Source organism: Loxodonta africana, chromosome 16, assembly GCF_030014295.1.
Source record: "Loxodonta africana isolate mLoxAfr1 chromosome 16, mLoxAfr1.hap2, whole genome shotgun sequence".
Classification (NCBI taxonomy): Eukaryota; Metazoa; Chordata; class Mammalia; order Proboscidea; family Elephantidae; genus Loxodonta; species Loxodonta africana.
The window spans coordinates 26,942,749-28,096,181 of NC_087357.1; the positions used below are offsets into that span (position 1 = coordinate 26,942,749).

Here is a 1,153,433-nt window from a genome sequence, read left to right on the forward strand (position 1 = left end):
AAAAACTCTCACCAAAATAGGAATTGAAGGAAAATTCCTCAGCATAATAAAGGGCATCTATGCAAAGCCAACAGCCAACATCACTCTAAATGGAGAGAAACTGAAAGCATTTCCCTTAAGAACGGGAACCAGACAAGGATGCCCTTTATCACCGCTCTTATTCAACATTGTGCTAGAGGTCCTAGCCAGAACAATTAGGCTAGACAAAGAAATAAAACGAAATCCGGATTGGCAAAGAAGAAGTAAAATTATCTCTATTTGCCGATGACATGATCTTATACACAGAAAATCCGAAGGAATCCTCCAGAAAAGCACTGAAACTAATAGAAGAGTTTGGCAGAGTCTCAGGTTATGAGATAAACATACAAAAATCACTTGGATTCCTCTACATCAACAAAAAGAACATCGAAGAGGAAATAACCAAATCAATACCATTCACAGTAGCCACCAAGAAGATAAAATACTTAGGAATAAATCTTACCAAAGAAGTAAAAGACCTATACAAAGAAAACTACAAAGTACTACTACAAGAAACTAAAAAGGACCTACTTAAGTGGAAAAAACATACCTTGCTCATGGATAGGAAGACTTGACATAGTAAAAATGTCTATTCTACCAAAAGCCATCTATACATACAATGCACTTCTGATTCAAAGTCCAATGACATTCTTTAATGTGATGGAGAAACAAATCACCAGCTTCATATGGAAGGGAAAGAAGCCCCGGATAAGTAAAGCATTACTGAAAAAGAAGAAGAAAGTGGGAGGCCTCACTCTACCTGATTTCAGAACCTATTATACAGCCACAGTAGTCAAAACAGCCTGGTACTGGTACAACAACAGGCACATAGACCAATGAAACAGAATTGAGAACCCAGATATAAATCTATCCACATATGAGTAGCTGATATTTGACAAAGGCCCAGTGTCAGTTAATTGGGGAAAAGATAGTCTTTTTAACAAATGGTGCTGGCATAACTGGATATCCATTTGCAAAAAAATGAAACAGGACCCATACCTCACACCATGCATAAAAACTAACTCCAAGTGGATCAAAGACCTAAACATAAAGACTAAAACAATAAAGATCATGGAAGAAAAAATAGGGACAACATTAGGAGCCCTAATACAAGGCATAAACAGAATACAAAACTACCAAAAATGACGAAGAGAAACCAGGTAACTGGGAGCTCCTAAAAATCAAATACCTATGCTCATCTAAAGACTTCACCAAAAGAATAAAAAGACCACCTACAGACTGGGAAAGAATTTTCAGCTGTGACATCTCCGACCAGCACCTGATCTCTAAAATCTATATGATTCTGTTAAAACTCAACCACAAAAAGACAAACAACCCAATCAAAAAGTGGGCAAAAGATATGAACACACACTTCACTAAAGAAGATATTCAGGCAGCTAACAGATACATGAGAAAATGCTCTTGATCATTAGCCATTAGAGAAATGCAAATTAAAACTACGATGAGATTCCATCTCACTCCAACAAGGCTGGCATTAATCCAAAAAACACAAAATAATAAATGTTGGAGAGGCTGCGGAGAGATTGGAACTCTTATACACTGCTGGTGGGAATGTAAAATGGTACAACCACTTTAGAAATCTATCTGGCATTATCTTAAAAAGTTAGAAATAGAACTACCATACAACCCAGAAATCCCACTCCTCAGAATATACCCTAGAGAAATAAGAGCCTTCACACAAACAGATATATGCACGCCCATGTTTATTGCAGCTCTGTTTACAATAGCAAAAACCTGGAAGCAACCAAGGTGTCCATCAATGGGTGAATGGGTAAATAAATTGTGGTATATTCACACAATGGAATACTACGCATCGATAAAGAACAGTGACGAATCTGTGGAACGTTTCATAACATGGAGGAACCTGGAAGGCATTATGCTGAGCGAAATTAGTCAGAGGCAAAAGGACAAATATTGTATAAGACCACTATTATAAGATCTTGAGAAATAGTAAAAACTGAGAAGAACACATACTTTTGTGGTTAAGGGGGGGCGGTGGGAGAGGGTTTTTTTAGTGATTATTTAGTAGATAAGAACTGCTTTAGGTGAAAGGAAGGACAATACTCAATACATGGAAGGTCAGCTCAACTGGACTGGACTAAAAGCAAAGAAGTTTCCGGGATAAACTGAATGCTTCAAAGGTCAGCGGAGCAAGAGTGGGGGTTTGGGGGCCATGGTTTAAGGGGACTTCTAAGTCAATTGGCAAAATAATTCTATTATGAAAACATTCTGCATCCCACTCTGAAATGTGGCATCTGGGGTCTTAAATGCTAACAAGTGGCCATCTAAGATGCAACAATTGCTTTCAACCCACCTGGATCAAAGGAGAATGAAGAACACCAAGATCACATGATAACTATGACCCCAAGAGACAGAAAGGGCCACATGAACCAGAGACTACATCAGCCTGAGACCAGAAGAACTAGTTGGTGCCCGGCCACAACTGATGACTGTCCTGACAGGGAGCACAACAGAGAACCCCCGAGGGAGCAGGAGATCAGTGGGATGCAGACCCCAAATTCTCACAAAAAGACCATACTTAATGGTCTGACTGAGACTAGAGGAATCCCAGCGGTCATGGTCCCCAAACCTTCTGTTGGCCCAGGACAGGAACCAGTCCCGAAGACAACTCATCAGACATGGAAGGGACTGGACAGTGGGTAGGAGAGAGATGCTGATGAAGAGTGAGCTATTTGTATCAGGTGGACACTTGAGACTGTGTTGGCATCTCCTGTCTGGAGGGGGGATGGGAGGCTAGAGAGAGAGGGAAGCTGGCAAAATTGTCATGAAAGGAGAGACTGGAAGGGCTGACTCATTAGGGGGAGAGCAAGTGGGAGTATGTAGTAAGGTGTATATAAACTTATATGTGACAGTCTGACCTGATTTGTAAACGTTCACTTGAAGCTCAATAAAAGTTAAAAACAAAACAAAAAAAAGCCTAGACACATTTTTTAAACATGCAGTTTAACATGTAACATTTATTAATTTACTTTTACATTTATATTTCTACTTTATTATTTTGCTTTATCATTTTTCTCCTTTTTTCCCCTTCCTTCCTTACTTCTGTATTCTGGTTTTAAAACGTTTTTCCTGAACTTTTTTCTAGAGGCATATATTTCACTTTCTTGTTATCAATATTTATCCTTTAGTTTTTACATAGTTTCTTGACAACAAATCTAAAGATGATCAGTGTAGCTATCCATTATTGAACTGGCAACAATGATATTTCCACACATGGCTAATAATAATCAAATATCTTTCAAATATGTAAATCTAGTCATTCCTATTCAATTTCTTATTGTTGCCCACCATTTTTGTCTTGTTTCTAATGCTCCTTAAATTAGTCTTTTGTATGTGTCAATGCTTATTTACATTTAACTAAATTATTACGTATTTGTCATTACTTTTTCAACTCTTACCTTCTGGGTCCAATTCTACTTTTGAAGTATTTCCTTCATTAGATTTTTCTGTGGGTTATGGAATAATAAAGTCACACAGTCTGTCTGAAGAAACAGTCTTTGGTTTGCTTTCATTATTGATTGATAGTATATTTGGGTGAAGAATTCTAAAGACCCTCTATGAGATGGATTCACACTGTGGCTGCTACAATAGGCTCAAACATACAAAAATTGTGACGATAGCACAGGACTGGGCAGTGTTTCTTTCTGTTGTACATAGGGACATTATGAGTTGGAATCAACTTGATGGCAGTGGGCTTTAAATTAACTGAGTTTTTTTTTTTTAATTTTATTTCATAATCTGGAGCCCTGGGGGTACAGTGGTTAAAAGCTTGGTTGCTAACTAAAAGGTCAGCAGTTCACATCTATTAGCTGCTCCTTGAAAATCCTATAGGGCAGTTCTACTCTGTCCTATAAGGTTGCCATGAGTCAGAGTCGGCTTGACATCCATTTTTTGTTGTTGTTATTTATTATCTAATAAGAGAATTTAAGTGTTGTATATATTGGCTTTAGTTGTTTCATTGTTTTTACATATCTGTATTGTGGAACTCATGGCATAAGTAGTAGCACAGACTTACATATGGGAAAGGATGAAAATAAAAATAGTTATCTTCTGTTAATTCTTTACTTACCAAACTGAAATTTTAATTTAAATATATGTTTTATACCTTTTCATCAAAAAATGCCACCCTAGTAACTTACTCTAAGGATATAATTGGAGAGTTGTGCAAATATATAAATAGAGGAACGCTCATCACATTGTTTATCATATGGGAAAATTTGCAACATCAGCGTCCAACAATAAATAATTGTTTTAAAAAATTGTAATGTATGTATACAATGGAATACCATACAGCTACTAACATGGTATGCATTTCACGTGTAGAAATATGTTTATAGTAAATTGCTGTAGAAAGTTTAAAATATTATTATGCAAGTTCATTTTTGAAAAAAAATTTAGAGATAGAAAGATATGTAGAGGGATACATATCAAATTTCTCAGAGGTTATTTTTAGGTAATATTGATGAATAATTTTTATTTTCTTCTTCATGCTTACCTTAAACACTTGATTTTCCCTTAATGAATACATAATTTTATATAAGAAAATAATTTAAAAAGATATAAGTACATATTAATAAAGATTTTGAACATGTAAGATATTTTTCTTAGGTTTTACTGCAATTGTTGATAATCGACTAAAGAATATAAAATTCAGGATTTAGCAATTCTTTTTTCCAACTGAGAGCCAATTAGTCAAGGTAATATCCAGCTTTGGGAATTAAAATGTGATCATCTGAATAATTCATAAATCTATTTTTTGTGTTTCCCTGCTAGGGTCATGTACCCACCCATGGGCTGACCAAAATTGGAGAGAAAACAGTGTGTTCTCTTGGATCTGAGCTGGACTGTCATCTTCATTCTCATCATGAGTCATTCTGCACCCACTCAAGACTCTCTCCAGCCACAAGCAAACACTAAATTGCTCCTGCTGTGAGGATCTGATTGCAAAAAGTATTCTCCTTTATGTCTGCTCCTCTATCAAGTATGACCTGGTCATATGGAGTAGGAAATATGGCCCTGTAAGCAACTTATCTCTCAGAGAAAATCTCCTTGCCAAAATGGAGACTATGTGGCCTCAGAGCTCTGTGAATAACTCTGTTTCACTCTTAGCATCACTGTGAGTGAAGACTTGACTAAGAGCCATAACCCCACTTACAGTGATCTAAGGCATGCTAAATGCCATGAATAAGGCAATGGGTTAACTCAAAGTGATTCATTCAATAATGGTGAGAAGGCTGGGACCTTAAGGCACTCTTACCCCTCACCCCAATCTTCCTTTTTTACCTTCTATCTCATAATTCCCCATCCCAATTAGACACTACATGTCTCACGGCATTTATTTCTTCTATCCTTGAGCTTTTACTTATGCAATTTATTCTACTTGGATTGCCTTCCCTTTCCATATTGATTACTTATACCTCATTCTAGTTCAAACATTGCCTCCTAAAAACCAGGGCTTTGAACTGGATTTGTTATGATTCGAACCCCTGCTAAGAATTTGCATTTCTAACGAGTTCCCAGGAAGTTATACAAAAGAATGACTCAGGGATCTTATTAAAATGTAGTTTCTGATTTAGTCTATCTGGGGTGGAAATGGAAACTCTAGTGGTGTAGTGGTTAAGTGCTACAGCTGCTAACCAAAAGGTTGGCAGTTCCAGTCCACCAGGTGCTCCTTGGAAACTATGGGGCAGTTCTACTCTGTTCAATAGGGTCACTATGAGTCAGAGTCAACTGGACAGCAATGGGTTGAGTCGGGGTTTGGGGTGGAAATGCAAATTATCAGCAGGGGTTTGAACTGGAAAGAAACCATTCAAAGCCCTACTAAAAACATTGCTTGATTATCTTGCCTCCGACATGTCAGCAAGAACGGTTTTTCTTCAAATGAGCATGTCTTAGTGCCTGTCTCACACATACCCAATGTAAAAAAAACCAAAAACACAGTTGCTGCTGAGTTGATTCCAACTCATAGCAACCCTATAGGAAAGATTAGAACTGCCCCACAGGTTTTTCCAAAGAGCGACTTGTCCAAAGAACTGTCCACCTTTTGGTTAGCAGCTGAGCTCTTAACCACTGCTCCACCAGGGCTCCATCCAGTGTAAGGTGGGACCTAATTGATACTGGTTGAATCAATGAAACAATGGTTAAATTCTAGCATATAACTCATATGCTTTCCATGTCTTATTGTTTATTTGAGGTACACATTTTCTTTCTTACTTGATGCTAATTCATTTGAGGCCAGGGACTGTGTCCTTGATATCTCTGTACTTTGCTTCTTTCTCTAACAGCAGACGGCAAGTTCTTTTCGTAGATTAGGAATTCAATGCAAATTGATTAAATGCAAGATTTTATAAGTTACTGAATAAACCTATTGCCGGAATGCATGTTTTACACTACTCATGTGGCAATGCTCCAATGATGCTATGCACTATTTGTCAGTCTTTTCCCTTGTCTTGAACAATAAATCAACTGAAGAAAGTGTATCTTCTGTGTATTTATACATGTGTTGCCTTTTCACACTTTTTTCTAAAGCTGTGGAGCTAGCAGCATCCACTCATTGTTTATTTGTTGAAAAAAAAATAAATATTGGCATAAAAAGACTCTTGCACATTCTTCCAGTCATTCATTTATTCTCTCCTTCACTCTTGTTGAGTCATCCCCTCTGTGCCAGATACTACCTTATTCTCTGTGTTGTGTATCCCAAGCACTCAGCACAGCCCTGCTCAATGTGTATGTGTGTATGTACTCATAGAGATTCTCATTATTCGGAGAGGATGAGAGTAGGTGGATGTTGTGTTCGTATTTAAGGAAGAAAAGAGCTCGCAGTCTGCCTTCCTGCTGTGCAACTGCTGCTGATTGAACATATGAAGAGAATGTGGCTAGAACCTGGGATTCCTGCAAGATAGGCTGGGATGCTTTAAACCAAACCCAGACTTTGGGTTCTTAACACACACCTAGATGAAAGGATTGAGAATTCGGCCTCGAGGTCTGGAAAAGCTAGAGAACTAGAAGGTTATGGTCTAGGCAAGCTGTCTACTTGGAAGATTCTGGTAGCAAAGAGAAATCTGGAAATGGCACCACTCAAGAAGTAAAGTCTTGGCATCATGGAAATATGTTACTAGGCCATGGCCTGGGGCTAGCCTCAGGGTAGGATTCCAGGCCCTGGGAAGGATCCTTGAAAAAAACAGCAAGTAAAACTCAAGTCCTCAATTTTATAGTTAACAAGTAGTGGACAAATTAGCAGAAAGGATTTCAAGCACTGGGGACATAGATTATGTCCTGTCGAGAGAACAGGGCCTCAGGTTCAAGCTGGCTCATCAGCAAATATATTGAGTCCCTGATTGTGGGCTAATCCTGTTGCTGTCAAGTCAATTCCGACTGATAGCGATCCTAGAGGACAGACTAGAACTGCCCCATTGGGTTTCCAAAGAGCGGTTTGGTGGATTTGAACTGCCGAACTTTTGGTTAGCAGCCAAGTTCTTAACCACTTCACCACCAGGTCTCCGATTATGGGCTAAAACCAAAAAAAAAAAAAAAAAAACCAAACCCAGTGCCGTCGAGTCGATTCCGACTCATAGCGATTCTATAGGACAGAGTAGAACTGCCCCATAGAGTTTCCATGGAGTGACTGGCGGATTTGAACTGTCAACCTCTTGGTTAGCAGCCATAGCACTTAACCACTATGCCACCAGGGTTTCCCGATTGTGGGCTAGAGCTGCTAAAATCCTTTCTGTCGGAGGTTGGTCCCCAAGAGGGAGACAGGCTAACTTTGCAGATGGTGTTGAGGGAGGAGTCCGAATGCCACAGCCAGGCAGAGTTTGCCAGACACATCTGCCATAACAATCACCCTCACCTTACAAAAGTCTCATGCCGTAAGCCTGACCTTCTCTTTGTATGATACCAGAACAGTGAGGAGATGAAAGACTTCTGAAAAGACTCCTTAGTAATACAGACCAGCAGGTTCCACCCCTTCTGAGAAGTTCTTAAGAGACTATGGTGAACAGGGTCTATGTGCCACAAAAATAGCTCCTCTTTCTCAGGTGTGCTAGGTCAAAAGGGAGCAGCTGCTTGGCCTTAAACTAATTTGACTGTCAGTCACAATACAGGAGAGGTCAGCACAACTGGACTAAACCAAAAGCAAAGAAGTTTCCTGAATAAACTGAATGCTTTGAAGGCCAGCATAGCAGGGACGGGGGTTTGGGGACCATGGTTCTAGGGGATATCTAAGTCAATTGGCATAATAAAATCTATTAATAACACATTCTGCATCCCACTTTGAAGAGTGACATGTGGGGTCTTAAACGCTAGCAAGTGGCCATCTAAGTTGCATCAATTGGTCTCAACCCACCTGGATCAAAGGAGAATGAAGAACACCAAAGACACAAGGTAATTAGGAGCCCAGGAGACAGAAAGAGCCACATAAACCAGAGACTACATCAGTCTGAGACCAGAAGAACTAGTTGGTGCCTGGCTACAACCAATGACTGCCCTGACAGGGAACATAGCAGAGAACCCCTGAGGGAGCAGGAAAGCAAGGGGAAGCAGACCCCAAATTCTCATAAAAAACTAGACTTAATGGTCTGAATGAGACTAGAAGAACCCTGGTAGTCATGGCCCCCAGACCTTCTGTTGGCCCAGGACAGGAACTATTCCCAAAGCCAACTCTTCAGACAGGGATTGGACTGGACAATGGGATAGAAAATTATATTGGTGAAGAGTGAGCTTCTTGCATCAAGAAGACAATTGAGACTATGTTGGGATCTCCTATCTGGAGGGAAGATGAGAGGGTAGAGGGGGTCAGAAGCTGGCAGAATAGACACGAAAAGAGGGAGTGGAGGGAAGGAGTGTGCTGTCTCACTGGGGGGAAGCAATTAGGAGTATATAGCAAGGTGTATATAAATTTTTGTATGAGAGACTGACTTGATTTGTAATCTTTCACTTAATGCACAATAAAAACTAAAAAAAATCTTTCTGTCGCTGTGATGATGTCTCTCAATCTCTTGCAGTGCCTCAGAATGGGAAAAAAACAAAAACTAAATGTGTTACAGAGATGAAATCATGCTCTCTATGGCCTGTAATTAGATTTTTAATGTCTATCTTCTTTACTAGACTGTAATCCTTGTGAGGGCAGCAAGACTAGTGTCTGCCTTATTCACTTGTTTTTCCCTATAGTTTGGCATGTGCCCTGGCAGAGACAGTAGTGTCCTATGGGAGTGATGTGAGACACAGGGTGTCATTGTTAATGCTGGGCTAGACAGGCAGACCTCAAGTGAAATTAACTGCTGGGAAGATTGGAAGTAAGTTAGAAGGTAGATGCTGGCAGCCTGAAGTGATAGGAAGGAAGACAGGAAAAGTGAATTTTTAAGACATAGGAAGAAGATGTGGTATTTGAGACAGACAAAGACAGGGCCTTAGATCTGTGTTGGGTTAATTTCCAGATAAGCACAAAGGACAATGAAGTCAGTGATAACTGAAAATGTGTTCTAAAAAAATTCTTTTTTTCTACAGTAGGTATGTATATCTCTATTGTAACAAGGTCCTGGAAGAGTTTGTGCTACAGTAATCCATTTTCTGCTTTCTTACAAAAGAATATGTCCTCACCTTGAAGTGTTTATTGGTTGTATACGTATATGTGTGTGTGGGGAGAACCCCACTTCTGAAATGTTCAGAGACTGCTTTTACATTAAGACAACTAATTCTAAGGTGTGATGAGTCAATGAATCTGACATATATTTGTGGATCCAGGTGTCCTAGAGATGAATTTTCCAGGACCTGTTGGGTGAGGCGAGCAGAAGGAGATGACTTGAACAGTTACTACCAGAAAAAGAACTGAAACTTGTAAACTTGTAATCATGTTGTAGCCACTTGACTATAATGTCAAGGAAAAGTCATCCAATCCATTTTCTACATCCTTTGTAGGATTCATTTTGCATTTTTCCATGGAAGGCAACCCTTTCAATACACATACATAAACTCGTGATTGCCTGGGCTTTTCACAACCTAAGTGTCACTAATTTCAGAATGTTCATACATTTTTTTTTAAATAATTTTTATTGTGCTTTAAGTGAAAGTTTACAAGTCAAGTCAGTCTGTCACATATAAGCTTATATATACCTTAATCCATACTCCCACTTACTCTCCCCCTAATGAGTCAGCCCGCTCCCTCCTTCCAGTCTCTCCTTTCATGACGTTTTGCAGTTTCTAACCCTCTCTACCGTCCTATCTCCCCTCCACACAGGAGACGCCAACACAGTCTCAAGTGTCCACCTGATACAAGTAGCTCACTCTTCGTCAGCAACTCTCTCCAACCCATTGTCCAGTCCCATCCATGTCTGATGAGTTGTCTTTGGGAATGGTTCCTATCCTGCACCAACAGAAGGTTTGGGGACCATGACCGCCGGGATTCTTCTAGTCTCAGTCAGACAATTAAGTCTGTTTTTTTTTAATAAGAATTTGGGGTCTGCATCCCACTGTTCTCCTGCTCCCTCAGGGGTTCTCTGTTGTGCTCCCTGTCAGGGCAGTTATCAGTTGTGGCCGGGCACTATCTAGTTCTTCTGGTCTCAGAATGATGTAACTCTGGTTCATGTGGCCCTTTCTGTCTCCTGGGCTCATAGTTATCGTGTGACCTTGGTGTTCTTCATTCTCCTTTGATCCAGGTGGGTTGAGACCAATTGATGCATCTTAGATGGCTGCTTGTTAGCATTTAAGACCCCAGATGCCACACTTCAAAGTGGGATGCACAATGTTTTCATAATAGAATTACTTTGCCAATTGACTTAGAAGTCCCCTTAAGCTATAGTCCCCAAACCCCCACCCTTGCTCCGCTGATCTTTGAAGTATTCAGTTTATTCCGGAAACTTCTTTGCTTTTGGTCCAGTCCAGTTGAGCTGACCTTCCCTGTATTGAGTATTGTCCTTCCCTTCACCTAAAGTAGTTCTTATCTACTAACTATTCAGTAAATAACCCTCGTCCACCCTCCCTCCCTCCCCCTCCTCGTAACCACAAAAGAGTATGTTCTCAGTTTATACTATTTCTCAAGATCTTATAATAGTGGTCTTATATAATATTTGTCCTTTTGCCTCTGACTAATTTCACTCAGCATAATGCCTTCCAGGTTCCTCCATGTTATGAAATGTTTCACAGATTCGTCACTGTTCTTTATCGATGCGCAGTATTCCATTGTGTGAATATACCATAATTTATTTAAACATTCATCCGTTGATGGACACCTTGGTTGCTTCCAGCTTTTTGCTATTGTAAACGGTGCTGCAATAAACATGGGGGTGCATATATCTGTTCCTGTAAAGGCTCTTATTTCTCTAGGGTATATTCCGAGTAGTGGGATTTCTGGGTTGTATGGTAGTTCTATTTCTAACTTCTTAAGATAATGCCAGATAGATTTCCAAAGTGGTTGTACCATTTTACATTCCCACCAGCAGTGTATAAGAGTTCCAATCTTTCCGCAGCCTCTCTAACATTTATTATTTTGTGTTTTTTGGATTAATGCCAGCCTTGTTGGAGTGAGATGGAATCTCATCGTAGTTTTAATTTGCATTTCTCTAATGGCTAATGATTGGGAGCATTTTCTCATGTATCTGTTAGCTGCCTGAATATCTTCTTTAGTGAAGTGTGTGTTCATATCTTTTGCCCACTTTTTGATTGGGTTGTTTGTCTTTTTGTGGTTGAGTTTTAACAGAATCATATAGATTTTAGAGATCAGGCGCTGGTCAGAGATGTCATAGCAGAAAATTTTTTTTCCAATCTGTAGGTGAAGTCTTTAGATGAGCATAGGTGTTTGATTTTTAGGAGCTCCCAGCTATCTGGTTTCTCTTCGTCATTTTTGGTAATGTTTTGTATTCTGTTTATGCCTTGTATTAGGGCTCCTAACGTTGTCCCTATTTTTTCTACCATGATTTTTATCATTTTAGTCTTTATGTTTATGTCTTTGATCCACTTGGAGTTAGTTTTTGTGCATGGTGTGAGGTATGGGTCCTGTTTCATTTTTTTGCAAATGGATATCCAGTTATGCCAGCACCATTTGTTAAAAAGACTATCTTTTCCCCAGTTAACTGACACTGGGCCTTTGTCAAATATCAGCTGCTCATATGTGGATGGATTTATATCTGGGTTCTCAATTCTGTTCCACTGGTCTATGTGCCTGTTGTTGTACCAGTACCAGGCTGTTTTGACTACTATGGCTGTATAATAGGTTCTAAAATCAGGTAGAGTGAGGCCTCCCACTTTCTTCTTCTTTTTCAGCAATGCTTTACTTATCCGGGGCTTCTTTCCTTTCCATATGAAGCTGGTGATTTGTTTCTCCATCACATTAAAAAATGTCATTGGAATTTGGATCGGAAGTGCATTGTATGTATAGATGGCTTTTGGTAGAATAGACATTTTTACTATGTCAAGTCTTCCTATCCATGAGCAAGGTATGTTTTTCCACTTAAGTAGGTCCTTTTTAGATTCTTGCACTAGTACTTTGTAGTTTTCTTTGTATAGGTCTTTTACATCCTTGGTAAGATTTATTCCTAAGTGTTTTATCTTCTTGGGGGCTACTGTGAATGGTAGTGATTTGGTGATTTCCTCTTCGATGTTCTTTTTGTTGATATAGAGGAATCCAAGTGATTTTTGTGTTTTTATCTTATAACCTGAGACTCTGTCAAACTCTTCTATTAGTTTCAGTAGTTTTCTGGAGGATTCCTTAGGGTTTTCTGTGTATAAGATCATGTCATCAGCAAATAGAGATAATTTTACTTCTTCCTTGCCAATCCGGATGCCCTTTATTTCTTTCTCTAGCTTCATTGCTCTGGCTAGGACCTCTAGCACAATGTTGAATAAGAGCGGTGATAAAGGGCGTCCTTGTCTGGTTCCCGTTCTTAAGGGAAATGCTTTCAGGTTCTCTCCATTTAGAGTGATGTTGGCTGTTGGCTTTGTATAGATGCCCTTTATTATGTTGAGGAATTTTCCTTCAATTCCTATTTTGCTGAGAGTTTTTATCATGAATAGGTGTTGGGCATTCTCAAATGCCTTTTCTGCACCAATTGATAAGATCATGTGGTTTTTGACTTTTGTTTTATTTATATGGTGGATTACATTACTGGTTTTTCTAATATTCAACCAGCCTTGCATACCTGGTATAAATCCCACTTGGTCGTGGTAGATTATTTTTTTGATGTGTTGTTGAATTTTGTTGAGGATTTTTGCATCTATGTTCATGAGGGATATAGGTCTATAATTTTCTTTTTTTGTAATGTCTTTACCTGGTTTTGGTATCAGGGGTATGTTGGCTTCATACAATGAGTTAGGTAGTATTTCGTCATTTTCTATGCTTTGAAATACCTTTAGTAGTAGTGGTGTTAACTCTTCTCTGAAAGTTTGGTAGAACTCTGCAGTGAATCTGTCCAGGCCAGGGCTTTTTTTTGTTGGTAGTTTTTTGATTACCTTTTCAATCTCTTTTTTTTGTTATGGGTCTATTTAGTTGTTCTGCTTCTGATTGTGTTAGTTTAAGTAGGTAGTGTTTTTCTAGGAATTCATCCATTTCTTCCAGGTTTGCAAATTTGTTAGAGTACAATTTTTCATAATAATCTGATTTGATTCTTTTAATTTCAGTTGGGTCTATTGTGATGTGGCCCATCTCATTTCTTATTCGGGTTATTTGTTTCCTTTCCTGTATTTCTTTAGTCAGTCTGGCCAATGGTTTATCAATTTTGTTAATTTTTCCAAAGAACCAGCTTTTGGCTTTGTTAATTCTTTCAATTGTTTTTCTGTTCTCTATTTCATTTAATTCAGCTCTAATTTTTATTATTTGTCTTCTTCTGGTGCCTGATGGATTCTTTTTTTGCTCACTTTCTATTTGTTCAAGTTGTAGGGACAGTTCTCTGATTTTGGCTCTTTCTTCTTTTTGTATGTGTGCATTTGTCGATATAAATGGACCTCAGCACTGCTTTTGCTGTGTCCCAGAGGTTTGGATAGGAAGTATTTTCATTCTCGTTGCATTCTATGAATTTCTTTATTCCCTCCTTAACATCTTCTATAACCCAGTCTTTTTTGAGCAGGATATTTTCAGTTTCCAAGTATTTGATTTCTTTTCCCTAATTTTTCTGTTATTGATTTCCTCTTTTACGGCCTTGTGGTCTGAGAAGATGCTTTGTAATATTCCGATGTTTTGGATTCTGCAAAGGTTTGTTTTATGACCTAATATGTGGTCTATTCTAGAGAATGTTCCATGTGAGCTAGAAAAAAAAAGTATACTTTCCAGCTCTTGGGTGGAGTGTTCTGTATAAGCCTATGAGGTCAAGTTGGTTGACTGTAGCAATTAGGTCTTCCGTGTCTCTATTGAGCTTCTTACTGGAAGTCCTGTCCTTCTCTGAAAGTGGTATGTTGAAGTCTCCTACCATAATTGTGGAGGTGTCTATCTCACTTTTCAGTTCTGTTAAAGTTTGTTTTATGCATCTTGCAGCCCTGTCATTGGGTGCACAAATATTTAATATGGTTATATCTTCCTGGTCTGTTGTCCCTTTAATCATTACGTAGTGTCCTTCTTTATCCTTTGTGGTGGATTTAACTTTAAAGTCTATTTTGTCAGAAATTAATATAGCTACTCCTCTTCTTTTTCGCTTGTTGTTCTCTTGATAAATTTTTTCCCATCCTTTGAGTTTAGTTTGTTTGTGTCTCTAAGTGTAAGGTGTGTCTCTTGTAGGCAGCATATAGATGGATCGTGTTTCTTTATCCAGTCTGAGACTCTCTGTCTCTTTATTGGTGCATTTAGTACCAATGAATGCATTTACATTCAGGGTAATTATAGATAAGTATGTGTTTAGTGGTGTCATTTTGATGCCTTTTTCATGTGTTGTTGACAATTTCATTTTTCCATTTACTTTTTTGTGCTGAGACGTTTTTCTTTGTAAATTGTGTGTTCCTCATTTTCATAGTAGTTGACTTTATGTTTGCTGAGCCGTTATGTTTTTCTTGGTTTTTATTTTGAGTTATGCAATTGTTAGACCTCTTTGTGGTTACCTTGATATTTACCCCTATTTTTCTAAGTACAAACCTAAGTTGTATTGTCCTATATCGCCTTGTTTTCCTCTCCATATGGCAGTTCTATGCCTCCTGTATTTAGTCCCTCTTTTTGATTCTTGTGATCTTTTACATATTGACTTCAATGATTCCCTGTTTTACGTGGTTTTTTTCTCTTTAAAATTAATCTTATTTTGTTTTTGTGATTTCCCTATTTGAGTTGGTATCAGAATGTTCTGTTCTGTGACCTTGTGTTGTGCTGGTATCTGATATTATTGATTTTCTGACCAATTTCCTTTAGTATTTCTTGTAGCTTTGGTTTGGTTTTTGCAAATTCTCTAAGCTTATGTTTATCTGTAAATGTTTTAATTTAACCTTCATATTTGAGAGAGAGTTTTGCTGGATATATGATCCTTGGCTGGCATTTTTTCTCCTTCATTGCTCTGTATATGTCATCCCATTGCCTTCTTGGTTTCTGCTGAGCAGTCTGAACTTATTCTTATCGATTCTCCCTTGTAGGAGACCTTTCTTTTATCCCTGGCTGCTTTTAAAATTTTCTCTTTATCTTTGGTTTTGGCATGTTTGATGATAATATGTCTTGGTGTTTTTCTTTTTGGATCAATCTTAAATGGGGTTTGATGAGGATCTTGGATAGATATCCTTTCATCTTTCATGATGTCAGGGAAGTTTTCTGCCAACAGATCTTCAAATATTCTCTCTGTATTTTCTGTTATCCCTCCCTGTTCTGGAACTCCAATCACACGCAAGATATTCTTCTTGATAGAGTCTCACGTGATTCTTAGGGATTCTTCATTTTTTAAAATTCTTTTATCTGATTTTTTTTCAGTTATATTGGTGTCAATTCCCTTATCCTCCAGGTCCCCCACTCTGTATTCCAATTGCTCGATTCTGCTCCTCTGACTTCCTATTGCGTTGTCTAATTCTGTAATTTTATTTTTAATCTTTTGGATTTCTGAATGCTGTCTCTCTATGGATTCTTGCAACTTATTAATTTTTCCACTATGTTCTTGAATAATCTTTTTGATTTCTTCAACTGCTTTATCAGTGTGTTCCTTGGCTTTTTCTGTAGATTGCCTTATTTCATTTCTGCGGTCATCCCTGATATCTTGAAGCATTCTGTGTATTAGTTTTTTATATTCTGCATCTGGCAATTCCAGGATTGCATCTTCATTTGGGAAAGATTTTGATTCTTTAATTTGGGGAGTTGTAGAAGCAATCATGGTCTGCTTCTTTATGTGGTTTGATATCGACTGCTGTCTCCGAGCCATCTATAAGATATTGTAATGATTGATTTTATATTTGCTTACTGAGTGTTATCTTGTTTTGTTTTCTTTCAATATATGTAGATGGGCTACTAGATTGTGCTGTCTTGATTATTGTAGCCCTTGAATCACTTATGTCCTATTACCAGCTGGTTTGGGCTGTTATCAGATTTATAAGCCTAAGAGTCCATTCACTATTCTTGAGTAGAATCTGATTTTGGGTCACCAAGTGTGTGGTGCAGACTGTCACCTATCCACCTAGCGGAGTAGTGGTGATAACTGTGTGCACCAGATTCTAGTAGCAGCAGGGGATCACACTCCAGGGGGGGCAGGATGCTGACAGGCTTCCCCCAAGTGCCAGTGAGGTAGGTGTGCCTCTATTCCTAAAGCACATTGGTGGGTGGGCTCTGCAGCTGTACCTTAGGCACCCAATGCATATAGCTCTACAGATTGGTAGGTGTAACCATCCTCAGACCCCTAAGGCAGGAGGCTAGGTGGTCAGGGGGAGCTTCAGCCCTCAGTTCACCTTTGTGGGTCAGTGAGGGCTCTGTTGGATAAGCAGAGATATCAGACCTGGGAATCTTTTCTTTCCAGTAATCTGCTAAAACAATTATAGTCAGATCACTATCAGAATTGCCTTTGCATTATAATAGCCACCTTGTTCCATGTAGGGATGAAAGCCCAAGACAGTGGATCTCATAGGCTTGGCTGGAGCTGGTTCTGTATTTTTATTCCAATTTCGGGAAGTCAGGGAAGGATTTTTGGTCCCTGGGTTTTTTGTAGCTGCTTTTCTCTGGCCAGGAGAATGGGTTAGGAAAAGACCCCCCAAAAAAACAAAAATCGCAGAGGACTTCACTCTCTGGCTCAGGAAATTCCAATGTTAATGAAGCCGCCTGGGAAGGGGAGGGGTGGGTTCAGATAGCTAGGAGAGAGCAAAGTAGCACCCCGGAATATAGACAAAGTTACTTATGTTGCTTGGAGATGACTGTTTTATCTGAGACTCCCGAGGGGTGTGTAGCCTGTGTGCATTGGCTGGGTCAAGATTGCCCCCAAGGGTCAGGCCCACGTTGTGTGCTTGTGCTGTCTCAGAAGCTGTGGTCAGTTCCTCCGCTCCCAGTCCAAAGCCCAGTGCCAAGGTTCCTCCACTGGGATGCCACACTCCAGGCTTCAAAACCAGTCGCTGCCTCCCGGTGACTTCTCCTCCTGTCAGCCACATCACTGCACTGCCTGCGTGCACTGGCTAGGCTTCTCCCGAGGTCACTTCTGGGGACTAGAGTTGCGTCTCATGTTTGTGCCATGCTCAGCTCCCCTGAACCCAGTCCAAAGCCCGGCGCCAAGGTTTTCTGACTGGGACACTGGCTCCAGGCTCTGAAAACAGTTGTTGCTTCCCCGTAGTTTCTCATTCTCAGTCTCTGTCACTCAGGTCAACTCTTTAGATCTGTGTTTTATGGTCAGGGTTCGTAGATTGTCATGTATGTAACTGATTCACTTGTTTTTCCAAGTCTTTGTTGCAAGAGGGATCCAAGGTAGCTTCTGCCTAGTCAGCCATCTTGGCCCCCGAGAATGTTCATACATTTTAAGGAGATAATGGAAGGATTGAGGTTAGTCCTTCAGTTTGGTTTTATTTTCCATATAAAGATGTTTTTAACAGATACATACTTACCTTGGATTCATGGTTGAACTGTATGCTGTAAAGGCCCAGGACACTGTATAAATGTGCGATAACCAAATACATATTTGCACCTCAGTGTGGCCACCTGTAAAAGGGTGAAAATGAAAAGGAGTCCAAGCTACTATTATTATGAGTATTCAGTAAAATCATGTATGTAAATTATCTAGCACATTGTAAAGCTCAATGCACCGTACCATGGTAATCAGATTAATGTGTAACCAAAAATCCAGGTTTTTGTCCTAACTCATAAAGTTCTTGAAGTTCCTAGCACCTGACAGTGAAACTCAAACTATAGAATTCAAAATAACTAGGAAGAACTCAGTAAAATAGTGAGATAGAGCAAGGTGGCATTGGAGAACCGTAGACTTGGGCTAGCTATAAGTTTCATCATTTTTGAGAAGTAGCTAGATGTACAGTTTTGCTTCTAGTAGCATAGAGGCTGCTACTCCAGAAGACTACTCAAAACCATGGGCCGCAAGCTCTGATCCATGGGGAGAGTGTCTCCTGACCTTGCCAAGGTGCTTAGTTTCTTTGTACTTTATCTGTATAGTAAGTAGACAAATGGCATACCATCCACTTTTGCTTTAGAGGCTGTTGTGAAGATGAAGTAGGGTATCAGCACTCTATCTTATTCTCTTAGTTTTAGTTGAGAAACTTTTGTGAATGGCACAAAAAATAAAATAAACATAAACAGACTCTAACTTAAATCATCCAAATAAAGTAGTTGGATGATCATTAACTCATAGGTGGTCAGACTTTTTTTTTCCTGATTCCTTCTTTGAAAAATCTCTAAGGCTTTGTAGATAGCTACTCTTCCCTTTTTCTGCTTTTGTTGTGTTTTGTTTTCCTTTCTCTGTCTCTGTTTTTCCTTTTCTTGCTCACCCACCCTCTAAGTAACTAAAGTTTTGTTTAGAAGGAGTAAAAATAAAATTGCTTCAAGGCTCAGACCATGTAGGCCAAACTTTGCCTGGAGGCAATATTTACAGCTGAGTGATAAAATGGTATTGTTATCAAGGGGTTGACAGGCTGTTAACTAAAACAGGGCTGGAACTATTGCCATAAAAGTGGCTAAACATGGGAAAGTAAATGCTTAATTGCTCCTGCAGTAAAAATAAGTTGGTAAACAATGATCAACACAGTAAGAGTTACTCTGGTCAGTTTGGGGATGGAGTCTGTTAGAACAGACTTTCACCTGACCTAAAGATATGACCACCATGATGGACTAGGACTGGGTAGGAGTCCAAACTGACAGCAGCATGGTGGTCTGAGAGCTGATCCCTAGACAGGTGGTGACTAGGGGATTTTTCTGAAGCTATAAGAATTTCCTGTCTTCATGTACCATAATAAAGACTTGGACTCAGACACAAAGAACAAGGAAAGAAACTCATTTCTTGGATTGGAATATAGATTTTTTTTTTTCCTGGAAATGAAGATGAAGTCAGTTACTAGATTCAATGAATGATGCACAAGTTCATTCTGATTCTAGAGATCAACTATATTTTCCAGTCTCCTTTGCAGTTAGGTTCAGCCATCCACCTGTGTTCTGACCAATGAATGTAAGTGGAAGTCATATATGCACAACCAGGTCAGTCCCACAAAACTCACCCTTGCATATTCCATCCTCCATACACTCTCCTATCTGTGGTTATTGGGATTAAACTTTGAGATGGGGACTTTCAAAATAGAAGAAAGTTACTTCTTGAAGGAAAGTCATTCAAGGAAGAAAAAAAACCCCAACAATTGCAAGCACACACACAAACCTAATCACGAGCACCAGGAAAACCTGTCAGGCTGTAGATTAAGAAAGAAACTCTCATTTTACAAACACACTAAACAATGGGTTACTTGTTACAGCACTTTGTCTACCACAACAAATATAAGATCATAGAGAAGTTGGCAGAAAGGTTGACCAGGATGCACTTGAGTTGATTTTGACCTCCCAGTCTTACTATTATCCATTTTTCTGATAAAACCCCCTAGATAGTTCTAGAAAACAAATCCCAATCTCCTAGTTTGGGTTAGTTGGCCCACACTAGTCAGGTCTAGATAATCAGAATATTCAGTATCCCAGCTTCACAGTTATATCTGGATTCACAATCCAAAATTGTCCAATCAAAACAAATCTCGAGATGGAGTCCACAAAAAGAAGCTTCTTTTTCTAATGAGCTTGTAGTTCCAAGAGCTTCTGGGTCTTCCATGAGGTGAAGACCTCTTGAAAATGAAGTCAACATGGTAGAAAGGAGAATTGAGAGGTAGAAACAGTTTCTTGGTGACATTAATTGGACACCTCAATCTAGCTATTTCTGAAGTGAGGTGGCTTTGAACTTTTGATTTGTATAGGCAGCAAATCCCACTGTGATGGTTAAGGTTATGTGTTAACTTGGCTGGGCCATGATTCTCAGTGGTTGGCAGTTATGTAATAATATAGTTTGGCAGTTATATAATGATATAATTCAGCAGTTATGTAATGATGTAGTTATCTTCCATTTTGTGATATAATGTAATCACCTCCCTGATAAGATCTGATGTAATCAGCCAACCAAGTGTAAGGGGAGTGTCCTTGGGGATGTGGCCTGCATCCAATATACACAGACGTTCTAGCAAAGCTCTTGCTTTTCCTTGCTCTGGATCCTGCATCCGACTCATCATCATCAGACTTCCGGTTCTTGGGACCTGAGACAATGGCTTGCCTTATTGCCTGCTGATCTTGGGATTCATCAGCCTCTGCAGCCTGTGAGCCAGCAACCTGCTATCTTATCTGCCAATCTTGGATTCATCAATCTCACAGCCTGTGAGCCAGCAGGCTGCCATCTGATCTGCTGATTTTGGGATCATCAGCCCCTGCAGCTGTGTGAATCAGAAAATGCCTCCAGCCTGATGCCTGACCCACAGACTTGGAACTTTCCAGCCTCTACAACTTTGTGAGCAATTTTTTTTTTTTTAGATAAATCTATCTATATGGAGCCCTTGTTTTTATGGAGCCCTTGTGGTGCAGTAGTTAAGAACTCAACTACTAACCAAAAAGTTAGTAGTTAGAATCCACCAGCTGTTCCTTGGAAACTGTATAGGACAGTTCTACTATGCCCTGTGGATTGCTATGAGTTGGAATCTACTTCATGGCAACAGATTTGGTTTTGGTTTGCCATATGTATGTGTATATATTAATATGTATATACAGTTCACTGGTTTTGCTTCTCTAGAGAGCCTAGCTAAGGCACCCACTTTGCATTAAGAAGTTCAATTCCTGAGAGTTAGAGCCAAAATAATTATTTGGAGCTCTTTAATCTGAGCTCCTATGACACTGGATCTACAGGTTGGATAAAGTGGCCCCAGATGAAGGAAGAAGTGGGAAGAGAAAGTGCATGGGGCAAGAAGATAATCAGATCATTATGCAGAAGTATATACCCAAAGCCTAGCAACAGATGACACACAATAAATGTATTTGATCACTAAACTACATACTCTATACCATATGTCTTAGGCTAGAGAATCTAGAGGAGCAAAACTAGTGAAGCCTATATATAAACATATGGAGAGAGATTTATTTCAAGGAAACAGCTCATGCAGTTGTGGAGGTTAGCAAGGCCCAAATCTGAGTCAGGCAGCAGGCTGGAGGCTTCTCCTGACTCACTGGGTTGCAAAAGCTGACAAACCCGAAATTGGCAAGTCGGGCATCAGGCTACTGGCTCACAGGTTTGCAGCAGCCAGTGAATCCAAATCTACAGGTTAGGCAGCAAGCTGAGGCTTTTTATGTCCCAAGAACCAGAGGTCGGAGGATGAAAACGCAAATGCAGGATAGAGAGAGAGAGTGCCAGCTTTGCCAAAACACATATACCAGATGCAGGCCACACTCCAAAGAAACTCCCTCCCATATGATTGGCTGTTCACATCAGATCACAAAATGGTGGATGATTGCGGATGATTACATAATACCTGCCAAGCCACTAAAATCATAGCCTAACCAGGTTGACACATAACGTTAACCATCACACCATGTAAATAATATTATATTGTGATTCTTTGATTACTTACACAACCTTAAACATAAAACTTCCTTACAGCTTGGATGACAATATGATTTATCATCCATACTGGTATACTTCTGAGAGTCAAAAAGGGAGCTATGAATAATCAAGCTAGAATAACAGGCATATAAACTAGGACTTTCTTGCACAAAGCTGGATATATATTTTTCCTATATATAAGTAAGAATTTTTGATAAACTTATGTCTAAATTTATTTAAGTCATAGAAAGGGTAGCTAATTCTAAGTTCTTCTCTCTATAAAATAAAAATACAGGGAAGTATAAACATAAAAATATAATAGAAATAAATATTATCCACTGATTCTTTTCCTTATGACATGAAAAATCATTTGTGAGTGTATATAAAACTTTGAATCTTCATGATAAATATGGATATGAGGAAATATTCAGCCACGGTGGTCTTCTAGGAAAAAAATATTGCTCAATGCACAAACTCTTAAAGCTGGCAGATTTCATTCATTCATGCTTTTATTCATTAAGGACATGTTTTTTGAACATGTAAAGTTGCAGTCATTGAGCTGAGACAAAAATTAATCATAGGCAAATATGGGCAATAACAGAGATGAAGTCAGAAACTTGGAAGAAAAAGAAAAAAAACTGAGAAAATGAAGGGATTCAATTAACGGGATTTAAAGGACGTGACATGTTTGAAGAAGAGGAATGTGCATTATGACTCAAATGGCGAGGGGGTATTTAGAGTACAGGAATAGGTTAAGTTCAGATCTTGAAAGGCTAAAGATTTGGGATGTTGCCTTTGTATCTGTAGCCAGTTGGGAAGGCTTCAAGTATGTGAGTAACATGGTTTTGAAGACTATGGGATTGGGATACCACAAGGTTACAGTTCATGATGAAAATACTGATAATGATAGTTAGCATTTCCTGGACTCTTACTGTTAGCTGAGTGCTATTTCAGGTATGGTACATGTTTTAATTCACATAATCCTCACATAGTTCCCATAAGTTAGTTCTTATTAGTAACCCCAATTTACATCCTATGAAAAGAAGACACTAAGATATTAAGAAACTATTCAAGGTCATAGAAATAGCAAGTAGTGTTGGTGGGATTCAAATCCAGGCTCATTTTCTTGACCTGTACCACTAAACTTTAAGATTCATTAAATGAATCAGGCCTCAGATAAAAGGAATAACCTTAGGAAATATGCAGAGAAACAGATTTAGAACCTAACTCTAGAGTGGCAGGGTTTTGATTTTCTCATCACACTACAAAGTAGTTGCAAACCCAAGAAGATGAAAGAGTTAGGAATAATTTTAAGGTTTAAGTCTTGGGATATTTGATGGATGGTGTCAGAGAACAACCCCAATCTCATAGAGCAAGGAATAGCAAGATTCTAAGGAGATGATTAAGCAAACAAGCTGGTTGGCCTGTAACTACTTCATAGGTACAAAAAACAGACAATGAGACACAATGGATGAGAACAGCAGACATATCAGTGTGGTAGCACCAGTTCTCCTGTCTTCAGGGCTCACAGAGTTGATGAGATGAGCCCAACTGGCAACTACATACTCAGTGGGTTGTGCTGCAGCTGAAGAACCTAAAGTTAAGGGCTTAGTATCTTCTATAGCAAGCAGGCCAGTCCTTAGTCCCTGGAGAGTGAGTAGTCATATTGTAATCACACTGCAGTCATCCTGACCTGCTTGATTGGCTGCATGACTAACAGAAGTCACAGGGCCAGAGAAGAGATTGGCCTTGAGGTATGATATGCCCAGCAAAAAAATACAGGGACATTGAAGGCCATGAAAGATAGCCTCTCCCAACAGAAAGTGATGACCTTTGTCAAGGTAGGAACTATAGATAGTGTCCACTTTTTGAGGAAAAGTAATACTCTAAATAGGTGTAAGAGTGTGTTAACTTTGACATATTATTAAACCAAAAAATCAAACCCGTTGCCTCCAAGCCGATTCTGATTTGTAGTGACCCTATAGGACAGGGCAGAACTGCCCCATAGGGTTTCCAAGGAGTGCCAGGTGGATTCAAGCTGCCAACTTTTTGGTTAGCAGCCATAGCTCTTAACCACTATGCCACCAGGGTTTCCAATATATTATTAAAAAAAAAAAAAAAAATTTTTTTTTTTTTTTTAATTAGTACATAAAGAAAGAGATACTCCCCCACAGCCAATGAGAGAAGTTAGGAGTACAGACAGACAGATAGGACTTACCAGTAGTTAATGCCACAGGTAAGGAAAAATTTGATATTTGTTTTGTCTCTTTGCCCAATTAAATACATGAATATATCAGTGGCGTAGTGGTTAAGTGCTACGGCTGTTAACCAAAAGGTTGGTGGTTTGAATCCCCCAGGCGCTCCTTGGAAACTCTATGGGGCAGTTCTACTCTGTCCTATAGGGTCACTGTGAGTCGGAATCGACTCGAAGGCAGTGGTTTGGTATCAGTCCTATTTTCTCCTCAGTCTCCATGTATTTCCTATCTGAGTCAGAGCTGGAACTGCTCTAGGGGAAGTTCTATCATTCCTCTTTCCAGTATATCATAATGCAGCCATACATTCCCAAAAGTTCTGTATTGTAAGTGCTTCTTTTCTGGCAATGGAAATAAGACATGCTTGTGTGACTTTTTAAAGGAACACATGGCTGACTGAGAAGGGAGGGGAGAAGGTGCTTAGGGGACACAGGGGTAAACCAGGGAGATGGCGGTAGTGGGCATCTCTGGGTACCATGAAGCTCAGGTCTCAAGGGGATGTGTGCAAGGGGCAGGCCTTGACTGTACAGCCTCTGGGGTGTAGTCATAGAAGCCCTGCAGCAAAATGGTTAAAGGGTAGCCTTTGGCATTTGGTAGAGTTGGATTAGGTTCAAATCCTGGCTCTGCCCATTAAAGATGTATTACCTTGGCTGTTTATCTGCCTTATGTTCAGCATCACTACCTTCATCTAGAAAATGGGGAAACAATAATGCCTACTTCATGGAGATGTTGGGCAAAGGGGACTAGATGACATAATGCATGTCAGTCCCATGTGTACTGTCTGCCACTAAAGAGAAGGAAATGAAATGGGGCCCATGTACAAATGCACGTGGGGATGGGTGTGAAGGCTGGTATGAAAAGGAACTGTAGGGGAGTTGGAAGTCTAGCTTTGTCTACTCCGTTGTTCCCAAAGCTGATTGTGAGTTGAAGATATCAGATTTAGTCTACTTTTCTTACTCTTCCATTGAAATAACCCATGACAATTCATCAGGCACTTTCATAGAAATAAGGAGCTCTGGTGGTGCAGTGGTTTAAGCACTCAGCTGCTAACCAAAAGTTCGGCTGTTCAAACCCACCAGCTACTCTGCGGGAAAAAGATGTAGCAATCTGCTTCCGTAAAGATTTATAGCCTTGGAAACCCTATGGGACAGTTCTACTCTGTCCTATAGGTCACTATGAGTTGGAGTCAACTCAGCGGCAGTGGGTTTGGTTTTTGTTTTCATAGAAATTAGTTCGTTGAATCTTCATAGCTAGTCAAGTGAGAGAGAGGCTGGAGAGGGAACACAGCAGCCTTACTCCCCTAGTCATGTTGTATGCTCCATGTATACCCCACTAGACAGAGCAAGGCTCATCCCCATGGTTATCTGGTGAATGAGTGGGAGGACACAACCCAGAAATCATTCTTTTCAGCCTGTTCACCCCATATTGTCAGAATCCAAGCTTTATAAAAATGTCAGAAGTCATCCACCTATCTTCCACCCTAGTCAAGGCTTCACTGTGATGGTTTTGGCATTGGGGATCTCCCTGAAATCTTAGGCCCATTTTTTTGCTAAAAAATTCTTTCTCAGCTGTGCTCAGACTTGTCTTCAGGCCCAAATTCCACCATTCAGTCATAATTCTAGCCTTATTCACTTCTCTATTCATGGAAATAAGAGGAATCTGCTGTGGCCAAGAGGATTTACTCACTGCCACTTAGATGAGCCGACCCTTTTCAAATGTTGTATCTTTGCTCAGTTTGTTCCTGAATTTGGAATGCCCTTTCCTTTCCTCTTCTTCAGGGCAAGTGTATTCATCCTGTAAAATCTAACTTAAGCGTTTCCCTGTAAATGACTCTCCCTACACTCCCATAACTCACACCAATATCTCTCTCCTTTGAACTTTAAGCATGTATTGTTTATACACTTTTTCTAACAACTGATCATTTAACAATCTTCTGGCATTAGTAACATGTATTCATGCCTCATGCCCTACCCATGCTGTCTGCTCTTTGCAGGACAGAAGAGTTATTTTTTTCACCAACATTGTTTAGACCAGTGCCTAGCACATATTAAGAATTCAATAAATATTTTGGACAGTACACTTAAATTAAAAAAGAGAATAATATCTCTCATCTCATGTGCTTGATTTAGCCCAGAGAGAACTGAAGAAAAAATTCAAGCCTCGAGTTGCAATATTGAAGGATTCTATGGGCAAAGTATTAAATGACACAGAAAGCATCAAAAGAAGATAGAAGGAATACAGAGTCACTGTACCAAAAAGAACTGGTCGCCATTCAACCATTTCAGGAGGCAACATATGATCAAGAACCAATGGTATTGAAGGAAGAAACCCAAGCTGCACTGAGACATTGGCGAAAAACAAGGCTCCAGGAATTGACAGACTGCCAATTGAGAAGTTTCAACAAATGGATGGAGCACTGGAGGTGCTCACTCTTCTCTGCCAAGAAATTTGGAAGACAGCTATCTGTCCAACCAGCTGCTCATTCCAAAGAAAGGTTATCCAACAGGATGCAGAAATTTTTGAACAATATCATTAATATTACCTGCAAGTAAGATTTTGCTGAAGATAATTTAAATGCACTTGCAGCAGTACATCAACAGGGAATTGCCAGAAATTCAAGCCAGATTCAGAAGAGGACTTGAAATGATATGATTGCAGACGTCAGATAGATCTTGGCTGAAAGCAGGAATTACCAGCAAGATGTTTACCTGTGTTTTATTGACTATGCAAAAGGCATTTGACTGTATGGATCATAACAAATTATGGATAAAATTGTGAGGAATGAGAATTCAAGAGTGCTTAAATGTGCTCTTGCAGAAACTGTCCATAGACCAAGAGGCAGTCATTCAAACAGAACAAGAGGCTATTCCATGGTTTAAAATCTGGAAAGGTGTGTGTCCAGTTTGTATGTTTTCACCACACTTATTCAATCTGTATGCTGAGCAAATATCAGAGAAGGTAGATTATATGAAGAAGAACGTGGCATCAGGATTGGAGAAAAAATAATTAACAACCTCCAACATGCAGATGACACAACACTGCTTGCAGAAAGTGAAGAGGATTTTAAGAGCTTACTGATGGAGATCAAAGACCACAGCCTTCCATACGGATTACACCTCAACATAAAGAAAACGAAAATTCTCACAAATGAACCAATAAGCAACATCATGATAAATGGAGAAAAAATCGAGGTTGTTAAGGATTTCATTTTACTTGGATCCACAGTCAACATTCGTGGAAACAACAGTCAAGGAATCAAATGATGTCTTGTATTGGGCAAATCTGCTGCAAAAGACCTCTTTAAAATGTTCAAAAGCAAAGATGTCACTTTGAGGACTAAGGTGCACCTGACTCAATCCATGGTATTTTCAGTCACCTCATATGCATGTGAAAGCTGGACAGCGATTAAGGAATACGGAAGAATTGATGCCTTTGAATTACGCTGTTGGTAAAGAATATTGACTATACCACGGACTGCCAGAATAAGGAATAGTTCTGTCTTGGAAGAAGCATAGCCAGGATGCTCCTTAGAAGCATGGGTGGCATGATTTTGTCTCGTGTACTTTGGACATGCTATCGTATATCCTTCTGGAGAAGGACATCATGGTAAAGTAGACAGAGGGTCAGCAAAAGAGAAGAAGACCCTCAATGAGGTGGATTGACACAGTGGCTGCAACAATGGGCTCAAGCATAGCGAGTATTTTGAGAATGGCACAGGACCAGGCCCTGTTTTGTTCTCTTGTACATAGGGTCACTATGAGTAGGAACCAACTCAAAGGTACCACACAACAACGATAACATACTTAATAATGACAGTGTGGCCATTGATTGGGCCTTCATTGTTTGACAAGCACTGATCTATGTTTTCTGCATGGGTTATCTGATATTATAGTTGCAATAATTCAATATATGACAAAATGAAGGAAGAGAGAAGTTAAGTCAGTTGTCCAAAAATACACATCTAGCAAGATGGTGGAACTGAACTTTGATCTCAGGCAGTCCGACGTCAGAGCACATGTTTTTAACTACTACCTTATATTGCTCTTCAGTACTTGGTTGATCCTGTGTTTCCTTACACAAAATTGGTATTCAGTAAGAGGGTTTTGTTGTTGGTAGTAATGCTGACTGATAAAATGCATTGTAGTTGTTGTTAGTTGCTGTTGAGTTGATTCCAACTCATGGCAACCCCATGTGTGCAGCGAAGAACTGCTCTGTTGGGTTTTCAAGGCTGTGACCTTTGGAAAGCAGATTACCAGACCTGTCTTCCAAGGCACCTCTGGGTGGGTTCAAAATGCCAACCTTCGGATAGTAGTCAAATGCTTAACTGTTTGCACCACCCAGGGACTCCTTCAAAATGCCATGGAGGAAAGCTTTTCTCACCTCAGATTGCTGGGATGTGACTATAACTGAATAGAGGGTTTCTAACTCCATTTAGATGCAGTCATATTTACAAAGAAAGAACAAATGATTTCAAAACACATCTACTGTTATACCCGCTCCCACCAGTTCAGCCCAAAATCCCCTTTCCCTAATTATGCACACTTCTTCCTTGCAAAATATGCAGATACTCAAATAACATTAGTGGGATTTCATTTCCCATGCCAGTTTCCTTCTCGCCATGATAGGCCAACTGGCAAATTTCTCCAGAGCACACTTAAAACATATATTTCTATCTGTAATAGAAATGCCACTTGTCCTATAATCCCTTTAAGCAGCGGAAGAGAGAATGCGCAGTACTACTTTAAGTCTAGTTCATGCTTCCTGGGGCTTGTGGGGGGGAGTAAGTGAGAGAAATTCTTCTATTTAGAGTGAATTTAGCTTTTAGAATGCGTGGCACTTTTTCCCCCTCCAAACAAATGTGTCAAACTCTGAGGAGGTTTTGGGTTCTGAGCCCATGAATTTTTTTTTTTTTTAAACACTTGCAAATTTTTCTCTAAAACAAAAAAAAATTTTCTCTAGTCTTGGCTTATTCTGAATTCAAAATTCTATGTTTAAAAAAGAAAGAAGGGGGAAGAAATACACTTTTGGCATGGTTTGCTATGGAAGGTCAAAGGCTGCTCCTTCTGTTAATTAATGTAGCTCTGAGGACCCCAGAGGAGCAGTGTTGTAATCCAGCTCCCTCATTGGAAGTGGCACTGGCAAGGACAGGTTCACGAACTTACCAAAGCCGCAGAGCAAGAACAAACTTGGAAGAGCTGTTCCCATGTGTTTTGTGTCAATCCACTGGAAATAAATGATCAATTACAGCCTTGAAATTGATACCTGAGGAAATCATTATGATTCTAAAGAATGACAAGGTGAGAGAAAGGAAGGACTAAAGAAAGCTGGATTTCTCTGAAGTTACTATGGAATGTGCCAGTGCCTTAACTGTACTGTCCCCTTGCTCTGAACCAAGCAGCCTGTGTCTCCTTCTTTTGGGTCTCTATTCTCTCTAAAATTTATTTCACTGAACTTCAGAAATATCTGAATAATTTCTACTCATCCTTCAGATCTCATCTCAGCCATTGCTTTATCCATCCATTCATTCCTTCAGGATATTTTTCATCTACTCCTCTGTGTCAGACACTGTCCTGGATACCTATGGATACAGCATGAAACAGAACTAAATGTGTGACCTCATGGAGCTTATATTACATTGTAGGGTAAAGAAAGTTGGTAATCAGATAAACAAATATACTATTTCCGGGGTTGAGAAGTTCAAGAAAAACGAAGTAAGGTAAGGCAAAAAATGTAGGGCAGGATAGAAGGCAGCTATTAGGTTGCTAAGGGAAGGTTTGTCCGATAAAGTGAGATTAGAGCTGAGTCCTTAAGAAAATGAGAACAGGAGCCAGGCTGATATACTTGGAAGTAAAGCGTTCTAGGCAAAGGGAGCAGCAATTATAAAGACCTTGGGGCAAGAGCATATTTGGTGGGTTTGAGAACTGCGAGGAGGACAGTGTGGCTGGAAGGAAGGGGGTAATGGGGGGAGGCATCAGGTAAGTCAGAGCAATAATTGTGGCCAGATTATAAAGAGACTTAAGGACTATGATAAGAACTTTGCATGTTATTCTGACTGAAATGGAAAGTAACTGCAGTTTATGAGGAGAGATGTGGTATGTTGTGACCTGTGGATTAATGGGATACTATGAGGCTTTTTTTTTTTTTATGAGGCAAACAGATGGACCGCGGAGTGCAGAGGTGCAAGGAAATCAGTGTGACACTATTGGAATAACACAGGTGAGAGATGCAGTTAAAATAATCCAGGGTGGTAGAGGTGGAGTTATTATGAAATGATCATATTTTGTAATATATTTTGAAGTTAATTTCTGCAATAATCATCATCTACATGTTATATAAGCAAAGAGGGAGAAATAAGAGTGATTTAATGTTTATGACTTGAGTAAATTAAATATGAAAAACTAAAATTGCTATTTATTGAGGTGGGAAAGAGTATCAGTGGAGATGGTTTGGAGTGAAAAACCACAATTTCAAATTTGAAACTATAAAGTTTGTGATGCCTATTAGCTAAGTGTAGAACATCCCCATTAGCTGCTCATACTATTAAAATTCCACTATTAAATACGTTTATTGAACAAAGACAAGTTTGGAGCAAATGATAATCTCCCCATGATCTCTAAACTACATGGTTTTCTCCAGAAATTTCCAAACCTGGCTGTTTATATCAGAAGACATTTTTATATTACTGTGTTAACAATTCTGACACTACTCGTTTCAACAGCCCCATGCCCACCCACCCATTTGGTGCTTCACTAGAAGGACTAATAAATTCAGTATAGAGTTGTACTTATGGCCAAGATTTATCAGAGTGATGCAGTAATGATACACAGCCAAATAAGTAAGTAAAAAAGATACATCACCAGAGCCTGGAGGAACCCATGTATAGGCTTCCTACACTCTCCCCGAAGGGGGCACACAGAGCACATTCTCCATCCAGCAGTGAAGTGCAGTAACACATGGTCTGTTATTCTGCCCATGGAAGTCCATTTGAGACTCAGTGTCCAGGGTTTTTATTGGGGACTAGTCACATAGGGACAATGACCAGCCATAATGATTCAAACCCTAGACTCCCAGAAGGAAAAAAGATGCTTCGTGCCCTAGGAGGGCAAAGTAATTTTATTACTTAGAGAATTTTTCAAATCCAAGTTCCCAGACACCAGTCAGCCAGCTCTGCAAATAAACCTTTCTAAAGAGCAGATCTGCTATGTTTCCTGCCCAGTTACAGATTCTAAGACACTGGCACGGGTTCAGATGTCATAGGTATGCGGTGGAACTTAGCGATATGTACGCTCTTAAAAGATTTACAGGTGAGTTTGATGACCACCTAGATTTGGGAACCAATGATCTAAGCCGCTTACAGGTCATCACAGCCTAGCCCCATGTAGCAGCCTTTCCAAGCAGCAATGCACAGGAGGGGTGGTTGGAGAACCAGTTTTGCTCCTGGCTCTGTCAATAACTGAGGTCATAGGCACATCACCTCACCACTATTTCGTCATTTGTAAAAGGATGGTGAAATGAATTAGATAATCCCCAATATCCCTCCCAGCCCTGTTATCTTTGATCTAGGCAGGAGAAAGCAGTACAAAATGAAAACATATAGGCATCTTGGTCAATTCCCTTCCCCACTCCCTCCTTCCACATGCCTTAAATTCCAGAAAGCAAAGCCTATTCTCTCCCCCTCTACCTCCGTCTACACTTGAGAAGTGCCTGAGCTAAGGAATGCTTCAAGATCAAGAGAAGCAAAGGCTGTTTTTAACAGATTTTCTCTCTACATTAATGTCACAGGTGACAAGACAATTTTACAGTGGAAGGAGAAAATGTACCTTTTTTTTTTTTTTTTTGTGGGAATGAAAGATTAAAACTTGAAGATCCACCAGAGCCTTTTGGGGAATTTTAATGACAAGTCTACCCCAAGATAATTTTACTGATAAGTCTTGAATTTCCAGGGGGAGCTCTTTAGCCTATTTTCAGTCTGTAAACTTTTATGGTCCTTACGAGAAAACTGTGACTGCAGGTTATAGAACAGAACTAAGATGAAATAAGAAACTAGGGTTTGTAATGCTTTCGTATATATAAGAGATCTGAATGCGAAGACTTTTCCTTTACATTTAGGGTTTACAGAGAAGTTGACTGGGCCAAGATCCCCCAACCACAAAGGGATAGATTAGGATTAATAAAAATTATAACAACGCCTGATAGTCTTTATTAATGGAGCAGATTCCCACTCATAATATAATATAAAGACAAGTTCTCTAAAAATTTTCAGTTCTCTGAAAATGCTTGTCCTCCATTTACCCTCCTCTTCTGCCATCTCAGATTCTTTATCAGTATACAAAAATATGTTAATATATGTAATCTTTAAAAAAAAAAAAAAACCTCTTCTGAATTAACTTTCATCACACTCCATTTCTCTGTTATTCTTAGAAGTCAACGTTTTTGAGAGAGTCGTTTAAACATGAAGTTGCCTCAACTTGCTCACTTCCCATTCACTGTTAAATATACTCCTAAATGGAATTTCTGTGCTATAAATTTGGCGAAAAGTTCCCTTATCAAGTAAATATATGAGCTCCATGCTTTTCGATGAGTACACAGTTACGGTTTTCATCTTACACCATTTTTTTTTTAACTTCATTCAACATAATTGGCCATTATTATCACTAGCTGCTGTGATACTATAGTCTCCCAACTTTTCTTACCTCTCATAGACCATTCCGCCTCAGTTATGTGTATGGCTGCACACAAACATATGAGTATGTACAGAGAGGGATAACGTGTAAGTATACAAACTTAATTTTTCAGCTCAATGAATTTTTACATAAACATACTCCCGTGTAACTGCCACTCAGATAAAGATATAGAACATTTCCAGAAGGCTCCCCCATGTCTCTTTCCAGTCAGTACATTGTGGTCCAAAGAAGTAAAAGCTATATTAACTAATGTAAACATATACCTCAGGGTTCCTGATAGCAGCAAGAGATGCCACATTGACAAGGAGTATGCATGCCTCTGTGTAAGACATATTTTTCTAATATACATTGGCCAAATCAAGTAACAGGGACAAGCCTAGATAAAAAGGGTAGAAGAAGAGACTCAACTTCTTGATGAGAGAAGCTACAAAATCACATTATAAAGGGTTGTTCCCATTTTTGCTAGAGACATGGATGGATGGATGGATGGATGGATGGATGGATGGATGGATGGATGGATGGATGGATGGATGGATGGATGGATGGATGGATGGATGAGTCCTATATGTAGGGAAACCAAATACCCTACAACCATCCATTTTGTGGATGGATGGGTGGAGGGATGGATGAAAGAGTAGATGGATGCATAGATGGATAGATAGATATGTGCTTATATATCATCTCCTCATTTACTATCACTTGAACTGTGAGACATAATACAGCATGGCAGGGACCAAGCTCACTTTGTTCACCAATTGGTCTCTAGTTCCCAGCCCACTGACAGCAACATGTTGTTGTTCGATGCTGTTGAATTGATTCTGACTCATAGCAACTGTATGTACAACAGAATAAAATGCTGCCTGGTCCTGCATCATCCTCAACTGCAACATAAAAAAAAAAAAAAAGTATGTACTAAATAAAATGTTATGGATCGAATTCTCTCACCCCAAAATATGTGTTGTAAATCCTAACTCCTATACCTGTGGTTACAATCCCATTTGGAAATGGATTTTCTTTGTTAAGATACTGAGGCAGTATTAGTGTGGGATGTACATTGAGTCTAAAAATTCAAAACAAATATATTAGTGAAAGCCAGAATGGGATCGTGTTTGTTATGGTTTGAATTTCATCCCCCAAAAAAGTGCATCAACTTGGCTAGGCCATAATTGCCGGTATTGTGTAGTTGTCCTCCATTTTGTGATATGATGTATTGTAAATCCTACCTCTATGGTGTTAATGAGGCAGGATTAGAGGCAGTTATGTTAAAAAAAAATCCTCTCCAAAATATGAAGCATAAGAAATAAATGGCTGACTGGGTTCCCACCCCAACACATCCTTACACATCCTCACTTGGGAAGGAATGGGACCCTCTTACATAGCCAAGCTGAGGTGTGTCTAGTGTCTAGTGCCATCGAGGTAAAGGGCAATAAAGGTACAGGTTAAGGCATTGGGGGTGCAGGTAAAAGAGGTGTTATTTCCTTAGATAAGTGTTGTTTCATATCTGTTTCACAGAACATTAGTTCCTATGGTTGGTCCCTGAAGAAAAGGCTTTACTTTTTTTCTCTTTGGGAGGAGAAAACTGGGGAATGCAGTTATCCTCTTGTTTGGAAATCTGTAAAATCCATTAGCATATCAAAGGATATAGCAAGTCTAACATTTGCCACAAAGCAAACATTGTTTAAACACAACTATCAATAACCCATTTCCCCACATGAAACCTACTAAAATTCTATGGAACTAGTGTCTGAGAAAACACAGGCTACCACTTAACGTTGTTCAAGTTGTACACCCCACAACTCCAGAGGTACCTTTGTCCTTGTAGCTCTCATAGATTTGTGTAGCTTTTATTCCAGTTCCCTGGCAGATGGCAATACAGATTCTTGAAGAAGGGATGTCATTTTCTTTTTTTTTTCCTTTAACACACTCACCCTTTGCAGATGCTAGGGAAATAGCACCATGCATTTCAGAATCCATGCTCTTCACCGGCACTGGGGGAAATTCTGCAAACCCTGACATGGTTCTTGTAAGGTAATAAGCTGAATTGCATTCCTTCAGGGTTTTTACAGGACGTAAAATTGGTGTTCCAAGAAACGTTAAATTCAATTGCCCTCAGATACCCCCTTTATCTTCAACTGGAGACACACTTTTATTTGTTTTCTTCCCCCCTTCTTCGGAACTTAATAAAACCAGTCAGCAAACAAATAGGTTTTGTCCCTGACCTGGGACAATGAGCCATGCCAAACAACCACAGTTATTTTCCCCAAGGCAGTGGGATTCATGGACTTTATTAGTCTGAAGAGTCAGTTACCTATGGATTTATAGAAGTAGCCTGATGCATTGATTAGACAATGGGCTGGTGGACAGGATCTGTTGGCTCTCGCTCTGACTCTGTGGGCCATGTGATGTGGGCACATCAATAGCCTTCTCTTTACCTTAGTTTCCTCATATAGTAAATGGAGATAATCTTATCTACCATCACTGCCTTTCATGATCATGGAGTTCAAATGCACTGATTTGACCAGAAAAAAAAAAAATGTGAAATAATGTTACAGTCCATAACATATTATTAAAAATATACTTTCTTAAATATCATTTCAATTTTATCTTTAAGGCAGCGCTCACAAACTCTGCTTTTTAAAGGACCTGTTAGGTAGCTGTGGCAGTTATTAAGCTATTGACTCTCAGCTTCAAACCTACCTTTTTTGTGTGATGTTGGAGCTTGAACTCTGAAAACAGCGTTTCTGCTTAGTCAACTTCTCTCTATTAGGCTCTGCCATAGGGGGCGCTAGAGAGATCCTAGAAGGCTGGAGGAGGATTAAAGACATCCCTCCTTTCTGTTGCTTCCGATTCCTGTTTTGCTTCAGTTTCTGTTTCCCTTCTGTTCCTATTTTTGGCTTTCTGTTCCTATCAGTGTTCCCATAGCAACATTCCTTCATCCCAGTAACAGCAGTACATTCCAGAACCAGCAGTTGATTTCTGTTATCAGTTTGCCCAACTTTTGCAGAGTAAGACTCATCATGACTGCTCAAAGACATCTGCACCAGCCGGCACCCCTTTCTATAAAGGTCTGGGTTGTAGCCTTTCAGGTCCCCTCCTCAGAGGTTGATTTCTGCTTTGCAGGGGCCCTCCCACACCTTCAAATTTTTACAAGTATGACCTTTCTCCCAGCCCCAAAAGGCAACAGCTTTTACCTCCATCTCACCTTAGTGTTCCTTTTTATATATCTTCCGTTCTTCAATATCCAGTTAACAATGCTTCGTATTAAATTCTTTCTGTTAAAATAACTAATGCAGTTTTTATCTTTTCACTGACCGATACAGAAATATAAATTAGTGAAGCAGTCTTGGTATATTTTTCCCTACATAAATATTGCGGGATTGGTGCAGGACTGGTCAGTGTTTCATTTTGTTATACAAAAGGTCGCAATCTTAAGCTCGGTTCTCTAGAGAAGCAAAATCAGTGAAGCGTTTATATACAAAGCATATATATGGCTCATATATATATATATACACATGAGAGAGAGAGTTTTATATCAAGGAAATGGCTCACATGGTTGGAAAGGTTGGAAAGTTCCAAGTCAGTGAGTCAGGCTGGAGGCTCCTCCTGACTCACATAACTACAAGGGCTGACGAACCCAAGATAGGCAGGTTGGACAGCAGGGTTTTGGCTCACAGCCTGCAGACGTTGATAAATCCCAAGATTAGGAGGCTAGTTCAAGTCCCAAGAACTGGAGTTTGGATGTGGAGACAGCTGCAGGATCCAGAGATAGCAAAGCCAGTGAGCTTTGCCATAAAGGCCACATATATTGGATGCAGTCCCCACCCCCCAAGGAATCTCCCTTTCAGCTGATTGGCTGCTCACAGCAGATCTCATCATGGAGGTGATTACATTATATTAGATCTCATTAGGGAGGTGATTACATCATTACATAACTGCAAACTACATCCTAACTGCCAAAATTTAAGTACAATTTCAATGAAAAAAGACAGTCCTTACTAGCCCTGGTACTGAGGAAAATGGAGTGGTGGGAAAAATAAAAAACTGGAGAATAAACACTAAAGAGGGAGCCTGACTCAATTGTACCTGATTGTTACAAGGGAGGCAGGTGAACCCAGTTTTGCCAGTGCCCAAATTTTTCAAAAAAAAAAAAAAATTCACATTTTTGTACTGTGAATTTAGATGTTGCTAACTAACTGGATAAAAATATAAAATATTGTGCCAGCTAACATTTTGCAGACCAAACAAAATTCATCAGTGGGTCACATGTGGCCCAGTAGTGGGTAACTTTGCTTTACAGCATCCAAACCCTGTTTCCATCAGCCTGGTTTCCATGCATATCCTCATAATCAGGGATAATCAAGTTACAGCAGAAGGAGAGCAAACCCTCTACAACCAAGAAGAAAACCTAGTTATTAGTAGAAGCAATTGACCACAGACTCACGATTTCAGAAAGATCTATTAAGTAGTAAGAGCTCCCTATCGTGGAAACTATTTAGGAAAAAGTTGCTGTTGAAAGATTTTAAGGAATAGAAGCAGGATTGGAAAGAGAACCTGCTAAATTACTATTTTAAAATCACTTGAGTATAATTGGCACATCCTTCCAAATATAAACCTCAGAACAGTAACAGCAAGTTCCAGACCTAGAATGGTATAGGAGTTGTAAAATACAAAGTCACTGCTGTTCAGCGGGGGACCTCTGACAAGTTTTGGTAGATGCTGATGGCAGGTCATCTTTTCTCGGTAGCGGTAATTTTTATACTGTCTGCCTCAAAGTATTTGGAGTATGTAATATGTAATTAACCAGCACAAATTAATTTATAGGATTATGAGTTTACATATATAAAACTGCACTCTCACTTATCAAAGGAATGGAGATTAAAATGAAGCCCAAATAGGATTTTTGCTATTAAAATGGAAAATATTTTAAACTTACAAATGCCCCAATGTTGATGGGTTTGCAGCAAAATGAGCATTTTCAAACCAAGCTTTCATTGGTTAAACATTACTGGAAGGCAATTTGTCAGTGTGTATCAAAGAGTCTTAAAATGTTTTATACCCTTTGACATAATAATTCCCTAAAGAAAGGACTGTTGTTGGGTGACATCGAGTTGATTCTGATTCACAGTGACCTTATAGGACAGAGTAGAACTATAGGGTTTCCTAGGCCGTAATTTTTTTTTTTAATAATTTTTATTAAGCTTTAAGTGAACGTTTACAAATCCAGTCTGTCACGTATAAGCTTATATACACCTTACTCCATACTTCCACTTACTCTCCCCCTAATGAGTCAGCCCTTCCAGTCTCTCCTTTTGTGACAATTGTGCCAGTTTCTAATCCTCTCTACTCTCCTATCTCTCCTCCAGAAAGGAGATGCCAACACAGTCTCAAGTGTCCACCTGATACAAGTAGCTCACTCTTCAGCATCTCTCCCCTACCCATTGTCCAGTCCCTTTCATGTCTGATGAGTTTTCTTCGGGAATGGTTCCAGTCCTGGGCCAACAGAAGGTTTGGGGACCATGATCGCCAGGATTCCTCTAGTCTCAGTCAGACCATTAAGTCTGGTCTTTTTATGAGAATTTGGGGTCTGCATCCCACTGATCTCCTGCTCCCTCAGGGGTTCTCTGTTGTGCTCCCTGTCAGGGCAGTCATCGGTTGTGGCCGGGCACCATCTAGTTCTTCTGGTCTCAGGATGATGTAAGTCTCTGGTTCATGTGGATTTGGGAATTTTTTAACAGTAGTGAATTTTAGTGAATTGAGCCAAATTTGGATTAAAAGACAGCCTTACATATGATAGTAGGTTGTGAACATAATATTTACACTTTTAGCTTTCAAGCAATTAACTCATTAAAAAAAGTCATTCACTTAGCAGAACTCTGTTGTTGCTAGTTGATTGAGAAACCGCGAAGACTTTTTCTCCTTATTCTTCACTTTTGCTCTAGCTGTTTCAATTGCCTGGATTCTCTCCCTCTTGTACCCAATTCCTACCTGTCAAAGCATTACTTACTTTTCACTGCCTAGCTTGCTGGCTAACCTCTTTATTAGCCCTCTTTAAGTTTCACTTAAAAATTAGTTTTTCTTATCCTGTCTTGGTAAGCTCTTTGTATGGTTGACTTCCATGTTTTCATAATTACTCTTCTTTTTCAGAATCCTTCAAGTAAGGCTTTCCCAATGCCTCTCCTTAAATACTGGTATTTTCGGAGCTCAGTCTTCAGCTCCTTTCCTTCTTTCTCTGTGCCTTCATCTAGGCAATTTTCTCTACCCCCTTTTCTTTAACTGTAGTCTATGTGGTGATGGTTCCACTTCCACTCTCTTTATTCTAGGCCAGTCACTCTACTTGACCACTGGACATCTTTAACCGATGGTCAAATAGGCATCTCCACCTCAAAGTGATCACAACAGACCCTATTGTCTTTCCCCAAACTTGTCCTTTGCCCATTAGTACCTGTCACCTCTCTTGGAGTTAAAACCATTAAACCTGGACAACAATCTTGGCTTTACCCTCTCATTTATCCTTCATAGCCAGTAATTCGCCAGATCTAGTCTAGTCTTCCTGCTTAGCATTTCTTAAGTCTTTCTAACTTTTCACTATTTCCACACATACATTGGCTTGATTTATATGTCCTTTTGTTGTCTGGTTTGTGATTGAGTTTATGGCTTTCTTCCTATATATTCCTTTGTGCTCTCTGTTTCTGTATTATATATTATTATATTCATTTCTTTGGATTTGACTTTGTGCTGAAATTGGTTCCTTTATGTGGCCTTTTGTCTTGGTTTTTGGAAAAACAGCTTGGAAGATTTTTCTCCTAAGCCCTGAGGAATTACCTTTGCCCTAGTTTTCTATCTCAGAGTGTTTGTTACTTTTGTCCGGGTTGATTGACATTTCCTGAGTAAGCTAGAAACAACCTGTGGTTTGATACTTTTTACCTGGTCCTGGGCTGTGGCCTGCCCTCTGATTGGTATGTACCTTGCAGGGATTGGTCAATAGATTATGCAAATGAAGTGATAGACCATGCAAATAAAGTATCTGTGGCCCATGAGAGGGGATTGACCAGTTCATGGCCTTGTTGGGAAGGCCATGCCTTGAAATTGACAAGAACTTAGTAGCTATAAGCAACCAACACCACAAAGAATTTTAGAGACCAAAAGAACAGGAAGAGAAGCAGAAGGAAGAAAGAAGCAGAGAGAGAGAGGAGGCAAGGAACCTCCTAAAAGAGCAGTAACACGGGCCCAGGGCTGTAACACTGAAGGCAGTGACAGGCCTGGAAGGGGCCCACCAGCAGAGCTGGTGGTGACAAACAGCAGGGTTTAAAGGAGCCTGTCCTCAGGGGACTGAGAAGAGGCCTGTGTCGTCAAGAGGAGCTGAGAGAGCTGTCCCTCAGTGAAGAAGGGAAACTTTGCCTACACGCTACCTGAATCTAATCCTGACTTGTAGCCTGTTGATCCTGATTATCTTGAGTTGTACCCTGTTTCTTAATAAATCACTTAACAGTAAGTATGGTTTGTGAGTTCTGTGTGGTCACTGCAACAGATTATCAAACCCAGAAGAGAAGTAGAAAGCGCCGTAGGAGGGATGGCTGGTGTAAGAGCTGATACAAAGCTTGGAAAGTGGAGGATGTCTGACCTCCACCTCTTAGGAATTAGCCTTAGGCTGATCTTGATTTGCATTATCCCCCCCTCAAGTTAAACAAGCTCTGATACTACTGTTACAACTCCTACTGTCCTTTTACAGACTTGATCTTGTACGTATATGTCAACTCTTTGGAAAGCCATTCCTGTCCTCTTTCCTCTTCTATTCATGTAGGATCCTGTCTTCATATAGGATCTTGTCTTCATGTAGGATCATCTTAATTTCACTGAACTTGTGCTGATCTTGAATCTAATATGTCAACTCCTTAGAAAGTCATTCCAGATCTCTTTGTTCTTTTTCTAGTATGTAATAAGTATGCTCTTAAATCCTTCCTTCCTTATATCCTTATATTTACAGTATGAGAATTATGTGTTTGCTTACAGGTTTTACATTTAGACAGGGACAATATAAACATCATACCTATATACTAACTCCAGTTAGTAGGTAGAAGTTGTATGAAGCTCTGCATTCAGAAGATTTCTGAAGTTTGTCTGGGTTCACTGGGGGAAAAAGTACCGTGATTGATTATTAAAGTCTACTTTGAACAAGAGAGCAACAGATACGTTTTTGTATTTCCTACATGAGATTTGAAGGCATGGCTGGATTATAATTTTCTGTGCACCTGCTATGTGTAAGGCACTGTGTTAGGAATATTATGTGTATTATTTTACTCACAACCATTGCATGTAGAACATAATCCCAATTTTTCAAATGAGAAAAATGAAATTGTTAAATTAATTTCTTGTATAAAGACACAGTAAATGGCAAAGACAGCGTTAGCATCATGTTCTCCAACTCTAAAGCCCATATATTTTGCATAAACGCATGCTACACTCAAACTAAACCAAAAAAACAAACCCATTGCTGTGAAGTCAATTCCAACTCATAGCAACCCTATATGACAGAGTAGAACTACCCCTTAGGGTTTCCGAGGTGGATTCAAACTGCTGACCTTTTGGTTAGAAGATAAGCTCTCAACTGCTACACCACCAGGATTCCTTAATAATCAGTCATGATACTTTTTCCCCAATGAGCCCAAACAAACTTCAGAAACTTTCTCAATACAGAGCTTCATACAACACCTACCTACTAGTGGGAGCTGGTATATAGGTATGATGTTTATATTGTCCTGTTTGAATGTTTGTGGAATTACATGAATTGATGGGAGTATCTGACATACATCTAGCCTTGTGCCAGATACTGTGAAAATAAGTACATAAAAAGAAGGTATTCTCCCTGCCCTCAAGGAACTCATAAACTGTGTGTGAGTATGACAGAAATAAGAAGTAATTAGGGAAAACACTAAGAACTAGACCCTATTCTAGACCCTTGATAGTTTGGAGGAAAGCCAATTAGAGAAAAGATGTTAAGACTGTGATGATGGCAGTGTGTATGCATAGGCTGTGTAGTCTCTCATGGAGAGTCAATTGTTCCTAATTTAAACAAATCTCATTCTTTTTTCAGAAAAATAGAGCACCTTATTCCATTCACCAAAAATCAAACCTACTGCCTTCAAGTCAATTCTGACTCATAGCAATCCTATAGGACAAAGTAGAACTTCCCCATAGCGTTTCCAAGGCTGTAAACCTTTATGGAAACAGGCTGCCACATTTTTTTCCTTCAGAGCTGCTGGTGAGTTCAAACTGCCAACCTATCAGTAAGCAGCTGAGCAGTTATTCACTGTGCCACCAGGGCTTCTTTATGTCCATTAAACCAAAAACCTGTTGCCTTTGAGTTGACTCCAACTCATAGCAACCCTATAGAACACGTAGAACTGCCTCATAGAGCTTCCAAGCAGCAGCTGGTGGATTTGAACTGCCGGCCTTTTAGTTAGCAGCTGTAGGTCTTAACCACTGCACCGCCAGCCCTCTATATGTCCATTAGGTCTGGCTATTTCTGGATTTCGTTAGTTTTCTTGAGAAAGATAAAATGGCTGATGACTTTATTATCAGAGCTCCAATTATGTGGTGAGATTACTGCCACGCTTTTTCTAGAAAGATCATGTAAAGCACTGTAAAGAACTTTGATTTTAAGTCAGCCAGGTATAGGTTCAAATCTTTGTTTTATCACTGAATAGCTTCATCATTTTGTATAAATCACGTATTTTCTCTGAGCTTTGCTTGTCTCATCCATAAAAGGAGGATGATAATATCTATTTACTGAGATTGCTGTGAAGATTAAAATAGAATAATGTATGTTAAGTGCCTGGCATGAAGGAGGTGATCATAAAATAAGAGTGGTGATGATGGCAGTGACGATGGCCGTGATGATGACGACAACGACAAGGGGTAATGATGCAGCCTGACCAAGGTCAAGATGCAGAAACAGGCCCTCCAGCTCGAAGTTTTAAATATAGCAATGAACCAAGACCAGTTAGCCTCTCCAGGCCTCTTTGGCTTCTGTTTCATTTTATTTCACCTCCTCCAGCACCTAAAATCTGTAGCTCATCTCAGAAGCTCATCCCTCTTGAAGAGTTAACTTCTGCTTGTTGTATCCCCATACTGAGGAGTAACGACTACACTTTGAATTTTATAATATTTGGTAGTTCAGAAATATTTTTTCTTATTAAATCAGTTAATATACAGGATATGATTGAGTGAAAGTCTGGCACACAATTAGTGCTATTAAGTGTCAGCTATTACAAAAAAAAATTTTTTTTTTTTTTTATTGTTAGTATGAAAATGGCATAAGACTGGGCAATGTTTCCTTCTTTTATGCATGAGGTCGCCAAGAGTCAGAGCCAACTTGATGGCAACTATCAACAACAACGTTATTAGTATCAATGTTGTTATCATTATTGTTTTTTAGTTCATTTGATTCTTCCAACGATACACTGTGAGATAGGAAGACCAGTGTTTAAACTCCCATTGAACAAATTGAGACACCAAATCTCACAAAAGTCTAGCGATTGCAAACATTTAGCTCTGTGACCAAAGGGAGGGTACATTTATATATAAGCGTATTTCTCCTAAAACCTAGTACTGGGCTGCTCAAACAAGTGCTTGGTCAATATTGTTAAATATTTATGTAGATAATTTATAGGGGCCATAGGAAAACACTGATTCAGAGGACCAACTGAGTCTAAGCCAAGGATAACAATCCATATTAATGTCAAAAATAAGAATAATTTGCTTCAAACATTTATGCACAAATAAAGCAAAAGACTAATTAATTATACTTCATGAACTTCATGAAAACTTTGGTTAAAATCACAAGGCCTTGTGCATCCACTGACCCCTCACATATCCTCAAAACCCAAAATACCCATCGCCATCGAATCAATTCCAACTCAAAGAGACCCTATAGGACAGAGTAGAACTGCCCCATAGGGTTTCCAAGGCTGTAATCTTTACAGGAGTACACTGCCACATCTTCCTCCTGCAGGGTGGCCGGTGGGTTCAAACCACTGGCCTTGCAGTTAGCAGCCAAACGTTTAACCTCTGCACCACCATGGCTCCGCACATATCCTCAAATGACTTTAATTTACTTGCTTTTGTTATTTTTAAGGGATGCGTGAAAAGGACTGGTGATCAATACTGTGATTAGAGGATTGGATAAAAGAAGTAAATGCCCAGGTCCTTGACTGGGCAAGAATGATTTGAACACTTTCTGTGATTATCTCTTAAGTTCCACTTACTGAAAAAGCCCTGGCCTTCTCCCTCATAGAATGTGGTCAAAAGAGGCAGAGACCTGGAAACTAGACACAAAACTATGTATCATAGAAACATATTTAACTGAGACCAAAAAATTAAAATAAAATAAAATAAAATAATGCTTCCTACTAACTTGATCCAGATGAATGGGGAGCATTTAAAATTCTCAACAGGGGAGAAACTTTAGGTGACTTTGCACTAGGTGGGGTCTGTGCTACAAAAATAATCCCAAGGACTCTTATTTACTTATTTGTTTATTTTTAACAACAATGTCTATTATCCAGTATGGAGCACGGTTTTTACAAATGTAATGATTTTTACATGGTAATGTAACTATTAGTCGGAATAGACTCGACGGCACTGGTGGGTAATGTAACAGGATAACTGGTGGAGGAGTATATGGTGTAGTATCTGTATTATTTTAGCAACTCTTCTTTAAATCTAAAATTATTCCAAACTAAAAAAATTTTTTTTAAATGTATGATAAGAACTAATGGACCACAGAAACCACAGCCTCCACCAGCCTGATACCAGAAGAACTAGATGGTGCCTGATACCACTATTGACCACTCCGATTGGGGACACAGTAGAAGGTCTCAGAGTAGGGGAAAAAAAAAATTCAAATTCATAAAAAAGATGAGATTTACTGGTCTGAGAGAAATTGGAGGAGCCCCAAGACTATAGCCTTTAGACATACTTCTAACTTGGAACTGAGGTCATTCCCAGAGATCACCTTTCAGCCAAATAATAGACAGGATTATAAATAAAAAATAACACACATGAGGAAAATGCTCCTTAGAACAATGATCTACATGAGACCAAAAGGACAACATATGCCCAAATGCAAAGATGTGAAGGCAGGAAAGGACAGGGAAACCACATGAATGGAAATAGGGAACTCAGGGTGGTAATAGGGGGAGGGGTGATACATTGAGGGAGGCGCAACCAAGGTCATGGGTCAATTTGAGTATAAACCATTGAATGGGAAAATAATTTGCTCTGTAAATCTTCACCTAAAACACAGATTTTAAAATGTATGGTAAATTCTCTGACCTAAGTGTGCTATGGGGGAGCAGAGGATTCCTGGTGTGATCAGGGAGGGTGTATGAGAAGAGTTGATATGTAAGGTGAAAGGTTAAAAAATGAGCAGGGTAAATCAGGTGAAGCAGGGGGAGTGAAGGGTGTTTAATAACCCCATCTTTTTATGAACTTGTATTTCATTGACATCTTTCTCTTTCAATTAGTAAAGACCTATGCCATTTTGGGGGGTTTATAGTAGTTCATGGAATATATTAATATTAATCGTGTTAATTATTTCTCTATGTTTGAGGACAAAAGCTATGTTTATCCTGTTCAATAGTTTCAACTTTAGTCCTCAGGGCATATTCAATAAACTGTATTAATGAGAATATAGCATATACAAAGTCATGGACAAATAAAACAGGAGGGGTTTTAGGGGATTTTCAAGTAATTTCCGATAGCTGGAATAAAGGATGCCCGCTGTGATATTATGGGGGGCAGGGAACGAATTGAAAAGGTTGCCATTCACTCTCTAATACAGTCACAATTTTTATTTTGTACCTAGCCTGTGTCAAGCACAGTAAATATAAAGGAGACACAGTTGCTCTTTCAGAAAGCTTATGATTTTCCAGGGCCCACAATATGAAAAAAAAAATTGTTCTCATCACCCTAAATACTACAGAAGCCTTCGAAGTATTTTAAGTAGGATTCTTAGAAAGATCTTTGGATCAACTATCCTGTGCAGAGGGAAACACAGAGAAGCAATATTAGGAAACAGAAGTTCAGTTAGAAGTTTGTTACAGTAGCATGGGCAAAAATGATGAGTACCTTCACTAAATTAGTTGCATGGTAACAGAAGGAGTGGCTGGAGGATGAGTACATTGCTCTACAGGGAGAAAGTTCTGAACTGGACATGGATATCATATTGAATAGCATATGAGCAAAGAGTGGTTCTAAAGGTCATATCTCCAGCCCTTCTCTTGTATAATCACTGTAAATGATACTGTCCAAGGAGACTAATTATATGAGAAGAGAATTCAGAGTGGACTCAGGGAACCCAACATTTAAGATGGAAAAAGAGGAACATGAGAAGGAAACAAATTTAGAAGTCATGATCAGATAGGTAGGAGGGCTAATAGGGAAGAATGATTTAGGAGAGCCTGTATATTTTTTTTTTTTTTATGGAGACAATCCACTCGATGGCACTGGGTTTTTTGTTTTTTTTTTTTTGGTATGGAGACAATTGGAGCCCTAGTGGCTCAGTGGTTAAGTGCCTGGCCGCTAACTGAAAAGGTAGGCAGTTTGAATCCACCAGCTGCTCCACAGGAGAAAGATGGGACAGTCTGCTTCTGTAAAGATTTACAGTCTTGGAAACCCTAGGGGGAAGTTCTACTGAGTTGAAATCAACTCAACAGCAACTGGTTTGTTTGCTTGTCTGTTTTGTTTTTTGGTTTGTGGAGACAATTAGAGTCCCTACGTGGTATAAATGGTTTGTGCTTGACTACTAAGTAAAAGGTTGGTGAGTCAAACTCACCCAGCACGACTGTGAAAGAAAGTCCTGGTGATCTGCTTCCATAAAGATTATAGCCAAAAAAAGCCCTGCGGGGCAGTTCTACTCTACAACACATGGGGTCACCATGAGTTGGAATTGCCTTGATGACAAGGGGTTTGTTTTTTAGGTTTTTATGACAAAGTTTCAGGAAAGACGAGGCATTCAGCACTACTAGTTGCAACTGAGGGGATCAAGTAACAAAGCCCCCATAAAGGATAGCATCTGCAGTTAGGAAGCCACCAGGAGCCTTAATGAGAGCAATATCAGACACTTGGCTTTACACAGATAATTCCATTTAATTTACACGACAGCCAATGAAGCTAATTTTACAGATGAAGAAACAGTAGCTTAACAAACTCATCATCACACTACTAGTTAGCAGTGACTCACAGATTCAGACCTAGGAAAGAAAGCTAATGCTAAAAACTGCACTCTGAGTAACTAAGCTCTACTGTGCCACCCGCTGACACATCCAATTATTTCCACTTCAGGACTTGACAGTTTAGAATCTTGCTTTGTCCTCTGATTTTTTCATAAACCAAACAGTAATTCCCCAGGGCTATTCTAAAGCCTCCTGAGGGCTGAGTGATATCATGTACCTCTGTGTGTTGCCCTAAGTATTTAGCCCAAAACAATGTACCAGTAAGTGTCCTCTAAATTCCATTCCATGAATGATATCAAAGAGGAGTGAACACTTGGGGTGTGAGATTAAACGCAGACCAGCCTGTTTGTCTTCCAAAGACACAAGTAGCAGATTGAAGTAAAAATGAATTAACTATGCGCCCTGCTTCCAAGCAGATCATTATACTTCTTTAATGATTTATGGATGAAATTTCAAAGGTTGTGAGAGTAGGCCATAAAAAATTTTTTTTTTTTTTTTACACACTCCTGAATATAATCATAAGGGGTTGATAATGTATACCCCATACTTAGTGCATGAGAAGGCAATCTACAGAAGATTGCACAAAAGAGGTCAAACTCACATTCCCTGGTGGGCCGTTCTTTTGAGCTTAGAGTCTGGAACAAACTATTGTGGAAGGAGAATGGTTTTAATTTTCCTGTTAATAAATAAATCACTGGTTGGTTCATATTTTAAAACATCTGAACAGTACCCCAGGGCTCCATGAAGGCTTTATTCTCTAGTTCCGTTGGCACGCAGCTATTCCTGTAATCGTGTGTGTGACCTCTGCATAAGCAGTGCCATGGATTCTGCACCCTTTGAACAGTGGGCACTGTAGGTGTGTTTTGCGTACAGTCAGCTGCCATGGTCCAATTAGAGGGGAGATAAATCTTACCATCTTGTTGACAGCCTATGCAACCGAAGCCAGGCGATATAGATGGCTCTGAGAAAATGGAATCTTCTCTTCTTTGACAGTGTAATTATTACGCTCTGTCAGCTTATTCGACTTTTTCATAAAAATCACTTAATACTTCACACAGATATTACTTTTGCCATCAAATATCACTTTGGGAAGCATTAATAATTTAGAAACTTCTATATTAAAAATGGCTAATTCACCAAGCACATGAGATGCTATAACCCGAGAGTGCTCCCATCTTGAAAGTTTTCTTTGACTACCTCAATCCCAATGTAGGGTAGCTGAGGGAGGAAGTGGGCTGCATTAGGGGGAAACTGCCTGGGATTTGGAGGCCAGATAGTCAACAGCTCAATTAGAAAAGACTTAGGGAAGGGCTGCAACTATTTTTATAATAGAATCTTCCTCTCTGGCAAGAGACTTATATGCTAATTTTTGAAACTTAAATCTAATACCTTGTCTTGTGAAGTCTTGCTTTGTGTTGAAGTTCACTGACAATGGAGAAGGCAAGTTTTACTTCTTTTAGTTGACTTTTAAAATTCATGTACATTCATTAAAATTCACTCTTATTCATGTGTAGTCTTGACAAACACATTCAGCCTTGTAACCACTACCACAAAGTACAGAACAATGCCATCATTTCCCCACCAAAATCTCTTAGGCTGCCCCTTTATAGTCAGCCCTTCTTTCTATCCCCAGCCCCTGGTAACCACGGACCTGTTTTCTGTAACTACAGTTTGCTTTCCACACTACCGCATAAATGGACTATTACACTCTGCAGCTTTTTGGGTCTGGATTCTTTCACTTTGCATAATGTATTTGTGATTCATCATTATTGTCGTATGTATCAATAGTTCATTTCCTTTTTTGTTGCCGAGTAGTAATCCATCATATTGCTGTACCACAGCTTGCTTATCCTGAAAACAATGCGTTTGTGATGCTATAATGGCAACAATAATAATGACAGCTGACAGTGTGTGAATGTTTACCGTGTGTCAGGCATGGGTTCAGCTGTTGTACACGTAAAAAAATACTAACTGTTGTCTAGCTGATTCCAACTCATGGGATCCCATATGTGTCAGAATAGAACTATGCTAGATAAGGCTTTGAATGGACGATTTTTTGGAAGTAGATTGCCAGGATTTTTTCCTGAGGTGCCTCTGGGTAGACTGGAACCGCCAACCTTTTTGTACTACCCAGAGACTTTGCTGTATACATACTGTGTTATATAATTTCTTTATCATGTGAGATAGGCAATACCATTATCCCATTTTATAGAAGAGAAAAATGAGACAAGGATATATGAAATAACCTTCCTAGGATCATACAAATTGTATCATAGCCTGTATTGGAATTTGGGCAGTCTGACTTCAGAGCCTATCCACCACTTCCCAGTAATAGCTACCAGTTACTGAGCATTTACCCTGGAGCTCTGTGGTATTTGTTCAATGCATTTTTACAACCAAAAAGGTAGGTTGAGGAAAATGCAACATACAGAGATTGTGCAACTTGCCCATAATTACCCTGATAATATTACCTAATTTTCAACCAATTTGTGAAACCAGGGTCTCAGTGCCTTTAAACTTATTTCATTTTGATCAGTTACTGAATTTCATTTTTTCTTGTTCCCTTCTATGACACTGCATTTCCAATTCATCTCAGTGTGCACAGAGCCTTTTGCAGCTGGAATAACCTGTTGGGCATTGGGACAAATCATCTTCTAGGTTTTAAGATTAGATAATAAAATATATTTGGTACAAAAAAGACCTCATCTCTATCTTGATTTATCCCTGCCTGTAGGAAATTGAAGGGATGAAAATAAATCTACTGTCCTGAATAAAATTGCATGGAGTTGACATGTGAAAAAAAAAATTATATTCATTTTAACTTTGGGTTGTTCCTCAAGAGGTTAAATCTTTGTCCCAGAATGAAGATAAAAATAAATTTTAATGCTAGGTTGCTTCTGTTATCACCTTATCATGAGCACTGTAGAATTGGAAGTAACTGTCTCCAGTAGAAATGTCTAAAGGGAGGATGTGGTTTTATTTTCAATTGTATTTATAGTAATAATATTGTACTCAGCTCACATCTTTTTTAGAAAAAGGCCTTGAAATACCTTACATATTTTAATTATTCCTTACTGTACTCAGGATGGAGCCCTGGTGGTTCAGTGGTTAGGAGATTGGCTGCTAATCGAAAGGCCGGCAGTTTGAATCCACCATGCAGTCTTCGGGAATCCTATGGGGTAGTTCTACCCTGCTTATAGGGTCCCTATGAGTCTGAATTAACTCGACAGCTATGGGTTTGGTTTTGGGATACTCAGGATGTACATATTATATCAATCTTATTGAGGCACAGAACGTGTAAAGCAAATTTGAGGTCATAAGGTTGAAGTCATAGCTTGTTGGTAAATAATAATGTTTCACGGTAGAGGCAGATCTGTGAAAACAAAGAATAGAAAGCAATACCCAGAAAACTCTCTGGCCTGACACTGTCAGCAATAATTCAACCTTGCGCATCACAAGTAGTCTTTAGAATTATTGATTTCTCACTAAGTCTCTGTATAAGAAACATACCCTGAAAATTCTTTCCTATCCTCCTTCCTGGATTCATTGGATGTGAGTCTGGAATAGCATAGGGATATGTGAAATATAGAGGCAATGCCTTTTTATTGGAAAATTCTAATTATTCCAGTCAATTCTTAAACAAATTCTGGTTAAATATTTGGGCACCTTTGTTTTTTGAGTCCGAGATACTTTTCAGTTGTCATAGGAGTTATCCTATGGGAAAAATACGTGTATTGAGGTGGGGCTACAATAGGATCCGTCTTAAAAAGGAGGTAGGGTAGGATTACAACATTGTTCCTGGGTCTTCAGACCAGTAACAGACCTCAAGGGTTCGCAGACTTTGCTCAATATAAGGAGGAATTTTTTTCAGGTAATTGGAGCTTTCCAGAATGGACTAACTTCCCTTGAAGGCAGTAAATTTAAGAAGAGAATATTCTTGCATCCAATGAGAGATTTGATAGATGTAATGCAAGGCCTCATCCAATTCTAAGAACTAGCTAGAAAATTGTTCAAAATTTTATGACTAGAAAGTTTATGAATTGAATATCACATGGTATTCCAGGTTCCAAGTGTTTTCATTCTGTTACTAATTAGACCAAATAGACTCCTTGATCTGAAGTTCTTGTCACAAAGTTTGGCTTCTGGGGGAACCAGACTAAGATAGGCACTTAATTACTCAGATATAATAGCTAAAGTTTGAATTAGCGGGGAGTTAAAAAAAAAAAAATTTGTATAGTCAATGCTATAGGATCGCTATGGTTCAGACTCGACTAGACGGCAATGGGTTTGGTTTTTTTGGTTATAGTTAATGAAGGAACCCTGGTGACACAGTGGTTAAGAGCTATGGCTACTAACCAAAAGGTCTGCAGTTTGAATCCCGCAGCCACTCCTTGGAAACCCTATGGGACAGCTCTACTGTGTTCTATAGGGTTGATATAAGTCGGAACCGACTCAACATCGCCTAGCAATAACAACATAGTTAATGAGCCTACCACAGTTCTGGCAGTCAGTTATTGATGGTATTGCTCGACTCATTGTTATATTTCTCACGCAGCATGAAAAAACAATTCCAAGTCCTCCACAGGCCCCCTAGAGGAAGACAGTAGATGGGCGTAGGGCACTGCAGTCAGAAGCTGAGCATCTGGCAACTGGCAGACTAATAGCAGCTTTCGGGCCATTTTCTCTATGTATATTAGCAAATACAGGAGCTATGTTTGACAATCTCATTTTTCCCTTTCCGTTTTCTCTTCTAATTGTTGGAAGATAAGCAGTGGTGAAAAACAACAATGGAAGCTAGAATTAATACTATGTGGATGTAAAGAGGGTTTGACCTTAAAGAGGCTGATTCCTGGAAAGAAGTGTGTGAGTGGGTGGCTTTTTCTGTTGGAGAGGCCCACTTCAAATGTTCTGGTCTCCTGAGAAATGACTAGTAGCCAAAAAAAAAAAAAAAAAAGAGTATGAGAATGAAGATGCAGCTTCTAATTTTATGTCACTGTTTCTTCATGTTAGTGGTTTCTGCTTGCTCTTGACTCTCTGAATAATCATCTGGATATTCTTCTTGGAGGATCAAGAATGAAAGAAAGAATTATGTTCAACTCTGTCTGGCAGCAACCCCTGCACAACTCAAGGTCCAAATGAAATTTCCTCACTTATGTCCTCCCTGCAGCTCACCCATGACCAGGCCAAATTCATTCTTCTCTGTATTTCCATTTATTTCAATACTTATTTCTGCCACAATAACTAACATTTTATATTAAACTTCACTTTCTGTCACCCTGATTTGAATGTGAGCTCCAAACTTTTTTCTTCTTTTCTTCTCTGGAATCCAGTTGAGCATTCAGCATAGATGCAGAGATAAGAGTTTTAATATCTAGGAGTAAATCTGTCTTATATCAGGGATTCAGGGGAGCAACTGACATTAATTCCCACATAATCAACTCGACGATAGCAGGTTTGGTTTTTTGGTTTGGCCTGTGCTATACACTGTGATAAATGCTTTATAAATGTCAATTCATTCGATCTCTCAACCCTACTCTCATTTATAAAATATTTTGTTGCAAAATAAACCATCCAAAACTTAGTTGCTTAAAACAAAAGCATGCATTGTTGCTCAATGTCTATGAGTTAGCGAAATGTTTCTGTTAGTGTGGAACAGAGTTGGTCAATCATGGTAGCTCTCTGGTGGATCTGAGATCACCTGACATATTGATTAGTCTAGAATGGCCTTGCTTACATACTTGGTGCTTGGCAGGCTCAGCGGGGATGAGAGGGTGATTGAGTCACAAATCTCTCTTAATCCAACATGCTAGCCTTGGCTTGTTCACATGGAAGTAGAAGGGTTCCTACTCCCCACACTAAAGCTCAAGCATGTAAGGCTTCTTGAGGCCTAGATTTTCCACCTGGAAAACTCCGCTTCCAAACATTCTCTTGATCAAATAATGTCGCTAAGCAAGTTCAGCCTGCAGGGTGTGAAGTAGAATCCACCTCTTAATAGTAAATATTGCAAAAGACCATGCTTGCGTGCAGGAAGATATTGAGAACTGTGGCCATTTTGAATTCTACCACCAATATCCATACTCCTTCCACATGAAAAATATGCTTATCCCTACCTCAGAAGCTTTCTGGAGTTGAATTCTACTACAGCATAAGTCTTACATCCAAAACCTTTTTTTTTTTTTTTTAATCAAACTCAGGTTCAGATATAGCCCCTAGGATACAGACCCTCTTGACTGAGACCTATAAATTAAGAAGATACTTGTCTGCCCATCACACACTCAACATTCAATGGTGACACAAAAATAGGATACCTGTAAAGGAAGACATATAGTCAGGCTATTCAGAGGACAAGAAAGGTTTCAAGGTTAGGACCCAATTCTATTCTCTGAAAGTCACAAGTCACACATCATTTCATTGTTCTCAACTGCTGCCTGGGGGTGACTCTGTAGCCTCTTTTTTCCTTGGCTGTGCTTTAAAGGCTTTTGGCTTCATCCTCTGAGACATCTGCCCTTACCATAATAAACTCCCTCTGATGGGACTAATAGCTGAATAACTAACTAAGCCTACTTCCTGTCCATAGGAACTTGTTTTTTTGCACTTTGATTAATTTCTGTGATTTATAGTGCAAGTTGGTGGCAGCTTGGCAAGTAATTCTCTCTAAAAGTTTATGAGTTGTTTCTACTTAAGCCATCATGGTGTAACTGGTACCAGACTTGCCATCCTGTGTGTGTGGTCCTTTTTATAACAACTTTGAGATATTATTTATATACCCTACAAATCATCCATTTAAAATGTTCATTCACAGAATTGTGCAACCATCCCCAGAATCAATTTTAAAACATTTTCCTCACCCCATTAGCAGTCACTTCTCATTTCCTCACAGCTCCGGACTACAGCCTAGGGAACCACTAATCTATTCTCTGTCTCCATAGACTTTACTATTCTGGACGTTGTATGTAAATAGAATCATACAATATGTGATTTTTTTTTGCTAGTAGTGGCTGGCTGCTTTAGTTTTCCTTTCTTATGATGTCTTTGTCTAGTTTTGGTATCAGGATAATACTGGTCTCATAGAATAAGTTGGGGGTGGCCCTTCTGCTTTTTTGTTTTTATTTTTTGAAGAATTTGTGCATAATGATATTAAGTCTTCAAATGGTGTAATCCACCAGTGAAGCAATCTGTGTATGGATTTTTCTAAACAGGATTTTTGTTTTTGTTGTTTTGTTTTGTTTACTAACTCAATCTATTTATTACTTTAGGTGTATTCAAATTTTCAATTTTTTTCATAAGTCAGTTTTGGTAGTTCGTGTCTTCCTGGGAAATTGTCCATTTCATTTAGGTTATCAAATATTTTGGCATACAATAGTTCATTGTGTTACCATGTAATAATTTTAATTTCTATACCATCACTAGTAATGTCCCTTCTTTTATTCCTAATTATAGAAATTAGAGTCTCTTTTCATTTTTTCTTGAACAGTCTAGCCAAATGTTTGTCAATTTTGTTGGTGCTTTTAAAGAACCAATTTTTTGTTTCACTGATTTTTCTTTATTTTCTTTTTTATTATTTTCTGTTCTAGTCATTATTATTTCCTTTCTCCTGCTTTCTTTGAGTTTGGTTTGCATTTCTTTTTCAGGTGTCTTAATGAACAAAGTTAACATTTTGAAGTTTTATCTTTTAATATAGGTGGTTCTAGCTATAAATTTCCCTCTAAACACTGCTTTAGCTGCAGCCCATAAAGTATGTTGTTTCTTGATTTTCATTCATCTCAAAGTATAGTCTAATTTTTCTTCCGATAACACATTTGTTATATAGGAATGTGTTGTTTAATTTGCACATATTGTGAATTTACCAAATATCTTTATTTTATTAATTTCTGATTTAATTTCCCTATGACTCAAGGACACACTTCAAATGGTTTTAATCCTTTTACATTTACTGAGGCTTGTTTTACGGCATAACATGTGGCCTATCCTGTAGGATGTTCCATGTTTACTTGAGAAGAATGTGTGTCTGCTGCTATGAAGTGTTGCATTGCTGTGTGTTAGGTCTAATTGGTTTATAGTGTTGTTTGAATATTCTATTCCTGTGTTGGTTTTCAGCCTAGTTGTTTTATCCTTTATTGAAAGCGAAGCCTTTAAGACTCCAACTTTTTTGAATTGTGTGTTTCTTCCTTCTATTCTGTCAGTGTTTGCTTCATTTATTTTGTAGCTGTTGGTTGTTGTCTTTCCAATGGATCAACCCTTCTGTCATTAGGATATCATTTTGAACTGTAAACATTATCTTTAGAAAATGTTTTTCATTATCTCTAACAATATTTTTGTTTTAAACTTGATTTTGTTTGATATTTGTATAGTCACTCCAACTTTCTACTGTTGCTGTTTACATATCTTCTTTCATTTACTTTCAACCCATTTGTATATGAATCTAAAATGTTTCTCCTGTAGACAACATATAGGTAAATCTTGTTTTTTCTTGTGTTATTTTTTATCTAGTCTGACATTCTCTGCCTTTTGATTGGATAATTTAATCTATTTATAGTTAGTGTTATCACTCATATAGTTGAATTTATACCTGCTATTTCTGTTTTTGCTTTCTATAGTTCCTGAGTAATTTTTGTTCCTCAGTGGGTTTGGTTTTTGGTTTATTCCTCTTGTAAGGACCCCTGGTGTTTGCAAGTGGTTAAGAACTTGGCTGCTAACCAAGGGTTGGTGGTTTGAACCCACTCAGTGGCTCCATGAGGGAAAGATTTAGTGATCTGTTTCCATAAAAGATTGCAGAGAAGAAAACCCTATGGGGCAGTTCTGCTCTTGCACATGGGGTCGCTTTGAGTTGAAAATGACTAGACAGTACCTGAGAACAACATTCCCCCGTTACTGCTTTCTTTTTCGTTAAGTGGCTATTCTTTCATGTTCCTTTGATTTTTTGGTTTGTTTTGTTTTACTGTGTATTTTGAATTATATTTTTAGTGATTTCTCTAGGGCATCTTAAAACTTGTCAAAATCTACTTCAGGTTTGTACTAACTTGACTCCAGTGAGACATAGAAGCCTTAGTCCTCTATAGCTGTCTTCCCTCTTTTAGTGCTATGGTTGTTATTATACACATTACCTCTATATATGGTACAAATCCAACAATATGTTGTTATCATTATTATTAACGTAAACACTGTTTTAAGCACATAGGATTCAATGGTGATGACAAACTGGCATGTGCATCACTTGATGAAGTTTATATCCAAAGAAGGAGATGGATGTTAATTTTAAAAATAAATAAATAAATAAAACAGCAATAAATACAAATGTATAAGTCTTGTAAGTGTTATGAGAGTCTGTACGGGGGGATATGACCTGGGCCAGGGAGTTAGAGAAACCTTCTCTGGAGAACGAATGACTGACCAAAGATCTGAGGGATAAAAAGAAAATAACTACATAGAGGGGGAGATAGGGATGGTAAATGAAAAGCATTCACAGCAGAAGAAAACATTTGCAAAGGTCATGAGGAGGCAGGAGGAAGTACCTCTGAGACACTGAGAAACTACTAGTATTGTGGGATCCAGAGGGTTTTGTGCAATTTTAGGATCAAAAGGAGACAGGAATGAAGCAGTATTGACTTTTAGAATATGAGAGATTTTGAAGAGAAGAGCTTTTCCTCTCTTATAATCATATTTGTATTTGGAAAAATAATAGTCATAGTGAGGAGAATGGATTGCAATGTGCAAGAGTGAATGTGGGAGATCAGCTAAGAAGCCGTTGGTCTAGTCCAGATAAGGGATAATGGCAGCATTGACTAGGGTGGTGGCAATGAAAATGGAGATAAAAGCATATCCATCCCAAGCTGAAGCTGAGGTGATATGAGAGGAGAGAGCACTCAGGAAGAACAGACACCATGTTTATTTAATTGCTGCGTAAGAGGGATTAGTAAGAATCCAGTCAGACCAGGCTTTTCCCCAAATTCATTATCTGCTGCCATTTAAAATGAACTTTTGGCATATGAAACAAAATTAAGTTAACATTTCTTTATTCCTCTCTAATAAAACTTGGAACTTTCACTTACTCCAGTAAAATTCTTAATAACATCTTTTTATTTCTCTTTTTAAAATCCCATCTTTTACATGTTGTAAATAAAATAGTTATTTACTGGAGACAATGACTTAAATATTATAAGCTTAGAAATACATCTAAGATGTGGCTGGCAAATAATATATTTTATATAATAAATATAGTAATCTCCTCTCAAATTATTTAAGAAGTGGAGGAGAAAATTTACTTGGGCTGAGAAAATTAAATCTGGTGTTTATTATTAGCCCTGATCTCCCCTGGAACCCATGAGGCAGAGTTGATCTGTCACCAAGAAATGAGGCGGGATTGATTATCTACCTTGTTTCCTGTGGAGTATGAATGTGTGTGAGCATGTGTGTACATGTTAATCTGTGTGCATGTGGTGTGAGTATGTATGTTGGGGGGTGTGTGTGCACATATAGAATGTGGCTTGCCATGAAGTAGAAGTGTGTTTCATTGACAGGTAGCCTCATGTTAAGTAATTACACATGTGCACCTCAGTGGCTAGGCATTGAAATAAGTGGCTGTATATGTGGCATGAATCTCTTCCCAGCCTGACTCCACATTCCAAAATTTCCATTTCCAATCTCTATCTCAGTACCTGAAATGTCTTTGTGTTACATAGAAATAGTCTTAGAGACATGTCTGAGGAAACTTTGATCAGCTTTTTATTGGTGGATGGGAACAGATGCTTTGTATTTGCCAATGGTGGGGAAAAAATCAAAGGGTCCTTGGAAGCTTTGATAGACACTTTGTTGAAATCATAAGCTTTGGGCCCAGAGTACCTCTGAGAACTACAGTAGACAAATATAGGGTCCTGGGCATTTGTTGATGGGTAGTGATTGCACTAACAGGTAACTAAAAACAAACTTGGCAGATTTCAAAACTTTGTCAGGACCAACTCCATCTCCTATCTTGACAGTCGTTGTAAAATTTATCATTACTCATCCTTTCAAGAGAGGTATATGATCCTTCAGGACAGTGATTCTCAAAGGATGGTCCCCAGGTTAACAGCATCAGCATTAAGGGAAAACAACAATCACCATACACAGTCTATATATAAAATATACTTTGCTGAATAAAAAAAAAAAAAATTTTTTTTTTTTTAATAATAGTTGGGGAAAATCAAGGAATGAGAGCACATGCATAGAACAGAGCCTTATACCATCCCCAGATGCTCTGTAACACTCCATTTCTGCTCATCCCCTCCCTCCAAGAGAATTAATCTCACTTGCCATCAGGCAATCAGAGTCTCTCCCTCTATACCTAGACCTTAACAAATATGACCCAACAAACCAGTCTTCTGCCAAGAGGATATCTGGTGCTTGCTGCCAAGGTAATGCAATTTTCTTTACCTCATTCTACTTTCCTATCACCTCCACTAGATTATATGTCACATGGAAGCAGAGATTTGCCTGCCTTACTTACTGCTGTATTCCCAGAAGTGTGTCTGGCACATAGTTTCAAGAATAATTTATTGAACATATAGATGAAAAAAATGCAACATTCGTAATTAAATAAAGAATACATCATTCCACCTGTGGAAGAGACTGGAGTCTCAGTCTTGTCAATATCTTAGTCAATAAACTCATGGGATGGTCAATCCCTTAAAGACAAGGTCAGCAAAGGTAATGAGATCCAGGAGGGGAGCATGGGATGCACACAAGACAAGGAATGGTATCAACTAGAGTAGATTGGTATATGTATTGCGGAAAAGCGAGATCTAAGATCAGATAAATAGGCTGAGCTTGTAGATTCCTGTGGAAGAAGGCAGAAGGCAAACAAATTTGGATCCTTACAGATAAGTAATAAGGAGCCACTACAGGCTTAGCTGCTAACCAAAGGATCAGCAGGGTGAATCCACCATCCATCCCTTGGAAACCCTAAGGAACAGTTCTACTCCACCCAGTAGATCTGCTATGAGTAGGAATCAACTCACCGGCAACAGGTATAGGCTTTCGAAGTGAACCCTGGTGGCATAGTGGTTAAGTGGTCAGTAGTTCGAACCCACTATCTGCTCTGTGGGAGAAAGATGTGGTAGTCTGCTTCCATGAATATTTTATAGTCTTAGAGACCCTATGGGGCATTCTACTCAGTCGTATAGAGTTGCTTTGAGTTGGAATCAACTAGACAGCAATAGGATGTTGTTCTTGTATAGGCTTTTGAGCAGAAAAGTGGCACAATATTGACTTTGGTTAATTCTTATGAAGCTCATTCTATAGGTTGTTTTTTTAGCGGCCATAACTCCAACTCATGGCAACATTATGTACAACAGAACAAAATGTTGTCCAGTCCTACACCGTCTTCATGATCATTGGTGTGCTTGAGTTCATTGTTTCAGGTATTGTGTCTATCCATCTTATTGAGGGTTTCCCTTATTTTTGCTGACCCTCTTTACCAACTATGATGTCTTTTTCTGGCAATTGGTCTTTCTTGATAATGTGTCCAAAGTAAGCAAACAAAAGTCTCACTACCCTTGCTTCTAAGTGAAATTCTGATTGTATTTCTTTTAAGACTGACTTGTTTGTTCTTCTGGCAGTCCACATTATATTCAATATTCTTTGTCAACACCATAGTTCAAATGCATAAGTGTTAGATAACTACCTTTGGACTAGGAGCCCTGGTGGCGCAGTGGTTAAAGTGTTTGGCTGCTAACCAAAAGGTCGTTGGTTCAAACCTACCAGCTGCCATGGGAGAAAGAAGTAGAAGTCTGCTTCTCTAAAGAATTGCAGTCTTGGAAACCCTATGGGGCAGTTCTACTCTGTCTTCTAGGGTCACTATGTCGGCCTGATGGCAATGGTTTTTTTGTTTGTTTGTTTTGAAGTACCTTTGGAAAAACGAAGAAGAATTGATGCATTTGAATTATGGTGTTGATGAAGAATATTGACTATACCATGGAACCCCAGAATGAGCAAATCTGTCTTGGAAGAAGTACAGCCAGAATGCTCCTTAGAAGTGAGGATGATGAGACTTCATCTCGCTTACTTTGGATGTGTTATCAGGAGGAACCAACTCTAGAGAAGGACATCATGCTTGGCAAAGTAGGTCAGCAAAGAAAAAAAAAACCCTCAACAAGATGGATTGACGCAGTGGCTGCAACAATGGGCTCAAACACAGCCATGATTGTGAGGATGGTGCAGGGCTTGGCAGTGTTTCGTTCTGTTGTACATAGGGTTGCTATAAGTCAGAACCTACTCAAAGGCACCCAACAACAACTACCTTGTAGATGGGAGGTTATCTGCGTTTGAAACATAAATGAGGCTCAGAGAAGCTGAGTAACTTTCCCAAGTTGATGTAGCAAGTGAGTGACAGCTGGGATTCAGGCCAGATCTCAAAGGTCGGTGTCCAGGAAAGGGAGACGGATTAGGCAGTAGAATGTGAGGTTGCAGAGTGTTCGGAAAGTAGTAAGTCCTAAGGTGGCCCTCTGTTTTTTGAAGGGTGGGAGAAACTCTCCGTAGGTGAAGGCTCCACATAGAATACACATAGAAATGCCCAGATCTAAGTCTAAGCTAGACTCACTAAGCCTGTGGAGGCAGCCAAGGTGTCTGTGGCACGTGCAGCCTTCAGGGTCCTTTGGATCTCTGGCAGCATCTCCCTCCTCTCGGTTGTGAATTGTGTTCCAGAGAAATCCCAGCAGGGGCAGCCAAGGTGGGAAATGTGTATTCAGTCCCTGAGTCTGTAACCAAATGCAGCCTTGTCACTCCAGTCTGTGCCTAACAACTTTCTAGGCTGAATCTATGCCCACTTTTGGGTTTGTTGGTATCCTGCTGGGCCTCTAACTAACCTGAAGTCCTCAGAGTGCAATTGTGAAGGCAAGCAGGGCTCGGTGAGGGAAGGGAAGTGGAAAGGGAGGAAGAAAGGTATCGGGAAAAGTCTCTAACTGTGGCCAGTGATGTGATCAAGGTGGTTATATGGACACACAGCAGACACTCCATCTTTGGGAGTCAGGTGTGTGGGGGGGCCCTGAGTGGACACACATATCAGTGTGATTAACACGAGAGTGTTAGAGGCCCCAGCAGGTCAGGCTGCCATTTCCATGCAGGGAAGGTCGAAACCACTCAGAGCAGAAGCTGGAAGTTTTCTCTAGAAGCTTGCCAGCCAAGCCAGTTTCTGTTACAGTCTCATGAGGTTCTTCCCTTCAGTGTTCCCAGAGAAACAGCACATTCATCATTTCTTCTTTGCATGGAATATACCTGTCTTTCTGTCAGCTGAGTTCTACCTTAAGGATGAAAATGGTCCTTGACACCAACGCTGCCTGATATGACATAGATGCTAGGAATGGAGAATGTTGTCTCCTAGTTCAGTTTCAAGGTAAGAATTAAGATATTCAGAGAAACAATGGAAATAACTCTATCCACGTGATTAGTTTTAGATATTTTTCTCATTTTTTAATGTTTTATTATTATCCATTCACTGGACTACATTATTTTTATATATTACCATTAATTCTAACCATGCACTTTTAAGTAAATGTTAAGTTTTCTCGTCTTTCAGTAAAAGAATTCAAGAATTAGAGAGCTGAGTTGACTTGTCTAAGATCACACAGCTCATACGTAGTCAACTTGGAATCATGATCCCAGTTTACCTGCCTCTGAAATTTTAACTCTATCTACTGTACCAATCTACACTAAAATCTCGATTAACCAAAATATTCAAAGGCTGGTGTCACAGAAGATTTTGCTTGGAGTCAGGAAAACTGAATGTGTTTTAAGTATCCTGATTCCAGATCATGGGTTTCTGAGGTTTTTGTGTTTTTGCCTTGTTTTGTTTTCATAGTTGATATGTCTGATTAATTTCGGAAAAAAAGGCATATATAACAAAAATGTTATATAATTACCTCTGTCATATAAAAAAAACTAGTTAATAAAAATTGTAAGCAGCTTTTCTTTTTCATATTTTACTTTTTATCTATAAAGTCCTAGAAACTTTATCTGTATCCAGTTCCTTTCTCATATGTAAGATGCACAAAGTTCAAGGAGCAGAAAGATCTGCAAGAAGGTACCCACGTGAGCAGAAACCTACAAACTGGATAGTCTTTGCCTCCATAATGTAGAGGGGAAATAGTGTCTCCTAAGAGTCACTGCATTTACTGCTACACTTTCATGGAAGAGACGGTCTAGAGACTGGCTATAAGGCATGACAAATTGGAAATAAACAGGGCATTGGGAGCCCCGGGATCTAGCCCTAAATCTTCCACTACTACCTTAAGCGGCCTTGTGAGGGAGGTTTCTTCCCTCTGGGCCTCAGTTGAGTCTCAACCAAAAGGAATAGTTAGTTTAATTGATATTTACATCTATTTAAAATTCAGACAAAACTGCCAGCAAACTTAAATTCTTATTTGAAAAAGGCCAAGTATAAATGCATATGAATATAAATGTAAAACAAATATATTCAAACCCTGAATGAATTCAAACCCTGTATTTTTTATGAATTCACATCTCATTTGTAGGAGTTACCAGTTGATAAAGGAATTGTGAGGACAAAATTAAATGTTAGTAAAAAAATACATATATATATCAGTAATAACCTTAACCCCCAAAAAGAATGAACTATTCTGGGCACTAAATTCTTAATGATCACTTAACATTGGCTTCTCTTTGAAATATAGTCTGACTACTGCAGAGTTCAAACTGTTTTAATAAACTATATTCTGAACACTAGAATATTAATAAACCAAAGATAGGAGGCATTAAGTTGAAACCCAGTTAGTTACACAGACCACAGAATCACAACAGCAACGTTATCCCTTGGGGTGCTGTCATCCTACAACACAATGTAACAGGATATTAAGGTTGTCAGGAAACGTGAAGACCAGGAGCCTATGAATTGTACCCCAAACAGCCCTGTTAATACAGATCACATTTAGATAAATACAATCATTTCTCTGGTCTTAAAGGCAAAATTCAATTATGTTAGAATCTCTGTATAAAGGCTTGAAACAGTTGAGGAGAAGCCCTGGTGGCTCAATGGCTAATGTTCAGTTGCTAACTGAAGGGTGAGCAGTTCAAACCCACCAGCAGTTTTGCAAGAGAAAAGACCTGATCATCTGCTCCAGGAAAGATTACAGCCTAGGAAACCATATGGGGCAGTTCTACTCTGTCCTGTAGAGTCTCTACCAGTCGAAATCGACTCAATAGCACACAACGACAGCAAACAGTTGAGGATTAGAAGAAAATTATCCATACACCCAGAATACTGAGCAACCACAGTGGCTTTGGCCATGCATCTGTAGTGGAGAATTAGGGCTAAGGTGAGCCAGAGAGCCTGCCTATGAACAGGCATCAAGGTTTTCTTAAGGGCACTGAGGCATAGCACTCGGGTGAGCTTGGAAGCAAAAAGTAACTTCTTACAGAAGTCAGCACCAAAGAACCAAGAGGTAGTGTTGGAAAACTGAAGTTTGTAAAATGAGGATTCGAGAAGTATAAATGATACAGCAAGTTTGGAGAGTTATTTGGCAGTTCCTTATAAAGTGGAGGATCTATGACCTGGCAATCACATTACTCGGGATATGCCTACAGCAACCTGCTCATATGTACACACAGAAACACCTATCAGAGTGCTCCTCAACAGTAAAATGGAAAAATAAATTGTGGTATAGTCATATAATGGAGTACTACTCAGCAGTGAAAACAACTGAAGTAGAACAGCATTGTCTAAGGTCAGGTTCCCAGAAAACAGAGCCTGAGTCATGGATTGAACATGGAGAGTGCTCTTCAGAGCAGCACCTGTGAGGGCATGAGTGAAAGAGGACTGGGCAGAGCCTGAGTCATGGATTGAACATGGAGAGTGCTCTTTAGAACAGTTCCTGTGAGGGCATGAGTGAAGGAGGACAGGGCAGAGGGGGATGTTCCGCAGTCAGGCATTCATGGCAAAGGCCTCAGCTAATCCCACTAATCCTATGTGGAGCTTACAAGCAAGGGTGGTTTTCAGAGTCATCTGAAATTGAGGTAACCTGGGACAAGGCAGATCCAATGACTGAGGACAATCCCTGGAGACAGTAATCGCTGGAGAGGGTCTCAGCTGAGAGCAGTCGGCATTCAACGCTCCCAGCTGAGAGAATGAGTGTCACAGTTCTGAGAGTTCTGAGAAGAAAACCTGAGCAGCATATCAGAGCACCTAGAATAGTCATGTATCAACATGAATTTATTTCCTAACACAATGTTGATTGAAAAAAGCATGTTGCAGAACCAAACCAAAAAAAAAAAAAAGAAATTCAGTGTAATAACTGTGTAACCTTAAAAGACATGCAAAACTACTGTTGTTAAAACCAGTTGCCATTCACTCTATTCCAACTCACGGTGACCCCACGTGTGTCAGAGTAGAACTGTGCTCCATAGGATTTTCAGTGGCTGATCTTTCTGAAGTAGATCTCCAGACCATTCTTCGGAAGCACCTCCGGGTGAACATGAACCTCCAACCTTTTTGTTAGCAGTCAAGCATATTAACTGTTTACATCAGCCATGTTGTTAGGCATCCATAAGCAAGTAGTAAACATAAAAATATGTATGTGAATTAAAAATGTCAACTTCAGTATAATTGTGACTTCTGGAGCCCTGGTTGCTCAGTGGTTAAGAACTCAGCTGCTAACCAAAAGGTTAGCAGTTCGAATCCACCAGCTGTTCCTTGGAAACACTATGGGGGCTGTTCTACTCTGTCCTACAAGGTCGCTATGAGTCAGAATCAACTCAATGACAGCAATGGGTTTGTTGTTTTGTTCTGGTTTGGTTTTTGGTTTGGGAGACATACATAGATGTTCACTAAGTGTCTGAGTGGCGTGTTTACTAATTCAGTATTCTAGTCTTTCTAAATGTTTTGTATGTCTGTCATATTTCAGAAGAAAATCTTTAATTTTTAATCTGAAAAATTAAAATTAGGATTTTTCACATAACCATTATCCATCCATTTACCCATTAATTTTTGACTGAGCTCCAACTTTGAGCTGAACTCTCTTCTAGATGCTATTAAGGCAAAAATCATCCTAAGCCAATAAGAGAAATTGATTTAAGTTTATTGAGTATACGGTTTGCAAATTGAGGTAACATCTCAACCAGGGAGTCGAAAATGTTCCAAAGATGGAAGATCTTCTAAAGACACTTATACTCTATCTTATCTCCATTGGCACGGAAAAAGGCCAGAGAAAAGTGTTTACATAACAACCAAATATATATATATATATATATATATATATATATATATATATATATATATATAGCAAACCCACTGCTGTTGAGTTAATCTCGACTCATAGTGACCCTATAGGACAGAGTGGAACTGTCCCATATGGTTTCCAAGGAACAGCCTGTGGATTTGAACTACTGACCTTTTTATTAGCAGCTGAACACTTAATCACTGGTGCCACCAGGGTTCCACAGTAACAGTTTACTCTAAAACACAGCTCCCAGTCCAACCCTAGAGTTCCTGTTTCTTGAAACAGACTGCACATAGATAATTCTTCAGAAAAGCCCAATGCCTAAGGCAAAATGGTATCCACTAGGCTGCTTATTACTACACTATTGTTTGATTTAAAGATGATTTTAGGAAACTGGTTTCTTCAAGGCTCGAGGTTCACAGGACCCCTACCTGTTGTTATCCAGTTGATTCTAACTCATAGTGACCCTACAGAACAGAGTAGAACTGCCACTATAGGGTTTCCAAGGAGCGGCTGGTGGATTCGAACTGCCAGCCTTTTGGTTAGCAGCTGAGCTCTTGACCACCATGCCACCAGGGCTCATTCAAAGGATAGCTAACTGCAGGTGCCCTGAGTGGGCCACCCCAAATCCATGGACTCTAGAAACCTGGATTCCAAGCGAATTAAAGTGATTTCTCAGTGCTAAGAGAGAAACAAGAGAAGTATACGATACGGCCCTGGCTCTTACAGGACTATGGTTGAAGATGGGAAGATGAGAAATGCAGGAAATTTACACAATAATGTAAGATTTATGAAGAGGAACATGTGTGTAAAATGAAGATGCAACTTGAGAAAGTAGCACCCACATAGGCTGTTTCTCAGGAACCTGGCAAAAATGAGAAAGATCATGGATGTGAAGCAAGAGCGCAGGAAGGAAAACCCTGAGTGAGTCCTTGATTTTTTTTTTCCAGGATACAGAAGAATCCATTAACTTGACAACTGCTCTCATTTAAGCCTGTTATTTCAAATATTTCTTACAACCCCCTGAAATCCTGCACAAAGAGTGATTTCCATTCAGTGTTGTGTGCTTTATCTAAGTATCGGTGATAAACCAAAATCAAACCTGCTGGAGTTGATTCTGACTCCTAGCGACCCTGTAGGACAGAGTAGACCTGTCCCACAGGGTTTCTAAGGCACTGTGAGTCAGAATCAACTCGACGGCAATGTGTTTGGCTTTTAGGATCTTTATAGAAGCAGACTGCCACATCTGTTTCCCGAAGAGTGGCTGGTGGGTTTGAACAACTGAACTTTCAGTTAGCAGCCAAGCATTTAACCAATGCGCTACCAGGGCTCCTTACTACAACTTTATCAGGTTTTTAATAAACCTAAAGAACTATCATTTAGTATTAAATTTGACCTGGGAGATCATCTAGTTTGAGGTATCCCAAAGAAATCCCAGAAGATCCCCAGATTTCTTCTGTGGGACAATTATTAATGGTTCAGGATTCCCTGAACCACTGAACCTGGGATAAACTCGGTGAAATAAAGTAAGTTTTTGTTCTACAGGACTTTTCAGACCATTTAGAATGTTAACAGTTGCTCTCTAGGTGTACGTATAAACAAACCAAACCAAACCCATTACCATCGAGTCAATTCTGACCCAGAAAAACCCTACAGGACAGAGTAGAACTGCCCCATAGGGTTTCCAGGGAGCAGCTGGTGGATTCGAACAGCTAACCTTTCGGTTAGTAGCCAAGCTCTTAACCACTGTACCACCAGAGCTCCAAGTGTAGATACAAAACCCATTGCCTTTGAGTCAGTTCCGACTCATAGCAACCCTATAGGACAGAGTAGAACTCCCTTATAGAGTTTCCAAGGAGCACCTGGTGGATTCGAACTGTCGTCTTTTTGGTTAGCAGCCATAGCTCTTAACCACTATGCCACCAGGGTTTAGCGTTCCTTATTATTCAGATAAGAAAAGTGGATCTAGTTTAGGTAAAAATCAAGGTCAGGCAACTGATTTGCGGCAGTTCTGGGATAATAACCTGGGTCTCCATATTTTCACAGCAAAGTGCTTCCAATCTTTTACACGTGTGTATAACAATGCCAAATTACTAGAGATGGCTCATAGTGTGCCACATTTTCTTCTGATTTAAACTTCCATTGGGTTTTTCATGATAGGTAATGATTCTAAAATAAGATGACTTGTCATTCCCTACAGCCAGGGCTCTTGTTCAGCGAAGCCAGAAAGTGAGAACTGTTGCTTTCCCTTCTGGTTAGGGTGAGAGGTGGGGCATAGTTGCTTACTGCATGCAGGATTCATCAGCCATGGATTCCTGTTTTAAGAAATAATTCCGTGTACCTATTGCTTACCCCATTTCCAGGGGAACCATAGCCCTTCTTTCTCATCTATAAATGTCATCTGTGCTGCAAAGCATAAATAAGAGCAGTAAACACAAGACGTATGAAGATGATCTAGCTCAGAACAAAAGAACAGCAGATGGCAGATTTAGCTTCTCCTTATAATACAGGGTGGAAGGAAGTAGTGAGGTGCCTTTTGCTACTCTGATTTTTGACTATAGGGGAAACGAAGATCTAAGAGTGTTGCTCTGCAGCCACTGGACCGTTTGTCTCTGGACAGGCTTGGTGTGGAAAGGCTATTACGAGGAAGAACCACTTAAGCTCCATCAGCATCAGAGTAACTGACTACTATTGCCTTATCAGACTTCCCTTTTGCTTTCAAGAAAAGCCAAGAAAAGCAAGCAGTAGCTTTACCTTACAAGTTAATTCTGCATCTTGGGGCTTAGCTAGAAATCCTTGTGGTGCAGTAGTTAAGAGCTATGGCTGCTAACCAGAAAGTTGGCAGTTTGAATCTACCAGGCATTCCTTGGAAACCCTATGGGGCAGTTCTACTCTGTCCTATAGGTTCGCTGTAAGTCGGAATTGACTCGATGGCAATGGGTTTTTTCAATGGGTTAGGGCTTAGTTAGCTAGTTAACTCTTTTTAAGTACGAATGCTGAATGACATACAAATTAGACATATAATACAGTTACAGAAAACTGCATACATATACAAATGCAAAACTCATGGAGTTTTCACAAACTGGACACACAATGCATTCAGCTCCCAGATTAAGAAACAGACCATCAGTAGCACCAAAATGCTCTCCCTTGTGTTCTTTTACTGTTACTGTGCCCTTTTGGATAAATAGTACCCTTACTTCTGACTGTGTTGATTAGTTTTGGCTACTTTTGAACTTAATTTGAATGGAATCCTGCAGTATGTACCCTTTTAAGTTTGGCTTCTTTTGTTCCACATCGTATTGATACAACTCATCAATGTTGTTCTGTGTAGTTGGAGAATGTTCATTTTCTTTGCTATAAAGTATTTCATGGAGTCCCTGGGCAGTGCAAACATACGCACATGCTCAGCTGCTAACCAAAACTTTGGAGGTTTTGAGTCTACCCAGACAGAGGTGCCTCAGAAGAAAGCCTTGGTGATCTGTTATCTAAAAGTCAACCATTGAAAATCCTAAGGAGTACAGTTCTGCTCGGACCCACGTGGAGTCACCATGTGTCAGAGCCATCTCAACGGCATCTAGTTTGTGATTATTGTAATGAAGTACCAATTATTTATTGGCTGTGGACTGACCTGGGATGGAGAGGTAGAAGGTATTTCCAGGTTTCCATGAAAGTATCACATCTTTAATAGTCCAAGAGCATACTCTGAAGAAAATCATGGGTGGAAGGAAGCCCTTAAAAGTAAAGCTCATAGAAGCTAAAGATTTTTGCCAAGTATCAGTAAAGGAGATTCAAGTGAATCTTAGAAAAGCATCTACTGTATCTGCTACACCTCCATAGTTGTTATAGGCCTCCAGGGAACACTGTGGGATCATGTCACTGCCGATACCTGGGAATTTGTGTGGCATTACACGTGTTTCACATACATTATCTCTTGCGTACTTGGAATATCTAAGTGGGACAGGCAGAAGAGACATTACCTCTTGTAAATGATGAAGAAACATTGTTACAAGTTTATCAAACCAGTTACGTGCCAAAGATGGGATCAAAGTCCAGATTGCCTGACTCGTTGCCCAATGTTCTGATTCTCCTACTAATGGCTTGGTCTTATAATACACCCGAGCACTCCCTAAATCTATTCAGTTGTCTAAAGGGGTTTTCTTAGCTGTGAGTCGTTTTACCTATTAGAAGTCAATATTCAACAAACTCAGTATTCTGTACAGTTCCAAATATCAACTATTGGTGTGCTCAATATTATGCTAGGAGACACAGGTGACTGTGAAGAAGATGAGAGCAGTTTCTTTGCCTGTTAAGGGCTTGTGGTCTATGTGGGCAGACATGAATAACTCATGACAAGACTCAGGAAAAGGCTGATTATAAATTCAGACCCAGTTTTAAAAAAGAGCATTAGATGACTTCTTTTAGAATCTTCACTGCACCAGGACTAAATTTTAACTTTGAATAAATCATTAGTCATCCCTGAATTTTGGGTTCCTCATAGAAACTTTTGTTCATTCATAAGACCCAGAATCAAGTCAAGAAAAGAGAATAGCTAGGCAAAGAGAGGTGAACACTCTTACTTGCTCAGTTTCTGTTTTAATTTGAGGGGAAAGATGTCCATTTCTTTTTTTTAATAAGGGTAAAAAAGTAGGATTCTCTATATTATTTCTTTAGAAATATTTCAAAACCATCTAAGGAAACAAAATACTCTCTGAAGCTAGACTACATTTAACTTCCCATTATGCATTTGCAGGAATGGATACTTGGTTTATTAAGGCCCTTTGTTTAATTGGGAAACATTCATATCCCTATGCCATACTGAAGAGAAGACAGAGGTAAAACAAGAGGAGTATATCCTTAAGACACTTGCGTGATGACACACCACATTAAGGAAATATGGAAACCTATACAGAATTGTTAGAAGCCAGTTACGTCACTGGAAAGCTTCACCATGTTGATGTGCGCAGAAGAGAGACCTTTGGAACACAGCACTCCGGGAAAATAGAAAGTTCTAAATATACAGGGTTTAGGTTTTGCTCCAGAGCCAGTTTCAGAGTTGTATTTCAAATAAAAGCTTCTATTCAATCTGTAATGAATTGAGATGATAGCAGGTAGAACTCATTGAAAGAAATCACTTCCTGAAATGATATATAATTCATTCACTCACATCTCTGAGCTTTTTAGAGGAAATTATCCATGGGATTGCATCCTTAGTTTAAAAGCTGCTGCAATTGTTTTTCTGTCATTATAATTTTAAAACATGTTCAAGCATTACTTGGAAAAAATATATTTGAGAAGTCATCTAACTCTTTCCATATTGCCCAAATTGGGATTTCAGGGAATTTTTTTTTTCTTTTTCCATTTGTAACTAGTTGCATGGATGAAACTGAGAAGAGTCAGCCCTCTACTACAAATTCACAAGCTGTAATTCCCCCCAAAACAAGTGTAATGAGAAACAAAAAGGTACAAAGTTTCTTTCTTGAAAGATGCTCTGTGGTTGGTCACTTGGATGTATCAGATAGGTTTATGAGTTCCATACGGAACTTGAGCTACTACTCCAAATTCCATGAGAAATTCAAATTATTCAAATTATGAAATTCTTCCTAGACAAGAATAGAAAAGCATATCCATGAAGAAAGCAAAACTACTGGAGAATAAGATTGGGGAACTACACATACATAACATATCATCTGGGTTTTCTTGATGAGGAAATTTTAAAAACCTAAAAGAAGCAAGTAATGGAATAAATAAACGCCTGAACGAAGCAAATGAATAAATAAAGGAGCCCAGAAAGAAAATTAATCGGACCGTATTATGTAACCAGCAGTATCGAGGGAAAGTTCTCCTTAACCTTTAGATAAACAAAAGTTTTTATTCTATTTGTTTTCTTTTGCTTTTTCTTTAAGGTAAGTCTATTTGGTTTTATGGGGAGAATATAGACATTTTGCTTTCCTAGGCTATTGTTATAAGGTAATAGTCTTTAGAAGTATTATGTCTCCCATAAGTTGAAAATTTTCTAGGTTAATTCTTTTATAGTCAGTGAAAATACTCTAAAGAATTTTGAATTGTTCAAGGTTTCCTTATGGCCCAGTATATGGTTGATTTTGGTAAATGGTTTATGTGCACCTGAAAAGATTATGTATTCTTAATTTTGTGATAAATTTTCTATAAAAGATATTTAAGTCAAATTTTTTAATTATAATTTTGCTTTTCAGATTATTTGTATCTTAACTGATTCTTTTTCTCTTCTTTCTCTTATTAGCTAGTTATTAGCGTTAGTCATCCATGATGATTGCAAATTTGTCTGTTTTTGATTTTCATTACATCGGTTTTATCTGTCTGTCTACCCATCTACCCATCTATCTACCTACCTATCTACCTACCTATCTACCTATCTACCTACCTACCTACCTACCTACCTACCTACCTACCTATCTATCTATCTATCTATCTATCTATCTATCTATCTATCTATCATCTATCTGTCTGTCTATCATCTATCTGTCTACCTATCTACCCACTCACCTACCCAACTACTCACCAACCTACCCACTCACCCACCCACCTACCTACCCACCCACCTACGAACCTCCCTACCTATGTACATCTATCTATATGGAGAAAGAGAGAGAGAAGCAGAGCTATGTTATTGGGTACATATATATTTATTATTTAACATCTTCCCGTTGTTTTGAGACCATTATCATTATGAATTGTTCTCTTTTGCTCTAGTTATGTTTCTTGACATAAAAGCTACTTTATCTATTTTCAGCGTGTATATACCTATGTCTTAGTACTGTTTGCATGGTATATCCTTCTCTGTCATTGTATCTTCAGCATCAATGGGCATGAACATTTAAAGTGTGTCTTTTTAGTAAGCAGTATAAAATAGTTTGAAAGTCTTAGATTTTCACCTGGAATTATTTGCCTGTTGATTCCAACTCATAGTGAGCCTATAGGACAGAGCAGAACTGCCCCATAGGGTTTCCAAGGAGCAGCTGGTGGATTTCCAACTGCCAACCTTTTGGTTAGCAGCCATAGCTTTTAGCCGCTACACCATGAGAAATTATTTACTCAGGTATAATTCATACTAGTAACAATATAGTAGGTTTATATCTCCCATTTTTACTTTGTATCTGTCATATGGAAACCCTGGTGGCATAGTGGTTAAGTGCTAAGGCTGCTAACTAAAGGAGTGGGAGTTCAAATCCACCAGGCGCTCCTTGGAAACTCTGGGGGGCAGTTCTACTCTGTCCTATAGGGTCGCTATGAGTCGGAATGGACTCGACTGTGCTGGGTTTGGTTTGGTTTGGTATCTGTCGTATATGTTTTCGATTCCTTCTCTTTTTTTTTTTCACTCTTCCTTTTCATTTCAATTAGTAATTTTTAATTAGTCAGTTTTTATTCTACCAACTTCTTGGTTACATATTGTTTTATCCATTTCATTGGCTATTAGAAATATCCTTGACATTTTACAATCATTATGTCCTTGACTTTTACCATTTGCTTTTCCTTTTAAAATCTTAGAATTTTTAAACAGTGTGCACCTCCTCCTGGTGTTTGTACTTTTAGTGTGATGCTTTTTAATTTTACGTATAATTTTAACTTCACACAACATTAGACTTACTGTTTTGTACACTCAGTCTTAATTTGAGTTAAATTCTTATTTACTCTGGCTACGTTCTTTAATTCCTCCCATGATTCTGTGTTTCTGTGTTTGCTGTTCATCTTCCAAAAAAAGATTCCATAATTTAAAAACTGCGTATTATTTTATTTTATTACATGACAGCTAGTTAAAATTCCCTTTAAAATTTTTGAAGGAAATGACCTTTTTTATCTTAGCATTTAAAATATATTTTCACTGTGTCTATTTCTAAGCTGGAAGTTCTTTTTTCTTTCTTTTTTTAAATTGTACTTTAGGTGAAGGTTTACAGAACAAACTAGCTTCTCATTTAGCAGTTAGTACACATAGTGTTTTATGTCATTGGTTAACAACTCCACGACATGTCAACACTTTCCCTTCTTGACCTTGGGATCCCTATTACCAGCTTTCCTGTCCCCTCCTGCCTTTGAGTCCTTGGCCCTGGGCTGGTGTGCACTTTAGTCTCGTTTTGTTTATAGGCCTGTCTAATCTTTGGCTGAAGGGCAAACCCCTCAAGCGACTTCATTATTGAGATAAAACGGTGTCCGAGAGCCATGCTCTCAGGATTTCTCCAGTCTCTGTCAGGCTGGTAAGTCTGGTCTTTTTTTGTGAGTTAGAATTTTCTTCTACATTTTTCTCCAGCTCTGGGGACCTCTATTGTGATCCCTGTCAGAGCAGTCAGTGGTGGTAGCTGGGCACCATCTAGTTGTACTGGACTCAGTCTGGTAAGGGCTGTGGTAGCTGTGGTCCATTAGTCCTTTGGACTAATCTTCCTCTTCTATCTTTAATTTTCTTCATTCTCCCTTGCTCCCGAAGGGGTAAGACCAGGGGAATATCTTAGATGGACACTCACAGGCTTTTAAGACGCCAGGTGCTACTCACCAAAGTAGAATGTAGAACATTTTTTGTATAAGTTCTGTTATGCCAATTGAGCTAGATGTTCCCCAAGACCATGGTCCCCACAGCCTTGAGCCCAGCAATTTGGTCACTCAGGGAGTTTGGATGTGTCTATGGAGGCTCCATGACCTTGCCTTGTACAAGTTGTGCTGGCTTCCCAAGTATTGTGTACTGTCTTACCCTTCACCAAAGTTACCACCTATCTATTGTCTACTTAGTGTTTTTCCATCCCCACCCTTCCCTTCCCTCTTAACCATCAAAGATTGTTCCTTTTTGTGTATAAACCTTTTCATGACTTTTTACAGCAGTGGTCTTATACAACATTTGTCCCTTTTGTGGTTGACTTATTTCACTCAGCATAATGAGCTCCAGATTCATCCATGTTATGAGATGCTTCATAGATTCTTCATTGTTCTTTATTGTTGTGTATTACTCCATTCATCTGTTGATGGGCATCTAGGTTGTTTCCATCCTTTTGCTATTGTGAACAATGATGCAGTGAACATGGATGTGCATATGTCTACTTGTGTGACGACTCTTATTTCTCTAGGATATATTCCTAGCAGTGAGGATTCCTGAATCATATGGTATTTCTATTTCTAACTTTTTCAGGAAGCGCCATATCGTTTTCCAAAATGACTGAATCAATTTCTATTCCCACCAGTAGTGCCTAAGAGTTCCAGTCTCCACTAAGCTGCTCCAACATTTGTTGTTTCCTATTTTTTGATTATGCCAGTAATAGTAGAGTTAGATGATATCTCATTGTGGTTTTGATTTGCATCTCTCTGATGGCTAGCGATCGCAAGTATTTCCTCATGTGTCTGTTAGCCTTTTGAATGTCTTCTTTGATGAAGTGTCTGTTCATGTCCTTTGCCCATTTTTTAATTGGATTACTTGTCTTTTTGTTGTGCAGGTGGTAGATTTTCCTATAGATTTTAGAGATTAGACCTTTGATTTGTAATAGCCAAAATTTTTTCCCAGTCTGTAGGTTCTCTTTTTACTTTTTTGGTGAAGTCTTTTGATCAGCATAAGTGTTTAATTTTTAGAAAATCTCAGTTATCTAGCTTATATTCTAGAGTTTGCATGTTGTTGGTTATGGTGTGTATCCTGTTAATGCCATTATTAAGGCCTCTAGCATTGATCCTATTTTTTCTTCTATGAACTTTATACTTTTTTGGCTTTATATTTAGGTGTTTGATGCATTGAATTAGTTTTTCTGTCTGATGTGTGATATGGGCCCTGTTTTATTTTCTTGCAGATGGACATCCAGCTTTGCCAGCATCGTTTGTTAAAAAGCTGTCTCTTCCCCCATTTGATGGACTTTGGGCCTTTGTCAAAGATCAGGTGGATGGATGACCGTAGGTGGATGGATTTACATATGGGTTCTCAATTCTGTTCCATCGGTTAATGTATCTGTCATTGTACCACTACAAAGCTGTTTTGACTACTGTAGCTGTATAGTAGGTTCTGAGGTCAGGTAGTGGGAGTTCTACTTTATTCTTCTTCTTCAGTAGTGCTTTACTTATCTGAGGCTTCTTCCATTTCCATATAAAGTTAATAATTAGTTTTTCCATCTCTTTAAAGAATGCTGTTGGTATTTGGACATGAGATTGCATTGTATTTATAAATTGGATTGGGTAAAATTGTCTTTTTCACAATGTTGAGTCTACTTTTCTATGAGCATGGCATTTTTTTTCCATTTATGTACATATCTTTTGGTTTCTTGGAGTAGTGTTTTGTGGTTTTCTTTGTATAGCTCTTTTATGGCCCTGGTTAGATTTATTCCTAAGTATTTTATTTTTTAGAGGATATTATAAATGGAATTGTTTTCCTGATTTCCTTCTCATCATTCTCTTCATTGGTGTATGGAATCCGACTGATTTTTGTATGTTTATATTGTATCATGCCACTCTGCTGAATCCTATTAGTTCCAGTAGTTTTCTCATGGAGTCTTTTGGGTTCTCTATGTGTAATATCAAGTTGGAATCTACTCGACGGCACTGGGTTTGGTTCTTTTTTTTTTTTTTTTTTGATGTACGATATCATATCATCCTCAAATAGGAACAGTTTAACTTCTTCATTACCAGTTTGGATGCCCTTTATTTCTTTTTCTTGCCTTATTGTGCTGGCTAGGACTTTCAGCACAATGTTAATAGGAGTGGTGATAAAGGGCATTCTTGTCTTGTTCCTATTCTCAACGGTAATTTTTTCAGCCTCCCTCCTCTTCAGAGATGATTTTTTCAAGTGAAATGATTGTATATATGACAAGCTAGGAGACCTGAACATCAACGGCAAAGTTATAAAATGGGCTGAGCTCCAGGGGGGAGGGAGAGATGGTTCCGAAGTGGTGAGGAGTAGCCAGACCTGAATCACGGGGAACTCTCAGGCACCATTCCCTGTAGCAACCGTGGCAAAGCAGGCAGAAGCATTCCAGATGCAGTTTCCTCAGGGAGAGACAGCGAGCCTCACAGCATACTCACACCTCTGGAACCAGAGAAGAATGGTGCTTTTGGAAAAAGCTAAGTACTTGCATTTATTTTACCACCCCCTCAAACTGGCTTCAGTGGCTGTCAATTTCCCTGGGACTGAGATACATTCTGCTGTATGCCCTGAGCCATTCTTCTGGCCTATGAGAAGGAATAAATTCACAGTTAGGGGAAAAGATAATCTGCCAGCTCCACTAAGCTCAGGACAGAAGTGGCCCCTGTACAGGCACAAATGGTCCATGGACTTTGAACACCTTTCACCCCTGTATGGACCTATGTGGGCTCATTTCAGAAGAATCGGCCCTTGTTGGCAGACTGCAACTATTTCAGGTGTGCAGTGGAGAAGAGGGTGTTTGATGTTTGACACTGCTTTGCCTATTAAACAGGGTCCTCACCTATCTACATCAGGGGCCTAAGGGCTGGTGACTCCACCCACAAGACCTAGCCACTCATGACAAGGGTCCAAGGATAAGTTGTACCTCCCAGTCCTTACAACCAAAATCATTGGGCACCCATGGTCCATCTGCAGAACCCACTCGCCTGTGTGCTGTAGGGAACAGGAACGTGCTTTCCTCACAGACACTCAGGGGATGGTTGTCAGCCCCTGCCTTGTTCAGAGTGTGACCTCCTGCTGCAATCAGATACCAGTACCTACACTAATCACCCCTGTACCTCTAAGACTGTAGGACAAAGACCATACCACACAGTTGATGACCAACTCCCTGGACACCTGAGCTAAATCCAGACAAGAAAAGTGAATGGACTCCTCAGTTCATATACCTGGTTATAATGCTAGCCTTCTGGTAACAGGACATTAGTGCTTCAAAGGCACTAATAATCAAGCTAGCTCATTCAAGCGCCTATTTGGGCATATCAAAACAAAAGAAAGCAAGAAGCTAGGATATAGTAAGCAAACAGAAAATAAACTAATACAATAACTTGTAGATGGCTCAGACACAACAGTCAATATCAAATCACATGAAGAAGCAGACTATGATCACCTCAACAAGCTTTCAAAACAAAAAGGAATCTTCCAGATGAAGGCGCTTCCTGGAATTACCAGATGCAGAATACGAAAGATTAATATACAGAACTCTTTAAGACATCAGGAAGGAGATCAGGCAAAATGCAGAACAAGCCAAGGAACACGCAGATAAAGCAGATGAAGAAATTAAAAAAGTTGTTCAAGGACATAATGAAAAAATCTAATAAGCTGGAAGAATCCATAAAGAGACAGCAATTAGAAATGCAGAAGACTAACAATAAAATTACAGAATTAGACAACTCAATAGAAAGTCAGGGGAGTACAATTGAGCAAGTAGAAGGCAGAATTAGTGAAATTGAAGATAAAACACTTGGCACCAATATAGTCAATGAAAAATCAGAAAAAGGAATTAAAAAAAATGAAGAAACCCTAAGAATCATGTAGGACTCTATCAAGAGAAATAACCTACAAGTGAATGGAGTACCAGAACAGGGAGGGATAACAGAAAATACAGAGAGAATTGTTGACGATTTGTTGGCAGAAAATGTCCCTGATATTGCGAAAGATGAGAAGATATCTACCCAAGATGCTCATCAAACTCCACATAAGGTAGATCTCAAAAGAAAGTTGCCAAGACATATTATAATCAAACTTGCCAAAACCAAAGATAAAGAGAGAATTTTAAGAGCAGTGAGGGATAAGTAAAAAGTCACCTACAAAGGAGAGTCAATAAGAATGAGCTCGGACTCCTCAGCAGAAACCATGCAGGCAAGAAGGCAATAGGATGACTTATATAAAGCACAGAAGGAAAAAAATTGCCAGCCAACAATCATATATGCAGCAAAACTGTCTCTCAAATATGAAGGCGAAATTAGGACATTTCCAGATAAACAGAAGTTTAAGGAATTTGTAAAAACCAAACCAAAACTACAAGATATACTAAAGGGAGTTCTCTGATTAGAAAATCAATATTATCAGATATCAACCGAAGACTAGAATACAGGACAGAGCAACCAGATGTCAATCCAATAGGAAATCACGAAAATAAATCAAGATAAAAAAAATGCTCAAAACAGGGAAACAGTGATGTCATTATATAAAACAAGACAACATTAAAACAATAAAGAGGGACTAAAAAATGTAGTCATAGATCTTCCATATGGAGAGGCAGTCAAGGCAATATAAAGGAATAAAGGTTAGGTTTAAACTTAGAAAAATAGGGGTAAATATTAAGGTAACCACAAAGGATACTAACAATCCTACTCATCAAAATAAAATACAAGAAAAAAAGAAAGACTCAGCAAAAACAAAATCAACAATATCGAATAAGAGGAAAAGACAGTATATAAACATTAACTACTCAGCACAAAAAATTAAGTGGAAAAAAGAAACTCAATGACACACACAAAAAGACATCAAAATGACAGCACTAAACTCATTAAAAAAAAAAAGATCCATAATTACACTAAATGTAAATGGACTAAAAGCACCAACGAAGAGACAGAAAGTGGCGAACTAGTTAAAAAAACACAATCCGTCTGTATACTGCCTATAAGAGACACACCTTAGACTTAGGGACACAAACAAGCTAAAGCTCAAAGGATGGAAAAAAAAAAATACATTAAGCAAACAACAATCAAAAAAGAGCAGGAGTGGTAATATTAATTTCTGAAAAAATAGGCTTTAAAGTTAATTCTACCACAAAGGATAAGGAAGGACACTATATAATTAATAAATTGACAATACACCAGGACGATATAACCATATTAAATATTTATGCACCCCGTGACAGGGCTTCAAGATACATAAAACACACTCTAACAGCTTTGAAAAGTGAGATAGCTCCACAATAATTGTAGGAGACTTCAATACACCACTTTTGGTGAAGGACAGAACATCCAAAAAGAAGCTCAATAAAGACAAGGAAGATCTAAATGCCACAGTCAACCAAACTTGACGTCACAGACATATACACAACACTCCACCCAACAGTAGCCAAGTGTACTTTCTTTTCTAGTGCAATGGAATGTTCTCTAGAATAGACAACATATTAGGTCATTAAGCAACCCTTAACAGAATCCAAAATATCAAAATATTACAAAGCATCTTCTGTGACCATAAGGCCATAAAACTAGAAATCAATAACAGAAAAAGCAGGGAAAAGAAATCAAGCACTTGGAAACTGAACAATACCCTGCTCAAAAATGACTAGGTTATAGAGGACATCAAGGATGGAATAAGAAATTCATAGAATCCAATGAGAATGAAAACATTTCCTATCAGAACCTTTGAGACACAGCAAAAGCAGTGCTCAGAGGTAAATTTATGTTAATAAATGCACACACACAAAAAATAGAAAGGGCCAAAATCAAAGAATTATCACTACAACTTGAACAAATAGAAAGAGAGCAACAAAAGAAACCCTCAGACACCAGAAGAAAGCAAATGATAAAAACTAGAGCAGAATTAAAGGAAATACAGAACAGAAAAACAACTGAAAGGGTTAACAGGACCAAAAGCTGGCTCTTTGAAAAAATTAACAAAATTGATAAACCATTGTCCAAACTGACAAAAGAAAAACAGAAGAGGAAGCAAATAACCCAAATAAGAAATGAGATGGGCAATATCACAATAGACCCAGCTGAAATTAAAAGAATCATATCAGATTACTACAAAAAATTATACTCAAACAAATTTCAAAATCTAGAAGAAATGGATGAATTTCTAGAAACACACTACCTACCTAAGCTAACACAGAGGTAGAACAACTAAATAAACCCATAACAAAAGAAGAGATTGAAAAGGTCCGGATGGCACCACTGAGAGTTCTACCAAACTTTCAGAGAAGAATTAACACCACTACTAATAAGGTATTTCCAAGCATAGAAAAGGATGGAATACTACCAAACTCATTCTATGAAGCCAGCATATCCCTGATACCAAAACCAGGTAAAAAAAAAAAAAAAAGCCACCACAAAAGAAGAAAATTACAGACCTATATCCCTCATGAGCTTAGATGCAAAAATTCTGAACAAAATTCAAGCCAGTAGAATTCAACAACATATCAGAAAAATAATTCACCATGACCAAGTGAGATTTATGTCAGGTATGCAGGGATGGTTCAACATTAGAAAAACAATTAATGTAATCCATCATATAAATAAAACAAAAGACAAGAACCACATGACTTATCATTTGATGCAGAAAAGCCATTTGACAAAGTCCAACACTCACTCATGATAAAAACTCCCAGCAAAATAGGAATTGTTTCTGCTTTATCCTCCTTCTATTTCTTTTTTGAAAGGTAAATATATACGTGTGCATTTTCTTATTTCCACTTATTTCTTATGCACTATATATACTGTTTTGTGCTGGGCTTTCTTCAAAGTGTAAATCACACCATGTTAGTCTATAATATATATACATAATTCTTTATTACAGCTTTATAGTACTTCATTTTGTGAATATACCATAGTTTACTTAACCAGTTTTCTCCTTCTGGACATCTAAGTATCCAATATTTGGCAGTTACAAATAATGCTGAAATTAATTAAATTTTGCGTATGAATTTTTGAATTGTTTAGAGTATCTTCAGGGTAAATTCTTAGAAGAGGCATTGTTGGTACAGAATGTAAAGGTATAGGTAGTTTTGTTAGATATTGATAAATTTCCCTCCCTTAGGAGTTATACTATTTTTCATTTCTACTAGCAATGTAGGGGAGGCCTTGTTTTCCCAAGCTTGCAAAGTTTTGCCAAAGTCACGGGTAAGAAATGGTATCTTACTTGGATTTTAATTTGCATGTGTCTTAATAAAAGATCAACAAATTTTCATAAATCACTAGCCCATTTTAATATCTTCTTAGTAATTTTTTAACATCTATTGCCTACTCAGCTAAAGGATTTCTAGTATTTTTTCTCCGTTTTTGAAAGTTATTTTTATATTAGGGATATTTACCTTTAATATGTGCTATATGTTGTAAAGATTTTCTCACAATTTTTAATTTCTCTTTTATTCTTGCTTATAGAGTTTTACCATGGAAAAATTGTCCTTTTCTTTTTTAATGTTAGTCAAAATTAATGTTTACTTTTACTGAATCTAAATTTTGCAACATAGTTAGAAATTTTTTCCCTATAATTGGCTTATAGAGGAATTAGATTGTCTTCTAGCATTGTATAGTTTCATGTTTTTACTCATGTATGTTATGAAAAAATAGATCTAATTTTGTGTATTTTAAAATGGCTACCCAGTTGTCCCATCACTATTTATTTTAAAGCTCATCTTTGACTCAGTAATGTGAGATACTACCTTTATCACACACTACAAAAAAAAAAAAAAAATTTTATCACACACTAGCTTCCCATATATTGTTGGATCTATTTCTTGACTTCCTCCTCCATTCCATTGGCCTACCTAGTCATTTGCAAGTGCCACAGTGTTTTCATAGCTTTGTAACATGTTATAATATATGATAAACCTCATTCTCTTTCAGAGCTCTTACTTTTCAGTATTTTTCGTACTACACTTGCGTGTTTATTTTTCTATAGATTTCAAGAATCAACTTTCTAGTTCCATAAAAAAAAAATTGTTGTTATAACAGTATCCCTTTTGAATCACATTAAACTTATAATTTGCTTAGGGAGAACTAACCTATTGATGATTTTGAGATGTGCACACGGAAATAAAAACAGTATATTTCCATTGCCTTTTTCTGTCTATATGTGACATATTTTATATACACACACACATATATGAATATTGAACAAGAAAAATGGAGTTATCGTAACAGCTGATACTTGAAATTCTCTTGAGACAAGAACTGTGTTTTATTTGGAAAGGAATGCTTGGTAATTGCTTTGGATAGAAAGAAGTAGTGGGTGCCAAACTGTCAGAATATCAGAAAGAGGATAAATTGTTCTGCATTACAGACAGAGAAGAATTTTGAGTTTTGGGGAATAATCCAGATTAAAGTAGAGAGAAAGATGGAATTGATAGAGAAGAACTAGCAAGGTTGTAGAGGGATGTGCAATATATAATGTCAACCACCTCTTCTTCAGGCCTGCTCTGGCACTCTAAAAATCCTCAGAAACATCTACCATAGTCACAAGAAGAGGCTGAATTTCATGTCGAGTTGATAGTTGGTAGGGAGAGAGGGTGCACAAAGAGAGGGAGAAATCTAGAGATTCATAATGCTCTACTGATAGAATACCCATGGTGCTTTGTAATAACCTTCAAAAAGGCCTCAGATCTCCAACGGGTAGGGATTTTAATTAGTTTAACCGAGATATTTAGGAACAGAGAGGCCTTCAGGTAACATCTGGATTACAACAGTAAGCAAGAGAGACACAGCTCCATATAAAAGTAAACTTTATACACTATTTTAAAAATGGGCTCCAGGGAGGTATCACCCTATCATCCAGGAAGTGTGATTATCTTAGGGTATTGTGCATGAAAATACGTGGGAATGAGGGGAAATTTGCTCTAAATTAAGGAAGGCCAACTTTGGAATACCATAATTGGCAATAATATAATAATAGCTAATAGTTTTTGGAGATTATATATATATATATATATATATATATATATATATATATTAACCACATTAACCTTTTGGAATAGCTTCTATGACACTAAGGAGCCCTGGTGGCACAAGTGGTCTGCAATTGGTTGCTAACTTAAAGGTGGGTGGTTCAAACCCACCCAGCAGCTCTGCAGAAGAATGGCCTGGAGAACTGCTTCCATAAATATTACAGCCAAGAAAACCATATGAAGCAGTTCTACACTGTAACACGTGGGTTCACCATGAGTCAGAACCTCCTTGATGGCAGTGGATTGGTTTTGTTTTGTCTTCTTGTTTTGTATGACTATAAAACCAGTTGTCATTGAGTCGATTCCAAAATACCCCATGTGTGGCAGAACAGAACTATGCTCCATAGGGTTTTCAACGGTTGATTTTTCAGAAGTAGATTGCCAGGCCTGTCTTCCAAGGTGCCTGTGAGTGGATTCAAGCCTCCAATCATAGGGTTAGCAGCTGAGCGTGTTAACCATTTGAACTGAGCAATGGTGGTTCAGTGGTAGAATTCTCACCTTTCATGCAGGAGAACTGGTTTCAATTCTGTGGCAAAGAATGTCATGCACAACAACCACCCATCTGTCATTGGAGGCTTGCATGTTGTTATAATGCTGAACAGGTGTCAGCGGAGCTTCCGGACTAAGATGGACTAGGGAGAAAGACCTAGATGGAGATCTCTTTCTGAAAATAAACCAATAAAAACACAATGGTCACATCCACAACCGATCACGGGGATGGTGAAGCATTTTGCTCCCCTTTGAATGGGGACACCATGAGTCCAGGGCCAACTCAAAGGCAGCTATCAACAACTATGACTATTAATTTTATAGATGAGGAAATTGATATTCAGAGAGACAAAGTAACTTGCCTAAAGTCACACAGCTAGTGAATAGCAGAATTGAGATTTAGAATAATGAAGCTTGATTCCAGAGTGTAAGCAACTAATCACTATGCTGGGCTATTTCAGTCTCTAAGTACTAAGTACTTCTGGCTAAATCGAGGAGCCCAAATTTTAGGACAGAATGCATAATAAGCAGAGATGACATTTGGAGAAGGACTATGCAGACAAAAAAAGGGTCAATGGTGAACTGAAAAAGACATTCAGTACTTCCTTCTTTTGCTGCCAAAAAAAAAAAAGCTTATCAGCCAAGAAATAAATCGAATTTGTAAGTGTCCGTTGTGTAGGAGCCCTTTGAATAGTGTCTCTATCCTAGAATCATCTGATCCACCAGCAGAAGGTCATCAGTTCCTGTCTTTTCTCTTGTCTAGAATGGTCTCATATCTTTCTTTAGAAGAACTGAAGAAAATTCATAAAAATGAAAGATAAAACCAATCTTTGCAACCCATTTATAATTCATAGTCTGGTTAGGAGAAAGATACCAAACAATATTTTATTCTTTTTTTCAAATTTTGCCCCCGTTTGCCTTGTTCAGCTCTAAAGGCCCAGCCACAGGATCTTTTAATGTTGTGGTAATTAATCCATTCTGTATAATGTCTCATTTTATTCAATGTATGCTTTTAGTGCATTGCCAAGTTGCAATAAAAGAAAATTAAAATAACCAGGGAGGCATAATTTATAGCATTTTTTTTCTGAAGCAAGCTTTTAAATAAGATTCTGTCGGAGCAGTGTCATCCAAGGCATCCGAAGACTACTCATTGTATTATTAATAAACTGTTTGAGTAAGATGAATTGTGTTAGCACAGACACTGCAAGTTAGATATGCATTGTATAGTGTAAAAAGAATGGTGTCTTGGGGAAGGGTGTGGGACAGCCCTCAGCTGTCACCCCAGGAGCCCATGGGAGCTGATGGAAGAGAGGTGTTGGGAATGTATCTCAGGAGCTGTGAAGACAGGTCCCCAAATTCAAACAGAAGTTGCTGAAGGGAAGAGGCCTCAGGGGAGTAGAACCAGGTGTCTTCAGCCTCCACTTCCCTCCTACTCCTCAGAAGCTGTCGTGGTCACAAAATTCCTGCAGTGATGAATTAGTTCTCTGTCCCTACAGCAATCCTTATGCCTTTAGGTTTCCACATAACATCATGGTTTCATTTACGGTTATGTCTCAATACCTGATATGTGCAAAATCTTGTTTCCCCATGTTGAGGGGAACAACACAGAGAACATAAGAATGAGGTGACATGTGGATAGGAAACAAAATAACAGGGACAAAGAGAATACATTTTCTTTTGAGATTTGCACAGCCCAGGAGAGGCAGGAAAAAAGACTTGAATGGCCACTAACTGTGGAAAAAGAGGCACCAACACCTCAGAGAAGAGATGGTAGGAACGGACAGGGTGGAAGCTGATGGGCTTAATGTAGCTGAAATACGGAGTGTCACTGTAAGTTGGTGTTGACTTTCAGTTTTGTAGAGAGGAGTGCGTAACTCTGAAGTCATCTCAATCAAACATTTTGGTTTTTTTGTTTAAATTTTTACTTTTTGACATGTAATATAATTGAAATGGAGTACACATGACATAAGCGTACACCTCAGTGAATAAAAAAAAAAAAGTGAATATTCAACACTAAATCCATCCAGATCAAGATACAGAGCATTAATAGTACCCAGCAGCCCACTCATGCTGCCTGCCTGTCACTCTCCACCAGTGGTCACCACTTGCCTGCCTTCTAACAGTTGAGCTAAGTACTGCCTGCTTCATAATTTATATCAGTGGAATCATGGAATATGTTTTCTCTCATGTCTGGCTTTTTTCACCCAACATTATATTTCTAAGATACAATTCATCCCTATTGTTTTATCATTTACAGATCTTTTCTTCTGTTGCAGCATGGTCTTCCATCATGTGCATAAAACACAGCATTTTTATCTATTCTACTTTTGATTATAATTTATAGTTTCCCGTTTTCCCTATTACAAATAGTTCTACTATAAGCCTTCTGGTTCATGTATTTTGTAAACTTTTGCATACATTTATCTATATACCTGAGTGTTATTATTGGTGCAGAGGGCATAGATATGTCTGGTTTTAGTAGACACTGCTAGTATTCAGAGTTGTACCACTTTACCCTCCTACCATTCATGTATAAAAATTTTGATTGAATATTCTAACAAAAGCTTGGTATTTCCCATCTTTTACGTTTTAGCACTTCTAATGATTTTGTAGTGGCACGGTATTATACTTTTAATTTGTATTTCTTTGATGATGAATGAACTTGAGCACTTTTTCATAGTTTTATTGGTCATTTGGATATCTTATTTTTGTGAAGTGTCTAATCATCTCTATGGCTCAATTTTCTACTGAACTATCTCTATTTTTCTTACTGAGTTTTAGGAGTTAATGAGGAACATGATTATTCTGTCCAATATACCACAAATATCTTCTTAGTCCCTGCAGGCTGCAGTTTTCTGTCTTTTAATGGGGTCTTTTAATTAACTGAAGTTCTTAATTTAATATAGCACAATTTATTACATCCTTCTTTTTGAGTTAGAGCTTTGTTTGTTCTGTCTAAGAAATCGTAGCCCCCAAGGTCGTAAAGATTTTCTCCTGTACTTTCCTTTAAAGCTTTTATTTTTCCTTCCTTGTTTGGATCCACAATCAACCTGGCAATTATTTTTGTTTATGATATGAGGTAGCAATCCAGATTCATTTTTTCTAATATGGATATCTATTTCACACAGCCCCATCATTAAAAAGACCAGCCTTTACCATTAAGGTAGATTTTGTCATAAATCAGTTTAGCAAGTAAGTGTGGGTCAATTTCCAAAATCCTTAGTCTTTTTTTATTTTTTATTGTATCTATATCCTTATGTCAAGATCATGCTTTATTATTTTCTATAGTTTTCAAAGTCTTGATATTTGTGTAAGTTCATCAGTTTTGTTTTTCCCAAAGATTGTCTTAGCTATACTTAGAGCTTGCCATTTGCATATAAATTTTAAAAAGAGCTGATATATTCTGAAAAAATTACTAGAATTTTGATTGAGATTGTATTGGATTTATGTATAAATTTTAGAAGAGTGGATGTCTTTCTAGTATTAGTCTTCCAATCTATGAATATTACATATATCTCATTTTATTTAAAACAAAATCAAACCCGCTGCTGTCGAGTCAATCCCAGCTCATCACAACCCTATACGACAGAGTAGAATTGCCCTACAGAGTTTTCAAGGAGCACCTGATGGATTTGAATGGCCAGTCTTTTGGTTAGCAGCCGTAGTAGTTCTTAACCACTGCGCCACCAGGGTTTCCGTCATTTTATATAGGTCTTCTTTAACTTATCTCAGTAATGTTTTCTATTTTAAAGGTACAGATCTTGTATACTTTTTAATAGAGTTATTCCCAGGTGATTTAATTTTTAATACTAAAATTAAGACTGGACACAAGCAATATGTCCTTCAATAGGTGAATGAACAAACTATGGTATTTCTATCCAATGAAATATTGTTTAGCGATTAAAAAAATAAAAATCCATGAGCTGTCAACCATAAAAGATATGGACGAATCTCAAGTGCATATTGCTAGGTGGAAGAATTTAGAAAATGCTACGTATTGTATGGCATCCTGAATAAGGCAAATCTTCAGCAATGATAAAAACATCAATGGTAACCAGGGGTTTGGGGAGGCCAGGGGAAAGGGTTACATAGGAGAAGCACAGGGGAATTTTTTTTGATGGCAAAACTATTTTTTATGATTCAGTAATGGTGGATATGACACTGCTCATTTGTTACATCCACAGAACTTTGCAACACAAGGAGTGAACCTGAATATACACGTATTTTAAAAAATGGTGTAGGTGGTCAGGGAGCCCAAGATGAAATGAAGAATGAGATAAACAATATAACTATGTATTACAAATGTATAAAATAAACTACTGAAGAGGTGGTGTAAAAGGTGTTGATCTAAGTTTGAAATAAGGGCTGTCTATAACTCCCACATGTCTGTCAGTTGGTCATACTGTGGGGACTTGCATGCTGGTGTGATGCTGGAAGCTATGCCACCAGTATTCAGATACCAGCAGAGTCACGTGTCTGTCAGTTGGTCATACTGTGGGGGCTTGCATGTTGGTATGATGCTGGAAGCTATGCCACCAGTATTCAGATACCAGCAGAGTCACCCATGGAGGACAGGTTTCAGCGGAGCTTCCAGACTAAGCCAGCCTAGGAAGAAGGATCCAGCAGTCTGCTTCTGAAAAGCATTAGCCGGTGAAAACCTTATGAATAGCAGCGGAACTTTGTCTGATATAGTGCCAGAAGGTGAGCCCCCCTGGTTTGAAGACACTCAAAAGATGACTGGGGAAGAGCTGCCTCCTCAAAGTAGAATCAACCTTAATGATGTGGATGGAGTAAAGCTTTTGAGACCTTCATTCGCTGCTGTGGCATGACTCAAAATGAGAAGAAACAGCTGAAAACATCCATTAATAATTGGAACCTAGAATGTACGAAGTATGAATCTAGGAAAACTGGAACTCATCAAAAATGAAACGCAACACATAAACATTGATATCCTAGGTATTAGTGAGCTGAAATGGACTGGTATTGGCCATTTTGAATCGGACAATCATATAGTCTACTATGCTGGGAATGGCAACTCAAAGAGGTATGGTGTTGCATTCATCAACAAAAAGAATGTTTCAAGATGTATCCTGAAGTACAACGCTGTCAGTGATAGGATAATATCCATATGCTTACAAGGAAGACCAGTTAATACAACTATTATTCAAATTTACTCACCAACCACTAGGGCCAAAGATGAAGAAATAGAAGATTTTTATCAACTGTGGCAGTCTGAAATTGATCAAACACGCAATCAAGATGCATTGATAATTACTGGCGATTGGAATGCAAAGTTGGAAACAAAGAAGAAGGATCAGTAGTTGGAAAATATGGCCTTGGTGATAGAAACAATGCCAGAGATCGAATGATAGAATTTTGCAAGACCAACGACTTCTTCATTGAAAATACCTTCTTTCACCACCATAAACAGCAACTATACACATGGACCTCGCCAGATGGCACACACAGAAATCAAATTGACTACATCTGTGGAAAGAGACAATGGAAAACCTCAATATCATGAGTCAGAACAAGGCCAGGGAACGACTGTGGAACAGACCATCAATTGCTCATATGCAAGTTGAAGCTAAAACTGAAGAAAATCAGAGCAAGTCCACGAGAGCCAAAATATGACCTTGAATATATCCACCTGAATTTAGAGACCATCTGAAGAATAGATTTGATGCATTGAACACTAGTGACCAAAGACCAGATGAGTTGTAGAATCACATCAAGGACATCATCCATGAAGAAAGCAAGAGGTCATTGAGAAGACAGGAAAGAAGGAGAAGACCAAGATGGATGCCAGAGGAGACTCTGAAACTTGCTCTCGAACATCTAGGAGCTAAAGCAAAAGGAAGAATTGATGAAGTAAAAGAACTGAACAGAAGATTTCAAAGCGTGTCTCGAGAAGACAACATAAAGTATTATAATGACATATGCAAAGAGCTGGAGATGGACAACCAAAAGGGAAGAACACGCTCGACGTTTCTCAAGCTGAAAGAACTGAAGAAAAAATTCAAGTCTTGAGTTGCAACAGTGAAGGACTCTACGGGGAAAATATTAATTGTAAATTGTCAGAAATGAAATGGAACGCATAAACATCGATATCCTAGGCATTAGTGAACTGAAATGGACTGGTATTGGTCATTTTGAAATGGAAAATCATATGGTCTACTATGCTGGGAATGAAAACTTGAAGAGGGATGGCATTGCATTCATCATCAAAAAGAACATTTCAAGAACTATCCTTAAGTACAACGCTGTCAGTGATAGGATATTATCCATACGCCTACAAGGAAGACCGGTTAATACAACTATTATACAAATTTATGCACCAAACACTAAGGTCAAAGATGAAGAAATTGAAAATTTTTGCCAACTTCTGCAGTCTGAAATTGATCAAACATGCAATGAGGATGCACTAATAATTACTGGTGATAGGAATGCAAAAGTTGGAAACAAAGAAGAAGGATTGGTAGTTGGAAAATATGGCCTTGGTGATAGAAACAATGCCAGAGATTGCATAATTGAGTTTTGCGAGACCAATGACTTCATTGCAAATACCTTTTTCACCAGCATAAAGTGTGACTATATGCATGGATCTCACCAGATAGAATACACAGGAATCAAATCGACTACATCTGTGGAAAGAGACAATGGAAAAGCTCAATATCAGTCAGAACAAGGCCAGGGGCTGGCTGCAGAACAGACCATCAATTACTCATATGCAATTTCAAGTTGAAACTGAAGAAAATTCAAACAAGTCCGTGAAAGCCAAAGTACAACCACGAGTATATTCCACCTGAATTTAGAGACCATCTCAAGAATAGATTTGATGCATTGAATGCTAACAACCAAAGACCAGACAAGTTGTGTAATAACATCAAGGACATCATACATGATGAAAGCAAGAAGTCATTAAAAAGACAGGAGAAAAAGGAAAGACCTAAATGGATGTCAGAAGAGACTCTGAAACTTGCTCTTGAACACTGAGTAGCTAAAGCAAAAGGATAAAATGATGAAGCAAAAGAGCTGAACAGAACATTTCAAAGGGTGACTCAAGAAGACAAAGTAAAGTGTATGATGACATGTGCAAAGACCTGGAGATAAAAAATCAAAAGGGAAGAACACGCTCAGCATTTCTCAAGCTGAAAGAACTTAAGAAAAAACTCAAGCCTTGAGTTGCAATAGCGAACGATTCCATGAGGAAAATATTAAACGATGCAGGAAGCATCAAAAGCAGATGGAAGGAATACACGGAGTTAGTATACCAAAAAGAATTGGTCGACATTCAACCATTTCAGAAGGTAACATAGGATCAGGAACCAATGGTACTGAAGGAAGAAGTCCAATCTGCCCTGAAGGCATTGGCGAAAAACAAGGCTCCAGGAATTCACAGAGTATCAATTGAGATGTTTCAACAAACAGACGCAGCGCTGGAAGTGCTCACTCATCTATGCCAAGAAATTTGGAAGATAGCTACATGGCCAACCGACTGGAAGAGATCCATATTTATGCCTCTTCCAAAGAAAGGTGATTCAATCTAATGTGGAAATTATTGAACAATATCGTCAATATTACACGCAAGCACAATTTTGCTGAAGATCATTCAAAAGTAGCTGCAACAGTATATCAACAGGGAACTGCCAGAAATTCAAGACAGATTTAGAAGAGGACGTGAAACTAGGGATATCATTGCTGATGTCAGATGGATCCTGGCTGAAAGCAGAGAATATCAGATAGATGTTTACTTGTGTTTTATTGGCTATGCTAAGGCATTCAACAAATTGTGGATAACATTGCAGAGGACGGGAATTCTGGAAGACTTAATTGTGCTCATGAGAAATCTGTACATAGATGAAGAGGCAGTTGTTCAAACAGAACAAGGGGATACTGATTGGTTTAAAGTTAGGAAAGGTGTGCCCCAAGGTTGTACCCTTTCACCGTACCTATTCAATCAGTGTGTTGAGCAAATAATTTGAGAACCCCGTTCTTCTTCAAAATTGGAGACAGACTCATTAACAACCTACGTTATGCAGATGACACTACCTTTCTTACTGAAAGTGAAGAGGACTTGAAGCACTTACTAATGAAGATCAAAGACTACAGCCTTCAGTACGGATTGCACCTCAACATAAAGAAAACAAAAATCCTCACAACTGGAGCAATAAGCAACATCAAGATAAATGGGCAAAAGATTGAAGTTGTCAAAGATTTCATTTTACTTGGATCCATAATCAACACTCAAGGAAGCAGTGTCAAGGGATCAAAAGACACATTGCATTGGGCAAATCTGTTGCAAAGGACCTCTTTAAAGTGTTGAAAGGCGAAGAATTCACCTTGAGGATTAAGATGTGCCTGACCAAAGCCATGGTGTTTTCAAATCGCCTCTTATGCATGTGAAAGCTGGTCAATGAATAAGAAGACTGAAGAAGAATTGACGCCTTTGAATTGTGGTGTTGACAAAGAATATTGAACATACCATGGTCTGCCAAAAGAACAAACAAATCTGTCTTGGAAGAGATACAACCAGAATGCTCTGTGGAGGCAAGGAGGGGATGGCAAGACTACGTCTCTCATAATTTGGACATGCTGTCTGGAGGGATCAGTCCCTGGAGAAGGACATCATGCTTGGTAAAGTACAGGGTCAGTGAAAAAGAGGAAGACCCTCAATGAGATGGATTGACACAGTGGCTGTAACAATGGGCTGAAACACAGCAACAATTGTGAGGATGGCACAAAACTGGGCAGTTCTGTTGTGCATAGGGTCACTGTGAGTCAGAATGGATTGGACAGCACCTAATAACAACCACAACCTGGCTTTATTGTTGAATTCTTTCAAATATTTAGAGAATGAAATATTCTAGTCTTATACATACTTTTAGAGGAAAGAAAAAGAGAAAATGCTTTTCTTTTTTTTTTTAGTTTGGTGTTAATACTTGACAAGATCATCAGAATAAAAGAAAATCACAGGGTTATATTCTACATGAACATAAATTCAAAAATGCTAACTTATTAACAAATTAATATGTTTAAATATGAATTAAATACAAAGAAATAAGAACATTTGTTTATCAAATTACTAAGTGAAAAGGCCAGTAGTGGACTTAGAGAATATATATGACAACAGAATATATCTTACAACAACCTGTATATAGAATATGCAAATTCCAAATATCAGTAAGAAAAAAACAAGCAACCCAAATATAACATAAGAAAATTTTAAACAGGCTGTTCACAAAAGAGAATAACAAAAAGTCTAGTAAGTTTATCTAAAGTCACTCAACATTATTACTAGTCATGGAAATGCAAAATCTAGCATAAGATGATACCACTGCAAACCCATTAGGTGAATAAAATAAAAAGACATATAATAACAATTCTGTCAGGAATTGGAGCAACTGAAACCTGCATACATTGCTGGTGGGAATATAAATAGTTCAACCACTTGGGAAAGCTTTTTGGGAGTATTTACTAAAGCTAAATATATGCCTATACCATAGCCCAGCATTTTCACTCCTAGGAATGTACCCAAGAAAAATGTGTACATAAATCCAGCATAATATGTTTGTAAATTCACTCATAATGGCCCAAAACTAGAAATATTACAAATGTCCATCAACAGCACAGTGAATACATTTTTGTGTATTCATAAAAAGAACAAATTACTGATACACACAACAACATAGATGAAGCTCACAAACTTTGTATTCAGCAAAAGAATTCAGACACAAAAATAGTACATGACATATAATTCTGTTTATAGAATACTCGAGAACAGGTTAAAATAACCTATGGTGTTAGAAGTTTTAATGCAAGATTACCTTTATGAGGTATTGACTTAAAGTGGATTTTCTGGGCGTTTGGAAATATTCTATTTCTTGATTTTGTTGATGTTTACACAGTTGTGTACGTAAGAAAGTTTTATTGAGCTGAACATATAAGTTTACTATGCATGTTATACTTAAATAAATTAATAAAAATTAGGAATGGATTAATGGGTAATTGATTGATCGATTAAGCAGCATCTGCTATATTACCTTATCTTGTATATGTTGAGCACCTGACTGTGGGAAGTGAAGGGAATACATGATTGGAGCTGTCCATCATGTGTTGAATATCATGACATACATCTTCCTGTCAAGCAAATGCAGCAGGTGCTACAATGAAATCCACTTGCTCTACTATATACCGCACCTTTTAGACAACTACCAACCAATAAAATATTGAAATGACCTCTTAAAAACATATCTAAGTCACTAGTTGTGGATGACCCTCTAAGATTACTTTGAAACGATGGCCATTGTATGGGGTAATTTTCCTAATAGGTAAAACTGTGAGTTCAAGAATCAGGAGGTGGAATTAGGAATGGATCCACCCACCATTACTCCTAGCAACGTATTTGAGAAGTTTGTTCTCTGGTATATTAAAAGTCCTGTTTTCTAAGGTGACAATGCCTCTGCTAAGGGGTACCATAAAAGTTCTATTAAACCTAGGAATATAGATGCTATTGGTTGTTTGGTCTCTTCCTGCAGTTATCTAAGCAAAGAACCAAAAACCAAACCCGTTGCTGTCAAGTTGATTCCAACTCATAGAGACCCTATAGTACAGAGTAGAACTGCCCCATAGAGTTTCTAAGGAGCATCTGGTGGATTCGAACTGTCGACCCTTGGGTTAGCAGCCATAGCTCTCAACCACTATGCCACCAGGCAAAAAAAGGAGTTACTATTCTGGTAGTGGTAATTGATTCCGATTATCATTATGAGATCTAGTTGCTGCTACATAATGGGGAAGGAATAGTTATTTCAGTACTTCGGGGTATTCAGTGGTATACATTTGGTAGTTCCATCCCCAGTAATAACCATGAATGAGCATTTGTAACAACCTCAGCTTGAAAGGGACATAGGAGATAAACTTCTTAGGGATAAAGGTCTGGTTCATGGCACAGGATAATCAATGTAGACTAGCTAAAGTACTGGACAAATTTGAAGTGAATTTTAAAATGGTGGTAGAGGAGGGAAATCTTGAATAGCATTGGAAGGTTCAGCAGCAGCTGCAGCAGCAGAAACTATAACCTCTCTCTGGCTTTTGCTTTCACTCTCATACTCTATCTCTCAAATGTGATAGGACATATGTTGAACTATCGTATAATTTAACATGGTGCTGAATGGGGATGCACGGTACAGGAGACAGGCTGTAGTAGATACTGTTATGTTCAGCATGTATGCTCTCTGACCACACTGTCTTCCAACTAAGATCATATGTATCTCTTTGCCTGAGGGCATTCACTGGTTACTTGTCCAGTAGGCTGGAAATTCCAGAGAATTAATACCCCCTGGGAGGAACCTTCAAAAAATGACTGATGGGTGGTAATAAACAAATGCCCATGCTTCCTCATTCTTTGGATAGAATAACTGAGACACAATATTACATGCATTCAAGAGTTTTCCAGAAGGATTAAGCCTTGGATATACAATGGTACCTTGATTGACAATGCACCCTCCACTGACTGCCTCCCGTTTTCTATTTCCTCCCCACACTGCCCTATCAGTACATCTTAGAATAACTCCCAAATTCCTCTGTCAAAGTTGGCTTCTAAAGGAACACTAAATAGAGTGCTTATAGGCAACATTTCTCAATATATTTTTGAGAATCTAAGAAAGACATTGAGTTTAGGAGACAGAAGCTAAAAGCCCAACAACTATACCCCCTTGTTACTGAGTGACCTTGGAAAAGTCACTGCAGTAAACCTCTCTGGACCTCATTTTCCTCCACTATAATATAAACTCAGTGATGTTACACTGGCATTCTGTAATTAAATTCTTTCCATTATTCTACAAAGGACTAAGATTTTATGCTTCTTCCCTCTTCCCTCTGTTCTTCAGGCATGGCCTCTGCACCACATCATTTTCAAACGTATTATACAAATTATATTTTTGTCTAGTTACTATGGTGATCAGTGAAACTCAGATCCTTACAGAGAAGTGCTGAATTTTGTTCTCAAAAATAATAATACTTATTGTTCCCGCTGAATCTTGTGGGAAAATGGAGAAACCTGAGAGCTGGTGTCTGCTGAGAATCTGAACACCTGCTGAGATCCTCTGTGGTAGGGGAAGTGAAGGCACAGGAGAAAGAGTCCAAGATAGCAGCGTAGCTTCTGTGCTGGGAAATAATGTTGTACGTAAGGATGAGTGCTTCCCTGTGACTCTGGGGGAAATCCCCTCCTGGCCTAATTTCATCAATGCATTGATTAAGTGGGTGGTGGATTTTGGCTTCTGGAAGATAAAGACATTTGAACATGCAGTGAGATGCCTGTCTAGCTGGTTATTTCATAGCCATACTTTTGTCTCTTTTAGTGCCAAATGATAGACACATATGATCTCATCCCTCCCAATCTCTTCAACCTCAGGCTGCAATGCTTCCTCTAACACTGCCTAGTGGAACCCCTTACACTTCCTTAAAGGAAGGGCTTTATTCTTCTGAGGTCACAGAATGGCAGCCCTTGGGCCAAGTGAGTTTAGTAATTAGGGTAACCTCCTGTCCCAGTTTGCCTAGGATGCAGGACTCTCAGTTTTGAAACTTGGACAGTCCCAGGCAAACCAGGATGAACTGGTGAATTTAGAACATTTTGTTTGAACAACACAGTACTTAAAAATTTTTTTTTAAATCAATACCCCCCGTATAAAAATCAAGAAATTTTGGAATTGCAACCAATGTCACAGAACAATATGTATATAAATTTTTGAATGAGAAATTAATTTGAGCTGTAAACTTTCACCTAAACACGAAAAAAAAAAATTTTTTTTAAGTATTTGAGACATTTGGTCATTTTTAGATATCTTTGGTAAAGCTATGAGTAAATTACTGAAAATAGAAGCTAGTTCTTAATACAAAATAAGTAAATGCACTTGGATGTAATAAACATCTCATCTTCTGTAAGGTTTTTCTAGTATTTTCTAACATTTCTTATGTAAAGAATTATAGCAGATGAATATTGCCAGTTCAAGGCTTCCCATTCAACATTACTTTGACCAAGCACTTTAAATTAAAACATTCCTTATTTTAAAAAAAGAAGAAGAAGAAAGAAATTTCACTCAGGTATTCAGAATTTTAGCTTTTCTTGCAAAACCAGAACTGACAGCATCAGGTCTTCAGTGCTCTGTGGCAGTGAATGTTTGAGTAGTTGCTGTTGATCACTTTGTAGATGGGCCTGAGAGGTCCAGTCTGCCATTATTTCCACCTCTCGCTACTGTCTTCTGTAAAGGAAGTCAAAGCATTATCTTCTTTCTTATGCTAGGTTTCTTATCCTTAGCCAGCTTCACCTGTTTGTATTACCTGCCTGGTACCTAGCAGCTTTTGAGATCCAACTCCTGTTTTTTAAATATATATGTGTGTGTATGTGTGTGTTGTTAACTGTTGAGTCGATTTTGACTCTTAGCAACCGTGTGTGATGGACTAGAACTGCCCCAGAGGGTTTTCTAGGCTATAATCTTTGCGGGAGCAGATCACTAGGTCTTTCTTCTTCAGAGCAGCTAGGTGGATTTGAACCACCAACATTTGGTTAACAGCCGAGAGCTTAGGCATTGTGGCATTGAGCTCTGTTTATATACAGTGAAACCTGTGATAGCCAGAACTCCACAGGAGTGCCTTGTTTTTCCAGGTCTCACAAGCTTTCTGCCTTTGACAGGGTGCAGTCTTACCGCTTTTCTGTTGCTGTTTTAATGGAAAATATTTGAGTTCTCCTTCTCTAACAGGCTTCTGCCTTACATAGGTTTCAACTTTTGCAGGTTTTACTCTGTGTGTGCATGTATACACATACACACACCAGAAAAGCTGGTTTCCCAGCTACACTCAGAGAATACATTCTTACCTTTAAAACAGTTTAAACATGCTTTGACACACTCTACAACTTGTGTTGTTTCCTACTTTTTCCTCGCTGTGTTACCATAGAACATTTATCACAGAGCGATTTAGTTATTTCTTTTTTTTCTTCCCTAGTAATATCTTGTGTGTGTGTGTTAAATATATAAGCAACAAAACATTTGCCATTTCAACATTCTCCATACGTACACTTTAGTAGCATTAACTGTGCTCACCATGTTGTGCAGTGAGCTTCTTTCTGCTAAGGATGATGGGAAAATATGGAAATGGAAAATGGCGATAGTTGCACCACAATTATTTCTTAACATTTCTCTTTCCCCAGGATACCATGAGAAAAAGAAACAGAGAGAGTGTTTAGTACACAAAAGGTTCTCAATAAACATTCAATAAATCATCAGTTCACTCTAAATACAGTAAGAACTGAAAAATATGAGGTGAAGTAGGGAGTGAGCGCTCGGACTAAATGTTGGAGAATGCAAACAGTTTACTTAGGAAAGTAAAATCCTCCTGATGGAAATGTAAATAGGAATAGACACTTTGGAGAGCAGTTGGAAGAAGAAAAAAGAAAGTGTGCATTCCTAATGATTGACCGTTTTCATTTCCTGGTATACACCTTAGAGAAACACATTTGCAGTCCGCAAGGCATACCCAGAAATGCTCTTTTTAGTATTTATTGAAATAGTAAAGATTTGTATGCAAACTAAAGGACAAACATGGAGAAATAGCTAAGTAAATCCTGGTGTATCTATATTACATTAAAAGGATAAAGTAAATATAGTCTTTGTAAAGCTCTTGATAACTTAATAGCAATTCAGAAGAGCAAATAAAAAAAAATGATAGTGGAACAAAATATGCGGTATGAAAATACTGCATAGTCACAAATAAAAATAAGACTACATATGTAGGTGTGTTTGTGTATACATAGAAAACAGTCTGGAAAAAGACACCAAACTGGTGACAATGGGTAGTTCTGGAGATGGGAACAAGTTTGCAAATGCCATCACAAGAGACTAGCTAAGTATCTTTTTTTTGATGGGAGAATTAAAACACAGAAAAACTAAAGAACTTACAGACTGGGAAAAAAATTTTTGGCTATTATAAATTAGAGAAAAATCTAATCTCTAAAATCTACAAGCAAATCCAACACGTCTACATCAGAAAGACAAATAATCTAATTAAAAAATGGGCAAAGGAAATGAACAGTCCCTTCACCAAAGAAGACATTCAAGCGGCCAACAGACACATGAGGAAATGCTTGCAATCACTAGCCATTAGAGAAATGCCAAATCAAAACCACGATGAGATATCATCTCACCCAGGCATTACTGGCACGAATCAAAGTAACAGGAAATAACAAATGTTGGGGAGGCTGCAGGGAGATCAATACTCTTATGCACTGCTGGTGGGCATGCAAAATGGTACCCCCATTCTGAAAAATGATATGGCACTTCCTTAGAAAGCTAGAAATAGAAATACTGTATAATGCAGCAACCCCACTCCTAGGAATATATCCTAGAGAAGTGAGAGTGGTCATGCGAATAGACATATACACACCCATGTTCACTGTAGCATTGTTCACAATAGCAAAAAGACGGAAAAAACCTAGATGCCCACCAACAGATGAATGGATAAACAAACTGTGGTACATACACACAGTGGAGTATAAATAAACAATAAAGAAAAACAATGAATCTGTGAAGCACCTCATAAGATGGATGAATCTGGAGGGTTTTATCCTGAGTGAAATAAGTCAATCACAAAAGGACAAATATTGTATGAGACCACTACTGTACTGAAAAGGTTTACACACAAAAAGAAACAATCTTTGATGGTTAAGATGGAGGAGGGTGTGGGAATGGAAAAACACTAAATAGACAATAGATAAGTGGTAACTTTGGTGAAGGGTAAGACAACACGATACTGGGGAAGCCAGCACAACTTGTTCAAGGCAAGCTTCATGGAAGCTTCACAGACACATCCAAACTCTCTGAGGGACCGAATTGCTGGGCTGAGGGCTGTAGGAACCATGGTCTCAGGGAACATCTAGCTCAATTGGCATAACATAGCTTATAAAGAAAATGTTCTACATTCTACTCTGGTGAGTACAGCCTGGGGTCTTAGAAGCCTGTGAGTGGCCATCTAGGATACTCCACTGGTCTCACCCTTTCAGGAGCAAAGAAGAATGAAGAAAACTAAAGATACCAGGAAAAGATTAGTCCAAAGGACTAATGGATCACATCTACCACGGCCTCCACCAGACTGAGTCCAGTACAACTAGATGGTACCCGGCTACCACCACTGACTGCTCTGACAGGGATCACAATAGAGGTTCCCAGACAGAGCTGGAGAAAAACGTAGAACAAAATTCTCACTCAAAAAGAAAGACCAGACTTGCTCACCTGACAGAAACTGGAGAAACTATGAGAGTATGGGCCCCGGACACCCTTTCAGCTCAGCAATGTAGTCACTCCTGAGGTTCATCCTTCAGCCAAAGATTGGACAGGCCCATAAAACAAAAGGAGACTAAAGGTACACACCAGCCCTGGGGCAAGGACTAGAATGGAGGAGGGAACAGGAAAGCTGGTAATAAGGAACCCAAGGTTGAGAAGGGACAGTGTTAACATGTCACGGGGTTGTTAACCAATGTCATAAAACAGTACGTGTACTAACTCTTCAATGAGAAAATTGTTTGTTTAGTAAACCTTCAGCTAAAGTACAATAAAAAAAAAAGAATACAAAAAAACCAAATATATAAAAATTTAAAAGGAGAAAAAAATAAGCAATTTCTATCACTGATAATTAACTGCTATTGCTGTTGTTATTAGGTGCCATGGAGTCAATTCTAACTCATAGCTATCTTGTGTACAACAGAACAAAACACTGCCCGGTCCTGCACCATCCTCATAGTCATTGTTATGCTTAAGCCCATTGCTGCAGCCACTGTGTCAAACGATCTCGTTTAGGGTTTTCCTCTTTTTCACTAACACTCTAACACTCAAGCATGATGCCCTTCTCCAGGGACTTATCCTTTCTGATAGCATGTCCAAAGTGTGTGAGACATAGTCTTGCCATCCTTGCTTCTAAGGAGCATTCTGGTTGTACTTCCTCCAAGATAGATTTGTTCATTCTTTTGTCCATCTGTGGCATATTCAATATTTCTTCTCCAACACCACAATTCAAAGGCATCAATTCTTCTTTGGTCTTCTTTACTCATCATCCAGCTTTCACATGCATAGGAGGTGATTGAAAACACCATAGCTTGGGTCAAGCCCACCTTAGTCTTCAAGGTGACATCTTTGCTTTTCAACACTTTAAAAAGGTCTTTCGCAGCAGATTTGCCCAATGCAAATCTTTTAATTTCCTGACGCTGCTTCCATGGGTGTTGATTGTGGATCCAAGTGAAATGAAATCCTTGAAAACTTCAATCTTTTCTCATTTATCATGATGTTGTTTATCCGTCCAGTTGTGAGCATTTGTGTTTTCTTTATGTTGGGGTGTAATCCATACTGAAGGCTGTGGTCTTTGATCTTCATCAGTGTTTCAAGTCCTCTACTTTCAGCAAGCAAGGTTGTGTCATCTGCATACTGCTGGTTGTTAATGAGTCTTCCACCAGTCTTGATGCCTCATTCTTCATATAATCCAGTTTCTCGGATTATTTGTTCAGCATACAGATTGAATCGGTATGGTGAAAGGATTCAACCTTGACACATACCTTTCCTGACTTTAAACCATGTGGTATCCCTTTGTTCTGTTTCAACAACTGCCTCTTGATCTACGTACAGGTTCCTCATGAGCACAATTAAGCGTTCTGGAATTCTCATTCTTCATTGTGTTGTCCGTAATTTTTATGATCCACACAGTCAAATGCCTTTGCATAGTCAATAAAACACAGATAAGCATCCTTCTGGTATTCTCTGCTTTCAGCCAAGATCCATCTGACATCAGCAGTGATATCTTTGGTTCCACGTACTCTTCTAAATCCGGGTTGAATTTCTGGCAGTTCCCTGTCAATATACTGCTGCAGCCGTTTTTGAATGATCTTTAGCAAAATTTTACTTGGGTGTCATATTAATGATATTGTTCAATAATTTCCACATTCAGTTGAATCACCTTTCTATGGAATAGGCATAAATATGGATCTCTTCCAGGCAGTTGGCCAGGTAGCTATCTTCCAAATTTCTTGGCATAGATGAGTGAGCACTTCCAGCGCTGCATCTGTTTTATTGAAACATCTCAGTTGATATTCTGTCAATTCCTGGAGGCTTGTCTTTCACCAGTGCCTTCAGTGCAGCTTGGACTTCTTCCTTCTGTACCATTGTTTCCTGATTCTGTGCTACTTCCTGAAATGGTTGAATGTCAACTAATTCCTTTTGGTATATTGACTGTGTATTCCTTCCATGCTTCGTATGTGATTTAATATTTTCCCCATAGAACCCTTCAATATTGCAACTTGAGGCTTGAGATTTTTCTTCAGTTCATTCAGGTTGAGAAATGCCAATCGTGTGCTTCTTCCCTTTTGGTTTCCTATCTCCTGGTCTTTGCACATGTCATAATACTTTGCTTTGTCTTCTCAAGCCACGCTTTGAAATGTTCTGTTCAGCTCTTTGACTCCATCATTTTTTTCCTTTCTCTTTAGCTACTGGACATCCAAAAGCAAGTTACAGAGTCTCTTCTGACATCCATTTTGGTCTTTCCTTTCTCTCTTCTCTTTTTAATGACCTCTTGCTTTCATCATGTATGATGTCCTTGATGTCATTCCACAACTTGTCTTCAGTCATTACTGTTCAACATGTCAAATCTATTCTTGAGATGGTCTCTAAATTTCAGTGGGATATACTCAAGGTCGTACTTTGGCTCTCATGGACTTGTTCTAAGTTTCTTCAGTTTCAAATTGAACTTGCATATAAGTTACTGATGGTGTGTTCCATAGTCACCCTGGCCCTGTTCTGACTGATGAGATTGAGCTTTTCCATTGTCTCTTTCCACAGATGTCGTCAGTTTGATTCCTGTGTATTCCCTCTAGTGAGGCTCACGTATGTAGTTGCCATTTGTGTCAGTGGAAAAAGATATTTGCAATGAAGAAGTCAGTAGTGTTGCAAAACCATATCATGTGATCTCTGGCGTCATTTCTCTCACCAAGGCCATACTTTCCAACGACCTATCCTTCTTCTTTGTTTCCAACTTGTGCATTCCTATCACTAGTAATTATCAATGCATCCTAATAGCATATTTGATCAATTTCAGACTGCAGAAGGTGGTAAAAATCTTCAGTTTCTTCATCTTTGGCCTGAGTGGTTGGTGCATAAATTTGAATAGTAGTCATATTAACTCGTCTTCCTTGTGGGTGTATGGTTATTATCTTATCACTGACAGCACTGTACTTCAGGATAGATCTTGAAATATTCTTTTTGATGATGAATGCAATGCCATTCCTCTTCAAGTTGTCATTCCCAGCATAGTAGACCGTAAAATTTTCAGATTCAAAATGGCCAATACCAGTCCATTTTAGTTCACTAATTTTTTTTTTTAATGCCTAGGATATTGATGTTTATGCATTCCATTTCATTTTTGATGACTTCCAATTTTCCCAGTTTCATATCTTGTACCCTCCAAGTTCTGATTATTAATGGATGTTTATAGCTCTTCTCATTTTGAGTCACACCAATAAGCAAATGAAGGTCCCGAAAAGGTGACTCCATCAACTTCATTAAGGTTGACTCTCAGGAGGCAACTCTTCCCCAGTCTTATTTTTAGTGCCTTGCAACTTGAGGGGTTCATCTTCCGGCATTATATCAGACAATGTTCCGCTGCTATTCATAAGATTCTCACTGGCTAATTCTTTTCAGAAGTAGACCACCGGGTGCTTCTTCCCCATCTGTCTTGGTCTGGAAGCTCTGCTGAAATCTGTCCACCATGGGCTACCCTGCTGATATTTGAATACGGGGGCATAGCTTCCAGCATCACAGCAACACTCAGTCCCTACAGTAAGACAAACTGACAGACACGTGGGGGTAAATGCTATTAGCTATTGCTTTTTGCTTTGACTTTATTACTTGTAAAAATGATGCATGTTTATTGAAAAGATTTCCAACAATGTGCCATAGTACACATAAGTAAAATTATCAGCCCATATTGTACTATCCAGTAAATAACTGTCTCTTATATTGTTGTTGCTCTGGTTAGGTGGCGTGAGTCGGCCCCAGACTCATGGACCCTTGAACAGTGGAAGAAAATGCTGCCCAGTCCTGCACCAGCCCCATGATCAGTTGCAAATCAGATTGTTGTTATCCACAGGGTTTTCATAATCCAAGAAAGTGTTTATAAGAGTATAAACAAAGAGAGGAGTAGATAGTTATACAGGGATTCTTTTTTAAGTATTATGTCATACTATAGATAGATGCTATTTTTTAATAAAAATGTTAAGTTAAATTTTATTAGAATTAACAGAAGGAAATAAAGTATAGGCATTGCTGACTCTACAATATCTCCTCTGTTACCACACAGATAATGTTTCCTATATGATAGCTTAAAAGTTAAGGAAAAATTACAGAAAAAAAATTACTGTGAGGATAAAGACGTGTTTCTTTAACATTACTTTTCAGTTTTATGTTATATCATTTCACTAGTGTTATGAAGAATGAGGGCAATAGACTTCTCACACTTCCTCCTTCTCCTTTTCCCCTTACCACCTGACTTTTTTTTTAAGTTACACTGTAATTTACACTGACAACTTTCTTTTAGCACCCTGTTCTGTAAGCATGGTGTGATCTAATTTTATATATAAATTGATTAGCTGTTCACTATCAGTCTCTTTTTCACAGCTGATCCATTCCTGGGGAATTTAAAAAAATATCATAAACCACAGGACTTGATAGTTAGATTTTTTTTTTTTTAATTTTTCTTCAATAACAGGATGACTTCTTTTTTTCTTTTTTTTTTTAAGGAAGGATTCATAGGTGCTTTGTTGAGTTCATCCAGAGATGCGTCTGAGCAAAGGCCTGGTAATTTACTTTCAAAGAAAGCAGCCAGTGGAAACCCTGTGGTTCTATTCTGACATATGAGGTGGCCATGAGTTGGAATCAACTTGATGGCAACTGACTTTTAGTTGTATTTTGCTTAATTTGCTGAGTTATTTCATATTTGAGACTGTCTTCCTGTTACTTTTATACTTGAATATTTTGAATGGTTATAATATTCTTGGATCATACTATCTTGTCTTCAGAACATAGTGGATACTTCTATTTTATTTTCTTTCTCAAATGTTACTATAGAAATCTGACGTCAATCTAATTTTTTTTTTTTACCTTGTAGATGATTTTTTGTTTGTTTGAGTCCTGAAATTGTCTTTCTTTATCCTTGATGCATAGTAGCTTGAATGTTTTGTATCACATTAGCCCAGAATTTTTAATAATCTTTCAATATTTGGATGAAGTTTTTTTTTTTAATCCAGGATATTTTTGCATTGTATATTGTATTTGAATGAATTTGCCATTTTATATTTACTTCAAAGACCCCAGTTATCCTTATTTTGGAATGTATTTATCAATCTTTTTTTATCTGCTTTCATTGTAATCAGCTTAAATCTTTCTTTGCTATTAGTAATTCAATTCAAAATGTCGATTTTGCTCCTTGTTATTTTCATTTATTTATTATTTTTGATATTGTTCTCAATTTGTTACATTATATCTGCAGTATTCCCTTCTATCTCTACCTGTTATTCTTTTCTCTTGTCTTTCAGTTTTTGTTTTATTGAATTCAAATTATCTTTATGTAGTAACATGGAGTGAAGAAGCTGTGAGGAATTTCTCTCTTTTCCTTGACATATATTTTTCTTCTAAGTTTGATTCTTTTGTGTTTGTTTCTTTTTTTCTTCTTATCATTTAGGTTATCTTGATGGTGGGGCACTTGGAATTTATATCAATCTCTCATTTCGGTGAGTCACCCTCAAGTCTGAACCCTTGCAAAGTCAGCCTGTCTGTTCCCTTTTACGTCAGCTTGCAATTCTAGTAAGTTAAAAATAAAAATAGATAAGACTTTTAAATATTCATTGTGCAGTCTCCCAGTTGAGCGTATTAGTGAGAATTCTCAGAATTGTGTTGATTCACAAAGACTGTTTGGGGTGCTGGGGATCCAGGGAGAAGCAAATTTACCGTGACTCCGCTTCACTCCGAAGTCTTCTGTTTCTTTCGTATACACCTGTTTTTGAAGAGTATCAAAATAATTTCTCAATCCTGGATACATATTAAAACTCATTTGAGGTTTTTTTTGATGTGGTTTGTTTTGTTTTGTTTATAATACCAATACCCACGTTCTATCCCCAGGAAAATATGACTTAATAGATCTGGGCTGGGATCTAGACATCCTTATTTTTTTTTTTTTTTTGAAGTTACGCTGGAAATTCTGATACGTAGGCAAGTTTGAGAACCATTGCATTAGTCTACGGCTCTCTCCTTGTTTGATTGCTCTTAATAATTACTTTGTTGGTGGTTGGATTAAATTTTTCTCAGTTAATGAAGGACGAGAGTCTGAGACACAGTATCAGTTAACTCTTTCATCCTTGAAATAGTCTGCATTATGCAGTATTGTGGATTGAATCGTGTCCCTCAAAAAGATATGTATTTAAGTCCTGGCCCCTGTATCTGTGATCCTGTTTGGAAATAGGTTTTTGTTTTGTTATGTTAATGAGGCCGTACCAGAGAAGATTGTGTCCTAAACCTGATCACTCATGATTTATAAAAAGAGTAGAATAGACACAGAGACAGACACAGGACAACATATGAAGACAGACAGATGCGTGGCAGATGCATCTACAAGCCCCTGAGCTCCAAGGATTGCTGGCTACTAGAATTTGACATTGACCGGGAAGTACCTCCCCCTAGAGTCATACGCTGAATTCAGACTTCTGCCTTCTGAATTGTGAGAAAATAAATTGCTGTTCTTTTAAGCTATCCACTTGCGGTATTTGTTTGTTACAGCAGCAGTAGGTAACCAAATAATCTACAAATCTCAGGGTTATATGACAGTAAAGTTGATTTCTCTGCCATTTTCCATGGAAAGTTCAATGCAGACATTCCTGATCATGGAGCTCTTCTGAGTGGCTCTTCTTAAAGTGGTGGCTCAGGGAGTGAGGCTCTAACCAGGCATGGTTCTACCACATTCAGCACATGGTTTGAAGAATAGCCTGGCATCATCCAGCTGGCAGATGGAGAAAGAGATAGGGAGTGGAGGAAGCACACTGACTCCATACTGCCACTGCCTGAAAGACACTCTGTGTGGATCAGTACAGTAGACTAAGAAGAGGAAATAGGTTTGGTGGGCAACCAGCTAGTCTCTGCCATGTAGGCTTTCTAACGTTTTAGTATTTTTCCATGGCAAATATCCATGTGCTACTTGCTATAAATAAATCTAGTTTTAAGGAGCCCTGGTGGCACAGTGGTTAAAACTTTCAGCTGCTAACCGAAAGGCTGGCAGTTTGAACCCACCAGCCTCTTTGCAGGAGAAACGTGGCAGCCTTGGAAACCCTATAGAGGAAGTTCTATCTGTCCTATGGGTTGCTCGCTATAAGTCAAAATTGACTCAACAGCAGTGGGTTTGGTTTGGTTTGGCTCTAAAGGAGAAAGAAAAATACTGGTGGATTAGGTGATATAAACCAAAAAAAGAACTTAGCCACCCAGCCAGAGGAACTTGAAGTGAATATAATTGGCAACGACAGCCACGAAGTTTCTTGAGCAGGGGCGGAAACATTACATATCATGCCAGCCTGAATTAAAGTGTGGAAAATCAGATGAGATCATTGCCAGATTCCCCAAAGATACAAGACACAGCAGTATATATGCAGGAGGCATAGCGCTCCCTGTCCCAAATTATTCGCAATTTCCTGGCAGGATAGGCCATATGTAACTCTCCATTTTCTGTGCTCCCAAATCATTTCCTTGACCTTCAAGTACAAAATGAAAGAGGTGGAAATGTTTACAAAAAACAGAAAAAGCATCTAGAAATTAAAAAGCCATATCTCAACAGAATCCTCTGCCTTTTGTGGAAAAAATGAAATAAGATAAATTAGTGTTCATGTAATTTGGGAGAGAAAAATGGCTTTTTTTCTATGCAGGAATTTGCAGCACAACTGTCTCTTGAAACAAAGCAACAGTGGATTTGTCTCCCTGACAATATTTCCGAGAGCTTCCGTCTATGAGGAAACTGGTTAAGTTGCAGTCTACAGCGGAATAACCTTGCAATTTTTGTCTTGTTCATCCCTGCCATCCACAGATGTTTCAGAACTAGGTGGATGGTTCCTTGGAGTGTGGTCCTGTGGCTTGTAGGCTGGGACCACTGGTGGGCCCTGGCCCCGAGCACCAGCTCCAGGATTGAGACATTGCACAAGGCATTCTAGGCAGAGAGAGAATGAGGATTGAAACCAGGATGGTACTTGCTCTTTTCACCAAGCTGTGAGCTTTTGCTTCCTGCTCCCTTAGGTGGACCTCCATGGGATTTCCTTCACACTTATAGGGGCAAGTTTTTCTAATTGTTCCCCTCAAGAAAGTGCTAATTTATACAAAGACACCACGTAGACTGGCTGTAAACCATAATAATTTGGAGCTGTTTTTGGCTGACACCTGATCAGAACTGATTCCTGCCTTTGAGACAGCATTACAGGTGCTGTAGCATTTTGTTTTCTGGTCATGGCAGGTTGGAAGTAATATTTACCATCCTCTCCCATTTTATAAGGGGCATTTCCTTGCCAAGGTTTCCTATGTAGGTTTCATGTGTTAATCAGATACCTAATGCATAATTAGATTTCACGTGAGAAAACAGAGTTTGGGTTCACTCATCCATTCCCTAGGATAATAGTAATAGTTAACCTATTTGAAATCTTGTGAAAGACTTACTTTCTGGACTAATCACTTTACATCCATTCATTTACTTGGACGTTATCACACCCATGTCAGGAGAGGACACACAGAAAAGGTAGTTACTATTGTATGGTCATGCTCCTAATGGGGAGGTTAGAACTGGAATCCAAGTTTCTATCACTCTAAAGCCCATGTAGCAATCCAATATCATCTACAGGCTTCCTGTAGGATTTCGTAATTCTTCATCAAACTCATGTTTGCAATATGTGCTGCATAAAAGAAAAAGCAGTGCATAATCTCTAGCTATTCTCATCTCTTTTGGGTCTTGTGATGGTTAAGATTGTGTGTCACCTTGGCTGGGCCATGATTCTTGGTGTTTATATGTGATCACCCCATGATGGGATCTGTTGTGAGTAGCCAGTCAGTTGAAAGGGAGTTTCCTTGGGTGTATAGCCTGCCTCTGAATATAAGTGGACATTCTGACTTTTACCCTCTCTGGACCCTATGGCTGCCTCCTGGCCGTCTGACCTCTGGGTCTTGGGACTTGAGCTAGTTGCTTAACTGCTGATTTTGGGATTTGTTGATCTTCTCAGTCTGTGAGCAAGAGCCCTGCTCTCCAATCTCCCGATCTCGGGTTCACCAGCCCCTGCGGCTACGTGAATCAGGAGAAGGCTCTATCCTGATCCACGGACTTGGGATGTTCCATCATCTACAGTTGCATGAGCTGTTTCCTTGATATAAATCTCTCTCTCTGTATATACATTTATACTCCTTACTGGTTTTGCTTCTCTAGAGTACCCACCCTAAGACAGGTCTGAGTCTAATATGTATCAGTGGTGTGATGTCATTGGGTCTGTCACAAAACTTCTCTGAACATCAGATGATTCTGCTGTATACTCAGGATTTAATCCCTATTTTCTTCTTTACATTGTTTCTGAAAGGTTCAGTTTTTCTTATACATTTTTTAGATTCCTTCAAAAAATGCTTTTAAATGTTCTTATGTGTCAGGAACTGTTCCAAGTGCTGGGAATATGATGGCAAATAGACAAGACCGTTGCCCTCATCTAAGCTATATTCTAATTGGGAAGTCTGATAAAGAAGAATTGATGGGACAGGGATTATCAAGGGAGTATGCTTTAATGTAAAAGAAACAGCCCCTCTGAAGTGGTGACATTTGAGCAGAGACCTAAGCCACAAGGGAGGAAGCCATACTAAACTTCAGGGAGAGAGTATTCCAATCGAAGTAAACACAAATTTCAAAGACTCGCAGGAGGGAATCAACTTAGTATACCTAAGAAACAATGGGCTTAGTTAAAACTATAGATGCAAACATTTTCTATATTTTATTCTTATTTCTTCTGAATTACACTTAATCTTTATAATTTATTCCTATTTTTAGTTAAAGAAGCAAGTGAGGAAATTCCCGGGGTCTTCTGCAGACTGGTGAGTGAGAATGATTATTTTGCTTATGGGCACTTTAATGTCCTTTGGAATAAGACTTCCTTGGCATAGAGGACCAAGAACATCCCTAGCCAGTGGTAGAAAAGTGTAATACAGGGGAGCATAGGAGAAGCAGAGGAGAAATACAGGAAAGAGGGTAGGAGTTCTCCTGTGTATTTGATGTATATCTGGTGCGTGTGCATGTGGGATGTGCGTGTGTGTGTGATTGTGGGAGTAACTGACTAGATGGCAGGGCCTCTAACTTACTATGTGACGTTGGACAACTTTGGAAGTCTTGCAACCTGAGGAACCAGCCGCTCTCCAGAGTTCGAAAAAATTGGACATTCTGTGGTTCTGTATGTTTGTGAACTCACTTATTAGTCTGCATCAGAGCTTATATGTGAACAAAAAGAGAAAATGAGTGGGCAATTTTAAAAAAGAGCCCAAAGTCAGTAATAAGCAGCACCTGTAAAAATGAAATGGTCATAACCAGTGTCATTTTATTACAAAAGTATGACCTTCATGTGGTCAAATATGGAAGATATTAAATTTTTGTGGAGGAGGCCCATTAATCCACTCTTACATTGTCACGTGAAATTATTATTCCTGCCAAATTGAGTTCATTAAGGTAGGGACACAAATATCGTTGAGGAAATCTGTAACAATATTAATCTTAAAAAAGGGTGCAAATTTGCCTTATTTGCATATATAATCTGAAATGATAAATGGATATAAATTCCTAAAAAAAAAAAAAACTATGAGCAACACCTGATAATCAAAAATCTTTGTGAAGTGATTCACCATTTGAGATTGCAAACCACTTGAGATGGTAAAATTTTCCATGAAAATATAAGCCCACTACCTTTTCAACATGGCAAGTTGGACCTTCTACGTTCTTTTTTCCATCGCTCATCTGTCCATTTGTCATACTGTGGTGACTTGTGTGTTGCAGTGATGCTGAAAGGTATGCCACCAGTATTTCAAATCCCAGCAAGGTCTCCCACGGTGGACAGGTTTCAGTAGAGCTTCCAGACTAAGACAGACGGGGAAGAAGGACCTAGCAATCTATCTACTTCCAAAAAAAATTGACCAATGAAAACCTTATGAAGAGCAGCAGAACATTGTCCGATATAGTGCCAGAAGATGAGCCCTTCAAGATGGAAGGCACTCAAAATATGACTGGGGAAGAAATGCCTCTTCAAAGGAGAGTTGAATTAATGATGTGGATGGAATCAAGCTTTCAGGACCTTCATTTGCTTATGTGGCACAACTCAAAATGAGAAGAACCAGCTGCAAGCACTATTAGTAATCAGAATGTGGAGTGTACAAAGTATGAATCAAGGAAAATTGGAAGTCATCAAAAATGAAAAGTAACACTTGCAGATCCATATCCTAGGCATTACTGAGGTGAAATGGACTGGAATAGGTCATTTTGAATTGGACAATCATATGGTCCACTATGCCAAGAATGACAAATCAAAGAGGAATGGCATAGTATTAATAGTCAAAAAGAACATTTCAAGATGATATATCCTGACGTACAATGCCGTCAGTGATAGGATAATATCCATACACCTACAAGGAAGACTAGTTAATACAACTGTTATTCGAATGTATGCACTAACCACTAAGGTAAAAAATGAAGACACTGAGGATTTTTACCAACTTCTGCAGCCTAAAATTGATCAAACATGCAATTAAGATGCACTGATAATTTCTGGTGATTGGAATGCAGAAAATGGAAACAAAGAGGAAGGGTCTGTAGTTGGAAAATAGGGCCTTGTTGATAGAAACGATGCCAGAGATTGCATGACAGAATTTTTCAAGACCTATTCATTGAAAAAGGAAACCCAGGTGGCATAGTGCTTAAGTGCTACGGCTGTTAGCCAAAGGGTCAGCAGTTCAAATCCGCCAGGTGCTTCTTGGAAACTCCATGAGGCAGTTCTACTCTGTCCTATACGGTCGCTATGAGTTGGAATCAACTCGACGGCACTGGGTTTGGTTTTTTTTTGGGGGGGGGGGTTATTCATTGAAAATACCTTTTTATCAACAACATAAATGGTGGCTATACAGTGAACCTTGCTGAATGGAATACACAGGAATTAAATCGACAACGTGTGGAAAGAGACAATGGAGAAGCTCAATATAATCAGTCAGAACAAGACTAGGGGCCAACTGTGGAACAGACCATCAATTGCATATATCCAAGTCCGAGTTGAAGCTGAAGAAAGCTAAAACAAGTTCAGGAGAGCCAAAGTACGACCTGAGTATATCCGACCTGAATTTAGAGACCATCTCAAGAATAGATTTGACTCATTGAACACTAATGACCAAAGACTAGACAAATTGTGGAATGACATCAAGAGAATCATACATGAAGAAAACAAAAGATCATTAAAAAACAGGAAAGAAAGAAAAGATCAAAATAGATTTTAGAAGAGACTGAAACTTGATCTTGAACATCAAGTAGCAAAAGCAAAAGGAAGAAATAATGAAGTGAAATAGATAAAAGATTTCAAAGGGCAACTTGAGAAGATAAAGTATTATAATGAAATGTGTGAAAAACCTGGAGTTAGAAAGCCAGAAGGGAAGAACACACTTGGCATTTCTCAAGCTGAAAGAACTGAAGAAAAAACTCAGTTCTTGAGTTGTAATATTGAAGGATTCTATGAGCAAAATTTTGAGCCATGCAGGAAGCATCAAAAGAAGATGGAAGGAATACACAGAGTCACTATACCAAAAAGAATTGGTCAATGTTCAGCCATTTCAGGAGACAGCATGTGATGAAGAACCAATGATATTGAAAGAAGAAGTCCAAGCTGCACTGAAGGCATTGGAGAAAAACAAGGCTCCAGGAATTGATGGAATACCAATTGAGATGTTTCAACAAATGGATGCAATGATGAAAGCACTCACTCGTCTCTGCCAAGAAATTTGGAAGACAGCTACTAGGCCGTTTGGCTGGAGAGATCCATATTTGTGCCTATTCCAAAGAAAGGTGATCCAACAGAATGTGGAAGTTATCAAACAGTGTCATTAATATCACATGCAAGTAAAATTTTGCTGAAGATAATTCAAAAACTGTAACAGTGGTACATTGACATTAAACTGCCAGAAATTCAAGCCAGATTCAGAAGAGGACATGGAATGAGTGATATCATCGCTCATGTTGGATGGGTCTTGGATGAAAGCAAAGAATACCAGAAAAATATTTACTTGTGTTTTGTTGACTGTACAAAGGCACTCGACTCTGTGGACCATAATAAATTATGGGTAATGTTGAGAAGAGTGGGGATATGGGAACACTTAATTGTGCTCATAAGGAAACTGCACATAGACCAAGAGGCAGTTTTTCAGACAGAACAAGGGAATACTGCATGGTTTAAAATCAGGAATGGTGTGTATCAGGGTTGTATCCTTTCACTGTATTTATTCAATCTGTAGGCTGTGCAAATATTAAGAAAACTTGGATGGTATGAAGAGGAACATAGTGTCAGGATTGGAAGAAGATTCATTAACAACCTGTGATATGCGGATGACACAACCTTGCTTGCTGAATGCAAGGAGTACTTGAAGCACTTACTGATGAAGATCAAAGATTACATACAGCCTTCAGTATGGATTACATCTCAACATAAAGAAAACAAATATCCTTACAACTGAACCAATAAGCAACATTACATTGTTGTTGTTATTGCTGTTAGGTGCCGTCAAGTCGGTTCCGACTCATAGCTATCCTATGCACAACAGAATGAAACACTGCCCGGTCCTGCGCCATCTTTACAATCGTTGTTATGCTTGAGCTCATTGTTGCAGCCACTGTGTCAATCTACCTCATTGAGGATCTTGCTCTTTTCCGCTGACTCTGTACTCTCCCAAGCATGATGTCCTTGTCCAGGGACTGATTCCTCCTGACAACATGTCCAAAGTATGTAAGACGCAGTCTCACCATCCTTGCCTCCAAGGAGCATTCTGGCCACACTTCTTCCATGACAGATTTGTTCGTTCTTTTGGCAGTCCACGGTATATTCAATATTCTTCGCCAACACCACAATTTGAAGGCGTCAACTCTTCTTCGATCTTCCTTATTCATTGTCCAGCTTTCACATGCATATGATGTGATTGAAAATACCAAGGCTTGGGTCAGGCACACCTCAGTCTTCAGGGTGACATCTTTGCTCTTCAACACTTTGAAGAGGTCCTTTGCAGCAGATTTGCCAAGTGCAATGTGTCTTTTGATTTCTTGACTGCTGCTTCCATGGCTGTTGATTGTGGATCCAAGTAAAATGAAACCCTTGACAACTTCAATCTTTTCTCCCTTTATCATGATGTTGTTCATTGGTCCAGTTGTGAGGATTTTTGTTTTCTTTATGTTGAGGTGGAATCCATACTGAAGGCTGTGGTCTTTGATCTTCATTATTAAGTGCTTCAGGTCCTCTTCACTTTCAGCAAGCAAGGTTGTGTCATCTGCATAACGCAGGTTGTTAATGAGTCTTCCTCCAATCCTGAAGCCCCGTTCTTCATACAGTCCAGCTTCTCAGATTATTTATTCAGCACACAGATTAAATAGGTATGGCAAAAGAATACAACCCTGATGCACACCTTTCCTGACTTTAAACCAATCAGTATCCCCTTGTTCTGTCCGAACAACTGCCTCTTGATCTATGTAAATGTTCCTCATGAGCACAATTAAGTGTTCTGGAATTCCCATTCTTCGCAGTGTTATCCATAATTTGTTATGATCCACACAGTCGAATGCCTTTGCATAGTCAATAAAACACAGGTAAACATCCTTCTGGTATTCTCTGCTTTCAGCCAGGATCCATCTGACATCAGCAATGATATCCCTGGTTCCACGTCCTCTTCTGAAACCGGCCTGAATTTCTGGCAGTTCCCTGTCGATATACTGCTGCAGCTGTTTTTGAATGATCCGCAGCAAAATTTTGGTTGCGTGTGATATTAATGATATTGTTCTATGATTTCCACATTTGGTTGGATCACCTTTCTTGGGAATAGGCATAAATACCAATCTGTTCTAGTCAGTTGGCCAGGAAGCTCTCTTCCATAATTCTTGGCATAGATGAGTGAGCACCTCCAGTGCTGCCTCTGTTTGTTGAAACATCTCAATTGATATTCCATCAATTCCTGGAGCCTTATTTTTCACCAATGCCTTCAAAGCAGCTTGGACTTGTTCCCTCAGTACCATTGGTTCCTGATCATATGCCACCTCTTAAAATGGTTGAATATTGACTAATTCTTTTTGGTATAATGACTCTGTGTATTCCTTCCATCTTCTTTTGATGCTTCCTCCGTCGTTTAATTTTTTTGTTTGTTTTTGTTTTTAACATTACATTAAAGAGAGAAAATATTGAAGTTGCAAAGGATTTCATCTTACTTGTATCCACAATAAATGCCCGAGGAGGCAGCAGGCAAGAAATCAAATAATGTATTGCATTAAGCAAATCTGCTGCAAAAGACCTCTTAAAAGGGAAGATGTCACTTTGAAGTCTAAGGTGTGTCTGACTCAAACCAGGGTGTTTCAATCACCTCATATGCATGTGAAAGCTGAACAGTGAATAAGGAAGACTGAAGTAGAATTGATGTCTTTGAATTATGTTGTTGGGGAAGAATATTAAATATACCATGGACTGCCAGTAGAATGAACAAATGTATCTTGGAAGAAGTACAGTCAGAATGCTCCTTAAAAGGTAGGATGGTGGGACTTAGTCCTATGTACTTTGGACATGTTATCAGGAGGGACCATTCCCTGGAGAAAGCCATCATGCATGATAAAGTAGATTGTCAGAGAAAAAAGAGGAAGACCCTCAACAAGATGAATTGACACAGTGGCTGCAACAATGGGCTCAAACATAGCAAAGATTATGAGGATGGCTCAGAACCAGTGTTTTCTTCTGTTGTGCATAGGGTCTCTGTGACTTGGAGCCAACTGGATGGCTCCAACAAAACAACAACAACGCGTTCTTTTCCTATCTGGACAATATTTAATGATATCTACAATTCCAACTCCAGTTTGTTTCCACTGACATTATTATTAAAAAAAAAAAAAAAAAAAACCTTGGAATAATGTTTCTTTTTAAACTTTGTCCAAAGTTGCCATTAATTATTTGTAAACTGGCAATAGAATACTTGGGAGTGATGTGCTACATCCTGAGTATGCTGTCACCAAAAGTAGTCAACATATTAACAATATTATGATGGATAGCTTGAGAATTATTAACGATTAGACTAGCTGCTTTATCACATTGTTATGACAGAAGTATTTAGTCTTCATATGCAGGAGTAACTAAATGTTGGTTGCTGCTCAGAAAAATATATAAAACAGTGACAGATGAAGCTGTTATCCCCCAAAATATATATTTTCAGTCTACTGTTTACTCTGGAGTTGGCTATTGGCAGTAAAATTAAGAAGCAGGAAAGGTCTTTAGCATTTCCCCAGGTGCCCTTTCAAAGTCCTCCACCCTACATGTGGTATCACATTCAGGTATAATACAGTCAGATCCATACTTCCGTGCTATGCTCTGGACACCCAACCTGAGTCCACACACAGAACAATGAAAGAAAAAAAAAGTCGCCATCAAGTCAATTCTGACTCATGGCGACCCCATGGTGTGTTTGAGTGTGCTCCACAAGGTTTTTAATGACTGATTTTTCAGAAGTAGATCACCAGGTCTTTCTTGTGAGTTACCTCCAAGTGGACTTGAACCTTCAACCTTATGGCTGGTGGCTGAGCTCTTAACTGTTTGCACCACTCAGGGACTGCACACACATGTACACACATAAACAAGCACACACATACACATACACCAGGCCTGTCCAGTTTGTGCTCACACGTAGAACATCTCTGGTTCCTCCACACTGACTCATTCTAACTTTCAGTTTTGTGTCCATTTACTGCTGTCTTCTCTTAGATGAGCCTCGGTTGAAAAGCACTAGCGGATTTCCTGGGGAGGGCTGGTTGACCCGCAGTTTTGTTTCTAGGAATGAGAAAATGGCGTTCAAAGAATATTTCCCACCCTCCATATGGCTAACCTTCACTCTGTTTCCTCTGCTTACATGTCTGCCAAATGAAGGTAGTATTACCTACTTCATAGGATGGTTTTGAGGAATGAATTAATTAATAACTTGGAAATTTGTAGAGCAGTACAAAGACTATAATAAGCATTCAAACTCAATAAATGTTTGTTGTCATTGTTAATATTATTATTATATTTTATTCCTTCTTTACTTCTCTCCCATGTACCTTACTGTCCTGCTCCCTCCTTTCTGCCCTCATGAGTTTCTATCTTTCATGCTTACTACATTATATGGACTGCATTTCTTTCTCCTTGGAATGTGCTCTCTTCTGGGGTTTGGAGGAAGTTCACATTCACAGTTCATGGTCAGTAATGTACTTCAAATTAGCTGGACACTTGGAATACACTAAGCAACTTAAAGTGTTAGGGACATTTGAAGGCATTAAAGCTAATTGTTCCAACTGGAATTTATCCAGAACAGCCATGGAAAATGCATCGTGAAGATTTTATTGATTATAAGTGGCAAGGACCTTGATTTTATGTGTCCTCTAAATGACACCACCTTTCTTCTCTCAATTGTCTGCCAGAGTAGGAGAAGGTAAATTCAGGCTGTATGACTGAGATTACTTGGATTTAAAAAGTCACAAAACAAATTCTTTTCAGGGGTAGAAGGAACTTTATAAAGTATGTGGGAGGCCAGGTGGTAGAGACTCAAAGTCTGGGTATTTCTGACTTTGAAGCCTCTGCCTGCTAATTACTAGCAGTTCTATTCGATGACAGCTGGTTTAGTTTTTTGGTGATTACTAGCTATTCAGCCTGGACAGGTGTTATCATTCCCATTTTTCAGATGAGGAAACTGAGACTCAGAATGGGAATAAAAACAGCTACATGGCAGTGTTGCTGTGAGGATCAAAGGAGGCAACATTACTAATGTGCCTTGCTCAGCCGGGCTCAGAGCAATCGGTAATTGCTACTTGTATTCACCTGAGTTTAGAAATGCCTCTTCTTGTTTTCAGATTTCACTTTGGTTGGAATCTTGGTGAATAAGTCACCTCTTTCTTATATCAAGGAGCCCTGATGGCACAGTGGTTAAGAGCTACAGCTGCTAACCAAAAGATTGGCAGTTCAAATCTACCAGCCACTCCTTGGAAACCCTATAAGGCAGTTCTACTCCGTCCTATAGGGTCGGTATAATTTACAATTGATTCGACAGCAGCGGGTTTGGTTTTCGATTTTACATCAGTTAAAGTGATTGACTGCTAACCGAAAGGTTGGCAGTTTGAGACCACCAGCAGCTCCACCGGAGAAAGATGTGACAGTCTGCTTCCATAGAGATTTACAGCCCCGGATACTCAATGGGATCACTGTGAGTCGGAATCGAGTAGCGACAGTGGGTTTTGGGTTTGGTTTTATATCAGTACTCAATCATAGAAAGAGCAAACAGTATCTCTAAATCTGAGCAGTTGTTCAAAAGCCTCACCTTTCAAGTCTTTTCTATTGCTTGAGACACTTTTATGCCCAGTGATTGGGATGCTGAGTAATTATTCATTTATTTGATTTATTTAAAAAAAAAAAAAAAAGATTATGAACACCAGGGTCAGATGGAGTCCCTGGGTGGTGCAAACACTTGAACTCCACGTACTTGGCTGGTAACTGAAAGGTTGGAGGTTCTACACCACCCAGAAGCATCTTGAAAGAAAGACTTAATGACCTTCTGAAAACCAGCCATTGAAAACCCTGTGGAGTACAGTTCTACTCTGACATATGTGGGGTCACCATGACTCAGAATTGACTCGATGGCAACTGTTTGTTTTTATGGGTTAAGCATTGTTCTAAGTGCTGAGTAAGACAATCAAAGTTCCTGCTTTCACAGGGCTTACATTCTACTAATGGAGAGTCAGAATGAATAAACAACAAGCAAGATAATTAGAGATAAAGGCTGGGTGGAGGATGCAATTTTACTCATGGGTCTCTCTGATAAATACTTGACCTATTTCTAAATGATAAAAAGAATATAGCTTTGTGACAGTCTCTAGAAAGAGCCTTCCAGGCAAAAGGGAGAGCAAGTTTAAGGGCCTTGAGGTGAGAATGATCTTAGAATATTAAAAGATGGTCAGCGCAGCTGTTAAACTCAGTGACCTTTAGGAGGAGTGATAGGAGAGGAGGCTGGTGAGGGAGGCAAGAGCCAAATCTGGAGGCCTTGAGACCCTGAGTCAGATTTAGGTTTTATTCCGCGTGCAATTGGGAAGCTACTGAAAAGTTTTAGCAGAGGAATAAGTTGGTCTAAATTATTCTAACATTTTCAATTAATCTCTTTGGCTGAGAAGTAGAGAAAGATCTAGATTTCTGAAGCTGGGAAGGGCTAATAAATCTTTAGCCCCAAATTTCACTTTTTAAAGTTGATAAAATTTAGGCCCAGCAAAAAGAAATAATTTATTCAAAATCTACCGTTTTGTTAATAGTAGAAGTAGGACCTGAGCTCGACTTTTTTCTCTTAGCCTGTGTTCTTTCCATACTAGAGACCTAACCTCTGCTTAATCCCACTCAAGTCCTCAATACTGCTTAATTATAAGAAAATAAAGTAGAAAAAATACCTCCTCAGAGTCGTCCCAGGAATCTGTAAGAGTCTCCATAGATGTCCCCAGTCTATCAGCTAGCTTGTCTGTTCTAATCTTTCTCTTCAGCTCCCTCTCATTCTAGACGACTTATGATGCTTGTGAGAACACCAGTATCCTTGTCTAAAAAGCCAATCTCCCATGCTCTGAAAGGGCCAGAGGGTTACCCTACACTACTGGGGAAAATGGTCCTTTTCCATCTCCAGACAGCATTTTGTCTTCTGGGCCCCAAATTTGACACTACTTGTACCACAGTCTCATGGAGCCACCACTAACACAGCTTCCTCACTGTCTGCCATAAACACTCTCCTCAGCAACTAAAGCTGGACAAAGCAACTGGGCAGAGGTATGCATTATTCATTTTCCTCTGCTGCTTCATTTTTTCAACCATTTTATATCAATCAGCAATCAAATATCTTCCTTCCAAATCAAAATATAACAATACAAAACTTATACATTTCAATTTATACAATTAGGTTGGTTTTCCAAAGAGCCCACCGCTGGATCACTTCCAGGTCACCTAAACAAGATTCCCGGCTAAATAAGAATTGAAGGAGACATAGCTACTAGACTGAAGTTGTTGACCCTCTTCAAAAGCCTTCACCATTATGGCTTTAACAAGTAAAATCTGCCTTTTAGGAAGGTGTCAACTCAGCAAAGGGCAGCCCTGTATCTCTCTGTGACTTGAGCAGTGCTATTACTGCCTAGAGAATGTGGAAAGAAGGGATTTACTGCTTGAAAGACTTTTTAGTAAGTCATTGGCTTCAGCAAAGGTGCTTTTCCTTAATTTATAGACGTGATCAATCACTAGGAAATACCTCCTGCCCATTAAGTGTGCTGTTGGCCTGCAGCCCAGCCTAGCCCGCTGAACTGGAGGGTCTGGGACAAGGGTGCCTGGGATGGCTTCTCTCTTCCATTGGTTTTCAGGGCACAATCATAAGTTTTGTCATTGCCTTAGAGGCCCTTAAGACCTATAAAGGAGTTGGAGTTTCAGAAAAGGTGTGTAAAGTGAGATATGAAGGGAGAGGATGTCTATGTTTCAATGCATTTGACTGAATGGAAAAAACTTCTGGCTATGCCTGAAGGGTATGCAAATCATGTAGGAACTTAAACGTATAAATGAGGAGCCTTGGAGGTGCAGTGGTTAAGGGCTCAGCTGCTAACCAAAAGGTCAGTGGTTTAAACTACCAGCCACTCTGTGGGAGAAAGATGTGCCAGTCTGCTTCTGTAAAGATTACAGTCTTGGAAACCCTATGGGGTAGCTGCACTCCGTCCTATAGGGTCGCTATGAGTCGAAATCGACTCAACAGCAGTGGGTTGGTATACTTATAGCCAATGATCATCTGTAAGATTTGGAAATTTGAAGCTGATAGTCAAACTAGGGATTGTGAGATATATAATGAGCATTGGATTATCACACACCAATGCCTTTTTGGAATAAGTAGAAAGGCAGGAGGAAGATTGGAGGAAACAGGAGAGTGAGAAGAACAGAGGAATAGAAAAGTGTGAAGCTTCAAACCCAGAAATTCAAAGGGAAATAGGAGAAACTGAAGTTTAGGATCATATTGTGTCTACAGTGGCTCAGTGTTCCACCTAACTTGGCCCAAATCTAATGTTATTTCTATTTTCAAGTGTTCGGGAACTCTCAGACATTCCTGTTTCCTATCTCCTGTAATTGTGAAAATGGAACAACCCAGACACGAGGCAGCTCTGCAGAGAGTCTGTGTCACACTGGCCCAGGCTCTCACTGGGTCTTCAGATGGCACAGAAACAGCTTTGGGCTGCTACTTCCTGGCCCTCCATAGGGGCGAAGTCTTCAGCCAATAGGAGCAACTCGTGAATAATCCACTCTCCTGTTCCCACAGAGGCATTGCTACAAGGGACTCTCTGGACCGAAGTGTGAAGTAGCCCCCCAGTATTCCTGTCTGCTTCTTTCACTCAGAGTCCTCATAGGAGAAAGCATTCACCCCTCCTCCAGTAGAACTTGCTCTCAGAGACTGTAGTTACACTGAAATGTAGTGCAACGTCCTCCCCAGTGTTGTCACGTTTTAGTTGATATCAAGCACCAAGTCTAAAAGAATGAATTGCTAAGAGTGGGATTTTGGTTAATAGCCAGCCTCATGAATAGGCTTTAATCATCCGGGACTTCAGTGAAATCTCCATTGATATGGCCTATGAGTCCAGAAAGGTCTGGCCTCTGCCAAGATCTCTGACTTATATCCTACTATCTGTGATAGTCCTGTCCACCCTCAAACATGTCACCATCTTATTAGCCATAGGGCCTTTGCACATGCTTTCTTTCCACCTGGAACTCTCCTACTCTTCGCAGAGTTAAGCCCAGCTTAGTCTTCTCATCTCGGTGCAAATGCCGTTCACTCAGGAAAATCCTCCTTGACCCCCTGGCTATGCTAGGCCTCCCTACTAGGTGTTGTGCCAGTAGCATGTGCCACTCCTCAATAGCACTTATCATTCACTCCTTTTTGGTATTTGATCAGTGGCCAGCTTTTCCCCACACTATAAATGACATGAAGCTGGAAGTTTGTGTGATTTTTGTTGACTACTTTTCTCTCAGTAATAAGTGAAAATCCATGGGGAGAATATTTCAGACAGAGAGAAAAGATATCCTAAAAGCTGTAAGGGAAGATCAAGTTTGACAGAGTCCAGCTGACAGAGGAGGGCCAATGTGGCTGTTTGGTGAGCAAGAGAGAGGAATAGCCAGAGATGAGATCAGAGAGGAAGACAGAGACAGATCATGTAGGAAGTTCAAGGCCTGTTCAGGGTTTTATTCTAAGAAGATCAGGAAAGATTGAAAAGTTTTTTTGTTGTTGTTTTTGAGTGCTTGTTTTATTTTTTATTTTGAAATACTTTGACTCACAATTAAGTCACAAAAACAGTATAGAGAGTTTCTGCATACTATTCACCTGGTATTCCCAATGATAACATCTTACATAACCAAAAAAACCAAGAAATCGACACTGGTACAATACTATTACTGAAACTCCAGACCTTATTTGGATTTCACTGGTTTTTACATGCATGTGTGTGTGTGTGTGTGTGTGTAGTATTATGAAATCATATCATGTGTAGAGATTCATTTAATCACCACCACAAACAGGATATAGAACTATTCCATCATGATAAAGAAACTCCTTTATGCTACCCCTTTATAGCTACGACTACTGACCGGTTATCCATCACTATAATGTCGTCGTTTGGAGAGTTTTATATAAACAGAATCATACAACATGTAAGATTTTTAAACTGGCTGTTTCACTCAGCATCGTGCTCCTTGTATTGTACTAACTTTATGAAGACTAATGGGCCTCCCCCCAGATTTGGTTCAGATGTTGAGACTGATGACACCACACATGCACCAAGAGGATGTGATGATATTTATTACTTTCATGATGCTGGTTTCTGGGAAGAGTAGAGCAGGCTCTCAAGCAGGTCCAAAAATCACTTGTTAGAGCAAGAAGGAACAACTGTCTATGGCTTTAATTGTGTTTAGGGAGTGGGGCTGGAGTGAGAGTTCCCACACATAAGACAGAGTTTAATGGTTTGAACTTCCCACTGCTGACAAAGGAAGGAGAAGCCAGGGTTTCTTATTGGTCTTCCCATATGTGGTGCAAGAGGGGAAGAGAAAGTGGTGGGAATCAGACATCAAAAATGGATTCAGGCTTGTTTTTATACCTTCAGACCCATCCAAGTCATTGCATGTATCAATAGTTTGCTCTTTTTATTGCTGTGTGGTTTTCTGTTGTATGGATATACCAGTTTGTTTATACATTTGCCATTGACAAGCATTTGTGTTGTTTCCAGCTTTTGACCATTACAAATTCATTGATATACAGATTTTTTGTGGATATAAGTTTTAATTTCTCTAAAATAGAACACTCAGGAGTATGATTTTGGTATCGTATGCTAAATGTATGTTTAATTTTAGAAAAAAACTGCCCAGCTGTTTTCCAAAGTACCTATATCATTTCACATTCCCACTAGCAATGTATCAGAGATTGCATTGGAGAAGTTTAAACATGGAAGTGACAAGAACTGATTTATTGTTTTAAATGATCACTCTAGCTACAGAGACTAGATAAGGAATAATTACGGGCATACTTGAATCAGGGTAACTAGTTAAGGAAAAAAAAAAAACCATTGCCATCAAGTCGATTCTGACTCATAGAGACCCTCTAGGACAGGGTACAACTGCCCCATACAATTTCCAACGAGTGGCTGCCAACAACTTGGTTATCAGCCGAGCTCTTAACCACTGCACCACCAGGGCTCCAGTAGTCAGGAGGCTATCATAATACTCCAGGTGAGAGACAGTGATAATGTGTACGATAGTGGTTATAGTGTAGGTGCAAAGGAATAGATAAATATATTTGTTGAAAAAAAAAATCCAGTGAATCTGGTAATGTGTTCATTCTATGAAGGGAAGAGAAGAAGCAAGGAATTAATTTTTTTTTTTTTTTTTGCTTAAACAATTAGGTAGTAAATGGCGGTTTAGTTTACTGACATGGTGGAAATGGGAGAAGAGCAATTTATAGTAAAGATCGATTGTTATATTTTTGCTATACTGAATTTCAAATAGCTTTTAGCCAAGTGTAAATGCTAAGGAAGCAGGTAAAATTTTTAGAAAAGGTTAAAACTGGAAATAGAGATTTGGCAATTATTGACATGTATATAGAAAGGTTTAGCCAACTGTGCATTTTTCCATTTGAGTGTGGTGGAAGTAGAGGGGTTACACAATGCATGGTGTTTATAGGACTGAATGTAATGGATCAGGGTAATGGTCCAGGGTAAGAGAGGTCCGAAGGAACTGAGAAGCATGAGGACAGTTAAAAAATAATAAGATGAAAGGACTGAAGATTATTAGTTGTCTGATTGGAAAAAAATGGAAGTACCAGGTAAGTGATCTCGAAGGACAGGAGGCAGTAGTCAGAAAGAAGATTTAATTCAAGAGCCAGGAACCTCCACTTCAGAACTATCTGGAGAGGACACTCCAGCTGGTTAAAGAGACTGTCTCTGGAGCCTTGCTACAGGAAGTCTTCTCCTAGTGATCTCATTTCCACACTGTCTTTTCCTACCACTTGGGAATATACTCCCTTGTATCTACTCTGGTTATTCTACATGTCTGTTTTGTTCCCTTCAAATCTTAAAACCATCCCTGTTATTCACAGGCCCTGTGTTCTCTAGTCTCTGGTTCCTGTCACCCATTTTCATCCCTTATTCTCCCACACTAATTTGACTCTTCATGAGGCCTACCCACTTCCCAGTTGAGAATCAAGCATAGTTACACAAAAAGAAATTGTAATTGATTAGAAAATGACCACAGTTATTTTCTCTTCCATATCCATGTTCTTATGTTGGTGGCTCTTTAGATTTTTCTTAACGGTTTGAAGTTTGTTTTCTAATAGAAGTCTCAGGAAGAGCTCATGGAAGCAATATTTGAGTTATGGGTTGTTCATAACAGCTTATCTTCTGCCCTTATATTTGAAAGTCAGTTTGGTTGAATGTAAAATATGTGTATCTCATTTTCTTTTCTTGGGAATATTAAAAAGGTTAATATATTTTCTTCTGGAATTAAATGTTGCTGTAGAAAAGACTGACGGCATACTAATTTTCTTTCCCTTGTAAGTGATATATATTTTTGCTGGAGTACCCAAAGGGTTTTGTTTGTTTCTTTGTTCATTTTTTACTTTAAAGTCCAGGAAATTTGCTGGAAGGTACCTCAGTGTTGGTAATTTTGCCTTGATTTTCTTAAGCATGCAATGAGCCCTTTTAATGTGTACTTTTAAACCTCCTTAAAAAAAAAAAAAAGTTACTTAGAATTATAGCTTTTACTATTCATTTTGTTTCTATTATTTGTTGTTTTTCTTTGAAACACTCAATATGTCATACTGAAAATGCTTGTACATCTTAAGTTTAGATTTAAGATTTAAATTTTCTCTCAAATAATTTTTGTATTCTTATTTCTGCTTTTTTATTCATTTTTCTTTTCCTTTATATTTAATCTTAATTTCTGAATTTATTTTATTTATAATTCCTTCTTAAGGTCTAACACATTTCCATTTTTTTCCCGAATTAAGATTTATATTTCGTATCTTGTATCATTGTCCTTATGTAGTTTAGCTTTCTTTGAGGTATGTCACAATTCTCATCTTTTTTGTATTCATGTCTTTCTGGCAAGTCTTCATTGATCTGGGAATATTATTCTGCTATTCTCTTTTTCTTATAAGAACATTGTATAAAATTTGTGTCAATTCTTTTGCTATTTATTTTACATAAAATTTATTTTTTCCTCCCTCCTTGGCTGTAGAGTACTCTTTTCTGTCTCATGGTGTTCAGAAGGTATTTTCTTACTTTCTAATGACCCTAACCCTGTTTGTCTCCTCCACTTTTATCTGGACTTTCTCTTTCCTTTTTCTTTATTGTACCTCTCCGCAGTGTGGAAATTTCCCTGCAGGGGAGATTTTAGAGAATTTTAAGAGTTCATGTGACTCAGACTACCCGCCCCTTTTGATCTTAAACTACCCCCTGCATTCACTCACTATTGGTGCTCATAAAGGTCCTTCCAATTTAAGCAGCTGTTTTCAAGTTAGCTCTCTGAGGTTTCTGGTAAACATCTGTTGGTATGTTTCTCTTTTGGAATTATCAAGTCTACTAGAAGCCCAGTTTTTTCCTTTTGCTTCATTCTGTACATTTTTAATGCCAGGCATTATTACGATTGATGGTAGTTTGTCTCCACATTGTTGTATTTTTTAGGTTATATTGAAAAATTTTTAATTTTGGTTATGTTGTTTGTTTCTTTGTTGCTGTATAGATGCTCTGACTAATTTTTATGAGGCATTTGGGGAAATTCAGAAGTTATACCATCATGCCCATGAACAAAATTTTTCTTGGATTATTCTATTTAATATTCTAACAATCCTTTGAGCTGTTATAATTCTTAATCTCATTTTATGGAGGAGACTAAAGCTTTAGTGGTTAGATAAATTTTCAAGTTAAGCCTCTAGTAAGAGAAAGATTTCAGATATGAAATTTGCCTTTTTTTTTTTTTTCTGTAGAGCACATACTATTAACCATCCTGATTGGCTGCCACCAAGTACAATTGAAGCTTGATATCAGAGTGATAAGTAGGAAATGGACAAGGGAAGAATAGGGGGAAGTTTGTGCTTGTTCCATGTTAAGAGAATGGAATGGACAAAGGCCCTGATACTTAGCATTTGAGAAATTGATAGCAGGCCAGTATGGCCAGAACCTCATGAACCAGGAGAAAGCCATGAACTGACAGATGAGGGGTAAACAGGGATAGATGATGCAAAACATTGTAGAACATAGCCAAGACTTTGGATTTTATGAGAGGCCACCTAAGTGTGTTGAGGAATGTGGAAAAATGACATGGGAGCTCAGAAAAAGTATGTATTAACTCTACTTACAGGTCTAAATTAGGTATCTTGGACTTGGAGTCATTTGTTGATTATATTGTTGGGCATGGCGTCTTGGACATGTATAGGGCATTCATGGATCAGTGGGATGTTAATTAATTAGCCAAAGAAACAAAGAATGTATTTTATAGACAGAAGTTGACTTTACAGATAGCAAGGCTGGAATTAAAGTGATACCTGGTGTGAGGAAGAATCAGAGGAAATGAAGCTAAATAGTGAAGACAAAGAAAAGTCACTCCTTGCTCAAGAGATTGTGGGAACAATGACTTTCCCATCACATCAATTGCTGTTGGGAGAAGAGTCAACCTTGGACCCATAGAGCCATGTGGCATACAGAAACTAAAAAGTGCTGCTGTCCTTTGAAATAAGAAAGCAGTTTTTTTTTTTTTTTTTAAATAAGGCCACACTGTCTTTTATAGTTTTCAGGATCCTGGACCAAAGGTCCATGATATAAATTCTAAACATATGAAGATGCTATGGACAGTAATGACTCCACTGCCCTTGCATTTCATATTGTTGTTTTTGTTGTTAGCTGTCATGGAGTCAGTTCCAACTTGTCTTTTATTACAGTCACTGAGCCTTTGTTAGTGGGTTCTGTGATGTCTCTTAGAACATTGTAACATTTGGTACTTTTCCCGTTCTCATTCAATGAAGTATATATATTAGGAAAAACAAGTGGAAAGAAAGATACCTCTGACTCGAATATTATTTTTATATGAATTCAAAGGTATAAGGATGTCTAAGTATAGGTATCTCTGTTTATATGGGACTTAATATGCAGCATCATTAAAATAGAAATTAAAAGCATGTGCAACTAAAGTCAGTTTCATCCTCCATTGACTTTTTAGCGCCAATAGAAGTTTGATGTTTCCATTTAAACTCTGGCTTCTTTTTCTTTGGTATTATTAGGAAATACCTGTGTAAACGCCACTGCATAATGTGACACAGATCACAGACAGATGTTATGAACTTCAAACAGGCGGTTAGCCAGCAATAGTTTCGAGGACCTCTTGTTACAAAGCCTTGTATTATTCCGACTCATGAGTCATCTCACCACCTCCATGAGATGATTGACTGTGTCTTATGCATCTTTAGATGCCCAACTACATTCCATAAAGATACAGAAGTGGCTCTATGACAGTCCTCAAAAACATGGGCATAATTGGACATCTACTTGGTACAAAGCCCCATTCTTGATTTTAGAGACTATCAAGACGATGAAGATGTTATACTTGCTCTTAGTGAACATACATATTCTCTTTGGGCATTTTGTAAGCAACTTTAGATGAAACAAATAATGTGATGTATATTATAAATATTTTTCTCTTCTGTTATTTTCCTGTACCTAAAACCTCTGTGAGGGCATTGACTGGGTCATAATGCATCACTCAAAGTGTCTAGAATGAAACATATTTTTGTTGTTGTTGTTAAAACAATCACCTTATTGGGAAGACAAAGCCAAACAACCTGGAAAAGTTTAAAAATGTTAATAAGATATATTAAATATTCAATATGACAGATCAGAAATGATCACAAATATTTATTTACTTGTATTTCATTTCTGAAGATAGTATTAGATGAGAATCTCTATTTCCTTTTCTTATGGATCTTGCAATTTTGGGGGAAATTAGCAAAAAGCAAGCACTCTAGAATCAAAATATTCTAGAATATTTATAAAGAAACATACAAACACATGGGAATGCAAAGACCATTTGTAGAAATGGCTATGGGTACAGACTGCTATGTATTCATGCGTTCAGCAACAGTTTAATTTATTCTTTGGGAATCAAGCACACTGCCTAATAGTTAATAAGGGGATAAGGTGAGGCAGGGTATCTTAGTTATCTAGTGCTGCTATAACAGAAATACCACAAGTGGATAGCTTTAAAGAACAGAAATTTATTTTTTCACAATTTAGGTGGCTAGAAGTCCAAATTCAGGACACCAGCTCTAGGAGAAGGCTTTCTCTCTCTGTTGGCTCTGAGGGAAAGTCCTTGTCTCTTCAGCTTCTGTTTCCCAGTTCCTGGGAAATCTCCATGTGGCTTGACATCTATCTTCCCCCATCTCTGCTTGCTTAATCTGTTCCTTTCACATTTCCTAAGAGATTGACTCAAAACACCCCCTACACTAATCCTGCCTCATTACCATAACACAGACAAACCATTCCCAAATGGGATTCTAACCATAGGCATAGAAGTTAAGATTCACAACACATATTTTTTGGTGGACACAGTTCGATCCATAACATAGAGGTTGTGCAACAGACAGCGATATACAAAGGGAAATAGCCGGTATGCAACAGGTTTTTGCTTGGAATTTATTTGTGTCATAAAACAACCATGTTTGGCTTGCTGGAGCATTTTGAAAATATTCTGCTCCTATCATTAGTAATCATAACATTTCACTGGGCATCAGAAAGCCATTCTTTTCTTGCTTTATCCCTTCACTGAAAATCGATAGTTTTTGCCAGTAGGTTTCTCTCTCGGAGTACTTGGTGGTTTTAAGCATTTTGTTAGCTGTTTTCTATAAAATGCATTTTTTCTTTGAAATTGAAAATCTCCTGTTTTAGTTTGTAACAACTGCTAGGAGTGACAAGGCCAATAATTTGGATAGTGTGTTCTGCTCTACTGGCCATTTAAAATGTCTCCAGTCTCCATAAATAGTAAATGATCAGCCTTCTATTTTATGGATTTTAGCATTTCTCCATCAGCTAATTTTATTACTAATTCCCACCACATGTTTAGATCTAATGGCCCTACTTTATTTCTTGTCCATGCCAAGATAATCCTCTTTGCCCGGAATTCTATTTTCTGTGTCTCTGTCTCCCCTATCCCACAGGCAGAGCCACAGTTCAATCTGTGAGACTCTGGGGTTTTGACCATAGTCATCTAGTTTTCTTTTCTGTGATCCTGCCGACTTACATTGGGGAAAGTGTGGGTGGCCTGGCAGTAGAGAGAGCAAGGCAGGGAGGCAACCTTGCTAACTGTATTTTCTGGCTTCCTGTCAGTCATTCTAGGGAAGGTTAGGACAGAGGTGAATCCAAGTTTTGCGGGCCTGGAGGTTAAGAGGATAACCTCGTGAGCACGGTTTAAGCCTTTGCTTCTATCACATCCACTTACAGTTCGCTGGGCAAAGCAAGTCACATGGCAAAGCCCAAGGTAAGAGTGGCAGGGCATGGGGGTGGGAGAGTTTTCTTTGCTTATCATGTATCTGTGACTAGGATGTGAATGTTACTATTCGTTTACAGGGCAATAACAAATTGGCATGAATAATGTCAACTACCACAGAATCCACCACAAGCTGGATCAAAAAAAAATTTTTTTTTCATTGATACTGACTGACATCAACAGCTACCCCTGATCTAGTCAGCCAAGGCATAGACGTTGTTATTATTAAATGCCATCAAGTCGATTTCTGACCCATAGCAATCCCATTTGGTAAAGTAGAACTGCCCATACAGTTTTCTTGGCTGCAGTCTTTACAGGAGCAGATCACCAGGTCTTTCTCCTGTGGAGCCACCTGGTAGCTTTGAACCACCAACTTTTCAGTCAGCAACCAAGCACTTAACTGTTGTACGACCAGAAGTCCTTAAATGAGAGATAAACCAAAAAAAAAAAAAAAACTAAACCAGTTGCAGTGGCATTGATTCCAACTCAAAGCCACCTTATAGGACATAGCTGAAATGCCCCATAGGGTTTCCAAAGCTATAATCTTTACAAAAGCAGACTGCCACATATTTCTTCTGCAGAGAGGCTGGTGGGTTTGCATTTGCCATCCAGTCGATATGGACTCATAGCAACCCTATAGGACAGAGTAGAATTGTCCCATATTGTTTCCAAGGAGTAGCTGGTGGATTTGAACTGCTGACCTTTTGGTTAGCAGCTGAGCTTTTAATCAGTGCACCACCAGGGCTCAAGTTGAGAGATAAAACCCAAAACTCATTGCCACTGAGTCAATTCCGACTCAGCAACCTTGTAGGACAGAGTAGAACTGCCCCATAGGATTTCCAATTGAGAGATACCAAAACCAGCCAGACCCCTTGCTACCAAGTGAATCCTGACTCATAGGGACCCTAAAGGATAGAGCGGAACTGCCTCATAGGGTTTCTGAGGGGTGACTGGTGAATTCCAACTGCAGACGTTTTGGTTAACAGCCAAGCTCTTATTCCCTGCGTCACCAAGGCTCCAATTGTGAGATAACCCACTGCTGTTCAGGTAATTCTGACTCATAGCAACCCTCTAGCACAGAGTAGAACTGCCCCACAGGGTTTCCAAGGAGCACCTGGTAGATTCGAACTGTTGATCTTTTGGTCAGCAGCCTTAGCTCTTAACCACTATGCCTCCAGGGTCTCCAGTTGAGAGATACAAACCGAAAAAACAAACCCATTGCCATCCAGTTGATTCCAATTCATAATGACCACATAGGACAGCATAGAATTCCCCCATACAGTTTCCAAGGAGTATCTGGTGGATTCGAACTGCTGACGTTCTGGTTAGCAGCCATAGCTCTTAACCATTACACCACCAGGGTTTCTAATTGAGAGGTAAGGTGGGATAAAGTTTACTCTACAGAGAAAGAGAACAAGGAAGCAGAACGACAATGTAAAAAAGATACATGAGAGGCAGAGAAGGCTCCGTGGATTCCTGAGAGCTTTCCCTTCCTTATTTCTAGCTCCTTCCTGAGACAGCTTTCTTTTCATTCTTTGAGACTTTCCCTTACCCTTCTGTTATATTTCTATTTTATTCTTAAACTAGCTCAAGAGGTGTCCCTGTAATTGGAAGCCAAGTGTTACCAGTAGATACAGAAGGATATTACTCAGGGCAAAATCATATATTAGATTCCCAATGAGCCTAGCATCCCAGACCTGGCCAGTGTGAAGCTAGACTAGGCCATCTCTCAGTTTCCTTCTAGGTTAGAAGCCCTAGAAAAAGGGCCCTGTGAGACCCCACTATTGTGGAGAATCTATATCATCTTCACATTAACGTGTTGTTAGAGGAAAAAACTCAAAGTTTGTACTTTCATGGTAGAGCATAACTGATTACCTTCTTTCTGAGTCCAGATTCAGCATTTCGTATTACAGGTTTTGAATGTGTGTAAAGAAAGAACAATAAGCCAAAGGAGCAGAAAGAGTTAACTTTATAGACAAAAGTTGACTTTGCAGATAGCAACGACCTGTGTGCCCAATACTGCTTGGGGGATAAAATTGCTTTTTTCTGGGCAAGGAGCTTTCAACCAATCAACTTAACCCACTCTCCACTTCCTTGGAAAACTGGATGACAAGTTGAAAGCTCATGCTTTGGGTATATTGCTGGTGAACACAGCAGAGGTGCTGTCTCCTGGGAAAGAACAGGCAGCAGCAATGACCCATCTCGCATCTACCTGTCATGAGCAAGACGGTTTTTCTTACTTAGTAAGAGCTACACCATGGATAGAAACATGAGTCCCAGATGTCTTCACATGCAGCAGGACAAACCTGCTGCAGTCTTTCTCATGTAGGTTGGACTATGGAGTTCCCACTGTGTACCCAGGTGTTAAACCGGCCACTTGGTCAAAAAAAAAAAAAACAGAGTGGTTCCTAAAGTCTCCTTCCTCTTGGGTTGGCAGCATACTTATTTTGGAAAGATTTGGACTTGAATATGATGTGTACAACTTGCTAGTTTTCTTACATTAACAAATTACTCAACTTCATTAAGCCTCACCTGTAAGGTCGAGAAAATAATGCCTACTTCATAGAGTTATTGTGCCTAATAAGAAAATGAGGTATACACAGTGCTCAGCGCAGTGTCTGGAAAATGGTAAAATTTGCTTTTGTTCCCCCCTACTATTTTCTCTTATTTTGCCTTGTTGCAGTAACATTATTACATGGGTGCACTGTAGATGAGACAGCATTTTTAGGAGAAAATAAAGGGCCTATCTCTTGACATTTTAGTCTCCATTGATCTTTATCTCAGTTTTATCCAGGTATTTTCTGGACTAAAGCAGTTCCATAACTTTCCAGGGTTTTCTGGATACTATGCCGTGTCTCCATAGAATATTAGTGTCACAAAGTGCCTTAGAGTTATTCATTTTACAGACGAAGAAACAGACCTCAAAAGATGAGGTGGCTTGCTCAAGGTCATTCAGCTAGGTAATATCATTGCTGAGCTTAGAATCTATTGTAGTCCTCATTCCATTTTGCCATCCAACCTAATGTCTGAAAAGTGAAGTCACGCATTTCTCTGGGCAGCTTCCTCCTAATTTTCTAGAGAAAAGAACAATAATAAAAATAAGAAGAACAAAATGGGGAAAGCACTGTTTTTTTCCTACTTTTTCTTCGCTCCAGATTATCTGCTTTTGTATTATACATGAGAATTCACAAGTAGGAGGCAGAAACACAAATATTATAGAATCAGTGTGAAGTAAACAAGTTCATAGAGTCCACATACCTCTGAAAACCAATAATCTTTGAAGGGTGCTCCCCAGGACCCAAAAAGAGAGGACATGAGCCCTCCTAGAGCCCCCACAAAGCTAAGGATCCAGGAACACTCAGCAGGGAACTGATGGCATGATTCAGAAATATGCTTAAGCACACAGCAGTGAACAAAGTTGGACCACCTGCATTGCCAAGACCTGGTATTTGTTCGAAACAGAATGAAAGAGAGAGAAAGAAAAAGAAAATCCATTGCTTTAGTTAGTTCCAAGAGTAATAGGTTGTGGTTGTTATAATGTTCCACGAGAGGGTATCTACGTGAAGTAGCCAGATCTGCAAATTTACAGCTGTGCAACTGAGAGTTCAGAATGAGGGCCAGAACATATAAAGAAGGGCTGGTAGGAAGAGCCTGGTGATGACTAGAACTACAGGGGCACATGATACACATGACTTAGACGCAGAGAATGGCTGTTTTCAAACTTGAGACATCTTTAAGTGGCGTATTTTGTACTGTATACAGATGTGACATAGAGAATGGCTAAAGATGCTACATTTTGGAGGTAATGAGCACCAGAGAACATCAAAACTTCAATGCACTGTGAGCAAAACAGGCAATGAGTGGAGTAGAGTCTGGGTGAAAAGAGACTACTGGCATTCAGGGCAGCAAAAGGACTTCACGTAGGACGTGAGACTGCGTTCAGTTCACCCAAAGCCCCAGACCCAGGCTGAACACTGTCCCCTTTTCTAGTTTTCTTTTATTTGGCTTTAGGATCTTTATCTGGGCAGTTTATTTGGGGCTGTTGTGGTATCATCCATTACTAACATCCCAATTCCAACTCATGACTTCTCTAAAAATTGAGACCATAAGATGCTATTTCTTACATTGCCTCATTGTGTTTTCCACTGTCTGTACCTGTCTACGTATGATTCTCTTCACCAACCCAGCCTCGGTATGGTGATGACTTTTATGTTTCTGCTTCCATAATTCCCAAGCTCCTGAGTCTTCCTCACAGAGCTCTTCAAAGAGTTTTTATTCACTCCCATTTCTCCAAACATCTGTGTCTTTTTCCTCCATCAATGACTCTGGAATAGATTCCTTCTTCCCAAAATTCCTGGCATTGCTCATTTTTTCTTACTATACCATATGCAAACACTGACTTAAATTTACTAGTTCCCTTTATTCGTGTTTTTGACTGATTCAGCTTCTGAATGATCAGGTAATTTTGCCTACTGGTGGCATAGTGGTTAAGTGCTACAGCTGCTAACCAAAAGGTCGACAGTTTGAATCCATCAGGCACTCCTTGGAAACTCTATGGGGCAGTTCTACTCTGTCCTATAGGATCGCTATGAGTCAGAATTGACTTGACAGCAACAAGTTTTAGGTTTGGTACATGCATGTATTATGTATATGTATATAGGTGTATATATGTACACACACACATACTAAGAAGATACAGAAGCATAAGAGAAAATTTTTCAGAATCCATAGTAAAGAGAACTATTCAGTAGGAATACTTTAAGTGCAGGGGGAGTGATGTGTATGTTATCAGGTTGTATAACAAACCAGGAATTTATTACAAGGTACTTAGGCAAGCTTGGAACATTGCTTTGATACTTAAAAAGGGAACAAACAAGTTTCCAGGTGGAGAAAAATCTTTGTTTATTCAGTTTAATCATTTTGACCAGCTACCCACAGATGGGAAACCTTGGTGGCGTAGTAGTTAAGTGCTACAACTGCTAACCAAAAGGTCGGCAGTTCAAATCCACCAGGCGCTCCTTGGAAACCCAATGGGGCAGTTCTACTCTGTCCTACTGGGTTGCTATGAGTCAGAATCAACTCGACGGCAGTGGGTTTTGGTGGGACCCACAGATCTCTGAACTGGGGCAGTTACTCTCTGTCCACTCCCAGAGAGGACATACATTTCTGAGCTTGTGCTGTAACATGCACAATTATTTATCCGACACAGAGGTGTAGACTATACTCTGTACCAGGCACGGTGCTGAGGATGGGTGGTAAAACAGAGGGTGGAATCGGCAGGGTCCCTGTCCTCACGGAATTTGCCATCCAGTTGGAAGAAAGATACCTATACCCATTTCCCTGTGCAATTCTGTGGTTAATTATAGGTGCTTTGAAGGGAGTGTGCAGGGTATTATGAGAACTCATGAGAGGAAAATTGATCTGGTGTATTTTTTTTTTTTAGGGGCAGGAATGGTCAGAGAACTTTTCCTTGGAGATGTAGCAGTTAAGCAATAATATGAAAAGTGAGGATGATTAGGGAAAGAAGAGGGTGTCAGAGGGTGCTTAAAAGCTAAAGGAACTGCAGCATGTGGACACCCCCAAGCACGGAGGAATGGGCCACAGCTCAGACAGGTGGCAAAGGCCCACGTGCACAGGATGTGGGGAAGGCTAGCCGGAATTGAGGCAGGTGACACAAACAAGGACCAGATCAGCAGGCTGGGTCTTGTGCATTGTGTTGAGGATTTTGAATTTTATTTCAAGTACAAGGGTAGTCATCCAGGTGAAAGTGGAGGAGGAATTAACAGGAGAGAGATATTATTAGTGGTATCCTGGAAACTATGACACTAAATGTATTTAAGCTGGAGCAGGGCTTGGTTTTAGTGAGAACATCCTGCTTTTGAGTGATACAGAAAATACTTCTTTGAGCATCACTATTTATGAGTGTCTTTTTTTTTTTTTCCACAAAGGATAAATAACAAAGAATTTCATTGCATTCTTTTGTCCTTGCAGAAGCCATCCAGAACTTCTGCTCTTGACTACCCTGACAGGCAGGGTGGAGAAAAATTTTTCTGTGAGGAAGATAGAGGCTTCTGGAGTGCTACCTGGCTTTCTCTTGTTAGTTGCAGAAATTCAGCACTTTGAGAACTTAGAGGACCAAAACTGTTGGGCATGGGGACATCATCTAGGGAGCTGGGGGTGGAGTGATTGTCTTTGGGAAAAGCAATAGCCGTGTTACAATTTGGAGGACAGTTAAGCTATCCCCCTCACCCAGATTCCCCACTACTTCCAGCGCGAATGTTCACACTTTTGTTATGCAGGTTAACCTGGATAGAACTGGATTTTTAAATGGATTAAATATCAATTCGAAGTTAACAACATGAGACTTGACCAAATCCATAGAAATTACCAAAATCAACACCCTGAGGTTCATTTCACACAGAGAATGTACAGAATTAGACAAGAGATTTGCTATTGATTTTTGGCTGCTACTGCCTCCTCTCATCCATTCTGAGGGACTTGTTTAATTTTTTTCTCTCTCCAACTTATCCTTGCTTTTCATGTGTTCTGGCACTAACTTGCTTCCTTTGCTTTCTTTGCCCAGACAACAGCACAAAACACAACAAACAAAATACACTCCCTTTTCCCAGTACCTCTTACTACCACTTTTCTCACATTTAAAAAAAAAAAAAAAAAAAAAAAAAATTTTTTTTTTTAATTCTTACTGATTGTTTTATGGAGGTAAAGTTGAGTAAAGGAAAATATCTGCAGAATTGAACACAGGAATATCATATCAAAAAGAACCCCCTAACAGTCAGCTCCATTATAATGGGGAATGAGTTCCCTGGAGAAATAGTATGAGACCAATCATCTATGTCGTTTGAAACTCAACTGGACAAAGTCATGGAAGATATGCTGCAAGGAATGCTTCAGCTTTAGCCAAAAGAGAATAAGGAAAATGAACACAAAGGATTTATTGTCTCTCTTTGGCTCAGTTTTTCTCTAGGCTGAACTCTGTAAAAAAAATTTTTTTTTTTTTTTTGTAGCTCCTGCTAAAACCCACTGTATCCATGGATAAACAGATACCCTGTTTCTCTGCTACAACATGCCTAACGAAATAAAACAAACACACAGGTAAACAAATAAACAAACAAAGGATGATATTAAAGAATCCCTTCTTCAGTTATCAAGAAGTAGCTTAGACTCACGAGTGAATTCTGTACTTGGAACTTGCGACCTGAGTTCTAATTCCAGGCCTGCTCCTGATTCTAGAGCAATTCTATGGAAAAAGGTCAGTATGTGTTCCTAGCATTTCATGACAAGTTTGCCTACTTAGATATCACTTCCTGCAATTTCTGAGTATCATTTTTATCCAAAAAGAGCAAAGCAACCTCCCCACAAAAAGCACTCATCTTCTGATTACAAGGTATTATATCAATTACTCTGAGGTCAACTTGTTTCTGTGTTTCTTTTTTAAAAATATATACCAGCTTTGTAGACATCACAGAAAACTTTTCTAACCGAAAATACATGCTATGTAAGTTTCATGGTATTGAGATAGATCAATGACCCTATCACTTAACACTCTAAACTTAAACAAAGGTGATGTGGCTTTTTATGACAACAGTGAAGGAGAGAATTAGCCCTCATTCTTCCCCAGACCTTCAAAGAAAATCCACTATGTTCTGATAAGCCAATAGTGCAACATGCATAGCTCTTCTGGTCTATATGTCTCTGTGGTTGGCAGAAAAATGCCTCCCCTAAAAGATATACACGTCCTAATCCCTGGAACCTATGAATATATTACCTTACATGGCAAACAGACTATGTAATGTGATTAATTTTGAGATGACCAAATAACTACACACTGAAATAACGATGTTTTAATCAGAAGCCCAGAAGCATTTGCTGCTTGTCTGTTTGCACCCAATTTTCATGCGTATGGAAATTCTCGTGCAAACTGTCTTGGACTTCATATTGCTGGGATGAAGAAGTTAATCCTTGACTGGATCATTCTGGTGATCACTTTGCAGGACTCTCTGTTTTTTGGCTCCGTTATTAAAAACCCTACCCAACCCTGACCAGGCCAGGGTACTAAAGACTTTTCCATGAGTTCGGGAAAAGCAGCTCATGGGGGTTGCAACAATCAATTATTGATAAGAGTGACCAGAAGCGACAGTAAATATATGCCATTGCACTGTCATGAGCTGGAGCCTGCTATCTCGTGCAGCTGATTGGTTCCTTTTTCCAGTCACAGGTAACGATCAAAAACCTCAAAATCCTGGCCTAAAGGATATCAAGTGCAAAACATGTAAACTGGTACATTTGGAATGAATACTGTGGGCACTATTCTCAGGAGAATACCAAAAAACCCAAACCTATGGCTGTCAAGTCAATTCTGACTCATAGTGACTCTATAGGACAGAGCAGAACTGCTCCATAGGGTTTCCAAGAAGCGACTGGTGGATTCGAACTACCAACATTTTGGTTAACAGCCAAGCTCTTAACCACTGCACCACCAGGGCTCCATTCAAGAGAATAGGGTCCCTCAATGAAGAAGTTAATCAGACTTCCGCTCAATTGCTCTTCAAGGATGAACTATTCTATGTTCATTCCTCATATATCCCTGATATGATGGACTCTGTTATTGTCACTTGCCTAAGTCACTTTTGAGTCTCTAATCTACTGTAAAACTCTTTTTGATTTAACAATTCCTGTATTGTTGGGCCCTGCCTTCTGATTTTTAACAAAGATTCGTTTCAGAAAAAAAATAAGTAAAAGAACTACTACTTTGAATTTTTGTGTTGTGGTTCTCTTCTCTTGTTTCCCTGAGAAAAGGCTTGCCTTTGTAGAAAACAGCTGCCTCCACAGGCACAGCCAACAGAGCTGGGGATCCCAGATGCCATGTCAGAGTAAGTCAGCAGGCAACACTCTCTGGATTCTGTAGAAGGCGCCAAGAAATGGAGTATTTGGAGTTTGTCCAGTTACTCAGGCCCATTGTAAATAGTGGTAGTGGGGTAGTAACAAGCATAATAATAACAATAAAATAATAGAAATGGCATACTTTTTTTTATTGAGTATTTCCTACTCTAGGTGTTATAATGGGAACAGTAACTCATATTCTCACTCAGTAGTCACATAAAACTCGTCAGATATTTATTAATATTCTTATTTGTTTTTCAGATGAGAAAAATGAGCTTTAAAGAAGATAAGTAAAAAAAAAAAAGTTAAGTGTGTTTCTGAAGAGCACACAGACTTGGGTGCGATTCAGAAGTAAATACTCCTTGTACCACTAGTGGGCAGGTTTAGAGCAGAGCACGTGAACTGGCTTTTACAGTTGGTAACTTTTTTGAGCCATATGTGTCTGATTCCCTTCTATCCCACAGTCACCACCAACATAAGCAATGACTAGGTTAAGGGAAAAGGATAGGAGAAGGGAGCAATATAGAAGGTTAAACAGCATTAGTCAAGGTGGAATGAGTATGTTGCATTTTTGGGGAGATGGAGAGAAAGTGGGCATGAAAGAGCTCAACTGGTATCAGGACCAAGTAACCTAACAAAAATTAATGTGTCCAAATAATACAACCAACATAAATTCTATGATTATTGCCAATTGTCTACTGAGAGTCTCCTGAATGATGGTGACAAAGAGACTTCCCATCTCACCAAGCCCTTTTCTTTATGAGTAATAGAACTCAAAACTCACCTCTTCTAAATAGTCAACCTAAGATGATGTCTACAGTGACAGAGGCAAAAATATTCATTTATAAATCCACCATGACCTAACATATGCTATAGGCAAGGCATTACACTGCTACTCCTTGAGAATATTGAAATATACAAAACAGAGTTCCTCCCAATTAAAAAAAAAAAAAAACTCACAATCAAGAGAGAAAAATTAGGAGTCCCTCCTGATTAAAAAAAAAAAAAACTCACAATTTAAAAAAAAAAAAAACCACAAACTTTACAGAAAAATAAACATCTGATTGTAATATACAATGGAAGTTGTATGGGACAGTTAAGGACAGAGTTTTGAGGCATCATATGAGAAAGCTAACCAATCCATCCTAGTGGAGAAAAAGAGACAGGTGAAGATAGTTAAGTACTAACTTGAAGGACAGTAGACCTTACAAAGTAGATGAGGCAGGGGAAAACATCAAGAAAAGAGGAATGGCATACAGAAAAACAAAGGATTAAGAAAGGACGGTGTTCAGAGAGTTGCAAATATTCAAATATACTGACATACAGGCTACACTGAAGTAGAAATTAAAGGATGTTAAGTTACCAAAAGAGACAGGAATCCAAATTACTGACATTGTGGTTTATATTAACCTTCCCACAGAGAACAATTGTAAAAACACATATATATGTATATATACACACATAGCATACAAACATACACATACATACATAACCATGTATGCTTATATTGTTACGTGGAAGAGCAACTAACTCAGTACCAGTGGGGCCACAACTTGAGATAAGGACCATATACGATATACAAGGTGAGTTGCACATTTTTCTCAAAGTTTTTCTGAGGGAATTTTCCAGTTTGCAGTACAGTTGGTCCTCAATCAGGCAGTGCCATTTTTACTGGTCTGAAGAGTCAGAGACCAAACTCTAGGACCAACAGAAGAGCAGAAATCTGAGGAGCAAATTCTTGGAGGAGGATCCACATACAAATGAGTCCCAAAATCTGCATACAAATAACCTCAAATCATGGAATGAACCTTAAACTTTTTATGCACCAGAAAAACTTAGTGAAAGCACAAAACATAACCTGGGAATGGGAAAAAAATGTTAGCAGAAATTTCAACAGTCACTCAATGCTGGAGAAATGGAAGTTAGAGTCCAGATAATGCCAAGAGGAGCCTTGGTAAACATCCTGGTATTTCTGTTGAGACCCTTCAAGGGCTTGGCTTTAAGGGTAAGGACCATTCCTTAGGATTAAACACAAAACTGAAATAGATCAATAAAGCCTGAAACCATTCCTGAGAGTATAAAGCTTACTTGTCAAAAAACTACCTGCCTGACAAGAAAATGTAAGCAACTTTGCAGAAGAAAAGATCAAGAGCCTGTTTTTTTTTTTCATTTCCAAGTCCAGTATCTAATCAATTAATTATGACGCATGGTAAAAATGAAGAATAAGTGACTTCGAATCAATAGAAAAATAAAGAAAAATAGAACCAAGTAAATTGGAATTCTCATACAGGAACTTGAAAATAATTATAATTAATATATTCAGAAAATAGAGGAAAGGTGGGGAAATTTCAGCAAAGACTCAAAAGTCCACATAAATATGTCAAACCAAACATTGTAGAATTGAAACATTTAGTCATTTAAATTAAGTATTAGATACATTGGGTATAATACCAGATTAGAAACAGCAGAATGTCTGAAGAAAATATCCAGATTAAAAAGCAGAGACCAAAAATGATTTAAAAAAGAAAACCATAAAAAATGTATGGGATATTTATATATATATATATAAAAACATGGAATCAGAGTCTCAGCATAAGAAACATTTGGAGAAATCCTAGTCATTTTTTTAACTGACGAGATTCAAGATACTCTAAGAACCCCAAGCAGGAAAAAATACAAAGAAAACTATATCTAGACAAACCATAGACAAACAAATACCAAGGACGACAATAAAAACTTAGGAGCAACCCAGGAGCGGCGAGGTTCATTACCTTGAGGAAAACCACAGTAAATTGTTGGCTAACTTTTCAATGTGAATGATAGAAAACAAGAGAATATTGAATGATACATGTACAATGCAGAAAGGAAACAATATATATTTTGTCATCCTATAATTTTACCACAGAGGGAATATGCTCCACAATTGATGACGAATTATAAACATCTTTATATTAACTAATCTGGAAAAATTTGTCAACCACATACTTGCCCATAAAATATGCTAAAGGCTGACAAGTCAGCATCCCAGATGGAACTGCAGCAAAGAATGAAGAGTGCAGCAAACGCCAAAACCCACTGCCGTCGAGTCGATTCCGAGAACAGTACAGGGAAGGGAAAATTTGAGAATGTCACAGGCTAGGTTTTCCAGGAAACTTGCAGGAAGTTCACTGCATACAGTTCTCAGGATTAACATCTCTGGGAATGAAAGAAGCAGGATTGAGTATAGGAAGAAATTTGGCTGTCCTACAGTAACAAGAAAGGCCTCAGCTGATCTTTTGGGTTTCCCTACCCTAACATTTTCCATTCACTGGCTGAGGGCTGCCCCAGGAAATGAGTAAGATGGCTCTCTTCAGCCAAGGGCAAACACTGTGAAGGAAAACCAAGCTTTGAGGTGTCATCTGTTAGTACCACCAGTATCTGGGAGAATGAGTGTTTCACTCTTAAAAGAGTTGGACTTGAGCACTGCAACACTATTTCTACTACATTCCACCTAGTGGGCACTTGGGTCTACTTGTATCATATAAATTCTGGGAGCAGCCACTTCAGTTTTATAATGGATTTTTTTTTTTTTTTCTCGATGAAATGTACAAGGAACAGTTTTGTGGTTTCCGACTCTAAAACATAATCATCTTCTTTACCTACCAGGGATTCTAGATTCTTCTCATCCTGAGGCCTCCACGATCTAGATGAATCGCCTAGTGGGATGACAGACTCATTCCTGGTTAAGTCACCATGCTCTTCCCTGACTTTGCTGCTCCTTTTGTTCATTTGTCACCAAAGCGAGCCAAGGGATTACCAATAATTTCCCAAGTGGATCATTTAGCTGCCAAACCTATGCTTTCCTGTCCCCATGTTTTACCAGTAACCTTGGATCTTCCTTATGATCAGAGCCCTGATGGTGACTCCTTTCCTTAACTAATGGTTAAAGGGGCTCAGAATCCTTGAGTGGCAATCTTAGTTTGCAATTTAGTGGCACTTTTGCTCCCTGGAAGTCAAGACCTTTGAAATTGCAGAGTGCCAGGAATGTGGGAACAAGGATTATTTCTCTCAGCAGTATTGGGTCTTGTGAGGCTGACGTGATGGCAGGGAGCTGAGGCTTTATAGATGCTCAAGAAATCTGTCCATAATACCCCTCTACATAGTGATGAAATTAACTGCTCCAGCCTCCTCCAAGGAAGGAGAGCACGAAGATTTTTCATTTCTTCCATCTGACTGTGAACATTAGAAAGAAATGTAGAAGTACAGACAGGAAGCTGAGGTGTTTTGCAGTAGTTGGCAGAATACATTACCACCTCTGACCTAAAGCGCTGCACATCAGGGCACTATGAACGTGAGGTGTTTGCCACAACAGCTGGCTTTCCCTTCAAGGCTTTGCTTTTTCCTGATGTTTCCAGGTCCCAGCTTGGCTCCCATGACATGATCTGCTATTTACCCATATGCTTCCTGACTAAAGTGAAAAGAAAATCAATAAGCTGTCCATCCAACATCTGATGCTAATGATATTTGTCTTCTGGTTCACCCACCTCCTCCACACTGCAGGGGTCCTGCTGCCTTGCTGCTGGTTCCTATTACATCACCACTCTTCTTTCTTGGTACTGTGGTAAGGAAAGTCCGGAATGCCACCAGGATTGCTTGTTTTCCTCTAATTCACTGTGTATTCTCATTCTCTCTAGATTTTGTATCTGGCACGTTATTGAAGACAGTTGGGGTAATGGCAAGAAGACGGAATTTGGAATTAGATAACCTAAAGCTCTAATCTTCCAATTTTTTGTGTGACATTGGGCAAAGTATTTTACATTTCAAGACATCAGGGCCCTCAGCTTTAAAGGAAAGAAGTTGGCTTAAAATATTTTCAATTTTCCTCTAAGGTAAAAAAATTTGTCATTCTATTATCAAAGATATTTCAAGGATTTTAATTTGCCAAAGTTTGCCAAAGAGAACTAGGTGTTTTATATATTTTATATAATCTTGAAACTTTCTAAGGATGAGGTGGGCCAGGTTCATTGCTACTACTTCTGCCACAGGATGTCTCTGTTTGATTAGGTTTGGAATACTGATTCCCAAATGGACTTAAGTTTGTTTAGTCAGCTGATTTCAAGCATCATGGTATAATGAAATAGTATTAAGTGAGAGCAACACGGAACCAAACGTAGGATCAGTCATGTACCAGCTGAGTGGCCTTAGTTAAACCTCAGCTTCCTCATCTATAAATTAGGGATATTACCTACCTCACAATCATATGTGTAAATCACATAGTACAGTGTCTAAAGGACATTAGGTGTTTATCACACCTTGCCCCTGTCCGCAGGTTTTGAAGATAACCACGGTTAGTAATTATAAATATCAAGTAAAATCCATGTTGACAAAGCTTAAGAGAATGGTCATCATCTCCTTTTGACTAATCGGCCTCATAAACAGGGCCATGAAAATGAATTGCCTTGATGGCAGTGACAGCAGTGCTCAGAGGGAAAGTTACAGCTGTAAACGCCTACATTAAAAAAGAAAGAATAATTTAAAAAAAGAAAGAAAGAAAAAGAATTACCAGTTAATAACCTAACTTTACAATTTCAGGAATTAGAAAAAGAAAAGCAAACCAAACCCAAAGCAATCAGAAGGAAGACAAAAGAAAGGATCAATGAAAACAAAGTTTGATTTTTTTAAAAGATCGATAAACTTGACAAATCTTTATTTAGGTAGAATGAAAAGAAAAAAAAGAGAAGATGCAAATATCTAAAATCAGAAACAAAAGTGGGGATATTACAACTGACCCTACAGAAATAAAAAGGATCATAAGAGAATACTATGAACACTGTGTGCCAACAAACTGGATAATCTAGATGAAATGGACAAATTCCTAGAAACATATAAACCCTGCATTGACAAGAGGAAGCAGGCCTCAACAGACCCATTACAAGTAAAAAAAATAAAAAAATTGAATCAGTAATCAAAAACTTGCCAACAAAGGAAAGTCCTAAAGCAGATGGCTTTACTAGGGAATTTTGCCAAACATTTATAGAAAAAATGACCCCAATTGTTCTTACTTTTCCCAAAATATACGAGAGAATACTTTCTAACTTATATATGAGGCTAGCATTACTTTAATACCAAGGTGAGACAAAGACACCACAAAGAAAGAAAATCACAGACCAACATCAATAAAAAAAATACAGACGTGAAAATCCTAGGAAGACCCACATGGGGTTTCAAGTACAAAGCATTTAGCTCTTCAGACTCTGATGGAATTTATTTTGCATATGAGATATGTGCTGCAACTTTGAGCTGACCGAGTAGCTCCTTAGAACTAAGAACAATTTCAGAATTTCTGAGACCCTTAAGCCTGAGTCTTGGCTAGAGTCCTTATTTCCTGGAAGATGCAGTCAGCAGAAAGAGTTATTTTAAGGCTTAGAATTTTTTTATAGATATTTCGTGTTGCTCTGACATGCTTTATTGCCCATGAATGAGTCCAGTCTATGAAGCTGGAAGTCAAAATCTTAATTTACATTTTCATGAAGCTGGGGATATATTTTTCGTCAGGAGAACATGTCAGCTAATTGTAAGGAGAATTATATCTCAAGAGAACATGAGAATGATATGAATCCTGTGGGTGGAAGTCACAGACAGGTAAATCTGCAAGAGAGAACAATGTTTTAAAGGACCCTGTAATGGAACACCCCACTACATCCTCTAATGACTAGCATAGAAACTTTTAACTTCTGGAAGGAGAAACACACCGAGTTTTAATTCCCAAGCCCTCAGGCTATTTGAAATGCCACACCATGCAAATATCTCACACTTTTACCCACAGGGAAGAATTGTTGTCAAGTCAGTTGCAACTCATAGCGACCTACATATGGCAGAAACACCAGTGCCACAGATTCCAGCATCACACCAACACACAAGCCACCACAGTAAGCCAAAACATCGAGAGCAGCATTCCAAAACATGGAGGAGAGCAGCATTCAGCTGAGATATAGAGAGAAGGAGGTACTGGTGCTATTGTTCAAGCCGCCTGATGTGAGCCCTACCGCTGGACTTCAGAGTTCTGTGAGCCAGCACACTCCTTTTTGGCATAAAATAGATTGGTTTGGGTTTTCTAATACTTGCAACATAAAGTGTTATGAATGATACAATGACATGGAAAAAAAGACCAAAAATTAATTTCCCAAGCTTGATCTCCTGACAACAAAGATCAATCACAAAATTATTGAAATTAAGCACTGTTTGTGTGTGTGTGTGTGTGTTTAATCCAATGTACTTCATTTAGAGATGAGAAGGCTAAGGTCTAACAGTGACCAGTTAGTGAAAAACTATATTTCAAATTCATGGTTCTTAACTGGAAAACCAGTGCATTGTCTACCACCCTTAACATTACTTTAAAATATAGTGGATTTATTTATTTATTTATTGTGGTAAACTCTATGGTTTCTTTCCTGTAGTACAGGAAGAATCAATAAATGGGTCTATATTTGACTATCAATTCATTGAACCAACACTTTGTAAAAAATCTATGTGCAGAAAAAATTTTTAAATATGGAAAAAATATATGAGGCATAGTTCTCGTCTCCAGTAAATTAATATTCAATCTCATAGATTAAAGAGACATTTATTGGACATGCATTATGTATTCCTTGACTTATAAAGAAGGGAGGAATTTTGCTACATACCATGGCATTAATTGTCAATCACGCAGACTTGATTGTCGAGCACAGCACACAGATTTAACCCTGCCTCTTCCACCAAAAAAAAAAAAAAAAAAATTTTTTTTCTTCCACCTACTAATTATTTGACCTTGTACACACTGCTTAACCTCTTTTAAAGCTTCCATTTTCTTATCTGAAAATTGGAAATAGCAATATATATCTTCCTAAGGTAAAGGTTAAATGAAATATTACAGGTTTGAGAGCACAACACAGTGATAAGTGAGGTTCAATAGCCTCACTTATCACTATGCACAAGAAAAGTTGTATAATAAAATGCATGATTTAAATATCAACACCACATTGGGATATGTAGAAGATATCACACAGTGACAGATGTGAGCTATTCAGAGGCTGTAAATTGGCATCTTGTGGGTTGAATCTGGACAGCAGGTTGTTTTATTTGGCCTAAACAGTGTTTTTCAAACATTCAAATTATTTGGCAATATCTAAACATAAGGTATAACATAAATATGTGGATTTTTATCTTCTCTAGGAAAAGCAAAAGACCTGAAAATACTATGTCTAAATTTCTACACTGCAGCAGTAAGCCGAAGCAGAGCAGTGGCGGCCCATTTTTTATGAATATTCACTTTCCCATTTGACGCAGTCTTGACCTGGTCTCCTTTACCCATCTGCAATGACTGCCCTGGCCCTGTAGTTTGGGAACCCTAAACAACACTTATCAAAACTCATTAGTTTCATTATATGTCAAACGGGTTTTACGAAAGCACACACACATACACAATTACACACACACATACATAAATCCTTCATCTTTGACCTCATTTTTCTCTCTCCCCACTGGGAAACATTACTCAAAGAAGGATGGTTTTTCTTTGTACCATTGGCTTTACTTGGTAAGTTACTAATATTTCAAATATTAGTATATGCCAATAGTTTATAGTGAGACTGATTAAGACATCAATAACATATAGTAGAAAAGTTGGAAAGTACAGAATAGAATAAAGACAACAAAAAAGAAATCAAATAGATGATGTTATCAGATAATATTTTAGTAGATACTCAGTTATTTCATTCATGTAAATTCCAAAAAGAGGCTTTGGGGGTTGCTTTGGGGGTGGTAAGCACTGGGAGAGAACATGGTGAGTGATTCTAGCATGGTGGTAATAATCTGTATCTTGATCTGGGGTGCTGAGCTCTACCATTGTGATATATGCAAGCTTTCCTAAAGGAAACATATATATATATATCGATATGTATATGTAGATATATATATGTATGTATATACATCGCCACACTAAAAAATATACCCGTTGCTGTCGAGTTGCTTCTGATTAATATTGACCCTATTGAACAGAGTAGAATTGTCCCAGGGGGTTTCCAAGGAGCACCTGGTAGATCTGAACTGCTGACCTTTTGGTTAGCAGCTGTAGCTCTTAACCACTACGCCACCAGGGTTTCCATATGTGTGTATAAATATATATATACATATGTATATATCAAATATACCAATTATAGAGTCCCTGGCTGGTCTGTCCTATAGGGTTGATATGAATCGAAATCGACTTGACAGCACTGGGTTGGGCTGGTACAAACAGTTAAGCACTATTAACCCACTGAACCCACTCAGAGGCCCCTCAGAAGAAAGGTCTGGCAATCTACTTCCAAAAGGCCACAGCTGTTGAAAACCTTGTAGAATACAGTTTTACTCTGAAACACATGGGGTCGCCAAGAGTCAAAATTGACTTGGCATTGACTGATACCAGTGTATGAATTATATCAGAACCTTTGAGAACATTCATCTGGAGATGATGGAGACACTGTTTTTAAAACTCTGCTCAAAAATACGTGAATAATTTATTAATTTCCTCTCTCTTGCTTCTCTTCTTCCTACCCTCTCTCCTCTGCCACCATCACCACCTTTACTAGGTAATACTGAATATTGCTCCTTCTTTATTTTTTTTTTTTACTTTATTTGTTCACAGATAACATTTAATTGAGAAGTCACTAAAATATATATGTATAATAAGAGCTATTTTAAAGAAGATCCTGGACTTCAGTTGGAAGTACATAATGTTCTGCCTTGATCATAACCTTCAAATTTCTTTATTATCAAATCATTTCTGACTCAAAACCATTAATAAAATTAAAATTTCTATTTTAAAAAGGTAATTGATCATGTTGTCACCACCCTCCCTCAGATTATTTTTAGGCATAGTGTTCTAGATTTTTAAAAGTCCAGAAAAACTTGCTTTCAGTTGGCTTGAGCACACAATATGTTATATTGATTCCAAGAAGGGAGCAAGGGCGATTGTATCCATGTAATTGGAAGCACTAAGTCAGCAATGATCCCTAAATACGGATTACTGTTACATGGGAAACAAGTTGGCTTTGAGGGCCTGTTTCAGTATCTGTAATTACGGTAAGCATTGTCAAACATAAATGAAGAGTCAGCTGCAAGGGCAACAATACATTTATTCCCCTTCAGATTTGTCCTCATTTTTCATGTGAAACTGTTTCTCCCATAAGACAACCTACTGATGATTGGGTGCTCTGTTACTAAAAAAAATTATTTTCTGTGGTATGCAGTTGTCACCCGTGATATCTCAGAGACACATCATTGAAATGGTTCTTCAAACTGAGGTTGCATCCTTACTGTTAATGTTTTGGTAAGAAAATTCACCTGCCCCTGGAACTGGAGTGCCTCCCTCCTTGTCCCATGGGGTAGAGATGACCTTCTGATTTTAAACCTCTGTGATTTCTTTGTTCTCATTATGGTTGAGTACTGCCAGGGGCCACAGCCTAGAGAGAATTTCTCTTTGACCTTAGTAGGCTCTTGCTGAATGTGAAAGAGCAGAAGGAAAGTTCACAAAGAATTCCCAGCAACCCTAGAGTAGAATGATCATTTTGTGGCCTAATCCTGGCACTTGTCAATGTCTATTAATCCTCAGAAACACAGACATTTTTTCCCTAAATGGAAAACACAGTTGTTTACTGCTGCTGAAGCAAGTCTTGCAATTATAAATGAAATTACTAAGAGAAAAAAAAAGAAAATAATGAATAAAAATTCCAAATGAAGTTTTGCAACAGCTTATTGTCAGCAAGCAAGTGGACTAGCTGTCATGAACACCAAGAACTGATTATGACAGGGTTTTTTAGAAACAGGAGAAACTTTTCACTGAACGATGTTGGCCTAACTTGATCATAAATTTTGATATACAGGATGTCAGAAAAGAATAAATTTCATCTCCCAATGAAGAATGCTTATTCAATTCAAGGATGAATTTAATTGCTGGTCTATCTTTTATTTTTTTAGGCAGGGTGTTAGTGGGAGCAGTTGTCTGCTTCAAGTAGAGATCTTCTGGTTTGGAGTTTAGGGTATTCAATGATAATGCCAGGGGGCACCAGAAATTAAAGACTAAACACAGCGCAGCTTCCAGGGTGATTTATATTCTCTTAGGGTCACTATGAGTCAGAATCAACTTGATAGCCACTGGTTTGGTTTGGTAGAAGCCTTTGTAAATAAATATTATTTTATATTAAAACACACAGATGTGTTATAAATTCAAATAAGTAATTTTCATGAATTTGAAAAATAAAAGTCAAGGTTGCAAGGAAAGTTATTGATTGTAGTTTGCTTAGGCTGTGCCCCAAACCCACAGGTGTTTGCCTTCATTCCCTCTGCCTTCAGAAGATGTCAGAGAAGCACAGGGTGAGCTGCCTCCTCACCATTTTTTTTTTTTTTTTAATTTTTATTAAGCTTCAAGTGAACATTTACCATTCCAATCAGTCTGTCACATGTAGGTTTACATACATCTTACTCCCTTCTCCCACTTGCTCTCCCCCATTGAGTCAACCTTTTCAGTCTCTCGTTTCGTGCCAATTTTGCCATCTTCCCTCTCTCTCTATCTTCCCATCCCCCCTCCAGTCAAGAGTTGCCAAGACATTCTCCCGTGTCCACCTGATTTAATTAGCTCACTCTTCATCAGCATCTCTCTCCCCCCCACTGACCAGTCCTTTTCATGCCTGATGATTTGTCTTCGGGGATGGTTCCTGTCCTGTGCCATCAGAAGTTCTGGGGAGCATTGTCTCTGGGATTCCTCTAGTCGCAATCATACCATTAGGTGTGGTCTTTTAATGAGAATTTGGGGTCTGTATCCCATTGGTCTCCTGCTCCCTCAGGAGTTGTCTGTTGTGGTCCCTGACAGGACAGACATCGATTGTGGCTGGGCACCAACTAGTTCTTCTGGTCTCAGGATAATGTAGGTCTCTGGTTCATGTGGCCCTTTCTGTCTCTTGGGTTCTTAGTTGTCATCCTCACAAATTTTGAGATAGTGAATAAATGGGCAAGAAAACCAAAGGGACTTGTCCAGACCATACAGTGTCTACGGGCAAAGCTAGAGCTGAGTCCTCCTTCTCATTTTCCAGGACCCATCGCCTGACTCACACCAGGGTGGAGGGCTTGTACCAGGGGTTATTGAACAGATCCAGGGTAACAGACCATGCCTGGCCCCACTTCCTCCAGCCTGGCTTTTGGGGAGAAATCCACCCCTGGGTTAATGGTGCCTAGTCATCCTCCAAAAACCAGATCTCATCCCTTCCCTCCCTCTGTCCCCACGCTCCTGTGACGCTCTACCCTAAAATAGAACTGAGGTCCCCTTTTCTCTGAACAGAAAATTTTAAAGAGAACTCATTCATTCATCCCTTCTTTCATTCATGTTTATTTAATGAATATTTAATGATAAATTATTATATGCCGTGTGCCATTCCATTCTTAAATATATACCCAAGAGAGGTTGATACATAAGACCACTAAGAGACATGTAAAAATGTTTATAGCAGCTTTATCATAGCAGCCCAAAATTCAGTGCAGTTAAATGTCTATCAACAAAAGAACATGCTTGTTGATTGAGATGCATAGCTAAAACCAGCCGTCATCTCTTCATTCCGGGTGCTTACAGTCTAAGGTAGCAGGAAAGTGGAGTGAATCCACATATGTTTGCTTCATACATCTTTCATGAACCTCATTCCCCAATAGGACTTGTAGTTTCTTTTGGTTTATTACGCTTTTTTTTATTGAGGAATTACAATAAGGTGAACAAATCTTAAATGCATAGCTGAATATTTTTTACGTATCTTATAGAGCATTTCTAGTATCCCTTTCCCACTCAAAAGCACTGCTTTGACTTCCATCGTCACAGATACCCATTAAAAACCCCTTGCTGGACATCTAAGTCAATTGGCATAATAAAATCTATTAAGAAAATATTCTGCACCCCACTTTGGAGAGTGGGGTCTTAAACTCTAGCAAGCAGCCATCTAAGATACATCAATTGGTCTCAACCCACCTGGACCAAAGGAGAATGAAGAACACCAAGGACACAACGTAATTACGAGCCCAAGAGACAGAAAGGGCCACATAAACGAGAGACTATATCAACCTGAGACCAGAAGAACTAGATGATGCCTGGCTACAACCAATGACTGCCCTGACACGGAACACAACAGAGAACCCCTGAGGGAGCGGGAGAGCAGTGGGATGCAGACCCCAAATGCTCATAAAAAGACCAGACTTCATGGTCTGACTGAGACTAGAAGGACCTTCTGTTAGCCCAGGACAGGATCCATTCCCAAAGCCAACTCTTCAGACAGGGATTGGACTGGACAATGGGTTGGAGAGGGGTGCTGGTGAGGAGTGAGCTTCTTGGATCAGGTGGACGCTTGAGACTATGTTGTCATCTTCTGTCTGAAGGGGAGATGAGAAGGAAGAGGGGGTTAGAAGCTGGCGGAATGGACATGAAAGGAGACAGTGGAGGGAGGGATAGGGTTGTCTCATTAGGGGGAGAGCAACTGGGAGTACGTAGCAAGGTGTATATAACTTTCTGTGTGAAAGACCAGCTTGATTTGTAAACTTTCACTTAAAGCACAATAAAAATTAAAAAAAAAAAAAAAAACTCTTGCTGTCGAGTCGATTCTGACTCATCATCACAGGTAAGCTTTGCCTATTCTTTATCTTCTTTTGTGTGTGTGTGTGTTTTGTTTTGTTGTTTTCAATGGACTGGCTTCTTTGCGTAACATTTTATCTGCGTGAGTCACTCAAGTTATTGCATTAGTATTAGTTTCTTTTTACTTGCTGTACAGTATTGCATAAGGAACCCTCGTGGTGCAACGATTAAGCACTCAGCTGCTAATCAAAATGTTGGTGGTTGGAACCCACCCAGTGGTTCCACAGGAGAAAAACCTGGCAATCGGCTCCTTAAAGATGACAGCCAAGAGAACCCTGTGGGGCAGTTCTACTCTGTCGTATGGGGTTGCTATGAGTTGAAATTTACTCGATTGCACCTAACAACAACAACATAGTTTTTATTTACTGTATTCATATACATATATAGTATTTCATATACTATAGTCATCACAATTCATTTATTCATTCTTCCATTGATAAGATATTTAAGCTGACACATGTTCTCATGTATCATAGTGAGAATGTAGCCATGGTGAGAATTATGTAATCTTTCTCCACTGTGTCCTTCAGGGGAAGGGAAAGGTCCTATATTTTATGGGCAAACCTGTTCAACAAAATGTAAGCTGCAGAATAATTATCTAATAAATATCTCTGAATAAGTATTTAATGGTGAATTTTTTTTCAAAGACTCTCATTACCATGCCACACTCTGTATCTCTTCATACTCTCCATCTTCCTTGTAAAAACCAAGTACAGCTACTGCTTCCCTTCTTTAACATAGATTATCCTGTTCTTGTTGAACAGCCGCGAGGTAAGGCGCTTGTGTTCTAATATGCGTAGGTCCCAGTTATATTAATGAGCAGTTTGCAGCTGCTCATGTAGATTGTGCTTGTCTAACTTGGGAGATCATCATAACTTTTCTTGTGTGTAGAAGACATTTTAGTTGATGCAGAACTTTCATACACATCATTTTATTCTTGCAACAACTCTGCAAGAGAGAAAACAGAGATACCATGATCGTCTTCTTACAGAGGTGGAAATATACTCAATTTATATTTACTAAGTGTCTGTTATGTGTCATCATTGTACCGAAGGATCCAGACGTAAAGTTGAGCAAAGCACATTTTCTCCTTTCAAGAAATTAATAGTCTGTTACTGAATGGGCATGTGACAAAGACTTAAAACGCAAAGTGTTAAATACAAACACCAATAACACCATACCATTTTGTATGCATGATAATAATAAATTGTATAAGTTATCATTATTATTATATATGGATTGTTACCATCAACTTTATGCAGAGAAATCAAACGGAATGTATATTAGAGGTGAGGCCTGAAGAAAAAAGGAGAATTTACCAGGAAGACCTTGGGAAGAGGGAGGAAGAAGGAAGGGAGGTATTTTCAATAAGCTTCAATAGAGCTTGTGAAAAGACCTGGAGACATTATGTAGTTTGCAACATCATTCTTGCACCTTCGTGCAAGAGAAGGGTGACTTGCCCAGGGTCATGCAACAACTTAGACAAAGCTTAGGTTCGAATTCACACTCTTTCCCCGTGATATTTCTCCCCAGTTATAAGAATCTAGGCTCTAACCAACACACTGCTTTGAATTTCCTAAATGAAATGCTACCTGACCAATTGCGTCTAAAATGGGTGCTCAGAGCAAACCATCATTGGCATTCTTGATTTCAAGCCATATTACTTTTGGGAAGTAATCACTATGTACTGGTAAATTGCAACAGCTATGATCATAGTAATAACATAACAAGAATAATCAAATGCAATTGAAATGAAAATGCATCAATTCAAGCTGGGCTACAGCTCTTGCAATGTTCATTCAAGTTTCATGTTCTTTATGATTTCTTGGAAACTGTTATAGACTGGCCTCTGCAATTGGGTTTTGTTTGGAAATTTGTGCCTCTAACCTCATCCCCAAATTTGAGAAAGAGAAAAAGCAACCTACATAGTGTCATCTGATCATATACAAGCTAAGCTAGGGCTAGGTAGTGAAGTTTTGGCAATTTATAATTATGTTCACTGTATTATAATCATCTGGCTCAGACTGAACTATGTAAGTTCATGTACACACAGCAATTTGCTTAACAACTGGGTCTTTTGATTACTTTCCTGAGGATGGTCAGAAAGTATAGAATCTTTCCTAGTGTCGATGGTCCCATTCTGGCTGCTTGGCCATTTTTATATTCTTGGTTAGTCATGGTTTTTGTCACTGCTGTTCTATAAAAAGGGGTGATGTGTGGTTGAAAAGGAGCTGTAGTGGGGCAAAGGTTAAGCACTTGGCTGCTAGCCAAAAAGTTGTAGGTTCGAACCACCAGCTGCTCTGCAGGAGAAAAGACCTGGCGACCTGCTCCTATAAAAATTGTTGTTGTTGTTAGGTACCATTAAGTCGGTTCCAACTCATAGTGACCCTATGTACCACAGAATGAAACACTGCCCCGTCCTGCACCATGCTCACAATCGTTATGCTTGAGCCCATTGTTGCAGGCACTGTGTCAGTCCATTTCATTGAGGGTCTTCCTCTTTTTCACTGACCCTCTACTTTACCAAGCATGATGTGCTTCTCCAGGGACTGATCCCTCCTGATAACATGTCCAAAGTATGTGAGACGTAGTCTCACCATCCTTGCTTCTAAGGAGCATTCTGGTGGTACTTCTTCCAAGACAGATTTGTTCGTTCTTTTGGCAGTCTGTGGTATATTCAATATTCTTCGCCAGCACCACAATTCTTCTTTGTTCTTCCTTATTCATTGGCCAGCTTTTGCATGCATATGATGGGATTGAAAACACCATGGCTTGGGTCAGGCGCACCTTAGTCTTCAAGTCAACATCTTTGCTTTTCAACACTTTAAAGAGGTCCTCTGCAGCAGATTTGCCCAGTGCAATGTATCTTTTGATTTCTTGACTGCTGCCTAGGAAAGGTTATGGGGTAGTTGTATGCTGTCCTCTAGGGTCCTTATGAATCGTAATCAACTTGTGGGCATACAACAACAACATGTGGTTGAAGTAACTACAGGATTTATTTTGAAGCTGCATCGATTTTACTTAGGTTGAAAGAGAAAGATGAGGGAGTTTCGGAGACCCTGTTAGAGCTGTTCCAGGTAACCTGAGTCACCAACCTGAACCCTCCACCTTAGAGTAGATTCTGACTCCTAGCAAACCTATAGGACAGAGTAGAACTACCCCGTAGGGTTTCCAAGGAGTGGCTGGTGGATTCTAACTGCCAACCTTTTGGTTAGCACCTGAGCTCTTAACCTCTGTGCCACCAGGGCTACCAGAAGTCACCACTGGTTTGAATTCTGGTTTCCCTGTCTTCTGTTGTAAATAGATTTTTCTCCCAATGGCTTTGTAATTAAGTGGGCTATGGACACATCCTGTAAATAACCAAATGAAAGAAGACACACTGGGCCTGAGGGCAACTCACAATGACAAACCAAGACTTAAATCTTCCTCCTTGGTTTCTCACTCTTCATTTGCCTGTGTAGAAAAATAGCAGAACCCTCTACTCTCTTCTCCATTTAAGATCCAATGTCTAAACCTCGATGCCTGCTCAGTCACTAATTTCCTAACCAACCATTTTCTCCAACAGAGAAACACACCTGAGAGCACTAGGTTGACAAACTGGAGTTGTCTATTGAAATTATTCACTTTGGCTGCATGTCCTCTGGTGATCTTGCAATTTAGTTCATATGTGCCAAGCATGTATTTCCCTGATATATCTAGGCCCCTTCTGTGTGGAGAGAGGACAGCTTTCTGTAGAGTTCCAACTGTCAGTTCCTGATGGGAATGATAGTGAATTCACCCTGATTGACCTATTCTTATCTGACCTCAGCTATGACTTCAGATGCTCTATTCCAGTTGTCAGCAAGTTATGGTCCAGAGTCCAAATTCAGCCAAGCACCTGTATTGATGTGTGCATGTATGTTGTTGTTGTTTGTATTTTAAGCACAAATATAGTTTATTATGAGGACTTTGAGTTTATTTTAAGGATACACTGGTATCTCACAGATCCTAGATGGAATCCATGTCTTTGAAAGGCATCCAAAGGAGGCATCATTCAATGATGAATCTCACTGACTCAGTGCTTTGCCCTAGTTCCACAACTTCCAGGTCACTGCTTGTTTTTGTAAATAAAATTTTATTGGAACACAGGTACACCCATTCATTTACAGCTCAAGACAGAATTGAATAGTTGTAATGGAGGCCATATGTGGTGTGCAAAGCCTAAAAATATTTACAGAAAAGCTTGTCAACCTCTCTTCTATTCTAATAAGCTTTGGACACAATAACTCATTCCCAGTCTATTATTTATATAGTAAAATAATAATTGGTGTTTAAATATGAGGAGTTTTGTTTTTCTTGCAGTTCAAGAACTCAGAGAAAGAGTTGAGGATTAATCCATTAAATTAACCTAGGTGTTTTCTCATGAGAAATGTAAACCAACTTTTTGTATTATCATTATTATTGTTAATTTTCTTATTGTTAACATATATTGTTACTGTCTTAGGTGCCATCGAGTCAGTTCCATAAAAATAGCAACCCTATGCACAATAGAATGAAACACTGCCTGGTCCTGCACCATCCTCGCAATTGTTGCTATTCTTGAGTCCATTGTTGCAGTCACTGCGTCAAGCCATCTCATTGAGGATCTTGCTCTTTTTCACTGACCCTCTACTTTACCATGCATGATGTCCTTCTCCAGGGACTGATCCCTCCTGACAACATGCCCAAAGTATGTGAGATGCAGTCTTGCCATCCTTGCTTCCAAGGAGCATTCTGATTGTGCTTCATCCAGGACAGGTTTGTTTGTTCTTTTGGCAGTCCATGGTATATTCAAATATTCTTCGCCAACACCACAATTCAAAGGTGTCAATTCTCCTTCAGTCTTCCTTATTCATTGTGCATCTTTTGCATGCTATTGAAGACACCATGGCTTGGGTCAGGGGCACTTTAGTCCTCAAGGTGACATCTTTGCTTTTTAACACCTTAAAGATTTTGCAGCAGATTCACCCAATGCAATGCGTCTTTTGATTTCTCGACTGCTGCTTCCATGGGTGTTGATTGTGGATCCAAATAAGATGAAATCCTTGACAAGTTCAATCTTTTCTCCGTTTATTGTGATGTTGCTGATTGGTCCAGTGTGAGAATTTTTGTTTTCTTTATGTTGAAGTGTAATCCATACTGAAGGCTGTGGTCTTTGATCTTCATTAGTAAGTGCTTCAAGTCCTCTTCACTTTCAGCAAGCAAGGTTGTGTCATCTGCATAACACAGGTTGTTAATGGGTCTTCCTCCAATCCTGATGCCCCATTCTTCTTCATATAGTCAAGCTTCTTGTATTATTTGCTCAGCATACAGATTGAATAGGTGTGGTGAAAGGATACAATCCATAGGTAATATATTGTAGCATATATTACCTATGTGAATGAAATATCACTATGCAAAGCATCTTACAGATGCCTTTTATAATCCTCCCATCAACCCTGTGAGACAGGTACTGCTTTACGCCAATTTTATAGATGAGGAAATCAAATTCAGCAACGTTGCATAACTTACCCAAGAAACACACTCCTCCAAGAAATGATAGCCAGAGCTAGGGTCTGAGCCATCCTGACCCAAAAGTTATGATTTTAACCATAAAACTAAACAGCCACATGAAGTACGTTCCATAAAATTCAATCCAGTAACTTGAGATTTATTTGATTATAGTCATCTTAACATTTATTTGAACTCCCTACTTACTGAAGGCACTCTGGTAAATACTGAGGGATTCAGGACCATGAGTAAGACACAACTATATCCTTAGGGAGCTCCATGTTGGGCTACTTTGTGCTCTCCTCTAAAAAGTAAATACTTGAAAAGCGTTAAATCGTTCTTACCTCCAGCTGAATCCCTTTAATTAGTGTGCTTTCCTCTATCCCTTAGCTGATTAAAGTGGTTTGTATGGAGGTGGAAATGACTGATACCTACAGCACTTTCTGAGTGTTCTTACAGAATGTAAATTTGGCTGTTAAGAGGGTGGAGGGATATGGTTTTGAGTTGAAGGACATCACAGTATTAAAGGAAAAGTAGAATGTGGGTCTGGGCTTGTGGGAGACTATGTAAATGAAATAATGAGAGGTAAGAGAAGATGCAGATATTGAACTGGGAGGCCCTCAACAGCAAACCTGTCTCCTAGGTGGTTTAATTAGAATTGAACTGAGGTGGGAAGGTAAGTGGGCACAAAGGACAATTTCAAGTATTTCCACCCTATATGGCTGTATTTGGAGACCCCTGCTGTTTAGGGGGCTATGTCAGGTCCTGAATCTACAAATCCCCCTCTGTGATATAGCTCACATGGCTGTAACACTAATCAGGGTAACCAAAAGCCACCTCCAGAGATGCCCTTAGTTTTGGGAAGTGAGCACCCGATGAGTGAGTACTTGCCTTCCAGGAAGGGAGCTTCCTGCTCATCTCCAGTCTGTCCAATATTATCTTGGAGCACAGTTCACAGGATTATCCTCCCCACCCCCCTTCTCAGCAACAATGAGGCCATCTTTGGCCTGGGATTCTCCCAAGCTTCCTAATTAGAGAATTTCAAATCAATAAGGGGGGCTCCTCTGCTTTTATGCTGCCAGCTTTCATTTGTCCTGATGTCTTTGCTTCCAGTGTCCTAAGCCTCATCTGAAGATGCCAATCTGAAAATAAAGGCTCCAAAGCCACCAGGACCTTCTTTAAAATTAATGGAAGGGGAAAAAAAAGCCTCTTAGGCAGAAATGGGTACAGTACTGAAGCCATCATGAAAAATGAAGACTGACAGTTTAATTTCGCTAAATACTGCAAGACGAAGGATGTCAGCCACAACGGCTGGTGAGCCTGCCCTGGGGGACAGTAATAGACTAAGCTGGAGAAAATTAATAATTATTTTTAAAAATATATTTTCAAGAATTTAGATGGAAAACCTTGGAGTGACTCCCCTGGGTGAGGACTTCAGGATATATTTTGCCCTGATGTCAGTGTATATTTTCTCTGATTTCAGTTCTTTCCATGTAGGCTGAATTGGACTTATTTATTTACTGATGCATAAAATAAAATTCCAAAATGCCTCTTGGTGTTCATCCAAGTGGTCCCTTGCTCAGGTGGTGTGCCCTCTGTGCAACATCAGCCATAGTCTTTGAAGATGATGCCTCAGAAGTGACAAGTACATTTACAAGGTTCAGGTCTTCTCCATCCAGGTGCTTCTCAATTTAGAATCCATCAGACACATCAGGTGCAAGAGGTTCGACATTACAGAAACAGGTAAATAATTACATAGCATGTTCTTAGTTTCATTTGGCGGCAGGGACTGCAACTTTGGGAATAATTACAGAGAGCAAGTTTACTCAGTTTGAAATCAGGCCAGTACTGCAGACAAAAAACGAGACTCCGCAAGGTGGAGAGATGGAGATAAAATTAGGAAATTTACCGTGTTTTAACCTGTATCCAAGTAAGTTAGAGAATAGTGTGAGAAGTGAGTTCCAGGGTACAGACGGTGTAGTTTGAGGAAGTTGAGCTCCAAGGTGCAGATGGTGTAGTCTGCAGGACATTTCTGAATGAGGAAGGAGAATTGGCAGGGAGAAACTTGGTTATGAAGATGCAGTCCCAACAAAGGACTCAGCTGATACTCTGGAGAACTCGGAGACTGGGATGATCCCACAGAGTTGTCCTAAATTGAGGTAAGAGAGCTGGGCATTTATACTCCACATTTACCTTCAGGGAAGCAGATATGATGTTAGACCTGGTGATTCTATTCCGCCAATGGTAATACCAGGGCGGAGGAAGGGAGGTTCTCAGCCACAAAACGTTAGTTCCCAAAACCCTGTACAGTTGGAGAAATAAGAACAATGAGAGTGTCAGTCCTGACATGGGAGCATCTGAGTCACCGAGATCCACTTGCTTCATATAAGTTCTGGAAGTCTCTCCTTCAGGATTCTAGTGGGCTCTATCTCTAAAGTAAACTTATGAGAGGAAAGATAGTAGGATGAACGATCCTTGCCATGAGAGCTTGCCCTGAGGCCACAATTATACTCATCACCTCCCTCCTCTGCTATCTATTCCAGATTCTCCTTTGTTGGCCTAGGTGGCTTATGTAGTGGGGGTGACCCAGATCCTCATCACTGAGAGCCTGAGAACCTTTTCAGGCTATGACTGTTGTGCTTGTCTGTTAACTTCCAAAATTGGTTTGGAGACATCTAAGTGAATCAATAGGGTGAAAAACATATTTCTCCCCAATCTGATTGTAGAAAATCATCTTTACTTCTCTCAATGATCAAAATCCATGACCCTATCGTATTGGTGACTACTTTCCTTACCTGCTATTATCTCAGAGTTCAAAGAGCCCAAAATGACTAGGCAGCAGCCATAGCACACAATTAAATGAGATTTCTAGTGTGTCCCCTTGTTGATGTATTCTCCCTCTGAGAGCCATGCTTTTAAATCTGCAAAGCCCAGAATTGTGGAGATGGATAGCAAATTATTCTGAGGTGGGCCACTGGGAGTGATGTTATGGTAGGCTACCGCTATTTCCACCACTTGCTTCCCAGAATCATGTAGTCTACCTATTTAAGACTTCACACAAGATAAGGGGAATTACATGAAAGGATGTCATCTTGGAAGATGATCCCCATACTCAACAAAGTATCAAGCTAGGGCCTCAGTTGCACCTTCAACAACTCTTTCATTCCTTTGACAGACCAGCAGCTTCTGAGTAGTATAATAGAACCGATGGATGATAGGAAACTCTGGTGGCTAGTGGTTAAGAGCTATGGCTGCTAACCAAAATGTCAGCAGATTGAATCCACCAGGTGCTCCTTGGAAACTATATGGGGCAGTACTACTGTCTTATAGGGTCACTATGCGTCAGAATCAACTTGACGGCAACGGTATGAAGTTTTGTTATATGGGATCCCATCTTGGTAGATCATACACTTAGTAAGATTTCGTAGACTTGTGCTGACTGAGGCTGGCCTGAAATAAGCTACCTCCAAAAGTTAAAGAGGCCTACCAGGCATTATGTTTTCCTCTTCATGGTAGCCGTTATAAGATTCAATAGTTTGTCCTTTATTTTGGAATTATGTCTTGACATGCTTCACAGGATGCCTAAAGAATGCACTGATGTAGCAAGTTCATGAATATTCACGGCTTTGTCTTCTACTCTCTGAAGTGCATGGATTTTATCAAGTCCTCCTGTGTACTTGTCACTTCTTTCTTATATGATCTGATTAGCATGATACCATCAATAAGTTGACCACTGTGATGCTTTATGGAATGTTGAGATGGTTCAAGCATCTTCAGACCATAATAAACACAGAACAAGAGAAGGTAATGACCTCTGAGCTTCTCCATGGGAATGGTTCCCCAGTTACCAGTACATTTCTTATTGCTCTGGTAAATGAATAGTCTTTGATGTTTTCCCATGAAAAAATATTCCTGTGGTGGAATTTCCAGCCTTTTTTTTTTATGGTCTAACCTGTCCAATTCTCTGAGTTTTTTCATTCTAATATCCACCTTCCACCACAAAAATTCTTCACTCAGTCAGAGGCCATTGCTTTTTCCAACTGCTAAGAGCCTAGTCCCATATCAACAAACTCTCCCTTATCTCACTTCTTGTTCTTTTTGCAGCAATCTCAGAATCTAGTTTCATAACATCTTTCCCAATTTCTGCCTATGGAATCTAGGTCTTGCAGGTCTTTTAGAGTATTCCTGTTTTCCCTCCTTAGTATGCCCAAAGGGCTGGCTTATGTTGTGCATTAGCCTGAGTTATTGATCTAGTGGCCCAGAGAAGAGGTGCTGTCTACTAAGTCAGATGCATCTGCATGATCTTCAAAGGGGGAGAGTGCTAGCTTTTAACAGAGAGATGTGGTATGCTTCTGTAGGTCCAGACACTTCAGGGGAATCGAAGGAATCCCCATTTATTAGTTTATCAATTCAATAGGACCCAGTGTCCTATTCCTTCCTGACCTAGGCTTAGCAGACCTACCAGGTCTGAGGACTCAGCCCTCTCTAAAGCTCTGTTAGTCTTATAAGTAAATCCTAGAGATTGTGCTCATCTTTTTCTGCCCCCAGCTGCAGGAAATGTGAATATCTTTTTAAATGCTGACAAGGAGGCCCTCTGACTTTCATACTTAGCTTGTAATTGCTGATTAATTAGCTCTCACCCTTTCCTTATCTTTCTTCAAAGCATCTATTGCTTCTAGAAAAAGTGTCCTTCTAACGCCTATTCCCAGTGTGTCTCAAAAGCCTGATACATTTTACCTGCCAGTACATTTTCTTTCACAGGTATACCATCTCGATTCACCACAGGTAAACATCTTAAAAGTTGTTCCAGGGCCTATGTATGTCCCACATAACACCAGTGATGGAGTCTTCATTGTCGGCCTGCTAGTTGATGGCTCAGTTCAAATCCCATCTTAGAACTTGCACTTTAAAACCACTCCTGGCCACAGCTGTCACAGGTTCTGTTCCTGGAGGTAAGAATCTGAGTTGGAGACTAGTGTGCAGGACATTTACTGGGGTGGTCTTGGAATCAACTCCTGTGGGGAAAGTGAAGGAAGTAAATTTGGGTAGAGGGAGAATTGGGGCTGTGATGCAGTGAAAACAAATGATTCAGACAAGCCTTCAACAAACTCAGGGCCTGAGGTGGCCCTTCAGAATTGTCTAAAAGTGAGGCAAAGGAACTGGACCTTTATACCTCACATCACTCATCATTATAAGTGGGAGCATATAATGTGAACTAGATAAGTCAGCGACAATCAGCCAAGGGCAACCTCTGGAGGGCACTCGGATAAGAGCTTACAGTAGCTCTCAGCCTTGGAGGGGATGGGTGCTCCAATTCTTTTTTAAAGGAATCTAAGCAACATACCACAACATACAGTATAAGACTATAAATGTCTATAAAGTAATAAGAATGTACTAGGGCTAGGCTAGGGTGAAGCTAGTAAGGTACTTGCCTGAGGAGCAAAGTTTAAGAAGGCACTAAAAAAGTCGATGACGAAGATAATATTTTAACGTAATATTTTAAATAATCAAAATCATTGCAAAAAAATCTATGATGAAGAAAATATCAAATTTTTAAATAAAGAGAGATCAGTATTACTGGTTTTTGCCTTTTGCTTCAACCTTTATTATGGCTTGATACAACACTAATGTTATGTTTGGTATTGTTTTATTTGTTGGTTAAAAAAAGAACCCTTAAAATATAAAGAACTATTCATTAACCCTGGGAACAGTGTGTATCATACTGAAATCAAAGCAAAAATTTACTGAGGGTCTATTATACAAGGGATTGAACTAAGGGCTTCACTAAAACACAAGCTCTAATATTTGCAAGATAGGTGTTATTATTTCTATTTTACAGAGGAAACAGGGACAATCCATGAGATTAAAAAATTTTATGCACAGGAAATATTCATTTTTTATGTAAGTCATGGCCTAAAGTCATGTTTTAAAATAAATCAATGTCATAGTTTTATAGTCACACTGCAAACTCAAGAAACTACTCAAAACCTTGATGAAACTTCATACCAGCTACTATAAAATATCAGGTGCAAATAATAATAAAAGTTTTTACTTGACATATGATGAGTATACTAACAACTCTCAAGGCCTTTGCCAGACTTGCTCTTGGGGAAAGAAAATGGTTTGAGAGTCAAGGTCTGTATTATACTCTATATTCCCAAGGATCCTCCAGGCATTCCACATTGACTAGGTAAAATCCATCTCTTCATCTTCATGGTTACCTTCACCAGAGCACTTTTCACAGACTATGCAAGACTAGAATTACCTAAGGTCATGTATCTTTTCTCTATTAGATTGTGAATTCTCAGAAGGAAGAGAATGACTCATTTATCTTTGTCCCACATATACGTTAGAAAGTCAATGAGAATATGTCGAAATTCATTGACATAATACATACATTGAGTGTGCATATTCCTCTCTGACTGCTGTCTGTCCTTCTGTCTCTAACTGTCTCTGTTCTGTCTTTCCCTCTCTGTCTCTCTCTGTTTCTCTCTCTTGCTATATGTAGACACACATAATTTTGACCTGTGATCTCTTCAGAGAAAACTTAACTGCTCCCTACTTTTATCCTGCCCTAGCTCTGTATTTGTGGTCTACTAAGAGTCAGAAAAAGAAACCTCCAAAGGAAGAACTGCTTTTAAGTTTTTTTCAACCTAAAATTGATTTTTAAAACACGTAATACATACATCTCACTGGAGCTGTTAATTAAAGAGGTGTGAAAAATTAGAGATTGTGTGTGTATATACACATATGTGCGTGCATGTGTGCATGCGTGTGTATGTGTCTTAACTTGTGTTCCCCAGAAGCTATCCCTCAGATGAAGATTTGTGTTCAAGTGATTTATTAAGGACATGCTCCCAGGAGAAATCAAGAAGAGAGTGGAGGACAATAGCAAGACAGAGAACAGGAAAAGTCAAGAAAAGGTGTGATTACTGGCAGAGACCCAGCATCAGCCTGATCTCATAGGGCACTCTGGAACATAAATTTACAACTCGGAGTTTACCCCACCCCTAGAAAAAGGAGTAGAAATTTCACATTCCTATCAGTCATTTTTTTTTTTTTTATCAGTCAGTGGCTAAAGGGTGCTAGTGAGGTAGAAGCTTTCAAGAACTTTTGGATTTCTGAGCCTGGAAGTGAAGTGACTCCAATAGTCCAAGGTCAGTTCTCTGAGAAACGTGCTGGCATGAGCCATTAGAAGCAAAGCACAGAGAAGCAAAGAGTGGGAGTACAGAGACACTAAAAGGGATCCAAGGAAGTGGGAGCAAGGCACCACCTGCACCCACTCTGCACCCACTTGTACCACTGAAATCCACTCGCTTCTCACATTAAATTTACTCACCCTGTTCATGGCTTCCTCAAGATATGGTTTGTCACAATTTCTGGGAGAAAATTTCAAGAGGAAGTTTATCAAGATGAGCTATAGCCCCTATTGCTGCAGTTAATCTCTAGGATGTATCTGATAATCTCTTCCACCCACCCATGCATTCTAGATTCTACTTACCTACTCCTTGTACTTGTGTTATTAGTCTAGTTGACTTGCTAGTTGACATCATACAGAACTTAATTACTGAAGGATCTAAACCTCAGGTTACCACCCACCTTTCCACCCATGTTTACTATAATTGCCTGCACAGGAAAACCTGGGCAAGGAACCATCAATAGAGCCACCCCCCTCCACCCTCCTGCACAAGGGATCATCTGAATGACATATTTTTGCCCTATCTCCAATTTCTTAGACTCTGTTATATGTAGATTGGACCACCTGATAATTTCCCACAGGTTACTGACATTCTGTATTAATTTTCAATCTTTTTTCTCTATGTTCCGTTTAAATATGAAGGTATGACTTCAAGTTCACCGATATTTTCTTCTCCAGTATCTAATTTGCTGTTTATCATCCAATGAGTTTTTCATTTCAGCTTGGTAAATGGCACTACCTCCAGAATCAACAAAGAAACATAGTCAGCAGGTATATTCTCAGGTCTTATGCAATAAATAAATCAGCAACACCCTTTCAGGGGAGTTCTGACATCTCTACTTTGTTTACTATGGACCATCATTTATTTCAAGATTCCAAAACTATCCTAGCCATGTTTCAGGACTAGCTCCAGCAACCATTGCCAGGAAGTTGAATCCTGGGTCACAAGAGACTGCATTCATATTGATAGACCCTCCCTTATCTCTCTCTCTCTCTCTCTCTCTATATATATATATATATACACATATATATACACACACAGATACACCCACACCCACACCCCATAGTCTAACACCTTCTTGACCTACCCCCAAGTATGCCTCTCCTTTACCTGCTGGTACATGTAAACTAGGTCCTGAAACTCCACTAGTGAATAATTCCTATTCTCCCCATGCAGGGACAACATTTTCCTATTTGGGTGATTGTTATGGATTAAATCGTGTCCCCCAAAAATGTGTGTCAATTTGGCTAGGCCATGATTCCCAGTATTGTGTGATGCGATTTTCCTATGTGTTGTAAATTCTACCTCTATGATGTTAATGAGGCAGGATTAGAGGCAGTTATGTTAATGAGGCAAGACTCAATCTGCGTGATTAGGCTGTGTCTTGAGTCAATCTCTTTTGAGATATAAAAGAGAGAACCAAGTAGAGAGAAAGGAGAGACCTCCTACCACCAAGAATGCAGAACCAGGAGGGGAGCATTTCCTTTGAACGTGAGGTCCCTGAGCTGAGAGGCTCCTAGGACAGGGGAAGATTGATGACAAGGACCTTCCTCCAAAGCCGACAGAGAGACAAAGTTTTCTCCTGGAGCTGGCACCGTGAATTTGGAGTTCTAGCCTTCTGAAGTATGAGAGAATAAACTTCCGTTTGTTAAAGCCATCTACTTGTGGTATTTCTGTTTTAGCAGTACTAGATGACTAAGACAGTGATATTAGCAATCAAACTTGGCTATTGGTCTACTGATGTGGGGGAAATGAGGAGTAGATAATGAAGAGCACAAGTATTGTCTTTCAAAGCATCTTTATCAAACAATGAGAGGCAGCTATCTTCTGCCAAGAGAGAGGTGGTCCATTCTGCAGATCTGAAGCATCCAGGGAAAACTGGCAGTTCAAGATTTTCAAGTCCATTTGTCCAGATATCCCCATCTCAAGTCACTTGGCCCCATCCCTTCTTTACCAAGGTCTTGGCTTTGACATGGCAGATTGCTGAGGCTGAAAATTCACCTTCTTTGAAATTACCTTAAAATTAAGCCCTGTTTCTGATCTTTAGCACAATCAGTCTTTAAGCTGCAGGAGATGGAGGCCTATTTAATGCCTCCAAAGATATTCAATCCATACCTTCATTTAATAAATAACCGACTTGGGCTTGTCATTTTTTCTCTTCAATGCACCAGTCACACTCAGCAACAAGCAAACAATTTCACCATCCTTATAATTGCTGTTTCCCCACATCTCCTTCCCAGTGTCAGATACATTGCACACGCTATTGCATCCTCAATTCACCACACTGCTGCAGGATGCCAGGGACTCTTAAGAGTCCCCAGTAATGGGATCCTTATTGCCATTTTACCTGTGAATGATCAAACTCCAGAATTCCATCATAGAATCTGCTTCCTGGGACCCCTTCTGGTACCACCTGTCTTATGTTCAGTTCCTCTGGACTGGGGCCTGTGATGAGGATTGACATACAAGTGATTTATTAAGACAATTCTCCCAGAAAGACTAGTAAGACAGTTAGGAGAATCAGACAAAGGAGAAAAAGAACCAACAAGCCTGCAATTTTACATTAAGTTCCACCCTCAGCCTGGTGTCGAGGGGAAAAGAAACAAAACACACAGAAACTGGAGAATAAGGACACACAAAGCATAAAACGGATCTGAGGGATACGGATTGTGCATTGAGAATAGCCTCCATGGCTGTAGAAAGATACTTTAAAACAATTTAATCAATCCTTTTCATACTGTACTAGTATAATAAGGAGCCTGGGTGGCACAAGTGATTTGCCACTAAACTTTGGTGGTTTGAACCTACCCAGCAGCTCTGTGGAAGAAAAGTCTGGTAAACTTCCATAAAGATTACATCCAAGAAAATCCTGTGGAATAATTCTACCCTGTAACACATGGGATCGCCCTAAGTTGGGGGCCAACTCGACGACGGCACCTGGGAATACAACAGCTTGTCACTTGCTGTTTTGCCAAGCTTGGTGTAGCTGAAATTTGAGAATCCCAAAAAGTCTCTGTAACTAATTAGACGTGTGGGTAACTGGGATAGGAGTCAGTGAAAAGAAAAATTCCAGAGTTCTCTAGAATTTGAATTTTTTTTTTTCCTACAAATGTCTTTGTTAGAGCATAAAGCTTTTTTTCTTTGCTCTAGCTTAAACTGGAGTTGAGAAAACTGGGGTACTGGGACAGACAGCAAAAGAGGTTTAAGATGAAGCGAAGAGGTATAAGATGAAGGAAATGCTTTCAATCTTTGATAAAAACACTTCGCTCAAAGTCTAGGCAAATATTCCAATCAGCCTCACTTGTTTAAAAGCCTCAATCATTTTTTGTTTCACCCTGAAAATAAACAGCAATTAACTACCTTCTGAGAAGTTATGGTAATGTTGGAAGAAACATTGAAAACCTGTACACAGTTACTAATGGGGTGACATGCTTTATTTTACTGAAACTCTCCATCACATAGTATAGCATTTGGCATGCAGTGGGTGCTCCATAACTGGATTTTAAATGACTGACTGAATGTATTATTTACTTTTTGATGAGTTTTGTCTGTATATTATATACAGATATATGACAGGGAATATATCTGCACCTCCCAACAGTTTTGTATAGTTTGTCAAAAGATGGACAAATGTATAAATTGTTCGTAATGTTTTATATTTTTTTCCCATGTTTTAAGAAGCTATCTCACTATTGTTATTGTTGCTTTTAGGTGCCGTCGAGTCAATTCTGACTCATAGCGACCCTATGTACAGCAGAATGAAATACTGCCTGGTCCTGCTCCATCCTCACAATCGTCATTATGCCTGAGCACACTGTTGCAGCCACCGTGTCAGTCCATTTCATTGAGGGTCTTCCTCTTTTTTGCTGACCCTCTACTCGACCAAGCATGATGTCCTTCTCCAGGAACTGATCCCTCCTGATAACATGTCCAAAGTATGTGAGATGTAGTCTCACCATCCTTGCTTCTAAGGAGCATTCCAGTTGTACTTCTTCCAAGACAGACTTTTCTATCAGCATAAATCAAATTTCTTAACACATAGGCACAGAGAGAGGATGCAGGCCAAACTTACCCAAAGACAGTGAAGGTGACTGCACAGACAGATCTGATTGTTGATCAAATTCAGCTTTACCACTGAATCTTGAAATTCCATTCATAGAAAAGTAAAAGTTTCATTTTATGTGTTATTTTGGCTTTGACCACCCTGGTCCTCTTGATTCCAACTCTAACGTACAGTTTGCTGGACAAGAAGTAGATACCTAAAACAAGTTGAGTTAGTAGGACAAAGAAGAAAATTATTGGAAAAAAATCAGCGTCAACAAATTGCAGAGGAGCCATGAGGAATACAAACCTGTGTGAAATAAGTTTCCCTAATCCATACGCAAATTTTAAAATGTAAATACTCCTGGTTCCAGCATTCCAGAGGCCGTTGTTCATACTAAGGTTGTTAACTGACGCTCTCAGCCCTTTTCCAGAGTGGGTTTTGATATGCCTGAGGTATCTTTTCCTGTGACAGGAGTGGGACTTCATTTGGGCAAACAAAAATTCAGCTGGAAAAAAGAGCTTACAACTGGAGCATCATTCCACATGACCCAGTCCCCTGTGGTGAAGATTTTTGGAGGTACTGAGACCAGGGCATGCTCCCACCAGCTGGTTCACCCTGATCTCGGCATCATTTGGACACCTTTACTATCATACTTTTACTACTTGACCCTGGAGGTAACATGATCTACATTCCCTATGACAATTTTGTGAATTTGTTTTCCTCGTACAAGGTGAGCAGATTAGTCTAGCTCCTGCTTACTGGATCCCATTTTATTCTGATCCTTCCAGAGGCTCTCTTGTTCCTTGTGCAGGGCGCTTCACCTTGACAGTGCCCCCTTGATGGCAAAGTTAGCACACCTGGATATATATCCTTTCACCTATGAGACACAAGAGTGTCTCTAAATTAACCTTTTCCAGGTTTCTTGACCCAGTCAGTTGATTGGGTCAACCTTAGATTTTTGTTTTTAGTATCTGTTGCAAAGGACAGAAAAGAAATAAAGCTCAAGGATGATTAAAACAGCATGAACAAAGGCAAAGAGGCAGGGTTGAATATGATATTTATGGGACACCAATGGACCAGTATTGTTAACATGTTGAAGCTGTGGCACATTTAGGAGGTATATCAGAAATACCCATTTTTGTGGGTGACCGTGATAGTTGCCCCTTGTGGTGTACACCTCAAAGGGTCAGTGACACTTCTAAAAGAACACAGAGCTCCCCAAAGAAATGACTGATTCCAGCGCTTGGGCAAGGTATATAAAAAATGAGCCTGGAATACTATCGGGGTACAGAAATTAAGGAAGCACTAAAAACAAAATTATAAGAGCATGCATCACTGACCGAGGAGCCAGCTTGGATTGACAATTTGAACACCCAAGTAGGCACACTACTGAATTACAAACCCCTGGAAAAATAGGAATTTGTGTTATTATGGCTTATAAATAAATAAATGGGGAGATGAGAAAGCTCTTGCTTACAGTAGAATACCAAGGACCATCAGAGGAAAACGTGGAAAGAACATTAGATTTGGAAAGCCAACATTTTGCAGCCATCATAGTAAAGGTTGGATAAGCCACGAATTGTCAGTAGATGCTAAAACCTAGAGAGAAGTTGTAATAAGGGCCAGTATATATGCATCATCCTGAAGGGTCTCCCCATAAAAACAAAACAAAACAAACAAAACTAGCTGCTGTCAAGTCAATTCCAACTCACAGTGATCTTCCACAGGATGTTTATTACTTGAAAAATAGAAAAAGATAATCATACAGCGCACAAATCAGACACCATGCCTGAGTAATCAAAATTGACATCCTCAGTGACAAAGAGTTGGGCATCATGTGTCTCCATATACTGTGCCCTGAGAAGACTGCAACCTCTCCTGTGTAGTATTTTGGCATAGAATGTATATCCTAAAGTAATTATTAGCGAACATCAGATAAGCACAAAATGGCTGCAGTGTATTATTAAAAAGAGAGAGGGACTATTTTATTTCAAAATGCTAATTGAAGAGACCAAAATACAGGCTATGAAAATGTTCTAGATTTTTAAAAAGGCTAAAAAGACATGACAAGTAAATGCAATACCTGACTGTAGCCTGGATCCTGTATTAGAAGACAAATAATTGTCTGAAGGACACATTGGGTCAACTGATGAAACTGGACTACAAACAGTATCAAGCAAAAATATTACACTAATGTTAAATTTCCTGAAATCGGGAACTGTATTGTAGTTAGGTAAAAGAATCAGCAGCATCATCCTTTTTATTGAACACAAGCTGTGCTGAAAGCTTTATGTGTATTATCTCCTTAAACCCTCTCAAAAACTCTGAGAGGAAGACAATCCAACAGAGGTTTGTCTTTGTAAAGATTTTCCAGTGTGGACCCTCTGAGATTACAGCCAGCTGATTATTGAATCTGGACAAGTGAAAGCATACCTGTTGTAAAATCTAGTTTGGTTCTGCTTGAAAACAAATTCTGTCCTCAAACCAAGCACATCAAGGGGTACTGACTGTGGCCAAGGCAACAGGCTCAGGAGGATGGACTTCGTTCTCATGTGAAGACGGGTGTGGGGGTGCCGTATGGAAAGCTTGGGCTGAGGATCTGGTTATTTGGTAACATGAGGAAAAAAGCCGTATAGGATGGTCAAAACACAATATAAACCATGAGATGTGTGATCCAGAGCCAGTAATCAGATTTGTGATACGCCCCCTTGGGGAAGTCACTCAATAGTCAGGGCTGAATTTCTTCACTCATAATTGATAATGTGAGAAAGAACTACAGATCTGTAGTTCTTAAGACAGGCTATAGTTTAGAATCGCCAGGGGGATTTCAAGGCCCAGCCAGGCCAATTAAATCATTCTCAAGGGTGGGATTGACATATATCTTGTAAAGTGGCCCATAGGGATTTTTGTCGTTGAGGTATAGCATACATTCAATAAAGTGAACAAATCTTAGGTATACAGTACAATGCATTTTTCTTTCTGTGTATACACCTACGTAACTCCTGGGGTCAACATGTAGTAGAACAGTTCCAGCATTCCAGATGACTTTGTTGGCTTTCCTTCCAGGCAATACTCCCACCAAAGGTAACCACCATGCTGATTTGTAGCAGTATGGATTCATTTTGTTTGTTTTTGCACTTTATGTAACTGGAATCAAATAGTTTGTGTTCTTTACATCTGATTTCTTTTCCTCAGTGTTAAGCATGTACAACTTCTCCATAATGTTTTATGTAGTTTGTTTATTAGTGCTGCGCAATATTCCATTATATGAATATACTATAATTTTTTTGATGTTATGGTTGATGGATATTTCAGTTGTTTCCAAATCTTTAGCTACTATAAATAGTGCTGCTATAAACATTCTTGCACCAATTGTTTGGAAGAGAAACACACTCTTTTCTGTTGCGTGGCTTGCTGGATCATAGGGTAGGTGTATATTTACCTTTAACAGATATACTCAGAACATTTTTCAAAGTAGTTGAACTAATTTCACTCTCACCAATAATATATGAGTTATCCAGTCTCCACACCTCGTCAAGTCTTAGTACTATCATCTTTTATGCCTTCTGGTGAATGTGTCAAACCAAAAACCAAACCTGTTGCAGTCGAGTGGATTCCGACCCATAGCAACCCTAGGTGAATGTGTAGTGGTATTAAATTGTTTATTTGTTTACTTTGTTTTTGCATCTCTCTAATGAGCAGAGAAGTTGAGCATCTTTGTCTAGGCTTATAAGTCAAAGATATTCTACTCCTGAAGTGACTCAAGTTTTTTCTCTATTTTTTCTCTATTTTTAACATGGTTGTCTTCTTCTTATGGATTTGTTGGAGTTCCTTAAATATTCTAGATGCAACACACATGTCGCATATACGTCTTGCAAATATCTTCTTCTAGCCAGTTGCTTGCCTTTTCACTCTCTTAATGGTGTCTGTTTATGAACAGATATTCTTAACTGGAATATAGTCTATCACCATTTGGGTTCTCCAGGCAGAGAGCTCTGAGGGAGTTTAGTGTTCAGAATGTTTATAGGCAGTGCCCTTTTGGATCAACACTTGTGGAAAGGATAGGGAGAAAGCAAGCATGGGCAGAGAGGGAAGTCTAGTATAAGTTACGGTCTGTAATAAAAACAGATATAAATAGGTTATGTTTCCTACTCGCAAAGTTCTTTCAGTCTAAATAATGGCAATTAGATACATAATAGACACACTAATAAGTTTTTCCTGTAGGCACCAGAAAATGCATCTTGGAGTAGGTGGCATTATAATTGAGTCTCAAAGAATGGTAAGTAAATAGCGCGCACATGGAGAACTCAGGCTTGAGGGGTGAAGAACATTTGAGACAAGAGAAACTGTAAGCAAAGCTTTGCATTCCTCCCAGCAACACTAAAGTCTAATTGATTATCTATGTATCTCATTCTGTTTCAATTCTCTACACCATTAATCTGGTTTGGCCTCACCTGATGTTTGCTTGATGACTCCTGTCATTCTTTAAAAGTCATTTAAGGGTTACTTCTTCCTGGTAACCATTTCTTTTAGTCTGTCTCACAAGCATTCACTACTTGCTCCATTATAATGTTTACCATGTCAAACCTTCAACTAACCTGGGAACTCTTCAATATCAAGGATCATGAATTGTATATTCCTTCATTGCCTTGTTTCCAATGCCTATCACATGGCTTGGATCACAACATGCCATCAATAAATGTGTGTTAATCTAGACTAAAATTTAAGAAAGACAAGTCGGATGGTGTTATTTCCCAGCTCAAAACTCTAAAATGGACTTGCCACATCATAGGCTCTCAATATTTCCTAAGAAAAGTGAAAGAAAATGAATGGAAAATGACAACGTGTTTAATTTGACCAATTTATCATGTTTGTGACTCAGAGAAATGAGAGAAAAGGCTAAGTATGAGTGGTACCAAATCATGTGGTAGGAGAAAGAAGGAAGGCCTAGATACCAAATTCCTACATTTGGTACAGATCTCAGCATCTTTATGAACAGATAAAAATAGCCCAAGATATGAAGTGGAATGAACTTCTAGAAATATAGTTGTGAAGCCAACTTATCTTCCAGAACTTCATACTTTAGAAAATTATGTCTTTCTCACAATTCCTGATTTTGACCTCTCCCATGAAGAATGGGTCAGGTATGGCCATGCATTTTAGCTGTCCGAACCTACAACGCATAAATGAGTTGAGTAATTTTTAAACAATAGTTTGACATTTAATTCACATAATCAAAAGCCTTCACTTTCTTTAAAAAACAAAAATTGCTTGTAACCTAGTGAAAGTAGTAAACATATCCTTCTTTGTCATTAAATCAATAAAGAAATTAAGGACATTATTAAGAATGGTGGCTTGTAGAAGATATTTCCCATTTTTTTATTATTGTCCTTATTATTATTTTAATTACAACATTTTATGATAATCAGCAAGTATACAGTTTTCTAGAATGAAAAGCATAGCAAGATTTAGAAAAGATATGACTATTGCCTGAGTTTTATGAAGCTGATATCAATCTTTTATTTCATAAACTCCAGACTGGTTATTACTTCAAACACAGGCTTTGGTGCATTAAAAGTGACATTGACAGGAATACAAATGAGAGAGTTTCTAATGATTACTAACCAGTGGGGCTGGGGAAGGATTGACATCCTTCCCACCCCTGGAGAATGAAATGCAGGAAAGATCAAAAATGGGGCAGACCTTGGAGATAAAATTAAGCTCAACTGACTCAATGAATGACTCAGAGGTACACTTTTTGCTATTTGTTTCCCAGGAAGAGGAGAAAGGACAAAGGCTTCGATTGAGCCTCAGGAAGTAAATTGGGGGTGGTGCAGTTAAAAGTATCCAGAAGAAAAGTCTGTTATTTAATTCTGACTTGCTTCTAATAGTCCAAATCGACTCGACAGCACTGGGTGGGTCTAATAGTCATGTGATCTTGGGCAAGTCATTCAATGCCCTGGGCCTCAAAGTTATTTTGGTTTGGTTTGGTTTGGCTTAGTATGTTTTAGTTCCATTCAGTTTTTTTTTGTTTTTTTTTCTGATCTATGAAATGACAGTACTGAATAATTTCTAAAACCCTTTCTGGCTTAAAGTTTTTATGGGCCGATGGCTCAGTGGTTAAGTCCTCAGCTGCTAACCAAAAGGTCAGCAGTTCAAATCCACCAGCCAGAGAAACATGTGGCAGTCTGCTTCCAGAAAGATTACAGCCTTGGAAACCCTATGGGGCAGTTCTACTCTGTCCTATGGGTTCACTATGAATCGGAATTAACTCAATGGCAACAGAGATTTGTAATTTTTTATATTTGTGAAATACTTGAGCACATGAATTGGCCATTCACAGCCTTGAGAGAAATGAATGGTAGATGTTATCTCAATTTTACTATTGAGTAAACAGAAGCTAAACTAAGCTAAGAACTTATAACTGGCTAAAAGTTGAAGATTTTTGTTCTAGACTCTTGGTCTCCTGACTTCTAATCATGCATACTTTCGACTCACCCCACACTGCCTTTCAACAAGAAAAAACACTAGTCCTATTTTAAGTGAAACTTCAAGTAAAACTGGGAAATTGTCTACTTAGTCACATGATGATACTCAAATACAAGGGAGGATGGGAAATGTAGTCTTTGGTGGGATGGCCCATGTTGGGCTAAAGCTCTATTTCTACATAACAAGAGAAAAATGGATAATTAGGTGTTAACAAAAAATTAGCCACAGAAAGCCACCAAAGGCTAAGCAAAGAGTAATATACTGGTAATTAAACTGAGATGGATAGATAGATCAACAGCTATAAAAAACATTTAAAACATATTACTAATTTTTTACTAATTATGTAAATTTCACATTCTTCAAAAAAAAAATTGAATCCAGAAATAACTATATAAAAATTAGATATCATCAAATTAAAATATTTAATTCATGCAGTACATGCTTTGGGCCATCAGGAAGCAGAGAGATCTGTATGAACATGGCCTGTCACTGAAGGCAACCTGGAGGAGGTATGACTGGAGTCAGGTCTTGAAGGATGGGCAAGATTAGACAAGTAGATCTTGATCCACAGTTGTTGATTTATCTAAGAGGAACTTCTACAAAAATTTTGATTAAAAATCCTCGTTTAGCACCATCTTCAGGAACAAGTAGTTTGGATTTTTCCTTTATAAAACACGACAACCTTAGAGGTAGCCATACAACTGGTTAACTGATTTCAATTATAATGTGTTAGTCTTAAAAAGGTAGTTAGTTATAAAATGCAGGGAACAGATAGATATGTAACTATTAGAGGTTCTCTAACAGAGGGAATTCTTTCTTGAAGTTGGAGTGAATATCTACAGTATATGAAACACCATGCTGGGCACTTTACATATTTCATTTGACATAATAGCATCCCTAAATGATACATGAGGAAATCATCAGTTCAGATAAATGAAGATAATTGTTTTAGGGAACCCACTGGAAAGTGATTTAATCCCAGGTTTCTCACACCTCGGAGCCCTTGGCTCTCACAGAGAAGGAAGAAGCGCTAGTTGGAAAGGGCAACCGTTACCTTATTTCCTATGTCAGGGACTACCAAATACAAAGTTCACATATCCTTCCTGAACACAAGCCAGATGGAGGCTCTGCCATCTTCAGCATTTAGCTTTCCAGTCATCCTTTGGTTGTGTCAATTCCATCCAGTCAGTTGTTGTTGTTAGGTGCCATCAAGTTGGCTCCGAATCACAGGGACCATATGTACAATAGAAGGAAACATTGCCAGGTCATGCACCATCCTCACAGTCATTGCTATGTTTGAGCCCATTGTTACAGCCACTGTATCAGTCTGTCTCATTAAGGGTTTAACAAGCAGATGTCCTTCTCCAGGGACTAATCCTTCCTGATAGCCTGTCCAAATAAGTGAGACTTTTTTTTCCAGCCAGAGGGGAGTGAGGAGAGCATGTTGGAGTAGGCATGAGAGTTTTTTATATGGGCCAGTTCTGGAAATGGCTTGTATCACTTTATTCATATTCTTTAACTAGAACTCAGTCCTTGGCTATACCATTGGCTAAGAAAGTTGAGTCTCACACTTTCTCCTACACTCATTCATCATGTTCTTCTACTTCCTATCAAGAATGGAGTAAAGGTGCAAAGCACTACAGGATTATCCCTGTCTCCTAAAGTCTTCATTTTTACAAAGAACACAGTTACTTTCTCATAGCCCAAGCACGCATGTAACACAGAGCTGATGGTTCTGCTCTGCTTCAAGAGGTTCTTCCAGATTGCGAGAAGTTGGGAGGAACACTTGGAAAGCAGTGGGTTTTGTCTCCTTTACAGCTCCCTCAAGGAACTCAGAAGTGCTTGTTTTAACATTTGTGTCAGGGAATAAGGAAAGGACTTTATGTCACAGGCCTTGGGGCAATTTCTCCACTGACCACAAAACAAAAAACAAAATTCTTAACTTGGCTTTCAGGGCCTCCAATTGTCTGGCCTTTTCAGCCTTACCCTCTCTCTCTGTTTCTGTCCGATGATTTCCTGACATCATGTTTTTACTCACAATAATTTTGGTCAATATTACTTCTCTCCCATATTATAATCATTCCTGAACTTGCCTTATCATTCATATTAAATACTATATTCCTTCAGGACCAGAAGGATTTGAACTTTTACAGGACCTGATATTGGGTGTTCAGAATAATTTTATCTATGCCTTGAGGTCCCAGGAGACCGAAATGTCACAGTGATTAAACAGATATGATTGACTACTAAAGAACCTGTAACAACAAGTGCTCAGAAACATTTATTGAGTTTTATTTGAACGACTGATTAAATGATTATTTGAGGCCACTCTAACATTAAAACTCCTTCACTCTGTAATGCATTTAATTAAAACTCTGAGTGCTAGATATATGCTATTTGATACTATATTAGTTTCCTACTGCTGTTGTCACAAACCTTGTGGTTTAAAACAAAGCAAATCTATTAACTTACAGTTCTGGAGATTAGAAGTGTGAAATGAGCTTCAGTGAATTAAAACCAAGGTGTTGTCAGGCTTGGGTTTTTTTCTGGGGGCTCTAGGGGAGAAGTGTTTCCTTGCTTTTCAAGCTTCTAGGGGCTACCAGAATTCCTTAGTTTGTGGTCTTTTACTTCATTTTCAAGCCAACAGCATAGCACCTTCAAATCTCTCCCTAACTATGAGCCCTGCTTCATCAGCACATCTTCTCTCTGACTCTGACCCTCCTGCCTTCTTCACATAAGGACCCTATGATTACATTGGGGCCACCTGGATAATTTAGGTTAATTGTCTCATCACAAGATCCTTAACTGAATCACATCTGCCAAGATAACATATTCACACATCCTGGGGATTAAGATGTGGGCATCTCTGGAGACCACTATTCTGTCTACCACAGATAACAAACCAACTGTGTGGCCTGGATGAATATTTTTAATCAGCATTTTTACAGAATTTCCTCCTCGATAAAAGAAGAATTGTGGAAGTCTTAGGGACTTTTTTCTTACATCTTTGGTACCGCTGGAAGGACTTTAGGTTAGTTATATACATAAGAAATAAAATGAGTTTTGTGATGTATTTTCAAAGTCTCCAGATAAAGACAAAAAAAAAAGAAACTTTTTCATTTTGCTGCTGTAAAAAATTATTCAGTTGACTACTAAAACACGTTTAATCGTGGTACATTTATAAAGCTATGAAATATTTACAATCCAATGCCTAAAGCAGATGTCATACAGTATATTCATTCCACAGTTCATAAATTATGGGCACAAACACTCAAATTGATGCTTTAAAGCATGTTAGTAAAAACAAACCTTTCCTTAAAAGTTAGTTTTTTATTTGGAAATTCTAACTTTTCAATCTGAAACATGCTGTTTTCTAGATGCTTATAAAGTAACTAAAATAAGTTTAGCCTGTAAAATTCTTCTTCAATTACTATTCAGTCTTTTGGTCTTTTGGATAAGATATTCTAGCTATTGTTTACTGAATACAGTCATACCATGATATAATTAAATTCGACACTTTTAAATGTGTGCTCAGATAGACAGACAGACACATAGATAGGTGGAGGGGGGGAGAGGGAAGAAAGGGAGAGAGGGAGAGAGGGAGGGAGCCATGAGAAGAAGAGAGGAACTAAACATTCCAGGTAGAGAAGTAGCATGGGTAAGAAGCTATCAGCTGCTGAAAGAAGCATTGTGGAACCTGAACAAAGAGACTTAGGGTGTGATGGGAGAAAAATGATAAATCTGGAGAGGAAGGGCAGCATCAGGTCATGCAGTATTTTATTCTAAGAGCTATATAGGAAGTTATTAAAGGATTCTATGCAGGGGGTGACATGATTAGTTTAGATTTCAAAGCCAATGTTTTGGGTTTCAAAACCAACATAGACATTTTTGAAGACCATGCTACAAAGGAAAGAAGGCAGAAGAACTACATGGTCAAAAGATGGAAATATTAACTAAAGGATCATAATAATATGAATACAGCTTCATTTATTTATCTCTTACCATGAGCCAGCCATCATGCTAAATTTTCTAATCCTAAAGAAAGAGTCTGTTTCAAATCAATTCCAAGCTTATCCATAGCAGTCCGACCTCTTGTAAAGACCTTTTGGCCTTCAAATGTATTATCTCTGCAGTGAAAATAACAGGGATTAGATCATAATGATGGGACCAGACATTTAAAAGTATGATGCCCATATCAATGGTCATTATTTCATACTGCTTCAGCTGGAGACTAGACTTCAGAGGCTATCTGGTAGGCAGTTCAATGACCCCACGGGCTGACCAGTTTCACTTATTGTCTAGCTCCAGACTCCCTAGTACGATGACAATTATGAGACAAGCTGACACATATGACATTTTATGTCACAAGAGGATCAACTGGTAGAATGATACCACCTCTGCAGAATCTCAGAGCATATGGCTTATTGAGCATAGGTCAACTGCACTATTTTTGTAAAGAAAGAATAATAGCCCATTTGCTTAACATCTAGAGTGTTGGTGTCAGTAATAATAGAACTCTGAACTTCTAGTTCATGCTACAGAATGATCTGATGATATGTTATATAACTTGACAAATAAGGATTTTACCTACTTGTGAGTTTAATCACCATTTCATGGTTTATGAGACTGATGCTTGTATTATAATTTAGTTATGAGTGCTCTCTAAGTACCAAAGGCATTCAAATTAAATATTTGAGTCTATTACTCTTAATTTCTGTCTTCCTAATTAAATTGGATAGACTATCTCTTGAGGAAGGGATTTCATTGTTTGCCAGCTCTACTGTGTTTCTGAATCCAAACACAACTTATTACTATCTTTGCCTTCTTCTCTTTTTCAGCTGAAATCTCATTCAAACGTCAAGGTCGTGACTCTAACAATACCTCATCCATTGAATTTTTCCTGAATGCTACCCCCACAGGTGGCTACGATGGTTGTCTTCTCTGAATCTTCAAATCCTTCTGTATCTCACTTATAAATCATGTGACATGCTGCCTTTTATAAGAACTGCCCACACTTATTAGATGTCAAGTTCCTTAAAGGCAGAGATTTTGCCCTCAGAAGTACATGGCACAGTTGTAGATGCTCAATAGATTTTGCTTAACATCTCAGGAGAGTTTCTGAGATCTCTAAACTTCAGAATATGTCTTCCCACATTTGCTTTAACTCTGTGAGAAAATATGCTTTTCATGTGAAAGCTGGGACAGGTCTCCTTACTGCCTAGCTAATAATAAACATGAATCCAAGCTTCTCAACTGAGAGTAGCTTTTCTGCTAAGGTGATTTCAATCCCAAGCATGAAAATAGCCAAAAATAGCAATGAATGTTGATTTCTGTATATAAGGGATTTTTTTTTAGCAGTTGTTCATTCTTCTTGCAGAAAGACACATTGAGAAAAACAAGGCTTACTTTTGTTTGTTTCATTACCTTCATAAGAAAATCTTTTAACCTCTAGTGTAACAGGTACTATGAAGAGTTGATATAAAGGGGTTGTGATATGAATTTTGAAAGTTCATAGCAGAAAAGCAAAAATTATCAGAATTAATCAATGTAAAAAAATTTTTTTTTTCATTTTATTAACAAGGATGTAATGAACTTCTCTTTCCCAGTGAATGCTCTTTAACAAATGTGAAATACTGAGGCGTGGCCAAGATGATGGAGTAGTCAGACGCTTCTGGTAATCCCTCTTACAACAAAGACTCCCGAAAAATAAGCATAATGATTATATTTATGACAAGCTAGGAGTCCTGAACATCAAAGGCAAAATTAGAAAACAGACTGAGAGACGAGGGTGAGAGAGACGGTTCAGAAGCAGAGAGGAGGTGCCAGACCTGAATAACTGGTAACCCTCAGGCACCATTCCTGGAAGCAACTGTGGTGGGCTAGTGGTAGCATTCACTGCAGTTTCCTCAGGGAGAAACAGTCAGCCCCACAGCCTACTCACACTTCCAGAAACAGAGAAGAAACGCACTCCCCACAAAAGCTAAGTACTTGCGTTTATTTTAATGCACCCGCAGCCCCCAAGCTGGCTTCAGTGGCTTCTTGCCATGCAGGGAAGAAGGCAATGGGATGACTTATATGAAAAACTGAAGGAAAAAAGTTGCCAGCCAAGAATCACATATCCAGCAAAACTGTCTCTCAAATATGAAGATGAAATTAGGACATTTCCAGATAAACAGAAGTTTAGAGTAATCGTAAAAACCAAACCAAACCAATAGGCCATGCTGAGTGCTCTGAGCCATTCTCCCAGCCTTGGAGAAGGAATAAATTCACGACTGGGGTAAAAGATATTCTCCCAACTCCACTAACGTGTGGAGCTCAGGACAGAAGTGGCTCCGGTCCATGGACTTTGAATTCCTCTCCCCCTTGCCTGGACCTGTAAAAGCCTATTTCAGGAGAATAGGCTCTTGTTGGCAGACTACAACTGTTTCAGCTGTGCAGTGGGGAGGTGGGTGTTTGATGTATGACACCACTTTGTCTATTAAACAGGGTCCTTACCTATGCACATCAGAGCCCAAAGGACCGGTGGCTCCACTCAGGTCACCCAGCCACTTGCAACAGATGTCCAAAGATAACTGGTACCTCCCACTCCTCACAACCAAAATCACTGGGTGTCCATGGTCCATCCGCACTGCCCACCCACCTTTTTACTCTAAAGAACAGGGACTTTCCTCAAAGACACTTGGTAGACAGTTGTCAGCCCACCTCCTTGTTGAGAGTGTGACCCCCTGCTGCAACCTGATACCTGTACCTACACCAATCACCCCCGCCCTTCTAAGACTGTAGGACAGACCCTGTACCACACACTTGACGACCAACTACCTGGGCACCTGAGCTGAATCCATACAAAAAAAAAATGGACTCCTAGGTTGATATACCTGATAACAGCTCTAGCCATCTAGTGACAGGGCGTTAGAGCTTCAAAGGCAAAAATAATCAAGCTAGCTCACTCAAGCAGCCTATTTAGGCATACCAAAACAAAACAAAGCAAGAAGCTAAGATACAGTAAGCAAACATAAAATAAACTAATACAATAACTTATAGATGGCTTGGAGACAACAGTCAATATCGAATCACATAAAGAAGCAGACCATGATCACTTCAACAAGCTCTCAAAACAAAGAATCAAGGGATCTTCTGGATGAAAGTGCATTCCTGGAATTACCAGATGCAGAATACAAAAGATTAACATACAGAACTCTTTAAGACATCAAGAATGAGATCAGGAAGGGGATTAGGCAATACGCAAAACAAGCCAAGGAACACATAGATAAAGCAGTTGAAGAAATAAAAAAAGTTTGTTCGAGAACATAATGAAAAGTTTAATAAGTGCAAGAATCCATAGAGAGACAGCAATCAGAAATTCAGAACATTAACAATAAAATTACAGAATTAGACAACGCAATAGAAAGTCAGAGGAGCAGAATTGAGCAAGTGGAAGGCAGAATTGATGAACTTGAAGATAAAGCACTTGGCACCAATGTATTTGAAGAAAAATCAGATACAAGAATTTTAAAAAATGAAGAAAGCCTAAGAATCATATGAGACTGTATCAAGAGAAATAACCTATAAGTGACTGGAGAATGAGAAAGGGGAGGGATAACAGAAAATACAGAGAGCATTGTTGGAGATTTGTTGGCAAAAAACTTCCCTGATATCATGAAAGATGAGACAATATCTATCCAAGATGTTCATCGAACTCCACATAAGATAGATCTTAAAAGAAACTCACCAAGACATATTACAATCAAACTTACCAAAACCAAAGATAAAGAAAGAATTTTAAGAGCAGCTAGGGATAAATGAGAAGTCACCTACAAAGAAGACTGAATACGAATAAGCTCCAACTACTCAGCAGAAACCATGCAGGCAAGAAGGCAACGGGATGACTTATATAAAAAATTGAAGGAGAAAAGTTGCCAGCCGAGAATCATATATGCAGCAAAACTGTCTCTCAGATATGAAGGTGAAATTAGGATATATCCAGATAAACAGATAAACAGAAGTTTAGGGTATTCGTAAAAATCAAACCAAAACGACAAGAAACACTAAAGAGAGTTCTCTAGTTAAAAAATCAATAATACCAGATATCGATCCAAGGCTAGAACACAGGACAGAGCAACCAGATGTCAACTCATAGGGAAATCACAAAAATAAATCAAGATAAAAAAATGCTTAAAACAGGAAAACAGCGATGTCATTATGTAAAAGACAACATTAAACCAATAAAGAGGGACTTTTTTTTAAGAAATGTAGTCATAGATCTTTCATATGGAGAGGAAGACAAAGCAATATAGAGAAATAACAGTTAGGTTTAAACTTAGAAAAATAGGGGTAAATACTAAGGTAACCACAAAGGAGGCTAACTATCCTACTTGACAAAATAAAATACAGGAAAAAAATAGAGACTCAGCAGAAACAAAATCAACAACAACAAATAAGAGGAAAAGACAATATATAAAGATAAACTACTCAGCACAAAAAATTAAGTAGGAACAAGAAACTGTCAACAACACAAAAAAAAGACATCAAAATGACAGCACTAAACTCATACCTATCCATAATTATGCTGAATGTAAATGGGCTAAATGTACCCATAAAGAGACAGAGTGGCAGAATGGATTAAAAAAACACAATCCGTCTATATGCTGCCTACAAGAGACACACCTTAGGCTTAGAGACACAAACAAACTAAAACTCAAAGGTTGGAAAAAAATAAACAAACAAAAATCAAAAAAAAGCAGAAGTGGCAATACTAATTTCTCACAAAATAGTCTTTAAAGTTAAATCCATCACAAAGGATAAGGAAGGACACTACATAATGATTAAAGGGACAATACACCAGGAGAATATAACCATATTAAATATTTATGCACTCAATGACAGGGTTGCAAGATACATAAAACAAACTTTAACAGCACTGAAAAGTGAGATAGACAGCTCCACAATTATAGTAGGAGACTTCAACATACCACTTTTGGTGAAGGACAGAACATCCAGAAAGAAGCTCAATAAAAACATGGAAGATCTAAATGTCACAATCAACCAACTTGACCTCACAGACATGTACAGAACACTCCGCCCAACAGCACACACACCAAAAAAACAAGTATATTTTCTTTTCTAGTGCACATGGAACATTCTCTAGAATAGAGCGCATATTAGGTCATAAATCAAGCCTGAACAGAATCCAAAACATCGAAATATTACAAGTATCTTCTCCGACCATAAGCCCATAAAAGTAGAAATCAATAACAGGAAAAGCAGGAAAAAAAATCAAACACTTGGAAACTGAACAATATCCTGCTCAGAAAAGACTAGATTATAGAAGACCTTAAGGATTGAATTAGGAAATTCATAGAATCCAGTGACAATGAAAACACTTCCTATCAGAACGTTTAGGACACAGTGAAAGCAGTACTCAGAGGTCAATTTATATTAATTAATGCACACATACAAAACAAAGAAAGGGCCAAAATCAAAGAATTATCCCTACAGTTTGAACATGTGGAAAGAGAACAACAAAAGAAACACTCAGGCACCAAAGGAAGGCAAATAATAAAAATTAGAGAGAACTAAATGAAATAGAGAACAGAAAAACAATTGAAAGAATTAACAAGACCAAAAGCTGGTTCTTTGAAAAAATTAACAAAATTAATAAAACCATTGTCCAAACTGACAAAAGAAAAACAGGAGAGGAAGCATAACCCGAATAAGAAATGAGATGGGCGATTCCACAACAGACCCAACTGAAATTAAAAGAATCATATCAGATTACTATGAAAAATTGTACTCTTACAAATTTGAAAACCTAGAAGAAATGGATGAATTTCTAGAAACACACTACCTACCTAAACTAACACAAACAGAGGTAGAACAACTAAATAAACCCATAACAAAAGAAGAGATTGAAAAGGTAACTCAAAAACTCCCTGCCCCCTCGCCTCCCAAAAAAAGCCCTGGCCCTGACGGCTTCACTCCAGAGTTCTACCAAACTTTCAGAGAAGACATAACACCACTACTACTAAAGGTATTTCAGAGCTTAGAAAAGGATGGAATACTCCCAAACTCATTCTATGAAATCTGCATATCCCTGATACCAAAACCAGGCAAAGACACCGAAAAAAGAAAATTACAGACCTCTATCCCTCATGAACTTAGATGCAAAAATCCTCAACAAAATTCAAGCAAATAGAATACAACAACATATCAAAAAGTAATTCACCATGAATCCCACCAAGTGGGATTCATACCAGGTATGCAGGAATCGTTCAACATTAGAAAAACAAATAATGTTAATCCATCATATAAATAAAACAAAAGACAAGAACCACGTGATCTTATCAATTGATGCAAGAAAGGCATTTGACAAAGTTCAACACCATTCATGACAAAACTCTCAGCAAAACAGGAATAGAAGGAAAATTCCCCAACATAATAAAGGGCTTTATACAAAGCCAACATCATCCTAAATGGAGAGAGTCTGAAAGCATTCTGCTTGAGATCAGGAACCAGACATGGCTGCCCTTTATCACCACTATTATTCAACATTGTGCTGGAGGTCCTAGCCAGAGCAATTAGGCTAGATAAAGAAACAAAGGGCATCTAGATTGGTAAGGAAGAAGTAAAAGTATCTCTATTTGCAGACGACATGATCTTATACACAGAAAACCCTAAGGAATCCTCAAGAAAACTACTGAAACTAATAGAAGAGTTCAGCAGAGTATCAGGATGCAAGATAAACATACAAAAATCAGTTGGATTCCTCTACACCAACAAAAAGAACATTGAAGAGGAAATCACCATATCAATACTATTTACAGTAGCCCCCAAGAAGATAAAATACTTAGGAATAAACCCTACCAGACACGTAAAAGACCTACACAAAGAAAACTACTAGACAGTACTGCAAGAAACCAAAAGAGACCTACATAAGTGGAAAAACATGCCTTGCTCATGGATAGGAAGACTTAACATTGTAAAAATGTCTATTCCACCAAAAGTGATCTATACATACAATGCAATTCCTGTCCAAATTCCAATGACATTTTTTAATGAGATGGAAAAACAAATTACCAACTTCATATGGAAGGGAAAGAGTCCCTGGATAAGTAAACCATCACTAAAAAAGAAGAACAAAGTGGGAGGCCTCATTGTACCTGATTTTAGAACCTACTATACTGCCACAGTAGTCAAAACAGCCTGGTACTGGCACAAAAACAGATATTTAGATCAATGGAACAGAATTGAGAATCCAGACATAAATCTATCCACATATGAGCAGCTGATATTTGACAAAAGCCCAAAGTCAGTTAAATGGGGAAAAGACAGTCGCTTTAACAAATGGTGTTGGCGTAGCTGGATATCCATCCACAAAAAAATGAAACAAGACCCACACCTCACACCATGCACAAAAACAAACTCAAAATAGATCAAAGACCTAAATATAAAATCTAAAACGATAAAGATTTTGGAAGAAAAAATAGGGACAATGCTAGGAGCCCTAATACATGGCATAAACAGTTATACGAAATGTTACTAACAATGCACAGACACCAGAAGAGAAACTAGATAACTGGGATCTTCTAAAACTGAAACACCTATACTCATCCAAAGACTTCACCAAAAGAGTAAAAAGACAACCGAGAGACTGGGTAAAAGTTTTTAGCTATGACATTTTTGATCAGCATCTGCTCTCTAAAATCTACATGATACTGCAAAAACTCAACTACAAAAAGACAAATAACCCAGTTAAAAAATGGGCAAAGGATTAGAACAGGCACTTCATCAAAGAAGACATTCATGTGGCTAACAGATACACGAGGAATACTCACAGTCATTAGCCTTTAGAGAAATGCAAATCAAAACTACAATGAGATTCCATCTCACGCCAACAAGGCTGGCATTAATCCAAAAAACACAAAATAATAAATGTAAAATGGTACAACCACTTTGGAAATCGATTTGGTGCTTCCTTAAAAAGCTAGAAATACAACCACCATATGACCCAGCAATCCCACTTCTTGGAATATATCCTAGAGAAATAAGAGCCTTTACACAAACAGATATATGCACACCCACGTTCATTGCAGCACTATTTTTAATAGAGAAAATATGGAAGCAACCAAGGTGCCCATCAACAGATGAATGGATAAATTATGGTACATTCACACAATGGAATATTACGCATCGATAAAGAACAATGATGAATCTGTGAAACATTTTATAACATGGAGGAATCTGGAAGGCATTATGCTAAGTGAAATTAGTCAATTGCAAAAGGACAAATGATGCATGAGACCACTACTATTAGAACTCAAAAAATAGTTTAAACAGAGAAAGAAACATTCTTTGATGGCTACGAGAGTGGGGAGGGAGGAAGGGAGAGGGGTATTCACTAATTAGATATTAGACAAGAACTATCTTAGGTGAAGTGAGAAACAACACACAGTACAGGAGAGGTCAGCACAGCTGGACTAAACCAAAAGCAAAGAAGTTTCCTGAATAAACCTAATGCTTCGAAGGCCAGCGTAGCAGGGGCGGGGGTTTGGAGACCATGGTTTGAGGGGATGTCTAGGACAATTGGCATAATAAAATCTATTAAGAAAACATTCTGCATCCCACTTTGAAAAGTGGCGTCTGGGGTCTTAAACGTTAGCACGTGGCCATCTATGATGCATCAATTGGCCCCAACCCACCTGGACCAAAGGAGCATGAAGAACACCAAAGACACAAAGTAATTATAAGCCCACGAGACAGAAAGGGCCACATAAACCAGAGACTACATCAGCCTGAGACCAGAAGAACGAGGTGGTGCCTGGCTACAACCGATGACTCTCCTGACAGGGAACACAACAGAGAACCCCTGAGGGAGCAGGAGAGCAGTGGGATGCAGACCTCAAATTCTTGTAAAAAGACCAGACTTTATGGTCTGACTGAGTCTAGAATGACCCCGGTGGTCATGGTCCCCAGACCTTCTGTTAGCCCAAGACAAGAACAATTCCCAAAGCCAACTCTTCAGGCAGGGATTGGACTGGATTATGGGATAAAAAATGATACTGGTGAGGAGTGAGCTTCTTGGCTCAAGTAGACACATGAGACTATGTGGGCAGCTCTGATCTGGATGGGAGATGAGAGGGCAGAGGGGGTCAGAAGCTGGCCAAATGGACACGAAAATAGAGAGTGGAGGAAAGGAGTGTGCTGTCTCATTAGGGGGAGAGCAACTAGTAGTATATATATATATATATAAAAAACCAGCGCTGTCAAGTCAATTCTGACTAATAGCAACCCTATAGGGCAGAGTAGAACAGCCCCATAGAGTTTCCAAGGAGCGCCTGGTGGGTTCGAACTGCTGACCCTTTGGTTAGCAGCCATAGCACTTAACCACTACGCCACCAGGGTTTCCAGTAGTATATAGCAAGGTGTATATAAATTTTCCTATGAAAAACTGACTTGATTCGTAAACTTTCTCTTAAAGCACAAGAAAAATTTTTTAAAAATGTGAACTACTTCCATCTTAATAAGTAAGGGCACTCTTCTAAGTGAATGCATTGTGAATATGGTTCTGTTATTACTCTGGTTTTATTGACTGAACTGAGATATAAAGGGGTTAGGCAAACTTCCACAGATCACACAGCTAATAAATGGTGGAGCTGTGATATGACATCAAACAGACCTAAGAATTATGCTACATTATATTTTGAAGCATGAGACTTTTCAAAATAAGGGAGATAAAAGCACTTCAAAAATTTTAGAGAACTATTGCTCCAAGACCTAGAGTAGGGAATGTAATAAAATTTCGGGAGGACAGATCAATGCAATCTAAATTGGAGTATTGGGAAGTCCCTTTAACTGATGTCAATAATTTGAACTTGAATTAGGCTTTGAAAGAAAGGAAGGGTGTAAATCATTAGAAAGTAGGGAGAAAATTATTTCAGGTAGAAGAAAAGGAAAAGAGGAGATTAGAAACTTGGTGGGACCAAATCTAGTGAAAAGTGAAGAAACTGCTCTATCCGGAGGCAGAGGGTATAGAAGACCCTCGAGGCAAGGGAATGGGAAAAGGTATATGTATGTATACTGAACCAATATATCGCACATATATCACAGGAGCCCTGGTGGCACAGTGGTTAAGTGCAAAAGGTCAGCAGTTTGAACCCACCAGCTGCTCCATGGAAGAAAGATGTGGCAATTTGCTCCTGTAAAGATTTACAACCTTGGAAACCCTATGGGGCAGTTCTACTCTATCCTATAGGGTTGTTACGAGTTGGAATCAACTCAATGGCAATGGATCATTTTGATACAGTTGGAGAATTTGTGCTGAAATTCAGACCTTGGACTAACTGATTCTAAAGCTCAAGATTTTAGCCACCAAGCCCTATTATCCTAACATGCTGTTGAAAACATTTTCTATACTTGCTCACTAAGCGCATTCTGTCCAGTATTAGCGAAGGTGCAAGCTCCCACAGGTTCACTGAAGTCAATTTAGCTTCAAACTAAACTCCCTTTTCCTGTCTTTATTGTGCTAGAGTAGTCAAAGCTTCTCATCACTGACACACTTCCAACAAAGTGAATGAAACAATAAACTGTATGTGAAAATATATAAAAAGATTCTTCTAGACTACTTAGTTATTTGTCTCCATCTGGATTCCTCTGTAATGCTTCCCCCATTTGTTTTTTTTAAAGACAGCATTTTCACACTTTACAAAATCATTTTGTTTCTTTCTTAAAGATAAATCTGGGGGCATTTCTGAGTATCTGAAGTTCTTTTAAAGAAGCTGTGTATTTCATTTCACAACTTTTTAATGGTAACTGCACAAAGCAGGTGGTCCCCAGTGTGGTCATTACATTCCCCGACTTGTGGATACTCTGGGTGCACTCTCAAGGAATGCAGCCAGAACCTTTAATGCTTGAGGGAAAGAGAGAGTTAGCGCAATTGTCTCAGCCTGGAGGTTCAGGCCTGCAAGAAGGGCCTTGGGTAATGCTACATTTCTGCCAACTTTATGCCTTTCAGTGGGCAGCAACATCTCCCTTCAGTCAGAACCAGGCAAGAAAGCATTGAGAAAAACTAGTAAAGTTGAAAACTAGGAACCCAGGTATTTCCTCATATTTTATAGATCATAGCAATGCGAGCACTCAACAATTCTTGTAATATTATACAATATCCAAAAGCCAAACCCATTGCTGTCTAGTCAATTCCAACTCACAGAGCCTATAGGACTGAATAGAACTGCCCCTATAGGGTTTCTGAGGCTATAAATCTTCACAGGGAAGCAGACTACCACATCTTTCTCCCTCAGAGTGGCTGGTGGTTTCAAGCTGCCGACCTTTCGGTTAGCAGGAAAGTGCTTAACCACTGTGCCACCAGGGCTCCTATTGTAAAATACAGATATGCCAAAATATAATATAAAAAAATAATTTTTTTTTTAACCAACTACCAATCACCATCCCACCCCCCAAAACAGAAATATGCTGGCATTGGATAAAACCTAAAACCTCCTGAGAGATGGTCTAAGCCATAAAAATGAATGCATCTCATTATCACATTTTATTTTTCTTTACTGGGAGCTACAGACGATAACTCAGATGATGAAAATACTGTTTATTGGCTCAAAAAATTTGAAGTCACAGATACAAGGGAGAGAGGAGACCCAGCTGTGTTAAAATTCTGAGAACAAATGTTTAGATTTCCAAATTTAGGATAGATTTCAGAGGACTTTATAGCAAAAGATAAGGTCAAATAAAAATGTATATGATTTAGCTGCTTCTGATGGGTTGATGCAAACTGGTACAGAGAAAAAAAAGCATTTGCTTGGTCAATAGCTGCATCCTAGCTGCCAGCGGTTGTGTTGATGTGCTCCTGTAAAGTTACCGACCATATCTAGAACAGCAGTTGCAATTGGAATTGCCATGTAATTGAGTTTATGAAAATCCCAGTCGTTCTTGAAGACCCATTTGTCTTTATCATAGGCTGAATAGGAAAATTAAATGGGGTATGACAGATGTCAACACTTACAAATATTTCAACTTTTTAATAGTGGCATTAACATTTGCAATTTTCACTAGAAATATGGTATGATTTTTCCTTTATTATTCCAGTGAGGGAGGAAGAATTCCAGGGGCTACTACTTGGCTCTTCCAATCAAAATAGCCCTCATCATATGTCAGAAAGATGACATATGGATTCTGGCATTTGCTAAGTCTGTCTATTACAATTATTCATTCAGGAACTGGGAAAATATACACAAGAGTATAACGATAAAAATGCTGAGCCTACTGCAATTCAAACTCAGGTTAAAACTCTGCTAATTGCCTAAACTCCATTGGTCCCTAATTAATTTATAAACATTTATCACATCTGGGGTTCCACAGTATTATTGTTAGATCAAAGACAATGTCTATTGATCCCAACAAGCGCTATTTCCTTTTCCCTTTAGTAAAGGGTCTCATGTCTCTTTGGGGAAAACTTGGAGGGATATTTAAAATATACACATGTGGCAGTGTGGCTGGGCCTTTCCTTTAAGAAGACCTCCCTATTAGTCAAATGGCTCCAGGTCTGTAAACTGGCTAAGATTTAAAAACTAGGTACGTAACCATGATTCTCCATGATGGCAATTAAAGATCACTAGAACTGGAGATGTTTTTCTTTTTATATGAATCAAGTAATAATCTTTAGGTTGCTCATCTATTTTATTCCTAGAGGCATCATGATAAATCAGCCACCTCAAAATTTCCCTATAGGGCCAAACATTCTGATTTCCATTTCAAGGAATGCTACACATTATGGTAAATACACCCATCTCATCCATGGTGGTTATATGCTTTTAATTGGTTTTTGTTCCTCTGAGATCCTATCATCCCCTTTGAAGTCAGGGAATTATCTCCCATCCTCATACCCGGCCTAGATAGTAAAGCTCTCACAGACCTTACCAAGGATACTGATGCTCTGATCAATAATGTATTTCTCAATGCCTTAGTGAAGATAGTGTCTCTGTTCTTCTTGGGGGATGCAGTGGGGAAAATGGCATGATGAATATACAAGCTTTGAATGCTAATTCCATTTCACATTTCTATTCCTTGAGCCTTTGGATTCCTTCCTTTACGTTATGCCAGGGAAGTTCTGCATTTCAATCACATTAAATGGGGGCAACCATTAAGTTTGAGCTTAGTCAATCAACAAAACTATTTTAAATTCTTTTAGATTGTTGTTGTTGTATGCCATCATGTGGATTTTGACTCATAGCAACTCTACAGGACAGAGTAGAACTGCCCCATAGGGTTTCCAAGGCAGCAATCTTTGTGGAAGCAGACTGCCAAATCTTTCTCCTGCAGAGTGGCTGGTGGATATAGACCACGAACCTTTTGGTTAGCAGGTGAGCGCTTAACCACAATACCACCAGGATGCCTATCTTCTAGATTAGTTAATGCTGAGTTCATAATAGCTGGTACATGCATCCGCATTTGGCCCAATCAAAGGTTATATTCTATCCTGCTTTGTCTTTAAGGGGCTACCATAGAAGCCGCTAGAATCCATCCCAACATATATTCCCCAGACTTCTTGTGGTATACAAAAAAAAAAAAAAACACAAACCTGTTGCCATCAAATTGATTCGGACTCATAGCTACCCTATAAGACAAAGTAGAACTGCCCCATAGGTTTTCCAAGAAGCAACTACCATGCCTAAAGCTGGGCGGGGGAAAGGGAAGAACAAGGCAGAAAAGAACCCCACTGAGGTGAGACCCAGATCTCAGAGGAAGGACACTGGTGTCTCAAACACTCTCTGAAACACTCCCATCAAGACAGAATTCAAACCTCCAAGGAAGGTGTCTTTGAGGGGGCACTACGGGGCTAGTCCTGTTTGTAGAAAAAGGACAAACCAACTGCTGATACAGGGACCAGTCAAAACAGCCAGGCTGAAGAGCAATTTCTGTGGTGAGACAAACAGTAGTAACTAGCAAGTCTGTTTTCAGTCTCCAGTCTCATAGGTGCCATTTAGCTCCCCATATTGGTCAAGCGTGACAGGAAGCCACCAGGCAAAAAAAAAAAGAAAACATAGCTGTGTATCCTGACTCATAGCAGCCCTATAGGACAGAGTAGAACTGCCCCATAAGGTTTCCAAGGCTGTAAATCTTTATGGAAGCAAAGTGCCACACCTTGCTCAGGCGGAACGGCTGGTGGGTTTGAACCGCCTACCTTTTGTTTAGCAGCTGAGCTCTTTAAGCAGTGCACCACCAGGGTTCCTTGTGAAATGTAATTTGCACTCCCCAAGGTCCAGCACCACAGAGCACAGTACACCATGGTGGACCTTAAAAGGAGAACCACTACCTTGATAATCAGCACAAATTCAATAATTCAAATAATTCCAACATTCAAATTGCAGGTTATCTAAAACCAAGAATAAAAAATATACTTTGGCTTTAGCTCAAGACTTATTTAATGTTGGAAAGTTTCCTATATTAATGGGTAGAAAAAAAAGCTTTAATTTTTTTTTTTTTTTACTTTATGGTAGAAACTAAGAATAAAATAATTATGTGCCTTAAAAAATATCGTCCTCATTAAAATGAAATGAATTTTGCTGTATTAAAAATTGTGAGATTCCAGAATTGGTGACTAAGAGTATTCGCTGAATTTCTGTGCATGAGATATTTAAGAAAAGAATAAACCATCTGGATAAGAAGAAGAATGAGCTGTGGGGGAAGAAACAGGTTCTCTGGATAACCTTTAGAATTCCTTCCCCCCTCTTGGTGGCATTCTGCTGTTTTAAAAATATATGTATATCAATGTTCATTTCACATCATTTTAGAATATCTATCTTTATCACCACCATAGCTTGTATTTGCATGGTATTTTGAACTTTTCTAAAACTTCATGCTTGTATTGGTTTTCAGTGGCAGCCATAACGTATTACCACATAGTTAGGAGGTTAAGCAATACAAATTTATTTTTGGAATTCAGGAGCCTAAATATGTTTCACTGATCTAAAATTAAAGCATTGGCAGAGCTGCGTTCCTTTCTGGAGATTCTAAGGGAGAATACATTTCTGTGCTTTTTCCACTTTCTAGTGGCTATCTGAGGAGCTCTGGAGGCACAATGGTTAAGCACTTGGCTGCTAACTGAAAGGTTGGCTGTTCTAACCTGCCCTGTGGCTCCGCAGGAGGAAGACCTGACAGTCCCCTCCTGTAAAGATTACAGCCTAGAAGACCCTATGGGGCAGCTCTATGCTGTCACCTGGGGTCACAGTGAGTCAAAAATCAACTCAACAGTACCCAACAGCAATAACAGGCTATCCAAATTCCTTGTCTCGTGGCTTTGCATCTCTCTGCCCAGTCTTCTATCATCAAGTCTCCCGCTGACCGCAGCCAGGAATGGTTCTCTGATCTTAAGAACCTATCTGATTAGATTGGGCCCACCCGGCTCCTCTTCTCAACTCAAAGTCCTTAACTTAATCACATATGCAAAGTCCTTTTTCCATTGTAAGGCTTCATATTCTCTTTGGGTGCCATGATTCTGACCACCACAACGCTATTATCTTATTGAGCTGCACAGACACCTTTTAGGAATGAAGGTAGGCATCTTACGGACAAGGTCCTTCAAGTTAATTGCAAAAGTCTGAACTAAATGCACAGTTCACACATTAATTTGTTTTGATAATGATGTCATAGAATCATAGACTGCCAACATTCCCCATTGTTTAATCCAGTCCTTTATTACACAAAAGAAGAAACTGAGGCCTAAGAAATGTGTGCCTCTTATGCTAGTGACAGGCAGACCTAGTACTCCAAGAAAGGACTGGAACCAAAAGCAGAAAGTCTTTGTTATATACCTTTGCCCCAACAAAATTGCTCCATATCTTTACAAATGATTTAAACACGAAATTCACAGCCAACGTTTCTTTCTGCACCTCGGCGTATGTCCTCCTGTGGACTTGCTGTGAGACAGGCTTTCCATGCACAGAGCTGGCTCAGTTCCCAATTTTTAGAAGTTTTGGACTTAAACCAAATTGTTTAAAGCTCAATATGTGTGTAACCAGTATGTTGAGCAAGCACGACTTCTGACATAATCAAAATACAACTTTATTTTTGTCTCTTACCATCTTTCTAAAATGTGTTCAGGTCTGATAATGTTTTCCTGGCCCTGGATGAAAACTCCAAGTCCATGGTATTTTTGCTCACTTTACGTAGGAAGGAACAAACTGGACCCAATTCATAAATTAGAATGTCCAGCTTAAGATATTAATAACAACCCTGGATCCAATTTAGCATTAACATGCCCTGATCTCCCCAGTCTGCAGAAGACAGCATCTCTTGGAAGGCTGCCGTGGAAAGAGAGACATGGTTGGCTCCTTTTCTATTTCCTTACTTTGTTCTTTTACTTCTCCATCCCACCTTGCTAGATAGTTTCTGACTCCTACACAGTTGGAACAGGGTGAGCGTGGAGTGGAAAGGAAAAGTGAAATCGTTTACTTAAATGGTATTTTCATAAGCTGGTTTTATGCTCTCTGCCTTGGTGACAATTTGGAGCCTGTCTTTTCTCTTTGGGTGCTGTCAGAGATTGTTTCGTGTTTCTTTGTTGAGTCCCTCTGTAGATAGTCCCCCTACCCTGGATGAGGAAATGCTTTATAGGTGGTAGCTTGCACTTCAGCAACACCTAGATATTTAGTGTTACCCCTGAGTTTAGTTTTTTGCTGCTGGAATCTCCTGTTCCTGGGAACTCTTTTTCCACCTGGCCTGTTTCTGGTCCAAGAGAAAGACCTACCATCCTTAGTCCTGACCAACACTTGGAGTGCAGGTTTATCGCAAGATACCACCACTCTCCTGAATTCATCACCAAAGCAGCCCTTCCCACACCATCTAGATTTCAATAATGGGAGTCAGTCCCCGACCTTCAATCACATGATCTTAATATGTTAAGATTTCTGCCTTATCTCAGAAAGGCCTACCTAACAAGATTGGGGTGAAGGAATTAGAATGTAACTCTTCAAGAGTTGGCAGAGAAGAATCATAGCAAGACAATAGCTGTCTAATAAATCTCTCCAAAGATCTTTTTTACAACACACACACACACACACACAGCTGAATATTCCAAGAGCTGTAGAGCTAGTTTAAAGGATTTCCTTGGAACATTTGTATATAATAATTTGGAAATTTACTTTGGAATTTCCCATCTCTTGTGTGTCTTGGTGACTAGTAGAAATATCACCTTTACTTAACCTTTTCATGTGATTCATTGCCAACTTATTAAAATACGTATTCTAGAGCGGTGGTTCTCAAATTTTGTGTGCATCAGGATTCCCTAACAGTCTTGAAATCTTCAGAGTTTCTGATTCACTGAGTCTGAGGTAAACATTGGTAATTTTCTTTTTTAACTAATTCTCAGGTAGCATTGATGCTGCTGGTCCAGGGACCATGCTTTGAGAACCACTGCTGTTAGACCACAGGATTCAAGAGTAGCTCTTCTCCTGCACCACTTTGGAGCTGTTTAACATTTGGGAGATATGGAAAATTCATAAGTATGAAATTATTATATAAGACTTAACGTATATAGCCCCTCCTCCCATTATCTCTGATCCTACTGCTATGTTTAGAGATGGGACTTTGCATCCAAATTGCAAGTGATTCTACCTAGCAGCATGATTCAGTGTTATCAATTGTCTTTTCAATTATTTAATAAACATTTATTAAGGAAAACCTGGTGGCGTAGTGGTTAAGTGCTACGGCTGCTAACCGAAGGGTTGGCAGTTCAAACCCACCAGGCGCTCCTTGGAAACTCTATGGGGCAGTTCTACTCTGTGCTATACTGGGTTTTTATTATTATTACTATTATATAGTAGCCATTGTTTTTGTGGGACATCATTTCTCAAATTGTGATCTCTGGACCACCAGCATCAGCAGTGGTTCTCAATCTTTTGCATATACAGACTCACGTGGAGGGCTTGTTAAACAAACTTGGTTGGGTTCCATCCCCAGAGTTTCTGACCTAGTACAGGTGGGTTGGGGCATGAGAATTTACATCTCTAACAAGTTTCCAATTGTTGCTGGACACATACTTTTTTTTAATTGTCCTTCAGGTGAAAGTTTACAGCTCAAGTTAATTCCTCAAACAAAAATTTATACACATATTGTTGTATGACACTAATTGCAATCCCCACAATGTGACAGCATCCTCCCGCTTTCCACCCCAGTTTTCCCATGTCCATCCAACCAGCTCCTCTCGCTTCTTGCCTTCTCATTCTGCCTCTGGACAGGAGGCACCCATTTGATCTCGCATATCTGCTTAGACTAAGAAGCACACTCCTCACAAGTATCATTTCATGTTTTATAGTCCAGTCTAATCTTTGTCCGAAGAGTGGGCATCAAGAATGATTTTTGTTCTGGGTTAACAGAGTGACCGGGGGCCATGGCTTCAGGGGTTCCTCCAGTCTCAGTCAGACCATCATGTCTGGTCTTTTTACTAGAATTTGAGTTCTGCTCCACACTTTTCTCCCTCTCTGTCAGGGCAGTCATTGGTGGTAGCCAGGCACCATCTAGTTCTTCTGGTCTCAGGCTGATGGAGTCTCTGGTTTATGTGGCCCTTTTGTCTCTTAGGCTAATATTTTACTTGTGTCTTTGATGTTCTTCATTCTCCTTTGCTCCAAGTAAATTGGGACCAATTGATGCATCTTAGATGGCTGCTTGCAAGCTGTTGAGACCCCAGACACCACTCACCAAAGTGGGATGCAGAACATTTCATTAATAAAATGTGTTATGCCAATTGACCTAGATGTTCCCTAAAATTGTGGTCCTCAGGTCTCAGCCCCCACTTCTCTATCCCTCAAAGTATTTGGTTGTGTACAGGAAACTTCTTAGTTTTTAATTCAGTCCAGTTGTACTGAATCCCCTGTGTTGTGTATTGTCCTTCACTTCACCTAATATAATTCTTGTCTACTGTATAGATACCTAGATACCCTCCCTCCCTGCCCTTGTAACCACCAAAGAATGTTTCCTCCTGTGTTTAAACTTTTTCTTGGAGTTTCATTATAGTGGCCTCATGCAATATTCATCCTTTTGCGACTGACTAATTTCACTTAGCATAATGCCCTCCAGATTCATCCATGTTGTGAGATATTTGACGGATTCATTATTGTTCTTTCATGTTGCATAGTATTCCATTGTGTGTAGGTACCATAATTTGTTTAACCTTTCGTTTCTTGAGGGGCACCTCGGTTGTTGCCATGCTTTTGCTATTGTGAACGGTGCTGCAATAAACATGGTGCACATATATCTATTCATGTGACAACTCTTATTTCTCTAGGATATATTCCAAGGAGTGGGATTGCTAGATAGTATGGTGCTTCTATTTCTAGCTTTTTAAGGAAGCGCCAAATCGATTTCCAAAGTGGTTGTACCATTTTACATTCCCACCAGCAATGCATAAGTGTTCCAGTCTCTCCACATCCTCTCCAACATTTATTATTTTGTGTTTTTGGGTTAGTGCCAGACTTGTTGGGTTGAGATGGAATCTCATTGTAGTTTTGATTTGCATTTCTCTAATGGCTAATGATCATGAGTATTTCCTCATCTATCTGTTAGCCACCTGAATGTCTTCTTTGGCAAAATGTCTGTTCATATCCTTTGCCTATGTTTTAATTGGGTTATTTGTCTTTTTGTTGTTGAGGTTTTGCAGTATGTTGTAGATGTTAGAGATTAGACCGTTATCGGATATGCTGTAGCCAAATTTTTTTTTCCCAGTCTGTAGGTTACCTTTTTACTCTTTCGGTTAAGTCTTTTGATGAGCATAGTGTTTGATTTTTAGGAGCTCCCAGTTATCTAGTTTCTCTCTGGTGTTTGTGCATTGTTAGTTATAGTTTTTATTCGCTTTATGCCATGTATTAGGGTTCCTAGCACTGCCACTATTTTTTCTTCCACGATCTTTATTGTTTTAGATTTTATATTTAGGCCTTTGATCCATTTTGAGTTAGTTTTTGTACAAGGTGTGAGGTATGGGTCTTATTTCATATTTTTGCAGATGGATATCCAGTTATGCCAGCACCATTTGTTGAAAAGACTTCTTTTTCCTATTTAACAGAATTTGGCCCTTTGTCAAATATCAGCTGTTCATAGGTAGATGAATTTATGTCTGGGTACTCAATTCTGTTCCACTGGTCTATGAATCAGTTGTTGTACTGGTATCAGGCTGTTTTGACTACTGTGGCAGTATAATAGGTTCTAAAATCAGGTAGTGTGAGATCTCGCAGTTTGTCCTTCAATAGTGCTTTACTTATCTGGGGCCTATTCCCTTTCCATATGAATTTGGCGATTTGTTTCTCCATCTCATTAGAAAATATCATTGGAATTTGGATCGGGATTGCATTATATCTGTAGATCAATGGGTAGAATTGACATTTTCATAATGTTGCATCTTCCTATCATGAGCAAGATATGTTTTTTCACTTATGTGGGTTTCTTTGGTTTCTTGCAGTAGTGTCTTATAGTTTTCTTTGTATAGGTCTTTTACATCTCTAGTTAAATTTATTCCTAAGTATTTTATCTTCCTGGGGGCTATTATAGATGGTATTGATTTGGTGATTTCCTCTTCAAACTGTCAACCTTTTAGTTAGCAGCAGTAGCACTTAACCACTATGACACCAGGGTTTCCATTTCTGCTCTAATAATTATTATTTCCTTTCTTCTGGTGCCTGAAGGCTTCTCTTGTTGCTCTTTCTATTTTTTCTAGTTGTAGGGTTAATATTTTTATTTTGGCCCTTTCTTCTTTTTGAATGTGTGCATTTATTGCTATAAATTAGCCTCTGAGTGCTGCTTTTGCTGCACCCCCAAAGGTTCTGGTAGGATGTGTTTTCATTCTCATTTGATTCGATGAATTTCTTTATTCCATCCTTGATTCCTTCTGTAACCCAGCAGTTTTTGAGCAACATATTGTTTACTTTCCATGTCTTTGATTTTTTTTTCCTTGCTTTTTCTGTTATTGCTTTCTACTTTTATGGCTTTATGGTCAGAAAAGATGCTTTATAATATTGCGGTGTTTTGGATTCTGTTAACACTTTCTTTGTGGCCTAACATGTGGTCTCTTCTGGAGAATGTTCCATGTGCTTTGAAAAAGAAAGTATTCTTGGCTGCTGTTGGATGGAATGTTCTGTATGTTTCTGTGAGGTTGATTGTGGCAGTTAGATCTTCTGTGTCTTTATTGAGCTTCTTTCTGGATGTTCTGTCCTTCACCAAAAGTGGTGTGTTGAAGTCTCCTACTACTATCATGGATCTGTATTTCTCTTTTCAATGCTGTTGCAGTTTGTTTTATGTATTTTGGAACCCTGTCATTGGGTATGTATATATTTATTATGGTTATGTCCTCCTCGTGTATTGACCCTTTAATCATTATATAGTGTCCTTCCTTGTTTTTTATGGTGGATTTTGCTTTAAAGTCTATCTTGTCAGAGATTAATATTGCTGCTCCTGCTCTTTTTTGATTGTCGTTTGCTTGATATATTTTTTTTCCATCTTTTGAGTTTTAGTTTGTTTGTATCTTTGAGTGTAAGGTGTGTCTTTTGTAGGCAGCATATAGACAGGTTGTGTTTTTTATCCATTCTTCCACTCTCTGTCTCTTTATTGGTGCATTTAGTCCATTTATATTCAGCGTAGTAGGCATGAGTTTAGTGCTGTCATTTTGGTGTATTTTTTCTTTCTTTCTTTTTTTTGTGGTGTTGACAGTTTCTTTGTTCCACTTAATTTTCTGTGCCAAGTCATTTTTCTCTAGGTATTTTCTTTTCATCTTTTTCATTATTGTTGATTTTGTATTTGCTGAGACTTTATGTTTTTCTTCTTTTTTATTTTATGTGCAGATTTGTTAGTTTCCTTTGTGGTTACCTTAAAATTTACCTCTATTTTTCTAAGTTTAAACCAATCTTTTATTTCTTGATATCAGCTTAACTTTCTCACCATATGAAAGTTCTATGACTACACTATTTAGTCCCTCTTTTTTTTTTAATTTTGTCATCTTTACATATTGACATCTCTGTTTCCCTATTTTCAGTGTTTTAGCTTTGACTTATTTTTGTGACTCCGCTACCTGGGTTGATATCTGGTTGTTCTGTCCTGTGTTCTAGTCTTGGGTTATTATCTGATATTATTAATTCTCTACCTGGAGGACTTCCTTTAGTATTTCTTGTAATTTTGGTTTGGTTTTTACAAATCCCCTAAACTTCTATTTATCTGAAAACATCCTGATTTCACCTTCATATTTGAGAGACAGTTTTGCTAAATATATAATTCTTGGCTGGCATTTTTTTTTTCCTTCAAGGCTTTATGTATGTCATCCCATTGTCTTCTTCCCTGCATCGTTCCTATTGAGTAGTCAGACCTTAGTCTTATTGATTCTCCTCTGTAGATGATTTTTCATTTATCCCTAGCCACTTTTAAAACTCTTTGTGTTTGGCAGTTTTGATTATAGTATGTCTTAGTGACTTTCTTTTGGGATCCAACCTGTGTGGGGTTTGATAAGATTCTTGGGTAGGTATCTTCTCATCTTTCACAATATTAGGGAAGTTTTCGACCAGCAAATCTTCAACAATTTTCTCTGTATTTTCCGTTATCCTTCCCTGTTCTGGTACTCCAGTCACTCATAGGTTATTCCTTTTGATTGAGTCCCACATAATTCTTAAGATTTCTTCATTTTTTTAATTCTTTTATCTGATTTGTCCTCAGATTTTTTTTTTTTTTAAATTGGTGTCAAGTGCTTTATCTTCAATCTCACTAATTCTGACTTCCATTGCCTCAGTTCTGCTCTTATGGCTTTCTATTGAGTTGTCTTATTCTGAAAATTTATTGTTAATCTTTTGAATTTCTATTTGCTGTCTCTCTGTGGATTCCAGCAGTCTGTTAAATTTATAATTCTGTTCTTCTATAGCTTTCCTAAATTCCTCTATTGCTTTGTCTGAGTGTTCCTTGGCTTGGTCTGAGTTTTGCCTGATCTTCTTCCTGATCTCTTGAAGAGCACTGTACATTGATCTTTTGAATTCTACCTCCAGTAATTCTACGAACTTATCTTCCTCCAGGAGGTTTCCTGGCTCTTTATTTTGGTCACTTGCTGGAGCCATCTAGGTCTGCCTTTTTATGTGATTTGATATTGACTGTTGTCTCTGAGCCATCAATAACTTATTATATTTATTTTTGTATGTTTGCTTACCATGTCCTGCCTTCTTGTTTTGTTTTATTTTCATTTGCCCAAATAGATTAGGCATGTAAGCTACTTTGATTATTGGCATCTTTTAAGCTCTCACATGCTGTCACCACGTGGTTTGATCTGCTACTAGGTGTGAACCCAGGAGTCCGTTTACTTTTCTTGTGTAGATTCAGCTCAGGTGTCCAAGTCATCAGTCACTGAGTGTGTGGTGCAGGTTCTCACCTACAGTCCTAGATGGGCAGGGCTATGTAGGGGTGATTGAAACAGGCACAGGTATCTAGCTGCAGTACGGGGTTATGTGTTAAGCAAGGTAGGGGGCTGACAGCTGCCCCTGAGTGCTGGGTAGAAGGTGTGTCTTTGTTCCCTAAAGTGCATAGGTAGGTGGTTCTTTCAGCCAGACTTCGGGCACCCAATGCCATTGGCTGTAAGGACTGAGAGGCACCACTTATTCTTGGACCCCTGTGTGGGTGGCTAGGTAGTATGCGTGAAGCTGCCAGTCCACAGGCCCCTTATGTGGGTGGGTGAAGACCCTGCTTAATGGGCAGGATGATGTCATATTTCATAAATCTGCCACTCCCCCTTAGCTGTTGCACTTGAAAATAGGTATACACCCTGTTGTACTATGCTAATGAGAGTCTACAAGGTTGAGTGGGCCCACACAGGTCTATGCAGGGGTGAAAGCCATTTGAAGTTCATGGACCACTTATGTCTCTGCCTAGGCAAAGGTACAGTGCCTGACCTGAATTTCCAGCTTAGGGGGCATGCTGATTTTTTAAAACTGCAAAAATAGTTTGGGCACAGTTAATCCTGACCTCCCAGCTTAGGGGAGCTGGTGGCTTCTTTTTTGTTTGTTCATTCATTTATTTGTCCCACCGACCCCCTCCCCCAGCCCAAAGCTGGGAGACAGACTCAGGGGTGATGGGTTCCACTTTTCACCTAGTGGGTACAGCAACCACTGAACTCTGCTGAACTGGCACTGGTGTAGAGCGGGGAGGGAGCAGGCGAGGGGAAGAGAGGCACTTCTCTGTTATGGAGGTCCCAGTGGAGAAAGAGTTATTTTGATCCTGAGGGGTAGGTTAGACACTTGCACTTAACTTTCGCAGATCCAGCTCTGCTCCACCTGTCTCTGGAGGCTTGTGCAGAACCTCGTCCACTCAATTTTTCCCAACGTGGTAAAGGGATCCCAAGCTATACTGTTTGCCTCAACCCACATGTGCCAAAAGATCCAGCCTGCAGAGTGCCAGCTGCACAGACCTGGCACTTCTTCACTTCTTCTGAATTATCTCTCCCTCCCTCTGGCACTCAGCCTGGCTCCTCAGTTTTGTCTTTGATGTCCAGGGCTCCTAGATTGTCATATATAACTGATTCACTTGTTTTTTCGAGTCTTTGTTATAAGAGGGACCACAGGAAGCGTATGACCATTCCACCATCTTGACTCTGCCTCCTGAACACGTACCTTTATAGAATGCAGATGGGCACGTCAACCACCTTGCATGTTAAGGTTTTTTTTGTTGTTGTTGTTGCTGTTGTTATTTCCTATTTTCAAACGTAAGGAAAAGCAATATTTTTCCTTAAAATTGAAAGTCTCCATCTAAAACACATTTGAAATTATTTGCCAACTGAAGAATAAATGGTGATGTTTTTAGTGGCACAGAACATACTATCATTAATAATGAAAAACTACAAGTATAGTTCACAGATCATTATATATTTGCAGCCTTCTTTTCCTCATTATTCTCTTCCTCCAATTAGTTCTTTCAGAGTCAAGAGCTATAGGTGACAGTGATGAATAAGAATTTTTATCATCTTGTCAATAAAAATAAATCCCAAGCAGAAAAATGTCAAACTCGTGTTGACAATGACTAAAATCCAGTGATATATCTCAAAAGGGACTGTTAGGTATAGCAGAACAAAAGAGCAATGTGATATTTTGGACTTTTGATCATAGCCAAGATGTAATGCCTTGAATCAGTCTAATCCTGCTAAAAAGAACAAGAAAACTTAGACAATAACATAAAATAACTGTCTAAAAGTCCTTGGAAATAAAGTATTAATATAGGACACAAGGGGCTACAAATCACACAAAGTATACTCCTAGAATTTTTTCTGAGTCCATTTGTCAATTCCTGCTTGGGGAAATATTTTCCTAACAAAAAGTAGCCATCATACCAGTCCAAGAAGGCAGAATCTGGAGTTTAGAGTGACCAAAAGAGCTAACACTTGTAGAGAATGGAAACACGGAAAGTGAGTAAAAAATTTGAATGTAACCTCCCCTTGAGGTTACAATTGTTTGCAATTCATTACTTGCACATTCCAGGATAAAACTACAAGAACAGAAGGAAATAGTAGCTTCTGGACAATTTAAGGGCTGAATTGTACACTGATTTTAGTCACCATGCAGTTACAGGGAAACAGAAGTTGGAGTTCAAGATTCATCAAGGTAGAGCAGTTTATTCACAGTTTTGGTTGAAACCTTAGTAGTAAGGGCAAAGTTGACACAGAATATCTTTATAAAACCCTAAAACCAGACTTAACCCAGATAAAGTCTATGAAAACTATTCACCACACAGAAGAAATGTTTATACATTTATGATAAAGATAACATCTTCCAGAGCCTATGCTATATTTATATTTTGCTTGGGGTCTGTCTTAAACTGGGTTCTCTAGAGAAGCAAATTCAGTGCAGAGTGTGTGTGTGTGTGTGTGTGTGTGTGTGTGTGTGTGTAGCCACCACTCGACTGTCAGGTTGTTGCACTATGGTAGCTTCCGTGTTTCTGTGATGCTGGAAGCTATGCCATTGGTATTTCAAATACCAGAAGGGTCACCCATGGTGGACAGGTTTCAGTGGAGTTTCTACACTAAGACAGACTAGGAAGAAGGACATGGCAGTCTTCTTCTGAAAAAATTGGCCAGTGAAAACCTTATGAATGGCAGAAGAACACTATCTGATATGGTACCAGAAGATAAGCTCCTCAGGTTGGAAAGCACTCAAAAGACAACTGGGGAAGAGTCACCGCCCCAAAGTAGAGTCAACCTTAATGAAGTGGATGGAGTCAAGCCTTAGGGACCTTCATTTGCTGATGTTGTATGACTCAGAATTAGAAGAAAGAGCTGCAAACATCCATTAGTTATCAGAACATGGAATATATGAAGTATAAAACTAGGAAAACTGGAAATCATCAAAAATGACATAAAGCACATAAAGGTCAATATCCTAGGCATTAGTGAGCTGAAATGCACTGGTATAAGCCATTTCGAATCGAACAATCATATAGTCTGCTATGCTGGGAGTGACAAATTGAAGAGGAATGGCATCACATTCATCATCAAAAAGAACATTTCAAGATCTATCCTGAAGTACAATACTATTAGTGATAGGATAATATCCATATGCCTACAACGAAGACTAGTTAATACGATTATTATTCAAATTTACACACCAATCACTAATGCCAAAGATAAAAGAATTGAGGATTTTTACCAACTATTGCAGCCTGAAATTGATCACACATGCAATTGAGAGGCATTGATAATTACTGGTGATTGGAATGTGAAAATTGGAAATGAAGAAAGATCAGTAGTTAGAAAACATGGCCTTGGCGATAGAAAAAATGCCGAAGATCACAAGATCAATAACTTCTTCATTGCAAATACTTTTTCCCAACAACATAAACTATGTCTATACACATGAACCTCACCGGATGGAATACACAGGAATCAAACCGACTATATCTGTGGAAAGAGATGATGGAAAAACTCAAAATCATCAGTCAGAACAAGGTAAGGGGCCAAAGGCAGAAATTGCTCTATGCAAGTTCAAGTAGAAGCTGAAGAAAATTAAAACAAGTCCATGAGAATCAAAATATGATCTTGAGTATACCCCACCTGAATTTAGAAACCATCTCAAGAACAGATTTGATGCATTGAACACTAATGATGAAAAATCAGATGAGTTCTTCATGTATGACATCATACATGAAAGAAAGCAAAAGGTCATTAAAAAGACAAGAAAGAAAGAAAAGACCAAAATGGATGTCAAAAGAGACTTCCTCTTGAATGTATAGTAGCTAAAGTGAAGGGAAGAAATGATAAAGTAAAAGAGTTGAAAAAGAAAATTTCAAAGGCCAGTTCAGGAAAACAAAGTAAAGTATTATAATAAAATGTGCAAAAACCTGGATTTAGAAAGCCAAAAGGGAAGAAAATGCTCAGCATTTCTCAAGCTGAAAGAGCTGGGAAAAAAAATCCAAGCCTCATGTTGCAATATTAAAGGATTCTATGGGTAAAATATTGAACAATGCAGGAAGAAACAACAGAATAGGGAAGGAATACATAGAGTCACTATACCAAAAAGAATTGACCAATGTTCAAACATTTAAGGAGATAGCATACGATCAAGAACAATGGTACTGAAGGAAGCAGTCCAAGCTGTACTGAAGGCATTGGCAAAAAACAAGGCTTCAGGAATTGACGGAATACCAATGGAGATGTTTCAACAAACAGATGCAATGCTGGAAGCTCTTACTCATCTATGTCAGGAAATTTGGAAGGCAGCTACCTGGACAACTGACTGAAGGAGATCCATATTTGTGCCTATTCAAAAGAAAGGTGATCCAACAGAATGCAGAATTTATAAACAGTATTTTTGTCATTAATATCACACGCAGGTAAAATTTTGCTGAAGATCATTCAAAAGTGGTTGCGGCAGTACATTGATAGAGAACTGACAGAAATTCAAGCCAGATTCAGAAGAGGATGTGGAAGGGGGGATCTCATTGCTGATGTAAGATGGATCTTGGCTGAAAGCAGAGAATACCAGAAAGATGTTTACCTATGTTTTATTGACTACGCAAAGGCATGAGACTGTGTGGAACATAAAAAATTATGGACAACAGTGCCACCCGAAAACCCATTGCCGTAGAGTCGATTCTGACTCATAGCGACCCTGTGGGACAGAGTAGAACTGCCCCATAGAGTTTCCAAGGAGCACCTGGTGGATTCGAACTGCCAATCTTTTTGTTAGCAGCTGTAGCTCTTAACTACTATGCCACCAGGGTTTCCAGACAACAGTGCAAAGAATGGGAATTCCAGAACGCTTAATTGTGCTCAAGAAGAACCTGTACATATACCAGGAGGCAGTTTTTCAAACACAACAAAGGAATACTGAGTGATTTAAAATCAAGAAAGGTGTGTGTCGGGGCTTTAGCCTTTTACCATGTTTTTTTTTTTACTCAATTTGTATGCTGAGCAAATAATCCAAGAAACTGGAGCATTTGAAGAATAGTATGACATCAAAATTGGAGGAAGACTCATTAACAACCTGCTATATGTAGATTAAACAATGCTATTTGCTAAAAGAGAAGAGGCCTTGAAGCACTTACTAATGAAGATCAAAGACTACAGCCTTCAGTATGGATTACACCTCAACATAAAGAAAACAAAAATCCTCACAACTTGACCAATAAGCAACACCACGATAACTGGAGAAAATACTGAAGTTGTCAAGGATTTCATTTTACTTGGATCCACAATCGACAGCCATGGAAGCAGCAGTCAAGAAATGAAAAGACACATTGCATTGGGCAAATCTGCTGCAAAGGACCTCTTTAAAGTGTTGAAGAGCAAAGATGTCACTCTGAAGACTAAGGTGTGCCTGACCCAAGCCATGATATTTTCAGTCGCATCATATGCATGTGAAACCTGGACGATAAATAAGGAAGATCGAAGAAGAATTGCAGCCTTTGAACTGTGGCATTGGTGAAGAATAATGAATACACCGTGGACTGCCAAAAGAATGAACAAATCTGTCTTGGACGAAGTACAACCATAATGCTCCTTAGAAGCCAGGATGATGAGACTGCGTCTTACATATTTTGGAGATGTTGTCAGGAGAGATCAGTCCCTGGAGAAGGACATCATGCTTGGTAAATTACAGGGTAAGTGGAAAAGAGGAGGACCCTCAATAAGATGGATTGACACAGTGGCTGCAACAATGGGCTCAAGTATAACAATGATTGTGAGGATGGTGCAGGACTGGGGGGTGTTTCGTTCTGTGGTGCACAGGGTCACTATGAGCCGGAACTGACTCGACGGCACCTAACAACAACAACAACAACAACACAATCAACACCCATGGAAGCAGCAGTCAAGAAATCAAACAGCATATTGCATTGGACGAATCAGTTGCAAAAGACCTCTTTAAAGTGTTAAAAAGAAGAGATGTCACTTTAAGGACTAAGGTGTGCCTGACCCAAGCCATGATGTTTTCCATCACCTCATATGCATGTAAAACCTGGACAATGAATACGGAAGGTTGAAGAAGAATTGTCGCCTTTGAATTGTGGTGTCGGCAAAGAATACTGAATATACCACAGACTGCCAGAGGAATTAACACATCTGATTGGAAGAAGTACAGCCAGAATGCTCCTTAGAAGTGAGAATGGCGAGACTTCATCTCACATTCTTTGGACATGTTATCAGGAGGGATCAGTCCCTGGAGAAGGATATTGTGCTTGGTTAAGTAGAGGGTCAGCAAAAAAGAGAAAGCCCCTCAATGAGATTGACTGACAAAGTGGCTACAACAATGGGTTCAACCATAACCACAAACATGAGAATGGCACAGAACCAGTGTTTCATTCTGTTGTATGTAGGGTCACTATGAGTCAGAACCAACTCTACAGCACCTAATGACAAGTCCACGATGGTAGTTTTGCCAAAATCATTGCATGCAGGGAAGGGAAATGGGTATACAGAGTAACTGTCTATGCCAGTAAGAACAAAATGCTGCCTTTTTCACGATGGAAGCAGTCCAATGTAGTCAACCTACCACCAGGTTGCTGGCTGATCACCTCAAGAAATGGTGCCATTATCAGGGACTCAGTTTTGGTTTTTGCTGCTGACAGATTGAACACTCAGCAGTGGCTATAGCCAAGTCATTCGTAGTGAGTGGAAGTCCATGTTGCTGAGCTCACACATAACTTCCAACGCTGCCACCATGGCCACTTTGTTCATGAGCCATTCATTAGGCAACAACGAGAGTGGCTGGGGAGAGAGGATGCCTATTTCCACAGAACACGTCATTCTATCCACTTGATTGTTAAAATCCTCCTCTGCTGAGGTCACCCTTCAGTGAGCATTCATATGAGATGCAAGTATCTTTACTTCTTTAGCCCCTTCAGAGAGTTCTAGCTACATACCTCTTCCTCGTACCTCCTTGTCTCCAGTTTTCCAGTCATGTTACTTTCAAGTCCCTGATCATCCAGCCAAACCATTGGCCACAGCCCACGAATTAGTATTCAATCACACATCTGGCCATTTCTCACTCCAACCCAAATGAACAACCAGCTGCACCACTCTAAGTTTTGGCCACTGGGAGGACTTCCCCTCACCACTCTCCTTTAGGGAGGTCCCAGAAAGGGGCTACAGTCCTGTCGTTGTCCACTTTTGAGTAGTGTCTGCATATTGTGCAGAACCATCTGTAAACGAGGGACGAGTTTTCTCTTCCTCAGTCAACTGATCATAAGGAACTCCCTTTGAGGGCATAGGTGCACACTGGGAGAGGGCAGGTAATGTGACAAGAGTGGAAACCATGGGCATTTGGGCCACTTCTTCATACAATTTATTTGTGCCTTCAGGTCCTACTTGGGCCCAATCTTGTATATACCACTTGCATTTAATGATGGAGTGCTGCTGTTCATGCCCAACTTTAGGGCTCTATGGGTCAGAAAATACACTGTTCATGATGGGCAACTCAGGCCACATGGTGATTTGGTGGCCCATGGTTAAACGTTCAGTCTCTATTGTGGCCCAATAACAAGCCAAGAGCTGTTTTTCAAAAGGAGAACAGCTATCTGCAGAGGATGGCAGGGCTTTGCTCCAAAATCATAAGGGTCTGCACTGTGATTCACCAACAGGGGCCTGCCAAAGACTGTGACAGCATCTCTATCTGCCACTGACACTTCAAGCACCATTGAATAGGTTGGGCCATATGGACTAAGAGGCACAGCAGTGCGCACGGAGTCTGAATCGGTTGCAGAGCCTTCTGTTGTTCTGAGTCCCACTCAAAACAAGCAGCTTTTCCAGTCACTTGATAAATAGGCCCAAGTAGGACACCCAAATGAGAGATATGTTGCCTCCAAAATCCAAAGAAGTACACCAGGCATTGTGCCTCTATTTTAGTTGTGGGAAGGCCCAGATGTAACAACCTAGAAGAAATATCTTGACATATCCCATACCACTGGACCTCTAGAAATTTCACTGAGGTAGAAGGCTCCTGAATTTTTGTCGGATTAATTTCCCACCCTCTAGCACCCAAATGTCTTACCAACAAGTCAAGAGCTAATGACTCCTTTTCCTTACTAGGTACAATCAGTATACTGTCATTATTGTAATGGACATTGTGATGTCTTGGGAAGGATATGGCGATCAAAGTCCCTGCAAACTAAATTATGACATATGGCTGGAGAGTTGATATACCCATCAGGTAGGACAGTGAATGTGTGTTTCTGGTCTTGACAGCTGAAGGAAAACTGCTTCTGGTGTTCCTTCAGTGCCATCATCAAGAAAAAGGTATTGGCATATCAATAGCGGCATACTCAATACCAGGAGATGTACTAATTTGCTCAAGCAATGAAACTACATCTGGAACAGCAGCTGCAATTGGAGTTACTACCTGGTTAAGTTCACAATAATCCACTGTCATTCTCCAAAATCCATCAGTTTTTTGCACAGGCCAAATGGAGATATGGTGGGAATCATCACCCCTGCATCCTTTGCGTCCTTGGATGATGGCAGTAATCTCTGCAATCCCTCCAGGAATGTGAGATTACTTTTGGCTAACTATTTTCCTAAATAGGAACAGTTCTAATGGCTTCCACTTGGCTTTTCCTACCATAATAGCCCTTGTTGGCTTTACTCCACTTGTCAGGGATCCCATGTGGGGGTTCTGTCGATTGCTGAGTATCTCTATTCCAAATATGCTTTCTGGAACTGGGGAATTGCTACAAAATGGGTTCAGGGAACCACTGGACCCACTGTGAGATGAACCTGAGCTGAGGCTAGGTTACTAACCTGACCTCTATATGCCTCCACTCTGGTAGGCCACAGTGACGTTTTGGGTCTCCTGGAATTTGTGTCAGATTAGAGCCAATATCCAGTAATCCCCCCAAAGTCTGATTGTTTCCTTTTCCCCAGTGAACAGTCATTCTCGTAAAAGGCCATAGATCCCTCTGGAAAAGTCTGGGAGAAAGATTTTCGGTATAAATTTTTGGCAGTGTAGTGTTTTTTCCTCAAGGGCACCTGTCCTTCCCTTCAGGCAAGGAGTTGTGGGTCTGTAAACTGGCTCAAGTCTGGGAATTGATTGAGGGACTGTGACTCTCTATTCTGCCAATTTGAATTACACTACTGTTCAGTTGACCTAGATCAAGTAAATATTTAGTTGATTTCCCATCTATTTCTGTCCTGGGGACACCATGACTAAGTAGCCAACGCTATACGTCCTTGCAATTCAGACTATTGTGATTATTTCATTTTCTTTTCGTTACAGTAACTACTCCCACCTTATCTTTGTTGATGGAGTGCTGTCACTTGGCCTGTACACATCGGGGGGTCCAGTCAGCCCCATTGTATGGGGCTGCTGGCTCACAGGTTGCAGAGGCCAACAAATCCTAAAATTGGTAGGCAGTATGGCAGTCTACTTGCTCAAGTCCCAAGAACCAGAGGTCAGATGGTGATAAGCCAGATGCAGGATCCAGAGTGTGCAAAAGCCAGCAAGCTTTGCCAGAATGTTCATATACATTGGATGGAGGTCACATCCCCAAGGAAACTCCCCTTATAACTGATTGGCTGATCATATCATGGAGGTGATTGCATTATATCACAAAATGGAAGATAACAACATCATTACATAACTGCCAAACTACATCATTACATAATTGTCAAGCTAAATTATTACCTAACTGCCAAACCACTGAGAACCATGGTTCAACCAAGCCGACACACAATCGTAACCATTACAGGGTCCGAACGAAAGTACAAGGTCTGCAAAAGAATAGGTCCAAAAGAAAGAGAGAGAAAGAGAAGGGTAGAGAGAAACAGAGAGAGACAGGTAATAGAAACAAACTTAAAGATAATTAACGTAGAGAGGTACTTTAAAATAGTTATAATTAATATGTTCATGAGAATAGACGGAAAGATTAATAATGCTAGCACAATTCTGGAAACCACAAAAAAATGCAATTTTGAACCTAAGAATTTCATAAAGGAGTTTAATAGAAGAACAAAGTATCATTTAACTTGGTATTATGTTCCCATTGCTGTCCAGTCAATTCCGGCCCATGTTGATCCTATAGCACAGAGTAGAACTGCCTCATAGAGTTTCCAAGGAGCAGCTGGTGAATTCGAATTGCCGACCTTTTTGTAAGCAACCATAGCTCTTAACCACTGCACCAGCAGAGCTCAAGGTATTATGATAAAATTGTAAATAGATTGATCCTCCAAGAGAAAAAGGATCAAAAATGCAGAAAAGCACATAATAGATAAGTAAAATATTGCAGAAGTTTTAATGCACTTGTAATTGCAGTCCAGAAAGGAGAGGCGAGAAATATTCAGAAGTAATATTTTGAAGATGATCAATGATTTCCCCAAACTGGAAAAACAATAAAACACAGTATCAAGAACAAATTCCAATTTCGATAAGAAAACACACCCATACGAGCACACATATACACATATGTACATACATATGAGTCAAACCACTCATAAAGTAACATAAAAAATACATTAAAAGCTGCCAAAGACTCACTACCTTAAAAATCTCAAAAGCAGTCAGATTCATTGCATTCACAACAGTAATAAGAATGATAAAATTTTTTTCAACAGAAACAGCAGGGGCAAAAGGCAATGGAAGGACATATTTAACACGGTGAAATAAAATAACACCAACTTTATATTCTAAGGAGCAGTGGTGGCTGCTAATTGAAAGGTCAACGGTTTGAATCCACCAGCTGCTCCCTGGAGACCCAATGGTGGCAGCTCTACTCTGTCCTGTAGAGTTGCTATAAGTTGGAATTGACTTGACCACAGTGGGTTTGTTTTTTTTCATTTTTTTATACTACATCTAGCAAAAATATCCTCCAAAAAGTATGTGAAATAAATAAGATTTTAAAAGCTTAGAGTCACAAACAAATATGCATTAAAGAAAACATGAGAGAGTTTTTTTAGGCAAAAGTAAAATAAGCCCAGATAAGCAACAGAAAATCAGGAAGAAGGAAGAGCACTGTAAATTGTAAATAACGCAGGTAAATGTAAATTAATATTTAAAGTTCAAACAATAAGAAAAATGCCTTGTGTGGTTTTAAATACCTAAAGTGGTAAAATATATAACCATGATAGCATAAAAAGTATTTGAAGGATTAAATTAAAATGTAAAATTATTGAATTGTTTTAGAAGTAATAAAAATTCTAATTTCAAGCCGACTGTAATAAGTCAATAATTCAGGTTATAATATCTAGAATATCCTCTAGATTAGCCTCTAGATTCTATAACCAAACAATAACAACTAACCAATACTGTATATGAATGTCATAGAAGCTTTATTTGTAATAGCCAAAATTGGAAACAACCTGGATGTCCTTCAATGGACGTCTAGATTAAACAATTATGGTATATCCACTACTAAGCAATAAAAAAAGAATGACTTCTTAATTACGCTGAGTGAAAAAAAGCCCATCCCAAAAGGTTACATACTGTCTAATTCCGTTTATATAACATTCCTGGAGAAATGGAGAAGAAATTAGTGGTTGCCAGGGGTTAAGGCTCTTTGCGGTGATGCAGATGTTCTGTGTCTTGACTGTATCGATGCTTGTGATATAATTCTCTACCAAAAACCCAAACCCGTTGCCATCACGTCAATTCCCACCCTATAGGACAGAACAGAACTAGCCCATACATAGAGTTTCCAAGGAGCAGCTGGTGGATTCAAACCGCCAACCTTTTGGATAGTAGCCATAGCTCTTAAGCACTGCAGCCATTGAAGGAAACTGGCCAAAGAGCGGAAACCCTGGTGGTGTAGTGGTTCAGTGCTACAGCTGCTAACTAAAAGGTCAGCAGTTCGAATCCACCAGGCACTCCTGGAAACTCTACGGGGCCATTCTACTCTGTCCTATAGGGTCACTATGAGTTGGAGTCGACTCAGTGGTAATGAATTTGGTATGGGTTTTTGGCCACAGAGTACATGGGATCTCTCTGTGTTATTTCTTACAACTACGGTGAATCCACAATTATCTCACAATAAAAAGTTTAATTTTAAGGCAAATGTGGCAAGCAGAAAAACTGTATGTTGTTTTATAAGACAGACTTTATAAGAAGATTGAAAGTGAAACTACGGAAAAATATAAATAGAGCCTCATTATTTTAAAAAGCAGGCCTAACTATATTAATATCATACAAAGTCAATTTTAATTAAGTCAAGAAATCCTATTAGATAATGTGCAGAACATTTCAAAACTACAAAAGAAAGAATTTTAAAGGAAGATAATGAAATTCCTAAGTGCGTTTAAACCTAATAACACATCTTCAAAATATATAAAACAAAACTGAAAAAAATCTAGAAGAAAGCACAAAAGTAATTGGAAATTTTATTATAGCTCCCTTAGTAACTAAAAAAGAAGCCGAAAAAAAAAATAAATGATGTGGATATTTGAATGAACGATTAACCAACTTGATCTAGTCAACACATTTAGAATTCCCCACCCCACTGCCATCGAGTCGATTCCGACTCACAGCGACCCTATAGGACAGCGTAGAACTGTGCCATAGAGTTTCCAAGGAGCACCTGGTGGATTCAAACCTCCGACCTTTTGGTTAGCAGTTGTAGCACTTAGCCACTACACCACCAGGGTTTCCATGTATATTAGAATAGTAAATGCAAATATTGCAGAATACACGTCCCTTTCGATTGAACATGGGACATTTACCATCATTGATCATAGGATGTGCTATAAACCAATTTTCAACAAATTTCAAAGATTTTAAATCATACACAGTATTTTTTTTTTCTGGTCACAGTGGCAGCAAAGTAGAAATTAATAACAAAAAAGTAATTAGAAAAGCTCAAATCCTTGGAAATTAAGGTAATACTTTTTAATAGCTTATGAATCAAAGAAAAAATTACAATGGAAATTAGAATTTATTTTAAACCAAATGATAATGCCATGGGTCCTATCAAAACTTGGGAGATGCAGATAAAACAGTGATAAGAGGAGAAATATAAAGTTTTAAATGAACGGTGCTGTGGTTAAGCACTCAGCTGCTAACCAAATGGTCCGCAATTTGAACCCACCAGCCACTCTGTGGGAGAAAGATGTGGCAGTCTGCTTCCATAAAGATAACGGCCTTGGACACCTTGTGGAGCAGCTCTACTCTGTCTTATAGGGTTGACAGGAGTCAGAATCAACTCAAGGACAGCAACTTTTGTTTTTGTTTTATATATGTGTATACGTGTGTGTGCTTGGGTCTGTGCGTATATATTGTTGTTAGGTGCTGTCAAGTCAATTTCAACTCATAGCAACCCATGCGAGTGAGTGGAATTGCCCCCTAGGGTTTTCTTGGCTGTAATCTTTACTGAAACAGATTGCCAGGACTTTCTTCCGTGGAGCTACAGCAGCTGAATGCGTAAGAGTCTAAGCCACTAGGGCTACACACACACACACACACGTGTATATACACATATATATGGGAAAAAACAATGATATAAGCTTCTATATCAAGAGAAGAGAAAAAGAACAGCAAATAAAGCCCAAAGGTGAAAAAGGAGGGACGTGACAAGAAAAAAGCAGAAAAAAAAGTAAAATAGACAAAACGAGCACAGCCAAAAGTTGCTTTTAAAGATTAATAAAACTGATAAACTTCTAGTAAGGTTGGTAAGGAACACTGAGAGAACCAGAAGGTGATATAACTTCCATTTTGCAGGTTAGGTACCAGAGACCGAGGAAGTCATTGGTGCTGCACAGCTAGTAAGCGGCAGACAGGGTTGAAAACCAGGGCTTTGACTTCAAAGTTCAGGATTTTAAGCCTCACGTTGCACTGCCTCCCAGCACCAGTGACAGACACAATAAGCTTCCACCTTTGACTGCGTCTCTTACCTTCCGCTTCAGTGTGCCTCTGTGCCACTCCCAGAGAGTCACACGCTGTAGGAGATGGCTAGGCTCCTGAGGGCTGGAGTGTATCTGCTCTTTATCCAGATCAAACACAGAAATGGGAATCAGCACAAAGTAGTTAATGTCTGCCCAGCTGTGCTATGTATCCTTTGATTTGTTTCCTCTTTTGCAAGTTACTCCTCTACTCAGTGCGACAAGTCCCAGAGAGATTATTTTTCATTTTGTAGTCATTTTCAAATGACTACTATACATTTTAGTAGAGTTGTAGTCTGTTGGACTATTAAAAAAAAAAAAAAATTGGTGTTAACTTCTTTCATCTTTGGATCAGTTCTTTGGGAAAAAAAAAAAAGTCTGGTAACCTAAGGCTTCTTGTAATATGGGAGCTTTTGTTTGTCCTATGAGTAGCCTTTAAGGAAGGTTTTGGGGAGTTTGTCTGTGTTTCTTGTCTCATCTCTTTCGGTCAGTACTCCTAAAGAAACAGAAGTGAAATGTAGCTCCAAGTCTCTGAGTTCATTTCTTCCTATTTGTAGTTTCAGAGGGATTGGAAGAGAAGGAAGCATTTCAAAGTTCATTTTGTCATATACCCTATCAAAGGCTTTTTATGTTGGACTGACAGCATAGAGCAGGACAGGAGAGAAAGATGGCAGAAGTTGCTTTTTTGGGATTTTAGATAATTTTAAGATGAGACTGAAATGATGTTAAAGCATAGGTTTTTTGGTAAAGGAATATGCTTAAAAGTCTAATAATACTGTCTCTAAATAAACATAGTCATAGTGCCCATTTTGTCTATTTCACATTAAGCGTGACTCTCTATGCGGGAAAATACACACATACCAGCTCACACAATGACAGTGGTATTATTTCATGCTTCTCTTTTCCAATTTAATTACATAAGCCCTCCTTGAAACCTGCAATGATTGTGTAAGTAATGCAGAATGGCTAAACAAAAAAGATGTAAAATCTTAGTTTACATATATACAAATTGGGGGAGGGATTGCATCAGATGAGGGGAGAAAAAGGATAACAATGTTGTGTTCCAAGTTTTGCCTCTAACTCCATGACCTTAGATATGTCTCTTTTTGTTCTGTAAGATGCAGGCAAAAACTGCCCCCTACCTATTTTTTGGAGCTGCTGCAAGATTTATTAAACTCGAAAAAAAGATCCCCAAACAGTTTAAAGGTCTGATGGGATAATAGTTACATAAATACAAGGCAGCATTGTTATCTCCAAGAGGTTTACAAAGTTGAATTAACTTTCTCAACGTCCTTGTGAGTCAGGTAGATAATCTTAGCCCTGTTTTTACAGATAGGAGCGCTTAAGTTGTTCTGCTAAAGCCACTTAGATTGGGTATATAAGAAGAGATACAATTACTGGGTTCAGAACTAGGCCAGTATTTGTGGGTGCCCAACAGTATTTTAAAAGGCTGTTTTAAAAATCCCATCATTCCCTTGGCAGGCAATGAGAAGAACCTGAACATTCTGCTCCCCAGTTTCCTTTCTCTGGTTCTTCATGAAATTGATCTGAAATGCAAGACACCTTGTCTCAATGGTATCCAAGGGGAGCCAAGTATTTTGAGAGCTATTAAAAGATATTGTTCTCATGATGAGGCATACAATGTGATTTAGTGCAAGCTGAAGCCAAGGTATCGTCAGGAAAGGAAAGATCTGGAAAAGGGGGAAAAAGGAAAAACCATTGCTTGACAGTTACCTGTACCTAATGCAGTAAGGTTATGTGAGAGTGAATATACCACTCCCTTTAACATTGCTGCCCCCCGACTAAAAAAAACATTAAAAGCAGATAAAAATAGAGAATACTAATTTTCCCCTCAGCTGAAACTAACTTGGTCACTTGTTTCCAGCATGGCTTTTACAAATTTATTAAAATGATTCAGAGTGCTAATTAGAATGTCTGGCACATAGTAAAACCTCAGTGAATGTTCTGTGTTATTACCTGGATTTGGATAGAAACAGTATTGCATAAAGTCAGGAACATAGTAGGAATCAGATGCCTGGGTTCAAGTGTTGTCTTTTGCACTAAATTGCAGTGTAACCCTGGGTAGTTGCTTCACCTCATCTGTAAAACAGTACTTAGCTGAGGTAGACTTCGTAAAAAAAAAAAAAAAAAAGAGCCACCCAAAAAACTTTTTAAAAAATCCATATGAGCCACCAAAAAACCAAACTTGGCTTTGAGCCAATTCCGACCCATAGCGACTCCATAGGACAGAGTAGAACTGCCCCACAGGGTTTCCAAGGCTGTAATCTTTGCAGAACCAGACCGTGACATCTTTCTGTCACAGAGGGGCTGGTGGGTTTGAACCTCTGACTTTTTGGTTAGCCACCAAATGCTTAACCACTGAGCCACGAGGGCTCATGTAAAATCCCTAATATTGTTCCCAACACATAATAAATATCTGAATTACAAAGTGTTAACTACTAGGAGTTGTGTAGGTAGAGCTGCTACACATGCATGTCAAAGTCAGCCAACAGTATTTACTGAGCACTTATGAATTGAGGGCACTGGGTGGGTTTTACAATGAGCCAGGAACTGAGGGAGGTACTGGGAAAGAACAGACAAGGCGGACACGGTCCCTACACACACATCGCTTTGTTGGGGGTTATAAAAAAGTGGGGGTCAAACAAAATAATTGAAGGCTGTCATATATGCTAAAAATAAACTAATAAGAGACTGACACAGAAAATGTGAAAAGAATTCTCTTTAGGTGGGGAGTTAGGGAAAGTCTCTCTTAGGAAGGATTTTTAAAGTAGAGGCCTCCAAGAAGAGGGATCAACTCCGTGACTGGAGTGGAGTGGACACTCAGGCAGGTGAAACAGCATGTCCAAATGTCCTGCGTTGGAAAAAATGTGTTACGTAGGAGGAAGTGGTACAGCCCAGAGTGGCTGTGGCCTGTGTGTAAGGATGGGGACCAAAAACACCAAGCCCATTGCCCTCGATTTGACTCCCTCTCGTAGCGAACCTGACAAATGTGATTGAGCAACATATAGGGCCTGGCACACCTGAGCCTCGTACACAGGCTGTGGGAAGGAGTTTGATGCTCATATTGTTTGCAAGAGTAAGTCACTACAGAATCTTAAGAAGTGACCAGGGATGATTCGTTTTATACTTTCAAAAAGCCACATTTGCTGCTTTGTAGGGCAAGGCACCCGAACTTTTAAAATCATGTATACTGATCAGCATGCGGCTCCGGAAAGTTCATATTATCTATCTATCTATGAATCTATATTGTCATTGTTAGTTGCCATCAAGTCAGCTCCGACTCATGGCTATCCCAATATAGTTATGTTGTTGTTGTTGGGTGCTGTCCAGTCGATTGTGATTCATGGCAGCCCCATGTGACAGAGTAGAACTTCCTTATAGCGTTTTCTTGCCTGTAATCTGTAAGCAGATTAGCAAGGCTGAATTTTAATCTTTTATATTAAAATCGTTGTTGTTGGTTGCCGTTGAGTCAACTACTACTCATGGCAACCCCATGTGTACAGAGTAGAACTGCACTACACAGGACTTTCAAGGCTGTGACCTTTTGCAAGTAAATGACTGGACCTTACTTACTAGGTTCCTCTGGGTGGTTAGAACTGCCAACCTTTTGGTTAGTAGCCCATCACTTAACCACTTGCGCCACCCAGAGACCTATATTAAAATTAAATATATTAAAAAGTTCTATTATTTTAATTTCTGCACGAATGGATTATTTTGCAGGTACTTGTACCCCACTTTGGAAATTACTATTGTAGAGAAAGGATGGAGCACAGCAGTTGTGACTTAGCAAAAGTGGTAATGAGGTTGTTGGACTGATACAGGTGAGGAATCATGGTAGCTTAGACTAGGGTGGTAGCAGTGGAGATTGTGAGGAATGGCTGCATTTAAGATAGAGTTTTCATTTGCACAATGAAAAGAATCTTTATAGGAACTACAGGTCTTATTACATTATATTAATAAAAGTTGTTGGCTTCCTTTGTGGATTGTTGAATTGAAGATACCTTCAAATAGACTAGACCACATTCCTCTATGATTAGCCTACTTCTTTAAGTCTTCTGGAAAAGAGGGATGGTTTGGGGAATTACTGGTACTTTGCCTTCAATGTTGACAAAAGCCATTGCAGAAGAGAGCCATAAGAATTAAAATAAATTGATTAAAAAAAAAAATTGGAGCCAATTGCATCCACATCTGTTTAACCCTTTTCTCAAATAAATAACTAAAATCAGGCCTTGAAAAACAACCAGCTTCTATGAATTACCAGCAAAGGGGCTACAAATGCCTCCACATTATAGGGCTTACTGGGATAGGTGTTCTTGGAAAGATGAGAGTTGTAAACTCAGCAGAGAGGAAAAATACTTGTACCAATTTTCTTCATTCACTAATTTCTTCTTTTCTTTTCCACTTTGCTTTTTCCAGTCCTCAATAGGAAATTATTTGGGTTCTGACAATTTAATCTGGTTCTCCTCTCTTGGAGGAATTCCCACATACTTTTCTAGAATGGAAAGGAGGTTAGCAGGGCAGAGAAAGAAGGCATTAAGCAAACGATGCTGCAAAGCTCTCACCTTTCTGAAGAGGAAAACGGCTGCCTGGGCTTGAACAAAGAGCATTTACCATTTGGGAAGGAGGCAGGACCTCTGGCTCTCCTCTCCTCTGTCTAGATCACAGCTTGCCAGACAGTGTTCCCTTCTTAGGAGGGTGCAGGCCTGGGTAGTGAAGGTGCTTTGGGGAGAACAGTCTGTCTCCTTTCAGAACAAACAGGATACTCTTTTGTCCTTTTAGGTACTCAAGCATATTGGCCAAAAAGCCTGCCCGCCTACGTAGCATTTGCAATTTTCTTAGGCTTTGTAGAATAATAAACCACCACTACCTGTTGCTGTCTAATTGATTCCAACTCATAGTGACCCTGTAGGGCAGAGTAGAACTGCCCCATAGGGTTTCTAAGGAGTGGCTGGTGGATTTGAACTGCCAACCTTTTGGTTAGCAGCTGAGCTCTTAACCACTACACCACCAGGGGTAGTCTTTTTATAGCCCCACTCTGCATTGGATTTGGTGTAAGTAGGGTTTCTCTTGGGCAACAGCAGGAGGGGTTTCATCAATTTAGGAGAAATTATCTATATGTGAGGATTGCAAAGGAACTTCAGGATATTTCAAACCTTAGAAGCAAATGGTCTATTTAAAAAAGGCTTGGGTTTTGAGAAATTCTTTGTAATTTTCAAAGCCCATTCACCTACTGTACTTTTAAACAGTAGCAGGGGAGCTGGGCTGGGCAGGAATTATAATCATACAATTACTCTACAGAATTTTAGGAGTGGAAGGAATTTTAAAGGTCATTTAATGCAACCAGGAAACCCTGGTGGTGTAGTGGTTAAGTGCTATGGCTGCTAACCAAAGGGTCGGCAGTTCAAATCTGCCAGGCCCTCCTTGGAAACTCTATGGGGCAGTTCTACTCTGTCCTATAGGGTCACTATGAGTCCGAATCGACGCGACAGCACTGGGTTGGGTTTTTTGGTAATGCAACCATTAGGAAGGTGAGAGATTGTGACTTGTCCGAGGTCCCACAGCAAACTAGTGTTGGCACACCAACTGCCTTGAACTTTGTTGATAGAGATCTCAAGGCACATGCTAGTAGCTCTGGACTAGACACCAAATGGCTCAAGAAAAATACAACTCCATGCTTCCTATCTGTATTTATTTGACAGGCAGATATGTAAAAGATACACAATAATTATTTATTCAATTAACGACTGCCGAGTTTCCTACCGTATACGGCGCAGTGCCAAGCACTGGGGATAAAATGACAAAGTAAACAGGGACACTTCTTCCAAGTTTTTCACGATTTGGTCTTCCTCCCCTCATCGAGTTTGAAATTTCTTAGGAAAGCCCTGATACACGCTCTGAAAACACTTAGGGGAAAATTAAGTTGAGGAAAGTGATCTCTTAAACAGGATTAAATGTAGGGAGATTGGGTTCCAACGGAGTGTTTTAGGAGGTCAGGAAAGGAACCCAAGTGTGGTAATTGAGAGACCCTTCCCCCCTCCACCCCTACCCCCACCCACGCATTCAGCAGCTCATTTAATTACATCACTTTCAGCTGCCGCCTTTCCGGGATCTCCACCGGCCAGACACACAGGCTGTGCTCTGGTAAGGTCGAGATGCCAACTCACAAAGACTAAGACACAGAATGAGAGGCAGGCTACCCATCCCAACCTCCTGCCCTGGAAAAGGCCAGCAAGAGAGAAAGAGAGCAACAGAGACTGAGTGAAATCATAAAGGAGGGACAAAAATCTGCCGACACTGCGACAGGTCCCGGAGCCCGCGGCCGGCCGCCCCCGTGGGAGGGGCGCGCGGGTTCGGCGCGAGGACCGGCGGCCGCGGGGGCGCAGAGCGAGCGGCGGCGGCGGCGCCTTCAGTCCCGCAGCCCCAACGAGCAGCGCAGCTCGGGAGCGGGACGCAGCGCCCGGAGTCCGGCAGCGCCCGCCTCCTGCCCGCGTCGCCCGCGCCCGCGCCCCTCCGCCCGTGACTTCAGTTCGGCTCCACCCCCGCGCGGCGGCGGCGGCGGCGGCTTCTCCGTCCGAACCGCGCTCGGCACAAGCCCAGCCCGGCCAGCGGCCGCCACCTGCCCGCCGCCGACTGCCCCGCCGCGGCCCAACTTGCATGGAGCTGGGGTCCTGAGCGCCTGCCTCAAGCCGGCCCGTGGAGAGCCCGCGCCGCCCCCTCCGGGCCGGGACCCTTCTGCGCTCCTCTCGGCTCCGCGATGGGAAAAGTTGGCGCCGGCGGCGGCTCCTCAGCCGGGCTGGGCGCGCTCCTCGCCGGCGCGGGGCTCTTGGTCCTCTGCGCCCCGGGCGCCTGCAACGGCGGCTCCTGCTGTCCCCAGCCGCACCCCGGCTCGTATCCGCACTGGACCTCGACCCCAGGGGGCTCCCCTAACCAGGGGCCACGAGGCAGGGCGCCTGCCACGCCCCTACCCTTCCTTGGGCGCCCCCTGTTCACGGTGGCCCCCGGGAACAGAGCGCTTGCCCTGGAGCGAGCCCGGGGCACCGGCTTGTCCATGGCGGGTGCTACGCGCTCGGTCCGGAGGAGACGGAGCGGAGAGGACCCGGAAAAGGCTGAAGGCGAAGGCGTGAACGGGAGTCCCCGAGGAGTGCTAAGGGACGGGGGGCAGCAGGAGCCTGGGACTCAGGAGCGAGATCCGGACAAAGCCACCCGCTTCCGGATGGAGGAGCTGAGACTGACCAGCACCACGTTTGCTCTGACGGGCGACTCAGCACACAACCAAGCTATGGTCCACTGGTCTGGCCACAACAGCAGCGTGAGTAAAATGGGACTGCGGGCCAAGGGGTGAAGGGTGGAAAGGGTTAAAGCCGGCTGTTTGATCTGATGGAGAAGAAAGGAGAATGGGGCTTCTGAACCTAGGGGATGCTCCAAACTAAAGTCTTGGCTGCCCACATTCCCCAGGAGTTATTATTGGCTACCAGGAGACCTACCTTCACCCCAGACCCCCACTAACACCATCCTAGTCCTCTCTAGACCCTGAACAGAGCTTCAAACTGAGCGCTGAAATCTCTGTTTCCTCTTTCTTTGGTCGCATGCATGTGTGGAGCTGAAGAGTAGACAGATGGGGGTTAAAGTATTCTGGACATGGAGGTAAAAGGGTTAAATTTCCAGACAGGCTGACATTCCCTCAAGTGACTTTCCCTTTCCTTGCTAGACTTACTGAGGAGCTCAAGTGGGATCAAGAAGACGTATTTGTAGGCTTTCCATTTTATATTGTATGCAGAGCTCCTGCCTCCTCCTTCCGCAGGGGGGAGGAGAACTGAAGTGGACAATAGGTGCCCTCAGTGGATTCCCTGTTTCTGGGGACCAAGTGGCTTCAAGTTTCAGGGCGGGAACTCTCCAGCATCTTCTAACAGCACCAGCAAGTGTGTTTTCAGAGCCGGGTCTTTCTAGCCTGTGAATAAGCGGTTGTTCTCTAGCATGATCGGTCCCAGGAAGATCAGATATAACCCAGTGACAGCAAACCCCTGTTTTCCCCCGTTGCCTGACCTCCTCTCGTGAATAGTGTGCACATATAAAGACTTGGCCCTCCCTTTATGGAGGGAGGAAAGTGATCCCTGGACTACAGGAGATCGATGGTACAGTGAGGGTGAAAGTCTGTATGCTTTGGCCATGTCAGGGAAGGTCCTAGATTTGTGGAAAAGCCTGCATGTCTGGAGTCTGAGGGAGCCATTCCACTTTAAACTGAGCCTAGAAACATCAATGAGCTGAAGTAGTAAGGAACCAGCTCTGTTGGTAACAGCTGAAGACAATGTAGAAGTGTGGAAAGTTCTCCAGGCTACCAAAGGCAGACAAGGAGAACATTAAAACCAAGGATGGGTAAAATTAAGACAAAAGAAATAAAAGTTGGGGCTTCCATCAGGAAACTGAGGTTGCATTTTTTTTTGTGTGTGTGTGTGATATGCAGTCTTTTCAGCCTAGTACTTTTCACAGTGTTTTCAGTTGTGAAGTGCCACTTTAATGTGTTGTGCTCATTGTCAGTTTTTTTTTTTTAAATGAAAGTCGTGAACCTTTTAAAATAATAGTCTGTCGTTAATGGATTCCTTGAGAACATAGACAGAAATTGTGTTAAGGAAAATCATGGTGATAGTGTTTTGTATTGGTGTCTCTGTCCTGAGAGTATTAACAGGGTTTTCTCTACAACTCAGCATTCACGACCGAGGCTGTGTCTTTATATGGTTCTCTAGTGGTTTAATCAAATAATTGAAGCAGAAAGTCTTTCCATTCAAGTTCTAGAGACCTTTGCCCTCATCCCCTACCTTAAGCTATTGTATCTTTCATATCATAACCACTAACATTAAGCCTCCAATTTGAACATGAATCTTCTTAAATTGATTGAATAACTTTTCTCACTGCTTTAAGTGATTAACTCAAAGCTTCTCGCTTTAAGGGGAGATTTTAAACAGATCAAACATGTTAGATCTTGTTGGATCAAGAAGAAAGGACTTTGGATTCAAAATATTTCTGGCTTTTAATGTAATTCAAGCTGTAAAATATTACTCACCCATTAGACCTCTACATGAGTTCATCTCTTGAAAGGAGAGTACATCTTTGGCAAATTTGAAACTCCATTTAAGAAATGGCGCCAAGTGCTGCCAGGCCTTTTGTTTTTCTTTTTTTAAAATGGTGCTTACAAGCCTAGTGGGGCTTACTGGGATCAGGACTCAAATGGGTAAAGTGCAGGGAAATCTGAACTACTGTAGAGAATAAACAAGTAGGTGACTGTTAAAGGTATGAGCACCCAAATCATGTCAATGAGATTTCTACTGTCTGACATCCCACATCCTATAAGGACACCGCTGCCCCTGCCCCTGCTCACATACAAATTGTTTCTTCAGTGTATACATACAGAGCGTGGAGGAAGAGAAATCAGCTTTGTCCTGGTCCTCCGAAACAAAGCTGACCCTACTTATGTGGCCCAGCTGCATAGGAGACACAAAATTGAAAATATTTTTAAAGGGTGAGAAGACAGAAACTGTTTTAGTAACTCTGTGACACAAAAAATAGAGTGGAGACCTGAGTACTAGGTCTGCTTATTTGTGGTGTGAATTTCTTTACCTCCAAAGTGGGGCCACGCGTGTCAGATTAATTACAGAGAATTTCATGCCAGGATAGCCATAAAAGGTAAAGTTTGACTGTAAAGTTTTGTACACCTGTTTGGAACTCTCATTCCACAGCACTGCATTTTCCTCCAGAGCTGGAAATCCAGTCACCTTCCCCTGAGGACAGGATCTGGGGCTCTCACCTTGTCACAGGTAGACATCCTCCCTCATAAAGCCGCCCCCAGCCTCTTCAGCGCCACAGGCAATTTCCATTATCTGAACCTGCCCCACCTTCAGCTAAAAAGCCTTTGCTAAGAAGGGCCTCTGGTTACAATAACACCTGCATTAAAGGTGCAAATGTATGGTAATTATAGGCTGTCTGTCAAGCTTCTGAGGGATTCTGGATGGTTCTCTCACCTCTTTCCCATCTCTCTCCTGCCCCCTCCACTGTTGGACTTAACGCAGTTGTGTAAAGACATGACTGCCTGCTTCATCCGTGGGTGTGACGTGATTCCTCTATACCGCAGCCTGCTTGATGGAAACCGTTGCTTGAGTTGATGGAACACCTGGGGGGATCTTTTTGGCATGAAAGGTGCTGGGTATGAATCATTTGTCATGAGATTGGTGTCGTAAGCAAGAACATATTGTTCCTACCCTACTCATCTGAGACATGCTGTGCCCTGATCTAAATTTGTATAGTAATCCTAGTGTGTTAAAATATATATTTGTCTATGTATGTGTGTGTATGCTTATTCCTTATTTCCAAGGAATTTCTAAGTGCTACCCTCATTAATCCTTTTAAAATACTTGTTAGGTAGGCGGCAGGTGTTAATCCTTATTTTTTATACTTTTATGCTGGAATTAATTAGGATAATTCACTTCACTATGTTGTCCCTTTGTCATAAAAATTGTTAACAGAAGCTTTCACTTATACTTTTCCACTATTTTAGTTTTAATGCTGCATTTCTTAAATAAAGATCATGATGGTCTGATGGATTTCCATGTACCTCTTTGCCTTTGGGTGTTCTGGTACTTGACATTTGGCATCCAACCTTAGTGAATAGACTGAGTCCCACTCTGGGCAAGGTTTTCTAGTAAATGCCTTGCATTCATCATCTCTCTTAATTTTGTTGTGACTAGTGTTATTACCCCCATTACACAGAGGAGGAAACTGAGACCCCGAAAGGCTAAATGACTCACCAAGAGGATGCAGGAGGTCATTGGCAAAGGAGGGGTGGAACCCAGAGTGATCTGACCCCGAAAACCCACAGAATGGCTTGTGTTATTGACTTTCAGGTAGAACAGAAAAACTCAAACCTTTTGGAGTCTGTTTTTCAAATAATCCTATCTTGGGTGGATTTCAGAAGATGATGGGAGGAGTGGATACTCTTAGCTGGAAGCTCCATCTCCCTATAGAAAAGAAAGGACTTTAACAAATGCCTGTCACATCGTGCTCCTTATCTTAAGAAGTGATTTAGTTGTTCTCACCCACCCACCTCTTCATCTTTCTGGAGACATGGAATCTGTACCTGGTGATTCATTGAGCATGAGGCAACCTGCAATCATTCAGCTTTCAGATCTGTTGTTCGTCAGTAATGGATTATTTTTCTGAGCTAACAGCAAAATATGATTGTATAGAGAGATTGTATATGAACACGACTTGGTGATATATTTTGATATCTTTTTTTTTTTTTTAAAGTAAAATGTTAAAGGATTTCAGCTTTCTCTAGCAAGCCCACATAATTACTTTTCTGATCAATGTTTCATGCTATTAACGAATGTAAATGTGCTATGGCAGGAGGAAGAAGGTATGTAAATGTGCTATGGCAGGAGGAAGAAGGTGGGCTTTGGAAGCAGACAGATCGGAATTTGAATCATAGCTCTCCTGCTGACCAGCACTGGGGTGGCGGGGGGGGGGGGGGGGGGCTTGATCAAGATACTTAAATTCTTGGAGTCCCAGTTTCCTCATCTAAAATATGGGGGTAACACTATAGGGTCACTATGAGTTGGAATCGACTTGACAGCAACGTGTTTGTTTTTTGGTTTTACTCCTCTTGTGGGTTTTTTCCTGGAGATTTGACATCATGTATGCTAAGTGCCAGGGAAACCCTGGTGGCGTAGTGGTTAAGTGCTACAGCTGCTAACCAAAGGGTCAGCAGTTCAAATCCACCAGGCACTCCTTGAAAACTCTATGGGGCAGTTCTTCTCTTTCCTATAGGGTCGCTATGAGTCGGAATCGACTTGATGGCACTGGGTTATGCCAAGTGCCTGGTACGTACTAAGTGCTCAGCGCATGAGAGTTCTTGTTTTTGTTTGAAGGAAGAATTCCCTACTGGGAGTCAAGAATCCTAGCTTCTAGTGAGGGAAGTATATGAAAATTTGATATGTAGTCATGGCATGTTGAAGTTTTGTAGCCTCAATTTCATCCTCCCTAAAATAACACTGATAGACTGGAGCACTACTGGAATCCTTTACAGGTTGAAATTAATTGAAGAGTGTGCTCATCCTGGAGATATTGTGTACCTACTATGTTTAAATGCACTGATAGCGCTGGGGATAGAAACATGGCACAGTGGCCAGTACCCTTAACCTGTAAGTGAGCAAGCTTTGTGTTTCACATGACTATTCTATTCCCATAACTCATATGCATACTCATTTATAGGAAGTCCAGAAATTTAGATCCAAGCGGGCTTTCATTTCAATCTGGGGACATGGATTTGCAGTAAAACATAGTTTATTAAGTATCTCTTCTCTCATTTTCATGTTAATCTTGCTATCTTTGAACAACAACAAAAAAAACCTAATCTAAGATTGAAACATAAACATACCTTAGATTTTTAATGAGATTTTCTAGAATAAATTGATGTTATAGATTGAATTGTGTCTCCCAAAATATGTGTTGTTAACCCTAATCTCTCTGCCTGTGGTGAAAAACCCTGGTTGCGCAGTGGTTAAGCCCTTGGCTGCTAACCAAAAGGTCAGCTGTTCAAACCTACCAGCCACTCCATGGGAGAAAGATGTGGTAATCTGATCCCGTAAAGATTAATAGCCTTAGAAACCCTGTGGAACAGTTCTACTCTGTCCTATAGGGTTGCTATGAGTGGACTTGATGGCAGTGGGTTTTGTTTTGTTTTTATGCCTGTGGTTATACTCCCATTTGGGAATGGGTTGTCTTTGTTATGTTAATGAGTCAGGATTAGTGTAGGGTGTATCTTGAGTCAATCTCTTGGGATATAAAAGAGTTTAAACAAGCAAGCTAAGAAGCAAGAAACCTGGAGATCTCTAAAGAAGCAAGAAGCAGACGCTGAAGAGGCAAGGAGCTTCCTCCAGAGCTGACAGAGAGAAAAAAGCCTTTCCCTAGAGCCAGTGCTCTCAGTTTGGACTTCTAGCGTCCTAAACTGTGAGGAAATAAATCTCTGTTTGTTAAAACCATCCTCTTGTGGTACTTATTTTATAGCAGCACTAGATAATGAAGACAGAATTTGGTACAGGGAATGGGGTGCTACTCTAACAGACACCTAAAATGTGGAAGCGGTTTTGGAATTGGGTAATGGGTAGAGACTCTCGTAGTGGTTAAGTGCTATGGCTGCTAACCGAAAGGTCAACAGTTCGAATCCACAAGACACTCCTTGAAAACTCTATGGGGAAGTTCTACTCTGTCCTACAGGGTGACTATGAGTCAAAATCGACTTGATAGCAACTGGTTTGTGTTTGGTTTTAATAGTAAAACCCTAGATTGCCTCGAAGAGACCATTGGTGGAATTATGGACATCAAAGGCAGCTCTGGTGAGGCCTCAGAAGGAAGTGAGGAGACCTATAGAGAAAGCCTCTCTCGTCTTGGAGAATACATATGTCACCAGCAAAAGCATGTTGCTAGAAATGTGGATGTTAAATGTACTTCCATCCACTCGTAGTATTTGTGGTATAACAGCACTGGATAACTAAGACAATCAATATGACTATTGATTCAGGGACCCCAGAAACTCCAGAGGCTTGGGTACAAAATAAGAATAATAAAATTTATTTATAAGAATGATTATTGCTCACCTTTAAGAAGTGGCTGCCATGTGATAGCACTATGCTAAGAGCTTTACATAAGGTATCGTATTTGCTTTTAATTCTACAGGTATTTATTGAGCTTCTAACATATATCAGGTACTGGTATAGGGATATATGTGGGGTGGTGCACAAAGATGAAAAGAGATAAAGCTTGCTCTCAAAGAGCGTTCAGCCCTGAGCCCAAGGAATCCACCTTTGAGACAGCGGAAGCCAAGTATTCTCAGTAGAGCACAAGTTGATACAGGAGCTCAGAGGTGGGCTGGGCATCTTCTGGCTTTCTTGCAGAGCTAGTACATCAGCTAAATCTTGAAACGTGGTGTGGATTTTAAGAAAGATATGAAAATATTACAAGAATATTTTGAGCTGAAACTATGGCATGAGTAAAAATTGAGAGTAGAGAAATTAAAATTCTTAATCTGTATCTAGGAAGTTAGCCCACCTTAAATGAAAAATATGTGTAACTAACTTTGTCATCTTGGAAATCATTTCAAAAATATGATTTAAACAAGAAATATATATACATTAATCTTGTAGTGAGTTTGAGTATATTCCAAGCCCAATAAGAAAACAAAAATCTGTACGGTCACTTAAAGCCATGACCGCCCTTATTTGCACATTAAATCCCAGCTGGAATCATCATTGTTTCATTTTTACCTTGACATTTCCCACGGTCACAGTTTTCACAAGAGGACTTTTTTTTTTTTTTTTTTTTAAGATCTTGGTAAAAAAAATATCACCGGCTGGGCTGCTCAGAGGATAAATTCATTTGACTCCCTGCCAGCTTATGTTAAGCCACTACACATACGGAAAATATTTGTCCTGCTTTGTGTTTGTCTCAATTACTGTCTCACATCTCTGGCTAGAAAGTATGGAGAATGCACCTGTGTCTGCTGGAGGAGGTACTGGCCAAACAGTCCCTGCAGTGGCCGAAGGCGAGGGCAGAGAAGAGGTGGGGTCAGCATGAGGAGGAGCCAGGCTATGCGCAAGTGTGGAAGGGTCACTCCGGAAGAGTGTGGGCTCTGCTCAGATCAAATGGATGCAATAGCAAATGGTTGGCGACAAACAAAAGTGGATTCTTACTGTGCAAGGTTTATAAGGAAAGAACAGAGCCTATTCTAAAACGTAGGTGGGAAGAAAAGGATGTGAATGTTCTGTAGGTAACCCTGCATGAAATTTCACATGTGCATAAAAGATATTGTGTCTGTTTCTGTAGCACTCCTGAATGTTGCTATGCCCCCTTAGACCTGCTATAGCCCTTTTCGCTTTTCAAACTGCTTCAGTTTTCAAAGATTTGAAAACTACTTCTATCACTTCAGCTGTATTCTTGCCACAGTCCTATGAGATAGGAAGGCAAATATTATATACATTTCTTGGATGGGGAAAGTAAGACATGGCTATTAGCAAGTTGGTTAGTGGAAGAAGAGGGTCAAAACGGTTTGTCATGTTATATGACTGATTCTTGGTTTTGTCCACTGTTGCCTTACCACAGGCCAGAGATAGAACACAGCTGCATCATAGCTTTAGGTTTGCCTGATGTCTGTGTACTTGTGTCCACTCCTTTTGCCATTGCAGGAGAAAGTTTGTATATTGGGCGTGGTGCTCCTGAGTTCTAGGCTTAGCTGTTCAAGTTATTGGCTGTGGGCTTCAGAGCAAGTTGCCTCATCAGAAGCCATGCTCGTGGATTGTTTAAACCCATTAAAAAGTGACCTTGAAGAGAGGTGATGGGACTTTTTGGAAGTGAGTTCCCAACAATAACCTATCTACCTTTGTATTCTGCTTCTAATGCATTTTGGAGATGAGATTACTTACTACTGGGGTTATTGCAGCAGGGGGTTGGGGAAGGAAAAGGACTAGAGCCACCTTTCCTCCTTTTTATCTTGTGCTGATTAGATCTAGTTTTAAAAATATTAAAGGTGGTCTCAGTCAAGGGAACCTTGAGTGTCAGCATTTGGGAACAGCAATAGTCAACCTGGAGGACTCACAAGGAATGCCTGTTGACGCTAATGGATTTTTATATGCTGAAGGATTGTAGTTGAGTCACCTTTTCTAACTTTTGGGCTGGGGCTTTGCTGAACACTAGGGACAACTCTCTGTAGCCAGATAAGACATATTGATTATAAAAGAAGCCCATCTTAACAATATCAATATAAATAACCACCGATTTAGTGAGCGGCTTCGTGAAAGTATTCTAGAATTTCACCACATTATTTTACTTAATCTTCACAATAACTCGATATCATTAGCTTCATTTTAACGCCATGAAAATGAGGCTCTAAGGTGTTCAAGAACTTGCCCAAGGTCACCTAGCTGGAAGGTGGAGGAGCTGAGATTTGACTATTCCTCTCTGGCTCCAAGGCTCTTTTGTTAGATCATGCCATCCCATTGTATGGGTGTTTTTGAGTTCCTGTAGAGGGTACTTCACAAGTTGGTACAGAGGCTGGTAGGGGAGCTGTTGGCCTGAGTGACACATCTCAAGGCTCTTGCTTTCACGTCATCCTGCTCTCAGGTCACTGACCTGCTGTACTTGACTTGATAATAAGTTGCTCTGTGGTCAAAGCCCTAACCTCCGTCCATACCCATGAGTGGCTTGCCTGGGGTTATTAATGGGTGGTGTCTTGTTATCCTGGGAGGACGTGTGAGATGTGCTGTTTGGTTTTTCCCTGCTGGCTGATGACCCTAGAATTACAATGTGGACAACTTGTGCACTTTGTGAAGAAAGCACTAATAAGAATCATGTTATCAAACTACCAGCTAGTCGTGTCATGCCCTGGAGCCAAGGGCTTGAGGCCTCTAGTCATCTTCCACTAACCAGAGTAGGAAGGGGTGTGGGGACTCAGAATCAATCCTTCTGCTCCAGGGCCTATGCAGGGATTAAAAGTAAAAGATCTTTCCTTATCTCAGCACTTCCCACTACACTCTCTTGATTAGAATCGTTAAAGAGAAAAGGGCTATTTTGGGTACATTTTTTACCCTGGCTTAAAAACCCACCTGCGGCCTCACTTGCCCTACCTTGTATTTTTCCGAACTGATGGAGGGATTCTTAACTGGGTAACCATGGGTTGTCTCATAGGTGCCTAGGGCAGTGTTTCTCAAAGAAGAGTCCTTAGGGTACCTGTTTCTATTCACCTGATGGAGAGGCAGAGCCCAGGAACCTTTTATGTTTTACAAGCTCCCTAGGAGATTCTTAATCACTTGCTGTTGAGTTAGTTCTAACGCATGTAGACCCCATGAGTGTCAGAGTATTACTGGGTTTGCAGTGGCTGATATTTTGGAAGTAGATTGCCAGACCTGTCTTCTGAAGTGCTTCTGAGTGGACTCGAACTTCCAACCTTTTTGTTAGCAGCCTAGCACAATAACCATTTGTACTACCACGGACTCCAGAAAAAATCATTTCCCTAAGATTTATGTATGAGTTTTGGGATCTGTGGATCCCTTTGAATATACAATTTTGTGTCAATATGATTTATTTTTCCCCTATGAAGAGCCGAAGTCCACAGCTTCTGTCATCTCCTCTATGGAAACTGTAAGCCCAATGGAGAAAACCCTTTGAAAAGCTCTGTATGAGAGCAGAGTGATGATTACATGGGTCAACACCTAGCCCTCCAGGCAGAGGCAGGTGTGCCTTTCTGTCAAGTGGGAACATTTCTATCATTGGATGTATTCTAGGAGTTGATCCTTTCTGGTTGTTCACACAACCGCAAGCAAGATGCATCTTAACTGGCTGAAACGGTATATGACTTTTAAGAGCACAGTGTTTTGGTGGTTGGTTTGAATCCCTGCATTTACCATCTACTGTATTTGGGTATAAACTTGAGCAATTAACTTTGTGACTCTATGCCTTAATTTCCTCGTTTATACAAGGGGGATAATGATTTCCATAGGTTTGCTTGAGGGTGAAAGGAGATAATTGATATCAAGATGCTTAAAGTAGCATCTGGCATATAGTAAGCAATCAATTAGGGTTAGTTGTTGTTATTGTTATTGCCATCATTAATTTGTTCATATTACTATGAATACTAGTAATGCTCAAATATGGCCTGTTAAAAAGACGTTTGTAGTATGTTACTCATGATTTTGCTTCTGTTTCTGTATTTTTATTCTTTTGCTCCATTTTCAATTTTCTTATATATGAAGGTGAGGCCCTGGCTCAGGCTTTTTGGCATCCCTTTCAGCATCTCCAGCTAATTGCACATCGTGGTCACTTATTAAATATTGGCTGTTTTATTTGCAGTTTCCTTGGGGGAAACTGGATTTTCACGTGACATAAGCAACTGGTGACCTTGTACATGTATGCTACAAAAGACAGATTGTATATTTCTTGTGTAACTTTCCACAAAATACTAGAGGAAAAACAAAACAGATTGCAAACTAGTACAAACATAAGACCCTGAGGGCAGAGGTTTTTCCCTTTGTTGTTCCCTGATGTATCCCAAGTCCCTAGCAATGTACCTGGGTCATAATATAAATATCTATATATTTTTGAATTATTGTTTCCTATGAAATTCTACTTTTGTAAAAAAGAAAGTACATAATTATGAAAACCAAGGGAAGGTATCACTCAAAATGTTTGCCAGGTCTTTTAGGTGATTTTTTGTTGTTGTTTTTATTTTCTCCTTTCCTTTTCTTTTTGTTGACTCACGTTTTTCATTGTTTCTCCGTGAACATACATTACTTGAGTTATTTTTAAAACTTATTTGAAAAAATGAAAATAAAAAGAGAGCAAGAGTGAACAAATAATTTATTTCATAAGGATCATGACAAAGCTGGTTCCTAGGTGAGGTGGAGGTTAAAGATGTCCCAAACATCCAACTTCCAAGCTGCCGTACCACTCCATCATCTCTAACATCAGCTATTCCCTCTCCCCAGCCCCCGTACACTCCCACCTGTTGTTGGGTTCCCTAATTCACTGCAACGTCTCACAGAACTCACAAACCATATAAAGGAAACGGCTCACACAGTTGTGGAGGCTGGCACATCCCAAGTTTGTGGATCAGGCCTAGGTTTCCTCTGACCCACATGGCTGCAGGGGCTGACAAACCCAAATCAGCAATTCAGACCACAGGCCACTGTCTCACAAAGCTGCAGAAGCTGGTGAATCAGGCCACATGATAAGACACTGGCCCAGGGGGTTGTGGAGGCCTGTGATTCTTCTGCAGGTCAGAGAGCAGACCTCTGGGGAGGTCAGTTGATCATGAACCGGAAGCAGGATCCAGATGCAGAGAGAGAGGGAGCCTCATTAGGACACACACATATATCTTAGATTCAGGCCATACCCCCGGGAAGGGTGTAACTTTAGTAAAGATGGAACTTTTTAGTAAAGATGGAACTCTCCTGCAAGGGTTCGACCCTGGACACACCGTACACCAATCCTACCTCATGAACATGTAGAAGTCAGGATCCACAACACATAAAATGGAGGACAACCATACAATACTGGGAATCATGGCCTAGCCAAATTGATGCTTAATCCCAAACATCACAGGTTCCATATACCTTATTTGCATAGTCCCACTCAGTCATTGTATAATAATCATTACAAAGACCATGGCTAGAAAGGCCATATTAAGCAACTCATTACACTGCGGAGAGCTTGTGACCTTGGCTTCATTTGAACTGAATTCCAGGCAACTAAATTAAACAAAGAGCCCTGGTGGTGCAGTGGTTAAAGGGCTCAGCTTTGAATCAAAAGGTCGGTGATTTGAACCCACCGGCCAGCTCTGCTGGAGAAAGATGTGGCAGTCTGCTTCTGTAAAGATTTACAGCCTTGGAAACCCTATGAGGCAGTTCTGCTCTGTCCTATAGGGTCACTATGAGTTGGAATCGACACCACAGCAGTGAATAAACTAGATAAAGAGCCCATGTTCAAGTTGCCTGCTTTTTTTCCAATCACTATTGTTGGGAGAGAGAGTTGGTGTCTAGGGTTTTTGCAAAGCAGCAAGAAGACCACTCTTTGTCTCTCTTCTGGGTGGACAGCAGCAGGTGCTACCCAACCTTTTGTTTGGTATCCACTTTGTTGATTTCAGAGAGAGGAAGAACTATAAGTAATTTCACCACTCTGACTGTATCTTCTAGAAATTCTAGTGATTCCAGTCCCCAATAAAGGAGCATATATTTCAGTTTACATCTCAGTCTCTTTCTCAATCTTGACCCTATTTCTACATCATGTTTTTACATGTGAATGCACACAAAATACATATATGCGCCCTTGTACAGCTATGTGCATTCATGTCACAGTAACTTAAGACCAGATGTACAAAATGAAAGTCTCCACTATTAAAAGTGAGCCCTTAGATAGGCTTGTAAGGCTAGGGTAAGTATGTTTATTGGGTGTGGGAATTGAGTGGAAGACCATCTCCGCAACAATGAGAAAGAGAGAGACAGAAGCAGAAAGAGAGACACACGAGAAGCAGAGAGATGGAGAGAGAGTGAGTGCATGAAAAGAATGATAGAGGCAAACACAGAAAGCGAGGAAGAGACAACAAAGGCTGATTGAGAAAGAGGAGGAAAAAGGGAAACCATAGAAAGAGAAAGGCCGATTGAGAGACAGAAAGAGTGGTGATAGAGGCATGGAGACAGAGTGAGAGTCACAGAAAGAACGTGGGAGATGAAAATAAGAGAGGAAAGGGTCATTGAGAGGGGAGAGCATGCAGCATATCAAATCATAAAAAGCCCAGAGTAGACCTGGTCCTAGGCTGATGTACCTTCTGACTATACTGCTGGGCTTCTCTGGCCTTTTGCTTTGGAGATTTTGCACCTGGGCATGTCGCTAGCAGCAGCAGGCATTCCTGCTCGTGTGATGGGTTGGGTGTTGGATAGAAGGGGTGCGTGGAGCATTTTTACATTTTTCAGAATCCCTTAAGAGTGGTTTCCATTGGAAAGTGGGACCGATGGTCTCAATAGTGGAAAAAAGCAACTTTTAAACTTTCCGTTACGTTCATCTGCCCTCTTTTGAATTTTTACCATGGGTATGCATTTCTTTAATAATAAAAATACTAAAACGTGTTTTAAGTGCCTGTTGTGTCAGCACTGTGCTAAGTGCTGGAAATACAAAGATGAAAAAGACCTGATCTTTACCCTTGAGGGTGCATGTTCTGGTGGGAACAGACACATAAACAGATGAACTGCAATTTAGTGTATTAAGTGCATAATAGATGTAACAGGGTTTTGTGCAAAGCGCTATGGGAGCAAAGACGAGTGGGAGACAACTGATGTTGCCTGAGAATGGGAGGCAAAGCTTTAAAGCAAACTGACATTTCAGCTAGGCCTTTATACAAGATTAGGACTTTTCCAGATAAATTAGGTTTGGGTAGGAGGAAAGGCTATTCGTTCCTGTTTGTAACTCCCTATAGTGCAGATCTCGGGTTCATCTTAGGTTGCTGGCACAGTCAACAAGCTGTGACCAGGGTGCTCTCTGTCTCTTCATCATCTCAGTGCCCAATATACCTGGAACTAAGGCTGACAGTGTTTTAAAATAGCAGATTAGATTCTGCATCTTGGAATGTTCTATTAAGTACTAGGCCTCAACTGGCCAAATGAATCTGAGTTTTCCAAAGAGAGAAATTGTCCGCCTAAATCTTCATACACACACACACAAAATATTTTTAAAGTATTGCTATCTCCTCTTTTCACAGTAGAATTTAGTGTTCCAAGGTCCCCATCTGACTTTAGGGTATGGTGACTTAGGAATTTTTCTCTAGTGTTTTGTGCAGCTGTAGCAGAGGGAACAACTCAGGCGCTTTGCCAATTAGAGACAAATGATTTGGGAATGAGCTTCCCAGCTAATGCTAAATATGCCCCGAGACTCATGTCAGTTACTGTCTTCAAAGAGCTCCCTTCTAGTCACCTAAGAAGCCCTGGTTTAATTTTCTACTTGGGTCTCCCCGTGACATTCATTTAACTTCCATTAAGATCTTGGGGAAAGGAAAAAATGTATTGCTTTAAAAGCTCACCAACTTTAGAGGTATCCTAGAACCTCCTCTGTGTGGGTCTTGAAAATATCTGTCAAGGAGCAAGATAGCATTTTTCATTTTAAGGAAAGACATTAATTTATCTTTCTATTGCAGATGGGATTTGAGGTAGTTTATTTGGGGGGGTGGGGGCAGCAGATTATAGCCTGCAGGCCAACTCTGGCCACCACCTGTTTCTGTATGGCCCACAAGCTAAAAGAAATGGTTTTTATATTTTTAAATGGCTGGAAAAAAAAAATCAAAAGAATATTTTGTGACACATGAAAATTGTATGATATAAAGTTTTATGGGTACTTGTTTGTGTATTGTTGATGCTTTTGTGCTACAATGACAAGAGCTCAATAGTTGCAACAGAGACCTTGTAGCCAAGTATTTACTATCTGGCCCTTTAGATAAAATGTTTGCCAACCCCTGATTAGGGAAGGGAGCCCTGGTGGCATAGTGGTTAAGAGTTCGGCTGCTAACCAAAAAGTCAGAAGTTTGAATCCACCGGCTGCCTCTTGGAGATGCTAAGGGGCAGTTCTACTCTGTCCTGTAGGGTCGCTCTGAGTCATTATCAACTTGATGGCAGTGGGTTTGTAATTACAGCGTTGGAGAGAATGTAAGCAGTGAGGACCTCACAATTGTCACGTACATGCCAACTTTAAAATATCTCTGTGGCTCTTTGACCTTGGTTTTCTTGCCTCAAAGGCATACATGCTCCTAGCCATTGCAGATTCCCAGTCATCAAGTAGACCTGTCCACCCATGTGCCTGTGCCTTTTCTCATGCTGCTTCCACTGCCAAGCAAGTTAGTCCATCATATCTACTCCAATGAAATCCTTTTCAGTCTTAAGACATAACTTGGATATCACATCCTTTCTGAGGACTTCTCCAATTTTCAAGAAGAAATACCTGAATCTTGTGAGAAGAGATCTTACGTGCCAAGTCACTCTCTCTGTGCTTCCTTCCAAGAAGCCCGAGGCATCGTCTGGTTTGTGTTCCAGTTAATGGTGAACTGTAAAAGGCACAGCTCCATTCTTTTAATTTCTATGTGCCCTGTGTTCGGCACATAAACCAAAAAACCAAACCTGTTGCCTTCGAGTCAGTGCTGACGCATGGTGATCCCATGGCACAGAGCGTAACTACTCCATTGGGTTTTCTTGACTGTAATCTTTATGGAAGCAGTTTACCTGGACTTTCTTCTGTGGCACTGCCAGGTGGGTTTGAACCGCCAACCTTTAGATTAGTAGCTGAGCACAAACTGTTTCCACCACCCAGAGACCTGTGTTTGGCACATACCTGTTGCTCTTGAGTCGATTCTGACTCATAGTGACCCTATAGGACAGAGTAGAACTGTCCCAGAGAGTTTCTGAGGCTGTAAATCTTTACAGGAGCAGACTGCTACATCTTTCTCCCACGGAGTGGCTGGTGGGTTTGAACTGACAACCTTTCAGTTAGCAGCCAAGTGCTTAATCACTGCACCACCAAGACTCCTTTGTTTGGCATATGAGATATAGGAGGTGCTTTATAAGCATGTTTTAAAATATCAGAACACTAAAACAGTATTTGATTATTTTTATTAACCTCTTTTGGTTAGGAAATTTATGGTCAGCATTGGCACTCCAAAAAAGTGAGCTGCCTGAACTCACCCAAGGTCAAGTGGATAGCAGGTAGTTTAAATCCAGGCAATTGGGGGTCTAAATGGCTCAACTTTGAACCCACTATGTTCTATTGCATTTAGGACATATTACAACATTTTATCTTGAGGTAGGTTCACTGTACTGATTCATAAAGCGTAAACTATGTTGGTTGCCTCGTCCCAATTGTTCTGGAAAAATGTCCCAAAATTAAAGGTAGGTGGAAAGAGAGAAGCATAGATTCAGACCAAATAATCAAGCTATGTTGGAGGCCACAGCTTAATCATATTAGTAGCTGGTGGGGATATGTCTTGAGAAAGCCTGATGTTCCAGCTGCCAGAAAGAGCTGATGGCTGGTAGGGGCTAGCATAGCCTCGGGCCTAAGGGGAAAAAATAACTTCATGTTCCTCACTTAAGGAGCTGAATTGAGAACCATCCCCCATGATGCAGAAGTCTCAGCAGAGCCAGAACATTTGAGAAGTGACGAAACATATTACATTGTGAGAAATAAAATTGCATTTGTGGTAATGGACTAAACAGAGAGCACCATAAAAATGAGAAAAGTATTATGGGTTAAACCTACATATTCTTTCTGGCATATTTAACTGAAAAGTCACTTGAGAATTGCTAGGTTCTCCAAGTTAAGTTTGGACATGATAGGATTTCAGTTAAAGGTGGGAAAAGCCTACCACTTAATGGGGGCTAGAGAAATAATTAATAATACCAAACAAAAACCAAACCCATTGGAGCAGTACCTGTTACCCACTTTGTCACCGGGGATCTTAGTGGCACAGTGCTTAAGAGCTAGGCTGCTAACCAAAAGGTCAGCAGCTGAATCCACCAGCCATTCCTTGGAAACCCTGTGGGGCAGTTCTGCTTTGTACTACAGAGTCACTATGAGTTGGAGTCAACAGCAATGAGTTGACTAACATAATAACAATTACTGGTTACTTATTATATGTAACTAGTAATAAAATAAAAAAACAAAAATTTTTTTTTTTTTTTTATTATATGTCAGGCACTTTTCTAGGTGATACATGTATTTGCAACAAAAGGAAGTGTAGGTACAGTTATTATTCCCATTTAGAAATGAGTGCCTGAAGAATGGGAGGTTAAGTAACTCACCCAAGGTCAAGTGGATAGCAGGTGGTTTAAATCCAGGCATTTGGGGGTCTAAATGGCTCAACTTTGAACCACTACGTTCTACTGCATTTAGGACATATTATGACATTTTGTCTTGAGGTAGGTTCAAGTAGTTCATTTAGTCAACCATTTCTCACTGAGTGCCTAACACATGTCAGGCATATGCCAGGACCTAGGGGGTTTATTCATGCTCAAAACCACCGATAGTCCTGAATGTCCATGGGCTTAGAGCATGGTGGTCTATCCATTGCATTTCTGCATGGATTTAAAAGGTCCTGATCCAAGGTTCCTTTTGAGAGGTACACTTTCGGAATCCTAAAAGCTTACTCATTCCTTAGGAGTTAGATAATTTTAAAAAACTGCTGGAACCATTTTTTTTTTTTTTTTTAATGAAATGAGCATTGTTAGGCAACAGGTAGAGTGCTGGTTGTTATAGTTAAAATAATATAAAATGCATTCCTAGACATCTATGCATAAAGAAACAAATACTTAGGGCTCTCCTTATAATGGACATTAGCAAATTAGTTTGTAGGTATGGGTTTGAGTAATAGACATTTATGCGTGATAGACACACGTCTCTGCTCCTACTTCTGCATATCATCTGCTATACCTGTACCTATAGCCAGATAATCTCATTCAATGTCTCTGCGTTGTCTTCAAATTTTGTTGCAAATTCTGTTCTGTAAGTACATAATAAAACTGCGCAGCTGCTTTTTTATGAATCCAAAATGCTTGCCTCAGTTGTATGATTAAGTAAAGACTTTATGTTCAGATGAAAAATTGATAAAGCTATTTAAAATTCAGTAGTGACTATAGCACCAAATTAAATTTAGAACTAAAAGGCGGTTATTTAGCAAAGGAGCTTGGGAGCCTTCCTTCTTTCAGTAGTTCTTCTCTCACTTGGAAAATGCTCTCTGTTTAAGAAGGAGTCCTTGGTTTCTTTTTCCAACCCACAGACTTTCTGAGCTGGATTGAGTTGGGTGGCATCCTGCTGTACAGGCAGTCCCCAGGTTATGAACGTTTGATTTACAGACAACTTGTACTTGCCCTTGAATGTTAGGTAGATTTGCCCTCACTTTGAAACGATTGAACCAACCCCTACTGGAAACAATTTCTCTGTCACAGTCACCTTCATTTGCTGCATGTGTAGCTTTTAAATCATCAAAAAGGCTTCAAACCCTTCCTTGCGCTGAAGTAATGCTAAATAAGAACTGTATGTGCCTGTTCCAACTTAACTACAAGTTTGAGTTAGGAATGGGTCTCGTTCATAACCCAGGGTCCGCTGCTTGGACTTCTCCCTAGCAGCTAAGTTGCTTTAATTCAGTCAGAAAGACTTTGAATTGTCTGACCTTGATTTATTATTAAACTACCCTGTAGCCAACTTGTTTGTATTTTAAATAGGCTTTTATTTTTTTATTTTTAGGCCTGCTTAAATTTTATTTATGCTAACTTGTTTACAGAATCTATAGCTGTGGAGTCATAGGTTTATAATTAAGTTCTATTCTCTTTCTTCATTAAAATATTTGGTGCATGCTGGTTCATTTTCCTGCAAAATGATTTCGTATAGGACAGGGTTTCTCAAAGTGCAGCAATTTGACCACGATTGAGACAGAAAACCAGAATAAGAAATAGCTTTTGGGTCTTGTAGACAAGACTGTTTCTGTCTTCTGCCTATCTGGGACCGCTGGCAAAATGTTCCCTTCCCAGAAGTTGCTGGTCTCTGGCCTTTCTCCAGTCTCTCCTCGTTTTCCTCTTTGGGTGATTCAATTCAGCGACCTTTACTTCTCCAGTTCTTCCTGGTAGTTCAGGTAACTTGTACCATCAGGAAACGGCCAATATGTTTGCCCTGGACTTCCCTACCAAACAATCTGCTTAATTCATCACTTGCCCCTGTTTCAACACTGCCTCCCACCTACATTGGTGTTTACCACACTGTTGACTGATACATATGAGCAGTGAAATCTGAAGGCTTTCACACCTCCGCCTTCATCCACTGGAAGATAGAGATTATCGCCACCTTGTAGAAGAGGGATATAGACTCAATAGCACTGTGCATCCTGATGGCTTAATTCCTTAAAAGAGGCACTGCAGAAAGCCTTGGCATATTGACATAACCATTTCTTTTTTCCCTTTCAAGAGGTGGTGTGGATATTTGTCACATATATATCCTTATAATCTCGTGTAAAATGCAGGCAAGTAACTGAATGCAAAATGCCTCTTCTGTCCCAGCTGTGAGGCTGTCATTTCTCACAAATTGTGACTGCTTCCATACAGGTTAGAAGAAAACTGTGCTGGAGAGGGAGAGGGATGTCAAGGAATTCAGCAGGTGGAGCTGTTCCCGATGAAATGGTGCTGAACCTGGCTCTGCCTTGGGGCTCAGCTGCTCACCACTGAGTGACGACTAGGACAAAGCCAAGGGCTTTTGTTTATTTGGCCAAGACCAGCTAGCTGTAGGTTCATGCTCTACCTTCACACCCACCCCAGCAGCATTCCATATGGGTACATCTTCTGTACGAAGAAATGAGGTACTCGTGGGCCTAGTTCTGCTGACCAAAGATGATGTTCCCATTCTGAAATTAGGAACATCATTTTTGGTCAACAAATAGCTATTAGGAGGAAGGAGAGGGTAGCAGTTAAAAATATAGACTGTAATGCCTTACATTTTGAGTTCTATGTGTATACTCTTTGGTACAGCATTATGAATCCTATTGTGTGCTTAGTTTTCTGGTAGGGGTGAGAATACAGAAATAGTCTATCTCTTTAGGAGTTCACAGTCTAAAGGGGAACAATTAATAGTTAAAAATGCAGTTTGGTAAGTGCAATACACAGGTGTTCACAGAGGAAGAGAATCTAGCCAGACAGGGGTGGTGTGAAGTATGGTGCCAATGCAGACGTCCAGGACTTCCAAGAAGAGGTAACATGATGTCTCCATTGAAATATAAAGAATAAGTAAGATCTTTCAAGGGAAGTCGTGGGGAAATCCTGTTCCAGGCAGAGGATCAGCATGTGTAGCATCTGAGGCAAGAAAGGGAGCAGCTCCTGAAAGAAAGGGAAAGCGCAGGGTGAGGGGTGGAGAGGGAAATGTGGCCCGAGAGGCGAACTGGTGCCATATCATGAAGGATCTTGTAAACCCAGCTGAAGAATTTGGACATTGTTCTGAAGGTATTAGGGAGTGACTAAATCACATTGCCCTTTGGAAAAAAAATATAAGGCAACAGTGAATTGGATGGGCAAAATATTGGAGGAGGAGACACTCGTCAGAAAGCTACTTGTAGAATTCATTCATCCATTGATCTCATGTGTGAGGCATTGTGTGAACAGCTGAGTGCCTGACAGTGGATACTGACAGTGCCTTTTGGTTTTCACATATACTCATGCAAGATAACACTACAGAGGGCAGGGCCAAAGCAGAAAACCGGTAACAAAATACGTAGAAGCAACTGTGGTGGCTTTTGTCTGTGATAGACTTCATCCTTTGTGTTTGTAAGCATAACACACATTGCCTCAGTAATGCCAGGAGTGAGCCTGTGCTAGGAGTCAGGATGCCTGGATGGTGTCCCAGTTGCATCACAAATTTCCTGTGTACTTAAGGAGAGTCATTTTAATTTCCTGGGCCTATTTCTTCCATTCCAGAATGAAAATGGCAGACTGGAAAATGGCTGAGGTCTCTTCCGTTATATAAACCTGTACAGGCTGTCCCCGGGTTATGAGCGAGATCCATTCCTAAGCACGTCTTTATGTTAAATTTGTAGGTAAGTCAGAACAAGTACATACAGTTCTTTGTTAGCATTACTTTAGTGCAAGAAAAGGCTTGAAGCCTTTTCACTGATTTAAAAGCTACACGTGCAGCAAGGGAAGATGATTGTGATGAAGAATTTGTTGTGAGTAAGGGGTTGGTTCACTTGTTTTAGAATGAGGTTAAACTTATGTAACATTGAAGGGCAAGTACAAGTGGTCCGTAACTTGGACGTTCGTAACCCGGGGACTGCCTGTAAATGTGATCCTGCCATTGACCCAGGTTAAGAGAAGCATTTGAAATGGCGTTTAAGAGGAGCTGGAAGAAGAGCCACAGTTGAACCCGGTTGTTAGCCTGAAGTACTAATATTGCAAGAACTCAGCGGGGTACAGCATATAGATTTGCAGCATGCTAAGTAATTTTAATGTTGGCCTGTACACAGGTCACATGTGCAGGTAGGCTGTGGGTAGATCTACCTGAACATACAGTTGGTGTTTAATAAATATTCAAATTCAGTAAATTTAATAAGTATTCAAATTGAATTTTAAACAATGTTAAAGAGCAAACCACATCCGTCTTCCTCTACTCATGATGCCTAACATGGTGCCCTTCGCACACTAGTGCTGGAGAAATGTCAGTTGATGAAGATGATTTACAGTGTCATCCTCTGAGCAGAGCTGAACATTTATGCGTGAAATGCACTTGTGGTTTCGGCGGATCTCGCAGTGCTGGCTCTCCGTGCCACAAAATCCAAGCTCCCACCACAGCCCTGTATTCATGAAATCAGTCCCCAGTTGGACCTCTCCTAGAATCTCTGTCTCACGGGCCCACGTTTTAATACCTTTATCTTCTCAAACTTCTGCGCAAGGCTGTGCATGGAAACCACAAGAAAATATGGAATGGGCCCCGGGAGGCTGGAAGTGAGAGGACTAACCCAGGATCCATATTTCCAGAACGGAAGAGAAAAACTTCGGAAGACTAGAAGCAGTTGAATTGATTGGGAAGGGGGGGTAATATGAGGTGCCACAATCTCTTTTCCTCCTCTTCCGTCCTTTCCCACTCCTTAGAGTGAGGTGCTGTGTTTTATGTTGTCAGGAACTGTTTCCCCAAAGTGCTGCAAGTCAGGGGAGAAAGAATGGGGCTACTGAAAGGGAGATGAGCACTGGTGTTTCTGATTGCGTTGTATTCAGGGAAGTTGAGGGTTTGCACGGAGGATAGAAAATGACCCTGCTGCCTCAGCAGAGTTCCCTCAGTGCAGAAACACCGCTAGGACCGCGTTGGGCAAGCTCCTGTGTTCAGCGTGAAGCCAGGCATCTGGGAGTCATGATCAAAGGCGAAATCTCCCCTTGGCTGCAGCCAGCCTTTAAAATAGACCCAATTAGGCCCTCAACTGGGAACCCAAGGGATTCCTCTGACCCATGCCCACACCACTCCATGCACTACCTGGAACTTCTGCTTTCAACACAGACAAGAAACCATAATAATAACTTCTTGCATGATAAAGGGCTAGGAGCAGTTTTGAGTCAATGATCTGAGCACTGCCCCCAAAGCAAGTCTGTATTACATTAACTACTACCTTCTTGAAAAATAATCCAGTAATCCTTGTTGGGCACACTGCATACTTTCTCAGTTTGTTCCAGTTTGGAGAATACTAACAGTGTTAACAATTGGTCCTGGGAGGAATCCTTGTAGTTTATGTTTTTACCTGAAGAAGACAGTAATAGTTTAATGTGTTTCTATGTTAAATCATGTGTGTGTGCCGCCCCCCCCCCGCCCACGATGGCCATCTCTGGAAAAGTGGCCAAGATAAAACTTTGCCTAAGGGGACGCTTGGTACAGAGCCTAATGAACCCAATTTGAGTACACATGAGATTTTGCAGATACTTTCATTCTTAGCTTTTCTACCAGTCCGGTTTTGGTAATTGAGTGTTGTTAACTGTTGGATCCCTTACAAAGCAGAAAGATCTCTGAGGTCATTCTCCCTAATGCCCTCACTTTACGGGTGAGAAACCTGAGAACTACAGAGACTAAACTAAATATGCTGTTAAGGACTGCAGAGTGCAGATGGCCTTGATTTTTATAAAGGGTTAACCCAGGCAGCATAATACGGTTGTAAAAACTGGATTTGAATCCTTGGTTCTGCCAGTTAAGCCACAGTGGCAAAATGAAACTAATACTGCAGGCACCTCAAGAGTAAGGCCTGGCAACCTGCTTCCAAGAGGTCACAGCCTTGAAAACCCGAAGTTCTACCCTGATACACATGGGGTCTCCATGAGCTGGAATAGACTCAATGGCAACTAACAACAGGTTTAACCTGAGTGTTGCATGAAAGCATGTATGTAAAATATTTCGCACAATGCCAGGCTCAGATGAAGTAGTATGTGTTCTAGATGTTGAGACAGTGAAAGACTTTTGGGAAGGAAACAGCTGTAGATGTCTTGAAAACAGTTCCAAGGATGTGTGTATGTTTCTTACCACAAGCGTTGGTAAAACAGCTGGCCTTCATCAGGTTTGTATTTGTGTTCCTGTATGGTAATCCAGACCTCAGGATTTTCTATTAAAAGCAGGTTGGAAAATGTATTTCACTTAAAAAGCAGCATTATAGGCATTCACTGAGAACATTCTGAGCTTTATTTTTTAGCTCCGTGTGTGACAACATGGTCCAATAAGAACAAATGTTTGTTCATTTATTTGAAAACACAACACTTACAAGTCAAACCACAAAAAAGCAAACCGCACAAATGATAGTGTGAAATTATTGCTGACGGTCAAACTGCATATGTCATGAAATTAGAAGTTTGAATTTTAGCAGCTTTTAACAAAGAATGCTTTTTAAAGGCTTCTTTGAAACCCTGTATTGCTGGAATCGATACGTTTGAAATAATTGTGATGTTTGCAGTAAACCTAACTACACAGATTTTGCTAGGAAATTTTGGTCTCAACCTTGAGGTATTCAATGTATGTTCAGATAAATATAGGTATACAGTTATTTTTTTTAATGTTAGACAAATGAAGAATATGAATGGAAGTGCAATCAGAATTATTTCAGGGTGTTTTGTTACTGCATTTCATTTGAGTGTTGCTTGAATGTTATCTTTGTTCATATGGAAGGGTGGAATGTAATGGCTAAGAGAATCTCTGTTGTTAGCTGCCATCCAGTTGGCCCCTGACTCATGGCAACCCCGGGCACAACAGGATCTGACGGTTTTCACTGGCTGAGTTTTGGAAGTAGGTTACCAGGCTTTTCTTCCTAGTCTGCTTTAGGCAGGCAGCTTTGATGAAACCTGTTCAGCATCACAGCAGCATGCAAGCCTCCACTGATAGCAGGTGGAGGCTGGGCATGAAGTGTGTTGGCCGGGAATTGAATCTGGGTCTCTCATACAGAAGGAGAGAATTCTACCATCTGAGTTTGAGCCTTAGCTCCACTTCTTACTGACCGTGTGACCTTGAACAAATTACTTAAATGCGCTAGACCTCAATTTTGTCACTTGTAAAATGAGACTGGCAATGACTCCTCCATAGGGGTGTTGTGAAAGAATGAATGTTTGTGAAGCATTTAGTGTTTGGCCTGGTGGGTGGTGTTTCTGAATACCTGTCAACTATTATTATTAACTGTCATCTTGGTTAACCAGTTGCCGTCAAGTCAGTACTGTCTCATGGTATCACTTGGTGGTGCAAATGGTTAACACATTGGCTACTAACTGAAAAGTTGGAGATTTGAGTCCATCCAGCGGTGCCTCAGAAGAAAGACCTGGTGACCTACGTAAAAAAAATCAGCCGTTGAAAACTCTGTGGAACACAGTTCTACTCTGACACACGTGGGGTCACCGTGCGTTGGCGTCTACTCAAGGACAACTGGCTTATGTCTTGGTTGTTATTAATAACCATATGTTTTGGTGACTCTGTGTTTCTCAGGAAGGGTTATGCAATCACTAGAAATAGTTGAAGAAAGAACCTGTGAATACCAGTCAGGATGGATAGATTGCATTTTGTTTTCTGGAGTATGGAGAGCATTACAGAGCGTATTGAGTGATGAAACCGCTTTGTGTATGCAGGGCTTCACTATCTAATCCTTGTTTCTGTGTGTGAGGGCCTGGCTCTGCTTTTAAGAATCTCCTTTCTATTTTTATTTCTATCTTTCCTTTTCTCATTCCCCCCCACCCGCCCAGCTTCTTTGTACCTCTTGGTGTCTCCTAGGATTTGCTAGAAGCTCACTGTTAAGTCACCAGTCAATTTCAGGGCCAGACCACAGGGCCTAGGTGACAGTGTCCATATTTCATTTGGATAGATTTTTAGAAGGATAAACAAGAATGGAATTTGTGTTTTGGTGTGGCTTGTTTTATTTTGTTTCCAAATAAGCTGGTCTTCCTTCAGCAAGGGTAAAAATAAGTACATACCTGTGCCTCTCACCAGCTTGGTTTCTAATTTTAAAACTTGTGTTTATGTGTGTCTTTCCAAAATCAGCGACTTCACTGTCCTCCTTGCTACCTAGAATTTCTTTTTAAAGAAAGAAAGAATACCTAGATGATTTAAGCAAATGGGAATTTAATTCATCAGATTTAATCTTATTTCCGTGCTTAGATTCATAGCTTTAATCTGTAAACAAGCACATCATTAGGGAGATAGGTAATTACACAAATTAGATTGGAGAAACTTTGCCAGGGGAGATGGATTTTGTTTATCCTCATGTGCTTGGCACCGGAGGAATTTCTCTCTCAGACAAAGCTCCATCTTGTGTGGCTAGAGAAGGGGAAAAGAGCGGAAAGGCTAGGAAAGGAACACGTTTTACCCTAGTACAAAATGTAGCAGCAATGCGCTCTTGTTTCAGCATCTTTATGAGGGTCAGTCTAGAGCAAAGGACAGCAGAGATCATGAAGCAATTAGAGGCCTGAGGGTTTTCACATACCAAGAGCCAGATACATACTTGGTGCTTGAAATATGTTCTTTGGCTTAAAATAAAAGTCTCCTAAAATTTTAAGATGTGCTGTGCATATGTTGAAGTGCATCCATGAGTAATCGATCAAAAGGTCTTGGGGATCTTTTCTCTTAAAAATAATTTCTAAGATTGAACGAAGATAGGTTGCTGTCAAGGTGTACATAGTCTGCATAAGAAATAAAATGTAAATATGAACTGAGGTCTCCACCTGCCTGTCTTGAAAGGAAGGGCTGGTAAAAGCCTAGTCAGTGGTCTAGACCATCGGCTGTGGGAGGGGTTTACAAGCAGGTATGCTTATTGAGGGTTGGGGCAGGTAGGAGAAGGTAGGAAGAGGGACGCATCATGTAAAAAGGGCAGTGTAGGCCAATACATTCCCTTCGGACAGTTGGATTCTGGTGGAAAATAACGAGCAGTAAACCTGCAAGGATGATTTGGATCCAGGACACCAAGGGTTGTGTTTCTCTTAAGGGCATTAGGAAGCCGGTAAATATTCTAAGGAAAGAATGACCTAAGGAAAGTCACGTTAAAGTCACTACTCATAAAATTTCAAACAGAGGGTTAAAAAAAAAAAAAAAGGCGTGAAGTTCAGAAAGGATTGGAGGGGTGGGGAGATCATTTAGGAGGTAAAGCATTCATTCTTTTACTTTAAAAAAAAAAATATTACTGGAACATTTGCTATGTGCCAAGCACCACATTAGATTCAGTAGTAACAAAGTAAATACAAATTTTGCCCGTAAAGAGCTTACATTTGCAGACATTGTAATGTGAGAGAGGTGATCCTAAGTTTGGTTATTGTGGTGTTAATGGAGAGAGAAAGGAAATATCATCCATCCATCCAATAGCTCATTCCACAAACACATTTTGAGAGCCTTTTATATTCCAGGAACTTAATAGTAGGTGCCAGAGGTCCTGTAATGAACAAGATAGACATGGCCCCTGCCCTCATGGAGTTCAGAGATTACTGGGTAGGGGAAGATACATAGCATAGAACGTATATATGGAAACTCACACAAGTCGTAAGTAAGTATGGATGTGTTACCAGCATCCATATCAAGAAACAAGTTGTTATTAGTTCCCATCGAGCCTGCCCTGACTCATCACAACCCCGGTTCTGTGCCATCTTCAGTATCGTTGGTATGCTTGAGTCCATTGTTGTTACCACTGTGTATTTTGAGTGCCTTCCAACCTAGAGAACTCATCTTCTGGCATTGTACCAGGCAACATTCTATTGTGATCCATAGAGTTTTCATTGGCAAATTTTTGGATGCAGATCACCAGGCCTTTCTTTCTAGTCTGTCTTAATCTGAAAGCTCCAGCTGAAACCTGTCCATGATGGGTAACCGTGGTGGTATTTGAAATGCTGGTGGCATAGCGTCCAGCATCCTAACAACATGCAAACTGCCACAGTATGACAGTTTGACAGATGGGTGCTGTATGTTATTAGCACCCCAGACCCCCTCTACCCACTTTCCAGGACCTTACCCATTAGGAGTAACCGTTGCCATGCTTCTAAAGGAAAGAAAAAGTAATTTTTACCTCTTTTTGAACTTTATGTAATGGAACCATACAGTATGCACTCTTTTGTAATCTGGTTCCTTTGTGACATTCATCCATGTTGCTTCGTGTAGTAGTGGTTTGTTCGTTCTCATTGTTGTATGTATTCCATCCTATGAACATACCACAGTTTATCAATTCTCCCAGTGATGTATGTTTGAGGAGTTTCCAGCTTGGAGACAAATACTGTTGCTGTGAACATTCTGGTAAAGAGTAGTATTGCAACAACTGTGATACGTACATATCAAGGGGTTTAACCTAATCTGGTGGGGCAGAAATAAACTTTTGAGGAAGTAAATTTGAAGTGGGAAGATGTGTTCCAGTAGAAAGAATCATATATGCTGAGGTCCAGGACAGGAGGAAGAGTGGATTGAAGAGCCCCTCTAGAGCAAGAATGGCTGGGACCAAGAGTGGGGTGAGCCTCAAAATGCCCCCGGTACCTGTCACCTACTGCCCATGCAACACCCAGGGCTACTCCATTCTTCCTGTCATTCCCACCTCTCAGCCTTCTCCTCCTGTACCTGGACTGTGGTCTTAGACCTACCTGGCCAGATAATTTGAAGAATATTTGTTCCCAAATAGCATTAGGTGGAGCAGATTGGGCCTCCCAAATTGATGTTGCAAATGTGAGAGGGGGAGGAGGGAAGGCTTGGTGGAGTGCATGGAAGCAGGCTGTGTGGACTGGGTTAGTGAAGGAATGGAGAGGCCAAGAGGATAATAGTACTTTACTAGAAACTTGACCAGGCATCTTTTTCTAGTTGGGTGTGTTGGGGGAGAGAACAAAGTGGCTGAGTCAGTAGATACTAAAAGAGGCTGTGTCACCAAGAGGCTAAGAATGTGGACCCTGAGGTCAGATGGCCTGGGCTTGAATCTTGACATCCTGGGTACCTGATGGGTAATCTTGGGCATGATGCATAACCTTTCTGTGCCTCTGTTTGCTTATATTCAACATGAAGACAGTAATAAAAGTGGCTGTGTAGCTTAAATGATAATGTGCAAGGCATTTAGAACAGATTTAAGTATATTGTGAGTCCCTGGATGACGTAAACAGTTAACACACTCACTTGCTAATTGAAAGGTTGCAAGCTCAAGTCCACCCACAGGCATCTTGATGAAAGGCCTGGCAATCTACTACTGAAAAATAAGCCACTGAAAACCCTATGTGACGCAGGTTGCCATGAGTCAGAATTGACTCGACAGCAGCTGGGCTAAGCATCTTGTAATGTTGGATGTTATTATTAACTAGACTGTTTCACTTACCACCTGTGACTTTGGACAAGTCACTTTTTCTCTCTGTCAATTTCCTCATCTGCACTCCGCCTCAGAGGTCTTCAAGGCTCCTTCTGATTGTAAAATTGATGATTCTCCAGAGATTCTCTGGTATGATCTCAGAGGCTGGTGCTGAAGTAGATTTTGTATGCTCCCAGTGTTGACAATTATTGCCCCAAATTTGTCTAGCAAAACCCACCTCTTTCAAGATTTGATGGCACACAATCTGAACTTGATGCATTTTGTTTTCATGGCAGGATGTGTATAACCCTAGTTGATCTCAGAAGAGTAAAGATTTATTGTTTGTGTCTTATTCCCTCATTCCCTTTGTATTTTAAGATTTCAGCAGATCACTCACAAGAAGAAAAGCCAGGATTCTTTGCACTCTCCTTGCATATGGGCTCACAAACCACTCCTGTGAGGAGTCTTTGATGAAAAATGCCCCCACAAGTTTTACATAAACAGATTGTTGGATGCTGCCTCCTTGATTTTAAGCCATCTTTTCATTTCATCTGTTTTGTTTCTTTTATCATTTTCCCCTAGGACTGCAGAGTCTTTACTCCTAAACAAAGGCCATAGTTTGGTTTCATCTTGATGAACAAATTAAAAGAGGAACCAGAGGTTATTTATTTGAAAACAGGACCATGGCGAGGGATAAGAAGGAATGAGAAGGAGATCAGGGCATTCTTTTAGTTGCTATAACAACCCTATGTAATATCTGTATTTTCTTCCCTCTTTTCTGTCAGAATCTTACCTAATCTATCTGCTGTTTTCTGGTTCTAAAGATTACCTGGGATCTTTTTTTTTTTTTTTTTACGAAGGGATATGTGATTTTAACAATACTTGAAACAAATGCCACAATGGGTATCACTTATTGTGGGTCTACTACCTGCTAGGCACTTCCCAGCTGCTTAATATATGTCATTTCACTGTCATTTTCTCTTTCTTCTAGAAAACTCTAGAGACTAGTGCCTGGACATAATTGTTTTGTGGGCAATAGTAGGGTTAATCCAATATGCCTGGAGCCATCAGGAAACTCCTAATGCATGTTCCACGCCATGGCTTCTATAATGAACACCCTTCTGGATTGGCAGGTGATGGGTGCAGAGGGTAGTTGGATCATTGCCCTTTCATGAATTGTCCAGTGACTTACTTTCATTTCGTATAACTTAACTTGTGTTGGATCATGTTATTGTCTGGGTATCTTTTCCTTTGTTGAAGGGAATCCAGATATGTGTATATGAGACTGTTACCTCTTGAAGGCATATAGACTATTGTTACACTTTAGTGCATTATGAGTCGGAATTGACTCGAAGGCAACGAGTATGTACAAAGTAGAATCCCTGGGTGGCACGAACAGTTAATGTGCAAGGCTGCCGACCAAAAGGTTGGAGGTTGGAGCCCACTCAGAGGTGCCTCAGACGAAAGCCCTAGTGATCTAATTACACAAATCAGCCACTGAAAACCCTGTGGAGCCCAGATCTACTCTGACGCACCATGGGTCAGAGTTGACTCAATGACAACGGGTGGCGGTATGTACAAAGCACTGTCCTAGGTGCCACGGGGGATGAGTAGCTATAATCTGCAGCCTTCTGGAATCCATATTTCCACAAGGGAGAGAGGCACATACATGAATAATGTAACTAATCTTCTAATCTTCCAATTGTGACGAGTTCTAGAACAAGGGTAACAGTGGTTACAGAAAGCTGATGAACTTAACTGCTTTTTCCAAAATAAAAGGTATGTGTCCCAAACTTGCCTGTCATTGTAGAATAGTTCTTTCTCATAACTCTTTTTGGCCATTGAAATTCACTCAGCAGCTATCCAGGGAACCCCTGCTGTGTGTTAGGCACTGTGCTCAGCACTGGTTTACAGTGGTCAACAGGACATGGCCCTTGCCGATGTGGATCTTAGAGGAAAGATATATTTGTACATATTCACACATGGAATAGCATGAGTGTGATTTCCAAAGCAGCTCTGCCTCCTTTCAGATTTGCCACTTGCTATGTGTTCCTTACCTTAGGCAATGCCAGAGTCATTCAGCTAATGGTCCAAGGCATACACCTGAGCAATTCTGATTTTGTCATTCTCCTTAAAATCCTACAGGGCTGCCTGTTGTGTCAGGGAGCAAAAGCGACCTAACCTCTGCCTACCTTTCCATCTTCCACCCTTTCCCGCCCCTCACATTGTAGCCTAGCCATGTTGAACCATTGTGGAATGACTGAACGTAAATTGTAAACAGTCCACTCTAGTTGGAGGTGGGGGAAGGGAAACCCGGTCATACAACTTGATTAAAAGTCTAGTTATGAAATATTTTCAAGGAAATGATCGTTTCTTTACAGAATCATTTTTACCCATACTATTTCTTTTCCTCCTTACATCTACCAACTTCCCTCCCTCCCCCATGAGAGTGAAAGTATGTTGGTTACTGTGCTCAGGTCCAATAAGACCCTCTGACTCTTTTATTATTTTCACTACTAGTAGGACGTAGGGAGAAGAATCTCAGTGATACACAATTTTAGCAGCTATAGCAAATCTGTAGTTCTGAATACTTCTCCTTCTTTCAGCAGCTCTTCCATACTGAGGAAGGTTTGCTGTTTGTCAGAGAGGTAGAGAAAGGCAGGAGAAGAAACTTACTTCATGGAACTGGAAAGTGGGAGATTCATTTAGGACTCCCATTCCTTTGGGGAGGGTATAGCTAAGCCCTTTTTGCGTTTGCACAATTGCTGTTTTCCTAGTCTTGTTCTTAGAGATTTCCATATGTTGTGATTGTATTCAGATGTCAAAAATGACATACATGCACCCTGGGAAAGTGGAAAGAGATGAAGAGAAGGATGTAAGAAAGGCACCAGGGGCTAAGTCGAAGGGTTCTGCCTACAAAGTCCTTCACAGAGCCTAGATTGCTAACTCCTTATTATTCCTGACAAGTGGGGGAGACTCTTCCAAGAGTGTGAACACTGTTACCAAGTAAAGAAGCAGTCTGTGCGTATGCTGAGGTAAGCTGTGCGAGGACTCATTTTTCTTGATTTTATTCTTAAAATCTATGGGAGAGGGGAAATAATGGCAGAGCGTGGTCACACATGTAGAGTAACAGCGGGGCTGTTGAAGAGGGTAATCTTCAACAGTGAATCTTGTTAATGCTTTAACAAACAGACAATAATCACAATCAGCACATTGATTCTTTGAATGGAGGCAGCCACGGAAGTGCTGCTTAAAATAGTGTGTTGATTTTCACTTTAAAGTAGGCCAAACGCTCTTATGTTTACAGTATTAATTTGCTTAGCAAGCCTTTTATTTCATTGACAGTAAGCAGATAAGCTTTAGCCCAGCTGTGACTGAATTATCAATCAAGCAACAAGTATTTGTTGTCTACTGTCTGTGGGCTAAAGATGGTTAGGCACCATGGTAGGCACAAAATATAAATAACTTGGAGAATAACTCCAGTTTTCAAGGAGCTTGAGACAACTGCGGAGACCATGTTAAATAGTTTAAAAGTTAAATGCTGCATTGTGTAAATGAACACAAGGTGTAGGAATTAAGAGCAAGGAGGATGGCATAGTGTTTTGTAGGACACAATGGGATTTACACTGAATGATTAAGGATAAGTAGGTTTGGATAGGAAACACGTGAAGTTTTCCAATAGCGGGGAAAGGCTTGGATGTAGGAATAAGTACATAGTGGGATTTTTGGGAGTTCGTAGAAGCTTGACTCCATGGTTAGGAGGTATGGGTGAGGGGTGGGAATGATGAGAGAGAGAGAGATAGAGAGTGAGAGAAAGAGAAGGACTCTGCCTAAAATTATTCTAAATAACAAAATCAAATGAGGCTTTTCTTCCAAGGTATCTTAAGATCCGAGAGAGGGACTGAAGCCAGCTGGTGAAGAGCAGCTGTTCTTGAGGGAGGCCCTGCAGTTGGTAGATTAGTTGTGGGAGAGGGAGGTCACACTTGGAGGAGCTGGAATTGAGTCACAGAATAAGGCAGAAATGTGATACAGAAAGTCTTGGTTAGAGACTTGGACAAGGAGGGCATACCAGTAATAACAGGGTGGACTAGACATAAACAACAGCAAACAAACATAAAATAAAGAGCCTAAATGCAAGATAATTTAGGACTAAAGACAGGTGGTGTAGGGGGAGCAGGAGAGAGTAAACAGAGACCAGCAACCTACCTATGGTGTTTGCAACAAGGAGGCATTGAAAACTGTAGATTCTAGCCCTTTCAGGATTGTTAAAATGATTTCCTTTTTGGAGGGAAACTTGGGGGGCTCATAGTCCTTAGAGAATTTGGTTCACCTTCAATTGGAGTAAGGTACAGAAGGCCTTAGGAGCAGAGGGCATAAAGCAGTATTAGAGAGGCCCCTGTCATTGCCTGTGTGCTATACAGAAGCTCTGCTCAGCCATGTGAGGCCACTGTTATGGCCTTGAATTCCTCTTGTAACCCTAAATCGCTCCCAGCCTTTGCTCCTCGGGTAAATTGGGAAGGGTTTGGATTAACCATTCTATAGGTGATTTACCGTTCCAAATTATTTGAGTGCTGTCACTTCTTTAAGTATAGATTGCATTTTTATTTTTTAAATGCTAGAAACATGAAGCGTGGTTTCCAGGAATGGCTGATTTTTACTGCCATGTAGTTTGTATCTCTAGCCCAGTGTCAACTGGTTCCTTCTGTGCATAACAGCAGCCATAAGTCCAAGAACCTTAGTTTTTTTGAAAAATGTACTTTGCCCTGGAGGGCTCTTGAGTGGCTAGGTTTCCCAGATTTTCTCACAAAATTTTGACATCACAGGCAGTTCCACTGAGAAAATGTGAACTCTTTGAATCACAACAAAATCTCACACACAGGAGCATAAAACAATGATTCTTTCCCGTCAACATTCCTTTACTCCATGGGAAGTTTATCCCTTCCTCCCTGATAGTTTGCCCTTTTTCTCTAGAATATATAGAAAACTTGGACATACCTGAAGACATCATTAAGTCGTCTTTACTTATAGAGGATGGGACCTTTTGTAATGCAGAACAACATAAATCCATCTACAATAAATACACCTACATCGACACCCACTGCAACTCCCACCTGAGCTGGGCAAAGCTTTTGTGAACTCGAGAAAATGATCAATGGTCTGTCATGTAGAACCCAACAATAGTAATCCTGCGAGTGTTGGGGAACCTGAAGTCAATAAAGAAAAAGAGATTTCATCCTAGGCATCAAAGAGGTTATTAGGGGCAGTGAGAAGGGAGAATTAGAAGAGTTGTTGGAAAGGTCTTAAAGATCTTCCTTTGAAGGCATTTGTTCAGAGAAGACTCTTGAATGTAAGATGACAAATATACCCTCCCATTTTTCAAAGTAAAGGGTGAGTTGGGAAAAGTAGATAAAATATATGAACTTCAGTTGTGCTCCTGTGAAAGATTTTCCTAATTAATAAGTTCAGTCATCTCCACCTGGTTTCTCCCGAATGAACAAAGGCAATTGCGTTATTGTTCAGGCTCATGTGGAGCCCTTGATGACAACAGTTATTTGTATGTTGTTCTTTTTCTCCCCTCCTTTTTATGCCAGTGAGCAATTGAGCCCAGTCATTGTATTTCTCTTAACGTTGAAGGAACTGGCAGATCTTGCTTGAGCCTGATTGATTTATTCCATGTTCTTTCGTCCCACGGCAACTAAATTCTACTTAAACCCATTTTGGAACAAAGGTAGTCAGCTTTTGAGAGATTCTCTTTTAAATGAATGACAGCAGACAGTTCCAGGGCCATTCATTTGCTTATATCTATTTGCTGTATCCAGACAGCTATTATCACGCATGTGGTACTTCAGAACAATTCCGCCCAGTCTGCTGTCAGTAGCAACCAGCTGAGGAAGCCTGCTTTAGCAGGACTTGTGCTTGGCATCTTGAGTCTGCCAAAACTTTTGATATTGTCTTGATGTCTGTATGAATTCATGGTTGAAAACTGTGTTTGGGAAGAACATTCTTATTTGAAAACAGTTTATTGGTTTAAAAGGGGCTTTAAATGTATATTATATATTTACAGGCAACCACCTTAATAACACATTTTCAGAATGGGAATTTGTTCTTCCTCCAAACCGTTTAATTAGAAATGTGGTACTACCTGGAGTCCCAGGAAATTTACCAGACCCTCAGACCAGCCTGGGATAATTGTTAAAGGGCAGTGAGGAGAAATGCCAGGGGACTGGTGTTAATTGATAGCATGCATCTGCAGTATGGAGGAAAAGACTGGGGGAAATGCTCATCTCCAGATTAAAAGGGGTCTTAGAATTAATGAAGTTCCAGCTAGGAAGCTGTGGCCTGGGGAAATGTTGGCAATTATTTGGCAGTTCCCTATGTTGCTGTTAGGGTTTCTTGTGGGCTTTTGTTTGTTTGTTTTGGTGATACTTGTTTTTGCTGAGCACATTATATGATAGTGTCTTTCTCAGATTTAATCCTCACAGGCTGTGCTTGTTATTTCGACTTTATAGATGAGAAAACTGAGGTCCAATGAGGTTTCTGAAACTTGTCCAAAGTTAAACAAACAGGTAGACGGCAGAGGTAGAGTCGAACGCTTACAGGCTTAATGATTCCAAAGTCTGAACTACTATGCCAACTTTGCCCTCCCTCCATGTCCATGTCTGTCAAAGGTCACCCTTGCTTTTCACAAGCAGCCCTGACTGTGAAGGAGAATGTTAAATACTGTCAAGCACTATGTCCTGTTGTTCCAAGGGACACTTTAATTTCTTGTTTCTTTTGGGCAAATTCTGTCTCATGTAGAGTATGATTTAAGAATTAACACCTCTAAGCAGAAATCTAAGTGTTTTGGAATTTGTTTCGTGCCTATAAAGATTTATAAGATGTTATACTTACCTTGAAGAACTTAACAGTCTAGTGGAAATAATGGAAGAAAAGGAGAGTAACATGTGTTGAGAAACTCCTGAGTTCCAGGCACTTGCGTAGCTATTTCATAGCACTAATTTTATTTAATCCTTGAAACAGTTGAGGTCACTATTAGCATCCCCATTTTACAAGGACGGATCTGACGTTCCAAGATAATAGGTTATTTGCCCAAGGTTAAATGAGAGAAGCAAGATTTAGATCCAGGTTTGCCTGATTGCAAACCCAGTCTTTGATTGTCCTATTCACCCAACTCTCTCTCAGGTTGCGCCGTCAAATTCAGAAGTGGAAGTGGTTGCTGCCTACCAGGTGGAAGGGGTCAGGGGAAGCTGTATGGCTTTGAAAAGAGTCATAAGAAAAGGCAGAATTTGAGCCTGAGGATAGAAGACAGGTGTAGTCTGTGCAGGAAGGAAGCATAAGTGAGGAGACACAGAATCAGAAGGGCAAGGGGCACAGCCGGAGCATAAGATTAGAGCTAGTTCTGTTATTTAACCCCACTCTGCCTTCTTCATGAACGTGACCATAGCTTCCTACCGTCTTGAAGATTAAGCCCACAGTAGACAAGGCCATGCAACGTAGGAAAGACACACAAAAAGACACAAGGACATTTAAGGAAATGGACTGAAAGACATGTTGATTGCATAGAAACAACATACCTTCCAAGGAAAGCAACGTAATGGTGGGCTCAAAGCCTATGTGGTGGTAAGCGAGATTTCCTGGAGAAGGAGAATTTGAAGTATATCACTGCAAAGGAGCAGTATTCACGTGAAACAGCGTTCATTGGTCCAAACCAGTGAAGAATAAGAAATGTCCTAAATGGCAACATGGAATCTTAGGTCTGTTAATTTCACTCCAGAATCTCTCACCTGGCAAAATCTGGGTCATTATCAGCAAGCCTCCATGTTCCATGGGCCTTTTTTACAATGACACGTCTCCTCTGAATAATCAGCCTGTCAGGAAAAGGATTTGAGACTGGCATCTTATTTGCTGCTGAAGCCACCAAAGATCTGTAAATCATGTTAACTACTGCTGGGCTCAAATGAGGGGGTTGGGGGAGGAAGGCTACTTGCCCATGGTGCGAAGTTGTGCACTGTTCCCTTGCTGTTGCTATTTATGGCACGCATAGCAGTTACAAGTATTCTCCCAGTTTGCTCATTAGTTCCTAACAAGTCTTTTAGCCTCTCCTTTTTGTCATGGACAGACTGTGTCCCTTCTGCCTGGAATTGATTCATTAATACAATTATGTTGAGGTCACAGATCCTCCCTCAAAGCTGGAACACAGGGAAATGCCCACAAAAAATTAGAGGAGATAAAATCTACATCCATCAAAAGAAGTACGCTGGCAGTGAGCAGAACGTGTGTGTCCCTTCTCCTTGGCGTTTCATAATGAGGCCAGAGACATTGAGACAGACTTCCCACAGACATGTGCGCAAAGGTTCCCAAGGAGGATTTCTGACTTCATCCCAGAGGCTGAAAATGGTTTCGATCAAATGACTGGGTTTGGAAAGATCACAGGGGTCTTCTCTTTTAAAGGTCAACAGTAAGTCAGATTATTTTTGTGTCTTCATTGAAATTTAATTACAATGTAAAATCCAAGAATTTAATGAAGTAGATACCTGCTTAAGATTTTCCTTGTTTATGAGCCATGATATTCTGAGTGCTACAGAGGAATTTTCAAAGATGTTAACGCTGTGTCCTAGAAGTCCTAGGAAGTCTGCTTCTTGTTGGCTGGTGACCTAATTGCTTTATTTACTTATGTATTTTTAAATTACGAGCGGGCATAGCAGGGTCTTTCTTTTTCTTCTTTTCTTTTTAGACAGGGTGAAGTGATAGTTGGTCTCCTTAGAGGAGGTGAGGCTTAAAGTGAGATGATAGTGAAGAGGAACATTGTGTCTTAAGGAACCCATCCAAAGCCAAGACATGTACAGGAAGAAAATCAAAGGGCCAGCTAGGTCAAAAAGGAGATAATAAAGTCAGGCAGAGGTAAATGTGACCTTAAATAAGTATTTAATCAGATTGAATCATGTTTAATCATGTGTTACAGACATTTTCTCAACATGTTAGCTTATTGGCAAATCACCTTAGGGACGAAGGAAGGAAGAACATTCCAGTTTGGAAGCACTGGTAGCATTTCTTCTGGGACCTGAAGCATTTCCCATAATGATGGTTTAATACAATCTTTGTCAATTACCTCTTCTGTGAGGGCTGGGGATGTGTGCCACCTTGCTGGAAATGTTAAAATCCCATTAAACTTCAGTTATTAGTAGCAGAGGAAAAAAATTACCTGAGTGATTCAATTAAGACACAAGCAACCAGATGTCTGTGGCACTGAATTAGTTTTCCTGTTATGACCAAGAAATACTGATTTTTAAGTTGGCTAGAAGCCAGTGTTCTCCCTCATTCACCATTATTATTAGCTTCCCAGCTTTCTGATGTAGCCCTGATAGCCAGATTTTCAGAGAGTTAGCCCACATTCAGACACATTTGTCAATTTCTTCTGCATACAGAGATAACGGAGCCACCACCAGGAAGACAGAAGCCAAGCGAGCAGCAGCATCTAAGGCTGAGTATCCGCCCTCACTTTGCTTTGTTTCTGGAGTAGAGGTGGAGAGAGATATTGTCAGGAATTTTCTGCCATCTGGGACTAGGGAGCTGAATGCAACTCTCTGACTTATGGGTAGGGCACATTTGTCCTTGTTCACTAGCAATGTCTAAGAAACCAACAGATAATGTTTATTCTCAGTGTTTCGGCAAAATAAGCCACAGTCCACAGTACTTGTCGGGGGGAGGAGAAAATAGCCAGTAAAGAATGCGGAGTTTTCAGACCAGCTGTATTAACATTCAGTGGTGGGCAAGGTGCTTAATCCTTGAGAGCACTTTTTTTCCTTCTATAAATTGAAGAGAATGTTCTAGATGATTCTTAAGGATCCTTTTAGAAACTGTATTACATAATTTTATGAGTCGGCAAACACTAGGAAAGACCAAAAGAACAAAATAAATGAAAACTTAGAGTCTGCGTATCAGATATCAGTAGATTTAAAAAAATTTTTTTTTTATTGTGCTTTAAGTGAAAGTTTACAAATCAAGTCAATCTCTCGTGTAAAAATTTATATACCCCAGTTGCTCTCCCTCTAATGAGACAGCACACTCCTTCCCTCCACACTGTATTTTTGTGTCCATTTGGCCAGCTTCTGACGCCTCTGCCTTCTCATTTCCTCTCCAGACAGGAGCTGCCCGCATAGTCTCATGTGTCTACTTGATCCAGGAAACTCACTTTTCACCAGTATCATTTTCTATTGCATTGTCCAGTCCAATCCCTGCCTGAAGAGTCGGTTTTGGGGATGGTTACTGTCTTGAGCTAACAGAAGGTCTGGGGATCATGACCTCCGGGGTCCTTCTAGTCTCAGTCAGACCACTAAGTGTGGTCTTTTTACGAGAATTTGAGGACTGCATCCCACTGCTCTCCTGCTCCCTCAGGGGTTCTTTGTTGTGTTCCCTGTCAAGGCAGTCATTGGTTGTAGCTGGGCACCGTCTAGTTCTTCTGGTCTCAGGCCGATGTAGTCTCTGATTTACGTGGCCCTTTCTGTCTCTTGGGCTCATAATTACCTTGTGTCTTTGGTGTTCTTCATTCACCTTTGCTCTAGGTGGGTTGAGACCAATTGATGCATCTTAGATGGCTGCTTGCTAGCGTTTAAGACCCCAGATGCCACTCTCCAAAGTGGGATGCAGAATGTTTTCTTAATAGATTTTATTATGCCAATTGACTTAAATGTCCCCTGAAACCCTGGTCCCCAAATACCCGCCCCTGCTACGCTGGCCTTCGAAGCATTCAGTTTATTCACGAAACCTCTTTGCTTTTGGTTTGGTCCAGTTGTGCTGACCTCTCCTGTGATATCAGTGGATTTTATATGGAACCTTTTATGCCATTGTATATATGTCTGTTCGTTCTTTAACCATTCATTTTGGACGAAGTCTAGACTGAATTTAATATTGCTGGAATACTCAGGGATTTGAGGTGAAAGGGTTTTTCTGGTTAGCCATTAGTTTATAACCGATTAATCTTACATTGGTAAAATAAAATCAGGGTGATTTAGTAAGCTTGGATGAAGCCCCTTGTCAGTTGTCTGTGTAATTAATAAAAAGGAGATCCAGAGAGGCAGAGAGACATTTCTAAGGATGCCTTCCTGCTAGATCAAGCAGGCTGAATGCTTTAACTTGGTCTCTTCTTCCGATGGTAAAGCGAAAGCATTTTTTTACATTGAAATGGTCAGTATCCCTATAATCCTTGCAAATTTCTGGATGAGAGAATTGGGAAAGCTTCCAGGCCTTTCAAGAAATAAAGAAAATGGACAGTTTTGTTTTGAGAAAGCATTTTTTTGACCAGAAGGCTGACATTTCCTTTGATGAGGTTGGAGAAATGCTGGCTGCTGTGTGCGTTTTGTAAAGAGAAAATTACACGTTTCAGACACGGGCCTGTACCTAGCTGTGTACCAGGCTTGGCTGTTTTTTGTTTTGTGTTGTGCTTTTGGTGTTTGCTTTAATGTGATTCCTCAAGTGAATTAATCACTGCCTCATAGACCAGATTACCTATTCTTTGTGCTGCCCACCACTAGTGACTGTGCCAGTTCTTGGTTCATGGAGATCAGTGGTTCCCAGGAAAAAAGTAGACAGGGAAGAGTTGACAGTGTTAACTGATGCATTTGCCTCACTTTTTGGTTTTCTGTGCTCAGCTGTGGTCATCTTGGATCAGCTTAAGTTATCACCAGATTGGGAGAAAAGCATGAATCTCAAAACTGGACTCTAGAGTTGGAACAGAACCCCGGTGACTCAGCGGTTAAAGAGCTTGGCTGCTGAGCTGCTAACTGAAAGGTTGGTGTTGCGAACCCACCAGCCGTTCTTCTGAGAAAGATGAGGCAGTCCGCTTCTGTAAAGATTTACAGCCTTGGAAACCCTATAGGGCAGTTCTACTTTGTCCTATAGGGTCACTATGAATCGGAATCAACTCCATGACAGTGAGTTTTTTTTTTTTTTAGAATTGGAAAAAGGAGCCCTGGTGGCAGAGTGGTTAAGTCCTCTGCTGCTAACCAAAAGATCAGCAGTTTGAACCCACCAGCAGCTCTGCAGGAGAAAGAGGTGGCAGTCTGCTTCCATAAAGATTTGCAGCCTTGAAAGGGACAGAAGCTGTTTCGATTGACATGGGAAACCCAGGGTGGAAAGGGGGACTGTGTTGTCACGTAATAGGGATTGCAACTAGTGTCACCTAACAATATGTGTATAAATTTTTGTATGAGACATTAACTTGTGCTGTGAACTTTCACCTAAAGCACAGTAAAAGAAAGAAAGAAAAAAACCCTATGGGGCAAGTCTGCTCTGTCCTGCAGGGTTGCTATGAGTTGGAATCAACTTGACAGCAATGGGTCTGGAGTTGGAACACGCCATGTGCATTGAGGCCAGCTGCACACGTTGCCTCTCTTCTGAGGCTTCTGTGCTCAGCAAGAGTAGTAACAACAAATACTCCGTGAGCACATTAACATTTAGCTTCTGTGAAAAGAGGTTTTTATGGATCATTAAATCCTCACCCTAACCTTCATAACCAGTTGGCATCAAGTCGATTCCGACTCATGGAGACTCATGTGTTTTAAGGTAGAACTGTACTCTGTAGGATTTTCAGTGGCTTTTGATCTTTGGAAATAGATTGCCAGGCCTTTCTTCTGCGGTACCACTGGGTGGATTCGAACTGCCAAACTTTTGGTTAATAGCTGAGTGCTTAACTGATTGTACCACCCAGGGACTCCTCCTAACAGTTATAGGTGCAGTTAATATTGTCTCTATTTTACAGATGAGGAAACTGAGGCTTAGAGAGAATTATATGCTCAAGTTACCTAGCTAGTAAAGGAGAAAACACACTTTTAAACCCTTATTTAAACACTAAGCTAAAACCTATAAAAAACCTATAGGTAGCGGAAACTCACATTTTGAGTTGAATTAGACACTCTAAAATTATCCAGTGGTAATATCATCTTCAGTTCTTAGCAGACCTCAGATTCTTGTTTATAATCTTGACATTAATTTCTGATACTTTATACTTACTGAATGTATATCCTGTGCTAGGCTCTGGACTAATTACTGGGGGTGTAAAATGGGTTTAGACATACTCACTGCCCTGAGAGTATTCTGCCTTTGACTTTCCATCTATTTACTTCAAGGTCCTCTAGTTGAACTTGCTTTCAAGAATTAACATTCAACTAGTTCCCATTCATTTTAGCATCTGTTTTACTATGTATTGAACAGTACGGTTTTCTGCTACATTGCTTCATTACACATACATGTTGTTTCATTGTTTTATGCATCCAACATTATTTGTGGGCAATACTGGGAATGCCAGGACCAATTCTTCCATTATTTTAATGGCAAGATGCACCTTCCTCTAGAATCCTTTACCCTACAGTCACTTGTAAGTTGGGAACTTCTTGGACTTTTTAATTAAACACAGGCCTCTTTTCAGTTTAATTTGTTGTATTTTATTTATTTTTTTAAACTTTTTTTTGCCAATTTGTCTCTGCCTCCTGATTTTTAAAAGCTAGAAGAAAGTGAAAGGAAGAGAGGGGGAATTGTGGGTGAGGAGGAATACCTTTTCCTGGTCTTGAATATGAGCGAAACCATCACTGGGACAACGGTAACAGTGAACAGAAGGGGCTTGTCGCAATGACTGACCTCGTCTGTGTATCTTGAACAATGTCTAGAATGGCTTCAGCAACACTGAGCATTTGCCTATCATTGTTCTGAGATGAGTTTTCTTCCTGTTCCTCCTCATGCCCAATTTATAGCTTATCTCCAGCTGCAAATTCAGGCTGTAAGACAATCGCTAAATTGACGCCTCATTTTGGACTGTGGGACAAGATTTTTTCCCCCATGTTTTGCTTTTGTCCACAAAGAGATGATAGACATTACGTAATGAGACTAGGTTTTCCTGAAGCTGCCATCATGCTAGTGCCCTAGCAACACCAAAGCGGAAGAAAACGAACTAAGAAAGCATGTTTATTCGGTTAAAAACAAAATACTACAGCTATTCATTTATGCTTCATTTAAGAATACGGTCTTATGTTCTTTCATCATCTCTATGCCTAGATCAATATGTCTGTACACGCACAGACACACACACAGACCAATGCTGTATTTTCATTTATAATTAGAGTCGCGTCTTCTCCACCTGTCCTGGTTTAGTGATCAGAGAAGCAGAACCCTGACATTATGGAGAACTCCTGCAAAGTAACTGCTCAGTGGTTCTTTTTCTGAATGGGAAGGAAACAGGAAGGAAGAAAATTAAAACATATATATATACACAAGGGAGAAATATCAGGGTTGACCAAGGTCAGGAAAAGCAGGCACTTGGTTGTATCGGGCATATGGGTGGAATACAAAGAGATGGAAATACAAATATCAGTTGGAATGATATTTTTCCTTCTGAGGTGACCCCTTGTGCCCTCTGGAATAGACAAGGCCAGAACCAGGCTCCATGGCACTTCTCAAGCCTGGCACTGAATACAGACGGGCACATCTACATTTATAGAGCCGTCCAGTTGCTGGCCCCGCACCCTGGGGAATGCCCATTCCACCAACAGTTTCCAGATATAAATGTGCTTGCCTTCATTTCCTTTTTAATGATACAGATAGTACATGGACACATTTTTCGTGTAAAAGATAAAACAATAGATAAAAGTATTGATTTTCTCTGACCTCCCCTCTCTCAGTGCCCAAACCATAGTCCTTTTCTCAAAGGGAACCATGTGTATCTTTGTTAGATCTTTTCTCTTGGGTATATGTGGAGATATATATACAAGGAAATAAAATATTTTTTTTTCTGCTCTTTTCCGTAATTAGATTCATTCTGTGTATAGAGCTATGCAAGATTTGTCTCCTCTTTTAATGATGTTTCTTGGGGAATTGCCATGATATTAGTTCAAGAATATCTTGTGATTTTTACTCTTTATTACGTAAAGAGCATCTTGTGTTTTATGACATGGACATACCACAGTTGCAAACTGTCAACACTCAGCTGCTAGCCAAACAGTTGAAGGTTCAAGTCTACCCAGAGGCACTTTGAAAGAAAAACCTGGTGATCTACTTCCGAAAAATCAGCCACTGAAAACTGTATGGAGCAGTTTTACCCTGACACACTTGGGGTCATCATGAGTCGGAATCAACTCAATGGCAACTGTTTTTTTTCCTAATACCACGGTTGGCCATTTTGCCCTTAACTCCCCCCGCCCCCACCATAGTCTTAATATTATAAATTTTTAGTATATGGAAACCCTGGTGGCGCAGTGGTTAAGTGTTACGGCTGCTAACCAAAGGATCGGCAGTTCAAATCTGCCAGGCACTCCTTGGAAACTCTGTGGGGCAGTTCTACTCTGTCCTATAAGGTCGCTATGAGTTGGAATCGACTCGACGGCACTGGGTTTGGTTTTTTTGTTTGGTTAAGTAGATATAAATATATATGAACAGTGTAAAATGATAACAGGAACCATCCAGTCTTCTCTGTTTTTCTGTTCTTTGAACAACTTAAAAGATAGGTGGGATGGTCTCACCCCCACTTTTGTATCCGTTTTGCCCTGTGAAAGCTCAGGTCCTCTAGGGAGGATGCTGAAGTTTCTATGGTCAGCTTAGCTCTGGGCTCCTGCTTTGCCTAAATCTGCATTTCCTGACATTGCACACATTTTGTGTTACTTGTAAAACGGCACTCAGGATATACAGAAAGGAATTATATTTTATTGAGTTCAAACTATATGCTATATGTTCTTATGAATGATCTTATGTGATCCTATGGCTATTCTGAGAAACGGGATGCTATCCACAGTATATATAAGGGAAATTGAAGCTCAGAGAAATTAAGTAATGTCTCAGATTACACCACTTAATAAATGGTAGCATATACATTTAAATACTCTCTGGCTCTGAAGACATTTGTGATTTTCACTGCTCATGTTACTTTTTAACATTTATGTTGTTGTTGTTAAACTTGTGTTGAGCCGGTTCCAACTCACAGCAACCCTATGTACAATAGCACGAAGCGTTGCCTGGTGCTGTACCATCCTTGCGATTATTGCTATGTTTAAGACCATTGTTGCAGCCAGTGTGTCAGTCCATCTCATTGAGGGCCTTCCTCTTTTTTACTGACCCCCTAGCAAGCATGATGTTCTCCAGGGACTAATCCCTCCTGATAACATGTCCAAAGTATGTGAGATGAAGTCTCACCATCCTTGCTTCTAGGGAGCATAGTGGCTGAACTTTTTCCAAGACAGGTATGTTTGTTCTTCTAGCGATCCATGATATATTCAATATTCTTCGCCCACATCATAATTCAGATGCACCAGTTCTTCCATCTTCCCTATTCATTGTTCAGCTCTCACGTGCATATGAAGAAACTGAAAATACCATGGCTTGAGTCAGGTACACCTTAGTCCTCAAGGTGACATCTTTGCTTTTTAACACTTGAGAGAGGTCTTTTGCAGCAGATTTGCCCAAATGCAGTGCGTTGTTTGATTTCTTGACCGCTGCTTCCTTGGGCATTGATTGTGGATTCAAGTAAAATGAAATCCTTGACAACTTCAATATTTTCTGTTTGTTGTGATGTTGCTTATTGGTCCAGTTGTGAGGATTTTTGTTTTCTTTATGTTGAGGTTTAATCCCTGCTGAAGGCTGTAATCTTTGATCTTCATTAGTAAGTGCTTCAAGTCGTCTTCACTTTCAGCAAGCAAGGTTGTGTCATCTGCATATTGCGGGTTGTTAATGAGTTTTCCTCCAATCATGATGCTGCATTCTTCTTCAAACAGTGCAGCTTCTCAGATTATATGCTCAGCATACAGATTAAATAAATATGGTGAAAGGATACAATGCTGACATATACCTTTTCTGATTTTAAACAATGCAATATATATATATATATACACACATACAGTTATATATATATATATACATATATATACATGCATACACACACACATAGTGGCTGCAACAATAGGCTCGAGCATAAAAAGTATTGTGAGGATGGTGTAGGACCAGGCAGTGTTTTGTTCTGTTGTCCATAGGGTCACCATGAGTCGGAACCAACTCAACGGTACCTAACAACAGCAACAACATATGTGTATGTATGTATAAACATATATGTACACACATATATACATATATATGTACATATGTGTGTGTGTATATGTATATATATGGAAACCCTGGTGGTGTAGTGGTTAAGAGCTATGGCTGCTAACCAAAAAGTCGGCAGTTCAGGTCTACCAGGTGCTACTTGGAAATCATATCAGGCAGTTCTACTGTGTCCTATAGGGTTGCTATGTGTCGGAATCGACTCGACGGCAACAGGGTTTTTTTGTTTGTTTGTTTGCTTATACACACACACACACACACACACACACACACACTGCATAGTTTAAACTTCATTTTGAAAGTGCTGGTTATTTTGCTCTTTATCCTCTTTCTCCATACAGACTTTGGATGAAGGCATCATATCCCCACCTCCCTCTGGTCCTCTGCATCGATCGCTTCCTCCTGCTTTTGGCATTTAAGACCTGAAATATGGAAGTGAGGGATTTCCTCACTACGTTCTGTCCTACTAGGAGCATGTCGCAAGAGGGGATGTGCTATGGGAACTAAATGGGTTTGCTTGAATGTGACTGGCCTGCTTTCCACATTTTGAGTTGTAGTAATTTGGTGCCCATGATGCATGGCTGGTTTAAACAATCGTGCTTTGCCTCTCAAGTTAGTCATCTCTGGTTTCATGGAAAGAATCCTCCATTAGAGAAATAACAGGTAGGAAAGACCTATAGGTTACCCTGTGCGTTATGAGATTGCTTACTGCTGTGAATTTTCTGGGTCTTTGCTTTAATCCCTATTCCAGGTGACCCATGTTATAAGTCTTTGGTCTTTCTATAAACTAATACATGTTACTGTTGTGAATTGCTTAGTGTCAATGCCGGTCTAAATCAGACTCTGGCCATCAGAGAACAGAATAATGTAATCCTGTGCAGTCATCTCTTCCAGGCATTGGTTGTAGGCAGGTGATTTTTGTATTGTTTCTTTACTCATGCATTTATTTAACAAATACAAATTAAGTGCCTTTGCACTGTAAGAGATATTTTGTGATGGACTGCAAGATGATTAACATCTTTTTATGGCTCAGTGATTAAAACAGCTTGGCTGCTAACCAATCAAAAGGTTGACAGTTCGAATCTGCCAGCCGCTCCTCGGAAACCCTATGGGTAGTTCTGCTCTGTCGTATAGGGTGACTATGAAAAAAGAGCCCTGGCGGCGCAACGGTTAAAGCGATTGACTACTGATTGAAAGGTCAGCAGTTCCAAACCTCCAGCGGCTCTGTGGGAGAAAGATGAGGCAGTATGCTTGCACAGAAATTTACAGTCTTAAAATCTTATGGGATTGCTATAAGTTGAAATCGACTTGACGGCAGTGAGTTTGGTTTGGTTTACTCATCCTGGAAGAGCTTGGCTTCTAATTATTTCTGACACTAAATATATTTACTTGCAAAGGTAATAACAATTTGCAGTGGAATTAGTAATAGTTCACAATGCGGGTTGGAACAATAGCTTATGTGGTATATTCAAAGCGGGCCATTATAGAAAACCTCGTAATCATCCTAGATAGTACGTGCTTTATGCTCTGAAAAGGTAGATGTCAGAATGAACTTGAAGAGGCCATGAAAGGCTTTGCTACGGGAGTGCTAGGTTTCAGTTAACTGCGATCAGCCTTGGCTCTAAGTGCACACACAGCTCCATATAGGGGACTCTCCGGCTGCCTTCATTTTCCACCACTGTGTTTTCTTGATGATCAATACAAAGTTTTTGCTTTTCTGATTTATCTGAAAATTATTTTGACCTTATTTCTGATCTTTTTGCTTGGTCTTCAAGGTATATGAAAAATACCTGTCGCCTATAGGGAATCAGAAGGTCCCTGGATGGCACAGTTTGCACTTGACTACTAGCCTAAAGATTGGTGGTTCAAACCCCGCAGTGGCACCATGGAAGAAAGTCTTGGTAATCTACTTCTAAAAGATCATAGCCATTGAAAACTCAATGGAGCAAAATTCCATGCTGATACACATGAGTCTCCATGAGTCAGAATCAGTTTGTTTTTTTTTTCCATTCCCTAGCTCTACTGACCTACTTGGGACATAGACTCATAGGTTAACCTCTCTGTAGATTAGACTTTTCGTACGTAAAATAAAGGTTTAAAGAGGTTTCTATCAATTTTTGAGTTTTTTTCTTGGCCAGGGATTTTACTTGGATTATTTAATTCAATTCTTTCAACAATACTGTAAGTCAGACGTAATACTGTCCATCTTACTACTAAAAATAATAATAAAAATTGAGACTGAGTAAGACATAATAACTTTTTCAGGCCTCAGACGGTAGTAAGATTTTTTTTTTTTTTTTTGATTATAAATCTCATGCTTCTATTTGCCGAAAGGGTTAAATTAGATTGCTGCTAGGAACCCTCGGAATTCAAACCACAGATAAACCATTTTCTTTCTTCAAAACAAATGGCAGATCTAGCTCAGTGCATGAAATGTGCCAAACCTCTAGGTTCTTTAGGTAAATGTGAGCAGCACCTCTAATATTTCTTGGCTGTATCTACTGTCCACCCTCATCATTTTTGTCACTCATCTCTAAATCCCTTCCAAGTCTTGTACACAATTTGGAAAGTGTGCCTCAAAATCTTTAATGCAATTTTGATATTTTGCATTCCCTTTCCACTCCCTGTCCTACCAGATTCAGCTCCTTTGGAAGCTTGGCTGTTCACTTTACTGTCTTTGTGCTATCTTTCATTATGGTATATATCAGTGAGACTAGCTGGTGCTGCATAACAAACAACCCCAAACGAGTGGCTTAAAACAAACTTTTCTATCACAGTTATGCAATACGAAGAGTAGGGACCATTTGTGGGGTCTTCTCTGCATAGTTATCCCACAGGGGCATGGATTTTGAAGCTGGGGAGGGGAGCTCGAGAGGATCTTACATTATAATGAAAGGTCCTGACCTGGAAGTTGCACATGTTACTTCTTGTCATTGCCCATTGCCCAGATCTAGTCACCAATCCTTTATCGTGCCCAGAAGGAGATGAAAAACCAGAGTACTGCTATACTCACCACATGGTTATTTTGAGAAGAGGAAAATGTGGCAAATGTTGTAGATGTCCCCAACTGAGTGTCATTTCTCTTATGGACTTTGTGGAGATATAATAGCTTTTTCTTATAATGCCATGTTTAGATGGATGACTTATGGAAGAAAGGTACTTTTTTGGGAGGCTCAGTACATGTAGAATAAGGAGGCAGTTCTTAGGGCTGGTTTGATCAAAAATAAAATACATACCACCCATTCAGTGAATATTTATTGAGCTCGTGATATGCCAGGCAGCACACTAGGTTTCTGACTCAGAACAACCCTATAGGACAGAGTAGAACTTCTCCATAGGTTTCCAAGGAGAAGCTGGTGAATTCAAACTGCTGACCTTTTGGTTAGCATCCTGAGCTCTTAACCACTGCCCCACCAGGGCTCCTGTGAGTTAGAGTCGACTTGATGGTGACAGGTTTGGGTTTTTTGTTTGTTTATGCTAAGTTTAAGGTCCTTGGATGGCACAAGTGATTTGTTCTTGGCTACTAACCTAAAGGTTGGCAGTTCAAACTTACCCAGCAATGCCACGGGAGAAAGGCCTGGAGATCTGCTTCTATAAAGATATAGCCAAGAAAACCCTATGGAGCAGCCCTATTCTGTAGCACATGGGGTCACCAGGAGTTGGAGTTGACTCAATGGCACCTGGTTTTGTGTTTGATTTAGGAAATAGGAAGATTATGTGCTTACTGTGTAGCTGGCTTGATTGACGTATTGCATGCTTGGGATGACTGGATAAAGCATCTTAATCCTGTCAGATGTGGAATGATGGTCAAGTTCTTACAGCGTAAAATTATTTAAGGGTGAGTCACATATCTGAATAAGTGAGACCTATCTTTTCAGTAATAGGAGAGAGTATTTGGTGAGGGGATCCTAATCTTAACTTCTTATTAACGGTATTCGACAGAAAAGGATTTGATTAACTCTGGGGCTCCAAGGAAGTCCAGATCCAGCACAGTTTGTTAGTGCTGCTTTTTCTGCCCCCTGACTTTCTTGACTTTTTCTACTCTCCTCTCCCGTTTTCCACCCTTCTCATGCTGCGCTTCAGCTACCAAGAAGTACTCTTTCTTCCCTGATCACTCTATTCTCGGACTCACTGTAAGGCCTTTGTATAACCTGTTGTCACTTCTTGAACAGCCTTCCTCTACACTTTGACTTTTACCTGTCTTTCTGCTCTTACTGAGATATCACCTCCTGTCCCAGTGCTTTCCTGACCCTTCCAATCAATACTTGGGGCCACTTCTGTGTTCACCTACAGAACTCTACTCCTTGTCTAGGCTAGAGTCTTTGTTCTTTATTTTTTAGTTCATTTTTTTTTTACTTTCTTTATCCAACAATATCCTTTCAATTAATGGGGGGTAATAAAACTGGGTATTGTTTTCAATCTCCGCTTACCTGAGATACAGAGATTATAGGAAAATAAATGAGACATTATATGTTAAGTATTAAACGTAGTGATTGACCCATAGTAAGTGCTCAAAAATGTTTAACTAACTTATTATTACTATTGTTGTTGGAGCAGCTGTGCTGCTAAACAAAAAATCAGCAGTTTGAATCTACCAGTTGCTCCTCGGAAACCCCATGGGTCTGTTCTACAGTGTCTGATAGGGTCGCTATGAGTTGGAATCAACTCCATAGCAAGGGGTTTGGTTTTATGGTATTGTTGTTATTTACACTTTCAAAATATATGTTAATTATTGAGAAATAAAATTAATCTCACTGGCCAGCATTTCTTTGCCTTTCTGATTCTTCTGGATATACCACTGACATTCAAGTCATCCTTGGCTTTTCTAGCTCTGTTCTTTCACATCCTATCTTCCACTCAACTAAGGTCTTATCTCATTTGCCAGCTCCCTATTTCTTAGTCCTGGCCACTTACTCCTGAGCCACCCTTTCTCCAGCTGGACCCTGATGTGACTCTTAAAATGGTAAGTGATACCTGTGGATCCAGATGGAACTTCCCTGCATGCCTCAGAGAATTTGGAGGAAGGAGGGCTGAGTAAAGGAAGGGGCTCTTTCATACTAGGATCAGATGAGGCTAAGTATTTTTGCAAAACACCAAACCCTGGAAGATCTTAAATGGGACCCAAAGCAGTGGCCACAGGTGGTTAGAGGATTTTGTCTTGATGTCATGCAAAGGACCACAGAGGAACATTATAATGGCTAATGGATTCCTGTTTGGAATTCCCTTCTCTGATTCCTACTGAAATGTAAAAGCCTGTACAATGCAGATGGCATATTTTATTAATACAAACAGAAGACCGGGCAACAGATGCTTCGAAGACGGAGGGGAAAGGAGATCTCTATATTTCTCCAACAGCAACAACTCCGATGACAAATTTCTCCCACTGAGCATATTGAACCAAGAGCAAAGAAACATGTAGTTTTCAAGCCTTAGGCACTCCATGATATTTAAAAGTAGGAAGATCAAAATCAGTATTTTTGGACAAGGTGCATATGTGGGGGAAGCTGTGGAGAAAAGGAATGAGCAAGCAATTTGGAGGCATGTTCTATGAATGTCACAGGGCTTGTAATGAGCAGGACTTTCATGGAGGCCCAGAGAGCATATATTAATAAACCATAGTCAGAGCCCCTGTTCGCCACAGTGACAAAAACCAAGCCAGGCCAGTTACTTGCTCATCAAGGGCCAGCTTAGGATGGCTCCTGTTCCTTTGTTTCTTATATTGTTCTGCAAAATGTAATGCAGAGGTGATTAATTGCCAGGCAGACCTGGTTGTCTTTCTGCTTGTGATCAGCTTAAATCAAATGCCCAAGCTTAAATTATGAAACTGTGTCAAGGTGTAGTGATTAAAGAATTTTAAAAATTATACAATACTTTCCAATCACACTCTCCTGGGCTCATTGTGACTTTGGATAACTGCCCAGGCAGGAGCCTGGAAAGGAGAAAGGTATGGGGATACAAAGAATAAGATAGGCAGAAAATGCCTCTGCACTATTTTGGTGCAATATCACTGAGGAAAGAAGATAGCAAGCGTTGGGAAGCAATATTATAGTGGTTTTTGTAACTCTGTAGGGTAGGCATAATGCTAATAAAATATTGTGGACAGTGATCACAGGACATTGTTCTGCTCACAAAATGTAAAGATTTTACTTTACCCTTTGTAACACTTGCCCTTCTAATTGTGTGTGCATTTTTAGCCTACTCAGTTTTCAGAATAGAAAAGGCCGAGTTAAGATGAACCACAATTCATACCTTTGCGTCTAATAGGTAGAAGAAGCTCAGACTCCTGTGGTTTTGCAAGGCTTTTTCTCTTTCTTTTTAGTGCTGAAGTAAAACTGTAATGAAATGCCTGCTATGATATAAGAAGCTAAATAAAACACCTTTAAGGAATCCCAGTTAGATTTTCTTCTTACGTGTAACTCAAAAGAGGTGTTACCATTAAAAGTATTAACTGCCGGTGAACCACTGCAGCCCAGCTAGAAACCAGTCTTCACCTGGTATGACTTTCCTCTCCCTACTCTCCTGGCCCATATCCCAAACATCTTACCGTTTCTCTTGACTTCCCTGAAGTCAGGAGTCCCTTCAAATCCAGCTCCAGAAGGTGAGGCTGGTAGCTTAGTTTTTGTAAAAAGAACCACAAGCTTTTCTTTCTGTACTTTAAATGCTCTCATATCAAAACCAGCTGCATAGTGTCTGAATGAGTAATAAAGCAATGAAGGCTCAATAATGGTAAGTACCTAAATGCAGTAGCTATTATTAGCCATTCATTCATTCGTCACTTATTAATGTAACAAATACTTATTATGTGATGTATTATACTAGTTCTTAGAGGAAAACCATGAACAAGGTAGATATAAGGTCTAGGGGAAAAAAAAAATCTGCCCAATCTTTGTTGAAAACACACAATGAATATTCCATAACAATGAGCAAACGTAATAGGCATAGTCGTTGTAGATCCAGGATTGCAAACAAAAGACTAAAGGGCCCAGACAGGTTACAGAGATGCACAGGTTGGATCGGCTAAGAGGTGATAGGGGATGATGAAACTTTTAGTTAACTGGAGAATGTATGCCTTGCTTAAAGACGTTCAAATTCTTTTTATTTGGAAGAACATTTAGTCAGCTCTCCTCAAATATAAACACATAGACATGTAGGCACATTTAGCCCATTGGAGACATCTTTCTGGAAGCGTTTAACATCTTAAAATTTGAGGTTAATTGCTTTTCATTCAAGAATTTATGTATCCATTATTTCTCAGAAAGAATATTTTTTTAAAGAGAGAGAATTTCTAAGTAACTTAATAATCTCTACAGATACACTTTTGATCTTATATGGTTATTCCCTTGTTCTTTCTCCTGAGTACTCTGTAGGAGTTAGATCTTATAATAATGTCAGGAGAGAGTAATCAAGATCCAGCCCACTAAACACCAAAGTCCTGAGCTCGAAGTGGTGCATGCTTCTCTGAGAAATGTTCACCTTCAATAGCTAAAGATAAGAACTGTTCCTCCACCAGCTAGAATGACTTTTCTACCAATCCAACCAAAGGATGATTTTCAATCTCTTTCTATGAGATTCTTACTAAAGCTATTTTCTCTTGTGTCCCTTGACTCAAGAGAGCTTTGACTCTATTAAAAATCATATTTGAATCTATGTGAGGTAGAAACACTTAAATTCTGATTAATAAATTCATACCTCTAAAATAGAAATTTCTGAAAGAAATACTTTCTTTTAGTTAATGGGGCCCAGGGGTAGGGGGCTTTATGTGACTTGTCCCTGGGTATTGGGTGGTACAAATTGTTAACACGTTTAGCTGCTAACCAAAAAAGTTGGTGGTTTGAGTCTACCTACAGGTGCCTTAGGTGAAAGGCTTGGCAATCTACTTCCTCCCCCCGAACCCTAAAAAAAAAAAAAAAATCAGCCTTTGAAAACCTGTGTAGAGCACAGTTCTTCTCTGACTCACATGGAGTCAGTTCTGACTCAGAGTTATACCACAAAGACATCATTAAATCCCCCCTTTTCCTATAGAATGATGTCATCTCTAAGAACAAGATGTTGGATGAATCCAGCCAGAGGACATTAATTTCCCTACTTTGAATTACTTCCCTGTCTCATGAGATGTACCCATACACCATGTCCTTTGTTTTTACAGCAGACGAAGATAGCCTAAATCTTAATGGAAGAAAGAAAACAGCAACACCATCAACAACATATATTTATTGATCTAGACCACAGGACAGAAACCCTGGTGGCGCAGTGGTTAAGTGCTACGGCTGCTAACCAAAGGGTCGGCAGTTTGAATCCACCAGGTACTCCTTGGAAACTCTGCGGGGCAGTTCTACTTTGTCTTATAGAGTCGCTATGGGTCGGAATCGACTCGGCGGCACTGGGTTTGGTGTTTTTGGTTTAGACCACAGGACAGCTCACCAGGCTGCATTAGAAAAACTGCCTAGTTCTTTAACATGGCCATCAGCTCTTGGAAAACAGTGGTTGTTTCTGGGCCCCTCATTATCTGCTGAGTGACACTCTGTTCAGGAAAGAGCTGCAGGATTAAGGGTCTAGGATGGATTGACTTGGGAGGACAGATAAAAAACTAAATATAGATAATTTGGCAAAGAAAGGCCTAATGAGAAATATCATAACTGCCTGCCAATAGTGGTCTAACATAATAATAAAGAACAATCTGGATAATATGTCAGGAAAAAAAAAAAGATTTAAAATCTGAAGCTCTTCAGCTTACCCGATGTCCGCATACAACTAAGATAAGGCCTATGCAAGGAGGCAGCCTATGAAAATAGTGCTTTGGAGAAAATGCTAAGTTTAATATGTAAGATTTAACAACAAGATTTGATCACATTTATTGCATAATAGACACAGAACGGGGCATTTTCACTTATATTATCTCATATTATTTTTACACTGTCTCAACGATGTAGACTTTTGGATCCTGGCAGCAAAGAGGTGGCCAACTCATACAGGAATGAAGGAAAGTTTAAGGAAGGATTGTTCGGAAAGGTATTGTCTATTAAAAGAAACCAGTAAGAGAAGGGGAAGTACCCAAGCACTAGCAACAGGGTGGAACTCTTATCACCTCTATCCTTAAGAGACAAGGTGAGAGTGGGGTGATCAGAATCAAGAGACAGAGTAGTGAGAGGAGAGGAGAGTTTGGGTATAGGTAGAGTAATGAGGCCACTCCTAATCAGTGCCCTGGTAGTGAGGGAGGTGGAGGGATAAAAACCTTGGTCTCCTTTTCTTTCCAGCCTCTGTGCTCGCAGGAGACAGAAAACCGATTGGCCCAAGCAGAAGCCGAAGGGCTAGGGGGCCCAGTTGTTACATCTCAGAAGGTTATGCTGTATGCTATGGCGCATAGCAAGGGGAAGGTGGGTAGGAATGGATCTGGAGGGATTGGTGGAAATTATCCAGCCTGTTCCTTGCCTTTATTTTCACATGGGGAAATTGAGGCCCAGAATAATTAAAGATTTGCTTAAAGGCATGTGGCAGAGGAACCATACCAATGGCTTTTAATTCCAGAAATTTACTGTTTTTTGGTTCTCCATGTCTAGTTCACTTATTTAAAAAAAAAAAAAGCAGAGTACAAATTGGACCACATTCCTGGATTCCATCTTCTGAGCACAGAACATTTTACTCAGTTCCTGAACTGAAGACTATCCTAACACTGGCCAGTCATTCCCCAGTGCTTTGAAATTCATCACTAATGGGCATTGGTGAGAACAAGTATGTATTTATGTATATTAATACAAAGATCTCAATACTGAGTGAGGATATCCTCTGTAAAGAATGTTGTTATTTAATACAACATGGAGTGTTGGGAGTGTATAGACATGTGAACGGGGAAAATGAGATGGGTGATCGACTGAGATGTAGGGGGAAAAGTTCACGGAGATAATCTTGGGTTAAGAATGAGTTTCTGGTTAGTTATGTTAGGAAATTGGCCTAAAATAATCACGGTAATTATAGCAAACCTTTACTGAGTACATATGCTATGTCAAGCAGTGCGTTGATACTAAGTATGTACATGATACTTATGTTCTCTGTAGTTAGATACTTAGCCCCATTTATAGGTGAGAAAATAGAGGCCTTAAGAAGTTGTAAATCATAGCAACATATGTGATAAAACAGGGTCTTGAACCTAGTCATTTGCCTTATGTCATAGCCAACCCCTTCTGACCTGTAATGCTTATTAAAGCACAAAGCCTACAAGATCTTTTATCTCATTTCTTAAATAATTTCATCATTCCATTGAATTGTAGTACAACCACAGTTTCACCACATATTCATGTTATCTGTATTTAAAATGACTGTAAACACTGGGTAAGATATGATTTTCCTATTAGCACACCATGTGTAACTATCACTTTAGTGCATTTTATATTGGAGATGGTGGTGTCTATATGGATGGAGATGAGGAGGAGGCCACGAGGATCTCATAAACTCCTGGGCTAGATTTGAAGTGCTTCTTTTTTCTTGGTGTCCTTATGTAAAATGAATTCCGTAGACAATTTGAAAATAACTGTGTTGGGGTTGCATGGTTTATTTTAAGTGGGGCATATACAATTTTTCATATTTGGCTTTATAGTATTTTAACTTCATTACTTTTATCATGCCCCTTTTTAGATAAGAGATAATTTTTTTTTTTTAACTCCTGGTAATTTCTGCCCTATACTTAGCCATTTGGTAAGTTTAAAAATTTTTATTTTACTGTAGAACTCCGCACTGATAAATCACTGGCTCTTAGATATATAGAGTGGATTTAAAATTTATACCCTGTGACTCGGTTGGGCAGAAATATAACTTTATTTCTCCATAACTGAATACTGCTTGCTCACAAGCACCCATTTCTACTTAAGGAAGGAATACTCATATGCCACTTGAATTTATCTCGCTCAACTTTCAGTTTAACTCCATCGCTTTTAGGTTAAATCCAGCTTTCTAAGGCAAACCCTTAGTCTCTCAGAGTTTCTTCCTCATCCACCTCTTTCTCTGTTGTCTGGATTGGGGGGACTTTGAGTTCAAGGGATTACAGGTAAAGCAATCACCTAGGAAGGTGGAGCCAGGCCATGTGGCCTCTGGTTTTTGGAGGTTTCCCCTGAAGGATGCCACCCTTGATTTTCCATGTTGACTGTTTCTGATGCAATTTCAGATGAGTTAAATTGCCTTCTCTTTCCTTGTTATGGGTTATATCTGGGGATTGCTTTCCTGGTAGACTAGGCCCCCACCTTAGGACTTGTTTGCACTACATTTTCTCTACAAACTGACTGTGGCTTCCTTTTAGTCCTTAGCTAGGACCATCTACCCTAACACCTCCTCCTCTACAATCACCTCCCTCTTATATTAGTCACCTGTCCTAGATCAGGCATCAGCCAGCACCCTAAGGTAACAACTCCACTAAAAAAAAAAAAAAACTCCAGTAGGCAGGGGAAATTTCCAGATCATCTCTCCATGTTACTATGAGACTGCTTTCTCCCATGTTCTAGAGGGAAATTAGATGATGAGTCCCTTCTGCCCAAACCTATCTACAAGGCTTTTTATTGCTCCTCTAATCAAAGATATTCACCCCAAAGTGTGCAGGACTGGCCATCTCAGGGACCATACTTCTGTCTAACCATGTTGCACCCGGAGTTCTCAGCTTCCTTCAATGAGATCAACTGATACTCTCTCTCCTTTTTTTTCTTTTTGGCTGTAAAATTGCTCACATCCCCTTCCCTACTCAATACTTAGCCAACTCTCTAATTCCACCAGCCTCTGATATATGGAGTCATTATTATTATTAATTAAAATAAAACTCATGTCTCTACCTCTAGAAAAATGATCTAATTATTACCAGCCAATGAAAGGTCTTAGACTTGAAAACTTTTGTATAATGTATAGCCCTAAACAAACAAACTAAAAATACTCCATTTTGGAAGTCATAGCTGAGTGATGATTTTGTTTCTTTAGTCTTTTTCTGTTGTCCCTTCTTTGAGATATATGCCTCACCCTTATAGCCTGAACTTAATGAGAAAGATCTGCTTACTGGAAAAGAAATTACTGTGATTTGTGTAATATTTCGAAATATTGTCCCACTGCACTGATATACTGGAGTTGGTTAATGTCAATTTGGAAGAACATTTAATATTAATAGAAAGGATTTCCCAGTGATCTGTTATTGTTGTTAGGTGCCATCGAGCCTGTGCAGACTCATAGCGACCCTATGCACAACATAATGAATCACTGCCAGGTTCTGTCCCATCCTTAAAATCTTTGTTATGCTTGAGCCCATTGTTGCAGCCACTGTGTCCGTCTACCTTGGTGAGGGCCTTCCTCTTTTCTGCTGGCCCTATACTTTGTCAAGCATGATGCCCTTCTCCAGGGACTGATACCTCCTGACAACATGTCTGGAATATGTAAGACGCGGTCTTGCCATCCTTGCTTCTGAGGAGCATACTGGTTGTACTCCTTCCAAGACAGATTTGTTCGTTCTTCTGGCAGTCCATGATAGATTCAATATTCTTCACCAACACCACAATTCAAAGGCATCAACTCTTCTTCAGTCTTCCTTATTCACTGTCCAGCTTTCACATGCGTATGATGCAATTGAAAATACCATGGCTTGGGTCAGGCGTACCTTAGTCTTCAAGGTGACATCTTTGCTTTTCAACATTTTAAAGAGGTCCTTTGCAGCAGATTTACCCAATGCAATGCGTCTTTTGATTTCTTGACTGCTGCTTCCATGGCTGTTGATTGTAGATCCAAGTAAAATGAAATCTTTGACAACTTGAGTCTTTTCTTCATTTATCATGATGTTGCTCATTGGTCCAGTTGTGAGGATCTGAGATTCTCTATATGGGTAACAGGAGTTCCTTAGGATATTAAGGTTATATATTCATGCATCCATACAAGAAGTACTTACCATCTGCTTCTGTTTGAGGTGCTGTGAATGAAGCAGAGAATAAAAGAAGCAAAAAAAAAAAAAAAAAACCCTGTCCTCATAGAGCTTCTGTTCTAGAAAAGAAGCAGAAAATAGATAAAATGCATAAGTAAAACACGAAGAACACTCTATGACAATCAGTGTTGTGGAGAAAATAAGGGAGAATGGAAGGGAGTATGGGGGAAGTAGGGCTTTTGTAATTTTATTTTTTTTCTCTTATGTTTTGGAATTTTAAATAGAATGGTGAGAGCTGAAAAATCTTGCAGCGAGGGAGTGAACCACGTATATACCTGGAAGAAGAATGTAGCAGGTGGAGGGAATAGAGGATGCAAAGTTTCTGAGGCTAGAAAGACACTGAAGTGTTCACAGAAGAGCAGAGAGCCACTGTAGCTGGAACAGAATGAGGGCGGGAGAGAGTGGAAATCGATGAGGTGAGAGAGGTCACCAAACGGGGCAAGAGGGGGCTACAGGCAGATTGGGTCGGCCCTTGTGGATCATCACATGGAATGAAGCCTTGATTCTGAGAGAGATGAGGATTTGATAGCAGGTTTTAAACAGGGAGAGACATGAAAAACTCACATTTTCATAGCATTGCCCTGGTTTAGACTGCAGCAGGGAAGGGTACAATGCAGGGATGCCATTCGGGAGGCTATTTCAGAAATTGACAGAGTTGGTGCAAATCGGGGATGCAACCCTGTGGTTCAAAGAAAGTACTCAATGTTGGATACATACGTGGAAATGATCCATACCTTGTGGAAGGCAGTATTGGCATCCTTGTTAAAATCATGGGCTCTGCCATCAGGCTGCTGAGGTTCAATTTGTAGTTCAAGCACTTACAAGCCGTGGAACCTTGGAGAAGTCCATTAAAGCCTGAGCCTCATGCAGTTATTGTAAAGATTAACTCAGAAATTACAGGAGAAGCACCAAAGATAGTGCCTAGCTCATAAAGCTTGAACTGTTACCTGGCGTTGTTATTGTCATGCTTTCTTTTATCACTGAACTTGAGAAAAGCTTAAGTTGGAAGCACGAAGCATTTAGGTTGTTTTGTTTCATGGTCTGCTTTCAGCCCATGAATCTTGTAATATTTTCCAAAAAGCCAGAAGTGCTTATAGGATTTGTTTGCCATAGGTGCTTAGAAGTAAAATATAGAGCCTTCTGTTTCTTGAGCCCTGCCTGCACTTGGTTCTCACATTGAAAGCCACAAAAAGATGCATTGCTATCAAATGGTTATTGAGAAAAGAAGATGTAAAAATAAAGTGCGATGCATTGGCTTTTAATGGTTATTGAGGAAAGAAGATGTAAAAATAAAGTGTGATAGCTCTCTCACATCAAGTTTCTTAGCTCTCAAACCAGTTCTTTGTTGATATATATTATATGTTTGGTTCCTGGATGGGGGCTCAAGACAAAGAATGAAGGATTTTAAGAGCCATTTTGCTGGCAGATACGTTGGTCAGCAACCTTGTCATGTCCAGTGCAGGGGCAACTATACCGTTGAGAGTAGAAAGAAGTAGTTATCATGCATTTAGTGCTATGCATATTATACCTGTCATCTTGTGAGACAGGTGAGATTATCCCTACATTCCAGATAAGTAAAGCTCAACAGCATTCAGTGCCCATAGACATAACCAGCTATCTTTCATCCTGGCTTTTCATGGCAGAAGTAGCTCACGTCATTCTTGGGCAACTTCAGCTCTTCAGGTACCTTGCAGTCTAACAGATCAGAAAATGTGCCACAGTCAGTCTTTTTTCTGAACCCATGTTTCTCAATTGCCTCTGGTATTGTTGCCATTCCCATTACATAGGAGCATATCCAAACTTCAGATGTATGCATGTGTCCTTTTTCCTCGTTTTCAGAATTGGCTTAAGCTCTTTTCATATATCAGCTTTCGTATACTCTTAAATCATGTTTGTATCTCTTCTTGGAATTCTTGTGGAATTACTGGTATTTTTTTGGTCCTGCACGTGTTCCTAAATTATATAAAGTGTTGTGCCCTTTGATGGTGGTCCTTAGGGGCACACAGTGACAGGATAATAAAAAAGTGAGTGATGAGTCATTAAACCATTTGGTATGACAGCTAGTTGGCTATTGAGGGATACAGTTTTCCCACTTTTCCTATTACCACCAGCCAGAGAGTGAAATGAGTTGAATAAAATAAAATGTAACCATATGGACCACTTAGGCTTTGAGGGAGCCCAGTCCAGCTGTTGGAGGCAGATGGGGTTCTTCAGTGGTTACTGTATCTTCAGCATTCAAAAATCTTTTAGGCAAGAGGCTCCAAAGTAAGCATTATTGCAGAAGGTGACAGAGTCTCAGTGACTTATTCACCACCTGTCACCTTAGTGTTGCAACAGATGCACTCAGTCAGTCTCTGGAATTTCAAGCCCATGGCCATGCATAAACTGTTAAAGATGACTTCCCAGCAGATAGTCCATTCATCTTCCTGAGTTTAGGGGACTATCAGAGGCCCGAGGCACAGGTGTAGAAACATCAGAAGAGTTATCCTCCAGAAAATGGAAATTAATGTCCCATCATAACGTTAGCCATCCTCCTCCTGTTTATATGGCTCCCATTAAATGATGAAACAATGGATTGTCATCATTGGAAAGCTGATTCCATAAATATGAGAGAGCAGCATTTACTTTGATTCCTAAGACATTTGTCATCACTCATGCTAAGGACTCATGAGCAGGTGGTAAGGATTATGGGATTTATCAGGGAAGGCTCAAATGGGCTACTCACCAGCTCCATTGCAGAGGCAGGAGGGGACTAGTAGAGGAGTTATGTCACTATCAGCCGCAGACAAGGTGTGCGACAAAATATGGCAAAGGACAGCTGCGTTAAACCATTTGTGTTGCTGTTTTCCCATGATGCACTAAGCCAGAGGTCTGGAGCCTTGCTTTCCCCTCCAGAAACTCTGTTGAGGAGAGACGTTTTCTCTCCTGTGATAGTTCTCTTTTAGGACATTGCTGTCTGTCTTTTCCTTTCATTCACTAGATTAGTGTGTGTGTGCATGCGTATGTGCCTGTGTGTGTTTCAGATTGCTAGTACCTGTCAGTGAGGAAATCGGAAGGGCAGATATTTGGCAAATTAGAATTGTGTCTGAGATTTTCCTAAATCAGAATAGCCTTCTGACCGTGTTGTTTTGGCACATCAGTGCTAGATCCGGTTTCTTCTGACAGTGTTTCTCTATAGCATCTCACCTGGAAGATCTTGATGTAATAATAGGCAGAAGAGGACAGACTTGAAATCCCGGACTCAAGAGTCAGACAGACCTAGGTTCTGCATCCCTGCTGCGCCTCTTACTGACTAACGTTTCTGAACCCTGCTTCCTCTAAGTAAAGGTTTTGGTCCAAAGTAGTGCTCAGCAGATAAGGTTATTATTATTTATCCTCCCCCACTGCCCAGAATCTCCTAACCCCACTCAGATATCCAGGCTTAGTGTTTGAAGGTTGCGCATAGTTGAAAAATAACTAACACCTGCATGCAGCTTTACATTTTGTAAAATAACTTCCTCTCATTTAGTACCTTCAAAAGTACAGGAGGATAGGAATTGTTAAAATTGTCGTCACCATCGTCATCGTCACTACTGCCATCATTTTATGTATGAGAATGGGGAAGGCTGGGAGTGCAGGGACCCAGTTCAAATCCAAATCCCTCTCTGCTCTTTTCCTACCAGGATGATGCTAAAGAAGGTTAGTCTTGCCAGTGAAATGTTTTATTTCTCCCAAATGTGTATGGTAACTTGATGATGACACCTCCCGATACCTTTCTCCCTCCCCTCTATTTTCCCCCTCATAGTGCTCAATCAGGCTAATGCTTCCCGGGGTTCTCTGGTATGGGTGGACTCTGATGGACCACTGGGTGGGAAAAGTACCCTCGGTGTTCCTCCTGTCCTGCAGGGAATCGTGAGTGAGTGAGAAGGAGATCAAGAAGGTTTACTCATTCTGGAGAGAGTCCTGAGGCCCTTTGAACCTGGAAGTCATCCAGCCTCTCCACCTCCTTTTACTCTGTAATGCTGGTTGAGTTATAAAGTGAAATAAACACAGACTTAAAGGATTTGGAGAGTCAATGGATAATTCATTTTTCCTAGGTTCCTGTTCAGGATTTTAAGTCTGAAAAGAGCTCCAGAAATCTTAGAGACCTTTTAAAAATTGCAAAGATGGATGGAATAAATATTGCTAGATTTTGGTGGGTTTGTTTTAAGAGTATAAGAACTTATGGTAACTTGAATCTAGTTTTGTGCCATTTTTCTAAGTTCATAGCTTTGTATGGATAGAGATGGAGATTGGAAAGGCATTGAGGTAACAGATATCATTGTAGTCATTTTGCACTTAGAAAAACTGCTTTGCCTTTTGCCCTATAGCTTCAGACCTAAAATTCTGTTGTCTTTTGGTTGGATTATCTTATCTCCCTTTTTCATTAATTTACCTACACAAAACTATGTTGATTCCCTGCTGAAGGGTTGTCTCTTGTACTAAGTGATGGGGACATAGTGACGAGAAGGACAGAATTCAGAATTCCCAGAGACAGACATGTGATATGTGTCATTGTCATTATTAGGTGCCATCTGATTCCTTCTGACTCATAATGACCCTATGTACAACAGGATGAAACACTGCTGAGTTCTCCGCCATCCTCACAGTTGTTACTGCGTTTGAGCCCATTGTTGCAGCCACTGTGTCAGTCCATCTCTTTAAGGGCCTCCCTCTTTTTCACTAACCCTCTACTTGACCGTGCATGATGTCCTTCTCCAAGGACTGGCCCTTCCTGATAACATGTTCAAAGTATGTGAGATGAAGTCTCATCATTCTGGCTTCTAATGAGCATTCTGGCTGTCCTTCTTCCCAGACAGATTTGTTCATTCTTCTGGCAGTCCATGATACGTTGAATATTCTTTGCCAGCACCATAATTCAAAGGCATCAGTTCTTCGTCGGTCTTATTTATTGTCAGCATTTGCATGCATATGAGGTGACTGAAAACACCATGACTTGGATCAGGCGCACCTTAGTCCTCAAAGTGATATCTTTGCTTTTTAAACACTTTAAAGAGGTCTTTTGCAGCAGATTTGCCTAATGCAACATGTTATGAAAGGTACATAGAACGTATGTTTTAGTTTCTGCAGATTTCTGAAGACAAGGTAGATTTTCTTGTGCCTGGGATAATTTAGCCTTTCCTGTGGTCAGAGGTATGCCATTGTTGTGTGCTGTTGAGTTGATTCCCACACATAGTGTTCCTATATGACAGAGTAGAGCTGCCCTATAGAGTTTTCTAGGCTGTCATCCTTATCTGAGCAGATCACCAGGTCTTATATACTGCAGAGCCACTGGGTGGGTTCGAACTGCTGACATTTTGGTTAGCAGCCCGGCGCTTAACCATTGTGCTATGAGGGTTCCTTGTCAGAGATATAGACTATGTGTATTACTAGTATGGTTTGGGTGAAAATCACACGTAAAGTAGAAAATTTTTATGACCTTTTGTGTATTCCAATAAACATTCTTAGTCCATGTCAAGGAGTGTCGGCTCTACTCTTTGTTAGTTTTTTCTCTGAAAACATTAGCCTTAACTTTTATTTTGTTTTAGTGAAAATGCCAACAAAACAAAATTAAGAAGTAAAATTCTAAAAAAAAGGAAAAAAAAAAAAAAAGGTGACAAGGTTTGCCATATACTTAGATGAAAAACATAAGAATTTGATTTTGGCTGCATATGCCAATTTTAGAGAAGTATCCCTTGGTTGGTACAGCCTATTTTACAAAAGTGACTTTTGCATGTCATGAGATTCTAAGTCAGAATAAAATTGAAATTTGAGTTCAATTAATAAAAAAAATCATTAAGAAAGTAATAGTAACAAATATTAAGTTAATCATAAATTGCTCAGATTAACTTAAAGGGGGAACTACTTAGAAAGGATATACGCCTCCTAGATTCTGAAGAAAGTTGAACAGGAAGGTTCTAGAAACCATGGCAGTTACAGGTAGGGACTACAGGAGAAGTTGTTCATGGACTCCGATTCCAAGGCTCTACCACTGATGTAACTTAAACTCTGCGTCCAAATTCCAGATGACCAGGAGAGACTCCGATTATCTCAGTTTGGTTCAACTGTCCATACCTGTTCTAGTCAACTTTGCACAGAGCAGAAGAGAGAAATCTGCTGCTGTTCACTCAGCAATGGCTATAGGAACAAACTCTGAGAAAGAGTGAGTCAGGCAGTTGACCAGTATATGTGCTTCAGTACACCTTGGTGCCTGGCATGGCCATTCACACTTCTTCCCTTCCCTGCCAGAGATACCCTGCTGTGTGCCACGATACAGCTATCATACAAACAGCCAGAGTTGCCAGTCATCCCCTACCCATCCAGTTCCATCCAGATGCTGCCTTCAGATGCTCTGTAATTAGCCATTGTCAAAGCTACTTGTCAGTCACTGGGCTTCCTAGGTGATGTGCTTGTCTCCCTGATGTTTATCTGTATCTTGTCTCACAATTCAGAGATCTGCGGATGAAATGGTGAATTTAAGTACCATCAGTCTAACCTGTATCCGGTATTTGGGAAGAATGGTGGGGGTAAAAGCAAAATTAAAAAAATAAAATAATGTGGTTGGTGAGGCATTGAGGAAATGCCTTTCACACAACTTTAACCATCCCTGAAGACAAATCATCAGGCATGAAAAGGACTGGTCAGTGGGGGGGAGAGAGATGCTGATGAAGAGTGAGCTAATTAAATCAGGTGGACACTGGAGAGTGTGTTGGCAACTCTTGACTGGAGGGGGGATGAGAAGATAGAGAGAGAGGGAAGATGGCAAAATTGGCATGAAACGAGAGACTGTAAGGGCTGACTCAATAGGGGGAGAGCAAGTGGGAGAAGGGAGTAAGATGTATGTAAACCTACATGTGACAGACTGATTGGAATGGTAAATGTTCACTTGAAGCTTAATAAAAATTAATTATAAAAAAAAAGGGGGGGGGAACATGCTATAGGGAAGGTTCCTAAAGAATATTAGGAGGCCTTAGCTAATATTTGTCATTTCCCTCCACAGTTACTCATTCTGTCTTCTCTAAGTCTTTATGGTGAATCAAATATTCATTCATCAAATGCCTGAATCCTTGGTGGCCCCTGTCTATATAAGGTTCTAGTAATCTTCCCCTTAACCCTTGTTGTCATATTCTTCACGATCACCACTACTATTTATTGAGCGTCTACCAGGTGCTAGGAATTGGGCTTCGTGCACTATGTACATTTCCTTAGTCAGTCTTTACCACAACTCAGGAGGTGGGTACTATTTAGAGAAGAGTTAATGTGCTAGGTTACTAATTTGCCTAATATTACAGCCAGGAAATAGTAGAAACAATTGTCATGGATTGAATTATGTCCCCCCAAAAATATGTGTATCTATTGGGCTGGGCCATGATTTCAAGCATTGTGGTTGTCCTCCATTTTGTGACGTAATTTTGTGTTAAAAGGATTAGGGTAGGATTGTAACACCACCCTTACCCAGCTCACACCCCTGATCCAATGTAAAGGGAGTTTCCCTGGGGTGTGACCTGCACCACCTTTTATCTCTCAAGAGATTAAAAAGGAAAGGGAAGCAAGCAGAGAGTTGGGGACCTCATACCACCAAGAAAGCAGTGCCAGGAGCAGAGCATGTCCTTTGGATCTGAGGTTCCTGCGCTGAGATGCTCTCAGACCAAGGGAAGACCATTGCATCATAAGGACCTTCCTCCAGAGCCAACAGAGAGAGAAAGCCTTCGCCTCGAGCTGACGCCCTGAATTTGGACTTGTAGACTGGTTGAGTGTGAGAGAATAAACTTTTCTTTGTTAAAGCCATCCACTTGTGGTATTTCTCTTACAGCAGCCCTAGATGACTAAGACACCAATCTACATAGGTTTTCAGGATCTTTTTTCCATTATGCTACTTTGTCTTTTACTCATGGGATGAAAACATTTTACGGCATGAAAACTGGAAGTATGAATCAAGGATGAAGCTACTTGATAAGACCAGCCAGGTTGGCTAGTGCCACAATGGAGTGCCGTATTTTCCAGAAAAATGAACTATCCCTAGCCCCTGATAAGGCTCCATATTTTGAGAAGCCAGTCAGCCACATGATGGCAGGTTAAATGCATTGGGCTGCTTCCATTTTGTAGGGGACAAGCCCGGGTTAAAGTAAAACAGTGGAAGTCACAGAAGATTGAAAATAAAATCCAAATTTTGTGACACTCAGTCAAGTGTTTGTTGTATATATAGTAATATTTTCCCAGTAGTGTTAAATAGTACGACTCACAGAGTGTTAATAGGCCATCAATCCACCCAATGATTATCAGGTAAGCGTTATTTCAATAGCTTTGTTTTTTTGCAATGAGAAACAACAAACTCAAGAGATCGATTAGTTTGCCTAAAGTTACAGGTCTGTAAGTGGCAGAGTCAAAATGTTGAATCCATATCTATCTGGCTCCTAGTACATGGTCTTCCCTCCCTGACGTGTTTTTGATATTTTGATCAATTTAATATTTACAGAGATAAGCAATTTAGAAAAAAATACCAGATATTGTACCATGTTATGCTGCTTTATATTAGCTTTTCTCAGTTATTAAAAACTGTAGTCTCTTAATGACTTTAGGCATCCCCACTCACTCCCAAAAAAGAGCCAGCCTGTGTTATCAAGTACATCATCTACTTGCATTGGAGTTTTGAGAGTGGATTAATTTGCATGTGTATATTCATGTCTTAGGCTTCTTTGTGGTCTTGGCTGGGATTTACTCTACTATAGAATGAATTAGGAAATATGGGTGAATTATGAAACTATTAAATGATTACGTGCCTCTGGAAAGCAATGAGCCCCCTAGGTACTGTGCTTATACGAATTTACTCAGATGCTTCTGCCGAGTCTGGATTCTCTTCACTGTGAAAACAGGCTTTGAATGTTCTTATTTTGACAGCATCTGTGGGAGTGCTTTAAACCCAAGTCACTTCCAGGCTTTGGACTTCTTTATTCAGCCACATTCCTTGGAACAATACGGCTTAGAAATTTGTTTGGTAATGGGGAAAAGACCTTGGTTTGTTTTATTGTCAAATTCCAATTGCCTTGTGAATGAAACGTAGAGCTAGTGTCTGTAATGCAGTTGCCTCGGCATAATACAAAATGCTCATTGTGGACTCCTCTGAGGAAAAAAAAAAAATGTAGAGCTGTTGAAAAGGATGCTGCTTATGCCCCTACAATGTTCAGCCAAGTAGGACCTGTAAAGATCCATCTTCAACTTGTGACATACGTTTGAGTGTCACCAAACTTCTGTATTTTCTGAGCTGGAAATGGAGTAAACGACCTGGGAGCTTGTTTTTCTTCTCCTACGCCTCTTCACAAGAGCCTCTGACATTTCTGTCACCAAATTTCCCCGTGGTCACATCGCATCTTCCTTGTTGTACTCTGTACTGAGGATGCTATTTGATACCTGATAAATTATTTAAGGATTTAATAAAATAAAGCATGGCATGAGTTGTTCATAAAGGACAAATTGTAAGATGAGCTTTAATCACGTCCATGGGTTTGGGAAGTAATTTGTACTTTTATCTGCAAAAGACTAACCTGAAACCCATTGCTGTCGAGTCAATTCTAACTCATAGCAACCCTATAAGACACAGTAGAACTGTCCCATAGAGTTTCCAAGGAGAGCCTGGCAGATTTGAACTGCTGACCTTTTGGTTAGCAGCCCAAAGCACTTAGTTACTACGCCATGAGGGTTTCCGAAAGACTAACCATTACAGTCCATATAATTGTTGTTGTTAGGTGCTGTTGAGTCAGTTCTGACTCAAAGCGACCCTATGCACAACAGAACAAAACACTGCCTGGTAACTGTGCCATCCTCACAGTAGTTGCTATGCTTGAGCTCATTGTTGCAGCCACTGTGTCAGTCCACCTCGTTGAGAGTCTTCCTCTTTTCCCCTGACCCTGTACTTTGCCAAGCATGATGTCCTTCTCCAGGGACTGATCCCTCCTGACAACATGTCTGGAATATGTAAGACTCAGTCTTGCCATCCTTGCTTCTAAGGAGCATTCTGGTTGTACTTCTTCCAAGACAGATTTGTTTGTTGTTTTGGCAGTCCATGGTATATTCAATATTCTTTGCCAACACCAAAATTCAAAGGCGTCAGTTCTTCTCTGGTCTTCTTTATTCATTGTCCAGCTTTCACATGCGTATGATGTGATTGAAAATACCATGGCTTGGGTCAGGCGCACCTTAGTCTTCAAGGTGACATCTTTGCTCTTCAACACTTTAAAGAGGTCCTTTGCAGCAGAGTTACCCAATGCAATGTGTATTTTGATTTCTTGACTGCTGCTTCCATGGCTGTTGATTGTGGATCCATGTAAAATGAAATCCTTGACAATTTCAGTCTTTTCTCCACTTAACATGATGTTGCTCATTCGTCCAGTTGTGAGAATTTTTGTTTTCTTTATGTTGAGCTGCAATCCATACTGAAGGCTGTGGTCTTTGATCTTCGTTAGTAAGTGCTTCAAGTAGTCCATATAATATGTAACCCCAATTTGAGGAGACCCATGTTGAGTCAGTTTAGATATTATTATATGTTGATGCTCTAGCCAGTTTTTGTTATTGTTTGAATGGGAATATCTGAGGACAAATTAAACTTACTTAAAAATCAAGTGGTGTAGTTTTCAGAGTTCTTTGAGATACGGTGATTTAGAGAAGCTTAAAGGAGCCCTGGAAACCCTGGTGGCGTAGTGGTTAAGAGCTACAACTGCTGACCCAAATGTCGGCAGTTCAAATCCACCAGGCACTCCTTGGAAACTCTGTGGGGCAGTTCTACTCTGTCCTATAGGGTCGCTATGAGTTGGAATCGACTCGATGGCAGTGGGTTTGTTGGTTTAAAGGAGCCCTGTTGCATAACAGTTAAGTCTTCAACTGTCAGTTTGAACCCGCCAGAGACTCTGTAGGAAACAGAGTTAGCTATCTGTCCCCATAAAGATTACAGCCTAGGAAACCCTATGGGGCAATTCTACTCTGTCGGTAGGGTCACTGTGAGTCACAATCGACTTAAAAGAGGCACACAACAACAATAAAACCCAACCCAGTGCAGTCGAGTTGATTCCGACTCATAGCGACCCTACAGGACAGAGTAGAACTGCCCCATAGAGTTTCCAAGGAGCGCCTGGTGGATTCGAACTGCCAGCCTCTTGATTAGCAGCCATGGAACTTAACCACTACGCCACCAGGGTTTCTGCAACAACAATAGAGAAGCTTAAAGGCAGGAGAGACCTTGAGTGACTTCTGTCTCTCTTTCTCTCTTTTTCTCTCTGTCTTCAAATGTAACCAGGTTAAGGGACTGGCCTCTTGTGTTGGTAAAATTTCATGTACCTGGAAACGTAGGGTCTCTTCAGTATAAAAGAGGCTCTGAAGGCTTGCTGCTGCTCTTAACTCTCATCAAGACCCAGTTTTGGTGTTGGGAGATGAGCACACGGTTTCAAGAACTGTTCTTTCGAAGCTTGGCATGCCCTGGAATTTATGTTAGGTAGATCCTAGTTATCTTTACAAGCTTGTAATTAAGGTCTCAGGAACCCAGTATTTGTTTTTAGGAAACGGAATAGATTAGAGCCCCAAATAATTTTGGAAGGTGTATTATTTTAGATGTATTCACAGTATCTTTTGAATAATTTATATTTGTGGTTTTGTAGCATTTGCTTAGTCTCATTATGGGGCAGGAAGTTAGGTAAGAAATACACCAAAGAAAAATGCATTACTGTCATTCTACTTACCTTTCAGATAAAGAGCAAAGAGTGTGTTTAGCTAGCATTTGTGACTCTGTTACAGACTATTATTGCCCATTAATGGATGAAATTATATTTCAGTTCTCCAGGATCTATTTTTATACCAGAAAATCTAATGTATTCTCTCTCTCCTGTCTTCCTTTTTCCTCACATATGTACACATAACAACACACACAGACACAGACACACACACACACACAGACATCTGTGGGCATTATACAAACTCTGTCTTAATTAAAGTTTTTGTTTTCTTGACTGTCAGAAACAATGTAATTTTTGTTCATTATAACTTTTCATTTTCCTTCTGAGGACATTCATATTAGCCTTAGGTATGATTCCATATAATTTTAGATGTATACACTTTAGAAATTTCTCCTAGCTAGAATATGGGAGGACACTATATTCAATCCTGAAAGCACCTTTCCTCACATGATGCCGTTAATAGTAAGGCAAGAGGCCACATGCTACAGCCCTAGTATCTTGTCCAGTAAAAAGATCCCTTTCCAGTTAGAATTTAAATAGAATGGCGTGAGTTACCCTAAACCAAAACCAAACCCACCGCCATAGAGTCAATTCCTACTCATAGTGACACTATAGGACAGAGTAGAACTGCCCCATAGGATTTCCAAGGCTATAAATCTTTATGAAGCAGACTGCCACGTTTTTTCTCCCATGGAACGGCTGGTGGGTTCAACCCACTGACCTTTTGGTTAGCGGTGGAGCACTTTAACTACTGCATCACCAAGGCTTTTATGAGTCACCCTACTCCCCATGAATGTTTCCTGGTAGTGTACCCATATGCATCCCTACTCTACCCAGGTTCTTTTTTTTAAAGATGTAGGTTCCTTGTGAAGAAGAAACACCTTAAGTTAGAATACTTCTGACTCCTTTTTAAGGCTAGGAAGGTTGAGTATCTTCTGAAGATGTGTCCAACTTCCTAGGTTTGGGAGGGGTGTAATTGTTTGAAGGATTACTTGCATTTGCAAACAGTTTTCGGCACTGCTGAGCCTTCTCAGGATAAGGATAAGAAAAAAATGTATGACCCATGACATTCTTGTGTTTTGAGTGGTTGTGTCTTAGTAGTGAGAAGAACAAAACAAAACAAAAAACAAACCACTTGCCATTGAGTCAATTCCGGCTCATAGTGACCCTATAGGTCAGAGTAGAATTGCCCAATAGGGGTTCCAAGGAGCACCTGGTGGATTTGAACTGCTGAGCTTTTGGTTGGCAGCTGTGCTCTTAACCACTACACTGCCTAGGTTTCTCTTAGTTGTGAAGGGTGTTAATTAAAAAGCTTATTTAGTGAAATGGAATCAGAGTAATAATATAAGAAAAAAAATACAAAATGACAATGAAAATAAAATCATTTGAAAGTTTAATGGAAAAATGAAACAAACTCAGAAGTTTAATTTGAAATATAACAAGTTGGCTTATGATTGACAGTCCTCCAATATTTTTACCTCATAGGATGTCGCTTTAAGGTTAACTGTTCTCCTGTTCAAATCCACTCACTGGAATTCCTGGTTCCCCGCAGCAATGGTGGGAATGATCCAGAAGAGAAAGCCACTACCACTTCTCTGCTGGTATCTTTCCAAACTTGAGGGACCTTATTTGTAAAGAGGCTGGTGGTTCCGTGGTAGAATTCTCACCTTCCATGCCAGAGACTCAGGTTCGATTCCTGGCCAATGCACCCCAGTCGCAGCTGCTACATGTCTGTCAGTGGAGACATGTGTTGCTATGATGTGAAACAGGTTTCAGAGATGCTTCCAGACTAAATTGAACTAGGAAGAGAGGCCTGGCTATAAACTTTCTAAAAATCAGCCAGTGAAAATCCTGTGGATCATAGCAATCCAGTCCCCAACTGATCATGGGGATGGCATACAACCAGACGGCATTTCATTCTGTTGTGCATGGTGTCACCATGAGTTGGGGCTGATTCAGTAGCAGGTAACAATAACAACATTTGTAGAAAGCTACTTCTCTAGGTAGCAAGAAGTCTTCAGCTTTGAAAAGAGTGTTCTAAACTTTAAATATTAATAAAAAGGTAAACCTAAAAATGTTTAAAAAGTTAAAAAAAAAAAAAGAAGGAAAGAAAAGCTGCTTTAGAGAGTAGTGAAAGGTAAAGTTCCAAACATCTGAGGCCATTTCATTTCCACCTCAGAGCCCCCAAGGGCAGAGAAGGCCCTGTTGTGACAGCTGGGAAACAGGGCTTTGACAACAGGAAAATCTTTGCTCTGAGAGATTCTGGAAGAGCAGGTGTGATTAAAAAGCAAACAAACCCTGAAATTAAAATGAAGGAAAACTGTGCAATTCCACAACAAATTGGACCGTTTGAAATTGCACTCTTGCTTCAAGATGCCAAATGGGAAAGTGCCACCTTCTATTTGTAGGATCTCTTTTATTAGTTTTATACAAATTTTCTTGCTCCATAGACATGGAAATGCAACATTATGCATGTTGTCTTTGTTGTGAGTGGAAAGACAACAAGAGGCCTTTTCTAGCGCTTTCCTGCTGTTCCAGGTAGCTCAGAGCGATGTTTTATTTTGTGAATTCTTCCCTATGGCTTCCTGGCTCATATTAATAACCCATGATCTGGATGGCCACCAAAAGGGCCACTGATCTTTTAGCAGCTCTTGTATTTTTGGTAGTTGATGTTGTTTGTGTTTTTCCTTCTTATTCTTTTTTTCCTTTATACATTGTTTGTTCTCCCCTTTTGTGTGTTTACATATTTACTGGCTCTAAGGATCTACTGCCTTTAGAAATAGACTACGTGGTTGCTGTGAGCAGGGGAAACATGAAAGGTGATTAACTTTTTCGAAATAAGCCAGGACTCAGTTATAAAGTGCAAAGAGAAAAGGCAACATGGAAGGGGCTAGTTTCTCAAGTTTTTCACCAAAAGAGGGCACACTTGGGTTTGGGATTGTTGAGAACGGTTCTCAGATGGCAAGGCTTGTGGGTTGATGTTACAGTGGCTTTATATGGTGGTAGATATGTCCCATATTCCATACTCTGTTCACTTCATATATAATACACAGTCAAGTCAGCTCTTTCTCTCTTTCAAAAACTATAGAAAATGTCCAGTGAAGAAATGCATGATGAATTCCTCTTAGATAAATTTTATTTCGGGTCATCCTGTGACTTGTTGACCTGAGACATGTTTCAGGAATGTTTTCCAGAAGATGTCTTACTTTTGCATGATTCACTATGATTAGATTGGACCCCTGTAGAGAGAAAGATAAATGAAGTGGCTTAGGAGAGTGCTTAGGAGTGCAGGTTCTAGAATCTGATTTATGGCTATGGTACTTACTAGCTTTGTGACCAAGTTGACTGACTTCTCTGAACATCTGTTTCTTCATCTATAAAATGGAGATACCAATAGTGCCTACTTCATATAGTTGTACAACTTAAATGAGAGGATGTATGTAATGCACTTAACATAGTATCTCTTAAGGAGTAAATCAGCTATGCTCATGAAATACATAAAGGGGAAGAAAGGGAAGGTTCCAGGTGAGGATTGGCTCCCCGGGGACTGTAAGTACCTTTTGAATGTCCTATATGATTTTATTTGAAATATATTTTTAAGCCATTGTTATCAGTCAGTATCTTTGTTACAATTAGTTTTCGGGATTGTACATTATTTTTTATCTTAATAATCAGATTGTAAGGATGAATAAACAGAAGAACTTAATAAAATTTGCCTTTCTAAGTGTCATAGCAAGGAGCCCTAATGGCACAGTGGTTGGTGGTTCAAACCCACCCAGTGACCCCATGGGAGAAAGACTCTGCTGATCAGTTTTTGTAAAGATTACAGACTAGAACACCCTAAACGGCAGTTCTACTCTGTCACACGGGGTTGCTATGAATCAGAATCAACTCAACGGCACACAACATCAGCAACAAATGTCACAGCAGTGGGACAGCTTTTAGCTCCTGCCTACCAAGCGTCTGATAAAAGCACAATCCCTTCTTAATGTTTGATTACAGAATGCCGAAGACACTTTCTGTGTAAAACTTCTCATAAAATGATGTGCCATTTGATTACCAAGCAGACAACTTGTCAACAGGTCTGTTGCTACCAGGTCACATAGGAACTTGGAGAAGGGTTCGTGGGTGGTTGCTCAGAGAGTACGTTATCTTTCTGATCTAAGGAAATACGTTGTCTTTGAATTTAAGGCAATGTTGAAAGCCCCCTTTGGCTAATATTGGAATGACTTGAGTTCAAGGGGGATAATCTAATCTTTCTAGTTGCCTATAGATTGCAGAAGGCATCTCAGGGAGAGATTTAGTGTTGGAGAACCCACTAGAAAGCTCTTACTTGGCAGTGGGAATACTACACACTGAAAAACAACATTATGTTTTAATGCCATCTACTCAGACTAAGCGCTGGGGTTTTTGTCACTCATTGGAAGACTTTGAGGAGGCTAATAAAATATATTAGAAGCAGGTTGCTCAAAATGGTTCTAAAAATGGAAAAAAGCCCAAATGTTTATTGCAGCAACTTTATTGCCAGGAAGCGTGGGCTTTAATATATGCAGCTGGGTTTCTGAGAAATTTCAGACTGGTAAGAATTATTTGGATTGCACGAGCGTAATTATGTTACAGTTTGAGAGTTAAATCTCTCTTTGTTTTTATCATGCATTTGATTTTATTAATCTTTTAGGTGGGAGCAGCTCATGAGGAAAAGCTGTTAGCCAGCCAAAGGCAGGAGCTGGGGTCCATCCAAGATACCTTCATTAAAAAAAAAAAATTACTGGCCAGTAAATCCAGCTTTCTGTGTCAGCTTTGAGATCTCCCTTTGGTGATGTTTGTGTAGCATCTGTAAATGACTCCTAGTGAGTTGTCAGCCCACCAAGAATTCTAGTCAGATGGAATGAGTTTCCAACACGGGGTCTTCCTGGTTTGTTGCAGGAGAATCCCTTGCCTCAAATGGTTATTATCCATTTTCCAGAATTGAGAGCAAAATTTCTTTAGGAGGGCTAATTAACTGCCATGTCAATAGTTAGAAGTTTTTCTCTGCCCTGGCTCTTTGTTTTACACTGGGAAGGTGTAGCAAAGAAAAGAAAAGAAAAAAAATCTTAGTACATGGCTGAAATGGTGGAAATTCTACACTCAGTGAAAGGAATGTTACCTTCAGAGTCTTCCCTTAGATCTCACCATGGCTTTTAATCAATAAACTTCTTGAGTACCTTTTATGTATTTTGTGAGGGATAAAGTAGGGTAAAGTGTGGGAGCTGGCCTCAATGAATTTAAAGCAAATTGCAGAGAATATTACACAAGTAAAACCACTGTGCAAAATAAGTGGGCTTGCAAATGTTAAGTGCTAAATTATGAAATATAGGATATAGTTGCTTTGGAAGCTCAGAGAAGAGGGATGTTGGTGAGAGCTAGGTTAGTGAAACTCAGCGATGGTCCTAGAAGAATGATCAACTGCAAAGGTTTAGATAATTGAAAATGCAAAGCATTCCTTAACAGATGATCCCCACATATGGTGAGGAAAAATACAGAAAGCAGCTTGTGCGTAGAGAATTGGTGCTGATGGAGTATTAGGGAACTGGGTTGAATGGGAGACATGTGTCCAGACTGCAGGCATTCATTATTTTTGAAATTGTTTTCATCGCCAGGGAATACTTCAGTCTGAGATTTGGGCAAGACTGCTATATGTAAAGAGTTCACATGCAAAGTCCCTACCCCATAATTCAGTGTCAAAGACAGGCTTCCCTCCCTTGGGTGACAAATTGCCTTCTCGTTTCTAATCTTATTTTGAATTCTATGCAAGCTGAACTAGAACTAGGTGGAATTGAATAAGTATTATTTTTTTCATTCCAAACACTTCTACTACCCCAAGGTGGAACCTCCTTTTCTGTCTGTAAGTTATTTAACCCTGTGGCTTCCTCTTCAAACATTAAAATTGTTAGTAGTGAAAGATTTTGTTGGTGATTTGATGAGAGTAGAGCCATTCTCTCAAAGCATTTTACAATAGCATTTAGTGTTTTATACCACATAGGAAACACTTTGAAATTAATATTGAGCTCCCTCTAAAATGTTCTAGTTCCTTTACTCATTTGTTGGATGCTGTCAAGTCGATTCTGGCTCATAGTGACTCTATATGACAGAGTAGGACTTCCCCATAGGGTTCCCTAGGCTGTAATCTTTACAGGAGCAGATGGCCAGGTCTTTTATCCTGTGGAGCCACTGGTGAGTTCAAACCACTGACCTTTTCAGTTGGTAAGCCAAATAAAAAAAAAAAAAAAAATTTTTTTTTTTTTTTTTTAGCCAAGTGCTTAACAATTGTGCCACTGGGGCACTTTTTACTCACATAGTACTTTATATTGGTAGTAAGTGAGTAAGGAACAGCAGTTCCATTTAACAGATGGGAACCATGAGTTACCAAGACATTAAATGATAGTTTGGAATTGCAAAGTCAGTCAAAAGAACATTCCTGATTTCCTAAATTCTCACCCTAATTCTCTTCCTAAATGCCTTTGGTCCCCCAATTACCATATTTTCATCTACACCTCTTGTTTTCTCCTTAATATATGTAGCCTATATACAGTGATTGGCATTGCTAGAGACGGTGATGCATTGTGGTTAAGAGGAACCGCTCTGGAGTCAGAGGGATCTGAGTTTGAGACCTGTCTGTGTGTCTCAAAGTAGTGTGGCTGTGGTCCAGTTATTCAACTCTTCTGTGTTTCAGTTTTCCCAACTGTTAAATGGGTATAATAATGTTACCCACATAAGTAAATTTTTGTGAGGATTAAATGAGTTATATTATGTGAAAAATCCGGGTGGCATAGTGGTTAACTGCTATAGCTCCTAACCAAGAGGTTGGCGGTTCGAACCTGCTAAATGCTCCTTGGAAACTCAGTGGGGCGGTTCTAGTCTGACCTATAAGGTCACTGTGAGTCAGAAGTGACTCAACAGCAGGGTTTTTGTTTTTACGCTTGATATATAATAAATATTAAATAACCCATTGCCATTGAGTCAATTCTGACTCATAGCAACCCTATAGGACACAGTAGAACTGCCCCATAGGGTTTTCAGGGAGTGGCTGGTGGATTTGAACTGCTGACCTTTTGGTTAGCAGCCAAGCTCTTAATCATTGCACCCCCGGGGCTCCTGAAAGATCAGCAACTATTACTAAGTTTATACAGTAAAGATCTGTATATGTTTTCCTAAGTTCATCCTGCACTTGTTTTTACATAAGTATCCAGAGAATAACACAATAAAATCATACCTGCTAATTTATAAATTTGACAGAAACTGGTAGGTAAGTAGTAACAGTTTATAATAATGGTATAATTTTATAGCATGCATTTTAAAAAACATTTTGAGACTTAGTTTAGAATCCATACAACAGGTAACATTAAATATGTCACCTAATTGGAATTGAAAATCATTACAAAAATAGATTTATTTCTGAGAATTTGATTACCAAATTAAATGTTTTAAAGACATTTAAAAATTAAATGTTTAACAAATGGCTGAACTACATACAAGACTTCAGAGGCACCGTAGAAGAAAAACTAATAAAACGTTAGAGAAAAATGAAACAGAAACACATGAAACTCTAGGTCAATGGAGACAGTAGAGAATATGAAGAAAGAGAAGAATAGTTGATGATGAAACAATAGGGCAAACCCCTCTGAGGCTGAGTCCTTGGAAATAACAAATGCAAATAATCAGTAAGTTGTTTGCATCTTGAAAAGGTGTAACAGATAAAGCGTGTATGTCGGATGTGAGCCCTGCAATCTAAGATTTTTCACAAAGGATATAAATATAATGAATACATACACTAACTATTCTCCTGATGAAAATGTCTCATGCATTCCGATGTCTCAGATACCTACATAGTATTGTCAGAAATAGTTTCAGAGATTTGAGTGGACTAATAGCCAGAACAATCAGAAAAACAAAACCCAGGGAACTCCTAGGAGAGTCCAACCTAGCATGGGAGTCAAAATAAAATATTTAACTTTATTTACTCACAAATAGTAACATCTTTCTCTACCAGAAATAGTCATTGGGCTCAGTAAGTGTTGACTCTGAGAACAAGAGAGTGAATTATGCTTAGGCTGAAGTATGTGAATCAGCAACTTGCCTTTATTATTAATGTTTAGTAAATATTTGTTGGACAAACGAATGAAAATCTGTTCAAAATTTCACGATATGCTGGGTATAGCTAATATTTGCACTTGTTGTAGTACTGTATTTTTGGTTTAGAAGAGATTGCTAGGAAGAATACCAGTGCTATAGAATATTGATAGGTTTTAACAAAAATGTTAAGGAAGATCCCCAAAAGTCAAATGTGTTTGGGATATGCTGACTTACCCAACATGAAGTAGACTTTAATGTGCTAGTGTGCATTGTGAGTTACCAAGAAGGCTTTCTTGCCAAGCTTATTTCACTATGGCACAAGATCGTCAGCGAGTATCTCATAGACCTGGTGTTCTAATAAACACAGTGCCAAAAACCTACCAACAGATTTGGTATTTGCAATTTCACTAACTGAGTAGCCCTCAGAAGCCCATGATCTAGGGTAATTTGCAGTTTTGTCCAAGATAAATTTTGGACACTGTACAGAAAGTCCCTTAGTTAAGGAGTCCAGCTGTTCCCCACATCCTCAGTTTTTCTTCTGGTGGTGTCACTGTTTTTGAAGTGATAACGCTTTGTTTCTTTAAGAAAAAAGGGCACCAGAGAAAAGCTGATATGGCTGGTGGACAACACTAAAGAGAATGTGTGAAGCCCCTAAACAATCTTAGCCAGAATTTGGAAATTTTAGAGATAGTAAGGAGTGGAAAATTAAATTCAGCTGTGGCTTTTCTTAGTGGTAACACATCCACCGTTGTCTTAAGTTATCTAGGGCTGCTATAACAGAAATACAAGTGGATGGCGTTAACAAAGAGAAGTTTATTTTCTTACAGTCGAGTAGGCTACAAGTCCAAATTTAGGGTGTCAGCTCCAGGGGAAGGCTTTCTCTCTCTTGTCAGTCTTCTCTTGATCTGGGAGTGTCTCAGCACGGGGAACCTCAGGTCCAAAGGATGCAGTCTTCTCCCAGCGCTGCTTTTTTGGTGGTATGAGGTCCCTATGTCTCTCTGCTTGCTTCTCTCTCTCTTTTATATCTCAAAAAAGATTGGCTTAAGACGTTGCCTAATCTTGTAGACCTCATCAGTATAATTGACACTAATCCATCTTATTACATCACAGTGATAGGATTTACAACATATAGGGAAATCACATCAGAAGATAAAATGGTAGACAATCATACAGTCATACAAGGGAATCATGACCTAGCCAAGTTGACAGAATTTTGAGGGTACACAAGTCAATCCATGACAACCATGTAATTTGGGAGGAAACAAGAAAGAATGATTGAAGAAATTTTACTAAGTTCTCTAGCTAATTGAAAAGTTGCTCTCCATATAACAAAAAGAACCTTACTAAAAGGTAAAAAGGTAGCTAATTTGCATGTAAAGCTGTGTAAAAGAAGCATGTATCTTTAGAGATATATGGACGGAGAAATCTAGGAGCCTGAAGAAGGCTTTCTTTTTTGTGAATTTGAGGATTTCTGATATTTTCGTAATCTCACCTTCCATGGGATGATAATTAAAGTTAACCGAGTACTCTGTGCCATGTTCTGACCAAGAATGTTTATTTTAAAGGAGGCATTGACTCCCACTTTCCAGATGGGGAAACTGAAGGTCAGAGACTTTAACACACTGCATCATACAAGGCTGAGGATCTACACCAAAGCCTGCCTGACCCTGAGCTGCCTCCCCTGCAGCGTGATGCATCTAATAAGTAAATGGCTTCTCAAGTTGGAGTTAATTGAGGAGTCACCCTTTCTGGTTTGTGGTGTAAGAAATTTGACTCCTATATTTTAACGTATAAAATTCAATATAATCCAATTAGTTGTAAAACTGAGCTACCCTGTTTAGAAAATTTCCAATGATTATTTTGAAAGTCTTCCAGGTGAATGTACTTAATGAGGTTACAAATCACCGAGGCTGATTTTTATAGATGTAGACATCCCACTTTTGGATAGTTACTTCTTGAATATTTACTGCTTAACAAACAGCAAACACTCAGTAAATGTGAGTTCTATTATTAATGAAAGTCATAGAATGCATCTTATTTAAATGACATTCAAGCCCAGATTAAATGATATCTTCTCCATGAAGGCTTCTCTTGTCCCCCAAGTTTAGAATATATCTCGCTGGCCCCTAAGGGTCCATAGTGCTACCTGGCATTTAGCATTTCTTTGTTGTTATTATGAGACGCAGTGTGGCCTTGTAGGGTGAACAGAGGATTTGGAGCCAGAACACTTGTAATTAAATACTGGCTCCACCATTTATCAGCTGCACTATCTTCAGCAAAGTAAGTTAACTTCTCTGTGCCTCTGTTTCCTTCTACGTAAAGTGGGAATACAAAGAATACCTATCTTACAGGGTTGTTGTAGCTGGTGCATTAGTACATATAAGGAAGTTGAAGCAATGACTAGCAAGTATTAGTATTCAACTAATGGTAGCTGTTATTGAATTCTAATGTCTACTCTCAATTGGACTGTAAACTTGAGGACAGTGGCCATATGTGATGTCTCTCTTGTACATTACGGGCGCTTGAAAAATATTTTTATTGAATGAATGTGTTGAATGAATGACTATGGCAAATTTTCTTGCATAGTCTTGTTATATTCATGAATTTTTAAAGAACTATAAAAATCAGGTAAATGCTCTGTAGAAAATTAGTTGTATCTCTTTACCCTTTTATTCATGCCCTTTCCACCTTGGCTGATCGCATCTCTACAAATCTTTTTCTCTGCTTAAAGTGGTATCCTTAGGGGAAGAATTATGTAAGAATACCCTTGCTATATGTAATTGAAGTAGTAGTTCATTGTAATTAAATGTAATTGAGAGCATACAGTGAATGGGTCTGAGTAAGAGCGCAGCAGGGATCAAGTCCACAGTGTCCCAGTGCTTTCCTAACCCAGTGAACTGTAATAACCCTGTAGAGTTGAGTTATAATGGGCCCGTGTATCAGTGTTAACAAATACCACTGAGCTCCCCACTGGGGAATTGGCCTTTTAGACAGAGATCTGGTGTATCCTTCTTGGCTTTGGATAGTAGTAGTATAGATAGAATAGTTAAGAGCACAAGGTTGAGGTCAGAAATACATGCGGATTCTGGGCAATTATTCAGACTTGCCCAGTCTTGGTAGCTCCTTTTTTTTTTTTTTTTTGTAGACAAGAGTGTTATGCTATGTCTCTAGATTTCACCCACAAAGAGGTGGTCTCACTGTCTTGCTGTATCTTATAGAGTATCTATTAAATGCTCAGTGCATGTTGTTAGTGTTATTAGGCATTCCAAGGCATCTGTATGGGTTATGTAGATGGCAACTCTTTGAATTGCTGTTTTCAGAATTAGAAAATAAAAACAAACCTGGGAACGCTAATGATGAGAATTTGGTATGCCAGTCATTAATGTATTTCCTCTGAGCTGTAACCTCACTGTTCTGTACTCAGCTTTGGGAAGCTGGAGCTGGGCTTCCCACAAACCGTATTTCTGCTTTGCCTGGTGGCTCTATGTTAGGCTCTGCCAAGAGAGGGCGCTAGAAAAAGACTGCAAGGTTGGAGAGGAACTTTCCTTCTTGTGGGCTCCCTTCCTTCTGCTACCATGAGCATTCCCCAGCAGCGTTTCTTCACCCTGCAGGTGACAGCAGTTCTTTCCTGTAGCTGTAACTGAATCCAGTTAGGGGTTCTTCCAACTTCATACAGTTCCCTCAGAGACCCCAGAAGAGCCAAGCAGCATCCCCTCTTCAGAGGTCTGCACTTCAGCTCCATGGGTCCTTCCTCTAAGTTTCTAAATTTTGGTTATTCCAACCTCTTACCATTGTTCCATCAGCCCTGGGGTCCCTGCCTTTGTCTGCTTTGCTACCTCCATGATACCTTTAAGTTCTCTTTTTATACTTTCAGTTACCTAGTTAATAACTTCATACCTAGTTAACAATTCTTTCTTTCAGATTTTCCCTGTTCAAATAAGTGATGTGGTTTCTGTCTGCTGATGGGAGCCGGACTGATGTGTGTCTTAGGATCAGTCTTTTTTAATAGTGCAAGAGTGAGTGCCAGTTGGCAAAATGCTAACTGGGTGGAGGTTTGCTAAATACTGTTCTTAGATCCAAGGAAGTAGATTAATCCGGAGGGATGGTTTTCTAGGGATATGATGCCCTCATTGCCACTTAAATAAACTGTGACATTTATTGTCTAAACCTTGACGATCGTAGGACATTGTTTTTCATATAGTAAGTGCTACGGGGGGTAACATGACTCACCATAAGGCAGGTGCCCTTAAGGGGGTTCATAAGTTGATTTCAGGAGGTTCACATAATTTCTTGCAACTGTGTGCAAAAGTAGAATGTATAGATACTTTTCTGAGGAGAGGTGTTTCCTTTTGGTAGATTTTCAGTGAATCCCTGATCCATAAAAATTCAAGAAGCACTGTTGGCAGTGGGGTTATTTGGAAAGGAAGTATAGCTCAATTAAAAAAAAAAGCCTGAGAAATATTTGGGGAATTGATATAAATAAAAATAACCACTTAAACACCGACCAAACAGGATGTTTCTTGCCCTTGGGACTGATGTTGAGGAGGATAGCCACTATTCTCTGCCAAGCCTCATGCTCCTTCTTCTGGCAACATGATCCCAAGCCAGATGGGCTGTGATTCTGACTTGTGCTGGTCATTCTAGTGTGCCTGGCCTCAGACTGAATATAGCCAAAACAAGAGTTTGCATTTTGCATCTTTGCATTATTCAGTGATAAGCACTGAGTAGATGCCAAATGAAAACTTCCTAGTTACTTGACTCAGGTCAGCAGCAAACCTTATTTATGGGACTTTTTTTCTTCCTTAAAATAATCATTGGTAGAAATATATATTCACAAGATGACTCTGTGTGTATCTCCTATCTAGCCAGCTGTCTAACTAGCTATCTAGCATCTAGCCATCCATCTGTCCATCCGTCCATCCATCCAGAATTAGAGTCTCCAGAATATCAAAGAATGGAATCATTAAGTGATATTTATTGTTTTTGTCTTGAGAATTTTGCAGTGGCTCATAAAATCATTACAGGCCACGTAGAATTTTTCTGTACTACTAATGCTTCATGGCAGTCGGTGTAGAGAATTCATAAAAAAGGAATACATTTTAATAAATGTAAAATGAAAGTAAATTGTTTGTCCTTTTTGCAACTCTGATTTCACAGGCAACACATCTGAACACAGTAGGAGACCTAGGAAAAGATGCTTTAAATGGAGGATAAGTGCTTGAAACCGAGTCTTAAAATCCTGTAATTCTGCTGTTATTTTTCATTAACTCTTACTCTCTGGATGAGGAAAGAGACAGTCAAGTGAAAATGTAAAATAGCAGTTCCTTAAAAAATTAAACATAGAGTTACTAATGGCCCAGAAATTCCACTCCTAAGTGTATACCCGAGAGCATTTAAAATGTATGTTCACACCAGCAAATTGTCCATGAATGTTCATAGCGTCAGTATCCGTAATAATCACAAAAAGTGGAAACTACCCAAATGTTTGTCAGCTGATAAATGAGAAAAACAGAATGTGGCATATGCATACAATGGAATGTCATTCAGAAAAAGGAATGAAATATGGATGGATACATGCTACACGTGAATGAACCTTGAAAACGTTATGCTAAGCAATAGCCAAAAAAAAAAAAAAGGCTGCATTGTCTATGGTTCCATTGACATACACTCAGAATAGGCAAGTCCGTGGAGAGCAAAAGTAGATTAGTGGTTGTCTAGGATTGGGGAGTGGGGAATGATGCTATGATGCTAATGGATAGGGACTTTTGGGGGGGAATTATGAAATATTCTGCGATTAGATAGTGATATAGTTGCAAAACTGTTAATTTGCTAAAAACCACTTAATCACACACTGTAAAATGATGAATTTTTAGGATACGTGAGTTACGTGTCATGAAAAATAAAACTAAAAAACAGGCAATTGATTACAAATTAGTCCTTTTGGATCAAAGGAGAGAATTATTGCATGTGAGATTGCTTGGATTGTTTAGGTTCTCCATCCGAATTTGTTTGAAAAGAGAGCTCTATCCCTTTTCAAAGACTGATTATTTTATTCAGAAATGATTTTTAGGCACATGGGTTTTAAAAATTTTTCTGAAGTAGAATTTCAGCAACATGAAAATGATAATGATGCAGACTGGATCGGCATGGGCCTATCTTGCAGTTTTATGGCCACGTCCCCTTCCCTGTGTCACAGGTCCCTCCTGGCACATACCCAAGGATTGCCTTAGCTAGAGAATGCTGAGGTGCCTCCTAAATCGATAGCTATACCTACAGTGCCCGACTGAATTCAAGACACTTTTTAGATTGAGGAGTCAGTCTAAAGTCAGAAAGACAGATGGAGTAAACAACAGAGACTATTGGGAACCTGTCAGCAGCATTCTCCATAACACTCTCCCACAAGCTGGATTTTATGTATAATTATTCACTGTACTTGGATGATGCCTTTTCTCTCCAAAAAATCATGGTGAGCTTTCTAAGGGGGAGAAATACCCTCAAGCTTTAGTGTCAGGCAGACTTGCATCTGTAGGAAAGCTTGTTCAAATATTTACTGGTCATGTAATATTCAGGAAAGTACGAACTACTTTGGTACCAGGATCCCGTTGGTTTGGCATAGATTTAACTGGTACAATGCATGTGTGCCTTGATAAGATCTTGAGGAATTAGTTATTGTCCTGGTGATACAGGGCTTAAGTGCATGGCTGCTAACTGAAACGTTGATGGTTCAAACCCACCAGCTGCTCCAAGGGAGAAAACACCTGGCAGTCTGCTCCGCTAAAGATTACAGGCTAGGAAACCCTGAGGGGCAGTTCTGCTCTGTCACATGGGGTTGTAACAAGTTGGAATCATCTCAGTGGCATACCACCACCACCACCACCTTGTTACCCCAATTTGGCTACCCCAAATTCCAGCATATATCCACTGCTTCAAGTGAGGAAATTGGTTGGAAGGATAGTAGATGTTGTTTACAGATCTTCCAGGCCTTTCTTCCCAAAAGCCCAGGCAAGAGTGGGCTCAGGATTTGTAGTAACAGGTGCCCCAAAGTGGAATAGAAAGAGAGCCCTTCGAGCTCCAAGAGAGGAGAGATAGGAGAGCAGGGAAGGGAGGATTATGGCTACCAAAATCAAGGTGATCCTGTTATAGTGATGGCCAAGACTTGGAGAGGGAATGGGGATGGGATCTTAAGAGGGCTAGCAAAGGAATTCTGTGCTGAAGCTTGTTGTAGAAGCAACAGAGAGAAAACCAGTGTGCATGAAGGGGCCCTTCAGAGGCCCTGCAGCCTGACTGGGTGGCTCTCTCAGCAGCAACCTGTATGGACTAAGGACTCAAACCAGATGCCTTTTTTCCCAGTACCTTGATTTACCTACCTACGACATGGAACAGTAGCATCACTGTAAGGGGGGGGGGTGGTGGATATATCCTTTTTAGATGGATAATGTTGAGGTAGGAGTGTTTGTTTCCTTTTTTTCCCTCCATCTTGACAGCTTCGTGGGATAGAAGCTTAGAATTACCATCAGTCAGCAACATCATCACTGTCATTATCATCGTTATAGGTGACACTTAAGAGAAGGCTTTCAATGTGCCAGGCATTTTCTAAGCACTTTACATAGATTGCTTTAGTTAGTCTTCACAACAGCTACAGGAAATAGGCACTGCTGTTATGCCCATTTTATAGATGAGGACACTGAGCGAACATCAAAGAGAGTGAGTTGTCCAGGTCCACACAGATAATAATTGAGAGATCAGGAATTTGAACCCAGACAGCCTAGTTCCAGTTGTTCTTAGGCGTTGTGCAATATACCTCTCTTAATGATAAATTAAGTCTAGCTATGTAAAATAAGGAAATTAAAAAAAAAAAAGGTTCCTAAAAAGCTGTATTTAAGGACTGAATTTCATACCTGCTCTGCCTGAAAAGCACACAGCATTTAATGAATCTTTTCCACATAGTTATACACATAGAAAAAATATACTAAAGATGTTTTGGAGTGCTAGAATAACTCTTACCCTATTCCAAAGGAACTGTTCATATTTCAGGCCTTGCTGAAGGGATGAGTCTAGGAGGCCATGCCTATGCCATTTGACCTTTTCCTGGACCACAAGGATAAGAGGTGGCCATTTAGATGGGCATCCAGCAATCTGTTGCCTCGGCAATAAAGTGGAGCAAACTAGCCATCTTTCTTCCCAGCATTTGAGTTTAGATCCCAGGAAATTCAGTCAACTGGTAGCAGGACAGATCACGACACATTTAGAGTGCTAGGACCCAAAAGGAGTGACCTCCAGTTCCCACAGCTGAAATTCTTAGAGCTGCCTTATCTCCAGAGTGATTTTGAGTTCCAGCTCCCATAAAGGCATATTTCCCTATCAACTCATTGTGATTTTACCATACCTCACCCACATTCCCCATTTTTGCCTCTTCGGGTTGTTTGTTTCTCAGCTAGCAAAGAGTAGGTGTTAGAACTTCTCTGTGTCAGCCCTTGCCCATAGTATTGCTGTTGTTAGCAGCCTTTGAGTTGGCTCCCAGCTCATGGCACCCCATGCACAGTGGAATCAAATGCTGCCTGGTCCTGTGCCTTCCCCATGATTGGCTGAAGATCAGACCATTGTGATCATAGGATTTTCACTGGCTGATTTTTGGAGCTAGGTTGCCAGACCTTTCCTCCTAATTTGCCTTAAACTGGAAGCTTTGCTGAAACCCGTTCAGCATCATAGCAACACACAAGCCTCCAATGACAGATGGGTGCTGGCTGCACATGAGGTGTATCGGCCAGGAATTGAACCCAGGTCTCCTGCATGGAAGGTAAGGATTCTATCACTGAATCACCGCTGGCCCCTAATTAGATACAAGAGATTATGTTGCAGAGGCCCCAACTACAGCCAGAAAGAAGATTTTCTGGATTCTAATAGCGACAAATCAACATCTGTCAATTCCCTTTCTTCCTATCTGTGTATCTGGGAAGGCACTATTTATTCTCCCTGCTTTCATGTCCCCTAAAATTTTTAGAGGACCCAGCCCCATTTTGTGTTCCTTTCTTAGAGAAATTTGAACAGTGTCCAGAAAATAATAATAGAAATGATTACATTATTACAACAAAGTACATCTTTTGAGTCTTAGGATGTCAGAGTCAAGGCTTCATCAGTATCAAATAAATAGTTTTTAAAAGACATACTACATTTTTCCATTTGCCACAATAGCAAATTGATAATGAAGACTATTTAAAAGAAATGTTCAAATAAAAAGAGTGGTGGCAGCAACACTTTCCAGTGCAGAATATTTCCCTGTTTCCCCATGTAATTAACATCACTATTCTGCCATTATACAGATTCATGTGGAAACACTTGTCAGAAGTTTTTGCCAGGGCCAGGAGATAAAAAATAAAGCGTATCCTAATTAGTTACTTGTAAGATCACTTAATATCTTTGAGACAGACCCATAAAATCTGGCCATTTTTTAGTAAACATCTGCAAACTACAGAATTCCTTAGCCCTTAGCTATAGTTTCTGCCCAGTGCCTTAAACTCGGCTCAGTCCCGTCTATGACTCTTCTCCTCTGACATGAAATCAGAAAACCAAACCCAGTGCAGTCGATTCCAACTCATAGCGACCCTATAGGACAGAGTAGAACTGCCCCATAGAGTTTCCAAGGGGCACGTGGCAGATTCGAACTGCCGACCCTTTGGTTAACAGCCATAGCGCTTAACCACTACACCACCAGGGTTTCCCCTCTGACATGAGGTGGGTGCTAATCATCAAAGTCTGGAGTGTCATCATAGGAGAAACTGAGTATTTCATTTTACTACGGGGGATCCCCTGGTGGCGCAGTGGTTAAGAACTCAGCTTCTAACTAAAAGGTCAGCAATTTGAATCTATCAGCCGCTCTTTGGAAACCCTATGGGGTAGTTCAGCTCTGACCTACAGGATCGCTATGAGTTGAAATTGACTCAACAGCAACGAGTTTAGTTTTGTTTGGTTTTATTGGGGATCCCAGTAACTGGGTTGGTACAAGACAGTGTAATAACATTGACATGGCTACAGCAGAGTGCCGCACCAGGCTACCCGTGTACAGACAGCTCGCCCACGGTTGGCAGTTGAGGCATCCAAGCCACTTGGCTTGCCCTGCTAACCTAACCAAATGGCTTTTGCTCACTGCACTTCGTTCCTGTCTAGCCTCGAGTCTTCAGTATCTAGCGCAGCAGATACATCTGTGGAGCCTTATAGCAAGATGGCTGGCTTTTCACTTCAGATTGCTATTATCTTTGAAAAGGAAGGCTAAAGATACTAAATAATATTTCCAGATTTCTTATGGTTTGCATAACACATTCTCATTTCACTCAAAAACATTTTTATTTGGTAAAGCTATTGAAGGATAATGAACATGGTAGCAGCTCTCAGAGTAGTTTTCTGCCTGAAGGGATTTTGAGACTTTCGGAATACAGGGTACAGGGATAACTCTAGAGTGAAATATAGGAGCTATTTCATGGCTAAATGGCACTAAAAAGTGCCCACAATGGTTAGAACCCCAGGGGTGGACTCAGAGCTGCAAATGCCCTCTCAGTTTCAGGCAAAATGAGAAAGGGAGCCATCTAGATTGATTCGATGAAACTTAAAGACCTGAAAAAAAAAAAAAATGTCATAAAAATATTACTAAACATTTAACATTTCTACTTCTCTTCAATGATACAGCCTCTCTAGGGAACGAGAACTCCCTTTATCAGGGTTGAGAAATCTGTTTTCATTAGCATGAGGAGGTAGTAGTTAAGATTATGGGTCCTAGAATCAAACAGTCTGGATTTGAACCTTGGCTCTATTACCTACTGAGCTTGGAAGCTTGAGACTGTTTTTGCATCTGTAAAATGAGGAAAATAATAGTATCCATCCTTACAGTTTCAGGCAGAGTTAAATAAGATTATACATGAAAAAGTTCAGGGTTGTTTTGGAAGCTTTGAAGCACTGACTAAATGTTAACCATTGCTTGTTTTTATTTTTAAATATCTTTGTCTCATTATCAAAACATACTGCCTAGAAATGCTGAATGTAACAAACCTCTTAGAATCTGTGGAGGTTTAAGAGAAGAACGTGCTCGTTCAAATTACAGATAATTCTAAGATTTCAAAAGAGAGTGTTGCTGCCTTCATTTGAGTTCTGTACTGAGTTTTGATACTATTTAGGTGATGTCTTTAGGGAAGGACCCTGAGAATCACGAATCCTCACCTCCTTGTAATGAGGACCATGGTAACTGACCTGTCATGGTTTTCCTGAAGATGAATGGAGATCATTGATGTGGAAGTTGTTTGTAAAAAAATCATTGTAAAAATACTACTTCTTTTAATCTGTACCTAGACCATTGAGGGGATTTGATAATACATACAGAGCTTATAGAGATGGTTTAATATGAGAAATATCTGACACAGTGCATCAACACCAGAAGAGCTTGCTGTCCTCAAGAGAAGAAGAAGAAAGACTTCATTCATGTCTGCTGGGAGATAGATGGGATTGGGAAGGTAGACTCCTTTGGATAGATTTCCAGTAAACACACCTTCAAAGAGTTTTATGTGAATAAAGTTCCAGCGTATGAAGTACAGGTAGATACACAGGAGGATGTTTACTTAAGCTGGAGCTTTATGGGAGGCAGGGTGGAGGAAAGCCTTCCTAGAGGAGTCATTTTTCTGTTTATCGCCTCTTGCTCAAAGCACTGTTTCCTTGGGAACAGCTGGTAACTGTGAACCAGAGTGGGTCTGCTTCTCCTCACTATTTCTCTCTCCCTCAGGTAGAAAAAATACAGCTTTTAGCAACAGGCTGTTGAAGACCTAGCATTAGTCAAGCCAAAACGTATCAATTGATTCAAAGTTGCACGGAGAACTTTGAAGTGTGGAGTCCGGGGTCTTAAATGCTAACAAGCGGCCATCTGAGATGCATTAATTGGTCTCAACCCACCTGGGTCAAAGGAGAATGAAGAACACCAAGGTCACACAATAACTGTGAGCCCGAGACAGAAAGGGCCTCATGAACTGGAGACTTACATCATCCTGAGACTAGAAGAACTAGATGGCGCCTGGCCACAACCGATGACTGCCCTGACAGGGAGCTCAACAGAGAACCCCTGAGGGAGCAGGAGAACAGTGGGATGCAACCCCCAAATTCTCATAAAAAGACCAGACTTAGGGGTCTGACTGAGACTAGAAGAATCCCGGCGGTCATGGTCCCCAAACCTTCTGTTGGCCCAGGACAGCAACCATTCCCAAAGACAACTCATCAGACATGGAAGGGACTGGACAATGGGTTGGAGAGAGATGCTGATGAAGAGTGAGCTACTTGTATCAGGTGGACACTTGAGACTGTATTGGCATCTCCTGTCTGGAGGGAGAAGGGAGGATAGAGAGGGTTAGAAACTGGCAAAACCGTCATGAAAGGAGAGACGGGAAGGAGGGAGCAGGCTGACTCATTAGGGGGAGAGTAAATGGGAGTATGCAGTAAGGTGTATATAAGCTTATATGTGACAGACTGACGATTTGTAAATTTTCACTTAAAGCACAATAAAAATTATTTAAAAAAAAAAAAAGTTGCGGGGAGAGTCAGGGGTGGGATACACCCAAAACCCACTGCTGTTGAGTCAGTTCTTCTCATAGTGACCCCATAGGGTTTCCAAGGCTGTAAATCCTTATGGAAGCAGACTGCCACGTCTTTCTCCTGCGGAGCCGCTGGTGGTTTCAAACTGCCTTACGGTTAGCAGTGGATGACATTACCCACTGCACTACCAGCACTCCTCCCAGGGGCTGGACAATTAAGACAAAATAATTTCTAATGTCCCTTCCAGTTCAGAGTCCAGGATTCTGAGATCATGGGCCTGTTGCTGGTACCATATTCAATCTTTTCTATCTTAGCCAAGATAATCGGTTTAAATGTTAAAATAGGAATGGCTGGAACTGATTCAGAAAGGGAAATTTAACATTTTAGGTAGCTGCCTAAAAGGAATTTAAGCATATGTGAACAAAAACTATAGTGGTGGGGGGCTGGGATGGAGGGGTATAAGTAACTAAAGATCAAGTCAATGAGGTTTAGCAAGTACTGAACACCTGAACATTTAAAACCTTATGCCTTTACTAGTCTCTCCACTCTTCATTCAAGTATTTTAAAATTCACTCAAATCACATTGGAACTAAAGAGTTACTATCATAAATTTGTATGAATGCAGTGAGTTTCCAATTTTAATTGTGAATATTGAGTAATGAGGAAGAAGTTGAAGATTTATTCAGCTATTTTAACTTTGGTGCAAGAAAGCTAATCTTATATCAGTATCCGCACGTTTATAATATCTGAACTGATAAACATGAAAAGCTAACTCCCTTTCATTGAGAATACCAAAATGAAAGCTGAAGTAATCAGGTTTACTTTAGACTCATAGTCAATGAGAATTTATTATTATGACCACAAGGCACCATGGGACTTTGAATTGCCTTTGAAATTATCAAAAGGATATTAAATCATATTAAATATCTGTTAGTGTCACACACCCTAATGTTTGAGAATTGATTTTCTGGTTATGATATACATGGTTATCTTTTATTAACCACAATCAAAAAAGCCACCAGCTTTTGAATGTTTTTAAATGGTTTGTTCTGTAGAACGTTGTCAGCTGATTGTAATGTTGGAGCGTTCTCATAGAAATAATAATTCAAATATACTTAAGTATTCAGACTTCCCTAAAAAAAATTTTTTTTAAACAAAGGTTTGTTATAAAACTCCTTAACTTAATCATTTTTGGACACATGAAATTAGGGAACCGTATAAAGGAGAAAACAAAACCTCCTGTATTTTCACAAGTCAGAAATAACACCTAAAATGTTGGCGCATTTTCTTACATACCTGCACATGTTTATACACACACACATGCACACACACACACACACGCTATATGTGGGTATATAGAGAGAGAAAGTCCTGGTGATGCAGTGGTTAAAGTGCTCGGCTGCTAACTGAGAAGTTGGCAGTTCAAACCCACCAGCCGCTCCACAGGAGAAAGATGTGCCAGTCTGCTTCTGTAAAGATTTACAGCCTTGGAAATCCTCTGGGGTAGTTCTACTCTGTCCTATAGGGTTGCTATGAGTCAGAATTGACTCGATGGCAACGGGTTTAGGTTTTGCTTATATATATATGTATGTATGTATATACATGTAATATGCACATAACATATATATATATATATATATATATATATATATATATATATATATATATATATACACGCACACACCTCTCCTAACCCACTTTCTAGGATCTAGAAGGTTTTTTTCTAGTGAGTTTCTCATCGGCCAAGAAATGGTCATCTGCTTCGACTGGCTGGTTGTCTCACTTCATGGAAACATACTTATTCCTGGTTAGTTTGCAATAGGAGGTATGGAGTTGTTTTTCTCTTGGCATAAAGAATTATTTGAGAAACAAACAAATAAAAAAATGAAAACACCCTGAACAGTGGGATGCAGATCTCAAATTCTCGTAAAAAGACCAGGTTTGATGGTCTGACTGAGACTGGAGGACCCCTGAAGGTCATGGTCTCTGGACCCGTTGTTAGCCCACGATTGGAACCATTCCCGAAGCCAACTCTTCAGACAGGGATTAGACTGGACTATAAGAAGGAAAATGATACTAGTGAGGAATGAGCTTCTTAGCTCAAGTAGACACATGAGCCTATGTGGACAGCTCCTGTCTGGAGGCGAGATGAGAAAGAAGAAGGGGACAGGAGCTGGTTGAATGGACACGGGTGGAGAGGAGGAATGTGCTGTCTCATTAGAGGAAGAGCAGCTAGGAGTACACAGCAAGGTGTGTATAACTTTTTTATGAGAGACTGACTTGATTTGTAAACTTTCGCTTAAAGCACAATTAATTAATTTTTTAAAAAAGGAAAACACCTGTAAGACTCTGTGTCTTCATACACCCTCACTGCTGACTTGACATTTCAGGATGCAGTATCCCTGGTCTCGTTAGATTATGGGAACTGGGGAGAGAAGAGATATTAACATAAGAGTGCAGGAAGTGATGGAAGCCTGTGGTAAGTCTGGGCGCTTTGTAGATCAGTTCCCGTGCAGCTGTGCAGTGGCCACGTTGTCCTTTGGGATACAGTTTCTGCAGGGTATTTGAACAACTAACTTCATTTTTCTAGACCCTGAAATTCTGACCTCATGTCTCAGCTAGGCTATATTAATAGAAATTGCCCCTGAGCCGTGGCCAATAGGTTATCAGTAGCTCTGGCTTCCTGTGATATTTTAACATTGCACCTCCTTCTGTTTCCATGAGTAGTTTATAGAAAAAAAAGTGTCTTAAGTTAGCTGTAAAATAACCTAAATGTACCCCCCAAAATGAATTTCAACCCCCTTTCCCCACTCCTCTGCAATATTGTGGTTGGAATAATAGCAAATGATACTATTGAAGTATTAATATATTTTAAAATGTTAATATTAATAAAAAGGTGAAGATTTAAAGGGATGATTTTTTTTTTTATGTTTTTGTGTCCATTTGAAGAAATCGAATTTAGTGTACATTCCTACTCTAAATAAATATTATTGCTATGGACATAAGCTCTTTTAAGAAAATCACCTGCAGATGAAAGTTATATACATGTAGCTTGCCAACTTATGAATTTGGACGGATGACTTCTCAGTACCTGTTTCCTCATCTATAGATGAGGAATTGGAGGCTACTGATACCTACCTCAGAGGGTTGTTGCTAGGATTCATTGCTATATGTGAAGTACATTTAACATTGTCTGGTACGGAGGAGAAACTCAATAAAAGTAACCTTATATTATTATCCATTCTGATTAGCTTCTAATATTCGTTTCACATGTATTATTGATTTAACCTTATTCTGTTAATGTATTTCTCTATTGCAATGTAGTCTGCATATTTGTAATTTTTAATGATTCGTTCATGTATTTATTATGCCCTATTTGCTTCTAAATTAATTTAAAGATATTTTACATTAATTGATACAGATAAAATGAAACCATAAGTTATATGAGTAAAATAAAACAGCCAAATAGTTAAAGGGGTGAAAGAATAATTATACCAGAACCCGGATTAAGGAAAGCTGTTATGTTGGAGCCCTGGATTTTACCCGGAACTGCCTACAAAAAAGGCGAAAGGGAATACATAATGAGTTACAGAGCTTTTACTACCTCATAAAGGGAAGCAGGTTGGCTTTTCCAACTTCTCTTTTTTTTTTCCTTATGCTGCAGTCTAAATGGAATGTGTTGCTTTGGCCTTTATGTAAGGGATGTTGAAAAAGCTAATATATGGTGTCTTTATTAGCAGTTTTATTAAAAAACAAAACAACATAGATAGTCTTTAAGGTCATGTTCTTTTCCTTGCCTTTCATAAACTGGAAATAAGCATTTTAATTAGATGTGCCATATTGTGTTACGATGCCATCCTGATATTTGCTTGGGAATTTACGTGTTAATTTTATTTTTCATGTTGTAAGCATCCGTTATGAATGATTTTTAACAATTTTTTTTCTTTTATCCTTTGGTTATTTATTTGTATGCATTCTTCCCTGGTAAAGATTATGAAAAGTGGTAAAATTCTTGTTAAACATCATCAGATTATAAAGAGTTCAAACTGGTTCATTTTTATGTCTAATGTTCTTTGAAGTTGTCTTTCCTTTTTCTTGATGGGATACATCACTAACATGGCTCTTATACTTGTCAGACAAGATAACTATTATTTTTTACTCATGGATATGTCTGGGTGGAGTGACAGAAGATACATTTTCTTGAGTTAACTTGGAAAGAGCAAGAGAAAGGATGCTTGAAAAAGTGAGGGCTTATTCAGTATACATTTATCGAAAAAAAATTAAGGCATTGTTATAAATGCCAGTGATTATATATGATTAACTAAAACGTGATTCCTTCTTAAAGCTCCTTAAAAATCTAGTGGAAAAGTTGGACGACTGAATGTCACACTGGGCAAGAAAGGAAGTGCTCAAATGAGTTACGTAAAGTGATGTTTTCATGTAAAAAAAAAAGACATTGTCTAAGACAGAGAAAAGATAATTGCTAATTTTAAAAGAGAAAGGAGAAACTGGCTTGTGAGCTCAGGGCTTGTGTTCACAGTTATCACAAAGTGAAGGAAAACGTTGTTGGCAAAGATACTGAATTGGGCAGCTCCCTTTCTTGATCAAAAGAGGGTGCTCTAAGGCTGACTGGCGTGTTGGAGAACATGAGGACTGAACAAGCCTGTGTGATCAGAGGGCAGAGAAGTTCTTGAAGCCTCCATTTGTAGGTTTGGGACATCTGAGACCTCAATAAGTACAGGACAATAAATGATGTGGCAAAGCATTTTACCTCAGTGTATACTTTATTGAGTTGGAAATGACAGCAACGAGTTTGGTTTTTAACCTGTTATTATCTTCAAAGGCTTTTCACATCTATAATTAATTTTAACCTTATAACAATCTTCATAAATACTATTATCACAGTTCTACAGATGAAGAAGAAAGGGGTTGGACAGTTTATAAAAGTACCAAGTGTCAGATAGATTTAAAAAAAAAGTGCTGCAGGCGGCAGTAGAACCTACCAGTTGCCATCGAATGGATTCCAACTCATGGCGACCCCGTGTGTTTCAGAGTAGAGCTGTGCTCCATATGGTTTTCAATGGCCGTAACCTTTTGGAAGAAGATGGCCAGGGCTTTTCTTCTGAGGTATCTCTGAGTGGGTTCAAAATGCCAACCTTCAGTTAGTAGTCAAGCACTTAACTGTTTGCCCCACCCTGGGACTCTGGGTAAAACCTAAACCAGTTTCCGTTGAGTCGATTCTGATTCATAGTGATCCTATAGGACAGGGTAGAGATGCCCCATAGTGTTTCCAAGGCCATAATCTTTATGGAAGCAGACTGCCACATCTTTCTCCCACAGAGTAGCCAGTGGGTCCAAACCACCAGTTTTGGTTAGCAGTTGAGTGTTTTCACCACTGTGCCACCAGGACTCCTTGGAGTAGAACCTAGACTTTCTAAATCCTTATTTAGCACCATTCTCACTATTCTCTTTATATTTTAGTCTAGATTGGTTTGAACATAAATCTAGAGTAAAAATTCTTAAATTACCATGGACATGTATGACTGAGTATGTGTGTGTGTGTGTGTGTTAGTGACAAAGTCTGGCAGGGATTGATGAGCTACAGCAGAGCTGTGTGATATCACGATAAAGACTGTTTAGGAGGCCAAATGATAAATTAGATTCCCGTGTCTATCAGAAACAGTCTTTGACCCTCATGATAATCACATCTCTGGCGTTCTTATGTACTTCATAATTGGATTTTATTTCATTTAGTAGAACGTCTACTCTCGAGTCTGAGTAGATTACTGAGATTTATTTATTTTATTGGCATTTTTTTTTAATCTATTTTTCTGGACATCCAGAAACTGTCTGGGCTCATGGAGCATAAGCCTACATGATGGTGGGAGGGTAGGCCAGATGGACCTCTGAGGTCTCTCTTTCATTTTATAGGATTCATTATTGTCTCACTCTTTCTCCAAAGGTCCTTTCATAGTAAAGCTTACAGTCAAAGCACTAAACAGGCCCATCCTTTATACAGAGTCCCCTGAATTCTTCACAACAGCAGGCCTGCAGGTCCTTGAATCTGACATCCATGGCGTTTCAGGGACTTTTTCTTTCTTTGTCTGGAAATCCGAACTTCCTGTTTTACTGGGATTTTGAACATCTTTTCTGCAATCTGAGCAGTTGGCAGGCGGCTCAGAGCCTTCGCCTCTACCAGAGATAATGCCCTTAAACACTGTAAAACATAGCGGAGTAATCGTTTTTGTTTTAAGGTCCTTATCGTGGAATAGACAACATTGAAAAGTAAGATCGTGTGGGAAACTATAGGCATGCAACGTTACAGTTTCAGCAAAACTAGACTTGTTTGCATTTGTCATTTTGCTGAAAGAGTGTCTTTATAATGTGTGCGTGGGATTTGCTTTTGGCCTCCTTGTAGGAGCTAGCTCTGCGGAGTGAAGTCCCTTGTTTGGCGCTTATTGGCTGGCCTGCTGGTAACCCTGGGCTCCAGCGAGAAAACAACAAAGGTTTTATGTTCTGTGTTAGAGATGATTTAGATTATGCTTAGTAATTTTTATACAGACACTAGTCATAGGAAGTGAATTCAGATCAATGAAATGTAAAGATGGCTTATTAGTTTCCTATCACAAGAGGCATTACAGGGAAGAGTTTAGCACACGATAAAAACCCAGGGCAGCCTTATTAGCAATGTGCTTCTATGCTTGGTGATTTTCATAGTTTGCTCTGAAAAGTTGCAAAATTGTCTTTAATTCCATTTGCTAGGAAATGAATTCAGATTTGTGATGCTTTAAATTATCCTTGAAAATAAAACCTTAGGCAATTGGAATTATAACCAAAATTCTGGGTCAACCAGTACTTTAGTGTAATGCTATTTAGTATTTGCTGTATTGATGACTGCTAAAGTTTATTGTTTGGTTCCCGTTTACCAGACACAGTTATATATTACCACATCCCCAACTAACTGATAAGGAAACTGAAGCACAGAGATGTTGAGCAACTTCCTTGAGACCACACAGCAGATAAGTGACAGGGCTGTGATTCAAACCTAGGTATCCTGACTTGGGAGCCTTTGCTCCCTGAGATAGTGCAACACGCTGAAGTGCCTTCTGAATCATCAAGTAAAATTGCAGTCAAAATAATTTTATTGTTAATAATGTTCTAATGCATTCTGTTTTTTAAATGAAAACCCATATTAGTTATTTAAATAAAAAATCCCTGTTAGCCCCCCAATTTTTAACTAAAAATCCCTATTTCTTTGCCATTTTGAATAAATTTGACTTTAAATGTCTGAGACATCTTTGAAACACTATTAAACCTATGGCTGTTGAGTTGATTCTGCCTCATAGCGACCCCCTCGTTGTTGTTAGGTGCCGTCGAGTCGGTTCCGACTCATAGCGACCCTGTGCACAACAGAACGAAACACTGCTGGTCCTGAGCCATCCCTACAATCGTTGTTATGCTTGAGCTCACTGTTGCAGCCACTGTGTCAATCCACCTCGTTGAGGGTCTTCCTCTTTCCCGCTGACCCTGTACTCTGCCAATCATGATGTCCTTCTCCAGGGACTGATCCTCCTGACAACATGTCCAAAGTATGTAAGATGCAGCCTTGCCATCCTTGCCTCCAAGGAGCATTCTAGCTGTACTTTTTCTAAGACAGATTTGTTCGTTCTTTTGGCAGTCCATGGGATATTCAATATTCTTCACCAGCATCACAATTCAAAGGCGTCAGTTCTTCTTCGGTCTTCCTTATTCATTGTCCAGCTTTCACATGCATAGGATGCGATTGAAAATCTCATGGCTTGGGTCAGGTGCACCTTAGTCTTCAACGTGACATCTTTGCTCTTCAACGCTTTAAAGAGGTCTTTACAGCAGATTTACCCAATGCAATGTGTCTTTTGATTTCTTGACTGCTGCTTCCATGGCTGTTGATTGTGGATCCAAGTAAAATGAAATCCTCGACAACTTCAATCTTTTCTCCGTTTATCATGATGTCGCTCATTGGTCCAGTTGTGAGGATTTTTATTTTCTTTATGTTGAGGTGCAATCCGTACTGAAGGCTGCGGTCTTGGATCTTCATTAGTAAGTGCTTCAAGTCCTCTTCACTTTCAGCAAGCAAGGTTGTGTCATCTGCATAACGCAGGTTGTTAATGAGTCTTCATCCAATCCTGATGCCCCGTTCTTCTTCATATAGTCCAGCTTCTCATATTATTTGTTCGGCATACAGATTAAATAGGTATGGTAAAAGGATACAACCCTGATGCACACCTTTCCTGACTTTAAACTAATCGGTATCCCCTTGTTCTGTCTGAACAACTGCCTCTTGATCCATGTAAAGTTTCCTCATGAGCACAATTAACTGTTCTGGAACTCCCATTCTTCCCAATGTTATCCATAATTTGTTATGATCCACACAGTTGAATGCCTTTGCATAGTCAATGAAACACAGGTAAACATCCTTCTGGTATTCTCTGCTTCCAGCCAGGATCCAACATAAGCAATGATATCCCTGGTTCCATGTCCTCTTCTGAATCCAGCCTGAGTTTCTGGCAGCTCCCTGTCAATGTACTGCTGCATCTGTTTTTGAATGATCTTCAGCAAAATTTTGCTTGTTTGTGATATTAATGATATTGTTCTGTAATTTCCACATTCGGTTGGATCACCTTTCTTGGGAATAGGCATAAATATGCATCTCTTCCAGTCTGTTGGCCAGGAAGCTGTATTCCATATTTCTTGGCATAGACAAGTGAGCACCTCCAGTGCTGCATCTGTTTGTTGAAACATCTCAATTGATATTCCATCAATTCCCGGAGCCTTGTTTTCACCAGTGCCTTCAGAGCAGCTTGGTCTTCTTCCTTCAGTACCATTGGTTCCTGTTCATATGCCACATCTTGAAATGGTTGAACATCGACTAATTCTTTTTGGTATAATGACTCCGTGTATTCCTTCCATCTGCTTTTGATGCTTCTTGCATTGTTTAATATTTTCCGCATAGAATCCTTCACTATTGCAACTCGAGGCTTGAATTTTTTCTTCAGCTCTTTCAGCTTGAGAAACACTGAGCGTGTTCTTCCCTTTTGGTTTTCCATCTCCAGCTCTTTGCACGTGTCATTATAATACTTTGCTTTGTCTTCTCGAGATGCCCTTTGAAATCTTCAGGTCTTTTACTTCATCAGTTCTTCCTTTTGCTTTAGCTGCTCGACGTTCGAAAACAAGTTTCAGAGTCTCCTCTGACATCCATCTTGGTCTTTTCTTTCTTTCCTGTCTTTTCAATGACCTCTTGCTTTCTTCATGTATGATGTCCTTCTACAACTCATCTGGCCTTCGGTCACTAGTGTTCAGTGCGTCAAATCTATTCTTGAGATGGTCTCTAAATTCAGGTGGGATATACTCAAGGTCATATTTTGGCTCTCGTGGACTTGCTCTGATTTTTTTCAGTTTCAGCTTGAACTTGCATAGGAGCAATTGATGGTCTGTTCCACAGTTGGCCCCTGGCCTTGTTCTAACTGATGATATTGACCGTTTCCATCGTCTCTTTCCACAGATGTAGTCAGTTTGATTTCTATGGGTTCCATCTGGCGAGTTCCATGTGTATAGTCGCCGTTTATGTTGGTGAAAGAAGATATTTGCAATGACAAAGTCATTGGTCTTGCAGAATTCTGTCATTCGATCTCCGGCATTGTTTCTATCACCAAGGCCATATTTTCCAACTACTGATCCTTCTTCTTTGTTTCCAACTTTTGCATTCCAATCGCCAGTAATTATCAATGCATCTTGATTGCGTGTTCAATCAATTTCAGACTTGAGCAGCTGATAAAAATCTTCTGTTTCTTCATCTTTGGCCCTAGTGATTGGTGTGCAAATTTGAATAATAGTTGTATTAACTGGTCTTCCTTGTAGGCGTATGGATATTATCCTATCACTGACAGCGTTGTACTTCAGGATAGATCTTGAAACATTCTTTTTGATGATGAATGCAATACCATTCCTCTGCAATTTGCATTCCCAGCAAAGTAGACTCTATGATTGTCCAAATCAAAATGGCCAATACCAGTCCATTTCCGCTCACTAATGCCTAGGATATCAATGTTTATGTGTTCCATTTCATTTCTGACGATTTCCAATTTTCCTAGATTTATACTTCATACATTCCAGGTTCCGATTATGAATGGATGTTTGCAGCTGTTTCTTCCCATTTTTAGTCATGCCATATCAGCAAATGAAGGTCCCGAAAGCTTTATTCCATCCATATCATTAAGGTCGACTCTACTTTGAGGAGGTAGCTCTTCCCCAGTCATCTTTTGAGTGCCTTCCAACCTGGGGGGCTCACCTTCCAGCACTATATCAGACAATGTTCCGCTGCTATTCATAAGGTTTTCACTGGCTAATGCTTTTCAGAAGTAGACTGCCAGGTCCTTCTTCCTAATGTTAGCCTGGAGGCTCAGCTGAAACCTGTCCTCCATGGGTGACCCTGCTGGTATCTGAATACCAGTGGCATAGCTTCCAGCATCACAGCAACACGCAAGCCCCCACAGTATGGCTCTCCAAGACGGAGTATAACTGCCTCCTAGGGTTTCTAAGGCTGCAGTCTTTACGGAAGCAGACTATCATATCATATCTTTCTCCTTTGGAGCAGCTGGTAGGACCTTCCGGTTAGCAGCTGAATGCTTAACCACTGCACCGTCAGGGTTCCTTAAAAACAGTACTTAAAAACATCTTTTCTACCCTAGGAAGTGTGCTATCTCTTCCCTTCAGCAGCTGTGTTATAAAGAATATCTATGTACTGTTTTCTAATCAGCAATGAATGTATGTTCTGCAAATCAAATGGATTTCAGTTCCTGTGAAGTACAGTGAATGGTGTAGTGAAATCTGGCCTCCAAGGCTCTGAGTCTTGGGAGATCCCTGAGGTTGATCCGTTTAGGAAATGAGTACTCCAGAAGAAGTAAGGGATCAACCTGTGTAACCTGTTGAACTGCCATCTCCCTGGGTGTAGCATTCCTCATTTCATATTGCATATTCTGATTTAGAGAGAAGAATTAGTACGAATTTGCTGATTGCAATATACTTTTATTTTCATGGATAATTGAAGTGTATAATTTTAAATTGAATTGACTATATAGAATTTAGAATTTCCAGATAGAAAACAAGTCTTCTCTGAAGCTTAATCTTTTTTTCTATCGTTGCCCCTGTGTGAAATGGTGGTGTCTACTGGCAAAATAGGATACTGCAGGTCAGTTTTATTAGCTATTTTAAGAACCAAAATTTAGATAGAGGAGAGGAGAGATCACTCACGTGTAGAAACTCTTTTCCTGACTCTAGTTTAGCATGGGAAAGCATTTCTTTGTTCCGGTCCAGAAGTTTGAGTATAGCTGGGCCCGTATTGGAGAAGGTTTGCGTTGGGACAGGTGAGCCCGCGATTTGGGGCTATGACTCCCTAAAGGCAAAGCCTGGTAATGTTTTAAAATGCCAGGCATATAAATTGCAGGCCACTATCTTAATTTTCTTTTTAATCTTAATTTGGAGCCCTGGTGGCGCAGTGGTTAAGAGCTTGTCTGCTAATTGAAAGATCGGCAGTTTGAAGCCACTAGCTGCTCCTTGGAAACTCTGTGGGGCAGTTCTACTCTGTCGTATAGGGTCGCTATGAGTTGGAACTGACTCGACAGCAATAGGTTTGGTTTTTTAGTTATCTTAATTTATTATTATTATTTTTTAATTAAACCTGCTTTTGAGTTATATGTGCTTGTGTGTGTATAAGAAAAATTACCGAACACATGGTTACAAGAAAGCCACTCATGGTGTGGCAAAGGAGAGATAGAATGGACAACTTAAAACATCTTCTTTGTGGGGTTATCAATTGACTATGGCTACTTAGTGACATAAACCTCCCTCACATTCTTGGGTAGAGGGTGTTCACGATAAAACTCAAGTAAAATTAGAAACCAAACTCCCAATTTTCTCTCACTTCCCTGGAAGAAGTTTGGGTAAGCAGAGAGTAAATTTTAGCAAATCCGATCAACTGATTTCCGTCTTTTCTTGCCCTCATGCCCTTTGTCATGTATAAATTATTTGAATGAAAAAGAGAAACATTATTTTTCCTTCCGTAAGTCTTTGAGTTAACAATCAATGGTTAGGTGTTTATTGTCTAATTAGAGACAGTTTCCATGTGCTCATAAACTGTTTCTTTCTGCAGACTAAAGTTTCCGTGCCACTAGAATACAGGGCACATCTTTGTCTTTCCTAGTAACTGACAGAGAACAATTAAAATTAAAAGAAAAGCTCAGCAGCAAAAGAAAGTTCAGTGTCTTGCAGATGAATGGCCCTTAGCTCTCCTTCTGTGCCACCTGCAAGGTGGGCTGGTGGTCACGCCCTGTGCTCTCCCAGTGAGGCAAGTAAGCAGAGTGCAGGTAAGTGACTTGTTCTCCCTCAACAGGGTAATGGGTTGGAGTCTCTGGAGTCCTGCCCCATTGCTCAGCTCACTGAACTGTGCAAATGCATCGCTGCCTCTAAGCTTCTTTATGAGGTGCTTTCCCATTCCTGAGCACATTTTTTCTAATGGTCGATGGAATGTTCATCGCGATTAAAGCCCCCCAGTAATCTATACTCTGTAACAATCCATGCCTGGAAGGAGCTAGTTCTACAACCTCTCACATTCTTTTCTGCCAAATGTCACAAAGAAACTACTGGGTTCTGAAGTGAAATAACTTTGTTTCTCCATGGCTGGAGCTCAGATTGTCCAAGTGGGTATGTAAAGAAGGGTAATCTCTCAAAGTGATCCCTCACCAGTGACTTCACCCTTCAGAAGAGAAAGGTAGTTACGGATTGGCTCTGATAGCAACTCCATTGGACAGAATATTTCTCAGCGTTTCTGTCCTGTAGTGGCCCGTGCTGAACCAGGCTGGCTCTCAGCAGCTCGGTCACTGGCACATCCTGATATTTTCCCTATTTCTGAAATAACTGCAAGGCAACCCCAGGTATTAATTAGAAATGTCCAGCTCTATTATTTCCCCATTTCCTGTCACCTTGATGGGCCACTCTTCGCTTTGAATCAAACTGCCTGCACTGCTGCCTGGTGTGTCCGTGGAAGAGTTCCATTGCTGACTCAGATCCTGCACAATTGCACTAATGTATGTAGAGCAGTATTCATTACCCACTGGTGAAATGGGAAAATGTAAGACTGACTCAGCTTTTTAAAAGTGTTTTTTTTTTTTAATTATTTGTGTTATATGTTATAAAGATGTACTAATCAAAGTCATCTTCATTGCAATTAACCTAGGAAACCTTTGGAGACGTATTAAGTACTCTTCTTTAAATCCTTCCAGTATAAATTGAACTCACCATCCACTAGTTTCTATCAATGTCTCTTTCCCCTGTATCAGATATCGGCCGTTTTTCTAAATTCTGGCTTCACGTGATAGGATATTAGAGTGCTTTGCTATTGCAAAGCAACAGGAAGAAGAACTGGTAATATGGACAAATAAACCAAAAGAGAACAGGAAGATGATGCTGTTGAGTCTTGAAGGCATCACTCAGATGTCATCTCTCTCCATGATGTCTTCTCTGCCCCGTGATTCAAAATTAATTCCCTTTCACTTTGTTCCACATTTTATTTCCACTCCCCCATGGTCTTCAGTGCATTCTCTGTTGAATCAGAGGTAGCTGTGTTCACGTCTATGTCTCTGACTACACGGCAGACTCTTGTGAGTTCTAATAAGAGTAACTAACACTTATTAGGTATGTAGCATTGATGGGCTCAATGAACATAATCTTTACAGTAACCCTAGGAAGAGAGTCTACTGTTCATGGCATTTTACAGATAAAGTGAAGAGATGGTAAATAATTTGCTCAAATCAGAAAGGAAATAGTGATGGGGCTGAATTTCACACCCCAGACCCACTCTGGTCAGTGCCCGGCATAGCTCAGGCCCTGCATTTGTTGCTAGGTTATTGATTAATAAATGTCCTAGGGGGTAGAGTTCTCCCCGTTTAGCTGGCCCATTTCACTCCCTGCCCTGAGCTGTCAGGTTAGTCTTTCAGCAAGGCTCTGATTGTGACATTTCCCTGGTTACTCTTGACTCCTGGTTAAAGTCTCTCTCTTTGCACTCAGTTCCAGCCAACCTTTTCTTCTTTCTGCCCACTGAACGTGCTCAGCCCTTTTCTGTGGCACAGGTAATTTGTACATGCTGATCACTCTGCCTGGAATCCTTCCATCTTCACCTAGTTCACTTCTTCTGATCCTTGAGATTGCAGCTGAAACTTCCTCCAACAATATCCCCCAACTATATGCTTTCACAGCACCATGCACCTTTTCTTTATCAAAAGTTATTACAGTTAGAATTTTTTTGGTCTGTGGCTGGTTTTGTTCACCACTGTATCCCTGCCATCTGCTATCGTTGTTGTTAGTGCGTAGAGCCAGCTCCTGACTCATGGTGACACTGTGGACAACAGAATGAAACATTGCCTAGGTTCTGCACCATCCCCATGACTGGCTGTGAATCAGTCTGTTGTGATCCATTGAATATTCACTGACTGATTTTCAGAAGTAGTTGGCCAGGCCTTTCTTCCTAGTTTGTCTTAGTCTGGAAGCCCCACTGAAACCTATTTAGCATCATGGCAACACACACGCCTTCACTGACGAATGGATGGTGTCTGAACGTGAGGTACATTGGCCAGGAATCAGACCTAGGTCTTCTGCATGGAAGGTGAGAGTTCCGCCACTGACCCACCGAGGCCCCTTCCCCACCACCTGGCACAGTGAAAATATTAAACTTAAAAAGATTGAAGTCATCATTGCTCGCTGTTTTCTCTTGTATCTTACCTGTTTTGAAGGTTTCCAACAACTTTTCCCGCTTTCTGCACTATATAATATACTCTTCTGCAACCATTTGCTGTTCAGACATTTCAAAATAAACATCTAAATCAGTGGCCCTCAACACATGATGCCTATTAGATTCACCTCGGGGCCTTTCAAAAATTCTGGTAACTGGGTCCACTCCTAGTCAAGTAAATCAGAACCTGTTTTGAGTGGGCCCCAAGTATAAGTGTTTTTTTATTTCCTTAAGGGATTCTCGAGTACAACAAGGATTGAGAATGAATGATTTAAATGGTGATTGCACACCATGGGGACTCTGTGTAGAAATGATCTTTGTCATAAGGTGTGTGCGTGTTAGTAATGTAGACAAGTTCTGTGCAGCAGGAGGTGAAGTTGTGTGATTGAAGGAATTTTTGCAGACCCCTAGCAGGGAGTGTAAAAAAACAAGTCTTTATAAGACACCAGGGTTTCTGCTTATTTGTATTATTAATGAAACCTGTTCGACTTCTGAGTCATTTGATTTGCCTCTCGTTTTGACCCAGGCAGATTTTTGCAGAATTCTCAGTGAACTTGAGAGTAGGACTTTGTAGTGCTTTGCATGTATGAGTTTCCAACACTGTTGTTTTCAAAGTTGTAAGTCAACCTTCTTTTCAAGTTGAATTCCTTTTTCCAGTGGACTAAAAGATGGTTTTCTGATTGAATAAAAAATACGCAAGTGGTAAAGAATAATTTTTTTTTTGTATTTGGCTCACTTCGCAGTTCACCTTGAATTACATTTTCATATGCACTACCTACTTAGCCTTTGCCTGTCCAAATTCATTTACCTGTGGCAAAAGGTGACTTGCCTTTTTTTTTTTTTTTAGAAATAAAAATTTTAAAGGCTTCCAGTAATGTCAAAAAGCTTGCTAAAAGCTGTTCTTATTTCAGCATAATAAATCATAAACGTGGGAAGTGTATTTCTCTGGAAGTATACATTTTACTATGAAAGGGGACCATGTCTTTGAAGAGGATAATGCATTAGTACTCTGCTAGTGGAAATCAAAACTGGAGAGTTGAAATAGGGGTATTTGGCTCAGAACAGGGTTTCTTAAGAGGTTGAGTGAATGACTGAGTGGTTTAGAGGAAGGTAAAGCAATGGTGTTTGCCTGTAGGCTTTTAATTTACACGTAGAAAAATGTTCTCCCAAGCTAAATGTGTCATGGCCTCCTGGCTTTGCCACACCCGGGAAGCAGTTGATCCCAGCTCTGTACTCATAAACTGAGTATGTTCTTCAACTATTAGTGAGCCACATGGCTTTTAGCAAAAATGCTGAGGGGGAAAGGGAGAGGAATGGCTTTGTTTCCTATGAGTTTTCTGTAGAATTCAGTGGGAAAAGAAGATCATTTTCTACAACTCTTGATTTCCGGTTCTTTTTTTTTTGTATCACTAACATTCTATAAAGGGCCCATTCTACTGGACTCTAATACGTAAGATTCGATGAAAAAAGTTTCCATTTTAGGATAGAAGCTGATAAGTAAGAAGAATGAGAATTCATGAGGACAGGTGAGAAGAAGATGGAAAGACATCCACTGCAGGTTTAGGTTTTCTGTGATTCTCCTGTATTACACGAAAGTGCTTCTGTGGTCATGATGGCTTTGATTTAACCTAAGTCTTCGCATTCTTATTTAAGGAGCGGGCATGTATAAATGTGCCTGCCACATAGTGGGTGCTCAGGAAATGTGACTTGAGTCTGAGGATGCAAAGAATGAAGATAACCATATATCCTGGTTTGTCCTGGAAGATTTCATTTCACATCTGTCATCCCCGGTAATTATTCATAGTGCACCTTTCACTTTCAGAAACAGCCTGGTTAGGTTGATAATATATATGATCACTCTCCCTAGAGGCAATGAGTCCTGCCTCTTTGGAGCTTGATTAACTGAGATGTAAGTGATTGGACAACTCTCAAAATCTGAAAATGATCCTTGATTTGCACAAGAGCACCAGCCCATGTCTGCGGCTGTCCACAGATGCCCGACTGCTGAGAAGTGATAAATGAGCTTGTCCTAAGTAACCAGCAGGCCTCCATAGGGCTGGGCCAGAACTAGACTTATTTAACAGCTCCATTAATGACCTGGAAGAGCTGGGATAAGCAGCTTGCTAATGAAATCTGCTGATGACACTAAATCTGTAGGTGTTGGAAGCAACAATAGAAGCGTGAATAAAAAAGGATCCAAGTTCAAGCAAGGGCTAGGAAATAAAAAGTCCATTTTGAGTGATTTTTGTAAAGCAGTTCTGTGTAACATCGTTAGTCCATAAGACTAAGGTGGGATGGAGCAAAGACGATTTATACCACTGAAAAACCCCTTAGTCTCTGAGCCAGAGAGAGGGGAGTAGCAAGACATAAAAAACAAAAACCATTGCCATCAAGTCGAATCTGACTCATAGCGACCCTATAGGACAGAGTAGAACTGCCCCATAGAGTTTCCAAGGAGCACTTTGTAGATGCAAACCGCCAGCCTTTTGGTTAGCAGCTATAGCACTTAACCCCTATGCCATCAGCATTTAAAGACTTGAGTTCAAATTCCAGCCCTTTAATAGATTAGTGTGGTTTTTTTTTTTTTTTTGGCTATTTATTTAAATAATTTTTATTGTGCTTTAAGTGAAAGTTTACAAATCAAGTCAGTCTCTCACACAAAAACCCATATACACCTTGCTACACACTCCCAATGACTCTCCCCCTGATGAAACAGCCTGTTCTCTCCCTCCATTCTCTCTTTTCGTGTCCGTTTCGCCAGCTTCTAATCCCCTCCGCCCTCTCATCTCCCCTCCAGACAGGACATGCCAACATAGTCTCAAGTGTCCACCTGATCCAAGAAGCTCACTCCTCACCAGCATCCCTATCCAACCCATTGTCCAGTCCAATCCATGTCTGAAGAGTTGGCTTTGGGAATGGTTTCTGTCCTGGGCCAACAGAAGGTCTGGGGGCCATGACCACTGGGGTCCTTCTAGTCTCAGTCAGACCATTAAGTCTGGTCTTATGAGAATTTGGGGTCTGCATCCCACTGCTCTCCTGCTCCCTCAGGGGTTCTCTGTTGTGTTCCCTGTCAGGGCAGTCATTGGTTGTAGCCGGGCACCATCTAGTTCTTCTGGTCTCAGGCTAATGTAGTCTCTGGTTCATGTGGCCCTTTCTGCCTCTTGGGTTTGTAATCACCTTGTGTCCTTGGTGTTCTTCATTCTCCTTTGCTCTAGGTGGGTTGAGACCAAGTGATGCATCTTAGATGGCTGCTTGCTAGCGTTTAAGACCTCAGACGCCACTCTTCAAAGTGGGATGAAAAATGATTTCTTAATAGATTTTATTATGCCAACTGACTTAGATGTCCCCTGAAACCACGGTCCCCAGACCCCTTCCCCTGCTACGCTGGCCTTTGAAGCATTCAGTTTATTTAGGAAACTTCTTTGCTTTTGGTTTAGTCTGATTGTGCTGACCTTCCGTGTATTGTGTGCTGTCTTTCCCTTCACCTAAAGTAGTTCTTATCTACTATCTAATTAGTGAATACCCCTCTCCCATCCTCCCTCCCACCCCCCTCTGGTAACCACAAAAGAATGTTTTCTTCTCAGTTTAAACTGTTTCTCAAGTTCTTATAATAGTGGTCTTATACAATATTTGTCCTTTTGCAATGGACTGATTTCACTCAGCATAATGCCTTCCAGATTCCTCCATATTATGAAATGTTTCACAGATTCCTCACTGTTCTTTATTGATGGGTAGTATTCCATTGTGTTCCATTGTGTGAATATACCATAATTTATTTATCCATTCATCCATTGATGGGCACCTTGGTTGCTTCCATGTTTTTAGTTAGCATGTTTTGAGCAACTCTGTACCTCTAGGATTCTTGTTTCCCTTTTGTAAATGTTAAGTAGGTAATGTATCTGGAAATGCTTGATGCAAACATGCAACTCAACACGAGTTGTTTAAATCAGATCTTAAAAATCATTCTATCTTCTAGTATACCAAGAGTCCATGGATCTTTAGTGAATATATGGATGGACTTCAAGGAATCCATGAACCCCCTGTAATGAACCCCTAATAATACTGTAAGTGTCTGGTGTATGCTTGTGAGCATGGCTGAGTGTTTTTCTGAGGAAAGCATCTGTAGTTTTCATCAGGTGTCTGATAACAGTGACAACTAGACAGATGTTAAGAACCCCTGCACTGGACTGTGGGCTCCTTGAGCGTTCCCATTCAGTACGCCAGTGACAATACTCTGAGCTGCCTGTACATTCATTATGCCAAAATGGTTCTTACCTCAGGACTCGGGCAATTGCTGTAGCCTCTGCCATCTCCCAGATATTTTCATGACTGATAAAATTCCAGCTCCTTGGAAAGATCTAAAATATTACCCCACCTTCAGGGATTCTGTGTCATAATGACTCATTTTGTTATCCTCATAACATATGACTATCTGAAATTTGAGATTTTCTTGTTTATTTTTTTCTGTTTATTTATATGCTGCCTCCATTAAACAATAAGCTGCTTGAGAAGAGTGTCCTTGCCTTTCTTGTCCACTGCCATATGTGCCTAACTCCTAAAACAGTGCCTGGTCCATAGGAGACGCTCGGTTATTATTTGTAGAAGGAAGAAAGGAAGGAAGGGAAGGGAAGGAGAGAGGCAAAGAAAAACTTTATTTCATACAGAACCTGACACACAATAAATATTATATGATCTAATGAATGAAAAACTGAAAGGAAGGATGTATGAATGAATAAGTAGGATTCAAGATGGGGAGAGAAAGTGAATGCTTAAACCAATGGAAACATTGACTCTATTCTTCTTTAGCACAATACAATTTTCTCTCTCTAGCCTGCAAAACCTTTGACATTGTGTATTCCTTTAATTCTGGGTGGTATTTTTAGTTTTAAAAATACCAAGCCCATATTTTCTCCGTATTGTAAGAATAGACTGAGCTGTTCATTGATCCATTTCTTAGATACACACAGGTGCTTTGGTTCAACTGCTGAGAAGGTGAACTCACAGCATATTAAATTCTATCCAGAATTCAGTTTTGAGGAGAGGTTCCACTGAAGGCAATTTTTTTTGTTGTTGTATTTTAGATAAAGGTTTACAGAACAAACTACCTTCTCATTAAACAGTACACATATTGTTTTATGACACTTTTTGACAATCCCACAACATGTCAACACTCTTCCTTCTCAACTGTGGGTTCTCTATTCCCAGCTTTCCTGTCCCATCATGCCTTCTGGTCCTTGCCCCGGGCTGGTGTGACCCTGTAGTCTCTCTTTGTTTTATGGGCCTGTCTAATCTTTAGATGAATCTTTAAATGAATCTTTAGATGAGTCTTTAGATGAAGGGTGAACCTCAGGAGTGACTTCGTTACTGAGCTAAAAGGGTGTCCGGGGGCCATACTCTCGGGTTTCTCCAGTCTCTGTCAGGCCAGAAAGTCTGGTCTTTTTTTGTGAGTTAGAATTTTGTTCTACATTTTTCTCCAGCTCTGTCTAGGACCCTCTATTGTGATCCCTGTCAGAGCAGTCAGTGGTGTGTCTGGGCACCATCTAGTCGTACTGGACTCAGGCTGGTGGAGGCCAGGGTAGATGTGGTCCATTAGTCCTTTGGACTAATCTTTCCTTTGTGTCTTTTGTTTTCTTCACTCTCCCTTGCTCCTAAAGGGGTGAGACCCGTGGAGTATCTTAGATGTCTGCTCACAAGCTTTTAAGACTCCAGACGCTACTCACTAAAGTAGAATGTAAGACATTTTCTTTTCAACTGTGTTATACCAGTTGAGGTATATGTTTCTTGAGACCACCGTCCCCACAGCCCTCAGCCCAGTAATTTGATCCCTCAGGGAGTTTGGATGTATTATATGGAGCTTCCAGGACCTTGCCTTGTACAGGTTGTGCTGGCTTCCCCAGTATTGTGTACTGTCTTACCCTTCACCAAAGTTACCATTTATCTATTGTCTATTTAGTGTTTTTCCATCCCCAACCCTGCCCTCCCTCGTAACCATCAAGGATCATTTCTTTTTGTGTGTAAACCTTTTCATGAGTTTTTATAGTAGTGGTCTCATACAATATTTGTCTTTTTGTGATTGACTTATTTTACTCAGCATAATGCCCTTCAGATTCATCCATGTTGTGAGATGCTTCGCAGCTTTCATCATTGTTCTTTATCATTGTGTAGTACTCCATTGTGTGTATGTGCCGTAGGGTGTTTATCCATTCATCTGTTTATGGGCATCTGGGTTGTTTCTGTCTTTTTGCTATTGTAAACAATGCTTCAGTGAACATGGGTGTACATATGTCTATTTGTGTGACAGCTCTTATTTCTTTAGGATATATTTGTAGGAGTGGGATTGCTGGATCATATGGTGTTTCTATTTCTGTCTTTCTAAGGAAGTGCCATAGTGTTTTCCAAAATGATTGTACCATTTGGCATTCCCACCAGCAGTGTATAAGAGTTCCCATCCCGGAGTCTCTCCAACATTTGTTATTTTCTGTTCTTTTGACTCATGCCGTTAATGCCAGGGTAAGATGCTATCTCATTGCAGTTTGGATTTGCATTTCTTTAATGGCTAGTGAATGCAAGCATTTCCTCATGTGTCTGTTAGTTGCTTGAATGTCTTCTTCGGTGATGTGTCTGCTTATTTCCTTTGCCCATTTTTTAATTGGATTATTTGTTTTTTTTGTTGGAGAGGTGTTGGATTTTCCTGTAGATCTTGGAGATTAGACCTTTGTCGGGTTTGTAATAGCCAATTTTTTTTCCCAATCTGTAGGTTCTCTTTTTACTCTTTTAGTGAAGTCTTTTATTGAGCCTAAGTGTTTAATTTTTAGAAGATCCCAGTTATCTAGCTTATCTTCTGGAATTTGTGTTGTTAGTTATGGTTTGTATCCTGTTAATGCCCCGTATCAGGGCCTTTAGCATTGATCCCAGTTTTTCTACTATGATTTTTATAGGTTTTGGTTTTATATTTAGGTCTTTGATCCATTTTGAATTAGTGTTTGTGTATGGCATGAGGTATGGTCCTGTTTCATTTATTTGTGGATGGACATCCAGTTTTGTCAGTACCATTTGTTAAAAAGACTGTCTTTTCCCCATCTGATGGACTTCAGGCCCTTGTCAAAGATCAGGTGACAGTAGGTGGATGGATCTGGTTCTCAATTCTGTTTCGTTGGTCAATGTATCTATCGTTGTACCAGCACCAGGCTGTTTTGACTGCAGTAGCTGTATAGTAGGTTCTGAGGTCAGGTAGTGTAAGTCCTCCTGCTTTCTTCTTCTTCTTCAGTAGTGCTTTACTTATCTGGGCCCTCTTTCCTCTCCATTTAAAGTACCTCTAAAGGCAATTTTGTGTCTACTTTCAGCAGGACTCAAAGGTTCCAGAATCAAAGCCTAAATGAAGTTGCGTTTTTATCATTGGGTTTTCTGTTGAACTGTTTTACAATCAAAATACACCCTTCGAAATCAGAAAGCAATGTCATAGATTCCTCTCCTCACTACAGCCAACCTTTTCTGATCGTGGAAAAGAAATTTTCCTCATAGCTGAAGCCTATACTCCTATTCTTCTTTGATTGATTTGTCCCTCACTTTGGATTTTTTCTGTCAGGTGTTCAAAAGTGAACATTTTATTTGAAAGCATGTCAGCCCTGGATAGTAAGTTACAGAATAAAAGAAAATATCTGGCCCCGCTATGTAAGCATCAATGATACAGCCAAAGCCTCCAAAATCTAGGATTCAGAAAGATTACTTAAAATAATGTATTTGTTTTGGCTGAGTCTTTCTTCCCTTAGGCTAGTTTTTAAAGTTAAGGTTTCTGGATGATTCAGCCTCTTCCCACAGGATCATGTGTTTAGTGGGCCAGGTTCCTTGAACTCTTGGGATGTGCATTTGTGCTTGTGGAACAACCAACTCAATTTTATACACTAATATCCCTTATTAAATGGGCTTAAAGCCGAAGTCCTAAACTGAGGCATATTGCATTTGTTTACCGGTTGTTCTCTCTTCGCAGTAGACCTTAGCCAGAGCTGGAATTTTAGCAGCATCACAGAGATGCCAAAAGCACTGGAAAAACCCTACTCCTAAAAATCTAGATTCATCTCTAGACTCTTGTAATTTTTACTGCATAATTAACAATAATGTTTGACACTGTCAGCCTCTTGACAGAATCTAACTTGGAGCATCTGGTGTTATTTAGCCGAGAGCCTAGTTCTCTTCTCCCAGTACAAAAGGGTTCTGATTAATTAATCATTGCCCCAACCTTAATAATACATTAAAGATAAACTTCAATGCTTAGTTAAGAAAAAGGAGGAGGGGACGACACATTTTCTTATGCTATAGGAGATGGAATTTCCTATTAATAGAAATGTAAGAATGCATATGTTTCAGTACTGACTCGCCTCAGCATACAGGTCCAGAGCCAGACTGGCAGTAGGCGTTGCGCTTTTTCTTACATGGCTGTAGATTTGGGTTCATCCAGCAGTTTACCGCTTGCTCTGGAGGGCTTCCCTCTGCTCCTCTTCCAGCCACCCCCTCTTGCCCTCAATGCCTTTGTCTCATGCCTTCTTCTTGCTGTTGTCACTTACTCTATGTGCCAAGGACTCAAGTAGAGAGCAGTTCACAGAGAGTCTAGATTGTAAATTCTGTATGAACTTCATGTTCTTTCTCTATTTTGCACCCGGTACCCGGCATGGTCTCTGACACCAGTAGACACTCAATAGCTATTTGCTCAATTTATGAACGAATATCCCTTTGCTATGCCAGCTCCCGACTTCACAGGTTCCGAAATTATCAGTGTCCTCTTGTTATCAATGGCTAGAAGTTGGTGTAATTTATAATTCCATCTATTTTCCTCTGTGTGAATGTGCACCAAGAGGCTCTGTGACCTGCAGGGTTTACATCCACAGGCTTCGAAAGTGTCAGAAGGGTGTGATCTTTATCGGATTAAGTAAGACAATAACCTGTTTATGATTTGTATTGTTTCTCCTTGTTATTTAGACTCCTTAATCAGGATTCTCAAGTACAAAGTCTTAAACATGACCTCCTGGCATTCTTATCTTGTGGTTTTGTCAAAATACCTCCTCCATAAACCCCGACTTCTGTTTCCTTGCTGTGTCACTTCTATGGCTTTGCCTTTTGGGCCTGATACAGATTACGTTCTGCTTCACCCAAAAGCATTTCTCACCTACAAACTGAGTAGGGGTGAAAAGTTGCACTTAACTAAGCTGACGCAGAAAAAATATCTCAGCCCTGGAGATCATAAGACATTTGTCTGTCGTCATATGCCTCAGTCCATCCCAGGCATAGTGCTAGGTAGGCACTAGGATACGGCTTAAACCAAGCTCTTGGTTTCCTGGAGCTTACACCCTAATGGGGAAAGATTATTAAAAGGCAAAAACTGAATAAGTGTAGGGTATACTATTTCAGTCTCTGGGTGGTACAAATGGTGAATATGCTCAGCTGCTAACCCATAGGTTGGAGGTTCAAGTCTACCCAGAGGTGCCTCCAAAGAAAGGCCTGGTGACCTACTTCCAAAAAATCAGCCATTGAAAACCCTGTGGAGCACAATTCTGCTGACACACATGGGGTCACCATGAGTTAGAATCCACTTGACAGCAAGTGGAACCGGCTGTACCATTTCAAGTGGTGTTAAGTGCTGTGAGGAGAAAAATAAGGCAGAGTGAGAAGAGTGAGAGGACATGATGAGATTGTGTTGTTACTGGGGAACTTAATGGGTATTAGTAAGCACCAATTATAGGCAGTGCTTTGTGCTGAAGTCCATTCCCTGTGAGGCACTTTCAGTCTGGTAATGGAGACAGGGAATGTATAATAATAGCAAAAACACAATGTTGTAAATAATTGAGCCAATAAGAGGTACAGAATAGTTCCAAAGGGCTTTGGGAGAGGGAGAGCTCTCATCTGGTAGCAGGGTAGTAAGGGCTTCCCAGAACAGGAGTGTGGGAGAGGCGCCCAGGTGGGGGTAGGGCTCCATTTACAGGAAACACCCTGAGCAAGGACATGGTGGTGAGAAAATGTTGGCGATGCACTCAAGTAACAAATGGTCCATTTTGGCTAAAGTGTAGTGAAAGCCTGGGATATGGCCGAGAGAACATGGTGTAAAGTTGGCTTGGAGCCTAGTTTTGAAGGGTTGCTAATACCAACGTGAGATACTAGATTAAAAGAGCAAGTTTTTCTTTTTTTTAATATTTAAAACATTCTTCCTGATTATCAAAATAATACATTAATCAGAGTTACAGTAACAAAATAACCAATCAGTACTGGATAGCCAAGTTTAGAGTGGGAAGAAAGAATTACTCAATAACTTGTAAGTTTATTGACATCAACTCAGTTGTTCTGTTTTATTTTTTAACTATTTGTTTTGTTGACATCTGAGTTCTCTCTAAGACAAAATTTAACACTAAATGAGCCTTTTCTGGAAACTTTATGAAACCCAAGTATGTAGCTACCACCATGATTTAGAGACAGTTGGAGAGATGCTCCACCTTCTTTGCCTTATGCTCTTTCTTGGACCTTCTACTGTAAATGGTTGCCCAGAGTGGTATGAGTCCTGAAGGATGCCTAGTCCTGATTAAAGGTTGCATTTTTAAAAATTTTTTATTGTGCTTTAAGTGAAAGTTTACAAATCAAGTCAGTCTCATACAAATTTATATGCACCTTGCTATATACTCCTAATTGCTTTCCCCCTAATGAGACAGCACACTCCTTCCCTCCACTCTCTCTTTTTGTGTCCATTCTGTCAGCTTCTAACCCCCTCTGCCCTCTCATCTCCCCTCCAGACAGGAGATGCCAACATAGTCTCATGTGTCTACTTGATCCAAGAAGCTCATTCTTTACCAGTATCATTTTCTAGCCCATTGTCCAGTCCAATCCCTGTCTGGAGAGTTGGCTTTGGGAATGGTTCCTGTCTTGGGATAACAGAAGGTCTGGGGACCATGACCACCAGGGTCCTTCTAGTCTCAGTCAGACCATGAAGTCTGGTCTTTTTATGAGAATTTGGGGTCTGCATCCCACTGCTGTCCTGTTCCCTCAGGGGTTCTCTGTTGTGTTCCCTGTTAGGGCAGTCATTGGTTGTAGCCGGGCACCATCTAGTTCTTCTGGTCTCAGGCTGATGTAGTCTCTGGTTTATGTGGCCCTTTCTGTCTCTTGGGCTCATAATTACCTTGTGTCTTTGGTGTTCTTCATTCTCCTTTGCTCTAGGTGGGTTGAGACCAATTGATGCATCTTAGATGGCTGCTTGCTAGTGTTTAAGACCCCAGACGCCACTTTCCAAAGTGGGATGCAGAATGTTTTCTTAATAGATTTTATTATGCCAATTGACTTAGATGTCCCCTGAAACCATGGTCCTCAAACCCTTGCCCCTGCCGTGCTGGACTTTGAAGCGTTCAGTTTATTTAGGAGACTTCTTTGCTTTTGATTTAGTCCAGTTGTGTTGACCTCTCCTGCATTGTGTGTTGTCTTTCCCTTCACCTGAAATAGTTCTTATCTACTATCTAATTAGTGAAAACTCCTCTCCCTCTCTTCCTCCCTCCCCCTCTCGTAACCATCAAAGAATATTTTCTTCTCTGTTTACACTGTTTCTTGAGTTTTTATAATAGTGATCTTATACAATATTTGCCCTTTTGCAACTGATTAATTTCACTCAGCATAATGCCTTCCAGATTCCTCCAGGTTATGAAATGATTCATGGTTTCATTGTTGCTCTTTATTGATGCATAGTGTATCATTGTGTGAATATACCGTAATTTATTTATCCATTCATCCATTGTTGAGCACCTTGGTTGCTTCCATCTTTTTGCTTTTGTAAACAGTGCTGCAGTGAACATGGGTGTGCATATATCTGTTTGTGTAAAGACTCTTATTTCTCTAGGATATATTCCAAGGAATGGGATTGCTGGATAGTATGGTTGTTCTATTTCTAGCTTTTTAAGAACGTGCCAAATCGATTTCCAAAGTGGTTGTACCGTTTTACATTCCCACCAGCAGTGTATAAGTGTTCCAGACTCCAGATCCTCTCTAACATTTATTATTTTGTATTTTTGGGATTAATGGCAGCCTTGTTGGGCAGATTGCATTTTTTGAAAACCTTTTAAATCCCTCCAATTAATATAGGAGTTTAGAAAGCCAAATGGTCTCTTCCCTGGAACCATTGCCCTTCCTCTTTTCATATGCCTTGCTTCCTGGTGATATAATAACTATGTTTGTTTTCACACTCTCTGACATACATGTATGAGCATAAGGCACATGTCAGTGCCCAGTGTAAAAATGGAGGCTTTAATCCTCTACATATTCTCACCCTCCTTTCCAGTGTACATGGTGACTTTCATGGGTCCTTGGCACTTTTGCTTTCACGGACCCCCCTTTCTCCATAAAAAATATTAGTATGTGTATACTATGACTGCATTGGTATAAAGGCAAATAAATTAATATTATTTACTTAAGTATTTCTTCATTTTAAAAGTTTTTTTTTTTTCTAATTTAAAAATAAAATTTTGCTGGGAGCCACTTAAAGTATGGCAGAGCTTGGGCACTCTGCCTACTATGCCTAATGGATAGGTCAGCGACCTCCTTCTCCCTTTCTGGGGTGAACTGATGTTACGTGGAACTGAAAACGGGGAGGCATGACTGGGCCCTGTAGTATATTCATGCCCCATAAGGCTTTCCAAATATGGGCATCAAATCAGATATTACAAACTTTGAAAATACCTCCCAGTTTTATAATAGGAGCATGGAGAAAGGTCAGATTCATTTCGCTGACCTTTTCACTCTGGTTAGTAGTGGCAGCTGCAGTCTCCTATTTGTAGTGAAGTTAGAAAAGGTATGGACCTCAGTGTACTTACATAAGAATCACCAGGAGCACTTGGAATTCAGTTTCCTAGGCCCCTTCGAATGGAATTGGATTTTTTGGATCAGACTCTGAGTTTGAGGAATGTGAATCTTTTGCATACTTAAGCTTGACAGCTGTTGTCCTAAAAAACAACAGCAAAAGCTTTAGGTTACCCTAAAACTCTCCATGGCTGGATAAAGTTCACTGCTTTAATCTGACCTTGAATGCCTTTCATAAGGTGGACGCTGAGCATCTCCAAGTCTAGCATTCCATTCTCCAACCATGCCGAAGTACCTAAAGTTACCCATGTTTATCCTTCCCTTTCATTCTCAAGTCCCCTTCTTTCATGAGCCTATCAGTTTCATATACATTCCTAAAAACTATTTTAAATGCCATCCCTTCTGTCTTAGTTATCTAGCACTGCTGTAACAGAAATATCACAAGTGGATTGCTTTCACAAAAAGAAATTTATTCTCTTACATTTTAGGAGGCTAAAACCAAAAAATCAAACCCATTGCAGTTGAGTCAATTCCAACTCATAGCGACCCTATAGGACAGAGTAGAACTGCCCCATAAGGTTTCCAAGGAGCCCCTGGTGAATTCAAATTGCTTACCTTTTGGTTAGCAGCCGTAACTAGTCCTAGCTTTTAACCACTGTGCCACTAGGACTCCTTTAAACAAAAACTAAAACCAAACCTGTTGCCGTCGAGTTGATTCCGACTCACAACAACCCTATAGGACAGAGTAGAACTGCCCCATAAAGTTTCCAAGGAGCGCCTGGTGGATTCTAAGTGCTGACCTTTTGATTAGCAGCCTTGGCACTTAACCACTATGCCACCGGGGTTTCCAGGGCTCCTTCAGGAGGCTAGAACTCTAAATTCAGGGTGCTAGCTTCAGGGGAAGGCTTTCTTTCTCTGTCGTCCCTGGGGGAAGATCTTTGTCATCAGTCTTCCCCTGGTCTAGGAGTTTCTCACTGCAGGGGCCCCAGGTCCAAAGGGCATGTGTGCTCACAGCTCTTCTTCTTGGTGGTGATGAAGTCCTTCTCTCTCTCTTGCTTCTCTCTCCTTTTATCTCTTGTAAGATGAAAAGTAATACAGACACATCCCAGGGAAGCTCCCCTAACATTGTATCAGGGATGTGGCCTGATTAAGGGTGTTGCATCCAATCCTAACCCTCTTTAACATAACCTAATCTTGCTTCATTAGCCACCGGCAGAGACTAGGATTTCCAATACTTAGGTAAATTACATCAAATCACAAAATTGTGGACAGCCACAGAACACTGGGAATCATGGCCTATCCAAGTTGACATGTATTTTGGGGAAACACAATTTAATCCATGACACCCTCTATGAAGCTTGTCTGGACTCCTTGGTATAAAATTGTCCCCCTTTTCTTTGTGCCCTGCCCATATATCTGACATAACACCTATGACACATTATTGTATTTGCTTAGTTGTCACATTTCCCTTACCAATTAGGATGTTCATTTCTTTAAAGTAGGACTAATTCTTATTTATTTTATAAAATAGAAAGCTTGTCTCTCAAAAGGAAGGTCCATTTCTTATTTATATGTTTGTGTATTTGTGTGTGTGTGTGTATTAATCCTTAAAGCTATGCACAGAATCTGATAAATGATTGACATGCAGTGTATTTTGATTTTTGTTGTTGTTGTTTTTTTAGCAAAGAGATGACCAGGCATGTATTGGGTTAGATAAGATTGAGATTGAGCAAGGTGAAAACTACCAGAAAAATATTGAAAACAAATGGTTAAAAAAGAAAGCTTCCCTGTTCTCATTCTGAGCAGTTCTCCACCACAGGTCTTTCATTTTTTCAGAAATAGGGAGAAGACACAAATTAGAAAAGAGCAAAGATTGACTGTTGTAGGAGATTTGTTGTTGGTGTGAACAAGCATGGGGAGAGACTGATGTGGGGAAGATGTGAGTGCCTAGTTGGGAGAAGACACGAATGAACAAGCTATGGAACTCCTACTTATATGGGACTTATAGTCCAATGCAGACCATGTTATCAAAGACCCAGGAAGAGAAATGAGCAGGGCTTTTGGAGGGACTGTTTAGCTCAATCCATTAAATATTTATTGGACCAAACGAAGACACGTATCTTTCTTCATTGAGCTTTTTAACTCTCGTAGGGTGGACAGATATTAAACATAGAATTCCACAAATAAAAAGATAACTGCAAATTCTGGTAAGTGTTATAGTTGGTTTCCTGTGGAAGGAATGAGCTTAAGGGGGCTGGTGGTGCTGAAAGATGAGGCTGAAAAGATAAGATAGGGCCAGATTTTGGCGGTGAGGAAGGTGGCTTGAGGATTGTGATTGACTTAGAACATTTGAAGCAATGGAGAAAATAGACACTTAGCAAATTTTGGGGCCGTGGAAGGAAGGAAAGAAGCCATCGCAGTGTATACCAAGAAAGGCTCATCAACTTGTTGAAGAATTTTAAGAAGGAAGTCAGAAACACTTTATTTCATTCTGTGTTGGAATACCAGTTCTTCCTAAAAGTTATTTCCTTCCCTTATGTCTTTATGAAAAGAACATCATTTTATCTGGCAAGGGAGGAGATGAACCATTCGAATGTCAAAATTAACGTTGTAAGACTTCTTTTCCAATAAGAACTCATAGGTTGGATGGAAACTTGTGAGAGGAAAGACATATTAAACCACCCATTCATAAGTCCTCCCTAAGGACAAAAACATGGGATTTTCCTTCCTCCTTAGCTGCTTTCCAGTTATTTACCTGACCTAGATTTTAATGACTGAGAATCCAGAGGTCTCAGTATTTCTCTGGAAATATTTTCTTGCTACCAAATGGGCTTGTCTTACAGGATTTACTTTACCTCCTGTCAAAGGTGTATTTGCTTAATTTAATTCTATATTTGAAGGGTGAGAAAAGATAGAGAAGAATGAATTAGAATCCTGAGGTCTTTAGGGTATGAATGTAGATTGGGAAATCTAGTTTAAATACCTTAACAAATTGATTTTACCTTGGGATAGCCACAGCATCTCCGTCATGGAGTTCTTGCCTACCACAGGCATGTCACTGTTTAAGAGTCAATCATCACTTCCCCATGTGTACTTCACTAGTAAAAATGGAAGTCTGAGCTAAATCAGCAATTTCCCATAAGGAACATGAGAGCTGCAATTTTAGCTTACCGAAGCCAATGTTAATAATATTGATCTGTCACAGCACATTCCCACTGAGCTAGGACAGCCTCAAAAAATATTTACTACCAATAAATCTGAGTTAGCATAACAGAGAACACGTATTTGCCAGCCTGGTTCTAGATAATCTCTAAGGTGCTTTATAACTCTAGATTCTGTAAGTCTTCTTGAGACCTCTGCTTTAGAATTTGGTAAATTCCAGACCCCTTCCTGCTGGGCTAGAGCTATTCATTATTATTATTGTTCATGGTTCTTGGTTTTGTTGAGTTCCTAGATAATTTCTTCCATTATAATGCCAGAAATGATTATACCAGACTCAACGACAGACTGATCAACGACAGACTGAAATTTATATGTACGAGTTCTAAACCACAACAGGAGGTCTGTGGCTACCTGGTTTGTCAGTACCTCATATTTACTGTGGTTGTTCCAAATATAATTACAAATGTGCTAAAGAGTCTGCTGTTCTTTAGAGTTGATAGCACTGTGAAGTTTTGAAGTCTACCATCTCTTTACTTGAGATAGTGAATTTGAAGGTTAATAAAATATTATGGACTTAGGTTTGAAACTGCAACAAGATTTTAATTTAAGACAGTTTTACCTTTTTACAACATGCTTTAATATCTTTTCTGTTTTCTTTACCAAAACCTAAAAGGTAGATAGGGAACATACCGTTATTCCCACTTGTGAAGTGACAAAGCAACAGAACACTGAAAGGTTAATTGGTTTGTCTGTGGAAACACAGATCATTCTGTGCAAGCCCTGTTTGAAATGCAATGCCTAGCCCAGGTGACTGAGAGTTCAGAGTTCTGTGATTTCATCCCTCTCCACTTTTAACTCCCCCATAGCCCACTTTTCACTGTGTAGCTGGATTTACATACTGGGCTTTTATGTAAAATTCTATTCAAATTAAGGCTAAAAATGCTTAAAAACCATTGGTGTATTGAAAGGAGGAATGAGCTTAGAGTTTGAGTATATTTCATTTGCAAGTGAAAGACACCCATGGGACTCAAACTGACCTTAGGATAGAGGCTAATTATTGCTCACATAACAAAAATGTCCAGAGATAGACCTGACTTCAGACCCTTTTGATCCTGGTGCTCAGGCCATCAGAAACCTCTCTTCCCAACTTTCGTCTGGACATTTCTCTAAATACGTTGCGTTCTTGGCCAGGATGTTCCCAGAGGTGGTAAAGATGGCCAACAGTCTTGAAAAGCTTAACCCCTGGCAGAACAAGAGACCCTTTTTCCCAATGGCATTAACTAAAGACTTGTGGCCACCTCTTATGGCATTAGACAGGGCCGTGTGCTGTCCTGGATGAATCACTATGAAGGAGTATATGGTAAAGGGTATTGATTTGTATATATTTGTTTTTGTGGGTTCTTTTGGTTCTAAATACAAATTATATCTTACCACGCATTGTTCTGCAATGTGCATTTCTTCCTCCTGCCTAGCAATACAGCTATAGATGTTTTTGTGTTGTCAGTATATGTAGATCTATCTTAGTCTTTTTAACTCTTGTGTAATGTTACATTGTAAAAACATAATATTGATTTTAAACAATTTTAGAAATAATGAGTATTTAAAGTTTTTAGTTGTTTCTGTTATAGCTAATAATACATAATACTAACAGTCTTTTACGTGCCTTTGGGATACATATGAGATTATTTCTTTAGGATAGAAATTAAGGAGTAGGGTCAAAGGCTATAAGTGTTTCCAACTTTTAAGTACTACTTTTTTTTCACCTCTGAAGAATTTATCAGTCTCATTAGTTTTTCAGGCTATGATAATGATGTTTGTTGATGTTGATGATGATGATGACAGCAAATACTTATTGAGTACTTACTCTGCTAGGCACTATACTAAGGGTTCTATATACATCATTTAATTTAATCCTTGCAGCAGCCCTAATGGAGTTACCCTGTGAGATTCACTGGAAACCCTGGTGGCATAGTGGTTAAGTGCTATGGCTGTTAAGCAAAAGGTCAGCAGTTTGAGTCTACCAAGTGCTCCTTGGAAAATCTAGGGGCAGTTCTACTCCATCCTTTGGGGTTGCCAAAAGTTGGAATCAACTCAGTAGCAATGGGTTTTTTTTTTTTTTTTAATGAGGTTCACGCTAATATTATCAGCCTCATTTTACAAAAGAGGAAATTGAGATTTAGAGTTCTAGTCATTTTCCTAAAGTTGGAAAAGTATTTGTCTTCTCTTTGTAAACTAATGATAAGCTTTGTACACTAAAGTTGACAGTATATGTTACTTGGAACAGTCACAGCTTCTCAAGGAAGAAAATTCCCTGAGTCCCGGGCCAAGGACTTCAAGGGGTGAGTGCACAAATCTTCTGTCTCTGTGTTCCAGATACGTGATTAGGATTCCATACAGTATTTCTGCAGTTATTATCTGGCATAATTAAATGTGGAGTGAAACACAAATCCAATAAAAGGAAATTGCTACTGAGGTTTTTACTGAGGTTATTACATTTAAGGATCCAGAGAAAATTAACATGGTAAGAAGGCCAGAAAAAAAACTGGGCCATTAATTTAAACAATATACACATTTCATAGGGTAGGGCTGTTGTGTAACATGGTTAATGGATAATGGCGGTGACTTGGGACTCACTGAAGGATGTAAACGTTATCACTTTGTTGCTGCCTTCCTGGATTTAGTTGGTGTTAAGTAGCCTTATTTTACTTAATCCTGTGAGGAAGTGTGTTTAGTTATCCTTCAGTTATTGTGGTCAGATGTTCACCTGTGTTTAACGTTGATAGCAGTGGTTGAAGATTATCTAGTCTCTTTAAAAAAATAGATCAGCTGCTGGGCTCTTAGGAGGTGGCTAATTGCTAGCTGCTGAGAAGGAATGGTACCCCATGACTCCCCACTGAACCCAGAGGAAAGCCAGAGAGGAAAGAAGGTTGTTTCCAGCTATTCCGGAAACAACGGGCTGAACTCAGTGATTCTCAAAACCAGAAAATAATCAGACCAGATAAATTTAAGATACTTTGTCTCTTGCTGGAGAATATTAAACTATTTTTTAATGCATTTACATTTTTGAAGTTTCTGTAGAACCAATGAGGAAGCAACATTAAACCAGGCCAGAATTTTCAGAGTCGATTTATAAAGAAGTTTGGCATACTTTTTAATTTCACACTTTTTAGGTAATCTTCATATTGCTTAGCTTAATTCTGTTTGGTAGTATATGTTTTGCTTTTCAGAATGACTATTCTCTTTTTTGGCATAAACTCCGATGGCATTTCCTTAGTATTTTTAGCATTCTGGACCTTAAAGCCTAATGTGCTTTAACTTTGGTACCTTTTCTGCTGTCCTCAAAAGAAGAACCAATTACTGCTGGCCTGCTGGCAGGGGTTAGAAGGAAGAGCATAATGCCGAATATTATAAATCTCTGAGTTGCCTCAGCCAGTGGAAGGCCAACTCCCCTTCTGTAGATGGTGAATCTTTTAGTTGGAGCATATTTGTCAATGTCTGGCATGTAAGTTTATGTCCTGTTTCTAGTGGAAGTACAAATATTAATAGCCATTGTTGCCCACCAAATATGTATTATGTACCAGGCAATGTTAAGTGTGCATTATCACGTTTAGTTTTCACCCCCCACCCCCAAGGAAGTTCTACTTTCATCATTATTCCAGTTTTACCAGTTTAAAAAAAAAAAAGGCAAGAAGTTAAGGAGCTTGCCTGGTACCATATAGTTTCTGAGTAGACAGGAGCTAGAATCACCTGTATCTGATTCCAGGACCTGAGCACACGACATTGCCACATGCTGACTTCTCCTTCCTTTTTTTTTTTTTTTGGTTGTTTAACTTCCTCCAAATTTTCTGTAATTTCAGGAGGAAAAAAAAAATTTTTTTTTCCTGTTCAGTTTTTCCATCTAGAGAGGTTTATGAAGTCTCAATTTTGTGCTCTTTGACAAATCTCCTTTTTTTCCTTTGTAGCTTGATTTGATGATACCTGGACAGAAGTAACTAAAGGGAGGCGAGAGCAAATAAACAAACTGTTTTATTTGAAACAGAAAGTTTCTTCTTCTTTTATTAATTTTGGTTGGGACTTGATGAACATATTTCTCCTACCAGCCTCTCTAGCTGAAGCAATTGGGACTAATGAGCCTTTGCTGGCATTTACCTCAAACGGATATTATAAGAATGGGATAAGTTGTTTGCAGGAAAAACGATGTATGTAATATTTGATATTTTGAGAAAATGCACCAAGTTTCCCCACAATTTTTCCTGGAACGGATTTTATCTGAGAGAGACACTGGGTTTCCCTATTTCTACGTCTCTTTCATAGAATATGCCAATATTTATTCCAGCTTCTTTGGACCTGGGAGCCAGCTAGACATGCAAACATATTATGATTGTTTAAATCTTATTGAGCAGCCACCAGTGCTGGCCACAGCATTGACATAGAACTCAGACCTCTCTTTTCTCTGTAGCAACTTGCAGACCAGGGTGCCCGTGTGCATTGCACAGTTGGTTACATGATGTGCGTCACCATGGAAACATATCATAACCTTTTAGTCTTTTTGAAGCCTAGCTTCATAGCTTTGATTCCTAATTTAAAACAAAATGACCATTAGGAATGGAACCCTGAATGATAAGGGGAGGGGTGGTTAGAACACCAAATTAAATGTTTTAGAACTTGAATTTTTTTAACGAAGAAATTTCCTCCACTCAAATGAGAGTTGGGTGCTCCGAGTGTAGTTATTTTAACAGGGGATATTCAGATGTTGCTGACAGGGGAGGAAGTGTAGTCTAAGGGAGTCCCAAAGGCCTTGGATCTGAAGCAACTGATGATTCTAGAAGCTCTACTTCTCACCTGTGTTGAAGCCACTATTAGGAATGGTCAGGTGGGACCTGCTCAGGGAGAAACAGCGAATCTCTGGACCAAGCAGCCCACATAGTTTGATGAGGTCACTGATACTTATAATCAGTATCAATAAGTCCCTCCTCAGCATATTGCATATATGTATATATATGTATAAACATACATACACACACATATATATGTGTTTATGTAGTATACAACATACATATATACATATACATACATAAGTATAAACATACATATATATAAGCTTACGTACTTATTTATAAACATACATACATACATATAAACACATACCAGTTGAACCCCTTGCTGTCAAGTCGATTCCTACTCATAGCAACCCTATAGGACAGAGTAGAACTGCCCCATAGGGTTTCCAAGGAATGGCCGGTGGATTCAAACTGCCAGCCTTTTGGTTAGCAGCCAAGCTCTTAACCACTGTGCCACCAGAGCTTCAAACACATTTACATATATATTTAAGTATATACATACTTGAAGAATACTGGCATTGGTTCATGATTCCTCATTTCTACCTCACAAACACCACCCCCTCAAACTGGTATCAAAAATGAAAGAATATATTAGTCCAAAATTTCTCATTATCAACTTCTTAAATACTTTTTCCTTTAGATGACCTGAAGAAATCTATGCATGCAGGGTAGGCTTTTAATGTCACTCTGACTGAAACCCTGTGGCCCAGTGGTTAAGAGTTTGGCTGCTAACTAAAAGGTCAGCTGTTCAAATCCATCAGCCGTTCCTTGGAAATTTCACGAGGCAGTTCTACTCTGTCCTACAGGGTCGCTATGAGTTGGAATTGACTCGATGGCAATGGATTTTTTTTTTTTTTTTTTTTTGGATCCTTAGGTATAACAGTGCTGTATAGTATAAGCACGTAGGCTCAGAAATTACACTGTCTGGGTTCATTTCCTGATTCTAGTACACAGTAAATATGATTCTGAGACTAAAAAAAAAAAAGTGGGGACAGTAATCATAATATTGAGTTCTTAGGAAATTTGTGAGAATTCAATAAGACTGTCCAGGTAAGGCATTTAGAGTGTCAGCATCCTAGAAATGTTATCCGTTTTCCTATTAGTCTACCTTAAAACACATTAGAGGTTTAATGATACTCAAATATGGAATAGCTTTTAAGTGAGATACGAGCTTTACTACTGATGGGCAAAAACAAGTTTGAGAAAGAAAAGCCTAAATTGTAGGTGATTCTTGCAATCAATCAACAACCCTTTTGCCTCATTTGTAGAAAATATCATTGGCAGTGGAGCTCTGTATGATTAAACACCGTATTTCAGAGGCCGTACATAGTGTCCTGATTAAGTTTTAATCTATTATTAATGATAAACAAGAAGTTTTCCCTCCATTCGTCTACCAAAGCAGGGCTCTGCTGGAATGGTGTTGGCTGAATGGCAGGGCTCTAAGCTGCTGTGTTTAGTTAATGGTACTTCTTTTAGTCAGTGGGCAGAAACACTCTTGGTGAAAAACAAAGCTCCCACTTCACTGTGCATTTCCCCAAAGAGTAACAGAGGATAATGTTACATATAAAGTTTTGTTTTTCTCGAAGAATTCACTGAAGCAAGATATTCTAAGATGCCTTAGAATAAACCTGGAACAGAATGTGGTCTCTGGAAATCATCTAGGGCAGTGGCTTCCATCCAATCTGGATGTTGGTTGATATCACAAACATAGTAATAAGTATCCTGTGCTTTTTTTGATATTAGAAATGTCTAATTGAAATAGTACATATATTTGTGTTCTTGGTGTTGCTTACACTGATAATGTAAAAATTATTCAGAGTTCAGGTTAGCATATTTATATATTAAATTAATGAAAATGGGTAGATAGATCAGTATTACATGTTTGATAGAAAAAATAAGTGAAAGCATAGTGCTTATAGGAAAAAATCCAGAAAGGAGTTCTGATGGAAAGAAGTCTAGGAGTCAGTGTCCTGGTAGCCTGTGTCTCTCTTGAGAGAGAGTTACTTCTTCCTTCCTTCAGGTTTGGATAGAGCCAGCAATAGGCTTGGTTTGTGTTTTTTTCTTCTCTGATAGAATTATAGGTTGTTTTGAGGTGACATGAAGGCAGGAAATAGGACAAGCTCACAAACGTCTCTTAGCTGCACTTCCTCAAGCCACCTCTCTGTTCCTCACTCTAGGCTCTTCTTTGATACTAGCAGCATGGCCAAGCTCATTGACACAACAACTCCCCCCGATCATTATATTCCACTCCTGTTTATGAGATCTTCTTTACTACACTTTCTAATTAGGACTTCACCGTAGTTTGTGCAGATGTGACAAATGAGAGATTTTTCTGTTGAATTGGTCTGCCTACCTCCGTTCTCTCCAAGCTGTCTTTTGGAAATCTCTTTCCAAATACGTCTCTGATGCTGATTAAGAGTTTCTCCCACCCCACTACCAGTGAGCTGGGGGATTAATTATCTCACTTCTCCCAGGGCATCAGGAGTGATTAACATGTCCCATGCAGCTGGCTTACCTAACTCTGCGCGGCATTATCTAAGAAGCTCTCCAGCTCCAGGCTCCTTTGCTCCATATGGCTGGGAGGTTCTCCTGGAAGAAGAAACTCACTTGTACTATAGAGAACAATACTCTGAAAACATGAGGATGGGATGAGGATTACAGAAAAGTGGCAACAACTTCATGAACCTCAAGGAGGGAAAAAATAACCAGCCTGCTGAGCTCCTGAAGCTTTTTTTCTACTGTTAATTGCAATATTTAATCTCTATGACTTATAGTTTTTCTGTCAAAATGAAGGAATCCCTACTTTATTCAGATGTTATATGATAATTTACTAATTTAAGTGAAGTAAGAGCTTAGCATAGTTCTTGGCATATAGAAATTGTGGTTTTCTTTTAGGTAAGTAGGTGTTTTTGTTCAAGGAGTCCATTGTCACCTGGTTATTGTAGAGATCAGGCACTTTGCATAGGTGTTTAATAGACAGCTTGTACCATATCCGAGATAAGAATTGTACCATTGCCTTTTTGTAGCTGTGAGACTGAGGCTCAATGGGAAGTAAGAACTGAAAAGCGTGTAGCACATTATATTGATTCTTGGAGCCATAACTCCCTTTAGAAAGGAAGATATTGAGTTTGTTCTGGTGGCAGGTTTGTGGGTAGACAAGTTTGGTGATGACTGTGGCAAAAATCTTTCTAGCAGGCAATTTTAGTTTCTAGAATTGTGCCTGCAGCAGAAGGTGTGGGGTGTTGTCATCTAAGGAGTGTTGAGTGAGAAGAAGGTGAAGGCCGTGCCTTAAGTGTGTACCTTGTCTGATTACCTGTATCAGTGAATGATTTCAGGTAATTACCATTTCATTGCCATTTCCCTTTGACCTTAGACCCAGCCTACAAGATCATCTCAACTCACAAGACTCCTCTTTTCTGAATACTTCTCCATGTATCTGTCGGGGTAATGAGGAGAGTTTCCCACTGTTCTTGTTTATAGTAGGAGACCCACCTCTCAACTTATAGCTGACTGAAATTAATCAGATTTTCCAACCCAAATAACTGGAATTGGGACTAAAGGGCAATGGGAGTTTATAAAATGAGCAGAAACTTGGGGAGTTCTGGGGTGGCCATTTTCTACTCAGTACATGGACTGAGGATTAAGAAGGAGAAAACAATTCAAATAAGCAGCAAGAAACCAAGAAAAGACATTGAAAAGGAGCACTCTTGGGACTCTGATGGTTTTCACATCCTGATTTCAGCCCCCTAAGGCGTTGGATTCGTGCCACAGCCCTCTATGAATGTGATAACATTCCTTTATTTCCCCTTTCTTGCTTAATTATTGCAAGCACAAGTGTTCTAACAGACTTATGTGTCTGTGTCTCTTACGTACATTTATGTATCTGGCGTGCATTTTGACTCAACAGGTCCAATTCAAAGTGTGATCTCTCAGAATTTTGGTCCCACAGAGAAGTAGTGAAGCTTTGCTCTTGGGTCTGACCATCAAAAGCTTGCAAATGGTACTTCTGCTTTGGTGAGCACTCCTTTCTCTCCATTGATAACATTGAATTGTGAGTCTACCAGGTCCTAGATTCTGAACATGATAGAATAACATGTAGGGGAAGAATAACCTATCAGAATTAGTCCAGATTTCTGGCTTTGGAAAGCAGAATCACAGGGTCCTAGTGATGAAAAGTGGAGCATTGGGTAGGGGAGCCAAAGGTAAGCAAAGGAGATGCTATGTTTAGTGTGGAACACAAATATGGTATGAAATATCAGAGGGAAGCCCAAAGAGAATGGCCTCTACACAGTTAAGAATAATGACATGGAAGCCAGAGCTAGAGACGTAGATTAAGTGTCATTCATATTTGAGAATGTTAATGAAAAGTCCGTCTTTCCTACCAACATCAACACAGAATCCTTCCAGAAGAGTCAGTCATTTTCAATAAGAATGGAAATAAAGTCATTCAAGGCAGTTTGCCAAATGATGTTACTCTGTGCCTCCAAGCCCTAGGCATTGATTCCTCAGATGACTATGGACATGATCAGTTGCTTTAGGATTGCTAGTTTGATGAATATTATGGGCCATGGCTAGAAAAAAAGTGCATTAGAAATGGGAAAAAAAATCTGGCAGGGGTTGGAAAGGATCATGGGAAACTTACTTTTTAATGACACCAAATGAGGTATCTTAGCACTAAATGAAAGAAGAAACTATTGACACTCCTGATAGTTCTTATGGTCTCCAATTATTTCAAAGGTTAGCGAGAGGAGAGTTTGCTATATCAATTTTTCAAACAGAGATGGGAAACTTCTGACTTTTGGCATGATTCCATCTCTATAGGCCACTGCTACAACCTAGGTGCTAATGCCCCCAGGTAAGCTAAGCTATCCCATTGGGAAACAAATCTCTGAAGTTACTGGAAAAGAATAGTTTGGAAACTGGGAAGCATAGTTATCCCTCTGATTGTTTCTCTAAAGACATTGAAGACAGGGATGAGACTCTGAGATTCAGGCAAACAGCAGATGTGTTACAGAAGACTCAGCGCCTCCTGTATATCTCCATATTGTCACACTTTTCACTCATTCCCCTGGCATTTCCCCTGTTCCCTTTGCGTGTGCATGATTTTGTGTCTTTGCCCTCAGTTCTTTACCAGCCAGCCTTTCTTCTGCCTTTCGTTGTCTTTTCCCCTTATCTCCATTTCTCTTGTGCTATATTTTTTAACCTTTTCAGCTTAAACTCAATATAATGTAAACACGAGGTCTGCCTTTAAAACAATTGTATTAATTGAGCACAGTTTTATTCAGAATTGAGTTTTGCCACTAATATTCTGTGTCTCAAACTTTCACTGCCTCCTCCAGAGAAAAATAAGCAATAAACAAACAAAAAATGCCTTTTGCTTCCCTGAAATTAAACTCCCAATACCTGTCTACATCTGTTATATATGTGATTTTACTTTGTCCACATAGCAGAGCTCTGAGAATGGAGAAAGACTGGAACATAGATAAAAGCATAAAAGACTTTTGATTATATAAACTTTGAGTTTACACGCAGTTTTTTTAATTACCTGGTAAGAGCTGTATGACCTCAAGCAAGATATTTAACCCCATTTTCATATAGGCACTTATGAATAAAACAATGCCTACCTCGTGGTGTAGATAGGATGATGATGTACTATATGATATATGTAGGGCACTTTACTCAGGACTTCAGGTGTTCTCAATCATTGTTGGTTGTTATTATTTATAGTGCTATTACTAGACTTGTCTGAGATCACCCAGACAAGTTTAAGTGTTGAATGGGGGAACTGGCACTTGAGATGTTCTTATGACTAAAAGAAGCAACATAGTGTAGACCACCCTTGATGGCTTTAATTTTTTCATATGGCAAGATAGTTTAAATAATTTTAGAAAGTGTGAGTTCCTGTATGATGTGATGCTTCTGTCTGGACCAGCACACCTCTGCAAACTCACCCCAGCTTCCTCTACTTTCCACTTGCTACACTCCAAACATGCCTCCCTTCCATTGTTATGTTCCTTTCTGTCTCAGAGACATCACATAAGCTGTACTCTATGCCTAGAGCACAGCTTATGTTTTCAATACTAGTTGTTGTTAGGTGCCTTTAAGTTGGTTCCGATACTCATAGCAACCTTATAGGACAGAAAAGAACTGCCCCATAGAGTTCCCAGGGAGTGACTGGTGGATTCAAACTGATGACCTTTTGGTTAGCAACTGAGCTCTTAACTACTGTGCCACTAGGGCTCCTTCAACACTAGTAAGACACCGATAAGGAGCCCTGATGGCACAATAGTTAAGCGCTCAGCTGCTGCTAACCAAAAGATTGGTGGTTCGAACCTACCCAGTGGCTCTGTGGGACAAAGACCTGGATATCTCTTCGAGAGGAGACTGTTGTTGTGTGTTGTTGAGTCGATTCTGACTCATGACGACCCCATAGTAGCCTGTCACATGGGATTGCTATGAGTTGGAATTGACTCAATGGCACCCAGCAACAAGAACATGTCCCTGATACAAGGAAAGATAAAGAGCCTACCTACCAACCTAGAACTTGGATAAGGGTGAGATAGAGGCAAAATGAGTTTGTACGTAGTAATTATACTTAAAATTATGAGTGTGTGTTTGTTTAATGTCTGTTCCCACCCTTAATTGTAATGTTCATAAAATCAAGGACCTAATTGGTTTACTGCCTCCCATAGCCCTACTACCTGGTACTAGTCTGATCCCAACCCCATACTAGCCTGATACGTAATAGAGATTCAATACATATTTATTGAATTAATTCAATGCCCCAGTGAGAATGTGGGCAGTAGGTTTTAAATGAAGAAACTCTACTTTCACTCTTGGGGATTTGCTGGAAGTGAGCAGCTCACATTTACCGCATGTGTGCTATATGCCAGACACTGTGGTTTTGGGGACTTGAAGAGAAAGGATCACCAAAACTGATTTTTGAAGTCTGAATAAGGAGGCTCTTCTGTGGGTTGATTGTGTGGGACTTTTTATAATATGCTCCCAAACTGGTAACTCTATCCTCCAGAGAAGTGGAAGGTAATATTGGCCATAATGCCAAAGCCTTTTATGGTACTCTTCCAGTAGTACAGACAGGTGCTCATTTGCCAGTGAATGACCAAAACACCCTTTTATAAAAGCAAACATAAAGTCAGGCTTGCTTTAAGGAATTTGCTGTAATGGGGTATCACTGTTAATTGAAACTACATACGAGGCATATAGCACAGTATCTGTAAATCCTATGGGCTTAATATGTATTAATCTTCTTCCCATTAAAGCAAAGTTAAGAAAATTATAGGGCTTCGTTTAGCTTAATATCTTAAACTGAAATGATGACTTTATTTGGTATCTAGGAACTCTGAGTGTTCATTTCCTAGAATCATAGACCACTGAGCTGGAAAGTCTTTAGATATTGTCTAGTCCAACTGATTCATTTTAATGACGAGCAAAGAGAAGCCAAGAGAGGTTAAGTGACTTGACAAAGGTTACACGTTGGCTCCCTTGATTTAGAAGAAAGCATATGTAATCTGTCCTGCCCTACAGTTGAAAGAAGAGGAGAGAGAGAGAATGAATTGCTTAGAGAGCGAGCTCTGGGTTACATCAACAGATGTAACATGTATTAGTCTACATCACAGTCCTATTTCCCATGGTTGGTTTGTTGGCTTCCTTGTTTGTTTTTATAACAGTGTTTGCGTGAGATGTAAAGAGATTGCTGAGGCTGTAGCCCATATAGCCAACCACTCAAGCAAATCAAGTGTTGACAATCTCTTTCAAGAGAATGGATTGGTCAACAGTGGTGCTTTTCATTTAATGAGCACCTACTATGTCCCAGCCAATATGTTAGACCTTTTGCACATAAAGCGTGGTATCCAGCACAATTGCATGTGGTCTAGATGATTATTCTGATTTTGCAAATGAGGACACTGCAACTCCAAGGAGACCAACATCTTGCCAAGGTTACAGAAATAGCAAGTGGTGTGAATGGGAGTGTAACCCAGGTCTGTCTGTACCTAGACCTCCCTCTCTTCCTCTGTCTGCTAAGTCACACAAGGGGAATATGGGAAACAGCCAGATGCAAAAATATTTAGTGCTGTCTTCTGATATATTTTAGCCTAATCTCAGGGATTTCTTTTGAACCGTCTGAGTAGTTTCACTAGATAAAGATACAGTGGCCACTCACGTACCAGGCAGGAGTCAGCTTATCTAGATAGCACCTCTCTCCCCATCAATGATTGGTTAATAAGTTCAGTTCATGATAGATAAAATAACAAGACAATTAGAGAACAGAATTCAATGCCAACTGCTTGTTTTCTTTGGTAAAATAACCATCAACTCATTCTTTTATTCACTCATCAAACATATTTTGAAGACTTCTTTAAGCTAGAAACCAGGTGTAGAACTGAGGAAACAAACAAATAGGCTGCTGTTCTTTCCATCCAAGTGTTCACAGTCTTACTGGGGGATGACAAGCAGGTAAACAAATAATTGTGACACCGTGATATGGGTACCCTGACAGAAATTCTTTTGCCATGGGGTTGGTGGGTTGTGTTTGGGGCCTCAAGTAATTCAGTATATAAGGACCTGCCAGAAAGGTCGAGCACACATACCTTTCCCTGCAGCAGTGGGTGATTGAAACTTCTGTGGTGCCCTTGCTGATCCTGCTAATAAATCAAGCTAGATCCACCCGGTGGCTTTCTGAGGCTGTCCTTGAGGAAAGGTGTCATACAGCTGCTTGGGGATGAGTGTAATGGTTTATGACTCCAGCACCTGAAGTCCTATCACACAGCAAGTTCCCTGGAGATGGTGATCATACAGAATGAATACTGCTTAGCTGGTGATAATGTCACGCTGCCATGCTGAGTTACACGGGTTGCCTGATTCCTGCAGCTAAAAAACTCCTGGCTGATTAATCCTGATGCCATGTAAATAGAGCTGGTGTCAAGGAGATCATAAATGAGAAAATGGATGCTCAGATGGGGACTTTAGTGAGGGATGGAGAGGCACCATCAGCCCGCTCATCCCTCAGTCACCCCCTGACAACATCATTATCCAGGTGAGAAGAGGTACATCACTCAGCCGGATTCTGGAACGCTTCCAAATCTTCCCCCCTCCTCCTACTCCCCACCCCGGGTCTTATTTTAAACAGTGAATATTTTACAAACCGTGTAACCAGGCTTTCTCTTGCTTGCTATGCCTTCGGGGAGGAGTTATAGGACTGCCCCAGCATAAGAAAACCTGAGAGTCAGGCACCTTAATTACCAACTAGATAAATTGGGGCATGAGTTATTCATATTGTTAAAGGGCTCATTAGAGAGTTCCTTTAAGAAATGTTCTCACATTTAACTTACAGAAATTTAATTGGACGTATAATTTAGATTTCAGCTCCTTAATTGGTTTATATACAGACATATAAGTCCACCCCATCAATTATCCTGTGAGTTTGGCAACTTCACTGCCAATGTGAAGGGTCGTAGTGAGATGTCACGTTGCCCACAGCACTGCCTCCCATCATCATGCTTGCTCTCCTCTTTTCTCTTTTTTTCCTGGCCCATCTTTCTTCTCTCTTTCTCTCTCTCCCTCTCTCAGGGGGAAAAAAAAATCTTTGAGGGGTAGTCTCTACCTCAACCTTTAATTAAGTCAGCCCTTCCAAATCTATTGCTCTTCCCCCCACAAAATCAGGTGAATAACATTTTTTCTCCATCTTGTTATACTCAAATTTTCAGGAACGCCAAAATGTGTAAAGGAAGGTTGACTCAAACTCATTTTAGGTTTGTGGAGATTTGGAGTCATTTATTCCCTACCAAAATGCCCAAGATTTCCTCTTAATGTGAGTGGTCTCATTCCTGTGGTAGATGGTGGCTTTTGAGCTTGGTAATCATGAAGTCCTGGGTGGGAGAGGGCAGAGCTTTTAAGTTATGTGAAGGGAGGCTGATGTAACTCTCAAGGCTGACATTCACTTGACCTTCTTCAGACATTCCAGGGTCTTATCTCTTCATGCCAGGATTATTTCAACAATCCCTTCACCAGCCCTCCCGCTTCAGGCTCTCACTCTTGCTTACTGCTGTTGTCAGATGCACCTTCCTGAAGAGCTGTTTTTATCCCATCAAAGACTCTTCTGGCTTCCCCCAGCTTCTGGAATTAAGTTCCAGCTACTCCATCTGATATCTAAAGTCCTTCAGAAATTACCCTTCTTTTGACTAATCTGAAATCATCTTCGTGAGATTTGTCACCGTTTTTAGATTCCCCTTGGAATACCCTTGAGACTCAGAAACTGTCTTGTTATATTCTATAATCAATTGATTTAGCTTTGGTCGTGTGTCCAATGTAGCTGATTTTCTTCATCTCCTCTATTTTCTAATATGCTAAATGTTATAAAACTTAATACCATGACACCTCTTTCTCATGTAAACCCCCAAATAGCTTCCAATAGTTTATTTCATGGTTAGGCTTCCAGTGTAATTCCAGTCACCTGATTCAAAAGAGGGATTATGGTTGAAGGCCTTCTGAGGCTACAGGTTATTGTCTTCTTGCCTGGGGCCGGCTTGAGCCTTCAAGGACTATTTATACCCAAGCTGGCATTTATTGGGTTTGATCCCTTCTTTCAGACAGGGGTTGTTTGCCATGCTGATAGTTCTAAATCTGCATCTTAGAATTTCCGGCTGGGGTGTTATAAATTTTTCTTTATTGTCTAATATTCATGGGCATGCTTAAAATTTTTTTTTTCAGTATCTTTTACTCTTTTGGCAAACCATTTGTGAGAATACACCCCCTTGCTTTTTAGATTTTGGTTTTGTGACCCCCTTATGTAACACCTGGCAAAGATTATTTGCTATACTTAATATTACTGTAACGTCCTTCGCATTAAGTGATTTTGTGAGCTTTATTGAGCTTCACACCTCTCCAGTGTTGATCAAAGTAACCCTCATCTCCAAACAGGCTGTTTAAATCTCAACTCATTCTTCCAAGATAGGATACTCTTCTTGCCTACCTATTCACATCCTTCCTGAAGAGTTAATGATACTCAGGAATTGTTACATGTTTAGATGTTGTAAATATCTGGTGGTTATTATTTTTTTTAAGAAACCATTTCTTTTAAAGATGTACTTTGTGAAGCAATTACAAACAAAATGATAGAACATGAGATATTTCTTTTACAATAATCCAAAGAAAACAGGAGAAAGTGGGCAGGGGTGCAAATAAAACAAGATTGACTGTGTCTTAGTAATTGTTAAACAGGATGATAGATACTTGCGTGCTTGCTATACTAGAACCTCTCAGACTTCAACGTGCAGATAAATCACTTGAAGATCTTGTTAAGCTACAGGTTCTGATTAGGGAGATCTGGTGTTGGGCATGAAAATCTGGATTGCCACCAAACTTCTAGGTGACACTGATATAGTGGATCCTGTAAACAGACTTTTGAGAGCTTTAAGAAGCAAGGTATACTATTCTGTGTTTGTGTATGTTTGGAATTGTCCATAACAACAAAAACAACATTAAGAACAAATTCTGTCCGTTCTCCCATGCTTAACTCAGGATCCATGGCTTCCTTGAGATCTAGCATCTCTGCCCCCCCCGCCATCCCTTCAGAACAAATTGATTTGTCCCTCTTTTAAGCTTCATAAGGGATTCTGGCCTCTACTGTATATTTTGGCATATAATCATATACTACCTTAAATGTTAGGTAAAATTTGCACGTTATTATTTTTCTGAGACTACAAAATTCTCATCTCACAAGCCATACCTTGTATTTTTTGTGTACACATAGCCCCTAGCATGTTTATGGGGGCTGATTTGAATCATTAAAAAAAAGAAAAAGAAATTGTCTAAATTGTGAAATTCTAAAATGAATTCCAATAATTTAAAACTCAGAGAGGCAGTTTGAAGACAAAGAGTAGCAGAAAATGAAAGAAAAGTTCTTGTTAGCCCCAGAGGGAGGTTCTTTTGATCATTTCTTATTGATTTGCAAAGGTCAAGGTTCTCTGGAAACCAGTTTTGGTGGGAAGAGCCCTGAGAATCAGGAGACTGGGGATTTGGTTACTACTCTGCTCATAGTGAGCTGTGTGGCCTGCAGCTAATGATGAAGCCCAGTGTAAGGTAGCTAAAATTATTTGCCAGGCGTTGGGCTCAGTAATTTACATGCATTATCTGATGCAGGTAAGTTATTATTACCCGCATTTTACTGATGGTTGTGAACTTCACTGTGAACTTGGACAGGCCACTTAACCTTTTTAAACATGTGTCACATCAGGATTCAAATGTAGAACTTTGACTCTGGAGCCCAAGCCCTTCAGTCTGTACTAGTGTCTTGCTGTGGTCTGCTGAGTACCCCTTAGGACAGCCTGAGGCGTTCCAATTTCTTCCTCCCCGCACCCTGAATCAGAATCTTGGGGGAGCCAGGGACCTGCACTTTACCAAGTTACTAAGGTGGAGTTTTGCACACTAAAGTCTGTGATGTTCTGACTAGCTGACTGAGTATACATTTCTCTAGGCTTCAGTTACCCAATAGGAAAAAATGAAGCTGGGGTTAAACTATCTAATCTCTGTGGTCTGACCTTGATCACTTCAGGCAGATAAAAGGAAGTGCTTTGTTAAGCACTTCCATGTCACCTGTGTTCATGCTCTGGTGCGGCTCTGGCGTTGTTAGACACAGAGTTCTGTGAGCTCACTAGGCTGTAAGCATTTTGAGTGCAAGGAGCCAGTCTTAGCCCATGGAAGCAGCAGTCAGGAAATCAAATGACATATTGGATTGGGCAAGTCCTTTGCAAAAGACCTCTTTAAAGTGTTAAAAAGCAAAGATGTCACCTTGAAGACTAAGATGTGCCTGACCCAAGCCATGGTATTTTCAATTGCCTCGTGTGTGTGCAAAAGCTGGACAATGAATAAGGAAGACTGAAGAAGAATTGATGCCCTTGAATTCTAGTGTCGATGAAGAATATCGAATGGACTGTTAGAATAGCAAACAAGTCTGTCTTGGAAGAAGCACATGCAGGTGTCCCCTTGGAAGTTAGGATGGCGAGACTTCATCTCAAGTACTTTGGACATGTACTTTAGATGTGTTATCAGGAGGCCCTGGAGAAAGGACATCATGCTTGGTAAGCTGGAGGGTCAGTGAAAAAGAAGAAGACCCTCAACAAGATTGATACACTGGCTGCAACAATAGGTTCAAACATAGCAACAATTGTGAGGATGGTGCAGGACTGGGCAGTGTTTTGTTCTGTTATACATAGGGTTGCTATGAGTTGAAAATGGCTTGACGGTACCTAACAAGTACAACAACAACATAGGCCTAGCATCTAGGGCCTAATACATAAGGGGCCTCAATGAATGTTGGTTCTTGTTCTTTCCAGAGTTCTACCTTTCAGTAATGCAGCTAAATCAACTCTCAGTTGTCCTATACAGTTACTGCTTGACAGTGAACATAGTCCAGCTTCCCAGTTTGATGAATCTCTGATCTGTACTCATTATTTGTATTGTAATCATAAGAACCCAAATTAGTCAACCCTGCCTTTCCCGAAGTTCTTTGGAAGAAGTAAGCACGCCACATAGAAAGGAGAAGAGAAGCCCAAAGTTTGCATATGGTAGAGGGAATTCCAAGAATCAGCTGCCTGTGATTCTGAAACCTCTGTATTCCTTCCTCTCCACCTCTGTATCCCTCATCCATCATAAAACTGAGGAAGAAATCTATCAACATCCCTTCAACGGTTTTCTTAGTGAAGGAGAATTCAAATGCTAACACCGTAAATATTGGAGATAGGACAGTTTCCACAAGTGGGAGTTGGCAAAGCTGTTTTGCCTCCATGTTCATGGAAAGGTCATACTTTTATGGTGGTTCAAGCAGTACATTTCATGAAACATCTTAATGTGGATTTTAAGAACTAGTTCTACCCACTCATGTAGCGTAGTCTAGAAGGTATTTGCTTAAACAAAAGCAGAAGAGTTAAAATCAAACTTCACGAAGCCATGTAAATAATTGATCAGGTTAATGAAAGTTTATGAAATTTAATTTCTGGACATTTTAACTCTTAGGTAAGGTGTTTTTATCAATTACCTATCACACCGATAGAAGGGGTAGATTTAGGGTTTTAGACCTGCCTGACCTATGTTCTTAATTAATTAATTAAATTGCACATCTGGGAGAAGATCACCAAGAAAAGTGAAGTATTTGGAACTGCACACCAGTTGGGAGAGGGAATTGGGGAAATACGCGGAACCTTAATATCCACAGTCAAAGAGCTTTCCCACATAGCAAGTGTTTCCAAGGTGTAGCCACTAGAGGAACATATACGAAGTTTGCCTTCGTACCATGCTCCAGAATGCAAAGCTGTTCATTTATGAGGTGTATGTGTGCACCCAAACCCTGTGAGTTTTCCCTAAAAAGAACCCTTGGCTTTAATCTGGATGCGGAAACTTTAATGATGTTAGACACACCCTCTGGAGCTGTTTTCCTGTCTCTCCTTACTTGTGAGGCTTTACTGAGACGTACAGAATATCTGGCACACAGCAGGCACTCAGTGACTGTTAGGACTTCCTCCTTTTAAAAAAAACTATTATACTTTAGTATGTACTTCAAAACAATGCAAACACTTTTTAAAATGAAGAAGGGAGAAAGCTTGATTACCCACACAGAAGTTCTGTATATCTTATAAATGTGTGTGTATTACATATGCAGAGGGAATTAAGTAGGAATAGGTGAGGTAGATATATTGTGAGTTCAGTTCCCGTGTTAGGGGAATCTTTTGCTTAGAAAGTTTGGGGATCACTGCTCTGTATTGTCCAAAATTTTTTAAAATGGCTTTCTCTAAATTATCCACTCAACCAAAAGTGTGAAATTTTGTATTGCCTCCAAAACCCATTAGAAAGGTCTGTTTCTAGATGTATGGAGAAGCTGTAATAGAAAGACAACCACGGCACACAAATCAGTGGTGTTCTTGTTTTGTTTTGTTTTTCATACTGCTTATGGCTTTCTTAGGTTAAAAAAAAGCAATAGTCTAGAATAGAATTCCTGATGTTGAGAACAATGATCCAATCAGTATTAATAATGCATGTTAATCACAAAAAGGGGGTTCAGAGACTAAAAGATACTTAAGAATAACCCTTTAAAGAGGTTTCCTCACCGAAGGACCGTTCTGAGACTTTAACATGATAGATAACATCTTTAGGACCAAAAGTTAACTTTCCCAGACATAGGAGACCAGAAATGTTTTTCCTTAAAGCATTGCAGGAGACAGATAACCAGGAAACACATTTGGAATATTGCTTTTCAACAAAATCCTACAGGTGGAGTCTTTTTTGGTGTTTGTATTAGTTTCATAGGGTTGCTGTAACAAATTGGGTGTCTTATAAGAACAGAAATTTGTTGTATCACAGTTTTGGAGACGAGGAGTCTGAAATCAGGGTATCGGCCATGTTGATCCCTCCTTAGATCCCTGAGGGAGAATATGTTCCATGCCTCTCTTCTATCTTCTGGTGATAGCTTGCTATTCCTTGCCTTAGAGATGCATCATTCCGAATCTCTGCCCCTAAGTTCACATGACCTTCTTCCCTCTCTTTCTCTCTCTGGGTGTCTTCTTCTCTTTTATAAGGATGCTACTCCTATTGGAGGAGGACTCACCCTACTGTAGTACGACTTCATGTTAACCTAATATCTGACAATATCTCCCAAGACCCTACTTCCAAACAAGGTCACATTCATAGGCACTGGGGGTTAGGACGTCATCCCTTTCGGAGAACACAATTCAATTCCCTAACAGGATTGTTCTGATTCCATACTGCAGAGCATTCACTACATGAAAATCTAACAAAAGGGACATTTTAAAAAGCCCATCAGTGAAATCCTGAGATGACAGGCTATGTATTTAGTTAGTATAAGAAGTAAAGACATTTGTTCTGTTCGTATCTCATTTTAGACATTCCTGTCTGGGCAAAAGTGACTTGGATAATTTGAGGTAAAAGCACTCATCCCAAATTCACATCAGCTCAGTGGATATTACTGGGGGGACATGAGGTAACGTTCCCTAGAACAAGGGAGCAGGATGACCATGGCTCATTGAATTTGAGATAAGCATCCTCAATGACTTCATTGCTAAAAGCCTTCTCGGATTTCTCTGGTTCATAGTGATTGCTCCTTTCCTGGAACACCGGAGCACTCACCCTGTTGGTAGCTCTTGTTCTGGCATTTGCTTTGCTTGCTGGTCCAACAGATTGTTGAGCTGGATCTGCTGCCTAAGTAGACTGCATGTTGGAAAACGGCAGAGCCAGTCATGTCCCAGTGGGCTTGGCACAGCATACCACACATGGTGCACATCTGGCAGATACCTACTGCTGCAATGGGCAGCACAGCCCATCTATACTTGCCTTTGGCATTTGCTGAGTTTCAGTGATACATACAGATTGAATGGCAGCCTCCTGGCTTGGGCAGGTAGGACTTTAAAATGAACACCTGGACTAGAGAGCAGAGTATGCAGCCCAGGGAAGGGAATGGCAGGGTGAATGTGCACACACTCTGGCAGACTCTGACCTTCCTATTCACTCTGGAACTCTGCCATTTGGCTTTTCTGATTTAGACAAGTTTTTAAATATCTTCATAATACCAGCTTTCGCAGATACCAAGCTCATATTCCTGTAAGAATCCAACTGGTAACATAAATGATATACTGTTGAAATGAGGCAGCTATTACTCATCTCCCTCAGTTGTTGCCATCAGTAATTTGAGCTGAATATTGCAAAGTTTTCAAATGTTAAAAAAAAAACCCATATTTATTGCGATAATTCTCTAGGTTTTTAATTTTTTTTTTTAAGTTCCAGCCAAATGTAATGAGTCTACAATGTTTATCTGCAATCTAAATCTACAGTTTACCCACCAGTCTGCATTTATGAGTCGGAATTGACTCGACGGCACTGGGTTTGATTTGGGTTTGGTTTTCTGCATTTCTATGATACTTAAGAGTTTACAAAGCAATTCACAATTGTTATCTCATTTTGTATTTTTAACTACCCTGTAAGATGGAGAGGAATCTTCTTCACAAATGCAGAAACTGAGGCTCAGATTGATGAAATGACTTACCAAAATTATACAGCTATTAAATAACAGAAGGAGCCCTGGTAGGCAGTGGTTAAATGCTGGGCTGCTAACCAAAAGGTCAATGGTTTAAACCCACCAGCTGTTTCTCAGGAGAAAGATGTGATAGTCTGCTTTCGTAAAGATTTACAGCCTTGGAAACCCCATGGGGCAGTTCTGCTCTGTCCTATAGGATTGCTATGAGTTGGAATCGACTCCAAGGCAGTGGGCTTTTTTGGATTTTATTAAATAAGAGAGCTAGAGTTAAACATAGAATTACTGTATGACCCAGCAATTCCACTTCTAGGTGTATGGGAAACAACTCGAGTGCCCATCAACAGATGAATGGATAAACAAATGTGGTTGAATTGTATTCAAACATAAAGCAAAATGAAGTTCTGATACGTGCTACACATGGATGAACCTTGAAAATATTATGCTAAGCAAAGTAAATCAGATGCAAAAGACAGACATTGTATGATTCCACTTATATGAAAAAATTTAGAATTAGAAAATGCCGAGGGACAAAGATAGATTGGTAGTCACCAGGGGGCGGCAGTTGGGATGAACGAGGAGTATTGCTTAAGGAATACTGGATTTCTGTTTGAGGTGATGAAAAATTTTGGAAATAGTAATGATGGTTGCACAACATTGTGAATATAATTATCATCGCTGAATTTCACACTTACAGTGGTTAAAATGGCAAATTTTATGTCATACATATTTTACGAGAATACAATGTAAAAAATAAAATAGCAGAACTATGGCTAGAACTGAGAACTTCCCAGTTTTTGGTTCAGGTTTTTTTTTTTTCCTTCTCCCCCCACCAAACTGCATTGCCACAAACCTACATATGTTTGTTTAAATTTTTAAAACATATTTTTTTATTAAAGTATAACATATATGCAGAAAAATGCACAAACCATAAATTCACTGCTCAATAAATTATCATGAAAGTGCATGGGCCTATAAAACCAACACCTCTGTCAAGGTGGACAGCATTCCTGGCATACCAGGAACCTCCTTGTATTCCAACCTTCTCAAAGCTAATGACTCTCCTGACTTCCAGTAGATTGGTTTTATTCTTTACATAAATAGAATGAAACACTATATTATTTTGTACCTGGTTTCTTTTGCTCAGAATTGTGATTCTGATGTTTAGTCATGTTGGTTGTGGCATGTAGCACTAGTTTACCAACGTAATGGCTTTATAGCATTCTGTTGTGTATATATAACAACGTATTTTCAGTTTCACTGTTTATGGACATACGAATTGTTTCTAGCCTTTGGTTACTACAGCTCATGCTGATAAGAGCTTTCTTAAATATGTTTTTTTTTTATGCCCAAACATATGCATTTTTGTTAGATATATCTAGAAGTATGTTTTCTAGGTCATGGGATAAACACTGTTTTCTTTTAATGGAAACCATTTTCCGAAGTAGTTAAACCAATTCATGCTTCCTCCAGCCGTGTAGAAGAGTTCCAGTGGCTTCACATTTTACCAACACAATATTTTCAAATCTTTTTAATTTTAATGATTCTAGTGGATGTGTGGATAGTTATGATTATTAGACATTTGGCACCCCTTTTTTGTGAACTCTTTGTTTATATCCCCACTCTTGGGTTTTTTTTTTTTTCCTTTTTTTTCTGTTAGACATTTTTTTTTAATTGAGAGAAGTTCTTTATATATTCTAGGTATGAGTCCTTTACCAGTTATATGTATTGCAAATATCTTTTCCCACTTTTTGCTTTCCCTTTTCAATCTGTTGATGGTTTGTTTGGATGAGCAGAGGCTTCTGATTTAGCAATTGTCGATTTACCACTTTTTGCCTTTATGGGTAGTGCTTAATATGCCCTGTTCAAGAAAATCTTTCCTACCCCAAGGTCACAAAGAAAAAAAAAACCCATTGCCGTTGAGTCGATTCCAACTCATAGTGAACTTACAGGATAGAGTAGAACTGCCCTATAGGGTTTCCAAGGAGTGCCTGGTGGATTTGAACTGCCAGCCTTTTGGTTAACAGATGTAACTCTTAACTACTATGCCACCAGTGTTTCCAGGTCACAAAGAAGTTCTCTTATATTATTGTCTTAGTCGTCTAGTGCTGCCATAACAGAAATACCACAAGTGGATGGCTTTAATGAAGTGAAATTTATTTTCTCACAGCCTAGTAGGTTACAAGTGTAAATTCAGGGTGTCGGCTCCAGGAGAAGGCTTTCTCTCTCTGTTGGCTCTGGAGGAAGGTCCTTGTCCTCAGTCTTCACCTGGTTGAAGAGCTTCTCAGGAGCAGGGACCTCATGTCCAAAGGACACACTCTGCTCCTGGTGCTGCTTTCTTGGTATATGAGGTCCCCAACTCTTCTTGCTTCTTTCTCCCTTTATCTCTTAAGAGATAAAAGGTGATGCAGGCCACACCCCAGGAAAAGTCCCTTTACCATGGATTAGGGAGGTAACCTGAGTAAGGGTGGTGTTACAGTCCCACCTTAATCCTCTCAACATAAAATTACAATCACAGAATGGAGAGCAACCACACAATGCTGGAAATCATGGCCTAACCAAGTTAATATACACATTTTGGGGGGAACATAATTCAGTCCATGACAATTATCTTCCCAAAATTTCACTGTTTTCTTTCTCATTTAGATCTACAGTCTGTCTAGAATTGATTTTTGTTGTGGTGCAAGTTAAGGGTTAGGATTCATTTTTCCATATGGAGAGCCTGTTGTCCCGAAACCTATTATTGAAAAGACCAGCTTTTAACTCCTACTCTGCAGTGCAACCTTTGTCATAAATCAAATGTCTGTTTCTGAATTATTGAGCTTTTCCCATTGCTCTATTTGTCTATCCTTGCATACTATTTTCATTATTGTAGATTTATAGAGATTCTTAATACCTGGTAGTGCAAGCCACTCCAAATTTTTCTTATTTGTGGTACTCTTGACTATTCTTGGCCAATCGTGGTTCAATATTCATTTATAGTCAGCTACAAATAGTCTGTTTTTGACTTAGGCCTTCTCCAGTCCAAAGTTGCTTCCTTGAGACCTTCACACATTTGTCAACTTCAGTCAGAAATGGTAGAAACAAAACTCTTACTGCTAATTCATGTAAATTCTCTCAGGGAGGTAATGGGGAGGATTCCATGCAAAACATCTGCCAGCATTGTTTAAGACCATAGTTCATTCAGGAAGCCAGGAAACTGTGTGTTAACATGTTACTATATTATTTTACTTATCATTTTAAAATTCATTCTTAGTCTCTCTTTCTCTATATTTTTCCAATTATAGCATGTCAGTTCTCAGTATTTTGATTCCAGGAGAACTGTCCCTAGCCAAGACGGGGGACGTCCACGTTTGAACCTTTGCACTGGCTGTGCCCTATGCCTTAAAACATTTTCCCCAGTCACTGGCATGGCTAACTCATCTTTTTCAAATCCTTGCTCAAAGGCCACCTTCTCAGTGACGCCTAATTCTAGGTAAAACTGTAATCTCCAACTCTTATTTCCTGCCCTGTTCTTTTCTATTCACTATAATACGTTCCACTTTCTTTTTTTATGATTTATTTTTTGTTGTTTTTGAGAATATACACAGCAGAACATACACCAACTCAACAATGTCTACATATATAATTCAGTTACATTGATTACCTTCTTCGAGTTGTACAGCCATTCTCACTATACTTGTCCCTTTCTAAAATCCCATATAATGTACTTGCTGACTAGATTCCATTGTTTATTATCTGTCTCTTGATAAAAGCAGAAGCCTTTGTTATCTGTAATATCCCAAGGACATAGAACAGTTCCTGGTACATAGTAAGTTCTCAACAAATATTTATAGAATGAAATGAGTGAATGAAAGCTTACCTTCTTAAACCTAATCCACTGCTACCTGGACATATATGGGAAAGTCTGGTGAAAGTGTGGCTGTTGAAGAGAAGCTAGGGGCTCTGAGGGACCCCCTGGAAAGAACTCATCCTGATCCCTATCAAGCATGACTTCTTACTCACATGATGTATTGTCTTAGCGGCTATAGGAGAAGAGTGATTATGAAACAACCTAACATTGACTATTCCTTCCTTTAGAAATTTCTATCTACATCCTAGAGTGAGGAAGAGTAAAGGTTAAAAATAAAATGAAACTTTTTTTTTTCTTTAGAAATTCTGCAAGATAGTGGTTCTTAAACTTGAAAGTGTGCCAGAATCACCTGGAAGGCTTGTTGAAACACAGATTGCTGGGCCCCACCTCCAGTATTTTTTTATTTTTGCACTAGGCTGGAGAATTTGCATTTCTCACTAGTTTCCAGCTGCTGCTGCTGTTGCTGCCTTGGGGACCACACTTTGAGAACCACTGATATAAAGTAACAAGAAGCAAGGCAGGTCACCTGTAGTGCCACTTTGGGTGCGTCCTTAAGGAGGAAAAAATATTTTGGTATTTCCCAGCTTTCCATTTTACCACAAAAAAAACTTTCTACACATTGACACTCCAAAACATTATAACAACTCAGATGGATCCACAGAAATGGACACAGACACCCATCAGAAAGGGGTATGCTGCAGCACTAAGCAAAAGGGTGAAAAAAAATACTTGATGTTACATAATGGAATTTTTTTTTTTTTTTTCCTGAGCACATTTGAGCCATCCCCAAGGACAACTGGAAATAACTTGATGGGACTTTTATGTGGGAATCTGGAGATTCTGAATTAGCAGGAGGTAGAGTTAGAGTCGAGTTATGAGGGTTATACATTTTTACAGCCCTTTTCACCTGAGAAGCTTGTTAGAAACACAATCTTCTGCAACCTGGACCTTTTTCTTGTAGCACTAGGAGTGTTGGCAGAAAGGGGCATGGGAGGAATTTATTGTGTCCTTGCAGAGTAGATGCTTTATTTTTCTCTTCCAACTGCTGGCCAAAGGTAGCCTACAAGCTGAGGTAGTTGTGCATTCCAGTAAATCCCTAAAGTACTCTTTAGTTTTCACCCAGTCTTAATTACAGTATGTAAATACACAGACAGTCCCATTATTGATGCTAATCCTACTGCTGATGCAGGAAGGGAGGTAATAGCAATGAAATAAAATATGGATGGGTAATGACCTCTTATTAGCCTATCCAAAGTAAAAGCAACTCTCCTGCTGGCTGCATGTGAGTCTCAGTTACCTCAGAACTAATTACCGTCCCCTTGGTGGCAGGTTCCATCCCAGTCCTCTGCGGAGTTCCTCGCTGGGTCTGAAACCTTTCCATGCACTGTACATTAGCTCCTGCAAGGCTTCTTGTGGAATTTCAGTGAGGCCTGGGCTCTGGGTTAAATGCCACCCAAGTTTTCCAACTTTTCCTACTGGGTTAATTTCTTGACCTCTTCCAAACCTCTTAAAAGCAGATGCACTTTAGTTCCATGAAGGCAGCCTGCCAGGTACTAGATGGCAGTGCCTAGACTTCTATTTGTTCATCCATTCAGCATTTGTTAGCTACCGACTGTGTACCAGATACTCTTCAAGCCCTGGGTATATGGAACTGAAGGCTATTTTCCTACCCTTAAAGGAGCTCACACAAGAGAGAAAGTGAGACTCTGTGACAGATGATGGCAATGACAGAGACATGAGCAGGGTATTAAGGGATTAGAGAAGAGGAACAAGCAAGCCGACTGAAAAGGGAAGGTGTAGGCTTCTCAGTGGAAGTGATAATTTGAGATGCATCCTAAATATTTAGTAGGAGTTAGTCTGGAAAATGGGAGAGAGGAGAATGCCAAGCGCAGATAAGCTGTTATAAGTAAAAACATAAAGATGATGAATCACACAGTATCTGTGGGGAACTATAATATTAAGAAGGCAATGGAGGAGAAAGGGCGACAGTGAGTTAACCGTCATAGCGTACCAAGTTCTGCGTATAATGTAGCAGTAGAGCACAGAGATTCTGGAGGCAGAATCTGCTCTGGTGAGTTTGATCTCTTCATTCATTCTCAGACTTCCAATTAGCTCATTCTTCCTACAGGAGATGGCATATGAATGAGTGAAAAAAAGTTGGAGAACTATGAGCTGCAAGTTTTCCCCACTGTGGGTGATGATCTGTGATAGTGAGAGTGGGACTGATCCTTACCCAAAAGAGAACTTCATTTTGTCTGTGGCCAAAAAAGTTGAGAAGTCATTAAAAGGAACTCACCAGACACCTGTTGCCATTACTTCGTGATTAAGACAGAATTCTTTCTTTTTTTCCTCCTGAGGTTCCTCTCCTCAGCCCAGCTAGTGGGAATTGCCCTCTTCAGTCTAGGCAGATCATACAGTGTTTTGCAGAATAACACGGCACAGCTCCATATGGTTCAGTTGACTTATACATTTCCCGATAGGGCGTGTGAACAATCATTGTGCTCTTGCCTCTGTTGGTTGTTGGTGATATCTAATTTGAAAGCTCCAGTGTGAGAGAAGCTAAAATTACATATGTGTTCAAAACAGTGGAAACAAAAACAAAAACAGGCAGGACAGCTCTGCCTTTGCCTGCTATCCCCATCGGAGACTGCTCTGCCTTAAGAAAGAGACTGGACAGCCAACTTATTCCGGGACGTGAAAAACAAGCAAAAAATGTTTGACTCGATTCTGACTCATGGTGATCGGTTTGTACTTGACTACTCATCTAAAGGTCGGTGGTTTGAACCTACCCAGCAGTACCACGGAAGAATGGCCTAGGGATCTGCTTCTGTAAAAGTTGCAGCTGAGAAACTCTATGGAGAAGTTGTATTCTATAACACATGGGGTCGCCTCGAGTGAGGCACGTGAGCCCTTCTTAAATGACCATAGCCCTAAGGCTAATACAGTTATTTCATCAGTTTCTACTCAACTGCCTTAAGCATGGCTGATTTTCCAAATTTTGGGTTTCTTGGATAAAGTAAGAGCTTGATAGAAGCTGACACCACAGTGGTTGACATCACCGAGCTGTGCATAAACACATCTGCAGAAGAAGGGAGCTGCATTATTAGTGTTTACCAGTGTAGGATGTTTACCTGAATGGGATTCTCTTTTTAAGAGTCATTCAGACAAAGCTGGGGGGAAAACTCTCTGCCTTGTGAGCGAGGAAATAGGCCTGAGATCATTAGAGCATGATCCAGGGCAGCGGGGGATATTTTTTTTCAGATTCTGCCCAGCAGAGCAACTGTTTGAAAATTTTTCTGGCCCAGTGAATTTTCGAACTTACTTAGTGGGGAATCCATTTTATAAATGAAACCTTTGTGAAGTCTCCCTGCTCCCACCCTCAAAAAAAAAAAAAGATTAAAACAGCATTTCATTTAACTGAATTTGTAAGTATAATTTTTTTTTAAATCCACAGCTTCAAATATTGAGGTTAGCTTGATGAACAGAAATTTGAAAACAGTTATTACAGATGCCTGTTAATGATTTTAGAAAGATGTTTGATTCTTTAGTTTTTTGTTTTGTATGTTGATTTTTAGAACTGAGAAGATACTGGCTCACATAATTTAGTAGTTACATGTTGTATTAGTCATCTAGTGCTGCTATAACAGAAATACCACAAGTGGATGGCTTTAACAAAGAGAAATTTATTTCTTCACAGTAAAGTAGGCTAAAAGTCCAAATTCAGGGTGTCAGCTCCAGGGGAGGGCTTTGTCTGTCAGCCTTCTCATCAATCTTCATCCCGGACCAGGAACTTCTTTGCACAGGAACCCCAAGTCCAAAGGATGCGCTCTGCTCCTGGCACTGCTTTCTTGGTGGTTTGAGGTCCCCAACTCCCTGTTTGCTTCTCTTTCCTTTTATTTCTTAGAGATAAAAGATGATGCAGGCCACACCTCAGGGAAACTCCCTTTACGTTGGGTCAGGGAGGTGACCTGAGTAAGGGTGGTGTTACAATCCCACCCTAATCATCTTAACATAAAATTACAGCCACAAAATCGAGGACAACCACACAATACTGGGAATCATGACCTAACCAAGTTGATACACACATTTTTGGGGGGACATAATTCAATCCATGACACGTCATAACACTTTTTCAGCTGAAGCCTCAATCTCGAAATATGCTTCAGTTTTTCTACGGTTCTTCATTCCAAGTTGAATCACTGCCATCATTTAATAATTGGTTGCTTATCTTAATAGGTGAAATTCCAATTTAGAGGCAGTCAAAGAGTAGGTTCCTCACCAAGTTTAAAATCTTACGGTTTGTTAGAAAACATTTTTGTGTACATTATGAGATTGTAATATTTTCAGTCAGATTTTTAAAACCTTCTCTATTTTGTTGCCTGCCTCTCAGGTACTTACCTAACATTTCAAACAGGCAAGCTTATTTTCCTTTGCATGTTGAGTACAAACTGTATTTCCATTTCATCCCGGTCACTTAACCTATAGTCGCAAGCTCAATAACAGTGTGCCCTGCGTTGCCAAATTGAGCTTGCTCTGCTTCTAAGTACTTCAACAAGATTCACAAGAATCTTTCTAGAACTGTATTTTAAAGAGAAACAAAAAAAGTAGTGATTTCTTGTCTTGTTTGAAACACACGTTTTACCTGGCATTGATCCGGAAAGCTGAAGAACTTCAGTTAAAAACATTGCAAAAATTGTTCTAAAATATCTGCAGTTTAGCGAACAGTATGTATGGCATTATCCAGCACAGTAGTTCTGATAGAAGATTGCGTCTTAAGAAGTGGCATTTGTCTGAATGTATTTGGAGAATAGCTTTTACAAGGGCTGCCGTGTTTTACAGTTTTTCCTATTGCTGCTTTCTGTCATCTATACAGATATAACTGCATTTTTGCTGCACTTGATCTTGTGTTTAAAAAGCCAGTGTCTTAAGAATTTCCATTGTATAGATGTGGAGTATTTTAACCAAATACCGGATACTCCTGGTATCTCTTTGGGTGATCACCACTTACCAAAACAAGCAAAACAGAGAAAGACCCAGAAAAACCATTTTCCTGGGAAGTTGGATTCTGATGATTCCATATAACTCAGACTTGAAGAAAATTTCTCCAGTATGTCGAATTCACTTTCTTAGCTTCATCTCTGGACTGTGTTATCAAATAGTTTTTCCAGTTGTATTTTTCAATGCAATGTATTAATCAGTCTCTGTATTGCAATGTCATTATTCAGAAGCATCGATAAAGTTTTTGTCTATTGTGGGGTATTTCTTCCTTACATGTGATGAACTCCTTTAACTTGAACAATGCCACAACTGCATTTTTGACCAACACGTCCCAGTTTTCTTGCATGCATTTCTTCAATAATATTTACATGTTTAATTGTCCCCAAAATAATCTAGGATGTTTAATTCTATGCCTCTGGTATTGTGTGTCAAAATGACCTTTTGACTTGGCTGGAACTTTAGATAACACTATTTTGCAAATTTGTACTCATATAATTTTGAGAGCTTGGATTTGTATCAGGCTAAAAAAGTGAAACTAATGATAAATACTTATTATGCTGTCTTATTTTTGAGGGACTTTATGAGAAAACATAGGGGACACTGCTTGTTCATGTACTGCTGAAAATGTCATTGACACTACTTGAGGAATCTCAAGGTGTTAGTATACTGTATGTTGCTGTTTCATTTGGAAGCTGAACAATTCCGTCACAGCCATTATTATTATTTTTTAAATTCCCCATAAAACCAGTGATCCATTTCTAATTTGAATAATGACTTCATCTGTAATAAATAAATGAGTGTTGAAATTTAGACACCATACACTTTATAATAATTATCATCAAAGGACCTAAAACTTAAAATAAGCACCAAAATACCGTAAGAATCCTCTGAGAATATATTATGCATTCATTTCTTATTGTATAGCTATGAGATACCATGACAAGGGCTTGAGCCTTTCATTGCAGTCAATCGGATGTGGCACAGGTGTGTTGAAGTAATGTGCTTACTAATCAACAGGTTTGATTAAAAAAAGAAAAAAGACTTGAAGAATGGTCTGCTTATCTATTGCTGGGTAACCGACCACCCTAAGGCTTAGTGACCTGAAATATGTGTTGTTGTTAGTTGTTATCAAGTCAGTTCTGACTCATGGTGACCTCATGTGTGCAGAGTTGAACTGCTCTATAGGGTTTTCAAGGCTGTGACCTTTTGGAAGCAGATTTCCAGGCCTGTCTTCTGAGATACCTTTGGGTGGGTTGGAATTGCCAACTTTTCAGCTGGTAGTCAAGTACTTTACTGTTTGTGCCACCTATTTACTTTTGGTAATGAAGTTGAAATTTGGGCAGAACTTGGCAGTGGCAGTGTCATCCAGTGTAAGCTGGGGAGGCTTAACTAGGGCTGGAGGATCTCTTTCCAAGATGGCTCACTCACATGACTGGAAAGTTGATGCCCACTATTGGATGGGAGGTCAGCCAGGGCTGGCATTCAGGGGCCTTTCTTCTTTTCAGTTGGAGCCCCTCTGCAGGGTATCTTTGGCTTCGTCACAGCATGGCAGTTGGGTTTCAAGACAGTATTGTACAAGAAGTAATGGAGGCTGCCAGTCTCTAAAGACTTGGTCTGGAACATGGTGTATGGTCACTTAAGCTTTATTGTATTGTCGTAGCAGTCACAAAACCTGCTAAGGTTCAAGAGGTGGAAACAAAGACCTCCCCTCTTTGGGTGGGTGCCATAGAATTTGTGATTATCTTTAATCACCACAGAGTGCTACCACCTTTCTAGTCAATGAACCTTTACCAAAATTCCATGTTAATTACACAGAGGTGACAGGAGAAACTTTAGACTGATGTTCACACAAAGAAATTATTTAACGTGGTAGAAAAACTATCACTTTGTCTCTGAAGTGTCAATATTTGCTATAGAACACATTTTTAAAAATTATAATTATAATTATAAACATAATTAAAATATATTTTAAAATAAATGAGAATGATAGAAAAATAGAGCGTTCTGTGGAACATTATATGAAAGTTACTGTTTTCGTCTGCTCTTCATTCAAAACCCAGTTCTTTTTTTTCCACAAAGATGTACTCTTGAGTTCCTGTTTGTCACCCTCTTGTGTTTCTTTCATTCCTTTTTATTGTGTACATTTCATAGTGTATTCCTGTGTCATGTACTCTTTTGTGCCCTTGATATATACTTGTTAATTAAAAAAAAAAAAATTTATTGAGTACCTACCAGGTACTAAGCACAGGGCGAGGCTGGGGATACAGAGACACAAGGTCATAAGATATATTTTTCTCCTTCATCCCTACTGTTCTGCCACCAGGACTAGAACAATAGCTGTGACATAAATAGTTGACAGTCAATATTTGATGAGTGCATGAATGAATGGTGTCTTCAAGAAACTCAAAGTATACTTCGGTAAAGGGTAAGACAGTACAAAATACTGGGGAAACCAGCACAGCTTGTCCAAGGCAAGGTCACGGAAGCTCCATAGATACTTCAAATCCCCTGAGGGACCAACTTACTGGGCTGAGGGCTGTGGGGAGCATGGTCTCAGGGAGTATCTAGCCCAGTTGGCATAACAGCTTATAAAGAAAATGTTCTACATTCTACTTTGGAGTAGTGTCTGGGGTCTTAAAAGCTTGTAAGCGGCCACTTAAGATACTCCGCTGGTCTTATCCCATCTGGAACAAGGGAGAATGAAGAAAACCAAAGACACAAGGGAAAGATTAGTCCAAATGACTGATGGGCCACAAGTACTACAGCCTTCACCAGACCGAGCCCAGCACAACTAGATGGTACCTGGATACCACTAGGATGCTCTGACAAGGATCACAATAGAGGGTCCCAAACAGAGCTGGAGAAAATTATAGAACAAAATTCTGACTCACAAAAAAAAGACCAGACTTACTGGTCTGACAGAGACTAGAGAAACCCTGAGAGTATGGCCCCCAGACACCCCTTTAGCTCAGTAATGAAGTGGCTCCTGAGGTCTACCCTTCAGCCACAGATTAGACAAGCCCATAAAACAAAATGAGACTAAAGGGACACACCAGCCCAGGGTCAAGGACTAGAAGGCAGGATGGGACAGGAAAGTCGGTAATAGGGAGCCCAAGGCCGAGAAGGGGAGAGTGTTGACTTGTAGTGGGGTTGGCAACCAATGTCACAGAACAATATGTATACTAGTTGTTTAATGAGAAGCTAGTTTGTTCTCTGAACTTTCATCTAAAGTACAACAAAAAAAGAAAAAAATTAACTCAAAATAGAAGAGACAGAAGTAAATCAACTGCTAAAACTCACTGTGATATGCATTATAATAGATATGCAGAGTGTGTGGCAGTATAAAGTTGAAGCCTCCTAATTCACCCTTGGAATATGTACCTTAGCTAAAAGCAAATTACTACAAAGTTGAGAATGGAGAATTAATAAATTTTCAGTCACATTTGTGAATTGATAGAATATTTATTAATTTTAGCTAACTCCAGACCTTCATTCAGATAGATAACATTAGGTATCAATAAACTTAGATAAAAAGGGGACCTGTAACTTCATTTAATTTTGGAGTCAGAAGATATCTGAGGACCACAATCCTCTTTTTGCTTATCTGTATTATTCCATCATATTCTGTAATTTAACCAACATTTTGGTCTTTTCTTTTTTTCCTGACTTTTTAATGACCTTTTGCTTTCTTCATCTGTGATGTCCTTGATGTCTTCCTATGACTCATCTGGTCTTAAGTCTTTAGTGTTATAATGCCTTAAATCTATTCTTGAGATGGTCTCTAAATTCAGGTGGGATGTACTCAAGGTAGTACTTTGGCTCTCTTGGACTTGTTCTAATTTTCTTCAGTTTCAACTTGAACTTGCATATGAGCAATTGGTGGTTTGTTCTGCGGTTGGCCCCTGGCCATGTTCTGATGGATGATATTGAGCTTCTCCATTGTGTCTTTCCACAGATATATTTGATTTGATTCCTGTGTGTTCTAACTGGCAAGGTCCATATGTATAGTCACTGTTTATGTTGTTGAAAAAGGTATTTCCAATTGAACAGGTCTTTGGTCTTGCAAAATTCTTACGTGCCATTTCTGGCATCACTTCTATCACTGAGGCCACATTTTTCAACTACCGATCCCTCTTTGTTTCCAACTTTTGCGTTCCAGTCACCAGTAATCATCAATGCATCTTGATGGCATATTTGATCAATTTCAGACTGAAGAAATTGGCAAAAATCATCTTTGGCATTAGTGATTGGCATCCAAATTTGAATAATAGTCATATTAACTGGTCTTCCTTGTACGTGTATGGATATTATCCTATCAATGACAGCGTTGTACTTCAGGATAGATGTCGAAATGTTCTTTCAGACAATGAATGTAACATAATTCCTCTTCAAGTTGTCATTCCTGGCATACATTACCATATGATTGTGCAATTAAAAATGGCCAATGCCAGTCCGTTTCAGCTCACTAATGCCTAGGATATTGATCTTTATGTGTTCCATTTCATTTTCGATGACTTCCAATTTTCGTTGATTCATACTTCATACATTCCACGTTCTGGTTAGTAATGGATGCTCCTTTTGAGGTCATGCCACATCAGCAAATGATGGTCCTGAAAGCTTGACTCCATCTACATCATTAAGGCTGACTCTCCTTTGAAGAGGCAGCTCTTGCCCAGTCATCTTTTGAGTGTCTTCCAACCTGAGGGGCTCATCTTCTGGCACTATATCAGATGGTGTTCTGCTGCTCTTCATAAGGTTTTCACTGGCCAATTTTTTCAGAAGTGGACTGCCAGGTTCTTCTTCCTAGTCTGTCTTAGTCTGGAAGCTGCACTGTAACCTGTCCACCATGGGTAACCTTGCTGGTATTTGAAATACCAGTGGCATAGCTTTCAATTTCACAGCAACATGCAAGCCACCACAGTATGACAAACTGACAGACATGTGGTGGCACACTGGCATACTTACAGGAATTTATCTACTCTTTGTTTCGTAAATGTTTTGTAGTGACAATGACATGCTTCACATTTTTACAGATATCCTGACCACAAACTAAAGCAAGAGCCTGGAGAAGAGGAGAGTAAGGGGGGCTTCCCAGATAAGGGAGCGCTAGAACTAATCGAGAATTAGAATCAGAAATTTTCCAAAACAGAGCGCTGAAGTATGATTCGGAGATCTGTTTAAAAATATATACTCATATGTGGAGAGTTATTATGTACAATGTCAACAGAATTCTCTACTTTAGAAAGGGATTTGTCATGGAATGTTTTTTAATTAGAAGCCCTGGTGGTGCAGTGGTTAAGCACTCAGCTGGTAACAGAAAGGCCAGAGGTTTGAACCCATCTCTTTGATCAGCAGGAGAAAGATGTGGCAGTCTGATTTAATTAAGATTACAGCCTTGGAAACCTTATGGGGCAGTTCTACTTGGTCCTATAAGGGCGCTATGAGTCAGAATTTACTTGATGGCAATGGGTTTGGTTTCTTGGTGTTTTATTTGTGAGTGCCTATAGTCATAATATTTTCCTTTTTCTTCCTTCCTTTTCTCTCTTCCTTTCTTCCTTCCCTTCCTCCCTACCTCCTTTCTTCCTTTCTTCTTCTCAGGTATTCAGGGCCATATCAGTTATATAATGAGAGGTACAATGATAAGGTAACATTTCCTGAGCCAGGGTAGGATCTCCTCTGTGAGATGTTCCCCCATCCCAGGCAGCCTTCCTCACAGCCAGGCTGGGACCTTCTCTGGAATTAAACACACCCTGAAGATAATGTCATTACCCTGAGGATTGCAGTACAATGTGATTGTGCATTTTTATGGCTAGGTTTTTAAATCTGGAGGGGACCCCAAGAAAACATTGGATCTAATAATCTACCTTAGGCATTTATTTTAATCATTCATATCCTTATTTTAAGAGATCACTGCAGCAGGAGGAGTCCCCAGGTTATACATTACTTTGGCTATACATAAACATAGCACTCTATTGTTACTCCATTGGAAGAATGCAAGTGCAAATATTTTATTTATGCAGCTATGTACCTTTTGTCGAGCAACTTTTTGTAGTAATGAGTGGGCCAAGTAATACAACCCAAAGCCGATTTTTGTCAGAATGTCATTCTCCTGGTAGAATCTCAGTAAACCCCCCCGCCCCACGCTGAATGATGCCTGTCAATAATAGTAAGAAAAAAAGGGATGTGTTGCCTTTACATTTTTGTTTAAAAATAACCCAAGTTGTTTCCTCTAGGATTTAAAATCAGATGTGTTAATGTTACGACGAGACAACAGTGGAACCTACTGTATGAGCTCTTGATAGCTACAGACGCATTTCTCTGCATAGAATGTGGCCTGGATTAGCTAGACATAATTATGTTAGTACGTGAATGGGCAATTTCCAGCATACATACAATTCATGTAGTATAGCATATTCAGGAAAGTTAGGCTGGGTTCTCTTAAACTCTCCCAGGTTTTTGTAGCGATAGAAATGAGGACTCATTTGCTATGGTTTTTACTTCACTGTGTGCTGTGTGGGCTGGAAGGAGGTGCACACAGCAAGAGAGAGAACGTGTCTGTTTCTCAAAGCTTTCTAAATTTATTTCAGGTAGGAGCTTTCCCAGGAGCCCTGGTGGTGCAGTGGTTAAGAGCTCAGCTGCTAACCAAAAGGTTGGGTGTTTGAATCTTTAGCTGCTCCTTGGAAACCCTGTGGGGCAATTCTGCTCTGTTCTATAGGGCCTTTATGGGTCTTAATTGACTTGACAGCAATGGGTTTTTTTTTTTTTTTTTTTTAGGAGCTTTCCCAGGGCTTAGGTCTGACGGAGTAATCAAAGGAGACTTGAAAGATTCAGTGACTCCATAATTATTTTTAGCTCCAATATAGTCTGACCTCACTAATTCAGAATTGTTGAGAAAGATATTAGTTTGGCTTAATGGGAAGCATGAAAAATATAACATTTTAAATTGAAACATGGCTTTATTACTTAGGGCTATATTCAAAACCACAAACTAATAGCTTAACACCTTTTGTGGGGATGCTCCTGGGCTTGCTTTAATGATGAGATAAGGATGGTTTTTAATTTGCTCAGGGCCATTCTTTTCCTTAGCAGACAGATCCAGTAGGCTTCGCTGTGTTCATTTGCTATGTAACACATTTTTTAAAATTTATATAGTCTTGGCTTTTTTTCCTTCAAATCATAAAAGTGACTCATCCTCAGTATAAGAAGCCAAAGGAGAGGGGGGAAGTATATGAAGAAAAAAGTTAATAAATTATCTTTCTTCCCACTCAGATCTCAAATATAACCAGTAATAACAGTTTGGCACGAATCCCTCCAGAGCCACGTTTAACGACTTTAGCAGACAACAGTTCCTCAATAAAAAGCCGTGGAACTGACTTGAAGCAACTACCAGTTGCCATCGAGTGGGTTCTGACTCATGGCGACCCCACGCGTGTCGGAATAGAACTGTGCTCCATAGAGTTTTCAATGGTTGATTTTTCGGAAATAGATCACCGGGCCTTTCTTTCTAGGTGCCTCAGGGTGGACTCTGACTTCCAGTCTTTTAGTTATCAGCTGAGCCCCTTGTTTACACCACCCAAGGATTCCAGCCCTGTTTATAAATAGTGGTTTTTTTTTTTGTTTTTTGTTTTTGTCTCTTGCAATGTCCTACCTCTTAATTTCTCTTAGTCCTACCCCAGGTTGAGCCTCCTTGGTTTGCTGATAACTAGACTATTACAATGACTTGTACAGGGCTTCCCTGCCACCAAATACTCCCCAGTCTTTTCCTCTTCCTATACTTCCCTAGCCAGGGACCCTCCCTCTGCACTTCGTTTTGCCTAAAGAAAACAAAGAAATCCACTTTAGCCATTTCTACACCTGGCCTCAGCCCAACATAACTAAATTTTCTTTGCAGTTTCCACCCCTCACACATCTTACGTTCCAGGCAAACCAGACTTTTTGAAATTCCTTGTCTACACCCTGTCCCTTCCTGCCTCTCTGCTTATGTTTATGCTGAACCTCATCCTGGGATTCAATTGAACATTAATTTAAAAGAACTTTTACGTTGAAAACACTGGACTTGTCTCTCCAGGCACTGTAGAGATTAGTAAAATATTCCTACTATCCTTCCATCTGATGTGGGGAAGTCTAGATAATTAAACACGGAGCTCTAATAAAATAATCTCATCTCCTACTGTCTTTGCCCATAGCAATAATAATTCATCTTCCAGTGTTCTTTCAGAATACCCACTGACACTTCCTTTTCTGCCCTCTCCCCGGTTGGTCCTTCATCAATCCATGCCCTCACACTTCATATTCTGCCTCCGGTTATAATTATTTGCATCCATATCTTCACTAAACCCAATGCCATCGAGTCTACCCTGAGTCATATCTTTTCTACTAGATCTTAAACTTGAGGACAGGGACTGGTTCATTCATCCCATGTGTCCCCTAGAGCGCAGTACTGAGAACAGTGCCTTAAAAATATAAGTATCATTCATTAGTTTGTATTTATCTGTTTAATGTTGTCTGTAGAATCTGATTTAAACTTTTACTTTGAATAAGCCAGTTTTTAGGTTTTGTTGAAATTCAAATTTGTGGTGAAATAGGCTGTTGTAGTTAGTTAAAGCCTTTCCCGAGGTTTCTGTGAATTCTTTGGGGGAGGGTGGGAGTAAATTCTTAGGACCACTCTGGCATATAGAATTCCGGGTCTGTGACACACGCCAGTAAAATACAACCTTTCTCTGATTTCTACAGTGGCATATTTAATAAAAAATCACTTATTTCAAATTTCTGTTAGTTGTGTGGACTTAACTGAAGATTTGGCAGGGGGTCCTTAGAAACTCTATGGGGCAGTTCTACTCTGTCCTATAGGGTTGCTATGAGTCAGAATTGACTGGACCGCAGTGGGTTAGGGGAGGAAGTGTTGTCATGGGGAACACAGGTTTCTGCCGTTTTTCCGGTTTCTCTCTTCCTTCTCCCACTTCCCACACCCCTTTCACCTCCTTCTGCCTAGATTGCCCCAGAAACTCCAAATTTTCCATTCTGTTATGTCTGATCCAGCTGATACTGAGCCTGCTGAGCTATTACCCCCCAAAACAAAGAAAAAAAAAAAACACATATAATCTAGATGTATTTTCAAACGAAGAGGATAGTTTTCCTCTTAAGAGGAATAATGGTGTTAATTGTTAAGATATAGTCAGCCCCCTGTATCTGTGGGTTCTGCATCTGCAGATTCAGAACTTGAACTTGCCGCGCACTGAGCAATACGCTGAATCCACACGAATGAAACGATGTGTAAGCATACCCTGCTGTAGCCTCCCACCGTTTCACAGATCCTCGGTCTCTCTCTAGCACTCATTGTTTGAGCATTGAACATGTACAGACTTTTCTCCTTGTGTTTTTTCTCTAAACAATACTGTATAAAAACTATTTACAGAGCATTTACATTTTATTAGGTATTATAAGTAATCCAGAGATGATTTAAATTGTATGGGAGGCTGTGCATAGGTTATATGCAAATACTACACCGTTTTTTTTACATAAAGGACTTGAGCAACTGAGGATTTTCATATCAGTGAGGGTCCTGGAGCCAGTCTCCTTCGCACACCTAGGGACCACTGTAATACAGTTTTCCCTATCTCATTACATTTGAGAAATCCCATTTTCATCAGGCAGAAGTAAATTTGAGCTCAGCCTTTGACTGAATTTGTTAAGACCTGAATTAAGGAAGTGTAATCTTGAAGCGGGAAACCCTGGTGGCGTAGTTGTTAAGCGCTACAGCTGCTAACCAAGAGGTCAGCAGTTCAGATTCACCAGGTGCTCCTTGGAAACTCTATGGGGCAGTTCTGCTCTGTCCTATAGGGTCGCTGTGAGTTAGAATCGACTCGATGGCAGTGAGTTTGGTTTTATTTTTGGAATCTTGAAGCAGAGCCCTGGTGGCACTGTGGTTAAATGCTTGGCTAGTAATAGAAAAGTTGGTGATTTGAACCCACCCAGCTGCCTCACAGCAGAAAGTTGTGGCAGCCTGCTCCCCTAAAGATTTGTAGCCTTGGAAACCCTATGGGGCAGTTGTCCTCTGTCCTGCTGGGTCACTATGAGTCAGAATCGACTCAACGGCAACTGATTTTGTAATTTTGAAGCTATTGCCTGATTTGGAAACAGGAGTGGCTCCAAGGTCCCTGAAGCTAAGTTACTGTTTGGAAGGGCTAGGCTTCCACTGGTGAAAATGGAAACAGTTTGTCTTTTAAGTCAACTCAAAGTGATTTCTCTCCTGCGGAGTGAAGGGATGGGAAAATAAATATGTAGTCCAGACTCCAGAATCCCATTTCTGCCACGTAATTTAAGGCCAGGGACTAAGCACATTTCCTTGAATGAAACAAATGGTGCTATAAATGGTAATAGAAACGATACATCTTCACTTTTTGATGTGGCTCTGATGAGCTTGTGTTAATGAAACAGGACAGAGCAGATGCAAAATGGTCAGAGCAGAAGACACAAGATGGGATTCCATATGAAATACAGAGTGCCTGGAAATCTGATCTTAGAGAAATGATGTTTGCCTCTTTGTGAGAGTGTGTGTATATTCGGTGGTACGTGTGTGTGTGTGTGGTGGGCTGGACATGGTGAGCATTACACGTGTGTTTCTATTAAACCTGAATGGTGTAAATATCAAGCTGTACACTTCGATGCAGACCCTTGGGAAGACATTTTAGGACCTACATTCATTTTTCCAAATGAAACACTTGACAAGTTTTGTTACTGGTTACTTCTGCAGGTCTTACTTAGAATGATCCCTTGCCAAGCTCAGTTCCCAAGAATTATTTAATATAAAAGTTCTAGAGTCAGTGACAAATGCGGGAACTACAAAACAATAGGAGATGCTTTTTAATTGTAGCTTTATTGGCTTTACTGTCAGATTCTACCCTTGAGACTATTAGCTTTACTAACCACAGAAATTAAATTTGCAAAGTCCAAAATTTTAGGAGCTCAGTGTATCAGAGAGGTTATTTACAAAGAGATAGAACTGCTCCTTGTTTAAAATGAGGTAATGGTATACATGGGGGTAAGGGGATTTGAAAACATTTAATGCTAATGAATAATTCGATTTGATTTACTGGAGAAATGAAAGGGGATGGCATCCTGCCCTTCCCTTAATGTAGAAAAGATAATGGCCATTTCACTTTAATGGTGTATCTGAAAGTATCCAATACAGCTTATTTTTATTCCAGGTCAAGTCATCAGCCTTTAAATGTAGTTTAAGACTGGCTGGCATATTAAAGTGCACTTTTAAAAATAAAAATCTGAAATGAAATTGTGCTCATTTGCTTCTTTACCCCACCTCTACCAGGTCTTCCTGCAAAAACAAAATGTGTTTCTTAGTTGAACATTAAAGGCATGAAAGCAGCCAGGGGTTGGGAATCCCGATGACAAGAAGAGCTGAAATGACTGGCCCCAGTGGTTTAGGTAACCAAGCCAACCTTGTTAGAGCTGTTACAGTGACACCATGGAGTGAGGGGCTTACAGGAGCTGAGCTTATTATTGTAGTTGTTGCTTTGCTCAGATAGCTCTACACTATCCTTGGCTCAGGAACATTTTAATAAAAGACTAGCAATCACGTACAGGCAGTGGATATGTGCATAGATGAATATTTGTGTTGGAATGTGCTTATGAAATTGTGAGACCTGACATCTGTGCAAGGAGGTTTTGTATATTAGGCTTCCATTTTTGCATCTATTTGTGAGGCTGCTCATCTGTGGAATGCCATTGAAATCTTCTTAATTGAAAGTAGACTGTGAAAGTACCTGCTAAATCTCTGCGAGGCAACCAGAAAAAATATTCGGCAATGCAAAGCCCTTTCCCTGTCTTCCCTTAACCCATGCAGCTGTGAACAGAGGAAGTGGTAGCTTAGCAAGGGTCTTTGGGGATGGAGTGAAGAAGGAGTGCTGTTTAGAATGGTGCAGGGAGGTGGCTGACCAAGCAGATGCACAATTTTGAATTTACATACAGTTGTTTTCTACTAAAATAGCCAGATCGTCTTCTCATACTTCAAACTACGGTGTATAGGTAAACATTTAAAGAAGACCTTGAGTCAACTACCAGATATTTCTCTGAGTTTTGGTGCTCCCTTGGAAGGCTTCTTGAGTAAGGGAAACTTCTTTGTCTGGGTTATTATTTTTCTTCAGGCTGACTTACAATGTGTCCACTATTATGAGTGAGTGTAGAGTACCTGGAGCTGAGATGAACTGGGAGAGTGATTTTACTAGGTAGCTAGGTGGAGGGATTTGTCTGGGGCAGGATGTCCAGGACAGTAGAGTTCAGATGCAGTGTACCTTGTTTTATTGCGCTTCGCAGATAATTGTTTTTTTTACAAATCAAAGGTTTGTGGCAACCCTGGGTTGAGCAAGCCTGTCGGCACCATTTTTCCAACAGCATGTATTCACTTCATGTCTCTGTGTCACATTTTGGCAGTTCTCAGAATATTTCAAATTTTTTCATTATTATTATATCTTTACAGTGGTCTTTGAAGTTACTATTGTAATTGTTTTGGGGTGCCACGAACCACTACCATATAAGACGATGGACTTAATTGATAAATGTTGTGTGTGCTCTGACTACTGCACTGACTGGCTGTCCCCCGCCCCACCATCTCTCTCTCTCCTTGGGCCTGCCTATTCCCTGAGACTCAACAATATTGAAATTAGACCCATCAGTAACCCTACAATGGCCTCTAGGTGTTCGAGGTGAAAGGAAAAGTCACACACCTCTCACTTTATATCAAAAGCCAGAAATGATTAAGCTCAGTGAGGAAGGCGTGTAGAAAGCCAAGAATAGGCAAAGCCTAACTCAGATCAAGGCCCTAACTCTCTTTGGTTCTGTGAAGGCTGAGAGAGGTACAGAAGCCACAGAAGAAAACTTTGACGCTAGCAGAGGTTTGCTTATGAGGTTTAAGGAAGGAAGGCATCTCCATAACATAAAAGTGCAAGGTAAAGTAGTAAGTGTTGATGTAGCAGCTGCAACAAGTTATCCAGAATATCTAGCTAAGATAATTGATGAAGGTAGCTATATTAAACAACAGATTTTCAATGTAGACAAAACAGCCTTAAATTGGAATACGATGCCATCTAGGAATTTTACAGCTAGAGAGAAGTCAATGCCTGGCTTTAAACCTTCAAAAGACAGGCTGACTCTCTTGTTAGAGGCTAATGCAGCTGGTGACTTTAACTCGAAGGCAATGCTCATTTACCATTCTGAAAATCCTAGGGCCCTTAAGAATATGCTAAATCTACTCTGCCTCTGTTCTATAAATGGAACAACAAAGCCTGATGACAGCACATCTGTTTATAACATGGTTTACTGAATATGGAGTGGTGAAGACCTTGGCTGTTAACCAAATGGTCAGTAGTTCGAATCCACCAGCCACCCCCTGAGAATCCTGTGGGGTGGTTCTGCTTTGTCCTGTAGGGTCGCTATGAGTCAGAATTGACTCGATGGCAAGAGGTTTGTTTGTTTTGGTTAAGACCTACTGCTTAGAAAAAAAAGATTCCTTTTAAAATATTACTGCTCATTGACAGTGCACCTTGTCACTGAGAAGCTCTGATGGAAATATACAATGAGATCAATGTTGTTTTCATGCCTGCTAATATAATATCCATTCATAATATCCATTCATAATATCCATTCAGCAGCCCATAGATCAAGGAGTAATTTTGACTTTTAAATATTATTATTTAAGAAATGTGTTTCATAAGGCTATAGCTGCCGTAGACAGTGATTCCTCTGATGGATCTGGACAAAGTAAATTGAAAACCTGGAAAGGATTCACCATTTGGGATGATGCCATTAAGAACATCCATGATTCATGGCAGGAATTAAAAATATGAAAATTTTCTTAGTTATCTAGTGCTAATATAACAGAAATACCATAAGTGGTTGACTTTAACAAAGAGAAGTTTATTTCCCCATTGTGAAGTAGGCTAAAAAGTCCAAATTCAGGGTATCAGCTCCAGGGGAAGGCTTTCCCACTCTGTCGGCTTTCTCATCAATCTTCCCCCACACTAGGAGCTTCTCCTTGAAGGGACCCCAGATCCAAAGGACTTGATTTGCTCCCAGCACTGCTTTCTTGGTGGTAGGAGGTCCCCAACTCTCTGCTTGCTTCCCTTTCCTTGTATCTCTTGTAAAATAAAAGGTGGTGCAGTCCACATACCAGTGAAACTCCCTTTACGTTGGATTAGGGGTGTGACCTCAGTAAGGGTGTTATGATCCCACCCTAATCCTCTTTAACATAAAATTACAATCACAAAATGGAGAACAACCACACAATACTGGGAATCATGGCCCAGCCAAATTGTACACGTTTTTGGGGGGACGTAATTCAATCCATGAAAAACATTATCAGGAGTTTTGTAGAAGTTGATTCCAACCCTCGTGAATGACTTTGAGGTGTTCAAGACTTCAGTGGAGGAATTAAGTGCACATCTGGAAATAGCAAGAGAACTAGAATTAGATGTAAAGCCTGAAGATGTGACTGAATTTCTGCAATCTCATGATGAAACTTTAGCAGTTTTATGGATGAGCGAAGAAAGTGATTTCCTGAGATGGAATCTACTCCTGGTGAAGATGCTGTGAACTCTGTTGAAATGACAACAAAGGATTTAGAAAATGGAGTCCAATTTTGAAAGAAGTTCTACTGTGTGTAAAATGCTATCAAACAGCATCACATGCTACAGAGAAGTCTTTCGTGAAAGGAAGAGTCAATCGATGCAGCAAACTTCGTTTGTTATCTTATTTCAAGAAATTGCCACAGCCACCCCAACCTTCCAGCAGCCACCACCCTGATCAGTCAGCAGCCATCAACCTCGAGGTGTAAGACCTTCCAGCAGCAAAAAGATTACAACTCGCTGAAAGTACAGATGAGGATTAGCATTTTTTAGCAGTAAAGTATTTTTAAATTAAGGTATGTACATTGTTTTTTTAGACATAATGCTATTGCACACTTAATAGACTACAGAATAGTATAAACATAATTTTTATATGCACTAAACCCATAAAACCCAAACCCGTTGCTGTCGAGTCAATTCCGACTCATAGTGACCCTATAGGACAGAGTAGAGCTGCCCCATAGGGTTTCCAAGGAGTGCCTTGTGGATTCAAACTGCCAACGTTTTGGTTAGCAGCCATAGTACTTAACCACTGTACCACCAGGGTTTCTTCTTATGCACTAGGAAACCAAAAAGTTCCTGTGACTTGCTTTACTGCAATATTCACTTCATTGCCGTGGTCTAGAACTGAATCTGTATTGTCTCTGAGGTATGCCTGTATAGTCAAAGAGAAAAGCAACAGGTCAAAATCTGAGAACTTGGCCAGCAGAGTAAGATCTAGAAGTATGGCAAAGCTGCAAGCATAGGAAAATGATTCATCTATTCAGAAGCCATAACAGTCAAGGGCAGAACAGGGAAACAGATGCGAGGATGGACGTAGGGAGCTGTTCAGGATGAAGACTGAGAACAAGGTAAAGGTTAGTTCACCGACCATTTATAACATGCCTAGCATGTGCCAGGCACTGTGCTGAAGATAAAGAAAAACAATGCATAATTCTTGTCCTCAGTGGATTAAAACTACTGGGGGAAAGAATATCAGACGACTAGTTAGCATGGTGCTAGCTTTATGGTAGGAGTCTCTGGGTGGCACAAGTGGTTACACACTTGACTACTAGCCTAAAGGTTCATGGTTCAAACCAACCATAGGCACTTCAGAAGAAAGGCCTGGCGATCTGCTTCTCACAGACTTGAGAACCTTACGGAGCACAGTTCTACTCTGCAACACGTGGGATTGCCATGAGTCAGAATCAACTCAGTGGCTACTGGTTTGGTTTTTTGGGTTCAGCTTTATTGTTACAGAGCTGTAACCAACAGCTACAAGGCACCAGGCTATTCTAGTGAAGTTTTATTTTAAAAAAATTACTTTGCAACTTTATTGAAAAAAGGATGTAAAAAGAATTTTTATGCATTCCTCCTACCTCTTCCTTTCTCCTAAATGGGGGGAAAAATTGTGGAAAAAAATAGCAATGGAAGTGAAGTCCCATATGCTTCGTGATTTTAAACATATTTCCTTTCATTTATAGAAAACATCAAGGATATTCCTTTGTAAGTTCCATGTAGGCACTGGGCAAGTTTCCCTGAGTGTTAGAGACACTGCATTTAAATCCCTTACAGATCGGACTTTATCATTTCCCCGAACAGATCGGACTTTATCATTTCCCCGAAGAGCCTCGGCACTAGTCACATTATGTAGGTGACATGCTCCGGACAGTCATCCAGAGTGATCACTCTCTGCAGTGATATCACTGGGATGGCTCCTTTGCAAATGGAGAAATTGTAGATCTGAAAATAATATGTTTCTGATTTCTTGGTGCAAGGAGAGGCAGATGGTGATTCAGATAACATCTGAGGGGTGCTATGCTTGTGACCTTAAGGTGGAATTCTCATTTCCAGGGATCCTGAGTTTCCAGTTTGAGCTCAAGTAATCCACTGTTTTAAGGGGAAAAAAAAAAAAAAAAAAAATTGTGCCTCAGCGGAAATTTGCGTTGTCTGTAGCACACCCTTCTGGTGGTTACCTGATTCTTATTTTTATGACAGCAATTTCATAATTCTTTGCGGATAAATTATAGCAATTTAAAGTAATTCCTGTCTATAGACAAGCAGTTCTGCGTTGACCTATAGAGGTTTAATTACCTCACCTCACCGTAAGAAGCTAGTTCTGTCTCCAATTGTACATTCAACATTCGTCTCATCTATATAAACGCGTTTTTTTTTTTTTTTAATGTCTCCATTGAGTGCTTATAACATCTGCTTGGTTTCTTCATTATGAGTAAAATAAAAATTCATATAACTTGTGGCCATTGCATTTCTGTATGAGTGTCTTGATTTTATTAATTTTTTTTTTGGAGAAAGTTATTTTTTAACACTATTGTCATTGCTGTTACTGTTTTTACCGCTACTCGTACAGCAACTACTACCACTGCTGATATATTTTGGATGATGTTAGGGTCCAAATTCCCATGTAGTCCTAATTTAAGAGGAAAAGAGCAATCTAATATTTCAAAACAACACTTCAGGTAACGTTTATTACCAAACCTAACCTAATGAAAAAAAAAAAAAATGAAAACGAAGGTGAAATTCCATGTCTACCCAGGCTTCATTTCCCTAGGATAACCTCGTGTTAGCTGCGTCTGTAGCGATCCGCTCTAGAACCCTAGAAAAAAGCAACAGAATTTATGGAATGGATCCCATTAGTTTCCTGCGTATCCAGATAGATACATAGCTCCATGATGTAAGATCTTTTGATTTAAATTCTGTGTTCACTCTTAAAGTTGCTTTTCTGTTCTCTGTGGCCCTTATATCCACCCTTCAGACACACGCTCGTTCCTCCTTTCAGTTATTACTAATAGTCATTCAACTGGCAAAGTTTCCGTTTAATTTTTACAAGATAGACTGGTAGGTTCACTTTGTTCTCTGTATACAAAGGGTGGAGAGAAGGCACATATCAGTGCCTGCTTCTAGGGTATCTGTCAGCCGTTAGCCAGATTGCTATCGGTGGGTTATTGCCTCTTCATCTTCCCCTTCTACTCAAAAATATTCAACATCGTTTCAGAATGTTATATTCAGAGTTGTTAAACCTTCCCTGGTATTTTCACATTCAAGTAATGCTAAATAGCACGTTTGCCAGCAAAATTTAAATTGGATCTGAACTGTTACTTCAGGGCAAAAACAACTCACCAGCATATACTTCCGTCTGAAATAGTTTTAATCAGCTGCTAAAAATCAAAATCACCATTTAAATTGATAGCATTTTCAAGAAAAATGGTTTCAGAATCTTCCCAAACTGTCCGCTGGCTTAAATATGGGTCAATTGCTGTAATTGTACCTCTGTAGTCTTTATTTGCTATATATGTGGCATAATCCTTTTTTTTCCCCCTTCTTCCCTGATTACTTAGAACTGAATTACATACTGAAAAGGAACATATACTGGTAGAGAAATAGATACTTGGTTATATTTTTTCTCTGACTTCTATTTTTTAACACATTCACCATATTCCCTAAGGATATTTGTCATGCTGTGGTCATTTTATATAAAGAGCTGACCTCAAAAAAAGAAATCAGTTTTGTAGATAGGAAAGTTTCAACATCATACAGGTTTTCTGAAACTCCTTGGGACCAGATGTAATTAGAGTTTTAAAGAGCCTATAATAGTAGCAAAGCAGATTTATTATTATTATTTTTTAACCAGAACTACAAGTTACTAGCTTTTTCCTTGTTTATTTCACATTCTTAGAAAAATGAAAGTTACTTGGTTGGTTTTTAATGTCCAAAAGAAGACTTCTCTCGAAGTCAGCAATTCTAATTCCAAGTTTAGCCTTCATCGTTGTTTTTCTTTTTTCTTCCCCTATGTCCTTGATAGTTAAATTGTTTGTCTCTTTGAGCCAGAATATTTTTTATCTGTAAAATGGGAATAATGAATAGTAACAGGGCTGCTTTGAGGGTCCTACTAAAGCATGAGTGTAGCTTACACTGAAATATAATCAAAACAACAGTAGAGCTTCTTGTGAAGCTGGTGGTGTCCAAACCTGAAGTAAAATAGGGGTCTGCTCTCAGAGCTAATACATGAAGACCTCCTGCAAAGACACGTATGTGAAGGTTTCCAGCCCCTGTTGGGATTCTGAAGAGGCTCTTAGAGCTTTGGCCTAGGAAACAGTATCTAGACCTGACATGAAAGCTCGAGAAAGGATGTTGTTGAGAACACACCATTAGCTGGATTTTTGAGTTGACAAGAAAAGCCAGTAAAGGGACCCAGAATATAGACTGTTGTGAACTACTCTGTAGTTGTCCCATCTTGGCAAAAGCTGTGGGAGATATAGGTTATCTTTTTTAGTCTGTTATAATCCATTGTTATTTGGTCCAAAATCAGGTCCTATTTTCCTAGTTGGAGCCTATACAGAAGCCCACTGCATTCTTCATTATCATACCAGGAGAGGAAGTCCTGAAAGCACACAGAGAAGCCGGGGGCTCCTTTGTCAAGGTCTGTGCTTTTAAGCCCATGCAGACTCAGGTTCTTGAGAGAAGTACCAAGAAGCAGAGCACAAACAAGCATCCAACAGCCTGTCCGTTGTGATCCTGTGTTGATCGCTCAGTCCTTGCCTGTTTATTTCCCGTGTCTGTCTGTGCTCTGGTCATTGAGACAGTGTGCACACTGAGGCACGTTATAACATACAGTGTTTAATTGCATAAAATATGTCATCTCTCTCAGATCTGTCACCGGTAGAAGTGGAGATAAAAAGTCCCAAGAGAGTAATTTACTTTTACCATGAGAGTCAGATTCTAAATGTAGAAATTAATGAGACGTTTGCATAGTTTTAAAATGAAGCTACAAAACGAAAATGCACAAATGACTTTATCCAGCCTCAACTTCACACTCGCTCTTACTCTTCTTATCTCTCTTTTCCTTCTTTCTCTCCTTTCCCCTTTCTCTCTCTCCCTTTCTTCTAGTGTTTTCCATATAACATACCTGGGAGTTAAAATCCCGCTCTGCTCCAGGGGTAATGATTTTTTAATCAAAAGACAGATTATTTAGTAATAATCAAGGCTGAGAATCACGGATTTGCCCTTCCTTGTTCTGTTGACTCTGTTCCAAAAGGCCTAACTACTTTTGTCAGTGAAGCTGGCAGGCATATATTGAGGACTCAAGCAGAGAAGATCTGTTCAGAGAAAATCAATTTTCAGGTTAGAATTGCCCACTACAATTAATATCTGTGCAATTTCATATACCTCAGCTCGTATCACTTGTTAAGTCCAGGCAACAGTGCATTCTCATTATTTCAGGCTTCAGTTTCATGTATTTTTGAGGACTGGGAAGGCCAGGATGAGGACATCATCTCCCTATCCAGCTTGCCAAACATGTGACTGTGGGAAGAAATATTGAGCCATTTGACTTTCCCAACCAGGAGACTTGAAAGCTGAAATAACACCTTTTCTTCTGGAACATGTGCTGAATAGTCATTGGCTTGGGTGAAAAGCTCCCTTGTATTCCCAGAGGCATACCTGTCAAATATAAAACGTAAGTCAAAGGCAGTGGGACATAAAGTTCTGTGCCATACCTGGTACTTGACAAATGATTGAGCATAAGCATAAGTCAGATTAGTTAGGCTCATAGAATTGAGCAGGTGAAAAAGTGAAAGTTTCTTCTCAACAAGATACAAAAGGACTCAGCTCCAGTAGTCAGTGGCTATGGATGAAACTTCTTTAAGCCAGTCTATTTTATGAACAAAAATAACTGTGAAAAGCACAAATGTAAAGGTTGTTATTCATTTTGCAAAAGCATGATTTGCCTTAACTAAAAACTGTGTCTGCATGTCCCTTTATTTTATTTAGGTTTTTAAAAAAACTGTATAACCCTTTTTTTTTTTAATTGTGCTTTAAGTGAAAGTTTACAATTCAAGTCAGTCCTTCATACAAAAACTTATACACACATTGTTAAGTGACCCTAGTTGCTCTCCCTATAATGTGACAGCACACTCCTCTCCACCCTGTATTTCCTGTGTCCATTCAACAACAAAAATAAATAAATAAATAATTTTTTTTTTTTTATTCAACCAGCTCCTGTCCCCCTCTGCCTTCTCATCTCACCTCCAGACAGGAGCTGCCCACATAGTTTCATGTGTCTACTTGAGCCAAGAAGCACATTCCTCACCAGCATCATTTTACATCTTATAGTCCAGTCTAATCTTTTTTTTTTTAAATCTTTATCTGAAGAGTTGCCTTTGGGAATGGTTTTAGTTTTGGGCTAATAGGGAGTTAGGTGGCTGTGTTTTCTGGGTTCCCTCCAGTCTCGGTCAGACCATTAAGTCTGGTCTTTTTACTAGAATTTGAGTTCTGCACCCCATTTTTCTCCTGCTCCTTCAAAAGTCCTCTGTTGTGTTCCTAGTCAGGGCAGTCATCAGTTGTAGCACCATCTAGTTCTTCTGGTCTCAGGCTGATGTAGCCTCTGGTTTACGTGGCCCTTTCTGTATCTTGGGCTCATAATTACCTTGTGTCTTTGGTGTTCTTCATTCTCCTTTGCTCCAGGTGGGTTGAAACCAATTGATGCATCTTAGATGGCTGCTTGCTAGCTTTTAAAACCCTAGACACCACTCACCAAAGTGGGATACAGAACATTTTCTTAATAAACTTTGTTATGCAATTGACCTAGATACCTCCTGAAACCATGGCCCCCAGACCCCTGCTCCTGACAAATCCCTTTAAATTGTACACTCTTTTAATAGAATTGCAAATGATATTTTTAATTGGTTATTTTTATTTCTTTAATTTTAGAGATTAATTTGCTCACAGCTTTTCAAAGTAGATCTACTGCATGTAAACTGGTATGCATGTAAATGAATAGGAGAAAGGCAGAGTAGGAAAGTGGCAGATGAAGGCTTCATCCTTCTTAAATATGGTTTTTCTTCACTGCAAACTTTTGGTCCCCTTTTGCCCTGGCAGTTTGCACCATCATACATCATGATAGAAGCAGCAGCATTCAGTCCTCAAAAAAAAACAATTTGAAACATGCAGTAGACTTTAAAGCTGAGTAGACTGTGAGAAGAGTTTGATTTTTCAGAGTAGGGTGAAAGTTTGCATCAGTCAGGGCTTCATGGGATAAGATTATGTACACTGGAAGGAACCTAAAAAGACCACCCTTTCCAGCTACTTGCACTTAAGAAGGTGATCTAAAGGAGGAAGCCAAATGTTCTTTCAGAGCTGTCCTCCTTGCCAAGAGAAATTTTTACAAGGTGGCCCTTTTTTCTACCTGTTCAATAAATGATCTTTGATGTTAACAGCAACATGATGAGGCTAAATTAAGAAAATATGGGCATATAAAGGGAAGTTTTGTTTTATCTTGGATTATACAGATAAAGGAATGTATACTCAGTACCAACATGGAAGTCCTATGTCATAAGCAGGAGAGATTGGGGATGCAAGTGATGGAAATAGGTTCTGTTGGGGAAATTATATTATAGGTGAGCCTTAAAGAGTCAGAAAGGCCCTGTGAATGGAAACAAGGAATAGACAATGCTTGAAGATGGAGGGAAAGAGTGAGGGGGAGAGTTAACTCCTCATACATCAAGGTTACTGCTTACTATTAGTGAACTTGACAGAATGAGGGTACTGCCAAGGGAGATAGATAGCCTGAAGGGGCGTTTAAGGGATGATGCTTGCAATATTCTAACATCATTTAAATTAGAAGGATAAAGCCCCTCCTAGGGACATTTGATCCTGACCTCGCCAGTACTAGATTGTATTTTATAGAATATTCTCTACCCCTTTGCTCAGTGTACTATCGTTTTAAGTGCTGGGACCTCTGTTTCCCCTGGGAGGTTATTACAAAGTCTAAAGATATTTCTCTGTTGCAGTTGTGTTAAAAAGGCACATTTTGGGACCTGATTTTATTTATTGTAGAGCATAGCAAGCATTTACAGTGCTATATGAGTGTTAAATATTAATGCATTTTTCCTCCTCTACTGATACCCAAGCATCATGCAAGCGTATAATTCTGGAAAGGAAATTAAATGCTTCCTAGGAGCTCCCCTACTTAACACCTAAAATCCTATCTTCTTGCAGATAATTATAAAAAACCAAAGTGATTATCTGTCTACTCTTCAACTCAGTGTCCCCTTAGAAATAGGTCTCTGTCCAGAGTAGACAGATTTTCCTGGACACTGAGAAGTCAAGTTGAGGGGGCTGGCATATTTCTCAACCCTCTAGCTCCAAATTGTAGTAAGCAGCCTTACCGTAGCCGGTTGTAGGCAGAGTTAATGTGTTTTTCATCCGCTACCCCCCCCTTTTTTTTTTTTTACCCCCCTTTAGTTTTTTTTTTTATCAGCAGAGGTATGTGTGCCACCCTTCTTTTGTACCTCTCTTGGTAAAGCGATAGTTTTAAACCTGGAGCCATTTCAGAGCTTGGGAGCAGATGGCTAGATCCCTTTGCCCTGGGCTAATGTGGGTCTGGTGTTACTCTCATTTCAGAGAATAAAGGTGCTCTCCACCTTTGATATGTGAGATAGAGGTCTGCTTCAGCTTTTGCCATTACTTCTTTTGATGGCTTAATTGGACACAACACAGGAAGTTCACCAGCCATGGAAAGAAATGGCAGATTGATAGCTTCCCATTTTCTTCTGTAATACAGTGAGAAGAAAGGAGGATGAGGCTGGTGAAATGGCCTTTAACAGTATTGGTATATTTCTCTTTTATCACTTTTAGTGAAATGCTGGGCCCTGAAAGAGTTCACCTTGAACAAAATCAGAAAAAAAAAAACCTTTCTAAAGTATAAGTGAGGAAGTCAATTTGTAATATAATAATAATAATTTCCCAAAGATTATTTAAAATAGAGTGAAAACAGGATACAACCTTTGTAAAAGACAGCATTTTGCTTAGGAAGTAGCCCTAGGGTGATGGAGGAATAGTTTGTACTGTACTAGCCCTTATGCGGATAATGATTGTACACTCAGAGGGAAAACACACACACACAGAAACTGGAGGGAACTTAACCCAAGAAGGGAGGGAACCACACTGGCTGAGATCCATGTTTAGGCAGTTTTTCCGCTGAGAGCAGTCCTCTGTATGGTGTAGGAGTGGTTAGAACTCAAGCAGAAAACTGCAGTATATGAAGTGTCTGTGGGTGGGATTTGGGGCTGCTAGAGTGGCTAGACATTATAGGGAGGTCTCAGAAGTAAAGGAGTCAAAGAGAGGGGAGACTCAAAGTCTGTGACAAATATTTGCCTGACCCCTGAATTCTAAAGAACCAACAGAAAGAAATAGCTTGAAGGCTGAAAGGGCTGAGCAGAGTTTACAGCTGCTGCTTCTGAGGGGAAACAGAGTTTAGAGTTTGAGTTGTGCCAACTAAGAAGAGCTTGGTAATACCTTGAGGCTTCCATTAAAACCGCAGAAGGAACACTTTAGGGATAATGTCTGTGTACCAGAACTAAGAATTTTTTTCTACAGACTGAGGGAAAACCCAAAGAGACTCATCCTAAAAAAGTATAAAGCTAAGCCTTTACAAGTTCCCTGTAGTCAGGCAATTATTTAACTACTAGAAAAAGGAGGACTCCCCAAGACTATTGTCCTGAGGTACACTTTGAACCTTGAACTAAAACTATCCCCTGAGGTGACCTTTTAGCAAAATAACAGATTGACACACAAAATAAAGGCTATTACCCGTGAGTATGGGGCTCCATTAAAAAACCATCTATATAAGACCAAAAGGTCAACAGTTACTCTGAAACAAAGATGAGAAGACAAGGGCTGAGGGCAGGAAAACTAGAGTATTACAAACCAGAATGCAATTAATGAGAATTTGACACACTGTAAAAAATGTAACTAATGTCACTGAACAAGTGTAGAAATTGTCAAATGGGAACCTAATTTCCTGTATAAACTTTCACCAAAACAAAATATTATTAAAAACACACACACACACACACACACACACACACACACAAACTCTTTAGAAGATAGCAAAATCCATATTCCCTACAACATGTTATCTGCAATATTCAATAAACAATAAAAATTATTTGTCATGCAAAGAAAGTGAAAAATGTGACCCACGGTCAAGGAAAAAAGTGGACAAGGGAAACCACACCCAAAGTGGTTCAAATGTTAGAGCTAGCAGCAGAGACTTTAGAGTAACTATTGTGTTCAAGAACTTGAAGGAGAAGATGGTGATACTGAGTGCATATGTGGGCGACCTCAGAAGAGAAATGGCAACTGTCAAAAAAAAAGAACCAAATGGAAATTCTAGAACTGAAAAAAATTCTATTTGAAATAAAAATATTTATTGGCTGGACAGATTGGATATATTGGAAGGAAGGACCAGTAAACTTAAAGATAGATCAATAGAAATGATCCAACCTGAAGAATAAAGAGAAAAAAAAAAAAAAGATCTCCAAAAAATCAATAAGCTGAGTCTTGGTAATCTGTGGAACAATATCAAACAATTTAACATCTATGTGCTTAGACTTGCAAAAAGGGGATACAGAGATATGGGATGGGGAGAAAAAACATATTGCTAAAAAGTCTCCAAATTTGGTTTAAAAAATCTTACAAATACAAGAAACTTGGCAAACCCCTCTTCCAAAAAAACAAACAAAAAAACACCTTTTGCCATCAAGTCAATTCTGACTTAGAGAAGACCCAAGTGGGATAAATACAAAGGAAACCATACTTAACCATATCATAGTCAAGCTGCTAAAAAACAGTGTCAGTGTTTTAAAATTTATTTTACACAGGGAGCCCTGGTGGCACAATGGTTAAGAGCTTAGCTGCTAACCAAAAGGTCAGCAGTTCGAATTCACCAGCCGCTCTTGGAAACCCTGTGGGCAGTCTTACTGTGTCCTGTAGGGTTGTTATGAGTTGGAATCGACTTGATGACAGTGGATTACTGTCTAACATGGAGTAGATTATTAAGAAAATCTTGTTAAGTTATGAGCACCACTAGAAACACAAAGATACAGAGGGAACATAGGTCCTGTGAACAAATAGACCAAAAAAACCAAACCCACTGCTGTCGAGTTGATTCCACATCATAGCGGCCCTATGAGTCAGATAAACAAATAGACGAGAGCTAAAATTCCGGCTCTTAGGCTTTAATGACTGTGAACCTTTGGAAAAAGGAGCACTCTAAGTCATATTTTCACTATCTGTAAAATTGGCAGTAACCATAGGTACCCCATAGGGTTGTTGTAAAGCTTAAATGAGATTGTAGTATGTGAGCACACTTAACATAGTGTTTAGCACATTGGAGGCACTCTGTAAATGTTCAGTTCCATCCTTCTTTCCTTTATTCTGTCCCAGGCATTTAGAGTGTCTTTGACTGTGAACGATTCTGGTTACTCTATGCGATATGAGAAGCTATATTTTATCATAGAGAAAAATCCATTTTATAGTTCTTTTACTTAAAAGGTCTCTGATAATTTCAACTTGATTAAAAAAAAAAAAATCATGTAATGTGACCACCCAGAAGGCTTTGGGATCATGCATGGGGAACATGTTGTTGTTAGGTGCTATTGACTCGTTTCCAAATCAGGGACCCTGTGCACAACAGAACAAAACACTGCCCAGTCCTGTCCCATCCTTAAAATGGTTATTATGCTGGAGTGCGTTGTTGAAGCCACCGCATCAGTCCATCTCATTGAGGGTCTTGCTCTTTTTCACTGACCCTCTACTTTACCAAGCATGATGCCCTTCTTCTGGGGCATGGTGTTCTTCTCCAGGGACATGAGAAACATCCAAAGAAAACCCAAACCCTTTGCTGTTGTGTCAATTCCGACTCATAGTGACCCTGTAGGACAGAGTAGAACTGCCCCATAGGGTTTCCAAGGAGTGGCTGGTGGATTCAAACTGCTGACGTTTTGGTTAGCTGCAAAATGCTTAACCACTTTGCCACCAGGGCCCCAGGGAGAACATAGAACTCTAAAAATACATGTTTGCTTGTCCATATTTTTAACCAACTTAAAGGAAAGGTAGTTCATGTTTACTTTTTCATCATATTCATGTGTCTGATGAGGTTTCTACATTGAACCAAAAAACCCAGTGCCATCGAGTCGATTCTGACTCATAGCAACCCTATAGGGCAGAGCAGAACTGCCCCATAGAGTTTCCAAGGAGCGCCTGGTGGATTCGAACTGCCGACCCTTTGGTTGGCAGCCATAGCACTTAACCACTACATTGCCAGGGTTTCCCTCTACATTGAAAGCATCTTTGAAATAAGTTCATAAATATGTATCTATAGAGAGAAAATTCCCTGCCATGTCTTTCAGTAGTGCAGTGTGAATGGCAGTGAGAAATCTAACTCTGATGAGTAGGGATGATGACCAGCATTCCGTGTCTGAGAAATGAAATGGTTTGGCTCTGGCTAAAGCTTTGCTGGGGAACCTGAGAAATCTGTGCCATAGTTTAGGTTTACATTTTGGTTAGTAAATGAGCCATGTCTCCAGAAATATTTTTTAATTTGTTTATAAAAAATAAACTAAATATTGTCACCTATGAATTGTCATTCTACCCTCTCGCATTTCATTTTTGATTATTGGAATAATGTTTCAGTGGGACTTCCTTGTCTTCATGGTTCTCATTTATAATTGATTAAAATACATCAGCCTGTTTATATACGTGGTTGCTTGCGTTCCAGTCACTCTGTCACATAAAACACATTGCTAATTCCCGTTAACCCAGGAATTGGGTAAAAGTCATTAGTTCTTACATTTACAATTCCTTAATAACTATCCCTTTTAAAATTTTCACCAGCTTTCTCGTTGTTTGTCATCCTACCTATGAATACCAAATTAGATATGACCATTTTCAGGTTGCCATTAGGGCCCTGTACAACTTAGAGGAAATAGGAATTATGCCATTTGATCTCCTTGCTAGAAAATTCCTCAGAGTTGCTGCTGTTGAGGTGATCTAAGCTCTGTTTTGTTATTGCTGCTGTTTTTGGGTTGACTTCTTTAATTCAGTGTTTTGTGGTAATGTCAAACTCAAAGATGGCACTGCTCTGTATGAACTTAAATAAATGTTTACAGAGGCTATTATTCATAACGATGGCTACTGATGTGGCACAATCTGGTGTCAAAGACCCTGGGCAGTGTTGCTTATGGAAACTCTAATGATAAGAAGGCAAATCAATCCCTGGCAGTTGGGAGGCACTTCTTACTTGGATGGCCGAATGCATGTATTTTTTGTGTCACAGGGATAAGGCAATGCTGTTTTTGGGGGGTTTGCCCATTGTCTTATGGAAACTGAAGAACCAGCGTTTCTAATTTTCAGAATTCTGTTTATTGGGTTAGAGTCTCTGAGTGTTGCAAACTTTTAAAATGCTTGGCTGCTATCCAAAATGGTAGAGGTTCAAGTCCACCCAGAGACGCCTTAAAACAAAGGTCTGGTGATTTACTTCTGAAAAATCAACCATTGAAAACCCTACGGAGCACAGTTCTTCTCTGAAACACATGGGGTCACCACGAGTAAGAGTCAATTTGATGACAACTGGGTGGTTATACATCAGGTTGCCCACTGTCTATAAGATGGTCTGTATAAGAAAATGATACCAGAATACACCTGTATATATATAATTATATGGAGTTAATGATGTAATAAACTGTATATTGCTGACAAAATAAATATTTAAAAATCAGTGCTAGCTTGAATATTCTATTTTGGCACCTTTGGTATTTCATTCATTTGACAAAGAGATATTATACCACAATGCCAGGAAGCTACGCTCTTGTGATACAAAGAGAATATAGTAAGGCCTTTGTTAATCAAAGAACTCCCAACAGTCTTCCCTAAGATTTAATCATTTCTTTATTTGGTTATTTTCTATCTTTAGAAATTAATCTAGGGGGAACAACATATTAGCGAGTGAATTTTAAGGAGGTTTAGAGTCGAACCTTTGGTAATATTCTGATAATTCTGAAATGCTGTTCTAGAAGGCTGCAGCCAGCCAGCCTGAGCTTTGTCTTTTCCAGAATATTTAATGAACCTGCAGTATTTTCTACCTATCATACTGATCCCACTAAGGGACTCACAATGAAAACCCGTAAGAAAGAGAAGGTAATGGAGAACATGTCTTAACAGAGTGCCTTGAAAAGATATTTTTTTTGTAACCATTGAATGCAGGTAGATTCTGGAAATGGTGATAGTTAGATGAAGGAGAAAGGCTCCCTCTCCCCTTTAGAATCTAAATTAGTTTGCTCATCCGTGAAGCAGTTCTCTGTTTACATTTCCACATTCCACGGACTAGCATACTGTAAAATCGCAAGTTTAGCTGTCTTGACTAATAAATATATAGTATGTTGAAAAGGCATGATCCTTACCTTGGAAGGCAGAAGTCCAATTTTATTAGCAGTTCCTCTGTATCAATATTTAGCTATAAAAAAAAATTTAGCTATAGATGCATGCAAATCATTATTATTCATGTAAGTCAGTACAGTGAAAATTGTAGGCATTAAGTCCTGGTTGTCTCAAGAGATTAATACTTTCCTTGGCTAGATCTGAGTAATGGAGTGTTTTGTGGCACCCCATTCAAACTCTTATACACAATCTACTCCAAGTCTATGTTCTAACTCTTTAGTTATACCTGACCGCTTCCAGGTACCTGAGTCCTTATGGAAATAATTGCTATACTTTGCTAGTATATTGATGCTCCATTCTTAGTGACCTAGGCCTTGAAACTATACAAAAATGTTAGAACAGGGCTTCACACTGGTTCAGTAATGGCTGACGAAGCAAAACAGGAACAGACCCAAATTTTTATAATTTGGGTGATCCAGAACAATAACTGGAATGGGAAAAACTATGAGTTGAATCCCTGGAAAAGGAGACTCAGAAGAGATGTAGTGAGCCCTTTCAGGAGCCTGATGTATGAGATTGGATTATTGGCAGGACTGTGGAGAATAACATACATTCAAAGTGGCATGTTTGGCCATCTTTGAGCGGGGCACCGCTGTTTCTGACTCTGCTCAGAATCCCATGGGCAAGAGATTTGGTTGCTATGCAACACATATGCTACCCTTGCTTTCTAGAAGGCAAATTAGGTTTCTAGCAAGGTTTCAACCCATAATTTTTCCCCTTCTGGTTATCGTCCTGGTTCACCCACATTTAAAAATTTGGATCTGCTCCAGTTCTGCTTCCTCAGCCATGACTGAACTGGGAAGAACTGGTTCGAAGCCCTGGACAGAAGCCATTAGATTTGTAAGAGTGCTGGGGCCAGAAACTCAAGACTTCTCAGTGAGAATTTAGTGGACCTAGGATTTGCTGAGCTTCTCACAGGAGATTCCTGAGAGTTTCAAACTCTAATGGACACTAAAAGAATCAACTCATTTGAAGAGCATTTACCAGGAAGCAGGTGGCAGGAAGAACAAACAAAGAAAAACAACAGTTCGGGTAGGCAGCCATATGCCCACCGGTATTGTGAGGAGGAGCCCTGTTCTGCCAGTGTTCTCTTTGGATACCCAGTTATTTTCCTGAGGACTACATTTCTTACATGCCTCCGTCTAAAGTTAGAAAAAGGGAAAGAATTCTCAAAAATGAAATAACAGTTATTCTTTAGAATCCTCTGAGATTGTAAGTACCCGAGGGAAGTGGCTACGTTGTCTGCTTCTATCCTCGGTCTATTTTGCAGGCACATTGGTTGTGTGAGAAAGGATCATCTCATCTCCATAACTGAAGTGCTTTCCTGAGTGTTAAATAAATGAGCTTCACAAGGTCAGTAATTCTGGAAATTTTGTTTGTAGCTGCTGTTCATTGGAAGTAGAGTGTGCATTGTCCGTAACTGTCATCAGATAGTCAAAGAGGTTCATAACCCTTGACCCAGGTGCAACAAGTTCAGCACTCACAATCTCACTAGGATTCACACTTTTCATTATTCTTCCAAAGAAAGCATTTGGACCGACTCCTGCCAACAAACAGCTATAGCAAATGCAATCTTATTAGCAAGCAGGTGGAAACTCCTTTAGCTTCCAGTATTGAGTACGTTTTAGTAACATTTACATCCAATTTAATTTTTTGCAGGGGAGAGAAGAGGTAAGAGTTATGTCCCTTGTATACTAACTGACAGCATAGAAACATTTTCTGGAACACTGGACTACCAGAGAAGAGAATTTATGACTTCTTCCTATCTGAATTGTGGTCTTTGATATATTTAGATCCCTTGAAATTTGTTAAGGAATTACTTATGTTGTATCACTCCAACTTTTTTGTTCCTTGTAAACAAATAGAACCTTTAGTTCAAAGTTCAAGGAATCATGCTTAAATGAAACAAAGCTCTTTGGGGAATGAGTGTTAAAGGAGAAACATGAAGAATTGATGACCTACTAACAGTTGTAATTCCCCACCTTGAATTATTGACAGCATGTGACATTATAACCTTACAAACTGCAATCTATAAACGGCTTAGAAAATATGACCTTTGTATTACAATTGGCCTCACGAAACCTTCAGCTTATTACAAACAGCTGCCACCAGCATATTTTCTTAGAGGCTGCAGAAGTGAGAGAATGCAGGTAGCCAGAGAGCTGAATGCTATTTAGACAGAATTCAGCAAGGCCACTTAGAGGCAGAAGTGATGGATGGTGAGTGGCAGGGAACTTCTCAGCCAGTGTTTGCTTGTCATTGATCTACAGTCACCAGATAGAAGGAACTAATTAGCCCAAGTTGGTTGACTTAGCACTTTTTCTCCTCTACTTTTGCAACAAGCAGGGACTGAGCATTCATAAACAGGAGAGAGGAGCTCCAGGTTATTTTCTGCTGGTCTTTCTACCTATCGTTGTTCTCCAGGCTAAATGCTGCCGAAAGACAAAACAGGAAACAAAAAAACAAAAACTGCATTTAGTCATTAAAGTTTGGTATTTTGATTTGAGATTCGGCTTGGTTTTTACTGTCACAATTGGTAGTGTAAATGTTTAGAATTGTTTTGGAAAAACATAGGTCACAAACCCAGAATTCTTATATGCTTGTTCCAATGTGCTATGTACAGTTGGGTTCAATTGTGGAAATGGTTCGACATGTTGTTGTTGTTGTTAGGTGCCACTGAGTTGGTTCCGACTTATAGCGACCCTACGCACAGCAGAATAAAACACTGCCTGGTCCTGTGCCATCCTTACAATCGTTTTTATGCTTGAGCCCATTGTTGCAGCTACTGTGTCAATCTACCTTGTTGAGAGTCTTCCTCTTTTCCGCTGATCCTGTACTTTACCAAGCATGATGTCCTTCTCCAGGGACTGACCCCCCCACCCCCCAACAGCATGTCCAAAGTATGTAAGACGCAGTCTCGCCATCCTTGCTTCTAAGGAGCATTCTGGTTTTACTTTTTCCAAGGCAGATTTGTTCGTTCTTTTGGCAGTCCATGGTGTATTCAATATTCTTTGCCAACACCACAATTTTAAAGGCATCAATTCTTCTTTGGCCTTCTTTATTCGTTGTACTGCTTTCACATGCATGTGATGTGATTGAAAATACCATGGCTTGGGTCAGGTGCACCTTAGTCTTCAAGGTGATATCTTTGCTTTTCAACACTTTAAAGAGGTCCTTTGCAGCAGATTTACCCAATGCAATGTGTCTTTTGATTTCTTGACTGTTGCTTCCATGGGTGTTGATTGTGGATCCAAGTAAAATGAAATCCTTGACAACTTCAATCTTTTCTCCCTTTATCATGATGTTGCCATTGGTCCAGTTGTGAGGATTTTTGTTTTATGTTGAGCTGCAATCCATACTGAAGGCTGTGGTCTTTGATCTTCATTAGTAAGTACTTCAAGTCCTCTTCACGTTCAGCAAGCAAGGTTGTGTCATCTGCATAACTCAGGTTGTTAATAAGTCTACTTCCAATCCTGATGCTTCATTCTTTTTCATATAGTCCAGCTTCTCGTATTATTTGCTCAGCATACAGATTGAATAGGTATGGTGAAAGGATACAACCCTGACTTATACCTTTCCTGACTTTAAAGTTTAAAGTGTTCTCTTGTTCTGTCCGAACAACTGCCTCTTGAACTATATACAGGTTCCTCATGAGCACAATTAAGTGTTCTGGAATTCCATTCTTCACAGTGTTATCCATAACTTGTTATGACCCACACAGTCGAATGCCTTTGCATAGTCAATAAAACACGGGTAAACATCCTTCTGGTATTCTCTGCTTTCAGCCAGGATCCATCTGACATCAGCAATGAGATCCCTGGTTCCACGTCCTCTTCTGAATCCGGCCTGAGTCTCTGGCAGTTCCCTGTCGATACACTGCTGCAGCCACTGTTGAATGATCTTCAGCAGAATTTGGTTGTGTGTGATATTAATGATATTTTTCTACAATTTCCCCATTCAATTGGATCACCTTTCTTGGGAATAGGCATAAATATGGATCTCTTCCAGTCAGTTGGCCAGGAAGCTGTCTTCCATATTTCTTGGCATAGACAAGTGATCACTTCCAGCGGCTGCATCTGTCTGTTGAAACATCTCAATTGATAATGCGTCAATTCCTGGAGCCTTGTTTTTTGCCAGTGCCTTCAGAGCAGCTTGGACTTCTTCCTTCAGTACCATTGGTTCATGGTCATGTGCTACCTCTTGAAATGGTTGAACATCAACTGATTCTTTTTGGTATAATGACTGCGTGCATTCCTTCCGTCTTTTTTTGATGTGGAAATTCCTGCGTCGTTTAATATTTTCCCCGTAGAGTCCTTTACTATTGCAACTCGAGGCTTGAATTTTTCTTCAGTTCTTTCAGCTTGACAAATGCTGAGCGTGTTCTTCCCTTTTGGTTTTCTACCTCCAGCTCTTTGCACATGTTTTTGTAATACTTTGTCTTCTCGAGCTGCCCTTTGAAATCTTCCGATCATTTCTTTTACTTCATCATTTCTTTCTTTTGCTTTAGCTGTTTAATGTTTGAGAGCAAGTTTCAGACTCTCCTCTGACACCCACCTTGGTCTTTTCTTTGTTTCCTGTCGTTTCTTGTCCTTTCTTTCCTGTCTTACATTCTTCATGTATAGTGTCCTTGATGTCATTCTACAACTTGTCTGGTCTTCAGTCATTAGTGTTCAGCGCATCAAATTTATTGTTGAGATGATCTCTAAATTCAGGTGGGATATACTCAAGGTAGTATTTTGGCTCTCGTGGAGTTCCTCTTATTTTCTTCAGTTTCAGCTTGAACTTGCATATGAACAATTATGGTCTATTCCACAGTCAGCCCCTGGCCTTGTTCTAATCGATGATATTGTGCTTTTCCATCGTCTCTGTCCACAGATGTAATCGATTTGATTCCTGTGTGTTATATCTGTCAAGGTCCATGGGTATGGTTGCCTTTTATGTTGGCGAAAAAAGGTATTTGCAACAAAGAAGTCGTTGGTCTTGCAAAATTCTATCATCTGATCTCTGGCATTGTTTCTATCACCAAGGCTGTATTTTCTAACTAGTGATCCCTCTTCTTTGTTTCCAACTTTCATGTTCCATTAACCCATTATCTTTTCTAATTCATCTTTTGCTTTCTTCCCTTAATTCAGAAACCTTGGTGGTATAGTGGTTAAGTGCTATGGCTGCTAACCAAAAGGTCAGCAGTTCTATTCTGTCGTATAGCATTGCCGGAAGTCAGAATCAACTCAATGGCAACGGGTTTGGTTTTTTGGCGTTAAGTAACAAAGAAGGCCCTGTGCTGCATTGAAACAAGCTGGGACTGAAGATGCCACCGTTCTCACTGTCCTCTTTGTTTAAAACCTTAAAAAGTTATCTGATTCTTTCTTTGTTGATTTTCCTTACAGTATCCAATTAGCTACCCTTTTTTTCTTCCCTCTAATCTCGCTTCCTTTGCTCTTGCCTTTCCATTTCTACCCTTCCCTTCCTGGTACCAAAAAAAAAAGAAAAACCCAAACCCATTGTCATCAAGTCGATTCCTACTCATAGTGACCCTAAAGAACAGAGTACAACTGCCGCAAAGGATTTCCAAGGCTGTAAATCTTTATGGAAGCAGACTGCAACATCTTTCTCCCACAGACAGCTAATGGGTTCAAACTGTTGACCTTTGAGATAGTAGCCGAGCACTTAACCACTGCGCCACCAGGGTTCCTTTTTCTCGTGATACAGCCCTTCATAATTCTAAGACAGTACATTTGAAGAGCCTCTGAAATGCCGTCTTTACCTTTAGCCTTTTATTCCTCTCATCTAGGAAATGGCAAACTAAAGGCCTGAAGGCTAAATCCAGCCGATCACCTGTTTTTGTAAAGTTTTATTGGAATATGACAGTGCTTATTTACATATTGTGTATGGCTGCTTCAGTGTTACAGTGGGAGAATTGGATAGTCACTGTAGATACTTTGTGGCCCAAATGCACAAAATATTTGCCGCCTTATCCTTTAAGAAAAAAGTCTGTCTGTACCTGCTAATCCCTCCCTTACATGCCTTCAGATTAAACTTTGTGTCCCTGGTAATGTGTGTATCAGCTCACTCAAAAATCTTTACTTGCTGTCTACTTTACCACACAAAAAGAACAGATTTCTAAAGACTTCTCAGTCTGGTATTAAAGACTATGATCCTTGTTCTTCTCTAAAACCATATGTTTTTTCAGTATGATTGTGATCTCTGACAGGTTGGTTTAAGTGATGAATCCAAACATACAATGTTCACCCTAAATCTGACCTTTTAAGAATGTACTGCTATTCAGCAGTATCATTTGTAGCCTGTGATTCTTTGTACTATGACAGTCAGTGGGCATTTATGATTCTGATCATGCTAATTGTTATTGAAAGCCTATGATGTGTCAAGGATGGCAGTAGACTTGCACACATTGTTTCTTTTGTCCCGTATTGACTCACATTTTTAAACATGCATGTCTGTACATTGTGTAATTGTTCAATGACAATATACTGAGGATTCCTTTATGCCAAACTCTGGGTTAGCACAATAAATTATTTTAAAAAATTAATTCAGTACCTAGTTGACAATAAAAGAGACAGATAGAAAAAGTAATAGATATGATATATTTAGGCCAAAATAGAAGCATACCATACTAAAGAAGCACAGATAAAACAACAAACTCTGTCCAGGGAGATTGGGATGGCGTCATGAAGGGGAGGACATTTGAGCTGGGTATTGAAAACTGAGAAAGCCCCAGAGGCCTCAAAACTGATGATGGTTCAAGGAATAGCAAGGAGGTCAGTATTGAAGGATTGTGAGATTGCAAGCAGAAATGGCAACATAAAACTAGAAAGGCGATAAGTGATATATAGAAAGGGCCTTTGATATCTTGTTGAAGAATAGGGAATTAATCCTATAGATGGAAGGGAACTTTGAGTGCTTCTGAACAATCAGATTCCATCTAGATTGTAAATCCCTGGGTGGAAGAAATTATATTTTACGCATCTCTTTATCTCTCACAGGGTTTGCCAGCTCTGCTTTGAACATGGTAAACATTCAATACATAGTTGTTCATTGATTAATTTCTCCCTAAGGGGGAACCATTTCTGGTTGGCTGGTAGCCAACAACATTTTGAGTTTTATCTGAGCCTGATAAAATGCTGACACTAAGGTATTAAAAAAAAGAAAGCAAATATCATTAAGGTGATGGGAAGTGTCAAATTTATGACATTGTCAGTGCTTGTCACCTTCACTCCAGTAGCCAGAAGTGTTGTTTTTAACTTTCAGCAAATTTTTGGCTAAGTCAAAACTATCTGAAAGAGGCTGAAAGTTCATTCTCACTTAACTCATTTAAAATAGGGCTGGGAGGTAGTGGTTCTCTTAACTCCTTCAGGGTGACTTATTTATTTTTAACCAGAGAGAAATGAGATCCTTCTGAAATCTTTTGATGCAGTTGATAGAATGGAGTTGTTTCAGTTTTCCTCCAGATGTATAAAAAGCAAGCCCCACACCGTCTGCTGTAAGGGACAGGGATGATCAGCCTGCACGAGTTGTCAGGAGTTGCCAGAAGTAATGGAGGGCTACGGGGACTGCTGCTTTCGGTGTTAGATCTTTGGTAATGTGCATGGCATTGTCCCTTAAAAAAGTAGAAAAGACATTGTTGTGAAATTGGTAATCTGAGACAGTTTAGCCCTGTGGGAGCTGCTTTGTTTCCTTCCCCAACAAGAACTAGGACTGTATTTTCATCCTGAGAGTTTTGCAGAGCTGGGGCAATAGAGCAGCTCTACCCTGATTTAATTGAAAGGAGAGGCCAAAATGAAGAATGATCTTTGTTTTGTCCCGAACCAGTTGCCCCCATTGTGATCCTCAAGCAGCTAGTTTGGTAATTAGCAAGTCCGATAATGAACAGACCCAACCCCCTGCCTTGAAGTCTGAAACTATTTTCAGTGCAGGCTCTCTAGGGCTGCCTTCCCCAGCACTCATGGAAGTCACCCTACAGTCCAGCTGGCATCCTTTTCAGCCTCATCTCCTGCTGCCTTCTCTCCCTTCCTTCTCTGCCCTCACAGTGTTATACCACATCAGCATACTCACTTTCCAGCCAAACATCACGTGGACTTCACACTTGGATTCCTTTACTTCCCCATGGATTTCTGTAGTGAATGTTCTTTCCTTTTCCTGGCCTCTCGGCTAAACCAAGGCCTGGACCATTGACACTACCCCAGTGAAATCTTTCCAGACTCCTATCTTCCTACTAGGCAAGTCCTCATAGCATTTTTTATGCACCTCTATCGTGACACTTACCCAGTTTATTAAATTATCTAAAGCCCTGATGATGGTGGACAACTATTAGTGAAGTAGAACTCATTTTTAAAATTTCAACCATGTCAATGGTTTGGTCTTGTCTACTAGCCTAAAGATTGCAGATTTGAACATACCTAGAAGTGCCATGGAAGAAAGGCTGGCAGTCCGCTTCCATAAAGATTAGAGCCAAGAAAACCATATGGAGCAGTTCTGCTCTGTAGTCCGTGAGGTCTTCAGGAGTCAGTATCAACACTATGGTAACGGGTTTAGCGTTTTTTGTTTTTTTATCCCTTACACTTTATGCTCTGTGTACCCCCTGCACTTAAGCTTGGACCACAGTAATTGCAATAATAGTATAAATTAGAATATAAGTGCTGGGCTACTAACTGAATGTTTGGTAGTTCAAACCCACACAGAGGTACCTCAGAAGAAAGGCCTGGAGATCTACTTCTGAAAACTCAGCCATTGAAAACGCTACGGAGCACAGTTTCATTGTCATACACATAGAGCTGCCATGAGTCAGGATCAAGTTCGTGGCAACAGGTTTTGTTTTTTAGTTATGATATAAGTTACTCTGTGTCAGCCATAATGTCGGTTAGGTACATTAGCACAAGTAGGTGCTCATTTAGCCCTTGCGGATCAAGGAAAGGGTCTTATTACTGACTCTCACTGAAACGCAGCCTCCCTCACATCCAAACAAAATCCCATTATGCAAGGACATCACCTTTATCTTTATTGTGCCTGCCTCCCTGCCAGGCACTGCCATTCAATAATTCTGCCAAGTGGTATCTTTTCCTCAGGACAGAGTGCTAAACAGTGATTTATTGCTTGAATACACATTGCTTTCGTGGAAGTGATTTGTTTAAAACAACAGTAAAGCACTAAATAAATTATTCATTCCATGCTAATTCTTCACTTTTATGTGCTGTAGTAAGCGTCAAAATAACCAGCCTGTGGGGCATTTTATTTTTGCCACATTAATCTTGGACAGTTTAAAGAAAAAAAAAAAAAAATGGGAGAATATCTAAAGAAGAGGTTCCATCTTTAAGAAAATAGATTTCTTTTTTCCTGCAGCCTCCTGCAGTGGCGAGGCAGAGGGTTTTGACAGATCTACCCCCCCCCCGCCCCTGCCACCGCCCCGCTCCCAGTCACTTAGTATAGCTCACTGGCTGGGCCCAGCCAGGCCACAAGCTCCTGGTCAGCACTGTGAGTCGCGTAGCTCCTTTTCTCTGCAGAGAGTGATTCACAGTCGCCAATCCTTGTCACAAGGCCAAAAAATGGATTATTTTCCTGAGAGATTTGCATTTCCTAGGGCAGGTGAGGGTGTCGAATTTCAGACTTTCACCGTGTCTTGATTTAGGATTAAAGGATTTTCAAGTGAGAAAGCATCCCTGGCATTCTTATCCCCCCCTGCCTTTCTTTTTTTTTTTTGCAAACCTGATTTCCCATGTGGAATAGAGATATCATTCATTTCTAGCCTTTCTTATCCTTTACTGGGACCCTGATTTCCTGTGTTTGGGTTAGGGACAGGCAATCCATGTTTAATTTACGAAGTCCTCAACTAGCAGAGGAGCAGATGGGTGGTATTGCTGTTGGTTCTTGGGAAATGTCTCTCCTTTCTCTGGAACATGACCCCTCCATGTGTTATACCTATTGGTAGGCCAGGAGGGGTCTGTGCTGTCTGGCTTGTGTAATCCAAGGAGGTCTCATCAAGTGTGACACAAAAGGACCTCCACCCAGGAGGATGGGAAACTACTCATTTATCCTTCAAGGCCCAGCTCAAGACTGAAGCCAAGAAGAACCAGGCTTAACCATGTACCCCAGGGTTATAAATGGGTTAAATGAGATGATGTGTGTAAAGTTCTTATTGCAAGAATTGGAAGAGGCCCCTGTCTACCTCCTGCTGGGATTGCTTCCTTCTCTTTAGTATTTAATTTCTAGGCATTCACTTCAAACCTGTCAGGTCTAGGAGTCCGTCTGGGCTGTACTATGCAATGATGGTATCTGTTTCCTCTTGTCTGCATCCCCAGTAACACTGAGCAGAATACCTACACTCTGTGGTCAGTGCTTAGAAAAACACTTGGATCGTGAAGATGGCACAGGACTGGGCAATGCTGTGTTATGTTGTATATAAGATCACAATGAGTTGGTACCGACTAGACAGGGACTAAGGACAACAACAGATGGTAGACAGATAGGCAGGCATATAGACAGACAGAGCTCAACATTAGGCTGATTAAAAGGAACAAGTATAATCTTGAAACTCTTTAAAGCTTTTGTCTTTACTGCTCCAAAGAGGCCATGCTACATAGTGATTACACACCTAGGCTCTAGACTGTCAGGTTCAAATCCCAGCTCACCCACTTCTGTGCTAGTTGATCTTGAGCAAGTCACTTGACTCCCTAATTTGCCATTTGATATAGATTATTTTATTCAAAATTCTTAGCTGAGAGACAAAAATAAAAAGCACCCAATAAAGGAAGTTGATTATAATAATACAGTTAGAAAAGGGAAAGCTAATTTTATCAAATCCATTTAATAGTAAAAGGAAGAGAAGGAAAAGAGATTAAATGAATTGGCTACAGACATATAAGTAATTAAAACTGGCTTCGTAACTAGAATCCAGCCCTCTCAACTTCTAGCTTTAGGGCCTCTGTCCTGATCCCCATACACACTCTTTTTTGGCTTTGCTGATATTGTCAAGAGAAGCAGATTTTGAGGGTCTTGTAAAATACAGGCCAAAGATCTGAAACTCAGAACATGACATCAAATTCTGAACAAATCTGTTTCTGCTACATCTGTACCCTGAAGTCTAGGGCTGCCCATTCCTGGATAGAAGAAACTTACAGAATGGAAGTGAAGCTCTGCAGTGTCCTGGCCAACCTTCAAGTCTCTCACAGATCTGTGCATGAAAAGCTAACACTTTTGAATGAAAGAACAGAAAAATCAATAAACCTCACAAAAGAGATACAGTAGATTGAAGTATCTGTAGCATTTCATCCTTTAATCAGCCTAAACTTTCAAGAGAAAATCCAAGGTATTTGGAATAGCATTCCTAAAATTTGAATGTGATGAAATGGTGATGCTCTTGTGTTGCAGTTGTTCAGGGTTTTGTGATCCCACTCTAGTCTAGGGGCTCATGCAATTAGTATATATTCTTTATGCTTGGAAATAATTGTTCATGTAACTGGAACATGTTGTTTATGCTTGGACGGCCCCATCATCAATACAACCACAGTCAGTTTGTAAGCTAATCAACAGATATTGACGTTCCTGGGATCAACATTGAGACTATTATGTCTGAGTTCACCTGGGATTGTGAGAATGAAGGAGATACTGCTTTTTTCCTTTAATTTTTATTGTGCTTTAAGTGAAAGTTTACAGATCAAGTCAGTCTCTCGCACAAAAATTTGTATACACTTTACTGTATACTCCTCTTGCTCTCCCCCTAATGAGACAGCATACTCCTTCTTTCCACTGTCTGTTTTCGTGTCCATTCAGCCAGATTCTGACCCCCTTTGCCCTCTCATCTCCCATCCAGACAGGAGCTCCCACGTAGTCTCATGTGTCTACTTGATCCAAGAAGCTCACTCCTCACCAGTATCATTTTCTATCCCATAGTCTAGTCCAGTCCCTGTCTGAAGAGTTGGCTTTGGGAATGGTTCCTGTCTTGGGCTAATAGAAGGTCTGGGGACTATGACCTTCAGGGTCCTTCTAGTCTCAGTCAGACCATTAAGTTTGGTCTTTTTACGAGAATTTAAGGTCTGCATCCCACTGCTCTACTGCTCCCACAGGGGTTTTTGGTTGTGTTCCCTGTCAGGACAGTCATTGGTTGTACTCAGGCACCATCTAGTTCTTCTGGTCTCAGGCTGATGTAGTCTCTGGTTTATGTGGCCCTTTCTGTCTCTTGGGCTCATAATTACCTTGTGTCTTTGGTATTCTTCATTCTCCTTTACTCCAGGTGGGTTGAGACCAATTGATGCCTCTTAGATGGCTGCTTGCTAGCGTTTAAGACCCCAGACGCCACTTTCCAAAGTGGGATGCAGAATGTTTTCTTAATAGATTTTCTTATGCCAGCTGACCTAGATGTCTCCTGAAACCATGGTCCCCAAACCCCTGTCCCTGCTACGCTGGCCTTCGAGACATTCAGTTTATTCAGGAAACTTCTTTGCTTTTGGTTTAGTCCAGTTGTGCTGACCTCTCCTGTATTGTGTGTTGTCTTTCCCTTCACCTAAAATAGTTCTTGTCTACTATCTAATTAGTGACTACCCCTCTCTATGCCTCCCTCTCCACTGTGGTAACCAAACCATCAAAGAATATTTTCTTCTCTGTTTAAACGATTTTTTCGAGTTCTTATAATAGTGGTTTCATACAATATTTGTCCTTTTGCAACTAATTTCACTCAGCATAATGCCTTCCAGATTCCTCCATGTTATGAAATGTACAGATTCATCATTGTTCTTATTGATGCATAGTATTCCATTGTGTGACTATAACATAATTTATTTATCTGTTCATCCATTGATGGGCACCTTGGTTGCTTCTGTCTTTTTGCTATTGTAAACATTGCTGCAATGAACATGGGTGTGCACACATCTGTTCGTGTGAAGGCTCTTATTTCTCTAGGATATATTCCAAGGAATGGGATTGCTGGATCGTATGGTAGTTCTGTTTCTAGCTTTTTAAGGAAGCACCAAATCAATTTCCAAAGTGGTTGTACCATTTTACATTCCCACCAGCAGTGTATAAGTGTTAGGAGATACTGTTTTGAACATGAGGGCAGGAGCCAGATTATACTTGGCATTGTAGGTCATGTTATGGAACTTAAACTTCATTTTAAGATAAAGGAGAGGCTGGAGAGAAATGTCCTGAGGAGTGGGGAAAGATGATGTGTTTGCCAAAAAAAAAAAAAAAAAATTACAGTAGTAGCAGTCTTGAGGATGACTTGAAGGAAGCAAGAACAGTGGGTAGCAGACTCGTCAGAGGCATTGCAGTCATCTAGGTGAGAGATGAGGGAGCCTGGACCAAGTTGCTGGGGGCAAGATTAGATGGGAGAGGTTCATCGATTTAGTAATTTATTAGCTTTGGGAGGAAGTGGGGCAGGATAAAGTCAAGGATGACTCAGAGCTTTGGCTTGGATAGCAGCAATAGCATTTACTAAGACTGGCAACACTGAAGATAGAGTAGGTTGAGGTCTTGAGTGTTAAATGGTGTTATAATGAGAAGAGAAATAGCAAACGTGTGAAAACCTTGGCAGAAATGGAAGCTCAAAGAGGTACATTGACTTTCTCAGTGTCATAATGTGTTAGTAGCAGAACCCAGGCTCAAGTCCGTAGCTCGTGATTCATAGCCCAAAGCTGCGGGAATGGGTAACTCCACTGGTGAAGTTTAATGAACATCTAATGTATAATCTCACCCAAAGTGGATTTATAGTGAAGCTATGACTCCTTGTTCTTCTTCCTTCCCTCCTTTCTCCCTCCCTCCATTCTTCCCTTCCATCCTTCCTTCTTCACTTCCTTCCTTCCTTCCTTCCTTTCTCCTCCTTCCTTCCTCTTTCTCTCTCTTTCGTCCTTTCAATAATACACAGTCTTCAGTCTACTTCTTCCAACTCTCCCATCTCAGAACTGGCTCAATCCAGTCCTTCCTTCTGTACATAGAAAACTACTTAATGTACCAACTCGACACACGGTATGAGGTTATTCTTTACCCTCAAAAACTCTTTATGCAAGAACTGATTCTTTTAAAAGTGCAACTTACACCATTTGTCAGATGATGTGGTTGGAATTAGATGATCTTTCCATTCTCTTCTAATTTTGACTTCAGTTATTTTTTCTTTAATGAAAAACATTAATTTTTTTTTTTAAATACCCACGCACCTACCATCTAGGTGCCATTATAAAGAATTAGAACTAGAATCACACGGAGGTATTTTGATTCTGTGACTAAATGAAAAAGAATTTATATGAATCACTTAACCTTTATGGAGTTTTTCTTCAACAGAATCCTTTATTAATACATTTTACTTGTGATTTCAAGATGTTATTTTAATTTGAATTTCCAAGCAGCATTTTTAAGCTTTGAAATTCATTTTAGGCAAATTGTGCCCCACCTCATAGCTCAGCTGCTGACCATAAAGGTCAGCAGTTCGAATCCACCGGCCGCTCCTTAGAAACCCTATGGGGCAGTTCTACTCTGTCCAGTAGGGTTGCTGTGAATCGGAATTGACTCAATTGCCATGAGTTTGGTTTGGCTTGGTGACTGTAGCACTCAGACAAGGCAAATGAAAGATCTGCTAGAGAAGTCTGCTGTTATTGTTTTGTTTTTGTTTGCTTGTCTTTAAGAGAATAAAATGTTTTTCTTTCTCCTTGGCCCACTTTAAGATTTCCCCAGAGTAAAGGAGAAATATTTGATCTTAGCTTGCTGGCTATCTCTAGTGTTTTATTTTTGTCACTTATTAGTGCTACTCTATGAATGTAAGTGGAGAAAATGAAAAAAAAAAAAGCTTACATTATTTTCAATGACAATAGCACATACTAAGAATGGCAACAGTGAAGATATTATCTTACTGTTCTTAAGAAATTCCAGTATGTTACTTAGGTTCATGTTCTGACATTTGGATCACCATAATATGCATATCTTTATTTATTAGCTTCCTGTAAGTATCTTGTGTTAACCTTGAAAAATAATACTTTTTAAAATTGAGTTGACCTCTTCAGACCCATGAATAATAGCATAAAAACCAAGATGGGAAAGTGGAAAGGGAAAGACTTTCTTCATTTCTTTGTAGTGAAGCTAAATATAAGGAAGCATATGAACAGATGGGGCCCCTCATCATTAACAAGCAGTTTGCTGCTCAATGGTGTATTCACTTTGTGTGTGGGTTCTTGCATAGGAAGAGTCTTAATATTTAGATAGTGTCTGTAATTCAGACAGATAGTGATTGGAGAGTTTGGAGATCTATCTTTCTCAGATCATTGCATTAGGGAGTTGAAAGGGAATTTCTGTATTCCTCACATCCCTTCCACCCTCCTCCTACCAAGCTCAGGTTATACATCTCTTACTCAACCAAATGACCTGTCTCCTTTCTTTATCTTCTATCTTTTTATAGAGAAGATAATGCAAGAGATATTTTCCTATTGTTTTACAACTCCACATTGAGAATTCTCTGCATGATCTGTGTTTATTCCACAGGTGACCTGATTCGAATAGGAACCAACTTAAAGGAGGATGGTTTGGATATAATCTCCTTTTCCCCCGTGAGCACTGTGGTGGGTAGAGAGGGCATGAGAACATGATTTATAGTTTGTTTCATTAACTATAAAACAAGGGATCTGGACCGGATGTTCCACATGGTTTCCATGAACTGTATCCTCCCAATAGCCCATTGAGGTGTCCATTTCTCTGCCCCAGCCCCAGCCATGTTCATGTCTTGAAGCTTTGGCTTTGTCTGACCAAATCTGTTTAGTTTCTCTATTTCATTGCCCATTTATAGAGACATCTTGATTTGAATATGTACTTTCCTCATATTTTGTACAATTATTTCATCCTGATATCCTTTTGGGAGTATTGGTACAAAAACCTGGCCCTTTTCTAGAAAAATTATATCACTTTTAGTTTAGTATCTCCCATCTTTCCCTGATTTAATACAGTGGATTAAATTAGAGTACCATTTGGGTCGGAGTGATTTACCTAGAGGATGAAGAGTATGACCAAAATTAACCAAGAAATATTAATGAATCTTTTGGAAATTATTCTCTATTTTTATTATTCGAAAGAAAGAAGGAACTGTGAGAGTGAAGCATCATCAGCCTGTCTAGTTTGACAACTTGAGATGAATAGGTTTTGGAAGGAATGCATTTTTTGAGCTTATAGCGTACCTGAACTTGAAGAGAAGGGCAAGTCGAAGTTCAGAGGTTGTATTTTCAAGATTTGTTTTAAAAGCTAACTTAGGTCTAGCAGATTTGACAAGCTGACAAGCTTGGATTTGTTCACAATGTGTGTATGACCTAGCCGTATGACTGTAGTCTAATTATCTATTATTATAAGCATTTCTTTGCATGATAGCAACAGAAAAGAACTTGGCTTTCAGCACACAAGTGGGCAAGAAACATAGGTTTCCTGAGTGAAAGTTGTAGTCTTGCTCACATGGAAGCTTTGAGGACAGGGTGCCACAGCTGCTGTGCTGGGCATGGTCTCAGCTGCAAATGACCTCTGGCTCTAGGGGGAGACAGATTCAGAGGGAGGATATAGCAGGTTTTTTTGCGGGGAGGGGCAGGCAGATAAAGTTTTATTGAATGATTGATCTATACAACTGCTGAGGCCACTATGTATAGACAAGAGAAGGGGAGCTTTATTTCTTGTTCTCTTCCTCGTTGGACAGAGTTTTGGTGACCTCCTATTTTTTTACCAAAGCCATTCCTCATGGTGCTTGCATGCTTCCTTGGTCTTAGACCTATAGACCTCAACCTAGTTTGCCAGGAGCTTCTTGCAGGCCATGTTGGCCCTCAGCTTGTTGATATGTTCCATGAGAATCCGCTTGTTCTTGAGCACATTTCCCTTCACCTTCAGGTACAGGCTGTGATACATGTGGCAGCCAATCTTCAAATGGAACGCTTTGTGAACTTGCGTGTCATCCCTATGCAAGGGCAATGTTAATCTTCTCTGTATTGTTCCAGTTTTAGTATATGTGCTCCTGAAGTGAGTACCAGCATAACAGATTTTACTAAGGACTTTTCCACCTTCCACAAGAGCTCTCCCATATACTCCAGTTCCCTTGGTGCCTAGCATTGATTCAGTTACCTGTATGTGCCTATCTCTGTCTGCATCACTGTTGGCTGTTGGGAGGGGTAGTGGCTGTTTAAATCATTCACATTCTGTGACTTGCAAAGGTCATTACATAAATAAATGCTGCATTAAATGGTATGTAGGCTGCTACAGAATGTGAAGGTCATTTGGTGATAAAGGACTTGACAGAGGACAAAAGCTACTGTTTTCTGGCAGGCCCCACACCTCAAGTTAATCTATTTCTACAGGTTGCTCATTTCTCCAATTATGTTTCTATGAGCTAGATTACCTGTCTGATGACTTCAGGTTCAAGTGCGTGTGTATGCGTGTGTGTGGTGTGTGTCTGTGCATGTGACTGTGCGTATACGCACACAGTTTGTGTATGTTGAACATACCAACCTTCAGCTCCCCTCTGGGGTATGTTAAGCCAGTTTAGCAATTATTGATTTCTCTTGCCTTTGATGACTCAAAAGGAGCCCGACTGCATATACACTTAAATCTTCCTAAGATAATGATACTATAAACCACTCTGATAAAGTGTTCCAATAGATGTTTGCACCGTTCGTTGTTAGAACCTCTTGATCCTGGGGACAGCCAAGTTCTGTAATGAGTTAAATGGAAGGATCAGCTCATAATGAAGACTTTACTATAGAATCAAAAATGAAAAAAGACAAATAGACATGCTATTGAAATAAGGTGGGTGAAGTGTGAAAACTCAAGACTGTCTATGACAGGAAAAAGTATTCCAGGGGAATTTGAAAGCTGGCTGGTGTGAGAGAAAGGGGATTGTGATGAGTACCATGTCTTCCCTATCTATACCAGTCCTCAATAAATCCTTTTTAATTAATCAAATTCAGTGGTTCTTCCTTTCTCTTAATAACAAGAATACTCATGTTAGGCAATGTAACATAGAGAGCAGTTTAACACAATGAGTAAGGTCTGTTTGTGCTATGAGTTAGATAGACCTGCCTCAGTTGAATTGTTTTGTCCACCATTTACTAGCTGAGTTGGTTATGTTACTTAGCTTCCCTGTGCCTCAATTTTCTCACCAGAAAAAAAAGAGAGAAACTATATGAAATGCCCTTAATATGGTAAGTTGTCTGGCACACAGAAAAGATGTCCATTAAATAAATGCTAGATGTTGTTAGTAACAGCAACAGCTTACGTTTGCATAGTACCTTAAAAAAATAGTACCTAGCATTTACAAAAAAAAAATTTGTTACAGTTTTTGCCTCCTACAATTCTGAGATAAAGAAGAGAGATGATATTACCTTTTTTTTTAATTAAGAGAAGTAGAATTGTTACAGGAAAATGGCCTCGGTTCTTGTCTCCGGTGCAGGAAAGAATTCAAATAGTGAGACAATTAGTGCCAAGCGAGCAGAGGTTTATTAGCAAGCAGAGGGTTAGTAGTAAAAGTACACTTGACTAGGAAGCCTCCAGCAGGCTACCCAGGTAGAGAAAGAATCTGAGCGCCCCATAGTCCTTTTCTTAGGATTTTATGTCCTTCTTTTCTCTTATCTGTCTCTGTTAACATTTAAAAGCCAGGACAGGACTCCCTGTAAAGACCATTTCCTTGGCTTAAGGTTTAATTACCAAGTTAGGAATCTTTATCAAGTTAAGGACTTTATCAAATCAAAGACCCCTGTAAAGATAATTTCCTTGGCTTAAAGTTTAACTGTGTAGGGACCATCTTACTGAGGAATGTCACCACACCCTGTCTCTTCCTCTTCCCGAGTGCAAGCTCCGCCCCACCCCCCGCCCCTTACAGAATCAGTATTTAAGTAATTTCACCAAGGCCACATAGTAAGTGATCCTGGCAGACAGTACTGGTTGTTACTCAGCAGTCACTCTCCTTGCTGGGAAAGCCCACCTCTCACCGTAGAAAACCACAACTGAAAACATTAGCTTCACCTTTTGCACTCTTTTCAAAGCCAAGGTGTGGGTATGTGGCTGAGTCCTGGCCAGTAACACTGAGGCAAAAGCCTAGGAGGGCTTTTGGGAAAGAGTTTTCTCCCTAATTACAAAACAAAAACATGCAAACAAACAAATCCCACAGATACACACACGAGGAAACAACCCTTCTTTTCTTTGCTGGATGTAGCTGTATCTGCACTTGATACAAGAAATGGTTATGGCCACCTTGCAAGAATGCGGGTAAATAGCATCCAAATATCAGTACTTCAGAGAGGAAATACGAACATTGTCTGGGTCCTTGGTGACATTGTTAGGCTGAATTAGCCCTGGAATTACATGACCTCTGGACTTTCTGTCACGTGACATGTTGTTGTTAGGTGCCTTCGAGTTGATTCCAACTCATAGTGACTCCATGTGACAGAGTACAACTGCCACATAGGGTTTTCTTGGCTGTAATCTTTACAGAATTAGATTGCCAGATCCTTCTCCCCTTGAGTTGCTGGGTGAGTTCTAACTGCCAGCTTTTCAGTTAGCAGCTAAGTGCTTAAAACCATTTGTGCCATCAGGAGGTAATGCACCCTTGTTGTTTGAATCACTTTTAGTGTTGTGTTTCTTGCAGCTTAAAGCATTGTAACAGAAACGGTGGCTAACCCAGGACTCAAAACATGGTCTTCTGGTTTTAAATCTTTTGCTATTTCTAGCAGTGCACACTGCCACGTAATTTTTATGAATCTCTGCCATAGAGAAAAAAACCTGTAACCTGATATTTTGCTAGGTCCCTGCCCATAACAGGAAACCCTGGTGTAGTGGTTAAGTGCTATGGCTGCTAACCAAAAGGTTGGCAGTTTGAATCCACCAGGTGCTCCTTGGAAACTTTATGGGGCAGTTCTACTCTGTCCTATAGGGTTGCTATGAGTCGGAATCGACGCGACAGGTTTGTTTTTTTGGTTTTTCTATCCATAACCTGTGCTTTAGCTAAACCTGAGGGCTTGCTCATTTTGTTTAATACTTTGTGAGCTTTCACACTTCTGGGCCTCTATCTTCATACACCCTTCCCTTGGAATACTTGCGGGTGGAGGGTGATGCAAACAGTTAAAGCGCTTGCCTGCCAACTGAAAGGTTGGAGGGGTGAGTCTACCCAGAGGCACCTTGGGAGAAAGGCCTGGCAATCTGCTTCTGAATAATCAGCCATCGAAAACCCTATGGAATGTGGTTCTTCTCAAAATCACATGAGGTTGCCAAAAGTCAGAATCAGCTTGATAGCAACTGGTTGGTTATAGGCCTGCCCATCTCCATCTGAGTCCCATATAGCCTCTGGGATCGGTCCTGAATACCTTCTCTTGCATGAGTCCATGCCTGATCACGCCTTTCTTGCTCCCTGCAAGACAAAAGCACTTTTCTCTTTCATCATACATTTGTATTCCTTGTTTTGTAACTGTGCGAGCATACAAGTCTGCCTTTCCACTAGACTGTGAACTTCATGCCCTGGGACCATGTCTGATTCTCCTTATGCACCACACAGCACATATTTTTATTTCTGCCTCTTAACAAAGGCTTAATGTTTATTGAAATATGTAGAATTTTAGAACTGAAAGTTCTTTCTTCTGAACAAAGTTCTCATTTTCAGGGAACCGTAGCAGGTTCTTTTTCCTGGATTCAGGAACCTCCCCCCTAGGATTAGGAGATCAGTGATATCTTTAAAGTTGTAGTCATTGTTTGATGCTCATAACTTTTAGCAGATCATATTTCTCAAAGATTCATGGCTCCCCAAAAGAATGAAAATCCATGTTCAAGTTGGAAAGTTGAATAAATGCTTACTGAGCCAAAGACAGTGTGGAACAGACATTAGGAAAACCACTGTTCTGGGCTTGCTGCTTTTTCCTGAAAATGGAATGCAGAGGAAACAACCAAAAACAAAATAAATCCTTTTTGAACACCCTCCCTTATATTTTATGCAACTCTTCAATCTCTGTGATTGTTCGACATCTCTTCAGGACTCTTACAATTCGCTGTGCCCACCACATTATCCTTCACCCATATTTGTAAAATCACTGAATGGTGTCTGACAAGCTGCCCAAGTAAGCAGAGAGGTGGCCATCTGAGCTTGGGCAATGAGGAAACCCCAGGAACCTACTGGACTCTGGAGGGGGAGGGACAGAGGTAGCCATATCCATAACTGGCCCAGCCTGCTGGCGTCTTCAGTGTGGCCATCCCATTGCTCATCTGAGCCAGACTGTGACTGTGACCCACCCTAGGCGAAAGGAATAATGAACACTGGCATTGTTGAACTCTGTGGAGTCTCCCCACGTGTTACAATTACAGAAACACCTGCCCAAGTCAGCCCTGAATCACTAATCACTACTGAGAGGAATGCAAAAGAAAACATTTTGTTTTATAGAGTAGGAACCCTGTCACCAACTACATTTTTCAGGATTTGGCCATCAGGGAACTTGTAGCCCAAACACCTCACTTCACAGTCATGGAGGCCAAGACCACATTTTTGATTCCTTTGAGATTCGATTCCACTTTCACAGTTAGCCACGGAGGGAGAAAAAAGAATGCAAATCATTAATAATTGAAAAGTCAGGAGACATGTCCCAGTTTTCTGAGATATCCCTGAGGTGAAGGTGAGATGAAATAACAGGCCAGACCAAGTATCCTTCTAGAACTTGGATCTTCTTAAGCTTCTGTTAGTTTCCCAAATTCATAATTTAAGCGAAATGATAAGCTTGCAAGGCAAACTTAGCCTCCAGGGAAGATTCTTGTTAGTCCTTTGCTTCAAACCAGGTTGCTGTCTCTAAGCAATAAAAACTAGAGGAGCCACTCATAGGGGAATGTGCATTCCTTCTTGGGAATGAGAAGAGGCGCAACTGTGTGGAACCATCATCCTTCCATTCACTTCCTTAGGGGTAAATCCTTTAATGCACACAAGAAAGGGGGGAGACACTATGTTTTTTCTTGAGAAAAGACATGGAGAGGTCCTATGTTGCTGCTTAGAGAGTGTGGAACAAATTTTGGTTCTAGGCATTGTAGGAATTAATACAGAAGTTGTCAAAAGTATGCCCTGTCGAACCAGGTTACCCGAAACTGTTATAGGGATTCCTTAAATGTTTGGTGTAAGTTTATGTCATGGATTGAATTATGTCCCCTCCCCGCAAAAAACTGTGTGTATCAACTTGATTAGGCCATGATTCCCAGTATTTTGTGGTTGTCCTCCATTTTGTGATTGTAATTTTATGTTAAAAAGGATTAGGGTGGGATTGTAACACCACCCTTACTCAGGTCTTATCCCTGATCCAGTGTAAATGGAGTTGCCCTGGGGGGTGGCCTGCATCACCTTTTATGTCTCCAGAGATAAAAGGGAAGCAAGCAGAGAATTGGGGACCTCGTACCACCAAGAAAGCAGCACTAGGAGCAGAGCACGTCCTTTGGACCCAGAGTCCCTGTGCCTGAGAAGCTCCTCAACCATGGGAAGATTGAGGACAAGGACCTTCCTCCAGAGCCAACAGAGAGAGAAAGCATTCCCCTGGAGCTGATGCCTTGAATTTGGCCTTTTAGCCTACATTACTGTGAGGAAATAAATCTGTCCTTGTTAAAGCCATCTACTTGTGGTATTTCAGTTATAGCAGCACTAGATAACTAAGACAGTTTCATTTCTAAATTATGTTTCTATGTCACACTAAAAGATATTACTTGACTAATAATTGGCATAATGGAGACTGTCAGTGTATTAATTTATGCTGCTGCCAGGTTAATTCATTTTAACACATACCCTGAAATAAGGCTTGTCCTGTCATGTTGATATGATAGAACATTTTTGACTGGCTTTGCTAATTTCTGGTACAACATTGTTTATTAGTTATCATATATAAACCAAAACCAAACCCACTGTCATCAAGTCGATTCCGACTCATAGCGACCCTATAGGACAGAGTAGAACTGCCCGATAGAGTTTCCAAGGAGCGCCTGGTGTATTCAAACTGCTGACCTCTTGGTTAGCAGCTGTAGCGCTTAACCACTACACCACCAGGGTTTCCATCCACGTATAAAACCACATAGTGTGTCTATTATCCACATATAGTGTGCCTATTATCTGCATGAATGTTTTTGTTTTGTAACTGAGTGCAAAAAGAGGATTTGGGGTTAGGCAAAGGGTAGAGTAATTAGCATCTTCCTTCCACAGAGTCTTCTGTGATGGCTCACACCCCTTAGGCACAGAGGAGTACAAGAGGCTAAAGTTGGTAGTATTATTCAATAGGAGCTTTGAAAATCTTTGGGCAAAGGAATGTTCATTTGGGAGCCCAAGTGATGAAAATTTGGCTTAGATCTGGGGAGGAAACCCTTCCTCACTCCCTCAGAGACCCTGATACTGTTTCAAGAACCCTCCTTCTGTGCAAGAAGTAAGTTGAGAACAGCAACTTGGTGAGCAGGTATCAGTATTCTGTTTATAAGAATGGACAATAGAGTTCCTTCCAGAAGCTTTGTAAGCAACGGATGTGACCAGAAAGAGCCACAGAAAAAGAATAGGGCTGATGTCATGTGGTGACACCAGCTACCAGACTGGCTTGGGGAGTACCTGGGACGTGTCACTCTGGAAAGTGCTGTAAATAATGGGATGCTGAGGTCTGTTACAATGTAGATCGGAGTTGCTGAGCCATAAATGTTTGTTATAGCTATTTAAAGATAGCACCCTAAGATTTAGAGAAGAACCTAAGTTATTACTATATGGCCATTGCTTATTTTTGTGACTTAGGGATATTTTGATACTATATAATGAAATTAAATACAGAAATAAATTGAGATACTGATGGATATCCCATCCCCTCTCTGTGTGTGTATGCACATGCGTACGTGTTCGTCAAAACAGCCTTGTTCTCATTGATGGCCTTTATACTTAAACGCTATAAACTTGAGTTAAATCTGTATATGAAAATTGTTTACTGAACAAATGAAACTAAAACATTACCTAAGTGCAGATACAATTGCACTTCATAAAAAAAGTTCCACTGATTTTTCCAAAGTTTGGAAATGACATGACAGTAATAAATGATAAGAGCAGACTGGTCAGCCATTGCATTTTCCCCTCTGTCCCATTTACCAGTAGCTGCACCCTGAGTGCTGCAGCTGTGTTTGGTTGTAGCCGCCCCTTTACCAAGGTGCTAATTCTGATGAATAGGATTGCTAATTTAACCAGGACAGAAAACCAGCCAACACAACAGACCTAATTAATGACTCGCCACTGCCCAGGAGTAGGTGGTAAATAATGCGCTTAGACAGTAAAGGTGGGGGGGAAAAAAAAGAGGGAGCTTTCTCAAATAATCGATTGAAAACCTAACTAAAGGTTAGTGGTCTTCCTTTCTTTCTTGCTCCCATTCTGAAAACAGAGAGATTAGATTGATTCAAGCAGATATGCTTTGAAATGCCAAAAGGACGCCTCCTCTGCTGCGGTATTGATAAACTGCCTGAGTGTATCACTGGCATTTTAGTTTTACCAGCCCAGCAAGAAGCAAGGAGCGGATTTGTACCTCCTTTTCCGCCTGCCCTAGGAATTGCTTAAACGATTTCTGCATGCATGGGCATGCGGCTCCACACTGTTGGAAACTGGGTTAAAGGGTTCCTTCTCCCCTGTTGCTCTGAATTCCCTCCTTCTCCCCTGTTGCTCTGAATTCCCTCATCAGATGAATGGGGGAGGTGGTCTGTGACCAGCTGAACTTCATTATTTAGTTTACTGCTGTATTGTATCAGGAGAGCAACTACCTAGAAATGCTTTATGGCCACACCCCCGTTTTCTTGGTGGGGGATTTATAGGTCTATTCAGCGAAACTGTACCAAGGTGGAGCAGCGACATCGTTCTGTACCTTCAAACAAACTGCCACCCGCTGCCACTGATCAGCGTTCCTGGGATGGCGGTGATTGAAATTTAGCACTTAGAGCGACTTAATTGGCACGAGGGTCTGCTAAGCATATGCCCCCATCACAGGCGTGCCATCTGATGTGTCCGTAGGGTGCCACACACCTCACACATGCTTACGTTTTGTTATAGAATCAAGTTTTGAGCAGATCCTTTGAGGAAGCTTGTGCTGTGGTTCAGGAGAGGGGTGGCCTTTGAAGACAGGACCTGGGGATCTCAGTCTTTGTCTTTCTGCCATCATAGTTCTCCATTTCCTTAAACTTGGAACAAATCTGAGGTCATGGAGTTTCAGTTTGCTTGCTGTGAAGGCAGTGTTAAGAGTCCACTCACTGCTGCTTGCAGCTTCAGTAAATGAAACCCTGTGGTAGCAGAGCGGTGCTTGGAAGGGTTCAGCAGCTCTGCCTTGGAGTTGGAGATTAGGCTGTTCTGTGCTCACTGGGGCTAGAACTGATCCCTGGGCCTTCAGAGAAAAGACCAGGAAACTGATGTCAACATTTTTCTGCTGAATCGGAAGCAACAGGGCCAAATGTTCCAGGTTATGAGTATCAGGAGAAAAATATAAACCACACCAGAAAGTGGAGCAGACCCATTAGGTTCTTATATAAGAGGAGCGGGTAAGGGGTGGAAACATCAGAGGTGAGGAACATAGTGCTTTGCTGAATCTTCTCAAACGTTTTGGGGCACATGTACCTCAACTAACCAGGCGGATCTGGTGGTCACTGCAGGCACCAAGAGAAGTGACTTTCTCAATGCTACCATGATGGGTATTGAGTTTCAGGGGGACTGAGAATGGGTAAATCAGCTCTCCATCAACTTCCTTTTTCTTTGATGAGTGAGTTCTGTTGTAATGGCATCATACGCCCCTAGGCCTCATCTGTATTTGTGTCTGGCATCAGGCAAAATTTTGGGCTTCTAGTAAATGCTTAATGTTTGTTGGATTCTGAAAGAATGAACTAAATCATTTGGGTTTCTCTGAGTGAGGCTGAAACAGTGATAAATGAAAATCTGAGGAGGAATTGCCATGAAGCTAATGAAGTGTAAGCTTCAGGGCCACCTAATTGCACGGGCCTCTTCCCAGGATTGGGTTTTAATTGTTTATTCAAAATTTTATTTTCTTTTTCTTATGGAGCACCTCCAAATTCTAAAAGCTTGAGAACTCTATGAAACCTAGCTTGGCTGCTGTTAAAATGCTGTTACCTAGCCTTTGTGGCTTCTGTCCCATGGCTTTCCTAGAAATTGGGAGATCAGAAGAAATAGGTAAAGCCAAGCCTGTAGAGGAGAAAGGGAAGGAACTAACATTTAAGAACCTCTTGCTAACTGATAGGTAATTTTTTTTTATTACTGAAGTTAAGTAATCTGCCCAACGTGGTCCAGCTGTAAGTGGTGAGGCTGGCAACTGTGTCACTAAGCTTTCCCTATTTTCTGCTCAGTGGCTACCCTACTCATTGCCATCGAGGTGATTGCCACTCAGAGCAACCCTGTAGGATAGAGTAGCACTGCCCCATAGGGTTCCCAAGGCTGTAATCTTTACAGACGAAAATTGCCTTGTCTTTCTCCCTTGGAACAGCTGGTGAGTTCCAGTCACTGACCTTTGGGTTAGCAGCCCAGCTCTTAACTGCTCCGCCACCAGGGCTCCTTAGTGGTTGCCCTGTGTGGTGCAAATTTGACAACTTTGACAGCCTTCCCTGAAAGTGTTAAGGCTACTGGGTAAGAAATGCCTGGGTGGTCCAGTAGCTCTTGGTGTAGGGTGAGAGGATGAGAAGCGGGGAGAGGATAAGGCCTAAGTGGCTTAAGGGAAGGCATTGGCAAACCCATTTCCTTCAGCGGAGCAATGTTGTAACAATTCATTCAATTATGTTAAGCACCCATTAAAGGAACCCTAAACCCTCCCTTGAGCTATTTCAGTTCTAAGAGACTGTAATTGTTTGAGACTAACCATGGTTTTTATTTTTGCCTTCAGGTGATTCTCATTCTGACAAAGCTCTACGACTATAACCTGGGGAGCATCACTGAGAGCTCGCTTTGGAGGTAGGTAGATAAATTGAGCTAATAATCACTGACTTAAGTGAGATGCCTGCTCTTGCGTAAGGCACACCTCCCTCTAAAGTTCCTGGTTATTTGCACCTCTTTCTGCTTTAGTTTGCTTTACATTTCCCTTAGCAATGGCTTAGGGTTTATCTCCAGGCAGTGAGATCCTTCCCTTCTTTATGGACCTCTTGTCTGTGTCACAGTCCATTTATTTTGGTAACTGTACATGAGGTTGTGTTCCTGCGTTCTGGCCCCCACAGCTCCTGCTGATCTGTGAGATTACTGGAGCAGAAGGAAAGAGGGGAGGTCTGCAGAACCCAGGCAGGCTACCAGTGCCATCATCCTTCACTCACTTCCCTTCTATGGTCCTGCATTTCACTAGCAGCACGCAGGTGTACCCTCACACTCATATCCGGGACTCACACTGTTTTGCCACATACAGATAGAGCACTTAATAAATACTCATTCAAGGGAATGGATACATATCCTTTAGGAGCAAAGCAACTCAATATTGGTGCAAAATATGCAGTTGGGTTCCGTAAGGGCCTTAATCTAGGGGTGGCAACGTCCTCAGAAATCTAGGCATCTGTTTGCTTTCCTCCTCTTCTTGGTGCCTATATATCCTATTGTTTCCACCTATTCTCTGAAAATCTGCTTTATTTACCTCACTGCTGATTGGCTCTTCTCTGCAAGTTTTGGTTGTGTTCATTACTACACCCAGACCAATCACTAAAGCCCAGGAAAACACTGGCAGTGTTGTTTAGGACTAGATCATGCACAAATCCCTGAGGTGGGAGAGCGTGGGGACAAACCCAGGGATAATGTTCAATGATCATTGGCAAGTTGGCAAGTCCAGAGTCTCTTCTGATTGGTCACTGTCCTTGTAATAAAACCAAAAACCAAACCTGTTTCCCTCGAGTAGATTCTGACTCATAGTGACCCTATAGGACAGAGTAGGTTGAATATTGCTTCTCTTTACCATCCCCCCGACACATACACACTCACACTGAGTGGAAGTGGTTCCCTAAGGAAAATTTACATACTAGTAACAGATAAAGGTGGGTGCTGTCTGGGCAGACAGAAGCCAGTGGTGTCCGCATGTAAGATCAGTGGGAGTTTTCATCACATGATAGTTTACAGGACCACTAGCTGTCAGTCTCAGGGCTGAGGTCTAGTGAGAAAGACTCCAATGTTTGTGCCAGGTGTTCACCTCTGGTTACACTTAACAATGGCTGCAGCTGTCTTCAGGAGGAGTTGGATGGGGAGTAGACTTGCCTGGTAGCAATTTGTTAGCAGTGCCTGCCCCTATTGGGAAAAGCGGTTGTCACAGAAGAGGAAGATCATGGGTTGGTTAGACACTCGAGTGGAAGCTACCATACCCCATAAGGGAATTCTTCATAAAATTTCTTTTTAACCTGATGTCTATTTTCCACTGCGCTTGACACTATGTACGTGAACACTTGAATAAACTGTCTTGTGTTTTAGGTGACTTGTGGTTGACTGAAGAAAGGACAGACCCTATTCTTTTATTTGCTGTCAGGCATTTAGATTGCTTATCTCCTCCCTCAACTAGGAGGCCCATTATGCAGACTTTCTGTCCCAAGGAAACTGTAACTGAATTAAAGTATAGGGGTTCATGGAGGAGCCTTAAAATAGTGCAGTTACTTAGTACGTTAATGGTCTGACCCTTCCTGTATTATTTAAATGAAGAAACCCTTGATCAGAATTTCTGTTGACTCTAAGCTTATGCTTCCTTGGTAGATTTCTCTAATTTATGTACATATGAAAATAAAATAAATTTCTTAAAAAATTTTATTTTTACAGTGCATTCACTATGTAAAGTATAGCCTGCCTGTTAGCAAAATAAAAGCCCTGTGGTTTTGTCCCAGTGGAATAGAGGCCTTTAGCAGCCATCAATCCCCACTTGAGCGGTGGGAAGGGCATGGTGGAATGTGTAAAGAGCAAGTCATCCCAAACTGTTGAACCCCAGGCTTACCATGCTCCTTTTTCTCTGATGGGCATCATTACGGATTCTCCTGGGGGGGGTGGGGGGTGGGCGGGGGGGGAGCGGAGAGGAGAATGTTGCTTTCTGATCTTGGGGGCTGGTTAATGAAATAAAAAGTGGCATCACCTTTCATTAGTATCTGGCCTCCCTTCTGAAGGTACAGCCTCCATGGGCTGAAGCTTGGGAAGGTCTGGCAAGAATTATCAGCTGACCTTTCAATCTCCAGATCAGTTTCACTGGGACAAAAAGCTTTATCTGTCTAATGAGTTTGGTTATTCATGCATTTATTTACCATTTTCCATACATATATTTAATGCCCATTATGTGCTAGACACTGTACTCAATACTCAAGAATCGGAGATGAATCAGTCCCTTTGAAGGCATCAGACAAGTAAGCCGATGCTTAGGCTACAGTTTGTAAGTGTCATGATGGAGGTGTGTGTAGGGAGCTGTGGGAGTGCTGGAAGGAGTACTTGGTCCAGGCAGGGGGACCCTCAGACAGAAGGTCTCCCTGGGAGTCCTCAGGCAGAAGATGAGCTGAGCTGACTTATCCTGCAGTGACAATATATATAACATATAATGTTTATATACTCTGTCTCCCTCTCTCTTTCATATGTCTACACGCACGCATGCTTACACACACACACACAATGCCCAAAAATACTTATATACTTTTCTAAAGCACTCACAGTTGTCATTTGCCATATGCATCATATGTCATATATGGCAAATGACTGTAGGACTATAATATTAGAAACTGATCATTTTTTTTAAAAAGGAAGAGCATGCACCTTAGTGAAAATGGCATTTAGAAAAGAAAAGACAGATTGAGAAGGAACAATATTTAGAATACTTCACACCTGCTTTGGTAGGACTACATTTTCAGCACTTCCGGATGCCCTTAATCCCTGCTAAGGGAACCTCCTTGTGGGTCCTGTTATGGAGGACAAGGGAGGCAGGTTGGGAGGGCGGAGGGTGAGAAGTAGAACGCGAATACCTCTCCATTCTGGGTCATTTAGAAGAGCCCTGTTTGCGGGAGATGAGAACAGCCAAGAGTGGGCTCATTTTCTTCTGCCCCAGTTTGTATTTTCTTCTCAGAATGCCTGCCTACTCCAAAAGCTGGGGGCTCATTTGGGGCCCAGGCTGTGTGGTACCCATAGCACTGAACATAGTACTTAACACTTAGATGACGCTCAGTAAATATCTGTTATTGAACAGACCAGTGAGTCCTACAGTTTTATCTCTATTATATGGCCATCAATATATAATTTTCTTTCTCTTTATTTAACGAAGATGTATCGATTAACTCCTTTATGCTCTAGAGTCTGCTGGTCCAGGGAGGGGAAGGTGAGTGGTTACATAGATTGATAGCACATAGGCTCTGTCCTCCAATGTGTTCATTGTCTCCAGGGGAACAAAGATCTGTGGACAGTTAAGATGAGAGAGAAACGTACAGGCATGTAACCTGCCTTATGCCATTATATTGAATAAGGTATTTTAGCAGCCACCCAGAACTGTCAGATCCCAGAAGAAGATAAATCTAATGCAACGAGACAAACTGCCATACAACCATAAGTGTTGTAATAAAGATATGGGGTAACTGTTGGATCTTTACTTTGCTCATGTGTTTATTTTATTTTCTCAACTAGACTTTAAATCCTTAAACCCAGCACTTGCCATTTAAAAATAATGGTGATGATGCTGTTGATAGTGGTGATAATCATGACAGCAAAAATATATGCTCATTTTTACTGAGCACTCACTATGTGCCAGGTATTACGCTAAGCGCTAGACATGCATTATCTCACAGTATCCTCCTCTCAATTCATTTTTACAGCGTATCTAGAGACCCACATCTAGCAGGTAGGAACACACAGACTTACAGACGTTAATAAATAGATAAACTCCATGCGTACATTTCTTATTTATCTACCAGAGACCCTTCTGCCTTCTGGTGAAGTTTTCTATAACTAAGCAAACAAACAAAAAACGGTTCATATATGTGTGTATGTCTGAGATTGTATATGTGTGTGCGTGTGTGTGTGTAATCTCCAACTTATGACATGTTCAGGCTACGATGAGCTACACTTACAACCATCTGTTTTTTATACATCTTATCATTAGTAATATGTATGTATGTACTGAAATGTATCTGTAAGCTTATATGTAATGTTTCCAAACCCCAAAGTCAAATAAAGATTGTATTTATAAAGATAATAAAGGTAATAATAACGGAAACTAAAAAAAAAAGATATTCGACTTACATCAGAACCAACTTATGATGGAGTTGTTGGAATGGAACCCTGTCCTAAATGGGAAATTACCTGTACACACACAGACACACACACAGTTTCCAAATCTCAGCACCATTCTGACCAGCATCCGACCTACTCCAGGACAATACTGGGCACCAGGAAAATGGCTCCTTCACCAGCAAATAGACACATGCACTTTTCAGTTGAGCCCTTATTCTTTATAACTTTTACCAGCTGTATAGTCAAAATGACTATAGCATCAAATGACTTTGGGGCGTTAGAGGAGGAGAGAAGCTGAGAGGCAGCTGACCCTGTCACAATGTTCCAGGGCTTTCAACCTTGCTGGATCAACAAGCCCTGGATGACAGAGGGTTGCCACTGAACCAAATTAATGAGCTTTCGCTCCCAGTTGGTCTTGTCATTGATTACACCTTAATCGTGGAGCAAGCTGTTGATTTTGTTTTGTGTTGTAGTTCACTCAGGGAGGCAAACCGAGAGGAAAGGGCATGATCTGACCCAGAACACTTAATTACTCCTCAGAATCTTTTCCAACTTATAGTGGATTAACCTGTGCGATTTGGCAGAGTGGGGTGGCTTTACCGTATTGAAGCAAGATAAGCTTAGAGGCTGAGATACACAAAAACATCAAAATCTAGATACAGTATCTCTGAGAAGAAATATTCATTTTTTTTTTCCCCTTGTGTGAGGGTAATCAGGACTCTGCTGAGAAAGGCTTAGCTGGTGAGAACCCCTGGGCAGTTCTTGAGGGAACTGAAAGTGCACTCTCTTGAAGGGGCATACAGCCCGCTGGCCTCCCTGTCTTAGATCTTGAGTGACATGGCTGGCTTCTCCTCAAATTCATTATCCCACTTTCAGATCCATATAAAAGACACAAGAAATCCTCCAACCACATCTCCAAAATAATACACTTCTCAAATAGCAGCACCTGCCTTGGTGGGAGAAAGGAGCTTATGTTTAAAGTAGAGAGAACGGGTTGGGTTTTTTTTTTATTTGATTCTGCGCGGGAAGCCAGCCCTATTTGCCATTCTCCTGGGAGACACTTTGCTTCTTCTTGGGAGTTACACATAGTGATTGTCAAGAGAAATTTCCCATAGAGTCTTTTGTTGCGGGGAATGATCATAGCGTGCCTTGAGGCAGTGACTGTGTGGGTTTGGCTGTGGCCTGTGCCCGCTGAGGGGCACCCGCCTGCTGTTCAGGCTGATAGAAGTTGACCTGAATGTGAGCCCTCTGCCAGCCTTGTGGGGGACTCCCATTAGGTGGAAGCTTCTTTCCTTCCCACTCTGCATCCGGGGAAGAGCAAGGAGGACTTGGGTCAGATTGTTAGTCCCTGTTTGGAAGGATACTTTGCTACAAAATCCAACGAAATAATTTAATGGGTATAAAAAGTAAAAAAAAAAAAAAAAAATACACAACCCTAAAAAAATTATAAAGAATAAAGCTGACTGTGATACTTATCCTTGCAAGAAATCCCTTGTGTTACACAAACCCCATGATGGTATTAATACCTCTGCTTACAACTCTTTAACACCTCCCCAGTGGCACACAGGGGATGGCCAAGTTCCCTAGCAGAATCAGGACGTGCTTTGGATTCTTGTACCAGTCTTCCTCTTTCAGTCTTTATAGTTCATGATCCCGTCCCCATATTTGGGTCATATGAAACTTCCTGTGGTTTCCTGAACATATAAATTAATGTTATTAGTTTTTATTGTTATATTTGAAAAATCACAAGAATAATGTGTGTACATTAAAAGAAAAAAACCCAGTGCCATCGAGTCGATTATAATGAGCCAAACACTGAGCAGACAAAATATAAATAGCTTCTTCCTTCCCACATAGATCCTACTTTCCTGAGGTCAGTGATGTTCTGAGTTTAGGGTGATTCCATCTGTATCTTTATGAGCAACTAAAAAATACCAACAGATAAACACATGCCAGGGTTATATGTTTGTTTGAGAAAATGTTGTTAGGTGCCGTTAAGTTGGTTCTGACTAATATTGACCCCATGTTCAACAGGATAAAACACTGTCTGGTCCTGTACCATCCTCACAGTTGTTGCTGCGTCAGAGCCCATTGTTGCAGCCACTGTGTCCGTCCGTCTTGTTGAGGGTCTTCCTCTTTTTTTGCTGACTCTGCACATAGTGGTTAAGTGCTATGGCTGCTAACCAAGAGGTCAGCAGTTCAAATCTGCCAGGTGCTCCTTGGAAACACTATGGGGCAGTTCTACTCTGTTATATAGGGTCGCTATGAGTTGGACTCGACTCGATGGCAGCGGGGTCGGGGGTACTTTACCAAGCATGGTGTCCTTCTCCAGGGACAGGCCCTCCTGATGACATGTCCAAAGTACCTGTGATGAAGTTTCACCATCCTGTCTTCTAAGGAGCACTCTGGCTGTATTTCTTCCAAGACAGAGTTGTTTGTCCTCCTGGCAGTCCATGGTATGTTTGGTATTCTTCACCAACACCATAATTCAAAGGCATCAGTTCTTCTTTGGTTGTCCTTATTCATTGTCCAGCTTTTGCATGCATATGAAGCTATTGAAATACCATGACTTGGGTCAGGTACACCTTAGTCCTCAAGGTGACATCTTTGCTTTTCAATACTTTAAAGAGGCCTTTTGCAGCAGATTTACCCAATGTAACGCATTGTTTGATTTCTTGACTGCTACTTCCATGGGTATTGAATGGGTATTGATTGTGGATTCAAGTAAAATGAAACCCTTGACAACTTCAATCTTTTCTCTGTTTATCATGGTGTTGCTTATTGGTCGAGTTGTGAGGATTTTTATTTTCTTTATGTTGAGGTGTAATCCATGCTGAAGGCTATGGTCTTTGATCTTCATCAGTAAGTGCTTCAAGTTCCCTTTGATTCCAATAAGTAGAGTTGTGTCATCCACATATTGCAGGTTGCTAATGAGTCTTGCTCCAGTCCTGATGCCATGGTGTTCTTCATGTAGTCCAGCTTCTCAGATGATTTGCTCAGCAAACACAGTGAATAAGGATGGTGAAAGGATACAACCTTTGCACACACCTTTCCTGATTTTAAACCTCACAGTATCCCCTTGTTGTTTTGGAATGACAGCGCGTTGATCTACGTACAGGTTCCGCATGAGCACAATTAAGTGTTCTGGAACTCCCATTCTTTGCAGTGTTATCCAAACTGACAGATGAGTGGTGGTAAAGAAAATAGGAGTAAACTATTTACAGAACTCTGACAACCAGCTTTATTTCACTTAACAATGAATCACAGCAGGAATACCAAGTGAATACATGAAAAGAATGGGTCAGATTTTTGAACATCGCATAGTATGGATGTTGTATACTTTATTAAATTAATGCGTGCTTAATTAACACTTATCTAATGCCAGGAAGTGTTCTCGATGTTTTTTATTCTCATAACAACCGTATTAAGTAGGCACTACTAATATTCTCCAGTTTACAGATGAGAAAACTGAGATTTAGAAAAATTAAATAGCTTGCCCCATGGTCATGCAACCAGTAAGTGGTGACGTGACTTACCAGTCAGTTCTCTCAATGTCTAAGCTGCAGTGCCTTTCCATTACCTTTCTGATGGGTCTTTAGTCAGTTTTCACTATATTTTCTATTACAAACAGCACTTCAGTAAACATTTTTGTAAGCATGTCCTTACATTTTGAAAATTTTATCTCTGTAAAGTACTGTAGAGTCATAAAGGGTGGTATAGCTGTATCTAAAACATACATGTTTATAATGTTAATAGAGACCTGAGATTACATTCCAAGCAGATTGCAACAATTCTTCCACCCACGATCTGTTATTGGATAGATTGTGCATGTCCCCAGCCTTTCACCAGACTGGTATTTTCAGTACTTTCATTTTTGCCACTATTTTGGTGAAAATGGTGTCTTGATCTTGGCTTGTTTTAGTGGGTGTTTCTGTAATTAATGATATTGAACATCTTTTCATGTTTATTGGCCTATTGCCCCCACAAGCAAATATAAAGGAGCCCTGGTAGCTCAATGGTTAAGTGCTTAGCTGTTAACTAAAAGGTCAGGTGTTTGAACCCACTGGTGGCTTGGCAGGATAAAAGACTTGGCAATCTGTTCCTGTAAAGATTACAGCCTAGGAAACCCTATGGGACAATTCTTCTCTGTAACATGGAATCTCTGTGAGTTGGAATCAACTTAAAGACACACAACAACAACAAAGCAAATTGCTGCTTCTTTAGTATTTCTGTAGTATGTTATGTATCTCTGCCTTATGACACTTACCAGATGTATATTTATTTACTTCGGCTCAAAAGACATCTACTGTTGTTGTTGTTGATAGGTACCTTCAAGTTGGTTTCTACTCATAGCGGCCCATATGACAGAATAGTACTGCTCCATAGGATTTTCTAGGCTATAGTCTTTATGGAGAACAAGCATTGCACTAGGTAGGTACTAGGGATTCAGATGCAAATAAGAAAAATTGCTCCTTCCCTCCAGAAATTCAAATCAAGTGAAGGGCAGACACTCAGTGGATAATTCCTATAGGATGTGGCACGTGCAGTGTTAAGGTTAAAGCCCCAGTTGTACATGTTTGTCTGTTTCCATACCAGCCTGGAAACTCAAAGACTATGACCATGTCTTAGTTATTTTTATTTGCTCAGCACCTAAGATAGAGCTTGACGCATATTAAGATTCATTAAATGTTTTTTGCTTAGAAGCACTGTATTAAGAAATGGCTTAGGGTCCTTGAAAGCCAGACCTATGTCTTATGCTTGTTTAAGCCTCAATTTTAACATAATGCTTTATATGTAGGAGATGATGTTTTAAATCATGTGGTACATGAGCTTGTGAAGTGTCACCATGGGGTTCTCAGTGAGGCATGAAAAGCCCAGAGCTTCAAGTCAGAGAATCTGGTGATGTTCATACAGCCCTAGACATGCTTGCCAGGCTCCCCATGTTGACAAAAGGGTCTTCTTATACACTCACACGAAGGCTGTTTATACAAGACCTAGCTCCTCTCTGCCCGAATAAGTTACAGGTCTTCTTGAAATCTCTGTGCATCTTTTCTCAGATTGAGAACACTCATCATTTGCCTCAGTGATTGGCACTTTGCTGAGTTTCCTTGTTCTCCTTTTAATGAGTAATTAATTAGTTGCACATAAAAGCAAACATTGTCCTGATGTCCTAATAGCTTAACAATATAGCTGAGGAATCAAGTGCAGAAAATTTTACCAGAGAAAGTAGAGCAACCAGTATTCCAAGGTCGAGCCTGGTAATAGATTTCAGGAAATACTTAGAATATTACTTCCTATTTTACTACATTGTCTTTGAACTCTACGTGGTAGAATCTTATATCTGCAAAGATCCTTGAGATGTATATCACCAACATCCTATTTCTTGATAGGAGCCAAGTGTTTCTGTATCTTCATAAACCCTCAGAGGGTTTTCCTACCCACTTTGATGCTCTGGTCTGCACTTTCATATCAAAACCTGGGCTTATTATTAATAAGTAAGCAAACAGTGGGAATTAAATGCTCTTTGAGTAGAGAGCTCTGTCCTGGGCACAAAGAAGAAGGCCAGAAGATACCCAGAACACGGAACTCACCCTCTAGGAACATACAATCTCATTCATGCGTTCAGAATGACTAACTCCTCATTCTTCAGGTTTCAGCCTAAATATCACCTTATTAAAAAGTCCTTTTCTATTCACCCCATGAAAAATAGTACCTTGGTTCTTTTTGTCATAGCACCTTATTTTACTCACAGCTCATGTCATAATCTGTAATGATTTTGTTACTTGTCTGACTACCATTAGAATATAAACTCTCTGAGTCACACGACAACTAAGAGCCCAAGAGACAGAGAGGGCCACATGAACCAGAGACCTACATTATCCTGAGACCAGAAGAACTAGCTGGTGCCCGGCCACAATTGATGACTGCCCTCACAGGGAGCACAATAGAGAACCCCTGAGGGAGCAGGAGATCAGTGGGATGCAGACCCCAAATTCTCATAAAAAGACCATACTTAATGGTCTGGATGTGACTAGAGGAATCCCGGCGGTCATGGTCCCCAAACCTTCTGTTGGCACAGGACGGGAACCATCCCTGAAGACAATTCATCAGACATGAAAGGGACTGGACAGTGGGTGGGAGAGAGATGCTGATGAAGAGTGAGCTAATTATATCAGGTGGACACTTGAGACTATGTTGGCATCTCCTGTGTGGAGGGGGGATGGGAGGATAGAGAGAGTTGGAGGCTGCCAAAGTTTTCACGAAAGGAGAGACTGGAGGGGCTGACTCATTAGGGGGAGAGCAAGTGGGAGTAAGGAGTAAGATGTATATTAACTTATATGTGACAGACTGACTTGATTTGTAAACGTTCACTTGAAGCTCAATAAAAGTTAATAAAAAAAAAAATATAAACTCTCTGAGAGCAGAGACTTTGTCTTATTTCCATTGTATCTCAGGTGCCCAGGGCAATGCCTGGCACGTAGGTGTTCAAGTGAGATTTGCCAAGTTACGTGAATGCATAAGGAAATACATGCCTGGAATCACAATAAATGCTGTGAACCAGATATGAATAATATCTGATCATTGCCCTTAAGGAGTTGAAAGTCTGGTGGAGGAGACAGATAAATTAGTGAGAGGTTTTAATAGTATGTCTGGTTCCCTACCTAATAGGGGTACTGTAAGGTGCTCTGGAATGGGTATGGGAAGATTTCCTGGAGGAGAGGGTTCCTGAGCTGAACCTCGAAGAATGAGTAGGAATTAGACTACAAAAGAAGACTAGTGTTTATTTACTAACTGTGTATTGTACTCCAGGCTCACTTATGTGCTTGTAACAAGGTGAATTGAGGAAATGGCACTAGACTACAGTCTGTGTGGAAGCAGAGTATTTGGAGATAATTTTGTGCTAAGTAATCTGGAATTTATCCTGGGGTAAGTATTGAGCCTTTGAAAGTTTTGGGGGCAAGGGAAAGAGTTGATGAAATATGGGTCTTAGGGGAAAAAATATATTGGTGTTGTGTTGAGGATTAATTAATTATTAATAATGATTGGCAGTTCGAATCCATGAGCTGCTTCTTGGAAACCCTATGGGGCAGTTCTAGTCTGTCCTGTAGGGTCACTGTGAGTTGGAATTGACTCAACTGCAACAGATTTGTGTTTGGTTTTGGTTTTAGGAGACATGGGGAAGGATTGCTCAGGGATATGCAGAAGCTTCACTTGGTAATGCCCTAGATCCAGTTGAGGTTACAGACTGGGGTTAACATCTCTGTGCTCTTTCTCCAGAGATCCATGTGTATATAATATGAGAGAATGCAGGTGATTTTGTACTTCCAGGGAGGTGTTGAGGCAGGACAAGAGGGTGAGGGGGTTGTGAGGGCTGAAGTGGTAGATGTAGGGGTTCAGAGTTCAGGCTAAATAGAGAAGAAAGAGAAGCTGGGGGTAGAGGGAAGACTAACAGTGAAACAGTAGGCCCCCAAATCCAAGCATGTTTAAAAGCCTGAAGAACACTTCAGAAATAATATCCAGAGGAGTGTGACTTTTTATAGTATTAAACTTAGAACATATCTAACCCCTGGGCGACTCTCTGAAAGGGAACTGGTCAGAGTAGGTAAAGTTAATCAGAAAATCCTTTAATGAAAGCTGCTATTAAGAAGTCCACTTGGCTGTGTAGGAGAAGGTGCTGCTGTTTCTCTGCATGTACGTGGAACAGTGGGATATGCTGTTAGGCCACACGCTCTTGAGGCATTAGTGAGTGACAGCCAGCCCACCTCCGCATCTTTGGGGAACACCAAGAAGCCTTTTCTCTTCTGGGTCTGGTAGATTTTTTCCAGGTAGCTCTTTACTCCAAGGCTTAAGACTTATATGTTAATCACAGTTGGTAGTCGTTTGTTGCCTTGGTCAAAAGAGAGAGATAAGCCGAAATAGCATGTTGAAGTGACTTGGATGATTTTTTTATTTCCTTTCTGGTCACCATTTTATTTTCTCAACTTACTGTACAGCCCATGGGGGGGGGGTTATTTTTTTATTAAAAAAAATTGAGTTTTTGGAGTTCAGTCTTCTGGAGTCCCAACTGACCTTGCCTTTGACTTCTCCTGTCTCCCTCTTAATGGGTGCCCTTATTCCTTGACTTTGATCACTCCACTTATTAGGATTCTCAGTAAAGGAAGGGCATTAACATGTTCCAACTGTGGTGAACTACTAATCAGTTTTGCCAAAACAGCATGTGTTCTTGGAAGGCCATTCTGTACAACAGGTCGGCACTGGGGCTCTGGCATTGGACTGCCTGGGTGTGAATCCAGACTCTGTCCAGTTACCAGCTCTGAGACTGCAGGGAGGTCTCTCGGCTTCATTTCCTCTTCTGGAAAATGGGCTATAATAGTATTTATCTACTAGGTTTATGATGACACATTACGTTACATGTATATCACCTAAACACACTGTAAATATTACAAAACAAACGCAAACTCTGAATCTTGTATGCCTGTAGTCTTCTTTGCCCAAAATACCTTTCCCCTTTTGTTGATTTGATTTGCCTAGTAAATAATAATATAGCCGATGATACCGATCATTTATCGTTTACTGGACACCCCTCTGAATGCTTTATATGCATTAACTAAATGAATCCTCACAATAACCCTATGAGTTAGTGTACTATATTACACCCATTTTATAGATGAGGAAAATGAGTCAGAGAACGGTAACAGACACACTTTCACAAGGATATTAAGCAGTAGAGGAGAGATTTGAATTCAGGGTGTCTGGCCCCAGAGACCATGCTTTTAACCCCGCAGCGACCCTCTCTTGTGTGACCCTTCTCCCGCTGAGTATTATTGTAGTCTGCAGACAGAGTAAATTACTGCTCAGTGCTAACTCTTTCGGTTGTAGGTATTTTTTCTTTTTGAATATAATAATTTGAATTATAAGTACTTCATGTGCATTTATCCCCAACTGAGAATAGTTTGAAGATTGGGTGTTAGGTTTTTCACTTTTGTACCCCCAGCACCAAGCATAGCTCTGGGCTAATAATAAATGCTGGGTAAAAAAGGAGCAGCAGAGTAATTTATTGGGGAAAGAATTTAAATTAAAAAAGTTAGCATTGGATTAATTAATTGATGTTAAGCCTGTCCCGTGCTGTGTATCACAGGTGATCAAAGGTTAACAGAATGTAGGTTACTCAAATGTCAGGTCTTGCTCTAATTGGTTGTCATTGCACATGAAGGAGGTAACAAATACTAATGTAATTTCAGCAGGTAGATTGACACTGTTAGGTTGCATGTTTACGATGATGTTGCCATGAATACTGGAAGCAGGCATGATGGTAAAGTGGATGTAGGTTTGTTCCTTTCAGTGTCCCCCACTTTCCTTCTATTAGCTTTATAGGGTTGCTTAACTACAAATGTAATATCGGCACTGTTTGAATCCCTAATCCCAAGCCTTGCACACTGTGCTGTCACCCAAGAATTTAAGGAGGGGAGTGTGGAACACCAGTATCCACTTGACTCAGCTTCGAGCAAACCCCAGGGGAGGGAGTGTGGCAGTGAAGCTGGTATCCAGGCACAGGGTGCTTTGCCGTGTGTAACAAAAGACAAGGGACGTGAATGCAGTGTTACTGCAGGACTTTAGAGAAACTTCTTATTTCAGGTGAAGTTTCTGAAATACTGTTCATCCATAAATCAAGCCAGAGCACTTTTCAGCGCCTGTTCTCTTCCCAAAGGGAAATGGTGTGCGGAAGAGTTATTCCTCAGCACGGCCCTATTTCTCCCTCCTGCTGGGATGTATTAGCAAGGTCATCACCTTTGGTTTACTGGCTTCAAACAATCTGTGATCACAGAGGATTATGACTTCTTAGCTTGCAGAAGCAGGAGATGCAATCAATTCATGAAAGGCATGGGGCTTTTTTTTTTTTTCTTTTAAAAAATATATATTTATTTCTGCCAGCATTTCTGGGCATCAAGACTTAAAAGAGCTTTTTGAAAGGAATTTATCTTTGAATGTCTTGCTTCATCCACCCTTTTAAATGAGGGCATTGAGTCTTGGCCAATGTGAACTTAGCTTTAACTCTTTGAGTTTGAAAGACATAAGATGATTTCATAAGTCCACTTTTCCCACCCCAACCTGAAAACAAATTAATTGGGAAATTTATACTCATTGCAGTCTGTGAAACACATACCCTTTGAAATAATTGGGGGCTTGAATTAGCTATGGATACAGCTTGATGAATTAGTTCTCTTCGGTGGGGCAAGGAAAGTTTTTGTCTGGAAACTCCTGGAATTTGATTGGTGTCACAACTTGGTAATTAATATATCAGTTTCCTCGCTTATTTTGCAACCCTTGCCCAACTTCCTGTATTATCCTTTCTCGATTTGTTACTGCCCTTCTTCTAGTTGAGAATCTATCATGTCAACCTAGAGGAGTGTCAGAATTTAAACTATCCACTTCCCTCTAGAATACATGGGACATTTTCTCTTTATGGGTTATAGAAAGCAATCCCAGCCACCTGGCTCTTCAAAACTTAACAAATGAATGTTTCAACGCAGAGGCTATGCTTTTTCCAGGCAGCAGTGGGTCCTAACCTGTAGTAGTAGCCTTGGTAATGTCTCAGAGTTCCGGTGACATCAAATGCTTCTGTTAATGCTCCACTGTTGTTAGGGGTCTGGCCTCTGAGCTCCTCTTCTTGGCAGCTCTCCAGGGGTCATAGGCTGGTACTCTGAGGTGGTGCTGAGATGATATATGAGTCTCTAGTCTCTGCCTATACCTCTACCTATGTTTGGGTTGGTTTTATAGGATCTGTAAAACTTGAAGACTTTTACTCAAAGTGTCCCCTGGTTACTTATTCACTGGGCAGTCCAAGCACATGATATAATCACCCCTCCAATCACCAGAAAGCATGAGGGTTGGAGGAGGACAGTGAGGAAGTTAGCTACTATCTGGATGGAGATAACAGGGGGCAACTGAGGATGGCAGCTTCCATGACAGCTCTGATTAGTTTAGCTTTACTAGCCGACATGGCAACCTGTTGTTGTTAGTTGTTAGGTGCTGTTGAGTCAGTTCTGACCCATAGTGACCCTGTGTATAACAGAACAAAACATCACCCAGTCCTGTACCATCTTTATAATTGTTACTGTATTTGAGCCCTTTGTTGCAGCTACTGTGTCAATCCATCTCGTGTAGGGTCTTCCTCTTTTTTTCTGACCCTCTACTTTACCAAGCATGATGTCCTTCTCCAGGGACTCGTCCCTCCTGATAATATGTCCGGAGTCTCACCATTCTTGCTTTCTTGGTGGCCTAAGGTTCATCAGTTTGCCAGCTCTGCTCTTGGAGACTAATTCATCTGTGTTCCTCGTCCTTTCCAGTTAACTCTGCAGGACATCTTGGGACTGAAAATTAAGGCCATTTCTCTTATTCCAAGGACTGTTGTCCTAGGGCAAAGGGCAAAGTACAGGTACCAAGCTAGTTTATAGTGACAAACTTCAAGCTGATGGGTGTGTGCATTAAGCTTCTGAAACGCCTTGTACGCTAGAAGAGAAAGAAACTGTATCTTTTGGATTTACGTCCATCCAATCCCTAACCCTGTTGGAAATAATGTTGACATTTCTTTCCTTGTGGGTTTTCTGTCTTTATGGAGGATAGAATTGAGATGGTTAATCTATCCAATCCTTGATTAATTTTACTCTCTCCGGGCCTTATTTTCCTCACCTGATAAATGGGTCTGCTGATAACTAGTATTTCAGATTGATGAGAACACACATAATACCTAATTTAATATCAGACTAAATTGTTGTTGTATTATTCCGGGATAGGAACTTACTGGTGCAGTGGTTGCAACGATGGGCTCAAGCATAGCAATGATTGTGAGGATGGTGCAGGACTGGACAGTGTTTTGTTCTGTTTACATAGGGTCACTGTGAGTCAGAACTGACTCGACTGCACCTAACAACAACAGAAACTTATGAGAACTAACAATAGAACTGTTAGTGCTTCTGTCTCTGAAGAACAGTGCACTGTCTTAACTGAGATGTCGACTACTTTGGTTACCCACAATGCTTAAGAGTTGGGGCTTACGTTAAGTTCAAGAACGATATTTACATTGATGATAATTAATAGCTGATTGTAAGGGATTAAAAACAAACCAAACCCACTGCTGTCAAGTTGATTCTGACTCACAGCGAGCCTAAAGGACAGAGTAGAACTGCCCCATAGGGTTTCCAAGGCTATGAATCTTTATGGAAGCAGACTGTCACATCTTTCTCCTGCAGAGTGGGTGATGAGTTTGAACCACTGACCTTTCGATTAGCAACTATGGAGGGAGATAGAGGCAGGTAAATTCATTATAGTTTTACAGGTAGAAAGACTGGTATTTCATGCCCACTAAATTAGACAATCCATATTCCAAGTTAAAATGGTTGAGTGTGACTAAATGAAGTTACCTTATGTCTTTGAACCTTGATTTGTATATCATGTATTGGGGATAATAATAATTCCATCAATCAGGTTATTATGGTGAATAAATAAAATTTTAAAAAACTTGCCTGGCACATTGTAAATTACCAAGAGGTAGAAATGTAATCGAAACTCAGGTCTTCTGATTGAAAAAAAGGAAAAGCAGGAAGAGAGCTAAATACCACTTACTGCAAAGCCTCTGTGACCCCCAGTTTCCTCATTTGTATAATGGGTGTTCCAGAAATACTTTCCATAGTGAGGGTAGCTGTAAACAATAAGTTAATGCTTATCTGTATGCTCTGTAAGTTTGTAAAGTACTTTGCAGACACTAATTATCCTTAGTGGAGAACTGGAACAGGTAAAAACTGACTCCCATACCTGTGCTTCCCTCCAACATAAGCATGGAGCACCCCCAATATAACTGTCTGTCTGAGTATTATTGTAGTTCACGAGATACTGGATCTCTTCAGAGTAAGTGTTGGGTTTGCAACTTCTTCACCTTATAGCACCATAGCTGAGAACAGTACCTGTCACTAGGTGAGTACTCAGCATATCTTTACTGAATCAGTGAATTAATAAGTCACCTATTTTGTAGGTATTGTTGTATTGATTATATATTATGTGCCTGGAATTATGCTAAGCACATTTCAAACTCACTGACTGTCAATACTGGGCACATCTCCTGGGGAGCTTTTAAACATTTTATAGTTTTGGTTCCACGCGAAGATAAAATGGGTCCTGGACATACGTAGTTACAAAGCTCCCAGATATTTCTGACGTGTGAAGAGGCACTGCCGTAGATGAATCACTGAACTCTGGGCCCATCATTTTCCTGGGTTTTGCTTGACTGGGCTGCTCACTAATGTTGGCAGTTACTTACTTCTGGGGCTTCTGAGTTGCAGTGAACATGTTTTCCCATCTTCCCATTTGTCATGGCCAAAATATTCTGCCGTTAACAAGGATGCAAATTTATCATTCACATTAAGAATGTGATCTCTTTTGCATCTAGTCCTGAAACAGTCGTGCTGTCCATGTAAATCATAAATTTAGATCCTTTTATAGCGTGAAAGAAAACACGTAAGCCAGGACGGGGAAAATTAATGTTGACGGAGATGACTGGCATGGTCTAAATAGCGGAGGCCTGGGTCTCACACTGGCTTCAGAAGCACAGCTATTGGTAATCGCTCTGTAACGTGCTTTCGTGAGGAGGCAGTGCCTGGAAGGTGGTTGCAATCAGAGGCTACTTTCTATTTTAGTGTTTGGCTTGCAACTGTGTTTGCGCAGATCTCCTAGAAATTGCCGTTGCCAATGGGGTGGTACTCTCCTTGAAGGCACTTCTGATTCTGTGAAGAACGGAGTAGACAGGCTTATATTCTGTGTTTGTCAAGGGCGTCCTTAGAGCAAAACCTTTCTGGATTCTTTGGAATTATATTGCTTTGATTTTTTAGACGGTTAACATTTTCATTTGCCTTTGGTTCCTGAGTACCACAGAGGTGTCCTTTTACGTCAAGAAGTAAATGTCAGTCATGCCGTCAACAGGCATGTACACATATGGTAGGGGCTGGGGATGGAAGTCGCTGTCACGCTATGGCAACAATACATACCTTTGCTTTGGTACCCAGTGACGAAATTAAATAACAACTCAGGATTCCAGTAATAACACGGGGTGACAGGAGTGCTGTGAGGAGCTTCGGGGAAGGATGATTAGATGCCAAATGAATAGTGTCAGGGGAGCTATCAGCAACCAAATGTGAAGTTATTTGACTCAAGACAGTGATTTCTGTTCTTTTTTAAAAACCTCAGGGTATCTCTAGGTATTTCAAAGAACGCCATACAATTCTCAAAAGTAATAATATACTCGTAGGGTATTTTTATACCATAGTGTGCTTTTAGCAGTGAGTATTTTTATGGAGGTGGGTGAAAATTCACATGTCACTGCTCCATAAACAGGGAACAAATGGACAGCTGATCTGCCCGACACATCATTTCCCTGTAAGAACGCCCCCAGAGCATAACAGTCAGTGCTCCCAAGCTCTGCATGTCCCTTAGCCTTCTGTACATCCCCAAGCCTGTGATTATTCCTGCTGTTTGGGAAGAATCTGTAAGTCCTCCCCGCCCCAGACGTTTTCCTGATCTCATTGGCTCATGAGACCTGAATTTGTGGTGCATTTAGCAACTGTCACCCCTTTGTTTCTCCTTTCACTCTCATCTTTGAATCTAGAATTGTTTTTACAAATAATAGGCGGTAGTTAATAAACAGCATGGCAGGCAGGAAGAAGTGATAGACTATGCTGTCTGCAGATAATTTAGCAGGGCAGAGTGCTGACATGCACAGCCCCACAAGAAGGACTTATCCCTGTTCTTAAACCAAATTATTCTTGAAAGTTTCCATTATTCGTAAGGCACCATGCATGAAAACTGTAGGAGGCTGTCCTGTGATGATGCCTCTGAGCTGGTGGCTCTTGGGTTCAGGCATTAGGAACAAGCACAGATCTGTATTTGCATACTTAGGGAGACTGCCAACTTTCAGAGAAAGAATTTTACACTGGAGCCCAGCATGGTGGGACAGTTTTCTGCCCTTATTACCAAGTGTTTTCCCTACCCTCTTCCGTGCTATCCCCACTGAGTTCTGAGACCCAGCTGCTTTTAGCTCCATTATGTTGACTATATTTCTCTACTCTTTTGCCTTGCAGCTACTGTAAACCCCTTGATGAGTAAACAGATTGCCTACTAGGGTACCTAGTACATTAAGTAAGCTCATTAAAATTATTTGAATAAATGAATGAATGAAGACCTGAGACAGTATTTCTGGAGTTCTCTAGGTGGGGTCTAAGTTCCTTTCTCCTCTGCCCAAATGTTATTGGAGCTTGAGAGCCTACCAGGAGAGCAGAGCAGCACAAAGATTTCCCTGAGTCTTCTCAAAATTAGGAAAGATATTAAACAGTCAGTATGTATTTTCCCATGATTCCACTCCACAAGATATGGCTTTTCCAAAATCACAAATCTGTAGTTTCTTGGGGTAAGAAAACCAAAAACCAAACCCATTCCCGTCAAGTTGATTCCGACTCATAGCAACCCTATAGGACAGAGTAGAACTGCCCCATAGAGTTTCCAGGGAGCACCTGGTGGATTTGAACTGCCAACCTTTTGGTTAGCAGCCATAGCACTTAACCACTACGCCACCAGGGTTTCCCGTGGGGTAATAAGGTCACAGTATATCTGCATTGGTACACTTCATAGTCCATTCCACCACAGATTGAGCCTAGGGCATTTCGATTGCAAAGCTCCATTGAGAAATGCTGGAACTACCTTGGTAAATTCCCCCATGTCTGTCCTTGGTTTAGAAGGCTTTTGAGCAGGCGTAGTGTCAGGAGGATGCTATAGGGAAGCATCAGGACAATAGGTTTCCTAGACTTTTGATAGAAATTTCACTTGGGAGCCTTATCCATCTAATCATATGATTTTAAAAAAAGAGTCCAGACTGCTAGAAACTATCTTGTCTTACCAGATTCTACTGAGAGAAAACAAAACCAAACAAAATGCACCTGATCCAGGAACTTAAGCTACAGACAGAGGTCTCCTGAACTGGTGCCATGCCTGTGGACTGGTTGTTTTCCTTAATACCAAGACAGTAGTTTATAATGAGATGCACACATGCACACGTGAACGTATACATGCCTGCTTCTGCATATTCCCCATGGCAAAATGAGGCGAGGCTAGCAGAGTGTTCTGCAATCATTTGTTTTCAGATATACAGCAGCTCTGCCACTTACTTTGCAGGGTAAGCTGATGACTGTTTACTCCAAGCATAATGACTCTGTTAGGAGTGACCTTTCCTGGTGATTTTCTAACCAATCAGTCTTAACCCTTTAATTAATTAACTTTCTTAAGCAAAGAGGGCCCTCCCATCCCTTCTCCCTTAGCATCATTCATTTTGCTCAGTACTCAAAGTTATTAGTTTGGGATTTTAATGACCATACAACGTTTATCCTCATCTTTCTTGCAGCCTTGCTGACATCTCAGCAGCTGAGTGCTCTGATTTATACTGTGTGTGTGTGTGTGTATGTGTGTGTGTGTGCCCACTCGCGAGTGTGCATGGTCATTTGTTTGTTATAGGAACCTTGCTGATTTCTCCAAAATTCAGCCAAGAACAGCAGCTTAAGTGACAAAGTTTGATTTTCTGTATTCAGGGTAATAAAACGATGGAGGGAAAATAATCCTGAAAGCCTGCAATGTGGTCTTTCTTGGGTGATCTGCCTTTCCAGGAGCTGATTGAGACTCTAAGCCGGGTGTGGCTTCATTATTAGAGATAGGGAAAAAGGGAGAAAGAGACAGTGCATTTCTTTTTATCAAAAGATGATATTAATAGGGAGGGAGAGAAAACACAAGCCAAATCTGTGTGTCTCCATTATCTCTAATGGGCCCATTCTCATCCTTTTCTAGTCTAATATCCCAGGCCTTTTTTCCTCCCCTTCTTTCTTTTTATGATTTGAATTTTTTTTAAGCTGCTACGGGGAGACCTCCATATAATGTATAGAGGTAAGGAGATGGAAAAGGATGAGCACACATATCTACTAAGGATTTTAGAAATCATTTGTTCTGGAAAAATTCATTCTCTCCTCATCTGTGGATATAATCCCATTCTAAGTCCTTTTCCCCTAAGGCTAAGCCAGCTTTGAACATGAAGCAGCTTTTAACCATTGAAGGATATTTAGCCATTGAAGGCGACCACGTGACAAAGAAGGAGCCACTGTTTTCTTGCCGGTAAGAGCTGGTGCACTTCTTATGGATGCTGTAATGCATCTCACCATTAGTATTCTTTAATAGTATTTTTTAATCGGGTGTAACTACAATTTAAAAAAAAACAGTTTGTCCTTTTTTTCTGTAAAATTGTATGTGCTTACTGTAGAGACACATTTGAAAAATATAGAAAGTTTATGAGCTAAGAAAAAAGGCAAAAGTCAGAAAAGCAGACATTGGAATGTAGGCGGAAGCTGTTAACTTACCGCCCCACTCTAGGACAGCCTTCCTTTTCCCCAGCCTCTCTTGGCTTCCTTCTAGAAGAATGGAACAGCCTTTCTATTCTCCCTAGGGGATGCCAGGTCACACACCTAGATGCAGCTCCTGCTTCCTCAGGCCTCCATGTGGAGTACTGCAAAAGAGGCCCATGGTCTGGTCAGGTCAGGGTCCTGAAACTGCCTCCCTCTCCCATCTATGTACCTAGCTAGGAAGAACCTAGCCCCAACTTTATGCCATTTTTTTTTTTTTTCTATGTTTCGCTCCTCATAGCTGGATGGATAAACTGATGTTATGATTGACCTAGGTATTTGCCATTGTCTCTTGGGTATACATCTCCTTTAGAAATTTTCTGGGGGAGAATATCTACATTTGAGACCCTTGATCTAATATAACCTTAATACCACCAAAATCCATGAATAATTCTATTGCTTCAGAGTTAACAGCTGTTATATTTGCACCTACGTTTTTTTTTACCTCTGGATGAGATTTTACAGTCTGTTTTTTTAATCCAGTTTTCTCTCTTAACATTTTATTATGTTTGCTTTAACCATATGAAATTGTCAGTATTCAATCATTTTTAACTGGAAAAAAAGTTAATTTCATATGGTTCAATCTAATAATAATAGTAAGTGCTCAATAAAGGGTAACTTCATCATGTCCTGCCTGAGCAGTTCACACAGGAAATCTCATTTAATTCTCACGACAACTCACTCAGGTAGTTAGTTACTCTTTGTAATCCCCACCTTTCACATAAGAAAAACAGGCCCAGAAAGGTAAAGTGACTATTTCAGTATTAAATGGCTGGTAAGTAGAAAGTTTCTAGAGTTTTTTTCTTCAAGGCACATAAATTATTTTAAAAATACAAATTCTTAATGGATGCATAATAGTTCATTGTGTGCATCTACTTAATATTTTTATTTTAAAAATGTTTTTGTCTTAAAATTAATAAAAATATTAAATCCCTCACTTAACGTTTAGATTGTATCTATTTTTCATTTCTATGAAGAATACTATGATGAACATAACTGTTAGTATACATATAATTATATACTTTAACTGGAGTTAAATGAATCTGCTGTATCTAGATCTATTCCTATTTTCTGCATAGATGGATAATATCCTACTTTAAGAAAACTCAATGAGTCTTGAGGTTTACCAATTAGGAAATCATTGTGTTTTAAAATAAAACATTGTTTTCCACCTTCCTTGTTTCATTTTAGAAGCCCTGGTAATGTGGTTATGTAAAACATTAGGTTTATGCACAGTTTTCCAGGAGCGTAATGATTTGAGACAGCCTGATACACCTGTAACTGCAGCTCCTTTCCTCCATCAAGAGAATCTTCACAAAATCTCTGGCTTCACCTCTCCATGGCATGTACCTTCCCTTGGGCTCTAGTATTACCCCCAAAGAGATAGGGCAATTGTTTTCTATTGTGCCGTTTTGTAGGAAAGGAAGGATGGCATCGTAAAGACACAGTAATAGACTTGAAGCAATTACATGTAAAATGCTGCATGAACAAATTTCAGGTTATCTAGACACAAAGGAAAAACTAATTGTTTGGGCTGACTCGTTCTTACTTCCACTTTCAAGTGATTGTCAGATGGAGGGAATACCCAAAACCAAACCAAACCCAGTGCCGTTGTGTCTTGGGGTCTAAAACGGTTACACATCAGTAACAAAGCTTGAGGCCATCGGGAGGGGCTGCTTATAATTTCAAGCCAATTTCATGCTAAGCAGGGAGCCAGTGTAATTTGGGTGTTAGGCTTCTGCCGCAGGGACTGCCAGTTAAGTGTCCTGGTGGCCCATCTAGGAGTCCAAAAGCCTGAAGTGCGTACTGTGTAGAACGCGAACGGTGAGTGACTGCTAGGAACTAAAGGATAGTGTAGAACAGCCCCACAGAGTTTCTAAGGAGTGCCTGGCGGATTCGAACTGCCGACCCTTTGGTTAGCAGCCATAGCACATAACCACTATGCCACCAGGGCTTCCATGGAGGGAATAAAAAAAAAAAAAATTATTTTTTAGATTTTTATTAGTGAGGGGGAAATTGCTAGCAGAGTTGGAGAGACTCTGGCTCTTGTCTTGGGGTCTAAAGCGGTTACACATCAGTAACAAAGCTTGAGGCCATCGGGAGGGGCTGCTTATAATTTCAAGCCAATTTCATGCTAAGCAGGGAGCCAGTGTAATTTGGGTGTTAGGCTTCTGCCGCAGGGACTGCCAGTTAAGTGTCCTGGTGGCCCATCTAGGAGTCCAAAAGCCTGAAGTGCGTACTGTGTAGAACGCGAACGGTGAGTGACTGCTAGGAACAGGCGCTGGGATACATCAGGGGCTGCTCTGGTGGCAGAGGAAGACAGGCTAGGGGAAGGGGCCTTTGTGCTGAACCAAAAAAATAACGAACACGATCATTTACCTGGGCTTGTGGGGCCTCACCTGTTCCAAATGAACAATACCGCCAGAGTTTTGGTATTTTAATTTGCAGGGTGACAATGATTGCAAAAGGATTTCTTCTGTGCATTTGATATGATACATGATATAGAATGAAAAAAAAAGGCACAATTTTAAAATAATTTTTGAAGTAGATATGTTTTAGAAAGTGTGTTTATCTTTAATATAAATACATCTCATGAGTGAGCAAGAGAATGTACTAATTGTCATCATTTTGCATAAATCACATCTGAAGTTTATTGAAAACAGACCAAAAAAATGGTAAAACCCAGATACTTATGAAACTTATATAAGGAAATACATTTTGCTATCTGTTCTTGCAGGGAAAAATGTGAATTCATACTATAATCATGTTACTTCAAAATGCAAAATAATAAAACAAAACACATGCAGTTTTTTTTTTTTTTTTTTTAATGACTAGGGGATTCTTGTTCATTTGTTTCTCAGGGGCTATCTATTAGGAGCGCTAACATTTGCAGAAATAGGAAGAGAACATGGTGGGCAATTCTTTTCACAAGTCCTTCTGTGCCGCCTGTTTTCTTGTTCTTTTTTTTAAGATTCTTATTTTATCCCCATATCTTATGGAATAGTTTCTGCCCAGTAGCAGAATATATGTTATTGTTAGGTGCTGTCAAGTTTGTTCCAGCTCATAGCAACTCTGTGTACAACAGAACAAAACACTGCCCAGTCCTACCCCATCCTCACCATCATTGCTATGTTTGAACCCATTATTGTAGCCACTGTGTCAATCCATCTTGTCAAGGGTCTTACTCTCTTTTGCTGACCCTCTGTCCTACCAAGCATGATGTCCTTCTCCAGAAACTGATCCCTCGTGATAACATACCCAAAGTATTTGAGATGAAATCTTGCCATTCTCACTTCTAAGGAGCATTGTGGCTCTACTTCTTTAGAGACTGATTTGTTTGTTCTTTTGGCAGCCTATGGTATATTCAGTATTCCTCTCAACACCATGATACAATTGCATCAATTCTTCTTCAGTCTCCCTTATTCATTGTCTAGCTTTCACATGTATATGAGGTGATTGAAAATACCATGGCTTGGGTCAGGGGCCCTTTAGTCCTCAAAGTGATATCTTTGCTTTTTAACACTTGAATGAGGTCTTTTATAGCAGATTTGCCTAATGCAATATATCCCTTGATTTTTCAACTGCTGCTTCCGTGGGCATTGACTATGGATCTGAGTAAAATGAAATCCTTGACAACTTCAATCTTTTCTCCATTTATCATGATGTTGCTTACTGGTGCAGTTGTGAGGATTTGTGTTTTCTTTATGTTGAGGTGTAATCCTTACTGAAGGCTGTGGTCTTTGATCTTCTTCAGGAAGTGCTTCAAGTCCTCTTCACTATATCTATATATCTGTATGTATATATATGTGTATGTATATTAGAAAAAAATTGTTGAGTTGATTCCAACTCATAGTGACCCTAAAGGACAGAGTAGAACTGTCCCATAGGGTTTCCAAGGAGCGCCTGGTGGATTGGAACTGCTGACCTTTTGGTTAGCAGCTGTAGCTCTTAACCACCATACTACCACAGTTTCCGTGTATATAAATAGGTGTGTGTGAAAAACAAAAACCAAATTCACTGCTGTTAAGTCAATTGGGACAGAGTTAGAACTGCCCCATAGGGTTTCCAAGGCGGTAAATCTTTATGGAAGCAGACTGCCACAGCCTTCTCCCGCTGAGTGGGTTTGACCTTTTGGTTGGCAGCCAAGCACTTTAACCACTGCCCCACCAGAGCTCCTCGTGTGTGTGTATATAGATGTGTGTGTGTATGTATATATGTTTGTGTGTCCTACAGGGTCGCTATGAGTTGGAATGGACTCGACGGCAACAGGTTTGGGTTTTTTTTTCTTTTTAGTATATGTATATATGTATGTATGTATATGTTTAAAAAATTTATGAAATTTTCATAGAGTAAATGTTGGAGTTTTTTTTTACGTGTGTGTTTTTACTATACTGAGCAGTTTTCTCATACTCAGTGGACTACAATATTCCTTTCAATCATCAAGCAATTCATTATACCCTTTCATTGTCATGCATCGCTCACTAGAGCAAGTTGCTTTTGATTAAAACGTAGATGATCACTTAAAAAAGTCTTTGAAAGTTTCCAGTATTTGATAATCCCAGTGTTTTGACTTTCTGATCACGAGCTTTGTCTGTCTGTGTTGTTGGTCTGCAGTTGTGAACCCTTCAGAGAGAGAACTCTGGGTCTCTTCAGGTGACAGAGCCCATTGTAGTCCTCATGCTGAGCTGAAGGACTCTTCTTGTTCTCCACATCCGTGGAAAGGCAGCCCTGTCATTTCTTACTCTGTCGAAGTTCTACGTTAGTGCTCAGTGATGGTTGTGTGCGTAGCACATGGCTCATGGAACCAGCCAGCGGAAATAAAAACTCTGTTCTTGGCTCAAAATTAAAGTGCCACGAGAAACTGATTCCCTTCATCTTCCTTAAGCCCTAAAGTAAGCTTTGTTCATCACCCAAGGAGACCTGTCTCTTCACTAAGACTGGCCATTTGCAAGTGGCATTTTAGATTCTTGACCTTTTTATATATTTCTTAGTGTTTTTCACTTCTGGGACTTCGAAAGTTCAGCAGATCAGAGGGGATTTCTCAACTAAGTATAAGATACAGCACTTAGGAAAGCAATTTCTTAGATTTCCCTTGGGCGGAGTAAGGTGCTTGGCTTGTATGGGGTAGAACCTTAGGGAGAGCTGTTCTGGAAATCCAGGCAACATAGGAAAGAAATGAGCATTATTTAGATCGAATTTATAATGGGTGAAAGAGGGGTCTTCCTACCTGGTCTTGTTTTTCTGGGCTCCCAACCCTTAACATTGATCTTAATACTCACAGAGGGTTTGCCCCTTATCATTTCTACTGAGGTTTCCATTTGATAGATGTCAAGATTCCAAGGCAGGTGTAAGATGGACGCTCCTGCCTCCCCCATCCCTGATTCCTATGCATTGATTACAAAGGAGATGATTCTTGAACATGTTTAGGACTTGGCAACCCTTTAGTCAGATAGAGCAGTCAGGGGATATAAAGACAGGTCAGGAGGGGAGAAGGTGAGAGCATTTTTTCAGGGGAGTATCTCCAGAAAATTTTATACTCTGAAGCCCACCTCCCCTCCTTCAGGAGGCTGGTGCCCATCAGGTCAGCCAAGCCTGCCAAGGGCCGGTTTCACAGGACTTGCCTATGAGGAGAGCTGTCAGGGTGCTGTGCTATCTCCTATCCCCACCATGTGAGGCTGGGGGGAGCGGTCTCTCCGTCACTTTAAGCTTTAAGAGAGCTTCATCTGTATCCTCCTAGATTTGGTGATACAAAGAGTGGTTCCTGACTTTTCTTTGAGAATACTGAAGTGGTTTATAGATTGGGTTTGACTGCTGTGTGAAAAATGTAGAGGGAGAAACAAGAGCTGATCACCTGCTAAATTGTGGGTCAGGGATGGTGGGTCAAGGAGGGCACCCCTGTTTTTGGACAGGCCAGCACTCAGAGAATGTGTTGGGGTGAATGAGGGAAGAGAGTGTTTTCCAAGGATCACATAAGAGAAAGCGTTGCTGGGGTTGTCACGAGTCCTGTTCTGTAGGTCTGTCTGAAGGGTGAGCAGACCTCAGCAGAAAGGGCTGGCGCTATACTGTCAGGCGCCCAGCAGCAGGAAGGGGGGTCTCCAGGTGTTACTTGGACTGGAGATGAGTCCTTCCAGGGCAAGAGACCTTCAGCTGAAGGGCCCACCGGGGAATGTGAGGAGCCCAACAAAGAAGGAGTAACTTTAGGCACAGTGGTTAAAACGATTGATCGCTAACAGAAAGGTTGGTGGTTTGAAACCGCTAGCAGCTCCATGGGAAAAAGATGTGGCAGTCTGCATCTGTAGAGATTTTCAGCCTTGGAAACCCTGTGGGGTTGCTATAAGTCAGAATCTACTCGATGGCAGTGGCTTTTTTATTTTAAGGACAGAGTACAGGAAGCCACCAGCTATATAAGAACAGTTGTAGATCCTAACTCCTTTAACTTCTTACCCATCTTCCCTCTCCTGCCCTCCCAGAGGTGGAATAGGGTGAGCAGGAGCTTTTCTAGATTGCTTAGAGAACAAAAGGCCACATTCCCAAGCTCCTTCCACAGTGCAGGTATTAGCCTGAAAGGGATGGGGGAGTACATACATTGGGAAGGGGGAGGGTAGTATGATCAAAAACAGGTTTCGATTACTATCAACAACCTGACATTTTATTTACTGAATTAAGATGGTGTATGTGATTTAAATGGAACGCTGATCCATGCAGTGGTTAAGAGTTCAGCTGCTAACCAAAAAGTCAGCAGTTCAAATCCACCAGCTGCTTCTTGGAAACCCTAGGGGCCAGTTCTACGCTATCCTATAGGGTCACTATGAGTTGGAATTGACTTGATGGCAACAGGTTTGGTTTGGTTTGATGTGATCTAAAGTGACGTTGTGACTATTAAATAAAAATAAACAGAATGTCAAGGGACCTGCCAGAGATTTTATCCAGGAATAGGGGAAGATTGCCTGCCCCAAAGAATAAAGTTTAAAGGGAGATAGAAACAAAACTATGTTTTCTATGTCACTAGCCATGCTCATTGAGCATCCTGGGTGCAAGTATAGATGTCAGTACTGGGTCTTGGTGCACTGGCTACGGTTTCTGCAGCTTGTGCTAGATGTCTGCTCTCCTTCTTGTAGTGGCTCTTCTCTGGCACACTGTGGTCATTCAGGGTAACCATGGTGGGAGTGTAAAACTCCTTTCTTTGGGAAGTAACAATGTAGCCTGGGAATGGAGAAAATAATTTCCCACTTGCTCCGTAGAACAGTACCAGTTGCCACCCAGCTGATTCAGCCTCATGGCAACCCTGTGTGTGTCAGGGTAGCACTGTGCTCTGTAGAGTTGTTAATGACTGATTTTTCTGAAGTAGGTCACCAGGATTTTCTTCCGAGGCACTTTTAGCTGGACTCAAACCTCCAGCCTTTCAGTTAGCAGCCAAGTGCATTAAACATTTGCACCACCCAGGGACTCTACCCACTCCCTGTAACCTTATCTAATATCATGATCATGTTTCCTCCCATAGGGAGGAAACACACAACCATTTAAAATGTGATGAAATGTGAAATGTGATGGTACACTAAACAAATCACACACATTGTGAAACTTGAAGGTGACTCTATAATTTATCTTCTAAACTGGGCCTCTGTGGAGTGAGGGTGCTAGGAATAACTATGTTGGAACAACAGGAATAAACCAGGTTTTCTTGAGCAAACCAGGATATATGTGATCACCACACCCATATTGTGCTGCCCCAAACCTGTAGAAGACAGAGTTGTGTTTTTTTGCCAGGAGCAGGAGCTGAAAACATACCCTGCATCTGTGCAGCCTCGTGGCATTTACTATGTAGTAACATTAAGCATCCCCTTGTTTTTTTTTTTTTGACCAAATAGCTCAGGGAATTTACTGTTTATTCACTTCATGCTAGATGATATTGTGGGTTACACAGACACATATCAGAATCCAGGCAAGGCACTTAAACCAAGGTTTCAGAATCTGAAGCAATGTGTATTTCAGCCAGGACTCCTTAAATGTTCCCAGACACAGTTCCTAGTGGGGATTTTATTCCCAGGCAGACCACGTCCAAGAGTAACAGAGAAAAAAATGACTGCTCTGGTGGGATAGGACTTGAGGGCAGAGGAAAGTAGTAATAGGTGTGTTCCTTCTTAGAGTTAGTGGTATAGAGTAGATAGAAACAACATATGATTTAAAATCAGAAGAACTGGATTTGAGTTCCTAACAGTGCCGCTCACTATGTAGATTTCACAAATATTTAACTTCCTTTAGCCTCTATTTCTTCCAGTGAAATGGGCATAGCTATCATATTATCATCACCTCTTTACAAAGAGGTGTTTAATTAATCAGTAGCACAGAGGAAACTGGAGCCCTGGTGGTGCAGTGGTTAAGGTTCAGCTGCTAACCAAAAGATCAGCAGCTGGAATCCATCAGCCACTCCTTGGAAACACTATGGGGGCAGTTCTACCCTGTCCTATAGGGTTGCTGTGAGTTGGAATGGACTTGATGACAACGGGTTTGATTTTTGGTTTTTATAAAGGAAATTAAACTATATGCTATATATTTCTTTTTAATAATTTTTATTGTGCTTTAAGTGAAAGTTTACAAATCAAGTCAGTCTGTCCCATGTAATCTTATATACACCTTACTACATACTCCCATTTACTCTCCCCCTAATGAGTCAGCCCGCTCCCTCCTTCTAGTCTCTCGTTTCATAACCGTTTTGCCAGTTTCTAACCCTCTCTACCCTCCCATCTCCCCTCCAGACAGGAGATGCCAACACAGTCTCAAGTATCCACCTGATACAAGTAGCTCACTCTTCGTCAGCATCTCTCTCCAACCCATTGTCCAGTCCCCTCCATGTCTGATGAGTTGTCTTCAGGAATGGTTCCTATCCTGGGCCAACAGAAGGTTTGGGGACCATGACCGCCGGGATTCTTCTAGTCTCAGTCAGACCATTAAGTCTGGTTTTTTTATGAGAATTTGGGGTCTGCATCCCACTGATCTCCTGCTCCGTCAGGGGTTCACTGTTGTGCTCCCTGTCAGGGCAGTCATCGGTTGTGGCCGGGCACCATCTAGTTCTTCTGGTCACAGGATGATGCAAGTCTCTAGTTCATGTGGCCCTTTCTGTCTCTTGGGCTCCTAGTTATCATCTGACCTTGGTGTTCTTCATTCTCCTTTCATCCTGGTGCGTTGAGACTGATTGATGCATCTTAGATGGCTGCTTGTTAGCATTTAAGACCCCAGACGCCACATTTCAAAGTGGGATGCAGAATGTTCATAATAGAATTTATTTTGCCAATTGACTTAGAAGTCCGCTTAAGCCATAGTCCTCAAACCCCCACCCTTGCTCCGCTGACCTTCGAAGCATTCAGTTTATGCCAGAAACTTCTTTGCTTTTGGTCCAGTCCAGTTGAGCTGACCTTCCCTGTATTGAGTGTTGTCCTTCCCTTCACCTAAAGTAGTTCTTATCTACTAACTAATCAGTAAATAACCCTCTGCCACCCTCCCTCCCTCCCCCCTCTCGTAACCACAAAAGAATGTATCCTTCTCAGTTGATACTGTTTCTCAAGATCTTACAATAGTGGTCTTATACAATATTTGTCCTTTTGCCTCTGACTAATTTCACTCAGCATAATGCCTTCCAGATTCCTCCATGTTATGAAATGTTTCACAGATTCGTCACTGTTCTTTATCGATGCGTAGTATTCCATTGTGTAAATATACCATAATTTATTTACCCATTCATCCGTTGATGGACACCTTGGTTGCTTCCAGATTTTTGCTATTGTAAACAGTGCTGCAGTAAACATGGGTGTGCATATATCTGTTCCTGTAAAGGCTCTTATTTCTCTAGGGTATGTTCCGAGTAGTGGGATTTCTGGGTTGTATGGTAGTTCTATTTCTAACTTTTTAAGAAAACGCCAGATAGATTTCCAAAGTGGTTGTACCATTTGACATTCCCACCAGCAGTGTATAAGAGTTCCAATCTCTCTGCAGCCTCTCCAACATTTATTCTTTTGTGTTTTTTGGATTAATGCCAGCCTTCTTGGAGTGAGATGGAATCTCATCATAGTTTTAATTTGCATTTCTCTAATGGCTAATGATCAAGAGCATTTTCTCACGTATCTGTTAGGTGCCTGAATATCTTCTTTAGTGAAGTGCGTGTTCTTATCCTTTGCCCACTTTTTGATTGGGTTGTTTGTCTTTTTGTGGTTGAATTTTAACAGAATCATATAGATTTTAGAGATCAGGTGCTGGTCAGAGATGTCATAGCTGAAAATTTTTTCCCAGTCTGTAGGTGGTCTTTTTACTCTTTTTGGTGAAGTCTTTAGATGAGCATAGGTGTTTGATTTTTAGGAGCTCCCAGTTATCTGGTTTCTCTTCGTCATTTTTGGTAATGTTTTGTATTCTGTTTATGCCTTGTATTAGGGCTCCTAACGTTGTCCCTATTTTTTCTTCCATGATCTTTATCGTTTTAGTCTTTGATCCACTTGGAGTTAGTTTTTGTGCATGGTGTGAGGTATGGGTCCTGTTTCCTTTTTTTGCAAATGGATATCCAGTTATGCCAGCATCATTTGTTAAAAAGACTATGTTTTCCCCAATTAACTGACACTGGGCCTTTGTCAAATATCAGCTGCTCATACGTGGATGGATTTATATCTGGGTTCTCAATTCTGTTCCATTGGTCTATGTGCCTGTTGTTGTACCAGTACCAGGCTGTTTTGACTACTGTGGCTGTGTAATAGCTTCTGAAATCAGGTAGAGTGAGGCCTCCCACTTTCTTCTTCTTTTTCAGTAATGCTTTACTTATCCGGGGCTTCTTTCCCTTCCATATGAAGTTGGTGATTTGTTTCTCCATCACATTAAAAAATGTCATTGGAATTTGGATCGGAAGTGCATTGTATGTATAAATGGCTTTTGGTAGAAGAGACATTTTTACTATGTTAAGTCTTCCTATCCATGAGCCAGGTATGTTTTTCCACTTATGTAGGTCCCTTTTAGTTTCTTGCACTAGTACTTTGTAGTTTTCTTTGTATAGGTCTTCTACATCTTTGATAAGATTTATTCCAAAGTATTTTATCTTCTTGGGGGCTACTGTGAATGGTATTGATTTGGTGATTTCCTCTTCAATGTTCTTTTTGTTGATGTAGAGGAATCCAAGTGATTTTTGTATGTTTATCTTCTAACCTGAGAGTCTGTCAAACTCTTCTATTAGTTTCAGTAGTTTTCTGGAGGATTCCTTAGCGTTTTCTGTGTATAAGATCATGTCATCTGCAAATAGAGATAATTTTACTTCTTCCTTGCCAATCTGAATGCCCTTTATTTCTTTGTCTAGCCTAATTGCTCTGGCTAGGACCTCTAGCACAATGTTGAATAGGAGCGGTGATAAAGGGCATCCTTGTCTGGTTCCTGTTCTCAAGGGAAATGCTTTCCGGCTCTCTCCATTTAGAATGATGTTGTCTGTTGGCTTTGTATAAAAATGCCCTTTATTATGTTGAGGAATTTTCCTTCAATTCCTATTTTGCTGAGAGTTTTTATCATGAATGGGTGTTGGACTTTGTTAAATACCTTTTGTGCATTAGTTGATAAGATCATGTGGTTTTTGTCTTTTATTTATATGGTGGATTACATTAATGGTTTTTCTAATATTAAACCAACCTTGCATTTTTGCATACCTGTTATAAATCCCACTTGATCATGGTGGATTATTTTTTTGATATGTTGTTGAATTCTATTGGCTAGAATTTTGTTGAGGATTTTTGCATCTGTGTTTATGAGGGCTATAGGTCTGTAAGTTTCTTTTTTTGTGATGTCTTTACCTGGTTTTGGTATCAGGGATATGGTGGCTTCATAGAATGAGTTAGGTAGTATTCCCTCATTTTCTATGCTTTGAAATACCTTTAGTAGTAGTGGTGTTAACTCTTCTCTGAAAGTTTGGTAGAACTCTGCAGTGAAGCTGTCCGGGCCAGGGCTTTTTTTTTTTTTTTTTTTTTTTGTTGGGAGTTTTTTGATTACCTTTTCAATCTCTTTTTTTGTTATTGGTCTATTTAGTTGTTCTACTTCTGATTGTGTTAGTTTAGGTAGGTAGTGTTTCTCTAGGAATTCATCCATTTCTTCTAGGTTTGCAAATTTGTTAGAGTACGATTTTTCGTAATAATCTGATATGATTCTTTTAATTTCAGTTGGGTCTGTTGTGATATGGCCCATCTCGTTTCTTATTTGGGTTATTTGTTTCCTTTCCTGTATTTCTTTTGTCAGTCTGGCCAATGGTTTATCAATTTTGTTAGTTTTTTCAAAGAACCAGCTTTTGGCTTTGTTAATTCTTTCAATTGTTTTTCTGTTCTCTAATTCACTTATTTCAGCTCTAATTTTTATTATTTGTTTTCTTCTGGTGCCTGATGGATTCTTTTGTTGCTCGTTTTCTATTTGTTCAAGTTGTAGGGACAGTTCTCTGATTTTGGCTCTTTCTTCTTTTCGTATGTGTGCATTTATCGATATAAATTGACCTCTGAGCACTGCTTTTGCTGTGTCCCAGAGGTTTTGATAGGAAGTCTTTTCATTCTCATTGCATTCTATGAATTTCTTTATTCCCTCCTTAATGTCTTCTATAACCCAGTCTTTTTTGAGCAGAGTATTGTTCAGTTTCCAAGTATTTGATTTCTTTTCCCTGATTTTTCTGTTGTCTATTTCCACTTTTCTGGCCTTATGGTCTGAGAAGATGCTTTGTTATATTTCGATATTTTGGATTCTGCAAAGGTTTGTTTTATGATCTGATACGTGGTCTATTCTAGAGAATGTTCCATGTGCAGTAGAAAAATAAGTATACTTTGCAGCTGTTGGGTGGAGTGTTCTGTATAAGTCTATGAGGTCAAGTTGGTTGATTGTAGCAATTAGGTCTTCCATGTCTCTGTTGAGCTTCTTGTTGTAAGTCCCATCCTTCTTCAAAAGTGGTGTGTTGAAGTCTCCTACTATAATTGTGGAGGTGTCTATCTCACTTTTCAGTTCTGTTAAAGTTTGTTTTATGTATCTTGCAGCCCTGTCATTGGGTACATAAATATTTAATATGGTTATATCTTCCTGGTTAATTGTCCCTTTAATCATTATGTAATGTCCTTCTTTATCGTTTGTGGTGGATTTAACTTTAAAGTCTATTTTGTCAGAAATTAGTATTGCTACTCCTGCTCTTTTTTGTTTGTTTTTTGCTTATTTTTTTTTTCCATCCTTTGTGTTTGTTTATGTCTCTAAGTCTAGCGTGTGTCTCTTGTAGGCTGCATATAGACGGATCGTGTTTCTTTATCCAGTCTGAGACTCTCTGTCTCTTTATTGGTGCATTTAGTCCATTTACATTTAGTGTGATTGTAGATAAGTATGTGTTTAGTGCTCTCACTTTGATTCCTTTTTGTGTGTGTTGTTGACAATTTCATTTTTCCACTTACTTTTTTTGCTGAGAAGTTTTTCTTTGTAAATTGTGTGTTCCTTATTTTCATAGTAGTTGAACTTATGTTTGCTGAGTCGTTATGTTCTTCTTAGTTTTTATTTGAGTTATGGAATTGTTAGACTTCTTTGTGGTTACCTTAATATTTAGCCCTAGTTTTCTAATTAAAAACCTAACTTGTATCGTCCTATATCGTCTTGTTTTATTCTGCATATGAAAGATCTATGCTTCCTGTATTTAGTCCCTCTTTTTGATTATTGTGATCTTTTACATATTGACTTCATTGATTCCCTGTTTTGGGCATTTTTTTTTTTTTCAAATTAATCTTAGTTTGTTTTTGTGATTTCCCTGTTTGAGTTGATATCAGGATGTTCTGTTCTGTGACCTTGTGTTGTGTTGGTATTTGATATTATTGATTTTCTGACCAAACAATTTTAGTAATTCTTGTAGCTTTGGTTTGGTTTTTGCAAATTCTCTAAGCTTGTGTTTATCTGTAAATGTTTTAATTTCACCTTCATATTTGAGAGAGAGTTTTGCTGGATATATGATCTTTGGCTGGCAGTTTTTCTCCTTCAGTGCTCTGTATATGTCATCCCATTGTCTTCTTGATTGCATGGCTTCTGCTGAGTAGTCTGAACTTATTCTTAATGATTCTCCTTTGTAGGAGACCTTTTATCCCCAACTGCTTTTAACATTTTCACTTTATCTTTGGTTTTGGCAAGTTTGATGATAATATGTCTTGGTGATTTTCTTTTTGGATCAATCTTAAATGGGGTTCGATGAGGTTCTTGGATAGATATCCTTTTGTCTTTCATGATGTCAGGGAAGTTTTCTGCCAACAGATCTTCAACTATTCTCTCTGTATTTTGTGTTATCCCTCCCTGTTCTGGAACTCCAATCAGATGCAAGTTATTCTTCTTGATAGAGTCCCACATGATTCTCAGGGTTTCTTCATTTTTTTTTTATTTCTTTTATCTGATTTTTCTTCAACTATATTCGTGTCAATTGCCTTATCCTCTAACTCCCCCACTGTGCATTCCAGTTGCTCGAATCTGTTCTTCTGACTTCCTGCTGAGTTGTCTAATTCTGTAATTTTACTGTTAATCTTTTGGATTTCTGAATGCTATCTCTCTATGGATTCTTGCAGCTTATTAATTTTTCCACTATGTTCTTGAATAATCATTTTGATTTCTTCAACTGCTTTATCAATGTGTTCCTTGGCTTTTTCTGTAGAGTGCCTTATTTCATTTTTGAGGTCATCCCTGATGTCTTGAAGCATTCTGTAAATTAGTTTTTTATATTCTGCATCTGACAATTCCAGGATTGTATCTTCATTTGGGAAAGATTTTGAATCTTTAATTTGGGGAGTTGTAGAAGCAATTACGGTCTGCTTCCTTATGTGGTTTGTTATCAACTGCTGTCTCTGAGCCATCTATAAGATATTGTAATGATTTATTTTATATTTGCTCACCGAGTCTTATCTTGTTTTTTTTTTTTTTCTTTCAATGTACGTAGATGGGCTACTAGATTGCGCTGTCTTGATTGTTGTGGCCCTTGAATCACTTATGTCCTATTACCAGCTGGTTTGGGCTTTTACCAGATATATAAGCCTAATGGTCCATTCACTATTCTTGAGTAGAATCTGATTTTCAATCACCAAGTGTGTGGTGTAGACTGTCACCTATTCACTTAGAGGAGTAGTGGTGATAGTTGTGTGCACCAGATTCTAGTAGCAGCAGGGGGTCACACTCTGAGGAGGGCAGGATGCTGACAGGCTTCCCCCAAGTGCCAGTGATGTAGGTGTGTCTCTATTCCTAAAGCACTTTGGTGGGTGGGCTTTGCAGCTGTACCTTAGTCACCCAGTGCATGTACCTCTACAGATTGTTAGTTGTCACTGTCCTCAGACCCCTATGGCAGGAGGCTAGGCAGTTTGGGTGAAGGTTCAGCCCTCAGTTCCCCATTGTGGGTCAGTGAGGGCTCTGTTTGATAGGTAGGGATATCAGACCTGGGAAACTTGTTTTTCCAGTAGTAAATTACAGTTATAGTCAGATCACTATCGGAATTGCCTTTGCATTTTAATGGCCACCTTGTTCCCTGTAGAGATGAAAGCCCAAGACTGTGGATCTCATATGCTTGGCTGGAGCTGGTTCTGTATTTTTAGTCCAATTTCGGGAAGTCAGGGAGGGATTTTTGGTCCCTGGGTTTTTTTGTAGCTGCTTCTCTCAGGCCAGGAGAATGGGTTAGGAAAAGACAAAAACAATAAAACAAAACAAAAAAAACCCGCAAAGCACTTCACTCCCTGGCCCAGGAAATTCCAATGTTAATGAAGCCACCTGGGAAGGGGAGGGGAGGGATCAGATAGATAGGAGAGAGTAAGCACCCAGGAATATAGACAAAGTTACTTATCTTGCTTGATGAGGACTGTTTTATCTGAGGTAGCCTGTGTGTATTGGCTTGGCCGAGATTGCCCCTGAGGGTCAGGCCCGCGTCCTGTGCTTGTGCTGTCTCAGAAGCCGTGGTCAGTTCCTCCGCTCCCAGTGTAAAGCCCAGCGCCAGTATTCCCCTGCTGGGATGCCGCACTCCAGGCTCCAGAACCAGTCACTGCCTCCTGGTGACTTTTCCTCCTTTCAGCCACGTCACTGCACTGCCTGCGTGCACTGGCTGGGCTCCCCCGAGGTCACTTCTGGGGGCTATGGCTGTGTCCTGTGTTTGCGCCATCTCAGGATGACGTGCTCAGCTCCCCTGCACCCAATCCAAAGTCTGGCGCCAAGGTTTTCTGACTGGGACGCTGGCTCCAGGCTCTGAAAACAGTCGCTGCTTCCCCGTGGTTGCTCATTCTCTCGTTAGCCACGTCAGGGTGCCACCTTCTTGCTCTGGCTGAGCCTCTGTCACTCAGTTCAACTGTTTAGATCTGTGTTTGACGGTCAGGGTTCGTAGATTGTCATGTATGAGATCAATTCACTTGTTTTTCCGAGTCTTTGTTGCAAGAGGGATCCGAGGTAGCTTCTACGTAGTCAGCCATGTTCTATATGCTATATATTTTAAAGGCAGTCATTGTGAAGGCTCTTCCTAGTTGTTTTCATCTACGACTAAAATTAAGTACAAAATTTTTCAGCCTCGCCTCTTTCAATCTCCACCTGAGCCCAGGTGTTGGACATTCTGGTGGGAGATAATTGCTTGTTTTTCACTGCTGGTCACAGATCTTAGCCTAATGGATGCACAATTTTTTCTCGTTTGTCTCTCCTGCAACTGTTTGATGAGATAATGTATGTGGAAGTGTATATCAGATGGCAAAGTTCAGCCTCAATACTTGTTATTAAGATGCCACTTTGCTTAGGTGCTCATCTCCCTGGCAGAAGGCCCCGTGATAAAACAGGTGCAGATTTTTACTGCTCAGGAGGATGGAGCGGACTGGAAGATTTAATAATAAAAAAAAAGTTACAATGATGAAAACTTAATTGGCAAGTTCGGAGAATTGTAAACAAGATAGAAATTCACCTGGTGTTCCAAGGAATTTCAAAATGAGCAGCAACTATTGAGAAAACAATTAGTAAGGAAGAAGTTAGCATAGGCTCCCAGCCAACTTGGCTGCGGAGTTGTGGCACTTAACCTGAGTACCACTCATAGGAGCTGTCAGATATTTTGAAATTTGTTCTCTCCCTTGGCTATAATGGAACAACACTTCTAAGAGCTGGAGGAACTCTGTAGAGACCAGAGATTTTGAATGTCAATCCAGGTTGCAATCCATTAATCAACATTTATTGAATTAAGCTTTTAACCTAGTGGTTCTCAGCTGAGTTGGAGGGGTGTGTGTTGTGTGTGTGTGTACACATACAGTGTTGTCCATAGACAACATTTGGCAATATCTGGAGACATTTTTGGTTGTGACACCTGGGAAAGGGCACTACTGGCATCTAGGGAAAAAACTATACTATTAGAAGCAAGGAATTAATCCTGCAATAACCGATGGTGTGTTGGGGTGAAAAAAAAAAAAAAAACATTGCCGTCATCAACTTCCTAATTCATTCACTCAGTAAATACATTTGAGTGCCTTTGATGTGCTAGACCCTGGACATATATTGGTGAGTAAAATCAGACATGGTCTCAGCTCCCAGGAAATTTAAATTTTAGTGGGAGACACTCTACTAAAAAAGAAAACAATTAAAATATTCGCAGTGTTAAGTACTGGATTGGAAATAGGGCTTCCACCAGTTCATTCCAGTTTGACCCCTTGGTGAGGATTTGCATTTCCATCCTGATATACTGAATGAAATCTACATTTTAACAAGACCCTCTGTGTGATTCTTATGTATCCCAGGTGATTCTTATGTACAACTTATTAGGAGCCTATGCTAACTTCTTCCTTAGTAATTGTTTTCTCAATAGCTGCAGCTCATTTTGAACCTCCTTGGAACACTACTCACTGCCTTCAAGTTGATTCTGACTCATAGCCACCCTATAGGACTTAGTAGACCAGCCCCATAGGATTTCGAAGGCTGTAAATCTTTACAGGAGCAGACTGTCACACACATCTTTCTCCCACAGTGTCTGGTGAGATCGAACCGCTGACCTTTTGGTTAGCAGTCCATTGCACTTAACAGTCGCACCACCATTTGTCTTGTTTACTGTTCTCTGAATTTGCCATTAGGTTTTTATCATTGTAAGTTTTTTTTTTTTTAATCTTTCTGTTTGCTCCGTTCTCCTAAGGGGTAAGAATCTGTACTTGTTTTGTCGCGAGGCCTTCTGCCAGTCAGAAGAGCACCTGAGCAAAGTGACATCTTAATGACAAGTATAATCTTGTTATACATAAGAATCTCTTGGGGATCTTGTTAAAATGTAGATTGTGATTTAGTATATCTGGGGTGGAAAGGCAAATTCTCAGCAGGGGGTAGAACTGGAATGAACCAGTTTGAAGTCCTTGGTTGGAAGGATGTTGTCCTAACAAAAGCCTGTGATTAGAGGAACCTATCTGTCACAGGAGTGACAGGGAAGACTTTTCTGAGGAAGTGATAACCAAGAGGTGTGTAGAAATGAAGGGGTTGGGAAGGAAGGGTACAGAAGTGTCAACATTTGGTGGGAAGAAGTATGGCAAGCAACAGGGACTAGAAAAGCTCCAGCATGACTGGAGTGGAGACAGGTAATGGGTAGCAGAATGTGAGAGGAAGCCAGACTGGTAAGGAGGAATTGTGTCATTCAGGGCCTTATAGGTCATGTTAAGGATTTTAATTTTTATAAAACTAGAAATGGTTGAAGGGTTGGAAGTTTTTAAGTGTTGTGCACATCATATAACTGCAAAATCACATGGGAAGATTTTGCAGAGATTCAGGCGAGGGATACTGCTTAGGTAGGTTAAACTGGCGCTGGTGGGAATGCAGTGATATTGTTCATATTTGGAAACGCTTGGCAGGTAAAACATTGGACTTGGGGATAAACCAGTTAAGGAGGGGGGAGGTATTAGGGATTGAATCGTGTCCCCCAAAATATGTGTTGTAATTCCTGACCTCTGTGCCTGTGGTGATAATCTCACTTGGGTTTTCTTTGCTATGTTAATAAGGTAGGATTAGTGTAGGGTGTGTCTTGAGTCCATCTCTTGAGATGTAAAAGAGATTAAAACAGCATTGAAAAAGTAGAGATGGGGAAACAGATGCCAAGGCATATGAAGATTGCCCAGGAGGAGAAGCTCAGAAGAGACAAGGACCTTCCTCCAGAGCCTACAGAGAAAAAGCCTTTTCCCAGAGCCGGCACCCTGAATTTGGATATCTAGTCTCCTAAACTGTGAGAAAATAAGTTTCTGTTTGTTAAAGCCACCCATCTGTGGTATTTCTGTTATAGCAGCACTGGATAACTAAGACAAGGGGTATCAAGGATGACTTCTAAGTACCAGGATGGATAAGAGCACCATTCACTGAGATAGGAAACTCAGGAACAAGTCCCGTTTGGGGAAGAAGAACACAAGTTTAGGTTTAGAAAAGTTGACTTTGAAGCACCTTTAGGACATCCTGAACCCTGGTGGCATAGTGGTTAAGAGCTACGGCTGCTAACCAAAAGGTTGGCAATTCGAATCTTCCAGCCACTCCTTGGAAACCCTATGGGGCAGTTCTACTCTGTTCTATAGTCCAAATTTTCTCAACGGCAACGGGTTAGGACATCCAAGAGGAGTTATCAAATACAAGTCTGAAACTCAGAGAAGAGGTCTGGGCTAAAGATGAGCAGCCACCATGCTTCTGCTTAATTAAAAGCTGACACTCTTCCTTCTGCAGAGCCTGGCATCTGGCCCCTAATCACAGTCCCATCTCTGTTAATCTGCAGGCTTGAGAATGGGTTCAGCCTACCCCTCTGAGCTGACAGCACCACTAATCTGCAATCAAGCTAAGAGCCAAGGAGAGGATAAATCCAAGCTCAAAGATGAGCATGTGTTTAGAGGAAGAAAGACAGTGAAGAGTTAGAGTGCTTAAAATAGTTTTCCTCCCTGTCCCCACCACATAATTTGGAGAGAAGAGAATTGGGGTCCCGCATTAACCATTCATATAAGCCATGAAGGAGATAATTAATACTGTACAGGCTAATGAACTAATTGGATGTTAGGATTATAGCTTTGAAAGGAAACTTTAAAGTTATCTAGATTAACCTGTGACTTTTATAGTTGAGGAAATTGAGGTCCAGCAAGGATTAGTGACTTATTCAAGGTCAGCTAGCATATTAATGACTGAGCTTGGCTGCCATCTATCCCAGTTTATTTCAAGGTCTTACTTGACTCCATCCCCTCGGATTTTGAATGTGATGGGAGTGACATACAATATTATTTCACTGACTGGCACTTTGAGCATGGATGTTGATCAAATAGCCCTAGGCCCCTTTAGTTAAAGGAGAAAGGGTTTTGTGGCTTTTTGTTAACATACACTTATAAATAATTCTCTGAAATCCAGAATAGCTCAGATAATGATATGAACCTTAACTATGAATTTAGCAGTCCGTTACAGCATCCTGCAGTTTTAGTTTATCACTGTCCCAAGGGGAGGAAGGGGGAAAATAAAACATAGCGCGAGAAACAAGCTAATAAATTTGTTTTTAAAACCCAGCATCTCCTCCCTCCCCCTAGCAAATGTTGTAAATTCTAGCCTTTTATGGTTTGCTTGAGGAAGTAAACTGAATGTCAGAAGTGTTTTAATAGCCTTTGATTTACTTTCTAAGTGCTTATTAGGGTGATTGATGATAGCGTTTTGAAGCCAATCACAGACGGGAGAGAGAGAGACTTCCTTGCTGTCTCCCTGCTGGCTGAATGTGTATGTTGGTTGGTTTAAGGAGGACTTGCAAGGAGAGCAAGGATTCAACCAGCATTTCCTGTCTTTGTGAGCAGCAGGTGGTTTTTCCCCTCTTTTGGCACCTAAAAGAGTGTGGTTCTGACTAAAGGAAACTTCTTAGTCTTCTGTCCTGTAAATTCTCAGTTCTGGCAGCCCCTGCTGAGTGGGAATAGTGCCCTGCTCCGGGGTTTCACCCGGCCTTCAACATTTACAGGAAAAATTATCCTTCTGTGTTAAGTCACGAGCTCAGACAAGAACCAGTACCCCATCTCACATACTTACTGAAAAGCAAACCATGCGCTGAAGCAGTAATTGGCTTGGGTTTGCATTTGTTCAGGCCATAATAGCTGTCTCCCCATGCACGGCACCCAGCGGGTTAGCTGTGAGACCCGTCTCCTTAATCCACAGAATTAAGTTGCGTTTTATCTTGTGCTCATTCTCTGAATCCCCAACCAGCTTGACTGAGAAGGCATGAGAAGTGGGCTTTTGAGATGTAAATACTATCCTCTCTACATGAAAATCCATGAAGTCAGTTCCTGGGTCTTTACTTACAAGACCTTTAGATGAAGAATCGGAGGATTTCATTTCCAGCACCATTTTTCCTCCTTCTAAATCTAGCCACAGCATTCATCAATTTGTGTAACAATGCCTGGGGAGCCCTTGGTTCCTGCACTGAATAATGAACATTCGGAATGCCCACTGCTTTAAATACTGTCTAGATTTGTGTCCCCTTCTGTGCAAAAGGCAAATTGACAGGAAGGAGACTTTCTTTATGTCATTCTAAAGAGAAGCAATGTAAAGAAGTTTGTTTTGATAAGGGCACCTGGCTAAAGACACTAGCAAGATGTTTCTTGCATTTTTTTACCAGCTAGCAAGATAGCTGTTACAGTTGTTGTTGTGTGCCATCCAATCATTTTTGACTCATAGCAACCCTTTATGACAGAGTAGAACCACCCACAGGGTTTCCTAAACAGTAGTCTTTATGGGAAGGAGCCGTGGTAGTGCAATGGTTAAGAGCTAACCAAAAGATCAGTGGTTTCAGCTCACCAGCTGATCCACAAAAGGAAGATGTGGCAGTCAGCTTCTGTAAAGATTACACCCTTGGAAACTCTATGTATGGGGCAGTTCTACCCCATCCTGTAAAGTCTCTGTGAATCGGAATAGACTTAACTGCGGTGGGCTTGGGTTTTTTTTTTTTTTTTTTAATCTTTATGGGAGTAAATCAGAGGGTCTTTTCTCCCACAGAGCTGCTGGTGAGTTTGAACTGCCAGCCTTTAGGTTAGCAGCCGAGCCCTTAACCATTGCACCACCAGGGCCATTATAGTAGAGATCACACAATCTGACTGTCTTTCAGAATCATATGTGAAGCTTTAGAAACACTCAGCAATGCAGGCGCCACACCTAGAGGCTAGAGATGGCATTTTAAAGCTGGAAGAATTCAGGTGTTCTTGTGCAACCAGGGTTGAAAACTCCAAAAGGCTCATACTGCCAAACAAAGAAGAGAGATTGCATAGGTCTCTAATTAATGTAATCACGTGGAGAGCAGAGGCGCTATGGGGAGCCTGTAAAAATGAGAATTCTCTGGTCCCCAGACATCCTGAAATTTGGAGGTTGGATGTGAGGACTAGAAATCTACCTTTTACCAGTCTTCCTGTGCAACAAAGGAAAAGATCACCTTGAGAGAAAAAGTGGTGCAGGCAGACTGTTGGGGTTGTTGCTTTTGTGTATTGCTTGTTTGGTTATTGTGACTTACAGGAATTGGCCACATTAAACACAGTATTTGGATTTTGTTTCTACTTCTCCCCATGCTAAGTAGGTGCAGCCTTACAATGTGGCCACTGTTAACCTGAAGCAGTGATTCCCAGACAAGGCTTTACATTGGCGGAACTTTTAATATAAACTGTTGCCCGAGCCCCCACCTCCAACAAGAGATCCGCATTCAGCTGGCATGAAATGGGGCACAGACATTGGTATTAAAAAAAAAATGTCCCCGTGTGAATCTGGTGTGCAACCAAAATTGATAGACAGTGGAGCCCCTGCTGGCGCCATGGTTAAGAGCTCGACTGCTAACCAAAATGTTGGCAGCTCAAGTGCACCAGCCATTCCTTGGAAACCCTATCGGGCAGTTCTTCTCTGTCCTGTAGGGTTGATATGAGTCAGAATTGACTTAAAGGAAACACTTTTTGGCCTAAAGATGCTCAAAGGTACGGGAGTCCTCAGGGTGACAGAGAAGTAGCAAGTGTTGGGCACTGAGTGAGGTCAGGCCTTCTGTCTGTGGGGACCACGCTGCCCAACACGGGCTTCCTATCCTGGTCCCCGGTAATGATGGTATGAAGTTAATCCGAGAGTATAGGGCTGAGGGAAAGAGGGGTTTGTGTGACTGAAAAAAAGTCAAGAAAAAGACATTGGAGGTTTTGTTTTCATCTTTGGACTCTGAGGGTAATGTAATTATCAGTACAATCAGTGATCCTGTAGCAGTTGTCAGTGTGCCACTGGCTAGTGGCATATCCCATTGTGGTATGCTAGGTGACACTTCAACCAGGGAGTTCTGAGTGAGGGAAACCAACTTCTCTGTAGAAAGCTAGTTTCTCATTCACGGAAGCTAATCTGCAGACAGCAGCAGCAGCAATAAATAGCTTTTGGACATCTACTGAAAATGAACGCCTCCCACCTGAACAGGGCTTTACAGTTTATAAGACACTTTACTGCACATTTTTCCCCTTGAGTCTTACAAGAGATCTGCAAGCTGGACCAATTGAGGCAAGTTGGGCTTAGAGAATTTAAGTAACTTATCCAGGGGCCCATAACCACCCATTGCTGTCAAGTCGACTCTGACTCATAGCAACCCTATAGGACAGTAGAACTGCCCCTAAGGTTTCCAAGGCTGTAATCTTTAGGGAAGTAGACTGCCACTTCCTTTTTTTGTGGAGTAGCTGGTGGGTTCAAACCTTTGATACATCAGCCCTGGACAATAATTCAAGTCTTATGATTCCACTTAGAATACTGTTTTCTCCAGGTAATTTATATAGTTGGAACATGGATGGGTATACTTAGAATGGTCATTATTACAACTCATTTTGTACACATTTAAGCATTTTATGTGCATTTAACAGCAATATCAGATTTATGATGGCATGGCTGTGGTTACTTGGGACAGAACTAAGAAAAATAGTGAGTTGACTTAAAAAAAATCATGTGAAGTGAATAATAACACGTCATTGCTGTAGATGTGATAGAATGTTGGCAGTGGCACACACATGACCAGCTTTGGGGAAATATGGGTCCGGTTCATGCCATCACTGTTTGTGTATATATGTTCAATTTACAATAGTTATTTGATATGTTAAGTGGAGAAAAATTGTGCTGTTTAAAAACAACTTTCTAGAGCTGCTTTTGCCTTCCTCAGATGGTTATATTAATTGATATCATTGGGAATTTTATATAGAGGTATAGGTATATTGCACACTCTTACAGAGAGTATTGGGAGAGGGAAATGAGATGAGACTTCATGTGTGACCCTCTGTCTAGAGAAGAACGTAATAGTGAATAGTTAAGAGGGTTTAATCTGTGCCAGGCATACAATGACTACCTTTCCTGTGTCGTCTCGTTTAAACCACATGCAATCCCATGATTCATGACTGTCTTCAGTCCCGTTTTATATGAGGAGGTTGAGGCACACAGATGTTAAGTAGCTTACCCAAAATTTCACACTAGCGAGTAGTGGAATAGAGGTGAAATTAGGCTCCTTGAATCCAGAGTAGATTCTCGACTACTTTCTTCTGCCTCAGTGGCATTTAAGGATTCTTTGCATATATAAATAGGAGCAGAATCAGACCTGAGTTTGGAGGTAGGGACTACAGAGAACGGAAGTGTTCTCCAGAATGTATTTGGAGAAGGTGTTTTGTTGGCTAGAGCAGAAATGTGTGGAGGGGGGAACAAAAGACACAAGTAGGTAGGAGTGAGTTAAAATTGCCTGAGAACTATTACAGCCATTTTCCCTTCCGTGATATACAACATGTGTTACTCCCCACTGCTCCACACTCTGGAGACTCAACCCTCCCCACAAATCCACAAGCACAGCAATACCTGTAAATATCTTTTGTGAATAGGTATTACTTGGTTTGTGTATAGATAATGTGTGTGTTGTTGTGTGTGTGTGGTGTGTATGTAGAGATATCAAGGAAAGGGGGCAGAATTTCATGGACCAGAGCAAAGGGAACAGCCACTGGACGTGATATGAAGGACAGGTAGAGAAACTAGCTTGGAGCTAGAAGTAATATAGAAAATTAAATGTTCTGGGAAATGGGAAAAATCTTGGAAGGATCTGGAATAAAGGAATTGAGCTGTTAATTGGGATAGATAAGCACACCACACCGTATCCCCACCCCACCCCACCTTTATACAGTGATGAGTAGTAGCTAGAAGAGGCTACCATGTGTTGTTTGGCAGAGGTAAAGTAGGGAGACGAGTACGTGGCTTTCAGGGCTGATCTGATACCCTGCTCTGGGGCTGAAGAATTTCTTTCTCTCCACCTGTATGAATGTGGGTGAGTCTGCATTTCTCTCTTTCAATTTCTATTTCTGACTTTCTTGTCTCTCTCCCTCTCTTGCTGACATTTTGTATTCACCTTCTACTCTATACCAGCCTTTTTGCAAGGAAAAGATGGTGACTTCTGACAAAAGAAATTGTATTATTTTCACCCCAGTGAAATCAGCAAGGTCCTCAGTGTGAGAACATTGGATTGAGGGCAAGCAAGGTAGCCAGGCAGCCAGCATAAAATTGAATGCTGTCTTCAAAGACCATGTTCTGTAAATTTTCAAAAGGCAGTGTCAGAGTCTCCCTTCCAAACCCCAAGGGGGCTATGATACTACATCCAGGAATGGAGTGGGGAGGCAAGGCACCACTTGCCAGTGATGCTGTTTATGTATAGCTGAGATGTACATTTCAGGATAAAGTTGACTCAAAGCTGGGGCATACGTTTCTTCCAAAGCACCCAATGGAGCAAGAAAGACAGGGAGGATATAAGTACCACTAAGACAAAAACTGGAGTAAATTGAATGTTTAAAGATGGTTGGAAGGACAGGAGTTGAGTGTTGGAGCACAAGAGTTAGATGGCAGAGCCTGAAGTTTCCTAGAGCAGAGTTTAATGGTTTCCACAGATGCAGGTTGGGATGTTTCTTGAAGTCATAAAGGAACTGTCTAGAAGCTGACTGAGAAAAGGAGCCTGCTCACCTAGAATGGTTTCCATTTCCTCAAAGAGAACAATTCTATTTCGGGGTTTCTCCAGTTTTCAGGGTATGCTGTGTGTAAGGGCTAGTGGGCCCTTGGAAAAGAGTGGGGTGTGTGTCCCACTGAAGATGCATCCAGTTTGGACTTCGGAGAGAACAAATTCACTCAAGCAGTGAAATTCCGGACCACTGGGAGGCTCTGCAGCTGAAGCACTCCCCAGGCCATCCGTACCAGTCCAGGGAAAGGACATAACGTGGCTGTTGGAATAAAAGATCCTCAGTGACTCCTGGGAGCCCTCTGTGTTGATAAGCCGCATTAGCTTCTGGTTTGAAATTTATATTTTAAATACTTGTGTGTTCATGAAACTTCTTAGTACAATTCAGTGGTAAAAACACTTGCGCCATACTTTAGACATTTCCAAGACTGTTGGGGTTTAGGACATAGGTGCTGGAGATGGGGTAGGGGCAAGGATACGGAACAGATAAATCATGATTCTTGATTTCTACAGAAGACAGTACCCACAGTAAAAGGTTTAACGAGAACCCAAGCAGCATATACTAAGAGGCTAATGATGAACAGAGGCAAGACTTCAAAGAAAGGACAGTGGACTGTGGCCGATGATTAAAATTTCTTAGGAAATTTGGGATCAGGGCTGTGCTTCCAGGATCAGTAGATTTTCTCTGTATGCATATCATTGTCTTCTTTAACTTCCTTTTTGGATACTCATGAAACTTGTTCACAGATCAAGATGGAAGTATCTTTATTACTTGACTGATTAGAAGAGTTTTTAAATCTTAGAAAAATTAATGTGTATAAAATCAACTCTTATCCTAGTACCCTAAGGTAATAACTGTTGACATTAGAGTATATATACTTCTTTTTTTTCTGTATGTGTAGACACATATAGATAGCTGGTTTCATCATGAGTTATTTTTTATCTGTATTCTTTATTTTTCTCATACCAGTATGTACTAACCAGAATTCCATGTCAACCAACATCAATCTGTATTATTATCTTAGTATGTGACAATATTCACTTAATGAGTATGTCATAAAATATTTACCAATTCCCACATTTTTGGGCATTGTTGTTATTATTGTTGTTAGTTGCTGTTCAGTGATTCCAATTCATGGTGACCGCATGTATATCTTCTATTATATGTAATGTTTATTATTACATGTAATGCTGAGATAAAACACTTTGACCTAGCAATTCCATTGCTAGGAAATAATGAGGAAATCTTGCAAAGATACATGTAAAGTGGTGTTACAGTTGCTCTTCCAAAGAGTTGTCGTAAATATACACTCACTAGCAAGGTATTTGAGTGCCTGTTTCCTCACACACTTGGTAGAGTGTGAAAAAACACACTTGGTAGCAATGGATATTTTCATTGTTTCTCAATCTTTGTAAATCTGTTAGCTTGGAAGAGAGGGATGAGGAGATAGCATTTGTCATTGTCCTATATGACCTTTACAGTGCCTGGAGGCTGATTCTTTTATATTATAACAGGTTAGTCACTTGGCCTATCCCTCCATGGAGGACCCCCCACCCCCACCCCACTAGTGTTGTCGCTTAGCATTTCACGCTCTATTGATTAGCAATGCCTTGGAATCCAAGCAGAACATTGAATTTTCTAGCTCTGGACTCTCAGGTTTGTTTTTAAACCAGACTCACCTGTCACTATGACTCATTGTTGTGGAGCCTAAATGTTTCTGCTAAGGAGAGAAAGGTGTTGTATGAGGTAGAGGAGACTGAGGTTATAAGACGACAGAAACTGAGTTAGCAAAACCTTGGAGATACTACAAATCAGAGTTTGCAATAGATTGTAAGGGAAGCTCATAATAAATTGTGGGATTATTTTAAAACGTTTCAGATCTTCTTAGCTCTAATATTCAGTGTTTCAATGGTTAATAGAGAGTTGGCAGACATTGGATAGAATATAATCCACTATCTCTTTCCCTCATTTGCTCTCTCTCTCTCTCTCTCTCTCGCGCACACACACACATATTTATGCACATATGCACCCAATCATTATATTACAGGGGAAGAAGGGGAGATTCAGAGAAGTGGAATAATTTGTCTGAAGTCATATGATGAGTTATTGAAAAAAACAAAACAAAAAAACCCTAACCTCCTTGCCCATTAGCATGTATGCTCCTTTCCATGAAAACCGACCATTTTAATTGTAAAATTACTTAAATAAAAGTAATATTTTCCTTTTTTTTAGATCACTACTAAAATATCTAAGGAACCCTGGTGGTGCAGTGGTTAAGCACTCAGCTGCTAACCAAAAGGTGTGCAGTTAGAGCCCACCACTCCCTCCACAGGAGAAAGATGTGGTAGCCTGCTTCCATAAAGATTTACAGCCTTGGAAACTCTGTGGGGCAGTTCCACCCTGTCCTATAGGGTTGCTATGAGTCAAAATCGACTCAACAGCAGTAGGTAGTAGCAGTAGTGAAATATTTCACACTTTAGATCTTTTTAAAAAAAGGGAGAGAGGAAGGGAGCATGATCGTTTGTTAACTTTTAATGATGTTAACATAGAATTCTCTTAAGGTTTTCAGAGTTTTCTTTATTACCTTTTGATTCTATGTATATGTATGCATATATATACACATGTATTTTTTAGAATTGTATTTCATCTAGATTTTCAAATATGTCAATATCAAATTGAATAGAGGGATTTATATATTGTTTTAACTTTCTGCACTTATCTCTTCCTCTACTGGTTTTCTTCTTTTAACATTTTTATCTTTTTCTATTAATAAATTTAACATATTCCTATATTAATGTTTAAAATTAATATACTAATTATTTTCCCAGAGTAACAACTCCTGGATTTATTAAGAAATTTAATTTTTTTCCCTTCTTTTCTGCCTTTGTTTCTTCCCTCCTGCTTTTATTAGGATTGTGGTCATTTTTCTACTTTTTAAATTTAATAATATACTTTGTTTACTTTCATTTTTCCTATCTAATTATGAAAATATTTAAATTTAAACATGTATTTTTATCTGCACAGTAGAGTTCTGGTGTATATCTGTTTTAATAGTTATATTTGCATTTTCATTATTTTGTAATTAGTCCGTAATTATAATTTTGATTTCCACTTTGACTCAATATTTTTTTAGTACAGTGTTTTTGATTTCTTAATGAAATCTTTGTTTTTACTTAAAATTTTAATTTTCTAACTTTATTTCTTAAGACTAGCTAATAATGTGCTTTAGTACAGAAGTCATGAGTCCCAAAATTTCTTCTTACTCCAGACCAGGTAACTAAACACAAGTTGGCCAATAGTGGCCTGTCAGTTGTATCTATTGGTGAGTTAATTGGGTAAGATTTTTCTAAACGTGGCACAGTTTAGTTGTAATCATACTGTCCTGTTTCTCATGGCTGTGTATCTCTCTGCGATTTTATGGTGTGGAGGGAATCTGCGAATAAGGAAGTGGAGGTAGATCTGGTGCCATTAAAACCCCAAAGTTTTGTTGGAAGCAGTTCATGATCTAGTTCAAGTTACTATTTAATCCTCAAATTACCACCTCTTCATAGTCCCTCACTCCCCACAAGCATAGGGATGTGATTCATTTCTCTACAACACTCCTGTTGTACTTAGATGCGTTCTTTTCCATTTCCTGGGGTAGAACCATAGATGTGTGTGTCTCATCTTCTCCATTAGAAAATGAGCTCCTAGAAGGCCATCCTGGGTTCTTATATGTCTCACTATAGAGTTGAGCATATACCATGTGCATAATATTGTTGTTGGTTGCTGTGAAGTTGGGTCCAACTTTTGGTGACCCCATACATGACAGAGCGAAACATTGCCAGGTCCTGCGCCATCTTCACAATCATTGGTATACTGGAGTCCATTGTTGTGGCCACTCTGTATTTTGAGTGCCTTCCAACCTCGGTAGCTCATCTTCTGGCACCATACTGAGCAATCTTCTGTTGTGAACTATAGGATTTCCATTGGCTAATTTTTGGAAGTAGGTCACCAGTCTTTTCCTCCCAGTGTAGTTAGTCTGGAAACTCTGCCGAAACCTGTCTACCTGCTGGTATTTAAAATAACAGGGGCATAGCTTCAAGTATCATAGCAACGTTCAAGCCACCACAGTATGACAAACTGACAGTGGTGGATAAATGTTTGTTGACTAAATGTGGTAGGCCAAGTTTAAATTTTAAATGTAGCTTGATGTACATTTGCTTGGCTTGGGGAGTTCCATGGCGACCTATAAGACTGGTGGTGATATACAGAGCCATGTTTTTACTGGATGGAGGGTTTCTCTGGTATTGACTATTGAAAATAATCTGGAAAGAAATTTAAAGAGGCTGGGTTATAGCCATGATTCCAATAGCAACTATGTGAATTTAAGTAAAGTCAGTTACCTTTTTTTCTGTTTCATGTAGAAGCAAAAAGAAGCTGTGTTTCTCTAGACACAAGAGTTCTGATTTCTGGACTCTGAGTCAGTGCTGGGAGAAGAGGGGTGATTTTTCTGAATCATTACAAGGCAAACAGTGGTAATGATGCAACCCATCGCTTGTCTCAGAGCAACCACAGTAAAGAGGCAAATAAAACTATCTAGTCCTACGTGTAGAACCATGTACATAAATTTTGAGATTTGCAAATATCCACAGTCGGCTACCTCAAACAAATCCAACAAAAAAAAGATAGGAAACCTTTTCCCATGCTAATGAGAAATCTCATATTTAGAAGGAATTGATCCCTTTGTCCCACTGAGAATGTTTTTATTAATGTAACTTAAAGGTAATTAAAAATACATTTGGTTGGGTTGTTGCTTTCCCTTCAAAATATCCTCTACTTCTTTCTGAGTAAGTCCTGCTGAGTCAGTTTGATCTTTCAAAACAAACAATGCTCATTGATTTACAGAAGTTTGGACAAAATTGCTAAGAGGTGATGGTGTGGGAAGGCAGCACAGAGCCAAGTTACATCAGGATTGTCTTGGGCTGTGTTTTTATATTTTATAACTTTTTTCTTTTTTTTCTGTTGCAACTCTTAGAGGAGACAGGAAGCAACTGACACTCACAATGAACCTCATTTTTTTCATTTCAGGAAAGGAATTCATTACCAGATGTATGGCCTTGACTTTGCTGCTTTTTAACCTTGTCAATTGCCACCCTAAAATTTAAGCTGCAAAAACAAATGTCTACGTAAGAGTCCATGAGCCCTTAAAATTAGCACATGCCCATCAACCACACAAAATTTTTTTTTTTTTTTTTATCAACCACTGGACTTCTCCAGTGCAAGTGGAAGTTGTGGTTGAAAGTATCAAAGTAGAAGGAGAAGGGAGGAAGGGACCACCTAGATTTGGATGATGAGTTAGGCAGAGGGAGCGCTACATAAATAATTTTGTTAATTTCATTTCCTTTTTATTCTTGACTCAATATCATGTTCTTCTCAGTTATAGCCAATCATATTTTAAAATAATTTCACATAAATATAAAAAAATACATCTAATATAGAACATTTGGAAATTTCCTAAATATAAATAAAAAATAAGTCCCATGTAATTCAACCACCAGTTATTATCATTATTAATCACTTGATATGTTTTTCTTCCTGTCTTTTTTTGAGATTTAACATAAAAAATTAAGTTCACACAAAATATACAGTTTTAAGCCCTACATCTTTTTAAGCTATTTTGTAGCTTTTCAAAATCTGTTTATTTTAAGTATTCTAACATATGGTTGAATAGTAGTTTATTTTTCTTCTTGTGGTAATAGGTGACACTTTTTAATTGGCTGTTATAAATAATACTGTGATAGTTTTTAGGACACGTGTTTGCATGTATTTATGTGTGGGTGTGAATTATATTCTTAACTCCATGGGGGAAAAATATTGGATCAAAGTTGTTGTTGTTAAGGGCTGTCAAGCCGATTCTGACTCATAGCGACCCTATAGGACAGTGTAGAACCGCCCCATAGGGTTTCCAAGGAACGCCTGGTGGATTTGAACTGCCAGCCTTTTGGTTAGTAGCCGAGCTCCTAACCAATATACCACCAGGGCTCCTCTGTTTTAAAAATAACTGGGTCAAATTTAGGAACTGTTTTAAGACTTCTATTATAAAATGCCAAACAGGATTTACCAGTGTATTCTCCCATTAATTATACCAGAGTGCCTATTTTACTAGAATTGTACAATCCTTGTCCATTACCGTATTTTAATTTTTGATGATTTTGTGATAGAACAGTAGAATGTCATTTTGAAAGCTTTGTATATCTTGATTGCTTGTGACATTGAGCACTTTAATATGTTCTGTCCGCCTTTCAAGTTGTAGATAAATTTCTGTCTCTTATATGTATTCCTATCCTTTCTGTCTTTCATGAAAAATATCTACAGAATGTATTTTGCTTTGTCTTATTTATCTGTGCTGTTATGTAATGATGGTGAATGAATCTCTCATATCCTGAGTGGTCCGCATCATTGCAGTACTGTTCCTGAGACTCTCTTGAGTGATCTCTGTTAGGGCCTTGGGTTCTCTTGTAGAGAGAGTTCAGCTTGCAACTTTACTGGGTTGCCAGATCAACTATTTTAGGTGCTAGGTTATAAACTTTCTCCAGAGGGCTGCCGTTTGAATCAAGGGCACCACCAGCAATTGATATGTTTTTCTATTAAGAATGCAAAAAAAATTCAGTGGGAGAACTAAGCTGATGGGGATGAGGGATGGGGAGTGGGGAGAACTCATGCAGTCTTATTTATGGTGTTTTTTCCCTTCAGTGTAATCACTAAACTTACAGAAGTTCAGCTTTCCTGTGCCTCAGTTTCCTCATGGGTATAGTAAGAACAAAAAAGTTCCTACTTCATAGAGTTATGTAGCTAATTTTTAAGTTTAAAAAATAGTGTTGGGTAACATCTTAGTTGAGCTCTCGCAGAAACAGATTGAGAGTAGAATTCTAATGCAAGCTATTTAATTCCGAAATGATCCTCAGAAACAAGGTTTGGAGAGCAGATAGGAAGTCAGCAATAAAAGGGGAGTTATCAAGCCACTTACGCTGTGGGTGAGTAGAGCTCTAATCTCACTGGAGGGAACCGTGAGAGCCACTGTAGAACACAACATCTCTGCATTATTCTGTACAGGAGGTGAGGGAATTGGAATATTTATATACCAACTCTTGTCTGTCATTGATTGAGGGCTGTGTGGGTGGGTGTTAGTTCTCTGCAAGTGCTGTCTGTCGCTGCACTCATGGGGGAGGGGAGGTCCTACAGCCAAAGAAAGGACTCAGACAGTTGGAAGTTGGAAGTAGGGCTATTAATTCATTATAGTGGTGAGGCCAAGGAGATCTGGACCGTGCACCGACAGCTTTGCTACTGATGCAATACCAGAGAGACTAAAAAGACATGGACAGCCTAAACCTGAGCATCACTATGTTCGTCCTGCTCTGTCTCAAAAACAAGCAGCATAACTTCAGTTCTGTTCAATATACATTGTTGACACACGCTGTGAAAGACACTAATAGGGATGGCCTCTGAACTCAGGCAGCTCACAATCTAGACATTACGGACCAGTAAGCCAACAAACAGTGTGATAAGTACTATCAAAATCCAAAAGGAGGGTGTAATCAAAATTCATAGGAGGAGCAGCCATGAGAATTCCTAAGAGGAGAAGCCATGTCTGTGTAGTGTATGTTTTGGGCAGTGGTCCCAGAGGAAGCATCCCTTGAGCTGCGTTTTGACTTATGAGCCTTGCAAAGAAAGAAGAGAGAGAAATCTCAGAGAGAAAATGTATGATGACCAAAAGTATGGCATAGTGAAAAAAGATGTCTTATTCTGGGATTTACAAGTACTTCTATATACCTGGAAAAAAAAAAAAGAAGGAAGAGTTAATTTGGTCAAATTGAGATTGTTGAGCCATGAGACCCAAGCTTGTGCCAGGTCATAGAAGATCTTTTAAAGGAAGTTAAGGGTTTGGGCCCTCTCTTGAAAGCCTTGAGGAGCTACTGAAAGACTTTACACAGAGAGCTCTCTGAGTGCTGTTTGGAAAACACTTCTGTAGACATGTGAAACTGGAAGTAGCAAGACCAGTTCAGAGGCTACTGTAGAAATATTGGCAAAAAGTGGTAAGCCCTGGTGGCAGAATGGATTTAAGTTACAGGAAATGGGTGGAATAAAGGGGATGTTTTGTGAGCTCTGAGGGTTGGGAAATAAGATGAGTGAGTTGGAGCAGTCCTGAATGCTTCTAGGATTTCAGACAAGGTAACTGTCTGGATGGCTATGCCACTTATCAGTATGAATGCTAGAGAGAGAGAGAAACACCTTAGGGGAGATGGGACTGTGAAATATAATAGGGCAGCATGTTACTTACACGTATTTCTTTGGTATCCACCATTCCTTTCCCTCCCCTCTTAGTGCCTAGTGGGGTCTTCAGTCTAAATAGAGCATATTTTGCTTTTCTTGCCATCCTCATATTGTGAAATCTGCAGAGTCCAGTGGGGGAATCTAGAGGGAACTTCCTGACTGCTCTATGGGCTCATGTGTAGATAGGAAAGAAAGCCAAAGGGTTAAGATAAGTTTGGTTCATAGCTGTTACCAGAAAAGCATGAGTTGGTCTTATGTTCTAGATGCATCAGCAGTATTTCCCAGCAATAGGGCCTTGGAGTGAACCCTTCACCACTTTGAAGGATTGTTATGAGAAATGAATGATATGATCAGTAAGAATATCCCTGGTGAACATTTAAGGACCATGCAAATGTAAGAGCGATGACCTAAAACTAAAGGAAAGAGATTAGGTCACAGACCAGGCCAACTCTGACAAGAGACATCAAAGCCAAGCAGTACTTATGAACAGGGGACAGAGTATAAATAATTGGACTTTCTGAGTTTTGTGGAAAAAATGATAATAAAGATGAAAACAGAAGTGGATGGTTTAGAGCCGAGAAAGGAACCGTCAGAATTGATAAAATCGGGAGCTAGTTCTTTGGAAATAATATGAAAGAAAAAATAAAGAGCTAATAAGAAGAATGATGTAATCAGGCTAGCAGCCCCCATGTGTCTTCCACTCCCCCACAAGTCTGGCTTCAGCTCCTGTCAGCCACACCACCTACATCTTCTCAGCAGTTAACCTAGATCTGCACCCTGGCAGCCACCCCCTGCTCTTTCATGCAAAACTTCATCTTCTGAGCAGTGGCAGTGGCCATTTCTTTGACAGTGGGAGGGTGGCTTCCTGGGCCATGCTCATTTTGGAGTGGTTGCCCTTTCAGGGATAAATAGAGGAAGAAGATTATGGATGTGGGTGGCTAACTAGTTCCAAATCTACCTGTAATACTCTTGCATGGAAAGGCCAACAGAAGGACAGAAACCCTGCTGAAGAACCTGGCTGTCAGACATCTAATTAGGTGGGAGGATGATTAGCAGACTCAGTGCTGTAGGTGGGTTTATTTTAATAGTGTTTGGGACATCGCTGGGCAGAACAGCAGCCAATCAGCATGGATTTAAAGAAATATGAACAACAAAATGACAAGACTGGAAGTAGGAGAACGGAGACATTTTCAAAACCTTTTCATGAAGAACCAAGGATGTGAGAGGCTCTTACATTGTTCTCAGAGCTTGTTGAGTTGGGGGCCGCAGCATTGTTCTTTCAAGGAATGGTGCAAATAGACATCATCAGGTGATGCTTTCTGATTGCAAGGAACCGGAACCAACTTTGGCTAATTTCGTTGAAAGCAAATGTATTTCCAGGATAACTAATACTCACAGAATTGGCAGGAGTAAAGTACCAGCTTAGAAATGACCAGTGGCCAAGGCTGCACAAGACAACTAGAAATCAGGGACCTCAATAACCATGAGGCCAGGATTCTGCTTGCAAATGTCCAAACTCCACTGTTTATTTCATTCTTACATTTCTCACTTTAAGTCCAAACTCCTGGGCTACTGTGTCCCATTGGCTAAGCCTTGGTTCTAGGCTCACCCTGTAGTGCTACAGAATGGAGGGAAAGGAATTCTGACCAATTTGAATTCCACAGAGAGAAACAGACACCTCATTTTACCTTACCAATGCACAGCCCTTCTCAGTGGTAGAAAGGTTTTCCCTAAGAGGAAATTTGGATAGATATGGGGACACACACATACACACATACTTTCACAAGAAGACAAATTTCCAGCACTATAACCAAATGGTGGAAAAGCCCAGAGATGAAAGCTGACTTTTTACAATGGAGTTGTGAAATATTAATATTCCAGGCCAATAGGAAGTGGATAGGAAGAGTGATTTCTTTGTTCTGTAGGACACAAGTTAAGGGTAAACCAAGGATAGAAAGAAGATCATGAAAGGCAACAAAGGATCGACCATAGGCAACCACAATCCTCAAAATCTTTTGTCATTTCTAGGCTCAGGCATACAAATGAACACTTTTTGGAGCCTGAAGCATGAAAATAAAGGGGGTAGGGTATCAGAACAGCTGCTCCTGTGATCTTGAGTCCTTTCACCTTACTCCATTAAGTACAAGAACACTGAAGTCCCGCTCTCATATTTAAAATACTTGAATCTGCTATGGGTGGCTTAGTTGGGAAAGCCTTTCTGGAGGAGGTGAATCTGGTATGTCTGCAAACCTTATTTTTCATCTTTAAAAATAATACACTACCTAAAAAGCAGAGACCATGTGCAGAGGAATTAGTGGATATTTGGGGGTAGGTAGGAACCCCTAAAACAGAGATTTCACATTATGTCCTGAGAGATTGAGAGGTTTCAAAACCCCTGCTGCAAAGAAAGGGATCAGAGAAAGTACAAGGGGGACTTGAGGAAGGTGAGCGGGAAAACATCTAATTTTGGGTCCTTAACATTGCACTAGAAACCCTGGTGGCACAGTGGTTAAGTGCTATGGCTATTAACCAAAGTGTTGCCAGTTTGAATCCACTAGGACACAGTTCTACTCTGTCCTAGTCAGAATCGACTTGACCTTGACAGCAATGAGTGTTTTTTTTTTTTTTTTTGGTAACATTGAAGTGATAAATGAAATAATGTTGAGTACAGTTGAAAAGCTTGACTAGGCCAAGGTTACCTGGGTGTCCCCATCGAGAATGCCCCCAGCAAGCATCTGGATTACGTCTATTATTAGAAAAGGTAGTAAGTTGGAATTCTTATAGAAAAGACTATTGTAACCTTCCCACATCCATATGAAGCACATATTCCAATTACCCTCCTTCCATGAGTTGAGGAGGAGTTACTGGGTGGTGTAAACGATTAACACACTGAACTGCTAACCAAAGGGTTGGAGGTTCAAGTCCACTCAGAGGCACCTTGGGAGAAAGATCTGGCAGTCTATTTCTAAAAATATCAGCCATTGAAAACCCTACGCACCACAGTTCTACTCTGACACATGCGGAGTCGCCATGAGTTGAGGTAAATTGAAGAACATTTTTATTTTTTAATCAATTGAGGAAGCTGAGGCTTATGAGGGAAAATTTGCCCAAGATTACACAAAGAGAGTTTCTGAATCCAGCTAGAGCTCCCAGCTCTTCTTCCAGAATCTGGGATCCTGGATAATGTCCGTAATTTCACGAAACAACAAGGTCCTTTTTTATTTTACCTATTTAGAAAGTTTTGGTTTGCTCATATTTATCTGAAACTAGATGTAATTTTGAAACTCTTCAGCAACTAATTTTCTTGGTGGAAACCATCGGATCGACAGCTCCCTCATTTCCTGTCCTTCCTTCTGAGGCTGCATGGGTTTACAGCCTTTTTAATCCCACCTTGGAGGGCTCCAGCCTTGCTGCTGTCACTCTTGGACTTTATTTTTGTAAGTCCACTTCTTTAAGGATCTGGCTTGCGATCACCACATCTCATTTAATAAAGATGGTCTCCCCAGCTCTTACAATTGCTTGAGACTGCTGTCAACATGGATTGGAACTAGTGCCTTGAACGAAAATGTATTCTGCACAGTACACATACCAGCAACTTTCCTCTTCGTTCATCTCCACCACTAAAGCCTTCCTCTTCTCCCTACACACAAGTGCGCACACACGCATACACGTGCACACACGCACACCCCACTAACTCCCCACCTGCTGACACATTATCCCAATTTGCTGTTCATTAAGTTACACCAACTGTGGAAATAAAAATACGTCACGTGATCAAATGTTATTAGATAAAAATGAATTGGCCACCTGTTGCTTCCCCCACCCTCTGGAAGATAAAAGCAATTAAATTTGCTGAAAATCACCCCGATTTGTATTCTTCTTTTTTTTTAATGCAAGAAACTCCACATGTAGAGAGAGAGCCACAGCTGTAATAAGTAGCTGCAAGGCCATTTCTGTTATTAATGAAGAACTTCCTATGCAAATAGAGAGCTCCATTTTATGAGATAAACTTCCTGTTTACTTGCAAACTCATGTTTTATATCAGAGCTGATGATGTATTCAACCTCACACTGCTGGTCTGAAGAGCTGGAGAGATAATGACTCATTTTGGAAGGCTATAAAGTATTGAACCAGTGTTTAGTTTGTCATTTGGATGAACTTTTCCTTCACTTTTTCATCTCCTGTTCTTTTCCTCTCATCCCTTTTTTTTTTCTGTGAATTTTCCAGAAGGAAAAAAAAAAACAATTACATTCCCTGTCCCTCTGCAATTATCTGCAGTAATCTTCTACTTCTTTTTCACTAGATTGGATGCAGCATGTGACAACAGGATCTTTCAATTTGAAGGCTGCTTAGGGATGTCCATCACTTTGGGCATGTAAAATTATATTACATTAGTGCATTGCATTAATTTCATGCATTTAATGAATACTGAGTGCAGTATATGACATACATTGTGCTATTTGCAGATAATAGCTTAGTGGTCAGAAGTAGCAGAATCTCTGCCCTCATGGAGCATTTAGCCTAATAGGGAAAAAAAAGAAAACTTAGATAAATAGCATTAAATGACTACATCATTACACAGTCTGTAGAAAACTAAATATTTTAGATCAAAGGAAGTGCTTCTCATTCATTTTGTGATGTCATCCATTTTAATTTTGTTTTGTTTTTTATTTAATCCAGACCATTGAGGAATTGTATATCATTTTACTCCTCCTTTGTTTCCAACTTTCACATTCCAATCACCAATAATTATCAATGCATCTTGATTGCATGTTTGATCAATCTTGGACTTCAATTTCTTCAACTTTGGCCTTAGTGGTTTGTGCGTAAATTTGAATAATAGTCATATTAACTGGTCTTCCATGTAGGCATGTGGATATTATCCTATCACTGACAGCATTGTACTTCAGGATAGATCTGGAAATGTTCTTTTTGATGATGAATGTGACACCATTCCTCTTCAATTTGTCATTCCCAGCATAGTAGATCATATGATTATCCAATTCAAAATGGCCAATACCAGATCATTTCAGCTCACTTATGTCTAGGATATCGATCTTTATGCGTTCCATTTCATTTTCAACAACTTCTAATTTTCCTAGATTCATACTTAGTACATTTTACATTCCAATCATTAATGGATGTTTACAGCTGTCACTTCTCATTTTGAGTCATGCCACATCAGCAAATGAAGGTCCTGAAAGCTTTACTCCATCCATGTCATTAAGGTCGACTCTACTTTGAGGAGGCAGCTTGTATTTTGAGTGACTTCCAGCCTGAAGGGCTCATCTTCTGCCACTATATCAGACAATGCTCTGCTGCTATGGTTTCCACTGGCCCAATTTTTTTTTTTTTTTCCAGAAGTAGACTCCAGGTTCTTCTTTCTAGTCTATCTTAGTCTGGAAGCTCCACTAAAACCTGTCTACTATGGGTAACTCTGCTGGTATTTGAAATACTGGTGGCATAGCTTCCATCATCACAACAACATGCAAACCACCACAGTACAACAAACTAACAGCCCCTGACTTGACCGAATTTGGTATCTGATTACAAATTCTTGGGCAAGAGTAGGGGAGTGGCAGCTGATAAAGTTTTGAATTGCGTCTTTTTTCTGTGATTTTATTGGAGTTTTAGAAACTATAAAAAAGACAGTGAATTTTTTTTTTTCAATTGGAACGTGGATTTGCACAGATAATCCATGTTGTCCAATGGAGTTTAATTCATCTAGAGCCCTTTTGAATGTTGATATGACACACTATGAACTCTGGATGAGCAAGGGCTATCCTTATTTGATTACCTACTGAACCTGTCTTGCCTAAAGGGGAGACTCCATGTTAGATTGTGGGAGAGTTTCAGTGAATGAGTAAATGAATGGCCGACTCTTGGGCCTTGATAACATAAATACCTACAGCCATTTTTACTCAGGATTAAAGGCTTTTACATTTTGAAATCACCTTGGTAAGCACTTGCACAGAGTAGCAAAATGTCCTAGGTGTTCTGTAGAGCATAGGGATGACACAGTATCTGAACTTTGATAGTTACTAGTGTTCTGTGATAGAGGGCATAGTCCAGGAGCTCTTGGCTGTGGATAGACATAGCCATATTCTGTGTAAGTCAAACTCTTAAGTCCGAATAAAACGGTTTTTCAAATCAGAGAAATAACGTGCAGTTGCGATCCTATTCAAGTGGTGTTTAACTCTAGGGTCACCAAGCAGTGTTGGTGACCTATTGACAAGTGTCCTAGTTGACTTTTTTTTTTTTTTTCTTTTTGACGTTTGACTACAGGGGAAATCTTGATCCATTTTAGTCAATTTCACATCTCCGGATTAGCCTAGAAGCAAATTTGCGTGGATTAAAATGCCAGAAGCATTTGATTTCAGATATTGAGAAAGCTTTGTGTCAAGCATATTCAGGGTTACTTGCAAAGGGGGTCTGTCGTAGAATGTTAGATTTGGAGTGAATCAGTCAGAGTTAAGGTGGTACTATTGCTTACCAAGTTGAGAAGGCTGTAGGTAAAGGAATGGTTTATCTCCTACCTGAAAGGAGATGAAAGAACAATACATTTATTGAGTTAGACATAGGAGTGTATCGTCAAATAAAGCTAGAGGTCTTTTTAATTCCCTTTTATGTTCTTAAAATAGAATGGATGGATTGGTTTAGTTGAAGCCCTAAATTAAGACAAACTCTGGAATGTTGATTCCTTTTTGGCCTGTTTAAATCTAGTTGTTTTGTGTATTTGTCAGAAAGATAAATCATGCTACTCAGTGTACAGGAGATCCCGTCAAAACTCTGGAGTGCTTTGGTATATTGATATAGGTCAAGGATATGCTAAACTCAAATCTCTCTACTCGTTCATTTATTTGGTATCAACTATACACAAAGCAGCATCTTTCCTTTTGCTCACTCTTTCCACCAGCTTTATGCTAACTTGTTTATCTCTCATCTAAAAATACCTTTTTTTTTTTTTTTTAATTTCTAAGGGGCCACCAGTTAATAGCACCACAATTTACCAGGTGCACTGTAAAATCAGTTTCCTACCCCCTCCAGACCAATCATCGTCTTGATTAATTAATTTAATCAGACACTCCAGTGTGACAGTTCATCCTAATTAGCTAATAATACTCTATTTCTCAGTACCCTTGGGACCTACATATTTTTGTTATATGACACAACAATCTCTATTTTGTCTTTCTAGTCTTGAAAACCTAGGGACTACCCAGATGTGGGATAAGTTCAGTAGATGTGTTTCTCTGAGAATGAGTCAGAGAAGAAAACACGAATAATACAAAAGGAATGATCCTTGGGTCTAGCACACCTGCTGAGGGCTGGCCATTCTGCTGGGGCAGTCATGGTTATTATGATGAGTCAATATTCTGACCTCTGTTCCACAGGACAGCTTGTTCAATTCCTATTGAGATATGGACCCAAGATTCTATTTTCAGAATGTTGTCCTTGGGTGCTGTTGCAAAGATTCTGACTCATAGTGATCCCACGTAACAGAGTAGAACTGGCCCATAGGGTTTTCTAGGCTGTAATCTTTATGGAAGCAGATCACCAGGTCTTTGTCCCCTGCATCCACTAGGTGGGTTTGAACTGCCAGCATTGTGGTTATCAGCTGAGCCACTTAACCTTTGCTCCACCAAACCCAAAATCAAACCCGTTGCTGTTGAGTCAATTCTAACCGTAGTGACCCTATAAGACAGAGTAGAACTGCCCCGTAGGGTTTCCAAGGAGCGGCTGGTAGATTCAAACTGCCGACTTTTTGGTTAGCATCCAAACTCTTAACCACTGCACCACCAGGACTCCTTTGCACCACCAGGGAAGCCCTTTGTACCCCCCAGGGCTCCTTGTTTTCACTATGGTTATAAAAAAGAGGAAAAAAAATATCACTTATGTAGTCACAAGTGGTGCCAGGAACTGGCATTCTGCTTGAGTTCATATTGCCATGGATAGGGCCCATGACTAGCATTCTATCTGGGCTGTCCCTATCATAAGAATGGATTTTGTTATTCAAGACTGCTAGTCAGGTAAGAATTGAGAAAGTCCCTTATGTTTCTGTTCCGAGATTTCCCCCAGAACCTCCCTGTTTTATATGGCCACCTCTCTTGTGTTCCTTTGTGTTCCTAAGATGTCATTTAGAGAAGTTTTCCCATCACTAATACCTCTCAGGGCTGATTTTACATACTTATCACCAGCGATCACATTTTAATTACATGGGCCTTTGTTTTGTTTTCTTCTTTTTAGTAAGGCTCCACTGAGGACATCTTCCCCTTTCTGGGTCTAATCAGGTTGTCAGATCAATTAAGGTAATTGACAGCAGGTTTATCACATTCCTTAATCAGGACTGTAGCCATTTTATTAGAGGAAAACAATCCCCAGATGATTTAGAGACAGAAAAAAAGGTTCAATCTGTATAAATAGGGGAGAAAAAGACAATCTGAGATGTCAGTGTTTCAAGTTAGAGAGGGAATGTAGCCCAGGGTCTTCAGAGCATGGCCAACACTGAAGAATAGGGTAGTAGTCTCCAGAATTTAGTGTGTATCAGAATCACCTAGAGTGATTATTAAACGTGCATATTGCTGCTCCCCACCCTAGTAACATCTATAAGTGTGTGGTGGAGCCCAGGAATCTGTATTTTACCAACACTCCAGTGATTCTGAATAAGGCGACCTATTACAGACCACACTTGACAAAACATTAATATAAAGTCATGGAAGAGCTGGGTGTCCTAATATCAAGCAAGGACTAGGAGAGTGCTGGTTATGTTTTTACGATGCATACAAACCATGTGGAGCTATTTTTTTCCTTTACCAGTAGGTATAGAGTGGAAATGAGATCCTGTAGTCCTAATGTGTTCTCAGGAGCCCTGGTGGTACAGTGGTTAAAGCACTTGGCTGCTAACTAAACAGCCAGTGGTTTGAACCCACCAGCCGCTCCTTGGGAGAAAGATATGGCAGTCTGCTTCCATAAAGATTTACAGTCTTGGAAACCCTATGGGGCAGCTCTGCTGTGTTCTATAGGGTCACTATGAGTTGGGACTCGACAGCAAGGGGTTTGGTTTTAACATGTTCTTAGGTGATGCTATTGCTACTGGTCAGTGGACTTCACTGTGGATGGCAAGGCCTTAGAGCATAGGTTTGTGTGGTTAGAACCTAGCCATGTTATAATCAATGAGTGCCCTGACAGGGAACACAACAGAGAACCCCTGAGGGAGTAGGAGAGCAGTGGGATGCAGACCCCAAATTCTCGTAAAAAGACCAGACTCAATGGTCTAACTGAGACTAGAAGGACCCCTGTGGTCATGGCCCCCAGACCTTATGTTGTCCCAGGACAGGAACCATTCCCAAAGCCAACTCTTCAGACAGGGATTGGACTGGACAATGGGATGGAGAGGGATGCTGGTGAGGAGTGAGCTTCTTGGATCAGGTGGACGCTTGAGACTATGTTGGCATCTGCTGCCTGGAGGGGAGATGAGAGAATAGAGGGGTTTAGAAGCTGGTGAAATGAACACAAAAAGAGAGAGTGGAGGGAGGGAGCTGGCTGTCTCATTAGGGGGAGAGCAATTGGGAGTATGTAGCAAGGTGTATATAAGTTTTTGTGTGAGAGACTGACTTGATCTGTAAACTTACACTTAAAGCACAATAAAAATTAAAAAAAAGAAAACCTAGCCATGGTTCCCTGGTGCTATGCTGAAAGGAGAGCTGGGAGGGGCAGCCAGCGTGTCTGTCCATTAGAACTTCTAAACACTGTAAATTGAGGAGCTCAGGCATTCTGCCAATGTCTGAGCTGCCTGGGGAACCTACCAGAGAACAAGTACTAGTCCCAGAATGCCTCAGCCAACTAGATGTCTCTCAGAAAGTAACATCTTGACTTTTCCCACATTTCTCTGAAGTCATAGAAGAATTATAACTTATTTTTGAATGCATAGTACAAAGACATTCTTTTTTAATCTACCTCACGTTGAAAGCAAGGGTGTATTGAGCTAACCTTGATGTCTTGCAAATAACCCTTCTCCAGTAGTTCTTGTTCACATTGTACTTTTTAATATTTCTAAATTTTCCAAATCCTCTTACATCTTTGGTTAATTCTTCGTTGAACATTAGCCCTGTTCCATTCCTGCAGTGCCTGGCTCAGTGCTTGGAGCAATCTCTAGGACATGAGTTTTTCTCTCACCAAGAGCTGCCAATCTATTTGAGGAGATAAGTCATCATTCAGTGATTTATATTGCTGTTTGCTCTCTCTCTCTCTTTCTCAATACAAATAGGGTGTGTAGTTTAGTGAGAGGAGATTAGTTCCATGTGAGATGGTTATTGCAATGAGACTTGAGCTGGTCATGGAATGAAAACCTGTGAGGCCAACAGGGCAACATATTACTACCCCCATTTTATGTAATGTAACCAAGGGTAATTGATTTCCCAAGAATTAAACCAAAATTGAAAACCTTGATTGAACAAATATTTATTGGCTATCTACCATTCCTAGGTACTCAGCAAAACCCTAGCACTACATGTAGAGTAAACAGGGTAGTTTTGGTTCTTCCATTACGTTCGTATGATCTTGATCTTCTGAATTTTTAGTTCTATTTCTACCAGGAAACAAACAAAAAGGCTCTTACTGCCATAATGCAAATACACCAGCCCCCATCTACCTTCTAATTGTTGAGCAGACCTTGGTGGATCTTATTAAAGAGACTGTGGAGTTAGAGAAGAAGCCCTGGTGGTGCAGTGGTTAAATGCTCAGTTGCTAACCCAAAGGTCAGTGGTTTGAACCCACCAGCTGCTCCTTGGGAAAAAGATGTGGCAGTCTGCTTTCGTAAAAGATGACAGCCTTGGAAACCCTATAGGGAAGTTCTACTCTATCCTCCTGTAGGGTCACTATGAGGCCGAATCTACTGGATGGCCATGGGTTTTTATGGAGTTAGAAGGGAGGAGTCTTGGCCTCTATATCAGACCACTGCATCTTTTATTCTTTCTTTCACATCTATTCTATAAGATAGATACTACTTCAGACCAGCTTCTGAAGAATGGAAAAGTACTTTGTGTTCCATGTGTTTTCATCCAAGAATTCAAAGAATATTCACAGGTTCTTTATTACTTTTCCCTGTGACACCATGGATGAAAGGGAGGAGCCAGCACTGTCCCCATTTATGGTTGATAAAACCAAGGCCCAGAGAGTCTGGAATTTTCTTCATGTCACATGAAAGGCAGTAATGGAAAGAAAGTAGAAACTTGTCCTGGTGAACATGTAGTTTGTGGCTTTTTCTATATAGCCACTCCATCTTTGGATATATTGTACCTGTATATGGGGGCAGAGAACACAAAAATACAGGACATTTCAATAAATTGCCCAGATGCTTTAGGAAACAATACATTTGTGATGAAAATTACAGCCATTTAAACATTATGGAATGTAACTTAAGAAAGCAAATCTCAGAAGTGTTCAACATTTACATCCTGTTTTTTTTTCCCTTAGAGTGGTTTTCTAACTATTGCGGGGGTGAGTATTTTGTAAGCTGACTCTTTGTCCTACAAATTATAGTTACCACTTACTGAAAGCCTACTGTGTGCTAAGTGCTTTGTATCTCCCTCTTTATTGGGAGGTGGTATTTAAATTTATGTTCTTATGACTCTGGGCCACAGTAATAACATTTTTCATTTTTCTATAGCCTTCTAATTTATCTAAGATTACCGAAAGTCGTGTGTGATTTTGCCATCTTGATCACTATTTTTTTTAACCCAAACTACTATAAAGATGATGTTAATTATCACTGAGATCAAAGAGTGATGTTGTTTCCAAATACTGTGAATTAACACTTTTCTGATTTTATTTTATCTTGTCAACATTTCCATGGTTTTGATCAGTTTATTGAAATCCTGCAGTCATGGCCACATGTTAATCAACATTTGTTGTTGTTAAGATTGATTTGCTGTCTCCTGTGATCAATATGTGGAGCTCAGAACTCCATTGGTACTTATGAATCTGTTTGTAAAGCCAGTTGTAACTGATATTTCTACTTGCTTTGCAGATGCCTTTGAGTCTCTTATCTATGTGAAGCACTGTTTTCAGGGTAGTAGACCTCTCTGATGTCTCTGGTCATCGATTCCTAAACATTCTCTGTTTAGTATGCATTGCCCAGACACATGATAGCTTAACAAGTAACTGCTGACTTTTAAACCCAACTTTCCTCATCCTTGCTTTGCTCAGTTATTTATACCTTTTTTAATAATGAAATTGAGCTTCCTGGTTACATGTTAAGAGTAGATGCTTCCTTCCAAACCTGTCTGAACTTTCTGATACTAGAGATGCAAGCTTCTTAAAAGAGAATGGATCTGCCACATAATCTTTCTCTATGCTTGAAAGTCAGTGCACTTAGTTTACTTTTAATGAATGATACCTGCAGAGCAGCCACTCAGGATCTTTAATAACATCCATCCTTCTTTCATGAACAGGCTGGTAAGGTAGATTTGCAATGAGCTGAACAGATCGATAGTAATCAGAGGGTGCTTGGAAAAGACAGCCTCCTCTATAATCTGGGGACAGCTCAGTTAGTGTGCAGCTCAACCCAGGATGGGGGGTAGGGTGTGTATGTTTGATTGCAGAAATTTCTAAGGAAAGAAAAAAAAAAAAAAGTCTCGTGGCTGCCACCACCTCTTCTTCTTCATTTAAATGAGAAGAAATGCATGTAAAAGATGCAGATGGCATCCTTGCTTTGCCTATATTAGGGCCATCTCTTTTATCACTTCGTTCCACCAGAGGTGATCTAAGATAGCCTCTTTATGGCTTCATGTCCCATTGCTGGGACAGTTAAAGCTGTCTTTTTGTGATATCCACCAATCTCTGTCCTTTGCTGCAGACTTTGTATGCAAAAATAATTCGTAGATGTTTGGTGGTGAGTCATTTTATTGAGAGTGAAGTATGAGCCATTTAATAACTGAGGGCCAAAAAGCAGAGAAACTAGGACATCCACTCCTGTTTGATCTGAGGCTGACTGGAGGAAACTGGGAAAAAAAAAAAAAAAGTTCTCTCTTTTTTGCAAGTGCACACATGCACTGTCTCTTTAACTTTTACATTTTTAATAAAGTAATTCATGTACACTGTAGAAAATGAGGTAGCATAGAAGAGAAAAAGAAAAATAAACTACCATAATGTGACTGCCGGATTTAACTACTGTCATCCTTTTGGTTTATATCCATGTCTATTAGCGCTGTTGTTTTACCTGTCTGTCAGTTGACTTGTGGTCATGAAGCTTTCCCCAGAAATCCAAAGTAACATAGATTTTTCTCCTATCTAAAACACATACTGCCTTCGGCATAATATGGGGACCATGATTTTATCAAACTTTGTCCTTGATGATGATTGCAGGTTAATTTCCAATTGTCTTTGCATCTCCAATGAGACTCAGAAGCTTCAGCAAGTTTTTAAACCTCCCGCCACTTCTTTCCTTAATAATAGATGTTCAAATGCTTGTGGCATTGAACTGATTTTAATTGTCCGGTAAGATAATGTTTTGTTTTTCTATTGCCATAGCTTTTCAGCACGGAGAAAATCCTAACTCTTGAATAAATAAATATTCAGGTCTTCTTAAAAAAAAAAAAAAGGTTCTGAATCTCTATTGTTGTTTTGGGTGGATTTCCTAACTGACAACCACTTGGAGATATTCAGTGTTGAAAGTGTTTGTGCTCTAGAGAAGTGGAGGAAAATTGAATTTGGTGTGGGCATTAACTGACAAATGTTAGAAATTGACCTTTTCAACAGAAATTTACTTGGAAATCCTAACCGAACCTCTGCTTTAAGCTAGCTTTGTCACCAAGACGTGATTAAATTCTCTTAAATGTAGAGCAATTGCATATATTATTAATGGGAATTGAAATCTTCCTAAATGGTGTCCATAAATTTAAAAAAGGGAAAAGAAAAAAAAAAAAAAAAGGGTACGAAGGTTCAAGTGCCTCCCTCATCCACTGAGTGGGAAACCTTTCCCAGAATTTAAGACAAGATAGTATCTTTGATACTCCCAGGGAAAGGCACGTATAGCTTCGATAATCTTATATTGTCTGGGCACTCTATTCAAGGGAAGGGGAATTGTCTTTTCCACAGACTATTCAAAATCTTGTACAAAAGATTTGAATTCTTATTTTTTTGTGTCACTGGACTCCAAGAGCCCCAGATCACATAGCGCGTAGCAGGAATGCTGTATATGTGTTTAGAATGATAAAAAGAAAAAAAGGAGACAGAGAGGAAGGAAGGGAGGAAGCAGGAAGTTTCCCCAACTTTGTTAGATGTTAAGTAACTCACAGAATTAGGGAGAAGAAGTATTGTTGCAGAGATGTGTTTTACCAGAAAAATGACTGATGTTCTCAGCAGGGAAAATAACAATTTATTGGCTCAGAGCCCCAGCTCTGGGTATACTATGAAGTTTGAGCAAGACTTTGTGCTTTGATTACAGATGCCAACATATAAGCACAGAGTGAAGAAGCCTTTGTGCTGCCAAACTATAGGAAAGGTCGCCTTATCCAGGCAAGATCAGAAACAATATTGTTTTCTTTGCCTGCTGAGCCAGGGAAGCTGAAATCAAAGAAGTAAGAGGAGCTGGCAACAGATACGGCAGGGTTATTGGTTAATAGCTGTGCTAAGTATTTTTTATGATTGTACACATTAGCTCCTGTGTTCCCCATTCGGTCTTTGAGCATGGTACAGAAGCAGCGTGATGAAAGAGACAAGAAGACTCTTCTAAAGAGTAAAGGAAATAAAATGTGAAGATGTTATTAACATTACTGATAATATTTTCTAAACTTCTAAACCACTCCCTTCATTCACAGGTATTTTTACAACTTAAAACATGCTTATGGAGATGGGGCACATAACTCAGGTTGGCAGCAAATGGCTCTTCTAAAATCAAATCAATTGGGAAGACATCTGCTAACTCTGAAATGTCAATGACTTTCTACAAATGGCAAGGGAGCAGGGCGGGCGAAGACCTCCCAAGCAGGCTTGGGGTAGCTTGTGTCAAACTCTTCTGGTTCTTTCAGCAGTTATCCCTGCATATCATTTGAGTTTTATGGGCAGAGTGATATAAATTCTGATGTACATGTTGGGACAGTTGTTCAGCATATTCAGAGTGGATCTTCATTCTATGAAGGATTTGCTGTTTTTGTTTTTAATTGAGTCATTCAATTTTCTACTTCAGTGGTCACCAGGAGTTCATTTAGTACAGCGCCCCGAATGCAGCCATGCACTATACCTCCTTCCAGTGGAACTGATTGTCTTATTAAAATTCTCTAGGAAAGCCCTATGTTAGGAGGACAAGTTTTTTTTTTTTTTTTTTTTAATCACATTGTGTGTGTGTGTATGTGTGTAAAATTCCAGGGTAAGAAAAAAGAAAAGTCAGCAACTGGGATTTCTAGTCTAAAGATCTAGACCAGGGTCAATACACTTCCGCCAAATTCTGCCCACCACTCCTTTTCATATACGCAACTACTGGAACACAGCGACACCCACGTGTTATGTATGGTCTATGGCTGCTTTTAGACTACGATAGCAGATTTGAGTAATTGCAGCAGAGACCGTTTGGTCCACGAAGCCAAACATATTTAGCGTCTGGCCCTTTACAGGGAAAAAAAAAAAAATCCAGACCTTGATCTAAACCATATTCCCAACAGTATGTCCAAAGTCAGCAAGTAGAAGTAGAAGTACGTCAATTGTAATCCATTCTACATGAAGATGAAAATGTTTCATTGACAACCCAGGAGCAACTGCAGTAAATACAGAGAGAATTTAGGTATTCATTGCCTGCATTAAACGTCTGAAAAAAGCAGTAACTTAGGGTTCGTTTTATATGAATTTGCCCTCAAAGATGAAGCGCAAAGGGTCAATTTGTTTTCTTCTCTGCCTATGGTATTTATAAGACCTGTGGCGTACAATAACGGCCCCATAATTATTACTAATTCCCTGGGAGTAGATAAGATACCGGATAAGATATGTATTCTGAGAGTGTTTGGGTTAGTAGGATGGGAGCAAATTTTAATCTTCTCAGCTCTTGCTGTTAAACTTATTGGTCTCTGCCTTTGGTCTCTGCCTTAGCTGTCTCATTTTAATTTCTTCTCTTCTCCATGAATATGTGTTGTATATACACAATATGCTTAAATTTTATTAGGTGGGATTTGAAGAAGACATTTCTGATATAAATGAAGTTACTGGAACAAATGACTAAGAGATGTTAATGAATTTCCTTTTCTGGCCTTTAAAAATAATGGGATGCAAGCTCTTCTTCTTGAAAAGGTTAAAGACCAGGGACTGGATTAGTCAACTTAGAATATATTTATCACCCTCAAAGCTTTTTTTTTTCTTTCTTTCTTACAGAGAGCAGTGAGATGAAGAGATATTTGTTAAATAACAGGAGTGTTCCAAACTCGTAATAGCCCTTTTATAAATCCTTACAGCAGCCCTAAGTGTTAAGTTCTCTTGATCCCCTTTTGCAGAGAAAAACACTAAAACTTAGAAAAGATGGAGAAGTTACCCACAGTTACTTTGTAAGTGACCAAGCCAGGACATCAATGAAGGCCTAAAACTAGTTGCCATTGAGTTTACTCTGATGTGGCAGTGGACTGGAACCACCAGCCTTTTGGTTAGCAGCTGAGTGTGTTAACTGTTTGCAACACCCACAGGAATGAAGGTCTAGCTGCCCCCAAAGCTCAAGGTCTTTCCGTTGGACCATATGACCTCTCTGTTTGAAAGCAATTGATCCTTTTTCTTGTATATTTTTAGAAGATTAACTCTGCTTTTAGAAGTGGGGCCACTTAGGGTAGCAGCTGATTGTGTACAGTCACACAGAGAGGAATTTGGATATTTTTATTCTTTTATTGACTATTTTTTGTTTTTTAGCCCTGCTGTTAGTTCATCTCATAGAGATTCAAACACCCTTTATGTAATTCCCTTACTGAAACGTTTTTAAAGGTGGCGCACACATTAAGTGATCAGCTGCTAACCAAAAGGTCAGAGGTTTGAACCCACCAGTAGCTCCATTGAATAAAAGACATGACGATGTGCTTCCATAAAGATTTCAGCCTAGGAAAACCTGTGGGGTATCCTATGTCATATAGGGTCGCTATGAGTCGGAATTGACTTAATGGAACACAACAACAACAACCCTTTTTAGATTGTCCTAATTCTAGAAAGCTTGTTAAAGTTTCTGGAGCACTTTAAGACCAGTTGGATTAGTAGCTTTGAAGAAGGAACCCAGGAATATGAATATTTAACAGGCTCCCTCCACACCCCCTGCATAATTCTCAGGCAGACTGCCCTTTAGAAAATGGACCCTTTAAGCTTTTCTGTATTTTTGTTTTAAGGCCCTACAATGAAATAAGATTTCAGAACTTCTCAGTGAGAAATGTTGTGTTTCTAAGTCTATTTGTAGAGATTTATTTTTTCTTCTTTTACACAAAAGATTATTTTATAGTCCTTTGAGCCCAAGACTTGTCTTTATTTCCTAGTATTTTTAACTATATCTAGATAAGGTACAATATTTTTTTTAAGCCTTCCAGCCTAAAGTAAAATGGCACTCTAGTAAACAGACTTCGTCTTGTACTAGTATTGACTCTTAATCAATATTTGTCCCAGGTCCCAAATGTTGAGAGTAGTTTCCATTTCATCTACCTTACCAGCAAGTGCCTAGTACAGTCCTTCTCAGCCTCATTACAGCTAATGTCCCATGTGAAACTCACAGATTAAAACAAAAACAAAAAAACTCACTATATTTGTTTTCTATTTCTGTGTAACAAGTTACTACAAATGTAGCAGCTTAAAATGACACACATATATAATCTGACAGTTCTTTAGGTCAGAAGTCTGGGTGAACTCAGCTGGGTTTGCCGCTTAGGGTTTTACAAGGCCGAAATCAAGTCTGGGCTCCCACATGGAAGCGCTGGAGAAGAAACCACTTCTGTGCTCATGTGGGTTATTGATTAATCCAGCTATATGTTCAGTTTCAGCTGGGGTAATATTTTGGGGAGAAAGCCTTGGTGACGCAGTGGTTAAGAGCTCAGCAGCTAACCAAAAGGTTCACAGTTCACATCCACTAGCCACTCTTTGGAAACCCTATGGGGCGGTTCTACCCAGTCCTATAAGGTCTCTATGAGTCAGAACTGACTCCATGGCAAAGGGTTTTGGTTTCTTTCTTCCTTTTTTTTTGGCTGAGGTAGAGGTTCTGAGTACGGACATTGGAGTCAGACAGAGCTACTCTTGGAATCTGACTCTTTCAGTTGTATGAGCACAGAGAAGACCTCTCCATTCTTTGAACCAGACTTTCATCCTTGCAAAACAGAGATGTAAGAATACCTTCTAGGCATTCTAGAAGAAGCCTCCTGCTGTTTCAGGCATGCCTCCTCCCATTGCTTCTCTTCTGTCTGCACCTGAGTACCAGAGCAGGGCTATGCATGTCATAGATGATTCTTCTCTAGGGGAGGGTGCTCACTGAAGCTGTGCTGTTAGGTGGCTTCTTGGAGAGCCTGTACCCTTCCAGGACCTGCATATTCCTGGGTCCTCCTCCAGAGTTCTAACCCAACAGGTCCTGGAAGGCTAGCATGATGTAGAGATCAAATAGTTATTTAATTGCTCACTGCTTACCAGACATTGCCTATGTTTTTTACCGTGGGTCATACCTCCTTTGTGAATAGAGTTCTACCTCTTCTAATGTAGAATGATGCCTGAATTTTCCCATAAAGCCCATTAAGAAACCTGGGTTTTGTTCACTGGTTTTTAAGGCAGATTGGTTATTATTTATTATTTGTGTAAAGATCCAGCTGTGACTAAAGAAAAGATCTCCTTAAGGATTTTCAAACACATTTTAGAACAAACAAAAGTTGAAATGCCACCAGAGGTATGAAAATGGCTACTGGTTCTCATTAGCCTTATCATTATTGGAAACATTAAGTAAATGTTTAATTACTTATCCTAGGCACCATAGAAAGGAAACTGTACAGGCGCAGTCTTTGCCCACAGGAAGCTCACTCTAGAAAAGCATCTTAAGGATATGAAAATAGCACACGTCCAAGTACAAGATGGGAAGACTGGAGTCCCTGGGTGGCTCAAATACTTAAGTGCTTGGCTACTAACCAAAAGGTTGGTAGTTTGAGGCTGCACAGAGGTGCCTCAGAAGAAAGCCTTGGCAGTCTGCTTCTGAAAGATCATAGCCATCGAAAACCTTGTGGAGCACAGTTCTACCCTGAAATACATGGGTTCACCATGAGTCGGAATTAACTTGACGTTAGCTGGTGTTTTGGTACATGTGGTGGTTTGCATTGTAACATGGGTGAGGACTTCAGAGCTGAGCTGACCACATAAAACCAGTTGCCCTCCAGTCGATTCTGACTTGTGGTGGCCGTATGTGTGTCAGAGTACAACTGTGCTCTGTAGGGTTTTCAATGGTTAATTGTTCAGAAGTAGATCACCAAACCTTTCTACTGAGGCACTTCTTCATGGACTCGAACCACCAACCTTTTGGTTAGTAGTCGAGTGCGTTAACACTTCACACCTCCCAGGAATTCCAAGGACACAAGTGATTGTCCATAGAGAGCTGAAGATGGAATGAATTAAGTAATGAGTCCTGGAGACTACTTGCCCAAGGCAGTCTCTGAACAGGTCTTTGGAAGACCATAACTCATTTTGACAAAATTAGGCTCATGTGCCCTGATGCCAGCATAACTCATTTTGACAAAATTAGGCTCATGTGCCCTGATGCCAGCACACTGGAGCACCCTGTCTGTCATTCCTCTGCCACCCCTCTGTGTAGCTTTGTCACACAATGCTTGTTACTGACCGTTTTTCTCCTGGGAAGCAGCCATACAGCACATTCCCTTGAGCACCTGGACCAGTATTAATCTCCAGCTATGTGTTTTTATGCTACGTCCTGTAAAAACTCATCCATAGAGCCTGTGCATGACCTAAGGTTAGATGTCAGGGAAACAAAATATTGTGCTCTCATTTCGTGTCACAATTGTTGCTATAAATAGAAAACTTTATAACCTGGTAGATCCTGGTTACAGGGTGATGGATGAGCTACTGCTGATTAAAAAAAAAAAAAAAAAGTCCATAATTCTCAAGTAAAGGATCATAATGATAATAATAAAGCACAGCAAATACACTGCTGAATTATTCATGTTGATTATAAAAACTGAACCCTGAATGTCAGAGAAGCCATTCCTGAGAGTGTATCTTTAACCAGAATTTCTCAGAAATTGCCTAGTTTTAAAGGAAAAATATTTGGCATTGAATCAGGATTATGCTAAAGAAGAGTTTAAGTTGAGGAAAAGCTAAATTGCTGTGTTTCGTTGCAAATGACAGCTTGGTGATAGCTTACAAGGGTTCCTAACAGAAAAATCAGGCCCAGAAATGACTCCAGGTGTAAGTGCCTAGTCCAAGCCATTCATATCACCTAAATGGTTTCTGGAAACCCTGGTGGCTGTAGTGGTTAAGAGCTACGGCTGCTAACCCAAAGGTAGACAGTTCGAATCTACCGGACACTCCTTGGAAACTGTATGGGGCAATTCCGCTCTGTCCTATAGGGTCATTATGAGTTGGAATCGACTCGATGGTAACGTTTTTGGTTTAAACTGGTTTCTGGCTTCACTTTTGCGACTTTCTAGTTTATTCTATATACAGCAGCGAAAATGATCCTTTAAAATGGCCTGAGTTCCTGGCATGCCTTTAATCATCTGATGCCTTCCCATTTCATAGTAAAATCCGAACTACATATCCTACACTCCAGGAAAACCTCACCTGATCTATCCCTTGCCTACCTCTCTCTATTCATCACCTTATAAGCTTTAAGCACCCAGCCCTAACTCTTCTTTTCATTTCTAAATCCGCCTTAAGGCCTTTGCACTTAGAATTCCCGCTGCTTGAAATGCACCCCAACATCCCTTTCCAGTTTATGTCATCTGTTCAAGGAGGTCTTCCAGGATCATCCAATCTTAATTAGCTGTCATGTTGTCACTTCGTACTGCAACGCTGTTCTGTTTTCATCTAAATAATTATGTAAACCAGAAAATATCAGAGAGTCATATTGGAGGGATTGATTGTCTCTTAGCCTAAAATGCAGTCTCCTTAAAAGTAGGATCCTTGCTTGTTTTATTTAATATTTTATCCCCAGTACTAAGTAGTGTCTGCCATATATAGTCCTCAATCCATCTGGTTTTGTTGCGTGAATAAGCTCAGTTGTACGTATGCTCTGTTATAGGCATAATAATATTTTTGCTTCTGCATACGATTTTACCACTATTATTGGCTAGAACTTTTTTTTTTTAAGTCTATTAGGCAACTCTAAAACTTCACTGATTAATTCCCTTCACATAGAACAAGAAACCTAAACCATCCCAGAATGCCAGCATCCTTAAATTTCAAGAGAAAAGAACCATTTCAGGCCCAGTGTTACCCTTACTCTGAGGCCCAGGCACAGTTTGCTGTGGTTATGCAAATCTCTTGGCTCTCAGATGTGGTGAGCTCATTGTTTATTAGTAAATATTTATAAAGCGCTCTATATTGACTAAGTGTTTCACAATCAAGTTGATTAGTGATTTCTCTCAGCAACCTTGTAAGGTCAATCTGATTATTAAAGCACAGCCCAGAGAGGTTGGGCAACCTGCCCAAGGTCCCTCAGCAGGTCATTGGCAAAGTCTGCATTGGCGACTTCAGAGCCCATTACTGTGACAAGCCCTGGCACTGACTCCTCTTGGAAGGGTGACCCCTAATCGCTTTTCTTGTAAAGTAGGCATATAAACACTCAATGTTCTGGAGTGAGAGAAGTGTAACGGCCTTGAGTTGAAGGAGTTATTGGTACAATTAGAAACTGGAACCAGGTATTCAAATTGAAAATGCTGCTTGATATAGGTGAATTAGAGGGCATATTATTGTTTTGAAGAATAGAAGATAAGTCTTTTGAAAAATAGCAATGTGGAAAGCAGGAATGTATGTAGAGAATTAATGTAGGTGGTTCTGAGATGAGAAATAACTAACTACTAGGTACAGATCAGTGACTGGGGTGTTTCTGAGCTTTTAAAACACTTTCATCTGGATTACATGAGAGATGCTTTAATACATTCCTGTAAGCATCACATAAGGAGCTCTGGTGGCACAACGGTTAAGTGATCAACCAAAAGGTTAAAGGATCAAATCCACCTGGGAGAAATTCCTAGAAAATCCTATGAAGCAGTTCTACTTTGTCACATGGGGTGGCTACGAGCTGAAATTGACTCAACAGCACCTAACAATAATAACAACAAGCACTGTATGTAATTTTTTATTTTAGCATCCCCATTAATTGACTACCTATCCCAGTCTTGGTCCTTTACAAAATGTAACCACATTTAATGTAATTTCAAAGTAAAACTGTACACAGTTGTACATCTCAGCCTCTTACTGTTATTATTATTAAGGTCTATGATTCTCAGAAAAGGCTTACTATGAGAATCTGAAATCTTGGGTTCTCTTCATTACTTGGGTCTCAATTTCATCAGCTCTAGAATCAGAAGGTTGGGCTTATTCTGTTATGTGTAAACTGCGCTCTATTGATTCCAAGAGAACGTTTTAAAGAATTAAAGAGTTGGTAAGGGAGGGAAAGGTCCTTGGTTGGTTTACACTTGACTGCTACCCTAAAGGTTGGTGGTTCAAACCCACCCGCCCCAGCAATGTGGAAGAAAGACCTGATCTGCTTCTGTAAAGATTATAGCCAAGAAGACCCTACAGAGCATTTATACTCTGCAACATGACGTTATCATAAGTTAGAATCAACTTGATGGCAGCAGGTTTTCAAAGAGAAGGAAACTAGTATACGTGTGTGTGTGTGGTGGCAGGGGAGGCAGGTATTTCAATGAAGATAACTCTGTATTTTTCTAATATAGAGTTACACTTGAGCTTAAACTGTACCACCATTTAAAAGCTAAGCAAAAACTGAAAATTTTTGAACAGAACCCTATCTAAGACTCTTCTGAAGCTCTAACATTCTAGAATGTTTAGCTTTCCTCAAAATAATAGATAGGGACACAAAATGGTGATATTATAAGTTATGGAAAATATAATACGTGGATAGGCTATATTTTCTAACTAGGCTCAATCACTTCACACATAAAAAGCTAAGTACAAAAGCAAAAAACAAGAACTACATGATCTTATCAATTCATGCAGAAAAGCCATTTGACAAAGTCCAGCACCGATTCATGATAAAAACTCTCAGCAAAATAGGAATAGAAGGGAAATTCCTCAACATAATAAAGGGCATTTATACAAAGCCAACAGCCAACATCATCCTAAATGGGCAGAGTCTGAAAGCATTCCACTTGAGAATGGGAACCAGACAAGGCTACCCTTTATCACGACTCTTATTCAACACTGTGCTGGAGGTCCTAGCCAGAGCAATTAGGCTAGATAAAGAAATAATGGGCATCCAAATTGGTAAGGAAGAAGTAAAAGTATCTCTGTTTGCAGATGTCATGATCTTATACACAGAAAACCCTAAAGAATCCGCAAGAGAACTACCAAAACTAATAGAAGAATTCAACAGATATCAAGATATAAGATAAACATACAAAAATCAATTGCATTCCTCTATATCAACAAAGAGAACTTCAAAGAGGAAATTACCAGATCAGTACCATTGACAGTATTCCCCAAGAAGATAAAATACTTAGGAATAAATATAACCAGAGATGTAAAAGACTTATACAAATAAAACTGCAAGACACCACTGCAGGAAACCAAAAAAAAAAAAAAAAAAAAGACCTACATAAGTGGAAAAACATACCTTGCTCATGGATAGGAAGAATCAACATTGTGAAGATGTCTGTTCTACCCAAAGTGATCTACAGATACAATGCAATCCTGATCCAAATTTCAGTGACTTTTTTTAATGAGATGGAGAAACAAATCACTGACTTCATATGGAAGGGGAAGAGGCCCCGGAGAAGTAAAGCATTACTGAAAAAGAAGAACAAAGTGGGAGGCCTCACATTACCTGATTTTAGAACCTATTATACTGCCACATAGTCAAAACACCCTGGTACTGGTACAACAACAGATACATAGACCCATGGAACAGAATTGAGAATCTAGACATAAATCCATCCACATACGAGCAGCTGATACTTGATAAAGGTCCAAAGTCTGTTAAATGGGGAAAAGACAGTTTCTTTAACAAATGGTTCTGGCACAACTGGATATCCATCTGTAAAAAAATGAAACAAGACCCATACCTCACACCATGCACAAAACTAACTCAAAGTGGATCAGAGACCTAAATATAAAATCTAAAACGATAAAGATCATGGAAGAAAAAATAGGGACAATGCTGGGAGCCCTAATACATAGCATAAACAGTATACAAAACATTACTAACAGTGCACAAATATCTGAAGAGAAATTAGATAACTCGGAGCTTCTAAAAGTCAAACACTTATCCTCATCCAAAGACTTCACTAAAATAGTAAAAAGACTACCTACAGAATGGGAAAAAGCTTTTGGCTATGACAAATCTGATCAGCGTCTAATCTCTAAAATCTACATGATACTGCAAAAACTCAACAACAGAAAGACAAATAACCCAATTAAAAAATGGGTTAAGGATTTGAACAGGCACTTCACCAAGGAAGACATTCATGTGGCTAACAGATATGTGAGGAATGCTCACGATCATTAGCCATCAGAGAAATGGAAATCCAAACTACAATGAGATACCATTTCACCCCAACAAGGCTGGCATTAATCCAAAAAACACAAAATAATAAATGTTGGAGAGGTTATGGAGAGACCGGAACACTTAAACACTGCGGTGGGAATGTAAAATGATACAACCACTTTAGAAATTGATTTGGCGCTTCCTTAAAAAGCTAGAAATAGAACTACCATACAGTCGAGCAGTCCCACTCCTTGGAGAAATAAGAGCCCTTACCCGAACAGATATATGCACACCATGTTCATTGCAGCACTGTTTACAATAGCAAAAAGATGGAAGCAACCAAGGTGCCTATCAACAGATGAATGGATAAATTATGGTATATTGACATCATGGAATACTACGCAATGATTAAGAACAAAGATGAATCCGTGAAACGTCTCATAACATGGAGGAATCTGGAAGGCATTATGCTGAGTGAAATTAGTTGCTAAGGGACAAATATTCTATGAGACCACTATTATAAAAACTCAAGAAAAGTTAACGTGGGTGGGGAAGGAGGGAGAGGCTTTTCACTAATTCGATAGAAGATAACTTTTAGGTGAGGGAAAAGACAACACACAATACAGGAGAGGTCAGCACAACTGGACTAAACCAAAAGCTAAGAAGTTTCCTGAACGCAAGCAAAAGCTTCAAAGGCCAGAGTAGTAGGGCAGAGGTCTGGGGACCATGATTTCAGGGGACATCTAGGTCAATTGGCATAACAAAATGTGCTAAGACAACATTCTGCATCCCGCTTTGGTGAGTGGCATCTGGGATCTTAAATGCTAGCAAGTGGCCACCTAAGATGCATCAATTGATCTCAACCTGCCTGGAGCAAAGGAGAATGAAGAACACCAAAGACACAAGGTAAATATGAGCCCAGGAGACAGAAAGGGCCACATAAATCAGAGACTCTATAAGAGACCAGAAGAGCTAGAAGGTACCTGGCTACCACTGATGACTGCCCTGACAGGGAACACAATGGAGAATCCCTGATAGAGCAGGAGAACAGTGGGATGCAGAACTCAAATTCTCATAGAAAGACCAGGCTTAATGGTCTGACTGAGACTGGAGGGACCCCAGAGGTCCTGGCTCCCGGACCCTCTGTTAGTCCAAGACTGGAACCATTCCCAGAGCCAACTCTTCCAACAGGATTGGACTGGACTATAAGACAGAAAATGATACTGGGGAAGAATGAGCTTCTTGACTCAAATAAACACATGGGACTATGTGGGCAGCTCCTGTCTGGAGATGAGATGAGAAGGCAGAGGGGAACAGGAGCTGATTGAATGGACACGGGAAATACAGGGTGGAGAGAAGGAGTGTGTTGTCACATCATAGGGAGAACAACTAGGGTCATATAACAAAGTATGCATAAGTTTTTGTATGAGAGACTGACTTGAAATATAAACTTTCACTTAAAGCACAATTAAAAAAAAAAAAAAAAAGGAAGCTAAGTACAGAAAGGATGTGATATAACAAAGATGTACCTCCATCCTGATTCTCCAAACTTTGGTTGTCTCCTGTGACTTTGGGGTAATACCTGTAAGCCTAGGTTATCGGAAGTATGTTGTAGGATTCACTATGAATGTCGAGTTCCCCCAAATAGTCCCTGTACTGGAATTCTAGAATGTCAGTCAAGACTAGAGACCATCTGGCCTTTCCAGTTAGATTAGGGAGTATTTCACTCATTTGCCGCTTCATTTAACCTGGATTTGTAGGACTTTACTTGCATATTTATTTTGTTTGTTGTTGTGTTTTTCGGCAAGGGGAAGTGGGACTTAAGAAGAAAGAATGGGAGATCATGTGGGTACTAAGTAGTTCCACACCCAGGCTTCTCCAATTATTAGTGACTTTGGGCAAGACATTTAAAAGTTTTGGATCTTAATTTCTTCATCTGATAAATGATAATAATAACAGTAACCTTCTTTGTAAGTTTACTGTATACATTATATAAGTTAACAAATATGAATTGCTTAGATCAGTGCCTGGAACAGAATAAGCACTTAATAAGGGTGAAATATTCTGATTTTAGTGATGATACAAACTGATCTTTTGTAAGGGCTTCTTTCTGAGTTCATTCTTAACACAGATCCATTCTTCGAGAGGGTGAGACAAAGAGGACGTACCTCTATCTTGACTCTCTGATCCCTGGTGATTTGGGGATGATGTTTATCTGTAAGCCTGATTTCTCAGAAGTGTTTTGTAGACTTCATCTGTAGATGCAGACTTCCCCAGATGCCCCATGCTACGGGAATTCTGGAATGTTACTCAAGGCTAGAGATCAGTTGGTTCAGTCTTCTTCAATTATTGATGAGAGAGTAATTCACTCACCTGCCCCTTCACTTACCCTTTAGAAAACTACAGGTACCCAAACCTCAGTTAAGAACCCATCATGTAAAGCTGGGACCCCTACCACTTATGGAAAGAGCCTAACAAGTTTACGTTAGACCATGACACCCAGAGAACAACTTCCATAGTCAAGGACATTGGAATCATCATTTTAATATCAAGGAATCGAGTAAATTCGATTATCATTGCTAAAGGTGTAGTGGCTAATGCTTTCAGAATATATTTTTCACGATTTGCATATGTATGTTCTGGTTGAAAGGTTAAGAGGACTGAGTGACATTGGCTTCGTTTGAAAACTATATTCTTTTTGCATATTCCCAGGGGAGGGTACATCACACTGTGCCTTCAGCCAACTGGAGTGCCATGTGAGAGGAGAGGGAGGCACTGAGGCAGAAACGGCTCGTAACAATGGGCAGTTGCTGCTCCAATTCATTTCTGAGAAAGATTCTAAGATAAGGAATATATAGCCCAAACCCACCAAAACTTACTGCTTTCAAGTTGATTCCAACTCAAAGCGAGCCTGTAGGACTGCCTCTTAGGGTTTCCAAAGCTATAAATCTTTAGGAAAGCAGACTGCCACATCTTTGTCCCACAGAGCAGCTGGTGGGTTCAAACTGCTGACCTTTGAGTTAGCGGCTGAGTTCTTAAGCCACTGTACCACCAAGTCTCCTTAGGAATATATATATATATATATATATATATATATATATATATATATATATATATGTATGCCATTTCATGGATGGTATAGTGTGTTTAAGGAGACTTGGTGACACAGTGGTTAAGCCCTTGGCCAGTAAATAGAAGATCGGCAATAGCTTTTTTTTTTTTAATGGTGTGTTCTTCACAAGTGAGGCAAAGGCTATAATAATTCTGGTACCGTTGTTACCTTTGAAATCTTGGTTTACTAGATGCTTGGGCTAGGTGTCAACTTTCTAGTGGGAAACTGCTTTTAGGCTGATAACTGGTAGATGTTATTAGCAGATGTGATTCATTTTTTTGGAGGCAGGTGATTTACATTCTGTTGGGGTTACACTGGGAGCTCCACTGGGAGTACCATTTTTTGTCCAGACAACATATTCTATTTTTCTGTAAGCAGCAGACCACCTGAGTGGATGAGGCACTGTGTTAAGCACTCAGACTTGGGAGACTAACTGACTGGGCTTGAATCTAGGCCCTGCCCATTATTGGTGTGTGGCATTGGGCTAGTTGGTCATCTTTTTTAAGCCTGAATTTCTTCATCTGTTAAATGTGGATCATACTAGTCCTTAACTCACTAGGTGTTATGAGAATTAAATGTGGTAGTCCTTGCAAAGGGCTTAGCCCAGAGTGCAGGGCATTTTACGCATTCAATAGAATTCACTCTTATTATTCATGAACTACTCAGTCCAGTCTGCTGTGAGTGTAGGGTAATGGAGCCTATGGAGGTATGACCTCGGCAAGGTGATAAACACTTTAGCTGTCAGATCAGACATGCCTGGGGATTAGGGAGGGTCATGTGAAAAGAGAAAGAATTTTGTAAAGCTGGGCAGGTATATGCTTCCCTTTCCAAACCCAACTTTACCTATATGTTACTGATAAATACATATTATGTTGTCCGTAGCTATAATTATATAAAATATTGTAACATAAGCGACTGGATGGCACTGGGGTACTGCGTAACATATTTAATATATGAAGTACATGTATATTTGTGTGAGTTCTTCCTTAGTAAGTCTCTAATATCCCACATATTTATCAAAATTACCCCTGCCTGCGTAAACTTAGCAAGGTGCCCTGAAGGTTTTTTGTGCCCCTTCTGTTTACTGTTTAAAAAGAAATGCAAAATACCTTGTGAAATTTCTGAAATTAGATTCCTGATAATATAAGTGAGCCTTCCAGAGCAGTGTGTTCAAGTCAATTCAACAACATAGTTTGAGCAGTCTGGGTGGGTGTCAGAAGCAGCGACAGTGGTGGAGAGAGGGACACAGGAGTAAGGATAAATGCACCTTGCTTTCTAGTACGTGACACCCAGTAAGGGAATTAGGACCTATACAAGTGTAATACGTGGCAATAATATAGGAAGCCATATAGGAGAGGTTCTAATGAGTTACATGGGAGTGTAAAGGAGAGAGTCATTCCATATAGTGGAAGGATAGGGCTAAGTTCAGTGAAAGAAGGGATATTTCAATCCAGCCTTGAAATATGTGTAGGAACTTTGATAGGTAGAAAGAAGAATAAATATGAACTAGCCCAGCTTTTGGAGAACACATGCTGTTAATGCAGACAAATGTGAATATTGACAATGACAATACAGTGTAGAGAGGCCTGGGTTTCACAGAAGAAAGAACAAGGACCACCAATTGACTGGCATCACCAGCACAGGCACCCCAGGGAAGGTGGTGGCAATGAAGTGAAATGGGAAAGATGAGAAGGAATGCAGACCATCTGCCCTCCCCACCACTGCCAGCTTCTCTGCGTTTGCAAGACATAGAGGAATGTGAGAGTTCGCATTATGAGAGGGACTAATGGGGATGTCATTGGAACGGGAGTGGAGGGTACAAATCAGGAACACTGGGGACAGGGTATCGTGTCCGTGTGTTTGTGTGTGTAAGGAGGAGGCTGTGCATATCAGGTAGGTAAGGATAACACCTCCCTGTGCTGCTTCTGAAAAAGCCACGTAGACCTCTGCTTAAATTAATTTCCTTTCCCTTTATTAAGCAAACTTGTCAGAGATCGGCTGTCAGTGACAACACTGGTTATTTTTATCCTCAAAAATAAAGTAGCAGATGTGTCGGAGGTAAGGGTAACACCTATCTTGAATGTTCTCTGTTTTATAGAAAAACAGTTTTATCTACAGCAGAAATATATAGCACGTGTGTGCCAGTGTGTTGTGTACCATATTGTCACCTTTTCCTGGGAGCAGTTTGCACACATTTGTAAACAAATGCATTCAAGTTTTTTATCTCAGCTGGCTTATATGACTCAAAACATCAGGAACACAGCCTAATGATTCAAGAAGAAAAATGGCACAGAAAGATGAGAGAGATTTTTATAACTTACTAATACATGGGTATCCACCCCTTCCATTAAAGAAAAATGCTCTTTTAGATGATATCACAAATTCTGGGACATATGGCAGGGTGGACATATTTTATATCACACTGACACACCTCCCCCCTAAACCTACTCTTTAGCCCCTTTGGTTAATTCTGCAAGTTAACCTGAAAAGCTCAGGGAATCCAGGAAACAGGGAAGCTTGTCCAGCTAAGGTCTCAGCAAAAAAAAAAAAAAAAAAAGCAGCACATTTAAATTCTGTGTTTAGGCTGACAGACAAACGTATTTCAGGGCAGAACCTTAGAAAGCAGGAGACAGTTTCCTTCAGCTCCACGTCATCATTTGATGTAGTTTGCCTGTTTTATTCTCAAGGTATTATGAAAAATGGATCCGGAGATATTTTCTTGACAGTGGGTAGACGAATGGAATCCAGTGACTGTATTTAAAATGTGCAGGGGTTTGTTATAACATGGTAATAGAAATATCAATTGCACTGACAAGTCAAAAAAAAAAAAAAGAAAAATCTGTCAATGAATGATAATGAAGTTATTTGAATGTCCACTCACTGCAAACATTTTCCAAACCCTAAATTATTCTCACTGCTTTAACCTCATGCATTCTAAGTTACTAAGCAGCAGAGCCTGTGGTGCAGCCAATGCGCCTTTGGCTTTGGAAGCTATTTTTATGCCGCCAAATGCACCAGGAGTAATGAAGGTGGCCGGTCTTAATGATTTTAGGAAAGAAAGAAAACACAGAAGCCGCAGCTGCTTGATTTAGAGGTGAACGCTGTTCTGCTTTCGGGACATCTCCTTGGTGTCGATTTGAGTAATGCCCCGATGTTTCCTGTCCCCAGCTTCTCTCTACAGCCTGAGTCTTTGCTGTCTGACCTTGGCAATATGGCCTGGTATGTCTGCACAGGGCATCTTCCTTCTCTGGGGCCTTAGGGTTGAGAAGGGGTGGTCAGGTTATTTCAGTATGTTCTAAGGCCTTTTTGAAGGAGTAGCTTGGCTCATCCCTGATTCAAAGAGTGTGTCCGTTAGGCTTCATGTATTCATTCACCCTGTGTATGGAGAACACCCCTGCTGTGTGCCAAGCACTGCCCTAGGTACCAGGGATTTGTTCATTGCACTCACAGCACTTAGAAAGGTAACCAAATGCATACCAGGCAGAGGCTTCTAAGTAACAAGTAGAGGGATCTAGAACATGTTCACCACCGTAGTCCAGCTTCATTCCACACAGCTGATGGTATCTGTGAATAGCAGAGGCCACAATATCCAAAAGTCCTTGCCAGGCCATGTGAGATGCTTAATTTTAAAATCACAGAAGTCAAGTGGACCACACAAGACAAGAAGACCAAGCATTCAAGGAGTCAGTTAGTCAAAAATAAATAGTGCCTATTCTAGGTACTGTTCTGGGTGCTAGGAAGTCAGCATGGAACAAAATAGACAAGTCCCAGCTCTCAGGGAGCTCATATTCTGGTCGGGTAGGACAGACACTAACAAGTAATAATCTATCAGATGGGAATAAATACTGTGGGGAAGTGAGTTGTTGCTAGCTACTGTCTAGTTGGCCCCCAACTCATGGGGACCTCATGAACAACTGATCTAAACACTGTCAGGTCCTAAGCCATCTCCATGATTGGTTGCAGATTTGTGATCTATTGGGTTTACATTGGCTGATTTTTTGAAGTAGATCACCAGGCCTGTCTTTCTTGTCTCTTTTAGTCTGTAAGCACCCCTGAAAGCTGTCCAGCTTCATAGCAACATGTGTGTTTCCATTAGTAGACAGGTGGTGGCTATGCGTGAGGTACATTGGCCTGTAATTGGACCCAGGTCTACTGAATGGAAGGCAAACATACTACCACTGAACCACAGGGATTGCTATTTTATATAGCATGAACATTGCCCAGAAAAAAGTCAGGGTACCATTTATCAGGTTATCTGGTGAAAGCACTTTCCAAGTAAAGGGCATAGCAAGGCTAAAGTGGGTAGGGGGTTGGGAGGAGGCCAAAAAAGCAGGGGAATTAAGATCTAGGCATCTTATATTGCAGACCTATTAGATAGAAAAGTGCAGTGTGAAGTGGATATAACAAGCCTGGAGAACTGAAAAAAAAAAAAAAACTTCTTGGTTGAGGAGACCAGCTAGTGAGTACCTGAGAACAGGTCTGTTTGACTTCAAGGGATTGCTCTTTTCTGCTACGCTTTATGAGGCAGCCACTGATCACGAACAGAGTGACCCCACTTATTTTATCCATATTTCTAGCCTCGACAGGAGCCAATATGGACCAGGTAATAGAAGTACCTGCTTTTCCTTGAATTGTTGTGAGGGTTTCTGCTGACACTTTTCTTCAAATTGATTCTCCCCGTTGGTGCCTCTGCCCTTTCACTGTGTGTGAAGACAAGCCACACTGTGGTCTATACCATTTAAAACCTCAAACACTTTTACTTCATATTCCTTTTACTAGGAAATGTAAATTTGATTTTGTAAATACATCTTCTTTTCCTCCTGCGAATTGCTTCTTGTGTCATTGAAGGAGGCAGCGAAGCATGGTATTGAGGTTGCAGGCTCAGGAGTGGCCCCTTCCAAGTTTGTGGCCTCAAGCAGGTTGGTTATACTTCTAAGCCCTCCTTATCTGCAATATGTGATTAATATCAATATCCGCTGGGTAGGATTCTGCACTTGAAGAGCGTAGATGGCATTGTAAGCACCCACTAAACCTTCGTTTTTATTATCTTATCTGTTAGCATTCTTCAGCATAATAGTCTGTTCAGCAATGGAATCTGGGTGCGGTTGTTACAGACGCAGAAAGTAGACTCTTTAACTCTCAAATTCCAGTTCTTTTACTCTCTAATTCAGATCCCACAGAAAACTCCCATCACCTGTCTTTCAAAATATGAGAGAATAAATTCAGACACGTTTGAAAAAGGTAAAACGCCGAGTGTCTTCTCTTAGGAGAAAACTCAATTGAAGCAATTTTCAGTGATTGAGATTTGCCTTAAGGGCCTGCCTATGTTATGGCTTTTAGTAAATTGTAGGCAAAAAGCACCAAGAAAAATCAAGAAAAGAGTTATAAAGGGGATAACAGAAGCTGTGCTATATGGTTTGCTTATTATGTGCCAGTCATGCTATTAAGCATTTTTTATGGATTAATTCACTTAGTTTATGAATGATTCCGTGCTTATTATCCCATTTGATGGTATAAGATTCTAGCAGAGGAAATCCAATCGTTTATTTTATTTCTGCCACTCCTAGTGGAAATTCGCCATACTCTGTATTGATTCCTGCTTCAAGTGTGATGGGAGCTTTGCCATCTCAGAGAGATCATAAGTTCTTAGAAGCAGGTGTCATGCCTCGGACATGGTTTACCCACCCCTCAGAGCAACTCATCTCATCTCTATGCATCTAATAAACACTTAAATGAAAGCATGTTCAACGAATGCTTAGAAGAGTAGATCCTTTCAGATGTTCTGAGAGTCACTATTTAAGATACTGTTCTTAAAAGGGTAAGGGAAGGATTAAGGATCAAAAGCAAAAGCAGGCGAGCCTGGATGGAAACACTTGCATATTCATTTTCCCGGACTGCTTCCTCTAGCACAATGTTAAGTGTTGACAGAAGCCCTGTTTTTCATCTGTGATAAGTCAACCTGTAAACAAAGTCTGAAGAAAAAATAATGCTTGCTTTGGGGTGTTTAAAAAAAAATGGTACATGTTGAGAATTAAAAAAAAATTTTTTTTTTATGTTGTATCAAGGAGCTGTGGTGGCACAGTGGTTAAGCACTAGGCTGCTAACTGAAAGGTTGGCGGTTCGAACTCAGCAGTTGCTCCTCAGGAGAACGATGTTATTGTCTGCTTCCGTAAAGATTAGAGCCTTAAAAACCCCACAAGGCAATTCTACTCTGTGCTACAGAGTCTCCATGGGTTGGAATCGATTCAACAGCAGTGGGTTTGGTTTCTGGATATTACATCTTAAACATGTCTATCTATGAAGCATATTTTTTAAAATATCACTTCCTTATTTTTTTTTTAACAGTCACTTTATGGTTAGCATACTCTGGCGCGTCTGTTTGCAAATTTATTTTTTAAAAATATCTTTATTAGTTCCCGTTTCTTTTAAAGTCAAGATCCATATCTTTTGTTGTCATTGTTGTTTATGTTGTATTTCCCTAAGTATGTTGCTCAGAACAGTAATTTCATTAGACTCCCCTCAAGAATGGAAATATACTTGGAAAATACTGCATGAAATAGACGTTTAAGAGTTTCACATTTAGAATATTAAAATCCATGAAAAGCTCTAAGTAAAGGAACATTAAATTTGACCAAATCAGCTCTGACCTTGGAAAACACCCACCGCCATACCCAGGGATGATAATTAAAATATTTAACAACCAGTATACTGGCTCACCAGCCAGCCCACTGCTCTCCCTGTCTGCTCTCCCCTGTTGCCCAGGTGTCTAGGCGACTTCAATTCTCATAATTCAACATGTGAGGATACCTGGATGATCTGTTAGCTGTGAAGTAGAGAATGCATATGGGCACTGGGAATTTTTTTCCAGGGTGCAGTGCTACTCTCTAGGTCCCTGTCTTCCCCACTGAGGCTCAGGCTGATTGGCATATGCACTGATCAATCAGAACAGATGTTGGTCTTAGCATTGGAGCAAGTTTCTTGGGGACCCCTGCTGTGCCAGCCCTCCATCTTTTGGTTGCAGAGATCTAGGAGGTCTTCAAGGGAGAGGCCATGGTGGTGAGGGTGGGAAGAGCAGCCACTCAAGGAATTTGGGACTGTGATTACTTACCAATTGGTTTACAAGTATTTCCACGCCCAGTATTGCTATACCATTGTAGCGGTATATGTCAGTTGATTGTCAGTTCTGCACATGACACCTCTTCACACTCTAACTCCAATATGGGCTTATCTACTCTTATGGCACCCTTGGAGAATCACTAGTCTATACCATTTGGACATGTAAAAGTGCACAATTTTTTTCTTTCTATCCAATATATTACAATGCCATAATGTTTAACCCTTTACATCTGCTGTAATTGAGTATTATCTCAGGAAGTTTTGGTTTAGTTTTTGATCTTTCAAAACCAGGGGGCCAGAGATGGCACAAAAATAATGACACATACCTTGAGGGAGCTGGATTAGTGGATAGGTGGTTTTATAATAAGAGCAAAGTGCCCAATAACATAATATAATCTCTCCTAAAGGAAAACTGCTAATGTAAATCTGAACTAGTCATTCCATTATCACCTTGTCACACTGGGATTTCAGTTATACACACACACACACACACACACACACACACACACACGGATAATTCCACATAGAATCCCTAAAGAATCATCTTCATTTGCCTTTGTAGAGTATGTTTTTTGAATACAAAAATATTCATTGAATAGCTCAGAGATCCAGTTAATAAGAGTTAAAAGAAACTCATTATCACAGTCTCCATAGCTTGGTTCCTGCTTCTCTAGCCTCCATTCCCATTATTGCACTAGGAAAATCGAACTACTATCTCATGGACAATGTAGTCCTACTTATTTCCACCTTTCCCTAGGCAAAATTTATTAATGGAGTATTTATACATTTCACCCTATTCCCATCCCCCAAAGATAAATTTTGCATCTTCTTGTGTGGTTTTCAACCTTTTAATTATTGTCTAGAAAAACAAATAGAATAAGCTACACAATAAAAGGAGTCAGACACGCTTGTGAAATTTTAGAGACAAATACTGTTCTTGTTGTTACTTGCTATTGAGTCAATTCCAATTTGTGGTGACTCCGTGTGTGCAGAGTAGAACTGTTAGATAGAGGAGAACGTTGACCCAGAAAGGCCAGGTTAAGAGTAGGGAAAATATCAAACACCAAAAGTAGACTAGGTGTCTTAGTCATCTAGTGCTGCTATAACAAATACCACAAGTGGATGGCGTTAACAAAGAGAAGTTTGTTCTGTCACAGTTGAGGAGGCTAGAAGTTTGAATCAGGGTGCTAGTTCCAGGAGAAGGCTTTCTCTCTGTCCTTTCCATCAATCTTCCCTGGTTGAGGAGGTTCTCAGCACAGGGACCCCAGGTCCAAAGGATGTGCTAGTCTCCTGGCTCTTGTTTCTTGGTGGCATGAGGTCCCCATGCCCCCTGCTGGCTTCTCTCTTTTATACCTCAAAAGAGATTGACTTAAAATAAAACCTAATCTTGTAGATTGAGTCCTGCCTCATTAATGCAACTGCCTCTAAGCCTGCCTCGTTAACTTTGTAGAGGTAGGATTTACGATGCATAGGAAAATCATGTCAGATGGCAAAAGGATTGGACAGTCACTCAGTACAGGCAGTCATGGCCTGGCCAAGTTGACACATATTTTGGGGTGACACAATTCAGTCCATGACACTGGTTGAGGAAAGGTGTCAGATGTTTCTTAGAGCATAGGAGTAAATATCCTCATGTCAGCCGCGAGTTGGAAGAGACAATAATGGATATGGAAGGCGGATTTTGAGAAGTTTTGGTTCATGAGTACGCTTTCCTGTGAAATAGTTTTGGAATGCTTTTCAAATATTCCTGGTTATCGAGCTGAGGCTTGTTTGAGTAGTTCAGAGACTGGTCCTGAAGAAAGCCAATAATTTTTTTGGGTTACACAGGTACCTTTTGGTCCAAGATGTTTTTCCTACCTCCCTTTTGTAAAATCCTATCCATTTTCCAAGCCCTTACGTCTTCCAGGATTCCTAAAATAATACACTAATCTCCTGGGATTTGTAATGTCGTCTACATTGTTTAAAGTATTGACTCTGGTAGTTATCATGTACTGATTTAACGTCAGTATTTATTTCAGGAAAGAATATTTTGAATCCCTAGCCATAACAAATTCTTAATTCCAGAACCACAGATTGCACATCTTTCTTGCTGCAGTGTAGCATTTTAATGAATGCTAGTGAGGTTGTTAACATAAACTTTTTATATTTGGTTTTTATGACCTGTGGGTATTTGTATCTTTTTCAGTATCAGAAAAGAATTTAAATGATTATATTATTGCATGTATTTTCTAATTAGACCAACTTTTTTTTCAAAGCATTATAATTCACATCTCCATCATTGCATTTAACACATTGTAACTGTGTGGATGTTTCTGTCTCTCTCAAACAAAACTGTTAGATTCTTGAGATTAGAGGTTATGCAAAGTGATAGATCATTGTGAGTAGGGCTTATATGTTGTATCCCATTATTTAACACAGTACCTAGTATATTTTAGGAGCTGTATAAATTTGAATGAATAAATGACTGGCTTGAATTGGGCTCTCCTACATGACAAAAGAAATTTCGTGTCTCTCTTCTTTAAGTATTAAAAAACCAAGCTGTTAGTATACTTGTCACGGATTGAATTGTGTGTCTCAAAAATGTGTATCAACTTGGTTAGGCCATGATTCTCAGTATTGTATGGTTGTCTTCCATTTTGTGGTTGTAATTTTATGTTGAGAGGATTAGGGTGGGATTGGAACACCACTGATACTCAGGTCACCTCCTTGATCCAAGGTAAAGGGAGTTTCCCTGGGGTGTGGCCTGCGCCACCTTTTATCTCTCAAGAGATAAAAGGAAAAGGAAGTGAGCAGAGAGTTGGGGACCTTATACTATCAAGAAAGCAGCACAGGGAGCAGAGCACGTCCTTTGGACCCAGGGCCCCTGCGCCTGAGAAGCTCCTCGACCATGGGAAGATTGAGGACAAGGACCTTTCTCCAGAGCCGACAGAGAGAGAAAGCCTTCCCCTGGAGCTGACGTCCTGAATTTGGACTTGTAACCTACTCAACTGTGAGAAAATAAATTTCTCCTTGTTAAAGCCATGCACTTGTGGTATTTCTTTTATGGCAGCACTAGGTGACTAAGACAATACTGAAAGAAGCACATGGCTAATAAGGCCAGTGTACCTGGATTCAGATTCCAACTGGCCCACTTATCAGCTGTGTGACTTTAACAGGTCATTTAACATCTCTCACCTATTCCCTACTATATATGGCTGTAATGATCTAATAAGATGATGATCCTGAAATACATAGCAGATGTTCATAGAGAAGGCGATTAAAACCTGTTTATTCAGTTACTGACTGGTGGCTAGATAAAGAGGAGAGAATCTACAGGAACAACAAAGGGAGTTCCAAGGTAACGTCCTCACAACTCTGGGTTGGTGGAAAAGGCCAATGAGTAAGATTGTGAAATTTCACTTATTATTAAGACATTTTCTTAATTTTAAATGCAGGCATGCACCAAATAACATCTGTTCAGGTAATGTCTGATTGCATACACATCCATGTTTCCATAACATTATAATAGCGTTCAGAAATTCCGATTGGGTAACGAGTAACAGACATAACCGCACATAGCAAATGCAACAGCTTCCGACACACAACATGTGTATCTCATGCCTCTTCTACACAAAGTGATGGCACTGCCAGGTGTATAATGAAACAGAACATATATAGCCTATAATACGTATGTCTTGATAGTCATAATAAAACTCTGTGTTACTGGCTTATGTATGTTCTGTACTGTACTTTTTATCATTATTTTAATGTGAACTTTCCCTACTTACAAATAAAAAGTTTACCGTATAACAGCGTATGCTTCGACTCGTAGGCAGCAGCATCCAATCCCATGTTTGCACAGCATCCGAATCATATAATGTCCTATTTCACAGAACATATCGTGGATGTTAAGTGATGCATGACTATAATAGGAAAAGACTGAATGACCTTTGAAGAGACTGACCTACCATATATTCTGTGACTCATGGAAGAAAACACAATTTGTAGATAAATCAGGAGAACCTTCTTTTTCACTGTGATAAAGCTAAAGTTTGGAGATGTCGAATCCAACTAAAAACACTTTATTTCTTTGGTCAAATCCTAGGGACACCCTCATCTCTTAATCTTTTAAAATTAACTACATTCTTTATGCAGTGTGCATACATTAAGGAGCAGTAAAGTGATGGAGTTTTAATTTTTACCAATTCAATTTAAATGCAAATGTTAACCACTCAAACGATGCTACTGTGTACATAATTAAGCATCATTATATACTACATGAATCATTCAGAAACCTCCAGAGAGCCATTCTGCTATGTAAAACATGCATTATCCGGACAAGCAGCCAAATGACGTATACTTCTGTCCTCATTAATGCTCCTTTTGAATTATAGGTCAACCGATTATGGGACAACCTATGAGAAGCTGAATGATAAAGTTGGGTTGAAGACAATTCTGAGCTATCTGTATGTGTGTCCTACCAACAAGCGAAAGGTAAGAAGTGTATAGTCAGAACGCTACTTATTCATGATTCTGTCTTGGTTGGCTAACCTCTTTAAAAAAAAAAAAAAAAACCTCTTTAGCTACCTAAAATTCATTACAGTTAAGCTGGAATTAGAGACGTAAAGATGACTTGATGGATGTTAAGGTGAGAAAAAAGTCTGACACATCATAGTTTTCAGATCAGCAGCTGTGAATGTAGGAGGGCAAGGGGTAGGTGGATCATTACCATTCCTGAAAGGCAGCTACAGCGATGAGTTTTGTTGAGTGGATGCTGCTGTCTCTTTCATAATAGCTCTGACCAATCAGTCACAGGAATCAGAGGAACGTTGATAAGGCAGCAGAAAAGATGGACCTTCTGTCAGATTCCTCCTTGAGTCCCCCAAGCTCCCCTGACATTGAGTAAATAGTTTAACTACAGTTAAAGTGAATGCAGTGACCTGGGGCAAGTTGGAGTTTTCATTCTAGTGTTCGTTCAGCCTGGACACAAATATCAGGTAGAGACACCACATTTGGCAGAAGACGACGGTTCCTTGGAAAGAGTGGTATGATTGGTACCTCTTGAGAATGGATCTTAGCTGGAAGGGGCCCTGGAGGTCACCTTTACAAACACCCTAATTTTCCATATAAGCAAACTAAGGTTCAGAGAAAAGAGATGGTTTACTCACATCCCATCACAGAGTTATGGGCACAGTTGGCACTAAAATCCAGGAGTCTTTGTTGGCAGCCAGTACAGTTTACACCAGATCGTACTGCCGCTATTAGGAAAGGTTATCTACTCTTCAGAGAAATTATTTTCCAAGAAGAAAAACGTTTGCTTTATATGAGAAAGACCTATTTTTTTTCAGGTGGAAAGTGGTACTACATCCATCCGTTTGTTTATAAGCTTGAATTATCAAATTCTGAGCTCTGACTTATTATTTCAAAGTATAACCTGGGTTACATGAACTAAACATATCCATCAAGAAATAGAAAAGCACTGTTCATTAGTATGCCCTTTGCAGTATTCTGTTTTGATGGTAACACCAGTATCTAGATTCTTATCTTAGATCTGGGTAGGTTATTCATTTCCTCACCTGGAACTGCAGAAGATGGACTTAAACATCTCTAAAGCAGTCATCCTCAACTCTGGCTGTACGTCAACAGCACTTGGTGGTCCCTAAATGCGTGTGCCCTGGCCCTATCCCTGTTGCTCTGGAGAAAAGCTCTAGTGACTGTATCTGGAGAAAATGCCCCAGATTTTTTTTTTTTTAAATATATGCATCTAGATTAATAGCCACTGCAGTTAAATGTAATGTTCCCTCTGGCTCTAAACATTTCAAGTTCTCCAATAGAATCAGCATAACTTATCAGTTCGGCATGGACTCTGGAGGCAGTTGGCTAGAATGAAAAACCCAGCCATGCCACTTACGAAGTGTATAACTATGGTGATTTACTTAATCTCTCCAAGTACTATGTCATCACATTTAAAATGGGGATAATTATAGTACCTACCTCATCAGGGAAGTTGTAAGGATTACATGAAATATAGCACTTCAAGTGCTTAGCACAAAATAGAAAAGGCTCAGTCAATGTTTTCTCTCCTCTACATTTATCTCCTTTTATTGTCTTTCTCCTCCTCCTTCATATAATTATTGGAAGTAATAACACTGATTATCCTCTGTAAATGGCAGTATCTGTGATGATGAAAATGGTCCTCTAAGTTGTATGATACCAAAGCCACTAACCACTTGTGGCTATTAAGCATTTGGAATATGGCTTGTGTGACTGAGAAACTGCATCTTAAATTTTATTTAATTTTATTTAATTTTAGTGTGGATTTAAATAGCCACATGGGGCTAGTGGCCATAGTACTGGACAGGAGAGTTCCATAATGCCAACCTCAAGTTTAGAGCTATATCCTGAACATTCTTGTCTTCCCTTTACTGGCTGCTTATGAGTCTATCATCAACAATTATATCTAAACGATTATGATCTCTAATGATCCAAATTGAGGCACTGAATTTGTATTCTTTATTTTTACAATGAAATTTCATTATATTTGCTGGGTTTGGATTGATTTTTGTAATCCCTACCAATTTTTTAGAACTATTTAACAATAAACCGTATATTAGGCAATGTGCTATGCACTGTAGGACACAAAGAGCAATAAGCCAATGTCCCACCCTGAAATGTCCTGAGTTCTTGTAGGAAATGCAATATAACTATTCGTAATCGAAAATCCCTCAGCTAAGATTTAGGAATGCAAGTTCCTGTGTTGACTCTGCTTCTATCTAGCAGGTGACCTTGGGTGAGTCATTTAAGATTTCCAAACCTAGTATTCCCCATTTGTGAAGTGACATAGGCAGAAAAAAAAAAAAAAAAAGGCATTTACGTGCTAAAATAACATCAATAATAATAATAAGATGCTAGGTGTTGACTGTAAGTATAGGCTTTCCTGTAGCTGCAGAATAGTGCGATGATGGTCTGGAGACTTGAAGGTTGTTTTCAGGAGCTAGACATGAAGGATAAGGCTCTCAAGTCTAGATGTAGCTCCTAAGATTGGCAGCAGTGATTAGATGGAATACAGCAAAGAGCCCTGCCAGAGAATCCACTCAGTTCAGTTGAGTAGATTCTGAGTGATGGCAACCCTATGTGTGCAGAGTAGAACTGCTCCATAAGGTTTTCAAGGCTGTGACCTTTTGGAAGGCAGATCGCCAGGCCTGTCTTCTAGGCTCAGCTGGGTGTATTTGAATCACCAACCTTTCATCTAGAAGTCAAGTGCTTAACCCTTTGCACCACGTTTATCAGACTGTATAATTATCTGTAGGACTTTAAGAAAGACATTTAGCCATGTGCAGTTAGCTGATCTTAAGGCTTGGCAGACCCTAGTTCCAGGGAAAGAGGAGTCACTACCCATGATTATGAGAGCATAGCTGACTCTGAGCCAGTTACTGTCATAGAAGCAGAGGTGGTCCTACACTGTTTAAATCACAGTGTTTATGGGGGAACCTAAGCAAAAGGATCTTTTCCTCTACAGATAAATGAGGCCTTCAAGGTCACTTTCTGAGATGCTGATAGATTTAAGAAATATTGGAAGACGATGAAGGTCTTTACGATGGTGCAAAAATCCATAAAGTTGACATAGCAGTATATTTGTGTATAGTTTTTCTACTTATGAGGTCAGTTTATCACCGTGAAGTATGTACTTTCCCCCGCAAAGGGACATACTTGAACCAAAGAGATACTACCTGCATAGCATTTTAAAGTGTGACTATATTTCCCTCAGTCAATAAAATACTATCTAAAAAAGAAGAAGAAGAAAGAAAATAAAACTGTATAAATTATGCAGGACAAAGGCACTCATGTTCACTCCAGTTCTCCCAGGACTTGCTTGCTATCCTCCAGTGAAAAGGGCAGGCACCTTTAAAGCATTGTATTAATTCTTTCAGGTCTCTAGAGTGTTTTCTTGCAAGTTAACATCTTTTGTACCAAATACTTCCCTCTGCTTCTCACATCATTGGGAACAACTGGGATAAAACTGACAACATGAGGGCAGCTGTCCTGCATTCCCCAGAAACCCCTCTGTGCCACCCCCTTCTTACTGCTATTTTTACTGCATCATGAGGACAAGCACAGTTCTTCAGTCAACGTGTATATGAGAGTGGGCATCATGCCCTGGCTTTGCAGGCAGCTTGTTAGGGGCATTAGTGAGATCAGAGTCCAGGACAAAGCAAGCGATTATTTACAGTTTAAGTTGATGATCATCCGTTGGCAGGTTCTCTGCGAGCCTGCTGTAAATTATAGCAGCTTTCCTTGGATACGCCTGTTACGGTAAAAACTGTAATCTTATCATATGTCAGTCTGGGGAATCTTGAATAACTATGAGACATAGAAAGTCTGCTCTCAGGTATATCTTAACTCATTCATACTCTCTCTTTTGGAACAAACCCTACATCCGGCATCTGATGTATGAGTTAGGCCCAGAAGAACAAGGCTGAGTAGGCTCCAGTGCCAGAGGAAAGACAGGGTAGCTATCTGTCATCATGTCACCAGGGGAGAGCATTCCCACCACCTCCAGTTCATGATAAATCCCAAGACTCGTTGGTGTCAGCAGTGGTTTATTGGCTCCATACATACAGTCTGCTATGAGAAAAGACGATTTAACCTGTCCCTGAAAGAAACAGCTGGGATGGAGAGGGTGATGGGCAGAAGTAATACAAATGTAGGAAAGAAAAAAAAAAAAATCAATGCAGAAGTGTTGGTCTCACCCTTAAATTCTCACTGAATTTATTTGTATTCTGCCTACAAAGAAAACTTTATACTCTGTGTGCATCTATCAGCAATAGCTTCCCACATCTCCCTCCCAACCAACCTGAGCTCTTCACCCTTCGCTAGGTGTTGTGTAACGTTTTCAAGGATTAAAGAATATAAAACCAAAGTGTAATTCATTGGGGAAAGAAAGAAAAACTGTGTTGTGTTTTAACTTGGAGCAGCCAGTTCATTCAGTAGTTACAACTCGGTGCTCTGCGCACCACATTCCCAGCCAAGAAGAAACCTAGAGAGTATTGTTCTCTGTGTTTCCTGTGCCCCCTTTACATCTCAGTTCCTTCTCATTTCTGTGTTATCACCACTTAATTAATGTCATTCCTGCTGAGACAGTCTTCCAAGACTTTCATCCTATAAATAGGACTCTAGCTCCTCACAGCACATTGATCATTCCTGTGGGTCTCTTGGTACATGCCAACATTAAACACTGTTTGTGTTTTCTCCAGATGTTTAGATTTAATTACTGTACTGTATGTGGCACTTTCTCAATAAGGGTTTGATTATTGACTCCTCACTTCTCTTTGTATCCTGGCTATGCTTAATTCCTTTGTCATTTCGTTGGGTGGTCTAGACCACATATGTGACTTTGGGGTCAAGGGAAGAGGTGTGGTTAATAGGGATCACCAACTTCTCTGAAGAAGATGTTTTGAATCGTTGAATCATAACCAAAAATATTTTGGGGATATTCAGATTCTACTGTTAAATCTAAAAATAAGGAAACTAAATCCTGGAGAGTTTAGTGATTTGCCTGAGGTATATGCAACTAGTAAAAGAAAAGCTACGATCATTAGGGCTTTAAAACACCCTTCAAACACCACCTGTCCCATAAAATCTCATCAGTTCCGCTAATGAGATTTTCTCATTCTCTTTCATCTCCAAGGCGTCTGTGTCTCTTTTAGGCACTTTTCTCTCACTTTGGATTCTAGTTGTTAGACCACATCTGAGTCCCTGGTGGTGCAGTTAAAGCACTTGGCTGCTAACCAGTAGGTTGGGGGTTCGAGTCCATCCTGAGGCACCTTAGAAGAAAGACCTACCTGGTAATCTATTTCCAAAAAAAAAAAAAAACAGCCATTGAAACCCTATGGAACACAGTTCTAATGTAATGCATATGAAGTCACCGTAAGTTGGAGTCAACTCAGTGTTAACTGGTAGACCAAGTCTTATTTTCCTTTTAGAATATAAGCTCCTAGATGGCATAAAGTGCCTTGATCAGCTTTGTAATCCCTAACATGCCTAGCACAAGGTCTTAGTATACAGTAAGTGTTTAACACATGGCTGAGGGTGTTGGACTCCTAGGCTGGAACTTGAAAAGGGAGTCCTGTGAAACCAGCTTTGAGTCATTTATTTTCTCTAATTGCAAAAATTAATTCTTTCAAGTAAATAAACAAGGACAGTAAAAAAAAGTAAAAATAACCCCTGTAGGTTTCAGTCCTTTCTAGGCTATAATGTATAATTTTATTTTTTCTAGCCTGGAAGAACATGATTAATATTTAAAATGCCAGGACTTTGCATCACACTCACTCCACGTTATCTGGCGGGGCCAAGGGGAACTAGCGTATTGTATAATACATCAAAGGGGGTGCATGACATTTCCCTTGGCGGACACTCAACACTTGCTCATTCCACCCTAGCTCTTTTATCTGTCCCTTTGTACACAAGATCATCCATTTGCCTCTAATCTTTTAAAAAGAATGAGTGTTTTATTCACAAAGAAGTGAAATGCGTGAACTTGGAGACATAGTGGAAATGGCATTTCCCAAAGTTCAATAAAAGTGACTTTTTTAGTGAACAAATGCTTGCTTCCCTACACTTAACCTGGGCAACAATGGCTAAAGGGGAAGATGGTCTGCTTTGATCCTTCCTAAGTACAGCTGAATGTTTATACTGTGTCAGGCCATCAAGTATGGTTTAGTTCTATTCTTGAACATTAAAAAAAAAAAAATCCAAGACAGCACTCCACATGTACATTTTTTTCAGGGTGATTTTCCAGCAGACATCCAAGCCCCTGGTTTTCAAACAAGCTACAGAATAAGTACAGAGTGTTCTGTTTGCAACAGGGGCACAGTACCAGGAGCAGTGCCCCACTAGGCAACCTCCTCCTTGCCCCAAGGTTGCCCTCGAGAATCCCTCTGCAACTCCTGGGCTCCTGATAACATACTTAGGGAAAGAAAAAGAAAGCCAAAAACCTGGTCTAGGCCATTCCCCTTTCTGGTTACGGAGCTACCATGTATAACATGGTTGTTTCATTTGGTCAGGGAAACAGCTGTGTACCTGTACAGCTTTGTAGAAATCAGAGAACGTATCATAACATAGTACAGTCCACTATATAGCAGGTACCCAGTTGATTTTTATTAAATCTTATCTGTGCATCTCTGGTACTAATGCTGCAAAAAAAAAAAAAAGGTATTGCAGATTCAGCCAATTAATTATGATCACTGCATAGATTCCAAAAACTAGTTACTTCTCCCTTGCATCTGTCTCTCCCCATCCCCAATGTATTCCAGTCTGCCTGAGTTCTCAGAACCTGTCAGGTTATACTATTTCATGCAGCATTAATTTGCTAAAATTTTGTTGTTGTTGTTGTTGTTGTGGGAAGGAAGCTTCTTGCATAATTAAAATTACATATTTATTATTCCTCATTTGTAAGATGTGCCTATCATATATAATAAGCATCTAGTACATTAAATATTAATTATGGCTTGCTGATTTGAAAAAAAAAAACCAATAAGATGTATCTATATGAAGACCATGTTTCTCTTCATACTGTATAAAGACATTGATGTTTTAATTTAGAGTTTTATTAGTTATATTTTAAAAACAAAGATGGCTAGCTAGTTACATAAAATAGATAGATAGGTGATAGATAGCTCTATAAATTGATTTTTCCTAAGTTTGGATAAGGCCTCCTAATTGAGTTCACGTGGTGGTTCTCTACCAAAAAAAAAAAAAAAAATAGAACTTTATCTTTTGACTTTGTTACTTTTTAAGAACAGCAGCAACAAAGGGAGTTAATCGACATAGAGGTGGCCTAAATTAGTCTCTGGAAGATATGAAGTAAGATTGATCTGGAAACTGCATGTATCTTATCTTGTTGACTGTTTCACAGTGGTTGATTATCTAAGAGGCTGTCTTCTTAACCCTATTTGAGAAACAGATTATTTACTTACCTGTGTATATCTGTCTACATATTTATTTTTCCCTCATCATCAGTCTTTATTAGAGCTTGTATTCCCTGACATCTGGCTGGCCTAATGTTAAGTGTCCATCCGTTACCCTTTTATGAAGGTCAAATGCGTTCTTTTAGGTTGGTTCCTAGTTCTGCTCAGCTGTGGAAAATAGTCAGAGGTCTTTTCAACATTCTGGTCTGTTTGCTTCCAGCATACTCCCTGTGGTTTCTCAGAGGTTTCCATCATCCGGTGTTTGACGTACTGTATCTAGAACATTTGTTTCTAGTGAACAGCCCGTGCTGCTCTCATGATGGATGGAGATGAATGCTGGCTGCTACAAGAAATGTGCCATATTTACTACGGTGGGCATGTTTCACTTCAGTATATCAGACTTGCCCCAGGCTTTCTCTTGGTGCTGTCAGGAAAACAAAGTCAATGTCAATGAATCTTTAATAAAGCCACTTTTTCTTCCCTGGAGAAATTAAGAGACCACCACCAGCCTCAGGGGTTAAATAATTTCCAATTAAGCATTCGTTCTTCCGACCTGACCTTTGTGGACCAAATTGTCTTTTGATGGTTTTAATCTTCTTTCCCTCTAGGCATATACCTCCATCTTTTACTGGGTCCCTAACCTCTAATGGGGCCCTGGTAGCACAGTGGTTAAGAGCTCGGCTGCTAACCAAAAGGTTGGCAGTTCAAATCCACGAGCTGCACCTTGGAAACCCTGTGGAGCAGTTCTACTCTGTCCTATAGGGTTGCTATGAGTCAGTATTGACTCAACAGCAATGGGTTTGGTTGGTCCTCTTTTTTTTTTAACCTCTGGTATATTTCTCATTTCAAAACCCTTCGTTCAAGTCAAGTACCATGATAAGTTTTGTGGAACAAAAAACTACAGCTTGTAGGCAAACAAGGTTGGCTTAGATCCTTATAGGTAGAAAGACTTGCTGTATGGAATATACAGTTTGATGATGGGGAGAAACAGTCTCTGTTCTACTGATGCTTGGGGCTGTATGTGTTTATACCAAATGTTGCCATGATTGACAGCATCTGCCACCAGGAAATGAGCTTGTCTGTAGTGGAGAAAAAGACAATATAGATGAATCAAAAAAACAAAGACTAGAAAAAAAAAAAAAGAACCCTAAATACACAGCCTATCACAGATAAGAGATGGAAAGACATAGGAGGAAAGGCGTGGATTTTAACCAAGAGGGAAGATGGTAGAGGTGACTACATAGACTTTAACAGAATAGTGATGAGAGAAAGCTAACACAAAGAGCACAGTGAAAGGGTGAAAGAAAAAGATATAATAAAATCATAAATGTTTTCAGCAGTAGGAGTTTAAGCTCCTCTTGAGATCTCTCACAGAGAGGAGGGCTGATTTACCAGGAACTTATTAAGACTTTCTGAGGGAGTACCATTTACCCTTATCATCTGTTCTTCCTGAGTGGTTTCAAAGGGGTAAAAGATGTTGATGGCTGTGGCTGAAATTGGTTTTGCCAGGAAGGAAAACACAATTATGACTCAAGTGTGGGGGTGTGGCAGACCTAGAGCTAGGCTCCTCAGCTCCCCAGGGACAGATTCAAATACTATTGCTCGGGTGGAACTTAATGGACTTTTGTCCTTTTAATGCTGCCTCTCCTACCTAAAAAAAAATAATAATAATTTTTTTTTTTTCTCCTACCTACTCCTCCATCCCTCTGTGTGGTGGCCTCTTTCTTTTATTTATGTGTGTACCTGGTATCTTCAACACTCATCAGCTGTATCAACTGAACACCTATTTCCAGCCTCTAGAGAGCTACACTTTGCTGTAGAAAGATGGTCATGTGAATATTTACTTGGTGGAGTCATTAGTTGTGGTGTAATGTTAGTATGATTGACCCTGGAGTCAGATTGCCTGGCTTTAAATTCCAAGTACGCCACATACTAGTTGTGTGCCCTTAAACAAAACAAAATAAAAACTCATTGCCCTCAAGTTGATCCCGACTCGTAGCGACTCTATAGGACCCCATAGAGTTTCCAAGGAGCAGCTGGTGAATTCAAACGGCTGACCTTTTAATTAGTAGCTGTAGCTCTTTGCCACTGTATGTCCTTAGACAGGGCTTTATCTCTTGGTTTGTTTATTAACCTCTCCAAAATACAGTTTCCTCATCTCTAAAATAAAATATAAATGGTTGTAACAAATCAAATGAAGAGTGAAAATAAAGCAGAACATTGCCTGGGCACATAGAGAGCGCTCAATAAATGTTAGCCTCATTGTTATAATTATTATCTGTTTCAAATTATATGGCTATGCCTTATGCTGTCATTTATCAATTCAACCAAAATTTATCAAATGCCTATTTTGCGCCTTTTTTTTTTTTTAAGAATTAGGAAGGAGACTAGAGATACAAGACATTGTCCTTGCTCTTAAGGATTGTGCAGTCTTCTAGAGAAGATGAATGGATAAACAATTATAGCAGAGCTATATGTATCATAATAGCTATGTACATAGAACTCAATCTTTGTGGACTCAAGCAAGCCTTTACAGAACAGCAAATATTTGTCGGAAGAGAAAATGAAAACTGTCTTTCAGCATGTGTACTGTGAGAAACAGGTGTTCACAGAGTACAGTGCATAGCTTTGTGTGATATGGAAATAATTAAATGAATAAGCATACCTGTTTTGACTATTAAGACATGCTAATTCCATTAGATTTTAATGAACTAATTAGACCAAAAAAACAAAGTCTCCGTGACCTATTTGAATTACAATTTTTAACCTAATAAAGCAATTTATGTTCAGTTATTCTAAACTTTTTTCCTGTCTTCCTTGTGAAGTTAATAAATGGACGGTGGTGACATTATTAAGATTGAATTAATGGAAGTAAAATTTACCTTATTATAAATTTGATATATTCAGCATTTGCCTTTAGTAACTAATGGTCAGTCAGGGCTATTGATAGGATTGAGAGGTGCAATTTTAAGGAGAAATCAATTGACACCCATCTAATTGAATGCCTGGCTTGTGCCCAGTGCTTTGTAAGTACTATGGTGAATATAAAAAAAGCTTGAACCTTGTGCATTGTCCTTATGGCGCTTACCATCCTCCTGCAAGGATGCAATTAAGGGACACTGCAAGAAAGATGATGGATTGCAAAGTACAGATGACAAAGGCCCTGAGAGTTTGGAGAAGACCATAGCCTGGAATAGTCAGGAAGGCAGCATGAGACAGCTTAAGTTGTCCAATGTAGCAGTCTGGTATGACATGGGTCATGACATTCACAACAGAAAAAAGATAATTTATTTGAATCAACATTTATGGAATGACAGGCAGTGGAGATACAAGTATGTCTAGCACAGGGCCCTGTCCTCAGAGGGCTCACAGATTGAAGGGAGAGGTATGTAGGTGGAAATGAACGTGGAGTTCACATTGGTACAGGCACTATACCTTTTCTTTCCAAAAATCTTAATCTTTTTATAATCCATATTATACATCCTGCTCTTCTGCACTCAAAAGCTTATGAAGTACTCTTTTGACAGATGATATATCTTAATTGTTGATTTAGAAAATATAAACCCATCGTCATCAAGTCGATTCTGACTAATGGTGACCCCAAGTATTAGAGTAGAACTGCTCCATGGGGTTTTCTTGGCAATAATCTTTATGGAAGCAGATTATTGGGCCTTTCCTTTGCAGTGCTGCTGGGTTGTTTCAAACTGCCAAACTTTAGGTTAGTAGATGTTGTTGGGTGCCATTGAGTCGATTTTGACTCGTAGTGATCCCACGTGACAGGGTACAACTTCCCACAGGATTATCTTGGCTGTTATCTTTGTGGAAACAGATCCCCAGGTCTTTGTTCCATGGCGATGATGGACTGAAACATGGCAGTAAGAGAAGCATTTGTGGGGGTTCGGGATGGTCCTCTGGTGTTCTGATGACTGGTAGTCCATCTCTTTCTTCACTGCTTTCTTAGTGAGCCCAAATTCTCTTGGAAGAGTGAATAGCTAGAAATTTTCAACAAATGCTTTCACCTTCAGCAAATTCACTTTTCACTGGGATGGTTGTAGTTGTTATTGGAAGCTAAATTCATTCAACTTGACTAAAACAATTACAGTGTTTGAATTTCGGAGGCTGTCCAGGATAAGAGCCCAACTTGTGCTGGGGAAAGAGATGTTGGATCTCAGGAAGGCACTTGTCTGATAATGGAAGCAGTCTACTTTTCCTTTGAATCTGTTTTATGTGGCATATTTATGTGTGGACACAAAACCCTTAGACTTTATTTATGCATTATTTCACCAATAGATTTACATATTTTCTCGACTGTCTAATGCTTTCTTTGTTCCTCAGACCCAAGCCCTTTGTGTTTCCATTTGGAAGTGCATTCCTGACATTTACAAACTCCCAGAGAAGACTCAGTCAGTTACCACCAGAGAATGCCCATTGTTCCAAGAGAGCTGACCTTTACCCCTAGGCACCAATTAAAATCCATTACTTCTTACCCCTGCAGTGCTTGTTGTATTCCTGGCTCCATGCCCAGTGTAACTGGTGAGATGCCTTCTTCCTTTGCCGCCTTGTTTTTCTTCCCAAAACGAAAGCGTGATCTACAAATGAAAATGTACACTTTCTTTGGAGGAAGAAGTGGCAGATCACCAGAATGAGCCATAGTTGTCAGTTAAATCACCTTTTATGTCGATGCAAAGGAAAAGCCTAAATAAATAATATTCAAAAATTGGGACACTGCCTGAAGGTTTATCCCAGACTCACAGATCAGCAAGCTCTCCAGTTACTCCACCATGGTGATTTGCTGCTAATTGCAAGGCTGTTCCGCTCCAGGCTTAGCTGGGCCTACTCTATGGCAAGCTGACAGAGAGACCAAATTCCCTGATGGTGGGAAATCAGGCACTGAGCCCTCTACCTGTCACATTATGTCAGAGGCCCCAGCACTCTGCTAGGATGGCAGCCTTTTAGGTAAACTTAAGCTCATTTCTGTAGTCAAACTTGGGATCGGAACGTTAAGAACTAGAAACGATTTTTCTAGAATCACAGATGCTTATCTTTGGGAGATCAGTGTTTCTGATAGACCAGGAGCTTTAGGATGTGCTAGTTTAGGGAAACAAACATGGCAGTGTGGTCAAAGCTGTATCATCCCCTTTCTAACTCTTTCCACACTTTTCCTCTACTTCCCACAACTTCTGTTGTGCTGGGGGTATGAAGATACTGGCATTTTAATGGACTTTAAAGCTAAATTCTACCTACCCAGTTATTTTGGTAGAAACGGCCACAGTGTCAACATGACGACCAGGAACAAGTTTGCCTACGTTCAGATTGAGACAAGAAGTCCCAATTTGCTAAAAGTAAATGGAGCTTGAAGTTTCCCTTTCCTTGTTTGGTTTAAAATTCCGGATCTAAGCAAGTTAAAGCTCGAAAGAAAGCAGTGTCCTCTTCTTATAGAAATAGCCTCTTCCTCCCACCTTCTCCCTGCTCTGCTGGTGCTAACAACGAAACTGAGAGAAGGCAATTAATTCCTTAATCTGCAGAGAAAAAGGTTTCTGCAGGTATATTGTGCTCTATTTTCCTCCCTCTTTACCATTTGAAATTTCATACACTTGTGGAGGTTATATTTGTATGAGGGCTTAAAATTTCCCAAGGGCTACAACATTTCGCTTTTCCCACCCTGGCGGGCCTTGGGACTGACTGGGAGTATAACAAGGTGAACGCGAAGCCACCTGGCTCCCTGGAGATCCATGTCAGCATTCCGTTACCCAGAAACCAATGGAAACTGGCTAAGCTCATATGATAAACCTCAGAAGATTATCAAACCCAAACCATTTGGCTCCATTTATTACAAATACAAAGTCTCGCCCATGGTTCATTATGTTCCTCCTATACAAACCCAACTCAGGGGAATTACAAAGAACTCTGAAATAAATACGTGGGAGAGAACAATGTTAAATTGGATATTACCTGTCTACAACTGCTTAGTTTGTTTCTTCTTTTATTTCTTTCCTTCCTTTCTTCTGGCCTCCCTTTCTCCCTCCCTTCTTCCCTCTCTTCCCCTTCTTCCCTCTCTTGCTCCCTTCCTCCCTCCCTTTCTCCTTCCTTCTTTCCTTCCTTCCCTTCTCCCTACTTTCTTCACAAAGGTCATTTATGTGATAGAGTGACAAGACCAACTTATGTAACAGTATATTTTCAAAGCAATTACAAAAATGTATATATGTGTAGGTATAATCATCTCATTCTTATAGTAATACTTTAGGTGGGTAGGGGAGGTTTTCACATTGCTGTTTTATACCTGAAGCCAAGTTAGCGACTTATGGTCTTTAACTAGAACACAGGTCTTTGCATTACCAGTCCATTGTTCTTTAGTTCATAGTTTACCGTTTTCCAAATATTGCTCCAGTTTTTTTATTCTTTTCTTGTAATGTTACTTTTTACTAGTGTTCTTGGGGACCAAGTGCCAGCTCCTCTATACACTTTCAATAAATTTTATGCCTTAAATGTGGATTATATAATCTCAGATAAAATGCAAAGCACAGAGAAAATGTAAAAGCAAACCATATGTGCGTTTTAAGACTGCTTGTATAAAATCATTTTGCCTCCTGCTTATCATTTCATGATACCAGCCTTGACAGCTTTGCAAGATAAGCCTCATGCTTTAAAAATCTGCAAAGGACTCAGCATAGAGGGTCCCAAAGAAAGATCACTTGAACCCCAGGCCCCAGTACTGATGCTTAGGAAGAACTCAATAAATTGTTGTTGTTAGGTTTCATCAAGTCGATTTTTGACTCAAAGTGACACCCTATGTGACGGAGTACATCCGTCCCATAGGGTTTTCTAGGCTGTAATTTTTACTGGAGCGAATTGCCAGGTCTTTCTTACGAGGAGTGGCCGGGTGAGTTCCAACTGCCGACTTTTCATTTATCAGCGAAGCACTTAACCATTGTGCCACCAGGGTTCCTTAATGCAATAAATATTTGTTAATAAATGAGTGGATGGATACATGAATAAATAAATTTTCTAAAGTTCATGAGTGTTTTCTTCCTCAATATTTGTAACATTAGTGTTGCCAGCAATAATCAGGATAGATTTGCTGTGGCAAGAGAATAGAGGAAATGACCCTCATAATCCTTTCTGGCTCTGTCACGCCATTCCTATGTTGTTGTTATTGTTAGGTGCCATCGAGTCGGTTCTGGATCATAGCGACCCTGTGCACAACAGAACGAAACACTGCCCGGTCCTGTGCCATCCTTACAATTGTTATGCTTGAGCTCATTGTTGCAGCCACTGTGTCAATCTACCTCGTTGAGGGTCTTCCTCTTTTCTGCTAACCCTGTACTCTGCCAAGCATGATGTCCTTCTCCAGGGACTGATCCCTCCTGACAACATGTGCAAAGTATGTAAGACGCAGTCTCGTCATTCTTGCCTCTAAGGAGCATTCTGGCCGCACTTCTTCCAAGACAGATTTGTTCGTTCTTTTGGCAGTCCATGGTATAGTCAATATTCTTCACCAACACCACAATTCAAAGGCGTCAGCTCTTCTTCGGTCTTCCTTATTCATTGTCCAGCTTTCACATGCATATGATGTGATTGAAAATACCATGGCTTGGGTCAGGTGCCCCTTAGTCTTCAGGGTGACATCTTTGCTCTTCAACATTTTGAAGAGGTGCTTTGCAGCAGATTTGCCCAATGCAATGCGTCTTTTGATTTCATGACTGCCACTTCCATGGCTGTTGATTGTGGATCCAAGTAAAATGAAATCCTTGACAACCTCAATCTTTTCTACGTTTATCATGATGTTGCTCATTGGTCCACTTGTGAGGATTTTTGTTTTCTTTATGTTGAGATGTAATCCGTACTGAAGGCTGTGGTCTTTGAACTTCATTAGTAAGTGCTTCAAGTCCTCTTCACTTTCAGCAAGCAAGGTTATGTCATCTTTATAACACAGGTTGTTAATGAGTCTTCCTCCAATCCTGATGCCCCATTCTTCTTCATATAGTCCAGCTTCTCGGATTATTTGTTCAGCATACATATTAAATAGGTATGGTGAAAGAATACAACTCTGATGCACACCTTTCCTGACTTTAAACCAATCAGTATCCCCTTGTTCTGTCCAAACAACTGCCTCTTGATCCAGGTAAAGGTTCCTCATAATCTCAGATAAAATGCAAAGCACAGAGAAAATGTAAAAGCAAACCATATGTGCGTTTTTTTTTTTTTAATAATAACTTTTATTAAGCTTCAAGTGAACGTTTACAAATCCAATCAGTCTGTCACATATAAGTTTACATACATCTCACTCCCTACTCCCACCTACTCTCCCCGTCTTGAGTCAGCCCTTTCAGTCTCTCCTTTCTTGACAATTTTGCCGGCTTCCCTCTCTCTCTATCTTCCCATCCCCCCTCCAGGCAAGAGTTGCCAACACAATCTCAAGTGTCCACCTGATATAATTAGCTCACTCTTCATCAGCATCTCTCTCCCACCCGCTGACCAGTCCCTTTCATTTCTGATGAGTTGTCTTCGGGGATGGTTCCCGTCCTGTGTCAACTGAAGGTCTGGGGAGCATGGCCGCCGGGATTCCTCCAGTCTCAGTCAGACCATTAAGTTTGGTCTTGTTATGAGAATTTGGGGTCTGCATCCCACTGATCTCCTGCTCCCTCAGGGGTCCTCTGCTGAGCTCCCTGTCAGGGCAGTCATCGATTGTGGCCGGGCACCAACTAGTTCTTCTGGTCTCAGGATGATGTAGGTCTCTGGTTCATGTGGCCCTTTCTGTCTCTTGGGCTCTTAGTTGTCATGTGGGCTTGGTGTTCTTCATTTTCCTTTGCTCCAGGTGGGTTGAGACCAATTGCTGCATCTTAGATGGCTGCTTGTTAGCATTTAAGACCCCAGACGCCACATTTCAAAGTGGGATGCAGAATGATTTCATAATAGAATTATTTTGCCAATTGACTTAGAAGTCCCCGCAAACCATGTTCCCCAGACCCCCGCGCTTGCTCCGCTGACCTTTGAAGCATTCATTTTATCCCGGAAACTTCTTTGCTTTTGGTCCAGTCCAATTGAGCTGACCTTCCATGTATTGAGTGTTGTCTTTCCCTTCACCTAAAGCAGTTCTTATCTACTGATTAATCAATAAAAAAACCCTCTCCCACCCTCCCTCCCTCCCCCCCTCGTAACCACAAAAGTATGTGTTCTTCTCAGGTTTACTATTTCTCAAGATCTTATAATAGTGGTCTTATACAATATTTGTCCTTTTGCCTCTGACTGATTTCGCTCAGCATAATGCCTTCCAGGTTCCTCCATGTTATGAAATGTTTCACAGATTCATCACTGTTCTTTATCGATGCGTAGTATTCCATTGTGTGAATATACCACAATTTATTTACCCATTCATCCGTTGATGGACACCTTGGTTGCTTCCAACTTTTTGCTATTGTAAACAGAGCTGCAATAAACATGGGTGTGCATATATCTGTTTGTATGAAGGCTCTTGTATCTCTAGGGTATATTCCTAGGAGTGGGATTTCTGGCTTGTATGGTAGTTCTATTTCTAACTGTTTAAGATAACGCCAGATAGATTTCCAAAGTGGTTGTACCATTTTACATTCCCACCAGCAGTGTATGAGAGTTCCAATCTCTCCGCAGCCTCTCCAACATTTATTATTTTGTGTTTTTTGGATTAATGCCAGCCTTGCTGGTGTGAGATGGAATCTCATCGTAGTTTTAATTTGCATTTCTCTAATGGCTAATGATCGAGAGCATTTTCTCATGTATCTGTTGGCTGCCTGAATATCTTCTTTAGAGAAATGTGTGTTCATATCCTTTGCCCACTTCTTGATTGGGTTGTTTGTCTTTTTGTGGTTGAGTTTTGACAGAATCATGTAGATTTTAGAGATCAGGCGCTGGTCGGAGATGTCATAGCTGAAAATTCTTTCCCAATCTGTAGGTGGTCTTTTTACTCTTTTGGTGAAGTCTTTCGATGAGCATAGGTGTTTGATTTTTAGGAGCTCCCAGTTATCGGGTTTCTCTTCATCATTTTTGGTAATGTTTTGTATTCTGTTTATACCTTGTATTAGGGCTCCTAGGGTTGTCCCAATTTTTTCTTCCATGATCTTTATCGTTTTAGTCTTTATGTTTAGGTCTTTGATCCACTTGGAGTTAATTTTTGTGCATGGTGTGAGATATGGGTCCTGTTTCATTTTTTTGCAAAGGGATATCCAGTTATGCCAGCACCATTTGTTAAAAAGGCTATCTTTTCCCCAGTTAATTGACACTGGTCCTTTGTCAAATATCAGCTGCTCATACGTGGATGGATCTATGTCTGGGTTCTCAATTCTGTTCCATTGGTCTATGTGTCTGTTGTTGTACCAATACCAGGCTGTTTTGACTACTGTGGCTGTATAATAGTTTCTGAAGTCAGGTAAGGTGAGGCCTCCCACTTTCTTCTTCTTTTTCAGTAGTGCTTTGCTTATCCGGGGCTTCTTTCCGTTCCATATGAAATTAGTGATTTGTTTCTCTATCCCCTTAAAATATGACATTGGTATTTGGATCGGAAGTGCGTTAAATGTATAGATGGCTTTTGGTAGAATAGACATTTTTACTATGTTAAGTCTTCCTATCCATGAGCAAGGTATGTTTTTCCACTTAAGTATGTCCTTTTGAATTTCTTGTAGTAGAGCTTTGTAGTTTTCTTTGTATAGGTCTTTTACATCCTTGGTAAGATTTATTCCTAAGTATCTTATCTTCTTGGGGGCTATTGTGAATGGTATTGATTTGGTTATTTCCTCTTCGGTGTTCTTTTTGTTGATGTAGAGGAATCCAAGTGATTTTTGTATGTTTATTTTATAACCTGAGACTCTGCCAAACTCTTCTATTAGTTTCAGTAGTTTTCTGGAGGATTCCTTAGGGTTTTCTGTGTATATAATCATGTCATCTGCAAATAGTGATAACTTTACTTCTTCCTTGCCAATCCGGATACCTTTTATTTCTTTGTCTAGCCTGATTGCCCTGGCTAAGACTTCCAACACGATGTTGAATAAGAGCGGTGATAAAGGGCATCCTTGTCTGGTTCCCGTTCTCAAGGGAAATGCTTTCAGGTTCTCTCCATTTAGAGTGACATTGGCTGTTGGCTTGGCATAGATGCCCTTTATTATGTTGAGGAATTTTCCTTCAATTCCTATTTTGGTAAGAGTTTTTATCATGAATGGGTGTTGGACTTTGTCAAATGCCTTTTCTGCATCAATTGATAAGATCATGTGGTTTTTGTCTTTTGTTTTATTTATGTGATGGATTACATTAATGGTTTTTCTGATATTAAACCAGCCTTGCATACCCGGTATAAATCCCACTTGATCAGGGTGAATTATTTTTTTGATGTGTTGTTGGATTCTATTGGCTAGAATTTTGTTGAGGATTTTTGCATCAATGTTCATGAGGGATATAGGTCTATAATTTTCTTTTTTTGTAATGTCTTTACCTGGTTTTGGTATCAGGGAGATGGTGGCTTCATAGAATGAGTTGGGTAGTATTCCGTCATTTTCTATGCTTTGGAATACCTTTAGTAGTAGTGGTGTTAACTCTTCTCTGAAAATTTGGTAGAACTCTGCAGTGAAGCCGTCCGGGCCAGGACTTTTTTCTGTTGGGAGTTTTTTGATTACCGTTTCAATCTCTTTTTTTGTTATGGGTCTATTTAGTTGTTCTACTTCTGAATGTGTTAGTTTAGGTAGGTAGTGTTTTTCCAGGAATTCATCCATTTCTTCTAGGTTTTCAAATTTGTTAGAGTACAATTTTTCATAATAATCTGAAATGATTCTTTTAATTTCATTTGGTTCTGTTGTGATGTGGTCCTTCTCATTTCTTATTCGGGTTATTTGTTTCCTTTCCTGTATTTCTTTAGTCAGTCTAGCCAATGGTTTATCAATTTTGTTAATTTTTTCAAAGAACCAGCTTTTGGCTTTGTTAATTCTTTCAATTGTTTTTCTGTTCTCTAATTCATTTAGTTCAGCTCTAATTTTTATTATTTGTTTTCTTCTGGTGCCTGATGGATTCTTTTGTTGCTCACTTTCTATTTGTTCAAGTTGTAGGGACAGTTCTCTGATTTTGGCTCTTTCTTCTTTTTGTATGTGTGCATTTATTGATATAAATTGGCCTCTGAGCACTGCTTTTGCTGTGTCCCAGAGGTTTTGATAGGAAGTATTTTCATTCTCGTTGCTTTCTATGAATTTCCTTATTCCCTCCTTGATGTCTTCTATAACCCAGTCTTTTTTCAGGAGGGTATTGTTCATTTTCCAAGTATTTGATTTCTTTTCCCTCGTTTTTCTGTTATTGATCTCTAGTTTTATTGCCTTGTGATCTGAGAAGATGCTTTGTAATATTTCGATGTTTTGGACTCTGCAAAGGTTTGTTTTATGACCTAATATGTGGTCTATTCTAGAGAATGTTCCATGTGCGCTGGAAAAAAAAGTATATTTTGCAGCAGTTGGGGGGAGAGTTCTGTATAAGTCAATGAGGTCAAGTTGGTTGATTGTTGTAATTAGATCTTCCGTGTCTCTGTTGAGCTTCTTACTGGATGTCCTGTCCTTCTCCGAAAGTGGTGTGTTAAAGTCTCCTACTATAATTGTGGAGGTATCTATCTCGCTTTTCAGTTCTGTTAAAATTTGATTTATGTATCTTGCAGCCCTGTCATTGGGTGCGTAAATATTTAATATGGTTATGTCTTCCTGATCAATTGTCCCTTTTATCATTATATAGTGTCCTTCTTTATCCTTTGTGGTGGATTTAAGTCTAAAGTCTATTTTGTCAGAAATTAATATTGCTACTCCTCTTCTTTTTTGCTTATTGTTTGCTTGATATACTTTTTTCCATCCTTTGAGTTTTAGTTTGTTTGAGTCTCTAAGTCTAAGGTGTGTCTCTTGTAGGCAGCATATAGATGGATCGTGTTTCTTTATCCAGTCTGTGACTCTCTGTCTCTTTATTGGTGCATTTAGTCCATTTACATTCAGGGTAATTATAGATAAATAAGTTTTTAGTGCTGTCATTTTGATGCCTTTTTATGTGTGTTGTTGACAATTTCATTTTTCCACATACTTTTTTGTGCTGAGGCGTTTTTCTTAGTAAATTGTGAGATCCTCATTTTCATAGTGTTTGACTTTATGTTAGTTGAGTCGTTACGTTTTTCTTGGTTTTTGTCTTGAGTTATAGAGTTGTTATACCTTTTTGTGGTTACCTCATTATATACCCCTATTTTTCTAAGTAAAAACCTAACTTGTATTGTTCTATATCGCCTTGTATCACTCTCCATATGGCAGTTCAATGCCTCCTGTATTTAGTCCCTCTTTTTGATTATTGTGATCTTTTACCTATTGACTTCCATGATTCCCTGTTATGTGTATTTTTTTTTTTTTTAATTAATCTTAATTTGTTTGTTTTTGTGATTTCCCTATTTGAGTTGATATCAGGACGTTCTGTTTTGTGACCTTGTGTTGTGCTGATATCTGATATTATTGGTTCTGTGACCAAACAATATCCTTTAGTATTTCTTGTAGCTTTGGTTTGGTTTTTGCAAATTCTCTAAACTTGTGTTTGTCTGTAAATATCTTAATTTCGCCTTCATATTTCAGAGAGAGTTTTGCTGGATATATGATCCTTGGCTGGCAGTTTTTCTCCTTCAGTGTTCTGTATATGTCGTCCCATTCCCTTCTTGCCTGCATGGTTTCTGCTGAGTAGTCAGAACATATTCTTATTGATTCTCCCTTGAAGGAAACCTTTCTTTTCTCCCTGGCTGCTTTTAAAATTTTCTGTTTATCTTTGGTTTTGGTGAGTTTGATGATAATATGTCTTGGTGTTTTTCTTTTTGGATCAATCTTAAATGGGGTTCGATGAGCATCTTGGATAGATATCCTTTCGTCTTTCATGATGTCAGGGAAGTTTTCTGTCAGAAGTTCTTCAACTATTTTCTCTGTGTTTTCTGTCCCCCCTCCCTGTTCTGGGACTCCAATCACCCGCAGGTTATCCTTTTTGATAGAGTCCCACATAATTCTTAGGGTTTCTTCATTTTTTTTAATTCTTTTATCTGATTTTTTTTCAGCTATGTTGGTGTTGATTCCCTGGTCCTCCAGATGTCCCAGTCTGCATTCTAATTGCTCGAGTCTGCTCCTCTGACTTCCTATTACGTTGTCTAATTCTGTTATTTTATTGTTAATCTTTTGGATTTCTACATGTTGTCTCTCTATGGATTCTTGCAACTTATTAATTTTTCCAGTATGTTCTTGAATAATCTTTTTGAGTTCTTCAACAGTTTTATCAGTGTGTTCCTTGGCTTTTTCTGCAGATATCCTAATTTCATTTGTGATATCATTAAGCATTCTGTAAATTAGTTTTTTATATTCTGTATCTGATAATTCCAAAATTGTGTCTTCATTTGGGAAAGATTTTGATTCTTTTGTTTGGGGGGTTGGAGAAGCTGTCCCGGTCTGCTTCTTTAAGTGGTTTGATATGGATTGTTGTCTCCAAGCCATCACTGGGAAACTAGTTTTTCCAGAAAATCCGCTAAAAAAAAACTGCAGTCAGATCCCTATCAGAGTTCTCCCTTTGGCTCAGGCTATTCAGATGTTAATGAAGCCGCCTGGGAAGGGTGGGGGAGGGAACAGAGAGATAGGAGAGTAGCACCTCAGAGTATAGCCAGAGTTGCTTGTCTTGCTTGGAATGACTGTTATATCTGAGATTCCCGCGGGCGCGTCGCCTATGTGAGCTGGCTGTGTGGAGATTGCCCCCAGGGGGTCTGGCCCGCTGGAGTCACGGTCAGATCCTCCGCTTCCAGCCCCACGCCCAGCGTCAAGGCTCCCCTACTGGGACGGTGCACTCTCAACTCCAAAATCAGTTGCTGCCTCCCGGGGACTTCTCGTCTCTCCAGCCGCGTGGCCGTGCCGCCCCCGTGAACTAGGTGGGCCCCCTCCCGGGGTTAGTTCAGATGGGTGGAGTAGCTCCCTGTGCTTGTGCCGCGACCGAGTGTCCTGGCTGGAACGCTGTTCTCCCCACTCCAATACCAGTCGCTACCTCCCGGGGACTTCTCCTACCGGCTGCGTCCCACGCCGCCCGCGCGACCCGGCTGGTCCCCTTCCCGGGGTTAGTTCAGGGGGTGGAGCAACTCTCCGTGTTTATGGCGTACCTGCGTGCAGTCCAAATCCCTGCGGGACGGTTCCCCGGCTCGGATGCTGCTCTTTCTGCTCCAAGATCAGTCACTGCCTCCCGGGGACTTCTCCTACCGGCTGCGTCCCACGCCGCCCGTGGAACCGGCTGGTCCCCCTCCCGGGGTTAGTTCAGGGGGGTGGAGCAGGTCTCTGTGCTTGTGCCGTACCTGACTGGTACGCTGGCTCCAGGCTCTGGAAACAATCGCTGCTTCCCCGTATTAGTTCGTTCTCCGTCTCTAAATCTGTGTTTGTTGTTCAGGATTCGTAGATTGTTATGTATGTGATCGATTCACTTGTTTTTCCGTGTCTTTGTTGTAAGAGGGATCCGAGGTAACGTCTGCCTAGTCCGCCATCTTGGCTCCGCCCCTCCCATATGTGCGTTTTAAGACTGCTTGTATAAAATCATTTTGCCTCCTTAAGCAGGAGGCAAAATGATTTTATACAAGCAGTCTTAAAACGCACATATGGTTTGCTTTTACATTTTATACAAGCACGATTAAGTGTTCTGGAATTCCCATTCTTCACAGTTTTATCCATAGCTTGTTATGGTCCACACAGTTGAATGTCTTTGCATAGTCAATAAAACACAGGTAAACATCCTTCTGGTATTCTCTGCTTTCAGCCAGGATCCATCTGATATCAGCAATGATATCCCTGGTTCCATGTCCTCTTCTGAAACCAGCCTGAATTTCTGGCAGTTCCCTGTATACTGCTGCAGCCGTTTTTGAATGATCTTCAGCAAAATTTTGCTTGCGTGTGGTATTAATAATATTGTTCTATAATTTCCACATTCGGTTGGATCACCTTTCTTGGGAATAGGCATAAATATGGATCTCTTCCAGTCAGTTGGCCAGGAAGCTGTCTTCCGTATTTCTTGGCATAGACAAGTGAGCACCTCCAGTGCTGCATCTGTTTGTTAGAACATCTCAATTGATATTCCATCAATTCCTGGAGCCTTGTTTTTCACCAGTGCCTTCAGAGCAGCTTGGACTTCTTCCTTCAGTAGCATCGGTTCCTGATCATATGGCACCTCTTGAAGTGATTGAATATCGACTCATTCTTCTTGGTATAATGACTCTGTGTATTCCTTCCATCTTTTTCTGATGCTTCCTGCATCATTTAATATTTTCCCCGTGGAATCCTCCACTATTGCAACTCGAGGCTTGAATTTTTTCTTCAGTTCTTTCAGCTTGAGAAACGCAGAGTGTGTTTTTCCCTTTTGGTTGTCCATCTCCAGCTCTTTGCACATGTCATTATAATACTTTACTTTGTTTTCTCAAGAGGCCCTTTGAAATCTTCCGTTCAGTTCTTTTACTTCATCAATTTTTCCTTTTGCTTTAGCTGCTCGATGCTCCAGAGCAAGTTTCAGAGTCTCCTCTGGCATCCATCTTGGTCTTTTCTTTCTTTCCTGTCTTTTCAGTGACTTCTTGCTTTCTTCATGGATGATATCCTTGATGTCATTCCACAACTTGTCTCATCTGCAGTCACTAGTGTTGAATGCATCAAATCTATTCTTCAGATGGTCTCTAAATTCAGGTGGGATATACTCAAGGTCATATTTTGGCTTTTGTGGACTTGCTCTGATTTTCTTCAGTTTCAGCTTGAACTTGCATATGAGCAGTTGATGGTCTGTTCCACAGTCGGCCCCTGGCCTTGTTCTGACTGATGATATTGAGTTTTTCCATCGTCTCTTTTCACAGATGTAGTCAATTTGATTTCAGTTTGTTGTACTGCGGGGGCTTGTGTGTTGCTGTGATGCTGGAAGCTATGCCACCGGTATTCAGATACCAGCAGAGTCACCCATGGAGGACAGGTTTCAGCTGAGCTTCCAAACTAAGACAGACTAAGAAGAAGGACCCGGCAGTCTACTTCTGAAAAGCATTAGCCAGTGAAAACCTTATGAATAGCAGACATTCCTATAACTGGACACTATTCTTTGTCTGGGCTCTGAGCTTTCCTGATGCCACAGTGGAGAGAGCAACAAGACCAATTTATATATTTATAACAGTATATTTTTGAAGCAGTTATAAAAATGCATATGTATGTAGGCATAATCATTTCATCCTAACACTGTGAGGTGAATAGGGGAGGTTTCCACATTACGATTTTATACCTGGAACCAGGTTAGCGACTTGTGGTCTTTAATTACAACACAGGTCTTTTCATTTCTGGTCCATTGTTTGTTCAATCATAGTTTAACATTTCCTGTGGGCTGACTCTGTCTACTCACAATATATACTCACATAACCTGGATTGTTTTTGCCACTAGAGGGAATACGATGCTACTCATCGTACCTGTTGTCAGTGGCATGAGGAGCAAGACAGCTGGTCCAGGGTTTGGATGATGGATCTGCTTAGAGGTAGAATCCATTGTCTTGAATCATGCTTATTGGAAAAATCACAACTGAGAAATGGTTCTTTCATTGTACCATGTGCATGTTGGGCAGAACTGGTTCTTCCCCTTGTTTGGCTTTATTCATGAGCCCCTAATTAGACCTTATGACTCCACCAGTATTTTTGATCTTGAAATATTTTTATTACTAAATCTGTAGGCACTTGCTTTTTCTATAACCAAAAAAAAAAAAACCAAACTCATTGCCATCGAGTCAATTCTGACTCATAACCATCATATAGGACGGACTAGAACTGCCCCATTGAGTTTCCAAGGAGCAGCTGGTGGATTCAAACTGCCTACCTTTTGGTTAGCAGCTGGAACTCTTAACAACTGCAGCGGATATCACTCACTCTCAGTTCCTTCCAAGAGAGACCATCTTCTTCTAAGCAATTTTCCTCTATAGCAGAAGTTGGAAAAAAAAAAAAGATACTACATTTATATTACATTTAAAGATTAGACTTGTGAGCCCTAGTCAGTAAACTTCTCCCTCCCCTTTTTTCCCCTTCTTTTTTTCTATATCAAATGAATAAAGGAAACTATTAGAACTAGGGGAGGCAGAAATATAAAGAGGAGTCACAGAAAGGAAGTTCTTTACAACCCGACCTAAATTGGGATTAAAAATCTCTCTTTGCCTTAAGCTAACCAGTGTTTGAAGTAGCCCAGACTCACACTTTTCAGAGAGGAAATACAACAGCAGTGACTCCTGCATCTCAAACCAGTGATTATAATGAAAACCATCCTGTAAGACATGCATATCTAAAAGTACTGAGAACATTCTCATGCATGAAGATAACCAAAAAAACCAAGCCCATTGCCATCAAGTCGATTCTGACTCATAGTGACCCTATAGGACAGAGTAGAACTGCCCCACAGGGTTTCCAAGGAGCACCTGGTAGATTCGAACTGCGGACTTCTTTAGCAGCCGATCTCTTAACCACTGTGCCACCAGGGTTCATACATGATGATAAAAAAGATAGATTGATAAAAACTAATACTAAATCAACAACAAAACTCTGAACTCATCAGGGTGAGTATTATAAACTCCATTTTAAAGTCGAGAAAACAAAGGCCAGAGAGTGTGTTGTCACAGGTTAGTAGCTGGTAACTGCCCAAGGAATTAGCAACATGGAGATTTTCCTGGCTTCTTGGTTAACATTAACCTTCCTTACATACTAACTAAAGAGTATGATCTCCCTGGGGTACAGTTATTTCTGATAAGGATGAATAGGAGATAATAGCATCTGTAAGCTCAGTGAAGCAAGTAGTAACAGTAATTCTGTTTTCTTATAGACATTTATGGAAGAGGGCTGTAGATTTAATGTTTTAGTATCTTTAGATTTTCTTGATATGCATAAAAATCCTAAAGATAGATCCAACTGCCTTCTAAGAATTAGTGGAATGATGTGGGCAAATTAATATTGAGGCTCTTAAACCTCAGCATAAGAATCATCTAGAGGGTGTAGATTCCTAGGCCTGTTTCTCTGAAAGTCTGGGTCAGTAGCTTTGAAAATAGGTCCAGAATCTGCATTTTAATGAGCATATGCCAACCCCCATCTTCCCACAACTCTGTTGCAAGTAAACCGAGGACTGCGTACTCTACTGAACAGAGGTGAGCTAGACTTACGGCGAGATAACGTTTTACCCTGAACATCTACACTGCGTTCCTCTTTATAAAACTAAAATAAATGAGTAAGGCTCTGGGTGTTGGTTCCCCAACTATAATACAGTTAACTTATATTGGAACTAGCTGCCCTCTGCTGGACAGCAGAAGATTTTATTTGAAATTCAGCGTTTTCTGTCCATTTGACCATTTGACAGAAAGACAAAAAAGAGGTCCATTATTCCTCCTTTCTCGGAAAGACAACTGTATTGTGCATTTGACTGCTGAATGGGATAACTTTCAGAGAGCACGCAAACTCTCTTAAGGCATCTGTTATGGATTGAGTTGTGTCACCTGAAAATATGAGTTTAAATCCTAAACCCCTATATACCTGTGGATGTAATCTCATTTGGGAATAGAACTTTCTTTGTTATGTTAATGAGACCGTTATCAGTGTAGAGTGTGTCTTGAGCCAGTCATCTTTGAGATATAAAAAGAGCAGATTAGGCAAGCAGAAGGAAGCACAAATGGAGGGGAAGGTATACAACACATGAAGATCTCCCCAGGAGCCAAGGAACAAAAGCTGAAAAGAGATAAGGACCTTCTCCAGAGCCCACAGATAGAGAGAAAGCTTTCCCCCTGGAGCTGGTGCAGGAATCTGAACTTCTGGCCTCCTAAACTGTGAGAAGATAAATTTCTGTTTGTTAAAGCCACCTACTTGTTTTATTTCTGTTATAACATCACTAAGAAACTACAACACCATCTGTACAATGGAAAGAAATGGGTAGCCCTGGCCTTTGAGGGGGTGGATTAGAAAGCACAAGTATAGACAGCCCGTTGCTCCTCTGCTCTTACACCTATAACCAAAGTAATAGGGGCTGGAATTAATAATTCTTAGTCACTTCATGGCATTGAGCTGCTTACTAGCAATTTTGATTTGCAGAGCTGTGGGAAGCAACTATTATGGTATTTTCAAAGACATTGTTAAGCTCAAGGAGGAGGCCTTGTTGGAATTTTTTTTTTTAAATAGTTCCACTCCATTATTCCAGGGTTCTAACTTCACTCCTTTGCACAGCAAGTGGCTCTGTCTTGGTATGAAATACAGGTAGCCCACGTAGGGTTATTAGATGCAGACTGCTACTCAAAGAGTTCATTAGAGTAAATTTGGTGGGAAAAAAATACTTTTTTTTTTTAAAGCATTTTTTGGAATAAATCCTAAGGCCATGTGTCAATGTTTGCAAGATGAGAAAATGGAAGGGAGTATCATTGCTTTGAGTTTGGACTAATGAAAAGGTAGTTTTAAGGAGCTTAAATGAATGACCTCTAGCCTATCACTGAATTTAAATCCTCCCAAAAGACAGATGTTACTAAACATGTTATTGTTGTCAGATGGTACTAAAGATGTTGTTGTTGTTTGTGTCGTTGAGTTGTTTCTGACTCATAGCAATGCTATGTACAACAGAACAAGACACTGCCCAGTCCTGCGCTATCCTCATAATCATTGTTTTGCTTGAACCCATAGCTGGAGACACTGTGTCAGTCCATTGTGTTGAGGGTTTTCCTCTGACCCTCTATTTACCAAGCGTGATGTCCTTCTCTAGGCACTGGTCCCTCCTAATAACATGTCCAAAGTATGTGAGACAAAGTCTCACTATTCTTGCCTCAAAGGAGCATTGTGGCTGTACTTGTTTTAAGACAGATTTTTCGTTTTTCTGGCAATGCATCATATATTCAATGTTCTTTGCCAGCACCACAATTCCAAGGCATCAGTTCTTCAGTCTTTCTTATTCATTGTCCAGCTTTCTCATGCATATGAGGTTACTGAAAACACCATGGTTTGGATCAGGCACACGTTAGTCCTTAAACTGACAACTTTGCTTTTTAACGCTTTAAATACATCTTTTGCAGCAGATTTACCCAATGCAATCCATCATTTGACTTGACCACTGCTTCCATGTACGTTGATTGTGGAACCAGGTAAAATGAAATCCTTGATGACTTCAATATTTTGTGTCTTTATCATGATGTTGCTTATTGGTTCAGTTGTGAGGATTTTTGTTTTCTTTATGTTGAGGTGCAATCCATACTGAAGGCTGCAGTCTCTGATCTTCATCAGTAAGTGCTTTAAGTCCTCTTTGCTTTCAGCAAAGTTGTGTCATCTGGATATAGCAGGTTGTGAATAAGTCTTCCTCCAGTCTTGATTCTTCATTCTTCTTCATATAGTCCTGCTTCTCAGATTATTTGCTCAGCATACAAATTGAATAAGTATGATGAAAGGGTACAATCCTGACACACATCATTCCTGACTTTGAACCACTCAGTATCCCCTTGTTCTGTTTGAACTACTGCCTCTTGGTATGTGTACATGTTCCTCGTGAGCAAAATTAGTTGTTCTGGAATTCACATTCTTTGCAGTGTTATCCATAGTTTGTTGTGATCCACACAATCAGATGCCTTTGCATAGTCAAGAAAACACAGATAAACATCTTTCTGGTATTCTCTGCTTTCACCCAAGATCCATCTGACATCAGCAGTGGCATCCTTTATTCCCTTCCGAATTCAGCTTGAACTTCTGGCAGTTCCCTTTCAATATACTGCTACAACTGCTTTGGAATGATCTTCAGCAAAATTTTACTTGCGTGTGGTATTAATGATATTGTTCAATAATTTCCACATTCTGTTGGATCACCTTTCTTTGGAATGGGCACAAATATGGATCTCTTCCAGTCAGTTGGCCAGGCAGTTGTTTTCTAATGGTCTTGGTGTAGATGAGTGAGTACTTCCAGCGTTGCATCTGTTCGTTGGTATTCGTAATTGGTATTCCATCGATTCCTGGAGCCTTGTTTTTCACCAGGGCCTTCAGTGCACCTTCAACAACTTACATCATTACCATTGGTTCTTGATCATATGCTACCTCCTAAAATGGTTGGACATTAACCGATTCTTTTTGGTACAGTGACTGTGTATATTCCTTCCATCTTCTTTTGATGCTTCCTGTGTCATCTAATGTTTTCCTCAAAGGATCCTTCAGTAATGTAACTTGAGGCTTAGTTTTTTTTCTCTGTTTCTTTCAGCCTGAGAAATGCCTTGCGTGTTCTTCCCTTTTGGTTTTCTAATTCCAGGTCTTTGCACATTTCATTATAATACTTTTCTTTGCCTTCTGGAGCTACCCTTTGAAACTTCTGTTCATCTCTTTTACTTCATCATTTCTTCCTTTCTCTGTATCTACTCTACCTTCAAGAGCAAGTTACAGAGTCTCTTCTGACATCCTTTTTGGTCTTTTCTCTCTTTCCTGTATTTTTAATGACTTCTTGCTTTCTTCACATATGATGTCTTTGATGTCATTCTGCAGCTTGTCTGGTCTTTGGTCATTAGTGTTCAACGTGTCAAATCTTTTCTTGAAATGGCCTCAATTCAGGTGGGGTATACTCAAGGTCATATTTTGGCTCTTGTGGACTTGTTCTAATCTTCTTCAGCTTCAACTTGAACTTGCATATGAGCAATTGATGTTCTGTTCCGCAGTTGGCCCCTGGCTTTTGAGCTTTCCCATAGTCTTTTTCCACAGATGTAGTCGATTTGATTCCTGTGTATTCTGTCTGGTGAGGTCCATGTGTACAGTCACCATTTTTGTTATTGAAAAAACGTATTTGCAGTGAAGAAATTGTTAGTCTTGCAAAATTCCGTCATGTGATCTCCTGCTTCATTTCTGTCACCAAGGCCATATTTTCCAACTACCAATCCTTCTTCTTTGTGTCTACCTTTCTCATTCAAATCACCAGTAATTATCAGTGCGTCTTAATTACATGTTCAATCAATTTCAGACTGCAGAAGTTGATAAAAATCTTTAATTTCTTCATCTTTGGCCTTAGTGGTTGGTGTGTAAGTTTGAGTAATAGTCCTATTAACTGGTCTTCCTTATAGGCATATGGCTATTATCCTATCACTGACAGCATTGTACTTGACGATAAATCTTGAAATGTTTATTTTGACGATGAATGCAACACCGTTCCTCTTCAATTTTTCATTCTTGGCATAGCAAACCATATGGTTGTCCAATTAAAATTGGTCAGTACCAGTCCATTTCAGCTCACTAATGCCTAGGATATCAATCTTTATTCATTCCATTTCGTTTTTGATGACTTCCAGTTTTCCTAGATTCATACTTTGAGCATTCCACATTTTGATTATTAATGGATGTTTGTAGCTGTTCCTTCTCATTTTGAGTCTTGCCATGTCAGCAAATGAAGGTCCCAGAAGCTTGACTTCATCCACGTCATTAAGGTTGCCTCTCCTTTGAGGAGGCAGCTCTTCCCCGGTCTTATTTTGAGTGCCTTCCAACCTGAGGGGCTTATCTTCTGGCACTATACCATACAGTGTTCTCCTGCTATTCACAAGATTTTCACTGGCCAGTTTTTTCAGAACTAGACTGCCAAGTCCATCTTCCTGGTCTGTCTTATTCTAGAAGCCCTGCTGAAACCTCTCCTCCCTGGGTGATCCTTCTGGTATTTGAATTATCGGTGGCATGGCTTCCAGCATCAGAGCTACACGTAAGACACTACACTATGACAAACTGACTAAACATGGATACCTTTTAGTTTACTATCATAATGCCTCCATTTCCCTGCCAACAAACATTAACTGTACCTTAAGGTGAAATAACAAAAAACAAAAGAAAAGGACTTGTATTTGAAGAGACAAACATGAATGCACACAGGCTAATATCCCTACTTTATAATAGGGAGCCACGTGCTCCTATGAGCCTACTGAAGAGATTTTGGAGTTTTTGTTCATATTGAAGGAGGGTCTATGAAGGCCGTACAAATAACAGATGAAGAAATAGTTTGGATACCACCATTTGCTCCCATTTTAGCTCCTTCCTCTGTATGCAGCAGCTTAGCCTTCCTCTGCCCTAGTGTTGCCAAAGCTAGTCATCTCCAGTTTGTAGTTTGACTTCATGTCTTTCAGGTTCCTGCAGTGACAGTGGAAATGAACAGGGCTAGCAGGGGGGTTCTGGAACTATAAGACAGCCTCGCTGGGAGACCAGTGCAGATCAGATCATGCTGTCTTCTCAGAGGGGCAGCCTGGCTGCAGAGCATCTCAGCCAAGAGAGAAGTGAGTTGTTCCATCCCCAGCACCTTCGGTCTTTGTACAAAAAAACACACTGCCTATCCTGAGGTCAAACTCATTCCTGACATCCATGAACTTGGAGGAGCCTCTTTCGGAGTTTCTTCTATTTCTTTTTTGAAAAATCGTATACCTACATAGTCCCCGCCTGCCCCGCCCCCCCCCCCCCAAAAAAAAAAGAAGGAAAAAGGGAGAATACCATCTCTGGAATAAAAGAAAATCATCCAAAGACTAAATATGAGTCTGATGACTTGGCTCAACTCCCACATCTTGTTTTCTTTACAACTGGCAGTAAAATGGACAACTGCTTCGAGACCCACTCAGCCTTTCCCTGAACAAGTTCAGTGTCTTTTTTATTTCCTTTTACTCTTCTGGTTTATCTCTAAAATTTTGCAGGGAAAAAAGAAGAAGCAGTGGGACCACTGCATGTGGCAGAAGGAAGGAACTGAATGAATCAGGGGACATGGTAACTCCGTCCTGCCTGCACTTGAGCAATCCACGTACAAGGGTAGTTAAGAGTGTGACAGCCCGTATCCACTCAAATCCCAGCCATCAGTGACACTTATCAATGTGTGATCTTGAGAATGGGCTTCTTTCTGCAATGGAGGATAGGGTGTGTGAAAGATGACATGCACAGAGCAACATGCATGGTTAATATCCCTGAGTACTAACAATGCACTAGGCACTGAGATTTTATCTAATACATGGTTTGCCTTTTCTGAACTCAAAATCATTTCGATGTTTTTATTCCAATGCACCTTTTGAAGAGAAAATTCAAAGTGCAATTACAAAGGAGGGAAATTTCTCCCCCTACCCCCCAGTCCTTTTTTTCTCTCATGGAAGATGGTCTACACCCGCAGTTTCAGGGGGCTTTTGCTTAAAGGGGAAATTGGTTCTGTTTTAGGGGAGTATGGATTATGGGGCCTGTTTTAGAGAAAGCAGACCCCAGAGGGGATTTAACCTGTTTGTTCTGAGATGCAGAGTAGGCTGATGCCTTTTAGAACCAGCAGTAGAATCCTGAACTCCTCATTCCACCTGGAAAATGGAGAAAGTATTCTTCTCCTGCCTACCTATCAGGTTTATTAAAAGAGTAAAATGCAGTCACACATGAAAAACCACTTCATGATTTGAAAAACAATCTTCAGATCAGTGTTCAGCTGTACAGAATCTATGTTATTCTAATTATTTTCAATAAAACCCTTTGAAAAATACACCAAGGGAAATAGGTGTGTCTTTATGTGGAAGAGGCATTTGTTGAGATTTGGGAAGCGTGTGGGTGGGAAAAAAAAAATGAAAGCTATAGGAAGCAGAGTCCTGGAGGCTCATACGCCTTGCAGTCATTAATTTGACTTGATTTCTCCAAACATGTGAAAGAAAAGTGCCACCTGTAGAACAGAGGGAATTTCAGAAAAAGAGCAGAAGTCCTTAGCTAGGATGTAGCCAGCAGAGTCTTCTGATTTTAATCTCCACATCAGCTAACAAAGAGCTCCCCGAGTGACTCAAGCAGTTAAGCGCTTCATTGATAATCCAAAAATTAGCAGTTCAAGTCCACCCAGAGTCACCTTACAAGAAAGACCTGGTGACCTACTCCTGAAAAATCAGCCGTTGAAAACTCTACAGAGCACAGTTTTACTCTGACACACACATGGTTGCCATGAGTTGGAGTTGACCCCGTGGCTACTGGTTTTTGGCTTTGGATATACCAGCAGGCCCACACAGCTGTGGATACCTCTCTTTCTTCATCTGTGAATGGGCATCATAACCTGTATCCACTTAACTCATTGCACGGGAGAAAGGACCAGGACCTGACAAATACAAAGGTATGCATATGTGTCGAGAAATAAAAATTTTAAAACTGTACTAACACAGCATAGAGGAAATTTGGGAGAGGTAGTGATCACTCATAAAAGGATAGGTTTTTGAAGTGTTCTTTAGAAGAGATGAGGTTTGAGGCGGGCCTTGGAAAATCAGAAGACTTCAGGAATGCTTTGCCATCGCAAGCCAGTAGGGGGAATTATTGCAGATGGCACAGAAAGCTACAGCGATTGGGGCTCACTGTACATATTCTCCAGATCACTTAGCCTCAGAAACCCTGTTTTGACCTAAAGGTAGTTGGAGCTCAGCAGCTGGTATATTACTGGTAGAGGAGCCCAAGAGGACAGCGCAGGAAGAGGCTTTTTGTTACAAACTGCCTGGTGGAATGCCATTACTTAGAATGGAATCTGGCCAGGGTAATTGCTGTTAATATCACTATGTTGTAGAAAGTTTCCAGGGAGCCTTAATGACCCTGAGTGGTCAGGACATCCGTTTTTACATCTCACTGGAAAGCCTGCAAAAACCACAGCCAGAAATCACCAGCCAGGAGAAATGACTTTTCTTACATGGGTGGCAAATACAACATCTGAGCTCAAAAGGGGGAGACAGTCCAATAGGGCCTTCAAGCTCTTGGAGGAGAACTGGAAGGCAGAGCCCCAGTGCTTAGTCAGTGAAACAGTTTGTTATATGGTGTCTTAAGTGTCATTTAAACAGAAATTTATATTTTCAAGAGAGGTAGCCGCTCATTCAGTGTTGCTACTTGGTTTCTATCCAGACGCAAACATTAGAAGGAGAAAGCTCTGTATCCGCGGCCCCTGCATCCTCCTAACTGATGGAATTCCTCCCTCCCTCCCTCCCTTTCTTCCTTCTTTCTCCAAGCAGATCTTCGTGTGAGCAGAAAGCCGTGTGATAGTGTCATTGACCTACATTGCAATACAAGTTAAACAGCTACAGCAGTAATCTAAAGAGAAAGATGAGAAAGAAAGGGAAAAATAGCTGGGTTCCCCTGAGCTAATCTCATTGCACTAAGTTGCCAAGAGAAGTAGGATGGTAAACAGATGCTTTTCTCCCATTTCTTTATTGATATTCTGTTCAGGACGATGGAAATTAAAACTCAGAATCTCAGCTCCACTTATCATGTGATAGTAAGTGAGTGGGACAGGATGTTGAAAACAGCCAAGCAGTTACGCATTTGTCATGGGTAATAGGGAAGGTGGAGTTTTCTTCTTTATATGAAAGGCTTTTTCTTCCATCAGATGGGCTCGTGTCCCAAAGGACGTTGGTTGCTGTCTAATTTGTAGATTCAGCATTGCTCTGAATACCCAAGGGTACAGATTGCTCCATGAAGCACTCTTTTCTCTATTTCCTTTATATCGTTGATTATATGTATGTATGTATGCATATATCTATATCCAGAAAAAGTGATAAATTCCATGCCATACTCAGATGGCAGGCACATGGGCGTATAAATCAGTTCTCTGATGACATGAGCACTGAGTATAATATTGGGAACTCTGAAAGACAAGCCAGTCAGCAGGCTGAATGGCCTTGGGCAACTTGTCTGATCTCCTGACATGTGGGAATTAAATACTTAGTATCATAGATTTTTTTTTTTTTTTAATGAATAAATGAATAGTAACCTTAAGATCTCATAAATACCATGGGGTCCTTTCTACTTAACATATTCTGGTTCTTTTGATGTCTACTGCAATCTGCTCTCTTCACCTGACCTTTACTTTGTAATATTAAGTCATAATTTGCAGCTGCTGGCTTTCCACTTGGGGCCAGCCCTGAAGGTGGTAGATTCCAAGCCTTACAGGATCCAGAGGTACCACTTTAAGGAGTAAATTACTCCTTTCAGATCTCCCTTGTTAGTTAATTATCATCCTTATCAGGCTTTCTGATACTTGCTTCATAATATCCTCTAATCTAACTAATTGATTTGTTATCTCTAAACACCATTTTAGTCTAATTTGTAGCTATGATATCTATTGGTAAGTGATTATACTGAACAAACTTAAGTGCTGTATATTGAGATAAAATACCTTTTCAAGTCCTTTGGAAGACCTAGGGAGTGGTGAATCTGTAGTGCTCCGGAAGGCTTAAAAAGTTATGACAATTGGATCCTAAGGTTGGTACAAATGGTTTTGAAGTTTCATTTCTCATATTTATACTTTGCGCATAATCTTAGAACGTCAGTGGAAGGTCATTCTGGAAATACTGAATAACCAGGAGTTAGTTTGCAAAAGTAAATGTAAATGAATACCCTTTTTAGTGTACTTATATCCAATTTAATGGGTAATCTGTCTTTGGAGACAGTGATAGTCTTTCTAAGACCACCAGCTTTAATTCTTAGTACACCTCTGGGCTGAGGGTTGCTGTAATATATGTTCATTAAAAGATCCATATATTTTAATATAGCTTGTAGGTTTACAATGCTGGGGAATTTCAGTGCTCTATCTAAATGAATTTTCTAGATAACTGAAGCTTACTTTTAGAAGACAATAAAACCAACAACAACAACAAAAAAAAAAAACCAAGCCTGTTGCCGTGGAGTCGATTCCAACTCATAGCGACCCTTTAGGACAGAGTAGAACTGCTCCGTAGGGTTTCCAAGGAGCACCTGGTAGATTCGAACTGCCAACCTTTTGGTTAGCCGCCATAGGATGTAAGAACTACACCACCAGTGTTTCCTTAGAAGACAATAGCTACCCCCTTTTATACTTAAAAAAAAAAGTCAAAATTTTGCTGTCTTCTTACCTTCCTTATTAAGCAAACTTTTTACATTTGGCCTTTCCTTCATTATATGAACTTTATTTTACTGCTTTTTGCCCTGACTAAGTATATGAATGGTATAAATTTTCTTTATTTGAGTGATTACACTTAAAGTGTTCTATATTTCTTGCTTCTGTGATCGTGTTTGTCATATAGAAAAGAATGGAATTTACCTTTGGATAAATACTTTATTATAGCTACGCTGTGAAGGTTTTCATTTTGCTACTTTTAACAAGGAGTTTTCAACTTTGAAATGAGAAACAAGTGAAACTTAAGAATACTTGAGACAGTTCTATTTTGCATTGGCCTCTAAAGAACTTCTATGGACCCCAAAATCGATGGCTCCCACATTAGCCTGTAACAACGAGGCCCATTGTTATTAAATGACGTAAATTTTCCCTGCCTGCTGAGTCCAGCCTCATAACACTTTCATTTAAAGTGATCTTTTCTCATCCTGACCCCTCATCAATTATTTGTTAAAACTTCTAGGATGTTGTCTATATTTGAAGTTCCATATTGACCCTTCTGACCGCTCAAGTATATTTGCCAAAAGTTTATGGTCTTGCGCTAAGCCCTGGCTCTGCCACCGAGAAGGCTACGTTCTTTAATTGGTTCACCCAACACTTGTTGAGTGTTTACGATATATGAGGCAATGTTCTAGGTATGTGATATGTTGGACAGGCTACATCTTCTCTATGGTTTGCAATCTACTAAAAACACATGCTAAATTATGTACCAGAAAAAAAAAAAAAAAGCCAGCTTCCATTGAGTTGATTCTGACTCACAGTGGCTCCATATGCTTTAGGATAGAGCTGCACTTGATAGTGTGCTCAGTGGCTGTGATCTTTGGGAAGAAGATCGCCAGGACTTTATTTTGGGGTGTCTCTGGGTGGATTCAAACCACCAGCCTTTCACTTAGTAGCCAAGTGCTTAACTGTTGTGCCACCCAGGGACTCCATTAAATTGTATAATAAATGGTTAATTTCTAAGAGTGATGACAGGTAGGAGGTGGGTTTCCTCCAAAGCCTGCAAGAGGGGCACCAAACCAAGCTTTAAGGTAGGCAGAGAATCAGGAAAGGCATTTCAGAGGAAAACCAGAAACCAAACCCAGTGCCGTCGAGTCGATTCCGACTCATAGCAACCCTACAGAACAGAGTAGAAATGCCCGATAGAGTTTCCAAGGAGCACCTGGTGGATTTGAACTGCTAACCCTTTGGTTAGCAGCTGTAGCACTTGACCACTATGCCACCAGGGTTTCCATTTCAGAGGAAGTGATGTCTAAAATGGAATTAAGAAAATGAATAGAAATTAGCTTACTTTTAGAAGGAGAGAGGCAAGTGGGTCTGGCTGAGCAAACAGCAATGAGAAAGTATATTCCTGGACTTGCAGATGGTTCATGAGAGCCACTTAGAGTTGTGGAGGGGGAGATGGATGATGAGAGGCTAAAGAGGGAGGTGGAAGGCAGACCAGACGGTTTATATACCATGCTGAGTAGTTTGAATATTATGCTGAAAGGATGGTAATATGCTGAAAATTTTCGGCATGGAATAAACATGATCAGACTTCCAATTTGAAGAGTCAGAGAGGGGCAGAAGTGGAGGCAGTACATGTATTTAGGAGCCTGATACAGCAACCTCTGAAACACAGGTTTTATTCCTGTCTTCCAAGCAACCAAAATTGCAAGAAGGTAATTAGAAACTGTAACCCACTACCTAGTAGAAACACTAAGTTTGTATCATCTACCACAGATGAGGCAAGAAGCAGTACCTGTAATGGAAGTCACGTGATTGGAATGAGGATGTTGAACAAAAAGTAGAATTCCAGGCATATTGAAATTTGTAAGACTTGAGGTTCAGGAAAACCAGGAATGAATTTACCAATTATGTTAGTAAATTCCTGGTGTAACAGGCTAAGAGGTCAGTGGAATCTGCACCCTGGAAAATTTCAAGAATTCCCACATTGATGTTTGCCGTTCAGAGATGATCACCCCTCTTAACTACCCTTGACTTCACTGACCTAGAAGTTTCTCCTTCTCAGGCAATGTTTCCAGATGTCCAGATTCTAAAACATAACCTTCCATTGTCTGTTCTAAAAAACATTTCACTATAAATTTTCCCCAAGAGCACGAGATTAATTATTTCCGTCTGCACTGTTGTTAATTATTTTTTTAATAATGTTCCCCAACTGCAGCTGATATGGCAACTAGCCGAATTAGTCCCCAGGCACTCTCTCCCTTCTTTTGAATAAGAAGAGATTTTCTTTGATGCAACATTTATGATGAGTGCCTTATCCACACTCTCTCTCCCATGAATTTATTTTGTTACCTGTGCCTTGCTCAACTGACTTCGTCTTTCTAATAGAACACTTAACGTTCCTAAATACCCTCCTTTTTTTTTTTATGCTACCGCCACAAATTGACTCCGGATCCTTCTCAAACTTAACTTGTAAGATAGGCTGATTGTTAAATGGTCGCATGTCAGTTTCACTCACTCAAGTCATCTATACAGTAGATGTTTGGAGATTTTGATATGAAAAATGTCCTTGTAGAAATCAGCTGTAACAGGAAACTTTCCCAAGCAATTCTCTGCTGCAAGCCTAGATTGGGAGTAAGGGAGAGGATGTACAGTAATCTATCTGGTTGTATCCCTTGGCTGTTACGATTCAGACAGGCACTACGTTCAAAACCTCTTTTTATCAGCTCTAAGTAACTTTCAGAGAATGTTCTACTCTTCCTTCCTCTTTCACATCAATCAATAAACAATATACAAGCTGGAGAGAGGCCAAGATGTGTCACTGAGATAACGAGGCCTAAAGAGCTGATAGATGTTGGTGAGGAGATGCTGAGCATTGCTGTACCCAGAACAGCTTGGATCCTGACTAACCTTCAGCCATACTCTCAAGAGGACAGCAGTTAACAGCTCAGGCATACAAAGGATTGTGGAGTGAAAAACAGTGTTGGGCATCAAAAAGATTGTGTATGTATGTGTGTATATAGGTCAAAGGTTATTGGTCCAAAACCAACTTCTTAAAATAAATATACTAATATAGGTGACTGTGCCCAGATATTGCATATTTTCTCCACTATTCAATATTTTCCAAACAAGTATGTACTCCTTTTAAATATAAAATATACTCCTTTTTTAAGGACATGGACATTTAGAGGAATGATTGTATTGTGATAATTCTGTTTCTTCAAGAATTCTACCCTTATTCTTAAATCCTGAGTCCACCTATTACCACATTAGTTAATCATCTTCTTATAAATCTTGAAAGCTTAGCCCAAGGTGTGTTCTGTAGATTGGTTCTGACATATGTTGCAGATCCATGATCAGGTGAAAAGAGAAGTAGCACAGTCTTCCCTAACCAGAAGGAGGAAGAAGATCATCCTGAATGAAGGATGGTCCCTTATCCCTGCCATTACATGCATTCAAACCAGAATTTCACTGCATTTTTTTTTTTTTTCCTAATCCTATCAAGTTAGATTTTGCTAAGCCTCTGTGATATCGGGCATGCTTTTCCTCCCTTTTTCACAGGAAAATTCTACCTGAAGCCAAGCTAAACTTATCCCCCTCATAATACTTCCTGTAATCTTCAATTTTTTCTTCTAACTGTGTATTTCTACAGTCTCTGTCCCATGTTTGAGACTTTGTCATTACCTTCAAGACGTTTTACTTTCTATTTTAGAAGATTCAACGTGTACTCATGTCATGGATTGAATTATGTCCCCCCAAAAATGTATGTATCATTTGGGTGGGCCATGATTCCCAGTATTATATGATTTTCCTGCATGTTGTAAGTCCCGCCTCTATGATGTTAATGAGGGAGGATGGGGGGCGGTTGTGTTAGTGAGGCAGGACTCAACCTACAAGGTCTGATTGTGTCTTGAGGCAATCTCTTGAGATATAATAGAGTGAAGCAAGCAGAGACACAGGAGGACCTCATGTGACTGAGAAAGCAGTGCTGGGAGCAGAATATGTCCTTTGGACTCTGGGTCCCTGAGCAGAGAAGTTCCTAGTCTGGGGAATGATGAATGAGAAGGCAACAGAGAGAGAAATCCTTCAGCAGACACTCCGAATTTGGACTTTTAGTGTACTTTACTGTGAGAAAATCAACTTCTCTTTGTTAAAGCCATCCGCTTGTGGTATTTCTGTTATTAGCAGCCCTAGATGACTAAGGCAAGTCACTAAGGGAGCTGATAGTATAAGACAGGATAAGTCAGTAGCTGAGACATGTATATTACTCATGCTTGACGGAGTGACGTGACCTTTATAAGTGTTTAATAAATGCTGTGGATTCAAAACCATGCTCTATAGCATAATGGTTGAAAACATAGATACTTGAGTTAGGCTAAAAACAAAAAAAGACAAAAAACCCAAACCCATGCCATTGAGTCAATTTCGACTCATAGCAACACTATAGGACAGAGCAGAACTCCCCTGTAGAGTTTCTAAGACTATAATCTTTATAGAATCAGATTGCTACATCTTTCTCCCATGGAACTGCTGGTGGATTCGAACCGCCAGCCTTTTGTTTAGCAGCCAAGTGCTTAACCATTGCACCACCAAGGCTCCTTTGAGTTCGGCTACTTACATCCAAATCTTGATTTGGCCACTTAGTATTTACATGATCTGGGGCCAGTCACTCAACCTTTCTGTGCCTCAGTGTATTAATCTACAAAATGATGGTGCTAGTAGTAACTACCTGAAACAATTATAGGCTTCTGTGAGTTAACATACATAAAGCATATGTAGAACAAGACCTACTAGTGTTTGCTATTAGCATGATATTTTATGAATTAGTAAAATATCAAAATTATAGACTATTCTAAAAAGTAATTTTGGCTAATATATAAGACATATATTAGAGATATAGCTTAAGGTCCAAAAACAGGATATTGGGAGACTTTATCCCTTTCTCCTTCTCTTTCCTCTCTTCCCTTTTCTTCTTCCTTCTTCCTTTTACTCCTTCCCTCTCTCCTTTTACCTCTCCTGTTCTCCTTAAAATTATGAACAATGGCATATAGTATTATGTAATGTACTAATACGTTAATATTAACAGTATTCATATAAACACTTAATGAGTGAATTTATGAATATATTACTTTAAAATGCTAAAAAAGCTTCTTTTTTCATCTATTCTATCATCAAACATTGATTAACAATTTACCGTGTAGAAGGCACTTAAGGTAGGTGTTGATAAACCAACGATAAAAGATTCATTGTCTACTAATGGACCACGTCTACCATGGCCTCCACCAGACTGAGTCCAGTAAAACTAGATGGTGCCTGGCTACCACCACTGACTGCTCTGACAGGGATCACAATAGAGGGTCCTGGACAGAGCTGGAGAAAAATATAGAAGAAAATCTAACTCAAAAAGACCAGACTTGCTGGCCTGACAGAGACTGGAGAAAGCCTGAGAGTATGGCCCTTGAACACCCTTTCAGCTCGGTAATGAGGTCACTCCTGAGGTTCACCCTTCAGCCAAAGATTGAACAGGCCCATGGAACAAAAAAAGACTAAAGGGGTGCACCGGCCCTGGGGCAGGGACTGGAAGGCAGGAGGGAACAGGAAAGCTGATAATAGGGAACCCAGGGTCAAGAAGGGAGAGTGGTGACATGTTGTGGGGTTGTTAACCAATGTCATAAAACAATGTGTGCACTGTTTGATGAGGAACTAGTTCTGTAAACCTTCATCTCAAGTAAAATAAAAATTAAAAAAAAAAAAGGATTCAGTGTCTGTTGTCTATATTCTAGTCTGAGAGAAGAGATAAACTAATTAAGCAACAACAACAATATACAGTAATTGGTTCTGGGATAGCATTATACCCAGGGTACTTTTGAAGGACGAGGGAATGCCACCTAACATAGTCTGCTAAGGGCAAGGAGGACTTCCTGTTTATTTTCAATGGCTTTATGTAATCATCATTTAAGGAATACTTTTTTTTTTTTTTTTCCAAAAGCATTCATCGTGTGAGCAATTAGTTTATAATGGTATGTGAGTCCTACTGGAGCATTTAAGTATGTATTAATTTATAAATATCAATTTCTTGCTTCAGAAATTGGAACCATAAGTTAGAGCTAAAGTGTCAGAAGACATCACCAACTCTAGATAGATCACAAATGAGACAGCGTATCCAGCTGCAATGGAGCATCAAAATGAGAAGCCCAATCTCTGTTTCATCTAAATAGGATGGGAACATGATGTTGATTCCCTCTAATATGGCCTGCTTGACCTTTTGGCCAAATGGTACATTTGGGGGAATACATGTAATAATTCTTATTTCAGACATCGAGACCCTAGGCTGAATCTAAGAATCCTAGGTTTCCTTGTAGGAATTGGACAATAAAGTGACAGAATGCCATTGTGCCATTAGGATCCTTAGAAATGGCACCTCATATTTCAAGAAAAGGTTCAAGTAAACTTTTGGTGTCAGAGAGCTTTACTTTTGGTCCCATTTGTGGACTATTCCTTTTTTTTTTAATTTCTACATCATCGTCCCACTCTGGGGATGTGCTGCTCACTGGGTGCCCAAAACACTCCATCTGTGGCATAGTCTGCAAAAGCTCAGCTGGGAGTGGCTGGCTGCATGGGGATGAAGGCGGTAAAAGCCGACTGGCCGTCTGTCTGGGGCTCATGTAGTCATATAACAGAGATGACACTAGCTAATACTCAGATTGATGTCTTACTCCAAGGGTGGTTGGAGGGGTTTTGTTTTGCATGTTGTTTAGCAGACCTGGTTTAAAAATTCATGATGCACCTGGTTGTTTGTTCCTACCCTCTGTTTTTCACATATCCTGGCATGGCCAAAAATCTCCTCAGCAAGAGGCGAGATCGGAAAAGGGCTATATTCAGTGCTCAGGAGAAAATCTGTTCAGTTTTCATGAAAATCACCGAAGTGTAGGTGCTGTGAATGGAAAAGCTGGGGTATTTTTCGGGTCAAGATTCCTGAAAGCAGCTTCATGCAGTTTACTTTTCAGTCAGTCTTAGAGCAAAACATCCTTTAGCCAAGTAATATATTTGGAAAATGGAAATTTGTGTTGGATCCCATTGCTGTGAATTCCAAAATGCTTGAAGGTGTTTGAAGCACTAGATACAGACAAGAAAATCCAGATAAAAATGGCACGGTTTCCCCAGTAAATAATCTTACTGAGTCTTTTGGAGTAAAGAAGATAGATCAGTGAGAAGGTGATTGGCATCCTCTTAGAGAAAGGGAATTTCTCTTTAAGTGAGATTTATTATTGCTTGAAAGTGAAAACTTTAGTTCAACTATGGAAGAGCCAAATTAAATTTGGTTAGAATCCAGGGAACTAAGTTTCAGAACAATTACTCAGTAAAAGTTTCTGTTTCCCAAGCCCCCACCCCCGTCTCCCAACCAGGAAAAGTACAAAAAAAGATTTTGCCTCAAGGCTGAGCCTTAATAAAGTGACTTTTACATTTTAGCTTAAAGAAGCAAATATAATCTTAGAGGTATCATTGGCATTTGAGCCTTGGTGGAATTGGACTTAGGAGTGTAATATAGCACTAGGGGAGTTTACCTTCACAGAAAAAACAAATTTGATAAAGCGACTGGTGAGTAACACTGTACGTTGAGAAGATCTGCATCTTCTTGAAGATTTGTGATCTTAGAGTCATGCTGAAGTTTCTGTAATTTATAGCATCTCTTTAGCACAGATTTTCTGTCTGCTATGTTTATGTTACCATAGGTTTACCTTGATTTCAGCAAATCTGAACTTCCAACGTGTAAATTAAGAAATTTTTCCTTTTACAAAATCCGACAGCACAGTCTTCAAGTGAATAGCAAAGGCCTCTTGTGCGTTCTCCTAAATAAAGGGCAAAGCTTAAGGCTCAAATGGCAGGATCCAGTGCTACGAGATCAGTTAAAGATGAAGAAGAATATTATTGAAAAAGTTAATATTATTTGTAGGTATATAAGATTTGATTCACCAAAATTTGATTTGCCCGTAACCTCACCAAGGTGTATCTTTCACCCAAGGAATAGCATGTAATCTTTGAACTGGAGACTCTTCTTTTTGTTCCAACCCAGCTTTTAAGATGAAAAAACAAATCGGACTCAGAGAGGTTAAGTGACTTTTCTTATAGTAACTATACTGTAGTATAGATTTATAGCAGTGACAAATGCCAGTTGATATCTGCTTTTATGGCTAGGAGGTAATTGGGGATGGTATGAACTGGTCAACTGGAAAGCATGTGTCCATTCCCCTTTATAGGGGTTAGGCACTCTAGAGCTCTTGTTGATTTTGGGCACATAAGGATGGAGTCCCGGTATATCTGGGAAGCAGCAATCAAGAAATTAAACCATGTATTGCATTGGGTAAACCTGCTACGAAAGACCTCTTTCAAGCATTAAAAAGCAAAGATGTCAGTTTGAGGACTAAGGTGCGCCTGACCCAAGCCATGATATTTTCAATTGTTTCATATGCATGCAAAATCTAAACAATGAATAAGGGAGACCGGAGAAGAATTGATGCCATGAATTATGGTGTTGTCAAAGAATATTGACTATACCATGGACTTCCAGAAGAATGAACAAATCTGTCTTGGGAGAAGTACAGCCAGAATGGTCCTTAGAAGCACCTCACTTACTTTGGGCATGTTATCAGGAGGGACCAGTCCCTAGAGAAAGATGTCATGCTTGGCAAAGTAGAGGGCCAGCGTAAAAGAGGAAGATGCTCGATGAGATGGACTGACACAGCAGTTGCAATGGTGAGCCCAAGCATAACGATTGAGAGGATCGTGCAGGACTGGACTGGGCAGTGTTCTGTTCTGTGGTACATTGGGTTGCTGAGTGTTGGAACCGACTCGACGGCACCTAACAGCAAAAAATGTCTGGATGTTATTGGAAGATCTACTGCCAAGCAGTACTCATTTGGTTAACGTTATCTCAAATAGAACTTGGGTTCTGGTCAGTCAGCCTGTGGATCACGGTGTTTCAACCCCTGCATTTCACTGTTCTACTTGCTAAGGAAAAACATCCTTCCCGGAAACGACTCTTTTTAGCCTGATGGTTTCCTTTATCTCAGCTCACATTCTGTGGCTTAAGGAATTTGTTGAACATTGAAAAGGCACATGTGCTCATTTATGTTGGCAAGTGTTAAATTGGGGAGACATATGTTTTCTTTATTCTCCCTTTCTGTTAGATCCTTGAAGAATGCTGGTTACCAGATTCAGCTGTAATCTCCCAGGTGTTGTGGTTCTGAAATATCTGTCTCATCATCTCCAGAACTTATCAATTTGGCTGGAAATAGCTACAGAGTATGGTTAGAGGCCTAGTAGAGTATAATTTTAGGTAATGTTTAACTGATCATCTGCTCTACTTGAGCTTTTTTTTTTTTTTGTCTAAGAATGTCCTTGTGTGTGCCAGAAACTCTTCTCCCACTTAAACCATTGCATTAACCTCTTAATTGAACCTCCCTGCCCCTATATTCTCTTCTCTTTAATTCGACCTCTACATTACCTCTAAAGTGATCATTCTAAACGAGTTATAGTCTTTCTATTCCCTTTTTTTAAAATCTTGATTTTGTGGGCACTTCTTTCCTGGATGGTACAAATAGTTACTGTGCTCAGTGACCAGCTGAAAGGTTGGAGGCTTGAGTCTACCCAGAGGTACCTTAGAAGAAAGACTTGGTGATCTACTTCTGAAAAATCAGTCACTGAAAAATCCTACGGAACACAGTTCTACTCTGACGCACGTGGAGTCACCATGAGCTGACGTTGACTTGATGGCAACTTTTTTTTAAATTGCTTTTTAAGTCAAAGCCTCTTTGCATGGTTTGAGAAGCTCCTTAAACTTGACTGTAACCTGTTTTTCCTACCTTTTCTTCTGCCATACTGAGAAACTTGCCATTACCTGATCATACAGCACATGTTCACTCTTCTCTATCCTTCCATATGTTGAATCTTCTGCCAGGAAGTCCTTCCCACCCATTCTATCAAACACCTACTCATCCTTCAAAACCTGGCTTAGTAAAATGAGACTAAATGGGCACACCAACCCAGGGGCAAGGATGAGAAGGCAGAAGGGGACCGGAAAACTGGTAATGGGGAACCCAAGGTCAAGAAGGGGAGAGTTGACATGTCGTGGGGTTGGCAACTAATGTCATGATATGTGTATTAATTGTTTAATGAGAAACTAATTTGCTGTGTAAACCTTCATCTAAAGCACACTAAAAAAAAAATAGACAAAAAAGAAACAACCCCAGGTTTAGTGTTTTATAGCTTCTTCTCTCATTCCATGAACAGGAAAAAAAAAAAAAAAGTACTTAGTTCTCACAGTACTTTGTGTGTATCAGTAGCTCTTCATTTCTATTGTATGTATTATTTTTTGTGTCAATGACTGTCACAAAGGGATTCAGTTTAATAGGACTTTCAGTGTTTCGTTAATTGTTTAATCCCCTGTGTTAAGGGTTTCCAAGGAGCAACTGGTAGATTCAAACTGCTGACCTCTTGGTTAGCAGCCGTAGCTCTTAACCAGTACACCACCAAGGCGCCACATGGTGCTCAATACTACTTAAATAAATTAAAGAGCAAAAGAAAGAAGAAATAAGTGATTAAATGGTGAACATCTGACCATCCCACGAGGAGTGAAAAATATCCTCTCAAAGCACCCTCTGTGTTCCAAAACGTCCATGTTCCAATTTGTTCTTGAAATGCCTGTAGGGGGATTCCAGGAATTTCAGTTTTTGAGAGTATTTTTTTTTTTTTTTTATTAAAATATCTTGTAGATAAAGCAATTTATAAGGTTTCATTTAATGCCTCATTTATGAATTGAAGGTAAATTGCTTCAAAGAATGAAAATTATTAGGTTTATTTTTTCTTATGTGTTTTAGACAAAAAGTACTGGTTAATACCTATCCCAAGGCTGTGCTCATTGGTTAGAAGCCCTGCTTAGTATGTGTTCTATTGATTAGGAATGCAGGCCTGGGTGACCAGGTTCTTGGGTGTGTGCCATAGAAGGGCCCAAGATTCTCTGGAATTACCTTGGAGAAATTGTTGTGTCCCTCCATGCCTCATTTTGCTCACTTGAGATTTGCTGCAGTGTCCAGTTGGGATAACTTAATTAATATTTGTAAAGTGCTATGTAATGCTTAAATGACAATATCGTGTAAGTATATGTTCTTAAACTGTAGTTTCTTTTGTACAGTGCATGATTTTTTTTTTTAAATATCTTACAATTTACTATAAATTGGCGACAAGAGAAGTTTGACTGTGAATTGATGACATAGTCAAAAGTGGGGAAATAATGTTTACATGCAGCTACTGTTTTGTTTTTTTTTTTACTGTATGCCGGGAATACAACCAATTAATGAAATGTTGTGCAGCTTAGTTTCTAATCTCTTAATTATCTTCAAACCTGAAATATTGACCTGGGGTCATGTACGTGTATGTGTGTATAACATGTGCAGGGTGGTAGTTTATTGGCTTTTCCAGAAACTTAGATGAAGGTAGAAAAATGCACATAGGCAGTTATAAATAGATTATAAAGTAAGAACGGCCATTTATAAAAATCATAAAGAAAAGAAAACCAACCATAATTTAAAATGGAGAATGAATATGAACTGGCAGTCCACCAAATGAAGATATTCAAATGACTAAGCATGCATGAGAAAAGGAAGATAGGAAGGAAGGAAAAATTCACTATCGTTAGTTATGAAGGCAATGTAGATTGACGCAAAATACACCATTTTCCCCAGTCGGGTTGCTTTGTTGTTGTTGTTAGGTGCCCATGAGTTGACTCCAACTCATAGCAACGCTATGCACAACTGAACGAAACACTGCCCGGTCCTGCGCCATCCTCACAATCGTTGCTATGCTTAAGCTTATTGTTGCAGCCACTGTGTCAATCCACCGTGTTGAGGGTCTTCCTCTTTCCTGCTGACCCTGTACTCTGCCGAGCATGATGCCCTTCTCCAGGGACTGATTCCTCACCATCTTTGCCTCTAAGGAGCATTCTGGCTGCACTTCTTCCAAGACAGATTTGTTCATTCTTTTGGCAGTCCATGGTATATTCAATATTCTTCGCTAACACCACAATTCAAAGGTGTCAACTCTTCTTCAGTTTTCCTGATTCATTGTCCAGCTTTCACATGCATATGATGTGATTGAAAATACCATGGCTTGGATCAGCGCACCTGTCTTCAGGATGACATCTTTGCTCTTCAACACTTTAAAGAGGTCCTTTGCAGCAGATTTACCCAATGCAGTGTGTCTTTTGATTTCTTGACTGCTGCTTCCATGGCTGTTGATTGTGGATCCAGGTAAAAGGAAATCCTTGACAACTTCAATCTTTTCTCCATTTATTATGATGTTGATCATTGGCCCAGTAGTAAGGATTTTTTTTTCTTTATGTTGAGGTGCAATCCACACTGAAGGCTGTGGTCTTTGATCTTCTTTAGTAAGTGCTTCAAGTCCTCTTCACTTTCAGCAACCAAGGTTGCGTCATCTGCATAATGCAGGTTGTTAATGAGTCTTCCTCCAATCCTGATGCCCCATTCTTCTTCATGTAGTCAAACTTCTTGTATTATTTGCTCAGCATACAGGTTGAATAGGTATGGTGGAAGAATACAACTCTGACACACACCTTTCCTGACTTTAAACCAATCAGTATCCCCTTGTTCTGTCCGAACAACCACCTCTTTGTCTATGTAAAGGTTCCTCATGAGCACAATTAAGTGTTCTGGAATTCCCATTCTTCGCAGTGTTATGCATAGCTTGTTATGATCCACACAGTTGAATGCTTTTGCATAGTCAATAAAACACAGGTAAACATCCTTCTGGTATTCTCTGCTTTCAGCCAGGATCCATCTGACATCAGCAATGATATCCCTGGTTCCATGTCCTCTTCTGAAACTGGCCTGAATTTCTGGCAGTTCCCTGTATACTGCTGCAGCCGTTTTTGAATGATCTTCAGCAAAATTTTGCTTGCGTGAGATATTAATGATATTGTTCTATAATTTCCACATCCGGTTGGATCACCTTTCTTGGGAGTAGGCATAAACATGGATCTCTTCTAGTCAGTTGGCCAGGAAGCTGTCTTCCATATTTCTTGGCATAGACGAGTGAGCACCTCCAGTGCTGCATCTGTTTGTTGAAACATCTCAGTTGATATTCCATCAGTTCCTGAAGCTTTGTTTTTCGCCAGTGCCTTCAGAGCAGCTTGGACTTCTTCTTTCAGTACCATCGGTTCCTGATCATATGCCACCTCTTGAAATGGCTGAACATCGACTAATTCTTTTTGGTATAATGACTCTCTGTATTCCTTCCACCTTCTTTTGATGCTTCCTGTGTCGTTTAATATCTTCCCCATGGAATCCTTCACTATTGCAACTTGAGGCTTGATTTTTTTTTTCCTTCAGTTCTTTCAGCTTGAGAAATGCCATGCGTGTTCTTCCCTTTTGGTTTTCCGTCTCCAGCTCTTTGCACATGTCACTATAATATTTTACTTTGTCTTCTCGAGACACCATTTGAAATCTTCTGTTCAGTTCTTTTACTTCATCAATTTTTCCTTTTGCTTTAGCTGCTCGATGCTCCAGAGCAAGTTTCAGAGTCTCCTCTGGCATCCATCTTGGTCCTTTTTTTCTTTCCTGTCTTTTCAGTGGCCTCTTGCTTTCTTCATGGATAATGTCCTTGATGTCATTCCACAACTCGTTTGGTCTTCGGTCACCAGTGGTCAGTGCATCAAATCTATTCTTCAGATGGTCTCTAAATTCAGGTGGGATATACTCAAGGTCATATTTTGGCTTTCGTGGACTTGCTCTGATTTTCTTCAGTTTCAGCTTGAACTTGCATATGAGCAGTTGATGGTCTGTTCCACAGTCGGCCCCTGGCCTTGTTCTGACTGATGATATTGAGTTTTTCCGTCGTCTCTTTCCACAGATGTAGTCAATTTGATTTCTGTGTGTTCCATCTGGCGAGGTCCATGTGTATAGTCACCATTTATGTTGGTGAAAGAAGGTATTTGCAATGAAGAAGTCGTTGGTCTTGCAAAATTCTATCATTCGATCTCCAGCATTGTTTTTATCACCAAGGCCATATTTTCCAACTACTGATCCTGCTTCTTTGTTTCCAACTTTCGCATTCCAATCACCAGTAATTATCAATGCATCTTGATTGCATGTTCGATCAATTTCAGACTGCAGCAGTTGATAAAAATCTTCTATTTCTTCATCTTTGGCCCTGGTGGTTGGTGCGTAAATTTGAATAATAGTCGTATTAGCTGGTCTTTCTTGTAGGCGTATGGGTATTATCCTATCACTGAGAGCGTTGTACTTCAGGATAGATCTTAAAATGTTCTTTTTGACGATGAATGCGACACCATTCCTCTTCGAGTTGTCATTCCTAGCATAGTAGACTATATATGATTATCTGATTCAAGATAGCCAATAGCAGTCCATTTCAGCTCACTAATGCCTAGGATAGTCAGCTTAGAAAGCTTAGAAAGCCTTATAATGAGAGATAATATTTGTGACAGACACTTCCAAGGTCCCAGAGAAGGGAGTATGTAATATTCTCTTTTTTCTGGAAGACATTTGGTGATATGTGTCAAAAGCAGTTACAGAATTCACAGTCATTGATTCAGAAATCCCCCTTCTAGGAAATTACATAAATAATAATTGATGTACAAAAGTAATAGCCTACAAAGTTGTTCATTGGGTCATAAGATTACAGAACTGGAAACCTTCTAATAAGGGAATAATTAATGATGTAGCCATAGAATCAAATTCTATGTAGCCAATAAAAAAATTATACGAGAGAGAAATTATAGCAGTGTAGTTTATTATTTTTTTTTTAGTTTTAAAGTGCAGGAAGCAGATTAAGAAACAAAAAGCGTCATATAATACTTCCTTGCACCATATTGCATATTCACTCTCTGTCTTACATACCCATGTGTGTATGTGCACGCATAGAAACAAATATTGGGAAAACAAACTTCAAAATGTTAGTGATAATTATATTTACATCATGAAGTTTGAGTGATTTTTCTTTTGTTTATTCTTATTACTTTTGGGGGATAGTTTTCACAGTTTTCTCTAATGAATGCATGTTAATTCTTGCTCATATTTGAACAAAATTACTAATTTTGTATGCAAATACAATGATACATTAAAGGCAGAAAGATGATTGTATCATCTAGCTTTTTAGCAAAAGCTAGGTGCCTGGCAGAGCCCTGGTGGTGCAGTGGTTAAGAGCCCAGGCTACTATCCAAGAGATTGGCAGTTCAAGTCAGTTGCTGCTCCTTGAAAATCCTGTGGGGTACTTCTACTCTGTCTTATAGGATCTCTATGATTCAGAATCAACTGGAAGGCAACAGCTTTTTTTTTTTTTTTTAGACCCCTGGCACATAGCCTAAAAACCTGTAAGACAAGAATTTACCACTAGGAGCACTCTTTGCCTTCATCTCTATGCTCTGAATTAAGGGAAGCAGGTCTAGTAACAGATATTTGTGACTTGGGGAAGGGCAGGGTTTGAGGGCTCCCCAGTAGTAGGACTAAGCTGCAGCCTGCCACAGTTAAAGTATGGTTGTCAGAGACAAAGGGCGTGGTTGATTGGAGCTCTAAGGAGGGACTTGCCAGTCTAGGCTTCTCCACATGAGTGAAAATCAAGAAGGTCTAGGGACAGGGAAACAGCCACCACATGTTCTTTTCTGGCAAGACTCTGTTTGATTATCAAGATATTTAAGTGTGGTTTCTAGAAAAATGTAAATTGGTGCTAAGACAGGTTTTGTTTTTGAAAGTGTATTCTTTATTTCATAAAATAAGTTATCAGAGTTATTTAGACTGAAGATGGAAAAGAAATTTTGATTAATGTTAGTAGGAGTCTGTCAGTGGGAAGTCATAATGGTGGGAGCTGGGGTAAAGAAAATCATTTCAACTCAAAATATTATTTAGGTGGAGGAGAGAGTTCAGCACACTTCAATAATCCTTGACAGCCTCACTAAACTGTATTAAAATGAATTCGTTGAGATGTATTTTCATAACCCTGGCTTTTAAGGAAAGGTAAATGCTATCCCCACTGTCATTTTGTCATATTGTAGTGGTTTGCATATTGCTATGATACTGGAAGTGATGCCACTGGCATTTCAAATATCAGCAGGGTCACCCATGGTGGACAGATTTCAGTGGAGCTTCCAGTCTAAGACAGACTGGGAAGAAGGAACTGGCAGCCAACTTCGGAAAAAATTTGCCAGTGAAAACCTTATGAATAGCAGCAAACATTGTCTGATACAATGCCGTAATATGAGCCCCTCAGGTTCTAAGGCACTCAAAATATGACCGAAGAAGAGCTGCCTCTTCAAAGTAGAGTCAACCTTAATGACATGGATGGAGTAAAGATGTTGGGACTGTCTTAGGCTGGGTTTTCTAGAGAAGCAAAACCAGTAAAGCGTATAAACATATATGGAGAGAGATTTATCTCAAGGAAACGGCTCATGTGATTGTAGAGGCTGTGGACCAGGATAGAGGCTTTTCCCAATTCCCATAGCACAGGGGCTGGCAAACCCACGATCAGCAGGTTGGAGACCAGGGCCCTTGCTCATAGGCTGTGAAGATCGACAAACCCTAAGACTGCCAGACAAGACTGCAAGGCTTCTCCTGATTCACATAGCTTCAGGGGCTGGTGAACCCGAGATTGGCAGGTCGGAGAGCAGGGCTCCTGCTCATAAGGTGTGAAGATCAGTGAATCCCAAGATCAGTAGATAAGCTGATAGCTCAAGTCCCAAGAACCAGAGGTCAGATGAACATGAGGCAGCCACAGGACCCAGAGCAAGCAAAAAGCCAAAACCTCTGCTTATGTTCAGATGCAGGCCACACCCCCAAGGAAAATCCCTTTCAACTGATTGGCTACTCACAGCAGATTCCATCATGGGAGTGATCACATATAAACTCTGAGAATCATGGCCCAGCCAAGTTGACACATAGCCTTAACTATCGCAGGGACCTCCATTTGCTGATGTGGCACCACTCAAAATGAGAAGAAACAGCTGCAAATGTCCATTAATAATCGGAATGTGGAATGTATGAAATATGAATCTAGGAAAATCAGAAGTTGCCAGAAATGAAATGAAATGCATAAAGTTCGATACCCTGGGCATTAGTGAGCTGAAATAAACAGGTATTGGCCATTTTGAATCAGACAGTTACATGGTTTGCTATGCCAGGAATGACTAAAAGAACATCTCAAGATCTATGCTGAAGTAAAACACTGATAGGATAATATCCATACGCCTATAAGGAAGACAAGTTAATATGATTGTAATTCAAATCTAGACACCAAGCACTAATGCCAAAGCTGGGGAAATTGAAGTTTTTCACCAACTTCTGCAGTTTGAAATTTATCAAGCGTGCAATCAAACTAGTCCATGGTAGCCAAAGTATAACCCTGAATATATCCCACCTGAATTTAGAGGCCATCTCAAGAATGGGTTTGATACATTAAACACTAATGACCAAAGGCCAGAATAGTTGTGGGATGACATCAAGGACATCATACGTGAAGAAAGCAAATGGTCATTAGAAAGAAAAGAGAGAAAAAACCAAAAAGTATGTCAGAAGAAAACCCTGCAACTTGCTCTTGAATGTCAAGTAGGTAAAGCAAATGGAAGAAATGATGAAGTAAAAAACCTGAACAGAAGATTTCAAAGGGTAGCTGGCGAAGACAAAGTAAAGAATTATAATAAAATGGGCAAAGACTTGGAGTTAGAAAACCAAAAGGGAAGAACATGCTGAGCATTTCTCAAGATGAAAGAACTGAAGAAAAAACTCAAGCCTCGAGTTGCAATATTGAAGGATTCTATGGGGAAAATAGGAACCCTGGTGGTGTAGTGGTTAAGAGTTACGGCTCCTAACCAAAAAGTTGGCAGTTTGAGTCCACCAGCCGATCCTTGGAAATCCTATAGGGGCAGTTCTACCCTGTCCTATAGGGTCTCTATGAATCAGAATCGACAGGGCAATGGGTTTGTGGGGAAGATATTAAACGACGCGGAGAGCATCAAAAGAAGATGTAAAAAATAAGCAGAGTTAGTGTACCAAAGCAAATTGGTCAACAGTCAACCATTTTAGGAGATAATATATGATCAAAAGCTGATGGTATTGAAGGAAGAAGTCCAAACTGCACCAAAGTTATTGGCAAAAAACAAGGCTCCAGGAATTGACGGAATGCTGATATGTTTGAGCAAACAGTGCTGGAGGTACTCACTTGTCTATGCCAAGAAATTTGGAAGATAGCAACCTGGCCAACCCACTGGAAGAGATCCATATTTGTACCCATTCCAAAGAAAGGTGATCTAACAGAATGTGAAAATTATCGAACAATAAATATCATTAATATCACATGCAAGTAAAATTTTGCTGAAGATAATTCAGAAACTGTTGCAGCAGTACATCGATGAGAAACTGCCAGAAATTCAAGTAGAATTCCAGAACACTTAATTGTGCTCATGAGGAACCTGTACATTGACCAAGAGACAGTCATTTGACCACAAGGGGATACTGCATGGTTTAAAATCAGGAAAGGTGCGTGTCAGGGTTGTATCTTTTCATCACATTTATTCAATCTGTATGCTTACCAAATAATCCAAGAAGCTGGAGTATATGAAAAAAAACACAACATCAGGATCGGTGGAAGACTCATTAACAACCTGAAATGTGCAGATGACACAACTTTGCTTGCTGAAAGTGAAAAGGACTTGAAGCGCTTACTGATGAAGATCAAAAACTACAACATTCAGTATGGATTATACCTCAATATAAAGAAAACAAAAATCCTCACAACTGCACCAATAAGTAACATCATGATAAACATAGAAAGTATTGAAGTTGTCAAGGATTTTGTTTTACTTGGATCCACAATCAAAACTCACAGAAGCAGCAGTCAAAAAATCAAATGACATATTGCATTGGGCAAATTTGCTGAAAAAGACCTCTTTGAAGCGTTGGAAAGCAAAGATGTCACTTTGAGAACTAAGGTGTGCCTGATCTAAGCCATGATATTTTCAGTCATCTCATATGCGTTCAAAAACTGGATGATGAATAAGGAAGATTGGAGAAGAACTGATGCCTTTGAATTATGGTGTTGGCAGAGAATATTAAATATATCATGGACTACCAGAAGAAGGAACAAGTTTGTCTTGGAAGAAGTACAGCCAGAGTGCTCCATGGAAGCAAGGATGGTGAGACTTCATCTCATGTACTTTGGACATGTTATTAGGAGGGACTAGTCACTGGAAAAGGACATCATGCTTGGTAAATTAGCAAAAAAGAAGACAGTGAACAAAATAGATGGACACGGTGGCTGCAACAGTGGGCTCAAGCATAGCAACGATTCTGAGGATGGCGCAGGACCAGGCACTGTTTCATTCTGTTGTACATAGGCTTGACAGTACCTAACAACAAATAATATTTGGTATATTCTGTTAAAAAAGATGATCTGCCAATGAGTTTGAGGAATTTTTCTTTCATAAAACATTTTTATTGTTATTACTGTTATTTCAATTTTCTCAGTTATCTGGAAAATTCACTTTTAGTAGAAACTCTCTGATGGTACCAGATGATGAAATCTTCCCATTACTACGATTACCATAATTCATGGCCCAAACCATAAACAGTTGAACATCAATAATGGTATTTAAGATGATGGAACAGGAATAAACCCAACTCTTCAGGGAATAATAAAACATATGTTCACCCAATTCAAAGAAAGCCAAAATGTCTGCGAAGTGTCTTTCATATATTCAAAGCAGCTCCTGAATCAAGATTAGTCAAGTTTGTAAACGATAATTATCTTTATGGGCTTAAATAGTCCATCATGAATGTCGTCTTTCGTCTGAATATGCTGTTGAACAGTCACAGAATAGAATCAGCACTTTTATTATTGGATTGCATGATAGCACCTTGATTAGGGTTCATCCTGATTTTCAAGGATCCCAACTGTTGAGCAATTGTGGTGACCAGATACATGAGAGATATTAGCCCAAACCCAGATATGTAAAAGATCTGGTTCCTTGCCAAGGTTCAATGGAGGCAAACTTTTTGGTTTTGTTTTTTAATTCAAATATTTTGGTCAAGGTGCTGAGAAGTACCACTGAAGTCAAGAGAGCTATTTTTGTGGTTATTTTCTGAAAGTATGGATTCCCTGGTGGTAATAACTTGGAGCAGACAGATGTTTTATAGGGTTGGCATGGTAGCAGTAGGAGTTGAGCTATGTAGCAGGATGCAAATAAAATAAAAAACATAAAATAAAAAATTTTGCATGAGCCCGAGATGAGAAAAATTGAACTTGCTGTATGTTTCTGGGACACATTTATCGTTCACCCTCAGATCCAAATGACTTTTCACTTATTTATTTTTGTTGGTCCAAGGTGGGCCAAAAGTCAGAAGGTTTATTTTCAGACCCACTCTTCAGACTAAGAAAAGAATACATATCCTGTTTGCAGTTGCTAGGTTATGTTATAATTAATATTGGTGTTTTTGTTTGAACACAAGGTAACAGGGACAATTTTGTTCTTAAACCCACTTTTTATAGTATCAAAACAGAGAGCTGCTTCAGACCCTTTATTAAATGATAGGATTGGAATGCCTAGAAATAGGCCTCATATTACCAAATTAGTTATGGTCACTTTAATGAACCTCTAACAGACCTACCTCTTCTAATTTAATCTAGGTAATTTGTGCCTCCTGAAAGTCCACACACTGAAATTCTGTGACCTTGTGTCTGCTGATGTCTGTGGGATTAACCATGAAATTCATGTAGAATTCAGTAAATATTCATCTTGATTTGACACCAGGTTAGGAATGTGTAGCCTTAGAAAGTTTAAGGTAATGGAATAGCTGAATCCCAGTGAAAAAATCTTAAAACCTCAAGATATCTATATCCCAGATACGTTATGATTTTGAGATGACCTTGTTATTCATATTGAACATAATAATAGCTTTTGAACATGTCCTCCATCTTTTAATTATAAGTGACAAATTGTAAAGAAAAAGTTATGGTTGCATGTGTCCAAGATGCTTGCCATCAATTCTTGCCCTCCTTGTGTATGTATAAAAAGTACCCTGGTATCACAGTGGTTAAGCACTCAGCTGGTAACTGAAAGGTCAGTGTTTTACCCACCAGCCACTCCTTGGGAAAAGGATGTGGCAGTCCTGCTTCTATAAAGATTACAGCCTTGGAAACCCTTTGGGGAAATTCTAGGTCACTATGAATTGGAATCAACTCCACAGCAACGGTTTGGTTTGGTGTTTTGTGTGTGTATGCCATCTCCCTATTGAGAGGTGAGGTCTCTCTTTCTCCTCTCTTTAAATCTGGACTGACATTGGTGATTTAATCAACCAAGAGAATACAGCAGAACAGATATCCTGGGGTTCTGAGGCTAAGTCATAAGAAGTCTTGCAGTTTCCACTGGAGCCTCTTAGAATGCTTGCCCTTGGGACATTCACACTGGAGGAAGCCGAGCACAATTTAAGAAATCCAACTACCATGAGATAGCCATGCTGTGTGAAGTTCATGGAGAGATCCTAGAGGATGGAGTACCATCTGGAGAGAGGAAGGACAAAGATCACCAAGGGACCAGAAAGATAGGTGAAGAAACCGTCTTAACGTGGAACTTGCAGCTCCAGCCACCCTGTTGAATCATGTGAGTCTGAGACTAACTACCCTGCTGAGCTCTTCCTGATTTCATGACCCACAAGATCATGAGCAAAATAAAATGGTTGTTTTCAGCCACTGTTTGAGGGTAGTTTGTTGTACAAAAAAAAAAAAAAGTACAACAATGAATAAATGGAACAGAGGTTCTTGTCTTTTTAATGTACACGACCGGTTCTGCTGCTTCTGGGATTTACTTTGAGAAGGGATTAGTAAAAGATACAGAACTGCCTAGAAAACACAACCATGAAAAATAATTCATCTTCGTGGAAACTGCACTACTATATTGCCTACTCTGACTGAAGGAAGGGAAGGAAATAAAAAAAGGGAAAGTAGCAGTTAATGTAATTATGCTTGGGGCATCTCAATTAAGCACATTGACCCTTTTCTGCCTCTTAAAAACAATTTGAGATGATCAATGTCTGTCATTAAATAATTGAAGAAAGGAGGCAGAGTTTTGCATGAGCTAGATCTCCTTGCTAACATGAAGCACTTCTGTCTGGATGACCCTCCCCAGCCCCATCTTCCTGAGAGCTCTGCAGTGGAGCTGCAAGGGCAGTTCTCACTCCAATAATCTGCAAATCCTGTTTGAGAGAAACCCCTGGTGGTCTCCATAGTTTTCTCAGGGAAGCTTTAATAGCCAAATACATTATTAAGGTCTCAGGCGGCTGAGGCTTCATTAATCTTCCCCAATACACCCTGGTATATTTGCCAGTTTACCATGAAGCATTAATATAAGTAAGTAAAACTAAAATACACTTGTCAGTATGATGATAAAAGTGGAGCAAGGGAGGAAGAATGTGAGTACATTCTGCTCACTAGTTTTTAGAACTGACTCATTCCTAGTGGCCCTTTCATTCTCCTGACTTTGAACTTGACATTTATTCAAGCTCTAAAACTAAATTCACAACTGAGAGATTTTACCAAAAATGTCATGTCCCTCATCTAAATCAATGTTAAAATATACTGATAGCTTCTTTTTCTTGCTCTCTCTCCCTCCCCACCTCCTCTCCTTTATCATTTCTGATGGAATAAAGAGATGTCTTATCATTAAATGAACATCGTTTCTTGTAAAGTTTCCCATGAGCAAAGAAGATGAATGTCCGTTTCTCCCAGCAGCCCAGCTTCATCTGATACAGCTAACATTTTAAAATGCTGTAACCTTTTGGCATTTATAGATCTCTGGGGATTTAGGAGAGAAGTTGCCCTGGGACTTGTAATGACCGGGGAAGTGAGTTCTGATTGCATTTGACGGGAAGCTGTGAGATAATGCTGGGATTTTTAAGGTGGGTCAAACTTTCTCAAGGTATTTAATCAATAGTGACTGCAATAAATAAAAATATCACTTGAATTTGTACATCACTCTTCTCCTCTAAAAAACATCTTTAGGTTTTTAAACCAGATGAGTCAATGCTAAGCATTAATAGATATTCCATAGTCCCTGCATACATATAAGGACGATAACAGCTATTTATCTTACAGAATGAATTTATTGTGTAGATGCCAATTAGATATAATAGGATGCATTTATTATGAAACACAGTTACATTGTAATTATTCTTATTGGTTTTTAGTATAAACTTCTTCAGGAGCGATCGTGGAGGAAAAGGTTTGTTTCACCACCAGTACTACCATTGGGACAAAGCTTTTGGTTATTTCTGTCATCCTTTTCTTACCCATTTTGTAGGAAACCAGTCTTATGGAAGAGTAATACTGAAAGGACAAGGAAAGTGAAACCAGGACTACTGTGAAAAATCTGGGTGTGAACCAGGGCTGGGTGTTTTGATTTTCTATGTTCTTAGATGCCGTCAAGTTGGCTCTGACTCTTAGCAACCTTATGTAAAACAAAACGAAACATTGCCCAGCCCTCCACCATCCTCAAGATCATTGCTATTTGAGCCCATTGTTGTAGCCACTGTGTCAGTCTGTCTCACTGAGGGCCTTCCTCTTTTTCACTGACCTTCTACCTTACCAAGCGTGATGTCTTTCTCCAGTGATTGGTCCCTCCTGGTGACATGTCCAAAGTAAGCAAGATGAAGTCGCACCACCCTCGCTTCTAAGGAGCATTCTGGCTCTGGCTGTATTTTTTCCAAGACAGGTTTTCTTGCTCTTTTGACAGTCTGTGGTGTGTTAAGTATTCTTCACCAACTCCACAGCTTTATATTTAAAGCTATAAAAATAGTCTTTGTTTCTTCAAGAATATCCTACTAATCATCTTGTTACTGGAAGTCTCCATTCTCCAGTTCCTACTTCCTGATTGCTCCCGTTTTCCCATCCAGGCAACATTTACATGAGATTTGCAATGCAAGATTGATTTCTTTTGTTTTTTTAGAACTCAGCTATCACATTTTAGCAGAACATACAGTACTAAATGTACCATCCTTTGTCAAGTAATAACGGTAATATTTGTACAAAATTTAAGCAGATTGCTTTTGCACAGATGACCTTATTTGATCACACAAACCTAGGTAGTACATGATGTAAGTAGCTTTACCACTGACTAAAGGATCCCTGGTGGCAAAACAGTTTACTCCTTGGCTGCTAACCCAGAGGTTGGCAGTTCAAACCCATCCAGCGACTCTGTGGGAGAAGGACCTGGCTGTCTGCTACCTGGAGGTCTGGTTTACAGCCTAGAAAACCCTATGGCAGTTCTCTGTCACATGAGGTCACTATGAGTCTCAATTGACTCAATAGCTCCTAACAATAACAACAACCACTGACTAGCTCTGTGACCTTGAGCAAATCATCTCACTTCTCTAAGCCTCAGTTTCCTCATCTGACAAACAGACATAATGATATGTACTTGAAGGTTTTTTTTTTTTTTTATCACTACCCTCAATGAGGAAACTGAGATTGAAACTAAGGTTCAGAAAAAAGCATTAAATGATCTATGAGCTGTTCAAAGTGGCAAAACTGATATATGGCAGAGAAGAAACTGAAATCCAAATCATTGGACTCAGGCCATGCCACTTCCTGTGAGTGTAGCTTATGTTTGTCATTGTTGTTAGTTGCATTCAAGTAAACTAACTCATGGTGACCCCATGTACAACAGAATGAAATATTGCCTGGTCCTGCTCTATCTTCACTATCATTGGTATGCTGGAGTCCATTATTACAGTAACTGTGTATTTTGGGTGTCTTCCAACCTAGGGGGCTCATTTCCAGCACTGTATAGAACAGTGTTCTGTTGTGATCATAGGGTTTTGTTTTTTTTTTTACTAACTTTTATTGAGCTTCAAGTGAACATTTACAAATCAAGTCAGTCTGTCACATATAAGTTTATATACATCTTACTCTGTACTCCCACTTGCTCTCCCCCTAATGAGTCAGCCCTTCCAGTCTCTCCTTTTGTGACAATTTTGCCACCTTCCAACTCTCTCTATCCTCCCATCCCCCCTCCAGACAGGAGATGCCAACACAGTCTCAAGTGTCCACCTGATATAATTAGCTCACTCTTCATCAGCATCTCTCTCCTACCCACTGTCCAGTCCCTTTCATGTCTGATGAGTTGTCTTCGGGGATGGTTCCTGTCCTGTGCCAACAGAAGGTTTGGGGACCATGACCGCCAGGATTCCTCTAGTCTCAGTCAGACCATTAAGTATGGTCTTTTTAGGAGAATTTGGGGTCTGCATCCCACTAATCTCCCGCTCCCTCAGGGGTTCTCTGTTGTGCTCCCTGTCAGGGCAGTCATCGGTTGTGGCCGGGCACCATCTAGTTCTTCTGGTCTCAGGATAATGTAGGTCTCTGGTTCATGTGGCCCTTTCTGTTTCTTGGGCTCTTAGTTGTCGTGTGACCTTGGTGTTCTTCATTCTCCTTTGCTCTAGGTGGGTTGAGACCGATCACAGGGTTTTTATTGGCTAATTTTCAGAAGTAGATTGGCAGGTCTTTCTGCCTAGTCTGTCTTAGTCTGGAAACTCCACTGAAAACTGTCCACCATGGGTGACCCAGCTGGTATTTGAAATACCAGCATAGCTTCCAGCATCATAGCAACATGTAAGCAACCGTAATGCAACAAACTGACAGATGTGTGGTGAAGCATATGTCTAGGACCTTGTTTATCCTTCTCATGGCATGAATAGCCTTCGTTAAACACACACTCATCCTTTCTCTTTTGTGTGGAAGGGCACACGTTCATAAAGACATTGCCTAGGGTCAGGTTTGGAATTTGGCCGTGGCTCTTCTTTATGGAAGATTCATCCACACCACCAGGCTCATGCTCTGCCCTGAAGAAGAACCTGTCCATACAAAAGCCTATGTTTCCTTTGTGGAGGATCAACGCCACTCACAATGGTTTGAAGTTTGAGATTCTCTAACTTGTCTCAAATGAAAGGCTTGTGTTCAGAAGTTCTAAAAGAAATGAGATCTTCTATAAATTTTCTTTTTTGAATTGTCTTCCAAGGAACGTAACCCAGGGCATCTGTAAGTTGTCATTCCTGGTGAGCCTTACTTTTCTCCTGTGCACTATATAGGATTGGGCAAAAGTAGTATTGAATGAATTATTATTATTTTTCCAAATAATAATTAATGGACAGTGTCTCCTGAGAGGCTATTAAGAGCCATGTGAAGGGCAGAAATTGTATTACATGCTCCTTGAAAGCTTTTTTTCTCCTTAAAAGCACACCCATAGCATAAACTCTTTTAAATACAACGTCAACATTTCCCAGCGCTTTCATTGAATCACCTTTCAGGTCACATGTAGGTGGTCTGTTAAACAAATGGTCTCTCGGTTACCTAGTATTGACTGACCCTACTTTGTGTTAATGAACATGGGTGGTACCTTAGGTGAGCTTCACTGAGTTTGCAGGAGGGGTGGAATTTAGGACAAGTGGTTGCACCGGGTCCATCTTTCCACAGACCCATTTCCATCAGTGTATACTTGATTGTTCCATTTTCTATTTAGCCACCTCCCTCTCCTTCTCTCGCTGTCATTTGTACTTAAGTGATTTCCTTTTTATGAGTCATTCTTGGGTACTGTGTAACTTTCCCTAATTCTACACTCCAAAGAGTTGCCAATTGGTCAGCACTTATTGCTCTCACCCTAAACTCATCTGGGATGAATTAATGCTCAGCCTACTCTGGGAATAGGCAGCTTTTCCACCCACATTGGTCAGCAAATTGCTTACAAGCTCTGATTATATCTTGCTTAATTCATTTTTAATTTTGAGGCCAGCGGTTTGCAAATAGCCTCTTATATTGTTTATGCATAGAAGTACTTTTGTTGTTTGAATAAAATGAGTAGATAACTGGAGTGCCCAATCGCTGCTTTTGCTGTTTTTCTTTGTCACTGTCATTATTATCATTATGAAAACCACTTATTATGCACCTGTGATATCAGCATCTGGAGCTGAGTTACCCCTTGAGCAAAGCGGAGAGATATCCACAACACATTACCTCTGCTTCGTTCCAGCCCATGAATGCCAAAGGGTAGACATGTGATCAAACAAATAATGAACAACACATGAAATACTTTTGCGTTAGGAATAAAGAAATGATTGGAAGAAAGTATATGCCCAAAGGTGGTGAAGCTGCCCCTTACAAACTCCACTTTTTCTAAACATGCAATGGTGGAATTCCAAGAACACACCTAGGAGGAGAATCTGGGAAAGGAAGAGAATCTGGGAGATGAGATAATAGCACCCTTACTCTGGGAAGAATGTCCTCAGTGGACTTGTGGAAGGATCAAAAAGCTGTCTGCCAACCTTTAGTAGAATTACACCAGTAGCCATATGCTAAATCTGGAACAAGTCAAAGAGAATGAAGATGTATTTAATTCTTGAAGACACTGAGCTGTCAGAAGGACTAATTCCCCAAAAGGGGAGAAGTGACGTATTTGAAATCTATAAATTGCATTTTATGTTCATTTGTCACTTCTAGGGAAAGCAAATAAAGTTTCTTCCTCCCCTTGAAGTGGATGATAGATGACCACTTAGAGCTGGGTGGCAGGAGTCTGTCGCCGTTATTGACTTTCTATGGAAAACAATTCACCTGTAACTGCACTCAGCGCAGTGTTCGCACACCGTGCAAGGCATAAGTAAACTGGTTCTAATCATTCTTGGGCTCATCTGAACAGAGAATAATTACTCTCCTGTTAAAGGCAGAATTCCCCTCACCTTCACCCTCCTTGCCTCCAAGTTGAACAGCAAATATTTGTTCCAGAGGTCTAGGACTCTGAATGTTGCAGGGGCTTGTGTATTGCCTTCAGCAGAAGGGAGGGATGAAAAGGACTCACTCATTCACTCATTCATTCATTTATTAATTTACAAAGATGTATGGACCTGCTATGGACCAAGCTTTGTGCCAGGGAAACAATGACTTCTCTTTTTAGGGAGGTTACTTCAGGAACTGTGCAAAGCTTGGACTCAGGCTTTTACAAAATCCTCCTTAAATTCTGTTACTCCAATCATACCGGGAATGCAGAGGAGTAAACACAGCAAAACACCACTTATTCAAAGTCATTTGAAGTGTCAGAGGGGCTAGGGAGCCAGTCTAACCTAACAGCAAGTAGGGATTATTGGACGTGTTTAGGGAATGCAAGTCTATTATTTTTGAAGGGTATTCACTAACTGAAACTTAATATTTTAAAAATATTTCCCAGTGGAATAACTGCTTGAGAACGAAGGACTTTTTCGTTTATAAACAGCATCCATCTGTTTGTAAATGACCTAGATCTAGATCTCATTACTGTATACATACTTTTTCTAGTTAGACCTTGCTTAAATTATTTATTAATGTTTTTACCTGTTTTAAGGTGCAAAATAACAGGACACACTTTAACCCATTTGAGGTAAAATTGCTAAAGAATTTGAATTTTTCAGACTGAAATAATAAGGCTTCACTTATTCAGTTAATCAGCGTTAAGTGCGCATTACATTTCAACTACTGTACGAGTCATAAACCAATTAAATGTGAAGGTTGTGATTGAGTAATTGGAACGCATTGTACACAGTGGTGCATGTTAGCGTGTGTGCACTTATGGTTCTGTTGAAGATGTACATAGGCCATAATGTTAAGTGAAAGAAGTGTAATACAAACCTCAATTCATGATATGATATATAGATAGGAGACAGAAGTCAAAGGAAGAGCAAACACAGTTTAACACACTGGAGCGACGGGGTCATGAGCAATTTATTTTTCGGCCTTACAAAGTTGTTTGTGCAATAAAAAATGGCTAAACAAAAATGGATCCAAACTGACGTGTTCGTTTTGAGTGGATTTGAGAGGAGATTTGAGGGAGGAACCACTGGAAGGTTTGTATAGTTCAGACTCACCTATAAATCTTACAGGGGAAGTTTTCTCCTATCTTTCATTATTTTCCAAATGCCAGATGCCCAAATGGAGGATTTCAGATGAGAGTTTTATAGAGAAGGGGGGATTTGGGTCTGCATATTCTCAGTACGTACAAGAGTCAAAGAAGCCAGGAGTTTTATTTATGCAATATTAAGTATCTATATTGTTGAAAATATTTGGATTATTCTTCCATCCCTACCCCTCCAATATTACCTGGAAGCAGAATGTCTCGTAGGTACAATCCAATCACCTAGAATAGAAATGAGTATCAGAAATATGTGGAGCATGCCAAAAATAATAATCCCCTCGGTTTGCAGGTATTCTGTAGGCCCAATGTTTTTATTTTGATGAAGCAGTCTGCCAGTAGAAGCAGGTGGTGAGATCTGTACTCATGGAAAGAGAGGAAAACATATTCTGGGAAACAGGGAAATAGAAAATCAGAGGTAGAAGAACACCCTGCCTGAGAAAATAGATGCTTTATAAAATTGAGTCTCTTTGCATTATCATGGAAATTACTTTTTGGCTGTAGTGCAAAAAGGTGGTTATACATGATTGTTAATTGTGGCTGGAGACACAAAGCAATATGATCATTTGTGGCTTATTTGTTATTCAAAAATGACAGTTTTTATGTGCAAGTAAATATGAAATCACCTAGAAATAGTCCTGTGAATTTAGGAGCCATCTAAATGTCCTTGCTTACTGCATACAATAGATTTTAATGAAGCCATGTGAGTTTATAGTACTTGGCAGATTACCTGATGGCTCCGTCCTCAGCCATCCAATGAGAGAACGCTATCTGCTTTGTGAAAACGAGGCAGAGAAACCCACAACTTTGTCAGAATTTACAGTTGGTGGATAGTAGCTTCATTGGGACCTGGCATGAGAGGCAATTAGTCTCCAATTTTGTGTGCACTTTCCATCTTATCTAGACTTTGATTGGCAGCCACAGCGTCCCCTGTGAAAGAATGGCAAGGGACCTTGAATTCATCCTGGGTAACGTAAACACAGTTCAGGCTAGATGTGTCTTGTACAGATGCTCACGTGGCATCTGCAGTGACAGGACACCATTTTCAAAGATGACACTAACTATTCAAAGATTTTAATATGATTGCCTCCAAATGCCTGAGACAGCTCTGTGTGTATGCCAGGCACTTTGCTCTTTTATGACATGGCTCTTTTTTTTTTTCTTCTCCCCTCTCGCTCTCTCTCCTTTTCCTGGAACTGGCATGTCCTTGGCCAGTAATCTTTAAACCCCGGGCTGCAGTGATTTCTCTTCATACACCCACACATTAAGCATATCTTTCATGCTTCTCTGAACCAAACTCTGAGAGTGCCAATTAATAAGTAGATGGGGGAAAAGGCAATGGGTAGCATTAAGGCCACCTGCCTGGAGACATTAGGTGCACACTTTGACAGAACGAAAGGAGAGCTGCAGAGACTCGGGAATGAGGTACTTTATCACGCATTCGTAGAGTCATAAGGCGAGAGAATAAAAACAGTTTTCAGCGTTGCTTCTCCATCTCGCGCCTATTGTGGGTCATTCACACTGCTCTGGCAAAGATTAGTCATCCAAGTGAGTAGGGAGAGCATCTGAAGCTGTGAATTTTTATATGTCTCCACAAGAGAAAGACCTGGTAATCTGCCCCGTAAAGATTAAACCAAACCAGACTCACTGCTGTTGAGTCAATTCTGACTCATAGTGACTCTGCCATAGGACAGAGTAAAACTGCCCATAGAGTTTCCAAGGCTATAATCATTAAGGAAGCAGACTGCCACATCTTTCTCCCATGAAGTGGCTAGTGGATTCGAACAGCAGATCTTTCGGTTAGCAGGCTTGTGCTTAACCACTATACCACCAGGGCTCATTCCATAAAGAAAGCCCTATGGAATAGTTCTACTCTGTCACATGTTGTTGCCGTGAGTTGAAATCAACAACAATAAACACGTGTTCCCTTGTCCATAGGCTAGAGATTTGAAAAGGGCGTACTTCTTCTCTCTCTATGTAACGCCCATTCATAAGTCCTCAGACTGTTCTCAACATCCTTCTAAGACCACGTGACTACTCCGCAGACTTTTCTTCCCATTCATTTGTTCAAACATTCATTTACTTGATATTCACTAGTATTTATTGAGTACATAATACATGCTGGGCTTTAGTCTAGCACTGGAAATACACCTGTGAACAAAACAGAAATATCCCTATTCTCCCGGAGCTTGTGAAGGGGAATTACAGACAAGAAACTAAATTGTATAGTAGGTTAGCAGGTGATATAGGCAGTAGAGAAAAAAATAGAGCAGAATAGGGTGATTGCTCTTGAATTGGAGAGAGATAACTCCCAACATGAATAAGCTTTGAGACAGTTACCAGGGAAACCTTTTGAGAGCCCAGCCTTTGACTCAAGAGTCAGAAAATCAGGCTCAGGGCAGGATGGCATGGGATATTGTTGACTTGGAACAAAAGAGCTTGAGGTAGAAGAGAAAAACAAATGAACTTCATCTTCTCTGTATTTCTACCATACCCATACAGACTGTGACAAGTCTTGCTCTTTTATCTTTTCAAAATGGAGAGAAGACCAAGCCTCGTAGGAAGGAGGATTGAGCTAAGGAAATAGTGGAAAATGTTCCAGATTAAGGAAATCACCTTGGAATGAAACAAGGAGTCCTCCAGAAGAGAATAGAAAGCAGGCCTCTACTTCTTCCCCTTTCCTCTCCACCTTTTCTCCTTTCATTTCTTAGTGAAAATGGTTTCATGGCATTGGGTCAAGGTAAGAAAGTAAAGGGGACAGGTCCTTGTTTAACCATGCATTCTTTGCCTGCCCTTTGACCCTGTCGTCAAAATTTTAGCTCATTTTCAAGTTTTGTAAATTCGTAAACTTAACTTTCCATGGTTTTTCTCCCCCCCCCCCCCCCACAATTTTTTGCTACAGATTATGTTACTCACAGATCCGGAGATTGAGAGCAGCTTATTGATCAGCTCAGATGAAGGAGCAACCTATCAAAAGTACCGGCTGAACTTCTACATCCAGAGCTTGCTTTTCCACCCCAAACAAGAGGACTGGATTCTGGCCTACAGTCAAGACCAGAAGGTGAGCATGCTCACCTTGTTTGAGACAGCATGCCCTGGTTCTCAAGGGGGAAATAAAACCAAACCAAAACCAATTCCATTGCTATCGAGTTGATTCCAATACTGTTCATTAATCATCTCTACATTTCTTCTCAGTGATCATTTTTTTTTTTTTTTCTGTGCATTAGCCTGAATTCTATGCCAAGTGTGCAGGGGAGAGATGTTGAGCACCAAACAAGATCATGGGTTGCTGGATTGAGCTATGTAAATGTCTGAAACAGTGTAAGAAATAAAAGTTAGACAAGGGGAGACACTGTAGAGAAAGTAGTTCTTAATCTAGATGCTTCAGACAACCAGGGCTCCCTTTTCTTCTCCCACAGAATTCAAGACAGAGTTTTGTGTATGCGTACAGGTGATAATTTTTCTGTTAAAGGACCATAGCTTTTCTCAAATCCTCAAAGGAAAGCATGATCCCAAAAAGGTTAACAACACTAACTAGAGATTTGCTAAACAGTGAGGAAATGGCCAGAGAAATACTGTATTTTTACGCAAATAACATACACTTTCTACATTTGTTTGCCAGCGCTTCCTCCCCCACCAAGGTATTTTCATAAGTGCCTCTATGCCAAGTTTTTTTTACATGTTGCTGTAAAAATAAATTAGCATAGGGCTCTTACGAAAATACCTCACAGGAGGAGAGAGTGGTTGGCAAACAAATGTAGAAGGGGCGCGTTATCTGCCTAAAAATACGGTAATAATAATGTACATAAACCAAAACCAAAGCTACTGCCCTAGAGTCGATTCTAACTCATAGCAACCCTATAGGTCAGAGTAAACTGTCTTATAGGGTTTCCCGGGCTATAAGCTTTATGGAAGCAGACTACCATATCTTTCTCCCATGGAGTGGCTGGTGGGTTCAGATTGCTGACCATTCAATTAGCAGCCCAGTGCTTTAACCACTGCGCCACCAGGGCTCTATAATAATGAACATATGTAATATTTATACAAGTTGTCTCAGAACTTTTCTTCTCTTGATGGTTGGATTGAAGTTCTCAAAGCTCTCTTCTCAAGAAGCATTAAGTGAGGTAATGCTATGAAATACACGTATTCTATAAAATGCCATACTGTAAACTTTATTATATACCATATACTACATGCATACCCTTGTCTGTCAGTTTGTTCTACTCTTGTGGCTGGTGTGTTGCTGAGATGCTGGAAGCTATCCCACTGGTATTTCAAATACCAACAGGGTTACCCATAGTCGACAGGTTTCAGCAGAGCTTCCAGACAGACTAGGAAGAAGGACCTGGTGATCTACTTCTAAAAAAATTGGCCAGTGAAAACCTTGTGAATAGCAGCACAATGTCGTCTGATAATAGTGCTGGAATATGAGCCCCTTAGGTTGGAAAACAATCAAAATATGATTGAGGAAGGGCTGCCTCCTTAAAGTAGAGTCAGCCTTAATTTTTGTGGATGGAGTATAGATTTGGGGACCTTCGTTTGCTGATGTGGCACAATTTAAAATGAGAAGGAATAGCTGCAAACACCTATTAATAATCAGAGCATGAAATACACAAAGCGTGAATCCAGGAAAATCAGAAGATGTCAAAAATGAAGTGGGAGGCTTGAAGGTAGATAGCCTAGGCATTAGTTTACAGTGTCTCTAAAATACAGTGCTGTATTTTATTATAGAGTAATAGCCATAGAACTATTATTTAAATTTACTCACCAACCACTAATGCCAAAGATGAAAAAATTGAAGATTTTACCAAATTCTGCAGTCTGAAATTGATCAGATGTGCAGTCAAGATGCACTGGTAATTACTGGTCATTGGAATGTGAAAAACAAAGAACGTTCAGTAGTTGAAAAATGTGGCCTTGGTAGTAGGAACAAGTGACTTTTTCATTGCAAATACATTTTTTAACAACATAGAATGGTGACTATACACATGGGACTTGCCAGTTTGAACACACAGAAATCAAATGGACTGCATCTGTGGAAAGAGACAATGGAGAAGCTCAATATTATTAATCAGAATAAGGCCAGGGGCCGACCGTGCAACAGACCATTAATTGCTCTTATGCAAGTTCAAGCTGAAGGTGAAGACAATCAAAACAAAGCCATGAGAGCCAAAGTATGACCATGAGTATATCCCATCTGAATTTAGAGACCATACCAAGAATAGATTTGACACGGTGAACACTAATGATGGAAGACCAGACAAGTTGTATAATGACATCAAAGACATACATGAAGAAAGCAAGAAGTCATTAAAAATATAGGAAAGAAAGAAAAGACAAAAAGGATGTCAGAAGAGACTCTGAAACTTGCTGTTGAACATCAAGTAGCTAAAGCGGATGGAAGAAATGATGAAGTGAAAGAGCTAAACAGCAAGTTTCAAAGGGCGGTACGAGAAGACAGAGTAAACTATTATAGTGAAATGTGCAAAGACCCAGAGTTAGAAAATCAAAAGGGAAGAACACGCTTGGGATTCCTCAAGCTGAAAGAACTGAAGAAAAAATTCAAGCCTTGAGCTGCAGCATTGAAGGATTCTATGGGCAAAATATTGAATGATGCAGGAAGCATCAAAAGAAGATGGAATGAATACACAGAGTCACTGTACCAAAAAGAATTGGCCGATGTTCAACCATTTCAGAGGTAGCATATGATTAAGAACTGATGGTATCAAAGGAAGAAGTCCAAGCTGCACTGAAGGCATTAGCAAAAACAAGGCTCTAGTAATTGGCAGAATACCAATTGAGATGTTTCAACAAATGGATGCAATGCTGGAAACATTCACTCATCTATGTCAAAAAATTTGAAAGACAGCTACCTGATCAGCTAAGAGAGATCAGTATTTGTGTCCATTCCAAAGAAAGATGATTAACAGAATGTGGAAATTATCAAACAGTATTTTTTTTATCATTAGTATTACACACAAGTAAAATTTTGCTGAAAATCATTCAAAAATATATGTAGCAGTATATCAACAGGGAACTGGCAGAAATTTAAGCTGGATTTCGAAGAGGACATGTAATGAGAGATAGCATTGCTGATGGCAGGTGGATTTTGGCTGAAAGCAAATAATACCAGAAAAATATTTACCTGTGTTTTATTGACTATGTAAAGGCATTCAACTGTGTGGATCATAACAAATTATAGATAACATTGTGAAGAATGGGGAATTCTGGAACACTTAATTGTGCTCATGAGGAACCTGTACATAGACCAAGAGGCAGTTGTTCAAACAGAACAAGGGGATACTGTGTAGTTTAAAATCAGGAAAGTTGTGTGACAGGATTGCATCGTTTCACCATACTTATTCAGTCTTTATGCTGAGGAAGTAATCTTCTTATAGCTGCACTATAAGAAGAAGAATGTGGCATCAGATAGGTGGAAGACTCATTACCAACCTGTGTTATGCTGATGACACAACCTTGCTTGCTGAAAGCAAAGAGGACTTGAAGCACTTGCTGAGGGAGATCAAAGACTACAGCCTTCAGTATGGATTACACCTCAACATAAAGAAAAATCCTCACAACCGGGCCAATAAACCAACATCATGATAAACAGAAAATATTGAAGTTGTCAAAGATTTCATTTTACTTGGACCCACAGAGCCCATGGAAGCAGCAGTTAAGAAATCAAATGATGTATTACATTGGGTAAATCTGCTGCAGAAAACCTATTTAGGTATAAAAATATAAGATGTCTCTTTGAGAAGTAAGGTGCACCTGACCCAAGCCATGGTATTTGCAGTTGCCTCATATACATGTGGAAGCTGTGCAATGAATAAGGAAGACGAAAGAAGAATTGTTGACTTTGAATTATAGTGTTGGTGAAGAATAAATAAATCTGTCTTCGAAGAAGAGCCAGAATGCTCATTAGAAGCAAAGGTGGTAAGACTTCATCTCACATATTTTGGGCATGTTATCAGAAGGGACCAGTCCCTGGAGAAGGACATCATGCTTTGTAAAGTAAGGTGTCAGCAAAAAAGAGGAAGACCCTCAATGAGATGGATTGACCCAGTGGCTGCAACGGTGGGCTCAAACATAGCAAAGATTGTGAAGATGATGTAGGACTGGGCAGCCTTTCATTCTGTCGTACACAGAGTTGCTGTGAGGCAAAACTGACTTGACAGCACCTAACAACAACAACAAGAACTATACTATAACATATATATAGTCCCTACCTTTAAGAAACTTTAACCTTGTGAAGTATAATATAAAACTAGAATTAGCAATTTTTTTTTTTTAAGGAGAGACAAAATATACATAGGCAAAAGGAAGAGAGGCTCTAGCCATAAAAGCCAAAAGGGGAAATATGTGAAATATTAGAATGCTTTTTATGAAATGTATCATTCAGTCAAGTCATTCTGAGAGTTTTCCTCAGAGGAATCATGTGTTTAACGTTACATATATTTAAAGAAATATTGAGCTTACATAAGTGAGGAGGCTATTTGAGGTTTTTTTTTAACTTTGAACAAAATTCTTGCCTTGACTTATTGGAGATGTTAGGAGTTAAGGAATGCTTTTTATTTATGTGATTTTTCTGTATCTGTAGCAATATTACCTTTCATTTTATCTGGAACTGACAGATGTCTCAGGAGTATTCTGCCACTTGAATATGTTTGTGAGGGGTATGAATTTGCAAGATGAGGTAGTGTTTTCCAAACTCTTTTGACTATAGGACGTTTTGTTCATGAAGCATGTATTAAAACTAGAAGTCGCATGGGGAAATTGTTCTCTAATCACCTTACTTCTGACAGGGAATTGACCGTTCTTGTACTTGCTTTGATTCACACTGAACACCCACATATCATGAGTCCACTGGAATTAATTCTTTGCACACAGGGCATCATGAGTGCTTTTTGTGAATGGGGCTGCATGAACCACGACAGACTTATGTATTATGTGTATCTTTTTGACACACATACACTCCCTTGTCCCTTAGGACTTCAGCAGCAGGTCTTGTACAAAGGCAGGCGAGGACTGGAGTAGAAAAGGCCAAGATTTGGATTTAAGTCCAAATCCTGCAACTGAACAGGGCACACTTTTAGGTTAGATCAGGAGTTGGGGACTGCAAAATCAGCAGATTGAAAATTCTGTGTGGAAGTAGGGTCACCATGAGTCGGAATTGATTCAGCAGCAATGTGCCATCTTCTGCCAGTCCCCGGTTCTGCTGCCTCTGCTGCCACCATTTCTCTGCTGCTACTTCTCACTATCTTGCCATCTTCCATGTAACAGCTCTTTCTCTGTCTGTATCCTGGGTCTAGAAGGGTCTCAGTGCAGGGATCACAGGTCCAAAGGGTATACTCCGCTCCTATGTTGCCTTCTTGGGGTAGTCAGTTCCCCTCTTGGGGGTTTTATCTGCCTGGGCTGGTGTGGATGCATGGGTCCTTCCACAGGGCGAGAGAATGGTGTGAGCAACTTCCCAAAGTCTCCACTGACATGAACAGTTTGGAAGAAGCAAATTAAAATTCTCAGGATTAGAGTTTTATTCGTACTGCCCTTACTGCCAAATAAAATGCACATTAAGCCTAAAAATAGAAGGGATTTACAATTAGTATTTTTTCCCCTTGAGCAGCCTGGCTACCCTCTCAGCAGAATGTATAATTTTATTCCTGGAGTCAGGCCTATGCATCTGGTCCAGGATGGTTGGTGCCCTTAGCAGAGGCAAGGGCTGAGCAGCTCAGGGCACAGAGTATTAGTCATTTAAACCACAGGGTTGTTGTATTTTATTCGACAGTGGGTTCATTTTTCGCTCTGATGCTAGAGGCACGATAAGGCCCAGATTTACCAGACGAAGTGTAACTATGCAACTTTGCAGTTCTGTTCAGGAGATGCCCAGAAATGTAACCCTTCACGTCCCAGCACATCAAACAGTGCCTCCCATAATCGCTGTGGCAAAGAAGGCAACCCTGAGGAATTAAGACGTCTAGGCCGTAGCCCCAACTCAGCCAATAACAGTGAACAGTACTTAATGTTGTCTTCCTTTGCCTTGGAGATGCTTTTGTATGAATGATGATAATTGTAGCTGTACTACCAATGAGATTGGGCAAAATCAAATATTAGACTTCACTTCTGTGTAAGACACTTTGCATGGTACACTGTTGGCATAAAATAACTTTATCAAAAAGCTTTCAGTCCATCTGAGGAAAGAAGATTAATGCATTTGAGTTCACCAGCATTCTAAGAGAGGCTGAGAAGGCAGTGATACCTAATGGATACCCAATCACAGTTGGCTGGAGGAATTATGTGACGTTGGAGCACAAAGTTCAGGAGATGAAGATCTAGCACTCTATTTACTCTGAAGATGTAATGACATGATTTCACCCAAACCTTAAAGAATATGTAGGATTTCTGTTAGGGTGTGACCCATTTTACAGAAAAGCAATCATATAAACAATCACATAAAGTTAAAAAAAATTGTCTATTTGGCTGAACCTGAAATTTGGTAAAGCTAATTAGAGTGGAGGTGAGGCCTTTGGAACCTACTCTTAGCTGCTTTAAATTCTAGGCAAGAACATTTTTGTTTTCTTAAATAGGAATCTTTTGCAAATTTTGAACTGGGGAGTGATGTGCCCAGAGCTGTAGATTACAAGGGTTGGTCTGGTGGTAATATAAGGATGAACTGTAGTGATACAAGGTCAAAAGTAAGAACACCAGTTAGGATGACGTTCCAGTAGTCCTGGCTGAGGGTTTGGACCAAAGAGTATCTTTTGTGACTAAAACCCATTGCTGTGGAGCCAATTCCAACTCAATAGTGACACTATAGGACACGATAGAACTGCCCCATATGGTTTCTAAGGCTGTAGTCTTTATGGAAGCAGACTGTCGCATCTTTCTCCCACAGCAGCTGGTGGGTTTGAACCAGTGACGTTTTGGTTAGCAACTGAGTGCTTTAACACTGCACCACCAGGGCTCCCATAGCTGCAATAAATCCTATCATTTTAGGTCTAGAAGAGACCTTTAACAGTCTTTTTTCCGTAGTTAAGGAACCAAAACTCTGAGAGGTTATTCAGTTTTCCCAAAGAAAAATCACTAACTTCTACTGAATGTGGAAATTCTGTGAATGGACTAAAGCCTTCATGAAATTTAGTACATCTGTCACTCTTTGGGGTGGTATCTTGAGATTAACAGGTGGGCAGAAGCCAGCCTTTTTGCTGGCCTCTCTTTTCTCTAGGAGAGAATGAAGGAGAAACCACCCTGGGGGAAAAATTGTGGATAACCTGCTAATATGAGTATGGGTCAAAGAAGAGCTCCATATAAGACCTTGAATAACAGAATGAAGAGTGGGGCATAAGCTAGGGAGGGAGTGGGTACCAGCCATCAGATGAGCCGTTCACTGATAGCATTGGCTGGAAGTTAAGTTAAGAGGAGCTGTGGCTACTCAGGTGGGTCAGTGATATGGAAATAATAGCTGGCAATCACCCATGAATCATGGAGCCTTGAGCACTGATGAGATGCAGTTCTGGGCATCAAGGAGGCCCTTGCTGCTGCTGGCAGAGCAGTGACTGCATTTGCCCAGGGAAAGGAAACATTTATTCTCCCATATACCTAAGCACTACTCATCAATTTTTCCGTGACAGCTGCTATTGCTGCCGCTGCTGCAGAACTCCCAGCTAAGATCCTAGCGCCAGTGCTAGGATTCACTGTGGGGGGTATTGTTTTACATCAAATTCTGGCGAACAGAATCCTCAGGCAAAAGGTACTGTCTGTTAGAAAGTACCTTGTTGAAGTGGCAACTCATTCTGAACTCACCTGAGAAGAAAGTTGAATCCTCTTTGTCTCTCTGCTTGTTTGCCATCTTTGTCTTTTCAGGCATAATCTCCTTTTTTTGGACTTGTTGTTGTTGTTAGTTGCCACTGAGTTGACTCCAACTCACGGGGATCCCATGTGTGCAGAATACAACTGCTCCATACTATTTTCAAGGTCTGTCTTCCAAAGGCGCCTCTTGGTGGGTTTGAACCACGAACCTTTTGGCTTAACCAATTACACCACCTAGGGAATTTGACTCAGAGTCATGACATTGCCCCTTTCCCCTTCGAGGAATGAAGGCCCTGAAGACAGACTCTGGGTAGAACCCATGTGGGCTGTAGTGCTCTCCCCTGACCCCATTTTATCTTGGATACCTAAACACCCAGTGGAGGCTTTTTAATGTGAGTGTTTAAAGGACTCAGAGAGTTTTGCTGAGCAGATTGTCATTTCTGGCCCAGGATAGGATTTTACCGGCCATCAGTTCTATGGAAAGCCAGATTAAAAAAAAAAAAAATTTAAATAGGAAGAAATATCTATGGCCACATGCCCTCAGAATCCACAAAATCAAGATGTTTTGATTTTTTAGTCTTTTTTCTTAGAGGGAGAAATTTATTTGTGATATTCAGCACCTGTGTGTTTGCTAAGAGGTAAAAGCTCTCTTGAATGGGCATGTATCTACCCAGACATGACTAGAATGCATGACTAAGGGAAAAGGTGTGGAGCCTTTTTTCAGTTTGAAGCTCTTGAAGAAGTAGCCTAGCTACTTAGGTAGTCCTGACCCCGGACTTAACCAGGATAGAAATAGGAGCTAGATACTTTGGCCTCTGAAGGGTCTATGCAGCCCTATGCCCTTGTGAGAGGAGAAGTCCATGAATTTCTAGAAAAATAAATGTTATAGCCATTGTGGAAATTCTGTTGCAAATTGACAAAGGGTTAGTAGACATGTAAAGTCACACTGCTTAGACTTCTTCCAAAGCAGCAGTGGATCACTTCTGGATTGGACGCTATGAAGAATTCCACAGCATTTTTTATAGAAGCAACAATATCTTGCTTTCCTTTTTTTTTTAATGTCTGTAGTTTGAGTGGAAACCCTGGCAGTGCAGTGGTTAAGTGCTACAGCTGCTAAGCAAAGGATTGGCAGTTCGAATCCACCAGGCGCTCCTTGGAAACTCTGTGGGGCAGTTCTACTCTGTCCCGTAGGGTCGCTATGAGTGGGAATCAACTCGATGGCATTGGGTTTGGTGTTTTTTTTGGTAGTTTGAGTAGTAAGCAAACTATCGTGCTCATTCTTTGTGTTTCTTTGCATTCTTTTTGTTGCACTTGGAAGGTGGGCAGGTAGAAGAAAGGAGAATAGAGTCTTTTATTTTGTGGCTAGTTTTCTGCTACTTTTTTGCCTCAATACAGGAAACCACCCAAGAAAGGTTTAGCAGCAGGCTGAGTCTGCCAGACTACATCTTTATTTTAATTTGGCAATAAACTAGTGTACAAACTGTGCTATAAAACATTGCCTGCAACGGCATCTCTCAGTCTGCCTTAAACACCTCACTAAACATGATGTGTTAGGAAACATTGGAAATGAGAGAAAACAAAGAGCAGATGTGACTGAAGGAGAAATCAGGAGAAAAGCATAAAAATACGCTATGCATATATCTCAGCTTTGTCAGCTGTCCTGAGGCCCTGTGATTTTGGCCTTTCCACTGGGGGTACTGGTAGTTCAGTGGAAAAAATTCTCACCTTCGGTGCATGAGACCCGGATTTGATTCACAGCTAATGCACCTCGTGAGGAGCCACTACCCATCTGTCTGTGGAAGTATTGGTGTTGCTATGATGCTGAACACATTTCAGTGGAGCTTCTAGACTAAGATGGACTAGGAAGAAAGACCTAGTGATCTGCTTCTGAAAACTAGCCAGTGAAAGCCCTGTCGATCCCAGTGATCTAATTTGCAGCCAGTCATGAGGTTACCATGAATTGGAGGCCCGACTCCAAAACAGTTGCTCTGGAGGAGTCATTTATAAAAGGGAGAGTCAGAGATATTGTGAAACCAACATGAGAACTTCTGGCCTCAGACTGCTGCATAGGCCTAGAGGAGAGGCCCCTTGTTCTGGTGGCCATGGTCACAGGGGCTCCTCATCAGAGAAGGGGCGCTGCTATGGCCATAAGCAAGTGGGGGACTCTTTTCTCCAGCCATGTGCAGTTTTCTCTATACCCTTCTGTTTGGTCCAGTCCATCATAGGCCATGAACTCAGTACCCATACAGATAGGCAAGGCATATAACTGAAATAAGCAAGCTGGGTCCAGGCTGTGCAAACTGAAGAGCAGGTGTTCATTCAGAAGGGGTGGGGGGGTTGTTGTTAAGTTCCAGCATGCTCTTCTTGGCATGGGGAATGGTGGGTGCAGTGTTGCCAGACCTTCAGATTTTTTGAGAGAAATAATTCTACTTTTGTGGAAATGTGATATTTTCTTATTTTTAAGTGTTAACAACTAATTCAAAAATTAAAACAAGTAAGCAAGCAAACTAGAACAAAAGAAAAAAAACCTGTGCAGTGCAAGTAAACATCTTTTTGACCACTGATGACGGGAAAATTTAGCTCTTAGGAATTAGTCAGCTTTTTTGAGCTGACTTTACCATGTCCTTCCTTCCTTCCTCTTTTCTTTCCTTCCTTTTACTATCCCTCTGTCTCCTTTTTTTTTTTTTCTCTTCTTTCTTTCCTATTACCTTTGTTTTCCTTCTATTCATGGACCTCCTGCCATTTTGGGGGGTGGGTGTTAAACTTTGTTATGCTTTTAAGGAAAAATCCAAATAAGTGATCAGTTCTATGGAGGGAGAACAGTTTGGTGGGTCACCCTCCACTTTATGGCAGTTCTAGAAGGGTGGGACATTCACAAGTTGATATTGTTACATTTACTCTGGAAGTCCACGAATCAGCAATTCAGGTAATACCATGTGGGAAACCTGCCTCATTCTTGATCTCCTTTAAATTCCAAAGAATTACAGCTTATGAAATAAATAAGAATTCCTACAGCCTGCATATTGGCCTCACCTTCAACATTTTGGCATATATGCGTGACATACTGGCAAAAGCAAAACACGGGTGTTAGAGGGGAAAAAAAGAGGTTTCCATGAGGGAGGTTCTCCTCACAAATAATTTTAAAAACCCAAATATTTACAGTCAACATTCCTTGCATAAATTATGAAGGCTTACGTTGAGTTAAAATCATATATTGATTAAAAAATATATATATTGATAGAAAAGGTAAAATGTACTGGTATTGTGTTTGCTAGCCAAAGACAGACATTTAGTGACTTGTATAAAAGTAAATAATACACAATGAAGTACTATTTCTAGTTCTTTCTCTCTACCAGTCCTGCAGTTTTATTTAATCAGTTTCATATGTATTCTTTCAAAAATTTCTTTCCCTTATTTTCAAATCTTTTTTTTTCTTTTTCTCACTTTACCCTTACAGAAGGGCATTGCTTATCATGGCTGCTTTGAGTGCTGGGTATTCCCTGGAAAAGAGTGACTATTTGATAAGAAAGTAGACGTAACCTTTTTCAAAATCTCATGTGTACTGGCAGATAATAGGGAAGCCAGGTAAGAGCATCAGCCCTGTACTTTCAGGCTTTGCCACTAGCTGTGTGATCATCAATCAGCCACTTAGCTTTGTAGTTTCTCCATCTGTATAGTGAGAATAATAATACTAGTACCTGTCTTGATAGAACTGTTTGAGGATGCTGAGATAATACAGTAAAACACAGCACAGAGCCTGGTATACAGCAGGCATTGCATACACACTAGCCAATGGTATTATATTCAGAGTCCTGTGAAATAGCAGAGCTGGCGTGTTGTAGCTGGAATTAGACACAAGGTTGCTTAGTACTAGTCTTTCCAGTACCTGGAGCTATAGCCACTTTGGTCAATGTTGAGTGACACCTTAGTTTCTAAAAGGTGTTGTGGGACCAGAATAAATGGAGCTGTAAGAACTGTATATTGGTGCTCAGAATATGTTATTGATTATAATAACAGTAAACCTTTAAATATTAAAAAGTTTGTATCTTCACAGTAGCTCTATTTGTTTTTGAATAGACCTAGTAACCCCTTAATGTCAGAAGGACAAGACTGAAGTAACAGACAAATGGATCCTTGAAATTCAACCCCCTGGGGATATTCAAATGATTTTGCACAAGCACAAACACTTAGGAATCTGTTATCTACCTGATGCCTTCATGCTTCCCCAAGGCACTGCATTAAGTAAAAAGGCACTCAGTTATTTATAAGAAATATGTTGAGCATATTTATATACCATGCTGGTTTGGAGGATTTCCACGTGCTTGAAATTTCCCAATGTCAGAGCTGATTTCTAATGTCATAAATATGTAAATAATTTAAGTATCCGAGTACAGAACTGGCAATTAGAGTGGAAACCAGGGATCTTGCTAAATGTCAGCCCCAGCGCTTGTTTATAAAACAAATTCTCAAGCTGAAATGCCATCCTGTGCAAACAAGGAACACTTGCATTCACTGTGGATAGCATGTTTACCCCAGGTTGCATCATTACTTTCCGATTGCTACCTAAAACAGCTCGATCTACCTGTTCCAAATCATTTTTAAGAAATGGACTGCAAGAATAAGGAGAATTGGACATTTTGAAACAAATGGTCAGGATTAAGGTTTGTGACAATGTTCCGCTGCTATTCATAAGGTTTTCACTGGCTAATGCTTTTCAGAAGTAGACTGCCGGGTTCTTCTTCCTAGTCTGTCTTAGTCTGGAAGCTTAGCTGAACCCTGTCCTCCATGGGTGACCCTGCTGGTATCTGAATACCGGTGTCATAGCTTCCAGCATCGCAGCAGCACACAAGCCCCCACAGTACGACAAACTGCCAGACACATGGGGGAGAGATCCATATTTATGTCTATTCCCAAGAAAGGCAATCCAACCAAATGTGAAGATTATAGAATGGTATCATTAATATCACACACAAGCAAAACTTTGCTGAAGATCATTCAAAAACGGCAGCAGCAGTATATCGACTTGAACTGCCAGAATTTCAGGCCAGTTTCAGAAGAGGATGTGGAACCAGGGATATCATTGCTGATGTCAGATGGATCCTGGCTGAAAGCAGAGAATACCAGAAGGATGTTTACCTGTGTTTTATTGACTGTGCAAAGGCATTCGACTGTGTGGATCATAACTACAGATAACACTGCGAAGAATGGGAATTCCAGAACACTTAATTGTGGTCATGAGGAACCTTTACATGGATCAAGAGGCAGTTGTTTGGACAGAACAAGGGGATACTGATTGGGTTAAAGTCAGGAAAGGTGTGCGTCAGGGTTGTATTTTTTCACCATACCTATTTAATATGTATGCTGCACAAATAATACGAGAAGCTGGACTATATGAAGAAGAACGGGGCATTGGGATTGGAGGAAGACTCATTAACAACCTGCGTTATGCAGATGACATAACCTTGCTTGCTCAAAGTGAAGAGGACTTGAAGCACTTACTAATGAAGATCAAAGACCACAGCCTTCAGTATGGGTTACACCTCAACATAAAGAAAACAAAAATCCTCACAACTGGACCAATGAGCAACATCGTGATAAACAGAGAAAAGATTGAAGTTGTCAGGGATTTCATTTTGCTTGGATCCACAATCAACAGCCATGGAAGCAGCAGTCAAGAAATCAAAACACGCATTGCATTGAGTAAATCTGCTGCAAAGAACCTCTTCAAAGTGTTGAAGAACAAAGGTGTCACCCTGAAGACTAAGGTGCACCTGATCCAAGCCATGGTATTTTCAATCACATCATATGCATGTGAAAGCTGGACAAGGAATAAGGAAGACCGAAGAAGAGTAGACGCCTTTGAATTGTGGTGTTGGTGAAGAATATTGAATACACCATGGACTGCCAAAAGAACGAATAAATCTGTCTTGGAGGAAGTGTGGCCAGAATGCTCCTTAGAGGCAAGGATGGCGAGACTGCGTCTTACATACTCTGGACATGTTGTCAGGAGGGATCCGTCCCTGGAGAAGGACATCATGCTTGGCAGAGTACAGGGTCAACAGAAAAGAGGAAGACCCTCAACGAGGTGCATTGACACAGTGGCTGTAATAATGAACTCAAGCATAACAATGATTGTAAGGATGGCACAGGACCGGGCAGTATTTTGTTCTGTTGTGCATAAGGTCAGTATGAGTCGGAACTGACTCAATGGCACCTAACAATAACACAACAAGAACAAGGTTTGTGAACAGTCACAGTTATACTTGGTAGCTGTTTGAGCTTTGAAATAGAGGCCTATCTTTTCTTGTGCTATTTTATTGCCAGCTTGTTGGATCTGTTCCATGCCACCGACACTCATCTGAATGGATTCTAGATGCCTCTTAAATCCAGACACTAGCAGATAACTTTGAAGGACATTTGATCTCCTAAGAGAGCATAGATCTTTTTCTTAAGTGAGCTCAAGGAGTGCCTAGATAATAACTTGCCCATTAAAAAAAAAAAAAAAAAAAAAAAGCCCATTACTAGAGTAGAACTCTAGTAATGCTAGATTTTTCTGCATTTTTTCTGGCCAAAAGTGGTTACAATTAAGCATGTTGTCAAGAGGGGGAGTGGTTTAGGGAGAGGGAAAGTCTTGACCCTGTGAATATTCACATCTTGTGATTTATGACGCTATGGTTTTTATACCCTTTAAAAAAACTGTTAAAAATATTTTGTCCAGCCTATCTTTAGTATGATATGATATTTTTAACTCCAAATTACAGATGGCACATCTGGTGTTCCAAGAGATCCAGATCTCATAGCTGGCATGAGGAAGAGAAACCAGAACTCAGCCCTTACAGTGCCAGGCTCCTTTACCAAGCTACATGCTTGTTTATAAAATTTCATGAAATAAAAAGGCCTGAATACTCTCACTCTCCTGACTTGCTTAACTCTAATGCCTGCTAGGTTCCTCTAACTATGAGCATGAGAGAAAATATCCCAGAACAAGAAGACTTGTGATCTGAAGCCAAACAGTATCAGCTGCTCCAGGGAAGGCCAGGCAAGCCATACTCAAGCTCTGTGGCTGGGGACATGAACACACTGTCTAGGATCTTTTCTTGCTTCTGAAAGTCTAGGAGAAAAAATAAAACTTGACATCAGCTTCTCCCTGCAAGTCCTCCTTTCCTTAGAATATGTGGACAGCTAAGGCTGAAGGCAACAGTTGGTGGCAGAAAGGAAAGAAGGAGAGAGAATTGCTCTTGACCATTTACTGCAGAATGCTTCTAAGATGCCAGGGTGACAAGACTTTGTCTTACTTACTTTGGACATGTCATCAGAAAAGAAAAATTGCGAGAAAAAGACATAGCGTTTGGTAGAGGGTCAGCGAAAACAAGGGAAACCCTCAATGCGATGGAAAGACACGATAGCCACAACATTGGACTCAAACATACCAACGATCATGAAGGTGGCACAGGACAGGCCAGTGTTTCGTTCTGTTATACATAAGGTTGCCATGAGTTGGAGTCAACTTGTCAGAAACTACTAACCACAGTGACAGCAACCGTGTAGCAAGCACACTGATAGGCATTTTGTATCTATTATCTCACTTAATTCCTATATCAAGCATTAGATGCATCATTATGTCTGTTTGCATATGAAGAAACTGAGGCTGAGAGAGTCAGGTTAAGAAAATTCCCCAAGGAACCATATGAAGTGATTGGTAGAGCCCAGGATCCTAACCCAAGTTTGACTATGTCCAAACTCAATCTCTATTGCATCAAAAAACTGGCCTTCCTAGAAAATCCATTGATTTTGTTTTCCTCTTTTTTAAATTGCCAATTTTTTAAATTTGTATCAATTATCTCCTCCCTGTCTAATCTACCATGAGATCCCTTCCCACTGCCAGAAGCTACAGTACCTATTTCTGGGGTCAAGGTTCACAGCAGAAAGAAGATGATTGTTTGAAGAAGATCACACAGGAGTAAAAGGGGGAGGGCGGGCCTAGTGGGCAAAGGGGACTGTCCCTGGCTGACCCGGGGTTACCTAGTAGCCCCGTGGAATTCATCGGATCTGTTTCTGACACTGTGAGAAACCAGGTATTTTGACCCCTCCGTTGTTTTCTCTTCACCCTCACGCCAACTCTATTCCCTGGTTTTTGTGAGTAAAACCTCTTCCTGCCCAGGCAAAACCACGGGGACTTGCAGGTATGATCCTTTCTTATACCACACATCTGATCAAGTCTTTTTCTGTTTTATTTTTGCTTTCTTAAAATACTGCTTCCTTCTTTCCTTCCTTGTTACACCCACCGGCCCTGACTAATCCAGGCACTCATTATCTCTTCTGTGCACCGTGGCAGTCACCTTCTAACTGCCCTCTCCCCGCTCTGTTCCATCTCACACTGCTAATGGACCATCTTTCTGAGGCACAGCTCCAATTATGTTCCAAGTGACAATTTTCTCCTTCCATTTACTTCTGTCACTACTGCTGGGTCTCATCATCTATACATTTAAATAATGGTATGATTAGATGGTTATTGAGGGCTATTTATTATTTTTTTAATCAATGTCTTCATATTGAGGGATTTATGATACAGACCCTTAGCTGAGCTTCTAATTATTTATCTTATGTTTATTTCTCCATTTGTATTGGAGAACCTTTAAGACCAAGATTTTATCTTATCCTTTGCATGTGCACCTCCAGCCCTGGGTGTACAAGGAGTGTCCATAAACCAAACAGGCCCACAGTACGTATTGACCCTTCCTTCTCAGCCAGCCCCTATTCCATATGTTTAATCCCCCATGCCTCAGAGCACCACGCCAAACTGCATGGCATGTGACAGACTTCAGTGACAGTTGGGGAATGGCCAGTGACAGGTTTGATAAATCCAGCCGTGGGAGAGATTGATGGGCCAGCCACATGTCATCGTTCCTTTCCGCTCTTCATCAGCACAGCCTGAGCACTCAGCCTTCGTGCTCTTGTCTGTTGACCTTGGTGATATTTGGATCCAATCTACGTTAGCTCTGCAAATGTTTTAGTAGGACTGAGTCCATCCAATCTGGTCTCAGCCTCTGTTGGTAGCCTCAGCTTCCGCTTCACTTCTCTTTCTGTATCCCTTGCTGTTATTGACAAAATGAGACCACAGACACCACTCTAAGTTTTACTGCTGCTTTTTCTTTGCTTAGGTTGACCCATTCTCTCAGAAACGCTCTTTCTCCATGTCTTCGTATTAAGAAGTGTTCATTGTACTCCAAAGCCCACCTCAGATGCTTTTGCAAACTCCCAGCCCATCCTCTCCTAAATAGGCCACCGAAGCACTCTAAACAAAACATTGCACATTACGATACATAGTCTCTTATACCCCCTAATAAGCTAGCTTTTTCCTTTGAGAACTCATAATCTGTTGGCAGGGAGAGGAATCATCATAGGCTCTCTCAATATCTAGCACCTATAACAACCAGCCAAGATAGACTCCTGTCAGCACTTGGTGAAGCTTTGTGGAATCATCTTCGGTATCGTTGATTGTGGTTTCCCCTTAGAGTGAGCTCTGACCCCCTCCTGTACTGTAAAACCAAAAACATCAGAGCATACTTCTGAAGACTGTGGGTTTCTCTGGACTGATTGTCTTTCTTCCTGCTGAGGCTGGTGGAGGAAGGAGCCTGATATTTGCAAGGCCTCAGGCCTGGCATTAGGAATTTATTTGAAGTCCTCAAGGTACCGTCTCTTTCTGACTAAAAAGAATGCAAGAACAGCTGTGAGAGCTGGAGAATCATGAGGTGGATGAGTGCTTTGTACCCAGGCCATCCCCAGGGTAGCATTAGGACAAGGCAAATAAAACAGAACTGGCAAGTCTTTCTGTCAGCCTTTTCAGAAATGCAATTTGCAGGCCCCCTGCCTCCAAAACTTTAAGGGCAGAGAAGCAGAGAGGAGTGAGCAGGCAACCTTGAAAAGAGCCGACAGCAGGAAGTGTTCTGCCAATGTGGATCCCTTTCTAAAAGCCTGTGTGGAGGAGACCCAGGAAATTTTCTCCTGCCTGGGAACATAGCCATGGGAAGCTTTGTGGGGAACAGTACCAGATCCCATCAGCCAAAGACCTAAAGCATATTATTGTGACTCTTAACATCTTTGGCATTGTGTTCTTGGGCTAATTTCCTAACTTTTAAAGAAAATTCCTAATGTGTATTTGTCTAACAATTTGAAAAGAAGGGCCGCATTGATCCAATTTAGGAATATTGACAAGGCTTGCCAGGGACAGTCACAATTGCAAATTTTTGTACCAATATAAGGAAGTTGAATTTCACTTCAAAAGGAGATACTGCTATTCTAAGAATTCATCTAAAATGTGACTGGTAAGAAGATGGAAAATGAAAGTTGGAAATCACTGTTCTCATAGTCCCCTTCTTTCACCTCATCTTAGTCTTCTGTAGATGAGGAATCCTGGGCAAAGTCAGTGGATCCCACTCTTGTCCACCCCCAAGGCATTTTCTCTCCCTCTGGTATGCCCCTTCATTCTCCCTTGGTCCAGTGCCTATCATTCAACTAGCAGCTCTTTAGCACTCTTGAGTTATCACCAGAGATGCCCGAGCAGTTGGTTAAAAGCTCACAACAAAACTAACCCTTGCAATGGCATCCTTCACAATTAAGTGTATTTTTATCTATAGTCTTCTTACAGAAGACAAAGGCAGATGGCAAGAAAACAAGCCAATGAGCCAACGTGAGAGATGTCTTAAAAAAAAAAAAAAAAAAAAGACCTTCAGGAGAGTAAAAAACCCCAGTGCCAGCGAATTGAAACTGCCGACCCTTTGGTCAGGAGAGTAGCATAGCAAAAAGGTGTGTTGACAGCCCCAGACCAGCATAAGGACGGTGTAGAAGGTTAGGCCCCAAGGCTGCTAATAGATCCTGACCTAGACACGATGTGGGTCTGTGCTCGTTATGTTGTATTTACAAAGTTGGGAAAGTGGTCTCGGGTATTTTAGAATGATTCTAGGCAGGAAGAAATTTTTGCCCTGCATTCTTAGTTAACCGAGATCCTTCCCTTGTTCCCTTATTAAAGTTGGTGCTCCTTCCAATTGTTTCTAATACCTGGTACCAATCTTAAACCAAAAACTGTTGCCATCAAGTCGATACCGACTCATAGCGACCCTATAAGACAGAGTAGAACTGCCCCATGGAGTTCCCAAGGAGCACCTGGTGGATTCGAACTGCTGACTTTTTGGTTAGCAGGCGTAGCTCTTAACCACTATGCCACCAGGGTTTCCAGTACCAATCTTAGGAAAACAAAAACAAAAATCCTCGAAGAATGGCATTTTTGAATGCATGATAGACGGTTAGTAGGTAAACATCGCCCTCCTGACATTAGTTGATATTCCTTTTCTTCTTCTTCCTAATCTTCCTCTTGCTTTCTCCAAGCTCAACATCGGCGAAGAAAGCCGCTGCTGCTTTCTCTGATGTGACAGATAGTAACGATAGTTCTCAGTTCTCTGTTCTGACGGCCAAAAGAAACCTTGGACCCACAGACAGACAGTGAGGGGAATAAATCTTACTTAGGGGCTGCCAGCACTACGAATTTCATTAGAGCACACTGACTCTTTTGACACAAAAACCCTTCCACTGGTGACAGAAACAGAGTCATTGGGTAAAATCCTTTGATACCGTCTCCTTCTCTGTCAAGGAGAACTTTGCTGTCAGATTCCATAGGTTTAAGTAACACTTTAGCTTGAATGGCTGTGAGTTGTTGTCTTCTTCATTTCTTGGTATTACACCAGCCTGGACAATTAATTTCTTAGAGAGAAAAAGTTTGAAGGAGTAGGTGGCATATACAGAGCAGCTTTGTCTAAGGATGGATATGTATAGAGACACTGCTTGCGAACCTTGAGACTGTAAAATGTACTGATATTTATAGAACTTTTTTTTTTAGGTACAGACCTCTAGCTATGGATCCATGGAAGCAAAACATAACCCTCTGATAAAATAGCTTAGTCCATCATTCATTGGGAAACCTTGTTTGGTTTCTTACTAGGTAGATTCAGATTCATCACTAGGAGACTTACATGCTACAAAATCAAGACATCTTTTTCTTGATCATCTGTTATGTGCAAGCCAACTGTATAGACATAGAAGGATAGGATTCCTGATATCTAAACACTTAGCAAAGTCATTAAAAAGATTATGAAGCCACTCTCAAAAGACTACTAAGAAAGTTAAATATAAAAGTGTGGCCTATAGTTTGATAGCATTTGTTGCTGTACCATAATTCTTTGGAGATAAAACAATGGGCAAAGAAAATTCTCAGAGGAGGTAGCCTTTGATCCATGCCTAAAAAGAAAACTGGGGTTGGGGTGGACAAGTCTTGAAGCCACCTCTGTTTCATTATGAAGGAATGGTGGGCTGGGTGTCTTTCTTTACTACTCTCACCATGTACGTGCCCCCACCGTTCCTTCATAATATGAGACACTTGGTTTATTGGATCCTTTGGTATGCCCACTGCTTAAAGGGCCTCTGGGTGCTCACAAATAACATCCATGAAGAGGATATAAACAAATATCATGGGAGATACCTGACTGGTCCACAGGCTCCAAACTTGAGCCTAGGGAATCAATTTAAAAGGACATAGAGAAAAGAGAGGTAAAAAAAAAAAAAAAAAGATATTAGCACATAACAGTTCCTCATGGATATGAATTCTGTGTTGGAACAAGGGTGGTAATCCCTGAGTGTAGCCATATGAGTTCTCAGAGTTCATATAGGACTCCTCTGGGATACAGGCAAACCCACCCTTCATGCACAGACCTGTTCAGATTTTGAACAGTCTTGATTCTGTTACATTTGCATAACCTTCATGTATAAATATAGATATAAATGTACATTTATAGATTGTCATAGGTACACAAAAGCATGAACTGTGTTCCCCTTAAGCCCATGAAAAAAGCTCCGAGTTCAGAAAGAGAGTGAGGGGAGAGAGAGAAACAGACACTTCCAGACTGGGGCCTTGCTGCTGTTCCACAAGCCTATGCATTAAAATGAGGGATGTTCAGGACATGCTGGGGAGCAAGAAGCAAGCCGGGCTTCAAACTGGTTTGAACTGATTCTGTCATGGCCCATGAAATGAAACCAGAAGAGACCTAAATTTTTACAATTTGGGTAATTTGGCACAGTACCCAGAATGGGAAAAATTACTGTTTGAAGCCCTGGAATGGAAGACTCAGAAGAGGCACAGTGAACCCTTTCAGGAGCCCAGTGTGTGATATTGGATTATTACCAGGACTGTGGAGAGCAACACACATTCAAAGCAAAGCGGTCGGCTGCCATCTTTGAGCAGGGCACTGCCATCTTTGAACAGGGCACCCGTGTCTTCCATTCTGCTCAAAACCCAACAGGGAAGAGATTTGGTTACTATGCAACATGTACACTGCCCTTGTTTTCTAGAGGAAGATTGTTTCTAGCAGGGCTTCAGCCTGTAATTTTCCTGTTCCGGATATCATTCCTGTTCACCCAAATTTTGAAAAGTTGGGTCTGTTCCAGTGACATTTCCTCAGCCAAGATTGAACCAAGAAGAACCAATTTGAAGCCCTGCGCCATGCAAGGCATATGTACAGTGGTTGCCTGGGTTCCGAATTCAGAGGGTGTGATTTTCCCACCCCAGGTAACTCTCTGACAGGAGCTGTTTCCCAATCTCTTCTTTAAATGAATTGAGGTGTAGGATGTACCTAGGCAGTTGCAGCAGAGCGTGCTAGGGAAGGGAAAAAAAAATAGTAAAAAAGGAAAGACTTTGTTGTTGTTAGCTGCTGTCAAGTCAGCCTCTGATTCATGGTGACCCCACGCACAATGGAATAAAATGCTGCCCGGTCCCGCACCATCCCCGTGGTCAGCTGCAAATCAGACTGTTGTGATCCACAGGGTTTTCATTGGCTGATTTTCAGAAGTAGATCACTAGGAATTTCTTCCTAGTCTGTCTTAGCCTGAAAGCTCTGTTGAAACCTGTTTAGTATCATACCAACATTTAAGCTTCCAGTGACAGATGGGTGGTAGCTGCACATGAGGTACATTGGCTGGGAATCAAACTCCGGCCTCCCACATGGAAGGAAATAATTCTGCCACTGAACCACCAATGCCCTCAAAAAAAAAAAAAAAATGAAGACTTAGAAGAATGTTATTCAGTGCTAAACAGAAATGAGCTCTTAAGTTTCAAAAGGCATAGAGGAATCTCAAATGCATTCTCTTGTACATAAGGTCGCTATGAGTCAGAACCAACCTGAAAGCACCTAATAGGTGGAAGAAGCTAGTCCAAAGAAGCTATATAGTATGATTCCAACTATATGACATTCTGGAAAAGGCAAAACTATAGAGACAGCAAAAACATCAGTGGTTGTCAGAGGGCAGGGGACTGAGAAGGGGTGAATAGGTGGACCACAGGGCATCTTCAGGGCAGTGAAACTGTTCTGTATTAGCCTGTAATTGTGGACACATGACATTGTGCATTTGTGTTTCACCCTGATGTAACTATGTACTTTATCTAATAATAGTACATCAATATTGTTTCCCCAATTGTAACGCATATACCACCTGAATGCAAAATGTTAGTAATAGGAGAAACAGTGTGCAGTGGGGAACTCTACTTTCTGCAGTTTTTCTATAAACCTAAAACTGCTCTAAAATTAAAGTCTTAAAAAAAAAAGAGACTTAGAAATAGCCACAGATTCTCCTTGGCTGGATGCCCATATACTGTGTAGTTGGAATCATTCAGGCTGCTGGATTTAGTAGCCGTATATTTCAGCCTTTTTTGGTTTCAGGATGTGTTTTGATCCCAGAGACAAAATGATGTAGCAGTCTCTTTCAAGGGTCAGTAAATACTCAACTTGAACTCTGTTGTTCCTTGGACACGCCTGGTGCATCTGCAGCCTGAGTGAGTCACTTGGTGAGTCATTTGACCTCTCACTGAGTGCTGGGCTCGGGGACAGTGGAGAAGGCTGGGCAGTTGTGGTATGCAGAGCAGTGTGACTCACCATCCAATCATTCTGGGAATTGGCAGTGAGTTGGTGGAAGATAGGGGTGCAAGTGGGTTACAGACCAGGCACACTGAAGAAGGAAATGTTCCAAATGATACTTTTTAAACCAGTGGTCATATGCCCATGGGAGCCAGAGTACGCGTAGCAGGAGGAATCTGTGGGCTGCATTAGAGGAGACGTCTAGAGGCAGAAGAGGGCTCCATGGTGCTGAAAAGATTATCAGAGAGCGGCAGTGATAACAAGGGAGCAAGGAAGAACAGGATTTAAAAGAAGTGTGGGTATGTGGAAGGTCAGTCCCCATTTCATGAGCAGTGACTTTCTGGAATTGCCCTTGGAGAGTATACTGAAGGAGTATAGCAGGTAGATTTGAAATCTTACCAGCTGTGTAACCATCTGTAAATGGCCATAATAAAAGGTCCTGTATCCCAGGGATGGTGTGTGGATTAAATGAATCAACTGATCATATTAGGAGCTTATTCAATGTCACCTGCCATTATTATACTTTGATATTCTTCTGTTTACAGGATCAATTCTAGCTTCCTTATTTGATTTGCATTCATGGCCTTTCCCCAGTTGCCCTCAACCTATTCATCCAAATTTATTTCACTTCTACAAATATGGGCCCTTAGCTTTAGCTAGGCTTATTCATACCCTGTCCCTAGATATCTCTCCACTTTGATCCATGTGAGTAATACCTTTCCCATTTTTGTCAATTTGAGTGCTGTCATTCTTCCTTGGTCCCAACTGCATCTCCCCAACATCTGTGAAGCATCCTTGGTTGACGCTTGAGTCTTCTTCCTCTGCATTTCTTTTTCACTGGCTGCTTCATGTATTCTTTCTTGTTTTAGTTAGGTCCAGGTTGTAATACGTGCTCTTCAAGAGTCAAGTCTAGATTTTGCAGTTGTTTACATCCCCCATAATGCTTTGTACGTGCTAGGTTAAGTGGTAGAGCTAACTTTGTCACCAGGCGGAACTGGTTAAGTGTGCTAGTTCCACTACTTACTTGGTATATGATCTCCAACAAGTCAGTTAATCTTTCTGAGCCTCAGTTTCCACAACTGTAAAATGGAGGTATTAGTATCTACCTTTCAGAATTTATGTGAAGAGTAGAGATGATATATGTGGAGCTCTCATCTGTAATCTATAGCAGGTTCTCAATAAATGAAAGCTATTATCATCATTATTACTGTTGATTAAATGAACTGATGTTTGTGTATTGAATATGTGATAGATCGTGGTGCTGAATAATTTCTGTTCTCTGCAGTTGTACAGCTCTGCTGAATTTGGGAGGAGGTGGCAGCTTATCCAGGAAGGGGTCGTACCAAACAGGTTTTACTGGTAAGTCACACTGTATTTTGTAGCGTGTTAACACGTCACCTGGTAGATGAGCATTGAAATCTTGTTCCCACCTTGATCTTGTACATGATGTCTGTTCTTACTGGACGTGCCACATGCCAATAGGAAAGAATGTGACGTTGGAGTAACAATCATTTTAAGGGAATACTAAAGCTGTGTCACAAATTTCTTTGTAAACTCAAAAGAAAAAATTGAGATTAGTGAACATCAGGTGCTTTGTAAGTGTTACTTTGTTACATTTGAGGGGACCTGCAAGACAGACATTTAAATAAAATTATAATAGTGATGTTTATTATTAAAATCATTATACACACATACATGTTCAGTAAAAGATTTTCAGTATAAGTAGGTCTTATTTATTCTAAAGGTAGGTTTCTCTCTCATTTCTGATTTCATGTCTTCCAGACCCTCTCCTCATCACATGGGACACGTCCAATATTCCTTCTTATCCTTCCAGAAATGTTCTATGAATTACCAAACACATATATGTGTATGTTCATTGAGTAAATTTCAGTTTACGCACGCTGTTAGGCCCAGGTTGTAATGTGTTCTATGCCTCTTTTTTTTTGGAGGGGATACAGTTAACAATGCATATGTCATCATTTTTAAATGGCTACATAGCATTTCACTCTAAGGATGTAGATTAGAGGTGAATCTTAGGCATATTTAACATACAAAAATAAGCTGTATACGCTGATGAGATGTGTGCTTGGGGAAAGGGCAATATGAAGATAGAGGGTAAGAGGGGAGAGATAGGAGACAAAGAAAATAATATTCTTTTGTTTTTAACCACCTTAACCCTATCCCCTTGATTAAACTAGATGGGGTTGAAGCAAAGAGAATTTACAGAAGTTAATTTTTGCTTTTGAGTTTCCACGGGCCTAGATTCTGCCAACATAAGAGCAAAGTATAGAACTTTCCAGTATAATTTTGACATTACTTGCCAATCCCTTTTGATTTTACAATTTAACTTCTCCTGAAAGGTGTGACTCTATCTTACTCTAATTTATCTTGTCAGATGCCTATGAAAAGGACATTTAGGTTGTTTTCCAGACTTTTACTGCTATAAAGAGTGCTACAAGGTATTTACTGAGACAAAAGTTTAAATATTCCTTGTTCACATCATTCAGAATAATAGGGGCATGACCTCTTAAAAGCCAATGAGCTCCCTCAAGTGCGCCAATAAAAGATGTCTTCCCCTTGCCCCTGACATGACATGGCCTCACATCACCCTCTGGACTTACACATGGAACCAATCACCAAAGCATCTAATACACACCCCTCCTATACACACACTTCTCCCACTTTTATATGAACTTCTAAGAGGAATGCATTTTTATCTTTCTCATTTTCAAACACTGGCCTAAAACCCCAATGGGAGTTGGAAGCGAGAGAACTACATTAGAGAAATCTCTTAAAAAGCTAGCAAAACTGCCTGGAAAACTGAAAGACAAACCATTTGCAAACAAACTGGCTCAAAGGTAACACAGACAGACTTCTATATGGAATGATGCTTTTTTAAACTTTTTTTTTAGTCATGAATACACATTTTTAACTAAGGAGGGTTTTTGTTGCATAGTTTAGTCACCTCTTTCCCACTGCTGTTCTTTCTCAGGGTTGGCTTGAGCCTTGCTTTCAGAGTCAAAATTTGCTTCTCCATTCTCCAGGAATTTATCTCTGGCTTTAAATGAGCCTTCCTTCTCTGATCTGCATTTTTTCTCTTCCAGACTTCCTTGTTTTGTCCCATATTCGTGAGACATCTTGCACCTGTGTTTTGTCTATAAATTATAAAGTAAGATTTTGGAAGGCAGATCCATGTCTCTTTCTTTTATTAAAAAAAAACCTTCTCTCTAGTTCTTCATGCACATGCGAGCCTGAGTTGCACAAGTTGTTTGTGATCGGCTGCTAACCAAAAGGTAGGCGGTTTGAACCTACCCAGCAGCTCTGTAGAAGAAAAGGCCTGGAAATTTGCTTCCACAAAGATTACAGCCAAGAAAGCTCTATGGAACAGTTTTACACTGTAACACATGGGTTGCCATGAGTCCAGGGCCGACCAGGGCCAGCTAACAACAATAACATATGCACATAGAAATGCCTCAGAAAATAACAAACGAGTAACTGAAATAAGCGAATGTGGTTCTGCTGGCTTATCTTGGAAATGGAGTTAATGCTTTGTCAATGAGAAAGGGACAAATCTTGCTTCATGCCCTGCTTTCATGTGATTGTATATATCTGCACGTGGCAGCCAGCAGTAGATGGTGGAAAGTAGCAATTCACAAAGGACTGGATATTCCAACCATCCGGAAAAAGAAAAGCATTGACTAAAAGGATGGACAAGAGAAAAGAGCTGAGGTGGAAATATTTGCCATGTAGGCAGTGCACAATGTTTTCTAGCACACTAGAGGTCTTATTTGCACACAGCACCGTTGTAGGTAAACAGACCTCATCACCAATTCTTATCTATTCCTTCGGAGTGGAAGGCCCTCTCTGAAAGCCCTAGTTATCAAAACCCTTGGAACTGTGCCTACTAAGTTAGAAATGTTCTTATAAAGAAAACACTATTCGTGATTTCTGTGAATTCTAATTAATCTGTCTGTTCAGTAAAACAAATAGCCCCCACCCTCAACTCTGTTGACAGGGAAGGACATCTTCCTGGTTTCAGTCCCAACACTATGATAAGCATCAGTCAACTCTTAAACTATTTAATCCTCATAACCACCTTATGAGGTAAGCACTTTAATCATTGTCATTAACAGATGAAGAGCCTATAACACAGCAAGGTTAAGTAACTTGTCCACAGTCACATAGCTGGAAAGTGGCAGAGCAAGGATTCAGGTGAAGGCAGGTTTGACTCTAAAATCCATGCACTATTCAATCAGCCTACTCTCTTGCCTCTGCCTCTTGGCATTCTTTTCTGGGCTGGGACTGCAAGCCCTGGAAATCCAACCCACAGAGGCAAATGAGTGGAGAAAACCCAAAGCTCTTTGGGCACTGTGCCTACATGTGTATCTCTCCAACTAGGCTTGGCAAATGGCTCCCAGGGGTCCTTTAAGCTTTTTTTTTTTCTTCTTCCCTGGAAAAGTCCTGAGGCCTTGTGAATTGCACGTTGCCGCGGCCGTTGATGTAAATCTTTTGGTCTCTGCCCATATGATTCTGTATTTTTTGACTCTGAGCAACTTCCTGAGGCTTGTAGAAAAGGCATCAATCAAAGCAATATAATAATCTCACCCTTGGAAACCATTATCTTCAAGATACACAGAAGCCATGGGCTATCTAGGATTATTCAGCAAACTTAAAAGAAATTCCTTTTAACCAGATCTCTTTGGAGCCCAGCTGTATGGAGGGGAATGAGGAGTACTTCTCTAGTGCTAAATTGAAGTATTAAGTGACCCTGGCTGATAACATGGATTTCCATGGGGAAGAAATGAAGAGGAATTCATATCATTTCTTCATCACCTAGCACATTTGAGGAATATCTGTATTTAGGGGGAGGGCAATAATAATGGAAGTAATTGATGACAATTATAAAATAACTATAGAATATAAAAGCTTGTCCTGTTAGTCTACCAACAAATTTTAAGCAAATATAAACTTTCTTCCTAGGAGTTCAGATTGCTTTCAAAATTTGTTTACATACGTACGGCATCTCATAAAATACTTCGTAGCACAATACGCCCTTAAATAGTGTCAAAGAAGAAAATCTTGTACTCTGTTAGGAATGAAAGAAAAGGAGTTTTATTGAGGAATGGAACAGCTCGAGCTGAGCAGTGCTAGATAGAAATACAGAGCACTCCAAGCAGAGAAAGGGGTCTGTATACATAGAGAACAAAGAAAAGGTAGGGGGTTAACGATTGATTGTTAATAAGATGAGCTTGAGATTGAAATCCTTTGAAATGTAAAGATCAGCCACTTGGTAGGAAGGAGTGAGTTACCACTTAGGTAAGAGGCATCAGCTGTTTCAGTTGTTCATGATTGCAGTCAGTTATGCATGATTGTAGTCATGAAAACATTTTTTGGGGGAACTAATTGTTTGCATCTTGACACATTCTTCCCACATGATTTACATCTTGATCTTTTGTTTCCTAGGAAGGCATGTTGGCACCCTCATTTTTACTTCTGACACAAGTGACTCTAGTTTGAAACTTTTCGATTTACATTTCCCCCTTTTGATAAAGCCTCCACTAGGGGGTGCTGATCACCCACAATGGCATAGCCTTTCTTCTTCAAGGGACTTTGTTTTCTTGAGGAGCTTTGGTTAATAAAATTTATTTTCTTCACCTTGCTGAGCTAATAGACCTCATCTTCAGGGTGAGTAGGTTTTATGAGGAACATCTTAACAGACAAGGCCACATTCAAGGAACATTTCTCAGCCAGGACAGAATGATAGAGGTCAAGATGAAACATACCCAAAGGAGACAAAGGGGAGATGATTAAAGAACACAATCGTTGGTGAAATCCTGTGAAACCAGCATGATTTTATGTGAATGATCAAATGGTTTTGAAGTGCAGTGCTTCATGAATAAAGTGTATTGAACTCAAGGAAAGCAGCATTTTATAATTGCAATAATAGAAATGAGGGAGAATATAAAAAGTCCAAAATAAAGTAGCAGTTTTTCCCACCATCAATCCCAAGAGGAAAACCAATTACTTATAATTTGTTAAGTAGGAAACCTGATTGTTAAGGTGAGATACTACATGTTGCATATGATTAAAATGGAGTGTAAGATTAGCACTATTGTCAGGAATATAAACACAACAATCAGTTTTAATAATGGCACAGGTGACTCTTTGTACAGTACTAAGGATGCTGAGGGCCGTTCAGTTTTGAAGAACTACTTCTGTCATTGTAGTCATTTCAGTACTCATTTCTTGGAGTCTATGGGGGGAATCATTAAAAAAAAAAAAAAAAACCCTGAATATATTCAGTCAGAACTTTGGCATGTGCCATAATATTTTCTAATCCTATTTGATGTACAAAAATAGAACTTAAATTATTATACCATTAAAACACATCTGGACTAATGATCTCTTAAAAGGGGGATGGCAGCTGGAAGAGGTAAGTCAGTTAATATTCATCCTTGGGTCCAGCTCAATCCTATAGTACATCTGCTAATCCATCCAGGTTGGAGCCAAGGCCAAAGGTTAGAGCCACAGAACCAGGATGTGTGCTGTTTCAGCTAGTCAAATAGTAAGAATCAGGAGATGAGAAAAACCCTTACCACAGGATATTCCGTAGCCAGCATAGTGTTATTAGTTACCGAAATAGCTGATTCTTATATTAAAAGAGGAAAATGGAAAAAAAAGTTTCTTGTCTCTTGAAAATAGAACATTGAATGTCAGCAATATTCTTGTATAAACTTTATAGGAATTCTTTTACTTTACTCAGTCCTATGTATTTATTCAACGGCACTGGGTTTTTTTAATGTAGTTAACTGTGGTTCCATGCAATCTTGGATCAACAGCAGTCTGAAAATCACATCTGCTTCTATATCAGAGCTTTAGAAGTCTTGATGTAGTCCAATAATATCCATGTTTGAAATATTGTAGCCCTCTTCTTAAGTTTGATATAGGCCATTTTTGTTCAAATATTTTGGTCAAGCATTTTCAGTGAATCAGCAAATTAAAACTTCTCTGCAGATGACAACTTAAAAATGGCCATGGTTAACTTAAAATAATACTTCTTATAAGTGGAAGATCTGATGGGAATTAATTACAAAAGTAATGCAAAGCCAAATAAAGTCAATAAAAAAAAACTTGACAAAAATATCTCTGAACATAATGAATACCCTTATTTTCTAAGAGCTTCTGATAGAACACATAATAATCTTGAGACATAATATTAAATAATCAGGACATACCAAAAATATGCCAAGATTATCAAGTCTCTAAACATCTGAATAGTAATAAAAACTCTGAGTAAACTATGTGAATTCCCCAGTTAAAACCATTGCCTTTGATGATGCTAGATTCAAAGGAAGCAAAGTTGCAACCAGGTTAGCAATTGAAATAATAAAATTATGACATAATATTATATACTTGCTGTTTAATATCAGGCAAACATTTACTAACACATAAAATTTAGTTCAAAGAAATTTTTGTTCCTCTCTTGATTTGACAACATGTTTCAGCTAACTCCTAACATATTAAATAAACTACTTTTTTTAGCACTTTTCTCTTTATCCAACAGAAACAAATCTTTTGTGGCTTTCCATGAAGTGTCACAGTTGTCAGGAGTTTATCACAGGTCATCGAGAAATAATTCTTGTATATTTAACCAGAGATCTTAAAGGTAAAAACCTTGGCTTTTTCCGAACCCATGTGACTTGGTTTTCAACTGAGGGGTTGATTCTCTTGGACCCTTGCCTTTGAGGAGATTGCACCAAGAATTAACTCTTCAACCCTGTAATCAAAGAAAATTTTGTTATCTTAACAGCAAGAAACCCAATCCTTTACTTCATGTGCTATTTGGTATTAAAGCTCTTAAAAATTCTCATAAATTAATCCATCAAACTTTAAGCTACAGTAAATAAGAACTTTGACCTAAGCACTTATTTATCATTAAACCAATAAGAGTAAGTTCTTTGAAGGAATATTATAATCTAATTTAATAATACAATCTGGAGGTAGGAAATTATTACATTTTCATAACCCTATCTTTTTGCATAATTGGATCCTTTAGAGAAGCAATTTAGAATAATTTGTCATTTTTTAACCAATCAAAATAAACAAGCTATCTTTTTCAGTGTACCTTTCAAATAGACCAGTTTATACCAAATTTTTCTCAATGTAGCTACTGAAAACCCAACTCATAAGACAGGTACAAGAAGCAGTTTTTCCACACAATAGAGAAGTCAGCACAACTAGACCAAAGCAAAAGCAAAGAAGTTTCGTGGATACACTCAAACACTCTGAGGGACAGAGTAACCAGGGCTGGGGCCTGGGAACCACAGTTCTGGGGAACATATAGGTCAGTTGGCATAATATAATTTATAAAGAAAATGTTCTACATCCCACTTTGATGAGTGGCATCTAGGGTGTTAAAAATCTTGTGAGCAGCCATCTAAGATACATCAATTGGTCCCATTCCACTGGGGGCAAAGGAGAATGAAGAAAACCAAAGGCACAAGGAAAATACTAGCCCGAAGGACTATAGGACCAAATGAACTAGAGGCTCCACCAGCCTGAGACCAGAAGAACTAGATGGTGCCCAGCTACAACCAACGACCGCCCTGACAGGGAACACAACAGAGAGTCTTGGACAGAGCAGGAGAAAAATGTAGAATGGAACTCAAATTTATGTAAAAAGACCAGGCTTAATGGTCTGACAGACTGAAGGAACCCCCAAAACTATGGCCCCCATACGCACTGTTAACCCAGAACTGACACCATTCCCTAAGTCCACTCTTCAGACGAAGATTGGACTGGACTGTAAAACAAAAAATAATACACTTGAGGAATGTGCTTCTTAGTTCAATCAGATATGAGACCAAATGGGCAGTTTCTGTCCAAAAGCAGGATGAGAAGGCAGGAAGGGATAGGAACTGGTCAAATGGACACAGGGATCCCAGGTTGGAAAGGAGGAGTGTACTGTCACATTGTGGGGATTGCAACTAATGTCACAAAACAGTATATGTATAAATATTTGAATGAGACATTAACTTGAGCTGTAAACTTTCACTTAAAGCACAATGAAAAAAAAAAAAAGAAGCAGCTTTTCTTGGAAGAGAAAAAACTAAGACTTAAGATACTACGTCATGAGAAAAAACAAAAACCTAACAATTGCTAGTCATGGATTCCTGAGACAAGACAGAACTCAGGCACAAAACAAGACAGAAAAACCACATAAATTCACTGGTCTGTGAGGCCAACTCAAAACCAAGGCTTATACTCAACACCACACAAGACAAATATATTTAAGAACCCAGTTTATTAAAATGCATACAAAATTCTTGGATGAGATCCACTCAATTCAGAAGAAAAACATGTTCTAGATAAACTCATTAAGTTTTCAGAGTTTCAGATGGAGGTATTTTATTCAGACCCTTTAACTAAAACTGAGCATTAAACAAAAGTCTCAAAAACAAACAAAAAGCAAATGGGAACTCATTTTCCTGAAGTGATCACTGAAATTCTAAATTACTTCAACTACATTCAGCTTATGTCCTTCTTGAATAGGAATATCAAAACAGCATCCAGGTAGGGGGGAAATCCAGGCTCATTTATTAAGGATGTTAAGAATTTTATTCTCTTTTTTTTGTTTTTTGAGTTGAAATTTTGGTTTCCCAGAGTCAAATGAAATTCCTAGCAGGGAACCTACTGTGGGGTTTTGGTCAGTTACACAGTGTGCCTGCTTGCATGAGAGTTTTCTTGTGGTTGGTGGGCAGCCTAGTGCTCTGGCCCATCTTATGTCTTAGCCTATCCTTTAATGGGTGGCCTTCTGTTGGTGGTGAGCACCATAAGGGCATCTAAGATTCTTGACCCATGCCCATATATTTTCATGGCTTAAAGACTCTGGGATTTCTTTGTAACAACCATACACGCATATGGCACTGAAATCCATTGACTGCAGACGTACATGTGCGTGCACATGTGTAAACCCACAAACATATGCAGATTGAAGCACATCTAGAGTGGACTTCACTTGTTAAACTAGGGAGTTGTAATAGATGATGTCTGTCCTTCCTTCCAGCATGAAAAGGTTAGAATTCTAAGCCATTGAAGAGAGAAAGATTCTGGATTATTAAAAGAAACGCTCTTCTATGTACTGGACTATTTATTCATCCAACAGACTGTTTCAAGGAGTGATGAGATCCACGTAAGCACAGAAATTCAAGCAAAGGCAGAACTACTGCATCCTAGACTGCTGTCCCAGGGAGGCCTGCCTTAGACTGATGATATTGACAAATACTTTACATTTTTAGAATATCGGATTCAGGAGAAGAACTCAGAACCCTACTTTCTTTGGCGTATGAGCTTTGTTTCCTCTTATATTCTTCCTCATTCACCCTGGTTCTGAGTGGCTCTCCTCTGAATGATGTGCAGTTAGGGTGAGGAGCAGGGAGGCAGGAAACTGTTCAAGAGCTCGTATCCCAAGAGGTGACCTGGGGCATTTCTCTGTATTAGAAGTGCTAGATAAGAGAATTTCCATTTTTCTTGAGAGACCTCATGTTTTATCCATTTTGGTTTTTCCTCTGTTAATGATTTACACATGGATTCTATTTTCCCACCCTCTTGCACCTTCCTCCACTTCTTAATTTCTTCCTGTGATTAGCAGATTTTCTCTACAAATTAAGTTCAGTTTCCACTACTGCAGTGTGATCGTGAGCCCATCAATTTTCACCTGACCTTCATTGACTAATGGCCACCGCTGATTTCTGTTCTTATCTTGATGATTTCCTGTCCCCACGGGCTGTGGCTCTCTTATCTCTGAACAAATGAAACTTGGCCACTGCTCTGGATTTCCACTAAGATCTCTTATGATGGCAGAGTGCATGAGATGACAGTGACTGAGAAAAGAGATGGAGAATCCTTGTAATTATGACTTCCTAATTTAGAGTTATATTAAAAGAAATTGGCTTATGCCTTAGTGAATAGACCTCACTTACCCTTCAAACTCAAGTGTCTCTGGATTTGTACAGTGTCTAGTTGGCTGTCTGTGATTACTCTTGCCCATTCAATCAGAGATCACCTTTGAATGTTGCCTCAGTCAATAAGAAAGGGTATTGTTTAGTGTTTAAGAGTGAGATTTCTACAGTGAGATTGTCTTTGTTAGAATTCTACTTAAAAAGGGTGTGCCATTCAGCTATTTAATAAACTTCTTTAAGCCTAGCAGTCTTCTTGTACAAAATGGTCATCACAACAGTATCTTCCCCATATGCTTCTGTAAGGATTAAAATGAGATAATTCAGGCAAACTCTAAACACATATAATGTGTAATGAATGATGTTAACTATTAAATATTGCTAATGATTTTTAAGAACAGGGATTGGAGAAATGTTGGGTATTAATGAGTTTCTGAATGTGAATGTGGCAATCTCATGTAGATAGTCGGTTTTAAAATTTATATTTTCAATACGAGCATGCCTTTTATTTATTTATTTATTTTGTTATCCCTGAGTCAGAAAAGTCAGCTTCCTGTTTTTATTTTGTAGCTCCTAAAACATTTGAGAAGAGTGCGTTACCCAATTCACCAAATAGCAATTGCATAATTTTCAGAGATAAATTTGACCAAGAAGATAGAGGAAACACAGTCCCTGCCTTCAAGGGGGTTGCAGCTGCTGAGGTGGGACTGCAAAGGGAGTTGATGTAGAAGTACATGGATGGATGTTGCCCCTACATAGATCCTGCTTTCTGAGTGCACAGCCAGGCATCTGGCTGTGCACCCAAGGCCACAAGGCTGGTGGTAGTCTAGAAAAGAAGTTGAACATGGAATTGGGAAGGGAAGAGCAAGGATAAATGAACCTACCAGTACTTCTGAATCTGCTTCTCGTTAGCTCTAACCACTATGACCTTCCGAGTAAGAGAGCTGCTGCCTCTGCTGCCTTCCAAATCTCACACGTATTTCCATTTGCTCAGTTCCAACTTAAAAACATACCAAACCAAAAACCAAGTCATTTGCTGTCTAGTCAGCTCCTACTCATGGCAACCCCATGTGTTTCAGAGTAGAACTGTGCTCTATGGGCTTCCAGGGCTGTAACATTTTGGAAGCAGATTGTTAGGCCTTTCTTTCAAGGTGCCTCTGGGTGGGTTCAAACTACCAACGTTTCAGTTAGTAGTTAAGTGCATAAGTATTTGTACCACCCAGGGACTCCCTGAAAACATACAGGGTCTGGGAAATGTAGTTCCAACTTCACCAAGTTGATTCAGTACAAAATCACCAGAGTTCAACCCTTATAAACTTGGCAATTATGCTTTTTTAAAACTGTGCATAACCTCAAATAAAAACAAGAACAGAATCATGCTTCCACCAAACATGGAGTAAATATCCCTGGTACAATATAATAAATATCTCTCCTAAATGATGAGACGTATTTCCATATGTCACGTTATCTGTCTTTGGGTGGTATTCCTCTTCTAGCTGAGTCATACTTCCCCTTTCAATGTCCTATAACCTAAATACTGAGATGTAACAAATAACTATTATGCATCTTATGTTGAAAAGCAGGGAAATATAGGAGAAAAAAATATGATTGTGGGAAGGGGATTCTAGGAAATTTTCGTAGGGAGAGGGCTTTGTCTGTTGCTAGGTCCAAAAACAGATGTAATTGTACAAAGAATTTGGACAGTGAAGTGCCTAGAACAATGTCTAGCATATATGACATACAAGCAAATCTAGAATTTCATCATATGAAGAGGCATCATTATTTTATGTACCCCTCAAAGAAATACTGTCAATTAAACTATGATGTTTCATTGACTTAAAATCACATCCTGATTTAAGAGAAGCTAAAGTGAGGGGCGGTGGGGGCGGGTGGGTGGGGGAATTGAACATTTTGGAATTGATGAAATTGGTGCTTAGTAAATATTTATTTAATTAATGAAGAAAAGAAGGAATGAATATTGGGAATGAAGTAGCCACAAATATTTGCTTTTTAAATCAAAGGTGAGATAGTGTTATCTTAGTAGATAACTCTGAAGATGTGGAGGGGAAAATTCTAGACAGGAGGGTAGCAAAGACCCAGAAACTGAGGGTTGGCTCATTAGACTAGTAAGAATGCAGTGTGGAGAGAGAGAGATTCTAAAACCAGCTGCAAGACTAGTGAATCCACGTTTGTGACCAGCCCTCATGTATTATACATCAGAATCTCAGGATTCCTGAATATCTTAGAAGTCATCCCATCTGACCTCCTATGGCCTGCAGGATTCCCTTCTACAAAGTGCTGGATAAAAGGCTGAAAATAGCTTTTTGAATTTAGAATGGAACTTTGTTTATCTGTCCATCAGGGCCTGTCATTTTCTAAGGAGAATAACCAGAGGAAATGGACCTTGCCCACTGTTTTTTATTGTTGTCTCTGGCACTTAAAACATCAACACCTCTCAACAGAGCAGTCCCATAATTTAGAGAAAGCTGTCAAGGTTTTCACAGGCATGGCAAGATGCGGCCTGGGGTGGGGGACAGTACTTGCTGCAGCATTTACGAGATTTATGGTAAAGGGTTTTACATGAGTGCTGAAGTTTAAGGCAGATAAATCCCAGAAGACAAATACTACCAATAATTGAATTACAAAGCCATTATCATGTGCTGAACAGAGCAACTTTATGACTCTATTGTGACAAGATGAAACTAGTTAGAATATTTATGTGCCTGGCATGGCTTCTGCATTACCATCCGAGAGAACAAACTAGCTCTTCCCTGTGCCTCCTATGAGCAGTTAGTCTTCCTGAGCGATTCAGTAGCCAAGGAAAGCAAGATGCGTAAAAGAGAGGAATCCAAAATAGACACAGCACATAGCCACGTTAGATGCAGCTTCACATTTGACCTCACATTTCAACAGCTCCTGGGCCCAACATATTTCTGTTGTCAGCTGAAATCAACCCCTTCCCATCATAACCAGGGCACCCGTAGAATAAATAAGAACTCTGGCTGTCAGCATTGTTTTCTACATCTGAACTAATAGAGAGTGAGAACATCCCAGTAATAGGGACCGCTATTCCATCCTTATCATTTTTTGGGAAAAATAAGGTGACTTTATTTTTTTTGGTGATTGTTGGAAACCATACATCATAAAATTCTGACAAAATTATACAGTATTTTCACCTGCTTTGGATGATAAAGTGACAACATGACCAATCTATTCCACCTAATAACATTGACTTGAATTTCCAGTTTATAAGTACCCTGGTATAATTGAGTATATACTTACAAGAGTTGGGTATAGTTTAAAACTTTTTACTTTGAGCTGATTTTAGAATTACAGAAAATTGCAAATGTACTACAGAGTTCCTGTATAATTTTCACCAGTTTTCCCTAATTTTAACATCTTATGTGATTTTTTTTTATATACAATGCTCAAAACTAAGATTACCTGGACACCCCTTCAGCTCAGTCATGAGGTCACTCCTGAGGTTCATCCCTGAGCCAGAGATTGAACAGGCCCATGCCCTGCGGGAGGGACTGGAAGGCAGAAGGGAACAGGAAAGCTGGTAATAGGGAACCCAGGGTTGAGAAGGGAGAGCATTGACATGTCATGAGGTTGTTAACCAATGTCATACAATAATGTGTATACTGTTTGATGAGAAACTAGTTTGTTCTGTAAACCTTCATCTAAAATTCAATAAAAAATAAATAAAAACTAAGAAATTAGTGTAGTACTATCAACTAAACTGGATACTCTGGATTCCCCCAGTTTTTCTACTGCTGTTCTTTTTTGTCTTCCAAGATCCATTCCAGAATCCTATATTACATTTAGTTGTCATGTGTTTTTTAGTCTCCTTCATTCTGTGACAGCTCCTCAGATATTCCTTGTCTCTCATGGCCTTGACTCTTTTGAAGAGTACTGGTCAGGTATTTTATAGAATGTCCCCCAATCTGCATTTGTCTGATATTTTACCACGATTACAAAGGTAAATTTTTTTGGAAAAATATCACAAAAACTATGTGTCCTTCCCATTACATCACATCAAGAAGCACGTGATAACAATATGTTTTATTGGTGATGATAACTTGGTTTATTAGTGATCATTAACCTTGATCACCCTATCCCTTGGCCAGATTTTTCCATTGCAAAGTTACTCTTTATCCTTTTCGACACTCTTTTTGTTAGAAGTGAGTCATAAATCCTGCTCTCACTAAACCAAAGCTACCTGCGGCGGTCAAGTCGGTTGTGACTCATAGGGACCCTATAGGGCAGAGTAGAACTGCCCTACAGGTTTTCCAAAGAGTGGCTGGTGGGTTCAAAATGCCAACCTTTTCGTTAGTAGCCAAGTTTTTAACCACTGAGCTACCAGGGCTCCGCTCTCACTAAAGAGAAGGATGATTAAGCTCCAACTCCTGGAGGGAGGAGTATTTAAAAAAAAAAAAATTGTGAATTTATATTAAAATCACTACAATAATCCATAAACATTTTGGGAGAGATACTTTCAGTCTATGTGTTTTGTCCACCAATTTTAGCACTTATTAGTAGGTTTTACCTGCAGTAATTATTACTGTAATGTCCTAATGGTAATTTTCTATCCATCCTTTCTTCCACATTTATTAATTGGAATGTTTCTCAACCATTTACTTACTTGTGCCATTATTTAGTTGCTGAGCCAATGGGGTGACCAGAAAAGAGGTTGAAAAAGCCCAATTCTAGATCATGTTCTGACTCTCTCTTTACTAGTGTTTCTTCCTCAGATAGTGCTCTCCCAGTCTCTCAGCTGGCACCAGTTAATCCCTACTGGGTGGGTTGGGCCTTAAAGTGCCACTTGCTAATTAAGGGCAAGACTCTTTCGCTAATAAAGCTTTTTTTTAAGAGACATTTTAGGCTGGAGAACCTCAGAAGGGAAATTCCTTTTTCCTTTGACGGATTTGCTTGTTGGGCCATGAAACATGGGGTTTTTACCCCAGTAGTCCTGGGGCCTCCCCTGGTTTGTTCAGTTGGACACCACACAAAACTCTCACCACAAGGAGGGTGGCATGGGGGTAATCCCCATTACACACACACAAACACACACACACACACACACACACACACACACAGAGTTTATTTGCTCTTTCTCCTCTCCTCTGTCCTGGCCAAGAAAAAAAGCAAGACTTGCTGCTCCCAAAAAACAAAACAAACTGTAGGAAGTGTGTTGCCCTGCGTTGTTAATAGTAATTTTTGTTACCAAAACCAAGAATGTAAGTTCCAAGATTGGCCAGCTGAAAAATATGGGAAAAAATTCGTACAGGAAGTGGGTCAATAACCTAAACATGGAGCACTTTTATAAATCGTTGTTGTTGTTAGGTGTTGTCGAGTAGGTTCCAACTCCTAGTGACCCTGTGTAGAACAGATCAAGATCAAAACATTGCCTGGTCCTGCGCATCCTCACAATCATTGCTACGTTTCAGCACATTTTTGCAGTCACTGTGTCAGTCCATCTCATTGCGGGTCTTCCTCATTTTTGCTCACCCTCTACTTTACCAAGCATGATGTCATTCTCTAGGGACTGGCCCCTCCTGATAACATGTTCAGAGTAAGTAAGACATAGTCTCACCATCCTCGCTAAAAAGGATTATTCTGTCTGCGCTTCTTCCAAGACAGATTTGTTCTTTCTTCTGTCAGTCCGTGGCATATTCAATATTCTTTGCCAATATCATAATTCAAAAGCATCAGTTTTTTTTGGGTGTCCCTTATTCATTGTACAGCTTTTGCATGTATATGAAAAAGAGATGATTGAAAATACCATGGCTTGGGGATCAGACAGGTCTTAACTCCTCAAAGTGACATTTTTACTTTTTAACACATCAAAGAGGCCTTTTGCAGCAGATTTTCCCAATGTAATATGTCATTTGATTTCTTGACTGCTGTTTCCCTGGGCATTGATTGTGGATCCAAGCAAAATGAAATCCTTGGCCACTTCAGTCTTTTCTCCATTTATCATGATGTTATTTATTGGTCCAGTTGTGATGATTTTTGTTTTCTTTATGTTGAGGTGTAATCTACACTGAAGGTTGAATTCTTTGATCTTCGTCAGTAAGTGCTTCAAATCCTCTTCACTTTCAGCAAGCACTATGTTTACCTGTGTTTTATTGACTATGCAAAGGCATTCAACTGTGTGGATCATAACAAATTATGGGTAACATTGTGAAGAATGGGGATTCTAGAGCACTTAATTGTGCTCATGCGGAACCTGTACATAGATCAAGAGGCAGTTGTTCTAACAGAACAAGGGGATACTGCATGGTTTAAAATAGGAATGGTGTGCTCCAGGCTTATAACCTTTCACCACACTTACTCAGTCTGTATGCCAAACATATAATCCGAGAAAGCTAGACTATATGACGAAGAACATTGCTGTCATGATTGGAGGAAAACTAATAACTTGTGACATGCAGATAACACAACCTTATAAATCAATAGCTTTAATAAAAACTTCTCTATAGATATAAGAGCCAAGAACATGAACAAAAAATTTATAGAAGAAAAAAAAGGTGGAAATTAACATAAAAATATTTAATCTCACCATTAGGAAATAAAAATTAAAACTAAAAGAAGATGGCAGTTTTTACTTATAAAATGAATGGAATTTTTTGAGAAGAGAATACTTAGCCTTGAGAAGATTTGAGAAATGGACACTCTTCTACACTGTTCGTGGGAGTGTAATTTGTATAAACTTTCTGGAGGACAGTTGGACAATATCTATCAGGAGTATTAAGCAAATGTTCCTAGTCTTTGAGCCAGTATTCCCTCTTTTAATAACCTAATTGAAAAATGACAGGTATATGTAAAATTGTATGTACAGAGATAATCAGCTCAGCATCATATATATGAGTAAGATGTTAGACACTACCAATACCCTGTAATCAGAAAACCAGCTAAGTAAATTTAGAATAGTGTACAATTAGGAAAAAAAACTCAAATATATGATATACAGTATAGAAAAAAAAATTTTTTTCTATACTGTATAGCATAACATAAAATAATGTAACATAGTATAACAGAAAATAATGTAATATAGTATAATACAATGCAATATAATAGTGTGATCCCAATTATGGAAAAAAAAATACCCATAAAAACCAAAAATGTACTAAAGGATCAATGACAAAATGTTAAAATTGGTTATTGCCAAATAAAAGGATTATGTGTAATTTTTCTTCTTCTTTTTATACTTTGGTAAACTTTTTACTGTATTTTAAATGAATCTATATTAAATTTATGGAGCCCTGGTGGCACAGTGGTTACAAGCTTACTAACCAAAAGGTCAGCAGTTGAAATCCACCAGTAGCTCCTTGGAAATCCTATGGGGCAATTCTCTTCTGTCTTATAGGGCTAGTATGAGTCGGAATTGACTTGAAGACAACTGGTTTGGTTTTGTTTATATTACATTTACAGTTATGTAAAAAATAGTATTATTTAAATAAATTATACCGCGTATAAGGAGCCCCTAGTGGTGCAGTGGTTAGGCACTTGGTTACTAACTAGGAGGTCGATGGCTTGAACCCACCAGCCACTATGTGGGAGAAAGATGTGGCAGCCTGCTTCCATAAAGATTTACAACCTTGGAAGCTCTATGTGGCAGTTCTCCTCTGTCCTGTAAGGGTCACTATGAATCAGAATCAACTCAACAGCAATGGGTTTTGATACACCAAGTGTAATAATAAAGCAGTTAACCTTATCTCCTGGGGTGGGGGTGGGCTGGGGATTGGTGGGGGAATAACATAAACAGGAAACCAAAAGCACAACCATGACTGGCTCAAAGCGGAAAGGTACTGTGAGTACTGTGCAATAGTCACGAGACTCAAATCTCTTCTCTTCTTCCTCTTTTCCTCCTCCTTATGTCTCCTACCCCCCGTCTGCCCTTCTCATTCTCCCTCATTCCATCTTTCCCTCCCTTGCTGGCCTCTCTTCCCCTCTCCCCATTCCCTGCCTACCTTCCAGTCTACATTTCTTTCTTCTCCTCTCCTCATCTTTCCTCCCCGTGGCTCTCTCTTCCCCTTTTTCTGCCTCACTGATACTTTTTCAGCAATAACTTTAAGAACTTGCATCCGTAGTGGAGTACTGATTAAAAACAATAAATTAGAGGGTGTGTTTTTCATTTCCGTCATCACACTGGATTCCTTGGCCAAGCTGTTGATATAAGTTTAAAGACAAACTGGCACAGCCTTCAGAGTATTTTCACAGAATAGTATTCCTCTCTTTGCCCAGTTCCAAATCCCTTCACACCTTGTCCTCAGAACTCCAGAAATTCTTTGTAAATAAACAAGGCAGTAGAGAGAACAGCTGCTGTTTGACACCCCAGGATTTTTTGTCTCTGCAGTGAAGATGAATCTAATTTCTTCATGTATTTCTTCATATATCTAACCCGGTTCTCTGCTCTTCTTGCTTCCCCGTGACCATTACTGAATCACCTTCCTTCTCAAAAGAAGGTCTTGTGAGCAGTGGCCTCTTAGGAGGACATTTTTTCAGAAGTGCCAAAGCCTAGCAATAAAGCAAGGCTGACTAAGTATGGAGGAATTATTAGAAAGGCGGTTATCCTAACCAGCCTGTCATTAGGCCCATCCCACCCTAATCCCCAACACACATAACCCTTGCAGAATGTCAAAATGTTTTCCCATCCTTCTTTCCTGCTTTGTAAGTGTAGGGTATACACATTATCTTTTGAGTTAACATTGTCTTTCCTGAGTCAAGAAGAAAAAAAAGTTTATCTATGTGTTTATTCATGTATTCATTCATTTATTCATTCATGAGAAGGATCACTGTGGCAAGGCAGGGTAACCTAGTTAGAAGTCCCAACCTTGCTACAATTTGAGTGGTGTCACTTGGACAAGACATTTGCTCTCTGGAGGCTTTAGTTTCCTTAACTGTGGTAGGAGGGCTTTGGTAGATAATCTCTGAGTTTTCATCTCCAAAGGATTCCTTTATTCATACAGTAGCAGTAGCTGTGTATATTCTTCCTTTTACTCCTCACAACAGACTCATTATGAAGTACTATGATTTACTATGATTATCATCGCTTTTACAGATGGGGCATGGAGCCTTAGAGAAATTAGAAAGCCTAGGTTCAAATCTGATTGTACCTTTTATTAGCAGTATACTCAGACAAGTAAATTGCTCTCAGCACTAATACTGCCTTTCTTTTATCTCATCATTATTTTTCCAGAGTTTGTGTCACATGTGAATTTTCTAGACACACAATGTGCATCCTTATCCAAGTGGCTGATAAGGATGACGAGCAGCACACTGACAAGGGCACAGCCTCAGAGTCCTTGGTGACATCAATCCCACACTTTCTAGACTGGCATCAGACGGCGATCAACACCATAACACAGCAGTCATGTTGATGCAGTTAAACCTCTTATATTTAATTTTTTTCCCCGCAAGTCTTTCGAAAGATATTTTTATCACATCAAAGAGGGATTATATGTCTGTATTTATTTGCAATTTCCCTGACTTCCCTATTGAAGTATAAGCTTCATGGGGAGTAGAAATTTTTTCTGTTTTATTCACTTATAACCCCCAGTGCCTAGAAATATAGTGGGCACATTGTAGGCATTTGATAACTGTTCTGTTGAATTAAATTATTTATTCATTAGTTAAAAAAATTTGAGTATCAACCACCTGCCGTGCCTGATCCTACGTGTTAAGGATACCTCAGGTATTGTCAATCTGGAGTAGCAGCCTCCATGGTGAGTTACTTGCGTGAATTGAGGTGTGAGAAAATGATATTAGAACTTCTATTTTTTTCTCCTATTTTAGTTTCTATTTTATGTATATTTTCTGAAGTTAATATATAAGTGCTCTAGTGCATTTCTGTAACTTATAACTAACAGACTATCATTTACTCAAGGTGATTTTTTTTTTTTTTTTCCTTGCTTGAGCTGTTCAAACGAAAACATTGGGTCACTGTTCCCAGCATTCTCTTGTGGGATATAATTTCCCTGAGTCAGATCTTCTCCAGCAACAAAATGCTCAGGTTTTTGAACCTCATATTTAAACTCATATTTGCTTGGCCCTGCAAAAGACCTCTTTAAAGTGTTAAAAAGCAAAGATGTCAGTTTGAGGACTAAGGTGCACCTGACCCAAGCCATGGTAGCCATGGTATTTTCAGTCATCTCGTATGCATGTGATGGACTGAAGAAGAATTGATGCTTTTGAATTATGGTGTTGGCAAAGAACATTGAATATAACGTGAACTGCCAACTCAGACCCTCCAGTCCCCAGCAGGATCTCCACACTGACCGTAGGCCTTTCACTCTGACACCAACGCGCACACACTCCTCATGGTTGTCTTTAGCATTGTTTTGCTGGCCACAACTTTTTCACAGCTTTAGCCTTCCTGCCACTCAAAATGGGATGCTGGCAGTGCTGTTGGTGTTCCAGATTGTGAGATGCTTCCAGGTCTCCTCCCCATGCAAAACTCACTCAGCCTTTCTCTTTACCTCTTTGTGATCTAGACACATTGACTATGTCCCCTCTTATAGTTTGCTTCCCAGAATGAAGAAGTTATTTTTAACACTACAGATTCATTAATATTAATTACAAGAGTAATAAGTAAATACATCTTAATTATAAAAATTCAAAAATTACTAAGAAAGGATAAGGCTCTCTTGGGCCCACAATCCAGAACTCTTCTCAGAGGCGACTACTATTTTGAATCTTGTATGTGCTTTTTTGTTCCCCCTCCATTTATATACGTTTTTGCTTTGGGTCCGTCAATAGACAATGGTTAAATAAATCTGGTATTTCCATTTAATATGCAATAAAACAGACCTTAACATTTTTTAAAAACTTTATGTCCTGTCACGGAATCACCTGGGACACATATTATTGAGTGATATGAACAAATTTCTAAAAATACATACAGTATGATACCTTTAGAAGGCACCCTGGTGGTTCAGTGGTTAAGCACTCGGCAGCTAACTAAAATGTTGGTGGTTTGAACCCACCAGCTGCTCTGTGGAAGAAAGATGTGGCTCTCTGCTTCCGTGAAGATTTACAGCCTTAGAGACCCTGTGGGGCAGTTCTACTCTGTTCTAAAGGGTTGCTATGAGTCAAAATCAACTCCATTGCAGTGGGGTTGGGATACCTTTAATATTTAAAAAGACAAAAAAAGAAACCTTATTTTAAAGTATTGTAAGGTCATACTTTACCTCAACCCCAAACTCCCTGGTCATTTTAAATATGTGTCTCTTTATCCCACTGGCACATTTGTGGAAAAAGTAAACTCATTAAATTAGAAAAATGGAAAGTGGGGAAGGGAAGAGTAAACTGTGGCAGAATGGTTTGCCTTAACCTATTTAGAGCTGGTCATTTTGATGTCTCAAGGGACACATTGTTTGTTTCTAAGCATTGCTATTTCTACTGTCAGCTTTATTTCTACCAAGCAGTTTGTGCAACAAAGATCCTTACTTCCTCCCATCCTCCTGAACTTTATCTGTTCTTTCATTCTGGGTCAAACACCTCCCTCATCACTGTGCTCCCCTACACACACACACATGCACACACACACACACCAAGTAAGCAGTAGGGCTACACAGACACACACACACACACCAAGTAAGCAGTAGGGCTTCTGGCCGGGGGTGTAAGGTTGACTAAATGTAGAATCTGGTGGGCTTAGGAGACCCTGGTGGCGCAGTGGTTAAGAGCTACAGCTGCTAACCAAGAGGTCAGCAGTTCAAATCTGCCAGGAGCTCCTTGGAAACTCTATGGGGTAGTTTTACTCTGCCCTATAGGGTCTCTATGAGTTGAAATAGACTCAACAGCAGTGCATTTGGGTTTTTTTTTTTTTTTTGGTGGGCTTAAGGATGCTGGATATGCCAGTTTTCACTGGGCCATTGTGCTTTGAGGGGCTTAAGCATCATTTTTTCTTGGTCTGTCTGTCTTTCTGTTGGTCTATATATCATCTGTGTATTTGTCAATTATAGTAGAACCTTTGGTTCTGGGAAAGCAGTGGGCCAGTGTGGGGGCCTGAAGAACAGAAGCACAAAGCAGCTTTGTTTCTTAAGCTTGAAGGAGGTGAAAATGATGTCTTTTGGCTGCCTTTTATTTTGTTTAGCCCATTTCTCCTGAATGGGCAGGAGATGAGAATTCAGGGTAAGCTGCTTTGCTCAATAATAAAAATTGTGGCTTTGGCCAGGGCTTTTTGGAAATGTTTCTCTTGAGAGCCTAATTTTGGTGGTAGGAGAGAGGCAAGCCCTTGACTATAAAAGAAGAAATGAAGGTACCCAGCTGCCAGCACCTGCCAGGTACTTTGTTTTTTCTCTGGGTAGCAAACAGGACTACTTGCTTCTGTGGGTCTGTGGGAACATGAATGCTTCATCTGAAACAAAGAGAAAGACAAGTGTCTCCATCCATCAGCCCCTGTTCCTCTGTAGATCCTGCCTCATTCCTCCATTTGCCATTAACTTGCAATTCTAAATGCGAATAAATAGGTGCTATCCTGTCACGGTGTTTATTTTTTGAATTCTTGCTCTGTGGTTATCTAACATCAGCATTTATAAACTGCTATAAACGCAGACAAAATGCCAGAAGAATGATAAACTACCAACATTGCTGAGTTTCTCTCTAAGAAATGTCTACAGAAGCTGCATTTGGCTGGTTGTATTTCAGAAGGCTGACGTTGTACGACTAACATCACCACCAGTGCACTGCATCAGGGTGTGATTTCTTTATTTGTATTCGTGACTTTGGTAATCCTTAGATTTTATTCCACAATGGCTCCTAAATGTGAACACCAGCTTAAGATCCTGGAAGCAAAGAAGCATGAGGCTGTAGGAGCTTTGTTGTGCTTTTATCAACAGAGTTGATAAAAGCATGGCCTGTGGGCCTTGACCTCATACCTTCCTTAAAACCAAAAACCAAACCCACTGCCCTCAAGTTGATTCTGACTCATACCTTCCTTAGATAGGCATAAAAACCAAAAAAAAAAAAAAAAAAAACTCACTGCCGTCAAGTCAATTCCAACTCACAGTGACCCTTTAGGACAGAGTAAAACTGCCCCATAGAGTTTCCAAGGAGCACCTGGTGGATCTGAACTGCTGACCTTTTGGTTAGCTTAGGAGTCATAGTTCTTAACCACTACACCACCAGGGTTTCCTAGATAGACATGTTGTTGTTAGGTGCCGTCGAGTCGGTTCCAACTCATAGCGACCCTACGCACAGCAGAACGAAACACTGCCCGGTCCTGAGCCATCCTTAGAATCATTGTTATGCTTGAGCTCATTGTTGCAGCCACTGTGTCAATCCACCTCGTTGAGGGTCTCCCTCTTTTCTGCTGACCCTTTACTCTGGCAAGCATGATGTCCTTCTCCAAGGACTGATCCCTCCTGACAACATGTCCAAAGTATGTAAGACGCAGTCTCGTCATTCTTGCCTCTAAGGAGCGTTCTGGCTGTACTTCTAAGACAGATTTGTTCGTTCTTTTGGCAGTCCATGGTATATTCAATATTCTTCGCCAACACCACAATTCAAAGGCATCAGTTCTTCTTCGGTCTTCCTTATTCACTGTCCAGCTTTCACATGCGTATGATCCAGTTGAAAATACCATGGCTTGGGTCAGGCGAACCTTAGTCTTCAGGGAGACATCTTTGCTTTTCCACACTTTGAAGAGGTCCTTTGCAGCAGATTTACCCAGTGCAATATGTCTTTTGATTTCTTGACTGCCGCTTCCATGGCTGTTGATTGTGGATCCAAGTAAGATGAAATCCTTGACAACTTCAATCTTTTCTCCGTTTATCACGATGTTGCTCATTGGTCCAGTTGTGAGTATAGACATAGATGGTGTTAACAATAAGGAAAATGAGACCCAGTTTGACACAGTGATTAACCCCCGCTTTAAAGCCCCCCTTTGTGACCAACTCATTTGTTAACCACAATTATCTAATGCAAAGAATGTAGTTTAGGTAGTTTTCCTTGCTGCCTGAGAGATAACCCTTGGAATTCTCTGAATAATTGAGGTACCTTTTATCATTTTAAAGTCTCCAACCAGTCCAGAGACCACCTAGTAACCTGATGCTAGCTGATCTCATTAAGGGTAGGGAGGGCGTGATTCAGTTGTGTTAAGATTAGCCAATAGTTGATTTTCTTTTCTACTTCCTCCTCTTCTCTCTAAAAGCTTCATTTTAACCAGCCTACATTGAGTCATTTGGTTTTTTGTTTGTTTGTTCATTTTTTTCTTTTAGAAATAGAATTGTCTCCTTATATGCGTATAGAATAACTGCTGGAATAAACCCTATGCTTTAATTTCTTTGTGTTTTGATTATTTTTTTAACAATGGAAACTGAAGTTCTTCTTTTCAACTGTTTATAAACTGTGACACTTGAATTTCTTCAGTGACATCCTATAGCTCTTAAGATCAAATCCAAATGCCTTAGCATGATGCACAAGGTGCTTCATGATCGGACCTCTTCCTCTATTACTGCCCCACTCTACAAATATTAGATCCAGCCTATTGACTTACTAGTAGATGCTATATGGGCCATCCTCTCTCTGACCTAGAACCTTTTTACCTACCATCCCCTCTAAATGGAATGATTTTCCACTCCTCTGTCCATCAGTCATATTATTGCATATCCTTGAAGATTCAATCCAATTACTCTAAAGCCTTCCCAGGCTGCCTTTCTGTTCCCCAGGGTCTCTTCCTTTAAGTGAAAAGTCATCCCTCCTATGTCTTCAAAGAGCATCTTGAATTTTAGGGCCCTTGTTTCATTGGATTGCTTTCTCTTTAGTAGCTCTAAAGCTCTTAAGGGCAGGGCATATATGGTCTTGTTCGTAACACATGGTGGGGGTTTGAAATGTTTAATTGAATAAATAACACATTTATTTATTCAGATAGTTCATCTCTGGGCCCTTGACTCTTTTTCTTGTTTGTTGACTTATAATAATAATTTGTTTTGATAAATCGTTTGTATTAGTTGAATACCCATTACATCCCAAGAAGTTTTTATTACCAACATTAATTTTAATTTTGGGGGTGATTAATAATATTTGCCACGTATCTCCTGAAATGAGGAGGAGGAAGAGGAGAAAAAAGTCAGCTGCATTTTCTGGCCCTTGTACAACAGAAATTTGCTAGCTGCTTTAACATATATATTTTAGGAATGTTAAGTGACTTGCCAAATGTCACACATAGAGGTGAATTAATAAATGCTGATGCAGCTGGCTTATGTGCTTCTCCTTTATCCAAAAGAATTCAGTAGACATTTACTGAACATACACACATAGCATTCGTGGTGCCTGCACGGAGATAAAGAGAGGTTCTAGCTTGTCAATCCATAAAGAAGATAGACAAGTGAGTCACCAATTGCAAAATGGCCTAATTTATGCTGTGCAAAAGTATGTGTATGGTTTTGGAAGAGCGTCTGAAGAGAAAACCAGCTTAGCTAAGTGGCATCCTTACTGGAAAACCTATTTTCAACTTCAGTCTTTTACAACTGAGCCATAGATGATATACTAAGAAGGCAGAAGAGAAGGTGAGAGGGAATTCTTGGCAGAGACACTAGTATTTGCAAGGCATTAAGACTTCTCTTCCCTTCTATGAAATTCAGTTCAATAATGGAATTTATTTTCTCAGCTAGACTTAAAAGTGATATAAAGATAACAATATATCCACCTATTTATTGCCTTTCCTATAAGTAAAGGACCCCACACCAGAATTTCTCATCTCATAATAAGAGATTCTTTCGAGACCCAGATATGACTAACCCAATATATTAGGTAGAATGGTAAGTGTTGACCAGTGTAAACATGTTATCTATGTATTTACTGGGGAAACATACTTCTTTATGCTTTGGCAAGCACAGAGAATTCAGTGATAAAAGACAGCCCCTTCCTTCTGGGAGCCCAATCTAGTGAGAGAAACGTCTTTGCATAGAGATCCAGAAGACCTTGATAAGAACCATGACAGGGATGTGAATAGGGTAGTATAGAAACATAAAGCAAAGATACCCAACCTCCTGTGCTTAATACCAGAAGTCAGATTTGGTTCCATATTTGGATAGAGATTCTTAAAGTTGGTCTTGGTATGTCATTCTGCAAATAAGGCCATTAAGAGAACATTTTGGATTCAGTTCTAAATGCTGTTTCTCTTTACTTCTAACACAGTAGTTGGTATTAATGCACATGAAAATCACTTAAATCTGTATTTCCTACTAAAATGTAAGCATATAAATGGGCTGGAGTAATGATGCCATGTGGATCTGCTGCCATGATGTGCTTCCCAAGGTGTCTGGTCAATGACAGGACCGTTAAAACCAGCACCTCTGCAGACAGACATTTAACATTGTTTGGCTTCAGCTCTTAACCATACACCAGTGCCACAAAGTGAAAGCAGCAATAATTCTTTACAATCTGCAACTGCCAGAAGTATTACTAGACCAAGAAAAAGAATGAGCACATCAGCAAACAAATTTTCTGGGAAATATAAGGCTTTCAATTTAATATTTAAAATTAATTTTTGTTGTTCTTGTTTTACAATATATGGAAACGATTTTAGACAGGGACCAGGAAATTGGTTAGCCATAGAGTATCTTGTAAAAACAAAGAACTGTTTGACCCTTGCCTCTTTAAGGAGCCCTGGTGGTACAATGATTAAGCGCTTGACTGCTTAGTGAAAGGTTGGTGGTTCGAACACACTGGAGTGTCTGTGGGAGAAAGATGTGGCAGCCTGCTTCCGTAAAAAAGATTACAGCCTAGGAAACTTTAGGAGGCATTCTGCTCTGTCGTATAGGGTCACTATGAGTCAGAATCGACGGGACAGGATACAACAAGGAAAAAAATGTCTCTTGAAACAAGAGCTCTTGCCATTAGAAGTAATCAAAGATCTTAAAAGACAACTGCTATGTCGATTTGGGGCTATGAGCACACAGAAAGATGCATCTGGACCCAGGGTCATTATTTTACCTTCCACTGACATTAACCATAAACCATGCTGAAGAGGTACACAAGCTAGTTGTTACCATTGTGTTTCTGGGAGGCCAGCCTTCTACTGGAAATAAAAGGTCTGAGCCATTTCCCGGAAGACACTCTGAGCAACAGGCCAGACAGGCAGTTGAACAGCATGTAACTACCCATTAATACTTTGAGATAATTAGTTAGCTGCTGAACGTTCTATTTTGAGGCTTGTCAGGCAGCACTTTTTTTTCTTAATGCCCGTAACTGTGATATTGACAGGAGAATCACCTCTGAATCCAGTCTGGCACCACTTTGGTGTGGGAAGGTATAAATAATTATTTTTGTGTTTTGCCCAATGTGAAAGCAAGCGACCCCTCCCCCAGGTGTAGTATGCACACACCCACCCACCCACACACACCTTCACAAAGACTCATCAAACTGGGGACTACTGGAGGAGCTTTGTCTTCAACTCTTCATATTCCTATCATGGTTCCTGGCATATCATAGACAGAATAAATGTTGAAAGAAAGAAACAAAAAGAGAAGGAAGTAAGAAAGGAAGGAAAGCATGAAAGCCTGGAAGTTCTTTGAAATAAGTAAATTAAGCATTTTCCTAGGAGCGTTCATTCCTAGAGCTCTTTGTATTCGAACTTGATTTCCCAAGTCTAAGAGTTTGGAGCCTGCTGGCTTAGTCTCTTTTTGTCTTCAGATAAGAAGTCTCCTTAAGGCCCTATTATCACTGTCAGTAAGTATTTTACGTGGTTGATATATGGCCTGAAATTCAGAGTCTACCCTCAGAACATTAAATCCTGCTTTCTTCTCCTCCAAGCAAGAAGGAATCTCCTAAAAAGGGTTTTATAATTTCTCCAAATAGAAAAAAAAAAAACCCAAAACCGAAACCCATTGTCATTGAGTCGATTCTGACTCATAGCAACCCTATAGGACAGAGTAGAACTGCCTCATAGGGTTTCCAGGGAGCACCTGGTAAGTACACAGGGACATGAATTTAGTCACCGGAGTCTGCTTGAATACAGGCAGACAGTGACACTCCCACCATCATTTATTTAAGTACTTTAGCAACTGCTAGTCCAGGGATGAAAGAGCTCCACCTTCCCACATCTTTGTTGGTAGGAAGAGAGCGTTTTACCTAGTATAAATGGGCAATACTTAACAGAGGAAATGACTTTTAAGTTGTTTCTTAACATAGGCGTAAAAGAGGATTAGGTAAAGCTAGAGAAGAGCATTTCAAGCCGAAGACACAGCTTGCAGAGACTTACAGACCGGTGAGAAAATGCATATAGCACTTTTGAGAAATAGCAAAATTTTCCATGTGACTGAGACATAGGCTCTAGTGGCAGTGGCAGGAGATTAGGCAGGAAAAGCACAAAGGAGCCTGTCATTGTAGGGTCTTGGCTACCACACTAAGTCCTGAAGGTGATGAGCATTTTTAACATCTGTGTATTCTAGCATAGATTTGATGGCTGTGCAGAATGGCTCGGGCAGGCAAAGGGACAAGTTTGGAGGCATAATGACTATTTTCCATATAGAAATGGATCCAATTAAATGAGAGTTGTGCAAATCCTGATGAAGTAAAAACAAACAAACAAAAAAAAAGTACAGTTGGTCCGAGTTCAATTAATCTTGCTGTATAAAAATCCTGGAAATAGAGTTTGATTGCCCATGATATTTGTGTAACAGAATAATTATTTTCTGTTTATTGTGGCTCACTGCAAGATTACACTAAATAATATGTGACTCCAACGCAATTTAAAGGGGATTTGTTTTATTTACACAAAAGGCACACATCGTGAAATGAGACATACCTACATTTTCCCCCTCTCTGTTTCACCGAAACAGAGAATGGCCGCTCGGTGCTGTATTTACTGATATACTGGTTGTATCACATGGTTTGCTATGGGTTAGTAGTGGGCGGTTCTGCAACTACCAAACGGAAAAGTTAATTAGATCAATCTGCTCTGTAAATTACTGCTCAGGTCACCCAGCTAAGCAACATGCCTGGCACCTGCCTGATAAGTCTTGAAAGTGAAATATACTGTCTACGATTGTTGCAGGAGGCCACAAAAGTGACAGGTACGACTTATTTGCAAGACTGAGGTAATTGCACACAATAGTCTTGCCCGAGTTATGCCTGACCATCATCAAAAAAAGATTTCGATGTCATTTTTGTTTGAAGTGTAAATCTTATTGTTACACTACATAAATAAATAAATACAGTGGGTATATTCCAAGGTTGTGGTTTTAGAATTCTGTGGACACGGGAGCAAAATGTAGAACAGAATTCAAATTCATGAAAGAAGACCAGGCTTACTGGTCTGACAGAGACTGGAGGAACCCTTGAAGCTATGGCCCCTGGACACTCTGCTAACCCAGAGCTGAAGCCATTCTCGAAGCTCACTTTTCAGATGAAGATTAGATAGGCCTATAAAACAAAAAATGACACACGTGAGAAACGTGCTTCTTAGTTCAGTCAAATACATGAGACCAAATGGGTTACTCCTGTCCAAAAGCAAGACGAGAAGACTGGAAGGGACAGCAACTGAATGAATGGACACAGGGAACCTAGGGTGGAAAGGAGGGGACATGCTGTCACATTGTGGGAAATGCAACCAATGTCACAAAACGATACGTGTATAAATTTTTGAATGAGAAATTAATATGAGCTGTAAACTTTCACCTAAAGCGCAATAAAAAATAAAAATAACTCCAGACCAAAAAAAATAAAGAATCCCATGGATGTTAATAGTTCATGGGCGCATAAACATTCCTTTTTGTGTTTCTCCATTTTTTAGGTCTGTGATGGGGTCGCACAAGGAACCAGACCTTGTACACCTTGAGGCCAGAACCGTGGATGGCCGTAAGTAAATCACCTGTACCAGGATTTCATGGTAATATCGGGTCTATCCATCTGATGTGAACCAAGTTTGTGTTTGGGGCAATCACAGTGGCAATAATCTAAATTGTTTGGGCATGAAGACTTTTTCCTATCCTCAACAATTCAGAATGGTCTTAATGATGTCTATAGTTTGATTTAAGCTAAATACATGCACACACACACACAAACGGTCCTCATTCATGGCTTCTGTATTTGCAAATTTGGTTACTTGTTAAAATGTATTTATAAGTGCAAAATCAATACTTATACAGCACTTTGACGGCCGTTAGTGGACCTGTGCATGCATGAGCAGCAAAAAATTAGATGCCTGGTATGCACATTCCCAACTCAGTTGGTGAGTTTGAGCAAGGCTGGTCCTGTATTCACTAATTCAGTGTTTGCAGAGAGTTTTATAGACTATAACTATCGCAAAGAGTGAGAGCTGACCATGTGTGTTTAGATCCTGATGACATCCAATCAAGGTGTTTTTCATTCCGGATAAAGACAGAATTTCAAAATCCCTGATTCCTGAAGAGTTTTATTGTTGTTGGTATTGCTCTTGTTTTGTTTGAGTTTGGTTTTTCAGTCTCCTTACTTTATCAGATAGCATCGGGGCATTGCCTCAGTGTCGTGTTTGGGGTTTCACAAAATACTTTGAAAGAACAGGAGAAAAGGGTACCCTCCTGTGTGTCTTCTGTTGTAAGCAGCAGGAGGGGAAGGTCAGTTGAGTCACTTTCTTGACCCTTGGTCTTTGGTAGTTCTTGACAGTCTTAGGTGGGCTACAATGAAGGCCTAGATATCATGGAGATTGTGACTTTAGATACATGATATAGAGGAAAGTAAGTCCCAGATCCAGAATTCAGACCCACATCTGATCGACTCAGCAGCCCACTTGCTGATCTTTGGACCTTGAAAAAGCGACTTCAACTCTTGACACCTGAGTTTCTTCATTTGTTAATTAAATAAATAAATAAATAATAATTAATATAGTAGCTCACATTTACTGTTCCAGCATTGTGATCAGCACTTTATGTACATTATTCCTCATGACTGCTTTGTAGGCTGTTATTCCCATGCAGATGAGGAAACCAAGGCGAAGATATAAGCAACAGGTTTAAAGGTTACCTGGTAAATAAGTAGAGGGCAATGTCTACCTCACAAGGTCCATCCACATGGGGATTAGATAAACTAATGCGTTTTAAACACTGCATACAGTGCCTGACCTGTAAAATATTTAAACAATGACAATGTAAGTTTCCTTTTCCTTCTTTGATCGCGAGAATCCTCAGAAGGGCTAGGCAGCTAGGAGGTACAATTAGACCTAAGAGAGGGCATTACAGAGAGAGGTAAAAGAAAATGAGAAAAGGGGAAAGCAAATGGAAGAAGGCATGAAGGGGACAAAAGACAAGGAAGAAGAAAGAGATTCAAGTGTAGCGGAAAGGAAGAGAATGGACTGCCCACAATCACCATAGAGCAGTGAGGCTGTTGTTGGCTACCCAGTGCTGAACCAGAGCCGGAGAGTGTAACCGAATTCCTGAGACATCCCTGTTGTCACAGTATCCTTTGCAATTCAAAAACATCACTACAGCTTGTATCTCTGCACATGCTCTCAGCTCTCCTGAATGCAAAGGCAAGCACATAGCTGCACTTACCAGCTTAAAGCCAAAAAAAAAGCAGGTCATGCCTGTAACCCAGATACTCCAGAAACCCCATATACTCCATCACCGCACACACCTTGAGGTTTTTTATCTCTAGGGATTTTACTTCACCTTTGGGGAATGAATATATTCTTTGGCACAGTCAGTGGGGACAGATCAGGGTTCAAGCTGACCATCACCTTCCTCCTGTGTAAACCCGGGCCTGGCTGCCAGCTCTTGGCTGACACAGAATAAGCTCAACAGTTTAGTGCCTTTCTCCCACATCTTCCATAGGGTCTCTCTGGCACTATCCCTTCCGTGGCCCTGGAGAAGATGATGTTATCTTGGATTCCAACAGCCAGAACAGTCTTTTCCTAGAGGCAAAAGTAATCCTATCACCTGTTTAAAACTTATGTGTACTTCCCATTGCTTTGATGATAAGGACATAAAGTCTCACCTTGCCCTATACCTCCAGCATAATCTGTTGCCTGCCTGTTCCTTTAGCCTAATCTCATTATCTCTTCTCCTCACTCCTTGCCTGCAGGCCATTGGGCTTCCCTTCACCTCTTAGAACATGCAGAGTTCTGTGTCCTGCTGCAAGACTCAGATACCTGCTGTTTCCTCAGCCTGGAATACCCTTCCTTCTTCCCCCTTCCCTGGACAATTTAGTGAAATTAATCACTGTAGGGAAACCCTGGTGGCGTAGTGGTTAAGCACTACGGTTGCTAACAAAAGGTTTGCAGTTTGAATCTACCAGGTGCTCTTTGGAAACTCTATGGGGCAGTTCTACTCTGTTCTATAGGGTTGCTAAGAGTTGGAATTGACGGCGATGGGTTTGGTTTTTTTTTTTGGTAATCATTGTAGATTAGTCAGACCTCAGGTTAAGCATCAATTTCTTAGGGAAGAATTTCTTGAACCCCCAATCCATATTAGTTTTGTTTGTTTGGTTGCTATTATTGAACTCTGTTATTTTACTTTATTGCACTCATCTCAGTTTAAAATTATACATCCAGTTTGCATAATTATTTGATTGCAACTTTTTTTTTTTTTTAACCTTACCTCCAGGCCAGTCTGTAAGTTCTATGAGAGTAGGGAGCATGTCTATCTTTGTTCCATATTCTATCTCTAGCACATGCCACAGTGTCCACGTGTAGGTGGAGGTTAATAAATATTTACTGAATGAATGACGATGTATTTGACCATCATCAGAGTCACCAGCTGGCTACCTAACCTCACTTATCAGGTGGCCTAAACATTTTAGAACAGGGTATCTCGAACTTTAATGTGCCTTTGAGCCACCTAGGGATCTTGTTAAGATGTGGATTCAATAGGAGGCTGAGATTCTGCATTCCAAACAAGCCCCAGGTGGTACCGATGCTGCTGTCCAGTGGAAGACACTGGGTACAAGGTCCCACAAGCGAAAACTAATAAAAGAGCTTTAAGGTATGTCTCCCATGACTACACCTCTTGTTTAGAAAGCTCTGAGTAGAGTTGGTGGCATCCTAGATTGCTTTCATTTTCCAGCTTTGGGGGACAATGCTGCTTTCTAGCTTGTGACATCTGATGAATGTATTCCCATATCCTAAAACCCACAAGGCCATCGCTGTCCTCAATGTGCACGTGTTCTTACACATAGGATCGTTCCAGTGCTCCTCAAAGGCATGGAGGTTGGTAGTGCCAAACTGTCATCTCAGGCTCGGCTTTCACAAGGCATGAAATATATCAGTTCCAATTTTTTTTATTTCATTTTACTTTTTGCAAAGGCAGCATCTTCAGAAAGTATCCAAGGATGAAAATTCAATAAAGAGATTTAATTTGAAAAGTTATCCCTGCCAAAACAAAACAGAAAAAAACAAAACAAAAAAAAAACTACCAGTTGAAATAAAGGAGCTGAGCATAACGCCTGACCTGAGTGTAAAAGATGTAGTATCTATCTCTTTCTCCCTCTCCCTCTTTGTCTTTCTCTCTCCAGAAAGTCAGCAACCATGGCTCCAGGTGAAAGAAAGAGAGAGAGGAGGAGGGAGAGAAAGAGCAGTGAGGTCAGAATAGCAAGGTGTCAGCAAATGTAGCTGGCAAGGTTTGAGAGTGTATTTATCAAAATCAGGCTCCAGCCTGGTCAGTTGCTCCAAGAATTCCAGTATCTATATAAAATCTCTGTCTCTCTCTTCCCTGATTGACATCCTCCTCTTGTTTCTCTATCCCTTCTTTACTATTTACTAGAAAATTTAAAAACATGGACCTGATTGCTTATATTCTAAGTAATACATCTCATAGGGAAACCCTGGGGTGTGGTTAAGTGCTACAGCTGCTAACCAAAAGGTCGGCAGTTTGAATCCACCAAGCGCTCCCTGGAAACTCTGTGGAGCAGTTCTACTCTGTCCTATAGAGTTGCTATGAGTCGGAACCGATCGATGGCAATGGGTTGGTTGAGCCATACCTCATACAGTTTGTGTTAAAATAAAATCTTTTACTTTGAACAAGAAAATTTTTCTGAGTTTAATGTGTTCAGGAACTTTGCAGCCAAGACACTGAGGCATTAGACCCAGAAAAATATCTCTGACTTGTGTGGTTGGCTCATGCCCAGGAGGTGGGTTGCAAGTGCTTATTTGAGCTTGTTATTCAGAATTCAGTTTTAGTCTCATTTCAGATGCACCTAGATACATTTCACAATGAATTTGTTTCAATTGAAGTCCCCATATCTGGGGGAAGAGGAGCTCTGGAAAGCTTTTGTTCTATGAGGACCCATGACTGGTACAGGCATTTCTTGAAAACTGTTCTCTGAAATGTGGATGTCTTGTAGTTTACAACTGTGACAGCAATGTTATCCTTTCTTGTACACTTCTCTGCCTTGGGAGGCTCGCAAAAGAGAGGAACCTCAATTACAATCAGTCACAGCGAGTATTATTGGAAAATTCTGAACATATTTATTGGATGTGGCACTTGTTATTGGCCCCTGCATTCAACCGAGGACAAATTGACAGGTCCTGATGCATGCACCTGTCTGTCTGTGTGTGTGTGTGTGTGTGTGCGTTGTATGTACACAATATATTTAAGCTGCAGATCATAGTAAAAGGAATCCTACATTCTACTGATTGACCTAACATAGGTGCATTTATGTATATGTGTGTGTAGTAGATATGTAGAGAAAATGTTGACCAAGCTGTTGGATTGAAGTTTCGTGAAAAGCTGTATCTTATTTACTCTTGGTTCTATGTCCAAAACACAGCTCAGAGCCTGACACATTTAATGTTAGTTGAACCAGTAAATGTGTGTGTGCATAGTATGGGTATATCTTCTTAAAGAGAGGTCTTTTACCATATGCTTTGTGAGTTCTATAGGGCTTATGATGAGCTCAAGAATCTTAATAAACTCCAGAAATTGCGAGTCAGATACTATATGGGTGTAATTTTGGAAGAAATGAACAGCCATAATTTTATTAGAATTCTTAACTTGGCAATTACACATGGATGTATATATTTATGCTCATCTGTAAACAGGTATCTCATCAGAGAACTGGCAGTGCCTACCCTGGCCATTATTGCTTCTCCCATTTACTTGTGAAATGAATGGCCCAGCCGATGACCTGAATGTTCTGTACTGGTGGCGATCCATGCCAGCACGGACAGGGACAGGGGACAATTACTGGGCTCAGTGTCTATTTGCATGAGTAAACAACCTTGCATCAAGTTTCCCAAGGTCTAATATCCTTCGTTGGTAAAATATAACCTTGGCTCTTTAACCAACTGTGAAAATGCCCAAAACTCTTTGTGGAATGAACCTCATGCTAGCATTTTACAAGGTAGAAAAACAAAACAAAAAGACACTGCCACAACTTCATATAAGTGTTCATCCCACTAATTCTGTCTTTGGTGAGATCTGAAAGCCTCCTTTTTACTTCTCACCTCCAGCCCTCCAATCCGTTTTCCAGAATAAAAGGCTGTGTATCAATGCCTAGATAGAGCCAGCTCTGCTGAAATATTCTAGGAATGTGATAGAGCCCTCAGTTCTCAAAAATCCTCAACATTTTGTCCACGGGGTGTTTCAGTTTTTACTGTGAACATAGATTATTTTATACTGACAAATATAACAACAACAATAAAAAAGTGTAAACAGTATCAGGTGAGAAGTAAAATTCACTTCCTGACTTTCATTTTATTCCTAAGAAATAATATATTTTTTAATATTTCTGTTGTAGTCAGTCTTCCAGAAATTGTTTAGGCTTATACAGTTGAATATGTCCGCATATACAAATACATACACATACACATAAAAACAAAAGATCATGCTGTAATACTGTTATGCAGGATATAGTGTTGGTGAAAAATAGTAAGTTAAAAATCTCTCCAAATCAACCACATTTAAATTTAGCCATTTCTTGGCTAATCACTACATAGAATCCATTGTAGAGTCAGCTGTAATGTAGTTAATTGCTATTTTATTAATAGGTGTATAGCTGATTGGCTGTTTCAAACTGCACTGATGCTACGCATATGAAAACCCATTGCCATCAAGTCGATTCTGACTTATCGTGACCCTTTATACATATATTTATTTGGTTAGTGTTATGGATTGAATTGTGTCCCCCAATAAAAAGCGTTGTCAATCTTAATCCTTACACCTGTGAATGCAATCCCGTTTGGAAATAGGGTTTCTTTGCTATGTTAATGAGCCTGTAACGGTATAAAATGTGTCTTTAGCCAGTCACTTTTGAGATATAAAAAGAGCAGATTAGGCACAGAAGAAGGAGCCCTGGCGGTACAATGGTTAAGCACTCAGCTACTAGCCAGAAAAGGTTGGCTGTTCAAACTCACCCAATGGCTCTGTGGGAGACAAAACCTGGTGACCTATATCCGATAAAGATTACAGCCTAGAAAACCCCATCGGGCAGTTCTACTCCATCACATTGCGGGGGAGGGGTTCACTATAAGTCAAAATTGACTCAACAGCACCTAACAATAGGCACAGAAGGGAAAGATAACACACCACAAGAAGATCGCTATCTTAGTTATCTAACCCAGTGCTGTCCAGTCGATTCCGACTCATGGCGACCCTATAGACAGAGTAGAACTGCCCCATAGAGTTTCCAAGGAGCGCCTGATGGATTCAAACTGCCAACCATTTGGTTAGCAGCCGTAGCACTTAACCACTACACCACCAGGGTTTCCTCTTAGTTATGTAGTGCAGCTATAACAGAAATACCACAAGTGGATGGCTTTAATAAAGAGAAATTTATTTTTTCACAGTCTAGTAGGCTAGAAGTCCAAATTCAGGGCATCAGCTCTAGGGGAAGGCTTTTTCCCTCTGTCAGCTCTGGAGGAAGGTCCTTGTCATCAGTCTTCCCCTGGACTAGGAGCTTTTCCACTCAGAAACCCCAGGTCCAAAGGATGTACTCTGCTCCTGGCAGTACTTTCTTGGTAGTATGAGATCCCTCCTCCCTGCTTGCTTCCCTTTCCTTTTATCTCTTGTAAAATAAAAGGTGGTGCAGGCCACACTCCAAGGAAACTTCCTTTACATTGGATCAGGGATGTGACCTTCGTAAGGGTGTTAAAATCCCACCCGAATCCTCTTTAACATAAAATTACAATCACAAAATGGAGGACAACCACACAGTACTGGGAATCATGGCCTAACCAAGTTGACACATATTTTTGGGGAACACAGTTCAATTCATGACAATCACCAAGGAACTCAGGAACAGAACCTGAAAAGAAACAAGGACCTTCCCTTAGAGCCAAGAGAGCGCATACCTTCCCCTAGAGCTGGCATCCTGAATTCAGACTTCTAGCCTCAGAAACTTTGAGAAGATAAATCTTTTTGTTAAAGCCACTCACTCCTGGTATTTCTGTCACAGCTGCACTAAGAAACTATAGCAGCATCGAGTAAATTATTCAAACTTGCACAAGCAGCAAGCAGTCCTGAAAGAGAAATTCCTTGGTCAGAGAGTACATTTTAAATTTTTATAGACATTGTCACATTGTCTTCTAAAATAGTTGCATACTCCCTCCATGTGAGAATGCCTGTGTTTGCAAGCCCTGAACAGGCCAGGACATTGTCAAAGATTTTTGAACATAACCCATCAGATGAGCAAAAAACAGGGCATGTCTTTTCGGTTTTAATTTTCATTTTTTTAATTAGGAGTCAGATTGAGGATATTGATCTGTTTTTCGTGGCTATTTGTATTTTCTCTTTCATGAACCTGCAAAAGATATCAAATCTCTTAAATATTTTAGAAAAGATTATCACTCAACATTTATATATAAATCTAAAAAAAATTAAACTTGCCACCCCCCTCCAGCCAAAATCCCAGCACCAGCACAGTGATTGGCATTATTAGACCCCAAATTTCTGAGCATTAGTTCACCTTCTCTTTCATTCAATCAGTTTATTAATAGCATCTAGGGGAGAGCCTAGAAGAGGTCGGAAGCTTCCATTTTGTGTCAGCTTCACTTCCCAACACCCTGGGCAAATACAATCTCACCTCTGTTCCCATGTCCCCAAATCAAGCACCAAAGTTTAGATAATAGTGATACCTAGCACTATGCTTTTCTTTCTAGCAATGTCATTCTGACCCCATTTCTCATATTGCAAAAGACTCTTGACCCCAGTTACTAGTTATTTCAACTCGGCCTCTCTGATTTAGTAGCCTAAAGACATCTCTGAAAACCAACCAGAAAAGCATGAAACAACATAATACGGACCTCCCCACACAGCCGTGAAAAACCCGATAGGGACAGTGCAACAACAGGCTTAGCTGGGCAGCTTTCAGATTGGTTCTTTGTAGCCATCATGTGCTACTTCCTCTGCTTCTTATGTGTGTACCCACGCATGAGGAGTTCCACGCCCTTATCTCCCATCCGGCGTGTACACGCGCACGCAAACACACCAAAAAACAACTTGTCATTCCCAGGCCCAAACTATAGGACAAAGGTATAGGTTTCTAACGCGCCCTCAGAATTCTTCTGATGCAAGAAGCACCTGTCACTATAATGTGCATTTGTGGAAATAGCCAAGTGGTTGAAAAATTCCTAATGTGTCTGACTCCTGTTTAAAAAAAAAAAAAAGCATCAGTAAAATCTTGGCACTTGCACGTACATTTCCTTCCTTTTTCCTCTAGGTTCTCAAGCAACAATAATACTAGTATCACGCATTATATTCCTATGATATACCTGGTGCTTTGATGCTAGGTACTTTTCAGCTGTACTTTATACAGTAATTGCTGGAGATAGATACTTTTATGATTTTCCTCTTTTCAAAGGTGAGGAAAATGAAGCTTACAAAGATTAAGTGTCTTCAACATTGTTTCAGAACTAGCATTTGAAACCAGATCTGGTTCACTCCAGACCTATTACTCATTCATTCAACAAATATTGTTAGCCACCAAGTTATTCTAGGTACACTTCTAAATACAAGATATGGCAGGGAGTGTCACAAAGGCCCTGCTCTCATGCAGTTCACCTTGTAGTAAGGGGAAGAGAAGATGAATTTGTAATGCCAAGCATTACTAAGCAATAGGAAGAAAAACAAAGCAGAGTAGGGAGAATAGAGGGTGATGGGGGCATGTCAAGGAAAAACCTGCGATAAGGTGACATTTGATATTTAATGGAGTCCTCTGTGAGTTGGAATTAACTCGACAGCAATGGGTGTTTTTGGTAATGGAAATTAGAGAGAGAACTGTGTGTCTGTCTGGTGGAAAAGCATCCTAGACTGTACATATGAAGTACAAGCTATGCTTGACATGGTGGAGGCATAGCAGAAAGGCGAGTGGGGTTGGAATCTGGAAGGGTACAGGCAAATGTGCCGTCTGTCTTGGGCTATTTCCCTCTGGAAGACAGGGATTGGCCTTGTTAATCTGTATTAAGCATCTACTATGTTGTAAGTATGATACTCAGCATTGAGGTTGATAAAAATGATTAAGAAGTAGTTGAATGAATGCATTCATTTGATTGAAAGGCAGTTCCATGAATTGTTCTTCTCTCCTGGAATTACTCATATAACATATGTGCATATGTAAACAAGTAATGCCCTCCCCCAAAAAATATCTGGAGAAGAAATTTTAGATTCTCTTTTTCAGGAACTGAATTGTTTCCCTCCCTCCCTCTCTCCATCCCTTCCTTCCTTTATTCTTTTCTTCTCTCCTTCCCACTTTCCTTCCCTCTTAATGCCCTTCCTTCTTTCCTTCTCTCTTTCTCTTTTCCTCCAACTCCTCTTCTCCTCCTCCTTTCCTTCTGGCCCCCGTCTTTTCTTTGTAAACTCTATTTGGAAAGTTATGTGAACAAATGGGCTTCTCGGTTTTCATGAGTGGATGTGACCTTATGGATAACTTTGTGTCTTTTTTCAACCTATTCTGGGCTTCTAGTGTGCCTTTCCTGCAAAACAGACAGCTTATCTTCCCCAAGCATATCATGCCTTCTCTCTCGCCTCTGTGGCCTTGCCCAGTGTTCCTTCTTTCTGGAGCAGTGACTTCTTCATGTCACCATACCAGTCATCTCTCCTGGCTTTTCTCAGCTCCCCCATGCAGCTTTTCCTGGGTATCCCTGCCCACCCCCGCAAGGTAATTGCTCCTTCTGTGAAATAACAGGCATTAGTAAAATAGCCTCTATCTTCACGAGTACTATAGGCTGGGGGGGTGGGGGTGGGTAACATGTCCACAATTTTGTGATGCAGAGTAAAATACATGCTGACTCAGGAGAAGATTTTGAAATTCCTGGCACAGGGGTGGCCATCTGTGGAGGGGTACAAAGGCTGGGCTGGAGGCCCCTCATCTCTAGTTCCACAATACCTTCATGTCACCTGGGATACAGTCACCACACTGCATTGTAATTGCTCACCAGTTTTTCTGTAGTTCTGTTAAATTACTATGGCCTCGTTCTCTCTCATATCCCCAGTGCATAGCCCCATGATTAGCAAAAAAAACTGTTATGATCTCAGAATTTTCCCTGTAGTCGTCATGGTCTACTGAATGCTCAAAGACCAAGAATGGAAGACATTTACTCAGTTACACTGGAAGAAATCAAGAGGTTTCATAAGAGAAAGCAATGCCAAGTCGCAAGCTCATAATGTCAGAGGAGAACATTACGATCCTGGTGTCTAATTTCCCCAGAAATTTCATGATTTTTATGCAAGAAAGGGGCCAGTGCCAGAGTCTCACTTTTGAAGATCTGAATTGCTGATTGGTAGAGGCTTCTAGAAACCTGATAAAAATGAAGGATATATGAATGCCAATGTGCACCCACATTTGTCTCTGTGTTTATGAGAGAAAGAGAGACAGAAAGAAAGAAGAAAGAGAGAAATGATTGGGAACACATAACAGCAAGGATCTAAACATGTAACTAGAATAATAGAACAAAAAGCAATTATATAGAGATGGGCTTTAAAACTATTCTGCTGTACAGCTGAAGATTAATGGGGGATGGGAGAGAATTTTAGAATATTCATGTTTGCCTCCATTGTTTATGGCTCTGTTTAAAATTAAACTTCTATAATATTAAGGTATATTAAGGTATTTGGTGTGAAATGGATATTTGTGGAGTAATGGGATGAAGGGATGGATTCTTAGAGACCTGTGGTAGATTTTTTTTTGCTCTGTCATCTACTAGCATAGGAATTTACACAATTCTTATCCATCAGGCTCGCTTGTAAAAGAGTATCTCACCCTGGATTTTTCACCAAGTATAGAAGAGAAAAAGCAGGTGATATACCTGGCGCAGTTCCTGACGCAGAGAAGTTGCTCTGGTTGTTTTGGTGGTTTATGCTGCTGCTGTTGTTATCAGTGAGACATTCTGTGAAGGGAGAGGTCTGAGTGAGCCTCAGGAAAGACTCCACCGAGGAAGGTTCTGGAAGTATCTGGATGGGGAACAAGAAAGTGAAAGGCAGTTCAAACCAGGGGAACCATCTAAATGAACACAGGGTGTCAGCCACTGAATGAGCATGCTGTGTAGAAATAGCAAACGCCCTGAGGACGCACACTTGCCAGGAACATCGCAGAGCCTTGTGTTTTGACAGCAGTGGGAAACAGGAAATGGGTAAAGTGTGGTAAAGAAAGACCTGTCGGATCTTTAAAGCAATTGTCTGATTTTTAACACTCCTTTCAGCTTTAAAATTTAGTAACCATTACTGTGTAACAAGTCTGAGGCCTAGCTTGGTAAATGACCTTCACAGCATGTTGGAGACAGAGGTAGGACCTAGAACATCACCCTGTCAGAAACAGAAGTCGCCTATAAGACAATGTGGCTGAAGGCTGCCGGGCCCTGAATGCTGGACACTGGATGGGAAGGTGATTCCATGTCTCTTAGATCAAAAACCAAACCAGCTTCTGTTGAGTCGATTTGGACTCATGGTGACCCCATGTGTTTCAGAGTAGAACCGCACTCCACAGGGTTTGCAATGGCTGTAATCTCTCAAAAGTCAGTTGCCAAAACTTTCTTCTGAGGTGCCTCTGGATGACCCCAAACCACCAAACTTTCTGTTCGTAGCCAAGCACTTAACCATTTGCACCATCCAGGGTCCCCCTAGTTGTCATGCAGATCTGCTCACTGACCACACCTCACACAGCCTACACAGGACGTCTCTTCTCTTAGTTACACGGGGAGGAGATCTTTCCTGGTATTTTAAAAATTACCTTTTTTTTTTTTTTTGCTTGAATCCAAATCCAAATTTGAATATTAAGAAAGTCTCAGAAATGTCAGTAGTACTTTACAATTGGATACTTTGAGACAGCATGCAGTACTGATGATTAAACTGGGAGATTTTAGACAACCACCTCAGCTAGTTTACTGACTGACTGTACTCCATGCAGGCACTGTGCTAAACACATTTCGTGATTCAGGTCTTCAATCTTCACAACCACTAGCAAGATAGGTATCATTTATCCCTATTTTAGAGATCAGAGTTTAAAGAGGTTGAGTGATGTGCCTGGGTTCACCAAGCCGGCAGGCCTTGAGGCTGCATTATACCCCTCTTCCTCCGCTCCGTGTCTGGCCTTTAAAGGCAGCTTCCCTTCTCCTGATCAGCTCAGATTTGGGGGGGATGGGGACTACATTATTCCAAACAGCAGCTGTTGCAGAGTGTGAGAATGCTTGAAAACAGAAGCACAGTGTCCTAATTACCTATGGCAAGGAAGACATCTGTGTAGGAAAAGTAATGAAATTAATTCTAAAGCCTAGCAGTTGCATACATTAATTGACGTTAATTAATGCCAAATTACAAGACACTTCCTATGGAATCACATCATACACTCACCAAAATTGAATATGGAAAGAGTTCATCCTACTTAATGTGATTACAGCAAGCCCCAAGGGGAATAGGAGTGATTGGTCCCTCATTATGAAGTGCAGCCAATTTCTCTCTGCTTCCATTAGGAGGAGAAAGGGAACAAGGCAGGAGCACTTTACCCAGGGTGGGCAACTCAAAATTGAACATTTTCCCTTCAGCTTGCAAATTTCACTTTGAGCCACTCTGAGCAAGAATTGGTTGCACGACCTTCTTCTGGGGCTTTTCTTGTGTCACCCATGTGTACATTTTGTAATCCTCAACCCAAAAACGGACTGACTGCCCAGTTAAACTTTGGGATGTGGTGGCATGGGGAGTGGAGGACAATAGAACAAGCGGAGGGATTTGGGGCTGTTGAACTCAGGAGCCCTCCATGACTCTTTCCTACTCACCCAGTCAGGAAGTGCTAGACCAGGAATTTGTATACAGGCTGCCTCGCCTCTCACATTACTTCCTTTAACCATCATTGACATCACCTATATGTCTTTTATTCTTTTTTTTCCCATGAAAAAAAATTTTTTTTTTAATCATACATATATAGGTATCTGTATCTATACCTTGTGCAAAAGTGGGTCCATAATGCACGCACTCTGGTAACCTACTTTTTTAAAACTTGTATTTTAGAATAATTTTAGGTATGCAGAAAAGTTGCAAAGATACTATCATTTACGTGTCTCATTCACTCCTGATGTTAACATCTTTTTTTTTTATTGTGCTTTAAGTGAAGGTTTACAGATCAAATCAGTCTCTCATATAGAAATTTATATATACCTTGCTGTATACTCCTAGTTGCTCTCCCTCTAATGGGACAGCACACTCCTTCCCTCCACTCTCTCTTTTCGTGTCCATTCGGCGAGCTTCTGACCCCCTCTACCCTCTCATCTCTTCTCCATACAGGAGCTGCCCACATAGTCTCATGTACGTACTTGATCCAAGAAGCTCACTCCTCACCAGTATCATTTTCTACCCCATAGTCCAGTCCAATCCCTGTCTGAAGAGTTGGCTTTGGGAATGGTTCCTGTCTTGGGCTAACAGAAGGTCTGCAGACCATGACCTCTGGGGTCCTTCTAGTCTCAGTTAGACCATTAAGTCTGGTCTTTTTATGAGAATTTGAGGCCTGCTCTCCTGCTCCCTCAGGGGTTCTCTGTTGTGTTCACCGTCAGGGCAGTCACGATGTTAATAACGTCTTACATAACCATGATACACTTGCCAAAACTAAAGAATTAACATTGGTCCAATATTATTAATTGATGAACATCAGCCAGTGAAAACCCTCTGGATTACAACACTCCAGCCCCCAACTTATCATGGAAATAGCACAGGAGCAGGCAGTGTTTCATTCTTTCATGTGTGGGGTCATCATGAGTTGGAGGCCACCTCAGTGGCAGCTAGCAACAACCACCATCAGCACCACCAATTTTTAAAACATAAAATGTATTGTTTCTGTCAATTCTTACAGAGTCTTTAGAAGCATGATTTTAATAGCAAATTTTGGATGTTCCATAATTTATCAAGTTATTCCTCTTCTGTGGGTCATTTTGATTTTTCTAATATTTCTGTTATAAACAATATTCTGATGAATATCCAAGTGGCTAAATCTTTGAATAGATCCTTAATTATTCCCTTAGGTAGAATTTTCAGAACTAAACCTGAGGTCAAAGATACCATTTTTAAGGAGCTTGATCCATATTGCCAAATTGCTCCACAAAAAACAATATTTATTTACAAGTCTTTTACCTCTATATATAAATGTATTTATTGATGAAGCCAAAATATATTTAACAAAAATCATCCCAAAATATGCTGTGCGTTTTTCATGCAGCATAATGTAGTGGAAATAAACCAGGCCTGGAGTCACGCCAAGCAAGTTTGAAACCCCATACTGCTGTTTTTATGGATTACTTCTCTCTTTGAGCTTCATCTTCAAAGTCTGTAAAATCAAGTAGTATATTATACTTTAACATATATTAATGTATTCTACTTTATAGTATTGTAAAGTTTTAAATATACTAAAATATATGTAAACATACCTTAGAGTGCCTCCCACATTAAAAAAAAAAAAGTTGCAGTCAAGTCAATTCTGATTCATAACCATAAAAATAGGTACCCAATAAATGTTAGTTTCTTTTCTTCCTTTTTATTTTCCTCCAAAATCCCTCAGATCTATAATTTCTATATAGATGAATTATAAATATGAAAAGTGTGTCTTTCTTTATATTTTCTGTCTTATGCCTGTTCAGTGATTCTTTAAGAGGAGGTTAAGGTCTTAGGAAAGAAAACATTAGACGTTATTACTAATAAAAGGCTTCACTAGGAGACAAGCTGTGTGTATCTATCAGAAAGTCTTTATTAGGTGTCAGTCCTAAAAATTTTAATTGGAAATTTTATCTGTAATTTGAAACCCAAGGCCTCCTAATCAAGAACTTTTGACTCAATTTGGTTTGATACTTTTTGTTCATTATCTCACTTAACAAGAAGCACAGAGGTAGGACAGCTCTAGGCTCAACAGAGTCAGTAGCTCAATGATGTCATCAGGGAACAAGAGTCTTTCCATCTCTTTGTCATACTCGTTACATCAGCTTGATGGGATTCTTCATGCAACAAGAGGCTAGAGCAGATCCAGGCATCACACTGAGACACAGTGATGTTAAGAAGCAGAAGAGGATATTCTGTTTTATCTTCTTGAAGCACCTTAAAAGACCTTTCCTTACTTCTCATTTGCCAGAACTTGATTGTTATGTCCTCTCCTAAACCAAGCAATGGTAAGAGGAGTAGGAAGATCTTGAATGGTCTTAGACTCAACAGGATTCATCCTTGGACCTGGGGACTTCTGAATCACATGGAGGAAGGATGAGCAAACAAATCCCATGTTGGCTCTTCTAGGAAAGAAGCAGAGAAGAACAGGTGTTGGGTAGACCATCAGCAGCATCTGTTACAGAAATATAATTGTAGTACTCCAATGCAACCAGCCTTTTTAAGGACCTACTCTGTGACCCAAACTGTGAAAGACAGCAATATAGAAAACAGGAATATCATCTCATCATTAGTGGTAATAACAACTGACACTTATTCAAGCTCTTTAGAGTATCAAAACAGCATCTATATTGTTTCTAAATAGTGTGGCTCTAAGAACTGGCATCCCCACCTAAGAGATAAGGAAAACAAGACAGAGGACAATGACGTGATTTCCTCTGAGCCAACCAGCTAGTTAGTGACAACATCTGAATTCAAACCCAGGCCTCATAGTTGGAAATCTCATGTTGTTTGTATGACCCCAAGCTTCCTCTGTAAAAACCAAAGTCAGTTAAAAGCTGTAAAGTGCCTGCTAGAGTGTGAAATCAGGTGATAAAGACTGTGTGTGCTGTAAGAATTGGATACAAGAAGGACCCGTTCGTGTATCCATCTGGACATACTGTTGCCCACTCCCGTTTTACGTAAATGATCATCTCCTGATTTTTTTAATTTGGAAGAGTGGATTTTCACATATGTCTATGATATCTAGACATATCCTAGAAATTGCCTTTGAGGAGAATGATCTTGAGATGTGCCCAAATGTAGGTATAAGAATGTTTGGAAAAGGAGAAGGGGGAAGGCAAGCACAGGGCTCGAGTTTAGCTTTGGGAGGTGGTTTCACCATGACTAGATGAGTTAAAGTAATTGAAAGCTATCCACATCTGCACAGAGGGTGTAGGGATGAAGGAAGATTGTGGGTAAAGCTCTCTTCCACCAGTCTCCTGAGAGCTAATCAGCAGCTACGTCAATTTTAGTTTTTCTCATTATTCAGGTAGAGCAAATGTGCATGCCGCCCCCTAGTGACTATCCTTGGAGAATACAAGTATACCAAAGTTCCTCAAGTAAATGTTGTCCTGGAAAGTTCTGCCTGCTTAATTTCCTTAAGGGAAGTCTTTAGTGAATTTGTATACCCATCTGGACTTACAGTTGCTTACCTCCTTTTGTGTAAATAATCATCTCCTATTTTATAAATTTGGAAAAGTAAATTTCTGCATATGTCTATGATATCTGAAAACCAAATGCACCGATCCATTAAGCATCAAAAATAATGAAAAATAACTTTCTTGTTTACTCAAAGAAATATGTCTTATTGAAAAGGCGTGTTCTCACAAATATTTATTGATCGCCTACTATGGGGACATGTAGCAGGAACTGCGTTGGGGCCTGGGGTTATTACCACAGTGAACAAAACAAAGAAGTCTCCCTTGTCACTGAGATTAAATTCTCATGGTGGGGAGAGGGAGCAGAAATAAACAGTGAACAAGGTCATTTTAGACTGTGACAAATTCCAGGAAGGGAATTAACAGATGATTTGTGATACAGTGTAATCATGGAAGATTCTAAGAAGTAACAGCTGAAATCTGGTACCTTCTTTGGGACAAGCCTGGGAGGAAGTATTTTAAGCAGAGGGAATAACACAGGAAAAGTCTCTAAAGTGGTAGACAGGTTGGTCAGTTTCTTGAACATAAAATAGGCCAGATTAGAAGCATAGGGACAGAAGAAGAGATTGGCATGGGACTGAGCAGTCAAGTGTAAGGGGGAGGAGGGTTTGAATTTATTCTAAATGAAATGAGGCAAAAAGAGCTTTAAGTAGGAGAGGGACACAATGTGATTATACAGCTCTCTGTATAATCTCAGACTAGCTGAGAAACAGGGAGACAGCCTACCTGATGTAATATAATTCCAGGAATAAGGATCAAATCTATGTAAGAATGGTCATTGCTGGTTTCATGTTTATCATCTGTAGTACAGTCTCAGGTGAGATTCAGTTTACTTACCTAGAAAATGAGAGCAAAGTATTTGATTCAAGATCTGCCTCCTATTCTGTTTCACTTCTGAGTAGTGGAAGAAGAAAACCTTTATCTCAACAGAGTCGTATTATTTATAACAGCAGCACTACTAACAAGAGGTGATTGTGACTGCATTTATGTGTTTCCTTTCTCATTTGTCAGTGGAAGAACAATGGCTGGAGGTGACTTATTAAGAGGAAAAAATAACTCAGAAATCACAAGTACTATTGCCAGCAGTTTTTGTTTTTAATATTTCATTTTTGTTTGGGAAGAAAAAATTAATTAACAAGAATTTAGTATTTTAAGATGGCAAGAGTTGGTGGAGGCAAGTAGAAAAGGTGCTGGTGGTGATGGTAGCCAGTGAGTACAACAATAATGATAGTAATTTTAACAATAATGATAACACTAAAAATGTATTTAACAAAGAATGCAAGGCTTAGTAAGAACTCAGAGATAGCAAGGAAAATAGAAAAATGTCTACTTTGACTCTAACGTTCTGTGTGTATCACCCCTGACCTCCATTTTGTTTTTTTTTTTTCAGATTCCCAGTACCTAACTTGCCGAATGCAGAACTGCACAGAGGCCAACAGAAATAAACCTTTCTCGGGCTACATTGACCCAGACTCTTTGATTGTCCAGGATGATTACGTGTTTGTTCAGGTGTGAAAGATCCACTTCTATTGATTGTCTTAAAGACATTTCTGTTCCCTATGTCTGTCCCTGTTGCAGCCCCTTCTGCCTGCTTGCAATCCTTTAAAAAAAAAATAAGAGCATGAGAAGGAAAAAGGAAAGAAAGAAAAAACAAAAAAATCTTTCCAACAAAAAGAACTGTGGAAGGTTCTGTACCAGTGGAATATTAGTTAGTTCCTTTGGGCAGTGTCTGGAGGACCTTATCCACACAGGGCCACAGAGACATTGTGGGGAGCACTAACATTGTCTCCAGGATTACACAGTTCCCTTCAATCCCCCACATCTGCATTGTGAAGGAACTGCAAGTTATCAACAGAAATGAGCAGATCTGTCAGTCTCTTCCTATCAGGAAAAGGGTCAGCCAATCAGACCCTCGCCCCACTCTACCCACCTGAAAAATAGAGAAACAGGAATGGAAAGGGGAAGCTGTGGGTGGCTAGAGGTGGTGAGAGGGAGAGCGGAGGTGGAGGGTAATCAGCCGTTATTGTCATGCCCTGACTGTGATTAGTTAGGATAAAGAGAATTTAGAGGAGATGTATTCAGCCAGTTTTTTCACCTCCAAAGAGAGGGGGAAACAGTTTGAGAAGTTGAGGCTTCATGCCGCGGTTAGAAGAGAGAGGGAGCAAGTCTGCTTTGCTCCTTTTCACCATTTAATGGGAAATTGTAGACTTCTTTGGACAACGCACTTAAAAATTCAGTTATTGCTTTCTGTGTTAAAAATGATAACGGTGCAATTGCTAAATAGCTGACATATATAATTTCACTACCATTGAGACACTAAGGTATTTATTTGGACAGGAAATCATGATTTAGAATATTTAATCTTATGCTTTGAGAAAGCAAATTTTCAAAATGCTCAACACCAGCCTGTGTAGTTTTTACATGATTCACAACAGATTATACACACACAAACACAGGCACATACAAATATACTTACACGCAAACATATATACATACATATATACATACGTATACACACATATAGGTACACACATACACATATACCTACATACACATGTACACACATACACGCATACACAGTACCTACACATGCACACACAAACACACACAGCGTTTTATTTTTCTTCTAGGGAAATGAGCACTCTGATAACTTCAGAATCACACCATTAAGTGACATTGAAATGTTTTTTTTTTTTTTTTTCTCACCCTTCATTCCGCCTATTGGTATTCATTGGACTGTATGTCCTGGACAAAATTGGGGTAGTAGCTCATGGTTTCCTTCTGGGAGACTGAGATCTAGCCTGACTGTGGACTGCAACCCTTGCTCAGCTTTCTGTCTTAAGATGTCAGCCCTCCTGTCTGTGGGACATGCCCGCAGTCGTCACCGAGACAACATCAAGCTGGACTTCGGTGCCCAGAGATGTGAGGCTCTAATTCTGCTACCGTTTGACCTGACCCGTTCCCCCTGATACAGCGTGAGGAACCTGTCGTATGGCCCCAGACTTGGAGCTAGGTAGCTGGGATGCTAATGGATATTAAGCCAATATTCCCTGAAACTTATTTAAAAATAGTAAACTGAAAATGATTCCTGGCTTCTGAGCCACAATGCCATTGAAGAATTGTGTTTTTGTCCAATAGGCTCAGGTTCAGTTTGGGCCTCTGACCAACTCACACACATAACATAACTTGTTTTTGGAACTGGATGCCAATTCTTTACGCTTGTCCACGATAGTTATTCACACCGTATGTTGGCAGCCACCCTCTTCCATTTAGGTGGCTGTTCCACTGTCTTCTCTATGTGTTATAGTAGCTCCTCCTATAACCTGTGTGTTTGTGATCCAGCTGACATCAGGAGGACGGCCACATTACTACGTGTCCTACAGAAGGAATGCGTTTGCCCAGATGAAGCTGCCCAAATACGCTTTGCCCAAGGTATGGCCTGAATTGCATTCTTCATTTCGGCATCTTCTGATTCACAGTTCCTGCCTCCGCCCCGTTTCCAGAGGACCTTCTCAGTCTTTCCTTGTCATTGGCTTCTTTTCCTCTCCCATCTCCCAGTCAAGTTCACTCTGCATTGCTTTGTGTTATCAGTTTCATCTTATGTACTTTACCCTTCTTTTTCTCTTCATCTCTCTGTGGAATTCTTGCTGTAGGAACTTCAGAATAAATAGGTAATTGAGTTCCTTTTGCTTTTTAATAGTGAAGATCTCAAGCAGTATGTCTTGATTTTCTACCAACACAGATTTTTTTTTTTTCCTGAATCTGTGCGACAAGTACGGTACATGACTGTCCCATTTTATTGTTATCAGTTGTTTTATTGGGAGGTGATACAGCTAGATGGCATCCCACCTTTGCTTTTTCTCTCAATGGAACTTCTGAGACTGGTTTTGTTTAGAGTTTTGAAATCCATTTAATTTCGTAGATTTCTTCAAAGACATACCCCTTTCAAAATATTGACGTGGGAAGATTAGAGACCCTCACCTGCTGACATCCCCTAGCTATCTTTCCAGAAACACTGAAGAACTGCGTTGATATGGAGCGCCACCTAGTGGAGGTCAAGCTGACTTGGGAGCTCAAACTGTCAATTTGCGGTCTTGCTGCCATTGTGATGTATTTTAAGTGGCCAGAGACTATTAATTTATTGTCTTGGTCTGATAGCAGGGGAGGTGTGTATATCTGTAAAAAGAGGACTGTGTAGATTTAAACAGGTTGATAGCTCTGCTTTGAGGCCTTTTGGTTGAACAAAGAAAGTGGAGATCTCTGTTTGAGTTTGCACATCTCTTGCTCTTGTACTTTTCATCCATGACTTTGCAGTATGCAAAAAAAAAAAAAAAAATTTTTTTTTTTATCTTGGAGCTCAGCTGCTAATCAAAAGGTCGGCAGTTCAAATCCACCAGCTGTTCCTTGGAAACACTACGGGGCAGTTCTACTCTGTCCAGTAAGGTCACAATGAATCTGAATCGAATCCACAGCAACAAGTTTTTTTTTTTTTTGTCTTGGACCAACGCCAGCTAGCTGCACTGGTAATCATGTTACAGGCACAACATAAGGGCAGATCACTTTGGGTTCTCCAGGTAGAATTCTATTTCTTCACCACCACTCTACCCCTAGCCCCCACATAGTGAAAGTGGTTTAAACCTCAGCCCATTTGAGGAAATAATATAAATTATTAACTCCAAAGAACTGTAATCATGTTCAAACAAACAAACAAAAAACCCATTGCCACTGAGTCGATTCCAACTCATAGCAACCCTATAGGACAGAGTAGAACTGCACCATAGGGTTTCCAAGGAGCATCTGGTAGATTCGAACTGCCAACCTTTTGGTTAGCAGCTGTAGCTCTTAACTACTACACCAACAGTTTTCCAGTATTAAAAAAAAATTCATGTTAGCAGGTCTTATTTTCAGCTGATAAGGGATTTAATGATAGTGGCAATTGTCCAGAGCCCTGTAGTGCAGTGGTTAAGAACTCAACAGCTAACGAACAGGTCAGCAGTTTGAATCTACCAGTAGCTCCTTAGAAACCCCCTGGGGCAGTTCTACTCTGACCTATAGGGTTACTGTGAGTTGGAATAGACTTGGCAGCAATGGGTTTGGTTTTTTTTTTTGGTTTTGGCAATTGTCCAGAGCTGTGTATCTGTGTTTTTGTATGTTTATGTGCTTCTTGTTCATGATGTGGTTTAGGGTTTGCTGCGGTAAGACAAGAGCCTACAACATTTGAGTTGTGTCTTAGATGAGAATTGGATAAAGTCAGTGTGTAAAAGGAAAACCGTATTGTCAAAATTACCTTTGATAATCACTTAGGAATGTCTATTAAGAAGATGGACGTGACTTCATTATGTCCAACATTATGTCTTGTTCATTGAAATAAATTGACATTCCTTTGATTGACCAACAGTGAAGTATTTGGCTTGCAAGATGTATAACTTTAAAAACAAGGCTTATAGTTAATACATTGAGATGATCTTGTTCAATAGGCATGTGGGAATTGAGACCAAATCAGTTAACAGCAGAGTAGAGCCATCTATCTCATGCTCACCTTGGGGAATATGCTCTTTAGTGGGATAAATCTTAGCCAAAAAGTACATGCTATTTGCAGAAGAATCGAGGCTAGAACTGAAGCCTTTCCTGACTCCCAAGCTATTGTCCTGTACCATTGCTGCCAAGTCGATGCCAACTCATAGCAACCCTATATTGTCCTATGTATTATACTTTTCTTCTATGAAACTAAATTAACAGCTTCTATTATTAAAATATAACACCCACCCCCAAAAAAGATTAGATATACCATCAGGGGCATCAAGAGAAAAAGTCCCCTTAGCCTAAAGAGACCCAGAAATGATAGTTTAAAATCAAAGGAACATTTGTGGATCCATTACTGCAGTGTTAGGAAATAGATACTTTCCATTGGTTGTTCATAGCCATCCCACAGATCACTGCTGACAGTTGCCCCCAGTGACAACCTGTCAGTCTAGAAGGAAAGTTTGCTTTGAACCAGAATCAGCTTCCTTCCCCCCTCCCTCTATTCTCCCACATGAGTATATTTCATTACTCAGCCTCATTTGAGGTCTGAGGATAGAATACAGTGGTTAATTTAGCTTGTTCCCAGAAATATAGGAGTCAGTACAGCAAACGAATGTATTATTTGGTCCAAGTGGGTGTTTATCATTGAAGGCAATGAGATGCTTCATAACAACCCTATTGCACCTTCAAAAAGAAGCCCCAGCTTGGATGGAGTGATCTGCAGCAAAGATGCATGTGTTTCATGGCCTTCTATCAAAGCTAGGGCTGCAGGTACTGGAAATGAACAAAGCTTCACGCCAACCAGAGGAAGGGAGACAAACCAGCACTTTTATGCTCAAATTTTCTTTAGTCATCCACTGCGATTGTATCAGCCCTTGAAAGGCTGTGGTTACCCAGAGCTCTGTCAAAAAAGAATAATAATACAGGGAAAGAAACTTAATAATAATGTTAAGGAACGACCAGAGAAGGGGTTGGAGAGATTTTAATGTCACTGTTGCTGTTAAGCGCATGTGGCCGTCCAGATGGGGTGACAGAGTGACAGCCTTTCTTCCCTTAACTTACTTGGAGCTCATTCGGAGCTACTCAAGTAAGATAAATGAGGCAATACATATGAAAGTGCTTTGAGCATTTTGGAGGACAGATACTCTATAAAAGCAAGGTAATATTATTATTAGTATGGATCTACTTGTCTCTGTAGTAGAAGATCGATGTGGGCTGGGATGCGGGTGGCAGAAGGCTGCTGACACACAGCAGGAGACCAGCAGTCCAGGCCTCGATCTGTCACTAACATGCTTTGAAACCTTGAGCTGGTTTATCAATTTCTCTTTTCCTTTTTTTTTTTTTTTTTATCTTTTAAATGAGAAGCTTAGATTCACAACAGTATTTCCCCAAATGTGTTACGATAAAATGTCACTCGAGATGCTTCGTGAAAACTGGGATCAAATAAAAAAAGAAACAGATAAAATTCCATTCTATGGTCCTTGCTGAGAGAGTGACAGTGCTCACTGGCATGTTGAAGTCACCAGGAGGTCCTCATAGCAAGAAAGCTGTTTAATTCAGCATGAATCAAAACATTTGACCGAATAAGTATTACTTTATCTATTAAAATCCAACAATGCTGGTACCCTCCAGAACAGACTTTGGGAAGCGCTTCAACAGAAGCCTTGTAAGATACCTTCTTGGTTTAAAATTCTGTGATTCCCTGAAAATATTCAGCATAAGGTGCCACTTTGGGAGAAAGAGCAAATTTTCCTGATAGAAGAAGAGGAAAGTTAGAAGAAGAAAAAAGAATGATGGCATTTAAATATGTCAGGCCTTTCTTTCATGAAAATATTATAAACCAACATCATTTTAAAGAATGCCCTGTTAGTGTAATAAGATTATATTGCGAGAAAGGGGAACTTAATCTTGGCCCGTATCCGGAAGCAGGTGTTTTAATCTGTTACAGCTATGTGAGTAGCTCTCTAAGTGGCCTGGAGCAAGACACTTGATATATCTGTGTCCTCAGTTCTGCATCTACAAAATAAAGAGGTTTGAGTGAGATGGTATGGTACAAAGTGATGGACTTAGCTCCCTAAACCCCCCAAGACACCAAACCCATTGCTGTCGAGTTGATTTGAACTCAGGATAACCCTAGAGGACAGAGTAGAACTGCCCCATAGGGTTTCCAAGGAGTGGCTGGTAGATTTGAACTGCAGCCATAGCTCTTTAACTGCTGTGCCACAAGGCTCCTTAGCCGTTTAGGATCATTTAATGAAATGTCTATTGTGGAGAACTCAGAGGCTCAACAGTGTACAAATGTACCTCAAAGGCACAGAGGTGAGAATTTGCTATGGGCGGAGGGGGCCTGGTTAGTACTGAGATATTTTAACTTGAACTCAGCATACTGTATCTTGCTGACAAGAAGGAAACATAATTTAGGACCAGTTGTTTGGCAAATCTAAATGCTAGGGTGAGGATCATGGTCTTTGTCCTGTAGGAAATGGGGAGCCATGGAAGGTTGTGTCCCTTAATGTTCAATGGCCTCTGTCTAATTTCACAGCTGATATTCTCCATTAGCAAGAAACAAAACACTGAAATGAACCACCCTTTCTTCCTGAATATGTTAGCTAGGATTCCAACAGATGTAATAGGCAGAAAGGCTAAATCAACATTCTTTAACAATGGAATTTAGGGGCTCACTTAACTGAAAATAGCTAGCATGCATAGAGCACATGCTAAGTGCCAGGCATTATTTTTTAAGTGCTTAACACTTATTAACCACTATAACCCTCACAACTCCACGGTGTGCGTAATGTTGTTGTATCTCTTTTTATAGGCAGAAATTGTGAGGGATGGTGTTAAGTTTACACAGGTATATTACAGAGTCAGGATATGAACTGGGATATTACTCCCAAGTCCATTTCTTAACCATTTTATTAAATGTCCTCTCTAACTGAAAAGTCTAGAAGTGGGGCTGCTTTTAGGATGTCCACATCCAAGGGCTAAAAGAATGTTGGAGAATTTGGCCTCTCTCTCTCCATATCTTGACCCTGTTTTATTCAGAATTGGTTTCAGTCCCTGGCTCCAAGATTACGTCTACAGCAAATCTAAATGTTTTTATTTATATACTTGCAGACTCAATGGTAAGAGACTTTTCTCCCTTCTAATAACTCAACACAAATTCTAGAATTGTATCTTACTGCTTGGAACACATGCCCATCCCTGACTCAATCACTTTCATCAGGGTATTGGACTATTCTGAATGCTAGGTCTGGGGTACAAGCCCACCTCCAGTGCTAGTGATGGAAGAAAGTTGAGAAGAGGGAAGAAATTGTTCTGAGAGTAGTGGTGAGATTGTTTTTCAAAGAATACCAAACTCTACTTACCAGAAGAAAAGTAAAAAGACAATGGGTGGGGCGGGGCCAAGATCGCTGACTGGGTAGAAGCTACCTCGCATCCCTCTTGCAACAAAGACTCGGAAAAACAAGTGAATCGATTACATACATGACAATCTACGAACCCTGACCATCAAACATAGATCTAAAGAGTTGACCTGAGTGACAGAGACTGAGAACGAACAACCACGGGGAAGCAGCGACTGTTTTCAGAGCCTGGAGCCAGCGTCCCGCTCAGGAAACCTTGGCGCCGGGCTTTGGACTGGGTGCAGGGCAGCTGAGCACGGCATCCTGAGACGGCGCAAACACGGGATGCAGCCCTACCCCCCAGAAGTGACCTCGGGGGAAGCCCAGCCAGTGCACGTAGACAGTGCAGTGATGCAGCTGACAGGAAGAGAAGTCACCAGGAGGCAGCGACTGGTTTTGGAGCTGGGAGTGTGGCGTCCCAGCCGGGAAACCTTGGCGCGCTGGGCTTTGGACTGGGAGCGGACGAACTAACCACAGCTTCTGAGACAGCACAAGCACGGACGCGGACCTGACCCTCGGGGGCAATCTCTACCCAGCCAGCGCACACAGGCGACGCACCCCTCGGGAATCTCAGATAAAACAGTCATCCCAAGCAAAATAAGTAACTTTGTCTATATTCCGGGGTGCTACTCTCTCCTATTTATCTGAACCATCCCCTCCCCTTTCCAGGCGGCTTCATTAACATTCGAATTTCCTGAGCAAGAGAGTGAGCTGCGCTGAGGTTTTTCTTTCTTTCTTTCTTTTTTTTTTTTGGTCTTTTCCTAACCCATTCTCCTGGCCTGAGAGAAGCAGCTACAAAAAACCCAGGGACCAAAAATCCTTCCCTAATTGGATTAAAAACACAGTACCAGCTCCAGCCAAGCATATGTGATCCACAGTCTTGGGCTTTCATCCCTACAGGGAACAAGGTGGCTATTATAATGCAAAGGCACTTCTGATAGGGATCTGACTGCCTTAGGGGTATAAGGAGGGTGACACCTACCAATCTGTAGAGGTACTGGCATTGGGGACCTAAGGTACAGCTGCAGAGCCCACCCACCAAAGTGCTTTAGGAATAGAGACACACCTACCTCACTGGCACTTGGGGGAAGCCTGTCAGCATCCTGCCCCACCTGGAGTGTGAACCTCAGCTGCTACTAGAATCTGGTGCACACAACTATCACCACTACTTCTCTAGGTAGATAGGTGACAATCTGCACCACACACTTGATGACCCAAAATCAGATTCTACTCAAGCCTAAAAATGGACTCTTAGGCTTATATATCTGGTAACAGCCCAAACCAGCTGGTAATAGGACATAAGTGATTCAAGGGCTACAACAACCAAGACAGCGCAATCTAGTAGCCCATCTATGTATATTGAAAGAAAGGAAAATAAGACTCAGTGTGCAAATATAGAATAAATCACTACAATATCTTAGTGATGGCTTGGAAACAGCAGTCAATATGAAACCACATAAAGAAGCAGACCATGATTGCTTCTACAACTCCCCAAACTAAAGAATCAAAGTCTTTCCCAAATGAAGATACAATCCCGGAATTACCAGATGCAGAATATAAAAAACTAATTTACAGAATGCTTCAGGACATCAGGGATGACCTCAGAAATGAAATAAGGCAATCTACAGAAAAAGCCAAGGAACACACTGATAAAGCAGTTGAAGAACTAAAAAAGATTATTCAAGAACATAGTGGAAAAATTAATAAGTTGCAAGAATCCATAGAGAGACAGCATTCAGAAATCCAAAAGATTGACAATAAAATTACAGAAATAGACAACGCAGTAGGAAGTCAGAGGAGCAGACTCAAGCAATTCGAATGCAGGGTGGGAGATCTGGAAGACCAGGGAATTGACACCAATATAGCTGAAAAAAAAATCAGATAAAAGAATTAAAAAAAAAAAAATGAAGAAACCCTGAGAATCATGTGGGACTCTATCAAGAAGAGTAACTTGCATGTGATTGGAGTCCCAGAACAGGGAGGGATAACAGAAAACACAGAGAGAATAGTTGAAGATCTGTTGGCAGAAAACTTCCCTGACATCATGAAAGACGAAAGGATATCTATCCAAGATGCTCATCGAACCCCATTTAAGACTGATCCAAAAAGAAAATCACCAAGACATTTATCATCAAACTTGGCAAAACCAAAGATAAAGAGAAAATTTTAAAAGCAGCCAGGGATAAAAGAAAGTTCTCCTGCAAAGAAGAATCAATAAGAATAAGTTCAGACTATTCAGCAGAAACCATACAGTCAAGAAGGCAATGGGATGACATATATAGAGCACTGAAGGAGAAAAACTGCCAGCCAAGGATCATATATCCAGCAAAACTCTCTCTCAAATATGAAGGCAAAATTAAAACATTTACAGATAAACACAAGCTTAGAGAATTTGCAAAAACCAAACCAAAGCTACAAGAAATTCTAAAGGAAATTGGTCAAAAAACCAATAATATCAGATACCAGCACAACACAAGGTCACAGAACAGAACATCCTGATACCAACTCAAATAGGGAAATCACGAAAACAAATTAAGATTAATTAAAAAAAAAAAAAATCTCTCAAAACAGAGAATCATTGAAGTCAGTATGTAAAAGATCACAGTAATCAAAAAGAGGGACTAAATACAGGTGGCATACAACTGCCATATGGAGAGGGATACAAGGTGATATAGGACAATACAAGTTAGGTTTTTACTTAGAAAAATAGGGGCAAATATTAAGGTAACCACAAAGAAGTATGACAACTCTATAACTCAAAATAAAAACCAAAAAAAAACATAACGACTCAGCAAACATAAAGTCAAATACTATGAAAATGAGGAACACACAATTTACAAAGAAAAACGTCTCAGCACAAAAAAGTAAATGGAAAAATGAAATTGTCAACAACACACATAAAAAGGCACCAAAATGACACCACTAAACACATACTTCTCTATAATTACGCTGAATGTAAATGGACTAAATGCACCAATAAAGAGACAGACAGTCTCAGACTGGATAAAGAAACACAATCCGTCTATATGCTGCCTACAAGAGACACACCTTAGACTTAGAGACACAAACAAACTAAAACTCAAAGGATGGAAAAAAAAAGATATCAAGCAAACAACAAGCAAAAAAGAGCAGGGGTAGCAATATTAATTTCTGACAAAGTAGACTTTAAACTTAAATCCACCACAAAGGATAAAGAAGGACACTACATAATGATTAAAGGGACAATTGACCAGGAAGATATAACCATATTAAATATTTATGCACCCAATGACAGGGCTGCAAGATACATAAATCAAATTTTAACAAAACTGAAAAGTGAGATAGACACCTCCACAGTTATAGTAGGAGACTTCAACACACCACTTTCAGAGAAGGACAGGACATCCAGTAAGAAGCTCAATAGAGACATGGAAGACCTAATTGCTACAATCAACCAACTTGACCTCATTGACTTATACAGAACTCTCCACCCAACTGCTGCAAAGTATACTCTTTTTTCTAGCGCACATGGAACGTTCTCTAGAGTAGACCACATATTAGGTCATAAAACAAACCTTTGCAGAATCCAAAACATCGAAATACTACAAAGCATCTTCTCAGACCATAAGGCTATAAAAGTGGAAATCAGTAACAGAAAAATTAGGAAAAAGAAATCAAATATTTGGAAACTGAACAATACCCTGCTGAAAAAAGACTGGGTTACAGAAGACATTAAGGAGGGAATAAAGGAATTCATAGAATGCAATGAGAATGAAAACACTTCCTATCAAAACCTCCGGACACAGCAAAAGCAGTGCTCAGAGGTCAATTTATATCGATAAATGCACACATACAAAAAGAAGAAAGAGCCAAAATCAGAGAACTGTCCCTACAACTTGAACAAATAGAAAGTGAGCAACAAAAGAATCTATCAGGCACCAGAAGAAAACAAATAAAAAAAATTAGAGCTGAACTAAATGAATTAGAGAACAGAAAAACAATTGAAAGAATTAACAAAGCCAAAAGCTGGTTTTTTGAAAAAATTAACAAAATTGATAAACCATTGGCCAGACCGACTAAAGAAACACAGGAAAGGAAACAAATAACCTGAATAAGAAACGAGATGGGCCACATCACAATAGACCCAACTGAAATTCAAAGAATCATATCAGATTATTATGAAAAATTGTATTCTAACATATTTCCAAACCTTGAAGAAATGGATGAATTCTTAGAAAAACACTACCTACCTATTCTTAGAAAAACACTACCTACCTAAACTAACACAATCAGAAGTAAAACAACTAAATAGACCCATAACAAAAAAAGAGATTGAAACGGTAATCGAAAAACTCCCAATAAAAAAAAGCCCTGGCCTGGATGGTTTTACTGCAGAGTTCTACCAAACTTTCAGAGAAGAGTTAACACCACTACTACTAAAGGTATTTCAGAGCATAGAAAATGACGGAAAACTACCTAACTCATTCTATGAAGCCACCATCTCCCTGATACCAAAACCAGGTAAAGACATCACAAAAAAAAGAAAATTACAGACCTATATCCCTCATGAACATAGATGCAAAAATCCTCGACAAAATTCTAGCCAATAGAGTTCAACAACATCTCAAAAAAATAATGCACCACGACCAAGTGGGATTTATACCAGGTATGCAAGGCTGGTTTAATATTAGAAAAACCATTGATGTAATCCACCATATAAATAAAACAAAAGACAAAAACCACATGATCTTATCAATTGATGCAGGAAAGGCATTTGACAAAGTCCAACACCCATTTATAATTAAAAACTGTCAGCAAAATAGGAATTGAAGGAAAATTCCTCAGCATAATAAAGGGCATCTATACAAAGCGAACAGCCAACATCACTCTAAATGGAGAAAGCCTGAAAGCATTTCCCTTGAGAACGGGAACCAGACAAGGATGCCCTTTATCACCACGCTTATTCAACATTGTGCTAGAGGTCCTAGCCAGAGCAATTAGGCTAGACAAAGAATTAAAGGGCATCCGGATTGGCAAGGAGGAAGTAAAATTACCTCTATTTGCAGATGACATGATCTTATACACAGAAAACCCTAAGGAATCCTCCAGAAAACTACTGAAACTAATAGAAGAGTTTGACAGAGTCTCAGGTTATAAGATAAACATACAAAAATCACTTGGATTCCTCTACATCAACAAAAAGAACATTGAAGAGGAAATCACCAAATCAATACCATTCACAGTAGCCCCCAAGAAGATAAAATACTTAGGAATAAATCTTACCAAAGATGTAAAAGGCCTATATAAAGAAAACTACAAAGTACTACTACAAGAAACTAAAAAGGACCTACTTAAGTGGAAAAACATACCTTGCTCATGGATAGGAAGACTTAACATAGTAAAAATGTCTATTCTACCAAAAGCTGTCTATACATACAATGCACTTCCGATCCAAATTCCAATGACATTTTTTATGTGATGGAGAAACAAATCACCAACTTCATATGGAAGGGAAAGAAGCCTCGGATAAGTAAAGCAATACTGAAAAAGAAGAAGAAAGTGGGAGGCCTCACTCTACCTGATTTCAGAAGCTATTATACAGCCACAGTAGTCAAAACAGCCTGGTACTGGTACAACAACAGGCACATAGACCAATGGAACAGAATTGAGAACCCAGATATAAATCCATCCACATATTAGCAGCTGGTATTTGACAAAGGCCTAGTGTCAGTTAATTGGGGAAAAGATAGTCTTTTTAACAAATGGTGCTGGCATAACTGGATATCCATTTGCAAAAAAATGAAACAGGACCCATACCTTACACCATGCACAAAAACTAACTCCAAATGGATCAAACACCTAAACATAAAGACTAAAACGATAAAGATCATGGAAGAAAAGATAGGGACAACCTTAGGAGCCCTAATACAAGGCATAAAAAGAATACAAAACATTACCAAAAATGACGAAGAGAAACCAGATAACTGGAAGCTCCTAAAAATCAAACACCTATGCTCATCTAAAGACTTCACCAAAAGAGTAAAAAGACCACCTACAGATTGGGAAAGAATTTTCAGCTATGACATCTCCGACCAGCTCCTGATCTCTAAAATCTATATGATTCTGTTAAAACTCAACCACAAAAAGACAAACAACCCAATCAAAAAGTGGGCAAAGGATATGAACACGCACTTCACTAAAGAAGATATTCAGGCAGCTAACAGATACGTGAGAAAATGCTCTCGATCATTAGCCATTAGAGAAATGCAAATTAAAACTACGATGAGATTCCATCTCACTCCAACAAGGCTGGCATTAATCCAAAAAACACAAAATAATAAATGTTGGAGAGGCTGCCGAGAGACTGGAACTCTTATACACTGCTGGTGGGAATGTCAAATGGTACAACCACTTGGAAATCTATCTGGCGTTTTCTTAAGAAGTTAGAACTGCCGTACAACCCAGAAATCCCATTCCTCGGAATATACCATAAAGAAATAGGAGCCTTCACACAAACAGATATATGCACACCCATGTTTATTGCAGCTCTGTTTGCAATAGCAAAAAGCTGGAAGCAACCAAGGTGTCCATCAATGGATGAATGGTTAAATAAATTGTGGTTTATTCACGCAATGGAATACTACACATCAGTAAAGAACAGTGATGAATCTGTGAAAGATTTCATAACATGGAGGAACCTGGAAGGCATTATGCTGAGTGAAATTATTCAGAGGCAAAAGGACAAATATTGTATAAGACCACTATTATAAGATCTTGAGAAATAGTATAAATTGAGAAGAACACATACTTTTGTGGTTACGAGGTGGGGAGGAAGGGAGGGTGGGAGAGGGTTATTTACTGATTAGTTAGTAGATAAGAACTACTTTAGGTGAAGGGAAGGACAATACTCAATACAGGGAAGGTCAGCTCAACTGGACTGGACCAAAAGCAAAGAAGTTGCTGGGATAAAATAAATGCTTCAAAGGTCAACGGAGCAAGGGCCGGGGTTTGGGGACTATGGCTTAAGGGGACTTCTAAGTCAATTGGCAAAATAATTCTATTATGAAAACATTCTGCATCCCACTTTGAAATGTGGCATTTGGGGTCTTAAATGCTAACAAGCGGCTTTCTAAGATGCATCAATTGGTCTCAACCCACCTGGATCAAAGGAGAATGAAGAACACCAAGGTCACACGATAACTAAGAGCCCAAGAGACGGAAAGGGCCACATGAACCAGAGACTTACATCCTCCTGAGACCAGAAGAACTAGATGGTGCCCGGCCACAACCGATGACTGCCCTGACAGGGAGCACAACAGAGAACTCCTGAGGGAGCAGGAAATCAGTGGGATGCAGACCACAAATTCTCATAAAAAGACCAGACTTAATGGTCTGACTGAGACTAGAGGAATCCCGGCGGTCATGGTCCCCAAACCTTCTGTTGGCCCAGGACAGGAACCATTCCCGAAGACAACTCATCAGACGTGGAAGGGACTGGACAATGGGTTGGAGACAGATGCTGGCGAAGAGTGAGCTGCTTGTATCAGGAGGACACTTGAGACTGTGTTGGCATCTCCTGTCTGGAGGGGAGATAGGAGGGTAGAGAGTTTTGGAAGCTGGCACAATATTCACGAACGGAGAGACTGGAAGGGCTGACTCATTAGGGGGAGAGTAAGTGGGAGTATGGAGTAAGGTGTATATAAGCTTATATGTGACAGACCGACTTGATTTGTAAACGTTCACTTAAAGCTCAATAAAAATTATATATATAAAAAAAAAAGACAATGGATGACATAAACAATAGCTAACTTGTATGCCAAACCTTTGCATAATTAACCACTTCAAATTTATGGACTATTTTCTTTTTTTCGCTTCCTCTTACTGGATTCTTTCTGCAAAACATTACCAGTGCCTAGAGTATGTCATGTGATGCCCAAGGAGGGTGCAGGAATATGAAGCCCTTTGGATAAGGACTTATTTTTTCATATGAATTTACAAGGCTCGAGAAGGGGTAGTCTTGTTCCTACATGTCTAGTGCAGAGTTGGGCTTAATTGCTGATTGATTGAGAGAGCATGGACATATATATTATAGTGAAAAGTTCAGTTAGAAGTTAGGTAGAATTTTCCAGCACTAAAACTGCTCTTAAGGAAGATTGACAGATCTCCTGGAGCTTTTCATAGATAGAGTATGGTCCATCTTGGAAGATTTGAGTACCGACCTGTACAAAGGCCAAGAATCTTTTCTTGCTCTTCTACATTTGTGCTTATGTGCAATTGTTTCTTTCTTTTGTTTTTTTTCTTTCTTTGTTTGGTACTTGTTTTTTTGGAAGCTGTACCATGTCCACTGCCCTGGCTAGGGTGAAAGGCTGCCAAGAGCATGTGAACAGGTGTCTCCTGAAGGAGACAGTAAGCCTTGGTCTACCTCAGCCTCCTCACTGTATCCAAACTCTCTAGAGTACTGAATGGGGGAAGGAAGGCTTTGGAATTCCCATTACTGCTCACTGCCTCCGTATTGCCTTTGCCTTAGACAACCAGGGTCTGAAAACATCATCAATTATTCAGACTATTTTCTTCCTTCTTCCACTTAAGGTTTCCTGCAAAACCTCTCAGAGCAAAGGTTGAGATAAAAAGCCAAGTCCCTGCACCCTCATTAACGTAGAGCTTGGTGCTTTGGTATTCTCAGGTGAATGTTGTCTTCGTGGACCTGGGGCTGCTGAGCCTTAGGACAGTGCTTCTCAAACTGTAATGTATATACTAATCACCAAAGAGCTTATTAAAATGTAGATTTTGATTCAGTAGGTGGGGCCTGAGGCTCTGCATGTCTACCAAGCTTCCAGGTGATGCCCATGCTGCTGGCCCATGGACCACACTGAGAGATTGAAGACTCATTTCTTTTCTCAGTCCCTTTTCGTCTGTTCCTCATATTTGCTCCATATAAACCTTCTGAGCAAGTGCCATGTTTGTGTTTGGCAAATATATCAGGATGATAGATTTTCCAAAGTCATGTATATTCAAGAAAGTGTTCTTTAAATTATCTAATGAGACAATTAAATTATAACTGAGCCACCAAGCACCCCTCTGTCTTATTTTCTCGTTACCATTCTGCGTAAATCCACAAATAACAAAGGCAATGTATGATTAACATGTAAGCAATTATTATTTTGCACATGTGTAAAAGGAAGACCTCTATCTTCTGTTACAGTGTCTATTCTGGTGTATTTCTCCTTAGATTCCATACTCTGGGCACCTGCTGGGTAACTTATAAAAATCTTCTTCACTCTTCCCTTTTTCGTGTCTTTCTTCAGGACATGCATGTCATCAGCACAGATGAGAATCAAGTGTTTGCAGCTGTCCAAGAATGGAACCAGAATGACACATACAACCTCTATATCTCAGATACCCGTGGCGTCTACTTCACCCTGGCTTTGGAAAATGTCCAAAGCAGCAGAGGCCCTGAGGGCAATGTCATGATAGACCTTTATGAGGTATGTCACCGAGGCATTTGTGGTCCTGAACAGCAGCAATGCCTGGACTGGCCAGTGAAGATCTGGCCATGGTTGATTCCTGGATTATTCTAATAGTGCTTCCTATGTAGCCTCATTACACTTGTGAGACAGACGCATTTGCAGAGCATATGTATTCGTTAATTGTAATCACAGAATATTCTTGGGGGGATTATTTTTTGGCTGTGAAGCCCTGGAGGATATGGAGAGTATCTGGGGAGTCAGTCAAACACTTACAGAGTTTGAGCTGAGGAATTTCAAAATAGTCTTGAAGGGCCAACAGGGTGGTAGGCAGCACTGCCTTATCTCCCTCTGAGGAGAGAATGAAAGGGACGTCCTTGCATTACATCAGAAGACACTCCCCTTAAGACCTGAAGACTTTTCTAACTAGATAACTTCCCCCTGGCTCACTGCCAGTGAGTGAGAGAAAATTAATATGTCTTTCTTTCCTAAATCAGGAAAATATCAGAGCTTATCAGGCTTCCCTAAGTCTACTATGACCCTTTGTTACTCAAAAGAACTAAGATTCAAAATAAAGTCATGTATGTTAGATCAGTCAGATTGCATCAGAAATACCAACGCTTTAATTGCTGTTTCGGGCACAGTTAATATAGAAAGCAAGCTGCTGTTTTGGGATGGATTTTAGCCATTTGTCAGCCTTATTCTGTGTTGTGAAGAATTTATAATGGGTTATCATGAGCCATTAGAAACCATATTCAGAATTTGGAGAAGTGCAATTATATACCTATATTCCATCTGAAAAAAAAATGTAAAACTGATTCAAATAGGCACAGCCATAATGATGTGATGGTTTGGTTGGGAAGAAGTTCAGGGAGTCGAGATTGTTTGTATAATGAGAAGCAAAGGAATTGTATATGTCAGAGAAGGAAACCAAGTTCACTTAAGAAATTTTAACCTCTTACTGTAATTCCTTCTAATGGTATCTACCTTTCTTTTCCTTTAGGAGCTTTCGGGAATTTTCTCCTAGTATCTAAACATCCCTGTATGTATAGCAGCATGTTAGTAAACTGTATGCCCAATTTAGAGCCCCAGTATTTGTAATGGAAATCATAGCAGACTAGCATAAATATTACATATTTAGAAAACTGTGCTGCAAACTTTTTCACACACTCAAAAGTTTTCTTCGCTTCCTCTCCCACCCAAGTTTCAGATAAATATAGCATCTGTAATATATCTCAGCCTCAAACTGAACATGTGTCCCAGAAAACATTTACATATGAGGGTGATTTGGTTTCAAATTTGTGCTCAATAAAATTATGATTTAGAGTATAGATTTTAGAATTCAACCACCTGGGCTCAAAGCCTAGCAATGCCACTTTATGTGTATCCATGAGAAAAATCCACTAATTTCTGAGCCTCAGTTTGCTTGTTTAAAAAATGAGGATAAACATGGAGCCTACTTGATAGGATTTCTTTGAGAATTAAATGAGCTAATCCTTGTAAAGTGCTGAGTATAGGACCTGAAATACAGCAAGCTCTACAAATTGTAGATGGCATCATTAATATTATGTTGTGATGTGCTTAAGCACCAATACAATTTTCTGTTCTTAAGTCTTAAAATCTACTCATGTTGTTAAATGTCCAATACAGTCCCACCATCTTGGATTTCTACCTTTTCCCATATTGCATTTAGCTTGGCCGTATGACATTCTCTAACACCAACTAGTTTTCTTCTTATAAACAAGTGTAAAGTTTCACATTTTTTCCTGCATTTGTAAATGTCTTATAAACATTTAAACGTTACACAGGTGTTGAAACGCCATGCGTTTTTGTGTCTTGATCCATCACACTTACGATGGAAATATCATACTCTCATGGTCTGTTTAGTGTGAAATCAAATCAACTGCCCCAGCTTACTCATACAGTTTTCTTTCCTGGGCTCGGCTTCTGTACTGGGGCCCCCTAAACCATTTTCTTATCTTCCGGTTGCATTTTTGCCTGTCCTGATTATATTGTTCTCTCTTTTCAAATCAGTATGGAATGGTTTATCTGGATAAATTTTGTTTTCTGCCAGAAACAGAGACCATCTGAATTGGTCTCTTGGTGATGGAAAAGATGACAGGTTTGGACATGCATGGCTTTGCATTATCCTATTATTTGCAACAGAAGGAGCCCTAGTGGTGCAGTGGTCAAAGTGCTCTGCTGCTAACCAAAAAAAGGTCAGCGGTTTGAACACACCAGCTGCTCTGTGGGAGAAAAATGTAGCAGTCCGTTTCCATAAAGAGTTACCGCCTTGGAGACATTATGGAGCAGTTCTACTCTGTGCTATAGGGTCACTATGAGTCAGAATCACCTGGACACCAGTGGGTTTGGTTTGGGGTTTGATTATCTGTAACCATTTTCATGAATGGGTTTCTAAATCCAAGAAGGTGACTGGTACAGAATGAGAAGAGGAAACCAGGTAACTCCTGGACACAGCAAAACATTTTTTTTTTTGCTAATCTTTGTGTTTCTTCTTTGTGTCTCTTTTGTGGTTGACCATCTGTAGAGAAACTGCTGGCTCCTATTATCATCACTTTGAGCAGTGGTGTGACGCATTGTGTAAAGGTGTCTTGCATCCTAGGGCCGGGGAAGAAGAGTCTTTGTTTTATTAGCCTGACAGTTCACAGCAACTTGAATTGAAATTGATGTGATCAGACCGACAGTGCCGTATCTGCTGATTACCTAGATAGAAAGAATATTGGCTGACACGGAACCTGGCACAAATGTTCCCTTAAATCTGATTGTTCTGGCTAGCAGGAAGCTGAAAGCCATCCAGCGTGAATTTCCCAGTAGAATTGCAATGAATGATGGGTGCTTAGAGATAAATGAAAAGTAAGAAAATCCATAAATGAATTAATAAGAAGTAGAGATGAGGAGCACATGGGGTGGGGGTGACTGGGATAGAATATGTGGAGTGCACATCTGCTCGGATTTGAGGGTGATGGTGTTCTTTGTATGTCTGTGCATGCCAATTACCCGCTGTTCCTGTACCGCGCGCTCTTTAAGCTATTTTACCAAAAGCAAGCTCTGTAACGTATGTGTGTATGGATGGGTCTGTGTATCAAGAATCTGTATTGTTGATGCGTCTTTGTGAGAAATGCAGAAGGAAGCACAGTTCTCATTAAAATAAGTCCTTTTGTTCACACACACACTGGAACCTGGCTACAAGTGCTGCACTCTCAATGCTAGAACCCAAATTGTATATGTAATGGAATAGGGAAGTGTTGGGAGGCAAAGTCCCAGGGACCTCATGTGGTTTAGTTATTGAAATTTTCCCTTGGTGTAAGCTGGCCATTGAACATGGACCCCATTCAAAAGAGTCAAGAGATATGAGAGAGAGTAAAGTTGGCTACAGAACAAAGATGCTAGAAAATTATTTTTGTTGATGAAAGTTCATAATAAAAATAGCGAACTTGTTGTGTCATTATGTGTTAGGCACTGTGGAAAGACCTTTGCATGATTATCTCATTCAGTCCTTATATTAACTTCAGGGCATGGGAACTATAATCACTCCCATTGCAAGCCTAGGTAAATGGAGGCAGAGGGAGTGCCGTCCCTCTTGCAAGATTACAAAGCTAGTAAGTGGCAGAGTTAGGATCCAAATCTTAAAGTATGTAAACTCTCAACTACAAAATATCACGTCTCCCCAGAAAAAACAGTATTGGCACTTGAATTTGTTGTAGCCAAGTAATAGCACCAAAATTGAAGGGCATTGAAATGGAGGATAAATAGTGTTAGCCTTTGCCTAATAGTGGAAGAAACCACACTGGAAGAAGAAAATGGTCTGGGAGAAATTCACTGTAGACAGAAGCAGCAGTTGATAGCTCTGGACTTATTCACCACTTTCTGAACCATGTCCTAAGCCTGCAGTTAAAGACCAGTTCAGACAGTGTCTATGTATGGTTCCCAGTGTCATTTGGTGGGTGCATTTGGGTAAGAGAAGCCCAGAAATAGGTCCTAAAACTCTTGGCATTTCTAAATAGTGCAAATGCTCCAGTGGCACCATGAGGAATGGGTAAGAGTGGGCCGCCCTCCTGCCTGATGGCGGCTGAAGGAAAAGCGATGTGACGAGTGTGTCTGAGACGCATGATTCCTAGTGTATTTGTGTGGTGTGGATGATGAGAGGGGGTATGACAGCTTTGGACAATATCTTCTCTCCTCTGGGAAGAGAATATTAATTAATGATGACGAAGAGCACTTTGGCATAATGGACAATGACAGCTCACCCCATCTGAATAGAAAGGGTTGTGTTGAGAGTGAAGCCACCTGGCCGACAATGCACAATATGTGTATGTACATGAGTGAGCTGCAAAGGACATCATGAAAAGTACCTCATAACTAGAGACCAGTGCATGCTTCATCACACACACGTAGTGTCTTCTGCACACCGAGCATCCTCTCTTTAAAAGAGAAGGTGAAACAGAGATGTAAACGTGGCTTACACCTGGGTTTCCTGGGGGGAAGATTGCCCCTAACAGCCTGGAGTAGGAGGTACAGGTAGAGAAGAAAAATACTCACCCATCTAGGACACATTTATTACAGGGTATAGAAAGTATCACCCAATTATTCAAGGCTGCCGTCTCCCTGGAAGGAGAGTGCCACCTAATCAGCGTAACAGGAAAGAAAAGAACACTTAGGCATTTTTTGGCAAATGGGTTCCTTGATTATAGAGGCACCTCTGATCGCTGCTGAGTATGTGTCTCCTGGCTGGGATCCCTTCTTTAAAAAGGAAAATACTGTACCCCCAAAGAAATCATGGCCACACAAATGTTCTCTTTCTTGCCACCCTTGTTGTCTTATATTTTTTTATTTTCAAGTCTTGGCACTTCGGATTTGTAATTTAAATCTGAGAGAGGAAGAGGGAAAAGTTGTTTTTCAATCAGCAACAGAGGCAGAAATAAGCAAAAACTCCTGGGCAAGGGTGCTCTCAACTTAGCCTCCACATAGAACATATAAAAGTTTGGCTCTGGAGAGACCTCCTTAGAGAGTAAACATCAGAAAACAAGGAAGATATCTGGGGCTCTTCCCTTAAATCACCAGAGAAATCTAAATTCCCAGTCCCTAGTGAATTCTCAAAAAAACGTTAGTTGAATGAATGTATAGTTGTTTAGATATTCCGGGCACTATATCTCCAGTGCTTAGAAGGGTGTATGATACATAGTAGAAGCTCAATGAATATTTATTGAATGGGTTTTTATAGATGTGCTGAAAAATGAATAAAATGCAGTATTCTGTAGATGTGGTATTTCTTGCCAGATGCTCTAAGAGGAGAGAAGCCTGAAGAAACAGCATAGTCACAGGGTTGAGAGTGGGCTCTGAAGTTAGGCAGGCTAACTCGATGTCCCCTCTAAGTTTTTTAGTGGTATAGACTTAGATAAGTGGTTGACCTCATCCGAACTTCGACCTTCTCATCTGCTAAATGAATATAATATTGACTTTATCACTTAGAGTGTGTGGCCAGATTAATGCACTCAGAGCCCTTCGTGTGATGCCTCAAGCTTTGTAAGCACTCAATAAACTGTCGTTATTACTGTTGCTATCTAACTCTTACTACCTATTTTATAAAAAAGCAAAGCAGGGGTATCTTGTGCAAAGTGACTTTCCTGTTATTAATTTTAAAGAAACAATATGGTGAATGGAATGACAACTCAAGGGTTACATTAGAATAGACCATAATTTCAGAGAGATCACAGAGAAAGACGTGATGAATTAACTTGTGATAAGGAGTGTAAGGGCACTAGAGACATTTCTGTGAAGACTGATGTCCTAAAGAAGCTTACACTGCTGTTGATAGGTAGGATGTAGGTGCTGTCTATATGAGAGACAAACTGGAGGACAGAGAAGAAGTGTTAGGGAAAGTTAGGATGAAAAGAGATTCGTGTTTCTGGAAGAGGTTTATTGAGCTGAGCCTTGATGGGTAAATAGGCCCAGACAAGTCAGGAGGTTGTCTAAGGGGCAGGACTGGCCTATATGAACAAAGAGAGCAATATAAGGAAAGGGACGGTAGTGCTTTGAAACTACCATGCTGGGGCACAGTATGTGTGCTGATGTGCTTCGTATAAAAGTGGCTTCTCACCACACTTAGCATTCTGACCAATCTTTCTGCAGAATTCAGAAGGCAGGCATGGTAATAGTCTTCCCTGTAGGAAGACAACCTCTCAACAGTGGGATGCGTCATTCCCATAGGAATATCTGTCCCTGGAAACTCTGTGTTTGTGTGAAGGCGAAAAAAAAAAAAAACAAACCCAGTGCCGTCGAGTCAATTCCGACCCACAGCGACCGTATAGGACAGAGTAGAACTGCCCCATAGAGTTTCCAAGGAGCGCCTGGTGGATTTGAACTGCTGACCCTTTGGTTACCAGCCGTAGCTGGTAACCTCTACACCACCAGGGTTTCCGTGTCTTCCATAGAGAATACTGTTTTTCCCCATCCCATCCCAGACCCACCCCACTCCACAAATATGCACATACAAGAAACAGAAATTGTTTGGCAACATAAACATGCCCACCTGTCCTCAGTGAAACTCCAGACCTTACACAAACACATGCTCACGCACACACACACAAATACATTTACGTATTGTTGTTAATAGCTCCTGTCGAGTCTCATCCTGACTCATGGTGACCCCATGCACAATAGAACAAAACACTGCCTGGTCCTGAGCCAACCCCATGATCAGTTTCAGATTAGTCCATTGTGATCCGTAGGGTTTACACTGGCTGACTTTCAGAAGTAAATTTTCCAGAAGCTTCGCTGAAACCTGATCAGCATAGCACACAAGCCTCCACTGACAGGTGGTGGTTACGTGTGAGATGCGTTGGCTGGGAGTCTAACCTGTCTCTCCCACGTGGAAAGAGAGAATCCTACCACTGAATCATCAATGTACACGTGCTTGTACGCATATGCGTAGGCACATGCATATACACTTACATATCTATTTTTAGGCACTAACGCTGCCCCTTGATAGCTGAAGTCCTACAACGAGAGGGCGGAAGCTCCAAGTAATCTATGATGAGACCTTACAAGAGCCCTTGACAGCCCCCTGCCGTGTGATTGCAGTGAGACTCAAAGATGAGTTTCTCAGGCTCAGAGTAAGGGGAACAGTGAATGGCAAAAGAGCCCGAGAACAGAGTGACCATCTTGGTAGACCAGGAGGGGAAATTAAAGCACCTTATATGGGATTTTCACATTGATAAAGTGCCTTGGCTGCCGGAGGAGAATAAGCAGGCCCTCTCCAGCTCTGTTCCCTGTTGTTACACGTTCCTTCTACTTTGCCAAGTTTTTATTCCTCAAGATAAACCCAAAGGCCAAGCTGCCAGAGGTGAATTACAAAGCGCAGCTTTCTGCTCAAGTGGCATTTGATAATGCCAGGCAGTCGGAGGCCAATAAAGTCACCACTTCTGCAAATCACATGAACCAGCTCGTAAACACACATCACCCTGCTCTGACACCCTTGCCAAAAAGGAAGAGGGCGGGAAGGAAAGTGAGCAATGCAACTTCCTAAATAGGTAACCCTTTGATTCCTTCTCAACATATTCTAACCCTCTAGAGTGGTGAATGGCTAAGGCCAAGTCGTCTCTCCTTTCTGAGTATGGCAAGCCTTCATTTGTTCAGATGTGTTGGAGGGAAGGCTGGTAGGACTTTGTGAATATTCTGATTTGTGAAATTCAATTTTTAAACAACTGGCAGGTTAGTTGTTTTGAGGTACATAACAGCTTCTCCAACATATGCAAAATCAACGTGGGGTTCTCTGGTGCTCCCTTATACGGAGCACATATAGTGAATAACTAAATATTATTTGTAATTAACACACCATTGTAGGGAGGTAGAATGGTCCTAAAGTTTATGCCTTACACATTTGTTGAGAATTGACAATGTACAAGAAACTGTTCTGGCTGCTGTTAATTGCACAGATGTGGCTTGTTTTCCTAAGTAGTTCAAAGTATTTCTCCTGGAAATTCATTTATACCATTTATTTGCCTAACAAACTTTTCGTTCCAATAACGTATAAAGCTGGCCCAACTCTAAATTATCCCAGATGCCAAATCAGCAGGTACAAACTAATGAGGTCTGACTATGTCAAAAGCAAAGGCAAGATATGCTATTCTATTAATTGAAACCCCCTTACTTGAATTAACAAATTCAGAGCTTTTTCTTAAAAGAATGTTGGAAACCAGACATTTAATTATGAATTCTCACTCTCTATGACCTTAATGAGTTAAGTTTTGTCTCTTCCTCAGTTTCCTCATCCATATAAAGGGGATAATACTTGTTTTTAATTACTGGAAACAATGCTTGGCCATGGCAAGGACTGAAAAGGTCACAGCTATTACTCTACTCTTCGGCTTAACAATTTTCATGCTCTGATACATAAATCAACTCGACGGCACTGGGTTTGGTTTTGTTTTTTTATTGGATATATAAAGGGCCTATGTTAAATCAAACAGATTTAAATATGCTTGCTGGCGTTTCATTTATCTGCTCTGTGTGTTCCAGAAAGCCGCTTAATCTAACTTTCCACTTCCTCATCCTCAAAATGGCCTAATGATACCCATATCTCATGGTTATCATGAGAATTAAGCAAGATATTGTACATGGAGGTCTAGAATGCAGTACTCAGCATACCTCAGGCCCTTTCCGCTCTGCTCACCAGTTTCCCTGGGCTATAATAATTCCAAGCAGGCTCAAATATTCATGAATTGTTTGATAAACACTGAAACACCTGGAAAATATAATGCGCAGCTATTGATTTGTTATTGCATGATTTTGACAACTTGCCAATTATCACCTCTTTCCGAGGAGGTGACTCTATTTTCAGAGCCAAATAATTAGTAAGGACTGTTTTGGTGGGGACAGTGGGGCTATAAGAATGGAGTGGGGGTTATTTGACAGTTGAGGCAAACCACTTTAAGTTTAAAAGCTTTTCTCTTATGTTCAGTGTACTTTGGTGGCTGAATAGAGCTATCTTTTACAGGAAAAAAGGCCTTAGTAATTGGATCGGGATGTTTACTGTTTCTCATAGCTTTACACTAAGGAGTCCTGGTGGTGCAGCAGTTAAGGGCTCGGGTACTGACCAAAAGGTCAGCAGTTCAAACCCACCAGCTTCTCCTGGGAGGAAGATACGGCTTTGTGAAAGTCTGCTTTTATAAAGATTACAGCCTTGGAAACCCTTTGAGGGTAGTTCTCCTCTGTCCTGTAGGGTCACTGTGAGTCAGAATCAACTTGATGGCAATCAGTTTTTTGGATAGATTGTTGTACAACAGAACTGAAACCACTATAGTTTATTGAGGGGCAACTACAGACTACTTCCTTAGGGAAAATACCAAAACGGAAACCAAACCCATTGCCTTTGAGTTGACTCTGACTCATAGCAGCCCTATAGGACAGAGGACAACTGCCCCATAGGTTTTTCAAGGAACAGCTGGTGAATTCCAACTGCTGAGCTTTTAGTTAGTAGCCGTAGCTCTTAACCTCTGTGCCACCAGGACTCCTAGGGAAACAGGAAGCCCCTATTAAACCTATTATGACCTCCCTACCTCTATAACCTCAGGACACCAATCTCTTGCTTTCTATCCCACAGCCCAGAGAATCATTATACCTAAGCATTACCTTCTATTTCCCCATTCTCATCCTTTCTTTCCTCCAAGGCAAGTACTCTCAGCTGAATTTGACACCCTGTTGGTTTTTTATTTTGTTTTAAGGTAAACAAATATGTCCATTCTCAAATTGATGTATTTTTCAGCCATGTCAATTTTTCCCAGGTAGCAGGCATAAAGGGAATGTTCTTGGCTAACAAGAAGATTGACAACCAAGTGAAGACTTTCATCACATATAACAAAGGCAGAGACTGGCGTTTGCTGCAGGCGCCAGACACAGACCTAAGGGGGGACCCCGTGCACTGCTTTCTGGTAAGCCTTCATATAGAACGGAACACCTCAGTGCAGTAGAAGGCTGGAAAGTGGGTGTTAAATAAGCAGATGAAGATTACTCGGGAGATTCTTGAACAGAAGGGGGCGGGGGGATGACATAGGGGCAGAGTGTGATGTAGAGTCTTGGCTCTGCTTTTTAGAATGGGTCAAAGAGATAAGAGAACGTGAGTAAGCTCCTCACTCACTTCCAGGATCCTCAATTCCAGCCCAAGCTCTGATAAGGACCTCAAGTGGTAGTCCGATGGAGAATATAGTAGTTTCCAGGTATGGTAAAGTTACACCCCAAACACCTTTACTTTCCCATAAGTAATCTGTTACAGATCTAATGATACTTAAATCTAGCTGCAGAGTCGATGAACTGAATGCAGAATTGGGTAGGTATGTTTTCCAATGGAGACATCTAATTACATTTTTAGAGGAGATCATGACTCAAAAAGGGATAAGAACCACTGATCTAAACTTCTATTGGTGCTGTTTATAATAATCCCCTTCATTTATGTCTCATCCTACAAACCAGTGGCCAGCAAACTATGACCTGTGGGGCACATCAGGTCTACTTCTTCTAAGTATCATTGGAACAGTCACATTCATTCATGCACTGCTCATGGCTGCTTTCCTGCTCCAATGGCAGAGTTGAGTAGTCGTGACAGAGACCATACGATTCACAAAGCCTAGCATATTTATTATCTGGCCCTTTACAAAAAAAGTTTCCTGATGACTGCTATAAAGTAGGTCTTTTGGGCAATAAGTAGATTCAACAGAAATTTATTTATATATTTGACCACATGATGAGGCCCAAGAGAGGTATCAAAGGTGGTTCTTGCCTTCAAGGAGTTTGCTGTCTACTTGACTGAGACTAGATTGATGATACATGTCAGATTGTAGGGTTACATCTTACTACTCTGTAGCTTTGGTGCCTACTCCAGTACCTGACACAGGAAGAGATAGTGAATGTCAAAGGAAGGGAGGATAAGACTGATTACAAAAAAAAAAAAAAAATTACTGTAAAACAATTGAGAACTTATGTTTAAATTCGAAGAAAGGAGAGACAAGTATGTAAACCTGAAGGGGAGACATCCTAGTTTTGGCAAAAAAGACTTGGTATGTATATATACATATATCGATGTTCACACCCTTCATACAATTCAGACCTAGATGTTATCCACACACAGCTTGCCACCTTCTGTCCCATGAGGTCTGGACAGTCATTTTGCAGGTTCATCTCTCACAGCTGTAGGCAGTTCACCTGCCTACTCGAGAAGCTGCCAGCAGCCATAGCCTGACCTTATTAGTTGCAGAGGATATCGCAATTGTCATAGTGCATCAGGAAAGCAGTCTAAAATTCAGCCTCCCACTCAGCTTCTATCCTGACTACTGGCAACTTCCATAGGGAAAAGCCAGTCATTATAGTAAGCGCATGGAGCCGGTGACAGAATAAGTAAGAGTAGCAGTTATTTCTTGAATACCTACCTATGCAAGTCACAATTCCGTGACATTTTAAAAACTGGGCCGCCGTCTTAGTTTAGCTATCCCTAATTGGAGCATCGTGGTAGTTAGCCAAAGTTACATAGGATGCATCAGTGCCTTAGTGTGGTCCTTGGTTCCCAGCATGCACTGTGGAGATTAAATGCCTAGGAGAGAGGATTAACCATGCCGCCTGAAGAGATTTGCCTGGGCACCCTGACGTAGAAAACAGACCATTAGAAATGATTCTTGCTCAAAGTACTTAGCAAGGTATTTCCTGCTCTAGCCCCACCCTGGGTCAGGAAGTATTATTGCTGTACCTCCAAAATAGAAATGGTATATCAGCTTACCTCCACATCTTCACTGTGACCATCCTGATTCAAGTCACCATCATTTCTCACTTGCCCTTTAACAATGGGTTCTTAACTGATCTTCCTGTCTCTATGCCTTAAAAAAGCCTACCTCCTGGCAATCCATTCTCTACACATCAGCCAGTGGGACCTGTCTTTTAAATCAATGTTATTGAGGTAAAACATGCATAAAATGTACACATTTTAAGAGTATTTGATGAATTTTGGTAAATATATATACCAGTGTAACCACCATAAGAGTCAAAAGATAACACTTCCATCACCCTAAAAAATGTCCTTTTGCCTGTTTGCAGTCCGTACCCATATTCATAGCCCTGCCCAATCACTAATCTGCCTTCCTTCACTGTAGATTTGTTTTCCCTTTGCTAAAATTTTGTGTAAATGGGCTTGAAAAAAAAAAATCGGATCATGTGCCTCACTTAAATCTTCTTATGAATTTATAACTCAGGTAGACTAACATTCAGATCTTTTTACCTTGGCCTGCAAGTTGCCATGTGATCTGACCCCTGTCTACTTCTGCCTCCTCTCCAGCTTCTCTCCTTCCTTCCTTGTGCATAAACCACGTGGGGCAACCCTCATTATACATCGGGACCTCACCATGCACATTAATGCCTCAAGGTCTTTGAATTTGCTACTGTTCCTCTTAAGATGCTTTGCCCTCTCTGGCATTTTCTTGACATTCAGATCCTTGCTTGACTACCTCATCCTCAAAGAGCTTTCTTTGACCTTCCTCTGAAGTTGTCCTTTCCCCAACTCTTTTTGCTTCGTGACCCTTATCACTCTCTGAAATCATCGCGTGTGTTTGTTGACCCTCTTCTACATCTTCTCTGATAGAATGTAAACTCCATGAGCATATGGACAGTGGCTGTCTTTTTGGCTGCTGTATGGCCAGCTCCACTAATCATATGTGGCAGGTGGTAGGTGCAACACACCTGTTGTTGTTATGGGTGTCATGTTTGTTTGGAGTAGGCACTCCATTGACAGGTGGTGTTTGAGTTTCACATTTGAACTCTAGTGGAAGCCTTTCCTTTCCACTGATAGTCACACTAAAGGATTTATCATCATATCCACCTTGTGAAGCTCATGGGCACAGGTTGGCCACAAAGTTAACCAAGTCACTAGGCTCATTAAGATTGGAGAAGAATTAATGGAATATAGATGTATGGTACCCAGGAGTCTTCTGGCCTTCCTCCGTCATTAACCCTGTTGCTTAGTGTAGTTCCAATCTAAGCTTTAGAAAACAGGCTGCAGGCTGAGGAGGGGAAAATGACAAAGAGGCGTAGGGAGGAGAGACCAAAATCACTTTATAAATATCTGCTAAAGGCACAAAATAGCAAAGAAAGTCTTTGACTTACGGGAGACCCAGACTGTTAAAAACCTTCCTTAGGTTGGAAGCTGATGGCAGAGAAGAGGTAAAAAGTGATTTTAGATTGTGAGTGCTTAGAAAGTGACAGTGTCATTGAAAGCACAGACTAGTGATTAGAAAAGAGATTTTCCAGCAGGGCTGTTACAAATGTGGAACAAGTTCAGAATTACAGCCCCAAATAGAATATTCCTGGTAAAATGTATTCTATAGAAATAAGACATCCAGGGTAATTTGGGGCTGTATTTTTAGGACTTTCAGATTGATTGCCTGCAGGGCTCAGCTGGGATTTCTTTTCTCTGAAGACTGCATTGTGCAATTAGATGGGGTATTACAGGTCAGGGTCTACCTGCCACCAAAGCCTCGGGATTTGGCTCCCAAGAGGCAAGATGTGAGCTGAGCTGAGTCTGTGACAAATCCCTGGGTCTCTAGGGAAAGCACAGTGTTGCCTGAAGAGAAGCCCCGACTTCTTTATGAATTCAGTTGGCAGTTTTCTACCAGAGCGAAACATCTAGTTGCCCCAGGAGATTCTTGGCTCTACTTTCCTGCCCCCTTGCACTGGCTGTAACTGGCTGTGTGTGGTGGCTCGGAGAGGGAACAAATGTTCCATACCAGCTCATTGGTCCAAGGTCTTCCTCTTATTTGCCATTAAATCTTATACTAAAAGATGTAATACATTCCTACCTCTAATTTACTGTTAGGAACAGCAATAATGAAGGGTTGTTGGGGATACTATTTGGAAACTTAGCTGCTGCCGTGTTACTTATGAAAGCTCCGACCTGGCTTTTCAGTGCTCAGATTAAGAGCCCTGGGAATAAGGTACCATAAAGATGAGATATGGGAACTTGATAGAAAGTTTGGGAGGAAAGAGGAAGTGGTAGTAGAACTAGTTAACTCTCAAATAACCTGACATTTTAAAAAGATTTCCTTCCTGGATGAAGGGGGCATGTCTACCATCACTTAGTAATTCCTATTTGCCATCCATAGTATTAGGAACATAGTTGCTAGTTAATGGTTCAATTAAACCCATCATTTCTTGAACGCTCACAATGGCCAATGGATTTTGTTAGATGAAATAAAAGATGAAAGAATAAGGCAAGAGAGAGGTACTTAGGATCTCCAAGTCTGTTGACAGGTCTTGAGGTTTGTGAACTCCCAGAAATTAAACGGAAAACTCTGTGTGTACTTGCTTTTGCCTGCTTTTTCTTGGGAAAGAGCCTTCTTTAACTTATATTAGAATCTCAAACTTTGTACTTGACTCTGAAAAGATTAAAGATTAAGGATCTAGTTGCTGCTATAATTGATGAGTTCATCATATGCTGTGTCCTATGACTGTCTAACTAAGGAAAAAAGGGGCAGCTTTAAGACATGAATGCTGCTTCCTCCATTCTCTGTGAGTCAGCTGCTAGGGCATGCATAGTTTCAATATTTAGTCCTGTGTCTTCCTAATAGGGAAAGGGGAAGGGAAAAAGAGAACGGCCTCCAGAAGAGGCTCTTCACTGACTCTATTAAGCTGGAGATAACTCTGAGAAGGTAAAAGCAAACAGCTATGACTACAAGCTTGTGGTAGGCACTTAATACATGTTTGCTAAAAGAAGGAAAGAAGACAGGAAGGAAAAGAGAGGTTTATAAAGTTTTCCTGCCTGGTCAAACTGTGCAAAAAAATTAGAGTACGATCCCTTGCAGTGGCTTGAGAGCTATTACCATAAACCTCTCTATGAATTTTTGGTGATTTCGCCTTGACGAATTTCCAAAACTGCAGGTCAAAAAAAAAAGCTTAAAGTTAAAAAAGTGAAGTTGAATCAGTTAACATCCTTGGTCTTCAAACATTCATGTGGACTGTATAACTTCCTTGAAGAAATGAAAGAAAAAAAAAAAAAGCTACAGAATTTTCTCCTTGTACCAGCTGGGGGCAATCCAGTACTACAAATGTGAAAGCGGAGAAAAAAGTGTACCAGAAAGATTATTTCTAACGTTGCCGCCACTGTGTGAGCTGGTATCTTTTCTTCTCAAATTTTAGTTTATCTTGGTCCCCAGAAAGCCATGGCAACAGTGCAGAACTGCAGTGGCCAGTAGAAAGCATCCTTTTTCTGTTTTAATGGCAGGTCCCCCATACCAAAGAATCCTTAGGTTAGGTGGCAACTGAGACTCACAGTCTTCCAGACTGCTGGGTGATGAAGCCTCTGTGGCCAGTAGCCAGTCATGATCACAAGCTGGGTGTTCCCTTGGCCAGGGATATTCTGCTTTGTCCAGTGGTGCCAAAGGCCCTCCATTAAGCCTGTATGTCAATGGATAACCCCCAAGCGATAATGTGTTTCTTAGGAATGTCATGGGAACACTCACAGCATTACTCTGATTATGTGGTTTATAATTGGGCCCGCATACGCTGGCATTCCACCACTTATCTGTCAGTTTGTCGTACTGAGGGGGCTCACATGTTGCTGTGATGTTACAAGCTATACCACTGGTGTTTCAAATACGGGCAGGGTCACCCATGGCAGACAGGTTTCAGCAGAGCTTCCAGACTAAGACAAACTAGGAAGAAGGACCTGGAGGTCTACTTCTGAAAAAATTAACCTGTGAAAACTTTATGAATAGCAGTGGAACATTGTCTGATATAGTGCCGGAAGATGAGCCCCTCAGGTTGGAAAACACTCAATACAACTGGGGAAGAGCTGCCTCCTCAGAGTAGAGTTGATTTTAATGACGTGAATGGAGTCAAGCTTTTGGGACCTTTATTTGCTGAGGTACATGACTCAAAATGAGAAGCTGCAAGCGTTGTTAATAACTGCAATGTAGAATGTATGAAGTGTGAATCTAGGAAAATTGGAAGTCGTCAGAAATGAAATGGAACTCGTAAAGATCGATATCCTAGGCATTAGTAAGCTGAAATGTACTGTTTTTGGCTGTTTTGAATTGGACATTCATATGGCCTGCTATGCCGGGAATGACAAATTGAAGACGAATGGTGTCATATTCATTGTAAAAAAGAACATTTCAAGATTTGTCCTGAAGTACAATGCTGTCAATGACAGAATAACATCCATATGCTGACAAGGAAGACCAGTTAATACGACTATTACTCAAATTTACTTACCAACCACTAATGCCTAAGATGAAGAAAATGAAGATTATTACCAACTTCTGTAGTCTGAAACTGACCAAACATGTAGTTAAGATGCACTGATAATTACTGGTGATTGAAATGCTAATATAAGAAGCAAAGAAGGATCAGTAGTTGGAAAATACGGCCTTAGTAGAGAACTGATACCAGAGATTTCATGATAGAATTTTGCAAGACCAATAAGACTTATTCCTTGCAAATACCTTTTTCAACAACATAAATGGTGACTATACACGTATACACATCGCAGTGGGCAAATCTGCTTCAAAAGACCTCTTTAAAGTGTTAAAAAGAGAAGATGTCACTTTAAGGACTAATGTGCACCTGAACCAAGCCATGGTATTTTCAACTGCTTCATATGCATGCAAAAACTGGACAATGGTTAAGGAAGACCGAAGAAAAACTGATGGCTTTGAATGATAGTGTTGTTGAGGAATATTGAATAGACCATGGACTGCCAGAAGAATGATGCCTTGGAAATCTGTTTCAGAAGAAGTACAACCAGAATGCTCCTGAGAGACATTGTTTCAGGTACTTTGGACATGTAATCAGGGGGGACCAATCCCTAGACAAGGGCATCATGCTTGGTAAAGTAGAGGGCCATTGAAAAAGAGGAAGACACTCAACAAGATGAATTGAGATAGTGGCTGCAGCAATGAGATCAAACATAGCGAGGATTGTGAGGATGGCACAGGACCCGGCAGTGTTTTGTTCTGTTGTACACAGGGTTGCTATGAGTTGGAACCGACTGGACAGCATCTCACAACAATAGTAACAACTCTGACATTGCTCTGAGCAGAATAGTAAAGCAATCATTTCATGTCCTAACAGCAACAAAATTACCTGGTATTGCAAATGTTTATTGTCTTTTTTAGATTGTGTATCAGGTTACACAGAAGATGCAGAAGTGGTACTTGGTGTGTTTTCTTTATAGAGCAAAGCACTTGGGATAAAACTGCACATACCTGAAATAGATAATATAGGCTTATACATGGTATAACGACTTGTGATAGAGCAGAGAAAGAAAGAGCAATCCTGATATCCTGGAGTTGTTTAGAAAATTGTCGTGGAGAAACGTTTCGGCACTTCTGCTTCATTACGTCTTAACATCCATCTAAGTGTTATGCAACACTCTCCTGGGACCTATGCAACATAAAACAATAGCCATTCTAGCCTTTCTCTCGGGCAAGAGGAAGGCGAGTGTTTGAGTCTGATTCTTTCTCATTATAGGAGCTGTCTCCCTTACTGTTACAGAATATTATTAAGTGAAAATACCTTTTTTGAAAGCTTTACCTGAAATTTTATTACTGTTCTTATTCCAGGAAAGGCTTACTCGCTATGTTGGCAGTGAGGAAAAGGCCCTATTGTGATCTGCCATTTTATTTCACCAGTGTTTTGGCTGCTTTTATTCCTGAGTTTCATTTTTTAGTTTGTCATTTACTCTATCCCACATAAATTTAATCATTGTATCTGCCGGCTGAGACTTACAGAGCAGAATATAAGTAATAACAGAGATACATTGGTGATTCCAAAAACCCAAGTCGATAAGATTAGAAAGTAATCTTCCTGAGAGATGAAAAAAAATGTGGGTTCAAACACAAACTCGTATTTTTTGACAGCACAGTACGAAAACTGTTTTAAAGCAAATTTGTTTAAGATTTATTATCCTTTTTTTCTAAAAGTGTTGATTTCTTACTCAGAGAATTTGATCAAGGTTTTTACACACAAGTAAACAAGTCCCTTACATTTTCATTTAAATTATTATTACTGCTGCATTTTGCCTACAAGGATGATTTTATATTGAATAATGCTGGCATTGACAGTATCCTGGTACAGACACGACGTGTATTGTTGAGTAAACATTAGGACAGTTTCATGTGTCATACAGCTTCTTCTCTACAACTGACACTACCAAGGTCTCATAATGGAGGGTGACTCAGACACCAGCGGACTTCTTCAAAGTCCTCTCAGCCTGGCCCAACCTTCTTTCCTGACCCCATCTCTCATTTCTCCTCTTCACTCTCACCTGTATATTCTGTACTGCTCAACCCTTCTGCTGCTTTTTCTCTGCTCTGCATATTACCCAGGTCTGAAACACCCTTTAGCCTCCTGAACAGCTCATCTGTGTTTCATACGTTAACAATTTTTGGCTCAGGCACCACTTTCTCCTTGAAGTCTTCCCTGATCCAGAGTTGGACGTTGTCTCTTCACCCTTTAGAATGGCATAATGTTTTGTCTGCACCAATCTTATGGCTGCTAAAATATTCTTGTTTTATGGTGCTCAGTAGAAATATCTAATGTCCTCTACTTTGATTGTAAACTCAATAATAGCAGAGACTGCATTTTAGTCAGTGGAACTTTTCCATAAGCTACATAAAACTTATCTATGTGAGTTTTACAGAAAAGGTTCTAAATGTTTGTTGAATGACTAAATGACAATTAAGTCAATAGATTAGACCTTAAATGAAGGTGCTTTCTCTTTTACCTACTTGGTAGTTGTCTTACACTTAGAGGAAACCAGATATTTGGGGAATGAGGATGAATGGATGGGTGGATGAGTGGATGGATGCAATGGTTGGATAAATGGATGGATGCTCTGAATCTGGGCTTTCAATGTTAAGAGTTTTTCTTTTTATGGTACTCATTTCTCCTCTTCTCAGCCCTACTGCTCGCTACACCTTCACCTGAAAGTCTCTGAGAATCCATACACATCAGGGATCATTGCCAGTCGAGACACAGCTCCAAGCATCATAGTGGCTTCAGGTAAGAAGCTTGCCGGTTTGCTTGCTGCTGTAAATGGTGTTTATTTTAAGAAGCTAGGTATCTGTGCTTAGAACTTAACGAGCAAGCTAAAATTATTTCTGAAAGACACCTAAACTATTGACCCAGAAGCAAATATGCTGAAAACCCCTGCTAAGATATGTTTGCAGTCTAAATCCATCTCAGGAAACACAGACTTCAATATAGTCCAGCTTTTGCAGAAAGTTCCCCTCACTAATGGTGATGTGTTCTTTTTTAGGTAACATAGGCTCTGAATTGTCAGACAGCGACATCAGCATGTTCGTCTCTTCAGATGCAGGAAATACTTGGAGGCAGGTAGGAAAATACCAGGCCAAGTTGCTACAGCTTAAGTGGCAGAATAATTGCCCAACTTGGTTCAATAGTGAGGAATTATTCAGCAACACTACACATAAATCCTAAAGCCTGCAAACATGTTTAGTTTCCGCTTTTATGAAAGTCTTAAGTCTTTGAGTTGAGCAGATATTTATGCATTTTATTTTTAATAAAGATATCCCATATTTAGAAACTATATATAAGAAAGTTTATATGTGACAAGGAAACCAAACTAACTCTGGCTGAATTTTTCTCATAAAGGAAAATCAGAAATCCAATAGGTTTTTCATATAGGGAACGTGGAGCCTGAAGGGTAGATTGTATACCTAATGCTGAGTTGCCTCCATAAATTCCCCTTGCCTTAAAGTCAGAATGGAGAGGAATGCAGTGATACTGAGTTAGCCGTTACCCAGGTGGTGTTCTTAGATTTTTAAATCTCATGTGCAAAAGGCAGAGTAATAACCATCAGGATACACATGTTAGGGAAAATAGAAATGAAATCGCTTTAAACCAATATGTTTAGCTGAAATGCCTCTTATCTTTCTTCTGAATGAAAATTAGATACCCATGGCTTATAAAACAGGCATTTGATGAGGTTTAGCAATCATAACAGATACGTACCTGATGCATGGTTGTTACACTTCAATAAATATGTTTTAATAACCCACTGACGTTTAATTATCATACAATAAGTAGCACTATAAATTGAAACCTAATGCACACGTAATCACACTTAGCAACGAGAACACTCTGCTTTAAATTTTAGACAGAGATGTCCCATGTTATGGTCCAGTTGCCATTGCCTGGTTTCAGGCCCTTCTTAGATTCTTACTGAAATTCTTATGTTTTAAGGGTAACAGGATAGGGAAGAAACTGGCTTAAGAAGCCTCAGAGCAGTTGATCTTGAGGGTACATAGGAACATGGACTATTCGAAGCAAACTTCCTCTAGAGAATACTTAGAGAGCCAGGACCCCTTTTTCTTCCTCCCGGCACCCCAAACAAGGCAAAAACTCTGAAAGTCTCTACTTCTGTAATCCTCGGGTGTACCCTTGGTATACAACTTAAATAAACACAGGGGAAGACAATTACATCTGTAGTGTGACTCCAGATAAGGGTGTACTAGCAGCGTGAGTGTGAGAAAATTGTGTGCATCTTATTGGAGAGAATTTAAAGATTGTTTCCAGCTTGTCTCCAATTAACTTCAAGGTGGCTTCTCCACATTTGGAGAAAGATCCAAGGATACGTTTGCTAAAAGATAAGGATTCCATTTTGGTCAGAACTACCTTATAACTAGAGCATCTCTGAATTGAACAAGGACACTGTAGTTTGATGACACTTGGAAATATTTTAAAATAATTAGACCTGGAAAGAACACTCTAATGGTACAAGTCTCAGCTCCCTCAGTTACTATGTGCATTGTCTGAGGCAAGTCACCACATCTCTCTAAACCTTAGTTTTCTCATCTGTAGAGATGAGAGCATTGGAGTAAATTATCTCTAAGGTTCTTCCCATCTAAATATATCCAATATCCTGAAATCATCAGAAGCCAGTAACTACTAGAACTTAACTTGAAAAGAAAGGAATGTAAACATGTATACATAAGTCCTAATTTATTTCAAATTTCCTTTATGTCACGCATGGATCATGTTACATAATGCCAATGAATCATGTACCTTGGGAAGCATTGTCATAAAACTGTGTTTTCTCAAAGTTTAGGGAAACCCGTTGCTACTGTAAGGAGCCCTGGTGGTGCTTGGCTGCTAACCAAAAGGTCAGCGATTCAAACCCCCCAGCTGCTCTGCAGGAGAAAGATGTGGCAGTCTGCTTCTGCAAAGATTTATAGCGACACCCTATAGGGCAGTTTAACTCTGCTCTATAGTTCTATAGGGTCACTATGAGTCAGAACGGACTAGATGGCAACGGGTGGTTATTTCTACAGTGGGAAGGAGTTTTTGTCTTATATGGGACTAATCCTCTGAAATCTGGCTGTTTGTGGGTATGGATGTATGTCTGCATGTATGTGTTTTCCTGTTCCAGATATTTGAAGAAGAGCACAGCGTTTTGTACCTAGATCAAGGTGGAGTCCTGGTTGCGATGAAACACACATCTCTCCCTATTCGACATCTCTGGTAATGGAACCTGCTGCCCATCAGTCATACACCTAAGGTCCCACACTGCTCAAACCAATCTAGGAGTCAGGCTTCCGCAGACAAAATGTGACTGTGTTTGTAGTAAAATGTCAAGGTCTACCAAACATAATTCACACCTTTGCTCTGTTAAAATGAGATTGTTGCCTGCAGTTTTACAAAGGAGAGAGAGAGAGAAATACAGAGAGAGAGAACTACATAAAATTAAAAACGTATTAAAACCTCTGCTCATCGGAGAGAAATTGCATTACAGTTTTCAAATATGACAATTCCCTCCCAACAGCCCTGTTCTTCCAGCACCCTCGTGGATGAATATGTGTACTTTCAGGCGTAGTCTCTGATCAGCTTAACTTCTTGCAGTCACCTTTCCAAATAACATCTCCTGGGGTTTAATATTTGCATTTGTTTTGTGCATTCCACCCAAAGGTAGCAGTTCCTGACACTTCTGCTCCTATCTCATTTCTCCTGATCCTATCTCTGTTAGGGTGTCATTTCTGCAGGTCTGCCTATCAGTCTTTCACAGGTAGTCATGCAAAGCCTACCTTCCAGGGGGATTTCCAGTAGGCATCTACACCTGTTTTTGAAAGGGGCCCTCTCCATGAGCTGGCTTGTTCAAAGTCAAACACCTGGTGTTCCTCCCACTGTTAGTTATTTCAGCAGTGGATTCCTGCAAAGCTGCAGCTAGGGCGTCGTGACTTCAGTTTAAGAAATGGAATGCAGAAGTAAGAGAAACAAAGACTTAGCTTGGGGGACGGCATCCAAAGAGAAAGACAGAGCAAAGGGAGATGCCCGTATGACCATCAGCTTTGCAGACTTCCCTCCTCTTGCTCTCAAGAGTGTGTCCTTCTGCACCCACCCATTGAGTGAGGCCAACCAGGATTTGTAACAATGTCAGAAGGATGCTGCTTAGGGTTTGGTCACTTAGAGGTAGTCTGAATGCAGCGAATCTAAGTAAACCTCGTAAGGACATTGCTCTTCAGGAGCACCTGTAAGGCTTGCTGCTAGATTGAGATTTTGGAAAGGGTCACATTGGGATTTAAGATCTGAGAAAATATCCAAATTAAAAAAAAAAAAAATTCTGTCTCAGGCTTAGTATTAGTCTCGTTTCACGGAACTGTCCCCTTATTGCTGCTTTAACACACTGGGGTCCCAAATTGCTTGGCTAACTGTACTTCACCTTCTGATATAATGAGGAACGCTTACTCATATGAGAGACTCACTTTGAACAATGCCCCGGGTGCTTTCAAAACGTAGTCTCTCCTGGATGATAGTGTCTGTCCTTTGAAAGGGTTTTTTTTCCCCCTTTTGAGATTCAATGACTGTTATTTTTTCTGTCATTAGGTTGAGTTTTGATGAAGGGAGATCTTGGAGCAAATACAGTTTCACATCTATTCCACTTTTTGTGGATGGGGTTCTGGGTGAGCCTGGGGAAGAGACTCTAATCATGACGTAAGTGGAAAGCTATGATATCTTCATACACGAGAGTAAACCCAGAAAGGTGTCTTGTAGCTAAGGCTGTTTGATTTCCTGCTGTTAGATTTGAATTTGTTAGCAAAGTCAGTGCATCTGACAGCAAGATTCTCCAGCAAAGAGGAAATGTATGGATGGCCATTTTCTTGGCTCTTTGCTTGTTATTAAAAAAACAAAAAAAGGAAACAAATTGTCATCGCGTGGACTCCAGCTCATGGCAGCCTTGTGTGTATCAAAGTAGAACTGTGCTCCAGAGGGTTTTCAATGACTGTGGTTTTGGAAGTAGGCCTTTCTCCTAAGGTGTCTCTGGGTAGACTCAAACCACCAACCTTTTGGTTAGCAGCCAAGTGTGTTAACTGTTTGAGCCATCCAGGGACTCCTTGTTAGTTATTAGGAGACCCAAACTGAGGGTTGTTAGCAGAAGGGTAAAACCCTTTTATTTCTAAACTAAATAGTCTTGGGGAAATTAGAAGTGATCTTTTAAAAACAAAATAATGCTATAAATTTAAAATCTTAATAATGAACAATCTGGATATACGTAACATCACAGACATGTAAGGATGATTTCACTTTAAGGCAGGACACAGAGCTTGATCAAAAGCACACAAAAGATTTTCTTTTTCCCTGGCTCTTTACCTAACCCAATTGTGAGGCATATTAGGAAAACCACAGAACAATCTGTTCTTGCAAAATTAAATTTGTGCTCGTTCTTGTCTGGAAAGTGATGATCATTAATTTGTGAAAGACTTGATTAATGACTCTGTTGCCTCTGGGTTTCAGAATATGGCCCTTGTATTTGAAATATAAAACTCTGATTTTCCTGCCCCTGGGAAATTGGATGTGGAAAACAAGGAAGGGAAGGTTTTAAAGTACTTGATCCTGTCATCAATGAAAATTTCAAAATCAAAATGGATAGTTGACACATTTTCTATTGTTTTTCTTTATTTCTCCTTTACCATTTTTTAGATGGTAGAAAACAACAACAAAAATTAATACACTTAATAGCTACTTTTGCTCATGGTTAACATAGCCAGAGCTAGATGGTAATTTCTTCCAGAATTTGGATTTATCCAATTTTTATATTTACAAAACACAGATTAAAAAAAGAGCTAACCAAAAGGGCTACTTTGTGGCTTTTATCCACACCTACAATTAGTGATTTCAACCACCCATGAATTACTTAAGTCTCTCTGTAAGGAGAGTAGAATGCAAAGTGTAAGAAATGACTATACTTAGCGGGGTTGCCTGCATTCCCTAGGAACTGGTGGGAAGTAAAACATCATGGAAACTATGGCAACCATGTCCATTAGCAATAGAACCTTAGAAGTGTAATCCTGGGCCACGTAGAACGCAGCATTTATCATTTTTTCTGAACCATTCGTTTTGTACAATGTATAGTAGTGGCCTTTAACTGCATGGGATCTGACTTCATGAGTTATTAGTGACTTTACTTTGGTTTTTGCATGTTAGCAAAATTCTCTTTAAGCCTCAAGTTTCCCATCTGTGAAGTGGAGCCAATAATAGGACCTACCTCATAAGTTTGTTTGGAGGATTAAATCATGTGATTCATGTATTGTGCTTAGCCTTGTGCCATGCTCACAGTAAATACTCAGCAAAGGTTAGCTCTTGTTATTACTGTTGGTTGTTATTATTGTGATTATATTTATCATCGTGGGCTCTGCAGAGTGTTTGGACACTTCAGCCATCGCTCTGAATGGCAGCTGGTCAAAGTGGACTACAAGTCCATTTTCGATAGACGGTGTGCCGAGGAGGACTACAGATCCTGGCAGCTGCACAGCCAGGTAGGAGGAGACCTGGGGTTGAGCTCTGGGTGCGAGGCTTGGGGGTTTGAGGGGAAGAATTTTATTAAGATACAGGAATTAGGGTTTTCTAGACCAAAATGCCCATGTGGTGTTTCCTGACGTGTTTTGTGTTCTGTAGGAGTGAACCAGCTCAACATTTATAGCTTGTTTTGAAGTCATTTCTGTTTTTATTGTGCTAGGATATAATGAGAGAAAATTCAAATGTGCTTGGCTTAGACTTACAACTCAGAATGAAGTACCAACTCAGCACCGAGATCCAAACATAATTCATCGGAGCATGTCATATGGTTGGAGGGTGGGGGCGGGGGTGAGGAAAGGATCCTCAGTTTTATCTAGCGGTGCAGAGGCATAAAATAGCAAAATTATGCCAGGTGAGCTGTGCTGAAGTAATCCATCCTCCTCGCTGCCATGAGTCCCTGGGCTTAGGTAGTGCTTCTTGGCCTCCTTCCAGGGTACTCGTGGTATGAGAATGCAGAAGTATTCATAGGAAACTGTCCCTCCCCCTGGCCCCTCAGCTATTCAGCTCATATCAAAATCCTGCCTTGAAAGCATCTCTCCTTTGATTTCCTCAGGCAGAAGTCATCTGCAGGCCTCTCAAAGGACACGGCAGAGGTTCTTTCTGCAAAGCCACCACCATATTCAGGCAGTGAAATATCACATACCCTGAACCTAGACTAAGTAATATATTTACATGCAAATGTGTTATGGAACCAGTTAGAGTGAGGTGCTCAAGGCAGACAGTTTAAAGTAGATAAAACAAACTCTGCCCTGGTCCTTCCAGCACACAAAAGATGCTATGTTTGATAGTAGGGCTACATCAGCTAGAAACGCCCACTCAGTTCAGCGGCTCCACGATAAAGTGATTGCTCATTTACATTGCTGATATTCCCCCCTTTGGGACACACAAGCATTGTGATATTTGAAGCTTTTATTCATTTTGTGGAGAAACACTGAATTTAGTTCCCTGGAATGGCTGGTAGATGAGCATAAAATCAGTGCTGCAAAGTTGTGTGGGCAGAGGCGTAATTACTGAGGGCAAAATGGATCTTCATATTTCTTAGCTGCACTCTTCTTTCATATGATCATAAATGACTGAATGTCTAAGTCCTTTACTACAGGAGAATTTAACTTAATTACTATAGATTTGTTGACAATGCACATTGTTACAGACTACCTCTTACTTGTCTGTATGTCCCTCCCAGCACTGTGCCTAACAACTTCGCAAACAAAGGTTGGGTGAATGCATAGGAGTTTAGGACTTTTTTGGACACACACTCGGTGATGTTTAGGATTTCCTATATAGTCACCTTCTATAATAAGGCTCCAGAGGTCAAAAGAAAATGCTGTTAGCACAAAGCAGACTGCAAATGTCTAGATGACACTGAGGTTTAAGAACATCTTCCTGAAGGTTGTTGTAGAGCAGGGAAAGCCCAAAATGTCTGCCCAATTGTGTGTGATCCTTGTCTCCTTACAGGGGGAGGCATGCATCATGGGAGCAAAAAGGGTATACAAGAAGCGGAAATCAGAGCGGAAATGTATGCAAGGAAAATACGCAGGCGCTATGGAATCTGAACCCTGCGTCTGCACAGAGGCCGATTTTGACTGGTGAGTTTGCACAATTAACCCTTGAGTTGTTCAGTATATCCAGTCCACATGGGCCCTAATGAAAACTTAGATTTGAAAATAACAGTGATATGTAGAGAGCTGTGTCACAAACCTCTTTTTTTGTTTGTTTGTTTTTGCAAAACTGCTTTTTGAGAACATCCAGGTTTACCAGCTGTGTGCATGTGTATGTGGGGAAACCAGGAGTTGTGGCTGGTAATTATCGTCACACATTTGCTGACGTCTCAGGGGAAAAAAAAGAGGCCACATCCACCCTGTGTTGTTTCAGATGGCAACCCTGAAAACAATAAGTAGACATTTCATGAAGCCAACGTGTTTGTGCTCAAGATAAAAACTTTCTAGAAACCAGGACACCCAGCGGTGGCACAGTAGCCTTGTAAGGCAGCAGGTTTTGTGTTGCTGAGAGTTTTTAAGCAGTGATTAGCTGATTCCTGTTCGTGAAACATGTGGAAGACATTTCTGAGTTCACTGCCAGGAGGGATTCAATGGCCTTGTGAATCTATGACGGCGAGTCTAGTGGTGAAGGGGATTTCACCCTCCACCAGGACTAAGGAGGTTTAACTAAGCTCAAGGGAGCCGTAATGCTCTTCCTGAAACTCAAGGGTGCCATAGTATTCTTCCTGTAGCATTTGCTAAGCAGAAACCTGGCTTGTAGGGCTTATGATACCCATGCCTTATTCTTGGTCAGTTTTTAGGCTTCCAGTGAGGTTAACAAATTATTGAGGACTAATAGGTACTAGGAAGCCCTGGAGGCATAGTGGTTGAGAGCTACAGCTGTTATCCAAAAGGTTTGCAGTTCGAATCCACCAGTCACCACTTGGAAACTCAATAGGGCAGCCCTGCTCTGTCCTGTAGGGTTGCTGTGAGTTGTAATTGACTCAACAGCAACAAGTTTGTATTTTTCAGTTTTTATTTTTGAATAGGTAGTAACTCCCTTGGTTGTTTCCATCTAATTTCCTCTTCCTTAACCCCCTTCTTTCTTCTTTATTTATTTATTTTACTTATATACTGGGGTGGGGTGTATTTTTAGTTTAGAGAAAGCAGTTGCTACATACGTATGTAAATGTAAAACAATTGAAACTTGACCTCCGTAAGGACCAAAGTCATTCCTTTAACAATATGACACTTTATTTCTAACAGTGTAGCTCGCTCAGGTCAAATATCTGGTCATGAACTTATCAGTGACAGGGATGAGATGCTTATACAAACACATACTGCATAGCTTAGAAAAAGTAATTCTTGTGTCACGGTAGACCCATGAAAACTGGCCCTGAATATATAGTACTGGACAGGCTTGGCAAAATTGGCCGCCAGTAGTTAGACCAATGACCCAAGGCAGCTCCCTCTTGTTGGTGGACAAGGCAAGTGAGAAAACAAAACAAAACAAAACAAAAAGAAGCCAATGCTGTATCTCTCTAGGCTCAGCAAAAGGGTGAAAGAGCTTCAGCTGTATGGGAATTTGCAAAGAATTCTGCAGTGGCCTCCCCAAACCGATACTTCTGTTTTAGCTAGTACAACATTATTAGGATGTCAAAAATATCTTATCTCAGTCCTGTCCTCCACAATTAACACTCTGAAATATATTCACAGGGTAAACTTCCATGGGATTCTAAGTCATTCCTCACGTCCCTTTTCTTGAAGCCTTGACTGCCTTCCTTTCATCCACCCTATTCAAGGAGGGTTTGTAAAGAAAGTCCACATTTTACATTAGTGGTTGAGCTTTGGCCTTACCAAATAGCCACTCGTTTGCAGAGAGCAAATTTATTCTCTGTTAGAAAACCCAAGAGAAAAAATGAGATGAGATGTTCTAATTCCCTAATTTCTCCTGGAAACAATTCTATAGGAATCTCTTCTTCCAAGTCCCAAAATAAGTCGGTCTTTGTTGTTGCTGTTTTTCTTTTACAATTGTAAGCTAGTCTAGAGTGAAGAGAACACAAGGTAAGGAAAGCAGTTAGGTTTTTCCTCTACCCATCACTCTCCTCAGTCGTGGCCCAATTACTTGGGTTCATTTGGGTTTGGAATCTGCTACTCATCCCACTAGATAAAGTGCATTCTAAGAAGTGAATCATGAATCAGATGATTGTATGGTTTTCTGGTCAAATGAGATTTTTATAACTGCATGATATCTGAAAATATTTTGGAAGGCTCACCCAAACCTTGTTGGGCTTCTCCCAGCAGCTGGTGCTTCAGTGGCTCCATTTGCCTGTAGCATAATAAAAGGTGATTGGCGCTGCATGTTCCCTCTTGGCTCTTCCCAGTGACAGTCCCCCGGATGACTTTGCCTGTCATTCTCAAACATTTGTAAACCAACTCCCTGAAGTGAATACTGGGTGTCCTGTAGGCAGCAATTCTGAAGTCTTCCTTCCCCTGCTGTGTTGAACTGGCATCAAATCTGCCTGGTATGTGGAGAATTCTAAGTGCCAACTACCTGGTGGCAGGCCCCTTAGCTAATCCTGTTTCTGCTTCCCAACCCTCAAGTGCCAGCATCTTACCTCCATTCCACAGATGGGCCAATTCTTACTAACGCCCGCTGATTGCTGCATGTGATTTGTCTGTGCACGTGGGGGTGCAATTTGTTGTCATCCTATGTGCCTGAGTTCCTACTCTGGAAGCCAAGAATATCAAGCCACTCAATAGCGCCTGGAGTCAAGAATGAGAGGAGACAGAAACAGAAGTCTTTGACTATTTTCAAAGTAGGGAGAGGGTTTGAAGCAGGTAGTCCCAACTGGCAGCACTAACTGCCTAGCACAGAGCTTTTCCTTGGGGGGATGCTCCAGATACTCCTGAAGGACATTTCCTTTTCTGCGGTGACTTTGAAGCATATGGCATGTGCACAGAGGGACCTGGCTCAGCTCCACTTGGTAGATCCAGATGTCTTGGAAGAACAACCCAAAGGCATCACTAGTACTGAGGATTGTGCCCCATGTGACTGTGTAACACCCTGTGCTGGAGTTTGACACTGACGGTTGGGCTTTCACCACTTCCTGTTTTCTAACTACAGCTTCTCTGGGCCAGCAACAGTCAGTATTGTGTATCTTTCTGATGAGGACATCATCTACTTTCTCCTCTTAAAGATATTTAGTTTGAATTATTGGACAGTGAGCCTTCATCTCTACACCAGACATCTCTGTTGCCTCTGAGTCAGCATTTCCCGAAGTGGGTTCTGCAGAATATTTTCATGAGTTGATAATACTGCAGAGGAAAGGAAAAAAAAAAAAAAAAAAAAGACTCCATTTTGAGAAGGCATTCATTCGGCAAATGCCTGTTTTTTTGACTGGCTGATTAGAGTAAAAGTTGGCTGTGAACTAACACAAAGTTGTCCTTGATGATTTTGCCACCTGCTGAAAGGTTTCTCTTGGCTCTTTCCCCAACAGCGACTATGGTTATGAGCGACACAGCAATGGTCAGTGCCTGCCAGCATTTTGGTTCAATCCGTCTTCCCTGTCAAAGGATTGCAGCTTGGGGCAGAGTTACCTCAATAGTACCGGGTGAGTGTTCCTAAGCGAGGACCTTGTGAGGCTAACTTTTCCTGCTTTTCAGCATGTATTAAACCTAGAGAATTACATCTGTCAAAAACCAGGTTTGTTTCATTACAGGAAACGTTGATTTTGTACACCTTGATATGTGCCACACAGCTTTGCATTAACGGTACATGTTTCGTCTGAGAATAATAAGACCCCAGTTGCAAATAAAGAAAAGAGACCGAATTCCTTGGATGAAAATGAAGATAAAGACGGTGTGTGTGTGTGTGTGTGTGTGTGCACGCATGCACGTGCATATATGTACACATACATATGTGTAGGCATGTATGTATGTATAGTTTTTTAATGCTTTCTTTCTGAATGATTTAAACATGCAAGACTACCCTTTACCCTCACTTCATCCTCCTGAGGAAGATCAAATACTTCCTATGTGCATTTCCTGTCTTTAGATGGGGGAACCGGATTTTAGAAAAGACACTGGTTGACTTCTCAAGAGTACACTAGTGTTAGTAGGAACGTACTTCACTTTTCTCCTGTGTCCAGTCATGACACATCTAAGGCCAGCATTCTGATCTTTATAAACTTGGAGTTAGATTCTGAAATTTTGTTTTTCATGTTCCGTGTCATGGAACTTGCCACATATTATTTATAAAAAACATAGAAGGGAAAATATTTCATTACTTATAGTCTTAAAAAATGACGTTAGTTTGTGAACCTCATTTGGATTCTGATTCAAGCAGATAATCTACAAAAAACTTTTTTTCAATGTTTGGGGAAAATGGAACAGGGAATGAGCATTCAGCGATAGTACAGAATTGTATACGTAGGTATGGTGATGGAGATGGAGTTGTGAATTGGCTAAATACAAAAAAGCCTTCTCTGTCAGAGATATAGGATGTATGAGATTTGTTTTAAGTGTCAAAAAAAAGAGGGGGGTGTAGATATTGATAATTTCCAAAGATGAGTTAATTGGAGAATGGGAGGTTGTAATGCTATTTATCTCTTCTGTGAAGTTTGAAAATTCTGATTTCAAGAAGTAAAAAAAAAAGAAAGAAAAATGGAGGTAGGGGCTTCATCAAGAGGCGGGTTCTACTTGACCCCACCTCTTCTCTTTTCCCTGCCGGCTGCAGTTCCAAGACTCCACTGCAGGGGGCAGCACATCCACATTTCTGTTTATGCACTTCAACATTTGAGTTTTTAAAATCTTTTAATTAAATAAAAATAGCAAAATAACATATATTATTATTTTAAAAAAGGGAAGAGGCAGAGGTGGAATGCAAATATTCCTTCTTTGATGTCAGGGGTTCATAGACCCTTTGAATGAAGGAATAGTTGATTTATTTATACCACAGAGCAAAATCTGAGTAAAGTACAAAGAGCTTTTTATAGCAATCGTTTTATAGCAATGGATTAGTGAGGTCTTCAGTATCAGTGTATCAGTATGTGGGGGCGGTGTAGAAAAGGCTTGATGAAGTAACTAAACTTAATGGTGAAGAAATACCAAAGATGGGAAGTTGATCGCTGGCATGTACCAGCATGCTTAGATATTGTAAAGGGCATTGGAAACCCCTAAAGCTAATTTTGGGATCGATTTTTTTTCACCAACTCAGTCAGTCAAGGAAGTTAACGTTTTTCTCCCTTTCGCGGTGATGAGAGGAGGCTGAAATGTATTCAATTGTATCAAAATGTGTTTGAGATGGTACTCAAATCAGTGAAAGAAGATGGACTGTGGAGGCCCATGACCCCTACTTTTTAGTTTATTGAGAATACACACATACACACACATGTACACTATGCAGTCATTTTATTTTTTATTGTTTTTCTTGTGATAAATATATATTTAATAAAACATTTACCATCCCAAAAATCTTCACATGTACAATTTAGGAAAGAAAAAAAAAAAACCCTGTTGTCATTGAGTAGATTCTATAGGACAGAGTACAATGAGCCATAGGGTTTCCAAGGAGTAGTTGGGGGATTTGAACTGCTGACCTTTTGCTTAGCAGCTGAGAACTTAACCGCCATGACCCTTATCCACTCCCAATTTTTTTCCATCACCCTAAACAGAAAATTAGCATGCCCTAGCATTGAGTCGCCCTCTCCCCTCCCTCTTGATCACCCCTGGTAACTACTGATAAACTTTGATCTCTATACACTTGCCTATTCTAAATATATAAGTGAGATCATGCAATATTTATCCTTTTGCGACTGACTCATTTCACTCAACATAAGGGATGAACCTTAACTACACTCATATTTTTTAAGGTATCCATACATAGATTTTACCCATTCCTTAGGCAAACTCAATATGTGAAATACAAATAAATCCAGACTCATATAAAATAAAATATCAGAGATGATTAAATAATGCTTTTATATTCCTAAGGATTTATCAACTGTGCCATATAGAATCAAAATTACAATTTAAATTAAAAATGTGATTCACCATTAGATCAATAATTTGTGTCAATGCAGTTATTACATTTAGTAAACCTAAACATATCCCTAATACAAAATATCAAATATTAGCTCCTAGGGCTCGGCCAACACTCTTTAACGGTTTTGTTCATATCAGTGGGTAGTGCATAATAACATCTGACCAAAAGGGTATTATCGAGTTACCACATCTGCTGGCTTCATCTGTCCCATTCAGCCCTTTTGCAGAAAAATCGTCAGTGTGTAAGCATGTGTCAAGAGAACATATGATAAATACCAGGTATGACAAACATCCTGCCCTCAGAAGGAAGGTCCTCACAGGTAGAGGAGTGGGTGCCCACTTAGGGCCTATGGGCTAGCAGAGCAGTCAGAGGTAAACTCTGTTGATCAGCATATTGTCTAAACCACACGTCTTACGTTTGAAACAAGAAGACTCCTAGCCGGAACCAAAAATCCGAAAGTCAAACCAATTGCTGACGAGTCGATTCTGACACGTGGCAATACTGGGTGTGTCAGAGAGGAACTGTATGCTGTAGGGTTTTCAGTAGCTGATTTTTCAGAACCCGATCACCAGGCCTTACTTTCGAGGCACCTCTGAGTGTGTTCGAACCACCAACCTTTTGGTTAGCAGTAAGTGCTTAACCATTTGTACCTCCTGGGGATCACCATTAGCTGGAACATGGGCCTGAAATCTTCAAAGAAGGCTTCACACTATCGGATTCCCCTTTGCAAGTCTGTAGCCAACTCAAAAGATGGCAAAAAATAAAGTGTCGATGGAATTAAAAAATATCATACCACCTTTTTTAGTGCCACTCCAGACTCCCACCCCAGATGTCACTTGGCCTTATGTTGATTCTGTGGCATTTTATAAACACAAATCCAGTACTTAATCTTATAGCTACCAAAATACTGCCATAAATAATGTTTAGATTTTCATTTAAAAACTACTTAAATTATAAGGAAATGTATACGTATGTTTTATATGTTTAAAAAGTTACTTTAGTTCATCACCCTCTTCCTGGCCTCTTCCCACACAACTGTGATCTGTTTGATGTATGTGCTTCTAAACCTTTTCTTCATGTTCACAAGCAAATAATTGTGCCATGGGAAAATATGTAAAATTAATTTGAGGGGTGGTTTTTTATATGTCATTTCCTACCATAGATATTGGTCTGCTACTTGCTTTTCACTCAAAAAATACATCTTAGACATCTTTCCAAGTCAATACATGTAGGGCTGCCTTCCATCACATGTCTCTCAAGTTGGCGTGGCATTCCATAATAATGAAGCAGCTGGGATTATTTAGTTATCACCTTTCATGGACATTGAGGTTCTTTCCTATTTTCTGGAAACACTATAAACAATGGTGCAGTTAACATTCACATACCATTAACATTGTTATTAAAACCGCACAAAGACAATTAGAGCCTCCTTTGGCAATCACAGGTGTTCTGCAGTCTGGTAAAGCAAATTCCTCATAGCCAACCATTTATTTCTTAGACTTCACTATCAGGCATTGACAAATATCTTCCCTACAGTGGTTAAAACACTAGGTTCCTGCTCACACTCTGCCTGTGAGTCCCACAAATTAGAGATTCATTTATATCAACCGCCATCCCCCTTTAAAATGCAAATACCAGTGGATCCCACAAGGGGAAGCTGAATGCAAAGATAATAATGAGTATTTTGCCAAGTTAACAAGGTGGGGAAGAGCATTTCAGGCAGAAAGAGTCGTAAGAGATAACCCAGTTCAAAGGGCCACCCTAGTAATTTTGTTGAAGGGCAATCCTGGATATCAGTGTCTAGAAGTCTCTAGAATTAAGGAGCCACCAAGGAATCTAAGTCTCTCCAAAGGTGTTGTAACCTATCCATGGCAGCCTAGTGCTCAGTCAGTACAGACTCTGTCTTAGCTTCAAGATTGAAATGAAATGCAGATGAATCCCAAGTGCAAGGTCAGCCTGAGAGCCAGCACTTGCTTAAATTTTGCTCTCTAGGTGCCTCCTGTGCCTCACCGACCCTATGTCTTACAGCACAGCACACCATGCAGACATGCGGTTGAATGGGGTCTACCAAACGATCATCTCTTGTCAGTCAAGTTTAAGGAGAAAGCCTCCCAGCACCACCTTTCTGAGAGTTTGCTGGAAGCGTGCAGTTGGAACATTTAAAAAAAAAAAAAATGCTCACTTTGTAATAGTTAATGGTTGCTTTCACAATCAGCTAATTACCCTGAAAATATAGCATTGTTCTTAGGTCTACCACCTCCCCATGGCGGAGAAAGTCTAGCATCGGTTATTAGTATGCCCAGTAGGAATGCTGTTTTGAGGAGATGCCAAGGTTTTTATCCATTTCACTGTGTAGAAGTAAACAGTTGTGCAATTACTTGTTGGTTAGAACTAAGAAGAGATATTTGGAATAAAAGCCGAAATGGGTCTATCATGTCCCTGTAGGTGGTTGTAACCACCAGTTCTTGCTCCTCGGTCCATTGGTGTCAGGGTCTCTAATATACTATTGAAGCAGCCGTGAAACAACATGTGAGCAGAGCCCTGCTGTGTTCTCCGCGGTCAGCTCCCGGCCTCTTTTCACCCTCTGCCCCCACAACTTCTACAAGCCATTTCACATCCAGATAGAAAGCAAGGAGACTGGTACTGGGGCCTCAGCTGGTTATACCTAGAGAGAGTGAAATAAAATGGAAGACGTCTGGATTGGTAAAAAGAGAGGGATTTGAGAATGAAACAGATGCGGATTTGAATCCTGACTCTGGCATTCACTGCTGTCTTAGCAAGTGACTTTGAGCCTTAGTTTCCTAGCCTATAACACCTTGCTATTGGCCTTCAGGGTTTGTGGAAGCCTTAAATGTGATACTGCAGGCAAAGCATGTAGCACATGCCTAGCACATAGTAGGTGCTTTACAAAGTGCAGCTACCATCACCAGTAGTCATTATTTATGGGCTTCTCTAAAATGAAGGAGAAAAGAGGGGATTAAAAACTTCCTTTTATTGCTACCTATAGTCCAAACATGTATTCAATGCTTAATAGTCACTGCAATACTGAGATTTAGAACATATTTAATCTAAACTCGTGTTTTCTCATCTATAAAACAGAAATAACTTCCATAGGCTCATAAAGTCACAGAATTAGGAAGTGATGGAACCACTGTACACCAAAACACACGTCTCTCCCTCTAGCTACACAAGCCAGACAACTCCCTTACCTGATTACTAAGTTCCTTTTCCTCAAATAAAATGGAATCCATATTTATTTGTATATTTTATTGCATGTTAGTGCTGAAATAACCCCACATTCATTCCCCTTTTTTTTCTCTTCCTTTTTCCGTTGACGTCTGTGAAGATCTCAGTTTGCATACACACAAACACAAGCACATTTAGATGTACTCACGTATGGTTAAATCTTGTTTATACTGTTTTGAAACCAGGGAACATGCTGCAAATTTGAGTTGTTAAATTACCTAGGACATATCTTGTTTCATGCCAACCATAAAAGATTCTGTAAGTATAAAATAAAGTGGGCATTGGGCTGGTTTATTCTAAGTAACCAAGATAATCTTCTCAAGGGGCACATTTCTTCTTGCTCTTAAGCTAGAGATATTTCTAGATGTGTTTAAAAAAAAAAAAAGTGTGTATAGAAATTTCTGTCTGCAGAGTTTCTTTAGAGGAACCATTAATCCCTCATGGAAATATGTGCAAAGACAACTCTGACTGCTCCTCGGGCTAGTTTCTCAATATACAATGAAGATATTTGCTCAAGAAGCTGAAAATGAGTTTAAAATAAATTTAGTATCTATATATGAATATTTAATGGGTCTAAGAAAAAAACAAAAAACAGACGTAAGTTTTAGCAAAATCATAATCGCCATACTATCAACATACATTTGGAAACATTTTTAAAACCCTTTCCATAAATCTGTTCCCTTCTACACCAGTCACAGAAATACTTAGATGTTGCCTAACCTGTTGTAGCCCTGGATTTGCTATTCCCACAATCTTTGAGGGTCATGGTCGCTTCTCGAGTGACCCCATTCCTGGAGCCCCATAGCGATTTTGATGTTCCATCTGATCTCCACTCAGTGAGATTTGTCAGTGTGTATCAAGGAGGCTAATTGGTCGTAAAAGTGGTACGTGTATTTAAAGCCCACAGAAAAAAAGTCACTTGCGTTATTTACAAACTCAATGCTGCAGGGGCCTGTGTAGCTATTTTCAAGCAAAGAACCATGCAGACTCACAGAAGACACTCAGTAAGTGTTTGTTGGTACAAAGTTGACTCTTCAGAGTAAGAACTTTCTCAGATGTGGCTTCCCTCTCTTTTCATGGAGTAGCAATGGAGCTGTAAAATGAAGAAAGTGGTCAATGTCACTATTCAGTGAGAGCTATTTCCTAACAACAGCAGCAGTGACATTGGCGATTCACATCCAGGTGACATGACATAATAGAGAAAACCAGATTCAGTCCAGACGTCCAGCATGGCCACTAGTCCCCTGTGTGATTTTGGGAAACACTGTAAGCCGTGTCTCCATTTTGTTTTGTGCAAGACAGAGGGGTTGAATTGAAAGATCTTTGTAATCCCTTTAAGCTCTGGTATTCCATGACTATATGATTCAGTATTAGGATTCCTTAGACTGCAAGTGCTCCAAAGAAGGGAAGAATCCTTTATATAACTTATTTGTACAACTAGTTGGCTCAGACAGTGAACTCCATGAGCCGTTCTCGTGATTCTTGATATTAAGTCGTTTAGTTAAGTGTAGCCATATGTCCCATTTCATCAAGTTGGAGTTTAAAATGAAGTCACATTCCATTTACTATTTAAATTAAATGATACTGTGTTTCCGTTGTGCTTAATGCAAAAAAGACTTTTTCCCCCTCTACCTGGCCTTCTATCTCAAGATAGCCTCCTAATCCCAAATGCTGCTTATCCAATTTAAGTGATCAGTCCTGAGGTCTGTTGCCTTGAGGAGAAAAACTTGAAAAACCTGTTTAGTGAACCTCGGAATCCCAGTCTTTCTGAATGTTGATGTTATGACTACGGGACATGTTGCCAACAGTCCTTGTCCGTGTTAAATCTTAATCTGCCATCTTTGAACTATATGTGTCTACTGCTGACAGGTCAACAATGATTTATTTATAGCCACCATTGAGCGCATCAGCCTCGAAGTTGGGCACAATCTCTGCTGACTGGCCATCATCACCACTGCTTTCCCAGAAGCAGTTTCTCTGGGTGCAGGGTTGGAGGTATCTGTCTCTGCCCCATTTGTTAAGTCATGCCACTGTAGACTTGGGTCCCCAGGGTCAGAGATTTGTAGTTATTTAGCTCTTTTAATTTGTGCACACTGACACAGCTGTTTGTCCCATGGTACAGAGTGGCACACCTGCCTTGTAAAAGTGGTGGGTCTAGGAAGACCTTAAGTCTTATCCAGACAGTATACCCAGAACTAGCCCCTTTCTCTATCCCCAAGGCTTACTCCATTTCCGGTTTTATGAAGTGGAATGTCATTGTAACAAGGTAGGTTTTCCCTTGAAAGCAAAGGCACATAGTGCAATCCAAGAAATTTAGCTGTTTCAACTCCTCTCATTGTGAATACAAATGAGAATCGCCATAGTTCAGTAGCAATAAGACCTACCTTAACTTTTTTTTTAACCAAAAAAACCAGACCTGTTGTCATCGAGTCAATTCTGACTCAGTGACCCTTGGGCACAAGAAAACCTTGAGTTTCAGCTCTACTTTTGTCATTATATGTGATATCAACTGTGAAACAAGGGAAGAAACAACTTCACAGAAAAGCATGGTTTCTAAATTGGTCTTTAAAAGATGAGTAGAAGGTTGACAGGAAGGAGGAGCAGCTCAGACAAAAGAATGGCATGTAGTGTTCAGAATGGCCTGCACTCAGGAAATGTAGGGGGCAGTAGAAAGAATGGAAGCTTCAAAAAGGGGTTGAGTCCAGTCATGGACCTCATCTTTAAACCTGAACGTTACCCTTGATGAATAAGCCCTTAGGAAGTCTCTGAATTATTTAAGGAACAAATTGACAGGACTGGGTATGAACTTAAGGTGATCTTGGCAATAAGAGTGTGACTCCTATTTCCAGGCAAATTTATACCAAATAGCAAATTACTTTAAATAACTTTTTTTTTTTTTACTAACATTTCTATTTTTATTAAATTCTTACAATGTGCTAGATACTGTGCTTAACCTTTTTGCAGGTATCATCTCATTTAATCCTCCCAAGAACTTTATAAAAATAATTTGTAATCATCCCATTTTACACATAAACAGCCTAAAGATTAGAGGGAAGTTGAGTAACTTGCCTAAATTCATACAGTAAATGAGAGCTTAAATTTAAACTCAGGCAATTTGATTCCACAGTACTACTTTTAACCGCTAGGGCAGTGGTCTTTAATCCTGGCTGCACATGAGAATTGCTTGGGGGAACTTTAAAAAAATACTGATGGCCAGAACCCTCAAATCAGAATCCCTGCAGGTGCACCCTGGTCTGGTCATCCATATATTTTAAAAGTGCCCCAAGTGACTCTTAAGTGACAGACAGGCTTGAGATCCACTGAGCTAGCCTATACCATCACCTCAGTATACATTGAATAGTCATAAACTTCTGTATCCTCCCTCCAAATACCACCAGAAAAAAATCCTACAGAATAAAATCAGAGAATATGCAGGCTTTCATTGCCTTTTTCTAGTTTTATTCTCTCTCACAAAGACAAACTATGGCCTTCATCTTTAAGACCAGAAGGCAGCAGAGAAGCGAAATCAAAGAGGGTAGTGGTAAAAAGGAAAAGGTGACAGAGGCGTATTGAGATAGGAAGGAAGAGAATCCTTGAAATCGGGGTTGTTGAAGTAATAAGACACTATCTACTGATGAGCCGTCGGCAATATCAAAGGCACATTTGCAGAATGTTTCCTTTTCAGTAATTGTACAAAGACTCCCTTGCCATTACAAAGCACTTTTCTTCTTGGCAGATTGAAGAATGCTTTCCCAGCTAAGTGCATCCCAGTAATACTCAGAGCTTAGGTCCAACATAATCATAAGTTGCCTTGTTATTATGGAGGTAGCAGCCCCATTTAATAACATATTAAATGCATTATTCATTTATGTAACTCAGACCCAGGGACAGCTGCTGGGATGAAAATAGAACCATTCCATAATGCAAAAAGCAGGTGTGTGTTTACTTGAGTAAATGAACTCTGTATATCTGCACAATTTTCTTCTAAATTTCAGGGACCGGTCTGGTAGGCTAATGGGATGCCATCTTCGTCCAGGAAATAAAATAGTTTCAGAATGGTTTTTAATGAGCATTTTTTAAAAAATTACCAGCAGTCTTCTCTGTGGCAGATTCCCAGGGGATGGGTTTGTGCTTTGGGTTTAAGCAGAACCCCTGTTGCTGCAGGATTGGGGAAAGCCTGCGGTGTCGATTGGTCAGAAGAGCGACAAACAAAAGGGACGTTCCCTAGCTGATGATGCCAGTGGTGCTGGCTGAGCCTAGGCCTCTGTAGCAGCTCGCCAAGACAAAGTCACAGGTGTACTTGGATGCTAAGTGATTAAAAACCATAACCTGGCTTTAGTTTGCATAGTGCCTCGCCTCTGAAACATGCGGGGAGCTTCCAAGGCACAGCTAAACTCCCTGGGGTGCCATCACGACTGTGTGGCATTGCTGGTTATTTTCTTGCTACCATTCTGCAATATCTGCAGCATTTTTTTTTCTTCTTTTTTCAGCTGGCCTTATTTTTCCTTTTAATCAGCATATACTCATAAATACCTACCATGGATTTAAAAAAAAAATCGAATGGGGTGATGCTCAAAATACTCAGACACTACAGTGACCTCTGCGAATGGGCAGAGGTCTTAGAGCAGAAGCAGGGACTTTGAGGTCCCCATGCCGTGCTGGATGTTAACCCTTTAGTTGCTAGATTGTGATAAGGACCAGGGGCTCCAAGAATAGGGGTCAGCAAAGCTAGGTTGGTGGGCAAGGTGCTTGGAGGTCTCAAGACAGTAGTAGTAACCAACTGCTTTGCTGGTATTTCAGCATTTAAACTAGTACAGCCATACAAGTGTGAAACTCCTGATTACCAGTCCTGGGGCAGAAAGAGGTCCTCAAGGAGCTTAAAGTCCAGGAAAACATACAGAAGAAGAAAACCATACAAGGCATAGAAGGTTCCTATCAAATAAGTCATAAGGACTTCTTTAAGAGTTTAAATGAGGGACTTGTTATTGTTGTGTGCTATGGAGTAGATTCTGATTCATAGTGACACTATTTGACAGAGGGACAAATTTAATTCATTTAGAGCAGCAGTGCAGTATAATGGTTAGAGAATATGTATTCCAGAGACATTGTCTGGGGTCCTGGCTCTGCAATCTTGAAAGAACTATTTAACATCTAGGCTCCAGGAATTGACAGAATACCAACTGAGATTTTTCAGCAAATGGATGCAGCATTGGAAGTGCTCACTTGTCTATGCCAAGAAATTTGGAAGAAGCTACCTGGCCAACTGACTGGAACAGATCCATCTTTATGCCTATTTTCAAGAAAGGTGATCCAACCAAATGCGGAAATTATAGAACAGTATCGTTAATATCACACACAAGTAAAATTTTGCTGAAGATCATTCAAAAGTGGCTGCAGCAGTGTATAGACACGGAACTGCCAGAAATTCAAGCTGGATTCAGAAGAGGATGTGGAACCAGGAATATCATAGCTGATGTCAGATGGATTCTGCTGAAAGCAGAGAAAACCAGAAAGATGTTTACGTGTGTATTATTGACTATGCAAAGGCATCCGACTGTGTGGATCATAACAAATATGGATGACATTGCAAAGAATGGGAATTCCAGAACACTTAATTGTGCTCATGAGGAACCTGTACATAGGTCAAGAGGCAGTTGTTCAGATAGACCAAGGGGATACTGCGTGTTTAAAGTGAGGAAAGGTGTGCATCAGGGTTGTATCCTTTCACCATACCTATTCAATCTGTATGCTGAGCAGATAACCCAAAAAGCTGACTATATGAAGAAGAATGGGGCATCAGGATTGGAAGAAGTCTCATTAACAACCTGCGTTATGCAGATGACACAACTTTGCTTCCTGAAAGTGAAGAGGAGTTGAAGCACTTACTGATGAAGATCAAAGACCACAGTCTTCAGCATGGATTATGCCTCAACATAAAGAAAACAAAAATCTTCACAACTGGACAAATAAGCCACGTCATGATAAATGGAGAAAAGACTGAAGTTGTCAAGGATTTCGTTTTACTTGGATCCACAGTCAACACTCATAGAAGCAGCAGTCAGGAAGACACATTGCATTGGGCAAATGTGCTGCAAAAGACCTCTTTAAAATGTCGAAAAGCAAAGATGTCACCTTGAGGACTAAGGTGCGCCTGACCCAAGCCATGGTGTTTTCAATTGCCTCACGTGCATGTGAAAGCTGAACAGTGAATGAGGAAGACCAAAGAAGAATTGATGCCTTTGAATTGTGGTTTTGGCAAAGAATATCGAATATACCAGGGACTGCCACAAGAAGGAACAAATCTGTCTTGGAATAAGTACAACCAGAATGCTCTTAGAAGCAAAGGTGACGAGATTACATCTCACATACTTTGGATATGTTATCATGGGGGATCAGTCCTTGGAGAAGGACATGGTGTGTGGTAAAGTAGAGGGCCAGCTAAAAAGAGGAAGACTCTCAACAAGATGGATTGACACAGTGGCTGCAACAGTGGCCTCAAGCACAACTGTTGTGAGGATGGCGCAGGACTGGGCAATGTTTTGTTCTGTTGTGCATAGGGTTGCTATGAGTTGGAAATGGCTCGATGGCACCTACCAACAACAATGACAACAACATTTAACATTTATGAATCTTAATTTTTTCATCTGTATGCTGGGAATAATAACAATATCTACCTCATTAGAGGCATTTTGAAGGTAAATGAGATAAGTCATGCAGAGAGCTGAATACAATGACAAGAAAACAGTAAGCACTCTCTAAACACGAACTTCATAACTGTGTTACTGTCATAGTCAAGGGAATTGTCTTAGAGGAGGCAGGACACGAGCTGTACCTTTAAGCAGCTAATGGAGCATGGACGAGGACATAGAAGCAGGAAGAGTAAAGAGGAAGTGCTTTCAAGAAGGATTAAAAAGAGGTTTGACTAGAGCAGAATGAGCTCGTGGGGGAAAGTGTCAAGAAAAGTAGAAAGAAATTAGCTTGTGGGGGGCTTCATGTACAAAAAAAAGATTTGCAGCTTATCCTAAAAATATTTGGAAGCCATAAAGGTTTCAAGCAGGGAAGACAACTATTAATATTAAATATAATAATAATTGCTAACATTCCATGAACATGTGTCAGTTCCCAGGGTAGTTTTAAAAACTCTGTGTACATTAGTCCGTTTAATCCTTGCAACCACCCTATGAGGTAAGTACTATTATTATTTTCATTTTTAGATCAGGAAACTGCTCAGAGTAACTTGTACAAGGTCACACAGCTGGGAGGTAGAAGGGTTGAATGTTAAATTGGAATTTTAGGAATACTGACTTGGTACTTCTATGTAAAATGGATTGGAAGAGGAGAGGACTAGGTAGGAAGTTGTTAAACATAAATAATTGACCTTGGTGTGATCTATAGTATTTAAAGCACTTTTCCAGATAGCATCTCATTTGAATTTCTCAAAAACGCTTTCAGGTATTTAATGCTTAGACTCAGCAACAGAGGAAAGTACATTTACTAGACTTGAAGCGGTTGGAAAACTAGAACCTGCAGGCAAAATCTGGCTCACCTCTGGTTATTGTAAATAACATTTAATTGTAATCTAGCTGCATTTATTCTTTTGTGTATCTTCCATGAGCACTTCATGCTCCAATCAGAGAGTTTAGAGTTGTAACAAAAACCAAATGGTCCACAAAGCCTAAAATATTTACTATGTGGCACTTTGTAGAAGAAGTTTGCTGACTGGTCTAGAAGAGTGGAAAGACCTTGCTTGGGCTTTGATTGCTTCCAATTTGAGTTCTACCACTAACTGTAGGCGAGTGGACCTGGGAAATCAATACGTGAATAAATAAAGCCGTTTCTGTGGACCCCACACAAAAGGTGATGAATAAGTAACATTAAACCTCAAAAGTCTTACAGGTTGGTCATCCTAAAACCACAGGTTCTAATTAACTATAAATCTGATAAATTTGTAGGGTCATCCTTTTTTTTTTTTTCCTATTGAAGCTAAACACAAGAAAAGATAAGCAAAACAGTAGGAAGGATTTATTCAATCTACAAAGACCGCGTGCTCCTAGACCTAAGGTTCCATTAGGTTAGCCAGTATAACCCCTCATGAAATATTGGGTAGAAACTACTAGATTTAGCCAAGTTTTTCTGTACTTCACTATTACTAGCACTTTTTTGAAATTTAATGTTGAATAATATCACCAAAATCTCTCCTTTATCTGAATTACAAGTGTTCCTTTAATGTGTATTACTCATTCTAGCTGTTAATTATATCCAATTATATAGCCTTTGAATTATCTCCTGGATTATCTTTGTATGTGCCTTCAAATAAATTATAAACTCATTGAGGGCAGGGACCATGTCATTTACTATGTGTATTTTCCACAGCCCTCAAATGAAGAAATGATTCACCAATTAAAAGAACAAGTGAATTAAATTGTTAATAATATTGACAGTTTGTTACAGTAAGCTTGTCTGTCTGTTGGGTGCTTTACATGAATTGGCTCTGATCCTCACGGCCACATGAAAGGTGGTTATTGATGACCCTGAGGGTTAGACAGTAAGTCCAGCTTAAAAAACGTAGGAGTGATATGAATTATAATGAACCAGGCTGTGACTTCAGATTTTCTCCGTTTAGGTATAGGAAGGTGGTTTCCAATAACTGCACTGATGGAGTAAGAGAACAGTACACTGCCAAACCCCAAAAGTGTCCAGGGAAGGCCCCACGGGGGCTCCGGATTGTCACCGCTGATGGAAAGCTGACCGCTGAACAAGGGCACAATGTTACTCTCGTGGTGCAACTGGAGGAGGTAGGACTGATTCTGGTCTCCCCTTGCCTCTTGGGGCCTGTGGTTTTCCCTAAGAAATCATGGTTTCATTTACATATTATTCTTAATGTTCTCAATGTTAAATGCTATGCATTTTTTTAAATTCTACTTTTATTTTCTCTTTATTGTTGTTGTTCATGTTATTATTTCAAATTCCCTGACATATTTCTTCCATTATTTTCTTTTCGTTTCAAATTGTTCTTCACTGTTACTTAGTATCTCACCTCTTGGACTTAGGTTTAGATTTAAGTTTGTATTATTAGCATGTTTAACAAAATATTTCTCAGAATATATTAATGATATTCCTGAAATAAGTTACACACACGTACACAACCAACCTAATAAGATGCTAAATTTTCTCCCTCTTTGAGCCTGAAATCTTGGATGTTCTTTTTCAGAGCTGTCATGCTGGTCATGTACAGAGCACTAAGGCTAATTGGAACATAATTTCTTTGGCAATTGAGAGTTCATATTTTTGTAGCACCTCGTAGATACCATTATGAGCCGCCATTATTATTTGCCAAATTACAGTTGTCTGAAATTTCTGACTATTTAGATGCTGCATAGGATAACATTTATTCTATGCCTTTTAGAATGTGCACAGGCATGTTTTGTCATCTTGTAAACGAGGAGGATGGCACTGAAGGATAAGCACTTTCATTAAGTGATCTCAGTTATTAAACCAGATAGTCTTACCTTCAGCCACATTATCTGGGTACCTAAAAGATGGCCTGGTGGTGTAGCGGTTAAGAGCTGTGGCTGCTAACCAAAAGGTCGGCAGTTCTAATCCACCAGGCGCTCCGTGGAAACTCTCTGGGGCAGTTCCACTCTTTTTTTTTAGGGTTGCTATTTATCGAAATCCCTCAACTGCAACAAGTTTGTTGTTTTGTTTTGTTTTGTTTTTTTGGTATGGTGCTAGACCCCATGAAGACAAAGGGATTTAACAAGCTAATAATGATGTCAGGAATATGATATACTGCAATGGCTTCCAGCTGCCTCTGGGACAGCCCAGTGGCTCTCAGTCATTAACATGCATGGGAGTCTCCTAGAGAGCCTGCTAAAGCAGTGTCCTAGTCCCCATCCCAAAAGATTCTAATTCAGTAGGTTGTGGCGGGGGAGCCCAAGAATATGCATTTCTAATAAGCTCACAGGTTATGTATTGTGTTTCAAGAAGAAAAAAATACAAAGTCAAGGCCAAGGGGGTTAGGGAAGTCTCAGAGGCTCTGGAGTATGACTTAAAGTGGAAAAGATAAAGCGACTAGAACTACTTTGTAAAGTTTAATCAAAACCATTAGTACTGTAATGTCTGTAGGAAAAATAATTGTGAAATAATGAGTCTGAAACTCAGGGTCGGATGATGCCGATGTTTCTGGTCTGAGGACCACACTTTGAGAACCACTGCTCTAACCTAATACTTCATTCTTTTGTTTCCGTGGTGAGTATCTTTCAGCCATACCCAATCTTCTAAATACTAAGTTTCCCCAAATTCTTCAGTTGGAACTAGAAAGATATGGGCCGATTTAGGCCAATTGGAATTGCTCACATTTCACATAAATGAAATCATGGGAACTTCTGCCTGAGGCCGTGACAGAGTAGCTTCCAGCAGACCAAATATATATGCATATATTTAGAGTGAGAATGGAAGAGACAGAGAGCAAACAACAGAGAGAGAGAAAGAGAGAACAAGAGTGGGAGAGAGAGAGATGAGGAGGGCAAGGAGCATGGGAGAACTCCTAAGACAATTTGAGTGGTCAGAATTCTTTTCCTGAGAGATGGGAAGTTTGTTGTGATGAGTCCAACATTCGATGCTATATTTCCGCCTTAGAACTCTGCCAGTTCATATACCACACTGGATAAGATGTTCAGATTCCCAGTAGAAGGCAAGGTAGAAAGTGCTGCCTAAGTAGCTGTTGTTACACTCAAAGGCCTGGGATGATGAACATTGGACTTCAGGGCTCACAAGACAATTGGGTCTCAGGAAGTCAAATCTCAGAAGGGAAGCATGGAGAAATAGCACCACATACTGTTTTTCTCTTTGAGGTATTTGCCAATTCCTAAATGATGCAAGTGAAATAGAAGGTAGTCACTAAGAGGATGAGAAGTTAAGCAAAGTTTTTAGAAGTATTACATTCTTGGAGAAACAAAAAAAAAAAAAATTGAGTTCAGGGATATCAAGGGGGAGAGCCCTGGTATACAATTTAACTCACAGTCCTTGGGGCTCCTGGAAAGTCCTATCCTAGGAATAAGGGCAAGCCAGAATTAGACGAGGCCCTCTAAACCTGAAATCCATACTCATGTCAGCTCAGTCCCTGAATGGGTTAAAGTGATTTTCCCCTACTCTAAATATCTATTAGAAGTGAAAATAAATCTTCTTTGGAGGAAAATAAAATAAACTAGAGGCTTTACCTTTTTTTTTTTTTTTAAATATACAGTGTTTGGTATTTCATTAAAAACATTCAGGAGTATCAAGAAACAGGGTAAAGAAGGGGGGAAAGTAATAGAAACAAGATCAACAGTTGTCTGAGATACAGGCTTTATTAAAAATGACCTTTAAGATAACTGATGAAAGATATCAAAACCGATGAAATGCATCAACTCCCGGATTCAGAAGGATCAGAAAACTCCAGGAATGGTAATTACAGTCTTAGGTGCTTCAGATTCAAACTACTGAAATCTAAAGGTAAAGAGAGAATTTCAAAAGCCACCAACAACAACAAAAAAAGTGGAATGACATCTTTGATGTGCTAGGGAAAAAACAAAAAGCCATGAAGGTAAAATAAAAGCATTTTTTTCAGACTAACTAAAACAGATGAGTCATATCAGAAGATTTCTATAAAGAAAAATACTAAAGATAATTCTTCAGATAGAAATTGACCACAAACAGAACCACAAAAATGATGAAAAGGATGAGGGAGCAATGGAGAGGGTGCATACATGGGTAAATTGAAGTGAATGAAAACTATGCAGAGCAAAAATAACGATCAGCTGTGGAATTTAAAATTATGAGGAACTAAAGTACATGAAAACAATAGCACAGTATGTGGGAGGGAATTAGATGGAGTTAAAGTTGGTCTAAGTAGCCCTGATGGCATAATGGCAGAAAGTTTAGCTGCTAATGGAAAGGTTTATGGCTCAAACCCACCAGGAGAAAAGACCTGGTAATCTGCTCCCAGACACCGACAGCCTAGGAAACCCTATGGAGCTAGTTCTACTCTGTCGTATAGTGTCATTATGAGTCTGAATCAGCTCAAAGGTACTATTGATAGGGAAATGAAATAACTTTTTATAAAGCTTGATTAATCCAAAATAAGGAAAGAAAAAGGAGAGAAGAGGACATAAGACGGCTGACTAATGACTAAAATGGTAAATATAAACCCAAATATTATCATAATTACATAATTTGTGATTTCTGTGTCCTAGTTAAGAAGTCTATACTTAACCTAAGGAGCCTTGGTGGCACAGTGGTTAAAGCACTTGGCTGCTAACCAAAGGGTCAGAAGTTCTAACCCACCAGTCACTCTGCAGGATCGATATGTGGCAGTCTTCTTCCTTAAAGATTTACAGAATTAGAAACCCTATGGGGCAGCTGTACCCTGTCCTATAGGGTCGTCATGAGTTGAAAACGACTCAAACAGCAGCAGATTTGGTTTGGTTTATACCTAACCTGCAATCATGATCATCTTGTAAGTTTTTCTTTGGGATACTCTATGGCCCAACATTTCCATGCCTAAGTATATACTCATCAAAAATGCCTACAAATATATACCAAAGTTATGTGCACGGCAGCAGTATTCATAAGAGCTCCAAATTGAAAACAACTCAAAATTTTATCAACAGTAGAATAGGAAAATATAGTATAGTCACAGAATGGAATACCACACAGCCATGAAAAAGGAAAAAAAAAACTATGGCTACATGCAAAGATGAGTGTCACATCCAATAAGCTAAAGAGGTCAGAATGAAAAGAACATATATTTTATGATTCCATTTAATTAAATTGAAAAATAAGCAAAAACTAATTTATGGTGGTAGAATTGAGAGTCATTGTTACCTTTGTGGGGTAGTGAGTCAGGGAAATGTAATTGGGGATTTTTGAAGTGCTGGAAATGTTCTTTTTCCTGATCTGTGTGGTGGTTACTGGGTATATTCACTATGTGAAACTTAACCTGTACATTTAATGGTGGGCCTGTTTTTCTGTAGATATGTTATACTTCATCAACAAGTTTACATAAAGATTATTTTGGAAATTTAAGATATAGTACTTTGTGTTTAGATCTTTGAAAAAAGGTAAGAAAAAGAAAGTAAACCTTTTGGGGATTCATAGAGAAGGGTTCATTTTCCTGGCAAATCTTCTGCCCCTTGCCTTCATGGTGAATATAAAGGTACCTTCCCCAGAGACATAAGAAACCCAGTTATGATGGCCAGAAGAGCAACATCTTTTTAAGCAGGGGATATCTGTGCTGGGGCAGGTTTCAGAATTTGGACAACAAGATACCAAGATCGGAAACATGAACTCTCACTCCTGGTCAGCGCTGACCTCGGAACCAATGATGGAGAACACACTTCAGGGCCAGGGGCTACGCTCTCATCTGTTCAACTTTGCTTTCCATGTAACAAATATCATCAGGCACATCAAACAAGCTGAGTGATGTGGGAACAGATTGGAGAATCTAGTTCTAAGATGTGTGAATTCATGCCTTCTGGGAACAAGAAGGAAAAAATATAGCAAGTCAGTTTGTTCCACTTGAGTGGGCAAAACTAGCACAGCAGAGCTGAAATCTGCTGCCTTCAGCTGTCAGACCTGGCCCCTGGATGCTCTTGTCTCCTGGTGCAGAGCACCAAGCCCAGAGGCCTATCCTCCCATCAGGAGGCCCTAGGGACCTCAACTTTGAATGTGGGACTCTGTGCTAATGATATATATTCTTGCAAAAAGTTTCTCCATTAATTAATTTCTGGATTAGATACATACAAATGGATATTGGGTGAGATGAGCAATGCAGAATTAAGAAAAGCTGCTTGAGCTCCAAAAAGAGGGAAAGCATTGAAATTTGACATAATGTTGACAACAATTCAGATTCCAACATTACTGAGCACTGACGATGTTCTTGTTTATGAATGCCTTACGTGGATTATCTCATTTAGATATCACAGCAGTCCTATAGGGGTAGGTGCTATCATTGTTGTTTTATAGATGATGCAGCTGACATACAGAAAGGCAAAGTAATTTACCTAAGATCAGACAACTACTAAAAAAAAAAAAAACTACTAAGTAGTATAAACTCATTGCCGTTGAGTCAGTTCCACCTCAAAGAGACCCTATAGGATGTGGTAGAACTGCCCCATACAGTTTCCAAGGCTATAATCTTTATGGGGGCAGACTGCCACATCTCTCTCCCATGGAGCAGCTGGTGGGTTCGAACTACCAACCTTTTGTTTAGCAGCTGAGTGCTTAACCACTGCTCCTCCTAAGTGGTATACAAAAAAAAAAAACCAAAAAAACCTGTTGCCATCAAGTCAATTTCAACTCATAGTGACCCTATAGGATAGGGTAGAACTGCCTGCTAGGGTTTCAAAGGAGCACCTGGTGGATGCAAACTGCCGACCTTTTGGTTAACAGCCACAGCTCTTAACCACTACACCACCAGGGTTTCCTAAGTAGTATAAAGCAGGAGTCAAATTCAGGCTGTCTGGTATCTTACCTTTCCATTGCTTCTCTGTGTCAGAAGGAACCAGTTTCTGGGAAAAGAAGCTCAGATAATTCCTGAGGCTACCAGAAACCGTTGACTGGGGGCAGGGTGGTAACAGAGATCAAGGAGGAGAAAATCACCTGTGCTCAAACAGGTCTGGCCTATGTTTGCCCCTGTATTCTGCTTATTGGCGTCTTCCTCCATACCAGTCAATAAGTCAACCAGATTTTCCTCTGAGCTTTTCTGAGAGTATCCACAGCTTGGGATAAGTTTGTGGGAAATAGTTTTAGCAAAGAGAGATTCCTAATATTGCCTTGGGTCTTCTCCCTCCTTGCAACACATGCCTTTACTGAATGCCTGCTGTGTGTCTGGCATTGTTCTGTTCACTCTAAAGAATATTGGGAAACATAGGAATGCACGCAGCACTCCAGGACTTAGGAATCCATATAAACCAAAAATGTCCAGAGGCTTGGGTATGAATTAGGCTATTACTAATTTTTAAATTAAATCCAAAACAGAAACAAACAAAACAACCTGATATGTGTGATACATGGGGTCTCCAACTTGCCTCAAAGCCTCTGAGTCCACTTCCTGTTTGAATTTGAGGCTTCTGAATCACCTTGAAAACACTGTGATTTTCTCTGGTGCCTTGGGATACTTCTGATGACCCTAAAGCTGTGAGTCCTTCAGGTGCCAAAGAGACACAGGGGTCCCCGCTACTCCTTGATCTTACACCATAGTGTGATTAATGCAGATGTGGGCAGAAGACCCTCTCCTCCCCAACTGGCTATCCAATTGTTATTTTGGCCGATGAAGCTCATGCCTCTGTGTCTCTTGGTTTACACATGGTTAAATTTTCTACTAGAGTTTTGTCTTCCATCTGTGAGACTAGGCTGGACTCAGGACTAATGCAGCCCTTCTTTCTTTGTCTCTAGGTACTTGCACACAAAGCCCCTCCATGGAGCTCCTATCTCCTATCATATCAAATAAAGCATTAGAAACCTGAGGAGTGTGACATGCTGCACCGAGTGCTTAGACATGTGTGTTTGTGTATTCATTCTTCAACAAACATTTTCCTAAGTGCTTATTTTATGTAATGCATTTTTTCATACAGGTGTAGACATAGTTTGTCTTAATACAGGTTTTGGATTAACTACGACCTCTGCTATATCGAGTTCTAAATAATAACCTAACTACTTGAAGTAGAGAGTGCTAAATGCTTTCTAGTTATTCAAAACTATAAGAAAAAAAATATTGTAAAAAATTCTTTGGACATCCCCCTGTTAAGTTATAAATACCATTAAGCAGGTATCGGGTGTTCCTGGTTGCAGCTCTAGCTCCTCTGCTCACCACGTTTAACATATGGATAAGCGCCCAATAAATGTGAATAGATTTGGGTAGGCTTTTCCCCAAGGAGTGTAGAGATAAAGCCCAAAAGTAAAAGGAAAAGACTCTTAAAATTTGCATAACATCTAACACATGTTAAAGTCTTCATCTGAAATCTAAATCCCTTCCTTTATCCTGTACTAGTGCACATCCTAATTGCAACATAAAAATATCAATGAAACCATTGTTAGAACCAGAGCGAATTTATTGATCGAAGGTATTCAGAGGCTAGGCACATTGAGACTGGCTTGTAACTCCACGTACGTACAGTAGTGTACCTGAGCCAGAACTTTGTAGATTTGACATGTGCAAGAAATGGAATGGCTTCATGCAAATAGCATATGAGACCACCCTCTGAATCTAGGTGACATATATAGCACTGCATCTCCAGAATCCCACAGCTTGGCTCACCTGATGTGTTACTAAGGGAACTATATAATTCTGCTGAAGTGGATGAAAAATCTCGTTGTCAGGAATTCTATCTCTTCTGCTTTCAGAGCTCTCTCCAAGTATACTCTAAAGAAAGAACCTTTGTTAGAAATAGTAAGGCAAGGGGCCAGTCTTGGCTCCATCCCAGACTCATTGTGGCAGATCTGAGAAGGACACACACACACATTATGCACGTGTGAGTTGCTGCTATTCAGTCATTGAATTGGCCCTTGGCTTATAGTGACTCTGTGAACAACTGGATCAGACCATTGTGATCCACAGGGTTATTATTGGCTGATTTTTCAGCAGTAGATTGCCAGACTTTTGTTTCTAATGTGTGCATTACTGTTAACTTAAGGAGGGTTACCCTGGTGGTATAGTGGTTAAGACCTATGGCTGCTAACCAAAAGGTGAACATGTTCAAATCCACTAGGTACTCCTTGGAAACTCTATGGGGGCAGTTCTGTTCTGTCCTATAGGGTTGCTATTAGTCGGAATCAACTCGATAGTAACAGGTTTGGTTTGATTTCTTGGTATAAGGACAGACAACAATTGATCTAAGAGGGAAGAGGAGGAGTCTGTGAAATTGTGCCTAAGAAACAGAATATTTTCCGACTATGCCTGCATTTTAGGAAGCCGATCGAAGGTAGTTTGCACTGAGACCCAGGTATCCAATGAGAGGGGGCATCCCTCTGTCTGGGGACTCTCACAAGATGGATGTCCTCTGGCCCACTAATGAGCACCTAATGAGCCTATAGACTTTCCACACAATAACTCCACTAACTGGAGAAATCCAGGGAGAGGACCTGAAGGCATTGGATGGATGGAGAAGGGCCTAATCATCAGTCTTAAGAACTCAACAAAACTGATTTGGAAGGCATTCATTTAAGAGGCCTGCTAGGCACAAGTAGTGTCTGCATGGTACGGAAGATAATTAAATCCGTTTAAACAGCTGTAAGAATAAAGAGTTGCAATTCACTGTGTAATTTAAGACTTTTAAATTCAATCTGAGGCAAGGGACTAAAATTAAAACTTTGATCTGTATTTCATTGTTTTAATACTTCAATTTACATACAAAGACTGGAACTTAATAAGGAAAATTCATGATTATAACTTCTCCTGTGATATTTAACTCCAAACTGTGAGGCTGTGTCCTCGTTAGATGGGTTACAGCAATCCCTAATTTCACATACATCAAAATACAGATGATAGCACAAAAGTAACCACAGTGTAATAATTCTCTATAAATATTGCAGGGTGCTGCCAGCCACCGCCTGGTAGAGAAGGTGGGTCTTGATAGAATTTTCTGTGAGACGCTCCTGTGTCTGAATTCCTCAAAGTACTTGACCTACTTTTTCATCTAGAGAGAAGAATATTCGGGGTTTTTTGAGGTGGCACAAAGAGTTAGCAGGCAGTGTTCAGTTGCAGCAGGTATCAGTTCCTAAGCCAGCTCAGATCTGATGCTGTTTTCTCCTTCCCCACAAAGGAGCCAGAGCTGCTTTCAATGAGCCATGGAGATTTAAGAGGCTTTCTCATGTATTATTCCTTACTCCATTCGGCTTTATTCTCTTTGACTCTAGCAAGTAATTGAGCCGCTTCATTTCTTCTCCCTTGCTGCTTAAGGTTAAGAAAGGAAGAAGGAAATGAGGTGGGCAATACAGGTTGACTTTAGCCAGAGGCCTAGTGTCTAAAGTTCAGGTTGGATTGGTTAGCAACTCTTTCTAACTCTCTCTCCTCAACACACGTCCACATACATTTGGGGGATTGCTGTTGTTTAGGGTCTCAGAGAAAACAAGTTTGTAAAGATGTTCAGTCTGCCTTGACATGCAAGGAGAGATACCTGGTTCATTATTGAGAGTATGGGTTCAGTGAACATCCCAAGGGCTGAGGTCATGCAATAGTCTTCAGTTTGGACTTTCAGTCTCCTGGCCTGGCTACCTTAGGTCCTGTAACACTGATGTTCCGCTTTATCCACATGGGTGGCCAGCACCCCAGAGTCAGAGCTATACCATATCACACAATTCTGGCTAGAGTGTGTAACTTCCCTTGGCTTCTGGATTTGTATTTTACCACTCATTATTACGTGATTTTGCCTCAGCACCTCAGTCCTCAACCTAATCCACCATTAATGCGCAATATTAGGTCTCCACCATATGACAACAGCACTTGAATGGGTTCTATATCTTCACCTGAGGTCATTCAGTGGCCTGAAGGGATGTCAGAATGTACGTGTATGTTCAGTAAAAACATTTATAAGGTATATGTCAACAAGAATAATAGCGTTAGAAAAATCACGGATTTTCTGAGCTGGAAATGACCGTTATCTGGTCTACCCCTCTTTAATTTACAGGTAAAGAAATTGAGGTCCAAATGGGCAACATGCTTTTCAAAGGGCATTTAACTGTGTCTCCTAATTCCCAGGTTGCCAGCTGGCTTTTATAAGGCATCTCTTCCTCCTGGAGCCCCTTGGTAGATCTTGGTAAACTTAACTTAGATTTCACAATAATCTATTCATTTGGAAAAGGGATGAAGTAACGCCCAGGGTAAGAAATCATTCCATTTCCTAGAAGTCCTGCAAGTGATGCTAGATGTAGGAATTATTTTTTTTCCGATTGTTTTTTGTGTATGTATGTGTATGTTAAATATCTGTGTAACAAAACATTTGCCATTTTAACATTCTTCACCTGTGCAGTTCAGAGTGACAGTAGCTTACGTTCATCATCTTCTTTAGCCATCACCCTTATCAGTTCCCAGATTTTTCTATCTCTGTTAACAGAATCTCAGTGTCCCCTAAGCATTGTCTTCCTTTCCCACTCCTACCCACCCACCCCTGGTGACCACTGATAAACTTTGGTCTCTATACACTTGCTCTTCTAGATAGCTCATGTAAGCGAGATAACCGAAAATTTGTCTTTTTGTGACTGACTTATTTCAGTCAGTGTAATATTTTCAAGGTTCATCCATGTTATGACATGTATGTATCATGAATTTATTTCTCTTTATGGCTGAGTAATAGTCCATTGTATATATGTAGCACGTTTTGGCTATCCATACATCTGTTGATTTGAAAGCTATTTTAAAATGTTGACAGCATAATGCCAAAACTATATAATGATTCCAATGCTATAATGATTGTTGTTTTGCATGTGTGTGTGGTGGTGGTGTCCGTGTGTGCTCATTGATTAAAATGGTATCTGCCAATCTATTAAAAGTGTAATCTCTGGGTAGTAACACTATAGGTGATTTACATTTTCTTTTCCATCATTTCATATATTTTCTAAATTTTTCCAATAAATATATATTTTTTCTCCTAACACATTTTTATTACATACTTTAATACTAAGGAAAACTACTTGCATAGGTTTATTCCTTAAGAGATCTTCCTTACGCTCTTTAAAAAATATAATTTTGTTCTTATTACACAGCTGAATGTTTTACTTTTAGAGGGATTAAAAGAAGTCATTTAAAAACACTTATAAGATATATGTCATTTGGCAGCCCTGTTATTTTCCTATCACGTCCTGCAGAAGTAATTCCTGAAGCCACCATTCAAAGGTGACAGTATAACAATATCTTTTATCACCTAAAAAAATTGTTTCCAAAGCACAGTGGTCAAAGTTTCCAAGCCTCTATAGACCACAGTGTCTAGATAGAGTAAAGAGAATCCAGTTTATAGTTGCTTATCTGCTTATACAAGCCAAGCGTCCCTCCTGCCTTATAGAATTCTGTTCCATTTTAAGCTAGACATCCATTACAGAAGACATGAGAAGGAATTTTGGAATTACGCTGTTCAGTGAAACACATGGTACCATAGCCCATTTGTAAATGAAGGAGTAAACCATCTTGTGATGTTCCGATTGGAAGCCCTCGGACTGGGCGTTAGAGCCAGAACTATTTGGATATTTAGTTAGGCGTGTTCTAAGGATCAGAATCCTCAAAGAAAAGCCCAAAAATCCAGCCATCTGCATTTTGCTGCAGAGAGGGGTAAATGCCAGATATCTGGTCACATGCTTTGGTAGGTCCATAGTCCGGTCTTCTCAGCATCAGTGAACTTGACAGACCTGATTCTCTGGCTAAATCGGGTCGTAAAAGTCCGTGCACAGTCCTCCTTTGAGTGGTGAGTGTTCACGCTGTAGGCCAGAGCATTCATGTTCATTGGTACCATCACTTGCAGAGAGGCCCAGGGGCTCTGCACATTGGGAGAGACACCTGTGCTTTAGAAAACCATCCCTGAACAGGAAAGGGGAGAAGACTGACTCTGTGTTCTTCCATTATGCAGTCAATTCCGACTCATAGCGACCCTATAGGACAGAGTAGAGCTGCCCTGTAGGGTTTCCAAGGAGCACCTGGTAGATTCAAACTGCTGACCTTTTAGTTACCAGCCACAGCTCTTAACCAGTATGCCACCAGGGTTTCCAGTATCTTTGCTACCCTCTGATTATTTCCCATATGTTTAATCAACATTTGCATATCACAGTAATAACAAAGATAGAGTGTTGTATTTTCCAATGTTATGTTACACCTTACCCATCTCCTTTTTAAATTTGGTGAATTTTTTCCTGTCATTTACTGCCTCTGTTGTTCCTCCGCCCCCATTTCAGCCCACCCCAGAATTAACTGGCTGGGTTATGTTTTCCAGCCGCTTTCTGTATACCCATACAAAGATATGCAAACATATAGTACATACCCAAAAAAACCCAAACCATTGCATCAAGTTGGTTCCAACTCATAGTGACCCTACAGGACAGGGTAGAACTGCCCCATAGAGTTTCCAAGGAGCATCTAGTGGATTTGAACTGCGGACCTTTTGGTTAGCAGCTGTAGCATTTAACCACTTTGCCACCAGGGTTATACTATGTTCTTCCTTGCTCTTTAAAAGTTTTTGTTTGTTTGTTTTAATAAAAACGAGTTATACTATAGTCATTCTTCTACAATGTACTCTTTGCTGCATGATCTTTAAGGTACCTTCCAAGACTAAATTCCTGTGAAGCCTGAGTCAGGCCCACTGTCGAGCTTTGTATGGACCAGGCTCAGACATGTGCCTGGTTTCCTTCTACAGTGAGTCTTTAATGCCTTTAGTGACACCTTGGAGTCTCATTTTCTGGGCTAAGGCTGTCAGTGTTGAGCCACTATAGCATTTATTCTCCTATTCTTCTCCAAAGCCATGTTACAGGACCTGATAGGTTCACGCACCTTTCATTCCTCAGGTTAATCTTGACTTCATTGTGGCCATTCGATACATTTGTTTTTCCATTACAGAAGTCATTGATGCCCTCTGAGAATCCCCCTGTGGATTTCATGTGGCATTTGTGTCTTTCTCAGGTACTTCTTTTGAGCTAGGATCCTCAGTTCTGTGTCTCTATTAGGCCATGTGACTGAAGACCATTAAATCTATAGAATTGATAAGATGTGTGCCAGCCTGGGTTCAGTTTCAAGAATGATGACTTTTCATTTACTAGATTGAAGCAACTTGATTGTACACAAGGTGTTCCTTACTCCTGGTTATGAATACCTATTGTTTCTCATAGTTTCTACCTTTTTTCTGCCTCACAGATGATTCTGTTTTACCAGAGGGTAGGCAGAGAAGTGGAGTATGTAGGCCATGCCAGCCTATCTTTCACTTCTGAGAAAAATGTTGTCAGAAAGGGAAATGGAGTCAAAACCAGGAAAAGAATCCAGCAGGAAAAGAAAATGCCTTATCTTTGTTACCACCTTTCAATCCGAAAGGTATTACAAGTAACTTTCAATTAAAGAAGCTTAACAAGGGCTGATCTACGTAGATAACTTAAACCACTGATAATATTAATCCCTTTTTTAACATGGCAGTCTGCTTCCGTAAAGATTTACAGCCTTGGAAACCCTATGAGGCAGTTCTACTCTGTCCTATAGGTCAGAATTGACTCCGTAGCAATGGATTTAGTTTAGTTTTTGGGGGCAGTAAGTCTGTAATTAGTTGTGTGACTTCAGGCATGTTATTTAACCTTTCTGTGCTCCAGTACTGCTGGTATATCAAATAGAGATAACATCTGCCCTTTCCGTCTCCCAGGCCTCCTAACAGCAAATGAGGAAATATATTTTGACAAATAACCACATTACAAATGTACAATATTGAAAATTTTTTGAATGCTAAAGAATAATCCACAGGCATTGTGTATTGGGTACTGAGGATGTAGCAATGAAAAAGAATCACCCGGACCCCTCATATGTTGACACAAACTACCCCACTATCACCCAGCAGCTCCTTTTCCTAGAGAAGTGGGCTGATCTTGAGTGCATACCTCATGGAACTCTTGTTTGTGATTGTGTTCCAGTCCACTCACAATGAACTGAGTTCTTCCATTCCCAGCTTTGTTAATGCAGCCTTAGCATTTGGAATCCTAAAACATGTTGGTGAAGTGTTACCGCCATGGTCAAATGGAATAAGAATAGCATTGGCTTTTCTGTACTGTATTCATATTTAGATGAATCCAGTCACAAGAAAAGCTAACATTCAGTCATTTGAAGCAGAGAGCCTCAACCTTTGGCAGAGCTCGGCATCAGCTGTGCACCTTCTGCACCCTCTCGCCAGAAGCCCAGATCTAGGAGGTCGACCTCAGGTTGGACATCTCGAGTTGGACATCCACATTTTTTTTTTCTTTTTAATTTTTGTAAGACATGCTGATAGCAGAGACTGAGATTCACTAATTTGACCTTTCAAAAGCAATATCCATGGGTATTAATTTTGACAGGAAGGCTCACGTGGATTCTCGCTGCAGCTCAATCTACCACCGTCTCCACTGGTTGCTTACTGATTGGTTTCTCTTCCAGTTCATTCTCCATATTATAACCAGAGTGATCTTTTTACAAAGTATCATCATGCCATCACCCCCCCCGCCCCCCCCCCCCCCCAGCACACACACACACCTGTTTAAAACACTTGAATGGCATCCTGTTGCCCTTAGGAGAAAGAAAAAATCCAGACCTTGGTCCACAAGTCCCAAAAGGTTTTTCTCCTCTCTAGCCTCATTTCGTAACATGTTCCTGCCATCACTATTCAGGTTCCTTTAACTTCCTAGACTGTACCATCTCTTTTCTGTTATAGGAGCTTTGTACATCCAATTCACTCTGTTCCCACTTCCTGGACTTCCTTACCACCACCCCACTCACTCATTACCTTTGTCTGGTTAATTCCTGTTCTTTCTTCAGGTCTTCTCAGCTCAGTCACCACTTCCTCAGGGAAGCCTTCCACGAAGTTCCCAATCAGACCACATCTCCAGCTCTCCCTGTTATACAATCTTAGAATGCTTTGCATCTATCCTTCATATCACCCCCTGTCTTTTATTTATTTGTATGATTTTTTAATTAAAGTCCATATCCCTTACTAGTAGTCTGTAAGCTCGTGAAAGCTGGGACCACATCTGTTTTTGTTTGGCTGGTTATTACTTACTCACCAGTGTGCCATCAGTGCCTAACACGTGGATAGACACAATAAATATCAGACAATTGATTGAGGAATGAATGAATGACCAGAGAGCCAGTTAAAGCAGGAGAGGCTTTGTTAGGTGCTGTCGAGTTGGTTCCAACTCATAGCAACTCTGTGTACAACAGAATGAAACTTGCCCACTCCCGCGCCATTCTCACATTCGTTGCTGTGTTTGAGCCCATCGTTGCAGCCACTATGTCATTCCATCTTATTGAGGGTCTTCCTCTTTTTCTCTGACCCTCTACCAAGCCTGATGGTCCTTCTCCAGGGATTGCTCCCTCCTGGTAACATGTCCAAAGTACAAAAGACGAAGTATTGCCATCCTCCCTTCTAGGGAGCATTCTGGCTGTACTTCTTCTAAGACAGATTTGTTGGTCCTTCTGACAGTCCATGGTATATTCAGTACCCTTCACCAGCACTATAATTCAAAGGCATCAATTTTTCATCCATCTTCCTTATTCATTGTCCAGCTTTCACATGCAAATCAGGCAATTGAAAATACCATGGCTTGGGTCAGGTGCACCTTAATCCTCAAAGTGATACCTTTGCTTTCCAACACTTTAAAGAGGTCTTTTGCAGCAGATTTGCCCAATCCAATACATCGTTTGATGTCTTGACTGCTGCTTCCATGGGCATTGATTGTGGATCCAAGTAAAATGAAGCCCTTGATGACTTCAATATTTTCTGCATTTACCATGATGTTACTTATTGGTCCAGTTGTAAGGATTTTTGTTTTCTTTATGTTGAGGTGCAGTCTATACTGCAGACTGTAGCCTTTGATCTTCATCACTAAGTGCTTCAGGTCCTCTTCACTTTCAGCAGGCACGGTTGTATCATCTGCATCCCTCATCAAATGGTGATACAGGAGTGAGGCTTTCTTCGCTTGTTTTCTTGTTCTCTGAAAGGGATTGACATTCCTGTTTTCTCAGATGATGAGTCCAAGGAAACCAGAGGCTGAAGAGAGACTAGCCCTAGAGTGGTACAGTTATAATAGGCTTACCAGGCACCTGAGAACCCCTGAAGGCAAAAGTATGGGATCCAGCTAAGATGAGGTTGCTTTTGTGGCATGTCTTAGGAGCCCTGATGGCACAGTGTTTAAGAGCTTGGCTGCTAACCAAAAGGCCAGCAGTTAGAATTCACCAGCAGCTCCTTGAAAAGTCTATGAGGCAGTTCTACTCTGTCCTATAGGGTTGCTATGAGTTGGAATCAACTTGATGACAATGAGTTTGGTTTTTTTGGTCTGTAATGGCCTTACTGATGCACTAGTGCAAACACTGTGTAGCTGTCTTCTTTCACCTGGAATACATAGAGGACATTGGCAGTGAAGAATTAAGAATTCTGTCAGCCCAAAAGAGCCCTAGTGGCACAGTGATTAAAGCACTAGGCTGCTAACTGGAAGGTTTGAACTCATAGTCACTCCATGGGAGAAAGATGTGGCAGTCTGCTTCCAAAAAGATTTACAGCCTTGGAAACCATATGGGGCAGTTCTACTCTGTTCTATAGGATTGCTGTGAGTTGAAGTTGACTCAATGGCAGTGTGTTTGGGGTTTTGTGATCAGTCCAAAGGAACAGCATGACAAACAATAGAAGCCCAGATAGACAGAATGTGGGAGGTGGTCCTGATATGACTGATAGGAGGTCTAAGTCCAAGCCCATAAAATAAAGCTGATGAAGCCAAACAGATAGGCAAAGTAGAATCAAGCTATAGAAGCCAAAGCTGTATTTTTCCATCATGTGTATAACTACTCTCTCTCAATGGAGGCTGTAGAATTGGATGAAAAGTTTCATCTCCCTTTGTCCTCTTACAAGTGATGACCCCTGCTTGCCTGATGTCTACTCTTTGCCCACGGTTTTCTCTCTCTCTCTTTCCCCTCCTCTCTCCCTCCAGCCCTTTGTTCATCCATTTCTCTCTGGTTGAAGCTGTATTGCTTGTTTTATTCTGTGGTTAACCTGTAAGTCCCAGCTACCCCTGATACTTCTCTTTCACCAGCTGGCACTTGTTTTAACTGATCTGTGAGTAGATTAAAAAGTGGGCTCTTCCCCCATGCCCACACCTAGGGCTGGCTTAGCAACATCTCTGTTTAAAAGCCAGTAAACCTGGGAGTGGAAACTGGCCAGAAACAAAATGAGAAATTGATCAGTCTACTTTGGTTGTCCAGATGAAGGGCAAGTCAGCAGGGATGGTTGACATTTATATTTATGAGTGGAAGGGGAATTCAAATAATTACACAATGCCTGGGCTTGCGGACATGTCTTGTAGTTTTGAACAGAGTTCCCGTTTCCACCCAAGGGGAGAGTTTTTACCCACGTGCTTACTGAGAGTGAGCTGCTGTGTGCCTCACACACGATGCTTGGCCGGGCATAGATCAGAGGAGCAGGTCACATACATTCATAGCATTTCAACTGCTTTTCCTTCTCTTGTGAATTAATCTTTTTAAATGTCATCATTTTAAACTTGGCGTTTTCAAAAAATATAATAGCATATGAACCTTACTTAATCAAAAATACACTCCTAGTTCAAAGGTCCCTCCCTCCCCTTTCCCCCAGAAGATGGGCCTGTATAAGAAAATCTGTTTGTTTTAATTTTATTGTGCTTTAGGTGAAAATTTACAGCTCAAGTTAATTTCTCATTCAAAAATTTATACACATATTGTGACATTGGTTGTAATCCCTACAATGTGCTAGCACTCTCCCGCTTTCCACCCCAGGTTCCCTGTGTCCGTTCATCCAGTTCTTGTCCCTTCCTGGCTTCTAGTCTTGCTTTTGGATAGGAATTGCCCATTTGGTCTTATGTATTTGATTGAACTAAGAAGCATGTTCCTCATGTGTGTTATTTTTGTTTGTTTGTTTTATAGACCTGTCTAATTTGTTTTTGTCAGTTGGGTCTAGGCAACTTTGTTCCTTGAGAATCTCAACTATTATTCCAGGTCTGAACCTTTACAAATCAAAAACCGCTTCACCATTGAGTCAATTCCGACTAGTAGCAAGCCTACAGAATGGAGTAGAACAGTCTCATAGGGTGTCCAAGACTGTAAATCTTTATGGAAGCCACATCTTTCTCTGGGAATCTTTCAAAGCCAATTTTATCTTCCCCTGGGTTTGTGCTCGACTACTAACCTAAGGATTGGTGGTCGGAAGAAAGGCCTGGTGGTCTGCTTCCTTAGAGATTACAGCCACAAAAACTCTATGGAGCAGTTCTACTCTGTAACACACGGGGTCGCTATGAGTCAGAATTGACTCAACTGTAATGGGTTTGGTTGTGATTTTTGCCTACCATGGGAAAATTTAGAATTCCAATCTAGCTTTTAAAGGAAAATAGTGGGTCTTTTACAGCTGCATTGTTTTTAGAGTTATTTATGTTAGTCTGCACATTATAGATTACGAGTTACCCATGTTTCTTTTATAACAACCGCTTGAGTCAAGATGGTAAGATGTTCTTATGTTCATTTCACAGATTAGATAACTGAGACTCAGGGAGGTGTAAAGACTTGCATGAAGTCACCCATTTTCTTAATGATGCACTAGGATTCAAGCCTGGAGATGCTTTCAAAGCTTCTCCCACAGCACTGGGTTCCACCTAGAATGAATGAACTGTAAGTCCAGAGAAATGGGTGGAAATCTCAGGAATGCTAACTAGCTATATTAACCTTGAGCAAACAATTAAGCCTTCCTCAATTCCAGCTTCCTCATCTGTAAAATGGAAAAACATTGCTTGTTCTTCTTTCCAGACGAAGATGTTGTAAAGAATCAAAGATAAGGTGTTCGATAACATTTTGATAGGTAAAAAAATGCAGAAAGATCAAATAATTAGCCATTATTATCTTGAATAACAATAGGGCTGACTTCAAAGCCATGTCAGGTGTAAGGTGAGCTGTCTCCCATCCTTTGTCCAACACAGCTAGGGCCACAAGCGGAGAGGGGGATTCAGGGTTCCTGGCGGTGCCATGACTCTTTCAGGTAGGTTGTGTTTTAAAAACTGTGTGGATGCACCTTTTATTATATAGTTATTATCATATGCATATTATCAAAACCTTCAGAAGAACTAAATATCAGATTGGAACTGGTAATGGAACACCATTAATTTTCAGAACCTTGAAACTTTTGGTAGTCAGTGCGCTTCGGATTTGGAGCGCATCTGTCTTAGCAAAGTCCTGGCTGCCAGGAGATGTCACGGGAATTCTGTCAAATAAAGACAGATGCTCCCAGCTGGAGGACGGTGTCAGGGCTGCTGCTATCCCTGAGCCAGGGACCAGGACAAGCCCCACCCTCTGTACATCTAGAGCAGAAGCTTCCAAACACTCTGATGTTCCCTCCCTTCCCCCTGATGCTGGGCCATGTTTTTCAGGGTGACGTGCAGAGGACGCTTATCCAAGTGGACTTTGGTGATGGCATCGCAGTGTCTTATGTCAACCTCAGCTCCATGGAAGATGGGATCAAACACGTCTACCAGAATGTGGGCATTTTCCGAGTGACCGTGCAGGTGGACAACAGTCTGGGGTCTGACAGCGCCGTCCTGTACTTACATGTAACTTGTATGTTATTACTGTTGTTGGTTTATGATATATCGTAACTATTGTGTGCTGTTAAAATCAAACCCAAATTTCGTATCTATCTAGAAGAAACTTACTTTAACAAAAGGGAAAAGGGGGAATGTGAGAATAAGAGGAAAAGTGGGAAGAAAATAAGAAGAAAAGGCAGTGAGGGGGATTTGAATAATCTTGGTCTCTCATTTGCTTTAGATTGTTCTTGTTATACTGACTATACCCCCTTCAGAGGCTTCCAAGGTATAAGACCTTTGTCTGGGGTCTCAACCTGAGAAAGTCACAGGGTTATTTTGTTGAATTTATCTTTTTTTTAATTGGTCACAAATTGTTGAAAACAATCCACATTTCTGGCTTCATGTAATACATTAAGAATTAGCATTAAGTAAATTAAGTTCTTCTTCATCTAATTGTTTTCTCTTCCCATGCTACGCCTGCTATTATTAATCCTTTTAGACTTATACATCTCTGGGTTTTTTGTTTTCTTTTTTAATGTGTTCCCTGGGCTTCTATCTTGTGGATGATTTGGTATTAGGAAGGAGGTAGCATAGGACAAGGAGCCCTGGTGGCACGGTGGTTAAGAGCTTGGCGGCTAGCCAAAAGGTTGGCAGTCTGGATCCACCAGCAGCTCCTTAGAAACCCTGTGGGGCAGTTTTGCTGTGTCCTATAGGGCCACTATGAGTTAGTGTAGGGCAAAGTGTGTCAGCAATGTTAAGGAAGCTATACTAGGCAACATTTCCAAGACACGCGTCAGCTTTTCCCCACTGAGGGATCTGAAGTTGTGACTGAATATGATGAGATAATGATAATTCTGAAGTTATGTTTGATGAAAATGTGTGTCATAAATGCCTCTTCTGTTAGGTATGTGGGTGTCCCCCAAACAGTCATAGGAGTTATTTGGGTTTCTAGAGAAATAGGTTACTTTAAAATGAAAGTACCTCCTTTATATGAATGGCCTTGTTCAAACTGATCTCAGGGGCTAAGTCCAGAGTATTAAGAACAGATGTTGCTCTATGCCTCTCCCAGTACCTTGCACATCTGGTTAAACTGAGCAGAGGAAGCAACAACTATTTTGTTATAAGGGCTTCTGTGGTGGCAATGGGAAGACAGGACTCCATAGGGGTTCCCGAGATACTGGTTGCTAAGGATTCCTACTATGTCAGCAATTCTTGATTTTTTTTATCTCCTATGACATCCATGACAGAGGTGCTTCAAAGAAACATACACTCCCATCAGGTAGAAATAGGATTACACATGATTCCAGTGTGCCAGCTCTGCCTCCCCCCTCACAGCTAAAGTTTATGAAGCTATTACTGTATTCCAGATTAAACAAGATCTCACTTCTTAAAACAACTCTATGAAGTAGATACTACTAGAAACCCTACTTTATAGAAGATTGAGGTACAGAGAACTTGAGTAGCTCCTTTGAAGGTGCATTCCTGCTATCTGACACAGCCAGTTTTTAGACTCAGGCCTACCAGCGTCAGAAATTCTAGCTCTTGATCCCTAGGGTTAGTGTCAGTGCCAGGTATGTCTCGGGGTTGGAAGGATTAAATCTTCATCAGCCCCACTCCCTCTTCACGTCTTTGCTGATCATCTCACAAGGCCATGAACGTTTAGATTAGAAGCAGTGTATTTGCTATACAACAACATAGGTTCAAGACATTTCAGAGGCCCTTTTATAGCTGACTGCAGCCCCTAAATCCATCCTGTGTAGACTTTCTGGATAGACTTTCTGGAGTTGCCCTTTACTAAGACATGATAAAACCCGCTGCCATCAAGTGATTCCAACTCACTGCGACCCTATAAGGATCCCTGGTGGTGCAATGGTTAAGTGCTTGGCTGCTGACTGAAAGTTTGATGTTTCGAACCCACCAGCTGCACCGTGGGAGAAAGGGTGTGGCAGTCTGCTTCTGTGAAGATTTGCAACCTTGGAAACCATATGGGGCAGTTCTACTTTGTCTTATAGGGTTGTTATGAAGACATAATTCCACCCTACATATCAGTACTCAGGGGAGTGATATTATAAGAACAATCTTAAAAAGTTGAAAGTATGTTATAAACTTTGATTTTTAGTATTAAGAATTATCTGCAACACAAAAGATGTTACATTTGCTGCGAATGTCTGCCCGCACAACAGTTTATCTTTGCCCCCAGCTTGCTCTATAAGCAGGATTTTTAGAGAATAACCTTCTGTAAGAATTACAGTAATTGTATTCCATAGCCCATGTGTTTATTAAACACCTACCATACTCCAACCATGTAGAAATACTGACTTAAAATTCAGTAGCCATTTTTATCTAAATTTTTAGGGTCTCCCATTGAGTCTTCTATAGCTTGTCCTGTGGATCCTTTCTCGCCCCTAAATGTCATCATATCACTTGAGGGATTCCATCTCCCCAGATCCCTCCCCCATTTACTAAATCCTGAGAAGGAAAACAATTTAGGCCTTGCCTGAGCTCAAGATTAAAGGCTACTGAAGCCAGGATTTTTTAAAGAAATTCTAATGTTTTAATTACATTAGGATAGTTGAGTGGGTAAAAGATTTGACCTTGACCTTAACCCTAGTGAAAGATTATTTGTGATTTTTGTAGTTGTTACTTTTGTGTTCTAATTTTAATTTTGTAGGCACATCTTGGGGTAAGCATGTCTCATATAATGGGACCCCTTTCTAGCCTGGCCTTGGAGAAAAGATTTAACTTTTTTGTACTAACTGTATTAAATCACGATTATGTTTAAGCTGTTTGCTAAGGCACATGCCTCCAAATATCGCTTCATAAGCAATTTCCACAGGTTCTGACATACTTGCTTAGCACCTTTCTTCTGTAGGAACATTGTGCTTTACTGTGAACTTAAACCTACTTGCTCACCCTGACATTTCTACCATAATAGGCAACATTGGCCCTTTCTTTCAAGTGGAGAAAACAAAGATTGGAGAAGTACTGTGACTTTGATACCATTTTATACCAAGTGGGAGGTAGAACAAGACCCTGATTGAATCACATTCCTAGCTGTCTTAACCTGAGGGGTGTCATGACCAACTTCTGGTGCAAAGTGCCAGCATATAGAGGGAGGGAGGAATGGCTTTGTAGGAAAAAAAAAAAGAAAGAAAGAAAAGAAAGCAAGCACTGGACTTAGTTGGGCAATGTGGTTCAGTCCAGGAGCTGGCCCACACCCCTCGCTAACTCACCCCGTCTCTCTGAGCCCTAGATTTTCGCCTGTCGAAGGTGGAATGTACATCTGGTTCCCAAAGGTCGCTCGAAGCAAAGTCTTCCGTGCCCTGCCAACCGTTAAGACTTGATTTTGCCAACATCCCAAAGTAGCACATGCTTTTGGATGCAGTGCGTTCTGAACTAGACAAAATTAACAGCGACTCTCAGCTCAGGTCGCCAAGATGGCCCACTGGCCCTCTGGACCCCCAGCCGCCCCTTCCCTGAGATCTCAGGTAGCCCATGGCCTGGCTTACACACACTCCCTTCTCTCTCCAGTGCAGAAAGGTGATTTGATTCCAAGTCAGGTTTTTTAATATGGGTTTGCAAAGGTCATCAGAGACAAACGGAGACAGCATTCCTGCTGTAAGGTCTCTGGCAGGGCTCACACTGGGTAATCTTGTAGCCTAACAGTGAGGAATTCCTTTGGAGAGAGTATTCACTGGGCACTGCTAGTTTGCAAACTAAGGAGACACGTGGTGCAGCCAGTGTTGCCTTCAGCCTGATGGGGGCAGAGGATTTAGAGGGCATGCAGATTTCTGCTACCAAAGCTGCCCTGTCTCAGCCAGTCTTGCAGAAGAAAATCACTGAAGCCTGGGCAAACATGCAGAATGAGAGGTGAAAAAAGATGAGGCGGATAGATATTCCAGACCCTGCCAAGCCCTCTTCTTAGGGCACACTGTTGCACACAGTTGGTGGTAAAGAGCCATTTCCATATGTCTTCCTAGCCTTCATTTTAGGGTAAAGTGATCAGTTTCTTGGAAATCTGTGTTGTTTTGCAACTACTCACATGGCTTTATATATTGGTCTGCAGAAGTCCATCCATGTTTTGTAAGTTGTGGTTAATTAGCCACCTGCCCCAGAATTACATGATAAAAATGCAGTGTCCTGGGCCCCATTCCAGACTTGCTGAATTGGAATTCCTGGAAGGGGGTCTCTCTCTCTCTCTCTGTCTTTCTCTCTCACACACATACATACACACACACACACACACGAAGTTTAGTCTCAAAGAAGTCAGCTTTTTCCTCTAGCAGAACTACACAAGAAGGCGGAGGGAAACTCAATTCACACAAGTGTTTGTTTCCCCAGTTCTTTCAACTGCCTTGCCAGGAAGATTCATATGAAGTGATGCATCGCCACCTACTGTCTCTTTTGTGTATCGCAGGCACCTGTATGATGCAGCACCTGCCAGCTTTCTCAGTGCAGCCAGTCAGCTCTGTTAGGGCACACTGCACCCTCTGTGCGTAACAGAGAAACTTAAAAAGATAGGCTTTGGGAAGCAGGAATCAACTGTATTAAACCTGTGAAAATGAAATGAATACAAGAGTTTGTGGAAATCTCAAAAAATAAATTTCACACACACTTACATGCATGTATAATGCATATACAAGGTCCCTGGGTGGCGCAAACATTTTGGGCTCAGGTACTAACTGAAAGGTTAACAACTTGAATCCACACAGGGGTGCTGTGAAAGGAAAACCTGGCTGTTTACTTCCGTAAGATTACAACCGTTGGGCACAGTCCTACCCTAAAGCAGTGTTCTACTGTGAAGCACATGGGGTAGCCATGAGTAAGAATCAACTTGGTGGAAATACATTTTTAAAAAAATAATATGTATGCATACAAGAATGAACTCATGCAAACACACATATACATATTTCAGGGCCTACAGGGCTGACCTGCCATGGATATTGACTACCTCTAAGCTCTCATTGGTTTCACCTCTTTCCCTTCATCTCTACTGCAGTCATTCTGACCGTCTTGATATGCCTCACACATGGTGAGCACGTGTCCCCCTCCATGTCTTTGCATGTGCTCACGCTCACTCTGGAGAATCCCAAATGGATGTTTGACACATGCCTTACTTCATGCAGGTCAAATGTCATTTCCTCAGAGAGGCCTTCCTTGACCATTCTGTCATATATGGTGCCTGCCCCTCGTTCTCTCACTTGCCCTCTGTACATGTTTACTGCCTACCTCCCTCCCTAAGTGCCAGGTGTCTTCAGCACCCAGAACAATGCCTGGCACATAATAGCACTAAAAGACCATTCAATGAATGCATGACTATATTTCACTAACATGATTCAATTTTTGTCAAGTTATCAAACATAGTCATTGTCCTAACTTTGATGTTCTGACTTGAAAAAAATATAAGTATTCGTATGTGGGAGAGACAAAAGAAAATCAATCCCCTGGAACAGGACTAGCATTTCTAGCAAAGCTTATCTAGTCCTTGCGTTCTGATTGACTTCACTCAGATGAGGGAGTCAGAGAGAGCATCTCAGAGGAGGGGACACTGGAACTGAGACTTGAAGACTGACAGGTGTATAAGAAAAGTATGTAAGCAAAGGCCCCAGGACAGGACAAGGCATGGCCTGTTGGAATAAAATATGTCCCGGGGGACCAGTGAGAGCTGTGCAATAAATCAGAGCACATGTTAGGTGCTTCCCCCAATGCCTGGGACATATTTAAGGAGTCAGTGATGTTTCTTAGCTGTGTGACCTGGGGTTAGTCATCTCCCTCTATTTTTTCACCTCGAAGTGGGGATGCTAGTAGTGTCTACTTCATAAGGTTGTTGTGAGGATTAAATGAGGGGGGAAAAAAAAAGAGTCCATGCAGAATGCAGAATACATAGCATATAGTTATCACTCAATCGGTGTCATCCTTATCACCCTTATTATTTTATCAAGCCATCCTGACTTATGAAAAACTACTTTCTAACATGGTTTGTAAGCCAGAAAATCAGTTCTATTCTGCATGCTGATCACCAGGCCTCTGTCTATAGACAGAGTAGCATGAACAAAGGCAGAAGGAGGAAATTACTTCATTTGTTCATTTGCCCAGTTCACACCTGAATATCGGCTACGTGCCAGGAACTGTGCTAGTCTTTGTATATAAAGATAAATATGAAGCATTATTACCATTAAGAAGTTTGAAGCCTCTGTCCTCTGTCTCACAAATATTAGATCGATATGTGTTAACAATCGTTATAATTAAGTAATGGGAAACTGAATTTTGAATAAGGGAATAATGTGATCAACTTGACCTTCTAGAAAAATCACTTTTGCAACAATTTGGAGGATGAATTAGAGTTGGAAAAGGTTAGAGGCAGGAAAATTTGTAAGAGCTGTATTGGCCCAGCTGAGAGAGGTTCTGAGTGAATGAACCAGGGCACCAGATTGGGGAGGGCAAGAAGTAGCTCTAAGTTAAGAGATATTTATGAAACCATATCAGTGGTTTCCAAAATGGATGTGGGTGGCAAGAAAGAAAGTCTAATTGACTTTTTACTTCTGGATTGAGCCCTTGGATGAGTACTAGTGTTGTTCACTGAGACACAGAAAATAGGGAACGGGGAAAATAATAGGATCCAGCCCTACTGATTGGCTCTGGAGCCACCAAGGTGACTTTGGAGTCCTTGACATTATTTTATAGTTGATGATCAGGGTATGGGTGATATTGCCCCACAGAAGTGTAGGTGACGGAGAGAAAAAGGCTAAAGACAGATCCCTGGGAAACATATTTAAAGAGTAAGCAGAAGAAGAGACAGTTTTAATTCCACGATGGAAAGGCCTGAGGTACCAGTCTTCTCCAACTTCTGGAAAATGGTATCGATGGTGTATTTGCTTCGTGTTCTCTTCAAACACAGCTGCAATTTACTGGGAAACAGTGAGCAGATTGAGTGTCATAGTAAAGGCCCTCGTAGTTCCCTATGAAGGTAGCATTTATATTTTTGTGGAGTTTGTACACCTGGTTAAGGTTTATGGTTTGTATGAGCTTCCATAGGTGGAAGCACTCTGTTTTTTAGTTTAGCACATCTTGAAAATCTCTGTACCCACTCATGGATGCCTTTGTTCAGGACAAGCTTAACTCAACACCAGAGTTTGTTTCTTGCTTACCTAATCAGATGGCTTTACACACACTCACATGTAAAAACAAACTTGCACACGCATACACACATTCACACGATTTTTCAAAACACAATAAATAGTAAAGAGTAAGAATGGTTTGAGGATTTTTTTTTTTTTTCTCTCTCTCTCTTCAAACACGGAGTCTATAAGGTTTTCACCAGCCTGGTCTACCACCAAGGAAATCACCTCTTGGAAAGACTTTGAATCTCCCTGTGAAATCTAGAATTATGCCTGTTTAGTCAAGGACTTCATAGATTACTTATAATTTTTTTAACTTTTAAACATGAAAATCTCAGGGTTTAGACTGGTAGAAAGGTCTGTAAATGAAAAATGTTGAGATGCAATTGTTCACAGTAGTCCTTTTCTCCCAAGTAGGGAAAGCACCTGAGCAGGGGATACAGCTGCAGTGTTGTAGAGGCTTCCAGAATGAATATGTGCTCTCGCAGAGAAAACCCTGCCTTCTCTACGGTCCCTTTTTCTCTTGTACCTCAGGTCCTCTGGAACATGTGCACCTGTCTCTTCCGTTTGTCACCACAAAGAACAAAGAAGTCAACGCAACCGCGGTGCTGTGGCCCAGCCAAGTGGGTACCCTCACATACGTGTGGTGGAAAGGAAACAATACGGAGGTGGGTCGGCCTTCTGCATGTGGTCTGGTGACAAAAGCTCAACTCAAACTTGCCGAAGCAAAGAAGAAATGAGTTGGCTCCTGTAACTCAAGAGTCTAGGCGTAGTTGTAGCTTCAGGAACAGCAAGAATTCGGTTCTCAAATTATGTCATCAGCGTGTTCATTCTCAGTCTCTCTCTCTTTCTGTCTTCTTCCCTCTCTGTTTCTCTCTCCTCTCCACCCCCTCCATCTTATGTCTACCATCCTCTAGGGATGTTGGCATTATTCTCAGTTTAGACTTTTTTTTTTTTTGAAGTGACCCTTAGCAACCCAACCCTCACAGCTCAACAAAGAAAGTTCTCACAGAAGTCTTACTGGCCAGGCAGAGAGGGAGATGTTGGAGTCAGCCTCCTTGGAGCCACATGGACAGAGAGTATGTGAGAAGTGGTTCCCAAAGGGAAAAAGAGGCAAACAGATTCTGGACAACCAAAAGAAACAGATTTCCAGTACACCTCTACCCCCTAAATGGCCTCCTCATCAGAAATCAGACATGGCCATTTCTTTAGGCCAGTTTTACTCTTTATGTTTTCCCAAAATTGATCAAAAGTTAGCAACAATTGTAAAACTAGTAGAAACTTTTAACCTTATTTATGCTAAGACTTTCATTGCGCAGATAAGAAAAGTGAGAATGAGGCAGATGAAGTGGCTTGCCCCACTCCTTCAGCTGCTTCACGCAGAGGCTAAATTCAAGGCCTTCTGATGTCTCCATTAATTGTTCTTGCCATCACGCTAGGCTGTAGCCCTTGTTTCAGTTTTGAACTTGCTCCACTCTCAGAAATTAAAATGCTTGCAAACGTAATGTAGGCAGTGATACTTAGGCCCCAAAGTATCCTTCCCTGAAGGGCTCAGGGATGAACTGCCCTGGATTGAACTGGAATGCTCCATCTTCTTCCAGCAGAGTTGCTTTCACTTGGTTACTTTGCTCTTTGAATGTAGTGCATCGTATTTTAATAAAAATCTTCTCTACCCCAGAGCTGAATTTTGACTTTACCTGAAGACGTAGTTTTGCACAAACCCAGGTCTACTGAATCTAGACCTGCTACCAACCCAGTGATGGAAGGAATTTCTTGCCTCTCCTGCTGATATAACTAAGCTGAAAAGAAATCCTTTTAAAAATGATTTCTTCTTAAACTATGCACATAAATATGGCCCCATTTGGATCCACTGCTCACAGTGGAAAAGGAGGAATCTACGTCATTAGTTGATAGCCAGGGCTAGAGGGTGAAAATACTGAACAACTTTCTTCTGTGTCTTCTTTTATTTATTTATTTATTTTCCTTTAAAAACAAAATTAATTCTCGGCTGACATTATTGAGTAGATTTCTTATGCTGAGCTTTAGTCTTCCCTCTGCCAAACAGGGAGCTAAATGAATTTTGATTTTACAATTAATTAAGAAAAGACAGGAAAGAATTGTTTGTGGGGAGTGAGTCAAGGAAGGTCAGTAGGCTAACAATCTTTTCCTCCAGGACCCTGGCCTCTGATTATATTAACAGGCACTACTCCCAGCCTTTTTTTTTTTTTGAGTCCCTAAACCACTATCCAATTAGTACTTGTTCCTGAGCAGCTACTTCCGGGAAACTGCTGATAGAGCTTTTCAGAGTAAGCCAAGGCACACAAAGCCACTACTGTCTAACTAGTGTAGTTTCGGTGTCCATGGCTGCCGTGCTCCATTCTCATTTTATATAAATAGTGCACTCTAGAGGGGAACAGCTGGCAGTTTATAGATTTTCAATGGTGGCTACTTAAATATGGATTAATATGAGCTCTCTATTCTGGTCTTGCCTGAATGTGTCCTTGGATTAAGAGATCTGCCTGATATATGTAGGATATCCATAAAGAGAGACGTCTACTCGAGCAGCAAACAAGACCTATCAATCTTATCAATCTCCCCAGCACTGAATCAGGATGATACCACAAGAGAGGTGTCGAATTCACAGGTAATAGAATCACTTGGGTGCATTGCCCCAGTGGCCTCTTTCTGGGCTGGACAGATGAGCGAAGCATGGATGGAGTCACTTCCACTGGAGTACACCAGGAAGAGCCCTTGCTGAGTTAAACAGCTTGTTGGTGGTTCAGAGTGGCAGCTGTCTCATCTGTAACTAAACAGATTTCCTTCCATCTGTGCTATGTTTGTCTTAGCCTTTGATCACCTTGGAGGGAAGCATATCGATTAAGTTTCTTTCTGAAGGGATGAACACCATCACAGTGCAGGTCTCAGCTGGGAATGCCATCCTGCAGGACACGAAGACCATTGCAGTGTATGGTGAGTGCTCCTCCTTGCTGAGCTGTCAGCACCCTTGTGCTCAGATAAGGTTGTCAAGTACCAGGGTGCTGGAGGCCATCCAGCCTATAACTTTTACCTAGAGAAGAAAGGGCCACAGTTGACAAAGAGCTGAGTAAAGTCTGGTCTTCCCCTTTAATAAAGATCTGGTTCACCAGCAAAGTCATTGTTCTGCCGTGGACACAAGACCCCAAAGGTATTTATTGTTTTGGTTCCTTTAATTGGCTCTGGTGCATGTAGAACGACTTTTTCTCACACACCTTGGTAGGGTAGAGAAGGTTTTATCAAGTGTAAAGCAAGCTAACTCCCTTCGGAGTTCTAGTAGTATTTGAACAGCCAAAACCTGTTATGACAGCAAACAGTTAATATTGAAGATTTTTTTCTAATTCAACTTAAAAATTCTTGATTATTAAGAGGAGCCCACAAATGTCTACTCTAAAAAATCTCTTATGAAAATGAATATTATTAAAAAATAAACTCTGCTAAGTTAAAAGCAATGGATGGGTCATAACAACCAAATGCAATGCCTAGTTATAGATTGGATATGGGTTTGAGCAAATGGCTATACAGAACAATTTTGTGGTCAATTGGGGAAATTTGAATGTGGTCAGAATATTAGATGGAATGCAAGTTAACTGAAATGGAAAGATGAAAATCGTTGATGGAAAAGTGGAAGATTAATAAACAGTTTATACAGATTGATCTCATTTTGATAAATTTTTGTGCAGAGAAAAAATATTCAGATGGATATGAACTCAGTGTCACTAGTGGATGATAAAAATGTGTCCTTTTCTCATTAATACAGAAGTAGTACATATAGACTGTGAAAGACTGAAATTTAAACATCAGACTAGAGTTTAAAAATGAATATATAGGGAAAGCAAATGCTGTGGAGAGAGAGTGAAAGAGAGAGACGAACTAGCTTATGGTCCAAATTATATTCATTGCCTCAGTTTCATAATTAATTGATCCCAATGAAATGAGTTAGGACTAGATTTTCCTGTGGGGAAGCCCATCCTGTTTTTCATTTTTCACCTTGCCAACTTGACCTTCAAATTCAGAAAATGCTTGGTAAGCAAATTTGGACATGTTGGAGAGTCAAAAGGCCTGAAGGACACAGTTCCTTGTATGGCTGGGTATTCGATTTCATAACGTTCCCTTTCTCCCTCCTGTGGAGACTTTACTGGCCCCAAGTAGTGAATGGAAGTAAATAGGGCTGTGGTTTTTCTAACACATTCTCTTCTGGGAGGTGGCTCTCAGCCAGGAGCCCAGCCAGCGACTGTGTACAAGAGAGAGCTTTTGGTGCTATTTCCCTCTCTGTCTCCTTTCCATGTGCTAGGAGATGCTTTTAATCCTCAAACCACTCCTAGTATACGGCCCATGGTAGTATTATCCCCGTTATTCATAGAAGTAAAGAGGTTGCCCCAGCTAGTAAGTTGTGGAGCAGGGCTTCCAGCCCAGCCCACCTAGGCCCAGGGTCCATGCTCTGAAATTACCCTGCTTAATTGGCTTTCATTTCTTTTCTGTCCAGTGCTCTCTTTCCTTCCTCTCCTGGACTTCACTGGTGGTACTAGTGTGCACTGACCCATTAGCCCCATAGCTCGCCTCTTCATTAAGCATATTGGCAACCTCCTCATTAGACCCTCAGAGAGAATTTTAAAAGTGGAAGGTCTTTGAGCTTATCTGCTCCAGCCCCATCATTTAACAGAAAAGAAACTGTGGTCCAGACATGAGAAATTACTGGCTTAAACCATTCTGCTCTGTAGTGACAGACGCAGTAATAATAGCGATGGTGGTGGTGGTAGTAATTAACATTGATGCAGCCTTTTCTAAGCACTTGACATATGCAGTCTGTTTCATTAATCTTCAAAACAGAGTTATGAGAAACATTCTATAATTATCCCTGTTTTACAGATGAGAAAATACAAGGTAAGTCTATCAAACAAACAGCTTAAGAATTCTGGATCCAGAGGGGATGCTCCTAATTGCCTTCCACCTCAGACAGTGTCTTTAAAGGGATTATCCAAGGGTGGGTTGCCCTTCCTCAAACAGGCTATCATCCTTCCTTTCGTTAAGAGCAGGGGAAGTAACCCCACTCCACCCCCAGCCCAGCCGAATTTCTCAACCATCAAGCATCCTTAATTTGTCTTTTCAGATGAGTTTGTCGAGAGTTTGTGATTAAACACCAAACCAGTTACCGCTGAGTCAACCCCAATTCATGGCAACCCCATGTGTGTCCGAGTAGAACTGTGCTCCACAGGGTTTTCAGTGGCTGCTTTTTTGAAAGTAGATCACTAGGCCTTTTTTTTAAAGTGCCTCTGGTTGGACTCAAACCATTTGTTTTTCCCTAATTTGCTTCAGGGCACAGATTTGCTTTTAAATATTAAAAAAAAAAAATGTAAATGGTGGAATTCATTTCTTTAAGGAGTTGCAAGGTCTGTATTACTGGTATTTACCCTTTCCAGTCTTCCCCCATGCATCCCCTATTTGTTGAATAAACTTAAGTATACATCTCTCTGACATTCTCCCTCCTTACCTTGCTGTTTAGTTGTGCTAAGTAATTACAGAGAGCTCGGCATCATTTTTCTCATTTGTGTCCTTTTACTGAGACAAATGTCTTCCCACAGTTGTAGATGGAGCTTCGGCTATTTGGTAAGAAGTGCAGGAAATAGGACAATGACATAAACTTATATCTTCAAAGCAAAAAGTTAGGGCTCAGTGGTTGGCTCCTCAGTGGTTGCCATTTACTACGCTACTAATTAATATACATTTCATTATTCTCCGTCAGAGCTGAGGCGGTGATATTCACATAGGTGACCAGTGACTCATAAAATAGTCAAGCTTTGAAAAATACATCTTTGGAATAGGGTAACTGCCTCAAATCTACATGTTGTAACGTAAGAATCATCAAAGCATGTGTCTGATAACATTTTAGTATTGTTAGGAAATACACAAGTGGCCTTTTATGCTTCCTGAATGTATAATGGGCATTGCTGCTGCCACCTAGCCCTTCTGAAACACAAGGGCATGCTTTCCACTGTGGATTTTAAAACAAAAAATACATGTTTGTTGAATAAGTAAATGCATGAATTCCTGAGAGTCTGCAGTGCAGTTGATGCATTTATTTACTTAATAAATGCATGCACTAGTTAAATAAATCACAGATTAATTGGATACCTACTATGTGCCACACACTGCCCCAAGTGCCAGGAACACAGCATCTCTCCTGTCCTGGACCTTATCATCTGTTATATGTCAGGTAAATGCAGAAACAAAATAATTAAAAAACAGTGACAAGTATGAGGAAACAAATAGGGTCATATGATGGAACGAGTCCAGGGTAGGGGAGAGGGGAAGAAAGGCTACCTGATGTTAGTAGTCGGAAGAACCCCTCCGAGGAGAGAGAGTGATGAGAAGAAGCCCCACATGCTGTGATCTGGGGGTAGATGTCCACTGAGATGGGAAGGAGCACGACATGGTTAAGCGATGTGAGGAAGGACAGCGTTCTGGAGCAGAGAGAGTGCAGGGAAGCCTCGGAGGACATGAGAAAGGCGAGGAGGTGGGCATGAGGTCATGTGGGACTGTGAAGGCAGTGGTAAGAATCTGGATTTTATTCTAAATGCTGTGGAGCCACTAGCAGGCTTTAGGGGAGTGGAGTGATCAGAGTATCATGTGCCAAACACTGTGCTGGGACAGGGGGAGTAGAGGCCAGGAGAGTGCACCTTGAAGCCCTCCAGCAAGTCCCTGGGTGGTGCAGTTAACACCTCAGCTGCTAACCGAAAGGCTGGAGGTTTAAGTCTACCCAGAAGTGCCTCCAAAGAAAGGTCTGGTAATCTATTTCCAAAAAATCAGCCATTGCAAACCTATAGAGCACAGTTCTACTCTGATGAACGTGAGGCCACCATGACGCAGGATCAACTCAGCAGCAGCTAGTTCTAGACCTACAGCTACAGACAGTGTAATTGCCAAGGTGCTGTACTCCGAGACCCATCACCAATCTAGTGCCAAGGCCATGCTTTCATGGGCTCCTTCCAGCCAGTGAGTGATTCTGGCAGAGATTTTAAGGCCAACACATTGCTGGGAAACAAGGGACTCCGCTGCTGGTGACTTTGACTCAAGGGCCCACTGACAGTCTTGCTGCGCTTTCCTGAGACTGCATAGTAGTCAAGAACATTTCACCCAGCGTTCTTCCCCTCACTTTCACTTAGTGTTATATCAGCATCATGGTCTGATGGAACCACCTATGGCCTCCTCCCCATTTTCTCAGAGGCAGTTCTCTCATAACACTCTTGCTCATTTAATCCTGTCTTGGAAACTACTCAGAGGACCTGGACTAGTACAGGGACTCCCAAGTCAACTAATAAAATCCTCAAATTAAGGAGCTCAAAGTCCATTAAAGGAAACTGCCATACAAACAAAAAAATAGAGCAAGTGTGATAATAATTATTATATAGTCGCATAATAAGTATTATAAAATCATACAATAATAATAAAGGGATATGCCAAATACAATAGTGCCATAAAAGAGAAAATTAACACATGGGGTAGGTAGTCAGTCAGGAAAGGCTTGAGCGAGAGTTGAACAATTTTGTACATGGACGGTGGGTTAAAGGTGGTATTCTAGTCAGAGAGTCAATGTGCGGAAAGACATAGAGTCATAAACCTGTGATGCACGCAGAGCAGTCCAGATCACTTAGAGGCAAGAACTGAGGATGAGGCAAGTGCTGCAGAGGTAGATGTGGGCCAGAGCCTGGGATGCCCAGTAAGGCCTGTGGTTTAGAAAGTAAGGAGCTAGAGAGATCACAGGGACAAAGTCATGGATTTGTGCTCCAGAAGTCTTTCCAGAGACTGCGAATGAAAGGAATCCCTCTTTAGGATAGACTTTTGGGAAGAACTGTTTAACTCGTGGTAATCCCCCTGCTGTTGTATCCCCAGAGGAATTCCGGTCCCTTCGCCTGTCCTTTTCTCCAAACCTGGATGACTACAACCCAGACATCCCTGAGTGGAGGCGGGACATCAGCCGAGTCATCAAAAGATCCCTGGTGGAAGTGAGTGCAAACAATTCCTTCTCCTGGCCAGGCAGGTTTCCCTTCTGTCCTCACAGAGCTTCATAGTGAGGGACCCCTGTGCAAAGAAATGACAAGGAAGGGCTGAAACCCATGGAGTTTTAGCTAATTGGTCTGATATCTTTATTGCTGAGCCCCACACATGCAGACATATAGACGCTATGGTGGACGTGCAAACATGACACAAGCACATGGTCCTTGCTCCCTGTGAAGCTTATTCTGCTTGGAGAGTAAGGAGAAGAACATTGACATTTATGACAGTTACATAGCAAAGCCCACGATCGGGTCATTAGTAAGTGTGGCATCAGCTATTGCATGTAGTAATGAAGGGACACACCTTGTAAGAGTCTTCGGGGCTGAGTACTGTTAGTAAGAGCAACAGTGGGTTCCAACACCACAAACCTGCAAGCATCACAGAGAGTCACTCAGTGCATGTGGTCAGTCATATTTCTATGTCCCAGTTCTTTTAATGACATCTCTTTCCTACAACAGCTCATAGAGGAAGTTCCCATTATCCTTGTATTACAGAGGAGAAAACCGAGAACTAGGGAACCTAAATAAGTTGCTCAAAGTCTTGCAGCTTATAGGTGGAGAATCTACAACTTTGAAGTCTGAGCTCAATGTCTGGGTTTTTATACATGCAACAGAGCCTCCTAAGATTTCTGGGACAGTATCAAGGAGATATGGTTTGCCCCTCTCTGAGAAAATGTCACTGAGAGTTTGAGAAGGCATTTTCTTTCGGGCAAATCTCCCCCCAGTATACTCCACTTTCATGAGTGAGCAAAGGAATGGGGCAGCTACCCATGGGGCTTTTTGGATTAATTGCACAAAACTAAAAAAAAAAAAAAAAAAATCATAGATAAGCTACATCTCCCCAGGGTATTTTTTTTAGCCCAGAAGGGAATTCAATTTAGAGTTTTTCATATATTCTTTCCCCTGCTTTCACCCAGTATATGGTACAACATGACAACAAGAAATGAGGAGATAAAAGTGTTCAGGTAACTCCTGCTCAGAAACTATGTTCCCAATCCAGCCTTTTAGCAAAGGGCTGGTCTTTCCCATCTTCATAACTGTTGCCATCACCTTCGTTGGCATGGATTTAGCACTTATATTCCAGGCATTCTGCTCAGTGCTTTGCAACTTTAACACATTTAATCCCCCAAATAAGCTTATGATGTTGGTACTATGATTATTCCCACTTCACAGGTGAGGCATCTGCACTTAGAGACGTTAGATTGCATGCCCAAGGTCATACAGTTAAAAACCAGGCTCTGTACTCAGACTTCCTAGGTTCGAACCTTGACTCGGGGTTTTCCAAACCACTCCACCCTGTAGCCATCCTTTGTTGTGTTACATGGAGTAACAGGGATGGGTGGAAAAACACTGGGGTAGAGAAATGGTGTCTTCATGTGTATCTGGGTAACTGACATCTCACTGTCTGCATGGCGCTCTCAGCATCCTTGATGTGATTGGTGGCTAAACATTGTAACTATCAGGGGACATAGCTGTCAGACTACACTTCCAACTGGAATAAGCCCTTCTGCCCTTGAAATTGTCTGTCCTGAGTGTGACAGCTGGTTTTTCTCCTCTTTTGTCCAACTGAGATGACTTATAGCCATTGGTGAACCCACAGCCAGCCTCCTTCAGTGCACAGCATGCTGGAGACTCACGTCCTTATAGATCTCCCAGTTGACATTCCAACTCTCCCAGGTGATTTATCAAACAGGCACTAGCTCAGCAAGAAGTAGATTTCCAAGCTGATTTCCCTCCACATTTATTATTCAGGGATCAGATGCTCTGAGTCTTTACCTTTTCACCAGCTTTCCAGTAGTCTAGAAATTACTGCTCATCAATATTTCTCAGCTGCTGCATAGCAAAACCACCTAAATGTAGAATAAATGGATTGGCTCACCACTTCTCCACCACAGGATAATGGTGAGATTAACGCCTTCCAGTTACCAAGGCTCCCTGGTTACCAAATCCCAAGAGACAGCTGACCCAGCCCTTGGTTCCTAGCCTCCCATCCTATCTTTGAGATCAGTAATTACTTTTGGATTTCAATGCACTGCCACTTCCTTAAGTCCCCAGGTACCAAATTGCCAAGTGTACCCTAATAAACCCTACAGGAGGTATAACTTTGAGTCTCCATATTTCTGGTTTTCTTCCTACATATTATGCAACAGAATTTGGTACAAAATCGGTTGCCTTTTCCTCAACAAAGGAGCTTTTGTATTGACATTTCACAAACAAATCTTCACTGAATGTCATTCAGTAAATGTTTCTTGAGGCCTTTCAGTATAATGAAGATGATTCAGACATAGTCTCTGAGTTTAAAATCTAGTAGGAGCATAAGTTAGCACGAGATTAGTTGTCATAGGAGGTGGTGTGTGATAAGCATCTGGAGAAGGAAGCAACAGAATGGTGGTTAAGAAAACAGACTTCATAGTCAGACCAAGGTTCCAAACTCAGCCTTACCACTCACTATCTGGATGGCCAACTGTTTTACCTTCCTCTATCTGTGTGTCCTGTGTTGGGAACAGAGATGCATCCAGATCCCCATTCACGGAGGGACTTGTTCTAGCTGCTGGGAGTGAGTGGGCAGAGGCTTCAGTTACAGCCCCTTCAGGAGTTGCTTCAGCTGCAGTGAAATACTTTGCCCCAGGTTATGCCCCTTTCCAGGGTGGCTCATGCCCAATGATGGACAGGAACAGCTTGAGATAACGCTGAAGGGCTCAGGAGCTCCCCGTGGGTACCTCTTGAGACTGTCTTTGGCCTACACGGTAACTCACCTTCTCCCTCTGCCCACTCCTGCTTCCCCTTCACTCCCGTAGCTGTTGATCTCAAGAGCACTCCTTAAGAAATACCCTCACATTAATGCAGTGTCTACTTCCTGAGGACCCCAACCTGTGAAACGTCTTCACCTACAAAGTGAGACATAACAATACGTATTTCAAAGGGTTGTTGTGGTAATTCCATAAAATAGTATTGCTTAGTTGCTTAGCACAAAGCCTGGCACAGATAAAGACCCAATACATGGACTTTCTTGCTGCTACTTCTAAAAAGGTACAAGCTGTGGATTTCAAAGACAAACAAATACCTAGCTGGGAAATTATGAAAAGTGTACTGAAATAGGTAGATTTTAAGAAGGCTCATAAAGCATAAACAGGGTTCCATCAGCAAATGGAGAGGAAGGGTACTCTGGATAGAGATGGCACGTGCAAAAACACATGAAGGAAATGTTGAACTACTGAGATATTGTGCATTATTCCATTTGGCTGGAACACAGGATACCTGTGTGAGTTGTGTGTAATTAGACTAGAGAGAAAGTGTGGGATCACATTGCAAAAGGTTTTGAAAATATATTTAATCCATTTAGTAAAGGGAAATATTGCAAGAATTTTGACTGAGTTGAGCTGTAGGAAGATACATCTGGAAGTTGGAGCCTGTCTCCTGAAAATTAGAAGGTTATGGTTAGACCTCAGAGATGAAGGTATAGTAGCAGTATTGGGCTATTACCAGTGGGTGTCTGAAAAAGAACCAATAGAATGATTATGTAATGTAGATGTCAACTCATCAAGATATTAAAAATGGCAAGGAAAAGAACAGTGTGGGCTGGAGGATTCAAGCTTGGGTACCTGGGAAAGGACAGCTTCTACTCCCCCAAATGTAGAATGAAGGTTTTTGGTGTTAAAATAAATTTTTGTTTGGGTTTTTGACATCTTTATTGGAAGTCCTGGTGAAACAACCAAGTGGCAAAGTCTGATTAACTGCTCAAGAAAGAAGCTGAGATGGTACCTAATGATTCTAGAACCATTTAGAGAGAGGGCTCAGGGTAAACCTTGAGATATAATAGAGAACAAGTGAACAAAGACAAGGAGGATGTCCTTGAATGACATCTATATTTTAACAGTGAAAGGGCTGGACAATGAGACAGAGGTGTAGCAGCCTGAGAGGTGGGAGGGTAACTGGAAGAGTCAAGTTGGTGATTGAAGGGCTTAGAGTGCTTCATGAAACAGGGCCTGGTTATCAGGATTTGATACTGCAGAGTGGTCAAGAGCTGCCTAAGGGTTGTGGAGTGGGTGGAAACCTTACTAGGTTAGGGGATTAGGATGTGACAGGTGGATTTGTGGAGTAACTCTAGTGTAGTGAAAAAAGAAAACTAGATTAGAAAGAGTGACAGTACGAGAGGCAGATGATAAAGCCTTGGAGGTAAGCACTGGTCTCCTCTAGGGCTCCAGCCTACAGATACTCTGTCGTAAGAAGAACTAACATTGAAATCCTCACTATGTACTGGGCATTGTTACAAATGCTTCACATGTAACTCATTTAATTCTCAAAATCACCCTTTTAAAGGCAAGGATTCTTATCCCCATTTTTTATTTGAGGGAACATAGACGCAGAGGAAAGAAGTAACTTGCATAAGGCCTCACAATAATGGAGCTGAAGATAAACTTCAGAGTCTGATTCCAGAGCCACATTCCAGCCCCATTGTTACCTTTGACAGCACCTTCCTGCTACTGTGCACAGGGCCCTGCTTTCACCTCCTAGCCCTCCTCCTTGCATCCTCTCATCCCCTGACAAATACCTGGTCCCTTCTCGTCATCCTGCTCCCCACTTTGTTTTTATACCTTCAGGAATTACATGAGCCTCTCTGTCTCTCTCCCAGGCCACCGGGGTCCCAGCCCAGCACATCTTGGTCGCGGTGCTTCCTGGTCTTCCCACTGCTGCTGAACTCTTTGTCTTACCCTATCAGGACCCGACAGGAGAAAGCAGAAGGTCAGCCGAAGACCTGGAGCAGGTGAGTCCCCAAGAGACGTTTCTGCTTCTTCCTGCAGTCTGAGCCATATCTCCTGCTGGTACCTGACCACCAGGACAGCAGCAGAGGGGTTTCTGTGAGATCTGGGTTGAGAGGGAGGGCACTAGCTGTTTGTCGGGTCTTTGACTTTTTGGTCCTTAGTTTCTTATTTGTAAACTACAGCCTCACAAAGAAACACATAAAAGAGAGTTTATTGTAGGGAATGAAATTAATCAGTATGTCAGCACTATGGACATACATTGTTTACACTGAATTAGATATTTCTGCAAGTACTAACATGAACAACTGTCCAAGACAGTTGAACAATACAGAGAGACTGAGCACAAGAGTGTCATCACAGCATCACTAGAACTTCCATCACAAGAGTGCATGAGAATCAAATGACAGGATATGCATTTTATGTTTTCAGAAAGGTATACATTTTGCACAAAGTATTAGTCCTTTTAGACCCTGGTTGCTTAGTGGTTAAGAGCTATAGCTGCTAACCAAAAGGTCAGTGGTTTGAATCCACCAGCCATTCCTTGGAAACTCCATGGGTCAGTTCTACTCTGTCTTGTAGGGTCTCTATGATACAGAATTGACTCAACAATACTCGGTTTGGTTTTGGGTTATTAATCTTTTTATCATCATCATACTAAGATGGACTGATTTGGTTTATAGTAAATACTGACTTCGGAGTACCTCTATTGTCTGTGTGGTGATCATCTTTCTCCCATCGCTACCATCTTCTGGAATGTTAGAGTGTGTGTGTTTCTCCCCTCACATGGCCCCTTTAGTTTTTTTTTCTTCTCCTTTTAGCTTCAAAAGATTGTCCCATCTCTGTAACGGGGATTATTATGTTATTCTTGTTCTCCTTTGTTCATTCAGTTAAAATGATTGGTTTTGGCCTGGTTGCCCTGGTAGAAACCCCATGATTCTGGTTTCTGAATTCTTTCATATTAGATAGTTTAAAAATAGGGTTCCTCTCAGCCACTAAAGAAATTATTGGCTTTTTCTTCTCCAGTAGTGGGAGCTTTTCAGTTTACTTTGGATAAACCTATAATCTAGTCCCATGATCTTTAGCCTTCCAAGATGATTTGGGAATTAACAGCAACCCCAAATTATACCATAGCCCACCTCCTAGCATACACCCTTCTTTCAACTGCCAGTTTCTCACTTGGCAGAAGATTCACCTCTATAATTTTCTCTGTGTGCAAATAATGAAGAATAGAGCTGTCAAGGAAAGCCCTGTTGAACCCCATTTCCTAGTGAACTGCAATTGAAGGGCAGGCAGGAGGTAACCCACCAGATTTGCATCTCACCTTGCTCACCCCTGGCATTCAGTTTCCTATCATTGTCTACAAATTATTATCTGCACCTGCAATTTAGCAGGAGAAAAATTGGTTGTATCTTATCACAGCACTGCTTAGGACCCAGAGAAGTAGATCCTTATACCAGGCCTTTGGTTATGAACATTTACAGTTATTTCTCCTCTGTAAATCTTACTAATTTTTCCATGAAATCCACATTATAATCTTTTCAAGTATGGAAGAGGGTCCAGATTTGGAACTAGCTACTTTCCTAGGCGTCACGTCGTCTATGCATCCTTATTTAGCATACTTTCCAATAAGTGTAATGTATTCTAGATATTTCCCTGAGGCGAAACGTGGAAGAGAGGTCTGCTCTATGAAACTTTGATTGTGAAGGGGTGTATCTTACCTTTGACTGTCATTCTCTCTGAACTTGTTGCCCTTTCTTCTCTATCTCTTCTGGGTGCCTCCTTCAAAGGCATACTCAGACAGCTGAGCAATTGTCCTCGATCCAGCCTAGTATCAGTCATTGATAAACCATTTAATCAGAGATCTGAAGGTAGGTGGCTTGTTTGAAGGCTATATGACTCAAGCCATTTCAACAGAAAGAACACAGGTTTGAGGAGATATAGACCAGGTTTCCAGATTCACCTCTGCTATTCATTGCTTCTATTTTAGATATCCACCATTCATCTGTCAGTTTGTCGTACTGTGGTGGCATGTTGCTGTGATGCTAGAAGCTATGCAACTGGTGTTTCAAATACCAGCAGGTTTACCCATGGTAAACAGGTTTCAGTGGAGTTTCTAGACTAAGACAGACTAGGAAGAGGGAACTGGTGGCCTACTTCTGAAAAAATTGACCAGTGAAAGTCTTATGAACAGCAGCAGAACATTGTCTGATATAGTACTGGAAGATTAGCCCCTCAGGTTGGAAGGCACTCAAAATACGACTGTGGAAGAGCTGCCTCCTCAAAGTAGAGTCGACCTTAATGATAGGGATGGAGTCAAGCTTTCAGGATCTTCATTTGCTGATGTGGAATGACTCAAAATGAAAATAAACAGCTGCAAACATCCATTAATAATCGGGACATAGAGTGTACGAGGTCTGAATTTAGGAAAATTGGAAGTTGTCAAAAATGAAATGGAATTGCATAAAGATCGATATTGTAGGCATTACTGAGCTGAAAAAGACTGCTATTGGCCATTTTAAATCAGACAACTAATCATATGGTCTACTCTGTTGGGAATAGCAAACTAAAGAGGAATGACGTTGCATTCATCCTCAAAATAATCATTTCGAGATCTATCCTGAAGTACAACACAGTGATTGGATAATATCTATACGCTTACAGGGAAAACCAGTTAATAGGACTATTATTCAAATTTACACACAAACCACAAATGTCAGAGATGAAGAAATTGAAGATTTTTACCAACATCTGCAGTAAAAAAGTGCTCAAACATGCAATCAAGATGTGTTAATAATTACTGGTGATTATTAACTGCTAACCAAAAGGTCGGAAACCCTGGTGGCATAGTGGTTAAGTGCAACAGCTGCTAACCAAAAAGTTGGCAGTTCAGATCTGCCAGGTGCTGCTTGGAAACTCTATGGGACAGTTCTACTCTGTCCTCTATGGTTGCTATGAGTCAGAATCAACTTGACAGCAGTGGGTCTGGTTTTTTTGGAACCAAAAGGTCAGCAGTTCATATCCACCAGGCACTCCTTGGAAACTCTGTGGAGCAGTGCTACTCTGTCCTATAAGGTCGCTATGAGTCGGAATCCACTTGACGGCAACGCATTTTGTTTGGTGGCTCTTGGGAATGCAGAAGTTGGAAATGAAGAATGATCGGTAGTTGGAAAATATGGGCATGGTGATAGAAATGATACTGGAGATCACATGATAGAATTTTTCAAGAGCAACAATTTATTCATTGCAAATACCTTTTTTCAACAACATAAATGGCAACTATACACATGGACCTCACCAGATGGAAAACACAGGAATCAGATTGACTGTATCTATGGAAAGAGACGATGGAGAAGCTCAATATCATCAGTCAGAACAAGGCCCAGGCTGACTGCAGAACACACCATCAATTGCTCCTATGCAAGTTCAAGTTGAAGCTGAAAAAAATTAAAACAAGTCCACAAGAGCCAAAATATGATCATGAGTATATCCCACCTGAATTTAGAGACCATCTCAAGAGTAGATTTGTCACATTGAGCATTAATGACCGAAGACCAGATGAGTTATGGGATGACATCAAGGATATCATACGTGAAGAAAGCAAGAGGTCATTAAAAAAAAAAACAGTAAAGAAGTAAAAGACCAACTTTATGTCAGAAGAGACTCGAAACTTGCTCTTGAATGTAGATCAGCTAAAGCGAATGGAAAAAAATGATGAAGTAAAAGAGCTAAACAGAAGATACCAAAGGGCGGCTCAAGAAGACAAAGTAAAATATTATAATGAAATTTGCAAAGACCTGGAGCTAAAAAACCAAAATGGATGAACACACTAAGTATTTCTCAAGCTGAAAGAACTGAAGAAAAATGGAAGCCTCAAGTTGTAACACTGAAGGATTCTGTGGGAAAAATATTGAACAATCCAGAAAGCATCAAAAGAAGATAGAAGGTATACAAAGAGTCACTGTACCAAAAAAGAACTGGTTGAGTTTCAACCATTTCAGGAGGTAGCATATGATCAAGAACCAATAGTATTGAAGGAAGAAGTCCAAGCTGCACTGAAGGCATTGGCAAAAAACAAGGCTCCAGGAATTAATGGAATACCAATCAAGATGTTTCCACAAATGGATCATCTATGCCAAGAAATCTGGAAGATAGCTACTTGGTCAACTGACTGGAACAGGTCTGTATTTATGCCCATGCCAAAGAAAAGCGATCCAGCAGAATGGGGAAATAATCAAACACTATTAGAATTATCACACACAAGTAAAATTTTGCTGAAGATAATTCAAAAGGGGTTGTAGCAAGACATCGACAGGGAACTGTCAGAAATTCAAGCCAGATGCAGAAGAGAACTTGGAACGAGGGATATCATTGCTGATGTCAGATGGATCTTGGCTGAAAGCAGAGAATACCAGAAAGATGTTTACCTCTGTTTTATTGACTATTCAAAGACATTCAACTGTGTGGAACATAACAAATAATGGATAACATTTCAAAGAATGGGAATTCAGAACACTTAATTGTGCTTGTGAGGAACCCGTACATAGACCAAGAGGCAGTTGTTCAAATAGAACAAAGGGTTACTACATGACTCAAAATCACAAAACGTGTGTATCAGGGTTGTGTTCTTTCACTATACTTATTGAATCTGTATGCAGAGCAAATAATATGAAAAGATGGTCCATATGAAGAAGAATGTTACAGTCAGGGGCATATATCGATAGAGAGAATGTTGGGGATAAGAAAAAAATTAATGCATAAAATTATACAAAATGGAGAAGAGAAGAAGGACAACAAGAAAAAGAAAGGACATATATGAATGACTACGTACTAGAGTAAGGACGAGCCCACCTAAGTTATCCTGTAGTCTGTGGCATTAAAGCAAAACAAAAACCAAACTAGACCATAACTCTCTTAAAGAAATTGACATGTATCAGCCTATTCCGGGACTTAAACCAAAGTAAACACAGTGACCAGACAAAAGCCAAAGCAAGTACATAAGAAATTAGCATCTTAGTTATAGGTAATATTATCACCCTGATTTAGAAGTAGAGTAATGGAATCAACTGATAAACGAGCCAGAAATGGAGACCCTGTGAAATAGGGACTGGTCCTGGGAAACTTGTAGTGTTCCATGTAGGAGTCATCCTTCGATCCTTCTTTTTCACTGATTCATTGTAAAGTGAAAGAATTCAGGCCCTAGCCTGGAGTAGTGTCCTGCTTGAGGTAACACAACTCTTTAGGAGAATCTGGCTCTGGTTCTGTTTCTGTAACTAACTTCAAGCCTGGCGACCTTTCCATTGTGCCATGCTGCCAACATAGTTGTACACTACCTTCTGTGGGTCTGAAAATACCAAGGTTGTTGTATAAGAAATGACATTAATGTTTTTGCTTTGTTTTGTTTTATTTTGAGGGTGTGTGTGTGTGTGTGTGCGTGTGTTTGATTGCTGATGCAATTGACAGATACCCAGTTCATGCATGTTTAAAGAAAAAAAAGTAAATTTATGAGCTCATTTAAGTGGGAAGTCCAGGAATACAGTTCCAGCATGGAGTAATTTAGAGCCACTCAAAAGTATAACTAAATTCCTCCCCTGTGTTCTTTGTCCCTCTTCGTCTCTCCACCTCTTTTCTTTGCTACCACATGGGATGCATGCCTGAGAGTAAAGTCAACACATAGGAGAGCAAGGATGGCCACAAGAAGCCCCTTTCCACTTAGCTTATCAAGCCCATCTAGAAGATAATGCTTATCCCCTGATAGTTCCAGCAAGAGCCCCAACTGACTGCTGCTGTAATACATTACACAGACATTGAAGACAAATGCAAAGCAAAACCAAACCACAGAAAGGTACTCCCTCCCTTGAAGGTTGCATGCTGAGTCTGAGATGGACCTTGGGAAAGGCTGGCCTTATCCCTTCTCTTAATGGTCTGGCCTCTTTCTTGTAAAGATAAAACACAGAACCCCCAGCAAAGGGAGAAGTAGGATGCCAGCCAATGGGCCCTGAAGAATGCAAGGGCAAGGCTTAAGCAGAGAGAGCTCTTGGCTCTCCTCCTCTGACAGCATTCCCAGGGGAGCAGGAAAGTTGGCTTGACTGGAGCTCTCTTGTCTGTGAAATAAATTGAAAATTCCTCTTGTGAGAAGTACTTGACCTTGTTATCAGGATGACACGGTTTGGGTTAATCAAGTGACCTCCGTCTGGAAGGGTTTCCCCAGTCTTCATTTCAGATCTCTGGAGAATGAGAAAGGGCTTGCTTGCCCTTAGCTGGCCTCATCAAGGATAGCGCATCCCCAGAGGCCACCTGCTCAAGTATGGAGCAACCTCACCCCTCCACTGCTATACTCTCTTCCTTCTTTCTAAGTCCATACCTGGCTCACCTAGAAGAGGAAAGACCATTCTGTCTAGGCTATTGGATGCTGTGGCAGGGAGATGGAAGCTTATACATGTTATCTTTCATAATCCTTAAAGGGCATGGGACATTTAAAAGGGGGAAAAAAAGGCTGTGGAAAAAATGTCAACTACAAAAAAGAAAAAAAGAAAGAATTTCCTCCTCAGTTGCTCATGTTTCCGTGTGTATATGGCAAATGAAGAATCCAAAATTCAGGAATAGGGAAGGCACTTCTGCAATGGAAGTCTAGTGGCAGCATTTAAATAAATTAAAATATTTATTATGTAATGTAATAACCTCAAACTTTTCTGTATACCTCTTACATTGTCTGCCCTCTCAGTCAAGAATTTTTAACGTGGGACATTTAATTATAATAATACTCAAGTTCACAAGTAAGTCATTAAAGCAGGATATATAGCTGAAAGTATAATGGGTATCTTATATAAAAAAAAAAAATTTTTTTTTTTTTTAGTCATCTAGTGCTGATACCACAAGTAGATGTCTTCAACGAACAAGTTTATTCACTCACAGTCTTAAAGGCTAGAAGTCCAAGTTCAGGATGTCAGCTCCAGGGGAAGGCTTTCTCCATCTGTCAGCCTTCTATCAATCTTCTCCCAGACTAGGAGCTTCTCCATGCAGCAACCCTGGGTCCAAAAGAAACACTCTGCTCCTAGCACTGCTTTCTTGGTTGCATGAGGTCCCCCTCTCTGCTTGTTTCCCTTTCCCTTTTATTTCTTGAGAGGTAAAAGGCGGCACAGGTAACACCCCAGGGAAACTCCCTTTACATTGGATCAGGGATGTGACCTGGGTAAGGGTGTTATAATCCCACCCTAATCCTCTTTAATATAAAATTACAATTTCAAAATGAAGGACAACCGCACAACACTGGGAATTATGGCCTAATCAAGTCGACACATATTTTGTGGGGGACACAATTCAATCCATGACAGTGGGTAAGAATACAACCAAAGGAATGTGGGTGGCACAAGGAGATGGAGATTAGAGCTGGAGATGGGGAACCTAAGAAAGAAAAGTATTTACAGACAATTTCTTTCTTCATTTACTGTGCCCCATCATCCTGCTGACTCTTTTGTGCATTTTAATCAAGCTGTTTTTTTTGGGGGGGCGGGGGCGGTGCTTAGAAAGAATGAAATTGAGTGAGCAAGTGTTCCTTAGAACTTAAGTTTTTGGCTCCATGGCCTTCCTGATGATTTAATGTAGAAATTGGTTTATGTGAATTGGCAAAAATCACTTTCTGTATTGAAACCAAAAGAAAGATTCCACAACTGCTTTTTGAAGGGATCCCAATAATGCAACAGGATCAAGATTAACCATGATCATCCCAGGCAGGGGCTCCCTCTTAAACAGAGCACCAGAATGCTGTCTTTGTTCGGCAGGGCTTGCATCCCCCCTACCAACTTCAAGGACAAGCATCAGCATTTTGGCCCAGTGTAAATTTGTCATTGATAAATTTATTGGAACCCATTTTCAACCTGTATTTTCTACTTGTACTACCCTTTGGGTTACATGTATCATAAACTTGCCAACTGCTTTGTTGTCTTTAAACTTCTTTTTCCTCATCTTTTGATGCTTGACGCTTACATTCTAACAAACACAGTGTTTTCCCCTTCTGACTCCATTAAAAAATGTTTAGATGTTGGGTGTGTTCTCTGTGTATCACTGCTATTAAATATTTCAACCCGCTTCCTTCTGAGCACACAGTAGGGTTGCACCCATGAACCTTGTCTGGTGGGGCAGAGCCAGGTGAGCAGTTCTGGCCAGGGAGTTGTAAGAAGAATAAATCTGTGTCACTTCCAAGCTGGAGTACTTAAATGCCAGTTGAAGAAACGTAAAAGCTTCCTTCTCCTTCAGTGGCGTAATGAATGGAAATATTTGAGGCACTGGCTACCCCACCAGTCTGTGTCTTCAGGTGGCCATGATGCATATCACTGTCTACCTGCAGTGAATGTGAAGTATGAATAAGAAATAGACTTTAATTATTTTAAGTCCCTGAGATTTTTAATATTGTTACCTCATCATAACCTAGTCTTTTCTTGACTGTGGCCTTTAATCTTCATCTTTCAGAAGAAGAATATGAGGAAAATTACTGTTTTCCCCATGGTAGGTTCCACATACCATGTACTTTTGATAGTAGTTTTTCTGATGTTTTTAATGAGTCCCCACTTTCTGTTTTTAAATGAAGTGTGGATTGCATTGAAATCACAGGCGTATTTGACTGAATAGACAGATGCCAAGAATAGTATATTGTTTCTTTGGTCATGATTATTTAGCTGACCTGTTACCATTGAGTTGCTTCAACTCGTAGTGACCCCATAGGACATAGTAGAACTGCCCCGTATGATTTTCAAGACTGTAAATCTTTACAGAAGCAGACTACCACATCTTTCTCCTGTGGAGCAGCCAGTGGGCAGGAACTTTCAATTAGCAGCAGAGCTCTTAATCGCTGTGCCACCAAAACCAAAACAAACCAAACTCGTTGCCATCGAGTTGATTCTAACTCATAGGGACCCTATAGGACAAAGTAGAACTGCCCCATAGGGTTTCCAGGGAGCACCTGGTGGATTCGAACTGCCAACCTTTTAGTTAGCAGCCAAGCTCTTTAACCACAGTGCAACCAGGGCCCTACTGTGCCACCAGGGCTCCTTTATTTAGCTGAAGGAGAATAGAAAATGGACTGTGTAGGAGTGCAGCAAATGAGGGATGTTGAGTACAAAGGATAAATGATATTTGTCGAGACAACGCACTCTTCACTGGAATGAAACAGAAAAATAAATAAAATCTACTTGTTTCAGTAGTTTAAATGTCCCAGTAATCACACATTTCACTGGAGTCTTTATCAGGCGAGTCTGTGTTCTTCTCATGTGGGCTGTTAGCACACTTTTTCTATAGATTGCCCTTTATCCTACACCTCTCTTAGTTACATAAAGACCCTCCCAAACATTACAAATTCTGGTGAACAAAATTTGGTAATCCTGGGGATTGTGTTAGGAATTGCCTGTTCCTGTAATTTATATTGATTAGCTGACACGTGGCTGGCATTATAATCTGTGTCCTTCACAGATGAACAAGAGATACCGGCATAATTAATGAATGCTACTTTTTTTTTTTTTTCATCTTCTACCCTACTGAACTAGACCACATATCTTTTGCTCTCTCTTTTTGTGAACTGGATAAAGGAACGTGTTTTTAATGAGAATGTCCTAGGATTAGGAGTGAAACAAAGCCAAAGTCTAGTCTCAACTGTTCAAATATTGGCAAACTAAGTAAACTTAGGTATGTCGCCTTGAAGCACCATGTTCTCTTCCATGGAGAGAGCAGCACTAACACCTAAGACATGCTTTGTTGGAAAAAACAGTAAGAAATAAGTAACTCTACCAATTAAAGTATTCAGTGCATGTATAATGTTCTTACAAATATATGTAACAACTCATAGTCTGATGAAAATAATCCTGGATAAACCCTTCAAGTGGCATGGAAAACAATTAGAATATTGTCAAAATCTGTCAACACAATCTCATACTCATTTATTTGCGTAGGGAAGTACATGGTTCTGATTGAAATTAATCATGTTTGCAATGTAAATTTCATTTAGTTTTCTTTCTTGTATATAATTTCTTTCCCACAAAGTACATGTTCTTTATTGCATGTCCTTTGATGCAAGCTAAATACATGAAAAATATTTTATATTACCAGATTATTTTTGCATAGCCTGCCTAATTTTGTAAATGATACAGATAAAGCCAGTGAAGCAATGTTATAAACCAAAACAAATCTGGGAAGTTAATTATTTTCACAGGGGACTCTCCTGGAGATTATAAATTAGAAGTGTGTGGTTTTGATGAACTCTGTTTCTGGTTTAGTTATTTGCATCTCTCAGTTGAGGAAAAAATATTCTCGGACAAGAAATAAATATCACTTTAACTGGGTGAAAAAGGGAATTTCTCTCTGGCAAATTCATTCTTCCATTTTGTCCACATGATGAACTTTGCTGAACAGGACAATTCCTTAATTGCTTCTGGCAAGACAGGTTTTTCATTCTGAGTAAAACTATTTTTCGCAAATAAAAACCCAAAAACCAAACCCATTGCTGTTGAGTCAGGTCTGACTCATAGGGACCCTATAGGATGGAAAGAGCTGCCCCATAGGGTTTTCAAGGAGCAGCTAGTGGATTCAAACTGCCCACCTTTTCGTTAGCAGCTGTAGCACTTAACCACCATGCCACCAGGGTTTCCATATATATATATATATGAAAACATATATATATATGGAAACCCTGCTGGTGTTGTGGTTAAAAGATTGGCTACTAACCAAAAGCTGGGCAGTTCAAATCTACCAGGCGCTCCTTGGAAACCCTATTGGGCAGTTCCACTCTGTCCTATAGGGTTGCTATGAGTCAGAATTGACTCGACGGCGGTGGGTTTTCTATATATATATGTGCACACACACACACATATATACACACAAGTAAATACATATATATGTATGCATTTTACATGTACAGTATATTATATATAATTACATATATATTTTACATATATATTCATGTTTAATGTGTATACATGTATATATGTATGTATGGTATGTGTGCCTGTCTATTTCATAGCCAAAAACTTTCCAATTGACTTCTACTAAAAAGAATCTACTCTCAGATTTCTATAAAGACCCTACCAACTGAATGATAAGAGTAAGATAAAATAAGGTAAAGCATTGTGACACTTTAGTACACACAGAGGAAAACTATTTTACACAGTCTGTGTTGGAAATTCACACTTCTTGTAAACCTGAGCCATTTTGATGGCAATGAGCTCTGTAGAGCACTTTGAAACTCCCCTGGGAGATTCCCAGTACCTATGAAAAAGAGTAGACTAAGATAGAGAATAAAGGTATTTTCAACAGAGTTTCATCAGTCTTGTTTTTTCCTGCATCGCTTGCCAAATGACAGCATTTGAGAGGCTGAGCTCGCACTGGATTCCAGGTGTTCGAGCATGGGTCACTGCTGGTCATGCCAGGTTCCTGTTGTTCAGCAAAGAAGTTCATCTCCAGGGCAGTTCCATTCCATTACCAATCAGGGGCTTCTGCAAGAGACTGTCAGCTTCAGAACAAGCCATCAGCCCCTGCTTCATTGATGAAGGGGTCAAAGATGTCATTTGGCCTAAATAGAAAGGAAAAGAATTGTGAATTTTAATCAGGTGAATAATGTCAGAAAGCAGATAATTAGACTTAAATAACACTTATATATTCAATTGATGACTAGACTATTAAAGATAAATCAAGGAGACAAGATAAAAATAATAGGAGTGTGGTTTTCCTCATAGATTTTCAGAAATTCCTCAGAAATATAAACAAAACAGAGCACACTGGGCTTTGTTTTCTACTTTAAACAAGTGAACAGTTTTCCTTGTCTGTAAAACCTTAACTTTACACATTTACTATCCAAACAAGGTTCTTGGCCCCATGTTTGGGGTTAAGTATTCTGTGACCCAGAGTTCTATGGGTCTGTCCCGCACACATATGTCAGCCTGAAGATCAGTTTAGCTAATGTCCATAAGCATTAAAACAAAAATTAGCCAATTCATTACTTAAGTTGAGGTTGTATTTTGCTTCAGCTATTTTATCATAAATTATCATTTTAGCAGAACTATATTTGCCATTCAAAAATATTCATGAAATACCTATTTTGTGAAAGCCACAGGCATAGTTTAAGGGAGGGAAGGGCAGCACAAAGACGAACAAGATGGAGGCTACTATTAACTGTCCCTGAATGGCACGATTGGTTAAACACCCCTATGATAACTGAAAGGTTGGCAGTTCGAGTGTCCACCCAGAGTCACCTAGGAGGAAAGACTTGGCAATCTACTTCCGAAAAATCAGCCATTGAAAATCCTATGAAGCATAGATTGACTCTGACACACATGGGGTTGCCTTGAGTTGGAAATGACTTAACACAACTGGCTTTTTTTTTTTTTCTTTTACTATTAAGTAAAAGATAGAAATTGTTGAATTGGTATATATTTTGTTGTGTATATTCTCAACAATTAAAAAGAGAAGTAAAAGGAATGTATGTGACTCCATCAGAATATATGAAATGTATATACCTAGTTCTTTTAAATCCTTATGTATAACCAATGCTTTCTCAAAAAAACTAGAGGCGACTTTTCTGAGATATACAGGGTAATTTTATGAAAAGAGTAGAAATTATTTGATTTACTAACAGTATATCTTATTTTGTATCAGTTAGGTTGTAAAGACTGGTCATGCTTTAAAATAATCATATCTGCATATTTTGGAATAAAAAATCTTCAAAATCACATAAAACTCATTTATACCATCCACAGCTATAATACTGGGATACCTTGGTAATCACAGAAATATGTCTCAGCACATTCACAGATATGGATGACAGTATTGGTGGCACTAAATATGACACCTCTTTTTTTCAGATATCAGAACTACTGGTCCACAAACTCAACCAAAACTCGGTGCACTTTGAGCTGAAGCCCGGGGTCCAAGTCCTTGTCCACGCAGCTCACTTAACAGCAGGTCAGTTTCCACGTGCCTGGGTTCTGGCTCATGTCTCTGGCAAAGGGAGATCCAAATTCCTGTTTACTTCCAGATAAGCAAGGCTAGATAGTGCCATTGCTAATCGGAAATCAGGCATCAGTTCTTGGAGGTCCCCTTGGTTGGCATCTCTCCCTTAATGAGAACCCACATAGGAAACAGAATAAGGTGACTTTCTCGCTTAGTCCTTGGTAAAAACCATCAGTGAATCACCTAAATATATGTTGTTCAAATGACTGAGTGATAGCTTCTTTCATCACAACAGAGATCTTGAAAAAAGTTAACCTTATATATTTTTTTCAGGTCTTTCTACAAAGCCCTGTTTTCAAATCATTCATGTTCTTGGAATTTGTTACCAAGTATTATTTAAGATAAAGTACTGCAGTGGAAATAGCAAGGATTTAGGAGTTACTCAGGGCCATAGCCAGGAGCTGATCTTCAAATTGTTCATAATCCTGCAAATTTCTTAATCTCAACTGATTTTTCTGTCTCTTCACCTGTAAAAGGCAGGTAAAAATCCTCTAAGGTTATGGTGAGGCTTCAATGATGATGAAGGTCATTCCAAACATGTACAAGTAGATATTATCATGGCACATTAAAAATTAATTTAGCAGTAAGTATTTTTCAAGTACTTATTTTTGCAGCATATGGTGCTAGGTGTTGCATGGAGTACAGAGGCCAGTGAGAAATACCCTTTGCCCTCAAAGAGTTTGTAATCTGGTTGCAGTATAGGGAAGTTTAGCAGTAACACAGTTGTGATTGTGCTCTGTGTGCGGGTGGGGAAGAGGAATGAACAGTTGAGGGAACAGTGTGACTCAGTCAGTAAGTAAGATGCATAAATGCTTGCATAGAGAGGCGACACAGTATTTAAGCCCTTGGATTTTGCAGCCAGACCATTGATTTCAATGTTAACTTCATCACTTACTCATCCTATAAACCTAGAGAAGAGACTTGACTTCTGTGTGCCTCCATTTCCTCATCTGGAAAATACAGATGGCAATCCACCCATTGCTCTCAAGTAGCTTCTAACTTATAGCACCCTACAGGACAGAGTACAGCTACCTCATAGGGTTTCCAAGGCTTTATTTTTTTTTTAATCTTTATGGAAGCAGACTGTCACATCTTTCTACCCTGGAGCGGCTAGTGAGTTCAGACCACTGACTTTTGGTTAGTAGTCAAGTGCTTGTCCACTGCACCACCAGGGCTCCTTTCAGAGATGGCAATAGCTCCTATGCCAATGGGATTTTTTGAGGATTGAGTTAATTTAGGTAAAGCCCTTTGAATAGTGCCTGACACACAGTAAGCTACTATATATATATTTTTACTGTTTTTATTACTAATAATCAAAGTTGTATAAGAAAGTTAAAGCAGAAAGAACTTGTATACAGTTAAAATGATACAGGAAGACTTCATGGAGTAGATAGTCTTTGGGATGGACCTCAAAGTGTGGATAGGAATGAGCTCAGGAGATTGTTCCAAGAATCAAAGCACCAGGACTGAACTGGAAAGCCCCAATGGCTCTGGGAACGCTGATTCAGTGGGGACAATGAGCAGCAGTTTCTAGCTCTACTCTCTGGATTCCTGGGGACTCCTGTCCCTTTGTCTAGAGGAACACCCAGTAGGCTGGCTGATGGCCTCTGTTCTACTCGTACTTTATCTTTTTACTTCATTGGAGTTTCATAGATTTTATTTACGAAGATCCCACTGCCTTAAATAAATATTTAAGTTACTGTTCCTGAGCATGGGGTATGAAGGGGAAGTGTGGGAATATGCCAGGGTGAGTTTAGTTGTCTCTGGGAAGCCATCTAGACATTTGAGCAGAGCTGTGACTGATTCAAGGAGCCCTGGTGGCACAGTGGTAAAGCACTTGGCTGCTAACAAAAAGGTCAGCTGTTTGAACCCACCAGCTACTCTATGGGAGAAAGATGTCGCAGCCTGCTTCTGTAATGACTACAGCCTCTGAAATCCTATGGTACAGTTCTACTCTGTCCTAAGGGTGACCGTGAGTCAGAATCAACTTGACAGCAGTGAATTTTGGGTGATCAATTCAGAGTGTCACTTGAGAAGATGACTCTCAAGACCAAGTAGGACTCAGTAGAGCTGATGTACCATTCAGAAGCTTGTTGTTCTAATTCATCCATTGAACAGACATTTATTGAGGGCCTGCCTACCCAGATCCAGGACTGTCCTTAGCACCGGGGACAGGATCCTTGACTTTATAAAGCTTCCGTCGCTGTGGGAAAGCTAAGCCGGAAGCAATATAACAGACACTACTTCCTGAATTGTATTGTTGACGAAAGCAATATGAAGAAAATGAGGAAGTGTAAGAGCAAAGAGAGTGATTGTTGAGATAATGGCAACTGGTTTAGTGCCAGGACTAAGCTGAAAAATACCAAAACACCAAATCCATGAGTCAATTCCAACTCATAGCAACCCTATAGGATAGAGTAGAACTGCCACATATGGTTTCCAAGGAGTGACTGGTGGATTAGAAATGCCACCCTTTTGGTTAGCAGCTGAGCTCTTAACCGCTGTGCCCACAGGTCTCCAAGCTGAAAGACAAGGACCAACAAAGTGGGTAATTAGCTGAAACTAACCAGTGGCTCAGCCAGGAGAACTGACAAAGTAAGGGCAGTCACGGTATCCATAGTCCCATGTGGGCAGAAAGGTCCATTCCCAATAACCATGAGAAGTTAATCCCACAGCTGTAACCTCCAGAAGGCAAGGAATACTGCAAAGTTAGGAAGACCTGAAAAAATAACGTTCATGCTCATAGTCCCTTCCAAGGTTGGAAACTTGGGCAGCAGAACTCAGGTCCTTGGGAAGAAGGGCTAGCAAAAGGAGATATGTTGCTGGGAGCCCAGATAAGCACACTGGCATTTGAAGGAGAGTTCCCACGACATAGATATGTTTGATGCCATGTTACCAAGAAGACAACAAAATGCAGGACCAGCCAAAAACCCGATCTTAGACTGGGCTAATATGGAAAAAGCGAGAGAATGCTTTGGCTTCAAATCTTTGTGTCTGTTCAGGGTTCTTCCCTGTTAGATCTTATAGTAGAGCTTTTTGTTGATACAATTAATTCTAAACTTGATCAACTGGCATAGCAACTGGAGTAGATGTAGACTTATATATGAATAATTGGCTCCAATGTGAAGTGTGAAGGAAGAGAATATCAAGGGCTAACAACACAACAACCGAGTCTTAGGAACCTTTGCTGTATTGATCTTGGTCATGTTTGTCATAATAGAGTTAGAACTGGTAGTGTCCACAAGGGTAAAGCCAGTCTGGGCCAGAATGACTTTCAGATACAAAAGACAAGGTGTATATGTCAAGACTGGAGGTCTCCAGTGATTCTGATGAGGAAGTAAAAAATATGAGGGATCAGTTTTAAGTTGGAGATTACTTCTAAATTAGCCCTATCTATAGGTTGCTATGAGTCAGAATCGACTCAATGGCAATGGATTTGTTTTTTTTTTTTCTTATATGATATGGGATTTTTTAAAAAACCCTTTTAACAGGGTAGAAGATTCTATGTCTTTCAAAGACAGTGGAGGGGGGTTCTTCTTTCACATATAGAAAACTTGGCACTTTGGGTGGGGGATAGGTGATTTGAAACACTTGCCACAATTGCTTTTACTAAGTTAATATTAATGCATACATATTTGGGTGGCCAGGAAGGTGGGGAGGAGAACACCTGTGGAAAAGAATAAACAGTGAGGAAGAGTATTTGATGCAAAGCTTCTACCTCAACTTCCTTTCCTTTCCTCTCATCCTCCCTGCAGGCAGGAGGGAAAAAAAAAAGAAGAAAACAAAAAACAAAGGACCACTGTTTGCAACATTTGATGTCTCATAAGCAGGATTGCTAATATCTTCCCTGGGACTATTATGGCACACTGCTGCATTCCATTAATTGCTCAGCAGATGTTCAGCAGCCTTCTTTTAAAAATGTTTGAGCCAGAGTATGTTGCTGGCGAGAGAGGCAATGCATAATTTGGTTTGTCTCCAAGGAAAAAGCACTGTCTCCATTTAGGAATTTACTGTTCTTATTTTGGTTTTCAAATTCCATTCCCTGTTTGCTTTTGTGTGATCTTAAGGTAAGCATTTCCAGATACCTGGAAGTCACTAGAGACTGGATTTAGTGTGTTTCCCACCACATGTTCTGTTTGGGAATTATCTTTGGTATCTAAGCTGACCTAAACTTTGAACAGAGTTATTGGTTTGTTCTCAGCCATTTCTGTGCTTCTTGGTTTCTGTGCAATTCCACTTGTAGACCTAACACTTCTGACAGCTATCATTTTGAAATTCTCTTTGTGGAAGGAAGGTATTTGAAATAGCATATTAATAGAGACTGAGAGGCATGTTATCAAGAAAGTTGAAGGTGGCTCCCTTTGGCTCTTAGGACCTCATCTGGCCTCCACGTGTAGCACACACAGGCTATGATATTGCAAAACAACCCAGAGAGTTGGAAAAGGCAGTTGGCCATTGGATTGGAAGCACTGGTGTTTTGACTGACGTGTACCTTTGCTCATGCTATTCCTGATTGGAGTATTTCTCCCCCCTTTTACACCTCTCTCCATCTCCCAAGTCTGTTTGGGCTTTAAGGCTCAGCTCTATGCCCAACATTAGCATGAAGTCTTTCCAGAGACCCTTGTCTGGATACCATCTTGCTCTCATGTGAACTCTAAGGATTTTTAAATCTTCATCTGTTTGGTATGATGAGAATCATCATCATCTCTCCGATTTAACTTCTTGAGGGCAGGGCTAATCGTATTTTTATATTGTCTCCACTGCTGTTAGGACTGCAAAGATGATTGTTACTGAAATAGACTGAAGCAAGTATAACTTATTAGGTACTATTTTACTATTTGGCTCACTTTCAAGAGTGTTTTTAGTATCAGAGATCAGCCTCACTCCTGGTGGAGCTCAGGGTCACACACCTTAGGTTTTGCCATCCTCACTCACTTTATCAAACTGCCCAGACCTTCTTCATAGCTTTTGTGATGTCAGCCAGAGGGTCTCCTTTCCCTGGCCTTCCCTCTCAACCACGCTTTTACCCTGGCCTTCTGTCTCAGATATTTTAATAGCTATGACATCATTTTAGAGAGAGTTTTCCCAGCCAGGCAAACAGGAAAGCTTAGAATCAGAATGCAGACCATTAAATCTCTATAGATAACTGTAGAAAGGCAGGTGTAAGTCATTCAGAAAATATCCCTAAAATCCCACAGTTTTCCCATTGACCCAGCAACTTGGAATTTACTGAAAAGCAAGGACATTTCAGATTTATCTTCTTACTACTCAACTGTATGCCTCACTTTGCGGTTATTTCTTTAAAACTATGGTTCATGAAGTGGAAGGAGATGAATTAGGACCCTTACTCCATTCTGGCTAGACTGGAGGAGCAAATGCTAGCTTCACAACCCTTTATTAATTCTAAATGAAGAGAATAAAAAAATATATTTCATGCAGAAAGCTCAATAAAAGATGAACCTTAATGTTAAATAGAAAGGAGTTCACTAAAAAGCAAGAAAATAAGCATGCTAGATTGAGGGGCTGTGTCAAGCAAAGGTGCAACAAGGTGACTGTGTGTGGTCTACGTGCAAAGTGATGCCTCACCTAGAGATGTGCCCTCAAATATTCCTGTCTTGGTATATTTAATGAAAAATAAAATTATGAACAGAAAGAGATGGATAAAATTCAGAGAAAGAAAGCATGCCAGTATATTATAATCTTTGCTGTCCACCATCCATGCATGCTAGTGAGGAAACGTTTATTAATGCTGGTCTGGGATTTAAAAGTATAATAAACATGGGAAAGGGAAGAAGGGTCTGAGCAAAGGAATTTTTAAATAACAGGTTTGGAGGACAGTCAATAATCCTTTCTATTTTTTAACAAAGCATTTATACACAAGTTTTCAACACAAGTGGCAAGAGATAACAATTTATTTGATGGAGATGGAGACCTATGAGGGGGAGCCTCTTTCTTGGTTGTCAGAGACCATCAGTTTTGTGGCTTGTGTTGAGTCTGATGTCATAAAATATGTAAGGGAAAATCCCATCAGGAAGTTGAATAGGAATTGAAGCTCAAGTGAGAAGAGCAGAAACAGACTATATTAAACTATGATGTATCCTAGGCATGGAGCTGATTGCAGAAGCTGAGAGAGAGGAAAAGCAACTGGGTACAGTATAAAGAGAGATGAGGGGAACCAGCCAGCAGGTGGTAAATTAAAGCCCTACTTGCTGGTACAAATCTCCCAAGCTCCATCAAACTCCATACCTTTGCTCATATGAACACCCATGATCATAAATTTAATTGTTACATTTGGGGGAATTAGGGAGAGCAGCTTAAAAACTTGATTCTACTATGGTAGACTAGATTAGGGACTACATGAAAATAGACGTTACAGACTGAGAAAGTAAGGAGCAACACCATCATTTTATTTGACAGCATAAAAGCCTAACTAGATTAATCCCAAAACAAGTTGCTGTTGAGTCGATTCTGACTTGTGGAGACCCATGTGTGTCAGAGTAGTAGAACTGTTTTGTCCTCCATAGGGTTTTCGATGGCTGATTTTGCACGAGTATATCACCCATCTTTTCTTTGAGACATCTCTGGGTGAACTAGAACTGCCAGCGTTTCAGTTAGCAGCCAAGAACGCGTTAACCATTTGCAACACCCAGGCACTCCGGATTAACCCATAATAAATTACAAACAACTCTTTAGGGATTATTTGCACTTCTTAAGAGTTATTTACTGGATAAATGAACTGAAACTTGGACGGTAGGACTTCTGCACAGATGGACTAAAAGACCTAGGGGCGATTGGTTCCATCAAACCATTGGAGATAAGTGAAACCCTACTCTGTAGTTGAATAACTCTCCCCAGTTCAGTGTAGAAGATCCTTGCTATAAAGCAGTTATTCTTAAACCTGACCCTTTATTGCAGTTAACTAAGAAGCTTTTTAAACTACAGATCTTTAAGGCTTCACTGCATACGTCCTGGTTCCGAATCTCCGGGGTGATATCCGGGAATCTGTATTTTTAACAAGTTCTCAGAACAATGCTAGATAGCCAGCCCCTTCAGTCTCAACAACCACTGTTTTGAAGCACTCCACAGATAGAAACCCATCTGCATAACAAGGAGAGGTGCATGCCTATCTCCAGCAATAAAACTGATTTACAACTCAAGGCATCCACAAAAACAGAGGCATGAATTAAATCAGAAGGGCCTGTGATATTAAGTGTAGGAGGAAATTAGTAATAAACATTAAAATCTAATTTCTCCGCATATTTGGAGCTAACCTAATTGACAGAATGGGTAGACAGCAGTGGGAGTAAAGGGAAAAAATGAAGCATGCCTCTGAATTCGGGATCTACTATATCCATAATCTGGATGAATGGCAAAGGCTAGCCAGGAGCTGAGGCCATGAAGCTGATGAAAAATTATTAAAGTGAACTGGAATCTTAGTGGCAGATGTAATTGAATAACTATGAGTTTTCTGAAAGTTAAACAAATGCTGTTATGTAGATGCTATTAATATGCTACTATGAGCAGAGAATGATCCATCCACATCTCACTGAATTTCTGCACATATTTCAGAATCAAGATGCTGTTCTACTTAGCTCCTCCACTGGGTCACTGTTCTTTTAGAATTTTGGAGACATATGATAGAACAGAGTCCCTGAGTGTCACTAATGGTTAAATGCTAGACTACTAGCTGAAACGTTGGCAGTTCGAACCTACCTAGAGGCATGTTAGAAGACAAGCCTGGCAATCTGCTTTTGACAGGTCGCAGCCTTAGAAACCCTATGAAGCATTTTTTACTCTGCACACATGGGTCGCCACGAGTCTGATTCGACTCGATGGCCGCTAACAACAATAAGAAATGATAAAACATGTGAAATGTTAATATTTCTCAAAGGAAGATAAAATCTCAGTGAAGCCAAAATAAATAAGTAAATACCTAACACAGCCACCCCTCTCCCACCTTCTCCATCCGTCTAGCAGTTGTCTTGTTCAAATTGCTAAGTTTAGGAAGACTGTTCTTTGTCAAGGGTATGGGTGAGTTTTTCATAAAACTGCTACCTTGTGTTATCTTGGTCCCTATGGTTGTGGCTGACTGGTTCAATTACTTTTGCAGGTGTAATAAAACAAGTATTATCCACAGAGCTATTGGAGAGTGAATATTTCCAGGCTTCAGTTGAATATTTTTTTGAGTGAATGTGGGAAGGAATAAGGAACTTAGAACTCAGCCTAGGTCATGAATACATCATGAATTCTACCCTACAATTTTATGTGAAGAAAGACACTTTCCACTTGAAGGCTAAATTAGCATTAGTCAAGAAGCTTTAGAAAAGACAATATAATCTAAGCCACGCATTATAGATGCAGATGGCAAACAGACAATGTGGAGCTCTGAACTGTAAAGTGAAATAAATTGTTGCAATAACATTTTCCACTTAGGAATGAAATTAGTACTAGTGAAATTCTTCCACAGCCAATACATTTTTCTGTCTCTTTAGTGCCTGGTTGCCTTATTATCTACACAGTCGTCGTTTACAAGTCTTTTGTGAGTAAAGTCATGCTGGCGGTATTTTTCCTTCCCTCTATTTTTTCCCAAAATATTTTTTTCCCCTCTGTAATTAGGTTATTTCACAGATATGCAGACTTTTGATAGTTATTAAGTCACTATGGTGTTAACAATAAGTAATAACAGGTGCTGAGAGAGAGCTAAACATAATCCCGCCCCACGATGTGATTAAAAGAATGTGGTACTTCCATAAATCTACCAGTGGCCAGCAATGAGGTTGTTCTTTAACATCTAACAGATTATTTCTTCACCATTTTATTTACGATTCCCTGAGCTCATAAAAGGGGCCAAGAAGTGTGTTTTTAGTTTTGCTTTTTCTGCTTTGTTTTGTTTTAGTAAACAGGAGAAAATCAAGAAAGTTCAGGCACACCCTAAAGATAAGGACTGGATGGCATGTGAGTGAGAGCAGGTGGGGCCTATCATGTAGTATTCTCAGACTAGTGTGCATAATAATCACCTGTGTAGCTTGTTAAATATACAAATTTCTGGGACCAGGTCTCAGAGACTAATGTATTCTTTCTGGAGTGAAGCCTAGGTAACAACATTTTCACAGTGCTCCAGGTAATTCTGATGCAGGTATTCTGTTACTGAGTTTTGAGAAATACTTTGCATGGTAACCAGGATCCCTCTTGTCTTTTAAACCCTGTAAATCAAAAGGCATCCTTCTCTATCAAATACTATCAAATACTGTGATAGAGTTTAGTCTTTGAGGTATCCATTGTTGTCTCTACTTGGCAGCCCAACCTGAACTCCCTGTGGCTGGATGTTCCTCAAGACTCATCCTCACTTTAAATCCAGCAACAGGATTTAATGCTAGTCATCAGAGCCTTCCCTGGGAATTCTCACCCCACCTGGCCTTTAAGATCGTGGCTTTATCTCCGTGAGGAAGAGTGCTCCTTAGGGCTCTCCTAATTGAGTCTGAATTTGAACCGGAGGGAAGACTCATTGGCCAGGTGAAGGTGCTCTATAAATGAAAGCCTTTCCATCCACTTATTCTTTCTGTACCCTAGGTAAGCTCTCTCTCTCTGCTATTCCCGTATTACTTAATCTCCACAAAAAAAGACTTCAGACTATATGGGTTTCAGGATATTCAGATATTCAGGGCATGTAACTAAAGCCTATCATAGATCTGTTTTGGAATCAGGAGAGGGGAAAAAAAAAAATCCAGGTATAGCGAACTTGCTTCTGCAACTTCCTGACAGCACTAACGTGTGGATGAAAAATGTAGGAAGGAGACTTCAAGTTTCAGTGTCATAGTGCAACCAGAAGCTCTTTAAGAGAGACCCTTCAGTAGAATAAGAGTAGACATAAGACAGCAAAAAGGGCTTTCTGCAGGGCATTACCAGATGATGTCACCATGTTATTGACTTTAGAACTTGGAAATAAACCAAGCAAAGGGGCAAAGTGGCAGGAACGTATTGCTCAGGGTGAACCGTTTGCTAAAGCTTATTGTGTGGGACCTAGTTCTGCAAAGAATCTGTGGTCAAGTAAGTTTATGGAATTCTGTGGTAAAGTTAAATGTGTTTCTTTCCTGCAGAACTTCTGTAAACCTATAATGTACTAGTGTGCATGTGAATCTTCAAGATCGAAATGCAGCGAGTACTGCTCCCCAAAATTATTTGACCATGGAACTCTTTTGTCATCTCTCAGGACTTATTTTCTATAGAAAACCGTTTCAGACATATGGTAGCAATAACACTGACAATGCTGAATTTATTGGGCATGGACTATATGCCAGATTCTATACCAAGGCCTTACAAACTCCATCTCATTTTATTCTCACAGCTTTCTAAGACAAGCACTAGTTTTATCTCCATTTTGCAGATGAGGAAATTGATGTTCAGTTTAAGTCACTTATCCCGTAAGTGTCAGAGTCAGGATCGGATTCTAAAATGGAACCATATCAGTTACTTAATCCCAAATATAGATTTTAAAGTTGTCTTCATACACACAACCTGTTGTTAGCTGCCATCAAGTCAGCTCTGACTCGTGGTAACCTTATGTATAACAGGACAAAATGTTGCCTGGTTTAGCACCATCTTCAGTATCGTTAGTATTTTTTTTATTTCATCGTTGTGACTGTTGTGTCAGCTCATCTCACTGAAGGTTTCTCTCGTTTTGTTGGCCCTCAGCTTTTCCAGATATGATGTCCTTCTCTAGTGACTAGTCTTTCTTGATGATGTGTCCAAAGTAAGCAAGTTGAAGTCTCACCATACTCACTTCTAAGGAGCGTCCTCGTTGTATTTCTTCTAAGTCTGATTTGTTCATTCTTTTGGCAGTCCACAATATATTCAATATTCTTCACCAACACCATACTTTGAATGCATCAATTATTTCTCTCTCTCTCTTTTTTTTTTTTTTTAAATTATCAGCTTTTGCGTGCATATGAGACAATTGAAAAGACCATGGTTTGGGTAAGGTGCACCTTAGTGGTCAGAGTGACATCTTTGCTATTTAAAACATTAGAGGTCTTTTGCAACAGATTTGCCCGCTCAAATAAGTCATTTGATTTCTTGACTGCTACTTCTACGGATGTTGATTTTGATCCAAATAGAATGAAGTTGTTGACAAATTCAATTTTTTTCTCCATTTATCATGATGTTTATTGGCCCATACACACAACCTGTGAGCATGCAGTAGTGAAGCATTCAACTGCTAATCAAAGGGTCCATAGTTCGAATCCACCAGCAACTCCTTGGAAACCCTATGGGCAGTTCTACTCTGTCCTATAGGGTCGCTATGAGTCAGAATCGACTTGATGGCAATGGGTTTATATATAGACTCAGTAGCTACTAACAACAATAACTGGCAACTAACAATAACATATAAGGTACTTTTTACAAGCAGACTGCTATTATTACTGTAACCATATATTATAATTATATAATATAATTATATTACATTATAATTCTATGCATTTCTGAGTTTCTCATAAGACTTTAGAAACTATGTGTACCAGCGCCCAAGATTAGGTATGTCGAGTCACTTGGAGTACTGCGTGTATTCACGTTTTCCTCTGTGCATGAATAATGGCAAATAAACTGCTCAGCACTTTTCCCCACACGTCTTCCTTGTTTAGGCTGAAATTGGAGAGGGATTAATTTATGCTAATTCCATACAACAAGCGAAAGCCCATTTATCACAAGTTTCCATTCCTCAGCAAAACACACCTAAATGTTGGGCAAACTAAGATGTGCAGCTGCTGTTGTGTGGAGCAACAATAGATCCATTTATATTCAGGCACAGATCGTAAGCCAAAGCCACCTAAGGGACACAGAGGGCAGTGTTGCTCAATCTCATGCCCCTGCTGGCATGCTGCTTCCTGCCTGCCAGCTTGTGGGACTCCGAGAAGTGACTGACAGATGAAAGGCCGGGGAGGGGGATGAATAACACACATTTGGAGGGGGACAAATAACACACATTTGGAACTTGGAATATGGAAGCTTATTTTCCCAAAATATTATGCCAAGTATTTAACAGTATTAAAGTGCTTGTTTAGGAATAGTGATTCAAGTGTGAATGATGTAGAACTGAAAGGTAGGTTTACCTTGTGATACGGAGAGAGAGGAGAGGAAGCAGGGGAGAGACGGGAAAGATAGTCCATTTGTGTAGGTGGGAGGATTGGAGGTTGGCCTGCGGGTGGTGGTGGTAGGGTGGGGGTTGCTTTCCCTGTTACTAAGAACCTAGCCACTGCAATTTCCTCTCTTTTAGTTTTTGCATTTATTTCAAATGCCAGCCCTTTCAAGCAAGCTCAGTATTCTTGGTTTCTCTGTAGCGCTGGTATTCTAAAAACATTTAGTTAGTAGTTAGATGTTTGGCTTTATTCCTGTCTCTGACCGAATCTCTCTGGGCCTCAATTTGTTCCCTGTGAAATTAAGGGTTTAGAAGATAACCTTCAAAATACATTTCATTATTATTTATTTAGGTGTGATAATGGTATTATAATAATGTTAACAAAGAGATGCTTTAAACCTTTTAGAGTTACAGATGAAATGATATGTAATATTTTCTCCAAAATAGGCCAGTGGTGGCAGTTGGAGACGGGAGAGATGGAGTAGTGGTAGAGGCAAAATAACATTGGCCATGAGTTGATGGTTGTTGAAGCTGAGTGATGGGTGCCCAAGGGTCCATTTCTCTAGATATTTTCACATCTTTTTTTTTTTATATATGGTGTCTATGTATACATATTTATACACACACATAGATATAGGTACACATCATCCAAGTTTAAGAGTGCGCGAGCCGTGATTCTAACTGCTCCTTTTAAAACTTAGTGGTTCAACTTGTGTCACTTGTCACTTGCTTTCTTGTGCTATAGTCTTAGCCCTAATCCCAGCCTCAGGAATTGCTCTTGAAATATTGATATCTCCCGCCAAAATTAGCCCAGGATTAAGTATGCAGAAAGTGTGGGTGTGGGGTGTGTGTGTGTATACGTGTAAGAGAGAAAGGGAAAGATGACTTGGACTGAAGTCCTAGTTTTCTGTTTATTAGTTCTGAGACCTTTAGACTGTCATTAAGCAATCAGAATTTCACTGTTTGTATCTGTTCATTGGCGTTCATAGTCCCTGCCTTACGTTTGTGAAAATCAATTGCAATAAAGCCTGTGACAAACAGAAGATGTTCTCTTTCCCCCAATGACATCTTACCAAATACAACATGAATGAGTTGTGAGGTACTTCTGGACTCCTGGGTCGATGGTGTTGTGTTTGCCTAAGTAAGTGAAAGCGACCTTTATTTTCTAATTTCAACCGGAAGCAAATTTGCCCTGGGTATTCCACTGCAGTGGAATTCGGCTCACACAGACTCTTATGCTTGCACTTCACAGCTTCAGAGCTGCCTGGCTTACAGAGAGAGAGAAGAGCAGGGGGTCTTTAATGTCAGCGCCTTCCAAAAGCTGATTCAACTAAAATGACGAAGCTTATTTGCTGAGAGAGAAGGCTTGATTTTTGTTTTTCACCAAATGTATGTGGTTATAGGGACTATGCTTCCCAGTAGTGGTTACCACATGGGATGTCATCCTCCAGAAGCCAGATGGAGCAGAAGCAGCTGTGAGTCTTGTCTGAGACCATCAGTATTATAGTTGCTTATTTTTGAACTTTTGTACCCGGGTGACGAGAATGTTGCCCTCTTAGCTCTCAGCAAAGAAAGGCCACAGGAAATGGTACTCAAAGGTCATCCACATCTCTGGGTGTCAGGCTTTGCTTAAATTGATGGATGGTAAAGGTCAGCATCCAAGCTTCCTAGAGGTACAGGTGGCTGGTCTTTTATGCTTGAGCTATGCTCTATTTGGAAAATGTCAGTTTTCAAGAGGGTGGAAATTAATTGCAAAAAAAATCATTACAAGCACAACAGGTTTGACCCTGATATCAGGGAAGGTTAGAGGTGGAAAGACACATTCTCCAGAGCTGCATTCTGAGGGGGAAGTCAGGGATGGAGACTCTATGACGGCCCAGGTCTCTCAGTCTGAGGAGATGAGAGCTTGCGGAGGAGAACTCGCTGTATCGGAGAGGTCAGAGCTTACTGACAAGGAGCCCAGAGACAGCTCCAGTTACACACACCCCTCCAGCATCAGAGAAGTGACTTCCCTTTTAAAGTATTCACGTAGCCATCGGTTTCTTGTGTGCAAAGACAAACAAGTTCCATCACTCTCCAGTTCTTTCTCTCACGTGAGGATTGCTGGGGTAATAGTGAGGGAGAATGGATAAGATAATTCTTTAAAAAATTCTCAGTGGCGGTTTTATTGATTATCTGCATTGCTTATTGGGAAGAGTTTGCCCTCAGAGTATGGGAACGTTTAATAATAATAATAAGTACTATATTATTATTATAAAAATATAAATGTAGGTATTATAAATATTAAATTAACAAATATAAATATACATATTGTACATATTATTAATATAAATATTATTGTAAATATTGATTAATAATAACCGAGCTCTTAACTACTGCACCACCAGGGCTCCAGTAATACAAGCAGTAACAATTAAAGCTAATACTTATAAACCCATTGTCATCGAGTCGATCCTGACTCATAGCAACCGTATAGGACAGGGTAGGACTGCCCCACAGGATTTCCAAGGCTAAAAATCTTTACAGAAGCAGGCTGCAACATCATCTTTCTTCCATGAAGTGACTGGTGAGTTCCAACCACTGACTTTCTGGTTAGCAGCTGAGCACTGTTCTCATTGTTTTACATGCGTTACCTCATTTAATCCTCATAACAACCCAATAAGGTATATGGTATTATTATTTTCATTGCACCGCATTAAGGCACATTATGGTCAAGAAAGGAGCCCTGGTAGTACAGTGGTTAAGCTCTTGGCTTCTAACCAGAAGGTCAGGGATTTGAACCCACCAGCCACTCCATGGGAGAAAGGTGTGGCGGTCTACTTCCATAAAGGTTTACAGCCTTGGAAACCCTATGGGGCAGTTCTACTCTGTCATATAGGGTCACTACGAGTCAGAATTGACTCGATGGCGACAAGTTATGGTCAAGCAACGTGCCTGGGGTCCCACAGCCAGCAAGTGGTAGAGCAGGGCTTGAATCCACTCAGTCTGACTCCAAGGTCTGTGCTTCAGTTTCTCCGCTGTACTGCTTGAATAGTGTGATGGAGCATTCCAAGGAGTGGGACAGGCTTGGGTATATGCACACATCCCCCATGTGACATGATCTTGCATGTACATCCCCAGACAGGTCCCTGGGGTTCACCATGCCTGTGTGTAAGCAGTGTGGTCCCCTCCTGGAGTCTCACCTGCCAGAGTCTCTGCTCATGACCTTGCCTTGTTTTTTCCCCTAGCCCCGCTGGTGGACCTCACTCCAACCCACAGTGGATCAGCCATGCTGATGCTGCTCTCAGTGGTGTTTGTGGGGCTGGCAGTGTTCGTCATCTACAAGTTCAAAAGGTGCGTGCCTTCCCCTCCCCCCTGCCCACGGCTCCCCTGTTGCTCCCTGACAGGTGCAGAAGCACACGTCACAGTGACGTGCCTCTTCTGTGCACCGTAGTGACGGTTTCTGTTAATGTTTTAGGAAGATCCCGGGCATTAATGTTTATGCCCAGATGCAGAATGAGAAAGAACAAGAGATGATCAGTCCATTCAGTCACACTGAAAGCAGGCCCAATACCCCTCAGACTCAACTAAGGAGGCCTGGCCAGCTCTTAGATGAGAAGGTGGAGTCCCAGCACATAGGTAAATGATTCCCGGTAGCTGTAAGCTGTTCAGCTTCAGTAGTAGTCACTGGCTGAATCTCTCTCTAACCCCTTTCTGGCTTAATGTAACCACTTTCTTCTGCTCTAACACCCCTGAGAGAAACTGCTAAGATGCCTCTTTCCCTGCTTCCTTCCACTGGAAAGAAAACAAACAAACAAAAAAAAACCCTTCTTGCTCCTTTGTCATTAGTTTATTCCTCCTTTGGCAAAAACCCTTGCTAAACCATTGAGCTTCGAATGTTCGTTGGCAAAGAGCAATGTATTTGCTCTAACAATATGCGAGAAGGAGAGGCCTCAAAGGCTGGAGCTGGTAGACCCGAGGGTCGGGCAGGATGTGAGCAACAGGTTCGTAATGGTCAAAACAAGACATGGCGGCCACAAATTGAGACAGTTCTACAGAGGGCACATTGCTCCAGGACCCAGACGAGAAGTAATATTATGAGAGTGGCCAGCCTGATGACCCTCAGAATTTTCTTTTTTTAATCTAGCAGTAGTCTAGAAACTGTCCCCCTGGAAACATGGAACCTGAGAATTTGAGCACAAGAGACAAAGTTTGCCAAACACCCAGGGAGTAAAACGCCCTGAGAGAGACCATTGGAGGGTCAGTCTGTTACAGGGCAGATTGGCAAATGTTTTCTTCTTTTTTGCCCATCCCTTATCAGAAATAAAAATAGAGCTCACTCTCTGCCTGTGAAGTAAGCATGAGAGTCCAACAACTAGGTATGGAGAGTCTGAGGTTTAATTGCCAAGTCCTACCTTTTGTTACAAAGGACATTTTCCAGAAAGTTAGACAAGTTCATGGAGCCACCATTGCTGATCATTTTCTCTCTTTGGTTCCTCCTGTCTGTGGCATCAGGAGTTGAAGCTGTAAATATTCTCATCTAGACCCTGCATGGAAACCCTGGTGGTGTAGTGGTTAAGTGCTATGGCTGCTAACCAAGAGGTTGGCAGTTCGAATCTACCAGGTGCTCCTTGGAAACTCTATGGGGCAGTTCTACTCTGTCCTGTAGGGTCACTATGAGTCAGAATCGACTCGACAGCAGTGAGTTTGGTTTTGGTTTTTTCAGACCCTGCATTGCCGACTACAATGATAGATTTGTATGTAATCATTCATGCTTCATTCTAATGTGATAATGCCAACCACCTAAAAGGCCCTTTCATAAGATTTTTAATCTGTTACTTGGGAGAAAAAATGAGTACCTAAATGGAAATATTACCCTCTCTTTAAATGGATATGGGAAAGGTCTGTGGCTGTATTAAGGGGAAATTTAAATGCAATGACTGGCTCGTATCATAGGTAATAATAACAACTGCAGCCACATCTGGTGTCCGATTTTCGCAGCACGCTTTCTTTTATTTGGGTAGACAGGGTGACAAATGCATAATTGCTTCAGGTGAAACAGAAAAAGGCTTTTCTGTCTTTGGGTCCAGAGAAGCGTTCACCCTGGCTATTCACTTCTAAAGCTTCTAAGTGCATCTTTTTGGGTCATCTGGTTCTCAATCCATTTCCATGGGGCATAAAGTACAGCCGCTGTTGACTTCATTAATGTAGCAATCCCTCCTTCACCAGGAAGATCTCGCAGCACACTGCAAAGTCTCTGACACCTTTCCATTTCCAGTGTCATTAAATGAGTAAGTGTTACACGTTTTCTCTTAGGAGAGTAGCTTTACCCTCCCCTCCCTCCCCTTCTACTCAACCGGGTGACTCATCTCTCCGATTGCAAAGAGCAAGACACGCCACTCCGCCTTCAACGCCAAAGCAGGGATCTACAGGGGCACACTTTGCAATTTAAGGAAAGCCCCCAAAGACTACAGGCGACCTGCTGATCAGGAGAGAATTTCCCTCTTGTCGAGTGCATCATCCTTCATGACCACTAACTTTTTTTTTTTTTTTCTTTCCTTTGTTGTTCTGTTTCCTATTTTGCCAGGAAATATTTCCATAGTTGCTGAGAATCAAAGCACAAAAGAAATCCCTACCTATGTAAATGTTTGAATGGAGGACGCCAGTAAAAAACAAACAAACAAAAAAATAAAATAAAAACAATCAAAATCCAAAAACAAACAAACACGCACTGCATCGGGACTTTTTAATGCTTCAGACACAGACAACAAGGGTTTTTAGCTTTAAGCCTGTGCATGTGGACAATAATTTGAGAACATGTTGGGAGGGGCAGTGTACAGGTGCTCTATTTTAATGGAAAACACTCCCCTCCCCCTTTCTTCTTCTTCTCTCTTTTTTTCTGATCGGTCGTGTTTGTAGAAAATTCATAACATATATAGGCCAAGGAAATCTGCATGTATTTTTGGAAGTATTCTTGGCTCTAGGTTTAACAGCTATTTTAGCACTACTGGCTGATGGGTGGATTAGCCACCCCAGCCCATTTCATAAGACACAAAGACATGCACAGGAGTTTGAAACCCTGAGCTGTTTCTCTGGTCTAATTTCCCTATTGCCATTTCCCTTCTCAGTTGACTGGGGTAGCTCTGTTGGTTCAGGAGTGGCCACAGGCTACTTTCTTCATTTTGTGCCGCCACAGGGACAAAGAAGTGAGGTGGAAATCCATGTCTGCAGGTAGAACAGGGAAGAAACAAAGGCAGGCAGGGAGGCAAGCATGTCAGAAATGGACCTTTCCTACCTTCTCATCTCTTCCCACCGTGGCTGCTTCCCCTTGCAGCTTTCCCTACACCTGTCCCAACCTAGGTAGAAAATGGAATCCTGTTACTTATTGTCTTGCTATTCCATTTGATTGCCATCCATGTGTGGTCATGATCTGTTGATGTCTTTGAATCTCTTTCTTCCGATCCCCAAATTACCCAACTGCTCCCACTTTTTCTTCCCCAAACATGTTGTTACATTCTGGACATTAATTCTGAAATTTCGTAAATACTGGCCTAACCTCCACCAACCCTGCCCCTGCATTCTCACAAGTTCACCATCTCTTCATCAGCTTTGTACACTTGCAAGCATGCCAGCTTCCACGCACACTGACCAAGCTGCAACCTGCCCAGCAAGGTTCAGCTCCATGCATCCCTGTTTCTTCCTTCTGAACCTGTCCCATTCAAATATCCCTGCCTTTCCCTCCTGGAAACATATCAAATGTGTGAAAGAGTTGATATATGCAAAGGACTTCAGATCCGGCCATGTACCTTGGAAAAGAAAGCATGCAAGTGAATAGTGGTGTTCTCAACACCTTAACAAAAATCTCATCCAGTCAGATTCCAGAAGATTCTTGCAAGAGGTGTTTTGAACCTGTTACTGTGTTAAAGGGCAATTTCCTCCTGTGATGGTTGCTGTTACCCAATATTTCCTCTCTCACAATAGAGTGAAAATATTTGTGAAATAAAACTGATTTTAAACAGAAAGAGAAGCGGGTTAATGGATTTAACATCTGAGAGTATCAAAGACTCTCAGAGAGTATGTGGAGGTTCTTGTCTTACACTGAGATAATGTTTCGATTATTTAGGATGATCCCTGCTATTTCACATGCATATGGTCTGATTCCTGAGCATCATAGCATCAATGAAAGGAAGATAAATGACTATAAAAGAAGGCAGTTAGCTGACTGCAGCAAAGTATATTGTCTTCAAAACATGAAGAAATTCCAGTTTTCCCAGGGTGATCATAAAAGGCCTAGAAAAAAAAAAAAAAAGTGTGTCCAGCAAAATGCCCTTAAATATAATAGATTGAGCAAGACCAGAACTCATTTGAAAATATAGGAGAAAACAGTTCTGCTAAACTACATGGAAAGCAAAGCCTCCTTCTTGGCTCTGTACCCAAGCCAAAACAGGGTATAACAGGACCTGGTACTAATGTGGGTACCCTAAAGATCCTGATGACCCCTGCCCTTATGTAGCTCAGGCAGGGGAATAGTAGCAAAGCCACTGTTAGATGTTAATCAAGCAGGTTTTATGGTTGAGGACACCCAGTATGAATCTGGGAAATGGATTATGCCTGGAGCAGCCACCCAGTTGATCCCCAATCTGCCAGGCTTCCTATCCTATACAAAACACCCTCTTCGATCCTCTTCAGTTGGAACATCCCAAATTTAATCTGGAAGACAAAAGGGGCTCCCTCAGAATAGCACAGGGAACCCTCAGAGTTGCCATTCAAATAACATTCACTGGGAATTTATGAAAATGGGAATAACATTCAATCTAGCACAGTGCCTTGCTTAATAGAGTAGGTATTAAGAAAATTATTTGTTGAAGAAATAAATGAATGTTTATGTGAAAGGGTATAGAGAAGAATTGACTTGTAAGCCCTAATTTAAGATGGAGGTAAACAGGAGATGCCTGGCGTTTGGGGAAGTGACCAGAAATGGACAGCTATAGGTTCTGCATCTCCAGTTTCCTCATGTGCCTCTCCTCGAAGCTCCATCCCACCTATAGGAGATTAGTGAGGCAAGGTACTTCTCAGAGGGTACCTCATTGTTCTTTTGACCTAGGCCAGTGATTCTGAAAGTGTGGTACCCAGACCAGTAGTATCAGCATCACGTCTGACATGTTGGAAATGTAAATTCTGGATCCCCACCCCAGACCTACTGAATCTGAAATGTTAGGGGTGGAGACCTGCAATCTGTTTCAACATGCTTTCCAGATGGATCTGTTGTGCATGCTAAAGTTTGAGAACCACAGTACCAGGCCATTCTAGCTCAATCTCAAAGAGAAGGCAGTAATTAGAGCCTACAAATGGGAAGGACACAGTGCCTACCTACTCCCTAACGGCAGGTACAAACACAGTGAGGAATTTGGTGGGCTTAAGGCCAGAGGGATGGGTGGGGAGAGATGTATGTGGAAGGTAAGATTCATGGCAAGCTAAAAGTCTGATATGGCAAGGTTTTCTCAAATTCCTAAAGGCAAACTGTGCATGTTCTACCCTGAACTAACCAACCAACATTTTCTCCCTTGCCCATTCCTAATTGGGCTCCCTGTCCAAAATGCATTGATTTGCCTTGCTTTGTTTCAGAAGTTCCAAATAGCAACTTTGAGAGCATTGGGGTGCTTGGCATCTGTTCTGTGTTTTCCAGGATTCCAACTGAGCATTAAAATCCCTCATTTGCCAACTTATTTTTATAGGAAGCCAATTCAAAAAAAAAAAAAAAAAAAGTTTTCTTATAGTATTGGGACTACTTCTAATTTTCAAATGACTTTTTTGATGTATTTTTTTGTTAAATACTATGTAGTGTAATGTATAATGCTCTTGTTTATTGCTTTTACAATCATATTTATTAAACAGATAATGTCTCTAAAACTTGTGCCTCAGGGTGTTTATTTTATCCCAAACTTTGGTGTTAAGTCTGGATATAGAAGTGGTCTATCTGTAAGATTTAATAAGAGCTAGTTGCATGAAAAATCCAGTAAACACAGGCTCAAGGTTTTTCTAACAGAGTATATTTGACTATATGAATTCTACCTGCATTTCAGTTAGATATAAAAATCTCTTTATTAAATTATTTCATTTTATTTAAAGCTCACTCCAGAATGTTTACTCTGGAATGAATGGCATGCTGATTATTAGTTCAATTTTTAAAATTATTAATGGGGAACAAACCTAGATTTGTTCAGAACCTTATGGTTACTAAAAGACCAAAGCTGCACCTGGTGAACTGAAACTTAAAGGCTCGGATGCAGAGTAAAATCAGCTTTGGACCTGGACTCAGGAAATTGAAGTTCTCCAGATTCCAGCTTTGCCAGCTGTGTGACCTTGAGCAAATCACATTATCCTACAAAAGCTTAAGCACCTTCATCCATATAATTTGGAAGAAGAAGACAACTTTTGGCTCCCTGAGGGGTAAGTCATTCCCCAGAGCACCCAATAACTGATGGAAAATAAACAAGTGGACTGGAGCCAAATCCGTTTGGTGGGATCCAGCTCTTACACAGTTGCCCTACATAACTGGAATCTCTCTGGGTACCATTTTGTCATTATATTTGATTGAAACGTTTGTGCAGGCAACCAACTGAAAAGTTGGAAGTTCAAGTCTACCCAGAGGCACTTTGGAAGTAAGGCCCAGCAATCTACTTCTGGAAAAAAATAAAACAGCCATTGTAAACCCTATGGAGAGCAGTTCTACTCTTACACACATGGGTCACCATGAGTCAGGGTCAACTCAATGACAACTGGTTGATTGGTTGGTTGAGTGAAGAAAGAGCTGAGATTTTAGTACCAACAGGACGCCTCTACATTCCATGGGCTGGAGGGACACAATTATTACCAGAACCCAGAAGCCAGGAACACCAGGTTAAAGCTGAAGTCATAGAGGACATGTCTGGCAGGAGGTGGAGCCGTAGAGGAGATGTGGCCACTGCCAGCGATGTTGCCCAAGCAGAGGAGAGCCGAAGAGGTAGCTTGGCTTTTCACTTGCTCTGGTCTTCTCTGATCCTGCCAGTGCTTCCAGCTAGCCAAACCCAACCACAAGTTGTTGGGCACTGGAGCCTGGGAAATGTAGTTGTTGCCTGAAATATAGAGCTGAGCAGGGAAGTTATAATGATTGAACTTGAGAAACCCAGGCTGGTGACTGGCACAGCACCCCTTTAAAGGTCACCCCATCAAGTCCAACAAATCTCCCCCAACTCTAAGGTGCTAAATACATAGTAGGTGCTCCTTTCCCTGTGTCATTTTTCACATATTTTGCTCTTAACTGCACGTATTTAGAGCTCGTCATTATGTCTATGTGTGGCACGTCATGCCTTTCTCTCTGGATTCTACGCTCATCTAAGGGAGGATCTTTATTTTATTCTTTATTTCATTCCTTTAGCATCTAGCACTGGGCATTGCAATTAGGAGGCATGAGATAACTGTTTGCTGAAACTGAACCCTTGATTTTCAGCTCAGTGCTGTGAGCAAGTCCGTTTTCTTTAGCAATGATTTCTGAGGTGGATTCTTGGTCTGATTCTCCTTACCCAGCTAGTACCTTTAATTACATTTTCAGTTGATGTTTGTCAAGAATCAACACATCCTTGCCCTTCCTCTCTGTTACCACTTAAACTGCTCTATTCAGGTAGCTATTCTTAGACATTAATTTTAAGTGAAATAATTGCAGTTAAAAAAAAAAAAAGCTGGCTATAAAGTATCATAAGAAAAAAAGGCCTAGGTTTGCCTTCAAATCATTATGTAATTTATTTACTTATTTCCTCAGGAGTTAGTAGTGTTTTTGAAAATGCATGTTAGGCTGAAGCTTTCGCAGCGGAAGAATCCCAAAATAATTCCAGGTAGACAGATGAAAGGAAACGACTGCTATAGAGTGTTCATGTTAAACACAGGTGAAGGGATCTCTGGTTTACAGAACACAGGTATTTATTAATTCATAGACAGGACACATTGTTTTAGGTGGTATCAGTACAGCTGTGAACAAAGCAGGTAAGCTATCTCCCTTCATGAAGCATGTGTCCTAAAAGGTACAATGAGCAAATAACATAATTTGATATAGTATATATAATGCTATAACATATAAGATAATTTTCAGACGTTAAAGTGTAAAAATGAAATAAAACATGGCAAGGAACAGAGTAACAAGGATGGATGGAAGAAAGAGTTGGTCCTGGAAGTAAAAATACCTAGATGCTGTCTCTGAGACCTGAAGACTGAGAAGGAATCAGTCAAGTAAAGATACATAATTGCTCCACCTTGTTCAAAGTCAATCACAGAACAACCTCCACCACAAAACAATCTCTTGGACCTAAACAAGAATTAGAAGTTAAGGGAAGGTAGCTCTTAAAAGTACATGCACATTTTAGGAGCAGTAAGGCACTGTCCATATACGTTTTCCCAAGGAAATATATATATATTCAGTTCTACTATTAGGTGACTTATGGCTTCCTAAAAACCCCTTGCCATGCAAAATAGCACATAGAATAATACCATGGGGCTTATAGGAAAACATGAGGCTGGGACACAACATTCAAAAACTTTGTCATGTGTCCATATAATGTGAAAAGTGTCAGTGACTGATTTTTTTTAAAAAGCCATGAACCTAGTAAAAATGGTAGCATGGTTTTACACACACATGTTAAAAGGTTAAGAAGTACATTAATGAGGCATTTTACCTTGAAAAATACCTGGTTTCCTTGTGAAAGTGGGTACTGGAAGGGTTGCAGCTTGTGAGACATTGTGAAGTGGTGGAAGGAGGGTTATCTGAAACCAGACGTATTTGTCATGCCATGTGTGGATGGTGTGGCTGATGAGGTGGACTGAGATAGCTGGTAGAGTGTGTGTGTGTGTGTGTGTGTGTGTGTGTGTTTTACATAGCTGGGTTCAGTTGCAGACAGTTTTCTGCATTCACCTGGTGGTTTTCACAAACAAAATCACACAATAAGCAAACACAAAATTTGCATTATGCTCAGATTCTTCCTTGATATTTATCAATCATGTTGAGACACGTTTACGTTTTCAAAAACACTGTCATAGCAGAAACAATTGTAATTTAGGTTGTAGTTTAGAAGTAATTCAGGTATACTCGTAGAAGAAAGACTTCCTATTTAACAGCAGAGAGAGAAAATAGGTGCCAGTCCTCATTATTGTCACCATCATTCCAGCCTGAAGCCTCTTGGTGTGGGCATCAGCAGCCCTACCCACTTCCATACATCTTAAAGCATCATTCAGTTTCCATCAACCCCAACCCAATAACTAATATTCAGAAACATGATTTTGCCCCAGAAAATGTATGTTAAATCACAGTCAAAAGTCTCTGTTTAAGAAGTTAGTGTAAAAACTGTATAAAGTTTTATATGAAAGACAAACAGATAAAGCTTTGATACATTTAAAGATAAGTTGTATAGGTAATAAACAACTTTGTGAACAATATCAGTTAAGATATTTCAATACATACATATCTTCACAAAATCTTTCTGCCTATGAAAATATTAATAATAGCTTATAGATAAGGAATGGGATTCAGTAAATAGTATTTGTATTTATAAACTATACATATACCCATATAATAAAACTAGCTTCCATTAAGACCATTTTTCTAGAGAATATTTAATGGCATGAGAACATTATCTTGTGATACTAAGAGAAAGCAGTATTTAAGACTTTACATAGTGTGATAACAATTTGAGGGAAAATATATAGGTTCAGAAAGAGAGGCAAACCAATGTTAACACATTGTTTTTAAGGGGCAAAATAACAGTTTTTATTCTTTTTTTATCTTTTGAATTTTTTCCACAATGTACATATATCAGTCATATGATCAGAAAAATGCTATTACAAATTAGAATTCATAAGAGATAAATTAGTATGTTTCCTGTATAAATATTATAAATATTACATTTAATATATAAAATTTATAAGAAAGTTTACAATTATTAACAATATATACCTAAGTTCCTTTAATAAATTAAAAAATAGCCTTTAGATGAAAAGGTAATTTTAATTTCATTTTTATCAATTTAAACTCATATTGAGATGAAATCACGATATTGCTGTTATGGCACTTGGAATGTAAATCATTAAGTTTCAGATGTTTAAAAATTTTAAACTGTGTAACTTTGTTAACCACGTATGTGTACATACACGATTAACAAAAATGTATAATGTAAATGTAAAATAAATGTGTACATAGGCATGTTTATGCATTATTTAGATAATGTGCATATACACATAGAAGTCACACATACATAATAATGAGGCAGTGATAGGTAGTTATGTGACCACAAACAGACAAAAAGATGTCCTATTAATGGGTCTACACCATTGCTCAGACTGAATGATGAGTACCTCAAGCAGTGCTGTCTGAAGATTTTGTTAGTCATTGGTAATCATGGTCAGCATCCATGCTGGTGTGTACAGAAAAGTAGTTTCTAGGGGAGAAGGTACAGAGGCTGCTGGAGAAAACCCTCTGTGTAGTAATCTTGTCAATTGCTCAACCAGTAGCTGCTCACTTTCCCTGCCTCCTTCTACCTACAAGAAGAAGGATGCCAACATTACCTACTAGTAGCACCAGCTGTGAATACCCAGCTGTGACTACCTCACACGCACACAAACATATACATACTTGACAAATGGCTGGGACAGATATAGCTAATAAGTGTAGGTAGAACCAAGTGCCAGCTGAATAACTTGGGGTATGCAGTTCTCATTGCCCAAGCCTAGGACACAGGGAATGATGACAACCAAAGGTATAAGCAAACCAAAATTCCGAATGCAAAGTCCAGCTCCAAACACTGGTGAGACCATATGTGAACGCTAAGTCCAAAAGGCCAAAGACAGGTACCACAATTTTAATCCCTAAGCCAAAAGTTCAGAGAAATAAAAGAGGTGAATGAAGCAAATGTACACAATGAGGGAGTTGTGAATGGAAAGCATATTAATGATAATAAAAATAATGAGGACAGCTGCCATTTTTGAACATCACTTATGTGCCAGCCCACTGCCGCATTTAATCCTCACAAGTTCCCAAAGTAGCAATTTTTTTCTTTTCTGTTTTTATATTCGGCAAAACTGGGACTCAGAGAAGCAAAGTGACGCCCCTGATCACAAAGTAGCAGTTCTGTTTGACACCAAAACATTTTGTTTTCCTGCTGTGCTGTATTCCTAAAGATGAGCATTGTTTTAGTCTCATATTTATGGTTAGTAGGTACATGGTTAATTGACAGGTCAGGCTTACTCAGCGAAAGGGTCAAGGCACAAAAACAAGATGGGCCTGGGGCTTGGGGAGCCCCTTGCTCTGTTCCACGTCAATTTCTTATGCTGGATTAAACAACAGAAAGCTGCCCCATGTAATCTGGCCTGTTCTCCAACCTTTCAGTGTACCGTACTTCAGATGGCTCAAAAGCAAGGCAGATACAGTTGTCCTTAGTGATATGCCTGGCCAAGTTTCTGTCTGGAAGGATGCCCAGAAAAGATTGAATTCTTCCTCCTTGCTCTGCAGAGCTTCTCTCCTGGTTGGGATTTCAGTAAAAGTCCCTGAAGATTCATGGAAGCATATTTTCTGGGCATTCAGGGAAGGAGGGTGAATACAAGTTAGTAAAATGTCTGTCTTATTTTTTAAAAACTTTGGTTAGTCTGCTTAACTAGCAAGCACAAGGATAATAATTAACATGAGAGGGGATGTTTCCATAGAAACGATCTAATAATGCTCCCAGGAAATCTGGAAAGACAGGTGATTGCTGATTTTTTTTTTTTAACCTAACAAGACAGATGATTAGAAAGTTGTTTGGTTGGCCTAGCACATCAAATCCAATGATCAATGTATTTCCAAAAGTACCATAGATAGTATGTTTTCTTTTTAGCCTCCCGAATTCACACAAACATATTCAAAGGGAGTTGGGGCTATGGGACAGGAAGATACAAAGGATCTTGATATAAGTAGGTGATGATAAGCTATAAGGAAGGAAAAGAAAAAAAGTTGATGATGTCTGGTTATGGATGGTATGTTTGCTATGTTGTGAGGAATAAATGACTTAGCACGTGGAAATACATTAAGGTATATATGTTGTTGCTTGGTGTTGTCAGGTCAATTTCTGACTCATAGCAACTCCATGTGACAGAGTAGAACTGCCTCCTAGGATATTCTTGTCTGTAATCTTTATGCAAGGAGATCACTGGGTCTTTCTCCTGCAGAGCCACCAGCTGGGTTCAAACTAACAACCTTTTAGTTAGCAGCTGAGTGCTTAGCCTTTGCGCCACCAGGGCTTCTTAAAATATATAGGTTATCTAATAATGTGGAAACCTCAGTCTGGGAAGTGTAAGTTATTTGTCCAAGGTCACATAGGCAGTAAAACCAGAATTTGAACCCAGGACTCTCAGTAGACATAACCACTCCTCTTTCTACTCTGCCACCTGCCCACACCCTCTCCATTTCAGTCCTGCTACAGGTAAACCACGAATATGATTCAAAACAAGACAGTTACAGGGTCAGACAGTAGTCAGCTCTGAATATGATTTTTGGAAACAGCTTACACAAGGAAAAGAGTTATTCTTCTGAAAGCACACACCAAATCCTGTCTTAGCCCTTACTGTTGAGTTACACAAATAAAGACTTCCTCCTTTTGACCTTGTTTGATATTGTACACAAGGAAGATAGTCCATCTAAGCTCTCCCAGAGGAAAGAACTGGTATTTGCTACTAACTTCAGTAAACAAGTGGATGTAGAGTGTTTTCCAAATACCAACGCTAAGTAATCCAAGACCCAGCACCTCATACAGCACTAAGAGTGCTCCATATAAAACACATAGATAATAGGCATGGATTAATCCATTAGAGTTTGGATTCCTTGATGCAGTTCATATATTCCTCCATGAGGTTTTTCTTCAGCAGCCTCAATGTGGAGCAAGACCTTCCCTATTGATCCATGGAGTGAACAGTTTCTTGTTTTATCTCAGAATGAAGTCTCGTGACTTATACATAATAGAGCAACATTTGACCAACTTTGTTTGAACTGTTGAGAAGCCACAAACAGGAAAGAACTGGTTTGGGATGTTCTGTTGCATCACGAGGCATCAAGGGCCACTTAAATGGGAAGGAAGATAAAACCAGGACTGGAAAAAAAATAATGTGGCAGGACTGACTCAGCTGAGTAGCTGCTGCTTGCAGCAGGTATTCAGCAATGAAATGTAGTGTCCAAAGAGGCATAAAAACTTAGATTGCTTTAGGCCCAGTCGCATAGGTGGAGCATGTGACCACCTCAAGATTCCAGTCAATGAGTATGTCTGAAGTTGAGCTGGTGGCCCTAATCCAGGTAGCCCCTGGGTATCCTCAATAATCAGTGTCAGTCTCTTATCAATAAGGCACTACTGAGGGATGGGGGTTGCAAACCCTGGTGGCGTAGTGGTTAAGTGCTATGCCTGCTGACCAAAGAGTTGGCAGTTCGAATCCGCCAGGCGCTCCTTGGAACTCTACGGGGCAGTTCTACTCTGTCCTATAGGGTGGCTGTGAGTCGGAATCGACTCGACAGCACTAGATTTGGTTTGGTTTTGGTTTGAGGGATGGGGGTGGGAAGGCAGGCAAGCCCTGACCCTTCAGGACAGGGGATGGCAGAAATAATCCAGGACATCTGGGTTCCAGTGAAGCCGGCTGAGTCAGGACAGAGCAGGGGTGAGAGGCTAAGCAAAAAACTTAGGCAAAGCCCAAGTGCTCAGATCTGAGCCATGTGCTGGAGACAAGAGACTAGCTGAAATTCAGGGAAAACCTAAGTGCCCAGAGATAGCCCCAGACTCAACGGGCAAATAGCCCACAGCATTCCAGCTTCTTCCAGACCTTACCGTCAGGGGAGATGGTGACTCCCAGTATACATTTCTGGCCCTGGTTGCATTGATTCAGGAACGCTATGGATTCTCCTTCCTCCAAATCGCCTGGCAATGGATTATCTGCTAAGTCTAGAGTTTGACAGTCTGTCAGAAAGTGACATGAAGAGAGAGCCAACTAAAAAAAAAAACTGCCCCCTTATTATCCGATTCAGATAGGTTTTTGTCTGAGTTCTCCACGCTATTCCTCTACCTTTGGCATTCGCACTGACCTGGGTCCTAGCTACGTATAGAATTAAGCGACAACAAATAAATCCAGTAAATGGGCACATAACCAACTCACCTTAAACTCTTTTGCAGGCAAAACATTTTAGTGAACCATTAGGTCCGTGTATATGCAGATATGCTCTTTTTGGTATAATGTGTGGTCGGCAGTGTCTAAGAACAAAACAAAAGCAATGCCAGGATGCTTTACTGAGCATGTTACAGTGGCCCACTCCGCATAATTTCAGAGACATTATAAATGGGACTGCCATGCCCTTGTGGGAAGCAGAGGCAGAAAGCAACTCAGCGGGAGCCCAAATTTTCAGAGCTCATGGGATACCTCAATTAAGAATCAAGTCTACCAAAACTGCTTTGCTAGAATCACAGACTCACAGAACTCTACAGCTGGCAGGGAAATTAGAAATCATTCTCTAAGTATTTCTTGAGTGCCAACTATGTGCCAGGCATCAAGCTAGACCGTGAACTTGACCCATCACCTCATATGACCCAGGTTCAGCTATTCTCTCGTGGACACATGGTGAGCTAACAACAGAGCAGGGTCTCGTGCATTGAGATTATATCCTCTTTCCTACAATGTTGCTAGTCTATGTCCTTTTCACTGTGATGCTTGTCCTTTTCCCACCTCTGTAGAACACAGTCAAGATTCTGGAACTATATAGAAAAGGATCCAGGAGCAGTGAGAAAAGAAGCTGCCTGAAAACCCATTTTGAAGGCATGGGGTGGCCCTCAAGTCATGAAAAATAGGGCATTTGTTTATTCATTTATGTATTCATTCATTCATGCAACAAACACCATCTAAATAACTACTGAACCACAAGATGGTCTCTGGAGTATGTAACTTTTAAAGACGCAGCCTCGTCATCAACTAATATCTTAGTTTCTTAGTGCTGCTGTAACAGAAATACCACAAGTGAATGGTGTTAATGAACAGAAATTTATTTTCTCACAGTTTAGGAGGCTAGAGTCTCAATTCAGGGTACTGACTTTAAGGGAAGGCTCTCTCCCTGTCCACTCTGAGGGAAAAGCTTTGTCTCTATTTCTCTAGCATTCTTCTCTGCTTTCTTGGCTTCTTGGCAATCTCCACATGGCATCTATCTTTCCCTCTTTGTGCTTCCTTGTCTCGGTGTCCAGTCTGCCCTATTATCTCCAAACGGATTAGGTTTAAGACACAGCCTACTGGAGTATGACCTCATTAACATAACAAAGAATTCCTATTCCCAGATGAAGCTACATCCACAGGTATACGGGGTTAGGATTCCAACATAGATTTTTGAGGAACACAATTCAATCCACAACAACTAGTAATAAAAAAAGAAGAAAAAGAAGAAACTTAAACTTGCATTTTCAAGGAATATTATTAGGAGTGTGACTCAAAACTCCAGTAACAATTCTCAAAAGCACCTTTACGCTTCCCAGTTTTCTCATGCTCACAACTGCTTGGGAGCCTGTCACATCCAAACCCGAACTCTCTGGATTTTTCTTTTGTCCTTCACTTGTGCCTGTCTGTACCCCCTTCCCTGGGTTTGTGTGTAACTCAACTTAGAAAAAAAAAAAAAATTTTTTTTTTTTTAAAAGTTGGATTGCTACTTAAATCCAGTCTCTGGCTGGATCTCTACACAATTCACCTGATTTTGCATTCCGAAAGACTTCTTTTAGAGGGATGAGGAGAACACTTCAATAAATCTTGTCTGAAAATTATGTGTATTAATAAGTTACATAAGAATTAATAAGAAGTATACTATTTAACAATCAATAAAATTTAACAATTTAACACCATGTTAAACATGAGAAAAAGAAAAAAAGAGTTAAACAGTAATGTGAGATTTGAGGACTGGAGAATAATAATGCTTTTTGAGAAAATGGATCTTGACAAAGATACTGATTCCAGATTTAGATACACTGCATATGAGAGGCAATGAGGACCCACTGACAGTAGTGGAGAGAGGTATCAGCTGATTAAAAAAAAAAAAATAGTATAAGAAAATTGGAACATTATAAGAAGCAGATGAAAAGATAAAATCTCAAGTATCTAGGGCTCTTTATTGCAGAGGAAAACAAGTTCTTAATACATCAGTAGTTCTGGAAGGCATCTTTATGAAGAAAGGTGTATGGTCATAATGGTGATCCTTCTTCAGGAAGATGCATTTGAATTATGCTGGTGTCTTTTGTTTGGGGCAAGCAGTGTATTGTATTTTAGAAAGATCCATTGACAACGTTTTTTTTTTTCCTAAAGTTTGTCTTTTAAAGTGATAAGGCTCAGTTATTTTAAAAAGAAAAAAAAAATGCCCAGTGACTCCATGTAAATTGACTAAAAGGGGTTACCCTTCTATATTTCACTTATTTTAAAGAAGTAGGCAAATATGGAAGCCTGATTTGTAGACTACATTTTGATAATAACCAGTTGTCCTTTTAAAGTGAGTTCAGGTTTGACTCTTTTCTTATTGGGGCCAGCTACTTAAAAATTGCCCTAGTAATGCTAGTAAATAGGGTTACTAATAGGATTACTAGAGGGTTAGTGAAAAAGAAAAAGAACCTCATTGAGATGGATTGACACAGTGACTGCAGCAATGGGCTCAAGCATAACAACGATTGTGAGGATGTCACAGGACCGGGCAGTGTTTCATTCTATTGTACATAGGGTCGCTATGAGTCAGAGCCAACTGGACAGCACCTAACAACAACAGGATTACTAAACTGAATTCCAGTCAATGTGCTTGGACTCCCTAATATTGAAACCTCTATTTACAAGTTACTTTAATGGGATTTTCTGCACCTAAAATTAGTATACTGGTATAAATGGGACTTTCTGGATTTAGATACGGATTAACGTCCTGGGTCTTCCTTCCTTACGGACTGTGTGGGCCTGAGCAAGTTCTTCTTTTCCTTTTCCATTTTTCTTTCTTTGCCTTTCCTTTCCTTTCTTCTCCTCTTTATCTTTTCCTTTTTGCCTTAAACCCAGTTCTATAATAGAAAATCTATAGCAACTTCAAATGGTTAATGTATGATTTAAAAATATAACCTATTATACACTACTTGGTGAAGGGCCTGGTATATAGTTATGTTGGTGTTGTTAGGTGCCATCGAGTCAGTTCTGACTCATATGTATAACAGAATGAAACTTGAGCTATCCTCATAAGAGTAGGTATGTTTAAGCCCATTGTTGCAGCTCCTGTGTCAGTCTATCTTGTTGAGAGTCTTCCTCTTTTTCACTGACCCTCTATCAAACATGATGTCCTTCTCCAGGGATTTGTCCCTGCTGATAACATGTCCATAGTAAGCAAGATGAAGCCTCGCTATCCTCATGCCTAAGGAGAATTATGGCTGTACTTTTTCTGAGACAGATTTGTTCATTGTCCTGGCAGTCCATGGTATATTCAATATTCTTCACCAACATCATAATTCAAATTTTGAATTCAAATCTTGTGCAGCAGATTCATCCAATGCAATGAGCCATTGTACTTTTTGACTGCCACTTTCATGGGTGTTGATTGTGATCCAAGTAAAATGAAATCCTTGACAAGGTCAATATTTTCTCCATTTATCATGATGCTGCTTATTGGTTCTGTTGTGAGGATTTTTGTTTTATGTTGAAGTGTAATCTTTGATCTTCATCAGTAAGTACTTCAAGTCCTCTTTACTTTCTGCAACCAAGGTTGTGTCATCTGCATATTGCAGGTTATTAATGAGTCTTCCTCCAACCCTGATGCTGAGTTCTTCATATAGTCCAGCTTCTCAGATTATTTGCTTAGAATACAGATTGAATAGCTGGCTTTTGTCTCTGTGTTGGACATTCAGGCTGAGTAGTCCAGACAGCCATAGCTCTAGAGGAATGGGGCCCAAGGCAAAGACAATAGAGGGTAAGAGCAAAGAGGACAGAGGTATACTCTGGACCAACCAAAATGGAGTTATTCCAGTGCCCTTACCTGGAGAAAGACCAGGTAACCTGAAGCATATTCCTATCCTCACCTTCATCCTAAGTCTCTTTCCTTTTGCTGTCCAGCGTTAATGTCTGGATTTCCTTAAGGAAGAGTCTTTGAAAGGATGGTGGAGCTAAAAGTCTCTGTTATCACCATGATAAAGTTGCTATATTTCTCTTTCTCATTCAGGCTACCCTTATTATAGAAGTGAGCTTCTGATTATAAAATAGCTCATTTGAAAAGTTGAAAATTAATCTTTTAAAATGGATCACACATCAATTCTTCAATACATACTGCCTGCCCACTATGAAAAATAGTCATATTTCAGCCTATATAGCACTTCTTTTTTTTTTTAATTTTAGAAGGCATATGCAAATTATAGCTTATACAACCCTCCCACAAAACCTGTAGGGTAGCCCCTGATGATGGTCTTCTGTTTTCCCTTTCATAGATGTGATTCAGGGAGTTTGAGGGGTCTAGCCAAACCCATGCATTCATCATAGCAATTGAGAAACCTAAGTCTAGTGTTCTCTCTCTTTATCACACTGACTTTCAGGTTATTTTGCCAAGCTGTCGTGGTGGAATAAAAAAGTGAAAAGGGTACATTTTGGTCCTCAAGAAAAAACAAATTACAAAGGTACAAATTACAAATGTTGAGAGGAAGAGCTGATGGAGATAAAAGGGAGCAGGCTTTCTGGAGGGGGTGGCATTTTGAGCTAGACCTTGAAGTACGGTTGATATTTGGACCTGCATAGGTTGTTAAGGACAAGGAATATGAAATACAGAATCATATTATTGAATGCAAAATCTTTCAGATTGTCTGGTACCTCTGCTGCAATAGAGAGTATTCTGGGATATAAAGTTGAAGAAACAGGTTGATTATATATTGTAGAGGGCTTTGAATTCTAGACTAAAAAGGACTTTATTTAGTAAAAAATTCAATTCCAAAGCCTTTGGATATTTTTAGCATTGAAGTGGCATGATCAGAACTCTAAGCACTTCGAAGTCTACTTTGGAGCAGGGTATAAAATGGGTGGTGTATTAGTTATCTATTGTTGTATAAGATATTACTCTAAAACATAGCAGCTTAAAACATTTATTATACCATTTTCAAGGGTCGGGAATCCAGGAGTGGCTTAGCTGGGTGGTTCTGGCCCAGAGTCTCTCATGAGGTTGCCATTATGCTGTTGGCCAGAACTACAGTCATCTGAGAGCTTGACTGGGCTGAAGGATCCACCAGGATAGATCATTCTCGTGGCTGTTCACCAGACTCTTTAGCTCCTCATCACAGGGGCCTTTCTACACAGCTGCCTGAATGTCTTCCTGACATAGCAGCTGGCTTCTCCAAAAGTGAATGATCCCAGAAAAAGTGAGCGAGGAGGAATCATCTCTGAAGTTCCACGCTATCATTGCCGGTTTATTCTACTCATTAGAAAGGTGTCATTAAATCTAGCCTACATTAAAAAAAAAAAAAAAATTAATAAAAGTTTCTATTGAGTCAATTCTGAATCATGTCAACTCCATGTTTTTCAGAGTAGAACTGCACTATGTAGGATTTTCAACGGTTGTGATCTTTCTGAAGTAGAGCATCAGGCCTTTCTTTTGAGATGCCTCTGGGTGGATCTGAACAGCCAACCTTTCTGTTAGTGGTAATTAGGCTCCAACTCTTGAAGGGAGAAATATCAAAAAATTTAAGGATGTAAATTACAACCAGAATAGATGATTTGGTGTTGGTATATTCTAGGGGTTTTCTACCTTACAGCCGATGCCTTGTATCCCAACAGGTATTCAAGACACCAAAACAAATTAGAAGTCTAGTGCAGTCTAGCCTAGTCTAGTTTGAGAAAACCAAACAATCAGACCTTAACTAATGCTGCATGGTGGGCGGTAGGAGGAATGTGAGAGGTGACATATATGAGATACACCATTAATGTAGATTTTTAGCAAAAATTGCCTTAAATTAGATGTAAATAGTAAGGAAGAAAAAGTTGAGGATTACTAAAACATTCTTAGTCATCAATTAGCTGTGATTATCAGACTGGTCAGATGATGATGTCATTGGTAAGCTGGGGAGATAATGTGTTTGCATTTGGAAATGTTGAGTTTGGGAGATCAGTGGGACTACCATGTGTAATCAGTCACCTAAGCAGACTATTGAAATACTGTCCTGAAACTGAACCATGAGTCTGGGAAATGTGGGCTGCTATGGTCATCATCTGCACTAAACAGTACTATAAACCAGGCAATGAATAGATTGGCCAAGGGAAGAAGAGTAAAGGAGGCTCAATCTAGAGGACTGCGAAGCAGCAATGTTTAAGGGAAAAAAAAAAAAAAAAAAGGGAAGGAGGGGATAAATAGAACTTTTGAAACTGACCAAGAAGAGAGTTCAGAATTGCAAGGGACCCAAGAAATAACAGTATTGCAGGAAGAAAAGAAAGATTTTTAAGAAGGCAGGCTCAGTTTATGGAGTAAAACTTGTGAAAACTGGAATCTGTGTAAGGTGGGAACATGCCAGAGAAGGAAAACTCAAATATTTCCCACTAAAACAAGTGAAAGAAAAGTGGTAAGACTACACTCTGTCAAAGGTGGAAAACTAGCAAGACCCAGATAAACAAAGCAGTCCCACGGAGTTTGACTCTCAAGATTTCACTGTCTTTACAAATGCTACAAGAGGTCAGAAGTATGTGGGCTGTGTGGGGATAAATGGATTGGGAAATTGTGCCATCAGTAACATCTCATAGAAAGAGCCCTGGTTGCACACCAGATATGTGCTCAGCTGCTAACTGAAAAGTTGGCAGTTAGAACCCCCTCAGCCATGCAGCAGAAGAAAGACCTGGTGATCTGCTCCCAAAAGGTTACAGCCAAGATAACCCTATGGAGCAGTTCTACTCTGTCACATGGGGTCACTACGAGTTGAAAATCGACTGAATGGCACCTAGCAACAACAACATCTCAAGAAGGGTTATCAGTAGAATGAGGAGTAAGGCAACAGCCACATGGTATGGAGTTGAGTAGTGAGTGGAAAGAAATTGGTGTGCTGGAAAATGTTTAACTATTGGAATTGGGAGTAGAGGTGACACATCCTGACGTAGTATTCACTGATTCCCGAGGTGCAAACATGTCCGTAACGGCCAATTTTCAAACTACCAGTTATTTTCACAACTGCCTTGCAAGATGCCAAGAAAGTAGGAATTGTTTGTCACAAGCTGGTATGAGCTGACTGCAGCACATCACTGAAAGAACTGAAAGGAAGTGGATAGAAAGCATTTATTGTAAGCTCACTCTTATGCCCTACAAAGGGAAAAGACCTGATATCCTCTCCAGAAAGTTTCCAATAATCCTCCTCAGAGAACAGGGGAAATCTTCTTTGCTTTCTCCTCTGGCTCCTTCCAAGTCAGTGTCAGTGTCACCCACATGGGCCCCGGAAATTCACCTTTCCCTTAGTCTGTCTTCCTCCATCCCTTTCTATCACTCTTTCCTAAGGCTGACTTCACCTTAAAACCAAAAAACAAATCAAACCGGTTGCCAGTTGCCGTCGAGTCAAGTCGGTTCTGACTCGTAGCGACCCTATAGGACAGAGTAGAAGTGCCCCATAGGGTTTCCAAGGAGCAGCTGATGAATTCGAACTGCCGTCTTTTTGGTTAGCAGTGGAGCCCTTAACCACTGACTTCACCTTAAAAAAAAAAAAAAAACCCATTGCCATCGAGTTGATTCCAACTCGTAGTGACCCTCTAGGACAGAGTAGAACTGCCCTGTAGAGTTTCCAAGGAGTGCCTGGTGGATTCGAATTGCTGACCTTTTGGCTAGCAGCCATAGCTCTTAAACACTATGCCACCAGGGTTTCCAACTTGAGGGGACCTCACCTTATAGCAGTTAAATTTTTCTAGTAGGAACTTTGGCTATGAATGTTCACATTCTTCATAGATGGATTACCTACAAAACAAGCAAACCTCTTATTTTCTGCTATCCATCATCTTTCATAGCAGTATTTTGGTATGTTATGCTTAAATCAAGGTGCTAAGTGTTGCAAATGGTTTGTGTTTGACTGCCAACCTAAATGTTGGCAGTTCAAACACACCCAGTGGTACTGTGGAAGAAAAGGCCTGGTGATCTGCTTCCATTAAGATTATAGCCAAAAAAAAACCTATGAGCAGTTCTACTCCATAACACCTGGGGTCACCATGAATCAGAATCAATTCTATGGCAACTAACAACAACATGCTTAAAGCCTCCCTCCACCCCAGGGATAAGAATGGGAGGAAGAAAGGGACAAAGGGGGAAGGAGAATCATATATTCCCATGCTTAAAAAGCAAACCAAAACCAAATCCATTGGCATTAAGTCCATTCTGACTCATAGTAATCCTATAGGATAGAGCAGAACTGCCCCATAGAGTTTGAGTTTCCAAGGAGCACCTGGTGGGTTTGAACTGCCAACATTTCTGGTTGGCAGCCGTAGCTCTTAACCTCTATGCCACCAAGGTTTCCCATGCCACCAAGGTTTCCCATGCTTAGAATATGTAAAATGGGACTTCATAGTTAAAGACTAGCTACCATACCTCCCACTACCTGGACATTTGCATTTCATCGTGATTGTGATTTTGGTCAGCTCTGATGATGAGCCTGAGACACTCATTCCCACGAAGAAATCCCTATAAAGATAAGCTTTTCTTGTAACCCATAAGAATTTCTTCTGTGCCAGAACACAACGTGCTTACTGCAAAGTTTCAAAGAAACTCAGTGCAAACATTCACTCATGATGTGTGTTCTTCCAAGCCTAAAATCACCAGACTTGAAAGCTCTGTGATTTTAAAGCAAATTGATCAAGGTCACGACTGTTAATAAAGTGCATGACTACAGTCTGTATATTAACTATGATCTTTGTGGAAATACTCTTGGGAATCCCACACCAGGATTTTGCAGTTGAGCTTAGAATCCTCATTTTTTTTTTTTAATATGAAACTTTATTGCGATTATTAACCTGCAGAAATTTTAATTATCATTTGAATGCTGGAAGGTTCATAATGGAGAGGTGCCAGAAAATTCCCACTGCTAATTAAATCCAACTGAATATTTCCTTTACCTGAAGATATAGAAGTGCTTCTTGTTTGTCAAATCCCTTTCAGCCAAATAACCACTTAACTAATCTCAAATTGAATATCTTATTTAAGAATTTGAATTATCCTTTCTCTCCAGGGAGCTGCTGTTGAATATTATAATAGCACCAACGAGGAAAATATTTCTTACCCTCCTGACTGGAGGAAAGAAAGGAAAAAAAAAAAAAAAACATGTTTCTTTATATCTCTGAGTAGATTGAAATCTGGGATAATGAACAAGCTGGCATTTTTAGCAAGAAGAACATTAATAGGATGTAGAGATGGCTTCCATCGCTGCATGTAAATTCTAGTCCTGAGCTCACAGAAAGAAAACAGGTGGAGGAATTTTTCCTATTTGGACTAGTCCAACTCTTCTTACTGGGAATTCTAAATCGTGGCCCTAGTATTCATGACTACAAATCACCAAATAATGACCTGTAGGCCCTACAGGTCACATGAAGGGGCAGAGTGGCCTGGACTTCAGCATATTATGTGAGGGAAAGAGAATCAGATTTGGTTCCTTCATTTATGACCTTTGACAATTCACTGAAATGCTTTGAACTTCAGTTCAAATGATATCAATAACGTGTGAAATAGTGCACGCCTTTCTACTTTTTAGGATAATTGAAATAATATCAATGAAGTCCTATTGCAAAATTAACTCGTTATTTCTCTGTGCATGCCATGAAATGGCTTGCCATTTTACTCTGAATGAAGAAAACTAAAGATACAATGGAAAAATTAGTCCAAAGGACTAATAGACCACATCTACCATGGCCTCCACCAGACTGAGTCCGGCACAACTAGATGGTGCCTGGCTACCACCACTGACTGCTGTAACAGGGATCATAATACAGGGTTCTGGACAGAGCTGGAGAAAAATGTAGCACAAAATGCTAACTCAAAAATAAAGACCAGACTTGCTGGCCTGGCAGAGACTGGAGAAACCCTGAGAGTATGGTCCCCGGATACCGTTTCAGCTCAGTAATGAGGTCACTCCTGAGGTTGAACAGGCCCACAGAACAAAAATAGACTAAAGGTGTGCATCAGCCCTGGGGCAGGGACTGGAAGGCAGGAGGGAACAGGAAAGGTGGTAATAGGAACCCAGGTTGAGAAGGAAGAGTGTTGACAAGTCATGGGGTTGTTAACCAATGTCATAGAACAATGTGTGTACTAACTGTTTGATGAGAAACTAGTTCTGTAAACCTTTATCTAAAGTACAACAAAAACAACAAAAAATACTGATGTCCTTTCAGTGGTTTATGAGCAGACTCCCCATACCTCTCTGTCCTCGACTTTTGCTCCTCTCTCATGCTCTCCCTGCTCCAACCATGCTGGCCTCGTCCCTGTTCCTCAGAGAAATGCACTCATACATTGGGACATACATTGGGACCTAAGCATTCATGGACATGTCTCCCTGGAATGTCCCTTCCCTAGTTTTTTACTGAACTCACCCTCTCATTTATTTCTCAGGGGGGCTTTTTGAAATTTCAACACTTCCCCACTGCTGATACTTCCTATCCCTGTGGTTAAAGCATACTTGAAAAAAAAAATCTTAAGTCTCATATAAAATCTAATAAACAAGTATCAAATATTTTATTTAGCTAATTAATGGGTGGACCAATAAGATATTAAAACAGATTCTAATAAGAATCAAACTTACAGTTCCTGTGGGTAAGGATTCCAAGCATTGTGTCATAAGCTGGGTTCTCTGTAGAAACAAAACCAGTGAAGCATATATATTTATCTCAAGAAAATGGCTCACACGGTTGTGCAGGCTGGCAAGTCCCAAATCCATGGGTCAGGTGTTGAGCTGGAGGCCTCCCTTGACTCACGTGGTTTCAGGGGCTGACGATCCCAAATCAGCAGGTCAGAAAACAAACTGATGGCCCATGAGCTGTGCAGACTTGCAAATCTCAGAATCAGCAGGTCAGACGGCAGGCTGCTGGCTCAAGTCCCAATAACCAGAGGTCAGATGATGATGAGCCAGATACAGGATCCAGAGCTATAGCTGAGCTTTACCAGACTGTCCATATATATTAGATGTATGTCACACCCTCAAGGAAATTCCTCTTAGATCAGATGCTTGAGAAAGGCAATGACTTGATTAAGGCTATGACTTGAGTAAGGTGGTATCTTGAGTCACAGCCCTTAGTAACATACACCCCTCATTAATTCGGCCTCATTAACATATAGAGGTTTATAACACAAAATGGAGGATTATTATACAATACCACAAAATGGAGGACAATTACATAATACTGGGAATCATGGCCTAGCCAAGATCGATATATAACTTTAACCATCACACATGGCTTAACTGGATCCTCTGATATGTGTCTCACAAGTGTCCAATCAAGGCATTGGTCAGGACTGGGTTACCATATGGAGTCTCAACTGGCGAAGAATCCACTTCTAAGCTTACTCAGATAGTTGGCAGAATTCATTTCCTGTGGTTGTAGGACTGAGGGCCCTGATTTCTTTCTAGTTGTCAACTGGAAGTCATCCTTGGCTCAGAGAAGCCAGCTGCACTTCCTGGATGGTGACCACAGTTCTTTGCAACATGGGTTTCAACAATATGGCCACTTACTTCAACAAGCCATGAAGGAGAGTCTCTAGAGTGTGTCTGCTAGCAAGACAGAGACTTACATAACATAATCACAGAAATTATGTACCATCACCTTGCCATATTCTGTTTCTTAGAAACAAGTCACAGATCTTACCCACATGCAAGTGGAGGGGATTATAAAAAGGCATGAATTCCAGAAGGTGGGTATCATTGGGTTTCACCTTAGATTCTGTCTGTCACACCACCCAAAGTCAATCAAAGGATCAAATCCCTACTAAAACAACAACAACAAACAGTTGCTATCAAGTCAATTTCAATTCTTGGTGACCCCATGTGTATCCAAGTAGAACTGTGCTCCATAGGTTTTCAATGGCTGATTTTTCAGAAGTAGATCACCAAACCTTTCTTCCAAGGCACCTCTAAGTGAACTCAGACAGCCAACCTTTCAGTTAGCAGCTGAGCATGTTGTCTGTTTGCACCATCCAAGGACTCCAATCCCTGGAGGATCCACTAGAAAACACCTAGCATTCCATTGGATGAATACCAAATAATCTTTTGCCCATTTCAAATTCTTCCAAAATTTTTTCCTAAAATCCATCCATGCTTTCTTTTTCTTAGCACTTGTAACTACCTAGATGACAATAACCACCACCACCCTAACAACAAAAGAAGATAAGTAAAATGTATCACGTTTCTTCCTTTGGTAGAATGTGAGCCCCATGAGGGCAGGGGGTTTTGTCTCTTTTGCTCACTGCTATAGCACCAGCATCTAGAACAGTGTCTGACGCTGGGAACACAATAAATATCTGCCAAAGGGGCAAGTGAATGATTAAATCATATGACTCTGCTCATCTAAAACCAAACCCACTGCCATCAAGTCGATTCTGACTCAGAGCAACCCCATAGGACAGAGTAGAACTGCCCCATAGAGTTTCCAAGGAGCACCTGGTGGATTCGAACTGCCAACCTTTTGGTTAGCAGCTGTAGCACTTAACCACTATGCCACCAGGGTTTCCACACACACACACACACACACACACACACACAAAGCCAAAAACCTAGCAAACACTTGAAAAGGTCACAGCACAGGGGCACAGGTCCACTCAAAGATTGAGACGTAATCGTAAGATTACAGAAGTCTTCCCCCTCGTACAACTCACCACCATACCAATTGTTGTTGTTGTGTGCCACTGAGTTGATTCTGACTCATATTGGCCCTATAGGACAGAGTAGAATTGCCTGTAGAGTTTCCTAGGCTGTAATCTGTACTGGAGCAGATCACCAGTTCTTTTCTCCTGCTGAGTAGCTAGTGGGCTCAGAACTGCTAACCTTTTGGTTAGCAGCCAGGCACTTAACCATTGGACCACCAGGGCTCCTCTATACCAATAGGGCTCCAGAATAATAACAGTGGATCACAGTTCAAGGGCTGCAAGATACAGACTCTAAGGCGGAGTTCTTAGAGAAGCCCAAAGACAACAGAAGACACAAATCCAAGGGCACTAGAGGAATTTTAAGCCTCTGGCATCTACAGCTACAGCAAACATTAAACACAGTCCAACTCCTTGCCATATTAATGTAAGACCTTACACTAGAGCATATTAAGTCAGCTCCTATTACCTGATACCATGTGCAGCTTTCAACCCCTGATTGCCAGGGGCTTGGGTGGAAAGAAGAGTTGAATAGGTGAAACACGAGATTTTTTTTTTTTAGGGTGGTGAAACTATTCTGTAAGATACTGAAATTGTGAATACACGTCATTATGCATTTTCAAAACCCATTAAACTTTACAGCATGAAGAATAGACCTTAACATATGCAAATTCAAAATATCATTTAGGATTTGGGGGGAATCCTAAGATGGAATGCAGAATGTGAAATGAAAGTAATTTATTCTCAGGTAAATTACCACTTTTTTTTGTTCAAATGAAGGAATAGGTAGGGGGAGGGGAGGAAAAGAAAATTGTTGTTTGCCTAGCAAGCCACAGGTCCTTCCCATGTTGCCATATGTGGTCACCATAGCCATCCTCTGGAATAAAAAAAAAAAAAAAAACCCAGTGCTGTCAAGTCGATTCCAACTCATAGCAACCCTATAAGACAGAGTAGAACTGCCCCATAGAGTTTCCAAGGAGCGCCTGGCGGATTCGAACTGCCGACCTCTTGCTTAGCAGCCGTAGCACTTAACCACTACGCCACCAGGGATGGTTTCCATTATTACCCCCATTTTACAAATCAGGAATTTGAGGCTCAAGGAAGCTAATCATTCTCCTAATGCTACAGGCCGAATAATGAACAGAACTAGGTTGAACTAGACAGCTCCAATGTGCCTTACTTTTCCCTTTCAACGGAGGCTTCTCATATCAGGATATGAGATGTATTCCAAGAGACTTGCAGGAATTATTTTTTCTTTTTTTTTTTTAATGGCCAAAATTTAGGGTAAATCTGAACATCAGTGCTCTAGACTATGCTTTCTCCCACATAAGCCTTAAATCCTCTTTTCATTATTTAGTAAAACAGAAAAGGGAACAGTGGAGAAATGGGAATGCAGGCCTTGCCGTGGAGGGACATAGAAGAGGAAAGTAAACATTTTAGGGCCATCAGAAGAGGCAGTGTTACTGGTGCCATCAATCTGGGAAAAGGCAAAGATTGATTCCTTTGCAGTGTGTTGGTAAGAAGATGAGTCCCAGCAGCGAAGCTCCACCACAATAATCCAACACTGGTGCCCAGGAGTGAGCAAGTCTGGTTCCAGAGTGGTGCAGGTTCGTTCCTAGTTTGTTGGCAGCCGCAGAGTGGGCACTGATGGAGGAACTATCATGCTTAAATCAGCTGCTCATTTTCCAACCTATCCCACTGGTCATTGGTGCTCAAACAAAATGAAAAGAATCTATGGCTTTCTCTGAGTCTTAGGAAACAGTACTTTGCTATCAGAGTGTCTTAGGCTGGGTTCTCTAGGAAGCAAAACCAGTGAAGTGTGTGTGCGTCTGTGTGTGTATCTCAAGGAAATGGCTCACGTAGTTGTGGAGGCTGGCAAGTCCCAAATTCATGTGTTAGGCATCAGGCATCAGGCTGGAGGCTTCTCCTGACTCATGTGGTTGCAGGGGCTAACAAAGCCCAACAGGCTGCTGGCCCATGGGGCTGCAGAAGCTGGGGAATCAGGTCCTGGGCAAAAAGCACTCAGATACCACTACTAGCATGTGCTCCACATTTAGAACCTTGGACTCCCAAACTTAGAAATGATGCAGTTGGCCAGAATTTTCAAGGGAGACAGGGCTTAACCGCTGATTATTTGCTGAGCACCTCTTATGTTCCATGGATTGAGCTATGTGCTGTGATTAAGTATCAAAGAAGATTAAGTCCCTCCACCAGCCCTCTGGGAAGTTACAAACCAGGTGGAGACATGATACATAGATAATATACTGAGTGAGGGGAAAACATCTTTGGATTTATCTAGTTTGGTATATTATTACTTTCAGAGCTCTTTCAGTTGTAAATGACATGATACCAGCTCAAACTGACTTAGGCACAAAGGGGGAATTTATTAGCACAGCCAAAGATCCAGGGGTCCAAAACTCTTTTATGGACACTACCTCTGTGTCTTAGTTCTCCTTTACTCTGTGTCTACTTCATTATTAGGCAGAATCTGCTGGGTGGTGGCCTGAATGGCTTCTAGAATATCTAGGCTTATATTCCATTAGCTTTGTAACTGAAGCTGAAGGAGTATGTTTCTCAATAATTCCAGAAAATTTGAGTCTAGAGTAAGCCTGACTTGGGTTATGTGCAATTTCTAAATACATCTCTGTGGCTAGTAGGAGAAATTCTCTGATTGACAAGCCCTGGGTCATTGTCCAGCCTAGTTTTGGGGTGGTTCAGCCCCATCTAAACCACACAGACTAAGATTGGTAATTCCCAAAATGAAAATCAGATTGCCCTAACCAAATGAGGGGGAAATGGACCTGTACTGTCATACTCAATGGAGTCTACTCATATGAGTACAGGATCCTGGTGTGTAGTATCATATGGCCCTACTCAGTGATCTCCAGGCTGCTCACAGCAACATTAGCCTCACACAGGACGGCTCAACTTGTCAATGACTTGGAAGCTTTCTTTTACCTGAGTCTTTTTTTTTAGTACATAGCTTCTTCTGGAGCCAGTCCGTAGACTTCCAGCTAAGGGAGTTACCTTTTGAATTCACGCTGGTTCTGAGTCAGCTTCCAAGTTCAATTCAAGGTGTTGATTTTAATCAAATGTAAAATTCCCTGAAACCCTGACCACTGTAGTGTCAACCGTAGAGTCTATATTTTAGGTTCTGAAGACATGGCTGCCCCAGGCTGATGGTTACATCATAACCTCATTTCTAGAGCCCCCATCATGGTCCTGACACCTCCTTTTTTTTCCTCTGTCTCCTACTCAACAGAGCTCTCAACCAAGCCTTCAAATAAGACATATTATTGATGGCAAGATATAGCACTGGAGTCAACAGAATGAAAACATCCTTATGAGTTCTGGAAGAGATCTCCATTTGTTGCTTAATACTTCAACTACTTTTGTTACACGAGTCCTGTATATTTTTGATTGTAGGCATGACATTCCCTTCTACCTTTTGACCTTTCTCCCCATTCAATTAGGTATGCATTCTGTATCATTAACTAAGGTAAGAGATAGCACAGAAAAATAGAAGCAATAAGGTTCCTCCAGGGACAAGAAGAATTTAGCATAGAAGAGAGATTTGGGGGGAAAGAATACAAGATGATTACAAGAAAAAACTTTAGGATTCTGAACCTAGATTTTTTGTTTGTTTTGGGACGGTGAGAGAGAAAGGGGAAAAGAAAATGGGAAGAGGGCAGTGGGATGCAGGGTTTAGAGATCAGACCTGGAGGTCACAGACAGACCTGAGACAAGTCAACAGAAACTGCTCTAACTCTACTCCTGAAATATCACCCCAGCCTGGGTTTTGACTTGGTAACCACAGACTATGATGTCTCTAGATGCATGATCATCTTCCGTTATCTGCTTTAAGGAGCATTTTGGGAGCACATTAACTGTTATGTCATGATCTGACCACCCATCAAGAGTGATTTTCATCTGTGATTCAAATTATGCTAAGTCTCCACTGATTTATCCAACATACATAATCTCCCTCAACCCTCCCCCCATCGCTTTAATGTTCCAAGATATGAGAGGCTCTGGAAACCTGTAAGTAGAGTAGACCATGCCTATAACTGGGTGGAGTGCCTATAAATGGAATGAGTTCTATATTCTTCCCAGTCTGGGGCAGTATTAAAGCATACTTGCAGTTCGAACCTATAGAAGGACATGACTTTGGTTTGCTGAAGACTAGCTATGCAAATGTTTTTTTGATCCAGAGATCATTCAGACATTATGCAAGGATTAATTTCAATATCCCCTTTATTCTGTTTTAACATTGACATTTCTCTTTGTCCTTGGAAAAGGTAAAGATTATGATTTACTAGCTACTTCGCATGACTTAAATACAAAATTTAGTGTTTTATATTATAGAAGATGCAGAAAGTTGACAGTCCAACTTTCATGATACATGAAAGTTCATAACAGATTTATTCATAATAGCCTCCAACTGGAAATAATATAAATGCCTATCAAAAAGTGACTGAATAAACAAATCATAGTATATTCATTCAAGGGGAGTCTACACAGCAATATAAACAAATGGACTAATGATACTATGGACAGACCTCAGGCATAAAAGAGATTCTGTATGACCCATTTACATAAAACTCTAGAAAAGACAAATTTAATCTATAGAGACAGAAACACAACCGTGATTACCTGGGACCTGGTAAAGGGACTAGAGGGTAAACTTGTCAATGTGATGAAAATGTTCTTGATCTTGATTGTGGTGTTGGTTACTCAAGTGTATATACCCCTGACAGAACTCTTCCGGTATACACTTGAATAGTGTATTGTATGTAATTTACATTTCAATAAAGTTAACTTACAAAAATCAAAACAAAACAAAACCTGGTTTAAAGAACAAAAAGATGTGATCAGAAATGTTCTGCTTCTAAGCAGCCAAAGCCCATCCAAGTGATTGCAGTAAAAATTGTCACATGGTCTTGTGGCCTCTGTGTCTTTCAGGAATAAAGATGTTTCTTTTTCCCCTGTGGCCTTAGAGCAAAAGTTCTGACTTCTCCCAGGATTAAAGCTGGATTAGACTAAGCCATCTACACTGCACACTCTGCTCAGCCTGTGGCAGAGCTCCCATCTACACAGGGCTGCTTATGATCTAGGCTGGTGGAACAAGGTCAAGGTTCCATCAGAATTCAAGCTCAGGACTTTGGTCTACCTCTGAGTCCAGTACAAACAGTAGAGTGAATACCTAGAGCTTTGGAGCTCTTGAGACCAAAAAAGCCACAGTACTCAATACATACACCTAGCTCTAAAACATAAAGACCGGGTCTGATCCTTCCTGCTCCTCTGGTCTGTGAAGGTCATTCAAGCCTTTTCCACCATTAAAAATCTAAGTAATACATTTCGCAATTAATTAAGTAAAGTGAATGTAGTGTGGTTTACTAAAAAGCCCTTCACAATCCAGTTTTGTTCTGATATTTGCTGGCAGTAGTGATGATAACTTTAAGTCTCTCTTTTGCCCAAAGTGGAAAGGACTTCAGTTAAACTCAGTCCTCTCAACAGTCTAAAACCATTAACTGATCACATTTGTCTGCTTTGGTACGTTGCCTTTGTAATCATAAAGCATTTTCTCTTGGATTAACTAACATATTTCCAGTTGTTTCATGTGTACTTAATTGTTTCAGAGGTAGACTTTATTCTATGTTTCTGAGACCATTTACAAATCTGAATTCTGCAACATATCCCCCATGGGTGCTTGGATTGGTTCTAGAGGTGCAATAGGCAAAGCTTTCTCACCAAGAATTTTTTTTTTTTCACTACTGTCCTGGCCTTTGATATCACTGATAGTTCAGTGTTTAATATGCATTATAGAATACATGAGCGAAACATCAACCTAATAATTTCATAGATAATAATTTTAAAGATAAATGTTAAGGTGGCTGTGGAGTTAAACATAAACAGATGTAAGTATAAATTTTAATATTATATGAGACACATGGATGTGGCAAAAATCATAAACGTGGTGTGGGAATGCCTGATTTTGTGGGGTAAAGGAAGCTACTTTAAGTCGCTTGCTGGCAAGATTTATTACTTAAAATTATGCTCTCTGGGTTTCAGTGTTATGTTACAAAGCTACCAATCTATGTCTCTCCTCTCTCATATATATATATCCACCTCCACAAACACAAACAGGATCCCCCTTGGCTACAACCATGGATACACACACACATACACTTTCAATGGCAAACCTTCTGGCTGGCCAGTGTATTAATGACTGAAATGACTTCCTTGTGAACCTAATGGGCTCCACGAGTGGAGCGTTGATCTCTGAACTAATCTCCTGACCTCTCTCAGGTAACTAACTCAGTGGGTTAACAAGACGCGGCTCCAGCGAATGGGTTTCAAGGAGTCTGCAGTGATTTATGAACTTATAGACTAGGTCATGAGTACGAAATAAGTGCCATTTATTAGCCCTCTAAGTCCATGGCTCAGAATTGGAGGAAGAGCTGGCTCCTGGGCCTAACAGGTAAATAGCTCTCCCCTCCCCCGAAGGGACAGGCAACAATGCTCACCTACAGCCAGAAGTAGGGACTCCGTCATATTTCTCACCAAATACTGCTTTCACCAAATCATTTTTCAGTTCCAGTTGGAGATCTTAAGAAAAAAAAAGAACATGTCAAAATTAATGTTGAGAATTGATGTTATGAATAAAAAATTGTGCCAAATTAGCACTTCAGATTTAATTTCATGTGTAGTACACTGCCAAGCAACTTGGAACGTTTACAGGTTGTTGGGAAATAGTTACAAATGGCATACATCTTTCTCTACCACCACCTCCACCTCTGCTCCTCTATCTCATCTCCTGCCCCCCAGCATCTCCTCTGGGAGAGACACTGATACTGGAACTAGGGGTGGCGGGATAGGCTGATAGGTATCAGGAGATCAGATACCACCTGGGGTAACTGTACACAATTTCTGGTTGTTTCTAATCTGCATTTCTTTTGCAGGTTTCTCAGCTGCTGGATTTGAAACAATAGGAACTGCTTAAATTCAGACTCTAATGTTGAACTCATATTCCTTGGGAAGGGAAAGATTACAAAAAAATCAGCCTGTTTCCATAACCCATTGTCTCCAAGAATTTGTAAGAACAACATTGTACAGGCATTCTCTCACCCAGTTCACACTCCTTAAGTAATGAAATTAAAAAAAGAAAGACAGGAAAAAACGTGTGTTTGTTCTCTAATAACAAGCTGTGGTTTAAGGCAAACCTTTTAAAAACAAGAAAAAGTTAACTTTTGCTTTTCCTTTATGCTATGCGCTAACCTGAAATAGCTGAGTTGTGTTGTAAGAAACACACCCTCTTTCACAGTCTTCACACTCTGGCTTCAACGCCAACGACTCTGTTAATTTCAAATCTTGGCTGAATTGTATGAACTTGATGCACTGAAATGAGACTTTTTTTTTTTTTTTCCCTAATATGGACATCAAGATGCTTCTTACAGTGAAACTTGTGAAAGCTGGAACGCAATGGGACTGCTTGTTTTTTCCGGATCTCGCAAGTTTTATGTCTTTGACAGGGTGCAGTCTTACCACTTTTCTATCACTATTAGTGGAAAATATTTGAGTTTCCTTTCTCTGACAGGTTTTCGCCTTATACAGATAGCAGTTTTCATGGGTTTTGCTGTATTTTTATTCACCTCCTTCTTTATGTTGAGTCTAGTTTATTAACCTATGTATTATTCTCTATTACACATCGTGTATTTATGTAACTGTCCCATTTTGAAAGAATCTGGGAGGACATCTAGTCCACCCTCTTATGCACAAAGGAAACAGGTCCAGAGAGATGTTACTAACCCAAGCTCACATAGAAAGTGACTGATAGGCATGCTGGTACTTCCCGCTTTCACTGAGCCCAGAATGTCTTCCATGACATCCCTTTGTCTCAGACACCAGCGGCTCCTCGGAAACAGCAGGGACTATATTCAAGAGAAAACTGTTGCTTTCTCTAGAAAAGACATCTTGAATATTTGGTAAGTATATTTTGCACTCTTGACTTCGAAGCTGCTCCTGAAATTTTTATGTGTTTTCTTGTCAGTCAATCAAATGTCCGGACTTCTGATTTGCTTACGTACCCAGGAGCCTATCTGCTTTCCACACAGCCAGTGTGAGTTTGGTCCTTTCGTAATGAATCACAGTGGCACATGGAGCTGAATACTGGCCACTCACACATGCAGTGGGATGTGAAAAGGGAAGAAGCTGTCCACAGGCTGGAAGGTAATGCAAATATCAGACTCTCATGAGGGCAGAGGAATCAATGTGTAAAATATTCAGAGGAAGCTTGCCAGAGACCACACTCCAGGAGCCAAGTATGTCACCCATTTATTCATTAATTCACACAACAAATGTTATTGAGCATGCATTATATGAATGCACTCTGCTAGATGATAGGTAAGTTCTCTATAACTCCTATATTCTTGTCCTCGTACTTGGATTAGAAAGACACACCTGGAAAAAAAATCTAGAAGAAAAGCTCTCAAAAATAGTCAGAAAAAAGGTTATGCTAACAACTAAATGAGAGGCATAAGCAAAAATTGTTGTATAATTTCTGCATAGAGAAGGAGTTCATTGGGGCTTTGAGTATTACAAGTGCCAATGATACATGATATTTCTTATTCACTTATTATGTGCCAAGCACGGTGCTAAAGATATTACGTACATTAAAACAAGTTCCTGTTGAGTCAACTCCGACTCATGGTGTCCCCGTGTGTGTCAGAGTAGAACTATGATCCCTAGGATTTTCAGTGGCTGATTTTCCGGAAGTAGATGACCAGGTTTCTTCAGCCTTCAGCATGGAAGCAGTCAAGAAATCAAAAGACGCATTGCATTAGGTAAATTTGCTGCAAAGGACCTCTTTAAAGTGTTGAAGAGCAAAGATGTCACCTTGAAGACTAAGGTGTGCCTGACCCAAGCCATGGTATTTTCAATCACATCACAGGCACATGAAAGCTAGACAATGAATAAGGAAGACCGAAGAAGAATTAATGCCTTTGAATTGTGATGTTGTCAAAGAATAATGAATATACCATGGACTGCCAAAAGAACGAACAAATCTGTCTTGGAGGAAGTACAACCAGAATGCTCTTTAGAAGCAAGGATGGCGAGACTGTGTCTTAAACACTTTGGACATGTTGTCAGGAAGGATCAGTCCCTGGAGAAGGACATCATGCTTGGCAGAGTACAGGGTCAGCAGAAAAGGGGAGGACCCTCAACGAGGTGGATTGACACAGTAGCTATGACAATGAGCGCAAGCATAACAACGATTTTAAGGATTTTTTACAGGACCAGACAGTGTTTCGTTCTGTTGTGCATAGGGTTGCTATGAGTTGGAACCAACTCCACGGCACCTAACAACAACAACAGATGACCAGGTCTTTCTTCTGAGGCACCCCAGTGCGGACTTGAACCTCCAACTTTTTGGTTAGCAGCTGAGTGTATTAACCATTGGCATCACCCAGGGACTCATTTTGTAACACTGGAACATATTTTCTCCCTTATAAAGACAAGAGTACTAAAACTTAGTAAGTTTAAGGAAATTCCCAAAACACACAGCTATGAAGTACTGGAGCTGGAAGTCAATTTCAGGGATTTTAACTAAACAGCCCAAACTTTTCACCAAGAAAGGTTGTATGGAAGGAGTGGCAGTGAAGCAAAGATGATTTGTAATTGGAGTAGATGAGGATGGACAAGAAGGGCAAATCACTGGAAGGAATACAATAGAGAAGAGGCAAGATACTCCATGTTTTAGGAAACTTGTAATCGATGCTTAAATCAGACTATGGAGATCATACAATTGGCAGCTGGTAGTATGCTATAGCAGGGCTCAACAGGGTGCTTGGTTGGAAGACTATGATGGGGAAGCAGAGAATTAGATTACATCCATATCAGGACAGATGACTTAGGGAAGTACTCTCCATCTGTTATTTCAGCTAGAGCAAGAGAAGATAAGCATGTTTATTCCTGCTCTTATTTGTTTTTACTCCATAATTTCTTCTGCCCTAGACTCTGGCTAACATCGCCGGTTATGCCCTCTCCACTTAAGGAAAACAGACTGGAGTGAAGAAAGAGACAAATTAAAAAAAAAAGGGGGGGGGGGGCTTTTGTCCAATAAAGAGGCTCCCTAACCAAAAAAAATGACTTTGTTGCTTTTAAAAAATAATTCTCGTACTCGACCATAGAAGACAGAGATGAACCAGTGGTATAGCTGAAACTAGAGGGACCATTTTACATTTGAGTAGCACTTTATTCTTTTTCTAAGTGTTTTAGGTATACGTTATTTTTAAATTTGATTTGGAAATCCATCCACCTCTTCACAGATAAGGGAGCTGGAAGAAAAGAAGACAAAGATTTTGTCAAGCCAATGCAGATATTAGTGACAGAACTGAAGCTGGGCTGCAGATCGTCTAGATTCTTCTGGGTGAAACTTGATGGTGTTGCATGTGCCGTTCCTATCGATTTTCTTCTATTTGCATTCCTAGATAACTCTTATTTTAAGGAAAATTTCTCCCAAATTGCCATTGTCAGTCCTTACAATCACAGTGTGTACTTGTTAAGTATTTCTGCCCTATTGCGAGATTCTTGAGCTGAGGCCATGTGTTAACCATCTTCGGGCCTTTCACAGCCTCCAACACACATAGAAGGAACCGTAGTAGTGTAGTGGTTACATGCTAGACTGCCAACCAAAAGGTCAGCAGTTCAAATCCACCAGCTGCTCAATGGGAGAAAGATATGGCAATCTGCTTCTATAAAGATTACAGCTTTGGCAACCATATGAGGCAGTTTTACAGAGTCATTATGAGTCAGAATTAACTCAATGGCAGTGGGTTTTTTGGGGAGTGTTGGAGCACACAAAGTTGGCCTCCTAGATACACATGTGTCACTGAAGAGGAGATGTAGCATGATGGCGGTTAAGAATATTCGGTAATGAGGTAGCAGACCTGGCTCTGTTATCAGTTATGGGATCTCGGGCAAGTTGTTTAACCTTTCTAATTCTTGGTCTTAAAAAAGAAACCTATAAAATATAAATAGTAATAGAATTTATCTTACATGATTCTTGTGAGAGTTAAAGGTTTATGCAAAACAGTTAGCATGCTTTGTGGCAAGAGTCCGCATCCGATTGATTGAACTCAGGTTTGGGAAAATAAGAGTCAACTGATCTTACATAGTCAAGTTTGCGTAGTAACAAGCCGGAATATGTAATGTTTCCATTTAATCAAAAACCCGGTCCTGTTGAAAGCAACTTCTTGAATCCAGCAGAACCACTACAAGCTGAGCTTTAACTTTCAAAGAACTGCATTGTATTCATTTAGGACACAGCCTTGAGTTTTCTATATTGTCTGAGAGACAATTTCGTGATGGACTTTCCTGTTACTAATGCAGGAGAGACGATTTTTGTAACTTTTTTTTTCTTCCTTTTCACTTTGGCAACTCAGCTTTAAGGGGATGGTAAAAAAAAAAAAAATTTTTTTTTTTTTTTTAACTTGTGCTGGTGGCATTGAACTGATGACAGGAACCTACTTATCTCCCTGGAGCTCTGAGTATCTGTTTTGTGTTCAGATCAGTGGGTAAAAGGCCTTGCTGCTCTTCAGACTGACATATACATTGCCGGTAATTACTTTCCTAAAATGGAATGGGAATGAAAATAAAACCCTGAATGTAGAAGGGGGTGGCAGGTTTTTGGAAGAGTGTATCGGCAATTTGGAGCATGAATAATTAATTTTGTCTTGAGATGAAGTTCCTTCTGTGTTTATGATCTGTTGGGAAAAAAAAAAAAAAAAACTCTAATGGATTCTAAATAAATTCAGTATCAATTTAAACTATTAGAGGAAGTTAAATCAAAATAATTAGGGTGTTAAAATACTTTGTGCATTTCCAATCACTGACTTATTGAGGCTCTGGATCTTTTCCAAGGAACAATAATGGCATGAATATATTAGGATGTTTGCTTCCCTTACAATGTGACTGTTCGCTCTTGTAGAGATGATTGAGAACTTGCAAGAGGCAGAAAGAAAGATTGATGTGTTGACATATTCAAAGGATGGGTGCTATGTAAATGATAAATTATTTTGTACACATAGATTAAAAACAACATAGTGACAGTTTAGTATTAAAACAGCTGAACTTGATTATTCCTTATTTATAGGGATTGCTAATTTTACACTACAGGGAGTGTGACATCTTCAATTGCTATAGAATGAGTTGGTAAAATCTAAATAAGAGTAAGGTGAATTCCAATAAAGCCCACAGCCTGGCCATTTGCTTATTTCGCTTTATGGCTGTTAATACTCCATTGCTGTTCAGTCAATCCTGATTCATACGACCCTACAGTATGGAGTAGAACTGCCCCCATAGTGTTTCCAAGCCCGTAAATCTTTACAGAAGCAGACTGCCACATCTTTCTTCCTGTGGAGTAGCTGGTGGATTCAAACCGATGACTTTCGGTTAGCAGCTGAGCACTTTAACCACTGTGCAACCAGGGATCATATGGCTATCAGTACTCACTATAATTGAAATTGCCACCTAGGAATTCATCCTCTATGTTACTTCTATCTGTTACTCAGAGCCCTGATGGCATAGTGGTTAAGAGCTTGGCTGCTAACCAAAAGGTCAGCAGTTGGAATCCACCACCTGCTCCTTGGAAATCCTATGGGGCAGTTCTACTCTGTCCTACAGGGTCACTATGAGTCAGAATCGACTCCACTGCAATGGGCTTTTTTATGTTACTTATTAGGGTTTTGTTAGCTTTTATGCCTACTTGGAACTTAGCAAGCATGGAAATTAGAACAAATGCAAAGAGTTTGAGGTACATTTTTCTCCTTTTTTTGAGCAACAGCCCATAAGTTGGAAAATGATTTTAGTGAACTCTTTTAGTGACTGCCACAGTGTAATGCCCATCACACTGAAGAGCCCACGAACTCTGTGTATTTAATTCTGGGGCTTGGGGAAATTAGACTCTATGAGATTTCCATCCAATTCTTTTTTTTTCCCCGAAACAGCGCCCAGCTCATCTACATTTAATATTGTTCCATGAAAAATATTATGAATTAATCCAGCAAAGACAATTTGATAACTGGATATCAAAGCTACCTGACAATTAATATAGCAATTCGTGGTTTGCCTTCCTATTTTTCAGAGCCCTGGTGACTCAGGGGTTAAGTGTTTGGCTGCTAACCAAAAGGTCAGGAGTTGGAATCCACCAGCTGCTCCTTGGAAACCCTGTGGGGCAGTTCTACTCTATCCTGTAGGGCCTCTGAGTCAGAATCCACGGGATGGCAATGGGTTTGATTGGTTTTGTTTTTTCCTATTTTCCAGAGAGAGAAAGAGAGAAGACAGCATGTCAGGGCGGCCAATTTGTTCTGAAGGTGAAGCATTATGCCGAACACTTGGCTTCCTGGAAATCGAAAAAAGATTATCAGAACGTGAAAAAAAGGAACTTTCCTTCCCAGTGGAAGTCATAAAGTACCATTCCTACTAACATTACAGACGATCTAGCCAACAGAAGTAGCTTGACTCCAAGGAGCTCAATGAAACTCTGAACGAAAATGAACAAGCAACTGCAAAATTATTCTTAGTGAAATTATGAAAATATGATTGTTATGTATCCTAATAAGGATGCGTAATGAATACTTAATCGACTATTCATACATTATTATAGAGTTTTCCTTTGCTTGCTGTACCCTCGCTGCTTTGAAACATTCACGGAAATGCGGTTTCTCTGCCTCATTAGAGAAAGGGCTTGTTACATTTTTAAAAACATAGGTTTCCACGATAGAGCTAAGCATCAGCAATTGAAAAGTCGTTTCTTCCAAGGCTTTGGTCTCACTCAGGGGACTCAGAGAGAGAGGCCCCTCGTAAAGATGGGGAAAAGTGTTCTGTTATGTTTTCCCGATTAATTTTATATAATATTACTAAAATGACGCAATGTCTGCATGTGTTCCAGGATTATGCTCCTTACCTCTGTCGTGTTTTTCCCTGTGGGCCTACCTATTGTTAGGAGAAAAATTGAGTATTTAATAAAATGTTGGTGATTTTGTTCGCGCACACGCAAAGATCCACGAATGTGGCAGCAATGCCAAAGGAAAGCGGCCAGGATCTCCCTCAGCCCAGGAAAGCCAGCCGAGCTTTTACCCAGCAAAGGTGGAAGCGAAGCAAGCTAACAGTTGATTGGTTGGAACCGAGGGTGGACTTTATTTGGACCTGGGAGCGAATTCTGGAAAAAAAAAAAAACCCAGAATTCTGGAAGGTTAGGTGAATTGGCAGCCTCTGACTGATTAGCCTTAGGTTTCTTTTTGATTACGTTAAGGTGTCAGGTCTTGGAGAGGCCTTTTACATTTATCACTGTGCTTGAATTCATCATACGTAAAGTAGAACCAAAATCAACCTCTTTCATGCTTCCTCAGGATGTGGAAAAATACTGTGTAGGAGAACCCAGGAAGGAGGACAGCAGACGGTAGGTCAATGTGGTGGGAAAAGCACTGGCTTTGGAGCCAGATAGCCCTGGGTTTGGCCCCGACCCCAGCCCTGACCTTGGGCAAATAGCTGTACTTCACTGAGCCTCTGATTCATTACTTGTAAAATAAGTAAAATAGTAATATCTACCTTGCAAGCTTCGCATATGTCTCTGTAGGGTCGCTGGAAACGCTGGTGGTGCAGCGGTTAAGAGCTATGGCTGCTAACCAAAAGGTCAGCAGTTGGAATCCACCAGGCGCTCCTTGGAAACCCTGTGGGGTAGTTCTGTTCTGTCCTATAGGGTTTCTGTGAGTCAGAATGGGTTTGACTAGATGCCAATGGGTTTGGTTTAAGCTTTTTAATAGGGTCGCTGTGGGTAGGAGTTGATTAGGTTTGGCCTTACAGTAAGCCAGTTGCTGTGGAGGAGTCGATTCTGACTCATGGCGGCCCCATCCTGTGTCAGAGTGGAACAGTGGCTGGTTTTTCAGAAGTAGATCACCAGGCAATTCCTCTGAGGTGCCTCTGGGTGGACTTGAACCTCCAACTTTTTGGTTTGCAGCTGAGCTAATGATTACTAAAAAGTAGACTGTTGTGGTTGTTTTCCTTTTCTTCTTTTTTTAAAAATTATTGTCCTTATTATTTTAATATAAAAAAAATTTCAAGTTCAACTGATGTGAGGTTATTATTACTTAAAAAAATAAAGACTGTAAGGTGAGGTTCACCTGTGTTTGGGCTCTTAAATCTCCTTGTTAAATCATCTATTCAAGTAAAGAATTTCATTTAGAGTGTTTAGCACAGTGCATGCCATAGAGAACTGATCTATGCATTTGGCTGTGATAACGATACTAGTTATTATTCCAGTCATCAGCTGCACAAGATCTCCTCCAAATATGCACTGGAAAACCTATACCTTCCTATTTATCTTGGTCATCAGCCTCACCTGAGATTGTGCTGGATTCATGAAGTCTGAAAAGGCAGACCTTTGGACAAAAACCCATGGGAGGCCATTGTATTTCAGCCAGGGCTTGGAACCTGTTCATTCCGGTTCTTGTTAAAATGTAGGTTCTGATTCAGTTTATCTGGGGTGGAAATGTAAATTCTCAGTAGGGAACTTGTTAGAAATGCAAATTGTCAGCAGGGCTTCCAACTGGACTGAACTGGTTTGAAGCCTTGATTTCAGCCCCTAAAAATCTATTTATTTGCTGCTGAAGACTTTAATTTGCTGTGCTAGATCACAATGGTAAAAATTGTCAACCCACATTTCCCCCATCAACTATAAAGCTTTAAAACACAAATTACATTTTAAAACACACATTTCTCATTCTTTCTTATTTCTTTTCTTTCTACTTGAACCCCCACCCCCACCCCCACCCCGGGGAAGTGGGAAAGACCTGTCTTTGGGGTTATTTTAATCTTTATTCTGTTTAGCCCTTTCCTGGACTCACTTAATCAGCTTGATTTTTAAGTCATGATTGTATCCTCCAGATACCAATTCATGAAATCCTTCCAAAGAATTGTTCATTAAAATCTAATTTTTACCTTTGAATGCTGGCTTTTTAGCTAATGAAATCTGCAGTAATTATAAATATCCATCTTGAAAAACCTCAGAATTATTGGCATTTATATATAAAGTCAAGCAGTGAGAAAATATTAACATTGAAGTTAGCTCTTTCCTTTTCATTCCAATGAAGTGAAGTTGGTACATCTTATAGTTATGTATATTTAAATAAAAGAATCTCATTTAGCTTCTTTTCAATATTTTTACACTGCCATTAGAACTTGTTTGAACAGTACTCAAGGGAGACTATGTCTAATTTAAACCTCATGGCAGGAAAGACATCAGGAAACTTCAGATTCATTATTTATCTTGACTATCTGAAAAGATTGGGGAAAAAAAGTTTCTGTGATATTGGACTGTGATCTACCCAAGGTGCCCTGTAGAGATAGCTTCCCTTCAGTTTTTTCTGAAATTTCATAAAAATGACAAATGATTTATGAACAGTTGAAAGAGTTTCCTGGCTTGTAACTCAGCTTCTCATGAGCAGAACAACAGCTCTAAATTCCTTTGGCACTAACAATGTGAGAGCTAGGATATGCATCCCCATGTGACTGGAGTAAACTGCTGCCAGCTCAGTGCTGATGACAGTTCAGCTTGTACAGCTTGTACGGTGCCCAATCTTAAAGATCAGATCATGGATGTGCAAGTTCCACAAAATTTGAGCTACTATTGAAGTTAGCTGCCTGTTGGAGGGACGAGTGGACTTACTATGGTATCATAGAAAGATAATGAATTTTGCCCAAGGATATATAGTTAAAAAAAGCCCATAGCCACTGATTGGATTCCAACTCGTAGTGAAAACTGGAAAGCAAATAAACAAAAAACCCTTACTGTTGAGTCAATTCCAACTCATAGTGACCCTATAGGACAGAGTAGAACTGCCCCATAGGGTTTCCAGGTAGCGGCTGGTGGATTCGAACTGCTGACCTTTTGGTTAGCAGCCAAGATCTTAACCACTGCACCACCAGGATTCCAGAAACTGGAAAAGCCATAATTAAACCCAGGTCTGTTTGATGCCGAAACTATGTAATGTCTGAGCCTGCATTTCATTATCTGCAAAACGAGAATAGTTTAAGTCAAGTTTCAATAGGACTGCTCCAAAAGGTTAGATTAGATGCTGTTTAATGCCATTGGGTCATTTTTTGACTCATAGTGGCCCCATGTGACAGAGTAGAACTGCCTATAGGGCTTTCTTGGGTTTAGTATTTACAGAAGCAGATGGCCAGGTCTTTGTCCCAGGGAGCAGCTGGGTGGATTTGAACTGCCAACCTTTCATTTGGCAGCTGAATGCTTAAATGTTGTGCCACCAGGGCTCCTTCTACCGTACATTAAATGTTTTCTATATATATATATATTTTTTTTTTTATGCCAGTGACCTGTTTTCACTTATGACCCAGTGTGCCATGGGGACTAGAATGGAAAAGTGAACAAAGTCCATTGTCCACTAGAACAAACCCATGAAAAGAAGCCCATTGTTCACAAGCTGAAAGCTCTCAGTTTATTTCCTTTAGGCTGGCATTTCAAACCCATGCAAATATATACCTTATATATCTTCCCTGGAGATAATTGAATGGTAAATGTCACCCTCTGGGCCCCTGTACTAAACGTCTGCCTTGTGAAGGCAATTTAACTAATACCAACATCAAAAGCATTACTCTTTTTGAAAATAATTTTTATTCTTCTAGGTTAACATACGAGACGAATACCAGGTCAGTGTCCTTCCTCTTTTCCACATTGGACCTAATGTCGAACACCTGGATAAATCCAATAGTTTCCTATCTAAAATTTCCCAAGGGATTGTAGGAGAAAATTTCTTTGAATCTTGTATCAAGGATCCCTTAGTCTTTGCAAATTGAGTAAAAATCCCTCGTACTATTTTATTTCTCTCTGTATTAGTCTTAATGAAAAAAAAATTATTTTCTTAGAGCTTTTTATGTTGTTGCTGCTATTAGGTGCCATTGAGTCAATTTCAATTCACAGTGACCACATGTAACAGAGTAGAACTGCCCCATAGGGTTTTCTAAGCTGTGATGTTTATGGGAGCAGATTGCCAGGTCTTTCTCCCAGGAAACTGATGATTGGGTTTGAACTGCCAACCTTTTGGTTAGCAGCTGACCACTTAACCATTGTACCACCAAGGCTCCTTGAGCTTTCTATGCAATTTGTCAAATTAATAGTAAGTCAGAAGCCATGGTTTTAGAATCACTAGCCCATAACATTTTTAATTTACCTATTCATCATACCTTTATATGGGGTTTGGTAGCAGACCTTTAAAACTGAGGCACATGGCATAATAAAATGGCTGACATGAGGTCTGAATCAAAACTCAGTTTTGTTACAAGCTCCTGCTTTTGCATTCCTCAGAATGTAACCTTGGCTTCTTCTTATTCATATGCATATGGCCTTGGGCCTCTGACTGGGTGGAAACAGTAGACCTTGGCTCCCTATCAATCATCTTGTTTAACTGGCCTGGCTCTTGCCCAAGCCACTCTTAAGCAAATAAGGGTGGAGATCAGGCAATGTGGTTTAGCAGCTCTTAGTAAGTAAGGGTGTGGGTCAGGAATGTGATTATAGGAGAACAAGCTTACTCAAGATGTTCCAGGAAGAAGGTAGTTGAAAACAGTGTTCATGATGTACCCACCTTGTGACTACGTGACCATCATGTGTTCCCCTTCCCCATATTTACTGTAAACATACCTCTTGCTTCATGTTTTGGAACACTTGGTAGAGTCCCCTCTGCTTTGTGTTACCCCATTTTGAAAATTGTTTTAGCCTCAATAAATGTCTTTGCTTTTACTTTAACAGAGTGATCATTCTTACTGTTTGACATTTCTTGGTGTCAAAAGTGGGATTTAGAAGACACACTGCCATCAGTGGCCCCCGGTATGTCAAACACTTGGCCTTCTGTCACCAGCAGAGCCACTTGGGCTTGCCACTTCCCCAGATTCCTGGGAGTCATCCAAGGTAAACAGTCTCTTGAATCTAAGCTCTGCTACGTGTGTTGATGCTCTTTGAAGTTTATTGTTGGACTCTTTTATTTTCAGTTTACGTTCTAAACATCTTGACGTTCATTGCTAGATTAAGTCTGGTAGAGCTATTACAGTGGTACTCCCAGGTCTGTTATGACTCTAGTTTGACTTTGTAAGGACCAAAATCTTAGCCCATTAAGCTTGAACTTACTCTTTGTTTTCTTTTGAGCACTCATTTCAGGTCTAAGTGCACCATTAGGTTTTAGTAGCATGTGTGAATTCACTCTTTTAGTAGAATGGGGAATGCTAGTACTAAAGACTTGGCAGGGCCACTCTCAGGCACCCCTGCTGCTTGTATGAACCTTGTACTTGCCTCTTTTGGGAATGCTGGCATGCTTTTACTAAAGATAGAGAATCAGTGGCCAGCATGGAACTCTTTTGAGCTGAATAAATTAGCATTTCTGTGTAGTAAATTGGAAAAGCAAGGCTCCTGAATTCAGCAACCACAATGGGATGCCTGTTTTGATTGGTATTTAGAAGTCTGAAAAAGATGTCTGGAAAGTAAAACTGCCTCTATGCAGGATAGCATTTCTAAATTAACCAAACAACTAAAGAAATTACAGTGTCAGGCTCCTGCCCCTATTTTTCCTACCCTTGTTCCTCCTGCCTCTCCTCCAGCTGACTCTATATCTTTCTCTCTACTACTATTTTTGGACTCTGTTTCTACACCAAGGAACCTGCTTAAACAAACAAAAAACGGCTAGAGAAACCAGTTACTGATGTAGTCACAGAAATGCCTTTTAAAATAATATACCCACAGGAAACTAATAAACCTCCACAGGTTTCATTTACTCTTTGGTCTAAAGCGGAACTCTGCCCAATTGTAAAGGAATTTCTTAGCTCTCATGAAAACCCTCAAAATTTTGCCCAGGAATTTAGAAGTCTGATGGAAACATATGAACCTGCTTCATCAGACCTCTATCAGTTAATAAATATGCTAGTAGGACCAGGAGATGCTTTGAGATGGATGGAAAAGCCTGTCTGAAAATACCCAGGCAGGTCATTGGCTGTAAAAGCCAATGCCTTTGGCACAGAACTATGTTATAGATTCTATTCCCAAAGTTCCCCCCCCCCCTTGGAAAATAGGTTGGGTCAAAGGCTAAGTTTGTAAACAAGAAAAGGATGAGAATGTTTATAATTATAGGGACCACTTGAGCAAACTTTTTGCTGAACACTTCGGTGTAAATCTAATAGAGTGTAGAACTGAAATAGCTTTCAACTCCATATTCCTAAATGGACTTCACCCAGAATTATCTGAGCTAATCAAACATTACAGACTGGACTGGAAAGCCATTCCCAACTCTCCTAGGAATTTTGACTCTGGGAGACCAAAGTTTCAACCTATTCTTAAAACTCTTGATAAAAGAGCCTAGATTTCCCTCTACCAGAACACTGGTTTGGGATTCATGTTCAAAGACACTATAAGCTGAATATACTAGAAGTAATTTACATTTCAATGATCACTTTGGGAAAATGAGTTCCCATCTGCTGTCTTTTGTTTGTTTCTTTCCACTTCAAGGAAAATAAGCTCCCATTTGTGTTGTCTTTTTCCTTCCTCTTTGGGAAACTTTTGTTTGATGCTTAGGGTTGTTGGAGAGTCTGAGACCCCTCCATCTTAGGCTCTGACAAGTTAATAAGTTTTATCCAGGGCCTGTTTTTTTCTGTTGCATTGGGTTGATGTTACCAAGGAATTGCTGTATACATTTTAAGAAACTGGGTTGTTTATGTCATGTGGTAATGTGTAAGCCTGGGCTTTGAGCTGGCCTCACAGACAGATGAGCTTATGTAGTTTTCTGTCTTGTTTGCCTCTAGTCTAGGGAATGACGTCTGACTTTCTGTCTTGTATCAAGTTGAAGGCCATGGCTGGTGTTTCTCATAACCCCACCCCACTACATAGGGCTGTCTAAAATCTCAGTTATTTTCTCCTTAAAGAAAAATTGCTTCTCGCACCTGTCTTATGATCTGGGATTTAGTAGTTATTCTGAGAAACTTTGATATAAATTGGTCTATTTGAAAGAGCACTTACAAAAAAAAAAGATGCATAGTTTATTTTTGGTATAACAAGGCCTTAAAAAGTTAAAAATTATTCTAAATTTCTTCCCTAAAGGATCCTATAAAGCATGCAAGAGATAGGGTTATAAAAATGTAACAATTTCCTACCTTTGGTGGTATTGTTAAATTGTTGTTGTTGTTCTTAGGTGCCATCGAGTTGGTTCCAACTCATAGCAACCCTGTGTACAACAGAACAAAACACTGCCTGGTCCTGCACAATCCTCACCATCGTTGTTATGCTTAAGCCCATTGTTGTAGCTGCTGTGTCAATCCATCTCATTGAGCGTCTTCCACTTTTTCTCTGACCATCTACTTTACCAAGCATGATGTCCTTCTCTGGGACTGATCCCATCTGACAACATGTCAAAATATGTGAGGAAAATGCTGTCTTAGTATAGTTATCAGAAATTGGGTAGATCCTCATCATAAAATAATTGTAAACAAGTGCTCTCTGATGTAGAGGAGTTTTAAGAAGCCAAAAGATAGAAATCACAATGACACACACGTGAAATGGCCTGGTGAAATGTTTCTACCCCTAGCCGGAGATTTAAGGTTATATCCACATCAATGAATTGGTTGGTCCAAGAATAGACTTGGTGATTTTCAAATCCAGTTGATAAAATCTTAAGGGGCTAAAGTTAGATTGGAGAAATTATGGGAAATTAAATGAATAATTTCTTTTTTAAGTATCAGCACAAAGCTGGTTCCTATGAGGTGGAGGTTAACAATGTCCCAAATGTCTAACTTTTCCAAGATGTTGTACCACTCAGTTATCTCTAACATCAACTACTCCCTCTCCTCTCAGTAATCCCCCTCCTGTCTTTGGGTTTCCTAATTCACTGCAATGTTTCACAGAACTCAGGAACCATATAAGGAAATGGCTCACACCTATGTGGAGGCTACTAAGTCCCAAATTCATGGGTCATGCATAGACTTCTCCTGACCCATTTGCCTGCAGGGGCTGACGAATCCTGACAGTTCAGACCACAGGCTGCTGGCAAATAAGGCTGTGGAAGCTGGTGAACCCAGTCACACAATAGGCTGCTGGCCCAAGAGGCTGTGGAGGCTGGCGAATCCCAGAATTGGCAGGTCAGACAGCAGGCCTCTGGCTTGAGTCCCAAGAACCAGAGGTAAATTGATCATGAACCGAATGTGAGATCCAGATACAGAGAAAGAGAACTTTGCCAGGACAAACACATGTATCTTAGATGCAGGCCACACCCCAGGGAAGGGTGTAACTTTAGTAAGAGTGGAACTTGATTCATGCCCTCCTGTAAGGCTGTGACCCAAGATGCACCCTACACAAATCCTGCCTTATCAATGTGTGGAGGTCAGGATCCATAATACATAAAATGGAGGACAAACATACAATATTGGGAATCATGGCCCAGCCAAGTTGACACATAACCCCAAACATCACAAGTTTCTTATACCTCATTTGTGTAGTCCCACTCAGTTGCTGTGTGTGAGTCACAAAGATCATGGCTAGAAGGAACAATTTTCTTAGATTCATACTTCGTACATTTCATGTTCCTCTGGTGGCACAGTGGTTAAGAGCTTGGCTGCTAATCAAAAGGATGGCAGTTGAATCCACCACCTGCTCCTTGGAAACCCTATGGGGCAGTTGCACTCTGTTCTATAGGGTCTCTATGAGTCATAATTGACTCCATACCAATTGGTTTGGGTTTTTTTTTTAATTATTATTACTATTAATGGGTGATTGCTGCTGTACTTTCTCATTTGAGTCCTGCCAACTACCTTCTTTTTATTTTTTTAATTTTACTTTATTTGAAGATTTACAGAATAAACTAGTGTCTCATTAAGCAGTACACATATTGTTTTATGACATTGGTTAACAACCCCACAACATGTCAACACTCTCCCTTCTCGACCTTGGGTTCCCTATTACCAGCTTTCCTGTCCCCTCCTGCCTTCTAGTCCTTGCCCCTGGGTTGTTGTGCTCCGTTAGCCTAGTTTTGTTTGATGGGCCTATCTAATCTTTGGCTGAAGTGTGAACCTCGGGAATGACTTCACTACTGAGCTAAAAGGGTGCCCAGGGGTCATACTCTCGGGGTTTCTCCAGTCTCTGTCAAGCCAGTAAGTCTGGTCTTTTTTTGTGAGTTAGAATTTTGTTCTACATTTTTCTCCAGCTCTGTCTGGGACCCTCTATTATGATCTCTGTCAGGACAGTCAGTGGTGGTAGTTGGGCACCATCTGGCTGTACCGAACTCAGTCTAGCGGAGGCTATGGTAGATGTGGTCCATTCGTCCTTTGGACTGGTCTTTCCCTTGAATCTTTAGTTTTCTTCAATCTTCCTTGCTCCTAAGGGGTGAGACCAGGGGAGAATCTTAGATGGCCACTCACAGGTTTTTAAGACCCCAGACACTATTCACCAAAGTAGAATATAGAAAATTTTCTTTGTAAATTGTGTTATGTCAATTTAGTTAGATGTTCCCTGAGGCCATGGTTGCCACAGCCCTGGGCCCAGCAAGTTTGGCCCCTCAGGGAGTTTGGATATATCTATGGAGCTTCCATGACCTTGCCTTGTACAAGTTGTGCAGGCTTCCTCAGTACTGTGCACTGTTTTACCTTTCACCAAAGGTACCAGTTATCTATTGTCTATTTAGTGTTTTTCCATCCCCACACCTCCCTTCCCTTGTAACCACCAAAGATTGTTTCCTTCTGTGTGTAAACCTTTTCATGAGTTTTTACAGTAGTTGTCCTTTTGTGATTGACTTATTTCACTCAGCATAATGCCCTCCAGATTCACCCATGTTATGAGATATTTCGAAGAGTCATCTTTGTTTTCATTGCATAATACTCCATTGTGTGTGTGTACCACAGTTAATTTATCCATTCATCTGTTGATGGGCGTCTAGGTTGTTTCCACATTTTTGCTATTGTGAACAATGCTGCAGTGAATATGGGTATGCGTATGTCTATTCATGTGATGACTCTTATTTTTCTAGGATATATTCCTAGTAGTGGAATTGCTGGATCATATAGTATTTCTATTTCTAGCTTTCTAAGGAAGCACCATATTATTTTCCAAAATGGTTGTATCATTTTGCATTCCCAACAGGAGTCCACAAGAGTTCTGATCTCCCCACAGCCTCTCCAACATTTATTATTTCCTGTTTTTTTGATTCATGCCACTGATGCTGGGGTAGATGGTATCTCACTGTGGTTTTGATTTGCATTTCTCTAATACCTAGTGATTGCAAGCACTTCTTCGTGTGTCTGTTGACTGCTTGAATGCCTTCTTTGGTGAAGTGTCTGTTCATTTCCTTTGCACATTTTTTAATTGGATTATTTGTCGTTTTGTTGTGGAGGTATTGGATTTTCCTATAGATTTTAGAAATTAGACCTTTGTCTGATTTGTAATAGCCAAAAAATTTTGCCAGTCTTTACGTTCTCTTTTTACTCTTTTGATGAAGTCTTTTGATGAGCATAAGTGTTTAATTTTTAGAAGATACCAGTTATCTAGTTATATCCAAGTGTTTGTCTTCATTTTTGCTGCTACTGCCCTTCATTTTTTTTTTTTTTAACCTGTTCCTCAGCCTTTCTATGACACTGTCCATTTCTGAAATTTTGTTATTTATCTTTTGGATTTCTAGTTGTGAATTTATTTTGGCATTTTGCCCCTGTATTATTTTCCTGAATTCTTTTTTCCCCTCTATTTTCCATAAATATGTCTGCCTTTTCCATGAATTTTTCTATTTTTTCATCATTTTTGTCTGCTTTTTGTTTCAACTCTTGGATAGCTCTAAATATTACATTTTAATTTCCTATGAGGTAGTTCTAGTGCCATTTCTTCTACTGGAAAGTCATCTGATATTTTATTTTTGATGCCTTCTGGATCCATCCTGTCCTGTTTATTTGAATGTTTTGATATTGTCTGCTGTCTTTGGGACATTTGGTAGGTATTTTTTTCATTTATTGATTGTAGATTTGTTTGTTTCGTCGTAACTTTTTGTTTCATTTTGTTATGTCTGAGCAGGTGGGCTGTACGTTCTTTGTTGTTTGCTCTTCTGTGGGCACGATAATTTTCACCCCCTTTTCCAATGGGCAGGGCCAGTTGATCAGCTATGGTGCAGCAGGGCAGGTTCAGCTGAAGGGGAGGGGCTAGGATGGATGGGTTATTTGTGGCATGTACTAGGGCTGAGAGAGCAGACCAGGAATCAGCGCAGGGCAGATTCTGGTAGGCTGTGCCTGTGCTGCTCGAGGCTGTGATGTTCAGTGCATGATGCAGGTAGGCAGGAAGGAGTGGGGAGGTTGTGATATGTGAAGCTAAGATGGGTATGGGAAAGAAGAGAGAGAAACAGGAGCTAAGAACAAACAAAAAGGAAACAAAAAACAAAAAAGTGCTAAGGAAGCTTGCTATTGGAGTGGAGAGATGAGAAATCAAGATATGGTGAAAAACAAAAAGAAGAAAATAATAATAAATAAAAATTAGAAAAAAAGAAAAGCAAATCCCACAGGGATCCCACCGGTGTGGCTGCAAAGACTAGGGAAGTGCCTTCCAAGCTTGGCAGTACAGCCTGGCTAGAAGGTGCTCCCAAGCCACGAAAAGAAAAAGAATACAAACCAACCAACAGAACAAAACAAAAAGGCCCAGGGATCCCACCAGCATGGCGGTGCTGACCGAGAAGCAGTTCTCCAGCCGAGTGGCACTTCACAGCCTTTCAAGAAGAGGCAAAGCTGGCACACAGAGCCAGGTGTTTGAAAGAAAGGAGGGGTAGGTGATGAGAGGCAGGGAGGAAACCAAAAGAAGCAGAAAAAAGCAACATCAGAAACAAACAAATGGCATTGATGGAGCTGGCTAGTGTGGGTGGGCAAATCCAAGCAGCATGGGGCTGGATCTGCTGCCTCCTGGCCAAGAGACTGCAGCTGGTAGGAAGCAGCAGCGACCCAGTGGTGGGGAATAAAGCTGGGGGGGGGGGGTGGGGTGGGAAAGTATATATTGCTGGTTACTAGGTGCTCTATCTCCTGTTGGGAGCTCCATGAAGCTGCTTTCTCATATTCCCTCTCTGCAGATCTCTGATGTAGGGGGGGCATGAACCCTGCTTTTCCTGGCTAGCTGAGTGACTGCAGCTAGCTAGGAAGCAGTGGAGGCCAAGCAGCAGGGGGAGAAGGATGCGTGCGGGGGGGAGGGGGGAATGTATATCGCTGGTTACCAGGTGTTCTGTCTCCTGGTGGGAGCTCTGTGAAGCTGCTTTCCTGTATTCCCTGCCTGCTGATCTCCAAAGGAGTCCAAGATGGTGAATCTGTGCTGCATTACCTGATAAGGGACCTCTGCACATACCTCTCCTCGCTCTCTGTTAGTTTCTTATTCCTTTCAGTACTTGGCTGAGTTCTTTATCTCTTCACTTGATGCTTAGGGTTCCAGGACTGATGTTTGTTTCTGTTTTACTTAGTTTTTTGGGTCTTTGCTGTGGTGGGACAATGTGGTACTTCTGTCTACAGCACCATGTTGGCTCCTGAGTCCTGCCAACTTTCAAGTTGTCAACTTGTCAACTTGACTAGGCCATACTTCCCAGTATTGGGTAGTTGTTTACTATTTTGTGATCTGATATGATTATCCTATGTGTTGTAAATCCTAACCTTTATGATGCTAATGAGGCAGGATTAGAAGTAGTTATGTTGATGAGGCAGGGCTAAATCTACAGGATTTATTGTAACTTGAGCCAGGCTCTTTTGAGATATACAAGAGAATCAAGTAGAGAGGGAAGGGATTGCCTTCCACCAAGAAAGAAGAGATGGGAGCAGAGTGGGTTGTTTGGACCTGAGGTCCCTGCACTGAGAACCACCTAGACCAGGGGAAGTTTGATGACAAGGACCTTCCCTTAGAGCCAAGAGAGAGAGAAAGCCTTTCTCTGGAGCTAGCACCCTGAATTTGGACTGCTAGCCTTCAAGACTGTGAGAATAAATTTCTGTTTATTCAAGTCATTCACTTGTAGAATTTCTGTTATAACAGCACTGGATAATTGAGAGACAATTTGGTACTGGCAGTGGGGTGCTGCTCTAACAGATACCTGTAATTCAGAAGTAGTTTTGAAATTGAGCAACAAGCAGAGGCAGGAAGAATTTTAAAGTGCCTAATAGTAAAAGCCTAAATTGCCTTGAAGAGCTGTTGGTAAAATCATGGACATGAAAGAAAATTTTGGTGAAGACTCAGAAGGAAGTGAGGAAAGCTGTAACACTGGAGACAGCACAGATGGCGAGAAGCAGCAGCAGAAAAAGGCAGCTGCAGAACCAGGAGACTGGTACAAGACCGTGTGAAAGCCAACCCATGGAACAAGACAGCTGAGTGCCCTCGAGGAGGAGGGTTCCTGGCAGAGTGGGGTGCCTCCAAGCACTTATCAGTGGCTCTAGGCTTGCCAACCCATGAAGCAAGAGAGCTGAGTGCCTTCTGGCCAAGATTTACTAGCAGAGTTGTGTGCCTCCAAGCACTTATAGGCAGAGCTAAAAAGCTTTGAAACTTTTGCCCGAGTAGGGCAAATGCCAGGCCAGCCCAAGAAGGTCCAAGAGGCCAAAAATCTAAAGAACCAGGTAGCAGAAGCTGAAGAGACAAGGAGCACAAGAAGCAGAGCTGCCTCACTTTCAAAGGATGCAAAAGAGAGAATCAAACAAAGAAGAGAGGGACCTCATACACCAAGAAAGAAGTGCCAGGAGCAGAGTGTATCCTTTGCCCTGGGTTCCCTGAGCTGAGAAGCTCCTAGATCAGGAGAAGATTGATGACAAGGACTTTCTCCAGAACTGACAGAGAGAGAAAGCTTTCCCTGGGAGCTGGCACCCTGAATTCAGACTTCTAGCCTCCTAGATTGTGAGAGAATAAATTTCTGTTTGTTAAAGCCATCCACTTGTCATTTTTTCTGTTATAGCAGCATTAGATAACTGAGACAATGTCCCTATCAAGTTTTGCTGTCTGCAGATAAGTTTTTCTGTACCGAATCACTGAAAACACTTGATCAAAATATTTCAGCAAAAATAGACTATATCAAACTTATGGAGAAGACTAAAACACCCAAGTAGCCAGAAGCAGAGGATATCTGAGGTAGAAAGCTGATCCCAAGATCATGGAACAAGACCATGAATCTTGCTGAGTTTTGTGGATTTTGCTTCATAATAGCAGCTATTCTTATTAATGATGCTTATGTGGCATGAAATGTATGTCTAATATCTGTGTCCCCCTAGGTTTTGGAGAAATATCATTTAGCCAAGATAACTAAATGCCAGGGTATATTTGGAAGCATATCTTATATTAACAGCTGAAGCCCAGAAACATTAGGATTAGGGTGATTGACCATTTGTAATAATTCCCTAACAGACAATTGGTTTATGCAAGTCAACCAAATCATTCCTGTCATGGATTGGATTGTGTTCCCCCAAAATATGTTTCATCTTGGCTGGCCCATGATTTCTAGTATTGTGTGATTGTCCTCCATTTTGCCATCTGATATGATTTCCCTATGTGTTGTAAATGCTACCTTTATGATGTTAACGAGGCAAGGTTAGAAGTAATTATGCTAATTAGGCAAGACTCAACCTGCAAGATTAGATTGTGTTTTATATCAACCTCTTTTGAGATATAAAAGAAAGAAGTGATCAGAGAGACATAGGAACCTCATACCACCAAGAAACAAGAGCCAGGAGAATAGTGCATCCTTTGGACCCAGGATTCCTGCACTGAGAAGCTCTTTGACTGGGGAAGTTTGACGACAAGGACCTTCCCCCAGAGCTGACAAAGAGAGAAAGCCTTCCCTTGGAGCTGGTGCCCTGAATTCAGACTTCTAACTTACTAGACTGTGAGAGAAAAAAACTGTTTGTTAAAGCCATCCCCATGTGGTATTTTTGTTATAGCAGCACTAGATGACTAAGACAGAATTTGGGACCAGGAGAGGGGTGTTGCTCTAACAAATACCTAAAATGTGGAAGCAGTTTTGAAACTCTGAATGGGTAAAGGCCGGAAGTGTTTAAAGTGCTTAATAGTAAAAGCTGTTGGTGGAATTATGGACAACAAAGACAATTCTCGTGAGGATTCAGAAGGAAGCAAGGAGAGCTGTTACGCTGGAGACAGCACAGATGGTGAGACACAGCAACAAATGGCAGCAGCAGAGAAATGGCAGCAGCAGAGACCCTATAGTGAGACTTTCCAAAACTTCGTACATTCCGTGTTCCAATTACTAATGGATGTTTATAGCTGTTTTTTTCTCATTTTTGAGTAATGCCACCTCAGCAAATGAAGGTTCTGAGAGCTTGACTCCATCCACATCATTAAGGTTGACAGTACTTTGAGGAGGCAGCTCTTCCAGTTGTCTTTTGATGGCCTTCCAATGTGAGGGCCTCGCCTTCTGGCACTGTATCAGACAATGTTCTGCTGCTACTTATAAGGTTTTTACTGGCTAATTCTTTTCAGAAGTAAAACTGCTGGGTCCTTCTTCCTAGTCTGTCTTTAGTTTGGAATCTCAGCTGAAACCTGTCTGCCATGGGTGAGCATGCTGGTATTTGAATCTCTGTAGCACTTCTTCCAGCATCACAGCAACACATAAGCCCCCTCAGTTTGACAAACTGACAGACATGTGAGAGATACTCGAGTACTGAACTAAAATTAATTATACGTAAGTTATCCTCCTGAATAGCCCATTTCTGATAGACTCGGTTGGGCTGGTCATTTCTTCAAGTATTTTTTCCTATTTACGGTATACTATACTTTTTTGGAAAGTCTATTTGCAATGTATTTGCAGCAATATCTCAGATTGCTGATAATATTGCTGATGGAATGGCAGCTCAACAAAAATCTTGAGAGTCCCTTGCTAAGGTATCCTTGATAATAGAATAAGCTCTGGACTTTTTATTAGCCCAACAAGAAAGGGTTTGTGCTATTGCCAATACGTCTTGCTGCTCATAGGTTAATGCATCTGGGAAGTAGCCTTCTTCTTTTTTTAAAAATATTTTTAGATGGTTACCCAATGGTATTGGTTTTTAGCTGCATCCTGCGTTACATACTGGACTGATTATTTTAATTGTTTTTTTTGTAATCATTACAGGTCTTATCAAATGTATTAAGAAAAATGTTCCACTGCAACTACCCTCGTAAAGCAAAGAATCATGTATTTGGAAGAAACCAAGTTTATAGGAGAAATTGAGTAACTGATTTCACATCTTAAGTTAGCATTTTTTATTGCCAAGTTATTCTTACAAATTCAGCTCTGTTTGTAGCCTTGACCCTGACAAAAGTCAGCTCACCCTGAAGATGAAATCTACTGACATGGCAAAGGAAAGAAGAAAATTAACCCAATGACCTTGAGGTCTGAAACTCTTGATATTTAGGCCTGTGACATACCTTGGGACATACCCAAGAAGTCCTTGCAGAAGAAAAGTGACTCCATTGTGGGTGTTTAGCACCCTCTAGCAGAGGCTTGAACAAAAGGGGGGGCATGTGCTACCACACCTCTAAAATTGAGGCACTTGACGTAATAAAGTGGCTCACATGAGGTCTGAATCAAAACTCAATTTTGTTACAAGCCTTTGCCCCTGCATTCCTGAGAATGTAACCTTAGCTTCTTCTCATTCATATGCATATGGACTTGGGCCTTTGGCTGGGTGGGACCAGGAGACCCTGGACCCCTATCAATCATCTTGTTTAATCAGCCTGGCTATTGCCCCAAGCCATTCTTAAATAAGTAAGAGTAGGGATCAGGAATGTGGTTTAGACACTCTTAGTAAGTAAGTGGGGGTCAGGAATGTGATTGTAGGAGAAAGGGTATACTCAAGATGTTCCAGGAAGAAGGTAGTTGAAAATACAGTTGCTATTGACATACTCACCTTGTGACCATGTGACCATCACACTCTCCCTTTGCCCATATTTACTATAAAAGCACACCTCTCCCTTCATGCTTCGGAGCACATGGTAGATTCCACTCTGCCCTGTGCTTCCCCAGTTTAGGAATTGTATTACCCAGAATAAATTTCCTTTTTCATTAACAGAGTATTCTTTCTCTTTGACAGGGGCCAACAGAAAGCACTGTATTTGTTCACGTATTTATTCATTAGCTTAACATATATTTAGTTTACACTCGGCAGTGTGCAGGGTATAAAATATTAAGAAATAGATTGTTCTTGTCCTCTAGGCTCTTAGAGATTATATTAGTTATCTAGTGCTGCTCTAACAGAAATATGACAAGTGGGTGGCTTTAAAGAACAGAAATTTATTTTCTCAGAGTTCTGGAACCTAAACGTCCAAATCAGGGCCTCAGGCATATCAGTTCCTTCTGTGCCTTCTCTCCTAGTTCCTGGTGTCTGCTGATAATCCTTAACATTCCTTTGCTTATAGATAGGTCCTCTCATGATGTCTGTTCTGTGTCTGTTCTGTTCTTTTCATAAGTCAGAAGTGATCAGGTTTATGACCCACAGTATTGGGGTATGACCTTATTAACATAACAAAAGATTCTGTTGTTTCCAAATGTGATCACATCCACAGGTACACTGGGCTAGGGCTTCAATACATATTTTGAGAGGGCACAATTAAATCCATAATAGAGATAATTCAGCATGTGATATGACTGTAGCCATCTTGCGAACGTGAGAGTGACATTGCCAATCAATATGGCAGAGTAGAAAGATAAAAACTGTGAGATCAATTCCAAACTCTCTATCTCTCTTACCTTTCTTTTGTTCTTTGAAATTGTTAACACTACCTGCCCTAACATGCATATGATGTATATAAATATACATACGAATATATGTATATACAAATGTTTATCTCTTACCTCTACCGATAAATGTATACTGGAATAAAAAGTTCAAGCGAACAGTGACTCCTCTGCTCACTGTTGAATCCCCAGGCAGACAAACTAATGAATGAATCTTTGATGACATTTTTCAGTTGCTATACCTACCTTTACATTTCTTATAATGTGATATTAATGAACTCTTATTCATTATTATTTAAATGACTTTACCTTGGTGTTCTATTGGTTAAAGGCACATATAATTTATATAAATGAAAGTACTTTGGAAAATACAAAGAAATAGATGAGGTAATTAATGTCATATACATTAATGTCTAATAAGAACTATTTGAAGTAATAGAATATGTTTAAACTGTCAGAGAACAAACCTAAGATAAATATGGTTAAGTGTCTTCAACTATGAGAAAGACAGCAATACAGGAGAGGGACTCAATTTGCTTTCTGAAACTTAGGCTTCATTGATGGAAGCTACGTGATCATTTTTTTATTTCAAGTGAATTGGAATTATCCACTTGTGAGCTCTTCCTAAAGGTCGTACAAATAGTAGGAGGGGCTGGATGAATGGCTATTTGTGTTATTTTATATGAAATAGTGACAATAGAGAATACGGGTATCAGCATTATGACTAAGAAGCAACAAGATGGCACAGCAAGATATTTCTCAACTAAACTAACTGTACACACGCATATGAAAGTTAAGTAGCCCATCTGCTTCTGACTCACCTTCCCTAAAGAGCCTTACTTTTGCAACCTCAAAAACAATGAATAGAAAACAAATCTCAAAATTAAATCCAACGTCCTTGTCCTTCAATTCCAAATGCCTTAGTATAGACTCAAATGGAGTCACTGTAGAGGCTTCCTGTGCAAAGAATCTATATTCAATGCATTTTTAAAGGTCAGTTCAAAAGTGGATAATTACTAATGGAACAGTATCAGAACTCTACAAGGAGATAAATAAATAAATAAATAAATTCCAATATCAACATTATGGCTAGCCGACTTTCATTTTCTCATTACATATATGCATAATTTTTACATAGCCATATTCCCTGGAGAAGGGCATCATTTTGGTAAAGTACAGGATCAGAAAAAATGGGAAGACCCTCAATGAAATGGATTGACACAGTGGTTGCAACAAGCTCAAACATAGGAACAATTGTGAGTATGGCACAGGACCAGACAATGTTTGGTTCTGCTATAGATAAGGTCACTATGAGTAGGAACTGACTCAACAGCACCTAACAACAACATAGTCACACTGCATATATATCATATTATAATAATTTATATTTAACATATTATAAGCATATGTCTAGATTTATACACAATCTTTGCATTTATCAATAACTGGCTGCACAAAATATCATCTTGGTGTACCATAATTTATTAGCCATTATATTATTGTGAGATACTAAAGATGTTTCCTTTTTTTTTCCCCATTGAAGATAGAGCTCAACAAATAAATTTGAGGATTCCTTGTGGTTGTATTACTGTTCTTTTGAACTTTCTTAGTCAGTTCATAAAACCCAGAATATTCAGTATTTATTTAATTGGTATAAAATGGCATAACAACTGGAGTTTATTTTACCTAGTTTTAGGAATCACTTCAGTTGAATGTCTTTTCATACCTGTAGCTTCTAAATGTATTCTCCTTGGATGAATTACCTACATATTCCTTTGCATAGGGAATTTTTAAACAAGAATCATTCAAGAATTATGTCTTAAAACCTGTAATAAATCTTTTTTTTTTTTTCCTGTAAATCTAGACATCCATGGGGAAAGGAAAAATCAACTAATAAGGATTCACGAGTAACCGTGTTTTCTCAATGCTAGTCACAGTGGGGAGAACACATAAATACAATACAATTAAACATTGTTCTTGTCCTCAAGATGTTTATTCTCAGTTGAAAACCAAGCTGAATGCATGTGAAGCAACAGAAAACAACAAGGACTTAAGAATTATAAAACAGAAAGTGATAAAGACTAAGAGTTATAAAAGTACTCCCAGAGCAATACACACTCAAGTTTGTGCTTATCTCTGTACATTGTAATTATTTGTGTACATGTTTTTCTTCCAGCTAGAATGTAGGAACCTTAAAACCTGGACCTGTGTCATACTAATATTTACTTCTCTGGCAGCTGTCAACTTTGCATGTCAGCAGATAGTATGTGGTGAAGGAATGAGAGATCAATAGTTCCACAAGACTTAGCAGAGGAACTAGGTATTAAGAGTGAGTGGGATTTGAAAAGGTTGAAGGAGGCAAAAAATATTTGCAGCATGGAGAACTTGATGACATAAATCGCAGAAGTAGAAATGGTTATTTTGTGTTGGTGGATCAATAAGGCTTGAAAGAATAGTTTGATGGGAAATGAGGTTCACTAGGTCACAGAATCTCTGAACACAGAAAACCTTGAAAGTCAGGATAGAAATCCAGAGCTGTTGCATCAAAGAATGAATAACTTTCGACAGACGATTGAGATGGTGGAAGCAAAGTTTAAGTATGGAAGTTGGACAGAGAGTTGCAGAATGAACAGGAAGACCAACTCGTCTGATGTCACTGGTGTGATCAATTGAGCAGTGACATGATAACTTCTAGAAATCTGACTCCACAATCCATGGTCTATTCTACAAAGGCTAATATGTCTAATGAAAGTGGATATTAGCAACTCTATTGCAGTTGTAATGCAGTGAATTATTTCATATGGCCTTTCTAGTCATGGTCTTTATGACTCCCACACAATGATTGGGTGTTACTATGCAAATAAGGTGTTTGTGGGTGACCAAAGGGATTGGACAGCTTGCTAATAATGCAGATAAGGTCTGTGCAACCCTTGTGGAGGTTGTTGTCAGGTGCCATTGAGTCAATTCCAATTGATAATGACACTGTGTACAACAGAATGAAATGCTGCCCAGTCCCGCACCAACCTTGCAATTGTTCATGCCTGATCCCATTGTTGTAGCCACTGTATCAGTCCATCTCATTGAGGGTCTTCGTCTTTCTCACTGACCCTCTACTTTACCAAGCATGATGTGCTTCTCCAGGGACTGGTCCCTCCTGATAACATGTCCAAAGTATGTGTGACAAAGTCTCACTATCCTTCCTTCTAATGAGTATCCTGGCTGTACTTCATCCAAGACAGGTATGTTCGTTCTTTTGGCAGTGCATAGTGTATTCAATATTCTTCACCAACACTATAATTCAAAGGCATCAATTTTTCTTCAGTCTTTTTTATTCATTGTCCAGTTTTCACATGCGTATGAGGTGACTGAAAACACTATGGCTTGGGTGAGGCATACCTTAGTCCTTAAAGTGAGATATTTACTTTTTAACACTTTAAAGAGAGCTTTTGTAGCAGATTTGCCCAATGTAATGTGTCATTTGATTGTGGGGATGGGACCATGCAAAAAAGGTGTTTGAAGTCCTAACAAGGGAATTGGTCAGTATTGCCATCTTGCTAGGCTTAAAGGGAGCCAATCTGAAAAGTGAAGGGGGGACCTCACTACCATCAAGAAAGAAGAGTCAGGAGCAGATTGTGTCCTTGGGATCCAGAGTCCTGCGCTGAGAAGCTCCTAGACCTAGGAGACAGAAGAAGTGTAACGTGAAAGACAGTGAGAGACAGCAGTGCAGCAGTAGCAAAAGCAATAGTGGCATGAGGTGGCAGGGACCAGGAAACCCATATGAGATGACTGTGGTGGGGCTTGCTGACCCATGGAGCTGAAAGCCTTGACACTTGCTTAAAAAGGCCCCAAGCAGAGCCCAGCAGCAAAGGGTGAGAAGAAACAGTCCTAATCAAGAACTGTATCCTGAGTTGTTCCTGTTAAAAAAAACAAACAAACAATGTTCCTGTTATTTCTGAGTTATTCTTGATCCTGGGTTATACCCTGTTATTTCCCTAATAAACCACTTAACTGTTAGTATGGTCCATGAGTTCTGTGAGACATCGCAGTGAATTACTGAATCCAAACACTGGAGGGAGAGTACTGAGGGGAGAGGGAGTAGTTGATGTTAGAGATAAGGGAGAGGTACACCAGTTTGGAAAAGTCGGGCATTTGGGACATCTTTAACCTCTGCCTCATAGGAACCAGCTTTGGGCTGATCTTTATAAAAGAAATTATTCATTTTGTAGTCTTAAAATCGAAAGATTGATCATTCATTTATTCAATACATATTTTTTGAACATATTGCCATGTGTTAGGCAATATGCAATTTACAGGGCTTTAAATACTAAGAACCTGATTAGGGCTCTGGAACTGAAACACTCCGCTTCAAAATATTCAGCCCAAATCCCTAATTAATTTTGTCTCTAAAATTTGGAACACAGGACCTTTCCTTTTGAAATGTTTTGAGATTGTGTAGGCCTTTAATACTATGCAACCAAGTGTTTTCTGTTGTGCTATACTGTCATGCTGCAACTTTTTTGGTCCTGTCTAATAACATTGTGGACATGAGTATTATTTAAGGCGACAATAAATAGACCCAGTGTCATCCCAAAATAGTCAATTTCCTAAGAAGATGACAAGACTTCAGTTGTAATTGTTACCACCACTAGTCTGTCAGTTTCTTGTACTGTGGTGGCTTGGGTCTTGCTGTGGTGCTGGAAGCTATGCCACTGGTATTTCAAATACCAGCAGGGTCACCCATGGTGGGCAGGTTTCAGTGGAGCTTCCAGACTAAGACAGACCAGGAAGAAGGACCTGTCAATCTACTTTTAAAAAAATGGCCAGTGAAAACCTTATGAATAGCAGCAGAACATTGTCTGATATAGTGATATAGTTAAGGCGACCATAAATGGACCCAGTATCATCCCAAAACAGTCAGTTTTCTAAGAAAATGACAAGACTTCAGTTATAATAGCATATTAAAAACCATAGAAATGGAGCTGAACTGAGAAGCTTAAAATATGCATCATTTTGCTACTCCCGTTGGTTTCTGGTAATGACATAAAAATGTATCAGAAAGGTCAGCATTAATCACTGTGTTGATTTCCTCAGAAAGAAGGAGTCTGCTTTAGTAGTTATAAAAGGAATGTAAGAAAGAAGAAAGTAAGCCAAGAATAAGCAGAACTCAACTGAGAGAAGAACAAATACATGTGTGGCTGTCTAGATATTTTATTGGTCTTACAACTCAGTCTTTCTAGGGATGTCTTTGCCTAGATTTGAAAATACAGAAATGACATGAAAAGCTGTTATCTAAATGATTAGGGAAAAATGACTTATTTAAAGGAGAAGTCATAAGGCATAGAGTTTCAATAATATGCTTATATGCATGTATGAGATTTTTAGGGCTACCCCAGTCAGGAATAAACAGGCGATTGCAGTAACAGAGTTTTGTTGTGGTTATTATTGTTGTTTGTTTTGTTCCCCTACAAAAATCCATTTCCCTCAAATTTTTCCTGATTTGATGAGATCCCGAGTGAATTATATTTGCTGGAATTTGTGACTTTTTTCCCCACACTGTTCATGTATTAAGGAGCCCTACTGGCGTAGTGGTTGTTTGGCTGGTAACTGAAAGGTCAGTTGTTTTAACCCATTAGCCAGTCTGTGCGAGAAAGATGTGACAGTCTGCTTCTGGATAGATTACAGCCTTGGAAACCCTATGTGGCAGTTCCACTCTGTCCTATATGGTTACTATGAGTCAGAGTCAACACAGCCATAGGTTTGGTTGGGTTAGGCTTGGTTCCTGTATTACTTACAAAATCAGGGAAAAAGTTCAATCCAAATCATTAGAGAAGTCTCTAGGTGGCGTCTTATGTGCGGATGCTATTTCATTGGTTTTGTTTTTGTTTCTTTTCTGCTCCATTCTATTCAACCTTCAGATCTAAATTCACGGACAGCTGGATGATAAAGCTGTGAGTGGCCAATACTGGCCTCTATTCAAGACCGCCTTTCCTTTTCAGCATTATTCTTTGTTCTCGAAGCAACCTAGTGACTGTCAACTCTCTTGTCTCTTGAAATCAGTTATTTCTCAGAAGGCTACTAGATCTACTATATAAAATGGGCTTTCGGAGGGCCCGTCACACCTATCTTCAGACATGACCAAACAAACCTGAAACCTTTAAGAAATGCAGTTTAGCTTCCAAATTGGAAGCCCCCACCTTAATATATAGGTGTATCATGACTAGGGCATGGATTTTATATTCAATATATCCTTTAACGTGGACAAATTTCTGCATGTAAATTTCAGATGTAGTGTCACAGATGCCCTGAATAATATTTTTTCATATATTATCCATTTAACGGTTAATTATGAACAAAATGGGGATCAAATTTGGATCATTGTTACTTTCAGTTTTAATATTTTAATTATTTGCACATTTAATGGTAGGTGAATGTTTTTATGACTTGAGTCTAGTTCTCTTGGTCTGTACCTCCACTGAGAATAGCATATGTTAATATCGTCTTATCAAAACAGGCATCGTCGGAAATGCAGGGTGATGTAAGCAGCGTCATACTATTACTGATACTTGCATCTGACCTGTGACAAACGCTATGTCTATAGTGCCCTAACACAGTGTTCAGTCTGAAAAGTAGTATATCGGCTATTGCGTATTGGGTCAAAATCCAAACTCTGTAATTGATAGAGTTTTTTGCTTTGACATCACATATGCGATTTTCATATTAAACTGGTACACATATTCTAGAAGATCTATTTGCAATTTTATAATTGTGCAAACTTTGCCTGCCTTTAAAACTATTTTAATATAGAAATTGAGAGCCAGGTATAAGGTCCAACTTGTTAAATGTTGTCAAGGACTCACGGTATAGGTCTGCTTTATTATGCAAATGGGGAGGCAGAATAGTATATTCTGTTTAATTATGCAAAGTTTAGTTTTGTTTGTTTGTTAGATGGAGTGTCCAGGAACACAAACGAATGTTCTATGAATCCAAAATCTGCTTCAGAAAGGAAGATATGTGTATGGGGTTGTAAGAGCAAGGTGCCAGAACTGTGATTTATCGAATATCCTTGATCGATTTTAGAAAACAGTTTGTCTTTAAACAACTGAATCTTATAATGAGAAAATTATCAAAAGCTTTTAGCTACTCAGGTTATTTAAGTGAAAGATGAATTCATCCATTATAAGCTATAAAACCCATTGATTACTTGATTCGATGACTTAAATCTTAAGGCCCGAGAGTCCTTGTCTCACTGATATATCCCCCTTCATGCAGAATGTATTATTGAAGAATGATTTTATGATACTGCAGTGTTTCAGGTAAGCACTGTTCTCTCAGCAAACATGAGGAGATAATTCACATAGGCAAATGGTGATATATTTAGAGGCCAACAGCATTTCTTGGCAGCCATTAACCACCCCCATACCAGTGCCAAAACTCATATCTCAAGTCTAAAGTCTGAGCTCATGGGAGAACCGTGAATAATTTGGTTTCTAACATTTTTTCAGGGTCCAATACCTTTGAGAAAAGTTACCTTTCTTTATATAAGGACTAACACACGTAGCAGAGAAGAGTAACTGGGTAAACGATGAATATGAAAATTACTGCTACTACTGGCTCAATGTGGGTTGTTTACGGAGATGGGGACCGATATTATAAAATTCCTTTATTCCTTTACGCTAAAATTTTAGGTAGGTAACATTATTCTTATTTTATATATGGGAAATCATCAGAGATGTTAAGTAACTTTTCCAAGGACAGTCAGCGGAGAAATGACATGGTTAAGATTTCAAAATAGATTCTCCTTTTTGTGCGTGTGTTCTTTCAGGCATATCAGTTATTACTGATTTTGATGTTTTTTAAAAGCTAAGAAGGGGATCGTAGGGATAGTTATATACAGGAAACAGCCTCCAAAAATATGAAAATTTTACTCATGTATTGTTAACATGCCAACATACCCTGGCCTGAGTGATTTGATGATTGACTTCTTGTTTACAGTGTTCATTTCAAAAATCAGATCAATGATTATGACTAAGTTAGCAATAGTCATTATAATGTTGAAACCCAAACTGAGCAGACTTCTTCCAGATTCCCTTCTGTCTCTCCCAACTTGGAGAGATTGATGGATTCTTTCAAGGAGGAAATTTTCTGACTTATTTTTTAGGAAAAGAACATAAAAAGATACAATTTACACTCAAACTGGCAGATTTTAAAGATGTGTGATTTGTAACGTCTGAAGGGAGCCGAGGCCAAGATTAACGCATGATGTTCTTAAAATTATGATGACCATCTGCCTTCCAGTTTGTTAATGCAGAACCAATCTCTGAAAAATGCTCCTCATTACTGAACTAATAATAATGCAGAGTGTTGTGCAAATTATGTTATTTGATTGCTGCGTCTTAAAGAGCCTTTGATGCTTCAGGCCCATCTCTAAAAAGTGTTCATGATATTTTGAAACATCTCTGGCTATTTACTATATCCAGTCTTACTTATATTCTTCATATTAAAAAAAAAAAAACTTCCATAAGACAGTTGAATGGAAACATAATTTTTGCTTTTAAAAGTTCATCAACTCCTACTACACTATTCCCACCTGAAGTTATAAATTCTTTCATTTTTATCATGAGTTGCCATGGGGATGAATGGGCTGCTTTGTCATCTGTGATGGGTAGTTTTCCAGATTTGTGATTTGGGAAAGAAGAGGATCAAATTTCACATAATCCCCTCCATATCCTTGTTTAAAATAAAGCCAAAAAGAATAGAAATGAGAAATAGATTCTTCGGTGATGGTTGCCCAAATAGCTTTTCATAGCTCTTGTATTTCTTCCCTGAAGTTGTAATTTTATGAACATATTCTTCTTTCTCTGGTGCTAAATGCACAGCCCTGGGGCAACACCAAATACTGAGAAACAAAAGCATGAAAGTAGGGCTTTATTGAGATCCCATAGTTCATCAAGGTAATGTACTTCTAAACTTTAGCCACTGTAATAAGTAGAGTGGGCTGATTTTTTGCTTTTGTATCTCCAGTGCTCAGTCGTTTTTATGAAGAAAATGAGAGTGGAAACCCTATTCCCTTCTCCTCTCTACATCTAGATGTGACCATACCAATAGGTCTGTGTCTTCATAGGCTTTTCAGCCCTGAAGTAAAGGACTGAAAACTTTTCAGGAGTGATACCAGGCTGCCTGGTGAAGCCCGTTGGATAGGAACACCAAAGTTTGGGGGTAATCCAGTGTTTTGCCAAAAGAGGCAAATTTGGTTAAGCTGGAGTAGAAGGATACACAGAGGAATAATAAACTACAATAGATTCTTTAACAGATGCGAAGATAACAGACTTTCAAAAGAGAGCTGAAACAAGTACCTGTTTCAGTGACCTCGCAGGGTTATTATGAAGGGCCAGTACTTTGAATCTTCTCACGTGTGATATACAAGCCAGATACTGTTTTTAGTGGTTTGAAGCTGCTAGTTAATCACATGCATCTGTCCTCCAAATTCTGATCAATGAGGCCATGTAGTTTCTGTCCATTTTTATTGGAGAATATAGCGAGAATATGAACTCCAAGTCTAAAGCTTAAGTGGGAGACTGGATGTGCAGAACAGACACTCAGCTGGTCATGTGGAAGATAGTGTCCAACTTCACACCTTATTGAGTGTACAAATGCCAAGATTATAAGGAAGGACAGAGAAGGCAGGTGGCAAATTAAAATGTTTAAAATATTAGTCATCTTCCAAAGAGAAATAAGAACCAATGGTTGCTGCACTTTAGCATTCTCACCAATTAGATAAATGGGGAGAAGTAAGAGAGGGAAGAAAGGGTAGATTCTTTCTCCCCATTACCTCTGAAAAATAGAAATTACTCATATACAAGCCAGCGGGAATTGGAAAAAAAGAGAAAATGGTATCTTCTGTAACTATTTCTATTAACGTTATTTTCCCCATTATCATTGCAGCCTCATCTCTCTTGGGTGACACAGGACTCTGCTTTCCATGAGGGTCTTGAGGCTTAGTGGCCTAGATGACTGCCAATATGTTTACAGAGTGTGCAGTGGAGCAGTGGTGGAAGCTTTACTGTGTTCCCTTTTGACTACATAAAAACGTCAGTTTCTGTGTTGCCGTTGAGTCAGTTTCAACCCATGGAGACCCCAGATGTGTCAGAGGAGAACTGTGCTCTGTGGGGTTTTCTTGGCTGTGATTTTTACAAAACAGCCACACCCTTTTGCCTCAGTGCTGCTGGGTGGGTTTGAACTGCCAACCTTTAGATCAGTATTCAAGCGCAAACTAGGAAACTTTTGTTGCCCATCCCTAAAGACAGCAGACTGTACGCCCCAAACTCTAGCCGTTCAGTATGCTGGAAATTCCTTCTAGAAGTCTACTTAGGAACTCCCCAAACCCTGCAGGAAGGATTGGGTGGAAATGTCTTTAGTGAGCTGGGAGAGTGTGGGAACTTCAGAGAATTCCTCTTCAAAGATTGATCTCTCCTTGAACCCCTTTTCATAATTCATGGAGACTACCACAATTGTTCTAGAATTAGGACATAAACTACAGAAGTTAATCTTTGTAGTGTTTATGTAGTTTTCTCTCGCTCATGCGTAGAAGCAGGAACACACACACACAGAGCCAAAAAATTGTGTTGACTGTGTCATTTATAAACCTGTCTACAAAATGTGGCCTAGAGGGTGTGTGAGTGTGTGTGTGTGTGAGGGGGTGGCTATTAAAAAATCATTCTTAGTTATGAGACAGACATGACAACAGTGGCTACAATTGTAAGCCAATTACGTAGATAATTGACGACACAAGTACACTGAAGTTGTGTTCCACTTATTTCAATTGTGTTTAATATAAGTGGCATTCTCTGTTTTTCAGCAAGTAAGGCTTCTAATCAAGGCACAAATGATCTTCTAATTAACTGCCTTTTTTCTGATCTTCTGGAATAAAATGTAGTTTGGTTTAGGGAAATGAAGTAGGTGTTAGAATCGTCCCAGCATTTATCAGGCTTCTCTCTTCTTTCCAATGGCTTGGTTATCAGAGCCGGAAAATTAGTACTTATACATTGCAAACCTCATGCAATCACTGAGTAAATCATGCCAGTGTCTCTATCAACCAGGCTTATTATAAAATTCTGAATCGTGATTTGGTCATATTTTCTAATTTTTATCCAGTGACTTCAAATGTCATCACCGCCAATCTGTAAAGGCACTTTCTAGCCAGTGATTTTTGAGCCTGACTTCACGTTAGAATCATCTGAGAGGTTTTTAAAAAACACTGATGCCCAAGTGTCCGTATATATTTAATAAGAAACCCTAGGGATTGGACCTCAGGGACCCCAAGATAGATGATTCTACACGCACCAGAGTTGAGAATCACTAACATGTATCAGAGCTTGGCAGACTTTTTAAGTAAAGGGCCAGATGGGAAATACGTTAGACCGTATGAGTCCCATAGTCTCTGTTGCAAATACTCAGCTCTGCTGTGAAAGCAGCCAGTACTTACATAAAATAATACTAAATAGTAAAATTAAATACTTAAATAAATAGGTGTGGCTGTGTTCCCAAAAAACTTTGTTTCTAACAAGCAGCAAGCCAGATTTGGCCTGAAACTAAAGATGTGGATTAGCATTAATCCTCGATTTTAGTCTCAAGAGTCTGGCAATAAATAAATAAATAAATAATAAACTAACACCTTCTGTGTGTTGACAGAAAAATATACCAATCAGAATCTATACATAGATCAAGAAGCAGTTGTATGGACAGAACAAGGGGATACTGAGTGATTTAAAGTCAGGAAAGGTGTGCATCAGGGTTGTATCCTTTCACCATACCTAGTCAATCTGTATGCAGAGTAAATAATCCAAAAAGCTGGACTATATGAAGAACGGGGCATCAGGATTGGAGGAAAACTCATTAACAACCTGCGTTATACAGAATACACAACCTTCCTTGCTGAAAGTGAAGAGGACTTGAAGCACTTACTAATGAAGATCAAAGACCACAGCCTTCAGTATGGATTACACCTCCACAAAAAGAAAAGAAAAATCCTCACAACTGGTCCAATAAGCCACATCATGATAAATGGAGAAAAGATTGAAGTTGTCAAGGATTTCATTTGACTTGGATCCACAATCAACAGCCATGGAAGCAACAGTCAAGAAGTCAAAAGATGCAGAGGCATGGTAGGCAAATACAAAGACCAGTTTTATTGTGTTTTTGGTCCATAATTCTACTTGTTATGTCCTACATAATTTAAAAATACAAATGCATAAAAATAATTAAAAATTTATGTTATTGAACACACAATGTACAAAGATGTAATTTGTGACAACAACAAAATAGAGAGTTGTAGAGTGGTATAGGAGCAGAGTTGTGTAATTAAAGTTAAGCTGGTACTAAAACTGAGCTGCAATAAAATTAAGATACTAAATGTAATCTCTATCATAGCTACAAAGAAAATATCTAAAAATACACATAACAGGAAACAATAAGAGAATCAAAACGGTTCACTACAAAAAATCAACTAAGCACAAAAGAAAGCACTAATGGACAAAATGAGAGACAAAAAAATGTAAGACATACAGAAAACAAATCCCAAATGGCAGAAGTAAGTCCTTCCTTATCAATTATTACTTTAAATATAAATGGATTAAACTTGCCAATCAAAATATAGAGATTGTCAGAATGGATAAGAGAACACAATCCAACTATATGCTGTCTAAAAGACAGCTACTTTAGATCCAAAGACACAAATAGTTTAAATGTGAAAAAATATTCCATGCAAACAGTAACCAAAAGAGAGATGGACTAAATATACTAATATGAGACAGACTTTAGATCAAAACTGCACAAGATAGAAATAAGGGCATTACATAAAGATAAAAGGATCAATTGTAAATATATATGCACTGAACAAACCAAACCCACTGTCATCGAGTCGATTTCGACTCACAGTGACCCTATAGGACAGGATAGAACTGCCCAATTGGGTTTCCAAGGCTGTAAATCTTTACAGAAGCAGATTGCCACATCTTTCTCCTGCAGAGCAGCTGATGGGTTCACATTGCCAACCTTTTGGTTAGCACCCGAGTGCTTAACCACTGCACCACCATGTTCCTTCACTCAACAACAGAGCCCCAAAATACGTGAAGCAAAATGTGACAGAATTGAAGGGAAAAAAATTTGACAAGTCTACAATAGAAGTTGGAGATTTCAATAAACCACTTTCAGTACGGATAAAACATCAAGATAGAAATTCAATAAGGAAATAGAAGACTTAGACAACACTATAAATCAATTAGATTTTAAGAGACATATAAAGAACATCCCTCTCAACAACAGCATAATACACATTTTTCTCCAGTGCACGTGGATCATTCTCCAGTATAGACCATATGTTAGGTCACAAAACAAACCTTCAATAAATTTTAAAAGACTGAAATCATACAAAGTATCTTCTCCAACCACAATGGACTGAAACTAGAAATCAATAAGAGAAGGAAAAATGGAAAACTCACAAATATGTGCCATTTGTTACTGCCAGATGCATGTTGTTTATGTGCAAAATAGTCGGACAGATTTTTTTACTATTGTCATAAATGTGAAATGTTGGATAATGACATGGTCAAAAAGTAAGGAGTAGGTGTATTTGAATTTTCTTGCCAAGTCAGAACCATGGTCTTTCGACTTAAGTATCACTATTTTGTAGGGTATTCTTATTTAGAGGCTATCTTAGTTTCTTAGTGCTGCTATAACACAAATACCACAAGTGGGTAGATGGCTTTAAAGAAACAGAACTTTATTTTCTCACAGTTCTGGAGACTAAAAGTCCAAATCAGAACTCAACCAGAATCTCTATCTCCACAGGCACAAAGGCCAGAAATCCAACATATATTTTGGCAAGATACGATTCAATCTATAACAAAGGTGAAGAACCTGTATATCAGATAGGCTAAATGGGCTGAGATGAGTGCCTTGCTTCAGACCTTCATGCAACCCCCAGATGGATTAAAACATGCATATATAATAATTTACGAATAAAGTCTACTCCTAGGCAGAGATCAGGCTACTTCCCTGAAAATGTGGACAACCATAGCTTTATGATGGCACTGAGCCTGGGAGGGGGTAGGGAACAGTACATAGAAAACCAAAGCTTTCCTTTGTTTTGGTGTCACCTTTTTCTAGGTTCAGTTTTGCTTAGTTGCTGTAATCCTTTACCGAGTTCTGTAGTTCTGATAAAGTTGGGCTTGCCTGTTTTTGCTTTGTGTGTGTGTGTGTATATGTTTGTTGGGGAATGAGACTGTGGGAGTGCTGATGCTACCACCTTGCTCTTGATCCTACAGTAGGTTTTGAGCAAAGGCAGGGCCCATGAACCTGGCAACATGGCAGTGGACTGTTCAATGGTTTCAAGGAAAGATAGGAAACCTTGAGCTCAGTTAAGCCTTCCAGCTAAGAAGTTATAAGAATCTTAACTATCATGATGATAGCAGAAATATAAAGAAGGGCATTGATTCAAGAGTAATTGATACATTCAAAGCCATTAAGAAGTATAGGATGATTGAATGGGAAGAAACTATAGAAGAAATCTAGATCTAGTGTTTTCCAAATGATGGTATCATTACTTGAGACTAGTAGATTCTCAAGTAGGAGATGACTTTGTTGAAGAGGTGGCTGATTAATGGTAGATTCAATTTGTCCATGTCTAGTGTAAGTACGGAAACCCTGGTGGCATACTGGTTAAGAGTTCGTCTGCTGACCAAAAGTTTTTAAATTCAGATCTACCAGGCATTCCTTGGAAACCCTATGGAGCAGTTCTACTCTGTCCTATAGGGTCGCTGTGAGTTGGAATCGATGGCAACGGTTTTTTTTTTTTTTTTAGCAGAGGCACTCAGAGAAAAGCTGTCTTGATGGAAGCTGGAAATGTGAGGGTTAATCACAACCAAACTGGAACCTGTATTTTAAGAAATTAAGTAAACGTCAAGTCCATGAGCAAATTTCTGTGCTGAGATATCCTACTACCTCTTCTTTTCCTGTTGGTCCAAGATTTGATCTCAACAAGGCAAATGACAAAGGATATATATCATTCATATCACATGCAAGCAAAATTTTGCTGAAGATCATTCAAAAACAGCTGCAGCAGTATATTGACAGAGAACTGCCAGAAATTCAGGCCAGTTTCAGAAGAGGACGTGGAACCAGGGATATCATTGCTGATGTCAGATGGATCCTGGCTGAAAGCAGAGAATACTGGAAGGATGTTTACCTGTGTTTTATTGACTATGCAAAGGCACTCGACTGTGTGGATCATAACAAATTATGGATAACATTGCAAAGAATGGGGATTCCAGAACACTTAATTGTGCTCATGAGGAACCTTTACATAGATCAAGAGGTAGTTGTTCAGGTGGAACAAGGGGATATAGATTGGTTTAAAGTCAGGAAAATGTGCGTCGGGGTTGTATTCTTTCACCATACCTATTCAATCTGTATGCTGAGCAAATAATCCAAGAAGCTGGACTATATGAAGAAGAATGGGGCATCAGGATTGGAGGAAGACTCATTAACCACCTTCGTTATGCAGATGAAACAATCTTGCTTGCTGAAAGTGAAGAGGACTTGAAGCACTTACTAATGAAGATCAAAGACCACAGCCTTCAGTATGGATTGCACCTCAACATAAAAACAACATAAAGGAAACAAAAATCCTCACAACTGGACCAATGAGCAACATTGTGATAAACAGAAAAGATTGAAGTTGTCAAGGATTTCATCTTACTTGGATCCACAATCAACAGCCATGGAAGCAACAGTCAAGAAGTCAAAAGACGCATTGTATTGGGTAAATCTGTTGCAAAGGACCTCTTTAAAGCGTTGAAGAGCAAAGATGTCACCCTGAAGACTAAGGAGTGCCTGACCCAAGCCATGGTATTTTCAGTTGCATCATATGCACGTGAAAGCCGGACAAGGAATAAGGAAGACTGAAGAAGAATTGACGCCTTTGAATGGTGGTGTTGGCAAAGAATATTGAATATACCATGGAGTGCCAAAAGAACAAACAAATCTGTCTTGGAATAAGTACAACCAGAATGCTCCTTAGAAGCAAGGATGGCGAGACGGCGTCTTACATACTTTGGACATGTTGTCAGGAAGGATCAGTCCCTGGAGAAGGACATCATGCTTGGCAGAGTACAGGGTCAGCGGAAGAGAGGAAGATCCTCGAGAAGGTGGACTGACACAGTGGCTGCAACAATGAGCTCAAGCATAACAATGATTGTAAGAATGGCTCAGGACTAGGCAGCATTTCATTCTGTTGTGCACAGGGTCACTATGAGTCGGAAACGACTCAACGACACCTAACAACAAACAAAGTACTTGATTATACATGAAGCTTGATTCACTCCTAGAAATCATCAAACTATTCCAGCTATACGCCTAGATGGAAGAGTAAAATTTTTCTCAACTTAGCTGTCCTTATTCAGGACAGAGTTTTACTTAACACTTCTTTGAGCAGATCTGTTTTTCATAGTAAACTAGTTATTGTTTTCCTGTTTTCTCATTTCATGGTTGATACATTTGATGTAACTTTTTATTTACTCCAGAAGAATGGACACCAAAAATTTGAAGAAGCCATAGCAATACATCATAAAATATTAAAATGTGAAAATGTATGCAAAACCTATACAGCTCTTTGCACCTTTTCCTAGGTAGTATAGTGGATTCAAGGTCCCTAGGTGGTGCAAGTGGTTTGTGCTCAAATACTAAATTAAAGTTTGGCAGTTTAGATCTGCCCAACAGTGCCACAGAAGAAAGGCCTGGTGATCTGCCTTTCTGAAGATTACAGCCAAGAAAATCCTATGGCACAATTCTATTGTGTAATACATGGGGTCACCATGAGTCTGAATCAACTTGGTGGCAACAGGCTTTTGTTTTTTATAGTGGATTTATCAGTGACGTAGTCTAATGCTTGCATTGGCCAAAGGTCCTGTAAGAAGCACTGTAGATATGAGAGAAGTTTGGAGGAGATTGGAGTAATTTTGGGTGGGAATTGGAAACCAGGGAAAGTTTCTGGAGGTGATTATTTGCACAACCCTATTCCTTTAAGTGTGTTGTGTTTACCATTTATAATAGAAGACACTAAAAACGGATAGGTGATTTTTTTTCCTTGTTACTCCTATTGTTAATTTCTACTTTGAGAGCGTTGTGGTCAGAGAAGATACTTTGTATTATTTCAGTGTTTTGGATTTTGTTGAGGGTTGCTTTGTGGCCTAAGGTGTGGTCTCTTCTGGAGAACGTTCCATGTCGGTTGGAAAAGAATATGTACTTTGCAGCTGTTGGGTGGAGTGTTCTATATACGTCTATGAGTTCAAGTTGGCTGATTTGTGTCCTTTAAATCTTCTATATCTTTGTTGAGTTTCTTTCTAGATGTTTTGTGCTTTACCAAAAGTGGCGTGTTGAAGTCTCCTGCTACTATTGTGGAACTGTCAAGTTCTCTTTTCAATGCTGTTAGAGTTTGTTTTATGTATTTTGGAGCCCCGTCATTGGGTGCATAGATATTTATTATGGTTATATCTTCATGATGTATTGTCCTAAAAAGGTATAGATGAGTTAGGAAACTCCTGAAGTGAGACATAAGATTGTAAATAATGGAAAATATATACGAATGACACAGCAGAAGAGAAGTGATAATGCTTAGCAAAATGATTACAGGAAAGGAAGAGGTAATGAGAAATATGAATTAAAGACTGCATTTTTTTTTTAAACCCAATTGACTTCAAGAATGGTGGTTGTTACGGATTGAATTGTGTCCCCTAAAATACATGTTGTAAATCCTAACCTCTATACCTGTAGCTGGCACCTTGGTGGCACAGTTGTTAAGAGTGCAGCTGCTAGGCAAATGCTCAGCAGTTCAAATCCACCAGCCCCTCCTTGGAAATTCTATGGGGCAGTTTTATTCTGTCCAAAGGGTCACTATGAATCAGAATTGACTCAATGACAACAGGTATGCCTGTAGTTATAATCCCACTTGTGAATGAGTTGTCTATGTTATGTTAATGAGACAAGATTAGTGTAGGGTATGTCTTAAGTCAATCTCTTTTGAGATATAAAAGAGATTAAACAAGCAAGTAAAGTGGCAGAGATGAGGGAAGAGAGATGCAAAGCTACATGAAGATCGCCCAGGGCAGAAGCTCAGAAGACACAAGGACCTTCCTCCAGATCCGTCAGAGAGATAAAGTCTTTCCCTAGAACTAGCACCCTGAATTTGGACTTCTAGCCTCCTAAACTATAAGAAAATAAATTTCTGTTTGTTAAAGCTACCCACTTGTAGTATTTCTATTATAAAAAACCCATTGCTGTCAAGTTGATCTATCATAGCAGCACTATATAACTAGTAATTTGGTACTGAGAGTGGCGTACTGCTCTTACAAGTACCTACAATATATAAGTGGTTTTGGAGTTGGGTAATGGGTAGGGGGTGAAAGAGTTTTAAGCTGCCTAATACTAAAAGTCTAGATTGCCTTGAAGAGGCTGTTGGTAGAATTATGGACATCAAAGGCAATTCTGGTAAGGACTCAGAAGGAAGTGAGGAGAGCTATAGAGGAAGTCTCTATCATCTTAGGTGATACTTATGGCACCAGCAACAGAACGTTGCTAGAATTGTGGATGTTACGTGTGTTCTAGGGAGGTTTTAAAAGAAAATGGTGAACATGTGATTTGACAATGGAGAAAGGGTGATGCTTTGTATGCAGTGGCAAAGAACTTGTCTAAATCATGTTCAAATGTTTGGTGGAAGGTAGAACTTGTAAATGAGGAAGTTGGATATCTGGCTGAGCAAATTTCTAAGCAAGACCTTAAAGGGGCCATGTGATTTCTCCTTGCCACTTATAGTAAAATGCAAGAGGAAAGAAATGGAATTAGAAATAAACTGTGCAAAATGAAAGCAAAACTTAAAGATTTGGAAAATTCTCTTGTATAAACTAAAGACATGTGTCCTAGAATGTTCACCAAGGACATGGCTACAGAATCTTTTTTTAAAGAGATTTAAGTTTGTGTCTGATGGATCTAACCAATTGCTGCAGCAGAAAACCCATCAGCTTAGACTGAAAAGGACAGAGAAAAAACGAAAGGAAAGAATGCTGTCTGCCTCTTGACATTGTATAGGCAAGAAACAGGCCTAAGGAGCTACTACATCTGTTGTCCTCCAAGAAAAGGAAAGGACCATCCCTGGAGCAGCTTGGAGATCAGCAGAACTGCTGGAAGGAGCATGGAAAACAGGGCTTTCTTGGTTTCAAAGGGTGGGGCTATGGTCTCATAGACCTCAAAGGGTGGGGCCACAGCTTTCTAGATTTTAAAGAGTCAGATCTTTGCCATCTTGGTTCCAGAGTGTGGAGCTGGCATTCACAAGTTCCAGGGGTATGGGACTGACTACCGCCCAAAGCCGAGGGAGTGGAGCTGCCATGCCCAAGACAAGAATGGGGCCTGCAGGGGCTGAGGGATTGGAATCACCACTCAGATGGACTGGGAGAATGGGGCCACCCAAAGCCAAGAGAACAGAGTTGGCTTCCCAGTGGGCCTGGAAGGCAGAGCTGGAGCCCAGGGCTGAGGGTCCTCCACCCAGAGTCTGGAGGGTGGGGCCATTGCCCGGATGGTGTTAGAGAACAGAGGGTTATTTTCAAGACTTCAGAGCTAATGTAAATTGTTCTGCTGGGTTTTGGACTTGGTTTATACCTGTTATCCCCTTTTTTCTCCAATTTCTCCTACATACAATCAGTTTTACACAATTATTTAGTAATCAGTATTGGAATAAATTCAACTTGTATTTTTATTTAGAATTTTTATGTTTACCCTGAGCACATTTCTGAATTGTAATAATGAAGCTAATGCTGGTATAATCTTTTTTTTTTTTTCTGCAGTTATGCTTAATTCTTCCTTCTCTGGCCCCTTTGAAAACTCATCCTTCAAATGGATAATGCACAATTATTCCGCAACCTACAACAACCATGCCTTGCACCAATTTATCTTTAATAGTGGCTGTAGAACTAGTAACTATAAAAATAATTGTTTAACTGAAAATTAACTAGACTGTGTTGGTTGCTAAATGTACTTGTATACTTCCCCCGGAGGATTCATTATCAGGAAATGAAACCTATTTGATAGTTACAAATACCTTCCATTATCTTCTTCCCGCATTTTTTTTTACCAGTATCGTTAATTTCTGCTGGATCTCCAGTTCAGTAACAGTTTTCAATTCTACCATCACTCAGAGTATGCACATGCTTACTTAACTGTGTCTTTATCATATTCCCTTAAAAAAAAAAAAAGTAGTTGCCAGATTCTATGAATAGACAAATAGCCTGCTGAAGAGAGAGATTAAATAAAAACCGTCTCTATTCTGTTGCAACAAGCAACCCCACAACCAGGCATCTTCTCACCAGTAATTATTATGTGGCAGCTTTCATTTTAGAAGTTACCGATGAATGGAATCACACCAATCCATCTCAAACACACCACTGGCGTGTCAATGAAAATCAGAGAAATTGCAGGTGGAGAGGGGAAAAAGCCTATGCCTGAAACAAAACAAAGCATCCAGGGTCCCTAAGAGGGTTTTTATCAGTACATACAGTATCAGTCTAGTGTTGATGACTCACAGAACTAGAGATAAAGATGTTCTTGTCTTTCATAGGCATGTTATAAAAGCAGACTGTACTGCCACGTGCCAGGTGCTGGTTACAGGCCCCTGCAAAAAACCAAACCCATTATTGTCAAGTCAGTTATGACTCACAGCGACCCTATATGACAGAGTAGAACTGCCCCATAGGATTACCAAGGCTTTTTTTGTGTGTGTTTTTTAATCTTTACAGGAGCAGACTGCCACATCTTTCTGCTGCAGAGCAGCTGGTGAGTTTGAACCACTGACCTTAGCAGCTAAGCATTTAACCATTGTACTACCAGGGTGGCAGCAGTACTGTATAAATACAAGTTCTCTCTTAGAATATTTCTATCTTTGCATGGGGCTAACATTATCTCCTCATATTTTGACCCTTTATTGAAATTTAAAAATTCATCCTTAATTCCTTATATCACTCAGTGTTCCCTGCCCTATAGTTGTCCACATCCCAACTCGAAGGAGCTTAAGCATAAGATAATTTCCTGGCCTCTATCTCACTGAAAAGCCCAGTGTTGGAACTGGCTTAGTTCATACCTGCATCCGAGGCCTCAAAACATGTGATTAGAGCTTACTCTGTTTTTCTCTATGTATCAGTTCTGTCCCCCTCTTGGTCTGTATTCTTAGGTAGGCTGCCTGCTTGTGATGTATGGATACCTTCAATTTTTTATCTTATCAGCTGAGCAGAAACAGTAGAGAGGCATCTCCCTGTTGCGTCCTGCAAATTCTCACACCTTCATTTCATTGGCTTGGGTCTCTGGCCCTTTTCTGAAGCAGTTATTCTAATTGGATTGCACAAAATACATCTAATTGGTCAGCCATTGGTCATTTGTCAAAACAGAATGATAGTAGAAGTGATATCATTCCCCACTGGAAAATCAAGGTGCTGTTATTGGAATATGAGTTTTGTATGGCAGGCACACACAAATAATGTCTAAAGTCTACCAGCTTTGAAAATGTTTTGTTGTTGTCGTTAGGTGCCATCGAGTCGGTTCCAACATATAGCGACCCTATGTACCACAGAATGAAGCACTACCCGGTCCTGCACCATCCTTACAATCATTGTTATGCTTGAGCCCATTATTGCAGCCACTGTGTCAGTCCATCTCGTTGAGGGTCTTCCTCTTTTCCACTGACCCTGTACTTTACCAAGCATGAAGTCCTTCTCCAGGGACTGATCCCTCCTGATAACATGTCCAAAGTATGTAAGACACAGTCTCGCCATCTTTGCTTCTAAGGAGCATTCTGGTTGTACTTCTTCCAAGACAGATTTGTTCATTCTTTTGGCAGTTCGTAGTATATTCAACATTCTTCGCCAAGACCACAATTCAAAGGTGTCAAATCTTCTTCCGTCTTCCTTATTCATTGTCCAGCTTTCACATGCATATGATGCGATTGAAAATACCGTGCTTGGGTCAGGCGCACCTTAGTCTTCAAGGTGACACCTTTGCTCTTCAACACTTTAAAGAGGTCCTTTGCAGCAGATTTGCCCAGCGCAATGGGTCTTTTGATTTCTCGACTGCTGCTTCCATGGGTGTTGATTGTGGATCCAAGTAAAATGAAATCCTTGACAACTTCAGTCTTTTCTCCGTTTGTCATGATGTGGCTTATTGGTCCAGTTGTGTCCAGTTCTGTTGAGGTATAATCCATACTGAAGGCCATGGTCTTTGATCTTCAAGTCCTTCACTTTCAGCAAGCAAGGTTGTGTCATCTGCATAACGCAGGTTGTTAATGAGTCTTCCTCCAATCCTGATGCCCCGTTCTTCTTCATATAGTCCAGCTTCTCGGGTTATTTGTTCAGCATACAGATTGAATAGGTATGGTGAAAGAATACAACCCTGACACACAATTTTCCTGACTTTAAATGACTCAGTATCCCCTTGTTCTGTTAGAACGACTGCCTCTTGACCTATGTACAGGTTTCTCATGAGCACAATTAAGTGTTCTGGAATTCCCATACTTCGCAATGTTATCTATAATTTGTTCTGATCCACACAGTGGAATGCCTTTGAATAGTTAATAAAACACAGGTAAACATCCTTCTGGTATTCTCTGCTTTCAGCCAGGATCCATCTGACATCAGCAATGATATCCCTGGTTCCACGTCCTCTTCTGAAACTGGCCTGAATTTCTGGTATTAACCTGTCGATATATTGCTGCAGCTGTTTTTGAATGATCTTCAGCAAAATTTTGCTTGCGTGTGACATTAATGATATTGTTCTGGCAGTTCCTTGATATACAGCTGCAGCCATTTTTGAATGATCTTCAGAAAAATTTTGCTTACGTGAGATATTAATGATATTGTTCTATAATTTCCACATTCAGTTGGATCAGCTTTCTTGGAAATAGGCATAAATACGGATCTCTTCCAGTTGGTTGGCCAGGAAGCTGTCTTCCATATTTCTCAGCATAGATAAGTGAGCATCTCCAGCGCTGCATCCGTTTGTTGAAACATCTCAATTGATATTCTGTCAATTCCTGGAGCCCTGTCCTATGCCAGTGCCTTCAGTGCAGCTTGGACTTCCTCCCTCAGCACCATGGGTTCCTGATCATATGCTACCTCTTGAAATGGTTGAACATGGACTAATTCTTTTTGGTATAATGACTGTGTAATCCTTCCATCTTTTTTTGATGCTTCCTGCATTGTTTAATATTTTCCTCATAGAATCCTTCACTATTGCAACTCGAGGCTTGAATTTTTTCTTCAGTTCTTTCAGCTTGAGTAATGTTGAGCGTGTTCTTCCCTTTTGGTTTTCTATCTCCAGCTCTTTGCACATGTCATTATAATACTTTGTCTTCCCAAGCTGCCCTTCGAAATCTTCTGTTCAGTTCTTTTACTTTATCATTTCTTCCTTTTACTTTAGTTGCTTGACATTCGTGACCAAGTTTCAGAGTCTCCTCTGATATCCATCTTGGTCTTTTCTTTCTCTCCTGTCTTTTCAACAGACTCTTGCTTTCATCATGTATGATGTCTTTGATGTCATTCCACAACTACTCTGGTCTTTGTTCACTAGTGTTCAACATGTCAAATCTACTCTTGAGATGGTCTCTGAATTCAGGTGGTGTATACTGAAGGTCATATTCTGGTTCTCATGGACTTGCTCTGATTTTCTTCAGTTTCAGCTTGAACTTGGATCTGAGCAATTGATGGTCTTTTCCACATTTGGCCTCTGGCCTTGTTCTGACTGAAGATGTTGAGCTTTTCTATCATCTCTTTCCACAGACATAGCTGTTTTGATTCCTGTGTGTTCCATCTGGCGAGGTCCATATGTATAAAAAAAAAAAAAAAAAGTTGACATTTGTGTTGGTGAGAGAAGGTATTTGCAATGAAGAAGTCATTGGTCTTGCAAAATTCTGTCATTCGATGTCCAGTTTTGTATCTCTGGTATTGTTTCTATCACCAAGGTCATATTTTCCAACTACCGATCCTTCTTCATTTCCAACTTTTGCATTCCAATCGCCAGTAATTATCAACACATCCTAATTACATGTTCGATCAATTTCAGCCTGTAGCAGCTGTTAAAAGTCTTCAGTTTCTTCATCTTTGGCCTTAGTGGTTGGTGCATAAATTTGAATAATAATCGTATTAACTGCTCTTCTTTGTAGGCCTGTGGATATTATCCTATCAGTGACAGGATAGATCTTGAAATGTTCTTTTTGACTATGAATGCAACACCATTCCTTTTCAAGTTGTCATGCCTGGCATAGTAGACTGTATGATTGTCCAATTCAGAATGGCTGATACCAGTCCATTTCAGCTCACTAATGCCTAGGATATCAATGTTTATGTGTTCCATTTTATTTTTGACGATTCCCAATTTTCCTAAATTCATACTTCGTACATTGCAGGTTCCGGTTATTAATGGATGTTTGCAGTCCTTATTTTGAGTCCTGCCACATCAGCAAATGAAGGTCCCGAAAGCTTTACTCCATCCACGTCAGTAAGGTCGATTCTTCTTTGAGGAGGCAGCTCTTCCCCAGTCATCTTTTGAATGCTTTCCAACCTAGGGGGCTCATCTTCTATCACCGTATCAGACAGCGTTCTGCTGCTATTCATAAGGTTTTCACTGGTTAATTCTTTTCAGAAGTAGACTGCCAGGTCCTCCTTCCTAGTCTGTCTTAGTCTGGAAGCTCAGTTGAAACCTGTCCGCCATGGGTGACCCTGCTGGGATCTGAATACTGGTGGCATAGCTTCCAGCACCACAGCAACATGCAAGCCCCCACAGTATGACAAACTGACAGATACGTGGTGGTAAAATTCATTATGTAATAATTTCATTACCTATAGCCCTTCAAAAGATATAGAAATAGTCTTTGAATAAAATAGTGGTTACCTTAACACATTATATCATACATCAGTGGAGAAACAGAAGACCTAATAATTGGATGGTATTGTCCTAAGCTCTGGGTCAAATGTTAGGCAAGGAAAGGAGCATAGTCAAGTCACGGTGCATGTATCTAATGAGTGTCTCAGATGCCCTATATCCTTTAAAGAGATTCACATGCTTTGGAATATCACATGTGTAGTGTGATATTTGTATTCTATTCATAAGTCCTAGTTATATCCATAATTAAATAAAGGAATAGTAGAATCAAAAGAATGAGTTAAATTTTTTCTGGCTAACTATTCAGTTGAAACTTCCAGTCTTTTGAGGTCTAGAACATAAGAAAGGCCATTTACGCATGACAATGTCAATAATAGGTGCTTCCAACTAGCTACTTTGACTATATGGATGTCTCAAGGGGCCTTATATGACCAATGAAAAAATTTACCATTTGCCTGTTGTTTGTCTTACCCTGAGCAGGATGCGTGGGATAGGTGTTGAATAGTACACAGTATCTGTCAACAGAAACTGGAAAATATAGTAGAGGAAATTGATATAGTAGAGATTTTCAAGTGAAATTAAGATGGTGTGTTGAAGAGACTCTGGTGGCTATGTTGAGATTCAGTGGAAAATAGACTCTTAAGCTGGGTCAAAGAGATACATAAGAATTTGTTGTTTTCATTGTTGAGTGCAGTCGAGTTGATTTTTGACTCCTAGTGACTGCTTGTGAAGCCCTGGTGGTATAGTGGTAAAAAGCTTGCCAGTTAAACAGAAATTTGGCAGTTCAAATCCACCAGCCATTCCTTGGAAACACTATGGGGCAGTTGTACTGTGTCCTATGAGCCAGAATCAACTTGACCATAACGGGTTTGGCTTTTTTTTTTTTTTTTTTTGGTTTAGTGACCCCTTGTCACAGAGTAGAATTACATTTTAGGGTTTTCTAGGCTGTAATCTTTCTGGAAGCAGATCACCAGGTCTTTCTCCCATGGAGTTGCTGAGTGGATGTGAACCACCAATGTATCTGTTAGCAGGTGAGTAAGCACAATTGCACCACCAGGGTTCCTTCTATAGGAGTTTACCAGTGGGCAAAGGTAGTATGTAACTGTGTAAGTAGGGTAGTGTATAACGGGGGCTGTATGGTAGATCTCCAATAGAACATCTGTGGTTGAAAACTCTGAATAGTGCTGAGTCAATTAGCCTGAGTTCCATCACAGTTTTTGTTGTTGTTAGGTGCCATTGAGTTGATTCTGACTCACAGCAACCCTATGTACAATAGAATGAAATATTGCCCAGTCCTGTACCATCCTTGTTATGCTTGAGCCCATTGTTGCAGCCACTATGTCAGTCTATCCCAGTGAGGGTCCTCCTCTTTATTGCTGACCCTCTACCATGATGCCCTTCTCCAGGAACTGGTCCCTTCTGATAACATGTCCAAAGTATGTGAGACGAAGTTTTGCCATCCTTGCTTCTAAGGAGCATTCTAGCTGTACTTCCTCCAAAACAAGATTTGTTTGTTCTTCTGGCATTCAGTGGTATATTTAATATTCTTCTCCAACACCATAATTCAAAGATATCAATCTTCTTCGGTCTTCCTTATTCACTGTCCAACTTTTGCATGCATATGAGGTGATTGAAAATACCATGGGTTGGGTCAGGGGCACCTGAATCCTCAAAGTGACATCTTTGCTTTACAACACTTTAAAGAGGTCTGTTGCAGCAGATTTACCCATTGCAACATCACAATTAGATCTCGAATATTAAACAAAGTAAAACTAAATTTACTTCATATTTGTCATTTACTCCTTGGAAGATATCTGCTAACTACAACAGTTTTAATTTTAATAAAATGGAAGGCCTTAGTGTTAAGGTCTTCTGTTTCTCTGTAATTACCAGTGACTGCCGTATTAAGTGCTGCAGAACACCAGCCATCCGGAGAACTTTGTGCCTCTGGTTTTTCTCTTCTAGGCGTCATCCATTGGTTACTACAATTATTGTTCCAAGGTCTCCCATTGAGATCTATTATAATGCAATTTATGTTTCAGAAGTTTAAATTGCTAATTAAGTGATTTTGACAGAAAATTTTATATTAGCTTAGCTTCATTTGAAGTGTTATTTTGCTGTAAGTATCGATAGAACTAGAATTTACTTAGCCCCATAAATAATACTTGAATTGTATTAAAATGATGTGGCTAGGAGTTTGGGCTCTGAAACTAGACTGTTGGTGTTTGAAACCTAGTCTGCCATTTATTAGCTTCATCTGTACGTGTGTTTCTTCATCAGTATAGTGAGTCAAATGGTATCTTCCCTTGTAGAGTTGTTATAAGGATTAAATGAGTGAATACATATAAAGTGCCTAAAGTGGTACTGGATCCATACTAAAAGACCCATGTATGCTGGCTATTATTTGGAGAGAAATAAAAAAAGACTAAATCCTTTGCTGTAGAGTTGATTCCAACTCACACTGACCGTATAGGATAGAATAGAACTGTCCCATAGGGTTTCCAAAGAGCGTCTGGTAGATTTAAACTGCTGACTTTTTGGACAGCAGCCATAGCTCTTAACCACAGCAACACCAGGGCTCCAATTTGAATGATAAGGATTCCTAAAAAAGAAAAAAGAAAAAAAAATGATGTATGTTGTTGCTGTCAGTTGCTTTTGAGTTAATTCCAACTTAAGGTGAACCCATGTATTACAGAGTAGAGCTGCTCCATAGAATTTTCTTGGTTATAATCTTAATGGAATCAAGTCGCCTTTTCTTAAGCAGTAAAAACCCACTGCCTTTGAGTCGATTCTGACTCATAGCAACCCTATAGGACAGAGTAGAACTGCCTGATGGAGTTTCCAAGGAGCTACCAGGGTTTCCATCTTAAGCAATACCGCTGTGTAGTGATACCATAAGATTAATCCATATATAATTATGGGATTTGGAGACCTGACTGGGAATTTAACTCCCTGGAATAATAGTTGAAAAGGAAGTAACAAGATGCTCAGAACTAGAAATAATTTTTTAACAATCAAAAGGAAAGCCAGGTAGACCAAGAATAAGATGAATACCAGCTAAAGGAATCCAGGGCTGTTGTCTCCTGGTACCACGATTCCATGAGCTTCAGGACAACAGGATGGTTGACCCAGGGATGGATTACCCAACAAGCAAGGTGTGCACCGGCTTAATTGTGCTTACTTATTAGCTTATAGTGCACAATTTCACTTGGGTTTTACCCCATCACCTTGCTTACTGTAAGCCCATGCATACCTTGCTTACTGGTTAAACTGCTAGCTGGAGTTGGCCTTATTATTTAGTGGCCTGTAGGTTCCTAAAAAACAGGAACAAAAGCAATATTTGAATTGGTACCTAGGAGATGATACCAAATATGACAGAGAGCAAAAATGGCAGCCCTTTTTGACAAATCTGATAATATATTTATTGTCTTCCCCTAAGGTTTAGTATAAATTATGAATGAAGGCTAGTCCTGGGGAAGGAACAAATCACATCACCAAGAAGTGTATTTCCAGAGGGGGGGTCTCAAAATAATAGAAGCAGAGCCCGGGTAAGGAGATGGTAAGGCACCGTCTCACACAAAATATGGAATTGCTGTCACGTTCTGGATGTGTTATTCGACCTGGTTCAATTCAGCCAGAATGGTGACTTTATACATCGAATTTTTTTTTCTCTCTCTCGTTCAAGGCTGAGCTTCTTTAGAATACCTGGACCACCCTGAAACTTAAATCCAATTTGGAATTAAGTTATTTTCCCACAGTTCTCCATGGTTACGGGCCAATCAAAGGTCATGCCTGGAAATCTGTCATAGAATGTTTGAGGAATTTCATAATAGCCACAGCATGTTCAATGATAATGCCATCTGGCAGAATGGTGTTCTCAGGGAACCCAGGGGACCTCTGAGGGCACTTGTCTAATTCTAGAAGACAGCCTAACAGCATCTTGTCTCTGAACCCATCATACTGTTATATAAACTCAAATAATTACAATGTGCATGGGTGTTACCAGGGAAACAGAGGATGTGGCGAGAGTTCATCATAGAGTGGACTTGAAATAGTCTGAGAAAGGACGTTTAAACTCAACTGAAAGAGTAGGAGTGAAACAGAAAGAATATTCCAGAGGTACAGCCCTAAAGGAGAGGGGCTGTTACGGCATTGAAGTTTGCTAGAAACAGAGTACAGCTTTATGGGATCCTACCACAGGCAAATCCTAGTGATCAGACTGAGAGAGACTAAATTTAAATAGACCTTTGTAGCCAAGGTTAGAAGCAGATTCTGTACCAGAAGTCAGATGACCCATAGATTTGTCAGCATTCATGCTGTCCCCTGAGGCAGTGCTTCCAAAAGTATCTTCTGGGTTGGATTTATTTTGTACACCCAAATCAGGAAGTGAGAGGGTACCATATAGGTCATAGAAGAAGCAACAAGATAATGCTAAGAACTCTAAATCCAAACTTGATTACCTGCTAGCTCCTTTGAGACCTGACTTTCTTCTTAAATGATAGTTCATTTATTTTTGATCTTATTTAAGTCACCATTAAAATTTACTGTTTTGAATAAACCATAGACATCATTCTATTATTCTCTGGTGTGTCAGTACCTCTTTCAGAATAATTGCATCTTGTTTTGTATACTTTTTCATATAATGCTGGTCTCATACGGGAATCTGAAGAGTCAACTATGGAATGATCCAAATGAAGTCATGGATTTACATAGTTCTGCTCTGTGATTATAAATGAAACACAATGACAGTGGGAAAGACTGAATGAGGACAAAAGGAAACAAGCAACTAACATCAGAATTTGGCCAAATGGGTGCATTTGTAATAGAGAAGGTAGCTCTGTGGAAGGGATCCACACCCATTATCATCTATCAAACCACTAGTGTATAGAACATTTCTCTAGCTCTGGAGAAATTTTTGGCATTTTATTCCTTGGTGTCTTGTGTTGATGTTGGGTGCCACTGAGTTAATTCTGACTCATAGTGGCCTCATGTTGCAGAGTAGAACTGCCCCATAGGACTTTCTTGGCTGTAATCTTTACAGGTGCAGATTGTCAGGTCTTTCTCCTATGGAGCCACTGGCCGGGTTCAAACCTTCAACCTTCAGGTTAGCAGCCAAGCACTTAACCATTGCACCACTAAGGCTCCTTTGGTTTCTAGTACTGAATTCAAACCTTGCTAAGCTCTAAGGTAGTCATTCAGTTCTGATGTAACCAACATCATTGGTAAGCTCCATAATAGCCACAAGGCTATGAGGTAACCAACCCCACGTGGAAATGTTATGTTCAGAAAGGGGAGAAAAAAATTCTACTAATCTAGTTTCTTTGTAAGGGGCAGGTCTATTTCCATCACCTCTAGCGAGCCCGTGGGGCCATAATATTCACACATAAAAATCTCAATGCAGAACGTTTAAACCCTGAATGTGTTCTTTTGTGGTTTTAGTGAAGTGATCAAGAATAGAAAGCATTTTGGATGTATTCCAAGAAAATTAAATAAAATGAAAACAAGGAAGCATTTATGATACAGTGATACTTCTGAATGGATATAATCGACAGAAGCGTAGTCAGAGCTGTGATAATTTTGGGAAGGAAAAAAGTATGTTTTATTGTCTGTATTTCTATCATGTCCTAACACGTTTGCTATGGAGCTGGGGCACCAATCAGTCTCATGCTATCCAGAGTCAGGTACATGTGGGAAAATCAGTCAGTCAGGATCTGCATAACCAGAGAATGCATAACGTGTATCTTAGTATGCCAAAGGATTCTGGATCTAATTTACACACTTTTTTTTTTTTTTTTTTTGCTTTTCCAAAAAGTGATTATAACTTGGTCACTACAAATTCATAACACATTTTCTTTAGAGTGATAGTTCCTTGATCAAATCAGGACCCGAAGAGAGTTTTAACTTAAAATGCAAGTCATCATACTGGTTTGATGGTTGAATCTTTGAATCAAGGAACCAAGAAAGGGAAAGGAAGAGAGAAGAGGAGGAGAAAGAGGAGAGACAGAGGCAAAAGTGAATGAGAAAGAACATGGAAGAGAATAAAGAGAAAGGATAGGAAGAGAGATAACAGTAAGCAAGAAATGTATCCTCCCCTATTTCAGGGCAGAGGGCTGACCCTAGGCAAACAAACTTTGAATAAGATTTTTCTGGAAGCCTCCTTTGTTTCTTTCTCTACCTCCTTCTGACCTTTTACTTGTTACTCTAGACTTTTATACATCCCTAAAGCTTCCTGAAGGAAGACTCATTAACAACCTGCAGTATGTGATAATACAACTTTGCTTGCTGAGAGTAAAGAACCTTGAAGCACTTACTGATGAAGATCAAAGACCACAGCCTTCAGTATGGATTACACCTCGACATAAAACAAAAATCCTGACAACTGGACCGGTGAGCAACATCATGACAAATAGAGAAAATACTGAAGTTTTCAAAGATTTCATTTTACTTGAATTCACTATCAACACACATGGAAACAGCAGTCAAGGAATCAAAAGATGCATTGCATTGGCAAATCTGGTGCAAAAGTTTTCTTTAAAGTGTTTGAAAGCAAAAATGCCACCTTGAAGACTAAGGTGCACCTGACTCAAGCTAGGGTGTTTTCAATTGCCTTATGCATGAGAAAGCTGTATGATGAATAAGGAAGACTGGAGAATTGATGCTTTTGAATTGTGGTGTTGGCGAAGAATATTGAATATAACACGGACTGCCAGAAGAATGAACAAATCTGTCTTGGAATAAGTACAACCAGAATGCTCGTTAGAAGCAAGGATGGTGAGACTGTATCTCACATACTTTGGACATGTTATGAGGAGGGATTAGTCCTGGGAGAAGGACGCCATGCTTTGTAAAGTAGAGGGTCAGTGAAAAAGAGGAAGGCTCTCAATGAGATGGATTGACACAGTGGCTGCAACAATGGGCTCAAACATAGCAATGATCCTGAAGATGGTGCAGGACCAAGCAGTGTTTTGTTCAGTTGTACGTAGGGTCGCTATGAGTTGGAATTGACTCAATGGCACCTAACAACAACACCACCAAAACCTGTTGCCTTCAATCTGATTCTGACTCATGGTGACCCATAGGGTTTTCTTAGCTGTAATCTTTACAGAAGCAGTTCTTCAGGTCTTTCTTCCTTGGCACCACTGGGTCATTTGAGCTGCCAACCTTTAGGGTAGTAGCCGAGTGCAAACTATTTGTGATACCCAGTGATCTATACATCCCCAAAGTCCCACCTTTGTTGATCTTCCACCCCAAGCTACTCCATACTCCAAGAGAATTTTTTCCCCTCTCCTTTCTCTTCTCGGTACATCTGGTCTTATCTATTTATAAAAGAAAAATGAACCGAGCTAATTTTTACTAATTTACAGCTATAGATAGTATGATAACACTCTGAGAGGCCTTTCTATTTTTCAAAGACTATTTTATTTAATCCAGAGTTTATTTTTAATTAATGGATTTCAGATGTTTGAGAATAAATGAACAAATTCAGGTATTGTGGAGGGAAGATATTGTAAGACTTGGCCAACCTTAAACATACAGACCAACTTTCTCAGGATCCAGTTCACAGTCTATCTGCCCTTGTCATTCATTCATTACTTCATTCAAAGCATCTCTAAACATTATAAGGTTTATCAAGAGAACTGCTCTGTATCAGTGTTTCCTCCAAGCTGTTGCTAGGCAGAAAATGCAAATAGTCCGTACACAGAAATAAAGGTCATAGGGTCACAAGTCAGATATAGAAAATATTTTTCACCGATGATTCCAAAGTCTAAGGAAGATGCTTGATACTTGGTGAAGCAGAGATAAGAATGTTTGGATTCCTGTATTAGGAACTTGGAGACATTGATTTCATTTCAGTTTTATATTTTCCAGTGACAGATAATTCACTTAATTATTTATCACAGCTAATGCTGCTCTCAAACTTATTGACAGCTTCTTAGATATTCTAAATAGGTGGCATGGAAATAACTTGTTCATTATAAATTGTTTACAAAGCACAATTAGACATATATCTATATTTTGGTAAATTGTCTCAACACCACCATTTGCAGGCATCCTCATCTTATATTTTTTGTTGTTGTTGGTTGCCTTCGAGTTGATTCCAACTCATAGAAACTCCATGTGTGTAGAGTAGAACTGCTCCATATGGTTTTCAAGGGCATGACCTTTTGGAAGCTGGTCACCTGGCCTGTCTTTTGATGTGACTCTGGATGAGTTCAAACAGCCAACCTTATCATCCCCATTTAACAAATTAACGTACCTTTGATAGATGAAGTCTGGATTCAAACACAGATAGAACCCAGCATCTATGGTCTTATCCTCACTGTAATTCTGTTAACTCATTGACAGAAATAACTTAGAAACTCAGATATTTCAATAACCATATACAAGAAAAGCCCAATATTGGATTGGAAAGGATTAAACATAGCATACAGTTGCCTATTCTTTTTCCTAGAATGCACTCTGCTACCACCTGCCACCCCTTTTGTATAAGCTAAATACTGCCAATCTTTCAGGGCCCTAATTAAGTGCCCCTCTCCTTGAAGACTCACCATCTCCCCATATGCGTGAACTTATCTTCCTCCATATCTTAAGATTCTTTTTAGGCTCTGACCATTTCCTACCTCGTATCAATTATTCCTAAAAATTTATATTTTTTTCCTGATGGATTATTAGTGACCTTGTTTGTGTTTCTTTACCTCCCCTTCCGTCTTTCAGTTTTTACCTGACAATAAGTGCTCAGTAGCCAACAATCTAGCTTCCTTGGGCTGCTGTAATAAAATACCATAAAGTAGGTGGCTTATAAGAAGAGAAATTTACTGTCTCACAGTTATAGAGCTAAAAGTCTGAAATCAGAGCGTTTGCCAGGTCATCTCTTTTTGAAGCCTCTAGGAGAAGATCCTTTCTTGTCTACCCTGGCTTCTGGTAGCCCCAGGTAATCTTTGACATGTAGGTGCATTTTCACATGGCTGTCTTTCCTCTGTCTCATTGTGTTTCTTCTCCTCTTTTATAGGACACCACTCAGATTGGATAAGAACCCAGTCTGCTTCCATATGACCTCATGTAAGCTTAACTGATAATATCTTCAAAGACCCTATTTCAAAACAAGTCGCCTTCACAGCTACCTGGGGTTAGGACAACAGCATATTTTGAGGGAGACACAATTCTCTTTTAAGGATAAGCATTAAAAATATTTTTATTGCTGTTTTTTGAAGGATAGAGTGTTTTCCTTCTTTTAAAAATGGAAATAAAAAGCCAAGGTATATTGCTATTTATCTGTGATTAAAAAGAGAGACTTCCAGTGAGAAAAAAAACCCAAAAAAACAGTGCCATCGAGTGATTAAAAAGAGAAACTTCCAGTGAGAGTGTATATAAACATAGGGGCCTGTTCTTGTATCATGGGTCATTTTTCTTGGGTATGGAATTGAGACAACCTGAAATCCATTCCCAAATTGAAACTATCTTTGTTACTCCTCCAAAAAAAAGGGAACTTTGTGACAGATATCTTTTAAATAATCAAACGGACCAAGGTTTCAAAGAGCTCCCCATCATTCTTACTGCGTTTGATATAGGAGAGGCTGTGATGGGAAGGGTGATTTCCAGTCATTGGAAAGACTTATGGCCTGAAACGATACAGGAGGGATTCAGTAAAGAGGAAGATGAAAAGACAGTGACTGAGAAGCACAAGGGGGTTTGATTATTTCAGCATGTGGTCTAATAGGCAACAAATTCAGCAATATGAGGATTAGCATAATGTAATGAGGCCAGAATTAAGGAACCAGAAAACCAAAAAGAAACTCTTGAAAAGATTCCATTCATAGGCAGACTGATCAGGGTGGAATATGAAAGAAGGAGAGAGAATTCAGGTCACCTGGATGCTATATTCTCTTATAAATTGGCCTCTATCCTGAATAGAGAATACCTATGAGGCATGAATGTCATAAATGTCAGAAGTAGATATTTCCAGACATGAGGATTATTTCCTTTTCTTATATAATTCAGATAATTTAGGGGAAATGGGACTACTTTTTTTTTTTTAAGACAAATTAAATTCCATTTGAGAATGGATCAGTAACAATGCCAAATTGTCAGAATTTTAAAACCTGTGAGGAAAGATGGAGGATATTTGCTTCACAATTATGGGAATTTGGGTGACATCACTGGGTGCGAATTGGCTATTCACAGTTGAAGAAGGGCTTGTTAAAATTGATTTAGTTGGATTTAACACTCAGTCCATGAGCAGGTAAAAGGAAATGATGTGCTTCATAAAGGAAGTGATATTAGGAGAGGCAGAATTGCTGTTCATGAAAGGACTCCATAAAAGAGACACAAGAGATGATCAATTACAAACTAGGAACAGCTGAGTCATGTTCTAGGCGAAAAATAGGAATGCGTAATGTACTTTTGAGATCTTAATGGGGGAATTTATAGGTATTTTAAGTCAAGTATGATTATTTTCTTTAAAAACGATTTTGACCTTTCGTTAGTTGAGTGTCCTCAACAAACTCTTTGTTAGCTATTTCCGTAATAAGGGCATCACAGTGATGTTCAAATGGGTGGGGCTGAGTTTTTCACAGTCTTCTCTCCTACGATGAAGTTGTTATAATACACATTATTTCAAAGAACGGGGTACACTGCTGTTGTTGTTAGGTACCACTGAGTCAGTTATAACCTGCCTCATCATCACAATTGTTGCTATGTTTGAGCCCGTTGTTGCAGCCACTGTGTTAATCTATCTTGTTGAGGGTCTTCCTCTGTTTTGCTGACCCTTTATTTTACCAAGCATGATGGCCTTCTCCAGGGACTGGTCCTGCCTGATAACTTGTCTAAAGTATTTGAGACGAAGTCTGGCCATCCTTGCTTATGAGGCGCAGGACCAGGGATCAGGTGTAATACCCAGCCAACTAATTAACAGAGCCATGAGTAAAATAAAACAAAACAAAGGAAAGCAACAAAACAAAGTACCACCACCAACAATAAATCTCTAAAGGGAGATCTAGACAAGGAAGAACAATTAACCTAGAAAAAAGATGCATTTATTTATGAGGTTTCAAGAAAGTAGAAATTATTAACATTCATAATCAAATCCATTGCTGTTAAGTTGATTCTGACTCTCTTAAAAATTAATTGAATGCCCATTTTGCACATATGAAATAAAACAATGTTATTATTTGTCCTGCAGGTAGACCGTGAAGACTTCCTGATTCAAACACTGGCTCCACCATTTGCTAGGGGTACACTCTTGGACACAATACTTAAAACTCTCTGTCTCAGATTTAGCATTTGGAAAGTAAGCTAATAGCAGTACATACTTCATAGTTTGTTATTGGTTTTTTCCTAAGAGGATTCAATATATTAATATGTCATAGAATACTTAGAAGAGTGTCATGGAAGAAGTTCCCACTAAGTCTTAACATTTATTGCTATGATTATTACCTGTAACCAGTTAAGTATCCACAAATAACAATAATTAAGTCTTTGCATTGGGAAAGTCAGTTAGTTTCTCTGAACCTGAGTTGCTTCTCCTATAAAATGGAAAATATTAACCACCAATCTTTATTTGATTAATTTTGGTTTCCAGAACCATTTTAAAATATGATTTTATGGGACCTTTCCAACAACTCTTGGAGGCAGAGAGGGCAGGTAAGATTATTTTCCATTTTATGGATGAGACAACTGGGGCCCAGAGAGATCAAATGACTTGCCCAAAGTCATGTAGATAATAAGTAGTATCACCATGACTTGAGTATAGTGTTTGTGACTGAAGTCCAATATACTTTCTACCATGATTTATAGAATCCCTCAAAACATAAAGGTGTTTATAGAGTTTCAAGTTTTGTTGAAGCTGCAAAGTTGGCAGGCAGGCATTCATTAAAGCACTCAATCTTCTGTCTCTCTGAGCAGCAGGACTGTATAATACTATTATTGCATTAAAGTTTACTCAACTCAGTTTGAGCATGAGCACTTGATATATGGCTGAGAGCATTGGCCCCATACTATCCTGCTCCTCTGGTTATGGAAGACACTTGTTTTCCTACACATGCCAACGTGATTATTTGCTAATGGCTCTGGTCACATGATCTTGTGATGAAGCCAGAGCAGGTCACCAGCTGGAGATCCTTGAGAAAAGTGTTCAGCCTAATTTTTTTGTAGTGTCATGTATCTTCTTAACAACATGAACTATAGGCCTGAAGCCTTTTTGCAATGCTTTATTAACATGCCAGAGACTTATCTGGGAATAATAATGAAGTCGAAGAGACAACTTGAAGAGTGTGTTCTAGAATTTTCCTGACCTCAAGTTCATCCTATAGAATATGATGAAATGCAGCAAGCCTGCCCCACCCCCAAAGCCTCCTTGCTGCCCTGCCATCCCTCAACAACTCAACACCAGTGTCCAACAACCAAATAGTGGCATGATATTATCACCAATAACTTCTTATCAATCTTAGCAAGAAAGGAATCCTTTAATTTCTCAGTAGCACAGGTGTGCTCTCTCTATCAGCAGGAATTTCAAGAATAGTGTCAGTTACTCTGACAAAACAAGCCCAGAGTGACAGGGAATGTCACACATCAGCTTCTCAAGACTTTCTGAAAGCTTTTATGTGTCATTATTCACCTTTAAATAAAATACAGCCAAAGCTGGCACTCAGGTTTGTAATGAGATGAGCACCATTGATGTTTTCTGTACTGGAAGACAGGTAACACATTCTGAAAATCCTGGAGAAGAAGACTCATAATTTTTAATGGAAAATTGCAGTCGCTGGGTATTTGTTGAATACCTACTTTATTTAGCCCTTGGCTACACACTTGTGGGAGCCTCAGAATAAGTAAATGAAGCAGGCTTTGCCCTTTAGGAACTCATGACATATCTAGGAGGAAAATATATATGATGGAAATAATTTAGAAAAAAAATAAATGAACCTTGAGCTAAACTGAATATAGGCAAGTGCACATGTATGGAAGATAAAGAGAACAGGTGTTTTGAATGGTCAGGAAGACAACATGTCCTAGAAGAACAAAGTATGATCAAGGGAGGAAATTCAATCAATTCTGTCCTGACTGTCGAACATACAGAAGGCAATGTGCTAAAGATCTTATTTGTATTGGGTGGTAGACGAGTAAGAAAAAAGTATCATCATGAGGACTTCCCAGGTAAATTGAATTAAGGGTCCAATTTTTCACTTTCCTGTAATAGAATTATACATCTACATTCTTGTTCATGGTGAAAATTTTTATATTTAGAATTAGCCAACTGGACTCAGTTTAGATGATCCCAATCTTGCTGGCAACACCCGAAGCATCATAGTCAGGAGCCAGACAAACATATGCCTTCTTCTGTCTATCAGGCCTGATCAAGGTGTTTACCTTGGCCACATCAATGTCATAGAGCTTCTTCACAGTCTGTTTGATGTTGTGCTTGTTGGCCTTGACATCCACAATGAACACAAGTGTGTTGTTATCTTCTATTTTCTTAATGGCTGACTCATTGGTCAGGGAGAACTTGATGATGGTAGTGGTCAAGCTTGTTCTCCTGAGGGTGCTTTTCTGAGGATATTTGTGTTGTGTTTGTAACCTGAGGGTCTTGGGCTACCGGGAGGTGGGTGATGTGCGAATCTTGTTTTTTTGTGGCTGTGGACATGTTTCAGCACTGACTTCTTGGCCTTCAGCATCTTTGCTTTGGCTTCAGTTTTGGAAGAGCCATGGACTGGCTTCTTTGCTTTTAGCACCATCTTCGTAAAAAGGTTACATCCACACTCTTGCCATGGTCTATGGTAAAAAAAAAAAAAAAAAAAAGGTAGGTGGATGTATTTCCCTTTACTTTGTTATTACCTATGTGACTTCCTTTGGTGAATGAGTTTAGTGAGTGTAAGGGGAGCAGAAGCTTGAAAGGTGCATGCATTGTTGTACTTGCCCTCTCATGCTCTTTGATGTGCTACGTTAAGTGGGTTACCCGAGTTCTGTCCTTCTTCCTGGTCCCTAGAAGGAACATATGCAAACCTGAGCCCAGTCCTTAGCCTATATCAAAGAATAGCTGGATTGGCATCCTGAAGCATGGCTGCCCAGCAGAATTAAAAGACTAGATCAGCTAATCTGTGGTTAACCAACAAACCCATGAGCAGGAGAATAAACGCTTTTGTTATGAGCCACTGATTTATTGGAGTTGTCTGCTACACAACATAAACTGACTTAGAAATTAAGTTTGCTCTCTGTAAGTTTTAATCTAGAAGATAAATAGTAGTATGTTCTCAAACAACTGACTATTCAGTAAATAGAATAAATTTCAGGGGAGAGGTATGGAGTGTTCTGGGGAGAGAAATCACAGCAGAGGAGGAAGTTGATAGTTTCATAAAGACTACGAACTTGTCTGTATGAGATGGGCCTTGAAGGAAGGATAGGATTTGAGCAGATAGTGGAGAGGCAAGGGAAGGATGGAGATGGTATCCCAGCTTTAGAAAGTTGAATACACTGGGAGAAGGAAGCAGTGTAAAGATGGTGTGATGTATTAGTTCCCTATTACTGCCAGAACAAATTGCTGCAAATTCAGTGGCTTAAAACATTCATTTCTCATCTCCGAGTTCTGTAGGCCAGAAGTCTGTGCACAGCATTGCTCAGCTAGATACTCTGCTTAGGCTCTCATAAGGCCAAAATCTAGGTGTTTTTGGCAGGGTAGTGTTTCTTTCTGAAGGCTCAGGGGATGAATTCACTTCTAAGCATATTCTGGGTTCTGGCCAGATTTCATTCCTTGAGGTTGTAAGACTCTTTCCTTGCTGACTCTCAGCTGGGTCCTGATCTGTGCCATTAGAGGCTGCTTGAATGCCTCCTCATGATTTCCAAGTGGACTCCCTGCAGTAGTGGTGGTTCAAGTCCCTGTCATGCTCTGTATCTCTCCTTTTCTTTTCTACCACATCTCTCTGACTGAGTCTTCTGCCTTCCTGTTCTGCTTTTAAGGGCTCATGTAATTACATTGAACCCACTCAAGTAATCCAGGATAATCACAAACTTGGTGGCTTAAAACAACAGTTACATATTCTTTCACAGTGATGGAAGCCTGAAGTCTAAAATCAAGGTGTCAACAGGACAATACTCCCTTAGGAGGCTTTAGGGAAGAGTCTGTTATTTGAATCTTCTATCTTTTGGTGACTATTGGCATTTTTTGACTTGTGACCACATCATTCCAATCTCTGCCTTTGTAGTCACACTGCCTCTTCTACTTCTCTTTCTGTCTCCTCCATTTGTGTCTTATGAGGACTCTCACTGTTGGATTTAAGGTCCACTCTGATAATCCAAAATGATCGCCTGATCCCAGGTTCCTTAACTTAATTACATCTGCGAAGAACATTTTCCCATATAAGGTAACGTACACAGATTTTAGGAATTAAAATGTAGACATATCTCTTGGGGGCTACCATTCAACCACTTTAGCTATTAAGTTTTGATATATCCGTATGTTGAAATATGCAGCCATTAAAATCACATCTAAATGGTATGGGGAAAATGACCCTCAAAATCTTGTTAGTAAATATAGGAAAATACAGTTGTATATGTTATATAATTCTAGTTTTGCAGACAGAAATTAAAGAAATATCACATAAACACATAAAAAATGAATGAAGGGGTTATGTTGTAATGTATCATAATACTCTTCAAAAGAGAGGTTCAGAGAAACATTGGAGCTTGGAACAGAGGAAATCGTGCATAGTCTTCACTATGACGATGAGGTAAGGGCAAATCTTGATGTTATGAATGTGCTGAAATAGAAAAATCCTGACTACTGGTTTCAAGTTACTAGCTTCATGGTCTGAGTCAATTATTTATCCTGGCTGAGCCAAACGAATAGAATTATTTACTGTTGCTAAGCCGTATGTAAAATGGGGATAACAACCCTCTACCTTCCAAGCTTATTTGAGACTCCATCAAGATAAAAGACATAGAAGTACTTGATAAAGCTATAACAATGTCTGTAAAAGTTATTGCACTTTCTGCCTTCAGTGTATGTCTTTAAGTAATTTTAGTCTCTGGGGACTCAGAATGCCAACTAAAGAGACTCTCCTGAGGATATATATATATATTTTTTTTTCATTTCAAAGTTCTTTTTATTTTGTGTGTTTGACATATTAAAAATCATTTTACACAAGAACAAACTGAGGCTCAGAAAAATTAAAGTGATCTCTCCAATCATCTTTTCTTAGTTGGAAATAAGAAGTTATGTCCTCTAAGTAATTACCTTTCCCCCATGTCACCATATACTCATGTGGCAAGAAAACAGAATTCACTTCCATTCCGAAATCAAAGCGTTTCTCATTTGGGCAAAAGCATGTACTTTTCCACACATTTCCCCTGGAGTAGCAGGTTCAATTGTACAGAGTTCACAGAAGACAGTTGACTCCACATATTGCCTAACGGTGAAAGGACCCTCCAGTTTTTTTTTTTTTTTTTTAATTTTTATTAAGCTTCAAGTGAACATTTACCATTCCAATCAGTCTGTCACATGTAGGTTTACATACATCTTACTCCCTTCTCCCACTTGCTCTCCCCCTATTGAGTCAGCCCCTGAGGATATATTTTGATATTTTGTTTTTCCTCACTGTTTTGAACTATGTCTGGGACCATTTGTAAGACTCATTTTTGCTTCATTTGATTGGTAGCCAAAAATACTGTTGCCCATTTAATCATCCAATCATGAGATTTTAGAGGTGGACGAGGCCTTTGAAATTAGTGAATCCAATGATCTAGTCATTTTATGGGTGAAGAAATAGACTCCAAAGGGTTAAATGACTTGTCCAGGTTTCCCCAGGTGCTGCTGCTGAGGGTAGCCGTGATAAATAAGCAGTTATGGAGAAGGAAATGGTTATATTGTGACTCAGGACCTCTTGTTTGAACACTGATCTTAGGCCTCCACAGTTTTAAAATGAGTGTGAAGTCACCCTGTGTATCAACGACAATAAGTAATATCTTATTGGATCAATTTTACATAGTGTAGCTAGATCTACAGGACACCCAAGGATTAATTCACTCTGTTGATTCAATTAAAAGAGTTGGGCAGCGTTTATCTGAGTTTTGATAATGCATTTTGATGTTCTTTGTTTCTAAAATGTAAGAGACTAATTGCATCTATGTAATAAGACCGTAACAGTTAGGAGGCCCTGATGCTGCAGAGACTTAGATGAAAATTGATCTTTTAGGGAGGATACGGGAGTAGGATCACTCTTCACTAGAACTGAGAAATGGACCAAGTGCCTCAGAGTTGTGCCTTGCCCTCAAAATTGGTTGCGAAAGCAGAAAAAAATCTGGTTTAGAAAATTGTAGGAACAAAATCAGTAATACATTGGACAGTAGTAAAATTTCAAACTAAATAATGTGCTGTTATATCTGAGGTTTGCCTTGAAAATGGTAAGTAGCAGAAATCAAGGATTATTTTTGTCCAGGTCCCACTATGTCCCTTAGATAGGACTTTAGACTCACATGTGTAAATGGATCTTAAGTATAAACTGTAGAGGGCTTTGCCAACTTTAGCTAGTTCATGATTATCACCCACTGAGACCTCCTAGGCTTCACCACTGCCGTAATTCTCCTACCCCAATTTCAAAAGAATTGTGGAGCTCCCACAATTGCTCAGTGAACTCACGTATACTTTTCAGAAATTGTTTCTGATTAGCCAGAAAGAAGACAAATTGAAAGGAGGTGACGGCCATGAAAGTGCTTTCTTTTGTAACGGATTATTAAGTCATTGCTTATCTCTTCTACACAGGGAAAACTATATTAAGGAAAAAAATGTATCTTTGGACTGCCTTTATTTTCCCGGAATGCTTTGTCTGATGGTAGCCCAAAGGCATAGCCTGATAAAACCAGGCGGAGTATTGCATATCCCTCTAATATGTAGGTATAATGGTGGTGGGTATCTGTATGAGATGATAGTCATATTTGTGCTTCGTTTTAATATACCATGTTGATGAAAATCATACACTGCAGAAGACCTGCTAAACCCTGATGTAGCAAATATCCTTTTGATGGTTCGATAATGTTTATAAAAGCCACATTTTTCCTTTTGTACTTTATTATATTGAAAATCTAGGGGAAGGACACATTAAAATGTTGGGTAGGTACAAGGTAATGGTTGAGGCTCACCTGTCAACCTGATACAACTTAGTGTGCAGATATCATATGTGTTTGCATTTTAAGAGAGTTTATTTTTTGGAGCAGTTTTAGATTTAGAGACAAGTTGCACAGCAAGTACAGAGCTTCTTTAGTCCCCCACCCCCTCACACACAGCTTTTCCTGTTAGTGACGTCTTGCATTAATGTGGTACATTTGTTACAGTTGATGAACCAATATTGATACAGTATTAATGACCAATATATCAGATTATTTCATAGAATTACTGGTTAAAGTATAGCCGTAGAAGAACTAGGCTCCTCATAAATTTCTGTGACTTCACTGAGAGTTCAAGCTTGTTTATATTCTTAGGTATAAAGTCCAAAAAATGCATATGAAAAGCACCAGTTTTCCCCAGATTTATAATAGAAACTCCACAAAAAAAGACTGCGTTACAGATCTAGGGAAAAGAAAGGGCACCCCCTGCACCCCGCCACACTCACACGCAAGACACTGTAGCATTTTGACCTCAGGTTGCAGGTTAGGAGAACTAATGGCCTATCCTTTTCCCAGCCTAAGGAGTAGTTGGAAGCCCTGGTGGTATAGTGGTTAAGTGCTACAGCTGCTAACCAAAAGGCTGGCAGTTTGAATCCTTGGAAACTCTATGCGGCAGTTCTACTCTGTCCTATAGGGTTGCTGTGAGTCAGAATCAACTCGACCGTAGTGGGTTGTTTTTTTTTTTTAAGAGTAGTTGGAGAAAACTTTATGTTACTTCAGATTTATTTATTTTTTTAAATCGATTGTCATATTCAATTTCAGAAACCAAATGAAAATTAGTATCTTGCCTTTTAAACTTTGAGTTAACCCCTCAAAGAAATCCACCTTGTGGCGTGTGTGGTGTGTGTGTGTGTGTGTGTGTGTGTGTGTGTGTGTGTGTTTGGATGCATTGTTTCATGTCAGGGATGAGTGGAGCTCTTTTGGTTTAGGTTAAAGTGGGTGTTCAGTTGTGCCAACATTCCTTATTCACATCGTGGACAGTACATGTTTAGAGGGTATATCAGTTAAGATGCCTTTGGCATGATCATAGAAGGCACAACTCAAAATGAACAAGGAGTGCAGAGATGGAGTGGTCCTAGGGCAGACTCAGTGACATCGTTAAGGATTCAGGTTCTTTCCATCTTTTCCTTCTGCCTCCCTCAGCAAGTTGGCTTTTCCTTGAGGCCGGTCCACAAAACAACTAGAATTTCATTGAACGTGATTTGAAAACCTCTTAAGTAGATACATCTTTAAGTCTTAAAATTATCATTTAGTCTATCCAAGTATACTGAAGGGAAGTGGCAGTCTGCCTGTAAATGTGGAATCTCTCCTATGTCACAATCCTGCAGCTATTAATTTCGAGAGATTCTGGCATGAAGGAAGACATGTTTGACAGAAACAGGACAATGGGCATAAATGTAATTGCACCTTAGTATAAATGCAAATAATTCACAAAAAAATGAAATGGACAAATACAATTATTCGTTCATTAATATAATCATTAACTAAAATAAATATTCAAAAAGAATCTTAAGGTGCCTATAAAAAAAGAAAAACCAGTTGATGCTGAACTGATGCTGACTCAGGGAAACCCCATTTATATCAGACTAAAAAGTGCTCCATAGTGTTTTTGATGGCTGGTTTTTTGGAAGTAGATTGCCAAGCCTTTTTCCAAGGCACCTCTGGGTGGACTGGACTAAAACTGCCAACTTTTTGGTTAGCAGCTGAGTGTGTTAGCAGTTTGCAGTCACCCAGGGATTCCTGAAATGTCTGCAGCTAAGATTAGAATTTGGAAAAAACAAAACAAACAAAAAATCTGATCTATATCAGCAAGCCCTGAATTTCATTTACCCACTAACCAAAAATGGTCAGAAAAACCTTTTGATTTTACAGTCATAGCCCCACACCACATGTCCAATGGAGAGAGTTACAGCTTAACAAATGCGTCCATTGGTCTGGAATGTGGGAGTATTAGCACTCTTGGCTCACATGATGATGGTAACAAATATTTACTATTTTTTGTACTATATTTCAAAAAGTCAGTAGCCACTATTAGAACTTGAGACAGGCTGTGGGTGAATTTTAATTCAAGAAAACAAATTTAAATATCTTAGAAATATGCCATCCGCAGGTATCAAACTGATACATTTTGACAAACTGTCACTGGTGGTTTTAAACACCAACCAGCCTGCATTCTCACCACTCACGAAGACCGCATGTTCAGCGCCTCACATTCCAGTCAATCCAGAAATGCCTCAAGACAGCTGCTCCAACAGAATTTTGGCTCATCCGGTTTCTGTCAAAACTAAGAACTATAGATAATGCTCTGAAGATAGGAGGCAACGGAAAGCTCAGGGAGGGAAAATTATTTTAAACCTCCAAACCGCTCATATTGACTTTGGCACAGTTTACTTTCTTCTCTCTTTCCCCCTGCCCCGCACCCTCCCTCTGCCTTCCTAACTCAAGCCTATTCAAGCCCCTTTGCATACAGAGTGGACCCATTTTGCAACTTGCATCAAAAACATCATCATTACCAGGCCTAGTTTTCCATTTTTTAAAATGGTTGTTATGGATTGAATTGTGCTCCCTGCCCCAAACTATGTGTTAGAATCCTAACCCCAGTGGTGCAGTGGTTAAGTGCTTGGCTGCTAACTGAAAGGTTGGCAGTTTGAACCTACCAGCTGCTTCACAGGAGAAAGATGTGGCAGTTTGTTCTGTAAAGAAAAAAAAAAAAGCAAAAACAAATCCATTGCCATGAGGCTGATTCAGACTCATAACAACACTATAGCCTTGGAAACCCAATGGGCCAGTTCTACTCTGTCCTATTGGATCAACTTGAAGGCAACAGGCATATGTGTGGATATAATTCTGTTTGGAAATTGGGATTGCTTCGTTATGTTAATGAGGTCGTACTAGTGACTGTGAAGGAATCAAAGAAGTCTTGGACTACCTACGAGGAAGAAGTCAACATCACTGAGACCCTAATTTGGACTCTTATCCTCCAGAACTGTGAGAAAATAAGGTTCTGTTCTTTAAAGCTACTCACTTGTGGTGTTCCTGCAGTAGGTAACAAAGACAATGGTGAAGGATGTGTGAGGATAGAAGGCACCCATCAGAGGTGGGTACAGGGTCTTCCTCTTTTTCTTTGACCCTCTGCTTTACCAAGCATGATGTCTTTCTCCAGGGACTGGTCCCCTCCTGACAACTTGTCCAAAGTACATGAGATGAAGTCCCACCATCCTCACTTCTAAGGAGCATTCTGACTGTACTTCTTCCACAAAAGAGTTGTTCGTTCTTCTGGCAGTCCATAGTATATTCAATATTCTTCCCCAACACCATGATTCAAAGGCATCAATTCTTCTTCAGTTTCCTTAGTCATTGTCCAGCTTTCACATGTATATGAGGGGATTGAAAATACCATGGCTTGGGTCAGGTGTACCTCAGTCCTCAAAGCGACATCTCTGCTTTTTTTAAAATTTTGTTCTTGTTGTTGAGAATATACACGGCAAAACATACACCAATTCAAAAGTTTCTACATGTATCATTGAGTGACACTGATTACATTCTTCTAGTTGTGCAACCATTCTCACCCTCTTGTAAGTTCTTCCCGCCCCCTAATGTTTCTACAGCTTTGCTTTTTAACACTTTAAAGAGATTTTTGCAGCAGATTTGCCCAATGAAATAATTCTTAAATATCATTAAACTCCTCTGTCAATTTAGTTTATTACTGAGAAGTCTTTTGTTCCCTACACTCAGATATCTCACATTTTTCTGTCTTTGATTTTTGTTTCTTATAGGTAGCATTCTCTTCTTAGAACTACTCAAATCATCAAGGTATAAGTCTTAACAATCTTGATGACAGTTCAGCCTTAAGTGGATAGAAATCCACTGTGAAGAGCTCTCTAGAATTCTATATAAAGAGAGAAATATACCACTTCGAGAGAGTGAGAAGAGTCAGCTTGCTGCAGTATAGTTTGCCAAAATTCTTGAAGTAGTTGTGAAGTATTTGTGTAGAGAGCCAACGTGTTCTCTTGATAGGTTTTAATCTTTCATTGGGATTATATTTATTTCTAAAGATCTTTTTAGTTCCTGAACGATTACTCATTTTACTTCGGACATACAGCCAGAGAGGGTGTTATAGCTCCTAAATCTCTGGATATGAAATTCCTCTCAGACAATGTCACTTACCTAAAGCAAGTACTAGATGATCTGTTAATATGATATAACTAGTAAACCACAGGAGACAGGGTAGCCTTCTGGGATTCTGAGATTCCTCACAGCAGTTTCACTTTATTGAAATATTATTCATCCAGGGAATAGATTGTATGATTTTAGCACCCTTTAAAGCTAGAGAGTTTGTAGAACACTTGAGGTACAGGAACTCAGGCAGTGTTGGCCAGCACAAGGTCAGGATTCCTTTTTTGAGGTGATACCACCTGAACAAATGTTCCATGTCTGCTGTTTTTTTTTTTTTTTTTCCTATTGAAGCAGAACAAATTTACATTAAAAAATCTTTGCTACAATCATCTTCGAGAAAGAAAGTTTTATGCACCTATTTAGAAGTATCAGTTGACATTACCTGATTTTTCACAAACTCATTGCTTTCATTTACAATGATTATTTCAAAAAGACATAGTAAAGTGATCTTGGATGAATTTCTCAGTCCAAGTTCTCTGACATGCAATTAGGAAATGAAATTCAGATTTTTAGGGAGGGGTCTGTATGGAATTAGAAGAAGGAGAAATGATTTAAGCTGGTTCTTTACAAAGAAAAATGCAGGTGGGTTACAGCCTGCTCTTGTGTTAGTTATAACATGACACCTTGAAAATGGGGAAAAAGAAGCCAGTAGTTGTGAGTTTTGTTGTTGTTTTTGATTCTATTGGAAGACCGCTAGTGATGTTTCTCAGGTTCTTATAGCATTCGTAAGAATCATTCTCGATGTTTATTAAAACTACAGATTTCTCGGTCCATTCCCAGATCTACTAAATGAGGAATCTAAATTTGATGCACAGAAAAGTTTGAAATTAGCTGGTATAAAGTATCCCTGCATTTTTTTCCTATTGTCCAATTTGCCTTGGCTAAATCTAAAACTGGAGTCAAGTCGCCCCTTGATTCTCTTAATTAGACTACTAGTTGTACCTTTTACTCTTTTGAAGATAAATTCATTCATGATTATTCAGAAATGCTGGAGCTTACATTCAGCTTACATTCCGTCTGGTATTGTGACAAGTTATTTAGCACTGACCTCATGCTGAGCTCAGGCCACCTGGGATCCAGTGATGAAGACAATGTGATCTTTGTCCTCAAGATGCTCATGGGTGAGTAAAGGACACAGACACCCAGAGATACCAGAGTCAGTAACACTGTGAGAAGGGCTTATAGCAGGCCTTAAGGAAGGCCTTAACTTTATTAACACATTCTGGAGGAAGTAATATCAGAGGTGATTCTGAAATGATGAGTAGACTTTAGCTAGGAGATGGGGCATTTGAGAAGATGGGGCTCTCGCTTGGGTTTATGAACTCATTCACTCTGTAACTAGGTTTTGCAAGCACACCCACCTAATCAGCAGAAGAGAAAAAGAACTAGGAGCATGTGTGTGTGTGTAGGAGGGTAGAGGTGGGGGAGTAAGGAAAAGTGATGAAAAGAGAAAGAGGAGAGACAGAGACAAAATAAATAGAACAATAACAACAAAGGAAGGATTGGCAGACGTCAGGGTTAAGTTCACAGGTTCTGTAACCTTGGACAAATTACCTACTTCTCTTAGGGCTCTACTTCCTCATGTATAAATTGAAGTAAATAATAGTACCTGTCTCATTGGCTTGTTATGAAGATTAAATTTGCTAATATGCAAGACACTTAGGTTGATTCCATTCTTATGTGGTCACTGTGCTCAGCATCCATCAAGAGAAAATGATTGAATATATTATGGTACGTCTAACCTATGCCGCCATTAAAAAGAATCTAGTAGAGAGCTTCATTGTCAATAAGGTGGGCTCTTCAATGTCAACTGTTAAGTATAAAAAAACAAGCTGCAGAAGACAGTGCCTAGTGTGCTTCTATTTGCATAAAAATGATATATTTGCCCTTATATTTATGTATAAACAGGTTATTTCTGGAAGAATGACCAAAAAAATTGATTATAATGATTCTTTTATGGAAAGGTTCTGGGAGAACACAGATCACAAAGGGTTTCTTTTTTACTCTGTTTCCTTTTGTTCTATTTGAAATTTTATCATTTGCATATATTACTTTTTTACAATACAATAAAAAAAAGAGTGAAAATACTGTAGTCCCTGTCCCATAAAACTAGTGCCATAGGCTGTGGTTAATGAGATAATATATAAAAGTCAGTATTGTGCTCGATAATTAAAAAGGCGTTCAAAACACTGATGATGATCTTGACTATTATTACTAGAGAAAGTCTCTTTTGTCTTTCATTGTAACTATTGAATGGATGAAAAGTGACTATGGAAGTCTGGAGCACTGGAATTATACATGATGCTATGTCTGTCACTTAGCTACCACACCTGGCCTGGGCATTGGCATTCGGGGTAAGATTAACTGTACTTTGTTGGTGAGGTTTACATGAATGGTAGATCTTAGCTTTTCTCCATGGCTTCCTAGTCTTCCAAGGACCTGCAGTCAAGGCAGAGCACCCATTTTCATGGTATTAGGGTAGAAGGAGTTTGGAGAATGGGTCTCTAGGTGCTCCCAAGGTTCTCCACTAAACCTCCCAAGGTTTGCAGGATGTCTCCTATGGGGAGCTGTAATTCCATTTCATGTTTGACTAAAAGTATTCAGTTTAAGGGGGAAATTCCAGAGACGGAATACATGCGTTATACGTCTGTAGTGCTGGTATAACAAATACCACAAATGGCTTTAACAAACAGAAATTTGTTTTCTCACAGTTTAAAGGCTAAAGTTCAAATTCAGGGCACCAGCTCTAAGGAAATGCCTCCCTCTGTCACCTCTGGGGAAAAATCCTTGTCTCAGTTTTCCCTAGCCAGCCATTGTTGTAGTTCCTGGGCTGGTAGACTAGCCTGCCACTGTTGTCTTCAGATAGTGTGGTCTTTCCCCTGTGTCTGCTTTCTCTTGTGCCTAATCTGCTCTTTTATATCTCAAAACTGATTGATTTAGAACACATCCTATACCAATATGATCTCATTAACATAACAAAGAAAATCTTATTTTCAGATAGGATTACATCCACAGGTATAAGGGTTAGGATTTACGACACATATTTTGGGGCAGGGGGAGCACAATTCAATCCATAACAACATGTTTTGGTCCTTCAAACTAGAATGTCCGTAAAAAGGAGATCCACTTAATCCTTGGTTTGTTTTGATTAAACCACCTTCTAGCAAAATCGGATCCAGTCATGAGGAGTTTAAAGGTGTTTAAATTGTGCTGTGGATAAACTTCTAATATATATATATATTTTTTTTTCTGTAGCATTAAATAAGAGCAGGAAAATTAAAGTCCCTAAAGGACATTTCTTCAGCTAAGTGACTAGCTTCGATCATTTTTCTCATCTTGATCCTTGTAAGGAAGCCTTCACTTATCACTTACTTTCACCATACCTCTATTTGGAAATCTGTTTTGTTTTCTGTTGCTGTATCTAGACCAAAGAGAGGCCACCTTTAACTGGTGGTTTGTGGGAAGGCAACTTGACCAGAGTTCATTAGCAGCTGAGCTGTTGACTCTGAGGCCACCCTTTGGAAATGAGCTGAGGAAATTATTCCCATCGCAAACTTCCTCTCACAGCACAATCTAACACCATGCCGCATAAAAACAAAGAAAAAACCTTATCGCTGTAGCAAATACGTTGTTTTCCTTAATGTCTATGCTGTATAACGCTAAATGTACTGCTGCAGTAGATAAGTATATGGTTATGAGATCTGTTTCTCCTTAATGAGAAAATTCTTCTCTGTCTTATTTGGCAAGACACTGTGCCAAAGAGCACAAGAGGCCCGTAGAAGAAATTCACTTTTCCTAGTGTCTCGGGTTTTTCTTTCATTACTTTATAGTTTCCAAGTTGGTTAATTTTATTTTCCAGTCTGTATATTGCATGGCAAATAGAAAACCCATTTAGTGAGAAAACATCTGTCAGTTGATGTTGTTGGTAAAACACTAGACATTAGTCACCTTGGAACCACAGCAAAAAATAATAGGTTTGGCTGCTCTCTTCAGTTGTTCTGGGAAATAGATGTTGTAGTAAGATAACTACTATTAGGTTTCATTTCCTTGAAGTCCTACAACGCAGATAATCTGAACTGTTTTCCAGATAAGTCTGCCAGTGTCCTTAAGTGTCAACTAGGAAATGAAACTCTAGGTCCTAAAATTGCACCTTCAGGCTCATTTCATTCAATGTTCTTTTCGGAACCATGTTTGCATGTGTCTATTCATGTGTGCATATATGTTTCCAACCAACATTTATTGAGCACTTATCATGTTCCAGGTACTGGTTGAGGCGCTGGAGGTAAACATATGAATGACAAGTAACACAAAAGCTGCTTTGAAGGAGCTTAAGTTTAGGAAATAGACAAGTAAACAGATGATTTCACTGCAGTGTCTTAGTAGTGAGTAATGGGGTTCGTTTAGGAGCATAAGTGAAAGACAGTTTAGGGGGAAATCGGGAGAGAGGAGATAAAAGAAAGATTCTAGGAAAAGTTGATGCGTGAACTGAGTCTTAAAAACAAGTGGGTGTAGGCTAGATGAAAAGTTGTATACATTTACTTGGGGTGGCTTTCTTGAGGCTTAGAAATACCCTCTTTACTGCATAAGGGAAAATGTAAAATTAAAATCCATTGAAAAAACTTGCAAGAGAAAAAAATCTAGTTGTGTACACAAAACATTGAGCCTAGAGTGTTTGGCAGAGGGGAATCCTTAATGAGATTCTGGACAAAAAGGGAAGCTAACAAAGGCAGCTCTTCTGAGTTTTAACTTCTCCTCGGGCTGATCAAATCTTAGTGATCTCAGGCATGGCTTGGCATGCTTGTTAAAAACAACAATTTCTGAATTCTGTCCTCCAGGAATTCTGACTTACCGGATCTGGAGGAGAGGCCCAGAAATATGAATTTGTGATAAGCCACCCAGATAGGTACAGGGTTTCCCTCCCTTTGATTGCTATTATATCCTCATACCCAGCCTCTTTGCTCTGCTTCTACTAGCACATCCATGAAAAGCTAGCATTTTCAAAAAGAATTCTTTTAAATATTAAGCAGAAATATGAAGAAAATAAAGCAAAAGAGTCATACAGTTAGTTAAATTTATGCAGCACAAGGTCCTGCCTCTACGCTAAATGCAATCTAGGCTTTGTGTGTATAAATGAATAATGGCTTCACAGGGCCGTTCCTGGATTTCTTTCTCTCCCAGCAAATGATTTCCCTGCTCACAGGGTCCTACTCATGGGGCTCTGCCTTATTCACTGTCACATAAATGTTTGGCAGTTGTTCATCTTACCTGTAACTCATATGAGTGTGAACACCTAGTTTCAACTCTGCTCCCTATCAAGAGCCCTTCAGCTCCACTTGGGTTGCCTACTCACAGGAACGTCCTACCTTAGCTGGTGCTAAAGGTTGGATTAATATCGTAGATCAGCTGATACTCTATTCACTCTGCACAGGGAGGGGCCTTTGCTCAATCTTTCCTAATGATGGGTTCCACAAGATAGAGATACTTTGAATGTGAACGAGTAACATCTTATGACAGAGCACTTGCACACACCCCATCTCAGGCATATGTGTGGTGCTTGATAAATATTTATTAGAGAATGACTGAAGAAATACAGTAATTGTGAGTCATTCAGAGGCATTCGTGGCTCAAGATACTGATACCTGGGAAGCAGAAAGTGATATTTCATTCCAGATCTTCCATCTGACATCTGACATATTAACTTTGTCAAGGGACTATTTCATAAACTAATTGAAATAAGAAGTAATCATTGTACCCACCTATCTCAACTTGTTAGAGCCCCGGTTGCACAATGGTTAAGAGCTATGGCTGCTAACCAAAAGGATGGCAGTTCGAATCCACCAGCTGCTCCTTGGAAACCCTACAGGGCAATTCTGCTCTGTCCTATAGGGTCGCTCTGAGTTGGAATTGACTGGACAGTAATGGGTTTGTTTTTTGTTTTTTTAATCTCAACTTGTTAGTTGACTTCTCATGATCTCTTTATAGACAGTAGATTAACTTTGAATTATTTTACAATGATAACTGGGATACTGTCTTTTTCTCTAAGAAATCAGAACTCAATTTAGAATCATAGGTGGTTCGAAGATACATTTACTTGGTAAGTTTCTTGGGGGTGCCCTAGCATTAGGGATTTAGAAGAGTAGAATATTACTGCCTACTATGAGTTTATAAGGGAACAAATTTGCAGAATATAGCTATAATCACACTTTATTTTGTAAAAGAGCCTACATTTCTCCTGCTCCCTAGAAAGAAGTAGACTTCTGGATTTTAAGTCTCCAGTACTGAATAGGGAGCTTTCTTCAAAGTGCGTGGGCCTGTGGAAGTAATTCAGTGCTGTTAGGACTTAGGAACTGGAACTGCTGCAGTTATTAAAAAATCTGGATTATGCTATAAAGTCCCCAGCTGTCCAGCCAAACTCAGAGACCAGGACAGGGAGAAACATAATTTCAATTTGGGTTCAAAATCTTTAAGACAACACCTACTTTTATTTTTGAAATTTTTGATCTCTGACGTGTATAATGCAATAGGGGAAGGGCCTACAATAGGGCCTGTGCTGCCTTGTCTTTTTTACTTTTCTTTTTGATGTCTCTGAGACAGTAGTCTAATGATGAATTGGATGGACTCATTCTCCTGAGAAGGCTGCTCAATTAGAGGGATTTGATAACCTTGGCAACAGAAAGATGAAATGCTGATGAACCATTAACATTTAAAAATTGCTTCTATACCAGCTCACAACATCGGTAACCACAAAAGTAATTATCAGTGCTATTTCAGAAAGCTGTTAGTCTCAAAGAGGGTGTGGAAAGTCAAACAGGAGAATAGGCTTCCTCTGCTTGATTGACATTTTGAGGGCAATTCCTTTTTACCTTAATCATCAGCTTAGATTTATAGAAACAATCTCTCTCTGAAAAATCACAAGCAATGTCCATGAAGATATTAGTTCTGTTGAAAGAAGTGAAATAAAGGAAAAACCTAACCAAAGCCAGAGTATTTAGCTACTGCAGAATTATTCTTGTGGTTCCATAGGTACATGGAAAATAAATTTAAAAGTTAGTTGAAAAAGAAGAATAAATACTCATTGTAATGTTTTATAAGTATAAAAATATTTATGAATTTCTCCACACCATTCAACATTATTTACTGAAGATTTTGACATTGTGAATGGTACTGGTTTTAGACATTGTAAATGGTACTGGATTTATATAAGAGTTAGTAAAGTTGATATGCTCCTGCCCTCTTGAAACTTCTCTTCCCCATTCTTGGATCTTATCACATCTCTATCTCCATTCGTTCTGTAATAGTTATCATCAGTCTCATGGAGCCTATATGGAAATTCAGTGGGTAATGTTTACCTTTGACCAAAGACTATTCTTCATTTTGAAAGTCCCTGTTTTCCAAACAAGTGAGCATATTTGAAAGAGAATACACAGAGATCAATCGGGGAGAAATGGAACACTTTTTAATTAGAACGATGTGCCAAGTCAACGCTGGTGATCTGGAAATCAGAAAGTGGCAAATGTTGCAAACAGACTTACTCAATTTAATTAAGCATGGTTTATTTTAAAAGTCTAACACAGTGCTCAGTGCTTAGAATGTGCTAAATAATAATTGGTAATGATTACTATTGGTCAGTATTATGTGTAATGATTACTAATATGGCTTCTCTTAAGTCAGAATTGACTCAACGACACCTAATACCAACAGCAACAACACAGAGTTTGATAGTCAAGCAGGTTTGAAGCCAGGATGTGTGTAAGAAAATTTTGCCTTCATAGTATATTTCTCTGGATGTCCATATAGGAAATGATTAAGTTGCTATTTAGAAATAAATGAGTTTGGAAGTTTGTATGGTCGATTAGTTGTCATTGTTGATATAGCTCAAAAAGAAACTCAGAAAGATCCCACTGCTCATTTCATTGCTTCCAGAAAAGTGACTGGTATTGGGAATGTCCAATAAGTTCCAGCTTAGGAAGAACTCTGATTTGTAGTGGCATCCCAGATCACTGTGTTGGGAAGGATGCAGAATCTGGGCTCAGAGAGCACTGTGATCAACTACTAATGTCTGCTCTAGGTTTTTTGTTGCTGTTGGCTGCCCTCTAGCTGGTCTGACTCATGGCATCCCCATGCACACTGGCTCACACAACGGCAAGGCCAGCTGCATGTGACACTGCTTTTCTTCCTAGTACATCTGAAATCTCTGCTGAAAACTGTTCAGGATCATAGTGACGTGCAAGCTTTCATTGACAGACAGGTGGTGTTTTAAGGGCTCATCAGTAATTATTGTCATGATGCTTTCTTTACGGTCCATCCTTAAAATGTAAGGCTTCCCTCTACTATTACTGAAAGGATAATTCCTGGATAAATATTCTACCCTTCCCTAGATCTCCTCATTCAGCTTATATAATGTCTACGTGTTCTTGCTCACCACAACTGTTACTAGTAGTGAAGCTGAGAGACATTAGTTTTCAGGGTCTACCTTCCATTTCACCTGTGGTCTCCTTCCTACACCTCTCTAAGATCTTTTCTGTTACAGTACCCTCAATTTTTTTCAAAATACAGGAATCTATAAACATAAAATGTCAAGAGCCTAATGCCTTAGCCGCCCCCACCCCTACCTGAGATATGTGTATTTTAAACTGGGTTTTCTGAGAGAGGAAAGTTGTTAAAACAACAATATGGGTATCAAATGGAAGCATTTTACATGTTAGGGAAGGAATCGTATAGATTGTAAATCTGGGGTGGACCCTGCGTGTTTCCATAACCCATCATTCAGTAGGTGTTTATTGAATACTTTCCAAGTACCAGGTATAGACGAAATACTCTCTAGACTCTAAGACGGAGATTGTGCCCTTTGTAGTTAGTAAGGAGAAGACTCAAATTCTGTGCAGTATTATGGAAATTTCCAGACTTGGAAGATCACTTTTATCTGGGAAACGATTAAAGCAGGCTTTATGGGGGCAGATGCATTTGAAATTAACCTTAAGGAATAAGAAGGATGGAAGTAGATATGGACTTAATTACAAAGGAGAGAACCTTTCAGATATAACAGTCACATATGCAAATGCACCAATTTATGTTCAGGAGACCAATGTGAGTGGATTTAGAATATGTGCACGGGACAGGCTTGGGCCAGATTGTAGAGGGTTTCGAATGCTATGCTTTGAGTTTAGAATTGATTAAGCAAGTCATTGTTGTTTTGGTAATTGCCATCCTGTTGGCTCCTACTCATACTGACCTTATGTACAGCAGAACACAAGTGCCTAGTACTGCATCATCTCCATAATCTTCCAGTCCATTTTTTTGACTAGTACCTCAGTCCATCTCTTTGAGGGTTTTCCTCATTTTCACTGACCCTCTACATTACCAACCGTGATGTCCTTTTTTAGTGATTCTTCTTTCCTGATGATGTGTTTCAAATTAAGTGAGTCAAAATCTCACCATCCTAGCTTCTAAGGAGCATTCAGTGAGAAAATAATAGAGAATCATCAATTAATATTGAAGAGGGAATGGTATTAGTAGAACAGTGTTTCAAGAAGAAATATCTGACATTTATATCCAAGTTGGAGTTGAAAGAGAATAGACTAGAAACGAGTCTCACAGGGCTACTCTTATGAAAAGACAAGAATACCTAGGACCTGGACTAAGATGGCAAGAGTTGGAATGTAAAGGTGACTCAGCATAAATGTGAGTCCTTTTGTGATGGGCGATTATAAATGAGTTTGTGAATGAGAATTTTGGCAGAAATAATTTAAATCTCCACTTGCATGGTAAAAAGTAAGTCATTGAGTAGGTGTGCGTGAACATTACCTGAATGTGTGACAGCCACGTTGGAAGTGCATTGCTGTCACCAGATGAAAAGAAAAGCAACAACAGCAGCTTGCTGACATTTATGATTTTCAATGTGGTTGAATTATGAATAAAAGACATATGATCCCCATATCTGAAATATTACATTAAATTTATGTTACAGAGAAAGAGTGAAAAAAAGGCATCCGTCATCCATGTAAAATATGCATGTCAAGAGAGCGTGCACCGGGTGCCATTTTATCACATCTTCCCTACACATTTTTAGGTCAAGTGAAATGATATATCGGCTCGTGCTAAATTGCCAATTCTCAGATAATGTACACCTCCAACTCAGATCATTTGAAAGGATTTATCTCCTGACTGTAGAGCACTACATACAAAGTGCCATTGTTTTTCTTCCATGACTTTGCTTGCAGAGGAGACATTAAATACACAGAACCATCGATTTTCTTCTTCCACAAATGCTTCCAAGGCTCTTCCCTTGACCTTATCCAACCAAGGGCAACCATTTTACATTTGTCGGTGGCCACATGCAATTTTAGAACATTTTACTTAGGTTGATCCTTTCTTTTCTCTTGCTTTTTTTGGGTTATCAGGACCTGAGTTTGGATTGCAGGCAGAGAGGGGCCTGTGGAAAGCTGAGTTTCAAATATGTAGAACTTGTCATGTGTAGGTATCTGCAAGATTTTGTAATTCTTATTTTAGCTTTTATTCCAATTTCAAATACAATGACCTCTTCATTTTTATGGTTCATTTTATATTGAAATAGATGTATGTGCTAATGTATGCAAACCGTTGAAAAGTACACACAATAACAAGTAAATCTGAACCCCATCGAAGAGACCCAGTTTAATCAGTTAACATTTTTGTGTAATTCTTGAATTAGTTTTGTCTAGTTATAACGTCATAATGTCTGCTTTCTTTTTGCTTGCATTTGTGTCTTTGATCATTTTTTTACTTCAGATCTTCTGGGGTCCATTATGTTATAAATTTATTTATTTCACTCAGAATTTTTTTGTTCTATTTTGTAGTCCAATCTAGAATTTCTTAAAAAATGATTTATTCCATTCATGTGTACCTATCACCAATATTTAATAATTGCAATATTTAAAAAATATTATTTTTTAAAGATTTGAAATGATAAAGATGCTTTGGAGACCCTCTTTTTAGTACCTCCCAATTTATTCTAGGGAGCCCTAGTGGTGAAAATGTTAAGCACTTTGTTGCTAACTCAAAGGTTGGCAGTTGGAACCCACCCACTGGCTCTGAGAGAGGAAGACCTGTAGATCTACTCCTGTAAGATTGCAGGCTGGAAAATCCTATGGGGCAGTTCTGCTCTGTCCCGTGGGTTTGCTGTGAGTGGAATTGACTCAAAGGCACCTATCAATAACTGCAATACACTCCCCTCCCTTCCTTTCGGAGGTAATAGTTATCGAAGTTTTTATGTATAATCTTCTTGCAGCTATTTTTTTTACATATCTATGTAACCATGAGCCACATCTGATACTTTTATTTCTAAACAAATCACCCCATGATTTATAATGTCATTTCTGACATAAAGGAAGTGTCTTTACCTCTCTGTTTTGTTCCTCTGGTCTGTTGTCTATTATTTCATGATTAAGAATGTGTACTCTTGAACTTCAGCACTTGTGTTTAATCTTTGTGACCTTGGTAAGCTCTGTATCTCTCACACTTTTAAATTAGTGACCTATCAGTGATATTAAATTAGTGATAATAGTAAATTTCTCATGGGTTGTTCTAAGAGTTAAGTTCTTAAGAGAAAAACATGTAAAGCTTTTAAAATAGTATTGGGCCCATTGTAGACTGTATAATTTTGTAGTTATCTTTACGCTACTTGATGTATTCACTCAAATTCATGTTCTAGAGAGTTATCAATGTCGACTTGTTAACCTGTTCATTTGAAATAAAGCACAGTGTTGCATCTTGAGTGCACCTGGGTTTTAGTTGAAGGACATTTAGGTTCTTTTTATGTCATCTTTACTAACAATGTTGAAAACATTCTTGTACTAGTACACAGAGATGGAAATGCCAGATATTGGCATTGGAACATTATTCCCTAAAGTAGGTGATTTAGTTTATGTATTTCCCACGGCAATGTATGAGTGTTCTTATTTTATACACTGTTGCTGACTCTTAGTATTACTAAGGGTCTTTAATCTTTGTAAATGGCTAAATGTAAAATGTGTTTCATTTTTATTTTCCCTGATTAATAACAAAGTCGAGCATTTGTTTTCCCTTCCCATTTCCTTTTCTCTGAAATGTCCACCCATCTCTTTTGCCCAATTTTCCATTGGATTGTGTTGTTTTCTTATTGATTTGTATGAGTTTCTGATATATTTTGGATACCAGCCATTTAGTTTTATTCTTAAACGTATTCCTGCTAGTATATATTTTGTCTAGCACTGTTTTTATGTTTTCTTGTTGATTTAAACAATTTTAGTGCCGTTAAGTTTGTCAATATTTTCTTTTTGAGTTTTGTTTAAAAGATCTTTCTTTTAACTTTTATCTTTTAAAAAGCAAACTACAGAGATAACAAAAAGGTCAGTGGTTGCCAGGGGCTCTGGGGGATGGGGAAGAATGAATAGGTGAAACACAAGGCATTTTAAGGACAGTGAAACTATTCTGTATGATACTGTAATGGTGAATATGTGACAGTAGGCTTTTGTCAAACCTATAGGACTGTACAGCACAAAGAATGAACCATAATGTAAACTGTAGACTTTAGTTAATAATAATAATGTATCAATATTGTTTCATCCATGTAACAAATGTATGGACTAATAAAATATGTTAATAATAGGAGAAATTGCATGCAGGGGACAGGGAATATAAAGTGTGTGTGTATATATATATATTTTAAAGACATTTGGCATTCTCAAATAAACTAAAAAAAAAGGCATAGAAAAAAATCTTTTCCGGCTCTAAAAACATTAGAACAGTCTCCTAAAATTTCTTCCAAATGTTTAAAATTTTGCTTTTCATATTTCTATCTGTAATCCATCTGAAATCTATTTTTGTGCATGGTGAGAGGAAAGAATCCTATTTCTTTTTCTTATTGGTATCTAAATTTCCAGCAGCATTCAGTGACTATTCCTCCCCTCACCCCATGATTTATAATGTCATTTCTGTCATAAACCAAGTGTCTTGATATATATAGATCTTTTTTTCTCTGTTCTGTTCCTCTGGTCTGTTGTCTATTATTTCATGATTAAGAATATAGACTCTTGAACTACAGTGCTTGCGTTTAATCTTTGTGACCTTGGCAAGCCCTGTGTCTCTCAGACTTTTAAGTTAGTGACCTATCAGTGATATTAAATTAGTGATAATACTAAATTTTTCAAGGGTTGTTCCAAGAGTTAAGTTCTTAAGAGACATGTAAAGCTTTTAGAATAGTACTGGGCCCACTGTAAATGCTTCATAAATATTAGATATTATTACTATTTCTGAAAATACTATTACTACTGCCACATCTAGTACTGACACTAGCTAGGCTTTTTATAACTTTAATAGTAAGTCTTGATATCTGGTAAGGCAAGTAACCACCCCATTCCTGGGTCAATTTTTTTTCAATATGACTTGGCTATTCTTGGTTTTCGATGTTTCTATATGAAATTTTGGGCACAGTGGTTAACAGCTATGGCTGCTAACCAAAGAGTTGGCCGTTCAAATCCATCAGCTGCTCTTTGGAAACCCTATGGGGGCAATTCTACTCTGTCCTATGGGGTCGCTATGAGTCAGAATCACCTTGACAGCAATTTTTTTTTAAATATGAAATTTAGTATTATCAACTTCAATGGAATGTAATTAACATCATTAAATAATCATATTCACACCCTGAACATGCACTATCTTGCCATTTATTTAGCGTATCTTGGAAATGCTTTAGTAAGCCAAAAAAAAAAAAAAAAAAACCCTTTGCTGTGGAGTCAGTTCCAACTCATAGTGACCCAATAGGACAGAGTAGAAGTGCCCCATAGAGTTTCCAAGGAGTGGCTGGTGGATTCGAACTGCCTACCTTTTGGTTAGGAGACAAACTCTTAACCAGTGTCCCACCAGGGCTCCAAATGTTTCAATACCTTTAAATTTCTCTAAAGCATATTACACATTTTTAATTAGATTTGTTCCAAGGTATTATGCACTGCGTTGTTATTAGGAATGAGAATTTCCTTTTTTGGTTCATTTTCTAATTCATTATTGTTGATATATAGTGCTGATGGTGATAGCTACTACGTTTGCTGTACTTTGTTTTAATATTTTATGTATAGATTCTCTTGTATTTTCCATGTAGAAAGATATGTTGTGTCCAAGTAATGATAAACTTTATATCTTTATTTCTTTTTCTTACCTACCGCATTGTCTAGGGATGCTTTAAAGAAGAAACAATAGCAGTGATAAAAGCCATCTTGGTTATTCTTGACTTTACTGAAAGTGCTCCTAAAATTTTAATATTGAGAATAAGTATGGTGTTGACTACTGATTTTTAGGATACATAAATTTTATCAATTTAAGGAAGTTACTTTTCCTTCTTAATGTATTTCATATTCCTTCTTTTCCTCCCTTCTTTTATATCTTTGTTCCTACTTATCTTTCTTCCTTCCTTTTTCTCTCCCTTCCTCCCTCTTTTCCTTCCTTCCCTCCTTTCCTTCTTTTTTCTTTCTCTTAAGAATTAGTATTTACTTTTGTTGAATTATTTTCCTGTATCTATTAAAATGATTCTATGGTTTTTCTTTTTTAATATGCTCATGTGTCATATTCATCAAAAAATTTTCTTATGTTGAATTTCTTTTCATTTCTGGTATAAACTCTAATTGGTTGTAATAGAAATTTTCTTTGTGGTATTGTAACGCAGGATTTAATTTACTAGTATTTAAATTAGGGTTTTGCCCTGTATCCATTGGTTGGACTGGGTTACAAGTTTCTTTTCTTATACTGTATTTGTTTTTTTTTCGTAGCTTTTTAAGATGATTTGGACCAATTTCCTTCTTTTTATATATTTTAAAAATATTTCATAAAAGAAATATTAATTATAGGGTTGCTAAAAAAAAAAAAAAAATCAACTCGACGGCACTGGGCTTGGGCATACTAAACTTATCTATAGAACTACCCAGGCAATGTGTTTTCTTACCTTTTTGGGGGCATGGGGTTTATCCAAAGATTTAACAAAATTAAGGCATGTTGGTTACCAGTACAACCAACCTATTGCCATCAAGTTGATTCTGACTCATAGTGACCCTCTAGGTCAGAGTAGATTTGCTCCCTAGGGTTTCCAAGGAGCTGCTGGTGGATTTGAACTGCTGACCTTTTGGTTAGTGGACAAGCTCTTAACTACTACACCATCAGGGCTTCTAGGCATACTGGTTAGGTTACATTTCATTTTAATTTCTTAAAATAATGTTAGTACCACTTTTTATATAGCAAACACCATTTTTATCTAAATTTACTGATTTATTGGATTAAAATAATTCATATATTATTTTACTATTCTTAAATATCTACTTTATCTCTAGCAATGGTTTTACATTCCACATATTGTTTACTTTTGTGTTTGTGTCTCCTAACTTTATTTCTTACTGTCTTGCTAGATCTTAGTTTACTAAGTTGTTCAGGGAACTAGCTGAATTTAGTGAGCTTTTAAAAAACTTGAATTTTTGCTCTTATGTAATTTATTCCTCTGTGTCTTACCCATGGCATGGTGTTCTCTTTAAATCAATAGGTTAAGGTCTTATATTTCAGAAAAGTTTTTTCCTCATTATGGTTATCGGTGATGATTTTTCTGCCCCTAATATGACTTTCGTTTTTGTAACATTTAATTTTTTTCTTCTCTTTCTGTCTTTAGCAATGCCATCTCACTTTTCATCTCTTCCATTATCTTATTTTCTTGAGCACTCTTATCTCTTCTTTGACCTCTTATTTTAGGATGACCATTACAAAAATCAACAAGCATTAGCCACATTTTTAAGGTGCTTTTTCTTTTTTTCCCATGTAGAGTTTTTGGCTGCCTTTCATTTTCATATTCTTTTCCTCTTTCTAATAATAGCTTCATTCAGGTACTGCGCTGGTCACTTTCTAGTTGTTGTTTATCTTTCAGTGGAGATTGTTGTCTTTAAGTCAGCTACTTTGACCAAAGATGCTATGTTTTTTTTTCTCCTTTCCATCTCCTCTGATGCTTGACGGTGGCAGAGAGACTCAGGGATATTCCTGTGGCCTGTTACATCCCCAGCCCCTAATGTTCTCAGGTTGCTCTGTATTTAAAATGTTTTATTTTTGGAGAATACATTTTTGTGATATGACTGTACTCTAGAACTTTTCTTCCTCAAAATACGTCCAGTTTTTGTACTTATTGACAGTCCTATTTGGACAGTAAAACAGGGTGGTTTGTGTTCTAGTTCCAGGAAAAAAAAAAAAAAGGAAATTTCTATTTTTACTCTTATTTGTTTTTAACTTTCTCTCTAAGACAGGAGCTCTCCAGCCATTAACAAGAAATCCTTAATCAAATTAAACAATGAATGTAACAGCTTATTGCAAACTATAAAAACAATATTCAAATATAAGTGGGTATTACTGTTTGTGGTGCCAGATCAAGCAATATATGGAAGCAAGCTTTTCAAAGCCAAAATCTATGTCCCTTACCTCTCGTGTTATTCCAAAAAGAAATTGATTTTTACATGAAAGGGCTGAGATATTTATTAAGCTGGCCCACAGTGATATCATTCTCACCACACCTTGGAGAGATTTGATCTCTCATTGTGAATGGCAGATTTCTTTTATTCCTTGGTAGATGTATTATCTCAACTGAAATTGAATTGTTCATAATCGTAAGTTTTTTATTAAAAAAATGAAGGAACTTTTCAGTATACAAGACTTCGGAACATTATTTTTTTATTTATTGTGCTTTAAGTGAAAGTTTACACATCAAGTCAGTCTCTCTTACGAAAACTTATACACACCTTGCTATGTACTCCTAGCTGCTCTCCCCCTAGTGAGACAGCACGCTCCTCCTCTCTACCCTTTACTCCCTATGTATATTCAACCAGTTCCTGTCCCCCTCTGCCTTCTCATCTCACCTCAGACAGAAACTGCCCACATAGTCTCATGTGTTCACTTGAGCCAAGAAGCTCACTCCTGACCAGTGTCATTTTCTGTCTTACAGTCCAGTCCAATCCCTGTTTGAAGAGTTGGCTTCAGGAATGGTTCCAGTCTTGGGCTAACAGAGGGTCCAGGGACCATGACCTCCAGGGTCCCTCTAGTCTCAGTCAGACCATTAAGTCTGGTCTTTTTACAAGAATTTGAGTTCTGCATCCCAGTGTTCTCCTGCTCCATCAGGGATTCTCTCTTGTGTTCCCTGTCAAGGCAGTCATTGGCAGTAGCCAGGCACCATCTAGTTCTTCTGGTCTCAGGATGATGTAGTCTCTGGTTTATGTGGCCCTTTCTGTCTCTTGGGCTTATATTTACCTTGTGCCTTTGGTGTTCTTCATGGAACATAATTTCAGAAGTCTGTTTTAGACTATGAAACATAAAAGAATATTTTCACATCAGATGGAGACAAATATGGACAAAATTTTAATCTGCTTTATGAGGTTCATTATACTACTTTGGAAAAAAGGGACTCACAGGTTTTACCCACGGGCCAGGCATTATGCACATATTATTGCATTTCGTCCTCAAAAACCCCTTCAAGGCAGGTGGCATTTGGCTCATTACAGAGATGAAGAACCCGGAGTTCAGAGAGTTTAAGTAGCTTGGTTAAATTTCCATAACCAGTAAGTGGCAGGGAGAGATACTGAACCCACATCTAGATCTTTCTGTTATAAACATGTGTTCTTCATATTATTCTTTGTTGACCCTGGTTTCAAAGTGGGGAAACATCAAGTTCATCATAAGAAGACTCCCTCTTGAGGTCCTCCTTCTAACTTAGCCTTTTAAGCTAGTTCTATGACATCAGTAGAGTTGGTTCAGAGGTTAAAAACAAATAAGTTAAGTATGTGGCAAACCAACTAAATTAGGCATGTATTTTAAGCATTTTTGAAGTCAAGAAATATTTTAGTTGAAACTATATGCAAGTGTTACCACAAAACATGGATTCCAGCCACCTGCTGGAAAGCCAATACTGAAACATGGGTGAGGTAAGCAGCAAGAGGACTTTATTGTAAACAGGGACAAGAGACAGAGAGGAATGGGCTCCTCCAAAATCTGTCTGTCTCTCAGAGACCGACTGAGGGTTTTATAGGGTTAGGGTTTAGGATTGAAGAATCTGGAGATTGTCAGTTCTCCTTTGAGGGGGCATGTTGATCTTCTGTGGATATTCTTAGAGGTCCTCTGATGCCATCCTGGTTTCGGTCACAAGATGGGTCCCCATTATCTAGTTGTCTCATCCCAGATCTTATTGATTACTGTTCCGCTTGTCCAAGAGGAACATAGGTTAATTTTAAACTTCGTAGAACCATGGAGAATGGGAGAGGGAAAGGAGGAAACAAACCACAAATCTCAAAATCACCAGGGTATGCAAAAGCTAACTATGGAAGCCATGTAGGAACACTGTTACAATACCCAGGACTAGGCCCCTACAATCTACAATCTCTTTCTCAAGCTGCCCCTTTCACAAGCACCAGATATTAAAAATGTAATCGTAACTAAAGAGACAGAGACCCTGCTGTCATAGACTTCCATTCTTGTGTGATGCAGAGAATAACCATTACTTTATTATTTAAAATTATTTAATTGAAATTTGAATTGAAACTCCCACCCTACCTAGCTAGGGAAAATTCAGTTCTCTGTTGTCAGTGAGTACCTACCTATTCCTCTCAGAATCAGAATGCAGAAGGCTTAGTTGGTCCTTGGAAAATGGAGGGAAGGTCTCCAGTCTACTGCCCATACTGGTCACTCCTGAAAACTTCTATGTCCAAGAAAGTTGTGGTTTCTTGAAGACCCAACTCTCACGTTCCTGACACACATAAAAAACCAAACCACACCCGTTGCTGTCAAGTCTATTCCAACTCATAGAGACCCTATAGGACAGAGCAGAACTGCCCCATAGGGTTTCCAAGGCTATAAATTGTATGGAAGTCGACTGCCACATCTTTCTCCCATAGAGTGACTAGTGGGTTTTGACCACCGGAAATGTTTTCCAAGGCAGAGAAAAGATTGTCTCTCTCTTTCAAAGCCCTGCAGTCAGCCATTCTGAGATTTAGCCACCTTCTTAGGGCCCTGCTGCCAAACAATTAGATCCCTGCTCCACTCCACTAGGTCCACCCAAGCCACTTCAAGATACAATTGTTTTTGTACCCTTGAGGTACTCTTTTTTTCATCTCTTACTTTCTCTTTCTCATTGGCTTCAGAATTACACTCTCTCTTTTCTTGTAATCATTCCTTCTTCCTTTAGTGTTTCTCAGAGGATAGTCATCATGCTTTAGGAAATCAAGTCAGGAATGGAATGTTACATACCGACTTTTTGCCACATATGACAAAATTCCACTAGGCATGGGTCCACCAAAGAGCCTGACTCTCTCCATGAATCAGAGTTGGAGAAAATACAGTTGCAGATATGGGTATTGAGTTCAATTCAAGAGCTCGATCATTTATCCTATAACTTGAGCTTTGTGTAGGAAAAAAAAAAAATTAACAGTATTATTAAATCTCAAATAGAACAAATAGAACTAAACTAACCAAGACAGTTTAATCTTAGTCCCGTTTAGAGCTTAATTGCAGACTCGCTGAAATCACAAAAGCTGTTTGTCTATAAGACAAAACACTGAGCATTTGATTCTAAGTACTCATAGGTTGTGTTGTGTTGTTTAAAGTAAAAGTGTACAGGAATATTACATTCCCAAATTTTACCACCAAAGGGTGTCTACCATTAGGATTTATTTGGATTCTTCTAATTTGTTTTTGATACATAAGTGTATGTTTGGCATAAAAGGCTCTAGCTGAGTGTTAAGAGCTCAGATACCTGTAGGTCTAGACAAGCTTGATACACACTAAGGCAAAAAATAGTTTTGGAATATTCTATCTCTTTTAGTCCAATAGTTTTTCATAAACCATTCTGTTACTTTTAGATTATGGATCTAATCTATATGTATTATAAATTTGCACATTTGTCTATATGTTTTGGTAAGTGTATCTGAATATTTCTGTCGAATAAGCTCCTAGAAGTGAAATTATGAGGTCTAAAAGTATGAAGATTTTCAAACTTGTGTTCTATTACCAAATTTTTCCCTAGAATAGGAGTCCCTGTTTATATACTGTCTGGAGTGCTTGTTTCTTTGTTCCCTTGACATCACTGGATATTATCATTTTTGTTTTGTTTAGTATTCTGCATTCATTTGCACATAGTATTCTAGATATTCCTCACCCATAAGTGAGAAAAGGAAGACTTTGCCCAGAGGAACTGCCTTGACTTTAGATGACTTTACCTGTCATGGTGCTCCAAATGAACTGTGATAAATCAAGGACACAGCTTTGAAGGGATTGTATCAACCATGTTTTAAAGACCTAGAAGAATGGCTTTGGATGAGTTGCTTTATGACTCTGTAGTAAAACACATGCACCTCATGACTTATGAATATTTTAGTTTCTTCATAGGGCAACTACATTTAACTGATACCTTCATTTTTTTCCCCAACAAATTACTTTTCAGGTTTTACAAGTATTTCCTTCATTTGCAGTCAATCCCTATTAAAGTCTACAGACGAGGAATCGGAATTGTGCCAATATCCAGAGAGGACTACAAATAGCTAAAGTTGTAAATCCCTCCCCAGTCTTACTTTCCTGTGGTTAAAGTAATTGACTCTGGGCATCCATAATGTTACCCAGCTCTGGAGAAATATCCACCTTTCCACTTCACCCTCTTGGTAAATCTACTGGATCATAGATGTAGGAGTATGACTTTGAAAGAAATTAGAAACTATCATCACCAATACCAGTTTTGTGCAGATTCTAGCTAAGAGAGAATTTCACATTTACCTTTTGTTTGAATGCAATGAACATAACTTAGAAAAGGGTGAAAAGTAAAGGATTTTTATATTAAATATTGTTGACCACGGTTTTACCATTTCCTTTGAGAGTGTTTGCCTCAGTTTCTTAGAGCTGCTGTAACAAAATAGCACAAACTGGGTGACTAAAAACAAGCAGAAATTTATTGTCTCATAGTTTTGGAGGCCAGAAGTCTGAAATCAAGGTGTCAGCAAGGCTAGTTATTTTTGGAGTCACTGAAGTAGAATTTGTTCCTTGCCTTTTTCCTAGCTTCTGATGGCTGCGGGCAATCCTCAGCATTCCTTGACTTGAGCTGTATAATGCCAATCTCTGCTCCCCTGTTCACATAGTCTTCACCTCCGTGTGTCTCTGTGTCTCAAATCTCCCTGTTCATTTCTGTTATAAGAACACCCATCTGTGGCTTTAGGGCCCATCCTAATCCAGGATGATCTTATCTTAAAATCTGTGACTTAATTGTACCTGAAAAGATCGTTTTTTCCAAACAAGGTCATGGTCATAGGCTCTGGAGTCAGGGCCTAGACACACACACACACACACACACACACGCACATATATATGTATATACATATACATAATTTTTTTTTGAGATTGTGGGGTGGCACTATTCAGCCCTCTAGATTATCCATCTTGTGTCCAGGTAGACATGATTTATCTTGCAGTTCAGAAGCTCTAGAGATGTCATAGGACATGAACATGGTATCTGACACACAAATAAGAGGAAAAGATGCAAGATGGAACACTCATGGTAGGGAAGAGGTAACCTCTAAACACAGACCTCACCCTGTGTTACCAACCCATACGCGTATCTCCACAGAATATTGTCACTCTTATTGTACAGTGTGAGTATGGGAATTATATTTCAAGCTAAGAAATTACTTCACACAAAATCATTATCTTCACTGCAGGATTTCAATGTAATATAATACTTTCACAAATAGCTGTTAATTAAAAACAGGTAAGGGTACACTTGGGCAAAATAAGCATGCAAGGTCTGAACGATGTACCATCTAAGGTGTTAATGGATTTTGTTGAAAAACTTACTGAACCACTGCTGATGGTTATTTATGAAAATTTACTGAGAACTGGGAAATGACAGGATTGAATGCCAACATTGTATCAATTTTTCAAGATAGAAAGAACAGCTTTCATGGTGATTATGGTTCAGTGAATGTAACTTAAATCCTTCAATAATGGGACAACTATTAAAAAGAAGAATTTGTGAAAACCTCTCAAAGGTAACAAAATCATGAACAATAAATAGAGTTGGTTTATAAAGAAAAAAATTGTGACAGCTGGAATTTAATATCTTTTTGATAGGATTACCAAATTAATGGACTGTGGAAAGGCAGTGATTGTAATAATGTTTTTATTTTATTATATGTGATAGTCTCCAATGAAACTTACATCATTTCTGGAAAATGAGTAGTACCTTGTGGGTTGAAAACTAGTTGTGGTTTCAAATAGTAAAAAATCAACAGCAAAACATCTAGTTTGGGGGAAAGTAGACTATTCTGATTCATTTGGGTTTAAAGTGAAGCTGAATTTTAATAACTCATTTGAGGTCTCAGAGAGACAGTTTTGTTGCTAGAAACTTATCCCTTTAGAGGAATGAAAAGCATTAGACAGTAACACATGCCATGAGACCAGCATATAATGGCCATTTTGCCCTTATATATTTTTCTTTTCCTCCAAAGAGAAACAGGAAGGTGATAGAATTTGGAAGTAAAATGATCTAGTAGCTAATACTAACACTAAGGATTTGGGACCAGGACTTTAATTTAGTTCCAGATGCTATATTTTTGTCCAAGAAGCTCTTGGGTGTTTTGTTTTCCCCTGTATTTTTAAAGAGAAATTAAAAAAAAAAAAAAAAAGATTTCCCTGTTTCAGGGTGTATTTTATCCATAAGAGAGGCTGCTTTAATAATATTTGATTATAGAAGGGAAAGAGGTTTTTATGTTTGGAAGGATAAGAGTTATACTGATGGGAGTCAAGGGTTTGAGATAGGGACCTGGTGATACAACTTAGCTGCTAATCGAAAGATTGAACTCACCCACTGGCTCAGCGGGAGAAAGCCTGGTGATTTGCTTTGGAAAGATTGTACCCTGCACTCATTGCCATCAAACAAAAAAAAAAACCCATTGCCACATCGATTCTGACCCATAGTGACCCTATAGGACAGAGTAGAACTGCCCCATAGAGTTTCCAAGGAGCACCTGGAGGTTTTGAACTGCCAACCCTTATGGTTAGCAGCCGTAGCATTTAGTCACTACGCCACCAGGGTTTCCTGTTGCCATCAAGTTGCTTCCAATTCATGGTGACCCTGTAGGACAGAGTAGAACTGCCCCGTAGGATTCTGAGGCTGTAATATTTACAGAAGCAGACTGCCACATCTTTTTCCCACAGATCAGCTGGTGGGTTTGAACCACTGACCTTTTTGGTTATAGATACTGAGCACTTAACCATTGCACTACCAGGGCTCCTTTGTTGTAACGATTACAGCCTAGAAACCCCTATGGGGCAGTTGTGCTGTGTCACATGTGATCACTATGAGTTGAAATCGACTCAACAGTAGGTAACAACAACAACAGGGATTTGGGTGGGAGAGGTGAAATAGAATCAGAGACCTAAAGAACTGCAATTGAGAAAGAATTGTGTGAAAAGTATTGAATGAAAGATAGTCTAGCATTAAGCATGCTATTCACTAGCAATTTTAAATAACATTATAAAATTATATATTAAATGAAAAGACAAAAATGCAAAATTTTATATAAGCATGTACCCAACCATGCAAACAATATGCATAAAAAAGTAAAGCTGATATGTTAAGATTGTAACAATAGTTATTATTGCATGTTAGGATTATGAGTGATTTGTTTTTAATACTGATTCTTCCAAATTTTCTATAATGAAATGCAATACAGCATTAATCAAACTTTTGAAAAGAATGGAGTTTTTATACATACCAATGAAATTTCCCTGGGTTAGGACATAAAATTGGGGGAGTTAAAGGCAAATAATGTTTAAATGTTTGCCGTATGTTGAATCTGTGATAGGAACTTTATGTACGTTATTTCCTGTGTGTCCTTAAAGTAACCTTTTGAGACAGATGTCAGTTCTAATTGTCTCTTTGCAACATGGCTTTGGTTCTGGATTACACATTGCCCAAAAGATGCCAAATGGATAAATCAGCGATACATTAGAAGAGTACGATTAAAGAGCTTCGGGTACTGATTTATGATTTGAGATGGAGTGTATACAGGGTTGTGTTAGGCAAAAACATATTCAAGAAGTTATAAAGTAAGGACATAAATGACACAATTACTTCAGGAGTATAGTACAGGTAAAATTGGTGGAAGGAGCTGAATTGCTGTGGGATGGTGGGGCATAAAAAAATCCCCCTAGGGAGTTATGTCCGAATTTAATGAGGTGCCTATAGTTTGAAAATGAATATTTGGTTTTACAAATTAATACTTGTCAACATCTATGTTCATTGCAGCATTATTCACAGTAAACAAAAGGTAGAAAAAAAACAAATGTCTATCAACAGGTGAGTAGATAAAGAAAATGTCGTTTTCTATATGTATGTGTGTGTGTATCTGTATACATATATATGTGATTGTGTTGTTTTATGTGTCAATAATAAATATATATTGTCATTTTATGTCCTTTATAAATATATATATAACCATCCGACTCCTACTGACCCTGCAGGACAAAGTGGAACTGCCCCATATAATTTTAGCCATTATGAGAAATGAAATTCTCATACATACTATTACATTGATGAACTTTGAAAACATTTTTGTTAGGTGCCGTTGAGTTGGTTCCAACTCATAGAGACCATGTGTACAATAGAACGAAATATTACCTGATCCTGCATCATCCTCACATTCATTTTGCTATGTTTCAGCTGATTGTTGTAGCCACTGTGTTGGTCCATCTCATTAAGGATCTTTCTCTTTTGTGCTGGCCCTCTACTTTATCAAGCATAATGTCATTCTCCGGGCCCTGATACCTCCTGATAACATGTCCAAAGTACTTGAGACGAAGTTTCGTCATCCTTGCTTCTAAGGAACATTCTGGCCGTACTTCTTCCCTGACAGACTTGATCATTCTTCTGCAAGTCCATGGTATATTCAATATTCTTCACCAACACCATAATTCAAAGGCATCAGTTCTTCTTTGGTCTTCCTTATTCATTGTCCAACTTTGAAAGCATATGAGGTGATTGAAAATACCATGACTTGGGTCAGGCACGCCTTAGTCCTCAGGATGACACCTTTGCTTTTTAACACTTGAAAATGGTCTTTTGCAGCAAATTTATCCAATGCAATGCATGGTTTGATTTCTTGTGAATCCAAGTAAAATGAAATCCTTAATAACTTCAAAATTTTCTCCATTTATCATGATGTTGCTTATTGGTCCAGTTGTGAGATTTTCATTTTCTTTGTATTAAGTTATCCATACTGAAGGCTGTGGTCTTTGATCTGCGTCAGTAAGTGCTTCAAGTCCTTTTCACTTTTAGCAAGCAAAGTGTGTCATGTGTACATCACAGGTTGTTACTGAGTCATCCTCCAATCCTGATGCCCCATTCTTCTTCATATAGTCCAGCTTCTTGGATTATTTGCTGAGCATACAGATTGATTAAGTATCGTGAAAGGATACAACCCTGACGCACACCCTCCTTGACATTAAACCATGCAGTATCCCCTTGTTCTGCTCGAATGACTGCTTCTTGGTCTAAGTATAGGTTCCTCATGAACACAATTAAGTGTTCAGAAATTGCCATTCTTCACAATTTTATCCATAATTTGTTATGATCCAAACTGTTGAATGCCTTCGTGTAGTCAGTAAAACACAGGTAAACATCTTTCTGGTATTCTCTGCTTTCAGCCAAGATCCATCTAACAGCAGCAGTGATGCCCTTCGTTCTATGTCCTCTTCTGAATCCAGCTTTGAAAACATTAGGCTCAGTGAAATGTCAGACACAAAAGGACAAACATTGTATGATCCTACTTATACGAAGTGTCTGGAATAGGCAAACACATAGTGATAAAACTTTATTAGCGGTTACAGGGTTGAGGGGAAGAGTTATTGCTGAAGGGGTACTGAGTTTCTGTTTTGGATGATGTAGAATTTTTGGAAATGGATAATGGTGATGAAAGCACAATATGATAAATGTAAATACTGTCACTGAATTTTACACTTAAAAATGGTTATGGTGGCAAAAAAGCTCAGGGAAGTATTGGGGTTGAGATAAAAAAAAAAACTTATCAACTTATCAGCAAGAGAAAAAAAACACATCCTAAGAACAGGTGGGGAAATACAGAAGAGATAGTAATTTTCATGTATGTGCACCAGTTAAAAGTGGGAGAAAACTCCTAACTATGGGTCTAGACAATGGATGCTAATTCCATTAGAACACACATTTATAGGGACCGTTATAAAGGGACCATTACAAAGGATACATCAGGCTGACCACACCTAGTCTTACTGATTATCCTTAAGGTCACAAAGAGAGAGATAATCAAAAGAAAGACAACCACAAATTATGTGTCCCTGGTATTGGATGCAATAGGTAATATACCAAACCTGTGAAGGTTTCTGCCAAACAATCAAACCTAAATGTGGTCACATCTCTGGATCTGACTTCGAGTTCCAAACAGTATAGATTACAGAGGAACATGGGAAACAACCAGAAAAATCCCCAAAGTAGAAAATTCTAGAGAACAAAAGTTCAGTTTCTTCAACAGATAAACTGACAGAAAGAAAAAGTGGGGAGAGAAACTTATAGATTAAGGGACAGTTAAGAGGAACTCGAAAGATTAGTTACCCAAGGGGTTAGTGAGTATATGTTAATGGAGGAGGAGGGTGAGAATGGCTGAATAATTTGAAGAATGTAATCAATGTCACTGAATTGTACGTGTGGAAACTTGAATTGGTTCATGTTTTGCTGTGTATATTCTCAAAAACAACAATAGAATAAAGGCGAATCGAAAAAAAAAAAAAAAGAGGGACAATTGCTGGCAAGGATGTGAAGCCAGGAACTCACATGCGTGTTATAGATATTTTGTAAGGCATTTTGGCACTTTCTTACAAAGATAAACATAGTCTTCTCGTATGATCCAGCAATTATGCTCCCAAGTATTTAGCAAACTGTTTTGTAAACTTATATGCACACAAAAGCCTGCACATGAATGTTTGTAACAATTTTCTTCAAAACTGCCCAAAACTGGAAGCAACCAAGATGACCATCAATGGTGAATGGATTAAAAAACAAAACCAAACAAGAAAACCATGATATATCCTTGCAGTGGGACATTATCAATCATGAAAAGATATGAGCTATGAGCTACATACACACACTGAAGTGGAAGGCCTACTGAAACAAGATTAGGCACTTGTTAGTAATTGCAACTATGTCTTGAGTTTGATTCTTAACTCTATGAGATATTGAGGAAATTTGTGTCCTAGATTGTTTTGGATGTCTAGAAAGAAATGTATTGCTCACATTTAGGATGATTTCTCAGAGCAAAGAGAAGGTTCCAAGCCAAAACACCAAACCCGTTGCCATAGCAGCCCTATACGACAGCGTAGAACTGCCACATAGGGTTTCCAAGGCCATAATCTTTACAAAAGCAGACTGCCACATCGTTCTACCACAGAAAGGCTGGTAGGTTCGAACCGTCAACCTTTCGATTAGCAGCTTAACCATTACACCACCAAAGCTCCTGTAGGAGAAGGTTGACCTCTGAAAAATGTTTGATTTGACTAGGTCTGAACCATTGTATTGAAGACATTTTTGTCTCAAAGTCATCCAGAGCACTGGTCTACTGCCCAACTCCTAAATTCATCTAATAGTTCAGGGAAATGGAGCAAAAACAGCTTTTATTTTGTCAAATGAGCTTTAAATGATCTTTCCCCCTCCCCCCCAAAACAAACATTAATCCTTTTTGGTTTCTTTTGACTTTCTCTATTTGCCTTTGCTTTAGATGTGTGTCTGTATATATTTTTCTGTATGTGGGATAAAAGTCCTTTTCTCTGAAAATTTTCACTGTGCTAAGCAATTATCTTTAAACTACTTTTTTAATACAATTTTTGAAAGAGAATAGAAACTGCTTCTTAACCTCAAAGTAAATCTATTAGAAGCCACTAATATTATGAAAATAGCTTGGTCTTTTAATTTGGAAAGAAGGGGGTGTGACTTGCAGTATACAGGAATATGCGAAGGCCAGTTATGACTGGTGGGTGGTTATTTTTTCTTTCTCGTTTTCCTTCACTTGTAAATATTCTGTAAAGTTATTAGAGATAAATTGGCCAAAGTGAGAGCAAAGACAAACTATGAATAATGTTGTCAGCCAGAGATCCCAAATGTGTCCTAGTAATTCACTTGAAAATAGATGTTTTATTACCAGTATTGTTGGCAGAAGGTAAAGTTTATTCATTGAAAAATGTCCAATTACGTCTACAAATTAATAAAAACATGGTTTATGCTATATAATTCTGAAAATAGTAAGAACTTATTTTCTCTCTCTCTTTCTCAATTTATCCCTATACTTGGAAGCAATTTTCTCAAGGTCACACTGCTGATTAGTAGTAGAAAGAAACTAAAATCCTAGCCATCTTTCCCTTAAATCTCAATGTCTGTATTGTGTGAACAGGTAGCATGGAGAAAGAACATTTTTGTTTTCACCTAAAAATGAATAAGTATCTGTGTGTTTGCTTGTGTGTTCACAAGGGTGTGTATATGTCTATGTGTGTATTTGCTTTGCAAAAACATGACAGGCGGCAGATGGGAAATGCTGGTATATGGACAAAACCTGAACTCTGACGAAATGTCAAGTTTATTCATCACTGAGTCTATAGATAATTCATTTCATCTCCCACTGATTTCTCCATCAGTCATTGATCACAAAATGTGCATATTTGTTATTAGAGTTGCTGTTGTTGTCCTCTTTAAGAAATATGTTCATCAGTTTGTTTTCTAACACCATGATCTGTTGCCGCTGGGATAAAACAGTAAATAGTGGCATTCATTCCTCTCTTGACCTCCATTTTCAATATCATCTAATACTCTTCCTCAGCATGTACCATGACTATTATTTATTAAATAGTCCCTAAGATTTTTTGCCTGCGTATCATATTTACGTCAGTTCTAGAAATACCTCTCTGCACACTTACTTCTTCCACTGGTAGTTGTAATCCTGGCAACACTTAATGGACCAGCTCAATTTCTACGAGCTCCATGAAGGTTTCTCTGCCTTCACGAGCACTCTGTGATTTCCTCCTTTTTCTGAACCCCTCAAGCAATAACTCACACTAATAAATGGGAGTCTTTCCAGACTGTCAGCAATACGTGGACAAGGACCAGGTATTATGCACCTTTGTATATGTGTGCCCAAAGCAGGCAGATGGGCTATAAATATTTGTGAGTCTAGTAAAAGTTGAACACTTTTTCCTAGATACAAAAAAGCTGCCTGAGCCTACAACGGTTAGTGGCCAACAAGAAAAAAGAAGCAAAGTCACCAGTCTAGAACAGTGGTTTGCAAAAGCCAATGGACCATGAATCAGCCAAAAGGGCTGTCCATAATCACTTGGGAGCTTAAATAAATAAAAGATTTCAGAGCACCAGCCCAGAGGGTTTGATGCTGATTTCGGTCCTGTCCGAGAATTCTCATAAGTAGCCCTGGAAGTTTGTCATCGAGGGGTTATTTGTGCTCATATAAAATTGCTATTTCGTAGCTTTAGGCAGAAGTCTCCAACTATTCCCTGACTATTACAATCACCTGGGTGTTTTCAAATTAAGCCCATGCCAGGGCCTCATCTTTAGAGATGCCGATTTAATTAGTCTGGCTAAGGCCTCTGGTGTCAGCATTGTGGAACCCTGGTGGTGCAATTGTTAAGCCCTTGGTTGCTAACTGAAGGATCAGCAGTTCACACCCACTAGCTGCTCCTCGGAAGAAAGACGTGACAGTCTGTCTCCATAAAGATTACAGCCTTGGAAACCCTGTGGGGGGCAATTCTACTCTGTACTATAGGATCCCTACCTATCAGAATTGACTAGATGGCAATAGATTTGTTTTTGATAGCATTTTTTAGAGTTCCCCAGGTGATTCGAATGTACAGGCAGATTGAGAACCATTGTATGGGCTTTCTTTTTAAATTCAACCCATTGACACCATTGGAAATATATCACTCTGGCCTCTTAATTCTAGCCATTTCCTCCCCTTACCACACTCCAGCCCTCACCCAAGCTGGAAGATGCTTTTTTTTTTTTGCTGGAATGATTTTTTTTTTTTTTCACTAAGTTTTTAAACATTCTGTCTTTAATGAAAATGCCTAATGGAGTGAGTTCACCTCTGAAAGCTGCCGGGGGGGGGGGTTTGGGATGGGGGTGGGTGGGTTGTGAGCTGTTTTTAACATGGTTCTACTGTCCTATTTATCTTCTCAATTAGTAAAGGAGCTTTAAAATCTCCCATAAAAATGTTTCCTGTTACGAAAGCAATTGATTCTCTGGATCTTAGATTTTAGCAGGAATCATCTCTTTGAGCATGTCTTCTGAGCACCTCACAGAAAGTAGCTTCAAAGATTAAAAGGGAAAATGAGTACTTAAGGATCATTTCACCTGTTGCTGGCAACCCACTCTGTGTTTCCCCTCAGTCCATGGCTGCCTTTATTCTGCCATAGACCTTCATGATTTATTTCCTGAGAATTTATCACTTTTGCCAGAATCGAAAGTTGGTTTTGGAACTTTTTCAGTGCTAGGTCAAAAGCGGCAATGAATGCTTTGCTTTTGAATCATTCTATCATCAGTTGTTATCATTAGTGGGAGACCAGATGCATAATTTATCTCTCAGAATGAAAGAGAACAAAATATTTATTTTTGAAGTGAGTCAAACACCTGGGGGAATTTCTGGACTTTTGCCTCCTTACAGATATGCACAGGTGACAGGTATTGTTCCACTCATTCCCAGGAGATCACAGGTGCATGTGTTTTCAGCCTCAGATAATTGCAGTTTTAAAAAAAAGAAAGTGAGAGGGAATGTTCTATTCTGGCCTTTGATTAATTGGTTCCTCAAGGCACAGAAGGCTGAACCTACCAGTTTTAGCAACAAAAGCAAGTTGTGCCCAGAATACAAAGGCATAAGGATGCACATAACCTCCTTCCGTGGGAGATTGCAATGCAGTTTGTGGTTGCTATCTTTTAAATGGGCCCTTGTCTGGTGGTTATATTTATATTCCTGTTGCAGGGCCTTTTAATGTAAGAGTCATAGACATAACCAGGGTGGAGTTGGTGAAGAACTATTTGTCAAAGTTCTAGGATTTCAGGACCAATTAAATAGTTGGTATTGTAGTGATATTCCTAAGAGGAGCATTGCCCATTAATTGGTACACCACGGAACAAGTCCCAGAAAATGCCTTATTTTGAATATGGGTTAAAAATGGACTTTGGAATGAGTTTTTCTGAGTGTGGGAATGGCCAAAGAGCAGTGTAGTAGACAGACCCTAAGGTGGCCTCCAGTTGTTCCTGCCTTCTGGTGTTTACACTCTTTTATGACACTCGGTGTTTAAGTATAGACTTTCTTCTAACCAGTAGACTATGACAAAAGTGAAGAGACTTCACCCCCTTGATTAGCTTATGTTATATGGCAAAAATGATGGACTGATACTACCATTTTTATGGTATGTTATGTATGACCCTATCTTAGCAGATTGAGGTTCCTACTGTAAGCTTCATGAAGTGGCCATGTTGAAGAAGCCCAAGTAGCAAGGAACTGTAAGTGGCCTCTAAGAAGTGAGAGTGGCCTCCAGCCGAGAGCAAAACTCTTGGGCCTGTCAGCCATACCACAAGGAAGTGAATTCTGTCAACAACCTAAATGAGCATGGAAGCTGATTTTTCCCAGTCGAGCCTCCAGATAAAAATGCAGCCCAGCTGATGTGTTGGTTCCAGCTTTGTGAGAAGCAGAAGATGGTGCTCAGCCATGCAGGGGCTTCAGACCCACTGAAACTGTAAGAAAACAAATATGTTTTGTTTGACACCACTAAGTTTGTAATAATTTGTTATGCAGCAATAGAAAGCTCCTGGGGGCTGTTACGCTAACAAATTATCCTACCTGGCATTTGCTTACCTGAATCATGCAATTAGGAAATGGTAATTTAAATCTGCAGCAATGTTACAGTCTTCTGACTTGACAGTGAGATTTATGAAAAGAGAGAACTTTGATTCGTTCCAACCAGAAACCAAACTTTGTCGGCAGGGGGTGGGGGGGGGATAAAATTTTCTGTTGAGTTCTGACCTACTCTCATGATCACACATTGACATTATGCTATTCCTTTTTTGCTATTTGTTCTCATAAATTTTCATCATAGCAAATAGAGAGTAATCTTCATTTCTCATCAGTGAAAGTATTGTTTCCCATTCTGTACTTCCCAAGGATCCCTTTAGAAAAAAAGTAACAAAGGACTGCATTACAGAAGTCAGGCTTCTGGGGCTTGATAATTTATTTGTCTTGTTAGAGCTCAAGGCAGGTGGCTTGATCTTTAAAGCAGGACAATGATATAATATATTTCTAATCAGTGGCTTGAAGGAGGGTTGCAGCCCACATCCTGCAGAATTCAATTAGGCACATTGGTTGGTAAAGGGAAGGGTTTGCATTACTGCTTACAGATGGTCCAGGCTGTTAGCATGCCATTATTCCATTGCTTTCTCTGGCCAATCATAACTTTTCTGTTGTTTTGGCCACACTTAATAATGTAATTTGATTAATATCTTCATATATTTATTTGGATACTACAAATTTTATTTTCTACCTTCTGGGTATTTATTTTCTACCTACTTCGTCTGGGTAATAACTTTAGAAAAATTAATAAAACATTTTTAGAACTGCAAGATGATAGCAATATGAAAAAAAATAATTTTACAAATAATTCCATTTGGACCAGCACATCTAGGTTGAATCTTATCAAGTACTTACAGGAACTTAGAGCCCCAGGCATGGCTTTTTTCCCTTTATATAAAATAACTTATTTTGGAATTTTGATATACCTCTACCAGGTGGCCGTCACTCCTCAGTCATGATTTAAATCATTGTTTCAAAAATAATATAAAAAAATTGACGGCGATACCTATTAAGACCACATATATGTAAATAGGTATGTGAGAGAAATTGAAACATATCTCTGGAAATAAAAACCAAAATGAGACCCAAACCCATTGCTGTCGAGTCGATTCCAACTCACAGCGACCCTATAGGACAGAGTAGAACTGCCCCATAGAGTTTCCAAGGATCACCTGGTGGATTTGAACTGCCGAGCTCTTGATTAGCACCCATAGCACTTAACCACTATGCCACCAGGGTTTCCATTTCTGGAAATAGTTCCCACTTATTCAGGCATTAGTACCTAGTTTTATAGATGATGCACTCCAATGTTTTCTATTCTATTTATTTGTAAAAAATGCTGGTTAACCCGTTGCCATCGAGTCGATTCTGACTCACAGTGACCCTACAGGATGAAGTAGAACTGCCCCATAGGGTTTCCAAGGAGCAGCTGGTGAGTTTGAACTGCCATCCTTTTGGTTAGCAGCCATATTTCTTAACCGCTGCACCACCAGGGCTCCAGAACGCTGGTTAGATCCACTAAACTAATTGCACCACCCACTAGCTTATCACAACCATAGTTTCCAAAGCAGTGGTTTCAACTATATGGTTATGTTGATTCAGACAGAGCTCTTTTTTTTGAGTAATTCACATACCATAAAATTCACCCTTTTAAATTGTATGCTTTGAAAGTGTACAATTTAGTGTTTTTTAGCGTATTCACAAACCACCTCTATCTAATTCCAGAACATTTTTATCACCGCAAGCAGCACTGTACCCATTAGCAGTCACTCCAAAATCCTAGCTTCTGGCTACCACTAATCTACTTTTTGCCTCTATATAGTTGCCTCTTCTGAACATTTCATATAAATGGAATCATACATCATATGGGTGGCCCTTTGTATCTGGTTTCTTCACTTAGCATAATATTTTTGAGGTCCATTTGTACTGTAGTGTGAATCAGTATTTCTTTCTTTTTTACAGCTGAAAAAAGGTTTTTTATTCATCGTGTGGATATAACCACATTATGTTTATCCTTTTGTCAATTGATTGATATTTGGGGTGTTTCTACTTTTTGACTATTATAAATAGTGCTGTGGTGAACATGTGTGTACAAGTTTTGATGTGGACATATGAAAGATTAGATTAATTCTTTAATTGGTTTAATTCTTCTTTAAATATATGATAGACTTTGCCAGTGAAGCCATCTGGTCCTGAATTTTTCTTTGTGGGAAGTTTTTTGATTATTAATTCAGCCTCTCGTTAATTTGCCTATTTTCATTTTCTATTGATTTTGACTCAGTTTTTGTAATTTATGTATTTCTTGAAATTTTTACATTTCATGTAGGTTTTGTTGGTATAAAATTGTTCATAGTAATTCCTTTTTAATCCTTTTTATTTCTGTAAGATATTAGTACTGTGTCTTCACTTTCCTTTCTGATTTTAGGTAATTTGGGTCTTCTCTCTTTTTATCTCAGTCATCTACCTAAAGGTTGTTGTTTATCTTTTCAAAGAAGCAATTTTTGGTTTTAATGATTTCCTTTATATTTTTCCTATTCTCTATTTCATTTATTTCCTAGCCAATCGATATTATTTCTGACTATCTGGTTTCTTTCCCTGGAAACTCTGTAAGGCAGTTCTCCTCTGTCCTACAGGGTTGCTATGAGTTGGAATCGACTCGATGGCACTGGGTTTAGTTTTTTTTTTTTTTTTGGTCTGGTTGCTTTGGATTTAGTCCAGTCTTCTTTTTCTAGTTACAGTAGATGAATAGGTTATTGATTCGAGATCTTTCCTGTTTTTTAATGTGGCGTTTACAGCAATATGTTTCCTCTTATAAACTGCTTTCACTGCCTCCAATAAGTTTTAATATTTGTGTTTTTATTTTGTTTTTACTTATCACAAAATATTTTCTAATTTCATTGTGATTTCTTCTTCTATCCATTAGTTATTTAGGGGTGTATTGTTTGATTTCCACATTTTTAGGTTTTTCTAAATTTTATTCTGCCATTCTTTTCTAATTTCATTTCATAGTGGCCGGAGAATATACTTTGTGTGATTCAGTTATTTTGAGTTTATTGAGACTCGTTTAATGACCTACACATTGTCTTTGCTGAAGAATGTACCATGTACACTTGATAACAATGTGAGTTCTGCTGGTAAAGCCATAAAAACAGAAAATAGATTAGTGGTTGCTAGGGGCAAGGTGAAGAATGGAACGAGGAGTGATTGCTTAATAGGGTTTCCTTGGGGGTAATGAAAATATTTCAGAACTAGGTTAGAGATTATGGTTGTACAACATAAATGTATAAAATGCCACTGAATCTTATACTTTAAAATGGTTAATTTTATGTTATATGAATTTCACTTCAATGGAAAAAAATGATAATAAAAACTCAAATTTCTGAATTTCTCCCGTGTTAGAGAAAATATATCCTTTTACCTGTTACTGTTGTTGTTAGGTGCTATTGAGTCGGCTCTGATTCATAATGACCTTGTGTATAACAGACTGAAATGTTGCCTGGTCCTTTCAATGGCTCATTTTCAGAAGCAGATTGCCAGGCCTTTTTTCTAGTCTTTTTTAATCTGCAAGTTCTGCTGAAACCTGTCCACCATGGGTGACCCTATTGGATTTGAGATGCTGGTGGTATAGCTTCCAGCATCCTAGCAATGCACAAGTTGCCACAGTAAGACAAACTGACAGGCAGATGATGGTTACTTATTACAGCTAGGTGAAATCTTGCTGCTAAATATTCAAATATGGTGCCACAAAGGGAGTTTAAGGAAAAACAAAACAAAAAATGTTTTTTTCTTTAACCCAGAGGAGATTACAAGAAAGGAAGGGAAGAGGAGCAGTAGGAAGAGTGATGCTTGTACAGGTATTTTATCTCCTTCTGAAGCTAAAAAGACACAACGTATGAAAACCAGCAGCACAGGTACTTTATTCCACAGGTTACCACTGTGGCAGAAGCCTCTCTGCATGGCTTCTCCATCTAATAATATGAGAATCAAATGAAGTTAAAGGGAGAGGAATGTTGCACAGTGAGAAGAAATAGGATTTAGTTGCTTGCACTCTTGAGCTTCCCTAGGCCTCTATATATTTGAATATGAAGTTGAGAGTCTGCAGATCTGCAACAGTGCTTGAGGTGGTAGTGGTGGTAGCCTAGGTAAGAGACTAAAAAGAGAATGTGGTAGGCTCCAAAAGCTGTTGATGCCAGATTCAGTGGAAGGAAGGCAGCTTGAACAGATTGAATCTATTAGGTTAAGGAAGACCGATTGAGCAGACCCAAGCACTGAGAAAGAATAGAACATGCATTCGTTAGCTGGTCCCCATTGCGATATTTCTCATGTGAGTCATTACAGTAGCATCCTAACTGACCTCCCCTTTTTCCGTTTTATCCCCTAAGGTCCATTCTCTATACAGAAGGCAGTATTTGTTAACCCTATGCTCAAAATCATTCAGTGACTTCCTGTTTTACTCAAAAGCCAAGGACCTACATGATCTAACCCCTACTGTCTCTCTGACTTCATCCCTTGCCACTTGTACTCTGAATCATTCCTCTTTAGCTACCCTAGACATCTTTGTTTTTTCTCTAACATGCCAAATATGCTTCCATCTCAGGGCCTTTGCACTTCCTATTTTCTTGCCTAGATTATTTTTTATTTTTCCTTCACGCATATGCATGACTCACTCTCTTATTTCTATCAGATCTCTGCTCAAATAATCACTTTATTAGTTTTTCACTAACACTTTTTATTAAATATACCCATGTGATGCCTCACTCTTCATACCTTTTCCCTAGTTTATTTTTTCTTCTCACGTACCACAACCTGACATATGATATATACGTTTAATTATTTTTTGTCTCTTCCCACTAGAATATGGGAAGAACAATGCCTGGGGCATGGCAGAAACTCAATACACATTTGTTGATTTTAATGAATTAATCAGCCACTATCAGCTGTATAGTGGTAAGGATATGTCTATACTTTAATATTGAAGAATGAAGGACAGTCATTGGGATACTGCTATATTCAAATTAAATTTCACCATATTAACTTAAAATAAGGACCACATCTGTATATTCCAAATTGTGGTTGTGGATTCAAAATTTAGGCAGTAGACTTCTATTAAAGTCCAGGGAAGGAACAAATTATAAAATTCTACTTAAACTCAGAAGCTATTGGCAAAATTTAGATGAGAGATCATTGAGAAAACACCCCTGTTGCTTTTCTAGAGTAGGGATGTCATGTTAGCTCATTCCTATTAAAAACTTTTCATAGGTTTCATTCTCTCAAGAGTACTCTATAGCTGACCCTTTCCTCTCATGTTGTACTTTCTTTCAGTAGGCAATCAACAGAATTAAGCATTGTATGAAAAAGAATGTTGTTATGAGCCATCAAGTTGGTTGATGCATAGCAACTCTATGTACAACAGTACTAAACATTGCCTGGTCCTCTGCCATCCTCACAAGCATTGCTATGTTTGAGCCCATAGTTGCAACCACTGTTTCAGTCCATCTCGTTGAGGGTCTTCCTCTTTTTTGATGACCCTCCACTTTACCAAGCATGATGTCCTTCTCCAAGGACTGGTCCCTCCTGATATGTCCAAAGTGAGTGAGACAGTGGTAAAGCACATTTTTCCTAAGAATATTTAAGTATGTCTGTGAATATTTCTAATGTCGTGGTATATCTGATCCCACCCCACCACCTCCAACCATGCACTGATATGTTACGCAGAGGGTTTAGGTCTTCTTCGGTATATCGACAAATTCATTCTGAGTATTTTTTTTCCTTTGTATTCATGGTATGAGATATGTAAATAAAATGATGATATGAGAGATCAGGTTACCCAAAACAGGCTGTTCTCCTGGGTTTTCAGAATCTAAGCCATGACAATATTGACTAGGTACAGAAGATCTTCAAAACAATTTCTGAAAATTATGCCAACCCTTTTTGAATACAATGGTGATAAAAATAAAGATCAAGCTTTAGGAAAAATGTGAAGTATGGCATTAAGACAAAGTTGCTTAATCTGTTTCTACCTTGGCTTGCTTATGAAAATCTCTCCAAACAGGGTAGTTTTCAAGACCGGATCAAGCCTGAGGCTGGACAATTTGGAATAGAAGGCTCAGCATGGAATTTCTCTTTCTGGTCTTATTCTAGTTAAAGAGCAACTGTTTAGGGATAGAAAGAGTCCTATTGTAACCAAGTTTTCCATTCCAGTTAGATCATCAACTAACTTTGTGACTTTGCAAGGGCATGTAGGCCTTAGCTTCCTCGTGCAAAATGAAGGGATTAGATGAATGACATTGAGGACTCATTTCTGACTCTAGATTAGAATGAGGTTGGGTAGATTACCAAAGATTTGACCCTCTAATGAACTCATTTTTTTTTTTTTTTTAAGAATTGTGCTTTTCAGATAAACTAACACTTTCCTTTGGGGAGTACATTTTAAAGGGTAAGAATTAACTTATTTGGAGTTAACTATTTTAAGAGAATGTGGCAATTTATGAACATAGTAGACATGCTAAAAAAAAATTCTTCTGGTCCAACCACATATGATCTCTAAAGCCCATCTAAAATACACTCCTTTATGGTCAGCCTTTCCAGATTAAGAAGAAGGTAAGAATTTTTCAAAGGAGTCCTAGTAACCCAATGGTTTTATGCACTTAGCTGGTGGTTCGAAAGCACTAGCAGCTCCACAGGAGAAAAACCTGGCGATCTGCTTCTGTACAGATCACAGCTAAGAAGACCCTGTGGAGCAGTTCTGCTCTGTCACAGGGGGTTGCTACGAGTGGAAATCAACTCGATGTCGCACACACAGGAATTGTTCATGACTCCAAAACTTCAACCATCTGGATCCCAGCTTTTCAAAATGCAACCCCTAATTTTAAAATCTGCCCCCCACAACAGTATTTTAAATAATTTGTCAACATTTTCTCTTTTTTTTATGTTAAAATAGTAAACATTTGAACAAAGAGACTATTCCTCCTTTTTTTTCTTTTTCATTTCCTCAAGTGCCTAGTTCAAAGCGCACGTTCAAAGTTTGGGCATTGAACAACTGATCATTTTAGGATGGTCACTAGTATACCTTGTAGAAACTGGTTCTTGCAGCTCTTATTCTGATAATAGCAGATTCCTGCTGTTCCATGAATTAAATTCAACTGTATTTCTGGGAATATGATGATAAAATGAAAGAATAGTGATCATTGACTGATGAATTTATTGGAGGTGGTTCGTTCTACTTAGTCTTAAACTGTCAGCATTTACTCTGTTAAAAGCATTGAATTTCTATTTGTAATATAGATTTATCTTTAAAACAAACGAGCATTGGAGACTATCACTGTCTTAGATAAGCTCCTGCATACTAACCTTTACACTGCATTTTGTCTACAATTTATTTCTTCTCTGAAATGTTTAAACAACTTTCTGAACTCCTGATGATTCAAATCATGACTTTCTTGGGCCATAAAAGCATGGCCTTAGCACATAATGTACCCCTGCAACAAAAGAAAGCCCGGAATGTTCTGCAGTGTTCCATATCTAATTCCAGGAAACTCTTTTCAGTTGTCCAGAATGTTATATATTCTAATAGAATTCAGTGAAGATTATTTTATGCTTATGCAGTGTTGCTTCAGAAGGAGGACAAATGATACATCTGTGTATAAAAGTTACTTTTCCAAAGGCACACTTCATTCTAACACCAAATTTAAAAGGTCTTTTGATTTTTTTTTTTGAGAAGCCCCTTGAAACTGGAAGAATAATAAATCAAAGACCCTCAAGTACACAATGCTCGTCTAGCTGTTCTGCAGAAATTTTGCCAACAAGTTAAAGTCATGGCCCTCAAGAATAGTACTTCAGGAGACAGCTCTGCAAATCTAGGGAGGCTATAAGTCATGACAACACAAGTACGGGCCAGGAACCAGCTGGCTAAAATATGAATAAGGACTATGCATTTTCCTCCTTGTATAGAGAGATTGTTTTTAGAAGAGGAGTCCCTGGGCGGTATAAATGGTTAATGCATTTGACTGCTAACTCAAAAGTTGGAAGTTTGAGTCCACCCAAAGGTGCCTTGAAGGAAGGATTGGCCATCTACTTCCAAAAAATCAACCATTGAAAACCCTGTGAAGCATAGTTCCACTCTGACACACTTGGGGTTGCCATGAGTCAGAATCGACTCAACAGCAACTGGTTTGGTTTTGGTTTTTGTGGTGTGGGGAAAGAAATTCATTATCCTGGCAACTTTGGGGTGGCAGAATATCTTCAGAGAGTGGGAAGAACAGGGTGCTGGTAGTAAGGAATGATTTTTCTGTTTCTACAAATGTCATCCATGCCTGGACTCACCACGTTCAATGTGAAGAGCATTTAGACTGGGAGTTCTTCTGTGGCAGGCACTGGACAGCATAGCATACCACCAAAAAGCTAAAAACAAAAAGGAGTAAAGTTTTGAAGAGCTGTGGGGAAGAGGTAAGTACTCTGCTCAGCAGAAGCAGAAAGTTTGACCAGAAAAGAAGAGAACTAAAAGTAACTGGACCTCTCTGTTCCTGCACGAGAGGTGAAAAATGCTAATTTGTTATGACAGATTCAAAAATAGAAACTACCTAACCATTTGATTCAATTAGGAATGCTGAACAAATAACTCTGGCTCTTACACAGTGTCTTCAACAGGCCACTTATACCAGGGAACCTCTAGAATGTCGATAAGGGATAGGCACTAGCCCCATTCTGATTTTGACATCCTAAGAGCTGTGGTCACTGAACTATTGTTACGTTCTGAGAAAGTTTAGTTCCTTCAGCCAGTTAAAATGGACTTGATCATCAGAGTCCTAAGGACAGAGGACTCTTATCTCCCAATCTCCTAATTTGCTTCATATATACTTCCACATTCCTGCCCCTAGCAAATTTAAAGATTAGCCAGGCAGGCTAAGATGGCTTCTCCGGTTAGAGCCATCCATACGGTCTCATTTCTTCTTCCTAACACATACAATAATTGTAGATATACTTTTTGTTTACTATTTGCTCTTTCTGTCATACTGTAGGAGTCTTGTTTACAGCCATATCCTTAGTACGATGTTCATTACGTATTAGATACTCAATGATAAATTCATGAATGAACGAATGAATGAAAATTCAGTTAGCATTGCTGTTTCTTGCTATGTGCTCAACACCATGGTTTTCCTGTGGGAAGTATGTTATATGGTTCCCACTCTTCAGAAACAGGAAACCTGATGGGAAGATAAAGTCAAAATACGTGAAATGTAATTGGTGGCTTTAATACGTGGTGCTGATTGGGCTTATCATCAGGAGAGAAAATGTGAAACAGAAAAAGCTTCTTGAAGCAGAAGGGGAGTAAACTGGGCTTGGAGGACAACATATCTAGTGAGGAAGTGGAGTAGGGTGGTATCATGAATAAAGGCACAGTGTTAAAATAATCCATGGGATTTAGCAAGGCTACAGTTAATGTTTGTGTCTTTGTTTTATGAGACTGAACCACGTTTTAATATTTTTGAACAGTGGCTTGCTTTGCTATTTTTTCATTACAACCATCGTTACTAAGCAATCAGTCACTGATTTTGACTAAAAAAAAATGTTATATACACACGCAATTCAAGGAGTGGGATTAAAGGGAAAGAACCTGGGTCTTTGATGATGATAAACTACTAGATTAAGTAATAACAGATGGATAAAAATCTTTTTCAGAATGAAAGCCAATTGGCAAAGTTGCATAAAATTAGTTGTTATGTTATAATTTTTCTTGCTTATGCATGCAAATCGATCCACTGAAAGAAAGAAATATAGCACCAATGTCAATTGAAGCATGGCAAAAGATCCAGAGAAAGTTTTGCTAGAATTCCAAAAGGAAAGAGTAGAAAGCAGCCAAGAGTAGCAAAGATTTTGCTAACTGGACAAGGAGGGACTGTGTTCCATAAGGTAGGATGGTTACATTCCTGCCAAGATATAGGGGGAAAAAAGTATAGACTTAGTACTTAAGAATCTACATAATTTCTGAATGATAGAAGTGAAGTGTGTTGAGAAAGGGGCTTACCGTTCGAATGCACAGAGTAGCTAATGGTGGTCCTAATGGTGATGTATCCTTAAGTGGGGGAAAAAAAAAGACTAGGGTTTATTTTTAGACTATAATACTATCCAGTTTTGGAAACAAACAATGGCAAATGGAGCAGACATTTTTAGTTATCTAGCCAACAACAAATCTGCTGCAAAAGACCTCTTTAAAGTGTTAAAAAGCAAGGATGTCACTTTGAGGACTAAGGTGTGCCTGGCTCAAGCCATGGTATTTTCAATCACTTCATATGCATGGGAAAGCTGGACAATGAATAAGGAAGACCCAAGAAGAGTTGATGCCTTTGAATTATGGTGTTGGTGAAGAATATTGAATATACCATGGACTGGCAGAAGAAAGAACAAATCTGTCTTGGAAGAAGTACGATCAGAATGCTCCTTAGAAGCAAGGATAGTGAGACTTCATCTCATGTACTTTGGACATGTTATCAGGAGGGACAAGTCCCTGGAGAAGGACATCACGCTTGGTAAAGTAGAGGGCCAGCAAAAAAGAAGACCCTCAAGAAGATGAATTGACACAGTGGCTGCAATGATGGGCTCAAACATAGCAAGGATTGTGAGGACAGTGCAGAACTGAGCAGCGTTTCATTCTGTTGTACATAGGGGGTTACTGTGTGTGAGAACCAACTCAATGGCACCTAACAACAACACCAAATAACCATTCATACCCCTCCTACCCAACCCACACACACACTTCTTCTTTCTAAAGTTACCATGGTTTTGTTCAGGTATCCATCCATCTCTGCATGGTCATAACATTAGAGAAGATAGCTCCATCTCAAACCCAAAGAATACCTCATAATTGATTTAGGCTAAATGATGGTTCCATCCATTTAGCCAGTGATTGGTGAAGCGGAAATAAAGAGAAGTCTCCTGACACTTCTTGGAAAAAGTTTTCTCAATTAAAAAGAGAGAGAAATACACATGTGAAGAAAAAATATTATTTTTTTTTCCCTGCAGGTTGCTGTATGTATGTCTGTGCCATTTGAATTGTACAAGCATTTTATGACCATAAATGGGATTAAGTCTACACATTGAAGGTAGCAGACAAAAGAATGTAGGTTCTGGGTTAATCAGCTCTGAGACCACATTATCTCCTTACTTCTTGTTAACTGAAAGGATTAATTTACTATTTTGTTTTAGATAGCTCATTCAGAATTTTCTGTTTTGCAGCTGAATGTATCTTAAATAAGCTAAAAAAAAAAAAACCCACATAGTTTTCTCTGTGTGTGTGTATAGGTATATGTATGTTTTATATGGTCATGTGTATATTTTATATAAGTATGAAGAAAAATATGGAGGAATACTAAGTTACTAATCTGGTGGCCCAATGGTTGAGTAATATGGCTGCTAACCAAAGGTCAGCAGTTCAAATCCACCAGCTGCTCTTTGGAAACCCTATGAGGCAGTTCTACTCTGTCCTTTAGGGTTGCTATGGATCAAAATCCACTCGACAGCAATGGGTTTGGTTTTAACTTTGATATTGGGGAGGAAGGACAGGATGGTTAAGGGGATTGGAGTGTGAAGAGAAAGGAAGAAGACATAAGAAAAAAAAAGGAATGAAAGAGATTAAAGGAATGAAGAAGGAAAGCATTAAAACAAATCTGCATGTATGTGGAAATTGTCTTAAAAATTAATGGTTACTGCCTCTGATTGGTGGGATTATAGATAATTTTTAATTTCTTTCCTAAACTTTGTTCTGGTATTTGAGTTTTTAAAAAAATGACCATGCATTATTTATATAAACAGGGGAAAGTGATAAATCTAATTTGAACAAGGTGGAAAAAATTTTAAAAGATAGTAAATTTTATGGTTGAAAACCCAAAAATATTTTTGGTCAAACTGAGGCAGAACTCTCATACCTGAAGATGCTGAGAAGAATCTCAATAGGTAGCTAGGCTGGAAATAAAGTTTTTGTCATCTGTATTTTTTATGTCTGAGCTGTAGCTTAGTTTGGGAGATACTACTCTGGGAAAATCACTGGGGAAAAATAGGTATAAAACAGATGTATCCACGAAACACCTCTCTCTAAAGCTTCCTGCTTTGAATATATGCATTATCTGTCTGAAGAGCCATCCCAGTGTTACGGATAGGATGCTTTCACTATTTTTCTTCCTCAGAGCACTAAAGCCATTAGCAGCCACCATAGAGACAATGCATAAAGACTGGAAAACTGGTGAGCTGTGAGTTAAAGAAGAAATGATCATAATTTGCTAATTTTTCTCAAATGCATTTAAAGATCCTTTCACATTCATCTCTGCGATTCATAAAGGAGGGAGGCAGGCTGGTAAAGTTTAAATGATTGAAAATGATGCTGGTGGCCTTCTGCAAAATCTGATTACAGCTTTGACGATTGATAGCTTGCCATTAGCACAGGGTTGGGGAGGGGACCCTAGACATTGAACCGGGTAAATCAAGCAAAATCTTTCCAGTTTATAGTGAACACTTAGACATGATTCAAAAACATTTTAACCAAGATTTCATTTTCTATATATATGATGCCTTCGAATATGAAGTATTCGTTTCAGCGACTTTTCCCTGAACTGCACTTTAATCTTGTCTTCAAGAAAGTCCAGCTTGCCCTGCCATCTTCCCCAGGCATCAAGGCTGCGTGTGATTTACTTAAGTGACAGTGTACCATTCTATTTCTATTCCTGTTTTTCTTTGGCAGGTTCGAAGGAATGCGTGCCACTGTTGCTGGGGAGATGTGAGGATTGGAAAACATCAGAGGCAAGTAAGGTAAGGAGTCTGCCATATGCTTGGAAAACCCATTGCTTGTGCTAAATGCCCATGTCAAATTGACAGAGAGAGAGAGCAAGCTACCATAGCTCATTAGCTGGAGCATTAGTGGATTGATTATATGTTCGGACTTTTCTGTACCATCATGGACCAGAAAAGACGTGGTGAATTCACAGTATACCCTGACCACATAGGAGTTCTTCCAAAGGGATCTAGACACAGAACTACCAGCATGCCAAGACTCATCTATCAGCTGACATATGGCACGGGCCACGTTGTAGCAGAATTCCAGTCATCAGTCTACTGAGCTATCTGTAGTTATTGGGAAATATTTAAATACCAACCTTGCATGTGTAGGAGATCTTTTTTTTTTTTTTTTGTGCTTTAAGTGAAAATTTACAAATCAAGTCAGTCTCTCATATAAAAACTTATATACACCTTGCTATGTACTGCTAGCTGCTCTCTCCCTAATGAGACAGCTCACTCCTCCTCTCTATCCTGTATTCCACATGTGCATTCAGCCAGCTCCTGTCCCCCTCTGCCTTCTGTACGAGATCTCTAATCTTGTTTAAAATGTCCCACCATATCTTTAATTGGCTAAACATAACTTTGGGAGAAATACTGGTAACTATTTACTGACATTTGCTGTAAGACAACCATAACAACTGACCATATGCCATCATCACTGTGCAATTACTATGTGCCAACATAGGAGAGTCAACATTTACTGAGCACCTACAGTGTGTACGCTCATTAAAGGCAGGGGCCATGTTTGTATTGTTTACTTTGAGAGTGTAGCATAACTCTCAAAAGCAATTTTATGTATGTTTTTTCTAGAAAAAATCAGAATGAATGAGTGTATTAAAATGTGTACAGTTGTTGAAGCCTAACTATAAAAAAAAAAAAAAAAACTATACCCCTTCCAAACTACTATGAAATAGGTGTTTAACAGAAATTGAAACTGAGACCTAGAGATAATCATTAACTTCCCATGGACTCAGAACTGATTCGTGTCTTAGAGTAGGGTTTTCAAGATGATTTGAAACCCTGAGGGCATAGATAGACACTGAAGCATTTTAAGAGAAGCAGGGTGACCAGCAGAGAAATGTTACAAGAAGTGACCCTGTGAATGGGTCAGTGCTCTCTACACTTCCCTGTCTTCTAAGTCATTACTGTTGCTCATCATTTTGGGGCATCCTTGTTGGAATTTTGGCCAATGTGTTTGTTTGGCCATACCGCCTCTAACTAGTTGCCCTTGAGTAGGTTCCAACTCACAGGACCCCATGTGTGTCAGAGTAGAACTGTGCTCCACAGGGTTTTCAACGGCTGATTATTCAGAAGCAGATTAGCAGGACTTTCTTAGAAGGCACCTCTGGGTGGACTCAAGCCTCCAACCTTTCAGTTAGCAACCAAGCATGTTAACTGTTTGTACTACCCAGGGACTCCTCTAGAACCAAATGAATTTTTTTTGAATTTTAAAATTAGTTATAAAGACGTGCTGGTTGATATTATTTTCCTATTGTTGCAGTAATAAATTACGACAACACAAATTTATTATCTAATAGTTCTGGAAGTCAGAAGAATAAAATGGGTTTCAGTAGGCTAAAATCAAGATGTTGGCAGGGTTGTATTCCTTCTGTGGGCTCTAAAAGTGCATCTGCTTCTTTTCCTTTTCCATCTTCTAGAGGTTGCCTGTGTTCTTTGCCTCACGACTCGCCTTCATCTTCAAAAGCAGCAATGGCTGGTTGAGTCCTTGTCATATATCACTCTGATTTTGACTTCCATCATCACATCTCTTTTTCTGACTCTGACTTCCCTGCCTTACTCTTTCACTTAAAAAGACCCTTGTGATGACATTGGACCCACCTGGATAATACAGGATGCTCTCCTCATTGCAAGATCCTTAACTTAATGATATGGTCAAAGTCCCTTTTGTTATGTAAGGTAACATATTCACAGGTTCCAGGGATTAGGATATGGACATCTCTGGAGGGGACAATTCTTCTGCCCACCATGTGGTCCATACAGAGAGTGGAAATGAGTTGGGAAAACATTTTAGAGGCTTATTTGGGAATGATTCCTCATACAGTAAGTTTATCAGCACCATTAATCTAGAGCAACATAATATTGAAGTTATTCAGTGAGACATGTTTTGAATCAAATGTTTATTTAACTGAATATGACTTTGTCTGTGGTTGGGATTCTGGATTATGGGTAAAGATATAGACTACTGACATAGGTTCACCTTGTCATGAAGCTGGGGAAATCGCTGATCAAGAATAGACTTATGAGTTCGACTTTGGACACAAAAGCGTTCACACTTCCAGAATTGATAGAAGGCAGCAGGGAGCCATTTTCTTTTCTTTTGGAAAGGATCACTTATGTTGTTGTTGTTGTTAGGTACCATCGAGTCGGTTCCGACTCATAGTGACCCTATGCACAACAGAATGAAACACCGCCCTGTCCTGAGCCATCCTTACAATCGCTGTTATGCTTGAGCTCATTGTTGCAGCCACCGTGTCAATCCACCTGCTTGAGGGTCTTCCTCTCTTCCGCTGACCCTGTACTCTGCCACACGATGTCCTTCTCCAGGGACTGATTCCTCCTGACAACATGTCCAAAGTATATAAGGCACAGTCTCACCATCCTTGCCTCTAAGGAGCATTCTGGTTGTACTTCTTCTAAGACACCTTAGTATGTTCTTTTGGTAGTCCATGGTACATTCAATATTCTTCGCCAACACCACAATTCAAAGGTGTCAGTTCTTCTTTGGTCTTCCTAATTCATTGTCCAGCTTTCACATGCATATAATGTGATTGAAAATACCATGGCTTGGGTCAGGCTCACCTTAGTCTTCAGGGTGACATTTTTGTTCTTCAACACTTTGAAGAGGTCCTTTACAGCAGATTTACTCAAAGCAATGAGTCTTTTGATTTCTTGACTACTGTTTCCATGGCTGTTGATTGTGGATCCAAGCAAAATGAAAACCTTGACAACTTCAATCTTTTCTCCATTTATCATGACGTTGTTCATTGCTCCAGTTGTGAGAATTTTTGTTTTCTTTATGTTGAGGTGGAATCCATACTGAAGGCTGTGGTCTTTGATCTTCATTAGCAAGTGCTTCAAGTCCTCTTCACTTTCAGCAAGCAAGGTTGTGTCATCTGCATGACGCAGGTTGTTAATGAGTCTTCCTCCAGTCCTGATGCCCCGTTCTTCTTCATATAGTCCAGCTTCTCAGATTATTTGTTCAGCATACAGATTAAATAGGTATGGTGAAAGAATACAACCCTGACGCACACCTTTCCTGACTTTAAACCAATAAGTACCCCCTTGTTCTGTCTGAACAACTGCCTCTTGATCTTTGTGAAGGTTCCTCATGAGCACAATTAAGTGTTCTGGAATCCCCACTCTTCACAGTGTTGTCCATAGTTTGTTATGATCCCCACAGTTGAATGCCTTTGCATAGTCAATAAAACACAGGTAAACATCCTTCTGGTATTTTCTGCTTACAGCCAGGATCCAGCTGACATCAACAATGATATCCCTGGTTCCATGTCCTCTTCTGAAACCGGCCTGAATTTCTGGCAGTCCCTTGTTGATATACAGCTGCAGCCATTTTTGAATGATCTTCAGAAAAATTTTGCTTGCGTGAGGTATTAATGATATTGTTCTATAATTTCCACATTCAGTTGGATCACCTTTCTTGGGAATAGGCAGAAATATGGATCTCTTCCAGTCAGTTGGCCAGGAAGCTGTCTTCCATATTTCTTGGCATAGACGAGTGAGCGCCTCCGGCGATGCATCTGCTTGCTAAAACATCTCAATTGATATTCCATCAATTCCTGGAGCCTTGCTTTTCTCCCATGACTTCAGAGCAGCTTGGACTTCTTCCTTTAGTACCATTGGTTCCTGATCATATGCTACTTCTTGAAATGGTTGAACATTGACTAATTCTTTTTGGTATAATGACTCTATGTATTCCTTCCATCTTCTTTTGATGTTTCCTGCATTGTTTAGTATTTTCCCTATGGAATCCTTCACTATTACAACTCGAGGCTTGAATTTTTTCTTCAGTTCTTTCAGCTTGAGAAACACCAAGCGTGTTCTTCTCTTTTGGTTTTCCATCTCAGCTCTTTGCACATGTCAGTATAATACTTTACTTTGTCTTCTCAAGGCGCCCTTTAAAATCTTCTGTTCAGTTCTTTTACTTCATCATTTCTTCCTTTTGATTTAGCTGCACAACGTTCAAGAGCAAGTTTCAGAGTGTGCTCTGACATCCACCTTGGTCTTTTCTTTCTTTCCTGTCTTTTCAATGACCTCTTGCTTTCTTCATGTATGATGTCCTTGATGTCATTCCACAACTTGTCTGGTCTTTGTTCACTAGTGTTCAATGCATCAAATCTTTTCTTCAGATGGTCTCTAAATTCAGGTGGGATATACTCAAGGTCATATTCTGGCTTTCATGGACTTGCTCTGATTTTCTTCAGTTTCAGCTTGAACTTGCATATGAGCAATTGATGGTCTGTTCCACAGTTGGCCCCTGGCCTTGTTCTGATGGATGATATTGACCTTTTCCATCGTCTTTTTCCACAGGTGTAGTCAATTTGATTTCTGTGTGTTCCATCTGGCGAGATCCATGTGTACAGTCAGTTTATGTTGGTGAAAGAAGGTATTTTCAGTGAAGAAGTCGTTGGTCTTGCAAAATTCTATCTTTCAATCTCTGGGATTGTTTCTATCACCAAGGTCATATTTTCCAACTACCAGTCCTTCTTTGTTTCCAACTTTCGCATTACAATCGCCAGTAATTATCAATGCATCTTGATTGCATGTTAGATCAATTTCAGACTGCAGCAGCTGATAAAAATCTTCTATTTCTTTGTCTTTGACTCTGGTGGTTGGTGCATAAATTTCAATAATAGTTGTATTAACTGGTCTTCCTTGTAACACAGGCGTATGGATATTATCCTATCACTGACAGCGTTGTACTTCAAGAAAGATCTTGAAACGTTCTTTTTGATGATGAATGCAACACCATTCCTCTTCGAGTTGTCATTCCCAGCATAGTAGACTATATGATTGTCCAATTCAAAATGGCCAATACCAGTCCATTTTAGCTCACTAATGCCTAGAATATCGATGTTTATGCATTCCATTTCATTTTTGAAGATTTCCAATTTTCCTAGATTCATACTTCGTACATTCCAGGTTCCGATTATTAATGGATGTTTGCAGCTGTTTCTTCTCATTTTGAGTCACGCCACATCAGCAAATGAAGGTCCTGAAATCTTTACTCCATCCATGTCATTAAGATCAACTCTACTTTGAGGAGGCAGCTCTTCCCCAGTCAACCTTTGAGTCCCTTCCAACCTGAGGGGCTCATCTTCCAGCACTATATCAGACGATGTTCTGCTGCTATTCATAAGGTTTTCACTTGCTAATGGTTTTCAGAAGTAGACTGCCAGGACCTTCTTCCTAGTCTGTCTTAGTCTGGAAGCTCAGCTGAAACCTGTCCTCCATGGGTGACCCTGCTGGAATCTGAATAGTGGTGGCATAGCTTCCAGCATCACAGCAACACACAAGCCCCCACAGTACGACAAACTGACAGACACGTGTTTAAACTCTTATTGCAGTTTAGACCATGTTGATTTCTCTGCAAGAATTTTGGGGGGTATTAAAACTAGGTGGTAGTAATATCAATTTAATTACGTTGTAAGCAATATGTTAGTCCTCCAAATCAGACTGTTCATGTAAGTCAGATTCTTTGTCCTCAACATATAATATTCATTACATTATTTTCTTACTCAAATTTTTCATCCCATTTTCATTGTATACAGTCTTGCTAATTATCCCTGTATTTGAAATTCTCCTAAGGTGGTTCCTAGCTGAGTTTTCAAACTCCTGCTACTCTCTTCAGGGTGCTTTTTAATTAATTAATTAATTTTGCTTTGCTTTATATTTTACTGCAAACAGTGCTAGGGAAATCTCTGTATATGCCTGGGAGCAAGAAGAGGGTTGAGTGGGCAGATCTCTGGACCTCCTTCCCCAACTTCAACCACAGTATCTGTTTATATCAGGTTTATGCACTGGGATTCATTGCAAGGTTATAAAGAAGAATTTCCGTGGTGGTGGTGAGGAAATCAATTGTCTGTTTTCTGTGAACAGTTTATTTATCCAAATGATAAGCCTTACAGATATTCTGGCTTCTAAAATTTTGCTTCTGCCCTTTCTTTCTCTAGGTTATTTCCTATTCAATTTTTTTTCTTCAGTGCCTAGCTTAAGTTTAATTTTGTGTTATGAAACTGTCCCTGACCACTTCAGCACGCAGTGATCTCTCCTTCTTTGCATTGAGCATGGCCCTTAATCATATATTTATTATCTGGCTGTTTTCAATATCCCCAGTGCTTTGCAAAAGACCTGGCATGTAGCAGGGGTACAGTATGTAGTGCTGTTGTGTGCATTCTCTTGAATTGTCATTGAACTCATATTTTGTTGTTTAACTTTTCATGTATAAATAAAAATCTGTCCAACTATCTCGAAGGAAAGAAAACATGGAAGGTTTAATATTTATCAAATGTACTATGTAATATATATGGCTATTGTTGTCAGGTGCTATCAAGTTGGCTCTGACTCATAGCCACCATATGTAAAATAGAACCAAACTTTGCCTGGTTCTGTGCCATCCTCAAAATTGTTGCTATGTTTGAGCCCATTGTTGCAGCTGCTGTGTCAACCCAATCCATCTCACTGAGGATTTCCTTTCTCACTGAACCTCTGCTTTACCACACATGATGTCCTTTTCTAGAAAGTAGTCCCTCCTGATGACGTGTCCAAAGTAAGCAAGATGAAGGTTTACCATCCTTGCTTCTATCGCGTCTGTGAATAGCACCTCTCCCAATAGATATTGGGAGCAGTAAGTCCTCTCATTATGTTCATTAGTGTTCTGCTTCATTGCTTACTTAGCTATACTCAGTGGGCATCCCTATGATTCCCCTAATTTGTTGGAGATTAACATGAGCTCTGGGGTTCCACCAAATTGGGAAGCCAGCAGAGTATTGTCATTGTCATCTTTGGCTCTCATTCTTGTTGTTTGTACCAGCTGTTACGTACACACATATAGACATACACATACACACAGCCCTTCTACTCTGGCTTCTTTGAGAAAATTATCTGCTATCAAAATGGAATGACATCAATGTCAGCACCATGGGCTTCTTTAAGTTTTCCCATGGCTCAGGGTAATATTTGTCTAAAATAGTTAGGACAGTCCTGTTTAGTTTGCCCTAGTAAAAGCAATTTACCATAAGCAACGTTAAGTGGGGCTCTGTGCCAGGTATATTATTTCTGCCCAGAAAATGCTTTAAGCTAAACTGGGCTGATCTCCACTGTTCTGGGGCACTTATGATTTCCTTAGGAAGCAAAGTTGGATGCAAAACTCATATCCAGCATAGGAGGCTTGTTCTTTCAGGGTCTAAACAGTGAACTCTCTCTTACCTTCTTTAGTTCCCTTCTTTCTTCCAAGGCTTAGAGAGAACCCACCAACTCTATTTGGCTGAATTCCAAGACAAATAAGGCAGCTATTATATAGGAGTGCCTCCCGTGTGCCATTCATTCAACAGAATGTATTAGCTGTTTCCACAAATACAGTGCTAGGGCTTGGATCACAAATAAAATACAGATTTTTCAAAGTGATTGGAATTTGGTAGTTCCAGGTACAGTCCTATGTGACTTTGGATAAATTTTCTCACATAATCCTCAGAATAGTCCTGAAAGAAACAAATTATTATTTCAGTTTTTACACATGAGCAAAGAAAGGCTCACTGAGGTTTGATATTTGGTATTTGAGTCAAGGACTATTTGATTCTGAAACCCATCCAGATTATTCCACATTACTGCCTATGCCAGAGGCTGCTACAGGAAACCTCCCGCTTCTTCTGTATAGCATTTTCCTTAAGATTGTGACTTTGGCATTAAACAAATCTTAACTTTGCCGCTTCTGACTTTTATGACTGTGAACACAAAAATATATATTTAAAAAAGAGATAATAAATTGCCTACATTATAAGGTTGCTATGAGAATTAAATGAATGCTGAATCAAGAGGCTGCTGTACTCCTAGCACATAGGCACTCATGAAATGGCAGCTATCGTTTTCATTAAAGGGAATCTCTGTTGGGCTTTGCTAGTTATAGTTAGGAAGATCCTTGTGTGCGGTATAGCTGTTTTCCAGCAGGAAGAAGAAAAGGGAATGGAAGCAGCTTGCGGATAAATTAGAATTTTGTCAGCAGGGAAACTACCATTAACACCAATGAGTAAGTGTCAATATTTCCCTTTTAAATCCTTCAGGTTTTTTTATTACTTTTGAAGAATGATCCTTTTTAAAAAGAACAACAAATACAAGGAAAGCACATTCTTATTATCTATGACTAGCTAACATTGGAACTAATTTTTGCATATTCAGTATCAAGGAGTGAAAGATTGGAGAAGTCCCGTTGCAATGTGATGCTCTATTTAAGTGTGGTCAGTCAAGAGGTACGTGGTGGGAAAACGTACAGGCTTCTTTGTCCTTGTGTAACACTGGAAGATCATTTGCCCAAGGAAGGAGGAGGTAAAATGCCAATAATACTCTCTAAAGCGCTGGAATAAGCATAAGGTCACTACTGACATTTAACCTAGTGATTCCTAAATATAATTTCTGACATGGAGTCTGGACTGGAATACATTCATTCATCACTACTTCATTCAGCAAATACTCATTGAGTCTTTCTCTGCGGTCGTTCCCATCACTCTTAGGTGATCCTTTCTCTCACTTCCCTCACTCAGAGTAGACCACATTTGCTGTTGTCTAGCAAGTACTTCTGACATGGCATTGAGCAATATAAAGTTATATAAAGGGTTATTATAATTCTGCAAAAATGATAAAGGCATGTGAAAGAAGACAGCGAAGGACCATACAAATTGTGATAATGATGAAGTTACTGGGAGTTTTTGATGTGCGTGTTGACGTGCATGTGTGTGTCTCCTGTCATTTCTAATTTTATTAAAACTTATGGGTCATAATTTTGTTTTTGCCAAGACTCCTAAAATCATCATTGCCTGAGCTCTCCCAAGCCCTGCTTTACGTATATGTTGTCAATGAATCTTCATTACTCATTATTCTTTATTTTCATTCTACACTGTCTCGCTGGCTGATTTCATTCAGTCTAGTGGCTTTTTTTTTTTTTTTAGTGGCTTTAATACCATCTCTTTGCTGATGGCTCCCCAGTTTAATCTCTAACCTTAACTTCTCCCCAGAACCCTAAACATGAAAATCCAATTGTCTGCTTGACACATAATGGATGCCGAATAGGTATCTCAAAAGTAACACTCCTTAAGCGGAGCTTCTGATGCATCCCTACAAATAAACCCCACCACTTATTATTTTACAATTCCCCTCATGCCCTTAAGTTGTAAGCACTACCTTTCAATGAATTGCTCAGAACAAAAAAACACAATAAATCATCTTTCTTCTCCCTCCTTCATACCTCGTGTCTAAATAAGCTTTATTTTCAGAACATATGGCCAATTTGATCACTTGTACTGTTACCACTCTAATCTAAGCTGATATCGCCTCTGACTTAGTGTCCTATGCTGGCCTCTGATCTAGTCTCCTTGTTTTAGCTCTGGCCCTCCTTAAGTCACTTTTATATGCAAAAGCCAGGGTAACCTGTTAAAAACATAGGTCATGTCACTCATCTGCTCGGAACTATCCAGTGGTTTTCTATCACATTCCAAATAAAATCCTCACCATGATTGAACAAAACCAGTGGCCATCAAGTTGGTACTGACTGCCAGACCTTTCTTCCAAGGCACTCCTGGGTGAGTTTGACCATTTGTGCCAACCAGGGATTCATGTGAGTGAACAAGGCTTTTTCCTATTGGTCACTGGTTACCTCTCTGAACTTCCTCTCGTCTCATCCTCCTCCTCATTCATGTTACTTTAGCCACACTGGCCTTCTCATGGTCCACTGAGCGTGCCATGCTTGTTTCCCCCTCACAGCGTGTTAGACTGCTGCCTGGAGCACTATTCCCCTACATCTTCATATTGCTTATCCCCCCTCCCTTCATTTACTACTTTTTAGAATGCCGCCTCCTCAGAGAATTCCTACCTGTCTAACTCAGCTAGAATATCTACCCTCTCTGCCCATTATCTAATGACATTTTACCATTCTTCATCATCACCTAAAATTGCACATGATACACACACCCATCCGTATATTAGTGTACTGGTTTGTTTATTTGGATTACTCACTGTGGTGAACACCTCAAGATCTGGGACCATGTTACACAGCCTGTAACTATTGCATAGCTCAGCATATAATAATTAATAAATGTTTGCCAAAGGAATTGAGTCAATACAGTGCCCCTCACATTTATTATGCGTTTCCTTCTATAGATTTTTTTTTTATTAACTTTTATTAAGCTTCAAGTGAACATTTACAAATCCAGTCTGTCACATATAAGTTTACATACATCTCACTCCCTACTCCCACTTGCTCTCCCCCTCTTGAGTCAGCCCTTTCAGTCTCTCCTTTTGTGACCATTTTGCTGGCTTCTCTCTCTCTCTCTATCCTCCCATCCCCCCTCCAGACAAGAGTTGCCAACACAATCTCAAGTGTCCACCTGATATAATTAGCTCACTCTTCATCAGCGTCTCTCTCCCACCCGCTGACCAGTCCCTTTCATGTCTGATGAGTTGTCTTCGGGATGGTTCCTGTCCTGTGCCAACAGAAGGTCTGGGGACCATGGCCGCCGGGATTCCTCTAGTCTCAGTCAGACCATTAAGTTTGGTCTTTTTATGAGAATTTGGGGTCTGTATCCCACTGATCTCCTGCTCCCTCAGGGGTCCTCTGCTGTGCTCCCTGTCAGGGCAGTCATCAATTGTGGCCGGGGACCAACTAGTTCTTCTGGTCTCAGAATGATGTAGGTCTCTGGTTCATGTGGCCCTTTCTGTCTCTTGGGCTCTTAGTTGTCGTGTGGCCTTGGTGTTCTTCATTTTCCTTTGCTCCAGGTGGGTTGAGACCAATTGATGCATCTTAGATGGCCGCTTGTTAGCATTTAAGACCCCAGACGCCACATTTCAAAGTGAGATGCAGAATGATTTCATAATAGGATTATTTTGCCAATTGACTTAGAAGTCCCCGCAAACCATGGTCCCCAAACCCCCGCCCTTGCTCTGCTGACCTTTGAAGCCTTCATTTTATCCCGGAAACTTCTTTGCTTTTCGTCCAGTCCAATTGATCTGACCTTCCATGTATTGAGTGTTGTCTTTCCCTTCACCTAAAGCAGTTCTTATCTACTGATTAATCAATAAAAAACCCTCTCCCACCATACCTCCCTCCCCTCCTCGTAACCACAAAAGTATGTGTTCTTCTCAGGTTTACTATTACTCAAGATCTTATAATAGTGGTCTTATACAATATTTGTCCTTTTGCCTCTGGCTAATTTCGCTAACCATAATGCCTTCCAGGTTCCTCCATGTTATGAAATGTTTCACAGATTCGTCACTGTTCTTTATCGATGCGTAGTATTCCATTGTGTGAATATACCATAATTTATTTACCCATTCATCCGTTGATGGACACCTTGGTTGCTTCCAACTTTTTGCTATTGTAAACAGAGCTGCAATAAACATGGGTGTGCATATATCTGTTTGTATGAAGGCTCTTGTATCTCTAGGATATATTCCCAGGAGTGGGATTTCTGGGTTGTATGGTAGTTCTACTTCTGTTTAAGATAACGCCAGATAGATTTCCAAAGTGGTTGTACCATTTTACATTCCCACCAGCAGTGTAGAAGAGTTCCAATCTCTCCGCAGCCTCTCCAACATTTATTATTTCGTGTTTTTTGGATTAATGCCAGCCTTGCTGGTGTGAGATGGAATCTCATCGTAGTTTTAATTTGCATTTCTCTAATGGCTAATGATCGGGAGCATTTTCTCATGTATCTGTTAGCTGCCTGAATATCTTCTTTAGTGAAATGTGTGTTCATATCCTTTGCCCACTTCTTGATTGGGTTGTTTGTCTTTTTGTGGTTGAGTTTTGACAGAATCATGTAGATTTTAGACATCAGGCGCTGGTCGGAGATGTCATAGCTGAAAATTCTTTCCCATTCTGTAGGTGATCTTTTTACTCTTTTGGTGAAGTCTTTAGATGAGCATAGGTGTTTGATTTTTAGGAGCTCCCAGTTATCGGGTTTCTCTTCATCGTTTTTGGTAATGTTTTGTATTCTGTTTATGCCTTGTATTAGGGCTCCTAGGGTTGTCCCAATTTTTTCTTCCATGATCTTTATTGTTTTAGTCTTTATGTTTAGGTCTTTGATCCACTTGGAGTTAGTTTTTGTGCATGGTGTAAGGTATGGGTCCTGTTTCATTTTTTTGCAAATGAATATGGAGTTATGCCAGCACCATTTGTTAAAAAGGCTTTCTTTTCCCCAGTTAATTGACACTGGTCCATTGTCAAATATTAGCTGCTCATACGTGGATGGATCTATGTCTGGTTTCTCAATTCTGTTCCATTGGTCTATGTGCCTGTTGTTGTACCAGTACCAGTACCAGGCTGTTTTGACTACTGTGGCTGTATAATAGGTTCTGAAATCAGGTAAAGTGAGGCCTCCCACTTTCTTCTTCTTTTTCAGTAGTGCTTTGCTTATCCAGGGCTTCTTTCCTTTCCATATGAAATTGGTGATTTGTTTCTCTATCCCCTTAAAATATGACATTGGAATTTGGATCGGAAGTGCGTTAAATGTATAGATGGCTTTTGGTAGAATAGACATTTTTACTATGTTAAGTCTTCCTATCCATGAGCAAGGTATGTTTTTCCACTTAAGTATGTCCTTTTGAATTTCTTGTAGTAGAGCTTTGTAGTTTTCTTTGTATAGGTCTTTTACATCCTTGGTAAGATTTATTCCTAAGTAGCTTATCTTCTTGGGGGCTACTGTGAATGGTATTGATTTGGTTATTTCCACTTCGGTGTTCTTTTTGTTGATGTAGAGGAATCCCAGTGATTTTTGTATGTTTATTTTATAACCTGAGACTCTGCCAAACTCTTCTATTAGTTTCAGTAGTTTTCTGGAGGATTCCTTAGGGTTTTCTGTGTATATAATCATGTCATCTGCAAATAGTGATAACTTTACTTCTTCCTTGCCAATCCGGATACCTTTTATTTCTTTGTCTAGCCTAATTGCCCTGGCTAGGACTTCCGGCACGATGTTGAATAAGAGCGGTGATAAAGGGCATCCTTGTCTAGTTCCCGTTCTCAAGGGAAATGCTTTCAGGTTCTCTCCATTTAGAGTGATATTGGCTGTTGGCTTTGCATAGATGCCCTTTATTATGTTGAGGAATTTTCCTTCAATTCCTATTTTGGTAAGAGTTTTTATCATAAATGGGTGTTGGACTTTGTCAAATGCCTTTTCTGCATCAATTGATAAGATCATGTGGTTTTTGTCTTTTGTTTTATTTATGTGATGGATTACATTAATGGTTTTTCTGATATTAAACCAGCCTTGCATACCTGGTATAAATCCCACTTGATCAGGGTGAATTATTTTTTTGATGTGTTGTTGAATTCTATTGGCTAGAATTTTGTTGAGGATTTTTGCATCAATGTTCATGAGGGATATAGGTCTATAATTTTCTTTTTTTGTAATGTCTTTACCTGGTTTTGGTATCAGGGAGATGGTGGCTTCATAGAATGAGTTGGGTAGTATTCCATCATTTTCTATGCTTTGGAATACCTTCAGAAGTAGTGGCATTAACTCTTCTCTGAAAGTTTGGTAGAACTCTGCAGTGAAGCCGTCGGGGCCAGGGCTTTTTTTTGTTGGGAGTTTTTTGATTACCGTTTCAAACTCTTTTTTTGTTATGGGTCTATTTAGTTGTTCTACTTCTGAATGTGTTAGGTAGGTAGTGTTTTTCCAGGAATTCATCCATTTCTTCTAGGTTTTCAAATTTGTTAGAGTACAATTTTTCATAATAATCTGAAATGATTCTTTTAATTTCATTTGGTTCTGTTGTGATGTGGTCCTTCTCGTTTCTTATTCGGGTTATTTGTTTCCTTTCCTGTATTTCTTTAGTCAGTCTAGCCAATGGTTTATCAATTTTGTTAATTTTTTCAAAGAACCAGCTTTTGGCTTTGTTAATTCTTTCAATTGTTTTTCTGTTCTCTAATTGATTTAGTTCAGCTCTAATTTTTATTATTTGTTTTCTTCTGGTGCCTGATGGATTCTTTCGTTGCTCACTTTCTATTTGTTCAAGTTGTAGGGACAGTTCTCTGATTTTGGCTTTTTCTTCCTTTTGTATGTATGCATTTATCGATATAAATTGACCTCTGAGCACTGCTTTTGCTGTGTCCCAGAGGTTTTGATAGGAAGTATTTTCATTCTCATTGCTTTCTAAGAATTTCCTTATTCCCTCCTTGATGTCTTCTATAACCCAGTCTTTTTTCAGGAGGGTATTGTTCATTTTCCAAGTATTTGATTTCTTTTCCCTCGTTTTTCTGTTATTGATCTCTAGTTTTATTGCCTTGTGGTCTGAGAAGATGCTTTGTAATATTTCGGTGTTTTGGACTCTGCAAAGGTTTGTTTTATGACCTAATATGTGGTCTATTCTAGAGAATGTTCCATGTGCACTAGAAAAAAAAGTGTATTTTGCAGCAGTTGGGTGGAGAGTTCTGTATAAGTCAATGAGGTCAAGTTGGTTGATTGTTGTAATTAGATCTTCCGTGTCTCTATTGAGCTTCTTACTGGATGTCCTGTCCTTCTCTGAAAGTGGTGTGTTGAAGTCTCCTACTATAATTGTGGAGGTATCTATCTCACTTTTCAATTCTGTTAAAATTTGATTTATGTATCTTGCAGCCCTGTCATTGGGTGCACAAATATTTAATATGGTTATGTCTTCCTGATCAATTGTCCCTTTTATCATTATATAGTGTCCTTCTTTATCCTTTGTGGTGGATTTAAGTCTAAAGTCTATTTTGTCAGAAATTAGTATTGCTACTCCTCTTCTTTTTTGCTTATTGTTTGCTTGATATATTTTTTCCATCCTTTGAGTTTTAGTTTGTTTGTGTCTCTAAGTCTAAGGTGTGTCTCTTGTAGGCAGCATATAGATGGATCGTGTTTCTTTATCCAGTCTGTGACTCTCTGTCTCTTTATTGGTGCATTTAGTCCATTTACATTCAGCGTAATTATAGATAAATAAGTTTTTAGTGCTGTCGTTTTGATGCCTTTTTATGTGTGTTGTTGACAATTTCATTTTTCCACATACTTTTTTGTGCTGAGGCGTTTTTCTTAGTAAATTGTGAGATCCTCATTTTCATAGTGTTTGACTTTATGTTAGTTGAGTCGTTACGTTTTTCTTGGTTTTTATCTTGAGTTATAGAGTTGTTATAGCTTTTTGTGGTTACCTTATTATTTACCCCTATTTTTCTAAGTAAAAACCTAACTTGTATTGTTCTATATCGCCTTGTATCACTCTCCATATGGCAGTTCAATGCCTCCTGTATTTAGTCCCTCTTTTTGATTATTGTGATCTTTTACCTATTGACTTCCATGATTCCCTGTTATGTGTATTTTTTTTTTTAATTAATCTTAATTTGTTTGTTTTTGTGATTTCCTTATTTGAGTTGATATCAGGACGTTCTGTTTTGTGACCTTGTGTTGTGCTGATATCTGATATTATTGGTTCTCTGACCAAACAATATCCTTTAGTATTTCTTGTAGCTTTGGTTTGGTTTTTGCAAATTCTCTAAACTTGTGTTTATCTGTAAATATCTTAATTTCGCCTTCATATTTCAGAGAGAGTTTTGCTAGGTATATGATCCTTGGCTGGCAGTTTTTCTCCTTCAGTGTTCTGTATATGTCGTCCCATTCCCTTCTTGCCTGCATGGTTTCTGCTGAGTAGTCTGAACTTATTCTTATTGATTCTCCCTTGAAGGAAACCTTTCTTTTCTCCCTGGCTGCTTTTAAAATTTTCTGTTTGTCTTTGGTTTTGGCGAGTTTGATGATAATATGTCTTGGTGTTTTTCTTTTTGGATCAATCTTAAATGGGGTTTGATGAGCATCTTGGATAGATATCCTTTCGTCTTTCATGATGTCAGGGAAGTTTTGTGTCAGGAGTTCTTCAACTATTTTCTCCGTGTTTTCTGTCCCCCCTCCCTGTTCTGGGACTCCAATCACCCGCAGGTTATCCTTCTTGATAGAGTCCCACATGATTCTTAGGGTTTCTTCATATTTTTTAATTCTTTTATCTGATTTTTTTTCAGCTATGTTGGTGTTGATTCCCTGGTCCTCCAGATGTCCCAGTCTGCATTCTAATTGCTCGAGTCTGCTCTTCTGACTTCCTAGTGCGTTGTCTAATTCTGTAATTTTATTGTTAATATTTTGGATTTCTACATGCTGTCTCTCTATGGATTCTTGCAACTTATTGATTTTTCCACTATGTTCTTGAATAATCTTTTTGAGTTCTTCAACAGTTTTATCAGTGTGTTCCTTGGCTTTTTCTGCAGTTTGCCTTATTTCTTTTGTGATGTCTTGAAGCATTCTGTAAATTAGTTTTTTATATTCTGTATCTGATAATCCCAGGATTGTATCTTCATTTGGGAAAGATTTTGATTCTTTTGTTTGGGGGGTTGTAGAAGCTGTCATGGTCTGCTTCTTTAAGTGGTTTGATATGGATTGTTGTCTCCGAGCCATCACTGGGAAACTAGTTTTTCCAGAAAATCCGCTAAAAAAAAATGCAGTCAGATCCCTATCAGAGTTCTCCCTCTGGCTCAGGCTATTCGGATGTTAATGAAGCCGCCTGGGGAGGGTGGGGGAGGGAACAGAGAGATAGGAGAGTAGCACCTCAGAATATAGCCAAAGTTGCTTGTCTTGCTTGGAATGACTATTATATCTGAGATTCCCGCGGGCGCGTCGCCTATGTGTGCTGGCTGTGTGGAGATTGCCCCCGGGGGGTCTGGCCCGCTGGAGTCAAGGTCAGATCCTCCGCTTCCAGCCCCACACCCAGCGTCAAGTCTCCCCTACTGGGACGGTGCACTCTCAACTCCAAAATCAGTCGCTGCCTCCCGGGGACTTCTCGTCCCTCCAGCCGCGTTGCCATGCTGCCTCCGCGGACCAGTTGGGCCGCCTCCCGGGGTTAGTTCAGGTGGGTGGAGCAGCACCCTGTGCTTGTGCCGTGACCGAGTGTCCTGGCTGGGACGCTGTTCTCCCCGCTCCAATACCAGTCGCTGCCTCCCGGGGACTTCTCCTACCGGCTGCGTCGCACGCGCCACCCGCACGACCCAACTGGGCCCCGTCCTGGGGTTAGTTCAGGGGGGTGGAGCAGCTCTCTGTGCTTGTGCTGTACCTGACTGGTACGCTGGCTCCAGGCTCTGAAAACAATCGCTGCTTCCCCGTATTAGTTCGTTCTCCGTCTCTAAATCTGTGTTTGTTGTTCAGGGTTCGTAGATTGTTATGTATGTGATCGATTCACTTGTTTTTCCATGTCTTTGTTGTAAGAGGGATCCGAGGTAGCGTCTGCCTACTCCGCCATCTTGGCTCTGCCCCCCTTCTATATAGATTTTTAAATTGAATAAAAGATTAACCAGGCCATATTTACTGGCATATACAAAACCATAAAGTAGTTAAAATAGAAATAATAGGTCTAGTTCTCTGCTTTCAGTTCAATGCTCACCCTTGCTTCTAAAGTTCACCCTGGTAACTATCACATGTAGCAGCAGCCTTAGGTAGGTGTGGAGCATGTGTTTTTATTCTCAACTTTGAGTTAAGGTAATTAAAAATCTACATTGATTTTAATATTGTAAACTCTAAAAACACAAGTGAATATTAGAGATTAACTAGCCAAGTCTACTTGTTGTTAGGCACCTTTGAGTTGGTTACCACTCATAGTGACCCCATGTACAAAAGAACGAAACACTGCTGGTCCTGCACCATCCTTACAATCGTTGCTGTTGGAGCCCATTGTTGCAGCCACTGTGTCAGTCCATCTCATTGAGGTTCTTCCTCTTTTTCACTTCTACTTCTACTTTTTCACTTCTACTTTCCCAAACCTGATGACCTTCTCCAGGAACTGGTCTCTTCTGATAACACGTCCAATGTACATGAGATGAAGTCTTGCCATCCTTGCTTCTAAAGAGTATTCTGGCTGTACTTCTTCCAAGACAGATTTATTCGTTCTTCTGGCAGCCCGTGGTATATTTGATATTCTTCGCCAGTACCGTAATTCAGAACCATCAATCCTTCTTCGGTCTTCCTTATTCACTGTCCAGCTTTCGCATGCATGTGAGGCAATTGAAAACATCATGGCTTGAATCAGGCACACCTTAGTCCTCAAACTGATATCTTTGCTTTTCAACACTTTAAAGAGGTCTTTTGCAGCAAATTTGCCCAATGCAATACACTTTGATTTTTTGACTGCTGCTTCTGTGGGCATTGATTGTCGACCTAAGTAAAATGAAATCCTTGACAACTTCAAAATTTACTTGCTTACCAAGTAAATTTTGCTTATTCATCCAGTTGTGAGTATTTTTGTTTTCTTTATGTTAAGGTTTTATTCATACTGAAGACTGTAGTCTTTGGTCTTCATGAGTAAGTGCTTCAAGTCTTATTCACTTTCAGCAAGCAAGCTTGTGTCCTCTGTATATCACAGGTTGTTAATGAGTCTTCCTCCAGTCCTTATGTACCGTTCTTCATATAGTCCAGTGTCTCAGATTATTTGCTAAGCATATAGATTGAATAAGTATGGTGAAAGAATCCAATCTTGACACACACCTCTTCTGATTTTAAACCACGCATTGTCTCCTTGTTCTTTTCAAACATCTGCCTCTTGGTCTATGTATAGGTTTTGCACAAGCACAATTAAGTGTTCTGGAATTTCCATTCTTTGCAGTGTTATCCATAATTGTTATGATCCACACAGTCCAATGCCTTTGCATAGCCAATAAAACAAAGGTAAACATCTTTTTGATATTCTCTGCTTTCATTTATAATCCATCCTATATTAGCAATGATATCCCTCATTCCACATCCTTTTCTGAATCCAGCTTGAATTTCTGGCAGTTCCCTGTTGATGTACTGCTGTAACCGTTTTTGAGTGATCTTCAGCAAAATTATACTTGCCTATTTTTTTTTATGATATCATTGATATTGTTTGATAATTTCTGCATTCTGTTGGATTACTTTTCTTTGGACTGAGCACACATATGGATCTCTTCCAGTCATTTGGCCAGGTAGCTGTCTTCCAAATTTCTTAGCATAGATGAGTGAGCACTTCTAGCATTCCATCTGTTTGTCAAAACGTCTCAGTTGGTATTCCATCAATTCCTGCCTCCTTGTCTTTCACAAATGCTTTTGGTACAAGTTGGACTTCTTCCTTCAGTACCACGAGCCCTCGATCCTATTGATCGTATGCTGCCTTCTGAAATGGTTAGACATCAACCAGTTCTTCCTGGTACAATGACTCTGTGTATTCCTTCCATTTTCTTTTGATGCTTCCTGCAGCATTCAATGTTTTGTGTATAGAATCCTTCAAAATTGCAACTCAAGGCTTAAATTTTTTTTTAGTTCTCTTAGCTTGAGAAATGCCTCACATGTTCTTTCCTTTTTGGTTTTCTAAATTCAGGTCTTTGCATGTTTCATTATAATACTTTACTTTGTCTTGTCTAGCAGCCTTTTGAAATCTTATGTTCAGCTCTTTTATTTTATCATTTCTTCCATTCACTTTAGCTACTTTACGTTCGAGACCAAGTTTCGGAGTCTCTTTTGACATTAATTTTGGTCTTTTCTTTCTTTCCTGTCTTTTTAATGACCTTTGCTTTCTTCGTGTTTGATGTCCTTGATGTCATCCTACAACCCATCTGGTCTTCGATCATTAGTATTCAATGCATCAAATCTATTCTTGAGATAGTTTCTAAATTAAGGTGTGATGTTTGATTCTCATGGACTTGTTTTAATTTTCTTCAGCTTCAACTTGAACTTGCATATGAGCAGTTGGCGATCTGTTCCACACGGGGCCCCTGGCTACCTTCTCACTGATGATATTGAGCTTCTTTCTCCATGGTCTCTTTCCAGAGATGTAGTCAATTTGATTCCTGGGTTCCATCTAGTGAGGTCCATATATGTAGTTGCTGTTTACGTTGTTGAGAAAAAGGTATTTCCAATGAATAGATCATTGGTCTTGCAAAATTCTGTTATGCAACTTCCAGCATCATTTCTATCACCAAGGCCATATTTTCCAACTACTGATCCTTCTTCTTTGTTTCCAACTTTTGCATTCCTATCACCAGTAATTATCAATGCATCTTGATTGCATGTTTGATCAATTTCAGACTGCAGAAGTTGGTAAAAATCTTCAATTTCTTCATCTTTGGCATTAATGATTGGTATGTAAATTTTGAATAATAGCCTGGAAGCTCTGATGAAACCTACCCACCATGAGTGACCCTGCTGGTATTTGAAATACCAGCAACACATAAGCTACCACAGTGTGAAAAATGACAGGCGAGTGGTAAAAAGTCTAGAGATGAATAAAGCAAGAAAAACTAACAGAATTCCCAGAGTCCTTACAGAGTTTTAGCAGACTACAGCCAAAAAGTAGAGTATTGGCAGTGTTGGAATAAAATATTCTATTTTGCTGATTCATATTCTGGGGTTTTTCTATGAGTCCGTCTTTTGTTCTCTCTTGGGAAGATAGGATCATGGGGCCATTGAGTTCTATTAATAGGAATACTTGTGGATCTATATGCAATGCTATTGGTATACACCCTGACATTGAAGAGCAAGATTCAGCTAATAGTAGATCTCTGCAGCAATGACAATGACTTTGTTCTCCTGCCTCCCTCACTTTTCTCCCCAGGATTCATCATGATATTTAATTGCAGTGAAACTTGTAATGCATCCAAAATTGCCATATGTATAGTTAAAGAGACATTTTTTTCAGATGTTTTGCTTACCTTGTTTGACCAGTTCTTGGGCACCAGAATTGTCTCCAGAGCATTCAGGTAGAGTATGTCAGTTCAATTTAGTTATGTTTAACATTAGTAAGGAGGGATCTTTGGTTCAGAACTTTATGAGAATAAAAAACATCGAGACAATAAACCCATACTAGGGAATAAGTACATTTTTAGTTCTCCCTAACTAAGAAGAAAAAAAAAAAACTAAGGGATCTGGTGAAATATTTTAGCTGGGTTCAACTATGTATAGAGCCTGTTTTGATAGACCCTGAATTTCTGCTTATTTTCTCCTTATATCCTATGATATTCTCAGCACATGGCAGTCCACATTGAGATACTAGTTCTTGATGTTATCATCTTATGATTTTCAGAAAATTCTTGCTTTTGTTTACACTTTTTCAAAGTTTAGTTTCAGCCTTGGGAACCTCTTTGGTTACAAATTACAAAATACCACTCAGAATGTGAGTAGACCACAAAATGGACTTTATTACAAGGATAAAGGCCATTCTGCCAGTACTCTAGTTTGGGAATTACAGTCAAATCTCAGAGAGGTCTGAAACCTTTGGCTCTAAAGCTCTCAGGAATCAAAGCAGGATCAAAGAAAATCTCCCTTTCCAGACATAATTTCGTCACTTCACTTTATTTCTCCTAATTCATTCAGATGGCCATTCTCCAGCTCCAGAGTTTACAGGTCTAGTTCAAATGACCAGCAAAGGCTGAGGATCATCAATTAATCCTGATGCCAAAGTGTGTTGATCAACTTCATTGAGATGTTCATCTCTACACCAGTCAGCTATGGCCATGGGGTGAGGATCGTTAGGTCAAACAGGGTGCAAGGCCCATTCCTTGGAATGAACAGGGGAAATTACGACCTTGTGGAGGGACCTTATAGGTTAGGTAGACATCTCAAAAGTTGTTTTCTGCTGGTACAAGTGTCATCTGTCAGAATTGCAAGAAGGCTTTGCCCCACTTTAGCATATTAATATGTAGTCCTGCCTATTACTACTTACTAATTGGGGAAAGGCTATGCTCTAAGTGTACAATCCAACTTCCTACCTCTCTCTGTTCTGAATGTTCTGTGTTCCCTTGTCAATGTCTTCTGGGCCTGTATGATCAGTGCTTACATCTTTTGTGTCTTTTGCTCCTTAGTTTATGGTTAATATCTGTATGATAAGAAAATAATGGACTTTCCTCAAAGTATTGCTTTTTTTTTTCTGCTTACACGCAAATGTTAAGAATTGCTACAGAATAATCATAGTGGTTTTGTTTACTTCAAGTTTACACTCCATCTCAAATGTCTGCAACCCTACTATACTTGTAATGTATGTTTTTCTACTCTCCAAATGACTGTTGAAGACCTTATTTTCTTTCCGCAGGTGTCCTCCATTTCATAAATCTCTTACCCTAGGTGATAACCTCGTTTGATCAAACCTTGTTTGCCTCATAATTCATTGAGATATTAGAAACAATTGAGAGATACTTCTTCATTTTTACAATATGAAATTTACCAGCTAACCTGCAGTTATACTCTCTCTCTGAGTGCCCTCCAATGGCTGAATGTGCTCTTGCTCCTACCTAAACAAGGCTGGGTCCTGAATATTGAGTCCAGAAGCTACCCTCTCTCTAGCTCAAGAGCTCACTCCTACAGTATTCATTCTCTCCAGCATCACCAGTTTTGTTCCTCTGTGTTGAATACTTCCCTATCACTACAAAAGCATGTCCTATTATTTCCTCTCTTAAAGTAAATTCCAGCTTCCTCCAGCCAATACCCTACCTTTTTCTTCTACCAGATTCTTAAAAGTGTGTTTTACGGTTGCTGTTTTTGCTTGTTATTTCTCACTCTCTTATCAACCTGATAAAATTATGCTTCCATGCCTGCCACTCCACTGAGACCACTCCTGCCCAAAGTTATCAGTAGCATCCATGCTGCTAAACCAATGAACCCTTCTCTGTTCTTATCTAACTCTTGAAAGCATACTCTGTGGCTGACTATTCTGTGACAATTCAAACTCTCTTCTCTTGGTTTCAGTGACAGTGTACTGTTCTAGCTTTGCTTCTCCTCCAATGCCACTCATTCTTGCCCTACTTTTCTAACTCCTTTTCTGATCACCTTTTAAACGCTGCATTGTCCTATGATTCAGCCTGTCACCTCCTTCTCTTCCTAACTACTCAGCCTCCTGGGTATAAATGCCATTTATCTGCCTTTCACCTTCAAATGCACTGCTCACAATAAGACATCTTCCCATAACTTTATACCAGTATATATAACTGCCTATTTACAATAGTGCTTGAACTTCTAGTGGACTTCTCAAACTTAATAGATCTAAGCTAGAGTTATTAATTGTGACCTATCCTTATTCTGCTCCTCCTGTACTCCAGTAAATGGCAAAACCACCCACTCAGCTGCTTAAGTCAAGGATATAAGACCAATCTTTAATCTTATCTTTCCTTCCTCTTTCCATATAAAATTTATTATCAAATTATTTTTACTCTACTTCCAAAACATGTCAAATGTGCACTCACTTCTCTATTATTACTGCTGTCATCCAAATCTCCATCCTGTTGTACCTGAACTTCTTCAATAAACTCTTTGCTTTCTTTCTTTCTTTTTTTTTTTTTTTTAGTATAACCCTTTGTTCATATAGTTTCTGTGAAATCTCTTAAAAACTTGAGGCAGAAAACTTAGCCACCACCCTCACTGAAAATAAAACCCTCCAGTGGAACTTTGGATTTTAACCTAACTCCTTACTCTAGTTTACAAAGTTTTGCATGATCAGGCCTCTGACCAGTTCTCTGAACTCATTCTGTACCTGTCTTCTCTGAGTTTATTGGAATCAATAAAAACAAAGCATAACACTTACCCACACCACAACGTTTCTTTCTGTTCCCTAACACACACGCTTGCTCACACGTCAGGGTCTCTGTAGTAGGTGTTCTGCAATAGCATTTCCCCTTTATTCTCCCTGCCTACTTTTCTTGCCAGGAGCCCCGGTGGTGCAGTAGTTAAGAGCTCGGCTGCTAAACAGAAGGGTGGCAGTTTGAATCCACCAGTTGCTCCTTGGAAACCCTGTGGGGCAATTCTACTCTGTCCTATAGGGCCAACAGCAATGGGAGTTTGTTTGGTTTCCGTTTGTTTGTTTACGTGCCATTCAGATCTCAGCTTTATAGTTACCTTCTGAAAGAAGTCTCCCCTGATTGATCATCCAGTCCCTTTCTATCATGCTGCCCCATTTTCATCATCTGTGGAGCACTTATCCCTTGAGACTAAAACAGTATCTGTCTTGGTATGAGCTCAATAAATATTTGTTATTGCTGTTTTTGCACAATGTCAGTGACATTTTGTAGAGTGGGTTTGTTTATTTCATTTTGTTTTTTAAATGAATAAAGAGCGGCATCTAATTGGATTTGAATTATAGTAATTAAGACACAATACATAAGTGCAATTGAAAATAAAACCAGGAGGAAAATGAACCCTAAACTGAATATTTTAGGAGGCAGAATGTAATTAACCAAAGTGGGATAAATCTGCTTTTGAGAAAATGAGGAGTTGGAAGAGAATCTGTAAAGATCATAGGATCTTGGTTTACATCTTATGAAAAAGAACTTTGTATACAGGCAGATTATCTTTATTCTTACTTATCTATAAATTTGCAAAGCTCTGAAGCATGTTACTTTGGGGAAGACTGAAACCAAGCCTATACTTTGTCCTTTTATCTCTTATCTGGCCCTACATATAGCCTAGGCAGATGGACTCTGAGAATTTCAATCAGCACTGAGTGATCTGGGAAAGTCTATAAGCCACACAGGGAAACTCAGACAGAGAACCAAAGTTCTCCAAAAAATTGTTCTTAATTTTACACAGTGTACTTCTGGATGTTTCCTTCAGAAATTAAAAAAAAAAAAAAATGTGTATAAGGCGGAAGCGTTGGATGATTTCCATATCTATCAATTTAAATATCAACCAAATAGTCATTTTCTACCTATAGCAGAAACATATGTTTTTTTCTATTGCCCAGAAGCTGTTCCTCTGATAATTGCATTTCAGCTTTCCTCTAGGGAACAATTCAATCATCTTACTTTCAGTTTCTAGGTTTTCTTGGAGTTGGCTAAGCCTGAAGCTCCAGGAGAAGGCATGGTTCTTAGCCTGGGCTATCAGAGCATCACATGCTCCTGGTTGTAGTAAATCCTTTGGTGAGAGGCAACTTAGGTAACCAGAATCGGTAAAATTAAATGAGCCTTTTATTGGGAAATTGCTGATTTCTTTATTGTTTTTTCTTCCTTTATCATAAGAAAGTGTAGGCCTGGAGCTGCTCCCTCCCTAATCCTAAGTATGAGAATACAGTTGAGCAGGCCTAAAGGACAGAGAGAAATCAGGCCACGATATGCAGCCAGCCCCACCCAGAGTCTTTTTAGTTATGGGAACCTGATGTGTTTCCATTTTGAGTCATGTTTTCTGTTATTTGTTGCTGAATGGCTTCCTCCTGAAATACCTAATTTAGGGGTTCATTTTTTTTTTTTTTTCTGTTTTCTTTTTATTATTGTTGTCATCCTCTCTTTTTTTCTTTGAAAATTAGAATCAAATAAAACAGATTATCTTGCTCTTTTTCATACCACAATATATGTTGGCTTAGGTTAATTTCTAAGTTGTATTTATGGTAGTCTTATGGTAGTCTTTTTTTTTTTTTTTTATGGTAGTCTTTAGGATAGTGTGAGCGTGTCACGGTTTATATTTTTAAAAATACTGAACATAGACTTATTAAATAATGATCCATTGTTCAGAATTATCTTTGCATACTACTTTGTGGAAATCATGACCCTAGGTTTTGAAGGGAGTAACAAAGAGGCTTAAAAACCAGGTCCTGTTATCCTAAACTTTCTTTTCTGACTGGCTATACAGGATTGCTTATGGGAAGCAGTGGAGTGGCAAGAGACCTTTATGATAGTTCAGAAATAGGATAAATGACTGTGGTTTGGGGTGGCTATGGAAGGAATCGTGGAGATTTCAGGCTTGAATTAGACTTCAGAGGATAGGTAGGATTTGTGTAGGTGGAGAAGATTCTAGAGACTGTTTATGTAGGGGGCAAACAGCAAAACTTGGGTGCCTTTGGAGAATAAGGAAGCAAATGTGATTAGATTTGAGGGTATTCCTTAATAATAGGAGTTATTTTTATTATAATGTGACAAACATCATTTTAAGAATGTGATTTTGCCAAACCTTAACATAAACCTACATTAAAAACAAAACAAAAAAAGAACCAAGCCGGTTGCCGTCCAGTCAATTTCAACTCATAGCGAGCCTACGTTAGAAAGTCTTATTTCCATTTACGGTTGAGGAAATTGAAGTTTTGTGCAGTTATGTAACTTGCCCAAGTTCCACAGCATGACGGTGATACAGTGTCGAGCAAAACCCACCACATGTCCTACTGCAGCGCTGGTGCTTTCGAAGGTCACACATGTAAAGTGAAGCTAATTTATGGCAAGCTTCCAACACCAGACTGAGAAACCTGCTGAGAATTCCCTGGAGGGATCTGTATGGCAAGCTTCTAGATGCCCATATAGTGAGGTTTTTAAGTTGGGTCAGAATTTTCATGTAATTTGAAATAACCTAAGTAATGAGGGATCTTCTTTTGGGTTCAGATGAGGAAGCATCTTCTAGTTGGAAAAAAGGTTTGCTTTGCTTCATTTCATCCCATTTTGCCTGGTGGTATCCTGTCCTCATTGCTGGATATGTTCCCCAGCCTGTTTCCACAGGTTAGAATGAAACAAGAATTGGAACAGGAAGGTTAAAGCCTGTTTTGCATTAGATGTATTTAAAGTCTATTTGTAAATTTTTCTAACAGCTGTAAAGTGGCTTTTTAATGCCTCCAGTAATTGAAATTATTTTGTAATGCAAGTCTTGTCATACATCGTTAAGATCATCTTCCTACCTCTAGGCCCACTTAGGAGTGGCTCAGACATTTGGACTGCCCTGCTGAATAAATCTAACTTGTTTATAGCCATCAGGAATGCAACATTAGGTTTGGTGATTCCAGAGTGCCTGCCACACTGAGATGTTCACAGCCTTACCAGCTTATTGTTAGTTTGCAGAATCTGTCCTTGTCTTGGTTATTAGGGTGTGGGAATGCCAGTCCTTTGTTATTTATTGCAAGAGATAATCTTTTTCCCTGAGATCTATGTCTCTCTCTCACCATTAAATTTAGAAATGGAGAATTTCCCACAATGCTGCCCTGTGTTGATCCCAGTGCCTTTGCTTTAAAGCTTCATTCAGTTTTGCTTTGATTTTTCTAATTATTTCAATTATCTGCTTCTGCTCTCATGCTGGTGTTTTTGCTCTTTTATATTCATCATGTTATCGAAGAATGAGTAAGCTGCAAACATAATGTTTTAATTTTGTTCATTTTTATTATAATTGTTGTTATTGTTAGCTGCTATTGAGTTGGCTCTGACACATGGTGTCCCACATCCAACATAACAAAACGTTACCTGCTCCTGTGCCATCTTCATGATTGTGGGTATGCTCAAGTCCATTGTTGTGGCCCATGTGTATTTAGAGTGCCTTCCAACCTAGGGGGCTCATCTTTTAGTACTATATTGAACAATATTATGCTGTGATCCATAGGGTTTTCATTTGCTAATTTTTGGAAGTAGATACCCAGGGCTTTCTTTTTAGTCTCTCTTAGTTTGGAAGCTCCACTGGAACCTGTCCACCGTGGGTGATCCTGCTGGTATTTGAAATAACGGTGGCATAGCTTCCAGCATAATAACAACATGCAGGCCACCATAGTACGACAAAACTGACAGATGGATGGTGGTGTATTAGAAACACTAGTTGTATAATCCCTTATTAGTATATACATGTAGGAACTAAGGCACAGATAGAATCCATGGATATATGAATCGTGTCATAAGCCAGCACAGTACTTACTTGAGGAAGTGTGAAACTGCATGAAATAGAATGAGAAGCTAGGAGAGGTGCCAGAGCAGGGAAGCAGGAACCAAACGAAGGTAAACCAAGGTAAAGCCAGAAATAAAGAGTAATTCAGGAAAATACGGAAGCAGAAGCTAGAAAGCCAGTGAGGTCAAAGCCCAGCAAACATCTGATGTTTCACTGAGAGCGAGAAGCAGGGCTGAGGTAGAACTCTGCAGGGCTGGGCCCTGCTGCTGCTCGCTTTTATTCATATTTGTTACTTTCATCTGTTCCACATTCAGAAGCTCCTACTTTCAGAAATTCTTTAAGATATCAAGCGATTTATACCCTTGATTGAGAACTGATGCATGGTGCTTTGCATATATTATCTCTAATCCTCATAAGAACCCTCAAGGTAAGTATTTTTACTCCAATTTTACTGATGAGATATCTGTAACTCAGAGTGATTTAGTAAATCTATCTAGGGCTATACAGCTATGATATGGCGGAGCCAGCATTCATATCCAGTTGTGTCAACATCCAAAGCTGGTATTCTCTGAACTCTCTCATCCTGCTCACCTTCTATTTAATGGAATTCTGAGTCAGAATGTCACCTCCCCAACTAGAATCAAAACCATACATGGGTGGAAGACTGGGAGCTGAAAAAAAATAGAGTTCAAGTAAGTTCATCCATTGCTTTACAGATAAACTCAGATAAGTTAAGTAATTTTAGAAGGTTATTCAGCCCAGTAGTGCTGTCTTAGTTACCTCATACTTCTGTAACAAAAATACAAGTGGGTGGCGTTAAAGAACACAAATTTATTTCTCACAGTTCAGGAAGCCAGAAGTCTGAATTCAGGGTGTGGTTCTAGGGGAGATCCTCCTTTGTCTGTTTTAGCTTCTAGTAACCAGCAATCCTTGGAGTTTCTGGGCTTGTAGATGTATCTGCAGTGTGTGTCTGTCTTCATATGTTATCTTTCCCTGTGTTTTTCTCTGTGACTTTTCTGTTCTTTTTATAACTAGGAAGTTTCCTTCATGGCGCAGTGGCTAAAAGCTCAGCTGCTAACTGAAAGGTCAGCTAGTCGAATCTACCAGCCACTCCTTGGAAACCCTGTGAGGCAGCTCTACTCTGTCCTATAGTGTCGCTGTGAGTTGGAATCGACTCAATGGCAGTGAGTTTGGTTTTTGATTTTTTATTCTGTTTCGTAATTAAGTAGTTTAGAACCTTCCCTGCTCTGTTACGATCTCATTAACGTAATGAAAGAAAATCTTATTTCCAAGTAGGATCACATCCACAGGTGTTGTAGGGGGCATTATTTCAGTACATATTTTGGGGGGAGCACAATTCAATTCATAACAAATGCCAAAACCAAGACTGAAACTCTGTCTTTGGATCTTAGGCCAGTATCATGTACCCTAGACCTTAGACCTTAGACCGACAGAGTGTTAAGCCTATAAGAATCTGCAGTTGTAGCCATTTCCATTCTTTTACTCCCGACAGCCTCTAAGCCTTGAATCCAGAAAGGCATTCACTGACTGACCAAGCACTTCAAACTTATTAAGGTCCAAGGGAGGTTTCCTTCCAAATGAATATCCCTGTAGGAATAATTTCACATGAGGGAGGTCATAGGTGAGGGCCTGGTGTCAAAATTGATCCATCAAGCATGAATAAGTAGCATATGATTACTTTTATTTTTTTCTCTGTTGATGTAATAATAAATTGCTTTAGGCTCAAGGGATTTGTTGCAGCTTGAATTCTGCTATGGAAAATTTCATTAGTCTATTAGGAATGAAGTGCTACTCTAAAAGAGGTGTGCAAATGATGTCTGATACTGAGAAAACAACCTGCAGATCTAGTCATTTACATGGAAAGTAGATGAAGCCCTAGAGTTGGGACCCGGTTTAGTTTTGGACATCATTGAAAAAAGAGAAGCACTTATCAGATGCTGGAAACCAAATAACATTATTATTGAATCAGTTGTAATTTTAGAACTGAAAGGAACAACAAATGTAATATAATTCCCAATTCTCCTTACTAGAATTACTCCATCTGCCACACTGGTGCCTAAATCATCTCTCTAAAACAGTGGTTTTCCAAGTGTGGAGCCTCAGCATCACCTATGAACTCGTTAGAAATGAAAATTCTCAGGCTGCACCCCAAATCTACTGAATAAGAAACTTTGGGGGGAGGGGCAGAAATCTGTGTTTTATTAAGCCTTCCAGGTGCTTCTGATGCCTGCTATTGTTTAAGAACTGCTGCTCTAAAATCTAAATCTCTTTGTCACACTGGTTGCATATATCAGGACTATGTTGTTTGCAAGCATCAAGAACACAAATTAGTTTAAGCGTAGAGGTTGTGTATTGGCTCCCATACCTGGCAATCATAGGGTACAGCTCACTGTAGCTCTGATGGTATCATTGTGACATGGTTTCTCTCCAGGTCTTGGGTCTGTTTTCCTCACGGTTGTTTTCTGTTTAGGCAGGTCCTTTACATGTAGTAGTAAAGAAGGCCACTGGCAGCTCTGCACTAACATGATCTCATAGGTCTCTTTCTGTATAGCAACAGTCAAAGTACTGGGAAATTCCTCTCATTGGCCTCTTGCCCATCCTTGAATTAATCACCGTGGCCCATTGTATGGAGTATACTGATTAATCAGATCTGTGTCATTTGTTCAGCCTGGAACCTGCGAGTGATATCAGCATCACCTAAAACACATTTACTGAGAGTGCAAGAGCAGTATTTTCTCAAAGAGATATGAACTAGAAAGAAAAAAAAAAAGAGAGAGAGAAGTTCATTATGAAATCATTCCCCTAGAAGGTCAAGTGTTTATTCCTTACAATGGCCTATGAGTTTTTAATATCAGTGGTGTTTAACACCATCTGCATATTAGAACAATTTAGGTAGTGTATCCTTCATTTTCTCAGGACAGATGGCCTATTCAACAGGAATAACGGCAGATAATTTAATAAAGTTACTATTTAAAGAGGTGTGGTAGGGTTATGGAGGCACCAAGAAAAAAAAAAAAAGATGGTCAAGTATTCAGCAACATTAGCAGCAAGAATCCATTACTACCGCAGGCCAGAAGAGGCGAAAGGAGGGACCAGTGCTACTGGAGCCCGGTGAAAGTCATGGCCATGGCAGTGGCCACCGAGGAAACACCACCACTCTTAGAACCTCAGCTACGCAGGGTGAGAGGAAAGAATACTCCAATATCCCTCTCTTTCTTCTTCCATTGGTTTTCCTCTTTGGTCGAATCCAGTGGGAAGGCAGAGCATAATGGATCTGGGGTGAAGCAGCTTTTAGTTATCCACCTCCCATCATGTAAATCAGGGCAGAGAATAAATGCGGGTGAAAAAACAAATGAAGCATAATCAGCACTCATAGTTTTGAAAAAAAAAAAAAAAAAAACACCACTGCTTGGGCTGTACCCCGAAGAGATTCTGATTTAATTAGTTGGAGATGGACTTAGGTATTTGTGTATATTTTTAATATAAATTTTTAACCTGCACAAACAGAAGTCACAAACTATAAGTGTAGAACTTGATGAATTATCACAAAATGAAAACACCCATGTAGCCACCATGTAGATTAAGAGACATAACATTGTTGGCATTCTAGGAGCCCTCCCCAACTCTTGCTTTGTGTCATCTTCCAGTCACTATCCTGTACTTTCCCTCCAAAGGCAATGACCATCCTGATTTCAGGCACTATAGATCAGTTTACTCGTTTTCAACTTTGTATACATAGTGTGGAAACCCAGGTGGCGTAATAGTTAAGAGCTATGGCTGCTAACCAAAAGGTCAGCAGTTTGAATCCACCAGGCGCTCTTTGGAAACTCTATGGGGCAGTTCTACTCTGTCCTATAGGGTTGCTACGAGTCGGAATTGACTCGATGGCAATGGGTTTGGTTTGGTTTTGGTATACATAGTGTACAAGTATCATATAGTACCTATTCTTGTGTGTCTTTCTTCTTTCAGTCAACTAGATTCCATTCTATCTAGGTATTTATGTAAAAGAGATCTTGGAGCAGCGCTGCGGTATGACTGTCTGTGATGAGGCAGTATATGCCCTGGCGAAAAGAAGAGTGTTTTCTTCTGGTCCCTTTCAAGGGAAGAGTCACTTTCTATTTTGGATCTTAACTAAAAATAGAATCCTATTTTGCAGCCCCCTCCTCCCCCCAGTCAGGCAGTTACCAGCCTCACAGCATTAGATAGGCAACACTTGGCAGAACTGATATTCTTCACCCCTTCAAACCCGGTGTAGGGTAGCCTACGTCAGGGATTCAAAGAAGTCTAAGCCAATGTCCCCAAGATTAGATGGACAGGAATGATGATGAAAAATGGTTCACTCCATCAGATGGTATAAGACGAATGTGAAAGGAGTGGTGTTGTCTGTAGATACTATACATTCTTTCAAAGACCTTACTTCCAGAAGGGAAGCATGACTGCTTCATCAGTGAGTCAGAGGTCCCAAGAAACATTCTGTGTGGACAGGTTGTTCAAGTCTTATGACTAGTTAATGATTGTAACAGGTTGAAATGACATAATAAATGTTGCTTTTGAGGGTAAAGAAAAGGTACCATGTAAATGCAGAACTTAGCAATTTCTAGGCATACACAGTAGGCATTTAGACCTTACCTGTTTCTATAATTCACCTGTCCATTAAAAACTGGGACAAAGAATTCAGAAGGTCCATTATAAAGAAGGAAGACTCTTTAATACACACATACTGAGCATGAAGGATGGAACTATTATCTGTAACTCAATCAAGCCATATTTAATTTCAAGTGATGGACAGTAATTTCAAGTTTTAAATCCAAATGAGACTTTGTTAACTCTTTATACCAAGTCAGCGTTGTGTGACTAGGGCCACAATGTTGTGCCGAGTGGCTAAAATCTAGTTAGTCCCTTTTTGGAGCCAGAAAATATATTTAGAACTTAGCTTGAGGAGAATGATGTGTGACAGGGACTTCTCTAAAGGGACCCCTATATTTTTTAAAAGAGAAATATTTGTGAAATAGAATCGGCTTTGTCCATAAAATTCTGCGTAAATACCAGCCTTGCAACGGCATCGATTAGATGCTCAGAGGCAATGCCCTCCTGGTTGAGGCCCTTAAACTCCTAAAGTATCACTAGACTCTTTCTTTAAGTGGTGGTTCATAAGCTGCCTTGTTTTAATTATACATAAAATCATGCAGATTAAGTGAATTCCTAGCAGAAGCTCTGACTAGAGAACTACTGCAGCTAATAACTTCTCTGGGACCCCTGGATCTGGAGAGCATTGCTTCGAATTATGCAATTTGCTATGAATCTTTCCTAGAGCAACTTTTTTTTTTTCTTTTCTTAAATGAGTTGACAGTCTTGTACCACACATCTATAATATAAAAAATGAAATTGTTTTCAGGTTTATTATTCAGGAAAAATCCTATTTTTTTTTTAGCTATTTTGGGGAATGTGACAGTCAGCATTCGCTTCTCATGGATGATATTCCATTATTGACAGAAACAATATAAGCCCTCATGACTGAGATGATGCTAAAGGGCCCTGAAGGAAAGCACACTATCACCAACTTCCCTTAGACACTAAGTCAGTGTCCTTGCCTGCCAACCACTCTGTCTGAATCCCCTTTACCTGGGGAGGTAAGGTTTGAACAGATTAAGGAGACTTAGATGAGGATAGGTAAATCTATCAGTTCAAGAAATATTTCCAATACAATCTGAATGACGGTAGTGGCTTTTAATAAGCAGTTCCCTCCATCAAAGAGATGATGAGATGCCAGTGTCTGCTATGTCCAGGAGATTAGGACACGGCAATTTTCAAAATTTTTAAGCAGATGCTTTTGGAGAATATGAATGTGAAGTAGGGGATATGAAGTTTATGTAGCAGTTTTCCCCACGTGTCCATCCTTGAACCAGTGTAAGTCTATGGTGCCACTTTCAATGGTCTGTAATAAAGTGAAAATGTTATTAGTTCTTCATAATGCTGGTATTCATTTTAATATTTAATATTTCTACTTTTTTGGTTTTAAAATTATTCTTTTATGAAATATTGTGATGGTATTTGGTAAAGGTTGATATTGTTGGCATTGCTGTTGTCTTACTAACACTCTTACCTGAGAAAATTTCAAAAGCAGACAACTTATGTTAGTTGTCATAAAAATAAAATAAAATAAATTGTGGTCTGTGAGTAGCAAAAGACCAGGAACTACTATTTCAGAGAAATAAATGGAGAATCCTTGTGTTTCCACTGTCGACTGTAATGTGCAAGTATATTGGAGGACAAAGGGAAAGTGAATTTATTTTCAAGTTGCATTCTCAAGTGACAACTTCTTTAGAATGTCATCCTTCTGTTGGTTGGTGTTCTTGGGGGAAGGATTTCCAGGAATATCCTCTAGTTTTGCACCTGTCCTTGTTGCCTCACAGACAGCACAAGGAACAGTTGCTACGAATTGGTCTGATTTTTGCATGGCTGTGATTAGTGTGCATAGATATAGCTGGATCTCCTGTGTTTTGCCTTCCATGTGGTCTGAGTGCTAAGAGGATCCACCCCAGGGGTGGATCTGACCATGATTCCCTTGTCTCTTTCCTTCTGTGCTATCTATTCAAATGTTTAGCTGCAATCCATGTTTCTGTACAATGGGAGAAGTCATACTCTTAAATAGGATTGGAGCCAGATTTGGGGGATTTGAGGATCATGATACATTGTTATTCTAATTTGTTATATCATTGTTTCTTATTTATATAACTCTCTAGGGAAAATTGGGGGTGGGGGTAGAGAATAGAAACTCACTTACACATTAACACATAATATTCCAGTAACTGGTCAAATGTCTACTCGGCTCTTCTTTTCCAAGCAGAGATTTCTATAATACTCAGACCAACTTTCTGAGATTATTAATGGCTGATTTCGTGCTGCCTTTTCCGTTGTAAACCCTCTCCTTACTCCATTAATCTGTTTATCCCTCCCTCCATCATCACCATTTTCCTAATAGATTTGATTCTTATAGCATATATTATGCTTCATTGCAAAATGTTGGTAGAGATTTATGTGTCTTCTAACAGACTATAAAGCCACGGATGTGAGGGCTGAATTTCATTTATCTTTTTATCTCCAGCAGTTGTCACTGTGCCTGACATGTGGTAAACATTCAGGGAAATTTGTTGAATGAGGACAGGAAGGAATAAATGAGTGAATTAATTAATTTCATCAAATTTGATATCCAGGCAGTTACACTGAAAGTTTAAAATTATGTCAGGGGATGTAATCACCCTTGTTTTTAACCTTCAATTCCCTGTAATCCTAGTTCTGTGAGCTGCTAACAGGGGCTTTCTTTTCTACACCTCCTGGCTTCGCAGATTGAGTTTCCTTTGCTTTGAGATGCTTTGGAATGAAAATGTCAGCCATTTCCACTGAAGCCATAGCCAATGTTTTCTCTTGCCTTTGTGATGATGTCCTATGATTTTTTGTTTTTGCCTTTCAAAGCAATGTGACAAATATCCTCTCAAATAAATTAACACCCTCATCTGGTCTGACTTCATTTGACAGTAATGGCAAGTTCTATTCCAGTGCATAGGTTAATTGACATCACACAGGAATCCAAACATGCATACTGTATTTTCATTCCAATACCAAGTACTGAAAATGGCAAAGTCTTCTTATTTTCTTCATAGCACATCTGTTTGCCTTCTTAGGAATTCTTTATAATTAGTCTGATGTAGGTCACTTTTTAATGGGGCATAATTGATGTTTTATTGGGGGACTGTCCTGTCCATGGGAAGATATTTAGTAGCATCAATGGCTTCTATCCACTAGATGGCAATAACAGCCCCCTCAGTTACGTTAAAGTTGGAATCGACTCGACGGCCCTGGGTCAGTTGTGTTAAAGTCTCCAGACGTTGCCGTGTGTCCCGTTGGAGGCAAAATTACTTCAGTTGAGAACCATCATCCTCTTGGATTCTTTTGCTTTCTAAGAGATTAAATTCCCAATTAAGACTTGTTAGTTCCTTTACCATTTCTTAAGCAAGTCTTCTGACCACCACACTTCTCTCCTCAGGGACTAGAGTATGTGGTACAGAAGTAATCCATAATCCATTTCCTCCTTCTCGTCAACAAGCTATCATAAAATGTTTTTTTTTTTCTCTCATCTTTTATCTTTAAATACCTTCTGTTTATTAGACTTCTGCCCTCAGGTGAATGGGTCCCATAGCAAATGAATGTTGCTGTTAAGTGCCTTTGAGTTGGTTCTGACTCATAGTGACCCTATGTACAACAGATTGAAACGCTGCCCAGTCCTGTGCCATCCTCATAATCATTACTATGTTTGAACCCATTGTTGCAGCCACTCCGTCAGTCCATCTCGTTGAGGGTCTTCCTCTTTTTTGCTGACCCCCTGCTAAGCATGATGTCCTTCTCCAGGAACTGGCCCCTCCTGATAACATGTCCAAAGTATTGGGGGATCTACAAGAGAATCCCTTTCTTTGTCTTTCCTCTTTTCTAGAGGCCATCCACATTACTTGACTCACGGTCCCATTCCTCCATTTGCAAAGACAAAGACAACAATGGTGGTCGTAGCCATTCTCATGTTGCCATCTCTCTGGTTCTCTTTTCACTTGTCGTATCTCCCTCTAACCACAGCTGGCAAAAATTCTTGGATTTTAAGAAACTTGGATGATATTGGGCCCACCCAGATAACTCAGGTGGAGTAGTGGTTAAGTGCTATGGCTGCTAACCAAAGGGTTGGCAGTTCGAATCTGCCAGGCGCTCCTTGGAAATTCTATGGGGCAGTTCTACTCTGTCCTGTAGGGCCACTATGAGTCGGAATTGACTCGACGGCGCTGGGTGGTGGTGGTGAAGATAACTCAGGGCAATCTAAATCAGGTTAACTTAGTGCGTGAGCTTTAATAATTAGCATTTATCCCTAAGACCAGTAAGATTTGAAGCTCTACTGGTAGTAGAATCACAAATTGTTGGATAGAAATTGTACTTAATGATGAGTGATTCCCAAACCTGCATCATATTCTCTAGAGAAAAAAATGAAATAATATCCAACCAAGCAAACCTGCTGTACGGTGGCATCACTAGGGTTGGTATCTCCCAGTGCAGGAACTCATGATGTTATTACCCCCTCCCCCATGGACTTCCTCCTGTACCAGACTATACAGAATAGTAATGTTTTTTGTACTAATGTTACTCATAAATTGTAATTCCCATATATCACTGAAGGTAACGGCAATAGTAGTGACATAAACAACTAGCAAAATTAAAATTATACCTTTAAATTACGTCATATGCACAGCCTAAATGTATTTACACTTACATAGTTTCCTGTGGTTAAAGTGAAAATTTGCTAAAAAGCAATAGAATTTATAGCAAAAACTACATCAAAATTATGTTCATTTTAACATCAAACTTTACTGTTGTATGAGATACATTAACGGATTAGGTTTGCATAATCAATAACAACACAAATAAGGTAGAAGTTGCAGACAAATGCATATGAAATTATATTCATAAATGAGATACCGTAAAAATAAACAGGAACAAATACACAAGCATTTTGGCACTTAGTGAACATCTCAACTAAATCAGAACTTCCCTTTCCTAGCTTTCAGAGCTTTGACCTTGTAAATGACTTCATTGAAGTCAATGAATTTTACAAACTCACTTTTTTTTTGTGGTTGAGATGAAAGTTTACAGCTGAAGTTAACTTCTTATACAAAAATTTATACACATATTGTTATGTGACACCAGTTGCAATCCCCATAATGTGACAGCACCCTCCCCCTTTCTACCCTGAGTTTCCCCTATCTTTTTTTTTTTTTATCCAACCAGCTCTTTTCCCTTTCTGTCTCTCATCCTGCCTCTGGACAGGAGCTGCTCATTTAGTCTCGTATATCTGCCTGAACTAAGAAGCACACTTCTCTTGAGTACTATTTCATGTTTTATATTCCAGTCTAATCTTTGATGAGTTGGCTTCTTGAATGGTTTTAGTTCTGGGTTAACAGAGCGTCCAGGGGCCACGTCCTCCAGTCTCAATCAGACCATTAATCTAGTCTTTTTTACTTTGAATTTAGTTCTGCACCACAATTTTCTCCTGCTCCATCAGGGACTTTGTTATGTTCCCTGTCAGGGCAGCCATTAGTGGTAGCCAGGTACCGTCTTGTTCTTCTGGTCTCAGGCTGATGGAGTCTCTGGTTTTGGGGGCCCTTTTTGTTTCTTGGACTAATATCTTCCTTGTGTCTTTGGCGTTATTCATTTTCCTTTGCTCCAGGTGGGTTGGGACCAATTGATGCATCTTAGGTGGACGCTCACTAGCTTTTAAGACCCCCAGATGCCACTCACCAAAGTGGGATGCAAAACATTTTTTTAATAAACTTTGTTATGCCAGTTGACCTAGATGTCCCTTGAAACCATGGCCCCAGACCCCTGCCTCTGCTACTCAGGCCCTCGAAGTGTTTGGTTGTGTTCAGGAAACATCTTGCTTTTGATTTAGTCTAGTTGTGCTGACTTCCCCTATATTGTGTGTTGTCCTTCCCTTCACCTAAGATAATTCTTGCGTACTATCTAGTTAGTGAATTCCCCTGTCCCTCTCTACCTGCCCTCGTAACCATCAAAGAATGTTTTCTTCTGTGTTTAAACCTTTTCTTATAACAGTGGACTCATACAATATTTGTCCCTTTGCAACTGACTAATTTCACTCAGCATAATGCCTTCTAGATTCATCCATGTTGTGAGATGTTTTGCAGATTCATCATTGTTTTTTGTCATTATGTAGTATTCCACTGTGAGTATATACCATAATTTATTTATTCATTAATCTGTTGTTTCCTAGGTTGTTTCCATCTTTTTCTATTGTGAACAGTCCTTCAGTGAACATGGGTGTGCATATATGTATTCCTGTGACAGTTCTTATTTCTCTAGGATATGTTCCAAGGAGTGGGATTGCTGGATTGTATGGTAGTTCTATTTCTAGCTTTTTAAGGAAGTGCCAAATCGATTTCCAAAATGGTTGTACCATTTTACATCCCCACCAGCAGTGTATAAGTGTTCCAGTCTCTCCATGACCTCTCCAACATTTATTATTTTGTGTTTTTTGGATTAGTGCCAGCCTTGCTGGAGTGAAATGGAATCTCATTGTAGTTTTGATCTGCATTTCTTTAAGGGCTAATGATTGCGAGCATTTCCTCATGTATCTGTTAGCCATGTGAATGTCTTCTTTGGCGAAGTGTCTGTTCGTATCCTTTGCCTATTTTTAAATTGGGTTATTTATCTTTTTGTTGTTGAGGTTTTGCAGTGTCTTGTAGATTTTAGAGATTAGACCCTGATCAGATATGTCACAGACAATTTTTTTTTTCCCAGGCTGTAAGTTGTCTTTTTACTCTTTTGGTGAAGTCTTTTGATGAGCATAAGTGTTTGATTTTTAGGAGCTCCCAGTTGTATAGTTTCTCTTCTGTTGTTTGTGGATTGTTGTTGTTAGGTGCTGTCGAGTCATTTCTGGCTCATAGTGACCGTATGTGCTACAGAATGAAACTGCCTGGTCCTGCGTCATGCTCACAGCTGTTGTTACGTTTGAGCCTATCTTTGCACCCTCTGTGTCAGTCCATCTTGTTGAGGGTCTTCCTCTTTTTCTCTGACCTTGTACTTTACCAAGCATGATGTCCTTCTCCACTTTGTGCATCTGTGTATTGTTAGTTATGATTTTATTCTGTTTATGCCATGTATTAGGGCTCCTAGTGTTGACCCCATTTTTTCTTCTATGATCTTTATTGTTTTAGATTTTGTATTTAGGCCTTTGATCCATTTTGAGTTAGTTTTTATGCATGGTGTGAGGTATGGGTCTTGTTTCATTTTTTTTGCAAATGGATCTCCAGTTATGCCAGCACCATTTATTAGAAAAACTGTCTTTTCCACATTTCATGGACATTGGGACTTCGTCAAATATCAGCTGCTCATAGGTGGGTACATTTACAAATGGATTCTAAGTTCTGTTCCTTTGGTCTGTGTATGTGTTGTTGTAGCAGGTTGTTTTGACTACTGTGGCAGTATAATAGGTTCTAAAATCAGGTAGTGTGAGGCCTCTCACTTTGTTGTTCTTTAGTAATGCTTTACTTATCCAGAGCCTCCTCCCTTTCTATATGAAGTTGGTGATTTGTTTCTCCATCTTGTTAAAAAATGTCATTGGAACTTGGATCGGGATTGTATTGTATCTGTAGATCCCTGTGGGCAGAATAGGCACTTTAACACAATGTTGAGTCTTCCTATTCTTGAGCAAGTTGTGTTTTTCCACTTACGTAGGTCTCTTTTAGTTTTATGCAGTAGTGTCTTATAGTTTTCTTTGTATAGGTTTTTTACATCTCTGGTTAGATTTATTCCTAAGTATTTTAGCTTCTTGGGGGCTATCGTAAATAGTATTGATTTGGTGATTTCCTCTTCAAAGTTCTCTTTGTTGGTGTAAAGGAATCCAACTGATTTTTGTATTTTTTTCTTGTATCCTGATAGTTTGCTGAAATCTTCTATTAGTCCTGGTTGTTTTCTTGTGGATTCTTTGGGGTTTTCTGTGTATAAGATCATATCATCTGCAAATAGGGATATTTTTACTTCTTTCTTACCAATTTGGATGACTTTATTTCTTTTTCTTGCCTTGCTGCTCTGGTTAGGACCTCCAGCACAATGTTGAATAAGAGTGGTGATAAAGGGCATCCTTGTCTGGTTCCCATTCTCAAGGTGAATGCTTTCAGACTCTCTCCATTTAGGATGATGTTGGCTGTTGGCTTTGTATAAATGCCCTTTATTATGTTGAGGAATTTCCTTCTATTCCTATTTTAATGAGAGTTTTTATCGTGAATGGGTGTTGGACTTTGTCAAATGCTTTTTCTGCATCAATTGATAAGATTGTGTGTTTTTTTTCTTTTGTTTTATTTATGTGATGGATTACATTGATTGTTTTCTAATGTTGAACCATCCCTACATACCTGGTATGAATCCCACCTGGTCATGGTGAATTATTTTTTTGGTATGCTGTTGAATTCTATTTGGCTAGAATTTTGTTGAGGATTTTTGTGTCTAAGTTCATGAGGGATATAGGTCTCTAGTTTTCTTTTTTATGGTGTGTTTATCTGGTTTTGGTATCAGGGTTATGCTGGCTTCATAGAATGAGTTTAGGAATATTTCTTTCTTTTCTATGATGGGAAATACCTTTAGTAGTGGTGGTGTTAACTCTTCTCTGAAAGTTTGGTAGAATTCTTCAGTGAAGCTGTCAGGGCCAGGGCTTTTTTTTGGGGGGGGGCGGGTTTGAATTACCTCTTCAGTCTCTTCCTTTGTTATAGGTTTATTTAGTTTTTCTACCTCTGTTTGTATTAATTTAGGTAGGTAGTGTGTTTCTAGAAATTTATCCATTTCCTCTAGGTTTTCAAATTTGTTGGAGTACAGTTTTCCATAGTATTCTGTTATGATGCTTTTAATCTCAGTTGAGTCTGTTACGATATCACCCATCTCATTTCTTATTCTGGTTATTTGCTTCCTCCCCTGTTTTCCTTTTGTCAGTTTGGCAAATGGTTTATTGACTTTGTTGATCTTTTCAAAGAACCAGTTTTTGGTCTTGTTAACTCTTTCAGTTGTTTTTCTATTCTCTATTTCATTTATTTCTACTCTAATTTTTATTATTTCCTTTCTTTTCATGCCTGAGGGCTTCTTTTGCTGCTTCCTTTCTAGTTCTTTGAGTTGTAGGGTTAATGTTTTGACTTTGGCCCTTTCTTCTTTTTGGAGGTATGCATTTACTGCTATAAATTGGCCTCTGAGCACTGCTTTTGCTGTGTCTCAAAGGTTCTGGTAGGATGTGTTTTTGTTCTCATTTGAGTCTATGAATTTCTTTATTCCACCCTTGATTTCTTCTATAACCCGGTAGTTTTTGAGCAAGGTGTTCAGTTTCCATCTATTTGTTTGTTTGTTTGTTTTCCTTCCTTTTTCTGTTATTGATCTCTACTTTTATGGCTTTATCATTAGAAAAGATGCTTTATAATATTTCGATGCTTTGGATTGTGTTACAGCTTGCTTTGTGGCTTAATATGTTGTCTATTCTGGAGAATGTTCCATGTGCGCTGGAAAAGAAAGTATACTTGGCTGCTGTTGAGTGGAATATTTTGCATATGTTGATTGTGGCCTTTAGATCTTCTGTGTCTTATTGGGAAACCCTGGTGGCATAGCGGTTAAGTGCTACAGCTGCTAACCCAAGGGTCGGCAGTTCAAATCCACCAGGTGCTCTTTGGAAACTCTACAGGGCAGTTCTACTCTGTCCTATAGGGTCACTATGAGTTGGAATTGACTTGACAACACTGGATTTGGTCTTGATTTGGGTGTCTTATTGAGCTTCTTTTGAGATGTTCTGTGCTTCACCAAAAGTGGTATGTTAAAGTCTCCTACTGTTATTGTGGAGCTGCCTGTTTCTCTTTATTTTTCTGTCTTATGTATTTCGGAGCCCTGTCCTTGGGTACGTAAATATTTATTATGGTTATGTCCTCCCTAGGGTATTGACCCTTTAATCATTATATAGTGTCCTTCCTTATACTTTGTGATGGATTTTGCTTTAAAGTCTATTTTGTCAGAGATTAATATTGTCACTCCTGCTCTTTGATTGTTATTTGCTAGATATATTTTTTCCATCCTTTTAGTTTTAGTTTGTGCCTTTGAGTCTACGGTGTGTCTCTTGTACGCAGCATCTAGATGGACCTTGGTTTTTTTAAATCCATTTTGCCACTCTCTGTGTGTCCATTTACATTTAGTGTAACTTTTTTTTTTTTTGATAGGTATGAGTTTAGTGCTGTCATTTTGATATACTTTTTTTGGGTGTTGTTGACAGTTTCTTTGTTCCACTTAATTTTTTTGTGCTGAGTCATTTTTCTTTATGTATTTTCTTTTCATCTTTTTTATTGCTGTTGATTTTGTATTTGCTGAGTCTTTATGTTTTTCTTCTTTTTTTTATTTTGATGTATAGGATTGTTAGTTTCCTTTGTGGTTATCTTAATATTTACCTCTATTTTTCTAAATTTAAACCAACCTTTTATTTCTTGATATTGCCTTGACTTCCTCTCGCTGTGAAAGTTCCATGACTACATTATCTAGTCCCTCTCTTGTTTTAATGTTGTCATCTTTTACATGTTGATGTCTCTGTTTCCCTATGTTCAGGGTTTTAGCTTTGATTTATTTTTGTGACCTCTCTATCTGGGTTGATATCTGGTTGTTCTGTCCTATATTCTAGTATTCAGTTGTTATCTGATGTTATTGATTTTCTAACTGGAGGATTCTCTTTAGTATTTCTTATAATTTTGGTTCGGTTTTTACAAATTCCCTTAACTTCTGTGTATCTGGAAGTGCCCTAACTTCACCATCATTTTTGAGAGACAGTTTTGCTGGATATATAATTTTTGGCTAGCAGTTTTTTTTTCTTCAAGGTTTTATATATGTCATCGCATTGCCTTCTTGTCTGCACAATTCCTGCTAAGTAGTCAGAGTTTAGTCTTATTGACTCTCCTTTGTAGATGGCTTTTCTTTTATCCCTAGCTGCTCTTAAAATTCTCTCTTTATCTTTGGTTTTGGCAAGTTTGATTGTGTCTTGTGACTTTTTTTTGGAATTTACCCTTTGTGGGGTTCATTGAATTTCTTGGATAAATGTTTTCCTGTCTTTTACAATATCAGGGAAGTTTTCTGCCAACAAATCTTCAAAAATTTTCTCTGTATTTTCTGTTATGCACCCCTGTTCTAGTACTGCAGTCACTGATAAGTTATTCTTTTCGATATAGTCCCACATAATTCTTAGAGTTGCTTCATTTTTTAAAATTCTTGTATCTGATTTTTCATCAAATAATTTGGTGTCAAGTGGTTTATCTTCAGTCTCACTAATTCTGACTTCCATCGCCTCAATTCTGCTCCTATGACATACTATTGAGTTGTCTAATTCTGAAATTTTATTGTTAATCTTTTTGATTTTTATTTGCTATCTCTCTGTGGATTCTTGCAGCCTGTTAAATCTGTCATTTTGCTTTTGTATAACCTTCTTAATTTCTTCTTTTGCTTTGTCTGTGCGTTCCTTGGTCTGGTCTGCTTTTTGCCTGATCTCCTTCCTGATCTTTTTAAGAGCTCTGTATGTTAATCTTCTGAATTCTACCTCTGGTAATTCCAAGGCCCTATGTTCCTCTGGGAGGTTTTCTGGCTCTTTGTTTTGGTCATTTGCTGAAGCCATCATGGTCTGCCTCTTTATGCGATTTGGTATTGACTGTTGTCTCTGATCCATCAATAAGTTATTATATTTATTTATTTTATGTTTGGTCACTGTCCTAGCTTATTTTGTTCTGTTTTATTGTGCCCCAATAAGCTGGTCACGTGAGCTACTTTGATTATCAGCATCTTTGAAGCTCTCACATCCAGTAATCAAGGGGTTAGAGCTGCTACGAGGTATGTGAGCCCAGGAGTCCATTTAGTTTTCTTGTGTGGATTCAGCTCAGGCATCCAGGTCATTGCTTACCTAGTATGTGGTGCAGGCTTCATCTTCAGCCCTAGATGGATGGGGCTACATAGGGGTGACTGGAGCAGGCACAGGTATCCTGTGCAGTAGAGGGTTATGTGCTGAGCAAGGTGGAGGGTTGATGGCTATCTCTGAGTGGCTGGGTGGAAGGCATGTCCCTGTTCCATAGAGTGCATAGGTGAATGGGTTTTGGAGCCAGACTTTGGGCACCCAGTGCTGTTGGTTGCAAGGACTGGGAGGCACCACTTATTCTCAGACCCCTGCTATGGGTAGCTAGGTGGAGTAGGCTGAGCCTCCGGTCCTCAGGGCCCTGATGTGGGTAGGTGAGGACCCTGCTTAATGGGCAGGTTGGTGTCAAATGTCACAAATCTGTCACTCCCCCTTAGCTGTTGCAACTGAAAATAGCCTTTAGGTATATAGCCTCTTGTACTATGCTAATGCAAGCCTATGCTGCTTTTGAAATGGGCCCACACAGGTCCAGGCAGGGTTGAAAAGCATTCAAAGTCCATGGACCCCTTATGCCGATGCCTATGCAAAGAGGCTTTGCCTGCCCTGAGGTTCTGGCTTAGAGGAGCTGTCAGATTATTTTTTTCTATTTGTTATTTGCTTGTTAATTAGTTCCCTCTCCAAAGCTAGGAGCATGGGTCGGGGTGTGCAATGGGTCTCACTTCTAGCCCAGGGGTTGCAGCAATCAGTGAAGCTGGACTGGGATTGGAGCAGAGTGGGGAGGGGGCAGGTAAAGGGGAGAGAGGTACTTCCCAGAGAGAAAAGGGTTATGTTGATCCCGTGTGGGCTTGCACTTAACTTTTGCAGATCCTGTGCTGTTTCCCTCTGGCTCCAAGGCTTGTGTAGACACTCTGCTGCTTGGTTTCTCCCAGTGTGGAAAATGCACCCTGGGCATGACTGCTTGCCTCAGCCCACATGCATCAGCCAATCCAGCCTGCAGAGTGCTGACCAGGTCAGGTCAGGCAAATTCTCACTGCTTCTGAACTGTCTCTCCCACCCCCTGCTGGTCAGCCTGACTCCTCAACTTTGTCTTTGATGCTTAGGGCTCCTAGATTGTCACATACAATCAGTTCACTTGTTTTTTCGGGTCTTTGTTGTAAGAGGGACCACAGGAAGCATCTGACTATTCTGCCATGTTGGCCCCTCCTTGCCAACTCAGTTTTTAATGTGTCTCTATTATTTTAAAACACAATTCAAACTTAAACCCTGAAAATTTCATTCAAGTCAGATATGTATTTGCAAGACAGGCATTTTTTTTTAAAGAAAATTGTAAGAAGACTGAAATTTTTAAAGATTTAAGATTTTAGGTTTAAGTTATATTTCTAAACATGTATCAGGAAATGCTTCATGTTTTAGACTGTCAATTTCTCTAGTTATGAAAAAGTTATATAATCAATAATCTTTGTACAGGTAAGTTTATTATCAGTTTTAATCACAGACTAATATTGCTTAGATGTAATATTTCTTAGATTATACTAATACTAACAACAAAATTGTTTCATAAAGTCTTTCTACATTGCATTACAGCGTTATGAGTTACAGCATTATCACTAACTGAGCAGCAGCCTTTTTTGATTTTTCTCCTTTTCCTTTAATTACTACTTCGTTCACAAACACTACTTACCACAATATTGTAGCTAAAACACCAGAAATTTGACAAAATCAGCGAGTATAAAAACACCATCAGCAACGAAAACCATAGTGTGTGCTTGAAGCGCACGGAGATGAAACCACAGGATTCGAAGTGTCATCATAATTGCGTAATAATGGCAGCTCTGACCAGAGCATGGTAGAAGGTTGAAAAAATAAGTTGGCATACTGTTTTAGCCTTGTAGGTATATTGATAACGTGTAAGCTGGGCTCACACACAAAAAAAATTGTTGTCATAACTAACTACAGAGAGATTTTTATAAATATTAATTTCTGCTGAAATACTGCACAAAAAAATTATGGACAGTCATTTTGGTGTCACTCCCTCTGATAGTGTCACCAGGTGTGGTCCGTACCCATGCACCCCCTAGTGATGCCACCACTGCTATATCAGAATCTCTAGGGGAGACATCAAGGAATTTGGATTTTTAAACAACCTCCCCAGCGTCTGGAAAGACAAGCTGGCACGGGTCAGTGGGCTGGCTGTTGGAAATATAGCCGTGTCCTCATTTCCACGGAGTAAAATTGGGGTCTAAAAGAGTTAAGGGATTTTTCCTGAAGTTACACATTTAATGAACTAGAAGCCCTCAGCCTAAATACCTGCAGCCCAATCACCAAAGCCATGACAGTTTGGGGTCTAGGAAGGCATACAGTATATATCTTTTGACCAATGAAATGTTTCATGCACAAAGTTATGCCTTTTCCCTAAACATTTTTGGATTTGGCATTAAAAAATGACAATAACAACTAAAATAAGTTGCTTAAAGAGTTCATGTTATATGCCTGAGTAGCTAGATGCTGTCATTTGTGCCAAAGCACCTATGGACAATTTTCTGCCTCCATTGCAAGAGACAAAGACACCTGATCTAAATATCTCTGGCCTCTTGCTTTCTACGCTGTTTCTGCCTCCAACTTGGTCTATTGTGTTTGGAAGTGTTAGGCATTCCTGACCTTCCTTAGGCCTGTAATACATTCTCTGAAACCATTCCAGAGAATGGGGATTTGATTAGGGTGATGCATTTGAAATGTCAGAGGTCTTTCTACCTCATCTAAAGGAAATCTGGAACGTTGACAGCTGTGCTCAGAGATAATGGGAACTGAAGCAGATCTTCAGGAGCCCTAAACTACCTCTGTTATTCAGTCTTTCACTCTCCATTTTTTTTCCTTTGGATCAAACAGTGTAAGTAATGCGGATGAATTCATGAGGAAATACAGTTTTGCGTATGCTAAAATGTCTATCTAATCTTTACTTTCCTAGAAGAAATCTTATCATTTTTTTCTTTTCTCATAGATTCAGTAACCAAATGCCCCATATCTCCAACATTTTGTCGTAATACTTCTACAAGTAAACTAAGGTTTAGCATATTATGTTGACTTGGAAAATGTATTTGCTATACTCATTCTCTTCATCCAGCTATATATTTGTTGCTTTCCCTTGAGCTATTGTTATAACCCTCATCATCACTACAACCACAACAAATGCTGTATATTTAGTGTAACCCAGTGTTTCTCAACACTTTTTTCGTTATTGCTGCTTCTCTAAAGAATATTTTTAGACATGTTTTTCCTAGTTGTTATGTTGTCATTGTTACTAATCATCTATTTGATTCCAACTCATGGCGACCCCATGTGAGCAGAGTAGAACCGCTCCACTGACCTTTTAAGACTGTGACCTTCGGAAGCAGATCACCGGGCCCATCTTCTGAGGTGCCTCTGGGTGAGCTCGAACTGCCAGTCTTTTGGCTAGTAGTTCAGAACTTAACCATTTGTACAACCCAGGGACTCCCTAATTAGTACATCCCCTAGCACATTTTAATACCACAGATATACTATATATCTGTTTATGCACTCTCACCCTTTGGAGGACCACAAAGCATTATAATTTCTAATATTTTTATATCCCCCAAGATCCAATTTTTACTCCCTTAGGGAAAATATTGCCCACAATGAGATAATGGTATAATCTTTGTGTCAGGCAACTTATTACTTATTTTATGTTTATATTCGTAATATCTTCTGATTAATTGATTATTCCTGCTGTTCAAATGATCATTTCTTTAATGATGGATTAACTTAACACTGTTTCTACTCAATAGCAGCTTATACATAGTCTTCCATCCAAATGTCTTCACTAGCTTGATCCCCCCTCCCAACTCCTTTACCACACACACTTCTGCAGAACCCAAGCCATGAGAAATGAGAGGTGTCAGAACACTGAAGGGCTGGTAATATATCATACCACATAGCAAGTGTGCTATCTGTAATTGTAATGAGATTTTCAAATGTTAATCACTTTTTGTTTTTCTTATTGACTAGATAATAGTTCTGGAACCAGACTGAAAGAGAAACAAAGCTACCTGTCTCTGTTGTAAGAGCCAGGGGACTCCAGCTTTAATATTGTCTATGAATACGCTGTTTTCTATGTGCAATCAAGGAGCAGTTCTACCTGTAAAGCACATTTCCTAAGCAACAGGTAGTGCTGGCACAGTTTGTATTACTGGTATCCTCTGGAAGCATCATTCAAGTTATACTTTTAAAGCATATTTTTATTTATTAAAAATCAGTGGTTATTATATCCAAACCAATTTGCATTCTACACATGTGTGTTTTGCAACTTGGAGTTTTGAATATTTAATGGCATACAAGGGATATGTTTGGAACATGTGATGCTATACTCGGTGGCCACTGTTCTTTGGGACATGGGTAGACAGCTGACTTTGGGTTAGTATCCATGACTAGGTTGGCTAATTACTTCTTGGGAATTTGAGCTAAGAATAGAGACAAGAATCAGACAGTGGTAGACATTGCAGCCAAAAATTAAGTAGCGTGGTACTAGAATTAGCTTTATAAGAAAACCAAAGCCACAAGAACATTGACATTAAGGTAGAAGAAAAACAAGGAGCCTTGCAGCAGAGAGAGGGGTGTAAAAACATACTCTGGATCAGAGAGGAACAGAAACTAAAATCTGTACAGCCCCAGGGAGGAATAGATGGGATGAATTCCTGGCATTCTGTTTTTGCCATTAGACTATATGGATAACTTTGTGCCCTTTCAGTAAACCTATTAACTTAAACTTGTTTGATTGCAACTAAACTCTGGACTAGGCAAGGATTCTTTTTCCAAAAACCAATTCGAGATGAAACTATATCCCATTAGAACATAAGTTCCATGAGGTTTATCTGTCATGTTCACCACTGTATATCTAGTGCTTAGAGCAGTCAGCTCTTCCATAGCAGGCACTCCATAGAAATCTGAGTGATTAGCATGCTCGTGCATTACACTACCTGTGATGCCTTCTAGATGTTAAAATGAAGGTGTGGGAGGGCGCAAAGTGAAGGAATAATCTGAAGATAAGGAAATATATTTCATTTCGTGTCCCTTCTTCATTCTCATGATGTGAGGATTTTTATGTTTTATTTTGATTTTTGTTTTTAGATTTCAAGTAAGACACTGAACTTAGGCTGCCAAATGCTACTGTCTGCTATTCCTAGCAAACAGCATTCTAAGTGATCTTGGTGATTTAACAGGTTACGGACAATTTCCAAGGGAAGCACCCCATATACTCTTTACGTGTTGTTGTTAGTCAGGTGCCGTCAAATCGGTTCCGACTCATAATGACCCTACGCACAAAAGAATGGAACACAGCCTGGTCCTATACCATCCTTACAATCGTCGTTATGCTTGAGCTCATTGTTGCAGCCACTGTGTCAGTTCAGCTCATTGAGGGTCTTCTTCTTTCCTGCTGACCCTGTACTTTTCCAAGCATGATGTCCTTTTCCAGGTACTGATTCCTCCTGACAATATGTCCAAAGTATGTAAGACGCAGTCTCGCCATCCTTGCTTCTAAGGAGCATTCCGGTTGTACTTCTTCCGAGACAGATTTGTTCATTCTTTTGGCAGTCTGAGGTGTATTCAATATTCCTCGCCAGCACCACAATTCAAGGGTGTCAATTCTTCGCTCTTCCTTACTCGTCGTTTAGCTTTCACATGCATATGATGCGATTGAAAATACCATGGCTTGGGTCAGGCGCACCTTAGTCTTCAAAGTGACATCTTCACTTTTCAACACTTTAAAGAGGTCCTTTGCAGCAGATTTGCCCAATGCAATCTGTCATTTGATTTCTTGACTGCTGCTTCCATGAGTGTTGATTGTGGATCCAGGTAAAATGAAATCCTTGACATCAACCTCTTCTCTGTTTATCATGATGTTGCTCATTGGTCCAGTTATGAGGATTTTTGTTTTCTTTATATTGAGGTACAATACATACTGAAGGCTATATGAAGAAGAATGGGGCGTCAGGATTGGAGGAAGACTCATTAACAACCTGCATTATGCAGATGACACAACCTTGATTGCTGAAAGTGAAAAGGACTTGAAGCACTTACTAATGAGGATCAAAGACCACAGCCTTCAGTATGTACAGCACCTCAACATTCTCTACATAGTGCATAGAAAAGCACTTTTTAATGATACAGCACACTTCCTCAGACTTTTGGATTTCACAAACCATTAAATTTTCAAAAGAAATTTTGGAGATCAATACAGATTGCACATTTTCATTTATCCAAGTGAACACATTACCTACACCAAAAATAATAAGATTTACTATCGATATTATTTCATTGGAACAAAACGTTGTTAACAAAATTAGGTAGAAAGAATATAACCTCAGAATAAAGGACACCTGACAATGAAAATCTTTGGTTTAATGAAAAACTCACTCCATTGTTTTATTTTCCTTATTTCTCGCAATCTACAAAAACTTAAACCTTCACAAGACTAAGCTTTTCCTAACCTTTGATCCAAGATCGATAAGGGTTAATGGACTTTTAAATATTTCTTATGTCAGCTCAGATAACTTTTCCTCTTGACTTAACTTAGATCAACTCCTTCAGTACCTCATCATGATTTCGTGTAGATGAACCATGTTGGTTGGCAATTATAGGTGCTGTTGTAATAAACTCTTGGGTGCTAACTGAATGATTGGCCACTGAACCCACAAGCCGCTCCATGGGAGAAAGATGTGACAGTCTGCTTCCTTAGAGATTTCAACATTGGAAACCCAATGGGGCAGTTCTCTGGGTCACAATGAGTAGGAGTTGACTCAACAGCAACAGGCTTGTAATAAACAATAGCCATACTAAAATTTACTAAATAAATGCCATTTAGATGAAAGGTACAGTCTTTTAAAACATGACACTGATGAGGGAAATTACTATTTTTGATTATTTAATAATAATACTATGTGGCAAAACTGAGCTGCAAGTTAAGTCAGTGTCAATGGGACTGAAGTTGGTAGATTAAACCTCGTTGATTTTATCTTCTTGGTCATCACTATACGTTTGGTATGCCCCAGGTGTATTAGAAGAAAATGCTTCTTGACCAGAAAGGGACTGGGCCAAGGAGAATGAATGATGCTGTGTAACATCATCCATAGAAGCCTTGGCAGCACAGAGGTTAAGCACTTGGCTGCTAACTGAAATGCTGGTGATTCCAACCCACCAGCTGCTCCCAAGGAATGATGTCGCCTTCTGCTTCCGTAAAGATTTACAGCTTTGGAAACCCTGTGGGGCAGTTCTACTCTGTCCTGTAGTGTTGCTATGAGTCAAAATCGACTCGAGGACAATGGTTTTTTGTTTTTTTTTTTTTACCATCATCCATGCATAGTCACACTCCTGTGGCATTATATTAAGCATGTTTTCTGCCACTGGGATTTCAGACATTGCTGTGTATATACAAAGGGAAACTCCCGACCAATTATGGTATGTACCTCCCAAGATACTTGAATTATAATAACCTATAAAAAGTCCAATCTATGAAAATTCATTTTGCTATTAATTTTAAATGAGTTCTTGCCCAGATTGTCTCTCCTTTTAAGGGTCAAACACAGTGGATATTGAGATTCGACTGAACTGCTTTTTAAAAAATTTTAAGTATTACCTCAGCAGGCAACAGATGGCGGAAAAGCCATTTGATATCAGTTAAGTAACAATGTGCCCGGTACACAATATGAAGCACAGATGTTTATCTGGAATGGCTGTGAAGCTGGAAAATGAAAACTTGGAAGAAAACTATTGAGTTCCAAAACCTCTCCAGTGCCATATTGCAAACAAGCAGGCCAGCCTCCAAGGGGTAGTATTGATTCTTGGTTCTTTTATAATCTTCTAATAATAGAAGATTCACAAATGTGCTTGTGTGCAACACTAAAACCTCAAGTCAGAAATGTCTTTTTTTTTCTTTTGAGCAATGTTTCAATTAATACGGTTCATGAGAAATTCCTTTTCTTTCTTTTTCCCTGCTTGGTGTCTCTTTTGAGTTTTACATGCAACATTTTATTGTACCTCTCATGCATAAGGAGTCCTGGTGGCTCACTGAGTAAAGTGCTCAGCTGCTAACTAAAAGGTCAGCAATTTGAACCTACCAGCCACTCCCTGGGAGAAAGATGTGGCAGTCTGCTTCTGTAAAGACTTGGAAACTCTATGAAGCAGTTCTACTCTGTCCTGTAGGGTCACTGTGAGTCAGAACTGACCTGATGGCAGTGGCTTTGGTATTTTTGGGGGCTTCTCACGCATAGCATGATGAGACTACAAACTAATTCCCACGCATCTTCTCATTCCCTTTAAAGATGTATAGTTGGAGACATTTAAGTACCCCAGGTGTCCATGTCACAATTACCCTACATGGAACTTCTTTTCCTGCTGAATGGCTGTTTTTTTGTATGTTTGTTTTTTGTACTTGTTTACTTTTATTAATGAGTTAGCATTTTGTATTACACCTTTTCTGGAGGCTCTTCCTTACTGAGCAAGGAAGGAAAAATAATCAAGTGGGTTTGGCACTTCATAACATGAGCTCAAATGAAGTCATCTGCTCAAGGTGGGATTCCCTTTCCTACATGTGAACAGGCCTGCCTCTTACATTTGCAAGGCCTGCCTCTTACATTTGCAAGGCCTGGAGCAAGAGTACAAATGGAGAATTCCCAGTCTATTTCCCCTTCTCCTATCTTCTCTTCGCTGGTTCCAGCCCATAATGTAGAGTGCCAGAAGCATGTTTGGGGACATCTCAGAACGTAATCCAAGTTTTGTCAGCCAATGCCTTCTTGAAAAGAGCTGTCCCTTGAACCACATCTAGGTCATATTATTGTTGTTAGGTGCTTTTGAGTGGGTTCGGACACAAAGCTACCCTATGTACAACAGAACAAAACTCTGCCCGATCCTATGCCATCCTTGCAGTCATCGCTATGTTCAGCCTGTTTTGCAGCTACTGTGTCAACCCACCTCATTGAGAGTCTTCCTCTTTTTTGCTGACCCTCTACTTTGCTAAGCATGATGTCCTTCCCCGTGGATTGGTCCTTCCTAATAACCTATTCAAAGTACCCAAAAAAAAAATTATGTGAGATGAATTCTCGCCATTCTTGCTTCTAATGAGTATTCTGGCTGTACTTCTTCAAAAACAGATTTATTCATTCTTCTGGGAGTCCATGGTATATTCAATAATTTTTGCCAACACCATAATTCAAAGGTTTGAACCACCGATCTTTCAGTTAGCAGCTAAACACTTAGCCACTGTGCCACCAGGGCTCCTTCTTGTCTCTGCCAAAAAAACAAAAGCTAAACTTGTTGCCATCAAGTTGATTCTGACTCATAGCGACCCTATCGGACAGAGTAGGAATGTCCCGTAGTGTTTCCAAGGAGCAACTGGTGGACTTAAACTGCTGACCTTTTGGTTGGCAGCCAAATGCTTAACCACTACACCACCAGGGCTCATCTCTAGAGGGATGATATTTGCCCTTGTACATAAATGGATTGTTACAATATTAAATTGAGATCATTTTAATTCAATAATTATTAACTTTGGACTTGTACAGTACTTTTGCATATTATATATGGAAACCAATGCCCACTGTAAAATGCAACTTGAATGGGTTATTTACCTGAGTTCTTGGTTTTCTGTCTACATTTGAGGTGAGAAGAATAGGTTGTTAATATCTTTAGTAGGCACCCATAGTGTGGCCCTTCTTTTTAGCGGTGCCAGTTGCATCATTCCAGACTTAAGTTGCAGGAATTCGTGTGGATAAGTTACCTGTTTTAACCACAAACCCTGTTCTTGAGTGCTGTGGTACTTGAAATTCCTTTTGGTGAAAATTCAGTGCCTTTCAATTGTTCATGCCTTGCTGTTAATATTTGTCTTGACATTTGAAAGCTTGTCACAAAAAATGAATTTATTTTCAATACATTACCATTTGTGCAAATGCCTTTATCACCGAAGAGTGAAGATATAGACAGAATTTAAATGTATACTATCACGTGTGTTTTTAAAATTATTTTATTAATGCAGTTCAGAGCACAATTAACATAAATAATATTGCTTTTAGTCCACTGGTTCCCGAAAGCATTAAGATGCAAAAGCAGATCATGGAGGGAAAAGATTGTCAATAAGGTTAGAAAAAAATGTTAGCAGGTGGGCGCAAAATGTGTTTCAGCTGCTCCTGTAAATTTAACAAAAGAAAGAAGATCTGAGTTATGAGAGACCTTTTTGTTGTTGTTGTGTGTTTTTCCCGTTGGCTGAGTTTTCAGCTCATAAAGTATGCTTGCTGTCTGGGTAAACCATCTGCCATAGCTCCATTTTGGCTAATTTTCTTTTTTTGTCAATGACCATCCCACATGGAAAAAACCAACCATCATAGACAAGAGTTCAACTTGATGGGTGTTGTCATTCCAAAGCATGAAGACTTGGGAGGCACTTTATTTAAATTAAGAAGTGTCCCTTAAAATTGCAGTCCTTAGAACATCAGTTCTGTCAGGTTTCATGTTTACTGAATATAAAATGCATCTTCTGTAGAGCTGATCAGGGTCAGGGAAAAATATAACCACAGGATCACTGGTTGAAACATCTTAGCTACATTTCTAATGCACCTAGCTATCTCAAAGAAGTCTTGGTGGTGCAGTGGGTAAAGCACTTGACTGCTAACCCCTGGTTCTGTGATGGTTGGTATATGGTCCCGTCGATGGTTAGTTTTTTCCATGTGGGATGGTCATTTGAAACCACCAGCGACTCCGCAGGAGAAAGATGTGACGATCTGTTTCTGTAGAGATTTACAGCCTTGGAAATCCTGTGGGGTCACTATGAGTGGGAATTGACTCTATGGCAGTGGATTTGGTTTGATTTCAGCTAACCCAACAAGAATTAATGGCAAAGGAACTATATGTTTGTTTAATGCAAATAACTTATTTCCTTGACGTAAAAAGTTTAGCAAGACAATAAAATTCAAATACTTATTGAGATGTTGATACAAAGGAGAATGTAATCTTGACTAACATTTATTGGGTACTTAGTATGTACCAGTCTCTACTATGTTATACGGTTTCATCCTTACGACTAATCCTTGCAGATAAATACTATTATTATCTTTTATATTACAGATGAGGAATGTGAGGCAATGAGATGTTAGCCGATTATCGGTGAGGTAGTACATTTCAAAATAAAACTAGCAACCAAGAATAACATAAAAATAACTCAAGTTCTTTACTTGCATTTTAGAACATCATGAAGGAGAATATGTATACCATGATAATTTCCTAAATGCCTCCCAGGAGTCTGTCATTTCTCCTATCCCCAGTAGAGAGAAGAAAGCTATGGGAGAGGGATGGATATTGAGAGAGCCAAGCCAAAATTTGTCTTAACGGCCAAAGGGAAGGATATAGCTCATAGCACTCTACATTAATAGATTTTGTTTGGCCAAAACATTAATGTTATACACACACACACACACTGATAGCATATATTGTGGGGACTCCAAAGATTTAAAAAGTTAGATATTAGAGGCTGGCCCAAAATACACAAACTCATAATGGCTTTTTGTGGTTTTCGTGTTACACAGTTACTACAAATTGAACTGATACTGTCGAATTACTCTAGACAGGGATGAAGGTAAGGAAGAATAAGACTGCTAATAATTAATCAAAGGTTGTCTGCCCAGCTATCAAGATGGACTAGTTGGTTTGAATGGTAAAACATGCTTTGTTTTCTGAAGTTTAGATGTAAATGGTTTGTAAGAGGTTCTGTGAGAGAGATATTGATTGTTAATACCATCTTGGAGCCATGGTGGCACAATGATGAAGTGCTCAGCTGCTTACCAAAAGGTTGATGGTTCAAACCCACAAATTGCTCTTTGGGAGGAAGATGTGACAGTCCAGTTCCGTAAAGATTTACAGCTATGAGTCGGAATTGACTCTACAGCAATGGGTTTTAATACCATCTTTCTGTGAAATAGTGCTTTAGTAAATACAGTTCCATACTTAGTCTTAAGTGTCTTAAATGAAAATCTCATGAACAGACATTTTCATGTTATTTATAAGGCTTCTGATATCATCCCTTGTAACTTACACATATTGAGGAGTTGTGTAGGCGACTGATTGACCTTGTGCTTGATCCAAGAAAAATTCAACTTCCAACCAACTTCTGACCTTCACCAAGAAGCAACCCGTATTTGGCCAAATCCACATCAAACCCAAACACAATTTGAGAAGCCCAGCTTTCAAATTTTAATTAACTTTTTTTTTTTTTTTTTAATATCATCCCTCTGTCCTATTAATTAATTGGCTTCTGTGGATCTAAAAATGTATTTACAAAGCCGGGGGGGTGGGGAGGGGGTGGAAACAGCAGTTTTTAAGTTCCAGGTTCTTTCAGGATGTTCTGTTGGAAGCTAGCAGGTAGATCCTTCCTGTATGTTAATTGATTTAATCCTCACAACAGGTCTTTAGACAAGAGATCAGACCCATTTTAAATATAAGAAATAAAACTCTTGTTCATTGCGTAGCAAAGAAGTGTTTGAACAAAGGTTCAAACTCAAACCTAAGTACCTGGTTTATTTATTTATTTTTTTAAATGAACTTTTTATTTTACAGTAGTTTTAGATTTACAGAAAAGTTCCAAAGATTGTATAAAGATTTCCCATATGTGTCACAGGCCATTTCCACTATTATTAACACCTTACATTAGTGTAGTATATTTGTCACAATTAATGAACCAATATTGAAACATTGTTATTAGTTTAATTTCATACTTTTTCAGATGTCCTCAGTTTTTCCCTAATGTCACTATATACAGCCCACACTGAAGGAGTGGGGAGTTGTGCTCTACCTCCCTAAGTGTGGACTGTATACATTAATTCTATGGAACTCTTTTGCGTAGGAGATTTGTCTCTTCTTTCCCATTTGTTTATTCAGTCATTTATTTATATCAGTATGGACTTATGGATATTTCTTTTATACTTTGGGTTATAATTCAATACTATTTTATTCATCTTATTGTTCAAATAGTTCCAGCTTTGGCCATTGGGAGTTCTTTCTGTTGGCTTCTATGTCCTTTGACATGTTGACATACCCTCATCATTCTTTTTCCAGCACCACATGATGCTCTAGGCTTATCTGGGAAATTTCTGGTGCCAGTCCTAGAATCAGCCATTTCTCCATAGACCCTTGGGTACATCATCAGAAAATAGTATTAGAAACCAAGATCTGGGTGTTATCTGTGCTTATTGCTACTGGTGTGTCATTATATCTAGGCCCTTTCAGGTGACAGAGCAAGGAAATATATATCTGTATACTATCCACTGGGTTACTGGGTATACTATCCTGTGCATCTATGCATATCTGTAAATATTTCTTAATGTAAAAAAACAGCCATCTGTATATTAAGCTAAACTTGAGTAAACCCTGGCTAAACTGACTCTAACTCTAATTCATTACCACAGGGATCATTCTAACCTTCTCCTCTTACTTATCTGTAACCTTCCTATCCTACTGTGAGAAACCTGGCTCCCACTACTTGCCATTCATTTAATTAATTGTCCAATTCCAATATACATATATAGTGGTTTCACAATTGCTAACCTGTAGCCCCACTCTGAACAACTTTTTCAATTAGAGCATAGTGCTTATGTCCAGTTTGTTTTGCCTTTAGTCTTACAGAATCTACTCATTTCTACAGTTAATTCAAAACCTTTTCTCCCATATCCTTTCATTAATTCAACCAAAAACAAACTTCAAGTTTCTTAATACCCCCTTATTCTAAAACCAGATCACCACCGTTGCAGAACCAGCGAGGCCCTGGGCAGAAAGCCAGAGCTGTGGCCACTGGGGTGAGATACTTTGAGGACACCTGCATGAAGTTGGTTGCTACAGCAGTAGTTGGATGGGTCAAGAGGATGGTGAGCAGCGAACACATGATGTGTTCAGTAGACAATAATAAGTTAAACAGAAATGAGGTGATTGTCCAATAATGGGCAAAACCATCTTGGAAAGAAGGGTTATTTTTAATAGAACCGTGAAGTAGCTCATTGATTTTTTAGCTATGAAGTACAATATTTTGTAGGCTGCATCCTCTATCTACAAGTCTCCTTGATGATTTTTGTGCAGGGCTAATTTAAAATCATTCTGATTGTCTTTTTCCTCTGTAAGCAGATGAAGTGATAAACCACACAATTGTCTCATTCTAGTTAGGCTTTTTTTTTTTTTTTTTTGCTTGCAAGGGATTGAGACTTTCTTATGTTACATAAAGCATCAGTGTTTAGTGAGAAAGATGCACACTTACAAGAACCCAGGACATGTCTTGAGATACCCATTGCTGTTGAGTCGGTTCTAACTCATACACGCTGTAGGACAGGGAACTGCCCCATGCTGTTTCCAGGGACTGGCTGACAGATTTGAACTGCTGACCTTTTGGTTAACAGTCGAGCTCTTAACCACCACACTACCAGGGCTACACATCTTGAGATAAAAAAAAATATATATATAGGCACATTTAATTTGTGCAAATTCCACTATATTGGCTTTGCTGAGAGGAGAGAGGAATGGAACACTTTAAATGTGTGAGATATTCCTGTGGCTGTTTCACTCAATAAGCTTATGCTCAGGAGTGAGCAAGAGCTGGAAAGTGGGAATTTGCTGTTTCCTTGGTTACTCTTTGATAGAAAGAACATCACATGGAACCCTGGGAGACTATAGTGTTTAAAGAGGCATATTTTTCACACAAATTTCTTCCAAAAGCAGGACAGCCACTTCATCTGGTACTCAATGAAAGAAACAATGATTTTTTCAAAAGTTAGAAGGAAAAAAAAAACGATGTTTCAAACTATAGTGGCATTCTCCCAAAGGATTTTCAGAGGAAATGACTATGTTCAATTTTTGCCATATTCACTTTCTGTAAAATCTAAATTCTGAGTAAAATATGATGTTACTTATGAGCCAGACCAGTATGCAAGTACCACTGAAATATTTCAGGTCTCCCTCTTTCCATGTCTTCACTTCTCTATGATGTTGGTCTTTCTTTCCCTTGATGACTCTTCTTACCCATAATTTTGACTTACTCATAAATTTAGCATCTACGTGCCTGTCTTTAACCACGTTTTATTTCAAGGTATTTAGAGCATCCCTTTTTCTGGTAATTGACTAATTTTTCTCTGTGTTTCTTACTTGAATTCCTGAGTATCTATTTGCCCCAGCCCTTTATTTTATAGTCCATAACTGCTCACATATTGCTGACCAACCTGAAAATGTACTCGTTTGGGGATCAGTGTCCTAGATTCCCATATCCTTAGGGCTAACTCAGGAGCATAGAGGTGTAGATTCTTGTGAACAACAGGGGTGAGGTGGAGCCACTTACTCAGAAGGAGGCTGTGGCTCAGGCAGGCAGTTTGAGACTTAGTCTGTTTCTCATCACTTATTTAGTACAAAAGGAGCCCTTGTGGTGCAGTTAAGCACTTGGCTGCTAACTGAAGGGTTGGAAGTTCAAACCCACCCAGTGGCTCCGTGGGAGAAAAACCTGTCCATGAACTTCCATAAAGATAACAGCCTAGAAAACCCTACTGGGAAGTTCTACTCTGTCATATGGGATCACTATAAGTCGGAATAGACTCATGGGCAGCTAACCACAATAACAATTTAGTACAAGAAAGAGGGTTCTCCACTTTGCTGGCAACCAGCTAAGTTCCTGGACATCCTTCCGATAAAAGTGTCATCAGAACTAAAGCTTCTCTAGCAAGAATTTTGTATCTAAGACTCCTTACATTTGCCTTCTCCTCTTCCTGTTTTTTTTTTTTTTTTTTTGGTTGTCTTCAACATAAAAGAGCCATGATTTGTAATCTGACATTCTTACCGAAATCTTGCTTGATTTTTAAACAAACAACAAAACTCTTACTCTAAACTTCCTGAGAACCAGTGGAGTCAGAGTGACTTAAAAGTTGTTGGTCTCATCATTAAAGTTCCTTTTGATGTTTCAAGAATATCCTAAGCTGATGAGAACAATGGCTAAACCTCCATCCAGGGCAAGGAGGAATTATTATGCGGTGACATAACCATAGAACTCTCCTGAAACTCCAGCCCTTTTAGATAAATATTTGCCTTTAATCAATTTAATTAATTCATCAATTTAATCAAAATTCATTTCCTTTATTAGATCGAAGATCAATTCATTCTGTCTAGGGGGAAGACTTTCTTATCTAATATTATATATTAGTCAGTTTTTTGAGAAATTTGAGTATGTTTAAAATGGATCATGTATTTTACAAAAAAGATAAGCAAGTTGGGTATGTGGTATGAAAGAAGGAGAGAGAGAAATTCATCAAAATTTAAATCCCATTATTATTGTTTTTTTACCCAATCGATAGACAGGACTGAGCACATTTCCGTAAGGTATAAAATATATCCTAGGATTAAGTTAGGTACTTTTGAAAACCATATACATTCTTTCAGTGCTTCAGGACACAGCTCATTCATTGAGAGAGATAGTTTTGTTACGTTTTCAAATGATAGCAGAATGATAAGGTATGTTTAACATATATATTAATTAAATTCCACATTTGTTTCCAACACGTACTCTTCCATATAGACTATATGAAGATGTTCCCAATGTCATTGCAAAGCATGGTGATGCAAAATTTGAATCATTGAGACAAAATTTAAAATGTGTTAATCTAACCATGCATTCATCCTTAAAGAATTAATAAATGCCCACAGTGGGAGAAGAAGAACCTGCTTGTATCTGAAGAAGGTGCAGAAGTGAATAAAACAAGATCCCTAAAGAGGAAGAAAGATACGAAGGTATGTATAAGCAATTATAATATGAAGCAGTATGTGCTGAATATCACAACAAAGGGAGGAATACCACAATTTCTGAGTTGAATGTGGAAGTAATCCATTTGATGCATGATCAAGAAAGGTACCATGAGGAAACAGGTGTTTGGGAGTGTCTCAAGGCAGGAATACGAGTTTAAAGGGAACGGGGGAAGAAGAAAGAGAATTACAGGCAAAAGGAATGGTACATTGAGGGGTAATACATTAAGAAGACAAAAAAAAAAAAAAAAAAACTGCTTCGGGAAAGACCATGGTAAATACAGAGTTGGTAAAAGAAAATTCTGAACAATAGGGCTGTGATGCAATGAATTACTTAGTATGGTCCTTCTAGCCATGGTCTTTGTAACTCACACAATGATCTAGTAGGACTATGCAAATAAGGCATATGGAACCTGTGATGCTTGAGGTTATGTGTCAACTTGGCTAGGCCATGTTTCTCCGTCTTCCATTTTAAGTGTTGTAAATCCTAACCCCTACATGTTAATGAGACAGGATTGGTATGGGGTATATCTTAAGTCAAAGCCTTGTAGGAGGGTATGATTAAAGTCCCACTCTTACTCAAGTTACTCCATTCCCAGGGGTACAGCCTGCATTCAAGGTGTGTATGTGGATGCCCTAGTGAGGCTCTTTCTCATTGCATCTGGATCCCGCCTCTGGTTTGCGATGGTCTAACCTCTGATTCTTGGGACTCAAGCCAGAGGCCTGCCTTCTGACCTGCTCATTCTGGGATTCTCCAGCCTCTGCAGCCTATTGTCTGACCTGATTTTCTAGCTTCCACACCCTTGTAAGCCAACAGCCTGTGGTCTGAACTGCTGGTTTGGGTTCATCAACCTCTGTAGCCACACGGGTCAGGAGAAGCCTACACCCACAGATTTGGGACTTGCCAGCCTCCACAACCATGTGAGCCATTTCTTTTACACGGTTCATGTGTTCTGTGAGACGTTGCAGCAAATTATGGAACCCAAAGATGGGAGGGAGAGTACTGAGGAAAGGGGGAGTAGTTGATGTTAGAGATAATAGAGTGGCACAGCAGTTTGGAAAAGTTGGACATTTGAGACACCTTTAACCTCCCCCTCATTGGAATCAGCTTCGTGCTGATCCTTGCAAAGTAAATTATTCATTTATGGGCTAAAAAGGAAAACTGAGGGGACCGTATTGAGTACCTTGAATATCAAGCTAAGGAGTTTTGGCCATTTCTTCGTCCAACAGATAAGGCTTAAATAGGTAGTAGACATATCAGCAGTTAGTCTCCTACAAAATAGTATACAAGGCCTCTTTGAACCCTAAAACTGCATAATATGGTTCAGCTATTCATTCATTCATGTCTTAAGGACAAACTAAATTTTCCTCTGTACATTTGAAATTATCTTTGAGAGACAAGAATATAGTCCCAAAGATGGAAAAGGACTATTCTAAACCACATTCCTTTGTATATCATTTTTCTTCACGGATCAGCTAGAATAGAAGTCTTTCCCTATTATTGGGTACAGTGAATCACTGCACAGCAAAATCACACTTCATCCCCTAGTATGTTAAGCTTATCTGAGAGAAACATCTCAGTGAAACTGCAAGAGGGTGTGTTTTCTTATCTCGGTTCTCAGGAGAACAGAGGGAGTTCAGGACAAAGGAAAAAATATTAGCTCCATAGGCAGTACAAAAATTTCTACAAGATGGGTGCTCAAGACAGAGATATTTGCTACTTGATACAAATGGAAAAATATTAACTGCCCTTAGCAAGGAGAAATGGCATCATTAATAGGTCACTGTCATTGGGTGTCTGGGTCCCCTAGTAAAGAAGTATACATGAAGAAATGCAAAGAATATTGAGAGCTTCAATAAGAAAACATTAAACATATTCAGACTTGCATAATGAAAGCTGATGAGACTGGAGAGGATATGAATAGCCTTGGCAAGAAAACTGCCCAATGAATATAACTCAGTTAAAGGGACACTTTGCAAGCCAAATGCAGCATAAAGAACTTCGCACTCAGGGAGGTAATCAATATTCACTGGTAATGATGAGAATCAGAGTGTTCTTCTAAATTCATGAAATCAAGGATATTATGTGTTTTTATTATTGGATCCCCCCCCCCCCCGCCCCAGGTATAGATAGTTCCAGCCATTACTTTTAGTTTAATATGGGAAAGTAAATGTCACTATTTCCCTTGGGCCTCAGTTTTCTCACTTGTAAATGAAAGGTTTGGACAGGGGTCAGAAAACTGCAACCCAAGGACCACATCCGGCCTGTTGCCAGTCTTTGTAAATAAAGGTTTATTAAATACAGCAAAGCCTATTCATTTATGTATTGTCTATGGCCACATTTGGGCTGCCACAACAGAACTGAGTGATTGTGACAGAGACTGAATGGTCTGCAAAGCTGAAAATATTTCTTATCTGGCCCTTTACAAAGTTTGCTGACCCCTGGACTAGATGATCTCCAATGTCAGTAAAACAATCCATGAGTCTAGGAGTAGATTCTGGTGTTAATTAAGGCTTGGTCTACTATGAAATTCATCAGTGGACACTTCCCAGAATATGACACCATTGTATTTCTGACAAACACTAGACTGAGGAGTTTGTATTTGTGTGTGTGCATGCACAGTCATTTTAGCAAGTACCTTGAAAGCCACAGACTGTCCTTGTAAAGTGAAACAAAAACTAAATGACTATGCTTTCATTCACTGGGACAGCACAATTATTGCCACATTAAACTTGATTAGTTCAGACTTCATTAACTTGAAACTTGCTATAGTTCAGGCAGACTGGGCTGTAATACAGCATTATAGCTTTTTTTAAAATTTTCTTTAAGGATTTGTTAAAAAGGTGCATAGTCAAAGAAAGTGTAGAAGAAAATATTTTTCTTTAGAAACCAAATGCCCTTAAAATATATATTAAGTTGTTGATAAAATTCTCCTCATTTTTTTTCCTGCTGTTTTTATTGTTGAAACAGATCCCCAACGAATCTTCTCCATGAAACCCTGAAATTGCCTTTTGAATTAGTGCAGGTATTTCATTGCTTGTGTTTAAATTCAAAAGATCTAGGTCTCAATCCCAGATCTGAAACTTTGGCAAGTTCCTTCATCTCTTTAAGTGTTTCAGTCCCAAAATTCTTTGACACTCTACTCATCAGGTGGTAGGGACTATCTGCCTGCCCTTTGAGGCTGGGTGGCTTGTAACTCTTTGACCAGTAGAGTTTCATAAAATAACACAGTGTGACTCCCAAAACTTGGTCATAAAAGGCAACTCAGCTTCTTTCTCAGTGTTGGCAACACTTGGATTTGGAACCACTGTGTAAGATGTCTGACAACACTGAGGTCAACATGCTATGAGGAAGCCAAACCACCAATTAGTCTTGGTTTTCAAGTCATCTCAGCCCAGGAGCTAGACTTGGGAGTGATTCCAGATGGTTCCATCCTCCAGTTACCAAGTCATCCCAGCCTTCAAGCCTTCCCAGATGAGATTCCAGACAAAGTGAAGCCAAGAGCAGTCATCCGCACTGTGCACCTTGCAGATTACTGACCCACAGAATCCCTGAGCATAACAAAATGAGGTAGTATGTTTTGCAAAGAAAAAAAAATAATAATAAGAGGATTAGTATTTTTATTGGTGCTGGACTGGGAAATGTTTAGTTCTGTTATACATAAGGTTACCATGAGTTGGAGCCAACTGGATGACAACTAACAATGAGAGCTATATGTTCCAGACCGTCTTATCTACAAAATGGAAGCAACAATAACTATGGTAAAATTGTGTTGTGAAACAATGAAATAATGACAAATACAAAATTAAGATATCTGGCATGTATTGTTTGTTATTAGGTGCCAAAGAGTCAGTTCCAACTCATATTGACCCTACGTACAACAGAATGAAATGCTTCCTGTCCTGCACTATCCTCACAATAATCGCTATGTTTGAGCAATGATGGAAGTGCTCACTTGACTAGGCCAAGAAATTTGGAAGACAGCTACCTGACCAATTGACTTGAAGAGATCCATATTCGGGCCCATTTCACAGAAAAGTGAGCCATTGGAATGGAGAAATTATCAAACAAGATCATTAATATAACACGCAAGTAAAATTTTGCTGAAGATAATTGACAGGGAACTGCCAGATATTTAAGCTGAATTCAGAAGAAGACATGGAACGAGGAATATCATTGCTGATGTCAGATGGTAGTTGAAAGCAGACAATGCCAGAAAGAGGTTTACCTATGTTCTGTTGACTACACAAAGACAAATTATGGATAACATTGTGAAGAATGGGAATCCCAGAATACTTAATTATGCTTATGCAGAGCCTGTACGTAGACCAAGAGGCAGTTGTTGAAACAGAACAAGGGGATACTCCATGGCTAAAAATAAGAAAAGGTGTGTAGTGTCTCAGGATTGTATCCTTTTACCATATATATTCAGCCTGTATGCTGAGCAAATAATCTGAGCAGCTGGACTATATGAAGAAGAGTGTGTCATCAAGACTGGAGGAAGATTCATTAATAACCTGAGTTATGCAGGTGATACTACCTAGTCTGTCACATAATAAGCAATAAATAGTGACTATGAATGTATAAAAAAGAAATTAGTCTCTGAAAATGGTTCATTCTGACTTTTGTTAGTTGTGACTGGGTTCTATATTCCTCTTATCCCTTTTCTACAGCACTCACACACCCAGCCTATCTGACATACAAGTAGAACCTATGTACTTAAAAATACCAAGGCGGGAGATTCAGTACACAGGTATACTATTCAGGAAACTAAAAAAAAAAAAAAGATGAGGTGTAATATTAATTATGTGTTTGTTTACCCATTTATTCAAATAAAAAATTATCAGATGTTCACTATGTTCCACTATCATGTGTCTGTTAGTGTCGTGGCTTGTGTGTTGCTGTAATGCTGGAAGCTATGTCACTGGTATTTCAAATATCAACGTGGTAACCGATGGTGGACAGTTTTCAGTGGAGCTTCAGACTAACACAGACTAGAAAGAAAGGCCTGGTGATCTATGTCTGAAAATTAACCAATGAAAATTTTATGGCAACGAGTATTGTCTGATATAGTGCTGGGAGATGAGCCCCTAGATTGAAGGCCCTACAAGATAGCTATAACAATAGATTCAGGCACACCAGTGATTATGAAGATGGTGCAGGACTGGGCAACATTTTCTTCTGTTATATATAAGGTTGCCATGAGTTGGAGCCAATTTGAGGACAACTAGTAACAACTATGTGCCAGACCCTCTTATGCAGCCCATGATAACCAGCCATGGGAAAAACTGTCTGTTTTGTCTTTGGCCCAGCACAACAGTTATTGCACTTCCTGATTTAATAACACCATCCTTTCTTGCAAGGACTCTGTGATCCACCTTGCCTCTGAGATCAGACAGACACTTGCATGCACTACAAGGCAATAAACAATAGCCAAATCTCAGGATTTCCTTGCTTGAGGAGTGAGATCTAAGATTTTCTCCAAGTTTATCCTGCTGTTTTGGTTTGTTAGTAAATAAGTAGTTACGGAGTTCCTGTGGCAGGAATTGTGAGTGAGCTGCGTGAGATTTAAATTCACAGTGAATTTAAGTAACATCTTTTTTTTTTTTTTAATCCAAAGCAGTCTTGTTCAAAGCCACATGGTTGGAGAAGGGCACCAATAATGATAGGAACAATGATACATTGAGACCACTCTGCATAGACAAATTGTCCTGTGCCTAAACCTACAAACTAGCATTCTGATGAATAATTCTTTGCTTCAGGATTATAATTCAACTTGCTATTTGTTCCTTTTGAAGACATTCATAGCAGGTTTGTTAAATTAGGCAATAATTCTTGGATTATGTGTTGTCATTCTAATGGTTATGATCTTTTGCAGAACTCTTAAGAGACTGCAGTAGGATGAAAGTATGGCAATGTATATGGACTCAAGGAAAGGTGAAATTCAGCAGTGTTTTGTTGGCCAAGTGGCCTCTAGCTTTGTCTTGCAGACATAAAAAAGAATGGTGGGGTGAGCGTCAGATGGTGGTTTGAGTTAAATGCCAAGTGCTGTTCTAGATAGTCCATGTAGATTATACCCTTTAATCTTCATTTTAATCCAGCAAGGGAAGTAGTTGTCTTTCATTTTTTTTTTTTTTAAGGAGAAAATGAGACATAAAAGTTAAGTAACTTCCTCATGGTCAAATCATTCAAGAGTCTTGGTTGGTAGCATAAAAAAAAAAAAAATGCCCTAATATTAAACATGGAGAAAATGGAAGCCAGAAAGGTGAAATGACTTGCCCAGGATCACCTAACAAATCTGTAGACTTGTACCATATGACTCCCATACCAGCATCCTTTAAACTTAAACCACAATACAGAGTGGCAGGAAGGAAATCCACTAAACTAGTAGCTCTAAGACCAGTTTCCAGGTCCACTCTGCCATGAAGTTGTCACGTGACCGGAGTCAAATTACTTATTCTCTCAAGCCTCAGCTTTGTTTCTTCCTTTTCCTTTATTTAACTTGTGGAAAAGAATTGGGGTTAAAATAAGTGAATCTGGGGTCAAAATTCAAAAATACAGGCACTGGAGCCTAAATATGGGTTTTGTTCTACCAGTTATGGATCACCCTTCTCTCCTTGGGTAAATCCCTTGACCCCTCCAAGCCTTGTTTACTTTATCCTTAAAATAGTGATAATTATAGTCCCTACTTGGTGGTTGATATGAGGACAAGATGAAATAATCTAAATAAAATTCCTGGCTCATCATATGTGCTCAGTATATGATAGTTATCTGAAGTTCCTTTCAGGTCTAAAATTAAACAATACAAATCAGGAAATAGTCACTGAATATCTACCATGCCCAAGGTCACCTACCATTACCGACTCTTTATTTCAGCTTTCCTGAATTTTAGGTCTTTAATTTCAGAAAGTAATTTTTAGTTCATGTTTTTATAGAGTCATGGAGGGTGTGGGGGCGGGAGTGGGGAGAGCAAACACAGAGACCATTTCAGCATATGACTTTCGCAAGGTTTAATCTCTTAATTAAGTATGCTCTAGCTCTTTCCTCCCTTTAGAATTTGTGTTTGGAATCTATTATAAGTGCTATATCTAGGTTTATGAGTTGCTTTATTTTCCTAGATCTCTTGTAGTTCAACTCTTGCCTTTTCAAGGTAAAAAGAAAGCAGATACACTATTGTCTTCATCACTGTTATCAGGATGCAAGAGCTACGGTGTGGTGCTCTCATCTGATGCTGTTATAACATTCTGTAGTTTGGATACATTTTATAATTTAGTACTTCCTTTAAATAGCATTGTTCTGTTTCTCTGAATTACAGCAAGTGTTGGTCCATGTTGATGCATTGACCATAACTAATTACTGCTGCCAGCTTTGTCCACAAATATTAAAGAAAAAGTACAGCATTCATTTCCAAGTAAATTCTTAAAAGCCCAGTCAGTTCTTAAGTACAGTTTTCTCTCAAAATAATTTTTGGTGATTCATGCATTTTGGAAGAGTGGCAGGTACATGAGGTTGGATTACTTCCTTAAATAAGGTGTACTTCTAAATATTATTTTTAAAGAAAAAGCCATTTGCCTCTATTCAACCAAAGTGATAACATATTCCCTAAACAAGATAAGGGAGACAAAGCTGACAGGGTGACACTATTCCTTCTGCGTCAGTATATTAAGTGGCTTCCATTACGTGTGATAAAATATTCGAAGTGGTTGACTCACTGTAGCCACATCTATAGAGTTAGACTGTTTCAGGTGGCAAGGATAGAGATTGATTACGGGGATGAAGTTAACTGTGAGGCTACAAAAGGGAAGTCAGGATGCCCCGAACACCATCTCAGTACCTTATCAGTGGGGCCTTAGAAAGAAGTAAAAATTTCCCCTAGAATATTGCTGTAGCTTAAAGGCAACTCTAACAATTTGCCATTCTCATCACTCAGCTTATCTTTGATTCTCTGCTTTGAATACTCTGCCTGCTTCAGCAGCATTGCCTAATACTAGATTTATTTATTAGTACTTACTTTGTTGTTGTTGTTAGGTGCCATCAGTCGGTTTTGACTCAAAGCTACCCTAGGTACAACAGAAGGAAATGCTACCTGATCCTGCACCACCCTCACGATAGTTGCTATCTTTGATGCCACTGCGTCAGTATATCTTGTTGAAGGACTTCCTCTTTTTCACTGACCTTTACTTTACCATGATGTCCTTTTCCAAGGACTAGTCTCTCCTGATAACAGGTCCAAAGTATGTGAGAGGAATTCTCACCATCCTTGCTTCTAAGGAGCGTTCTGACTGTAGTTCTTCCAAGACAGATTTGTTCGTTTTCCTGGCAGTCTGTGGTATAGTCAATAGTCTTCCCGAGCACCATAATTCTAATGCAACAATTCTTCGCTCTTCCTTATTCATTGTCCAGCTTTGCATGCATATGAGGCAACTGAAAATACCATGGCTTGGGTTGTGGGCACCTTAGTTCTCAAAGTGACATCTTGGCTTTTTAACCAAGAGGTTAAGGGGTCTTTTGCAGCAGAATTTCCCAATGCAATACTTCCTTTGATTTCTTATTTGCTGCTTCCATGGGCGTTGATTATGGATCCAAGTAAAACCAAATCCTTGACAACTTCAATTTTTTCTCCATTTATCATGATATTACTTATTGGTCTAGTCCTGAAGATTTTTATTTTCTTTATGTTGAGGCGTAACGCCTACTGAAGGCTGTAGTCTTTGATCTTCATCAGTAAGTGCTGCAAGTTCTCTTTGCTTTTAGCAAGCAAGGTTGTGTCGTTTACGTATCACAGGTTGTTAATGAGTTTTCCTCCAATCCTGATCACCTGTTCTTCTTCATATAGTCCAGCTTCTCAGGTTATTTGCTCAGCAAACAGATTAAGTGTGATGAAAGGATACAACCCTGACACGCACAAACAACTGTCCCCCTGTTCTATTGGAAAGACTGCATCCTGATCTATACACAGGTTTGGCATAAGCACAATTAAGTGTTCTGGCATTCCCACTCTTTGCAATGTTATCCATAATTTGTTATGATCCGCACAGTTGAATGCTTTTGCATAGTCAATAAAACACAGGCAAACATCTTTCAAGCATTCTCTGCTTCAGCCAAGATCCATCTGATACCAGCAGTCTTATCCCTCATTCCATGTCTTCTTCTGAATCCATCTTGAATTTCTGGCAGTTCCCTGTCTATGTACTGTTGCAACTGTTTTTGAATTATCTTCAGCAAAATTTTACGTATGTGTGATATTAAAGATATTGTTTGGTAATTTCTGCATTCTTTTGAATTGCCTTTCTTTGTAATAAGTACATATGTGGATCTCTTCCGGTCAGTTGGCCAGGTAGCTCCCGTCTAATTTTCTTGGCACAGATGAGTGAGTGCCTCCAGTGTTGTATCCATTTATTAAAATATCTCAATTGGTATTCTGTCAATTCCTGCAGTCTTGTTTTTCACCAGTGCCTTCAGTGAAGCTTGAACTTATTCTTTCGGTAGAATCATTCTTGATCATATACTACCTCCTGAAATGGTTGAACGTTGACCCAATACTTTTTGGTGCAGTGACTGTATTCCTTCCATCTTCTTTTGATGGTTCCTGTGTCATTCAATATTTTGCCCATAGGATCCTTCAGTACTGCAACTCAAGGCTTGGATTTTTTTCTCAGTTCTTTTAGCTTGAGAAATGCCAAGCATGTTCCTCTATTTTGATTTTCTAACTCCAGATCTTTGCACATTTCATCATAATGCTTTGCTTTGTCTTCTTAAGCCACCCTTTGAAGTTGGTTTAGCTCTTTTACTTCATCTCACTTTAGCTACTCTGTGTTCAAGAACAACTTTCAGAATCTCTTGTGACATCCACTTTGGTCTTTTCTTTCTTTCCTGTCTTTTTAATGACCTTCAGCTTTCTTCATGTATGATGTCACCCCACATTTTGTCTGGTCTTCAGTCATTAGTATCCAGTGTGTCAAATTTATTCTTGAGATAGTCTCTAAATTCAGTTGAGATATACTCAAGGTTGCACTTTGGCTCTCATGGACTTTTAAAATTTTCTTCAGCTTCAACTTGAACTTGCATATAAGCTATTGATAGTCTGTTTTGTAGCTGGCCCCTGGCCTTGTTATGACTGATGATATTGAGCTTCTCCATTGACTATTTCTGTAGATATAGTCCATTTGATTCCCATGTATTCTACCTGGCGAATTCCACATGTATAATTGCCACTTGTGTTGTTGAAAAATGTGTTTTCAATGAATAGGTCGTTGATCTTCCAAAATTCTATCATGCGATCTCCTATGTCATTTCTATCACAAGGCCATATTTTCCACCTACTGATCCCTCTTTGTTTCCAACTTTCGCATGCCAGTCACCAGTAATTATCAATGCATCTCGATTGCCTGTTTGATCAGTTTCAGACTGCAGAAGTTGGTAAAAATATTCAATTTCTTCAATTTGGCCTTAGATATTGGTGCATAAATTTTAATAGTAGTTGTATTAATTGGTCTTCCCTGTAGCTCTATGGACATTGTCCTATCATTGACCGTGTTGTACTTTAGGATAGATCTTGAAAAGTTCTTTATGAAGCTGAAGGCAACGCCTTTCCTCTTCAATTTGTCATTTCTGGCATAGTAGACCATATTACCATCTGTTTCAAAATGGCCAATACCAGTACATTTTAGCCCACTAATTTCTAGGATATCAATCTTTATGTGTTCCATTTCATTTTTAACAATGTCTGGTTTTCCTAGATTCATTCCACATTCTAATTATTAATGGATATTCACAGCTTTTTTTTTTTTTAATCATTTTGTGTCACACCTGCAAATGAAGGTCCCGAAAGCTTGACTCCATCCACGTCATTAAGGTCTACTCCACTTTGAGGAAGCAGCTCTTCCCCAGTCATATTTTGAGTGCCTTCCAACCTGAGGGGCTCACCTTCTGGCACTGTATCAGACAGTGTTCCACTGCTATTCATAATATTTTCACTGGCCAATTTTTTTTTTTTTTTAAGAATTACATTTGCAGGCCCTTCTTCCTGTCTTAGTCTGGAGGCTGTGCTGAAATCTGTCCTCCACGGGTGAACCTGCTGGTATTTGAAATATCAGTGGCATAGTTTCCAGCATCACAGGAATGTGCAAGCCACCACAGTACGACAAACTGATAGACAAGTGATGGACTGACTTTGTACTAGCTAGTATGTCATGCACGTTATGTGCCTCTATGTAATCTTTCTTTCAGATACCTTAAGGAAGAGCTTTTGATGGGGTTGGTTAATTGCTCAATAAGGTAGTATCAAATGTCCTTTGGGGCTCTGCCCTTATCCCAGAAGATCTAATAAAGCAATGTCCCCTTTGTAGATGACTTCCTTTTGCTCAGAATTCTTATCAGCAGGTGACTGTGTGATGGTATGAAAAAGTATAAAACATATCCTTTAGGTCAAGGAACTTCTTCACCTGCTTCATTGGACAGAACTGTGTAACAAGAGGACACTTTGAATCTTTCATATTAGGGCAGAAATGGAAAAAAAACAGTAGCTACTATTACTGGTATTATTATTATTATTATTATTACTACAACTACTAACAGTAGGAATTGTATCAATCATATCACCGCCTTCATATTAAACCCTTTCTTTTTTATTCAGATTAAAGTTACTGATATGCTTTTATGCCATTCTATATCTTTACTAGAAAAGATGTTGTTTATTTGACAGTTCAGGGAAATTTGTGATTGCTTTATATATGGAAATAGTAATTACGGGGCTTTAGGAGATACTCTGGTGGTTTAAGGTAAGTAATATCTCCTACCTTAAAGAGATAAAAGGCAGGAATGGCTTTTGATGAATCTAAAGATGAAATGTTAGTTGGAGCAAATATTTCTAGTGCTTTTATTTTGTAATTTGTTCACTCTAATTTGGCACAAAAATCTTACTTCCAAAAAGAAAGTGCGTGCATTCTTTAAATATTTAAAATTCTCTTCCCCCCCCCCTTGTTTTTTATTCCTTTGGCTATCAAATGTACCTAATTAGTATAAGTTGAGGTGTGAATATTATGGAGTTTCTTAAGACAAGAGGGGAAAAGTCTTATTTGCATGAAATTTTGAGTTGCAAATTCTAAAGCATAGTTAAAAAATAAATCATATGTCTTAATTAAACTAGGACATTTATTTGTAGAGTGACAGATAGAATTGAGTTTTTATTTTTCAACACATCCATCTGTGTGATATAATGGAAAGTACCTTTGAATATGAGTCAGAATATCTGGATTCTGGTTCAGACTCTGCCTCTGCTAGTTCTGCAATATTGGGCAAGTAAAACATTTCCTGTTTTGATTCAAGTTTCTTCTTCTGAAAAATAAGGTGTTTTGACTATATGATTTCTGTTTCCTCCAAAAAGATTTGGAAATACATAGTATTATATACATATATCTTTGAATAGATTTTCCTCTCCTCTTCCCATCACAAAAATCCATGAAAAACCATAAAACATTATTGAATGTACTTAAATTCCTAGATAATGGTATTTAATTTACTATATGGTTGCATATATAGAGACATTCATAGGGATTTGGGGGAACATGTAGCCCCTGATACATGTTAGTGTCTTTTGACTACATTTATCTTTCTTTCTAGTGGGACTTTTCAAAATACTAGGCCTTCTAACTGAATTTTGGAATGAAGATAACTTTCAGCCCAGTAAATCTGGAAATAGCATTCTCCTCTACAAATTCTACTCTAAGTTCTTTTCTGACCTTTCTGCCCTAGCTCCACAGCACCCACTCCTCCCACAAAACTCACAAGCATGTGGGAAGCTTTGTAGCCACATTGAATGCTGAAGATCAGCTCTCACAGGGCGAAGTTTCAAACGTTTTGCAAATTCTATACAGAAAGGAAAAAAAAAACTTTAGCAATTTCTGTAATCCCTCAGGGGTGAGTGTGACAGATGTTTTAACAGCTGGAAAGCCACGTCTCTCGACAGCTCAGCAAAAGAGCTGTAGACTGCTGAACATATCAGAAAGAAAGCGTGCATAAGAAAACTGTCTTAGAACTTCTCTAAGACAAACTGATTCAACAGCTTTGCTCCTCTGAATAGTTTATAACCGTAAGCTGTCAGCAGGTTGGATCTAAGACCTTGGAATGTTTCCATTTCTCCATTTTTCTGGAGTTCCTTGTAGGGTCTCGTAGGAATGCTTTAAGGAGAATGAAAGCTTCTACTTAATAGTTAGCTTTACTGATCTAAAAAAAAAAAAAAGTTACCAAACCAGTTGGGTTTGGTGAAAGCTGAATGTATGGGCAGGGGGAGGTAAAAAGTCTCTTAGAAGGTTTCATGGAATAGTTATAGAGTAGGAAGCAAGGACATGAAAAAGTAATACGAATAGTTCTGCCCCATTACTGGATCACAATGTATTTTCAGTATATGTCTAAATATGGCTTCTATATCATTCATTCATACAAGTAATATTTATTGACTACCTATTATTATATCAGTCATCTACTGTATGGCAACTCTGGGTCAGGTGCTGAAATACATGTTACCTGCCTTCATGGGATCTGGTGGGGAGACAGATATTAACCAAAGAATTCCAGGCAGAGTGAGCAGTATGTGGAAATGTTTTTAGACATAAAGAATATGGTGGAAAGAAGGATAATAGGGCTGAAGTGCACACTTGAGATGAAACCAAGACTTGATAGGCTACGTTAACTTTAGACTTTATCCTTTACACAAGAGAGAGAGGTATAATTAGATTTTTTATTTATCCAAGATCATTCAGGCAACTGTATGGATATTCAGAGGGATGTTTGCAGAACAAGGTGAGAAACTGGCTTCCAGGATATAAGTTAGGAAGCTATTGCTATAGTCAGGAAAGGGTATGACGTTAGTGACATGACCAGTAGGTCATGTGGGATAGAGAGGACTCAACAGATTTGAAAGATTTGAGGAAGTAGAATATATGTGAAGTGGCTGTCCATTTGGGCCACTCTGCATAGGGATCAATTTAAATTAGTAAAATTCTTAGATTTGGAATAATTTTTACAGAGAGTTTAATACAAATGACTGTGAAGTATTGTTCATTTCCTTTCCACCTGCTTTCATGTATATATGAGTACAATTTTTGGCTCTTTGTAAAGCTTGAATAAAAGCTGATGGTTTCAATATGATGGTAAAATATATGATATTATCAACCTGTTATTATTCCTCTATAGCAGAGGTCAACAAACTGTGGCCCATGAGTGAAACTGAGCCCATGGATTTTTGTAAATGAAGTTTTATTGGAACACAGCTACACCCTTTACTTTGTGATGAAGTCTCCCCAGCCTGCAAAGCCTAAAATACCCTATTTTTACCCAAATAATGCACCTTTCTACATTTGTTTGTCATGGTTCCCTCTCCCTACCCCCAGGTGTTTTCCTAAGCAAGCTATGCTTTTTTTTTTTTTTACACCAACATGTGCTTACAAAACTACCTCACAGGGTGGGAGGGAGCAGTTGGCTAATAAAAGTAGAAGACACACATTATTTGCATAAAAACACAGTATTTACTGTCTAGCCCTTTACAGAAAAAGTTTGTTGACTCTTGCTGTATTAGTAATTGAATCAATCTTGTTCTGTTTAAAATATTTATTTACTCAGTTGATTAAATACTCTTTACTGTATATTTTGTAACACCGAAAATGAATCATATTGTGGAAATTGTGAATTTTTTTTAATGTTCATCAAAATTCTCATTGCGTTAGAGGATTTAGTAGGCTATCTTTACCCCTGAGAAATAGTTATTACAAAGGAAGGAAGATACATTAACCAGATCAATTTTTTAAAATACAACTCCCTTCAAAGATCCCAAGAAATAGAGAATTAGTGTAGAGTTTGGCATTACTTTTGGACACCACATTCTGTGAAGAGGTCCATCCACCTCACATTTAAGAATTTCAAAGACTCTCTTAAATGTTGCAAGTTGGAATGTTAAAAGTATTTGTAAAATAGATAAATTAAGTCAAATGAAAGTTTGCAAGTGCCCTGTATGTGGGACAATATTACTGTGTACCTAAATTATGTTTTTATGACTAAATAAATGCACAGACTTCAGTCTCCCATGCCAAGATTAAATTATATGCTTTCTATATTTATAGCAGGTTAAAATCTTTCTGATACTACCTAGATATCACATAGAGAAAAAGAGGGACATTTTTATTTTCCCTAAAGGCCTCTCATTTTGACTGCTTGTTATAAAACCATTAACCAATGTCAAATCAATTTGACTGGATTCCTACAAAAATAAAGTTTAGGTTTGAGTTAACTTCACCAAATGGTTTTCACAAAGCATGAAATTATCTCAGTACTAAGAATCCCCAAGTGAAATTATACCCTTGTCAAAATTTTTCTAATTAGTCATTACTCAAGGCAACTGGCTCTTTTTTTTCCTTTGCACAAGTGGAGCTATTTGTATTGAGAGAGGGATGCTTCTGCTCACCAACGGTTACGGGAAACTGGCTCTGTGAAGATATTCCCCTTGCAGCTGAGAAATTTCTTGTGGGATGTGTCAAGCAAATCCTTGATCATTACAACAGAGATAGCCATAGTCCCATTGCCAGTAAATACAACGACAGCATCATTAGAAAACTCTGACAACACACATACTACGTACTACAATCTATTTATCAATGACTTTGTTAATAATTAAAGGATAGTTGTCTGAAGAAGGGAGAGCAAGTCAGACTGTCCACTGTAATTGTATCTTCCTTGGTGAGTTCCTTCAATATCTTTGGGACTTAATCCAAACATATTTATCTTTTTTTTTAATTATAAAATTATTATGTAAACCAAAAAAACCAAACCCACTGCCGTCGAGTTGATTCCGACTCACAGAGACCCTATAGGGCAGGGTAGAACTGCTCCACAGAGTTTCCAAGAAGCGCCTGGCAGATTCAAACTGCTGACCTTTTGGTTAGCAGCCATAGCACTTAACCACCACGCCACCAGGGTTTCCAAAACTATTATATATATGTGTATATATACAAATATATATATTAGTGTAAAGAATGGGATAAATCAAGACAAAATATGGATTTTAAAATTCCCAGTGCAAAAATTAAAGAGTTAGATAAAATATATATGTTCTTCTATAGAAGCAGGTCAATTCCTTCCTCAAACTTAAGGGTTAATTCTCTCCTACTCAATGAGACCTTTTTCATTTGCTATATTCTCATTGAAATTCAGGAGCGATCACTCCCAAAGTGTCAAAAGTCTTGTTAAGCAAATGGATGGTCCACATATTTCCATTCATTGATTCACTCATCAGACTCCTAATATGAGCCAACCCTGGGGATACAAAAGTGAATTCAGACTGGTCTCTGATATCAAAGATGATCAAGAGTTCAGTAAAGAGGGTAGAGAGCTGTTCAGGCAGAGTGGACCACATGTGCAAAAGATTGAGGTGATAAAGAAAGCACAGTGCTTTTTCTTTGTGCCTTGAATAAAATCCAGAGTCTTTATCAGTGCCTACAAAAGCTTCCCTACCTCCTGACCTGATATTATTTTGTATATGGATATAATAAACTCATCTCTATCTCATGGACTTTGTATTCACTGTTCCCTAAACCTAGAAAGATTTTTCCGGACATTGGCAAATGTCCTTCTTAAACTTCAGGACTCTGCTTAAATATCACTCCTACTCCCACCCCTGAACCAACTCATACTTCATTATTCTGTTTCTGCGCTGTCTTTATTTCATCACATCTCCTATATGGCATACTTTTATTTGGTTGTTAATTAACTTTTTTTTTTTTTATCCTGTCTCCCCCACTGAAATATAAATGTCATGATGGCAGTAATTGTGTCTATTTGATTCAGTATTGTGTTCCCAGGACCTAGCACACTTCCTAGCTAGATCAAAGTAGACACTTAATAAATATTTGTTAAATCTATATTCTAAAGATACAGTGGACAAAACACACTGATAAAGCTGGAAAGCTCATCACAAGTCAAATCATGCAGACCACGAAGACCCTAAAAAAACTAAACCCATTGCTGTAGAGTTGATTCCAACTCCTAGCAGCCCTGTAGGACAGAGTAGAACTGCCCCATAGGGTTTCCAAGGAGCTGACCTTTTGGTTAGCAGCTGGATGCTTAACCACTGCGCCACCAGGGATCAATAGATTTAAAAAGTTTGAATGAATATGAATTTGGATACAAGCTTAGGGAAATGCACTTTCAATTAGAAGTTGCTCTACAGGTGTGAGTGTGAGAGGGCCCACAGGCTTTGGCTAAGTTGCCTCGGGCATAAGTTTTTAAGCTTATTGGTATTAGCATGGTGTATTTTTAACCTTTTATATACTACTGAGTTGGGGAGGGTTAGTTAAAAGGACAAGATCATTATTAAGGAAGTCAAGGTTTTGTAGTGAAGGAAATTATCATCTAGCTGTCTATACACAGATTTAATAATGATAAAACAAAACTCTATCCCCTTTCTTATCTGCACCTGTACTTTTCCTTGACTCTCATCAGTATGTGCTGACATTCCTAAGGATCTTTCAGTGAGGTAGGGTTCACTCAACCTAATCCACTGCTGGTATTGTAGACTCTAGTATTGTAGACCTTTTGTTTCCATGGGTATCTTTGGGTTAGGCTAGATGTAGGCTACACTAGCATAATCAGAAACCAGCCCAATTTTGAGTGAGTCTAAGTTGCTCAGGCTCATGAAGATGGATTCATGTAAGGCAGAGACTGGGAACTGGTAGACTATTTGGCTAACTCAGGCAAGTCTGTGGTTTTGTTCATATTGTCTAACTGTAGCCATAGGATAAGCTAGCTATATTGTTGATGGTTTATGGTACATAGTACCTTAGTCTAAGGAATCATTTGGATATAGGTTAAACATTGAATCTTAAATATCACACAAAAAAATGTTAAAATAGATATAGATATATTAATTCTCCTGATTAACATTAAAAATCCATTGAACTATTTATTTTCAATACATTTTTTTAATAGGAGGCTATCAGACTATTTCCTTTTTTTTTTTTTTTTTTTGAGAAGTCCTTCTAATATGTTATTCTGTTCAGCAATCCAAAGAGGAATGTGATTTTTAAAAATAGTCCTTTTTTCCCCCCATAGTCAGAAGGCATAATCATTTCAGGAGTGAAGCTAATTTTATTTCCTTTTCTGTTTTATAGACTACATTTACTACATTCAGCTCCAGGGTAATTACAGTCATGCAAACCTTACAAACAATTTCAGCATGACTTTTGAGGACAAATTGTACCCACTTTCATTATAGGAACCGAACAGTATTCTTCCTCCTTTAAATTGGTCTTGGGAAAAAGCATGTTTCTATGGTGAGTTGTGTGACATAATTTGCAAAATGTTGACATTTTGGACTGAGGAAACAATTATTTCTTGTCCTTAATTGTATTAAAGTCATCTCTGTGTAACTCTATTCTCAGATTCATGGAGATTAGAATGGTGAAATAACTTACTTTTTTATCTAAAGATATTAAGTCATCAAATCCCCCTTTTCCCTAAATAAACACACCATTTCTGGCTTTAGAGATGAAACAAAAATCAACTAAATTTGAAAAAACATTTATTGAATGCCTCTGGGGGCCCAGCACAGGACTTAAATAATGTGAGTGATACAAAGATAAAGAAAAGGGAGTTTCTGCTCTCCAGGAGATTAGTATTAAAAAAAAAAGTATTAGGTTGGGAAAATAGGCAAATAATTATGAAATAAGGCCTATCTTGATCAGTACTTCAATAGAAGTGCCAGCAAGCATTACTCCATGGGAAAGGGGGCCAAGGAGCACATAATGCTTAAGAGCTACATCTGCTAACCTAAAGGTCGGCAGTTCAAATCCACCAGGTGCTTCTTGGAAACTCTAGGGGGCAGTTCTACTCTGTTCTATAGGGCCGCTATGAGTTGGAATTGACTCGATGGCAATGGGGTTATGAACTGGTACTATTGATCACACAAAGAATTTTAAGACGTGAAACACATTTTTCCATTTGTTAAAAATCTTATGAGGAAAGTAGGTCCCTTAGAAGACAGGGATGTTTCTTGCTCACAAAAGGTAGCAAGTGTGGTTGAAAGAGCTCCCTGCGCACCTGGGTACAAACTGTCTCTGGCCATCAAAACATTAGAATGTGCCATGTTTCTGCCTGGTTCAGTGGACACAGTAGCTTGACATACTTCCTGACACTCTTTCCCTTGACAAGATGGGTAAAATCAGCTACTAAAGAATCTCAGATGATGCCCTGAGAGATTTGGGGGTAGTAACAAGGTTCTTCTGGTGCTTTCTAACTTTATTACTCATATGGCTAGGTTACAGCAAGAGAAAAAAAAAATGAGAGAGACACACACAAAAAATGCCTCTTTGTGTGAATTAAATTCTTTCATGGTCAGTGGTAATTTTGTGGCACGTTTTCTTCTAGCCCAAAATTGACAGGAATTTTGAAGTTTGCAAATTGCACGTCTAGTTGGTTTAACAGGCAAAGTTATCAAAGCTGAAATGTACTGTGAAACCATTACCTGAATACGATGATTTGAACTAAGCTTTCTTTCATGAAACTTGGTTTTCTTCATGGGAATACCCATTGCAAAAGGGAAAATTAACTGTCTTTATACTAAGTAAAAGTCAAGAACTGGTTAAAAGTACAATTTCCTTGCCTAAGCTCTGTAATAAGTGGTCCAGCAGAATAATGAAATATTGTTGATGATTTTTAGATGACCTGAGATCCACCATTAACATTCATGGATGATGATAAGTGGAAAGAGGTATCTTTACTTTCGCAGGATCTTTGTGGTCATCACCCAGTCATTATGTTATCAAAAAAAACCTAAAAAGCCCTTTTCTTGCCCTATAGCAAATACAGGGCAACTGGAGGCCTGTTACCCCCACTAAAAGATCTCCTACGTTGACCCAGTCCAGTTGGGTTAACCCAATTGTTAACTCAATCTACCTGGGTTGTTGACAGTTTCTTTGTTCCACTTAATTTTCTGTGCTGAGTCGTTTTTCTTTGTATTTTTTTCATCTTTTTCTTTGTTGTTGATTTTGTATTTGCTGAGTCTTTATGTTTTTCTTCTTTTTTTTTTTTATTGTGATGTGTAGAATTGTTAGTTTCCTTTGTGGTTACCTTAATATTTACCTCAATTTTTCTAAGTTTAAATGAATCTTTTATTTCTTGATATCGCCTTGACTTCTCCAGATGAAAGTTCTATGGCTACATTATGTAGTCCTTTTTTGTTTTAATGTTGTCACCTTTTACATATTGATGCCTCTGTTTCCCTATTTTCGGTGCTTTGCTTTGACTTATTTTTGTAACTTCTCTATCTGAGTTGATATCTGGTTGCTCTGTCCTGTGTTCTAGTCTTGGGTTGTTATCTGATGTTATTGACTTTCTAACTGGAGGACTCCCTTTAGTATTTCCTGTAATTTTGGTTTGTTTTTTTACAAATTCCCTTAACTTCTGTTTTTCTGGAAATGCCCTAATTTTACCATCATATTTGAGAGACAGTTTTTGCTGAATATATAATTCTTGGCTGGCTATTTTTTTTTTCCTTCAAGCCTTTATATATATCATCCCATTGCCTTCTTGCCTGCATGGTTTCTACTGAGTAGTCATAACTTAGTCTTATTGACTCTCCTTTATAGATGACGTTTCATTTATCCCTAGCCCTTCTTACAATTCTCTCTTTATCTTTGGTTTTGGCAAGTTTGATTATAATATGTCTTGGTGACTTTCTTTTGGGATCTACTCTATGTGGGGTTAGATGAGCTTCATGGATAGATATCTTCTTGTCTTTCACTGTATCAGGGAAGTTTTATGCCAAAAAATCTTCTATATTCTCTCTGTATTTTCTATTATGTCCACCTCTTCTGGTACTCCAATCGCTCGTAGATTATTCCTCTTGTTGTAGTCCCACATAATTCTTAGGATTTCTTCATTTTTTAAAATTCTTTTATCTGATTTTTCCTCAAATAAATTGGTGTCAAGTGCTCTGTCTTCAATCTCATTGATTCTGACTTCCATTGCCTCAATTCTGCTTCTGTGACTTTTTATGGAGTTGTCTGATTCTGAAATTTTATGGTTAATCTTTTGAATTTCTATTTGATGTCTCTCTATGGATTCTTGCAGCCTGTTAAGTTTATCATTTCACTGTTGTATAAGTTCTTAAGTTCCTCTGTTGCTTTGTCTGTGTGTTCCTCCCCTTGAGAAGAAAAAATTCTTCTTTTTGCCTGATCTCCTTCCTGATCTCTTGAAGAGGTCTGTATATTAATCTTATGAATGCTACCTCTGGTAATTCCAAGGTTTTACATTCCTCTGGGAAGTTTTTTGGTTCCTTGTTTCAGTCACTTGCTGAAGCCGTCATGCTCTGCCTCATTTTTACTTGTGTGTGTGTGTGTGTGTGTGTTTAATAACTTTTATTGTGCTTTAAGTGAAAGTTTACAAATCAAGCCAGTTTCTCACATAAAAATTTATATACACCTTGCTACATACTCCCAATTACCCTTCCCCTAATAAGACAGTTTTTTTTTTTTTTTTTTTTTTTTTTAAAAGAGACAGCCCGCTCGCTCCCTCCACTCTCTCTTTTCATGTCCATTTCGCCAGTTTCTAACCCCCTCTACCCTCCAGGCAGGAGATGCCAACATAATCTCAAGTGTCCACCTGATCCAGGAAGCTTACTCCTCACCAGCATCCCTCTCCAACCCATTGTCCAGTCCAATTCATGTCTGAAGAGTTGGCTTCGAGAATGGTTCCTGTCCTGGGCCAACAGAAGGTCTGGGGGCCATGACCACTGGGGTCCTTCCAGTCTCAGTCAGACCGTTAAGTCTGGTCTTTTTATGAGAATTTGGGGTCTGCATACCACTGCTCTCCTGCTCCCTCAGGGGTTCTCTGTTGTGTTCCCTGTCATGGCAGTCATCGGTTGTAGCCAGGCACCATCTAGTTCTTCTGGTCTCAGGATGATGCAGTCTCTGGTTCATGTGGCCCTTTCTGTCTCTTGGGCTTGTAATTACCTTGTGTTCTTGGTGTTCTTCATTCTCCTTTGATCCAGGTGGGTTGAGACCAATTGATGCATCTTAGATGGCTGCTTGCTAACGTTTAAGGCCCCGGACACCACTCTTCAAAATGGGATGCACAATGTTTTCTTAATAGATTTTGTTTTGCCAATTAACTTAGATGTCCCCTGAAATCATGGTCCCCAAACCCCTGCCCCTGCTACACTGGCCTTCAAAGCATTCAGTTTATTCAGGAAACTGCTTTGCTTTTGGTTTAGTCCCATTGTGCTGACCTCCCCTGTATTGTTTCTTGTCTTTCCCTTCCCCTAAAGTAGTTCTTATCTACTATCTAATTAGTGAATACCCCTCTCCCACCCTCCCTCCCTCCCTCCCTCCCTCCCTCCCGCCTATCATAACCAAAAAGAATTTTTTCTTCTCAGTTTAAACTATTTCGCAAGTTCTTATAATAGTGGTCTTATACAATATTTGTCCTTTAGCAACTGACTCATTTCACTCAGCATAATGCCTTCCAGGTTCCTCCATGTTATGAAATGTTTCACAGATTCCTCACTGTTCTTTACTAATGCGTAATATTCCATTGTGTGAATATACCATAATTTATTTATCCATCTATCCGTTGATGGGCACCTTGGTTGCTTCTGTCTTTTTCCCATTATAAACAGTGCTGCAATAAACATGGGTGTGCATATATCTTTTCCTATAAAGGCTCTTATTTCTCTAGGATATATTCTGAGGAGTGGGATTGCTGGATCGTATGGTAGTTCTATTTCTAGCTTTTTAAGGAAATGCCAAATTGATTTCCAAAGTGGTTGTACCACTTGACATTCCCACCAGCAGTGTGTAAGTGTTCCAATCTCTCCACAGCCTCTCCATTTATTATTTTGTGTTTTTTAGATTAATGCCAGCATTGTTGGAGTGAGATGAAATCTCATTGCAGTTTTGATCTGCATTTCTCTAATGGCTAATGATCGTGAGCTTTTCCTCATATATCTGTTAGATACCTGAATGTCCTCTTTAGTGAATTGTCTATTCATATCTTTTGCCCATTTTTTAATTGGGTTGTTTGTCTTTTTGCAGTTGAGTTTTTGCAGTATCATGTAGATTGTAGAGATCAGGCGCTGATTGGAAATGTCACAGCTAAAAACTTTTTCCCAGTCTGTAGTAGTCTTTTTACTCTTTTGGTGAAGTCTTCGGATGAGCATAGGTGTTTCATTTTTAGGAGCTCCCAGTTATCTACTTTTCCTTCTGCATTCTTAATAACGTTTTGTATACTGTTTATGCCATTTATTAGGGCTAACGGTGTCCCTATTTTTTCTTCCATGATCTTTATCGCTTTAGATTTTATATTTAGGCCTTTGATCCATTTTGAGTTAGTTTTTGTGCATGGAGTGAGGTATGGGTCTTGTTTCATTTTTTTGCAGATGGATATCCAGTTATGCCAGCACCATTTCTTAAAAAGACTGTCTGTTCCCCATTTAACTGTTTTGGGGCCTTTGTCAAATATCAACTGCTCATATGTGGATGGATTTATGTCTGGATTCTCAATTCTGTTCCATTGGTCTATGTATCTGTTGTACCAGTACCAGGCTGTTTTGACTACTGTGGCGGTATAATAGGTTCTAAGATCAGGTAAATTGAGGCCTCCCACTTTGTTCTTCTTTTTCAGTAGTGCCTTATTTATTGGGGGCCTCTTTCCCTTCCATATGAAGTTGATGATTTGTTTCTCCATCTCATTAAAGAGCATTATTGGGATTTGGATTGGAATTGCATTAAATGTATAGATCGCTTTTGGTAGAATAGACATTTTTATGTTAAGTCTTCCTATCCATGAGCAAGGTATGTTTTTCCACTTATGTAAGTCTCTTTTGGTTTCTTGCAGAAATGTACTGTAGTTTTCTTTATATAAGTCTTTTACATCTCTGGTAAGATTTATTCCTAAATATTTTATCTTCTTGGGGGCTACTGTAAATGGCGTTGATTTGGTGATTTTCTCTTCGATGTTCTTTTTGTTGGTGTAGAGGAATCCAACTGATTTTTATATGTTTATCTTGTATCCCAGTACTCTGCTGAACTCTTCTATTAGTTTCAGTAGTTCTCTGGAGTACTCCTTAGGGTTTTCTGTGTATAAGACCATGTCATCTGCAAATAGAGATACTTTTACTTCTTCCTTGCCAATCTGGATGCCCTTTATTTCTTTATCTAGCCTAATTACTCTGGCTAGGACCTCCAATGCAATGTTGAATAAGAGGGGTGATAAAGGGCATCCTTGTCTGGTTCCCGATCTCAATGGGAATGCTTTCAGGCTCTCTCCATTTAGGGTGATGTTGGCTGTTGGCTTTGTATAAAGCCCTTTACTATGTTGAGGAATTTTCCTTCAATTCCTATTTTGCTGAGAGTTTTTATCATGAATGGGTGTCGAACTTTGTCACATGCCTTTTCTGCATCAATGGATAAAATCATATGATTCTTGTCTTTGGTTTTCTTTATGTGGTGGATTACATTAATCGTTTTTCTAATGTGGAACCATCCCTGCATACCTGGTATGAATCCCACTTGGTCACGGTGAATTATTTTTTTGATATGTTGTTGAATTCTATTGACTAGAATTTTGCTGAGGATTTTTGCATCTATGTTCATGAGGGATAATATAACTTTTTTTTCTTTTTTTTTTTATAGGTCTATAATTTTCTTTTCTTGTGGTGTCTGTACCTGTTTTGGTATCAGGGATATGGTGGCTTCATAAAATGAGTTTGGTAGTATTTGGTCCCTTTCTATGCTCTGAAATACCTTTAGCAGTGGTGGTGTTAACCCTTCTCTGAAAGTTTGGTAGAACTCTACAGTGAAGCCGTCCGGACCAGGGTTTTTTTTTGTTGGGAGTTTTTGATTACCTTTTCAATCTCTTCTTTTTTATGGGTCTATTTAGTTGTTCTACCTCTGTTTGTGTTAGTTTAGGTAGGTAGTGTGTTTCTAGGCATTCATCCATTTCTTCTAGGTTTTCAAATTTGTTAGAGCACAATTTTTCATAGTAATCTGATATGAGTCTTTTAATTTCAGTTGGGTCTGTTGTAATATCACCCATCTCATTTCTTATTTGGGTTATTTGCTTCCTCTCCTGTTTTTCTTTTGTCAGTTTGGCCAGTGGTTTATCAATTTTGTTGAATTTTTCAAAGAACCAGCTTTTGGTCTTGTTAATTCTTTCAATTGTTTTTCTGTTTTCTATTTCATTTAGTTCAGCTTTAATTTTTATTATTTGTTTTCTTGTGGTGACTGTGGGTTTCTTTTGTTGCTCTCTTTCTATTTATTTAAGTTGTAGGGATAATTCTTTGATTTTGGCCCTTCTTTTTGGATGTGTGCGTTTATTGATATAAATTGACCTCTGAGCACCGCTTTTGCTGTGTCCCAAAGGTTCTGATAAGAACTGTTTTAATTCTCATTGGATTCTCTGAATTTCTTTATTCCATCCTTAATATCTTCTATAATCCAGTCTTTTTTAAGCAGGGTATTTTTCAGTTTCCAAGTGTTTGATTCCTTTTCCCTGCTTTTTCTGTTATCGATTTCCACTTTTATGGCCTTATGGTCAGAGAAGATGCTTTGTAATATTTCAATGTTTTGGATTCTGCTAAGGCTTGGTTTATGACCTAATATGTGGTCTATTCTAGAGAATGTTCCACGTGCACTAGAAAAGAAAGTATAGTTGGTTGCTGTTGGGTGGAGTGTTCTGTATATGTCTATGAGGTCAAGTTGGTTGATTGTGGCATTTAGATCTTCCGTGTCTTTACGGAGCTTCTTTCTGGATGTCCTGTCCTTCACCAAAAGTAGTGTGTTGAAGTCTCCTACTATTATTGTGGAGCTGTGTATCTCACTTTTCAATGCTGATAGAGTTTGTTTCATGTATCTTGCAGCCCTGTCATTGGGTGCATAAATATTTAATATGGTTATATCTTCTTGATATATTGTCCCTTTAATCATTATATAGTGTCCTTCCTTATCCTTTATGATGAATTTAACTTTAAAATCTGTTTTGTCAGAAATTAGTATTGCCACTCCTGCTCTTTTTTGATTGTTGTTTGCTTGATATATTTTTTTTTCCATCCTTTGAGTTTTAGTTTGTGTCTCTAAGTCTAAGGTGTGTCTCTTGTAGGCAGCATATAGACGGATCTCATTTTTTAATCCATTCTGCCACTCTCTGTCTCTTTATTGGTGCTTTTAGTCCATTTCATTCAGGGTAATTATGGGTAGGTATGAATTTAGTGCTATCATTTCGATGTCTTTTTTGTGTGTTGTTGACAGGTTCTTTTTCCCACTTAATTTTATGAGCTGCGTAGATCATCTTTATATATTGTCCTTTCCTCATATTTGTTGTTGTTGATTTTGTTTCTGCTGAGTCTCTATTTTTTTCTTGTATTTTATTTTGATGAGTAGGATAGTTTGTCTTCTTTGTGGTTACCTTGTTATTTAGCCCTATTTTTCTAAATTTAAACCTAACTTTTATTTCTTTGTATTGCCATATCTTCCTCTCCATATGGAAGGTGTATGATTACACTTCTTAGTCCCTCTTTATTATTCTAATGTTGTCTTCCCTTATATAATAACATCAGTGTTACCCTGTTTTGAGCTTTTTTTTTTTTTTTATATAGACTTGCTTTGTTTTTTTGGATTTCCCTGTCTGGGTTGACCTCTGGTTGCTCTGCCCAGTGTTCTGGTCTTGCTTGGGTTGATAGCTGATATTATTGATTTTCTAACCAAAGAACTCGCTTTAGTATTTCTTGTAGTTTTGGTCTGGTTTTTATAAATTCCCTAAATTTGTGTTTATCTGAAAGTGTCTTAATTTCACCTTCATATTTAAGAGACAGTTTTGATGGATATATGATTCTTGGCAGGCAATTTTTTTCCTTCAGTTTTTTAAATATGTCATCTCATTGCCTTCTTGCCTGCATGGTTTCTGCTGAGTAGTCCGAGCTTTTTCTTATTGGATCTCCTTTGCAGGTGACTTTTTGTTTATCCCTAGCTGCTCTTGTAATTCTCTCTTTATCTTTGGTTTTGGCAAATTTAATTGTAATATGCCTTGGTGACTTTCTTTTAAGATGTGGAGTTTGATGAGCATCTTGGATAGATATCTTCTCATCTTTCACTATATCAGGGAAGTTTTCTGCCAACAAATCTTCCACAATTCTCTCTGTATTTTCTGGTTTCCCTCCCTGTTCTGGTACTCCAATCACTCGCAGGTTATTTCTCTTAATAGAATCTCACATAATTCTTAAGGTTTCTTCATTTTTTTTTAATTGTTTTATCTGATTCTTCTTCACATATATTAGTGCCAAGTGATTTATCTTTGAGTTCAGAAATTCTAGCTGCTACTTGTTCAGTTCTGCTCCTCTGACTTTGTGTTGAGTTGTCTAATTGTGTAATTTTATTGTTAACCTTCTGAATTTCTGATTGCTGCCTGTGTATTTTTCTAGCTTATTAAACTTTTCATCATGTTTCTAAATAATCTTTCTAATTTCTGCAATTGTTTTATCTGTGTGTTCCTTGGCTCGTTCTGTGTATTGTCTCATTTCCTTCCTGATGTCTTGAAGGGTTCTGTATATTAAACTTTTGTATTCTGCGTCTGGTAATTCCAGGAATGCACTTGCATCTAGAAGATGCATGGATTCTTTGTTTTGAGAGCCTGTTTAGGTGATCATGGTTTGTTTCTTTATGTGACTTGATATTGACTGTTGTCTCAGAGCCATCTGTAAGTTATTGTATTAGTTTATGCTTGCTTACTGTGTCGTAGCTTCTTGCTTTGTTTTGTTTTGGTATACCCCTATGGGTTGCTTGCGTGAGTTGTTTGAGTGAGCTAGCTTGATTGTTTTCGCCTTTGGAGCTCTGATGTCCTGTCCCCAGATGGCTAGAGATGTTAGGTATATCAGTCTAGGAGTCCATTCAGTTTTCTCGTATGAACTCAGCTCAGGGTTCCAGGTAGCTGATCATCAAGTGTGTGGTGCAGGCTCTGTCCTACAGTCTTAGAGGGGTGGGGGTGTTCGGTGTATATACTGGTATCTGATTGCAGCAGGGGGTCACACTCTGAACAAGGCATGGGGCTGAGAACCGACCCCCGAGTGTCTCTGAGGAAAGTGTGTCCTGTTCCCTAGAGCGTGCTGGTGGGTGGGTTCTGCAGACGAACCATGGGCACCCAAAGTTTTTAGTTGTAAGGACTGGGAGGTACCAGTTATCTTTGGACCCCTGTCGCAGGTGGCTGGGTGACCTGAGTGGAGCTACCAGTCCTTAGGTCCCTGATGTGGGTAGGTAAGGAACTTGTTTAGTAGGCAAAACAATGTCAAACATCAAACATCCACCCGTCCACCACACAGCTGAAATGGTTGGAGTCTGCCAATAAGGGGCTATTCTCCCGAAATAGGCCCACACGGGCCCATGCAGAAAGGAAAGGTCCTCAATGTCCACGGACGGTTTATGCCTGAACAGGAGCTGCTTCTGTCCTGAGCTCTTCTGGTTAGTGGAGGTAGCAAATTATCTTTTCCTCCAAATGCAATTTTTTTCCTTTCCCGAGGCTGGGAAGATGGCTCTAGGTGCTCAACAGTGCCTATCTCAGGCCCAGGGAATTCAACCACTGAAGCTATTTTGCAGGTGGGGGGGCACGTTAAAATATACGCAAGTACTTAGCTTTTACCGAGAACACCATTCTCCTCAGGTTCTGGAGGTGTGAGTAGGCTGTGTGGCTGGCTGCTTCTTCCTGAGGAAACTTCAGCCAAACGCTAGTACCAGCCCACCACTGCTGCTCCAGGAATGGTGCCTGAGGGCTTCCTGCCATTCAGGTCCGGTAACTCCTCTCCACTTCTGAACGGTCTCTTCCTCCCCCTGCCCCTCAGTTCCTTTTCTAAGCTTGCCTTTGAAGCTCAGGGCTCCCAGCTTGTCACAAATATACTCGTTTCACTTGTTTTTTCAGGTCTTTGTTGTAAAGAGGGCTTGCCGGAAGCGCCTGTCTATTCCACCATCTTGGCTCTGCCTCATTGTCTGCCTCTTTACGTGATCTGATTATTGACTATTGTCTCTGAGCCAACAATAAATTATTATATTTATTTATTTTATGTTTACTTACTGTGTCCTATCTTCTTGCTTTGTTTTGATATGCTCAAATAGGCTGGCCGTTTGAGCATCTTTGATTATTGGCATCTTTGAAGCTCTGATGCCCTGTCACCAGGTGGTTAGAGCTACTATTAGGTATGTGAGCCCAGGAATCCATTTAGTTTTCTTGTGTAGATTCAGGTCCCAGGTATCCAGGTCATCGGTCACTGACTATGTGGTGCAGTCTTTCATCTACAGTCCTAGTAGGACTGGGCTGCCTAGGAGTGATTGGAGCAGGCACAGATATCTGGCTGCAGTACAGGGTTATGTGCTGAGCAAGGTAGAGGGGTGACGGCTGCCCCTGAGTGCCTGGGTGGAAGACGTGTCCCTGTTCCCTAGAGCTCATAGGTGACTAGGTTTTGCAGCCAGACTTTGGACACCCAATGCTGTTGGATATAAAGACTGGGAGGCACCGCTTATTCTCAGACCCCAGTTGTGGGTGGCTGGGTGGAGTAGGTGGAGGCACCAGTCCTCAGGCCCTTGATATGGGTAGGTGAGGACCTTGCTTAATGGGTAGGGCACTGTCGAATGTCAGGAATCTGCCACTTCCCCTTAGCTGTTGCAGCTGAAAATAGGCTTCAGCTATATACCCTATCGTACTATGCTAATGAGGGCCTACAGTGCTGAAATGGCCCACACAGGTCTAGGCAGGGGTGAAAAACATTAAAAGTCTGTGGACCCATTATGCCTGGGCCTAGGCAAAGGGGCTGTGCCTGTCCTGAGGTCCCGGCTTAGGAGAGCTGGCAGATTGTGTTTTTTCCTGTTTGTTATTTGTTAATTTGTTCCCTCTCCAAAGCCAGGAGAATGGCTTGGGATGCACGACAGGACCCACTTCTGGCCCAGGGAGCATGGCAATCACTGAAGCTGGCTGGGATGGGAGCAGAGCAGGGAGGGGCAGGTGAATGAGAGGTACTTCCCAGATGAGGGAAGGTTTTTTTGTTTCCGCATGGTAGGTTGGACGCTTGTACTTAAATTTTACAGATTCAGTGCCACTTTCCCCTGGTTCCATAGGTTTGTGCGGGCTCTCTGCCACTGGGTTTCTTCTCGTGTGGAAAACATGTCCTGAGCACTACTGCTTGCCTCAGCCATGCTTGCAGGCCAATTTAGCCTGCACGGTGCCGGCCAGGTCAGTTCTGGCAAATCCTCGCTGCTTCTGAACTGTCTTCCCCCTTCCCCCCGCCCCCCGCCACTCAGTCTGACTACTTTGTCTTTGATGTTCAGGACTCCTAGATTGTCGTATATAATTGATTCACTTGTTTTTTTTTTTTGAGGTGGGGAGTCTTTATTACAAGAGGGACCCCAGAAAGTATCTGACTACTCTGCCATCTTGGCCCTGCCTCCTCAATATACCTGGGTTTAAACTGAATTGTATGCAGCAATTAAAAAAAAAAAGAATTACAAGCAAATAAAACATCCTATTGTGTATACGGAGAACTGGTGGCACAGTTGTTAAGAGTTTGGCTGCTAACCAAAACGTTGGCAGTTCAAATCTACCCACCACTACTTGGAAACCCTATGGAGCAGTTCTATTCTGTCCTACAGGGTCGCAATGAGTAGGAATTGACTCGATCACAACTGTTTTTTTTTTTTTTTTAATTGGATACCTAAAACCCTTATTGGGATAGTGTTGGGACAAAAAAAAAAAAAGAAAAGAAAAAATCTGTTGAGTATTTACTAAGTGCAAGACAACTTTGTTAGTGCCTTATACATATTGTTAACATTAAATACATACAACAATCCTATGAGGTAATATACCTCCGTTTTACAGATGGGTGAAGATTAGAGTCACAAAACCAGGATTTAAACAAAGATACTTTGTCTCCAAATTCCACGTTCCTAATCACCACAGTATATTGCATATTGCATGCACAGTCTTAATAACTTGTTCTTGGGTATAAGTAATCAGAACTGCATATTGATTAAATTTCAATTATAATAAAACAAGATTTTAAGAAATCCAAGGGGAGGTTACTCTGAATCAAACCAATTAAGTGTTTTATTGAATTTGGGGGGTTTAAAATATTCTGCCTCACTTCTTTTCCTCTATGAGTGATTGATGTTATCCGTAATTTAGGAGGGAAACAAAGGGAATATGTTTTTTCAATGTATAATACACTAGAGCTTTACTTGTAGTAAATTATCTTCTTTAAAAAAAGGCTTTTTTTTTTTTTTCCTCCTTACTACGAGATTTTGTGTGTGTGTGTGTGTGTGTGCGCTTCCCCCTTTGTGGTACTTTAATGTCTTTACAGTTTGCATTTTCTTAACAGGTCTTTTCTGACACAAACTTGGAAACACCTTTTGATCCCCTATTTATAATTATCCTTTGAAGCTTCTGGGTCCCCTCTTCACAACACAGCAGTTTCTTCCAGGAAACAGTACAGAGTGGTACATTTTACAGAAAGATTCCAAGTCCTTGATGAATTTAGTGTGATCTTAGGCATTAATAAAGCCTTTGTGTTTGAATGTCCTCTTATGCCAGATGGGAATACTGCTGGTCCTATTGATTTCACTGTTGCTTTGTGTGATGATCACATGTGATAATGGATACAAAATCAGTTTGAACATGCATTAAATGTATTCCAAATACAGATATTAATATTTCCTCGTTAAAGATACTGGAAAGTTTTTTTTTTTTTTTTTTCCTTGAAAGGAATATATAAATCAGTGCTGAGCAAGCAATGTAGGTTTTGGTGATCTTGTGAACTATAAGCAATATTAGCAAGGAGATGCTGGTTAAATGTGGAGTCTTTTCTTTCATTATACTTTTCAGCCTTGAAACATTTGTAGTTCTTTGCTTCAATACTTGTCTCTCTGGCTGTAACCTGGAACCTCTTTCAAAATCTACCACAACCTACCCCCTCACCTCCGGCATCTGGAGAAGAGGGAATTCTTATTTATTATAAAAATCCAGCTTACCTGAAAGGCAAAATCCAATTTAGGAATCCCTGATTACTACTATTGTCAGAATTGACTTGATGGCAATGGGTTTGGTTTTTGTTTTTTGTAATTACTGAAAACTTACTCCTGTTTGCCCAGGTGGCTGCTGATCATTAAGTTCTCAGGAGTATTCCTGGTTCCACTAAGTTTAAGAATATTCCCTCAAGGAACCACTGAATTGAGGGGGAGTGGAGTTAATTAGAATAGGGAATAGAGTCATCTGTAAATTTCCTTGAAATGCAAATTGTATTCACTAGTTCTGCCCTGAATCCACTTTAATTCATTGATTCATTCAGTGTATGCCAGGCCATTTTCCAGGCCCCGGGGAATACAGTAATGACAGCATTTCAAGCCTTCTTGGAGTTCATGTTCTAGCTGGAGGTCACAGACCTTAAGTAGGTAAGACATATAGATACAAGATGGTGATGCAATGGAGAAAAAAATCAAGCAGAGTAGGGTGCACAGAATGTGAGATGGGGACAGTGAAGGAGGGTTGTGCTTTTAAATCAGGTGGTTAGAAAAGGGTACACTCAGAACATATAGAACTGAAGGATATGAGAAGGACTTGTCTATCTTAGGAGTATTCTGGGTAAAGCTAAAAGCAAGTACAAATTCCGTTAGGTCGGGGTGTGCCTTCTATCTCCCAAGAACTGTACCACCAACAGGCTGGAGAAGGGGGTGGGGGTGGGGGTGTAAAGGAAAAGATGTAAAGGGTAGAAGGAAGTAAATTTGTAGGCAAAGATTTTGTAAAAAGTAGATTGGAGAGTGCTCTCAGGAGCAACCCCTGTAAGGAAGCAAGATTGGGCAGAAGGAGAAGTCGAACTGTGATGTAATTGCAACAGAGGCTCAGAAAATTGTATGGGAGCTCTGGAGTTGAGAGGACCCTTAGAGTTGAGGCTGGAGCCTGGGTCTTTGTACTCCTACGTGGGCCAGTCAATGGACGACAGCTGCCACTGGGAGGTCAGTACAACTTTGGGTGAGGCAACTCCTTCCCACAAAGGCAATTACTGGAGCAGGACTTAGCTGTAAGTTATCATCAGCTGCTACGCTCAGTAGCTGGGGAAGTGAGTGTTTCTTTACTGCAGAGGCTATCTGAGTGACACTGTATAGCATTCACTGTAAGGAGGAGGCTGGATACATTTTGATGTGATGCCAGAGGATTTGAGGATAACTGGGTGTGGCAAGTGAACAAAAGTGTCATAGAGGACTCTAGGGTTTAAGAAAAAACCAGAAAGATGGAGTTACCATTATGTGAGAATTGGAAGACTACAGGAGTAGCAGGTTTTAGAACGAAGTTCGGGCACCCATTTTAGCACATATAGAGTTGAACATCCAAGTGGTGATGTAAAGAAGACAACCTTATATGTGAGTTTGAGAAAAAGGTTGGGGCTGGTTATATTTGCTATAAATGAGGCCTTCTGGCAGCTGATGAGTGAGATCTTTACTACTCCATAATTTTAAAAACTTTTAAGGACTCCACCTTAACTGGCTCACATTCAAACACTTTAGCCTAGAAACTATGAGCCAAGTTAACTATTTAAATAATATTGATGAATTACTTCAAATATAAGGGGAAGTATGGAGAATGTCACTAAAACCTGTACCTACCAGCTAGCTTTAACAAATCTTATATTTTGCCATTTTTAATTTAGCTTTCACTTCTGCTCTTGTTCTTGCTCTCTCTTTATAGCTACTGTTTGTTCTGCCTTTGTACATTTCCTCAATCTCGTTCTCTTTTTCACTCCAAAGGTAACCACCATTGTGGACTTGTTTTTTATCATCCTAATGCATATTTTTATTATTCTTTTATGCATGTTTTTATTATTTATCGATAGTATGTATGCAACTGTAACAAAACTATAATACTGCCCATGTTAGTAAATTTTATATAAATAATATATTTTCAGTATCTAAGCCAATAGGTAATGATACAGACATAGATAAAGACAAAACTCTTGGTCATTTATATTGCTGCTTTATAGTAATCCATTGTATGTCTTTACCACAACATAGTTTTCCATTCTCCTGTGATGGTTAAGAGCTCAGGCTGCTAACCAACAGGTTGATTCAAATCCACCAGCTGGTCATTGGAAACCCTATGGGGTAGTTCTATCCTCTGTCCTGTAGAGTTGGTATGAGTCAGAATCAACTTGATGGCAATGGTTTTTTTTTTTTTTAAGGTGGATATTTGGACTATTTCTAATTTTCACCGTTGCATACTCTGATGTGAAAAATATCCCTTTATATGTCTCCTTGTATACTCTGAGTTTTTCAAGAGTGCATACTTGAGAGAGGAATTGCTTGGTGGGAGGAAGTTTTATATCTTCTACTTACAAGATATTCCCAAAACACTTTTTAATAATAGCTATGCCTATATATGGAGTCCTGGTGGCTCAGTGGTTAAGAACTTGGCTGCTAACCAAAAGGTCAGCAATTTGAATCCACCAGCTGCCAATCAAGGACAACCTGTGGAATGAAAACGATCTGAACTTGAACATGCAAACCCTCAATCTGTAGACGTTTCTCCAAATCTTTTCCACAAGTGGATTGCTTCCAGATTTATTCTGCACTAGTTCTGTTGCAAGTAATCGCTGGGGAGATCTGTCTACCTGTCAGGTGGAGCTTTTTGACTCATGACTTCTCCTTCTAGGGCAAGGATAACATTAACAAACAGAAGAAAAACATAACAGTGAAGAGGGATTCGAATTTGCAATTTAAATAGAATTGCAAGAAGAGGCATTGACTTATTCTATATGTTCTTTCAAAGTTGGACAACTGAAACTGGAAGACTGAATTTTTATGGAGCTTTTGTATTATGAATAAATATCCTTTGTAGTACTAGCAATAAGTAGTACTAGCATTAAGCTAGTAAAGAGACTACTTACCAAGTTCTCAGAGCACTTTTTTTATTTTTCCTTTTGAGAGACCTTTGTTTGTCTTCTCAGTTCCCCCTGGTTCAGGAAGGTGAAGTTGCCACCCACATTTTTATAATCAGTATTACTTGGACTGAGTGTTTTTTCACTAATCCTCTTCCTGATGAATTTGTTTTACATATCCCTCATTATAAGAAGCCCTGGTCGTGTAGGGGTTAAGCAGTCAGCTGCTACCTAAAACGTCGAAGGCTCAAACTTGTCTGCCACTCTACAGAAGAAAGATATGGCAGTCTGCTTCTGTAAAGAGTATGGCCTTGGAAACCCTACGGAGCAGTACTACTCTGTCCTACTGAATCATTATGAGTCGGTTCCACAGTGAAGGGTTTGGTTTTTGGTTTTATCTCTCATTATATTCTTCCGTTTCACCACAAGAGATAATTAAAAAGTGCTCTGATGCAGATAAGGGGAAAGTAGTCATAGTACAGAGCTTTTCTCCCCAAACTTGAATGTTCTCTTTTCTAACCAAGATGAAAGAAGACAACATTAAAGCAGTGTGAGAGCCTGAAGTTGAGATGTTTCTATTGTTTTTAAATGGCCCAGTATTCGCACCCATGGGGCAGAATCAAGTTTGTGTGGTTAACAATAAATAATATTCAACAACAATAATAACGATCTTATTATCAATACTACAATAATAAGAATATCAAGTAACATTGGACACATATTCCGGGAACTGTCTACATTATTTCATTTAGTACAACTATCTTTTAGGTAGATATTATTTTCCTTGTTTTATAGATGACAAAACCAAGACTAAGAAAAGCCAAGTTGCCTCCCTAAGAACACATAGCTAAAAATAGATGATTTTGGCATCAGATGCCCTTCTGACTTTCAAGCCTATATTTTTAATTACTCCACTATGTTCTTTTTCCTCATTAAAACAGTGGTAAGACTATCTGGAAAGGGAAAATAAAAGAATATTCCTATATATTTGATGTTGTGGAGGAAACAAAAGGTAATTTAATCATACATTATTTTGTAAAATAATTAGAACAATTTGTACACATTTTTACTTTTATTTTCTGCAAGAGACTGAGACTCAGTTATATGTCGAGCACAAGATAAAATACATTTGGGTGTCACCATGGCTATGTTGGTGTTTGCAACTGAGGATGTCCTAAAGCCCACTGAGAAAGGATATCCTCGGTACACATCACAAAAACTTATTTGCAATTTTTTGACCAGTGTGCCTTCTTCAGGATTCACCCACATTTTCCCCCACTTTTTAAAGTAATCAGGGCTACGTATCTTCCAAACACTGGTTATTTTGGTTATTTTGGGTTTTTATTTAGTCTATGATCTAAAGGTTATTTAGTCTGTGCTCTGCTCTTGTTCTAAACCAAAACCAAAACAAAAACTCACAAACCCATTGCGTTGACATTGAGTCAATTCCCATGCATAGCAACCCTATAGGACAGAGTAGAACTGCCTCATAGGGTTTCTAAGGCTGTAATCTTTATGAGGAGCCCTGGTGGTACAGTGGTTAAGCATTTGGCGGCTAACTAAAAGGTTGGCAGTTCAAATCCACCACCTGCTCTTTGGAAACCCTATGGGGTAGCTCTACTCTGTCTTATAGGGTTGCTGTGAGTCAAAATGGAAACCCTGGTGGCAAGGTGGTTAAGTGCTACGGCTGCTACCCAAAGGGTCGGCAGTTCTAATCCACCAGGCGCTACTTGGAAACTCTATAGGTCAGTTCTACTCTGTCCTGTAGGGTTGCTATGAGTCAGAATCAACTCGACGGCACTGGGTATGAGTCAAAATTGACTTAGCAGCAACGGGTTTAATTTTTAAGAGGTGCAGAATGGCAGGTGGCTTTGAATATCTGACCTTTTGGTTAGCAGCTGAGCTCTTGATCACTGCTACCAGGGCTCATTACCAACTCTTCATGGTGTCTGAAATTCAGCATTGTCTCCATATTTACTATTTACAAAGCTTTTCATTTGCTGAGCTGGCTGGGCTGTGTACTGTGCTAGCCTCCTGCATCATCCTGTCTCCTTTAGAAAGGGCTTAAAATCAAGTGCACAGTCAAAGGCTGTCATGTAAGAAGGGATCAGTGTGCCCGGAGTGCAGTAACCATTCTCTAAGACCTTCTTCTTTCTCTCTCTGCCCTCCCTCTCCCTGGGAAGATTGTTTACTATAGCTGAGAGGGACGTTGTAAGCAGAGAAGCTTGGTCTAATGAAAAGGTTTAACACAAATCTTGCCTTTGGTAGGAATAGTTACTCTTGTAACACAGGCAGGAAAGTCACCCTGGAATAACTATGCTATTGGTAGAAGGGCCCAGACAAGGAGAGGAAAACTCAGTTTTTTAACTGAATATCTGAAAAGGATATCTGTAGTTACAATTCATGCTTAGAAGAATTTTCAAGACAAGCAAATAATGCCAGCAAGTGTTTCATTGTAGATATTGACTGTTAATTCCAGTTACAACCTCAAACACAGGGACACAGATAACTCAAAGCCATCTTTCTCTATTTGGTTGGCTTTGGTTACTTTGCTAAGTGCTGTTCTCAGACATGAACACAATCATCACATCTGATGTTCGTTATTAAAGGGCGAAAGCAAAAACTGGAATGTATATGTGCATACTCCTTTGGGGCTAGAACTCCTATGAGTTATTCATGATTTAATGCAAGTTCTTAATTTTGAAGACAACTGGCAATGGTTTTGGGGACTATCCTCTATTTACATGAACCAAAAATTCAGAATGTTGGCTTGTACTTCCAAGGTTAGATGAGATGCTTGCTCTGTGACTTTGTTTTATTTAGGACCTGTTCTTAGTATCAAATCCTTCACTGGAAACACTTCATAAAGGATGAACAACCAGGATCCCATTTCCAGTGTCCTATCATGTTAAGTGTTAAGTGTATGATTAAAAACAACAGGTAAGATTTTTTTTAAGTAAATAAGTTAAAAACAAAATTATTGCCTTTTACAAATTGCTTCTCAAAATAAAAAAAATAAAAAAAAGATGAGGACTGGGAAACTGATTCACAAATGTACCAGGGATGAAGAAAACTACACAATATTAAGGGATTGTTACAGCTCTCAGTGTCTCATTTTTAAAATGTCCTTAAAAACCTGATTAAAATGAATTCTGAAAGTACTGTTTTTTCAACTATTATTTTACTCTCCCACCAAAGAATCTTTCATTCCAAATATCCTCATTTCTCTTGAAGTCAAGTTATAACCATGTGGCCTCAGGACCCTGGACCCAGAAGGAGGTTGTTCTCCATGGGGCCCTCTGAAATGAGAGAGGACAGAGGGCCTTAGTTTACTTCTCAGCCTTTCCAAGTCTTTCAAGGTGAGAAGGAGTTTGCAAGACCACCAGGGGTGCTGTTTTCCCTTTCACTATAAATTCTTGGTCTTCTTTGACTAATGGGTATTTTACGTTCTAATTCTATAGCAAAAGAAATTCTGTGAGCATTATGGGTAACTTTAACAACTAATTTCCCTTCTTCTAAGGAGCACTGGTGATGCAACAGTTAAACACGTGGCTGCTAACTGAAAGGTTGGCACTTCAAACCCACCCAGCGGCTCCATGCAACAGTGGAAGAAAGACGTGGTGATCTATTCCTGTAAAGGTTACAGCCTAGAAAAACCTATGGGGCAGGTCATCTCTGTCACATGGGGTGACTGTGAGTTACAATAGACTTCACGTCACCCCAAAACAACAGTTACATCCTTCCTTCCGGGAAGAGCTTCCTGATGTTTAACCCATTGCCATCGAGTGGTTTACTATGATTTTTCTCCTTCTTTTTATACTGTTAGATCTGTCAGTTTATTTTCTAATTGAATATTTAATGGAACTCAACACCTGCTTAAAATTCATGAATATAATACTCACTTGACAAGAACAGTAAGAAAGAGTTGGAGCACTAGGCTACATTAGTTTTATCAAGATTCTTTCTTCACTTGCCAAAACATCTTCAGCTATGTTATCGTTGGATATTTTGCAGCATTGAGCTGGTAAACAGTCCTCACCTTAGTACAGCAAACAATTCTTTAGAAGACCAGTACATTTTTAATCATATATATGTATGAATAATATATATATATTCACATATACACATAAAAATATATACATACATATACACACAAGTACATATATGGATACCAAAAAAAAAAAAAAAATCAAACTCATTGCCATTGAGTCCATTGTGACTCATAGTGACCCTATAGGACAGAGTAGAACTGCCCTGTAGAGTTTCCAAGGAGTGCCTGGTGGATTCGAACTGCCGACCTTTTGGTTAGCGGGAGTAGCACTTAACAACTATGCTACCAGGGTTCCCGTATATACACACACAGGCATATATATATATACACACACATATCTTGTAGTGCCGTCAAATTGGTTCCAACTGATAAGTGACCCTATGTACTACAGAATGAAACACTGCCCGGTCCTGTGCCATGCTCACAATCATTATGCCTGAGGCCATTGTTGCAACCACTGTGTCAATCCATCTTATTGAGAGTCAACCTCTTTTCTGATGACCCTGTGCTTTACCAAGCATAGTGTCATTCAGGGACTGATCTCTCCTGATAACATGTCCCAAGTATGAAAGATACAGTCTCGCCATCCTTGCTTCTAAGGAGCATTCTGGTTGTACGTCTTCTGAGACAGATTTATTCCTTCTTTTGGCAGTCTATGGTATATTCAATATTCTTCACCGATACCACAATTCAAAGGCATCAATTCTTCTTTGGTCTTATTCATTGTCCAGCTTTCTCGTGCATATGATGTGACTGAAAATACCATGGCTTGGGTCAGGTGCACTTTAGTCTTCAAGATGTCATCTTTGCTTTTCAACACTTTAAAGAGGTCTTTGCAGCACATTTGCCCGACACAATGAGTCTTTTGATTTCTTGACTGCTGCTTCCATGAGTGTTGATTGTGGATCCAAGTAAAATGAAATCCTTGACAATTTCAATCTTTTCTCCATTTATCATGATGTTACTTATTGGTCCAGTTGTGAGGATTTTTCTATATGTTGAGGTGTAATCCATACTGAAGGCTGTGGTCTTTGATATATATATACATATATATGTATATATATATATACACACACACATATATGTATGTGTGTGTATGTGTGTGTGTATGTATATATACACACACACAGGCCCCACAGTAAATATATACATTTGTATTATAGCCCATGTTAATCTTTAATTTGCTTCTTACAACAGAAATAATAACCCAAATGACTTTTTATAGTTATTAGTATTGAGCATTAAAGTGTTCAATTATTTACATAGTTTTCTAGACTGCTTACATGATCAGCAAGTGTGCCTTTTTTATTTTTCTGCAAAAGGTTTATTAAATTTGCAAGACATGCTCAGCTTGACATGCATCATGTGGTCTATTTCAGCCTCATTACCTGGACCATTAGACTGCAAGCAAAGAATAGTTAAATACCTATTTATTATCTAATTTCTAAAGAAGCCTGATAAATTTAAGTTGCTGGCTCACTGGAAAAAATAAGATAAATTGAGAAATAACTGAATGATTGATTTATCTCCTCCAGGGGAAAAAAATAAAACATAAATGTGTCAAATCCAGTTATAGAGAATTGATGTCTTATGTAACTCTTTTTGAAGTAGAAATTAAATTTCCTTAAAAAGTTATATTAAAAAGGAGATGGGATGAAACCATGAGCTGACACACCATTACTCTAATAAATCTGGGGAAAAATACATTTTGAAAACTTTTCTGAAGTGTGGTATTAAATTGATTTATTCAGTCCTAAGCAGTAATTATGGAATGTGCTTATCTAGAAACCCTCTGCTTCTATTGATCCTCATGTCTTCTGATGAAAATCTCATAATTCATTACATTCTTAAAGTTTAGAATTGTTAGAATTATTTATGATCCACGATCCTAGGTGCTGGTAACGAAGGCGGTATGAGTGGATAATTCTACACTGCTGCACGCTGACTGTTTCCCTGAGCCAGATGGGTAGCTGATGGAGCCAGGCAGCATGTACACAAAAATGCAGATTTCCTGGGGGATTTTGAAGGGCCAGTATCATGTTGGAAACTAATGAGTCTGTATGTGTTAGATTTTTCTGATCTAGGATCCAGTTTTCGTCTGTGATACTGTGTCCCCTAAGGAGGAATGACCCTCATTATATTTGTCTACTTAAATTTACAGAATGACCTGAATTTATACTGTAGTTAGCTGCCATGGAGTTGGCTTCTGTCCACAGCGACCCCATGCACGATGGAGCGAACCACTGCCTGGTCTTGTGCCATTCCTGTGATGGGCTCAGACTGTTGTGATCCACAGGGTTTTTATTGGCTGGTTTTCAGAAGTAGATCACCAGGCTTTTTTTCCTAGTCCCTCTTAATTTGGAAGCTCTGCTGAAACCTGTTCAGCATTATAGCAACATCTAGGTCTCCACTGACAGATGGGTGGTGGGCACAACTTATGGTGCATTGGTGGTAATCAAACCCAGGACTCTGATATGGAAGGGGAGAATTCTACCACTGACCCACCGCTGCCCGCCTTCAGCTTATCTACCACATCACCTGTTGCACTGTAGTGGATTCCAACTCATAGCAACCCTGTAAGACAGAGTAGAACTGCCTCATAGGGTTTCCAAGGCTGTAATCTTTATGGAAGCAAACTGCCGCATCTTTTTCCCGTAGAGTGGCTGGTGGGTTCAAACCTCTGACTTTTCAGTTCACAGCCAAGCGCTTAACCACTGTGCCACCAGGGCTCCTTCTCCTCAGCTTATAGTCCTCTGGAAACAGGTTCTGTGGGTTACTGTTGCTATGTGCCTTAAGCAGGCAGAGATAATGGAGGGATCATTGCATTGTTAAAGAATTAGTCAAATTCATGTTTTCAGTGGCCATATCCTGTGCCTTAAATCTAGAAAACCATTGCTCTTCATTATAGAATTGCTATTGCACATTTCGTTTGCCCCCAAACCTGTTCCGCCTTCACCATTCCTATTTCTGTTGATGGTACCCAGGTCTGTTCAGTTATTTATCGCTAAACCATGGCATCTTCTTTGACTCTTTCTGCTGTCTTACTTCTTCTATTTAGTCATAATGTTGTCAAGTCTAACTCCACATGCATTTGGCATCTGTTCTTTCCTTTCTACTCCTGTGGCCACTTCCTTTTCAGGATTTCATTACCTCTCATTTGAACAGTACCCCTCATCCCCTAATGATATCCCTGCTTCCAGTCTTTTCCTCAGCCAATCCTTCCTGCTGCCAAATAATCTTCCTGAAACACAGCTCTAATTGTGTCGTTCTCTAGCTCAAAAACTTTTCCTGGTTCCCCTTTGACTAATAAATTTCAATTCTTTTACTTGGCGTTCATGTTTCTGGACAACTTGGACACACGAACCTCACTCTTGAACTTTTCAACCGTTGTTCTACTCCTTGGATTTTATCATCCTGCCAAGCCGACCAGGGATTTCCAGACTTTGGGATTTTATGAACATGATTTTTATTATTCCAGATAGTAGATACCTATTCCTTTAATAGGTAAGATCATTGAAAAAAATAGATAAAAATAAATAAAGGATGATTTTAACTAAAAAATTAGAAAGATTACAAACTTGGAATAAATGATCATCTCTAAATTGAAACAACTTGGCTTTGTGAAATGCTAACAATCCAGTACTTCTTTTCCTTATTTTGTCAAGAACCTATAAATAACTCCCATGATGGTATAAAAACCAGAGAACCAGATTACTCCCCCAAAATATGCTGTGATTTCCTACTTTAGATGATGCCCTTGTATAAGTTGGAAGTTTTTTGAGGTCAGGGACTGTGTCTCTTTCTTCTTTGGATTGCAATACCCCATGCCCTTGACAGACATCCATAGCTTCCTAGCACAGCTTCTGGCTCATACCATCCATTCATTGGTTGAATGAACTGAATCACACATCGTCCCTAAAGATCTTTTACTATGAATGATCCTCTGATCACTCAGTATGGAATAAATACAGCTCAAAACTGGGAGTCTTCACAGGGGCTGTTAATGAAAAACAAGGACTCAGAGAACAATAAATTCCTGTCAAACGCTTTTTTCATGCCATAGACTTGGCTATTTTGAGAGTCAAATCATCTTACAGTACTCAGAAGGCGATTCATATTTAGAAAGCATGTGTTTTCCAAACTAACAATTAGAAAACATATGTTCACAGTGGCGTCCCTGGGTGGTACAAATGTTAATATGCTCAGCTGCTAACTGAAAGACTGGAGGTTTGAATCCACCTAGGGATACCTTAGAAGAAAGGCAGGGAGATCTACTTTTGAAAAATCAGCCACTGAAAACTCTACGGAACATAGTTCTACTTTGACATACATGGGGTTGCTATGACTCCACGGCATGGACGTGATAGCAAGTTTTCCTTTTTTAAATATTCCCAACAGAAGATAATCTTTGAAATTGCTTCTGGCTCAGAAAACAGGATCATTATAGATGTGGGTACGTCACAAACTTTTTCTGTAAAGGTCCAGATAGTAAATATTTTTTGGCTTTGTGAGTCATACACTCTTTGCCACACATACTCAACCTGGCTGTGGTTAGAGTGAAAGCAGCCATTAAAAAAAAAAACCCATTGCTGTGAGTCGATTCTGACTCATAGCAATGCTATAGGACAGAGTAGAACCGCCCCATAGAGTTTCCAAGGAGCACCGTAGCTCTTAACCACTATGCCAACAGGGTTTCCAAAAGCAGCCATAAAAAAAAGTGAGTAAATGAATGAGTGTGGTTCTGTTCCAATAAATCTTTATTTATGCATGCTGAAATTTGAATTTCATATAATTTTCAAAAGTTATGAAACATTCTTCTTTTGAATTTTATTTCAACTATTTAAAAACTTAAAAGCATTGTTAGCTTGTGGACTATGCAAAAGTAGTTGGGAGGCCTGGTTCCACCCATGGGTGATAGTTTACCAACCCAGTTATAGATATACCACTAGCTCAAATAGATACATTGATGTCAACTAAAAGGGCTTAAAGATGAATTATGCTAACATGCTAGGGTTATGCTCAGTATAATCAATTTAAAATGAGGGAATTATTCTTCTGCTTGGATATCGGGATCCTAACTGGATCTTTCTCTCTTCAAGTATTTCTGAACTGGTTTTTACAAATAAGAACTCTTTTCAGGATTCTACTACATATCTGCAGGGTAGGGTGCTGGGAAAGGACTGCAATTTAACAACAACAACAACAACAAAAGCCATTCATTTAAACCTTGTGAATCAGTATTTGGTATCTGATTCGTTGTTTTTTTGTTTTTGTTTTTGAGAACTGGGGAATTAGGTTAAGGTGGAGACCTTGGAAAACTGACTTGAGCTGTAGGAGATGACTTTGTCTTTTAAATTATTCTTTGCATTTGTCTGTTTCTGTGGTTTATATTCAAAGACTCTGGAGTGATTGAATAGTCCATCTCCAAAAGGAATATACTATATCTAGATTTTTTTTTTCAGATGGCGCAGGACTAGGCAGTGTTTTTTTTTTCTGTTGTACATAGGGTCGATAAGAGTTGGAAGCCACTAGAGAGCACCTAACAACAAAAACAACACAGTGTATAATAGAAACCTCATTTCTCTGATCAAAACCATGCTCTTTGAACCCAACTATTTTCTTTTTTTTTAATTGCGCTTTAAGTGAAAGTTTATAAATCAGGTCAGTCTCTCTTACAAAACTTTACAGACACCTTGCTATACACTCCTAATTGCTCTCCCTCTGATGAGATAGCACAGTACTTCCCTCCCCTCTCTCTCCTCGTGTACATTTGGGTAGCTTCTGGACAACTCTGCTCTCTCATCTCCCCTCCCTACAGGAGATGCCAACATAGTCTCATGTGTCGACTTGATCCAAGAAGCTTGTTCTTCACCAGTCTCATTTTCCATCCCCTATTCCAGTCCAATCCCTGTCTGAAGAGTTGGCTTTGGGAATCGTTCCCGTCCTGGGGTAACAGAAGGTCTGGGGTCCATGGCCTCCGGGGTTCCTCCAGTCCCAGTCTGACCATTAAGCCTGGTCTTTTTACAAGAATTTGGGGTCCGCATCCTACTGCTCTCCTGCTCCCTCAGGGTTTCTCTGTTGAGTTCCCTGTCAGGGCACTCATTGGTTGTGGCCAGGTACCATCTAGCTCTTCTGGCTTCAGGCTGATGTAGTCTCCGGTTTATGTGGTCCTTTTTGTCTCTTAGGCTCATAATTATTTTGTGCATTTGGTGTTCTTCACTCTTCCTTGTTCCAGGTGGGTTCAGACCCTTGATGCATCTTAGATGTTTGCTTGTTAGCGTTTAAGACCGCAGACACCACGCTCCAAAGTGGGATGCAGAATGTTTTCTTAATAGATTTTCTTATGCCAATTGACTTAGATGTCCCCTGAAACCATGGTTCTCAAACCCCCACCCCTGCTATGCTGGCCTTTGTTCAGTTTTTTAAGGAAACTTCTTTGTTTTGGTTTAGTCCATTTGTGTTGACCTCTCCTTTATTGTGTATCATCTTTCCCTTCACCTAAAATGAAACTTATCTACTATCTAATTAGTAAATACCATTCTCCCTCCCTCCCGCCCTCCCCCCTCTCTTAACCATCAAAGAGTGTTTTCTTCTCTGCTTAAACTGTTTCTCCAGTTCTTATAATAGTGGTCTTATACAATGTTTGTCCTTTTGCAATTGACTGATTTCACTCAGCATTATGTCTTCCAGATTCTTCCATGTTATGAAATGTTTCACGGATTCATCATTGTTCTTTATCGATGTGTAATATTCCATTGTGTGAATATACCATAGTTTATTTATCCATTCATCCATTGATAAGTACCTTGGTTGCTTCCAACTTTTTCCTATTGTAAACAGTGCTGCCATGAACAGGGTGTGCATATATCTGTTTGTGTCAAGGTTCTTATTTCTCTAGGATATATTCCGAGGAGTGGGATTGCTGGATCGTATGGTAATTTTATTCCTAGTTTTTAAGAAAGCACCAAATCGATTTCCAAAGTGGTTATACCATTTTACATTCCCACCAGCAGTGTAGAAATGTTCCAATATCTCCACAACCCCTCCAACATTTATTATTTTGTGTTTTTTGCATTAATGTGAGCCTTGTTGGAGTGAGATGGAATCTTGTTGTAGTTTTGATTTGCATTTCTTTAATGACCAATGATCAAGAACATTTCCTCATGTATCTGTTAGCCACCTGAATGTCTTCTTTAGTGAAGTGCCTGTTTATATCCTTTGCCCATTTTTTAATTGGGTTATTTGTCTTTTTGTGGTTGAGTTTTAGCAGAATCATGTAGATTTTAGAGATCAGGTGCTGGTCAGAGATGTCATAGCTGAAAACTTTTTCCCAGTCTGTAGGTAGTCTTTTTACTCTTTTGGTGAAGTCTTTGGATGAGCATAGGTGTTGGATTTTTGGGAGCTCCCAGTTATCTGGTTTCCCTTCAGCATTTTTAGTAATGTTTTGTATTCAGTTTATGCCATGTATTAGGGCTCCTAATGTTGTCCTTATTTTTTCTTCCGTAATCTTTATCATTTTAGACTTTATGTTTAGGTCTCTGATCCATTCGGAGTCAGTTTTTGTGCATGGTGTGAGATATGGGTCTTGTTTCATTTTTTTGCAGATGGATATCCAGTTATGCCAACACCATTTGTTAAAAAGATTATCTTTTCCCCAATCAACTGACACTGGGCCTTTGTCAAATATCAGCTGTTCCTATGTGGATGGATTTATGTCTGCATTCTCAATTCTGTTCCATTGGTCAATGTGTCTGTTGTACCAGTACCAGCCTGTTTTGACTACTGTGTCAGTATTATATCTAGATTTTAAACATTCACCTTAGGCAAAAGGAGACTGGACAGGAATTTCTATTGTAGTTTCTCAGGTAAAAGTTGGCAGTATCTTCCTTCTTAATTGAAGCTTTATGTGCTTATTTTAAGGTATAAAATCCTTCTCTTGACAATGTTTTCCTTGGAGCCTTCTGCTCCACCTTAGGTGAGCAGACCTAATTCAGCCTTGAAATATTAATTGAAGTCTCTGGTGAAAGGGTAAATTCTCATGCCTTAAGGGTATCTGTAAAAATACATGCACACAATGTGAACCTCATTACTTTCCTGTAGGGTTCAGCAATAATGGCTTCCAAACTCTTTGAAGCTGAAGAAACCATTCTCTTAGGTTTTAGATGATGGTTTAGGCTAAGAATTCTCTATCATTAAATGTTTAAATCACTGGGTTATTTGAAAACTTCCATGAGCTATTTCATATTGTAGAACACATACATTTAATAAAACATGCAGCAGGTTGCATAAGGGATAGAAGCCACCTCATTCATACTTTCTAGTTTTTTCCATATTTTCTGTTCTATCACAGCCCTTCTTTGAACCTTTTTGTTTGAACTCCTGCATATGGAGTGCCCTCCTCAGATTTCCACCCCTTTGAGAACCTTTTGGAATCCAACTTCCTAAAACACTCCCTAATTTGACAGAGAAAGGAAAAGATTCAAATGTGGCCAAACTCAGGAGCATTCTTTTACCTGACTATTCTAAATACCTTGTGTTTCAATAGCATTTTACCCTTTTGAATGTATATTTTAAAGTCTATTTTATGGAGTATGTGGTCAGGAAAACACTGGATACAACACAGACTGGATTAATACTTCCAGTTGTTCCTATTACTAATCTGTTTATCCATTCAACAAAAATTTATTAAGCACATGCTATGTAATTCTGTAAGCTCTGAATAATACAAAAATAAATGGGAGGAGGGCTCTGTTTCTAAGCAATGTGTAACCCAGGGGTCAGAGAGGATATGACAAGAAGATTTTCTCTGGACTAATATTGAGTCTGAATTCCAAGTTCAGTCAATTACTAACCCGTTGTGGCCGAGCTGATTCCAACTCATAGTGACCCTATAGGACAGAGTAGGACCACCCCATAGGGTTTTTAAGAAGAGTTTGAACTGCCTACCTTTTGGCTAGCAGCTCAGCTCTTAACCACCATGCCACCAGTACTCTAGCTTTGTAATTTGGGGAATATTATTTAACTTCTCAGATCCCTAGTTTCCTCACCAGTAAATTGAGGAAAACAACACAACTTTTATAGGGTGCTCTGAAGGTTATGTAAGATGATAGGTGAAATGTTCTCGTTATAGAGCTTATCGTAGAATAAGTTCTGAGACATTAACTCATTTTATTTCTATTACAATTATTATTAGTGTTATTATTTTTGTTGTTAGGAAAGCGTAAATATCAATGGAAGGCACATAACCTAGTTTATGCCCCAGGGGTATAAGGTGTTTGGGAAAATCTTTTGGAGAAGATGAAATGTAAGTTAGGACTTAATATGTGGGACATTGGAAAGCCACTTAATTAGGATCTTAAACCCCCTGTTAAAATGAGGTTAATGAGTCCCACCTCATCAGATATTGTCCAGAACAGTGCTCACTTCCCTCTCTCCTACTTCCCTTGGATCTCACCACCATTCAATGGGCATGGCCCATATCTGTATGAGTGTGTTCTCTCTGTATTTTCTACCTTTCTGGCTAGATTCTAAACACGTTTTCCTTCAGTTTCCTTTGTAGATGTTCAGAATGCAGGATCGAAATGGAAATGTCAAAGTAGAGTGGAAGTGACACGTCTTAGAAAATGAAATAGTCTAATTTCAAGTTTGAATACTGTTCAGAAAATCTAAGGTCTCATAAAGATTAATAGCCTAGGGAAGCAAAGGTGTAGTTACTGATAACAGACAGAATGCAGGTTATAACAGGTCGTGATAACTATCAGTGGGCTGATTACTCAGAAGGACATGGCAAAGCATCAAAGTTTCATGATGCAGTCTTTCATCAGGACACTCCTCTGGACAGGCCTAAGGTCCTTACCTGTTCGTGGATGACAGAGATCGGCTGTTTAACTGAACATCCTTGATTCTTCATTCACTTTGGCAAATGTTATTTTTGTCTGCTGAAAACGATAGGAAGATACTTCCCACTGGGAGAGGTGAGATGAGTCTAAATGAAACCTATAATTCATATGATTATAGCCACTGAAAATGAAAGAATCTGATTTGCTAGGAAACCCAATAATAGGCAAGACCATGGGGGCAAAATAGCAATCAGAGATTAGCCAAACATTTTCTACATTTACAGAGAAAAATCTGTGTTTCTTATAGTTCTGCTCAGAGTCTTGCAGAGAAGCTAACGTTTCTACTCAATCCAGAATGCCCACCGCCCATATTCCGGTGAACATTTGCATAGATATGTTTCTTACCTCTAAAGGCTGATTGCATTGGTGATTCTGATAAAGTTTCCTTCTATTCTCAGCTTTGTCTTTTATTCAGATTTTTTTCCTTAACTTGATTAGCTGCTACTTTGCTACTTTCTCTTTTTTTCTGAGTTCTCCTATTGGAAGATAGTTTACATCTTTGGGCTGCAGTGACCTCATCTGTAAGACAAAAACAAAAAAACCAAACCTGGTGCTGTCGAGTTGATTCCAACTTATAGCGACCCTGTAGGACAGAGTAAAAGTGACCCACAGGGTTAGCAAGGAGAGGCTAGTGGATTCAAACTGTTGACCTTTCAGTTAGCAGCTGAGCTCTTAACCACTATACCACCAGGAACCCATCTGTAAAACACAGGTGTACAAAATCCCTTCCCAAACTCATATCTGGTTGTATTCTTCTATAATTCTCAAACCAGCACTGGACACTGGTTTCATTTCTCTCTGGGAGCCACCTGGTTCCTCCCCCACTCCCCAAAAAAAGGCTAGAAAATTAATTTTATATCCTAAATATAAATATTTTTTTCTATAACAAGACAGATTGTATAAAGCCCTGTGTAGCTTCTCAAAAAAAAAAAAAAAAAGCTTCTCAAAATAATAACTGTCAGTAGCTTAACTTGAGGCAGTGGGACCTGTTTTTGAAGAACCAATTTTAATTATTTTGAGAATTAAGAAATAACAATAATATAGCATTTCTATTGCTAATGACCTATAAAAAGTATAAGGAGCAAAATCTCACAAGTTCTGAGTTTTAGAGTTGCTTGGAAAAAGTCCCAGAAATTTAGTTGAACATTTATTATTGCTGTTGTTACTCACAGGTCCTTGTTTAGTGTTTGGAAATAACTCTTTTTTTTTCTGTTATTCTGTTTTTTCTTTTTCTTCTCTCTTTTTATTTTAATTAAATTGTTCAACTTCCTTTTTTTTTGCTCCTTATTTTTCTAATTTCTATTCCTATTCTCCTGGCTATTCCCCAAGTAAGTTCTCTTTCTCTCTGCAAAACTTATCACAAGTGGAATCTTTCCAAAATATATTGTCTTTGGCATAAGGCTCCAAGAAAGCTTTTATATTTGGTCTTTTTCCAGGGATCTTAAAAGAATTAATACAAAAACAATAACAAGAAGAAGAAGAAAAACAAACAAACTCTGCAACCATTGCTTTCCCCAGGTAAATATTGTCCAGATATCTTCAGTCATTAGGATGTACAGTACAAATAATTGTCCTTAAAACCAGCTAAAGTATTGTTAGGCTATACGAGTTGTTTAACATACACCATTAGGAAACACTTTATTAAACTCCTGGTATGTATGTGTTCGTCTGTCATCTCCTAGTTGAATAGTGTTGCATTTGTTATCACATGTATTATTAAAACATCTTATTGAGGCAGGCATTGCCATCTTTATTTTACTGGAGAATAATGAGAATGGATGATTACTGTACCCAGGGTGAAGTTGTTAGTCACCTGGCAGTGGTTAGAAGAGTAGAAAAGTGTAACTTTCAAACCCAGGTGCAGGGGACTACAAAACACATCCTCTGTCCATCAGTACCATTGAACTTAACACGCCCAAGGATACTAATACCAGCAGGAAAGGGTTTCTTAAATTCTAAATCAAAACATTTATAGGGACTAAAAAAAAAAATCACTTTTTGCAACCAATGATACTAATATCAGTAGGAAAGGGTTTCTTAAATTCTAAATCAAAACATTTATTAAAAAAAAAAATTTATACGGACTAAAAAAAAATCACTTTTTGCAATCTAAAAACTACCTTTGGCCTTTCTTTCTAATTGGGGAGGAGGGCGGAGAATTCAATAATGGGAGGAAGAATTGCCAACCAGTTAACTAAAGCATCACAGAGAAAAGGACAGACAAGTGATGCCCTGAGTATGGTTTTGATTTAATGGCAAGGCCTGGAGCCTGTATCTTCACAAGACAAACCTGTGCGCTTACTTCAAGCACGTATACTGTTACTGGACTACTAAACTGCAAACAAGCTTTCTCCTCTCTCCTTTTGCCTTCTGACAGGATTATTTCACTAATCCAGTTTATCTCAGCCTTAAAAAGAACTCAACCTACCTCTAGATTCTGTTATGATCATCCACTCTCTACTAGGGAACAACTAAAACTTCTGCTTCTCCCTCCAGCTGCACAGATTTAGTTAAGTTTTACTTTCTGTAAGTTGTATAATGTATACCATTGTTGTCTTCCCAATACAGACATAATGTTATATACACACATATATCTTAATTTTTTTTATTTTGTTATTGTTGAAAGGATATTCTATTCTAATGTTTAATTATTTGCTTTTTAAAATCAAAGGAAATAATTGCTAGATTGAGCATATAAATTCAAAGTGACCACATAAAAGGTGTTGGGAAATACATGGAATTTATAATTACTAGGACTGTCGACTGTTGCTACGAGTCAGAATTGACAACAGGTTGATGGAGCCTTTGTGGAGCAGTGATTACATGATACGGCTGCCAACCAAAAGGTCAGTAGTTCAAATCCACCAGAGGCTCCTTGGAAACCCTGGGGGGCAGTTCTATTCTGTCCCCTAGGGTCACTATGGGTCTATTCTGTCCTCTAGGGTCACTATGGGTCGAAACTGACTCTGTGGCAATGGGTTTGGCTTTTTTTTGTTCAGTACTGTGATGAAAAGATGCTAGAGGAAGCAGCGTGAGACCTTTAAGAAGGTACTAAGCAGATTGTTTCTAGGCAAGTCAGGATGGAAGATTTGGGTGACATTTCTTTTTTTGCTTTAAGATTATGCCCTAGAATAATCCAAGGGGCCCCCATTACCTGTCATCCTTTAGGCATAGAAAGGGTATTTTATCTGAGGGTTATACAAAACATGACATAGTTACTGAGCTATAACATCACGCCGCATGTTTCAAAGAGGGATGGGTTCATAATAATCTCAGGCTGATTCCCATATGGCTTCTCCTTCAAAGAAATCAGTGGTTTCCCCTGCCTACACTGGTGAAGTGAATGTAAAAGCGTGTTTGTGTCTTTGGGTCTAGCTTTGCTAAGAACATAGTTCTGTGGCCATGTACGTTAAGTGGATCCTGAATCAATGCTTGTTTGGTTGAACAGCATGAAGAATGAGAAGGGGCCCCTTCTCAAAGTTTCAGTACTGTCAGTATTTGTGTAGTGTAGATTCTTTCACTTTTCCCCCAAGATTCACTTCAAGATCATAGACAATGGTGAAATAAAAGCTGTCATAAACATCTGAATCTTCAACTCAGAATTTATCCAGTTCTAACTTCTTCCAGCCCTTGCTTTCCAACTGCCTGTTCCTTACCTTGTTAAGTAGGCATCGGTTACCTTCAGTCTCTTATACTCATGGCTTCACCGCTTGGCTCCCTTCTCCCACTCCACCCTGATTTGGTCAATTGGTTACTCAGATCCAGATCATTACAGACCAGGAACCCCCAGTGGCTACCAAGGGAGCAGACATCTGTAACCACATCTCACTGACCGACTTTTAGCCATGTTGGCCCTGGATGGTGATACAATACAATTATGAATTCCCCTAGGAGAGGACTAGGTCAGAGCCATGCCCAGAACCTCATATCCATGCAATTAATAAGTAAAACTTCTTATTTTGCAGTGGATAGTGAGCCCACAAAACTGAAGGACAACTTCAGCTCTAGCTGGATAAAAATAGAGAGTAGCTCAGCTGCTCGTTCAGACTGGAAGATACCGCTGGTAAAGCACAGGATCATCAGACATCTGTTCGATCTTCTGTTCAGGAGGAGAATAATTTTTTTTTTTAAACAAAAGAGAAAAGCTCCCAAATTGTTCTTAACAGAAAGAGAAATACTTTACAAACCGTAAGGAAGATAATTTTGTTAGAGTCAAACTGTCAAATAATCGGACAAAGAATGAATTCTGCAACTAGTATAAGAAGTATTGGAATTTTCAAAATTTGATCTTAGAAACAAACAGAAAAATCAAGAGATTATGTGTGTGTTAATACTCTCACAGCAACAACAACAGTATTTTATAGATGAGGAAACAGAGAAGTTAAGCAACATGTCTCAATTTTTGAATAGTTAAGAAGATAAAGAGTTAGGATATTTTAAAATTAAAATCAGAATTTGAACTCAGGTCTGTAAAATTGCGAAAACCTGTGACCTTTCCACTGTGTCATGGCTCCCTAAGATAAAAGTTTTGAAGGAGAGTCTTTCAGAACATTCCAGATAATTAAGGAATTTGCTGAAAAAATGGGATAGCGCTTCTTGGCTATGTAAGTTACTTCCAAAAATAAGAAAAATTCATCATCGATGAGCCCTCCTCAGCCTCGCCCCCCATTCTGATGTACTTAATAGAGGAGGAAAGTCCAAAGGGCAAAATGTGTTTGAGAGCCTCTGAACAGGCTGAGTTACCTCAAATGCTTAATCTATCTTACCAAAATTGAAATGCAGCCAGATTTGCTTTTCCTTGAAATTAAATATTCTTAATTAGTATCATTTCAGATTTTAAAATTTCATGCTATTAAAATTAATAATAACAATAGTAATAACAATAATGATGATGATGTTTGACCCTCTCTGCACAGGCGTGGAGAGAAAAGCGTCAGCTGATCTGGGAATGATTTGAAATCACTGGATTTGGGACATGACAAGCACTCTTCCTCATCTCCCAGGACCAGATGGTAATCCTGAAATCAGGGTTTTGAACTGGTTGCATGTAATTTCAGATCAGAAATCATCACTATTCTGAGGGCAATAGGAAAGACATTTTGAAGTTTTGCATATTAGACTTAAAAGTCAGTGCTGCAGACTTGTACTTGATTGTTCTACCTAATCAACATTAATGAGTAGCTGAATAAAACTTGTTCATTTTGTTCCCACCAATGAAATAATCTGGTCTCAGCACAGTGACATAAACAAATGACCACATACCAACTCCAAAGCTTTGAAAAAAAATCGTAAGCATCTTTACTTAAGATCTTCTTAAGGGGGTGCCAAAGGGAAATTCCACCACACAGCACAAAGCAATAGGTTCTAGAAATCCTCTCTGTGCAGTAATCTCCCAAGGTTTTGTCCCTTATGAAGCAGCTGCCTTCTAAGTCGGAACTCTGCTAACTAAACTCCTCAATATGCACACCAGGCTGCACACATCACACCCTTTAGAGATTACAGTTTATTTATACTTTAAAAGTAGCACCAAGCAACTATCAATAAAGCATAATGATCTTCCTTATTGCATTACATTTTAAACTTCACGATTGTATACTTATAAAACACAAAACGAAACCCACTACCATTGAGTCAATTCTAACTCTTAGTGACCCCGTAGGACAGAGTAGAACTGCCCTATAGGGTTTCCAAGGAGCAGCTGGTGGATTGGAACTGCTGCCCTTTTCATTAGAAGCAGAGCTCTTAACCACTGCACCATCAGGTCTCCATACTTATTATAGTACTTTTAATGAGAATAGATTACCAGACCATACAGTGTTTCTCTCTCTCTTTTTACGGTGATTCAATCCCTTCTTTCCCACACCCTGAACATCTCAGACCATTAACCTGATCCCTTTAGACTTGTGCTTACAACCATGTTCTCTAACACTGCAAGACAGGCCATCTGGAACTGTTAATGATATCCTCAGCAAGGAGAAAATCATTTAATGACTTGTGTGGGAACCATACTTTCAACCACATGGACATTCTGAGCAATAAAAATCGAAGGTTGTATCTAAGTATGTGAATAAGAGATACACAGAGTTTCAGGTAGCTATGTGCAAAACTGGTGCCGTTGTACTTTGAGACATAGGATGATTACACAAAAGTGGTTCTGTTGCTAGATGTCGTTGACTGTTTTCCTAGCTAGACATCAAATAGCATGTAATACTCCCCCCTCCTTTTTTTTTAACTTCACCCAATAATGGCTAGGGGTTTCAGGAAAAGGTATGAAAATATTTATGAGGTTATTAACAGAAAATGTCATTACCATTGCTGAATTTATTCCTATAGGTGGTAGTAGACACACAGCAGTACTGAAAACTTCACAGTTGTTCACATTCCTCTTCCCCTTCTTTTTTCTCCACAATCTGTTTCTTCTTTTCAGGGTGGGACAGGCACAGTCTTCTGTTTCTGAGTTAATGGAGAGATGGAGAAAAAAAAAATTTATAGGCACACAGGATGTATAAAGAGGACTATTGACAGCCAATGTCCCAGTTTGCTCAAATCGTAGAAGAGAGAGCTAAAGTTGAGGAAAGTGAAATGGCTTACGCTGATATTTATCTACAAATTATCAAACAATGGATCAGGGACCTTGTCTTTCTCCCTCACTGTCATGACACAGGAGCCCTGGTGACCCAGTGGTTACGAGTTCGGCTGCTAACCAAAAAGTCAGCAGTTTGAATCTAGCAGCTGCTCCTTGGAAATCCTACGGGGCAGTTCTACTCTGTTCTATAGGATTACTATGAGTCAGAATTGACACGATGGCAACAAGTTTTTTTTTTTTTTTTTTTTAATTATAACATAGACATCCCTGAGTGATTTAAATGGTCTAATACTCTAGGCTGCTAACCAAAAGGTAGAGGTTCACCTCCACCCAGAGGTGTCTTGGAAGACAGGCCTGGTGATCTACTACCAAAAAATGTCAGCCATTGAAAACCATTTAAGGAGCACAGTTCTACTCTGACACACATGAGGTCACTGTGAGTCAGAGTCAACTTGATGGCAACTGTTTATGATAACACATATACCCAGCACATGCCTAGTATTTAATATACACTCCAAAAACCAAAACCAAAGCCAGTGCCGTCGAGTCGATTCCAACTCATAGCGACCCTATAGGACAGAGTAGAACTGCCCCATAGAGTTTCCAAGGAGCACCTTGCGGATTGAAACTTCCTTCCCTTTGGTTAGCAGCCGTATCACTTAACCACTACGCCACCAGGGTTTCCAATATACACTCAGTAAATGTTAATTTAGTGCATATAATGATTAAAGAATTTGTTAATAGCGTAGCTGGTACTGGTACTCAGAATCCCTATTTTACTTGTATTTTTGTGTTCCAACTCACTGTAACAAAGTTTCACTTGGATTGCGGTCCTCCTTCATCCCCCTGGTAATGAAAGACATAGTCATGAGCATGAACTGAATGACAGCAGAGTGATCAAGCAGTGTAGAGTAGTGGCCCAAGCAATGGAATCTAAGGCACAATGGTAGGAAAACTGTCTTCAAAATGAATGACCACAAACTGTTTGAGATTCACAGACTTGCTGTACTAGAAACTGGGATGAAGAGTTTCAAAGATGATAGATCTGCGATACTGCAACAAAAAATGACAGATATTTCTACTTCAGCTCTAGGCCCAAAGCAAAAGGTCAACTTCAGCTGTGTTGTGAACATCTATGTGAGCTTCACTTAGGCTTACACAGGGATGTGTCTAAGGTATCACCTTTGAAATCAGAGGAGAGGTAAAATTCGAAGTATCAGATTATCTAAAATTGTTTGAAATATACATATACACACACACATACACATATACCAAAACAAAAGCCAAACCTGTTACTCTTGAGTGGATTCCGACTCACAGTAACCCTGTAGGACAGAGTAGAACTGTCCCATAGGTTCTCCAACGTTAGCAGCAGAGCTCTTAACCACTGTGCCACCAGGGCTATAAACCAAAACCAAACCCATTTTCGCCTAGTCGATTCGGACTCATAGCGACCCTATAGGACAGAGTAGAACTGCCCCATAGGGTTTCCAAGGACTGCCCAATGGATTTGAACTGCCAACCTTCTGGTTAGGAGCTGTAGTTCTTAACCACTACACCACCAGTGTTTTATGTATATATGCATTTCTTATTTTATATTGTGGGTATTTTCATTACACATACAAGATATATTCAATTTCTATAAATTAGTGTACTTAACATACATGAACATGTTAAAAAGAACCATAGAAATGACCCCATCTAGATAAAAGCACTGTTAACATTTTCACATATATACATCCACATTTTTCTTATGCCTACGTGTATGTATGTGTGTTTTACTCTTAAAAAGCAAGGTGATAACATATAAAATGCCCCTTTGCCCTCTCTTATTTGTGGCACATTCTTCCATTTCCCTAATTTCACTGGCATGTGAACTTGTTTTGATCAGGTGTCAACTAATATGGGAATGTTAATCATTCTTACTCAAACAAAATGGCATGGATATTCTGAACAGAGCCATGTCCTTATAAAAAGTACACTGCTTGTAAGTATGCACCTGTATAACTGCTTCAAATTTTTTATTTCAAATTTAAATATTTCTAAAGAAATAGATGTTAAAATGTTTTTCTAAGTTTAACAGATTAAAAAAGGAGAAGATAAGGATTAAAAATGGTGAGTTTAGTATCAAACATTTCTCCCCAGATAATCTGTATAGTAAATAATTTAGAGTTGAATGTGGTAGAATCTTTGTGATGAAGTAAGGTTCCTTGTTCCTAAACTATCTAGCAACTTGGCAGCAAAATATCTTTCAAGAAAGGAAATAAGTTCACTAATAAATGGTGTAAGACTTCCAAATAAGGAACAATTGAGGCTTGAGGAATAACTAGATCAGTGTCTCTTTGTCCTTGAAACCAAGGGCAGGAAAAATTAACAGCATATATATATATATATATTCAGGAAAGGAAACCATGTTAGATACTCTAGAGTGGGACTGTCCAATATGACAGCTAGTAGCCACAAGAGGCTATTTAAATTTAAATTATTCAAAATTAAATAAAATAAAAAACTTAGCTCCTCAGTTGTGCCAGTCATATTTCAGGTGCTCAATAGCCCTATATGTCCAGTGACTACCATATAGGATAGCACAGGTTTAAAACGTTTTCATCACTGCAGAAAGTTCTACTCGACAGCGGTGCTCTGGAGGACACAAAGCTTATACCGTGCATAGTACAATTGGAGAAAGAAGTCACATGAACTTAAGATTAAATGACAGTAGATGAGCTAGCATAAAGTCATGCGTATTTTCCTGTCAAGGGAATGAGAACAGTGGTCACTACTCTAAGTTCACTAAGGTGGTAATGCTAATCTATGGAAGCCTGTAATTGGAATTTCAGATATCATGGAGAGGATGGCACTTGAAGTAGGATTAAAGAATATTTAGATTTGTAAGTGTAGAGAATAAGGCGAAAGGTTTCTTTAGACTTCAGTTGTAAAGATATAACAGTTTGTGCTGAAAAAAACCTGAGTCTGCTGGCCCAGAGATCATGTAGTTATTCATTGATTATTTAAATTTTAGTTGTGTCATAAGATGTATTAGATCTTGGGATGTTGTTGTTGTTAGGTACCGTTGAGTCCCTTCCAACTACTAGCGACCCTATGTACAACAGAATTAAACACTGCCTGGTCCTCCACCATCCTCACAATCGTTGCTATTTGTGAGCTCATAGTTGCAACCACTGTGTCAAATCCATCTCCTTGAGAGGCTTCCTCATTTTCACTGACCCTCTACCAAAAATGATGTCCTTCTCCAGGGACTGTTCTCTCCTGATAACATCTCCAAACTTTATGAGACAAAATCTTGTCATCCTTGCTTCTAAGGAGCATTCTGGCTGTACTTTTTCCAAGACAGATACATAATGTAAAAGACTTATCCCTTAACCTTAAGGATCCAAATTTGATTATGAATATCCAACTGTATGACAATTCTTGGTGTTAGGAAGTCACAATTTCATCTCACATAAATATTAAGGATTTACTTCTAGCTTAACTTGATGTTTTTCTATATGCTTGATATTTTATCTATAAGTTGTTCAGAGCAGTTAGCTCTGTTTCAAACCTATCCTTCATTTAGAACTTTTTTTTTTTTTTGGCTAACTTAGTTTTATTGGTATTTTTGTTTTAGGAGTAGAATTGAGCAAAATTAAGACAGAATTGTTGTCTAAAGTGATAAAAGTCTCAGGAATTTGGAGGTTGAAGACCACTGCAAGACAGACTTGACAAATGAATCTGTTGATCAGGAGTTTGATGGATTTATACATAAGTAAAACTAACTTGATAGTCTCTCTGTAAAGAAAAAATTCAAATTTATGAGAGACTCTGGGCAATTTGGAATTAAGAATATGAATATGATGGTAGAAAAAGAAGGGGGATTATAAGATGGACAGGTAAGTGACAAGTAGCAGTAGGATTTAGGAGGAAAGGTAAAAGCGAAATTTGCAGACCCAAGCCTTGGTACGAAAAAGGAAATTCAGAGTTGGGAATATGCGAGCAAAGTATTTGCCCACATTTTCTCCTTCCCTCCCTCCCCTGCCCCTTCCTGCCTTTCTTCATTCTTTCCTTCCTCTGTTCCTTTCTCCCTCCTCCTTCTATTCTCCCTGTCTCTAAAATGAGTGAAAGTCCCTTCAGAAATACAGCAGACTCTTGTTTCCATAAAGGTGCTATTTGATTACACTGTCACGTCTACTTGGAATCTCTCTTCCCATTCTGACTTTTTCATTAGTGTATCAAGGAGCCATTATAACTACTCCATCAAAAGGCCTGCATATCATGAATCCCCATATTTCAAAGAGAACCACCTCTCAGAAGTGAAGCTAGACTTTCTTTCTCTCTCAGAGGTCAAACAGTGAAGAACCAGAAGGAATATATTTTTTGAAAGAACCCTTAAAATTTAGGATGGTCTGTCAGGGTTGCAGGATGTCTAGTGGATGTTTCTTAGATGTCATTATAGATTCTCTGTGTTTGATATGATGTTTAATTTAATCTCCCTATTATTATGTGTGTCTTTTTTCAAAGGCACGGGCACTCACTTAGATAAGAGCCCATTTCTTGCCCTTGGTTACAGACAGATCTATGTTTGATTACATATCTCACCTCTGATTCATAATAACAAGTTTACTCTTTGTATAGTCTTAAGAGTGGAGTCCATGCAAGGCTTCTAGCTTTGTGGAGTCTGTCAGTCACCTTTTCTGAGTTTCCTCCTCTGTCAAAATGGAGGAGTTGCCACTGATTCTCACACCACCCCCCACATTACACACATTAAAATAACTTTTAAAACTATGTATGCCTGGCCCCATTCCAGGCCAAGTAAATAAAAAATCTGGGAGATAGGGTCTACAGTTTTATTTTTAAGTTCCTCAGGAATGTCAATGTACCACCACATTTTGAGATGAGGGCTCAGAACTATATACTAGATTGTTTTAAAGACTCCTTCCAATTTCAAAAAAATTCTGGAATGCTCAGGGTTGTCAGATTTTGCAAATAAAAATATAGTACGCAGAGTTAAATTTGAATTTCAGATAATCAACTTCTTTTGTATAGTATGTTTCAAATATTGCATAGGGCATTCACTAAAAGGAAAAAAAAATGTTAATCATTATGAAAATGTCCTGATGGGGGCATCTGACCCCCTCTAACTTCACAAGGAAGGAGAATCAAGATCAACAGCCCAAGACTGATTTCTATGAGGCAGATGTCAGACATGCCTCCACCCTCCAACCTTTTTACCAATTCTTACACCAGCTGTCCCTCTGATGGCAACCTCTACTCCTCTGCTGGAGTCAATAATTCATTGCAGGGACCATGCAGAAGTCACAGACCATATTCACATTTATGGGGTTTATTAAGTAAGTAAAACAATTCAGGTTCAGGAATGTTCAGGATACAGTTCTTCAATCAGGGTAGCCTTTCCTCAGCCGTACCACAGGCAGGCCTCTCCCTGGCCTTTGGCCCCTTGGCTCCTGGCTTGGCCCCTGCCCTGCTCAGGCAAATGTTACAAAGGTCTTTTGTACCAATAAGTGCCCAGAGGCACCCTACTCCACCAGTAAGCCTTGGCCTGAAGGGGCTCACCTCTCCTGCTCCATGCGTCAGTGAGCCTAGCTCTCCACCAAGTGCCAAGAGGCACCCCACTCAGCCATGAAACCTCCTGCCTAAAGACACTCAGCTCTCTCACTGTGTGGATTGATACACCCACCACACCGTCTCCTGTCAGTCTCCTGGTTCTGCTGCCTCTGCTTTCACCATTTCTCAGCTGCTGCTTCCTGCCATCTCTGGTGTTACAGCTCTCCCTCTCTGTCCTGGTTTAGCTGCCTCTGCTGCCTGTCTCTGTCTTCTATAATATAGCTCCCCTCTCCCTCTCTTTCTCTCTCCGTGTCTCCCTTTAAGCCTAGTGAGATGGCAAAACTGACCAATCCCCTCGTTAGGGTTTCATATACCTTATTTGCATTGTTCCACTCCCACAAGGGTGCCATGCACCTTATTTGCATTATTAGCAAGTTATATAACCCCCCTGGTGGGCCACAAGCACCTCATTTGAATAGACCCACCCAGTCATTTGGCAGGAGTTACAAAGACTATGGCTAGAAAGGCCATGTTAAGTAATTCACTGCACCACAGTCATTCATTCAGCAAGTATTCACTGAGTAACTACAAGGATCCAGGGACTGTTCTAGATCTCAAGACACAGAAGTAAACAAGGCAGGTATAGCTTTTGTACTCAATGAACTAACATTCTAATAGAGACATTAACTTATAGAAGTGATTAGAAAATTAATTGATTAATCAGTTATTGTAATAAGTGCCAAGAAAGAAAGGTTCAAGGAGGTATGGTATACTTCAGGAGCACCTAACTTAATGGGAGAGAGATGATATAATCTCAGACTTGTTATCTTCCTTCCTCTCTGATATTCCATCTAACGTTACATTGGATATGGTTCTTTAAAGCAAGATCAAAAAAATCTTATCAGTAAAGACATTTAAAACATGCATCTCCAGTGTGTCTTTTCATTTATCTTTCAATTACATAAATGTGCTATTTTAATAACTAGTATGCTTATTATAAAATATATGTATATTTAAATGTAAAAGCAAGACGAAAAGATGAAGTATTTTTAAAAATAATTTTTAATTTTTTTAAAAAAACAAACCCCATTTTTCTTGCATTAAAATATTTTGCTTAATATTTTTAATAAGTGCAATACATTTTAATATAAATCATTTAATTTTTGTTATTGTTCCATATTTTGTTATATACACATTTGAAGATCTCGCTCTAAGATCAACATGCTTTACATTTGCTCTTGATAATTATTATTAACACAAATGGGAAGAAATGAATAGTTGGCTGGGCTTGCTAACTGTCAAAAATCTAAACGCTTAGAGAAACGCCGAAAATTAGTGTAATACAATATATTGTGAGTAGATAAGATTCGGGCAGCATCAACCTGAGTATCAGGAAGGCGCTTCAAAGAGGGGACAGTGAAAGCAGGTTATCTAGGTCATTGTTAACGTTAATTTCTCAGAAGATAACATCAGAGCAGGAGCAGGGTTTCAGGGTCCTTTGGTTATAGAAACGGAATCACCAAGGATGCACCATATATCCTAAAACACTGCGTTTAGTCAGACCCTGGAGTTCCTGCTTCTCGAAGCTGGCTGGTCATAGATGATTTTCCAAAAGAACACAATGCCTAAAGCAAAACGCTCTCAGCTAAGCTGCTTAAAAAAAAAAAAAAAAGCTGCTTAGTAAGCTATTATTTGACTTGAAGGTGACTCCCGGCAACCAGTTCCTCTAAGATTCAAAAGGATACCTAAGGGCAGAGGGCCTGGGTGGGTCACCCCAATTCCATGAACCCAGAAGTCTGAATTCCTGGAGAACGAAAACAATTTCATCTTAACAGTTTCTTCATTTTAAGTCCCACTCACCAATTATGCATTTTTTCCCCACAATCCAATTAGTAAATGTCCTCCGTCTCTAATGTTGACAATTAATCCTTGTAGACTAGTAAAAAGTGATTTTTTTTTAACAATTGACTTCAAAATCCATTGATCTGTTTTGAATGTTTTTAAATAGGTTAAAGAATTACTTTTTTTTATGAGCGCAGAAGTGAGAGGATTTTATCAGTGACATGGATCAATTTTAGCAAAGGAATTAGGAAACATTTATGAAACATCCACATTAAAAATGCCATCTCCACAGCCCACTTTTTAGAGGAATCATATTTTATGTTTTAATAATTATTTTTTAATAAAAAATTAAAAGATAATTTTCCTAAATATTTTCTAGCTTAACTGCTGCTCATTCTGTATACTAGCTTTGAAGAGTTCACACTAAGAGACATTTACTTTGCCATTTTCATGTTGTCTGTTTCTGCTTCTATTTTCGATATTTTATTCAATCCACAGTGCCTTTGTGGGAGTACTTTTAAGTCACTGAACCATTTCCTGAGGGTTTGTAAAACTAGATAACATTTTCTATCATTTTCTAAGTGGACACACATAAATGAATTAAGTTGTAGAAAGCTGAAAATAGGATTTTAGGTTGCTTTTATTAAACCTTTGGTTTTTCAAAATCTCATGTTCCATCAGGACCAGTCTTACTGCATGTTAAATAATCACAACCACAATAACCACAACGGTAACCACAAAAACAACATAAACTAGTAAAGTTTACCTGTAATGGATTGAATCATGTCCCCCCAAAATGTGTCAGATTGGTTAAGCCATGTGTGGTTTTCCTCCATTTTGTGATTTTCCTGAGTGTTATACATCATAATCTCTGCCTGTGGTTAAAAGGATCAGGGTGGGATGTAACCCCCTTGCTCAGGCCACATCCCTATCCAGTGTGAAGTGATTTTCCCTGGGGTGTGGCCTGCACCACCTTTTATCTCTCAAGAGATAAAAGGGAAGGGAAGCAAGCAAAGAGTTGGGGATGTGATACCACCAACAGAGCAGCAACAGGAGCAGAGCCTGTCCTTTAGATACGGGGTCTCTGTGCCTGAGAAGCTCCTTGACCAGGGGAACTTTGAGGCCAAGGAATCTTCCTCCAGAACCGAAAGAGAGAGAAAGCCTTCCCCGGGAGCCAATGCCCTGAATTTGGACTTGTAACCTACTAGACTGTGAGGAAATAAATTCCTCTTTGTGAAAGCTATCCACTTGTGGTATTTCTGTTATGGCAGCGCTAGATGACTAAGACATTACCCTTTTATTTTTAGGTAAAAATAAATTAGCTCTAATATTTTCTTCCTTTATCCCAGTGAATTATCGCGTGCAACCCAGGTTGAGGACCACTGATAGAGAAAGAAAATTGGGGCCTTTCCTCCCATGTATAGCTCAGGTGATCATTTGTGGCAGTAAATAGTACATGCCATCTATACTACAATAAGATTCAGTTACCAACTGTGATGTAAGAAAATATGACATTGAATTGGTATTCCTAAGATCTCAGAGAAGCAAAGGAAACAGGATGAAATTACCGTGTTTTTACGCAAATAACACACACCTTCTAAGGTTTTTTGCCAACCAAGCCCTTCTCCCGTGAGGTGTTTTCCTAAGTGCACTATGTTAATTTTTTTTACAGCAACATGTAAAAAAAATGGCATAGCAGTGCTTCTGAAAATACCTTGTGGGGGGAGGGTAGTTGGCAAACAAATGTAGAAGGTGCACATTATTTACGTAAAAATACTGTATTGTTTATGCAACTTTTCTTTGAAGAGAACCAATCTCTCTATAGGCAGTCCCTGGATTACGAATGAGTTCTGTTCCTAAGTCTGTCTGTAAGTTAAATTTGTATGTAAGTCAGAACAGCTAGGTACAGTTCGTATCTAATGTCAGTTAGTCCAATGTTTGTCTTAGTGTTTAGTATGTACTGTACCTTTCTATGCATAAAAAAACATTAAAGAAACACTTCCAGGTACACTAAAACATCTTTAACATAACAATACAAATACTAATGTTTGATTTGCCTGTTTGTTATTGTGAACCATTGTATATACCTCAAATTCTCAATATAATAGGCTTTACGGGGGGGAGGGGGTAGCTGTCATAGCTACAGGTTACACATAAGCCAGACGTCCATAACCCCCGGGACTTCCTGTAATTGAAACATCTCACAATATTTTATTTGCTTTTGTTCTATGACCAAATGTTTCAATTAGGTTCAGTTGCGTTAGTGTGGCTGAGATCATTTTCAACAATATGTCTAAATTATCACAGGTGCCAGCCTGGAATTTCCAACTCAGACAGCCTGGGCTCTGGGCAGCCTGTGGACTGATGTAACAGGGATTTTATCTTTCCCACGTGGGAGTTCGAATTAGTGACTATAAGCATTTTTTTTAACACTTGAAACAAAAATTCTTCCACAGAGAGCTAACCAGCATCCGCAGCCAGCAAACAGGATTCCAAAGCAGTTTTTTTTTTTCCTGTTTTAGAGAGGTGTCTGGTTTCACACATGGTAATAGAAGATGAAAATACTCTTTCTGCTTGCATTTTGGATCTATTCAAAATATTGAAATTTTATGCAAGCAGAGACGATGTCAAAGGTCAGCTCTCCTGTGATCCCTTGTGTGACTGTGCTTTCCCTAAAAGAATAATATGGACTAAGTTCTGGTGTTTTTGCCCAGTTATTCTGAGATCAGACATTTTGCCAACTAACACCAGTTTGTTTTTTTGTTTTTTTGTTTTTTTTAATATTTAAGCACCTCAGAATACTATGGAACAAAAACCCACTGCTGTCGAGTTGATACAGACTTGTAGTGACCCTACGGGACAGAGTAGAACTGTCCCATAGGGTTTCCATGGTTGTAAATCTTTTATGGAAGCAGACTGCCACATTTCTCTCCCCTGGAGTGGCTGGTGGATTCGAATAGCTGACCTATCGGTTAGCAGCCGAGTGCTTAAATGCTGTGTCACCAGGGCTTATTTGTGGAACACAAGGGAATCACAAATTGTGCCTGATCTATTAAGGAATAACCCACCTTCCCCAAGCAGTCCTAATTTTTGAAGAGTTTAATGTAAAGTGGTAGCCTGGGTAATTGTTACTCATTGCCCTCTGAAACTATGAATCATAGAAATTTAAAATTAAAAAATGTAAAAATGCAGTCTGTGCCTCCTAGATGAGACTCTGAGGGCAAAGGAGGCCCAAGGTCACACAGTTATACTGGGACAGAGCCAAGACTAGAATCAAGGTCTAAGGGATCCCAATCTTGCTCTCTGTCATTATAGCTCAAAACCAATTTGCTTCCCCAAACTATAATTACCACCCTTCATAGTTAGCAACTCTATATGCTAGGAAACAAAAAAAGAAATTAGCGTTTTCCCCACTTACACCCCAACTTAACAGATAATTAAAAAAAAAAAAAAAGTTGGCCATGAATAAATTTTTGCCTTCAATTTGTTGTTGTTGGTAGGTACTGCCGAGTCCCTTCCAGCTCATAGTGACCCTATGCACAATCTTGTGCCATCCTCACAATCACTGCTGTGCTTGAACTCATTGTTGCAGCCACTGTGTCGCTCTATCTCATTAAGAATCTTCCTCTTTTTTGCTGGCACTCTCCTTTACCAAGCATCATGTCCTTCTCCAAGGACTTGTTCCTTCTGATAACATGTCCAAAGTATGTGAGATGAAGTCTTGGCCATTCTTGCTTCTAAGGAGCATTTCTTCCAAGACAGATTTTTTCACTTTCGACTTAGTACAGGTGAAAAATATCTAAAATGTGTATATAGGTACATTCTTCAAATGATTGTCAGCTTTATGAGGTCAAGGACTTAGTCTTTAATTTTGTGTGACTTCCTAGGGTAGTGCAAGCTGTTCTTCAAATGCAGGTGCTCACCAGTGCTGGTTAATGATGAAGAACATCAGTGCATGAAGACTGCACTAACTACACCCTTCCAATCCCCCTGCCCATAACATAATGTGAAAAAAGTTATTGTGCTTGGAATAGAATATATAACCAATTGACTTTACATTTACTTTGGAAAGGATGCATTTAAAATTGTCCCTCTTTTTTGTGTGTGTGTGTATGTGTGTTCCCCCTCTCCTCCCTACTGGGAGAATTTTGGAACTTTTTATATATCTTTAGTTCTCTGAGAGGGGAAAGAGTTTGAGGATCTAACCCTCACCTTCAGTGCTGCAAAACCACCCATTCTTGTCTTTGAAGTTCCCCAACCCTGTTGGGGAAAAAAAGTAACCTCAGCGAGCCTATCAAATTCCAGCTGCATTGGGATTTTAAAATTTTTGTTACCTAGCCCCAAACTGATATTAAAAACAAACAAACAATTGTTCTTCAAAAGCAGAAGTACCTAGTAGACTTGATGAGGGACACTTGATTCTCAAAGTCTGAGAACACAGCAGGGATCAGCATGTGTTGTCTTCCTTACAAGTCAAATGCTTTATTTGTGAAGAAAAACACTATACAGAACCCTGGTGGGACATAGCAGTAATGACTATTAGTTTGTATTTTGGTTGAATAGATGTCAATGAAAGGAAAACTCAGCTGCTGGAGTTTTCAGAATTAATATCTTGCGAAGTTTTAAGAAAATCTGGAGCATTCTGTCTATGGTAGAGGACTGAAGGACAAAATTGAGAAAAAAATCATTTTTTCTCTCTTCTGACTTTTTGTAAGCTATTGCTACATTTGTACAAATGGCAAAGGAGAATAAAACAAGCAAACAAAGCCATAGTACCTAGGAACATAGTGGATGGGCAAATATAATTTATCCTCATATCTACAGTCTTTACCCATCTATTGTCTCATTCGATATCCTGTAGATGGCAAAAAAGGAGTCCTGGAGGCAAAGTGGTTAAGCACTTGGCTGCTAACTGAAAGGTTGTTGGTTCAAATCCCACAGCTGCTCCAAAAGAGAAAGATGTGGCAATCTACTTCCGTAAAGATTACAGCCTTGGAACCCTATGGGGCAGTTCTACTCGGCTCTATAGAGTCACTATGAGCTGCAATCAACTTGATAGCATGGGTCTGGTTTTTTAGATGGTAAGAAGGTCAGAAATACCACCATTTTACCGATGGGAAACTGAGGTCTTGAAGAAGTTAAGGTCATTTAGTGAATGGATGTTGTAGCCGAGGACAAGAATGTAAATATCCTAAGATGAAAAATTCTCTTTCAATATAATGCAATCTAACACCCACCTTTCTAATCCCAATTCACTGTCAGTCAAACTCAATCAAGAAACATTTATTGGACACCTCTCTTTGGCTGGTACAACATTAAACCAAAACAAAACAAAAAACTTGCTCTCAAGTCGATTCTGACTCATGGCAACCTCGTGTGTTACAGAGTAGAATTGAGCTTCATAGGGTTTTCATGGCTGTGACCTTTGGAAAACAGATTTCTAGATCTTTCTTCTGAAGTGCCTCTGGCTGGGTTCATATGTCCCTTTTTGTTAGTAGGTGAGCGTTTAAGTTTTTGTGCCACCCAGAGACCTCGGTATAACATTAGGGACTAGAAACGAAGTGAGAAACAACTTACAATGACAGAAAATAGTCAAGAAAGCGACAAAGAAACAAAACTGATGAATTTTTCCACACAGACTTCAAACACAGTTATCTTGAAATGATATCCAGCCTCTCTCCCATGCGGGGATTAATGGCATTAAGTGCTTCACATTCCTAGAGATTTCATGGACCAATAGATGTACAACTGGAGAAGTTCAGGGGCTTCTGGTGTTAAAGAAGTATGCATTTTAGGTTTTTTTTTTTTCCTGGCTGATTTCTCTGGGAAATTTACTGTGACACCAGAAAGAAAGGGAGATCAAGTTAAAACGTTTGCGAGTAGCCTCAGAAGCTACAACAGAGCTCTCTACAAGCTAATTCTATGTGAAATGCAATGGAATAAATCTGTAGACTTTTATAACCACTGTGGGATGCAAGCCTGGGCTTTAGGGACATCTTTCTTACTTTCTTGGTGGTACTTTATTTCAAGTGCTAACCTTTCATTCTTAGGCGAAGTGAAAATCACAGCTAATCTCCTAGATGTTTTTGCATTTCATCCTTCCATAGGGGATTAGGGAATACGGTAGGTCATATATGCCCCCCTGAGGCAAGGCATGGCATGGTGTATTTCAGTTTCCTCTCACAATGAGCTTGTAAGAATTTTGTAGTTGTGCAAAGAAAAAAAAAATAATAATAATTTAAAAAGGAAACAGATTTAGAGTGTCTGTTAGAGAATTTTTTTTTTTTTTAACATTATTTACTTTCTAATTAAGATGCATAGAATCTGAGGTTATGGCGAATACTCTAATATTGTATCCTAGCATGACAGGTAATTCCAAAACAACATGGCCCTGATAAAGAGCTCTTATAAGGAGGAAATTCTTCTAAACAAAGCAATTATCTCACATAGCTGGAAAGGCTGCTTCAAATGTTTCAGGAATTCACCAGCCGTCATTGCTCAGGCTGTAGACAACTATATCTAATAGCTGGTCCAGGATAACTCAAGAAGTCGTCTCCTCACTGCTAAGATCAAGAAGTAACTTATATGATACCAGGGAAAAGTATGCCTGAGACTGATGGTTCTCTTTCTAGTTGGATTTCATGCCTCAACAGGCCTAAGACACAAAGACATATGATGCCATGTTTTGAGTTGTGTTCAGTGTAAATTCTAGCATAAAAATGGTAACATTTCAAAGAGTCACACCATGTCTAAAGCAGTAAGCAGTTGTTTCCCTTACACTTAGATTTATTAGGGCATGTTGTACAACTTATTCCAATTGAAAAGGCTGTCACACGTGTGGTGCCATCTTGTACTCTGAAGTAGTCACTTCTGCTAATCCTCCGTAACTGGTCTACATGGTGACTCCTAACTCTGAAGTCCCAAAAATACTTAGTACAATGTTAGTGTGATCTCTAAGACCTTATATATTTTTGCCTCTCTCAACCTCATTCTTGAAAAAGGAAATCTGACCTGTATCTGCTCAAGCTTCTAGATTCAATTTCCAATTTATAGGAAATGCATAGAACAGAGGAGCAGATTAAACTACACCATGGGGAGACAATCAACAAAATCTTGATTATGGAATATTCCCAAGACAAATCACTCAGTTTATTTAACAAATGCATTTCAGGAAAGAGGCAAAGAGGAGAAAGATAGAGGTGGGGGAGAGAGACAGAAAGAGAGAGGGAGAGGAAGGAAACAGAAGGGAAGAAAGAGAGAGAACATACAGATTAAAACAGACTTGAAACACATGTCAACCAATTGCAGTGTGGGACATTATTTTAATTCCAATTCCAGAAAACTGTAAAAATAAGTTATAACCTCTGTAAGACAATTGAAATTTTGAACACTGATTGGAAATTTGATATTAAGAAATAATTTTTAAATTATTTTTGGTATCACAATGGAATTGTTCTTATGTCTAAAAAAAGATCCTTATCTTTTAGAGACACATACTATGATATTTACAATGAAATTATATGGTGGGTGAGATTTGCTACAAATAATATGCCAGAGGAGAGAGTGGACGGGGTATAGATTCAGCATGATTACCCATGATTCATAATCGTTGAAGCTGGGTAATGGATATATGGGGGTTTATGTATACTATTCTACTATTCTTTCCTTTTTTCTTTTTTTTTATGTTTCACATTCTCCTTAATAAAAATAAACTTTGAAAAGTACTAGAGAGGAAGACAATTTATTAATTAATGTAAATCTTCCTTCACAACAATCTAATATGCTAATTTTAAGGAGATAAATTTGTGATCACCTTGTGAATATTTATATGCACTACAGATTAACAAAATAAAGATTTTTAACCAGTGTATGGGTCCAAGAGTGCTTTGGGAAATCCATTGTGACCCAAAACTACATGCAAAATTAATTTTAAATGTTTTTGTTTTGGAGTCAAAGGGCTCTATACTCAAAACAAATTAAGAACCAACAACTCATGGACATTACTTTTTTTTTGAGAAAGACTGCAGGCAAATTTTGATTTTCTTAAGAAGATCTGCTGTCTGAAATGAAGAAAAAATAAAGCTACGCACTTTCAAAATATATACTAAATCAGTAAGAAAATATTTCCATTTTACCAAACCATGTTTCATACCAAAGTCCAAGCGTGTAACAATGTGCTACTTGAGGCAAACCTGTTCTTTGATCTGTCCTGTCTATTTTGAGTTTTGTATTGTCTGGCTTTGCTTTATCCAAATTTTTGCATTCGAAACAATCTCTTCTCTAGACCACGTTTCTTGTCCCTTTGGTCATTCAAAGCAGCCTCCCTCTGGGACTATGACCTCCTTCGATTTACCTTGGAAAATATTGAGGATTTTTTTTTTTTTTTTCCGTGTACCAGAACTCTTATAAGTAATTTTTAAATTTCCATATGTGACTTTGTTATGTGTGTTTTCTCTGCAAGAGCATGATCAGTTCTGTAATGGCAGTGACCATGTATTTGCTGCCTATATTTCTAGGCGAATAAAACTGGTGAGTAGGAAAACATCACTATTCATTTTCCTCCATTCTTCTTTCCATTTTGCCCTTGAGTTTAGAATTAAATGTCCCCAAATTAGACAGTGTAGAGGGACGAAGTAAATACTATGTTTAAAAGCAATTATATGTATAATCCCTGCTTTTTTGACTCTCTAAGTTTACTCATCTACTTTCTTTCTAGTTTAACTTGAAAAATCACATACTTACGGAAATACTCAATGACTTAACTGTAGGCAAAATTCTTCTTGCACTTGTTCTTTTTTTTTTTCATTGTTCTTATTTAATTTGAATTCTAATAGTTGGCCATTTTAAAGCTGAAAAGGTAAACCATAAGATAAAATTATAAGAAAAAACTTTCCTTCCCCTTATGTAAGTTTTCTTGTAAGGTTATTTTGTGTATGATCCTTTTTTTCCCCTGTTTTGCAGCTTCCCTTACAGTTTTTTAAAGTATATGAGTTCACAGCTTTACTAGGTTATCACTACCTGTTATTCTCGCATTTAAAACAGATTTTAGGAAAATTACAAGATCTAGGAAAATTCTCATGAGTTTTCCCATCGGCAAGGTTACCTATTTTTTTGCAATGTAACAGCTTTGGAACACAAAAGCCTTTGAAATAGGCATCCTTGATACAAATCACAGATTACTTTCTCACTACTCCCGGCTGTGTACTCCCGAATCAATAGAAATTCATGGATCTGAAAATTAAATCTTGCCGTACTTTTTTTTTTTTTACTCTGACTTTATTGATAAGGTTATAATCCTCTGCACCATTTTAGCAAGTTCAGGTAGAAAAGTATTAATTGAAAAGGAGCATGGTAGGTAGGAGGGCAAGGAGATGTAAGGATTCAGCAATCCAATTTCCTAGCTGCTCTTTAAATTTCATAGATGCACATCACAGATATTTTGATGAAAACCCTGTTAATGCCCAGTTTGTTTCCTTTGCTTTACACAAATGCAAGGAAATAAGGATCCAAAAAAAGTGTAAGAAAAACCTCAGGCTTTTCCAATCAAAGAACTGTTGCTCTAGATTATCAAGACTCTAAGAACGCTTCTAGGAGACCCAAGCCAGTTTTGTAACTCCAGTGGCTACAGAGCCTTTTCCAAAGCGCCACCAGGCTGTCTGCGCTTTATTAAAAACAAATCAATACTAGATTTAAACAGAGCCTTTAACATTAGAACTCCACATGTTCTTCTCAGCAGTGACATAGCACGTAATAAGGTAGAAGATGGTTCCTTACAGCTCTCCTCCTTTTTCTTGGTAAAACTCTAATCCTTGCCATAGGGACTGTGATTCACCACTCTAAGGAATCCCCAGAAGGGGCTCTTATTATAAATTACTCACCTTTCTCTGGCAAATAGTTTGGAACATCCAGTAATCCTTCACAATCTTGTTTACCTGGGTCACCATCGGAAGTCTAAGATTCCCTATTTATCCCTGCTTTTTTTTTTTTCTTCTATATGACTCTGTATATTCCCTAATTTGATTAAGTTTCACACTTCTCTTCCATCCCTCAAAGCCCTGAGGGTCTCACAATGGTCATCATCAAAATCCCCTGCCCTTTATCTTCTTCCGTTATTGGTGTTTTCTATTTCCTTTGCTGAGTAGGATACTGTCCCTCTCCTGAATTCACTGTTTCCCTGGCAAATTTATAAGTTGTAATTTTTTTACTCCCATGCTCCTTACACTCCAAGCTCAGAGGTAAGATTGCTTCTTGATACCTGTTGTCTTCCAGGCCTTCCTCCCTCAGAAACCCTTGTTCCTCTGAAACAAGGGCTTAACATCAGTCTTGAAGTCCTGCTAACCCTTCTCTTTGCTGCCATCTACCATCCTTCCAGTTTTAGCGCCAGGTCTCCACCACTAATTCTGGAATCATTCTGAACCCTGGGCTGTCATATTTCTACCACTGTACCCCGACTGCTCCATCCTGTATGCACTGTTTAGACATTATTATTTATTTAAATCCCTTTAAATGTATTGAGACTTTAAAGATATATCCCAGAAATGTATTGAGACATATGATATATGCTGGAAATTATTCCATATGCACTTGAAAATATGTATTCTGCTGTTGTTGGGTAGAGTTTCTACATGTGTCTGTTAGGTCTAGTTATTTTAAAGTGTTCTTCAAGTCTTCTGTTTCCTACTGATCTTCTGTGTAGTTGTTCTATCCACTTTTGAATGTGAGACATTAAAATCTCTATTATTGCTGCGTTCTCTATCTCTTCCTTTAGTTCTGTGTTTGCTTCGTGTATTTGGGGGATCTGTTTTGTAGGTACCAATACGTGTAAAATTCTTATATCTGCCCAATGGAGTAACTCTTTTATTATAAAAAATTCCCTTTGCTTCTAGTAATATTTCTCTTGAAATTTATATTTTCTGATATTGGTATAGCCACTGCAGCTCAATTTTGTTTATTGTTCACATGGTATATCTTTTTTTCCATTCTTTTAATATGTCCATGTCTTCAAATCAAAAGTATCTTATAAACAGCATCTAATTAAATCATGTTTTTCTTATCCATTCTGAGTTTTAATTAGAGACTTTAGCCCATGTGTATTTTATGTAATTAATACAAGTAGGATTTATGTCAGCCATTTTGCTATTTGTTTTCTGTATCTAATTTTTTTCTTAATTTTGCCATTACTGCCCTTTGGTTGCATTAAATAGATATTTTCTAGTGTACCATTTTAATACTGAATATACCATGGTGAAGAATACTGAATATACCATGGACTTTGTATGTATTTTTGAGCTTTACTATGTATTTTTGAGCTTTTGGGTTTGTTTAGTTGTTGCCCTGGGGATTTTCACTGACATCTTCATTTATAACAATTCTGTTGTTGTTATTAGGTGCCATCAAGCCGGTTTCAACTCATGGTGACCCTATGTACCACAGAATGAAGCATTTCCCAGTCCTGTAACATGCTTACAATCATTGTTATGCTTGAGCCCATTGTTACAGCCACTGTATCAATCCATCTCATTGAGGGTCTTCCTCTTTTCTGCTGACCCTGTACTTTACCAAGCATGATGTCCTTCTCTAGGGACTAATCCCTCCTGACAACATGTCCGAATTATGTAAGAAGCAGTCTCGCCATTCTTGCTTCTAAGGAGCATTCTGGTTGTACTTCTTCCAAGACAGATTTGTTCATTCTTTTGGCAGTCCATGGTATATTCAGTATTCTTCACCAACACCATAATTCAAAGGCATCAATTCTTCTTCAGCCTTCTTTATTCATTTTCCAGCTTTTGAATGCATATAATGTGATTGAAAATACCATGGCTTGGATCAGGCACACCGTAGTCTTCAAAGTGACATCTTTAGTTTTCAACACTTTAAAGAGGTCCTTGCTAGGAGATTTGCCCAACGCAACGTATCCTGATTTCTTGACTGCTCCTTCCATAGGGTTGATTGTGGATCCAAGTAAAATGATATTCTACCGATCCTTTTTCTTTGTTTCCAGCTTTCTCATTCCAATCACTGGTAATTATCTGTGCATCTTGACTGCATGTTTGATTAATTTCAGACTGCGGAAGCTGTGAAAAATCTTCAAATTCTTCATCTTTGGCCTTAGTGGTTGGTGCATAAATTTGAATAAAAGTTGTATTAACCGGTCTTCCTTGTAGGCATATGAATATTATCCTATCACTGACAGCAATGTACTTCAGGATAGATCTTGAAATGCTCTTTTTGACAATGAATGCAGCGTCACTCATCTTCAAGTTGGCATTCCCAGCATAGTAGACCATATGACTGACTGATTCAAAGTGGCCGGTACCCGTCCACCCCAGCTCACTAATGCCTAGGATATCGATGTCTATGGATTCCGTTTCATTTTTGATGATTTCCGATTTTCCTAGATTCATATTTCGTACATTCCACATTCCAGTTTTTAATGTCTGTTTGTGTCTGTTTCTTCTCATTTTGAGTCATGTCACATTAGCAAATGAAGGTCCTGAAAGCTTGACTTCATCCAAGTAATTAAGGTCAGCTCTACTTTGAGGAGGCAGCTCTTCTCCATTAGTCTTTTGAGTGCCTTCCAACCGGGGGGGGCTCATCTTCCGTCACTATATCAGACAATGTTCTGCTGTTATTCATAAGGTTTTTACTGGCTAATTCTTTTCAGAAGTAGACTGCAAGGTACTTCTTCCTAGTCTATCTTAGTTTGTAAGCTCAATTAAAACCTGTCCGCCATGGGCGACCCTGCTGGTATGTGAATACTGGTAGCATAGCTTCCAACATCACAGGAACATGCAAGACATCACAGTATGACAAACTGACAGACGTGGGGGATTTATAACAATAGTTATGATTGTTACCAATTTAATTTCAATATTATACAAAAACTTTGATTCTATATAGCTCCTTTCCCTTGCTTCTTTATGCTGTTATTGTCACAAATTATATTTTTTATACATTGTGTGCTCATCATCATAGATTTATAATTTTTGCTTTAATAGATTTTTAAAAATTGAGTGCCTTTACACATGCAGTTGTCATTAACAGTGCTCTTTATTTCTTCATGCAGGCTTGAGTTACTGCCTAGTATCTTTTCATTTCAGCCTAAAGGACTTTCTTTAATATTTCTTGAAGGGCAGGCCTGTTAGCTACAAATTCTCTCAGTTTGTGTTTATCTTTCCAAGAAGAAATGTCTTATTTCTCCTTCATTTTTGAGTGCTGGTTTGCCAGATATAAAATTATTGATAGTTTTGTTTTATTTTTCTGTGAGCATTTTGAATATATTATCCCACTGCCTTCTGGCCTCCATAATTTTTTTAAGAGGTTGGCTGTTAATCTTATTCAGTGTTTCTTGTATGTGATGCGTCAATTCTCTCTTGCTGTTTTTAAATTCTCTCTTTGTCCTTGTCCTTCTACAGTTTGAATATGATGTGTTTTGGTGTGAATTCCTGAGTTCACTGAGCTTCTTCGATTTGTAGATTAATGTTTTTCCTCAAATCTGGGAAGTTTTCTGTCAGTATTTCTTTCAGTATTCTTTCTCCCTCTTTGTTTTTCTCTTTCCTTCTGAGCCTCCTGTGGTGGTGCGTCAACTTGACTGGGCCATGGTTCTCAGTGGTGTGGCAGTTATGTAATGATGTAGTGTGAAAGTTATGTAATGTTGTAATTTGGGAGTTATGTAATGATGTAGTTATCCTCTATTTTGTGATATAGTCACCTCCATGGTGTGATCTGATGTGATCAGCCAATCATTTGTAAGGGGAATTTTCTTGGAAGTGGGGCCTGGATCCAGTATATATGGACTTGGTGTGGCATGCATTCAGTATATATTTACTTTTCTGCCAAAGCTCGCTGGCTTTTGCTCACTCTGGATCCTGCATCCAGGCTGTCGTTGTATGACCTCCAATTCTTGGGACTTGAGCCAGCAGCCTGCCGTCTTACCGGCCAATCTTGGATTCATCAGCCTGTGCAGCTACATGAGTCAGGAGAAGCCTCCAGCCTAATACCTGACCCGCGGACTTAGGAGTTGCCAGCCTTTACAACCATGTGAGCCATTTTCTTGAGATAAATAGAGAGAGATAAATATATATAGAGAGAGAGACCCATCACTGGTATTGCTCCTCTAAAAAACCCAGCCTAAGACATTTGGTACCAAGCGCAGTTCTAGAGAAACAAAGTTGTAAGAATGAATTTTCTAAATTGGTTCTCAAGCCTAGTTAGTCTTAAAGATATTGATAACTCTGCTTCCAGTAGTAAAGAGGGGGCCATTAATCCATGGCATGAGATGGCAATAGAAATATGCAAAATGTCCCTACCAATAGATCAAGTATTGTTCAGCAGAAAGGCTCTGGCTGATCACATGTTCAGTGCTTTTCTACAATTTTGTCAGAATGAGAAGTATAGGGAAGCTAGTTGGTTGGCCCTACTTTTTCTAAAAACGGTAGGAAAAGAAAGAGATTAATGAGCTTAGGGCTTCAGAATCACAGCTCAAGTGCTGCATAAATGACCTCAAAGTTGCTACCTGTGTCCTGAAAGAAACCCTTATTTCATGTAGTAACAGAGCTGATATTGCCAAAAACTAACCCCAGCACTTTATCGTAAGAGTGGCTGAATTACAACACCAATTGAATTCCCAACCTCGAATGTTATCTAAAGATAAGTGAGGGCATTGATTGGAAAGAAGTGGGATCCTGAAACTTGGCATGGGGGCATGTGGGCATATAATCAGGAAGCTAGGGACACTAAGCCCCTAAATTTGGTTGAATCACTCCTGTTAACAGGACCAGCCCTCTTCCTCCCATCTGAAGAGATTATCCCATCTTTGTCTGCTAAGGCGCCTTTCTCAGTAAAACCATTAACCCCTCAATCTCCATCTGATAAGATTAAACCAGATGTGTCTGGAGAGCCTTTGTCTGAGTCATTACCTGGGACATCGCCTGAGGCAGATACCTTATAAGACACTGCTAAATGTTCTCAGAACACATTCCCACCACCAGGTTTTGCTTCTAGACATGTAACTAGGTTTAACTCTCAGCAAACCCCAAAAGGTGAGGTACAATGTGTGACCCAGGAGGAGATATACTATAGTACAGAGGAACTACTTGATTTTTCTAAAATATGCAAACAGAAACCTGGGGAATATGTGTGGGAATGGCTCTTAAGGGTGTGGAAAAATGGTGCAAGGAACATAAGGTTGAGTAAGTCTGAGTGTATTGATATGGGCCCAGTAAGTGCAGATTTTTCATTCAATGTTTCAGCTCGAGAAGTTAGGAAAGGATCTAACAGCTTATTTGATTGGTTCACTGAAGCATGGGTTATGCGATGGCCTATGCTAAATCAAGTTGAAGTGCCAGACCTGCCTTGGGGGTGCTACTCTAGCCTGTTTGTCAGGTGATTTGAAAAGCTACTGGTTTTGAGTGGTTCCCAGAATAAGAGAAGGCTCTACAACATGTTCCAGTGGTTGTGCATGCCATCTGCCACTTAGGCCATATGATATAACTGATCTAATGATGCTTGAAGTGTCAGTGGCAGATAGAGATGCTGTTTCGAGTCTTTGGCAGGCCCCAATTGGCGAATCACAGTGCAGACCCTTAGGATTTTGAAACAAGGCCCTGCTATCCTCTGCAGATAACTACTCTCCTTTTGAGAAGCTACTTTTGGCAAGTAACTTCATGTTAGTGGAGACTGAACATTTAACCATGGGCCAACAAGTCACCATGCAGCCTGAGCTGCCCGTCGTGAACTGAGTGTTGTCTAACCCACAAAGCCATAAAGTTGGACATGCACAGCAGCACTCCATCATTAAACGGAAGCGCTAAATATGAGATCAGGCCTGAGCAGGACCTGAAAGCACAGGTGAGTTGCATGAGGAAGGGGTCCAAATACCCATGATCTCCACTTGTCACATTACCTGCACTCTCCCAGTCTGCGCCTATGGCCTCATGGGGAGTTCCTTATGATCACTTGACTGAGGAAGAGAAAACTCATGTCTGGTTTGCAGTACGGTATTCAGGAACCACTTGAAAGTGAACAGCAGCAGCACTACAGCTCCTTTCTGGGAACTCCCAGAAGGAGTGGTGAAAGGAAACCCTCCCAATGGGCAGAACTTTGAGCAGTGCATCTGTTTGTTCACTTATATGATTGGAAAATTGGAGACAAGGAAGTATGGGGAAGGGGTATGTGGATAGACCTCTCTTAGCGGGCCAGAGAAGTGAAGATATTTATGTCTCATGTGAATAAAGCTTACCAAAGAGTGACCTGGCAGAGGAAGATTTTAATAGTCAAGTGGATAGGATGAAGCATTCTGTGGAAACCGGTCATCTTCTTTCCCCTGCCACTCCCATCATTGCTCAATGGACTCATGAACAAAGTGGCCATGGTGGCAGTGATGGAAGTAATACTTGGACTCAGCAACATGGACTTCCATTCAGCAAGGCTGACTTGGCTGCAGCCACTGCTGAGTTCACAGTCTGCTATAGCCAAAACCAACACTGAGTCCCCAGTATGGCATCATTCCTCGTTAGTTAGTATTAACTAGCTAACTTGGTGGCAGGCAGCATTTTGTTCTTACTGGAATAGATACTTTCTCTGGATATGGATTTGCCTTCCCTACAAACAATGCAAAACTACCATGCGTGGACTTACAGAATGCCTTATCCAGTATCATGGTATCCCACACAGCATTGCCTCAAATCAAGAGACTCACTTCACAGCTAATGAAGTGTGGCAATGGAGCCATGCTCGTGGAATTCACTGGTCTTACCATGTTTCCCATCAACCTGAAGGAACTGGCTGGATAGAACAATGGAATGGCCTTTTAAAGACACAATTTTGGCACCAGCTAGGCGGCAATACCTTGCAGGCTTAGGGCAGTGTTCTCCAGACAGCTATATATGCTCTAAACCAGTGTTCAATATATGGTGCTGTTTCTCCCATAGCCAGGATTCATGGGTTCAGGATTGAAGGGATAGACCTTTTCAGTTAGCAGCTGAGTGCTTAACCATTGTGCCACCAGGTTTCCTTGCTATTCTATATATAAACCCAGTGCCGTATGTTAAAAATACCCCAATTCAATGTCTTAATTATGGCTTTAACCTGAGTCTAGTGAGACCCTGCATCAGCCTTTGCTATAAAGTAAAGAGAAACCGGGATTAGTGTCTCCAGAACGCTAACCCAGGCTTATTCACCTTCTTCGCATGGTGGTTTCAAGCTTTCAAGTACAGCAAGAGAAACAAGATCCAATATACAAGCACTTCTCAAGTCTCTGCTTATGCTACATTTGCTACAGCACTTTGGCTAAAACGAGGTACAAGGCTAGATTGAAGGGATAGAAAAACAAAGTTACATTTTAAATTCATGGATACAGGGTGGGGAAGAATTCATGCAGAGGTACTAAGACTCCATGAAAGGGAAATGGCTGTGTGACGTTTCCACTGCCTCAGTAAGGCACAAAAGCATCAGGGATATTCTGGTACACCCAAGAATGGCAAGAAGTTCATAGAAAGTTCTGGTTGATAGAAAAGCGCTTTGTGGATTGACACACAAAGGATGACATAACAATAACAACCTTAACTAACAACATGATGAGTCCTCATACCTTGGTATTCAGAGTCAATATGGATGTAAAAAGCTGAGAAGGGCAGATAAATAACAGTAGATGGGATATTCCAATACCCTGGCAAAGATGGGGCTTGAAATAGAAATTTAGTTGCAATACATGAAGTTGAAGAACATTGTTTGTTCCATCTCTCAGCTTGTGGCTTGATTTATTCTCATGTTTGTTTTTCCTAATGTTATTTAGCTACTTCTTCCCCTAAACCTATGATCACACTAGAGTTCCTCATAGCCAATCTAGATATCTAGCTGACGGAAAGGCTGCTTTTAGCAGTCGAATATCAAAATGATACATTTTTTCTTACCTTTTGCCTTACTTTTCAGGTCCATTTTCCAAAAGTCCACTGTCCTTGGCACTACTCAGAGTTTTAGAGCTCTTGTCATGACCAACAGGTAAGCTGGTGACATCACTGAATCCCTGATGACTTACACCTGAGTTAGAATACTGTGAACCCAGCTGGCTATGGCTGAGGTTTAGTCTGTTTCATGAATTCTTTCGAATTATATTCATCCCGTTTTATTTTTATTGATTTATCTTTGTTCATTACCTTGATTTCTTGCCTTTTCTAAACCAGCCACCCCCCCCAAAAAAAAAACCAAACCCACTGCTGTCAAGTTGATTCCAACTCACAGTGACCCTATAGAACTGCCCCCTAGGCTTTCCAAGGCTGTAAATATTCATGGAAACAGACTGCCACATCTTTCTCCCACAGAGTGGCTGGTGAGTTTGAACTCCCAACCTTTCGGTTAGCAGCTGAGTGCTTTAACTGCTGTGTCACGAGGCTCTAAATTTCACACTTTTATATTTATTGTATTTTCTTCGTTCTCTCTTTCTTTCATTCTTTTTTTTCTTTGTTTTTATTTATTTATTTATGTGCCTCTCTTGAGCTTATTTTTGAATGGCATAGGTAGCCTTTGGGAATGATTCTAGTTACCTAGTGCCACCATAAAAGAACTACAACAAGTGGGTGGCTTTAAAGCACAGAGATTTATTTTCTCGAAGTTCTGAAGAATAAAAGTCCAAATGAGAGTCTCAATTGTGTTGATTCCTTCTGTGAGCCTCTCCTAGTTTTGGCTGTCTGCCAGCAGGTCTTTACATGCTGTCTATCTTCCTCCTGTGCTTATGTGTCTGTGTTTATTCAACTCTAAGTCAGAGTGATTCAGCTTAGGACCCACCCTATGTGGGTGTAGCCTAATTAACATAACAAATAAAACCCTATTTTGAAGCAGGAACACATCCACTGGTATAGGGATTAGGACTTAATACATATTTGGGGAGGTGGCACAATTCAATTCATCACAGGGACAAAAGCTGTAGGGCTCAAACTGAATGATTTGACACCATTTTAAAAACTGCCCTTCACATTACATGGCAAAGACATTTGAACATTAATAACATTCCTATTAATGTGGAATATAAAATTTATTTAACAGGCTTTTAAGTTGCCTCCACATTTTTATCATGATACATACATTGAATTGTGCCATGATGAATATCTATCTATCCATCCATCCATCCACCCATCCATCTGTTGTATAACATTGATTATTCACTTACTGGGTAAATATATATGGTTAAAGGTCATGCTTAATACATATTGCTAAATTGTTCACCAGTAATAAGAATGGGGGTGGAGGTGTTCTGTAAGACAGAAAAATATTTTAGAACTTAAAGGAATAATAGTGAAAAGTCAAGGCCAGCTGTGAAGATGCACCACCCAAGAACTCCTATGTGGTATGAGCTGGGCAGTTGAAGAACCCAGCTGGAACCACAGGATGAAAACTAGAACAGGAAAGAAAAACATACCCATATCTAAACAATTTGAAGAGAGAGAAATTATGAAAACAATACCAGATATTAAAGAATTGGGGGAAAAATCCAAGGTATATATGGGAAGATGTAGATGAGGGACCATACAGATTACTTTCAAGGCACAAAGTCTCCTAGACACTCTAGGGCAGTGGATCTCAAACATTAGCATGTCTATTATTCACTTGGAACTGGGGGACTGGGTAGAGATGATGCTTTTGGTCTCCATTCCCAAAATTCTGATTCTGTAGATTTGAGTTGGTGTCAGGTGATTCTGGTGGAGATGCTCAATTGGGGGTGCACATTTTGGGCACACTGGTTTTAAAAACAACTGACTTGAGGAATCTCTGCAATCCCTCAACAAACACTAAGGAGTTTATTGCAGATCCTTTGAAATACATTTTTTAGGGCCTTTTAGCAGATACTCTGCTAGTTTTGTGGTACAGAAGTGAATAAGTTATTCTGTCTTCCTTTGTAAGGAATGTATGATCGTGGGCAGCTGCCTTGTCTGCCTACTTTTAAAATCTCATCTGATCACAGCCAAGTGCTGGGCATTGAGTCTGAGAGCTCAGTTTTTATTCATCAGTTTCTCCCCCCTCTCCTCGCTTTTTGTACCCTCAACAAGGGCACTCATTTAATGACACTCTGTAGCTGAGCAGATAAAGTCGGATTCTCTGAGCTGAAAGCCTTCTCCCTTCTATGGGAATATGTTCAGAGACATTGTATACAGGCGAGAAGCATTAGCATCTAATCTGCTTTATCCTGCCGTGACAGGAGCCTGCGAGCTTTGTGGTGGAAAGCCAGTCCTTGGTGGATGCATGGAGATAGGGAGCTTCTCCTTGCTCAGTTTGTTCCAGGATCAGTGTGGATGCTTTGTTTCCAGCTGTGTTATCTGTGACAAATGCTTCCCCAAAGCCAGACTGCCTGTCTTGACTTATGCCCAGCCCCCATCCTCCAGATTTCAATTAGCATGTGCCTTTTAGTGGTCCTTTAAAAAAAGAACACTTGTTGCAATAGAACTTTCTTTGGGAGAACCAAATTATACGTGTAATATTATGCAGATTTGTTTTTTTCCAGTGCCGTGGTTCTGTGACGGGCTAAGTGAAAAAAAAAAAAAGTGAAGGAGCATAGAAAATAGCTGCTTTTCCGGCTTGCTTTTATGTTGAGGGAGGTAGAGAAACACAGATCAGGAGGTAACCCTGGTTTGAGCCTGCTGTGGTCACCCAGAAGCAAAGAGGGCTTAGATGCAATCATATCTCTGCCAAATGGAATGGCAGCTGGATTTGGCCTTGTCCAAATCCAGCTGCTCTTGGAGGATGAAGTAGCCTTCCTCATGAAAATGGAAATGCAGCATCCCCTAAATTTGAGCAGGTTAAAGCGATGGTAGGACTGTCCCAGAATTTTTCCCCAGACCAAACTCTGATACACACTATTCAAGTTTTGCCTGCCTTTAGTGTCTTTGGGCCTCCCTCTCACCAGCACTACACCCACTTTCCTAGCCTAAGTCCGAATGGAAATATTTTAAGTTATTCTCTTTAGAAAAGGTAACGTGTTGGCATTTTAAAGGAGCTTTACTAGCTACTGAGAAAATGATGATCAGAAAACAGAAATCGAATCAAAACCCATTGCCAAAGGAAATCAGCTGATCCCCCAGTCAGGTTCCTTCAGGATCAAGAGAGACCAAGGAGCAAGCCTTCCATTTTCTGAAATATCAGATGAAGAAAGGGCTACACAAATCATGATGCTTTTAAACTTTTAAATAAATAAATAAACACTTCAAAATTTCCACTTAGTCATGTAGTGCTGCTATAATGGAAATACCACAAGTGGATGGCTTTAATAAAGAGAAGTTTATTCTCTCACGGTCCAGTAGGCTAGAAGTCCAAATTCACGGTGCCGGCCCGAGGTGACGGCTTTCTCCTTCTGTCAGCTCTGGAGGAAGGTCCTTGTCATCACTCTTCCCTTGGTCTGGGAGCGTCTCAGTGCAGGAACCTCAGATCCAAAGGATGTGCTCCACTCTGAGTGCTGCTTTCTTGGTGGTCTGAAGTCCCCATGGTTCTCTGCTTGCTTCTCTCTTTTATATCTCAAAAGAGATTGGCTTAATACATTATCTAATCTTGTACATCTTATCAATATAACTGCCTCTAATCCATCTTATTACATCATAGTGATAGGATTTACAACACATAGGGCAATCATACCGGATGATAAAATGGTAGACAATCATACAGTACTGGGAGTCATGACCTAGCCAAGTTGACAGATACTTTGGCAGGACACACTTCAATCCATGACACCGCTTAACAGAGTTCCTAGTTAACAAACTGACACTTCATCTGTTTCCAATGGTTGGTTCTTCTTGTGAAGAAATAAAAGTTGTATCTGAGCAACTTTGTGTCTGTGAGGCTCAGCCCATATCCCTAATCTACCATCGCACCATGTCCACATGACTGTACTTTTGCTACCCAATGGCTGGTACAAAGCTTTTTGACATCCTAGTCTCACTTTTTCTCAGCTTATTGGTCATCTCCATGAGGGAATGTAACATCTTAATCCCCACCAAATTGGAGGAGTTTCCCCATATCAGGACCCATTTAATGTTCCCAAGCAGAAGGGAGACTGGGTTTCTTCCAGGCTCTTCTTCCAGGTTGAGGGGCATGTGTAGACAAGGAGTGATTGCTTTCTTCAGGTGAGACCCACTTTTCCCTACCCTTCCCCCCCTGCCCCCACCCACCCACCCACCCACACACACACACACACAGAGGCCAATCACAGAGTCATAGCACAATTTCACTATTTAAACACTGGCACCATGTAACAAGAACTACCTGCATACCCAGCAGAGGGAGTTGGTCCCTCACCAGTAATTTCCACCTGCAGTATCCTCCTGCATGTGTGCATCAGGACTGTTCCTCTCCTACTGTTATATCAGATATTTTATGCATTGCTCCACGTTACAGGTGAGCTGACAGCTGGCCTACTTCGCTGCTTGCAGAACACACCATATTGCGACCCTAGTTCACGACTTTCCTCTTAAGATTTTCGTTTCCTTCTCCTGAATCATCAGCATAGTGGCACTGTGAAAACGCTAGGATTTCTTTATAAAATAGCTGCCTTTTGTTAACAACAGCAGTGCTTTCAAATCAATGGCAGACTGAACTTCCTGAGTTACCCAAAACTGATAAGCAGCTCAAAGAAATAGATGTTTCATGTAAAATTCTTTAAGCCTTCATTTTTCAAAACTCCTAACAAGGACACCACAAACACCACGAGGACATGTGGCCACCAATTCACTGCTTTTTCCTGACAAGCATTGTTCGAATGCAGAAGTGTTGGAGTACTTTGGTATCGCAGTTCACAGAGACAGCCTTTCCTCGTTCCCTTGTTCTGCATGTAGCCTGCTGCCGTTGACGTGGCCACTTTTGGAATTTTTACGTGTAAACAAAAGGCAAATTTTGTCTGAATTTCAGCAGGTTTTCCTATCAGTATTACAAGGAAAGGGGTCCATGTTTGGCTGTTGTTATTTAACTTCATATTGGATGACGCTGGGGTAAAATGCTTTCTGTGGGGGAATGGTAACAAGATTAGATTTTAGGTCAGTTCACAATTTTAGGTTTCAAAAGCCCAGTTTCACATGGCATGTCTTTCAGATGAATAAGACACTTGACTTTGTGAATTTTTTTTCTGACTGTGCTCCAAGTGACAATTAGAGACAATTTGATACTATCATTGTCAACCTTCTTGCTGGGTTCAGTTAGAAGAGGATCTTTAATCTCCTGGCAGGCTGGGCTGCGCTAGCCTTTACCAGAGAAGTATTGTGACAGCTTGAGGTAAGGATCCCTGGTGGTGTAGTGGTTAAGTGTTATGGCTGCTAACCAAAAGGTCAGCAGTTTGAATCCACCAACGACTCCTTGGAAACACTATGGGGCAGCTCTACTCTGTCCTGTAGGGTGGCTATGAGTTGGGATTGACTTGATGGTAATGGTTTTTGCGTGTGTGTGTACTTAGGTGAACTGGGTAATCCTGTGCCAGGGGTGAAAAGTGGGCTGTGCTAGCCTCAGCTGGAGGTGGGCTGTGCAATCCTATGTTGGATGGGCTGTGTAATCCTGTGGTGGAATAGGTTGTGCTAGCTATGCGTGGGGTGAGCTGTGCAATCCTTTACCTGGAGGCATTGCACTTTTGGGGAGAAAGGCTTTTTTTTTTTTTCCAGAGCAGCTATGGAATGAAGTAATGGCATACTTCTTGGGATAAAAGACATGTTATAGCTACTGTTGTATCTAAGTAAATGAAGGGATGGAGGTTTGATTCCAGGAGGGAGACTTATGGGTTGAAGTTTGGGGATTATGGGCAATTCATCACCATAGCTTATATAGTTGTTTCTCTAGCTCATGAGAAATCGATGCAAGGATTTGTGAAAAGTACTACCACGCTTTGTTAGCATTCTTAGCCCCATTGAATCCCTTGATTTGTTTTCAATTAAATTATTTTTCAGCGATACAGATGATTTATTTTCTATATAACTCTCACTGTAGGGGTCATCAGAGATCAGTTTCATATTTACTCATCATTCTTCCAACCAATACTTGCAGGAGATCTATAATATACAAGGCACTCTACTTGATGTGAAGGCACAAATAAAAATGTTTCATGGTCTGGGTCCTAAAGAAGGAGCCCTGGTGGCATGGTGGTTAAGCCCTTGGCTGCTAACTGAAAGGTTGATGATTCAAACCCATCAGCCACTCCCTGGGAGAAAGAAGTGGCAGACTGCTTCCATAAAGGTTACAGCCTTAGAAACCCTATGGGGTGGTTCTACTCTGCCCTATGGTGCCATTATGAGTTGGAATGGACTTGAGGGCAACGAGTTTAGGTCCTGAAGGGTTTAAGTTCTAGTAGGATTTTAGTTGGATGCAATATAGAATTATAGTTAAAAATCCACATCTGACCCTGATATCTTGACTTTGGTACCTATTAGCCATAGGACCTCGGGCAAGTTAAGAACACGTTTAATCCCCAGTTTTGTTTTGTTTGTATGTTTTTGTTTTGTAATGATAGAAGGGAATGATAGTGTCCTCCTCACAGGGTAGGTCAGATGGGAGAATTGCAGGGGATAAATTTTGTAATAAACTTATTATATAATAAGTGTTAAGAAGGGTTGTCTATTACTAATAACAATTTCAGTGCTCTATATGCATAGATGTGTGTATATGTACAGATATATATTCTTTTCTTATTCAATTTTTAAACAATTCATTTAAGCTGAATCATGAACATAAAAGAATAAGAATTTTTTAAGGGTAAAAACGCCGCCTTCATCATATTTAAGTCTTTTAACATTCTGCCTGTAAAATAGGTGGCCCATAAATGCTTGCTGATTTCACACTCAGATTAGCAGCTTAAATGTGGAATTCTTCCAACAACCCTGGGAGAATTTCCTACAGGAGATGAAAGTTTTAAGAAATTGAAGATCGTGTTTAGTAAGGTCAATGCCTTTGGAGTTCAGAGTTGTATTACCATTCCACTCACTTGCTATAGGACCAGAGGTCAGCACCTCAGCTTCTTTAAGCATCAAATTTCTCATCTATAAAATGGGATTAAATTTGCTTATTTCAAAAACATTATTTTGAAGAAGACTAGGTATATTCTCCTATGTATGAAACTCCCAGCATTGTACAGAAAACAACTAAGCTGTGATTATTCTAACTATGGATTTAGGCATTATCCACCAAAGTGTTGAAAATGTTGAAGAAGAAAGCATACATGCAAATGTGACTGGCCATGAAGGCATTTTCAGTGCCGCTTATACCCGGGGCACAATTCTGGGGAGAATTTAGAGATGAAGATGGGCAAATTGTCCTCTGAGAATGGAAGGTGGGATATGATGAAAATTCCTTCCTTCTCTCTGATATTTTTGACAATAATATGAATGCCATTATTTCTGGCTTGATGGGTTCACTCTAACCCAGTGTCAGGAGGTTACTAAGAATGAACACTAGTTAGAGTGTATTGATAGTTTATTTTAGAGCTGGGCACTAAGCTAAATGCTTAAAAAAAAAACCATGGATTATACCATTTACTCGTCATGGCCACCCTATGTGTTAGATACTGTTATTATTCTCATTTTACAAATGAGAAAACAGAGACTTGGACATTTAGGCAATTCATGCAAAGTCTCTGAGCTAATTAAATCAAATGACTAGGATTTGAACCCAGGTGTAATCTGACTCTGGAGCCTGTTCTCCTAACAGCTACACTATACTCTGTCTACCAAAACAGGTGTAATCAACCTGCTTTTTGATTTCAAAGTTTTCAATTTATAAAATTCGGAAAAATTATACCAAGGTCAAAAAAGTCAACATCCTGGATGTGTTTATAAGCCCCTTTATATTTTAAAGAGTAATAAATGTATCTTGAGACTTATTATTAAGGGACCAAATTTGTGAATTTGAACGTAGAATCCCTTAGCTCTATGGATTATCTTTTTCGGATGTAGACCAGGCAAGAAGCAGTTTGTTATTTACCCTTTTGAAGAACTATGTACAGCCATCTCTACTCCCTCTCAGGTCTGCTCTCAAAAATAGCCTTTGGCCTGAATTTGAATGATACGTATTTTTTTATGGATGCAAGTAAAGAACATAACAAAGAATATGAATAAAAGGAAAACATGTCCATGTATCTCAAAGGAATCTTTGTACAAAGCAGTCTCAAATGCTGCTCTATTTCTGACCTTCTCAAGAGTAACTGTTCGTATTGTAAACAAAATACTATCTAAAGGTTTGTAGATCTTTTGTGAACATTTTATACAGCTTAAAATTACCCACACACATACACACACACAGACACACAATGAACATGTGCTGTATAAACATTCCTTATAAAATCTGCCCTGTATCACTTCTACCAAGTGATTTTATAAGTTACAGCTCATAACATAGACTTTCAAGGAGCAATTATGTTTTTAGCTTCCCTTAACAAGTTAAAGTATGAATTTTGAAAAACAGAAAGGTATTCCATGTTTGTCCCTACAAGAAAGATGCTCATGATGGATTTTAAGTGTATCAGAGTATTGGCTTATATTATGTTATTTATTAAGCTACACTTGCTAATATTTTTCAGAAATTGTACATAGATATTTGAACATGTTTTATCAGAGGGTCATAATATGGAAAGATCTGAGCCTAAGTATAACTATGAAGCAATTTACTCCCATAATTTCTCTTAGTCATGTTCTGTAGAATCTTTCTTTAAATATTTGGGTAGATCCCATAGGGTTCCTTTCATGGATGGCTGTAAGTCCAGTTTGATTTAATCCAGGTAAAAACATAACATCTTATTCAAATTAAAGCCCATCTCTCTTCTTGGCTTAGAGACTTGCTCTGAGGACAAGACTAGTCAGTCTTTAACTTGTCCTCGTTTTTAATTTGAGTCCTCACTTTTGTACTAACTGGCTTTCATAAGGAGCCCTGGTGGCAGAACAATTAAGGGCTCGGCTGCCCGCCAAAAGTTTGGTGGTTTGTACCCATCCAGCAGCTCTGCGGAAGAAAGACCTGGCAATCTACCCCATAATGATTGGAGCCTAGGCAACACTATGAGGCAGTTGTTCTCTGTCACATGGGGTTGATATGAGTCAAAAATCAACTCAATGGCACCTAACAACAACAGCTTCCATTTGGTTGAGCATTATACTTATTTATGGAGAAAGTTTTCTGGGCTGGCACTAGAGAGAGAGAAATGAATGAGATCTGTCTCCTTCTCTCAAGACAATCACAGTATAGTGGAAAAGAAAGACATTAAAACAATTCAATCACAATGGCATGTGAAAAGAACAACAACAAAGGGATAAATAAAGTAAAATAATAGTGACCATAGAAGTCAAGAAGTCTTTTCTTCCCAGAGTGAATTTTAAGAAAGAATTCACAGAGGAAATGTTGGTGATGGGCTTGGAATCAACTTTTATTATAAGCTAGAGAAAGGGCACCAGAACAAGCAAAGAGCGAGCAGATAGTATGTAAAATGAATGATGGGCAAAGGGATTAGAGTAGAAATTAAAAACAGATATTCAGTGCTTTGGGCCCAATCTCTAATGTTGACATTTCAACTAACATTGTTTTCTCTTCATAATATAGTGGACACAGCTGAATTCCATGGGTTATAGTAGCCACTGTGCAAACTTTGGGAAATTCAGTAAGAAAGATCCCTAACATAGGAAAAGGAGAGTTGAAAATTTATTGAGGTGAATATATTTACTCACTCACTCTACTGCTATTTACTGTAGCTTGCTCTGTGTAAACTATTTGCTATATGTTGGGGATTTAAAGATAAATAATACAGTCAGTCACCCCTTTCAAGAAACTTGCACACTTGTTGAAAACCAAAAAAATCTGCTGCCATCGTTGAGTCCGTTCCAACTAAAATAGCAACCCTAAAGGACAGAATATAACTGCTCCACAGGGTTTCCAAGGAGTGCTTGGTGGATTCAAACTGCCGACCTTTTGGTTAGCAGCTGTAACTCTTAACCACAATGCCACCAGAGTTTCCCACACAACATACTTGTTGAGGATATAAAAAAAAATGTGGGGCGTGCCTTAAGAAAGGTGCAGAATTAATGGGTTCCAGAGTAGGGAATCATCACTCTCAAGCAAGAGGTCAGGTGCAGCTTCATTAAGCTTTAACAAATGACATTTGACTAATGCCTTGAAAAATGAGTATAATGTTGATAGAGTAGAACAACAGCTTAACCAGAAACAGAGAAGTGAGAAAGCTCAGGCATACTTGGTATACAGTGAGTAGTATGGCCCATGTAGGACAGTAGAGGAAATAAAAGTGGGAAGTATGCTGTGAGTGAAGAATGTTGTCTTTTGCTGCTGCTGGCCCCAACTTACAGCAACCCCATGCATAGTGGAATGAAGTCCTACCTGGTCCTATACCATCCCCATGATTGGTTGCAGCTCAAACTGTTGTGATCCATAGGGTTTGATTGACTGATTTTCAAAAGTACATCACCAAGTCTTTCTTCCAATTCTGTCTTAGTCTGGAAGCTCAGGTGAAACCTGTTCAGCATTATGGCAACATGCAAGCCTCCACTGACAAATGAATGGTAGCTGTGTATGAGATGCATTGGTGGGAGTGAAGCCCGTGTCTACCATATGGGAGGTGAGAATTCTACCAAAGAACCACCACTGTCCCTATGGAGTGGAAAATACACGATCTTGAATCAGGCAGGATATTTTCATTAGTAAGCAGTGGAGAATTACTTATGGTTTTTTGAATAGACAAATAATATAAGCAGAGCATTGGTTCAGAAGCTTATTATAGCAACAGTGTGATGGGTGTATTGACGGGGAGGAGCTCAGAAGGCTATTACAAGAGCTAAGGAGAGATGTTCCAGAATGCTCCTTAGAAGCAAGGGTGGTGAGACTGTGTCTTACATACTTTGGACATGTTATCAGGAGGGATCAGTCCCTGGAGAAGGACATCACGCTTGGTAAAGTACAGGGTCAGCAGAAAAGAGGAAGACCCTCAACGAAATGGATTGACACGGTGGCTGCAAAAATGGGCTCAAGCATAACAACGATTGTTAAGGATGGTGCAGGATCAGGCAGTGTTTCCTTCTGTGGTACATAGGACATTTGTGTCCGTATCTGTGGTACATAGGGTCACTATGAGTCGGAACCAACTCGACGGCATCTAACAACAACAACAAGGAGAGATGTTACAAGAGCGACAAAGTCGTGTTGATAGAATAGGTAGAATTTGGAAAGTATTAAAAGATTGGAGGTAAAAGAGGATGGTAAAAGTAACCAGAGGAGGGAATGGTTGTGGGTTGAGGAGAATGAGAGCTACCTACATTAAGTTGTATCCTACGTGGGTGTGTAAGTGTTGGTTGAGCTGCGGCATGCAGTTACATATTGCATGGCTTCTTTACCTGTGTTGGCAATTCCAAGAGAAAATTCCATGCAAAAACCTTGTGACTAATTGGTCCCCTAGTGGGTATAATATTTGTAAAAGCAAGGATTCAGTATGACATAAATTCAAGCAACAAACCTTAGCCTCTAGACAGGTGCACTCCAGGTTCGAATTCTATGAGCAGATGCTGACAGAAATGCCCTGGCATTCACATACTGTATACAGTTTATTTTGTAAGAGAACTGGGGCAATGAGGAGTGTCGTTTGCCACGAGGTGAATTCTTCAATCAAAGAAACATTTATACCAAATTATTTATCCCTCATTTTATAGAGAGACTGCTAACTTTTTCTTGGGGGGAAAAGAGCTACTGTCATTCCCATGTATTAGGTTGAAAAATATGAAATTACTGTTGTAGAGATTGAGAATGGTCAAATATCACATTTTTATATGGTTCAACCTTTACATCACCAGTAAGAATGATATAGTGGAAAGAAAATTAAGTAAAGCACAAATGGAACCTGAGTTCTGGTTCTGATTTTCTTAGTGTTGTTAGTTATTGTTTAGTTGATTCTGAATCATAATGACGCCATGTGTCTCAGAGTAGAGCTGCTGCATAAAGTTGTCCGTGCTGTGACCTATCAGAAGCAGATTACCAGGCTGTCTTCTGAGGCATCTCTGGGTGGGTTGAACGTGTCAACATTTTGGCTTGTAGTTGAGCACTTAACCATCTGTCCCACCTAGGGAGCCCTGATTGTCCCATTAGCCAGATGTATAATCAATATCAGTCAGTTCAATTTCAAAGCTTGGAACAAGCAGAGAATCAGAGCTGAGAGAGACCTATGATGGAAGCTTATTTTTTCAGAGCAAGTAGCCATTATTACAAGGAGTATTTGTAGTTATTGTTGTAGGTGCCGTTGAATCAGCTCCAACTCATAGCAACCTTATGCACAACAGACCCTATGTACTGCCTGGTCTTGTGCCATCCTCATAATCATTGTTATGCTTGAGCACATTGTTGCAGCCATTGTGTCAATCCATCTCATTGAGGTTCTTCCACGTTTTCACTGACCCTCTATTTTACCAAGCATGGTACCCCTCTCCAGGGACTGGTCCCTCCTGATAACATGTCCAGATTACACGGGACAAAGTCTCACCGTCCTTGCTTCTAAGGAGCATCCTGGCTGTAATTCTTCCAGGACAGATTTGTTTATTCTTCTGGCAATCTATAGTATATTCAATAATCTTTGCCAACACCATCATTCAAAGACACCAATTCTTCTTTGGTCTTCCTTATATTCACTGCCCAGCTTTCCCATGCATATGAGGCAACTAAAAATACCATGGCTTGGGTCAGGCGCATCTTAGACCTCATAGTGACATCTTGGCTTTTTAACACTTTTAAGAGGTCTTTTGCAGCAAACTTGCCCAATGCAATGCATCATTTGATTTCTTGACTGCTGCTTCCATGGGCATTGATTGTGCATCCCAATAAAATGTAATCCTTGACAATTTCAATATTTTATCCGTTTACTATAAAGTTGCTTATTAGTCCAGCTGTGAGGATTTTGTTTTCGTAAGGTTTAAGTGCAATCCATATTGAAGGCTATAGTCTTTGATTTTCATCAGTAAGTGCTTCAAGTCCTCTTCACTTTCAGCAAGTAAGGCTGTATCATCTGCATATTGCAGGTTGCTAGTGAGTTTCTTCATATAGCGCAGCTTCTCAGATTATTTGCTCAGCATACAGATTGAATAAATTTGGTGAAAGGATACAACCTTGATAAACACCTATCCTGACTTTAAATCAGGCAGTATCATCTTGTTCTGTTTGAACAACTGCCGCTTGGTCTATGTACAGGTTCCTCGTGAGTGCACATAAGTGGTCTAGAATTTCGATTCTTCGCAATGTTATCCATAATTTCTCATGATCCACACAGAAGAATGCCTTTGCATAGTCAATAAAACACAGGTAAACATCTTCCTGGTATTCTCTGCTTTCTTCCACTTGTCTGTCAGTTCATCATACTGTGGCAGTTTGCATGTTGCTGTGCTGCTAGAAGCTATGCTGTTGATATTTCAAATACCAGCCAGATCATCCATGGTGGACAGCACAGCCGAGATTCCAGACTAAGACAGACTAGGAAAAAGGACCCGGCAGTCTACTTCTGAAAAAATTGACCAGTGAAAATCTTATGAATAAGAGTGGAACATTGTCTGATATAGTGCTGGAAGATGAACCCCTCAGGTTGGAAGGCACTCAAAGTATGACTGGGGAAGAGCTCAAAGTAGAGGCAACCTTAATCACGTGGATGGAGCCAAGCTTTTGGGACCTTCATTTGCTGATGTGGCATGACTCAAAATGAGAAAAAAAAAAAAAAAACAGCTGCAAACATCCATTAGTAATAGGAACATGGAATGTATGAAGTATGAGCCTAGGAAAATTAGAAGTTATAGCAAATGAAAAGGAATATTTATACTCATTCAATAATATTCAATAATAGAGGTGAAGAGCATCGATCCTGAAGCCAGATTGCCTTGGTTTGGATCCTGGCCTCATCACTTACTACCTCTGTGATTTGGACAGTAACCTCTCTGCTTCAATTTTTCTCATCTGAAAAATGGGGGTAATAACTCTCATGACAATCCAATTCCCCTTATTGGATTGTTGTGAGAGTTAAAAAGGTTAATATATACAAAGCTTGTAGAATATCATCTGCATACTAAGTACTGTATCCACAGTTGCTATTATCAGGAGGTTCTTGACTAGAAGGTTCTAGCTGCCTTCACTTTTCATTCACCCTCAATGGACTAAGGCTAAACTGTCAGTGGTCAACTTTGAAACCATGTACAAATTCCTAGTGATAGGAATCAATAGTGACAGTAGCTAATTGTGGTGCTCGAACATGGGGAATCTTAATTGAAATAAATCAATAGTACCAAGGAATGGTATGAAGGCCCAATTGGAGAGTCTTAAAATGGTAAATAACAAGGGCTAAATTACACTTTAAAACTTTTGACCCAGTCATCAGCCGGTAGAGAACAGAGAATTTTATTACAGAAAAGTAACCAAGCAACTACTGTATAGAAAGGCCGCCATGTTTCAAGAGGTACCAGTGGTGTCTAAAGCATTTAGCTAGCTTTAAGCTTGGCAATGAAATGCTCTCTGCAGCCATTTTAGCCAAAGGGAAGTGAAAAGAAGCTATTGAAATCTGAGGATAAGGGAGTAAGGGGAGAAATCGGCCTCAAGATCAACTTCTAGTAATAAACAAATTCAGCTTTGCTTCTCAATTCTTTGCCTTTTTATTTGTTCTCTGCCCTTTCTTTCTGTCCTTAGCTCCCAGAGTAACTTCCAGCTCTCCCATCCACACATCCTCTCTAGATGCTGCAAAATGGAAGTTGCCCATGATTCTTTGTGAAAAGCAGACAATGAGAGACAAGAGCAAACATTAAATATAGGTTTTCCCTCCATGAGAAAGTTTGCATAAAGAAAAATTTTGCACAGTATATCTCAAAAGTGAGCAATGAACTTTATTCAAAAATTTGAAGATCAGCATTTGCTTACTTAGATAACTCTTGTTGTTTGAGTTTCTGCCACTACTACTAGCATCGAGGTCAACAATCAATAAACTCATTAGGACTTACAAGCATCTTTGATTAATATTCCTTGTCTAATTCCCTGACAAATGTGTTATATTTTCTAGCTTAATGAAGACAAGGCTGAGTTATTTTGATGTTTGTTAGTGAGGCTTATTTGCATATAATTAACTAGATTCTCTGTGTTTATAGCAAGGAATACAAACTTTGTGCCAGTAGATGTACTTTCCACCAAGTTCTATATGGTTAACCAAATGCTTTTGTTTTGCTAGAAACTCTTTGACTGAAAGGGCTAATGTTTCTGCATGTCAGTTAAGAACCATTGGCAGTCTTCATTGACTGCAATTTTCGTATTTCTCTTTTCTAATATCGCCTGTATTTTACTTTATGGGGAAAGAAGAATAGACAACCAAAAGGACACAGTTTAAAAAATGATAAACCCCAGTATACAAGGGGAATACCAGGACTCAGGCCTGAGTAGGCTACAAGCCAGTAAGAATTGACCTAGTTTTGTCTTTGGAGAGTTTCTAACTTACTGTTCAGATGAGGTAAGTTATTTAACCAGGGACTGACATTAATCTATCTTCAATGGTTGCTCTAAGGAAATGATGTGTTTGAATTAGAATGTAAGTTCCAAGAGAGCAAGTCTTTTGTATGTTCTTGATGGGTACCTACTAATTCCTCATGTGTGTAATGAAAAAAAAAGGAAGGAAAGAATAAAGAAATAGAAACATAAACTGTAAACATTAATAAATGTAAGACACTTTTTTAACATTTTTATTGTGCTTTAAGTGAAAGTTTACAAATCAAGTCAGTCTCTCATATAAAAATTTACATACACCTTGCTATATAACCCTAGTTGCTCTCCCTCTACTCTAATGAGCCAGCACACTCCTTCCCTGCACTCTCTGTTTTTGTGTCCATTTGGCCAGCTTCTGACCCCCTCTGCCCTCTCATTTCCCCTCCAGATAGGAGTTGCCCACATAGTCTCATGTGTCTACTTGATCCAAGAAGCTCACTCCTCATCAGTATCATTTTCTATCCCATAGCCCAGCCCACTCCCTGTCTGAAGAGTTGACTTTGGGAATGGTGTCTGTTTTGGGCTAACAGAAGGTCTGGGGACCATGACCTCCAGGGTCCGTCTAGCCTCAGTCAGATCACTAAGTCTGGTCTTCTTACGAGAATTTGAGATCTGCATCCCAACTGCTCTCCTGCTCCCTCAGGGGTTCTCTGTTGTGTTCTGTCAGGGCTGTCATTGGTTATAGCCAGGTACCATCTAGTTTTTCTGGTTTCAGGCTGATGTAGTCTCTGGTTTATGTGACCCTTTCTGTCTCCTGGGCTCATAATTACCTTGTGTCTTTGGTAGTCTTCATTCTCCTTTGATCCAGGTGGGCTGAGACCAAGTGATGCATCTTAGATGGCCGCTTGCTAGCTTTTAAGACCCCAGACGCCACTCTTCAAAGTGGGATGCAGAATGTTTTCTTAATAGATTTTATTATGCCAATTGGCTTAGATGTCCCCTGAAACCATGGTCCCCAAATCCCCACCCCTGGTACACCGGCCTTCGAAGCATTCAGTTTATTCAGGAAACTTCTTTGTGTTTGGTTTAGTCCAGTTGTGCTGACCTCTCTTGTATTGTGTGTTATCTTTCCCTTCACCTAAAATAGCTCTTATCTACTTAGTGAAAACACCTCTCCTTCCCTCCCTCCCCCCTCTCGTAACCATCAAAGAATATTTTCTTCTCTGTTTAAGCTATTTTTTGAGTTCTTATAATAGTGGTCTCATACAATATTTGCCCTTTTGCAACTGACTAATTTCACTCAGCATAATGCCTTCCAGATTCCTCCAAGTTATGAAATGTTTCACAGATTCATCATTGTTCTTTATCGATGTGTAGTATTCCATTCTGTGAATATACCATAACTTATTTATCCACTCATCTGTTGATGGGCACCTTGGTTGCTTCCGTCTTTTTGCTATTGTAAACAGTGTTGCAATGAACATGGGTTTGCATATATCTATTTGTGTAAAAGCTCTTATGTCTCTAGGATATATTCCAAGGAGTGCAATTGCTGGATCATACGGTAGTTCTATTTCTAGCTTTTTACGGAAGCACCAAATCGATTTCCAAAGTGGTTGTACCATTTTACATTCCTACCAGCAGTGTATAAGTGTTCCAGTAAGGCAGGTACTTATAAATGCTTTCACCAAAGTGCTACAGATAGAAAATACACTTTCCAGGAGTTATGAGGCTCCAACCAAGAATCACATCCCTTTCTGGAGCACACGACGTATTTAGTCTCAAGTATTATCTCAAAAACAAGTTTCAATTTATATAATCTATTTGTTGTTGTTGTTAGGTGCCATTGAGTTGACTCTGACTCATAGTGACCCAGTGTGACAGAGTAGACCTTCCCCCTAGGGTTTCCTAGGCTGTAATCTTTATGGGAACAGTTCGCCAGATCTTTTCTCCTGTGGAGCCACTGGTAGGTTCATACTGATGACCATGCAGTTAGTAGCTGAGTGCTTAATCACTGTGCCATAGGGCTCCTGATAATCAATCTAATTTTGTTCTAATATAAAATAATAGTTTACATTCGTGAGTAAAATAGATGCTGCAAAAAGGTGCATTCTATTTGTTCCGAGGGCTCAAAACTCTAGCTGGCAAGTACCACGGGGGTCTATATATGCTGTCATTTGAAAAGCACAGAATAAGGTATTGTTATAAATGCGTATCCACAACTACAGGATAAGATTACAAACCATTCTATTCAGTAAAAGAGATGAATATTTATCACCCTGCCAAGCAAACATGTCACACGACTGTTTTATCAAATAATAACATATGTAGTCTAGAAAATAGACAGCATTTAATAAAAGCTTTCTATAAAGTCTGTGTAAGCTGAACAGCATTTAATATTTTTTAGTTTTTAGATTCTTTTAAGAATATGATGAAAGCAATGCCTCCTCTCGAGAAAAAATAGATATTAGCAGAAATACTGAAATTTTTCTGTTCAATTTTTTTGAATGCCCTGAAAGCCTGCACCCCAGGGTGAGAACCTTACTATTTAGGTTATAAAATGGATTAATCGTAACGGTGGCATATATTAGTTATTCTAAAGTGAAAGTATGATATATGGTTTCTACCTCCTTCTTCCTCTTTGTTTTGAGACAGAACATTGGTTTTAATGTCTAGATAGGGTGGGTTATTTTTCTTAATACAAGCACATAATAAAAATTTAAGTGGTACGAAAGGTTGTACGGTGATATTTCTTTTCTCGCAGGTATGAGTTGCGTTAGTATCTGTCAAGAAATACACTATGCATATATAAGCATATACATATATATACATAAATACATAGTAAATGTGCTTAAAACACATAGTTGCATATTATGCAGACTGTTCTATACCCTACCTTTATTTGCTCAAATTAACAGTATAGTACTCTTAGATATACAGGTAGTCCCCGACTTACGACGGGACTTCATCCCAGCCTCTGTCATAAGTCGGTTCTGAAGTAAGTCAAATTCCTCTTTTTTTTTTCATTATTTTTGCCTTTTATTATCAGTATCTTTATAAATCCAATCTTTCTTTGTCTTTGGGGGTTGGAAACATTATGTATAAGCTTACAGATATGATGACATCAGGAAATCATGCTCCGTAACACTGTACGTAGTATATATTACTAATGATAAGACGTACCGCCCCCAAAAAAGAATGGTCATTAAGTGTGGTTCATTGTAACTCGAATAGGTCATAAGCCTGTGACCACCCTCAAAAATTTTAATACTGGACAGTATTCCATTTATGTAATATCTATTTACTCCATCTCATTGATATATATTTAGGTTCTTTTAGGTCCTTTGCCACTTAAACCGTGGAGCTATGATCATCCTTGTACATATGTCTTTGTGCAGTTGGGACTCTGCTTTGAATATGGTGAAAGAGCTGGGCCAGCCCGGAATGACTGGCATTTGTTCGCAGACACACCACATTCAGCACAGCGTTGTTAGTCATAAAAATGCCGTCGGGAAATTAATTCATTATATTCATGCCACCTCAGGGTACCAATCATCCTTTCTGTCCTTGCTTCTGTGTCTCTCATTGTAGCATAATCCTGTAAGGGAACAGAAATGAGACTGAGCCTTAATTACATTTCACAACTAGTTTGCCTGAGTTGTAGAAGGGAAAAAGGGTTTCCGGGCTCTTTCCCAGCCCACTCTGACCTCACATTCATCCCATCACAGCAGCCCAGTGTTCTCTTGTGATTTTTGTGGAAAAAAAAAAATCAAGAAATTAAAAGAACAAGAAGTTGTAACTGTCAGGTTTCTCTAGACGATTGAGTTAAGAAGCTGTAGCTATACATCAAGGCCAACAAATGACTGCAGAAGAAATGGTTCTTGTTCTGGCAGGAAGCAAGTATCCAAGACACTTTTGAGCCTGAGCCATAAGTTATCTCAGTATCAGTGCCTCTTTGTGACTCATATAGATTCTCCCGGCAATTTTGCACATGGTAGGCAATAACTAATTTTTGGGTAAGTTGCAATTAATTTTGTTCTTTTGAATTTGCTGATTTTTATCTTATCCAGTGACCAGCTTCTTAACTGGGACATTGGTGCTGGTTTATTTCTGTTGGTTGGGCAACGGCTTAGTAGGCCCTTATTGGTGTTTCCAGCCTGTGGACACTGTGTAATCACCTTCCATTTTGTGATCTGATGTGAGCAGCCAATCAGTTGAAAGAGGAGCTTCCTTGGGGCCATGACCTGCCTCCAGTATATAAACAGACATTCTGGCAAAGCTTGCTCTCTCTCGACCCTACACTTCTCTTATTGCCTGACCTCTGGTTCTTGGGACGTAAGCCTACAGAAGTCTCTAACCTGTCACCTAACCAGCAGATTTCGAATTTGCAAACCCCTGGAGCTCCTCCAGCCTGTTGCCTGACCTATTGATTTTGGATTTAGTAGTCTCTGCAAACTTGGGAGCCAGTAGAGGCCCCTAGCCTGCTGCCAGACTCACAGGTTTGGGACTTGCCTGCCCCCACAATTGCGTGAGCCATTTCCTTGAACTAAATCTCTCTTTATGTTTTTACATATATATGTTTCGCTGATTTTGCTCCTCTAGAGAACCCAGACTAAGACTCTCTTCGATGCATCTCTATGTCCAACTGGCCTGTCTCCTTTGGCTAGGCTTCATTCTTGTGTGGACTCTGGTGGTAAGAGTGACGTGTATTTGCAACTGTTTGGGAGTCTCAGGACAGAAGTTGGAACTGGAAGCTGAGTGCGTAGAGATCACACAGGTCAGAGGAGCACCTGGACCATGAGTCAGGCAAGGTTGAGTCAGAATAGAGCCATGACAAGCAGAAGGTCAGAATTCAGGTAGATAACTTACAACAAAGATCAAAAAATCAAACACAGGCAAAGTGAGAGAGTAAACATTGAGGCTAATTTTGTCATGGGCCAAGAGAGCTATAGGAGCTAAAGGGGAAGACTAAAAGGATGAGAATAGATAAGGAGCCAGTGGCAACAGAACTCTGAATGATAAACTCATTCAAGAAATATTTGAGATGTGCCTATTCTACATATAGGCATATGTGTGTTGGAGATATAATAAATAATAAATCGTGAGGGGAGAAATATTTTCATGGAGCTTATCTGAAGCAAGGTATCTCTTTATATATATATATATAAAAGGGAAAAACCAACACAGTTGCTGTTGAGTTGATTTCAACTCATGGCAACCCCGCGTGTGTCAGAGTAGAACTATGCTCCACAGGGATTCCAGTGGGCTGATTTTTCAGAAGTAGATCACCAGACCTTTCTTCCAAGATACCTGTGGGTAGACTCCAACTTCCTACCTTTTTGTTAGTAGCTGAATATGTTAGCCATTTGTACCGCTCAGAGATGGAAGAATGAGAAAATCTCCTGGCATGACTGACCTGAGATTTGTATGTAAAAATAATTTATTATACTTGGGTTGTGTAGGACGATATTTCTTAAGGCATCTTTGGTGGAAAATATTTCAGTAGGAGCTTTGCTTTTCTTTTTTAAGAGTTCTGCATTCAAATATGCTTAAATAATGCTAGCACAGTTTAAAAGATTATTTTGAAACTCAGGAATTCCCACCTTTAATAGACTAGCATGCCATGTGAATTTACAAGTGTTAAATATTTTGACTCATGACAACCCCACGTGTTTCAGAGTAGAACTGCACCATAGGGTTTCCAAAGAGCGCCTGCTGGATTCAAACTGCCAACCTTTTGGTTAGCAGCCATAGCTCTTAACCACTATGCCACCAGGGTTTTTTTTTGTTTTTTTTTTTTTTGCAAATAAAAATGTTGGAAATGGGTGGGAAGAAAAAAAATACAACTGTTTACAGCTGATGTCAGTAACTATTCCATTGGGTCTCACTGATCCTCCAATGCTGGTGCTCTTTATGATGACCAACTTTAGGAGGAAACAACTCCTCAGCTGCTAACTTCTCTGCCTTCATTTGGCATGAGAGCCATTGGGCCACATGGAGGAAGTCTGTTGCTTCTTTTCAGCAGCATATGGAGAAGTCAGTGTTAGGTGCTAGGGAAAAAGGTAGCAGGTGCCTTCCTTCAAGCTGCAGTAGCAGACAACTCTACGTGAAGGGCAGGTTACCATCTGTACTAGAAATCAGCTGTTACCCAAATGTTAAAATGTGGGAAGTAGCTATCCCCGAATGCCATTTTGTTTTGACAGGTGGAGTAGTGGAAGGTTTTTCTCTAAATCTGCATTGTAAGCCATCCTTCCTAATACAAGACAATGCTATCTCATTGCTTCCCAGTAAAATCCTTTTTGTCTATTTCTAATATGTATCCCTCACTTGGAGACATAACTGGGTGGAAATCTCATAATTCTTCAAGATTTCCCAGTGCATGTCCTTTACCATTTACTTCACAAGAATCCGGTATGTGAAGTAAAAATGAATACACTTACATGAATAATCAATGATTTGAATTGCCTTTGTTAGGTTATTGAGAGAAAAAGAAAATAACATGTTTTGAGGGTTGTGCTTTTGTTTGTTTTACTTTTTATAATAAAGGTTGTTTTATTACCTTCAGTGAGGTAGTTTTTTTTTTTTTTTTACTGTTTTCATAATTCCAGGAATAATTCACTCAACTAATTGCCTTCATATACAATAGAACCAGAGCACTCAGTCTTTCTATATATAATAAAAAATAGAAAAGTCATTCAATAAAATACCCAGAGCACTGGAAGGTAACTGCATAAATTATGCCTCATATGGAAAGGACAAAGGGAGTGACCCATTGCCTGTCTGACTGAGGCATAAATGTTGTTCTTCAAAATAATGAAGAGGTATGAATACCTTTTCTAGGAGCACAGGGTGACAGGTCCACTAGCTACATTAAATACAGCACATTTCTTAATGCAGTGAGTTTTGATGGAATGTAGTTAACCTCATTGTTCAACAGATTGTGAATACAATAAGGTGTTGATTAGCGTTGGTATCTGTGCAATTCATGTGGGTGTTTTGACAACCTGTATTTTGACAGCCTGGCACTAATTAACGTATGATTTATAGGAGATGGGCGTTCGGTGCCTAAAAGTCCTAATTGTGACAAAAGTTTTCTCCTTAGGATGACAAGAAGCAGAAACATGGACATATCACTTGTCTGTGATGATAAGCATCATGGTGAATTAAAGAGTAAGGGTCAAAACATGTGCAAAGGAAGTTAACTGGAATAGACAGCTCTTTCCCCTAATACTACTTCATTCTTGGAGATGGTTGGAAAAAGGCAAAGACAGACTCTGTGGGCATAAATAACTGAAGATAATTGACTTTTTTTTTTTTTTTAATGCAGCAAAACTAAATTAAACCAAATCGGTTGCCATCAAATCAATTCTGACTCATGGCAACCTCATATGTCATACCCTCACCCCCCCAAAAAAAACATTGCTGGAGAGTCCATTCTGACTCATAGCGACCCTGTAGGATAGAATAGAACTGCCCCATAGGGTTTCCAAGGAGCATCTGTTGGATTCAACCTGCTCACCTTTTGTTTAGCAGCCATAGCTCTTAACCACTGTGCCACCAGGGTTTTCCCGCATGCCATAAAAAAAATAAGGAGATAGAAAAAGCCTGGTCTTAGACCTCAGATGGACCTAGGTTCAAATCTGAGATCTCACATCATTTATGAGAATAATTCTGTGATCTTAGGCATATTTCATGTCCCTCACCTTTAAAAATATGTTTATTGGAAGGATAAAATGATACATATAAAATGTGCCCAGCAAAGTGATTATGAAGTAGTAAATGCTTAATGAAAAGTGTTTTTTTCTTTTCTCCTCGACCTGCCCATCACACATAAATTTAAAATACATGCTTGCTCTATAGCCCTGATTTTCTTGGTTATCCGAATTTCAGCTTCACTTGATCCTTTGATTTTATGTGTTATGTATAGTGGCATATATATATAGAGAAAGAGACAGCGAGAGAAGTGCATAACAACACGGGTTAGTATCTAGAAATACATAACAATGTGCATTTCTTTGCTTTATACACCCAATAGCATATAGAAGCATTCCATCACAGCTCAGCTTTGTAGAAGTAATAAGACACCAAACATCATGTTTCTTGATTGAAAAAAGTGAAAAATAAAATGGGGATGTCTTAGTTCAAAAAATAAAAAGAGCCAATTCCCTGACCCCATGACTCTAGTCTCCTGTCACAGTGACTCCTTCCTTGCATTGTCAGCCTCTTTACTATAATGAGTATCATTATGTCGTCTCTTGGTCTGCTCTCTTTACTCCCCTTCCCTACAAGACACATGCACAAATGCCCGACCTAGCCCAGAAAGGAGGATATGGGTTAAAGTGCCACTCTGCCAGGTGTCAAGAATACCATTATTAGTGCATAAATATCTACAGCTCTTTAAAAATGTTCAGACTTTTTTATACTTATTTCTCATTATATCTTCTCTGAGAACCTCTTGTCTTACAAATATGATGGTCATTATCACTTTCAGCAGCAGAGAATGCAGAAGCCGAGACAGAGTAAGTGATTTCCTTTGACCGCAGAGCAGAGAAAAGCAAGTGGAGGGCAAGCCTCCCAATTCTCAGGTGTTCCTTTTACGGCTCCATTTTTTGTTGTTCACCACCTTCATTCTCCTTCTTCTTTTAACTGCCTCTGGGTAGTAAAATTAAAAGTTCAATTCAAAATTGAAATGAGGTTCTAACAAGAAGACTCTGGAGAGGGAAAACATGAAAAATGCTTACTTCTGTGCTTCACGTCTTTTGACTTTAAATACATATAATTGAGTTGGTTGACAGACAAATTAAAGTGTAACTAGACTTTTCTCTCTGGCAGAATTTCACATTTGAGGCTTATTTTTTTTTATATAGCAAATGAGTGATAATTCTCTTTTCAACCCCATAAGATATACTATTCTAAGCTGATGACCAGTTCTTTGCCACGACGTACACTTAAATTCTGAAAACTAGCAAAATGGTGAAAGAAAAGCCATTCGATTTTAGATTGAGTGTGGAATTTTATACAAGGAGCCTTGGTAGCACAGTGGTTAAGAGCTCAGCTGTTAACCAAAAGGTCAGGAGTACAAATCCACCAGCTGCTCCTTGGAAACTCTGTGGGGCAGTTCTACTCTGTCTTATAGGACCGTGATGAGTTGGATGGCAACTGTACACTTGTTTATTCCAGTATTCATTACAAAATGTGGATATAGTCAGTAGGATACTAAGGATAGAAGGAAACTTAATTATAATCTAACTGAAACCCCTCATTGCATAGACAAAGAAATTCTGTCCAGAACTTGAATTCAGTTGCCCAGAAAACCAATAGTTAGTGGTTGTTTCGGGATTAGAATCTAGACATTTTGACTCTTCTGACACTTGGTTCAATATTCTTTTGTCTTTTTACTGTGGCTTACTGCTAGCTTAACGCAATGGCTTTTTTTTTTTTTTAACCTATGTAACACTATATATATCCTTATAAGTTACATTTAATGTCATATTCTCATAAGGTGCTGAATTCCATGAGGAATACTAAACTGCTGATCACCTGTAATCATTTTTTTTAAAAGTTGTTGATATTAAAATAGCCTTTAAGGACAGTCTTCAAAGAACAGATGTTTTTCAAGAACAGGTTTTTAAACATCTTCTTTAGAGAGAGCTAGCAAGCTAATGGCTTCTCACGTTGTTTGTGGCTATAATTTGGATGCAGGAATTTTTTTTTTTTTTTTTTTTGCCAAGTGAGCAGAGGTTTATTAGCAAGCAGAGGGTTAGTAGTAAAAGTACACTTGACTAGGAAGCATCAAGCGGGCTACTCAGGTAGAGAAAGAATCTGAGTGCCCCATAGTCCTTTTCTTAGGGTTTTATACCCTTCTTGTCTCTTATCTGTCGCTGTTAACATTTAAAAGCCAGGACAAGACCGCCTAAGGAGATTATTTCTTTGGCTTAAGGTTTAACTATGTAGGGACCATCTTATTGAAGAATATCACCACCCTTGTCTCTTCCTCTTCTGGAGTGTAAACTCTCCCCCTCCCCCTTATACCTTTCCCCCCTCAAGTACCATTCTCCCAAATCTTTGGGATTGTTGAAGGGGGGTGGTCTGTCTTCTGTAGCTACTTCTTGCTGTCATTGGGGCGTAGAGCTGGCCCTAGCAGAGGCACTTGTTTCCTAATGGGGGGGAGGTGGTTAGCTTGAATTTGGGACCCAAGGATGGAAGCATTGGGCAGCTTGATCGAAAGGGTTTCAGGACTTGTATTATTTGATGAAGTCTGAATTATAGCCATTTGTAATTGAAACTTTTACAACCTGGAGGATACAAAACGAGTTAGTATTTTAAAGAGGCAGGGCCCAAATAGTAAAAGAAGAATCAAAGACATTAAAGGGCCAAGGAATGGTGTTTTCTTGGGGCCCTTGGTCAATAGTAGCCAGTTTATTGAAATTGGTAGGTTTTATTCTGTAGGCTTTCATTCCCTCAACCAGTCACACTAACGTGGTCTCTTGTCCACCTACCTCTTTGGGTGTTATAATCCCATCCCAGGTCCATGTCCGGGACTGTGGCGGTGCCCATGGTGTAGGCCTGCTGGTTTTGTATGTACAGCCCATCTGTAAATCATCTGGCTGCCTAGGAGAGATTTAATCTTTCTCTCTGGGTGAGAGTTTGGTTACAGATTATCACTATGTCTTTCCAACCCAAATGAAAGGCGAGTGTTAAGCTCTTAAATTTTTCTATATAGTTGTTAGAGTCATCAGAGAAACTCCCTAGCTCTGTTTTCTAGTTTTCCTAAGTCCTGTATTGAAAAGGGAACCTGTACCCTGAACTGGTCTACTAGGGCCAGCCACTTCTTGAAGGCGGCACAGGTAAGGTGGTGAAGGTGCTGTGGGTGAGGAATTGGAGTAGGGAGGAGTAGGAGGAACAGACATTTCTTCGGTATTTAAGGGTGGGATTGCAGGGTTGGTAGGGTTTGGGTCTAAGGTGTCTATTGTTTGGTTCATAACAATGGTGAGAACTGCGGGGTCTGTCTTACACTTTTTACATAGTTCTGGATTTCCCTTAAAGCCATAAAAACCTGGACATAAGGGACCTCTGTCCATTTGCCTTGTGCCCAGCAAAACATATCTAGCCGAAGGGATGGTATGGTAATTCAAACTTCTCTATTGTGGCCAAATTTGTCTATTTCTCAATTTATATTGAAGCCATGCGGTGTTACAAAACAAAACTAATATCTTTCTCTTCAGGGCTTGAGGGTCAAACCTGTCCCAAATTTTGAGGATACATCCCAGAGGCGAGGCCTGTGGTACTAAGTTTTGGTTTCCCATCTGGAAAGGAACAGAGTGAGTCATAGGAGGTAGGACACCTCTTGTGCCCCTTATGTTAAATCACTGCCCAGAGAAGGCATCTCTTCTCAGGCCTGGGCTTCTAGAATTAACTAGTCTTACTGTGTAGCCCACCCTGAAGTTTCTTGCCCAGAAGCTTCCTACTGTCTCTGTCTCAGGGGTCCTTGTTCTTGTCTATGTCTGTGGTCTTGGCTGGACATGAACCTGTATATTTGTTGACGTCCTTTTTCTATCAAGAAACTAATTATTGCATACCCAGCTAGCCATTTTAGGGTGGGGGTCCTTTGTGCCTCTGTCTGGGAAGCCTTTATTTTATTGGCAAACTTTACTATCCATTGAAGCTGGGCGCCTTGATTGCCTCACCCCCTGACACACCACATAATCTTGGGGGTCCCTTGGAATTGGGCATAGGAGATGATTTAGCATTTGTGGGAGCCACTCTTCTGTCCATACCCAAGGAGGGGGTAATCTTATTATTTTATGGGCCCCTCCCTTTCTTTTTTCTGTAGAACCTGCAAACCCATTCCTCATGTCTGCCCCTTCTGTATACAATTTATGAATTGTTTCTGCACACTGAAAGAGGGAATCAGGGTACAGACAGCTGTCATAATGTAGACTCCTGTAGCCCACTTCTTTATATACTCTCAGACACTCAGATTCTTTGTAAGGGGGGTAACAGATATAACTTTAGTTAGTCTAATGAATAACCTTAAGATTCTTGACTCAATGAGGCAGACCAGAGTGTCTATTCATTCTTTTATAACATAAAAGCAGGAGGAGCTGATCAAGGAAAGGACACCTGTGTTTAGCTTCACAATGGTGTGTAAACAGGAAAGGGAGAGAGGTCCTTTGCTGGAACAATTATCCCTTAGCCTATCACAAATGTAGCACGGATCCCTTTTGTAAAGCACACACGAAAGATATAGTTGTAAGTAGGTTAGCCAGAAGTTGGATGGGGCTGAGAGGTGCAAAAATGTAAATGAACGACTGGTCTTTTAAAGAGACTCTACGACTTGGCATGAGTATTGCTGAGGTTAGCGGGGGTCAGGTGTTCTGGGTTGAAAATGCGCTGCTTTGTGACCCTTCTAGTCAGCAGGCACGTCTCTTACGTGTCTCAGTTTCTCTCCTGGTTGTTTAAGACAGGAGGCTCAGAGCACTGGATGACTAATCCTTATGTGTGCTCCCCAGATGAGCCTGATTATTAATTAAGCAAAGTTGGAAGTCCTTGTGAGGCCCCTGCACATCTCGAGTTTGACCCAGACACCTCCACAAAGTGGAGGGAGGAAGTGCTTCTTTTCTTTGGAGTCTGAAAGAATCAGACACTCATTATTATAAGTCCCTGTGAGGCCCCTACATGCCTCAGGTTTGACCCGGACACCTCTGTGAAGTGGAGGGAGGGAGTGCCTCTTTTTTTCAGACACTCATTATTACCATAGTCAGACCAAATACAGACAAATCTTTCTAGCACCTCTCAGACCTCTCTCTCAAGAAGAAACAAAACACAAACGTGCACGTAGAGGTAGGGATACTTCGGCACTGGGCTGGAAAGAAAGAGAGCCTGCGCTCTGAGGTGGACTCACCACTTTCTGGATGAAGAAGGAGGAAGCTTGTGATCCAAGTCACGGCACCAGAATATGTTACCAGAGAACGGCCTCGGTTCTTGTCTTCGGTGTAGGAAAGAATTCAAATACTGAGACAAATAGTGCCAAGTGAGCAGAGGTTTATTAGCAAGCAGAGGGTTAGTAGTAAAAGTGCACTTGACTAGGAAGCGTCAAGCGGGCTACTCAGGTAGAGAAAGAATCTGATGCCAGATGCATGAATATTTTTAAGCTTAGGAAGTTAATAGGGGAATTTTTTTTTTTACTAAGACACATATATAAGGGAAACCCTATTGGCATAGTGGAACTATTTGAAGAATGAAAAAAAATAAAAGTAGATTTTAAACCTGCAAAATACAATATAGATCTATTAAAAATGACAGGGAAAAGAGTAAGAGTGAAAAGATATAAAAGGGAAGTATGGCAAGCAGAAAACACAAAAGAAGCTTGCAGAAATAAGTCCAATATACTTCAGTAACTACAATACGTATAGATGGGCTAAACTCATTGATCAAGTGATAAACTCAGATTGAATGAAAATCAAGATCCATTAATAGTGTTACACAAAAATTACAAAGAAAACTATTATTTTTGACCTGTTTGAAAATAAATGTGTGGGCTAAGAGAAACCCAGGATAGGAATTTTAACATCAAATCAAATTGAAGAATAGGTGAAAGGAAAAATGCATCAACAAGATAAAAGTACGATTAACATTTATGTATTTTAAAATCTACAGTTAATAGTCCACAGAACTACATCAGAAACAAAAATAAACTAACAATTACAGTGTAAGATTTAAAATACGCTTTTTCTGAAGATGAGGGTTCGTGTAAACATAAATAAGAAAATATGTATAAGATTTGAAAACTACCTACTAGATGAACTGTATAGTCAACACACATGGAATATATTCTCTCATTATTCTCTACTTTCCCTCGTATTTGTTTTTGTTTTCTTCTGTTCTTAAATAATTATATGTATTATAGATTAAAAAATAAAAGAATACGTTGGAAAACTTACATACTAATAAACATGAAAATCTCAATGAATGTGATACATCCCTAGAAACATAAAATGCCAAATTGGTAAAATATGGAATAAAAATGTGGATAACACAAGAACAACAACAAAATAAACTGGTAATGAAACCTCCAAACCCGCACCCATCAAAATGCCCAGGTCTGATTTAAGGGTGGGTTCTGCTAATTTTTTAAGAAACAAGTAATTCCAGTTTAATAGAAAAGGTTGTGGAAAATAAACTAAAATAAAGTGAGAACGGATTGAATTCATTTTATAAAGCTAATTATACTCTTCCTCTCAGATTGGAAGACACTCAAAATACAACTGGAGAAGAGCTTCCTCCCCAAAGCAGAGTCAACCTTAATGATGTGGACGGAGTCAAGCTTTTGGGACCTTCATTTGCTGATGTGGCATGACTCAAAATGAGAAGAAACAGCTGCAAACATCCATTAATATTTGGGACTTAGAATGTACTAAGTATGAATCTTGGAAAATTTGGAAGTCATCAAAAATGAAATGGAACACATAAAGATTGATATCCTAGGTATTAGTGAGCTAAAATGGATTGGTATTGGCCATTTTAAATCGGACAATCATATGATCTATGACAAATTGAACAGGAATGACATCGCATTCATCATCAAAAAGAACATTTCAAGATCTATCTTGGAGTACAGCACTGTCAGTGATAGGATAATATCCATATGCCTACAAGTAAGACCAGGTAATATGACCAAATTTACACAGCAACCATTAAGGCCAAAGATGAAGAAACTGAAGATTTTTACCAACTTCTGCAGTCTGAAATTGATCAAACATGCAATCATGATGCATTGATAATTACTGGTGATTGGAATGTGAAAGTAGAAAATAAAAAAGGATCAGTAGTTGCAAAATATGCCTTTGGTGATAGAAATGATGCTAGAGATCACATCATAGAATTTTGCAAAGACCAATGACTTCTTCATTGCAAATACCTTTTTTTTCAACAATATAAACAGTGATGACACACGTAGATTTTGCCAGATGGAATACAAAAGGAATCAAATCAACTACCTCTGTAGAAAGAGACAATCGAAAACTCAATACCATCAGCCAGCATAAGGCCAGGCACTGTTTGTGGAACAGACCATCAATTTCTCGTATGCAAGTTCAAGTTAAAGCTGAAGAAAATTAGAACAAGTCCACAAGAGCCAAAGTACAACCTTGAGTATATCTCACTTGCATTTAGAGACCATCACAGGAATAGATTTGATGCATTGAACACTAATGATTGAAGACCAGACAAGTTGTGGAATGACATCAAGGACATCATACATGAAAAGAAAGAAAGAGGTCATTAAAAGGAAAGAAAGAAAAGACCAAAATGGATGTCAGAAGAGATTCTGAAAGTTACTGTTGAACGCTAAGTAGCTAAAGTGAAAGGAAGAGGTGATGAAGTAAAAGAGCTGAAGAGAAGATTTCAAAGGGTGGCTCAAGGAGACAAAATAAAGTATTATAAAGAAATGTGCAAAGACCCAGAGTTAGAAAACCAAAAGGGGTAAACCCAGTCAGCATTTCTCAAACTGAAAGAGCTGAAAAAACAAAAAATTCAAGCCTTGAATAGCAATATTGAAGAGTTCTATGGGGAAAATATTGAACGAACCAGGAAGCATCAAAAGAAAATGGAAGGAATGCAGAGTTACTGTTCCAAAAATAATTGGTCGATGTTCAGTCATTTCAGGAGATAGCATATGATCAAGAACCGATGGTACTGAAGGATGAAGTCCAAGCTGGATTGAAGGAATTGGCAAAAAACAAAGCTCCAGGAACTGACAGAATACCAATTGAGATGTTCAACAAACCGGTGCAGCGCTGAAAGTGCTCACTCATCTATGTCGAGAAGTTTGGAGGACAGCTACGTGGCCAGCCAACTGGAAGAGATCCATATTTGTGCCCATTCCAAAGAAAGGTGACCCAACGGAATGCAGAAATTATTAAATAATATAATTAATATCACACTTAAGTAAAATTTTGCCTAAGATCATTCAAAAGCAGTTGTAGCAGTACATTGACGTGAAACTGCCAGAAATTCAAGCTGGATTCAGAAGAGGTCGTGAAACGATGGATATCATTACTGGTGTCAGATGGATCTTGGTTGAAAGCAGAGAATACCAGAAAGATATTTACCTGTGTTTTATTGACTATGCAAAGCTATTTGACTGTGTGGATCATAAAAAATTATGTATAACCTTGCAAAGAATGAAAGTTCCAGAAAATTTAATTGTGCTCACACAGAACCTGTATATAGATCAAGAGGCAGCAATTGGAACAGAACAAGGGGATACTACATGGCTTAAAATCAGGAAAAGTGTATGTCAGCGTTGTATCCTTTCACCATACTTTTCAATGCATCTGCTAAACAGTTCATCTGAGAAGCTGGATATACAAAGAACAGGCCATCAGTATTGGAAGAAGATTTATAAACAACCTGCGATATGCAGATGATACAACGTTGCTTGCTGAAAATGAAGAGGACTTGAAGCATTTGCTGATAAAGATCAAAGACTACACCCTTCTGTATGGATTACTTCTCAACATAAAGAAGACAAAAATCCTCTCGACCGGACCATTAAGCAACATCATAATAAATGAAGAAAATATTGAAGTTGTCAAGGATTTCATTTTACTTGGATCCACATCAATTCCTGTGGAATTAGCAGTCTAGAAATCAAAGGACACATTGCATTGGGCAAATCTGCTGCAAGAGACCTCTTTCAAGTATTAAAAAACAAAGATGTCACTTTAAGGACTAAGGCACACCTGACCCACGCCATAGTATTTTCCATCACCTCATATGTATGCAAAAGCTGGACAGTGAATAAGGAAGACTGAAGAAGAATTGATGCATTTGAACTATGATGTTGGTGAAGAATATTGACTGTACATGGACTGCCAGAAGGACAAACAAACCTGGGTTGGAAGAAGTACGGCCAGAATGCTCCTCAGAAGTGAGGATGGTGAGATTTCGTGTCACATACTTTGGACATCTTATCAGGACGGTCCAGTCCTGGAGAAGGACATTATGCTTGTTAAAGTACAGGGTCAGCAAAAAAGAGGAAGACTCTCAATGAGACGGAGTGACAAAGTGGCTGCAACAATGGACTGAAACATAAGGATTGTGAGGATGGCACAGGGCCAGGCAGCGTTCCATTCTGCTGTACGTAATGTCACTATGAGTTAGAACAAACTTGATGGCACTTAACAACCTAACAACAACAATAATGAAGTGTTGTTCTTGTTGTTGTTAGTTGCCATGGTATAGATTTTGACTGATGCTGAGCCCATGTGCACACAGTAGAACTGTACCATAAGGTTTTCAAGGCTGTGATCTTTCAGAAAGAGATCACTCTGCTGTCTTCCAGGGCGCCTCTGGGAGGTTTAAACCACGGACCTTTCAGTTAGTAGCCCAGTGCATAAACTTTCACACCACCCAGGACTCCTAATAATGAACTGCAGAGAGTAAATGTATGTAAATATCTCAAAATTTGAAAATGTTAATATATGGCTTTATGATAAAGATAATTAAAAAAAATTTATTGTGCTTTAAGCAAAGGCTTACAAATCAACTCAGTCTCTCATACAAAAATTGATATACACCTTGCTATGTACTCCTAGTTGCAAAAACGTGGAATGCTTCGTGAATTTGCATGTCATCCTTGCATGGGGGCCATGTTTATCTACTCTGTATTGTTCCAATTTTAGTATATGTGCTGCCAAAGTGAGCACAGATAATTTGGAATAAAAAATAATTAACTTAATTTTTTAAATGGCAAAAAATTTAAATTTAGGTAGTATCAATGTGCTGATGAGAGTATTTAGAAACCCTGTGCATTGCTGGTGTGTGATTAACGTGTCCATTCATTGTGGAGATAGACTGTTAGCGCCTGGCATACTTGCTTACATCATTTTATTGAGACCAAGAAATTCTATTTCAAGATTTATATTCAAAGAAAGGCTGTATAGGTTCATAAAGAGACACATACAATTTTTTTTTATTATCCTCTTTTTTTTTGATGGTGGCAGTCAGTAGTTGGAAGCAACCTACGTGTCCATTCCCAGGGGAATGAATAAATAAAATATGGTATAAGCACAAGATAAAATATGATGCTGAATCAGAAGCAAAGAGCCAGATTTATATATTGCAATTAGGCTACATCTCACAAACATGTTGTTAAGCAAGAAAAGTAAGGGAGAATAAGATTTACAACACCATTTATGCAAATTAAAAACACAGGCGTTAAGCAACACTATATATTTTTCAAGGATACACATATATCTAAAGACATATACAGAAGGGCGGTTGGAAAGATATATATTAAAAAACAGTAGCGTGAGTGCCTTTCAGAAGGAGAGAAGTAGAAGTCAGGAAGATAAATCAAGGGGGAAAATAACACAATGAAGCAAAAGGGGAGTCTTGCATGGGCCAGTGGTAAGAGTGGGCATGAACAGAATAATTTAATTCTGTACCTGTAAGGTATGGGGTTGCTATGAGTCAGAATCGACTCCACGGCAATGGGTTTTGGGTGTTTCTTTTCCTTTGCCTTTAAGGTACAGATAAAATGAAAAAAGGAAAAGTAAAGAATGACTATGAGATATATGTATAAAGAGATTTGTATATGTTCCTTGTAAAGTTTTCTTAAATAGCAAGTTCTCCAAATACATTTGAAACAGGATTCAAATTATCTACCCTTCTTCTTTTTCCCCTGAACACATTTATAACATAAAGCGAGTTTCACCTGTCATACTCTGAAAAGTGGTTACCTTGCAGGGGACCATAACATTTCTGCCTTCCCTAGGCTGGAGGAAGCAGGATTGAAGCATTTGCATATTTCCTTTGTCTCTTCAGACACTAGGATAAAAGGAAATCTGTGGTCTTTTACACAGTCTTTGAGTGAACGTGCTGCCACCTTGAATCTCAATTAAATTCTCCAAGGGTCAGATTGGCAGAGTAAGTCATTCTATACATATTCTTCCCTAATGTTGAATCGGCTCAATTGAGCACCCAGTTCTAATACTGCCCCAAATACTTATTGTGAAAATAAACAAATGAGTAAATAAAGGTAAATCAAATAATAAAAACACATGGAAGCTTTTTCTAGATCAAATGTTTCATTTGACTGATGAAGGAAACTGAGGCACATGAGAATTTAGTGACAGACTCCGTGTCACACCATGTAGCACCTAAAACTTGAGTCAAATCTAGAACCAAATTTTCTGATTCCGGGCCAGGACAGTTTCTATTATAGTACAACATTTGTAAAGCATTCAAGTGCGTATAATTCAAGGCACAATAATAAAATGCATCATCAATATTTAAGATTCTGTATATGAGGCTTTCCATAAAGTTTGGAGGTTTATGGGAAGATGCAAAGTAGCAGTTTGTGTCTGAGGTACAGACATTTTAAACGGCTGAAGTTTTAATTAACCGCTAAATTTTTCTTCTTCGCACAGTGTACACAGTAAACTTTATCTGTTTGCTGTCTAAAGCTCTGTGTTTGCACATTGGGAGCTCCTGCTTCTTTCCATTTTAATTAAAAATTGTGAGCTTGACATAATCAACTTCCTTCCTTTTTGGGTTGTTTAATGAACATTAATGAAACAAAATTAAAGTGCTATTTAATATTCAACCAATTTATTAGTGGTTAGGCAGGATAACTTTGTTTTCGGTGACTGGAGCTGAACTTGAATAATTCAGGGAAATTAACATCCCCAGTAAAACATCTAATAAAATCGCAAAAGGGCCCACAGAGTCAGGTCACAACACTATGGATGTTATTTTTTATATTAAGAAGGCACCTTGAAATCAAAGAAACCATCAGAAGTTAATCAACGATTACATCCACTTGATTAAGATTCTGGCATTTCCGATGTGGACAAAGTGCAATTTTCAGGCTAGTGCTATCGTCCACTTCACACATGTATTTTCAGTATTTGCACATGTGATCTCACCTGTCTTTTTTTTGGACATTCTCTGCTTGTATATTTAGTGTCTTCCATATACCTAGTTCTAGGACCCAGGGTGGTACAAATGGTTTGCACTCAACTACTAACCTAAAGGTTGGCAGTTCAAACCCACCCAGCCGCACTGTGTGAGAAAGGCCTGAGGACCTGCTTCTGTAAAGATTACAGCCCAGACAGCCCTATGGAGCTGTTTTACTTTGTTATACTTAAGAGTCCGCTTGACGGCAATGGTTATATACCTAGTTCTACCCTTTATTTTATATGTTATGCTCAGAAGTTAATTTTTTAAAAGTTCACAAGAGGCTGTGTAATAAAATGTTTTTATGGTAGCCAGTGGGTTTGGCTTTTTTGGATGATGGGATAGTTTGTCAAGTTTTATACTCCCGTTTGTTTATTCCCTTTATTCTTATACTTAACTATTTGCATCAGGTTCATGTGTTAACATGGACGTGACAAACATAAGGTACATATACTTTGCTGCCATCTTTCTTAGCTGTTTAACCTACCCACAACTCTGGGAAGACATCACACGTCAATCAAAAGTACTCTTACAGAGCCTTAGGGAGACTCAGGATCTTTCTCATAGTTAAGGTGACAATATAATCGATGGTTGAATCTAAGACCCTTCTAAGAGTCAAAATCAGTGCGATTAATAAATATGCTTGAATAAAAATATGAAATGGGAGCATCCTAGGAAAAATGAGATAGATTGTCTCATTACTCAGAAAGATTCCATAATTTACTACCCATTGATTTGAGTTAGCATGCAAGTTGAAACCTATTTGCCACCCCTGTCTAAATTAAGTTCCTGATATAACTGGAAATAATAAAAGAAACTCTTAGTTGAACTGGAAGCTGATGTGGTATCATGATCCACATACCTCTGTTAGCCCTGTATGCCTTACTTCTGATCTTACCACTGTGAGGCTCAGTAGTTGTCGGCTGAAGTGCGGGCTTATACCTTTCTTCCTGCCTGGCTCTCTCAGTGCCAATGTTGCCCTGCTGACTACATGCTTAGCAGTTGTCTCCAGTCATAGTTTGCTTTTGACAACTGTAAGTATGAAGTGTTAGATAAACATGGAACAGAGAAACCAATGGACAGTGAACTACGAAACAGATACCATTTGCATGAGTTGCTACTATACAATGAGGAAGGACTGAAAATTTGATCATTCATGATTTATAAAAAAAAGCTAAATACTTTTTTAAATTTCTGACTAGGGATTTGTGAAAATTTTAAGAGAAATATACGCACTCTAATTGAGATGCACCACATAGTGAAATGAAGTGAGGATATAATTCCATTAAATGGCTCGATGTTTTGGTTGTATAATGCAAATGATCTAAATACAGGAAAATAAATTTAATGATAAAAAATACCTAGTTGCCTGATATTCTAAGATTCAAAGTACAAAAACATCCATCTCCATATAAAATAATTCATATAAGAAATAGTACCATGAAGTTTCTTCTTTATTTGAAAAATGTTAAATCATAAATCAGACTCATTCTTCCTCTGTTTTGTCACTTGGATGAAAAAGGAGGGCTACATGTCTTACAAAATACTACAGTACTCTCCTGCATATCACAATTGCTTTATTTGTTTTGGGAAGAATAATGCAAGCATGAATATTTTTATCATAAATATTAAAGCTTATATTTTAATCACATAATGGATCCTGAAGGAGGAAGTTGGGAAAAAGAAAGACTAGAAAGAAAGTAAAGGAAAGATAATACTTTTTGAAAACTTTCTGTGTAGTGGTTACCTACCTATCCATCTCCCAAAATTTCCTCCCAAAACAACATGGACAACACAAAGGAAAAAAATATAAATCTACATTATAAATGTGCCCTCTGAATAATGTGAAGACAGAGAATTTCCAATTTTAAAAGTAATTTAAGCAAAAAGAGGAAAATCACCAAACACATATGAAAATAGTCTATGGGAATTAAAAAGAAAAAACCCACTGTCGTCAATTCGGATTCGTAGCTACTCTATAGGACAGAGTAGAACTGTCCCGTAGGGTTTCTAAGGAGCAGCTCGTGGATTTGAACTCCCCCCCCACATTTTGGTTGACACCCAAGCTCTTAGCCACTGTGCCACCAGAGCTCCATATGCAAATTGAATATGGAAAATGCTTTGACTGTTAGAACCATGGTAATGTTTCACATATCCCAAAAATAAACAATCAAAATTAACCAGGATGTGGACAACACCAAAATGAAATTGAAACATTAACAAATGCACTAAATGCAATTCGAATAACACAACCACATGGAGGAGAGTTGCGGATGTAGGATTAACCTTCGAAACTTTGGAGAACAGAACTTATTTTGGCTGTATAATGTAAGTTTAAAGACAAACAGAACTAATACAGTATACAGAAGCCAGCTGGAAGGAGTTTTCAATGGCCAAAGGTAGAAAAATTTGAACAAAAAAAAGTAAATAAGAGCATTATATTATAAAACTTAGACTGAAACAAATATTTATGAATTCATACAAATATAAGCAAATAAAAGGAATTGCTCTTCCTTATAGTAGATTCTAATTAATTAATGTAGAATTATTGGGGGAAAAGAAAAGCACAATTAGGCAAACACCCCAATAATAATGTCTACAGGAAAGAACCACTGATGAATACCGAAGTGAGTGCTGAAAAATAGAATGAGAAATAAGATATTGCATAGTCTTAAAGTATCACCCTACAATATACTCAGGGCCACGTTCACCAGTAAGCAAGATACGCAGGGGCTTAATTCTGTTTACTTACTAACCTGTAGTCCACAATTTCACATGGGTTTCACCACAGGATGTGGTTAAAAACAGATGAAATTGTGGACTACAGATTAATAAGTAAGCACAAATAAGCTCGTGCATACCTTGCTTATTGGGTAATCCATCCCTGAATATACTTATCAGTTCCAAAATAATAATAATAACTTTACGAAGAAATCCACAGACACCCACCTTAACCAAGCAATCAGGGTTAACATCCTCCATAAGAAGATACGCGAACATCATGTATACTCTGATAAAAGAAGATACGCGAACATCATGTATACTCTGATAAAAGGTCATAGCTTCACTCCTGTGCTATTCTTGTCCAAAATGCATAACCTCAGTCTAATCATGAGAAAACCTCAGGCTAAACAAATTGAAGGACATTCTATAAAAACAAACAAAGAAGTGCACCTCACAGGCACCATGGTCATGAAAGAAAAATAAAAATTGAGGAATTCAGAATCGACTCAATGGCAATGGGTTTGGTTTTTTCCCTTGGGTTTGGAAAAGACTATAAAGATATGACCACTACCAAAAGCAATGTGGTATCCTGACTTGGATCCTGGAACAGAAAAAAAGACAATGTGGGAAAACTGATGAAATTTAACAAAGATCTCAAGATTAGGTAATACTGTAGTTTTATATAAATGTCAATTTGATGGTTTCTGTAATTTTATTGTTTACATAGATGATAATATTAGAAGAAGCTGGGTGAAGGTTATAAGGAAACTCTGTACGACTTTTTCAACTTTAAAGTCTAAATTTGTTTTTAAAAAAGAGTTTAAGAGGCTGCGGAGAGATTGGAACTCTTATACACTGCTGGTGGGAATGTAAAATGGTACAACCACTTTGGAAATCTATCTGGCATTATCTTAAACAGTTAGAAATAGAACTACCATACAACCCAGAAATCCCACTCCTCGGAATATACCCTAGAGAAACAAGAGCCTTCACACAAACAGATATATGCACACCCATGTTTATTGCAGCTCTGTTTACAATAGCAAAAAGCTGGAAGCAACCAAGGTGTCCATCAACAGATGAATGGTTAAATAAATTGTGGTATATTCACACAATGGAATACTACGCATCGATAAAGAACAGTGAGGAATCTGTGAAACATTTCATAACATGGAGGAACCTGGAAGGCATTATGCTTAGCGAAATTAGTCAGAGGCAAAAGGACAAATACTGTATAAGACCACTACTATAAGATCTTGAGAAATAGTATAAACTGAGAAGAACACATACTTTGGTGGTTACGAGGGGTGGGGGAGGGAGGTTGGGAGAGGGTTTTTTATTGATTAGTTAGTAGATAAGAACTGCTTTAGGTGAAGGGAAGGACAATACTCGATACATGGAAGGTCAGCTCAACTGGACTGGACCAAAAGGAAAGAAGTTTCCGGGATAAACTGAATGCTTCAAAGGTCAGCGGAGCAAGGGCAGGGGTTTGGGGACCATGGTTTAAGGGGACTTCTAAGTCAATTGGCAAAATAATTCTATTATGAAAACATTCTGCATCCCACTTTGAAATGTGGCATCTGGGGTCTTAAATGCTAACAAGCGGCCATCTAAGATGCAGCAATTTGTCTCAACCCACCTGGATCAAAGGAGAATGAAGAACACCAAGGCCACACGACAACTAAGAGCCCAAGAGACAGAAAGGGCCACATGAACCAGAGACCTACATCATCCTGAGACCAGAAGAACTAGTTGGTGCCCGGCCACAACCGATGACTGCCCTGACAGGGAGCACAACAGAGAACCCCTGAGGGAGCAGGAGATCAGTGGGATGCAGATCCCAAAAAGACCATACTTAATGGTCTGACTGAGACTAGAGGAATCCCAGTGGTTATGGTCCCCAAACCTTCTGTTGGCCCAGGACAAGAACCATTTCCGAAGACAACTCATCAGACATGAAAGGGACTGGACAGTGGGTAGGAGAGAGATGCTGATGAAGAGTGAGCTATTTGTATCAGGTGGACACTTGAGACTGTGTTGGCATCTCCTATCTGGAGGGGGGATGGGAGGATAGAGAGAGTTGGAAGCTGGCAAAATTGTCACAAAAGGAGAGACTGAAAGGGTTGACTCATTAGGGGGAGAGCAAGTGGGAGTACGGAGTAAGGTGTATGTGACAGTCTGACTTGATTTGTAAACGTTCACTTGAAGCTCAATAAAAGTTAATTAAAAAAAAGTTTAAAAAGTAAAGAATCCCAGTAATGACAACCACATATGTATGTATATAAAATCATATTAAGTATCAAGTATTCTTCAATGGAAAATAATTTTAACAGAATAGTTTTTTTCTTTACAAAGTTTTCCTTTTGTTTGCAAACTTGAATATTTAAACCCTTATACATGAAATAGATGTCTCCTTGTAATTGGATTACCAATGCATGTTTAAAATCACTTATTATAATGACTTTTTCCATACTCACATTCCACCAAATAATCTTATTTGAACTCTTTAAACATCTTTAGTGTTTTCATTATCATTACCATCACTTTAGGGTCATCCAGCGTGGTTATCTGGAGTAGAACATCTTTATTTCTCTTTAAATTACTTGAGATATGGTACTTTGGAATGTCTGAGGCTGCCACTGAACTTTTTATTCTGAGATATAGTACTGTCTCAAGAAAGTCTCTTTCTTATCCATATGAAATGAAAATAGTGAAGTTTGGCTGAATAATGGAACCACTTATTGTATTGTTTTTAAAGTAGGCTTCGACAGGTTTATTAAAAATATCCAACAGTCACAATTCAAGGATGATTACTAATCCATCTTAAATTTATTTACCCTTTTAAAATTGTTTTTGTCACGTGAACTCTTTAGTCATCAAAACTAATATTGTTTGAAATTTCTTCAATCTCCTATCCACTCCCTGAATAGTCCTTGTATGTACAACATAAATTAAGAAACCACCTTCTAATGTGGGGTAAATAAGGCTACTTCTTTTCTGAGGGGTAGAGAGAGTATTCACTATGTTTCTGGCATTTCCTTTAGAAGAAAATGCCAGAAATCAAACTGATACTTTTTAACTTCTCATGCCAGTGATTCAGAACCGTGTACACACATCCAGAGTGGGATTGTTACCTAAAATCACTCTTCTGTGCATTGGGCTGGCTAGACTACATAGATTTCAGTCATCTTCTGACCTTTCTCCCTATTTCTACGATTCTGATTAAAGCAGAATGGCTTCAGGGAAACTCTACAGTAGCAGATAAAAGTCTACCCATTTTTGTGGAAAAGAAATGATGTCTGACAACTAGTCAGAGATAAAATGAGATGAGAAGGCGCCTGCTTCCTGGAGTGGTTGGGTACAGTGCCTACTACTCTGAAACGGCAGGAGATAAATCTGTCTGCCGTATTTATTTCCTTGTCTCTAAGTCCATACAACTCCCTTCACAAATATATATGTGTGTGTATATACATATATATATGTATTTTTTCCACAGAGCTGCAAATCGATATTTACTTTTCTTGGAGAAATGCGTATGCCAGATGTTACTTAGTTCCCACACTCAGGTATGAAAGAGAACACAGGTGAAGAATTCCACCTCACTCATCCACAGGAGGTTTATGTACTTCTGGGAAAATCCAGGAAGTTCTAGTGTTCGGACTATCATGATTGTTGCTGCAGGCCACACTGTCCAAGTTCACATAGTTTCTGGAAGACTGTTGGTTCAAGGCTTTCATGCTGCATGCTGGCAGGGAATTCTTTACCAAGACAGGGAATGCAAGGGTTCAGGGACTCACCTCACTAAGTTCAACAAGTTGTCATGTCCCAAAATGGATCACCACCATTTTGGAATGATGCCTGAATTGGGAAACAAGTTTTCCCTACTGCTTGCAAAACCCACAGACCCTATTTCCTCATCAACCTGGTGAAAATATTTCCCTTTCATCTTTTGCAACTTGCAAATATAAAGACTTCCCTCCTTCCTCTTCAGTACAAGAATGGTCAGCAAAAAAGAGGAAGACCCTCAATGATGTGGATCGACACAGTGACTGCAACAATGGGCCCAAGGATAACAACATTTGTGAGGATGGTGCAGGATCAGGCAGTGTTTTGTTCTATTGTTCTATTCCACTATTCTCTAGTGGCTGTGAGTTGGAACTGACTCAACAGCACCTAACGACAACAAGAATATCTATAAAAATCATAGAATGCCAGAGTGATAAGGAATTGGAGAAAGTATATATCTTCCTTTTCAATTACAGATAGAAGAATGACCACTCAAAGAAATTCTAGTTTGCACATATTGAAACAATGACCTAGTGCTTGGGCTACCACCAAGAAATTTTGTGGTCTTTTGACCATATGTTCAAGGGTCTTTTTACTGTACCTTTCTGCTTCCAAACATTCAAGAAATAACTGTAAACTGAAAGTTATTGCTAATTATTCTATTTTCTTTGTCTCTTACTCTCGATCTTTCTCTCTCTCTTCCCTTCTCTTCCTGTCTCTCTTCTCTCCTACTCACTGACCCAGAATTCAATTAATTAAAACTCACATATGCTGTTTTTATTCACAAAATATAAAACTATGTTTCTATATGTATATATTTAGGTGAATATACATGAAAATGTGACCTATTATCAGAAATAAAAGTATGATTAAATTTGAGTTGATTTTTATGCAGTAAAATACACTGTTTGGGAAAATACCAGTCACTTGGGGGACATTATTATGTAGATTATAACACTTAATTAACTGTACAACTTGGGGTAGTTTCTTTACGTCTCTGGGCCCTGGCTTCATCATCTGTAAAGTGGAGTTAATACAGTACATATTAAACAGGGGTTTCCTGACTATTACGTAGATCATGTTCATGTATAGCATGGCAATTTTTTCATTGTCAGCATGGAACCTAGCATTGCTCTAGGAACTCTAGGATTGCAAACTCTGGGGATGTAAAAAAAGATAACACTTTTGGTGTGGACTTGGTTTTCTCCTCATCAGCAGCAGCCACTGTGAGACCTTTCCAAGCAGCCAAGTAAGTAATCAGAATCTTGAAGAAGAGCGGATTCCTCATGGTGATGGTAGCTGACAGGAAGGTCATCATTAAAGGCATCCCATTTTGGACCCCAAATATAACTAGGAAATGCTTTTTGGGCAGGTTCCCACCTTGCATGGGAGGATAGGTGCTATCAAAAGAACAGATATTTGCATTATAAATTTAAACATTGATGACAAAATGTTTGTCTTGAAGTATGCAGTAAATAAGTATTAAGTCATTCCTATAAAGCAACTGTATTTTGTCTTTCTAATATAGAAAAGATTTGCTTCTTCCCCATGGGAAAAAATTCATGTACAACCATTTTCTTTAGTTAGCAGAGCTCTATAGAACTGAGCAATGGCTAGATTAAGACATTCCATCATCCTGAGATGATTAAAGACCTAAAGGGAGTCATTTGCATCACTCACTGAAAGACAAAGTTAGGGGCTATATATTTTGTAAAAGATCCAGACACAGACATTGATTTTGTGGTGGATCACCAGAGTCCACATTCTGTCCTGGGGAAGCAAAATTTAACACCATTTTAAAAAGTTAATTAAACCCACTGATGTATGACCAGTAAAAAAAAAGGGAGTATGCCAGAATGCTGGTATTGCAAGAAGGCACTCTGCGAGAGCAGACTTCATGACTGAAAAAGTGTCTTAAGAAAGGCACCAACCCCTTCCCTCATCTCTGCAGAGAAGCCCAGAGAAAAGAATATAACCAAGGAATAGCTATTGAGAAGTCTAATAGCATAATGGACAATGGACAATGAACAAGGGATCTGGAGTCTTTCCCCTCTGTTAATTTATTTAAAAATATTTATTCTCCACCTGAAATGTGCTAGGCATTGTGCTGACTCTGAGAGATACAGTCCTAGCAACAAGAACAAGAAATGAGGTCTTTGATGTCAGTGAGCTGATATTCAATACACTCTGATTCTACATACTGTGTGTTCTTTCAGCAGGTCACTTTTACCTGCTGGGCCTCAGTTTCTTTATCTATTATTGAGGAGGTCAGATTAGGTAATCTTTCTGTTCCCTATGTGGTTGATAATCTGTAATTTTGTCAGAACCCTGGTGTCTTGGCATCTAGTGCTGCTATAACAGAAATACCATAAGCGGACAGCTTTAACAAAGAAGTTTATTCTCTCACAGTCCAGTAGGCTAGAAGCCCGAATTCAGGGTGGCTCCAAGGGAAAGCTCTGGAGGATGGTCCTTGTCATCAGTCTACCCTTGGCCTAGAAGCTTCTCTGCACAGGAACTTCAGGTCCAAAGGACATGCTTTGCTCCCAGCAATGCTTTCTTGGTGCTGTGAAGGCCCCATGTTTCTCTGCTCCCTTCTCTCTTTTATGTCTCAAAAGAGATTGGTTTAAGACACTTATCTAATCTTGTAGATCTCATCAATATAACTGCCACTAATCCATCTCATTATACCATAGTGATAGGATTTACAGCATATAGGGAAATCATATCAAATGACGAAATAGTAGACAATCATACAGTACTGGGAATCATGACCTAGCCAACTTGACAGATATTTCTGAGGGACCAATTCGATCCATGACACCTGGGGAGTAGGACATGCAGGATGAGGGATAGGTTTGAAGGAAGGCTGTGGAAAGGAGATAGATTGGAGTTTGGACATATGAGTATGATATTTGACAGGAAGCTGGAGAGTCTTGGTTTGGAACTAGGTGTGATGACAGAGATTTAACATGTAGAGTTGCTGAATCACAGGGGTAAAGCTTCACTAGCTATCATCGAGAAGGAGGGCTCAACAGGGAAGGTAGAAAGGGGATAGACGCAGAGAAAGCACTGTGCTAGGCACTAACCATGTTACTACACTCAGACCTCATATTAACTTTGTGAAGACAGAGGATCTTCTTATCTCCATTGCGCTGTTGCTAGTTGATTCCGACTCATGGCGACCCCATGTAGAGATGAGGAGATTGAGTGCAGCAAGATTAGAATGTCTACGATCACAGGCTTAGTACCTTGTGGAGTCCACTCAAAACCTGTTCATTCTGATTCCACAACCTGTGCTTTTCTTCCTCCATCATGCAGCCTCTCCTAGGGCTTATGAAGAACAGAGAAGCAGCAAGGCAGGGAAAAGCGCTTCCTGCAGGGGGTCATCTTGTAGAGTTTTATGGAAGAAGTAGCATTTAAATGGTGTCAGATTAGGACACATAGCAAGGAGGGGCATAAGAGGATGTTACAGGCCAACATGCAATATGAATTAAAAAATAGAATGAAATATTGAAGTTCGTATAAAAAGGCTGAAATTATAGTAAAGCGAAGAGTAGAAAACTAAGTGTGGAAACATGGTTTGGAACCAGTTTGTCCAAGGCTTTGAATATCTGGCCAAGTATTTTAGATCAATAGCTGAATGGCTACAGATCCAGCATTCGGAGATTTAAGGCAAAGCAGTAATGTACACTGAGCTGTACTTTGGAAAGATTAATTTTCCACCCTATTCAGGGTTGGCTGAAGTCCTTTGATTGATATCAATAAAGGATATTGAAATTTGGGGAAGGGAAGTTTTAAATGTGGTACCTGGCTCTTTTTCCTGACTCAATTCTCTGGGTTAATCCTGTTGGTTTATTTTTTTAATTCCTTTTTTTCTACCAGATCTACTAAGAACGTGTTGGGCTCATTGTCATAAGGTTTCCTTAAGTTTCAGGCATCTCCTTTCCCTTTAGTCCAGCCTTAGCACACAGCTCTGCGCATAAGCAAGGTGCACCTTCTTGGTAAGTATGTGTCTATGGAGCAAAGCAGCTCAGACACAGCCTCTCAGATAGATGCAAGGAAAAACTCTTTAAGCTTTTTCTTGCCCTCAAACCTGTCCGGCAAAAGTGTTTTGAGCTGGAAAAATCCTCTGAGGTTCTAACCAGATGGTTCCAAGTGTGAATGTGAGGTATTGTTTTACCCATCCATTTTCACTTTTTTCTGGAGGTCAGAAAATATAGGACAAACAAAAAGACCCAGCACATTGTTTTTGTGTTTTTCTGGATTTATTCCATTATAGTGACTTCCAAATGCCAGTGTGTCCTGGATACCTTTTAAAAAGGAAACAATTTGTCTTTGATTCCCAAAAATACGTTTGTGGACCCAGTTGGACGAAAATTGCTCTTTAGTGAGCATCTGTCTCTTCAAGCAGAGGTGTAATGAAGTTCACAACAGGTCTCAGAATTGGACCTTCACCAAATGACTGGATAATTTTACCTCCTAAAATCAGGCCCATAGCACATTCCTCCTAATCGTAAAGCCTATATTGTCCCTGTATTGCTTCTTTTACATAGTAAAAAAGGATCAATTTATGTCTTCTCCTAAGGGACGTTGGAAACCCTGGTGGCCTAGTGGTTAAGAGCTACAGCTGCTAACCAAAATGTCTGCAGTTCAAATCTACCAGACACTCCTTAGAAACTCTATGGGGCAGTTCTACTCTGTCTTGTAGGGTCCCGATGAGTCGGAATCCACGTGAAGGCAACAGGTTTTGGTAAAGGATTTAGAAGACTCTATGGGTTCATTCAAAATCAAACAAAGAAAAGAACATACAAAAATAGTGAGTATTCTCTTACTTACATAACAAATACAGAGGGAGATCCTGATTGTCTTAATTACAGCTGGGCGTTAGTTTCAGGGATCGTCTAATTAGATAGATTTTATAGGAAGCCTAAACAAAAGCCATTTGTGGTTTTCTTGCTCTTACACTTTAAAAAATAAGCAAAAGGTGGGGAGTACTTGAATATTTCTTTCAAGACTATTCCTTGGTAAGTTTGGAGATATTCTAAAACTCACAACATTTGCAACACAAATTATCCTAAACTCTTCATTTACTGTAAAATATTATGGCTCTCAATATTTTAAAAAAAAAATCATTCTAGCCTTAGCCAGCTGTTGCTTTACTACAACATTCAATCTTAAGATGTTGTGCATATTAAGACTTTCCAGATCTCAAATCATTATAATTAATTTTCCATTAAAATGAATATTTCAGATGCTCTTCTATCCATGGACAATTATTTTTATAAAATGTCTGCTAGAATACAGGATGCCTGTGATGAGTTAGTTATTAGCAAGCAAATAGTGCACTGTATGTAACTTTGGGGGCAGAGAAGACAAGCACAAATTATAAGGGCAAACAGTGAAAATGTATAGCTTCTTAAGAACAATAACAACAAACCTCCTTTTGACCTTTTATTTATTTATTTTTATCAATCTGGCATATCCCTGAAATGGAACTGGATATATTTTCTTCACCAGTGAAATCTGAAGTTATATTCATTTCAGAGAGCCTTAGAGGACCCTGAACAAAAAGGTTCCATTCTGAATAGGCTCTATACACACAAAGAAAGAATCATCCTCAGAGAGACTGCCCACATACAAAGTCCAGAGAAAGTCAGTTACTCAAAGAATCGCTGTAATTATTCCCCTGCTTATCGGTAAACCCAAATGGCAAATATTGTACTCCCAAGGATTTTATATCAAGTCGCTTTTATTATCCCCATAATATGACCCTCCCAGGTTTGCTGGCAGCTCTACTTCATTTTATTTCCTTTGATTATTTAATCATTCATGAATGCCTCTCTCCTCTCTGGTTCTCTTCAATTCTAGAGAACCTAATAACAGAAAGATCTGTTTTTAAGGCATCCAGTGAGGGACTTCATAAATTCTGCCCACTCTCAAGATAGCACCTGGTTTAAGATGATCAGAGTGTCTTGCCAGCACATACAGGACTCCTGATTCTTATTCTTTCAGAAGGTCACTTGCCCAAAGTGATTTCTACGTGTCTCTTGTTTGCTTTAATCCTATTTCTTCCCAAAATAATTGTTTTTTTTTTTTTTGGTAATCGGATTTCTTCTAGTACTCACATTTAGTGTTCAACCAATGAACACCCCTTTTGTTGATAGGAAGTATGAAAATCCAGAGAAGATTACCTAGTATGGATTTTACATTTCATTTTTATTACCATCTTGACTTTGAGCTGGTGACCTCAGAAAACACAGGGGGAAAAGAGTAACAGCTGAATCAAACACTGCCGGACGTATTTGAGGCCTAGCTTTGTTCTATGTAGGAAACCCTGGTGGTGTAGTGGTTAAGTGCTACGGCTGCTAACCAAAGGGTCGGCAGTTCGAATCTAGCAGGCGCTCCTTGGAAACTCTATGGGGCGGTTCTACTCTGACCTATAGGGTTGCTGTGAGTCAGAATCAACTTGATGGCACTGGGTTTGGTTTGGTTGTTCTAGGTAAGACCCAAACTGATTTTTCACAATTTATAGAGTCCACTCTCCAATACTCTGTTATCTGTAAGCAGCACTTCTGCCTCCACACGGGTCTCTTTCCTTCCTCCCTTTCCCTCTCCCCTTGCTTCTTCCTCCTGCTCCACCCCCCTGCCCCCTCAACCTTGTCCTTGGAAAGACCACAAGCCCAGGAAGGCAGACATGGTACATGTCAAAAAACATTAGCATACAGTTGTAAGGTGAACAAAAGCCAAAATTCATAGCCAATGAGATAACATAGTTCTATTCATTTTTCGTATGGTTTTAAAAAAGACTTAGGAAAAAATAATAGAATCCCATGGTAATAAATAAGTGGCTATTGTCTTAACTGTCCGTACATCTTTTATGCATAGGGAGGTTGTCTGCAGAGCTTTCCCTAAAGCAACTCCCCTTATCCAGTCACTGTCTTATTTCAGAAATGCCAGTGGACTTCGGAGCCCTTTTCTTGGCTTCTTTCTCATGCTGTGCATTGTGACAGGTTGTGCTGAGCTCTAAATCCATGGCTATTTCCTGAGGCCCCATCCTGGAATTGTTGAAATTGTTGATCAGATTAGATGGAAATGTCGCTTACAGCAACAACACATGGTAGTGACAGATAAAGCCCTCATTACACAGCAATTCCAGCATTGAATCTTTTAGAAAATGGTATGTGCTGGGTGTTATGTTAGGAAGTAATTAAAAATGAAAAGGCTATACAATATTAATTTTCCATATATATTTTATTTTTAGAACTGAAGCTGTATACTAATGAATAACTATACAGTTGTGGTAGTAGCCCTTTGGGGTCTGTGCTTATGTATGATTACAAAGAAGAGGAGAGAGAGAGAGAGCTAGAGACTAAGAGAGATATATCTAAAGGAAAGTACTATAATCATGGCAATAAAAACAACGAAAACAATGCAGATATATATTATTTATTTATTAGTGTTTAATATATGTTGGGCAAGGCAGGGCTGGGACTTGGGTGAGGCAATGAGGTGCTCACTCCAGAAGCAAAATTTAAGAAGGGGCTAAAAAGTTCAGTAAGATAAATAATATTTAAAACATCATTTAAAAAAATAAATTGTAATGCAAAAAACTCCACAATGAAAAACTATAAAAATATTAAACAAATACAAAATTTTCAACAAGAACAATATTAAAGAGAGCAGTAAAGTGCTATACCCTTTGTCTGCTTTTTCTGGTTTAACACACAAATAACCATGGAAAGTTGGAATTATTGTTATAGGTATTTTACTGGTAAGAAACCTGAGGCATAGAGCAGCAATGAGCGAAAAAGAAGGCACCCATCCTGACAGCTGTCATGCTAAGTGTTGCAATAGTGTTTGTGGGGCACTCTCAGAGACATACACAGGTGTGTGGCGGGGGATGTCCATTGTGCTCTGTGGCAGTGCCCACGGGGATCAAAGTGGGCAGCTGTCAGATGCAGGGAGAGGAGTTCTGGCCCTGGAAAGTGGAGCTTTTCAGCTGCATGGTTAGGGGAAGCACCAGTCTCCCTGAGGGGATTGAGGCTAGCTTTCTATAATGTGGTGGATTACCGGCCTCCAAGCCCTGTTCTTGCCCCTCAGTATTCAGGGTTGGGGAAACATGGGCCTCTCCCCCTGGCATAACCGTGAGCAGGGCTCCACACCTTGATGGTAGATGTGTGGTCACAGCTTCTCCTCCTGATTCTTGTTGGGAGGACTGAGTCCCTCTCGTCTGATATGGCTTTATGTCTCCAGTCATGATCCACTGCCTCAGCAATGAAGCGGATCAGTCCCCTCAACATCCAGGTGTGACTCATTTCCATAGACCATATTTCAGTTCTCAAGTGGCTCTGCTCTGTAGGAGATCAACTCCCTCTTTTGGAGGCCGTCCTTCAGAGAATCCATCATTCCCAGAGTTAACCCACATCTCTCAAGTATTTCATGCATTTGTCCAAGGTCACAGAGCCAATAAGTTTGGAGATCTAGTGTTCAAATTCAAGTCTGATTCCAGAGTTCAAGCATGTGGCCACTATGTAACATTGGCATCATGTACCCATTCATTCACTGAGAACATATTTATGGTGGCGTTACTTCTGTAAGAGTCCTTGGGTGGGGCAAATGGTTAAGCAGTCAAGTACTAATGGAAAGGTCGGTGTTTCATACCCAATCAAATGTGTCTCAGACGAAAGGCCTGTGATTTGCTTTGGAAAAGTCATAGCCTTGAAAACTCTGTAGGACGCAGTCCCACCTTGCAATACATGGGGTTGCCGTGAGTCAGAATTGACTTGATGGCAATTGTTTTTGTTGTTGTTTTATTTCATATCAGATTATTTTCTAAGGGTTAGGGATGCAAAAGTAAACAAGATAGCCACCATCTTTATCTTCATAGAGTTTACAAGTTAAAGGACAAAGAACATATATTTTTATGATCTTAAAGGAACAGAACTGTTTCATTAATCACTCCTAATAAAAATATATATATATATATATTATACTATAATTTAGATAGGTTTCTTTTGTGTGACATGATGATGGTCTAAAAGAATATGTAATTGTATTTAGAATGAAATCCAAGCAAGGCTGTGCACTAAGAAGTCCTTGCTATCTTTCCACCCTCATTTCAAACCACGGTCTCCCTTGTTTTTATACTCCAGCCATTCTGATTTCATTCAGGTCTTGAAACATACCAAGCTCCTTCCTGCCTTGGGAAATGCTCTTCCTTCCACTGGTAATGTTTCTGCCTAGACCTTTCACATTGCTGGTTCCTTCACAACTTTCGTGACTTAGTTTCAATCCGTGTGCCCAGAGAGAGCTTCCGTCACCACCCTCTGAAAAGCAGGCGACCAACCCCTTCATTTTAATTCTCTCAGTCCCTCTTTGCTTTTCAAAATACTAATTACAAGTTGTAGTAATTGTATTTAGTCATCTGTTTATTTGACTTTACTTTGTCTCTTTTAACAGAAGCAAGTCAGTAAATAGGTCTGTCTTGTTTGCTCTTATAGCCCCAGGATTTTGCACAGTGTCTGGCATGGAGGAAGCGCTCGATAAATATTTGCTGAATATATAAATTATAATATCAACAATGAGAGTAATGATAGCTATCATTTAACCATGATTTCCTCATTGCCAGCCCCCAGTGTAACTGCTCTGCACGCATTACCTATTGGGTCCTCGCAACAACTCATGCAGTAGAAGCTATTTTTAATAAAAATGTTTTATTTCATAGTAATAAAATAACAAATTCTCAATGGGAATAGTGCAGAAGTTCTCCTGCCTTCTAAACCTGCTCTCCGATATAACCCCTGTTCAGAGCATACCATATACCCTTGCAGGTATTATTCTGTTTCTATAAATATTCTGTCTTAGTTTCAGCTATGACTCCAAGTGTCAATAACCCATATTTCAAAGTGAGTCTCTAGGCTAACCACAGAAGACTTGCAGAGGCATTGAACAAGAACTAGTTATGAAGCTTCAGCAGTTGACCACCCGTCTCCATCCTCTGACACATTGAAGAGGCCAAGAAAGGAGATGTCGAAATTTAGAGGAAGGATTTCTTTGAAGATAACTGTTGGTGCAAGTAAGACTTTTGAGCAGACTAAGCACTTAGTGGGGCTGGAGTGTATGCATAACCCACCTACTCCCTGGACATGATGGAGAGCCAGATCAAGGACTGGGTCCAGAACAGCATGACCAAGTGGTGCAAGTAGCACATAGCAGAGATGGTGCTGGCCCAGAAGAAGCCAAACAGCTGAAAGCAGGCAGCTCCAAAATGAACATTAATGAGGGGTGGGCAGGACTCTTATGAGAGGGAGATGGTGAAGCCAGAGCAAACAGGGTATGTGGCACGTGAGGCCCAGGCTGCCAGTTTGGGGGATGTGTGTATGATTTTACAAAATAAGTTATGAGACAGCTTGGCTTGAGCTGGGCATGCGGGGATATCAAGGCCTAAGCTCGGCTCTGCACTTATTTCTTGTTTGCCTTTGGGTAAGTTGCTTCATACCTTTGAGACCCATTTTTCTTGTTTCTAAAATTGGTTTGATAATAACCTACCTCATAGATCTGTTCTCACAATCAATGTTATTTTAAAGCACTTAGCTGGCATATATTATAGGCTCAAAAAAGTATAGCTGTTATTACTATACCATTCCTCTCACTTTTTGTTCTAGTTGGGAGGGGGTGGCGGAGAAGATTCCTTGTTTCTGTGTCACTAGAAGCCATGGTACCAGGTCTGGAAGGGCCATGGTAAATGGGGCACTGCCAACAAGTGACTTCTTCTGAGCTGATAGCACAACAGCAAACTGCCTTGTGTGGGAGGCAAGACCTTTCCATCTCTGAGGCTTTAACAATGTTGATATTGCTGCTGAGGACCCTGCAGTGCCTTTCTTGGAATTCACAGAATGAAAGACTCTTGACCTTGTAATCCTTCGAACAGGGGGAAGAGAAACTGACACATCATTTTGCTTTTTTGTTTGAGTGCATCCAAGTTTCCTCTCTTTGGGTGGAAACTTGATCTTGGTACCAAACATGAGCAGCTAATAAGCTAGCTTTTCCTATGTCTGCTTACTTGCTTCTAACAATGGTGATTTATTTATTTTTGGGTGGAAGGCATTAGTGTAAAAATACTGCCTTAGTTTCCTGGAACCACTGTTATAAAATACCACAAATTGGTAGCTTTAAAGAACATAAATTGATTGTCTCACAGTTCTGTAGGCTAGAAGTCAAACTCAAGGCATCAGTAGTAGGCCTTTGCTCCCTTTTTCTGCTCCAGGGGAAGATCCTCCCTTTTCACTTCCAGCTTCTGGTAGGCCCAGGAATTTCTTGGCATTCCGTGGCTTGTAGATGCATCTTCACAGGGCATCTTCCTCTATGTGACTCTGTTTTCATATTCATTATTCCTTTTTATACATAGGACACAACATAGGAGGGATTAGACCCTATGCTATTCAGGTATGAACTTCTTAAAGTAACTGATAACATCTTCAGAGAAAGACCCTCTAACCAAACAAGGTCTCATTAACCAGTACAGGGATTAGAACTTCAACATATCATTTAAAAAAAAAAAATCATTTAGGGGGATACAATTCAATTCATAATATGTACAGAAAAGGAAGCTTGTCTTTGATCTTTTTTTACATCACTATGTGCCTCTATCCAAGCTGTACAGGACAGCCTCCCCTGCTTATATGTCTCCAATCAATTTCCAATTTAGTTCAGAATAAAATTCAATCTTCTTTATATGACCTCTGAAAACCCTACATCTGGCCTTACCCACCTCTCTGAAATTATCTCCTACTATCTCTCCCCAGCAGAGTGGTTAAAGCAATTGATTGCTAACCAAAAGTTTAGTGGTTTGAAACTACCAGCCACTCCAAGGGAGAAAGATGTGACAGTCTACTTCCATAGAGATTTACAGCTTTGGAAACCCTGTGGTGTCACTATGAGTCAGAATCAACTCAATGAGAGTGGGTTTTTGGTTTATCTCTTGCCACTAGGAGCAGTAGGTAAAGCAAATGGAAGAAATGATGCAGTTAAAGAGCCAAACAGAAGATTTCAAAGGGCGGCTCGAGAAGACAAAGTATTACAATGACATGCTCAGCATTCCTGAAGGTGAAAGAACTGAAGAAAAAATTCAAGCCTCAAGCTGCAATATTGAAGGATTCTAAGGACAAAATATTAAATGACACCCAAAGCATCAAAGGAATATGTAAGGAATACACAGATTCACTATACCAAAAAGAATTGGTGGACATTCAACCATTTCAGGAGGTAACGTGATCAAGAACCAATGATACTGAAGGAAGAATTCCAAGCTCTACTGAAGGTATTAGTGAAAAACAGGGCTACATGAATTGGCAGAATACCAACTGAGATGTTTCAACAAACGGATGCAACACTGGAAGTGTTCACTTGTCTATCTCAAGAAAATTGGAAGATAGCTACCTGGCCAACAGACTGGAAGAGAACCATATTTATGCATCTAAAGAAAGCTGATTCAACCAAAAGCAGAAATTATCAAACAATATCATTAATGTTACAGGCATGTAAAATTTTGCTGAAGATCATTCAAAAGTAGCTGCAGCAGTACATAGACAAGGAACTGCCAGAAATTCAAGCTGGGTTCAGAAGAGGCCACGGAACTAGGGATATCATTGCTGATGTCAGATGGATCCTGGCTGAAAGCAGAGAACAGTAGAAAGATGTTTACCTGTGTTTTATTGACTATGCAAAGGCATTCAACTGTGTGGATCATAACAAATTATGGATAACGTTGTGAAGAATGGGAATTCCAGAACACTTCATTGTGCTCATGAGGAACCTGTACATAGATCAAGAAGCAGTCATTTGAACAGAACAAGGGGATACTGTGTGGTTTAAAGCCAGGAAAGATGTGCATCGGGGTTGTATCCTTTCACTGTACTTATACAATCTGAATGCTGAGTAAATACTCTGAGAACCTGGACTATACGAAGAAGAACAGAGCATCAGGATTGGAGGAAGACTCATTAGCAACCTGTGATATGCAGATAATACAACCTTGCTTTCTGAAAATTAAGAGGACTTGAAATACTTACTGTTATGGGTTGAATTATGTCCCCTCCAAAATGTGTGTATCAACTTGGTTAGGCCATGATTCCCAGTATTGTGTGGTTGTCCTCCATTTTGTGATTGTCATTTTATGTTAAGAGGATTAGGGTGGGATTGTAACACCACCCTTACTCAGGTCATCTCCCTGATCCAAAGTAAAAGAAGTTTCCCTGGGGTGTGGTCTGTACCACCTTATATCTCTTAAGAGATAAAAGGAAAGAGAAGCAAGCAGAGAGTTGGGGACCTCATACCACCAAGAAAGAAGCACTAGGAGCAGAGCACATCCTTTGGGCTTGGGGTCTCTGCACCTGAGAAGCTCCTCTACCAGGGGAAGATTCATGACAGGGAATCTTCCTCCAGAGCCTACAGAGACAGAAAGCCTTCCCCTGGAGCTGACACCCTGAATTTGGACTTGTAACCTGCTAGACCGTGAGAGAATAGATTTCTCTTTGTTAAAGCCATCCACCTGTAGTATTGCTGTTCAAGCAGCACTAAATGACTAAGACACTTACTGATGAAGATCAAAGACTACAGCTGTCAGTATAGATTACACCTCAATATAAAGAAAATGAAAGTCCTCATAACTGGACCAACAGGCAACATCTTGATAAATGGACAAAAAATTGAAGTTATCAAGAACTTCGTTTTATTTGAATCCACAATCAACACCCATGGAAGTAGCAGTCAGGAAACGAGACGATGCATTGCATTGGCCAAATCTGCTGCAGAAGATCTCTTTAAAGTGTTAAAAAGAAAAGATGCCATTTTAAGGACTGAGGTGCACCTGACCCAAGCCATGGGTTTTTCAATCCCCTCATATGCATGTGAAAGCTGGACAATGAATAAGGAAGACTGAAGAAGAATTGACGCCTTTGAATTATGGTGTTGGCAAAGAATCTTGAATATACCATGGACTGCCAAAGAATGAACAAATCCGTCTTGTAAGAAATACAGCCAGAATGCTGCTTAGTAGCAAGGATGGTGAGACTTTGTCTTAACAAACTTTGGACATGTTTTCAGGAGGGACTGGTCCCTAGAGAAGGACAACATGCTTGGTAAAGTAGAGGGTTAGCAAAAAAGAGGAAGACCCTCAACAATATGAATTGACCCAGTGGCTGCAACAACGGGCTGTAGCATAACAGCAATCATGAGGATGGCGCAGGACCAGGGGCAGTGTTTTCTTCTGTTTTACTTAGGGTCGCTGTGGGTCAGAGCTGACTCAATGGCACCTAACAACAACAACAACACAACTACACTTCATCCATAGGGAATTGTGTTTATTTGACATACTAAGTTTGTAGAGGAAAGAAAAAGAAGTCCTTAAGGTCCTTACACTTGGAGTTTTTCTGTCTGGAACTCTCCCTGGCAGTTTACAAGCCTGGGTCCTTTTCTTCAGTTGGTTCTGAGTTCAAATTGTACCTGCATCAGAGAGGTTGTATCTGCCCATTCTATCTAAAGTTTCTCCTCTCATACCCAGCCCCCACACTTTTTACCATATTATTCTCTCATTTCCTTTTGAGCATTTATCATTGGCTGACATTATCTTCTTCCTTGGCTGTTTTTGTATTTTCTGTCTCCTCCCACTAGAACAAAAGCCCCAGGAGGGCAGAGCCCTAGTCTTAACTTCTGGAGTGTTCATTCTCTAACTCAGTGTCCAGCACAGCATCTAACATGTCCATACGAGTAGGTATGTGTGTGTATCCAATGTTCAGTAAGTGTGTGTTGAATATTGAATGAAATGATGATTTTCATCTTTCTGTTCCCCTTTCTACCAAATGTCCACCCATTGCCTATCCCATGGCTCATGTCTAGGCCTCATGCTTTTAGTTAACTGCTCCAAGTAAGTGAAAGCTCTTACAAAATTAAGATAATTCTCCCCACAGGGACAGTTGTATTTCCTTTGGAATTAGACCTCCTATTTTGGAAATTGAAGCCCTGGTGCTGTAGCGGTTAAGAGCTCAGCTGCTAACCAAAGGGCCAGCAGTTTGAATCAACCAGCCACTCCTTGGAAACCCTGTGAGGAAGTTCTACTCCATCCTTTAGGGTCACTATAAGTCAGAATCAAAAGGACGGCAATGAGTTTGGTTACTTTGGAAATTTAGTCAGGAGGGTAAATATTGAGGGATACCATGATCTGTCCAAGGCCCTTGAAATGGAGATCACCATCAATAGTCTTTGATTCTACTTATTCCAGGTCACACAGGAAGGAATAATTCTTGAAAAAAAGGGACATATTTTTAACAAAGTTGTCTTATAAAAGATAAGATGTTGATAGTTTTTGAAGGTCTTTTATAGCACTGAGGCTTCAATAAAAGAAAATTCCCTCTGCCCTGGGGGTATGGGAGGGGGATGATATGGGGATGTAGTGACAGAAATCTAGGTAAGCTGCACAGCCCAATGACACTGAACTTCATACATGAATGGAATCAACCACTAAACTACACTACTTCACAAGCTGATAAGGCAGGAAAAGAATGTTAATACCAGATAGAATTGCTAACCACTAGTTGTCCTGTTATAAGATACCCCAACCTATTATCAAGTTGCCCTGGTGGCACCACAGTTGAGTGCTCAGCTGCTAAGTAATAGGTTGGCGATCCAAACCCACCCACCCCCTCCACAGGAGAAAGACCTGGTTATCTGCTCCCGTTAAGATTAGAGCCTAGAAAACCGTATGGGGCAATTCTACTCTGCCAAATAGGGTCACGATGTGTCAAAAATTAACTTGATGGCCCCTAACAACAGCAACCCATTATCAAAACTTCTGCCTTGCTCTGGTTTTGCAAATTGTTCAAAAGAAAGCCTGCTTTTTGTAATGCCAATGTGATGCTACTTGTCATTTTTCATTGCATTTGTTTACACGTAGGAAACACAACCCAACTTTCACTGAGGAAGAGTTGAAGTTCATCTCTTCCTTCGCTTCATTTTCTAGAGCTTAAGCTGATATTTCAATATGAAATATGGAGATAATGGTTTGAATCTATTAGAACAGAGATGGGTCACCAAGAAGAATTAGCCAGGCCCCACCAGTAAACGTGGTTCCTCAACCAATGGCTTCTTTCTTCTGTGTTATTAAAAGAGCTTGAAAATTTGGAATACTTCCAGATTTTTTTTCCATTAGCACCCAATACATAATTTCAGTACTTTGCAGAGATTCTATTTTATATATATACAAAATATAAAATAGTTAGCATTTAATATATAGTTATCTTCCCCAGTTGTTCATAAGAGGAAACAGGCCCCTTTAGTTCACAGAATGCTTAGCACACAAATAGCTCACCAGTTCATTGAACAGCCTTGATAAAAGCCAGTCTCTATGAGTTTAAATGCTACCTTCCAACTATCCCATCTGGCTTGTCCCCATTGCCTGTGCATGTAGAACCTTGTCCCTGTTTTACCTTAACCCTGATTTGGTTAAATAGAAGCTACTTTTGTTTTCTTTGCCAAAACATAAAGAGCAAAGGCAAATATTTTAGAAATGTCCCTCACCTTTAGCAGGTGAGAATAATAGTGATATCTGATCAATGTAGAAGAGCTGGTGTGTCAACAGGCACCTGGAAAAAGAAACGAGAAGAAGAAAAAAATAAAATCTTTAACATTGTAATAGACTGGGAGATGAAATAAATTACCTTCTCACCCTGGCAATGATTTCTGCTGAGAAGGGCACAGACTTTTTTTTTTCTTTTCCCCTGAAGAAACAATTCTCTAGAAATGGGAAGTTTTTTTTTTGCTCCTATTAAATGGAAAATCATTGCAGTTTTGCAGTAATATTAAAAAACTAATAATAGAATATATTCTATTTGTAAATATGTAATCCTTTTGGCCAACTTATGGACCCAAACCGGCAGCAGCAAGGTTTGGTCTATCATTTATTTCTACTTATAGGAAAAAAATTGAGTTGCTGATAACATTCAGTCTAGTTTATTAAAATGGATGGTTAGACTTTGAAAGGAGTTGCATCTTATTTGCTTATCAGGAAATATAAATCTTAATAAAGAAAAATTCTAGTATTTACAGTCATATGCTATGGTTTACCCATTATACATAAGTGGGGCGTAAGATGGATGTGTGAACCTATATTATCTGAATTTTTCATGATGGCTTGTCTTTTCCTCTACAAATAACAATGCTATTATTATTCAGTGTGCTCACTTCCCTCCAGTTGTTAAATGGAAAGATCTGAAGCTCCCCAACTGCCTATTGTCATAATCCTTTCTCTTGATGAGTTCTCTAAGTAAGTTGGCATAGTATTGTCACCATGTGATCAGACTGGATTTTAAACTTCTCTGTATTTGAGCATTTTCCCTACGATCACTGCAGATTTGCACAGCTGCCTATTTGGGAATGTTTGTTAGGGTAGTTTAAAAAGAAATCTGCCTGTTTTCTAAAATAACTGAGCATATTTCTTCTTTTCAAAATAACTCCTAATTTCACAGTTAGATATTCTATTTTTTGTTCCTCCTATTTTTTATTTAAATAAAAAATGTAGTATTGAGCAATTCTAAGTGCAATGGGTTACTTACTGTTTTTCACACAAATGTTCTCATTCCCTGCTTGTCTTAATCTCTGTTACTTGTCTTACTCTTTATAACCATTCAGCTTCCCAGGTGTTGCTTCTAGAATAAAGTAGTAGTTCTGATCCTCTTAAGTCTTTGAAATATAATCTTGCTCTAGAAGAATTCAGGCTTGTTGATTCTTGTAATGACCCGTGCACTAATCACGATGAGACACTACTTCTACTGCTGCAGCTCCTCTAATAATACATAACACGTATTTAGTATTTGAAGTCCCTGGGTGGTGCAAACTACAACCATGTTTGGCTGCAAATTGAAAGGTTGGCGGTTCGAGTCCACCTGGGGGGTCCTTAGAAGAAAGGCCAGGTGATCTACTTGGGGAAGAATCAGCCACTGAAAATCCTATGGAGCACAGTTCTACTCTGACACACATGGGATCATCATGTATCAGAATCAACTTGAAGGCAACTGTTTTTTTTTGGGGGGGGAGGGTGGGAGCTTTTAAACAAATATTTAATTTTTTGGATAAATTGTGTGAGGGGTACTCTTCTAAGTATACAAGTATACATTGGTCAGGAACCAAGCAGAAACAGATAGCATACTCAAAAGTGATTATTGGAGGGTTTAATTAAGGAACTATTTGGCAAAGTTTGGGCTGAATTAAGGGAAAACAATAAGGAATGGTGACATACCCTGAGGTTAGTAACAGAGGGAAACTACTACTTCCCCTAAGCTGGAAGGACTAAGAGGAAGGAGAGGTTACCAAAACTTGGCAAAACTGTAACTGTAGAAGAGTGTCTTCCAAGACCAACTTGGCTTTTGGTGGAGGACTGCAGCACTGGCAACCTGTGGCTTGGCTGGGAGCTGGCTATGGGAATAAGTACAAGACTTTCTTCTTCCCGGCCAGTCTTTTGCAAATGGTTTGGATTTACTGAACCTAATTGGAGGCCAGAGGGCAAGGATGCTGTAGACTGAAGTTTGTAAAGAATTGCCTGAGGCACTGGGCTGAGGGGAGAAGTGTGGGAGTAGATACTACGGGGTGCAAGCAAGATTTTCCAGCAGAAAGTGATTTTGTGAATAACTCATTGAATCCTCACAATGAGTATATCATATAGATAAATAGTATTAGCTCCATTTACACATGTTGCTTTATGGGTGATAGAGCTCTTAAGAAGCAAGGACACTATTTGAACCTTGCTATGGATTGAATTGTGCCTCCCCAAAAGGTACGTTGAAGTCGTAACTCATTGTACTTGTGAACATGACCTTCTTTAGAAATAAGGTCTTTAAATATCAGTTAACATGAGGTCATAGCAACGTAGGATGAGTTCTAATCCAGACATAATGGTGTTCTTTTAAAAGAGGAGAACAATATAGAAAGACAGACAGAAACGGTGCCATATGATGCTGTAGCTTCAAGCCAAGGAAAAGCCTGGAGCTAGAAGAGAGCCACAGAAAATATTCTCCCTCAAAGTCTCAGAAGAAATCAACACTACCGACACCCTGACCTCAGACTCCCAGCCTCCAGACTGTGAGACAATGTATTTCTGTTCTTTAGAGCGACCCACGTCGTGATACTTTCTTACAGCCTCGACAGCACTAGGAAACTCATATAAACACAGATGGTCTTTCCGCACAAATTGCATTAAGAATCACTACAATGGGCACTGCTTCCTCTCTCCTTCTGTGGCTAGAACTCCAAAATGCAGACTATGACTCTGTCATCCTAGAGCTTTTCTTCCCTTTCCTGTACTCCAACTTTTATGTCTCCATATAGATTAAATTGAGAACTGTAGCCACCATGAACTTATTGTGACTCTTGTGATTTACTTCCAGGATATAGATTCCTAGCTGAGGGATTTTCTAGCTCATAGAACAGCTATATTTTTTTTTCTTTGCTTTTTAATCAGTAGAAGGTTTTAAGAATGTTAGTTCTGTCTTATTCTTAGACTTTTTAATCATCGTTCTCAAAATTTAAATGTGATTATTTACAGGTTTCTTCACTATCCATTAGCGAGGGGGGAAAAAAACATTCTGAGGAATGGTATACTGGTATAAAGGTGAGATGGACACGGAAAGTTTAGATATTTATCAAAAACATTCTTGAGATGTCTAACTTCTTTTATTCTGGAAACTATTTGTAGATCAGGATTTCTTCTCTTCTGGAGTAGGGTAAAATTATTCTGTCAGAAAGCTTACTAGAATGCGTTTTTGAACTATACCATTGTAGCAGTCAAGACTGTTTAAAGCAGCAGAAACCCAGCCCCTACTAGCTTTACCAAAAATATGGCTTTATTTGGCTTTTAAAGTTGGAAAGGATACTGGGGGGTCGCCAGAATGAAGAAGGATCTATAGGAACTTTGGCCTAAAGGATTGTAACCAAAGAGACTATTTGAGAAGGATCTCTCTAACTCCACCTGTACATGTATATTTTCTTCCCAACTTTACAGTGTGTTGGCTTCATTCCCTTTTACTAGAGAAGCATTTTCTGAACATTATGGAATGTATTGCAGCTCCAGCAGAAAAGTGTTTCTTTTGTTTAGGGTCTATATATAAATTCCAGGGATGAATTCTGGTTCTTCTAGAGTCAAATGTCTACCTCATATCCTAATCACTTTTTCCAGAGGGACGACGTACTATGACTGCACCAGCTTGGTTCACCTGCCTACCCATATGATTAGAAGTACTGTGTGAGTTATCAGAAAAAAGGAGACAGGAAAAAAAGAAAAAATCTGTTACCATGGTCCATTAAAGCTAACCAGGTACCTAGAGGCTTGACAGATTGCTTGCTTGCATCCTTTCCTCCTTCCTTCATTTTTTTTCTCCTTCTACCATCCAAGTGGAAAACCTGGTGGTGTAGTGGTTAAGTGCTATGGCTGCTAACCAAAACGTTGGCAGTTCAAATCCACCAGGTGTTCCTTGGAAACTCTATGGGGCAGTTCTACTCTGTCCTATAGGGTCGCTATGAGTCGGAATCAACTTGATGGCAGTGGGTTTGGTTTGGTTTTTTTTGGTACCATCCAAGAGATAATTTAATTTATGACTTTGTTTTAAAAAGCCATAAATTTCATATATATGTGAAAGCTGTTTTGAGATCCTTTAATTAAAAATTCAGGTTTAAGAATAATTTTGTGTATCTTACATTTCTGATGAAGAACACTTGAAAAATGTTCACTGACAAATATCCCATGAGGCATTCAAAACTCGCCTTTGCTATATGATTCACATTATTTTTCTTCTGAACTGAAGGTATGAAAGTTAGTGATAACTTATTTGTTAATCAAGCTTTCACAATTCACAATCTTTTCTATGTGGAATATTGGCATATTCTATCCAAATTCAATACAAATAAGCCCATTCCCATTATCCTCACTATCAATCTTTAAAAATCTATTGCAATTTTTCAGTTTGTACATAAACATGCCAGTTTCTCCCTGTTCCATATCCACTGTTTTGTTCAAACCTCTAAAAAGTAGTAGGAGGTCCACTGTACTCATGATGTTCTTCAAGGCTTCTTTTCAGAGTTCTGGAATTTTCAGAGTTCTTCAAGGCAAATAAGTGCACAAAATCCAAAAGAAAATGCTTGTCCTTGCCACCTAAAACTTTATTAGGCATTTATAAATTCCATTTGAAATTGACTCAATGGCAACGTTTTGTGCGTAGGGTAGTAATTAAACCTCTCCTTCAATTAAATTGCAAATAAAATGATGGCAGAAAACAACTTCTGCTTTTTAAAATACTCATGATACTTATAAGAGAGACATACACTTCATAGACCCTTGTTATTTATTGGTGTATAACTATTCATATTGACTAAAATAAGTCCAAGAAGTAAATGTTATACTCCATTTATCCAAATACCTTGATATACTGAATTTACTTCCCTTTAGGTTTTTTTTAGTATAACTAAATTTTCAGACAATGTTTGATTTAACATCTTTTTTCTTTTGGCTCTCTTGTAAATTTATGGTATCCCAGGGCCTCCTAGAAGATTTAGCTCTGAACTGTAGCATGGCAATGAGCCACAGGGAAGGGTGAAGAAAGTATGAGAGATGGGAATTACTGATTTCATGATTTGCCAAGTATTTTCAAGTAGGAATA

The 1,153,433-nt window shown here is 39.7% G+C and overlaps 1 protein-coding gene, 2 non-coding genes and 1 pseudogene across 6 annotated transcripts; 1 reads left to right on the plus strand and 3 right to left on the minus strand.

Annotated features, from left to right (window-relative positions):
• The first annotated feature begins 223,810 nt into the window (after window positions 1–223,810).
• SORCS1 (sortilin related VPS10 domain containing receptor 1) lies at window positions 223,811–802,857 on the plus strand. Of its 4 annotated transcripts, none has more exons than XM_064269343.1 (27): window positions 223,811–224,365; window positions 432,632–432,699; window positions 527,970–528,069; window positions 596,291–596,449; window positions 620,440–620,513; window positions 649,860–649,924; window positions 668,191–668,309; window positions 670,143–670,232; window positions 685,012–685,191; window positions 694,974–695,120; window positions 704,124–704,226; window positions 704,483–704,559; window positions 706,616–706,707; window positions 708,067–708,174; window positions 709,880–709,997; window positions 711,493–711,623; window positions 715,016–715,129; window positions 729,431–729,602; window positions 748,930–749,116; window positions 756,735–756,868; window positions 759,047–759,170; window positions 764,124–764,236; window positions 768,921–769,052; window positions 781,893–781,992; window positions 797,401–797,506; window positions 797,631–797,791; window positions 802,778–802,857. In XM_064269343.1, the coding sequence occupies exons 1-27, from the start codon at window positions 223,811–223,813 to the stop codon at window positions 802,855–802,857; spliced, it is 3,609 nt and encodes a 1,202-aa protein (XP_064125413.1). The 4 variants fall into 4 exon arrangements, with proteins under 4 accessions (XP_064125413.1, XP_003409175.1, XP_003409176.1 ...); XM_003409127.3 differs by lacking the exon at window positions 802,778–802,857 and adding an exon at window positions 799,740–799,804; XM_003409128.3 differs by lacking the exons at window positions 797,631–797,791; window positions 802,778–802,857 and adding an exon at window positions 799,740–799,761.
• LOC111750378 (U6 spliceosomal RNA) lies at window positions 422,661–422,767 on the minus strand. The gene has a single exon (XR_002785521.1). It is a non-coding gene; the product is annotated as a U6 spliceosomal RNA (small nuclear RNA).
• Window positions 802,858–893,961: 91,104 nt separating the features above from the next.
• Window positions 893,962–894,456, minus strand: LOC100658386 (large ribosomal subunit protein uL23-like; annotated as a pseudogene).
• A 228,408-nt stretch (window positions 894,457–1,122,864) lies between these two features.
• LOC111750370 (U6 spliceosomal RNA) lies at window positions 1,122,865–1,122,971 on the minus strand. Its single transcript, XR_002785514.1, has one exon. It is a non-coding gene; the product is annotated as a U6 spliceosomal RNA (small nuclear RNA).
• Window positions 1,122,972–1,153,433: the final 30,462 nt, after the last annotated feature.

Coding starts and splice junctions, on each gene's coding strand:
- SORCS1 (XM_064269343.1), top strand. CDS start 223,811: ATGGGAAAAGTTGGCGCCGGCGGCGGCTCCTCAGCCGGGCTGGGCGCG. Junction 685,192..694,973: donor TCATGATAGACCTTTATGAG/GTATGTCACCGA, acceptor AATTTTTCCCAG/GTAGCAGGCATAAAGGGAAT. Junction 704,227..704,482: donor AAGCATCATAGTGGCTTCAG/GTAAGAAGCTTG, acceptor GTTCTTTTTTAG/GTAACATAGGCTCTGAATTG.